The sequence below is a fragment of the Hyperoodon ampullatus genome (genome assembly GCF_949752795.1).
Source record: "Hyperoodon ampullatus genome assembly, chromosome: 10".
Classification (NCBI taxonomy): Eukaryota; Metazoa; Chordata; class Mammalia; order Artiodactyla; family Ziphiidae; genus Hyperoodon; species Hyperoodon ampullatus.
This window is the reverse complement of record NC_136923.1, coordinates 33,375,044-34,528,476: the sequence shown is the minus strand read 5'-3', so window position 1 is coordinate 34,528,476 and position 1,153,433 is coordinate 33,375,044. Positions and strand designations below refer to the sequence as shown.

At 41.1% G+C, this 1,153,433-nt stretch overlaps 3 protein-coding genes and 1 pseudogene across 4 annotated transcripts; 1 reads left to right on the top strand and 3 right to left on the bottom strand.

Moving 5' to 3' along the window:
* Window positions 1–118,011: 118,011 nt before the first annotated feature.
* On the bottom strand, window positions 118,012–133,285 carry WNT5A (Wnt family member 5A; the record flags this gene model as incomplete). The annotated part of the gene is given in 6 exon segments (XM_079712972.1): window positions 118,012–118,470; window positions 126,080–126,372; window positions 131,015–131,265; window positions 132,511–132,644; window positions 133,050–133,204; window positions 133,207–133,285. Coding segments are annotated over 6 exon segments (1,371 nt in total).
* A 123,936-nt stretch (window positions 133,286–257,221) lies between these two features.
* ERC2 (ELKS/RAB6-interacting/CAST family member 2) lies at window positions 257,222–1,106,397 on the bottom strand (the record flags this gene model as incomplete). Its single annotated transcript, XM_079713573.1, has 18 exons — window positions 257,222–257,278; window positions 357,810–357,944; window positions 391,824–391,952; window positions 393,420–393,567; window positions 554,889–555,049; window positions 616,511–616,646; window positions 669,427–669,620; window positions 680,739–680,774; window positions 684,874–685,014; window positions 688,145–688,285; window positions 696,374–696,511; window positions 754,732–754,899; window positions 816,708–816,875; window positions 830,614–830,769; window positions 853,147–853,221; window positions 981,011–981,427; window positions 982,069–982,092; window positions 1,105,741–1,106,397. The coding sequence occupies 18 exons, from the start codon at window positions 1,106,395–1,106,397 to the stop codon at window positions 257,222–257,224; spliced, it is 3,081 nt and encodes a 1,026-aa protein (XP_079569699.1).
* On the bottom strand, window positions 833,654–836,528 carry LOC307059814 (transmembrane protein 11, mitochondrial-like; the record flags this gene model as incomplete). The annotated part of the gene is made up of 2 exons (XM_079714051.1): window positions 833,654–834,056; window positions 836,467–836,528. The coding sequence occupies 2 exons, from the start codon at window positions 836,526–836,528 to the stop codon at window positions 833,654–833,656; spliced, it is 465 nt and encodes a 154-aa protein (XP_079570177.1).
* Window positions 870,832–871,530, top strand: LOC307059533 (adenylate kinase 2, mitochondrial-like; annotated as a pseudogene). The gene has a single exon. The product of its transcript is annotated as an adenylate kinase 2, mitochondrial-like (transcript).
* Window positions 1,106,398–1,153,433: the final 47,036 nt, after the last annotated feature.

Sequence of the window (1,153,433 nt, the reverse complement as noted above, 5' to 3'; positions counted from 1 at the left end):
TAAATGCTTAACAACTAACAAATCTAAACACGTAACATCTGAACACTTAACACCTCTCACCTCAATCCAAACCACCATTTTGATTAGGGAATTGCCATTCCCGTTTTACAGATGAGGAAACTGTAACTCACTAGAATTAAATAAGCATACAACATGCCCCAGCTAGGAATATTTTAGGATTTGAACTCACCTCTGCCTGTTTCTCAAGCCCATGTTCTTTCTTTTTTGTTGTTTTTTTTTTTTAAGTTTGTAGTAATTTTCTTTTTAACATCTTTATTGGAGTATAATTGCTTTACATTGTTGTATTAATTTCTGCTGTATAACAAAGTAAATCAGCTATACGTATACATATATAACCATTTCCCCTCCCTCTTGTGTCTCCCTCCCACCCTCCCTATCCCACCCCTCTAGGTGGTCGCAAAGCACCGAGCTGATCTCCCTGTGCTATGCGGCTGCTTCCCACTAGCAATCTATTTCACATTTGATAGGGTATATATGTCAATGCCATTCTCCCACTTCTTCCCAGCTTACCCTTCCCCCTCCCCATGTCTTCAAGTCCATTCCCTATGCCTGCATCTTTATTCCTGTCCTGCCCATCATTCTTCAAAACCTTTTTTTTTTTTAGATTCCATATATATGCGTTAGCATATGGTATTTGTTTTTCTCTTTCTGACTTACTTCACTCTGTATGACAGACTCTAGGTCCATCCACCTCACTACAAATAACTCAGTTTCGTTTCTTTATATGGCTGAGTAATATTCCATTGTATATATGTGCCATATCTTCTTTAACCATTCATCTGTCGATGGACACTTAGGTTGCTTCCATGTCCTGGCTATTATAAATAGTGCTGCAATGAACATTGGGTACAGGACTCTTTTTGAATTATGGTTTTCTCAGGATATATTCCCAGTAGTGGGATTGCTGGCTCATATGGTAGTTCTATTTTTAGTTTTTTAAGGAACCTCCATACGTTCTCCATAGTGGCTGTATCAATTTACATTCCCACCAACAGTGCAAGAGGGTTCCCTATTCTCCACACCCTCTCCAGCATTTATTGTTTGTACACATTTTGATGATGGCCATTCTGACTGGTGTGAGGTGATACCTCATTGTAGTTTTGATTTGCATTTCTCTAATGATTAGTGATGTTGAGCATCCTTTCATGTGTTTGTTGGCAATCTGTATATCTTCTTTGGAGAAAGGTCTATTTAGATCTTCTGCCCATTTTTGGATTGGATTGTTTGTTTTTTTGATGTTGAGCTGCATGAGCTGCTTGCATATTTTGGAGATTAATGCTTTGTCAGTTTCTTCATTTGCAAATATTTTCTCCCATTCTGAGGGTTGTCTTTTCATCTTGTTTATGGTTTCCTTTGCTGTGCAAAAGCTTTTAAGTTTCATTAGATCCCATTTGTTTATTTTGTTTTTATTTCCATTTCTCTAGGACGTGGGTCAAAAAGGATCTTGCTGTGATTTATGTAATAGAGTGTTCTGCCTATGTTTTCCTCTAAGAGTTTTATAGTGTCTGGCCTTACATTTAGGTCTTTCATCCATTTTGAGTTTATTATTGTGTACGGTATTAGGGAGTGTTCTTATTTCATTCTTTGACATGTAGCTGTCCAGTTTTGCCAATACCACTCCTTGAAGAGGCTGTCTTTTCTCCATTGCATATTCTTGCCTTCTTTATCAAAGATAAGGTGGCCTTATGTGCATGGGCTTATCTCTGGGCCTTCTGTCCTGTTCCATTGATCTATATTTCTGTTTTTGTGCCGGTACCATACTGTCTTGATTACTGTAGCTTTGTAGTATAGTCTAACATCTGGGATCCTGATTCCTGCAGCTCTGTTTTTCTTTCACAGGATTGCTTTGGCTCTTCGGGATCTTTTGTGTTTCCATACAAATTGTGATCTTTTTTGTCCTAGTTCTGTGAAAAATGCCATTGGTAGTTTGAGAGGGATTGCAATGAATCTGTAGATTGCTTTGGGTAGTATAGTCCCTTTCACAATGTTGATTCTTCCGATCCAAGAACATGGTATATCTCTCCGTTTATATCATCTTTAATTTCTTTCATCAGTGTCTTATAGTTTTCAGCATACAGGTCTTTTGTCTCCTTAGGAAGGTTTATTCCTAGGTACTTTATTCTTTTTGCTGCAGTGGTACATGGGAGTGTTTCCTTAATTTTTCTTTCAGATTTTTCATCAATAGTGTATAGGAATGCAAGAGATTTCTGTGCATTAATTTTGTATCCTGCTACTTTACCAAATTCATTGATTACCTCTAGTAGCTTTCTGTAGTCTTTAGGATACTCTATGTATAGTATCATGTCATCTGCAAACAGTGATGGCTTTACTTCTTTTCCAATTTGGATTCCTTTCATTTCTTTTTCTTCTCTGATTGCTGTGGCTAAAACTTCTAAAACTGTGTTGAATAATAGTGGTGAGAGTGGGCAACCTTGTCTTGTTCCTGATCTTAGTGGAAATGGTTTCACTTTTTCACCATTGAGAATGATGTTGGCTGTGGGTTTGTCATATATAGCCTTTATTATGTTGAGGTAAGTTCCCTCTATGCCTATTTTCTGGAGGGTTTTTATTATAACTGTGTGTTGAATTTTGTCAAAAGCTTTTCCTGCATCTATTGAGATGATCATATGGTTTTTCTTCTTCAGTTTGTTAATATGGTGTATCACATTGATTGATTTACGTATATTGAAGAATCCTTGCATTCCTGGGATAAACCCCACTTGATCATGGTGTATGATCATTTTAATGTGCTGTTGGATTCTGTTTGCTAGTATTTTGTTGAGGATTTTCACATCTATGTCATCAGTGATATTGGCCTATAGTTTCCTTTTTTGTGACATCTTTGGTTTTGGTATCATGGTGATGGTGGCCTTGTAGAATGAGTTTGGGAGTGTTCCTCCCTCTGCTATATTTTGGAAGAGTTTGAGAAGGAGAGGTGTTAGCTCTTCTCTAAATGTTTGATAGAATTTGCCTGTGAGTCCACCTGGTCATAGCGTTTTGTTTGTTGGAAGATTTTTCATCACGGTTTCAATTCTAGTGCTTGTGATTTGTCTGTTTATATTTTCCGTTTCTTCCTGGTTCAGTCTCAGAAGGTTGTGCTTTTCTAAGAATTTGTCCATTTCTTCCAGGTTGTCCATTTTATTGGCGTATTGTTGCTTGTAGTAACCTCTCATGATCCTTTGTATTTCTGCAGTGTCAGTTGTTACTTCTCCATTTTCATTTCTAATTCTGTTGATTTGAGTCTTCTCCCTTTTTTTCTTGATGAGTCTGGCTAGTGGTTTATCAGTTTTGTTTATCTTCTCAAAGAACCAATGTTTACTTTTATTGATCTTTGCTTTCATTTCCTTCATTTCTATTTTCTTTTTTTTCTGATCTGATCTTTATGATTTCTTTCCTTCTACTAACTTTGGGGGTTTTTTTGTTCTTCTTTCTCTAGTTGTTTTAGGTGTAAGGTTAGGTTGTTTATTTGAGATTTTTCTTGTTTCTTGAGGTAGGATTGTATTGCTATAAACTTCCCTCTTAGAAGTGCTTTTGCTGCATCCCATAGCTTTTGGGCCATCCTTTTTTCATTGTCTTTTGTTTCTCTGTGTTTTTTGATTTCCTCTTTGATTTCTTCAGTGGTCTTTTGGTTATTTAGTAACATATTGTTTAGCCTCCATGTGTTTGTATATTTTACAGTTTTTTTCCTGTAATTGATATCTAGTCTCATAACATTGTGGTTGGAAAAGATACTTGGTATGATTTCAATTTTCTTAAACCTTCCAAGACTTGATTTGTGAGCCAAAATATGATTTCTCCTGTAAAATGTTCATGAGCACTTGAGAAGAAAGTGTATTCTGTTGTTTTTGGATGGAATGTCCTATAAATATCAATTAAGTCCATCTTATTTACTGTGTCATTTAAAGCTTGTGTTACCTTATTTATTTTCATTTTGGATGATCTGTCCATTGGTGAAAGTGGGGTGTGAAAGTCCCCTACTATGATCGTGTTACTGTCAATTTCCCTATTTTATAGCTGTTAGCATTTGCCTTATATATTGAGGTGCTCCTATGTTAGGTGCATAAATATTTACAACTGTTATATCTTCTTCTTGGACTGATCCCTTGATCATTACATAGTGTCCTTCTTTCTCTCTTATAATAGTCTTTATTTTAAAGTCTATTTTGTCTTATATGAGAATTGCTACCCAGCGCTCTTTTGATTTCCATTTGCATGGAATATCTTTTTCCATCCCCTCACTTTAAGTCTGTATGTGTCCCTAGGTCTGAAGTGGGTCTCTTGTAGACAGCATATATACGGGTCTTGTTTTTCTATGCATTCAGCTAGTTCATGTCTTTGGTTGGAACATTTAATCCATTTACCTTTAAGGTAATTATCAATATGTATGTTCCTATTACCATTTTCCTAATTGTTTTGGGTTTGTTATTGTAGGTCTTTTCCTTCTCTTGTGTTTCCTGCCTAGAGAAGTTCCTTTAGCATTTGTTGTAAAGCTGGTTTGGTGGTGTTGAATTCTCTTAGCTTTTGCTTGTCTGTAAAGGTTTTAATTTCTCTGTGGAATCTGAATGAGATCCTTGCTGGGTAGAGTAATCTTGGTTGTAGGGTTTTCCCTTTCATCACTTTAAATATGTCCTGCCACTCCCTTCTGGCTTGCAGAGTTTCTGCTGAAAGATCAGCTGTTAACCTTATGGGGATTCCCTTGTATGTTATTTGTTGTTTTTCCCTTGCTGCTTTTAATATTTTTTGTTTGTATTTAATTTTTGATAGTTTGATTAATATATGTCTTGGCATGTTTCTCCTTGGATTTATCCTGTATGGGACTCTGCACTTCCTGGACTTGATTAACTATTTCCTTTCCCGTATTAGGGAAGTTTTCAACTATAATCTCTTCAAATATTTTCTCAGTCCCTTTCTTTTTCTCTTCTTCAGGGACCGCTATAATTCACATGTTGGTGCGTTTGCTGTTGTCCCAGAGGTCTCTGAGACTGTCCTCAATTCTTTTCATTCTTTTTTCTTTATTCTGCTCTCCAGTACTTATTTCCACTATTTTATCTTTCAGGTCACTTATCCGTTCTTCTGCCTCACTTTATTCTACTATTGATTCCTTCTAGAGAATTTTTAATTTCATTTATTGTGTTCTTCATCATTGTTTGTTTGTTCTTTGCTTCTTTTATGTCATTGTTAGACGTTTCTTGTATTTTCTCCATTCTATTTCCAAGATTTAGATCATCTTTACTATCATTACTCTGAATTCTTTTTCAGGTAGACTGCCTATTTCCTCCTCATTTGTTAGGTCTGGTGGTTTTTTACCTTGCTCCTTCATCTGCTGCATAGTTCTCTGCCTTCTCGTTTTGCTTAACTTACTGTGTTTGGGGTCTCCTTTTCGCAGGCTACATGTTCATAGTTCCTGTTGTTTTTGGTGTCTGCCCCCAGTGGGTAAGGTTGGTTCAGTGGGTTGTGTAGGCTTCCTGGTGGAGGGGACTGGTGCCTGTGTTCTTGTGGATGTGGCTGGATCTTGTTTCTCTGGTCGGCAGGATGGAGTCCAGTGGTGTGTTTTGGGGTGGCTGTGACCTTATTATGATTTTAGGCAGCCTCTCTGCTAATGGGTGGGGTTGTGTTCCTGTCTTGCTAGTTGTTTGGAATGCGTGTCCAGCACTGGATTTTTCTGGTTGTTGAGAGGAGTTGGGTCTTAGTGTTGAGATGGAGGTCTCTGGGAGAGGTCTCACCAATTGATATTACATGGGGCCGGGAGGTCTCTGGTGGTCCAGTGTCCTGAACTTGGCTCTCCCACCTCTGAGGCTCAGGCCTGACACCTGGCCAGAACACCAAGACCCTATCAGTCACACAGTTCAGAAGAAAAGGGAGATAAAAAGAAAAGGAAGGAAGGAAGGAAGGAAGGAAGGAAGGAAGGAAGGAGGAAAGAAAGAGCAAAATAAAATAAAGTTATTTAAATAATTTTTTTTTCTTTTTTGTGGTACGCGGGCCTCTCACTGTTGTGGCCTCTTCCGTTGTGGAGCACAGGCCCAGGGGCCATGGCTCACGGGCCCAGCTGCTCCGCGGCATGTGGGATCTTCCCGGACCAGGGCATGAACCCGTGTCCCCTGCATTGGCAGGCGGACTCTCAACCACTGCGCCACCAGGAAAGCCTAAAAAATTTTTTAAATATATTATTAAAATAAAAAAATTTTATAGTAATTAAAAGAAAAAGAGCAACAAAACCAATAAACAAATCTACCAATGATAACAAGTGCTAAAAAGGAAACTAAGATAAACATATAAATCAGAATCTAGTCAGTCGCAAACTGACTGACAGCAAACCCCAAGTCTACAGTTGCTCCCAGAGTCCACGGCCTCAATTTTGGGATGAATCATTGTCTCTTCAGGTATTCCACAGATGCAGGGTACATCAAGTTGATTGTTGAGATTTAATCTGCTGTTCTTGAGGCTGCACGAAGAGATTTCCCTTTCTCTTCTTTGTTCGCACAGCTCCTGGTGTTCAACTTTGGATTTGGCCCTGCCTCTGCATGTAGGTTGCCCTCCGGCATCTGTTCTTCAGCCAGACAGGAGGGGGTTAAAGGATCGGCTGATTAGGGGGCTCTGACTCATTCAGGCCTGGGGGAAGGGAGGGGTATGGAACATGGGGTGAGCCTGCGGCAGCAGAGGCTGGCATGGCATTGCACCAGCCTGAGGCACGCCATGTGTTCTCCCCAGGAAACTGTCCTTGAATCATGGGACCCTGGCAGTGGTGGGCTGCACAGGCTCCCAGGAGGGGAGGTGTGGATAGTGACCTGTGCTTGCACACAGGATTCTTGGTGGCTGCAGCAGCAGCTTTAGCATTTCATGCCCATCTCTGGGGTCCACACTGATAGCCACAGCTCACGTCCATTTCTGGAGCTCGTTTAGGTGATTTTCTGCCTTCTGTGGGCAGACAAGGAAGGAATCTTCTCTCCTCGTGCACCCCAAAACAATGGTCTCTTGCCTCTTAGGCAGTTCCAGACATTTTCCCGGCCTCCCTCCAGGCTAGCTGTGGCGCACTAGCCCCCTTCAGGCTGTGTTCACACAGCCAACCCCAGTCCTCTCCCTGGAATCCGACCTCTGAAGCCCGAGCCTCAGCTCCCAGCCCCCACCTGCCCCAGCGGGTGAGCAGACAAGCCTCTCAGTCCAGTGAGTGCTGGTCGGCACCTATCCTCATGTGGGAATCTCTCTGCTTTGCCCTCTGCACCCCTGTTGCTTTGCTCTCCTCCCCCACCCACCCCCCGTCTCCACCGGTGAAGGGCCTTCCTAGTGTGTGGAAACCTTTCCTCCTTCACAGCTCCCTCCCACTGGTGCAGGTCCCATCCCTATCCTTTCGTCTCTGTTTATTCTGTTTTCTTTTGCCCCACCCAGGTACATGGGGATTTTCTTGCCTTTTGGGAAGTCTGAGGTCTTCTGCCAGTGTTTAGTAGTTGTTCTGTAGGAGTTATTCCACATGTAGATGGATTTTTGATGTATCTGTGGGGAGGAAGGTGATCTCCACGTCTCACTCCTCCACCATCTTGAAGGTCCCCCCCCCCGCCATGTTCTTTCTGATGCATAGCACAGTCCCTTTATAAATATTTAGCACAGGTTGTGCCTGGATGTTTGTCAGGATCCACTAGTCATTTCCAGTACAGGCCTGGTTTGCTGTCTTGCTTCAGTTGGAGGGCAAAGGCAGGAGAGTGTTGGGTGCAACAGTGGTTCTCACTGGGGGTGATTTTGCCCTCCAGGAGACACCTGATCTTTGGAGATATTTTTGCTTGTCAGGACCAGGGCGGGGGATGCTACTGGTCTCTTGTGAGTAGAAGCCGTGGATGGTGTTGAACATCCTACGATGCACAGGGCACAGAATTATTCCAGCTCAGTGTCATTAATATTGTGGTCAAGAGCCAGAAAATTGGAGAGAGACCCCATCCTATCTCCAAGTTAGGTCCAGAGCTCTCCTTGCAAACACCTAGCTGGGATCAGCTTACAGTCATCTTCCTGTCAGCAATTAAATCTTTACTTTGTTCCCAGAACTCTGGCATGCTCCATCAATAATGAGACCCATATAGTTTCTGTGGTATTTGTTAAGAACAATCTTCCAAGTAATTACTAACTTTCTCTTTCTCTTATTTAAGGTAAAATTAGAGTCTTTGCTGGGATGAGTGGATCCACAGGGATGTCACAGTTTATATTCACCCCAAAGCCTTCTGACTTTCTGCCAGAAAGAGTGTTTTAATACTGACCAAGAATAATAGCACTTAGGGAATGTAAACCTCCTCTTGCTACTCAAAATGTACCCTTCGTTTTTTGTTTGAATCATTTTCTCCAATTAATTCACAAGCATGTGATACACTCAAAATAGGTCTGGGGATCATCTTCAAACCAGGACAGTGTTTGAGTAGATCACCAAGTCTGTTGATCACCTAAGGCTAATGCTATTATTAGATAAAAGTTAAGCAATTGTGTTATCAGAGCTCTCCAGAGAAACAGAACCAATAGGATATATAGATATTTAGATGTAGTTATAGGTGTAGATGTAGATGTAGATGTAAATGTAGAGAGATAGAGACAGAGACAGAGATAGAAATAGATAAGAGGAGATTTATGTTAGGAATTGGCTCACATGATTAGGAGGCTGAGAAGGCCCAGGATATGCTGTCTGCCAGCTGGAGAACCAGGAATGCTGGTGGTGTAATTCAGTCCAAGTCAAAAGGCTTGAGAATCAGGGGGCTGATAGTGCAAGTCCCAGTCTGAGTTCAAAAGCTTGAGAATCAGGAACACAGATGTCCAAGGGCAGGAAAAAACATATATTCCAGTGCAAACAAAGAGAACACATTTGCTTTTCCTCTGCCTTTTTGTTTTAGTCAGGCCTTTAACAGATTGAATCATGCCCACCTGCATTGGTGAGGGTCATCTTCCTTATTCAGTCCACTGATTCAAATGCTAATCTCTTTCAGAAACACCCTCACAGACACACCCAGAACAATGTTTACTGGCTATATGAGCATCCCCAAGTCCAGTCAAGTTGACATATAAAATGAACCATTACAGCAGTTAATCCTTGACAAAGTTTCTAAGAACTGGGGTCATGTGGTCCCTTGATTAGAATCTAGAGATGGCTTGATCAAAACATGTCAGGACTCAGGCATGGTTTGATTGAGTTGTAAAACTGAAAAGACCAGAGGAAAGATGACTTCAGGTGTGCCTGAATCCAGGTACACAGAAAGCATCACCAGTATCTGTTGTCTCTATTTATCTGCCCTCCTCCCCCTGTGTTGGCTCCATTCTCAAAAGGATTTTACCCTCATGGAAGCAAGATGGCCACTTCAGTTTCTGCTTTTATTCTTGTAGGTTCTAGTCCAATGGAAAAGAGGATGTCTTTTCTGACATTCCCCAAAAACGTCACAGTGTGTTTCTGATTGGATTATGTGCCATTCCTTAACCAATCACTGAGACCACAGGAACACGACCCTCCACTTGGCTAGGACTGCTTCATTGCTCTTAGGGGAGGGATGGAGACAGGAAAGTGGATCATGCCAGCCAAAGCCACAGTGACCATTTGCGAACAAAATCAGTCCTGCCCAGAACCAGTACTGCTCCAGAAAGCTTGAGCCTGAAGAATCAAGCACATCACAGGAGTCCTCACTGGGAGTGATAAGCCTGTCCCTGACTGGCTGAGTGACCCTGAGCAGGGTACCTGTCCTCTCTAAAGACCTCCAAAGTCCCAACCACTTTAGAATATTTTCCTCTGCAGATGCCTTCACCAGTTGCTTCAGAATGTCTACCCCAAGCCATCTGTTCCGTGAAACCAAATGCTCCACCAAACACAGCAAAAGAAGAAAAATGGGACAAGCGTCTGCAGAACTTTTCTGCTGCTTTGTGTCTTTTCTGGCAGTTACAAAACAAACCAGCAAATCACTTAGGATAATCTACTTGGTTTACAAATTTCATGGTAGGACAAGTCACTCAGTAGGTTCTGATTAATACCTTTTAGCACCAAAGGGGTAACGTGCCAAGGACAGCAGCCTGAAGAAGACCTCCAGCATCTGACAAAGATGGACAGGAAGAAGGAACAGAGACTAACATGCCTTCTGGGCCAGACACCTCGCCTCTTTCCCTTGGGGGAAAATCATTTTCTAGTGGTCAAATCGGGTGGAGTGTGGAACTGATATCAATATTATGATAAAATTATATTCTTTGCTGGAAGCATGAAGCCTGTAATGGTCGATTTCATCTGCTGATGCGGCCACATATGGATACCGATATTGGTAGTAACTCAGCGGGGATCTTGGCATCACCTACCAAAGCGTTGGCTAGCAATACTCAGGGGTCTATTAGGAAAGTAGCATAAGCATGAAATGGTGTGGCAACTGATCCATCAAGGCTGTAACTGTATTACGAAGCAGAGTCTATGTTTCTCTTAGTAAATCTATTGTCTCTAGGTCTAAAATGGAAAAACCTGCTCTTCCTCTAGAGACTGGTTAAGAGGCCCAGGATTACTCAACAATTAAAGGTAGCAGCATGTGTTCACATTGGAGCCAGAGCCTCGGAGCTGTAGAGGGAATTAGTAAAACGGAAGGCAGAGTGCATTCCAAATGTAGTGAGAAGATGAAAAGTTGGATGATACGCCCAAGAGGTTAAGACATAGAAAAGATGGTGGGAGAAGGTTTAACACAAATCTAATCCAAGTTCTGGAAGGTGGTAAAAGACAAAATGAGGGGGAAGTACTATCAAAGAGATAATGTTACCAATTTTCAGATTTAGGATTTAACATAGAGGCGTCATAGTGAAACTGATGAGAACCAAAGAAAATGAATCGCTCTTTAAAGTAGACACAATTGCCTACCAGGAAACAGCCTTTAGAAGGGCTGCTGGCTTCTTAACTACAAGGGAGCCCAGAGGAGTGGAATCTGAGAGAAGAAGGCTGAGAAAAGTTACTGTCAACCTAGAGATCAGTGAGACTCTTTCAACAATGGTGATCAAATACAGACACGGACAAAAACTGAGTATTTATCCACAAATTAGTAACCTGTAAAATGTCCTTAAGACTCAACTTCTAAAGGATATATATTAGATAGAAAAAAAATTAGTCCAGATGAAAATCTGATGTAAGTAGAAAGAATAAGCAAACACATTGGTAAATAAGTGGACTAAGTGAATGATTGTATAAAGCAATAATAAAAATAAAACCAAATGGGATGTGGCAAAGCAAAACAATAGCTGAAATAAAAATGCTGGCTTATAATAGTAAAAGAACTCCAGCTAAGACAATAATAATGGACAATAATAGTTGGAAGGAAGGTGATCTGGGAGTGAGATTATCCTAAGCTTTGTGGATTGTTCAGGAGGATGGGAAATATGTTAATTCAATTTGGATTTTGCTAAACTAAGTATGCTTATTAAAAGTGCCAGTGTACTACTAAAAGAATAAGCATGGAATCTATGTCCGTCAAAGAAGTAAATAGCAGAGAAATATTAAATAGGAAAACAAAGTCCAAACGAAGGAAAAAAGGAGAAAAATCAGAAGAAGTAGGACAAATGCAAAGCACATGACAAGATAGAAGAAGTAAATTTAAATATATCAGCATTCACAATGAATATAAATGGATTAATGTCTACAGATAAAAGACAAAAACTACCAGGCAGAGTTGGAATTTTAAAAGTTCAATTATATTCTGTATATAAAACCAAAAAGTAACAGACCTGCAAGAACTAGGTAAATCTACCTATATAACAGAAATTGCTTTAACACACCTCTCTCAATAACTGACAGATCAAGCAAACCAAGAAACCATTAAAAATTGTAAAGGACAATTAACAATCCTGATTTAATGGGTTACATAGAACACTGAGCCCAGCAATTGGAGAATACACACTCCTTTCAAGCACAAAATCTGGCCATGGATTATACCATAAAGCTAGCCTCAGGAAGTTCAGAAACTTGGTGCCATCTGTGCTGCATTCTCTGATCTATATGCACTGAAGTGAGAAAATGTGCAGCAGAAAAGATAAATAGAAAAACTGCACATATTTGGAAATTAAGAAAAAAAAGAACTAATGTATCAAAGAAAAATAATAATGAAATCAGAAAATACTTATGTGGGAAGCTCTAAAATAGTATTACAGGGGGATTATACTGTCAATACTCCATTAGAAAACAAGAAAGTCTCCAAATTAATGAACTAAGCTTTCAACAGACAGATTTAGGGAGGAAAATAACAGAATAAAAACAAAGAAAACAGAAGGAAAGCAATAATAAGGTTAAAAGCAAAAATTAATAAAACAGAAAACAAATACACAAGAGTACAGATCAACAAACCCAGACATTGGTTCTTTGAAAAGATTAATATCAATAGAAAATTATCATCAATACTACCAGAGATTAAAAAATCATTCAAATAAGAGATAATATGCAAATAAGCAATATTAGGAGTGAAAGAAAAGATATAACTGCAGATGCTGCAGAGATTAATAGTTAATAACAGGTTATTATGGACAACCTTATGCTAATAAACTTATAAATTTTGTAGAATGGATAAATCCCTAGAAAAACAAACTATTAAAATTGACTCTCAAGAAAGAAGAGAATGTAGGAATAATCCTATAACTGTTTTAAAAATAATATCAAAAGCTTGAAATGTTACAAAAAGAAAACACTGGTCTCAGGTGGCTTTATAGGCATGTTCCACCAAACAGGAACAGATAATTCCGAATTTACATAAACTCTTGCAGAGAATTATTTTATTAGGCCAACCTAACCTTGATTCCAAACAAGACAGGGACAGTATAACAGTCCAATGTCACTCATGAGCATAAATGAAAAAAGTGTAAATAAAATATTGGCAAACCAAGTTCAGCAATATGTAAAAACAATAAAATACCATTACCAATTTGGGTTTGGTCAAGAAATGTAATATTGATTTAATATAGAAAATAGATTAATGCAATTCTTCATATTAACAAATTAGAAAAAAATCCCACATGATTATCCTAGGAAATGCAAAAGAGACTTTCCATAAAATTCAACCCAGTCAAGTGAACCTATAACAAAACCACTGCAAATAAGATCCTTAGTGACAAAAGTAGAACATATTCCATCTCTAAATATTTTTAGAAATCAATATAGAAGAATAACCTATTACTTCTGTAAGGAAAGCATTTTTAAATAAGACATAAGCACAAACAATAAAGGAAATAATTGGAAGTTTTGACAATTTTAAAATTGTTAAAAAAAACTTTTTCATAAAAAACAGCAAACTGGGAGAAAATTTTGCAACCCATAACCAACAGAGGATTAGTATCAAGGATAAGGTTTTCCTATAAAAAGTCATAACTCAACAGAAAAAAAAATTCACAAATAGACATTTAATAGGGAGGAAATAAACAGACCATATGCCTTTTCAAAGTTGATCTCAACTGGTAATTAGATAAATGTGAATTAAAACTACATGGAGATATAATTTTGAACTGGGAATAATCAAAAAAATCTGACAGTACTAGATGTAGGCAAGGATGTGGAGCTATGGAGATTCTCGTTACATTGTTAATGGAATATGGATTGGAGCACTTAGAAAAATATTTTGGCATTACTCCAGTAAAGTGACAATGCACCAGCACCAAGACCCAGCAATTCCAATATTGGGTTGGAAAACTCTTGCAAGAAACTCTCTCACAGAAAACTTACACATGTGTGCCAGGGAACATATACAAAATGATATGGCAAGATCGTTCATAAAAGTGAAAAACTGGAAACAATTCAAATGTCCATCCACGCTAGAATGGATAGCTAAGTTGTGGTACACTTCTACAATGAGTAGTATATAACAGTCCAAACGAATAAACTAGAGGAAGTTACAAAAGCATGCAAACAATATAATCCATTTACATCAAGTTCGAGTTCAGGCAGATTAATGGATTCATTGTTTAAGGGTTTGTAAATAGTGACACAACCATAAAGAGAAGAAAAGAAATGAGAAAATTTTTGAATATTGGTTATCCTAGGTAGAGGGAGGGAGGGAGATGAAATTAGGGAAGTATCAAAATAGAGCTTGGAAGGTAGTGGAAGTGTGTGTGTGTGTGTGTGTGTGTGTGTGTGTTTAATTAATGTGGGTAGTCAGTACTTGGGGCTTATGTGATTATTTTTCTTTAAACTGTAAATATATTTTATAAACTTTTGTATATATGACATATTTTACAATTGAAAGAGCATTTAATAATATTATGGTGTCTTTTTCTCAACTTTAGAAAGACTCTAAAATGAAGCCAGATACTTTTTTAATATGTGTGTTTTAAATTTCTTAAATCAACCAGCAGTACTGTGCTCTTTGATGAAATGCTCTAATTCCCAATGAAATTAAGAACAGGTTAGTAATATCATTACTATTATTTAACATTCTTTACAATATAGCCATGAAATTGGATGATAACATTACATAAAATGTAAAAGTATTAGAAAGGGAGAACATAGCTATTATTTCTTGTGGGTTATATTTTTAGCCCAGAAAATCCAAGAGAATCAGTTAAAAAAAAAAAAAAAACTAATGGAGTCAGAAAGAGAATTAAATAAGTTACTCTGGATCAAAATACATGTGCAAGAATAAATAAAATTTTATATAATATCCTATTTTAAGAACATCAGATTTGAAAAATAACTTAAAAACATAAGATACTTAAAATAAATAAGACATATTCAGGACCTACCCAAATAAGATAATAAAATTTTACTGGGGTACAAAATAAAGACAAATAAATCAAGAGATATACCATAGATGCCCTTAGATAGGAGGAAATAATATTATATCAGTTTTCTTGAAAACTACTCTGTAAAATACATACCATCTCACTACTTTGGGACTTGATGAAATTGTTCTAGAATTAGTTTGAAGAATAATCAGTGAAAATTGAAAGGAAAATATTTTTTAAAAGGAGAGTAATGCTATAGCAGAGATTTATCAAACTCCTGGATATAGAAATGCATCGTAAAGCCTTGGTGACTAAAACAATATGACATTCACTCAAGTACAGGGACAACATACCAGAACATTTGCTGGAGCACTTTTGATATAATAAAAGAAGAGGAGCATCTATATGTCTATTGACATGAACGCATTTAATAAATTATGTGACAGTAGACATTGAAATATACAAATAGTAAAAACCTAAATAAAAGTTGATCTGCATCGAGATACTTCACATTAAATCTACAGGACACAAAAGGCAATGTGAAAAATTTTAGAAGCAGGTGGGCAGAAGGTTCTATATTATGAACCAAAAGATGGCACTTTAAAGGGCAGGAAACTTCTCAAAAACAACAGTCTAGGTCAGAAGAAGATTGAAGAATATACCAAAAATAGCAAAAATAAATAGTAAGCCTAGAATTTTCCTGTCAGCTAAATTACCATTCCAGAGTGAGAGCATAGAATAAAATAAATATAGTTTCACACAAAGTCTACAGGAATTTACCACTTGAATTCCCTTCTGAAAGAACCATTAAAGAATGGATAACAAGAGAGAAGGAATCTGAAACTCTCTAGGAGAGGATGGGATGAGAGAAGCAATGTGAGCAAATTGGGACAATCTAAGCAAGGACTGGGTGTATGAATTATAATTACTAATTTTGCAGGGTGAGAAAAAAGCATGATATCAAAGTAATCTGTCAATAAATAGGGCGTAGTGCGAGTTAAAACATTACATATACTATGATTTGAAGTTAAGCAACCATGTTAAAAATATTGTGTTGACTCTAAAAAATATATAAAAGAAGCACATAACTTGCAAACCAGTGAAGGAATAAGAGTTGGAAAGAAAAGAAATCATGCAATTCAACAAAAGAAAGAAAGGAGGGAAAAAATCCATAAAGAATAAACAAAGTAAAGAAAATACCCAAACATAGATAACTTTTGCTCCTTAGGATGTAGAAGGATCTGATGGACCATTTCTCTTGTGTTAACCACAAGACACCAGACAAAATAAAAATCATAATGAGCTAGTAAAGAGCAGTTAGAGCCTTGAATAACTGAATTACACAGAGAGAAAAGACCGTTATAAAGTGAGTAGAACCTCAGCTTCAGTTTGGACACAGATGGACAGGAGTGGGCTTCAACCATAAACAGAGATAATTTGTGCAGATAAGAAGAAATCAGGCAAACCTCAGATGAAAGCCTGGACTAGCAGAACTAAATCCAAATGCGAAAACAAATGACTCATCCCAACAATGCTCACCCCTCTTCCACACCCTCAAGTTCTGCCAAGAAAGCATCAATACAGGAGGGGAAAAAAATAGGGTTCAAGGGTCCTGCTGGAGTTGAATTCAAAGATAAACAAAACGACAGCCCAACCTCCTCCCAACTCAAAAACTAACATAATCCAAAGGGGAGTGGTTGGGGGAATGAGAAGGACACGTTACCTCTGTGGTTTTCTCTCCCAATTCAAATCCAGTCGTGAGCATAGCATCAAACAAATCCCAAATGAAGGGAATTCTACAGAATACCTGGCTAAACCCCTCCAAATTGTCAGGGTCATAAAAACAAGGGAAGTCTGAGAAACTGCCATAGACCAGAAGAGTCTTAGGAGACATGATGACTACATGTAATGTGGTCTCTTGGATGGAATCCTGGAGCTGAAATGGGACATTAGTGGAAAAACTGGTGACATCTGAAAAAAGTTGGAGTTTAGTTAATAGTAATGTACCAGTGATGGCTTCCGAGTTATGACAAATGCGTAACAGTCATGTAAGATGTTAATATATGGGAAAACTGGGTGAGGGATATACATGGCATCTTTGTACTATCCTTCCAACTTTCCTGTAAATCGAAAACTATTCTAAAATAAAAAGTTTACTTTTTAAATAAATATGTCTTCATTGGAGAATAATTGCTTTACAATGTTGTGTTAGTTTCTGCTGTACAGCAAAGTGAATCAGCTATATGTATACATATATCCCCATATCCCCTCCCTCTTGAGCCTCCCTCCCACCCTCCTTATCCCACCCCTGTAGATCGTCACAAAGCATCGGGCTGATCTCCCTGCGCTATGCAGCAACTTCCCACTAGCCATCCATTTTACATCTGGTAGTGTATATATGTCAGTGTTACTCTCTCACTTCGTCCCAGCTTCCCCTTCCTGCCCTGTGTCCTCAGGTCTGTTTTCTACATCTGTGTCTTTATTCCTGCCCTGCCACTAGGTTCATCAGTACCATTTTTTCAGATTCCATATATGTGTGTTAGCATACAGTATTTGTTTTCTCTTTGTGACTGACTTCACTCTGTATGACAGACACTAGGTCCATCCACCTCATTACAAATAACTCCATTTTCTTCCTTTTTAGGGCTGAGTAATATTCCATTGTATATATATGCCACATCTTCTTTATCCATTCATCTGTTGATGGACATCTAGGTTGCTTCCATGTCCTGGCTATTGTAAATGGTGCTGCAATGAATGTTGCAGCACATGACTCTTTTTGAATTATGGTTTTCTCAGGGTGTATGTCCAGCAGTGGGATTCCTGGGTCATATGGTAGTTCTATTTCTAGTTTTTTAAGGAACCTCCATACTGTTCTCCATAGTGGCTGTATCAATTTACATTCCCACCAACAGTGCAAGAGGGTTCCCTTTTCTCCACACCCTCTCCAGCATTTATTGTTTGTAAACCTTTTGATGATGCCCATTCTGACCAGTGTGAGGTGATACCTCATTGTGATTTTGATTTGCATTTCTCTAATTATTAGTGATATTGAGTATCTTTCCATGTGTTTGTTGGCAATCTGTATGTCTTCTTTGGAGAAATGTCTGTTTAGGTCTTGTGCCCATTTGTGGATTAGGTTGTTTGTTTTTTTGATATTGAGCTGCATGACCTGCTTGTATATTTTGGAGATTAATCCTTTGTCAGTTGCTTCATTAGCAAATATTTTCTCCCATTCTGAGGGTTGTCTTTTCATCTTGTTCATAGTTTCCGTTGCTGTGCAAAAGCTTTTAAGTTTCATTAGATCCCATTTGTTTATTTTTGTTTTTATTTCCATTACTGTAGGAGGTGGATCAAAAAGGATCTTGCTGTGATTTATGTCATAGAGCGTTCTGCCTATGTTTTCCTCTAAGAGTTTGATAGTGTCTGGCCTTACATTTAGGTCTTTAGTCCATTTTGAGTTTATTTTTGTGTGTGGTGTTAGGAAGTGTTCTAATTTCATTTTTTTACATGTAGCTGTCCAGTTTTCCCAGCACGACTTATTGAAGAAACTGCCTTTTCTCCATTGTATATTCTTGCCTCCTTTGTCAAAGATAAGGTGACCATATGTGTGTGGGTTTATCTCTGGGCCTTCTATCCTGTTCCATTGATCTATGTTTCTGTTTTTGTGCCAGTACCATACTGTCTTGATTACTGTAGCTTTGTAGTGTAGTCTGAAGTCAGGGAGTCTGATACCTCCAGCTCTGTTTTTCTTTCACTAGATTGCTTTGGCTATTCAGGGTTTTTTGTGTTTCCATACAAATTGTGAATTTTTTGTTTTAGTTCTATGAAAAATGCTATTGGTAGTTTGAGAGGGATTGCATTGAATCTGTAGATTGCTTTGGGTAGTATAGTCCTTTTCACAATGTTGATTCTTCCAATCCAAGAACATGGTATATCTTTCCTTCTGTTTGTATCATCTGTAATTTCTTTCATCAGTATCTTATAGTTCTCTGCACACAGGTCTTTTGTCTCCTTAGGTAGGTTTATTCCTAGGTATTTTATTCTTTTTGTTGCAATGGTAAAGGGGAGTGTTTCCTTAATTTCTCTTTCAGATTTTTCATTGTTAGTGTATAGGAATGCAAGCGATTTCTGTGCGTTAATTTTGCATCCTGCAACTTTACCAAATTCATTGATTAGCTCTAGTCGTTTTCTGGTGGCATCTTTAGGATTTTCTATGTATAGTATCATGTCATCTGCAAACAGTGACAGTTTTACTTCTTCTTTTCCAATTTGGATTCCTTTTATTTATTTTTCTTCTCTGATTACTGTGGCTAAAACTTCCAAATCTATGTTGGATAATAGTGGTGAGAGTGGGCACCATTGTCTTGTTCCTGATCTTAGTGGAAATGCTTTCAGTTTTTCACCATTGAGAACGATGTTGGCTGTGGGTTTGTCATATATGACCTTTATTTTGTTGAGGTAGGTTCCCTCTATGCCCACTTTCTGGAGGGTTTTTATCATAAATGGGTGTTGAATTTTGTCAAAAGCTTTTTCTGCATCTATTGAGATTATCATATGGTTTTTATCCTTCAGTTTGTTAGTATGGTGTATCACATTGATTGATTTGCCTATATTGAAGAATCCTTGCATTCCTGGGATAAATCCCACATGATCATGGTATATGATCCTTTTAATACGCTGTTGGACTCTGTTTGCTAGTATTTTGTTGAGGATTTTTGCGTCTATATTCATCAGTTATATTGGCCTGTAATTTTCTTTTTTTGTGACATCTTTTCTGGTTTTGGTATCATGGTGATGGTGGCCTCATAGAATGCGTTTGGGAGTTTTCCTTCTGCAATTTTTGGGAAGAGTTTGAGAAGGATAGGTTAGCTCTTCCTTAAATGTTTGGAAGATTTCACCTCTGAAGCCATCTGGTCTTGGACTTCTGTTTGTCGGAAGATTTCTAATTACAGTTTCAATTTCAGTGCTTGTGACTGGTCTGTTCATATTTTCTATTTCTTCCTGGTTCAGTCTTGAAACGTTGTACTTTTCTAAGAATTTGTTCATTTCTTCCAGGTTGTCCATCTTATTGGCATACAGTTGCTTGTAGTAATCTCTCAGGATCCTTTGTATTTCTGCAGTGTCATTGTTACTTCTCCTTTTTCATTTCTAATTCTGTTCGTTTAGGTCTTCTCCCTTTTTTTCCTGATAGTCTGGCTAATTGTTTATCAATTTTTTTTATCTTCTCAAAGAACCAGATTTTAGTTTTATTGATCTTTGCTACTGTTTCCTTCATTTCTTTTTCATTTATTTCTGCTCTGATCTTTATGATTTCTTTCCTTCTACTAACTTTGGGGTTTTTTTTGTTCTTCTTTCTCTAATTGCTTTAGGTATAAGGTTAGGTTGTTTATTTGGGATTTTTCTTGTTTCTTGAGGTAGGATTGTATTGCTATATACTTCCCTTTTAGAACTGCTTTTGCTGCATCCCAAAGGTTTGGGGTCATTGTGTTTTCATTGTCACTTGTTTCTAAGTATTTCTTGATCTCCTCTTTGATTTCTTCAGTGATCTCTTGGTTGTTTAGTAGTGTATTGTTTAGCCTCCATGTATTTGGATTTTTTACAGTTTTTTTTCCTGTAATTGATATCTAGTCTTACAGTATTGTGGTATGAAAAGATGCTTGATATGATTTCAATTTTCTTTAAAAAGTTTACTTTTTGAAGGAGAAAAGAAACCCTATCCATTTACAAATTGCAAAACATTTGTGAATAAATTTAATAAAAGATGAGCAAAACTGGCATGCTGAAAACTAAAACATATATCTCACAACAATTTTTAAAATAGCTAACTAAGTGGGGAGGTGCCATGTTCATAGACTGAAAGCCTTGACATTGTTAAGATGTCATTTCTCCCCCAGATACATCAGTTGATTCAATGTAATCCCAATCTAAATCCCAGTATGCTTTTTCTTGTAGAAATTGACAGGTTGATGCTAAAATTTAAAAGAATATCCAAAACTACTTTGATAAAGAGGAAGAAAGTTGGAGAGTTGATACTGCCTGATTTGAAGTCTTACTAATAAGTGGAAGGAATCAAAACAATGCAATAAGGGCATAGCTATCAACATGGAACTAGTACAGAAATAGACACACATGTATATGGTCAGTTGATTTACAGCAGAAGAGTCAGGGTGAATGACTGGGTAAAGGATAGTCTTTTCAACAAATAGTGCTGCCATAACTGGATATCTTTATTTTAAAACAATGAACATCTACTTCTACATCATACCATGAATAAAGATTAATTCAAAATGGCTCATAGACCTAATGTAAGCTAAAATTATAAAACTTAATTTAGGAAACGATTTTCATAACTTTGGGCTAGGTAAAGATTATTTGATTGGATAAAACGAGTATGAATTATGGGAAAAACTGATAAAGTGGAGTTCATAAAAATTAAAAACATCTGCTCTTTAAAAGTTATCAGTAGTAAAAAATAGACCACATACTGGGGGAAATATTATATATATATATAATATGTATTTGCATCCAAAACATATAGAGAGCACATACAATTCAATAATAATAAGATTAATAATCCAATAAAAATGAGTAAAAATTTTAAATATATAATTCACAAAAGTAGATATGCACATGGCCAATTAGGACATAAATCCCTACTCTTCGTCATTAAAGAAATTCAAGTTAAAAGCACAGTGAGCTAGCACAGCCTACTCCAGAATGGCTAAATGTTTTAAATTGACAATCCTCACTCTTGGCAACAGTGTGGAGCAGCTGTAACTGCTGATGGCACCATAAAAGGATGAGACAACTTTGGAAAACGGTTTGGGTGTTGCTTATAAAGGTAAACATCCACTCGTCATCTGACCCATAAATTCTACTCCTGAATAGTTACCTGAGAGAAAGGAAAATATGTCCACAAAAAGTCGTGCACACAAATTCACAAAGAGGCTTCATTCAAAGAAGTCAAAACCTAGAAGCAACTCTACTGTGCATCAATCAACAGAAAGAATGAACTGTTGTATATTCATACAATGAAACACTACTCAAAAAGAAAAGGATATAACTCCGAATCATGTAACGATGGTATAGATTTCAAAAATAGGATTTTCTGCCAAAGAGGGAGACACAAAATAGTACATATGGTAGGATTCTGCTTATGCAAAGCTCGAGAACAGGTCAAACTTATCTATGGGATAGAAATCAGAGCAGTGGACACGTCTAGATGGAGGACTGACTACACAGAAGGATGAGGAAAATTTCTGGGGTTATGGAACTATTCTGTATCTTGATTGGAGTATAGATTACATGGGTGTGTATATTTGTTAAACTTCATCTGTCTCCAGATGTAGTAAGCTGTCATCTGTGGTCCATGGGCATTTATTAAGCCCCTGCAGAGTGTAGATATTAATATATGCACCATGGTGAGCTAGGAGCTCTATAGTCTGCCCTTAGGTGCCCTCTCTTCTTGCTGAGAAGCTAGACTATCCACTTAATCAGGAAGCCAAGCACTCAAGGCATGTGAGCACCAAATGGGAAGAGGCAGGCAGAGAGAGAACAAGAATGGGGATACCAGAACTTTCCCCCAGGTGCCCGTGTGCAGCCTTATTTTCAGAGACCCTCTCGACTGCCATATGTAGCAGGGGCTTCTCCCAAGCTGTTTCCCAGCAATCCCTGTACATCCTAAGGTCCCTGCAGGAAACTCACAGGCTCACAGCTGATCGACACATCTTCCTTTCATCTCTAAGTGAAGTGCAGCTTTCAAGTGCAAAGAATTCATACACCAAAGCCCTCCAGGGCTGTTACCCCACCCTTTGCTCTGTGAAGACACCACCATGGCCCATCATGGCAGGAAGCTAGCAGCAAGGTTCTGGACTTGGGGCCTTAAAGTTTGGGAGGCCAGTGTATACTCTTCTGAGGTGCTCTGCTGAGAGATTCTGTGTGACTGAGTCTCTACTGGCAGCAAGATACCACAAAGGGGAAGGCTGAGTGAGCACCAAATGCTTGAGATACAGTTCATCTTTCATGGCCTCAATTCCCTAAATCTTGTAGCTGCTAAATGGTTCTTGTTAGATTTATCTCTTCCTGCCCCTTTTCCTACACCTTCCTGGTAGAAAGATGGTGAGAGTTTGTGAGGGCAAAGCTTGGTCTTAGGGTACCAAGCATGAGCAATGGGTTCTAGGCATAAAAACCTAGTGCTGGTCCAGAGGAGCAATCAGTCTGGTTCCGAAATCAGCAACAAAGGCCTCAAACGATGCTCAGCAACCCCCAGCTGACCCTCCAGTTCACCATCTGTGAAACTGAAACTTAGGTAGTGTCTTAGATAGTGTCCATGCTGGCTGCTGTAACAAAATACCACAGACCAAGTGGCTTATAAACAATAGAAAATTATTTCTCACAGTTCTAGAGGCTGGAAGTCTGCGATCTGCATTCCCTTATCCCACAGCTATTTATGGAGGACTGGACACTCTCCTTGGTGCTATGGATACAACACTGAACAAACTAGTTCAAAACCCCTGCTCCACAGAGTGCACACTCTAGTGAAGGGACAAATGAACACAGCAACTTCAGACTGTGAGAAAGGCAGAGGTGGAAACATGGTGAGGGAAGGAACTTAGTGGGACTTGGCGGAGAGACACTCCCTTTGCTAGGGAAGCTGGGAGGTTAGAAGATCCTCTTGGTTCAAGCATATTAAGGCCCTTCGTTTCTCTTCCTCTTTTGTCACTTATTTTCTTAACTACACAGCCAATACCACAGCCCTCACAAGATTTATATTCTTGTTATCTCCGTTCTTTATTTATAAAGAGCGGCCTTTTAGTATGTTTTGTAATGTGAAACTCCTCTCTCTCTTAATTGCTTATTCACTCCCCTAATTATAGAGTTCCCATTTGGTGCCAGGCATGAGGGAGGATGAGAGACCTCCTGATGCTTCACCTGTGGGAAAGATTAAAATGAAATGCTAAGAGATCAACCCATTAGTACTCCACTAGCGAATATTAGAAGCAGGCAACCCTTCCCTCAAAATTCTTTACTTCCACTTGTCTAAAAGTTGTCATAATCAAATAATCACCACATTTTGGGGGAACATAGCATTCTATTGATATCTTCCAGAAAACCCATGTAATAAATATCCTAGTAGCCAATATTTGTGATATAAATGGTATTTCTTAGAGATGGAACACTTGTGCAGTGCACCACCTGCACAACCATACATGGTGGCCCTAGGAAAAACAAAATCATACATTTCTAGGGAAAGAGCACTGATGTGGGTGGTTGTTCCAGATTTGACCTAATTTTCTGTGTAACTTTGGAGTTCTGAATAGCCTAAGCTTATCATGCTAAAATATTAGGGTTTTTTTTTTTTTGGTACATAACTTTTATTGAGTAAATGTGAGTGAGGGTTAGCTCTACCCCACAACCTTCCTACTGAAAACGAGTTTCAGCCTAAATCTGCCCCACTGGAAGACCTTTTATAAACAGACATTAATTGGCAGGGATGCACCAAACAGTTCACACAGCCTGCACTGGAAAATTGATGAGACCCCAGCTCTTTGAGTTCTCAGGAGCAGTGACCATAGCTTGTGTGAAAGGTTGACTTGAAGCAGATGTTCCAATAATCTACAGTCAGGTTTGTGTGATGTGTATGGTCTGCCTCAGGCAAACAGAAATATGTGCCCCAGTGGCTGAGCATAGGCTCATTTAAGGTCATGCCTCAGAGTCTAGCCCCAAACGAACAGGCCACAGATGGGTTTTCACAACCTGTTTAACGTGAGGATGAGAAGTTGTCCCTAGTATATTTCAACCAATCCACATATATTAAATACACTAGTTTCACCAGTGAGAGCCCATTTCTAACACTCACCACGTTAATGGACAAGCCACTCATTTCACCAAGGAAAACCCATTTCTTGCATTCTTTCTGCAAACCCCCAGAGCCCATGGTATGGAGAGAAGAGTTAGAGAAAGCCAAATAGACTTTCTGATCAAAATATTGGCTCGGTAACCCTGGGTCTGACTTCCTGATTAGGGAATTAGCTGCCTGAGGGTGTTACAGCTAACAGCACATTCTTTTTTTTTTTTTTTTCCATTTAAGTTGGAGTATATTTGATGTACAATATTATATGTCACAGGTGTACAACATAATGATTCACAATTTTTAAAGGTTATATTCCATTTATAGTTACTAAAAAATACTGACTACATCCCGTGTGTTGTACAATACAGCCTTGTAGCTTATGTATTTTATACATAATAGTTTGCACCTCTTAATCCCCTACTGCTATCTAGCCCCTCCCCCTTCCCTCTCCCCACTGGTAAGCACTAGTTTATTCTCCATATCTGTGAGCCTGTTTCTTTTTTAACAGCACATCCTTAATATCCCACTGCCTAACATGCATTGTAAAATATAGGCATCTGTACCACGAGAACATCACCTAACCTGCCTTGCCTGTTTCCTCAGTCACTCAGTCCACCCCATTAAACATTTGTTCATGCATGCTGTGATGGAGACTAAAGATACATTCTGCCCTAAGGAGCTCAAAAGTCTAGACAAATCATTTCCTATTGCCAACCCATTGGTAGGAGCTCTGTGGAGTACTGGCTCAAGAAGAATTCAAGCTCAGCAAGAAAAGAAATTTAGGAATGACTAATATCTGCCATGGCATGAAATGGAAGATGGCCATACATATTTATGTGCTATTCCCACACATTCCATAATTAAAAGAAGACAGTCTTACCAACTTCTCCAGACATTTAAAATTATAAAGTAGACTAATTAATTGTAAAAGTACATTGAAAACAAATCTTAAAGCACTATGCCAATGTGAAGCATTGTTACTACCAGAAGCAGCTGCCAGTTCAAGCAGAAAGATGGTATCACATGCCCATCTTCAGGGATTCAAGCACACAAGAGATGAAAAGAAGATGAAAAGAGAGAAACGAAAGTGCTGGCAAGCTTTACTTCTGGCAATTTCCTGTGAAGAAAGGTCAGTACATTCCAGACTATGCCAACCATAGCTTCCATTTAGCTTCTCTGAGAAACCAGGGAAGGATCCAGCTGGCAACCGTCTGGCCGTACTCCGCACAGCACACCTGTTCTGAAGTTAAACCATTAGCGTTTGGGGCTTGGACGCCAATGATCTGAATCAAACCTTACTGGCACAAGACCCCCTACTTAACTGCAACCACCCCTTTGAAAAACAGGGCCAGAGTTTTCCACAGGACTTATGAGGGGAAAAGGTGTTGAAGCACAACACTCAAAATCTTCATCAGGGATGCTTTTTTTGTTTGCTTGGTTTTGTTTGTTTTTTTTTTGTGGTACGTGGGCCTCTCATTGCTGTGGCCTCTCCCGTTGCGGAGCACAGGCTCCGGACACGCAGGCTCAGCGGCCATGGCTCACGGGCCCAGCCACTCTGCGGCATGTGGGATCTTCCCGGACAGGGCCACGAACCCGTGTCCCCTGCATCGGCAGGCGGACTCCCAACCACCGCGCCACCAGGGAAGCCCCAGGGATGCATTTTTTAAAAAGACATGAACCTCATAAAAATGGTTGCACATTTTTACACGTGTTAAACGGTTGAGAAATACATGGTACTGTAATAAATATGGCAGTTTACCTTGAAAAAGTCCTGATGTTCCCTCATGGAAGTGGGCATGGGAAGGGTTGCAGCCTGTGAGGTCTTCTTGTGCAGTGATAGAAGGAGATTATCTGAAATCAGACGGCAAGTTGGAGCAGCAGATGGGGGTGATGTGGCCCGTAACACCCGTGGTGACCTGAGGCAGATGGTGGGTGTTTGAGGGGTGTGTGGTTTGTGTATTCCTACATGTCTGTTCAGCTGGGTTGCAGTCTCCGGAGTTCACCAGGTGTTTCTTCTGGACAAAATTCAGCATACCCAAATGTAATACTCGTGTCATGCTCTAATTGTTCCCTAATATTTTAATATCTCATTGAAATAAGTGGGAACTTATAAGACAGGCATCATAGCAGAACTGACTGTATAAAAGTCTAGTCTGGAGCACAAAGGGACTAATTAATAATAGTTATCACTTATTGAGAACTCAGTAAACCCTTACGCAAACTTTCTTAGTCAAGCATCACAACCAACTCATAAAGAAGTTAATATTTGCAACTGAGGAAACTTGGTACACAGAATTTAAATATTTGCCCCCATTGATTCATGCTATACATGGTAAAGACAAGTTTTGAACCAAGCTGGCAGGAAATGCAACACCCATGCTGTTCACCACTGCGTCTACTGCCTCCCCAAGAAATTGTTACACGTGAGGGATAATTTCTTCACTCATTGATTCATTATCTGAGATACCAGGGTGAAACAGGGTTATTGTTATGATTAAATTAAATAAGAGATATAAAACTCTTAACATAGCAAGTGCAGAATAGATAATAATTCTTACTTCAACCATGTTCATCACGGTTCTCATCATCATGGATGTCTTCAGCCAGAAAAGGGCTGGATGCAGTAAAAGAGGAATCCCAACCCACCTTGCATGGGGTCACTGTGAGTACTTCTCATGCAATAAGAAACTGGAGAGAGCCTTTCCAAGGAGGAGACAACGAGGAGAATTTTCATTGGTGTAAAGAGACTGGTTTTAAAATGCAGTTCAATCCTTCTCATTAATGCTTGCCTTCTGAAAACCCTGACTCTTATTTCCTCAACTTTGAGGAAGCCACGTGCCACCAAAACACAGAGAGGCAATTCCAAAATGACTCAAAGAACCAAGGAGATCAGAGAAAATAAGTTAGCTGCAGTCCTGACAAAACTTTAAAGCAGCAATTATGGCCTGTTCAGTCATATCCTGTCCCTCATATTATAAAAAAACAAAGTACTCTTAGGGGATGAAGGGGCCTATGATTTGCCATGAAGTAAATCCAGTATTGTTCATTTTGACCAAGACACATATTTCCAATTGTACATTTTTTAATGTAAAAGGGTACAGAGAATTAAACTCAGTATCTTCAAGGTATGTCATAGATTTCCCGATTTTCAGGTTGTTGTAAATCAGGTATCAAATTCAAGAGAATAAACCTAGACATAAAATATCCTCTGGTGAAAAGCATTGCTCTCCATAGGAATCCCATGCTGTTCTGCTACTGGCAGCATCAGGTCCATTTTGCACTGGGGGATCCACCCTTCCTCAACTTAGGTCAATCACCTATTACCTGGGACAATCATATATTACTCCCCTGGCCAGAGTGGGTGGCTCAGGGATAGGCACAAGATCCAATCAAAGTCGGTGAGACCCAATCAGACCTTCGTCTGCATTGTTGGGATAAAGACCAAAGTCTCTCCCCAACTCCGCTGGAACCAGAAATAATGAAGGCAGTGCCTCTGCAGCTATCAGTATTTTGCCACCTGGAAAGGCAATTCCTTGCGAGAAGTGACGTCTATCAGAGAGCCAAGGATGAGATAGAGAGAGGGCAGAAACTGGAGCCTGGTAGAGTCTTTAGAATATGTAGATCTATCCATGCCTGCAGCTGTACATTCTCATGGAACACATTTACATGTGCCACTAAATTTACTTCTTGCCTACACCCAAACCTTGCCCATGCCCACCTGCATCTGGTAATTTCCTATCTGGAATGCCTTCATTATTCCTCTCCACCTGTATGAAGTCTAAAAATCTTTCAAGACCAAGATTCTTTTATCAGCAAACTCTCCCCTGACCACACCAGCCCTGGCACTTCTCCCTCCTCTGGGCTGTCAAACACTGGTTATTGGAGCCATTGCCCTACAACGTGACACATCAGAAGGCATGCCGGGTACTCACCATCATCCCCAGTTACTCTGGAAGCATATTGGGGTCCCATGAAGCTCCTCACAGAGCCTAGCTCAGCTCCTGACACATAGGTGGTCTCAGAAAGTGTTTACTTGACTGTTGAAGTTGATAAAAGTGAGTTTCTGAAATCCGGAGAATGATATTTAGTAAAAGAAATATTTTCTTATCACACAAATGAAAGAGACCAAAGCAATTCACTTCTGTTACAGATTCCACATCCTTTATAATTTTTAACAAAACACCACCACCACAGTGAAGCCAACTGTAATAAACAGGTACTATTTTTTGAGTGCTTATGGTAGGTCAGTCCTTTGCATAATATTTTATTTCATCTTCATCACAAACTCATGAACTTACCCCATTATAAACCCCACTTTATAAATGAGAAAACCGAGGCTCAGAGACACACAATGACTTGTTTGGGGTCACGAGGTTAGCAAACAACTGAGCCCCGTTTGCTAGGGCTCTGCCAGGGCTCTGAATCCTGGCAGTCCAGCTCCAAGGTACTTTAATCACTGCACAGCACTAGCTCTCAAACTAGCCTCTCTGCTAACGTGTGCTGTGATTTCACCTCTAGAAGACACAGTCGATGTATCTTGCTAAATGCTTTTCATGTAAATAGTTTATAATTGCTAAGAATAATTTTTATAATACTATAATTATAAAAATTATAATTGCTAACAATAATTTTTATCAGCTTGATGAAATTCTCTTTTAAAACACTTCAAAATGATAGAGATTTAGGCTAGTTTTAAAATAATTTCCATTAAAGGGCTGCATCAATAGTGCAATGATGACTAATGTAAATGGCCACTTGACTAATGTACTATCCATCACTTTCACAAGTGCTGCACAAGGAGTCTATTAAATCCATGGTCCAAGGATAAAGATGAGAGGCCTCCTTTATGACACAACTTTCTTTTAAATACAACCAAATAGATGTCTGATAAAACTGGGTTTGTTGCTCTCTGGAAAGAAGTGCCCTGAAATTTGTACAAGAACTGAAGACCCCCTACATGGAGGGATGGGATGGAAGCGTTACTGGTTGAAGCCAGTTCTGCAAGGCAATTCACTCCTACTGGTGGGGACCACTTAACGCACTTGTCTTATTATGGTTACAGCCTCTGAGGCTGGCGGCTCTGAGTCTGCAGTTTAGATCTAAAATTCCACATCTCTAAGCATAGCCCAGGGGAGTTGCACACATAAATACTCAGCTTCAGAGACTTCAACTACGATTGCTCAGCAGAACATGGGTGTTTTTTCTTTTTGCTTTATTTTTACCATTCCTTTTAAAACTTAAAGAAAAAAAAAAGCAACTCATGTTTTCTGCTGGCATGCCAGTGTGTATACACCCTGGAGTAAGTACAAGACAAAAGGTGTGAGATTGCTCCTTGCATGTCTGGTCTCGGCTTTACACCTTTATAAAGGAAAGGGGAGGAAGTGGGGAGGCAAGGAATCATCACAGTGAGGATGATTCTAACATTGGACCTATAGTTCATAAAGACTGCTCTCTAAAGGCAAGCCAATACTTCATTCAGTGTTCTACCAAAGAAACAGTCATCTGTTCAGCGTGGAGGGTAACAATGACTACTTTTGATTTCTACCTTACTCGCTTCCCTTAGGACATAACTCCTGTGTCCAATATGACTCGCTTGTGTAGAAAACATGTCCAGTATTCAGCAAAGAGGAGGCAGCTCTGGTGACAGTCCACTATCTTCTGGCTCTCAGTGTGTTCAGCACCTCACCCTTGGACCACCCGTCCCCTAAGCTATCACTTATCCATGTGGTAGGCAGAGTTCCCCAAAACTGGAGATGGCCAACCAGATAACCACTTGGATTGAAGAAGTGGAACTCTTGGGCATGAACCCAGGTGACCATCAGAGCCATACTCAAGAGTCCAAGATTCAGTTCCTACACAAATATCTACTATGAGAATTCTGTCACTGGGTCATCCAAAAGTTCCACAAATAGCTCCTTACCTGGACCCTAAAGACTTTCCCCCACATTGTTCTCTCTGACATCATCTTCAAAGGTTTATGGGTGTCCATGAAAAAAATAATTTCAAGGAAATATACAAAAACATACAGAATATGTGAAGACAAGTACATTTATAAACATGTTAAGAGAGAATATCTCCAGGTTAAAGGCTTATGGATAATTTTTGTTTCCTTTTATGGTGTTCTCTCTTTTTTTTCCCTTAAACTATCTCTCAGATTTGTAATTTTATTTTTTGTGTGTGTTGCCTGCTATGAATCTTTTTTTTATTGAAGTATAGTTGATTTACAATGTTGTGCTAGTTTCAGGTGTACAGCAAATATATATATATATATATATATATATATATATATATATATTCTTTTTCAGATTCTTCTCCCTTATAGGATATTACAAAATATCGAGTACAGTTCCCTGTGCTATACAATAGGTCCTAGTTGGTTATCTATTTTATATACAGTAGTGTGTATATGTTAATCTCAAACTCCTAATTTATCCCTTGTCCACCCCCCTTTTCCCCTTGGTAACCATAAGTTTGTTTTCAACGTCTGTGTGTATATTTCTGTTTTGTATATAAGTTCATTTGTATCATTTTTTTTTTAGATTTCACATATAAGCAGTATCACATGATATTGGGTTGGCCAAAATGGAAAAACCCAAATGAACTTTTTGGCCAACCCAATATTTGTCTTTCTCTGTCTGACTTACTTCACTTAGTATGAAAATCTCTAGGTCCATCCATGTTGCTGCAAATGGCATTATTTCTCTTTTATGGCTGAGTAATATTCTATTATATGCATGCACCACATCTTCTTTATCCATTCATCTGTTGATGGACATTTAGGTTGCTTCCATGTCTTGGCTATTGTGAATAGTGCTGCTATGAACATACGGGGGCCTGAATCTTTTTGAATTCTGGCTTTCTCCAGATATATGCCCAGGAGTGGGATTGCTGGGTCGTATGGTAGTTCTATTTTTAGCTTTTTAAGAAACCTCTATACTGTTCTCCCTAGTGGCTGTACCAATTTACATTTCCATCAACAGGGTAGGAGGGTTCCCTTTTCTCCACACCCTCTCCAGCATTTATTATTTGTAGACTTTTTAGTGATGGCCATTCTGACTGATGTGAGGTGATACCTCATTGTAGTTTTGATTTGCATTTCTCTAATAATCAGTGATGTTGAGCATCTATTCATGTGCCTTTTGGCTATCTAGTTGTTTATCTAAGGCATGGGACAATAACAATGATGGTGAAATTTATCAGTTAGAAATTAATTCAGCAATATAATTAATACATACTTTGGGTAACAATGGCACTACTTAACTTTAAAAGTTAGATAGATGGATAGATAGATAGATAGATAGATAGATATTCATTCGTTCCCCGGGCAGCAGAAACCATTTAAAATTTCAGCCACTTTCAGTCCTTGACTCTCTTGGCTCCCATGTCAAATCCCAGGAGAGACAATTTGTTGGTCTATTTTAGGCCGCCTTCCCACTCCCTTCTCTGTTGTTGGAAGGTCCCCTAAATTGACAATCCCAGCATGACTCCATGAGGTTAGGGAAGAGGAGCTCCCCAAAGGAAAATCAAGTGCTATTAGTAAGGAAAGGGCTGTGGAGGCACAGGAGAAAAAGCAACCAACATCCACCATAATGAAGACACTGAATATCTGTCAGGTCCCTACTATGTGCTATACACCCAGCTAAATACACACTTAACATAGATCACCCCACTTAATAATAACAGATAGGCTCTATGATTATTTCCATTTTACAGCTGAGGAAACTATGATTGAAAAAGATTACCTAGCTTACTTATGTAACAGGGTGAGTGGGAGGGTTGGGATTAACCCCAATCCATTTGACTCTAAATCCCACACTCTTAGACACTGTACTTACAACCCACCAAACCCTCCCCATCACTGCCCTGTTATTGATGTTACATGTGCATCCTTTAGGTTGGAATAGCAAAGATAATGGACACAGCCAAGTCACACACCACCACCTCTGCCCCCTGTGCCTGATTAAATGGCTACCCGTTGAAGCTAGGGATAACACCATTCAATAGAGTAAGGGTTAAACACAGCCCCATTCACAGATGCATACTGGAAAGGCACAAAGAAATAGACTCAGGAATAAGACCAGATTTCATCTCCCTTCCATTATCAGAAAGAGAAGTGAGGCCAAGATGTGTGCGTGCCAGAGTCCACGAAACTCTAAACACGTTTCTGTGAGTGCTTCTTCTTCTGGATCTGGCCTGGGTGTATTTCATGAAAAGACAATCTGTCTGTTTTTAATCCACTTACATTTAATTTATTAAAACGTTTTGGGCCAGAGTTGAGTCCCAAAAAGTATTATGGGTCTATTTTACAAGGCTTTAAAAAATCTATTTCCTTTGAACAAAGAAGTTCTATTTTGCCTCAAATGGTTTGACCAAAACCTCAAAAAAAATAAAATTGCTTCTAAATTCAGGACCAAAATGCTTAAGTCTATTCTAAAGTCTATTCTCAGGCACCTTAAACACACTCAGGCTACCTAATGGTAATGGGGGTCATCTGGTCTCCTCAAATGTTGACCATCAAGCCAAAAGAAGAGATAGTATGATCCATGAAGGGGGCGGGTTTAAAGCTAGAAGGCAGAGGAACTGGTGGTTTCAGCTGTGTGGCCTCCACTGATCCATTTTCCCTCTCTGGGTCTTGCATTCCTTTCTTTTAAAATAGAAGGGGTATTTATGTTCTTAGTCTACAGGGTGTCCAAGGATCAAGAGAGAATATATGTAAAGGCTTGACCACATATAAAGGATAACCTTCATTATTATCATCACTACTAACTCTACAATAAGTAGAAATAATCAAATTGCTATGACCAGCAGCTTAACCAAAGCTAAGAAGATGAATTTTCACAGCTCAGAGCAAAGATTTGCTCAAAGGTCTTAGCTTATAAATGTCAGCAAAACCCAACTCTCAGAGGGTAGTTGATGTGCCCATCACTATGGCAACGGGTTGACATGAGAGCATGTGTTTGTGTGTTCTAGAGTCTAAAATAGTCACGGCATAAATTGTGAACAAATTATCCAAATCAATCTGACTCCTGAGCCTCTAGCCCAGTAATAAATATCTGTGTTAGGCCTGGCTTACACAAAACCTTTCCTTGAATTTGATCGTGATACAATTTTTATTGCCAACTCAAAAATGGAAGTTAATGATAGAGCAAATGTGAAGGGAAAGAAGCTCATATGGGTGAAACATTAACTTGTTCAACTTTCAGACCGCAGCAGAAAATATGATGGTTCATTTCATGTCTTCGTGGGGAGTAATACACGGAACTGTAATGTTTCAAAATTAACTAGCACATGAAAAATTAAGTCTTCCAAATACTCAGAAACAAGTTGTTCATTTTATTAAAAATATATAGCAACATATATTATTCTTTGACTCAAGTGACATATTTTCCTGTCGGGAGAACCAAATTGTAGGAATTACATTTGTTTCCCAATGTATTCCATGGGACAATGCCAAAATACAGGCATACGGGCAGGAAACTTCACATCCACAGTAGATTTTCCACATGTAACTGCTAGTCGAAAGCAGCTCCCCAGAGACAACGTCTGCTCCTGGGCATCACTAAGGGCAACAGTCGTGCTGAAGGGGATTTTTATTAGGAAGATTCTCCCTCATCGACTTTTCCGAACATTTTTCCTTTTCAACCGACTTGGAACTGAGATCAGTCGGTGAGGGCAGAGCAGTGAATGCTATTTTATTTTAAAGAGTTGGAATGTGGATAAGAAAAGGTAAACCAGGAATCCCTTTCCCCTGTAGCCACAGAGAACTGAGAGAAAATATCCCCCCTTCCACTCAGTGCTCTAAACCAGGGTCCGTAAGCTTTTCTTAGAAAGTTGGGTAATTACTATTTTTGAATTTATGGGCCAAGAAGCAAATAGAGGATATTCTATAGTTACCTCATGACAATTTTAATTGTAACTATTTAAAATATTAAAACGATTCGTAGTTTGCAGGCCATTCAAAAAGAGACAGCAGGCCAGTTTTGGCCCACTGGCCATAGTTTGCCAACTTCGAAGTAAAAGTCAATAGGCAAGTTCTGAAAGCTAGACTTGTGAGGCAACTTGATGTGATAAGATAATGCTCTGAAACAGTGCGATGTTCTTTTTTTTCCTCCCTGCTCTCCCCTTGGCCTTTTCTCCATTCAGGTAAGGCTGCCTGAGTTCATTGCCTCAGGACAAGATAATGCAGCAGAGAAAAAATAAGAATCTCTTCCTGGCTTGGGAAGTCTGAAAACCTATGTCTTTAGTTCTCCCTGGTGTGGGGAAATGAGCTCAGAGAGGACTCCTGGATAACAATAGATGTGGGAGAAGAGGGATGAGTCTGTTTGGCGAGAGGAAAGGCCTCAGGAGGTGGATGGCAAGCCTGAACATGGACACGTGGATACCTGGCTATCTATGCACCATTAGAAAGGGGACCAAGGCCATCCTAGGCTGAGTGCCAGCGGAGGGAGAAAGACCTCAGGTCCCCCAGACTGATGTATAGTGTCTGAGCATAGATGAATCTTGGGCCACAGATGCTGAGTGGAGTCCCCCTGCCCAAAACAACAGGACGCCAGAGAAAATGTGTCTTCTTGATGGGCTGGGCAAATCAAGCCTAAGACAACCTCACAGAATACCCTCCCTCCCAGAAGGACACACAAACAGAAATATCCCACATCCTTGGAGAGTAACAAGGACACAGGACCAGTGGCTGAAGGAGAGAGAGTTGGATGTGAAGGGACCTTGACGACGACAATCCTGAATGACTTAGCAGCAGCTCTGAGTTCCAGGCCAATGATCAGATGAGATGAGGGACACATACTTGGGCACCAGCATGCTAGCAGAAGGGTGATGACTGAAAACCAGAGGATGGGACAGTACCAGTAGATGCCAGCACAGAGAGCTGGGACCAAGGTGGGACCATACAGGCACTCATAACTTGGCCTTCTGCTGTCACCCAGAATTCGGCACAGCTCCAAAGGGAGAATCGGATGCTATGTTCCTGCCACCAGGCAGAAATGGCTTCATTCAGAAGCTGAGCATGGTTGATGGTTGTTTATAGCTATATATCTTACATACCTGAGTCTGAAGGATGAGATTCCTAAACCACTGAAGTGGCTAGTAAAAAAAAAAAGAAAAGCAGTGGTCTGGCATGAGATCCAGCTCTGCTACTAATTTACTGTGTGTCTTTGATAAACTGAGCCCTGGCTTTCTGATGTGTTAAGAAGGAATGGTCCACGTAATAGATGGCAAATAGGTTTTTTCTCTGTGGGCCGCACTGAATGAATCAGTAGCTATTAACTAGTGCGTTGAGTTAAGAGGGCTCTGAGGTTGCATCTAGGTTCTTTAAGAAAGGATGCCGCCATCCGTTACCGATGGTTCCCATGGGTACAGAGGTAAGAGGGTAGGATGGTGGCAGACACAGCACATTTTACCTACTCCTGAGCAGCTACATGATATCCGAGGTCCCTTTTAATTCAGGAAGTCAGCAGTTGTTCAAAACGCCTAACATCCAGGAGTTGTTCCAGAAACTTTTCTTGGGAAAATTTTTCACCAAGTGTCTAGCTAGCCTTGGCAGAGGCTGGGCTCAGAGAGGTGAAGGTGCTAGCCCTGGCAGAGGAGGGAGACTGAGCAGACCCACCCACTTGCTTCTCCACACCCAAAACTCCGAGTGAAGCGGGCTGAGCACTAAATGTGGAGTCGACTCCTTTGAAGCCCTGAGCAGCAGCCTCTCTATTTATTTGACACTGAGCCCCAGACAGTGTCAGGGAGATCAGATAAGATGGTGAATGGGGAATGTGCCCAGCACACAGCAGGCACTCAGTAATTGCCCACTGCCCTTTCTTGCACTGGGGATTGTGTTTGCCAACAAGATGGCAGTCTACAGGAAAATTCTTTCTGGAATGTGAAAACTGCTTGTCCTCAGAATAATTCCTTTTTTAGGCTTTCAAAGTACAGAAAGTTCAAAGTAATATACATTTAAAAAAATTCATTTACAACCCTTGCATCAGAATTGCATAGGGGCTTTCTAGAAAGCAGATTGCAAGGCCCTGCCTTAGACCTAATGAGTCAGAATCTCGGGGGCTGAGGCCTGGGAGCCTTTTGTTACCACACTTCTGACACCCACTAGCATTCAAGACCATCAGTTTAGCAGCCACTCGTAACCTCTCCCTCCAGCCCAAACCACAAGGTTCATCCCCTTCATCTCTTCTGGGAGACCTTCCCTGACCACCCTACCCCCACCCAGCCCTCCTTATCTCCGTTTCATTTTTTTCCATAACACTTTCCATTCACAATGCCATCCATATATTTGATTTGTCTTTTCTTATCCCACCTGACCCTGAATGTCAACTCTACAAGGGCAGGCCTCATTATTTTGTCCACTGCCACGTCCCCAGAGCCTAGACTAGTGCCTGGCACACGTGGACACTTGGTAAGTATTAGTAGAGTGGTCTTTGCTGCATCCCATGCTCTCATTTGACCTCAGAGGGCCCCAAGAGGGAAGGTCAAAAAGCTGAGAAAGGTAGTCTGTGAAGGGTTCTATCATGACATAATTGAAAAAACACTAATATAGAAACGTTAAGTACTGAGTCCCAGTGACCTTTTAAGATAAAAAGGAAGCAGATGATCACCTCAAACCTTGTCCAACCTTGATAATTTTCTCAACTAAATGGCTAACCAATAGCTTTGGTTTTCAGCTGCTTGGTTGGGCAGGGCTGAGACCTGGCCTAAATCCAGGAGCAGAGGGATGGCCGAAGATCCCAAGTCTCCAGTCACTCAGTGTCCTTGGTGTCTGCTCACTCTCCAGCTCCAAGCTCCACTTCCCACTGCAGTGGTCTGCCCGCTCCCTGGCCAATGCCCTTGACAGCCAAGACCAAGCCTGGCACCACCGTCTCTTGCCTCTGAAAAATGAGGGTGTGGTTCCAAGCATCTGGAGATGAAGGGGGAGACTGTTATTTAGCAAAAGAGACACATCATTATTTTCTTGCGCCAGGATCATGTTTCATTTAGCTAACTTGGCTCCACATTTAAACACATCCCCCAGGCAAATAATACAATTAAGCAAATAGAGAGGAGATTTAGTAACAATAAATTCCACAGAACCGGTCATTCTTTTGCATGCAGTTTTAAAAGGAGCAGAACATTTAGAAGGATCAATCACCCTGAATTTCATGGGCTCAAACATTATATAGAAACTGCTAGCAAAAACTGATGGGGATTTGAAACATACACACACACACACACACCACAGAAACACACTCATGGGTTAAGCCTAGACATACTTTCTTTTTTTTTACAATCCAATAACTAAAAGACAATTATAAAAATAGGCTTAGGATACATATGGAATAATTCAGGCCAAAATGGAAAATAAACTACAAAAATAAAATCTCTGAGAGCCAGTCAGGGAGGGAGAAGTGCCCCTAGGAACTATGTTAGAGCAGATAAAGGACCACTCTGGGCACCAAGAGACCTGAATCATCATATCAGCTCTACCATGCATATTCTGTGTAATTTTAGGCAAGACAATGACATTTGTGAGTTTCCATTTCTCTATATATAAAACAACTTTTTTGAATCCCATCACCACCATTTTTACCATCCCCAAGCACCATCAGTATTGCTATTTACATCTTTCATTTAAGTCAACTCTTCTTTATTTGAATACGGTTATGTGCTGGGGAGGGACACGAGTATTCATTATACTATTTGTTGCATTTTGCTACAACTTGTACATTTCTCATAATAAATACATTTATTTAGAAATGAAATTATTTCACTAATATAAAAGGAAAGCCAGAATCACTGGTCTTAAAATAGAAGGTAATGACAAAAATAAGTACAATGAACTCCTGCTTTTAGCCATGATAGACTAGTTTGCTTCAGACCAATCCCTTTGCCAAGAACAACTGAAAAATCTGGATAAAATATATAAAATGTAAAACTGAAAACAAAGAACTTCTGTTTGAAGACATTGGGGAGATACTAAGGCAGCTAGGACCTCAAGAGCCAAGAGCCAGGAGACAAGGAGAGAACATTGAAATAAGTCCAGTATTTAAAGCACTGTTTTCCTCCAGGCGTTTGCTGATTTGTAAACTTCATAGGACCCAGAGGCTCAAAAGTCTACAGCCAGTCTCATGATAAAAATTTATGTTTGGGGTCCACCAAAGAGAAGGGCCCTGGTAAATACTTCAGACTTCCAACTGGAACCATGAAAGGGCTACACATTTGAAGTGAGAGTGAAGCAGAAATAGCTCAACCCTCACAAAGACTAAAACCCAATTTTGAGCTCATTCAAACCCAGATAAGAAAAGGTGATTTACCAGTACTCAAAAGGCCTGACAGAAGCAAAAGAAAATGTAGTTTTCTCTGGAAGAAGGTAACATAATCCAGAATTTCAAATTGGCTCTACAGTTTGTCATAGAGTATGTCTAGCATTTACCAAAAATTATCAGGCATGCCAGATGTAAACAAATTACTAAAAACAAAGAAAAAAAGCAGATCCATATGTGAGTAAGATATTGGAGTTATCAGGTACAGACTTCAAAATATCCACAGTTGATAAGCTCGAGAAAGTTGGTGACAAGATGGAGAATTTCAAAAGAACTATAATCTTTGTAAAATGAAAAATGCAACTCTGGAATTGAAATATGCAATAACCAAAAATAAGAATTCACCAGATGGGGTTTATTGGCACATTAGACAATGCAGGAAAGAGAATCTGTAAACTAGAATATATGACAGCAGAAAATATTCAGACTGAGAATGGAAAGCAGAAGAAAAAAACTATAGTTAATGTACAAAAGATATGGGACTTGGTGAAAAATTCTAACATGTATGTATTTGGAGATACTGAAGGAGAGACAAGAGAATATTGAGCAGATGTGATACTTGAATAGACAATAGCTGAAATTTTTCCCAAATTTACCAAAGACATCAAGCTAAAGATTTTTAAATCTTTACAGTTTCAAACAAGATAAAGAAAACCACAAATAGACATGTCATAGTGAAACTACTTAAAGACAAAGACAAAACTTGAAATCAGCCAAAGAAAGGAAATATATTACCAACAAAATAACAACAGAAATGATGGATGCTGACTTTTAAACAAAAATGATGGAAGCCAAGGAACAATGAAATGACATCTTCAGTGTGCTGAAAGCAAAGAATTTTCAACTTAGAACTCAAGGCTTATTGAAAATATCCTTCACACTGTACATGAAATAAAGACATTTTCAAACAAACAAAACATGAGAGAATTCATGTTCAACAGAAATGCATTAAAAGAAATACTGCAGAAAACTCTTTGGGGCAGAAGAAAATGAGATCAAATGGAAGCATGGAAATGTAGAAAAGAATGAAGACAATAGAAAGTACAAATATGTGGGTAAAACCAAATAAATATTAACTGCACCAAATAATATTAATTTATTTTGCTATGTAAAATATGTGTAGAACTAAAATAGGTACAGCAATGACACAATAATGTGGAGAGTAATGGCCAAGATATGGAAACAATCTAAGTGTCTAACACTTATATGATTGCATATATATACATACATATATATACAGTTGATCCTTGAACAACATGGAGGTTGAGGCACAGAACCTGCTCACACACACAGTTGAAAATCCACATATAAATTTACAGTAAACCCTCTGTACTGAAGGTTCCACATCTGCAGATTCAACCAACCATGGATGGTGTAGTACTGTAGTCCATATTTATTGAAAAAACCCACATATAAGTGGACCCATGCAGTTCCAACTCATGTTGTTCAAGGCTTAACAATATAGAATGCATATTTTTTTCAACTACACATGGAACATTTACTAAAATTGACCTTTTGTTGGGCCATAAAGCACAACAAAACAAATATCAAAGAATTGGAGTAATACAGAGTGTATTAGTTTTCTCTAGTCGCTGTAACAAATTGCCACAAACTTAGTGGCTTAAAACAACACAAACTTATGACCTTACGGTTCTGTCAGTTAGAAGTCAGAAAGGAGAACACAAAATTAAGAAAACAATTCCACTTATAATAACATCAACAAGAATTAAATGCTTAGGAGTAAATTTAGCCAAGGAGTAGAAAACTTGTACACTGAACACTACAGAATATTTCTGAAAGAAATTAAAGATCTAAATAAAAGGAAAGACATCTGTGTTCATGGATTAAAATATTTAATATTGTTAATATTGCAATACTCTCCAAATTGATTTACAGACTCAATGCAATCCTTATCAAAATTCTATCTCTTTTGCAGAAATGGATAAGCTGATCTTAAAATCCATATGGAAATGCAAGGGACCCCAAATAGCCAAAACAAGCTTGAAAAAGAAGAACAAAGTTGGAGGCCTCACACTTCCCAATTTCAAACTTATTACAAAGCTACATTAATCAAAACAGTGTGGTACTGGCATGAGGATAGACATATGGACCAAAGAAATGGAATTGAAAGTCCGGAAATAAACCCATACATCTGTAATCAACTGATTTTCAACAGGGGTGTCAAGGCCATTCAGTGGGGGAAAAATAGTCTTTCAGCTATTGGTGTTGGGACAACTGAATATCCATATGCAAAAGAATGAATGTGTACCCATACCTCATACAACATACAGAAATCAACTCAAAATGGATCAAATATCAAAATGTAAAAGCTAAAGTATAACACTCTTAGAAGGAAACATAGGTGTAAGTCTTTATGACCACATATTAGGCAAGTTCCTTAAATACAACACCAAAAGGATGAGCAATAAAAGAAAAAATAGACATATTGGACTTCATCAAAAACAAAAATTTTTATGCATCAAAGGACATTATCAGAAAAGTGAAAAAACAAACTACATAATGGAAGAAAATATTTGAAATCAAACATCTGGTAAGAATCTAGCATTCAGAATATTATAAAGGACTCTTACAACTAAACAATAAAAAGAAAAATAACCTAATTAAAAATGGGAAAAGTATTTGCATAGAGATTTCTCCAAAGAAGATATACAAATGGCCAGTAATGTACATGAAAAGATATTCAACATCAATAGTCACTGAAATAACACAATATTGGCTCAAGGTTAGATAGTAGATCAATGGGACACACTAGAAAGCCCAGAAACAAACCTGGAAACATACAGGCACTTGATTCACAACAAAAGACTCTGCCAAGTAGTAGGGAAAATGATGTTTTTTTAAATATTATTATGCTGAATCAATTATGCATCCAATGAGGAAACAAACACAAATTCTGATCCCTGCTTTACACCATACACTGAAATCGATCCCACAGAGTATACACATGAACTTGAAAGGTAAAACAATAAAGCTTCTTCTACAAGATAACATAAGATAATATCTTTATAACCTTAGGGTAGGCAAAGATTTCTTAAATAAGACCAAAAAAACAAAACAAAGCACCAACCAAAAACAAAAACATTGATAAGTTGGACCACAGCATCGAAAATAAAGCCACAGAGTGAAAGAAAGCATTTACAATGCCATTACCTAAAAAAGACCTTGTATACAGAATACATAACTCTTACAAGTCAATTTTAAAAAGAAGACTGACTCCTCAATATAAAAGTGGGCAAAAGTCTTGACCAGGTACTTCAAAAAGAGAATATCCAAATGACCAAGAAACAGAAAAAATGGATACTCTGTTCCATTGATCACCAGAGAAATGCAAATCTATAATCAAAACCACAATGAGATTTAACTACACACCTACAAGAATGACTGAACCTGTGTACCTAATAGAAAAGCATAGATATGCAAAAGAATGTTCATAGCCACCTAGAACTACTAACCAAAAACTGGAAACAGAGGCCATCCATAATAGAATGGCTAAATAAATTGTGATGTGTTAATACATGGAATAACACATAGCAAAGAAAAAAGAATAAATTAGTGTTACGTAAACAACACAGATGAAACTCTGATATGCAGTATGACACAAAAGAAGCCAAACACAAAAGAAGTGATACTGAATGATTTCAGTTACATAAATTTCAAAACTGGCAAAGCTTATCTAAGGTATTAGAAGTCAAGATAGTGCTCTCCTTTGTTTAGGGTTGGGGAGACAGTTACAGAGAAAGGGACTCCTGAGATACTTCTAATACTGTATGTTTTAATCTGAGCAGTGGTTACATGTGTGTGCTCACTTTTTGAAAAATCATCAAGCTGCATACTTATGAGTGCTTCACTGTATATGAATATACATTTCAATAAATATGGGTTTTTAAAATTGAACACACAAGAAAATATCTGCAATCATCCTAATGCTTTTAGGAATTGTGTGCATCAAATGTTAGAGCCATTTGCTGTCCTTTGAGTCCAAAAAAGAAATGAATGTGAGTCCACAAGTAAATATACTTTTGGAAAAAATAAATACACTCAGTGCATTCAAAACCATGTTGTTCAATTCCAGTGAGATTCTGTTGCCTGCTATAGCTCTGAGCCAAAGGTCTGGTCTCCCATAGTTCAAAAGAAGTGTTCAAGAAGCACTTAAGATTTACCACCAAGCTGAGATTGCTTCTCGGTATATAATGGAAATAGGACCGAAAAGGAAATTGCTTTCTCCAACTGTGATGCAGTAACATCCATTACTATGTATCATCTGAAATCCCTTGGCTAAACATCAGGGACCTCCAGACACCATGGGACCCACTGGCTTATTTGATCTCAAAGTTGCCTCCCAGCTGACCATCTGTGACTTTCTGATTGAAGGCTGCACCCCAAGGAAAGCTACAGATAGTACCAAACTTGGAAATGGTTTCAGAAAGGAAGATTGAGTCAAGTCCATTGGTTACAGGATTTGTGAAAATGCTTAGGCATCTATCTCTTACCCCATGATATCATGCCACCCCTCCACATATCACAGGCCTAGCCTTGAGAGGATGGAGCAGCCTTCCAAGGGGCTTCCCTGTCCTGCCCCACATCTGAGCTACCAGCAAAGCTGCCAGCTCTACTTTCAAAGTTCATCTGGAATCCATCCACTTCTCACCATCTTCCAAGTCACCACCATCCCTCACCTGCTGGCTTCTTAACAGGTCTCTCCACTTTCACCTTTGTCCTCCTTCAGTTTGTTGTCAACAGATCAGCCAGAGTGATTCTGTTAAAGCCCAACTCAGACTGGAGCACTCTGCTCAAAACTCTGCCATCTCATGGAAAGCAAAAGCCAATAGACTTGCCATGGCCCACCAGGCTCCCCATGACCTGACAGCCTATCACCTCCCCGACATCATCTCCTACTGGGCTTGCCTGGCTCACTCTGACCCGGACCTCAGAGCTCTCATCGCTGATTTGGCACCTGCTGTTCCCTGTGTCCAGGACACTCTGCACTAGACATCTGGCTCAGCGCCTCACCCACTGCCTTTATTAATGAATCTGCCTCTTACACAAATTCGCACTCCCCTCAATACTGCCAAGCCCTGCTCCCTGATTTTGTTTTTGCTTAATATTCACCACCATCTAATATTCTATGTATTTATCTACTTACCTCATTTAGAGCTTGTTGCTCTCCTCTTTAACCAGGAGATTTTTCAATAAGGAAAGCAGATCCCAGGACTTCAAATTCAAGAGAAATTTAGACATGAACTTGAAAAGACGCTAACTCCCCTTTTAGCTTTAGACCGTTGGTAGTGGTCCACTTGGGTAACAAGATTCCTTTCTTTCACTCTTATTGGGCTGATAAAGCCAAAAAGATAGTCCAGCTGCTGACAGGAAGCTGCTGTTTATCCTTTAAGTCATGACATTCTGTCCAATTCCTCCCTTCCAATTCTGGAGGGCTCACTGATTTACTGGGTGGGGATGGGGGAGCGGGGTGGGGAAACCTTTGCTCTGTCGCTCCCTTGGGGTGGGAGAGTACAGTTGTTCACTCAGCAAATACTTATTGATTACTTACTTATGCACCAGACGGTGAGCTGTGTGCCAAGAACACACAAGGATCCCACATCGCCTTTGCCTGAGTGACGCTCGTAGTCCAGAGAGCGGAGGGGGAGCGGGGCGGGTAACTGAGCGCTCCGATTAAACTTGCAGATGCATGAGACACAACTTCTGCTCGGTCCTGACAGATGTCAGGTTGTTGCCAGTAATTTGTAGGTAATAAGCTATTCAAATTTGCCATCATCCAGTCTTAATTTATAGTTGAGAGTGATTTAAAGGTTGTGCCTATGATGTCACTTTCACTCTCTGATATATACCTTAACTGAGAGAAAAATGAAGTACAAGAAATTAACATAAGCCGGGGAGTGCCCACGGAGTGAGTGTGTCACGTCCGAGGTCGTGAGGTCATGAGGGTGCAAGCTGGAAACAGGGTGAGAACCTCTGCTATGAAATATTCTTTCCCTCAATGTATACCTTGTTCAAATTCACAGGCAGCAATGAAAAGGTAGCTGTCACTGCTGGTCACTGGTACTTGCAGGCACCATGAGAGGCACTTGGATTAAGAACTCATTTAATCTTCATGCAGTAAGAGAGTATTAATTTTTTTCTTTCCATGTTATTGAGGTATAATTAACATGCAGCACTGTGTAAATTTAAGGTGTACAGCATATATTGACTTGACTGACTTATACTGTGAAAATGATTACCACAATAAATTTAGTTAACATGCATCATCTCATACAAATACCAAAAAAAAATTTTTTTCCTTGTGATGAGAACTTTCAGGATCTACTCTCTTAACATTTAAAAAATATACCATACAGCAATGTTAACTGTAGTCATCATGTCAAACATTATATCCTCAGTTGTATATATTCCAGTTATCTTATAAGTGGAATTTTGGACTGTTTGACCACTTACATCCAATTCTTCCACACTCCCCCCATTTCTTATTTATGCCTGAATAGTACTCCAAGGTGTATTATTATTTTTTTAATATCTTTATTGGAATATAATTGCTTTACAATGGTGTGTTAGTTTCTGCTGTATAACAAAGTGAATCAGCTATACATATACATATATCCCCATATCTCCTCCCTCTTGCGTCTCCCTCCCACCCTCCTTATCCCACCCCTCTAGGTGGTCACGGGGCACTGAGCTGATCTCCCTGTGCTATGCAGCAGCTTCCCACTAGTTATCTATTTCACATTTGATAGTGTATATATGTCAATGCCACTCTCACACTTCTTCCCAGCTTACCCTTCCCCCTCCCCACGTCTTCAAGTCCATTCTCTACGTCTGCGTCTTTATTCTTGTACTGCCCCATAGTTCTTCAGAATCTTTTTTTTTTTTTAGATTCCATATATATGCGTTAGCATAAGGTATTTGTTTTTCTCTTTCTGACTTACTTCACTCTGTATGACAGACTCTAGGTCCATCTACCTCACTACACATAACTCAGTTTCATTTCTTTTTATGGCTGAGTAATATTCCATTGTACATATGTGCCACATCTTCTTTATCCATTCATCTCTCGGTGGACACAGGTTGCTTCCATGTCCTGGCTATTGTAAATAGAGCTGCAATGAACATTGTGGTACATGACTCTTTGAATTATGGTTTCCTCAGGGTACATGCCCAGTAGTGGGATTGCTGGGTGGTATGATAGTTCTATTTTTAGTTTTTTAAGGAACCTCCATACTGTTCTCCATAGTGGCTGTATCAATTTACATTCCCACCAACACTGCCACAGGGTTCCCTTTTCTCCACACCCTCTCCAGCATTTACTGTTTGTAATTTTTTGATAATGGCCATTCTGACTGGTGTGAGGTGATACCTCGTAGTTTTGATTTGCATTCTCTAATGATTAGTAATGTTGAGCATCCTTTCATGTGTTTGTTGGCAATCTGTTTATCTCCTTTGGAGAAATGTCTATTTAGGTCTTCTGCCCATTTTTTGATTGGGTTGGTTTTTTTCTGATACTGAGCTGCATGAGCTGCTTGTATATTTTGGAGATTAATCCTTTGTCAGTTGCTTCATTTGCAAATATTTTCTCCCATTCTGAGTGTTGTCTTTTTGTCTTGTTTATAGTTTCCTTTGCTGTGCAAAAGCTTTTAAGTTTCATTAGATCCCATTTGTTTATTTTGTTTTTATTTCCATTTCTCTAGGAAGTGGGTCAAAAAGGATCTTGTTGTGATTTATGTAATAGAGTGTTCTGCCTATGTTTTCCTGAAAGAGTTTTATAGTGTCTGGCCTTACATTTAGGACTTCAATCGATTTTGAGTTTATTTTTGTGTATGGTGTTAGGAAGTGTTCTGATTTCATTCTTTTACAATGTAGCTGTCCAGTTTTTCCAGTACCACTTATTGAAGGGACTGTCTTTTCTCCATTGTATATTATTGCCTCCTTTATCAAAGTTAAGGTGACCGTGTGTGTGTGGCTTTATCTCTGGGCTTTCTATCCTGTTCCATTGATCTATATTTCTGTTTTTGTACCAGTACCATACTGTCTTGGTTACTGTAGCTTTGTAGTACAGTCTGAACTCAGGGAGTCTGATTCCTCCAGCTCTGTTTCTCTTTCTCAAGATTGCTTTGGCTATTCGGGGTCTTTTGTGTTTCCATACAAATTGCAAAATTTTTTGTTCTAGTACTGTGAAAAATGCCTTTGGTAGTTTGAGAGGAATTGCATTGAATCTGTAGCTTGCTTTGGGTAGTATAGTCCTTTTCACAATGCTGATTCTTCCAATCCAAGAACATGGTATATCTCTCCATCTGTTTGTATCATCTGTAATTTCTTTCATCAGTGTCTTATAGTTTTCTACATACAGGTCTTTTGTCTCCTTAGGTAAGTTTATTCCTAGGTATTTTATTCTTTTTGTTGCAATGCTACATGGGAGTGTTTCCTTAATTTCTCTTTCAGATTTGTCACTAGTAGTGTATAGGAATGCAAGAGATTTATGTGTATTAATTTTGTATCCTGCTACTTTACCAAATTCATTGATTACTTATAGTAGTTTTCTGGTAGCATCTTTCGTATTCTCTATGTATAGTATCATGTCATCTGCAAACAGTGACAGTTTTACTTCTTCTTTCCAATTTGGATTCCTTTTATTTCTTTTTCTTCTCTGATTTCTGTGGCTACAACTTCCAAAACTATGTTTAATAATAGTGGTGAGAGTGGGCAACCTTCTCTTTTTCCTGATCGTAGAGGAAATGCTTTCAGTTTTTCACCATTGAAAATGATGTTGGCTCTGGGTTTGTCATATATGGCCTCTATTATGTTGAGGTAAGTTCCCTCTATGCCTACTTTCTGGAGGATTTTTATCGTAACTGTGTGACAAATTTTGTCAAAAGCTTTTTCTGCATCTATTGAGATGATCATATGGTTTTTATCCTTCAATTTCTTAGTATGGTGTACCACATTGATTTGCGTACATTGAAGAATCCTTGCATTCCTAGGGTAAATCCCACTTGATTATGGTGTATGATCCTTTTAATGTGCTGTTGGATTCTGTTTGCTAGTATTTTGTTGAGGATTTTTGCATCTATGTTCATCAGTGATATTGGCCTGTAGTTTTCTTTTTTTGTGACATCTTTGTCTGGTTTTGGTATCATGGTGATGGTGGCCTCGTGGAATGAGTTTGGGAGTGTTCCTCCCTCTGCTATATTTTAGAAGAGTTTTAGAAGGATAGGTGTTAGCTCTTCTCTAAATGTTTGATAGAATTTGCCTGTGAATCCATCTGTTCCTGGGCTTTTGTTTGTTGGAAGATTTTTAATCACAGTTTCAATTTCAGTGCTTGTGATTGGTCTGTTCATATTTTCTCTTTCTTCCTGGTTCAGTCTTAGAAGGTTGTGCTTTTCTAAGAATTTGTCTGTTTCTTCCAGGTTGTCCATTTTATTGGCATATAGTTGCTTGTAGTAATCTCTCATGATCATTTATATTTCTGCAGTGTCAGTTGTTACTTCTCCATTTTCATTTTTAATTCTGTTGATTTGAGTCTTCTCCCTTTTCTTCGTGATGAGTGTGGCTAGTGGTTTATCAATTTTGTTTATCTTCTCAAAAAACCAGCTTTCGCATAGCACAGGGAGATCAGCTCGGTGCTTTGTGACCGCCTGGAGGGGTGGAATAGGGAGGGCGGGAGGGAGACACAAAAGGGAGGGGATATGGGAACATATGTATATACATAACTGATTAAATTTGTTAAATAAATTTTTAAAAAACAGCTTTCAGTTTTATTGATCTTTGCTATCATTTCCTTCATTTCTTTTTCATTTATTTCTATTGTCATTTCTTTCTGATCTGATCTTTCTGATTTCTTTCCTTCTGCTAACTTTGGGGTTTTTTTGTTCTTCTTTCTCTAATTGTGTTAGGTGTAATGTTAGGTTGTTTATTGGAGATTTTTCTTATTTCTTGAGGTAGGATTGTATTGCTATAAACTTCCCTCTTAGAACTGCTTTTGCTGCATCCCATATGCTTTGGGCCATCATGTTTTCATTGTCATTTGTTTCTAGGTATTCTTTTGATTTCCTCTTTGATTTCATCAGTGATCTCTTGGTTATTTAGTATCATATTGTTTATCCTCCATGAGTTTGTATATTTTACAGTTTTTTTCCTGTAATTAATGTCTAGTCTCATAACACTGTGGTTGGAAAAGATACCTGATATGATTTAAATTTTCTTAAACTTACCAAGGCTTGATTTTTGACCCAAGATATGATTTTTCCTGCAGAATGTTTCATGAGCACTTGAGAAGAAGGTGTATTCTGTTGTTTTTGGATGGAATATCTTATAAATGTCAATTAAGTCCATCTTGTTTACTTTGTCATTTAAAGCTTGTGTTTCCTTATTTATTTTCATTTTGGTTGATCTGTCCATTGGTGAAAGTGGGGTGTGAAAGTCCCCCACTATGATTGTGTTACTGTTGATTTCCCCTTTTATGGCTGTTAGCATTTGCCTTATGTATTGAGGTGCTCCTAAGTTGGGTGCATAAATATTTACAATAGTTATATATTCTTCTTGGATTGATCCCTTGATCATTATGTAGTGTCTTTCTTTGTCTCTTGTAATAGTTTTTATTTTAAAGTCTGTTTTGTCTGACCTGAGAATTGCTACTCCAGCTTTCTTTGGTTTCCATTTACATGGAATATCTTTTTCCATCGCCTCACTTTCAGTCTGTATGTGTCCCTTGGTCTGAATTGGGTCTCTTGTAGACAGCATATATATGGTCTTGTTTTTGTATACATTCAGCTAGTTTGTGTCTTTTGGTTGGAACATTTAATCCATTAACATTTAAGGTAATAATCGATATGTATGTTCCTATTCCCATTTTCTTAATTGTTTTGGGTTTGTTATTGTAGATCTTTTCCTTCTCTTGTGTTTCCTGCCTAGAGAAGTTCCTTTAGCATTTGTTGTAAAGCTGGTTTGGTGGTGCTGAATTCTCTTAGCTTTTGCTTGTCTGTAAAGGTTTTAATTTCTTCATTGAATCTGAACGAGATCCTTGCTGGGTAGAGTAATCTTGGTTGTAGGGTTTTCCCTTACATCACTTTAAATATATCCTGCCACTCCCTTCTGGCTTGCAGAGTTTCTGCTGAAAGATCAGCTGTTAACCTTATGGGGATTCCCTTGTATGTTATTTGTTGTTTTTCCCTTGCTGCTTTTAATATTTTTTCTTCGTATTTAATTTTTGATAGTTTGTTTAATATGTGTCTTGGCGTGTTTCTCCTTGGATTTATCCTGTATGGGACTCTGCACTACCTGGACTTTACTGACTATTTCCTTTCCCATATTAGGGAAGTTTTCAACTATAATCTCTTCAAATATTTTCTCAGTCCCTTTCTTTTTCTCTTCTTCTTCTGGGACCCCTATAATTCGAATTTTGGTGTGTTTAATGTTGTCCCAGAAATCTCTGAGACTGTCCTCAATTCTTTTCATTCTTTTTTCTTTATTCTGCTCTGCAGTAGTTATTTCCACTATTTTATCTTCCAGGTCACTTATCCGTTCTTCTGCCTCAGTTATTCTGCTATTCATTCCTTCTAGAGAATTTTTAATTTCATTTATTGTGTTGTTCATCATTGTTTGCACCTTAGTTTTTCTACGTCCTTGTTAGACATTTCTTGTATTTTCTCCATTCTATTTCCAAGACTTTGGGTCATCTTTACTATCATTATTCTGAATTCTTTTTCAGGTAGCCTTCCTATTTCCTCTTCATTTGTTGGGTCTGGTGGGTTTTTACCTTGCTCCTTCATCTGCTGTGTGTTTCTCTGTCTTCTCATTTTGCTTAACTTACCATGCTTGGGGTCTCATTTTCACAGGCTGCAGGTTCATAGTTCCCGTTGTTTTTGGTGTCTGCTCCCAGTGGCTAACTTTGGTTCAGTGGGTTGTGTAGGCTTCCTGGTGGAGGGGAGTAGTGCCTATGTTCTGGTGGATGAGGCTGGATCTTGTCTTTCTGGTGGGCAGGTCCATGTCCGGTGGTGTGTTTTGGGGTGTCTGTGACCTTATTATGATTTTAGGCAGCCTCTCTGCTAATGGGTGGGTTTGTGTTCCTGTCTTGCTAGTTGTTTGGCATAGGGTGTCCAGCACTGTAGCTTGCTGGTCATTGTGTGGACCGGGGTCTTAGCGTTGAGATGGAGATCTCTGGGAGAGATTTCTCCATTTGATATTACATGGAGCCTGAGGTCTCTGGAGGACCAATGTCCCAAACTCTCCTCTCCCACCTCAGAGGCACAGGCCTGATATCCTGCCAGAGCACCAAGACCCTGTCAGCCACACGGCTCAGAAGGAAAGGGAGAAAGAAAGAGTAAAAATAATGTTATTAAAATAAAAAACAATTATTAAAAATAAAAGAAATTAAAAAGTAATAAAAAAGAAAAATAGAGAAAGAAAGAAGAGAGCAATGAAACGAAAAAATAGATCCACCAATGATAATAAGTGCTAAAAACTATACTAAAAAAAAAAAAAATACGGACAGACAGAACCATAGGACAAATGGTAAAAGCAAAGCTATACAGACAAAATCACACAAAGAAGCATACACATACACACTCACAAAAAGAGAAAAAGGAAAAATATATATATATCATTGCTCCCAAAGTCCACTGCCTCAATTTGGGATGATTCGTTGTCTATTCAGGTATTCCACAGATGCAGGGTACATCAAGTTGATTGTGGAGATTTAATCCGCTGCTCCTGAGGCTGCTGGGAAAAATTTCCCTTTCTCTTTTTTGTTCACACAGCTCCCGGGGTTCAGCTTTGGATTTGGACCCGCCTCTGCGTGTAGGTCGCCTGAGGGCGTCTGTTCTTCTCTCAGACAGGACAGGGTTAAAGGAGAAGCTGATTCGGGGGCTCTGGCTCACTGAGGCTGGGGGGAGGGAGGGTTACGGATGCGGGGCGAGCCTCCCGCGGCAGAGGCTGGCGGGACGTTGCACCAGCCTGAGGCGCGCCGTGTGTTCTCCCGGAGAAGCTGTCCCTGGATCACGGGACCCTGGCAGTGGCGGGCTGCACAGGCTCCCAGGAGGGGAGGTGTGGATAGTGACTTGTGCTCGCACACAGGCTTCTTGGTGGCTGTAGCAGCAGCCTTAGCGTCCCATGCCCGTCTCTGTGGTCCGCGCTGATAGCTGCAGCTCGTGCCCGTCTCTGGAGCTCGTTTAGGTGGTGCTCTGAATCCCCTCTCCACTCTACTCCCAAACAATGGTCTCTTGCCTCTTCCGCAGCTCCAGACTTTTTCCCGTGCTCCCTCCCGGCTAGCCATGGCGCACTAGCACCTTCAGGCTGTGTTCACGCAGCCAACCCCAGTCCTCTCCCTCCGATCCGACCGAAGCCGGAGCCTCAGCTCCCAGCCCCGCCCGCCCCGGCGGGTGAGCAGACAAGCCTCTCGGGCTGGTGAGTGCTGGTCGGCACCGATCCTCTGTGCGGGAATCTCTCCGCTTTGCCCTCCGCACCCCGTTGCTGTGCTCTCCTCCGCGGCTCCGAACCTCCCCCACTCCGCCACCCACAGTCTCCGCCCGCGAAGGGGCTTCCTAGTGTGTGGAAACCTTTCCTCCTTCACGGCTCCCTCCCACTGGTGCAGGTCCTGTCCCTATTCTTTTGTCTCTGTTTTTCCTTTTTTCTTTTGCCCCACCCAGGTACGTGGGGGAGTTTCTTGCCTTTTGGGAGGTCTGAGGTCTTCTGCCAGCGTTCAGTAGGTGTTGTGTAGGAGTTGTTCCACGTGTAGATGTATTTCTGATGTATTTGTGGCTAGGAAGGTGATCTCCACGTCTTACTTTTCTGCCATTTTGAAGGTCTCCCATAAGTATTATTTAATCACACTTTTTCAGATGCAGAAATTGACCCTGAGTTTTGTGTTAAATACATTACCTCAGGTTATACAGAGGGCAAGAGAGAATTTGGAATTGAAACCCAGATTTGTCTGATTCCAAAAGCTTGGAATAAAATCCTTCTGGCATGCAGCTTGGTAAATCAAGTTGGAAGTTTTTGGAATCAGACTCTCCTTTGAAGAGAGATTTGATGCATTTATGAACAAATGTGATATAACCAAGAACTAATTAAGTGAAATAAGGTATGTAAAGTGGGTAACCCAGGACTTAACCCATAGTAGGAGCTAGATGCTGGGCAACTCATCATCACCCTTTTCTATCACATTTGCTCCCTCCCTCCTTCCCTCTCTCCCTTCTTTCCTTCCTTCCTTCCTTCCTCCCTCCCTCCCTCCCTCCCGTCGTCCCTTTGTTTTTACCTTAAAACAACTACCATCTATTCTTGCTCATGAGTCTTCTGGCTGCCTGGACAGTTCTGCTGAGTGAGGCTGGACTCAACTAAGCTTGTTCATGTGCAGCTTGTCAGCTGGCTGGGCTGGCTGGTCTAGGATGGCCTCAGCCATGCCTCTAGAGATTGGCTGGGTTTCAGTTTGGGGTGACAACCATCAGGCTAGCCCAAGCTTGTTCACATGTTGGCAGCAGTGTTACAAGAGAGTGAATGGAAGCAAGCAAGGTCTCTTGAGGCCTGGGCTCAGAATTGGCCCTCCCTCACTACTATTTCAATACAATTTATAAAGCCAGCCCAGATTCAGGGAATGTGGAAATAGGCTCCTACCTGTTCATGGGTGTGGATGAAAAATCACATTTCCAAGGATGCCTTACTTTTACTCTTACTCTCGGTTCTCCTAGTGGACGGACAGACCTTCACAGGCACAAGAACTTCCTGCCTCCAAACAGGTTCCTATACTCAGGTTCAATCTGACTACCTGTTGTTTAATGTGAATAATTCTTTCTGCTCCTCTGATTTAAGTTGGTAATATCTGTTTTTCCCCTGAAAATGGGAGCCCACCCACAATATCTTTTCCTAGTGGAGTTTCCACTGTTACCCTTTTATTTGCTAAGTAGTCATATTACATTACTTTGGGTCCAATAGCTGTGAATAAGTAAGGCATCCAGAGCTACAGGTTCTCCCCACTGAAAGAACTCTGCAGAGTCACACCTCACCCAAACCCATGGCTTTGGACCCCCCATGAACCTGGCCAAAATTTACCTTTTGTAACCTTGTTTTCTGCTGCTACCCCACATGCAACCTCCTTCTGGGGCCAAGCTTCCAAGACCCTGCTCAGCCCACCATGAAATTGTATGTGCTCCTTACTTTTGTACATGCTGTTCCTGCCGCCTGGCATGTGTGTCCTACCGCCTCTTCTCCAGCTGGTGAGCCTCCATGAATCCTTTACAACACAGATTATGTCTCATTTTCATTCATGCCATCATTCAACAAGTATGTGCTGATGTGCCAGGCCCAAGACACAGGTGGACTAAAAACAGACTCAGCCCCTTCTCCTCATGGAATTATTGTCACACTTGTGTGAAACACCCAATTTCTAAGTCCCTGCCTCTACTCCGTTCCCATAGGTAGGTGTGTGTGTGTATGTGTGTATGTGTCTGTGCATATGTATACGTATGATTGTGTATGTGTTTATATGTATGGGTACACACACACATGCACACATACCTTTTACAGCACAGACTACATTGGATTCTGATGGGTCGTTGGTGAATTCTTCTCTTCCATTAAACTGAGCTCTTTACACTTAGGGATCATACCTCATTAGTCCATTATTATGATTAGATCACCCGGTCTTTCCTTATAGTAGAAATCCAAATAAACATTAGCTGAACAGACAAATGACTGAACGTCAGAAGGAAAAGGTGTTTTGGGCTCAATTTCTTAATTTTGCCGATGAAAAAACGAAAACCCAGGCAACTGAACTAGTTATTGTGACTATAATGCCTTTACATAGGGAACAGTGTGGTTGCCCAACTTCAGAGTCAAAACGGAGATGGTTTTATATTTTAAACACAGTTTCTGGTTTTAAGGAATTGTGTTTTGCATTTTATAAAAATTTCAAGTGGGCAAAATACAGTACATCAAAAGTGATTAAGAAATTGGGCTTCTGAGCCAGACAGATTTGGAATAAAATTCTGGCACTGTCTGACCTCAGGCAAGTTAATTTTACCTCTAAGTCTCACTTTCCTTACCTATAAAATGGAGCTAACCATCAGTACCTGCCCCAGACATGTTGGGAAGATTTAAAAAGCACAGGGCTTAATCCATAGAAAATGCATGATATAATAAGCTATTATTTTTTATCATTATTATTTTGCTATTAATTTAAATGATACGTAGAAAATAGCATTAGCTAAATATTTAAAGGTTCAAGTCTAACCATAATTGTACTCAAGAGGTCTCCACAATGGTTGCTATCTTAAAACAGCTACAACAAATCTCTTGTTATTAAAAAAGAAAAAAACTTGCATGTATTTTTGTCAGAAATTTCAGATGCAGTATTACTTTTTCCCACAGGATTTACCTACAGGAATTAAAGCATTAGCAGGGTCCTGAGCGCAAGGAAATGAACGCATTCCAATGTATGATGGCAAGCCCAGGATTGCAAAGAGAGTGATTCAGATGCCATTACTGAACTAGTAGAACCTGCTTTTAATGGCCAGAAGATGTTCATTTCCTGAGGCTCGGTTAGTACAAATACTGAACAGTCCTTTTTTCCATGCATAAAAATGGAAATGTAAAGGTTAGAATGTTATGGTTAAGAAAGGTTTTAAACAATATTTTATGGCATCTGAAAGCAACCCTTTTATCTTTTACATCTTCACTTTTTATTGTCTGGGCTTTTATGAGCTGCGTGCTTGAACTAGACCCAAATCCTGGGTGCCACGCTCAAAATCATATGGTACATCTGTGTCTCTGACTGAGGACGTGGTGGGATTCTGCATATCAAAATCTTCCTCCCATCATACACTTATGTTTGGTGAAAGAAATGGAAAATGTTGCATCCATGCCTTCTCTCAACAAGGGCAGTTCTGTTCACATCCCATGGGGCCATGGGTCAGGGCAAAGCCAGAGTCACCAGGAGGACATCAAGTTTACTGTCTCAAGCCTCCTACATGGGCATTCATTTCCCCCCGGGAATCTTCAGCACTGGTGAAGGTCCACACCTTATGTGGACCTTGACCTTGGCTGGTACTCCCTGGGCAAACGGAAATGCCCTATCATTATTTCAGAAATCAAGCAAATGCCTTTTAGTCTTTTCCCAAATATGGGATGGAGTTTTTAATAAAAACATGATTTAATTATTTTAAAGTAGGAGAAAGTCAAGAGAGACTTGTGTGTTATAACAAGAGCTACAGTGATAAGTGTCCTACTGTTATTTGTGGAACTAAGTAAACTTTGTCTGGCAGAAGCAGTATTCTCTTCCAAAAGGAATTTGTATTTATAAAAATTTTGTGCCAAAAGATAACCAAGAGACACCAACTGTGTCTTGAGCCTGCACATTTCAGTGATGTTATCCAGAATTGACCCGAGCTGTACCATGAGGGCTGAGTGAAATGCAACACCCAAGGAATTGGAGAAGGCAAATGGAACCCCTGAGAACAGAGTAGTTGGCATAGAGGGCAAATCAAAAGATGTGGTTGGAAATTATACTGGAAAGGCACACTAGGGTGAAACTATCAAAGGGTTTGAATGTCAAGCTAAAAAAAAGAAAAAAGTCTAGGATTAACACTCTAAACACTAAGGGGCCACTGATGTTTATGAGTGTATCAGTTTCTGGAGTTCACAGGGACTAGGCTGCTCCTGCCCCTCTTAACCTTACTGGGGGGCTCTGGCCCTCACCTGTGATTAGTGAGCACGAGCCCCTCCCCCAGGTTCAACTACCATTCCTGAATTGGCCAACCGTGTCGCCAGTGGGATATTGTCAGTTTCTCCTGTTCTCAAGCCCATCAGATGCCCTGTTGCTACCCTCTGTTTCTGCTACATAGACGCTGGTTCCTGGGAGTCTTGTGGTTCTTGATGGTTTATCCTCACTCCTTCCATTTGGGAATTTGTAGGACTACCTTGGTTTGGGAGAGGCAGTTGAGATGTTTGGTAAATGTTGACCGTTGGTTTATGGCTTTGCTATCCAACTGTCCTTTTTGTATGGAGGAATTTGGAAAGATTAAAAAAGATGCATCCACTACCACTTTCCCAGAACCTAGAATTAGGTTTGGTTTTGGTTTTGGTTTTGGTTTTTGGTGGAAATGGGTGAACTCCTGGTTCGACCTAGAACAGAGCGGGATAATGAGAAAATGCAGCACGGCGAGACAGTACATTTTTTTTTTTATTATTAGTCTCTGCTTTACAACAAAGTGAATCAGTCATACATATACATCTGTTCCCACATCCCCTCCCTCCTGCGTTTCCCTCCCTCCCACCCTCCCCATCCCACCCCTCCAGGTGGCCACAAAGCACCGAGCCGATCCCCCCGCGCCACGCGGCCACACCCCACCATCCATCCACCCCACGCCCGGCTGAGACAGTACATTTTACAAAATAAATTCAAAAGAACAAGGAGCTCAGATCTAGAGGTGACCTTGAGGAGGGAGCCCTAGAAAAAGAACAGAGGTATCTGTGAGGGCTTTGGACTTTCTCAAAAGGTACACGGGGAGCTGCTGTCTGGTTCAGTGCCGTCAGGAACTCTTGGGTCATAATGACTGTCTCTTTGGTGGTGAGTGTAAGGGTGGTCTCTTCTTGCCATAATATCTCCTTGGGGCATCCCAAAGTCTCCAGGTGAGAGTTCAGGCTCAGCTCTGATGACCACTTCATAGGGAGGAGGCCAAGACGTGAAGACCAAAGATACGTGAATAGACATGAAAAAATGGGAGTTGAGAAGCATCAGCCTTAGTACTTGTGGAATGAATTCCACCAGGTGAGCATGGTTTTTTTGGTCGGTTCTCCATACTCGGGATGGAGCCCTAGCATGGAAATGTAGGGAGGTGGTTACTTACATGCCATGGGAGGAAATGTGTTCCCCTCTCAGGGAAACGCCTTTCCTAATGTATGAGATAAATGCTAAGCACCCTTGTTCCTCCCCTGGAATCCCAGACCCTGCAATGAAACATGGGTGCCTCAAACCCTCCTTGGCTGTCTGTGACAAAAGACTTTCCAGGACATGAAATAAGTTCCTCTCTTTCCCTCATTCATAAGGCAAAGTCCAGGGAAATTTTCAAAACCTGACAACATGAGAGAGACCCTAGACTGTCATGCAAGCTGTGTGAGAGACCCTCCCACTCGTACCCTTGACCTGAGAGACACAAAGGCAACAGCATGGAGGGAACATAACACAAAGGAAGCAGAGTTCTGGCCTCCTGGCAGGCCACATACACAGCACAAGAGAGGGACACACAGTTCCTGGACAGGTGGCCTGACACCTGTTGATCAGGCACCTCTGAGGCAGAGCAGCAAAGGGTCAGGGGACTTTTTCAGCGATGAGCCTTACCGCACATACCTTCCAGACTGCATCCAGAGCTGGTCCTGGCAAAAATCCCCAAGCTAACAAAGTACCATTGGGTTGTTCCTCGTTTTATCCTGTTCAAGTCCTCTCCCACTCTCCCCACAGTGACATCCCTTTCCAGGAGCCCACTGACCTTGAGCCTTAAGGGGATAAAAGAGCACAGACTTTGAAACCAAGGACATTGGACATGTTTCTTGACTTCTCTGATCCTTAGTTCCCTCGTCTAAATGGGCAGGATAATTTCTCATTGCTACAAACATGATATATCCATACATGAGGAGACCATGCAAACCTGATGATGCAAGACACTCCCAGTTTTTGCCTGTTGCCCTGGCACCCCATCCATCAAATGAGCATCTCTTTTCACTCTCAGAAGCATCCCAGTTTGGAGGATAAATTCTGTGGTTACTCTGTAAAGCTCCTAACACAAAGCCTGACAAAGAAGAGGCAATAAGCCATCCCCAATACTTTCCTACCCAATGTGCTTTCAGAACCTTCAGTCACATTGAAGTGTAAATGTTTGACAGTATCTAAATATTAACGCTGGCAGAAATCTTAAACCAAAAAGGTGTATCTCTTGTGGCAGAATCTCTTGTGAGCTGGGAAGATACTGGGGGAGAAGGGGTGCTGGGGACCATCGTACCTCCCATGCATAAGACTGACCCCCAGTGGCCATTCTGAGCTCTGTGACTATTCTTCAGCCTTAACTGTCACCCCCAACCCCACCACCAAAAATTCCAGCGTATGTGGCTCAACACCCTCAGAAGGCAGGGTTCTGAGCCTAACAGTGAGTCTCCCAGGCAAGTTCTCCATCCTCCAGGTGGTTCAAAGCCTTCTCTCTGAACAGGGACTGCTGATGCTCCCGATTCCCTTGGTGTGTGAAGAGGACATAACGCACAACAACCTGAAATACACCAGGAAGAGGATATCACACCCTGGAGACGAGGGATTATTGGAGGTGAAGGACATGGTAAGAAAACTGTGCCTCACAATGCAAACAGAACACATTTTTAAATATTAAATTAACAATTTACTCCACAGCTATTTAGTTTAGTCATTAAACAAACATGTGAACATCTACCAGATGCCAGAATCCTGGAGGCATGGTAGTCCCCAACTGGTCAGCAAGATGGCCAGGATCATAAGGACTGGGGGGTGGGTAGGAGAGGCGAGTGTCATGTGTGGAGACCAAAGTGAAACTCCTTAACCAGTGGCAGATGCTGCAGCCAATTTTAAAACTCCCCCACCCAGCCTCTACTTTTTCCATTAAAAAAATAAATGTTATATTGTTTAAATAATATATGTTCATTATTATACAATTAGAAAGCCTATATCAATTAAAAGAAGTGAAATGCTAATCTTAATCCCCCCCAGGTAAATGCAACCACTATTAACTTTTTGGCATTTTTCGTATCACCACTTTTCTTTGGTCCTTAGTTATCTTTGTTCCTTCCTTTTGACCCCAATGGAAGGTAAAATTTTAAACATTTATTTCTTCTGATTACAAAAGTACATATATTTATTGTAAAAGAGGTGAGACACATTCCAAATCCAAAGGATAGAATAACAGCCATTCACAACTTTCCAAGCAGATAACTACTAGTGATGTTTTGAAATGAATCAAACAGATTGTTTAAAACTATAAATACACATTAAAACAATAAAATGTAAAATGTGAATAAATGTGAATAATTTTAAACATACCTCTTATGTGATTACAGAAAAATCTATAAACACACCATTTTCCTGCTAAGAGTGGTTGTTGTACTATAGGAACCCAAGAAAATAATGTCCCTAATCTTTCAGTGCTTGATTTATTCACTTAATAGATTGTGTAAAAGCTGCTATTAATGAAATTCCTTCTACAAACATGATTTCTAATGTCTGTATAGAAGACCACCAGAGATATAAAATTATTTCATCCTCTGGGTGCACCTTGAGGTTCTGTTTGTATCTTTGTTTTTCATTTGCTTGTAATTTGCAGTTTGTTCACTTAATAATTCTTTGCCAAATGCCCACTGTGTGCCAGAAACTGTTCTAGGTTCTGATGATACTAGAAACAAGTGTCTGTTCACTTTAAACAGATTTCTCTATATACATCTTAGATTATTTCCTTAGATCCATTTCTAGAAGTAGAAACATTGGACTAAAGGGTCAAACCCACTTAATTTATACTCCCACAAGTGCCATATAAAAGTGCCTTGTCCTCTCACAAATAATGACTTTCTAACAGCTTTTGAGTTTGGGAGAAGGGCAATAATTTATAGGAAGCCAGCAGGTGAAGTTCTAGGAGATATGCACCACTTAAAATCTATTGGGAATAAAGAAAGAATGTCCTTATTAATCATAAAGTAATAAAATGGAAGACATGGCTAAGCACCCAACTCCAGAGCCAGACTGACTGTGTTGGAATCCTGGTTCTGCCACCCACTAGGGAGTGGTTTTGGGAAAGTTATTTATCCTTTCTGCACCTCAGTTTCCTCATCTGTAAAATGGGAATAATAATACTACCACCTCAAAGGGCTGTTGTGGTGACTAGGTGAGTTTAAAACACATAAAGCACTGAGAACAGTGCCTGCCATTTACTAAGTACTCCTGTGTTTTTTAAAAAGTAAAGTCTAATCTATATAACTTTCTAGATAGCACAATTATTGGCAAAGTAAATCTAGTTCTCCCCCATTTCTAAAAAACTTGTTGATCCAGAAAAATTATAAAGGAATGCTAAAAATTAGATTTGAACCCTAAAGGAGCTCGAATTATCTCCCTTCCATCACTTTCTATATAGCTCAGTTCTTAACGTAGGTCCCGAGGCATCATCAAGCACTTCTTGGTCCCAGGACCACGGAACATTCTCTACTCCTCAGTCTGAACACGACCATCTCTCCACTGATGCCAAGAACCACAGGGCTCCATGGGAGAAATACCCTGCCTGGGGCTCTTATTCTGAAGAAAAGCTCAAAATTCAATTGTCTAAAGCTCTCAGTGCCACTGGCTTGCAGGAAAGTGCCAGATTCTGGAGAGACATGGCATTTTGAGTTATGGGACAAGCTACCCAAAGAAGGCAGATTTCGACGGGAGCTATAGCTGTGAATTCTGACATCCGTTCACTAGTGATTAATGACATCAGGAAAAACAAGCCAGCAGGCACCAATGTTAAGAGAGAAAGCTATTTTAAACATCCCCCATTCTAATTAAATATTTCTTCTTGTAACACTTGGAACCTAAAAATAGGTTTGATCTGTCCATTGGGGGCCACTTCGAGTTGACAGGAGAAGTTTAATTAGATTGCCTCAAGCAGGAATGTTATTCTCCAAGGTTTTTGATACTTGTGTTCACTCCAGGACTGAAGTCTAGCTTACATGTGTGTGCAGTCGGTGCTTGCTAAAGTAGAAGATAGTATTTTCTACAAAGCCCTGACACCGGAGGAGGCTGGAAGAAAGGCACATTTACACTTGGTGCGTTAAGCCTTTAACAATCCAGCAGTGGGCGATCATAAATATATTTAACCCTTTAATGTAGAAAGTGTTTCATATGCTTTGACTCCAATTCGACACAGAAGCAACAGTGGTGTCCCTGGCATGAATACCTGATGGAATAGAAACAAGGCCTACACCCCTCCCTGCAAGGCATCATTTTGACTGAGTTCATGTCAGTTTAGTCAACAAGCTGGTAGGTAGTTGGTTAAACTACTGGGCATTTGGCAACATAGACTGTTGATGGGCTTAAGCAACACCCATGATGAACATGGAGAAGGTCTCCAATGTCTTGCTACTCAAAACACTCTCTCATCCTTGGTACAGGCTCCCCATCCTAATGGTAATGAAAATGGAGGAAACTCTCCAAATACTGTGTGAGTCTTAATTTCTAGAAGTAGAACTGTTGAGTTTGGAACTTGGGATAACTGTAGCCAGGCTGCCTCACCAGCAGTCGACCACACACTTGCCATCATTCTGTTTTATCTTTTCCAATTTGGCAGGCAGAACATGGTATCTCAGGATTGTCTTGTGGGTTTTTTTTTTAATTACTAATAAGATTGAACATGTTTTTCAAATATTTGTTGACTAGTTGAACTTATTTTGTGAGTCATCTGCTTATGTCCTTCATTCATTTTTTCTGCCAACATCCTTAAATATACACCTCTACATAGTTTCTACACATTTTTCAATGGTGTTTTTTCCCCTCGATGTTTAGTTTTATATATTAAAGAAATTAAACCTGCTCAACATCACTAATCATCAAGGAAGTGCAAATCAAAACCACAATGAGCTATCACCTCACACTGGTTAGAATGGCTATTTTCAAAAGGACAAGATAATAAATGCTGGCTAGGATGTGGAGAAAAGGGAACCCCTGTGTGCTGCCGTTGGGAATGCAAACTGGTGCAGCTACTATGGAACACAGCATGGAGGTTCCTCAAGACATTAAAATAGAACTACTATATGACCCAGCAATCCCACTTCTGGGTCTATATCCCAAGGAAACAAAATCATTATCTTGAAGAGATAGCTGTACTCCCATGTTCATTGCAGCATTATTCACAATCACTAAGGTATGGAAACAAAGTGTCCATCAACAGATGAATGGACCAAGAAAATGTTATATATATGTATATACGTACGTATATGTGTGTGTGTGTATATGGAATATTATTTAACCTAAAAAAATTCAGAAATCTTGTCATTTGCAACAACATGGATGAAACTGCAGGGCATTATGCTAGGTGATATAAACCAATCAGAGAAAGACAGATTCTGCATGGTATCATTCATATGTGAAATCTTAAAAAAAAAAGTCAAACTCATAGAAACAGAGAGTAGAAAAGTACTTGCCAGGGGCTGGGAATGGGGGAAATAAGGAGAGATTGGTAAAAGGGTACAAAATTTCAGTTATAAGATAAGAAAGTTCTGAGGAACTAATGTCTGATGGGGACTATAGTTGATACCACTGTACTGTGTAATTGAAATATGCTAAGAAAGTAGAATTTAAATGTTCTCTCCCCAAAATGGGTAAACAAAAAAAATTTCTTTAATGAATTAACCATTTGTCAGGAAATAACTCTATAAGGTTGTGGTTTCTAAGATTTTCTTTAGGAGTTTGGGGGAGGGGGTCTGTGCTGAAGTTTTTTTTTTTTTTTTTTTTTTTTGCGGTACGCGGGCCTCTCACTGCTGTGGCCTCTGCCGTTGCGGAGCACAGGCTCCGGACACGCAGGCCCAGAGGCCATGGCTCACGGGCCTAGCCGCTCCGCAGCATGTGGGACCTTCCCGGACCGGTGCATGAACCCGTGTCCCCTGCATCGGCAGGCGGACTCTCAAGCACTGCGCCACCAGGGAAGCCCGTGCTGAAGATTTTTTAACTCTTATGTAATTGTCTTTATGTTTCTGCCTTCAGTAACATGTTTAGAGGTGTCCATATCCCCAAAACTATGTTTTTTTTTTTGTTTTTTTTTTGCGGTACGCGGGCCTCTCACTGCTGTGGCCTCTCCCATTGCGGAGCACAGGCTCCGGACGCGCAGGCTCAGCGGCCATGGCTCACGGGCCCAGCCGCTCCGCGACATGCGGGACCCTCCCAGACCGGGGCACGAACCCGTGTCCCCTGCATCGGCAGGCGGACTCTCAACCACTGCACCACCAGGGAAGCCCCAAAACTATGTTTTAAATGTTGATTCATATTTTCTTCTTGTTTAAATCTTTAACTCATCCAGGATTTTGATATGAGGTGAGAGATAGAATCTAGTTATATTTTTCCCCAAGTGCAACCGGTTGTCTGAGTTTTCTTTAAACTTTCCAAATGTTTCTACTGGTGTCCAGAGACACAGCCCAAATGGGGCCTCATTCGGCAGTCCAAAGCATCAAATGACCGCCAATGGAATGACCACAAGGCAATAAACAGGTTCCATCAAAAATTATGGAGGAGAGAGCCAAGTATTTTCCCTCTTAGAGTATTATTAAGAAAAGTATTTTGTCTCAAAGCTATAGCTGTGGGAGCAAATGCTATTTAAAAAATCAGAGAAATATTTATTCTGAGTCAGTGGGCAAGGTGAAAATGAAAAGAGATACAAAGTTCAGGTGGGATTGAAAGGTTGATTCTCCTTGTTAAAGATCAAGAAAAATTTTCCCCATAAAAGCACGTAAATATTAGTTTATTCAGATGGTAACTCTCGGTGCCAGGACAAAATGTCCATGGCCTTTCCATGGGTTAGAATTCTGACAGCCTGGCCGAGTTGCCAGTTCAGAGGATTGCTGGTTTCTTGCTTGACTTGGAAGAATCTCTAGGCCTAGAAAATACAGATCATGGGTGGTCGAGTGTTGTCCTGGCTAGAAGGATGGACGTGATGTCCAGAGAGTCGTGTTGACAGGTCTTCAGATGCCTATCTCATGATTGTTCTTCCTTTTTATCCTTGTTCCTTTATTCCTTGTTTTTAGAAACATGATGGCCACATGTTTGAGATATGCCCAATGAGCTCCAGATATAGCCTCCTCTGCCTTCTTTTATTCCCCAAATATTTAGTGAGCATCTTTTATGTGCCAATAACTGTTATATACTTAGGATATTGTGATGGACAAGACAGACAGAAGCCTGGTCTCGTGGAGCTTACATTCTAAAACAGGTTGGCAAACTATAGCCTGCTGTCCCACTGAATATTTCTGTAAGGTCCAGGAGCTAAGAATGGTTGTTACATTTTTTTGAAGATTTTTTTAATCAAAAGAGTATTTTGTGACACGTGAAAATTATATGAATTTCAAGTTTCAGTGTCCACAAACAAAGTATTGGAACACAGCCACATCCATTCACTTACATATTGTCTAGTTGTGCTCTTTCACACTAAAATGGCAGATTTGAAGCTTTGTGACAGAAACCATAGGGCCACAGAGCTTAAAATATTCTCTATCTGGCACTTTACTGAAAAGGTTTGCTGTTCCAGAAGACAGACTAAACAGGAAAATAAGATGATTACTGACTAAGCCAGCTGGAGCGCATCACTGGGTGAGATGTGGAGGTACTGATGGCCAAGGTCAGGGAGAGCATCACTGGAGAAATGTGATTCGAATTGAGACCCCCAAGAAGGACAAAAACATAGCTTGCGAAGGGCCATGAGGGAAAAGAATTCCAGGCAGTAGAAATACAAAGACCCTGGGCGTGAAGATTCAGAAAACCAGCCTGTGCTGGGACAAGTGCGAATGGGAGGATGGGAGGCTGATGAGACGAGACTTGGGCAGGACCAGATCACTCGGACCACACGGGAGCAGGGCTGGAAGCAGAGGGGAGCTGACTCTTCCAGGAGGCCAGGAGAGAGACCAAGGTGGCTGAGACCAAAGTGGTGGTGCAGAAATGCAGATCCTGTGTAGAGTCAATATATATTTTGGGGGTGGAGCCCACAAAACAGTGCTGGATTGGAGGTGGGGAAAGGGAAGAGTTAAGGGTGGGGACTGGATGTCCGGCTTAAACTAGGCAGTTGGTGGCACCATCGCTGAGATGAAGAGGACCGGGAGTTACAGTGTGTGTAGGAGTTGGGGCGGGGAGGTGGCGGGGAGGGTAACTTGAGAACTTGTCTTTAAGACGCTCAAGGAAAAATGTCAAATGGGGGGTGAAGCTAAGAGTCTGGAACTCAGAGGAGACGTTGGGGATGGGCCTGACATACACACTCTCTGAGCCTGTGTGTTTAAAAAGACACCCTGGGGCTTCCCTGGTGGCACAGTTGTTGACAGTCCACCTGCCGATGCAGGGGACACGGGTTCGAGCCCCGGTCTGGGAAGATCCCACATGCCGCAGAGCGGCTGGGCCTGTGAGCCATGGCCGCTGAGCCTGCATGTCCGGAGCCTGTGCTCCGCAACGGCAGAGGCCACAACAGTGAGAGGCCCGCTTACCGCAAAAAAAAAAAAAAAGACACCCTGAATATCCTACTGGTGAATCTGCGGCTTCTCTGCCGACGGGCCATGGGGCTGCCATGGCTTCCAGCGACCAGATGCTCTAAGTCTGCCTCACCCCTCCCAACCAGAGGGATGCTCCATACACATCCATTTGGCCATCTGACAAACATGTATGAGCATCTTTTTACTCTCATTATCTCCTCAAGTCATACACATCCATCACTGCCTACTGTCCCTAGACACAAAGCGGCATTCCTAGAGGGAGGACAAGTTTTCATTACAAGAGGTCGCCACACCTCATTATACGGGGCTCATGAAAGTTGTTTCCTGCTCAACATGGAGCAGCTCTGGACCTGTGAGAACCCACCTCCTGCTTTCATCAGGAGAGCTCAGCTTGGAAATGCCAGGGCAGTTAGGTAGACAGGAGGGCTCTACAGATTTCTGTGAGCCTTTGGACTTGCTTGGGTCACTGAAAAACCATTAGCAAGGTCACCTCTCAGACAACACTGGCACCAGCCCCCCATCTCCTTGGCAAGCCCCATCCTGTAAGTATGCAAGCATAAAATTACCCAATTTGTACCCCAGAGATCCCCTCTGCATTCTTTCAGGCTGTGAGGACCTCCCAAAATCAGGGTTTTTTTAGTTTATTTTATTGAAGTATAATTGATTTACAATATTGTGTTAATTTCTGCTGTACAGCAAAGTGATTCAGTTATACATATACATACATTCTTTTTCATATTCTTTTCCATTATGGTTTATCACAGGATATTAAATATAGTTCCCTGTGTTATGCAGTAGGACCTTGTTTATCCATCCTATGTATAACAGTTTGCATCTGCTCATCCCAAACTCCCAATCCATCCCTCCCCCACCGCCCTCCCCCTTGGCAACCAGAAGTCTGTTCTCTATGTCTGTGAGTCTGTTTCTGTTTCATAGATAAGTTCATTTGTGCCATATTTTAGATTCTACACATAAGTGATCAAAATCAGTTTTATAGAAGGGTTTACCAGCTCCCAAGGTCCAGAGCCAAGATCTCAAGCCAAGTCAGGAGTCCAACCTCATGGTCACATTCTTCTCCACTACACATCTCAGGCTTTGTATTATCTTTTTTTAAAAAAGATTGATTGATTGATTGATTGATTGATTTTTGGCTGCATCAGGTCTTAGTTGCGGCACGTGGGATCTTCGTTGAGATGCTCGGACTTCTCTCTAGCTGTGGTGGCGGGTTTTCTCCTCCTCTAGTTGTGGCACACTGGCTCCAGGGTGCGTGGGTTCTGTAGTTGTGGCACGCAGGCTTAGTTGCCCCCTGGCATGTGGGATCCTAGTTCCCTGACCAGGGATCAAACCCCAGTGCCCCGCATTGGAAGGCGGATTCTCTACCACTGGACCACCAGGGAAGTCCTCATATTATTATTATATTTTTTGGCTGCATTGCATCTTTGTTGCTGCTCGCAGGCTTTCTCTAGTTGTGGTGCGCGGGCTTCTCATTGTGGTGGCTTCTCTTGTTGCAGAGCACAGGCTCTAGGCACACGGGCTTCAGTAGTTGTGGCACACGGGCTTAGTTGCTCTGAGGCATGTGGCATCTTCCCAGACCAGGGCTCGAACCCGTGTCCCCTGCACTTGGCAGATGGATTCTTAACCACTGCGCCACCAGGGAAGCCCTCCCTGTGTTATCTTTTAGTGCAGGAGGAAATTAGGGCCTAGGTGAAGGAACCAGCTTAACCAAAGTCTCCCAACCAGAAAGTAGCAAAGTGAAGACTGGAAACCATTTATTATTGGCAGCAATATGGAAACCAGGTGAGAGCGTGGCATTTGGAATTGGGTGTGGACCTTCCTAGCTCTGGCAGCTTAGGCTATTGACCTGACACCTGCAAATGGGAACAACTACAACGGCACCCTCATCAGACTAAGTGACACACATAATGGGTTGAGCACACTGCCTGACATAGAGCAACCCTTACAAATATCTACTGAGCACCTACTGTTCCAAGTGCTTTTATCCTTCTTTACAACCTACTGGGTAGGTCTTATTATCCCACTTTTCAGATGAGCGTGTTGTAGTAAGTCACTCGCCCCAATTGCTCAGCTTTAACTGGTGAAGGCAGGATTCAAACCCGTGCAGTCCGGCTCCAGACGTCCAACCGTCTTCTATGCCAAGCTGTTCTGCCTGCACCCCCTTTGAGTGTTGTCGTAAAACAAGCCTCAGGAAGGCACGGTAGGCATTCTTTCCATCATATTACAAGGTTGTCCTTCGAAACGAAGCCATGGGGATGAGCAGGGAAAGAAGCCATGGTGGGTGGGTGAGTCAGTGCAAGGGAGACCAGAAGCTGCATCTCGGGGCTGACAGAGGACTGAATATAACCGAGCAGGACCCTGTGGGGCCTTCCAGGGACAGACCCCTCCCCCATGTCCTCTGCTTTAGCTTCTCCCTGAAGTACCTAGATAATGGTATCTGATGCACATTTCCTGAGTTTATCAGATGCTAAACCACCACCAAATGGAAGAAATTAACTACTTGATGACCATGAGCACATAGCCCCCAGACCTACTGGGGCCTAAGGATTGATAACGTTAATCCCTGTGACCCCGCCCTGTTACCTCACCATGAACCAATCAAAGAATGGTGCACGCACATACCCTAGGATGCCCCTCCCTCACCTGGCCTTTAAAAAGGCTTTGCTGAAACCCTCATGGGAGTTGGGGGTTTCTGAGCCTGGGCCACCTGTTCTTGTACTGGCACCTTACCATAAAGCTTCACTTTATTGAAAGACCAGCTTGGGTGTAAGGAAAGTTTTAACCCAGGCACAAGGTTAGTTTCAAAGGCTAGGCAGTAAATCTATTTTGCTTTATTTTCTCTTTTTGCACAGAAGCTGGTAATCTAGGACCTATGTGTGAACAACTTTATATATGAATATTTTTGATACTTGGTTTACTTGGGCTGGTAGGATACATTATATTTAAGTTCCTTGAATACTGTAGATATCCCCCTAATGTGTATGAATGACTGAGGCTTTGTAAATTAGGGACGTTTGTGTGAATAAAGTCATTTGATGGGGTCAAAGAAGCCATATGTGACTGGAAAAAATAATTCTTTTTTTTTTTTTTTTTGGCTTTCAATAAAGCTCCTTTCTCTTGACTGCACATGGGCAAGCAGACCCAAGTTTGGTTCGGTAACATGAATGCATCTCTGCCCAGGGGTCTCAGCAGCCCAGAAGGCCTGGCTCCTCATTCCATAATCCACCACTGGATGAACCTGCTCTCAAAAGAGCCAGTTGGGTGACCAACACGGCCAGCGCCTGGGAGGGCCCCACTTTTTCACATCCCACAGAAGCAAGTGTTACTGGAATGGAAGGGCTGTGTCCAGCCTGGACCCCAGCCCAGCGGCAGGCGGGGTTAGGAGGGGTCCGTACCCTTCACCGTAAGTGACAGCTGTGTGCTCTGAAGCCACAGGACCAGTGTCATTTAGAGCAACAGAGCTTGTCCACCCCATCTGCATTATTTTTCTTCCTTCTGGTGGCTTTTCGCGTCTTCGGAGCTGGATTCTGTTACAGCTGATCTTCCAGTTCATTCCATTCTCGTGGCTGATTTGCTTGGCCCGCGCTCAGCCACGTGCTTTAGAGAACTGATAGAGATCTAGAGGAAGGTTTTCTCTTTTTTGGTTGAAACACGCTTGCATCACTTTCCCTAAAGTGGAAGAAAGGGGTATAGATGTGAGGTTTGCACTTTTCTGACTCCATTTCTCCCTCTGGTTTCCTTCCCAGGAATGAAGGACATCCACCTGAGTACCTGTTCTCTCACCTCCGTCACAGGGCATGCACGAGCACAGCCCAAACAGCCACTTGTCCAGGATGGGCAGATGCACAGGGACCCTGGAGATCACCTGAACCACATGGGACTTTGAACCAGATAGACCCCCAGGGCTGCTGCCAGTGCTAAGATGCTATGCTTTCCACAGCATCACCTGAAGTGGGTAAGTTGGGATGAGCATGCTGTCCCACTGAGGAATTGTCAAGAATAATACTTAAAGGCTTCCCTGGTGGCGCAGAAGTTGAGAGTCCGCCTGCCGATGCAGGGGACACGGGTTCGTGCCCCGGTCCGGGAGGATCCCACATGCCGCGGAGCGGCTGGGCCTGTGAGCCATGGCCGCTGAGCCTGCGCGTCCGGAGCCTGTGCTCCGCAATGGGAGAGGCCACAACAGTGAGAGGCCCGCGTACCAAAAAAAAAAAAAAAAAAAAAAAGAATAACTTAAGTCCTATAACTGTACATATAACCACTGATTCCCTGCAGTAATCATATGTGGTAGGTACTAGCATTATTCCTATTATAGAGCGGAGGAGCTAAGTCACAGAGAGGTTGAGTGACTGATCCAAGGTGACACAGGTAGTTCATAGCAGACCTAGGATCTGAGCCCAGGCAGACAGACTCCAGAACCTGTGTTCCTAAACTCCAACCAGTATAGCCTCTATAACCTGGTCCAAAGAGACAAAGTGACTTACCCACAAAATACGGAGTCATGGCTTAGAATTTAGCTTGTGATCTTAACAACAAACCACAGTGGGTTTAGAGCTCAGAGTCGACTGGTCTGGTCTGCACACTGCACTGAATGGCCATCGCCCTTCCCAGTCTCCCCACCCCTCCACGGTGCACCCTTCCCATTCCCACCAAAGCCCGTGCTTTCTCTTGCTTCCAGACCTTTGAGCCCTGCTGTCCTGCAGCTTGGTACAGACACACCATCCCCTGCGCCTGGATCACCCCTACTCACCCTTCAAGACTGAACTTAAGCCTCCCTGCCACCTTGACTTTCCAAATCTGACATTGGTGCCCCTCCTGCACACACACGTATCAAACCCAGCACCCCAATCTCTGCACATATCACAGTAACGCTGGATGGGAATAAGCATATCCTGTCCCTCTCCCAGACTGTCAGCTCCAAGAGGGAAGAGATGAGCTCTGTACTTGGCATGTCACAGCATCTCGATAAATTTTTAGTGACAGGAATTTAAGGGGTGGGGTGACTTGCAGCTGCCCCCGATATACCCCAGACAGAGGATTTGTATTTCCTTCAGTCCCTCTAGGGTATCATGCTGTTCCTCACCACTGGGCCTTTGTACATGCTTTGCCCATGTCCTCCTTTTTAATCTACTCTCTTGTCCCCTAGCTGGGTCATGTTGCCTTGTTTGAAGCTCTCATCAACCCATGTACTTTTCCTTTAAAGACATTGTTCCCAAGGTGTGATTCCTGGACCCCCGGGAGGTCCTTTAGATCCTTTCAGGGAGTTTGTGAGATCAAAACTGTTTTTATAAATCATTAATCATCAGTAGAGTACCCTGAAACGAATACAAGGTTACATGTCAATTTTATCTCAATTTAAAAAATATATACAAAGCAAATCATAGTAGGTGCTCAATAAATATTCAGAAAATGAGTGACCCCAAGCCCTACTGATGGGTCTGAGGGTCAATGTGCATGCCCGAGACAAACCCCGCCTCACCAAGGGCAGCTCTAAGTGGGGCCTCTGGGAAGGGGCTGTGGAAGACTTCTCCTGGGGGAGACACGGGAGGAGGAGGACGGAGGCAACGCGTCCCCTGGCGCCGGGTACCCACTGGGCAGCATCTTTGGGCCCAACCTGGTGCTCTAAACGTGCAACTTCCCACTTGGCTCTGCATTTTTCCCATTTCTCGCAAGTGCATCTGGAATACATTAGAAAGGGGTCAGGCTGGTTTGGAAAATGTTTGGGTAACTCTGGATGTGGGAGGTGGAGCTGGAAACCTGTGAGGAAGAACATGACCCCCAGACAGAGTTCACAGTTGTGGCTGGAGAGCTGCTCGCCTGCCAGCCCAGGACGAGCCCCCGGGCCTCCCGCACCCAGGCCCTATCCATCTGGAGGCCTCTGGCTCCACCTTCATCCCTCAGAGACCCCCTTTCAGACTGTCTGTGGAAGGAGACATCCCTCCGTGCACCCCTCCCCGTCCCCCCATATCCTTCTCCTGTTGCTTCTCCCGACCCAAACCACAAACTCAGCCCAGGCCCCGCTCCATGAATAGCGATGGTCATGACAGTAATTGGGACCCATAAATCATTTCCCATCTGTGGAGCCCTCGTGTCCCAGGTGAAAAGCTTCACACACTTTCTCTCCCGTTTTATCCTTTGAATAAACCCTCCAATCATATGTACTCCTGTTCCCACGTCGCAGATAAAGACACTGAGGGGCAGGAAGTTGACCCAGCTCTCTCGGGGTCATAACGCTGAAACTCAAACCCAGAGTTGCCCAGCACCAACGTTTGTTTCATACCCTCCACAGCACACCAATATCCCAGGAACTTAAAAGACTCGCCTGGAAGCCAATTCTTTTTCTCCCAAATCAAGGAGATGCCAAAGCGGCTTAGAGGAGGAGCTTGAAAGCAGAGGAAAACTTCTTATCTGTGGCACCTGGTAACCTGTAACAACCAGCTCCAGTTTTATTGATAAATTAGCCTCCTCTGCCCTCAGCTGTAACTCCCAAGTCAAATCTCCACCACCGGCCGCGTTAACGGGCTTTGAGCAGCTACCGTGGACTTAAAACCCGCTTGCTCAGCCCACCCCAGCCCTCAGAAGATGGGAGCGCTTCAGAGAGGTTAATTTTCTAAAAACAACTCCTTTCTCTTGGACTATCCCTGAGAAATCCAGGGCTAACGTTGAACTCGGGGTATGCAGTGGAGACTAGCCTGGCTCAGGGCTCTGCAGAGCAGAGAAGAGGCTGGCCAGGGGCACTTCCTTCGTGGTCAAAGGACAGCACAGCCCTCCAGCGGGTGGCAGTGCTAAAAAGGGCACAGGACAGAAACCTGGGAAGGGCCACATCTGCAGTCCACTTCACCCCAACTTTTCCTCGGTCTAGACCCACGCTGTCCCATGCTGCAGCCACGAGCCATCTGTGACCCCAGGAACACGGCTAGTCTGAATCCCTGTGTCCTGGCTGAGGTACACTCCCGACCTCGAAGACTTAACACCAGAGAAATGTGAGTTATCTCAATAATGATGTTTACATTGATTTCCCCGTAGAAATGATAAATCTTTCTGGTATATTGGGTTAAATATATAATCAGAATTAATTTCACCTCTTTTGCTGTTTCTAATGGGCTATCAGACAATTGTAAATTACACAGAGGCTTGGCATTATATTTCTATCTCACAGCACCTCCCTGGATAGAGGGCACAGCCACCCCTGGGGTTTCCTTCCCTCCCGCTCAAGCCCCGCCCATCCAGTTACCAGCAGCCCCTTCCTCCCTTTGAAGCCTTCCCCTCCCTTGCTCCAGATTCCCCAGGGCTCCCCATTACAGGTCATATCAAGCCTAAACCACTCTCCCCAGCTTTCCGGGCCACCTGGTTCATTGACCCCGTCCTGACATCAGCCAGTGACCCTGGAAGCTGTCTCCATCTTCCTTTCATCCCCTCTGCGTCCTGGCACGCTGCCGGGGCCCCAGGTAGAGACCCACCCTCCCCCTGGCCCCACTCCTTCTGGTCTTTTGCCTTCTGAAGTTTGCAGGTAATTGCTCCTTCCCTCCTCTTTAATGAGCTCCTGGCTCCTGGGCTGCAGGGAACACGGGCCTGGGCTTTGCCTTCCGTCCAGAGCCAGTTGCTGCCCAGCCTCACCCAGATCACCCTAGCGCAGATGCCCAACACGTGTGGGCCCACCAAGCCCCGCCTCTCCCCCTGAGCTGTGCCCTCGCGGGGCACTGACACCGGGGCAGAGCCACAGCCACTGGGTGCTCCCTGCTCCCACCGTTCCTTCCCTCCCCGGGAGCTCTTCTGCTGGAGAGGATCTCCCTGACTTCCCTTCCTGCGAAACATCCTGCTCCGCCACCTGCAGAAGCCCCCTCCCACCACCCCAGGCTTCCCTTCCATCAGCTCAACCAAGTGTGTACTTCTACTGTTAGAACTCCCAAAGCACTTACCTCTGGGGCAGAAAGAAGCCCCCGTGGTCTGCAGTCCTCACCAAGGACGTTGATACTCACCAAGCACGTTCACCTGTAGCCTTTAATTCCTGCAGCAATTCCATGTGGTGGCAATCATGCCCATTTAACAATGAAGAAGTCAGGCTCAGAGTGATAGAGGAACGTGCTCAGCATTGCGTGGAGGCGGGCTCTGAAGCCAAGAAGTCGATCTCTGAACTTCCATGCTCTTCAGTGTTGTAAGAAGACCACAGATGGAGCAAGGTTTGAATCCCGGCTTTATCATTTTCAAAGTCTGTGACTGTGCAAGCTTCTTTTTGTTTTTAAAGTTAATCCCAAACTCCTAATTTATCCCCCCTTTCCCTTTGGTAACCATAAGTTTGTTCTCTATGTCTGTGAGTCTGTTTCTGTTTTGTAAATGAGTTCATTTGTATCATATTTTAGATTCCACATATATGCGATATCATGGAATTACTGTCTTTCTCTGACTATACTTCACTTAGTATGATAATCTCTAGGTCCATGCATGTTGCTGAAAATGACATTATTTCATTCTTTTCTTTTTTTTTTTTTAAAGCTACTTGAGTTTTTATTTTATTTTTTTTAACAAATTTAATCAGTTATACATATACATATGTTCCCATATCCCCTCCCTTTTGCGTCTCCCTCCCACCCTCCCTATCCCACCCCTCCAGGCGGTCACAAAGCACCGAGCTGATCTCCCTGTGCTATGCGGTTGCTTCCCACTAGCTATCTACCTTACGCTTGGTAGTGTATATATGTCCATGCCGCTCTTTCGCTTTGTCACAGCTTACTATTTCATTCTTTTTTAAGGCTGAGTAGTATTCTGTTGTGTATATACCACATCTTTATCCATTCATCTGTTGATGGACATTTAGGTTGCTTCCATGTCTTGACTATTGTAAATAGTGCAGTTATGAGCATTGGGGTGTATGTATCTTTTCAAATTAGAGTTTTCTCCAGATATATGCCCAAGAGTGGGATTGCTATATGATATGGTAACTGTATTCTTAGTTTATTAAGGAAACTCCATTCTGTTCTCCATAGTGGCTACGCAAATTTACATTCCCAACAACAGTGTAGGAGGGTTCCTTCTTCTCCACACCCATCCAGCATTTATTATTTGTAGACTTTTTGATGTGATGGCCATTCTGACTAGTGTCAGATGATACACCTTTGTAGTTGTGATTTGCCTTTCTCTAATAATTAGCAATGTTGAACATCTTTTCCATGTACCTATTGGCCATCTGTATGTCTTTTTTAGAGAAAAGTCTATTTAGGTCTTCTGCTCTTTTTTTTTTTTTTTTTTTTTGCGGTACGCGGGCCTCTCACCGCTGTGGCCTCTCCCGTTGCGGAGCACAGGCTCCGGACGCGCAGGCTCAGCGGCCATGGCTCACGGGCCCAGCCCCTCCGCAGCATGTGGGATCTTCCCGGACCAGGGCACGAACCTGTATCCCCTGCATCAGCAGGCGGACTCCCAACCACTGTGCCACCAGGGAAGCCCCTGCTCATTTTTTGATTGGGTTGTTTTTTTGTTATTGAGTTGTGTGAGCTGTTTGTATTTTTTGGAAATTAAGCCCTTGTCAGTTGCATTGTTTGCAAATACTTTCTTCCATTCCACAGGTTGTTTTTTTGTTTTATTTATGGTTTCCTTGGCTGTGCAAAAGCTTATAAATTTGATTAGGTCTGTGTAAGCTTCTTAATCCCTTGGTGCCTCACTCAGTTTCCTCATTTGTAAAATGCCAGGGATCATCTCAGAGTTGTCGTGGGGATTAAGTGAGTTGGTGCAGGGTTTGCATTTAAAGCAGTGCCTAAGGGTGCCATATAGTAAGTTCTCAATAAACGGTAGCTGTTGATATTAATAAGTATTTAATAAGTACCCAATCTTCTCTCCACTAGGCTGTAAGCTCCTGGAGTATGAGAGATGTGCCCTGGACCATCCTTGGCCTCCCAGCCCTAGCCTCCAGTGAGGGTCTTGAAGGTGCTGTGAGGATGACAGCAAGACAGAGGGATCCAGGTAAGTGCAGATTTTGTGAACTAAACGTTTGTGGCCTCCACAAAATTTCTATTGAAATCCTAACCCCCAGTGTGTTGGTATTTGGGAGCTACAGCTGAGGGCACAGGAGGCTGAATTTGAAACAGGAGCTGGTTGTTAAAGGTAATCATGTGCTATGGACAAAACGTTTTCCTCTGCTTTCAAGCTCCTTCTCTAGCTGCTTTTGCATCTCCTTGGTTTGGGACAAAAGGAATTGGCTTCTAGATGGATTCTTTAGGTTCCTGGGATATCCGTGTGCTGCGGATGGTATTGAAACAAACTTTGGTGCTGGGGAAAATGTAGGACTGATGTTCTATTGAGTTTGACACCAGCTGGAATTAGACATTTGTTTTTAAGAAATGCAATATTCGTATGTTTAAGGGCAGTTTGTGATTCTAACTTTTGGCCAGCAGAATAAATAATGTGGAGGTTTGAACAGCCCAGCTTAATGGAACAAATAAGCAAAAGGGGAAGCAAATGCCAATATTGATAAGAGTGGTTCCAAGTAACCTGTTGTTCACATGCAATACCATATTAAACCTTATACCTGGTTCTGTAGACAAGGACACTTAAGATTCAGAGGCTTTGTTGCTGACACAGATCACTCAGCAGTAGCTGTGTAGTCAGGATTCAAACCCAAGTCTGTTGGCTCCAGTGCCCACGTTTCCTTCCACTGGCCCAGGTGGCAGAGTGACTAATGGGGGACTTAGTCTGAAGATCAGCTCTCTTATAGGTGATAAAATAGCCCATACAATCTGCCCATGTTAATAGGTTCTTCATCAAACTTTTCCCCATAGAACAGGAGGAAAAAACCACATCTAACATCACCTCAATTACCATCTACTGAAAACAGCAATAAATCACACTCATGTATTTGTATGTACTGTAGTCTTAAAAACGTACATAAAAGCTAAAAGGAAAAAAAAATCCAAAAAGGATAAGTGTGTTAATGAGGAATTCCATTCACAGAAAGCTAAAAACAACAAAAACAAACACCTGTTTTAGGGTTGCAAGTGGTTTATGAAATCTCTGGTTGCTATAGGACATGAACATGATGATTTACAGTATACCAAAACTTATACAACACTGGCTTGCAGAAAAGAAAAATTATTTTCTCTGAAATGATTGGGTGTCAAAAATCTGAGTTTACTTGTGTAGTTTGAAGTTGCATTCAGATGATGGAAAACGCTGATCTGGTGTTGTGAAGTGGGACTTGTTGGTAGTTATTTGATTTTGTGTTTTTAACTGAAGTATAGTTGATTTACAATGTTGTGTTAGTGTCCGGTGTACAGCAAAGTGATTCAGTTATGCATTTATATCTATATATATTTTTTCTTCCTATTCTTTTCCATTGTAGATTATTACAATATATTGAATATAGTCCCCCATGCTATACAATAGGACTTGTTGTTTATCTATTTTATTTATAGTAGTTTATACCTGCTAATCCCAAACCCCTAATTTATCCCTCCCCCACCCCTTTCCCCTTTGGTAGCCGTAAGTTAGTTTTTTATGTCTATGAGTCTGTTTTGGTTTTGTAAATAAGTTCATTTGTATTATATTTTAGATTCTACATATAAGTGATATTATATGGCATTTGTCTCTGTCTGACTTACTTCACTTAGTATGATCATCTCTAGTCCATCCATGTTGCTAAAGATGGCATGATTTCATTCTTTTTTATGGCTGAGTAGTATTCCATTGTGTGGAGCAAGAGCATGGGATATCTTTCCATTTCTTTAAATCATCCTCTGTCGTCTTTATCAGTGCTTTATAGTTCTCAGCATATGTCTTTCACCTCCTTTTTCAGGTTTATTCCTAAGCATTTCATTCTTTTTGATGTGATTTTAAAAGTGATTGTTTTTTACTTTCCCTTCCCTTTCATTGTTAGCATAAAGAAATGCAACAGATTTCTGTATGCTAATCTTAGATCCTGCTACATTGCTGAATTTGATTTTCGGGTCTAGTAGTTTTTGTGTGGCATCTTTAGGATTTTCTAACATAGTATCACATTATCTATGTATAATGACAGTTTTACCTCTTTCCTTCCAATATGGATATGTTTTCTTTCTTTCTCTCACCTGATAGCTGTGACTAGGACTTCCAATACTATGTTGAGTAGAAGTGGTGAGGGTGGGCTTCCTTGTCTTATTCTAGATTTTAGCAGAAAGATTTTAAACATTTCACTGTTGAGTATTATGTTGGCTGTAAGTTTGTCCTAAATAGCTTTTATTATGTTGAGATATGTTCCCTGTATACCCACTTTCATAAGAGTTTGTTTCTTTTTTTTATCATGAGTGGATGTTGAATTTTGTCAAATGCTTTTTCTGTGTCTATTGAGATTATCGTGTGGTTTTGTCGTTGTATTTGTTGATGTGGTGTATCAAATTGATTGATTTGCATATGTTGAATGATCCTTGTGACCCTGGGATGAATCTACCTTGATTATAGTGTATGATCTTTTTAATGTGTTTTTGGATTCAGTTTGCTAATGTCTTGTTGAGAATTTTGGCATCTATATTCATCAAAGATATGGTCTGTGATTTTCTATTTTGGTATTGTCTTTGTTGGGTTTTGGCATCAGGGTGATGGTGGCTTCATAGAATGACTCTGGGAGTGTTCCCTCCTCTTCAATCTTTTGGAAAAGCTTGAGAAGGATTGATATACATTCTTTTTGCATGTTTGGCAGAATTCCCCAGTGAAGCCATCCAGTCCTGGACTTTTGTTTCCAGGGAGTTTTTTTTTTTTTTTTGCTTTATAACAAATTTAATCAGTTATACATATACATATGTTCCCATATCCCCTCCCTTTTGCGTCTCCCTCCCACCCTCCCTATCCCACCCCTCCAGGCAGTCACAAAGCACCAAGCTGATCTCCCTGTGCTATGCGGCTGCTTCCCACTAGCTATCTACCTTACGTTTGGTAGTGTATATATGTCCATGCCGCTCTTTCACTTTGTCACAGCTTACCCTTCCCCCTCCCCATATCCTCAAGTCCATTCTCTAGTAGGTCTGTGTCTTTATTCCTGTCTTACCCCTATGTTCTTCATGACATTTTTTTTTTCTTAAATTCCATATATATGTGTCAGCATACAGTATTTGTCTTTCTCTTTCTGACTTACTTCACTCTGTATGACAGACTCTAGGTCCATCCACCTCATTACAAATAGCTCAATTTCATTTCTTTTTATGGCTGAGTAATATTCCATTGTATATATGTGCCACATCTTCTTTACCCATTCATCCAATGATGGACACTTAGGTTGTTTCCATCTCTGGGCTATTGTAAATAGGGCTGCTATGAACATTTTGGTACATGTCTCTTTTTGAATTATGGTTTTCTCAGGGTATATGCCCAGTAGTGGGATTGCTGGGTCATATGGTAGTTCTATTTGTAGTTTTTTAAGGAACCTCCATACTGTTCTCCATAGTGGCTGTACCAATTCACATTCCCACCAGCAGTGCAAGAGTGTTCCCTTTTTTCCACACCCTCTCCAGCATTTATTGTTTCTAGATTTTTTGATGATGGCCATTCTGACTGGTGTGAGATGATATCTCATTGTAGTTTTGATTTGCATTTCTCTAATGATTAGTGATGTTGAGCATCCTTTCATGTGTTTGTTGGCAGTCTGTATATCTTCTGTGGAGAAATGTCTATTTAGGTCTTCTGCCCATTTTTGGATTGGGCTGTTTGTTTTTTTGTTATTGAGCTGCATGAGCTGCTTATAAATTTTGGAGATTAATCCTTTGTCAGTTGCTTCATTTGAAAATATTTTCTCCCATTCTGAGGGTTGTCTTTTGGTCTTGTTTATGGTTTGCTTTGCTGTGCAAAAGCTTTTAAGTTTCATTAGGTCCCATGTGTTTATTTTTGTCTTTATTTCCATTTCTCTAGGAGGTGGGTCAAAAAGGATCTTGCTGTGATTTATGTCATAGAGTGTTCTGCCTATGTTTTCCTCTAAGAGTTTGATAGTGTCTGGCCTTACATTTAGGTCTTTAATCCATTTTGAGCTTATTTTTGTGTATGGTGTTAGGGAGTGATCTAATCTCATACTTTTACATGTCCCTGTCCAGTTTTCCCAGCACCACTTATTGAAGAGACTGTCATTTCTCCACTGTACATTCCTGCCTCCTTTATCAAAGATAAGGTGACCATATGTCCGTGGGTTTATCTCTGGGCTTTCTATCCTGTTCCATTGATCTATCTTTCTGTTTTTGTGCCAGTACCATACTGTCTTGATGACTGTAGCTTTGTACTATAGTCTGAAGTCAGGGAGCCTGATTCCTCCAGCTCCATTTTTCGTTCTCAAGATTGCTTTGGCTATTCGGGGTCTTTTGTGTTTCCATACAAATTGTGAAATTTTTTGTTCTAGTTCTGTGAAAAATGCCAGTGGTAGTTTGATAGGGATTGCATTGAATCTGTAGATTGCTTTGGGTAGTAGAGTCATTTTCACAATGTTGATTCTTCCAATCCAAGAACATGGTACATCTCTCCATCTATTTGTATCATCTTTAATTTCTTTCATCAGTGTCTTATAATTTTCTGCATACAGGTCTTTTGTCTCCTTAGGTAGGTTTATTCCTAGATATTTTATTCTTTTTGTTGCAATGGTAAATGGGAGTGTTTCCTTGATTTCACTTTCAGATTTTTCATCATTAGTATATAGGAATGCCACAGATTTCTGTGCATTAATTTTGTATCCTGCAACTTTACCAAATTCATTGATTAGCTCTAGTAGTTTTCTGGTAGCATCTTTAGGATTCTCTATGTATAGTATCATGTCATCTGCAAACAGTGACAGCTTTACTTCTTCTTTTCCGATTTGGATTCCTTTTATTTCCTTTTCTTCTCTGATTGCTGTGGCTAAAACTTCCAAAACTATGTTGAATAAGAGTGGTGAGAGTGGGCAACCTTGTCTTGTTCCTGATCTTAGTGGAAATGGTTTCAGTTTTTCACCATTGAGGATGATGCTGGCTGTGGGTTTGTCATATATGGCCTTTATTATGTTGAGGAAAGTTCCCTCTATGCCTACTTTCTGCAGGGTTTTTATCATAAATGGGTGTTGAATTTTGCTGAAAGCTTTCTCTGCATCTATTGAGATGATCATATGGTTTTTCTCCTTCAATTTGTTAATATGGTGTATCACGATTGATTTGCGTATATTGAAGAATCCTTGCATTCCTGGAATAAACCCCACTTGATCATGGTGTATGATCCCTTTAATGTGCTGTTGGATTCTGTTTGCTAGTATTTTGTTGAGGATTTTTGCATCTATGTTCATCAGTGATATTGGCCTGTAGTTTTCTTTCTTTGTGACATCCTTGTCTGGTTTTGGTATCAAGGTGATGGTGGCCTCGTAGAATGAGTTTGGGAGTGTTCCTCCCTCTGCTATATTTTGGAAGAGTTTGAGAAGGATAGGTGTTAGCTCTTCTCTAAATGCTTGATAGAATTCGCCTGTGAAGCCATCTGGTCCTGGGCTTTTGTTTGTTGGAAGATTTTTTATCACAGTTTCAATTTCAGTGCTTGTGATTCGTCTGTTCATATTTTCTATTTCTTCCTGATTCAGTCTTGGCAGGTTGTGCATTTCTAAGAATTTGTCCATTTCTTCCAGGTTGTCCATTTTATTGGCATAGAGTTGCTTGTAGTAATCTCTCATGATCTTTTGTATTTCTGCAGTGTCAGTTGTTACTTCTCCTTTTTCATTTCTAATTCTATTGATTTGAGTCTTCTCCTTTTTTTTCTTGATGAGTCTGGCTAATGGTTTATCAATTTTGTTTATCTTCTCAAAGAACCAGCTTTTAGTTTTATTGATCTTTGCTATCGTTTCCTTCATTTCTTTTTCATTTATTTCTGATCTGATTTTTATGATTTCTTTCCTTCTGCTAACTTTGGGATGTTTTTGTTCTTCTTTCTCTAATTGCTTTAGGTGCAAGGTTAGGTTGTTTATTCGAGATGTTTCCTGTTTCTTAAGGTGGGATTGTATTGCTATAAACTTCCCTCTTAGAACTGCTTTTGCTGCATCCCATAGGTTTTGGGTCGTCGTGTCTCCATTGTCATTTGTTTCTAGGTATTTTTTACTTTCCTCTTTGATTTCTTCAGTGATCACTTCGTTATTAAGTAGTGTATTGTTTAGCCTCCATGTGTTTGTATTTTTTACAGCTCTTTTCCTGTAATTGATATCTAGTCTCATAGCATTGTGGTCGGAAAAGATACTTGATACAATTTCAATTCTCTTAAATTTACCAAGGCTTGATTTGTGACCCAAGATATGATCTATCCTGGAGAACGTTCCATGAGCACTTGAGAAAAATGTGTATTCTGTTGTTTTTGGATGGAATGTCCTATAAATATCAATTAAGTCCATCTTGTTTAATGTATCATTTAAAGCTTGTGTTTCCTTATTTATTTTCATTTTGGATGATCTGTCCATTGGTGAAAGTGGGGTGTTAAAGTCCCCTACTATGATTGTGTTACTGTCGATTTCTCCTTTTATGGCTGTTAGTATTTGCCTTATGTATTGAGGTGCTCCTATGTTTGGTGCATAAATATTTACAATTGTTATATCTTCTTCTTGGATTGACCCCTTGATCATTATGTAGTGTCCTTCTTTGTCTCTTCTAGTAGTCTTTATTTTAAAGTCTATTTTGTCTGATATGAGAATTGCTACTCCAGCTTTCTTTTGGTTTCCATTTGCATGGAATATCTTTTTCCATCCCCTTACTTTCAGTCTGTATGTGTCTGTAGGTCTGAAGTGGGTCTCTTGTAGACAGCATATATATGGGTCTTGTTTTTGTATCCATTCAGCCAATCTGTGTCTTTTGGTGGGAGCATTTAGTCCATTTACATTTAAGGTAATTATCGATATGTATGTTCCTATTCCCATTTTCTTAATTGTTTTGGGTTCGTTATTGTAGGTCTTTTCCTTCTGTTGTGTTTCTTGCCTAGAGAAGTTCCTTTAGCATTTGTTGTAAAGCTGGTTTGGTGGTGCTGAGCTCTCTCAGCTTTTGCTTGTCTGTAAAGGTTTTAATTTCTCCATCAAATCTGAATAAGATGCTTGATGGGTAGAGTAGTCTTGGTTGCAGGTTTTTCTCCTTCATCACTTTAATTATGTCCTGCCACTCCCTTCTGGCTTGTAGAGTTTCTGCTGAGAGATCAGCTGTTATCCTGATGGGGATTCCCTTGTGTGTTACTTGTTGTTTTTGCCTTGCTCCTTTTAATATGATTTCTTTGTGTTTAATTTTTGACCGTTTGATTAATATGTGTCTTGGCGTATTTCTCCTTGGATTTATTCTGTATGGGACTCTCTGTGCCTCCTGGACTTGATTAACTATTTCCTTTCCTATATTGGGGAAGTTTTCAACTATAATCTCTTCAAATATTTTCTCAGTCCCTTTCTTTTTCTCTTCTTCTTCTGGAACCCCTATAATTCGAATGTTGGTGCGTTTAATGTTGTCCCAGAGGTCTCTGAGACTGTCCTCTGTTCTTTTCATTCTTTTTTCTTTATTTTGCTCTGCAGCAGTTATTTCCACTATTTTATCTTCCACCTCACTTATCCGTTCTTCTGCCTCAGTTATTCTGCTATTGATCCCATCTAGAGTATTTTTTATTTAATTTATTGTGTTTTTAATTGATGCTTGATTCATCTTTAGTTCTTCTAGGTCCTTGTTAACTGTTTCTTGCATTTTGTCTATTCTATTTCCAAGATTTTGGATCTGGGAAATAGAATCTTGGATCATCTTTACCATCATTATTCTGAATTCTTTTTCAGGTAGACTGCCTATTACCTCTTCATTTGTTAGGTCTGGTGGGTTTTTATCTTGCTCCTTCTCCTGCTGTGTGTTTTTCTGTCTTCTCATTTTGCTTATGTTACTGTGTTTGGGGTCTCCTTTTTGCAGGCTGCAGGTTCGTAGTTCCCGTTGTTTTTGGTGTCTGTCCCCAGTGGCTAAGGTTGGTTTAGTGGGTTGTGTAGGCTTCCTGGTGGAGGGGACTAGTGCCTGTGTTCTGGTGAATGAGGCTGGATCTTGTCTTTCTGGTGGGCAGGACCACGTCTGGTGGTGTGTTTTGGGGTGTCTGCGGACTTTTTATGATTTTAGGCCACCTCTCTGCTAATGGGTGGCGTTGTGTTCCTGTCTTGCTAGTTGTTTGGCATAGGGTGTCCAGCACTGTAGCTTGCTGGTCGTTGAGTGAAGCTGGGTGCTGGTGTTGAGATGGAGATCTCTGGAAGATTTTCGCCGTTTGATATTATGTGGAGCTGGGAGGTCTCTTGTGGACCAGTGTCCTGAGGTTGGCTCTCCCACCTCAGAGGTACAGCACTGACTCCTGGCTCCTCAATTTGGGATGATTTGTTGTCTATTCATGTATTCCACAGATGCAGGGTACATCAAGTTGATTATGGAGCTTTAATCCGCTGCTTCTGAGGCTGCTGGGAGAGGTTTCCCTTTCTCTTCTTTGTTCTCACAGCTCCTGGGTCTCAGCTTTGGATTTGGCCCCGCCTCTGCGTGTAGGTCGCCGGAGGGCGTCTGTTCTTCGCTCAGACAGGACAGGGTTAAAGGAGCAGCCTCTTCGGGGACTCTGGCTCACTCAGGCCGGGCGGGAGGGAGGGGCACAGAGTGCGGGGCGAGCCTGCAGCGGCAGAGGTCGGCGTGACGTTGCACCAGCCCGAGGCGCGCCGTGCGTTCTCCCAGGGAAGCCGCCCCTGGATCCCGGGACCCCGGCAGTGGCGGGCTGCACAGGCTCCCGGAAGGGCGGTGTGGACAGTGACCTGCGCTCGCACACAGGCTTCTTGGCGGCGGCAGCAGCAGCCCCAGCGTCCCACGCCCGTCACTGGGCTCCGCGCTTTCAGTCGTGACTCGCGCCCGTCTGTGGAGCCCCTTTAAGCAGCGCTCTTAATCCCCTCTCCTCACGCACCAGGAAACCAAGAGGGAAGAAAAAGTCTCTTGCCTCTTCGGCAGCTCCAGAGTTTTCCCGGACTGCCTTCCGGCTAGCTGTGGCACATTAGCCCCCTTCAGGCTGAGTTCTCGCCGCCAGCCCCAGTCCTCTCCCTGCGCTCTGACCGAAGCCCGAGCCTCAGCTTCCAGTGCCGCCCGCCCCGGCGGGCGAGCAGACAAGCCTCTCGGGCTGGTGAGTGCCGCTCGGCACCGCTCCTCTGTGCGGGAATCTCTCCGCTTTGCCCTACCCAGGTATGTGGGGAGTTTCTTGCCTTTTGGGAGGTCTGGGGTCTTCTGCCAGCGTTCAGTATGTGTTCTGTAGGAGTTGTTCCACGTGTAGCTGTATTTCTGGTGTATCCGTGGGGAGGAAGGTGATCTCCGCCTCTTACTCTTCCGCCATCTTACCCGGAAGTCTGCCAGGGAGCTTTTTAAATTACAAATTCTATTTCACTTCTAGTGATCAATTTGTTCAGAATATCTGTTTCTTCTTGATTCAGTTGTGGTGGGCTGTACATTTTAGAAACTTGTCCATTTCTTATAGGTTGTCCAATTTGTTGTAATATATATATATTTTTTACTCCTTTTTACTTTTTAAATTTTTTATTTTACATTGGAGTGTAGTTGATTAACAATGTTGTGTTAGTTTCAGGTGTACAACAAAGTGATTCAGTTATACAGGTATCTATTCTTTTTCAAATTCTATTCCTGTTTAGGTTATTACAGAGTATTGAGCAGAATTCCCTGTGCTATATGGTAGGTAGGTCCTTGTTGGTTATGTTTTTAAAATATAGCAGTGTGTTCATGTCAATCCCAATCTCCCAATCTACCCTTCTCCCACCCCATCCTTCTCCCCTCTGGTAACCATAAGTTCATTTTCTAAGTCTGTGAGTCTGTCTCTGTTTTGTAAATAAGTTCATTTGTATCATTATTTTTAGATTCCATATGTAAGCAATATATAATAATTGTCTTTCTCTGTCTGATTTACTTCACTTAGTATAAGAATTTCCAGGTCCATCCATGTTGCTGCAAATAACATTATTTCATTCCTTTTAATGGCTGAATTATATTCCATTGAATATATGTACCACATCTTCTTTATTCATTCATCTGTCAATGGACATTTAGTTTGCTTCCATGTCTTGGCTATTGTAAACAGCGCTGCAATGAACACTGGGGTGCATGTATCCTTTCGAACCATGTTTTTCTCTGGACATATGCCCAGGAGTGAGATTGCTGGATCATATGGTAGCTCTATTATTTCTTTCTTAAGGAACTTCCATACTGTTCTCCATAGTGGCTGTATCAATTTACATTCCCACTAACAGTGTAAAGAGGGTTCCCTGTTCTCCACACCCTTTCCAGCATTTTTTGTTTGTAGATTTTCTAATGATGCCCATTCTAACTGGTGTGAGGTGATAATTCATTGTGGTTTTGATTTGCATTTCTCTAATAATTGGCATCGTTGAGCATCTTTTCATGTGTCTCTTGGCTATCTGTATGTCTTCTTTGGTGAAATGTCTATTTAGGTCTTCTGCCCATTTTTCTACTGGGTTGCTTGTTTTTTTTTATATTGAGCTGCATGAGCTGTTTGTAAGTTTTGGAGATTAATCCCTTGATAGTCTCATCGTTTGGAAATATTTTCTCCCATTCTGAGGTTGTATTTTCGTTTTGCTTATGGTTTCCTTTGCTGTGCAAAAGCTTTTGAGTTTAATTAGGTCCCATTTGTTTATTTTTGTTTTTATTTCCATTACTGTAGGAGATGGATTGAAAAAGATATTGCTGCGATTTATGTCAAAGAATGTTCCTCTAAGAGTTTTATAGTATCTGGTCTTACATTTAGGTTTTTATGTTTGTGTATGGTGTTAAAGAATGTTCTAACTTCATTTCTTAACATGTAGCCGTTAAGTTTTCCCAGCACTATTTATTGAACAGACTGTCTTTTCTCCATTGTGTAGTCTTGCCTCCTTTGTCATAGATTAATTGCCCAAAGGTGGATGGGTTTATTTCTGAGCTTTCTCTCCAGTTCCATTGATCCTTATGTTTGTTTTTGTGCCAGTACCATACGGTTTTGATGACTGTAGCTTTATAGTATAGTCTGAAGTCAGGGCACCTGATTCCTCTAGCTCTGTTTTTCTTTCTCAAGATTTCTTTTGCTATTCAGGGTCTTTTTTGTCTCCATACAAGTTAAAATTTTTTTTGTTCTAGTTCTGTGAAAAATGCCATTGGTAATTTGATAGGGATTGCACTGAATCTGTAAATTGCCTTGGGTAGTACAGTCATTTTGACAATATTTATTCTTCCACTCGAAGAACACAGTATATCTTTCCAAATGTTTGTGTCATCTTTGATTTCTTTCATCAGTGTCTTATAGTTTTCTGAGTACAGTACTTTTACCTCCTTGGGTAGGTTTATTCCAAGTATTTTATTATTTTTTATGTGATGGTAAATGAAATTGTTTCCTTAATTTCCCTTTCTGACCTTTTATTGTTAGTGTATAGAAATGCAACAGATTTCTGTGTGTTAATTTTGTATCCTACAACTTTACTGAAATCAGTGATGAGCTCTAGTAGTTTCCTGGTAGTGTCTTTAGAATTTTCTTTGTATAGTATCATGTCATCTGCAAACAGTGATTGGATTCCTTTTATTTCTTTTTCTTCTCTGATTGCCATGGCTAGGACTTCCAAGACTATGTTTAATAAAAGTGGTGACAATGGATATCTTTGCCTTGTTCCTGATCTTAGAGGGAATGCTTTAACTTTTCACTGTTGAGTATGAGGTTAGCTGTGGGTTTGTTGTACATGGCCTTTATTATGTTGAGGTAGGTTCCCTCTACGCCCACTTTCTGGAGAGTTTTTATCATAAGTGGGTGTTGAATTTTGTGAAAAGCTTTTTCTGCATCTATTGAGATGATCATATGGTTTTTATTCAATTTGTTAATATGGTGTATCACATAGAGTGATTTGCATGTATTGAAAAGTCCTTGCATCCCTGGGATAAATCCCACTTGATCATGGTGTATGATCCTTTTAACGTATTGTTGGATTGTGTTTGCTAGTATTTTGTTGAGGGTGTTTGCATCTGTGTTCATCAGTGATATTGGCCTGTAATTTTCTTTTTTGTGATATCTTTGTCTGATTTTGTTATCAGCCTGAGGGTGACCTCATAGAATAAGATTGGGAGTGTTTCTTCATCTGCAATATTTTGGAATATTTTCTGAAGGATTAGTGTTAAGTCTTCTCTAAATGTTTGATAGAATTTGCCTGTGAAGCCATCTGGCCCTGGACTTTTTCTTGGGAGTATTTAAATCACAGATTCAATTTCATTACTTGTGATTGGTCTGTTCATATTTTCTATTTCTTCCTGTTTCACTCTTTGGAGATTGTACCCTTCTAAGAATTTGTGCATTTCTTCTAGGTTGTCCATTTTATTGGCATGTAGTTGCATAGTTGCTTGTAGTAGTGTCTTATGATCCTTTGTATTTCTATGGTGTCTGTTGTAACTACTCCTTTTTCATTTCTAATTTTATTGATTTGATCCCTCTCCCTTTTTTCTCTTGATGACTCTGGCTAAAGGTTTATCAATTCTGTTTATCTTTTCTTATTTCTGCTCTGATCCTTATGATTTCTTTCCTTCTACTTTCTTTGGGGGTTTTTTGTTCTTTTTTCTCTAGTTGCTTTAGGTGTAAGGTTAGGTTGTTTATTTGAGATTTTTCTTGTTTCCTGAGGTAAGAGTGTATTGCTATAAACTTCCCACTTAAAACTGCCTTTGCTGTGTCCCATAGATTTTGGATTGTTGTGCTTTTGTTGGATAATTTGTCTCTGGGTATATTTTGATCTCCTCTGATTTCTTCAGTGATCCTTTGGTTGTTTAGTAGCATATTGTTTATCCTCCATGTGTTTGTATTTTTTACAGGTTTTTTTTCTTATTAGTCATCCATTTTATACACATCAGTGTATACATGTCAATCCTAATCTCCCAATTCATCACACCCCAATCCCCACCACCCGCTGCTTTCTCCCCTTGGTGTCCATATGTTTTTTCCCTACTTCTGTGTTGCAACTTCTGCTCTGCAAACCGGTTCATCTGTACCATTTTCTAGGTTCCACATATATGCGTTAATATACGATATTTGTTTTTCTCCTTCTGACTTCCTTCACTCTGTATGACAGTCTCTAGATGCATCCACGTCTCTACAAATGACCCAATTTAGTTCCTGTTTATGGCTGAGTAATATCCCATTGTATATATGTACCACATCTTCTTTATACATTCGTCTGTCAGTGGGCATTTAGGTTGATTCCATGACATGGCTATTGTAAATAGTGCTGCAGTGAACATTGGGGTGCATGTGTTTTTTTGAATTATGGTTTTCTCTGGGTATATGCCCAGTGGTGGGATTGCTGGGTGATATGATAATTCTATTTTTAGTTCTTTAAGGAACCTCCATACTGTTCTCCATAGTGGCTATAGCAATTTACATTCCCACCAACAGTGCAGGAGGGTTCCCTTTTCACCACACCCTCTCCAGCATTTGTTGTTTTTAGATTTTCTGATGATGCCCATTCTAACTGGTGTGAGGTGATACCTCGTTGTAGTTTTGATTTACATTTCTCTAATTAGTGATGTTGAGCAGCTTTTCATGTGCTTCTTGGCTTTTGGTATGTCTTCTTAGGAGAAATGTCTATTTAGGTCTTCTGACCATTTTTTGATTGGGTTGTTTGTTTTTTTTAATATTGAGCTGCATAAACTGTTTATATAATTTGGAGATTAATGCTTTGTCCGATGATTCATTTGCAAGTATTTTCTCCCATTCTGAGGGTTGTCTTTTCATATTGTTTATGGTTTCCTTTTCTGTGCAAAAGCTTTTAAGTTTCATTAGGTCCCATTTGTTTATTTTTGTTTTTATTTCCATTACTCTAGGAGGTGGGTCAAAAAAGATCTTGCTGTGATTTATGTCAAAGAGTGTTCTTCCTATGTTTTCCTCTAAGAGTTTTATAGTGCCCAGTCTTACATTTAGGTCCCTAATCCATTTTGAGTTTATTTTTGTGTATGATATTAGGGAGTGTTCTAAGTTCATTCTTTTACATGTAGCTGTCCAGTTTTCCCAGCAACGCTTATTGAAGAGACTGTCTTTTCTCCACTGTATATCCTTGCCGCCTTTGTCATAGATTAGTTGTCCATAGGTGCGTGGGTTTATCTCTGGGCTTTCTATCCTGTTCCATTGATCTATATTTCTGTTTTTGTGCCAGTACCATATTGCCATGATTACTGTAGCTTTGTAGTATAGTCTGAAGTCAGGGAGTCTGATTCTTCCAGCTCTGTTTTTTTCCCTCAAGACTGCTTTGGCTATTCGGGGTCTTTTGTGTCTCCATACAAATTTTAAGACTTTTTGTTCTAGTTCTGTAAAAAATGCCATTGGTAATTTGATAGGGATTGCATTGAATCTGTAGATTGCTTTGGGTAATATAGTCATTTTCAAAATATTGAGTCTTCCAATCCAAGAACATGGTATATCTCTCTATCTGTTTGTGTCATCTTTGTTTTCTTTCATCAATGTCTTGTAGTTTTCTGAGCACATGTCATTTACCTCCTTAGGTAGGTTTATTCCTAGGTATTTTCTTCTTTTTGTTGCAGTGGTGAGCGGGATTGTTTCCTCAAATTCTCTTCCTGGTCTTTCATTGTTAGTGTATAGGAATGCAAGAGATTTCTGTACATTAATTTTGTATCCTGCAGATTTACCAAATTCATTGATTAGCTTTAGTAGTTTTCTGGTGGCATGTTTAGGATTCTCTATGTATAGTATCATGTCATCTGCAAACAGTGACAGTTTTACTTCTTCTTTTCCAATTTACATTTCTTTTATTTCTTTTTCTTCTCTGGTTGCCATGGCTAGGACTTCCAAAGCTATGTTGAATAATAGTGGTGAGAGCTGACATCTTTGTCTTGTTCCTGATCTTAGAGCAAATGCTTTCAGTTTTTCACCATTGAGAATGACGTTTGCTGTGCATTTTCCCTATATGGCCTTTATTATGTTGAGGTAGGTTCCCTCTTTGCCCACTTTCTGGAGAGTTTTTATCATAAATGGGTGTTGAATTTTGTCAAAAGCTTTTTCTGCATCTATTGAGATGATTATATGGTTTTTATACTTCAGTTTGTTAATACGTTGTATCACAGTGATTGATTTGCTTATATTGAAGAATCCTTGCATCCCTGGGATAAGTCCCACTTTATCATGGTGTATTATCCTTTTAAGGTGTTGTTGGATTCTGTTTGCTGGTATTTTGTTGAGGATTTTTGCATCAGTGTTCATCAGTGATATTGGTCTGTAGTTTTCTTTCTTTGTGATGTCTTTGCCAGGCTTTGAATGAGTGTGGGAGTGTTCCTTCCTCTGCAAATCTTTGGAAGAGAAGGATGGGTGTTAGCTCTTCTCTAAATGTTTGATAGAATTCACCTGTGAAGCCATTTGGTCTTGGACTTTGGTTTGTTGCAAGATTTTTAATCACAGTTTCAATTTCATTACTTGTGATTGGTCTGTTTATATTTTCTATTTCTTCCTGGTTCAGTTTTGGAAGATTATACCTTTCTAAGAATTTGTCCATTTCTTCCAGGTTGTCCTTTTTATTGGTATAGAGTTGCTTGTAGTAGTCTCTTAGGATGCTTTGTATTTCTGTGGTGTCCATTGTAACTTCTCCTTTTTCCTTTCTAATTTTATTGATTTGAGTCCTCTCCCTCTTTTTCTTGATGAGTCTGGCTAAAGGGTTATCAATCTTGTTTATCTTCTGAAAGAACCAGCTTTTAGTTTTATTGATCTTTGCTATTGTTTCTCTTGTTTGTGTTTCATTTATTTCTCCTCTGATCTTTATGATTTCTTTCCTTCTACTAACTTTGGGTTTTGTTTGTTCATTTTTCTCTAGTTCCTTTAGGTGTAAGGTTAGATTGCTTATTTGAGATTTTTCTTGTTTCTTGAGATAGGATTGTATTGCTATAAACTTCCCTCTTAGAACTTCTTTTGCTGCATCCCATAGGTTTTGGATCATCGTGTTTTCATTGCCATTTGTTTCTAGGTATTTTTTGATTTCCTCTTTGATTTCTTCAGTGATCTCTTGGTTATTTAGTAAAGTATTGTTTAGCCTCCATGTGTTTGTGTTTTTTTCCTTGTAATTGATTTCTAATCTTATAGCATTGTGGTCAGAAAAGATGCTTGATATGATTTCAATTTTCTTAAATTTACTGAGGCTTGATTTGTGACCCAAGATGTGATCTATCCTGGAGAATGTTCCATGCACACTTGAGAAGAAACTGTAATCTGCTGTTTTTGGATGGAATGTCCTATAAATATCAATTAAATCTATCTGGTCTATTGTTTCATTTAAAGCTTGTGTTTCCCTATTAATTTCCTGTTTGGATGATCTGTCCATTGGTGTAAGTGAGGTGTTAAAGTCCCCCACTCTTACTGTGTTACTGTCGATTTCCTCTTTTAGAATTGTTAGCAGTTGCCTTATGTACTGAGGTGCTCCTATGTTGGGTGCATATGTATTTATAATTGTTATATCTTCTTCTTGGATTGATCCCTTGATCATTACATAGTGTCCTTCCTTGTCTCTTGTAACATTCTTTATTTTAAAGTCTATTTTATCTGATATGAATATTGCTATGCCAGCTTTCTTTTGATTTCAATTTGCATGGAATATCTTTTTCCATCCCCTCACTTTCAGTCTGTATGTGTCCCTAGGTCTGAAGTGGGTCTCTTGTAGACAGCATACATATGGTTCTTGTTTTTGTATCCATACAGTGAGCCTGTGTCTTTTGGTTGGAGCATTTACTCCATTCACATTTAAGGTAATTATCAATATATATGTTCCTATTACCATTTTCTTAATTGTTTTGGGTTTGTTTTTGTCGGTCCTTTTCTTCTACTGTGTTTCCCACTTAGAGACGTTCTTTTAGCATTTGTTGTAGAGCTGGTTTGGTAGTGCTGAATTCTCTTAGTTTTTGCTTGTCTATAAAGCTTTTGATTTCTCCATCATATCTGAATGTGTTCCTTGCCAGGTAGAGTAATCTTGATTGTAGCTTCTTCCCTTTCGTCACTTTAAATATATCATGCCACTCCCTTCTGGCTTGTAGATTTTCTGCTGAGAAATCAGCTGTTATCCTTATGGGAGTTCCCTTGTATGTTATTTGTTATTTTTTCCTTGTTGCTTTAAATAATTTTGCTTTGTCTTTAATTTTTGTCCATTTGATTACTATGTGTCTTGGCGTGTATATTCTGCCTGAGACTCTCTGCACTTCCTGGACTTGGGAAGCTATTTCCTTTCCCATGTTAGGGAAATTTTTGGCTATAATCTCTTCAAATATTTTCTCGGGTCCTTTCTCTCTCTCTTCTCCTTCTGGGACCCCTGTAATGCGAATGTTGGTGCATTTAATGTTGTCCCAGATGTTTCTTAGGTTGTCTTCATTTCTCTTCGTTTTTTTTTCTTTATTCTGTTCTGCAGCAGTGATTTCCACCATTTTGTCTTCCAGGTCACTTATCTGTTCTTCTCTCTCAATTATTCTGCTATTGATTCCTTCTAGTGTATTTTTCATTTCACTTATTTTATTGTTCATCTCTGTTTGTTTGTTCTTTAATTCTTCTAGATCTTTGTTAAACATTTCTTGCATCTTCTCAATCTTTGCCTCCATTATTTTTCTGAGGTCCTGGGTCATCTTCACTATCATTATTCTGAATTCTTTTTCTGGAAGGTTGCCTATTCCACTTCATTTAGTTGTTCTTCTGGTGTTTTATCTTGTTCCTTCATCTGGTACATAGTCCTCTGACTTTTCATTTTGTCTATCTTTCTGTGAATGTGGTTTTCGTTCCATAGGCTGCAGGATTGTAGTTCTTCTTGCTTCTCATCCCAGAGGTCTCTAAAACTGTCCCCTTTTCTTTTCATCTTCTTCTTTTTTATCAATATTTTTATTGAAGAATCATTGATTTACAATGTTGTGTTAATTTGTTCTGTAGTGCAAACTGATTCACCTATACATATATGTAATAATCCTTTTTATATATTCTTTTCTATTATGGTTTATTGTAGGATACTGAGTATAGTTGTCTGTGCTATATAGTAGGAACTTGTTGTTTATCCATTCTATGTATAAAAGCTTACATCTCCTAACTGCAACCTCCCACTCCATTGCTCTCCCAACCCATTCACTATGGCCTCCAACAGTCTGTTCTATGTCCGTGATTCTGTTTCTGTTTCACTGATAAGTTTATTTCTGCCATAGTTTAGATTCCACATATAAGTGATATCATATGGTGTTTGTCTTTCTCTTACTGCCTTACTTCACTTTGTACGATAATCTGTAGTTGCATCCATGTTGGTGCAAATGGCATTATGTCATTGCTCTTTATGGCTGAGTAGTATTCCATTGTATATATTTATCACGTCTTTATCCATTCACCTGTCGATGGACATTTAAGTCATTCCATGTCTTGGCCTTTTTAAGTAATCAGTGCTTCTATGGACATAGAGGTGCATGTATCTTTTTGCATTATAGTTTTGTCTGGATATATGCCAAGGAATGGGATTGCTGGACATATGGTAATTCTAATTTTAGTTTTCAGAGGAACCTCTGTATGGTTTTCCACAGTGGCTGCACCAACTTACATTCCCACCAACAGTGTGGGAGGGTTCATTTTTCTACACACCTTCTCCAGCATTTGTTATTTGTAAACTTTTTAATGATGGCCATTCTGACTGGTGTGAAGTCATGTCATTGTAATTTTGACTTACATTCAATAGCTATGGTGAGCATTTATTTATGTGCATATTGGCCATCTGTATCTCTTATTTGGAGAAATGTCTATTTAGGTCTTCTGCCCATTTTTTGATTGGGTTGTTTTTGTTTTTTTGTTTTTGAGTTGTATGAGCTGCTTATATATTTTGGAAATAAGCCCTTGTCAGTCTCATCATTTGAAAATATTTTTTCCCATTCTGAAGTTTGTCTTTTCATGTTGTTTATGGTTTCCTTTGCTGTCTAAAAGATTGTAAGTTTGATTAGGTCCCATTAGTTTGTTTTTATATCTTTTGCCTTGGGAGACTGACCTAAGAAAACATTGGTACAATTTATGTCAGACTTTTGCCTATGGTCACTTCTAGGAGTTTTATGGTGTCATATCTTATGTTTAAGTCTTTAAGCCATTTTGAGTTTATTTTTGTGTGTGGTGAGAGGTTGTGTTCTAACTTCATTGGTTTATATGTGGCTGTCCAGCTTTCCCAACACCATTAGCAGACACTTTCTTTTTCCCATTGTATATCTTTGCCTCCTTTGTCGAAGATGCATTGACTGTAAGTGTGTGGGTTTATTTCAGGGCTTTCTATTCTGTTCCATTGACTCATATGTTTGTTTTTGTGCCAATATCATGCTGTTTCAATTACTGTAACTTTGTAATATTATCTGAAGTCTGTTAGGGTTATGCCTCCTGCTTTGTTCTTTTTCTTCAGGATTGCTTTGGCAATTCTGGGTCTTTCATGTTTCCATATTAATTTTAGCATTATTTGTTCTAGTTTTGTGAAAAATGTCATGGGTAATTTAATAGGGATTACATTAAATCTGTAGATTGTTTTGGGTAGTATGGCCATTTTAATAATATTAATTCTTTCAGTTGAAGAGCATGGGGATTCCCTGGCCATTCAGTCGTTAAGACTTGGTGATCCCCCTGCTGGGCCCCTGGTTCGATCCCTGGTCAGGGAACTAAGATCCCACAAGCTGTGTGATGCAGCCAAACAAACAAATAAACAAACAAAACAGAAGAGCACAGAGTATCTTTCCATTTCTTTGAGTCATCTTCAGTTTGCTTTATTAATGTTTTATCGTTCTCAGTGTATAAGTCTTTCATCTCCTTGGTCAGGTTTATTCCTAATTATGTAATTTTTTAGGGTGCGATTTAAAAGGTAATTTTTTTACATTCCCTTTCTGATATTTCATTGTCAGGGGAAAAAGTGCAACCGATTTCTGTATGTGAATCTTGTATCCTGCTACCTTACTGAGTTTGTTTATCAGTTCTAGTAGTTTTTGTGTGGAGTCTTTAGGGTTTTCTATATATAGTATCATACCATCTGCATATAATGACAGTTTTACCTCTGCTTTTCCTATTTAGATACACTTTATTTCTTTTTCTCATCTGATTGCTGTGGCTAGGACTTCCAATACTATGTTGATTAGAAGAGGTGACAGTAGGCATCCTTGTCTTCTTCCAGATTTTAGCAGGGAGTCTTCATCTTTTCACCATTTGGTATTATTCAGGTGTGGGTTTGTCATAAATAGCTTTTATTATATTGCGATATGTTCCCTCTATACCCACTTTGGTAAGATCTTTTATCATGAATAGATGTTGAATTTTGTCAGATGCTTTTCTGCATCTATTGAGATAAACATATGGTTTTTGTCTTGTCTTTTGTTTATGTGGTGTATCACATTGATTGATTTGTGTATGCTAAACCATCACTGTGAACTTTGGATGAATCCCACTTGGTCATGGTGTGTGATCTTTTCTATGCATTGTTGGATTCAGTTTGCTAATATTTTATTGAGAATTTTTGTATCTATATTCATCAAAGATATTGCCCTTTAATTTTCTTTTTCTTGCTGTCTTTGTCTGGTTTTGGTATCAGGGTGATGGTGGCTTCATAGAATGTCTTTGGGAGTGTTCCTTCCTCTTCAATATTTTGGAAGGGTTTAAGATGGATTGGTATAAGTTCTTTGTGTGTTTGGTAGAATTCACCTGTGAAGCCATCTGGTCCAGGACTTTTGTTTGCAGGGAGTTTTTAAATTACAAATTCTATTTCACTTCTACTGATCAGTCTGTTCAAATTATCTATTTTTTCTTGATTCAGTTTTGGTGGGCTGTATGTTTCTAGAAACTTGTCCATTCCTTCTAAGTTGTTGAATTTGTTGGCATATAATTGTTCATAGTATTCCCTTATGTTTTTTGTATTTCTGTGGTATCAGCTGTTATGTCTCCTTTTTCATTTCTTATTTTGTCTATTTGGGTTCTCTCTTTTCTTTTTGGTGAGCCTGACCAGATATTTGGCAATCTTGTTTATCCTTTCATATAACAAGCTCTTGGTTTTATTGACTTTTTCTATTGTGTTTTTTTTTAATCTTTTTTTTTTTTTTTGCTGTACGCAGGCCTCTCACTGTTGTGGCCTCTCCCATTGCGGAGCACAGGCTCCGGACGCGCAGGCTCAATGGCCATGGCTCACAGGCCCAGCCGCTCTGTGGCATGTGGGATCTTCCTAGACCGGGGCATGAACCCGTGTCCCCTGCATCGGCAGGCGGACTCTCAACCACTGCGCCACCAGGGAAGCCCCTCTATTGTGTTTTTAATCTCTATTTTATTTATTTCCTCTCTGATCTTTATTTCCTTCCTTCTGCTGACTTTAGGTTTTGTTTGTTCTTATTTTGCTAATTCTTTTAAGTGGTAGGTTTGGTTGTTTATTTGAGATTTTTCTTGTTTTTTGAGTAAGGCCTGTATTGCTATGAATTTCTCTCTAACAACTGATTTTGGTGCATACCATAGATTTTGTATGGCTGTGTTTTCATTGTCATTTGTCTGAAGATATCTTTATTTTCCTCTTCCATGTTGACCCATTGGTTGTTGTTGTTTAATCTCCATGTAATCTTTTTTTTCTAGTTTCATGCCATTGTGGTCAGAAAAGAGGCTTGAGATAATTTCTATGCTCTAAAATTTGTTGCTTGTTTTGTGCCCTAGTATGTGGTCAATACTAGAGAATGTTCCATGTACACTTGGAAAGAATGTGTATTCTGTTTTTTTTGGATATAATGTCCTGAAAATATCAATTAAGTCTAACTGTTCTATAGTATCATTTAGGATCTCTGTTGCTTTATTGATTTTCTGTTTAGAAGATCTGTTCACTGATGTGAGTGGGGTGATAAAATTTCCTACTATTATTGTATTTCTGTTAATTTCTCCTTTTATGTCTGTTAGTATTTGTTTTATGTATTTGGGTGCTCATATATTAGGTGCATATTTGTTGAAAAGTGTAAAATCCTCTTCTTGTATTGATCCTTTTATCATTATAGAGTGTCCTTCTTCATCTTTCTTTATGGCCTTTGTTTTAAAGTCTGTTTTGTCTGATATGAGTACTGTGACCCCTGCTTTCTTGTCATTTCTGTTTGCCTGAAATATCTTTTTCCATCCCCTCACTTTCAGTCTATATGTGTCCTTTGCCCTAAAGTGGGTCTTTTGTAGGTAGCATATCGTAGGCACTTGTTTTTTTGTTTGTTTTTTTTTTTAAATCCAGTCTGCCACACTGTGTCTTTTGATTGGAGCATTTAGTCCATTGACATTTAAGGCAATTATTGATATATATGTGTTTATTGCCATTTTAAACATTGTTTTCCCATTGATTTTATATTTTTTCTTTGTTCCTTCCTTTTTCTTTTCTTTTCTTTTCTTTCCTCTGTGTGTGTGTGTGTGTGTGGTTTGATGATTTTCTTTTGTATTATACTTATGTTCTCTTCTTTTTGTTTTTTGTGAATCCGTTGTATGTTTTTGATTTGTGGTTACCCTGTTTTTCAAGTATGTTACCCCCTTCCTATATCTACTTGCCTTAGACTGATAGTTATACAGGCTCAAACACATTTGAGGTAAAAAAATCTATGTTTCCTTTCTCTCCCCCCCACCACATTTTATGATTTTGGTGTCCTCTTTTACATCTTCCTGTTCATCCTTTTTCTGTTCATGGTGGTTATCATCACATTCACAGAAAATTTTTGCTTTTTAAAAAAAATCCATGTACTGGTTTATTTAAGTGATTTTCCTTCCAATTGTGATTTTCTCTTTCCTATAGATTCTTACTACTTTTCTATTTAGAGAAGACCTTTCAATACTTCCTTTAGGATAGGTGTAGTAGTATTCCTTCAGTTTTTGCTTGTCTGAGAAATTTTTTCTCCTATTCTAAATGATAATCTTGCTGGGTAGAGTATCCTAGGTTGCAGGTTTTTCTCTTTCAGGACTTTGAATATATCTTGCCACTCCCTCCTGGCCTGTAAGGTTTCTGTAGAGAAATCAGCTGATAGCCTTATGGGGGTTCCCTTGTAATTAGCTCTTTGTTTTTTCACTTGCTGCCTTTAGAATCCTCTCTTTAAATTTTGCCTTTTTTATTATAATATATCTTGGTGTAGGTCCGTCTGGGTTTATCTTGTTTGGGACCCTCAGTGCTTCCTGAAACTGGATATCTGCTTCCTTCTTTAGGTTGGGGAAGTTTTCAGCCATAATTTCTTCAGATACATTTTTGATCCCCTTTTCTCTTTCTTCCTCTTCTGGAATCCCCATTATGCATAGATTGACCCACATTTTATTACCCCATAGGTCTTTTATCTTGCTTTCACTTTTTTTTTTTTGTCTTTCATTATCTCATTTTTGAAATGGGTGTCTATTAGACTAAAGAGATTTGCTTCCTTTTTTGTTCTTTCAGGGGACTTCTCTTGGTCTTTTAACTGGGAGTGGGTTCCTCTGCTTCTTTATTTTACTTACATTTCCCTTGCCCTCTGAGTTTAGGAGAAACAATTATCTACTGTGATATTTTAGGGCTCTTTACATGTGGGAGGGTGTCACTGTGTAGCTTGGCTGGGTTTAGTATACTGATATTTGGTGTGATGGTTGTTTTTAGCATAGATGCCTATAGCCTCTTTCCTCAGCATGTGCTGGTCATTATCCCCTTGAGTGGGGGTGTGCAGATAGGGTGGCTGATACCCAATCCTGGGGTTCTCAGTAACAGCGGCAGCTTAGGTGCACCCCTGGAGCATGTGATGGGAGCAGAGGTGGCTCACAACAACTCCTGGAGTCTGGATAGACAGTGATGGCTCGAAACCGCTCACAGTGACTGGACAGGTGAAAGTGGCCGCTCACTACCCTTTCATTCTTTTTTCCTTATTCTGTTCCACGGCAGTGATTTCCAGTACTATGTCTTCCAGATCACTGATCCATTCTTATACCTCATTTATTCTGCTATTGATTCCTTCTAGTGTATTTTTCATTTAATTTATTGTATTCTTCAACTCTGCTTGGTTGTTCTTGATATTTTCTAACTCTTTGTTAAAAACTTCTTGTAACTTCTCGCTTTGTGCATCCATTCTTTTCCAGAGTTCTTGGATTGTCTTTATGATCATTACTCTGAACTCTTTCTTGTGTAGATTGCCTTTTCCAGATAGATTGCTTATTGCCACCTCACTTAGTTGTTCTTCTGGGGTTTTATCTTAATCCTTCCTCTGGAACATATTCCTCTGCCATCTCATTTTGTCTAAACGTCCATTTGTATTTTCATGTATGTGGTATGTTTCTTGACCTTGGAGAAGTGGCCCTCTGTAGGGGATGTCCTATGTATCCCAGCAGTACACTCCCCTCTCGCCATCCAAGGGCCAGTGACGAGCCCCACAGTAGGTTCTGGCTAGGGTTTGTGGACTCAGTTTCACAGGCTGCAGGACTGTAGATTTTTGCCTCTGGTGGGTGAGGCTGGTCTAGAGGTTTGTGCAGGCTTCTTGCTGGGAGGGGCTCATGCCCGCCCACTGGTGGGTGGAGCTGGGTCTTGGCCTCCTGCTGGGCAGGGCCGTGTCAAGGGGCATGTCTAGAGGTGGCTCTGGGCTCAGCAAGTCTTTAAGCAGCCTGTCTACTGATGGGTGTGGCTGTGTTCCTACCCTGTATTTTGTTGGGCTGAGGTGTCCCAGCACTGGGGCCTACAGTCAGTGGGGGCCAGGTCTTGGTGCTAATGACCTAAATAAGATATCAATCTCCAGTGAAAATGTACTCAGATGAATAGTCCCTGATATCTCCACCACGAGTGTCTATGTCCCCAGGGTGAGCACAGTATCCCCCTTTCCCTGACTCCCCAGGGGACCCTCCAAGAATAGCAGGTAAGTCTGGCCCAGACTCCTATGAAGTCACTGCTTTTGCTCTGGTTCCTGGTGCACATGAGACCTTGTGTGTGCCCTCCAAGAATGGAGTCTCTGTTTTTCCCAGTCCTGTGGAGCTCCTACAATCAAGCCCCGCTGGTTCTCAAAGCCAAATGCTCTGGGGGCTCCTCCTCCCAATGCTGGACTCCCAGGCTGGGGAGCCTGATGTGGAGCTCAGAACTCTCACTCCTGCGGGAGAACTTCTGTGATATAATTATTCTCCAGTTTGTGGGTCATCCACCCAGGGGGTATGGGATTTGATTATATTATGTGCATGCCCTTCCTTTATGTCTTTGGATGTAGAATACTGTTTTTAGTAGGTTCCAGTCTTTTTATTGATGGTTGTTCAGCTATTAGTTGTGATTTTGGTGTGCTTATGAGAACAGGTGAGCTCAGAGTTCTTCTACTTCACCATCTTGTCTCTCATCCTTTAAAGGAAGCCATACTTTCTTCAAATACACTTTCACTCCCCCTTTCCCTTTCTTCTCCTTCTCAGATCCCTATTATGTATAGATTGGCTCGTTTTGTATTATCCCATAGGTCTCATATATTGCTTTCATTTTTTTTCATTTGTCTTTCTGTTTGCTGTTTTCATTGAGTGATTTCCATTGTTCTATCCTCCAGATCACTTATTTATTCTTCTGCGTTATTTACTTTGCTATTTATTGCCTGTAGCTTGGCTTTCATCTCAGAAAATGAATTTTCTAATTTTAATTGGCTCCTCTTTATAGTTTCTAGTTCCTTGTTACAGTGATCTGTATTTCTATCAATAACCTTTCTTAATTCCTTCAGTATTTTTATTACCTCCTTTGAACCGGGGATCTGGCAGACTGGAGAGGACTGTTTCATTGTTCCTTCTTTCAGGGGAATTCTCTTGTTCTTTTAATTGGGAGTGGTTCCTCTGTTTCATTTCTCTGACTCTATTAAGTTAGGAGAAACAGTAATCTACTGTGGTCCTGAAAGGCTATTTTTATGTGGGAGTGTCCCTGTGTAGCCTGCGTGAGTCTAATATTTTTGGTGTGAGGGCTTTCTTGAGTCTGGACACCTACCACATCTTTCCTCAGTGTGTTCTGGCCATTATCACCTTGATAGGTGGTGTGATTGCTGTTGTGACCCAAGCTGCACTAGATGTTGAGCGGGGTGTCTTCTTTGCTCTGTGGTTGTCACAACCCTGTCTGGGGCAGGGTTTGCTCCCCAGTTGTTGGAGTAGAGGTCCCCAGGTCTCTTTCTGAACTGTAGTGTGAGGTAGGTGGGACTGGAGTGCTTCTGCTGGGAGAGGAGCCACCGAGTATTCCTTTGCAGGAGCTGTCCACTAGGAAGTGCACTCTGTAGTATCACCTGTCAATGTTCGTGAACACTCATAAAGTACACTGTTGTTGGTGCTGCCCTTGGCCCCACCTCATGGGAATGCAGGCAGTCAGCCCAGATGTCCCTCAGGCACTGTGCTCACAAAGCCTCCATTGCAGACCTACTGAAGTCAGACACCGGGACCAGCTGTAGTCACACACCTGGACCTACCATGGAAGCTATGGGGTCAGCCCAGACCCTGGCCCCACCTCAGCATTTGTTATTTATAGGCTTTTTGATGATGGCCATTCTGAGCAGTGTGAGCTGATACCTCATTGTAGTTGTGATTTGCATTTCTTTAGTAATTAGGGATGTTGAGCATCTTTTCATGTGCTTATTGGCCATCAGTATGTCTTCTTTGGAGAAATGTCTATGTAGGTCTTCTGCCCATTTTTTGATTGGGTTGTTTGTTTTTTTTGTTATTGAGCTGCATGAGCTGTTTGTATATTTTGGAAATTAAGCCCTTGTCAGTTGCATCATTTGCAAATATTTTCTCCCAATCCATCCACAGGTTGTCTTTCTTTTGTTTATGGTTTCCTTTGCTGTGCCAAAGCTTGTAAATTTGATTGGGTTCCATTTGTTTATTTTTGCTTTTTTTTCTTATTGCCTTGGGAGACTGACCTAAGAAAACATTGCTGTGATTTATGTCAGAGAATGTTTTGCCTGTGTTCTCTTCTAGGAGTTTCATGGTGTCATGTCTTATATTTAAGTCTTTAAGCCATTTTGAGTTTATTTTTGTGTATGGTGTGAAGAAGTGTTCTAATTTCATTGATTTCATGGAGCTGTCCAGTTTTCCCAACAACACTGGCTGAAGAGACTGTCTTTTCTCCACTGTATATTTGGGAAGGGCCAGAGCAGGGACCTGAGTAGAGAACGGGGAGATTGCTGACACTGACTTATGCTTTTTTTTTTTTTTTTTTTTTTGCGGTACGTGGGCCTCTCACTGCCGTGGCCTCTCCCATTGCAGAGCACAGGCTCCGGACGCACAGGCTCAGCGGCCATGGCTCACGGGCCTAGCCGCTCTGCGGCATGTGGGATCTTCCCAGACTGGGGCACGAACCCGTGTCCCCTGCATCGGCAGGCGGATTCTCAACCACTGCGCCACCAGGGAAGCCCTGACTTATGCTTTTTACCAACTATTTTGAAAAATTAGTCAAGAAGAATTTGTTGATTATCTACCTTTCTCCTTTTGATAAAATGAGATTTACCAAGCTATATCCCTCTCAAGAATACCCCAGACAGGGAGCTTAGATATATGTCTGGCTACAAACTGTTAGCAGGAAGACTTTGATAGCAAGTGCCTTGTACTTTAGACTGGGTCTTATCTTATCCTTGGGAATCAAGCATGTCTGGCTGGCTGCCTTTCCTCTTTCCTTCTCTCCTTCCTTCTACTTCTCTACTATGAATTACAAATAAAAAGATATCATTTTAGTAGAAAGCCCAACATCTTCAACACAATTTGCAAGCTCTTCATGACCTCCAGGTGAACTTCCCAGCCCAGTTAGCCACTGTCCCCACCATTCTTGGTCATCTAGTCTCACTGGCCATTTTTCAGCTTCTCAAAGATGCCAGTCCACCACAGGGCCTTTGCATTTGCTGTTTCATGTGCCTGGATTACTCTCCCCTGATGCCACTCTTCCCAGCCCTGCCTTTGCCCAAGGTATCTCCTACTTATTCACCAAGCTTCAGTGTAATTCCCAGCTCAATTTCTGTTTCTTTGAGGGAAACTTTCCCTGGTCCCCACGATTGGGTCAAGCTCCCTAGTATAAACTCTCAGAGCACCATGAGCCCTTCATGTCAGTTACCAATTGCAGTTTCATATTTATTTGTGTAATGGCTTGATTGTCTGCTTTTCCAACTATCTGGTTAATCCCGTAAGAATAGAGACAGAGTTTGCACTGGCTCATACCTGATTCCTTAGTGTCTAGCACACAGCTTTGTTATCATAATATTTTGTGAGTCAAAGGAATGGGTGAATAATTGTCATTTCATACCCAGGAAAATGTCCATTTAAGATTGATGGTTAAATAAAAATATTTTCAATAAAATAAAAACTAAGACAATTCCCATCAACTCACTAAAAGAACTTCTAAAGGCTGCACTTCTGGTACTAAGGAAAGTCAATACAGATCACAGGTGGTCTAAGAGACAAGATCTTGGCATATATGTTGGAAAATCTAAATGAACATTGACTGTATAAAATGATAACTGCAGTATCTACTTAAGGGCATTAAACAACTAAGACACTGGTCAGATAAGAGCATATACATTAGGAGAAGAAAAACTGGAATTGAAATGATCTAGGAACCTCACATTGTTTGAGAAGATGATCAAGGTACTGATTAATATTAGACTTTATTCAATATAAATATTTAAGCATAGAGGGTATCCATATTTTAAAAAAATAGGAAATATAGCTTCCAAAACAAAAAGTAAGAAAATGGAATGAGAAAAAGGAAATACAAATCACCCCGAAGAGCAAGAAAGGAAGATAAACAAAAGAAAGAAAAAGTAGGACAAATGGAAAGCTCAAAATATATGCAATCAAAATAACTAACTTTTCAGTTAAAAGGCAAAGTGTAAAGATTGTCAGAGTAAAGAAAATCCAACTCCAGATGTTCAAAAGAAACACTCAAAACCTAAAGATACAGAGCAGTTGAACAAAAGGGTTAAAAGAGACAAGTACCAACCAAAAGGAGACGATGATAACCATACTGATACCAAACCCAATAGAATTTGAGGTGCAAAACATCTGGTATTGATAGGGATACTATATAATAATGAAAGTTTCTATTTGCCAGCAACATAGCAAGTGAAGAAGATGCCGTCAATTCATTTGTATCTTCAAGTCATTGCGAAAACATGTCCATGGAAAGGGAGCAGCTCTATTGAAACCAAGGGGGAAGCTCACCCCTTGGCTGAGGATGCATCAGCCAAGGGGGGATTTCGTCCCTCTTTACCACCGGCCTCAAACAGAAGGACCTCCCCAATCTCCCCATGGCTTCACTTCCCTTGACTGCTGGCCGAGTGGACTGACTTCTGCTGCCGTTTGGCACAGTTCCTCAGTCACCCCCACTGAAAGTGACAACTGCTCACCTGCATGTCCTTGGTCCCGTGCTCTTCCAGCCCCAGGTCAGAAACCTGAAGGAACCCAAATGCTCTGTGTGTCAAATAAACATCCTCTGATTCTCCCTCCTCCCCAAGCTTCACCATGTGAGTCTGACTTAAATTCTTTCTTCATGTTTTCCTCCTGTACTTTTGCATAGTTATCAGCACTGAGCACTGTCCCAGGTACAAAGGAAAAACCCCTTCAGAGTCCTTAGCCTGACTCTCAGGACCTAGCCTAGCAGGTCCTGCTCCCGTCGCCTCCTGCGGAGGGAGGGGTGTGATGCCGATTACCAGGCTCCTGAGCGGTTCTCCACCCTTGGAAGCCAAAACTTTGCTGAGCTTCAAGCGTGAAGTTAGCCCTCAGTGATCATTTTCCACACTTTTCACAGGGGTAATCACACGCATGCCAACCATTATTTCATGTGTCCATTTTTGTATTTAAAAATGACCTTTAATGATTGCAAAAAAATCATTTTCATCATAGAAATATTAGAATATAAAGATTAATAAAACTAAAAACTGACTTCACCACTGTGAACACTTCGGTGCACTGCTATTCAGACACTTTTCCCATACACACAAACACACACACACGAATAGTTTTACCCATTCATTTCCATTACGAAATAGAGCATTTAGTCTGAGGGCAAAAAGGAGATGAAGACCCTTGGATATCACCAAGTCAGGTGTGTGAAGCACCCCTTAAAATCACATGCTCTCAGGACTAAGTTTTTCACTGAAAAGTTGCAAAATCAACAGCACGTTAAATAGTAAGAGAAATGGCTTTCAAATGGTTTCCCCCCAAAAGAAAATAGAGCTCTTTGAATTGGCTACCTGTGACTGCATGACAAAATGCCTCACTACCCCTAGATGTCACAGAATAAAGCCCTGAAATGGCATTGGCCCCATAGGAGCCGTGTCTGTGCTCTCTGAACACCTCATCAAAACTCCCTCCTTTTTTTCTTTAAATTGTGGTAAGAACACTTAACATGAGATCTACCTGTTAACAAATTTTGAAGTGTACAATACAGTGTTGTTAGCTGCAGGCACAGTGCTGTACAGCAGGTTTCTAGAATTTATTCTTCTTGCATGACTGAAACTTTACACCCATTTGAACAGCAAACTCCCTATTTCCCCCTCCCCCCATCATCCCCTGGCAACCACCATTCTAGTCTCTGTTTCTAGGAGTTTGACTATTTTGGATGCCTCCTGTAAGTGGAATCATGCGGTGTCTGTCCTTCTGTGACTGGTTTATTTCACTTAGCATAACGTCTGTCCTCCAGTTTCATCTATGTTGTCGTGTATGGCAGGATTTCCTTTTTTTAAACTGAAGCTGAATAATAGTTCCTTGTATGTATATACCACATTTTCTTTATCCATTCATCTGTCGATAGACATTTAGGCTATTTCCAGATCTTGGCTATTGTGAATAATGCTGCAGTGAATACGGGAGCGCGCATGTCTCTTTGAGATCCTGATTCCAATTCTTTTGGACAAAGACCCAGAAGTGGGATTGCTGGGTTATATGGTAGTTCCAGGAATTTAGACCCCAGGAATCGGACTTGAGCCAAGAAACTCTGCTGCTCTTCCTCCCCACCCCCAGCTGTGTTGATTGAACAGTGGCAGATGAATGGGCAAATCAGATCCTCACTCTGGATTATGGCATTCAACCCGGCAGCAAGGTTTCTAGAAACACAGGAGAGCTGGGAGTGCAGATCTGGAACATAGGTTTTAGTCTCATCCAAGGAGCCTAGAAAAAACAGATTCCCAGGACTCCCTTCAAGCATAATGAATCTGCACGTCCAAGGGAGGGCCCTAGCATCTGTATTTTATGAATATCCTAGCTGATTCGGGAGCTCTGTCAAATTTGGAGAGCATAGCAGAGGGCACATTCACACATTTCTGATCTGAGGTCCCCGGAGCCACCCCTATGGCCCGAGACTTCCTTGGCTTCCAGGAGACATGGCAACATCTTCCAAGGAGCTGTTGTTTCCTCCAGCTGAAGTTGGATTCTGGGGTTGTGGTCAAAAGAACCTTAACTAATATGGTCCAGAACCATTGGCACTCTGCACACCTGCCGTGTTACAGCCTCCACTTTGCACTTTGAGGTCTTTGCTGTTCTTGTGTTGCATCTGCCTCTCTGTGGAGTGTTTTCCCACGTTTGAACATTATGCATACGAGAAACAGGGTCCTCAGAACAAGACAGCTGATTTGTGAGTTTCAAATTCTCAATGCTGGGGGAAGCTGATCTCTGTAAGATGTTTTTCTGATTTAATTCAGCACCCTGTTGACCGCAGGTGTTGGTGTGGTTAAAGGTGGTGAAGGCCACAATTCTTCCTGCAGGTACAGCTTGAGCATCTAGTGGGTACAGGCACAGCTCTAGGCCAGTGCTTCCAGCAGAACTTTCCTCAGTGCTGGAAAGTGCTGTAACTACGCCATCTCTTTGGATGTGTGGTGGTTAAGCATGTGAGATGTAGCCAGTGCAACTGAGGAACTGGATATTTTATTTTATTTTAATTAAATTTAAATAGCCAAATGTGGCTAATGGCTCCTGTACTGGACAGTGCAGTTCTAGATACTTCACCTGATTAATTATGCAAGGCTGGAACACCAGCTTCATGATCCAGATGAGGAAATCGATACAGAGGCAAAAGGAGATGCCTGAGGTCCCCAAGTGAGACAGGGCAAGGATTCAAACCCAGATTCAATCCATGATATGATACCTGCCCTCCCCCGCAACCCCCCCCCACACATATATACAAGCACAGACACACATACACAATGTGTGTGAAATCCTGAGAGGGGATAAAATAAAACTGAACAGCCCATCTCTGAGGCATCAGCTCTGTTTTGGTTACAAAGCCAAAACAAAAAGAAAAGCCACAAAGCAGGACACACACTATCAATTCCTCCTAACCATGTAGCCGGTCAGGGCAACAGGCTTGGCTTCTCCTCCGGCCGTCCTGGCTCAACACGGGGCCTGTGGTCGAGTGTGTTTTATTGCATGACGAAAACTCCAAGATAGCTCGGCCTCCAAGAACAAAAGTGATTGTGGGGTGAAGAGGGAAGGGGGCCAAGAGGCAGTCCCTCCCGCCTCCTAGGACGAGCACTGCGTCTAACAAGACGCATCCTGGCCTTTAAAACTACCGCCCAGCTGCGGAGGGGCCCTGCGCCCCGGGAAAACTCCATCACTAACAGTTATGGTCAGCCATTTAAATCACATTACACTGTAAGTGGATATACAAATTGTCAGCCCTAATGAAATTTAGGAGGAAGCAGTGGGAGAGGTGAAAACACTTAGAACTGGTTTCTTGGTTTGCGAGACCCGAATTCAAGTGGTTTAAACTGCTCGCTGAGAACGTGCTTGAGTGTGGTTTCCCTGCCGGCGCGTGGAGGCTCCCTGGGAATCACCATGCAGTCTCCTTCCTGGTTCAGCCTGGACTTGCACCTCGCAGTCGACCTCGAGGTCAACTTGGAGCGGCTCGAGGCACGAGAGGGTCCCGCTCTTTTCCGCACCTTGCAGAAGGCCTGGCGCCCAGCAGCGTCTGGGGAAGGTGGAGTGAGAGAATAAAAGCAGACAGCCTTCAGGCACAGCCGGAATCGGGAAAGTCTGAAGAGGCCCTAGGAAGGGGAATCCACCTCGAGGATGCCAGAAATCCCTCCGGAAAGACTGCCGGGGGCTGGGAGGGCTGCGAAGAATGGACCGCTTTTAGGCTCTTCTCCCAGGAAGCACACTCAGGGGACAACGTGCTGAGGAGTGCACTGGAGTTGCTCATGAATTATCTGCCACTACATGGTTGATCAGGCTTCTCTCTCCAGGGTGGGAGGAGTCCCGGCGGACAGGAGGGCTTACAGATTAGGATAATAACATAAGAGCTTCTGGTTATTGAGTGGTCACCATGTGCCTATCACTGTGGGAATCCTTTTCCAGGTAATCCTCACAGGAGCCCTGCACTGTGGATGGGGTTTGCCCCTTTCACAGACCAGGAAATGAGAGCTCAGAAAGGTCAAATTTGCCCAAGATGGTGCAGGTGTTTCTGATTCTGACACTCACAGTTTTCCTGTGTTGCCACCTCATGCTGGGTGGGGCACGGGGCCAGGACGTGGTAGAGGAGGATGCGCAAACGAGATGCGCTCCCTGTATGTATCCGTAAGCGGCGGGGGCCGGTTTTCGTTTGCATTCTCTTTATTCCCAAGTATTAGGGTTTGGGGCCTGTTCTCCACCTCCACGTTCTAGCAATTTCCTGGGACGCGATACTGCTGAACAGGAAACCAAACTCAGTCATGTGACCCCATCCAAACCATTGTGCACATGTCAGGAAATAAGGCCCACCGAAGGGAAGGGATTTGCCCAAAGTCACACAGCAAAGTGGTGGCCAGAGTTGGACCACTATCCAGATGGTGAAAGTGCTGTTGGGCTGGTCATAAAGCCAGGGTCTAGGTCTCTCAGGCCTGGTTCATGTGCAGAGGGAAACCTTGCCGGATGCCCACCGGGGTCTCCTGAGCAAGAGTGTGTGAACTTTCACCAGGGACTCCAAGGTGGTCTCAGCTCGAAAACTAGGACAAGTGACTCTGGGTCAGGAGTGAAATGTTAGGTTTCTAGTGTTTCTAGCCTTCCATTTTTCTCTTCCCAGTAACCCTGAGGTACTGTCATCTCGTGGATAAAACGAGGGCTCTGTAATCAGAGGGACCTGGCTTTGTTTCTTACCAGCTCTGTAGTTTCGGAAAAGACACTTAATCTTCTGGGGCTTCTGTTTCTTCTGTAAAATGTAAAGAGTAACCCTTCTTTTTGTTGGATGCCATGAGATCAAACAAAATAATGAAAAATACATAAAAAAAAAAAACCCCACCCGGGACATGTGTGCAGTAAATGGGAGCATTTGCTAATAAATCTGTGCTGCGAGTTGCACAGGTCTTATGATTTCCACTTGATAGACAGGAACCTGAGGCCCAAAGGAAGCTCACTGGCTTACGCAGGGGGGCGCAGCTTGATACCCGCAGGAAGCAAAGTGGGGTAGGGTGCAGGGTGTGCCTAGGGTTCAGGGCTGCTCTTCTCAGCCTCAAAACCTTGCTCTGTAAAGAAGAGGTAGGTCCCCACCCTGCTAGTGTCATAGGTCTCTCCTGAGACATGGGAAGACATTCCTCGGAGTTTCCCAGGGATGGGGGAGGACTTGGCATGTCTGAGCTGAGGCTGAGCCCATCCTCTGCTTCCCCACCCTCTGCTTCCCCAGCCTGAGCCTGATCAAGAACCTTCAGGAGTCCCCTCCAGTGCCTTGAAGGGAGCGCCCTGCAATTTGCTGAATCAGGGACGCTCATGAGTCATCAAAAGCTGGTGATGGGAATGTGGCTGTTTTCTCCCCATGCCAGTGGGTGATTGCTGCCACCACCACCATCATCCCTGCCACTGCTTGAGGTCCTACTCGGTGCCATGCTCTTTACTTCCATGATTAGCAATTGTCACCAACACCCTATAACGTTATCATATCCTCATGTTCCACATGAGAATACTGAATGAAGCTCAGAGGGGTTAAGTAACTGGCTAAAGGACACACAGCTAATAAGAGCAAAGCTTGGAACCAGGTTTTCTTGACTCCAAATTCTTTGTCCTACCCTCTGCCCCATGCTTAAGGTGGGTTTCTGGGGGTGAGAGAAGGGAATCCTATTGCACGTGCTGTCAGAGGAGAGAGGGGAGGTGGAGCCACTCAAACACTGTGGAATCTTGGCCCATGGGAGAGACCATTTGAAGGATGCTGCAGCAACTTCTCCCAATCTGTACAGATCTCCTTTGCAATGTGACTTTGCCACTCCTCTCATTGAGAGGTGGTGCCTATTTCTCTATCTCTTTGAATCTGGGCTGTCCGTGGGCTTGCTTTGGCCAGTAAATGCAGTGGAAATGATATATAGTCATCCCTCCATGTCCATGGGAATTGGTTCCAGGACACGCCCCTCAGATACCAAAATGCGAGGATGCTCAAGTCCCGATGTCAGCGTTCTGTACCTGTGGATGTGGAGGGCCAACTCTAGTGTAACTGTGGATTTCAGGCCTCAAGAGGCCTTTAAGGCTTCCAGTCTCACCTTCATGGGATGTGGTATCACAGTGTGAAAGAGCCCAGGGCACCCCTTATCCTTAAAGATAAGAGACCACATGGAGAGAAAGGCCCAGCCAGCAGCCAGAACCAGCTACTGAAGTGTGCGAGAGAGAGGCCATGTAGGATCAGCCAACCCCTCATCCATCTGCCGGCCCTGAGTAACAGCAGCAGGACACCGGCCCTCACAGTTAACCCAGCCCGTATCGTTTACCCACAGGATCCCAAGCAAGTACAATGGTGATTGTTTTCAGCCACTAATTTTTGGTGTGAGTGTGGTGTGTTATTCAGCAATGGACAACTGATAGAGTGAGTGACTTAATTCTCCCAGCCTCGGCATCCTCATCTGTAAAATGGGCATGATGCTCATATCCGTGTCTGATAAGCTTGTCAGGGAGAGTGAAGGAGATGAAGCCTGTGAGTCTCGAGGTGCTGAGTCTAGCATGGTGTTGGCAGCATCGGCATCAAGGGGTCGCCACTGGTGTCAGTGGCTCTGGTCAGGGTCTCTGAGGCAAGAGTCGTGTGGTAAAGCCCCTCTGAGGGTCTGATGCACACAATAGCCCCTCACAAGTATTTGGCCCAAAATGTCAGTAAGGGTGAGGTTGAGAGACTCTGAGTTAGAGGGAAAACACTTGTGACAACCATGGCAAGTGCGTGAATCTGCAGGGGTCAGTTAGGTGGCATAAATGGTTGGCTAACTGGACACAGCCAGCCTTGTCTGGAAGGCGCAGTGGCTGCTGGGATCCAGCTGAGTGTCGCTACAGGGGACCTGTGATACCATGTACTCAGGTGGCCAGCTCTTCCTGTTTTGAAGCAAGAAATCCAAATTTGAATGTGAAAATACTCATCTTTTTAAGTGCTGGCAACTAATTTGAGTATCTTTTTAATGCTTGCCAAACAACACATCTGGAAATGTGATATACACAGAGGGCCACGGTTTGTAACCTCCTCCAAACACTAAGGGGGCCTTCCTAGCACTGGGCTAGCCGCTGGGGGGGTATTTTAAAGAACACTGGCCCACCTTCCTGGGTTTAGTCTTCAGACTTACTCTATCCTTCTTAGCTAAACTATAGTGAGCTCTTCCTAATGTACTCGAACCTGCGCTAAACAGTCCAAACATGGTAACTCATGTTTACAAGAACCTACAGTGTAATACTCTCTCCCACTTTAACTGGGTGCTGAGAGGTTATACAACTTTCCCAAGGTGACAGCTAATGGCAATACCAGGATTGGAACCGAGGCGGTCTGGCTCCAGAGCCTATATTCTTAATCACTGAGCCAGGCTGCCCTGTGAAGGATGCTACAGCTCCATACTCTACATGGGAAAGCTTGCAATGGACCTCTCAGGCTCATTAGTCACCCTAGGCAAGCACCAGTCCACCACTGCGGTCAGCCTGCGTTCCCTAAGTGCTCAGAACCTCAGTTTCTCCATCTAAAGCTGTGCTTCTCACCTGGGGTTGATTCTGCACCCTGGGGTACACTGTGCAGTGTCTGGAGACATTTTTGCTTGTCACAAATGGGGGAGCAGCTACTGGAATCTAGTGGGTAGAGGCTAGTGATGCTGCTAAACATTGCACAGGACAGCCCCCCACAATAAAGAATTATCCAGCCTCAGCTGCCAGAAGTGCTGAGGTGGAGAAACCTGATCTAAACACCTGGCTGGCAACCATGGCAATTTCCAAAAGGGAACCAGCAGAGAATATTCCGGGTGACTCAGTCTGTTTACCTAGGACATTTTTTTTTTCTCTCCTCCAATCATTCTTTCTTCTCTTGCCCTGGTATTTCTTCACAATCCCATGTTGCTGTGCTAAATGCCTGCACTGAATAATAATCTCCCAGTACAACTCTCTTATATATTAGCAACAGAACAAATAAGAAATGGGGGAAAAAATAGCTACAGGCAAAAAACGATAAGCATAAAAATACACAATAGATCCTTGAGGTTTGACCATAATATCATTTACATGCCTGAAATATGCATTTTTTCCTGGATTCACGAAGCCATAATCACACTCTAGGCCCACATCAAATTTCAACTGCCATGGACACCATCTCTGCCAAACATACACGTGACAGCACTGATTTTATAAAATGACTTTAATAGAAAAGTAGTACAAGATATGAACAAAAATAAATAATCTTTATCTATTTCTAGCCCAGCAAGTGGTACACTGCTTGTAAAATTTGTCTAAAATGCAATTTTCCTTATTCCTTTTTTGCTTTTGAAATACTGAGACAGAATATTAATTAAATCTTCTAGATTAAAATTGATACATTTTTGGTTTTTCAAAAAAATCGTACCAACCTTTAATCATTCCACATCCATTTTTTAAAGTTGGCTAACAAGATGATGTTTTACTAACATAAAATATTATCTAGTCATCAGAGTTAAATGTAAGGTCTGTGCGAATAGGTAAATTAGAAGATTCCTTTACTAAGTTTTAATTCCTACGTTGCTGAATGTTTCCTGTATTAAGAATGCGTTTCATCATCTTACTTTCAAAGTATGGCATCTGGCTTTCACCATTCCACAGAGAGGGGAGACTAACAAATACTTTCTTAAAAAAATAAATATTTTAGAAGTATACTTTACAGTGATAATGCAGTATCTTAGACCTATGCGTATTTGCATCATATATACCCTTCAAGTTATTAGTACCTTTTCTAGCTGTCTCTATTTAAATTATGGATCACTCAGTCTTTGGGGACCGTTTCTGCTAGTGATCTCTCTGAGTCAGCCAGTGACTCTCTTATTTGGAGTACTTATCCTGCTACAGTGTCATCTTCGATACTTCTGGTGGCTTGAACAATGTCTTGCAAAAACAAATTGAAAATTGTATTGGCAAAATCGTACAAGCAAAGGGTTTGCAAGGGCTACTGAAACACAGTGCCGGTCTCGGGAGGTCAGCAGCTTGAAAAACTGAACAGATACACTGGACTAAAGCTTAAAACAGTCTTCCTTTTACTTAAGCCCATAATTACTATTTTGAACATAGCTCTGTTTGTCGCTGCTTATATATAAATTTTTTGTTAATTTTCCTGTATTGGGAAGATCTTGAATGCACTCCAGGATGAGAAGAAAAAAAAATATGCTGACGCTCCTAAACCGAGTATATGTTTTTGCAATAAAGAACACTGGTCAATATACAACTGAGGAAAAACTGAAACAGATGTGAGTCCTAGAACCACAAGCGTTTGAATTTGCCCAGAAATGCTATTTTAAACACTCTATATGTTGGTCTACTGTTTTTTTGTGGAATAATGCATTCTTGGCATCCTTAAAAGGTTTCAATATGTTACAAGGTTATCCGGAAAGAAAAAAAGCAAAGGGCTAACGTATCAATCTGTGCGTCGCGGGCCAGGCTTCGCTGGCGTTTTCAAGAAGCACAGGGCTTGTATTAATTGCACTTAACACAACGAACCTTCAGTTTCCTTCATTCTCTGCAGATTGAGGCTTGCTTTTCATAAATCTGCTTTCCAAGGGGCAAAGAGACACTCTATCCACACAGTAACTTCAAACAGAGCAGCACGCTAGCTGCAGTGGTGAACACAAATACACTTCTTTTTTGGACTAAAATTCTGGTCATGGATAAAAAAGCATGTGCCTTTTCAGTTCTTAGCTCTGACATGTTACAACACCAACAAGCTCTAAAACAATTAAGTTAGATGCATAATGCTCGAAGAATGTGAGCAATCCTATAACCAGCTTTAAGCCATCTGCTTGATTTCTTTTTTTGAGGAACATATATAGGAAAAGTGAATTCCCCTTTTGTTCCGTTACATATAGAAATCTTTTGAAGTTCCCAAATAGTTTGGTTTTGGTAAAATTCTCCACTCTTCTATTATTCTGACATGTAGTCACCCCTAAACTATCCCTCATGTTTTCTCAAAAACTCTCCACATGAAGTATCTGAAGGACAATTGAAACCACTTACCAATATCCAAGTAACGTTTTATTTTATATTCTATCTTCCATTTGGCATAAGCCTTTCGATGTTTGTTTGTTTTTTGAACCAGTGAAATATACAAATCACACGAGACAGAAATATGTACATTAGAAGTATAGAATAAAGGCCATAGAAGATATACATAATATCTGAATGACAAGTAGAATATTTTACATTAAATAGTTTCCTTTAAAAACTAGGATTGTTAAACTCAACTCTGTTCATAAACATGAATCACTAAAAAGGAACAAAATCTGGTTTAGCAAATAAAAAGAAATTACTTCATGGTTTTTGTATAATAAAAACCAAAAAAGTGACATTTTAAACTAATTAGTGCTTCTCACTTTCAAGATCTTTTGCTTGCAATTCACTGCAACTGCAGGGGAGTGAATATCCTTGTGCAATAACAGCCACAGGTGGCTGAGGTGATCTGAGGGCCACCCATCCCCACGAGGGCTGCAGGAGATGTGTATCTTTCCAAACTTTTAAAACAACAGAAGTCTGAGATAAGAACACATCTGATGGCACTCTTTGGAAAGGGGTGTCCTGGTTTAAAAAATTTTTTTAACTAGCTATATGTGTTGTGAGCTGGATTTTCCTTAGGGACTCAAATAGGTACGATCAGGTCTAATGGGCACCAGTTTCCACTCTGCAAAACGCAGGAAGGAAAGAGAAATGCTGACAGTGCTTCCGAGTGTTGAATATCTCTTCATTCCCACGTCTGTGATGAATAAGTAATGCCCTCTCCAGAAAGGGTACAGAAAAGGAGGATGGGGCAGGGAAGATAACAGAAATCTTCAAACCAACAATGCACATGAGTATGACCTTCCGGATTCCTCAGAAACAAGGCTGCTGCTCCGTGATGCTCAGGGTGTGACGGCATCAAGGCCACAGCCCCAGCTCAACTCAGAAACCGTCTGGCAAAATCCCAATTGGATTGCAATGGAGGACAACAAGGCTCTAGACCGAAAAATAACCCGAGCAAACTGTAAATCTAAATCACTGGCTGCACTGAGATATAATTATATTTATATTTATATATATATATGTGTGTGTATATATATATATATATATATATATATGTATGTATGTTATGTACAAGAGACTGAGATTTCAGGCACCATTAAACCACATTTCCCCCCTTATAAATGCAACTGTTCAAGTCCTCTAGGAACAGTTCTGGGGCACACCTGCGGGGTAATAGGAAAGCGTGAGTGGAGAGTCTAAACACAGGATCATAACAGGGAAACGCTGCCACACCTCTCTGAAGTCCATTCGCCAAGTAATGTCATTAAAACATAGAAAACTACTGCTCCTCAAAATAAAAGTTATAGGGGAAAAACAGAATCCCTAAGTAGCAAACTGTTTCCCAAGCGGAGCTCCTAATGTTTCATTTCCTGTCCTACTATCAGAGGGGACGCAGTGGAGCTGCCGTTTGGAAACGTGGCCGGCGTCACAGCGCAGCAAGGCGTGGAGGAATCGGATAGGGCGCGGGGTCAAGTAGGGAGGGCAGATGTCACTTTTCCCCCTCAAATAGGTTTTCTGCTCTGGTGCAGTGCTGAACTGCATGCAATTACCTTGTAGCTTGGGCTGAGGATCTGTGAATGGAATTCATTTATTATTTTCATTGTTATCATTTATTAACCAAGTATCCCTAAGAAAATTACAGTATATTTTCCTTTACAGTGAAGCCAACCTCCCTCGCCCTTCTCCAAACAAAAAGTCTAGTACCCAGAATCACTCGGGGATCCTCTTCCAAGTGGATAACCTAATTCCCACAACAGCATCAAATCACTGACTTAATATAAGGAGTTTTTAAGTTTTCTCTTTTTTAAAAATTTCCGGGGCTTCCCTCCCTGCTCCCCAAGTTTCAGTAGCTAGTAGAATGGACCATCTGTAGATGGAATGTTTGAGAACAGTGCGACACGTGAAAAACCTTTTTTCTTTAAGGGATATGAGATTTTTGCTCTTAGACTTTGAATACCATTTTGGAAATGTTTCAGGCTGGCGGCCCCTGGGAAAGGGGCGGCGGGGGGTGTCTCATTGTTTTGTTTTTTTCTCAAGACCTTTCAACTTTCACCAGAGCACCGAATTCCTTTTAGTCACAGGAGCTAAATCATGCATACATCTGTACCACCCTCTTGCAGCTGGATGCTACCTGTCCCATATGACCCCATAGCTGAGACAAAGAAAACAGTGTTTCCTTGACCTTCCAGATGTGCACACATCTAACTTAAGGTGTGCATTATTCCCCCCTCATCCTATATACCAGCAAAAGAAGTCTTGTCTTACCTTTTCAATGATCCACAAAATAAATATTTTCTTGGTTCCCACCCCCCCCCTTTTTGCCAAATAATAATTATAATATTAGTAATAAACCACAGAGTTCTCAGATGGGAACAGAAAAAAAAAAATGGTTCCGGTTGCAATTCTTGGGGACAAAAAATAAACAGTATTAAAGACAACAACAACAACAGAATCACGGTACTTTCTATAAATAAGTGGGTCCTGGGAGTGGGGCTGGGTGACAGGCGGGCGGCGGGGTGCCCACTACTTGCACACGAACTGGTCCACGATCTCCGTGCACTTCTTGCACTTGACGTAGCAGCACCAGTGGAACTTGCAGTGGCAGCGCTCTGTCTGCACCGTCTTAAACTGGTCGTAGCCACGGCCGCAGCACATGAGCTCGCAGCCGTCCATGCCCTCGGACGTCTTGTTGCACAGGCGGCCCTGTGTGCCCAGCGAGCCGGTGCTCTCGTTGCGCACGCAGTAGTCGGGGCTGGGGTCGATGTAGACCAGGTCCTGCGTGGTGGGCGAGTTGAAGCGGCTGTTGACCTGCACCAGCTTGCCCCGGCTGTTGAGCCGCATGGCCGCTGCGCTGTCATACTTCTCCTTCAGGGCGTCGCCCACCTTGCGGAAGTCAGCCAACTGCAGCCAGCACGTCTTGAGGCTGCACGAGCCTGACACCCCGTGGCACTTGCAGGCCACGTCCGCCAGGTTGTACACCGTCTGCGGGGAGAAGGGGACAGTCAGCGGGCCAACTGACCCGGGAGCGCAGACTCGGGCGGGGGCTCGGGTGACCGAGCTCCCGGGCTGGGTGGAGCCCTGGTCACCAGCTAAACCTGGGCCTGGGCTACTTCCCCCTCCTCCTCCACGACCAGAAGCCTTGTGTTGCCTTCTTTAAAAAGTCTACCAAATAAATAGGTTCTTAGCCCCTCATTATTACACATCATCATCATAATTTTTTTTTTTTGCAGGGAAGAACATTAGCAGCAACTCATACATCTTGGACACTCAGCCCAGAGACTGCTGTCAGTTCCTCACCTGGGTCACCTGGCTTCATCCTCACCACCAGCCCACGAGGGAAGAGCTCTATCGTCCGCATCTCACAGAGAAGGGAAGCGAGACCCAGCAAGGTGAGTTACTGCCCCAACCACCGGGGAGGGGCGGGGGGCGGGGAGGCGGCAGGATTTGAACCCAGGCAGGTGGGCTCCGAGCTCATGCTCATGCCTTGGCCCTGGGCACCCGGTTGGTAAGTGGCAGGGCTGGGCAGGTGTCCAGCCCAGGTAGGATCAGGGTTCAAATCTTTACTCACTCTTACTACCACTACTGCTGTGTGCCAGGCACTATCATGAGAGCCTTTACACTCTTCATCTCACTTAATGGCCCCAGCAAGGTCGTAATGTGGCCTGGATTAGATGATGGCAGTGATGCAGATAGAGGGTAAGCGGCCCGCACAGGTCACACAGCTAGAATGTGGGAGAACCGGGTCTGGATCTCAGGCACCCTCACTCCTGCTTCTCGCACAGTCCCTACTCTCCACCCACCTCTGCCTAGGCGAAAGGCATCCATCTTGGACCCAGGCGGACCTGGGCTCTGTCCTAACTCTGTCCCTGAATTTAGGCAACAGGCTTCACCATTCTGAGCCTCCATTTTCAATTTGCGAAGGGCACTGTGATGGCTGCAACCTCACAGCACTGTTGCAAGGATAAAATCAGGAGACGCATGAAAGTACTCAGCAGGCAGGATGCAATCAGTAAACCTGGTCTGCAGGGTGATAGTCTGGACGCTGGTCCTGGGCCCCTGCCCAGTCACCCTGGCCTCGCAGTAGCAGCACCTATGGGTCTGGCCTCACGGTGCTGTGTGCCCAGCAGTCTGGGAGGTGGCGGCTGCCTATTTATAGTGCTGACTGCCCACAGTTCCTGAGCCAGTGACCCTCCAGAGCCGGTGTGCTGCTGGCACGCTGCAGAGGGCCTGTCAGGAACCTGGAGGGCCAGAGTGAGTTAGAAGGCTGCTTCTGCCCAGAACAGCTCCCTTCTCCCTCCAGGGATGCATAGGGGCTTTCTTACAAGGGGAGCTGAAGTGTACTCCTTTGATACGAAGTGGTTCAGGCCCGCAGCTAGTCTGGAGAAGGGTTTTGCAAACCCTTCTATTTAACCTTCACTCCCCTTTGAGGAAAATCAAAAGCTAATGTCCCAAGGAGATTCTAATATGATTTCTTGGCACAGTGTCTAACTTTCCTCCTCCCACCCCCACTATCCTGCAGAAAAACTGTCTTCCCAGTAATCTCATCCACCAGAATCCAAGCACAGTTCATTGCTCCAATTATAAAATTTCCAAAAACATTCCCCCCATTTAAAAATCCAAATGTTAAATGAAATTATATTGAAGGAGCTTTTCCCACTCTCCCAAATCCCCTCTCTCCACTTGGAAATCCCTTGACCTGCTCTTCTTGGTTGCAGAGCCCCTAATGATTTCTCTCCATGAGAGAAGTCAAAGAAATCCACAAAGATGGATGAAAGCACCAAACAGGGGCACAATGGGGCCCAGAAGGGTCAGCCATACCTCTGTCCTGGAAGCATTTCTGGTCTGAGACGCTGGGCACCCGGCATGCAGAGTAAAGTGATGTGTCCCTGATGAGGACAAGACCAAAGTCCTAGGGCCCCAGAGAGGGCGGGACTGGCATGCCCACTCCATGGCGGGGGTCGGCTGCAGTGGGGAGTGAGTCCACCCACCCTGCCAGCACCACAGCAATGGGCGGTCTCGGAAAGGAGAGGCCACACTCCCCCGGAGCAATTACCTGACCCCTCAAGGCACCACAGGTGAAATTCTCCAGAGTTTAGTCTTTCCCTGAAAACCGCCCCCCACCCAAATAGTTAAGATCAAATTTGAGAAGAAATAGGTTAGCTGGAATGATCTAGATAATCTTTGACTTCCCTAAGTCCTTTGCTTCTAGTAACTAAGTTATCATTTATCAAGCACTTACCTCAGCCCTTCAATTGAACCTTATGAAAATGGATGTCAGAAATGGTCAAGTATGATCCCAGTGAGGCCTACAGCGACCCCACCTGATGGCTAACGCCCATTTAACAGATGTGCAAATGGGGAAACGGAGGCTCAGAAATGAACAGACAGAACGGGATTTTAACCTAGATTTCTTTAATCCCAAAAACTATGGGCCTTTACCCTCGAGCTGTGATGCATTAGTTTCATAAAAAAAAAAAAGCGACTGGGCTTACAGGTCAATCCACTAATTCTCCCCACAGGCTTGAAGTGGTTCTCCAGCCTCAGTTTCCCAGTCTCTAAAATGAGGGGGTGTGGATGAGGGGCCCGAAGGCTCATTCCAGGCCTGTAGCTTCCACTCTGTGATTATCGTCCCTTCTCCTCACCCCAAAATACAGAAGAGTGAAATCTCTGACCAGAAAGTTCCTGGCACATACCTTGGGTTCTGTGAAAAAATAATGGCTCTGGTTTTCAATGCTGCCAAAGTTAGGAAAAGTTTTCACCCCTTCATTATAAAGCAGCCATAAAGTGCCATGTATTTAACCACAGGAAAAAAGGGTCTTTTTTAACTATTGTGGGCGAGCCTTTCACATCCGCATAAGGGGAAGGAAAGAATGAAAGGGGGAGGCTGGGGCTACCTGGCGAGGATTTCCTCTCTGCACACTTCTGAGTGACTCTCCCCCCTCTCGAGAGCATCACTCTGCACACTTCTAGGTCCCAGTCCCCCTCTCCAGAGAATATCTTTGCACACTACTCAGTGGCTCTCTCCTGTCCAAAGCATCTCTCTGCACACTTCTGAGTGGCTGTCCCCTCTCCAGAGAATCTCTCTGCACACTTCTGAGTCATTCTCTCCCCTCTCCAGAGAATCTAATCTATCTGCACACCTCGGAGTGGCTCTCCCCACTCTACAGAGCATCTCTCTGCACACTTCTGAGAGGCTCTCTCCACTCTCCAAAGCATCTCTCTGCACACTTCTGAGTGGCTGTCTCCCTGCTCCAGAGTATCTCTCTGCACACATCTCAGTGGGTCTCTTCCCTCTCCAGAGAAACTCTTGCACACCTCTGAGTGGCTTTCTCCCCTCTCCAGAGCTTCTCTCCGCACACTTCTGAGTAGCTGTCTCCCCTCTCCAGAGTATCTCTCTGCACACATCTCAGTGGGTCTCTCCCCTCTCCAGAGCATCTCCAGGCAAACTTCTGAGTGGCTCTCTCTCTTCTCCAGAGCATCTCTCCGCACATTTCTGTGTGGCTGTCTCCCCTCTCCAGAGCATCCATGTGCACACTTGTGAGTCATTCTCTGCCCTCTCCAGAGCATTTCTCTGCACACCTCTGATTGGGTGTCTCACCTCTCCAGAGTATCTCTGTGCACACTTTTGAGTGGCTGTTCCCTCTCCAGAGCACGTCTTTGCACACTACTCAGTGTCGCTCTCCCCTCTCCAGAGCATCTCTCTGCACACTTCTGAGTGGATCGCTCCCCTCTCCAGATCATCTCTCTGCACACTTCTGAGTGGGTTTCCTCTCTCCAGAGGACGTCTTTGCACACTACTCAGTGGCTCCCTCTGCTCCACAGAGCATCTCGCTGCACGCTTCTGAGTGGCCGTCTCCCCTCCCCAGAGCATCTCTGTGCACATCTCTGAGTGGGTGTCTCCAATCTCCAGATAATATCTCTGCACACCTCGGAGTGACTCTCCCCCATCTCGAGAGCATCTCTCTGCACACATCTGAGTGGCTCTCTCCCGTCTCCAGAGCATCTCTCTGCACACCTCGAAGTGGCTCCCTCCCCTTTCCAGAGCATATCTCTGCACACTTTTGAGATGCTGTCCCCTCTCCAGAGAACGTCTTTGCACACTTAGTGGCACTCTCTTTTCTCCAGAGCATCTCTCTGCACACTTCTGAGTGGGTTTCTCTCCTCTCCAGAGCATCTCTCTGCACACCTCGGAGTGGCTGTCCCCTCTCAAGAGCACATCTTTGCACACTACTCAGTGGCCATCTCCCCTGTCCAGAGCATGTCTCTGCACACTTCTGAGTGGGTTTCCTCTCTCCAGAGGACGTCTTTGCACACTACTCAGTGGCTCCCTCTGCTCCACAGAGCATCTCGCTGCACTCTTCTGAGTGGCTGTCTCCCCTCCCCAGAGCATCTCTGTGCACATCTCTGAGTGGGTGTCTCCAATCTCCAGATAATATCTCTGCACACCTCGGAGTGGCTCTCCCCCATCTCGAGAGCATCTCACTGCACACATCTGAGTGGCTCTCTCCCGTCTCCAGAGCATCTCTCTGCACACTTTTGAGATGCTGTCCCCTCTCCAGAGAACGTCTTTGCACACTTAGTGGCACTCTCTCTTCTCCAGAGCATCTCTGCACACTTCTGAGTGGCTGTCTCCCATCTCGAAAGCATCTCTCTGCACACTTCTTAGTGGCTGTCTCCCAGCTCCAGAGCATCTCTCTGCACACCTCGGAGTGGCTGTCCCCTCTCAACAGCACATCTTTGCACACTACTCAGTGGCCATCTCCCCTGTCCAGAGCATCTCTCTGCACACTTCTGAGTGGCTCTCTACCCTCTCCAGGACATCTCTCTGCACACCTCTGGGTGTCTCTCTCCCCTCTCCAGAGCACATCTTTGCACACTACTCAGTGGCCCTCTCACCACTCCAGAGCATCTCTCTGCACACTTCTTAGTGGCTGTCCCCTCTCCAGAGCACGTCTTTGCACACTACTCAGTGGCCATGTCCCCTCTCCAGAGCATCTCTCTGCACACTTCTGAGTGGCTCTCTCCCGTCTCCAGAGCATCTCTCTGCACACCTGTGTGGCTCTCTACCCTCTCCAGGACATCTCTCTGCACACTTCTGAGTGTCTATCTCCCCTCTCCAGAGCATATCTCTGCACACCTCGGAGTGGCTGTACCCTCTCAAGAGCACGTCTTTGCACACTACTCAGTGGCTCTCTCACCACTCCACAGCATCTCTCTGCACACTTCTTAGTGGATGTCCCCTCTCCAGAGCAATTCTCTGCACACCTCTGATTGAGTGTCTCACCTCTTCAGAGCATCTCTATGCACACTTTTGAGTGGCTGTCCCCTCTCCAGAGCACGTGTTTGCACACTACACACTGGCTCTCTCCCCTCTCCAGAGCATCTCTCTGCACACTTCTGAGTCATTCTCTCCCCTCTCCAGGGCATCTGTCTGCACACTTCTGAGTGGCTGTCTCCCAGCTCCAGAGTATCTCTCTGCACGCTTCTGAGTGGATCTCTCCCCTGTCCAGAGCATGTCTCTGCACACTTCTGAGTGGATGTCCCCTCTCCAGATCATCTCTCTGCACACTTCTGAGTGGGTTTCCTCTCTCCAGAGGACGTCTTTGCACACTACTCAGTGGCTCCCTCTGCTCCACAGAGCATCGCGCTGCACTCTTCTGAGTGGCTGTCTCCCCTCCCCAGAGCATCTCTGTGCACATCTCTGAGTGGGTGTCTCCAATCTCCAGATAATATCTCTGCACACTTCTGAGTGGCTCTCTCCCCTCTCCAGAGAACGTCTTTGCCCACTTAGTGGCACTCTCTCTTCTCCAGAGCATCTCTGTGCACACTTCTGAGCCGCTGTCTCCCCTCTCCAGAGAAACTCTCTGCACACCTCTGAGTGACTGTCTACCCTCTCCAAAGCATCTCTCTGCACACTTCTGAGTGGGGGTCTCCTCTCCAGAGCACGTCTTTGCACACTGCTCAGTGACTCTCTCCCCTCCCCAGAGCATCTCTGTGCACATCTCTGAGTGGGTGTCTCCAATCTCCAGATAATATCTCTGCACACCTCGGAGTGACTCTCCCCCATCCCGAGAGCATCTCTCTGCACACATCTGAGTGGCTCTCTCCCGTCTCCAGAGCATCTCTCTGCACACCTCGAAGTGGCTCCCTCCCCTTTCCAGAGCATATCTCTGCACACTTTTGAGATGCTGTCCCCTCTCCAGAGAACGTCTTTGCACACTTAGTGGCACTCCCTCTTCTCCAGAGCATCTCCGTGCGCACTTCTGAGTGGCTGTCTACCCTCTCCAGAGCATCTCTCTGCACACCTCGGAGTGGCTGTCCCCTCTCCAGAGCACGTCTTTGCACACTACTCAGTGGCCATCTCCCCTCTCCAGAGCATCTCTCTGCACACTTCTTAGTGGATGTCCCCTCTCCACAGCAATTCTCTGCACACCTCTGATTGAGTGTCTCACCTCTCCAGAGCATCTCTGTGCACACTTTTGAGTGGCTGTCCCCTCTCCAGAGCACGTGTTTGCACACTACACACTGGCTCTCTTCCCTCTCCAGAGCATCTCTCTGCACACCTCGGAGTGGCTGTCCCCTCTCCACAGCACGTCTTTGCACACTACTCAGTGGCCATCTCCCCTCTCCAGAGCATTTCTCTGCACACCTCAGATTGGGTGTCTCACCTCTCCAGAGCATCTCTGTGCACACCTCGGAGTGGCTGTCCCCTCTCCACAGCACGTCTTTGCACACTACTCAGTGGCCATCTCCCCTCTCCAGAACATCTCTCTGTACACCTCTGAGTGGCTGTCTCCCTCTCCAGAGCATCTCTCTGCAGACTTCTGAGTGGCCCTCTCAGCTCTCCAGAGCATCTCTGCACACCTCTTAGTGGCTCTCTCCCCTCTCCAGAGCATCTCTCTGCACACTTCTGAGTGACTCTCCCCTCTCCAGAGCACGTCGATGGGCCTGAAGGTCAGACGTATATAAAACTCCAGTCTGCTAAAAAATGCTGCTCGTTTTCGTAGAACTTGTGTTTCTGTAAAGGCCCGAGTCCATCAGGCCCGCTATCTCACGACACGAGGAGGGGCACGAAGAAAGCAGAGGGGAAGGGAAGTATCCCTGGAAGCTCGGGTGAGGGCCTGCTGGGCTGGGCACCTACTGCCATAAATAACTCCCCTGTCCTCCATTTAAGCCCAACCACAAACTTGATTCCTGGCGAAGGGCAGCGAACATCAGGGACATTTGTGTGAGCCGGGCTGGCCAGCTGCACTGGGGACTAATTACAGAGGCAGAGAAAGCTCTTTCTCAGGCCAGGTCAGGAGCACCTTGCTGGAGGGGGCCAAGGCGGGATGCTTCCCCTCCAGGAGGCCTTTCTGGGGTGTCCACCCCTCTCCAGGGAGGCCTGTGTGTAGCTGCTTGGGGAGGGGGTGGGCGGGGAGTGGAAAGAGAGCAGCAGGGAGAGGCGGGGAGAGGCCGGCAAAGCTAGGACGAGAGGCGGAGACAGAGACGGGAAGAGAGGGAGACCCAGACGCAGAGGCAGAGAGAGAGACGGAGGCTGGAGCACAGCACCGCCCGCCCCCGGGAGGGACGCGGCGGCGGGGATGCTCACCCTGCGGCCAGCCTCGTTGTTGTGCAGGTTCATGAGGATGCGCGCGCTCTCGTAGGAGCCCTTGGCGTGGATGCGCTCCCGCTCGCGCGCGTCCACGAACTCCTTGGCGAAGCGGTAGCCGTAGTCGATGTTGTCCCCGCAGCCGCCCCACAGCCAGTCCCGCGGCAGGTCCTTGGGGCGCGCGGCGCGGCTGCAGCCACAGGTGGACAGCTCGCCCTCGCGGCAGGCGCGGCTCATGGCGTTGACCACCCCCGCGGCGCTCACCGCGTACGTGAAGGCCGTCTCGCGGCTGCCTGCGGGCGAGGACGGGTGAGTGGGCGCCCCCCGCTCCGCAGCCCCGGCCGGGGCAGTGCCGCAGAGGGCTGGTGGCGGGGGACCGGCTGGCACACCGCCGAGCCCCCGCTCCTGGCTGGGGAACGAGGAAGCCCTGAGCCCCCGGCCCACCCGGAGGGGGAAGGCGGGAGACATTCCCCACACACACGTAGAAGCGACACATGACAAAGGAGTAGCATCCCTGGTACCTCTGCTCTGACACGTCAGAGCCCAAGGCAGGATTCTAAGCGGTGCTGGACTGATTTTTCTCTACACCTCTTATGAAAATATTCCAAACTTATTTTCCAAAATGCCCATGAAAGAAGTCACTGAGGGAAAATGCAGAATCGGGGTAGACGTCCTTACACTTATTTTAATGTTTGGTATTATTTTCATTCTGAGTTACCTACAGGGCAGGAGCATGGGAGCTGCAAGGCTTAGAGCCCCTGCAGCAGCCCCTCCCCACTCCCTGCGGCCTTGGCGGTTGAAACCTGGCTTCCCCCTGCTCCATCCGCAGCGTCAAGCCTGTCTCAGAACAAGGCTCCCGACTTTCCCAGAGGACATTTCTAAACTGGTCCCTAGAGAGTTTTTTTTTTTTTTTTTTTTTTTTTTTTTTTTTTGCGGTACGCGGGCCTCTCACTGCTGTGGCCTCTCCCGTTACGGAGCACAGGCTCCGGACACGCAGGCTCAGCGGCCATGGCTCACAGGCCCAGCCGCTCCGCGGCATGTGGGATCTTCCCGGACCGGGGCACGAACCCGTGTCCCCTGTATCGGCAGGCGGACTCTCAACCACTGCGCCACCAGGGAAGCCCCCCTAGAGAGTTTTAAATGAAACTCGCCTCTTCTCAAACCCCAAGCTGAGCGGGCTGATACTTCTCACTCAGGTAGGTGAGTGTCTACTTTTAAAACAGCCCGCAGTTCCTTAATGTCACTTCTGCAGCTCCCCAGCAGCCTCTGACTCCAAGTGTTAGGATAACAGCAAAAAGGAGGAAAAAAAATAAAAAGGTTCTTCTTCCCCAAACTTGTAAAGAATATATAAGCCTAGAGGAAAAAAGTTCTCTCCTTCCCTAAAACTTGTAGAGTATCTCCCTGTCAAACGGTTCTATAGGAGCCCTATTTGTAAGGACAAAAAAGAGGTAACCATAGACTACCTTCATCTCCACTTGTATGTGGAGACATTTCTATATGTAACAAGAAGTCACTTAATTAAAGTATTGTCCTATGAGAGAGAAAGGGTTAACACCTGGCCAGCTGAAGCTGGGCCTGGGGTGGGGGGTGGGGTGGAAGGCGGGGGCAAGATGAGGGGGTCCTTATTTTCCTCAACTATAAAATTAAGGGCATTGAACTAGATGCCTAGGGAAAAAAAGGGTCCCTTCTGGCACTGGACCCTCTTTGCCGGAAACGGTTGCTCCTATACTTACGAGAACTTGCTAACAATCTTGTTTTGGGGGGGGTGGGCGATGCGGGACAGCACAAGAACAGCTGACAACAGGGCTCAGCCCCAACCAGAAGGCCCATCCTGCAGGAGGACGGCTCTGCCAATGCAAGCATCCCACAGGCTGCCCTTTTCTTGGACTTCTGCTCCACACTTCAATCCTCAGCCATTTGTGCTCTCCCTTCCAGGAATAGTGATGGTTCTGATTTACCAGACCTTCCCTCCCACATTTTAAAAAATGAATAACTTGAGGACTGTACGGGTGGTTGGCAGGAGGATCCAGAAAGTTCCTGTGGGGGGGGGTGTGTGTGTGTGTGTGTGCGTTACATCTACCTAGCTTGAATTGGCAAGGCAGAGAACAGCAAGGGAGTGGAGAGAAATGAGGAGAGCAGACAGATTCTAGGGAGTGATTTGAGGATTAACGCTGGTAATACAGAACATGCTGTGTCCCTGGATGGGAGACTTGTAGAATAAAGAGGCAGTCTGAGGAAGAGAAACAATCCTCTGGAGACAGAGGGAAATAAACCACTCTCCTGTATATAGAGAGCACAAAAGGGCTTTTACATAAAACACAAAATAATGCTGCTATTTTCATAAGTCTATCTTGAACATATCCTTTTTTTGCCCCAGAATACAAACCTGGTAGAAATCCCTAAGCTAAGCTAACCGGTCATTGCAGGGAAATGTCAGCTTGAAGAGTGCTCTTTGGCTAAAGCCTGTGGATACAGTTATCCTAGATGGAACACTGCTGGTCCAGTTACAGCTCCCTCCCTGTGAAATCTACATCTACTCCTATTCTGACCCTCCTTAAAAATGGCACCTTTCTTATACATCTTTTCACAGCATGGAAACAAAGATGAGACAGAGACAAAAGCTGGAAGGAAAGGCTAGCATGATGAAAAAATGAGAAAGTTTCCAAAATGAAGAGTGGGCCCTTCATGAGGCAATGGTGTACAGCGCCTGGACTGGCCTTGAGAAAGGAGGTAAGGGGTTGGGGGTGGCAGCCTGAGTCAGACACTGGCCCCATCACAGGGTCAGATTCTCAGGGACAAGAACTGGCCTCCATGTCCCTGCTGTACTAAGTGCTCTGGAGTGGGGCACCCACACACCTAGCATCAAAGGTGTTTTAAATTTTCCCTTAGCTCATTCTCTTCCAACATACACTTAAATAGAAAAGTGAAAGCTAAGTAACTTTTCCACTATTGGCGTGGGGTCCATGTTCCTCTTCCATAAAAATCTATTCTGATTTTTCTTCTCTCCATCTCTCTCTCTTTTTTTTTAAAGGCTCTGTCTGTGTTCACCCGAAAGCCACCCAGCAGCAGCTTTCTGCTCTGAGACCTTGGACACCTGAGGATCCTTGGGCAAGGTCCTCCCAGGGCCTCCGTGACTTGATGATAGGATCTAGGAGGGCTCCCCCCTCTAAGGCCGTCTCGAGGTTCCACTCCCGCCCAGTTCACATCAACCTAGACAGTGCCACACAGCTGAGGACCAGAGAGTCTACTTACAGGGGACAATTAAATACAGGCCTTTGTACCAAGGGTTCTGCTTGTTCCCTGAGGAAGCAGGCTCTTTGAATCTTGGGCCACATTTTAAATAAATATCTTCAGCAGAACTCAAATCCACTTAGCAAATGAGAGCTTATTCTGAACCTTTTGGCCCAAAACAGGCTACGTAGGAAGGGGATCTTAAATCACAGCTGTGTTCCAGTGACTACACAGAAAAACAGTTCCAACTGCTGTGTTCCTTCCTTGTTGCCATCGGAGGTGTCTGATTTTCACTAACTCATATACATGTGAAAAGCCACTCCCATAGTTTAGTTTGAGAGGAAGGCAGATAGGGGGAACATATAAGGCAAAGGTGACAGGGGAAAGCTGACAGGTCACGATTCTGATATAGCTAAAAAAAAGTTTTTGGGTCACTCACAATATCAAAATGCAGCAGAATTCAATCTTCACTACACTGCCAGTTAACTACATAAGGCAGCCCATAATCAGGGGAAAACTCCTGTGTTCCTGAAGCTTAACTCCGAGATTCAGATCCCAGTACATACATTAGCACATTTTAATCATTAACAGGAAGGACAAAGCCCTATGAAACTCTGCAGGCTGAGGCTGCAGACCATTTTCCCATTCAATTAGAGGAACAGCTTCCAGTCCTGTATTATTTTAGTTTATGAAGCCGCTTGGCTCAAACATCCACTGACAACTCTTTTTTGTTCTCAATGAATGCACTTTTCAGGGTTTTTTAAAAAGCGTTTTATCCGTCCATGACGGACATTAAGCCAACTTTTTATCTTCAGTCAGTATAAATAGTTAATTGCTTTGATGAATTGCTTCTTATTTTAGGAGTCACTGCAGTCATATTAATTATACAGGCTTGTTTGCATAAAAGTAAAAAGAGACCGAAAATATTCACTAGAAAACACAGACAGGACCACATCTGTCAGACTGTAGCCTATGCTATTCAACCAAACCAGAGGCAAACTGATGTGCCAAATTCTTTGCCTTTAGCCCAGTTTTAATGCCACCTCCTCCCTGAATGGAATAACAAGTTCAACAACACATTTAAAAATAAAGAACTGGACCGTGAGCCATACGTTAAAACTTTTTAAAGTTTCTAGGCTGAGATCTGAAGCACGTGCCTTTGTATCAATGGCCAACATCACAAATGTAAATTGGATCACATCTGATTAAACTTCTTTCTGGGACTAAAAATAAAGCCTTTAACATATATATCTATCTTGATAGCCTTAGGAAATATCTATATTAGGAAAATTAAAACCTTGTTTACTTCCAACACATCCAGCATTCTGAAAGATGACAGTTTTTAGTTTGATGCTTGGGCCACTTTAAAAGGACAAAAATGACTCGGCTTTCCTCCTCATCTTTTGAGAGCCCAAAATAAGTGTTCTGCTACTACTATTTTAAACAAAATGCTTTTTAGAAAAATTAAGTGTTCAGAAAAATGAAGGTGTCTTTGATGCCCTCCCCAGCTCCTGATTTGGGTCAAGAAGTCCAACACTTATAATTAGATGTGGGGACAGGCATGCACACAGCCATAATGACAAAATTCCCAAGCCACCACCCTGCTGGAAGATTCCCTCCATATCAAGCTTGTAAGTAACACTAAAGACTTCTCCTAGGAGAAAAGTTTCCGTATATTTAAAAATACATTAAATGGTTTCCTACCTATCTGCATGACCCTGCCGAAGACTGAGGTGTTATCCACGGTGCTGCAGTTCCACCTCCGGTGTCGGAACTGATACTGGCATTCTTTGATGCCTGTCTTCGCGCCCTCTCCGATGTACTGCATGTGGTCCTGATACAAGTGGCACAGTTTCTTCTGTCCTTGAGAAAGTCCTGCCAGTTGGCTGCACAGAGGCTGTGCTCCTATGATATATACTTCTGACATCTGAACAGGGTTATTCATACCTAGCGACCTAAAAAAGGGGGGGAGATGTGCATTCAAGATTTACGTGAACTCTCAAGGTGGGCCCCCTGAAAACATGTCAGCAATACATAGTTTTAAGCACACAGATGCTTTTTCTCTCCTGCTTGTCCTCATGACAAAGTATGAGAAGGGCTTCATAAAACTCCTCTGTTTAAACTCCACTCAGAAAACAGAGGTATTGTGTAGTCCCCATCCCGCCATCTGGCTCCTCTGTTAGAGTTTTCACTCCCTTCCTTGCCCCTCGCTGCCATATACCTGAACCAGAATTTCACAAAGTTCTGAAATCCACACCAGAGAAGGGGGAAATGGCAGCCTGGGGTACGGGCCTCTGACATTAAAGAAAATGACTCACTTTGCCCCACAAACTGGACTGATCTGCCTTGAAAAATGTATGAATGCCGAAAGTAGACACAATTAGACACGGGTAGGAGATAGCAGTTCCTTTTGACTGCTGGAAGAACAGGAGGACAAGTGTACTGAAGAAGACTTGTCCTACCGAAGAAAAATTCAGCCCGTTCCGGACATTTTAAAAGGGCTCCTTATGTGATTGTGAAAGACCCAAGACAGGGTATCCAGTGAACAGAAGTCGTGTTTGACAGTCAGAAAAATGCTGTTCATTTACAGCGAAAAAATATCCAGAACGCCGTCAAAAATAATCCCCTGGATATACTGCAGTCTATCTTCAAGGCCCCTACCGGCAAGAAACCCTCATTTAGGGACATTTGACTACTTCAAGTTAACCTCCTTTTGATCAAATTTCAAGCCCCAAATACCCACTTGGAGTTTATCTGTCTTCCTACAACTCTGCCTACCTCAGACCCTGAAGGTTAATAACCTCAAGTGACAGAAAATGAACGTTGGAACTCACTTTTACTACCTAGAGGTGGCAAAAAGTAGAATTTACAGATAGGCTTACAATTATTAGAGAAGTGAATTTCGGTTCCCGTTTATTGCATGATGTACTACAAGCATACCTCTGAACAAGGACCTCATAGAAAAAGGTCTGAATTTATAGGTTCTGATTCCCTATGGAACTAAAGATAAGCTTCAAAGTATTAGCAAATTAAAACATTTTTTGATTTAAAGATACATATATATGTATATATATATATATACACCTATGTAAGATATATGTATTAGATAAATGCACCCAACCTCACGACTCAGCTTTAAATATTGCAGCATTATACAAACGAATCTTTAAATAAAAGAGTATGCACATAGAAAAGCTTACCACCAAGAATTGCCTTCTATTACGACCTGGGCGAAGGAGATAAATATGGCCAAAGCCATTAGGAAGAACTTGGAAGACATTGCCCTTCCAGCCGTCCCCAAAGCAACTCCTGGGCTTAATATTCCAATCGACTTCTGGAGAGGGAAGAAAGGAGCAGATGTTTATTGCCTCTCAGATAATTTTCAAGCATACAAGTTTAAACAACGGAAGCATCCGGGGTCTCTTAAGTTTACTGTTGATTGACTGCGCTTCTCCGTGAGTTTTTTGATGGCAAGATATAGGCAGTTTCTTTTTCCAAATTAATCCACCCACGCAACCTCACCAGGAAATCTGATTTCGCTGGGATCCTGCGCGCGGGGCACGCCAGCGATTACAAACATGTCTCAATGCTGTTGAGTCAAAACCCCGGTGCCAGGCGCTGCCTCCTTCCTGCTTGCTCGCGTCCCGCACCCCCTCGCTCCCCTCTAGTTCGCGCTGCGCTGAGTCCCTCCTCGGGAATTCACTCAGGAACCCGCTGCCACCCTCGTCCGCTCCCCGACCTGGGCAGAGCAACAAGTGGAGCCGGAATTAATTCCATGGGCGAGAGGAGCGCAAAGGCGAGAGGAGCACGCCGCCGGCGGCTGCGGAGGAGGCGGAGTGGCCGGCGCAGGGGTTGGGGGTGGGGGCAGCACGCGGGGGGGGAAGGGCAAGGGTAGGGGGCGAGGCCCCCGGGAGCGGCGCGCGCGCGAGTGCCCAGCTGGGAAATGCGGCTCCGAATTAACATCGTCTGTTTCATAATCAGTTTACGGCCCGCTTTGGGGCCAGCCACTTCCAGAGGGGGAAGGGCAGTCCGGGTTTCCTTAGAACGCTCTTCAGCCAGACTGGAGTGAGGAGAAGGAGATTGGGGTGGGGGCGCACAGGGGATAAGGGGGAGAGCGAGCTGCTCTCCCAACCAAGGAAACCGGAAAACAATGCCCTCTCCCCTGCCTTCGGCCTCCTCCTTGGACTCAGTGTACCCCAGAGAAGGGATATACCCCAGAGGAAAGAAGGAGGTCTGGGTCCCGCTGTCCCGAGAGACGGGATCCTTTCTCGGCCCTCCCCGCAACCCTCCCCCAAATTCTGATTTTCTCACTCCCCCTACCGCCCCCCTCCGATCGCCACTCCTGGCAGCTGCCACGGAGAAAGGGGAAAGGAAGCCAAGGGGGACTCCAGTTTCCTTTGGTCCTGGTCTGGAGTTGACCATCTCTCTATCGCGACACCGTGAGCCTGGTCCTGGAACACCGCTACCCCACCCTCCAGTCCAATTCAGACTTGGCTGAGTCAGTCCCGAAAGGTGAGGGTGCAAGGCGAGGCCAGAGCCGGTGCGAGTGAGCCTCCGCCGGCGGGGCCAGAGATGCTCCCGCGCCTCAGCTGAGTCCCTGGATTCCAGGGCGCCGGGGCCCTTGTCGGCGAAGGTTCGCGTCGTGAAGAATTTCGGGGGCAGGGGCCGGCCTTGGAAGCTTCCGCTGCCGTCCTCCCCACTGGTGACTTCTCCACCTGTAGGCGGCGGCGGAGCGAGGCGGTGGCGGGTGCGGGTGGGAGGAGCGGGTTTCCAAAATCCCCTTTACATCTCTGATAAGAGTAACCCGGCTGCGCTGCGCCACCCGCAACCCCCGAGGGAGCCCCTTCCTCCGAAAAGGGAAGGTGAGCCTCCTCCAGGCGGCAGAAGGGCCTGGCCTGGAACCTGCGCCGGAAAAGAGATTGAGGGAACCTAGGCAGCCGTGGAAACGCGCAGGGGCTCGGGAGCGCGCCACAGCTTTTCCCTGCCAGCCGCCCTTTTGGCCCAGACTCGTTGGGGCTCCTCGACAGGAAATGCTTATGTGGTCCCAGTGCCCGCTACCCAGGGCTCCGCGCCTGTGTCCCACTCGTCCCTAAAACGCCGCAAAGCCCGGGGAGCATCCCGGAGAATAGAAACCTGGGGTTTCCCCAGCCCAGCAGAGAGAAGGCTCCGTCTTCCTCCCCACCCCCGCCCGAAGTGTCAAGTTTCCTCCAGGGGAGGGGGGGTTGGTTGCGAGGGCTGCCTTCGCGCGCGGCCCAGGCTGCGAAGTCTCCTCTCCCCAGCGGCGGCCAGGACCGAGCGCGCACACATTCATACACACACTCACGCACATTCACACACTCACTCGTCCACAGACACACACGCTCCGACGTGCTTCCGAGGCGGCGGCAGAGATCGCTGCGGGCCGCGCGCACTTTCCGAGCTTCCCGACGGGCGGGGCGCGTGGGGCGGGGAGCGGGCAGTGGAGAAATTGATAACAGATTCGGCGGATTACTGCAGATCTCTTTGTTAGAGGCGAAGCCACACAAACCGAACCCACTCTCGGCCCGAAGACCCCGGGGCGAGTCCACTCGTTCACAGAATGGGGGCCAACTGGGAGCGGGCCATTTGGTTTCTGCGACTCGGGTCTCTAAGCTCCAGGCTGGGGGTAGGCCGGAGGTGTCCCAAAGGGGATCCGGCAGGAGAGCCCCGCGAGTCGCGTCTCCACTTAACCCCGCGCGCTTGGCCGGAAACACCTTGGCCCTCTTCCCGCTCCAATCCCCGCTCAACCCACAAAAGGCCCCACAAGTTTGAAAGACTGAAGGAACCCACAGCAAACTCACTAATACATCTACTCTGTAGGGTGAACGTCCCTGCCTGTTTACCAAGAGATCTGATCCGAAAAGAGTACGAAATAAGACCTTTCCGGAGACTGTAACAACGAGGGTAAAACAAAAGTTCTGGGCAGAAGCTGAGTTTACCAAAGAACGGACTAAAAGTTTGTGAACAATTTCAGGGCCCAAGGAAACCGACTTTGTAAGGATCCTTGGAATCTGTTCCTAGTGTGCGACAAGTAGGAGGGTTGTGGGCATTTGAGAGGTTCAAGCACAAGGGAGGGGTGAGGTGGGGGTAGGGCGTTCGTTCGCACGCCCTTGTTTCCAGCCTCAGAACAGATCCACGCAGTCTGCTTTTTCTGTCTCTCCTCCAAAGCCTTCGCACTGGATTAAAAGTGTCCCTAACCCTTCTTTATCAACTGGCGTGCAGGCCGGGAGTGATGAGGGCGAGAGAGAGAGAGAGAGAGAGAGAGAGAGAGAGAGAGAGAGAGAGAGAGGGAGGGAGGGAGCGAGAGAGAGGAATCCGTCACACTAGTTTGGAGGACGTTTGGGGCAGCAGAAAGCTTCGGAACGCACGCGCAAATTCGCGAGGCACCTAAGTCCGAGGCCGGAGGCCCCTTAAACGAAATTCCCCGGAGAGAGGGCGAAGATTCTGGACCCTCGGCCGACGGCGCTATCTCACTTGATCTGGGCATCCCCTGCCACCTCCATCCTCAGCTCCCACCCCCAGTATCCGGGAGCGGAAATGATGGAGAAACTGGGAGGAAGAAATTAGATTGACCTGGGCTCGCGGTGGCGAAAAGCACAGGAAACCCCAAGAATCCCAGCTCTTAGTGAGGGATAAATTTTGTTTCCCCCCCACCACCTGCGATCTCGCCCAAAAGCAAGGAAAGAGACGGAGAAAACTGCAGGAGAAAACTCAGTGGCAGCCACAAAATTGGGGCGTCCTGCCCAGGGGAATGCTGCCGAGAGAAGCAGGAGGGGATGATGGGCTGAAAGGAGGTCCGCTTTGGGGGAGCAGACAAGGAGCCAGGGCTCCGCCAAGGGTGCCTCGGGAAGTGTCCACAGCGTTGAGTGCTGGGGGGGCGGGGGTCGTGTGGAGCGGACAGAGGAGGTGGAGGAGGGAGCTCCTTGAGCCCAAATCAGTGCAAGGAAGGTGTGCAGCCTCTGATTGCCCTGACTCAGAACCGACAGCAGGTCCGGTAACAGGGCATATCCAAGGGAAGAACGGTGGCCAAGTCTAGTTCTGTTTCCTGCCTCACCTCATCCATCCCCGGACAAGGCTCTCCAGACTGCAAGACAACTCTCTCTCTGTCTCTGTCTGTCTGTCTCTCTCTCTCTCTCACACACACACAGATGCCACTTCCACCTTCCCACACAAGATGTCTAGCTCTCTCTAGGCACAGGCTCTCAACTCTGTCCAGAAAAGCTGCTTGTCGGCAGAAGGAGAAAGAAAATTAAAGAACACTTCAACCCCCACTCTTCAGTGGCAGTTTCAACTCCATTTTTTAAATGACAAGAAACAGGCCGAGAGGGAGAGAAAGCACCACTTGTCCTCGACCACAGGGAAAACTGGTGAGAGCCCCAAGGCCAGACCGGAGACTTCCTAGGGTGACGCTCCTGTTCCTTGCTATGCCCTGGAGAAGGGGTACCAATCCTTCTCCCACTTGCCCGAGCCCCATTTGCTGGGTCGGACCCTTGGCCCCTTCCTTATTAACGCAGCCGCGCAGTGCAGCTTGGCCTCTGGGGGCCTCCGAGGGCCCCTCCTGGGAGAGTGGGACCTGGTGATCTGAAGGGATGCGCTTGCAGAGCCAGAGGTGGGAGGAAGAGGCGAGCAGCTGCCCGCCAGCCCAAGGAACAGACTCCAAGACGTCCTACCTCAAGGCAGCCAACAGGGGGCAGCCGGTACCGCACAGCGAGGAAAAAAAAGGCTTCAGGACTAGCTGAGCTCTGGCGCACCGTGCTAACCCCTTGTGCACCGGGGAGCTCCGCTGAGCGGAGGGAAAAGCAAGGGACTCTTTGGCTGGGCCTCCTGGGTAGGGTCTTCCTTTGTGGAGACGGGCCTGGCTAAGTAAGGCTAGTATATCCAAGACCCGAGAACAACTGACCTGCTACTCCGCCCTAAAACACGCAGGGAAAGGATCCACACACTCGGACGCACAATTTCCACTGCCTCCCATCGCTTGCGCGCTTTCTTTCAGCTTTGGCCCCTCGGAACTCCCCTGGCAGAGGCTGTCTAGAAACAAAATCTCCGCATCTGGCTGGAGCAGCCGTGAACGCCGGCGGGAGGGCAGGGGTTGAAGAGGTGCCATCCCACCGCTGGCTCCAAGTGACTTCCACACAGTAAGCTGTCCATTTAAAGAAAGACGAGGGAGGAGAAGGGGCCTCGATGCCAGGCTGCGATTGGAAAGTAAAACAAGGCCACAGGGTCTCCAAGTTTGGGGGGTTTAAAAACGGGGTTTTTTTGGTGCGGAGGTGGGGCCTTGTTTGCTTTAGGAAACATCTTAATTACAATTCCAAGCTTATTTTCTAGAAAACTGAAAAGGGGAGAGATCAAGAAAAATGAAAATAAGGATCGAAGCTTGGAGGACAGAGAGGAAAAGTTGTTGGAAAATAGCAAGTTATACTGCAGGAAGAAATGTTAACTTTCTGTAAAAGTGAACTCTCGGTGACCCTCGGAGTGTGTGACTCGGCTTTAACATACAACTGACAATTAAAACAAACAAGAGTTCACAAACTGCCCCCCGCCCGCTCTCCCAACGCGGAGGCCCAAATGTTTCTAAAGGACAAGGCAGATTCCGCGCAGGGGGCCGGGGCGCGCTCTCCCAGCGGACAGGATTAGAGCCACCACTGCCAGCCCTCCCCCCGCCCCCATCACTGCTGCAAACTGCGGAGCTCACCCAGTGGCAACTAATAATGCTAATAACGCGACCCCGTTCCCCGAGCCAGGGTGCACGCTGGCCCCCTGCCAGGAACTCTTAAAGACACAGGGCCTGCTGCGCTTGGGTCCCCGGCTGCGTTGAGCTTGCAACCTGGCCTCTGGCTGCAGAGGGCGAGAGGTGCGCTGCTCGGCACAGTCGGCCCCTAGTCCAGCTTCACGGTCTCTCAACCAAGGAGTCCCCTTCCCGAGCCCTGGCTACACACCTTCTCGGTGCCCGCGCTTGGTAAATATTTGTTGAATTGAATCATTACGCTGTTACTAAAATATACAAAGTAAATTACACTCGCTTTTCTCAGGGCAAAAGGAAAGTCATCCGTGAACCGCTGTGTTTCTGTCTTGTCTCTTCCCCACTTTCTCTCCCAAGTCTAAAAAGTTTGCAGAACGTTTGGTGGGACCAGTTCTCCTGGGAGGCCGAGGCAGTGCGCGGGGCTGGTGTGTGTGTGGGGGGGTAGCGCGGCAGGGAAAGGGTAGGGGTCCCTGCCAGCTACGCGGGAGTTCTAGCCTCTCCAGGCGGTAGGAGAAATGGGGGGAGGGATAGGAATAGGTGGGGGGGCGGCGGGATATTTAGTTAACTTCCAAAAGAAAAAAAAGTAGCGAGCGTCGGCGGAGCGCAGAACACCTACCTTCATTGCGAGGGGGAGGGGGCGCGGGGAGGAAGTCGCCGCAAGACCGAGGGCAGCCGAAGAATCTGAGCGGAGCGGCCGGGTTAAGCCCGGAGGGACGATCCGGCGCAGAGCTGCGTGCTCCTCCAGGGCGCGTCGGGCAGGCTCAGGGGATCGGAGCCCAAGCGGTCACTGGCGTCCGAGTCTGGGTGCCTGAGCCGGAGCAGCGCTGGGATGCGTCCGTGAACCGAGGGGCGCCGAAGTTCGCCTGCCGGCAGCAGGAACAGGGCCCGGCCGGCGCGCAACAAGGGAGCCGCGGGTCCGGCGAGGGCGCGCAGGCGACTGTTTCGCGGCGAGGCGCTCCCTCTCCAACGTCCATCAGCGACGGCGGTAATTAGGGCTTTCCAACCCCAAATGTGGGCGTGATTGTGCAAAAGACTTTACAACAAATAAAAAAAATTCTTCACAAGAGGGTGAAAAAAATGCCCCACAACTCAACTCTGGCCCGGGGCGGGGGGGTGGGGGAGGCGATCCGTGCGCCCAGGTGCCCCCAGTTCATTCACACCACGGATTCTGCAGACTCCTGGCGGCTCACGCCTCCTGATCTCCAGCTCCTCCTCTCTTAAGTCTGCGGCCGAAACGTCTGCTTCCAGGCGCTGATCCTGCGGCCGCGAGTGAGTGTGTGGACGTCTGTGTACACACACAGACACACACCCAAACACACACACACCCACACGCACTGCAGCTTGGGGGCCACAGAACAATCAGGCGCGCATGGGTTTTTCTCCGGGAGATGCCGCTGAAAATGCAGAAGTCGCCATCCGAGCTGCAAGCGTCAGCGCCAACTTTTGTCCTTTCATTTTAGGGTTTGGCAAAAAGGGGGAGCAAACTGGGTAAAAGTTGTCCCCGAAAGTTCTGCCTCCAGTGGGTTCGGGGACGATGCGCGACTGCCCCAGGGGAGACACTGACTCCCTCCTCCCAACCCCCTTCTTTCCCTCTTCTGGTTAATCCCCCTCTTTTCCCCGCCTTTCCAGGGCGAAGAGGCGCGCGGGCACCGCGGCCGTGGGGCTAGAGAGGGGCGAGGGCGAGGGACTCCGCGGCGGCAGTTCAGCTCCGGCGGTCCATGGCCGGCGTGGCTCCCCACCTCCTCGTTTGGCGCCGGGACGGAGGGGCGGGAGAGTGAGCAGGCGGGCGGCGGGCGGTCGGGGCACGGCGGCGGCGGGAGGAGCTCGCTCGGCAGCGGCCGCACGGAACCGGACTCCGGGCGGCGGAGGCGGCGCCTCGGAGCTTGCAGCAGCCTTCCACGCGATCCTGCGCCCCACAGACAGACTGACCGACCGCAGGGACCACGTCCCCCCCCCCCACCCCCCGGCCCTCCTGGCCAACTGCCTCCCTCTCTCCCTCACTCTCTCCGGACTCCTCTTTACCCTGGTGTTCTAAGAGCAAAAAAAAAAAAAAAAAAAAAAAAAAAAAAATTTTTTTAAAGTTGCAGAACCAAAGGCTGCTGGAAAGGGGGGGAGGGGAGGGGAGACAGAAAAAAACTATACTTTGCCTTTGCGCATGCGTGCTGAGGCCGACCTATGACAAACTCTGCAGGATTTTAAAGCCGTACCACGAGCTGGGGTGCAGGGGGGCGGGATACACTCCCTGCTCGAGCCCCCTGCTTTTGGCTCCCCATCCCCCAGGCATCTGCTGAAAGAGAGAGGTCCACTCCGCAGCCGCTGCCTGACCGCCGCCCGGCCCTCTGCTCTCCTTCCAAAACGGCCTACCCAGTGGAAGCTGAACCCCAACTTCAGCCTGGACCCCTTGGCTCACCTGTCCAAGGCCGCTCGCACTGGGGCTGCACGGGGCGCTGTCGCCATGACACGGAATCTCTAGGAGGACCCCCTTCCCATTCTTTTTTTTTTTTTTTTTTTTTTTTTTTTTTTTTTTTGTGGTACGCGGGCCTCTCACTGTTGTGGCCTCTCCCGTTGCGGAGCACAGGCTCCGGATGCGCAGGCTCAGCAGCCATGGCTCACGGGCCCAGCCGCTCCGCGGCATATGGGATCCTCCCAGACCGGGGCACGAACCCGTATCCCCTGCATCGGCAGGCGGACTCTCAACCACTGCGCCACCAGGGAGGCCCCCCCTTCCCATTCTTAACCTTGGGGGAGGGTCCCTAAGCCCGGGGGCTGGAGAAGAGGATAGGCGCACACATCCTGCACCGCCCCCAGTGTAGTAGATTTGGGTACTGGGGTGCGCGATTGAGCATCTGGCTGCGACCCAACGCATCCAGAAGCGACCCGTGATCCTGCCGGGTTGGATCTTGGCTGGTCCCCTCAGGTGAAAAGGCTGGGAAGTTCGGCAAAACTAGGTTCTGCAGGGCACTGCAACTTCCAGGCACTTCCAGACACCTGTGGTTTTGGGGACCCCGATTGGGCGGGGCTGGTGGACGTGAGACCCCTACCTCCCGCACGCCAGGGGCACCACCCACAAACAGTGGTTCACATTGGAGTGCAGTTCTTGTTCTCAGCCCTCCCCATCCTCAACCCAAGGTGGAAGACACACACACACATACACACACACGATTCAATTTCTGCCATACATCTGGCATGCCCTTGACCTTAAAGCACAAAACCCTTAGCCTGGGTACTTGGGGCAGTGGCTGTTTTGTTCTTCCCATCCCCCACTCCCATCTCTGGCTGACCACCCCAGGGCGATGCTGCCCCACCCTTTGCAAGTCCCTTCCTGACCATTACTTGTCCCAGCTGCCTGTACCCCTCCAGGGTCCTGGCCTTTGCTGGGCACACCAAAATGGCAGTGTGGGCTTCCCACAAACTGCAAGAGAAGCCCTGGCTTCCTCCGGGGACGATTTCTTTCACCAGGGGCGCCTGCAGACTTAAGAAGGGGGAACCCAGCTGTATCACAGATGCCCTTGGGGCATCTCCCATTCACCTGAATCCCATCTCCCTTCACATTCTCTAGGCCTTGACCACAGAGTGGCTATTTTCCAATTTCTAATCTAGCCTTAGATCTGCCCATGGGAAGGAGGGTCTAAACAAAGAAGGGTCCCCTCCTGGCAAACTGCCCCTGGGCAGTCAGTGTCCCTCCGCAGTTCCCTCCCTCCAGCTCTCTGGCCCAGCGGCTGCAGCCTGGATTCTCCCAGCTGTGGGGAACACACCCTCCTCCTGGGCTGGCACCCCAGCAATGCCCCGCAGCATGGCTTCGGAACCAGTTCACCCACGGAGGCTCTGATAAGTGTCAGGAAGTAAGTTGACTAAGAATAGAGTTCCCAAAGGGTGCTGAGCTGAAGCCCCCCATGTGGGGAGCACCTGAGTGCTGGAGGTAGATGCTTATAAGATCCTATTCTGAGAATTTGCTCCAGAAACACTAGCTACCTAACCACAAACCTTTAAAAAAAAAAGTTATATTCTGAATTATCTGAATAATTGCCTGCTTCTCTCTAATTGCCTTTGTTAGTGTGTGTAGACATAGCCCCAAGAGTTTTATTTCCTGCTTTGCTGTCTTTCCTCTAGTGGGAACTGGTGCTAGGTTATGGTTGACTGTAAACTCTGCAGTCTGGAGTTCCAGTCCCAAATCTGCCTCTTTCCAGCTGTGAAACCTTAGACAGGTCATTTAGCCTCTCAGAATCCTCTTAAACACACACATATGACAACAAAAATATTGATTTTGTTACAATACAAACAAACAAAAACCAGAGAAATATAATGACCTCGCCACACAACAAAGAAAAGCAGAAATATGATGACCTACCTGGTAGGAGAGCAGTGAAAATGAAACAGATGACCTTGAAAATCAGGGGTGCAGTGAGAATGAACAGTGATGCTTCTGGAGAACTTAGCAGGGGTCAGGCACGCACTGGGCACTCAATAACTGCTACTCTACAAAAAGCAGCTCTGAAAACAGGTTTTTAAGCTCCTTTGGTGGCAAAGCTGTAACTCCCATGACAAGATCATTTATAGTCTTAATTTATCCCAGTTGGAGTGAATGTTCATACTCTTCACAGATGAAATATGAACGGTGTTGGGTTACCAGGTACTTCCCCAGACCTCACTGGGGCTATTTGCAAACTAAATAATCATATGCCCCATTTTATCTTTCAAAAAAGATTCCAAAATTTCCAACAAACCAGTCTATCCTCAAGGAGTTCAGATAAAGGATTGTGAATTTTATCTGATGGAGTTAATATTGGGTGTGCTGAGATTATACCCTACGAGGATGCAATAACCTCTATGACAGTGTTTTTCACGGCTGTAACTCCAGTGCTCAGAACCGTGCCTGGCACTTGGTAGGTGCTCAACAGTATTTGTTGAATGACCAAATGAATGCATGAATGGATGAAGAAATTCTTTCCAGGGGAAAAAGTCAAGGGAAACCAACTGTGAAATCCACTGAGAACCTTCAATCAGGCTCTGCTCTGGAAAGTCAGGCTCAGTTGTAAGAACCAGTCCCACCATGGGTGCTGGTTAATTTGGCTGGGAGAGGAGCAGACAGTTGGAAGGAGGCAAATGGATGCCTCTTCACCTCCACCTTCAAATATTCTTGTTTAACCTACCTCCAAGTTGTGGAACTCCATGGTTTCCCTTTGCAAAACCGTGTGTGCATTTGGGTGTGTGCACACAGATTGAGTCATCTGCAGACACACTGGCAAGGCATCGCCATACTCCACTCATTAAAAATGCTTTTGAGTCTGTGGAACAAATAAATCAATATCTTTGGCTGCTCTCCCAACAGGGTTATTTCACAAAACAGAGTGCAAGATAAGGAATTTATGAACGATCGCATCCCTGTGCCGCCTTTCTCAGTGGGAGAAAGCAGAGCCTGGGTTGTCATTCTGGGAAAATCTACCCCCCTTTTATGCCCAGCAAATAATATTTTATGGCCCTAGGTTTATGGTGGTGTTTTAATGATCCGCTGTAGAAAGCGGTTTTCTCTCTGGTCACTAGAATTTGTCAAGAAGGGCTGGAGGTCATAAAAGAGGGATGGGCCCCAGGGACAAACAGGCTCCATCTTCTGAAATAAACTAATAAAGATTTCCAAGATGTTTACTCCTCCACCTCAGAGTCAAGACCAGCCGGGCTGCTGGCGAGGGGCCCACAGATGGAGCACTAAACAGGACAAAGAGGCCGGAAGGGGGTCAGGGCTTCCTCACCACCGCATGGCCACAGTCAAAGTAATACCATCACATTGTGTTGCCACTGGCCACCGGCCTGGTGGGGAGGAAGGGACAGAGGCTCCTTTGAGGTTAGGGGACAATTCTGGACACTGGGCAGACTCAAGGAGTCTCTTTGAGAACCTCAGGCTCTCCTAGCACTGGCCTAATCACGGTGCTCTCCTAACTTAGAGCCCTCTTTATTTTTATAGTCAATGGTGCTTTTTTTGTGTGTGTGTGTGGGTGGGGGGGTCTGAATGGGTGCTTTGTTTTTTTGAGTTTTAAGGGACATCGAGGTCAAACAGACCTAAGTCTGAATCTCCACTCTGCCTCCTGCTGACCAAGGAACCCTACAGGGGTCACTTTCCCTTCTGAGCCCCAATCTCCTCACCTGTAAAATGGAACGTATTAGGGATGCTCCAACAATTGAGATAATGTACAAAAGGCCTCGGTCCAGCCTCTGTCCATGGAGAAGACTGCTGTAGTGATTTCAACATGAGGAATATCTGTCCCTGGGTCTCTGGGGAAAATCCTGAGACAAATGAGTTGCCTGAGGAGGGTAGGGGCGGAGGTGTGGGAAGAGGAGAGAAATATGGTAGGCAATTATACATGATCCGCCGGGTCTGCACAGTAGAATTCAATAAGGATGAGGCTGGTAAGTGCTGAGATAATAATGAGTAATGAATAATAGTCATGATTGCTGGTAACATTTATTGAGCTCTTATTATGTGCCAGATACCAGCTCCTGTCTGAACTCTTTAAATTCATTGCTTTGTTTCATCCTTAATACTTCATGGGGTAGATCCTGTTTTTATCCGCATGATACAGAGAAAAAAAAGCGTTCAAAGAGTTCACAATTTCTATAAACCCAAGCTGTTCTCGTATTCAAACCCAAGAGTCTGAACCCTGGTAATCTGAATCTAAATAACAGAGGCTTAACCACCATACTTTACCTATAAATAAAGAGAAAACCACTTTTTTAAAGGTATCTCCCTGATTCCCCAAATGTGCCCACACTTTTCCCCTTGGCCTCTCCCACATGAGGCTTACCTTAGTGGAGTCTTTTCCTGAAAGCTTCTGATTCACTCCACTAAGCCCCAAACACAAAAACCACCAGAATAAGCCACACCAGGAAAGTCTGATTCAAGTCCAGTTCAGTTTGATGGATCTGTCGAAGATTTGTCCTTATTTCATTCACTGGCGTGCCATGAAGCCATGACTCCCCTGCCCCCATTCCACCAGCACCAGCAGCAATCAAAGCATCCATACTCAGCAACTCACCTTGAGTTCTGACCTTGTCTGGACAATGTCCTCTGAATTCCCTGTTCTCTGAGAAGGGCTCGGCCTGGTGCTCCTCCCGTGTTATCCCTGATGCGAGAGAAGAGGACATGAGGGCTCGCCCTCCCCAGTGCAGCTCAGATCTTATCACTCCCCTGCTCAAAGTCTTGCACGCACTCCCTACTTTACCAGATAAAGTCTAAACAAGTTGACCTGCCTGGCAGCCACATCGTAATGCATCCTTTGCGGTTGCTGTTCCCCGTGCCTGGAAAGCTGTTCCCCCCACCTGGGCACCCTCACTTCATTCAGGCCACCACCTCAGTGTATACATCCTAACCTAAGGGACCTCCTGCTCCCCCTGCCGGTGGTTCTCTGAATGATTTTCTTCTTCCATCCTGGTCTAAAATGAGCTCATTTCATCGGCATGCATATTTCTTTGTTTTCTGTTTCCCCTCACTAGAATGTAAGCTCCAGGAAGGCAGGGGTCTCATCTACCTTGTTCAGAGCTGTAACCTCCAGTGTCCGTCCCAGAGGAAACGCTCAGAATGAATGAATGAATGAATGAATGAATGGTCATGCCCATAGCCACATAACTGCTCAGCAAGGGTTTGAACCTTGGTAATCTGACTCTAATATCAGGAGCTTAACCAGTATACTTTATAGATACTTTACCTACAAATAAAGGCAAAACTATTTTTTAATGTCTCCCTGGTTCCCCAAATGTGCCCCCACCTTTCCCCCTGGTCTCTCCCACACAAGGCTTACCTTAAGTGGAAGGAGTCTGATAAGAGAAATAGTTTTCTTCTGAAGGAAGATGGTGTTCCATTACTCCCCCTTTTGCCGTACTATTTCTTCGGAAAGGCGATTTTTTGCTTAACTGGCGTTTTCTTTTAAAAGGCAGCTGGCATGGTCAGTCTTGTTGCCCATTCCATATTGTATGTGGGCCACTGGGCCTCTAGATGCTGGGTTTAGGAGAACATAGGTTAACTATTTGCAGGGGAACCCAAGTCCATTTATTAGTCTCTCCTGAGAGACAGGAGAAAATGCTGGACTTTTATTTTGTCTTATTTATTTACTGGTCACAAATTTCAATATCACGTGCCTAAATCTGTGTATTAGGATTTGCAAATCTGATTTGGCTACATTCGGTAATTACTTTTGTTCCCAAACAACCCATTACCCGGCCAAACTTCTGGGTATGTAAGAGAAGGTTTTCAAATTCTTCAGCTAAGTTCCTTCCTCTGGAAGAAAAATCTAGAAAAGTGTAATATGTTTTAAAATTTTCCAACTTAGGTATGCAGTGAAACTGGTTGGCAGAAGAATACAATCTCATCAGAAAGGGGCTGGATAATGTGCAGATTCGGCTCTAAGAAGATTCCAATATAGATCAAATCTATCCTTTCCAGATAAGAAGCAATGAACAAGTTTCCTTTCATGACCACCTGGAAAGCCTACCTGGAGGATGAGTGTTAAAAATGGATTTTGCCTGAAGAAGAAAAGTGCATCCTGGCATCTCAAGACTACATAAGAATATGAACATCTCTTCTTGTTATTTTCAGCTATGTGACACAATTTTTAACTTCAAACCAATGATGGAGAAAACTTTTCAGCAAGAGAGATACATCATAGTAACGTATCTAAATGAAAGGGACAGCATTTCACCATTTAGTCACTTATTTGGAATTCCTGATACCAACCTGTGCACAAAATATCTAGGAAGCTGAGGCATTTTTTTTTAACTTTTCAAGAACATTCTGACTTACAATAGCAATTACACATCTTACTGAATTTTAACTGGAGTGACTCTCACAAGATTTTTCTCTTCTGTGCAAATATTCTCGACCTCCTTAAAAGGGACCACAAATAATTCCACACAGCAGAATTAAATCCCAAGTCCTTTTAATTTTGTATACATTGGCACTATAATCATCAATGCTCAATTAAGTGACACTGTTATGACTTCCCAAATCTGTCTCAATAAATCAGAGAATTTTGGATAAAAGCTTCTTTTCTCCACTTAGTTTAATCCTTAATTCAGTGATCTATAAGTGTCCATTAAGGTCAAGTGACAATTCACTGACTTTGAAAAACATGAGAAACACTCCTAGGGCAAAAGATCCCGGTGTCTCTGAATGTATTTAAAGTAAGTGGTTTTGACTTAAGCAAAGATTTCTACTTAACCCAGAAGAAAAGCAGTTACTCCTTGGAAATAGCACAGAATTCAGGAAAGTGAAATGAATAATGGCAAAGGATTAAATTTACCTATTCCAGCCCGTACATATATCTACCGAGTATATACAGGAACATGATGGCTCCACTCATGTGTCATTTGTGGACAACCCTCCTTTCCTCAACCCAGGAGCATGATACTCTCAGTCATGCAGACATGTCATAACAGAGATTAGTGGGTACGTAAGCACCATGCCTCCCTCATTCTGCACGCTCAGTTCAAGGATGTTTGAATATACCTCTTTCTATTTGAAAACGGAATTCAATCCATGTGACGGCATCATCTATTTCAAAATTCAACAACAGGAAATAAAAACAAGTCATAAATTTAGAGGGTCAGTTTGTTGGGACTGAATTACAGCTACAGAAAATAAATCAAAGATCAGCTTAACACATATGGAAAGTAGTAGCCGTGGACATGACTGACAGGCCATTCATTCATTCATTCATTCATTCATTCATTGCTCATTCAGCCAATATTTATGGCTCATCTACTGTAGATCATCAACTATTCATTTAACAAGCTTTATGACGCATTCATTCATTCATACATTCATCACATAAGTATTGTATGTGCCAGGTCATGTTATCATGTTGGTTTGTTCATTTTAGAAAACAGGTAGTTACTGAGCACTTACACTAAGCACTAGACCCGAACAGGCTCTAGAATAAAATCTCAAACGTATGGCTGAGAGGGAAGCCCCCCACATGTGTTTGTAAACATATCCTGGTTGTTACTGCTGCTTGGGTGAGGGCTCTGGGTCTGTGACCTCTTAAGGACCAAGTTCAACATTGGGGATCCCTCCTCATGCTGGCTGGCCAGGCTACGAGTCACAAGGGGGTCCAGCAAGAGAGAGGGGTTTACTCTGACTCAATGGGTCACCATCAGAAGACAAACCCTCTACATCCATGTCATTGCCAGGGCTCCCAAGCACTGAAGTCTTACAGGAGGCTCAGAGAACAGATGCACACTGTCCTCTGTCGAATGAGACTGGTTTGAGGTTGGGAGAACTTGTAAACAGTCTCTTTTCTACCATCGTGACTACCTACCCCATAGAAAATAGAATTTTCCCCCACTTCTGTCTTAAAACACTCACTCAGGTCTGTGCTAAGCATTTTATGTACATAATATGGACCCTGACCTGAAGGCTGTTATTATCCTGATGCTACAGAAGGGGAACTTAAGTCTGGAGTAGTGAAGCAACTTGCCCCAGGGCACATAGCCAGGCTAAAGATGAATCCTGCAGATCAAGAGCCCTGGTTGGCTATAAATGTGGTTTCTGGGTAAGGGGTTGGGAAGCATCCCATGACATAACGAGTGTTGAAAATGAAGGCAATATAGAAGTAAGCAGAACCCAGAAATGGAGAACAAAAATGGGACACTGGCCTTCTGACCTTGTTGAAGCCCTTGGATCCAGCCATGCCTGAGGGCCACCTTAACCTCCTTACCTTTCTTCTGTGAAATCAGTTTGAACTGGGCTTTAGCACTTGCAGTTCAGAGTTCTGAAAATACAACAGTGTTTGGTTGTCTTAGGGAAATTAATATTTAAGTTAAAAAGGCAAATTCAGGTTTAGGGTTAAATGGCAGATACCTGTTCCCTGCTAGGGTTTGGAACAGCCCCCTCGAAACTAAAGGAGATTTGATCTGAGACCATCCTCAGGTTCTCTTGAGACAGAATATCTTGTCAGAGCAGGAAGAAGCCATGGGGGTTGAGCACTAATGTATGAATGGTGTGGAGTGGGAGAAGAATCCATATGTGAGTCAGGCCAGGATCTCGGGAGCACTTTGAGGATAAGCAGTGAGGTCTGGGCCAGGAAAAGAGTATGTGAGGGTTTTTTCTCAGAGACAAAATACTCTGAGGCTGAGTGACGAACAGTGCAGCCTGTGACCTATGCCAACATCTACAGGACATCTGCCTTTGACATATTTGGGACTATCAGTGAGGAAGTCAACAATTGTCTTTTAAAAGTAGACTCTCGGGAATTCCCCGTTGGTCCAGTGGTTAGGACTCCACACTTTCACTGCCGAGGGCCAGGGTTCAGCCCCTGGTCAGGGGAACTAAGATCCCACAAGCCACGCGGTGCGACCAAAACAAAACAAACAAACAGCAAAAAAAAGTAGACTCTTGATTTCTGTGGTCTCTCTGATGCCATTTCATTTGGAAACATAAATGGTTTAAATAAATTAAATTCATTACTTTGAGCCTTAAAATCCAAATACTCAGGGGAGAGAAAGAAGGGACTTAGATTCCCTATGCCCGTTAGGAATAAAATTTGAAGTAACTAATTTCTCCATGTGGATTCATCAATTTGCTCCCCAAAAAATACTTGTTGCAAGTCTCCTCCGTGCCTGGCACTCTCCTACAGGCAGGGCTACAGAGATGGGCAAAAATTAGATAAGGTTCTTGCCCATATGGTACTTACGTATCTTCCCTGCCTAAGAGAGCCTCCTTTTCCATGGTAGTGAATATATTCATTCAGTCATTCATTTAATGGTTTTTTATTTATACCAACTTGTATAAATATACATATTAAATATGACAAAGTAAAAGCTCAGCTAGCAGGATGTTCTAGGAAAGAGCTATTCTTTGAGGATAAATTAATTGTTTAGCAAACTGGGAATGTAAGAATTAACATGTTAAACTCCTGCTATACCTTTTTGTTACCTTTGTTAAAAATGGAAAATTTACTGAGTTTCTTCCTCAGTAAATACAGTCTGGATAACACAGACTTCAGTGACTCAGGCATGACGGTACAGGGGTGAGAGCTACACACGCCCAGTACAGTGGTCACGGACCACATGCGGCTGTTGAGCACTTGGAAATGTGGCTCGTCCAAATTCAGATGGGCTGTAAGTGCCAAATATAAACTGAATGTCAAAGCCTCAGCATGAAAAAAGAAAAAGATTATAAGATATCTCATTAAGAACTTCTAAATTGACTATGTTGAAATGATAATATTTTGGATATACTGCATTAAAGAAAATATATCATTGAAATTAATCTCTCCTGCTTCTTTTTAACTTTTTTAAAAATATAGCTGCTAGCAGATTTAAAATTGCATACATGGCTTGCGTTATTTTCTGTTGGATGGCTCTGGGTTAGAACAGGGCCCTGGAGTCAGAGTAAGGATTGAAATCTGGTGCCTCTATCTAGTAACTGTAGGGACGGATAACTTTGCCTCACTAAACCTCAGTTTCCCCCTCTGTAAGACAGTTACTAAGAGTACCTACCTCACTGGGCTGTTGTGACAATTAAATGAGAAAATGTATTCACCGTGTTTAGCGCAATGCTTGGCATGTAGTTCCTTCTCAGTGAATGTCAGCCGTTCAGAGCTACTGTGCAGTTATCGGCTCCGGAAAGTCAGGAGGTTGGGCTAGATCAGCACTGACAAAAAATAATATACTATAGGAATTTGCATAAATCCCTGACACCGAGTTGTTTCCTTTTAATTTACCATTTTCCTAAATCTAAAGTGCTCACAAAATGAGGGTAGTGTTACTGGACAGCCATGATGAGCCAGGTTCTGGTTAAACACAAGCTCTGATGAGTTAGGTTTTGCTTAATCAAGGACTAGAACTCATTATAATTCTTCGTGGCATTGGAGAATACATGCAGTTATGGTCACACACACTATTAACATAGGTAATGGTTCCTGGGAGCCTACCATGTGCTGGACATTGTGTTAAGCATTTTACATAAAGGTCATGCTCCCAACAGCCTTAAAGCACAGGGAGGTTGAGAGATTTGCTTAGGGTCACCCAGCCAGGAAGTGGCAGAGACAGGACTCAACCTGTCTGTTTGACCCCAAAAGTCAATCTAAGTATTACTGAAGCAGAAATAGTCTGGGTAATTCCTTGTGGTCATGAAACTATGGTGCTTTCCTCAGAGCTCCACGGACTGTTTAGCTAGAGGAGAACGCTTGGTTTATCACAGGAGTTCCAGATTGTTGCACCAACAAAACAGAATCAGAGGTTTCATAATAATGAAAAGTTCTGCTTTCAAAATGTATCCATTCTTTAGTTATAAGGAAGCAGAGGACATCCGTCTGTAATAACGACCCCATTAAATGCAGCCTTTCCCATTTATGGCTCTAAAATATTACCAGGCAGAAACAGAAAAGTGGTAGAACTTTCTCTCTTGAGAATTGTCCAGGACCTTACAAACATGACCCCATTAATCCACTCAATACCCGGATGAGATAGGTAGTTGGTTGTTATTATTCTTCTCACTTTCAAGATAGAAAACCTGAAGCCAAGAGAGATTAAGCAATTAGTTGAAGGTCAAATGGTGAGCTAGAGACAGACCTGGAAATGAAACAATTATCTTCTGAAATTCCAATCAAATGCACAAACTGATTGGTTAGTTACCACCATGTGCTAATATTCAGTTAGAGGCCCTCAGCACAAAATGACTGGTTTTTACAGGAGATTTCTGCAGCTGTATTTGCCTGAATTTGTATGGATTGGTTTAATACCAATGTCCAAACTGACATCAGATTTTTCCAAAATATTGGCTGAAGGAAAATACAGTTCCTTGCTCCAAATGTGGTATCCATTTTACCTAGCTCGCTTACATTTAATCATACCTACAAGTGCCCTTTCTGGAGGATAAAGGGAGGATTGTTCTGCAAAGCCGTCCCGCTTGTGTTTTGTTTTCTTCAGAGATAAGCTGTAGCACATAGAAAGGGGGCATCTTGCAATTTACTCTTCTGTTGAGACTGAAAAAAGATGAACATAAACTATCTCGGAGTTGTTCAAAATCTGGAATCCAATTTGACCGTATTATCATTCTTCAGTCAAATGCCTTTTACTCTTTTCAGCTGGATACTTTTGACAGTAGGTGACACTGTATGAACCAAAGTCATAGGTTAGGAAGAGACAAGACTTCCAGGTGAACCAGGAGGAATCCACGCTTTTCGGAACAATTGCAAGGACACATGCACAGTGAAGAAAGGGCTACTAATGATCCCTCTTGTCCAATTTTGCAAAAGGCCCTGCCTCTCCAAATACCTGGAGCAAATTTTTATTTCTTTCTGCCTACTTGAGTCTTAGGTAATTTAAAATCAACTACTCTGTTATCAATTTCGACTGGTTTGGGGCAACATGATATATCAATGAAACCGTTGTTGTCAGAAGGAAAATAGGGCCATTTCATTAGCTTGGTAGAAGGGCATCTACACTTTTAAAAATGGCCCCATGCCATGCTCTGAACTTGTTCTTTGAGAATTCACTGTGATCACTTTTCAATTTGTTCAATTTCAGTTTCTTTGGCCAGCCAAATAAGACTCTTGGAGAAATTCTTCTCCCATGACTTTATAATTTCTGGAGGTTCAGGAGAGATGGGACTGGTCATCTTAAGAAATTCCAATTCTGTCCCCTATCACTGCTCAACCTGCTCGACTTTTGCTCACCCACCTTGGTCCTGTGCTGATGTGGACAGCTCCTTCTAGAAACACAAATTCAACCTAAGCCCACTGCAGGAATGCTAGCCTGCTAATGCACAGACACTGCACAGGAAGAAATAATAGTAACAATAAAGCTTATCCAGTTTCTTCTTTCTCAAAAAAATCAAACACTTTGAGGGAATCCAAAGGCAAGACATTTTTTCCCCTGCAACCCATTTTAACTTCCTTTCTCATAAACTGAAAACATGATGCTCAGAAACCAAAGAATCTTCAATTACAGTTTGGGGTCTAAGTCTGACATCTTGCAAAGGACTATCTTGAGCATTTCCGATTGGAGTTATGGTGTGAATATTTCTAAAAGTCCTAGTCCAACTTTCTAAAAGTTGCTGTCTTGGGATATTTCCATGGAACCCATTAAGCTACCTTGTTTGAAGGACGTTGAACAGCCTGGCATCATTTCCAAACGACCATGCTAAACTGAGAAAGGCAACTACATTACCAAAGGAACACTGAAAACCAAGGCCATGGATTGTGGCCAGAGGTGAAGGTACTGATTCCTAACCAACCCATGGCTAATCCTAAACCCTTAATTCTTCTTCCAGATGTATGCAGCATTTGGGAAGGAAAAGGGAAATGGTCCTGCCAGTGCAAAGGCTTCCAGTGGTGTTTTGCCACACTGGTATCAGTCCTTTTTCTGTTTTCTAACCAGGCACCCATTTCTTATCATACAGGTTGGGCAGCTTTTTCCTGCATTTTAAAACCCTGGTGTCTTATTGTCTAAAACGCTTGATTTTGACTTGAGTTCACGTGTTTTGTGGAAATACAAGTGGTAATTACACAATTACCTGCCATTGGCGACAGTCACCAGGGAAATTTACAGCCCCCAATATCCAGATCTGGTAACTGGTTATTAAATGTGGTTGATGAAAACACTGACATGGCAAATGGGATCTGAGCAAGGACTGGCTCAGCAGCAATTCTTGTGAGACAATGGCTGGAAGTCCACAAGAGACCATCAATTTTATTTCATTAAACATTCTATTATTTATGGCAATATTACTACTAGTAATAGTTATCATTTCCATTTTTTGAGAATTTGTCACGTGGCTGGCATTGTGGTAAGTGCCTATTTGATCCTTATTTAAAACAAAACAAAACAAAACAAAACACCCTTCTGGGAATGTATTATAATTTTAGGATTAGAAGACAGGCACAGAGAGGCTAAGTAACCAGCCCAGGGTCACTTTTTGGGCTGTGATGGAGTCAGGATTTTAACCTTTCCAGAACCCACAAACTCAAATACCTTCAGGGGGTCAGGCAGGTAACACTCTGGGGTGAAGTGGGCCAGGTGTAGCTTTATAGAGAGAAATGAGGACATGGAGAAACGGCAAGTGCATCTAACATTTCCCCAAGTTCCCAGACTCCAAGCCTATCACTACTGCCCTGGGGGAAAAAAGTACCTAAGACACGGTACTGGCCAGACAAGAACTATCCAAAGCCTGAATTCATTCCACAGGCCCTAGTTTTCCAGCCTTTGTCATCTGAAACTGGATTCATGCTTAATGACATTAAATCTTTTTAGGATAAACTTTTTCAATGAGATACACAGACAGAAAAGTGCACAGATTATACGTATGTCACTTGATGAATTTTCATAAACTGAACAGAACCATGTAACCAACTTCCAGGCCAAGGATCAGAATATCACCAGCATCCCAGTGACCTTTTCTTGTGCCCTTACCGGTTACAAACCCTCTGAAGGTGAGCCATTATCCTGAATTCTAACCCCATAGAGGAAATTGGTCTGTTTCTGAGGTTTACATAAATGGACTCGCACAGTTGGTTCTCTTGTGTCCATGTGCTTTCACCTAATGCTATGTGAGAGTCATCCATGTCATGGCAAAGGGCAATAACTCCTTCTCAACAGCTTTTACCCTAAAGTCTATTGCTTGATATATTTGCCTGAATACATTATAGCTGAGCCTCTAACAAGGAAGACTTCCTTCTCTGGAAACAGGTTCTAAAAATTGAAACAAGTCACTCTAGGACTTTGTTAGAATTATGGAGAGAGTTCTGCTGTTAAAATATTTTTTCTAAACATTTTCTCATTTATTGTCTCATTTTATCTTCTCACATACCACGCCAGATAGTTAAGAGACATATTATTCCCACTCGTTAGATTCAGAAATGGAGGGTACATGCAATTATATGACTGCATGCTACCATAGAGCAAGTGTGGCAAAACAGTTATAAAACAGAGATTTCAGTTATGTCTTCATTGCCAATCTAATGTTTCCACCTGAACATACATCCTGTTGCTCCTTTCTGGGTCAAGGTTCTATTCACAGGTAAAATAAACCCGTCTCCAATGATGTTTTGCCGTGAGTATGTCATACTGCTGTGTGCCTTTGATGTTTCCCTCCTCAGCATCCATTTCCCTTTCTTATTTGAGAGTCCATTCTTTCCCCTTTCTCGATCCGCAAGATTGAGGTGGGCTCCATCCCTAGTGGGGAACAGCACATGACTCCTCCCTTAGGGGTCTAGGGTCTCACCTGAAACCTGGCGACTGTTCAAGAATGGATTACCATGAAGGAAGCAAAACTGAGAAAAGGACAGTGAGAAGTCATTTGAGCCCCTGGGACAAGCCACTCCTGAAACCCACTACCTCTGAACTGTTCACTGCATGAAGCCATATGTATGTATGTGTATGTATGTATTTGTTTTTGCTCAAATTGTCTTGTGTTATGTTTTTGTTCTTTTCTTCTTTGCTGGGGGAGGGGGATACTTGCAAAAGAAAAAAATTCTAACAGTTATGCTTACGTAAATAAATACTCATTATTTCACCTCTCCAATTCAAACAGCCATAAAGTCCTTATCCAGTGAGTTGCAGTTATGCAGACATGGAGATTCTGTCTTGAATTTATGCAAAGTTTCTCTCCTGAGTCCTGTCTAAGCGAAGTCACAGTGTTGGCACAGACAACATCTGTTTTTAACATAGAAATGCTGGCTTTGCCCTGCACTTGGGAAAGGGTCTGTTCTGTCCACAAGGATCACTTCTGCCATAGATGCTGAAGTAATCCAACAGGGGGAGGCAAGGCTAGAGGTGGCAAAGGTATTTTCAAATAGAAGAGAAAACTGACTGGTCCAAACAACGGACCAAATCAATGAACTGTTGACTTAGACAATTTTGATCCAAAAGGCTTTGGGGACTTCTCTAGCCAGTGTGGTGTCCTCTACACTTCCAGCAGAATGTTCTGAGACAGAGATCTGATCATTTATCTCTGCACTTTAAAAGTCTATCATAAAGTGGGAGGAAGAAGTAAGTACAGTGGAGCAACCTGACAAACACTACCGCAGCCAGGTGATCAATCAAGGTCAACATCAAACAGCCAAAAACCATATTGAGAGTATGCACCCTTGATATGATGTGATGAAAGTGGCACTTTACCTCTGTGGTCTTCTGCCCATAACCCATATTCCCAGTCTAACCATGAGAAAAAGATCAGACACATCCTAGCGGAGGGGCAACCTACAATATACCCGATCCGTACTCCTTGTAACTGTCAAGATCATCAAAAACAAAGAGAGTATGAGAAACTCACAGTCAAGTGGAGCCGACAGGGACATGACAACCAAACATAATGTGGATTCTGGATGAGCTCCTGGAACAGAGAAGGGACACTACGTTAAAACTAAAGAAATCTAAATGAACAATAGGCTTTAGTTAATAACAACGTATTCATGTTTGTTCCATTAGTGACAATATACCATGTGAATGTAAGATCTTAATAACAGAGGAAACTGTATCTGTGTGGGAAGGAAGGTTATATGGGAACTCTCTGTACTATCTGCTCAGTTCTTCTGTAAATCTAAGAATGTTCTAAAAATAAAGCCTATTAAAAATAAAGTTTATTTAAAAATCCATCTCTGGATTTTTGTTGCTGCAGGAGGGTTTCCTAAAATTCAGAGATCAAAGTGGACCCCTGAAATGATTACAGGGGGTCCACAGGCACAGTCTGAAATATCCCTGAGCCACAGAGTTAAACATTCCTTCACTGACCACTTTCAATCTTTCTGATTCAGTAACAAAGAAAAACTCTCTGTTCAGCCCCACAAACACATTTCTAACCTTTGCCAGTTTCCCTTTTCAACAAAGAAAGAGAAAGCTTCAGACTCAGAACTTTGTTTTCAATACTTACTTTTATTGTTCTTATTTTCATTATTTTTTTGTTCTTATATTTGGTGATGGCTATGTATGGAAAATTATCCCACTTACTCATCTATGATGGTGGCATTTTTTTTCTTAAAGTATATTCATTTAAATAAAACAGTAAGCCTATTTAATTTTATAAGGTACTTAACTCAGACTACATATTGTCTTAAGACATAGTAAGAATCAGGCAAGCGGTATGCAAATAACTGGAGTTGAGAACCAAAGGCCAACAGGATTAGGTCTACACCGCTTAGCCTGGAGCTCAGGGTCCTCTCCCACCTGATGACACCTGTCCAGTCTCCTGTCACCAGATGCTCCACCTTGCAAACCCAAGGATGCCTAGAAAATCAGACGCTGATGCCCGGACAATGAGGGCTTAGAAGAAACAAGAGAGGCCCATGGCTAGCAGGTTAAAATGCAACATGCTAACCTTTGTCTCAGCTCTCCTTTCACACGTGGCTGGACTTCCTTTGGGCCCCACTGCCATTCTCTCATCACATGGGCCAACAGTGGCGCTGACGACGCAACCAATTCCTTCAAGCCTCTGTGAGCTGGATAGTCGTGGTGGAGACCAAACGTGCGATATGGAAGCACTGCTGGGTGGGTGCCAGTAGGATCTGAATTTCAGCCCCATACGCCCCCCCACACCTGACCTGGGGTCTGAAGCAGAGGGCTTGCTGAGCCCTGGGTGCGAAGCCTGGCTCCACCACGTACCATCTGGGGGACGCTGGGTGAGGTGTGTAAGCTCTCTGGCCTCTTTCTCCTTGTCTGTAAAGTGAGGATAATAATAACACCATAATACATGAGGACAGTACCTACCTCACGGGATTACTGCCAGGATAAGTGAATTCATGTAAGTACAGCATTTAGCACAGTGCTCCACCAAGTAAGTGTGCTCTATAAATGGGCACCGTTTCTGGTCATCTCTGTGGGCCTCCATTCCCCTCGCTGTGAAATGTGGATCATGACGGTACCTACCTCATGCGACTGCTGTCAGGAATAAAGGAGTGGTGCACATGGGTCCCTGGTGCCATGGTCTGGCTCGTAGCAAACACTCCATAATGTTCAATTATTTTTATCTGTGTTTATTTATTATTAGTGTGATTATTCTTATGAATTAGTGATGCCAAGAATTAGAATGTCTCTCCAACCTTTTGTAACAGCAGTTCACAGACACAAGAAGCAGTCAAGGTGGATTTTTAAGGTCAAACGTTAGGCTTGTCTATATGCTTCAGTGGAACTAAAGGTATGGGTGGACCCGCAGCTGAGTGCAGCAGTCTGTGAGCTGGTACTTCTCCTTCCAGAAGGACTGGTTCTGTGCACATACGAGCAGAGGCTCCATCTGGTCAGCTGGGCTCATATAACCAGGCTTGAATGCAAGCTGGCTGCTTCAGGAAGTTCTATGAGGTAAGAAATTCTTGTCCAACAAAAGTTCTTTTTCCATAAAAAGGCACATAATGAAAAGGGCAAATGACTTTGCAGGTTGCCCCAAAATGTGTCTGACTGTGAGAGAATTTCACATCCAGAGGCTTTGAGTCCATAAAGTATAGAAATGAAATGATATTTCCCCTGTGTCATCAAGGGCCAACTGGGAGGAGAGTCTGTCTCATCCTCTCCTCCCCAGAGAATCTTCAGGGACACATATTCTTGTTTCGGAAGTTCTAGGGACAGCCTTGGATTGCAATGAACTTACCGTGTACGCTTGGATCAGTTGCTTCTGACTGGGCCTCAGTTTCCCCATCTGTAAAATGAAGATATCAGGTTACATGACATATACCTTCTAGCAATATAAATCAATTACTGTTTAACTGCAATAATGGTAAGAATTGATCATTTGTTTCCTCGAATATAATTTAAACTTTTAACGAAACCAGGAGCTGATTCTCCACTGCTATCCACAGGTGAGCTGCAAAGGCTGGTGAGCCCTTGCATGGACAATTCTGTCTGTGTATTTTTCTGGATGATTTTGTGCATGTATCCAAGTGATGGCAGGGCTATTGTTTTAGCCTGCTCAGCTTTCAGTGTCTTTCTTCTAGACTAGAGCCCTTTTTTTTTTTTTTTTCCTTTGGAAGCTACATCTCCCATAAGGCTGGATGTATGATCCAAAAAGGACCAGTAAGAGTCCCTCTAGAGGGCTGTTATGGATGCTGGAAGAGAGGGGTGTCTCTCCTCTAAAATCCAAGAATACTCAAAGCTGTTGGGAGTCATCTTTGCCACCAAGTGGAGAGAAGCAGCAGGACTGATGTCAACCTCATGGAACGTGCAGAAGAAACAAGGAGGAAAAGAGGAAGGGAGGGAGAGAGGGGAAGAAAGGGAAGTGAGAAAAGGTGGGAAGGAGGAAGAGAGGGAGGGATAAAGAGAGATCGAGAACAAGGCTGGAATTGAGAGAGAGAGAAAGACAAAAAGGGAAGGGAAAGAGGGAGGGAAGGAGGAAGGGAGATGCCACCAATGACTTAATTTCTTAATACAGTATGAGCCCTTAGATCCAGCTATGCATAGAGGAAAATTTACACCTTGGCTCTGCCAGTAAAGTGAGTCCATAACTTCCCTTTTTCTTTCTTTTGTCTTCAAGTCCATAGCTTCTTCAAATGGGGATCCATGACCCAAACAAGATTAGAAACCACCACAGTTGGAGCATTTATTCAAGATGGAATGAACTCGCTTCAGAAAGAAACAAAGTTTATTTGATGAATATAAATAAGGCGATCAGCACAAAGTACTTCTCATACACGTGATAACAAATTTATGAACTGTACATACCTTGTACGTCGTACTTCTACTAGACACGAGGTTACAATGACTGGCTACTACATGCCCACTGGTAGTTTCTGAGGGTTCCTTAGTTTTATTTATTTATTTTTTATATCGAAGTCCATAATCACATGGTCAATATCACAACCCACATGCCACTCACTTGGAGAAATATTACAAGAAGCACTGTCAAACGAGGGTCGCTGGGAATTAGATACACTGACCCCTGGCAGCATTCAAACGCCACTCGACACAAAAACATCTCAGTAGAGCTTATGTCAACACATTTGAGGTCTCGTCATAAACACTGTTTAAAAAGTAAATGGAAACCCACTTTCAAATGAAAGTTGACACGCTGTTAATGTGCATACTGGATACACAAAAATCATTAAATACAAAATAGAGACAGTACATCGGAATCAAACGGGGTATAAAGTATAAGCTTGCTTTTGCACAAAGCAAGAAGACCAACTCCTCCTAAATGTCAGTCTCAACTTTTTCAATTTCGTTATGATTAAGGGGGAAACCTGCTAAAGTCTGCGCAAAGGAAATGTCTTCCCAATAACACAGTGTTTGTTGTAAACACAAACTATTTTTAATATGTGAAAAGGGAATTTTTTTTGGTAAACCCCCAATATCAGAGAATATTACATGATATATAATGAAAAGATGCTATGTTAGACAGAATTCAATTTTTAAGGGACTAAATGATAATGCCCCCGTAAAAAGTAAGATCGTTACAACTTTAAACATAAGTGGGGCAAAAATGAGCCCCCCAAACAGGTGTGACAAAATTGGCACATACTTGGAAATAGCTAACTATACATGGTTGGTTGATTTTTCTGTTTCTAGGACCCCCTATTCCCTAGTGGATTTCCTACTTCCTACTTCAAGTATTCAGTGGCAGGGTTCAGATCAGGACCTGGTTGCAGGAGGCAGTGCGGCCACCTATTTGAGGACACCCAAACCGTTCACGGGGACAAGTTACAGGCCTGGGTTTTCAGTGCGACATTACGTCAGAGTGTGCTAAATATGTCTGCAAAGAACTCTGCTCATTTCTCCAATCAAGACCTAGATCCCTTTGATAGTTAAAGGACAAACTTTTTAAACATGAATGTATTGGATTGCTTATGCAACACAAAAGCTTTACACAGTTTGCAATACTTATGACAAGAACAAAGCCAGAAGCAAGGAACCTGCTCGAATATATTACTCCTAATGCACCAAGGATGAACAGTGCAGCCCAGACACAGTTTCGTCTTCCCCGATAGATAAATAAGGTGTCTGACTTTTAAATATCTCTATGGCTCACGCGAGAGGTCCAGAGTTAATTGCACCGACATTTTAAAAAGTAATAGTAACGACTAAATTCAATGCAAGACTTCAGGAACATCTGCTTAGAATCCTTTCCACAGCAGCAAAGAAAGACAACTATATTTATTAAGGCCACTCATGCTTAAATTCACTGTTTGTCCTTTAAAAATGCAGATTTTCATCCCCCACTTGCATACCTGTGGAAGTGTTTCTTCCAATGACAAGAAAATGGATCAGTACAAGAGTTGCACATGTTTGCCAGACTTGGTCATGAGTTTTATGAAGTTACAACAACTTTAAGTTGTTCTGAATCTTCAGAGGAAGCAGGAGTTTAATTCTCCTTAGTACCATGTCACTGTATGTAAAAGACCTCAAAATTTGGTCTCTTTCCCTGGCATGTGCTTTAAATAATGACTCTGTACCACAAACATGTTGTGTAGAGCTATATACAGATACACTGCTTTTGTGATTATTCCTCATTCATCAATGTTTTCATGTTTGATGCTGAAAATGTTTTGGAATCCATGTTGGAGACATTTTAAAAAAATGAGAAATGACCCTTCGTTTATAGAAGATCTAAGCTTACACTGTTTGCACAGCATTTGGATCTTGAATGTGAACGAGTCCCAGCTTCTTCGTGGAGACCTGCATGTACAGGAATGGTAAGAGTCTGAGGCTCAGCCGCATCCCAGCCATGGGGGATGCGTGAAACACATGGAATAGAAATATGCAGGTGTCTCAGGCTCTGGCCACTCCCCAGTACAAAAACAGGGTAGATAAAACTATGAATGATCAATTTAGATGTGCCATGCATTGTCAGAGACACACACCATGTTCTCATAAGGCGGTTTCTTGGCAAGTACTAGTGGTTTAAAAAATTGATTTCATTTCCAACCTGGCCCAGAGGTAACTACTGGTTCCACCATCAAAATGTGGTTCTTCAAACAGCAGATTAAAGAAATAGAGGAGGGTAAAGGCTCACCATTTTTGGTGTTTTGGTTTCTTTGTCAAACACTCCATGCATCTTGGTATACAAACACTGCCAACACCACTCACTCACAGAATTTACACTTTTTGATAATCTAATGCATTAGGTATGACCACTTAGACTGAACCAGCAGAAAAACGGGAGATGAAGCTAGCTGTCCAACAGAAGCTGAATCCACAGTTAAAATCCCATGAAGTTCAAATTTATCCAGTGATGTTTAAGTGACATAAGTAAAACATTATCAAATAATGACATTCAGAGGAGATGAACACATTTTAAATGCCCAAATCCCAACCTGCCATGTTTTCCTCCTCTGCATTCTCCTTTCCAACATGTCTGAATCCATGAGAAAGGACATGAGATGATGAAGGAAATACCAAGTTGAACAGAACTGTGCTCAGTAATGAAAGTGAAAACTCCTCTTCGGTCCTGATGAGCGTTCCCAGGTGGTGATGGACAGTGATGTGAACTGCACTGCAATAGATTATCAGAATATTGCTGCAGAGCTGCATTTCCCCTTTAGTCAGCCCTTCTGATAGCTGCAACAAGAAAGCACATAGTTTAGCAGGAAGAGGAACTGGCAGTGATATCGGAGATAATCCTGGCAGACACTCCCCCAACTCCCCCCCCTGCCCCCCCACCACTCTCTTTGATCGGGGTTGATTGGGATTGGGGAGGGCAGTGATGCGGAGGAAGCATGGAGTGACGAAGTGAACAGAAAGTTACATTATGTCCTGCAAACACATCTGAGAAGAGGCCTCTTTCAAAATATTTCACATACAGGCATAGATGACTCTTGATATGCAAAAGGAAATTGAAAGGAAATAAGCCAAACCTGTTATAGTGATTATTTCTATGTGATCAGATTATGAATTTTTTTCTCTCCACGGTTTTCTACAATGAGTATGGTTTTTAAATTATTTTTAAACTTTGCTTTACAGATATTAGAGAGTTGAAGATGGTCAAGACACCAGAAAACTTAACATTCACTTACAAACCACCTAAGAGCAACAATTTAAAAGAATACTGGAAATTTCACTCCTAGGTATATACCTGGAAGAATGGAAAATGGGGACTCAAAAAGACTACTTGTACACAATTGCTCACAGCAGCATTACGGACAATAACCAAAAGGTAGAAACAAATCCCAAGTATCCAGCAACAGATGAATGGAGAAACAAAAGGTGGTATATACACACAACAGGATATTATTCAGCCCTAAGAAGAACTAAAGTTCTGATTCATGCTACAACATGGATGAACCTTGACATGATGCTAAATGAAATAAACCAGTCACCAAAGGACAAATACTGTATGATTCCATTTACATGAAACATCTACATCTGCATCTACAAATTCAAAGATGCAGAAAACAAATTAGAGGTTACAGGGGCTCAAAGGGAAGGGGGGAATGAAGAGCTATCTTTTAATGGGTACAGAGTTTCTGTTTGCAGTAATGAATAAGTTCTGGAAATGGATAGTAGTGTTGCTTGTACAATGCCGTGTATGTATTTAATGCCACTAAATTGTACACTTAAATTGGTTAAAATGGTAGAATTTTAATGTATATTTTACCACAATAAAAGCATAACTTAAAAAAGAATATTGATATCTCCTTAAGCAGAGCAGAATGAAACAAAGTTGGCTGCCATCCCCACATCCCATGACGTGTGTGTATATGTTCAGCCCTAAACATAAATGCAACAGTCATCCATTTGCATACTTCACGCCCTGGGGAAGATGTATCCAGAAGCACCCCGAGTTTCCTCACTGTCCCCATAAGGGTCCCTGGGTGTGGAATACAACTGCAGCCTGGGAAGAAACAGTAAAATGGGTGAGAAGAGAGGACCATCCCACAACGAGCCTTCAAATGATGACTTTGCTCCCTACTGATGCTGGACTTTGTGTTCCTGCATCATTATCATTCACATATGGTCTCTGAATACTTTGGGAGTTTCCGGGCACACGGCAATAGTGCAGCTACCTGGGGAATATGGCAGGGAGGGGAAAGATCAAACACACACACTCACACACATGTGAGCCACTTTTTATATATAGTCTCAGGTGTCTGATTTGGTGGTCGATACACAGCATTTCTCAAGTCACATTGACAAATGAGCCAACCAAAGATCCCACTGTCTGCACAGGTAGGCAGTTATTTCGAGCCCTTATTAAGCAGTGCAAATGAAATATGTGGCTTAGATGAACTGTGCTAATTCATACTCTGAGGAGTTTGGTGTAACCTTTCTGGTTAAGAAACTTGAATCGGGGCAAAAAAATGACTTTTGCAGAGCCAGAAAGCTAGGGAGTTCCTAGAGCAGATCATATTACTCATCCTGGCACATAAAATCTCTGCAAACTGTGTATGAAAATTGTAAGTCAGAGCACGCTTTCTGCTTCATGAGCTGTGCATAGCTCTAATTCTTTTATGCATTAAGCATTTCTTAATCATCCTTTTAAGGGGCTGACCAATATATTAAAAGGCCACATGATTAAAAGGTAAAGAGAAACCTAAAGTAGTACTAAAATGCACCGGTCGTATTTTACAGATGGGGAAATGAGTGAAAAATAATTACAGCGAATGTCCGACGCCCTTGATGTTTTTCCAAGATAAAGTAGCAAAGAACAATCATTTATTCAGTTGAAAGAAAGATTTCCAGCTGGGTAACAGGTCACAAGGCAGAATACAGTGCCTCACGACAGCAACACGCTACTTTGGGGTAAGGTCTGCGCTGTGGAAAAGAGAACGCTCAAAAAGCGTCGCCGTTCCCTCCACTGGACCGTCCATTCGCCAGGAGGCCTAATGGATTTGAGGGGAAAAAACTCAGATGACACTGCCAGCAGTTGCAAATGTAAATGATCCCTTGTTGAGGGGCAAATAAGCACACACTTTAAAATTTTTTTTAAAAAGCAACCCTGGCTTCCAGCAAGGAAGCCATCTGGGCAGCCACCCACTGTGAGATAATCTCTGGCCGGTCCTCCCTGCCCTGGATGGTCACAGCAGCCCCAACCTGTCCCCATGCGTCCTTTCTTCCAGCACCCACTCTGCAATGTCACCCGTACAGCCAACAGTGCTATTTCAACAACATCTACTTCATCTTGCACTCCCTGTTTACAGCCTTCGTTTATAATCCCATCGCCGTCAGGGTGGAGGACGGACTCCAGGCCATGCTGGCCTCTCTCTCTCTCTCTCTCTCTCTTCAGCTCCATGCTTCATGTTCCCCCTACACTGTACTTGCTTCTGCAGTCCTAAAGCTTGCCTTCCTCCTCATGGCAAAGACTTGTCTTTCTGTCTGACATTCATTCACACTAACCCTTGACCTGACCAATTCCTACTTATTCTTTGGTCTCAGTTTAGATGTCTCTTCTTTCCTGGAGGTCTTTCCTGACCCTCCTAAGTGTGGGATGTGGCACAAGAAGTCTCACACATACTGCGCTGTCTCCTTTCGTGACTTGTCTAGACTTTTACTGTCCAATATGGTAGCCGCTGAACACATGTGTCTACTCAGCACTTGAAATGTGACTAGTCCAACTTGAGATGTGCTATAAGTGTAAAATGTGCACCGGATTTTAAAGATTTAGTGTGAATTTAGTTTTTTTCTATTGACTTCATGTTAAAAATGATATTTTGGATATATTGGATAAAATTAAATATACTATTAGAATTAATTTCACCTGTTTCTTATTACTCTTTTCAATGTGGCTACTAGAAAACTCAAAACTACAGATGTGGTTTGCAATCTATTTCTAATGAACAACATTGGTCTAGGCTACAAGCTCTATGAGGGCAGGGGTCATGCTGGTCTTGCTCACTTAGCATTCCCTGTGCCATGCACACTTCATGGAATAAGTTGATTCACTCACCCTTTCCATAGATATTAAAGAGTACCTAGAGTAGGCAGAATCCTAAAGTCCTCCCCACCCCAAAGATTTCCTGCTGTAATCCCTGGCACTGGGACTGTGAACATCTCACAACATGATTATGTTACCTTATAGATATAATTAAGGTTACTAATCATTTGGCTTTAAATTAATCAAAAGAGGGCTTCCCTGGTGGCACAGTGGTTAAGAATCCGCCTGCCAATGCAGGGGACACGGGTTCGAGTCCTGGTCTGGGAAGATCCCACATGCCGTGGAGCAACTAAGCCCATGCGCCACAACTACTGAGCCTGCGCTCTAGAGCCCGCAAGCCACAACTACTGAGCCCTCATGCCACAACTACTGAAGCCCGCGTGCCTAGAGCCCGTGCTCTGCAACAAGAGAAGCCACCGCAATGAGAAGCCTGCGCACCGCAACGTAGAGTAACCCCTGCTCACCGCAACTGGAGAAAGCCTGTGCACAGCAACGAAGACCCAACGCAGGCAAAAATAAATAAATAAAATAAATAAATTTATTAAAAAAATTAATCAAAAGAGAGAATGAGTGGACCTAATTTAATCATGGGAGCCCTTTAATAGCAGAGACTTTTCTCTTGCTGGTAGCAGAAGAGAAAGTCAGAGAAATCTGAAATACAAGAGGAATTTGCTGTGCTGAGATGCAGGGAGCCATAGGGCAAGGACCTGAGAGTATCCGGAGGGATCCAAGAGTAGCCCACTACTAACAGCCAACAAGGAAATGGGGACCTCTGTCCTACAACCACAAGGAACTAAATTCTGCCACAACCTGAATAAGCTCAGAGGTGGGTGCTTCCCCAGAGCCTCCAGGTTAAATCCAGCCTGGCCCACACCTTGACTTTGGCCTTATAAGACAAAGAAGAGAACCCAGTGCAGCCTGAATGGTCTTCTGCTCTACAGAACTGTGAGATAATAAATGGATGCTGTTTTAAGCCACTAAATTTGTGGTAATTTGTTATGCAGTATAGAAAACTAATATGGCTCCTTTCTGTGCCAGGCAGTGCGCTTGGTGCCATGAATACAACAGTAAAAATGACAGACAAATTCTATGCCCCCATGGAGCCAGTATTTTCAAGAGCGACACAGACAACAAATAGATAAATAAATAAATAAGAGAATGAGGAGTTTAAAACTTTGTGCCTGGAAGGAAATTAATAGGGATCTGTGACAGGCATGCTTAAGACTTATTGACTACACAACAATTTTTATCTATTTTTTAATATGGAAAGATGTCCATAATTTTTCAGTGAAAGAAGCAGATGGCAATTCCATATATATAGTTCAATCTCATTTTTGCATCAACATAAACACTTGCAAATGCATATGCCAGAATATTGTTAATAATTATCTCTGGGTGGTGTTTTAAAATTTTCTTCTTTCAATTTTTTTTTTTTTTTGGTTGCTCTTTTTGGATTTTTTTTTAAACCAGAGAACGTGTAACTAGTATCACAGCAGAACTGAAACCTATTTCCACTGTGAAAAAATCAGTACTGGATGCGATCAATGCTCTTGGTTTTTTCAAAGGGAATCCTGCAGTTGGTGTGCAGGGGTCGGGGGTGGGGTGTGCAGGCGAGCTGAGTGCAGCAGTCAGATTCTGCCCCAGGACAAGCGCCCCCAGGAGAGCAGGCTATAAACGTGTGGTGTCTCACAAATATTCCTTCAGACTGTTTTTCTTTGGAATAAAGACACCTGCCGGATTATGGCTTTCTTCTCCTGCCCTTTCAGTAGTGATTTGCAGAAACAGGCTGGGAGAAAGGGGTCTTTGGTAAATACGGAGAGGTTAAAGGGGAAACTGTTTAATAACAGTAGTAAAACGCAGGCTATTTTTGACATCTGGGTTAATGTCCATTACGCTCCATGTGCTTTCCAAATGTGTGCAGTGTGCCCCCAGGTACAAAAACAGACAACCATTCACAGCAGCTTCGGATGCCCCTGACATTGCACATGGTGCCCACGTCAAAGCAAGCCCCTGATAGGCTAATTAACAACAGTCAAGAGAAGAGCTGTTTGCTCTGGGGGCAGTGGGCATCCTGTAGAACAGCTCCACTAAAGTGACTCTGCTCGCAGGAAAACCCAGTAGAGTCATTTCTGCTCAAAAAAAAAAAAAAAAAAAAAAAAATCTATAACTACATCTGTGTTATTACTTAACATCTTTTAAAACGGGGTGGAATAGGTTTCTCGTTTTCCTCATGAAGATTTATTTATTATTGTTGTGATCAAAGTGACAACAAATTATGTTAAATCATTTAATTTTCTTGATAGGAACAACCACCTTGAAGCCATAATTCAAAAATATGAGTGGAGAGCAACATGTTACCTTGCGAGTGGCCTCCTACAGCTCCACAGGGCAATAAAATGTAACACTTCAGAGCCCAAAGGGCTGAGGCTGGGGCTGCGGGTAGACCCAGCAAGGCCTCAGCTCAGAATTCAAACTGCTGTAGAGCCTGCTGGGTGGGAGGGGCCCTGAGAGTCTCCGGGTTTCATCTTTACCTTTGCTTTCTGTGCCCTGGGGTGCAACTCAGCCGGCAAGGTTTTAAATGAAGGGATTTTGATGGATTCAGATGTGTACAGCAAAATGGCAACATATACTGCTGTGCCTCCTGAGAATTTATTTTTGCCATTATTATTGTGGTCAGAATTACTCGTAGCTAACATTTTGTGCATGCTGTCTGCCACGCTGGGTGTTCTGGGCTTTTGAGTGAATTATATCCAACAAGTTTGACAGCCCTATGATACTGACCTGGTTGACAGCCCCTTAGCGGGTGAGGAAACTGAAGCTTAAGGGAAAGGAATGCTTTTGGTCAAATTCCCATCTTCCTGGGGCTTGATTTGAAACCACCTCTTCTCGACTCCAGAGCACATTCTCTTCACCATAAGGCCAGGACTTCCTAAACCTCGGGCCTTTGTGTTCTACTGTCCTAGTTTTTGTAACCTTTCTATAACACCTGTCACAGTGGATCGATATTTTTCTTTAAAAATCTTTTCTAAAAACCAATTTCCTTTTAAAGAAAGATTTATTTTAATACCGTAGTGGAGTATTTATCTAATATACCTTATAATAATTGCATAGCTATTAAAATGTAAGTGCTTCCCCATGAAACACCTAAAACTATCTTCTCGTGGACATGCAACACCCTGCCTGCCCCTAGCCCTCCCTGCCTTGGAGACCATTCCCACTGCCCTGGGTGGCCTTCTCCAAAGCAGCTCCTGGTCTGTGTCGGCTGGCTTGAGCATGGGCCACACTCGGGCCACCAGCTATCCTCAGCACTGCCTCAGACGACACTTTAGGCTCAGCTACCATGGGCACTCTTCTCTCTTTTCTTCTCAACGGGCAGATGGCAGCAGAAGTAAAAGTCAGAAATCTGCCACTCAACATCAGTGTTAGGTATGCTACGTAATTTTTAAAATACTGGTTGAGTAGAAATGTGCTTTTAGTTGCCATTTTTTCCTTAAAATAATACCTTCTTTAACCTGAGAGATTGCCTCCAAGCTAAAGGCCTTTGCCACTCTACTCCACAATTTCTTGATCTTGGTACCATGGACATTTGAGGCTGGATAATTCTTTGTTGTGAGGACTGTCCTGTGCATTATAGGATGCTTAGCAGCATCCCTGGCCGCTGTCCATTAGATGCCAGTAGCATCACTCCCTCTCCCAATAATGACAATAAAAAATGTCTCCAAATATTGTCAAGTTCCCCTTGCGGGGGTGGGGAGCAAAACTGCCCCCATTTGAGAACCATTGGTCTAATCAATTGTTTCTGTATTTAACTGGATGATTGTATAAGCATTGTAAAATATGTAAGATAATTACATATTATAAGATATTTTGATAAGATATGAATACATGCACCTACCAACCCATAAAAGATACGAACAATTTTGCAAAAATAAAGATCTATTTCTAAGCTGCCATCATATTATTGCAGACCCCGCAGCATAGATTTAAAAGTCCTGTGGAAATAGGTACAAGCTAAGTTATAAAAATAATGAAAATGTACAAGTTATCTGACATAAAATAGAAATGCCACAATCCTGAGATAGCAAGACACCTAAGACACTTGCTGAGCTAAGTGAAAAGGTAAAATCTAGTTTAAATTTATAGCATTCCTTCAGTGTCCCTCTAGGAGTTTGGCGTTTTGCCAGGGTTCCTTGTTAAAAATTTGTTAAACGTGTTTGGCATTAATGCAAACACAAAGTGGTCATTTGTTACAAATTCTATTGGAATGCATTCATTTAAGGCAATGAAGTAGTTACTAGAAAAGAAAAAAAAGTTCATTAAGTACATTTTAAAAATACAATGATGTATGCAGTGTGTAGCTGTGGCGCCCTGGTGGCTGTATAAATCGCTGACAGAATAACCACACATTGTGTTTAGTTTGAAATTGGAATCTTTTAAACATAACTGATAGAACAAAAACTGGTTTTGTTTGTTGTCAAAACCCATGTTAGTCTTTCTTTTCCGAACTGGTTAAAATAACCAGAAGTTTGCCATACAATTTCTAGCATCTCAAATCAGTGAAACATATAGGTTCAAATCATGCTTTGGGAATCTTTTCCGGGAACTGGCTGTGACATTGGAGATGAAGGCTGATTCAACAAACAGAATGCCCGCCTTCCCCCGCCCACCCGGAGAGGGGGGAAAATGCCCGTGTCATCGTGGGAACCCCACTCAGGGAGGGTCAGTACCTCTGTGTCCTCACAACTGTCTGAGATTATTAGGTTCCCTGTAGAGGAAAAACCACTGGCTTTCATCATGGAGACAATGGAATCCTATGAGCAAATATTCTAAGCCTGGTGTATAGAACTTCCACCTTCCTGTCCCACCCTGCACTGTTCACACAAAGGAATTATTGCTGAGTAGTGATGACTCCTTATCTCCTTCAAGAAACGGTTCTGAAGCTCAGCTTTTGAGGAAGGGTCTATTTGACATTATATGACATTTGACCCTGCCACATACCCTGCTGTGGATGTATGTATGGAATATGCCATCTCAGGGCCCCTAGATGTTTGCTAAAAGCCAATCCTAAAGGTGAATAGGAAACTCATGTTTCATAAGAATATTCAGAAAGTATTCACTGCTTTCTTCCTCCCTCTTTCTCTCACTCTCACATACTTAACTGCCATGAGAGCATCTGGATGATAGAATCCCCGTAGTCCAGGGAGCCACAATCCCAAATCCCAAAACCCCAAACCTCTCTCTAGGTTGGCCTCTTTCGCCAACTGAGTTTGGCATTATCCAGGCTGCCCTTGAAGGGGACAGACTCAGAGTCTTGAAATATTCCCCTGATTCAAGAGTAAAACTTAGACAAAACCTGGCATCCTGCGTGTGACCTAAAGAAGCTGGCCCTTCCCGTCACAAAGGCCAAACAGGGCCAAGAAGCAAAACATCTAAGAACAGGGAGAAAATACTTATCTCCCAGGAACAACCAGAATGCATGATATAAAAGGTAAGAAACACACCAAGTATTACAGAACACATCGTGGTTTTATACCATTTGGTGGGCCCTCTTTTAGAAAACGACTGGCAGGCAGATGATGGTTTCAAACTGGACAAAACTATACAGCCACGAGAACACACTGTTAAGGCCTCTCCCAGGGCCTGGGAAGAGGTCTGTGTACTTGAGGGGCCAGAAGCTTATGCCCCATTAGATTCATGATAAACCTCTTCTGCTTGCAGTGAAAGTTTATTTTTGAGATTGCATTCAAATTCTAACGAGAATAAAGTAAAACAGGTTTTCAAATCCCTTACGGACAAGGATTCAGCTTTAGGATGATCCTGGGAAAGCTCATCAGAGCACGAGGGAGATGCAGGAATGAGATGGCCCTCCTAGAGAAAGGAGCCGACAAGGCATTCTGGAGAATCTGAAACATGAAGGAACCATTTGATATCTCAAGTTTGCCGACCAGAAGTGGCTCGGATGACAAGTGTTTACAACAGGATCTTCATAGAGCCAATAATGGCAATTAGTCCCCGGGATTTGAAGGCGCCCTTCCCGCCTTGCCTCACTGAGGTGGAATGCCATTTACTCTTGGGGCTGGCGACTAATTAGGGGTCTCTTTTGAAGATCAAGGTTTTGCGATCCCTGTTTCTTAATAACAAGGTTGGCCTGTCGGCCACCTGGGTCCAGGCGAGACCTCCCTTTCCCCCTCCCCAAACAGCAGGCACCGCCTGAGGCCAGGAGCAAGTGTGGGCAGGAAAACACAGATCCAGCCGGGTGAGCAATTTAACCTCTTCACCACCAAGGTTCTGCAATCCAGTGCTCCATTCAGCTGCCCGGAAACAGAGACAATTGACCTCGTTTCTCAGGAAGGGCTGAAGGCCTGGATGTGTTGCAAAGTAACCGTGATCAAGGTGCAAACACTACACAGCAAGCTTTCAGAGGGGAAGAGGGGCAGGAAGACTCCACTTCTCCAGAGCAGTGGCGAATGAAGAGGCTCTTTGCATCTCCTTCAGCTTGGGCAAGTTCCAGAAGGAACTTTAGAAGTCACCAGCTAACGAAGGCTGAAGGCAGAGGGGGAAGGACAATCAAGCGCCCCTTCTGGAGCCCTAATCTGTCATCAGACCTGAGAGGAAGGTGCCTGCATCTGCTGACCTCTTACCAGGGCCCCCATGGCCTTGCTGGATGAGGCTGGGCGGGCTGCTATGCTCTTTAAGACAGCATCAGGGAGAGAGAGGCCAAAACAGCAGGAAACTTGTGACAAGTTGGGCAAAGCACAAACAGCAGAAGAGGTTGGTCCTTTTGGCTGGTGACACACTCTGGCCTGGGTTGGTTATGGTCACCAAGCCCATCGGCATTCCAAAGTGGCAACAGCTAATGCAGCAAGTTCAATGTGGTTGTGTTTCATTTCTGAATGCTGGTTGCACGCCGGCAATGATGGCCGCTGAAGGCCGGCAACCCCACTGCCATAATCAGTCAGCACTGTCGGTGATTCCGAAAATCATTTAAAAAACTATTTATTTTTGGCAGATAGGGGCTAAATGGAGCTTGCATTTGATTAAGTGTACTTTAATTTCAACTTGCTTCAAACTTTTTTGTGTTTTCTAAGCAACACCAAATCAGTTTCCTCAACAAAAGGAACTAGCCTTCTTGAGGGAGGGGGAGACTTCTTTGGTAGGTGGGGAGGGCAACGTGTAAACACAAGCCAGCAACTGGCTGAGTGAAGTCAGGCCTTTCACAGATATTCAGGGTCTCTGAGCCCACTGAGCTCTGATCCACATCCCCTGCAAATCAAGGTATAGGTAAAAAGCTCCCTCACTTTAGTCCACAGAGTTGAAAGTGAAATAGGTTATTAAATGTGATGCAAAGGCAAATTCAGTTTGCATTTTGTATTGTCTTTAAGCTACGTTTATGAAAAGCACGAGAATCCTTCCTTCCTTCCTTCCTTCCCTCCCTCCCTCCTTCCCTTCCCTCTCTCCCTCACAATTGTGAACGCATCTACCAAGAACCATGCTAAGTACTGGAGACATACGGCTGAACAAGATAGTCACTAGCTCTGACTTCATGGAACACACATCCAGTGAGCCTGTCAGACATCACATTCAACAAATAATTAAACTGAACATGTGATTAATTAATTAAAATTGTAGTAAGTACCAAGGAGGAAGAATGACCTGTCAACATTCTCTGAGCACAGGACTTCTGACACGTGGCATCCAGTCCTTACACTCTGAAGAAGTTGCTACGATTAACTTATTATACTGCTCCAGAAAGAGGCACAGAGAGGTAAAGACACATACTCAGAGTCACACAGCTAGGAGGTGGTGGGTCCATGGGGCAATCACACACACTAGGACATGAAATCCTCAATTTATAGGAACAAATGGGGGCCCTGACCTGATCTTCCAAGAGAGTTGGGAAGACTTTCCAAGGAAGTAATGTCTATGTTGGTGTACATATGCCAACTGGAAGAGAATATGGCTTCTTCCAAGACAACTTCTTCTTCTTCCTGTTCCTGTTCCTCCTCCCCCTTCTCCTTTCGCTCTGTGCTAACTGAAAAGTAAGTCTGTGGACTTCTATGTATTCCTAGGGTTTTGTCCAGACTCTCTGTCCTTTTAAATGGATTTTTACTCAGCGCTTTTTGTCTGTCAACACGAGCTCACCTACAGCCTCCTTCAAAAACCTCCACTTCAGAGTATCATGGCACATGCATCTTCCTTCCCCTCTAAGAGTCTGCATTATGGCCTTCCAGCTTCGTGGTATTGGGGATGATTAATCACTTTTAAATATGAAAAAAATTAACATGTCTGAAGCATTCTTCTCCACTGTCAGAGGTTTTGCTTTAACATAGATCCAGAATGTCTCCCTTTCCCAGCAATTCCAAAGCAACATATCTTCTGTTGGAAATTCAACTGTAAAATCCCATGCAGAAGCCCCAAGCAAGATATCTTAACATCTTAATTTCATTTAAGAGGAATGCAATGATTGATCATTTATCATTCTGAGATTGAGTGAACTATCTGGAGGATTCCAATCTATTGCCTCTATGCAACTGATGGGATATTCACATGTCTTCTGGCTGCATGAGGGATTTGGGGTCCAAGTTGCCTTTGAAGAAGTGGGATGCTAAAAGGATTACTGAGCCGGGGCGGGGGGGGTCTGCCTTTACCAGCAAAGTATGACTCCAAGGCTTGACTTGCTCCAAATTAGAGCTTCCCCCAGTGATAGCCAGGATGTCTGCTGTCGAGTTACTCCCATTTCTCTATCCCCACACATGGAATCATGCCTTGCTGCCCTTATCCTTTCATAGGTAACCTTAAAAGGCCTAGGGAAACCTTGACGTGAAATCCATTGACACTGGTGGACTTGACTTCTCATCTATGAGATTTCTATTTAACTGAAAGCTGCTTTGTCAGAAAGGAATTTTTACCACAGTATAAACAAAATGGCACCTTCCTGGGACATCTGGGTCAGGCCATTGGCCTCATAGCTGCCATTCTGGTTTCCATGCAAGCCATCATTAATATCTCTTCATGTTGGTACTGTTGCTTGGTCAGCAGAATTGGCCAAAATGCTACAGAACAAGACTACTGGAGTGTCTACAGTACCACTGGTCTTCTGCTAGATGTGTGGGTGAGAGTGGGCAACAAAAACATGGTCCTCAAGTCCAAGTACATGTTCTATAATGATAGATCCAAACTGAGTACCTACTATGTGTTTTACGCAGTGTAGGTTTTAAGAAATACTCACAGAACAAGATGCCTACAAAATCACAATCCATCTCCGCAAACACATACTTGTGTAGTTTGCTCGGGAAACTCATTGCCCAGTGGACCACCTTACAAAGAAAACATGACACTCGCTCCAAAGAATGAAAAGTTTGGGACAAGCAGAGGTTATTTCAGAGAGAATCTAAGGCCAGTCACATTTGCACAGTGCTAAACAGCAGACATGCTCTCTAGTTTGAATTTACATTTAAATTCCATGTCAAAGTCTGCCCCTGTAGGTCTGCACAGAGCACAAGGCCAGTGGCTGCAGCCGTAGGTCTTCCATCTCCAGCTCCTGCTCAGGGATGTAAGTGAACTCTCTAATCAGCACTGGGACTGAGGGGCTCTGAGTGAAACTGAAAGAGGGTTAACAATAGGCCCCTCAAGGGGACCCATTCTCCCACCTGTTATGAGGCTTCTGGCTATCACAAATGTTTCCAACTTAGATGTGGAGGTGCCCTGAGAGGGAATTCCAGCGCTGCTTTTGTCACTGGTCACTTTGAAGATTAAAGAGGGGAAAATGCATTTTCATAATACATGAACTCGCTGGAAGTTTCCCTATTAAATCCCAAGGTCCTGGCAGGTGGGGGCTATGTTTAACTCTTCCAAGACAGACCTGGCATCCAGGATGGAGGGCCAGGAAATGCCTTGGGGAAGAACGGGGCCAGAGATCAAGGAGCTGGGACAGGACAAAGTAGACACCTGAGGCATGACACCAGTTGGTCCTGGGTCCCTTGGAGTCACTTCCAAAGCCCAATATGGCAGGACTCCAAAGTCCTCCAGCAGTCCCCAGGGGACCCAAGGATACACCAGAGGCCTCGACTTTGCGGCAGAGAACTTCCTTAGGATTCGGCCCCATGGAATGTCGCAAACCCCTGCAAGAGCACAGGAAAGTCCTGACTGGCAGTGCCCATCTATGAGTACAGATCTGTACTGCAGGAGGGGGCACAGAGCTGGGTCCTCGTTCAGGGCCTTTTCAGGGCAGTTCCTTCTGCCTGGAGCACTTTCTCCATTGCCCTTTACCTGGCTACCTCCTGTTCAGGTGTCAGCTTAAATGCCACTTCTTCAGGGGAGGGTCTTCCCTGACTGTTGTTCCTGGTCAAATCTCCCTGCCCAGCTCTCCCTTAGCCCTCCCCGCCTCTCCCTCAGGCCCCTGCTTCAGAACAATCTGGAGTCATGCGTTTGTGTCAGTACTTGATTAACGTCTGATGTAGCCTCAGTTGCCTTCAGGAGGACAGACTGTGTATACCTTTCTCATCACAGTATTTCATATATGCCTACCACATAGTGGGCGCCCAATAAATATTTCAGTGGATTAAAGGGAGAAGTGAATCCACTGATGATAACAAATGTTTATCGAATGCTTACTACATGTCCGCAAGAGTCCTAAATGCTTTACAGCAGTGATTTTCAACTTTGGCACTGCTGACATTTGGGGTGGATAACCCTTTGTTGTGGGGGGTTGTCCTGTGCTTTGTACAATGTTTAGCAGCATCCCTGGCCTCCACCTGCTACATGCCAGTAGCACGCCTCCCCTTCACCTTCACGACAATCAAAAATGTCTCCAGACATAGCCGAAGCCTCCTGGGAGGGCAACCTCACCCCCTACTCCCTGCTGAGAACCACTGACGTACACACCTCAACCCACTTAATCTTCCACAGTAACCCCATGAACTGGGCACTATTAGTCTTCTCCTGTTAGAGTTAAGAAAACGGAGGCTCAGAGAGGTTAAGTAACTTGACCAAAGTCACAACACCAGCAGGAAGTGGAACTGGGACACGGGAAATTCAGTTGCTCAATTTGAAGAGGTGTTGGAATGAGAAAGGGCTGGCCGCCCGGTCACACAGGTGAGAGGTGGCCACTGGGGGACTAAGACCTGGCCTTTCCTACCTTCGCCCAGTGAGCTTCTTGGCTGTGGCCCTGGGGTGCCTTTTCAGACTGTCCCAAACCAGGACCCTTCATTGGTGCTGGGCTTCCAGAAGGACTCCTCATAGACCAGAAGCAGCTGCATATCTTCTGTTCAATGACTGCTTCTCTTTCCTGAGTCAGTGGCCAGGGATGCCCAGACCCTCCGAGAGCAAGGCCGTTAGGAACCAGCAAGGTGAGGTCAAGGGAACCTCACTCCCAGGCATGTGGAATGTGATGGGGAAGTGGGGACTCACACCCAGGTCTGCCTGCATCTGAGCATGGTGGGGAGCAAGCCCTGGACTGTGGTGCAGCCATGCTGAGTAACAGTCCCAGTTCGAAAAGGTCTACCTTTCTGCACCTGCTCAAGTGACTCCATTCGACCCTCGGCCTCTCATCCAAGGGTGAGTGGGAGGGGTGAGACTGTCCACCTTAGAGGGTTACCCTGAGACAGGGCCTAATAGAAGCTTTGCACACGTGAACTGCCTACCACTTTTTCCTCTTCTTAGTTTGAGTGATCTCTGGTAAATCACTTAACCGCTCTGAGCCTCAGTTTTTTCATCTACAAAGCGAAGATAATAATTCTAACCTCTCCAGGTAGTTGAGAAGATAAAAGAAAATGAGCTTGCTGCTAAAGCCCCTAGATCAGCGCCTGACATGTAATAGGTGTTAATTACCAGTAGTTCTTGTCACCTTCCCCTCTACACTAGCCCATACACAGTAGAGAGAGATGGGCATCAGGACCAGCTTGACCCAGAGTGTGGAAAGTACCAGCCCGGGGTGTTCGTGCCTAGGTTATTTATGGGTTGGACCAGGGCCTGGTCATTTCATGAAAGGAAGCATGCAGAGTAAAGCGGGAGCACGTCAGAGGGGCCCAGAAGGAACAGTGGCAGAAGGAACCCAAAGCTTGTCCCAAACTGCAAATTCCAGGCCTCCAACCTAGAGCACCTCCGGCAGCCAGCCACATTGGCAGCCTCCCCCTTTCTCCTTGGGCTCTTCCTGTTGGCACAGCCCAGCCGCTTTATAAAGCTTCAGTAGAGTTTTTTCATGGCTCCAGCTGTTAGATAAACTTTCAAGGATATTTCTGTGGCAGGTACAAACCTGGACAGGAAGCCTCGGGAAGAAATCCTAAATTAATTATATGTCAACATTTAAGCCACAAGAAGGAGCAGTTGTCATAAATTTTGGGGAGGTTAGAATCCAATTTTAGTGGTAAATGTGAGCGAGCTCGCTGACTCACTTGTGAACTGGTGCCAACAAAATGATATATTTTACATTCTTTCCGTTTGTTTTGGCTAAACACAATGAAAAACGGGGGGGAGGGGATTACAGTTTTTATTCTTTAGCGAGCCGATATGTTCAATCATGCAAAAGCGCTACATCACACATGTGCCAAAGCAGAAGAAATTAGCTCATCTTAGCCACTTTTCCTGTTGCCTTCCACCTTTGTTGAGAAAGGAGATGGGGCTGAAAACTCAACAGAAGGCCACAGGCACTACGGTCACCTTCAGTGTGACCCGACGCCAGATATTCCCAGCAACAAATCAAGACTCCCCTAGGAACTGTCCTCCTGGTTTATCTTCAGTTCTGACCAAACCCTGGTATGGTAAGGGTCTCAGAAACATCAGTTCTCTGAGCACTTGTCACAGGTTAAACCTGGTGTCAGGCAGTCATTGGCAGAAAGGTAAAAAAGTCTCCTTTAATCTCCACAAAATTAGGAATGTGGCTGGGTACTATGATTATTTTTGCTTTCTGCTTTCTTTCTTATTCATTCCTTCAATTGGTTATTCAATTCAGGAAGCATTTATTTCTGCTGGCCATGAGCTAGGACTGGGGGTTCAATGGAGAGTAAGACACAGACCCTGATCTTAAAGTCTGGCGGCTAAGTCGGAGGCATAGCTGGGTAAAGAGACGATTGCAATACAGTGTGATGTGTGAGCAAACGGGGACAGGTGGGGAGGGAGCCCGGGAGGCACCTGATACAGTGTCTGGGAGGTTCAGCAACGACCCCACAGAGGAGATGACTTCCAGGTTGAGAGGTGAGAGTAAGAAGTGGGAGTAACCAGAGGACGAGGGCAGACCGTTCTGACTAGTATGTAAGCGCACAGCCTGACGTAGAGCCAGACCAAGGCCTGCTCAGAGGATTGCAAGCACCAAGGACAGTCAAACACAGAATGTAGATGGGGAAGCGGTGGTTGCAGGCATTGAGGAAAGCCAGACTGAGCCGTGCAGGAGATTGGACACTTCCCTGGGGGCAATGGGGCACCATGGCAGGGGAGTGATCTGGTCAGATGTGTGGTTTAGGAAGGTCCCTTCAGGCAATGTGGAGGCTGGATGGTGGCAACTGGTGAGGCTGTGGGGAGGAGGTACATACCCTTCCTTAAGGGAAAATCAACCCCGTGAGTGGCGGTATGGGTTGAACTGTGTCCCCTAAAAGGAGATGTTTAAGTCCTAATACCTGGTACCTGTGAATGTGACTTTGTTTGGAAATAGGGTCTTTGTAGATGTTATCAAATTAAGATGAGGTTAGGGCTTCCCTGGTGGCGCAGTGGTTGGGAGTCCGCCTGCCGATGCAGGGGACATGGCTTTGTGCCCCGGTCCAGGAAGATCCCACATGCCGCGGAGCGGCTGGGCCCGTGAGCCACGGTCGCTGGGCCTGCACATCCGGAGCCTGTGCTCCGCAACGGGAGAGGCCACAACAGTGAGAGGCCCGCGTACCGCAAAAAAAAAAAAATTAAGATGAGGTTAGAGTGGATGAGGGTGGGCCTTAATCCAATGACTGGTGTCCTTCGAAGAAGAGGGAATTTTGGACACAGCAACCACCAGAAACTAGGAAGAGCCTCCAAAGAGAGTGCGGCCCTGCTGACAACTTGATTTTGGACTTCTGGACTCCAGAAACTTGATAGAATAAATTTGTTGTTTTAAACCACCAAGTCGATGGCACTTTGTCACAGCAGCTCTAGCAAACTAACACAGGGGTCATGGTGGAGTCTTGCTGTTCTGCTCCCACCAGCACCAAAACTCCAAGCTGCCTGTGTGCTGAGACAGCTGGGGTCCATATGGGAGAGGGTCATCTGAGATCCAAGAAGCATCTACCCTTGACTCTGGTCCCCTTTGACCTGCTTGGTGGCCTGTGATGGGCCTCTCCCAAGGGTGGCCATCCGTGAGAGAGTTAGCACCAAAAGTCAATATTTGTCCACAGGCAACAGTTGTGTTTGCACTATGAAAGCCCCAACAGGTTTTTACAGAGATTTCAATCCGTGTGGTCTTCAGGCCATGAAGTAACCCTGTCCTGAAGAAACCCCTGAAGATGAGCCAGGAGGGGTGAAAGTCCCAAACAGCACGCTCGGACAGGCAGTGGCTCAGGAGGCGCGAGGGGACTGGTCCCAGGGCCAGGATCTTCAGGGGCGCTCTGCAGACAATCGCTGTGCTTGTACTGCTGCCAGGCTGGACTTCCTCATGTGGCTCCTCTGAGGCTCCTGGGCCCTCCCTCTGTGCTGATCAGCTATTCCCAGCTGGAAGCGCTAATGTCATCCGCTTCCCAGAGATGCCAGCTGACACAGCTGATGGGACCGCTGGCCATCAGGAGCGCACATGTCCCCACACCTTGTGTGGGAGGAGATGCCTTGCCACCCTGGTTTTGACTGGGTGGGGCTGGGGGTTCAGGAAGCATCTGCAGGGCCACTCAGCGCCAAGGGCAGTGCCTGGCACTAGGGACTTCTCAATAAATGAGTAAGTAAGTAAATGAAGACTATGGGCTTTTTAATCCAATGGAACTTAAATTCAATACTGGCCTGGCCTATGGTTAGCTACGCAACCCCGGGCTTCAACTGCCTCATCTGTGAGATGGAGATACTGAAAATACAGAAGTGTTGAGAGGATTAAATGAGATCGTAAGTGCTTAGTGGAGTAGTTGACAGTAATAAGGGCTCAATAAATATTAGCCATCTCAATTATCATTCTTTTTCTTCATGCAGTCATGTGCCAGTGTAACAGAAGTGTTAATATTGGCCGGTTCTAGACTTGGAGGGGGGAGTGGGAGGAAGGGAAGAGAGAGTAGAGAAATCCTCATAAGAACGCAGTTTGCAAACCCCTTCTATTGCCTTGATCATTACTGGCTGTCATGACAACCCTGTGACATAGGTCAAGGGTTGTCATCTCTACTCCTGATAAGAGAGTCCGAAGTTCACACCAGTTAAATAACTCAAGCAAATGCTTTCTAGTGATAAGTGGCAGAACAAAACCAAGCCCAGTTTTCCCTTCACATCGGGACAGAGCCCAGAGGCACTGGATGACTCCTCCCTGAATAAATGAATGAATGAGAGATCCAATTGCAAACCAATCTTCAGGAGCAGGTGGGGGAAATCAGAGCTGACAAGGATAAGATGGGAGCATTAGGAGACCTGCCTGGACACCACTTGCTGTGTGTGTTTGGGCAAGTCACCACCCCTTCTCTGACCTCAGTCCCTAAATCTCTTGCAAACCCTAGGAGAGGAGTAGTAAAGAGGAACCAGAAGCTACTGATTAGCAATCATTTGATTTCCTGAGCCTCAGTTTCCCCATCTGTCCAATGGAGATGATGATACCCCTCCAGTCTTACTCTGAGGCTTGGATGGGATATATATATGAAAGGGCTCTGCAAAAGGATGAAGCAAAATATGATGGCAGATTGGAAAAGAGAAAAGGAAGGAAATGGCCCAAGATAAAAATGCATTAATATTAACCAACAGGTTCTTTCAGAACAAAGCAATGAAACAATAATTTTAGAGAAACAAAACCCAGCCTAGGAAAAGTCTGTCAGAGGGAGCGGAAATGAAGGAACAACCAAGTGGCCCTTGGCTTACCTATCTGGAAAACACAAGATGAAAAAGATTTTTTGTAAACCAATATTTGTAAAAGCCTCACCGGGCTTTCTGCCTGCACAGACTGCCTATTATCCTGGCAAAGGATGAAAACAAGTGAATTCTTATTTTAAATGAGTATGAAGCAAATTCAGGTAAATGTTATCAGCATCATGATGAGCTACCATTTACTGAATGCCTACTATGTGCTGGGCAGTGTGCCAGGAACTTTGCATAGATACGATATTTGGTAAACATTTTTAGCACCTTTATAAGTCAAGCATAATAGTCAATGATTCATACATTTGTATATTTTCATATGTTTATTTGTTCAACAGATATTTCTTAAGTGTCCCCTACAAACACTAAATGCTGGAGAGGGTGTAGAGAAACGGGAACCTTCCTACACCGTTGGGGGGAATGTAAATTGGTACAACCACTATGGAGAACAGTATGGAGGTTCCTTAAAAACTAAAAATAGAACTAGCATATGACCCAGCAATCCCACTCCTGGGCATATATCTGGAGAAAACCATAATTCGAAAAGATACATGCACCCTAATGTTCACTGCAGCACTATTTACAATAGCCAAGACAGGGAAGCACCCTAAATGTCTAACGACCGAGGAATGGATAAAGAAGATGTGGTACATATATACGATGGAGTATTAGCCATAAATACAATGAAATAATGCCATTTGCAGCAACATGGATGGACCTAGAGATTATCATTGTAAGTGAAGCCAGTCAGACAAAGACAAATAGCATGATATTACTCACATGTGGAATCTAATTTTTAAAAATGATACAAATGAACTTATTTACAGAACAAAAACAGACTCACAGAAATCAAAAACACTCTTACAGCTACCAAAGGGGAAAGGTGGAGGGGAGGGATAAATCAGGAGCTTGGGATGGACACAAACACACGACTATATATAAAATAGATAACCAACAAGGACCTACTGTATAGCAAGGGAACTCTACTCAGTATTCTGTAATAACCAATATGAGAAAAAAATCTGAAAAAGAATGAATATATGTACATGTATAACTGAATCACTTTGCTGTATGCCTGAAACTAACCCAACATTGTAAATCAACTACACTCCAATACAATTAAAAAAAAAAGAAAAAGCAGATAGCTAACAACAACAACAAAAAATGTCCATTATGCATTAGATATGGTACTGTCTGGTACAGGTACATGATGAGCAAGGTCTAGTCCCTTCCTGTAAGTCAAGGTTTCTCAGTGTCAGCACCTGTGACTTTCTGGGCCAATCCTTCTTTGTATGATAATTCTTTGTTGGGGGGCGGTGGGCCAGGGCACTATCCTGTAAACTGTAAGGTGTTTAGCAGCATCCCTGGCTTCTACTCACGTAGATGCCTGTTGCACCCTAGTCTGACAACCAAAAATGTCTCCAGACCCCGCCAAATTTCCCCTGGAGGGTGGGGGTGAGATTACTCCCAGCTGAGAGCCACTGCCTTAAGTAAAAAGATGAGGAAAGTAAATCTCAGAGAGGCAAAGTCCAAGGTTGCACAGCTAGTCAGGGAGTCAGATGAAGCAGAAGCCAGAGCTGATCTTTGATGCTGACGTGACTTTGTTTCTATGCGTTGAGCTCCTGGGGGTGGGAGATCCCAGGCCAGAGTCACTGTGATCTTGTCTTGTTTGCTATCAATACATGTCACCCTTCAACTCTACCTTTGGATTCTTTCACTTTTTCGCTCCCTATCTGCCAAACCACATCAGTCACAAACATTTAATTCTTGAAACGTGGAGAAAACTCTAGGTGACCCACGTTCTGACCCCAAGACATCCTCACATATTGCTATGAAGGTAAGATAATTCTCCAATGAGCCCCTGGATGGCCCTTTGGAGTACAGTTCATGTTTCGACTCCTTCAACAGTAACTCAGTGGGGGGTGTAGAGAAAGTCATAGAGGAAAGAGAACTGCGATGATTATATTCCCAAAATATCCTGGAATTTTTAAACTTCAAAGCTGTATTTCAGTTCCAAGAGTAGCCTAACCTTTGCAAAGGTTACTGTACAAATACATATAAGATAAAGAATTCCCTGGGAGAGTGTCTGCCAGGATCCTAAACCTACATTCATATCTAATTTATAATCACCCTGAAAAAGACGGGTTCCTTTTACAAGGAGCGCATGTTACCCCTGGTCTGGCATTGTGCAGAGGACTGACAGGTGCAATTTGTGTGAATAACCACCGCAATCAGCCGCACTTGAGAAGGAACCAGGGACGCGTTCTTCAGAGGGAGAAACTTCTGAGTCACACAGTCAACTTTTGCTCCCCAAAATGGTGCCAAGGGCACTGGTTGTTACTGACCAAATTCAGAGGACCCGGCAGAATTAATTTGGCCATCTGTCGGGATCTAAGTTCCCCGACTTGGAAGACCTAGGTTCTGGTTCCAACTGTGCTATTAGCTCATCATGTGATCTGGAAGAAGACCTTTCCCTTCACTGAGCCTCAGTTTCCTCATCTGTAAAATTAGATCATTGGGCTAGATGAGAACAAAGGATTTGTCTTGCTTACACAGTCAATGATTTTCCAGAAGCATCCTTTTCTCCACAGTAGTTGTGGCCTATAGCCTGGGAGTTCTTCAGGGGAAGGGACTATGAAGATGATGACATTGATGATAATATGTCAGGGCAAGTGGTCCTTGAATGAATGACTCAAGGGATGAGTGTGGGTGTGGCCGTCTTGCACTTGGAGCACAGAGCTGCCTCTGCCATCTCACTGGATCCCAAACCCAGGATAACTTACTCTGGGACATAAGGGATTTACGGGTTTGTGAAAACCATTGTGTGGATCAAGGATTGGATAGAGAGTAAAGGGTCACACAATAAATATTTCAGAGTCTGCAGATCTTATGGTCTCTGTCACAACTACTCAGTTCTGCAACTGTGGCGTTGGAGGAGGCCATAGACAGTAAGTAAATGAATGGGTGTGGCTATGAGCCAATAAAATAAAAGTAGGTGGGGGGCTGGATTTGGCTCTGGGCTGTAGTTGGCGGGTAGTCCTGGGTGTAGCCAAAGTATCTGATGTGTGTCTTCTCCATCTTGCTCGGTCCCTGGTGTCTGGGCTTGGAGAACAGCATGGCCACTTCCTGAAATAACTACAATAATAACAGTCCCACCTCTCCCTTGGCTCATCCTCCTGCAGTCATTGGAGGCTAAAAACACCTCCTTTGAAGAGCCCAGTTTTCAGCTGAGGAGCAAAGATCTCCAAAATTACTGGCATCAAAAGCCACACTGTCTCCCTACATTAGGCTAGGGCTGTAAGAGCAGGGAAATCAGACGGAAGGGGTGGATGGCAATGGAGCACCCATGCACGGGAACTTGGCTTGCCTTCCCTGGAAAATCAAATCCAAGTGCTAAGAGTTATGATACCCAATTACAGCAGGCAGCAGTTGGAGGTGGGGGTGGGCTTTGCTCCCACCAGAACACCTTTCCGGTTCACACATGAGCACAATTTGGATTCTAACAGGACTACGAAAGAATAGTTTGATCGTGAGGTCATCACATGGGGCTCCAGAGCCCAGCTGACCTTTTGAAGTTGGTTCAGGGAACCTCATTACGTTGCATTTCTGCATCGATCCCTCTTCTGATTTTTTTCAAGTCCCTTTGCCCCTGCATTCCTTTGATTAGATTTTTGCCTCGATAGAGAGGCACAGGCTGAGGGGAGGGGAGCCATGGAGGGAACCAAGAGGAAAGACCTGATTATTAAGCGAATAATCCACCCTGGGGGCCTTGGCTTGCTACTCCTTGGGCTGGGCTTACTGGAGAGGATGTCTTTAAGGAGTAGTAATTCTCCAGAAGGCAAGACTCCCATCGCTTACCAGCACCGTTTGGAATGAATTGATGCAACCCTCGAGTCGCAAGCAGCAACCCCGGCCAAAGCAGGCACAAAGCTTCCCATCTTGGAAAGCAGTCACTGGGAGTAGCTCCTCCAGAAAGGAAGCCAATCCTTCCACATGACAAGCCACCCCTCCCCTGCCTCTTGAACATAAGTGTGTTTGCTCAGCCCACTGTCTGCCCCTGATGTGCTTTTGCGCCCTTGCTGCCATTTTTCACAGTAATGACTCTTGACTTCCTGCTAGCAGAATGTCAGAGCACAGAGAGGTCCCCAAAGATTCTCGGTTCCCTTTAAAAAGATGATAAAGGGTGGCTTGGCATATAACTGCATGCAGAAATCACCATATTCGTGATCCAGTCAGGAGAAGAGGTAACTCTCCCCCTGATTTCAGCCTGCTGATGGGAACTCTCAGTCAGGCTCAGGCCTCCAGCTCAGTGATAAAAACTGCTTCCCCTGCCTGGCTGCCATTCTTAGAAAGCTAGGCTTTCCCTGGGCCACCACGGGCAGCAACAGGATGCCTCTTCTTCCAGATTCAACATATTGGAAGAGTTTTAAGGCACAAAGCAAATCTTGTGGGGGCTCCTCTCACTTGTTGGAATAAGAGCCTTGTAAATTTCAGAGTCATTAATCATGGTAGTAAAAAGACTGGCAAATAGAACCCAGGGAGACTGTCCTCCAGGTTTTAGCCTTTCCCTGCTGATATTCCATATCCAAGGCTGCTTCATACCAAGACTCCAGGGCCGTACAAGAGCTCTGCTTGAGCCGCATCATCTCCTCCATTGGTGTTCCAGATCTTTTCTGTGGTATGAAGATAGTGAGGGCCATTAAAAGTAACTGTGACTTGGAAACGCCCTCACATGAATGGAAAGACCACAGGGATTGACATTAACACATAGGGTGTGTTAATGTCACACACCCTATGACAGTAACACATGGGGTGACCTGGGTTAAGCTGCACAACTTTTCAATGCTTTGATCAGGGCCCCTCCGGCTGCACAGGTCTCTCCCTCTGACCTAAGGACCGACACGGTATGATTACTTTCTCTTTATCATCACAAACATCACCAGCAACAGGGGCTCCTATTATGTGCTCGGCATGAGCTAGTGCTGGGGCACAAAACTCCATAAGACACATCCCTGCCCTCAAACAGAAAGCAAACAAACCTTTCTAATATCTCAAGTGCGTAATCACAATGACAATACTTAGCACAGACCAGGCGCAAAGTATGGTTTCCAAAGCTGTTTCTATATGTTAACTCATCAAATCCCCCCAAGTCCCTTTTAAGTACTTACTCTTTTCATCCTAGTTTGAGAGATGAGAACATCAAGGACCTAACAGGTCAAGACCATTGCTCGGGCTCACACGGGTATTAAGTGATGAAGTTGGGAACAAACCCAGCCTGACAGCAGGGCCGTCTCAAGCTGCACTCCCACCTCAAGGACATAATGGTGGTGTGGGGCTCCTTCCTCACTTGTGTGGTTCTATCACTTCATCAATGCACCTTTCCCTTTATTCCAAAACATTTTAATGAACCCCTTGTAGGAACCGGACTCAACGCTGGGACTAGGGCAGCAGCCGGGAAAGACAGGGTCTCTGCACTCACGGGGCTCACAACCCTTCTCCCCCCAAAACCGCTTTAAACCCTTCTTCACTGGCGAAGACCCTTTGTCCCTAGAAACCTGGGGCATGAGTCGGAAAATGTCTTCCCAGGGGACAGGACAGGCTAAACTGCAAAGACTGAGTCACGGCCAGGAGCAGCTCAGTGTAAGACCTGTTTTCCCAAAGTGCGTTTTCTCACCTGACAGGGGTATTTTCTTGGTCAGCAAAAGATGTATCCATCAGGGGACACAGGGAGGGACACAGGGAGGTCTGGTGGGGGCGTCACAGGCAGGAGTGGCCAGGCTGAGGCCTCCTGGGCACAAGGGCTGAGTCCAAGAAGGGTTCTGGGTGCTTCTGTGACTCTGGAGGTGGGGGCGGGGCAGAGGGAGAAGCTCAGGACTGGAGGTTCTAACCAGGACTCACGACTCTTCAAATGTTCCCGCACCTCCAACTCCCTTCTATGTCCTTACGACGATACTCAAAGGAGTCACAGCAGGATCCGCCAGTTGTTGAGTGCCCTGTGCAGCCGTCGGGCCGAGCGCATGATGTGTATTCCGGCATTTAATCCTCACCACCGCCCTGCATGGTGGGTGTTAATATTCCCATCCCATCCCAATCCCGATCCTACTCTCTGTATGACTGTTACCTCAGACAAGAGGCAGCAAAGGAACCAAAAACCAGAAGACTGCAAAGAAGGGAGCAGAAAATGAGAGGTGGCACGACACGAGTTGGGGGTGAGGGGAGCAGGTTGGAGACGCAGAGGCAGCTTCTTCCGTGTGGGCTGGTGGGTGGAGGTCAGGGTCACAGCTGACAAGAGCGCCCCTCGTGGAGAGAGGTGACTCGCTGAGCATTTCAGGGCCTGTCTCTGCTTATCCCCTAAGTCTCACATACCCACCCTTCATCTGGGACAACTCTGCATTTTCTCCCTTCTATATTTTGTGGTTCCTTATACGATTTCCTATGAACTAAAGGCTCCGTTTCATTTTGATGATGTAGAGAAAGTGAAGCCCAGAGAGGGGCAGGTCACCCAGCGGGTGAGTGATGGCATGATAAGGCGGTTAAGAATGTGGCCTTTACAATCAGAGGTGTCGGGTTTGAACCCCAGCTCTGTGGCTTACTGGCCAGGTGTCTTGGGCAAGTTATTTCATCTCTTCAAGCCCAGTTTCTTCTGTTGTAAAAGGACAAGAGGAACTCCTCACTGGCTTGGATGGAAGGATTTGCTGAGAACATGGGCTAAAGAACCTATCGCAGAGCCTGGCACAAAGTAATAGCTCAATAAACAATGGGAAGTATTATTTACAGTCTCATTCGAATTCTGACTCTTATTCTTGAAGTCAGGGTAGAATCTGAATTTAGCACCAAGCAGTGACACAAGGTTCTCCAGTCACTTCAGGACCCAACAGAACATTGGAGCTCCCATGGCTTTGAAGAGAGCGCAGTTAAGCGTCACAGTCAGTGGAAGACATAAAGGTGGAGAGCTGAGGGATCCCCAAAGCATCCAGTGACTGGAGTCTTGCATCTGAAACAGGCTGGGGCACGTGTGGCCGTAACTCAGCCCTGGTGCATCCAGAATGTGGTATTTCACCGTGTGTGACTTCCCCAGGTTATTTCAGTGGCTCAGAGCTTCATTTCCTACCCAAGCTTCCGAGTGGGGCTGACACACGTTCCCCCTTCATGTGTGACTTGTTATTTCACCAGGCCCCCCTTCTAAATGACCGGGGAAACATACCCTGGAATATTGGAAAGCAGGAAACTACCTTTCAAAAATAAATGGGTACCTTAAGCCAACCTTCCGGAATTCTACTACACGACCGCCTTTCAAATTCAGTGATGGCCAAAAGCGTGTGTGAGCATGTGCAGGCCCAGGGATATTATTTTTAGAAAGAAAGGCTGGGAGCAGGGGGAGGAGCAAGTGGAAGTCTATCCTAAGCCACAGCTGAGGGGTGACGCTGGAGCAAAAGATTAACACCTGGGACACAAGCATTTTGGGAAACTGAGAGTCTGGTGACTGGGTGAGCCACCGGCAGCAAATGACAGTGGGAGGGAGGGGCTAAAATACATGTGAGGTTCGGGCACATGAGTGGGGCCGTCGAGGCCCTCTCCCTGCCCCGTGATCTGGGGAAGGGGATGAGATCTTCTCCCCCAGCCCACAGGGACCCGTTTCCATTACTTACAATTAAACAAAACAGTAGTTTTAAGTGCCAAATTCCAAACCATTGTCCCCAGCACAGCCAGAGTGAATGTACTAAAACAGAAAGAGATTAAGCCCCTCCCTTGTGTAAGACCCTTCCGAAGCTCCCCTTATTTTCAGGAGAAAGACCAGTTCATCTCTTCCAGCTTCTTTCATAGTCTAGCTGCCCCTCTCTGATCTAGCTCCTTCCTTTCCTGGTCACCTGACAAACTCAAATTCACCCTTCCGTCTCAGGTTAGACAGCAGTTCCTCCTCTATGAAGTCTTCCCTGAGCCCCTGGTCTAAGTCAGATGACCCTCGCCCTTGCTCCCAAGGCCCCCCGACCCACCCACCCCTCCTGGCGCTTCTCACATGTATATGGCTGGTCTTCCCAGTTACACCGCATGTCCATGGGGATAGGGACCCTGTCTCTAGTCCATTGCTGTGCCCTAGCACTGTGCCCAAAGCATAGTATATGCCCAAGAAGTATTTGTGGATCCACTGAGCTGACTTGATATAGGGCCTGGGGTAAGTTCTTATAGAACCCAAATTTATCAGCCTCTGTCTAAGGAGCTGAAGTCATAAATTGACAGATTGTGAAATATAAAAATTGAAACTTAAAGATTTTGGTAGCAATGAATCCAAACTTCCTGCCTCCCACAGAACTAAACACAGGGGTGTGGGCAATGGTGGAAGGAGGGAAGCCCCCTACCATCTGACTCAGCTATCAAGAGGCTGGCCCTGGGTTGCTCTCAGTAGCATGTTGATGGCCTCCCAGCCCCCTCTGCCCAATGCCTCAACCCTGCCCAACAGGAAGGGACTGTGAAACCTCAAGCTCTTGCCTTGAAATTAGAGGCATCTAAACCTGTAGCTTAAGAACTTTTGCCACATGTAATTATTGGCCTGAGACATCAGTCACCTTCAAAAATTCTGCGCTGACAGAGGGCAAAAGAAAAGCATCTAGAATATCAAAAGGTAAAGGGTCCAGATTAAAAAGGGAGATGCAAGGAGGGCTTTTCCCAAGTCGTAGCCTTTAATTGACTCCAGTCTCTGCTGAGCACCTTGGCCTTCTTTGTCAGAATGCTGGGAGGTGGGCTGGGCTCCACTGACACCAGTAACTCGCTGCAGACAGGCCCAGCCAGCAGACACATCTCCCGAAGACATGTCCCCTCACGGCCATGCTGGGGGCCATGAGCAATCAACATCTAGAAGTGACAAGTCTGTGGAAAGAACAGTCTTAGAAGCTGGGATGGGTCTGGAGCATAGAGGTAGGGGACGGTCCCGTCCTCCCTCCTACCCCTTGAAGTGACAGACTGCAGAAACACCACGAGAATATCAAAGGGTGAGATGCCAGGCCTGGCCCTTGACAAACTCTGGGCCAAAGGGAGGCTGACTGGCTGGCATTTTTAATTCAAAGGTCAGTTGAGCGAATTTCACAAGTCAGCTCATTGCTCTGGGTCCTAGTTTACCAATCCGTGAAGTGGTTCTAGAACATTATCTGTGTCTCTGCCCTTCACTCCCACTTTAGAGCACAGGCATATCTTTAAATAAAACAAGACCTCCTCTTCTCAGAAAGACTGCACATGAGTTTCAGTCAGCCTCCAGTTCAGTGCAAATGCAGCTTTTCTTTGCACTATTTCAGATATAAAGAAATCGCAGGCTGCCTTGGAAGGAAATTAAAAAGACAAACCAGAGTAATTCCTCCAGAAAGCCTTAGAAACCAAAGTCCAGCTTATTCTGCATGGAGAGCACAGGCAATGCGGACACATATTTCAACTTTTTTTTTTTAATGTTACAGTAGCATTGTACTTTCCTGCAAGGAAGTCCCAAAATGAACCAAACGGCTTTAGAATCGCGAACGAAGGTGCTGCCTATTAGTCTATCAGAACACTGCAAACCGCGCCGCCCCCCACCCCGGATTGTGGACAAGCCTACCATCTTCGATTTGTCTCTCTGGTTGGCATGCGGGACGCAGCACAGAGGAGACGCTCTGTAGGATCAGCCTGTCAGATCCTTTGAGTTCATGTAGGATAAAAACTGGTATCAAAAGGAATGTCAAGCAAAGAAATCTAAATAATTAAAATCTGTTTAGTGGCTATAGACATCATCTCTTTCTCTTTGCATTTCTGTCCCTAGCTTTTTCTTTTTCTCTGAATTCCCCACCAACCCGTGGGACTTTGCTGGGCAAAACCCAGTTCTCCTCCGGTTGCTGCGCTGTGCTTATTAAATGTGGATGAATGTCAATGTCACCCAGCTCATTAATAATTGATTTCCAGCCCTGTCTCTATTTGCAGAGCAGAAGCCACTTACAGAGTCTATTATTCCAACTCTGTGTGTGGGTCATGGGGCCAAAGAGGTTCCACCAGGGGTAACCTTTGTTGACAGCCATCACCATGGCAACTCCACACATCTCCCGCCTCAACTCAGATGCCCACGAAGGTGTCAAGTCCTGCCCTGTGCTGGGGATGGGGCTGGAGTTTGCCGAGCTAAATGTCTATATGAGCAACGCTGCTGGCAAAATGGGATTTTTCCGTTTTAATTTTGGTCTTCGTCGAACAGCATTGCCTTCTTTAACGAACACATTTGGAAACGGTCATGGAAAAGGGCATTTTCCGATTTTAAAAAACAAAACCCTGTTTTTCCTTCTGTCTCCTCAGGCAAAAAATAAAGACCAAGTAAATCTCCCTCTGGCTGCTTTTTAAATTAGGTCATTTTAAATCAATGAAACCTATATAATCCCGGAATAACCGATGGTTTCCTTTTCACCCGACCAAAGGCTGCAGGCTTAGATGGGAAGAATTGCCGTTTTGCTTTTAACCAACCGATTAATATTTTCTCCTGCCAGCCACGCTTCCTCCATCCTTCGATCCCTTCTGTGAAGACGTCCCCCCACTAAATTAATGTTTGACAATTAAATGAAGCCAACTGAGAGTTTTGAAAGATCCACACAATTACGGATTGGGTGGGCGTGCAGAGCCTTTAATTTAAGTGGGAAATGTTTCCCAAATGATGGCCTGAGACCTCACAGCTAATTACATAATTTTTGGCATCTGAAAAAACATAAGCTGAGGAAACGCAAACAGAATCACACTGATAATGAGAGAGAAAAACCTGGAAGTGGGTCCATCTATTATTTTAGAAAATAAAGCTACTAGATATATCAAGGAAGACTCTGTAGCAGAAAAACAGTGCTTGAACTCCACGTGGTTTGAGAGATCATCTGTCCTATATTTGTCAAGGTGAGGCAGGGTGCTTGATTAAACAAGACCACACATTTGCGAAATAGTGTATATTTCACCCCTGCTTGCCAATTTTCTAAGGCACTTTTTTTTCATATTGAAGGCTCTGCTAAGTCCTGCAATGAAATAACATATGTAATTTTTAGTCCAAAATTGGCCAAATTTACGTGATTTTATAAAAAGAATACTTATTTAAGTAATGTTTATTGAAACAAAATCAAAGATATTTTAAAGTACTTATTTTAAATAAATAACACTGATTTAATACATCCTGGGGAGAATTTTATTTTTTAAGTAAACTTTTTATGCTCCTGTGCAACCTGAATTGCTCCAAATACACTTTAGAAAATGCTGGATGAATTCTATGCCTTATAAACAAAGACACTGAGTCCCAGAAAGAGCATCTAAAGGGGTTCTTGGAGGAAGAGAATGGTGGATCACCATATTCCCAGGCCAATGCCCTCTGGATCAGAGCTCATTGATGCCCTACCTGAGAGATGAGAATATACCACTGAGACAGACTGGATTGGAGGCCATGATTGGGATAAGTCAATGTGCCTTTCTGTGACATCCTCAAAAGGATGTGCTCTTGAAGTGAGAAGACAGAAGGTACTTGGGGGGAATTGGGGTGATGTGCACTTGGGAGACTGGGGTGCCAGCTCATCAGAAGAGGTGCCTCCTTCTCACATGGGAGTCATTTCATACTGTGCTCTTCTACTCTGGCTAATGATAACTTGGAGTGGTAGGAATGTTCCAGACTGAGAGCTAGGAGACTAGGCTGGTGCTATTTCAGGCTGATCTTTGCTACAAAATATGCATGTTGAGGTGGCTGGGGGCAGGAGTAGGGGTAAGAGGTAGCCCATCCTCACTTGGGAGAAGAAAATATAAGATTTAACGAAAGCTTTGCCACTGACTCGTTTTTGCTTAGGACATGCCTTTTAATCTGAGGTCTTAGATTCTCCATCTGTAAAATGAGGGAGGTGAACCCCAGTATCTTGAAGGCCCTTCCCAGCTTTAACATTCTTTATCCTACTCTCCTGGGAGTGACACTCAAAGCCACATTCACACAATGACTATACCATGAATAGCTGCTTTTAAAGTCAAAACCGTCTTCTCTGAGAAAGAATCGTCTTTGTTTCTTTAAAGAGCAAGGTCAGTTCAGACCAGCACCCCACAGACCAAATGCTTATGCAAAGCTTATGCCTTTTCTGGGAGGCACTAGGGCAATCCTGTAAGGGCTGGCTGTTCCTTACTCTGCAGAGACTTTCAGATAACAGCTTCTCTTGTTATAGTCTGGCTCTCACTCCCTGTGAAGAAAAGCAAGAGGTGCAGATGTGCAGAAGCCAACAAATACATATATATATAAAGTTTTCTTTGGAAGAAAATTTCAGAACTCAGAAAAGTTAGGTCTCAAGTCCAAGTTCAGCTCAGGTCTTCCTCCTGATCAAAAGTCTTCATTCCTGAAATGCTATCTGAGAGAAAACAACTTCGTTCAGGACATCAAGCCGTGAAGTCACCAAGTTTTGAAGAATATCAACCTCCCAGACCGCCATCTGTTATGCAAGCTACATGCAATGAATAAGGTTGCTAATTTTTTTTGGCAAGAACTTCAAATTCCATGCTTTTACAAATTAAGATGACAAACAACTTATTTTACAAAACACTTTGGGCCAGCCTAAAACAGTCCGGTTGGTTCCCCCTTAGGTCCCAGCAAAACCACAGCTTTGATGAGAGGTCTGAGACTGTCAAGTTGAGCCAGTGGTGCTTGCCGGGATTTGGACCCTGCATCCAGGCTGACAGGACCCCTGGCGGTGGGGCTCCTAGAGGAAAAGTCATTGACTTTTCATTTTAAACAAAAGCTAGGAATGATCATTCCCTTTTTTGTTCTTAACTAGCTTGTGCCACTGATCATCTCTGGTAAGGAAAGTTCACGGGACAGTTTAATGATTCATCAAGAGCAACTTTCATAATCTTTATATCGCCTTCTCCAACATAAAAATTGGTCATTTTTCAGCACATACCATTCACAGAATTCAAAAATTGTACATTTCTACACAAAATGGGTTGTTTAGAAAGCCAGACAAGGACGGTCATTAGATTCCAGATAATAATACAAGCAGGAATGTTTTTGCCCCTGCTTAGTTTCATAGACCTTGGAAATAGACAAGTCAATGTGCTAAATGCCAAGTCAGTTTTGTTTGAATCAATTCAGCCCCAAACATATTGAGTGGATAGACTTAAAAGAGTTTAAAATGTTCCCAATACCAAGCTACCTTTTATTGAGCACCTATTATTTTCTAGGCACTATGAAAAGCAGTAACATATACCATCTTTAATTCCTCACAGCAATCCGGCATAGTCCATATTTTAAAACTCATTTTATAGTTGGGGAAATTGAGACTCAAAAAGCCTAAACATTTATCCAAGAGCACAAGACTTGTTTATATGAAGCCAAGATTTGAATCCAAGTCTGCAGAGCTGGGTTCTTTCCCCTATATTCTGTAGGAGAAGCCAGTTCTGGTTCCTTTTACTACAGCTAGGGCAGCGCTCACCATTCCCTTTGCCATTTTAATGCCAAAATTCTAAGGCCATGGAAGATTGTATCAAAAAGAGAACACTGCCCAAGATGGTCAGTGTGGCTCATTAGAGTGCTAATGACTGCCTGAAGATCTGTATTCAGTGTGGCTCAGTGAAAAGAAAGCTGGCCAGTTTTGGTGATACCAGCCATGGGAGAGGAGAGTATTGGCATCTCTATCATTTATTTTCTGACTCTGAGCTACAGGATACTATCAGGACCAAAATTCATCTCCTTCTCTCAATCTTGTTCTTTCTCTCATGCCTTGAAAAAGCAACAATCAGTGACTCCATGACATATTCCACCAAACTTTACTTCCCCCAGGGAATTACTCTAGTAGTAAAATAGTCAAGAACAGGGGGAAAAGAAAAAAAAAAAAAAAAGGTGGCACAGCTCTTCTTTCATAGAAAACTGAAGAGCCCTGAGTACCCCCCAAATCATTTCCCCTTTTGCCCCTTCTCACTGACAGCTGCTCTGGGTCACCTTTTTCATTCAGGTTTCTGTCTACGTCAAGGTGACTCACAGCTTGCCTACCAGCAGACCAGTTCTCTCTTGCCTGACACCAACAGGAATGTTCAAAGACTTCTGCGAGTCTTCTAATGGATTCCACTGTGGCCCATACTTGCCTTCCTTTTGCATCCTATTTCCATGCAAAAAGGCATTTGGTCTTCATATATAGTGACTTCATATATAGTGACTATCCTATATAGTCACTCTTATCTTCTGTCCCTTAGGGTAGGGCACCCTCTCTAGAGGTCCCTCCAGGGCTCTGGCTGTTGGGACAGTTTCCTAGTTCCCATATCTGCTCAAAGCTTCTGAATTGATGGTATTCCTCTGCAAGCCCAAGATGATCCCTTCTCCTGGCCTGCCTTCTTGACCTCCTGTGCCCTTTGTGTTTAATCTGTCCCTCCATCTGTCCCTGAACTCCATCAGACCTCATCTCTGGGGGAAATGCAGGAGCAAGGCTGAAAAAACAACAGGGGCTGCAGGGGAGTTGTTTGGGAGGAGAGCAGCAGCAGAGGGCTGTCCACGCGTAAGCAGTCAAACATCTGAACTTGGAGGGAGAGCTTTAGGGAGACAGGGTTTATATCAGCCAGTAATATCGAGGGCCAGAGCTTAGACTAATAGGAAGAAATAAAAATGGGAATGTTTCGGCTGGACATCAAGAAAAACATCCTGATGAAAAGGGAAGGCTCCCACGTGGGGGATGTTCTCATAAAGATGAGTGAGTGGCCAGGTCACTGCTGCGCTCAGCTCCGGCGGGTTATAAACAAGGCCGTGCTGCCTCGGGCGAGTTGGAGCCTGGCCTCCCTCCAGTTTCCTTTCCCTTGGAGAAGACCACGGAGGTGGGGCATGTAGATAGATCATGAAGTGTGTGGCCAACCTTGGTTGTAAGAATCAGGAGGCACTTAAGCTAAATCAAGAAAATGGGAGTTTGGGGAAGCATTCTGCTGGTCTTGGTGAGAATGTCTTATGTCATATTTGGGACTGAAAGAGGATCTGACAAGTGCCAGGAACTAGGACAGCACGAAACCCCTCTCTCCTGCGTGTGTTGTCCCTGTCTGCTGTTTGATCCTCTCTGTGGACACTTTTTTCCTGGTTCCTCATGCTTTCTGCATCCACATAACCTCAGCCTGCATGCAGTGGCTGACCTGGCCTCTCTTGCCTTGCCAGCCTTGCAGCCTTACCCTCATGGCTAATCAACTCTACCCCCACCTCTATTCAGAGTCCCAAGAACAAGAACCTGACGGGCCCATATCATTGGTTCCTGGAAGGCCAGCTCACAGGTCAGCAACCAGGTGCCCAGCCCTCATCCAGTTAGTGATGGCTGAGGTGGGGCTGGGCAGTGGGGTCTACACATGGTTGCCTAGGTGATAGGAGCCGTGGATGGGGAATGGGGGGTGAGCGGGGGATTCAGAAAGTGATGTGGGCCTTAGAAACCACCAGACCTGTCTGGGACTCCCTCTCCCCTATTTCAAGCACATAACTCAGTCCTCCAAGCTCCAGGTTTCAGTCTCCCCATTAGAGCTAGACCCCCTCCTGAGCTCCAAGGCCCTCCTGCTTGGGTTGGGCGACTGCTCAGCAGATGGAAAAAAGGCGACCTTCCCACTCACACATATGGCCCAGTGACTGGCTATTGGGTTTATTGGGTCTCAACAACAGCCTTTTATCAGTGACGGATGTGCCATTTGTTCCCCCTCCCCCTCCCCCAATTCTGCCACACCTACCCTTTGCTCCTGGCTGTGAAGAGGCCAATCCTTCCCCACCTATGATGTCCCCCACCTCCCTGTATCAATGGAGGGGTAGTGAGGGGCATCCTTCTGTGAATGGTTTCCTACGGGTTGTTTTCCTCTCACTTATCAGAGTCACTTAGGATAAATCTGAATTCCAAAATGTTTGCCAAATAGTGGCTCCTTGCTTGATTCTCCTTGGATTTATTAAAGAATTCAGCTTAAAGTTAAGGAACCACTTCTGAGACCCTTACCAGGGCTGAGGAACAGGGTGGGGGGATGGGGGAGACAACAGTCACCATTATTCACCACAACAATATACAGATCATCACAGTGCGCCAGACACTATGCTCTGGCTACCACCTCATCAGAGCCTCAAACAGCCCCATGAGAAAGGACTCATTATTATCTCCATTAAACAGATGAAGAAATGTCTCTCAGAAAGTTTAACTACTTTGTCCAAGGTCTTGTGATTAGTGCCAGACGTGAGATTTGACATCCATTTTAGTCTTTACTAAAGGTATATCACTTTTGTAGGTCAAGATTTTTTTTTTTTACTATAGCATGGTTTACTATTTTATTGTACACTTAATAAAAAGTAGAAACACACACATATCCCCGCCCCCAACAATCATTATGGAGGGCCGTTCACATTTTTCTTAATGCAGACCTCGCCAACTTTTGTGGTTGTCACTGCTATGTGACTGTTACGTAGTATAAAATAGCTCCTGCTTCTCTCCACTGTAGTACGGCACCTTCATTTGTACTGTTATCATTTTCATGGCTGTAAGAGTGCTTTCTCCAAAGGACTTCTCCTCTCCCATCTAATCAGTCACCAAGTCCTGCTGCTTTTATCTTCAGAATGTCTCTGGGATGTGGTCCTATTTCCCATCCTCACCGCCACAGCTGCCACATCTCTCTCCTAGACTCCCTCACGGATTCTAACAGGGCTCCCTGCCTCCAGTCACGGCACCCTCCCCAGCCACACTGCAAATTCCAAATGGCAACCAGAGGGCTCCTTGTAAGGGGGAGACCCGATGATATGACTCCAGAAGGAGGGGTGGAAGAGCTGCAGAAGGACAGGGACCACTATGCCTGGGACCAGGTGGATGGGAACAGACTGCAGCAGGCCTGAGCACCTGAGGAGCAGTTCATCCTACTCTCGGCGGGACTGCCAAGGACAATCTGCTCCCATTGGCAACTTTCTCCCCCAAGGAACACTCAGTATCAGCAAATCTCTGCCCTCCAGGAAAGAGCTTCTGTATGTGTCACATGGAGCAAAAACAGTACAAAGATGGGATGAAGAGAAAGTAGTCAAAGGTAGAAGCAAACAGAGGATAGCAAGCTGTGCTCACACCTACTGTGCCAAGCTATGGCCCACTGGGCCGAGGTCCTCTCGCCAGTGTTGTCAGAAGCACAGCCCAGAGTTCTGGGGTGTGGTTCAGAGTGCGGGGGGCACAGCTAGGTGTCCCCGCTCCCCGTTCCTGGAGGAATCCAAGGGCAGGGGAGTCAGGCCCATTAGGGGGCCCTGAGTCCCCTCACCCTATTTTCAGTGCCCTCCTTAGGGGTTCTGAGCATTCACTGGCTCAGCACACACAGGGGCCCTCAGTAACTGTTTCGGCAGTGAATAGGTGGAAGGAGGCTAGCAGGAAGTGAGGACCCGGTGGCCCGGGGCCAGGCAGCATCAGCAACTATATAGGTAAGGGGCAGCCTAGGAAAAGCTTCAGATGGGTGTGGGGATCCAGACGCCTGACTATTATCAATTTATATAATGAAAGCAAGAATAACGAAGGCAGCAGCTACCCAGGAGCCAGGTGCCGTGCAAGGCACTTCACTGCCATCTCATTCCAGACACCCTGGCCTCATGGCTGCTCCTTCATAAACCAAGCTGGCTCCCACCTCAGGGCCTTTGCCTTCCCTGTGCCCTCTGCCAGGAGCACTGTTCCCTCACCTCCATCAAGTCTTTAAATCACATTCCAATGAGACCCTCCTTGATCACCCCATTAATCCTGTTCCTCACCCTCACCCTCCCACCTCTTCTCTGGGCTGCATTTTTCTCCAAGGCATTTACAGCATCCTCTGACACATGACATCATTTCCTTATTTATCATATTTACTGTCTGTCTCGTCTCTTCCACCAGAATCCAGGCCCCATGAGGGCTGGGATTTTACTTTATTTTGCTCACTGCTCTATCTCTAGGGCCAAACACAGTGTCTGGCACATAGAATTTGCTGAGACATTTGCTGAATGAATCTTACTTAACCAGCACAATGACACTAATAAAACCAGGTGTTGTGTCTCTTCCCATTTCACAGATGAGAAAACTGAGGCTCAGTGAAGGCAGGGAACTGCCTAAGTGAAAACAGCTAGTAAGTGGTGAAGAAGGAAGATGTGTGTGTGCCTAGGTCTCTCTGATACTTGAGAGCAGTCTCCTCCCCACCCCCAAAAGAAGAGTTTGGGCTTGGTGATTTCTGAGGCTCCCTCTCCTGAGTTGTGAAAGTCAGTTTAAGTCTATAATCCTTTCCTCATAGGAGGTGGAGTCACAAGTGGTTTAAGGAATGAGAGTTTGAGTCCTGTTTTCCCTACTCAGCCCTGGGACCTTGGTACCCTTCTCAGCATCTCTGAGCCTCTGTTCCTCTGCTGCAAAATGGGAATGACAACAGTGCATCTCTACAGGGGAGTCACCGAGAAGCCAAGACGCACATAAAGGGCTCTCGTGGTGCCCTGCACAAAGTGCACACCACGGTCGGTCTGCCGAGGCCTAGGACCCTCTCCCTACTCACCCTCGCCCTGCTTCTTTCTGTCCAGCTCCCCATCACTGAATCTCCTGGGGCGGGGAAGTACCCCGCTCCTGTTATCCTCTGAAGCAGCCAGGTCCTAACGGTTCAGCCTCCGAGAGGCGGGGTAGGGCCCAGTGGGCCATGTTTGCAGCCCGGCAAATGTTCCTAGAGCCTTGTTTTTTGTTCTGTTGCTGGGCCATTTGTTTTTATAGCTTATCGTTTCTGCAGGGGGGCTTTGAAAGGCTGCCATTGCTCCAATGGATGTTTCCGGTTCGCCTCCATCAAGCCACATTTAATGAAAACCAGTTTAAGGTCTTCTTTCTCATAAAATGTCTCAGGGTTGCTCCTGCAGCTCCTCTTGGGAAATAATGAAGATGCGCGCTCCCCGCTTGGGGCAGCAAACCCTCAGCCGCGGGAGATGCTCTGTCCCCAGGAAGTTTCAAAGACTGGAGGAGAAAAAACAATCCAGGGCAGCCTCTACTAGGGGGGAGGAGAGGTGAAGCCTGGGGATCCTGAACGTTGCAGACAAAGGCAATGGAGCTGGTTCCTCATCCCCTCTCAAGGAATTGTCAGACCAAAGAATTTTTGCTCTGGGAAGGGGTAGTCTCTAAGCCCCTCAATAAACACTTGCAGTCCAGGGAAGTGAAAGACCTAAGATCACACAGCACAGTTCGGTTAGTTGGAGCAGAGCTGGGAATAGAAGCCGGTTCTCCTGGGGAGGACTCCATGAGCCAGGGCCAGGGGACCTCCTTCAGGCTGTCAGGACTAAGCTAGGGTCGGGGATATCTGATGAAGATCTGACAGGTCTGCAATAGGGGCCGGAAGTAGCTCGAGTACAGTTTCACAGACAGCAGGAGGCCTCCTCTGAATATAAAACGGAAGGATTTCAGATGCATGTGCTTGAATGCACTGGGGCCCAGGCACTGGTGGTTACCAGCTGATATAAACACCCATGGGCGAGATCTGGTTCTCCCCAAACATGCCGCGTGGGAAAGGACCTACACAGCATAGCAATGCTCTTCTCCTGGAGATACAGTTATTTTTCTCTTTTCAGATTACCTTTGTGGTAATAAATCATTTTGGAACTACTCTACCAATTCATTGTTTTGTCAATTGTTGCAGGAGATAAAAGGGTTCAGTATAGCTGATTGATCTGGGTTCTTTGCAAAAGTGACATGGATTTTTTCCCCTAAATGTGTCTCCACACTTACTTCTAATTTGCCCATTGCTCTAGCTGCCATACTTGTTCTCACTGGAGCCCTCTCTTCTGGGCAGGAAAAATAAGAGCAGAAAAGAAATGGCCGCGCTGGAGCCTCTCCTGTGGACCTGACAGACGTTATGTCAGCAAAGGTGTTGATGTGGGGTGGGGGTGACCTGGGAGTGGAGGCGGCTGGGTTCTCTCTCTGCTCCTATCATAGCATCCCAAATCTGTGTGTCCTTTGATAGGTCATTCGGCCTCTCTGGAACACTTTTCCTATTTCTGAAAGAGGAGGTTGGTTCAGATCAGGGGTCACAAATGTACAGTGTTTGCTTGGGCAGTAGGCGGGCAACAGTCCTGTCGTGGGTGTGGGAGGGACTGTGGCAAACTGGGAGCCATTCCTGCCCTGACGGAAGGGGCGGCCAGCTCTCCGCTCCAGCCCATGTTGTTTTCCACACGTGGAGATTCTAGCGGCCAGACTGCCCATTTTTCAAAAGGAACTAAAAATCTAGATTTTTATGGGAACAACCAAGTTCTAAATCTTGGCAATAAAATCAGATGTTTTAAATACCATGCACACAGGTAAAAAAGAAAAAAAATCCAATTGTTGATCTCTAAAGTAACCCTGGGTTTAAAACTCTATAATCCATACTCATTTATTACCAAAAAGCAGAGGGTGTGTAAAACAGAGCTGAATTTGGTTGTACAAAAGAGGAGCTGGAGTCCTGGATTCACCACTTACCCGGAGCACCCATCGTCTCCAGTGTCTGAGCTTCTTGTCTATGAAACGGAACAAGACTGCCTGTCCTTTGTTCCTGCTGCACGGCGTGAGGATTAAATAGGGTCTCTTGTGCAGAAGGACTTTATAAAGGGTAGGGTGCCATGCCCTGGCTATTCTCATTAAAAATTCTTCTCACCACTGGGGACCCTGAGGCCTAAACTTGGAACTAAGCAGTCATCTGCGAGGCGAGGCTGCTCTCCCTAAGCAAAATGCCTGAGACAATATGGAAACCAGATGCGGAGCAAACACCGCCTTACCTTTTTTTTTTTTCTTTTTCAGTGCTTTTGTAACTTTTCTAAGTCATTCCACATTCATGAGCTCTGATATCACTAAACTCACAGCTGCTCTGCAAGGCTGTTAGATCAGGTATTATTACTTTCCAGATGGGGAAACTGAGGCTCAGAGATAAGAATGACTGGGCCAAGGTCCCAGAGGAAGTAAGTGGAACAAGATGGAGACCCTGTGGCCTAGACAGCTTCTGGCTGGCAATCCTTTCTGGGTGGCTGGCTGCTTGCAAAAGACATACTTTTCTAAATACAGGCTTAACATGTACGGTCCTGCCCTCGGCGAGCACTAAGGCAGCTGAAGCATCTTGGTAAATTTCATTTTCGGTGGCAGGAGCGACAATGGTAAAAGCAACAGCTGCTTCCACCACTATCACTCTTGCAGCCTGTAGCCTGGAGAACTGAAGACACCCACTGGGCGCCCTCTGCAGCTTTACCAACCCACTAAACCTTAGTCCAGGGTCATCTTTCCTAAAGGCAAGACATTTCTCTCCCTCCCTCCCTCCCTCCCTCTCTCTCTCTCTCTCTCTCTCTCTCTCTCTCTCTCTCTCACACACACACACACACACACACACACACACACACACACTGTTACTAGAAAACCTTTCCATGGCTTCTCACTGCCCGTCATGGTCTGAACCATACTCTTCACATGCTTTGCAACACAGCTTCTAGCCTGGCCCAGCCTGATGTCCATGCACTTTTGGCCTCTGCAATCTTCCCTTGCCTTATGCTCCTCCCCTCTCCCCCTGGCTTGCTTTCTCTCTTTCTCTCTTTCTTTCTTTCCTTCCTTCTTTCTTTCCTTTCTTTTCTTCTTTTCTTTTCTTCCTTCTTTTCTTTTCTTTTTCCTGTTGGTGAGTGTTTTGAAACATGTCGCTGGACCTCTATCTTTATACCCCAACCTACTTTGTGACTCAAGCCTACCCAATGACAATGCCTGCCCACGGTCCCCTGCACCTCCAAGAGCAGGGTCCCATCCTCAACTTGGAGCAACCTGGCCTCTCAAAATGCAGAGAGGAGGCTTCCCAGGGCTCAGGGCCCAATCACCACTACCTGGAAGGTGAGGTCTGATTTGTAGGACAATTTCCAGGGTCTTAGTGAGAAGTTTCCTCTATGCTCCAGCAAGTCTGCACGTATATTGAGCTTGGCAGGGATGGGGTGGGGATGGGGGCAGGTAGCAAGGCTTGCACCTTCTACTCCGGAAACTCACTCTCCCTTTTTCCACAGCCGTACATTATTTTCACTTTCAGGTTGCGCCCACCCGCTCCCCATCGTTTATTGCTTTCTCCTTCCTCCTCCTCCCTCTCTTCCTCCCCCTCACTCTCCTCCTCTGGCTTTGAGAGGTCTGGACTTCTGCACATTAGAGAAAGGGACCCATTTAATCTACTGTATCTACAAGCTTTGTAAACAAGGTACAGTGAGTGAATCATGGAAAAAATGTACTTTATGTGAAAAAGTTCATTATATGGCTTTGTTCTATTAAATTGCCTGGTGTGACTAATCCTGCCCCGCGAATTTGGAAAAAAAAAAAAAAGAGAGAGAGAGAAAACAAAGGGACCCCTGGAAATGCCCCATTGGTATCTATGTCCCGAAATTCCATACCAACATTCATATCATTTCTGTTGGTTTAAAAACACATGAATGGACTATTTCTCTAAGCAAGAAATACAGGGACTCATTTTATGTTGCCTTCTAATAATCTCTTCCTTAAAAAAATCTTTTTACTTGTCCAAATAGATTTAGGAAGTAGGGTTAAAAACCCACCAAGTGAATAAATTCTTTTCTTGAGTGATTGAATAGTTTGTAATCATTCTTCTACTTTAGCATCATTTTTGTAACTTAATAATTTTGTGTTGTTATGATTGTGGGGCTTCCAGGTTTTTCTATTTTTCTTATGACGATAACAACAACGAGTTATTAAAATGCACTGAGCACTGTGCCGAACGCCCTACATTAGTAATTTTGTTTTATCCTTACAACAGCCCCATGAGGACACGGAGGCTTTGTGGGGTTAAGTAACAGGCCCCAGGTCACAGCTAGGAAATGACAGCACTGAGACTCAAAACTTACAGCCAAACCTCTGCATCATTTAAAGTCTAATTTTCCAAGTTAAAAAAAGAAGGTTGGAGATCAAGACATACTAATGATAATGGAATTGTCTGAAAGAGGTTAGAATATTGGGTGACTTCAGTTTCTTCCTTAAACTTTATTAAAATTTTTAGAGTTTCTAAAATGAATCATGGAATAGTGCTTTTATAAAGGTTTTGTCAGGGAAATAATGTAATCCTGCCTAGGCTTGTAAAGGGAAGACTGAATGTCTTCTATAAGGCGTCTCAATGCATCTGAGAGGAAATAATACAAAATATGCCTGATTCTTTGTATACTGCGATAAAATGCAGTTTCAGGACACAGAGGACCCAGACTGTGCTGGCTGCCCAACTCCTCACTGTGAATAAATAGGTGAGCCCCTCCCCTTCCCTGGGCCTCAGTTGTTTCATGTGTACAATGGGACTGATAGGTTGAAATACTTTCAAGGCTCTTTTGGCTGTAAACTTCTATGACCGAACAACTTAGATGGCTCTTTGTCACCAAATATTCAAAGACAATGCTTTATGGGAGCTCATGATATCCTTAATAGGTAGAAGGAACTTTTAGGCATTTTCCGTCCTTTTGTTAATGTTTTCAAGACAGAGATGTGGAGAGGGCCCCAAAGGACTAATAGCCAGGCTGTAGTTGGCCTCTTAGGGACTGTGACAGGAGACACAGGCCTGTTTTCAGGAGATATTAAATGGATGACATCCTCTCCTGGGGTATGAAGGGTCTCAGGATGCTGTGATTGGCTCTTCTCCTGCTTCTGCAGGGACAGCCTTGGACTCTCCATTAGTGACAAAACAAAGCCACTTGCAAATTGTACGGTTGTGAATGTTCACTGCTGCTTCCCAGGAAGCTGGGTTTCCATGCCTGTGCCCCATGCTGCAGGTTGCCCCTGTTTTAAATTGAGAGTGAGGGCTGAGCCCAGGGGCACAGCCAACCTCACCTTGGAGCGCCTGGGTTCTCAAGGCCGGCAAATCTCTTTCCGCCCAAGCCCCAAGAGGGGCTGCAGCTGCTCTACCCGCTAAGTCTTCAGTTCACCCACCCCTGGAAAGTAAGGAAGGGAGCCTTGGACTGCCTGTGAGGTGGGGCCTGAAGCCGGCCCAGAGCCCTGGCTCTCAGAAACAGACTTCTGAGATTCTGCAGATACCATTTCCCATCACCACACCTAGCTGCCTTGAAGAAATTGGCCCTGGATGCCGTGGAAAAAAATTAAAATGCAGGCACAAATAATAGTAATAATCCTAATAATCTGAGACCTGCCATCCTTGCTAACAGGACCATAAAGGGCATTTGCTTCTAATTAAACACCAAAACCCTAAACCTTTCAACTCTGCATCCACAACTACTGTAAATGTTTATGAAAAACGGGAAATTCTCGTTTAATTCAAACCATGCCAGAAATGCGTTTTCATTGTCTCGACTGGTGGAGAAACCTTATCAGCCCCAGCTTGAGCACATCTGAGCTTTAAATTAAGAAGGGCAACCTGCCTGCGAGCAAAGCTGAGTCCTGGGCAAGACCTATGTGAGGAATTAGGCCACAGCAAAAGCCAGAGTGCTTTCCAGAAAGAGAAATGGGTACCAGAGGTGCTAACATTTTGGGGAAGGATCACAGACACCTCAGAAATGGATCAGGCTGCCCAGCAAAATGGTTACAAGCACAAGTTCTAAAATCAGATAACTGGGGTCAACTTGTTATCACCTGGGTGATCCAAGACAAAATTGTTAAACTTTGTGGGTCTCAGGTTCCTCAAAGATCATTATGTTAATTGAGATCAAGCCCTAGCCATTGGCAGCAAGCAAAGCTGGCATGGTCCCTGCCCTCAGGAAGCTGATGGGCCAGGCGGAGAAGCGGCATTCGTCAGATACTCATCCCCAGCTCTGGGGTATCTCCTAGCAGCCCTCTGAACCCTCATCAGTAAAGACCCCTAGAGTTGCTGAAATTGCCCCCCTCACTGAGGAAGCAGGTCAGAAAGGTGTCAGCAGGTGGAGAGCAGCCCTTTCAACAATTCCAACGTGACTGTGCCCCAGGGCCTGTGGAACCTTGAGTGCCTCTCCCCCAGATTCCAGTCCAGAATTCACAGCACCCAGAATTCATCAGCATGCCGATGACCACCCTGGCTGTGGAAATTCCTAGGACAGGAGGAATCTCTGCCTTCTAAATCAGAGGACGGAAGTCCTCCCTTGGAGACAAACATTTCATTTTGCCTGAGAAAGAGCAAGGAAGAAGCCTCAAGGACTCCCTTAGCTGCATTTCCTCACTCTTCATCCAGCCTTAAAAATTGGGAGATTTCCTTTGCAAGTCTGTGGGGAGAAGGGTTAGGACCTAAAATCAGGGGCTGAAGCATCCTTTCTCTGCATGTTCCCACTCTAACAATGTCAGCACTGGCCTTTCAAAAGCAGGGAGGTCCACCCTCCCACCTACCCAATAGGGTCCCACTACTGCCCTCTAGGAGGAGCAGAGGGGGCATAGGGTTTTGCCTTTTGACATCCAGTTACCTTACCTTCAGGAAGGTAGCCCAAATTCTCACCTCCTGCAGTTCTGTCCACATGCTCCACCCCCAGCTCTAGCCGTACAGCCTATGACTCAGCTTGACCAATCATAGTATATAGCACACTCCCTGGCCTACAAAGACTCAATCAGATCTAATGAGGTGAACTGAGAGTTTTACTCGACTATTGGAAGAAAGGTGCCTTCTCTTTGCCAACAGACCCAAACCTGGTGGCCATCTTGCTACCAGGTGGAGCTTGAGGGGGTAACCAATGCACATGGAAGTCCAGGCACAGGGTGAAGGGAAATGATCCCGACCACATCATCTGAGCCCCTGGTTCCCACCATGCCCGAGGGTGGGATCTCAATCTTCTAATCTCACAGGCCAATACATTCCCTTACTTGCTTATGAGATTTTGAGCTGGTTTTTCTTTCATTCACAACTGAAAGAGTTGAAAAAGAGAAGAGCTAAATATGTGATGGACAAGAGGCAAAGCCTGTTAACAACACCCAACAAATATTTCCTGAAAGTCTGTTATGCGCCTGGCACGGTGCGAGTTACACTATAGAACACCAGGACCCAAACACACACACAGACCTAGAGTTCACAGACTTTTAGGAGAGATGAGATATGAGCTTAAGTGACAGAAATATAAGGAAAAGTGTGACAAATGCTGCAAGAAAGGGGTAAAAAATTCTGCTGACACACGAGGAATGAGAGCCTTCCTCTGGCTAAGGGCCAGGAGCAGTATTCACGGAGCCAGCATTTTAGCGCCACTTTGAAGAGAGGTAGAATTTCATGAGCAGAATTTGGAATGGGAAGTGGCAGATGGCACCCCTGGTGGAGCGGACAGTGTGAGCAAAGGTGAGGGACACATGTTCTGGAACGGCAGATACCACTGTCCGCGCTGACATGCCAGTACCACGGAAAACGAGGAGCAGATGAGAATTCTGTGGGGATGTGGCCAGGGCCCGCCCTCCCTCTTAGCCCACCTCTAGTGTCTTTGTCTCCATCATGCAACCATTCTGGCTGAAATTCCGCCACCTTGGGCTGCTGAAGGCAAAGGTTTCTACAACAGATCTCAGCCTGCAAAGGACTCTAGCTTTTGCTATTCTGGCCACCTCTGGAGGGAATCCTTTATGTGTAGAGTAGTTGCCACGTGAGCTCTGCTCTCTCTGAAAGTTAAACAGTTCACTTGGCACTCTCCAAAGGCTGCTTCTAACATAAAGCCATGCAAGGTGGGCAGGAAATCCACTTGGAAGAAGACCGGGAGGGGCACACCAGTCAAGGCCCTGCATGGTTTGGCCATACTAACCTCTTCTCACTCCACCCGTCTCTTGGCTTTCTGCATTCTGATAACATCTCCAGCCACAGGGCCTTTGCACATGCTCTTCTCTCTGCCTGGAACTCCATCTCTTTACCTAATCAACTCCAACTTACCCTGCAGATCACGACTCAATTGCCACTTCATCACAAAAGCCCTCCTGGACCTCCAGAACTCAACTCCTCCTAGTGTATGAGTTAAGGGCCAGGATTCCTGTGTCAGAATGCCTGGGTCTGAATTCCAGCTCTAATGCTTACTAGGTGTGTGACCTTTCTGTGTTTGTTTCCTCATCTGTTAATATAGGCATAATAATGGAGAAGCTCAATAACAGCAATAGTGTGAGCACAAAAAGACACGTAATAGACAGGAGCCATCATCATGTGACTCCAGAGCACCACACTCTTCTGCCTCTCTGCCTCTTCACAGATGTAACTTAATGTAATCATGTGATCCTCTGATTGACATTTGTCTTTGCCAACTGACTGACAGCCCCATGATGCGGGGGTAATGTCTGCTTTTGCTTGCTGTTATATCCCTACCACTTGGTACACTGCTTGGCATATAGTAGGTGCTTACTAAATACCTCAGGAATGCAGTCATGAATGAAAGAATCCAGGTGGAAAAAAAGAGAGATCCCAAATATTCTTATCATTTGTAGAATCCCTGATCTCAACATGTCCCTCCAAGTAACTCAAGAGCAAGATCTTGAAGTTGCAAACATCTGTTGTTTAAAAAGATGAAGAAAACAGGTTCTAGAAGATGCTCCAGCCACCGAATTCCCCTTTAGCAATTCATTTCCTCCTAAAAAATAGATACAAGGCTCGGAGTAAACGTAGCCAGCCAACCAGATGCAACACTCTGAATTCAGCAGACGTCTGTCCAACGTGCATCAAACGACTATAATTCCTCCTCTAGCGTCCCTAACAGCTGCCGAGAAATTTCCACGTTTGCGGCCTTTGGCCCAGATTTTAAATAATATTATGCTTTGCTCTGTAATGCATCTGAGAGTTTACATGTTTAGGGTACATTTCTATATGTGCCTCATACCATATAATGGGCCAAACTCTCCTCTGAGATCCACACTGGATCTCCAAAGTATGAAATATGTTATAGATCCATGGGTAAATAGTGGTTTCCATGCCAAACTTTTGATCCATCCTGTTCTGTGGTCCTCCAGAAAGGGTGGCTCAGATGGGAATGACCAAAAGTGAGCATGGTTTGCAGTGGGGACATTAACATTTCCCCCTGCAAAACTCATCAATTTAGTCCTACAGCAAGGTCTGGAGAAGCAGATGCCAAGTGAGCACTGACAGAAATGCAGGCAAGAGAGCCCGATGCTAGAGCTTCACCTTTGGACGGACTTTGACGTGCAGTTCCATCTGGGCACTGGTTTCCCTGGAGCAGGGCTCCTTATTCTGCTTTCCCTGTCCCAAGTGCCTGAGCCAGCCCAGCAAGGCTCACTTCATGCATCTCTCTGTAGGTCTGAACCACAGAGATGATGTTTTCCTTCCTGAATTATTCAGCCTTCTGAAAATTTTTCTGCATCTTTCCTCCTATCTTCCAAAGACATGATTCTCCAACTCTGACGTTCTGATTCATGCAGCATCCATGGAGCACAGTTCTGAGCCACAACTCTCCCCTCACAATGGCTTCTTACATAGAAGAAAGTGCTAGAGAGACAATAAGTGCATGCATATACCCAACACCCACACACACCTCCCCTGCGACTGAAGCCATAGCCCCTCAGACCTTACCAACCTGAACTCCCACCTCTCCGGGGGTCCTATTTCGTTACCTTGTTTTAGGTCTCGTATCTACCTGTTTAGCAACTGAATTGTTAGAAATCAATGCTAGAAATCAGATTAGCTGCATCAGACAACACGTGTGTCCCTGAAAGACCCGGCTGGTGAAATGAGGCTGGAAAGGAGGCCCTAGTGGATGGGGCCTGAGCACTGAGGTGGGCTAGGTTTTCAGGGGTGAACCTAGATCCCTGCAAAACTCCACACAGAGGGGCCTCAGAGGACAATGCCTCCCGTGTATCCATCAATGTCCTCCTTGTCTTTGGCTTCTCTCCATTGGAGATGGAGAACAAAGAGAGAACAAGAGAGATTAATTTCTTTCTAATCCTTCCCTTCGAGCAAGGGCCTGACCACTTGGCTTGGCCTGTATCAGCTCTGTCCCGGGCAAGGCCATATTTCATACCGAATCATCGGTTTCTGGGGGAACAACGTACCACCCCGTGGGGTATGGATGGCTGTCCTATCTCACAAGGGCCCATGGGGGCTGCTCAGACATGATGTCATTCATCCTCGCCCTCCAGAACAAGGTGGGGACAAGGAGCTTCATCTTGGCTGTGCTGGGAAGGAGCTTTAGCCCAGAGCCGAGGTGCCTCTCTTGAATCATGCAGCACTAGCAGTGGTGCCCAGGCCAGCCCTCCTTAGCTTCTCAACAGCACAGCTCTTCTTCCCGGCCCAGGCAGCATGGTGGTAACAAACTCACATGTAAATGAGTGGGCATGGCTGTGTTCCGATAAAACCTTACTTACAAAAGCAGTGTTTGGCTCACGGGACATAGTTTGTTAACCCTGTCTTAGTGTAAGGCCTGCCAGAGAGAGTTCCTGCTCAAAAAACTGTCAGACTGAAGCAGGTTTCTCAGCCTCGGCACTATTGACATTTGGGGCCCAGTCATTGAGGTGAGGGCTGTTCTGTGCACTGTTTAACAGCATCCCTGGCCTCTGCCTAAGATGCTGGTAGCACTTCCCCCTAAGTCATGACAATCAAAAATGTCTGAAGATACTGCCAAATATGCCCTGGGGAGCAAAATCGCCAGAAGTGGAGAACTACTAGGTTGGAGGGAACTTAAAGAGACGCTGATGTTTGAGTCCTTTCAACTGTTGTCCCTGCCCAGGGTAACCCAGGCTCGGCTGGCATACCTGCAGGCAGAGGGATACTGGATATTCTCACTTAGAACAGTCTACCTGGAATCACATGATGTAGAGGGTGCCACAGCTCCTACTTACTGAGTATGTCCAACAAGCCGGGCTCTGTGTTGTGTGCTTTGTATGTATCATCACAGCAACCCTATGAAGTGGGTACTGCTTGATCCCACGTTAGAGTAAAGCTTGATGGACCCCGGATGACAAAGCCAACAAGTGCAGAGGCTGGGATTCAAACCCCTAGCCCATCTGCTCAGGGACCAGAAGACCACGCCCTCGGCCTCCAAGTCATTCCGATGTTAACTAATATCAGCCTTCTCCATCTGCCTTCTTCACCCAGACTTTTTCTAACACTGGCTGGGACTGGAGCCAGTTGGTTGTATCTGACGTCCCGCCTGTCTGCTCAGAATGGAGACTTGCCCACTCTCTGCCTGTGCCGGGCAGGGTAGATACAAGAGCTAGACTCCTCCAGGTCCACACTTAGCTGTTTGACCCTGAGCCAGTGCCCCATCCTCCTACAGCTTCATATGTCAGTGAAGTGAGAATGATCATATTGCCCTTGAAAGGCTGCTGGAAGACCAGAAAGATAATGTAGGTTAAAGGCTTAGCAAAACAAAGCTCTATAGACATATTGGATTCATTACTGTTACTGGGCTGATGATCTCTTTCTCTAGCATGGCTGCTACTTCTGGACTGGCTCCCTCTCTAGCTTCATTCTAAGTTTGCATTTTTCATTTTGGGTTCTGGGATCCCTAAGCCCTTCTCAGAGGTTCTTTTGGGACTCTCTGAAGAGTGGCAATTAGCCAGATCCCAGGTCCCCTTGTGCCATGCCCTTTACCCAGAGCACCTCTGCTTTTATCTTTTGCACGCATTGAGCCTCAACTTGAGATTCCTTTTGTAAAGTAGGCTCAGCTGCTAAATAGAGCTAAACACCATTGCTCTAGGGCTTTGCTCTCCAAGTGTGGCCCTTGAACCAGCACATCAGCATCCATCCTCACCTGGGAGATCATCAGATTTGCAGAATGTCAGTCCTTATCTGCATTTTCATGAGATACCCCAAGAGAAGCATATGCCAGGGAAGTCTTAGTGGCTGTGCTCTAGGGGTCCTCTGATGCAGGAATGCACATTATTGTACCCTCCTGGGAGCTCCTGCACTGGAAACAGGACACTGCTTTGACTAAGTCAATCCAAAGCTGCAGTTGGGAGATCCTTTGGCTATGCAGAAATTTCTGTAGACTGCAATGGCATTTGTTCTAAGGGGATTAGATCTATAATATATTACTGTGTGGATTAAAGATGGCCATAAAAAGCGGAGTCCATTTTTCCATCCACTGAATCTGCTCTGGCCTGTGACTGCTTTGCCCAATGGAGTATGGTGGAAGTGATGCTATGTCCCAGATTCTATAAGAACTAGTAGCTTCTGCAACATCACTAATTATTAGAGAAATGCAAATCAAAACTACAATGAGGGGGCTTCCCTGGTGGCGCAGTGGTTGAGAGTCCGCCTGCCGATGCAGGGGACATGGGTTCGTGCCCCAGTCTGGGAAGATCCCACATGCTGTGGAGAGGCTGGGCCCGTGAGCCATGGCCGCTGAGCCTGCTCGTCCGGAGCCTGTGCTCCGCAACAGGAGAGGCCACAGCAGTGAGAGGCCCGCGTACCGCAAAAACAAACAAGCAAACAAAAAACTACAATGGGGTACCACCTCACATTCGTCAGAATGGCCATCATTAAAAAGTCTACAAATAATAAATGCTGGAGAGGGTGTGAAGAAGAGGGAACCCGCCTACATAGTTGGTGGGAATGTAAAGTGGTGCAGCCACTATGGAAAACAGTATGGAGTTTCCTAAAAAAACTAAAAATAGAGTGGCCATATGATCCAGCAATCCCACTCCTGGGCATATACCTAGACAAAACTATAATTCGAAAAGATACATGCACCCTTATGTTCATAGCAGCACTATTTACAATAGCCAAGACATGGAAACAACCTAACTATGCATCAACAGATGGATGGATAAAGATGTGGTATATATGTACAATGGAATACTACTCAGCCGTCAAAAAGAATGAAATAATGCCATTTGCAACAACATGTATGGACCTAGATTATCATACTAAGCGAAGTAAGTCAGAAAGAGAAAGCCAAATACCATATGATATCACTTATACGTGGAATCTAAAATGTGATATAAATCAACATATCTAAGAAACAAAAACAGACTCAAAGATATAGAGACTTGTGGTTGCCAAGGGGGAGGGGGTGGTAGGGGAGGGAAGGTATCAGAGTTTGGGATTAGCAGAGGCAAACTATTATATACAGGATGGATAAACAACAAGGTCATACTGTACAGCACAGGGAACTACATTTAATATTCTGTGACAAACCACAATGGAAAAGACTATGGAAAAGTTATATCTATATATATATAACTGAGTCACTTTGCTATACAGAAGAAATTAACAGAACATTGTAAGTCAACTATACTTTTATAAAAGTTAAAAAAAACCAAAAAGAACTAGTAGCTTCTGCATTGGTCTCCTGGAGACCTAAACTGCCATGTAAGGAATCAGACTACCCAGATGAAGAGTCTACAGGGAAGGCTCTGAGAGTACATGAAGAAGAGGGCCCCAGCTGAGCCCAGCCTGCAGCCACGCTCACCAAGGCACCAGGCATATGACTGAAGCCTTCTGGGACTCTGCAGCTCAGTCCAGCCACCAACTGAATATCATTGAGTGACCTCAGTCCACACCACATGGAGCTGAACTGCCCAGTGAGGCCCTAATAGAATTCCTGACCCCCAAAATTGTGAGATTTAAGAAAATGGTTGTTTAAGACACTAAGTTTTGGGGTAATTTGTTATGCAATGAGAGATAACTATTAGAATAATTTCAGAGAAGAAGGAGGAAAATCTATCATTTGGTCAAAAGTCTTAGAAACTCAGGTTAGAAATATGATCAAGGAGGAACCAAATGGTCAGAAACCCACTGTTGGGGCAGAGTATTTGGGTCACTGTCTTAGCAGGCTGTTGGCCTATTAAGCCCCTCACATCCCTTTTCTGAGTACACAGAACCTTGTCTCCCAGCAAGACTCAGGGCACCAAGTGAGGGAGGGCACTCCAGACTTTCCCCCCACCATGGCTTGGGATGCAAACTTGAAAGATTGGCTTATCAGTGGATCAATGGCTAAAGGCAAATACGATTTCATCAGTTCAGGCAGAAGGTTTAGATGATGTTGGAATGTTCCCACCAAGCTATTGCTTCTTCACTTAAAAAAAAAAAAAAAGAGAGAAGAGAAAAACTTGGGCTAGAAATCATACATTCTGGGATTTAGAACAAGCTCTGTCACCTTGGATAGTGACAAGCTTTGTGACCTTGGGAAAATTTCTTGACATCCCTGTTTTTAATTTTTCCATATGTCCACTATGGGTTTGTACAAGCTCACAGGTTTTCATATATAATTCTTGGGAGGGCGTGGAAGATCCTCAGAGACTGTGTATGTTTATGTGGGTTAGAAGCAGGCAAGAGGGAAAACTCAGCAAACTGTATTCTGGGTCCTCCAGCTTCATTTCAATCAAAGGAATTTACTAGCATTAAGTGGAATATTTAATTCGAAAATGAAAGCTAAAACATTCCTGAATATCACCAGTCTTTGTGATTTGTAAGGGTCCTTCTAGAATCCTCATCCCTAAATTCTCTGTTCTTAATTTTGAGGGGGAGTGGGTATGGCAGTCGTGCACATATTTCACCCACTGTAGCTTTCAGAAAGGTAGGCATGTAGGCCACTCTTTTTTTCTTTTCCTGCCCAGTATCCACTTGCTTCTGCCCAAATTTCCTTTGGGAAACACCCCTCCTGTACTCTCAGTCTAAGTAGGATATGACCATACATGGGCAATCACAATGCAGCATCCTCTTGGCCATGACATATTTTTCAGCAATGGATAGGCACGGATCCTAAACCAGTCCAATGAGCGTCTGCCCTGAACTTTTACTAGAACTGTTAGAAAAGTGACCACCTCTTCATGGGGCTGTAGGATGCCAGCCTGGAGCTGACGGCAGCCATCTTGCCTCCTCAATGTGAAAGCCAGCCTAAGAATGAATCCAACCCAGAGGAGAGAAGAGCCAAGAGATGGAGAGAGACAGTATCTTGATGGTATCATATGAGGTTCTGGACCCAGCTACATGTGAAGTCAATAGATCCTTGGACCTTCTAGTTATTTAAGCTGAAAAATTCTGCTCTCTCCCTTCTTTTTCAATTAAGCCATTTTGAGTTGGGTGTTTGTCACTTGAAACCAAGCATCTCAACTAACAGAGTAATTACTTACAGCTTAATTGAATCTGGGGACGTCATATGAGAAAAGTCCAAGTGTTTTGCATACCTTGCCTGCAGAGAAAGCAACCGCCAAGGTTGGTGGCCTGAGAGTTTGTGCAACACCAAAGAACACCAAGCTCACCCAGCCCAGTTGCCCTCACATCCTTTTTTTCCCATTTCTTTCCAGCTGTACCTCCTTTTACAGAGCTCATCTTTCTCCAGCCAAGACATCCAAAATGACATGCTATTGGAAGACATTTCTGTCCGTGCTACTACCTGCATTTAAATTTCTTTGTTGTGTTTAAAAAAATGATCGTGATGTGATAGCAAATGAATGTTGGCAAATTACCAACTGACAGGCGTAAAATTTTATGAACATGCACATTCCAAAGGAATGTGGAAATAAGCCATCCACTGTAGTCCAGTTTGGCAGAAATATTACAAAAATATAAGTTTGGCATATATTGTAATTCATTTAAAGATGCTTAAAAACCCATCCATCAACCTTGGACGGAAGGTCAAAGAAACATATGAATCCCAAATAAACAGTAACTGATGTACAAGGAAAAGGCCTGAATGTCAGCCCTGGATACCAGAGAGAATGCACACATGTGAAGAAGATGGTGGTGAGGTTTGTTTGGAAGGCTGAGCTCCTAAACCTTCAGCAGTGTTTAAAAAGAAATAATAACCACTTCTTAGCAATAAGTGGGGTGGACTCTTGCTTGCTGAATGGCCATCTGAATTCTGCTCCGCGGAGAGAATTTTTCTAATGGACTGATGAGTATGCATCCTTAGAGTCTACATTTTTTACTTCAAGGACCATGTCTGTAAAAGGAGCAAAAAGAGTCCAATAGATTGCTCTTGCATCTCTGGCATGCAGACCCCCTCCACCTCAACATGAATTGGAGGGGCTGACTCACTCCTTCAGTCCCAAAAGGGCTCCTGACTGGGACCTGACCAGTCAGATTGTCTGATTATTAATAATCAGATTATTCAAACCCTAGTCATTGTGACTAGTTCAAGGGTGGTGAGTGCTCCATCTGAGCCTTCCATAAGGTCTGATAAGTGAATACTGAAGAGGGGGCAGAGAGGGAGACCAATCCTTTTCTTCGAGGATCCTCAGCAGAAAAGACCATGGGCTGTGGAGAAATTGCCACTTTTTCCTTAGCCTTTTGTAGAAAAAGGGAATGAGGTCATCATGCTGAGAGAAGTAAGATAGATGCAACAAGGGTGGCAGAGATAGAGATGGAGATAGAGACAGAGAGAGAGAAAGAGACAGAGGTAGAAAGATCTGAGGTCCAGCTGTGCCTGCAAACAGAACCACCCCTGCCTGGACTTCTCAGTAATGCTAGCCAATAAATATTCTTTTCAGCTTCAGCCAGTTTGAGCTGGGTTTCTGCCATTTGGAACTGAACTAATTTTGACTGATACAGTTACCCACAATATTTGCAGCATGATCAAGACCATAAAAGAAGTTGGACAAAGAAGAAGGATGACATGGTTCTTACTTCAAAGAAACTCACAATCGAATTGTGCTCAGTTTGGTAATGGCTGGCTAAGCATCTGTTCTGTTCCAACGTCTGTGCGAGGTGCTGGGTGATCCTAAGATGAAGATGACACAGGTCTCATCCTAAAGGATCTCTCTCTCAAGCCAAGAGGTGGCTTTCTTCTTGGCATTTTGAAGGTAGGGAGATTTGTGACTCTTTGGAACCAGGAAAGCACCATTCTGCTCTGGGAGAAGGTGAGCAAAGTATAGGAGAAGAAGGAGAGCTTGGGGGAATGCGGACTCAGAAGTTCAGTTGTAGAGTTTCAGTACAGTGGCAAATCATTAAAGAGAGACTGGAAAATTATTAAAGAGAGATGCTCCCTTGATGTCTTCTAATCCCCTAATTCTAAGTGGCCTTGTTCTTTTTCACATTTTAATCATTTGTGAAACTGCAGTGTAGCTTCTAAGTTGCTTGAGTGCTTGAGATTCAGCTTCCCCAACTGCAGTGTGGGATAACAATACTCATGTTGTAGCATTCTTGGGACAGAAACACTGCTAGTTGCCCACCCTACTTTTTGTTCACCATTCTTCTTAGTTACAGGATCTCTGACTTTTAGATAGACACATGGCTACTAGAATAATGACCATATTTTCCAGCCTCTCCTGCAGCTGTGTGTGACCATTTGTTTAAATTCTGACCAGTGAAATGCAAGCAGACTGGTCCTATGCAATTTCTAGGACATGTCCATAGAGGGAGAAGGAGGCTGTATTCCTGTTGCTTAGAATACAACCGTGATGGCTGGAGCTTGAGCAGCCATTTTGAATCAGAAGGCAGAAACCATGTCCTATCCTAGGACAGGGATCAGCAAATGTATTCCTTTCAGGGTCAGAGAGTAAGTACTTTTGGCTTTGTGGGCAATATGTTCTCTGTGGCAGCTACTCAACTCTGCTGTAGTGCAAAAGCAGGCCTAGACAATATGTAAATGAATGAGCATGGCTGTGTTCCAATAAAACTATATTTACAGGAACAGGTAGTGGGCTGCAGGCCACAGTTTCCTAAGATGGAAGAGCAGCAAGTTAAAGGGACCAGGGTCCCTGATGACATCATGACACCCCTTACCTGCACATGAACTGCCTCCTACACAACTTATTTTATATGAGAAAAAAATAAATAAATTTCACGATTGCTTTAGAATTTCTGTCATTATAAGCCAAATCTAATTCTAACTAAAATAATTGTTTAAGGAATGAGTAAATGATACATGTAAAACATCCAGAAAAAACATTAAAGTGAATATTGAATAAAGTGGGTATTTTATAATACTAAGCAGATAGCTATATTTTAAAAAAACCTTTAACCTCCCGCCAAGTTGAGGACCTAGTGACCAACAGGCATCACGTCTTCCTGGAAGAGAGGGAAAGAGTCTGGGCCACAGACAGAGTGTACAGATTAACCCTTCTGCCCTTGCATGCACCTCTTGCTCTGCACAGGGTCAGGGAATCTGCTCTCCTCTATTTTATCGGGCTGGTAGTCCTTCCCAGCCTGCTGAGATGCTGCCATGAGGACGACAATAAACCACTCAGAAAAGAAAAAGTGCTAAACTTTATTAAACGTCATAAAAAAGATGTGACTGCCTAGGCCCACGTAAGCTCACTTGGGTTAGAGCACCCAGGCTTGGCCGTAAGTCACCCTCTGGCAACCGAAACCACAAGAAGCACAGTGTTGAAAACTTGCTAAATCATTTGTCACTCAAAGACTTTTAAAATAAAATACTTTCAGAATAATCATTTGATTTCAGACTCTAAACTGTGGGCTTCACTGAGCTGAATGTAAATACTCTGTCTTCACAGGCACATTCAATAGCAACTGAAATCAGGGCTAGTCGAAAGACTTTTGCTGTCAAGTTTCAAATCCAAAAATACACTCTCTCAAATTCCACATTTCTTCTTCCTTATGCCTCAAATGAAATTGTTGCATCTGGGTGGAGGCGGAGGTCCCTAAACCTAGGGGAAAATGTCCTGGCTACTGAGTTTTCTGGCTCTGGATTTACGTATACTTGACGTTCATTCTATTTATGTTATTCCTTCACTGAACTTCCTACTGTGTGTCAAGAGCATCTGCTCTATTCTGACTATGTGGGTTCAACTCCTGGCTTCACCACTTACCAAATGTGGGACTTCAGGCAAATATGTAACCTCTCAACTGCAAAATTGGTTACATGAAGAATTACTTCATTCATACATCATGAAAAAAATCTTTTGAGCACCTACTATGCACCAGGTACTATTCACTGTGCAGGGAATAAAGTAGACAAATACCATGCATGTGTTACGCCTGGTGCAAAATAACTACTCAGTTAAAGCTTGCTGTTATTATGCTGATCATATATTGTGTGTGTCTGTGTCTGTGTGTGTGTATATATACACACACACACATATATATTAGACCACATTCTAGGTGTGAGAAATCCAGAGGGAAACACAAGAAGTCCTTCTTCCCATATCACTTGCATATGAGTGGAGATGGCAGGCAATATATAAATATAAAAACAAGATCCTTTCTTATGGTTATAAATGCCATGAAAACAACTAGCTGGAGTTATATGACAAAGTGATGATATGGGTCAGGGTGGTCAGGGGAAGATTGCTTGAAGTACCATGGGCAGATCTGGGACAGAGCACTCCAGGCAGTGGGATGGGCCTGTGCAAAGACCCTGAGGCCAGGAAGGCCTTGATGTTAGAGGAACAGACAGAAGGTCAATGAAGCAAAGGGAAGAGTGGCATAAAGTACAGTTGGAGAGGTGGGCAAGTAAGTCCCTCATCACATGGAACTTAGAAGCCCTGGTAAATCTTTTGGATTTTATCCAAATGAAATGAGATCTCACTGGAAGGTTTTCAGGAAGAGCTTAATCTGATTTTCAGTTTAAAACCTGATCCTTATGAATGTATAGACACTAGGGTGCAAGCAGGATGACCAGCTAGGAGGCTGCTGTGGTCCAGCTGGGAGATGAAGGACCGGGTGGTAAATGGTAAGATGATAAGAAATGGACAGTGGTGGGGTGAACATATTGGGTGGAGGAAGTGAGAGAGAAGGAAGAGGAGACAATGATTTCAAGGTTTTTCAGGAGGAGGATCAGATCTGGAAAGACAGTGAGAAGACACTGAGAAGATGATTTCCCCGTGGGGATAGAAACAGGGGTCTGGAGCCCTGCTTCAGGCTTTAGAGTCATCACCCATGGATGGAAGATGAAGCCAGGGGAATGGATGAGGTCACTCTGGTGATTAGTGGAACAACACAGCAGCTGGGAAAATTTCCTTCCGGCCTTTTCCCTCTCAGCTGTTTTATCACTATCCGGTGAGTTTCACTCCTGGTGATGGTTTCCCTCTCTGGACCCTTCTAATCTGTTTCCTTTTAGAAGGTGGCTGTTTTCAGTGGTTTTTCATTTCTTTCTCCGGACTCATTTTATTGCTCATAGCTTTCTCTTTAGCTGCCTTGGCAGGGAGATGCTATATATTAAAATAATAATTATTTTATTTTATAGCTCAGTCGAATCTATATTCAGCTCATTACAAGTGTATAGGCCCCACTAGCCAAGTACATTTCATAACAGTGAGCTCTTACTGAGAGAGAAATCTCATGTTCTCTTAGTATCTCCCACAAGGCTGCTCCCTGAGTTGTGATGAATCACATGTGGGCACAAGAGGCCCACAGTTTGGGTCAGCACTAGTTAAAGCATTGTCCTGGTTCAACTTGGCAATGCTTATAAAGCTGGGACCCATGAGGTCTAAGCTCAGAGTGGCAGAGTAACAAGAGGAGAATCACCCAGCAACCCGTGGTTAGTAGGGATCTCAAAATTAACGTGTCCCGAACTGAGCTCCTGATCATCATCAATTCCTTCCGTTCTGTAATCTTCTCTATTCCAGGTGGTGGCAACTCTGCTCCTCCAGCTGCTCAGGCCAAAAATTTGGAGACTTCTTTGACTTCTGTCTTTCACACTCCACATCCAATCTTTCAGCAAATGCTATCATTTCTCCCTTCAAAACCCACCAAAAAGCCATTGTTACCTTCACCTCCCTTCCCCTCTACTGTTACCACCTCGGTTCAAATCCCTCAACATCTCTTTCCTGGGTTGTTTTAACAGCCTTCCTCCCCTTGTCCACATTCTATTCTCAAGTCAGCCAGAGAATTCCCATGAAAATGAAGTCAGATCATGACAAACACCTGCCCAAAACCTTCCAATAACTTTCCTTTTCACGAACAGCAAATGTCAAAGTCCTTACTGTGGCTTCTGAGGCCCTACATGGTCTGGCCTTGTTTCCTCTCAACTTATCCCCTGCTGCTCTCCCAATGCTCGTCATACTCATGTTGAATGTCACGAACACATGAGACACATTCCCTTCTCAGGGGCTTTGCAGGTACTCTTCCCACCACCAGGAATGTTCTTCCCCCAGATATAAGCAAGAATCACTCTCTCACCTCCTTCAGGTCTCAAATATGACATACAACATTCTCACCAAGGCCTTCCCAGGCATCCCGATTTAAAAACTGCAACTGTCCCACACCTCTCATCACCTCTTCTTTTCTGAATCTGTTCTTCTTCTTGACAACAGGAAGCAGAACCATTAGCAAGTATTTCACATATTTATCTTTTTCAAATCGCCTATCTCCCTGAACTGAGGGCAGGGATTTCTGTTTTGTTCATTGCTGTATCTCCAGTGCTTCACCCAGCACCTGGCACAGAGTAGGTGCTCAATAAACACTTGTTGAATGAATGAATGAGTGAATAAAAAGACATTCTTTAAAAATTCAAGATTTTTAAAAATTACATTGACCTTACCACTATGAAGGGCTTTGGTCACATGTAAGTCAGGATGTGCCAAGTTGTGCTGCAGTAACAAACTGAAATCTCAGTGGTTTTTACACAGCAGAGTTTATTCCTTGTTCATGCTCTGTGTCTACAATGGGTTAGCAGGGGGTTCTGCTTGTCATAGTTACTTGGGATCCATCCCAGCAAAAGCTCCACAGTCAGAGAGGTAAGGAGGAGAGAGCAAGGTGAACTACACATGGCTCTAAAAGCTTCTGCACAGAAGTGCCACACATTGCCTCTGTTCATAGTTCATTAGTCAGAGCAAGACACCGGCTCAAGTCTGACTTCAGGAGGAAGGGAGATGAAATCCCCCCTTGTACCCAGAGTGATGTTGGTCAAGGGACCAAATAACTACCCCAGTCTAGCAGAACACAGTAAAATTCTCTTCATCTGTGTCCCTGCAGCATTCCCTGCAGCCTCTCTAGTTCCTCCCACCCTTTGTCCCCTCATCCCCCAAAGCTCCTCCAACACAATTCTTCTGCTTTCTTCAAGGCATGCCCCTCTCCAGCTCTAACTCTTCCCCTGGACATACACACATATCATTCTGCAGATTCTGCATCAAAGAAGCCAAGGACCTGGTTCTGCAGGGACGGCCCCCGCAGGGGTGAGGTTGGTGGGGGTAACCTTTTCTCAGCTGGAAAAGCCAGAACCTTTTCAGCCGGCTGGCTGAAGGGCAAGGCTGGTAAAACTCACAAGTTATAAAGCTTTGTCCAGTAGCACGGGCACATGGCATCCTGCCCACTAGCCAGAACACAGCACTGGCGCTGATTTCCACATTCCTGACATCCAGATCTTAAAGTGATCAAGGGAAGATCCAGCCCTTTGGCATCCTGTGCCTTCAAAAAAAACCCAAAAAGTCTATTTAGATTATCCTTTTAAATGTATGGAATCTGTGATGTCTAACCAGACTATCAGGCTGGTAGAATTATACCCATTTCCCTCGTTATTCCTTTTAATAGAGGTGTTACTATGTCAATAATTTTGTGAGTCCTTAAATCTCTATTCATCATTTCAACAAATTTTTACTGAGTATCTACTATGTGTCAGGTACAGAGTGAACAAGATGAAGCTCCTTGCCCTCCAGGAGATTAAATTCTATCAGGGGTGACAGACATTGAAACAGATAAAATGCTATCATGCTGGAAGATGCCAAGCAATATGGTGAAAACAGACATGGAGCAGAGGAAGGGAGCTTTGGAATGTGGAGGTGGATCTGTTGTTCCAGGCCGTGGCGAATACAATCACTGTGCAGGAAGGTGATGCAGAAGATTACGGTAAGCTGTCACGTCACCTGTGGCCCAGGTAAGCCAAATAGAAAGCTAGTGTCTCAGGGATGCTGTGGGTGGCTCTCATCACCCCATCAGCCAGGGACTACTGCTTCTTTTTATCCTCTTCATTTTAGACTGATGAAAATGGAATGGGTTCTCCATTTTCCTCACCTTTCATTCATCTCTCATTGGGATCATTCCAGGAACTTCTGGGTAATATGATTGAGGGAGAGGGGCTAAAAGTTGCCTCTGGACCCACTTCAAGGAAATGCCACTGAAACCCCAGAATTCATCACACTTCAGTGAGCAGGTACCCTTGTCTCCAAGGAGCTGAGGAGGCAGCAACTTTCCAACCTATCTGATTAAACAAATAGATGAAAAGACCACATTTGGCGGCAACAAAGGATCAAAAATCCCTCCATGATTATCTTGGGCTGAATCTGAAGAAAGAATCTGCACTCATTCCAATAACACAGTAAAGTTCAGTGGCTGAAAAATCTGCAGAACAAGTTGGGTCCCAGTGTGGAAAGGGCAAGGAAGGAGCATGCACTCACGCTGCCAATGGGGAGGAAAAAAATTTTAACGAGGGCAAGATAAGAGCCAGACGTGTAGAAATATTTCTCTTTGAGGATATTCTTTGTACCAATTATTCTTCAAAGATATCACGTTAGCGTTTTTGGCACAACTTGACAATTAAATTAGACGAATGGTTTTCAATGTTTTTGCATCTGATGTGCCTGAAACTCTTCTTATGCTAACATTTTCAGCCCGTCACACACATTTTTAAAACTTTGGCAAGTCATATAAACACTGATTTCAATTAAGTCAAGAATTTAAAAACATTTCACTATTCATCTTTTTTAATGACATGGCAAGCAATTAATTGGGCTTGATTATCATTTTGCGGTGCCCAAAGTCTGAGGATAGAAGGAAACACAGCCACTAAATTTCTACTTTTAGATGATGCCTTTCAAGATGGCTTCACTTCTTATACTCATTGACTCTCCTCTCCTCCCAAGAATTAATGGTGCCTTGAATCACCCCCCCCACACACACCCTTTCAATTTCATGCTCCAAAATGGTTCTTGTCCTGGTGCTACTGGTCCCATCTCCATCACGGAAAGGAGAAGAATGCTGTACTGGACATTGGAAAGGAGCATAATAACCGTGTGGTTTGCATATGAACCTCAGGCAGAGGAGAAGCAAATCTCAGGTCTTATCTCTAGGGTCATAGTTTCCCACTTGCTGATGTGACAATGTAACTTCATGAGATAATGATTTCCAGGTTGGTTCCAAATGGTCTGGGATTGGAAGGTGAGTGTAGACAGAAGGCCAGCAGGAGTTGCAGCAGCCAGATGACACACGGATTGGAAGACGTGGCTATGCTGCAGGACATCCAGGAGTTCAAAGAGTTCTGACAATATTCTCTAACACACTGCTGATAGTGATAGAACAGATGGTCTATCTTCAGATAAGCCATAAAGACTGGTACGTGATAAGGAAGTTCAAGGAACCTCTAAACCTTGGAGCTTCCCTTTTCTTCTCTGTCCTTCCCTCACTTCCTGCCTTTCCCCTGCACAAGTCTTTTTGTTTTCTTCTCGCTTTTGACATGTGCCAGTTCTTAATCAGGCTGGCCAATTCTGACCAACATCAATAAAGAGAAGTGATGTTCCTTTCTCCATACCCATTCTCTATGCAGAGGGTTCTTTCAGGTCATCAGGGATATTTACTTATGAAAAATCCCACAGAAGCCTGTTCTTTCTCTATTTCATCTGTCAAGACATTTTAGAATGATCAGTGATCTGATGTCTTCATCCCTGCTGGATGGAAAACTCCATGGGGACAGGGCTCAGGACTGTTTTGTGTACCACATACTCCCCAGAGTCTAGGTGCATTAAACATTTTTTTTTTATTCTGATATTTGGACATCTAGGGCCTTACTGACCCTAGGAAGACTGCTCATCCTAGGACCAGCTGATTGCTAGAGACAGGAAATGACTTGTCTTTGAGTATACCTTTCATAAGCAAAGTGCCCAGCAGAAGCCAATTCCCCCAACCACCTCCTTTCCTGGGCACTCACAGGGTTCATAAACTTGCTCTAGGCTAATACTGCCCTGCCCTAATCACCCCAGGGCCAGGTACAACTCAGGACAGCCTGTATCTGACAGAGACCAATGAAATTACTCAAAGCAGCCAATCCTGACCCTGTTTGCCCTGCTTTCCTGTGGAAACCACAATAAAGGCTCTTGCCCACTTCTTCCCCTTGCACCTTCTGCCTCCTGACTGACTCTGGTGCTTCCCCACGTGGTCCTGCATGGCATGCCTCCTACCCTTGGGAACTGTGGGTTAGCAAACTAACTTTTCAATGGCAATCGTCTCCTTATCTGTTGGCTTCACCATCCCTGAATAATAACAAAACCTACATTTTGAAACACTTGCATGGTGCCTGGCATAGAGTAGGTGCTCAATAACTGACTAAGTGGATGGCTCTTCCAGCCCTTCCTCCAAACTTAAAAGTCCCCCCAAATTCCCTGCCTATTGTTTCTTTGGGCTTCTTCTTTCCTTACAAGTTAATGTCAACACCAGGCCACCCACCTTGGCCAAAATTCAGGTGGTCCCTCTCAACCCAGGGAGTGCTTTTCTTCCTCCCCTGGCAGGATTTGTGTGGCCCAAGAAGGCAAGCCTGATGGTGCTGCTGAAGGGAGATGGCGTTGGGACACTGAAAGGGCTTTTCCTGGCCGCCTGTCATTGTGAGACATTCCAGCTAGCAACGAGAGCAAAGACAACAGCCAGGGAACCTCGCCTTTTACGGTTCTGTCCTGGCAGCACTTCAGGAACAGCCCAGCATGTAGTGGGGGGCCAGGCAGGCTTTGTTACCCACTTATGTGCTCCTAGGCCACCGGTTCTCCAGCTAGAGAAACACTCACCACTGCAAGAGGTGCAGGCATCTGAAAGTGACAATGCAATTGCTGAGGGGGACACCATTCCTGGAAATTAGCTTTCCTCATGCCCATCCCCAATCATTTCCCATACACACCTGCGTGGGCATCAGAAAGAAAGGACTGAAGCAATTCCATACTTAAGTAACACCAGTGACATTTTTTTTGACCCGTTGGGGATATTTGGAATCTTCTACAACATGATACGTAATATTTACTGAGCAGTTCCTCCATGCCAGCACCATTCTGAGCACTTTGTTTGTGTGATAGCCAAGCCTTACCATAACCCTGCCAAGGGGTATCGCCATCTCCATTTTCAGATAGAAACGTGGCGATTGGGTAAAGGGACTTGCCCAAGGTCACAAAGTCGGGAGCAGGGCAGGTTTAAACTCTCAATATGTAGCTTTCAAACAGCCAAATTCTAAGCGTTCAAAAGCCTTAGCTGGGTGACCTCTCAGGGCCTCAGTTTCCCTCTTTACTTTGAAGCAGTCACCCCAGATGCTGCCACTCAGGGGCTTTTTATGCTCTATTATTTTGACTCAAAAAGCGACATTCCAAGCATCACAGATTTTCCTCTGTTGCTGAGAAAACGGCAGGGTGTCTGAAGCCCCTTCATACGCTGTGACCTCAAACAAGTTGCTTAACTTCTCTGAGATACAGGAAAGGAAACAAAATAGTCCCCAAGCAGGATTGACCCCCAAACCCCAAGTTCTTTCCAAGTATTCTCCACCTGTACCACCTCCTTCCTCACTAGTATTCCTTTGTCAAGGCACATATTTCTGGAATCTTATGGAATTACAGGACATGACGCATAGAGGAATGGGAAAGGGATAGGCCTTAATGTTGCTGAATCTTATCTCTACTACTTCCTAGGAAATATTTAGCTTTCTCTGTGCCTCAATTCTCTCATCTGTAAAATGGGCACTGACAGTAGTCATTGTTCACAGAGTTACGTGAGAATTGCCTGAGATGATGCATTTTGCATGAAGCTGGCCGACAGCAAGTACTCAATAAATGTCAGCCATTAATATGATCGTTGAACTTTATGATTTACTCTATTCTCTGCATGCCTCCTACATCTGGAATGATGATGTGAAGAGCAACAGATGTGAGGGCAGTCAGGATGGCGGGGACCACAGCGGCCATCTGGTAGTGAGCAGAAATTCAGCACCAAGGGGCAATGTCACAGCTAGTTGGAGACAGGCTGTAAAAGGGAAGACTGGGTTAGCTGGACGGCCCATTGGGCTACTCTCAGGTAGTCCCTCACAACTGTCATTACTTCTTCCTCTATTTGCACAGCCAAGGTCTGTCCGTCCCTCAGTCCTCTGCTTGCCCGAGTCAACTGCCTGGACCTTCCTGAGCCCAGGAGTCCCTGCCTCGTCTTCACCCTGCACGCACACAGTTCAGGTATCCAGGAAGCCTGCCGCAGGCAAGAAGCCTATGTAGAAACGATTCTGTCTACAAACTTTTTTGCAGTGAGGAGGAACCATGAATTTCCATAGTCCTAAAATGCATTATTTTCCTACCTTTAAGCTTTTTAGAAATTAGAATAGAGTTCACATTTGATGAGTGCACTTGATGTAATGTTTCTTATCACCCAAGAGCTGTAAATAAATGGGAGGGGCATTTTAGAGGTGAGGGAATACACTCACTTATCCTTGCATTTTGTGCAGAAATTAAATACTATCCTGCTAGGGTTGGTAGTAGTAGTAATAACAACAACAACAACAACAACAACTGGTATTATTTTTGTTGTTCTTGTTGTTCTTGTTATTATTAGCAGCCACTTTGTGTTGAGTTCTTAAAAAACGCCCAATAAAAATATTCCATGTAATATTTTTAATCCCTTATAAACAGAGCTCTGAAGAGTGGGTTCTGTTAATCTTGTTTGACCAATGAGGAAACTGTGGTTCATAGAGGTGAAGTGACTCACCCAAAACTGCACAGCTGTATAGCCAAAGGGTTTGGAGATCCATAACTTCTCTCCAGAGAATGAGAGCCTAGATCAGCTATCACCAGTCGCCGCAGGTCAGAACGGGCCCTCTCTGTCCCTGTGGCCAGTAAGTACTAAGGCGTTAGCTGGTCACCACTGCCACGTGAGCACACACTTGTCCATGACAGAGAACCACACACCAAAGGAGTGGTGGCTTTGGGGTCCCTCTTCTGAACTACTGGCTCACAGAAGGTCTATTTCCCTATCCCTCTCCTGGTCTGGCCAACCCAGGGTTCTTCTGACCGACAGAGTACAGTGGATGCTTTGCGGTTCTGTAGTCAGGCTGCCTGGGTTCAAATCTGCGCTGTCTCATTCTGACTAGCCCACGTCACCTCTTGAAAATTATGTCACCTCTCAGTTATCTGCAAAAGGGGGATAATGGAAACAAAACCACCCAGCGGGGCTGTTATAAGAATTCTTTGGGGAGGATGGGCACAGAAGTCAACTATCATTATTCTGAACTCACCAAACAGGATACTAGGCCTGATTCCTGGCCCCAGTGCCCTCCCCCACCAGCCAGCCATGAGCCTCCCACGCTGCTTCAGCTCAAGAGCTTCTGTAGTCCCACTAGGGGCTCAGTGCAAGGCAAGGAGAAAGAGCATGGGCACCATCAGGACGTCACCAGACTAAATTTTACCCTCCCAAGGACTTCTGACTGAAAAGAGGATTTACCTTTAGAGGAAAATCAGAATAGCAAGAGCAGCAAAACGCTGTTGGAACTGTGTGCCAAGCCCTGGGCTGTGCATGAGACATATCTGATTGCACTGAACCCTTTCCATAAATGATCACACAGGTACTTTCACTATGCCCATTTGACAGAAGAACAAGCGGAGACTGAGAAAGCCTGCGAAGTGATCTGCTTAAGGTCACAAAGCTACTTAACAATCAAGCTGGAATTCCAACCCAGGTCTGTAGGAATCTAAAGGCCCATTTCTATACATCCTACCCCAAAATAAAAACATCTATGCAGTTCCTATCATGCACCAGGAGCTCCTGCTGGTGTATTAGCGTATTTAATGTCCCAAATGAGTGCACTTGATGTAGTGTTTCTCCTCATCACCAAAGAGCTGTTAATAAGTGGAAGGGGCATTTTAGATTTGAGGGAATTCACTCACTTATTCCTCAAAAATCAGTATACATCATACCCTTCAAAGAATATATATATAATTTTATAGATGAGTAAACTGAGGCTCAGAGGGTGAAGGGACGTGCCCAAGGGCAGTAGGGGAGCAGGACTGGAAGCCAGGTCTGCTAGGCTCCAGGCACTAGCCCTTAGGCATTTTCCGTGTCATTACCCTGGGGCTCCTCCCAGGCTCCAGAGCGGAAGCAGGTGCCGGGCATGCCCTCTCCAGCTCTGAGCCAAAACAAGAAGTAGAGAACCAGCCTCCAAGTAAGTCTACTGCCCTGCGGGCCTTTCCACTGGCTAAGAGCCCTTTGGGTCTCTTTATAGCCTTGGCTGATGGCGTCCTCCTAGTTCTCGGCCCTCAGCTTCTGACCCACTGCACCGTATCAGAAAACTGCAGCTCCAAAGTGGTGGCAAACGTTAGTCACGCAGCATCACCAGAGACTCAGGGGAGAATCTTCTGGTGCGAGATGATGTCACACCCTCAGGGCCCCATGGCCTTTCCTGAACTGGGCTCTGGTCTCTCTCTTCAGGGGCGAGACCTGCCACACTTGGTTCCTAGACAGGTCAGGTGATAAAAGATCAAAAGACAAGCCAAGGCTGCTGGCTTACCAACAGGCTATTGTCTGCCCTGTCCCCAGAGCCACTTTCCAGGCCTCGGAGGCCTGCAAGCAGTCCCTCTCCACCCAACCACCTTCTCTTTCACAACTGATTTAAAAAAAACCCTCCTCCTCCTCTTAATTGCATGCTGTGTGTTCAGATTTCCTGAAGTTCATGAACTGCTGTGAAATTTAAGACAAGCCTGCATTCCTGCTGCATTGCTACTTTTTAATTCTAAATTCCACCCACCCTTCCTAGGGAGAAAAGGAAAAAAAAAAAAAAAAAAAAAAAAGCCAAGCTGAGTCAAAGAAAATTTATGCCAGTTGAAAGGAGAAGGCCAGCCCCAAATAATTCTACTAATAAAAGGGCAGCGAGAGACAGGGTAAAAATAATAACGTTATATCCTCATAAAGTTCCTTTATTTGTGATTCCCAAGGCACTTGGGGAACGTTAGCTCATCAGGGCAGGGTCCCAGATGCAGCATCTGCTCCCAGTGGCTGCCTCCATCACTCCGGGTGCTCCATAAACGCTGGATCCCAGCAGTCTAGGGCCTTCAACGTGGGTTGGTGGGAAGCGTGAACCAGAGGAATTTTATAGCAGGAGAAAGAGGCGCCAAAAAGCCTAAAGACTTCCCCATGGTCACCTGATGAGTCAGGCTGAACCCCAAACAGAGCCCAGGCACGCACTCCAGACTTTGGAGAGGAACCCACTGGGCGGTGGCCACAGGCCATTAAGAGATGCTTTGTAATAACAAAGACCACGTCCTGGAGCGGTTCATGGGGCCTCCACAGTCCTGTGAAAGAGGAAGAGCACCCCTCCCAGGCCACTGGAGTGAAAGGAAAGGGAAGAGATTGGATAGGACTTCACTGCACCAGTTAGAGACCATAAATTCCGAGAAGAACTTTCCTAAGGCAAGCCTTTACTAAGGCCCTACTGTATACGTGGCACCGGAGGTGGAGAGACAAAGGAGACGGGCGCCCCGCTCAGGGAGCCCACCATCCCCTGGGGGCGGCACTGCTGGGAAAACAGCAGGCTCTGAACAAGGAAGAATGGGGTGCATGCTATGGCAGGAGCAGAGCGGGCCTGCTCACTTAGGGCCACAGAACTCTGAGTCACCAGCGACACTCATCTGACCTCTACCGCGGTCTGTCAACTGCTTTCTTGAGGCCACCACACAAGAGCCAGACAGTGAAAAAAATACAGTGTCACTCCCCTGTGTCAATGTCCTCCATGGCTTCTCCCATCATGTGTACCACAGTCTGGTTCCTGTCTCTCTCGCAGACCTCTGCTCCCACTATTCCCTTTCTACTTCGTTATTCCCCCAACCCTGTCTTGGGACCTTCACACGTGCGTTTCTTTGCTCCAGGAAAACTCTTGCCTCAACCCTACCCACAGTCAGCATCCTCTAATCATTCAGATCTTGGCCCACCTGTCTCCTCCTCAGAAAGGCCTTCACTTAGCTTCTTATATAAAGTAGACTGTGCAAGTCCCTCTCCATCATGTGACCCTGTTTTATTTCCTTCATGGCAGTTGTCCCTATCTGATCGGCTTACTCTCCCTTATGTATTTGTTTACTTACATATAGCCAGTCTTCCTGTATTAGTTAGCTATTGCTGTATAACAAACCACCCTGAAACTCAGTGGCTTAAAATAGCAATGACTGATTGTTGTTCATGAGTCTATAGGTCAACTGGATGATTCATCTGGTCTTGGCTGGGCTCACTCATGTGTCTACAGGGATTAGTCAGGTGGCTCTGCTGATCTCAGCTAGGTATTCTCACGTGTTTGGGAGTTGACTGGCTGTGATCTGGTCTAGGATGGTCCTTGTTGGAACAACTAGGGTCTCCTGTACATGGCCTCTTATCTACCAGAAGGCTAGTGTGGGCTTGTTTTAATATGATTAGCAGAGTTCTGTGTGTGTGTGTGTGTGTGTGTGTGTGTGTGTGTGAGAGAGAGAGAGAGAGAGAGAGAGAGAGAGAGAGAGAGAGAGAGAGAGAGAGAGAGAGAGACAACAAGAAAAAGAGAGCAGGAGTTCACAAGGCCTCTGAAGGTTTAGGCTCCAAACTGGCACACTGTCATTTCTGCCACATTTTGCTAGCCAAAGAAAGTCTCAAGACTAGTCCAGATTCAAGAGGAGGTGAGATAGAATTCTACCTTTTTATGGGAGAATCTGCAGCACTACATTGCAGAGCATGCAGATAAATGGATCCTAAAAAACTGGGGACATTTTTGCAGTCAATCTAGCACATTCTCCATGTAAGTTCCACGAGAGGAAGGACCTCAGTGAGCACTTGCCATGCACCATACACAGCTTTAACCAATCACACAGTATACATAATTCACGATCTGTGTTTGGTGTGTGTGTCAATTTTTTAAAAGTGGCGCAAACCCCTTTGTAACACTGGATTCTGGGACAAGGTTGTGATCTGGGTTAGACAAGTTACAACAGGCATCTGCCGTATGGAGTTGTTCTATGCTGGGAGACGTATTTGCCCCCTGAGATATCAAAATCCACGTAATAACAGGTCATGTTATAACGAGGTTTTGCTGCACATGCTTGCTCTCAATTTAGACAGCAGGCCCTGCCAGGTCTTCCTCCAGCTGCTGGCTTCAGACCTCTCTTTCCAGAAGGATAAGAACTACCTGTCAAAATGCAAAGCTCTAACAATGAAATATACAGTGCATGCTGTGGGAAAGCCCTCGGTTTACTTCCACGGGCTGCAGCTGGTGTCCACGGCTGAAATGATTCATTCCTCCACCCAGCAAAACAAGTCCGTTTACAGGGTCTCCTAAACAGAACACATCCTCGGCCTTTCACATGCTCTGCATTCGGCTGGTGATTTAACCTCCTTTGCGTTGAGGAGCAGCAGACTCGGGGCTGGAAAAGGCGGCTCCTTCCTGCATCGCTCTCTGCTCCAAGGCAATGTACTGTTACATTTCTAGGAAATCAGAATGTCTTTTAAATCCTGCTTCAAGTATCTACACATTCCATGCTAAGCTGCAATGCTTAATTTAATATCTCCACAGCAGTGGTAAGAGTTTCAAACAACAGAGCTCAGGGACACAGGAAGAGAACTCAAAAGATGAAATAATAGTTTGGGGATGATGGCACATTTGAGATGAGGCAAAAAAAGACCAAAAAGCAAGCACAGTTTTGGCCACAGTTGTCAAAAGTGAATGTAAATGCCACTTGATAGCAACATCAAGGACCTCTTTTCTCTTTGGAAGCATGAACTTCACAGGGTTCCATTTTGGGAGGGGGCTAGAGGCTAAAGACTAAAGGCTATCCCTTGGCTGAAAACCTGAGGGCAAGAAACCTATTTCAGCCACCAAAATAGCCATGGCTTTTCAACGTCAGGGAAATCTGAGGATGGAAACCAAGAGAGGCTGAATTCATTTCCTTTGGAAATCACTGTCTGGATCAGGGGTCCTCAGATTGTTACCTACTCCCACGAGAGCCTTGAAATCATTTCTCCAAATCAAAGGTGCTAATTGCTTTCTTAAGGGTGCTGGCTAGAGTGGAAGCCAAGAGCATGGCAAGTGCGATGTTCTCATTTCTCTGGGCCTGAATGATGCTGGAGTTTTGGAATGTAAACCTGTAGATTGACTACATATACATTCTGACCCCTGAGATGCTTGTCTTCCTCAAACCCACACAGGCATGTTATTTGTTCATTAATTCATTAAATATAGACTGAATACCCCTAGTATGTGCCATGGACTGTTCTAAGAACAGTGAGCTTACATGCTTGCCTGCATAAGGCTTATAAACAAAATCAATAATGGAATACTAAATACTAAATACTAAAAATGAATAGTATTTAGATAATGATAAGTGTCAGATACACCAGGGACGGGGGTGGGGTTTATTTTTAAATATGGTGGTTAGATGAGCCCTCACTGAGTAGGTGACATTTCAACAAGAGTTTGAATGTGGTGAGTGAGTAAGTCCTGTGGTTATCTGGGGGAAGTGAATTATAGGCAGAGAGAACAGGCAGTGCAAAGACCATGTGGCAGTAAGTGCCTAGCTTGTTTGAGGAGCCTCCAGGAGGCCAGTGGTGGAGGAGAGTGATGGGAGTGGGATAAAGGGGACACACTGTATTGGGACCCATGTGACACCGATTTTAAGGATATGTTCCCTAAGGCAGTGCTCAGTGATTTCCATCAGCCCTCAAAGGAGTCAATTTTAGAATGAACAATTCAGAAGGGAAACAGAGGTACTGTCAATCTTTTCCTTTTCAAATACTTAAGCCCTGGTGCTCCTACTGCCACTTCCTTTAAAGAGGAAAGTAAGTGAGAAAGAAAACAGCATGTCTAAAATTAGGCATGTAATAATATTATTTAGTCTTGCCATGGGGAGAAAAGGTGAAATGCCCAGGGTCATCCACCAAGGTGAGTTTATAGACTGTAACTTCTTTAAGACAGTAATTACACTGATGGCTGATAAACCCAGGGAACTTACCCAGAGGTAGGGACTTTAGATATGTAAGGAGAAGTCTACATGTGCAGGAACATGTGGCCAGCACTGTTTCTAAGTGGGAGACAAGGTGAGAGTGAACACAGCAGGGTTCCTGACCAGTGGTCCTTTCAGCCTCATTTCATGGGTGGGCTTCAGAAGGTACCTGTGAACCTCCTAAAATGATATACAACATTTCATAGGCGTTGTGTGCTTTTTCCTGGGAAAAGGGTCCAGAGCCTCTCAAAAATTTTCATGACCTCCTCCAAACAAAGAACCATTGACTTCCCATAATCTAATTGGTCTGAGCATTGTCAAGTCCTCCAATTGTACACAGGCTCTCATTTACTTCCTAGACTCCACACATGCTGTTCCCTCTGTTTAGAACACTCTTCTCTGTTTTTCACATAGCTAACACTCACATGTCATTCAGGTCTCAGTAAAATGACATCTCCTGTAGGAGGCAATTCCTGGTGGGTAGACTAGGCTATGAACACCTATAGCATCCTGCGTGTTTCCTATCTCATCCCATCAGAGTTTATTGTGAGTTCTGGCTTCATAGAAGCTTTCCCCGCTAGGATGTAAGCCCTGGGAGGGCAGGAACTGGGGCTCTCTCCCTTGCCACAGGGCCCTGGATCTAGGAGGTACCCAATAGGTACTTCCAGATGGATGGACAGACGGGTGTACTGATCAATTACTCTCAGCAGAGAGGTAAGTTCTTTTGGACAACAACCTGCTCTACTCCCCAGTCGGTGGCCAGGATCCATGAAACGGGCTATTACAACCTACAACTTCTGATTCTCATGGATTGAGTAGTTACACCCAGAAGCTGGCTATCAAACTTTTGTGGGAGAATCTTCTTTTTAAAAATGTTTTGCTCTACCTCAAGGACTGAGTTTTGCACAGTGGATTGACTCCCACTTTGAGTGAGTTTTTAAGCAAGCCCAAACTACCTTCTGCCTCTGTACCACTTCACACTTCACAGACTTCTTCAGGGCTTCCTGCTGAGCCTTCCCTTACATGAAGGAGTAAATGTTGAGCCTGACCTTGAGAGCCTTTGTTAAAACAGACAGGATGACATAGGCAGCCTGAGTTCAAATTTAGACTTTATTATAAACCAGCTGAGGGACCTTGGTGAGCCATCTAGTGTCTCTGAGCCTCAGTTTCCCTGCACGTGATCACCTCATGGTGGTTAAGAGTATGGAGCTTCAAAGGCAAAGCTCTGAGTTTGAATGATGACTCAACATTTGCCAACTGTGTGGCAACATGAGGGTTCCTTAAACTTTGTGGGCTTCAGTTTTCTCATCTGACGAAATGAGACTAAAAGAGGTTTACTGCAAAAATATCAACTGCTTAGCACAGAGACTGAACTTGGTAAGTACTAATTATTGTGCTAGTATTGAAATTATATTATCTTCATAGTTATTGATATGCTATGTAGACCAGAATAATAAGACAGCTATTCCTACAGCTAAGTCAAGGAGAGAGGACTTGGGTCGTTTCCTCAACACTACCCAGAGTCCAAAGCAAACTGTCAGGTTCTTACCCCCCAAAAGATGGCCTGTAGTCTCTTTGCATTAGCAAGTAAGAATCTAGAAAAATCACATGTGAAGTCAGGCATCTGTTAGCTATTGGCTACTTTCCAATGCAAAAGCACTCATTCCATTCACCCATTCATTCAGGAAAGAAAGCAAGGATGCACTGGGCATCCCTAATAATTTACTGAGTACAATTCTATGTCAGCAACTATGCTCAGAGTGACAGTGGTATCAGACAGTATGGGCTAGTAGTGGAAGCTGGGGTACCAGTACAGGCGATGCAACCAGCCAAGTATATGATGGAAAAGTCCCAGCTCTTCTAAGTAATCCAAGGGTTCACTGAGTTGCTCCTGCTCCTGCTCCTGCCATTGTGGCCTTCAAAGGGCAGCAGGGGCCTATGAGGAGTCCTTGCCATCAAGTTCAACTACACCCCAACTCTCTTGCTCCCCATCCTAAAAGCCCAAATTCTCAAGATTTCCTGGGCTGGAATCTTGACCCCTCCACATATTAGTTACATGACTCTGAGTAAGTCACTCAACCTCCCAAGTCTTAGTTTTCTTATGTATAAAAGAGTAATAAGCAACATCTGAGACTGCCTGCAAGGAACAAAGGAGATAAAGCAGGCAAAGTGCTTCTTTAATAGTGCTTGGCACAGTAGACAGCTATTATTATTATTATTAGCAGTAATAATAGTGTACTCTCAGAGACCCTACAGTGTAGCCTACTGGTTAAGAGCTCACTCTGGAGCCAGATGACCTGGGTTTCGAGACAGGGCCTGCCACTTCCTAGTTGTACACCACCTGGGGTAAGGTGCTTAATCTCTTGCAGACTCAGTGTTCCCATCTGCAAAATGGGATCAAGAATAGCACCCACTTCCTGGAACTTTGATGAGGACTCAATGAATCAATAGGCATGAAGCCCTCAGAGTCATGCCTGCTTTATATCAATGTGCACTAAAGATGGCTGCTATTACTGTTCATTATTCATGCCAGGTGTTCTGGGCTCAATTCCTGGCTCTGTCCCTGTCTTGCTGAGACTCAGAGGAAAGGCCATTCCCCTCAGTTAGACGAGGTTTTAAAACCACACGTTTTCTTACCTTCTCACTCATAATGCGGAGACCCTGAGGCATGGGGTGGACTTTGTTTGTAGAGGCTAAAAACTCCCTCACTTGATATGTCCTGTGAATGGGCTATTTACAACTTTCCTCTTTACAGCTGTGCCATCCTGCTCTGGTGAGTGGAAGCAGCCACAGTCCACATCTTCCTGCTAAGGCCGTCTTTTTTCACAGGACCCCCCCAAATGGGGTGGGGATAGAAGGATGTGTGTGGGAAGGATAACATAAGACAGACAGCAGCAATTCCTCACTGAGTTGGGAAGATTGACAGGGGAACCCCACCAGCAAATTGGAATCACACATGTAGCACTCGGGCATTCCTGTCCAAAGAGGGAGGTGTCCAAATGAATGGCTTGTCTCAAGCTGAGCAGAGGCCCTGATTTTATCACAGAGTCAATGGACAACAAGAACCAGACTTGCCTGCAAATGCCCAGGGAGTTACAAATCCAAATACGGTCTTGTCTTTGCTGTTTCAGGAGCCTGATGTATGTCTGTCCATTTGGTGGGGAGGAGCTCAGGCAGAAACCGGGTTCTTTCGAGCTGGCTTCTGCTACCACTGTGGTCCCTGAGATTCTGTTCTTTGAGTTCCTCTGTTTACCGTAAAACTCAAGTGGTACCATCTATTAAGTCTAGATTCCCCAGCTTGTTCTGAGATAAATAGCACCCAGAATGGCCTCCATAGCTGATTGTGCTGTCAACTGGGCAGCACTTAGCAGGGTGGGTTAATAGCCTGAGGACTAAATTTCTAAAAGGTGTCTCCTTCCAGTTTCTCATTTCTCCTGTGTCAGGGCTCAGGGGTTTTACACTGTTAACTGTCCTTGGGCATCAAGTGGCCTGCTAAATGGCTAGGCTTACCACCACTGACCTGGGGCTCCATTCAGCCAGATGTTCCTCCAATAACCAACTTGACAGTTGTGACCTCAGGTAGCTGCCGAGCCCATAATAATCCAACTACGAGTTATTAAGATATGAAGGAAATTCCCTACATACCCCCTTCCTCTTTCTGCAACTGCTATGGTTCTATGCTTTTAAAAATGTGATCCTTGTCACAGGGTGCTGCTGAAAAATTATAAGCAAGAGTTCTACTTGAATTTGCTTGTCAGAGAGAGCTCTCTGGGGGACTTCTCCCTGGAAGAGAATAAAACTCCAAACTGTATAACGAAGTTTAATTGTTACTCCCAGTCATATAGGCCAACGGTATGGCCGCTGAGGGATGTCTGTGGGTTTGAGGTTTTTTGACCCCAGTCCTTCCTTTGTGGCCATGTGAATCACCTTCTTGATTATTAAGAACACAAAGTGACCTAGAAAAGTCTGCAGGTTTCACGGAAATGAAAGACCCACAAACAAACACAACTGGTTTCAGCTTTGATGCCGATAAGCTAAGCGAGGCAGAGCAGAACCGCAGAACGAAAATCAAAAACCAGCCTGAAAACAAGAAAAGAAAACCTTTTTCCTCTCAGCCTGTAGATGTGGGAGGGAGGCTAGAGGGAGCTTTGGAAAGGGCAGTGTTTGAGAGCAGGGCTTCCAGGAAGGGAGTCTGCGAGCCCTGAGCTGTGTCCTGGGTCACATAGAGGCCCCGGCTGCAGGCCTGTTGTCCAGAGCACTGGCACACCCAAGGGGACCCCAGGCCGGAGGAGGAACAGAATTATGGGGGGGGGGGTGGGGTAGGGGAAGGACCAGGATGAAACCAAGTGCGAGGCTGATATTTCCCAAAAGAGAGTGGGTTGGGTGGATGGGACCATATTCCTAAAGAGAATAACCTGCTTGTAGGAGGGTAAAGCAGATGCCCACAAGCCCTCTTCAGATGCAAGAGGAGGACCCTGGCACTTAACTGCCCAAAGAAGCCCTGGGAAGACATGTGGAGCGGCCCTTGGGCTGTCTTTTTTTGCATTTCCAAGGTTAATTCCAAAGCCTCCTTGCCCAGCACAAAGGTGGATTCTGGTCATGATGCTTAGAGATATGCTATTCATAGATCCCATGTTACTTGGGGAAAAGATTTTATGATGAAAGTGGAACTTTATATTACTGCATTTGACCATCACAGCAAAAAACACAACTATTACTAAAAGCATCTTACTGGGAGATTTCCCCATTCTGCATTTACAAACACAGAAACACAGTCTGAGTTGGTGACCTAGCTGGTGACCCATTTAGCCATAATTAATTTAAAGAAAAGTGCATTTAAAACAACTGTAGTTTCTAATTGTCCTTAAAAGAAGAGTGCATATTTTTTAGCCAAATTTTCAAACTCTTTTTAAATCTCTTACTGCTCTAAACTTTTCCACATTTTGTGATATAACACGAAATTCCTTAACCCCCCCACCGGCTTGTACTATAGGAAAAAGAGATACAAACTCTTTGAAAGGAGTATTTTTATCCTTTTATTCCTTCTCTTCTGCTGGAAACTTAATTTTATTTATTAAAAATTCTACTGTGAAATAGTTCAAACATGCAGAATAAAATTGAAAATAATGTTTTAAGCACTTATATACCCACTTATATTTATATCCGGTAGAATAAATAAATCTTAACATTTTGCCGTACTCCCTTCAAATCTTTTTTTCTAGGAACAAAAAATACAGATATAATTTAAATCCCCCATTCTTGATTTTCTTCCCCTCCCTTCCCTAATTCCGAAGTAAACACTAAACTGAAGTTGGTGAGTATTATTTCTATGCACGTTTGTTATGCTTTTAATACTGTTGTGCTCTATGTATTCATTCATTAACAAATGTAGTATAAATCTGCAACTTAAAATTTTTTAAACAAATATTTTCATACTGTATTTATCACTATTAAACTTGCTTCTTTCATTCAATATGATGTTTTTGCAATTTACCCATTTTAATGTAGTTGGCTCAAGTGCATTTTAATGCTGTGATGTATCCTACTGCATAAATATACCAGAAATTCTATTGATAAATATTTGTATTGCATCCAATTTTCTGCTATTACAAAGCTTCAATGATGCTAATTACACCTGTCCTCATGTACATAGATTCAAGCATTTCCCTAGGGTATATACCTAGAGGTCGAACTGCTATGTCGAATTGTTAGTGACTGTCTAACTTAAACTTGACTAGATGTTGCTGAGTTGCACTCCGAAGTGGTTATAAAATCCGTACCAGCAGAGTCAGGGCAATCCACTTTTGCTATAAAGTATTATTTTCCTTGTCTGCTAGGCTGGCAATAATATTATTCAGTGGTTTCTACGTGCCAGGCCTTGTGTTATGCTTTTCAAACATATTATCCCATGTAATCCTAACAAGGACCTTGTAAAACAATCCCATTTTATCAATCCCATTTCACAGACAGGAATCAGAGGCCTGGACGAGCCACTTACACACGGTCAAGCTAACAGTGAGTAGTGGGTTGGTCATAGCAACCAGCTGTGTCTGGCTCCAGAGCTCTTAAAAAGTAAGTATCAGTGCCTTCAAAACTGCAAAAACATCCCTTTTCATTGACCAGACCCATGATTTTAAACCACAGAGACAATAAAGTTAGCCAAGTGACTAAAAAATTGCTATGCATCTCTAGGCTGAACCCAGTCTCCTGACTCCTTACTCCCAATTTGAGGCTGGTGCAAATGTCAAGGTTGCTTCCTTAACAGTTTTCCCCCAGGGACCACAGAAGGCTCCAAGCTGGGTGGCATCAAGGGCAAACATCTCCGCTTTCCAAGCCTCGCTGTAATAGTGTTCACAGACCCCAGCCCCTCCTTCCAGGAACAGTCCTCCCGCCACGGCCTCCCCACCATCAATCAGGGCGCCATGGAACGCATCAGTCACGCAAGCCATTTGGAGCATTTTTCCAAGAAAGGGAACAACATCATAAAGTCTCAGCAACTGAATCAGAACAAATGGATCTTAAAGACAACTTTCAAATTAGGCCCCAGTAAGTTGACGAAATGTTAAAAAGACACATGAACCTCAGAAGTGAAAGCAGAGAACGAGAGGGAAATCCCCTCGGCCTGATGAATCAATTCCAGAAAAACCCTTTCACCTGGTCCCCATCCATCAGCACCAGAGTCAGAAGATGGGAAATGTTGGCTCTCACTCTTAGCACCTCTGCATTAATGTTACCCACACTCTGAGTGTGGTCAAAGGAAACTGATTCTGGGACAGAGACCAGGAAATCCTGACTTGGGAAGAGTGTACATCGAAAAAGCAGCTCCTCCTTCCCAAGTGAGATCCAGAGATGCTGATCTCCTGATGAGATCGCTGTGGGCAGGAACTGTGCTCTAACACTTTGGTTTTGTTCACAGAAAGGTGCTGTTGGGTCATGAGGTTCCCTTGGGTTGTTTCAAGTTCATTGTTTCAGTATGGCCCACTGGCCACCTAGCCCTTCCGGAGTGGTGGACAGGCCGACTGAACCCAGTGCTTGTGCCATAACCATGGCTTGGGGTATTGTGGAAGATTCTGAGGATAACCAGATCCCAATACAGAGGAAGAGCAGGGCAAGAGTTAAGCACAGGCTTTGTGGTCAGCTGGACCTGAGTCTGAATTCACTTACTAGCTGTGTGACTTGAGCAAGCAACTTAACCTCTCTGAGACTCAGTTTCCTCAGCTTTAGAGAGGGAAGTGATATCACCAACCTCAGAAGGCTATTGGAATGATAAAAAAAAAATGAAGTGTCTAGAGCACACAGCACAGTGCCTGGCACATGGTTAACTGCTTCTCTCAGTTGTGGTGGTTCTGTCTGAATTAGAAAAAAGACCCCCTTCTTCAAGACACTTGATGGCTATCTGGCAGAAATAATCCTGCAAATCTACAATTACTGTGCAATGAATGGTGCCCCCTGGAGTTGTGCAGTGGACAACTTGCACAACCATAGCACTGGCCTTGCAAATGGTAAGTGCTCAATAAACTAATACTAATAAACTAATACTTTATTAGTAAGAATAAAAATTACCATCACCCAAGAGATCTATGAGGAGTCTTTCAGATGGCACTGCATTCTTGAAGGAAGTTGTAAATGAGTTCCCAGGATTCCAAGAAGCGTACAGAACTCATGGTTGAGGGGTTTGGGAAGGGTGGTGTGGGGAGGGCAATGAAAGGTTTTCAGGCAACAGTCCCAGCAGGAGACAGGCAAGCAGAGGATTCAGAATCCTCAGGTCAAGCCCAAGCGGCGAGCCTCATCAGTCACGGGCAAGTTGAAGGTCTGACAACCAGGAGGTCATCCAGAGCTCAGCCTACCTCCCAGGACTGCACCGAGGAGCATATGGGGGCAATAATACACACAAAAGAAAATGCCGTGAACTGCAGGACGTGCCGAAGGATTACTACCTTTTGCTCACGCATCTCCAGTCTGAAATCCTTGTCCTCCCAACAGCTTTGGGAGGTCCTGCGTTTTCACTGTACCTTTAAAAAAAATCACTTTATTGGGGTTTGTTTGTTACTAATTATAAAATTAGGACAATCTTTTTTTAAAAGACAATAATTTCACCCAAAAAATGGGCCACAGATACAAATGGGAAATTCTTAGGACAAAAAAATGGCTACTGAACAAATGAAAATAAGTTAAATATAAGAGAAATAAAAATTAAAACAGTGAGGCAATTTTCCACTCATCAGACTGGGGAAAAAAAATTGACTGATGTTGTCCAAAGCTATTAAGATTATGGGGAAATGGGCACCCTCTCATCCTACTGGTGGGTGTATAAGGTGCTTTCAAACATTGTGGAAACAAGTTTGGAAGACTTTATTAAAATTTAAAGAGAGCATCCTCTGACTCAGAAGTTATACTTCTAGGAGTTGATTCCACAGAAATAAAAGCACCAGAATACAGAGCAAAACATAAAGATGTGTTTGCTGCAGTCTTCTTGATACCACCAAAAAAACCAAAACAAAACAAAAAAAACAACTGGAAACAACCTATTGCCCATCAAAAGGGTATAACCGAATAAGTATGTTGTTTTTTCTATGGTCTGGAACAATATGCTGTGTTAAACTTAGAAGGTAAGTCTATATACACAGATCTGAAGGAAACTGATATGGTGTCAAGTGAACCACAATGACCCAAAAATGCAAATTGCAGGCCACAATTCTGTAAAAATTACATATATATGTATGCATACATGCAAATAGGGATATATGTTACAAACTCAGGGAAAAAATGGGAAGGACAAACACCAAACTGTCAACCGAGGTAGCATCTGGGCGTGTGATCCAACTGCCAAAAGGAGGGGTGCAAAACACTGACTTCCCACTTTATATCTCTATTTAAGAACTGTGGGTGATTTTCACTTGTGATTTTAGCGATTTTTTTTTGAACAAGAATTTAAAAACACGTGCTCTATATTATTGAGCAGTCAGGAAATACTGAGAAGTATTTTTTCACTTTCATATCCGTCTCTTCTCTGACTTAGGACTGCATTATGCCATGTATGACCTCACAGTTCTACCCCGGTGGGATCCGGCACTGTGCCAGGGAGGGGAGGTCTCTGGTGCAGAAAGTCTAGTGGAGAGTCCTCAGACCTGAACCTCAAAGCTGGTTCACATGACTCAAAATCGAGTTTGCACCCTTTGTTTTCCAGATGCAGACACTGGGCCTGGAACATGCTGTTACTCATGCAGGCCAGGAACTATTTACAAAGAGGATGAGAACTCAAAACATAAGCATGTGTGGTTCTGATGGAAGAAGCAGCTGACTGAAGCCCAAACCAAACATTCACAACAAGGATAAACAAGCACAGGTTTTGAGTGGGTGCTGGCGGGGGGGGTCTCTCCTGCCAGGTTCACTGCCCATCACTGCCCTCCTTCTCTTTGCCAGACCCTCTGTCAAGCACCTGATCTCCGTTATCCTCATCCTTACCATGGCCTCTGAGGCAGGTTGGATGTATCCCATTTACTAACGAGGAAACTGAGGCTCAGAAAAAATAACCTGGTTGCATAAGGTCACACAGCATATAAAGGGCCGGGGCAGATTTTAAATCCAGTTATGTCTGTCTAATGCCCTAACACACAGCTTCTAAAGAAAACATGACTTCCCTGTCTCAAGGCTTTCTTGGAAGAAGCATTTGTGAAAAAGAGCAGTGCCCAAAAAGATGCCAGCCAAAAGCGAGCTTTGTGAGGGACAGCTCTCCAATCACGCCAGGCTGTCTGCCAAGGGATGGCTGGTGAGGCTTCCTTGGGCTGTTCCAACATGTGGGCAAGGCAGGAAGTTGGGATTCTAAGTGACCCAGCAAAATGGGAAGGGCGGCCAGGCCAGACGCAGGCTTCCTGGAGCTTATGGTAGCTCACTGATGAGTCCTGCTTACTCAAAGGCTGCCATCAGAGCCAGGAGAACAAAAGCCACTCCTGCTGACTCAGTAGCTCGGGCCACTGTGGGCATGTCCCTAAGCCCAGGCACAAGCTTTGCTCAATCCATTTTTCTCATCTGTTAAAAAGCACCTGATTGGTAAGCTTTTGTTTTGAAAATAAACACTCTCTTGGATTCCACACTCTCTAGGCCAATCTTTTCAGCCTTTATTGATGCTCCTATCTCTCCCCTCTGCCCTCTCCTTCTGAAGAGATATTTTTCTTTTATTCTTTTGGGATTTGCCTGACAATCCATTTCTCCATGCTGGTGGAGTCATAGGGGAAGGTAGAGAAAGATCTATTTTAGAAGGGGGTGGGGGGAGAGGATAGAAAGAGTGAGTGAGAAGGGGACTCTGCTTCTTTATTTGAAACCCATTTTCATCTCTCTTTGCCTCCTTGGGACCCCAGCTTCCTGTCTATAATGACAAAGTGTATATACATACACATTAATAGCAAGAATGAAAAATGACTAAATCACCTTGGATCAGATCACCGAAGAGATAGGAGCTAATTTATCAATAAGCCAAACCAACATATGTAGACATCCAGGTAGTTAAATCTGAGCAATTCTGGACAGCCCCCACCCAGCTCTGCTGAAAGTATTTCCTTTCACCTGCCCACCACTGGTAGCTGACATTCTACTATTAGAGAGTCATTCATTGGACTGATACAGTGCTTGTTAAAATGCACATCAGAATAACAGTCCCTCATATTTGCAAAGGATGAGGTGTTTGAAGATCTCTCATATTCTTGCATTAACCTAGTCAAATAAACTCTATGAGCCCCTACTGTATGCTAGGGGCTATCAAGCCCCTACTTGATAACATGCTGGTATTGGAATGGCAAGTTAGAAAGACATGATACCTTGTGCTACAGGAGGACACAATAATGGGTTAACCATCTAGACCTGGGACCACACTCCATGCCCCTGACTCCTGATGCTCCTCTATCTGACTACCTGCCACACTAACGCCTGGGTGGTATGAGACACTGCGCCTTTGCAACCTTCCTCACCTTGACGCAAATCAGTCCACTGGTTCATTTCTGTGTAATAGCCATCTAAGAACAGGGCTGGGCGTGGGGAGATAGAAAGGAAGGGCCCCATGGTGGAGGGAGTGGGAGGGCCATCCATGGGATTCCACATGGATGCTTAGGGTGCACAGAATATCCCAGGGATAGAAACCAGGGTGAGGATAGTATGGGAAGATCCAGAAACACACACCTCCTACCCGTCACAACGCTCCTTGGCAAGTCTTTTGATCACTGGCTAACTTCCTCTCCCATTTCAGACAATGGTTCTTGTCAAAATTTCTCCTTATGCCTCCAAACATTTCTCACGCTCATCAGAGATCTCACCTGCTTTTAAGAGACAGTCAAGGTCATTCAACATGAGCCTCACAGATTATACTTTTCCTCACCTGGTGATATTCCCTGTCTGCTCACTGGGGATGTGGCAGGTGCTTTTACAAGCTAATGAATTCATCCTCCTACCTCTTCCATTTCCTCCAGGACCAAATATCTGAAATCTTCCTGCTTTTGTATCTTCCTACTCAGCTTCCTCTGGCTCCCTCCTCTTGGTCTACAACTAGGCCGGATTCTCTATCTAAAAAAAGTCTTTCCACACTACAACCTCCTCTCTCTCTCTCTTCAATGTCTGCGGCCTCCACCTCCTCATCTAGACATTCCTCAATTCTTCTTCTTTCACCATCTCAGTGATTTTGTGTCAGATGCCAACATTGAATTTTCAGTGCCAAAAGTAATGGTCTTGCCCAGGCTTCCTTATCCTCATCATTTATCTTGTAATAAGAAACACTGTCCTTCCTCCTCTACCTGGAATTGTCCCCCTTCTCTGCTACTGTGACACTACACTCAGATTCTGTCCCAGCCTTGCTGATGGCTCTTGTTCTCTCCTGCATTGTCTTCCATGAGTTCCACACTCATGTATCCAAATGACCACAGAAAGAAAAGGTGGCAAAAAGATGATGGAGAAGTGTTCAAGGAGACAGAAGAAGAGCTCCAAAATGTCCAAAGTCACAGGAGCCAAGAAATGAGCAAGTTTTAGGAAGGAGACAGATGTTGACAAAATCAAATGACTCAGAGTAACACTGCTAGCTCTTTCTAAGACAAATCCAGGCCTGAAAACACAGCTGCATGAATGAACTAGGCTTTTGTGGTTTGTGGTCTACAATAGAATTTTATTAAGAAAGGCCCTCCTAGTGACTCAAAGTGCCCAAATGAAAAGTGGAGGACTCTAGGTCAGGTAGTAGTAGAAAATTTGGCCTCTTCTCCAGTTCTTTGATTATATAATATCCTTTCTCAGACTTTAAAGAACTCCTAACATATGGTTACCACCACCACCAATATCATCATCTTCATCACCGTTATTACCACCAACATCAGTATTCTCACCACCAGCACCACCACTACCACCATCAGCACATTTATTACCATTCTCTCTACCACAACCACTTTCATTATCATCATAATCATCAAATTTCATTGAACAATCCCCGAGTATGTACTTAGTATGTACCATGTTTTGTGCTGAGCACTTCGTGTGTATTATCTCACTTAATGTTTATATCAGCTCTAAAAAGTCAGTTTATTATTTCAATGTTACAGATGATAAAACCAAACTCAGAAAAGTTCATTAACTCACCTATGATTACACAGTTAGTACGTCCTAGAATCAGAATTCAAGTGCTGATTTGCCTGAGAGATTTTGCTTCCCTATGGCAGGCTGCCTCTCTTGAAATGTGAAAGTAGACAAACTCGCCAATGACATATTCAACAAGCTAATACGGAAGAGGAAGTTCTTTTAAAAAATAAGAAATCTCGCCATAAATTGCAAACATGTTGATTCCAGAAAAGTTAACATTCCCAGTCTTGGTCACATTAAGACAAGCCTGTCTTTCAGCACACACATTTCCCAGCTTGTTAAACTGGGATGACTCTACATTTGTTCATGAAGAGTTTGGCATCTTCTGCTAAAAATCTACTGCAATGATCAGAAGATAAAAGACCTCTCTTTTCTTATTTGCTTAGAAGGACCCAGCAGTTTAAAATGTTTTCTCTACTAATATACACAAAAGAGTTTATTAATCCAAAATCAAGATATCTGTTTAAATGTAGACCAAAGGATTGAGGTCAAAAAGACATAGATATGACTTGCTTATCTTTAACAGGATACATTGAAACTAAATAGTGGTTTAATAGCATCATTCCAACATTTTGTCTCCTAATGGACTTTGCAGGATTATTTTACATTAAAAATTTTCCTGTCCAGTACTAAGGTTCTTCAAAGACTTTATCATCATCCCTGACCCTTTGGGGAGGTGGCGGCAGGGAAGAGAGGGGGAGGTGAAAAAGCCCTCTTGCAAATCCTTTTGCAAAAATCTTTGGCTGAACAAAGTCTTTCCCATTTAAGAGCAGGTGACAGTAAGATCTCTCCCATAGGCAGCACATTAAGACTCTCTGCAGCAGTAAACAAATCCGTTATGATGAAAGCCGGACATTCCTCAGGGCCAGGATCTAATGAAAATGTCAGTGTTTTATGCAGTTTAAAAACTGACAATTCAACAGTTTTACAGGAGCTATTTAACATTTATCATCACTTACAAGAGCTCAAATGCAGACAAGCAGAAGGGCAACAGAAGAAACCAAGTGACTCCTTGCTTAGAAGCTGCTATGTTACTCACAACCCAAGAGCATTTTACAGTCTGTCAATTACCAGAACTCTTAGGCAACACAGCACAGGTCTTCGCAAAGGCAAGTTGGAAGTCTGCACTCCAAGATATAACCATAACAGTGACCATGATCTGCATTTATATTTATACCTCACCCCATTAAAGAACCAACCACTCGGGAGCCAGGATCCTAGAGAAAGCTGTTAAACCAACTGAAGGCAATGCATTAAAGGCCTCTGAGTGTTTGCCAAATTATGCTTTAGATACTATCCAAACCACTATGAGAAGAGAAATAAAATATTAACTTCCAAATCAGTAGAGGAGAAAATAAAAAGAAATAAAGGAAGCATAGTCAATTCAAACAAAGCAGTAAAGAAGAGAAAAGGAAGAAAAAAATACCCATGGAACATGCAAAATAAGAAGGCAAAGTTAAGTCCAAATAGATTAGTTACAATAAATATAATTAGCTTAAATTCTCCCATCAAAAGACAGAGACACCCAATTAAAAACAAAAAACAAACAAAAAACCCCCCAAAACTCCAGCTTTATGTTGCTTATAAAATGGACCAGGAACACACAAAGGCTGAAAATGAAAGGATGGAAAAAGCAAACACACATTAACCAAAAGGATGTTGTTATAGCAATTATCAGACAAAATAAAATTTATAGGTAAAAGCATTAGTAGGATAAAGGGAGAGATTAATTAATAACAAGAATAACCCACCAGGAGCTGTAACATTAGATAATGAAATGTAATACAGATAAGATCATAGGCTGGAAATATATAAAACAAAAATTGATAGAATTACTGAGAAATGAGCAAATACACAATGATGAATATGTGAATGCTTATCTCTAAGTAACTGAGAAGTTAAACAACTAAAACAGTAATAGAGATATAGAAGATTTCAGTTATAAGCTGCATCTAAAAAACAAAGAATAGGCACTTGAAGGAAAAATACACATGCTCTTCAAGTACACATGGAATGTTTACAAAAAACATTGGGCTTGACCTTGAAAAAAACTCAACAAATCCTAAGAAGTGATATCACGTGCTTGACATCTGAACTTCTCTGTTGAAAGAATAATGAAATTGTAGAACCGTATACATCAAGGCTATTCCACCTAATTCTCTGCCTAGAAAGTTCTTCTCATTTTCCAAGCCTTTTCTTAGCGTCTCCTCCTCAAAGCAGCCTTCTCTGATCACCTTAGGTAGAGTAGGTCCTTCCAAGCTCAGTCACTGTTATATTGCTCTACTGTATCTTCTTCATGCATTTAACTGGTTTCTGAAATCACCTTATTTGTTTATTTACTGGTTTATTGTCTCTCCCCGTGGCCTCCAACCTCAAATATAATGGAATGCATTTTTAATCTCTTGCTTTTAGAATGAACCTGGCCATAGTAGGCACTCAATGAACATCTGCTGATGTCAGCCTGACTTGGCAGCCTGCAGTGCTCTAGCCCCTCACAGAGGTACAGAGCTGCCCCCTAGAATAGATCCCATTACACCAGGTTATTTGTGTGACAGTCTCAGTAAGAGAGAGTGAGCTTGTCATCATATCTGCATATGTAATAGATACCAAATAAATGGCTGTTGAATAAACTATGATCACCCTGTGTACCAGAAGTCTGAAACCTCGAAGAGCCACATGACCTGCTTCAAGCCACATCTTGTTAATGAAAGTGCCTGATTCCTCACTGTCAGCATCACACTGATCCCCTCCAAGCAACCTCTGAAGCACATCCTATCATGTGTGGAGGCTGCAAATGAGGACAGAGAAGACAACTTGGAAATATCTTTTTCACCAAACTCAGTGTTTCTGTTACTGTTATATAGATACCAGCCTTTGCCGAGTCTGTTAAAATTGACTCAAATGATCACTTCTTGTAATAACTGCATGTCTATCTGTACAAGGACTGCATTGTCCAAGTAAGGAAATGAGGAAGGGATAAAACTTAAAATAATAGCTTGTTGACTTAAAATCAGCAATGTGGCCACGTTATAAGCCCAGTGGTTAAAGTAGGAGGAATCACTATGTGACTTTGGACAAGTCAACTAGTAGGCCTAAGCCTCAGTTTCCCTATCTATGAAATGGTCATAATATTAGTGGTTACTTCATAGATTGCTATGAAGACTAATTAGATTAATCCATCAAAGCACTGAATACAGTATGTGTCCCAGTGAACTTGATAAATGTCACTAAGATTTCAGACCCTTGCACGGTCAACTTGATTACTTTGGCATTAGTTGTTTGCAAGCTTTGCTCAAGAAACTGGTGTTTGATAATCTGTCTTCCAGAGCTCTTCCGGAGCTCTTCCAGAGAGGTAAAACAGTTATAGAATGGGTCTTAAGGTCTCCTTGAATCTGATTAAATCCATTCCCTGTTGTTAGAGCTGAGCTAGAAAAATCCTGGCCAACGCTAAATGTATTTGTTGAATGGCCGTTTTACCGAAGATTTCAGGAAGATGAGGCTGCTAGAGGGGCAGCCAAGATGACAGCACTGATTAACAAAGGGGCATATTGTCTGGCACATTCTTCTCTGACCTAACCCAACTCCTGCCTCAGAAGGAACTATTCTGGAATGGAAAGTTTCACCATAAACATCTGCTTGCCAGATCTGTCCCAACACTGCAGCCACTGGTGAGAGCCATCAGGCACTAAGAATTTTCCCTTGGATTGGGAGTTGCTTGAAGAAGGGCATAACCAAACTTCATGTTTATCATGGCAGAAGACAGGAGCAGCACAATTTCCATAGGGACTCCTTTTAAAGATCAAAAAAAGTATGCATACCCCTTCACCTAAGTAATTTTATTTCTCTTATCTTTTGATTCAGAAAAACACCTAATGACAAAAAGCTACTGGGAATTCAGTAATGGTTTTAAATGAAACCTCACTGCTCCAAGTGACTATCTTTCTTTCTTTTTTTTTTTTTTTTTGCCTTACGCGGGCCTCTCACTGCTGTGGCCTCTCCCGTTGCGGAGCACAGGCTCCGGACGCGCAGGCTCAGCGGCCATGGCTCACGGGCCCAGCTGCTCCGCGGCATGTGGGATCCTCCCGGACCGGGGCACGAACCCGCGTCCCCTGCATCGGCAGGCGGACTCTCAACCACTGTGCCACTAGGGAAGCCCTGACTATCTTTCTTAATTCATTAATTTTTTGAAAAGCCACTCAGACCTCCCTGAAGTTTAACCACTCCCTGTCATTTTGTGTTCACTCAGGCTTTGTGCAGACAGCCAGTGAGCTGTCCTTCGGCACTCTAAAATGTCAGAGCTCGTGCCATGAGTTCCCTCCTATGGCCAAATTCTGCCACTCTGAAGAGAAGCAGACGCTCTCAGAGCTTGGGACCCTGGACCGTCACTCCTAAATGACAGGAGAAGGATGAACAGCTGGGGCTTCCGTAAAACTCAGTGGGATAAGAGTACAAAGGGATTCAGAAGCCAGAGTTAGTTCTGCATTTCCTCTATAATAACCAGCATCGATTATAAACATACCACGTGCCAGGCATTGTGTTTCAGCTGCACAATTAAACAGGAAGTCCTCAATAACTGCTTTTGGATGGGTGGATGGAGAAATAAATGAATCAGATATCAATTTTACTTCACTCTCCTGAAATCGAGCCTCAGCATTGCAAGGGCATTTGGATTTGCACAATCTCTTCTTTCATTTGTCAACGATTTGAGTGCCAGATCTGTGCAAACTTAGCTTGTCAGGCATCAAACAAAACCAGACAGAGAACCTGCCCTCCAAGTGTGTCCTGGCTTGGAAAGATGGGATAAGTAGTAATGACTCTGGGTAAAAGAAGACCGTGGGTGAAGACAGTTCCTTATTCCTAGGAGTAAGATTCTCTGAAGATGCTTAAAATGCCTCCCTAAAAGTCACGTAAGAATCTTCGAAGGTATGGTAAATGTTCCCTACAGGCAGCTTTGCTCTCAAGGGGGAGACCAGCAGAGGCTGACCCCCAAAGGAATCATCTCAGAGAGAGGCAGTGAAAGAGTTAGAGGAAGCAACAAAAGGAAGAGAAATAAATGCCAAGGTGCTGGCCTCACACGTGGGCACAGTGGTACTTGTGCTGTTAGTGGACACTGGGAAAACTCAGTGTCTCCTGGGGGAAGAGACCCTCCCCTGGGTTCACTCTGCAGTGAGTCTTTGGGTGTTTTCACACACGTTGTTGCTCAGAAGATTCTCTGCTGTGGCAGCCTCTATAGGCAGAGTCCCAGCTAGCATGGGAGGTGGTGCCAGCTCCCCAGGGACACTCTTCCTCAACCCCACCATGCCACCAACCTCGACACACAACCAAAATAACAACTTCAATTCTCAGCTTCAATCGCCTGTCCAAAGAGAACTGGGAGCCTGCTTCTCTGTTCTCTGCTCTCATAGCTCTCTCATCCTTCAGAACGCCTTTCAAAGTGCGAAAATGCACCTTTTTTCTTGTAGATATTTGCTGAAGTCTCCCGGCCTCTGGGCTGTGGGATCCCTGAGGGCAGGGGCAGGGCATTCACTGTGCATCCCCAGGCACATGAGGCTGACTAGCTTCGTCTTCCAATAGGAAGGGCTTCCTGGCCAGTCAGGGAGCTTTGTCTCACAGCAGGAGACTTGCCTCCATTTCCTGGGAGAACTTTAAACTTTACAAGGCAAGGTGAAGCTGAAAGGTTACCAGGACTGAGCACACCTCCACCACCCACTCTCCTTGATGGCTCCTCCAACCGACCTTTCCCTCCTCTACTGAAGATCTCAAATGAGAGTCTCCCCAAAAAGCAAATAACGCCCCAAACCAGAGATGCTACACTTATAAAATGAGACAGTCCGTTACTGTGAAAGAGCTGTGGAGAGTGAAAACAAAGTCAAGACAAAAAAAAACAAAACCACAAAACCATTGCCCCTGTTCTAAAATCTTTAAGAAACACTTTGCCTCACATTTAAGTTTTGGGTTGTTTTTTTTTTTTTTTTCAACAAATCATATTTAAAATATGTGTTTCCCCTTTCTCATTCTGGAGAGAATCCTGAGAGACTATTTTTTCACATTCAATAAAAATCCAAACATCTACTTTGTTGCCTAACCACACGGTACATTTAATATCCCAAAGATCAAAACTGGCATTCACAGATAATTTTTTACAGAGAGAAAACCGAACAAACATGGTCACTATCTTTCCTAAAACTAAGTGAAGACAGCAGGATGCATGCGTTGGCTCCACCAATGTTCTGGTGCCACACAAATGATTTCACACTCAGCAGCTGGGGTCTCCAGCATGTTTATTCAGTTCCCGGCTATGCTGTGTGGTGTGTGGCTGAGCACTGTGCCTGCCTGGCCAACTCTCAGAAAGAGAAACTGATACAAATCCATGACACAAAAGTTAAACTAAACCACAGTGAATAGTTCCTTAATGATTCAGAGAGTCGTTTCAGACTTTGCTCCACTACAAGATGGGGCCACTAATATGATCACATTAACATATTTATTCAATCAATATATATAAGAATCAACATATCAATATATTGCCCAATGGGGATATTGGTTTAGAAATATTATACCTAATTAAAAAAATGCTTTAGTGACCAATTCTACTTTTAACCTTAGCAATTTTCACTCTTCCTTCCCCTTCCTCTGTATCCCTGCTGACACCACACTCAGGGGGTATGTTTGAGGACCAGAAAGAAGGCCAGTGTGGTGTGGCAGAGCACAGGTTAGGGGTGGGGGGGGAAACAGCACCAGATGAGCTGGGCAGGTAGGCAGGGGAGGGAGCATGCCAGGCCTTGTAGGTCTCAGCAAGCCTTTACATTTATTTCAAGTACAAAGGGAACTGCCTGGAGGGACTTAGGAAGTGAGTGTATGATGTAATTTACATTTTATAAACATCATGCTGCCTAACTGTCTGATGAATTTATGCTTTGTGCCCATGATTGGATTTCAAGCTCCTGGATGACAGGGTTAGAGGTAAACTCCTGTTAATGCCCTCACCTCATGCATTCACAGGAGTTTTAAACCAATAGTTCTCAAACTTTTGTGTGCAGCAGAATCATCAGGAAGTTCATTCAAACCCAGTGTGCTGGACCCCACCTACAGAGTTTCTAATTCAGTAGGTCTGGGTGGGGCCTGAGACTCTGGATTTCTAACAAGTTCCCAGGTGATGCTGGGAAGGAGGTTGCTGGTGCAGGCAGGGCACTTAGAAAGCCAGTGTTTAAATCTGTTTGCAGAATAAATCAGTCAATGAAGAGACGTAAAAATGTTTTTTAAAAATCACAAATAGAAACAATCAGTGGTTTGACTTTGACCTAAAATGGCAATCATTTATTCTAATTTTTCTTTTTCTTAAATTATTCCCATCCCCATATTATGTGATGATAACAAGAGGACTAACCCCTACACGCAGAAGTACTCTGAAAGGAAGTAGATCATTGTGATTAGACAAGATGAGACACTTCAGAGACTGCATCGCCAAGTTTAATTATAAATCAAATGTCATTCAAAGATTTTTTTTTTTTTTGCAAAAGTATGTGATTTATTTGTGTAGGCAGTAATTACCTGCCTCAATCCAGAAAGGATATGGGGTGGTGAGGCATCTGTTGGTGCTATTCCAAAACTGAAAATTAAACTAAACTTTCCTTGGATTCAGGAATAAAGCTCACCATGGCCCATCCCTGTTTGGTTCAAAGCACACAGCACTGGCGAACACACATACTATAAGATGAGGTCGTTTAAACTCTCTTTCTTGAAGGAACCCCCAAAGTTTCTAATTTACGTGCTTATTATGCCAAAGCAGATATGCAGCTGAAGAATGCAAAGTAAGTAGAGACTCAGAACCAACAGAGGCAGCAAATATTTGCAAACAATGAGACCTGCAAGGGATTCATTTCCAAAATATACAAACAGCTCATGCAGCTCAATGTCAAAAAATCAAACAACCCAATCAAAAAATGGGTGGAAGATCTAAATAGACATTTCTCCAAAGAAGACATACAGATGGCCAAAAAGCACATGAAAAGATGCTCAACATCGCTAATTATTAGAGAAATGCAAATCAAAACTACAATGAGGTACCACCTCACACCAGTTAGAATGGTCATCATCAAAAAGTCTACAAACAATAAATGCTGGAGAGGATGTGGACAAAAGGGAACCTTCCTACACTGTTGGGGGGAATGTAAATTGGTATAACCATTATGGAGAACAGTATGGAGGTTCCATAAAAAACTAAATACAGAAACACCATATGATCCAGGGACTTCCCTGGTGGCACAGTGGTTAAGAATCCGCCTGCCAATGCAGGGGACACAGGTTCGAGCCCTGGTCTGGGAAGATCGCACATGCTGTGGAGCAACTAAGCCCATGCGCCACAACTACTGAGCCTGTGCTCTAGAGCCGCAAGCCACAACTACTGAGCCTGTGTGCCTAGAGTCCGTGCTCTGCAACAAGAGAAGCCACCGCAATGAGAAGCACGTGCACCACAACGAAGAATAGTCCCCCCTCGCCACAACTAGAGAAAGCCTGCATGCAGCAACGAAGACCCAATGCAGCCATAAATAAATAAATAAATTTATTAAAAAAAGGAAATACCATATGATCCAGCAATCCCACTCCTGGGCATATACCCAGAGAAAACCATAATGTGAAAAGATAGAGGCACCCCAATGTTCATTGCAGCACTATTTACAATAGCCCAGACATGGAAGCAACCTAAATGTCCATCAACACAGGAATGGATAAAGAAGATGTGATGCATATATACAATGGAATATTATTCAGCCACAAAAAGAACAAAATAATGCCATTTTCAGCAACACGGATGGACCTAGACACTGTCATACTGAGTAAAGTAAGTCACACAGAGAAAGACAAATATCGTATGATATCGCTTATATGTGGAAACTAAAAAAACGGTACAAATGAACTTATTTACAAAACAGAAATAGAGTCACAGATGTAGAAAACAAACTTATGGTTACCGGGGGGTAAGGTGAGGGGGAGGGATAAATTGGGAGATTGGGATTGACATATACACACTACTATATATAAAATAGATAACTAAAAAAGACCTACTGTATAGCACAGGGAACTCTACTCAGTACTCTGTAATGACCTATATGGGAAAAGAATCTAAAAAAGAGTGGATATGTGTATATGTATAACTGATTCACTTTGCTGTACACCTGAAACTAACACAACACTGTAAATCAACTATATTCCAATAGAAATTAAAAAAAAAAAAAAAGAACCAACAGAGGGAGAACTTCAGACCTAGGATAGTTGGCACAGACCGCTACGCAAGAAGCACCCAGGGTCTCTGAGGGTTTACCTTGCCTCTCCACACGCGAGGCTGCAGTTTCCATGTGCACACGTCCATCCATCCAGAAACTGTTATCATAGCCCAACCAACAACAGGCAGTACAAACTTAGGGATGGCTGGGGGCTTGAGGGGTTCAACAGGAAGCCCTATTGCCGAAGGTCTACAGGGTCACAAATTCACATTCTGCTTAGGGAAAAAGCTGGTTAGACATACCACAGGACTGTTTGGGACTAGACCACCACAAATGTGTGGTCCTAAATGAAATCTCATCTATTCAGTAGTTATTCGGGATCTCATGGTCTAAGAGGTTGACCGAGGAGGGAGGAATTCAAAACATCAGAAGCCAGAGTTTCAAAACAAGAAAGCCTGTTTAAAATCATAAGCCTTGCAAAGCAAATGATAAATAGTCATGAAATAGGAACCAATGAATGAACCGTACTCTCTACCCACATAGCAAGACACAAACAACTGGAAGCCAATGGACAATTTACTTCATGTGGATGATGAACCTGGATTTTTGTTCTATGCTGGTGGGAATTCATGGAACAGTATGGCTATGATTTAACCACAAAAATAGCAACCCCTACACTCTAGCAAAACATAAAGTACATATGAGCCCCCAAATCCAAGATCAATATTCAGAGTCCCTAACCCAACTCCCCATGGCATTTGCAGTTACCCACCTCCGAAAGGGTAAAAGTAAACATGGGACCTGCTCTGGTGTTAAACTGCCACCGGATCCTCCCCGCTGTCTCCCTCCTCCTCTTCTTCTTTACAGACACGTAAAGTTGGATCTCTTGAAGGAACTGGGGGCTCCCACTCTAGGCAAAGGTTGGACAGGTGATCAATGTACAGCATGAGATTTGACTGTGCCTCCGTGCCTCCGACAGAGCTGGATCATCTGGGGCAATGAAAATTATAAGCAACAAGAAAGTGGTATTAACAGCAAGGGTAGGGAAGCCCAGGCAGCACACACCATGATTCCCTAGGACACCCAGCAACCATTCCTTTCCCCATTCAGTCATTCCGAACACACTCATCAAGCACTGTGCCAGGCTCTGGGGAGACAGTAGTGACAAATATAAACACAAGCCCTGCCCTCACGGAGTTTATGGGCTATTCTGGACAGGGAGACAAGCAATTAAAGGACAGTGTGTAAAGGAACCTAGAGGGTGCAGTGGAGCACAAAGCAAAGGCAGTCAACCCAGACTGGAGGTGGGTGGTCAAGGAAGGATTCCCAGAAGAAGGGACATTTAACGCTGAGCCTAGAGGACCCATGGAGTTAGCCAGGCAAGACTGGAATATGTCAGCATGTGTCCGAATCTGAGATGAGAAATCATGGTTGGTCTGAGGGGCTGAATGTCCTTTGTTCTCAGCCATTGTCCAGGCCATAATCCTATACTCAACAAAGGCACCAGATCTGGAGTCGGCAGCTTTCATCACAAGGTGCTCCTCCAATCCCCACAATCCAGTTGTGTTTCACACTCTTCCAAGTGGGATCCCAGGAAAGGAAAGAACATAGAAAATAGTTTGTTCTATAAGAAGATAGGAAAAAAAGTGAAACAGTAATGTGGACTTGAACTGCTACAGAATAGACCCAATTGCAGCAATCTGTTTTCTGCACACCAGCATTACAGGTAAACTGAGATGCCAAGCTCGCTCAGGACAGCTGAAATGACACGAGGCCCAACTGCAACTTGGCATCCCCAAAGTGGGAGCCCCAGGGCTTCTTCCCTTTGGCTCTCTCACTTTGCCCTTCCGTTTCCTCCAAGTCCCCAGAAAATCACAAAAGGGGGTCTTTGCTTTGCTGCTCTTATCCTTGGTGTTTCTGATGTCTAAAAGGCTACCACAGACATGATACCTCCCACTTGCCTTATGCAGCTAAGGAAAACCAGATAGTTTAAGAAGCCAATCTTGCAGGGGCCTCCACGCAGGAAAACAAAACAAACAACAACAACAAAAAAACCTGCGAAAGTCCCAGTAGCTTGAGTGTTGCCCAAGGTTCTAGCTGCCTGTGCATTATGAAAGAGACCATTGTAGGGGATGGTTTAAGACACGGCAATAAGCACGTTTTTACCAAAATGCACAGTCCAAAGTAGCTTTCCTTTACATTTTCATATTATCATATAATTCAAGGCCTGCAAACAAAATCCTTGATTGAAGACAGAACGAAACGAGCAGGCAGCTATTTTAGAGACAAAGAAAGGATGTCTTTTTAACCTATGACAACACAAATTTGTTTAGGTTTTCGCTCCACTAAGTAAGTAAGCAATTAGGTTTTGTCCAATAAAAATATCCCTGTGCGTGTGCAAACACCCGAGGCAATCATATAATTACCTGCCCAATCAGATTCAATTGCTGACAGTTGAGTTCCCACTGCTCATTAACTTCAGATCACAATGAGGTCTTTACGGAAGCCCTTTCCCGTCTCTTTACAAAGGTTCCTATGATGCCATGAGCAGCCCCAGCGCTACCTCATTCAAGATAATCATCCAAAATGGCCAGGGCCAAGGCCAGCCTACTCTGCCTTCCCTCTGAAAAAATAAAAAGAGAAATTCGAAGAAACACTGGCTTACACGCCCTTGCTTCATTTGGGGATCTCACTTCTAAATATAATAGTAACCTTTCACCCCCACACTTTAAGTGCCGTAATTATATAATTAAAACCAATTATGTCATTTAACAGAGACTTTTTCAAGATCCACAGCAAGTGGATCAATTACCTCAGTCATTGACCTCAGAAGATTTCAAACTGACCTGCAACAATGACAATTGGATAAATTTAGACACTGGCTTCGAAGGTCTGCATGGACCAGCTGTGTGGATTGTAGCTGGTCTAGATTCTTCTAGACTCTAGAAGCTGAACTAAATTCACTAACTAAATGCATCTGACACTACCACCACCACTCGTTTGCACGACACTTCCAATATCCCAAGATACTTGCTTTTTAATAACCACCCTAATAGTGTTGTTACTTCCATGTTTCAGAGGAGAAAAAGGAGGCTGGGAGAGTTTGATGTTATCTCCAGTTATGCTGCTAGGTAATGGGCTAGCTGCATAACTTCCACCACAGATTCCAAAACCTGTTAATAGCAAGTAGTGTGTGTGTGTGTGCGTGCGTGCGCACATGCGTGCACACACGCGCACACACACGTGTCTTTATTCTCCTGGGCATCCATTCCTCCTATTTTCATTATCTTACCCCAATTTCCCTTTGAGGTAGCACATCCACCCCACTTGCAGCTCATGTGCATGACACGGGGCTCCACTCCAGCTCCAGGGTATGCAGCAACCTAGGCCTCAGCCAATCAGCTCCTAGCATTCTCCTAGCCACAGCATTTGTTCAGGAGTGAGCACATGACCCAACCAAAGCTAGTGAGACACACTGAGAATCTTGGGAAAGAGTCTTACTCTTGGGCTTTCATGTGAGAGGAGGTACAATCTGGCAGTTGAGCAGCTATTTTGCTACCACCAAAGGAGTGAGGGATAATGGAGCCAAGACATATATAGAGAGAAACTGGTTCCAGGAAACTCCTTGAATCCCTTTGTGTTGACAGTAGGGACATTTAGAACATGGAGTAAGTCAACAGTACACTGGAGAACATATGAAGAGTGCTACCACCTACAGCTTGGATAGGCTTGATTACAAGGATGGAATTAATTGACTGTGGCTCTGAGCAGCAGCCCTGTTTCCTGCTCACATCACAGTGAAGTGTCTCCTATTTTTGAGTTATTTAAAAAACATACCATTTTATGGGCAGAAGGAAGCACTTTAACCTGCAAAATGATTTTTATCACATACTAAATATCCTTATAACGTTGTGGTCCTCTGCTTTGGTCAAAGTTGTCTCTCCTTGGAGTTGAGACAGCTGTTGGAGCCAAGAAGAGCTGCCTTGACCTTGCACTTTGCCCTGCTCAGTGGTATCCTTGTGCTCTCCAATTCCTGGATCCGCGTGGGATGTAAGAACTGAGGACATACACACTCATCAAAATGGAGCATTTCCTTTCTTTTTTCTCTTATCCCAGGCCTTGAGGGAAAAGAAAAAAGAGCAAGAATTCTTCTGTCACAGGATTTTCAACATTGGCACTCTTCAAGTTTGGGGCCAGATGATTCTTTGTTGTTGGAACTGTCTATGCACTAAAGGATGTGTAGCAGAGTCCTCTGGCCTCTACCTACTAGATGTCAGCCACGTTCCTGTTCCACAGTGGACATCCAGAAATGTCTCTAGGGGACACTGCCAAATGTCCAGTGGTCGGGGCTAATATCAGCTCTGGTTGATAACCACTGCTTTAAGAGAACAGCTGAGGTATTTATTGGATTTTCCTTGCAGCATCTTTGTGTATTATGATGACTTCTCCTTAAAGTGTGAGGAGGGAAGGAACCACCATGCTCCTTAGAGCTGGCTAAACAAAAAGACCCAGGATCTCAATACCGCCTTCTATCAGGGCCAGGAAGTCACATAAGACTAACTGACCCATTAAGGACCAAAGTGGGGAAAAGGTATATCAAATAGAAATAATTTTACCTAAAGATCAGAGAGAGGAAAAGGATGTGGAGGAGAAAATTACAAGTGAATAACAAGTGTCTATACAGTGAGTTCCAAAGTGGGCATGTGGCTTCTCATTTCCACAGGAAAGGAAATTAAACCTTAAGATTGTTGCTGGGTTTCTCGAATTCAGGTTCAGCCAAAAAGGTGGAATAGTCTGGTTTCAAACAGAAATGAAACTCACCCTGTAGAGAAAAAGCCAAAAATGGTAGTCTCATTTATTTGGACAAATGTGGGCAAAGACACTTAAAATAGGCAAGACTGATGGATTAACAGAATATTTTTTAAAGAAAGGCATTTACTCTCTTCCACATGCCAGCAGTAAAGTAAGAGTGGGTTGGCAGAGGTCCTTCCTTCAGGCTTGCTTCAATGAGAAGACAGAATTCATTATATAAGCAATATGCATTGTGAAGCCTTGAAGAAAGGGGTTGAATTGGTTTGCTCTCTCAATGAGTTAATTAGTCACACTCCCTCAGGATTCTGGGGAATTGGTTTCAGGACACCTAGTGGATATCAGAATCCATGGATGCCCAAGTCCCCTATATAAAGTGGCATAGTATTTGCATATAACCTATGCACATCCTCCAGTATACTTTAAATCATCTCTACCCCTAATACAATGTAAATGCTATGTAAATAGTTGTACAGGACATATTGATAAATGCTCTGTAAATAGTTGCTGGAGCATGGCAAATTCAAGGTTTGCTTTTGGAACTTTCTGGAATTTTTTTTCAAATATTTTTGATCTGCAGTTCGTTGAATCTGCAGATGTGGAACCCATGGATGTGGAGGGCTGACTGTATATCTTCACACTAGCAGGTAGCTGAGACCAGCCTAGGAATTCCACAGTAGTGGGATTTCAGTGAGACTTTAAGGCACAAACTTCTGCACACCTCACAGTACTGACTGCTTTTTCATTTATTTATTTATTTATTTTATTTACTTTTGGCTGTGTTGGGTCTTCGTTGCTTTGTGTGGGATTTCTCTAGTTGCAGTGAGTGGGGGCTACTCTTCATTGTGGTGCGCGGGCTTCTCGTTGAGGTGGCTTCTCTTGCTGCAGAGAATGGGCTCTAGGCACGCTTCAGTAGCTGTGGCTCACAGGCTCAGTAGTTGTGGCTTGCGGACTCTAGAGTGCAGGTTCAGTAGTTGTGGCGCATGGGCTTAGGTGCTCTGCGGCAAGTGGGATCTTCCTGGACCAGGGCTAGAACTTGTGTCCCCTGCACTGGCAGGTGGATTCTCAACCACTGCGCCACCAGGGAAGTCCCAAAGTACTGACTTCTGATCAAGTCTGTCAAAAGAACCAGGTTGGCTTGCATGTAAAGCCTGGCCTTTGTTGGGGCGTAACTGTATGAAAATGTTCGGATTCTAACAGTTTCTCTCACTAGAAGTCCTAATGCCTCAGAGCATGGAGAGGTGTATTAGGGGAGTTCAGATGATCAGAGCTGAGGCCCCACTGCTTCCTCAGTTCCCAGGCAGCCTTCCCCTCTAGCTATCTCCACCATACAGCTGTCCCATCTTATTGCCCCTAACTTCTCTCCTGCAACCAGTGAGATCTGACTGCTAGGGTGTGACAGTGTCTCAAATGGGGAAAGAGTAAAAATAAAGGCATCTCTGAAGGGCCCTGGCCCTCCTCCCATTGTTCTTTTTGGCTTACGGTTTTTTGTTTGGTAGAGGTAACATTTAGAATAAACAATAATAGAAAAATAGAAGTAGTTGTCTGGAGGGTCTAGCAGAGGTCCACAGGGACTTTTATGAGCTGTATAAAGAACTGTCTTTTGACTCAAATCAATAGAATTAGAACGGAAAAAGGAGAAGTAACAGCTGACACTGCAGAAATACAAAGGATCATGAGAGATTACTACAAGCAACTATATGCCGATAAAATGGACAACCTGGAAGAAATGGACACATTCTTAGAAAATCACAACCTTCTGAGACTGAACCAGGAAGAAATAGAAAATATAAACAGACCAATCACAAGCACTGAAATTGAAACTGTGATTAAAAATCTTCCAACAAACCCCAGGACCAGATGGCTTCACAGGCAAATTCTATCAAACATTTAGAGAAAAGCTAACATCTATCCTTCTCAAACTCCTCCAAAATACAGCAGAGGGAGGAACACTCCCAAACTCATTCTACGAGGCCATCATCACCCTGATACCAAAACCAGACAAAGATATCACAAAGAAAGAAAACTACAGGCCAAGATCACTGATGAACATAGATGCAAAAATCCTCAACAAAATACTAGCAAACAGAATCCAACAGCACATTCAAAGGATCATACACCATGATCAAGTGGCATTTATCCCAGGAATGCAAGGGTTCTTCAATATATGCAAATCAATCAATGTGATAAACCATATTAACAAATTGAAGGAGAAAAACCATATGATCATCTCAATAGATGCAGAAAAAACTTTCGACAAAATTCAACACCCATTTATGATAAAAATCCTCCAGAAAGTAGGCATAGAGGGAACTTACCTCAACATAATAAAGGCCATATACGACAAACCCACAGCCAACATCGTTCTCAATGGTGAAAAACTGAAACCATTTCCACTAAGATCAGGAACAAGACAAGGTTGCCCACTCTCACCACTATTATTCAACAGTTTTGGAAGTTTTAGCAACAGCAATCAGAGACGAAAAAGAAATAAAAGGAATCCAAATCGGAAAAGAAGAAGTAAAAGTGTCACTGTTTGCAGATGACATGATTCTGTACATAGAGAATCCTAAAGATGCTACCAGAAAACTACTAGAGCTAATCAATGAATTTGGTAAAGTAGTAGGATACAAAATTAATGCACAGAAATCTCTTGCATTCCTAGGCACTAATGATGAAAAATCTGAAAGAGAAATTAAGGAAACATTCCCATTTACCATTGCAACAAAAAGAATAAAAATACCTAGGAATAAACCTACCTAAGGAGACAAAAGACCTGTATGCGGAAAACTGTAAGACACTGATGAAAGAAATGAAAGATGACACAAGCAGATGGAGAGATATACCATGTTCTTGGATTGGAAGAATCAACATTGTGAAAAGGACTATACTACCCAAGGCAATCTACAGATTCAATGCAATCCCTATCAAACTACCAATGGCAATTTTCACAGAACTAGAACAAAAAAATTTCACAATTTGTATGGAAACACGAAAGACCCCAAATAGCCAAAGCAATCCTGAAAAAGAAAAAGAGAGCTGGAGGAATCAGGCTCCCTGACTTCAGACTATACTACAAAGCTACAGTCATCAAGACAGTATGGTACTGGAACAAAAACAGAAATATAGATCAGAGGAACAGGATAGAAAGCCCGGAGATAAACCCACTCACATATGGTCACCTTATCTTTGATAAAGGAGGCAAGAATGTACAATGGAGAAAAGACAGCCTCTTCAGTAAGTGGTGCTGGGAAAACTGGACAGCTACATGTAAAAGAATGAAATTAGAACACTCCCTAACAACATACACAAAAATAAACTCAAAATGAATTAAAGACCTAAATGTAAGGCCAGACACTATCAAACTCTTAGAGGAAAACATAGGCAGAACACTCTATGACATAAATCACAGCAAGATCCTTTTTGACCCACCTCCTAGAAAAATGGAAATAAAAAGAAAAATAAACAAGTGGGACCTAATGAAACTTAAAAAGCTTTTGCACAGCAAAGGAAACCATAAACAAGATGAAAAGACAACCCTCAGAATAGGAGGAAATATTTGCAAATGAAGCAACTGACAAGGGATTAATCTCCAGAATTCAGAAGCAGCTTATGCAGCTCAATATCAAAAAAACAAACAACCCCATCCAAAAATGAGCAGAAGACTAAATAGACATTTCTCCAAAGAAGATATACAGATTGCCAACAAACACATGAAAGATGCTCAACATCACTAATCATTAGAGAAATGGAAATCAAAACTACAATGAGGGCTTCCCTGGTGGTGCACTGGTTGAGAGTCCGCCTGCTGATGCAGGGGATGAGGGTTCGTGCCCCGGTCTGGGAAGATCCCACATGCCGTGGAGCGGCTAGGCCCGTGAGCCATGGCCGCTGAGCCTGCGCGTCCGGAGCCTGTGCTCCGCAATGGGAGAGGCCACAACAGTGAGAGGCCCGCATACCGCAAAAAAAAAAAAAAAAAAAAAAAAAAAAACTACAATGAGATATCATCTCACACCAGTGAGAATGGCCATCATCAAAAAGTCTACAGACAATAAATGCTGGAGAGGGTGTGGAGAAAAGGGAACACTCTTGCACTGTTGGTGGGAATGTAAACTGATACACTCACCATGGAGAACAGTATGGAGGTTCCTTAAAAAACTAAAAATAGAACTACCATACGACCCAGCAATTCCACTACTGGGCATATACCCTGAGGAAACCATAATTCAAAAAGAGTCATGTACCACAATGTTCATTGCAGCTCTATTTACAATAGCCAGGACATGGAAGCAAGCTAAGTGTCCATCGACAGATGAATGGATAAAGAAGACGTGGCACATATATACAATGGAATATTACTCAACCATAAAAAGAAACGAAATTGAGTTATTTGTAGTGAGGTGGATGGACCTAGAGACTGTCATACAGAGTGAAGTCAGAAAGAGAAAAACAAATACCATGTGCTAACACATATATATGGAATCTAAAAAAAAAAAATGGTCATGAAGAGCCCAGGGGCAGGATGGGAATAACCACAAAGACCTACTAGAGAATGGACTTGGGATGAGGGGAGGGGGAAGGGTAAGCTGGGACGAAGTGAGATTGGCATGGACACATATATACAGTACCAAATGTAAAACAGATAGCTAGTGGGAAGCAGCCGCATAGCAGAGGGAGATCAGCTCCGTGCTTTGTGACCACCTAGAGGGGTGGGATAGGGAGGGTGGAAGGGAGGGAGACACAAGAGGGAAGAGATATGGGGATACATGTATACATATAGCTGATTCACTTTGTTATACAGCAGAAACTAACACACCATTGTAAAGCAATTATACTCAAAAAAGATGTTAAAAAAAAAGAAAATGCTGGGGAATGGGCAAAATAGTTTCCTCTGTATCCTTTTATTTTATAAATCATATCTATATGTTAATAATTTTAGATTTGGTCGTGAGTTCTCCATTAAAATAATAATTATATAATCAAAAAAAAAGAACTGTCCTTTGTAAAATTTAGTAATTAAATCTGGAGGAGCGGGTCTTTAACTCTTGATACATAAAGAATGAATGTCTCAGGGCACACTTTTCCTGTGGATGAGCATCCCCCCACCCCACCCCCTTTCCACTGAAATCATTCACCCTGGCCTGCCTATGTTTCTCAGAACACCTGGCTACATGAACAGAGATAAAAGAGAAGAGCAGCCCACTTCCCAGTTCCAGCTGGTGTTAAAATCATACGACGAATTTTCTGTGTTTTGATGGAAGTGCCTCCTGAGTGAGTCCACACACTGGCACATGAAAATTTTGTTTGCACCAAAGAAGTGAGTCACGGTGAGAACATGGGTCTGCTTGAGCAGGCATGTGTCGCTGTTAAAAGCACAAAATCCAGGGCTCTACATACACCCTAAGATGAGTACTGCCCTCCCCATGTCCTTCTCAGCGTGAAGTAGGGGAGAGACAGCTTCACTGGGGTGGCAGGTGTCATAGGTCACCCTCACAGTCATTACTGAACAGAACTTCTAAGAGCAGCGAGTCCTTGCTTTTGCCACTGAGCAGCCTTACTGCCAAGTCCCAGAAAAGGATGTTAACAGTGTGTGGAATCCGGGTTAAGGCAGGAGTTGGCTTCTAGAGATGAGCTTCAGCAGATCTAGAAATTGTATGCAAAATTTGGCGTAAGCACTTTCATGCTTTATTCTGAGGAGTGGATTTGTGGTTTTCATCATCTTCTCAAATTAGTATGAAACTCTGAATAAAAAATTAAGCAACAGTTTTTATAAAGCTATCCTGCAATTTTTTTCAACAGTTTTCTGAGCTGTAATTTACATGCTGGCAAGTTCAATCATCTTCAGTGTAAAGTTCAAGGATCTTGAATAACTTTATTTGTGGTGCAGACATCACCACAAACCAGTGTTAGAACATTTCCATCACCTCAAAAAAGATCCTGTGCTCGTTTATAATAAACTTCCTTTAATTTTTGCAACACAAGTTCTAGGGTTGAAAGAAGGCTCTTTGCATATCGGCAGAGATGATCCATTTTTCCTCCCCTTCTCAAAAGCTCTGCTAAAAAATTATTTACTGTTTATCTTAAATTCAAATAGCTAGGTATACTGCATTTTTATTTGTGAAATCTGACAACCTTAATCCAGGGTCAAAGCAGAACTAAGCAAGTAAATCAAAGTTCAGGTCTAGAAATAAGTGTACTTTTTTGAAGCATTGAAAAAAGACATACATTATATTAGTAAATTTGAACCATTTAGGTTCAAAGATGGTTAAAAACTAGTTCCATCTAGGATTCGTGCTGAAAACTAAAGCTGCATAAACAACCAGACGAACTCAGGACCCAACTGCTGTTTTACAAGCAAGCCTGGCACTCAAAGGCTTATATGTCACATTTGCTTTGAAAGGTTAAGAAATTGGATGTAATTGTTAACCTTGCAACTCACAATCAGAACTAGAATTGTGACTTTTACAGGCACAAATTATAAGGAAATTGTTCTTAACCCTTTTGAGGTCATAAACCCCTTTGAGAGAATCTGATAAAAGTTATAGACCTTCTTCACAGAAAAATGTATGGATACATACAATATTTTGCATAGAATTTCTAGGGGGAAGGGAGGTTCATAGATTCTATAACAACGATAGTGGATCTCTCAAGGGTCCAAGGATGCGGGAAGAGCCTAGGCAAGGTGATGAAAGCTATCCTGAAATCTTACGCTCCTTGCTTTTCTCTTCCTCCCGTTGATGCAGGAAGGGAAGTCAGGGTAATGGCACAGGAACTGGGTAAGGAAGACATGGACAGGCTGCTCTCAGCCAGCAGTGGTGAGAACTGGAGCAACTCGCCTGAACTCCACGGACTCGAGGGTCACTGTCTGTAAAATGAACAGATTGGCCCAACACTGTTTCCACAGCTTATGTCCCAGGGATTTAGCTGAAAGGTATCTGAGAAGGGTCATTTTAGACCCGGGAGCACTGCACAAGATTTAGTGTTTAAAAAAAAAAAAAAAAACTTTCAAAACCACTGGACTATAAGTCACCAAAGTCATCAAGGTTCTCAGTCACCTGGTTATCTGATTCTGACTCTATAGAGCAGAGGTCAGGAGACAGTGGGGAAGATCTGGGCGTTCTGGGAAAAAAGGCATTTGGCAGGGAGAGAACAGAAAGACATCCTGGCCCTCACCACTCTTTAGTTCTGCAACATGTTCTTCCTCCTTTGTGCTGCTCTCCCTTTCTTCATATGGAGCATTCAAACACTGCCCAGTTTTCCTTTGGTAAAATAAATACTTTTCCCAAGTACATGAACTTAATCAAATTTCCTTTGGGTAACAAGGATACCCCATGATCTATTATATCATTAGATAACGTTATACTAAGTATAACAGGAGCCCACATGGATAAAGGACATGTGTGCCCAGCTCTGTGCATTAGAGATAGTATCTCTTTTATGCCCTCAAGCCTCCTAAAGTACTTCTCAGTATTATGTCTTATTTTTCAGAAGAGAAAACTGAGGGAAAAAAATTAAGTGATTTATACAAAGTCACCCAGCTAGCCAATGACTAAAAGGGATTTCAAGTTCCAGAGCCTATACCCATAGCCACTCTACTATATTGAAGAGATTAACTATGCAATTTGTGACTCAAAAAAAAAAATACAGGCTTTACTCATTTATCTTCTCTTGAAAACAAAGAATCTATCACTTTAAGGAAGTTTATTAGCATGCCCAATGATATGAACCATGAAACTATTTTTGAACCTTATTTAACACTTATTGACATCTACTAAGCAGATCTACCATGTTCATATTTATCATCTCAAAGGAAAATAAATGATTTAGTTTTGGGCTTTATCTTATCCATCCTTGGTCCTTGAAACAGCACAAGAGATACACTCTCTTCTTACTTGTTGTCACAAGATACTAGAGGCAAGCTGAGGAAAACACGCTGGGAAGTAATGTTCCACACTTTGTGTTAAGACTTTTCTTCTTTAAATAGAGCTTGTGTAAATCACAGACGAAGCTGACAAATTTCACGGCTTAGTCATGGCTAACGTATCAGATTTCATGGTTTGACAGAGATTAACAAGAAAATCACATTAGAGTTACAACTATTAGTAGATTCTTAGATATTTGGTAAAGAAACTCCAAGCTCTCCAAACTCCATTGCTCACTGCATACCACTTTTCGTCCTTCCCTCCACGGATGCAGAACCTCTGTGAATCCAGGGAGAGCAAACTGGGATCCTCCAGAACTCCTCAGTCACCCCCTGGTTATCACAGGGGTGAGCTGCTGCCTAATGGGCTCTAGGGAAAGGTCTAGCATCATCGTGGAATAGAGCAAGCGTTAGCATTTATGACCCAGTTCATAAAAGTATAGACAGGAAAAAAATATACTATGTTTGTACATAACACAGGCATTTCACCCTAACATCACATGCACTAAAGAGAGGAATGAATTATTATAGGTGTTGAAACTCAGATATTTTAGGGGAAAATTAAGTTTTCACATCTCAGATATTTTAGGTAAAATTCAAGATTTCACATGTTTATGAGGAGGCAGTTCAGCAGAGGTCTTGTTAAAAGTAGTGGCATCCAAGTAGAGACTTCAAAAAGCCTGCTGACTGCTGAGCCATTTGGCCTGAGGGCTCTGCATATCCTCTTTCGGTAAGAGCCCAGCTTGCTTGTCATTTTTGCATAAAAGACAACCAATTTGTCAGCCATTTGCTTTAATTCTTTTTCTGAGTCTTCCTAACGATAAACTCCATCTACCTTCTGGTCTTCAATATCATATATCTGACTGGAGGATGGAAATTCACTTGCACCTCAGACCAGTTTCCTTCCCAGGCGATCCTCCTGGGTCTTATAGGATGTCCTTAATCAGAACCATATTACTCAGCAAGAGGAAGTCCTTGCACAGACGCTGGCAAGACACTATGGCAAATTAGTTTCAGAACATGGAAGGTCAGATTGGGAATAAAACCTACAGTTATCTATTGTGTTTTCTTTAGTTGAGAAAACTAAGGCAGGGTGCCTAACTCTTAAGTAACCAAGATTTGGATACGGAGCAGCCATTTCGGAAAGGAGTTCCAATGACTGCTGTGCACAATAGTCAGTTGTGGAAACTGAAGTCTTCACATTCCAGGTATTCTGGACGTGAGCAAGGATTTTCTCATTTTATCCAGATAGGTTTTTATATTTCAGGAGCACCCTAGATTGGTAAAATAAAAATAGCTAAGGTATTACAGGCTTGGCCAAAAATGTAATTGTCATTTAACTTAGTGTGTCTGTGTGTATATAATACATATATCTATATACATATTACACACGTATATGTGTGTTAAATAAACAAAGCATATTTTAATAATGATAACAGCTACTATTTATTGCACCCTTATGAGATAGGCACTATACTAGGCACTTTTCATATGTTATTTTATTTACTCTTTCAACAAACTATCATGGTAGAGATTCTCTTTGTTTTTCTTTTACGGATGAAAAAAAAAACCCCTGAGATTAAAGGGGATTTGAGCCACAAAATTAGTCATAGAGCCATAAGTTGAACTCGGGGTGCCTGACTCCTGAACCTGTGTTTTTAACCACTGTGGTATACTGAGCCCCGGAAATTCTCATCAGTTCCATTGAGATGGGTGCCCAAGCTCACTCTCAAAAAAATACAAATTTCCTGACGGTGGGGATGAGGAGTCTATTACTTCACTAACACACGAGCGTGAAAGGCTTTGGTCAGATGGAGGGGAGGGTGTGAGAAAAGGGAGAAATTGTTGTAGAAACCCAAGACCTACCTCCTTCACAACTTTGCACAGGATTAGCCTGCCTGGGGAGACTCAGAGAACCAGAAGGACCAGGGGGCTTAGTGGGAACCTGTCCCTCACCCAACTTCAAACTGACAGCCTTCCCTTCTCATGAATGGGCTGGCCCGAGAGATTTGGAGCAAGAAACATTTCCAGTGTGTCTCTACCTTAACTAACACCATGGGAGCAGCTAACAATTACAAAAGGAATGAACTTTTTCATCAAACGCCCTTCCATAAAACCATTTCCCAGGAAATGTAACACAGCATGGAGCTAGCCGACTGCAATTTTCCACCAACAATGAGCATCATGGGGCACAGGTACTATATTTAAACGATTTTCCTCCAGCTTTTTGGCAAGGCTCTCTCTCAAGGAGACTCAGAGTTGAGCTGAGGTCTCATTCCCCTCCGGCCAGCAGGATAGGAATGTTTAAAGCGGCCCTGTCTCTTCAACACCCATGTGTAAAACGCCAATAAACAAGCCAGCAAAGACCTGCAGGCCTAATTGCCTTTTAACTCCGCCAAGATGATAAACTCCCTGAGTAAGGAAGGAAAGACTCCCAGGGATTTAACAAGTTTATCTGCCTGCCACTTGAACATTTTCTGTCTGCCTACACTTCAGTGAATTCACCAATAAAAGGATAAAAGGGCCCCGAACCTCAGACCCCTCAATGGCCGAGAAGCCACAGATTCAAAACGTATGCCCAGCAAAAATCAACCCGTTAACCGAACTTTGTTTCACGTGTTTGTAAGGTCGAGTGCAAGGAGAGTGGGGCCACTTGCCTGTTTCTAGCATCAGCCATTTCTCTTTTTTTGACTAAGGCCTACAAATCTTTACCTACAATAAAGAAAACTGTTCTCACAAAGAAACGGGAAAGGCAACTCATCCAGAAACCTCTAAAATTCAACTCAGGGGACTGTAATGACAGGAGAGAAGCCACATGGGCCCCGGTGGTGGAGGAATGGAGTGTGCTCATCAACATACTGGTCAGTTCTGCAAGGACATTTTTTAATCTCTCCCTCCCTGAACTGACTTTGGAGTTTTAGCAGTTTAGTTGTTTTTGTGGATTTGTACCCTACCACCCAGAAGAAGAATTCTGAGAACTCTGTACAAATTGGAATTAAATTGGAAAAGCAAAGTAAAACAAAACCAAAAGACTTGGAGGTAGTACAGGGAGGTAGTGCCATTCAAGACATAAAAGAAAGGTGAATGGGCATAACCTCTCTGGGAGGTCACTTCATGATATTTATCAATATAAACGTGCAACTTTCCTTTTAGGAATTTATTCTAAAGAAATTATTGGACAAGTGCATAAAGGTGAAGCACAAGGAGCTATAGCATTCTAATAGGAAATATTTAAAAAGAACTATATTCTCATCATTAAGGACTGGTTAAATAATGCAAAAATTCTATACTCTGCAGCTAGAAAAAGGATGCTGTATATATATATATATATATATATATATATATATATATATATATATATATGTATATGTATATGTATATATGTATATGTATATAGGTATACATCTGTTAGTGTGAAAAGGTGTCCAACCCACAACATTACGTTCAAAAAGCAAGTTATAAAAACATGTACAGTATGATTTCATTCTTTTTTTCCCAGAGGCTTGACACAGAAAAAGAACTAGGAAGACACATAGTTCATCAAAATGTTAGTATTTCTGGAGGGTGGAATTCTTTTGCAAAGACTTTTGAATTATTTGAAATTTTTAAATAATGAAAATGCATTGCCTTTAAAATCAGTTAAAGCACTAAAGCTAAAAAATAAAACATTCTGCCACCACCACTACTCTCCTGATCACCAGGAAGAGAACCCTATCTGAAAGAACTTTACGGAAGGATCCAGTTTTCCTTTCTCAAGGAGACACAAGTGAAGAACGTTAAAGGATTTGGTCTTGATTTATCATCACATATAGTTGTTATTCCAGTATATTTTCCAATGAGATGAGAATGAACAGTGAAACTACAAGTGAGCTCAAAATCCCAGGGGGGTGTATTTCCTAGGTGGCCCATGCTCCTCTCTACCCTTAAATCAGGGTAAAACGCTGAGAGCTCCTCTATTAAGCTGACCTGTTCCACTTAATAAAACAAGAGCAGCCCTAGAGTAGGGTGCTTGCCAAATGAAAAATCTGAAACACTATTTTTCTATTAAAATCTCGTCCATGTTTTTCCTATTGGAACCTGGAAACTGGACAAATTCTGAAGGAATCTAAAGGAATTTCTTTAGAAAAGAATTCTGTTAACACCAAAAGCTCCCCAAGCACTACACAAAGCAAATGCTAGAATGCATTATGCTGAAACGTGAAAACAGAAGTTCAAACCCACAGTGATGTGTCCTTCGCACCAGGCTTTGTGTTTATCAGGGCTTATTCGTTTGTACACTTATCCCTGTACATTTTCTTCATCTCCCTGCTTCATAATTTCATAATCTGTTCCAGATTTCCTATTTCTTTCACATTGTAAGGCATGGAATCCTGGATTTGGGATATGCAAGATTTAAGGGTATGGAAGAGTGGAAGTATGATAGAAATAAAATCAAAATGGAAGTTTTGTTTCATAGCCACTGAGAAGTAACAAACTGAGTGCCTGCCTCAGGACCCATCTGACCCTCAGAAACTGTTAGGACATGGACACGTGTATAAGAATTTCACGTGTAAAAGATCCTCTGGTTGGGAAATCTCCTTACCAGTGGATGGAGCTATGGGAAACTAAAAGGGTTCCCACATCAATGATGGGTACGTCTGCCAAAGCACTATCGCGCTACTCTCAGAATTCAGAACTCTGTCCCTAGATTATAAAACAGTAAACTGAAATGTCAGCCTAATCTAGGATAAACTTCATCTCTAGAGTTAAAGACAACTAGCCTCTCAACGGGTTTCAACTGGAGGTTTCTTTGAAGGAATGTTCTCAAATTCATTAAAGAAATTTCACTGACTTCACAGACTTTGGCATTAAATAGATGACCTGAGCTCTTCATTGCCCTGCAAAACGACTGTTCACCTTGAAGCTCTGCAAATTGGGATTAAGTTGGCCGTTTGCTTTTTACCATGAAGATGACTCCCCTCCACTGATCTCTGAGTCCTGGGGCAATCACCTGGTTGATCAATGATATCAAATTTATCTCTATAATGTGTCTCTTTTAAAATGCACATCCTTTCATGGGTTGGCTTTGTTAGGGTTGTTGCTTTAGATGTAGTAGTGCTGCTTGATATTAGTGATTTCCCTCAATACAAACAAAAACAAACAAAACAAAAACAAAAAAAAACCGTTTAGGACATATATCATGTTTTAAAAACCCAAGTTTAACTTTTCAACTGACTTGAAAGATCGGTGGTGTTTTCAGATGCATAAACTCATTTTTAAATTCTGCCTTGAATTTCACCTACTGAAATGCTGAAAGGCTGAGGCATCTCATCAGACTCTGGTGTGCTCTTTGGAGCAACATCTACTTGCTTTTCACAGTGACTCTGCACATTCCAAAGACAGCGCAGCATAAACACATACACCAGCCTTTAGCTTTCACCCTCTAACCCCACAGTCTGCTTCCTGTGCACCCCATAATCTAAAACATCTCCTCTTCACAGGTATATGGTCTTGGATTTGTCATGGTGAACGCGAGACTTTACAAGGCCAATAAAATGACAGCTGCACAGAGGGGACGGGGTGGCTTTTACCGACTCTGACTCTAAAACACCACTGCCTTCAACTCCCAGGGATCAGGAACTTGAAAGCACTCCGATTCACTTAGCTCTGTGTTTGCCATAAAGTTAAGGCTAATCAGATTTCCCCCAACTTGCAGCCCTATCTTAAATCCCCAAGCTTCTCCTATGCAAACTTAACTGATGGAAGATGTGATTATGCCTTCTCAGGTCATAAATTCTAGATATTTATAACATAACTGTTGTCATTTAGGTCAATTAAGATGCTTTTACTGGCTCAGAACAACTACCTATGGGGCTTGTCCAATACTCTGGCAGTGGTTTATGACCCTGAGGGTGATTTTACCTTACAGAGGATATGAAAGATGACTGCATGCGAAAATGGTCAGGAGGCTCTTGAAGCATTTTCCCCGCATTATGATTATCTGCACCCATTTCCACTCTGTCTCTGGAAATTCAGACCCCTTCCTTACCCATTAAAAGCACTGTTTGACTCTATAATTTCCCCTAGAATTGGTTTCTTTAATCACCTTTTTTCCTCCAAAGACCTGAGAGGGAGGTAACACCTGAGACACTCTGATAAAACTCCCAAGTGGTGGGTTGGCTAAATATCCAGCTGGGAAATGCCAGGCTTTTTCAAATGTGTAACGTGTACCTGTAGACAAGTGGGTTTTGCTTTTCACATGGGGCAAACTGCTCTGTCATGAAAAGTAGAATAGGGTGACAATAAAGAAAGAATGGAATATATTTGAGGATTTCACACAGACGGGTTACAGCTTCTCCTTTTCCCTTGTGAAGTATCACTTATCTACCACTGTCTCCCTCCTGCTGTTTTTCCTTTCAACAAGAACCCTAAGCACCCACTATATTCCAGGCACTGTGCTGGGGGGTAGGGAATACAGAGAACCAGAAACTCCTAGGTTGGCTGGAGATATAGGCACCTTAATAATTATAATACAAAGTATTAATAGGCAACAAGAGAGTCCTGCACAGCAAATTCTGGAAGCCCTGAGAAGTGGCATTTCTACTTTTGGAGGGGAGGGAGTTCTTTAGGGAAGGCTCTTTGGAAAAAAAGAATTCCTAGTCTGAGGCTTAGGAAATGCAAGGAGACAGCTAGGCCAGCAGGGAGAGCATGAGCAAGGCTCACGAGGAAGGCAGAGGACCCGTGGGGAATGCAAAGGAGGTTGGCGTCCTGGAGCATCACATACCTGACAGGCAGTGGTGAGAGCCGAGGCTGGAAAGGAAAGCCAGCACAAGATCCTGGAGGGCTTTGTATTCATGTAACATAACCTATTACTTTTCTTGTTCAAAGGAGACCTGGTATAATGGCACCCTTTTCACAAAACCAACTGGATGGAGCTGAAAGAACTTTTTTTTTTCCTCTCCCAAATCTATTTTGCTCCATGCTTCCATCAACAGCTGGCATTGTAAAATCCTCCAGCCAAACATGACAAACAGAACTGTCTGAAACTTCGGTCACACCTCCCTTGGTAGAGAACACTTTGCTCTTGATTAGCAAACCAACAGTATTTGTAGAAGCCAGGTAAAACATCCAAAATTCTACCTGGTAAACATATACCAAGCGCTGACCCCATAGAGGCACTGTCCTGGGGACGAGTCAGAAATGTGGCGGAGGAGGTGTGACCTCGGCGTGCAGTGTGATTTTAATGTACACAGTGACACACCCTGGGTTTTAGAATTTAAAGGCCTTTTATCATTTGATTTTTTCTTGCAATTCTGATGATAATTTGCTTGAGTTTGGCCACAAAACAAAACAGAAAAACCAACACAACATCTACTAGGTGAAAGGAGGGCACTCGTGTGGAAAACACGCTACAGGAATGGCATTTGAAAGTGTGCGGTATGGGAAAATACAAGCTACTGGCAATTTCCCTCAAATTAGCTGCTTAAATGTACTACAGAGATCCAGGCTCAGAAAGTGACAGTGATGATCCAGGCAGTCACAAGTTTCTCAAAATGATCAAACTGTAGTTCATTTTCAAGAGTCTTATGGAAGTTTTTGGCTGCTATTAAAATTTTAAAATACTTGAATTTGTTTATAGCCTACCTTGTTCCAAAAAGGATTAAAGCACCTAAGACCAAATAGAAGAGGCTCATATTACTGGAGAAGGGAGGAGTGGGGCTTGAGTTACATCTGCCATGCAAAGGTCAAGTTGGTTTCAACTGGGACTTGGACAGTGCTGATGAAACTCAAAGCTTTTCTAAAACAGACTATTCCGACTGAATACACAATTCTACAGCTGCTGGGTGACAGGCAGGAGCTACGAACCCATTTCTAGAGGATGTCTGAGAACCATGAGCTTCATCAGCTGCATGGAAATCCCACATAAAGAATTCACATTCTTTCACTGGTCTCTATGCCCAAATGTGTATTTACACATTTACACATATTTGACCCCTAGGACAGTGCAGGGTGGAGGCACCGCCTCCACTGGTCTGCATTTCAGTTTCACCACTGGAGTAAGTAAGTCACCTAACCTTTCACTTCTTCAGTTTCTTCATCTGGAAATGTAGCTAATAGTAGTCTTCATCTCAGAGGATTATTGCGAAGATTATAAGAATTAATACATGTAAACAGTGCCTGGCACTTATTAAGTGCTCAATAAATGTTAGCTATAATTATTATTTTCCAGTCTTCTGCTAAGTACAGAGAGAACAGCAGAAATAGACCATTGCTTTGTCATAAGGGACTTATTGTCTAGCTGGAGACAAGATCACCATAGGGGAAACCATGGTGATCAGGAAAAGGGAATTCTGGGGAAAAGTGAGTTAGAATTCTTAAGAGGCTCAGGAGAGGAGGAGATAATGCCATTTCCAAAATTTTAGAGGAGGCTTCCGAAAGGAACGTATCTAGGCTGGATCCAATAGGTAGGATTTAGACAGAAAATAGGGCATTTCATATAATGGCAAATAATACAAAGACATGGAAAGAAGAATGAACACTATATATTTTTAGAAGAGGAAAAAGTATCTCATTATCTTGGAGTGGTGGAACATGGAGAAAAACTGCCTGAGGGACCCATTTGGGAGGAATATGAGGATAAGGCAGAGGTAATTGAACCTAATGTGGTTGGAAACAGGAGGAACTGGCAATCTGTCATCAGGGGAAGGACGCAGAGAAAGTGGCATTTCAGGAAGGCGAGGCTGGCTGAGGCACGCAGGTTGGATGGGCTGAGAAAGTTCTGAGTCAGGGAAACCACCAAGATGCCGCCAGAGGGGTGAGGTGATGTGGCCCACAACAGACTTGTACTGAGAGGACAGATAGGAAGTGGTGGATGGGAAAGTTTGCTCTGTGGGTAGAACTGGCTCGCCTTGGTCGGTGACTAGACATCTAGACATGAGGTTGAAATGCACAGAATCTAGAGTCCCATATTTTGGGTTTCAGGCCCAGCTCTGCCACTCAGCAGCCTTGGATCCAGGGCTCTGACTCAGTGTAAGCTCAGTTTCTTCCTTAGCAAAATGGAAGCAAGAGTGCCTACTTCATACCGACAAAAAGGACTTAGCACAACACCTGGCTCACACCAAAGTGGTCAAAAGAGGTTAACCATTTGTTTGGTGTTGGTATGATAAAGAAGAAAGAAAAAATGAGGGCAAGAAAATAGTCTCTATATTTGGTCCCTAAGTCACTGAGAGAGACACAGTCCTAACAGCTCCCTGGTTCCCTCCTCAGGAGACCTCATTAACATTTAACACGAGCCATTTAATGTCCTGTAGACAAATAGAGGTGTCAGTATGAATAGACGCTCATTTGTTGTATCCCCTTTATTACATACCTAATATACTTCTATCTCACCATGGAAACCTCAACTCTTTCCAAAAATATCAGACCAAAGGAAAATGGTGATAACTTTGCTTCATTTAAAAGAAATAGCTAAAGATAAAGAGGTAAGAACTTTGTACTTTATTTCATAAGAAGAGGGAGGAAAAAAGATGACACACTGTACCAGTGATTACCTGCCCATTTTAAGCCCTGTCAGCAACACAAAGACTTAAACTGAAGCTAAATCCAGGGCACATTATCCCTTTAAGCCCCTCTGTTAACTTAAGGGGACTGAAAGGCATTTCTGCATTTCTACAGGAGGTTCGTGGTAGGTTCAGAAAACTTTTAAAGAGGTGCCTTATTATCTCAGGTAGGTGTGTTCCAAAGAATCTAAACTGAATGTACTTTTGTTTTAGTTCCTGAAAATGTTTCTCATCTACCTGTTTCCCAGAGTCCCTCTTGCACAATGCAAAGTACAGAGGTAAGTCATGCTGACCTAGTAAGTCTGGAATGAAAAGCGAAGGAAGTGGGCCACACAGGGAAACTCTTCAACAGCATTCCTTTTTGACCCTTGCAGAACTGTCCTTGATGGCTCTGAGCGTGTGAGCCTTTGCATCACTGTTAAGCTGCAAGGTATTTGGAAACAAAGTTTTGAGAAAAGCCCCAAAAATCAAAGGAGATAAGGCAAAATGACCTGCTGCTGATTCGTGCTGATAATCAGCTCTGGTGGTTAGGGTTAGGACTTCCAACCCTTCAAGAAACTAGCAGGGGAGAAATGATGGAGTAACTCCCCCACGTCTGCTAATGCATATTTGCTAAGGAATGGATGCTCCAGTCCACAGACCATCCTAGACCATGGATGAGCAATGATCACTTTTTCTAGCCTTTATACATGCAACTGGCTAATATACACCATTAATGAGCTTTTACTAGCCAGCCCTGCTTCCATACTGAATATAGCCCAAGCCAGTGATTGCTTTCATTACAGAAGGAAATAAATGGCTTCTCAAGGTTCTTCAGAAAAGGTGGCATTGGAAAAGTAACCCCTAACAGATGCACGGCACAGAAGAATTGCTACTGCTCACCAAAGACATAAAACCTAAATAAAAGTACCTTTAGCTACCACAGAAGCTCCACAAGCACCTTAAACTCATCATCTGTGCATAAGAACACAGGTTGTAGGGTCTCTCAGACCTGGAGTTCCATTCAACACATAAGAGCCATGTAACCTTGGCCAAGCAACATCTCTGAGTACCAGTTCCTAGCCTTTAAAATGGAGCCAATATCTACCTACCTCTTTGGACATCATACAGGTCAAATGGATTAACACATATAAAGCATTTAGATTATGCCTGGCATGTGAGAATTATTCTATAAATATTAGCTACTGACATTAATGTAAAATCAAGAAAAGAACTCTATGGATAGACCTGCACTGTCCAACACTGCAGCAGTAGTCACTAGCTCAATGTGGTTATTGAGCCCTTGAAATATGACTGAGGAACTGAATTAAAATTTTTATTTAATTTTAATTAATTTAAATTTAAATAGTCACATGTGGCTAGTGGTTATCACATTGGACAACACAGGTAGATATAAAACCTTTTCAAAGATTTAGCTCTTCCTGGATCATTTCTTGTTACCGTTGATGTTCTCTATTTTACATATTTATGCCTTTGACCTAAAAAAAATTTCCTTCATTTTACTTCTTTACGTTTACTCTGTTTCTATGAAGACTAGTCATCAGCCGGGACACAGACCTATGCAGCACTCTATTGAGACCTGAATTCCTTCTTCCTTGGATTCAAGTCCCAAAGGCTTAGTAGAAAAAGTCTGTGAAAAAGGTTACTGAAGAGAAAAGATGAAGGCCTCCCAGATGAAAGCCAAGCCAGAAACGTGGCTGTTAAGAATATTTTCTCTCCTCTGAAAAATGAATTAGTTGAATCCAATGTGACACTGAAAGGAAAATCAAAATGCTTGAAGAGCAGGTTGTGGACTTGAACACCCATGTAACTGGATTCCTCCTTGGGACTGAAGGTTCTGACACATGATACTTTGTAGAGACGGTCCTGCTAGCCTTGCTGAAATCTGGACACCATGGGCCTTTTTTATATGGGGAATTTTTAATATAAATAGACTTGAGAACCAGGAGCTTAGCTACCCAGGGATTTCTGCCATTTGGGACTAAGTAAGGATGGAAGCAACAGGAAAAAGAAACAGATGAACCACTGTTAAGGGATGAGAAGAAATCTTCTGACTAGAGGGATTCAGTCTCCAGGCTTGAAGGTGAGAGCCACCCTCCATAAAATAAGAATTCATTACACTTCCATTCCACGGTCCTCCAGGTCTTGCTGTACTTTGTGCCATCATACGATATATATTGTGAAACTCAATATCAGAAGGGATGCCCAGGCAGGGTGACGGGGAGGCCACAGCTCCCAGAGACAATAAGAAGCCACTGAGCAATGAATTCTGGAGGTTTAGGCTTTTTCTGCTTTGATGGCTGGGGCTGGGGGCAAGGGACAAGGCTTACACCAAAGGGACTCGAAAACACCAGAAATAAAGAGAATGAACCTAAAACACAATGAAACTTATGGTGATTTGGAGAGCACTGCAGGTAAAGTTAGCCTATGATTTCAAATTTTCCTGGTGATTTTACTACAGTACTTCAAGGTGTCTTATAATATATAATATCCTTGTCTCTAGCTACTTTTTTTTTTTTTTTTTTTTTTTTTGGTGGTACATGGGCCTCTCACTGTTGAGGCCTCTCCTGCTGCGGAGCACAGGCTCCGGACGCGCAGGCTCAGCGGCCATGGCTCACGGGCCCAGCCGCTCCGCGGCATGTGGGATCTTCCCGGACCGGGGCACGAACCCGTGTCTCCTGCATCGGCAGGCGGACTCTCAACCACTGCGCCACCAAGGAAGCCCTCTAGCTACTTTTGAATTATACTCTAAATGGCCAGAGAATCCTAACCACTTACATTATGTAGTTATACCCAGAAAGTTACAGACATGCATATTAGCTGTTCTCTGATAATTTGTCTCATGAAAGAACTAATTACAGTGCCAGGCACTGTGCCAGGGGCAGGGCTCACAATGGTAAATCATACAGATTAAGGTACTTCTCGTGGATGGATATTCTACTGAAGACGGACAGACATGTTCTCAAATAAACAACATAACATGGTGACAAGTGCTATCATGAGTACAAAACAGGTGAATATGATGGGGAGGGCCTGGAGGACAGGGGAGGCACTTTGGATGGTGTGGTTAGGCAGGGCCACCTCAGCAGTAACAGGCTGAGAACTACACGACAAGAAGTCTTGCAAAGATGGAGGGGAATGGGTTCCAGGCCCAGGAGACAGCAGGCTCAGAGGTTCTGAGGTAGGAATAAGCTTGGCATGTTGGAGGGGCAGAAGAAAGCCAGGGTTCCAGGGCTGCAGTGAGCCATGGTATGGTGGTAGGAGAGAAGGTGGGCGAGGGATACAGGGGCCAGACCGGAGGGGCTCTTTTGAGTGAGAGTAAGGACTTTGGATTATAGGTTCATGAAATACTTGAGGCCTCTCTCCTAAAGTACAGTGTCAGCTAAGACAGGTTTTATACTTCCTTACTGACTCAAAGCATAGTAGACCCTGATCTGGGTGAGTTTTCCTCAAAGAAAGGGCAGATTACATTGGTGCTTTTTGCTCAATGAGCTGGGCAAGAAACCAAGTTCTTCCAAGAACTCCCCATGTGTCTCTGACCATCAAAGACCCTAATGTGGGGGCTTCACCGAGCTCTGGGGCCTCCCTGGTGGGCACACAGTCAACTCGGGGAGGCCCAAACCCCTTGGCAATCATCCTGCTTCTGCCTCTGGATTTCACACAAAGATTTTTTTTCCTCTGCCACTGGGAAAAGTACATAAAATAGGTGTGCCACTTGAAAATCAGATAGAGAGTAAACATCCAGGGCAGCTGGGCTGTGATCTAGATAACATGGGAGAATCTAAGAGTGGGAAGTCACGTAACATAAAAATAAGAAAGAAAGAAAAAGAAAGAAAGAAAGGAAGGAAGGAAGGAAGGAAGGAAGGAAAGAAAGAAAGAAAGAAAGAAAGAAAGAAAGAAAGAAAGAAAGAAAGAAAGAAAGAAAGAAAGAAAGAAAGAAAAGAAAGAAAGGAAGAATCATGGCAGTAATGATTGGTTTGGGAAAAAAAAATAAATGGAAAGAATTTGGAAGTAACAACTTCCAGATGGTCCGGGTGGTGAAGATAGCTATATATAGAGAAAGAGGGGCTAATTAGTTCCTGGGCTGAGGCCCCAGTTTCTGTTAAGTGAGTGATTGTCTCATGGTGGTTTAGTCCAATACTAAGGGACATACACCACTTCGCAAGTAAATTAAGTATTTGGTTTTTTTCCCAAGCAATGGGAATTGCCCAACCTTAATACAATTAATTAAGACTCAATGAATGTTTAATTTAGTTCTGGTGCTTGTACCAGGGACACAATGGGCTCTTTGTTTTGGCCAGGGCTCCTAAATATTGGAAAAAGGGAAGCAGGCTGAAAGAGAGCAAGGGTTAGTCAATAGCTTTCCCCCAAATGCTCAGATGCACAAGTTGGTTTCCAAACGTAACAGCCAATTCAGTGAAACCCAAGAGATTGCCCTAGGAGGAGGCTGTGGACCTTCCAGGAGGAAAGGAAAATTATTGCCTCACGCCTCTGGGTTGGCACCGAAAGTTATAAGCTAGTCTTTCAAACGCCCTCTCCAAAACTGTAGCTCTGCCAACTAAACGGACCATCTCTACAGTGCATGCTCAACTAAACTCTCATTGATTTCTTCCTAATTTTGAGTCAGAAATTCCCGGCAGTGAAAAGGTTTGAGAAAGTTTAGGAGGTAGGAAGAGTGGTTGGAATGCTCCTTCCAGAATACTGTGACCAAATGGACTGCGTTTGGCTGGCCACTAACCATCACCTGACAGGCACTGGACAAACACGTGGGGATTTTTATCACTACAGAATCCACACTACTGGCTCCTGAGAAAACCCCACAAAGAACAGCAACAACAAAAAGTGCTTCCGCTCACTGTGTATCTACTGTGTGTCAGCTGTGTGTGGTGTTTCTCATAGATTATCCCATTCAACTTTCGCAACAACTTTGAACAGTCAGCGTTCTTATCATCCCCTGTGGTACACATGCAGAAGCTGAGGCTCTGAGATATTAAGTACTTTGCCCAAGATCTCATAGCTAGTAAATGGAGGAATTGGGATTGCAACCAAGGATGCCTGACCCTGGAGCCTGCACCTACTCTTGCTCACTCCTGATACTGTGCTGAGTTACTCTCTAGGTGAACTCCCATGGGGTGCATGTGCTGGAGGGATTGCCAAACAGCTGGCTCTCTCTATGCACACTAGCAGAGGAAGGCTCAACATTTTAGCCAGAGAGCAAATGTGTCCTGTACGCCCATCTATATACCAACTTGCAGAGCTGGCAAATGGTGAGAACTACAGGTGGATCCGTAGAACAATGGCTTCCCATCCTGGTCAAGTTGGACCAGAGAACTAATTGGTTGGAGAAGAGAATCAAGGAGGCCCAGGGCATGAATAACTGTGAGGCTCAAGCCTTTTTTTTTTTTTTCCTGGAATCTGGTCCTGCTCACTCTTAATCCACTGCTGGAAGGCTGTCAAGCTCTGGGAGACAGGGTGAGATGAAGGTAAGGAGGCAAGGATTATTGGCGCAAATTCCCATCGCTCCATTCTCTTGTTTGGTTTTGGTGAAAGCCCAAGGGGTGGCCCAAAGACACCCGGCTTGACCATGGGCTAATGAGCCCCCACCTTCACCTTACCCTATAGGACCTTTAGCAGCCTGAGGAGATTTCAGTCCTAACCTAAAACTTTAAGACTACTCAGAAGATGTAACTCACCTAAACTATCTTAGATTATAAAATTTAGAGCAGAGAAGAAAAGAAGTTGGTTAGCTAGCTAAGATTCTAAGAGGTTCAATGACTTATGAGAGGTGACCAGGTTAGTGGCAAAACCAGGACAAAAAAGGCAAGCATCCAAATTCCTAGTATGTGGTTTTCCCATTATATCATCCTGTCATTATTTTTTCCCGAGTATCCACTAGTTGTCCAGTGGTCCATCTATGCATTCAGTCAAGAGAATCCTTATTGCCTACCATCTGCAAGGCATTGGAAAGAGCAAATATAAGTAACTCGACTCTTTTGTGGGCTTTCGTGGGTTCCAAGACAAGTAACTGATGACTTGTACTGTGCCTGATGCATGAAAAGAGATGCATGAAAGCACCTGGATAACGTAACTCAGGGAAGACTAAAAAGAGCTAGAAATACCCCTGGATTTCAATACAACGGGAAGAGTACCTGGTGCAGAGAAGGCACTTCAAACTATTTATTGAATGAACGAATAAGTGAATGAACAAACAGAAGTGTCTCCAGCATAATCTGCACTTCTGGGCTTTAAGAACACTAGGCAATAGCGACTGTGGAGTAATTACTCCCTCACATGACCTTTGCGAGGGGATCTTGTGTCAGTTCAGGAGGTAAGATCTCAGGACTCTGGAATCAGAAAGACCTACACTGGAATCCTGCTGTGCCACCTACTCAGCATATGTCCTTGGCAAGTCAGTACCTTGTCCTCTCCAATTCTTGCCCAGTAAGAGGGCAAAATAATACAACCTCCCTTATTAGGCTGTTGGGAAGATTAGAACTTGGTAAAGTGCTCAAGAAATACAAGCAATTCCTATGGGAATTCTTTCAAACTTAACTAAAAGCTTTTCTACTTTATCCATCCTTCCATCCATCCATTTATTTACCTATTTGTACTTTCTATTCACCAGGCATTATCTTAGCATTCTGGAAGTACTAACACATTCAATCCTCATAACAACCCAATGTGTCAGGTACCATTATCTTCCATTTTACAAACAAGGAAAACAAACAGCAAAGAGGTTAAGTGACTTTCCAAAGTCACATAGCTAGAAAGTGACCAAGGCAGGAGTCCCATGCAGGCAGCCTGGCCTCTGAGTCTGTGCACTTGGTCACTGTGCTATGCTGCTTGCCAACCGTGAAAGGAGGCTCACTTCCTGTCCCCTGAAAACATAAATGGTCTTTTCACCACCAGTCCCACATGGTTCAAAAGACTACTTTTCACAAGACTAATACCTAATACTTAAAAAAACATGTGATCATCAAAATGGTCATGTCAGCCTGGCAGGGCATAGCTATAGCTCTGAACCCACTTGTTAGAGGAGTGACATGGTTCAGTGAAGCAAACAGCACCAGGACACTGGTGACTAGATGCTTACCACCCACAGCTCCTATAGCACCATCAGGCTGATGATGTGGCTTCTCCATCCATGGCATGACTGGGTTGGTCTGGGACCTCAATTTGATGCCAGGCAAAGCACAAGATGTCCAGACAACTCTGGTAGCATTTCTTGCCTTGGAGGATTCAGCCACTGCTTCATGTGTCATCTTCTGAACTCTGCCCTATATCTCTGATTCTTCATCATCATAATCATTTTTATAATCATAATAAAAAAACAGTTTTTTTAAGGACAAAGTAAGCAATTTTAATAAACAAATATATGCATAAGATTTTTTAAGGAAAAAAATAGGTTTTAATCTTTAGCAATATGGGCCAGAAATTTCATATATGTTATCTCAGATAACCCTGTTATAACCACATGAGTTAGGTGTTGCTGTCCACATTTTAAAACTGAAGTGCAGTTTCCTTTATTTCTTTATTTCTCTGCCAGCCCTATGCCCACGGTTAACCAGTTAGTCTTGCTGGGAGTAGGCACATACCCAGGTCACTCTTTCCACTACTCTATTCTGCCTGCCCTTTGTATGGCACAAAGCTCCATGACCCTCTCATGATGATAATTTTATTATCTATGGATGAGAAACTACACAATGACAAAAATGTATCAGGGATACATCAACCCTTTTAAATTATTTTGTATTTTATCAACCACACCAAATCTATGTATATTTGAAAAACAGTCAACTATATTACCTATCAATCCAGTGGTCAGACGGCACATTTGGGCATTTTATAAAATAACTGTGTCCCTTGCCCACAAAGTTTCTGAAAATGCAGGAGCCACTGGCAAGCATATGTGTCTCCCTCTACTGGGCTATGAGTTCCTTAGGGACTGCTTCTTACTTCAGTGCTTAGCACATAAAAGGTGTTTAATTTAACATGTGTTGACAGAGCAGATACATTCATAAACACTCAATGGCCTTTCATTCATTCAAGAAATGTTTATTGAGTACCTTCTATGTGCCAGGCACTGGTCTAGAACCTGGGGCCATAGCAGTGAAAAAATGGAAATAGATGAAACAGATGAAATAGATGAACTCATACACAGTAAATCATAAGCACGTGAATTAATATATACAACCTAGCTGGGAGGCAGATATGCATTATTCTCATTTAAAAGGTAAATGAAGTTAATAAATGACTTGCCTCTTGTGCCCAGCAAGTTGGGAGCAACAAGCCAGGAGATGAGCTCTTATAAAGTTGTCGCTGAGACACGTTACTTTTATTCTAATGCATAGGCTTCCAGGTGATTAATATCCTCAGACTGTAACAACTAGATTATCAACCTCATTATTTGCCAATATGAGTAAAAACAATAATCTCTAACATTCAGATAGCACCTTTTCTATCTAATCTCTTTCACTCTACCATTATTTCATTTTAAAGATAAGGAAGGTGAGGCCTAAGGAATATCTTACCTCAATTTACATAGTTAGTAATTTCGGATACTTCTTAGATATATTTTCTTAAATATGGAATATGGATTTTGTTTTGTAAAATATATATTTGACCATCTAATCTTTTACTTCTAGGTTATCTATATAACTTATTTATTGAACAAACGTTATTGAGGCCCTAATATACCCAGGGTACTGTGGTAGATTCTGAGGATACTTCAGGGGATAATTTATACACGGTTCATTTCCTATAGAATTTACAGTTTGTTGGGGAAAGAGAGTTATTGAACAAGTTCCGATTCTTATAAAACACTTTCAAGGAATTCTCTTCAAATTTGCACCCTGGTTAGTCACAGATGTCACATGTATCTTTCCACTTGCCTTTTGTGTTCTATAGCATACTGGTAGACCCAGATACATTAGCCATTAGTTAGGTGGAAGAAGCAAGACTCATCAGCTACACATAAAGAGGGCCAATGGTGTTCGGGGTACAGGGATTGAAATTAAGTATTCTAGAGGTTCAGTGAAATGGGTAGGCTCTAAAGTTGAGTTCTAAAGCAGAAGCCTAGAGAGGTGAACATAAGCAATAATACAAAGGTGGAATTTCCTAAGGCAGGAAAGGCAGGAGGAGCATGTTGTTGGGACCAAATTCAGCATACATGGGGACAGAGTCCATAAACAATATATTCAGTAGAAGGGGGTGAGGGGTGGCCAAGACAGGGTCAGAAGTAAAGGCTATAGTGAATCTCAAAAGGACAGTTGTGGCATAGATGGCGGGTGGACTGACAGATGCTGCCTGTAATGGGGTAACTAAAGGCTTCCCTTGAGAGCCTTCTCTGGGACTAGACAGTCCCTGGGAGAAGAATATTTCCTAGTGCGCAACTCAGGGTCAAAAGAGAAAGCCCTTTATAATTCTAATGAAATTGGGAGGGGGAAGGGTGGGTCTTATTTTTCTTAGCAGAAAAATCCCCTTCTAGGTAAAGACTCACTTTTGTTGGGTGAATATTTTAATATGACTGAGGCTGCCAAAAGGCAAGTTGAATAACAATGGATTGTTGATAAATTGCCTTTTAAGAAGGATGGGTCCAGTCAACCTGAGCAGTTCTTTAAGTAAGGTCATTTAAGTTTTGAGTAGAGTCTGAATTTTTTAGGACAATAGAAAATAATTTAGAGGTTTATGGGGAAAACATCAAGAAAGAAAGTCTACTCCTTGGTATACCTATTGGCTAGTAGCCAAAGAATCACTCTTGGAGAAAAAAAATCTAACAGAGATTATCATTAAGTGGTTTGCTGTAAGGTATGCAATGTAAATTTACTCCTTTATTTCTTCAATTAAAAACTGTATCTTCTCTTTAGAAATTCTTAAATCAGGATTTTACTTTTTTCACCTACTTTAGAAAAGGTATCACTTTCATTTTTATGGGCAATCAAGTGAACGTCATATGCTTAATATCAGTCATCTACTCTTCTGTAATAGAGCATGTCCAACCAAAATATCTGCATGAGATATTTAAGGGGGGTTTTACAAGGTCAATTAGTGAAATTATTAGTTTTCCAAACTGGAAGGTCCCATATCCCTGTCTTGCCATATTTATTTCTGCTCTGAAGTGACAGCTAATGTGAAGTAGAATATTCTAATAAAACCTGAAAAATTGAGAAAAAAAAATCTGCATTGCTCCTTAATGCTTCTGTGAAGTACACTTGACTTTGGAGCACACGACCAAGTACTGAGTCCTTACTAAAGTTGGTAGAGGAAAAACTAGAGGTTATTCATATGGGAGTCATATACAGATAACAATATTAATAATAATTGATGCTACTTAGCACTACTATGTCTTAATGCTTTCCTTACATTACCTCATTGAATTTAATCTTTACTCCAATGATATGCTTTAGTGTATAGCTATGGTGTTAATTACCTTGGCCTTGAATTGACACACATTACTACTTCTCATTTTCCACTGGCAAAACTTAGTTCTGTGGTAACATTAGATAGAAAAGAAGCTGGGAAATGCATTCTCTTCCTAGAAATAATTCTGTATTTTGAAAGAGAGAGCACACACCTGATAGACAGCCAGTCATATTGGCCATATCAGCCAGGTGGATAGTATCCCCATTATATAGACGAGAAAACTGAGGCTTAGAGCAACCAACTTCCTCAATGTCTCACAAATAGAAGTGGAAGAGCCTGCTCCATGCCGGATATTTTTTTAGATGCTTAATGCATATTTAAGTTTAAGGCAAAGATCCGTTAAGTTAGATGAAACAAAGTTAAGCCAATAGTCACAATGAACAGAATTAAAAGACAGCAGGAGCCATTAAATAGAAAAAATAACTTCTCTATGTACTGATAAGGAATGAACTCCAAGATACGTTGTTAAATGAAAAAGAAAGAGCAAACCAGGTTGATACAATTTGTATACCTTAAAATCATCTTTATACACACTCATTTGTCCTCATGCATACACATGCTATCTCTGGAAGAAGGATACACAAACTGCTGGCACAGTAATTTCTTCTGGGGAAGGGAAGTGAAGGCTTGGAGAGGTACTGACCTTTCATTATAAACCCATTTATACCTTCTGAGTATTTTATTTTGCACATGTAATTACCTATGAAAAATTTAAGACTTAAATAAAAATACAAAAAGTGATCAGAAGATAGCATAAACCTTTGAGAAGTGCTGCTCTTCTTCCAGGCTGGAGAGAACTCCTTTGAGCTGAACTTCCACCCACACTCTGACTGCTGCCCAGTTTGCGAGAACACTATCCCTGACTCCCTTTGACTTGACACCATAGTGACTCCTGACAATCTTAGGGGACACTGACCATGGTGCCATTGCCGATAAACAACTCTTAGACATGGTTCTGCTTCCCCATTTCCTGGCAACTGAATGATCCAGGTCAACTAATCACCAGTCCAACCCACCCCCCAAATTTACCACTTGTGTCTGCATCTACTTCCTGATGACTGACTAGCCATCATCCTGGATAACTGGCCCAGGGCAGCACACACATAGAAAATCTGCAGAAATTAACGGAGATGTACCGCTTGGTAAAAAAGTGATTTTGAGAACATTATCCTTTGAGAAAAAAGGATAATGAAGTTTCACATGTGAATTTTTATGATTAAGGATTTTAAAAGAAAACAGGTATCACTTTTCTCCATTCTCGCTTATCAGAGCAAATCATTGGTGATTTTTAGGCCAGCTATCTCATTCAGTCAAGCTTTACCTCAGCCAGAACTAATTTTCACAGACATGAAAGTAGGTGCAAACAACCTAAAAAAAAAGAGAGAGGGAGTGAAGTGTCCGCCCTTATGGAGCTGACTTACATTCTTCTGAGTCCAGGAAGAATAAATACATTTCTCCTTGACCCTTCATGCAAAAGCAAATTTAAACCTTAAAGGATTTTGTCCTTCATTCTTTTTAATCAATACAAAGATGATTCAGATACACATCTCTCCAGGCCCCTTTCCTTTCTGGCTATAGGCCGCATCAAAAAACATACCATGCCTGGGAATAAAGGATCTCAGATGGGAAAGGCCTCTTGCTCTGCCTACCTCCCACATGGCCCGCTAGTGGCTCCATTTGTGTTCCAAGAGCAGGGGACCTGTCACTCCAAAGGGGCCCCTTCAGATGTGGTGAGTTTGTGACACTTATCAAATGCTGCCGAGACCTCTGCATTAGGCCAGCTTAGTACAAAAGGGTCTGGTTCCCTTCTCTTCTCAAGTCTGTGGTTTTTACAGGGGATCTGAAGGGGTGGTTAGGAATTCAGGTCATGGAATGCCCCAGACATGAATGCCGTTTATAAGAATCTGCTCATGCCAGAAGTAATAGACAAAAGTTGAAGTAATTTATCTCCTTTGAATATTACATTTTATGCATTCATGCATCCTCCCAGGATATCCAATCCACAGACTGCCTTGAAGCTACTTGGGATGTATGTACACCATACATCCATGCTCCTACTATTTATTGGGACCAGCTTGCTCCATTTCTACCATCCTGTCTGATTCTACCTATTAAATATTGTCAGTCTCGGCTGTAACATAATCCTGGCTGAGATTCACATGCGAGATGTAATCTTGACAAGCCATTTGGAATCTCTTCTAAAAAAATGTAAAAGCCAGCTTTCTGCCAGAGGAATGAATCAATCTGATAAAAATGTATACAGGGGAAGCCTAATCAGTTCATATGAGAACTTGTCAGTAGAACCTCTACTTGGACTGTAAGATTAAACCATCTTCATAAATTGTCATTAGAAGGAGGCATGGTCCATTCAGCTGTCCTCCTATTTCTAGTTAGAAACTCTGGTTTGCATTTCTCGGATGGAGACGTTGGCAAAAGCCACGTCAAGGATTAGCATCAGAAGGATAATGAAATCTCACTTTTACTCACTAATAGTGGTTCATTTTTAACCTGTGAAAGCAGGATGGTAGCTCTTCCCTCTCCCACAGCAGTTTGGAGAGTTCTGAAGGGGAAAATCTGCCTCCCTTTATTATTTCTTTTTTCTAAACATCCTTTTTTTTGACCTCTTACCAGATAATCACCCACTGATTATTTTAAAGGTATGCTAATATTTAGACAAATCCTCCAAGATCTCTCTCAGGTTGGAACAGGAAATGCTTTATGTCATTTTAATGTTTATCAACATTAGTGGTGAAATCATATCATTATGAAGGAAAACATTTTCAGATGGTTTTTGATACCGTCCAAAGCAATCTGTGTGTGAGTTCAGGATGACGCACAATGAAGAAGCATCTCGAACACAAGCTTTGCCAAATGAGTTAGCGATTTCACTCACCTATCACTTTAAATAGCAAGAGTTTCCAGCAGAGAGTTAAAAAAATAAATTTTCAACCTTTCTATCTTTCTTCCCTTCTCGCGGTAATCCACACTAACAGGGGGAGATTAAGGACAAACGTGAGCCACGTTGTCAGAGAGTAAAGTTGACAGCACAGGATTTGGAGACTAACAGGCCTGGTTCCAGCCCTGGTTCTGTGGCTTTCTGGCTTAATGACCTTGGGAAAGTTACTCAGCCTCCCTCAGCCTCCATTTCACTGTCTGCAAAATGGAATGATAACATCATCGACTCACACAGTTGTTACAAGGATTGAGCACAGTGCCTGAGATACTTTGTGGGCCTAGCGTAGTGTATAGAGCACCTTGATGATGGGTGATTATTTGTTCCATGAATTAATGAATGGATCAATGAATGAATCTATTCCCACCAAAACAGTAATGTTTTAAATCAGGGGTTAGTTGGCAAACTTTTCCTGCAAGGGGCCAGAGAATAAATGTTTTAGGCTTTGTAGGCCATATGGTCCCTGTTACAACTTCAGCTCTGCTTTGTGGCAGAAACCAGCCACAGACAATAAAGGAATGGGTGTGGGCTGTGCTCCAATAAAACTTTATTTGCAAAGACAGGCAGGGGACTGGATTTAGCCTGCAGGCCATAGTTGGGAGACCCAACTATGTTCTAATGATAAACCAGACTGACTTTCAAAATAAGTGCTCAGTCATGACTGAGAAGCCCAGTGTCAGAACAAAGCATTCACAGGGAAACTTGGAGGTGATTTGAGGTCAGACCCTCCCAGCTCCACTCCAACCATTCCCTGCGCCCTGTCACACTCTCCCCCACCATTTTCAGGACCCATCATGGTCTCACAGTTATGCTGGGGTCCTCCTATCTCCCACTCCCTCTCCTGGGGACTCACCCATCCTACAAACCAGCCTGTATCCAGTTGCTCCCTGGGACCAGTCCTGTGGTGAGGTTCTGGCAGGGCAAAGGCCCTCTGGGAATACATCCCTTCTTTTTCTACTCAAACCACTGACAACCCTCTCTTGCCTCAAATCCTCAGAGATGGAAATGGAAACCTTCTTGTCCACAGCCAGGCAAAGAAATGAAACGCTATTCCCTATCACACTCCTTTTAATCACAAGAAGATGGAAATGTTGCTGAAGGTGGAAAGGCATGGGCCAGAGCTGCTAAAAGAATGGGTTGGGGCTTTGTTGAGGTAACATTTCTATGTGCTGAGCGCCTATCGTGTTCCAGGCACTGCCGAGAGCCCACCCCCCATACCTCACCCCCAAAGCCCTCTGTACAGAGGGAGAAGCAGAGCTTGGAAAGCCTGGAGGACTTGCCCCAAAACACAGCCTGGGAGCAAGGACGGGCACCAAAGCTGAACTGACCCACGTCTGACCAGTTTGAAAGCCCAAGTTATGAAAAGCCATTCTCTGCCCCTGGGCACACATGGCAGCTCTAACCCACTGAGTATTCACTGGAGTCAGGCTTTCAAATTTAGTACAATTTGTAAGCATTTTCCTTATTGACATGTTCACTTGTTTTTTGCCATCTTCCCTGCTAGACTATAAACTCAAAAGAGATTGGTCTGTATACCCAACATAGTCCCTGGCACACTGTAGGTGTTTATTACATATTTGTAGAATTAGTTAAGAGAGAATAATAATGAGGATATTAGATAGTAGTACTATTTATGGGCCAAGCACTAGGCTGAGATTTTTTTTTTCTTTTTTGTGGTACGCGGGCCTCTCACTGTTGTGGCCTCTCCCATTGTGGAGCACAGGCTCCGGACGCGCAGGCCCAGCGGCCATGGCTCACGGGCCCAGCCGCTCCGTGGCATGTGGGATCTTCCCGGACCGGGGCACAAACCCGTGTCCCCTGCGTCGGCAGGCAGACTCTCAACCACTGCACCACCAGGGAAGCCCTGGGCTGAGAATTTGACACATATCAGCTCAACGATGCCTCCAGCTCCACAAGTTAGTTACTGTTTTTTCCCGTTTTATTACTAAGGTTCTGAAAGGTTAACCCTGTAGCTCAAGGTCAGAAAGCTAACAAATGGCAGAAGCAATAACTGAACCCAATTCTGTTGGTCTCTTGACCCAGATTCCTCTTATTCCATTCAGTTCCTACCACACAATGATCACCCTTGTCCCAACCCAGGCAGTGAGCCTGTTGGCCCAGGGCCCTGTTCCTTCCACGACAAAAAGTCATCTTTTCTCTTTCTCGCTGACCATGTTTGTTCCTAGTGTCTGAAAATTGCCCTCACCTATAAAATCAGGATAATTTTCCATTGTCAACACACATCCCAACCTCCTCCATGGGGTTTTTGTGAGAATTAACTCCATTTGCAGCCATTAATTAAGTTGTTAAAAGTACAAGTAGCTTTTTCTCCATTTTTACATGGCTTCCCAAATGGTTAATGCTGATTTCTTTCTTGGTGCAAACACAAGGCGCTCATAACTTTTCAATGGATTATGAAAGTTATTCCCCCAGGGGCTCGGCAGTCATCGCTGAGCATAGTTTTGACATGATGTCAGTGCATTTAGTTCTTACCGCCCTAATAGTGGTTCTTAATAATATTATTGGAATTGTTATTACCTTCAATTAAAAGGCTGGCCATGAATGACTTACTACTTCAGAGAGATTCCCCAAAGATTCTCATTAGAGTTTGCCGTCCTTTCGCCAAAAGGCACCATAAGAACAGGAACCAGAGTCCTTGCCCATCCCCCAAATAAATACATTAATAAATACACAGCATTCAAATATTTTATGTTTTTGGCTGGCTACCAGGTTTTAAATTGACTTCCTTAAAGGTGGATAGGGCTGGCTAATCACTACCACTTTGTTTTTAAAAACAAAAAGGAAATCAGAAAAACGTTAAATTTTTTTCTTCATTTTTACTCACCAAACTATATTAGAATAGTATTAACAGTGCAGCTGCAGCCTTCACAAAATGGTCCACCTCTTATCTTGCTAGAGACTAGGCAGCACAGAGGTTGGTTTCAAAGACAATATGATGAATGGTTCCTGGTAAACACTACCTATTACATCTCCCTTGACCATACTTGAGGGTTGAGAACACCCTGCAGTAATGCCTTCGAGGTCAGGTGAATGGCTCATTGGATTCAGGGTCAGTGAGCTATTTGATTCTGTAAATGAGCCTAGAGCTGTAGGTAGGTCTCAAGAGAAAAACAGGAACATGTAGGTTGAATCAAAAGAGGGCTTAGACTGTGCCCAGAATTTGATGCTCAGACATCAAGGAAACATGTCGCCCACCTCTGGGGAGACTGAGTCCAAGTGCTAGGACAGGAACACTACCTGCATCTTCAGAAGTAGTATCAGAATGGCCCCAGACCTAATGGACAGTGAAGAGAACTATCTCAAGGGTATGGGAATGAATCCTGGGGACCCAGCTGCAGAACTTCAAGGGAGGGTTTTTTTAGGCCCGTACAGCAGTGAATTCATACCCAGGAGATCAGGGAAGCTGGAGTGCCCACAGAAGAGAGAGAAAGCACAAGCTGGGGCCAAAGAGGAAGAAGATACTGGAACACAGTATCTGGTCCATAATGGACATGCTCATATTTGTTAGATGAATGAACAAATGGATGGGTGATTGGGAGAGACCTAATATTCTGCTTGGCCTGAAAGCTCCATCAACTTAAGTCTGCATCAGCTGAGAAAGGTTATCTGTGTGTTACACCTAGGCTCATTTCGACATATATTCCAGAAAACTCTCCCCTGTTTTTAACCCAACCAAACCCAAGCTGATCCACTTGCATGAATTTATGGTACTTTTGTTCCTGTGGGGTATGCGTGTGTTTAATCTTTGTTTCTAAAAAAATTACTTACTTAACCCCCTGGGCTGCTTTTGAGTTTATCAAGGGCAGGAAGCAGATGTTTTCACACTTGGACCCAGGCTGTGAGAGAAGAGGTGCTGCATCACTGTGTTGAGTAGGCAGACCCACGGAGGGCTGGAGCCCCAAGGAGAACCATGTCAAACTGGGAGGAAATGACTTTAGGAGCACTGCCTAGGAAATCCTGCACTGCCTGATATTAAAGAATGCCACAATTCACAGGCCCTGTGGCTGCATTTTACCTCCCCAGGAGAAGAAGTCTGTGGCTATGTTGGAGCAGCCAAGCCTTGGCTTTGATTCTTTGTCTGCCTCTTTGGTGGCTAACAGGGCCTTCCTGCCTCTTTGACACCCCATTCTTTGTTCATCCATCTTTGTCAAGGAATGACATTCCAGGTCTTTCAGCAAGGCTCCCATTCCAGGAATAGCCTTGCAGCCTGGTTCTGCCCAAATTTCTTTCTGTTCTCGACACATACTATTGCTTTCTCTGTCATATTTTTCTAGAGATCCTACCTTATCTACAGGCCTGGAAGGAGAAACCCCACAAACAGCTTGATCTGCCCTAACTTGCTAGAGTTGACTGTACCAAGAGAGGACTCGTGCTTCAGGCAAATACATCTGTAACTCTAGCCAGTGACCTGTAGCTTGTGGCCTGGTTCTGAGATTGACCAATGAGTTTCCTCCCCTAGAGATTGAGAAAGAGGGATTTCAAGAGACTGAGTCAGTCCAGGAAAAGGTTGTGGGGACATGCAGGTTATAGCAAGAGTATAATGAAGGTAGAGTAAGTTGGATGAGAGGGGACAAAAGAACACATGAGAAAACAGAAGACAAACATCTTGATATTCCACTCTCCAGATCCAGCCCTGTACAGCTCGGCTATGCTTCCAGCCCTTCAACACTGTGACAGTCCCCTGCAGATTTTCAACAAATCCCTTGCAGCAGATGCTCTTTTTGCCTGCACGTCATTAAGTATAGTTTCTTTTTGTAGCAGGACCTTGATTTTTCCTTTGGGGCATCACAGTTTGCCCACTGTCAGACCCTGGGGAGGGAACATAACACAGGCCTAACTAATCAAAATATCCTATTTCTTAGCTACACAGTGATTGGTTCAGGGATGGGAATGTGATAAAAGTTGCTGTGGTGAGATTCCATATAGGGATTTTTGCTGGAACTATTGGGAGAGCGAGAATTTCATATTTCTCGGGTATTTATACAGTTATATAACCATCTGGGGATGTTAGCAGCTGTTTTTCTATCTTATGGTAAATCTCTTGGTGGAATTCTGCTAAGGAATGAGATTTCTTTAGGGGAAAGCAAAGCCAAGAGGTGGTGAGAGACAGAGTCTGAATTATATATATATTTTTAGCCCCTGGATCCAGCCATACCTGAAGGCAGGACATCTTGATTTTTAAGATATAAGAGCCAATATATCCCTCTTCCTTTTTAAAAAAAAAATAGTTTGAACTGATTCAAGAGTCCTGACTACTACATATTTCTTTTGAATTCCGATAGCCTGGATAGGTCACTATACCTTGCAGCACAGAAGCCTTCCCTCCCAATCCTGTCCCCCTTTTCCTTCCACCACTTACTCTGTCATGAACAAGGTGTTAAAAGAAGAGCAGAAATTTTGACTTTAGCTATCTTGGTGCCTTTGTAAACTGCATATTCACCATCTGGCCATCTTTTCCACCCATCTTGCTATAGCATTAAGTTCTCAGTTTGATTCACATAGTCTTAAATGTGTTCTGAGAGCATAAGAGGGTCATGAAGGATGTTTTATGGTGGAGAATAGAAGTGTTGCCCATTATTTCCATACAAACCCCATTAGCCATTCATTCTGCAGAATCAAGCCCCAGTACCCCCATTTTACTATCTGTAAAATGAGAATAGTAATAATACCTCCTCTTTCTTCAATTTAAAATGAAAAAAGGAGAATGAGGAGTACTTCAAAAGTAAAGAGTTACAATGTGTAACCGTTCTACAACAACCATGCATTTCTTACGTAATAAGGAAAGACTTTTAAAAGTTACTTATTAAGAAAAAAAGTCAGTGTAATATGTGAACACACAGAGTTGACTGAATGCTATAGAAAAAGTGAGGGTTTAGGCCTTAGAAAAACTTAGTGGTGTTTGAAATGCAATACCAGACACTTACTATGACCTTAAATGAGTTATCTAACTTTTCTCAAGGTTCTTCCATATGTTGAAATTAGGACAATATCCCATATCCCATAGGCTCACTGTCAGCAATAACAAAAGAAGATAAACATACATAAAGTGCTCTGGCACTTAGTAGGTACTTGTGTGTGTGTGTGTGTGTATGTGTAATAAATAGATAATATATGATGGGAAGACAGGGGTGTAGATCAAAGTTACTTATATCTATGATCAAGTATCTCTGTCCATGGATAGACATCAACGGTGTAGGTGAACCCCTTCAAATTTATTTTGTGCATGAGTATTTTCTAGAAGGAGCCTCCTCAATTATCATGTTCTCCATCCAAAGGGTCCAAGACCTTGGAAAGATTAAGCATCATCAGTGTAAACAGAGAGATATAGACTGATGGATACTTTGTTCCCATGTTGCCCACTGTCCCTAATTCAGAGCACATAAACAGTAGTCATCTAGAGTAAGAACCTCTCCAATGCAAATACACCAGGTTCTCCTTATTGCAGTTAAACTGGGACCTGGATGAGAACACCCCTTTGACAGGGACCAAAATTTCAGAGTACATATTGGAGAAGAGGGTTGGGACATCAAAAATGAGACTAGGGCTTCCCTGGTGGCACAGTGGTTAAGAGTCCGCCTGCCAATGCAGGGGACATGGGCTCGTGCCCCGGTCCGGGAAGATCCCACATGCCGTGGAGCGGCTGGGCCCGTGAGCCATGGCCGCTGAGCCTGTGCGTCCGGAGCCTGTGCTCTGCAATGGGAGAGGCCACAACAGTGAGAGGCCCACGTACCGCAAAAAAAAAAAAAAAAAGAGACTAAAATTTTTGGAAATTAATACATATATCTTATTCTTAATAAAATTTAGGTTACAATTTCAACAACTCACTACTTTCTATAAAGCAGGTACCAGTCCAAGGCCTGTTAGAAACTGGGCCACAGAGCAGGAGGTGAGCAGTGGGTGAGCAAGCAAGGCTTCATCTGTATTTTTTTTTTATAACTTTTTTTTTGAATTTTATTTTATTTATTTTTTTATACAGCAGGTTCTTATTAGTCATCAGTTTTATACACATCAGTGTATACATGTCAATCCCAATCTCCCAATTCAGCACACCATATTCCCCACCCCCACCCGCCGTTTTCCCCCCTTGGTGTCCATACGTTTGTTCTCTACATTTGTGTTTCAATTTCTGCCCTGCAAACCGGTTCATCTGTACCATTTTTCTAGGTTCCACATATATGTGTTAATATATAATACTTGTTTTTCTCTTTCTGACTTCCTTCACTCTGTATGACAGTCTCTAGATCCATCCACGTCTCTACAAATGACTCAATTTCATTCCTTTTTATGGCTGAGTAATATTCCATTGTATATATGTACCACAACTTCTTTATCCATTCGTCTGTCGATGGGCATTTAGGTTGCTTCCATGACCTGGCCATTGTAAATAGTGCTGCAATGAACATTGGGGTGCATGTATTTCTGAATTATGGTTTTCTCTGGGTATATGCCCAGTAGTGGGATTGCTGGGTCGTATGGTAGTTCTATTTTTACTTTTTTAAGGAACCTCCATACTGTTCTCTGTAGTGACTGTATCAAATTTACATTCCCACCAACAGTGCCACAGGGTTCCCTTTTCTCCACACCCTCTCCAGCATTTGTTGTTTGTAGATTTTCTGATGATGCCCATTCTAACTGGTGTGAGGTGATACCTCACTGTAGTTCCGATTTGCATTCCTCTAATAATTAGTGATGCTGAACAGCTTTTCATGTGCTTCTTGGCCATCTGTATGTCTTCTTTGGAGAAATGTCTATTTAGGTCTTCTGCCCATTTTTGGATTGGGTTCTTTGTTTTTTTAATATTGAGCTGCATGAGCTGTTTATATATTTCTGAGATTAATCCTTTGTCCATTGATTCGTTTGCAGATATTTTCTCCCATTCTGAGGGTTGTCTTTTCGTCTTGTTTATGGTTTCCTTTGCTGTGCAAAAGCTTTTAAGTTCCATTAGGTCCCATTTGTTTATTTTTGTTTTTATTTCCATTACTCTAGGAGGTGGATCAAAAAAGATCTTGCTGTGATTTATGTCATAGAGTGTTCTTCCTATGTTTTCCGCTAAGAGTTTTATAGTGTCCAGTCTTACATTTAGGTCTCTAATCTATTTTGAGTTTATTTTTGTGTATGGTGTTAGGGAGTGTTCTAAGTTCATTCTTTTACATGTAGCTGTCCAGTTTTCCCAGCACCACTTATTGAAGAGACTGTCCTTTCTCCACTGTATATCCTTGCCTCCTTTGTCATAGACTAGTTGACCATAGGTGTGTGGGTTTATCTTTGGGCTTTCTATCCTGTTCCATTGATCTATATTTCTGTTTCTGTGCCAGTACCATATTGTCTTGATTACTGCAGCTTTGTAGTATAGTCTGAAGTCAGGGAGTCTGATTCCTCCAGCTCCGTTTTTTCCCCTCAAGACTGCTTTGGCTATTCGGGGTCTTTTGTGTCTCCATACAAATTTTAAGATTTTTTGTTCTAGTTCCATTAAAAATGCCATTGGTAATTTAATAGGGATTGCATTGAATCTGTAGATTGCTTTGGGTAGTATAGTCATTTTCATAATATTGATTCTTCCAATCCAAGAACATGGTATATCTCTCCATCTGTTGCTATCATCTTTAATTTCTTTCAACAGTGTCTTATAGTTTTCTGCATACGGGTTTTTTGTCTCCCTAGGTAGGTTTATACCTAGGTATTTTATTCTTTTTGTTGCAATGGTAAATGGGAATGTTTCCCTAACTTCTCTTTCAGATTTTTCATCATTAGTGTATAGGAATGCAAGAGATTTCTGTGCATGAATTTTGTATCCTTCAGCTTTACCAAATTCATCGTTTAGCTCTAGCAGTTTTCTGGTGGCATCTTTAGGATTCTCTATGTATAGTATCATGTCATCCGCAAACAGTGACAGTTTTACTTCTTCTTTTCCGATTTGGATTCCTTTTATTTCTTTTTCTTCTCTGATTGCTGTGTCTAGGACTTCCAAAACTGTGTTGAATAATAGTGGTGAGAGTGGACATCCTTGTCTTGTTCCTGATCTTAGAGCAAATGCTTTCAGTTTTTCACCATTGAGAATGACGTTTGCTGTGCGTTTTCCGAATATGGCCTTTATTATGTTGAGGTAGGTTCCCTCTTTGCCCACTTTCTGGAGAGTTTTTATCATAAATGGGTGTTGAATTTTGTCAAAAGCTTTTTCTGCATCTATTGAGATGATCATACGGTTTTTATTCTTCAGTTTGTTAATATGGTGTATCACACTGATTGATTTGCATATATTGATGAATCCTTGCATCCCTGGAATAAATCCCACTTGATTATAGTGTATGATCCTTTCAGTGTGTTGTTGGATTCTGTTTGCTAGTATTTTGTTGAGGATTTTTGCATCTATATTCATCAGTGATATTGGTGTGTAATTTTCTTTTTTTGTAGTATCTTTGTCTGGTTTTGGTCTCAGGGTGATGGTGGCCTCATAGAATGAGTTTGGGAGCGTTCCTTCCTCTGCTATAATTTGGAAGAGTTTGAGAAGGACAGGTATTAGCTCTTCTAAATGTTTGATAGAATTCACCTGTGAAGCCATCTGGTCCTGGACTTTTGTTTGTTGGAAGATTTATTATTTTTTTAATCATTTTTTTTTTTTAGATGTTGGGGGTAGGAGTTTATTAATTAATTAATTAATTTTTGCTGTGTTGGGTCTTCGTTTCTTTGTGAGGGCTTTCTCTAGTTGTGGCAAGCGGGGCCCACTCTTCATTGCGGTGCACGGGCCTCTCACTATCGCGGCCTCTCTTGTTGCGGAGCACAAGTTCCAGACGCGCAGGCTCAGTAGTTGTGGCTCACGGGCCTAGTTGCTCTGTGGCATGTGGGATCATCCCAGACCAGGGCTCGAACCCGTGTCCCCTACATTAGCAGGCAGATTCTCAACCACTGCGCCACCAGGGAAGCCCCTGTTGGAAGATTTTTAATCACAGTTTCAATTTCATTCCTTGTGATTGGTCTGTTCATATTTTCTATTTCTTCCTGGTTCAGTCTTGGAAGGTTATACCTTTCTAAGAATTTGTCCATTTCTTCCAGGTTGTCCATTTTATTGGCATAGAGTTGCCTGTAGTAGTCTCTTAGGATGCTTTGTATTTCTGCCATGTCTGTTGTAACCTCTCCTTCTTCATTTCTAATTTTATTGATTTGAGTCCTCTCCCTATTTTTCTTGATGAGTCTGGCTAATGGTTTATCAATTTTGTTTATCTTCTCAAAGAACCAACTTTTTGTTTTATTGATCTTTGCTATTGTTTTCTTTGTTTCTATTTCATTTATTTCTGCTCTGATCTTTATGATTTCTTTCCTTCTGCTAACTTTGGGTTTTGTTTGTTCTTCTTTCTCTAGTTCCTTTAGGTGTAAGGTTAGATTGTTTATTTGAGATTTTTCTTGCTTCTTGAGGTAGGTTTGTATAGCTATAAACTTCCCTCTTAGAACTGCTTTTGCTGCATCCCATAGGTTTTGGATCGTCGTGTTTCATTGTCATTTGTCTCTAAGTATTTTCTGATTTCCTCTTTGATTTCTTCAGTGATTTCTTGATTATTTAGTAATGTACTGTTTAGCCTACATGTGTTTGTGTTTTTTACGTTTTTTTCCCCTGTAATTCATTTCTAATCTAATAGCATTGTGGTCAGAAAAGATGCTTGATATGATTTAAATTTTCTTAAATTTACTGAGGCTTGATTTGTGACCCAAGATGTGATCTATCCTGGAGAATGCTCTGTGCGCACTTGAGAAGAAAGTGTAATCTGCTGTTTTTGGATGGAATGTCCTATAAATATCAATTAAATCTGGTCTATTGTGTCATTTAAAGCTTGTATTTCCTTATTAATTTTCTGTTTGGATGATCTGTCCATTGGTGTAAGTGAAGTGTTAAAGTCCCCTACTATTATTGAGTTACTGTCGATTTCCTCTTTTAGAGCTGTTAGCATTTGTCTTATGAATTGAGGTGCTCTTATGTTGGGTGCATATATATTTATAATTGTTATATCTTCTTCTTGATTGATCCCTTGACCATTATGTAGTGTCCTTCCTTGTCCCTTGTAACTTTATTTTAAAGTCTATTTTATCTGACATGAGTATTGCTACTCCAGCTTTCTTTTGATTTCCATTTGCATGGAATATCTTTTTCCGTCCCCTCACTTTCAGTCTATATGTGTCCCTAGGTCTGAAAGTGGGTCTCTTGTAGACAGCATACATATGGGTCTTGTTTTTGTATCCATTCAGCAAGCCTGTGTCTTTTGGTTGGAGCATTTAATCCATTCATGTTTAAGGTAATTACTGTTATGTATGTTCCTATTACCATTTTCTTAATTGCTTTGGGTTTGTTTTTGTAGGTCCTTTTCTTCTCTTGTGTTTCCCACTTAGAGAAATTCCTTTAGCATTTGTTGTAGAGCTGGTTTGGTGGTGCTGAATTCTCTTAGCTTTTTCTTGTCTCTAAAGTTTTTGATTTCTCTGTCAAATCTGAATGAGATCCTTGCTAGGTAGAGTAATCTTGGTTGTAGGTTCTTCCCTTTCATCACTTTAAATATATCATGCCACTCCTTTCTGGCTTGTAGAGTTTCTGCTGAGAAATCACCTGTTAACCTTATGGGAGTTCCCTTGCACGTTATTTGTCATTCTTCCCTTGCTGCTTTCAATAATTTTTCTGTGTTTTTAATTTTTGCCAATTTGATCACTATGTGTCTCGGCGTGTTTCTCCTTGGGTTTATCCTGTATGGAACTTGCTGCGCTTCCTGGACTTGGGTGGCTATTTCCTTTCCCATGTTAGGGAAGTTTTTGACTATAATCTCTTCAAATATTTTCTCGGGTCCTTTCTCTCTCTCTTCTCCTTCTGGGACCCCTATAATGCGAATGTTGCTGCATTTAATGTTGTCCCAGAGGTCTCTTAGGCTGTCTTCATTTCTTTTCATCCTTTTTTCTTTATTCTGTTCCACAGCAGTGAATTCCACCATTCTGTCTTCCAGGTCACTTATCCGTTCTTCTGCCTCAGTTATTCTGCTATTGATTCCTTCTAGTGTAGTCTTCATTTCAGTTATTGTAGTTCATCTCTGTTTGCTTGTTCTTTAATTCTTCTAGATCTTTGTTAAACATTTCTTGCATCTTCTCCATGTTTGCCTCCATTCTTTTCTGAAGTCCTGGGTCATCTTCATTACCATTACTCTGAATTCTTTTTCTGGAAGGTTGCCTGTCTCCACTTCATTTAGTTGTTTTCCTGGGGTTTTATCTTGTTCCTTCATCAGGTACACATCCCTCTGCCTTTTCATCTTGTCTATCTTTCTGTGAATGTAGTTTTTGTTCTATAAGCTGCAGGACTGTAGTTATTCTGGCTTCTGCTTCATCTGTATTCACAGCCGCTCCCCATTGCTCACATTATTGCCTGAGCTCCACCACCTGTCAGATCAGTGGCACCATTAGATCCTCATAAGAGTGTGAACCCTACTGTGAACTGCTCATGTGAGGGATCTAGGTTACACACTCCTTATGAGAATCTAATGCCTGATGATCTGAGGTGGAGCTGAGGCAGTGATGCTAGCACTGGGGAGTGGTAGCAAATACAGATTATCATTAGCAGAGAGGTTTGACTGCACAGAGACCATAATAAATTAATTGCTTGCAGACTCATATCAAAACCCTATCAGTGAGTGGCAACTGACAATTAAGCTGCATCTGGTGGCAGGATTTAGAGTGGCAAGTGAGTTGGTGTATTTCAATTATAAAGCTGCATCTGGTGGCAGGCTTTAAGTCAGAATCCAACACTTATTTTAGTCTGCGCATGGCCTGCCCATTATTTTATTTACCACTTCCTTCTGTGCTTCTTGTCTGCACTGCATGCTTGTCTCAGTCACAGTTTTGGTAAGCCCACAAGTTAACCCTAGCCAAAATGAGTAAAAAATAAATGTCGCTGGAGAGCTTCTTTGAAAAGGGGGAAAGACCCAATGATGAGACAGCAGAAGACTCTAAGACTGCCAACAAAAAGAAAGCTGCATTTAAAAGAAAATACTAAGAATCTTACTTAAATTATGGGTTAATTGCAACAGGTGATTCACATTCTCAAAGCCTGCTTTGTATATTATGTGGTGACCAGCTACCCAATGAAGCCATGAAACCTTCAAAACTGCTTCGCCACACGGAGACCAAGCACCCTGTATTAACAGACAAGCCTTTGGAGTTTTTCAAAAGAAAAAAGCGTGAACACGAAGAACAGGGCAATTATTGAAGGCCACCACTTCATCAAATGTGTCTGCACTGAGAGCATCATTCTTAGTGGCTAACCGCATTGCTAAAGCTAAGAAGCCCTTTACTATTGGTGAAGAAGAGTTGATCCTGCTGCTGCTAAGGACATATGTCGTGAACTTTTAGGAGAGGCCACAGTTCAAAAGGTGGCACATGTTCCTCCTTCAGCTAGCACCATAACTAGACAAACTGATGAAACAGCAGAGGATACTGAGGCACAATTGTTAGAGAGGATTAATGAGTCACCGTGGTATGCAATCCAGGTTGATGAGTCTACGATGCTGACAGCAAGGCAACGATGCTTGGTTTTGTGCAATATATTTTTCAGGAGGATGTGCATGAGGATATGCTATGTGCATGAGGATATGTTATGTGCACTTTTGTTGCCAACCAACACCACAGCTGCAGAACTATTCAAGTCTTTGAATGATTACGTATCAGGAAAACTGAATTAGTCATTTTGTGTCAGTAAATGCACGGATGGAGAAGCTGCCATGACCGGACAGCTTTCTGGTTTCTCTACTCGGGTCAGAGATGTCGCTTCTGAATGTGAGTCTACACACTGTGTCATCCATAGAGAAATGCTGGCTAGCTGAAAAGTGTCACCTGAACTTAACAACGTTTTGCAGCATGTGATTTAAATTATCAACCACATTAAAGTTCATGCCCTTAACTCAAGTCTGTTCGTGCAGCTCTGTGAGGAGATGGACGCAGAGCACACACGTCTTCTCTTATACACAGAAGTGAGATGGCTTTCTCAAGGTAGATCACTGGCCAGAGTTTTTGAGTTACAAGAGCCGCTCCAGAGATTTCTTTTAGAAAAGGTCACCACTGGCAGCACATTTCAGTGACACAGAATGGGTTGCAAAACTTATTTGTGTGACATATTCAACCTGCTCAATGAACTCAATCTGTCACTTCAGGGGAGGATGACAACTGTGTTCATGTCGGCAGATAAAGTGGCTGCGTTCAAAGCCAAACTGGAATTATGGGGGTAATAAGTGAATACTGGGATTTTTGACATGTTTCAAACATTAGCAGAGATTCTGAAAGCTACTGAGCCAGGGCCTTCTTTCTCCCAGCTGGTGCATGATCACCTATCTCAGCTTTCAAAAGAGTTTGAGCATTACTTCCCAACCACAAAAGATGCCCAGACTGGGAAGGAATGGGTCCATGACCCATTTGTGAATAAGCCAGGTGAATCGACTTTGTCCGTGCTAGAAGAGGATCAGCTGCTTGAGACCACAAATGACGGTGGCCTTAAAAATATGTTTGAGACAACTTCAAATCTCCGTAAGTTCTGGATTAAAGTCAAGGCGGAACATCCTGAGATTGCCACAAAAGCACTGAAAAGCCTGCTTCCATTTTCAACATCCTATCTTTGTGAAGCAGGGTTTTCTGCAGTGACAGTGACCAAAACGAGATCACAGAGAAGACTGGACATAAGCAACACACGTCAGTGTCATCGCCTCCCATCACCCCCAGATGGGACCATCTAGTTGCAGGAAAACAAGCTCAGGGCTCCCACTGATTCTTCATTATGGTGAGTTGTGTAATTATTTCATTATATATTACACTGTAATAATAATAGACAAAAAGTGCACAGTAAATGTAACGTGCTTGAATCATCCCCAAACCACCCCACCCCCGGTCCATGGAAAAACTGTCTTCCACAAAACCGGTCCCTGGTGCCAAAAAGGTTGGGGACCGCTGCTGTAAAGAGCAAAGAATAAAATGTGTTGACTTATTTGACCCATTTTTTGCCTAACGTGGGTGTATGATGATTTGACATCCTTTACTTCCATTAGCCCAGTCATTAAGAGGGTGACATTTGCAAAAGTATTTGAGACTTCTGCCATTTCCCCAAGGATATGTCACAGCATCTAACATCCAGTCACTCACTTTGAAGCCCCTGATGTGTCATCATGCTTACTGACTTTTCTCTTTTTAACTGATACAAGTTGTCTTCATTCGTTAATGAATGTGCATGTAATACAAACTTGGTTTCTAACATCACTTTCATCAACTCGATAAACGCTTGCATCTTTTGAAAAATTTGTTGCTTCATCTTTCAAATAATGTATGATCTATTTTCACTGTATTTCTGGATGTTGGATAATCCAATAAAGACAGATACACAAAGGAGCTGACTCTTAACATAGTGGGAGGCCCAACATGAAATGGGGAAGATGTCTAAGTGAGGCTAATTTAATAAGTGGTCAATTAATTCATGAATGTTTTCATGTTATGACAATGTTGGCTTTCCTGCAACCTTTAAACCACTGGCCTCAGAGAGTGAATTTTCGGATAAGGGGACTCCTGTATAGTTAGTACAAACTAGTGCCAGGTTGGTACAGGGACAAGAGAGCCTTTCAGTGCGTCTTCCCATAAAAGCCATAGCGGCTGGTGAGGGGGAAAGAATACATTTCAGATAAGTGCATATTAAGTAAGCCCTTGAGGATCAGTCCATGAACTCTAGACTAGTGGAAAATGAGGCCCACATTCCAAAACAATTTTGCAACCCCCCTTTTTTAATAACAACTCATTTTTACGTAGGTGTTTGCCTGTTCTGCAATTCGGTAATAGTGAATTTTTGTTTATTGTATTTCTGGATAACAAGGTGTGCCTGTGTTTCTTTCTTGCTTGCATATCAGTTTGCAGAAAGTAACTGCCCTGCAATTCCTAATCCAACCCCTTCACGCATTCCTTTCTGCATTGTTCCAGTTTGTCATGTCTGAGCTGTCACCTGAGAGCTGATCTTCCTTTGCTCAAGTCCATTCAAGAAGCATCTTTATCCTTCAAGATGTCTGGTGCATAGATGGACTGTTTTGACTGAGCTAGCAAAACATATACAGAGCATCTTTTCCCAAAGTACACATGGGTTACTTCCCAAAGAAGAAAAAGCTTATAAAATAAAATAGTGGAATTTAGATTCATGACTTTTTTTTTAGGGTGGGGTGTTACTTTGTAAATGGAACCTAAAAACCAATAATATTAATATTTGCTCCTTTTTACCAAAATCTTTTTACATGCCAGACACTGTGCTAGCCACTTTATATGCACAATCTATTTTGATCCTTATAATAAATAACTTTCCCTGAAAGTTTTTTTTTTAACCAGTAAAATGGAAGTTCCAGAAGGGCAGGGATTTTTGTCTTTTTGTTTATTTTTGCATCCCTGGTGCCTAGAACAGGGCCTGGAATAGTGTATTCCACAAATATTTGTTGAATAATGAATGAATCCCTATTTGCACAGAGAGAAACTGAGGCACAGAGATGCCGATTCTAAGCAACTTGCTTAAGGTCACAGAGGTAATAAGTGATGAATGATATTTCAAACAAAAATCTAATACCCAAACCTACCGTCTTAAAAGATATGCCCTCTCTCCCATCCAATACACATACATACACCCACACATTCACACACACCAACACACAGACACCCCCCCACACACACATACACACAGGCCACGCAGCGCATCTGCTTCCTCAGCTCACTACTGGACAATTGCTGAAGGACAAAAACCCAACGCCTACCCCTACAACCTGTCCTCCTCCACCAAAGGTCCTCCGTGGGCTCTTTTCGTTGGCAGTGTTCACTAGTATTTGGTGACATCCCGGCCCAGTTCTCATTCCCTGTGCTACAACCCCCTGAAGACTTGTTAATTATAACCACCGCAGTCTACACCCGTCCAGGAGACAGGCCGTTTGGCAGCAGCTGGGAAAGCTGAACTAAGTTATTTGGGGATTAATCCGCTGCTGAATGTAGTCTTACAAGCATGGCTTTGGGGGGAAAAAAAAGATAAAGGGAGCTAATGCCGTTCGTATAAATGTGAACTTATATACAACACAGACACAGGCACACCCACAAGTACGTTGACTAAAAGTTAAAATATGATTATCAAAGGATAAGAAGGACTTACAACTGTAATGTAAAACATTAAGAAATACGTCCCAGCTTTTCTGTGTTCTGCAGGGATGCTCTGAACCAAGGAGGGGGGTGCGGGGAAGAGAGAGAGCAAATTGAAATATCTTTAGGTAGACTTAAATACAGCTTCGGAGATTATAATTCAGATCAAGGCTAGAGCTCCATTTCAACATTCCTTAACTGCTAGTAATATGACAAAGGCCTGCAAATTGGGAGGTACGTCTGCTTGGGAAGGGATGCTTATCTGATCTCAGCCCATCTTTCTTCATGTTTCAGCCCCAGAACAGCTGCCCTTCTCTTGCTGAGAAACTCAGCAGTGGCACCATAAACCGCAATAGGCTGAAACCCCGGCTGAGATCCGGCTGACGCTGCCTTGCCCTGGGTGTGTGTGTGCCCACTGGTGGGTGGAATAGATGTGGGTTGTGGCTGGGACATTAAGGTGGTGCCCACTTGTAACCTGGTGGGAGGGGACGACAAGACAGAGAGAGAGAATATGACCTTCAGAGAGTGGTGGCTCAAAAAGGGCATGGTTGCTTTCCCCCATGGCCAGGCAGGTTTCCTAAAGCTGCGGGTGAGATGGTGGGTGGTATCCCACCATCTGGATGTTCATTCATCCACTCATTCATTCATTCACCTTCTACTCACCCAAACATTAATAGAGCAATGCAGTACAACCATCCAGTGCAAAGACTTGGGGGGCAGCCTTGGGTGGGACTCCAGCCCCCACATGCACTGGCCGTGAGACTTTTGAGGAGTGACCTAACCAAGCTTCAGTGTCCTCACCGTTCAGCAGAATAAAAACAGTGCCCATACCTCATAAGGCTGCTGACAGGAGACTATGAGTTAGTGTAGATAAAGCTCTTTACACACTGTCTGGAGCATTGTAAGTGCTCAAAAAAAATAGCAGATGTTAGGATGAGGATAACAGTCATGTGGGAGCTGTTAGAGATGCATCATGCACACAGGCTGGTACCTCCTAAGGCACCTCGCGTGGTTGCCAATGAGCAGAAAAGGCTGATATACAAGCAGTAAGATAAAACGTAAAAACTGAAAAGACCCCTAGGGAACATTCCAGAGAAAACTCCAGGGAGAAAGAGAGACCAGTGGACCTAGAGTTTGTCTACCAAAGGAGGATATCACTACCCTACCATACAGGGTCAGAGATGTGGCCACTCTGGTCATCAGGCAGGGGAAGTAGGCTTCTCAGAGACTGGAGCACAGGACAGGCTCCCAGGGGGCCCTGAGGGAGAGAAGCTGTTTCTGCAGTCATGCTCCTTCAGAAGACAGCCTCTGTGGGTCTCTGGAGGGGGGCAGCGGAGAGAGGGTGAAAGTGCTGTAGGGGAGAGGGCACACGCCACCGAGACGCAGGACAACCTGTCGCTCTGTGCCACTGTTGGACGAGGCCGGGAAAGGACATGAATGGAGGCTCCCTTTCATCTCCCTTGTCTCATCTCACAGACCAGTTCCCTGAGACTGTCCCGAGGAGCACAAGTTCTATGAGGTGTCCTCTTCCAAAGCAATCCAGGGCCAAGTACATAAATACACCTGTGACGTGCATCGGACTGTATTTCCCTCTTCAAGTTTGATAGTGCTCGTTAGTATAGTAAAGGCTCTGAGAAGTCCTGCCACAATCTGTTTACTTTAGTTCAAAATTACTCAAAGTAGTTTTTCTCATAATGCCTATGTCCCAATCCTCTCATTTGACACAAAAAAAGTGCAGGTCCACAGTGAAGAAGGGACTTTCTCTAGGCCACACAGTCAGTCAGGACAGAGCTGAGCCTGCATTCTAGCTCTGGTGAACAGCTCTTTGCCTTCCTCCTCATTTCCCCATGGAGCCAGCGTTCCCTTGGCACGTGCCACTGCTCCGTGGAGTAGGTGGTGACAGTGCTGACACTTCTGTCAAGCAGAAGTCATTCAAGGTGACTGCCTTTTAATACAACACTAAAAACAAACCATAAAAGATGTTTCTGAAATGTCTGATGGGGAATGGATTTTAAATCTCAGTCCCCGGAAGACAGGCAGGTAGGTAAGGAGGCAGAGAAAGTAGGCAGGGACGAAGCACAGGAGGCAGCATTCCAAGTTCTGGGTCTGGGCCCAGTCCTTCCCCTGCCCAACTTGGTCACACGTGTTGACTCTCCACACCTCAGTTTCCTCACTGTGGAGCACAAGGACTGTGTTGATGATAGTTCTGCCTGTTTGCGATCCTAAAGAAAGGCTTGGTAGAATTCTGCTTGACTACCTGGCACTGTGGGAGCCCGGAATCTGCCACTGCAAGCCCATCCCCCACCTGGTGATTTTTATGCTTCTCTGCCTCCTCACTCATATAGCACTGCATTCCCCTGCTCAAAACCCTCCGAACGCTCCCTAGCTCTCCTGGAAGAACATTCAGTCTACTTCTTCTAGCCTGGGTATTGTGAAAACCGGCTAGTGCCCACCGCTCCAACTTCACCTCTCACCACCTTCCCCATCTCACTCGGTCACCACCGCCCTGGCCTTCTTTGTGCTGGCTTCTCCTCCATCCAGGTGACACAGCACCACATCAGCCTTTCAGATTATTTTATCTGAGGCACATCCTCACCCTTGGGCTTTTCCACCATGTCACCTCGTCTCCCACTCTGTACTTATAGCTATCTAAAATCATCTTACTTAGTCTTTCATTTACCTGCTTAATTTCTGACTCTCCCCAAGAGAAGGTAAAAATCCCTAAGAACAGAGTATTATTTACTGTTCTGCATTTACTGCTTGTTTACTTGGCACAAACACTGGCAAAAAGTAGGTGCTCATTAAATTTCGATTAAATGAATGAATGAATTTTCTGCCAAGAAAGAGTCTGCTTACCCCTTGAAGACCCAGGTCAAGTAAAGCTGTCCTTGAATCATCTAAGCAGAACTGAAAAGCCACCCTCTTTGTGTCCTCAGAGCCCTTTCTGCTTGCCTCTCAGAGGACACTGAATATGATTCTGTTCTCACTGCATCAAGGGCACACATTTGCATTGAGGAAAGGGGCCTGTGTGTGCCATACTACAAGTCCTAGGCCTTTGCTGGAGGCTGGCCCTCTGCAGGTCCTCCATAGTACTTAGAGAATTAATGAATCACTCTTCTAGAACCCAAATGTTTCTATATGTATACAATCAGAGATTTGTTTCCTCTCCAGAAAAGATCAGCCATTGGAGTTTTAAAGCTTATATTTAAACTGTTTACATCTTCATGTCTCTGTGCATCCCCTAAGAGAAAGATCATCTAGAAGCCACACAGTCTAGTAGAAAGAGCATTTAATGGATGCCTTGTATCCTGGGTTCTAGTCTCAGGTCTTACTGAGGATATTGAGCTGGACTTTTCACTGCCCTGAGCCTTAGTTACCTCTTTATTATATGGAAGGGGTTGAAAAGCCAGAATTTGAAATACCCTCCTAGTCCTTCCTTGTTTTGACTTTGTGGTTCAGTTCTCTGTGCTCTCCCTCTAACAGCCCATACATACAGTTTGACACAGGGGTATGTCTGAGTGTAGCCAAACAAGTATTTTGCCAAGAAAATCCTATCCTCAGAGAAACAGGAGATCATCCATTGCACTCTAATTGGTGTTTTAATTCAGACTTAATCTGCCATGCACAAGCCTGTACCAAATGAGAGAATTTTCATATCTGTTGAAGGGTCAGAACTTTTCCCAGATTGCCAAAAAGTCAAAATCACAGCAGCTCCAAACCCTATTGCATTTCCTTTTACCCAGCCTTGCAGATGAGCTTCTAAGCCTGCTTGGTCAGCAAACATTTCTACTGGCCTGGAAAAGCTCTTCAGTTCTCCCCAGTCATTCCTACCAGGACTGTGGCACCATAGCTAGGAGGAGCGGGAAAAGCCAGTTTCCATTCCTGTGAACATTTCAGGGTATGAAGCCTGCCTTCTTTCAGACTCTGTGGGCCTTTGCTAATTTGTATGACAGCTTCAATGTAAATAACACACATCTGCATGGGTTAAAAAAATAGCCCCTCATTGCAAAGGGCAGTGTACTGTGTTTATTTATCATCAACAACTGGAAATCAGGTTCTGTTTCTGGTCTAGAACAGCTGATGGTTTGCGACAACCTCCAAGGCATTTTGAAATAGTTTTAGTTGACTATTGACTTTAAAAATTATTTTTTACTCATTTTATTTTCCATGATTCTTTCTCAACTACCCAGCTGGGAGAAGACAATGAGCACCTATCAAGTTGGATATTTATAGTGTGTGTACCACATATATCTCATCAGGCATACATACCTGACAATTGTCTGCTAATGACCACACTCTCTTTCTACTACTAATAATCCCTATTTGCTGGGCAGGCAGGGTGAGGGCTTCTCTCCTTTAGTCCTCTCAACCACCCTAGGAAGAGCATATCCTCACTGTGCTTTGAGAAAGGAGGAAACAGAGGCACAGAGAGAGTTAAACACACTGATTAAGACTGTATAATGGAGAGCATCAAAATTGGTATCTGAACCCACAGCGTATGTTTTTAGTAATCTATAGTATCAAGCAGTAGCCTCACACTTTGCTACTGAGCTGGGCTACCAGTCAAAGAATACATATAAGCATAAAGTTAATTCTTGGCGGGTGGGTGAAGGAATTCATTCAAAAACAGTAACTGAGGTACAGAAGTAACATCTTTAGTTTTACTGAGACAGTCAATCATCTCTATCGCATTTTATTATACTTTATACACCCCCCCATATACATGTATTTCACATGTGTATATACATGTCCCAAATCGCTATTTCTAGAGTCATTTTTTTCATGAATTTCTCCATTGTTCACTTTAATTCTATCAAATTCCACAGGTAAGATAAAAGATTACTACTACTGGCAATAATGATAATAGCATCAGCTGCTAACATTTTTGGTTGTTTACCACAGGTCAGCAATTTGGGAAGCAATCTGAGAATTCATTTTGAAAACTGTAACAGATTATTATAATCTGTCAAAAGAGCACCACGAAGCAATGGCAAAGATTATATGATATGGAAAGATGATCAAAGTATATGACGTGCAAAAGAGGGATTTATAGAATAATTTACATAATACAAGCTCATTTCTTATAAAATGTGTGTGGGGTGTGTGTGTGTGTGTGTGTGTGCACAAGTCTAGAAGAATCTCTGGAAGAACACAGCAGGGATGGAATTGGGGATGTTAAAGAGGGAACTTTCACTTTTCTCTTCATGCATCTCTAGTCTGTCTAACCTTTTATGAGCATGTCATTTAAATTTAAATAGCAATAAAGATGACATTTAAAAGCATTCCCTGCCAGCTGACACAGGCAGCCCATGTCACCACTGGTGAACTCCATGTGGTAATTCCTGCCACCAAGGCCATGTCTGCTCTCCTGGGTCATGCGTTCACTCAGCCCCAGCTCTGTCTTGGAATGCTCACTCCACCGCAGGGTCTCAGGGCTGGCGAAACCAGCTAAAACACATTGAACATCTTTCTGTGTGATTCTCCACCATCCAGGTCTCCCCCGACCCTCACCCTCTGCATGCAGCAAAGACAATGTAGCTGGGAACTGTCTGCACTCCAGACAAGGGGGCTGAACTCAGCCCTCTTGATGAAGAAGGCTTGCTTCAACCCATCTGGTCAAGAGGAGATCAAAAGGAAGACACAGGTCTCAGCTCCTCCAGCCAAGCAACCCTCCAAGTTCCAGTCCTCCTTCACCCCTGGCCTGTGTAGCTGGCCTACCCACGCTAAGCTCGAAAACTGGTGTGAAAAACTCGCACGCTCAGTTTTTCAGAAGGCGCGCCGCCTGGCCTATCTGCAGGACACACCTCGGGTGCTGGGTGGCAGCACCTGCCAATCAAATGGCTTTTCCGTGTGAGCCTACTTCCCCCGAGCTTTGAGAATGTGGTTTCCAGTCTGACTTTCATGTTTCAGGGCTGAAGTTTCAAGGACGCATCTGGACAAAATATGCTTTCCATATAGGCCAACATTTTATTTATTTATTGCTTATGACATTGTACTTGGCAGCTAAGGAGATATAAAACAATTTGAACCACTCTGCAGAAAACGGTTGCAGAGTTGCCACTGGAGACCCCTGTGGAAGATAACAGAGGAGAACGGAATCTCGCAGATCTTTCTGTAATTGACAGACAGAGCCTCGAGAGGCAAGCGCGGCGAGCGGGCATTCCTGTTAGGAGCTCACATCTCTTTCCAACCTCAACTCCTGCTTTGGCACAAGCAGGAGACCAGAGGCATGTGCTGGAAGCCTCATCTGACGGGGCAAATGAAGCCAGTGTGAAGGACTTCGTCATCCACCCCTAGTTGCTGGACTAGATGGAATGTTTGGAAGGGTCTCTTGAACGCTTGCTAATGTGGTGACGAATGCTGACTGCTTCCTTCTGCCCCTTTCCCATGGACACTGTTAGCGTCCCACCTACCTCCCCCTGCTGATCCTGGCCTGCCTTTGCCTGCTGGTTTCTTTGGCCCCCAAGGCCCACCCGGCACAAGCTTATGGCAGGGGAAGGGTGTGAAGATATTGATGGCTCCGGGGGGCAGCCCTGAGCCAATGACTGATGGGAGGGAGTGTACGTTTACCCCAGCTGCCTCACGCCTTAGGTGGGTCACTCTGAGGCACGTGTCCTACATTGGCTCCCAGAGGTCCCTACAGGATTAAGCTGCAGTCACCAATCAACCACGGCGATGACTTGATAACAGCTCCTCTATTGGTTGCTTTCCCATCCCTGTCCTACTCCCCCACTGCCCTATTGATGTTTCCTGGGATCCCATCCCAAATAAACTACTTGTACTGTATCTCTGTTGTAGAATCTGCTCCTGAGGGAACCCAAATTCAGACTCCCTTACTCCAATCCTGCCCAGCCTTTAAGGTAGAGATCATAAATTAAAGCCCCAAGACCAGTTTCTGTCAAATGGGATGACTGTTTGGCTTGCAGTCTTCAAAGGGAATTCAAATTAGTTGCTGTAAAGTAAACAATGGGATATTTCACAAAGAAATCTAGATTCTTGGTTTTTCTTTTAAAAATGCACAGATATGATCATACTGGGCCTGTGTTCCCTCATGGCATGTGAGGCTGGAGCTGACATGGGATGCCTCTGTAAGCCAGGCCTGACTATCCATTCCAACCCATTTCTCAACCGGTCTAGTTCCCTTATTGACATTTCCAGTCTGGACCCTGTACACAGCTGGGTTAGCCAGCCTACCTGTAAGGCTAGGTGCGTTCTTTCTCTGAGTCTCCCTGCCTTCCTGAGGGCCTGTACTGTCACTGTATTGCTCACTCAAGCCTCGACCATACCTAGAAAAGTATGTGAGCAGAGGGGAGTATTCTGCCAGAGGAGGCAATGATGTAGGTAACCAGAGAGCAGCTAACAGCTAATGAGTACAACTATGTCAGATGCCTGCTAAACCTTTGCATCTTCTTTTTTCTTTTCATTTTAGTCTTTTCTTTTCATTTTAGTCTTCATAGCCATTCTATGAGATAGAGCCTGTTATTATTCTCATGTTTTATAGGAGGAAACTGAACCTTAGGGAGTTGGAAAACTTGTCCACATACCCAGTTAACACTGAAGCTGGGATGCAAGTTCAAGTTCACTTAATTCCAACATGCATGCTGTTCTGTCTGCTCAGCATCCCCTGTCCAGGATGTAATAAATAGTTACTATTCCATCATACAGGCCTGGCCTCAAGTCTGGGAAGTTGTAAAACCCACTTTGTCAGTGCAAGGAAGAAATCCACCTCTAAAAGGGAAGTTTCCAAAGTTGCCAGCACCAGGATGCCTGGTGATTATTCTGCACGGAGAACTCTAATAGATGTATGGTCCCCAATGCTTGCCAGCTTCTGACCAACCCAGTCTCTCATAGGCAGACTCATGGGGAAGCCAAATTAGACTTCGAAAGCCAATTCGTTCATTTACAGTGATATTAAGCCATCACTGTAGAACCTTCAATGTCTATGTATGGCAAGTGCAGTCCTTTCCCTATAGATACACCCTTCAGGGAAGCAGTGTTTTCAAAATGATTTAAAAAGAGAAGAGGATGGATCATGATGAAAGGAGCACGGTGTTTCCAGTACTAGGGCTGTTGGCTGCAGCAGGCATTTAAGGGCATCATGCTAAGAGGCCCCGTGTGCTAATCCACAATGAAGAGAGTAGCTTTCATGGGAAGAGTGACTGCTGGATTCTATGGCCACAGCCTCCTCACTTATCTCTCCATAAGGATAGACCAGCCCTCAGGAAGCCCCATGGGCATAGCTCCCAACCGCTGGATAGTGCCAGGATAGGCGTCCCCAAGATTCTCCTCTCCAAACCCTCTTTGCTCTTTGCTTCCATGGTTGGGTGACCCCTCTCCTGACACACTCATTCCTTCTTTGCTGTCAATACATTTAGGCAGCAAGATCCAGCCTGGTTGGCCAGGAGCCATTTTGGCTCTTTAGGGCAAGTTGGCAAATCTCTGCTCTGATCCATTCTATGTCGCTTTCATGGGTATGCAATCTATTTTCTTTATTTCCAAGTTCTTGGGGTGGGAGGGAATAATCTCACCTGTCCTGCAGCACACAGTGTATTTCCTTTATGTCTCCCTGGCCAGAGTATGAGTACACAAGGGTAGGAGGCAAGAAAGCCAGGTGGTGAGAACACAGACTTTGGAGTCACGGTAGATCACAACTCACATCCTACCTCTTCACTGACTAGCTATTTTTTTTTTTTTACTATTGTTATTATGATATTATATTGGATATATTTCTTAGCCTCTCTGGATCCAGGTTTCCTCTTCAAGTAATTATTTCTAATTCAAAGATTTACTCAAAGGATCAAATAAGTAATGTGTGTAAAGTGAAAAGGAGTGTCTGGTAACAGGAGAAATGTCCAATTAATAGAACAATAATAATTATAATAATTATGGCTGTGACTACACCACGTCTCGTGTGTTCCCTACAGCTCTGAGGTACAGCTCCCACCAGAGATCTCAACAAATACTTGCTAAATTGACTTGAACCAAGACTCAGTAACAGACACATCAGGACTCAAACTGGCTGACTGAAAAAGACATTTATTAGCTCTTGTAACTAGATCATTCAGGACTAGGCTGGCTTTGGGCACAGCTGAATTCAAGGGCTCAGACAATGTCCCTAGAGATCTGTCCCTGCCCCTCTCTCTCTCTCTCTCCATCATTCACGTCTGCTTTCTTCTTTTTTACTACCTTCTCAGGCAGGCTGTGGCCCCCGGTACCCCAAATGCCATCATCCCAGCTTGCAATTCTATAGAACAAGCATTTCTTTATCCAAACAGTCTTAAACTCAGAATGAGACTAGCTGGGTCCTGTGCCCACCCCTCAGCCAATCACTGTGGCCCAAAGGACAGCTCCCTCTGAGTGATCAGGTCTGGGGGTCGAGGATTCTGACTGGCTGGCTTGAGCCAACTGCCCATACCTGACACAGTGCTGGGCAAAGGGTAACTGCCCCAGAACTGTGGAAACAAAGGGATTTCCCAAAGAAAATCTGGCTGCTGGTTTCAGAAGAGAAGGAGACCGATGATGGGCAGATCAAAGCAGTAGATAGCAGCAGATAGCAGCTGTATACCACTGCTAGGCACTGAACGTATTTCACACACCTGCTCATGAAAAATCTCCCTCTCCTGATGCAGAGTCAGAGTAATAACAAGACTGAAGGACCATCATCAGTAAGTGGATCTCAGTAGCCCTGACCTGTCAGCCTGTGACAGGGCTTAGCTATGGGGTCACAGCAGCCACAGGTGTTTAACCAGGCAAATGTTACCAAGTCTCAGGCCTGCAGGCTCTTCCCAGGGTCCAGTCCCAACTGACTGGCAGCCCTGACGGGACATGTCAAAGCCAAGAGTCAGGACACCTGTCAAGACATTACAGCACCTCAAGACACATGGAGTGGGCAGGTTATAGGTGCACTGACCCTCCCCCAAACCTACAGGGCAACCTGCACCCACCACCTTCAACGGCAAAGGCATTCTTCTCTGCAGAAAGCAAGAGCAAAGAAAAGAAAGCGAACATTTGAAACTGCTTATCATTTCCTGCTTCACTAAGGAGTTGGGATGTTGTTTGCTTGAAAGCTTTTGTTCTGTCAGCATATTCAAAACAACCAAGAGGAGTCATCTGCTCTGAAAGCCCCAAGCCGCCCATCCACAGAGGCGCTCTTGGCTGCCCCACGCAGCAGAAGGAAGACATGCTTCCTGGCTGGTCCCCTACTCCTCAGGCCTTCTACAAATTACAGATTATAACCCCATCTCACCTCTGTGGACCACAACTCGGGCCTGTCAGTCTAGAAGAATATTTGGAATAAGATTTAGCCAAGTCAGGCCTGGCTGTCATCCTAGACTCCCTTTTCTCCCTGCACGCCACAACCAAATTCCATTGACTCTCCTTCCCAGATAGCTCTGGAATCCAGCTGCCTTCCTCTATCCCTAATCCCAGCCTTCCTCTACACAGACCACACTTCTCTAGCCTCCCAAGGGTCTCCTTGCATCCACTCACTCTCCAACACCCATTCTTGATAGTTCCACCAGAGGGATCCTTCTAAAGCAAGGGTCCCCAACCCCCGGGCCTGTTAGGCACCGGGGTGGCACAGCAGGAGGTGAGCGGCGGGTGACAAGTAAAGCTTCATCTGCTGCTCCCCGGCACTCGCATTACCGCCTGAGCCATCCCCTCCCCGCTCCCACCTCCCACCCCTGGCCCATGGAAAAGCTGTCTTCCATGAAACCGCTCCCTGGTGCCAAAAAGGTTGGAGACCACTGTTCTAAAGCACCCACATCTGATCATGTCCCTGCTCAGCTCTTTATTATAAGGGAACCTGGAAACCATTGAAACAAAGTTCAAACTCCCTAAAGCAGTAGAAAGCCTTTCTGACCTCAGTCGTTAGTGACACCTTCAGCCTCATCCTTTGCTAGTCTGCCTCTTTGCCTTCCATACTCCAGATATATTTATGGACTTAGTATGTTTCCAGATCAGACCTCCATTATGACATTCCTTTGGTCTGGAACATTCTCCTCCACCCCGTATTTGCCTGGATAACTCCTATTTTTCCTGTAGGTCCCAGTTTAAGGACCCCAATTTTTGGTTTCTGAAGCTGAGTTTGGTATCTCTTCCACATGTTCTCATGGCATCCAGTACCTAGTCCATCACAGCTTGACTATACCAGCCTGCAACTGCTTGCTGATCCATTCTTCCTTCTCTAGGCTGGAAGATCCATGAACACAGAACCTGTCTTATTCATCACTGTATCCTCAGCTTCCAATGCAAACTCTGGCACATGACAGAAGCTTGGTTCATATTTGTTAAATGTTTGAATATGTGAATGAATAAAGGCAAGGAGGAGTCTGTTGCATGCTCTGACTTTCCGTTGGCTGAATTTGAAGTCACACTTTTTGTACAGACAACTGAGATCAAATCGGCACAGTGGCCCGCCCTAGAAAAAATGTCAGTTATGCATCACATTTGCTCCACTTGATACTCCTTTTGGTTCCTGATGTTTATGTTCAAGGTATAAAAATGTCTCCATCACAGCTTTCACCTCTAGAATTGAGTGCCTGGTGTGGGGAAGAGTGTACAATCTTTGACACAATCTAGAGCAAGTGGGACCTCCAAGGATTTGAAGAGAAATATAAGAGTGTGCACTGTGCTTTGACTTGAAGGGCCTGGAGTCGGGGGAACAGGGGTCTCCTGTTTCCTTGGCCAACCAACTTTGATTTTTTTTCCTCCTTGCTCAGCATCTGATGGTGTAGTATTCCAAGGGTATTAAAACAAGGTCAGTAGGCTTTATGTGACAAAAGGCATTCTTAAATGTGAATGTTTAGCTAGAGTTTAAATATCAGTGGTTTTGCATATGGAAACATATTAGCCTCATATTTAATTGTGAAATATAGTGTTCATGTGAAATACAGGCTAGGCTGTGATGTCCCATAGGTATGGGTTTGAGTCCCAGCCCTGCTATTTATAAGCCATGTCATCCCTGCCCATGTACCTAACCTCTGTGAGGCTGAGTTCTCTCATTTATAAAATGGAGATGATAATAAAAGCACCAATTCTTTTAGGGCTCTTGGTAAGAATAAGGTAGGGAATGCACATAAAGCACCCAGCAAAGCATTTATCACGTGGTAAGCATTTAGAAAATGTGACCTACCCTTTGTCATATTACAACATTGGACTCTACCCTGCTTCATATGCAAGGAAGTAAGAAACACAGCAGGCTGCTATCGGTATCCATTTTTGCTATGTCCAAGACACAGATGTTGGTTCAACCTCTGTATTAGTTTTCTATTGCTGTCATGACAAATTACCGCATATTTCGCATATTAAAAAATTTATTTATTATCTCTCTGCTCTGGGTCTCCCAAGACCAGAATCAAGGTATTGGCAGGGCTACTGTCTTTTCTGGGGCTCTGAGTCATTCAAGTCATTGGCAGTATTCAGTTCCATGTGGTCAGAGGACTTTCCTTGGTAGCTGTCAGCTAGGAGTCATTCGCAGCTTTTAGAGGCCTCCTGCGTTCTCTGGCTCATGGCTCCCTTTCTCCAACTTCAAAGCCTCTCATCATACTTATAATCTCTCTGACCTCTCCTTCCGCCTCCCCTCTCATTCCTCTTTCGTATTCCACTGCATCTCTCTGACTCTTCTGCTTTCCTCTTCCACTTTTAAGGGCCTATGTCATCAAATTGGGTCCACCTGGATAATCCAGGATACCCTCCCTATTTCAAGATCAGCTGATTAATAACCTTAATTCCATCTGCAAAGTCCCTTCACCCAGTGCCTGGGTAAGTGTTTAAATAACCCGGCACAGGAGTCTTGGGGAGACACCTTTGGAATTCTACCTACTACACCCTGTTATTTTTACTTTAAAATGTGCAACAAAATCCACGTCAACACAGCACACTCATTAGGTATTTAGTTTTGGCTATTTATTGTAGAGTTGGCTTAGCTGGGAAGAAAAACATGAAAAAGTTATTTTCTAAAAGAATGGCCCACCTCCTTTCCTGAGAGACTAATGCTTTTTTCAATACAGAGTTTTGCATCCATTTATCAAGGAAACTCCCTTTATTCATCTCCTTTTCCACTTTCTGCTCAATAAAGTCCATACTATTTTAAGGAATTTTAAAATGTAGATCTAAGGTTTTTATCTATGAAGCTCAACTCCAACTTTCAAAATGTCAGCCAGCAGTGTCCAAGCATGGAAGACTCTTAGGCAATCCTGAATTAATCCAAATTGAAAAGTGTGGACTGAGAAACTTGAGATTCAGGTTGAAGTGTATTTGCCAGTTGGCACCCAACCCTGTTCTCATCAGCTTATCAGATTCATTTGATATAGAAACTTAAAATGCTGGGTCTCTATTCTATAGAAATACTTGCCTATATGTTCGAAGACAGATACACGAAATTGTTTACTGCAATCTTGTTTGTCATAACAACAAATGGCAAACAATCTAAATATTCATCAACTCTGAGTGGCTAAATAAAACTTGGCAGGGGAATTCCATGGAATATTACTATAGCTATTAGAAAAGAATAAGGCAGATTCACATGTACAAAAATGGAAGGCTTACCAAGACAAATTGTTAAGTGAAAAATGCAAATCACAGAAGAATCTGTATAATAGGATTCAATTTGTGTTATCAATGAAATGTGTAAATGCATATATATTTTGTAAGTGCACATGAAGGGCACATCTATGAATAACTGGCACATGCTGCTTCGGAGGAGAAGTCTGAAGTCGGGGAGCAGAGGAAGTGGGGCATCTGGGTTTCAAGCTGTTTCCTTCAATATAGCTTAAATCTTTTACAATGAGAATTGATTGAATAATGAATCAATCATAGACTAAAATAAATCAGACTAAAATAAAAATTGGGTGAAATATACCAGGTTGGACATACCACTGAGGAGTAGGGGGCATGCATTACTTCTACAAATGGGACTTGGAAAATGATCTTATTTTAAAGTTTTTTCAGAAATTAAAGGCTGTCAAAGTGCTAAAATAAATAATCTCTGAATATTTCAGCCCCAACGCCCATGCTTATTAATTGCTGCAGTAGAGCCAAGCATAAAACAGGCTGGACGAGAAAGGGCTATTTGTTCTCTAGTTTCAGATGACTGTAACCTTCCATAGACCTAGCACAAAGTAGGTGCTCAATAAATACTTGAAGAATAAAACAAAACGATTCGATTTGGGAAGGTAAAGTGGCTGCCCCTGATTAATTAAATCAAGCATACTAATGTCATGGTACTGTATACAGATATACAAGATTCGACCCAATCCCAAGAATGAATGGACAGAAGGGAAATGATTCCATTACGAAATATAGGCAAGGAAGATTTGGAATGTAGGCAATCCTGAGTGTAGTACTTTAAAACAGAACAAAACAAAAAAGAAACCCCTAAAAAACAGAGCCTAAAAACCAGATTCTAACCGTATGTAGCAGCCTGGGATAAAGGTCTTACAGGCTGCGAGCCAGACTGGCCAGCAAAGGGGAAAGGGGCTCCGAAGTTCTGTCCCTCCATATGTGGAATTCAGGGGCTGGAATAAGTGACTGTTAAGCTCCCTTTCAGGGCCAACCTCCAGCAATCTGTAAGTGGCTGCTCCGGTGGGCCCAGGAGCCTCAAAGGAGCTGGAATCAGTTCTCTCAGCTTCAAAGGAACAGAGCCTTGGGTTTGCATGTCAAATGTCAGAGCAAACCTAAGCCTGGCCCCCACCTCCTCCACAGATCACCTGTCAGGGGCTGAGTTGCAAGAGTCAAGGCAGCCCTTTCATTTCAAAGGGGAGGTTGGGAAGGGAGGCAGAATGTGGCAAAATGCCACCCGAAAGCCCTCAGCATAAAACACTGCATAATTTTTCGTTCTTAAAAAGTCTTTTTTACTCTTACTCTTTTTATTCTGTTACAGCAGTAACTTTACTTTGGCTTCACCAACATTAAATAAGTGACTAAGTGAATAAATACATAAAGCAAACATGAGTGCCACACTGGCCCCTAGATTCTAAGCGGGGGAATGCAGGGGACCCCATTTCTAGAGATGCATGCACACTCATTGCTGCTGTTGGTTTGTTTCTGGCAATAACCGAGCAACATTTTCTAGTGTGACTATCCTGTGAGCCACAGGCTTGTTTCTAAATTGTACCAGATGCTCTTCCACTAACTCAGCCTCGTGTTTTCATCAAAGTTTTATGTTTTGATGATGTACATCCTTGCTACTCAAAGTGTGGTCCACACACCAGCAGCAGCAACATCGCCTGAGAGTAAGGTTGGCAGATAAAATATAGGAGATTCAAATTTAACTGGGCATCCAGTTTTTCTTCTCCTCTGAATCTGGGAACCCCACCTGGGAGCCTGTTAGAAATGCAAACTCTCAGGCTCCATCCAGACCTGCGAAATCAGAATCCACATTTAATAAAATTCTGGGTGGTTATAAGATCCAAGAGGCATTGTTCTACTTTGTTCCTGTGAATTAAATCTTTTACTCTTAGGTCTTGTTGGCAAATTCTGATCTCATATCTGTACCAAACCCAGATGAAAAGAGTAATCCATTAACAAGGTTGGTTTGTATGTCTCCCTCATTGGAGGGTTTCATAGTGTATTCTATTTGTAAATGCAACATTTTCCAACCTGGGCATACCGCTCACTTTCAATCACTGATCAGCCAGAGCTGGTCCTGCAGGCTGAATCCCCATCACTTCGGAGGAGACGCCAGGCTCTGTTAATTGCTTGCTGGGTGGTGGGGAGGAGGGGTGGGGTTACCATCTCGCCTTTGATCAGGAGGGAGAAGTAATGGTTTTACTTACATCCTGCTTTGTCTCTGCACAGGCCCAGAGCCTGAGGATCCATTTCAGGCTCTCTCTTTCTTCCTGGTATTCTGTTACTGCCTACATACCGTGGCCCAGGGCTTGGGGGGTGAGGGGAAAACCAACGCTCTTTGTGGTACACCCACATGACAGGCTTCAAAATGGAAACAATATTTAAGTCAAACCTGGAAGATCAAGTTTGCTCAAATCTCACAACACAGGGAGCTTTTGAAAACTTCAGCAGCAGGTCTGGGTTTTTGATGGGGAGAGGCGAGCTGGGATGGAGAAGCAAGACCCTGTTAACAGATGCTGAATCCCCACATGGGAGTCAACATTTCCCTTTATTCCTTATAAATAGTGAGAATAGTAATAATGCACCCAGATAGAGCCTTGAGAGTTTCAAGGTGTCTTTAGAGACACACTCTTCTTCAGTCCACAGAATAATTTTGGGGGAAGTGAAGGTATAGAAGGTGACTATCATTAGCCTCTTATGACAGAGAAGGCACAACCAAGTAAACGCACTTTAAGAGTCAAACAAGTCAAGACACTTCCCTCAAGTGGCACATTTCCTGACTCCTAAAACAATGTTCTTTCCCTGCTGATAGAGGTTCATTTATTTGGTTGCCCCAAACTATTCAGACCTCAATAATCCCTCATGGGTCTGGAAGAAACCTTAAAAAGATTCATAGAATCCTGTTATGGGTTGAATTGTGTCCCCCCACCTCCCCAAATTCATATGTTGAAGTTCTAACACCCAGTACCTCAGAATTTGACCTTATTTAAAAATAGGGTCATTGCAGATATAACTAGTTAAGATGTGGTTGCACTGCAACCTTAATTCAACATGATTGGCATCCTTATAAAAAGAAGAAATTTAGACACAGACACACCCACTCCAGGAGAAAGCCATGTGAAGATGAAGACAGAGATCAGCCTGATGTATCTACAAGGCAAGGAATGTCGCAGATTTCCAGCAAACCAATAGAAACTGCGGAAAAGGCATGGAACAGATTCTGTGTCACAGCCCTCAAAAGGGACTAACCCTGCCGACACCTTGACTTCTAGCCTCCATAACTGCGGGGACAATCAATTTCTGTTGTTAAAGCCACCCAGTTTGGGCACTCTGTTATAGCAACGTAAATAACTAATTCAAATCCTGAGGTGGGAAGTACCATCTTGGCGCTAATGCTGATGCTGGCACTGGGCAGAGGGCTTCACGTGCATCAGCTCACAGCTTCCTCACATCAAATCTGGGATGTAGGGCAATTAGAAAGGATGAAGCTGAGGCTCACAGAAACTGAGCTACTCAGTGAAGAAGACACAGCCAGCACATGGCCAAGCTGGATTGACACTCAGGCAGTGTGAGTCCAGATCCTGTTCTCATAACCAGTAAACATGACAACTTTAGGTAGAGTGGCCAAGACAACAAACTAGCATCATTAAGCCCTTTCCCTAAGTATGCCAGGTGCTTTTAGGAACTCTTAACACCACAGTGAGGTGGAAATGAGCATTGTCTATATTTGATAGAAGAGGAAGCAGAAGCAATGAGGCTCAATGACTTGTCCAAGGTCACATGGCTCATCAGTGGTGGAGCTGAGGTTTGAACCAAGTCTGTGAACTCTAGCAGGAGCCCAGAGAGCTCAGATTTGCTGAGTGTGTGGTATGTCTCAGTGGCGGGTGTGTGCCCCTTTCCAGATCAGCACTGCCCCTCTCTTGTGTTACCATGCAGGCATCATCTTTCTGTATTTCTACCCATTGTGCACATCCTGAATGCCATTTTCTCTTTCTAATCCTAATGCTCACAAGGGCATTTTCAAAAAATTCATTTCCCTTCCCTTGCTCTATAAGAAAGCTCTGCTTCCTCCAAATACTGCAGATGATGGCTTCATGGCTATAAAGTCTGTGAAGTTACTTCAGTCTGTGGGTCAAACTCTGATAATGCCCTAAGTCAGTTCCAGGAATTTTCATCAGCCACGCGTGTAGAGCACATCTGAATGTAGGGCAGCGGTTCTCAACCAAGGGCAATTTTGCCCTTAGGGGACATCTGCAATTCTGGAGTCATTTTTGGTTCTTACAAACAGGGTGCTAGAATGCTACTGACATCTAGAAGCTAAATGCTAAATATTCTACAATGCACAGTTGCACGACAAAGAATTCAGCCCCAAATGTCAATGCTGTTGAGGCCGAGCAATCCTGACATAACGTGTATCCTCCAGAGGCAAAATGCCCATATATAATCTCCAGCTCCATTGCTCACCAGTTCTGCAACCTGGGGCAATTTTCTTAAACTGTCTAGGGTCCAGTGTTCTTACCTTCAAAAGGAGACTAATAATAGTACCCACCTCATGGGTTTGTTTGAGGGATGCAATGAGTTAGTACATAGCAAGGAACTAAGTAAAGTACCTGGCACAGTGTAAATGCTCAAGATAGTCACCCTTACTACTTGCAAAGCTGGAAGTTAGGCGCCTGACTGTGGGGCTCCAGCAGCTGCTCAGTTGTACCACTCTACGATTTTAGCTGAGGTGGGTAGTCTCAGATTTATGGATGCCTGTGCACTTGCCATTGCACAAACCCTAAGTTGCAATTTAGTTGGAAACTATGTTTCAAAGTAAAATCAGGCAGGAGAAATAATTTAGGCCATCCCTCTCTAAAATCTTTAGAAGTATTCAGACATTCCCTTTGGAATCTTTTCAAGGTCTCCATTTACCTATGCACCTAACATTTACATACCTTTTACAACATGCCCAGACACTACGTGGTTTAATGGATTTAATCCTCGAAACAACCTCAAGAGATGGGCACTGGCTTCTCTTGTTCTTTCTAAACAAAACCACTTCTCCTGAAGTATCGGGACCCAAGATTAACCAATACCTTATTAAGTTTTTATTCAATATTATTGTTTTTCCTATTATATTATAGGTGTTATCTTCTTGTAGGTTCCAACTCTCTCCACAAGCATAGGGATTTTATCAACAGGACACAGGCTTTGTGGGTTAACCTGGGCACCTAACATGCTGTTTAATATACAATATGTATTATATAATAATACACAGAATATATACAATTTATAATAAATTATATACATATACATGTGAAAGATAGATAGACAGAGAGATAGGTAATACTGACTTATAAATTCTTGGAACTCAACCTGCTTTCAACCCACATGGGGACAGACTTCAGTATGTGGTTTAAGGAACTGGGTCTGAAGAGCCCCTTGCTATGTAGTGGCTGGTGGTGGCCACACACTACTGAAGGAAGAACAGGGGATGGGGTAGTGAATGATAGAATGGGGTTCCAGCCTGCTCTCTCCACCTCCTAGCTGTTGACCTTAGCAGTGTGATTTAAGCTCTTCTGTGTAAAATGGGACAACCTAAGAACTACATGTTAGGGTGGAAGGCGAAGTGGCGTTTCATGTGGACAAACTAAATGTTTGGTAATGGCTGCTTTCCATCTCTGAACAAATTCTGCTCATCATCATGACCTGGATTCATGGCTATGAGGCTTATGAGACTGCTGGTGTCCGTTAACTGACTACAACCCCACATTTCAATGATGTGTCACTTTCCTATCCTTCCTTTAGTTACTATGTGTTATCCCTCTCTGCTTCCAGCCCTGGTATTCAGGCCACATCAAACAGTCCTCTATGCCAGCCAACTGAATTGCCCATGCTAACCCATTTATATGCAGAGTTGATGGCAATATTGATCATACAATGTGAAGTTGCCCTGTGATAAATGGCAGAGTCCTTGAATTCTTCTTATAATCTTACACTGACAGACAATTAAGAATATACCTTACTTGGGTAAAAGGGCTCAAGGAGATCAGGGACCTTATTTGTGTAGTTTCTGTTGAACTGCACATAGTAGGTACTTGGTAAATATTTGTTGAACTAATTGCTAAACAGGTGAGCATTAACAGGTTAAGTCCTACATAATGTGGTCTGTGGCATTTTTTTCCCAGGGTCTTCTTTCATTTCTTTTCAAATAATCTGAATAATTTGTATGCAGGAGCACAAGAGCTTAGTTTTTAATCTCATCAACAAAGAACCTTCCAAACAGGAGGCATTCCTTTGGCCTTGGTTGTTGGCATATCAGATATAATTACATTTTTCACCCTAAAATTTCCCAACGAGATTAAGAGTCAGATACAAAGTCTCCTTAACCCTCTGCTCAAAAGTTTGCACAAGGAGCTCTGCCCACTTTTCATGGGATTTCAGAAAGATGCCAGCTGCTGGCAACCATGAATCATGAAACACAAAGGACTCATAATCTCCTGGAACATACCCTGCTTGCACATTTCCTTAAGAGCCTCTCTAAGAATACACCAAGAGTCTGCAAGCATGTACTTGCTTTTCTGCAGGTAAAGAAGATGCAGTATTGCCTTTTTCAACAAGTTGTATCCAATATTTCCTTTATCTATTCTGGATCAGTCAAGATAAGAGAGTACAAACATCTAGGAAAAAAGGCAGCTTTAGCATTTTCTTTGTAATTTCACTTGCCTTCTGGCCTCTGAGTTTCCCCCGACTTCACATTATGGTGATATTTCTTGTAATGACTGAAAAGTTTCAAGCTTCTTCGTGCATCTAATTCCAACTGGTTATTAACTGTGCTAGTTTATTGGAATTGTGTATTGAGGGCTTTTGAATCTGCAGGCATATGTTTTTGTTGCCTAGATCATTTGCTTGACCCTAAGAAAGTTATATCCAACTTATTCCAGGCAGGGGCCTCAAGCATGAAGAGCCCTAGGGAGACTGGTTCCACGTTTTCCTTTGGTCACGGGTGTTGATGCCAAATAGTTTCAATGGTCAGACTGGTGCTCAGTGCCCAACCTGATTCAGGAGACATCCATTAAGTAAATTTCTAGGTCTTTATAACACATAGTAGATACTTGATAGATAATTACAGAAATACTGATGCTGCAAACTCTAAGGGGTGACCAAAGAAGAAGGTATCAGAGGAGGTAGTAGTAAATAAAGAAAATAAAGAAGAAAATAAAGATAACAAGGGCTAGTATTTATTGAGTGCTTGCTATGCACTGGTACTGGGCTAGCATTTCACATCCTTATCTCACTTGATCTTCATAAGAACTCAGTGGGGGAGGAAAATAAGACATCATTTTTCCCACTTTCTAGATGAGGACACCGAGGCTCAGAGCAATTAAATAATGTGCCCAAGGTTACACAGCTATTAAGGGGCAAACTTTGGAAACAGAGCTCTCACTCTCATCCCGTGGACTCCTCCTTCAAGCAGGCTGGACATTTTATTCATGAAAAAGGAAAGAACAAGGGGAGGAAGATGAGGTGAAATAAGGTATGAGGAGAAGGAACATGTGATCTACAGAGGAAAGTCCTGAGGTGGAGAAGAGGAAAATGATGAAGTCTTTGTTGGCTGTCATCATGATTCTCAGAAAAACAGGCCCATCTTCCCTTTCCCATGAGAGGGGGGCACGGTGGGGAGTATGAAGGCTAAAGCAGAGATCTGAAAGGGTCACCTTAGGGATGCAATGTGAGTCAATGGAGGAATCAGGAGTCCTGGTGAGCAGCTCTGGAGTAAGACACACCTGGGTTCAAATCCCAGCTCTGACATTCCTGATCTGTGTGACTTTGGGCAAGGAACTTCCCTGCTCTGTGCCAAAGGTTCCTCACCTGGAAAACAGGATAACAGTAGTACCTACCGCATAGGGGGAGGTGAGGACTGAACAGCATGACCAATGTGAAAGCACTGAGGATGGGGGCGGGGGTGGAAAAGTATGGCCCACCAGGTCACGTGCAGCTTGCCACTGGTTTTGCATGGCCTATAAGCTAAAAATGGTGTTTACCTTTTTAAACAGTTAGGAAAATATCAAAAGAAGGATGTTCTGTGATATATGAAAATTATATGAAATTCAAATTGTATTGTCCATAAATATGGTTTCTACTGGAATATGACCGTGCCCATTCATTTCCTTGCTGTCTTCTACTGCTTTTGCATGGAATGGCAATTGAGTAGCTGCCACTGAGATGCTGTGTGGCACTCTCATGGCTTTGCACTGCTACTCAGCCCACTGCAAATGGCAGTGAGGCAGTGAGAACGTGACAGCCTTTTGAGTGACATGTGTATCATCCATCTGTGTGGATAGACATTTTCAAAGATGAAATACATAAAATACCATTATAGAGCATTGTTTACAAATGAACATCTGCAAAAGATTCTGATGACAGAGAATACTAACGTTGAACATCAATTAAGTGAAATGTGATTCCTCTCCAAAGAATCCAATTCTTCTCATTAGTAGACATGTATTACAAAATTTACACTCATTATATTTTGAATTTCATTAATGAAAAACTTGTGAAAATTTGCTTTCTTTCTTGTTATATAAATACTTATATAATATTCTTGATTTTGCCTTTTGGCCCACAAAGTCTATAACGTTTACTATCCGGCCATTTCAGAAAAAGTCTGATGAGCCTTGACTTAGGAAAGTGGCCAGTGTGTGGTAAACAGCACAGGAGAGGAACTGCTGGTTCTCACCTCTGCTGACATCATAGCCCTGCATCATTTCCATCATGAAGGCAACTTGGCTAAAGGCCCCAAATTCTCCTTTATAGGTCTTATTCAACACTGGGCATATATATCCCTCAAGTTTCAGGTAAATACTGGATAAAACATAGCTGTTCAACCACAGTAAGGAAAATAAAAGCTTAATGGTGGGGCTGGGGTACGTGCCTTCTCCTTTTCAGGCCCATTCATTCCTTCTTTTTGGCACAGGATTCTGCCAGCTCCTAGTTAATGATCTCAAACAATGGTGGTAGCTCCACCTGCTAGGGCAAATAGCCCATCCTGAAGCCCAAAGAGACGGCAAGTTGCAGCAAACCTTTCCCCAAATATATTCCCAAAATACATTTTCCCCAGATAGAGTCCATATAATTCTAGATGAGGGTCTGGGAAGAAAAAGGTCCGTGAGCAATAAGCATGGTAGACCCAGCCAAACCTCTGTTTCTTTCCGAATGTGACAACTGACCTGAGGACACTAGCCCATCAAAGGCTCTGAGAATGCCTGCAGTGAAGAAACCTATTTGATTCTGTTTAATCCAGTTTTACTCAAACTTGTTTGAACACAGAATGATTTTATTATAATTTAAAAATAGTATTTCTTAATATCCAGTACCATCAGTGCTCGGATGGACATCCTTAGGGACTTATTACCACAGGGGAAGGAGCAGCTACCTGCCTGCTACCCTCATAGAGCTGATGGGGGATCAGAAGAAAATCAGAGACAGACGTGGTCTCTCTTCTCTAAACTGGTGAGGGAGCTGTGTGAGTGAGACAGAAGTGGGAGAAGTGGCAATGTCAGTCCTCAGAACTTTGAAGATGTCTCTGGTGATGAGTGGACTAGGCATGGTGCAGTCGGGCTGAAGGCCTCCCTTCAGCCTCCCCTGCCCCCAGCGTGATTTTTGGGAAAGCAGTGATCATCCCAGGGGGAGATGGAAAGAGCCCGTCCTTCCCTGTTCCATCCCATATGCCCAAGGTGAGAGGCATGCCAAAGGCAGACACCCAGTTACATAAAGCTCCTGGAAGGCCTTGATGGGTGGGAGTCCCAAGCCTCAAACCAGGTGCTTGCACTCTCCCACAAAGTGTGGAAACAGCTTCAAGTCTGGCCCTGAAAACATGTTAGTGCATTCATAACTTAAAAAAAAATAATAACGAGAAAATTCATCTGGCGTGTCTCAGCTTGCACTCTCACATGCAGTAACCACCTTATCTGACATATCAGATTTCACCGAGTCCCAAGCCTGCTGTACAAGGACGGACAAAGATTACTCTTTGGTTCCGAACACTTCCTCATTCTCCCTCTCTCATCTCCACGTTCTGCTGACAATTGTACTGAACAACCTCCGAGGCTGAATCAAGTTTCTGATCGGCTGGTGGACATGCTGTCAGTGGGGCAAGCCATCCCTCTCTCAGAAGAAAACAGGGGTTCTTTCATTTCCCAGTGTCACCTGCCTTCGGAAAGAGAAGCGCAGAAGATTTCCCCTGACATGGTTTCCTCGTGCTCCCAAGCTAGTGCCATGGTGCCAGGAGATACAAGTATAAAAAATAAACAAAACCATAAATGTAACCAGTAAGAGCCGCAAAAAGCCCTACAAGCAGAACCTAATCACAACCCAAGGCCACGCAAGGGACAATGGGGAGACTCCCTTTTTAATCATGGAGGGGTTTTTGGTTTTGTTTTCTGTAGAGGGATTTGTACAGAAACTCCTCTCACATAATGCAGTTACATCAGAGATCAAGGTTGAAAGAAGAATGGATGCTGGGAAATAAGCAGGACTGCTAATTCCACCACATGCTGACTCAGGGCAGCCACAGGCATCGGGCTACCTGGGCTGACACCTGAGTGCAGAACAATGAAGCCTCATTCCGCTGTCAAGAACCAATGCACTGGGCAGTATAACTACCCTACCCCCCTGCTCCCCAGAGGGCTGTAGTATGCCCACCCCAGCCTGCAGAGGCTCTTCCCACTGCCTGATGAAGGGCAGAAATCAAAATGATAAACTGATTTCAATTTGTCAACGTGGAAAATCAATCCTGTGGCACTGAGTAAATAACAACCACCATATAGTCTTGGCTACTTTAAAGGCTTAAAGCAACACTTAAGAGTGGTGGGGCTGGGCTTCCCTGGTGGTGCAGTGGTTGGGAGTCCGCCTGCCGATGCAGGGGACGCGGGTTCGTGCCCCGGTCTGGGAGGATCCCACATGCCGTGGAGCGGCTGGCCCGTGAGCCATGGCCGCTGGGCCTGCGCGTCCGGAGCCTGTGCTCTGCAACGGAGAGGCCACGGCAGTGAGAGGCCCGCGTACTGCAAAAAAAAAAAAAAAAACAACAAAAAACAAGAGTGGTGGGGCTTCCCTGGTGGCGCAGTGGTTGAGAGTCTGCCTGCCGATGCAGGGGACGTGGGTTCATGCCCCAGTCCAGGAGGATCCCACGTGCTGCGGAGCGGCTGGGCCCGTGAGCCATGGCCGCTGAGCCTGCGCGTCCGGAGCCTGTGCTCTGCGGCGGGAGAGGCCACAACACTGAGAGGCCCGCGTACCGAAAGAAAAAAAAAAAAGAGTGGTGGAACCAGTATTTGAACTGGGTCTGTGTGACTCCAGAGCCTGGGTGCTACCAACCACTTAGCACCAAAGACTATGCAAAGTCGGATTTGTCTCTGTCAGTTATATATTTACATGACCACATCTGATAGGGAAAAAGTGCTTTAAAATGGTACTTTCTCTGAATGAGGACTTTAAGAACTTTTTTCCTGATTCCTCATTAAACTTTCTGTTTTTTGCAATGAACATAAAAGTAGTAAATGGCGAAAATAAAGCAGTGGCTGTAAGGAGCTCAGGGTTTTCCAGAGAAAGTGATCTGTGTAGTTTTTGCTTCAGAGCCTCATCCTACGTTTTCCTCTGAAGGATGAAGGTACAATGTATGCCAGAGGGGTCTTCAGCCACATATGGATATTTGTCTTTTTATTCTGAGTTTACTAGGTTTCATGGAGCAATGGTCTTTTCTCTAAAAGATGATGACAAACTCTTCTACATCCTTCTGGGAGCTCTGTTTCCACCACTCCGCACATATACACAGTGACTGAGGCACTAAGGACCTGTGACCACTGACACAGACATAACAGGAGGGGCCAGACTTATTAGGACACACAGTGGGGTAGCAAATGAGCCAGGCTGATCCTCAGCCTGTGAAAAGCTCCCTGAAGCTGAAAGAAACAGCAGGCCTCCTCCTTATGCAGATTCAGCATCTCAGTGATTTTGTTACCATGGGAACAGGTCTGTGACAGGGAAGGCAAGTGTGGCCTAGTGTTTGTGAGGGCAGGATCTGCATGGGAGAGATGGGGGCAGTTTAGACAAGGGCCTGGCAGGAGAGAAGTTTCCATTGCTCTATGATGTTATTCTTAGCATTTGCATTATATTTTCTGGAAAACAAAGCTAGAGGGAATGCATTACCATCCCAATGTCTCTGACAGACATGTTCATGGGGAAGGGACCTTGTGGCCACCCAGGCAAAATGGATCTGTAGTATCTGTTTCATGAGATCATCTGATAGCCTAGTGGGCCAGCATGCTTCCTTCAGAGATCATGTTCCTCCGGGGAAGGCATATATGGCGAAGGCCTGAGGATGGAGTTAAGACCCATCTGGGCGTGGTCAATGGCTTCCAGTCAATTGATGACTCAATGGCAGAAAGGAATATTTCAGTCATTCTGGTTGAAACACCCAGTGGTGACCATAAGTATATACTCTTGTTTTGGATGTTGTCTGGTTTTCCATTTTGTTGGGGATGTAGAGATGACTGGAAGGAGGTGGGACTGGGGTTCCTCTCCCTGAATCACCAAGAAAATTCTGGTCCAGCTTATTAACACTGCCCACCAACTGGATGGCTGCCCAAAGCGGTGTCTACTCTCAGTCTACAAGTCTAGGAATGAGACCTATGGGTGATCTTCTGGAAGAGAGGGTGTGTAACATTTTGATGTCCCAAGCATAAGACAATTTATGGGCAGGATTGTCACAAATTGTGATGTACGTCTCTCTGGCACCTGCTAATGCGCAGACAGTGCTAAATGCCATCGGCTCCTCTCTCCGTGTTCTCACCCATGGCTGGATTTCCCAATGTCCACTCAGCTTATTATTTTTCTTTTAGTGTTCAGTTTCCATACCCCTCCAACCCATTGATATCTGTGTCTCTGATTAATTTTCACCAGATGTATCTGAACTTCTCCAAGATTTGTTACTTCCCCTTCATGATCCTAACCTTCTTTGGGCCATTTGTGTGATTTTTCTGACCTCCCTAGTGTTTCCAACACATCCCAAATTAGCGTCATCTACGAGCTTCCTCCACATGCTCTTTTCTCTCCTTTACAGATCACTAATAAAAAGGTTAAACAAGACCAGACCAGCACCACACTCTACAGCAAATGACAAAGGGGTGGGAGAGGCTGAAGAGCTCCCTGTGAGCCAGCCCTGGCACAGGAAGGACGTAATGTAATGCAGCAACACTCCGCTAGACGCCTCCCGCCTCTGGCCCACAGTCATTTATCACCACTGTTTGTTTATGATTTCTCAGCCAGATTTCAGGTCCTTAGAGTGTGGTCATATCCAAGCCAACATACACTGCTTTGCTAGGTAACCCTTACAAGCTCCAGAAAAACCCACAAGAACTTATTTGCTGCACTCGATTCTGCTTAAAAGCTTCTCCCCCTGCCCCCAACCAAGTCCATCCTACTTGAGAGCAGAAAATGGTGGACTGCGACATCATCACCCTTTTCTCTCAATTCATCAGCTCACAATTGTTCATCAAATATTTGTTGGCTTTTCATATTATTCACTTGATTTTTCTTTGAGCTGAAAGAGACACTCTGCTAGACATGGACTAATCCAGAGTCTCCAGCAATCAAACCTTCCTTTGCTAGACCTAGGTGTCATTATAATCTAAAGTAACTAAACAGGGTGTGTTTTTAGGGTAATGATGCTTTAAGACCTGCTAGAAAATGTGCAGCTGGCTCATATAGCTTTGGTCATAAAAACAGATTTCGCCTTTTGATTTTCCTTTCTTCTGTCTTTTCTCTTATCCCCCAAAGTCACCCATCCCACAGTATCAACTACTTTCTTCAGCTGGCATACAGAGTCCACTCTTCTGAGCACAGTTGCAATAATAACAGTGATATTCTCATGAGGACTGGCCTCACCATGCACCAGACATGGCTAGGCATCTCATTCACCTCATCTCATCTAATCCTCACCACAGCCCTGGAAGGTGCATATAACCTTCTCCAAATGAGGAAATGGAAGAGGGGAGAGGGAACAACACTTGCCCAAGGCCACCCAGCCAAATAGTCTCTGGATTCAGCCCAGTCCAAACCCAGACTGGTTTGAATCCAGAGACCACACTATGAGCCAGACTGCCACACTGTCACCCTTCCCATAGATTAGCGGTTCTTCATCTTTTCTGAGTCACTGGCCCCTATGAGTATCTGTTGAGGATCACAGATACTCTCTCTCCTTGGGGGATGCGCACATACCCACATCAAAGTCTGTTAACCAGGTCTGGGGGTTTGCAGACCCTTGGGGGTTCATGAACACCAGCTTAAGAATCTGTGTACTACTCTGAATTCCTCCAGGGTAGGAACTGTACTTTCTTCACTGCCTCAACTCCAGTACTGAGATAAAGAAATATTTTTTGAATGAATTATTGATTGAAAGAACTTGGGGTAGGACATTCAAGCTGTAGCTCTGAAGAACAGCCTTACAAGCCTGAATAGAAGATATAAAAATATAGATATCTTCCAGAGGAGCAGAGAAGCCACAAAAAGAAGGTAAAGGGGGAAGAAATAAAGCAAAAACATTTCATTTCGCCCAGGAATTAATTGTGCAATTGGAAGTAGACAGAGTCCTTGTCAATGGTGGTTCTGAAACATCTAGTAGCTACTTCTAGTTACTTCTCACTCTAACTCCTGAAAACTGGTTATCGAAAGCTTCTTCTGCAGGAAATAATATACTCGGAATTTTAAGATAGGAGCCAAAATCTCACAAGGTTTGCCTTAACTGACAGAATTCTTGATGACTGAGGATCTTAGGAAAAACTGCAAGGACCAATGGCATCTTCCTCCTTTTCATCCTTCTACAACTCACCTCTAAGTCCTTTTCATCCTTCTACAACTCACCTCTAAGTCCTTTTCATCCTTCTACAACTTTGGGAGCTCGGTTTTTCTGTAGACCACTGTGCCCACATGTCTCCCTACTCTATGACTGCTGATTTTTCTTTGCAGTCTTTGCAGTCATTGATATGCAATTCTCTCCTTTTCTTTGAGAGTCAGAGGAGACACACACTCTGGAAGTTGGACTCCAGCTATGCTTTAAACTTGACAGCCTACACGTCACTGCAATGAAAGGCCAAAGATTCCCCTGCTGATATACAGGCAAACGGAAAACAGGGGATCAAAAGTCTGCCTTTCCTTGGCCAGTCTGACTGGACACCTGGGGAAAACAGAACAGAACAGGACTCCTACTCAGCCTTCAGCCTCCAATAATGGCGTGTCTCAGCATTGACACCCAAGGTAGCAATCTGGAGGTTCTTGATTTAATCCTCTCTCTTAACTCTTCATCAAAGTCCTGCTGACTTCACTTCCTAGTCTCATCTCCAACTTATCCACTTGTCTGCATCTCCCCCACTGCTCCCCTGGGTCAGCACCATTAATTCTTTCACAAATGATGGAAGAGCCCCTACTTCTGCTCTTCCTGCCACGACAATTCAACCTCCACACGGCAGCCTGGGTTGTTCTACAACATAAATCGAATCATTTCATGCCCCTACTTAAGATCCTCTAATTTTCTTTTCATTTTTTTTCACTTTTCTTAGGCTAAAACCCAAACTCCCTACCTTGGCCTAAAAGGCCCTACATGATCTGGCCCCTTCCCACTTCTTCATCTTCATCTTACTGTCTTATTTGCTACCCAGAGCTATGGTTTTAAGCTCCTTCAGCCCATAAAGCTCTTTCCCACCTTCGGCCCTTTGCTAAAATAGGTTCCTCTTGTTAATCTCAGTATCTTCCCAGTTTCCATCAAAGCAATGATCAAAATGTATAAGGTTTCCATTCACATATTTATATTCTTATGGCCTGTTTCCCTAAATCAGATTGTAAGACCAACAGGGTAGCAACCATGTCTATCTTACGCCTCACTATTTTCTCAGCACCTAACCAAGAATTTGACTTTTTAATGAAAGAACAGATGAATAAGTGAAAAATGACTGAATGAATGGATAAATGAATGAATGAAGGAAAATTCTTAGGTGCCAATGTCACAAGGAGGAGATGTATCAGACCCTCAGTCATAGGAGATGTGGGTTGAATCAAAAACACTAGTTGGTATCTGGTACAGTTGATGTAAAAGAAAGCCTCCACCTTGCAGAGAAATCAAGACTTCAGTTGAGGAGGCTGAGCACAGGCCTTGTGCCCAGACCGCCTCTGCTAAGAGAAGGCACGAAACGTAGAAACTTCCCAGCCACAATAAAATATCTCCTTCCTCATTCTTCCTGAGAGGAGGCATGCCAGGGAGTTCCATGGGCCTTCGAGCACTGTTTCTGTGTGTGAAAAACCCCTTCCTCAAGTCTACGTGCTCTGATTCATACATGCACTCACTGTCCACGTGCTGGTGGCATAGAACGACAATTCTTCATTTTGACAGGATGCATCTACTAGCAACATGGCCCTGTGCCAAAACTTGTTAATGCCCACATCTGTATTTTTACGAATCAGGTCCTAAACATTTGCATATGTTTTCAATGTAGAAAGATGTATTCCTTTCTAGTGGTTTAAGAAACAAAAATGATCTTGTGTTCTATGTCTGCTCAGTTACGAGAGTTCACAGTAAAAGCTCAAGCATTCAAATGTCAAGGCAGATGTGGCTCTAGATCTCGCAAGGTCCCTCACTATCTCACTGAATATTCACAAACCAAAGTGCCTCTTGGGGGCCCAAGGAAAGCACCTTCATTCAGTGGAAATGCAGAGTTATTTGCTGACACAAATGATTGCCACATCAAGTGGATTTTCCCGAAGGAAAGTAACGGAGAATTAAGCAGCTGCTTTTCCTGTATTTTCAAAGCAAGACAGAAAATGCAGAAGGGCTCCAAGAGCACATTTTCACAATCAAACTGGGGGGTGGGGTAGGCAAGGGGACAGTGGTTGAATACACACTTCACTGATGCCCATGAGGGCAACAAATTGCTGGAAATATGATCCCATGGGGTCTCTGCAAGAAAACCTGAAAAATAAGGTAGGCCAAAGGTAAATTCCAGCCATAAAAAAATAGGAGTGGGGATGAGCCAACAGGGAGGGGGACTGGAGAGGAGCTGGAGGCAGAATATATGGTGGATCTAAGCAGCACAGACTACATAATTTGTGGGGCACAGTGCAAAATGAGCTGCGCATGCCTCGTTAAAAAATTATTCACAGTTTTAAGACAGTGACAGTAGAGCATTAAACCAAGCTCAGGGTTCTGTGGACTACACAGGTCACATGCTGATAATGCTGGGCTGGGGTGTGAGGTTTATGGGGGGAACGACTAGCTCTAGGGGCTGTCAAAACTCTTTAGAAAAGCAAACTTCTTCCAGTCCACTTTGCTCTCAGAAAACACCACCCTTGAATGATCACAGTGAGAGAAATAAATCATGCCTGGGGTAGTATCTAGATGTGCCAAAAAAGGGAGGAGCTTTCAGGGTTGTTATGTTAATTCCAATTTGTTGTAATTTTTGGAGCAACTTTTCCTAAATTATGATTCATTTCAGCACCAAAACACCAGATTCAAGTCAGGGCCTTCTGCTGCTATTATAAGCATATTACTGATGCCTAGTAAAATAACTTCTTGTAATGTTTCTTTTATAAGGGCCATAAATCAAAATATTCAAAACAGTTAATTTTTAATGTGCCACTATTATCCATCTTTAGTTATAAATTTAATGTCTCCTTGGGCCCCAAAGATTGTAATGCGACTCAAAACATGCAACGGCTGTTCAGCAGTAGAAGGTTCCCCCAGTATCTCATTATTTAAATCCTTAAGATATGGTTTTAAAAGCCTGAGGATATCTGAGCAAACTTGTTTAAAGGAGTCATAAAGAAAGATAAGTAGTTTTCCTCAGAAGCCTATAAAATTTATTACAGCATATAAAGCAGGATTATATATTGACTAATTTTCAGAAGACATTTGTTTTCTGGGGTACATGGCGTTTGGGGAAATTTCATGAAAGAATAAGGAGGATGGGGATTTAACACCATTGTCTCCATTTGCCTTGAGCAAAGCAAGGCTGTCTATGGGCCTTGGCACCAGTTCTCCCCTGAAGATGACAAGCTTCCTATCTAAGGGGATGGCAGGGCGGGTGTCAAGAATCTTGTGAAAGAGCAATAAAAATTTTTATTATTCAGGAGGAGACGCAAATGCAGCCCAGTGTCCTAACACTTATGATAGCAGAAGCAGCTCCACAAAAGAGCCCCAAGAAGGACTTACACTTCTCTAGGCAACCCCCAAACTCGTAGAACCTTCCTTTGCCTACCTATTCCACGCACACCGTGGGCAGGTTTCACATGGTCATTCTTTAACATTATAAAATCTTTACTTCTTACTTAAAGTTGTTTTAGGTCAATTTACATATTTATTAGCTTTCTGTACGAGTAAATGCAATGTTTCTCTTAAAGTTTTTCCTAGATAGGGAGTCTCTCAGACAGAATCTTAGGAATTTCTCTGGTTTCCCTACCTCCCCATATTGATAAGCTTCCCTTTGGAAGCACTTTGCTTCTGGAAGAGTTAACTCCAGTGTTGTTTTCCACTTTACCCAGGAAGGGGAGAAGAGAGACGATAGTCTGATGTGACCAAGAAGCAGGTTCTACTGGCAGCAAATGGGTCCAGGAAGTGTTACATTTTTACTATGTGGGAAGATGTTGTAAAGGAAAATCAAACTCCTGTGTGTTCCCTGAAGGACCAGAGAAAGCAGCCTGACTCACTGGTGGGACCTACAACAGGTTCAACTGAGCAGTGAAACACATCAATGAAACTGTCACCCACAGGCAAAACGCACCAGTTACTGTTTTAAAATTCGTGTGAAGCACCACTGTTAAGGAATATGAAGTCAAGACTTGGAGAAGGGCACACCTGTTGAGTTATCCCAAAGAACTGCCTCTCTAATCACAGACCTGGGACATTTCACATTTGTCCCAGAAAAAGAACGGCACATTGAGTATTTTTTGACTGTGGCACACAATCTACCACATTTCTTCTTCCGAACACAATGGCATATACAATGTCACCAACTTCAACAGCATATTCTACATCGCCATACGTATATTCAACTCCAGAGTGTTGCAACTTGGTGTTATACAGCCTGCAGTATCCTGAAGAGGTGTGATTCCCAGCAGCAAAAGTCCCTAGAGTTCAGTGTTCCATTTTATAACACATAGCAATTACACACACCACTATTCAATTATAATGCAGATAGCCCAGAAATAAAGAGTGGGTTCTAAATAGCTAAAAATCAGCCTTTAAAAGAGCAAAACCCTCTGAAAAATTCAATGCCTGAAACATAATGCAAAACTCCACAGAAGCTCAATTGTCAAAAAACAACAGATATAATACCACTCATAAGACCTGCCAATATTAATATTTCTATTCTAATTCACTTAAAGAGCTACAGTTACCCATTCACCATTACTATGCCTTGATCCTTGTGTTTTCTTCAGAACTGCCATAGAAGAGAGTACAGTCCATTAAGTGGGCTTCTTACAGATGATAGTTTCAGCTCCATGAAGATAAACAGTTTTATTTCCCTTATTCCTTGAGAAACATGTGATACAACCAGAAGGACATGAGAGGCACACCACACTGGCATATCTGGTAAAAGCAAACAGTTGGCTGAAAACCACGACTGGAGAATCGTGACAATTTCTGAGTCCACAATCATGCCTTAAAAAGTGTGGATAAATCCTAACGAGGGCATAGTTTACATTTTAAATAACATAGAAACATTCGACTCGTGCTCAGCCCAGCCCCAACAAGGCAGCACAATAATGTGGTTGCAGGGAGGGGGTGCAGGAAGGAGGGAGCTCTTGGGGGTGGTCACAAAACACAGAAGCAAACATAGGGCACACTCACAAACATCAGCAAACACAATTGGGCACACATACCATACCACACTAGAATGCAATTTTTAAAAGAAAAATGATATAAAAGATGGTTTCTCACCCCTCAAAACAAAACTGGAACTTTGGTTTACAGGCCCGGCTATGCCCATATGCCCTCCTCGTCATCCTGCGGCCGGCCCAGGGTAAGGAGGTGCACGGAGAGGAGGGGAATACCGGAATGAAAGAAGAGAAGGTTAGTTACACTGTGATGCACTACAAAGGCACACTGATCTTCACTTTGTGTTTTAATCTTAAAGAGCAAGGGAAAAAAAATCCACAGTAACTTAAGTGCCACATCACTGACTTGTCAAATACATAACTGAGTTTTGTATCTATGGCAACCCCTACACAAAAACATTCCACCCACCTAGCTCTGAGTCTGTGTCAAGATTGGATTAGAAGATTAAAATTAGTCTACATTAGCAGATGATTATTTTTTTGGAAAGCATGCAATCTGAACTGCATATGCCTAAGGAGTAGATTAAACCTTTTAAGTAAGCAGAGGAGTAATTATAGTAACCAAATACCCTTAATTTCTCTTAAGCTTCAAGTATCAATAAAGGCTGAAGAAGAATTAAAAAAAAAAAAACTCCATCGACTTGGGTAGAACAAACTCCTGTAGCATGCGATAATTCACATTGGTTATTTCACAAAGGCTCAGACATGCTCTGATCTTCTTGATTTGTCAGGTTCTATTTTGCTCTCAGCATAAAAGAGGATGTGCCCGCCATGGAATGATTATACATTTGCATGGAATGATTATACAATTGCAATCAAATAAGTTTCAAAGCAAAGAGAGTAAACTTTCAATACAGTAAAATGCTTGTAGAAAGGAAGTTTTGTTTAACTTAAAATTGTGTCCAACTGTGGATAAATGGAAACTTATTTGGTCTGAATTCTTGTTGAAAACGTTTCCAGAATGGTTCAGGCCATTTTCCTCGCTTAGTGAAGAAGCCGATAGGTAGGGAATTTGAATCTTTGAAGACAGAAGTATATGGACCAACACAAGGTCCTGTTTTGAACAAGAATTCTCATTGTTCACTGCAAGGATAGAAACAAAGTGTAGAAAACTGAGTGGTTCATATCCTGGTCTCACACATAATTTGGGAGCTGTGTCTTTTAACAAATCCCTGATGAAACCAGGTTTTCCCATGATTTGCTTTTTGTTTTGAAAACCTGGAGCAAGAAAAATAATAACTTGGAACATTTTCTCATCATATGTATCCTTATTGCTTAAGTTGTTGTAATATTAGGTTGAATAATATGAAAATGTCTACCTTTGACCATTTTTGATCTAGAAAACAGCAATTTCATACAGTTCAACCTAATATTGCCGACAGGTCAAGGTAATTTTCATCTACTCAAGAATTGAAATCTGTGGTCTTTGAAATGAGTTTTCAGATAATTTCTTCCCTTTATATTTCTGTAAATTTTATTTTGTGCATTTAAAAATATTATTCTGATAAAAAGAGTTCACCAGATTGCCAAAAGGATCTGTGGCCCACAAAGAATTAACAATGCCCCACTGATTTGAGTCAATCAAGTGATTTGCACAGAGTCTGAATTGGACAACTCAATATGAATTTGTACTGACAGTTTGGATAGTAATATTCTGGCAAAAAATAAGGTACAATTGATCATCTTAGCTGGGTCTTCTCACGTAAAATTTACCTGCTGGCTACACTACACAGTCTAGTAATTGCTCCTGGCAATAAACTTCCCTTTTCCCTACATAACTTGAGAAATATGGATTTTTACATTCATTAAACTTCCTCTCAGTTCCTGGAGAAAAGCAAAGTTGATGTCTTTTTTATGCTAATTAAGAAGGAAAGACTACAGCATGGGACCCTCAGGCATCCACAAATGGATTTCAAAGGGTCTAGCAACCCCTTGTAATTCAATGCAGAATGTTGTAGGTATGTGTGTAAGTATATTTCTCTGGATGGAGGTCCTAGCCTTCATTATAAGGTTCCTGACCCCCAAAGTCATGGCTACAGGAAAACTCCAGGCTCAGAGTCACAGAACAAAATAGAAGGTTTTCCCTAAAATGCAGCCCACAGCCCCTGCTGACTGCTTCTAAATGGCTGTAAAATCACTCTCCTTGCAGAGCAGTTTATTTCATTTTGTATTTAAAACCCAACAGCATGTATAGATTCAGTTTGTTTCAAATCCATTCATAGATGTTTTAAATTTTAAAAAAGAAGAAAGAAACAGGAAAGAAAGCCATTGCCACCAAAATCTACCACTATTTTCTTAACAGTGAAATGTGGTCTAATGCAAATCACTTTTAGCAAATTAAATATATTAAAAAGTAGTAATTAATTATGATTGAAGCAGACAGGAGTTGTAGCTCGAAAATATACACTGCCAATATCACTACTGTGCCTCGTCCACCATAGGAATAAAAAGGAGCTCCCAGATGCCGAGGGTTATTAAAAGCCAGATGTTGAGATCGACGTCTTATATGCTGGTGAATAAAATAAAGAAATATGACAGTCCAATATAAACTTTGCTAACATTTAACATGGCAGAAATGTGGATAAATTCCTTCAGTGAACTCAGAATATTATGCATTTCTTTCAAGGTTTTAGTTTCTAAAGTTTAAAGTTTTTAAAAGAAAATAGAAAGGGAAGTGGTGGCCATTTCTGGTCTCTCTAATCTTCAAAGCTTAAACATGAATTGACCCTAATCACCAAGTGATCTGGGTCAGAGTGAGTGTCCGCTTGGGGAATAAAAAACAAAAATGCAGGAGCTAATCAGAGATGGAGCTCCAAGCATTTCCAAACGTTCGCAGCTGTTTGACTCCTGCACTGCCTGCATCTTTGTATGCAAATGTTAATTTGCTCAGCAACCTTACTGCACAGAAATGTAAATCTGGGGACCAAAAAATAAGAAACAGATAAATGTCACTTGATCCCTAAATTCATGCCAAGTTATTTAGAAATTCTTGGAGTTTTAAAATGTATCTATCAGGCCTGGGAGAGTCTGTTTCCTTCCCTTGTTTTTCTGTTTTCAAATCGACTTTGCAGTCGGGTTTCTGGATGTTGCCTGGTGTTTGCTCCCTTGTGTGTTCTCTGGGAGTGATTGCTATGCCAGGAGTTGCCAAAATATCTGGATGGGAAGAAAGCCTCTCTAGTCCATCCGTCATCCGCCTGCTTTTGTCCACAGCATCTGGGGATGGAACATCCAAGGTGGGCTGAAGCCCGGAGCATAGTGACCACAAAACACAGCAGATATTGATGAGGGGGGAGGCTTAACTATCAAACAAACCCAGGATGTATCTATGGCTCCAGAGATGATATGAAGCCATGATGGAAATCCTGCAGTCCCAGATGCCGCGTTTTAATAGGGTTCTCTAAATACTGAGATAAAACAAAATCCCTCACCGGATGGGCTGCTCACGGGGCTATGCTGATGACAAGATCTAAGGGCAAAGTGACTGAGTCATCACTGACAAGACAGGAGACTTGCCATTGTGGGGGACATTTATTAGCCCCAGCAAAGAAGGTCTGGGAAGGAACTCCATAATATGACATGATAAACGGCCCAGTGTAAACCTTTAATTGGTCTTTATTTTGAAGTATTAGATATAGCCAGCAGGCAAGCCCTGGCCCATCACAGGATTTTTTTTTTTTTTTAAAACATCTGCAATTTTCTTTGAGTTGACAGCTGGCTTTTTCCCTAAAATCGAAGGACTAGGTTCCTAATGGGGACCTTACTGTCACACTTGTCCTAGCTGGAAATGAGAATGAAATTATGGAAGCATCACTTTCAAACCAGCCTACTTCCTCTGTAAGAATTCAGCCAGCTGTCTCTGCCAGGAAGTTCGACCTGGTCTCCTTGTGGAAAACGCAGGGAGACTGTCCTGGTTACTTACAGGGTGTGGCATGGACAGTCACCAGACCCACCCCTACTCCTACTAACACAGTTTATGGCTTCTCTGACACTTTCTGCAAACTTCAAGCCCCAGAACTCTGCAAACTTTGGCCACACAAGCCACAAAAGCAGGACCATAGCGCGGGATTTATGATGTGCTCTGTGCCCGGGTTCAAGCAAAGCAGCTCCTCTTGGCATTTCCAAACTGCAGGCTTGGCCAGAATTGGCAAAAGAAAGCATGTGTAAAGGAAAGCAGTGGGCATGAGCCTGGAAACAAGGGTATTGAGCCTCAAGCCTCGAGCCTTGTCAGGGCACTAATGTGTTTTCTCCCAGGGTCAAGTCCAAACCTTCCCTCTGGAAACCTCCCATTTGTGTCTTCCACCTCTCCTGCCTCCTAGAATGCTTAGCCCATAAATGGATGTCTCTGTTCAGGTGATAAGGTCAGGAATGGCTGTAAACTCTTACATGATTTGTATTTGTTACAGCCTGTGTGACCCATTTGCAGACAAGTTCTCCCAAAGAATAGAAAAGTCCTATCTAGATTCAGATACCTGCTTTGTGCTCTGTTTAAATATAAATGTTAATTTATTTCTGACCTGGGCTAGAAATGAGCCAGTGGGTATTAGCATCAGCTCCAGGTTAGAGAGAGTGTGATGGCTTTCCATGTTTCTTCACTAAGTCTCACCAAGACACAGTTATGGGGAGGCTCTTTGTGCAGACAGGGAAAGGCAGGCTCAGGGAGAAAGATGAGGTAGCTTGCTAAAGGACACCTGGCCAGGAGCTGTGGAGCCAGGATCAAATTTCAGTCTGTCTGACCACAAAGGTACACTGTCCTGACATGTGAACTTTGAAGCCACAGAAAGAAGCCTCATTTTGGCCCCAGAAAACATCTGATGGTTCTGCTTAGCTCAGCTCTGAAGTCCTTAGGACTCTGCACTGCCCTTTTGCAAGCTGTTGAAGGTCCTGGTTGGAGCTGGATGGTACAACTTAGGTGGGGTCTCTCTGGCTCTTGGAAGAAAGAGAACCTCACATGCACACAGCAGCTGTCCCTGATAGGGCATATCAGCAGCACCCCAGCAAATTTCAAGGTCCCTGAAGGAAAAGGAAGCACCTCCACTCCCTTCACACTGCCTCACAGCATATGTGGGAATTTAACATGTATTTTCAAATGAGTAAGTATGTAAGGATCGGTCCTTGCTTTTCTGAATGACTCCACTCCACTGAGAGAGAAGGCTGCCTGGATTCCAGAGTTCCTTAGGGCTGCCAAGATCGCGTTTACTTGTTTCTTCCCAGAATGGTTCCGTCCCCTTCTCATTGTACTAGTGGCACTCCTGATCTATTCTTCTAACCTGAGTTGGAGAAAGCTGAATGGCACTGGCTAAGGGGCAACATCATATCATGGGTGATATCCCATTTTAAAAGACATTTTAAAAATGATATCTTTTAAAAGGTATCTTTTAAAAAGATATTTTAAAAGACACATGGGGTTGTTTCTCAAGGGAGAGGCAGAGGCTGAAAGCCGGTGCAGCCTGGTGGGTTTTCAGCAAGTCCACCTCCCAGGGACCCCCTGAGGCAGGCAGCCATCTCAGTCTTCTTTGCCAAGCCATGGAGAATATTAGAGAAGCTTGTGGGGCATTCCCCTTCACTTCTAATGTGGCATCTTTAGGCACTTTCTCAATTTTGGGGACTATCATTATAGGGTGACTTGAAGAAACTAGTTTTCTATTTCCTTCAAGCAAAAGTAATTCTAACAAATCAATCTCTAGTGCATGGTGCCAGTTCTCCCAGCTGAAAGATACAAGATACCCAGCTGAAGATGGAAATGCTGGAAGGCTGTACTTTGGCCAACAATATTTTTTTGGAGCCCAAAGTCAACATCTGCTAAAAGCTGAGCCACTGCCAGATAGCCATAAAAAAGGGGTGGGGTGGAGACAGGCTTTATTTTCACTCCCTCATCCATCACTCATTAACGCTTGGCTTTGTTAAACAGTGAAAATTGTGTTTTTTAACAAGATTCTGGTTCTGCTGTTTCCTGGCTAGTGGGCAACCAAATCCCCTAGCCTCTTGACTTTTTACTTCCTCAGTTGCCTCAAAAAGAAAATGGGATCAGAAGACCCTGACACTTCATAGGGTTGCTGTGTGAATTAAACTGGAGAATGTAAATTAAACTACCTTGTAGACATTACAGACATATACAAATATAACTGGGCACACCATCCCTGTTGGTAGCATTTGATAGTTTGTCACTATTATAACAAATTATTTGACACTGCCCTAAGACCAAAGGCAAAAGGCTGTATGTAAAAAGGATCTGATAGTGTATTAAACTATCCTTAGTTATTTTAACATCTCTGGGCTGTTCAAAGCTAGGGTTTATTCAGTTCATTAATATATAGATGCTGAAACAATTTTTAAAATGCTATTGTTCCATAAATAAGGTAGTTTTCAGAATCTGTGTGTGTGCAGTATATGTTTAAAGGATGTTTCCAATTCTCTTTTCTGTGGTTCCTTATCTCCTGAGTGCTGCAAGTGCCTGAGGTATGGAAGACCAACACGATCCTTATTACATCAGTTCAAGAAAAAAGGAGAAGCATCGGTGTTTAGCAATAGAAAATGGATTTCCCTGCTTCCAGACCTTTCAAGGTTGGCCACCCCCTTTCAAAGGGGGAGCTGAAGAGCTGCCTCTTAGACTAATGTGACTGGATTAAAGCAGCAAGTTGAAAAGGAATCAATGCTTCCATGTTGCCAAGATGAGTTACGTCTACAAGCTGGGGAGGGTAGACTGTGTCTGAAAACCCCTGCTGACTCAAAAGATGCTGCAACAAATCTCTTAATGAAACCCTAATACTGCAAACAAGGTTTAAAACTAAGAGGAATCAGGGAAAGGGGAGAAAAACAACTCTACCCAAAACAGAGTAAGGCTGAAATCTTCAATAGGCTCAAATCTCCTTTAAGGAAAAATCCTTTTCTAAGAGGAGGATCCTGATGCATTAAGCAGCTCTGCCTTTTTCCCAGACATGAAGACCCTACCTGGCAGGGTTTATCAAATCGTGCCCTCATGTGCTTACATGTAAGGAATTAACATCACACCCAGATTAAAGAGCTTTGGCAATAACCTGCTCATCTGCAAAGCCAGCTGCCTAAGGGCTGTATCAGCCCCGCCCCCCTTCCTCTCCTGTGGCTGTAATGGTTGGGTGAGCACGTAACTGCTAGGAGAGGAAGGAGCAGTTAAATACCTCCCTCAACAGTTCAAACACTTGTCCTCATTTCCTTCCTTACCTGTGGCCTCACAGACAGCCATGACAGGGTCATTCCAGAGCTTCTGCTCTTAAAAACAAGCAAACAAATAAACTGCCACCTTTATTTCCCAATGGTGAGAAATCACATGTTCCTCTGGTTCGTGTTTTAGTAGCTTTGGGGATTTTTGTTGGTCTTTGAGGGATAAAGAAAAAAACAACATCTGAGCTATCTTTCTACTTCATGTACTTAAAAAATAATCTGTTGAGTTTTAAATACAGCATCTTCCAATCTACTTGTGATAAAAGGAGCATCAGAAAAGGGGCAAGTGAGCACAAGAAAAAAAAATTGCAATTATGTGTGCTGAAGGATGTTAACTAAACTTATTCTGGTAATCATTTCACAATATAATCATATATCAAATCATTATGTTGTATAACTAAAATTGATACAATGGTAAAGGTCAATTGTATTTTGATTTTTGAAAATTAATTTATTGTTTACAAAAAGAAAAGAGGCAAGTGGCTCACAAGACTTAATTCAAAATGCATTCCAGGATATCTTTGACTCCAATTCTCAAAGGACTGGTCCAAGAGTGGGAACAGTTGAAATCTCTGAACCCTTATCCCATCCAATAAACATCAGCCCAACAAGAGGTTTCTTCATGGGTTTTTGAATTTGAAGGCTTCATCCCTACTTGAAGCCAAAACCCAAAGGCTTCTTCCAAGAGGTGGTCCATGAAATTAGATTTGCAATGCAAAAAACCTCTATCGTCTCTTGTTCAGTCAAGCTTCAGACATACTAGCTTGGATGGGAAACTGATATTAAAACCCTAAGACATGTAACTTTTCTTATTAGGTTACTGTCATGGGGAACAAAAATTTTTTTGTTTGTTCTGAAACTATAGCAAGTTCTGATACGTGGTAGTTAATTTTTCTTCTATGTAGGAAACATGAAAATGTATTTACATACACATACATATATGTATATACAATGTATATTCAAACACGCACTCAGGGGAAGTTAGGGAGAGAAATTTCTAGTTAAACATGATCTTGAGAAATTCTTCCATATGTGGAAAAGTCCTCAGTTCGTCTGACATATAGCTATACATACATATATACACACAGGACACTATGTATACATTTATCCCACATTCATTTAACCTCAAAACATAAAATAAATTCTTTTTTTTTCCTTCCCTGAGCAAAAGCTAGGAATAACAACTCCATATACAGAATCCATCTTCTGGGGGGCAATGGAGCAAGTTAAACCCCTCGTCTGTTTGTTAGAATTCAAAGGGCTGCACTTTGGCTAATCTGTTGGTGAAAGTGCAAGGAAAGCAGGGCATCAATCACAGAATCCCAACCAGCATTTCACAAAGAGGGCAAGTGGGGAATCCCAGGGCCTTGAGTTGGCTTTCTGAGAAGTAACAGGGCCCAGGGAGGAAATGCTGTGACTATTCCTTCTCTGGGTGGACAGTGAGACTCCACCAACTCCTGTTAACCAAACATAAAATTCAAGGCCCTGGGAGGAAGAGGAAGAAGAGAAACGCAGGGGGGTGGGTGCGGTTACAAGACAGATTTGGGGCCAAGAAACACATGGGGCTTGGAAATGTCACCTGCCTCCAGCCACACCTCCATGAGGACCTGATGGCTGGAAGTTCCCCTCCTATGCGAATGCTCTGCAGGACACTGACTAATTCAATCTGGGAGCTCAGGAGTATGCAGCATGGACAGAGGTGGGAAGGAGAGACAGCAGGAACCTTGTTTTTATTTTCAGAACTAACTCTACCTTATGGCTTTTTTGCCTGAAAGAAGAGGGCAGAGGGGACATGTTTTGAGACCAGAAATCTCAAAACCAACGTAGCAAGCGATGCAGCCTCTTTGAAGACAGCATAGGTGCAGTCAGCATGACAAGAATCACTGGGATAATTTCATTATATCTTAAAATACGATCTGTATATCTGTCTCATGACCACTAGTTTGAAAAGAAAGCCAAATCTAGGTCTGGGTTCTCTAGTGAACAAGTTATTTGATGGCTCATGGGAAAATAACATGTGTCTCAAGCAGAATTCTACAGGAATTTTCAGCAGAAAATGAAAGTGGACATTCAGTGCTCTGAAATGTGTCCAGTGGTACAAACTCATGTTTCAGCTGAGAGCCAACACATGCTGGGACCACACAGTAAACAGGAGCAACAGAGAATGGACCAAAGATCACTATTTACATCTGCAGGCAGATTCTGGAAATTGCCTAGTGGAGTGGGTAATATTTAGGATTAGGGCAATCAAATTTCTAGGAATAGATTAGCAGAGTGGACACCCTAAAGCTGAGGATGCAAAATAGAAAACCCAGCTTCTGCCACAATAAGGTCACTATCTGAAAGTACTCCAATATCCCTGGCTGATCTGATGGCAGCCCTGGGCCAAGTGAAGCATCCTCTACTCTGCTCTGGGGGCCTGACTTGTCCCAGGCCTTGTGTGTACAGAGGCTCATGAATGAGTAAGCAACAGAATGTGGGTCCAGGCAATCCACTGCCAAGGGCCCGCCGTAACCTAGAGCAATTCCCCTCCTTCTCTGTGCCAGGCTCTCTACTCCTTGAGGATCTCACTCTGGTGACTCTAGGGCAGTGGGAGAGTTGTAAGAAGTCACATTTTCACTGGCAGAGTGAGAGCAGGAATAGAGAAGAGGAAAAGGGCAAGGGGAAATGGGGGAGAATGAAATGAATGGTCACAAACAGAAGAATGGAAATAATGTCGATGAAGGCTGGGGCAAATGGGAAGAGAACTGATGGGATGACATTTTAATTCAAATTTGGAAAATAAATCAAAATAAAATTTGCTACAGTTGGACAGGAAAGGGAAAACACACATTTGTATTCTAGAGGAAATCAATATTGTAGCCATGCAACCATATTTAATACATGTGGTTGCATAAATATATCCATACTGACATCCAAGGAGGTTTGTCCCCAGGGTACAGCACTCAGAGACTCAGGCCCTTCTCTTGGGCCTGTTGGTTTTCAGGTGTGTGACTCTGAAAAATTAACAGCCTCTCTAAGTTCCAGTGTCTTTATCTGTACAATGGGGATACTCCCATCTGCCCTATTTCCCAAAGGTACTAGGAGAACAACTCATTCAATAGACATTTATCAAGTGCCTACTGTGGGCCAGACAAGTGTGACTGTACTTTGCAATATGTAACCAAGAGTATGAATATGACATAAGATATGGCCCCAAATTTCCTTAATCAATTTAATAAGTCTTATGCCTCCATGCTCCTGGACTCCGCAGCCCTCCTTTAGAAGTAAGATTTCTATAAGTAAAATGTGAAATTTAAATTTCAATTGGGATCTGAAAGTCTTCAAGGTGGTCAAAATGCCTTGATCTTTCCAACCCCTGTGAGTGAGAATTTCCATTCAAAGAAGGAGGGAGAGAGAGGAGAGGCAAGTTCTAGCTTGGAAAATGGCCATATATTCTGGGGTTTCCAGTCCAAAAAGAATGTTTACGTTTTTGCCAGTTAGGCCCCCACAAATTAGAATCAGAATGGCAGATGCTTTACCAAATGGAGGTGCATTTTGCACACAAAAAAGCAGCTAAGATCCAGGTCCTTAAAGACCCAACATCCAACTCAAGACCCAAGGACAGAAGTGTGAGTCCTGGAAGCCAAAGGGCAGTCTGAACAAGCCTGGCATTTTGAGTTGGCTGAAGTGTGGTATTCACCCTGATGCCATACTTTTCTTATCCATGGGGTTATTAGTCCATACCTGGGAGCCACTGGAAGGAGATTAATGAAATATGACTATGAAAAGCATGCAATGCCTAGAAAATTAAGTAAAAAATCTTGGCATCGTGGTAAGACAAGGAAAGATGCTACTTAAAGAAAATGACAGAGAGTGACAATGACAGGTACAGAAGGCATTTAGGAGAAGTTGCGTTTCCACTGAGCTTTGCTAAAATCAGTCAGACTCGGTAACTTCAATAAAATAAAATCACTAATGAGCCTCCAGCATGTACTATTTATTCTTTGGTCTTAATTATTTCTCAAAGCTCACCAGTAGCTTGTGTCATGGGAAATATTTGTTGTCTGCCTCTGTGCCCGCTTCTTGGTTTGAAGGATTTCCTAAGGCATTACTGGTGTTTCTCTGAATGTTCTGCTTGAACATATTCAATGACTGTGGCTATCCTGGGGGTCATAGGCCACCAAATATTAACTGTTCCTTTCTTGGGTAGGGGGTCTAGGCTGTTGGACTGCCACACCCCACTGACTTCTCTTACATATTCTCCATATTCTCTTCCCCTTATGACACTCATTTTCAATCTCTGAAGAGCCATGTATTTATGATTATCCTCATTTTCCTGGGTCCTCATTCTTGTAATGGCTCCCTTAATTCCAATCTATTGATTTTTTTGGTGGGATAACTCATTCTCAGATGTTAGAGTCTGAAAAAAAGTTATCCTAAGAAATGAACAATCTAACTTTCTGCTATGCACAGCATAAGGAAAATTTGCCTCGAAACTATACCTTCTGGTGAAAAACACTGGTGGAAACTGGATCAACCCTGTTTTAAACTGGGTAGTCTCTTTCTTCACCTGATACTCTGAGAACAGTATTTCTCAGAGCACAGATGTTACTAGAAAAGAAGAAGAAGAAAAAAGATTCCATGATCAAATAAATCTGGGAAATGCTGGGTTAAATAAAATTGGAGAGCTTTCTTTCTTATAGGCTTTATAGATCCTTTGATCTGTTAATTGTACCAAGACTCTCCAAGATCGTGTTATAATACACAGCACTTTCCCAAAATTCTTTGCCCACCAAATCTTTATTTCAAGGCTTTCTTCATGGGACTAATGTTCCAAACGTTACTTTGGGAAATCTCAGTCTAGACTTATAACCCTTGGATTCAGTTTCTCCCGAGAAAGCAAAATCATAGTAAAGGAGAGAGGGATAGGGAAGAAATGGAAAAAAGAATCTAACTCTGCAAGTACCTGGCAATACTTAAATTGAATTTCCTAAGGAAAAATGAGTTTCCCTGGAAAAGTAGAAAAGTGGCTGATTTTTTATATCTCTTCATTTTCACATGTATCTGACTTCTTAATAAAGCTCAAAAGGCAATGTCAACATTTTGTAGCCCCTCTTCTAGAAGATATAGTTGGTCAGCCTCATGGCCACAGGAAGGTCAGGGCTGGAAGACTCATGGGAAGGGAATCGGGAATCCCTGGAAGAGACCTTTTCCCTTTAAGTCAGTTCAATTAACATCAAGAGCGTTTAGTTTAAATCTCATCCAAATCAATCCATTATTCAGACTCTAATGTTGTCACATACTGATATAAAGCTGTCACTTTCTCCAAAGAAGTAGTTCCACTCCATACATATTAGTATATATACTTACACAATTATGTGTAGCTTTTGCAATCATCTGGGAAAGACTTCCCAGCCATTCAATAACTGTTACAGTCTGGGACTTACTTAGATTTATAACAATGCACATATTGATAGATGAGTTGGTGAATATGAATCTCAAAATCCCGTACAGGGGAAGGCATCACTGTCCAACACCTGGGATACCCAGTCAGAAAGGGCAACCAGCCCAGGGGATCCTGCCATCTCCATCACTGGAGTCAACCTATTCCTACCAGGGCTCCTAACTTAAGCCTCCTTCTCTGATTGAAAAAGTGCACCGAGGGAACTTTACAGCCTAGCTCACTCCAGTTTAAAACCACAAAGCTATCCTTCTGCTTAAGGGTATTTCACTTTCACAGTGAACCCCACTGCAGTTCCTAAGTCATGGGCCCTCTAATTAAGTTATAACTACCTGTTATCTGTCTTGTTCTGATTGACAAGATCCTGAACAGAACTGAATGAGACATCAGACGTTTGCTCTAAACCAGACAGCAAACCCCTTGTATACAGGGGTATTACCCATCATCCTCTTCCCCAAGCCCAGCAAAGTGGCCGGCGTGGAACATGTGCTCCAAGTATCGGCTGAATGAGCAAAGACCCAGCAGCAGGACTCTAGTCAGTTGAGGACCCCCTCCTCTCAGGGCCCGGATTTTTCATCTGTAGAAGAGGATGAGGCTCTCTGCCTCTATGTTCATGGTTTGCTTAGAGTAGTTACTGAGATGGAGAATGTGAAAGTGGAGGGTCATCACCACCTTCCTAACAGTGCCAATGAGAAATGTGTACCAGAGGTCCTGACCACGTATGTTAGTCAGACGTTCCTCAAGGAATGCTAATTCTTCTGTGGAGAGCACCACCCCTGAGCAATTATTTCTGCCCCATGACAACCTCTAGTGTCTGTAGACAAACTTAAGAGGGTCAACCAAACAGGCAAGTACTCTAGTCTAATAATTAAAGATCTCTGGAAAGGTATCCGGAGACTAACTTTTGTAAAAAATATCACTCACAAGGAAGGTAAATTTGAACTGGTGCCGTGTTTCTAGCAGGACACATTAGTGTATGTGTCTCCGTGATGAAACAAGATGGTTATCTCAGCAGGTCCTTGTGCAAACCACTTCCCCAATTTGCCTCCAAACCTTCTTTCCATCCCTATAGTGCTCTCTGTTCCTGTTTCTCTGGGGGCAATTCCAGGGTGGCCTTCTAGCACCAATAAAGCCTTACACTTACACCTCATGGCAGAAGGTCAGGGAGCAAAGGGCAGGGATCAAGAGTGAGAATGAATTAGTTAGCAGGATGCCAGGCATACTGGGGCAGGTGAGTGTGGGGAGGTGGTGGTGGTTGTGAGGGATGAGAACTGAATAAATAAAACCAAATCAGACCCAAACCACAGACATATGAGATAATGACATAAAATTAATCTCTCTCTCCATTTTGCTGATCTCCAAACTGAGAACCATTTTTGAGAGCTAATGACATAAACTGGTGCCTTTCTGCACTTGGCTTCAGAAACTAAGATGTCCTGTGTGGACATCTTCTCCAGGGTTGAGGTCTCCGAGGGTAAATGTTTCCCAGTACAAGGATAGGGCCAAGCTGGGGGCGGGGAGCCCTCCGATTGGAGCTACCTCACTGCACAGCTCCAGGGGGTATATTTTATGTTGTGTACTATATAAGTGGTGCCCCCTGGAGTTGTACTACTGGGAAAACACCTTGGAGACCTGGAATCTTAACTTCTATGGGATGGAGTGACATGAGGTAAAAAGGAAACAGAGCCACCTGAAAAAAAAATTTTAGGAGTACAATAAGCACCCCTTCCTCCAACAAACAGGTAAACCCCTCCTCACACAGGTAATTCAAATAAACCCTTCCCTCACATATTTAGAAATATAGAACAAAGGCATTCACATTTACCCAGATGATTCCATTCCATTACCTATGACACCATCCCTCTTAAAATTTATTGTATACGTTAAACTACTTTAAAAAAAAGGTCATAGTACAATAAAGGAGGAATTACTGTCAATATTGACTATACTATCCTGCTAGTTTGCATTTAATTTCATAATCTCCACAAAATTTACCTTCAAGAGTTTTAATGCTAACCATAAATAGTTTTTGCATGTGGTGGGTGAATGTGAATATCGTTGAAAACCACAGGAGGGCTGTGTTTTTGTCAATCCATCTCTTCACTTCTTTACTTAGTTAAGGGAGAATATAGAGTCCAAATCAAATAAACTGGACCCCTTGACTTCACTGGCTAAAATGCAAGCAAAACTGATTTCTTTTCATGTTGTTTTACCCCACTTTTAATTTGCATCACTAAGGAATTTTCTAGGACTGTCCTCACCAAACTCAAGGCTACCCTGATTGCCAAGCTCATGGAAACAAAGTGCTTTCTCTTAAAACTCTGAAAGAGACATTCCAAAGTAAGCCACCATTAGATACTGAGCCAGCAACAGACTATATATCTATGAAAGAAGAAAGGAGAGGAGGAAAGAAAATGCATAACATAAACAAGAACAGACAAAACCTTAAAGAGGAAGGAGAAAGGAAAACATTTAGATTCCTTGAGTGATGGAAATAAATACCAAAGCTATTAGTTTCAGTTCAAAGAACGTATCACTTTATGCTGTTTATTATTTCTTGAGGATTATTTATTTTATCTTAGAATATCCAAAGGGTAAAAGGGGTCTTGGAGGTAAGCGGCAATGAAACTGACCTGGTCAGGAGAGGGCCTGTGATTGGAATGTTGCGACCTCCCAGGAGATCGGTGGTGGTGGTGATGGTGGTGGTGGTGGTAGTGGTGGTGGTCCTCATCATAGTTGTCCGCCATCAGCTTCATTCTGTTCTGAGTCTGCACAGAACAAAAACCAGGGAAGAGTCCATCAGGAGCTAGAAGACCAGCCAAAGAGACTCAGGGCATAATTACAGCACCTATAGGGCTCCCTTTGTTCCTTTTTTAGGAACAGCTCTCATTTTTAGTTACATTGAAACTTAACAAAGAATGCACCATGCCATGAGCTTTGGTGAAAGAGGTTTTGTCACATCCTTGAAGCCACTATGTTGCTGGATCTCCATTCAGAGACATAAGTGTACTTCCCCCACGAGATTTAAAAGGCAATAAATGGACACATACTAAAGTGCTTCGTTTTATGTTATCAAGCGATCACAGAGATCTGGAGTAAGCCTGCAATCACATACTGTCAGTGGTCACATCCTACACTCTAAAGCAAGCAAGAGAGGGAAGCCCTGGATGAAAAGATGGAAAAGGCCTGGATGGAGACAGAGAACTACAGACAGACAGTGGCCTTGCAAAACAAGGCAGAGAAATCCACTTAAAAGCTGCCAAATGCAAAAATACTGATGGGGATGGTTTGTTACCATGATGACTTCTAGGGAAAGGGCACTCTACGGACATTTTAACTGATACTGTTCTTTGAAGAAATTAAGCAAAAAAAAGCGAAGTTGATGGAGAAGAGCTTTACTCCCTGTTATGTTTGTCACATGAGACAACTAGGTGTCATAGTTAAACCCCAAGGGCCATAGAATTGTATTGTTTTATTATGTAGGGCAAGAAAGAGACCAACGATCAATCGACCTAACAGGGTCACAGAATCTAGAAAACTGCCTAAAGACCATGGAAAAAGGCAGATAAAAATATCCAGCTCAGAAAGCCAGGAAATGTAGAGACTACAAGTGTGGGTTTGGAGATAAGGCCGTCTGGGTTCAAGTGTTGCTCCACCTCTTTGCTGGTTCCGTGGTCTCCTGAGAGTTAACTATTTCTGTGTCCCAATTTCCTCAACTTCAAAATGGGAGTAAGAGTACCCCCTTCCCTGCAGTTGTTCTAAGGAGAAAATGATACGATGGACTCCAAGTCAGTCCAGGATCTGGCAAATAATGGGCTTGAAATAAAAGTCATGCTATTATTACTATTATTGTTGCTGTTGTTTACTGGAAGACACTTCTCCTTCTTAATACATGTTGTTTCCTTTGCCTGTGACACCTCCCCCAGCCACCCTCCTTTGCCTCTTAACGTCTGTGTCTGGCCTTTTCCTGACCCCACCCTTGAGAGCAGGTGACGTGTGCCTCCTACTTACCACCCCTCTCTAACCACTGATTTATCTGTCCATTTGTCAGTAAACTTGAGGCTGTTTCTTTCATCTGCCTCTCTCCAGAATCTAACACAGGGCCAAGTAGATGTAGATAACATTATGCATGCTGTTGCAACCAGTGACTGAAAGAAAGAAGGGGCCATAATTTTGAGGGATGCTGCCATTCTAGAGGTGAGCTGCATGATTGTCCTTAGCCAGGGAAGGTCACTAAGAGTTGAGGACATCTCATGAGTTGCCATAACAATACCATTGGTGGCTCATGACACCAAGCCATCAGCACTTTAAGAGAGCTGGAAGTCAGAGGCTGGCAGAGCCTCCAGCCAGTTGGAATTTTACTATGTAATATAAATAATACTCTGATAATAATTCTGGACCTAGAAGTCTATTCTTATAGTATTTTTCATGTATGATCTAACTTAACCTCAAAACTTTCCTGGGAGGAATTATTACTATCTTCACTTATAGCTAGGAAATCAAGGCATAGATTTCAGCCCCCAGGGGCTCTTTCTTGACATAGAACATGGAGATTTTCCGGGCCTTCCAATTCTCAATCGCTAGGCTTTTCTCTTAGCCGTGTTGCTAGCAAAAAAGGCAAACAGCCGAACAGGTAGAAATAGCTTTCTCATAAATGCTTCAGTTCTGTTAAGTTTTGGAAACACCTCACATCGCAATTCTGTGTGACAGAGGATGTCTCATGATTTACTCACTCCATTTTTTAAAAATGTGCACGGTATTTGAAAGGCCCCAGAGTGGACGTAAAAACATGCGTGTGTGTGGATAAAAACAATAAAAGTAGAGGGAAAGAGCCACCAAAAAATCTAATTTAAAAATCTCAGGCAACCGTTGGCAGCTGATAGCATTTCCATCCTTCACTTGTCCACTTAAAGTGTCAGAAGACCCAATGGACAAGTTACATCTTGTGAGAAAGAGCAGGTCAGTGGAGCTGCTGCCAACCAAGTGCTGAGATTCCCCTATCCGGGAATCTCTTGTACACGAGATTGTGAAATTCAGCTTTTACACCTAAAATTCCAGTAGTGTCAGGAGCCTATACTTTTGAACTCATGAACTAATAAATCTGGAATTGTTTCTTCTAATAGAATTCTGAAAGTATGAAGGGAGCTGTAAGATCTGCTATGGTCAAGAAGGAAGGGACTTGCCCAAGAATGAATGATGAAGCCTAAATGAATAAATAATAACTCTGCTATTGTAAACATCATAATGCCCTTATCCTTTGGGGAAGCTCCTGTGATTTTATGAGATTATTTTCTTACCAGTAACAAGCTTAAAGTTCCCTACCTTTGAACTGTATCCCATAAAAGAATGTACAAGCTAAACAAGATGCTATATGCAGTCCTAAATGTGTCTGTTGAAATGAGGTGTTGGAGAATAGGCATGTCATGGGATAAAGACTGTAAATGAATGATGTCATCTTTCCAATTTGGTGCTGAAATATAAATAAACCACGTTGTTCATGTGAATACCAGATCTGGGGGAAATGTACACAGAGCAATTGTGAGCGGAAGAGGCTTCTTTTGATTAGTCTGGGCTGGAAGAGGAGAGTGTGAAATGGAGATGAAAAATGAGAGTTTAGCCTGATATTTTAGACCATTTTTATTTATCTTGCTTGTAGCACGTCCCCTAAACTATGACCGATTTCTTACAGGCTGGTTGCTAGTTCTCCCTTCCGTAGAAAAGTCTGACCAATCCTGCCCATTTAATTGTCAAATTGGAAATGGATCTCTTAAAAAATTTTTTCCATCTACACTACCTATCCTCATCTCCACCCAATTATATTGGTTTCCTAACACACCAAGTATGGTCTAGAAGGATAGGAAGCTATGAATAACGTTCCCTAAAGGTGGATGGAAGAAAAACTGCAGAAAATTTTAAGAAGGACTGGAACAAGGATACTATTCGTTCAAATATTTCCAGACACGTTTACCAGGTGATGGTTCACATCCCTGTAGCCATCAGATAGATATACAAGGTGCCCACCACAAAGCCTTAGACAGAAAATCCTCTGGGAAGTCATAACTGAAATCCCAGGAAAGCTAATATAGAGTTGGAACTAGATAGCTTTCCACAGCTCTGCACTTGGCAACTCATGGCCTCATTTAGTAATTCACTGAAGCCCATTTTTATTTCCTTTTCAGAGTTTAGCAAACTGCTGACCTGACACGTTCGCCTTTGGCTAACTGTGTTATATTGGTTTTACTGTATTATGTCATGACTGCTGAGACAAATCTCATCAGATTTCATTTTCTACTTCCTCTTCCTTCCAGGCGTCACCTTATTTCTCTGGGGCAATAGGTTCCTAACAGTTCTCCTGCTACACTCTTGCCTTGCATTGAACACAATCTGTAGTCAAGAGTGACATCAGACCTCTGTTACTACTTGGCTTTAGATTCCTCAGAAGCTCCCCACTGCCCTCAGGAAAGAGCCCCATCTCCTCCGTAGCTTATGAAGCTCTTGTGAAGTAACTGCTGTTCACCTCTCGGCCGCCTCTCCTCCCCTCCCTGCCCTGGGACAGGCTGATCTCTGGTCCTGTCATGCCTTTCATCCTCTCCCCCTTTACTTGGGTTATACTCATTGGTTCTTCTGGTCTTAGCTTCAACACCATCACCTCCAGAACCACTTTCCGTAAGTCCACCTCAGAAGGGATTCAGTGTCCCTCTACTGCCTCTCCCAGAATTCTGTACCTACCCCCACCCACTTCCATCATAGCACTTATGTCAATGAATGGTAAGTAGTCACGTGTTTTCTGGGCTTTCTCTGTCACTAGGTTGAAATCCTCTTGAGGGAAGCACTAGGTGTGAATTACCCTTGGACTCAACACCTAGCACAGAGTCTGGTATATAAGTAGCAAGTTAAATGTGTGTGGAATAAAAGTGTAAATGTACGAAGGAATGAACAGGCCACTTCGGAACAGATGAAAGGAAAAAATACACAATTAGCATCTATGATGAGCCAGGTGAGTATGTAACTCTTCATGTGATAGTTTAACCTTCCCTATTGTGCATTTAGGTTTGGTTGTTGTTGTTCCTGGGAGTGAGGGAGCAGGATAAATGTATAGTCTCGGAGCTGTTACAAAAGTCAAATTGTTCTTGTTTGAGAAATATTCTGTTCTTGAATAAAATGGACCTACTGAAATATTCCCTGTCTTTGGGTACTTACATCATTAAGAATAAAGAGTGTGGGAGTGTTATGGGGTTCATTTCCTGCCTATCCTCTAGCGTTTGGAAGAGCAGGAATCTTAATAGAATACTTCCATTAGCACCCAAAGTCAACCATGGAAAACTGAAACTGTATCCATTAACTAAAATCCCTGATGAACACCATCTGTGAAAAGGTGTCATACACTCCATCTCTCTTGACATTTCTGAAGAGTTTATCTAAGGAGCTCTTGAAACAAAATGAAAATCCTTGATTGACTAGTAACAGACTCAATAGCTTAATAGCAATATGTAGCTATAAAAGTGTAACATTAAAACTGCCTTTAAAAATATTTTAGCAAGGTGGCAATAATGAACTATGCTTTGATCAGTCATCTGGATCAAGTTAACAATAAAACCTTCATGACTATGGTTTAAGTAAGAAAAAATATATAATAAGATTTGTTGCTATGAGATATGGAGATAATACCATACAATAGCAATTACACTTTCTTCTCTCAGGTTTTCTTTCTCCCTCCTTCCTGCCAGTGAAATCCGAAATAGTCCAGAACTCTTCTACTGGTCATGTTTCTGTGAAGTTAGAGCAAGGTCAACAGTTCTTGTCTCTGAGTTAAAGATGAAAAAACCAGACAACAACTGAACAGTGAAAAGGGAAAGGATTTCCTGAACATCCACCAGGCCCACACGGCAATGAATCATAATTGAGTGGGGTCTGGGTTCCAATGCTTGGGTCACTCTTGCAGGACAAAATGAAGCAGGAGGGTGAAGAAACTATTAGGGGAATATGCTGCATTAGGGAACCTTATGGGAGTATGTAAGAATCACCGAAGGGATGCCTTCTACTGTGGACATTGCACAGAAATTCATTCAACACTTACCAAACTCCTGCAACCATCAAGACTAGAACAATTATGTGCCAGGCTAAGTGTCTGAGCAGAATGCATTCACTGAATCCTGAGACAGCTATTCTTATGAGCTGTCTTTTACAGATGAGGAAACCAAGCCCATGATCGCTCAGCTAGTGAGCAAAGGAACAGGACTTAAACCCAGGTTTCTGACTCCAGAGTCCTACGGTAGTGTATGAAGGGTAAGGTCACAGGCCAGATGCATGCAACAAAGCAAAGGTAAATATATGAGGAATTAGAGGATGGACTATAACACAATATGAGACGAAAAACAAGGAGAAAGGCTTGGTTTACATGCGTGTCTGGAGGCAGGGGAAATCCCCTCTAGCTAAGGGCTGTGACATCAATAAGGCTCCATGGGTCAGATGACCCTTGAGCCAAGATTTGAAAGTTGGTGTGGACATGGCTATAAGGAAGAGTGGACTGGGGAGATTCCATGGTAAACTCACTCTCTAATCACCATGAGAGGAAAAACAGGTCAATGAGGGGAACTGGAACCCAAAACATGGTGCATGTGCGCGCGCGCGCACGTGTGTGTGTGTGTGTGTTAGGGTGGTGCTTTCCTCATTCCTTTACTGGATGTGGGGAGAGCAGGAAAAATATTTGAGATGATAATTCCTATCTTATTTCTCAGAACTTATCAGCTTGGGGCATTTTGGAAAGAAGTTAAGAAGAGCCATAGCCATATGCTCACACATGTCAAACTATGACATCTCTGGGAAAATGGGCCAGGCTCTGGACATCTATGTGTTTACAAATATCTACACAATCTACTGCTGCAGCATCAGTCCTGCCTTGAAAACTGCTCTGACATCTTCCGACTCATTCAGCTCATCAGTCCTTCCTGCCATCCATCTGCAGCCAAACAGGACATTGATGAGACTCTCCCTCCCAACTTTGCTGAAGCCATTTTCCCTTAGTCCTTATTTATAGACAGAAAATTAGTAGTCACCATGGACGGTTTGGCTGCTATTTTTGTACCTACTCATTAAGTACCCTTATTTTATTTTATTTTTAATTGTTATAGGGAAGTCAGTGCCCCTCCCATACCCTCTTGTTCCACCCTGGAGGTCACTTGTAGACTGAGTGGGCGGTCCTGGATGTGCTGCTATCTTCCCACCTCAAGCCCCTGCACCTCTCTCTGCGTGAGGACTTCCTCAGGGGCAGGTTTTGCCAGGGAACAGGGCAGACAGAAGAGTTGGGCAGTTCATGCCCTTAGAAAAACCCTCAGTCTGTGAGGGAGGGAGGTGATGGATAAATAACCAGCACCCCAGTCCCTTAGTGGGACCATGCTATGGTGTGTTCCAGAATCTCTCAGTAGGTCCCCAGCAGGGTGCAGCCCTGGTTGACTACATTGGGAAACTACCCATTAATATATCTTTATCTGCCTTTCACTTCCCTGTATCACTTCTCACCATGCTTCTTGGGATCACCTCCCAAATAAACTACCTGCACCAAATCCCTGTCTCTGTGTCTGTTTTTGTGGGAATCTCAGCAAAAGTCTAAGATCTGCACAGGACTAACATTTCTGTGACTACCAGGCCTTTTCATGGACAGCTCTGAGATTTCTCATTACCTAGGGAGACAGATCTCTCACCTTTCTTAGGCAAGTGACAGAGGCCTAGCACTAACACTGATTCTGCCAAATATTCTGTGACTCAAACTGAATGACTTTTCCATGAGCCTCAGTTCCTGTATCTATAAAATGGGCAAGAGAGGAAAGAATGTTTTAGCATGAACCAAGCTCCACATGAATAGATGTTGATCTGTTCTTCTTCCTTATTGCACTTTTTTTGTATATTTTCTTTTCTTTTCCCTTCTAAAAGCAAGGGAGGGAGATTATTCTGATAAAGTACTTCCTGCTTAGGAACCTGAGGAATTCCCCAAAGGGTTATGGGCAGCAATTATAGCTGAGAATATCACCACCTCTGTTCTGCTATCACCCAATGCAGCCCATGGGGGCAGAATTATTTATAGAGAAAGAGTTCTATGTATGTACTTTTCTAATGATGTAGAGATTAGTATCCTTAGTAGTAGCAGAAGGAAGGCTGGCACTGTGAGACAGAGCCTCCCATGAATATCAGTGATAATAACTAGGCTTTCCTAGCCCTTGCTGTGTGCCAAGCACAGCACTTTGCTGTTGTCATCTCTTCTAGTCAGTCACACCAACGCTCTGATGTAGGCTTCTGGGGAGGGGCATATTCAAAATCTTTAATGGCTGCTATCACAGGGGCAGAAGCCCATAGAACCAAGAGCAACTCAAATGCATATGACCTTACTATCAGCCCTACTAGAGGCTGCTATTATCCCCACTTCACAGATAAAGAAACTGAGTCTTACCAGTATGACAGCTCTATTTGCCTTCTTTGCTACAATATTGTGAGCTGAGATTGTGGGATAAGTTTGAGAAAAATGCCTTTGTAATGCATGGGTAAAAAGGGAAAGTCAAAGTAAAATAAATAATAGCAGTGGTAGTATTTACAAAGAAAGAAAGAAACTGAGAAAGACTAAGAAACTTACCCAAGATCATACAAATGATAGATTTGGGATTATGATGCCAGAGCCTCCTAAGTAACCACTCTACCCTACTGCTCAGATTCATAAAGACTGACCCCTTTATAATAAAAATTAAGATTGAGTTGGAAATGGGCTCTGACTCTCTGGACATTGACCCCAATCAGAGCTGATGAGAGAAGCAGCTCATTTTTTTTTTTTAAAGTTCTCTGTGAAAAGGATGAAACTCAGACACATTATAAAATCTTGATCGAGCCCCAAAGGGAGTCCATATTGCTGACCAAGCCCTAATATAAATTCAAAAGTCATTATCCACAATCCACACTAATTTTTAATGCTTTAACCAATACGATGGTTTCAAACCTAGGCTAACACATTAGCAACTGCAGACAACCAAGAAATTTCTAACATCCTGAGCACTGTTGGAGGTGGTGGGGGTCTTGCAGAAAGGGAAGGGCCTAGAAGTTTCCACCACAAAGTTACTTAGTTTAGCGCAGGTCTGTTTAATTAAGTAGTGGACAGCACATGCTATACTTAGCTTTTAAACACTTGTAAAGTCCTCTTCATTCATTTATCTTACTTGTCACTGACAAGCTCTTCAAGGACTGTAACAGTATGCAGAGCATGAAGAGCCTGGGTAAACAAGGCATATTTTATGTTGAGTCTAAACTGTTTCAACTCAGAGAGTCAATAGAGGGTCTCTTAAAAAAAACCCAGACTCTCCTACTAACTAAGGACATATTCTGTGCATGGTCTGTTATGAGTTTCTTTAGAAAGTGAGCTTCAAAATCAAATCCCAATTTTTTAACTAAAAAGAAAAGAAAAAGAAAGAAAAAAAGGGAGGCTGGGAAAAAAGGAAGGAAGGAAGGGAGGGAGGGAGGGAAGAAGGAAGGAAGAAAAAAAAGAAAAGGAGGAAAGAAAAACGAGAAGGCTGTGTGCAGACATTAGAATTCAGACTCTAAAACTGTGCTGAAAGGAAACCATAAACAAGATGAAAAGACAACCCTCAGAATGGGAGAAAATATTTGCAAATGAAGCAACTGACAAAGGATTAATCTCCAAATTTTACAAGTAGCTCATGCAGCTGAATATCAAAAACACAAACAGCCCAATCCAAAAATGGACAGAAGACAGAAAGAGACATTTCTCCAAGCAAGATATACAGATTGCCAACAAACACATGAAAGGATGCTCAACATCACTAATCATTAGAGAAATGCAAATCAAACCTACAATGAGGTATCACCTCACACCAGTCAGAATGGCCATCATCAAAAAATCTACAAACAATAAATGCTAGAGAGGGTGTGGAGAAAAGGGAACCCTCTTGCACTGTTGGTGGGAATGTAAATTGGTACAGCCACTATGGAGAACAGTAAGGAGGTTCCTTAAAAAACTAAAAACAGAACTACCATATGACCCAGCAATCCTACTACTGGGCATATACCCTGAGGAAACCATAATTCAGAAAGAGTCATGTACCACAATGTTCACTGCAGCTCTATTTACAATAGCCAGGACATGGAAGCAAGCTCAGTGTCCATCAACTGATGAATGGATAAAGAAGATGTGGCACATAGATATACAATGGAATATTACTGAGCCATAAAAAGAAATGAAACTGAGTTATTTGTAGTGAGGTAGGTGGACCTAGAGTCTGTCATACAGAATGAAGTAAGTCAGAAAAAGAAAAACAAATACCGTATGCTAACACATATATATGGAATCTAAAAAGAATGGTTCTGATGAACCTAGGGGCAGGACAGGAATAAAGACACAGACATAGAGAATGGACTTGAGGACACGGGGAGGGGAAGGGTAAGCTGGGATGAAGTGAGAGAGTGGCATGGACTTATATATACTACCAAATGTAAAACAGATAGCTAGTGGGAAGCATCCGCATAGCACAGGGAGAGCAGCTTGGTGCTTTGTGACCACCTAGAGGGGTGGGATAAGGAGGATGGGAGGGAGACTCAAGAGGGAGGGGATATGGGGATATACATATGCATATAGCTGATTCACTTTGTTGTACAGCAGAAACTAACACAACACTGTAAAGCAATTATACTCCAATAAAGATGTTAAAAAAACAACAAGAAAACCCAAAGAGCTGAACTGACCAGAACCCAATACTTCTGAATCAAGACCCAGTGAAATTTTATATGTAATACTGCACTTATAGTTGATTAAATGTTTGACATTGAAAAACAAAATAAAAATAAAAAAATAAAACTGTGCTGACAAGGGAAGTAAAGGTCTTCATTTAATTCATACATCCAACAAATATTTATTATCACTGACCTAGGCAGAACTGGCATCACCAAATCATCTCCTCAACTAATGAATTTTAGAAACTATCTTAGGGTATGGCCTAACAGAACTGGCCAACAGACTGGAAACTGATAGCTCGAATGACTACTCTGAGGGCAACGTGAAGGGTGAGCAACCCAGCAGTGCTTCAGGAAGGGACGGAGAGCCTTACACAGGAAGGGCTAAGAAGAGAAGTGTCCACATACCTGGAGATATGCAAGATGATTCACAGGGAGTAAGTGGGGTTTTTCATAGTTATGGGTTTTCTATAAAATGTATTTGAATAAATTATAACAACCACATCCAACAGAGAATTCACAGAAATTATGTCATAGGACATGGAAAACCTTGTGAAGGCGGTTTTCTAAATGACAGAAGCTTGAGACACCCTCATCAGAAGGAAAGCGCAAAGCAACTGAGAATGACTTGGGTTACAGAGAGCAGACACTAGAAATTCAGAGCAGCCCAGAGAGAGCAAATGCATCCTGAAGAACTGTGAGAGTACAGAAGGACGTTCTTCTACAGGGGCTTTCGAGCTCAGTGCAGAAATGGGAGCAAACGCAGCCCTGGCCGGCTCCAGTTCTGAAGCTGAGTGGAAGGGCACAAACCCAAGACCTCCTCTGCACCTCATCCCCTTCAAAACAAAACAAATGACAACAAAGCGGGTAGAGAAGGGAGGGTGTGAGCAATGCAAAACATGTGGTGGGGCTGCTGGCCAGTGCTGAACACAGAGAGAACCCCAGGGAGAGGGGTGGTGAGACGGCCAGGAGGGGTTTGGCAGGGCAGAGGGGGTCTGGCAGCCGGAGGGTGAGAGGAAGACAGAGGGAGAGACAGCTAGGGCTTTGGACAGGGAACAAACCCCTCTCCCCAGCTGGTCTCACACTTGGGTAAAACAACTGGAGAAAATGTAAACACGCTCATTAGTAGTTTTCCAATCAGTTGAAAAACAAATGGGAAGAGAGAAATGGCAGTGGAGTGTCCCAAATACCAAATCTATGAAACATTCCCTCCGGCGTTTATCTTCTCGTTGGGTTGCTTGCTGTGCTGTCCTCCCTCCGTTTGGATTTCAGTACCCTTACTAGCTTTATATGGGATACTCTGAATTTGCCCTAACTAGGACCAATTTAGTTCTACATGGAAGGAGAGTCTGAGTCACATGTTCCACTCTGGATAGGTCTCCACAGACCCTCCCAGAGACACACAAACAACACAGGCATGTCATTGGCAGGTCCCCTCACATGCTTCTCCAGGCTGATATTCCGCCAGCACACAAGAATGAAAACTCATTTAAAACCATCACCTCTTCTCCTATGAAGTCTTACCCCCAAAGAAGAGGCAAAGTGGAACTTCTGGGTTTTTGGATCTGAAAGCAAGCCAGTTTCCGGAAAGGATGAAACTATGTTCTAATTTCATCTGGAAATGCCTAGGGTGTTGACCCATGTTGTCTTTTGGTGTGTGTGTGTGTGTCCCAACACATCAAATTAATTCATCAAAATATATTTTGACAGCCTCTAGGTCCATCCACCTCACTACAAATAACTCAATTTCATTTCTTTTTATGGCTAATATTCCATTGTATATATGTGCCACATCTCTTATCCATTCATCTGTTGATTGACATTTAGGTTAGAGTCTGTCATACAGAGTGAAGTAAGTCAGAAAGAGAAAAACAAATACCGTATGCTAATGCATATATATGGAATCTAAAAAAAAAAAAAAAAAAAAAGTACTGCTGAACCTAGTGGAAGGGCAGGAGTAAACACGTAGATGTAGAGAATGGACTTGAGGACACAGGAGGGAGGGGAGGGGGAATCTGGGGCGAAGTGAGAGTAGCATCGACATACATACACTACCGAATATAAAATAGAGAGCTAGTGGGAAGCAGCCGCATAGCACAGGGAGATCAGCTCGGTGCTTTGTGACCGCCTGGAGGGGTGGGATAGGGAGGGTGGGAGGGAGGCTCAAGAGGGTGGGGATATGGGGATATATGTATATGTATAGCTGATTCACTTTGTTATACAGCAGAAACTAACACAGTATTGTGAAGCAATTATACTCCAATAAAGATCTATTAAAAAAAAAGAATACATTTTGAAAATCAATTTCTCTTAGTTATCTGTTTAAGGTTGACTCCAAAAAGCCTGGTCTTCCATGACCCTGGAGTTGAAATAGCATAATTACAAAATGTATTTAAACTTGAATCTAAACAAAAATAGATATTAAAGTACTACATAACTAAAGTTTCTTCAAAGCGCTAGGTGGACGTGGGTAACTGGAAAGTTGAGATTTCAGCAGCTGTCTCAAATCTCTCTCCTACAAATGAGGACTTGCCAGAATAATCCAGATTCATGTAAAGTTAGGCTAGACCACACCTTAAATCAGTGACTCCAAGTTCACTATTTTACAGAAGGGGAGAATGAGGCTCCAGGAAGTTGAACATTAGTCAATCACAAACCCAGGAGAAAGCCCCAGAACGCTTGACTGCTGACCCCGGGCCCTGCCCCTGCCCCTGGCTGCCTTCCCATTTGATTTTCACGTGTAGACAAGTCCACCGTGCCCATGACCACGAATACCACAGGCCCATCTCATGTCTTTCATTTTGCATTCCAAAGTACTATGGTATTAATTTCAATTCTTGCAGTCTGAACAGCATCAAACACCTAATCACTTTGGTCTCAATGCCTACAGATAGGTTAAGGAATTTTCCATCCTCTTTGAAATATGACCCTTAGTTTTCTAGCAGAACTACTGATTTAGCTTTCTAATTTCTTCTTTTTCTATAACATCTATACTTTTCTATTATAGGAATCAAACATGCTAGATATGAAAAATTAGATAGTATAAAATAGTTTATTTTTTTAAATTCCCCCTTCTCCTACCCCAATATCCACTCCCACTTTTAAGGATTTTTGCCAGTCTTTCCAGAACATTTTTGTGCATAATGCAAGCAAGGAAATATGCACACCCTTTAAAAATAAAATGTCCAAGATGTCTTGGCCATCCTTCCATGTCAAGATCATGTAGAAATACCTCATTTTTAATGGTTATGTATGATTCCATTCTATGCAGTCCTCTATTGATGCACTAAAACAGCGGGCAGAAATCTTTATTTTGTTCAAAGATTTATCCCAAGCACCTAAAACACTGCTGGGCACACAGTCAGCACCAGTAAATATTAGTTGAATGAGTGATGAACATTTGGGTCATTTCCAGTTTTTCATTATTCCAACAATGCCTCAAAGAATACTCTTCCAAAAGAACAGCTTTGCCTGTCCTCATGTGCTTGTTCTCAACAAGAATGGATGCTGAAACGTGTAATAGCTGTTTCTATAATGTACTAGGAAAAGAGAGATTCAGTAGAGATTCCTAGAATAAAGTATACACATTTTAAACTTAGAAAGATATTACCAAATTTCCCTTGAAAAATGTTGGTCAACTTCCAGTCTGCACCTCTTTGCCTACACTGTGCCAACACAGAATCTCTTCAAACCCTTTAATCTTCAAAAGTCTAATACATGAAAAACTGTATCTCATCCATATTTCCCTAATTATAATTTGAGGCCGAGCATCTTTTCATTAATTTATTGGTCATTTCTATTTCACTATCAGAGGAGCCTCCTTTTCACATCCTTTTGTCCACTTTTTGGGGGGTTTGTTGGGGACATTTTCTTATTGGTTGTGAGAATAATTGTATATATAAAGAAAATTTGGGCTTCCCTGGTGGCACAGTGGTTGAGAGTCCGCCTGCCGATGCAGGGGACACGGGTTCGTGCCCCGGTCAGGGAAGATCCCACATGCCGCAGAGCGGCTGGGCCCGTGAGCCATGGCCGCTGAGCCTGCGCGTCTGGATCCTGTGCTCCGCAACGGGAGAGGCCACGACAGTGAGAGGCCCGCGTACCGCAAAAAAAAAAAAAAAAAAAAAAAAAAAAAAAAAAAAGAAAATTTGTGGGAGCTGCTCTCAGGAAGGGAAGAACCTAACTACAAAAGGGAAGAAAGTACATAAGAACAGACTATGGGAGGAGAAGGAAATATGCACAGACAGACTAGACTTGAGGATACCTTGGAACCCAATCATTCAAACACATTACCCTCTGACATGTTCACTTAAGCAGGAGAGAAAAGGGGGGAAATATTAGCTAGTTGGTGTTTTGGAATGCAAAAAGAGTCAGTCCCCTTCCCTTTGTGCCACAGCTCTAGCAGCTGGTGGTTACTGGTGGACCATTAGCAGGAGTCTTAGCGTTAGCAGCCAATACGGCCCTTTACTCCTCTGCGAAAGACTTTGGGTTTTTTCAAAGTCCAGGCCATCCGTGGGAGAGTGTTGGGTATGTAAATGCCACTCATCATGCATGTGTTGCTGGAAAGAATTAATATAACCCTCTTTCCTCAAACAGGAATTCCCTGCATAGCAGCCCTGGTGGATGCGTTACCATTAGAGATGGGAAACTCCGTACCTAATGACACAATTTATTAAATGGCTTAAATGGGATGTTCCTCCTCCTCCATACATATTTTGAGCTTTTTGGTTGCAGTTTCCTAATTCTGCCTTTTGGAGGGGATCCAGGTCTTTAGACATTTAAATACAGCTATGCCCTTGATCTCTAGCTTATGTAGCCTAACCATTCTTTGCCCTTTCAACCAGTCATCCTCCACTTCTTTTAGTCCCCTCTCTGTACCCTAGCATACATGGGGTTATTACAATGTGACAGGGCTCCTCTTAGAAAATAATTCCCTGAACAGAGTCTGAATCCAAGTCTTCACATGTGTCCTTACCTGTGCTAAACACTATTTTAAAACAATCAATGCATTCTTACACTGCATTGATTTCTTAGCATCTGCTGTACAATGATGACTAATATTCAAATCTGCAATTGATTAAACTCATATCCTGGTGGCAGTTTCCCTTCCATTCACACACACACATACACACCTGAATTTTAATTCTAAATATAAACTTCATTGTTTTCATTACTGAATATTTGCTTTACATTTATCTTAACTAAACTTGCTAAGGTATATGTCAATTCTAATCTTGTCTTCCACTGTTTTAGCTAACCTTCCCAGCTTTGAGGCATCATGCTTACAAAAAGTGTATTATCAAAGGCTGTATACGATAGTGACAGTTGGGCACTCTGGCAACCTCCCTGCTGACATGACAGGATTCCCTAACCAACCTGCCTAGGGTTGAGTTGTTTAATCATCTGGGAAAAAGTACACACACACACACACACACACACACACACACGCGTTTGTGTTGAATGCTTAGCTGAAATCCTGTCTTTGTACTTAACCTTCCAAAAAACAATGTGAGTTTAGCAATACCTAAGCTTAGTGAACAAATAAAGATTAGAGATTATCAATTTTATTCCAAGTTTCATAAACCACCGACTGAATAACTTGTTCTGGAATCTGGGTGTGGATCAATATCAAGCCTACAGTACTTCATAAACACATTTTTCTTTTCAGCACTTAGTGGTAATGTTCAGGAGGTGGGTAAAATTTAGAAAAGCTTAAGAAAAGGGAAAGTTAATTTCCCTATTCTTTAGGCACTTTCATACACTGTTGGCAGGATTGTAAATTGGTATAAACTTTTACAAGGGCAACTTGGCACTATCTATTAAAATACAAAATATGCACAGCCTGGGGTCTAAAAGTCTCTTGAAAAGAAAGTTGGACAGATACACAGGAATGAAAAGGATAAAAGGATATTCACTGGATGTTGATCACAGGAGCAATTAATGAGAAGTAAACAAAATACCCATACAACATCAAGTTACTGAATATTCATTATTCATATAGTAGAATCTTTAGAAGCCATTCAAGAATGACGTATATTTATATTGATCAGAAGGAAAGAGTATCACAAAATATAGTTGAATGGACGGTAAAGCAGGTGGTAAAACAACATGTTCATATATGTATGTGTGTATATGGATACACACATACATACTTGCATATGTGAGAAAAGTCCAGAAAGATGAGCACAAAATACTGACGGTTATTGTTAGGTGCTTGAATTTCAGGGAGTTGACTTCCTCCTTTCTTTCTTTCTATATTATTTGAATGTTTAATAAATGACAGGAAATAATAAATGAAAGAATAAAAACTTTTCTGTGCTCCATATACAAAATTGCTGATATATAAGTTGTTTCTCAGATTAGGGGGGAATGGTATCAAAATAATTTTAGTTTAGGGGAAGAGATTCCTGAGACTGACCTTGGGGAACTTAGACTCCTGCTGTCTTCTATTTTGGTGAACTTCGAAAAAGAGAACAGGCCACAGTTCCCCTCCTTTCAGCCTGGTCCTTTAAAATTCTGATTACTCTTAACCAATCTCTCTCTAGTCTAGCAAACTAGCACAGTAAACTTCCTCCAGGAGAGACAGTGAACAAACCTGGCCCCTATCAAATATTAAAGAATGAATGTCCTTCACAATTGGAATGAATGTCCTGGCTGTAGCTACGCAATACAGTTGGATGGAAAAGGAAGGGTTCCCAAGGTCAGGCTCAGGACCAATGCACTAGTGCCAAATTCAAATCCTCCCCCAAGAGCCCTAGGGCCCTCATCTGGATCAAGTCAGTGTCCATCTGAGTTTTGCACCATGGGCCAAAGATTGGGAGTATCTCTTTGCTGGGTCTTTTCAAGTTGAGAGAGTTAATAGTAGAGCTCTGAGTTTAGGAAATATCTTGTAATAACATGGCATTGCAGTAATGTATAGGCTAAACTCATGCAAAAAGTATTTGTCTCATTCCCACACACTGAACTTGATAATTACATAGGAGCTGGATATTAAGGACCCAGACATAAAGGAGTGGGTTAAAAAGCATAATTACAGCTCAGAAATAGCATGTGCCTGAGGACATTTCAGGCCAGGTCCTACTCAATCAACAACAACAAAAAACAGCACCCAAAATCAAACGGTAGGCACTCTCTCTCTCTCTCTGCAACACCCCCCGCCCCGGCCCCTTTCTCTCTCTTTCCCCCTTATTTTGGGAAATAAACCATGAAAAGAATCATGCACCATAATGATAATTTAGGAACAAACTTGAGATGGAAACTGGTAGCAAAATAAAGTCCTTAGTTCTGGAATTTTAAGGTTAAAGCCCCAAGGATCTCCTCTCAGGTCCTGAAACTTTATAGGACACTATTTGACATCTGTGCTTCAGAGAAAAGACCGAATGTCCATGTCTCATGGGCTGTTTAACTGAAGGAAGCTATTATTTTATCCTTAATATGGTGGGGGTGAGGATGTATTAATGAAAGACTCAAATCATTACTGACCAACTACTCTTAAGCATGCAGAAAACAAGACCATGTCCTGGGAGGTGCCCAAGCTTCATCAAATGCAGGGCAAGATCTCATGGGCAGAAATGACACAGCAATCTAATCTCAGAAGCCATTTTATCATTAATCAAAAATGCTCGTTTCAAACTTGCTTCATGTTGACCATTTTCATATCTTACTCTCCCTGAAGAATACAGAGTAGCTCCCTGTCATCTTGTTTATCAGATAGAAATAGTTCAGCTGCCAGGCAAGGCCAACCTCTCTCTTTCCTCCTGAACAAGTGACCTCTTCCCAGCTTCCTCCACAGAAACTCTCCCCAAGGATGCTCTATCTCTAATCCCATGTCCACACCCATTCATCTCTACCCTGGTGCTTCCCTTGTCAGGAGCGACTCCACCCTACAAAACCAGGTCACAGCCAGGCTCAAATGTACCCTGTTAAGACAATTTCCACAACTGGAAGTATCCTGGAGAGTAAAGAAAACTAGAAGTAGAGTCAGAAGGCCTGGATTAAATGGTCAAAGTTAAGTCACTTAATAGCTGTTTAACTACCAGCAAGTTACTCAACCTCTCTGATTCTGTGCAAATGGCATCATCAGCCTAGGCTGCTAGATATCAAGAGAGGTGCTCTAGGTACCTGAGTTCAGTCTGTGGCTTCTGATTCCTTTTTATAGCCCTAGAATGTCTGGAAGAAGGCTCAGATTCTCTTTGTGCTGAGTAAGCTCTGTTGATCAACTGTCTCTCTTACCCATTATCATTGTGTGCCCTGTGCTGACAGGCTTATTTCCACTCCCACCCTCACTCCTGTTACATGGTCCTATATCAGCCCCCAGTTCCACCTCTTCTGGTTACAAGTGCAGCCAAAAGCCAGCCCAAACCTTGCCATTCATTTTACGTTTACAGTAGCTGAATTTGCAAGGATATCTATAAAGAGAGAGTGAGCATTGGTGACCCAAGGATTCCCACCTTCAGGGGCATAAGGGTTGCTGGTCTCCTTTAGTAGCTCAATGCCTCCCAAATGCTGGTCTGTCAGTCAGATCCATCAGCTTTTAGTGTCCTTCCTCTGAAATTCTGAGGGTGTAGGTCATTGGGCTGGCCCTCCAGTTGATATTTGGTGAAGGTGGGGAAGAATCTCAAATGTCCATGTCAAAAGAGAGCCAGGTTTAGGAACTGCTGCTGCAGTTAATGTAACTATTTTAAACTTTAAGACACACATAAATTCTTTTTGAGAATTATGCCTGAGACAGCCAGAAACATTATAGATAACCAGAAATTCCTTTTATTTTCCACTCTAATTTGTGACCTTCCTTCTTCATCTATGAGACTATGGGGCACAGCATTAAGACTTGTAGAAGTTCCAAGCTGGGAATAACTTAGAAAAGGTCCAGTATTTTTCACTATTTGTTCTCGGTATGCTACTACTGAAGAATAATCAGGAAAGAATCCTTCCTTCCTCTTTTTCAAGTTTTCTCACTTCTTTAGGGATGCCTCTGTGAAGTTTTGGGAAGCTTATATGCCATAAAGATCTTGGCATTGTTGAGTATAAAATCCACCATGAGCATATTCTGACTTTGTCCCTGAATAAGTGTGTGGTTTTTGTTTGGTTTGTTCCAGAAGCTCTTTCTCTGATTTACATTTCAGCAGTGTAAAAGATATGAGAAACACCTTAACTTCCTGGCAAATTTTTAGGAGAATACTGTTTTAAATGGAGAATGAGCCCTCTGCTTTCCCAGAACTTTTCTCTGCATTCTCTGACTTTGGGAACAAAATATAATACTTAAAAAACAAACAAATAAAGGAATCAACAAAAAGCAATAGAATTTAGACCCAAGACTTTACTTCAGAGGGTTCAAGGTAAGGAGAGTAATTGCCTACAAATCAATCAACAGATTGAGCAAAGGAGGGGAAAAGATGTTGTGCTGTTTCCTTGATCCCTATCTGAATTCCCAGAGTTCCACAGAACATTCCAAAAGTAATTTGGCTTTTGTGCACAGTGTACAGGGACTAACATTTTTCAACAGAATTTCATAAGGAGATAGGATAATTTTGGATCCTGCTCTCAGCAGAAGCTGAAAATTGGGTGCTGCTAAGAGGACAGAAATGGTCTTTTTTGCATGACCACTCTTCTGAAAAACCACCCCAGGGGTGGAAAATCGCCTACCCTAACCACACTGAGAATCATGGTGGATTTGCCCAAGAGAATTCCTGCTCATAAAAATCTGCAAAACAGATCTGTTAGAACAAAACTGTAATTACAAACAGCAAGAATCTCACTTAAATAATTTTGCAGCTATAATACCAACTGATTCAATAACCCCCAAACTTGATCAAACTCATAAAAATTGACAAGATTTGAGTCCCCTAAAGGTGATTACTGAGCATGTTTGACTGACCACCAAACTATGTGAGATGCTAAAAAAAAAGAATAAAGAACAGGACAACAGATTTCAATCCAAGCAATTTAAAATATCGAACGATTTTAAATATGACCCAGCAATCCCACTACTGGGCATATACCCTGAGAAAACCATGATTCAAAAAGACACAGGCACCCCAATGTTCATTGCAGCACTATTTACAACAGCCAGGACATGGAAGCAACCTAAATGTCCACCAACAGATGAATAGATAAAGAAGATGTGGTACATATATACAATGGAATATTACTCAGCCATAAAAGGGAACAAAATCGGGCCATTTGTAGAGATGTAGATGGACCTAGAGTCTGTCAAACAGAGTGAAGTAAATCAGAAACAGAAAAACAAATATTGTATATTAACACATATATGTGGAACCTATTTGCAGGGCAGGAATAGAAACGCAGATGTAGAGAACGGATGGGTGGGCACAGTGGGGGAAGGGAAGTGTGGAGTTAATTGGGAGATTAGGATTGACATATATACACTACCATGTGTAAAACAGATAGCTAGTGGGAACCTGCTGTATAGCACAGGAAGCTCAGCTTGGTGCACTGTGATGACCTAGATGGGTGGGATGGGGGGTGGGTGGGAAGGAGGTCCAAGAGGGAGGGGATATATGTATACATATAGCTGATTCACTTTGTTGTACAACAGAAACTAACACAGCATTGTAAAGCAATTATACTCCAATTAAAAAAAAAACTGGCAGAAAAAAGGGAGAACTTTTATCAAGTATATTTTTTTACCAAATTCCAGAAATGGAAGTAAAGTGACAGTAGGTGCCCAAGATCATGTATATGTGGGTGACCTAGTAAAGGAATATGAAATGCCTGACATCTAGCCAACACCTAGCTCCTTCCACTTTGGAGAAAGAACGAACCAAGAGTGAAAGGATGCTCTGTGAATTCTTGTGGCCGTACCTGTATCCTCATAGATTATTTCCATGCTCAGTGGAGTTATTATTAAACTAAAGCATCACACATCACTCTAAAGTTTTCCTCAGAGAGAAATTATAGCTTTCTACTTCCTCAATTCTCTTGGTCTGGGTCAGAACATTAATATTTGTTGGACAGCATGTTTTTAAAGTGGGAAGATATTTCAAAAATCAAATATTCTGGTTTGTTTCAAAGAATATGTTCTCAGCTAAAGTCTGATGCTTTCTTCCTGTGGGAGTGAGCCACAGTTGGCCACAATTCACCAGAGTTTCCACCAGCTAACAATAAAAAATTATGTCCCCTTCTAAAGAAACAAAAGAAAAATTACACTAAAGTTGCATTTCCTTTCCAGTCTCCAAAGACAATCTGCACAACTGGCTCAACATGCCAAATTAAACCAAGAGAATTTATCCATATCTAATAAGGATTAGTAAATGTTACAACATTCAACACGGCCTTAACATAATTTATACTCCACCTTCTAAGGCGCTGGGTTCAGCGTGGTCTTGTTCCAGCCCTGATGGAGGAGGATATGCAGCCTAGTCCTGCAGTGTCCTCTGAGAATCCCAATCATGTGTACAACAAGCAGGAGGGCTCTTCGCGTGATTAAAGAAGGTTTCTTTATACAGAAATAGTACCTTTAGAACCAGAACGTGGTGGCTGAGCTAACTACCTAGGGAAGATTCAGGTGTCTCTCCCCTCAAGCCCAAGATAATTTTTTTGGAAGCGGAAAACCTAGTGATGGAACCTGCTTTGCGTCTTGCCAAAGCTGGGTGTCCACCTGCAACTTGGAAAACTTTGGAAACATTTCTAAGTTACATATCTGGAGGGAGGAAGATTAAGACTTCTACACTTCAGGCTAGCCAGCTCTGACTGGGTCTGCTCCATTCCATTTCTCATCCATACTTGCCAAAAGTACAAAGAGGCAACTGGGACATTTGCTCATAGTATCTGCTATTAAGATAAATCGGCAACACTTAAGTGTCTTTGGTTCATAAAAAATAATCCCCCAGAGATGGCTCTTCCCCCTCCAAAATATCAGCTTTTTGTTTCCCTGCCTCACCAAGGATTGCATCACTAGAAAGCTCAGGAACACAGAGGCTCTCCCTGGAAGCCCGACCTCATCTCAAGAAGCCTCAGAAGACCCTGAGAAGACCCCCAGCAGACCTCCCAGGAGCCTGGACAAGCAAGACCAGGGCTGGGAGATCTGGATACTCTTTCCTGGAAGGAAGATGTCTGAACCCACACTGAACTGGGTTCTTTCAAGGCAATGTCTGCACCTTCTGCACTATTTGTTTTTCTTTAAGGATAAATCACGGTCTGGCTCCCAGAAAAGCAGAAGACAGAGGCCTATTTATGAACATTGTCACTCAATTTCTTTCTTCTTTGGTCAAGGGAACAAGTCATGTGGAGTGGGTCTGTGTCAATGGATTGTCACCAGAGACTGTTTGGGACCATCATTCCTCAAAGCACAGTGCTACCCTGTGGGAAAAAAAAACATAGCCCTGTCTTTGCACCTCAGAACTGAGATCAACATCCTGCGCATTTGTGCAGCCCTCAGCGTTTTTAAAGACCTTTCCCCAGAGAAGATGCTTCATGATAATGCTTCTCTGTGAGTTAGACAGCAAACAACATACCCATTTCACAGGAAGGTAAGTTGACCTGCTCACCATCATATAACTAATAAGTGAAGATGAGTCGGGATTACACAAGCCAAATGAGCAAAATTCAGAGCCTTCCTTCTTCTCTGTCATCTTTGAAATCTAGAATTCTCAAACATTCCCTGGTGGGAAAGATGGCAACTGTGTTGCAATGGAAAACAAAGGGGTTAACTCTGTTACCCCTAAGGTAGATTCGCTCACTAACTCTGTGACTTGGTTTCTCCATTTGCAAACTGGAGACAATGATGGTATTACCCCACTGAGTTTTTGTGAGGATTGTAATAAAACAACAAAAGTACAATGCTGTGCCTAGAATATCATTTCTTCAAGAAATAATAGCTGTGTTAATATCTTACTGAATAATATATCTCCCCTACTCAACTGCAGGCTCCATCAAAGCAAATACTGTCACTTTCCTGTGCATCCTCAAAGTCCTTGGTATAGATCAAGTACTCAATGTACTATATATATGAATGTGCTAGAATAGTTTCTGACTATCAAAACTGTGAAGAGCTAAGAGGTCTGTTAGTTTAATCCCTTCACCTTACAGATGAGGAAGCTGAGCCTGTGAGAGAGAAGCAAAACGAGCTGCCCAAGGTTCTCAGTGTGTTGGGGGTCAGAGCTGGGCTAGAACTCTGACCCCCAGGCTCTTTCCCAGACCCTGCACCCTCTATTACCTGCCAGGGCTTTCCTGGCAGCCCACCCGGTGAGATGGGCTCCCTTGTTTTGTTTAAAGATTAAAGATTTAACATCATACTTTCTGGATGGCTGCTGAGTCAGACATCTTAGAGAGTATCTGGCCCCCAAACCCAAGAGGACTGACAACAGAAACTCTGCCTGACCTTGTGACCCACACACCTGCTTCCTACCCTAGCACCCAAAGGGGCTTTGGCACACCCAAGGTAGCCCAAAGCAGTAGGGTTTCTGGTTGGCTTCTGAGCTGTGTTTGTAATTCTAGGAGCGCTGAGCCATGAGAGAGAGGAAATAAACCAGCCTCGAGATGACTGGTTAATCAGAGGTTTCTGGGGCATAAGAACCAGCCTGGACTGAGACCTTCTGAGTTTCCACTGTTGTTCAGTCAATCGTCACTGTTTTCTGAAATGGACCGCCTCTCTGTCCAATCTGAACTTGTAAACTCCTTGCACAATTCCACTGTGCAAAGATCATCTGAGTAAAGATTTGCTGGCTGTGTCCAATGGGCATTTCCAAATGGCCGTATCAGGGCAAAGATAAGAGAATGGGGTTTTGGTTGTGCGCTGATTTTTTTAAAAATTTATCTCATCTAAACACTGGTGCTGTGGGGTTCTGGCTCCCCCACCTTGTCAACTCAGCAACTGCACTTGGGATCTGACCTGAGAAGAACAGATTCCAACTCTCCTGGTTACAGTTTGTCCCCACTGACCACTCCCTCCCTGCACAGTACTCCACATGGCCTACTCCCACCTCCCTGCAAGTCTTTGCTCACCTGTCCCTTTCTCAAGGAGGCATCCTGGGAATGCCCTATTCAAAATCAACCCCAGACACCTCACAGAACATCATCTTCATTTTTCTTCATAGCATTTATTGTCAATTAACATGCTATATACTTGATGTCTTTATTTTGTTTCTTATTTGTGTCCTCCACTAGAATACAAGTTCTCTCAGGGCAGGGATTTTTATGTTTTGTTCCCTATGGTACCCCTAATGTCCAGAACAGTATCTGGCATATAGTAGATGCTCAGTAAAGATTTGCTGAATGAACTGCCCATTTTGTCCCATGACTACTCCCCTTAGAAGTCATAAAATCTGCCTCTGCCTCTTGCTCTCTAAGTTTACCTACCATTTGTCCTAGAATAGTGATATTCTTTCCCAAATCTATGAGACTGGCATGTTATTAGAAACAAACTTAACACAAACAGTTGACATTTATGTAAAAATTTTAAAATGTCAACTACTTTGTAGAAGAGAGCTATTGCTTAATTCTCTAAAATCCTTAAAATACCCGTAACTCCAATATTTCTACTTTGGGGCATTAATCTTAAGGAAAATAACAGAAAAAAAGATTTATATATTGAAATGTTCACCAAGTGTGATTATAAAAGTGAAAAACTAGAAACGATTGAAATCCCAACAATAGAAGAAAGACAAAATTAATTATGGCAGTGATGGAAATCATAGAACCAAGATATATGTGTTTGAAGACTTTTAAGGACATTGGCAAATGCACACAATATATAATAAAGCTAAAAAAGCTTTATTATGTAGTATGTCATGTCTTTGTTCAAATATGTATGTAGACAATGGAATGTAGGCAAGTATAAACCTTATACTTATTATATCTTATACTTACACTTATACTTATTTCTGAGTGGCAGGATTATGGGTGATTTTAGTTTTTATTTACATTTTCTAAGTTTCTATAATGAGAATACATTATTTTTACAATAAAACATTTATTTATATGCTTTCAACTATGAAAAGTATCATTTACATAATAAGGATGGTTACAAAATTAAGTCCTTATTACTTAAAAAAATTTTTTTTATTAGAGTATAGTTGCTTTACAGTGTTGTGTTAGTTTCTACTGTACAGCAAAGTGAATCAGCTATATATATACATATATCACCTCTTTTTTGGATTTCCTTCCCATTAGGTCACCACAGAGCACTGAGTACAGTTCCTTGTGCTATACAGTAGGTTCTCATTAGTTATCTATTTTGTACATAGTATCAATTGTGTATATAGTCCTTATTACTTTTTAATATAGTGCTACATTGAAAAAAAAACAGTAAACATGGGGGATTCTGGAACTTTTACCTCTGCATGTGGCAGAGGATAACAAAAGAAAGTGGCACTTCCCAAAAAGAATATGGAGTTGAGTAAGAGTAAAGGGAAATGTTAAATTCTGAGTTTGATAATTGTGTTTCTGTAATCAGGAGAGAGGAGGGTGAAAAATCCTTTTCCTGTTAATTACTTGAAAAAGCCAAAAAAGAAGAAGTTCTGAAGCCAGGAAAGGGTAAACTCAGTCTGTACAACAATGCAGATCAATGACAAAGTCAGCATGATTTAAACACAATTATTCAAGGGGTAGTATGAAGCAAAAAAGGGGCAGGGGAAGGACTTTTCTTTCATTTTGGAATTCAGCATCAGGAAGACACAAGGGCAGGAAGTCGGATCTTTTTTCAATTCAATTGAAATGATAAGGTGAAGACAACCTGAAAGGACTTTTAATTATATGATGAGAGGAAGGAAAGGAGGGAGAGAGAGAAAGAGACCAGGAGGAACCTGTTTTTGTACGTTAAATGATGAAGAAGAAACTGGAAAACTAAAGGAAAAGAGGCTTTCAAGCAGGTATCTTGAGAATGAAACACAAAGGCTCCAAGAGGCAAATGTCAACATTTCATGCGGGAAAGCAGAAAATGCAACACACTTGATCAAGCCCGCAGCCCTTTCTCCCCTTGGCAGTGGGTGACGCCTGGTGATGCAGGAAGAGATAAATCGCCCTCCCCAGCCTGCACATGTGACCCCGGGGTCACAGCAGGAGCTGGCTGGGGCAGCAGGAGAGGCTGGGAGTGGTGCTCAGGGTCACAGAATAAAGCCTGCTTTTTATGCTCCTTTTTAGCCCCAGGTCAGGGGGGCTATGACCTAAGAGGTGTAGCACCAACTTGGGGACATCTGTTGGGAAGACCATGAAAGAGTTTTAGAATGAGACCCCTCACTAGCCGTGGCATCTTTGCCTAGTTCCTGGACCATAGTTTCCTCATCTCCAAAATGGGATTAATAACAACTGGTTTTCAGAGCTGTTATGAGAATTAAATGAGACAATATATTTAAAATTCCTAGCCCAGTGCTGGGTATACAGGAAGAGCTCAAAAACTGTTAGCTCTTCCTACTCTAAAATGTGAGTAGAAAAACTATGATGAATAGCAAGAATGCTGCACACATTACACCCGCACTTGATTCCTCTTAAAGCAATGTCAGTCTAAGGTCCCCCCAAAATCTACACAGCATAACCGCTGGATCCCTCCCTCCCCAAATACAATGGCTCCTTGGAGGCTGACATCTTGGAAACTCTCCCCCATGTACACTATCTGAATGTTCTTGGAGGCAGTAATGAACAGGTTAAAGCTGAGGGGATTTCAAACATGTCTAATCCAATAAGAGGCTTGGTAAAACATGCGTTATCACTTAAAGAATAACTGTTTAAAAATAGAGCGCAGATGTGAAATTTGAATTAAAAAAAAGAGAAAGACAGCACGTGAGAGATCTTCTTGGCATTTGTATACTCTTCTCTGTTTTGGTCACCTTCAGCTAAGCCTGTTATTCTGAGGTACTGTGCCAACGGCCAGATACTGCAGGGGGTGCTTCAAATGACTGAAACAAAGCTGGCAAATCACTCTGAAACTTACAAGTCAGACCCGTCTCCCCCTTTATGTATTTCTAAAAGTGGGGGAATGCAGTGGTAAAGTTGGTCTTTTCAGGTTTTTCTACTTAAAAAGGTATACTCCAGAGCAAAGAGCAAGTTTTTCTAAGAGTAGCAATACTTACACTAGGATCCTTGAAAACTTAAGAAAGTATCATGGTTGGATAGTCATTTGTCACAAAAGATAGGCTACGGATTGTCAATTACAACATCCATAGGAATGCCTATTTCTGCAGGAAGTATTCCCTGCCCCCTCTAGCAAGCAAAGACTTTTGCACATTGGTAACACTTCTGCACCAAAAAATAGCAGTTTGCTCTGTCATCTGTTTCATGAGCTAATATCTGCCTTATAGGTGGTAGAGATGATAAAAAAAACCCAAGGCTCAAGGACAAAGTCAGTATCAACATCTCCTTCTATAGCCCAAGAGTGCCCCACACAGCCCCACCAAAGGTGCTCCATGAATGTTTAGGGAAGGGATCTAAAATGGTTTAATTAATTAATTTATTTATTTATTTATTAACTGGTTTTTAAAACATGGCTTCCTTCAAATGAGAGACTCAGAAAAGTGGTCCATCAGAGTCCGCCTGATGCTTTGGGAAGGTGCATTTCTAACAGGGATTTGAGAAACATATGGAATCACAGAGAAAACACTTTGCCTCTACAATCTTTGAGTGCTAGTTTGTGTTGTAACTGGCAAACCAAATGGATTCCCCGAGTATTGGGATTGAGGCACCAGCTGCCTAGAGTAAGAAATGTCTCCAGGCTAAGAGAGCAGAGTAGTATCCTGGCCAATCACTTGGACACTAAGAGTATACTGTTTTCAGTAACACCAAGGAGTTCAGGTTTTACCTCTGTGAGGATGCCCTGCTCTTGGCCTGCCGAGGAGTGATCTAAGTATTTCTTTTTTAGAAAGGGGTTCTCTAGAACATACTGTAAAGACCCTTGGCACTGAAGTCAATGATAAATAGAGATGTGGCTAGATTCTACCAGTGGGTCATGAACAGCTTAACCCAAAGTGAGTCTACAGTGAAAACCAATGCATTTGCATTCCAGCAATTTGATCTGGGGCAAGTCTGTGATGCATTACAATGCTGGGATCAAATCAAGCTTTTCTGGCACTCATCCAACCACAACATGAGGCTATGGGAACCCTATTGCATGAAGTTCCTTCACTGCTGTTCAATTGTGTTCACCTCCTAAACCATAAAGGGTAATTAAAAGTCATCTGCATACCATGTAATGGAAGTGTAAATGGGGAGCACAACCAGGTGTGGCCCCAAGTAGAGGGGGAAAGAAATGCCTGGTCAACCATCCCACTCAGGTGCTTCCTGCTTTCCTTGACAGGATGGTTCTACCTCTGCTGAGATCCAATTTTGGCTAGAATCTCATCCTTACAACCAGGTCTCCTGAATAATTCCCAGGGCAGAGTCTGCCTTCTCCCACTCTTGGCCATACCTGTTTGGCTAATTCTTAGAGACAATCCTATGATGGTCTGGACACAATAGGGGAGGGGGAGACATACCCAAATCAGTTATACTGTGCAGACCTGGCATAGCCTCCAGAATGTTAACCTGGACATAGGACTTCTCTGCAAGCTCTGGGGGAAAACATAGAGAATCAGTGGACTAGTCTTAACGCCTTCCTGTTCCCAACTGACCAGTGGGTAACTAAAAGCAATGCCAGAACTGGTAGGAAGGGGAAAAGAAAACCAAGCACAATTTATCTCTGATCACAAAAGTATTCTAACTGGTTCTGAGAAATAAGCTGGTTCTAATTTCAACTAAACAATAGTGTCTGGCCCTCATTTTAAACAGGCATTTTCATCAAGGATGTACATTTCACTACTTCAGCACACAAGGGAGCGTTTGGGAATAAGGCTTAGGGGGTAAGATTTAGTTTTAAGCTTCCTTCAAAACCCTTTAGCAGCAGGAAAATCCAATGATTTCAGAATTAATTATTTTGATGTCAGTCCTTTCTTCAAGGGTGGAGGAAAAGAGTTGGGGGGATTGGATCTAAGACACAGAAGAAGGAAAGATGATAAATTTTAATAATATTTTTTAGAACTACCATCCCTAGAGAAAGAACAAGAAAATTAAAAAAAAACAAAACCCTTAACTAATTCCCAATTGAGTCCCTCTCCCAATATTGCAAAAATCTAGAAGGAAGATTTTTTTAAGAAGAGGTAGAATAAAAGTGTCAGGGGTGTGTGCTTGTGAAGAAATGGAATTGGGAAGAACACAAAAATTGGATAGACTTATATGTCTACTACCAAACTATGATTAATCCTTTATCGTCTTGTAAGCAACAAGTAACAGAAAGTTAATTTGTACTGCTCTCTTACCTTTATACAGCGCTCAGCCTAGAATCAACTCAGATGTCAACACCTGAAGAGAGTCATAAAGATTCTTTTGTTGTTAAGCATAGTTGGAATTTCTGAACTGATTTCATATCATTTTCTCTGGCTCTCTTGATAGGTGTTTAATGGGAGTTTAGGTATTTCTAGGCAAATTAATTTATAAGACACTCAAACGTTTTCAGAAAAGAAATGGTGGGACTCCCTTTATAACTGCAAGTAATCTCTGCCACATCTGGAAATTCAGTGGCATTTAATTCAAGAAGAACCTCCAAAATTGGAAGGGATCTGAACTAGAATACAGCAAAGAGACTGGAAGGAAAGGTTCAAAATGGACACCATTGCAAATAATTCTAGTATGGTAAAAGTCATCTCTGCAAAGTGTCTCTTGCAACGTGGCAAGAAAGAACATAGCACCAATTTTGTGGTCATGATTCAGCAAGCAGCTCTCCATGTCTTCTACCAAATCCTATAAGTTGGTGGTGGCTTTCTGGAATATTAGGGTCAGAAGAATTATGAGGCTAAGTCTTGTCTAGTGTAATGATTGATCAAAGAAGTCTCTTCTTTTAATAAGCTGCCCTGGCAATTCACTCACTCACTCATTTATTTATATAGTCAACTAATATTTGCTGAATGCCTACCATGTGCTAGCAATTGTGTTAGGCCTGGAGACAAATGGTCAGCAGAAAAAAAGTCATGAGGCCACATTCTCAGTCCTCATGGAGTTCATTAACTAGCATGACAGATAGTTTCTATTCAAGTAACCACCAAAACAAATGCAAAATTGCATCTGTTCCAATGCAATTAAAAGATGTACATGTGCTACAAGAGTGCCAAATTGGGGATTTGACCCAGTTGAGAAAGTCCCAGAGGCCTCTCTGAAATAGTGATATTGGACTGAGATTGAATTGAACCAGTAGGTGTTAACTAGGTGAGGAAAAGAGGGAAATGTGTTCCAGGCAAAGGGAATTGCATATACAAGGCAGAGAGCACGTTGGCTTGAATTTTCTTTATCCCACCAGCAAGGGAAGTCAGGGAAGATTTTTCAGCAGTGAGAGCCAGAGAGTGATGAGCCTTTCATGAGACATCTTTAGAAGAGATCATGCTTCTGCCCACTGAGGTTTGAGAACTTCTGGCCTGGCCTGGACTCTGGCTGCAGTTCTCCAAGGTATAGCCACCACCCTGAGCAGGCCAATGGCATGGAGGTGGTCACTACTGTCCACCTGCCTACCTCCTCATAGCAAGGAAAGGGCAGGATTTGGACTCCAATGATATGTTACTGAGACTGCCAGAAAGTCAGGGAGGGCGTTCTGTCAAAGGGCCCTGTTCCTATTCTATTTGAAAATCTCAATAGCCATAACAAGCAAATTCTGGCATTAGTTCTCTGTGGCTCCAATTGAGTGCCAATGCTTTTTATTTTTTTAAATTTTTATTTATTTATTTATTTATTTATTTATTTATTTAACATCTCTATTGGAGTATAATTGCTTTACAATGGTGTGTTAGTTGCTGGTGTGTAACAAAGTGAATCAGCTATACATATACATATATCCCCATATCTCCTCCCTCTTGCATCTCCCTCACACCCACCAATGCTTTTTAAAAAAATGCAAGCTAAGCACTGGGACTTCTTCAAGGCTGGAGCCAGGGGATTTGGAGGGCGGGCTCAATTACAGCAACCTTAAACAGGGCACTCTGAGTGGTACTGGAGGGAGTCCTCCCTGTTCTGACACTGCATGGTTGGTGTATTCTGCTTCCTAACTTTGGATAATTTCTGCTCCAGAATATACCACTCTTAGCAGATCCTGCACAGCCTACCCTAGCCCATTACTGCTGTGATGGTTCACCTTCTTAATCACTCCAGCCTCACTGCCCTCCCTGCTATTCCCAAACACACCAGGACTCTCTTGCCTTAGGGTTTTGCACGGGCTGTTCCCTCTGCCAGAACATCCTTCCCCTAAATATCCACAGAGCTCACTTTCTCACCTCCTTCAAATTTTGCTCACGGCTTCTTCCCAGTGAGGCCCATCCTGTCTACCCTATTTTACAGTGTCATCAGCCCCTCAGTCCTACCCTGGATTCCTGTTGTTGTTATGCTGGTCTATATTTTTATTTTTTCTATAACTTACTTATTATGTTTATGGTTTATTACCTTTCTCTCTACCTCCTCTAATTCAACAAGGTCCATGAGGAAGGGATTGTGGATACTGTGTGTAAAATATCTGTTGTGGATGAATCCCCAGCACCTGTCAGAGAGCCTGGCACATGGTAGGTATGCAATATGTTGGGTAGTTGGGTGATTATGAGGACAAAATGAGATAACGTTTGTAAACCTATGTATATATAAAACACTTGGTATAGACCTGGCTTATGGAAGTCATGTAATCATTCACACAATAAATATTTATTGAGTGCCCATTATGTGCTTGGCAAAGTGCAATAGCTATGGGGATTGTTGAATGAGCTACTCGAGTTCAGTCACCGGGAATGATGTGGGCAGAGAGACCTGTATGAGATGAGCTCAAAAGGCAGCCTGAAGAGGGTAACACCTCTCATGAGCCCATCTGCCTCAAAATCCTTGCAGAACATTGGGCAGGTGAACACCCAGACCTATGACCTTCCCCTCCCATTAGCCTGGGTGCCTAAAAGAGCTCTGCTCTCCCAAATCAGACATGCAGGTGATGACCACTGAGGTCTGGGACTCACCCTCCTGGGGATGTCCTCTCTGATGGACGTCCATGTGGGCTGCATACACAAACCAAACAAACTTAATAAATGTTGGGGGCCTGTTCAATGCAGGCTGGGAACTAGGGTCTAGAACTCCTAACATGTCTGCTCCCCACTCCCCAAGTGCTTGGGCTTTAGGGGTGGGGGGACCGGGAAGGCTTTAGTGTCAACAACTGTCTGCTCTTTCTCCCACAGTTCAACAGTATGTTCTCAACAAGCTGCGACTCCAAGGCATGTGAAAAACAGCAAAGATGAAATTGAAATTAAAATCAAACTATCTCTGAGGGCTGGTGGTGATAAAATCAATTAGTAGTAGCAGTAGTAGTAGTAGTAGTAGTAATAGCAGCTTACACATATATAGCACATTGGTGTGCCAGGCATGTGCAAATCACTTTGTATACATTACACCTCACAAACAACCCTTTGAATTAAGTTATTAGCCCAATTTACAGATGAGGAAACTGAGGCTCAGGGAGGTTCAGTATTTTGCTCGTGATCACTCAGCTAACAAGTGCTAGAAACAAAATTCAACCTAAGCAGTGCAACTCCAGATGGCATCTACAAAATCCATTTAAGGTGTGTGGCAAAAAAATCTGTTTAAGTATCATGGTGTGTCCAGCTATGAAGCCTGAGCAGGGCACCCAACCTCTCTGGACCTCTGGTTCCTTCTCTATAAGAGCATCAGCCCTTCTGCTTTGGTGGGAGTCGATGAGTTAATGTATGTAAAGCCCTTTGACCCATACCTGGCACATGCTGAGAGCTCAGAAGTATTAGTAGTTGTTGATGTGATCAAACATCCTAAGATCAAGAGCTCTAGGCAGAACCTACTCTTTGTGAGTGGCTGGAGAACATTCTTAAATGGGTTTTTGGCATCTACTTCAGGTATACAAAGATAAGGGGCCCTCACAATTTCTGGAATACCCATCTGCTTGCAACTCTGAATTACTTTCTGAACATGGTGGGGTATGTGTGGACGCAGGTGGACTATACAAAACCTGAGCTCTATCACTTACAAGCTGTGTGTGTTGAGCTGGTTATTCCACACTCTGAGTCTCAGCTATGGCCCCTAAAAGAGGAGGTAATCTTGACACTCACATCACAGGGCTGCTGTGAGGACTGTGGGACAAAATCCCCCAGGGACACTGGATTCACATTCTGGCACAAAGTAAACCCTCAGTAAAAAAGGGCATGCTTTTATAAGCAAATTACTCATTATTTTTAGAATCATTATCATTTACAACAAGGATACATAAGTTCACATTCTTTCTTGCTCTGTGGCCAGTAGGGTGTGGGGAAGAATTTCAAACCTAAGTCATGGAAAGAAGCCCATTCTCCTCCTTTGCTGCCTCTTTTTCCACAACAGCCCTTCAGACCCTGCTTTAGCCCAGGCGGGAGACTAACTCTGCATGGCTGGGGTTTCCTAAGTGTGCCCCATGATACCCAAAACCAAGCCTGTCGTGAATAATGAAGGCTTTGTACAGCTTCCCAGGAGCAAATTGAAGGGCTACACTCAATCCTTCCTGGAATCCAGGAGTGCATTTTCATGATGCTGAGAAAGAAAAAAAGCAGCCTTAAAAAAAATTCCTTATTGGGAAGGGTAGAGGGAGATTTGGGGAGGAAAGTATCTAAGAGACAAAAAGAAAAATTTAATCCAATGTGCCTGACAGTAAGGCCTCGGGCATCTTGTCTTTACAGCACTGCCAGGCTATTTCAGAAGAGCTGTCCCTGTAGGGTGGCCATCAAAACTAGAACCACTGGCAAATACAAAATAATGAAATTGCATTATAAATCAAGATATAGTGCTATCATCTATGGTTCCAGACTTTATGGCCACTGAATACTGGAAATCATCAAAAGAGGTGAAGGTCAAGATGTGATGTAGGTCTTATGCACCCCCATCCCCAATGATGGGTGAGAGTATCTCCTTAGCAGCTGACTGACCTGAGACCTTTGGATCATGTATGCATCGTAGCTGGACCCGTGGTACTTGGCCGTAATATCTGGGCTGTAGCCAGCATCACAAGTGCATGGTATATTCGAGCTCGGGGGCTGTTTCCTAGGTCTATAAACCTGTGGGAGAAAGCTACAATGGTTAGGTGCAGGAGAAGGGGGCACAGGGCGCACAGGGAAGGAATTAAGAGAAAGCAAAGAAGGAGCCCCGACTTGACTTTCTGTGGCCCAGTGGGTGGAAAAACCAGTGTAGAAGATGCACAGCCCCAAACAAAGAGGTCAGATGTAAGCGGCCCCCGACCCCTGGGGCCAGCACTAGCAAGGCATGCTGCTCTGCGGAATGACCCCAATGTCTGGCAGTGACTGGTACCTTCCCTCTGCAGGAGAGGGCACCCAGGCGTGGCAGTGCTCGCTCTCGTGCTCGCTCTCTTTCTCTCTCTCTCTCTCTCACAGCAAGGCAGCCCCATGAGAATAAGACTCTGGTTCAGGGCCAAAGGATGGCTTTTCCTTCCTGAGGAGGGAAAAAGTTGTCCCAGTTGTGAGGGGAGAGAGCTTTTCCTTTCGGGCTTCCTTTCCATTTACCTTGCACACTGTGCTCAGCCCAGATCTCCCCAGCAGGCAGAGAGCCAGTCCTGGGGGCTGAAATCAATATGGACACACTCCACATGGTACCATGTGTCATTCACAGGTGGCCCTAGCTAAGATGTGGCAGCCACCTTGTGAGACCACAGACCATTGAGCCATTATCTGCTGAGTGGGTTTCATAATGAAGCTAGAATCCAGCTGAATATCTTTAGCTATTGATTCCAAAAGCCCTCAAGTTAGATATGGAGGAGCAATAATGCCTGAAGATTTCAGGGATGACTTTGCAATATGCTTCAGGTATATATATTTCCATTTAAGTCACTACTAGAAAACCCTCCAGAAAGCAAAGAACTTTCTGCACAAGTTAGGATTTTGTCTCTTCTTCCTTTTCCCTCAGAAGAAGTATAGTGGCCTAGAGAGGAGGGAAAAACAGGTTAACGGGGTAAACAGGTAATAGAAAAATATTTGACTAAATAATGGCTGAGGAGGTCTCCAAGCATAGTGGGTGGGAAAGGGTCCTTGGCCAGAAAGTCCTGGGAAATAGGTGAAGAATCAAAGTTGGAAGAATGGTGAGAAAGAAATCGAAAGAACTGGATGACGGGAGTTATTATTGGGCCCAGAAAGTGAGCAAGACAGAAGGTAACAAGTCCAATGGGAAAGAAGGTGCCCAGAATTTAACTAGTACTTTTTAGGATTTAGTCAGAAGTCATAGAAAGTCCACTGGAAGGAAGAGAGCTGAGAGCTATTTCTGGGGAGATGATGCTAATACAAAAGAAAGGAAAACAGCACTGGTTGCAAACCACACAAGCCCAGGCACATGCACAAAAACACAGAAAAGCAATAAAATGTTGTTCCAGCAACAACTTGGGCCATTTCACTCCTACCTGGTTTTAGCTGCGTGAGCCTGCAGGATGGATGGCAAAATGAAGAGTAGCTAAACCCAGAGAAAGCACCCAAAACCCCAAACCCAGCAAAACACACCATTCGTGCAAAAGGCCCCACCTGCTGCTTTAACTGATGCACAAGTCGATCTTTTTCCCTCTTGAGGGCCATCACTTCTTCCTGTGTCTTTTTCTTTTTGGAGGCAGACAGTTCCAGCAAGGCAATGTTTGCATCTTTTTCACTGATTGCTGCAAGCAGTGCTTCCTGTCTGGTAAAATAAAGATTATTGTGATGATTTTTATAAAGTGAAAAAAAATCAGCATTTATAGTTGAAATGAACCATGAAGTGTTGCCTCATGGGGAGGACCTATGGATAGTGTTTAAGAAAAACTACCTCCTTGACTCTCAGAATGTACAAAGTAGTTTGGGTCAGAATCCCTGAGACCAACACAATGTGTCCTCTGAAACACACATCTTTTGATGGTTTCACAGACACAGCTGCATATGAGAAATGGAGGGAGTCAATCTGCCCATTCCTTTCTAAGACAACTACCCATTTATCCATCCAGTCATTCAACCATTCATCCATCTGTCAATCCTTCCATCCAGCTAGCCAGCCAGCCATCTGCCAGGTAAGGTTCTAAGTACCCCAAGACGACTCAACAAAATTGGGCAGCAACTTCAATATCAAGTATTATTTTTATCATGCAAGGTTTTCTTTGGAAGAAAGGCATGCAGAGATATTTACTAGGGTCTCCTTTAAATTTTCAACAAAATTAGTAACGCTCCCATGCCATTCCACCAAAAACCACTCTCATTTCTCAGTCTTCCTTATCTCAGTAATTACTGCACCATCCACTAAGCAGCCCAGGCCCCCTAATTAGAAGTCGTCCTTCATTCCCTTCCTATAAACTTCTCCCAACCACCAGTAACCACTGGTGTAGCTCTGGTAACCACTGGCTGCCCTGGTACAGAGACCAAAGTAGTCTTTAAAAACAATATAAATCCAGATTCCACCATTCTGTTGGATGAAAAGTCCATTCCATCACCCATTAAACTTCAAATTCAGGCCCTTTACTGATGCCTGCAACTCGTTACACCAACTGGCCCTGAGCACCTCCCTGAGGTCATCTTGTTCCTTTCCTCCCTCCTCAATCACCAGCCTCTAGCACATTTCGTTCCTGATCTCTTTTCTAGTCCTTGAAAATGTTACACTTGTTCTCACCTCATAAGCTTTGTCTCTGCCATTCCCTCTGACTGGAATGCCTTTGCCACAAATGGCACCCTTCATGTCTCAGCTCAGAAAAATCCTCTCTAGCCACTATCCCTAGCAGTGTCTTCCCAGCTTCCACCTTGTACCCAAGCCACTGGCCTGTCACGTTACACTGGTTTTTCATGGAACTCTTGACTATTTGAAAGGATCTTAAGATACTTATTGTTTGTTTGTTTTCTAGACTTGACACTCCATGAATTGGAACCTCATTTGTCTTGTGCACCACCAATTCTCCAGCTTCTAGAAGAGCATAAAGCAGATGTCAAAAATATTTCTTCAAACCTAGGGGCAAGATGGGAATAAAGATGCAGACCTACTAGAGAATGGACTTGAGGATATGGGGAGGGGGAAGGGTAAGCTGTGACAAAGTGAAAGAGCGGCATGGACATATATACACTACCAAACGTAAGGTAGATAGCTAGTGGGAAGCAGCCGCATAGCACAGGGAGATCAGCTGGGTGCTTTGTGACCGCCTGGAGGGGTGGGATAGGGAGGGTGGGAGGGAGGGAGACGCAAGAGGGAAGAGATATGGGAACATATGTATATGTATGACTGATTCACTTTGTTATAAAGCAGAAACTAACACACCATTGTATAGCAATTATACTCCAATAAAGATGTTAAAAAATGTTTCTTCAAGAAATAAGTAAGTTCCCTTTATACTTTCTAAAAACTGTGGAAGACACCACTGGATAACTCTTCCTGTCACTTAAAAAAATTACAATGCTTTGACTGCTGTTTAATCACTGATCATTGCTCACTCAGAAAAGTATTACAGTTTCTTGCTCCCATTTTACAGTGCAATTTTCTGTCAACATCTGTCACAAATTTTAACCTGGAATTTTCTGAGACCATTATTGACTAAGAAATGGCTCTCCTGCTATGTTTCATTTAGTCCTCCTTTCCTCTGAGGAGGACTTGTCTCAACCATTTGTGTCACTTCAGCAATATTCTAGATAATTTAGAAGACCCTAGAGACCCAGGAAAGCCTCCATATTGGGTACTTTCTTGCACACAAGTCCTAGGACTAAAACCTGGTCATGATGTTGTTTTGCCTTTCTTTAATCCCCATCACCAGACCAGGCCCTCTCCAGATGTTTGGACAAGATTGTCATTATTTGGATCTCAGATTTTTTTCCCTTTCCACTATAGGGATTTGTATGGACTTTTCTGGGCCCTGCTCATGCCAGGCAGTAGGAGCTTCTGTCTGAGGATCAGTCAGATGTGAGCAGCAGAAATGTCAGGAGATACCTCCACTTTCCAGAAGAAAACCAGTGCAGGCTGGACTACAAATAACAGCATTAATATTCAGCTTCACAGAGCCTGTCTTCCTCTGGATAACATCTTGAGACAACAGACATGTTGGCCATTCATAGCCACTGCGTACTTATACATAAGGCCAAGGTGAAGAGGCTGCATGGACTTCAAATCAGGGAGAACCCAATTGCTATCTACTCCAACTTAGCTACAACACACCCAAAGTGACTGCATTATTTTTTGCCACTCTGCCCCAAATAGAAATTTCCAAGTTTTTAAAATGGAAACAACCTAAAAGACCATTATTTGGAAAATTGGAAGTTGGTAGTACATTTTGCTATATCCCAACGATTCACTCTTTACAGCTATATGCAGCCATTTAAAATGCTGATAAAAAAAAGCAATGATATATGAAAAGATTTATGTTTGTTGAGAGACTCCATGAGTCTCATATTTCTGCACATTTTATGAGCAAAGGTATTATCTTCTATTCTCACAGTTTTCCAAGGGTGTTTGTACAGTAAATAGCCTTGGGAGATAGATGTAGTGTCTCCCTTAGGATCAAAGGGTAAACATGCTTACTGCCATGTACAATAGTGTCTCCCTCCAGAGCAAAAGGCAGACATGTTACTGCCCATTATAAAAGATTCAAGTTCCCTAAGCTCAGGGTTGCTCTCCTTTAATGAAACCCATTGCATATACAGCTATTCATCTGGCCCACCTGCCTTGCCTCCACCAGACTTGGGGAAAGGGGTATGGACATAAACATGCTGATGCTATTCTCTGCACCTTGAGCAATAAAGCCGTTGCCTCTGACCCAAAAGTCTCTGGTCTTCTGCCTGCGTCCATGAAACTGAGCCAGGCTAGCCTGTTAGCAATGCCAATAGGGAAAATCTCAGACCCTTCACAGTTTTTGACTTGCAAATGTACACACAATAATATCCCCCAAACATAAAACCATATGCATAGAAAAATAAAATGAGAGGGAAACGCACTAAAATGTTAAGAGTCATTATCTAATGGTGGTGGAATGGATAGGCTAGTTTTTACTCTTTTTCTCCTTATACCTTTCTGTGTTATCCTTCCCTCCCACAAAGTATCATAAGAGTAAACATTAAAAAATTGTAAATGAAGCTTTTCAGTCACCAAATAAACTGCAGGTACATGCTTCAAATACTTGGCATACCTGAAATTTCCTCATTTTCCCATCAAGGTATGTATGTTCTCTCTGTCCTTCTCATTCTTTACACACAGGTAGGTGCACACACACATTTTCACATACATACACGTCTGGTACAATCCACATCATCTCCCACTTGGACAATTACAATAATCTCCTAACTAGGCTCCCTATGTCCACTTTTATATTCCTATGTTCCATGACGTTTTTAAACCCATTTTCCTCTGCCAGGTCAAAATTCAGAATGAGGTAGCTTTAGTAACTGTTAAAAGTCATCATCAACCTAAAGAATGACCCTTCTAAACTCCTTTTCTCCTACAATTCTATAACTTGGGCTCTTCATGTATTTAACATGCATTGCTCCTCTTATAATACCATCAAAAGTCCCAATAAATTAATTTAAAATTCCCAGTTTTCTCTTGATCAAAGAAAGACATTAATTCCTAATTCTCTATAGATATTGTCACTAAATATAGCCCCAAATCTAATTATTCTTAATTATTGAACCTCAAATATATTTAAAATCATTTTTTTAAAAGTGTGTTTAAAACCACTCATCAATACTCATATCCATACAAAATAACAATTTTGTTCTTTGTAACCTTTTCCTTATTGCTTGTTTTTTTGTTTGTTTGCTTTTGGCTAACAAATCTGTTTTATAAGTACTGGTATTATATAATGATAGAACTCTGAATAAAATTAGTGTAACAAGGATTACACATATTTGGAAACCCTCATTTAAATACTGGTCTTAAACTAATGATAATTTCTTCTAAAATACCTTGATTGAAATCTACATTCCAGTAATTCCAGTCTACTTAAATCAAAGAGTAATTGGCAGAAGATTTTTTTAAAGTATATAAAACTAGAGAAATATGAACATTTCACACTTTAGGATATCTGAAGAGATGTTCTGAATATGTTAAGGTTATATCTAGCCATTACCTATTTGTACAGGGAAGCCAGGCAAAGCAAATTCTTAATTCTAGGCTGACAGAGCCATTACATTTGTGTTTTTTTTTAAGCAAAAATCTTTACAAAATGAGTTTAAAATAACTTTTTATTAATCTGATACTTTTTAACAAATAGTTTAAATCATTATGAGCTAATTCTGCATGGTTATGGATTTTCATTAACCTTACTTTGAAAGTCAGGAGGGTTTTTTTTGAGGGTGAGGGATACTAAGCATAAGTTTTTTCTGAGAATAAGTTCATCTGCTAGCCCTACATTAGCTTCTAAACTTTTACAATTTCCATAAGCCAATGAGCTGATATATCTTAAAGCACTTAATAACAAACACTTCACTGTTTTTAGAAAATAGCAGACATTGAAATAAACTAGGAAGCTTAAATTAAATGTTTCTGGGTTTGTTTTTTTTTTTGACTCAGCCTTTCAAAACTGAGAAAACTGAAGTATTTGCAGCTCTGCAAAGCCTCCTTTACATCTACATCTTTTTTAAAAAGGCTCAAGTATAAAGAGTATATACACTTGGCTATAAATTGGAAACACAAAGAAAAATCCTCATTAATTTCTTCATCAAGTAAGCCACCTTTTAGATTCAAGGCCAGATTTACATTGCTTCAGAAATTGTCACTGTCCCATCAAACTGAAGAAAGTTTCTATAAGCCTGAAGTCACTTTCAGCACTTAATCTGTCCATTTTGCTTATTCACAGACAACATAAAAAGGAACATATATACTCATCTTTAGATAGTTACTGGGGTTAAGTATATGCCAAAAGCTTGCAGAATTATCTTTAGAACACTGCAATGCTGCAGTATACAATTACTAAGGTAATCTGTCTATGCCCCAAAACGTAACTTAAAATATGAAAAGGAAGCCCAAATACGCTAGAAAGGAAGATAAGATAATGCAAAGAGAAATAAATCTATAAGAGTCTGCTGAATGCCAAGCTAAGAAAGTGGACCATAGACAGCATTTTATCAAAGTGCAGCCTAAACAAACGTCAAGGGGAATAATTTCTTTAACAAATATGGGCAACAATGGAGGAAAAAGGGGGGGATTCTGTGCCCCTGCATGCATTTAGTCAGGGTTAACAATGGATAAAAATATGTGCAAGAACACATTTAATAACCCTAAGCTGTCATTCAGTTTGTAGGAGGTAGTCAAGATACAGCTAATAAAACACCAAAAAAATGGTTTTAGCCACCCTGAAAAAAATCCTCAAGGGAATAAAACAAAACAGGACTGAAGGGCATCTCCTGCCAAGATAAATGCCTTCTTTCGAGAGTTGCCTGTGGCTAGCCTTCACAAAGAGAGTTCCAGAATCCTCTGATGGTAATACATCCCTACGTCACTTATCACAGTCAATTTAAAAGGGAGCTTTATAAACATTTCTATTTCACTCCCTGTTGCTGTCATTCTATTAATGATGACTTGAGCTCTGACAGAGGGTCTAAAATTAATTTTAGGAGTTGTAAATGAGGGGGGCCAATTAGGAACTGTCATAAATTAGATTGGGGGAAAAGCATTAACACAGTTTTTCCTGTGGGCTCTTGCTTTAGTTAGCTGACCCATCTTTAGGAACACATTCAATTACAAAAGCAGATGCTTAAAAAAGGCATTCCATTAAGAAACGTTTGGATAATTTCAAGGGAAAACCTATATTATGTATGGTGCTCAGCCCACAGTCATGTTCTAATCATAATGTGGGGGAAAAAATTCCGCTCAATCAACTTTTCCCAGTTAATTACTGTTTTCTTTCCCTCATGACCCTGAATCCTCAACCGTAAGTTCAGTAGGAGGTGACTTAAGACAGACGGTGACGAAGGACCCTGTTCAAAACAGCCTCTCTCTTACCCCTGGCATGAGGGTGGGTGAGGTTTGCTATGATCAACCCTGGAGATAGATGCTCATTTGCCTAAATTTTAAAAGCTGTATTTTCAAACGGCATCTTGAGAAAGAAAAGGCTTTTGTTTGTTTTGTTTTGTTTTTCGGTACGCGGGCCTCTCACCGTTGTGGCCTCTCCCGTTGCGGAGCACAGGCTCCGGACGCACAGGCTCAGCGGCCATGGCTCACGGGCCCAGCCGCTCCGCGGCATGTGGGATCCTCCCGGACTGGGGCACGAACCCGTGTCCCCTGCATCAGCAGGCAGACTCTCAACCACTGCGCCACCAGGGAAGCCCAAGAAAAGGCTTTAGATATCAATTAATATCAACACTACCCACCAGTAGAATGATGTATTGTGTATACAGAAGGCCCACGCAGAAAGTGAAGCAGCTTGCATGAGGTGGGCCCACAGGGTGAGATATATTTGAACAATGTGAGTTTCAGCAAGGACAAAGAACAGACCAGATTTGTAAAGGCTGGGTTTTGGCAGCCCAGACTCCTCAATGTGGTTTGCTCTCTGTCGCCCACCTAAAACTGACCTCAAGAAATCGTTTACTCCAATTACAGAGAATTTTGTCTTTGAAACTTAATAGCACACGACTTAAGGGACCATGAGTCTTGTGGAAGTTCTTTGCTCCGTGCACCGGCTTCTACCCCCACTACTCTCTCAGGGCACGACCCAGGGAGGCAGCTGGCTCCTCCCTGAGCTCCTCCAAGTGCAACCAGTCCAGGAAGCTCTAAAGAGCCAACATCATGTGCTTCAGGATACAAAGATGTCGGCACCTCTTGGCATCCTGCTACAAAGGGGTATTGGTGAGTCTGAGGCCAGCTGATTTTCCCGTGTGGAAAAGGCCTGAGGCCAAAGGAGGCTGAGTGCCAGGAAGAGGTACTGCCCTCATCCTAAATCGCTTTCTCCATTCCCAGCCCTTTGGAGATTGATAAAAAGGCAATAAGGGATGGGAGGGACCTCTGTCCAGGTCCTGGAAAGGACATGTATGAAGTATTATTGACTACTGTGTGCCTGATCCAGAGAGAGAGAGAGAGAGAGAAGGAGGGAGGGAAAAAAGAAGAAAATACTTCTTTTGATTACCTTGGTCTATTTTGAGTTTTTAAAACTTAGCCATACAAATAAAATATCACTGAAGTCCTTTAGAAGAGAAGATACTTAGTGCCTTAGTTTTGGAATTGAATATACCTGGGTTTGAATCTCAGCAATATCTTTTGTTTCTGTGCCCCTGCACAAGTTACTTTATGCATCTGAAACTTCAATTTCCTCATAATGAACTAAGAAGGATAACAGTACCTCTCTCAGACTGTTGTAAGGATTAAACATGATGATGCAAGTAGAGATTCTGTCCAGTGTCGGACAGGACCACACAAATGTTAGCAATTACTTATTAGTACATAATATGGACACCACCAAATGTAAAGACTCAAAGGTTTTGCATTAATTTCTACTGGGGTCCTCTTTGTAGAAAACATATCTAAATATGCCAATGGGTCTCTTATTTTCAAGACAGACTCTCAGAGAAGCCTCTGAAATTGGTTTCTGTTAAGCTGCCCATTTGACTTTCATGAGGTGATGTTTGTTTTGCAAACAAACTTAAGGAGAAAATAGAGCTTGAATGTAGAGAAGAATACGTCCGTCATAGAAGAGTTGCATCCAAGACCAGCCCGGTCTCACTGTTCAATATCATCCCGTATGAACTGATAGGAAAGGCCACACAAAGGTGGGCAAGATGTGATTCATGCAGTGTGAGAAATGGAAAAGTGTTCTGAAAAGTGACCTTTTAAAGGGCAAGGTCAAGTGCAAAATCTAACCAAAGTCAAACAACTTCAAAACAACAACAAAAAATTCTTTCATTAAAGAAAAGACCAAAACTTAAAAAAAAAACTGGTAAATTTGGAAGGCAGTGAGGGCAAGTGAAATGAAAGGGCTCCCTGACCCAAGAGAATACCCTGTGTCAATGTAATGTTCTATCATGCTCATTCATTCTTGTTATTCCCATTCAGTGATGAGAAGGCTTCTATGTTGAGCATTTAACTCTGCCAAGGTAGCTTTCTATATAAAATACACCCAACTAGACTCCCTGGAAAGGTTACTGATGACTGATAATAAGAAAACTAAATACATCTGGACTTCACTGTGGGCCAGAGCTTTGCCAGCATCTACCTAAACTAAACCTATTGTCCATGGATGATCAGTTACTGTCAAGAGACTTGCCTCATCACATTAACTTTTTGGTTGACTTCAAGGCTTGGCCCCCAAGGCAAGTGATCAATTATTTTTTTCTTATTGGTAAGACGTATATGTGTGTATGCATATGTGTATTATGTAACTATCCCAAAAGACAGTACATTTTAATTCTCCCTCTATATTTAAGGCTACTGAGATTTGTTAGTGAGTCTTTGCACAGAGCAGCAAATCGCCCTCCCATATCTTGAACTACATACTTCCCTTCTTAATTTGAAATTTTTGTGTTAAGTCAAACCTCCCTTTGTTTATGTTTACATGGAATAGAATATCCCCATAGGCTATACTATAATGAAAAACAAAGCAGATTGTCATGTCATTGCTCTAAGAGGGATATAAGCAGAAGGAGGCACATTCCAGAATTTCGTTAATGCAACATTTGAAGAAAATCGAATTAAGGTTCTGTGGAGCAGATCTTTGTAGACAGAAATACAAAAAAATTGAGTTTGTTGGAAGCAGCTTCTTTGAGAGACCTCCTATTCATGGGAAGGAAAAAGGCAGTTGTGCTCCTGCATTGGGAGAAGGAAACATGGAGTGATATGTTTACGTGTGCTGTGGATGACTGTAGCGGCCAGGTAAAAAGCAGGCTTCTAGGAGGGGCAGGAAGGTGATACGTGATAAAAAGAAGGGCTAAACAGATTTCCATCAACTTGAATCTGTTCTCCCTTGCTGTGCCTGCCACAGAACTGAACAACAATTCAGGATAACCAATAGGAGTTTTCCTTCGGAAAGCTGATGACTTTTAAAGCATCCTCAAAGATGAAATTCGGCACGTAAATCTCTTTGAGAAGTCTGGATTTTAGGTCTGCCATCTCGTGGCCATTGCAATAAATTCTACCCTTTTCCACTTTTTTTACAAAGTAGTTACATCTTTATAATCTATACTCTAAAGAGATATCACAAAGGGTGCTTATTCCTTAAAAAATGAACTTTAGCCATAGGAGAGCTCTGCAATGCAGAGGGAGCATTTCACATTCTAATCCTCTTTCCACTCACATTTTTCATTCCTTGATGAAAGCCTAGAATCAAATTATCACTTATTATCAAATAATCATTCCATATGGGATTCGGCCTGCTGAGAAGTCAATTAAGAGGTGATAGGTACGTTTTAGATACCTTTTTTTTTTTTAAAGAGGTAACTTAATTGACACATAGTTGCCCACAAATGAAAGTCTCAGCATTTCTGTCCTTGCCATAGATTTGCTAAGAGAACATACAGAATAAAATAGATTGTAAATCCAGCGGGGCTTTGTACCTAAAAATTAGGAGGAAGTGTCTTTCTGGAAATAACTTAAAAGTCCAAATGACAGAGATTAAAAATACACACTGCAACATAGTGAGGGGAAGAAGTGAGACCAAATTCATCACAGTTCTATGCTGGCAAGAAATGGCTAAAATGCCTCCATGAAAACAGACTGAACCTGTCTAAAGGACACTCACTAACCACTTGTTGAATGTGTCAATGGGAGAGAAAGCAAATGCACAGGGCTGTTTTCTTGGTAAGGCTTCACCAATGTACCATAACCTATAGACTAAAAAGAGATGCAAGAACATATCCAAAGACGATAAATTCATTTCAGAGCCCAAATGAAAGAAGTATAGAACTATAAACACACACACACCTAAACTATTGCATTGTTAAGCAAATGATTTAAAAAATATGCAGAACAAAGAGCAGCAAAAATCAGCTAGTGAGTTCAAAAATAATGAGAATTTATATCTGTTAGTTTCCTGAAATTTCTGTATTCATGAATACAATATGTGGGACACTACTAGGGCTCCTTCTCAGAGGGTGAGGGAACATGAAACCAGACAGCGGATGAGGAATGAAAGAGTCTGGTCAACTACCTGAAAGCACTCCACATCTGGAAAGAATCGTGGGGGGAACCAGCCCAAGACACAATGGTATAGAAAGCGGTCTCAGATTTACAGTATGGGTGGCCCTGTGGCTCATGGAAGTGAAATTTCCACTCTGGGAGGAGTGATCACTAGAGGCAGGAACATTTCTGATGTGAAATTATGAAGTCCAAGCAGAAGCAACTGAAATGAACGTGTTCCTCTGGGGTGGCTGTTTACTGGTCACACAAGGAAGAATAAACCAACCAGATGATCAGAGCCCAGTTCTTCAGTCCCTTTAACATGAGTGCCCACTGCACACCAGGTACCAGAGATGAAAGGACAAACAAAACAGGCACAACCCCTGCTTCCTTAGAGCTTGCCACACAGCAGATCCCAGAGACTCTCTATCCACATAGTCATGAGATGAGCTGACCCTGAAATGATGCCACAAAACACAAGGAAATACCCTTCGACTTCCATTAGGAACAAATACCAGATCATCAGCAGTACCATGCAAAGAAGATATCCATGAATCCTTTTTACCAATTTGAAGGCTGGGAATAGGAATCCACGTGGCATCTCCACCCACGTGTATCAAATACTGGGATAACTGATTCAAAAGCTCCCTCCCATCCGGTCCTCTGCATTCTCAGTATCCAGTGCAATCCAGCTACAATCCAGAAGCTCAAAAACAAACAAATAAATAGAAACACAAAATCTTATATTTATAGCTATTAGACTGAATGATATGAAGTGTTTTTGTAGGTCAGAAGAAGTCAAATATCAGAAATTTCATGTAGTTCAACCTAATAGTTTTCTTCCATAATAAAAGCAGCTTTACTGCTTTCTTTGTTTGCTTGTTTATAATAGGTGCCCATTTTCATTCTTTATCACTTTCTACTCTCAAAGATTTAAAAGGTTGAGGCATTTCCCTCTCCGCAATATCCAACTCTTTTTTTTTTGCTGTTAAGGTAGTTTTTATTTATTTATTTTTAAACATCTTTATTGGAGAAGAATTGCTTTACAATGTGTGTTAGTTTCTGCTGTATAACAAAGTGAATCAGCTATATGTATACATATATCCCCATATCCCCGCCCTGTTGCGTCTCCCTCCCACCCTCCCTATCCCACCCCTCTAGGTGATCACAAAGCACCAAGCTGATCTCCCCATGTGATGCAGCTGCTTCCCACTAGCTATGTTTTACATTTGGTAGTGTGTATATGTCCATGCCACTCTCTCACTTCGTCCCAGATTACTCTTCCCCCTCCCCGTGTCCTCAAGTCCATTCTCTACGTCTGTGGTCTGCGTCTTTATCCCTGTCCTGCCCCTAGGTTCATTAGAACCTTTTTTTTTTTTTTTTTTTTAGATTCCATATATATGTGTTAGCATACGGTATTTGTCTTTCTCTTTCTGACTTAGTTCACTCTCTATGACAAACTCTAGGTCCATTCATCTCACTACAAATAACTCAATTTCGTTTCTTTTTATGGCTGAGTAATATTCCATCGTATATATGTGCCACATCTTCTTTATCCATTCATCTGTTGATGGACACTTAGGTTGCTTCCATGTCCTGGCTATTGTACATAGAGCTGCAATGAACATTGTGGTACATGACTCTTTTTGAATTATGGTTTTCTCAGGGTATATGCCCAGCAGTGGGATTGCTGGGTCATATGGTAGTTCTATTTTTAGTTTTTAAAGGAACTTCCATACTGTTCTCCATAGTGGCTGTATCAATTTACATTTCCACCAACAGTGTTAAGAGGGTTCCCTTTTCTCCACACCCTCTCCAGCATTTATTGTTTGCAGACTTTTTGATGATGCCCATTCTGACTGGTGTGAGGTGATACCTCATTGTAGTTTTGATTTGCATTCCTCTAATGATTAGTGATGTTGAGCAGCTTTCATGTGTTTGTTGGCAATCTGTATATCTTCTTTGGAGAAATGTCTCTTTAGATCTTCTGCCCATTTTTGGATTGGGTTGTTTTTTTTGATATTGAGCTGCATGAGCTGCTTATACACAATGTCCAACTCTTAATCTCACATATACCCATGACTAACCACTAGAGGCAATTAATCCAGTCCACAGGAGAGAGACTGCTACGCAAATCAGAGGGGGAGGAGGGAGATTAGAAGCTAAAAAGGTGACAGAGCTCAGTCCCTTTCAGACCTGGAAAACCACTTAGTGAGAAACATCCTGGTGACCAGACCCCAACCTGAGACTTAATTACCACTCCCTGAGATACTGACCTGTTGACTGATTGCTTTGAGATCAGATCATCTATCTCCCAGGACAGCCTTGAGGCTGTCCAGCCCCGGTGAGCAGCAATGGAGTACCTTCTTTTAGATTTGAACTTCAAGTCACAGGACCTAAGGCAGAAGTTCAAAGAAGAATGGGGCTGCAGAACTCTTAATGGGGTTTCCAAAGGCTCATTGATGAGAGGCCCAATAACAAAAAGGACCTTTGAGAATGGCAACACACTCCTGGGTAGTAGCATAAGAGAGCTGTCTAATGTTGTCAGCCAGTGTCTTAATCTCCATCTATATCTGAAAAGAATTTACTACAGACAAAAAAACTATGCTAAGTGCTAAGAGGGATCAGCGAGGGATAAGGCTTGCAAACGCTTCCGGTAAAGAAAGCAAATGCATATGAAAACTTAAATCACAAAAGATAAATAATAGTTGATTAATGAATGACTCCATTGTTAGGATGAAGGATAAATGATTATTAATAGTTATCACTGTGTTTGCTGTATGATACACAAGGCATAAGTAAAGCACATTATTTCATTTCATCCTCTCAAATTATCCTCCAAGGAAAATGTTATTATTATTCCTATTGTAAAGTTGAGTAAACTGAGCAAGTTTTAAGTAGATTGCCCAAAGTCACATTACTTTTTTTTTTTATAAATTTATTTTATTTATTTATATATTTTTGTTTGAGTTGGGTCTTCGTTGCTGTGCGCGGGCTTTCTCTAGTTGCAGCGAGCAGGGTCTACTCTTCGTTCTGTTGCGCGGGCTTCTCACTGCGGTGGCTTCTCTTGCTGTGGAGCACAGGCTCTAGGCACGTGGGCTTCCGTAGTTGTGGTGCACGGGCTTAGCTGCTCGGCGGCATGTGGGATCTTCCCGGACCAGGGCTCGAACCCATGTCCCCTGCATTGGCAGGCGGATTCTTAACCACTGTACCACCAGGGAAGCCCCCACATTGCTTTTAAATGGTGGAACTGGAATTTGAATCCAAGTCTGTGTGACTCGGTTATTTTGCTAAAATGCTTGATTGTAGGAAGTAAGGAATGTCCCTTTGGTCCGGGATGACGGGGGTTAGCCTTCAGAGAGGGCAGGGCTGACAGATGAGTATGAAGGAAGGCTGGACTGGAAGGGCTCTGGAGGGAAAGAGAGGCTTCCAGGTGGTGATAAGCCTTTGAGGAAACACTAAGAAGATTCGGCCATTTAAAATTATTTCTCAAAAATGTCATGAAGAACCTAGGGGTAAAACAGGAATAAAGACACAGACCTACTTGAGAATGGACTTGAGGATATGGGGAAGGGGAAGGGGAAGCTGTGACAAAGCGAAAGAGAGGCATGGACATATATACACTACCAAACGTAAGGTAGATAGCTAGTGGGAAGCAGCCGCATAGCACAGGGAGATCAGCTGGGTGCTTTGTGACCGCCTGGAGGGGTGGGATAGGGAGGGTGGGAGGGAGGGAGACGCAAGAGGGAAGGGATGTGGGAACAGATGTATATGTATGACTGATTCACTTTGTTATAAAGCAGAAACTAATAAAAAATATTATTTCTCTCTTGCTTATTTATGCTTATTTCCATCTGCACAACTTCCAGGAATGTTAGGGTACCACCAAGGAAAAGTGTGGCCAAACTAAGTAATTCCTAAGTGCCAACCCAAAGACTGGTACTGGCTTGTACTGAAGTTTTCATACATGCACGCACTCACACATGCACATACAAGTCCCTGCACACTCATTCACGTACACACACGTGAAGACACAGACAAATGTTGTGGGAGTAAGATTGCCAACCGCTTTGTAAGTAACAGCAGCCTTTTATTCTGAAATTAGGTAATGTCCTTCTTACTTTCTGATGTTAAAATACCCTTTTATGCAATGATGGTAGTAGTTAACATCTGAAGACTCTTATTAAATAGCTTTACATTGTTTTCAAAAATATTTTTTCCTATTATTGGTCCATGACATCCGAAGTCTAGAAAGCATTCATTTGATTGCCGAACATTATTCTAATGAGGGTATCTATGAGGAATATCTGGGGCTTTCCCTTTGTCCCCGCATTGTTCTACATAGATGAGCGCTTGTCTTTCATTTTGAAAAGTGCTTGACATTTCCCTAAATATTGCTGAGGCTTCCAAGCAGTCTGCCTTACAAACTTATAAATGTCATGTTGAACTCAAATTGTGATTACTAAGTGACCATCCCTTTGACAACAGGAAAGTCTGTTTCAGATATCGTACCCGTAGGATATGTGGAGAATAGTCTTTTATTTCACAAATAAGCCTTGTCAGGCATAAAGTCCAGGTCCTTCTGGGGGCCCTCAGTGATCACAGAAGGAAAGAGAAATTGAGTTGGTCAACATCAGTCTTAGGAAAACCACATCTAAAGGTGGCCAGAGGGTCCAGTGCGAACCTGCTTCCCCTCCCATTGTCCATTTTGTTGGATTTCTAATGCAACATGTATATGTATAGAAACTGTGAATGTGGGAATAATCAATGTCTTGGGCGACTTAGGAACATGGTAGTTATTCCTTCAAATATTTCCTAACGTGACTACAGACAAGGCTTGTTCCAGGGGGGTCCTAATATTTGAATTAGGACCTAAGGATGAAGTCACAGGTAGGTGAGGCTGATAGCAATTCAGTAAAAGGAAGAGCTCTGGCCAAGTCACAGATGTCCAACAGTAGCACAGGGTGCCTCATTCTCGTCTCTGAAGGTACTGGTACAGACAACAGAGGACCATCTTGAGCAACTCCCAGAGAAAGAATTCTAACAAAGGATGAGTGACGCGACTGAAACTGTATTTTAGTTAGGTTTCTTTGGATTATAAGCAGCAGAAACTGATTCTGGCTAACTTAGCAAGGAGAGGATGTGTTAGAGGGATGCTTGGATGGGACAAAGAAAAAAAAAAAAAACAGCTAACAAGGGAGTTTTAGGAAGGTCAGTGAGAAAGTCACTCCAGGACCCTCACAGCAAGAAATCCCAAATCTCTCTTAGGAAGTTTATATAATAACTCTGCTACAACCTTTAGGCTTAACAGAAAAAGAGTGATGTCCGACCTTTCTGGGAAGGAAATAGATTAGCCCAACTCAGATCAATAAACTACAGCCTGGAATCCCTATCACTGAGAACCCACCCTAAATAATTGAGTCACATACACAAACAGGGATAGCTATGATTTGGGAGCAATTACTAATTGGCAATTTCTCTAATGATCTTACAGCCTGAAGGGTCTATTTCAGTGGGGGTGGCTAGAGCTGTCTGTTACTGGCTAGCAAGAGTCAATTATGTGCATCTCTTTCCAACTCTATGGTCAGTGTTTACCTTTGCCATGGTAGGAGTATTTACACCATGGAAATTGGCAAATATTACCAATCAGGGCTTTTTTTTCCCCACTGACATTGTTTAGCAGCACACCATTGCCCTATTTCAAGATTATGAAACCATCTTGCCAAGATTGCTATACACCCAAGAGGACATGCCACAGATCTCACAACTGGGAATATTTTCTAATATTTGCTAACACTCATCAGCACTTTTTCTGTGCTGAATACAACACTATTCTAAAGCACTATACTCCTGTGACACTATACTATACACTATACTATTCTAACTTCTCTATGTGTATTAACTCATTCAACCTCCACAACAATTTAAAGAGGTAGGTGCTATCTTTCCCCCATTTGACAGATAAGGAAATAGAGACAGAGAGGGATGAATTAGCTTGCCTGAGTTCACATGGCTAATAAATGGCAAAGTGGAGATTTGAACCCAGGCAGTCTCTAATTCGATAAGCCCTCAAAATAAAAGAGACAATGTGTGATAGATATCCTTGACACGGAGAAACTAGACAACGCAATTACTTTGTATCTTGTGAGGACCTGGCTGAATCTCAATAAGAGGATCATCTGTCAGTCACAATGCTGCTGTCAGTGAGACCAGCCCAGAACAGCTCCCAACCAGTGCTTGGCTGTTCATTCCTTTTATTACCCAGGATGACCAGTGGATCAAAGACAAATCCAAAAGCTGCTACAAATCCACAGAGAAGAGAGAGATTCACAGTGTACAGTGCTGGAACTCCCGAAGCGAGCGAAAACAGCACTTCAGGACTCAGTGGGCAGTGCATATCACATGGATGTTCCTGAAGACGCCCTGACGCCACAATCCCAGGAAGAAAGGGGAGAGAAGTCTGAACCTTCAACCTACCTCCACCACTAGTACTACTGGGAGGCAGGCATGGAAAACAGAAAGCAGGGGCCTAATAGAAAGAGTCACCTGATTTTAGTTGTGTGTGTTGGACACGTCACTTAACATTATGCATCTTAGCTGTGGGGCCTGTAAAAGGGAAATGATGTGACCTACTTCCAAAGTCACTGAGAGGTTCAAATGAGATAACCCACAGGAAAGCATCTGATAAACCGCAAAATCTCACAAAAATGGTGAGCAATATCCCTACTCACATAACTGTGGCTCCTAAAGCGCAAACAGCAATGATGTAGATTGATTCATTTCAAGCAATATCTGTTATGGACTCACTATGAGCTAGGCACTGCTTCTATCAATTAAGCCAAACCGTTAAGCTGGTGTAAAGTCATCAGTCCAAATGGCTGATGGGAGTTTCAGCTGGGATAAACCTAAGTCCATGAAGGGAAAATGACTATCTGAAGGAAACACAAGACAGCTTTCCTTCTCTAATGATTTATTTAGAGAAGTGACCACAATCCATTGACAGGAAAGACAATGCTGTCTCTAAATAGTCTTTAAAAATTATCAATTATTTAAATTCACTGAAGAGTCAATGAATATTTGTTGAATGAATGAATGGGATTCCACAGATCTGGATTCAAATCCTAGTTCTGCACCACTATCACCTGTGTGATTTTGTGGAAGTTAATTAACTGGGTGAATCTCAGTTTCTTCATCTATAAGATGAGAATAATAATACTCTCATGGGATATTATATGAGATAAAATATGTAAACCATTTAGCACATTTACTTGGATACAAGCAGTTATTATTATTATGAACACAAGCTGTAGTTATTATTGCTATAATTATTAGGTTAGCTTGTTAGTTTACTATTAATATCAGCTACAAGATAAATATGTTCAAATCACCAACTGCCAAGGGAGTAATAGGAATATTCCCAGCTGTTAGAGCCAAAAAGAGAAAACTATTTAAAAAAATAAAAAAGAGGAATGTTGAGTAACAATATTCTCAGTTTTCTGTATTTGTATCTAGAGATTTAATACGTTCCTAGGGTTTATCACGGTATCACAATTCCACTTCCACTCGCTTAAGCAAATGTAAATTGGAGAGTGGAAAGGAATTTTCTGATAAGTGCAAGAAGAACCACATTATAAAATTTAGTGTAACCAAGACAACATTTCCACTCTATACTCTGGCTTCCTTTTTTTCAATCACTTAGCAGGACTCTTTTGAATATCCAAACTCAGTATTTCAGTGTATCTTCAGAGCCAAGAAGCTTTCTGCAAAGGATTAAAGAAGTAGCAAAGTGTTAAGAATACGAATTTAATTCACTTGAAGAAAAAAACAACTGTGAAACTGTGACAGTTGCCCATTCTTGTGTAAAGAATAAGAAATAAAAAACACCACAAAATTTTAACAGGGAAAATATCAATGGACTGCTATGGTCAAATAAACGAAGCCCCATCAATTTATTTGTAGTTTCTCTTTGAATTGCAAATAGAAACAGGTGCTAAATGTCTCTCTTTGTCCTGTTAAAGAAGTCTGAAATTCTCAGGCTTTTCTATACTAAACAACACAACGTGAGTGGTGACAATTCTTGGCTCAAATTGAATCAATTTATTGTAATAATATAGCACAATAACTGCATTACATTCTTAAGTGATAGCTGCATTCTTTATTTTTTAGTTTAAAAAAGGGAGGATGAAGGAGATACAGCAATTGTCCTGATAAGAAGACAAAAATCTATCTCCATTTTAAAGCTCTTAAAAAACTAATTACGAATAAAATGCTCAGAGTTCTAGTGATTGGCTATTAATCTTTTTTTCCTCAACCATTTCCTCGAAGATCCATCTGCACTTCATTTATTTATTTCCACATAAAGACAGCTTATAATTCGCTTATCCCAAATTTGAAATACTGGTTTGTCTGTAAATATGGAAACCTAGAAGAAGCCCCAGTAATTGGTGCTTTTAGCCGCCCACTTAATCTTACTTAAATTACCAGCATTCACAATGAGGAATGACCGAGAGGCTCAGGTTGAGTAACCACCAGGATGGCAAATGCAGGAGATGAGGTTAATAAAGATTATTGTCAGGAATCTGAACATTATTCCAAATCACAGTTACCAACGAGTCACAGATTAAGAGTTTTGCTAACTAGAAGCAAGGTGATGGCCAACTGCGGTAGTTAAGACATTATTGCTTCTGTAAACGCTAAACCCAAGTATAAAGTAGACGTGTAATCTTCAACTCCCTGAACACCCCAATTTGGCCACTAAAGATGCTGTTTTACATTTCCAAACATTTTCCCCTGTCACTACTTTTTATACTTCAGTTCTCAGGTTGTAAGTATTTGTTACTTGCAAAGCAGGCCCCTTTGAACACTGAATCATTGGAGGCATCTGTAACTAACTGCCAATGCCGCCTGCCAAACAAAAACTCCCTGCTGGTGACATGACCACCTAGTGACCTCTAAAAATGTTGTAACAATGTGAAAAATAGCTCCCTCTTGTAGGAAACAGCAATTTTTTAAATTAAACGTACATCGAACGTTCGCTTATATACAGATAAATGGTGTTCAGAGTCACCTTCTCTGTTTCCAATTTCAATCTTTTGAAACCCAGCCCAAACCTAAATAAATAAACGTTGATACTAAGAAGAAACTAAGAGCTCAAGAGCCTTGTGATTTTGCAAACAGCTTTTTTCCATTTTCGAAAATCTAAACTCTGGGCCAGACACAGAACAGGTAATGAAAAGGAACAGGCTTGGCAGTCCCTCTGTGGTTCTAAGCTGAAAAATACGTCAGGCAGAAATAAGTGGCTATAATTTGGCAGGCTTAATGTCTTTAAAAGTTTGCAGCTTGCTAGAGAAAAAAAAATTTTTAAACAGTTATAACATTTACAAATTGAAACACAATCACTAAGCTAAAAAGCCACCTTGACATAATTTTCATTACCCTCATACTTTTAAATATACTTTTATCATCTTCAAGTGTTTTTCCACCTACATAATAGTAGCACTGGTGGTTATTAAAACTGAGGGCACCAGGAGGCTTTTTGATGCTAACGTGATATTAGGCGACTGTAATACTGGTGAATTTTGTTTATGCCGTTTGACATCAAAATATTCAAGGCTAGTGTCAGTTTAAAAGGTGCAATGGAGCTTCCCATAGGTGCCCAATGGGACACAAGAAATGGGAAATTGGACTTGACAGTAAGTATTTTTGAGGCTGTGGATCACTGTTTTTCCAGTTAGCTTATCTTCCTAAATTTCAAAATTAAAAGTCTCAAAGCACCAGAGCTATGACATGTCAAAGGCTGTTTGACTTTAATGTGTCTATTGTTCATCCTGACAACTTCTCCTGATGAATTATTTCCAAACACTGGCCCGAGCCATGAAAAATCAAATCTGCTTGAAAACAAAGTGGCACCAGCAACTGTTTGTTTCCAAGCCGTTAAAATGCCTGGAAGATCACCCGTTTTAGAAAGAAAGGGTAGTCAGTCCTTTTGCCTCTGAGTCTTTCTGACCTATCACCACACTCCACCCTCCCCCTACCAAGGGAAAGAAAACCATCTGAGTTACCTCCCTCAAAGCAAATGTACCTACTCTTAACTCTGATTTTTTAAAATAATAAGATATATAAAAAAAAAAAGAAAATGCATGCCCAAATCCATGTTAAAATATGCTTTTACCTTTTCAAATTTTAGCTTAAAACCTACTTTGTTAATATGTGGATGTACCAAATTCAATACGCTCTTGGTGAAAGTGCTGCACACGGCACGAAAAATGATTTCCCTTAAAACTAAAGTGAATTTTGGCAATCAGAAAAAAATGTCAAATGATATTAGTGTTATAGCATGGTGAATTACTACCATTTCCAACCGAGGATGGCTTCTCCTTAATTTGTGACACTTTCCCCAACTTTAATTAACAGTTCTATAATATATAAATTGTTCTGGAAAACGTATGGTCTACAAAAGAGCACTCATACTACTGAGCATAAAGCAAATTTGAATTTTTAAAGAAATCTGAGAGGTAGCAGGGGAACTGCCTTCCACCCTGACCTCTCTATCTCAGGCTTTGTGGAAAGGCAGTTCATACTGGCAATACGGTTTGACCAATGTTACATCCAAATTCATGCAAATTATAACTATGCATATAAAATCAGTATAATAAAATTATATTAGGGGGATCTATATGAAGTTTCTAGTCTCCAAATGACAATATCACTTTCAACCTAACAATAAAGTACCTTACTTTCTGCATCTATAAAATGAGTCTAATAATTATCTCACAGGACTGATATGAGAAGTCAATGGATATTGTATATAAAGGAGTTAACACAGTACCTGGCACATGGTAATCATTCAGTAAATGAATGTAGTAGTAGGAAGAGAAATTATAATTCTATAAATATTGTTCATTTTGAACATTCTAAGTTTAGGCTACTACTGCTTATGTAAACACAAGCTGTTTATCAAATAGCTTACAATTTAAGAAATGTAAGTACTTTACTTACGATTTAAGAAATGTAATCAATTCTTAGTTAATATCAACTAAGTGTTCTCAGTAAGTACTTTACTTACAATTTAAGAAATGTAATCAATTCTTAGTTAATATCAACTAAGTGTTCTCAGTAAGTATGATATCTTTAAAAGTCAATTTTATTTTAGGTTCAGGTAATTCTCTTTTGTAAAAGACAATTACATCAAATCAAGATAAATATTATATATACATACACACATTTATGTCTTTGAGTTCTTATTTTCTGTATTCAAATAACAATAGAGACCATTTTCTCATCAGGAGAGAATTACATTTGATCACTACAAGAGTGGCTGAAATATTAACACTTTTCCAATTTTTTGTCTATCCAATATTTCCCAGAAATTCCCCGTACTGTGCTAGGTGGCTCTAGTAATCTGCTATTCTCCCCAAAACAAACATGGATTGTTCTAAGTTCATGAAGAAGAGAGAGAGTTCCATATTTTAAGTTTCATCATGCAAAGGAACAGTATCACACTAAATTATCCACTTCTGAAAGATAAACGGTCTGGAGTATACATCTGAGATAGTCTAGCACTCTGAAGTTAATTAAGCCAAATCATGTGAACTGGTTTCCTCAACTCCAAACTATGTACACCACAGGACCTCCACTCACACCCAGGAAGATCACAGAAACCCCTCCCTGCATCTTCTCATTTTGTGCTTTTCCTAGAAATCTGTCATTCTCACAACCACTTCTTTGACTGGTGATCATGAAAGCTGAGAGGCTGACTAATGAGGAGGAGGGCTTCCTGCTGTCCTTCAGAGCCCTCCAGGGCCCCTATCTGTGCTTTAGGAATCTTTGGACTTTAAGATCCTTACCCCCATTATACAGCTTTCTGCATTAGCTTTTTTGTCTCCTAGGGTATTGTTAGCCTGCACATTGAGGGTTGGCATTCAGACAAGGTGGGTCATGTCTGTAGCCAAAAGAAATTCAGCTATTTAATGTAAGAAATTGTGGATATTGGATCTTTCCACTCTTCTTATTGTACGTTAAAAGCCAAACCAACTCCCTTGCAAAAAGTTCAAACTATATAATATTTTCCAAGAAGGTTACAGTGGGTTTATGTCAATGCAGGTGAATGGATCAAATATATTCTTCAGTAAGGTCTCCAACAACAAATAAGGCTTAAGCATATTGAAAGAGAGTCCATTTTGGAAATTCAAAACACTTGGCTGGCCAAGGTAACAGCTAACCACCAAATTCTACCAGATAAGGTGGTTTCTCTTTTTTCTTTTTAGATTATACGCTCTAATTCTTGATATTTTTAGTTCTTTGCAGTGGAATTTCAATTTGGAATAAAATTTTACTCCCTAATAATTAAGCCAAACCTCAAAAGGAACTCTGCTTTATGACATTTCAGTCTCCCCCAGTTTACCTATCTGTGGAATTCCTCCTTTTGTACCAATCCAACAGAGCGTAAATTAAAGCAAACTGTGAGCAGTATCCTAAAGGAAATAAACCATCCCTGAGTTGGTGTATTGCTGTGCTGTGTCTTCTTGTGATTTTGCAAATTACAATCATATTATAACCTTCAGAAACAGCTTTCAAAATTTTTCATGCATACAAGGAGATGACTACTTCTACAGTTCACTTAAACCACTCAGGTCTTACTCCATCTTCTCAACATTAGCAAAGGAAGAAGCCTTCGCCATTGACTCCTCCCCCTCACTGGGAGTCTGACCAGCTGGGACATTTTAAGTCTCTTTCATTAAAAAAAGAAGGTTAAGGTCAAAATAAGTATGATAAACATGGTAGTTTCTATTCTCAATACTCAAGGACGAAAGACTAAACAACAAAAAATGTAACATTAAAATTCACTAAATACATGATGAAGATTGTTTTTTCTTCCCTTGCAACATAATCATGGAGTTTTGAAAAACAGAAGATTTTACCTTTAGTAAATCTAGTCTTCTAAATGAATCCAGTAGTTAATTTTACAGCTGCACATTCCTTAAATTTATGTTTCCAATTATCTGAATGACTGACACTTTTAAGTTTTACAGTTGATTTTGAAGAGCAGTGCACTTAAACTCACATGAAGAATATTTTTACACAAAGGAAAAAGTAATGAAATTGTACTTTAACGAGTTCATCTTTGTACTTCTGAAGTTTTAGCATTTTGGTTGAAGTTTCTTTAAAAGTTAGTAAATTCCAACGCTGTGACTTTTCATAATACAAACTTTGTTATTGGGTTTAACCGTTTTTCCTACAGTGTCAGCATCCCTCCCTGACATAGACCCCCTACCAAACAGTAGTCCAGTGTCAAGGTTATCACATGAAAAGAGACTGTAGGTTTCAGTCTCTCGTCCTTTTCCAATAGCTGAAAAAGGAAAATTCACAGCACTGACAGACTAACACGTTGACATCAGAGAGCCTGTGATATCAGAGGTAAATTAATGTGCTTCCCACTGCCCAAAGCCAAGGAGCAGACTGGATTCTTCAGAAACACATTCTGAAGCCGTTTTATCTCCCAATCACCTTCTTCCTTAAAGGTAATAGTCTACTGTCCGTAATGTAAGCAAATATCTCAGTTAGGTTGTAAAAAATTGATTAGGGGCATGCTGGAGACCCCAACCCAGTGGTGTTTTTAATAAAAGATACATGGATCAGCTCTTTGATATTTGCCGCATATAGGAGCATAAATACTTTTTGTTTTTACTTTCTTTTTAACTTTTACTCTTTTACTTAGCTCAGAAACACTTGAAATAGACTGAGTAGCAAAACTTAGTTACCAAATCTAGTTGTTATCCAATACATTATTATTAAAGTATTTTCACAAATATGTTGGGGAGAAAAATGAGTGAACAATGATGCACAGTTACTACATGGCTTCGCCACCAGAGGACTGGATCACAACTGTAGATAAAGCTGGGAAGACTGCCCTGAGGACATCCCTATTCAATGCTCGTTCATATCAAATCTGGCTTCCCACAGGGTGCCTCTGCTGGTCTGCATGGAGGTGATTCAGTGCATGAAGATGTGCCATATAAAAACAACTCTCAGATAAAATAATCCAGAAATAACGCTACAATTATTTGACATGTATAATAAGCATATGGAGTCAGTTAACCAAGGAATGAGATACAGCAAACGGTAGTGGTTCACAGGGTGCCTTGATTTGTTTCTGGAATAGGAGAGCCTAAATGGTGTGATATAAACCTGTGGGAAAGAACACTGATAAGCCACAAACCCTCCTCCCAAAAAAGTAGGTAGGCCGGGGTGGATCAGAGCATGCCAAATGAGGAGACAGGTGTCTACCAACATTAAGGTAGATGCTTTGAGGATCTACCGAGATAACACACTAACACTGATTATGCAAATAAAAGAGGTGTTGCTGCTATTATTATTGGTGTTGTTCTTAATCCTGCTACTCCTATCATCATCATCATCGTTATTCTTAATATAGCTCAGGTGTCAGCAAACTTTATCTGTAAAGGGCCAGATAGTAAATATTTTAGGCTTTACAGGTAGAGTTGCCAGATTCAGCAAATAAAAATACGAGAGTCCAGTTAAATTTGAATTTTAGATAAACAGTGAATACTTTAATTTTTAGTATAAGTATGTCCCATGCAATACTTTGGGAACTGCTTATACTAAAAATTTATGCATTGTTTATCAGAGTTGTGAATTTAACTTAGGCTTCTTATATTTTATCTGGGAACCCTATTTACAGGCCATGGGTTCTCTGTTGCAACTTCTTGACTCTGCTATTGTGGTGTGAAAGCAGCCATGACAATACACAAATAATGTCATGTGGCTGTGTTCTAATAAAGTTTTACTTACAAAAGCAGATGACAGATGATGGTAGGAGTTGGTCCATGGGAAAGAGTTTCCTGGCCCACATCACAGCTCAAAATTAAGCCTACGCTGAGTAAAATAACCAGATTTAATAAAAGGATGGACTATTCTAAACATTGAGAATGGGACTTTTTTTTTTCCCATTTGTATAAACAGTATAAAACCTTTGCCACTGCCTGGGTTCAATTCCCAGGTCCTCCCGTCTGCTACTCCGCCCAGGAAATGTTTCTTACGTTACAATGTACCTGAGAACACAGTCACTGAAAACCAACATTTGACAGACATACGTGTTCCAATATCGGATCAACTATAACAGATACATGAATGAGACCCTGTCCTCGCCATCAAAGATCTCCCACCCAGGTCATGAGAATCCACTTTTTTTGAACAGTAGTACTAAAGGTAATAAATATTGTAAGCTAGGTGAGTCAAGAAATTTTTGATGAAGGTTGGTAGAAGAAACTGACTAAGAGACCTGAAAAGGTCTTGATGACAGAAGACATGCACTCAGGTAGTTCACCTAAATGATAAATGAGGCAGAAAAATACAATCAAACTGGGATATTTATTCAAAGAAAAGGCTACGAAAGAGAAACAGTGAAGAGTGGTTGAGTATTTAAAGTGATACTGGTGGGGGAGAGATCCCATTTATTCCATATAGGTTCCAAGGGACCTGAATTTTTTCATGTAGCTTGAGATGGCAGAACTAGAGTTCAGTTCAGTTCGATGTAACAATTCTGTACTGAACACATACTAAGTAGGTCAGCCAGAACCTGGCCACATGTAGGTTACAGTCTAGTTGGGAAGATAGAGGTAAATACATAATTAAATAGGGCATCAGGGAAGGGACAGTTGAGGAAATGGCATTATCAAGGACTTCAGGAATCACCAGGATTTGGCCAGAAGAGGTGGGAGGCAGTCTGCAGGCAGGTGGGAAATCATTGGCAAATGTCAAAAGTGTAGAGACAACATGGCAGGTAGAAGGAACAATAAGAAGTTCAATGTGATTGGTACAGCCACTATGGAGAACAGTATGGAGGTTCCTTAAAAAACTACAAATAGAACTACCATATGACCCAGCAATCCCACTACTGGGCATATACCCTGAGAAAACCATAATTCAAAAAGAGTCATGTACCACAATGTTCATTGCAGCTCTATTTACAATAGCCAGGGCATGAAAGCAACCTAAGTGTCCACTGACAGATGAATGGATAAAGAAGATGTGGCACATATACACAATGGAATATTACTCAGCTATAAAAAGAAACAAAATTGAGCTATTTGTAATGCGGTGGATGGACCTAGAGTCTGTCATACAGAGTGAAGTAAGTCAGAAAGAGAAAGACAAATACCATATGCTAACACATATATATGGAATCTAAGAAAAAAAAATGTCATGAAGAACCTAGGGGTAAGACAGGAATAAAGACACAGACCTACTAGAGAATGGACTTGAGGATATGGGGAGGGGCAAGGGTAAGCTGTGACAAAGCGAGAGAGTGGCATGGACATATATACACTACCAAACGTAAAATAGATAGCTAGTGGGAAGCAGCCGCAGAGCACAGGGAGATCAGCTCAGTGCTTTGTGACCACCTAGAGGGGTGGAATAGGGAGGGTGGGAGGGAGAGAGATGCAAGAGGGAAGAGATATGGGAACATATGTATATGTATAACTGATTCACTTTGTTATAAACTAACACACCATTGTAAAGCAATTATACTCCAATAAAGATGTAAAAAATTTTTTTTAATTAAAAAAAAAATTTAAAAAAAAGAAGTTCAATGTGGCTAGAGGGTGGGGAGTTAGTAGAATTAACTCTCTCCCAGGAACGCTGATGAGACGGTAAAGGGTTTTAAACTAATTAGTAGTTAGGTATTAATTTTACAGAGGTGGAATGTGGCTCAACTTAAGCATTGATGGAATGCTCTCCATCCACTGAATTCTCCAAGAAGGGGAAGAATGGCTATCTTGACAGAGACTGTGGAGGCAGGACATTGCACTCAGGATGAAGACGTGTAGGCTGTGTCCAGCATTAAACACACTCAGATTCAGGGATGGACTCCACCTCTTACCAACTGGGTGACCCTGGGCTTCAGTTCTGCCATCTTGAAGGGAGGATAATTTTATTGTCCTTGCAGGGTTATTGTGAAATTTTAAAACGATGGCTATCCAGTACCAAGCATAACTGTCTGGCACATAGAAGTATTCAGCAAGTAGTATAGGTATAGACTTCCCAACTTTAAATTATGGACATTTTCCAAACAACCAGAAATGGAGAGGAGAATAGTATAATGAACACCCACAAGCCCATCATCAAGACTTAATAGATGTGCCGTATTTTCTCATCTTTTATTTCCGAAATATTTTAAAGTGAGTTGGACATGACATTTCACCCCTAAATACGTTGGTATATGTTTCTAAAAAATAAGAGCCTTTTCCTATATAACAACACCTAATAAAATAAAGAATAATATTATAGATATTTTATGCTTCTCTTTTTTTAAAAAAATGTTGGATTTTCATGATACAGTTCTATGAACATTATTTTAGTGCATTCACTAATTCAAACATGCAGACCTATCCCTTTTAATCTTTTAAGGTCCCCAAAACAAGTTCTCAAATACGAACATTCTCAATATTACTTTCATTCACTGTTTCCCTTATCATCTTTAGTTCAGAAAAAAAATTTGCAGTTCTTACTTTGGAGCCCTGCAATGTTCTCCAGAAAGTGTTTACCTCTCTGAAGACGACAGTTTTAACTGAAATTATGTCTCTGCAACAGTCATGACAGATTATTAAGCACATTTGTAATTAGGGCCCCATTTCCAGCAATTTCTTTTCCTTCTCAGGCTATTTTAACTTCCAGGTGAACACAGACCACTCTTTCTTCTTATCTCCACTACTGCCTGTAAGAGAACTGACTTCTGTTGCATCTGCTGCGACATTTGCATTGTGTTTACTTTTTAATGGCTTCTTTTCACCTGGACTGTGTACACAGGGCCTGTGTTCATCAGTCTCCAGTACTTCATCCAGAGCCTGGCAGATGTTAAACCCACAGTAACTGTTGGCTAAATGACTACATGAATGAATAAGATGCCTTACAGCTCTGATCATGCTGTCATTTTGTTTGTCAAACATTCCTTTCCTAGACGGGGCAGAAGCAAAGTTCTGCTTAGATCATATGATCTTAAAGTCTGAATTAACAGATTCTAAACTGAGATTTTCTGATAGTTTCCTAGGCATTCCTAAGACATTTTGGCAATCATTGAATAAAGCCTCACTTATATTTATCCACATATCTCCCAAGGATTCATTTGCAGACCAACTAACACCCAGTAAAATCTAGAGGTCTAAGAATAAAGATGGGAACCTCCTTTCCCCTTTCTCTTAAATGAGGGAAGCATTTTTCCACTGTGTGTAGCTGAATGTGACTAGGGCCAACAGAACACAAGCCAGCCAGGCCCATGTTTGGTGGGGCTTTTCTTCTTTTTGGCAACAAGTAAGGTTAGAATACGGCTGCCAAATTCTAGAGCCCTTCAACTCTGTGCCAAACTGTCAATTTCAAGAATTACCTATTAGAACAATTTCTAGGAGACCGGTTTTAATCCAACTCAATATAGCTTCTTAGAAGTTGTCAACATACTACTGGTTCTTCCAATGGTCATAAAAGTAAGTCATAATCAAGTCTCCTCACAAGTCTGCATGGTCTCTTTCCTGTCTTTTTTTTTTTTTTTGACTGAATTAAGCTGAAATTCCTAAGGTAGAGAATTCAAACCAGGGCACATGCGTGACTGTAGTATCCTCATAAATCAAATTATGCAAAACACATGCAATTACCAGAATTACCTGCTTGAATAAAGGAGACTTCTTTTCTCCCAAGACACAAGAACAATCTGAAATCTACTTTTCTTGGAAGATTAAGTTGCTCATCCATCTCTAGCCATTGGTACTTGTTCAAACTGGTGTAATGGTTCTGCAAAGGCTGATCCTAAAGGGTCCCCAAATTCATATTTAATCTAGAGATAAATGCAGCAATCAATCTTAGGGTCTAAGAGAGTTATTGTATTCCACTCCATGACGTAACACTTCCAACTATTGTTATGGCTTTCTGCCCTAATGACTCAAAATGAACATTTTTAGACAATCTAAACTGGCAGAGACATCCTCAACAGAGGGAATGCGCATCAGGGAGCGGGTTGTTACTTGAGATTTTTTTCCCCGAGGTTTAGGGAGTAGCTGTCACTGGAGCTATTACATTATGCAGACAGTATATTAATGCAAAACACTGCAAAGCCTGCTTTAAAAGGGGATGGCAAACTAGATGAAAAGCCTGGGTAAATCTTGCCCACATCGCATCTGTAGAGCTGCTATTCCTTGCCTGCTTAGGTGAGTTTGGTTTTAGTTCATTTTGCTGAATTAAGTGACCCCATCGCCTCTGTTTTACTTTTCATTAATCTCAGAGAAAAACAGTTCTTAATAGAATGAGTGTGAGATGGCAGTAGAGTTGGATGTGGATTTTGAATGAGCTGGCTCCAGGCCAGACTCCAAACTGGGGGAGGAATCTGTTAAGTGACTCGAAGCTCACACAGGGTGTGCCCAGGTCCCGCATCCCAGAACACCAAGGGAACTGTGAGAATCTACTTCCAAGGCCTGCCGGGAGGAGAGGCTGATTTCAAAGTCCAGACCATGCACAGCAGCACTAAATCCCAGCAGATAATCAAGATTATTGCTGTCTCCCAGGGCTGGTAACAGGAAACTATAGATTTGGAGAAGGGGCATCTGCTCCACTGGAAGGTTTGAACACGCCTCCTGGCTCTCTCCACAAGGAAAGGGAACAAAGACCCAAACAAAATACAAGAGGAATGGACAAAGGAGTGTTTGGGTGGCTGATTTTAATAGAATCAAGTAACAGTACGAGAGCGCTCCCTGTTCACCCTTGGAAATGACCTAAAGAGGCCAAGCAGGGTTGGCATTTCAAGTGGATGTGGAGGGAAGCAGACTGGGCTCATCCCAGAAACAATGAGAAGGAAGGGGCATGAGTCGAGCTTGGGGGACAGGCTGAGAACCCACAAGGGAGAGTATCTTGGAAGGCAGTGCTCACCCTCTGGACCCACCTCTATGTCTGGCACAGGCTGGGAACGGTTGATGACCCTCTTAGAGACCGTGGGCACACTGGGCATTGGTTATGTACAGAACTCTGGGACTATAACCCAGAACCCATCTTCTCAGAAAGCCCAACATCTGGGGAGAGAGAGCTGCCAAAAAGCACACTATGTTCCTTTTTGCCTTCCCACCTCCACTTCCTAGAAAAGGAGTCGTGAGGGTGGGCCACCCGCCTGATCCCCCACATTGTAGCCTCCTCCTCCTATCGCGTCCTTCCTGTCACCTACGTACCCGATGTCATATCATCTTGAGGTTTAGAAAGGCTTCATTTGCTCCCTCATTCATTCAGACAGTGTGTATTTATTGAGCACCTACTGTGTGCCAGGCTCTGTGCTGGGAATCCGGGATAAAATGGTGAGCAAAATTAGGCAAGGGTCCTGCTGCATTCATGGAGTTATTATGACTTAATGGGTGGAAGGGGGGCAATAACAAGTGGGGAAGCGTTAATTAAGTCATACAGATAAAATGTAAACTTTGAAGCTCCCGTGGCATAATCAATTAGCACACAGTACTTACAAAATGTAAATTGCTCAGAGGGCTTTGGTTTTTTGCCAGGGGTGCCTGATTCCAAGTCATTGGCACCTTCTTCCATTGCTAACATATCTGCCAGCTCCAAAGTGGCTGGTTCCAGGGGCTGTCAAAGACCCCAGAGGCTTCAGCAAGGCAGCTTATTCAATTTTCACTGAGTGTCCTAACTGCAGGCTCATTGCCTTCAGGTACAAGTGCGAGGGAAGTAAAACAGAAAACTTCCTGTTTGACAGATGTCCAGCTCCACTCAGAGTCACTCCTCCTCTCTCAGCCCAGATTTCCTTACAATGCTTGAATTCCCAGGACTCTAACACAGGAGTCCTTCATGTATTAGACCTCTAAGGAACCTGCCTAATCAGACATGCCCAGATACATGAAGACTCAGCCTAAAGCAGGGATGGCAAATAGACTTGCTCTGATCTATGGGTGATGCCCTCCAGGAGAACAAAGGTTGAAAAGGGTTTTGAGGCTGAACAAGAAACTATTGCTTTGAGTGATCAGTGATGTCTGCTATAGACATGAAAATGCAATATCCTGTATGACACTCAAGCTATGAACACCCTCAATACTCCTTCAACGAATATTTGAGTACCTACTATGTACCAGATGTAGCAGGATGTGAAGAAGGCTGCCAGTCTCTTCACACATTCATTCATTCAACAACTAGTTGATGATCACTAACTCTGTAATAGGCACTGTGCTTGGTGCTGGGGATACAGTGGTAAACACAAAGGACTAGCTTCTACCTTCCTGAAATTCAAAGTCTGTAAAAGAGAAGAACAATAAACAAGTAAACAACTAAATATAACTTCAGATAAAGAAAAGTGATAGAGTTAGAGGAGTCTACAGTCTACAGTCTACCGACTGTAACTAGGCTAGCCTCTGTGAAGGAGACATTTGAACTGCGCTCCAGAGGGGAGATGGGGTCACGCGTGGGCAGATTAGAGGGAAAAGCATACCCTGCAGGGGAAACAATAAGTGTAAAAGCTCTGAGGCGAGAGGCAGATGATACCAGATGGATTTGGGGAGGTAGGCAGTGGACGGGAGCAGGCTGCATATCCTAGTAAAGGGTTGGAATTTCACTGTATTTTTATGTTTTAATTTTATTTAATTATATAAATACAGTGATATGCATCTGAAGATGTAGTGCAGCAAACAGACATGATCTAACTTGTGCATTAAGATCACTCCTGTGCCTACTGTGAGGCTGGATTGTAGAGCTAGGGTAAAAGCAGGACCATGGTTTCCTGGTCTATAAAAATGGGGGTGTTGGACTACATGGGCTGTAAAGTCCCTTTGACTCTGAAACTCTAACATCCGTGATGCACCAGGCTGAGCTCTAGGGCCACAGTGAGCCTGTCTGCCTTGTTCACTGTTATCCTCCTTGGAGCCCTGCCCAGGGCCAGGCACACAGTAAATATTATACTAATGTCTGCTCTCTATATACATAAGACCTGTCCTCCTGCCATTTAAGAAGTCTGCCCTTCTGTACCTAAGAGCTCAGCATCACTGTTGATGAGGTGAAGTCATTCAACGTGTATTCAGAGGTGGGCTGGGGGTTAACAGTCAGCCCAGCCTGGGCTAGGAGCTCTGAGGCACACCAGGCTATCCTCTAATAGTTTATGCCCCTTCCTGCTGATCCTATGCCTGAACACATTTTAGGGGTGAAACCGCAGAGCCTCTGCCTGGGGTGGGTGGGAGGTGGAGAAGGCACATACAGGCAGAGGGAACAGCAGGAACAAAGGTCTGCAGGTGGAAACTACAGGATATTGTTAGACAGTGTTGGATAGTCCAGCCTTCAGCTCTCAGAGGATAAAAAATTACAAATGTTTGTTTGAATATTATGAAATGTCATTTTTCAGATTTAAAAAAACAGCTGAATATCAGCAGTTTCATTCAGTTCAACCTAATATATAGGGGCCAAATTATGGAAGGCCTAAGTGTTATGTTAAGGGATTGGGTATTCATCCCCTAAGCCACAGTCATACTTGGTTGTAAGGAAATCTGTATACATTCTGATCTGGATTTTAGAAAATAACTGGGTGCAGCTGAACAAAACTCTGGACAGGGGAGTGAATGGAAGGAAGAGGATCAGACAGAAGTTTTTTGTGGTAGATTATTTTACCATTCCCAATTATTTGCTTCCCACTTCGCTGTAAGAGCAGTCAATATCCCCTCCCGCTGCCAGGTGATGTGCCCGGCCTTCTGTAGGAAGAGTATGCCCCCCCTGCCCACTATCCAGCTTGACCTTATGATCTCTTTTGGCCAATAAGATGCTAGGTAATTGATACATGCCAGCTCCAAGAAGAAACTCTAAGAGCCATTTTGTGCTTCCTCCAACTCTTTTCTCTCTGTCACGAGAATGGTATGTCCTAGGCAGGGGCTGCTACTTCATCCTGGATCCTCAAGTGAAGATGACAGTAGAGCACAGCCCCCAGAGACTGATGACTGCCGTGTAACCTCTGAGGTGTGGGGGTCACTTGTTATACTGCAAAGCTGACTACTGTAGCTTGTAAACAGGCAGCCTTCAGGCCATACCCAACTCACAGGAGCATTTTATTTGATGTGCATGGAATTTTTAAAGTTTTTTCTTTTTAATTAGTTGCTATTATGTAAAAATCCCAATGTGGTGCTTTCTTTAACAACTGGAAGAATTAGTAATACCAAGGCTGTGTTCCTGCATGGCAGAAATCACTTAGAACTGAGTAGGACCTGCCCCCTCCAAAGTGGAAGATGCTCTCCAGTCCTCACTATTCCTTAGTGCCTCTTCAACTGTTTATCACATTTATCACAACTGTTAAACTGTTGTTTTTGTTATACCCAGCCCAAAATGGATTACTCAAATTATAAATTGTCTTGATTATTTGTCTTAAAGATAAAATGAAGAATGACCTGAGCAACACCCATCCTGCTAGGTACTTTCCCTGCATTATTGTCTCACTGACTGTTCATGTCGACTCTATTGTACAGACGGGGAAAATGAAGCTTGGAAAAGCTAACAGCTGCTCAGAGTTAGACAATCAGTAAAAAGTGAGGCTAGGACTCGAACCCAGATCTGTCAGCCTCCAAATTCCATGCTCTTAACCTCCCTTATTACTTGTTCATAATAGAAAAGTTAGAAGATGAAAATAAGTGGAAAGAATGAAAGAAAAAACACTCACAACCAACTAGAACATGATGATGTGGTTCTTTCTAAAGTCTGGTATGTGTGTGCTTTCTTTTCACTTAACAACCTTTCATACAATCTAAATATGTCTTTGCTTTCCACAGTAATTTCACTTGCTGTGGCATCCTTATCCTGAGCTTGTGTATTATATGTGAAGGCTACAGGAATGGCTTCCCTCAGGAGTAATTAGGAGTAAATTCCAGGAAAAGCAATAGATTAGTTGGGATGATTTAATTATCAACTCCTGCCACAGAGCCGCATTCTGGACCTGTCTGCTGATGTCCCTGAATACAAGACCTTTCTCCCCAGGCCTATCTTCACTGCCACCTGCGTGTTGAGGCCCAGGCCCTCCTAGGCTGGCTAACTGTGTAGGCACAGAGCCCGGGGCCACCTAATCGAATTGGGTTTCCAGTTAACTGCCGCCCTCTCCTGGGACCCCGTGGGGGCGGCAACAACTCTCAGTCCCACTGAGCTGAGCTGACACTGTTAACCCTGCACATCTGATGGGACTGTACCTCCTGCACTTCCCACCTTGCTCCATAACATGCCTGACGAGGCAGGTTCTCCACCCACTGTGGGAATTCACCTTTGAGCGGAGCACCTAGCGTGTTGGTAGTTACTGTTTCATCAGAAGTCCCAACTGCGTTGGTCTTTTGCTCTTACCCAGTGGTGAGCCTCACTAATAGCCATGCACTTTGGAGGGGTGAAATAAGACATTAGCAACCCAAGAGCACCTCAGAAAGGCTCTGGCCTTCAAAGCCTCACATCTGTGGGCTTCTCCACCCATCAGAGGGGTTGTTGTGCATATTAGATAAGAAAGTCCATGCCCCAAAGTTTAGCACGGTGCTCCTGGTGCGCCACCAAAAGTCAATATTCTTGGAACTGCCATTTATTTTCATTACTGAAAAGACTATTTAAGGTTATTTCCCTTCCTTTCCCTCCCCTCTGCATTTTCACTCATCAGAACTGAGCCCAGCATACTGGAATGATAAAATCTGCCAAGAAGGAGAGAGCCCTTTAACCCATAAGCAGCTCCTGCTATAGTCATCCTCATTTCAGCTCAGGGCAACTGTTTTCCCACTGCTCTGACCCAAAACACGCCCCCCACCCCCCGACTCTCTCCTGTCCCACATCTGATCCTTCAGCATTTCCAATTGGCTCTACCTTCAGAACAGATCCAGAAGTGGACCAGCAGAACCACCCTACTGCCACCACCTAGTCTGGCTCACCATCGTATACTGCCTGGGTTTTTGTGATGGCTCCGAGCTGGTCCCCCTGCTTCTGCCCTTACCCCTGCAGCCTTTGCTCAACACAGGGACCATGCTGAAATGCTACATCGGAGCAAGTCATTCCTCTGCTCAGAAACTTCCCACAGGGCTCCCCATTTTATTCAGTCAAGACAAAGGCATCCTAATGACACCAGCCCTACATGACCTGGCTCCTAATTACTCTTCTAACATAATTTCTACTCTCCTTTACCCACTTACTCTATTTTTACTACACAGGCCTCTTTGTTGATCCCACCTTAGGGCCTTTGCATTTGCTGTTCCTTCTGCCTGGAATGCTCTTCCTCCCAGACATGCATTTGGCTGGCTCCCTTACTCTCTTCAACCTTTGTTCCCACCTCACCTTCTCTGTGAGGGCTTTCCTTAACTGAAAGTCCCTAACTGCAACATTCCATATATCCCCTTTTTAAGTTTTTTCTCCTTAGTGCTTATCACCATCAAAATATCATATGCTAAGCTGAAACTTACAAAACTGCCAACTTGTAAATTTTTTTACCTATGAAATTGACAATGTCATATGGGTCAACCTAATACTTATCTTACTTATCTTGTTGATTGTTTTTCTCCCTCTAGAACATCAGCTCCATAAGAGTGGGGATGTTGGTTTTGTTCACTGCATTTCCAGCACCTATAACAGTGCTTGGCACAAAGTATGTCCCAGTCAATAGTCATTCAATGAACAAAGATGGTGGCTTGGTGCTTCAGTTTCAGTTAAAAATGAAAAAAAAAAAAAATCCAACTGCTGACAGGTGTTCCTGGGAAAGGCAATTTTGGTTAAAGTATCCTGAAAGTGCAGTGGGAAAACCTTTAAGTGTATTTTTCGGTTCACTGAACACCCAGAATATACTGAAAGGAACAGAGATTACAGAGGGAAAGGAGGCTGCCTTTGTATATATATTTATCCAATTTGAGATTCTTGTCATTTTATTCTCCTCTTCCCCAAATTTGGGCTGCTACTCCTGCCTGATGCCCAAAGGACTCTAACCAGAAGTCCCATAATCATAATCTTTTTAAAAAAAACATCCTTCTGGCTGCCCTGCTTAAGTTCAAAGCAGCAATTAACCCCACAGCCTTTGACACATGGCACACCCTCATTTAACACACAGTTTTAATATGATATTTTCAGTCTCAAACCGGGCTGGGTGAAACATGGTCCTTACTTTAGGGAAAGGGAAGACAATGGGACATAACCGCAATGTTCCCAGTAGTCCAAGAACCACCTAGCTGGCTGGGAAGAGCACCCGCAGGATCTCATGCAGGGAGGCCTTATGTCAACATTGGTTCTTCTAGCAAGTTAAGATGAATTCCACAGCCCAAGTTCAGAGCCGAGCACTCATTCAGACACTGGGAAAGTGAAATTCCCTGAGCTGTGGCCTGGAGCAGGATGACAAAGCGCTCAGGGACTCCCAGACTCAGTGGTCTTTTGTCAATTTTTTGTCAATTTTGTCAATTTTATGATGCTGCGGTACACCCGCCCTCCCCCTCGGCTCTCCTGTTGGCAGGTTGGGTTCTCCCGGTCTTGCTCCAGTGGTTTCCCGCAGACTTGGTTCACACGTGGTGACACCGGTCCTCACTCTGCAGGTTTGGTTTTACAAGGCCAGGCCTTTGGAGGTGCTCATCCACCTACACCCTCTGCGTTGAGCCTTGAGGCTGGGTGGCTGCCACCAGGTAAACAGCATGGTCTGGCCCAGCCAGGGGGAACATATTCTTTTCCAGTCAATTTGCTTTATTTTCCATTTAAAAAGAAAGACCTTCATTAAAATATCCATTAATATTAACTAATTACTAATATTTATTTTAACACGGTTAAGAGAATGGTGTGTTTTACAAGTTTTAGAGACATAAAACACAAGCCCAGAGCTTCCCTGGTGGCGGAGTGGTTGGGAATCTGCCTACCAATGCAGGGGACGTGGGTTCGAGCCCTGGTCTGGGAAGATCCCACATGCCGCGGAGCAACTGGGCCCGTGACCCACAATTACTGAGCCTGCGCGTCTGGAAGCTGTGCTCCGCAACAAGAGAGGCCGCGATAGTGAGAGGCCTGCGCACCGCGATGAAGAGTGGACCCCGCTTGCCACAGCTAGAGAAAGCCCTCGCACAGAAACGAAGACCCAACACAACCATAAATAAATAAATTAATTAAAAAAAAAGTCAGGTGCTGTGCTGTTAAAAAAAAAAAAAAAAAAAGCCCAATTTGGTTCTTGCCTCATTAAATCTTAAATTGTTATAGGTCACTGCTTACACCAACACTAATTCTAACTTCCTGGTCTAACCAGAGAAAAATTTTAATTCAGTGGACATTTGAGAAGAGTCGGCATCCTTATGGGGGCCTTTATACAGCTAACACAGGAGCCTGGCATGCCTCAGAAGTCCCCACGTGTCATCCTGCCTTTCATCTCGTTACTCAGCTTCCAATCTACCAAACTTCAGGAGAAAAAACTTCTTTGTCTTTAATTTACTATTTTGTCCCTTCCCCTCTGTTTCCTTCCTTCCTCCTTCTCCCTGATGAATAAAGGTGTGTGTGTGTGTGTGTGTGTGTGTGTGTGTGTGTGTGTGTGAGAGAGAGAGAGAGAGAAGAGAACATGAATAAGTGCGAGAGGATGAGACAGAGAGAAAAGGTAATAAGAATGCCCTCCCCAAGCTTGACCAGAAAAATCGGATCAGAAAAATACTTTCCCTTCCCAACCTTCTGATAGTCACAGTAGCAGACAAGTTACGAGCTCAAACCTGCTCTTCTCTGCCAGTCTCTGCCAGTTTCCAGATAATATGATTTGTTCTGTGTGAGGTTTGTTCAGGGGAAGTCTGTGTGTCAGTATAATTTGCATAATCCATTTTCCTTTCAATTTTAAAGGAAAGAAGGACAATGAGCCTGTGTGCCAGAGGAGAAAAAGGATGATAAAGGCAGTCTGGTGGTGGTCCCCCAGCGCAGCCTCACTGAGCTAGGACTAAGCCTCCTTCCATCCTGAGACCAGGCTAGAGGGTTCCCTAGCCTAGGCCCCTGCTCTGAGGGCCTGCATATCAAAACACCCACATGGAATTTCTTTTTCTTTTCTGGCTCTTAAGAAAGTTGTTGCTGTTACTGTTGTTGAAAGTTTAGTAACTGACCAAGCGAACTAGAATTACAAAGAACAACACACCAGCCAAACTGAGCCTCAGTTTGCCCTCTTGTCCTGGGCCCTGGAAAAGTCAGAAGGAGGCCTGTCTGTGCCCCATAGAGAGAGGATAAGCATGGAAATTGAAAGAGAAGTTCTCATGGAGAAGACTAAGGAATAAGAACATACTGATGATTTAATTCTTCAGACACAAGATGTGACTAAGGGTGGAACAGACCTAAGTGAGACAGCGATGGAGTAGAGAAGCCACTAAGTGGATATGGTGGGACTACAGCGGAGATGGTCCAGAGATTCATGAGGAACATCAGCTGGGGACCCTCAAAACCAGAGGAACCTAGGAGCAGAGGGGAAAATCCCTACACAAAGAAACGGCATGAGTCTCTGATGTACATCCTAGAAGGACACAAAGAGTCAGTTAAGGGACAAGTTGTGGGCTAGCCAGACATGGCTTTGAATACTGGCTCCAGAGCTTTCTACAGATTATAAGCAGAGGTTTAACTGCAGAGGTTTGACCTAGACTTCTCTAATCCTTGGGTTCCTTATAACTGGTACCATCCCATAGAGTTGCTGGGAGAAGAAAAGAGAAAGCACATACAGAATAATAGCACAGAACCTGACACATAGCAAATACATACAAATATTAGGCATTTGCACTATGGTTAGAATTACCATCAGTATTAGTTTCAATATTAGTATTAATAGTAGTTGTTCTGTTTAATGTGATTCCATTTGGCTGGTGGGTTTTGAAGAAACACTGTGGATAACTGTAACTCCTCAGTCCCATCTTTTCTGTGACTCTTACTTACAAGGCCCAAGTGTCTCCCTCCTTGTCCCCCTCTACCCCCAAGGACATTTGAAAACACATTAAAAAAAAAAAACAGCAATATACAGCATCTCAAAAAGTAACATGTCATTTCTCCCCAAGGACAAATGGCTCTGCCAGGCAGAAGCACTTGGCACCCTGTGCTTCACGCTTGGTGCTGATGTGCCAGTGCCAGGGGCGTGGGGCTTCAGGGTGGCATCTGAAGACCCACACATCACCAGATTCTGGGGCAACACCCTGCTGGAAGGCAGAACTGTACCCAGCTAGAGCAGGAAACAGTTGTGGCTTTGTTAGAGTAAAAATGAAATTTACCTACATTTTAGCTATAGACAGAGCTAAAGATGGTCCTTAGCCCACACCCAAGGACACCCTCCAGGCCACCTCTGGATAGAATTCTGGCAACAAAAGCAGACACGAAGATATGCTACCAGGACAGCAGAAGGAGACGTGAAGCTTTGTTGTAATCTGAACTTATTTATGGACGACCTCCAGCTCCACTGGAAATGTTGCTCATTACCCAGAAAGCCAAATTTGTGCAAGTTAATTTACAACTCGAAGACGTAATGTTATGGAGTAATCTAGACTTTGATTTATAGTAAATTTCCTACTGGCATGAATTCTTATACACCGGGCTTTAGCTGATCTCTCTGACAAAAAATGCTTAGCAATTATACACTATCAGGCAAACATGTTGTAACATACACTTTTACCCTTAATCCTGTATATAAATTTTACTTTTTATACTTGTGTGGTTCTCTTCCACATGTGAATTTTAGAATACTGTGCCCATTTAGTGTACTGTTTATCATGGTGAAATGTGACGTCTATTTCCTATATGAGGCAATTATTTTAAAAATCATGTTTGTGGTGTTTCCTCATGTTTCTTAAAAGAAACAAAACTTTTAGGGCATAGGATATTTCCTTGATGATGTTTCACATCTGATTAAGTAAGTTTATTAACGTTCACTGATGGTCAACATGATCCTTCTTCAATGGAATAAATCCAAATACCCGTGGGGAAAATAGTATTTTTAATTTTTCAAAACAGAGATTTGTTACACTAGAACCCATGTGTGCGTATGTACATGCATATACTAATGCATAACTAAAAGAATACGTGTGGGCATGAATATATGTACATGAATATATGTGCAGGTGTTCCTTAAATCCTAGGAGGGCTACTGATAGTGATAATTGTGGCAAAAACCAGGTCCTCTAGAAATATGGTTTGGGTAAGCATGGCTGTTTCTAAGACTCTGTTTTTGGCACTTTTCCTCCCCATTCAAAGTGGTATGGTAAGGAGGAGGGAAAAAAGAAGGATGAAGAGGAGGCTGAGGAGGAGTATTTATGGGGAGGATTATGTTTCATGTCCTTTGCTAGTCATTATGCCCAGTTATTTCATTTCTCAATTTTTTATTTTCAAAATCTTAGCATTGGGAGGACTTTTCAAAAGACATGAAATACAGACATTGTAAAAGAAGACTGAGATGCATATACAGTAAGTCCCCTACATACGAACCTTCAAGTTGCAAGCTTTCAAAGATGCAAAGGTGCGTTCGCATGTCCAATCATGTAAGTTAGTTCATGTCTGGCGTACACTGTCACATGCGTGCATCGTCTACAAGTGGCTGTGCTTTTGTGTACTTTACTGTACAGTACTGTATAGCGTACAGTAGTACACTATCTTTATTTCAAGCCCAGGATGTTTGAAAGCAAGCGTAAAAGCATCAGTCATGTAGGTGGTACTGCTAAGAAGCACCAAGCAGTAACAATGGAAACAAAAGTGAAAATAATTGAGAGAGTGGAGCGAGGCAAAAAGATGGTAGTAAAGAACAAGGACGGGCTTCCCTGGTGGCGCAGTGGTTGAGAGTCCGCCTGCCGATGCAGGGGACATGGGTTCGTGCCCCGGTCCGGGAAGATCCCACATGCCGCAGAGCGGCTGGGCCCGTGAGCCATGGCCACTGAGCCTGCGCGTCCGGAACCTGTGCTCCACAACGGGAGAGGCCACAACAGTGAGAGGCCCGGGTACCGCAAAAAAAAAAAAAAAAAGAACAAGGACAAGATCATGGAACATGTGAAGTCTGCTGTGCCGATGATGTCGACAATAATATTGAAGAAGCGTGGAAAAGTGATGGAGGAGATGCAGAAAATTCTCAGTGTGTGGACGCAGGATCAGCATCAGCGTGGAGTCCCGCTCAGCTTAATGCTGATTCAAGAGAAAGCTAAAAGCCTTTAGGAAGACCCGAAGAAGAAACACAGCCAAGAATCAGAAGGTGCATCTTTTAATGCCAGCCATGGCTGGTTTCATCAGTTCGAACCTAGAGCCAACCTTCACAACATAAAAGTAAGTGACGAGGCAGTGAGTACAGATACGGTAGCTGCCTGGGAATTTCCTGAAATGCTTCAAGAAATTATTGATGAAGGTGCATATTTATTTGGTTTTTAATGTGGGTGAGACAGGGTTTTTAATGTGGGTGAGACAAGACTGTACTGGAAGAGGATGGCAGACCGAAGTTACATCAGTAAAGAGGAAAAGTTGATGCCAGGCTATAGGCTATAAAGCAGCAAAGGACAGGCTAACTCTGCTGTTTGGTGACAATGTTTCTGGCGATATGAAACTGAAGCCTCTCTTAGTTTATCATTCAGAGGACCCAAGAGCCCTTAAAAACATAGCTAAGGGCTCTCTTCCTGTTGTGTGGAAGAGTAATCCCAAAGCCTGGGTTACACAGGCCATTTTCCAGGACTGGTTTTTCCACCACCTTATCCCAGAAGTAGAGAAACACTGCTTGGAGAAGGACGTCCCATTCAACGTTTTTCTGCTGCTCGGCAGTGCTCTGGGCCACCCCCCCATTCATGGATGACTTTCATCTCAACTTCAAACTAGTGCATTTGCCATCGAATACTACATCGCTCATCCAACGTATGGACCAGGGAGTTATACCGACTTCCAAGAAATATTATTTACGTCACACTTTTCATCAGAGAGTAAAGGCAAGTGACAAATCAGGAACAACCTTGTGACAATTTTGGAAGGACTATAACACCTACGAGGCTATAAAAAACATTGACTTTGTTTGGCGTGAGGTTATGGCTGTCACCATGAATGAAGTTTGGAAGAAACTTTGCCTGCAGTTTGTCCATGATTTTCATGGATTTGAGAAGGTGGATGAGGAATACAAAGAGGTGTCCAGCAACACAGTGACCCTCAGAGAGAAGCTGGAGCTAGATCTGCAAGAGGACAACTTCATCGAACTCCTTGCTGTGCAACACACGGAGGTTACTAATGAACACCTGATGGGATTGGAGGCCCAGAGAAAGGACCAACAGAGATAAGAGGAAGAATAAATAACTGAAGAACCAAAGAGATTCACAACGCAGGAAATGGCAAGGGGATTTTCTTTATTTGTGGAGGCACTGTTAGTTTTTGAGGCAAAGGACCCCAATGTACAACAGTACAGGAAGGTTGCAGCAGCCGTTCAGAATGCAATCCAGTGCTACTCGTGTCATCTATGAGAAAAAAAGAGCTACTACCCAGACATCACTGGATCGTCTTCTCAAGAGGGTAGATAGAATTGAATCCAGCAAGGAACCAGAACCTCTGCCATCCACGTCAGGCATGAGTGAAATTGCAGCTTGCCTTCCATCACCTGTTGCTGACAATCCTTCAGCTCAACCATCTCCAACCTCCTCTCCCTCCTCCAGTCAGTAACTTTTCTTGCCTGTTCACTCGATGCCAGCACCTATATGCCAGCTGTTGTACTGTACTACTGTACTTTTGAAGGTACTGTACTGTAAGATTAAAAATGTTTTCTTCGTTTTTTGTATTTTTTAAAACATTTATTTATTTATTTATTTATTTTGGCTGCACTGGGTCTTCATTGTGGTGCATGGGCTCTCGAGTGCATGGGCTCAGTAGTTGCGGCGCACAGGTTTAGTTGCAGTATGTGGGATCTTAGTTCCCCCACCAGGGATTGAACCCGGGTCCCTGCATTGGGAGTGTGCAGTCTTAACCATTGGACCACCAGGGAAGTCCCCTATTTGTTTTCTATGTATTATTCGTGTGAAAAGTATTATAAATCTATTACAGTACAGTACTATATAGCCGATTGTGTTAGTTGGGTACCTAGGCTAACTTTCCTGGACTTATGAACAAATTGGACCTACAAACAGGCTCTCAGAACAGAACTCGTCTGTATGTAGGGGACTTACTGTAATTATAGAAGTTCTATGGGGCAAAAAAACAATCAACCACCACAACAACCCAAAACAAATAATAGCAAAAGACCTCACATAAGCAAAGGTATAAGATAAACGACAATTAGGTAAGCACATTTCAGATAAAGAATCTGCACATTCTTTGACACATTAATAAGAAAAAGATCCACTAGCCCAGCAGAAATATGGACAAATGATATGAATAGGCAAATCACAAGAGACACACGTAAATGACCAATCAATGAAAGGATGTTCACACACAAAAATATTAGGAAAACAAAAAGTAAAACAACAAAACCCCTCTTTCTTGGGCTGTCTAATCAAAAAAAAAAAAAAAAAAAAAAAAAAAAAGGACGGCAGGAGAATTCAAACAAATAATTACAAGATGACCGAAAGGCAAGATAATAGACAAAGAAGAGATCATAATGAGGATGATAGATCTCTATGTGGATGAAATGGATAATACTTTGGGAAAATAAAAATAATAAAATTCACTGGGAAAAGAAAGATAATACCCCCAAAATCATGAAATAAATGGAATATGTTGCAAAATAATTATCTCCAAAAATGGCCCTGGGTTTGGGTCCCTTGACACAGAGAATACTTTCATACTTTTAAGAACATATCAATTTTTTTTTGTCTGCTTAAAAAGTCTTGTAAATATAGACTGCTTCACAATTTAATCTTCAAAGCTGCCATGGCTTAGATACATAAAAGAAAAAATTATAGGCTAATTCCACTTATGATTATGATATAAAAACCATAAGTCATAACACTTACAAAGAAAACCCAGTAACATATTAAAAGAATAATATAAACATAGCCAAGTAAGATTTATTCAGGGAAAGTAGGATGGTTTAATATTAGGAGTCCTATAATATAACTTATCACATCATAAGTCAAGAGAGACAAATATATTCAATATATGTGATCATCCAAGTCAATGCTTCTTAATCAGTAGTACACATCAGCATCATGGGCCCGATTTTTAACATGGCCAATTATCCTGCAGCATGTCTGGATCAAGTCCTGGTCTTTTTCTTTTTTTTTTAAATGCTCTTTGGGAATTCTTATGTACACCTTTGAGATCCATTGATTTAGAAAAATGCTTAAGAGGCATTTGGTAAAAATTGAAAAATTCCTCATATAAAATCACAGGAAACTAAAAATAAGAGTGCATCTCTTTAATAAGGATGATCTCATTTGAATAGTGAACATAATAATGGTGAACTACTGGCAGCATTCCCATGAAAACCAGATACAAGACAAGAACACCCACTCTAGTCACTAGTATTTAGTATTGTTCCAGATAATCTAAGTAAGCAATATGACAAGGAGAGGATATTAAAACATAGCTATCGTAAAAGAGAAGTCAAATCATCATTATTTACAGGTCATATGATTATCTACTCAGAAAGCATAAGAATCAGCTAAAAAACTACTCAAACTAATAATTCAGGAAAGCAACAGGTAAAAAAAATTCACTAAGCTCCCCTATAACTTGTACTGCCAGTTCAAAGAGACAATGGGAAAACTTTCTATTCATAATAGCCAATAGTTATATAAAACAGAATAAATAAACCTAAAAAATCAATTACAAGTTCCAATTTGAAAAATATCAAAATGGAAAAAATTTGCAACTTAGAATTAAAGCCATACAATAAGTGAATACAAATAACATAATATAAAAGAATATCTCAATCATAACAGCTACTATTTATTGAATGTGTAACATGTGACAGTTATTGTATGGAGATCAGTGTTTTACGTACATTATTTCATTTCCTACTCACAACAATTTACTTTTAGCTAGGACATGCCAAAATTATATCCATTTTACAGATGTACCTTTTGCCCCAGGTCACAAATCTAGTAGGTGGTAAATCCTAGATTCAAATCCAGCCAAGTCTTCCATGTTCCTGATCACAAGTTTTATGGCAAATATCTCCCCACACTGGGTTGGGAGCATCTTATCTTGTTCTTTAGTTCTGTGTTATGTGTCAGTAAATGATATGCCAGGAAGAGTTCATGAGAATCAAAATCTTTCCACATCGCTATTTACTAAAACTTCCTAAGTGGGGAATGGCAACAAAAGGCTTTGAAGGAAACCATCAGTGAATTCCAGGGCCTCAGCTTGCAGTATGTCACCCAAATATAGTTGGACACTCAGTCATGGCTGTTGTTCTGGGCTCCTGCCAAAGACTTTGTGTAAGACCTTGAGCAGGGAAGTTTGCCTTTGCTGAGCTGAGTACTCTGTTAATATTCAAAATAATGTCGAGGTAGCCACAGCAAAGCCCAGGAAGGGATGTCCAGGGCTGTGACATTTTGCAGAGGATACCCATATTCATCACCTTGTTTCAAGTTCAGACCTGCCCTTGAGACCTCTTCCAGAGCCCTTCATGTGAGACTGAAAGTAACACTTGAACTCTTGGAAGGAGAAGCACTGGGAAGAAAAAGACTCTAACATCCCTGACACCACAGCCCTTCCCACCAGCACTGCTCCCCAGGGTAGGGACTCAGAAAACATTCCCTGACTTCTCCAAATGATCCTAATGAAGGCCTAGGGGAAGAGCCATTTGTTATCTGTGAATTTTCAAGTTCATACAATGCATTCATTTAATTTTCAAAAAATGTTTTTGTCATGCATTGGTTGCTTGGTCCCTTTTCTTTCCTCAGAAAGTCTAAGGACAGAAATGGCTCTTATATTTAAAAAAAAAAGGAAGAGGCATACAAAGGATGAAGGACCATATTGGAAAAGCAGCTTATAGGTACCTTCCTTCATTCCTCGGTGCTTCCCTGTAAAATGGGAATGGTCGAGCTGTCAAAAGAAGGGACCTGGAAAGACATCTCACTGCTCCTCTCCTCTCAGGCTCCCATACAGATATCCCTGGACTATCACGGACGGGCACCCCATATTGGTTCCCACTGTGTACTCTGATATATTCTTTTATTTTAAGGCTTTCTCACACCTCAACTGGAATCCCTTTCATTCCCACCTCTCCAGGAGAGACAGCCCACTGAGGAAGGTCTGCCTGTGTCAGGCAGACACTCTTGCTCCTATAAAAGACCAAAGGTGACTTACCTAAGGGGTAATTCCAGCATTTTCCTGGGTGCCTTGGGTGCTCAGTCCCATTGTTTTTTCTGCTTATCCCCAGCTCCCCACACCCTTCCCTCTTCCCTCTCCTTCCTTTTGCATTTCAGAAACAGGCACCACCATCTGGCCATTTAATCAGACCAACAGACCAGATTATCCTTGACTTCTCTCTCTTACCCACCAGGTTCACTCCATTTACTCATCCCAAATCAGTACTTTTCTCTCCATTTCCATTGGGAAGACTACTACCATGTCACATGTCACAAGCCCAATAAGCTCCTTACTGACTGTACCACTTTTATCCATTTATTCAACAATTACTGAGTCCCTCCTATGTTCCAAGAACTATTCTAGGTTCTGGGAACATGGGAGCAAAAAAAAAAAAAAAAAAAAAAGCAAGCAAAAAACCATCAGGGGAAATGGAATGGGGACTGAGAAGTACTACATTATTGTCATGAGTAGGGTGTATCAGGAAAGGCTTCCTGATGGCATAGAGGCTCTTTTGCTCCCACTCTCTCCAAGTTCCTCCTCACTCTCCATATGGCAGCCTGAACCATCTTTTCAAGATACAAATCAGATCAAGTTACCTGTCTACTTGGAAAGATCCACTGACATTTTAAATAACGTTCATCACCCCCATTATTATTTTTTGTAAGTAAGAGGTATCAAATGAATATGTGACAAATAAATAGTACTGTATACTTGGTACTCTGCCTGTTATTGCCATTGGAAATACTGAAGGAATCTATAAAGCATACTTCTCACCTCCTGGGCTTACAATCCAATCACTGAAGCTACTATTTATTAAGCATTTACTGTGCACCAGGAGTGTTTGATGGCAAAACATAAGCAAGGCTCCATTTCATTGTTGAATTCTGTCCTCCCAGCTAGTTCACAAGCTCTCTTCCAGGCTTCTAGTCTTTCTGCAGATATTCTTATGCTGTTTTGTATACAGAGGGTACTCAATCAACATAATAAATAGAATAACGTTGTGTATGTTAATTTGATAGTATGTTTGCTGCCAAGACAGGTAAAATATCACATATTCATGTCATTACGACAGTATCAACCACAACAAGTACTATCATTTATTGAACAATAGATTGTTTTCTTCAAGTTTTCTCATTTAATTGGCATTCCACCCCTATGAGGTGGGACTGTTACTATCCCCATTTTACAAAAAAGTAAAGTGAGGTTCAGCAGATAGCAAATGGCAGAGTCATAATTCACACCTTGGACTCCAAAGCCAGAAACAGCTGGTGTAGCCAGCCACAGCAGAGGCCACAAAATGTGTCCCTATCCTACAGTTGGACCCTGAGGTGTCCCACACAGAGCGGCACACTTTTCACTCACGCCATCAAATAATTCTCACCCAGTAGCACCTACAGTGATGCAGTGAATACTCACCAAAGCATGAAATGAAGGGTTCACATATAGTTTTACAAATATCTGTACTTCACATGAGGAAGTATGCTCAGTACCAAGGAGTTTGGGCTTGGCAGGCCAACTGCATGGGCTCAAGTGTCAGCTTGGCCACTCCTTGGTTAAGTAACCAGTCTGGGCCTCAGTTTCCCCATGGATAAAAAGGAACAAATATTTATACTACCAATAAATATTTATCTTAGCATTGACTGTTACTTTTAAAACTATTTTATAAACAAATATTGATTTTCTCATACCAACAGTCCACTTATCACAATTAGTGCTAAACTGATTCAATCTCGATTCTCAAGTAATGAGAAATGTGGGATTTACTTTTTGAAATATTTTGTTCTTTCCCCTAGAATGACAGCCCTAAAGAAAAACTTTTCTGCTGATGCCATTTATTTATTTATTTTTAATATATTTATTTATTTATTTATTTATTTATTTTTGGCTGCATTGGGTCTTCGTTGCTGCGTGCGGGCTTTCTCTAGCTGTGGTGAGTGAGGATATTCTTCATTGTGGTGCACGGGCTTCTCATTGCAGTGGCTTCTCTTGTTGCGGAGCACAGGCTCTATGCACATGGGCTTCAGCAGTTGTGGCATGTGGGCTCAGTAGTTGTGGCACGTGAGCTCTAGAGCACAGGCTTAGTAGTTGTAGCGCACAGGCTTAGTTTCTCCACGGCATGTGGGATCTTCCAGGACAAGGGCTTGAACCCGTGTCCCCTGCATTGGAAGGTGGATTCTTAACCACTGCGCCACCAGGGAAGCCCTGCTGATGCCATTTAAAAATATGACGCTTATCTGCAAGTTAACTTCCGAGATAGACTGATAGCATCTCTCAGAGTGCCTTTCACTTAGGATTACTGAGGTTGGAGAATGCCCATCCTTGAGAACACAGGAAAAATTGTCATCTGCCTTGGGTAACAAAACATCATAGCTTTGCCCCTACAGGTGATAACATGAAGATCACCAAACACACATTCTCAAGGTGGGGTCCCCACACTGAAAGCCACAGGTGGCCATTAAAAAGATTGGACAGTAACTAAGAAACTACGGTTAGCTGTCGAATACCCAAAATGATATTGGCTTCCATGACATCTCTATATCTTTCACCCCTAACCACTATAGGTTACCACATTTCATGTCTTTAAATTCAAAAAACTTTTTAAAATTAATGACATGTGATTAAGATATTATCTTAAACTAGGATGCTTTTGTTCTAGAGGGGGAAAGTACTTGTTATAGTAGATAAAATTCATTTTGAATAGGCTGAAATAGACCACTGTCTTTGAGAAGTAATTTTTTCACAGGTTATGTAAAATCCTGTGTTTCTGGGCTCATGTGTGTTTTCTGTTTCTGTTCAGAGAACTCTGATTTGTCTCCCCCGACTTCGTGATTTTCCCTTTAACTCCACAGAGGAATAGAATGAAGGTTAAGAGGGAACTGTGATTTGAGATCTGCCACGGAGGTTCATCATTTTCCATCTTTTCAGAAAAAGAAAGAGTTTCAAGAGTTTCTATAGAGGTTGTCAAGGTTCTTCATATTGGTCACCAACTTATGTAACTGTGTAAAAAAATGCTGCCTTGATGAGGTCATAGGACCCAAACCAGTCATATCAACAACAGAGCTCCGTGAGACTTTGAAATACTTCATAGGAACTCATAAATTATGTCTGTAGGTAAAAAAGCCTTCCCTGGTCTGTTCATTGTTTGGAGTCCCTCTTCGAACATGACACCTTGGTAAGCTTTCTTCACCCTTTAAGTTTTAACATCTACTATTCCTTTTTCCCTCCCACATTTTTCTAGGTTTTGTGGGTTCTACACAAATAAAGTAAGTCTGCACAAATCACAATCACACAGGTGAAGCCTTCCTTAATTTTTCAAATTGTGCATCTATCACCATCCACAGGAAGCCAACTGGGAAATATCCCTCAGCCTCCTGGTATTTGTCAGGAGTTAGTCCTTTGCGTGTGGCCAGAAGTTGCTACCAAAGCTAGTTTCCACAAGTGCCAACAAAAGAAAAAGCTGTTCATTTAGGCTTTCATCATATATTACTTAACACTTAATATATGTGGATAATTCTGGATAACAAGGACATTTAAAGGAATAACCAAAGATTTTTATGACAGAAAGCATCACAGGGGAGGGAACCGTAGTACAACACTATGGGGGTTCGGAAACGGTAAAGGTTACTTCCAGTTGCAGGAAAGACTTCTTGGAAGAGGTGTCATTTAAGCTAGGCCTTGAAAGAATGGTAGGATTGCTACACAGGAATTGAAAACAGAACATCTGACCCAAACAGAATGACTAAAAGAACCACCGGGAAGTGAGATCGTTCAGGGTACACATGGAGAACCTTAAAATAAATCCGGATCAGAAGACTTTCTTAATATTCCTGTTTAGCCTCTGAGTGTTTAGATGACAGAAAGGGTCTTCAGAAAATTAACCAGCACCATCCTTTGCCATCTAACCAAATCTCACTTCAAATTATTATTTTAAAAAGATGCTTTTAAACTTATAAAGTTTCAAGGTTTCTTCCCCCACATTTTCTCAGTTTCTTCTTTTAGCTAACCTCAATCCCTGTGCTATAATTTTGAGCCTATATCTTCATCCTGTTTCCATGGGCAATAGCTGCTTTTCACACGGTCTTTACATCAATTACCTTTCCGCTCTTCCCTGCATTCCTCAACCTCAACTCTCTCCTACTCTGTGAATCTCTCACAGCACTGAAGGGTACTCTGCCTTGTGCCAATGAAGAGGTGGTGAGAGATGCCTCCTGAGACCTGTACAGTCCACAGCTTCTCATTAATGCTGCCTAGAAGTGCCCATGACTTTCAACAATGCCAAGCCTCTACTTGGGGTGGGCTGTCTTGACTGGGTCTATGCAAAGTCAGATCTCTACCACCTTCTGCTCACAGAGTTTGTTTTTCTCCTGCCCCATCGAACTGAATTCAGACTGATTGTTTCTGATCACTTCTTTAACATATCAAGGACACAAGGAATTCTAATCCTTTCCTCCAAGGTGCCAGCTACTTCTGAGTGGTCTGCTTTCCAACTCAGTGGTTAAAGGGACTTTGAAATCTACCATGTGTTTAAAATATTGAACAAAGACTTAGATCTTGAAATGTGCATTTATCCTTTCACTTATTTTCTTAAATCATGAATTGACTACCACGTATGGATCCTGCCTGTACATCTGTTTTAGATGTGGGAATTTCTTTTAATTCCTTCATCATTTGAGTTAAACTCTCCATACTATGTCACATTTAGCTTGCAATATGCCAGCATACAGTGGAATAATTTTCTTTTGCAAATCTGATAAAAAATGAGCTGAGTCCTGTCCTTCTGTGGAACGTGTGTGAATGGTGGTATGGTGGAAGGTAGGGGGGTTCTTTAGAGAAAGCCAGAGCCTTGCTTAACCATGAATTTTGGAAGGAATTACAGAGCCCTTTACACACTGAACCCAATGTCATGAAAATTATTCAAATGGCCAAGAAGACCTTGACCTTCTTGGTGCCAAGGTCCATGCCCATTGAGTTCATTCCTGAGGGGCAAAAGAGTCCAGTCTCTGGTTCTTCATGCTAGAGTCTGGCCTCACGATTAATTCCGCGTGTGTGACTGTGAGTGTAGGTGTGTGCATAAGGCTCTCCTGCTGCTGCTGCTGATTATAAATAACCATATCTATAATTTTGTCATACTTACTATGAGCCAGGCACTGTGCCAGGTATTTTACATAAATGTTTAATTAAGTCTTCCCAGTAAGTCTGTTACATTGGATAAGTACTATTATTATTCCCATTTTATGGATGAATAAACTGAGGCTTAGACGATAAAAGTCATCTGAACCAAAATTTATCCACTCCAAAGTCTTGACCAATACCTGCCTACCATTCTGAATGTCTGTCACTAAGCCAGAGTCTGAGGGAATGTTGCTCCAGGTTTGGGCTGTGGCTGGATTGGAGGGTGAGTTGAGTGAGCCCTACCCAAGGACAACACGGCAGCATCTCCCTCAAGATGGTGAATAATGGACTTCCGGGTAAGATGGCGGAAGAGTAAGACGCGGAGATCACCTTCCTCCCCACGAATACACCAGAAATACAGCTACACGTGGAACAACTCCTACAGAACACCTACTGAACGCTGGCAGAAGACCCCAGACCTGCCAAAAGGCAAGAAACTCCACACATACCTGGGTAGGGCAAAGCGGAGAGATTCCCGCACAGAGGAGCGGTGCCGAGCGGCACTCACCAGCCCAAGAGGCTTCTCTGCTCACCCGCCGGGGCAGGCGGCGCTGGAAGCTGAGGCTCAGGCTTCGGTCAGAGCGCAGGGAGAGGACTGGGGCTGGCGGCGAGAACTCAGCCTGAAGGGGGCTAATGTGCCACAGCTAGCCGGAAGGGAGTCCGGGAAAACTCTGGAGCTGCCGAAGAGGCAAGAGACTTTTTCTTCCCTCTTGGTTTCCTGGTGCGCGAGGAGAGGGGATTAAGAGCGCTGCTTAAAGGGGCTCCACAGACGGGCGCGAGTCACGACTGAAAGCTCGGAGCCCAGTGACGGGCGTGGGACGCTGGGGCTGCTGCTGCCGCCGCCAAGAAGCCTGTATGCGAGCACAGGTCAATGTCCACACCGCCCTTCCGGGAGCCTGTGCAGCCCGCCACTGCCGGGGTCCCGGGATCCAGGGGCGGCTTCCCTGGGAGAACGCACGGCGCGCCTCGGGCTGGTGCAACGTCACGCAGACCTCTGCCGCTGCAGGCTCGCCCCGCACTCCGTGCCCCTCCCTCCCGCCCGGCCTGAGTGAGCCAGAGTGCCCGAAGAGGCTGCTCCTTTAACCCTGTCCTGTCTGAGCGAAGAACAGACGCCCTCCAGCGACCTACACGCAGAGGCGGGGCCAAATCCAAAGCTGAGACCCAGGAGCTGTGAGAACAAAGAAGAGAAAGGGAAACCTCTCCCAGCAGCCTCAGAAGCAGCGGATTAAAGCTCCACAATCAACTTGATGTACCCTGTATCTGCGGAATACATGAATAGACAACAAATCATCCCAAATTGAGGAGCCAGGAGTCAGTGCTGTGCCTCTGAGGTGGGAGAGCCAACCTCAGGACACTGGTCCACAAGAGACCTCCCAGCTCCACATAATATCAAACGGCGAAAATCTTCCAGAGATCTCCATCTCAACACCAGCACCCAGCTTCACTCAACGACCAGCAAGCTACAGTGCTGGACACCCTATGCCAAACAACTAGCAAGACAGGAACACAACGCCACCCATTAGCAGAGAGGTGGCCTAAAATCATAAAAAGTCCGCAGACACCCCAAAACACACCACCAGACGTGGACCTGCCCACCAGAAAGACAAGATCCAGCCTCATCCACCAGAACACAGGCACTAGTCCCCACCACCAGGAAGCCTACACAACCCACTAAACCAACCTTAGCCACTGGGGACAGACACCAAAAACAACGGGAACTACGAACCTGCAGCCTGCAAAAAGGAGACCCCAAACACAGTAACATAAGCAAAATGAGAAGACAGAAAAACACACAGCAGGAGAAGGAGCAAGATAAAAACCCACCAGACCTAACAAATGAAGAGGTAATAGGCAGTCTACCTGAAAAAGAATTCAGAATAATGATGGTAAAGATGATCCAAGATTCTATTTCCCAGATCCAAAATCTTGGAAATAGAATAGACAAAATGCAAGAAACAGTTAACAAGGACCTAGAAGAACTAAAGATGAATCAAGCATCGATTAAAAACACAATAAATGAAATAAAAAATACTCTAGATGGGATCAATAGCAGAATAACTGAGGCAGAAGAACGGATAAGTGAGGTGGAAGATAAAATAGTGGAAATAACTGCTGCAGAGCAAAATAAAGAAAAAAGAATGAAAAGAACAGAGGACAGTCTCAGAGACCTCTGGGACAACATTAAACGCACCAACATTCGAATTATAGGGGTTCCAGAAGAAGAAGAGAAAAAGAAAGGGACTGAGAAGATATTTGAAGAGATTATAGTTGAAAACTTCCCTAATATGGGAAAGGAAATAGTTAATCAAGTCCAGGAGGCACAGAGAGTCCCATACACATTAAATCCAAGGAGAAATACGCCAAGACACATATTAATCAAACTGTCAAAAATTAAACACAAAGAAATCATATTAAAAGCAGCAAGGGAAAAACAACAAATAACATACAAGGGAATCCCCATCAGGATAACAGCTGATCTCTCACCAGAAACTCTACAAGCCAGAAGGGAGTGGCAGGACATAATTAAAGTGATGAAGGAGAAAAACCTGCAACCAAGACTACTCTACCCAACAAGGATCTCATTCAGATTTGATGGAGAAATTAAAACGTTTACAGACAAGCAAAAGCTGAGAGAGTTCAGCACCACCAAACCAGCTTTACAACAAATGCTAAAGGAACTTCTCTAGGCAAGAAACACAACAGAAGGAAAAGACCTACAATAACGAACCCAAAACAATTAAGAAAATGGGAATAGGAACATACATATCGATAATTACCTTAAATGTAAATGGACTAAATGCTCCCACCAAAAGACACAGATTGGCTGAATGGATACAAAAACAAGACCCATATATATGCTGTCTACAAGAGACCCACTTCAGACCTAGAGACACATACAGACTGAAAGTAAGGGGATGGAAAAAGATATTCCATGCAAATGGAAACCGAAAGAAAGCTGGAGTAGCAATTCTCATATCAGACAAAATAGACTTTAAAATAAAGACTACTAGAAGAGACAAAGAAGGACACTACATAATGATCAAGGGATCGATCCAAGAAGAAGATATAACAATTGTAAATATTTATGCACCAAACATAGGAGCACCTCAATACATAAGGCAAATACTAACAGCCATAAAAGGAGAAATCGACAGTAACACAGTCATAGTAGGGGACTTTAACACCCCACTTTCACCAATGGACAGATCATCCAAAATGAAAATAAATAAGGAAACACAAGCTTTAAATGATACATTAAACAAGATGGACTTAATTGATATTTATAGGACATTCCATCCAAACACAACAGAATACACATTTTTCTCAAGTGCTCATGGAACATTCTCCAGGATAGATCATATCTTGGGTCACAAATCAAGCCTTGGTAAATTTAAGAAAATTGAAATTGTATCAAGTATCTTTTCCGACCACAATGCTATGAGACTAGATATCAATTATAGGAAAAGAGCTGTAAAAAATACAAACACATGGAGGCTAAACAATACACTACTTAATAACGAAGTGATCACTGAAGAAATCAAAGAGGAAATTAAAAAATACCTAGAAACAAATGACAATGGAGACACGACGACCCAAAACCTATGGGATGCAGCAAAAGCAGTTCTAAGAGGGAAGTTTATAGCAATACAATCCCACCTTAAGAAACAGGAAACATCTCGAATAAACAACCTAACCTTGCACCTAAAGCAATTAGAGAAAGAAGAACAAAAACATCCCAAAGTTAGCAGAAGGAAAGAAATCATAAAAATCAGATCAGAAATAAATGAAAAAGAAATGAAGGAAACGATAGCAAAGATCAATAAAACTAAAAGCTGGTTCTTTGAGAAGATAAACAAAATTGATAAACCATTAGCCAGACTCATCAAGAAAAAAAGGGAGAAGACTCAAATCAATAGAATTAGAAATGAAAAAGGAGAAGTAACAACTGACACTGCAGAAATACAAAAGATCATGAGAGATTACTATAAGCAACTCTATGCCAATAAAATGGACAACCTGGAAGAAATGGACAAATTCTTAGAAATGCACAACCTGCCAAGACTGAATCAGGAAGAAATAGAAAATATGAATAGACCAATCACAAGCACTGAAATTGAAACTGTGATAAAAAATCTTCCAACAAACAAAAGCCCAGGACCAGATGGCTTCACAGGCGAATTCTATCAAGCATTTAGAGAAGAGCTAACATCTATCCTTCTTAAACTCTTCCAAAATATAGCAGAGGGAGGAACACTCCCAAACTCATTCTACGAGGCCACCATCACCTTGATACCAAAACAAGACAAGGATGTCACAAAGAAAGAAAACTACAGGCCAATATCACTGATGAACATAGATGCAAAAATCCTCAACAAAATACTAGCAAACAGAATCCAACAGCACATTAAAAGGATCATACACCATGATCAAGTGGGGTTTATTGAAGGAATGCAAGGATTCTTCAATATACGCAAATCAATCAACGTGATACACCATATTAACAAATTGAAGGAGAAAAACCATATGATCATCTCAATAGATGCAGAGAAAGCTTTCGACAAAATTCAACACCCATTTATGATAAAAACCCTGCAGAAAGTAGGCATAGAGGGAACTTTCCTCAACATAATAAAGGCCATATATGACAAACCCACAGCCAGCATCGTCCTCAATGGTGAAAAACTGAAACCATTTCCACTAAGATCAGGAACAAGACAAGGTTGCCCACTCTCACCACTCTTATTCAACATAGTTTTGGAAGTTTTAGCCACAGCAATCAGAGAAGAAAAGGAAATAAAAGGAATCCAAATCGGAAAAGAAGAAGTAAAGCTGTCACTGTTTGCAGATGACATGATACTATACATAGAGAATCCTAAAGATGCTACCAGAAAACTACTAGAGCTAATCAATGAATTTGGTAAAGTTGCAGGATACAAAATTAATGCACAGAAATCTCTGGCATTCCTGTACACTAATGATGAAAAATCTGAAAGTGAAATCAAGGAAACACTCCCATTTACCATTGCAACAAAAAGAATAAAATATCTAGGAATAAACCTACCTAAGGAGACAAAAGACCTGTATGCAGAAAATTATAAGACACTGATGAAAGAAATTAAAGATGATACAAATAGATGGAGAGATGTACCATGTTCTTGGATTGGAAGAATCAACATTGTGAAAATGACTCTACTACCCAAAGCAATCTACAGATTCAATGCAATCCCTATCAAACTACCACTGGCATTTTTCACAGAACTAGAGCAAAAAATTTCACAATTTGTATGGAAACACAAAAGACCCCGAATATCCAAAGCAATCTTGAGAACGAAAAATGGAGCTGGAGGAATCAGGCTCCCTGACTTCAGACTATACCACAAAGCTACAGTAATCAAGACAGTATGGTACTGGCACAAAAACAGAAAGATAGATCAATGGAACAGGATAGAAAGCCCAGAGATAAACCCACGGACATATGATCACCTTATCTTTGATAAAGGAGGCAGGAATGTACAGTGGAGAAAGGACAGTCTCTTCAATAAGTGGTGCTGGGAAAACTGGATAGGGACATGTAAAAGTATGAGATTAGATCACTCCCTAACACCATACACAAAAATAAGCTCAAAATGGATTAAAAACCTAAATGTAAGGCCAGACACTATCAAACTCTTAGAGGAAAACATAGGCAGAACACTCTATGACATAAATCACAGCAAGATCCTTTTTGACCTACCTCCTAGAGAAATGGAAATAAAGACAAAAATAAACACATGGGACCTAATGAAACTTAAAAGCTTTTGCACAGCAAAGGAAACCATAAACAAGACCAAAAGACAACCCTCAGAATGGGAGAAAATATTTGCAAATGAAGCAACTGACAAAGGATTAATCTCCAAAATTTATAAGCAGCTCATGCAGCTCAATAACAAAAAAACAAACAGCCCAATCCAAAAATGGGCAGAAGACCTAAATAGACATTTCTCCACAGAAGATATACAGACTGCCAACAAACACATGAAAGAATGCTCAACATCTTTACTCATTAGAGAAATGCAAATCAAAACTACAATGAGATATCATCTCACACCAGTCAGAATGGCCATCATCAAAAAATCTAGAAACAATAAATGCTGGAGAGGGTGTGGAAAAAAGGGAACACTCTTGCACTGCTGGTGGGAACGTGAATTGATACAGCCACTATGGAGAACGGTATGGAGGTTCCTTAAAAAACTACAAATAGAACTACCATATGACCCAGCAATCCCACTACTGGGCATATACCCTGAGAAAACCATAATCCAAAAAGAGACATGTACCAAAATGTTCATAGCAGCCCTATTTACAATAGCCCCGAGATGGAAACAACCTAAGTGTCCATCATCGGATGAATGGGTAAAGAAGATGTGGCACATATATACAATGGAATATTACTCAGCCATAAAAAGAAATGAAATTGAGCTATTTGTAATGAGGTGGATGGACCTAGAGTCTGTCATACAGAGTGAAGTAAGTCAGAAAGAGAAAGACAAATACTGTATGCTGACACATATATATGGAATTTAAGAAAAAAAATGTCATGAAGAACCTAGGGGTAAGACAGGAATAAAGACACAGACCTACTAGAGAATGGACTTGAGGATATGGGGAGGGGGAAGGGTAAGCTGTGACAAAGTGAAAGAGCAGCATGGACATATATACACTACCAAACGTAAGGTAGATAGCTAGTGGGAAGCAGCCGCATAGCACAGGGAGATCAGCTGGGTGCTTTGTGACCGCCTGGAGGGGTGGGATAGGGAGAGTGGGAGGGAGACGCAAAAGGGAGGGGATATGGGAACATATGTATATGTATAACTGATTAAATTTGTTATAAAGCAAAATAAATAAATAAATAAGAATCAAAAGAAAAAAAAAAAAAAGATGGTGAATAATGAAAAATGCCCGTGGCCTATATCCAAAAGGAAAGATCTACTCAGCTCTTAGAAAGGTCACTCCCAGGAGAAAATATAATGCTTTGAGTCCTTGTCCTAGATTCGTATGGATGCAACATGATCTGTGGGGTCAGAGACAACTTGGTTTTAATACTACCTCCCTTAATTATGATCCTGACCTGAGGCAAGGTACTCAGTGTCCTTGAGCATCAATTTCTTCATCTGTAAAATGGAGATAAGAATAGTACATGTCTATTAATACCCAGTAGGGCTGTTATGAGACATATGTTAGATAAAGCCCAGTGCTTGATTGCTAAAAAATAACTTCTATTTTTATTGTTGTAAGCCAAGCTCAGCCATCTCCATTCAGATACAGAGCCTGACTTGGCATCTTAATTATTTCTTACATGAATATTTCACTATTAACATTTTATGCATTTTACCTCATATAAGATCTTTTACTCACTAATATTTTATTTTAAATGAGACATAGGAACAAGAGAGATAAGAAACATTCCTCTCTCCAGTAAATCTACAAAGACCCCAAACAGATACCTATTAATCATAAGAACTCACTGGAGATTTACCAGTCCACATTGACAATACTACCCCTACCGGCTCAAAAGAGTCTCAACATCAAATATTCAAGACAAGAGCACAGCTCAAGCCCAAAGAAGTCTCATGGTAGTTTCTGAAACACAGAGGCTTTCTGACTCCTAGGACCTTTTAGTACCTATGATAAGAAAGCTATGTCTGAAAGAGACCTCTCCAACCCTGGGAGATTTTTGATGTCAACCCAGCCCCCAGTATTATTGACTATGATGCCAAGAGCACATTCATTCTTTCAATCCTTTCATTATGTGAACCACACAAAATAAGCCAGCACTTCCAGAACCTTCTACATTAAACTTCCTGGAAGAAGGGAGAAGAGAGACTTCTTAACTAATCCCTCATAGACCCAGTTAAATCCATTTTCTTCAAATATTGTTTAGGTCAAGTCTTACTACCTCCCATCTCTTATCTGAAAGTCAAGGAGAATGTGGCAGGGGTTAGGTCAGTTCCAGCTGGGATGAAGAGCCATGTCTGCCTTAAAAGATGGTCCAGAATCTCCACTGACAATCTCACAGTTCCTTAAACACTGGGCAGCAGGAGACACTCCTCAAAAAGTATCTTGAGGGCTTCCCTGGTGGTGCAGTGGTTGAGAGTCCGCCTGCCGATGCAGGGGACACAGGTTCGTGCCCCGGTGTGGGAGGATCCCACATGCCACGGAGCGGCTGGGCCCGTGAGCCATGGCCACTGAGCCTGCGCGTCCGCAGCCTGTGCTCCGCAATGGGAGAGGCCACAACAGTGAGAGGCCCGCGTACCACAAAAAAAAAAAAAAAAAAAAAAAGTATCTTGAGTCCAGGCCATGTGCTAGGAAAGGGCCCATGAAATCTCCTCTGTTTCTCCCCAGCATGGTCATTAGCTACAGTGGGAGGACAGGAGACAATTCAAAGCAAACAAAAAGCAACACAAAGGTATTTTGATCCTTTTGTCCTGTGAATTTTTATCTTAGAGGTTATTTCCCTTAAGAATTCAGTATCCTTCCTCAATTCTCATCTAGATATACCAAGCCCATCAAGTAGTTAGGATGATATAGAGACAGGAGCAATGGCTAAGTTCCTTTGGGTACCGTATCAATTCCACAGCTGAGTAGTTGGCCAAAGGCCTTAAACATACCCTTCCTCTTCCCTGGGCCTTGGTTTCCCAGATACAAACATATATAGGCTGGAGTAAATAGCCATGAAAGTTAGCTCTGTTCAGTTCTGAGGCCTGAAGTTTCCATTTTCATTTTTGTTTTGTTTTTAAATAAATTAATTTATTACAGAATAACATGTATACAGAAAACTTCACACATCATAAATGTACAACTCCATGCATTTTGCAAAGTGATCATACGTGTGTATCCAGTGCCCATCCCAAGAAACAGAACATAACCACCACTCAAAAGCCTTCTTGTGCACTCCCTCAGTCACTTCCTAACAGGGGTAATCACTGTCATGAGTTCTAACACCATAGATTTGTTGTGCTTATTTGGACTTTATGGGATCATATGTTCTTTTCTCCTTTGTGCCTGGCTTCTTTCACTCAACAGGTTGGTAAGATTTATGTTTGTCGTGGAGGTTACAATAGTTCATTGTCATTGCTCTAGAATATGACACTAGCCTTAGGTGTAATATTTGTGGTTTATACTAGATGCCCCCAATTTTGTCCTATAACTTATGACCCACCATGACTGTCCTGAAAACAGAAGTAGAAAAACAGAAGAACCCACCTGAACTGCCTAAGAGAGCCTTTGTTAACTGCATCTTGGGGCCATGGATGCTATGTTCTTTCTAAATCCACAGGAGCCTTATGGTCAGAGAAACTTAAAACAAAGTGTCAACAGCACCAAACTTACTTGAGCAGTACACTTTGTACTTACTACTATTCCACAAGATTTATACAGATTAGACCTGAAGCCCCTTAGGAGTTTCTAAGCCAAAAAGACAACACTGATGCATAGAGAAATTATAGAGACACTGACAATAAGCCTAATATACAACTTAGTTTAAAGAAAAAACATTCAGTATAAATGAAAGAAAATAATTTATGTGCAAGAAGAAAGAAAAAGGCATTGTGCAGGGTTATGTCAGGTAAAATTGCTATCATTTTTTCAAACAATTAGTCTGAGAAGCACTCACAAGGAACACTGGAAAAGAAAGGCACAGGGTTGTAATCTCGCGATAGTAAACTGGATAGAATTAAAAAAAAATTTAGCCACATTTTTGAAAAAGGAAATAAAAACTTTCCTATTTAAGCAAATGATCAAACATAAAGGGTCATGAGGTTACTGGTGATGCAAAAAGGCAAGAGAAGTTCCAGAGCCATCATCCATATCCCCTGACAAGGCCAAGAGACCTTTTGGCATCAATATGATTTGATTTGGCAGCTAGCGTTGACACTGTTGGGACTCATCAGCCTGAAGAAAGGCTGTTCTATTGCCCAGATTTAAGGCAATGACTTAGCCTCACAAGCTTGGATTACCACAAAATACTCTTAACTGGGCTTCTAGTCTCCTACTGTGACTTCTTCCCTCCGTTCTCTGAACTGAAGCCTGAAGGTTCTTCCCCAAATGCAAACTTAATCATGACATGCCTCCATTGAAAAGCCTTCCATGATTCTCTATTGCCCACTGGATAAAATCCAAATTCTCTATTGTGGCTTTCAGGGCTCTTGGGATCAACCTCTGTTTACCTTGCCCTGCCCATCTCTCACCGTTCTCTAGCCATATGGAACTTCTTAGAGTTCCCTTCACCTAGAACACCTTCCACCCCAGCGTTTGCCGGCCTAATTCTGCTTATCTTACAGGTCTCAGGGAACTGCTGGCTTCTCTGGAAAGGTTTCCCTGATGGCCTTACAGTGCCCCTGAAGCCTCCCACAGCACACTAATCACAAATTGCTGTCTGGTTCCCTGTGGCAGACGTTCTGGTCAGTGCCTCACTCTCATCCCCTCAGCATTCACAACCACAGAATTTGCCAACAGAGTCCTACTGTGGAAACCTGCAACACCACCTGAAGGCTTCTTCTTAGCCTGCCCTGCACATATAGGCCAGTGTACCAAAAGCTCATGCTCCTGGGGGCGTCCCTCAGCTAAGGGTGGAATAAAGATGGAGAGTGAATATCTCAACTTTCTCTTCCTCCGGATAAGTTACTTGTTCCTAAATCCTCGCCTGAAGGCCTGTTTCTGGGGAAATCCAACCTGAGACACTGGCCCATCTCCCAGCCAGACTGTGAGCTCAGCAAAGCTAAGGACTGAGGTCTCTCATTTGTCAGTGGGCATCTGCAGTGCCTGCCACATTCCTGGCACAGAGTAGATAAATGTTTTTTGACTAAATGGGATACGACACTCAATGAACACCTATTTCATTGTTGGTTTTCTATGTAAAGGAAAGATCGAGCCTAGCAAAGAGCACAGACTCTGGAGTCAAAGGACCTGGGTTCAATTAAAAAAAATGAAATCCTCCACTTCTGATGAGTGTGACCTTGGGCAAGGGGGCATGGTGGGGGAAGGGGCACGACTCCGCTCCTCTTCTGTCCAACAGGAGTCTTTAGGGGACTCAAAGAGAGCTTCTTAAAACTGGGGAGAGTTACACGTAGGTAAATTGTCCTTATTTTAGGCATTATGTAATTCTTTGTGACTAAATAGGGGGAAAGAGATTTTATCCTAGATACCATAAACACTTGTGGTGGGAAGAGGAAGTTGATGAAACTAGGGGCTGGGTAAACACTTAATTCCATTTGGAGAGTCTTTTAGACGTTGAAACCTCTGTTTTAATAAAGATCATATTTATTAAGGAAATATGATCAAGGAAGTAAGATAGGCTTTGAAAAGTCTAGGAATAATTGCTAAATATAAATAGACATAAAAAGATATGCCTATATTCCTCTCTCTCAGACTTGTAATGTACCATATCAAATACAAACACTCTCAGTATGGTTCTTACTTTGTTTTTCTCCTTTAACAGCTTCAAAATTCCTAAACACAAATGGAGAAATGTCTGAGATCTTTTTTTCAGATTAAGCTAAAATCAAGTGTCATCTGTGCCTTCACACTCCTGTTTTTATTTTGTGAGACATGCCAAACCCTATATTACCCAACCAGACCACAATTTTGAATATAGGACTTAATAAAAGAGTAAGAATCAACAATTAGAATATGGCCTAAAACAGTGAAATTCTTAGTTGTGGTCAATACCGAACATCAATATGGAATAAACTGAACATTTTTTGACATCTTTTAAACTTAAGGACCAAAAAATAATTGTTTTGTTTTCTGGAGAGGGGCAAAGCGAGGAGTAGTTCACAGGGAAAACTCTGATTCTTCATCATATTGATTAGCACTCTGTAAGGGTAAAAAGTATGTTAAAATTATCCCCCCAGAGTTCTCAAAGTTAGTGCTTCCAGGGCTGGGCTTTCTCTTCAGACCCTCACCCACGACTGTGTATCTTATGTATCCATGCACATGGAGGACATAAAATACATGTCAAACAAAATAAAGCAAGTTATTAAGTACAACAAAACCCTAAATCTTGGTGGAAGTCAACAGATAAACAGACTATAACTGTAGAATAGTCTAAATACACAATGCATAATTCATGGCTAACCCAAGGCTGGGCTTGGGCAATATTTCACTGACTCCCCTTGCAGTCTTTGAGGTTAAGACTGGGCAAACTGCACTGCCTTTGCTAACTCAGCAAAACTCTGGACAATCAAAAAAAGAAAATCCCATCTCTTCCAATAAGGGGAACAGGCAAGAAGGCAGAGGGTGGAGAGGGTGTTGTTTAGTTCTTGAAGCTAGACATTGAAAAGTCGCTGTGTACTAAGCTATCCACTATCTTTTTAATAGATAATTTTATTGTGGACAAATGTTTACGTCTTCTTTAGGCTATTGTGCTCCTACAATGAAGAGAGCTGACCAACCTCTTTCCCACACTCCATCATCCGCCCCTGTGCTCAGTTCACAGTAGGCATCCAATAAACATTTGCTGAAGAAACTTCCTTTGATTTCCATTTGTTGTCCACTGGATGCAGCAATGAAGTGCACCCGTGAATATACAATGCCCAATAACAACAATAATGAAAACCTGAATAAAAGTCAACATCTTCATGCAAATTGGAATCTTAGACAATTTCTCACTTCCCAAAATATAGGATGAACTAACAAATGAGTGTATATGATTTTTCCCCAAAGCTGACAAGGCAAAACCAAGTCCTTGGCAGCTCTCCACTGCCACAAATGAGGCTCTGTACTGCTAAGGACCACCAAGTCTTCCAGAGGCTAGAAAGCTGAATGGGTTGTGGGATACCATGTAGAGTGCAGTGTCATTTTGGCAATTAAGAAATAAGAGAGGAAAGGCAAATGTCAAGTCATCACCAGCAAAAGTTCATGTCTTACTGGTACATGGGCAAACCATGCTTAGTAGTGCTACAAGTCTGAGCCGTGGGCAGTAAATGGATATGTCCACATAATAATAGAATTTAAAAGAATGCTGTGAACACAAAAATGTGAGAACTACTCGATTAGCCTTCCTAAGCTAATGGATTTAACCAATCTTTAACATCTTCATTTGAGTACATTTCAGTTGTTTGCTAATCAAAAACCCAGGTGAACAGTCCAATTACAGAATGTCTGTGTCTTAGAGTGTCTATAGGACTGTTTTTGCCTAAGAGTGAGCAGAAAAGATACTGGGCCTGCTAAGTTTTTTTCCAGTGCCATGAAGAAGGTTTCCTTCACTGTTTAAATGTGTAAAGGGGTAGTAGGAAACCAAAAAACTGTGTTTTGATTGTTATACAAGTCATGTTAGTTTGACATATTGATTATATAAATATAATGATAACAAAATAATATTGTTAATAAAAAATTAAAATTAAAAACAAGTAGAAAAGCCTAGGTAAAGCAGAAACAATTTACACTGAATCTGATGAAAGGGCTAACACTATTCTTCCTGTGAATAACCATATAATTTAGGGCCTCTGTCTGCACTTAGCCAAATTATTGAAAACCTTACTACATCATTAATGAATAAAGTGAAAGGCAGACTAACAGAAGAACTTGAGTGCTAGCTCAGAACTTTCTAAACATTTAGAAGATGGTGGTGACTGGAAATCTTTTAATACGTGATATGCCCAAGCAAAAATCCATAGGGAAATGCCCAGGTATAGGAATAATGCCAGATCTCTGCAACATAGGCAAACAAGTTAGAATTTCTCTCTGTACCTTTAAAATATGTACTGAAAGCAAAACCATGTACCTTTCGCAATATGGAAATAAAAAACAGTACTCTCACAAAATGTGCCTTCTCTACTTTGCACTTAATGTTATGGTACCAGCTTTTACTGGGGGTTGTTGCAGGAGACAGCTCTATGAAAACCACATCTGCATTTGCTGGAAAGGGCTGTTGAGGGCATTATCCATTATGTGGTTCAATATTCCTATAGAAAATCACACACAAAAACTGTTTTTAATATCTGGTGCCAAGAAAATCTCTATCTCCAGGAGCTGGTCCATTTCCTCCTTTCTAATAACAAAAATGGTACAATTTATCCTGTTTCCCTTTTTGCCCTGCCTGCCAGGGAGTTCAGGGCCAAACTTGATGACCAATCATAGTAATCAGAATGGACTTTGTGGTTAGCAGAGTTACTTCCTCCAGGTTTTCAAGGCTTTCATTTTCAATTTTTATTTTTTATTAATCATGGTGTGTGTGTGTGTGTGTGTGCACACACTTGAAGACATGGGCTTTATTGTAACTTCAATTCCTATTTGGAAAATGATGAATTATGTTTACTGCATAAAAGTAAAAGATCCAGGAAGATGTAAAAATATGCTTTTTCTTAGTACAGATAGTTTTCACACACATGTGTGTGAGCATAAGTATCTTGTATTTCTCTTTGGGAACAACCACTGCTATATAAGTTAAGTGCTAGTCAGTGTCACACCCAGACAAGTTTTATTCTGTTTATGGATTATTTCTTTGACAAAGTAATATATTCTTATTTATAGTTGATGCCTTTCAGAGAATTAACACATAATTCTGCAAAACTGTGTTAAACTCATGGTTATCAATGAAGTCCTTAAAGCTGGCTCTCATGGTTTGGCTGAACTCACAGAATCACTGCATAGAATTCATTTACGTTACGTATACCAAATGTTTGAAATGGACCATCATGTCATTTTCACTTTGCTTCAATGTTTTCTTTTTTCTTAACCAATACATATGAAATTAATGGTTGATTTGTTTCAAATGGTCTATTTTCCTGCCCTGAGTCTGTTCTATCAGCCAGCTTACATTTAAACATATTTTAGTCATATAGGCTTTTCCACTGACTAATAAGCAAAATACAGCTTTACAAAATCCCAAGAAAAGTACATTAACTTTCTTTCAAATTGTTGTTTTAAAAAAGTGTTCCACATTGAATTCCCAAGCTTGGGACAGACCGGAAAGATCCCATGAGTTTTTAAACCATATTAATTTCCCTGAGCATGGGGGCTCTGCCTCCTGGATGGTACAATGCATTCAGTCCTCCTGTCGGTTAGAATTTAGGAAGTCATTTCTCTTTAATGGTTGCCAGACCTCCTGGATAAGCTGGGGCACTTTGCTTTGCCCTGGATCTCCACTGAGAATGGAACCTTCCTACTTACTTTCCCTTTCACCACCATAAGAACACTGGGATCCTGCTGGCATAAAACTGTTTTGACCCCTGAATCATAAAGCTGTACCTTAACAGTGAGATTGTTTGCAATTAAGTAACTGATCCTTTTCCTATTTAACTTGAGTCAGTTCATTTGATACTAACACTAGGCTTCTGTAAGCCCACCTCTCCACCCCCCACCTCTTACTCCCTTGACAGGTCTCCAAGAGTATCTGCGCAACTTTGTTCTTCAACTCTGCACATAACAAGAAACCAAGAGGCCACAGAGGGACTGGAGATCAGAACAGGGCCTGGAATCAGACAGACCCACCTCAGATTGAATCTGGGGTCTGACACTTACTAGCTACACGACTTTGGGTAAGTTACTTACTTTGGTGGAACCTAAGTCTCTTCATCTGTAAAAGGTAGATACTAGTAACAGTACCTGCCTCACAGGATTGCTTCATTCATTTAGCAAACAATTACCCAGAATACCTACTATTTGCCAGGAACTGTGCTGGGCTCTAGGTACACAGTCAGAATATACATGGATCCTGCCCTCATGGAAAATACATAGTTACAAATTTATGTCAGTGCTCTAAAACAAAATGACAGAACTCTTTGGCAAGTATCAATGAGAAGTGGGGGGAAATGGCTTTACAGAGGGAAATCAAGGAAATCCTCTTGAGCAGGAGGCATTTAGGTTATGATCTGAAGCTATAATGGAGGAAGCAGACACAGGGCATGTGGAAGGGCATTCCAGGAAGGGGAACTGTATGTGTAAAAGCCCTAAACAGGCAAAGCCTGGCTTTTTTGAGAAAGAAAGTGGACCACTGTGTCTTTGGTGGACTTGTAAGAAGGCAGAACCTTCGAAACAAGGTTGGTGAATATCAGTGAAGATTCAATATGCAAAAAAAAAAAAAAAAAAACCCAACAAAAAAACCCTTGATCCAGAGTTTAGAACAGATCAGGTGTCAGTAAACTACAGCTCGTGGGCCCACTGCCTATTTCTGTAATCAAAGTTCCAATGGAACACAGCCACATTCATTTGTTTATGTATTTCTATGGCTGCTTTCACACTACAACAGCAGAACTGAGTAGCTGCAACAGACCTGAAAGTCTAAAATATTTACTATCTGGTCCTTTAAGAAAAAGGTTGCCAACTCTGAGACAGAGTAATCCTCAATAAATGTTTAAATATAACAACAACAACAAAGTAAGCCCAGACTGTATGATTCCACTATATGACATTCTGGAAAAGGAAAAACTATGAAGACAGTGAAAAGATCAGTGGTTGCCAAGGGTTAGGGAGAGCTAGGAATGAATAGGCTGAGCACAGAGGATTTTAGGACAGTGAAACTACTCAGTATGATACTCTAATGGTGGATATATGTCATTATAAATTTGTCCAAGCCTGAAGTGTATACAATACCAAGAATGGACCCTAAGGTAAACTATGGACTCTGGGTGATCATGATGTGTCAATGTAAGTTCATCAGTTGTAAGCAAATGTACAACTCTGGTGGGAGGTGTTGATAATGGAGGAGACTATGCATGTGTGAGGGCAGGGAGTATACAGAAATTTTCTGTACTTTTCACTCAATTTCGCTGTAAACCTAAAACTGCTCTAAAAAGAAAAGCCTATTTTTTTTTTAAGTAATATGATCTTCAGAAGCAGCACTTAATTGCTACAAAAAAGGGGGAGGGGAGGTAATTTTCTCTGTAATTCAGGCCCCAAACCTACTTTTTCTTGGATTCCACATAAAATACAGCAACTCAAATAAAGTCTCCTCTGAATATCAAGATGTGAATAAATGTAATTTTTAACTAAAAAAAAAAAAAAAAGAAAAAAGGTAAACCGTCTTGTATATCCTTGGTAATCAGTAATGGGATTTCACTTGAAAATCTTCAGGAGATGGGTTAAACTGAAAATCCTGGAAAACCTACAATGCAGCAATATTGTAAAATTAAGACTGACAGACAAAATATTTAAAGATTTTTTAGAAATTATTTCTATTAATAGTGTGTGCACATTGGGCATATGAAATAAGAAACTTCTGCTTCCAGCATCATGGCTGACTATGATGCTATGAAGGGCCCTTTCAAAACATAATTTTTATTGCATTGTTGGGCTCATGGGAAGTAAGGAAAACTTCTAAAGGACTAAAATAAACAAACAAAACTCCAAAACTGAGCTGAAACCAGAATAGTGTGCTGAAAGCCCATACAAATAGCAGGGGTTGCTCTGAGAGCAAACAGCAAGGTCACTTGTACAACTGAGAGACTAATCCAGTGGCAAGTTGGAGGGGCTTAACCTGAAAGCCCTGATTAAACCAGATTATTAAAAGAACTACGTGGTCCTAGATTAGTAGCAGCCCTTGCTCCCAGAAGAGGCTAAAACAAATTTTCTCTGGAGAAAAGAATCTCTATTTTAGTCACTTATGGCTCCCACTAATATTTGCCATTTATAAATCCACAAAGATTACCAAGCATATAAGGAAACTAATCATCAACGAGGGAAAGACAGTAGAATTACCTGAGAATAAGTGTGAATTTAGATATACATACATAATGGCTTCAGATATTGTAATTATTAACTATAGACTATAAAATAGCTGTTTATAAAATGCTTAAAGAAATAAATAAAAGAATTAAATAAAAAGAGCATGCAAAAAGAGACTAAGAAGATTTGGAAAATCCAAACTAAACTCTGGACTTTGGAGGACAAAAAAATATAATTGTTAATCTAAAAAACTCAATGATGAACTAGTTTGCAAGGCAGAAATAGAGACACAGATGTAGAGAATAAACATATGGCCACCAAGAGGGTGGCAGGGTACAGGAGGGGTGGGATGAATTGGGAGATTGGGATTGACATATATACACTAATATGTATAAAATAGATAACTAATAAGAACCTGCTGTATAAAAAATAAATTAAATTAAATTTAAAAAAATACACTCAATGAAATGCTGAGAAACAACAACAACAGAAACAAAAAACAAAAAAAACTCAATGAATGGGTTTAGTCACAGATTACAGAGTACTGAAGAGAGAATGGGTGAACTGGAAAGAATAAATAGAGAAATAACCCAGAATACAGCTCAGAGAGACTAGAAGAGGGAAAGTGAGTATGGGATGTTAAACAATATGGAGGACAGACACACATGTAATTGCAGTCCCATAAAGAGAGACACAAATGGTAGGTGATATGTGAAGAGAGAACAGCTGAGAACTATACAGAATGGGTGAAAGATATGAATTAATACATATAGGAAGCAGAATAAATAAAATAAAATTTACATCCGTATATTGTAGTAAGAATAAAAACAATCACAGAGGAAAGCTAGTCACTTATAATTAGCCAGATAGCACACGTTTCCACAGCAATAGCAGAACCCTGAAGTTAGTGAAATAATATATGGCTGAGAGAAAACAACTTTTTACCTGAAACCAGTTGATTCAAGAATGAGGGTGAAATAAAAACATTTTCAGAGAAACAAAAATTGAAGAGTTTATCACCAACAGATCTACACCAAAAGAACTTCTAAAAGTATAAAGAATTATAAGCCAAGGGGGGGGGGACCTTCAAGATGGCAGAGGAGTAAGACATGGAGATCGCCTTCCTCCCCACAAATACATCAGAAATCCATCTACATGTGGAACAACCCCTACAGAACACCTACTGAACGCTGGAAGAAGACCTGAGATTTCCCAAAAGGCAAGAAACTCCCCATGTAACTGGGTGGGGCAAAAGAAAAAAGGAAAAAGAGAGACAAAAGAATAGGGACGGGACCTGCACCTCTGGGAGGGAGCTGTGAAGGAGGAAAAGTTTCCACACACTAGGAAGCCCCTTCACTGGTGGAGACGGGGGATGGTGGGGGTGAAGGTTCAGAACCACGGAGGAGAGCGCAGCAACAGGGGTACGGAGGGCAAAGTGGAGAGATTCCTGCACAGAGGATCGGTGCCGACTAGCACTCACCAGCCTGAGAGGCTTGTCTGCTCACCCACTAGGGACAGTGGGGGCTGGGAGATGAGGCTCCCGCTTCGGAGGTCAGATCCCAGGGAGAGGATTGGGGTTGGCTGTGTGAACATAGCCTGAAGGGGGCTAGTGTGCCACAGCTAGCCGGGAGGGAGTCCGGGGAAAAGTCTGCAACTGCCTAAGAGGAAAGAAACCATTGTTTCGGGGTGCGCAAGGGGAGGGGATTCAGAGCACTGCCTAAACGAGCTCCAGAGATGGGCGCAAGCCGCGGCTATCAGCGTGGACTCTCAGAGATGGGCATGAAACGCTAAGGCTGCTGCTGCAGCCACCAAGAAGCCTGTGTGAAAGCACAGGTCACTATCCATCCCACCCCACCCAGAAGCCTGTGCAGCCCCCCATTGCCAGGGTCCCATGATCCAGGGACAACTTCCCCGCGAGAACAGACGGTGCGCCTCAGGCTGTTGCAATGTCATCGCCCTGCATTCCGTACCCCTCCCTCTCCCCAGCCCGAGTAAGCCAGAGGCCACTAGTCAGCTGCTACTTTAATCCTGTCTGTCTGAGGGAAGAGCAGATGCCCTCAGGCAACCTACACGCAGAGGCGGGGCCAAATCCAAAGCTGAACCCAGGAGCTGTGCGAACAAAGAAGAGAAAGGGAAACCTCTCCCAGCACCCTCAGGAGCAGAGGATTAAACCTCCAAAATCAACTTGATGTACCCTGCATCTCTGGAATACCTGAATAGACAACGAATCATCCCCAAATTGAGGCGGTGGATATTGGGAGCAACTGTAGACTGGGGTCTAGCTTTATGCATCTGGTTTCTTTCTGGTTTTATGTTTATCTTAGTTTAGTATTTACAGTTTATTATCATTGGTAGATTTGTTTATTGATTTGGTGGCTCTTTTCAATTTTTTTTTCCTTTTTATATATAGATATACATATATTTTTTCCTTTTTCTCTATTTGTGAGTGTGTATGTGTATGCTTCGTTGTGTGATTTTGTCTGTATAGCTTTGTTTTTACCACTTGTCTCAGGGTTCTGTCTGTCCGTTTTTGTTTTTTTTTCTTTTTAGTATAGTTTTTAGCAATTGCTACCATTGGTGGATTTGTTTTTTGGTTTGGTTGCTCTCTTGTTTCTTTCTTTTTCTTTTTCTAATTACTTTAATTTTTTTATTTTTAATAATATTTTAATTTTTTATTTTAATAACTTTATTTTATTTTATGTTTCTTTCTTTCTTTTTTTTTATCCCTTTTCTTCTGAGCTATGTGCCTGACAGGGACTTGGTGCTCCGACAGGGTGTCAGGCCTGTGTCTCTGAGGTGGGAGTGCCAAGTTCAGGACATTGGTCCACCAGAGACCTCCTGGCTCCATGTAATATCAAATGGCGAAAGCTCTCTCAGAGATCTCCATCTCAACACCAAGACCCAGTTCCACTCAACAACCAGCAAACTACAGTGCTGGACATCCTATGCCAAACAACTAGCAAGACAGGAACACAACCCCACCCATTACCAGAGAGGCTGCGTAAAAATATACTAAGGTCAAAGACACCCCAAAACACACCACTGGACGCAGTCCTGCCAACCAGAAAGACAAGATCCAGCCTCATCCATCAGAACACAATCACCAGTCCCCTCCACCAGGAAGCCTACACAACCCACTGAACTAACCTTAGCCACTGGGGGCAGACACCAAAAACAATGGGAACTACGAACCTGCAGCCTGCAAAAAGGAGACCCCAAACACGGTAAGATAAGCAAAATGAGAAGACAGAGAAGCACACAGCAGATGAAAAAGCAAGGAAAAACCAACCAGACCAAACAAATGAAGAGGAAATAGGCAGTCTACCTGAAAAAGAATTCAGAGTAATGATAGGAAAGATGATCCAAAATCTTGGAAATAGAATGGAGAAAATAAAAGAAACATTTAACAAGGACCTAGAAGAACTAAAGAGCAAACAAACAATGATGAACAACACAATAATGAAACTAAAAATTCTATACAAGGAATCAATAGCAGAATAACTGAGGCAGAAGAACAGATAAGTGACCTGGAAGATAAAATAGTGGAAATAACTACTGCAGAGCACAATAAAGAAAAAAGAATGAGAAGAATTGAGGACAGCCTTAGAGACCACTGGGACAACATTAAATGCACCAATATTCGAATTATAGAGGTCCCAGAAGAAGAAGAGAAAAAGAAAGGGACTGAAAAAATATTTGAAGATATTATAGTTGAAAACTTCCCTTATATGGGAAAGGAACTAGTCAGTCAAGTCCAGGAAGCACAGAGAGTCCCATACAGGAAAAATCCAAGGAGAAACACGCCAAGACACATATTAATCAAACTACCAAAAATTAAATACAAAGAAAAAATATTAAAAGCAGAGAGGGAAAAACAACAAATAACATACAAGGGAATCCCCATAAGATTAACACCTGATCTTCCAGCAGAAACGCTGCAAGACAGAAGGGAGTAGCAGGACATATTTAAAGTGATGAAGGAGAAAAACCTACAACCAGGATTACTCTATCCAGCAAGGATCTCATTCAGATTTGATGGAGAAATTAAAAGCTTTACAGACAAGCAAAAGCTAAGAGAATTCAGCACCAGCAAGCCAGCTTTACAATAAATGCTAAAGGAACTTCTCTAAGAAGAAAACACAAGAGAAGGAAAAGACCTACAATAACAAACCTAAAACAATTAAGAAAATGGGAACAGGAACATACATATCGATAATTACATTAAAGGTAAATGGATTAAATACTCTGAACGAAGACACAAACTAGCTGAATGGATACAAAAACAAGACCCATATATATGCTGTCTACAAGAGACCCACTTCAGACCTAGGGACACATACAGACTGAAAGTGAGGGGATGGAAAAAGATATTCCATGCAAATGGAAATCAAAAGAAAGCTGGATTAGGAATTCTCATATCAGACAAAATAGACTTTAAAATAAAGACTATTACAAGAGACAAAGAAGGACACTACATAATGATCAAGGGATCGATCCAAGAAGAAGATATAACAATTGTAAATATTTATGCACCCAATATAGGAGCACCTCAATACATAAGGCAAATACTAACAGCCATAAAACAGGAAATCAACAGTAACACAAGCATAGTAGGGGACTTTAGCACACCACTTTCACCAATGGACAGATCATCCAAAATGAAAATAAATAAGGAAACACAAGCTTTAAATGATACATCAAACAAGATGGACTTAATTGATATTTATAGGACATTCCATCCAAAAACAACAGAATACATATTTTTCTCAAGTGCTCATGGAACATTCTCCAGGATAGATCATATCTTGGGTCACAAATCAAGACCTGGTAAATTTAAGAAAATTGAAATAGTATCAACTATCTTTTCTGACCACAACACTACCAGACCAGATATCAATTACAGGAAAAGATCTGTAAAAAATACAAACACATGGATGTTAAACAATACACTACTTAATAAATGAGAGATCACGGAAGTAATCAAAGAGGAAATCAAAAAATATCTAGAAAGAAATGACAATGAAAACACGACGACCCAAAACCTATGGGATGCAGCAAAAGCAGTTTAAAAGGGAAGTTTATAGCAATACAATCCTACCTTAAGAAACAGGAAATATCTCAAATAAACAACCTAAACTTGCACCTAAAGCAATTAGAGAAAGAAGAACAAAAAAACCCCAAAGTTAGAAGAAATAATAAAGATCAGATCAGAAATAAATGAAAAAGAAATGAAGGAAACGATAGCAAAGATCAATAGAACTAAAAGCTGGTTCTTGGAGAAGATAAACAAAATTGATAAACCATTATCCAGACTCATCAAGAAAAAAAGGGAGAAGACTCAAATCAATAGAATTAGAAATGAAAAAGGAGAAGTAACAACTAAAACTGCAGAAATACAAAGGATCATGAGAGATTCCTACAAGCAACTCTATGCCAATAAAATGGACAACCTGGAAGAAATGGACAAATTTTTGGAAAACTACAACCTTGGTAACTTGGTAACTTGGTAACTACATTACCAATCACAGGTAATGAAATTGAAATTGAAACTGCAATTAAAAATCTTTCAACAAACAAAAGTCCAGGACCAGATGGCTTCACAGGCGAACTCTATCAAACATTTAGAGAAGGGTTAACACCTATCCTTCTCAAACACTTCCAAAACATTACAGAGGGAAGAACACTCCCAAACTTGTTCTACAAGGCCACCATCACCCTGATACCCAAACCAGACAAAGATATCACAAAAAAGAAAATTATAGACCAATATCACTGAGGAACATAGATGCAAAAATCCTCAACAAAATACTAGCAAACAGAATCCAACAACACATTAAAAGGATCATACAGCATGATCAAGTGGGATTTATCCCAGGAATGCAAAAATTCTTCAGTATATGCAAAACAATCAGTGTGATAGACCATATGAACAAATTAAAGAATAAAAACCATACGATCACCTCAATAGATGCAGAAAAAGCTTTTGACAAAATTCAACACCCATTTATGATAAACGTCTCCAGAAAGTGTGCATAGAGGGAACCTACCTCAACATAGTAAAAGCTATATACAACAAACCCACAGCAAATATCATTCTCAATGGTGAAAAACTGAAAGCATTTCCTCTAAGATCAGGAACAAGACAAGGATGTCCACTCTTACCACTATTATTCAACATGGTATTAGTAGTCCTAGCCACAGCAATCAGAGAAGAAAAAGAAATAAAAGGAATACAAATTGGAAAAGAAGAAGTAAAACTGTCACCGTTTGCCAATGACATGATACTATACATAGAAAATCCTAAAGATGCCACTAGAAAACTACTAGAACTAATCAATGAATTTGGTAAGGTTGCAGGATACAAAATTAATGCACAGGACTTCCCTGGTGGCGCAGTGGTTAAGAATCTGCCTGATGATGCAGGCGACATGGATCTGAGCCCTGGTCCAGGAAGATCCCACAGGCCACGGAGCAACTAAGGCCACGCGCCACAACTACAAAGCCTGTGCTCTGGATTCCATGAGCCACAACTACTGAGCCCGTGTGCTACAACTACAGAAGCCCGTGCGCATGGAGCCTGTGCTCTGCTACAAAAGAAGTCACTGGAATAAGAAGCCCGCGCACTGCAACGGAGAGTAGCCCCCGCTCACAACTAGAGAAAGCCCACGCACAGCAATGAAGACCCAATGCAGCTGAAAATAAATAAAATAATGATAATAAATAAATAAATAAATAAATAAATAAATAAATAAATAAAAGGCAGTAGGTGGCACTCACTTCCCTCTTGTTAGCAGAAAATTGTTAGAGTGTTCAGCACTACCTGGTTCTCGTTGATACATGTGTTTTCATTGACAAGAGGCACTCTGTCCACAGCCCTAGTCCAGTGTTTCTCAAAAGTTTATATGTAGAGGAAGAACTTGGGGTGCTTGCTTATTAATGCAGACTTCTGGGTTTCAACCCAGAGATTCTGATTCACTAGAAATCTGTTTTAAATAAGCACTTCCTGGTGATTTTATTGTAGGGGACTGCACTTTGAGAATATCCCTCTAGTCGAATGAAGAATGTAGCTTTAGCAACATGTTTGAAGATGGCATTAATTATAGATACTATTTACTGGGACCGCATTATTTGACATGCTCCCTGCTATATTTTACAAATAACTATCTCAGGGTCACACAGTTTGTAAATATCGGAGCTATGATTTAAACTCTAAGTTTAAGTACCTGGTTCTGCATACTTAATGAATGTACAGGTATGTTTCTGGGCCTCTGCAATTAACCTAATGTGTGGGTAAAAATGCAAAGGGCTCAGTGGAATAAGGCACTGAGGTTTAGGGCAGATTCATTCTGGGTCCTAAGCTATTACAGCATGGAATCATGGAAATAACAGTGGAGTGGTCAAAGGCGAACTTCATTCTAGTCCTGGCCTACTCATTAACCAGAAGAACACTCTGGGCAGGTCTTCTCCCTCCCTGGCCTCCATTTCATTCATCTAGAAGATAAGAGGCTCAGTGTTCTCTGTAGACCACCTTCTTCAGAATCACTTGAAGGACTTGTTAAAAGATCCAAATCCCTGGGCCCTATTCTAAGACTTAGTGAGTCAGGATCTGGTGTGGGAGACCAGGGGGTTTGCACTTGTAATGAATGCCCCAGTGATGTGCGGCTAGAGAATCACTGCACCAGAGGGTCTCTGGGTTCTCTTTCAGTGCAGGAAGCACACTGATCATAAGTTTAGCTCAATAAATGACCATGTGGTGAACGTGCCCAGGTAAAAGGTGAAGAAATAGAATGTGATAGCAACCCTGAGTCCCCTTCATGCCCCCTGCCAGTCACTACCCACCTGTCTTCCCAAAGGTAACCATCACCCCAACTGCTATCATATGATAGATATTTTCACAGGTAGTGAAAGAGGAATCGGCCCTTGCTTGTGGAGCTCACACTCTGCTGGGAAAGGCAGAGTAATTCAGTAAATCACTAATTACAAGTCTTCACTGTGCTGAGTGTTACAAAGTAGAGGGACGTGGGCCTATGGGAGCAGACATCAGGGTGCGCTGGAAAACAGTCACTGGATTTTTGGGAAAGTTTATTTTCTTAAAGACACAGTGAAGGGAAAGGGTAAAATGGCAAATGTCATATGGATCAGTAAAGAGTTATGTTGTCAGAATGCCGACTTGGGTTTTGTTTTCAACTGTAAAAACATTATGACCACTTCATCCCTCCAGAAGTAAGATGTGGGATGTGTGATGCGGATGGGGAATATACTGTCTTTGGAGATGACTCAGAGTTACCAAACTTTATGAGGCTCCAGCTAACCCTGAGGGAAAGACATGCAAATTGAGTAAACTGCAAACATTGCAAAATAAAATGAATGTGTTTTTCTCTGTGAAAAAACAAACAAACAAAAAAAGGACACTACATAATGATCAAGGGCTCAATCGAAGAAGAAGATATAACAATTGTAAATATTTATGCACCAAACATAGGAGCACCTCAATATATAAGGCAAATGCTAACAGCCATTAAAGGGGAAATTGACAGTAATACAACCATAGTAGGGGACTTTCACAACCCACTTTCAAAAATGGACAGATCACCCAAAATGAAAATAAATAAGGAAACACAAGCTTTAAATGATACATTAAACAAGATGGACTTAATTGATACTTATAGGACATTCCATCCAAAAACGTCAGAATACATTTTCTTCTCAAGTGCTCATAGAACATTCTCCAGGATAGATCATATCTTGGGTCACAAATCAAGCCTTGGTAAATTTAAGAAAACTGAAATCATATCAAGTATATTTTCCGACTACAACGCTATGAGACTAGATATCAATTACAGGAAAAAATCTGTAAAAAATACAAACACATGGAGGCTAAACAATACACTACTAAATAACCAAGAGATCACTGAAGAAATCAAAGAGGAAATCAAAAAATACCTAGAAAGAAATGACAATGAAAACACGATGACCCAAAACCTATGGGATGCAGAAAAAGCAGCTCTTAGAGGGAAGTTTATAGCAATACAATCTTACCTTAAGAAAAAGGAAACATCACAAATAAACAACCTAGCCTTACACCTAAAGCAATCAGAGAAAGAAAAACAAACAAAAAAAACCCCCAAAGTTAGCAGAAGGAAAGAAATCATAAAGATGAGATCAGAAATAAATGAAACAATAGCAAAGATCAATAAAACTAAAAGCTGGTTCTTGGAGAAGAAAAACAAAACTGATAAACCATTATCCAGACTCATCAAGAAAAGAAGGGAGAAGACTCAAATCAATAGAATTAGAAACGAAAAAGGAGAAGTAACAATTGACACTGCAGAAATACAAAGGATCATGAGGAATTACTACAAGCAACTATATGCCAATAAAATGGACAATCTGGAAGAAACGGACACATTCTTAGAAAAGCACAATCTTCCAAGACTGAACCAGGAAGAAATAGAAAATATAAACAGACCAATCATAAGCACTGAAATTGAGACTGTGATTAAAACTCTTCCAACAAACAAAAGCCCAGGACCAAGTGGCTGCACAGGGGAATTCTAATAAACATTTAGAGAAGAGCTAACACCTATCCTTCTCAAACTCTTCCAAAATATAGCAGAGGGAGGAACACTCCCAAACTCATTCTATGAGGCCACCATCACCCTGATAACCAAACCAGACAAAAATGTCACAAAGAAAACTACAAGCCAATATCACTGATGAACATAGATGCAAAACTCGTCAACAAAATACTAGCATACAGAATCCAACAGCACATTAAAAGGTTCAAACACCATGATCAAGTGGGGTTTATCCCAGGGATGCAAGGATTCTTCAGTATACACAAAACAATCAGTGTGATACACCATATTAACACATTGAAGGAGAAAAACCATATGATCATCTCAATAGATGCAGAAAAAGCTTTTGACAAAATTCAACATCCATTTATAATAAAAACTCTCCAGAAAGTAGGCACAGAGTGAACTTCCCTCAACATAATAAAGGCCATATATGACAAACCCACAGCTAACATCATTCTCAATGGTGAAAAACTGAAACTATTTCCTCGAAGATCAGGAACAAGACAAGGTTGCCCACTCTCACCACTATTATTCAACAGTTTTGGAATTTTTAGCCACAGCAATCAAAGAAGAAAAAGAAATGAAAGGAATCCAAATCGGAAAAGAAGAAGTAAAGCTGTCACTGTTTGCAGATGACATGATACTATACATAGAGAATCCTAAAGATGCTACCAGAAAACTACTAGACCTAATCAATGAATTTGGGAAAGTAGCAGGATACAAAATTAATGCACAGAAATCTCTTGCATGCCTATACACTAATGATGAAAAATCTGAAAGAGAAATTAAGGAAACACTCCCATTTACCACTGCAACAAAAAGAATAAAATACCTAGGAATAAACCTGCTTAAGGAGGCGAAAGACCTGTATGCAGAAAACTATAAGACACTGATGACAGAAATTAAGGATGATACAAACAGATAGAGAGATATACCATGTTCTTGGATTGGAAGAATCAATATTGTGAAAATGACTATACTACCCAAAGCAATCTACAGTTTCAATGCAAACCCTATCAAACTACCAATGGCAATTTTCACAGAACTAGAACAAAAAATTTCACAATATGTATGGAAACACAAAATATCCTGAATAGCCAAAGCAATTTTGAGAAAGAAAAACAGAGCTGGAGGAATTAGACTCCCAGACTTCAGACTATACTTCAAAGTAATCCAGACCGTGTGGTACTGGCACAAAAACAGAATATAGATCAATGGGAAAGGATAGGAAGCCCAGAGATAAACCCATGCACCTATGGTCACCTCATATTTGATAAAGGATGCAAGAATATACAATGGAGAAAAGACAGCCTCTTCAATATGTGGTGCTGGGAAAACTGGACAGCTACATGTAAAAGAATGAAATGAGAACACTCCCTAACACCATACACAAAAATAAACTCAAAATGGATTAAAGACCAAAATGTAAGAACAGACACTATAAAACTCTTAGAGGAAAATATAGGCAGAACACTCTATGACATAAATCACAGCAAAATCCTTTTTGACCCACCTACTAGAGAAATGGAAATAAAAACAAAAATAAACAAATGGGACCTAATGAAACTTAAAAGGTTTTGCAAAGCAAAGGAAACTACAAACAGGACGAAAAGGCAACACCCTCAGAATGGTAGAAAATATTTTCAAATGAATCAATGGACAAAGGATTAGTCTCCAAAATATATAGACAGCTCATGCAGCTCAATATTAGAAAAACAAACAATCCAATCCAAAAATGGGCAGAAGACCTAAATAGACGTTTCTCCAAAGAAGATATACAGATTGCCAACAAACACATGAAAGGATGCTCAACATCAGTAATTATTAGAGAAATGCAAATCAAAACTACAGTGAGGTATCACCTCACACCAGTTAGAATGGGCATCATCAGAAAATCTACAAACAACAAATGCTGGAGAGGGTGTGGAGAAAAGGGAACCCTCTTGCACTGTTGGTAGGAATGTAAATTGATACAGCCACTATGGAGAACAGTATAGAGGTTCCTTAAAAAACTAAAAATAGAGCTACCATATGACCCAGCAGTCCCACTACTGGACATATACTCTGAGAGCCATAACTCAAAAAGTGTCATGTACCACAATGTTCATTGCAGCTCTATTTACAATAGACAGGACATGGAAGCAACCTAAGTGTCCATTGACAGATGAATGGATAAAGAAGATGTGGCACATATATACAATGGAATATTACTCAGCCATAAAACGAAACAAAATTGAGTTATTTGTAGTGAGGTGGATGGACCTAGAGACTGTCATACAGACTGAAGTAAGTCAGAAAGAGAAAAACAAATACCGTATGCTAACACATATATATGGAATCTAAAAAAAAAAAAAAAAAAAGTTTCTGGTGAACCTAGAGGCAGGACAGGAATAAAGATGCAGACGTAGAGAATGGACTTGAGGACATGGGAAGGGTGAAGGGACGAAGTTAGATAGTGGCATGAACAATATATATACTACCAAATGTAAAATAGATAACTAGTGGGAAGCAGCCACATAGCACAGGGAGATCAGCTTGGTGCTTTGTGACCACCTAGAGGGGTGGGATAGGGAGGGAGGGAGGGAGACGTAAGAGGGAGGGAATATGGTGATATATGTATATATATAGCTGATTCACTTTGTTATAAAGCAGAAACTAACACACACCACTGTAAAACAATTATACTCCAATAAAGATGTCAAAAAAAAGAAGAATTATAAGCTAAGAAGGAAAGTTTGAGATGTAAGAAGAAATGAACAAAGAACATTATTTTAAAAAATATTTTTGTATATATTTTTATATAAAAATAAAAAATTTTTGTTTATAAAAAGGTTTATAATTGCAATTTTTTAAAAATAATGTTTAATCTTAATATAATATAAAAGAGTGATATAATTTTTTAAAACAATGTCTAATGTTAATCAAAGAAAGCATAATTAAATTACTAGAAAATAACATGTAAGTAGGAGGGTGATAAACAGAGTTAACATGTTTTATGATCTTTATGTTGCTTAGAAGAGGGAATTCACTGGCCACACAGTCAGGGATGGAGGCCATGCACAATTCAGTCACACAGTCTTCTCACCAAGGCTTATCCAACTACAACCAAGCCAAATACCAAATCTGCCCACAACAAAGGCCAATACTGAGCCCTGGGTAGACTAATAAGCTACCTAGGGAAATACTGATGACATTAGACTTCTCTGACTTTGAAGAGGTCAGTGTTTTGACTTAAACAGGATACAATCTTCCCTTTATAGATTTAAGTTCTCTTCTTCAGCACTCCTTCCAGGACTACAATTCTTAGACATACACAATGCCTAATCTATCACATGATAGCCTGCACAACATCACCTCCAACCATGAGACACATTTGACTATTAATGGGCCCATAACCTAGAAATGCTGATTTAGTACCAAAGCAGGCAGACAAGACCCAAAGAGGCTGGGTTGCTGTCCTAAAGGAATGCAGTATATATCTTAAATCACAGCTCAGTATATGGTGCCATCTCCCCTATAGTAAGGATACATGGATCAGGAAACTGAGAAGAGGAGGTGGGCGTGGTCTCTCTCACTTAACCACCTAATAACTCACTAGAAGAAGGTTGCTTCCACCAACGAACATTATCATGGTGTGATGAATTAGAAGCTTAAATTGTCCCATGGCCATTTTGAGCTTCTCATCCCACTGAACCAATGAAAGAGTGTCACCATTTCTGCTATGCAATGGGTGAAAGGAAGGAGATATATAGAACCCAAGTATTCACGGGGATACCCTTAAATGAAAGTGTAAAACTGTGGCAACCCAATAAGTCCAGGCCATCAAGGACTTAGATCTTGCAGGAAAGAAGGTATGGATCACCTTAGGAAGTCATGAACCCTATCCAGCTGAAATGCCAGCAGAAGGTAAGGGGATTGTACAAGAGGTGATGGAAGAAGGAAACCATGGTTACCAACAAGGCTTCATGGCCAGCTATAGAGATGGGGACTATAGCAGTTATGTCTGTTTCACTAAATCATTTCTTTTCTCCCTTTTACCCTCTGCTACCTTACAAGACTGGTGGTAGCTCAAGTTTTAGATAGGAATATGACATAATTGACATTGGCTCACAATGACACAGAAGCTGAGGTGACTTCATTCTGTGTTGGGGATGCTAACTTTTCACATGAAAGAAGGTTGAGAGTAGATGCCAGGAGGTGAGTGGAATTAACTATGCCAGATATTTTCCATTTGTCCCTCTGCATCCATCTCCATTCTTCTCTCCTTGCTTCCTTCCCCACAGGTTGATGTACTCAGGTCACATCAGTGTGCTCTCTGCCCTCGGGCTTCCAGTAGAATTAAGCTAATTGGATTGCAGGGAGGAGAGTGAGGTCAGTTTATTTCTCTGGTTCCCTCCTTGTGAGTTCACTTCAGACTAGCTGTGTCCCTTGACAGAAGGTTACTATCCCTCTCAAAGCAGCCCCACGTGACTCTCTTTTTCCAGGTTCTGGGAACCTCTCCTTCCCTTGTCTCTTTGGGCCTAGAAATGGTGACATTTCTGCCGCTATAACGCAGGGTTCCTGCACAAGCCCTAATTGTTCCCCTATACCATACCTTTGGAATTAATTCCTTTGTAAATAAATGCTTCTTGAATTACCTTAATTTGAAATATCTGTTTCTGTTGAGGCCCTGATTGACCTACTCACTGTGATTCCATGTTATATAACTCAATGTCTGTGAACAACCCCTACATGAAGAGATTTTTTTTAAAACACCCATAAACCCAGACACCTGGATAATTTGTTATGGAAACAAAACTGATTAACCGTTTGGCAGTACCAAATGGGCTCAGAAAAGGTTGCTATAAGAACACTTTCTGGGTAACCAGGAAAAAGAAGGTCCAAGATGGATATGAAAGGTCAGGAACTCTCTACTTCTGGCCACTATAGGGCAGTTACTATAGAAAGCCAGGAGATGTCCAAAAGTTTGCTAAAGCCCAGATTACTAAGTTAAGAGAAATGTTAGCACAACTTAGTAGTAACTTGTCTGAGGACCAACTTGCTTAGAAAAATTTGGATAGGCTGTAATTTATAATAAAATGAGCAACTGATCAGATACTCAGAGGGAATCTGAATATTTCTCAGAGATGAAGGTTCTCAAACTCTGAGTATACATGGGTGTCACCTGGCATCAGGACAGGGTATATTATGGCAGGTTTCAGAGCAAAATGAAAATGTAGGCCTGTTGCTAAGAAATGATTAAGAATTCCAAGATGATGACAGCAGAACCATTAAACCAAGCACAAGGCTCTTTTAAAACCCCAGTCCTATGTGACTGCACAAATCACATGGCTATGAAGCCATCCCTATTTGGAGAGCTTATTACCACACAGATCACTGCACGCCACTCCCAGAGCTTCTGATTCAGTAAGCCTGGGATGAAGCCCAAGAATTTGCATTCCTAACAAATCCTGGGTGATGCTGATCCTGCTGGCCCAGGGACCACACTCTGAGAACCACTACCCTACAGAACATAAAAGTGGGGAAAAAACATCAGGAGGAAATGAACATATAACCAATATATTTAGAGCCCAAGCTGATCGTATGAATATATTTTGTATTGGATATCACAGTATGTATATCAAAAGTTTACAGAAAGTTAAATTTACTCATTTATAAATTTATAGATACAAATTTAATATCCCAAATAATATTAACTGCTTATACCACACTTAAATATTCCTTTTTTCAACAAACGCCTATTAAATGTTTACTATGTGCCAGGGTACTATGCTTGCTCATTCATTATCTATGAATAGGTCATAAATAATTGAGGATATTATTTAGAATAGTGATCTCAAGTGTCAGGGAGAAGGAGATCAGAGTTGGGATGAGGGAGACCCCCCTCCCCACCAGGCAGAGAAATAGAAGAAGGAAAAACTATCATTTTTTATAAGCATATGTCTATTGTATGCTTATCAAGAAAATATAGTTTAACAAAACCATCTTAGTTTTGATCAACTGACACATGACATAGAAAATGCATCATGGCTGAGTGATTTCTAAAAGGTAGAGAATGCCTTATTTCAAATAAGGGTGAGATATTAGGTTTTCATGGGTGACCTATAAAAAGTTTATTAAGAATTAAAAACTTCTATCATATGTTGAACTACCCACTGTATAAACACACACACACAAAAACCTTCAGAAGTTTTCAAATACTCTACTTAGAATAACCAAGTTATTAGCTGAGAAAATCAGTGAGTCCAGGGTGATTTTTTTCTGAAGGATTAACAAAAAGTCAGACACCTTTTACAAAGAAGACTAAATCACCCCATTGTTACTTACAAAGTCTCACAAAGCCACCAACAATTTATGTTCACAAACGCCTCCTGCTTCACAGCCTGTAAGAGCCCATACCAGCTTCAGTGTTCTGGTTTCTCCTCCTGGATGTACAGTGTGGCTGGCTGTTGACTATTCATCATTATGATTTCAAAGGATGAAAAGTTTGCTCATGTGGAATGTAGGTATTCTTGACCTCTGAAATCCATTGTTCTGAAGCCAGAGAAAAATATTTCTCATACTAAACAAATCTGATAAGGTCATGTCTGGCTTCAAAGAAAGATCAGCAACCGACTGCACAATAGTCTGCAATTTCTAATATATTCTTCTCTCTAGGCCTCGAGTGTTGATAATTAACTGCCTACTATTCTAAGCTGAATTTATTGCCTTTCTATTGTAATTTTGGTACAATTAAGTAATGGTTATTGTAAAAAATTTCAATCACATTGAGAAAATAAAGTGATTTTTCCCCACAACCTTCCTATCCCCCACATACACATAAATAAGATGAAAATATATGTACATTACAAGAGTTTACTGGGAAGAATGCTACTGAAGAATGCTAAGAAAATTTTATGCTAGACTTTCAAAACATTATAATTAATAAGGGAAACCCCAGTTTCCAATGAAAATCTTCAAATCAAAAGTATTTTCAACAGATGAATATTTACTATGAGATTCTGGTAATGTTTTTTGCAAGGGCATTGCTTTTATTTTTCAAGCAAAGATCAAAAATATTTTGTATCTGGTCCCCTGTTGATTTATATCACTTGAACTGCCAATATTTTTTAATTCACAATGAAATTGCACAGACCTCAATTTATAAATATTTATCTATAAAGTTAACAACTGTGAACTGTAGTGGTGTGTCAAGCTATAAACATAGTCATGGAATATCGGTTCATTTTGAGAACAGATGTTGGGCCATCTCCATGATGGAGTTGATTGCAGTAGACACAGTAATGATTTAGTTTCTTTCTTTCTAGCAACTTTTAAAACACACAGGTAAGTCTAGGGAAAGCAAAGCCTGTACTTGAGTCCCCATTCTCCATTTCTGCCACAGTTGCAGACATCACTAAATGATCCTAGAACTTCTTCAGTTCTCAGACCAGCCTTGGTACAGATCTCATCACAGCACTCTGGCAGTCACTATCAATTGACTGGAAGAAGTACAAGCTCAAATTATTTTCTCTGTGTTTAAATCTTGTATCCTGTAGTGGTTCTCAAGTATTTTCATGTGTAGCATATTTTCAAATATAAGAAAGCTTGGTAGCACTCTCAAAGGGATTAAAAGATGGAAAACAATTACAAGTAATTTTCAACAACAATAATAATCTAATCTGTCACTGCCTTACAATGTCTAGCAAAGCAGCCACGACTGACCAGTTATTCACTTTGTATCCAGGTTACCCTTGAAGGGTAATTAATTTACAGCTTTGGTTTAATGGGTATTGTACCCATTAAGCATGCCATGTTCCTTTAGGCCCTGCTGGTATTCTGCTTAGGAGAACAGACTCTACTATCAAAACAATGGGGTACGATGCTGTCATTTTACCTTGAGAAAGAACACTCTGGCCAGTGAATGGTCACCTAATCCCAGAGACAAAGATTAGGAAATCTGCTGGGTTTTCCAGGTGAACACAATAGCCAGGTAAACACAAATATCTGTTTTATTTTCCTTACCTCCTTCAATTCTCTCAGTGTCCCATAAGAAAACTGAGGCCGGGGCTTCCCTGGTGGTGCAGTGGTTGAGAATCTGCCTGCCAATGCAGGGGACACGGGTTCGAGCGCTGGTCTGGGAAGATCCCACATGCCGCAGAGCAACTAAGCCCGCGAGCCACAACTACTGAGCCTGTGCGTCTGGAGCCTGTGCTCCACAACAAGAGAGGTCGCGACAGTGAGAGGCCCACGCACCGCGATGAAGAGTGGCCCCCGCTTGCCACAACTAGAGAAAGCCCTCACACAGAAACGAAGACCCAACACAGCCAAAAATAAATAAATAAATTTATTTATTTAAAAAAAAAAAAAGAAAACTGAGGCCCAGGGAGGTTAGCTCCTTGCCCCATGACTCACTGTGAAGAAGTGACAGAGACACGACTCCTACCAGGAGACAGGGCTGACTTCAAAATCAGCGTGCTTAGCCTCTCTGCCACTCTGCCCTCTGATGACTAACAGAATCCAGTCCCCTTCCGCAGTGGGAGTGGATCCTGAAAAGCAACAGTAATAACTGGCAAAATGAAACAGCCACCATCACTCTTTCCACTGCTTCAGTCAGGGTTTTTTATTTTTTATTTTTTTTTTGAGGGCAGGCAATCCACTTTGTCCTTGGACCAGGTGTCTGAAAGCATGTTTCTTCTGCTTCCTTCAAGAAGTCTCCCACTTGAAATATGATAACTTACTGGAGATAAAGTGGATGATAGAGCCTTACTAATGTTATAAGCCACAGGAAACACAATATGAATTAGTATCGGGATTACCTACATTTAGCTCCCCCACCTTCACACAGGATCAATACATTTACTCTCACTTTACAAGTGAAATAATCGAGGAAAGAAGAGAGAGACTACTAAGTTTAATTAAGCATCTACATGTCAATACTCATGTGACATACATGAACTCCTTTAATCTTCACAGTAGGTACCAGCTAAATATTTTTAATATCTTCTGGTTAATTTTTATTACCATGTCATCAACTATATGTTTTATGTGTTTAATTTGTTTATTATCTGTATCATGCTCACCCCCATCAGACTCTCTATTCGGTAAGGGATTCTGACTTTGGTCTGTTTCATCTACTGCTATATCCCTAATAGTGCACGGCACATGGTAGATGTCCAAAAACTATTGGTTGAATGACTGAATGGACACTCATGAGATTCAATAACTTGCCTGAGGTCACACAGTTTGGAAATGAATCCTCTGTCATGTGTACCCAATCGCCACATGAACACTCCAACTCTGGGCTCAGGGCTATGTGAATGATTGAACAGTCCCACCAGGACACAGAGGGCTGGGGCACTATTATAAGGATATCACTTGGCAGTGCATTTCACAGGAATAATGGCACCCTTTGACCACGGGTGTCTTGAAAATATTGCTTCTTCACAATAAAAAAAAAAAGGGGGGCTTCTCTGGTAGCACAGTGGTTGAGAGTTCGCCTGCCAATGCAGGGGACACGGGTTTGTGCCCCGGTTCAGGAAGATCCCACATGCCGCAGAGCGGCTGGGCCCGTGAGCCATGGCCGCTGAGCCTGCGCGTCCGGAGCCTGTGCTCCGCAACGGGAGAGGCCACAACAGGTGAGAGGCTCGCGTACCAAAAAAAAAAAAACCAAAAAAAAAACAAAAGAAGAAGAAGAAAGTTTATCAAAGAGATAGCAGCTATATCCTCAGATTTAGGAAACCCTAAAACAAACAGCCCTGATGGGATTACACTGCAGGTGCAGGAGACTGCCCACAATTCCTCCTTGCTACTTCCCTCCTAATCTTCAGCCTCTGTCTGGTTCACATGGACGCAACTCGACTCAACAAACTCTGACTCAGGGCCACTCTGTGTCACCTGCAGGTGGTGACTGGGGAAGATGCATCCCAGTTCTTAAGTAACTCACAGTCTACGACAAGGAGAAAGGCAGTGAAACACCTAGTTTTAATATGAAGCATCATGAAAATGATAAAAACAACATACAGCAGGAGTACAAAGGAAAGAAAGTCTGGCTATGTGAAGGCTGCATCAAGGAAGATTTCAGGGAGCAGAGGAGGCAGTATGTGACCTGGGCTAAAGAAGAGGGTCACTACCGCAAGGAAAACAAAACCCCAAAGTCACCACCAAGCTGAAGCAGGGTAATTATGGATTCCTGGAGCTCAAAGCAAAATTGAGAGGCAGTAGAATTTAGCCCAGTTGTTCTCATCTGGCATAAATAAGGGGTGACTGCCCCACAGGGGACATTTGACAGTCTCTAGAGATATCTGTCACAACTAGGGGGTGCTACTGACGTCTAGTGGGTAGAGGCCAGGAATGCTACTAAGCATCCTACAATGTACACTGCAGCCCCCCCGAAGCCCCCAACAAGGAATTGTTCAGGCCAGAATGCCAATAGTGGCAAGGTTGAGGAAACTTGGCTTAGAGTAACGAACAGGAGCTTTGAAGGCAAAAAGACCTGGGTTGGAGTCCCAGCTCTGCCCCTAAGTACCCCAAATGGCTACTTAGTAGCCAAGAGGAAAACAACATATCCTCACTGAGCTTCCGTGAGGATATGTTCATTTGTTAAATGGGAAATGTCAGTAGTGCCTACCTCACAATGGCCACTCCTCATTCAGCAGATATGACTAAAGGGTCTCCTATGTCACTGTTCCCCAACCTTTTTGGTACCAGGGACCAGTTTCATGGAAGACAATATTTCCACGGACTGGGGGTGGGGTGGGGGAGGATGGTCCAGGCGGTAACGGGAGTGAAGGGGGGCAGCAGATGAAGCTTCGCTCGCTCTCCCCCCGCTCACCTCCTGCTGTGCGGCCCGGTTCCTACCAGGCCATGAACCAGTGCCAGTCTGCAAACCTGGGGGTTGGGGACGCCTGTCCTATGTGCCAGACACTATACTAGGTCCCAGGATACTAGAGTGGGTAAAATGAATGTAATCCCCATCCTCATGGAACTTATCATGGAAATCAGGCATAGAAGTGAGCAATAATAATAAAGATGTAGAGATGCTACTGGAGAGATGTGTTAAAGGTGAAAGAAGTCCTAGGAAGGAACAAATACCCTAGACAAGAGGGATCAAAGAAGACTTCTTGGTAAAAATAGCATTTAATTGGACATACGGAGGCTGGTGAAGAGTTACTCAAGCAAAGAGGGGCAGATTAAGTGCGATAACAAATGTGAAACCTTTATTACAGTACCTAGCACAATGTAAGCATTCCATGATGGGAACTATTCTGAATGTCCTAAAGAGGCACACTATGTATACAATGGATTCTATTTTTCAGTAGGGATCATTTTAATATGGTGGAGACTGCTAAATGTTTACCAAACTGTGTTTTCTCCTTCTTAGGTACTTGGCTCCCTGGCGAGACATTCTATGAGACCTTACAGTTAGATATGGCCATGGACCAAGTTCTTGTCAGTAAGATGTGAGAAGAAGTGATATGTTGATTTCTGGGTGTGGGCTTTAGGTCAAAGGACATGATTCCTGAATAACATTTTTTTTTTTTTTTTCAGTACGCGGGCCTCTCACTGCTGTGGCCTCTCCCGTTGCAAAGCACAGGCTCCGGACGTGCAGGATCAGCAGCCATGGCTCACAGGCCCAGCCTCTCTGTGGCATGTGGGATCTTCCCGGACCAGGGCACAAACCTGTGTCCCCTGCATCGGCAGGCGGACTCTCAACCACTGCACCACCAGGGAAGCCCTTTTGTTCCTTTCTGACTGCTAAATATGGATGTAGCCCAGCCCAATTTCAGCCATGCTAGGGCTGGGTAGGCAAAATTTTTCTGTAAAGGTTCAGTCAGTAAATATGTTCAGCTTTGTGGGTCATATGATCTCTGTCACAATTACTCAACTCTTCTGTTGTAGCACAAAAGTGGCTACAATATACAACAAATGACCATGGCTGAGTTCAATCAAACTTTATTTATAGAAACAAGCAGAAGGCCGAATTTGGCATGCAGGCCACAGCTTGCTGGCCCCTGTACTAAGGGATGTTGGAGCAACAAGATGGAAGGAACCTGGATTCATGACAGATGGCATTGAAGAGAACTGCCTTATCAACCTGGACCCCCTCACCTTGGAACTGTTATGAGAGAGAAAGATAAACATATATATTCTTTGAGCCCTACAGCTTAGACTTGCCTTAACTAACAAATGGGTTTCTCAGGACTCTTTGGGTTTATTTAGACTGTCCTGGGAACCCAATAAATATGCACATATATTAGGGTCTTCTGGTGAAATGACCCCTGTACATCAGGCATTTGACTTCAGGCTGGAGAGAACACATGCTTTAGCAATAAGGGGTTCAGAGTTAAGTTCTCAGCACTCAGTCCCCATCCAGCTGAGGGAAGCACACTGGAGACATCACCATCATTTAAAAATGGAAGGTTTACAGAAAACCTAACAAATTATCTAATTCAGGCTGCTGAATGCCTGTTGGTGTCCTCCTGGAAAACTCTAAGTAAACAGCTGGTCTCTTTAATCATAGTGGAGAGTACACAAAGGAGGCAATGAAATAGCAAATGAACCCCGGGTGCTTCCAATGGCAGACCATGCTGGCTGGAAGATGGCTTCAGGAATTTTATGTAAGATGAAGGGTGAATTCTTGTAAGCCTCTGAACCAAGCTCATTGGTGGTATGCCTTATTTTTGGCTTCCTCTACAGCTGTTTTTGTTGGGGAAGTTTGAAGGTGAAAGTGTCCTAGGAAGATCTCTTTCCAAAAATGTTTGAAATAAAATTGTCATAATTCATTTTACATTCATAATCCATTTATATCTGCAACTATATTTTAGGCAACCTGACCTTCATTAGAAATTAACCATAGCTAACTATGGGGTAGCACTGCCAAGATGTCTGAGCTGGAAGGAATTTACAAAGTATCCAGTTTAATCTGATTTTCCCATTTCACATGTGAAAAAACTGAGGTCCACAGAGTTTAACCTTTCAAGGTCACAAAACTAAGTTAGAAATAACATACCTGTATGGTTTGGGGTGGGAAAACTATGAAATTTGCTATTTGTTTGTTTGAAATTGGGGAGGAAAATACAATTCTACTGTCCATTTACCCTTTTGTGTTCTATATTGAAAAGGTCCAGAGGTAAATGTGGGTACCTCAGTTTTAAATAAATTTTTATGACCAAATCACAAACTCTTATGAAACTTGGAGTTAATAAAAACTCCTGAATTTTGACTGATTTCTTATCATCATTCAGTTTTCTAGAGAAAAAATGGTTTAAGTAAGGTATTTACATGTGTTCCTGTCAAATAATGACAGTTGTGTCCCTCAATGCAGCCTCTTTTTTTTTTTTTTTTTTCTACTGAATTCTCTGGCTTTTGGAAATAAGATGTGGGAAGGAGGTACCACCTGCTAGTTATGTTTGAATTGAGATGCTAAAGCATCTTCATGAGGAAAATTCACCTTTTTATTTGTAATTTCCCTGTATCTTTGCATAGGTTCTTCTCTATTTTCCAAAGGATCTTATGCCACACCCTAAATATAGAGAAAGAAATATTCCAACACAGCTCTCTGTACCAAGGCCCCTGGGCCAGGCTGCCACTCTTCATGGAGCTGTGAGTCTTGGAAGCAGTTATTCCTGTCTTCCTCAGAATGGCACCGACACACAAGGAGTCAGGAGGACTCCTTGGGAAAGCCCCCAAATTCAATATGCCGTCACTTCTTTGAAAAGACAGAACTAGGGCATGAAAATGTTTGGAACATGGGTGCCATGTTGTTGATTTTCACTTAAACCGTATACTTTACAGTACTTAGAGCAAATATATATAAAAGTTAAATTTGACAGCCTGGTATTTTAAAAGATATAGTTATCTGTGAGTTCTGGTATCACAATCCAATATGTGGGAGCTGACACCATGACCGTTTGTCTCTCCACACAACAAAAGTATAAAAGTCCTACATGTTGGTTGGCATCCATGCCTCAAATCACGCAGGTTTTGTGGTAAGGCAGTAGCTGTAACAACAGCTGGCCACATTTTTGATCCCCCAAACTGCAGAGGAAATGCACATACAAACATTTTCTACACATTTTCAGATACACCAAATATGGTACAATCAAGGACATCTCAGGTAGAAGAGAACAGTTCTGCTAGTTCTTGAGCCTAGTGCCAAAGGGACTAGGAAGGTTTCCACAGAAAGACCAAAGATGTATTTCATATTGAATAGTCCACAATGACAAGAATTTATGGAGATAAATCATTCTCCTCACAGACACAGGCATGTCTGCAAATCAACAGGCAACTACTGTACTTTTAAAAACCTATCTTGACGGTCTTCTGTTCATGTATGTATTCATATTCTGACATTTTTGTCATGTGCAAACATTTTGGTTCTTTTTCTTTCTTTTTTTTTGTTACACACAATTGATATGCTAGAAGAAAACTCAGAAGATATAGAAAAGGAAAAATAAAAACAATAATGTATGATCTCATCAACTAAAAATTTTCAGACAGTGGTAAATACCGCTCCAAATATTTCTGCCTTTGTCTCATGCACTGTTTTTGCCTCCCCACAACACACAGACACACACATCCTAAAATGAATGCATATTATATATATATTAACCTGACTTTTTTCACTCAGTGATATGTGTAGAATATCTTTTAATGAAAATAAATACCTATCTGTATTATCCCTTTTAACACTTATATTGTATCCACTGAGTATGTATAAACATATATATGTGTACAAACACACCATTATTTACTTAATCAGCTCCCACTGTTGGACAAATGGAATGTCTCCTTTCCCTCTCTCACTATCATAAATGATTCCTTAATAGATGTAGACATCCATGTACCTAGATCCCTACATATCTGTCCAGCTGTTTCCATAGGCTAAATTCCTAAGAGAATTGTCATACCAAAGAATATAAATATTTTAAGGCTTCAGAAGCTTACAATTCCTGCATTAGGATGGGTATTGTTCAATAAAACTGTTCAGTAAAACTCTGTGATATAGAAATGTTCTATAGCTGTACTATCTGATATAGTAGCCACTAACGACATGTGGATTAGCCTTGTGCTCTGCACTGACCATTTTCCCTAAGAAATGAGAAATTAAAACTTAGGGAACACAGAAATGTTCAGCATGTGTAAATAGTTACATTAAGAGAAAATAAAAACTTGCTATAACACCTTCAAAGAGCTGGCCTTACTATAAACGCTAAATTTTTATCATTCCTTCAAAATTATTTCTCCTATTAAATGCGAGCTCCTCCATCAAAGCCACATTTGCTCGTTTAGTCAACCGTTCTCCTAGCCTTGGGCAACACACGCTTTTCCATTTCTTCTCATCTAACCCTCTTGGCTACTGTGAATGCTACAAAACCCACTTCAAAGCATGTGAGAGGCGGGAACAGGATCTACAAGGCCAAGAAGAAAAGATTCCAAGGATGGGATAAGATATGAAATTCGTAGAGGAAGATGAAAGCATTTACAGACATCTTTGAAAATGCAGCAGCATGAGCAAACTGCAGATGAAAAAGAATGAAAAACAAAAATAAAAGTATATCTTTGGCATCCAAATCAAATGTCCTTTCTAGGAACCTGATTATTCAAGTGTCCTAAAATTCAGGAAGATGTAAGTTAGAAAAATGTCCATTGGTTTTTAGACATGCATAATCAAATCTTCAAGATCACTTCATGTTCATTTTTCCTTTTCATTTTCTTGACAAGCCTGCAAGGCACACAAAGTTAATAATAGTATGTTCATCTTGCAGGTAAGAAAACCATGACAATTCAAGCAAAATTGTTGGAGATATAGGATCAAAGATTTCCTGCTGTCAACTCTGAAGAGATTTTTTTACTATACTATGCTGCATTTTTCTTTATTTTTGCATTCTGAAGCATGAATCAGATCCTGTACCCTTCCTTTTCAGTTTAAACCTACAGTGGCCAGGGTTATGTAGAGAAGCCCTTTGAAATCCATAGGTGGGACATGAAATAACTAAGAAAATAGAAAAATTGGCTGATGTGGTCAATCTCTCTATAAAGTAGTTACATAGCGTATGACAAGTTGTAAGATATATGTAGGCTGGTAAATGTGGGCTACTTATTTACAAGCCTACATGAAAGCTGGATGAATGTATGGTTTTACTCACCTTTCTCCAGGTCCCACATGAGAGCATTTTTCCTGGCCCTCTCCTTTCCTTCAAACACACAAACATACAGTATATGCTGAAACTCAGTGGACGCCATGCAATGACAGTAAGTCATTTAAAATAGGCATGATGTTTGCCAAGAAGTCTGCTCTGCCCTTTGCCCATTTGGTTAAATCCTTCTCATCCTTTAGGTCTATGTTTGGAGGTGCTACTCTATCCAGAAGCCTCCCTTAACTCCTCAGCACTCCTGACCCTTTCCACAGAAGCTGCCCATCCCATATCATTGGGAAGATATCTCTTCTAATCCCCTGTTTAGTCTTCCTTTGCCACTAGATTACTAGCTCCTATCAGGCAGATTCTTCAAATACTGAAACTGGGTCTAATATAGAGTGGTCACCAGTAATGTTTGTTAAACAACTATCTGTTGAAGTAATGTTTGAAGTAATACATGAAAAAACAAATGATCTAACAAGTGGTTCCAGCCCAATCAGGGTTTGAATATGGTGATGTCCACTTAGATATTTACTTAGACAACTGCTGTATTAGTGGGGTGTGGTAAGCAGAATTTTGGCTCCCGTAACCTTTGTTCCCTTGTGTTATACCATGAATATGTCACATTACATGGCAAAAGGACTTCGCAGATGTAACTAAGGTTACTGATGAGCTGACCATAAAATAGGCAGGTTATACTGGATTATCACAGTGGACCCAATTTTGGCATCTGGGCTCTTAAAAGCAAAAAAGGAAGTCAGAAGAGGAAGTCAGAGAGATGTGGCAGAAGGGGAAATCAGAGAGATTCAAAACATCAGAACCCGACCTGCCATTGCTAGCGTGAAGGTGGAGGGGGCCGTGTGAAAAGCATGAGAAGGAAGTTAATTCTGCTAAAACCCAATGAGCTTGGAGGAGGAGCCTGAGTCCTGGATAAGAACAGCAGCCTCAACTGATACCTGGACTTCAACCTGGTGAGACCCTGAGCAGGAGAGTACAGCTATGCTGTACCAGAATTCTAACCAATAGAAACTGTGAGATAATAAAGGTGTGATGTTTTTATGATGCTACATTTGCGGTGATTTGTTATGGTAACAATAGAAAACCGATACAGGGGCTTTCTCCAGAAGCAACAGACCCTGAGGCAGAGTTCGACTCAAAGTTTTTAACAGGGGAGGTGATCACCAAAAACTGGTAAGGGAGTGAGGAAGTGAGTCCACAAAGGGAAGAAAGCCAATACAAAATGCATTACTGAGCAGGGAACCTCTGGGAAACCTACAGAAACAGCCTTGGTTTTCCTCTCTGAGGGTAGGAAGCCAGGGCACTGTTCCTCTGCTCTCACCTGCTCCCAGGGGCATTAACTCTCCAGCACGTCTGGCCTTCCTCTATTTCCTTCTTCCTTGCAGTCTCTCCTCTGGGAGAAAAAAGCAATCTGATACACGGATTCCTCGGAAAGTATTAAAGACTAAAATATGACCCCTTGGGTTGCTATGCACCTAAAAGATGACTTACACTAAGAGAATAGGCACTACTTAACCTTCTCAACAGTAAACCTCAAATGGAGGAATCTTAGGATTGTACCAGTGGGAGAGGCTTTACTAGTCTCCCTACTACATCTCCCTACAACCTCGTCTCCCCTGCTATTCTCCACTATGCTGGCAAGGCTTGTCTACCCTGAGCATTTACCAGCAACATGCTTTGTGAATACACACGTGAGCCCTATCAAAACCATGTTCTGAGTGGCCTTTCCCCACACCGTTGTGCATATCTTTAACCACTTTGGGTTCTCAAATTAAAGCCACATTATTAATACAAAGCATTATTCTTTAAAAAAATTTTTTTTAAATTTTTGGCTGCGTTGGGTCTTCGTTGCTGCACGCAGGCGTTCTCTAGTTGCGGCAAGTGGGGTCTACTCTTCATTGTGGTACGCAGGCTTCTCATTATGGTGGCTTCTCTTGTTGCGGAGCACGGGCTCTAGTCACACGGGCTTCAGTAGTTATGGCTCGCGGGCTCAGTAGTTGTGGCCGCAGGCTCTAGAGCACGGGCTCAGTAGTTGTGGCACACGGGCTTAGTTGCTCCATGGCATGTGGGATCTTCCCGGACCAGGGCCCGAACCCGTGTCCCCTGCATTGGCAGGCAGATTCTTAACCACTACGCCACCAGGGAAGTCCTACAAAGCATTCTTCTTATGCGCTAGTAATGATGGTAATAAATCCAAAGAACAAGAGTGAAACTTAGTGCTTGAGGACATTCTGAGGATGTGGGAGATCCATGAAGGAACTGGTTTCTTAGCAGAAGCATAAGTGCACCTCTGTCAGATGCAATCTCACTCCCACATAATTCCCATTGTTTCAAGACAATTCAAATTCCACCTTTCCTCAGATGAAAGGCTGTGATTGCAAAACAAGGAGCTTTCTAGAGCAAGAATAAATTGGATTATTCTATAGAACATATTGTTCCCCAAGCAAGCAGAATAGGCTTGGGGGAAATACCTGTAGATTGTCATGGGCAAGCAGAGCTGGCCAGGTAGAAATTTCTTTTACAAACCATGAAAGGGACTTGAAAACATTTTCTGGTGGCTAGTGTGTGTGGCAGTGCAGAGGAAATACTCGATGAGACACCTGCCTCTCAGATGTGGCAGGATTCCTCAGAATATTTACACTGGGGCTAAAGTCACTTACACCAAATGCTTCAAGTCCCACTTCTCAAGGATAAGGTTGGTAGGATATGAGGGGTTTCCACCCATGCCCACAACATGTGTGTTGTTTTCTATTTTACAGGGCCTGGACATCATTTATGTACTACTCATAACCATCTTCTGCTATTAATATTATCTCCGCTTCACAGATGAGAAAAGTGAGGCTTCAAGAAGTTAGGTCACATGCCTAACTAAGAGTTGAACCAAGGAATGACTTGCTACTCTGGTCCCTGCTTCAAACATTTTTCAGCTTTTAGTGTTTCACACTCAGACATGCACGTTGCCAGGCACCAAAGAGCTCAGCTTTTCTGGAAGGAAGTGTGAGCATCCCTCTGTCTCCTTCCAGCCCTGACTTGTGCCACAGCATCCACAAATGGACACTTCTGGGAGCCCACCCAAGGAATGGGCAGTCCTCAGCTTATCAAGTCCAACCACACCCCTTCAAGAAAGCACTTCAGTTTGCAAATAAGTGAGACCTACTGTGTTATAAGAATAACCTTGAATCTACTCTCATGTATTTAGAAAAACATCAACCATTCCCAAACCTTGGCTGAGGCACTATTGTGTAGTGGTTAAGTCCTTGGGCTCTGAAGCCAAAAGAACTTTGGAGTCCACCTATTTGATTCCATCAACTAGCCAAGTGGCTTGTGAAGCAAAGCAATTAAGTTCTGAGTCTCAGTTTCCCCATCTGTCAAGTGGCCCATTGTATAGTATCTGCTCATGGGGTTGTTGTAAGGATCAAATGAAGTCATTCACATAAAGAGCTCTGCACTATGCCTGGAACATAACAAGCCCTCAATAAATGTTAGTCTCATCATCATCATTATCATCCTATTATTTTCCAGTTTGTTATTAGTGGCAAACCTCCAGCTGATGAGGACATAGCAACTATAGTTAGGTCTCAAGAACTGCCTTCCAGTTCTCTCACTGGATAAAGCCCCAGACTTGGCCTCTCTTTGTTCATCTTTTGAGTCAGCCATCTGATTGCTTGTCACTGCCTCTTTCACGGGGCACCACACTTCTGGGAGATCACAAGTAAGATTTAAGATCTGCATGATGGGAGTGTTGCGTGGAATTCTTCTTTCCTTTTGGCAAAACTGCCAAGGCTTTCCAGAGCTGCCCTGGAAGGAGACTATACCCTGAATGTTTCAATTCATTACACTGACATTCATGAAACATACTCTGAGTACCAAGCTCCACACACTCAGAGCTGGAGCCTCACAGCCAAATCAATGTGGCTCCTGCCCTGAGGGAGAGCATGGGGAAGTGCCTTTTGTCTTACCAGCACAGAGCAGGACCTTGAAAGAGCAAATAAATCCTAAAAAATCATAATTATAAAACAGTTCTACCACCTTTTATATCTAGATGAATGCTATAATATAAAAGTTTCTTTCTGGATCAAACATTGAACAATTTGTCAAATGTTACTACACTGATAAAGTTTCTATAAAACACACATTACATCAATACAGTAATCGTTCTTCTTCCAAAGAAAAGGACAGAAACACAGAGACTGATCTTTGGCTCAGATGGATCCAGGTTTAAACTCTGGCTGGCTACTTGATAGCCAGGCTACTTAGCAAGTGTCCTAACCATGCAGGCCTTGTTCTTCTCATCTCCAACTTGGCAATATCAAGACCATCAACCTCAGAGGGCTGCTGCGTATGTTAAGTGTGACAAAGCACTTAGCACAGCACCTGATGTTCAAAACTATTAGAAATGCTTCTTCTTATTAAAATGCCTCAAAACTCCCTATGTAGATTTTCTGACAAAAATTCAGCAAAGAAACTACTAACGGACTTAGAAAAGGAACAATAGGTTTATATTTTCTAATAGAAAGCATTTAATGCATATAACTTATCTCTGCAAGTCCACAGCGTCCCTATTTCCATTGGGGCACACAGGAAGGGAACAGTTTTTGCAAAGGCCAGCGTATACTTCAAGGCTGGCACTGGTGCCAGATAACGTGGGTCACCCCATGGAAATGCAGTTTTCTGCATTAGCTTTTAATGGTCCTCCTCTGCTGGGCATTTGGGGCTATGGTTAGAAGTAAATGCACTCAAATAAATATCTTTTGGTGCCAGAACTGCCATGGGCACATACTTTTCTTTCGATGGTCCTGGGAAGTGGTTTGTTAAACTATTGTTCTCGATTAAAAACTCATGTGTTTGTTCAGTCCAATATGGGTCGCTGCTTTGAGTGAAAGATCCCCTTGACATGGCAAAACCTCTACTTGTGACAAGCCAGTGCCAAGTATGTCTTAACCAGATGCAGACCCGGGTTTGATTAGCAGCCACTGAATTCCTTGTAAAATCAGATAATGATGGTTTTTCCCCTCTCTGCTGAGCAAATATCCTCGGCTTTTAATCAAGTCTCTATATGAAAACCTCTATATAAATAACTCCACACAGTACAATGGTTTTAAATCTATGGTTCATCTCAACTTTCCTGACCTCTGACTGTTTAATCTGAGAAGGACCTGTGCAGTACCAACTAAAAATAAAGGGACTACAATATTTATTTTGGCAGATACCATATAGATATAATAGAGGGACATGTGGTGAGTGGAAATTCTCTACCACACACAGAGAGAAGAGAAAGGAAAGGCTCTGGAGCCCATTTTTGTTTTCCCACTTTGTGGGATAGCATCTATTGGATAATGATGATATTAGGACTGCAAAGACACGTGCCACTTTGGAACGCTGCACAGACTCTGTGGCTGAGCATAGAAACCTCCTTCTCTGCCCCTTTGGATGTTCAAAGGGCCCAACTGCAAACCTGGGAAACATGAGCCTTTTCAGAGGGGCTGGAGTCTCAGCTTGGGCTTCCTTTCCTTTCTTGTGGGCACAATTTGGGCGTCTGCAGTTAATTATTTGCAGGTGCATTTCTGCTGCATGCAATGGACTGAGTTCCCAATTAGGCTCCTGCAGGTGTAATTAGAAATTTCCACATCACTTTGAGGGGGCAAGTGGATAATTGTGCCCACAAGGTGGTAACAGTTCCTGACAAGGTCAAGCAGAATGCTCCGTTGTAGACCGCTATCTGGGTATCAAGCTCCATGAAATGGAATGCTGAACATTCAGGAATAAGTGTCAGGTGTGCTTCTGAGGTTTAGAAGTAGAACCCCACATGGAGGGTGGGGCTAGGGATTCTCTGATTCTTCACATCCATAAAAGAGAGTGGAGCTATAAAACAGCATCAAAGAACAAGGACCACACGTGGGTTCTCTGAGGCATAAGGGAGCAAAAGCTCTTGGCTGATGACATTGAGCAATTCAAGAAAAACTAGCTCCAAGAGAGAACTGGACCAGAACTATAGAATTAACCTTTTGTAGGACAAGAAACGCAACTCAGTGAGAAGACAAGTAGCTATTAACTTTACAAAAAACTTTACAGTTAAAGTGTTTTCACGTAAATCATCTCATGTGAGCTCACATAAAGTTACAATATTAAAATTGTATTTACACTTACCGAGTGCTTACTGTGTTGGATGTTATCCTAAGAGTGTGTGTATGTGTGCGCGTGTGTGTGTGGGTACTCAATTTATGCTCTTAAGAGCCACTTGAAAGAATTATTATACCCATTTTAAAGAAGATAGATTGAGGCACAGGAAGATGAAGTAACATGCCCGAGATGACAAGGCTAGTAAGTAGTGGAACCACATCTCAAAGCTAGGCAGGCTAGCGCCAGGGCACTAGCTAGTTTGCCACTAAAGATGAGAAAATTTTCCAATGAGAAGGCAGAATCAGGTAGTCAAGGATTTGCTCAGCAGGACACAAGACCATTCATTTGCTGACTCATTTGGTCATCCGTTTATTCATCCATGCAACAACTCAAGGAACATTTAGTGAGTACTGTGGTCTAACCACTCTGCTAGGCACCTACTTAAGGGATAAATAAATGTTTTATAATATTTATAACATCAGATAAATGTTTTATAACTTTCCCTCGTTGCTTGTTTAATGTGGGGAGGAAAAGAGAGGAGAGAGCAAGAAAAAAGGAAGAAAATAGAAAGCAAGCAAAGGAGAGAGGTAGGGAGTGAGAGACAGAAGGAGGGCAAGAGCTAGAGAGAGTGAAGAAAAGGGGGAAAAGGAATCCTTGGAAATTAGTTTCTCTTCCAAAAACGAATTCCTTATAAGGGAGGGGGAGAAATCACATCAACCAATCCGTGGGATTATACTGAGGAATGCTGAAGAGAGACCCTGTCGTACCTCCAGATGCTTATTTCTTACTTTAACAGCAAGAGCAGGTTTCTATGGGACTGCCAAAGTTAGTTCTCACACTGAAATCTAAAAACCAAAATGGACCCAGGCTCCCTGTGCAGCCCTTTGTGGCCTACAAAGGGGCTAATTCTGAGTGCTTGAGTTCTGGACAGTCCATCCAATGCATGGCAATGAGCTTGAAGAGTCTCTAGATGTCACAGGGCCAAGTGCTGATAAGCCAAATTCCACAGACCTCTTCCCTTAATGACCACCCAACTGTATGCTGTCCTTTCTACTGCAACACATTTTAACAGAATAATTAACCTATTGTTGGGTTAAGTGTCTCAGAATGAAACAGAAGATTAGCAATAATGTTTCCTAAAGGATGAACAGAACTTGAGAGAGCTCCAGGACTAAAAGAAGCCTAACCATTGTTTCTCGATGAGCCTGATGGTCACGATAGCCAGAGCTGACCTGGTGTGCATGCTAACTTTTTCTCAGGGACCGTTATGCGAATCTCATGACAAACCTATGAATCTATGAACCTAATAACACCTAATACATATGGAGAGCTTCCATATGCCCTGCATTGTGCAAAGCTCTTTAAGGAGACTACCTGATGATGGAGAATATCTCACAATAATCCTTTGAAGTAGGTACCATAGGGTGGGCCTTAGAGAAGTCCAGCATTTGCCCGAGATCACACAGCTGGCAAGTGGCAGGACACAGAGAGAATGTGTGCACTTAGATGCTTTCACACTTTGCTGCCAGTGTGCACATGGAGGTGGTTTGAAAATGATCTTTCCTTTGATGTTTCTTAGGACCTCACTTAAAACTTCAAACATATTTTCTTTTTCTGAGAGGACATTTCCACTGTAAAAGTCCACTTTGCTTTACTGGTTTCACCAAATAGCTGGGCATTTATGCTATTGGCTTACTGTACAGCCATGCAAGAGTACATTTCACCTGTCCTTTCTAAAATACCCTGAGATTTGAACTTGGCATAGTGCAGTCACTCAGGAGATTCTGGACTTGGCATGGTGATAGTTGTCCAAAATAATTTCCTTTTAATATCCTCACTTATTCCACAAAGAATTTAAAGTCAGCTAACACGTGGGGCCTGTTCCTGAAATTTATGCTGTTACAACATAATCTGCAAGTCACTCCATTAGGGCCAAGACCTGTTACATCCCTTTAGTTAAATTATTCTGCCTTACTATGAATTAATTCCATGGCAGCGAAAGTAGGGGCTGAGTGCTCCTCTCATTGAGCCTGTTTAATTGGTTTTCTCATTCTCATCACTGGCTCTTATCAACAGCCGGACTGCTCTTGACTTGCAGGAATTGTTAATAGCCACCATGCTGCCCAGAGATCTCCATGGCAAGCTCCTCCCTTCCCCTCTTCATTCACCAACCAGACATGGCTTTGCCAGTACCATCTTGGCTAAACTGATGAGGTCAGGTACTGTGCAGTTCCTTTCATTTCCATTTTAAAAGATGTGAAGTAGTCACTTGGCCCCTTTGTGCTGAGTTAGCAGACCAAAACTGGGTCCATTTTAATGAGACATTTTATGCCCATTGTAATCCAGCTGGCCTCATGAGAAAGCTGGTCATGGGCAGTCACCCATCTGAGTGATTTGAAGTGACCCCAAAGAGTTCACCTGACCCAGGGCCTTAAATGCCCATCATTCAAACTGGACCACACGTGATGCTCTTTGAAAATACCAATATCCTCCCAGAGGAAGCACAGGCGGCCTTCATAGTAGACAGCTCTGGTTTTGTTGGCCCAGTACCATTCATACTTTGGCAAGGGGCCTTCTTATCATGCCCTGTTGTCCTCATGAATATCTCATGCATGGGTCCTACTCCTCCCTGCCTCAGGCTGGGCATTTTACCCAACCTGTGTCATTCATAATACATGTCTCTCCTTCTCCTCACCCCTACAATGAATAATTGGTTCAGAGGTGTGTCTGAGCCCAAGTGGTAACCAGTAAGAGGCAAAGGGGATCTGGGGATGTTATTACCCGCTTCATGGAGAAAACTCATCTCTAATAGGAGAGAAGAAGGCCTCTCTATCAAGAGAAGATGGCTGAGGGGCAGCAGGAGGGACATGGCCCTGATGACTGAGCACTTTATCTCACCAGCTTCTCTCAGTTACAAGGACCAACTAATTCCCTTTCTGGCTCATGCTACTTTGCAATGAGTTTCTGTCAAGTGCAGTGTACTAACTAGTAGACTGCTTCATAAGTACTCTGGAATTGATTTTATTTAAAGTTAAAAAGGACCCAAGTGAAAGAGACAAATAACAGGCAAATGTTGACAAGAGGGGAGCACATGGCAGGTCTAAATGAGGCCTCCCACAGGCAAGTCTAACAATCCAGGTCCCAAGGATCAGTGGTAAGTCCACAGGCAAGCAGCAGGAAGGATATGCTGAGAGTGGGACAGAAAGGGAAGAGTAGTACATGGAATAAAAAATAAACTCTTTTGGTACAATCACTTTGAAAAATTGTTTTGCAATATCTGCTAAAGCTGAAAACACACACATCTATGACCAAGCAGTTCTATTCCCAAGACTAGCCTACACACATGCGCACAAAAGAAATATATTACAAATAGCAGCACTATTTATAATTGCTTCAAACTGGAAACAGCCTTAAATGCCCATCAAGAAAAGAATGGATAAATGAACTATGAGATAGTGATGCAATAAACTACTACACAATAAAAATGAATAAACAAATAAACTGGATATGCATAACGTGGATGAATCTCATAAACATAATGTTGAGCCAAAGAAACAGACACAAAGTAGTACATACTGTATGATCCCATTTATATAAAATTCAATAGGCAAAACTAATCCATGGTGTTAAAAGTCTGGATAGGGGTTACCCTTAGGAGTGTAGTGATTGGAAGTGTGCAAGAGGCTGCTGCTGCAGCCCTAGTCTTTTCTATTTCATGATCTGGTTGTGAGTTTCATGGGTAAAGTTAAGTTTGTGTAAAATTCCTCAAGCTGTACACTTAAGATTCATGTTATTTCTATATGTATGTCAGCCTTCAATTAAAAATTAGAAAAGCTTCCCTTCTTTCACATTCTTGAAGCTAATAGACTTGCTATGGAAACAATTCTTCCATTTTGAGTTTTGGTCAGTGTAAATGGTTACTACTCTTGGCCTTCTCAGATCTATTTGTCTTGCTTTCTTCTTTCTGCCTTTCCTCACTTCCAACAGCCATGTATTGAATGCTACAGGCAGGCTAGGCTCAGGGCTGTCCCTCATTCTGCAGGTACTTCTTTCCTTTGCCTTTGCTGGTGCACATCCGCTCACCTCCCTCCAAAAGAAGAGCTCTGATAGAACTGGAGAAGGGAGGTGATGATCTGGTCTACTGGAATTAGGAAGCTTTCTCTAGACCCATAGTTGAGTAGTCCAAATTTAAAAGACGAAGCAAAAGTGGTGGCAGACATTATTTACTAAACTTATTTTATCTTCTTCCTGGCACGCAGATAGGTTTCATCTTCCAGACCCTACTGCACTTAGGGAGCCATGTGACTGACTTCTAGTTAGTGCAGTGTGAGTGAAAATAATGTGCACCATTTCCAGGACAACCCTTAAACCCCCATTTGTATTTGCTAGGGCTGCCATAACACAGACTGGGTCACTTAAACAACAGAAAATGATTTTCTCACAGTTCTGAAGGCTAGAAATTCAAGATCAAGATGTCAGCAGGTTTGATTTCTTTAAGGCCTCTCTCCTTGACACATTCTTGCTGGGTTTTCACATGGTCTTTTCTCTGTGCACATGCATCTCTAATGTCTGTGTCCAAATTTCCTCTTCTGATAAAGGTACCAGTCATATTGGATTAGGTCCCAGCCTAAGGGCCTCATTTTTTTAAAGGCCCTACCTCCAAATACAGCCACATTCTGAGGTACTTCAACATATGAATTTTTGGTAGAGGGGACACAATTCAGACCATAACACTCTGCATGATTCTCTAGGATCTCTCACCATCCACCAGCTAGCTGTTAACATCCAAATGATGTTATAGGCCATAAACTGAAGATGGCCATCTCCATGATCCCAGGTCCCAGAACAATTATGTGGGAACTTAGACCCTGTTAACTTGTACTCTCCATGGACTGTTTATGTGAGGAAAAAATAAACTCCTGTATGAGCAAGAAACAAACTCCCGTATGTTTGAGCACTTATACGTTTTGGGGGTCTATGTGTTAAAGCATTAGTTGGCTCGAAGTAAGATGAAGGGCAATGCATTTTTTGACATTTTGCCAAAAATCAGCCTGGGTGGAATGATTATTTATGTTGAGGGTTCTGAGGCCTCTCAAAATACTTTATCATTTCTAGTATTATCACATGGTTTACATCAGTGTCTCTCAAAATGTTGTAAAAGTATGGAGTTTTGGGCCTCAACCCACACCTGCTAATCAAAATCTCACTGTATTTTGGAGCCCTGCATTTTTAATAAGCCTATATGTCACTCCAATGCAAACTAAAATTTAAGAAGCATTGGCTTACCTAGTGGGTTTCTTTCTAATTTTAAAATGACCATTGAGTGGGTATAGCAAAGCTGCTCTTGACTAAATGTGATTAGCTATTGAGATAAGTTTTTAGATTTTCTCCATGGAATTATCAAACACATTCATTTCTATTTCCTCTCTGCTCTAGGTAAAACAAATAATTCTTTCTTCCCTTTAATCATCACTATGTTTTGATGACTTACCACTGGACTGAGGTCTCAGCTAAAACTATCATTTGTTTATTATTATGATTTTTCTTAGTAACTTTCATTGAAATTTCATTTATGGCTGACAAAGAATTTTACCCAGAGAGTTCTTTCTTACGTACTCATTTCAGGCTATGAGCAGGGTTGCTTAGTTCTTAATGTCACAATTTCAGGTTCATGTTGAGTCAGAGAAGAAATGAGTCACCCTGAAAAATACTCCTACTCCATTTTATATATGTGAGTCTTGGGTTGGGATTTCTCAAAGTGTGACAATGGTTCCTTAGGATTTTAATAGTTATTAACAAATAAAATGGTTCCATGGTCAAAGTTACTAGGAAATACAAGGAAAAATTTATCAGATTTCTTTATCTAATGATTATGTTCTGAACCTCTAAACCTCCAAGAGTAGGACATAATCTATAAATTTTCCCTGACTTAACTTGCCACAAAGTGTTTGTGTGTGTATCTATTTAACAATTTAAAATATCACTGTTCTTCAGAACACAAACACCCATCTCAAAAATCCCTCATAATTATTATTTAAGATCATATCATGCTGGGGGTTTTTTGACTAACATAGTTACTTCTGAATTTCTTTATATTAGGAACATTATGTATACACAATGGTTCTTTCAGTCCTATGATAATTCAGGACATCTCTTGAAAGATATTTTAAAGAGAAGAGCTCTCCTCTGGAAAACTAATATTGTGTCTGTGGAGACATTACAAATTCCTAACGTTAATGTAAAATAATGGAAACTGAAAAGCTGCTGTATTTGCTGCTGTTTGGTGTTTTTGTTGGAAGGGCCCTCAGTAACCACCTAATATGGATGGCACACACTGAGCATGTGTGCCTTCGTTTTGCCCTCTTGTGCCATGGTAGGCACCAATAATCACTCAGGGACTATTCTAATGCACTTAGCCAGTATGGGCCTCAAAATGACTATGAACACAGTGCTCCAGGAAATCACTACAAGACAATCAGAATCAGGGCTCCAGTTGACCTCTACTACTGGGTAGTTATAATTTTCAAGAATTTATCAGAGTCTAGGGACTTCCCTGGTGGCACAGTGGTTAAGACTCTGCACCATCAGTGCAGGGGGCCTGGGTTCGATCCCTGGTCCAGGAGCTAGATCCCACATGCACGCCGCAACTAAGAATTTGCATGCCACAACTAAGGAGCTGGTGAGCCGCAACTAAGGAGACCGCTTGCCACAACTAAGGAGCCCACATGCTGCAACTAAGAAGCCGGCGAGCTGCAACTAAGGAGCCCGCCAGCTGCAACTAAGACCCGACACAACCAAATAAATAAATAAATATTTAAAAAAAAAAAAGAGTTTACCAGAGTCTACAGTCAGAATATGTTACTTTGAAATCTAAATATTCGACTTTGGCAAATCAGATAACTTCTCTAAGCCTTAATTCCTTCACCTGGAAAAAGGGAATTTAATAGCGTGTATATTACGGTTGTTGTGAGGATAAGTGAGATAATCCATGTAATTCACATAGCACAATGCCTGACAATTATCATTGTTTAATAATTTTCATTTATTAGCCCCACTATACAAAAGGCTAAAACTGAGGCCGAGAGAATGTCTTAAACCGTGTCAAGTTAACAAGTCCAAGATTACTGATTTCCATTTTGGTTTTCTCTCTCTCCTACGTTCATTCTGTAGAAAGGCTTTATTAAACTTGTGTGTATGTATTCTCTTATTTTATCTCTAACTACTTAGACAGTTCTAAAAAGATTTAAAATAGCTTTCAAATAGAAGGGCTGGTAATGCATGTTCTGGACTGGGAAGGGTTCCAACTCTTCTGCCCAATTTTCCTTGGCGCCAATGGCTATCATGGAAGAGCTGGTTGTAGTAAGAGGTCACAGAGCAAAGCACAGCCTGTTTCATTTTAACAGCCTCACTTTACTTGTTACTGACAATGCCCTCCTTTACATTAGCTATGACCCCAGATGACTGCCTTAACAAAAGGAAGTAACACGGTCTAATTGTTCTGGATTCCTCTGCAACAACTCCCTCTTGGGTAAGGAGCATTCCTGGCCTTATTCCAGTACATTTATTCATTCCCTTAGGGTGCGAAAAAAAAAAAAAAAGAAATGATACATAGTCACATAGTCATAATTAACCCTACCTTGCTTCTACAGATGCTGTATCTGATTATTCATAAATGCCATTGCACATGTGGGTAAATACATTAATATGTCCATTCTCATATAATGAGCAGAAACCCTCTCGGAAAACATGATACTACCTCTCTCATAGGTACATGGGTCCCTATGAATTCTACATCTCCTCATCTCCCACACTAACAAAGCCTGGATTTAAGCCTGTAAGAAATGTCAGGAATCAATGGGAACTGTATGATTCATGGACCAAGAATAAGAACCCTCACCAGCAGAAAGTTCCAGAATCCATGATAAACGCAGAGTTCCTCATGAAAGAATGTTATTTGTGACATTTACAAACCTGTTCCATTCACAGGCAATAGTGGAAGCCATACAACATTGCCCATGTTCAGTACATCCACTGCTGTGGACAAACCGATTAAAACCAGCTGGAAAGTTGTCAGCCATTTTAAACACTCAGCTTAGATCACAGTTGTGCTACTAACTGTGACTGTTTAGAAAAATCACTTAAGCACTAAGAGGCATAAAAGAATAAATTTTGAACTTAACTTTTAAAGACCATGGGGGAAAATTACATAATGGCAGGCAATATTTAACCCTTTAAATAATGCCCTGAGACTTCCATTGCTGGCCAAAAGGGAGTAGTCCACTACAGCCCCTCTCTCTCATTGATTACAGCTAAGTCCTGTATAAAAGCAACTTCCTGAGGACCCTGAAAGTGATGTGTCTGTAGCAGCCCACACAATTAGAACTCCGAGAGAAATCTCATCTTTCTGGCTACAGAATTGGGGGAAAAGGCCTCTATGATCCAAAGAGTGTAAGGGAAATCCCCAATTTTCCCCTCTTTTTTTCTCTTCCACTTTTGCCCCAAGGGGGATCCTAGTTGCAGAGCTGTGCTGCAACAGCTGAGGTAGTGGGCAGTTAAACCTCCAAGAGAAATCCCAACTTTCTAATCAGAAGTCTGGGAAGGTGGGCCCTGCAAGCTGGAGATTGTGGAGGGAATCCTGGAGAGTAAAGAGCTGAAGAAGAAAATCCCATATTTCTGTTATGAACCTGCAAAACTACTGGGCTCATCCTTAAGCTGTGCATGTGTGGGATAGACCTAAAGCCTTTGAAAACTGAACCGACATTGGAACCACCACTCATGGAAGATGAAACAGAACTTGCAATGAATATAACTACACTGACTGCCTGCTAAGCCAAAAAATTCAATATTCTCCAGGGGATTTTAGCAGGACCCAGAGTCTAACCTACATGATACTCAAAATGTTCAGGATACTTGCCAAACAAAAATATGGAATATGTGGCCAATTTGCAAAGAAAAAGAGAGTCAATAGATGCCAACACCAACATGACCCAGATTATCAGACAAAAAAACATTAAAGCAACCATTATAACTATGCTGCATGAGATAAAGATTAATACACTTTAAATGAATGGAAAAATAGAAATTCTCAGCAGAGATAGAAACAATAAAAATAAAATATCTGAAATTAAAAATCACCAGATGTCTCAATGGCAGAATGGAAATGACCACGGAAAGAGATATGAAACTTGAAGATAAATCAATAGAAAACATCTGATCTGAAAAAAAGAGAGGAAAAAATTTAACAAAATATAAGCAGAGCAACAGGGACCTGTGAAACAATATCAAAACATTAACATTTATGCCACTGGAATCCCAGAAAGAGAGGGAAAAGAATCTAGTGCTAAAAAAATTTTTGAAAAATATGGCTGAAACGTCTGAGATTTGGTAGAATATATAAATTTACAATTTCAAGAAACAAAATAAACTTTAAACAGAATAAACTCAAAGAAAACCACCCACAGCTACATCAAAATCAAACTGCTAAAAGCCAAAGATTGAAAAAAAAGTCTACAGAAAAATGACATGTTACACAGAGGGGAAAAATAAATGGAATGACTGTGTATCTTTCATCAGAAATCATGGAAGCCAGAAGACAGTAGAACAGGTTCTTAAAAGTCCTGATAAGGAAAAAAAAAAAATCTGTCAATCCAGAATTCTATAGCCAGCAAAAGGACCCTTCAGGAATGAAGAGAGAATTCTCTGACAAAGACACATTCAGAGAATTTATCAACAGCAGACCTGCTGTGACCAAAAAATGTTGTTCAGAATGAAGAGAAATAAAACCAGAAGAAAAACCAGAAATTCAGAAAAGAAGGAAGTTCAACAGCAATGGGAAATAACTGGAAAATATAATAGACTATATTTTTTCCTCTTTGGATCTTTAAGCTACATATGAATTAAACATTCTTTTAAATGTAAAACTTATAATGTTGTCTGCTGGGGTTGTCAATGTATGTATGTAACATGTACGGCAAATATAACATATAAGTAAAAACTGAAGAGAATGAGATGGTTGTGAGGTTTCTTCACTTTACTTGATGTGGTAAAAAATTAATTCTAAGTATACTGTAAAAGTTTAGGTATATATATACATATTGAAATCTCTAGAGCTTCATTTAAAAATTAAAGATATATAGTCTAAAAGCCAACAGATAAAGTCAAATGGAATATTAAACACATTCAAATAATCTCAAAGGTCTAAAGAAGAAACAGATAAATAAAAATTAGATAAGGCAAACAGGAAACACATAATAAAATGGTAAACCTAAATCAAATCATACCAATGACTATAATGAATAGTCTAAATATATCAATTAAAAGACAGAAACTGTTATATTGGATTGAAAAGGCAAGATCCTACTATGTGCTAAGAAACTCACTTTAAATATAAATATATACATATATTAAAAATAATAAGGAGGGAAAGGATATATCATGTAAAAACTAAAGAAAAGAAAACTGAAGTGGCTATATTAATATTGAAAAAGTCAATTTCCAGATAAAGAATATTACCAGGAAAAAAAAAGTTTCCTGGTAATAAGAAAAGGTTACATAATAATAAGGGGTTATAACAGTATTCAAAATTGATATAGTTAATAATAGAGCTTCAATGTACACAAAGCAAAAACTGATAGAATTGAAAAGAGAACAGATTATTTTACAAGGACTTCAGCACTCCTCTTACAGTAATCAATAGAATAAGAAGAGAGAAAATCAGTAATGGTATAGAAGAGCTGTACAACACTATTAACCAATTGGGCCTAACTGACATTTATAGAACATTCCACTCAACAACAGAATACACATTCTCTTCAAGTGCAAATGAAACATTCACCAAAATAGAACACATTCTATGCCATAGAATAAATCTTAAGAAATTTAAAAGAACAGACATAATAAAAATGATTTCTTCTGAGCATAAAAGTAGATATCTATAACAGAAAGATACCTGGGAAAATCACCAACTATTTGGAAATTAAATAACACATTTCTATATAACCCATGGGTTAAAAAGGAAGTCACAAAGGAAATTAGAAAATATTTTTAATCAAATGAAAATAAGAATACAACAAATAAAAATATATAAGAAGGAGATGATGCAGTGATTAGAGAAAACTTGCATTATTAGAAAACAAGGTGAAAAAATTTCAAATCAATGAAATTGAAACCAGAAAAAAATACAAAAAGAAATCAATGAAACAAAAAGTTTGTTCCTTAAAAGATCACCGAAGTAGATAAACCTCTAGGCATACTGACCAAGAAAAAAAGAAAAGGCAGAAATTACCTATATCAGGAAAGAAAAGAGACCATCATTAGAACCTTTAAAACATTGATAAGGGAATATTACCTATGATTTTATGACCATAAATCTGACAGTATTGATTAAAATGGACCAATTTCTTGAAAGAAACAAACTAACAGGGGCTTCCCCGGTGGCGCAGTGGTTGAGAGTCCGCCTGCCGATGCAGGGGACACAGGTTCGTGCCCCGGTCTGGGAAGATCCCACATGCCGCGGAGCGGCTAGGCCCGTGAGCCATGGCCGCTGAGCCTGCGCATCCGGAGCCTGTGCTCCACAACGGGAGAGGCCACAACAGTGAGAGGCCCGCGTACCACAAAAAAACAAAAACAAACAAACAAAACAAACTAACAAAGCTCACTCAAAAAGAAAAAAAATAAGCTATGTGATCCATTAAATATATGCTGCCAGTCACAAAGGTAGCTTAAAACAACAAGAAGTATAAACCCACAAATCTAAGAAGTGCAATGAACACCAAGCAGGAACATGAAGAAAACTAAAGCAAGGCACATAATAATCAAACTACTTAAAATCAATGAAAAAAGGAATGTTAAAAACAGCCAGAAGAAAATAAAGACATATTACAAACAGAGAAACAAAATAAACATGATAGCAGATTTCTTATGAGAAACAATGCAAGTTGGAAGACAGTGGAGAAACATCTTTAAAGAATTAATGACAAAAAATATCAGTCAGGGGCTTTCCTGGTGGCGCAGTGGTTGAGAGTCCGCCTGCCGATGCAGGGGACACGGGTTTGTGCCCCGGTCCGGGAAGATCCCACATGCCACGGAGCGGCTGGGCCCGTGAGCCATGGCCGCTGAGCCTGCGCGTCCGGAGCCTGTGCTCCGCAACGGGAGAGGCCACAACAGTGAGAGGCCCGCGTACCCAAAAAAAAAAAAAAAAAAAAAAAAATCAGTCAGGGCTTCCCTGGTGGCACAGTGGTTGAGAGTCCGCCTGCCGATGCAGGGGACACGGGTTCATGCCCCGGTCCAGGAGGATCCCACATGCCGCGGAGCGGCTAGGCCTGTGAGCCATGGCCGCTGGGCCTGCGCGTCCGGAGCCTGTGCTGTGCAGCGGGAGAGCCCACAACAGTGAGAGGCCCACGTACCACAAAAAAAAAAAAATCAGTCAACCTGGAATTCTATACACAAAAAAAATATCTTCAAAAACAAAGGTGAAATAAAGAATTCTCTAGATAAACAAAAGCTTAAAGAATTCAGCAGCAGCAGACTTGCTCTACATAAAAATGTAAAAATCTTCAAGGACAAGGAATATTATATCAGATGGATATCTCAGTCTACAAAAAGGAATAAAGAACACAAGAAATGATAACTACAATAGTAAATATAAAAACTTTTTTCTTATTATTTAAATCTCTCTAAAAGATATTCTACCATTTGAAACAAGCATGATAAAAAAATGTATTGTGGAGTTTATAACAAAAATAGAAGTAAAATGTATTACAGCAAAAGCACAAAACCAGGAGGAAAAATGGAAATATAATGTTGTAATGTTGTAAAGTTCATATACTATACATGAAATGGAATAATAGCATTTGAAGGTAGATTGTGGTAAGTTAAAGATATATTAATATATTATAAATTCTAAAGCAACCACAAAAATAACAAAAGAGCTACAGTGAATACACTGACAAAGAAGAAAGAAGTGAATCCGTTAAAAATCCTCAATTAATCAAGGCAGCAAAAAGAGATTAAAGAAAATATGGGACAAATAGAAAACAGAAAGCAAGATGATACATTTAAACCTGACCATAATAAAGAATCACACAAAATATATTTGGTCTAAATACCCCAATTAAAAGGCAGCAATTTCATATTGGATAAAAAGAGACCCAAATATATACTGCCTATAAGTAATCCACTATAAGTATAAAGATACAAACATGTAAAAAGTAAAAAGTTGGAAAAAGCCATATTTATGCCAATACTAATCAAAAGAAAATTGGACTGGCTATGTTAGCACCAAAACAAAGAATATTAGCAGGGATGGAGAGGGTCATTTCCTAATAATAAAGGGGTTATTTAACAAAGAGAACATAAGAATCCTAAATGTTTATGCTCCTATTAACAGAGCTTCAAAATAAATGAAGGAGAAAGTGATGGATATATCAGAAGAAATGGACAAAGTCACAGTTAGATCTGGAGATTTCAACACCCTTCTCTCAATATAGAACAAGTAGACAGAAAATTAATGAGGACATAGAAGACTTGAACAACACTAATAACCAACTTAATAGACATTTTTAGAATACTCCACCCAATAATAGACATTTTTAGAATACTCCACCCAATATTAACAGAATACATATTATTTTCAAGTGCACATGAAACATTTACTAAGATAGAACATATTTTGGAGCCATAAAACAATAGTATAAAGATATCTTTAAAAATTCCCAAATATATAGAAACAAAATAAGGCAATATTAAATTAACCAGGGGTGCGCTTCCCTGGTGGTGCAGTGGTTGAGGGTCCGCCTGCCGATGCAGGGGACATGGGTTCATGCCCCGGTCCGGGAGGATCCCACATGCCGCGGAGCGGCTGGCCCGTGAGCCATGGCCGCTGAGCCTGCGCGCCCGGAGCCTGTGCTCCGCAATGGGAGGCCACAACAGTGAGAGGTCCGCATACCTCAAAAAAACAAAAAACAAACAAACAAAAATTAACCAGGGGTAAAAGAAATCTAAAGAAAAATTAGAAAGCATTTTGAACTGAATAAAAATTAAAATACAAAAAATCAAATTTGGGATTCAGCTGAAGTAGTCATTAGAGGGAAATTCATAGCAGTAAAATGCCTACATTAAAAAAAAAGAAAGGTCTCAAATCTATGACTTCAGCTTCCACCTTAAGAGACTACAAACAGAGCTAATTAAATCCAAAGTATCAGAAGAAAAGAAATAACAAAGATCAGAGTGAATATCAATAAATACAAATAGAAACACACTAGAGAAAAGTTCATCCTTTGAGAAGATCTATAAAATTGATAAACCTCTCTCCAGACTGATCAGGAGAAGAATACATAGAGAAAAAAACCAAATTATCAATATTAACAGTGGTAGAAGTGATATCACTGCAGACTGCACTGATATCAAAAAGGGAGGACAATATAATGAACATGCCAGAAATGTTGACAACATAGATAAAAATGGACAAATTCCTTGAAAGACACAAATAACCAAAGCTTATTCATTTAAAATAGACAACCTTATATAAAAGAACTGAATGTGTAGTTAAACATCTTTCCACAATAAACACCAAGAGTACATAAACTCTTCAAGAAAACTGAATATTAGTAAATACTTCCCAGCTCATCCTTTGAGGACAGAATTACTCTACAATTTAAAGCAGACAAAAATTCCAAAAAACTGTAAGCCAATATCCCTCAAGAGCATAGATGCAAAAATTATTTTTGGAATTTTCATATACTGATGGTGGGAAAGTAAAGATAAAACCACTTTTAAAAACAGTCAACAATTCCTTCAAAAGTCAAAAACATCCTACCATACACATTCCACTAGGTATTTACCTAAGATGAGAGGAAATATTTCTGCATACAAAGACTTGTACAGCAATAAACACAGTAACTTTATTTATGATAGCCCCAAACTGTAAACAACCCAAATTTTCTGCAATAGGTAAATGGATAAATATTATAAAGATATAATAATATTATTTATTATTTAATAATAAAATAAAATAATATTATTTTTATTATATAAAAATATTATTATGGATAAATATTATAAAGATTACTAGCATACTAGTCGGCAATAAAAAGGAATGACTTATTGATTCATGTAACATAGATAAATGAAAAAAGCAAGTCAAAAAGAATGCATACTGTATGATACTATTTACATAAAATTCTAGAAATTGAAAACTAATCTACAGCAACATAAAGCAGATCAGTGCTTGCCTGGGGAGTGGGGTGGAGAGATTGTGGAGAGGAAAGAGGGATGAATCACAAAGAGGCATGAGGAAATTTGGATACATAATGGATATGTCCATTATCTTGACTGTTTCACATGTGCATCCATATGTCAAAATTTATCAAGTTTTACACATTAAATAGCTGCAGTTTATTGTATGTCAATCATACCCAAATAAAACTGTTAAATTTCAACTAATAAATTCTTAAATTAAAAAACCCACTGGCAACAACCAAAACAATTTAGCAGCTGCCTTTTACTAAGCATTTACTGTGTTCAAGGTGCTACACTAAATGCTTTTTCATGTGTTATATCACCTGTTGAAAAACCTAAGGCAAGGACTATTAAAGGGGATCTGAAATACAGAAAGGTTATATAATTTGCCAAAAATAACATAATTAGAAAGGGGTAGAGCTGGGATTTGTTCCAGAATCAATGATCTTAGTGACAATACCATGAAAAAACTGAGACTCAGAGAAGGCCACACGAAGCTGGGGATTCATCCGGTACCTGTCTTGCTTCAGAGCCCAAGCTCTTCATTATATTGCATCCCTTGTTGGAAACATCATGCCAGAGACATAACAGTCACCCTAAACTGACCAAACCTATGCTAATTAAATGTGTACTTTCTGGCCTCCGCAACACAGATGGGACCCACGTCCATGCTCCCTCGGCGTTCACATAACCACAACTGTTGCATGAATTAAAAGTGAATTAACTTACGGTTAGTAGCAAAATTTCTTTGTTAAGAGTGAGGAAATTGAAGCTCACAAGGAGATTAAAAAACTCACCTAAAGCCATGCAACAAATGAGTAGTGGTGAAAGTAGAAGTCAAACTCAGGTTGGCTAATTCCTGGATGACTTCTGACTCTCTGAAAGAGATGCTCAAAATCTGCCTGACAGAAAATTACACCCTCTAAGACAACCACAAGTGGCTCAGAGGTGTTGAATGGCTGCAGATGAGCTAAGATAAGTTTACAAAGGAATGTGGGTGTCCTATTCCAGGGACACACAATGAATGCTAGGCTTTTCTTGTCTCTGAAGACAATGCATTCCAAGCTCCAGGCCCTCTTGAACAGTGGAGGGGCTCTGCTATTCAGCTGTCCAGCACCCCTGCTATCTCAAGGTTAACTAATTATTTTCCTTTATAATTCACTGGAGACTGATAACTATTATTTTCCTGTCTAACACATACTTACAAGTGCTCTGGTTATAGATTGCTAGCAATCACGATGGACACATTTTTAGCTCAACTTTATGAAGGGTATTTAGACTCAGGATTCTAGAACCATCACATCTACCTCAGAGAAATTAACAGGTAGACTGAGTAAAACAGGTAGGATCACTGGGTTTGCTGTCTTCCTATTTCCTGGTTAATAGGGAAATTCCAAGGGATCAAAAGTGCATTGAGGCACTTTAAGAGATGAGTTCTACACAAGAAGGAAAACAAGAAAGACAAGGAGCGAGAGAATATAAATGAGAGATCAGAGGCCATGAATAAAGATATCTGACATATTTATAAAGGCTCTAAACCAACAAAGGACAGCTGGTTGTTCTCCAATATCCATTCTCTCCTTCTAGAGTTATGGAATTTTAGCTGGCCTGTAGCCCTCGGCTAAGGACTACATTTTTCAGTTGCCCACAACTGGAGGTGGCCATGTGACTAAGTTTTGACCAAGGGGATGAGTGCAGTAGAGATATACACAGCATCCAGACTGTGCCCTTAAAGGAAAGGAATATGTTCTTCCCTGGTCTCTTGTTCCTCTTCTGGTAGTTAGAGCACAGATTGGACAGAGGGAGCTGAGATGAAAACTGTCATGTGCTGAGGATGGCAGAATAATAAGGTGGAGCCTGGGTCTCTTTCACTGTCAAACTACCAAGATAGTCCTAGGAGATCTACACAGACCGTGACATAAGGAAGAAATAAACTTTCATCTTATGCAAGCCACTGGATTTGGGGATCTCTTTGTTATAGAAGCCTAATCTGAATCCTAACTAATATATCAGATTATATGAGATTGATAATTAGGTTAAGGATATTAAATTGTATTGATGGAAAGAAGGGTTTTATTTTATTGCAACAAACTCTTCTGGAACCACCTCCTCCAACCACCAGACAGTATAAATCAAGAAGAGATCAAAAGTGTGATTTATTTTCATAGACTTAAAATCTAGAAAATGTAGTCAAGTTGTCGAGCCACCTCAATTTCCCCCTGCAGCTTCTTTGTGAACGCTTGGAATATTACACTTTAAATGTGGAATGTTTGAGGAGAGGACATTCTGATGCTGAAACGCATAAGTTCTTCCATTCCTTTAATCCCACTGCAAAAATGTGTGGCCCAAATGCTTCATGTCAGACCTGTTGGTTCCTTCTTCTGCAAAGACTCTAGTTCTTATCTTAAAATCACACTGGATCGTATTAGTTCTCTCCTCCCAATTTCCTTTTCTTAAAGCCGGGAGCCTCATCATATCACAATGAAGTATTGTAAAAATATAGGGTAACAAATGTTTTCCTCTGGGCTTGGTAAATTGGAATGGGGCAAAGATTGTGTATTTACACCCAATTTACTTCAGACCATATTACCTATAGAATAACTTGTGAGTTCCCAGATAAAAGCAAATAATGGAAACCATGCCAAAGTAAATGAACATTTTTCAGTTCCTTTCAAATATTAAATACTAATATATTCCCTCAGAAATATCAAAATGCATAGCATTATAGTCTACTTTCATGCAAAATGCCATACATACTCTCTACCACCAGTTTGGAAAGACTGAAAATATGCATTTTGCATATGCCTCCTATCAGCATTTCTACTCCTGAGTATATAAGCAGCAGAAATGTGTGCAAATGTTCACCAAAACACAATTAGTAGAATGTCACAGCAGTGCCATTCATAATAGTTCCCAAATGAAAACAGCCCAAGCGACCAAGCAGCATAAAATGGATAAAAACAAACGTGGTATTCTTAAGCAAGGGAATACTCAATGGGAATGAAAATGAATTGACTACAAGTGCACACAACCATATGGGTGAATCTCACAAGTAAAATGCTGTGTAAAAGAATCCCGGAAGAAAATAATGCATATTTTACGATCTATTAACCTGCAATTCAATGCCAGGTAAAATTAATCTACAGTGTTAGAAATCAGAAGAGTTACCATTGGGAGAAATCATGACTGGGAGAGGTATAGAAGACCTCTAGAGTACACAAGATGCCCTGATTTTTTGATCTGGGTGCTGGTTACGTGGGTGTGTTCACTTTGTAAAAATTTACCAAGGTGAAATCCTGTGCTTTGTGCAGTTTCATGCATGCATGCTATATATAATTTTTAAAGAAAACTTTTAAAAAATACATGAATCCAAACTTTTAGATTTGTTCTAATACCAAAAGCAAAGCAAAGTGTGAAAAGATTGTTGCCACCATCCATCTAAAACATTGATACTAAAAAATACTATGGCCATTTCTATAAAAATGGATAAGTTACACCAAAGGACAAAAAAGAAACACTATACAGAATAGGCTAAAATGGAAAAGCAGGAAGCACTGCCTTTTAGGAAAATCTGCTAACAACCTTTGGGTCAAATGCCAACAATATAAGACTTCAACACCAATTGTTTTACTTACAAGTAGAAATTTTCACTTTTACACCTCACCATTTGACTTATTTAAAATCCATTGTTTCAATGGAGATCAAAAGAAGATCACATCATAATTTTTGTAATCTAGATTATCCATTGAAAACCAGAATCCACTGGGTTTATAATGCCCAGCACATGGATTCAAGAAGTTCACTGTGTGTACAGGGATAAAGGTAACAGTTTATAAGAGCCCAATTTAATTTTTCAATACAGCAGCCACCTGCACTAAAGGTGGTGCTAATAGAGCAAGAAGCTGGTGAAGATCAGGCTGCCTCTTGGGTGTCAAACACAAATAAATTTGGAATAGAAATGTCAACTAATACAAACTACCATTGTGGATAGAAGGGACTGAGGGAAACTGTCAGGGAGAAGGGCAGCCTCTGTATTGGAAATGACTCCTTGTAAGGATTTAAGTCCCTCTCTTTCTCTTTCTCTCAGCATTGATGTGATTTCAGGTTATGTTTGCATGACGTGTTTTGTCAGGAGAAGGGATTTCAGAGAGAAGGCAATCTTCCCTCTCCAAGACAGTCAAAGCTCATAATGACATCCTCGCCTGCCCTGCCACAAGGAAACTCAGGAGAAAGCTTGTGTAGGCTGTGAGGTAAATGGCACAGCAACTCAGCAAGTGCCAGACCCACCAATTCATGTATCTACCTGTTTTTGGTAGATGTAATAGAAGCTCTTTTTAGGCATAACCTGAAAATAAGAAACCATGAAGAAGTAATTGGTAAATGTGAAATCATGAATGTCTAAATGGCAAACACACACACACACACACACACACACACACACACACGGGGAAAATGTTTTCAATGTTTCAACAAAGGGTATATATCTTTACTGTACAAACAGATTTATCAACTGCCACATCAAATAAAAAGGGCAAAGTGAAGGAAGAGGCAATTCACAAAGGAAGAAGGATAAATGGACAGTAAGTCTACAAAACCTTTTTTCTACTATAAAGTTTAAAATAAATAAATAAAATGAGCTATCTCCCCCTCCTTTATATTGGGAAGGAAGAAGGGGCTTCCAAATTGAAAAGACATAAAAAATGTCTAAAGCCACTGTTGGCAAAAGTATTTAGAAATGGACTACCTCATATAAGGACAGTTATATGCAAGGGCTCAAAAATGTGTGATCTCTACTAGCAAGACCTGAGACAAGCTCAACATTCATTTACAGGGAGTAGTTAAATAAATCACAATACCACTGATAAAGTAGATTTACAGTGAGGTAAATCTGTACTCGCTCACAAGCACTGAGATTAATGAGATGTTGTTAGGGAACCATGCAGACTATACAGTAACAAGTAGTGTGTTACCACTTTCATATGAAAGAGCATGTACGTATACAGAGTGAGTGTGTGTGTGTAAAAAATAGAGAGTGAGAGAGAGAGAAGGAGGAGGAAGAGGATGGATAGATGAAAAAAGAAGGAAGAAAGGAAGGCGGGGGAAGGAGAAAGGAAGAATCGACTATTAAATGTTGACTACCTGCATGGTGGTAATTTGGGTAATTCTTACTTCAATTATTACACATTTCTGAATTATTCAATGTTAGTACAATGAAAATCCTTTATATTTACCATTAAAAAGGATATTTTCACTTAAAAAAAGCAAATGCATAACCCAAAATAACAAAACTAAGTAACTGAAAACATTTCAAGCACACTTAGAGCTCATATTTATCACACCATACTTCGCAAGATCCTACAGGTTAAACACTTCAAGCCATCTTGTCTTCTCCTACCTTTTCTGCCTTTTCCCCCAAAGCCGATCTTTTTCCATATCCTATTCATTTCCCTTTCACTAAACATTTAATAAGCGTTTTATGAACTCACATTTTCTCTGTGTGTCTCTCTCCTTCCCCTCTTTCCCAATTCTTCTTCTCCACTAGGTTATTCATCCCTCCCTTGAATCATCGACCTAGGCTCCTAAATTGCACCAGTGTTGCTAACTGACTTCTGTTCCTATTCACCCTTCATACCACAGAGCCATCCTCCTATTGTGCTTTCAAACTTTCCTCTGGCCCCAAATTTGTGGCATTCAGATCTGCTAGCCCAAATTTGCACTTCCAGCCTCATCTCCCCTAAACTCAACCCCACTCCATTCTGAGCCCCAAGTAATTGCTTGCCCCTGGGATGACTTATTCTCTACACTCACCGAGTATATTTATATTTCTGTGCCATTGGCCCAGTAAGAAGCAAATGCACCTGCCCTTTCCTGGTTATGGAAACTCTGCCTATTTTTCAAGTTTCAGATCGAATTGAATGACGCGCCCTCTATGACACCCTTGCTTATCCCCCAGCAAAACAAAACCAAAAATGATTTCTTTCCTTCATCAATATTTCATTATTCTAAGTGTGCCCTGGTCTTCTCCACTACAATGTGGAGCTTCTATTACATTGTTTTTGTGAGTGGAGACAATTTTTGTTTATTTTTTATCCCCTTATCTCCTGAAGTTCCTAGCACAGGCACTTGGGCCATTACCATTAAAAAAAAAATATGCTACGAGCACCCGTTATCTGCCAGGCTCTGTGCTAGATGACTCCATATTAAGCTGTTTTCACAACATGGTCTGTGTGGTGGGCATAGGCACTCCCATTCTGTGTGGTCAAGACTGAGGACAAGAGGTTAAGTAACTTGCCAGAGACCAGGGAGTAATGGCAGATTTGAGATGGCAGCCTTGGACTGCTGTCTGCCTCCAAGTTCATGCCTTCCCTCTCCTGACCAGGGTTCCTACACAAATGCATATGGAGGTGGACTGGTCTGAACATGCAGAAAGTGATGACTCCTAAAATCCAATTTCCTAACTGAGAAAGTAATCAATGTATTATCAGGTTATCAAAATTTTAGTTTGCTTTACGCTAGCTCAAATATCACCCACCCCCTGGGTCTGTGGTCTCTCACACCCTGTCCTGTCCTGCTGAGAATATACCCTCTTTGCACTTTTTTTTTGTTTTTGTCCCATGGCTCACTGTGCCTAGAATTAAACTCCCTGCCTTCTCTCAAATTCTGATGTAATATCTGGTATCCATACCAGGAAGATGCCTTGTCTAGGCTACTGTCAATCATTCTACTTCTATCTCAGTAAAGGTCCATGCCTCTCTTCTTCATTTTGTACATTCTGATTATTTTAAACTAAGTCCTTCTGAGAGCCAATGACTGAGGGGCAAAAGGAGTCCACTGACCAAGTCACTCACCATCATCAGAGGAAACAGGTCTCTGGGCAACCTGAGATTCTGGTTGACTTCATCAATGTCAACAAATTCCAGGACTGCCCAAATTATGAAATAACCAAGGACTTGATCCTCGCCTTGAAGATAACAACAATAATAATACCAATAGTCAATTACATTTGTTTCCTAGGGCTGCCATAACAAATTACCACTGTGGTGGCTTAAAACAACAGAAATTTATTCTCTCACAGTTCAGAAGGTCAGAAGTCTGAAATCAAAGTGTCAGCAAACTTGATTCATATGAAGACCCTGAGAGAAAATCTGTTCCACTTATCTCTCCCAGTTTCTGGTGATGGCCCGTGGTCCTTGAGTTCCTTGCCTTACAGATACATTATTCCAATCTCTGCCTCCATTTTCACATGACCTTCCTTTTTTTCTGTGTCTCTTTTCTGTTTCTATCTCTTACAAGGACACCAGTCATCAGATTTAGGGCACACCCTAATCCAGAGTGGTCTCACCTTGAAATCTTTACCTTAATTATATCTGCAAAGATTCTTATTCCAAATAAAGTCACATTCTGAGGTTCTAGGTGGATATATCTTTTGGGGGCCACTATTCAACCCATATACCAACATTGGTTGAAAGTTTACTGTGTGCCAGGCACTATTCTAAACAATGTGTATTAATTCATTTTATCCTCACAATAACTAAAAGATGTAACCACTCCCCCTTTTTTTATTGATGAGAAAGATAGACATAGAAAGACCTGTTAATTTTCGCAAGAGCCCACGGTGGGAAAAGACAGAGCTAGTATTCCAACCCAGGTAATCTGACTCAAGAGTTCACGTTCTTCATACTGGGGTCAACTGCCTCAGAAGCATTTGAAAGAATCAAAGTGTGCTAATTAACAGCAAGGACACTCCTAGAGAGTCACACTGTTAATCTAAGAGCCCCCAACTAGACAATGTTGGAGAATACATAATGTATACATGCCATTGCAAATTATGCTCAGCCATGGCAAACATCACTAATTGATCACAGAATTCTTTCCTATTAAGTCTGAAGCTAGCCTCAATTGTTCCAAACACTTATTAGTAATCAGCTGAAGGTGACACTCAGGATAAAACCTCTTTGCTATCCTGGTTCTAGGATCTTCTATTTTACAAAAAATAAGTAACTAAATAAATAATAAAAATGGAGAGAACGGAAAGATGAGGCGTAGCTTCTTCTGTCTCCTGCTGGAAGGTGAGCCCCTGTCCTGTCTTCTAGCGTGTCTCCCACTAGGACTTGTAACTACCTTCCAAGTCTGACAGAGCAAAACTGGATCACATCAAACAGCATGGAGAGCCAGACCAAAGCCCAGGCTCAAAATTCAGATACCATCAGACTTTGTTTGAAATTCAGAGACTGCACGGGCTGCTTGGGAAAGCTCTGCCCTTAGAAAGAAACTTTGCTCCAATTGCTAAGAAAAAATACTAGATAATGATTTTTTTCAAAGCCAATGATGGGAGCTGCTGGTGGGATGGGAATTCACATGGTGACAGGACAGTAGGTAGTACTAGACCAGAACAGCCTCGTATGTGGCTTCCTCAGAACCTGACTTCATTTTCAGTGTTCCCTACAATCAAGCTGCTCTTCACATAAACTTCACTGCAGATAATGGCATTTGCTACAGCTCTGTACAGTCAATTCTTTTTTAGTTGTCTTTATTTAAATACACACACACAACTATAAGGAGTGCACTGGAAAAAGACACACAACACATTCCAAGGAAATAAAATTTTCCTGGGTTATATGTACAACTCACAAACTTGGGGGATCACCAGAGTGTTATTTAGTTTGGTTCATGCTGTCATTGTTCAAGGCATGTTAATAATTGGACTCCAGAGCTTTGCTTTAGATACTTGCTCCTCACCTCTCGTGCAGAGGTTTAAAAAACTAGGTTTTATTATCTTTTGCTTTTCCTATCCACCTAACTTTTAAATATTCTAGACAAACCTTCTGCTCTCATTGAAGTGGACCATAACAAAACAGCATTTTTTTAACACCTTTATTGGAGTGTAATTGCTTTACAATGTTATGTTAGTTTCTGCTGTATAACAAAGTGAATCATCTATATGTATACATATATCCCCATATCTCCTCCCTCTTAAGCTTCCCTCCCACCCTCCCTATCCCACTCCTCTAGGTGGTCACAAAGTACCGAGCTGATCTCCCTGTGCTATGCAGCTGCTTCCCGCTAGCTATCTATTTTACATTTGGTAGTGTAGATATGTCAGTGCCACTCTCTCACTTCGTCCCAGCTTACCCTTCCCCCGCTCCGTGTCCTCCAGTCCATTCTCTACATCTGCGTCTTTATCCCTGTCCCGCCTCTAGGTTCACCAGAACCATTTTTTTTTTTTTTTAGATTCCATATATATGTGCTAGCATACGGTATTTGTTTTTCTCTTTCTGACTTACTTCACTCTGTATGACAGACTCTAGGTCCATCCACTTCACTACAAATAACTCAATTTCATTTCTTTTTATGGCTGAGTAACATTCCATTGTATATATGTGCCACATCTTCTTTATCCATTCATCTGAAACGGTATTTTTTTAAAAATGAGTCCATTGGATCACATAGGTGTCACATTAATGTTGGCCGTGGGAGTCTGTCCTAATAAAGAGAGGATATAACAGCAGAAAGAGCCCAGGGTCTCAGGTCCTTTGCAAAGAACATAGTACATTTACTGGTAATCAGCTTCAGGCTTAACCTACTCATTTATTACTAAGGCAATGTTTAGTCGCCACTGATGTAGCAGAATGTACTTTACAGTAATTCAACCATAAGGAACAGTCACTTTTAAAAAATTTTCTATCTTACTCCTGTCAAAGACATAGCTTTTTATTTTAATACAACTCTCTCATTTTACAGGTGAGAAAAATATATTGAGAACTGCTAAATGTCATCCAGCCACTCCATCACAGAACAGAGGCCAGAACAAGGTCTCCTAGCTCCAACTCCATGAGTCACAATCTCTGCTCAGCTGCAGCCACCCAACCTCGTTACCAGGTGATCTGCACAGAAATGTAAAAATTCCGAAAAGAACCCATAGCAAGATTAATGAAAGTACAAGTATATGGATGCTTTTGAATCCTCTAATTTTTTATGACTTAAGTTGCTCCAGGAAGACAGGAACTCAGTCTGCATTTGGTTGTACTGAACCTCCAATATTTAATGCTTTAATGAATTAGTAATAAATTGATGGCAGCATAGAAATTTATTTCAAAACTACTCAATAAAAATATGCCCAGCGTTTTTCTCTAGATTTTTTTCCATAAATGACTCGCAAGTTCATTAACCCTTGACATGATTTCTCAAACTCGGCATTACTGACATTTGGGCTGGATAATTCTTTGTTGTGGGGGCCATCCTGGCCATTGTAGGATGTTTAGTAGCACCCCTGGCCTCTGGCCTCTAGACACCAGTACCATACCATCCCTCCCTACTCCTCATCTGTGACGACCAAAATTAACATCTCCAGTTATTGCTACATATTTCTGAGGGCCCAGTAGCCCCTGGTTGAGAATGACTGATCTATGGCAACAGCATGCCCCAATGCCATTCATAGGACACAAAACTTGACAAATTAATTAGCCGTACATTGAAAGATACACATAGAAAGAATTCAGGCAATAAAACTGAATCAATATACTCTAATCTGCTTATATCAAACATCATCACCCTTGAAGACATTATACTGAGTGAAATAAGCCCATCACAACAAGGCAAATACTGTATGATTCCACTCATATGAAGAACCTAGAGTAGTCAAGTTCATAGAGACAGAAAGTAGCACGGTGGTTGCCAGGAGCTGCAAGGAGGAGGTAATGATGAGTTATTGTTTAATGGGTACAGAGTCTCAGCTTGGGAAGGTGAAAAGGTTCTGAAGATGGATGGTGGTGCCGGCGGCACAGCAATATGAATGTATTTAATGCCACGAATCTGTACACTTAAAAATGCTTAAAATGGTAAATTTTACATATGTACCTTTTACTACAAGTTTTTAAAATAATTAAATTTTTTTTATGTTATCAGAAGGCTTAAAGCTAAAGTACCTAGATATGCTTTAAAACTCCCATACAAAAAACCAAAACCAAACCAAAACAAAAACTGGGTTTTTTTGGTAATTGCTTTATTTTATTCGTTTTGTTTTGTTTTGAAAATAAACTCCATAGTTAAGGAATCCAAAGACTAAGAAAATCTCTCTCTTAATTCATGGCCAAGCTTTCATGGCCAGAAGCAACAGAAGCAAGCCCGGCTCTAGTGCCTGCTGCAGAACAGCGCACACACATACACCAGGGATGCAGGCCCTCAGGGAGGCCCCCTGATTTAAGAGCCTTCTCTGTGTGAAACTCAGCAAGTCCAGATCCCCTAAGGACCCGGCCTGTGGGCCACGTCAGCGCAGAGCCGTTCCAATTGCCAGGATGCTCTTGACAAAAGACGGTCTGGCACCGAGCAGCAAGGCCATTATTTTCATTTAAACCATACATGTCATGTCCTGTTTGTGAGAAACACGTTAAACAACTCAGAAACACATTCACAATGGGCTCCAAAGTGGGATTCACATTCCTATGGGCTGGCGTACTGTAAACTGCAGGAGGAGGCTGGCGGGGTGGCAGGATAACTCACCCACCCTTGTTTCAACGGATGGTCCCGCCCCAAAGCTCAGCTGACAATGGGGGCCTTCTCTTCATTGTTTGATGTGAGTCTTACAATTTACTTCAAGTGCTCAAAGCATACTAAGCTGTGTTATCCATGCCAGCCCAGAACCTTGAATTCCTTTAAGATTCTCTTACCAATTTTTATTTCCATTAAAAAAAATAAGAATTCAGCCAAGGGGATATCCAAGAGGAAGGTAACTGCCCCATTTCCACCTAGACTGCAACAATAGATGATTTGTCTACCATGACTGAAAGGCATTTTGGAGATGTCAACCAACCCAATAAATCTAAACTCTCTTGTCCTGAGCCACCCTATCACAAGAACATCTTGATGGAAATGTACTCACCTATAACACACTAGGTGAGAAATTCTTCGTTCACTGATAAAAGAAAAAACTAATAAACATGGAGAAAATAATTCAGTCAAATGCAGTTTCAATTTACCCTGCTGCTCACTTACTCACCAAACATATATTATTTATATGCAAACCTCCAAGAAAAGTATATTCTAATATATTAAAATTAGAACCCAAATCTAGGACATCAGCCAAGTCAAATAATAAACAGTGTGATAACTATGTCTGCTTTTGTGCCCTGACATTTCTTTAGGGGAGAAAGATTTATTATTTAAACTGTACATATCACATCCTGTGGAAGTTTTTAAAAATTGAACCATTTCCTCCAAATGTTTAAAGGCAGATTAACTAGAAAGAAAAACTAATCAAACAGAATCAAAGTCCTATAGAATCCATGAAGAGTATTTTAAAAGGAACCACATAGTTCATTAAAACACAGGTGAAGCTAGCAGAATTCCTAAAAGCTAAAATAAAATAATACCTGCCAGAATTCACTGAAGATGGGAAGGCAAATGTAGAATGCCTTATTTCCCTTCTCCTGGGACTACTACTTTTCTTGTTGAAGTGTACAAAAATTCTGTAGGAATTGAAGTTCTACTTTGGCTTTAGGTAAAAATATGTCTCTGGCCTCTTAAATGCAACTGGTAAATACAAATATACTTGGCCCTCACCCCCAGGCTGCAACATCCCGTTCTTTCTTCTCTGGCATGTCTGTCAAAGGAGAGATGGACATCACGCCTCTGAGAAAGATGAAGATCATGCTTTTCTTGGCACTTAGTAAAAAGAACTTTATCTCTGCCTTTATTGTAAATACAAGAGGATGCCTGTCGCATGAAGAACTGATTCTCCTGATAGCAGTAATCAGCATCAAAAATAACTTGGGCCCATGGTTGGTTAAGACATCTCAGTTTTGTGTCTGTAGACATCAGCCTGGCAACAGTCTTGGTTGAGTCTACCAACACTCCTGTGACCCTGAGTAACAGCTCTCTTATTTGAGTGTTCCTCCTGGCCATATTCAACCCAAAGAATGGTGTAAAGGAGAGAAAGACCAAAGGACACACTCTGCAGCTCAGGAAGAACTTTGTGGCTTATCTAATACAGAACTCCATTCATTCTTCATTAGCTAATTCATTCAATTGGCACTGTTCTAAGCAATGGAGACTAAGGTAAAGTCTAGGCTCTCCCAGAACTTACCTTCTAAAATGGGGACTATGGACTTACGGACAATGAATACACACACACATACACACATACAATACACATATGTACATAGTGGTGCTGTTACGAAGAAAAATATCTATACCATAGAGAAATGAAAACATATATCCACATAAAAACTTGACACAAATATTCATAGCGGTATTATTCATAACAAAAAGTAGAAATGACTCAAATGTCCATTAACTGGTTAATGGATAAAATGTGGTATATCTACTCAATGGAATATTATTTGCCAATAAAAAGAAATGAAGTAGTGATACATATTACAACATGGATGAGACTTAAAAGTACTATGCTACATGAAAGAAGCCAAATACAAAAGGCCACATACTGATTTCATTTTTGGAATACCCAGAAAAGGCAAATCCAAAGAGACAGAAAGCATATTAGTGGCTGCCAGGGGCAGGGGAAAAGAGTTAATAGAGGGTAACTGCTTAATGAGTATGGGGTTTTGGGGGGTGGTGAAAATGTTCTGGAATTAGATAGTGGTGATGATTGCACAACATTTTAAATATACCCCAAAAATCACTGAATTAGTTATACTTTAATTAGTTAAAAAGATGAATTTCATATTCTGTGAATTTTATTTAATTTTTTAAAATACTTAAAAGAATAAGATTAGAGCAAAGTAAGAAGACAGAGAGTAACAAGAAAGGAGCTATTTTAGCTAATGTGATCAGAAAAGCCTTCTCAGATAAGTTGTCACTGAAACAGAAACCTGAATATAATGAGGTTAAAGACCACACAGATTCCTGGGGATTTGTCCCCTACTATTCCTTTCTCATTCTCTATCTTTCACTCAACACTTTTTATTGTGGCAAAATATATATAATACAAAATTTGTCATTTTAGTCATTTCTATTTACAATATTGTGTACCATCTATTTCCACAATTTTTTCATTGCCCAAACAGAAAACTGCTACTCCTCTCTCTTTGGTCATTATACAGAAAACAGAACAAAACAAGAAAAATTGAGAAATAATTTACAAAAGAAAAGGTGAGTATGGAGAGTACTTATATCACTGTTTTGTTTCTCTCCTCTTCAGTAAAGAGTTAATGATGACAATGGTAATATTTGTGTTATACGGGACACTCAAGCTCTGTGCTGAGAGAGATAAAGTGGTTGGGGAGGGAATGAGGAGAAAGAGATGTCTGGTAAGATTAGCCTTTTGGTAGGAAAAGTCCTTCCCTCATCATGAAACATTTGATTTCTCAGTGTTTATTGACTCCGAGAGAGTGTAATGGCCAGGAACCTCCCTACAACCGTGTGCTCTACAAAATGGACAGTCATCCAATCAAACCCAGGTCTAAGAAAATCCCAATTTCTGCTCCTCAAATATAAATAACTTCAAAAAATTTAAGAGAACTATTTTTCCATATCTTGGCATTAAACCTTAAGAATTCACAGAAAGAGCAGTACTATTTTTCACTTTAACTAACTTGTAATATATGTATGTATGTATATACACACGATAACTAAACCTCTATTTTAAAAATGAAACATACACTACTTAAAGACAAAGAAATGTAAAGATGGCTGAAATTTTTTTAGTTTGAACTAATAAGAGTTGGCTCCTATTAAACATAGCATTCTCAGCATTATTTTCTCATAATGTCATTCTTATTCTGGGCTATAACCCGGCTTATACATTACATGTCTTTAGTACATGTAAGAAGGAATTTAAATTTACAATGCTGGCAAGAGAAATGGATTTATACACTCTATAATATAAGCTTTTATTCAACATACTTAAACATACTTAAAACACTACTGATAGTAAGCTGCCACGAAGCAAATGTGTGATCTAAGTAACTCTAACTGACTCATTTTGCTGTACAGCAGAAACTAACACAACGTTGTAAATCAACTATACCCCAATAAAAAAATTAATTAAAGTGCATTCAAAAAATATTGAAAGGAGGCTCCAATGCATATCATAAAAGCACATCAATGCCCACGGTGAAACTGAAGATAGGTATCTCTGCTCTGATGGGAAGCATCCCAGCTCCAGTAGTAGGTGTGTCCTACCTTAAAGCACTCTAATTCACAAAGTGAGAAGGAACTTTTTGATTCAAAACACAAGTCTCCGTATTATGCAGCAAGACAAAAATACTCTGCAAGACAACTAGGCTGAAAATAACAAACACGCAATTCCTGGGTGTTCTCCCTTAAGCCAGTCACATCATCGAGCTGACAGGGCAGGCAGAGTTTAGGCCAGATTCAGTACCACTCTGTGCTTCAGAGCCCAGGGACCAGATCCTGTTTTCCTGGCATGCAGGGCCTACATTCTTAATCAATCCACTTGCTGGGGTCCCAAACTGCCAGCCTTCCACCTCCCTTTCATTCCCTCTGCCCAGCTCCAGTTCCCTTCCAGCTGCAGCCCTGCATCTCACAAAGAACTGTCCTGCCCCTCCGGCAGCCCAGGGCACCCTCAGTGCCTCACCATGCTGCATCCAGCAGCTTTATTAGCTGGGTGTCGTCATGCACCTCTCCCAGCAAGCCCTCAAACACTGACCACTCCCCAGCAGCCTCGGACTCCTCACACACCCTCTCTTCTGATTGTCCCCACTTCAGATGGAGAGACTTGCAGCCCTTTGGGTGTACACTTCCTGGGCTGCTGGAGGGAAGCTGCAGGACTTCTGACCTCTGGGCTCACTTTGCTTAGCCCTATGAAGTCACTTTGCCCACAAAATCATTTCTTTTTATTTTTTTCCCCTTCTTCTTCCCTTCCACCCACCCCCCCTCTCTCACCCTCCTGGAGTAGCCCTAAACTGTTTTAGAGCACCTTCATTCCTGCAGAGCTTCAAACAGCAGATCAGCAAAGTCTAGAAGTGTAGGGGCTGCTAAAGCTGTCTTCGCTGTTGTCCGTGCCACTGGGGCAGGGGTGTAGAATGACCTTAAGTCTCCAGGCTCCCTACCACGCCAGCGCAGCCAGGCTGCTCCTAATGAATAACAAATGGGCCTTCCCGATGCATTCACTCAGGACAAGCTGCCATTACAATCCGTTTTGTTTTTTTAGTGTTGTGGTAATGTATCATCTTGCTTGACTGGATGTCATCCTTGAGAAGGTCACCAAAGGTATGTACGCCTTTCTCCCAGACTCCCCTCCAACTCCAACCCACCCACACCCCCATCACCACCCCTCCTTTAAAGGAAGCCACGGCAAAAGTGGACAAAGTACTCCACACCTTTGTTTGGACCTACGGAACCAGAAAATCTAGGCCCCCCGCTCATGGGTCCCAGTTATTAGCTATAGACACTCCCCATTTTATAAGAGAAGTTCCTCAAAAGATGGCAGGTAGATCTTTAGCACAGAGAGGAGACAAGCCACAGGAGCCACAGGGGATGGCACTGAACTTTCAAAATTCAGGGGGTGGGAGGGACCGTGTTTGCGGAAATGAAGGCCCGTTATCCTAAACTAAAAACTCAGGTTTTGATTCAGAGTAGAAAAGGATTTTTTCCAAGCCTCCGACTCTTCATCTTCATTTCACAGATATTTAAAGCATGTATTATGTTGCTATGGACAATTAGCCTTTTATCCAATTTTACTTGAGAGTTTAACTCTCCCACCCGAAGGTTTTAATTATACCCTCAGCCTCATACTTAGGCCTCGGTTCCTGCAGCTGGAAATCTGCCCCAGTGATGTTATAACCTTGTTAATGTAACAAAAGAGGAGTTTACTTAAAACTGGACTGACTATGGACTTAAGCCAAATTTACTTGAAAGAGGAAAGAGTCTGTCAAAAATCCTATAGTAAACACGGCAAAGCAGTTCTTTCATAGCCTTCTCTTAATTCATAGCGACAAGCAATTTACATGTAAGTGGATTCATATGCTCTACCAAGAGGCCGCCTCTCCAAGCTTGGGTGGTGTGCACTGCCCCCCACCCAACCCGCCTCCCCTTGTTCTTTTCTTTCCTCCCTTTTAGGTTTTTTTTTTTTTTCCCCTTTCTTGGTATGTGGAATAGGCCTTTCTCCTTTAGTGAAACAGCACAAATCCACAATGTTTTAATCATCCCAAAGCATAATTAGGGCCCTCTAAACATTTACCAAGCCAGTCACTCTGAATAAGGGCAACCAAAATTTCCAAAAGCCACTCTTAGATGTGACTGTTGTCCTGTCAAATACACACTTTATATTCTGTTGCAGCCTGCTTATGAAGAGCGAAAAAGTCCCCTGCTAATGAGGCAAGAGCTGTGAGCCTTAAGTGGGAGCTGTTGATCAAATACCAGAGCCCACATTTTTCTCTGTTGCCAAAATCCTGCAGGGCTTCTTGCCTTCTACTGTTAATTAGATTACCTTTTTTAGTCCACACACTAACAAAAAACATACATTAGACTAAACAAGATATGACAACAAGGAAGGGTTGAAGAGAGAGCCTTCTGAGAAAACATTAAAGAAAAACATCCCTCTCAATATCACTGTATAAAGGAAAAAAATAGACTGCAGGTAATTTCAGCCTGCAAGAGGGAAATCCTCAACATTCTAGAAGCAAAGACCAAAAAATTAACTTCCCCCAAGCAGGACACCAGGCAGGGATTTGCTTTAGTTTCATTATTTGCAACTATGCTCTTTGACAAAATCCATCCACAGCAGACAACTGGCCAGCACTCAAGTTTCTTTCATGCACATTGAAAGTTTAATTAGTTCTAACTAGATCAAAAGTTGTTTTTCCCCTTTTGGCATGTATCTGTACCATTTCTGTGCTATTTGGAAGCTGCTAGACATCAAAGGCAGATCCATCATTCTAGGGGAACCTCCGTTCCTTGGAGGCGATTCCAGTCTACCTCTCCTTCCACGCTACTGGCTCTCATGGCAGCCAGGGGCCACCATGCGAGGCTGGTTGCACCCCACGACATGCACACAGCTCCTTCTCACTCCTCCGGAACAGCGCCCAGCACAAAATGGCCTAACTGTTCCTGAGAATGCCCTTGGACAACCCCAAACAAACCATTACCATATGGACATGGCAAATCCCCCTAAATGGAGAACTGATGGAAAATATTCCAAGATTGAGAGAGTCCAGAATTTGGCATCATTTAGGCCTTTAACAGCTCATAATATGGGGACCTATTTCAACTACTCCAAAGTTACCCTAACTTTTTCTTCCATTTTTTTTTTCAGTCCTTTTTGCTATTCACTCCTAGGTCTTTGGTTCTAGGCTTTGAACTGGGTTAGCAAGTTACTAGGCAAACCAACTACCTACCAAGAGCCTTCTACTTATAGGAGAGCTTAGAGGTTATAAAGGCACAGGCTGAAAGCAAGGGTTAGCATCCCAGCTCTCCTTCACATTAGCTGTGTACCTTAGGCAAGTTTACTTAGCTTTCTTGAACCTCAGCTTCCTTCTCTGTAATCTGGGAGAATATCTCCTTCATCAGGTTGTTACAAGGAGTAAGAAGGATGTAAAGCACTGAGCCCTGTGTTCTCTCTATAGGCCAAACATGCTTAAGGGCATGCTCAGTTAGTGTTAGACACTAATCAAAGTAACCACTACTTTAGCATATATAGTTGTAGTGTTGCTTGATCTGGTCTTTTTACCACAAAGGTAAGGTTATTTTAAGATTCTTTTTTTGGGGGGCTTCCCTGGTGGCGCAGTGGTTGAGAATCTGCCTGCCAATGCAGGGGACACGGGTTCGAGCCCTGGTCTGGGAAGATCCCACATGCCGCGGAGCAACTAGGTCCGTGCGCCACAACTACTGAGCCTGTGCGTCTGGAGCCTGTGCTCCACAACAAGAGAGGCCACAATAGTGAGAGGCCCGCGCACCGCGATGAAGAGTGGCCCCCGCTTGCTGCTACTAGAGAAAGCCCTCGCACAGAAACGAAGACCCAACACAGCCATAAATAAATAAATAAACAAACAAACAAACAAATAAATAAATGTTTTTTTAAAAAAGATTCTTTTTTTTTGATAATATACTATATGCTAAGAACTGAACTAGGAGCTATTTATGTAGACTACATCTTCCTTTGTCAGGGTGGCAAGCTCTATGGGCTCCACATTCTAGCTGCTTCTTCACCAACTCAGAGTCCCTGGCATCTGGAAGAAGTCACGCAACCCATTTCAGGCCAATAATATAGGGCTATCCCCTTGGAAGGGGATATACCTTCCCACAGGTAAAGCTGTGTAGCACATAACCTTCCTTCTGGTAGAACACAGATGTGATGACTGAGCTGCAGCAGCAATTTTACAACATGAAGACAAAAGCTGGCCATGACAGAGGATAAAACAGAATAGCAATAGTAAAATATTGTACACTTTCTGGACTGCCTACCTCCAGACTTACTGTTATGTGAGAAAACACATTATTTAATTTGGGGGTTTTCTGTTAGGGCAAGCAAGGATATCCCTACCTGATACTTACCCTGATTTCTCTTTGGCCTAGAAGATGTGACTACAGAGAAAAGAGGATTTCTGGACACCCTGCAGATCTGCCTGGACTTATTTAAGGAAGGATTAGATGGCAACTTGAGATGTAGAATGTCTGCTGCCCAAACTCATCACACTTCCCCTTCTAGCAGCCCCACCACATGCTGCAGGATCACACAACACAATTACTAAATTGTGGTTTTATCACTGTCTGCAATATTTTGGCTTCCCTTGGGTTTCAAAATATTATGTTTAAAAATCTCCATCCTTGCCCTTGGTTGTGTTCCAAAAAGAAAAGGCATTACTGGCGAGCATGTGCCTTCCTAAGAAGCACTGATGAGAGTACATCTTGAAGTGAGCACATTAATGGGTGTCCTTTAAACCCTCCACTTCCCATTTTCCCATTAGAGCCTCCTTAATTTAGCACCCCAGGATTCTACTTAAATTACCTTCTTAGTCAGGATTAGGGGAGCAAAAGGAGACCACAGGGCCCTGACCCTGACAGTTCAAATTGTCAGCGCCAGGAGACTGACACACTTTTCTCCCCACTAATCCCGCACTGCGTGGCATGGTCTCAATTTTAGAGAAATCCAAATGCTTATACACTTAGCCAATCCCCAAGTGATTCAGATAAACTCAGTACTGAATAAGTGAGGCATTTATGTATCTTGAATATCTCTACTTGCTCAATGCCAGGGCCTCAATATTTTGATAAAGTGATGACAGGAAGAACACAGAGAACAAAAAGTAAAAGCAAAGAAAATACTATAAGTACATGGAAAAACTATGAGCTGCTAGAATTTATTTTGTATATTAGAGAGGGGATACATGTCTATAATGCCATTGTTGAAATGTAGATTTTAGAGGCCAGATTGGTTTTCCTTCCTTTTTTGAGGAAACTGAAGCAGATTTGGGCTCAGAATAATCCAAGGGCAATTTCTAAAAGCCATTTTGAATGGTCTTCCTCCTGAATCTGCCAAAAAAGTACACTGAAAAGGACTTTAAAAATCCTTTCTGTCTGTAGCAGCACTGTCAAACAGAAGTATAATACAAGCCAAATTTTCTAGTAGCCACATCAAAAAAAATGTAAAAAGAAACAACTGAAATTAATATTAATATTTTATTTAACCAGATATATTCAAAATATTATTATTTGATGTATAATCAATATAAAAATTATTACTGAAATAATTTATATTCTTTTTTTCATATTAAGTTTTTGAAGTGAGGAGTGCATTTACATTCATAGCACACCTCAATTTGGACTAGCCACATTTCAAATGCTCATTAGCCACAGAAGGCTCATCGCTAATGTACTGAATAGCACTGATTTATATACCTATTCTGTACACACACACACACACACACACACGCACACAATCAATGGCACAGTGGCTATATCATTAGCAGAATAACATGTATCAGTTGTTGACTCCTCCTACCCATTCCACACATTTAGTGAAAAGGGGTGGGGTATAAATCAGCACAAGGCATATTATAGCCTAATCCAGGTGAAATTGCTGATATTTAACCATTTTTTACCTAAAAAATGGCAGTTTCACGTAGTTCAACCTAATATTTTTAACCCAAAGTTTTCATGAAAGGGGTCATGGTGAGATCCAGAGCTTAGGCCTACAGTAGGCCTCCATAGTAGGAAAATCATTGTCATGAGTAGTTTCTGATTACAAAAGTATGAACCACTATATTTCAAGTCCAGGTACAGTAATTCATTAACTGCTAAAGTGTTTGGATCCTCTTTTATAGACTAATAAACAGCTTCTCCAAGTCTGGCTGAAAGATATTTGATCAAAAAGCAAGGCACTTGCCAATGACAGGTGTTCCTGGCTACCTACCACGTGTGGCTCAAGGTCTATGGCTGTAGATGCCTAGAAGCACATCACTTAGATGCCTCAGAAGTTCCTCAGATTCAGTCTTTACAAAACCATCGTCTTGGGTCCAAGCAGGGAGGGTGACAAGGGGGAGTGCCCCAGCGACGTGCCCCAGTCCCAAAGCAGGCGGGGACCCTGTGTGAACCCCCACATAACTAATCCAAGCTCTGGGGGAAGGCGGGAGGAGGGTGGCCCCGGGTCTGAGCACCCGAATGCCTACCCCAGGCCAGGCTCTGAGTCAAGCTGGTCGCCCTGGTGGGTGTGACCACCGCCCTTCTCACGCCCTTTTCCGTGGGTGGTCATAGGGCAGAAGCTTGGGTTTCAAAGGTGAAACATTCGTTTCCTGGAATCAGATCTGGATTCCAGGGGATGTTAGACTTTTCTTTCCCAAAAAAGTCAGCGCCTGGAGGAGACCTAAGGACCAAGGCATTCTGCCGCTCAGCTGTATCTGCCAGTAAATAGGTACCTTGAAGCACAGGCCTGACTTCTCTATCTTGCTGCCCTCCTGCAGTTCCTCTGGGATCATGGCTAAGACCAGAACATCCCACCACTGATAGCTGTTCTGAGACATGACTCAATATTTGTGGGGCAACACTCAAGGAAATAGCCACTTCAAATTTATCCTATTTTACCATGTAGACTACTTGTGGGAAGAGAAAACAGTTTTTGCCTCCTGCCAAAACAAAGTCCTTTGTGCGGCCCTGTGGCTGACAGGGTCTCGGTGCTCCAGCCGGGTGTCAGGCCTGTGCCTCTGAGGTGGGAGAGCCGAGTTCAGGACGTTGGTCCACCAGAGATCTCCCAGCCCCATATAATATCAAATGGCAAAAGCTCTCCCAGAGATCTCCATCTCAATGCTAAAACCCAGCTCCACTCAACGATCAGCAAACTACAGTGCTAGACACACCATGCCAAGCAACCAGAAAGACAGGAACACAACCCCACCCATTAGCAGAGACACTGCCTAAAATCATAATAAGATCACAGACACCCCAAAACACACCACCTGACGTGGTCCTGCCCACCAGAAAGACAAGATCCAGCCTCATCCACCAGAACACAGGCATCAGTCCCCTCCACCAGGAAGCCTAAACAACCCACTGAACTAACCTTAGCCACTGGGGGCAGACACCAAAAACAACGGGAACTACAAACCTGCAGCCTGGGAAAAGGAGACCCCAAACACAGTAAGTTAAGCAAAATGAGAAGACAGAGAAACACACGGCAAATGAAGGAGCAAGGTAAAAACCCACCAGACCTAACAAATGAAGAGGAAATAGGCAATCTACCTGAAAAAGAATTCAGAGTAATGACAGGAAAGATGATCCAAAATCTTGGAAATAGAATGGAGAAAATAAAAGAAACATTTAACAAGGACCTAGAAGAACTAAAGAGCAAACAAACAATGATGAACAACACAATAAATGAAATTAAAAATTCTCTACAAGGAATCAATAGCAGAATAACTGAGGCAGAAGAACAGATAAGTGACCTAGAAGATAAAATAGTGGAAATAACTACTGCAGAGTAGAATAAAGAAAAAAGAATGAAAAGAATTGAGGACAGTCTTAGAGACCTCTGGGACAACCTTAAACACATGAACATTCGAATTATAGGGGTTCCAGAAGAAGAAGAAAAAGAAAGGGTCTGAGAAACTATTTGAAGAGATTATAGTTGAAAACTTCCTTAATATGGGAAAGGAAATAGTTAATCAAGTCCAGGAAGCACATTCACAGGTGAATTCTATCAAACATTTACAGAAGAGCTAACACCCATCCTTCTCAAACTCTTCCAAAAAAGTGCAGAAGAACTCATTCTATGAGGCCACCCAAACTCATTCTATGAGGCCACCATCACCGTGATACCAAAACCAGACAAAGATACTACAAAAAAAGAAAATTACAGACCTATATCCCTGATGAATATAGATGTAAAAATCCTCAACAAAATACTAGCAAACAGAACCCAACAACACATTAAAAGGATCATACACTAACATCCATAAAGGGGAAAATTGATAGTAACACAATCATAGTAGGGGACTTTAACACACCACTTTCACCAATGGACAGAATCCAAAATGAAAATAAATAAGGAAACACAGCTTTAAATGATAAATTCAACAAGATGGACTTAATTGATATTTATAAGACATTCCATCCCAAAACAACAGAATACACTTTCTTCTCAAGGGCTCATGGAACATTCTCCAGGATAGATTATATCTTGGGTCACAAATCAAGCCTTGGTAAATTTAAGAAAATTGAAATTGCATCAAGTATCTTTTCTGACGACAATGCTCTGAAACTAGATATCAATTACAGGAAAAAAATCTGTAAAAAATACAAGCACATGGAGTCTACACAATACACTACTAAATAACCAAGAGACCACTGAAGAAATCAAAGAGAAAATCAAAAAATACCTAGAAACAAATGAACCAATGATAAACACGATGACCCAAAACCTATGGGATGCAGCAAAAGCAGTTCTAAGAGGGAAGTTTATAGCAATACAATCCTACCTCAAGAAACAAGAAACATCTCGAATAAACAACCTAACCTTACACCTAAAGCAATTAGAGAAAGAAGAACAAAAAAACCCCAAAGTTAGAAGAAGGAAATAAATCATAAAGATCAGATCAGAAATAAATGAAAAATGAAATGAAGGAAACAATAACAAAGATCAATAAGACTAAAAGCTGGTTCTTTGAGAAGATAAACAAAATTGATAAACCACTAGCCAGACTCATCAAGAAAAAAAGGGAGAAGACTCAAATCAATAGAATTAGAAATGAAAAAGAAGTAACAACTGACACTGCAGAAATACAAAGGATCATGAGAGATTACTACAAGCAACTCTATGCCAATAAAATGGACAACCTGGAAGAAATGGACAAATTCTTAGAAAAGCACAACTTTCCAAGAATGAACCAGGAAGAAATAGAAAATATAAACAGACCAATCACAAGCACTAATATTGAGCTTGTGATTAAAAATCTTCCAACAAACAAAAGCCCAGGACCAGATGGATTCACAGGCAAATTCTATCAAACACTTAGAGAAGAGCTAACACCTATCCTTATCAAGCTCTTCCAAAATATAGTAGGGGGAGGAACACTCTCAAACTCGTCACCACCCTGATACCAAAACAAGACAAAGATGTCACAAATAAAAACTACAGGCCAATATCACTGATGAACATAGATGCAAAAATCCTCAACAAAATACTAGCAAACAGAATCCAACAGCACATTCAAAGGATCATACACCATGATCAAGTGGGGTTTATCCCAGGAATGCAAGGATTCTTCAATATATGCAAATCAATCAATGTGATACACCAAATTGAAGGAAAGAACCATGTGATCATCTCACTAGATACAGAAAAAGCTTCCGAAAAATTCAACACCCATTTATGATAAAACCTCTCCAGAAAGTAGGCATAGAGGGAACTTACCTCAACATAATAAAGGCCATATACAACAAACCCACAGGCAACATCATTTTCAATGGTGAAAAACTGAAAGCATTTCCTCTAAGATCAGGAACAAGACAAAGATGTCCACTCTCACCACTATTATTCAACATAGTTTTGCAAGTTTTAGCCACAGCAATCAGAGAAGAAAAAGAAATAAAAGGAATCCAAATCAGAAAAGAAGAAGTTAAGCTGTCACTGTTTGCAGATGACATGATACTATACATAGAGAATCCAAAAGATGCCACCAGTAAACTACTAGAGCTAAGCATCAATAAATTTGGTAAAGTTGCAGGATACATAATTAATGCACAGAAATCTCTTGCATTCCTATACACTAATGATGAAAAATCTGTAAGAGAAATTAAGGAAACACTCCCATTTACCACTGCAACAAAAAGAATAAAATACCTAGGAATAAATTGACTTAAGGAGACAAAAGACCTGTATGCAGAAAACTATAAGACACTGATGAAAGAAATTAAAGATGATACCAACAGATGGAGAGATATACCATGTTCTTGGATTGGAAGAATCAATATTGTGAAAATGACTATATTACCCAAAGCAATCTACAGATTCAATGCAAACCCTATCAAATTACCAGTGGCGTTTTTTACAGAACTAGAACAAAGTATCTTCAAATGTGCATGGAGACACAAAAGACCCCGAATAGCCAAAGCAGTCTTGAGGGAAAAAAATGGAGCTGGAGGAATCAGACTCCCTGGCTTCGGACTATACTACAAAGCTACAGTAATCAAGACAATATGGCTCTGGTACAAAAACAGAAATACAGATCAATGGAACAGAATAGAAAGCCGAGAGATAAACCCACGCACCTATGGTCAACTAATCTATAACAAAGGAGGCAAGGATATACAATGGAGAAAAGACAGCCTCTTCAATAAGTTGTGCTGGGAAAACTGGACAGCTACATGTAAAAGAATGAACTTAGAACACTCCCTAACACCATACACAAAAATAAACTCAAAATGGGTTTGAGACCTAAAGGAAAGAGTGGACACTATAAAACTCTTAGAGGAAAACATAGAAAGGACACTCTTTGACATAAATCACAGCAAGATCTTTTTTGATCCACCTCCTAGAGTAATGGAAAAAAAACAAAAATAAACAAACGGGACCTAATGAAACTTAAAAGCTTTTGCAAAGCAAACTACAAACAAGACGAAAAGAAAACCCTCAGAATGGGAGAAAATATTTGCAAATGAATCAACGGACAAAGGATTAATCTCCAAAATATATAAACAGCTCATGCAGCTCAATATTAAAAGAACAAACAACCCAATCCAAAAATGGGCAGAAGACCCAAATAGACATTTCTCCAAAGAAGACGTATCAGGTGGCCAAGAAGCACGTGAAAAGCTGTTCAGCATCACTAATTACTACAGAAATGCAAACAAAACTACAATGAGGTATCACCTCACCCCAGTTAGAATGGGCATCAGAAAAATCTACAAACAACAAATGCTGGAGAGGGTGTGGAGAAAAGGGAACCCTCTTGCACTGTTGGTGGGAATGTAAATTGATACAGCCACTATGGAGAACAGTACGGAGGTTCCTTAAAAAACTAAAAATAGAATTACCATACGACCCAGCAATCCCACTACTGGGCATATACCCAGAGAAGACTATAATTCAAAAAGACACATGCACCCCAACGTTCATTGCAGCACTATTTACAATAGCCAGGTCATGGAAGCAACCTAAATGACCATCGACCGATGAATGGATAAAGAAGATGTGGTACATATATACAGTGGAATGTTAGCCATAAAACAGAATGAAACTGGGTCATTTGTAGAGACGTGGATGGATCTAGAGACTGTCATACAGAGTGCAGTAAGTCAGAAAGAGAAAAACAAATATCATATATTAACGCATATATGTGGAACCTAGAAAAATGGTACAGATGAACCAGTTTGCAGGGCAGAAACTGAGATACAGATGTAGAGTACAAACGTATGATACCAAGGGGGGAAAGCAGCGGGGTGTAGTGGTGGTGGTGCTGTGATGAATTCGGAGATTGGGACTGATATATATACACTAATATGTATAAAATGGATAACTAGTAAGAACGTGCTGTATAAAAAAATAAATAAAATTCAAATAAATAAATAAATAAATAAAAGGAGTCAAATTAAAAAGTGCCTACTGCATAAAAACAATGTTCTTCTTAAAATGTTTTAGCCAAAATTGTAATATAATTATTATCAGTGTTCAAATAAATTATTCCTTGGTTTCAAAAAAAAAAAAAAAAACCCAAACACCATATGCCAACACATATATATGGAATCTTTAAAAAAAAAAAAAAAGGTTCTGAAGAATTTAGGGGCCGGACAGGAATAAAGACGCAGATGTAGAGAATGGACCTGAGGACACAGGGAGGGGGAAGGGTAAACTGTGACGAAGTGAGAGAGTGGCATGGACTTATATATACTACCAAATGTAAAATAGATAGCTAGTGGGAAACAGCCACATAGCACAAGGAGATCAACTCGATGCTTTGTGACCACGCAGAGGGGTGGAATACGGAGGGTGGGAGGGAGATGCAAGAGGGAGGAGATATGGGGATATATGTATATGTACAGCTGATTCACTTTGTTATAAAGCAGAAACTAACGCACCATTGTAAAGCAATTACACTCCAATAAAGACGTTAAAAAAAAATCATCTCCACAACCGCCATTACCACCATCATCATCATTGTTATCTCCATAATCAGCACCATCATTACCTTCAACATTACCATCACCACAACCACAACTATCATCACTGGGTCATCATCACCACCACCACCATCATCACCATATCTCCCATTTAATAAGTCCTTACTTAGTTCTTTTTACCCATGTCCCTAAGATACTTTCACTCCTTTATCCATTGAACTTCTATCAATCTTTAATACTTAGTTTAAATATCACTCCTCAAAGTTCTCCCCACCTCACAGGCTAAATGAACTGCTCTCTCACCTCTGTGGAACCACTGAAAAAGTCCTTTGTACATGTCTACATTATAATACAATGTCCTAGTTATGCAATCCTCTCTCCCTACTTTCAGCTCCTAGCACTGAGTCAGGTACATTTCACAACACTGTGCAGAGCCCCCCTTTTAAAAGCTTTATTGAGATATAATTCACATATCACACAATTCACCCATTTAAAGTGTACAAGTGAATGAGTTTTAGTATATTCAGTTGTGAACCCATCACCACAATCAAATTTTAGAAAATTTGCATTACCCCAACAGAACTCCATACCATTAGCAGTCATCCTACACTTCTTCCCCCCAGCCCTAGGCAACCACTAATCTATTTTCAGTCTCTGTACATTTGCCTTTTTGCATATAAAATGCATCATACAATATGTGGTGTTTTGCGACTGGCTCTTTTTACTTAGCATGATGTTTTCAAGGTTCTTACATGTTGAAGAATCTATCAGTACTTCATTTCTTTTTATTGTCAAATAACAGTTCATATATGAATATACCTCACAATGTATCCATTTGTCATCAAGTCATCCATTTGGGTTGTTTATACCTTTTGGCTATTATTCATAATCCAGCTGAAACACTCATGTACAAGTTTTTGTGTGGATATATGTTTTCATGTCCTTTCGGTATGTACCTGGGAGTGGAATTGCTGTTTCACATGAGAACTCTGTGTTTAACATTCCAGAGAACTACCAAACTGTGTTTCCAAAGTGGCTGCACCACTTTACAAGCTCATTGTCAATGTATGAGGGTTCCAGTTTCTCCACATCATTATCAACACTTGTTATTTTCTGTCTTTTTTGTTACAGCCATCCTAGTGGGTGTGAAGTGGTGTCTCGTTGTGGTTTTGATTTATATTTATTTATATTTCCCTAAAGACTAAAGATAGTGAGCATCTTTTCATGTACTTATAGGCCATTTGTATATCTTCTTTGGAGAAATGTCTATTCAAATCCTTTGCCTTTTTAAAATTCAGTTACTTGAATTTTTATTGTTGGGTTGTAAGAGTTCTTTATATATTCTGGATGCAAGTTCTTTACCAGATATGTTTGTAAGTATTTTCTCCCATTTTGTGGATTGTCTTTTCTTGATAGTGTCATTTGAAGCACAAAAGTATTTAATTTTGATGAAGTCCAATTTATTTTTTTCTTTAGTTGTCTATGCTTTTGGTGCCATATCTAAAAAGGCTCTGTCTAACCCAAGGTCACAAAGATTTATACCTATGTTTTATTGTAGGAGTGTTAATAGTTCTAATGCTTACATTTAGGTCTGTGATCCATATTGAGTTAATTCTTGTATATAGCGTGAGAGAGCCCTTTACATAGCTTCAAGTTTTCAGAAATAGATAGTCCACACATTTTTTTGTATATCTCATGTACACATTAGCAGTAGTTTCTTCTTCAATTGCAACAATACTCAAGTATACTCAAATGTACAATTTTCCAAGACTGAACCAGGAAGAATTAGAAAATATAAACAGACCTATCACGAGCAATGAAATTGAAACTGTAATTTAAAAACTTCCAACAAACAAAACTCCAGGACCAGATGGCTTCACAGGCGAATTCTATCAAATATTTAGAGAAGAGGTAACACCGATCCTTCTCAAACTCTCCCAAACAATTGCAGAGGGAGAAACAGTCCCAAATTCATTCTACAAAGCCACCATCACCCTGATACAAAAACCAGAAAAAGATACTACAAAAAAAGAAAATTATAGGCCAATATTACTGATGAACATAGATGCAAAAATCCTGAACAAAATACTAGCAAAGAGAATCCAACAGCAGATTGAAAGGATCATACACCATGACCAAGTGGGATTTATCCCAGGGATGCAAGGATTCTTCAATATACGCAAATCAATCAATGTGATACACCACATTAACAAATTAAGGAATAAAAACCATATGATCATCTCAATAGATGCAGAAAAAGCTTTCGACAAAATTCATCACACATTTATGATAAAAACTCTTTAGAAAATGGGCATAGGGGGAACCCACCTCAACATAATAAAGGCCATATATGACAAACCCACAGCAAGCATCATACACAATGGTGAAAACTGAAAGCATTTCCACTAAGATCAGGAAGAAGACAAAGATGTCCACTCTCGCCACTCTTATTCAACATAGTTTTGGAAGTCCTAGCCACAGCAATCAGAGAAGAAAAAGAAAGAAAAGGAATACAAATTGGAAAAGAAGAAGTAAAACTGTCACTGTTTGCCGATGACATGATACTATACATAGAAAATCCTAAAGATGCCACCAGAAAACTACTAGAACTAATCAATGAATTTGGTAAGGTTGCAAGATAGATAATTAATGCACAGAAATCTCTGGCATTCCTACACACCAACAACGAAAAATCAGAAAGAGAAATTAAGGAAACACTCCTATTTACCACTGCAACAAAAAGAATAAAATACCTAGGAATAAACCTGCCTAAGGAGGCAAAAGACTTGTACACAGGAAACTATAAAACACTGATGAAAGAAATCAAAGATGACATAAACAGATGGAGACATATACCATGTTCTTGGATTGGAAGAATTAATAGTGTGAAAATGACTATACTACCCAAAGCAATCTAACAATTCAATGCAATCCCTATCAAACTACCAGTGGCATTCTTCACAGAATTAGAACAAAAAATCTTACAATTCATATGGAAACACAAAAGACCCTGAATAATCAAAGCAATCTTCAGAAAGAAACACAGAGTTGGAGGAATCAGGCTCCTCAACTTCAAACTATACCACAAAGCTGCAGTAATCAAGACAATGTGGTACTGGCACAAAAACAGAAATACAGATCAATGGTACAGGATAGAATGCCCAGAGATAAACCCACGCACCTATGGTCCCCTAATTTAAAACAAAGGAGGCAAGAACATACAATGGAGAAAAGACAGCCTCTTCAATAAGTGGTGCTGGGAAAACTGGACAGCTACATGTAAAAGAATGAAATTAGAACACTACCTAACACCATACACAAAAATAAACTCCAAATGGATTACAGACCTAGGTGTAAGGCCAGACACTACCAAACTCTTAGAGGAAAACATACACAGAACACTCTATGACATAAATCACAGCAAGATCCTTTTTGACCCACCTCCTAGAGAAATGGAAATAAAAACAAAAATAAACAAACGGGACCTAATGAAACTTACAAGCTTTTACACAGCAAAGGAAGCCATAAACAAGACAAAAAGACAACCCTCAGAATGGGAGAAAATATTTGCAAACAAAGCAACTGACAAAGGATTAATCTCCAAAATACACAAGCAGCTCATGCAAATCAAAAAAACAAACACCCCAATCCAAAAATGGGCAGAAGACCTAAATAGACATTTCTCCAAAGAAGATAAACAGATTGCCAACAAACACATGAAAGTATGCTCAACATCACTAATCATTAGAGAAATGCAAATCAAAACTACAATGGGGCTTCCCTGGTGGCGCAGTGGTTGAGAGTCCACCTGCCGATGCAGGGGACACGGGTTCGTGCCCCGGTCCAGGAAGATCCCACATGCCACGGAGCAGCTGGGCTCGTGAGCCATGGCCGCTGAGCCTGTGCATCCGGAGCCTGTGCTCCGCAATGGGAGAGGCCACAGCAGTAAGAGGCCCGCGTACTGCAAAAACAAACAAACAAACAAAAAACTACAATGAGGTATCACCTCACATCGGTCAGAATGGCCATCATCAAAAAATCTACAAGCAATAAATCCTGGAGAGGGTGTGGAGAAAATGGAACCCTCCTGCACTATTGGTGGGAATGTAAACTGATACACTCACTATGGAAAACAGTATGGATGTTCCTTAAAAAACTAAAAATAGAACTACCAAATGACCCAGCAATCCCACTACTGGGCATATACCCTGAGAAAACCATAATTCAAAAATAGACATGTACCACAATGTTCACTGCAGCACTGTTTACAATAGCCAGGACATGGAACCAACCTAAAAGTCCATCGACAGATGAATGGATAAAGAAGATGTGGCACATATATACAATGGAATATTACTCAGCCATAAAAAGAAACTAAATTGAGTTATTTGTAGTGAGGTGGATGGACCAAGAGTCTGTCATACAGAGTGAAGTCAGAAACACAAAAACAAATACTGTACGCTAATGCATACAGTACAGTACATACATAATACATATGTAAGCTAAAAAAATTTTTTAAATGGTACTGGGCTTCCCTGGTGGCGCAGTGGTTAAAAATCCGCCTGCCAATGCAGGGGACACGGGTTCGAGCCCTGGTCCAGGAAGATCCCACATGCCACAGAGCAACTAAGCCCGTGTGCCACATCTACTGAGCCTGCACTCTGGAGCCCACAACTACTGAGCCCACGTGCCACTGAACCCCGCACACCTAGAGCCTGTGCTCCGAAACAAAGAGAAGCCTCCGCAATGAGAAGCCCACGCACCACAACAAAGAGTAGCCCCCACTCTCTGCAACTAGAGAAAACCCACGCACAGCAACAAAGATCCAACGCAGCCAAAAATAAAATAAAATAAAAATAAATAAAGTAAGAAACAATGGTACTGATGAACCTAGTTGCAGGACAGGAATAAAGAGGCAGACATAGAAAATGGACTTGAGGACATGGGGTGGGAGGGGGAAGCTGGGGCAAAGTGAGGGTAGCATCGACATATATACACTACCGAATGTAAAACAGTTGGCTGGTGGGAAGCATCAGCACAGCGCAGGGAGATCAATTCGGTGCTCTGCGATGACCTAGAGGGGTGGGATAGGGAGGACTGGAGGGAAGCTCAAGAGGGAGGGGATATGGGGTCATGTGTATGCATATGGCTGATTTGCTTTGTTGTGCAACAGAAACTAACACAGTATTGTGAAGCAATTATACTCCAATAAAGATTTTTAATGAAAGAAAGAAAGAAAGAAAGAAAGTATCCACAGGAAAGTTTTGGAGCTATTTAGGAAACCGTTGTTCCAGAAACATAAGATTACAGGCAATGCCCGAACATGAGAGTAGATTACAGAAAGTTCATATTGAAATCAGTTGCATAGAACTAAAGAGTGAGTCTATGTCCCCAAAGAAAATATCCTTGAATTATAGACAATTATCTAGGCTACCTACTAAAGGCTAAAGATGGATGACTGTTAAATAGTGGGAAGGCGCCTTTCTAAGATTTACGAATCTACCTGGTCTAGGTCTGCCTGCCTCCAGAGGGCAGAAGGCCTATGTGCAGGGCATAGGCCAGTTTAAAACTCTACTAGTGCCACTAACGTTGGCTCAAGGCTCATAGTATTCCAGGAAGGAGGTGGGCTGCTGGTCCAAGGTGAGAAACTGTAAATGTATGCAGGCTAGGAGTAGACCAGCACTTCTCAACCAAGGGTGATTTTGCCTTCAAAGAGGACCTCTGGAAATATCTGGAGACATTTTTGATTGTCACAAGTGGAGGAGGGGGATTGCCCCTGGCACCTAGTAGGTAAAGGCCAGGGATGCTACTAAACATAGGACAGTTCCCGCAAAAAAGAATATACCAGCCCAGTGTCAGTAGCATTGCTGTTGAGAACCCCTGGACTAGAACAATACTTGCCACAACAATTCCCTCACAGCCCCCCTGCATGGAGGCATGGAAGTGTTCAGGGGAGCAGAACACAGAGCTGGGAGGAAGAAGGGAAAGAGAGGGGCGCCTATCTCTACCACTCCTATAGCCAATCTAAGCCCAGTCCTGTAAATTCAGCTCCCTACGGGTCTCTTGAAATCTTCCACTTCTCTCCATCTCCACTGCCACCATCCTAGGACAAGCTCTCCCTACCCGAAAGACTGCAGCAGCTTCCTAAGTAGTATGCCCACATCCAAATCTATCCTCCACACAAAAGCATCTGTATGGTGTGGTGGTCAAGCATGTGGCCAGACTACTTGACAATGCTGAGAGGTTCAAATCCCACTTTTGCTACGTGACCTTGGGCTAGTTATTTAACCTCTTTGTGCCTCTGTTTCCTCAAAAGTAAAACGAGGATGACAACAGTACTTATCTTAGAGGATGTTGTGAAGATATTGTTTATATTTTCAAAGCTCTTCAAAAGTTTCTGGCACATGGAAAGTATACTGAAATTGCTTTTTATTATTTTCAAATCATAATCTGATCATGTTATTTCACCCCAATGGGTTCCTGTTCTTAGGATAAGTACCAACTATCTGACCATGGCCCCTAAGGTCCTGGGTAGTCTGGCCTCTGCCATCCCTCTAACCTCAATCAATCCTGCTTTCCCCCTTTGTCTCTGTGCTTCAGCCACACAGGCCTCCTGTGAGTTAATGGAGGGCATGTTTCTCCCTTCTGCCACAGGGCCTTTGCACAGGCAGTCTCCTCCTCTAGAATGTACTCCCCAACCTGACTCCACTCCCCAACTCTGGCTCTTCATTTAATGAACTCTCATCCAACACATCATGGCTTATCTTCAGGGAGCCCTTCTACTACCTTTAGGACGCTCTCATGGCTCCACAGACCTTTCCTTTTTTGCACACTTATCCCAGCTGTAATTCTACATTCAGATTTCTAATCCTATAATTGGACATCAGATTGTTCATTCATTCTCTCAATAAATAACTGACTTCCTGGATGATTTGCTTTATGAATGAGTCAGTGACTGAACAGGCGATTGGATCAATGAGTAGGCATGCTGAGCTTGCACCTCAGTCTGAAGTGCTGCATTAGAGCAGTTGCTGACCAAAGATGCAATGTCTTTAGCTTTATGGGAACCCCAAATGCCCTGAGCTTGGATCTAAGGATGTTACCCATGGCCTGGAGGCAGCTGACTTGCGCTCTAGCCCAGGACCTCTAGAATGCTCTCATTCCTCCCATCTCAAGAACTTTTTCCTTGTTCAGTCAAACCAACTTCCCTAAGCCTAAAGAATAAGGGAGGAATATTTTTTCCTTGTATATGGCGGGAGGAGGGGGCTATTTTCATTAGTCCTAAGACTGAGGCTGACTCTGGGAATGTCAGCTTCACATCTCTCTGGGGTCAGGGCAGCAGCAGTCATTCATATTCAAAGGTCATTTGAAAAGCAACCGTTTTTTTTAAAAATCACAGAATGACAGTTTTGTTTTAGTGTTTTGACTGTAGCATCAAGCAATCTGCTTCTTTTTCCAAAATTACTTACTATGGGAAATGTAAACATTTTTTAACAATGCTTTCTCAAATCATCCTAACAAATCTCACACATGTGACCACAGCACCATTGCCTTCCCCACTGTACTGGTCTGGGTTTGGCCAGAAACAGAATTCACCACAGATGAGTCCAATGAGGAGAGTTCAACAAAAGGACTACAGAGGAGAGGTGGGCAGGGTTAATAAAACAAACGTGTTGAGGCACCCAGAAACTGGCAACAAGGGGTGGCTATTACTGCAGCTCAGGCTGAAGGGGCAAAGGAAACATGAGTTAATCCCAGTGGCAGTGGGAACCATGGATGGGGCACTGCTAAGAGGAGCTACAGTCATGAGAGAAGTCCCTACCGCCAGAGATGTGGCCCCAGTGCAAGCAGGCACAGGGAGGAAATTCTCCAGCCTTTTTCTCTTCCCACCCTCCCATCTCCTGCAGTGCCTCCTATAGGCCCTGGACCCAGCCAGAAGTCAGCCAGCAAAGGAACTCCAGCAATGCACTATACAGGGAGCAGCTTCCCAGGGCACAGTCTCCCTTCCCAAAGAATGGAAGGGAGAGCAGAGAATAACCACTTTGCGTACCCGATCCCATATTGCCTTAGAAAAAAACCTCAGAAATGCATTGAAGGGAAAGTTTTACAAGAAAACATCCAGAGATAGAGCCAGGAAGAGAAAGAAGCACCAAGCTCAGGGCTCATAAAGTGAACACACAGACACCATTTTCAAAACAGAACAGAAAGACAATTTAACTTTTAACATAACTGTGTGCTGGCACTAGCTGCAGTGTACTCTGCAAATCTCTTCAACTAAGTGAAGGGTTGGGTGTGAGTAACAACAGATTCTCAAAGAAGTTGGCCAAAGCCTCCTGCAGGTTCAAATTAAGATCCCAGGGATATTGGCTTAACCCAAAGATCAAGTCAAACACTTCATTTCAATTTTCACAATCCCTTGGTTCCCAAATTCTGTGACTGGAAAACAAAAGAGTTTGGAGGTTCTTGACTGGCGGCCTGGTTTCAGCCTATAGTTCTCAATTGCTTTGCTCCTGAAGAATTGAGTGGCCTCCCCTCTACATCTCATTCTCTACGCAAGATTGCCAGAGCTGGGGCTTTCTCCGCCCCCAAGCATGCCTGTGTGTGTCTCCTCCCGCCCCCCCCCCGCCCCTCTCTCTCTCTCTCTCTCTCACACACACACACACACACACACACACACACTCTTCTTCCCAGGTGCTCGGTCTGCCTCCTGCCCAACAGTCAAAATGAGAATCTAGCAAGACAACCATTATGTTGAGAAAATAAAGAAAATATTTTGACCCCTCTCACTTTATAGGGCACCAGAACAGGGGTAGGAAAGGGAGAGGAAAAAGGAAGAAGAGGAGAGAGAACATGAGGAAAAGGAAAGGAAAGGAGGAAGAGAGAAAAAAGAAGAAAGAGGAGATTGGGTGGAAGAGAAGGCAGGGGTGGATAAGGTAGGGGAAAGGAGGAAGAGGCAGCTAGCAAGAGTCAAATTTTCATCAGCATTCATTCATTTTGTTATCAAACTTTTATTAAATACTTTCCAGGGACCAAGAACATCCAAAGCCCTCCCCACCTCCATGCTATGCCTTGTCCTGTAAGTCTTCAGTGACTTGGAGCCTTTTGTTATGATGCCCTCTGTCACTGAGGCTGCAGATCTTGATGTTTCCCCTCTACATCCTCAGGGTTGAGGCTTCCCCTGATTAACAGCTACAGTATATTTTACCTTCACAAAGAAGATACTACAGGGAGGCAGAGAAACCCTACAAGTTGGGATTTTCCCTGAGTCCTGCCCTTTGCAGTTCTGGCAGACAGCTGGCATCTGGGCCACAGTCTATTTCCCATTGATGCCCCTGCTCTGGAATACATTCTCCCACATATGGTCCTCATTTTTCTTCTATCCTTTTTTCTCTAAATGACCACTGCAAGAAGTGGTTCCTAGGAAAAGACATAACTACCTAGTGGGCTGTGATGAAGAAAAGAACAAATGGAAAAGAGGGACAAAGGTAGAATGTAAAAGGGGCATCAATTTATAGGGCTGGCTGGAGGACTGGCCAATTTCATACCCTTAATTTATAATTTATAATTTAGAGTTGGACAAACTGAGGACCAGAGAGATCCAAAGGAACCTGCTCTTGAATTGAAAGAAGGACCACAACTGCCCCCTTTGACTTGCCATACTTTAGGAGGTTGGAAGGCTTGTACGTTCTCTTTCCTGTTTTTAATGGTTGATCTTCCCTAGCCCCCATGGAGCTGCTGCTGTGAAGATGGAGATAACATGAAGTATGGTGCTTGGAATAATTTAGACTCTACAATTCATAAGCATTTAGATTATTTAACTGCTGATTATGATTATTTAAGCTGAAAGATTATACACTCTAGCTCAGAAAATGTTTGTATTTCCATTAAAAACCACCAGGCCAAGGGACCCATTTGACTGACAGTTTTCACTATTAAACTTATATATGCAGTGCATGTTTTTGGCCAGAAGACAGTGTCTCCCCTTGCTTTGTTTTACGATAAGGAAGCTGAGTTCAAAGGCTTCCTCCAACTAGCTGTCTTCCTGCCCCTTCCCTCCCATCATCACCCCAGCCTGCTGTCCTGCTTCCCCAATGCGAGTTGGAAGAAGCACCTGTTTGCCAACTGCCTTCTATTTAATCAAAACTGGTCCCACCATTACAAGACTTAAAATTCTTACAACATCCTGAGTTTTTCACTAGGAGAAAGTGTAATGCAATCTGTCAGTGGTTAAAATCATAGAATGTAGTGTCAAAAAGACTTTGAGTTCCAGGTGTCTGAGCCTCAGTTTCTGCATCTACACAGTGGAGGTAATAATACTCCCCATCTCACAGGAGGTGACATACTCAGCCCCTGCCTGACATGTAATAAGCACCTAAGAGTTGTTCACCGGTAATATTAATCCCATTGGCCAAAGTCTGCATGCAGTAAATAGTACATATGCCTGGGCTAGTTTAATTCTCTGAAGACATTTTAATCAAAGATAGTACAATCCTTAGGGCAGGGAGAGTGAAGGGTTCTTGATTCTACCTAACATGAAATTTAACCACTGATTCTTTCTCTGTAATAGTTTGTGAGACACATCTTTGCTTGGCTCATATATTTCACATCTGAAGAGTTCTATGAAAAATAAATGCAATGTACAAAAGTACAGGAAAATTCGGTTATGGTCCTATTAGAGAGGACAGTGTCTTAAACCAAGCAGTCATTTTTGGCTTTTGGCAAAAGTTCCTACATTCAAATAAAGTTCCTTAAGAGAAGAAACAAAGAAGATTCCAGCATCTCCTAAATATTATTCATGTTCCAGATCACTTATTTAGCAGATTTACTGGTAGAATCCCACACTGAAAGGAATTGTGGAGATCATCCCTCTGTCCCCTTCCTGGGGATGGGAATTCTCTCTGCAGCACCCAGAGCAGGTGATATCCCCCTCCCCCCAGGATTTGCTGACATACCTCAGGAACAACCTCAAAAGGCTACAGAATTCTGACTGGTACAAAGCACTGAATGAAGGAAGACCTTCCTCCTCTTAAAGGATGATTGCGCTCTAGCACAATCATCTGAGGCAGCATAAATCAAGTCCATTTCTTTTCTCTCATGTCACCCCTTTAATAGCTGAAGGGAGAATCTGCCTCTTGGTGTTCTCTAGACTAACACTCCTCACCCATCAGCTATCCCAACCATGATGAGATTTTTCAGGTATTTCCAAACCTGTTCACTCACCACATGACTCTCCCATAGCTTACCAACACTGGTACCCAGAAATGAACTCAGATATATACTGGACATGCATGCATACAAGTAAATATCTGTTAGGAATACTATCTCTAAAAGTATAGTCGCAAAGTTATTTTTAAATGCTCAGTGAGATAACATACCAGTTGACACTTTCTTTTCATACTTCATTTATTTCAGCAAAGACTGCTAGTTGCCCCCAATACCCCACCACCCCTTTCCTTCCTTGGGTTCCCTAAGTGTTAGCTGGACATAGAGCCACCCAGCTACAGTCTGCATTTCCTGCCTTCTTGCATCTAAGTGTGACCATGTGACAAACAATTTCTGTTCACTTAGAACACTGGCTTAGATCGGTGCCTAAGGTGTAGAACAGTCCTTGCAAGCAATGAATGCTCAACAGCTATTTATCGAATAAACTGTTAAATGACTCAGATGTTAGTGGATGGTGTGTGCAACTTAAAGGGCAAGGAGGTTCCCTTCTCCTTTCTCCTGTCTGCTTGCTGGAATGTGGATGGAACGGTTGGAGCTGAGGCAAAAACCTTGTATCATGAGATGGACACCTCTCATGTACAGAGAATAGCAAAGCTTCAAGGTAGAAGGAGTGTGGGTCCCTGGTGACTATGCAGCTACTTGTATGAGCTTCTGGAATGTGGGGTTTTCTGTCCCTCGCACTGAAGCTAATTAGACCACTCCACTATTCTAAAGTTATTTTCTTTGTAGTTAAGTTTTGCTTACCCACTTTATGTACAGCAAGGCTTTTCTCTTCCACTAAAGGCCCTAAGCCACCAAATTCAGGGTGACAAGAGAGAAACAGAAATTTTGAGTGGTAAGCTACTGTCCATCACGTGACTGCCTGCAGCTCAAACCACAATTGCTGTTTAATGAGCAGTTTTTCTCTCTGCCACCCATCCTCAATCACTGCAGGTAACTTAGAAAGCTGAGACAAGCTTCACTGGTTTTCGCTGACTCAATTTACTTTTAGAATTTAGCAGGAGGTAAATAAGGACAGACAGACTAGGACATTCTAGGACACATTAACATAGTATTTAATATATATTTTAAATTGTGCATGCCAAGGTTTTTCTAAACAAACCATTCATTGATTAGAGAAGGAATTGCACTGTAGCCGCCTCCTTATAAAAAACTGTTGAAAGCATGTGGTCAATTGGAATTTGAAGATGGGATCAGTATATGCTAATTATAGTCAGTTTACCTAACATATTATTATGTCACACATTATACATATATGACTTTTACAGCTTATAAATCACTTTCTCGTAAATGCATAATTTCATTCAATCTCCATAACATCTCTTGCAACTGAGTTTATCAATTTTAAGTAACAGTTGCCCTCAAAACTCCTCTCCCAGGCTCCATTTATCCTGTCCAAATTACCAGGCACTTAGGATTCCTTCCTAAAGAAATGTGATTTGTCTTTTCTCATGTTGGCATGAAGTAAAGAATAAATTGATTTTATCATTTTCTGCACCATGCCTCTCCTTTGAAGGGTACTTACCTAATGAGTGACTCTCTCAAGAGAGATCCTAGATCAAAGAGGCCAACAGGATAATGCCTTGGAATAAGCAGGGGTCTTACCTCACTGTAAACTTCCTAAAATAGCCCAGTGTATACAAAGGCTTTTGAGGCTATCTAGAGAAGATGTCTAAAATGCAACAATACCCTGTAAATTAAGATGGATATCACAATGTCATCAGATGAGATAAAGTACAGAGGTCCCCTTAAAATCTTTACATAAGTATGAGAAATCACCTCAAAAAGTCTAAAACACGCACTTCAAATTACATAACTTTTAACCAGCTCTCAAAACCCTTATTCATTCAGTGTTTAATACTAAATGGAACATATCAGTTAGCCTGCCTGTCTGCCTGTTAAATTACTATGCTAGTTTAAGTCGTCTGAGCAAATGCACACAGATAGATTTTAAGTACAGTATCTCATGGCCTTCAATTCCTTTTAGCTACAGATATCAATTTCACCTGCCACAAATTAAATAATTGAGCTTTGGTACTGGAATGTAAGCTCATTAACCGGCATTAATAAAACCAAACATATAGAATGATGTTCTTAATATTATTTTGATAAAATCCCTTTAAGTAGAAGCAAGTGTAACAAAGACGAACCATTATGAAATGTTTTAGTAAGAGGTTTTAGATTTTTTTTAAGTAAAAGCATAATCTTATACACAAGGGAAGGAGAATATTATGTTCTCCTATGAAAATGTATGGTTGGGAACTGTTAGTTCCTTCCGGTGTGGGAATAATGACTGGCAGTTAGAATACAAAGCAATGAAGATCAAACTGGAAAAGGGCATACTGGGGGGAAGAATGCTACACAAGACAGAGTCAAAGGCTCTCCTTTGGGCTCAGTTCCTAAAAGCGTTCTCAGACTATAGGGAGTGACAGGGCATGTCCCTTTTTACCCCAAATAATCATGGCGGTCCTTACCTATGGAAGCAGATTTCTAAGTGGGATTCCAAACATCTTTGGTTCCACAAGAAGCTACTTTATTCATCTACCTATTCATTTATTTACTTATTTATTTGTTCATTCATTTCCTTCACTCATTTTACTAAAATGCAAGCTTGATAAGGGCAGACATTTTTGTTTTTCCACCTAGAACAGTACCTACCACATAGTCGGTGCTCAAGAAATATTTATAAATTTTTGAACTAATTCATCCTTTCATTCCTCAAATGCAGGATTTATAAAATATGGAAGTACAATCTAATTTTGTTAAAAAATAGAGAGCATTTGTAAAGGTATACACCAAAATGCTACCAGCATCCATCTCTGCATGGTAGGATCGAGGTGGTTTTGTTTTTAAGTTTTGCTTCTCTGTTTCTTTTTTCTTTTTTTTTTTCTAAAATGCACACTTTTATCCAAACAAATATCTAAAAGGCTGGCTGTCCTGTGGATGGGGCTCAGGTGAAATCTATGTAGCTCTGAAACAAAAACCAAGACAAGTGGGAAGATTCCATGGAAAGCCACTTCAGTTCCATCTAAGAACAAATGAGCTACCTGCACAAGCCGTGGAACATGAACCACCACCTTATGAGCCCGTGACTTCCAAAGGAAGTGGTCTTCACCAGGGCCTGGTGAATTCCTTATTAGTCATTATGTGAACAGGAGTCTGGCTTACGTAGGCTGGAAGGTTGGACCCAGCTGCTTTCCAATACTAAAACTCCGTGCCTTTTGATTTTGCAGCGAATTTAACAGACACCACCTCTTATTTCAAAATCCCCATTTATGTTTCAAAGCACTTTTACATATGCTGGTTTACATAATTTCAGTTCAGTATTTAAAAAAAAAATCCTGTCCCTATAACAATTCTATAGAGTAGGCAGGGCAAGTATTATCACCTCCACGTTACCAAAGAAAAAACTGAGGCAACCAGAGAGTGATCTCCTTTAACGTTATGGTTGAGTTACAAGACCACATCTTCTTTCTCTTGACTCAAGGCCCCGTCCCTCTTTCCTCTAATACCACAGAGCCTCTCCCATGCTACCAGGGTTGGGAAACTGGGTAGACTTGCCTAAAGCTGCTTGCACAATGCCTGTCAGTTGAATGAAAACCAACAACGCTTGGCACAGAGTGACAGCAGATACAGTGATACATCCAGCTGACTGCTCCCACTAACTTACACTGACTTGGTTAATGCCAAGTAACCAATATGTCAACTCAGCTTAAAAATCAAGATTGACCAAACCATTTGGTTGACCTGAACAGCTGAAGAGGCTGATAAAGCTAATTGGGGTTCTCAGTCAATGTAACTGCCCTGCACCTGTGTCCCCATTGTCCTGGGAAGAAGCCCACTGGTAAGTGGGGCTTCTAGGCCAGTTAAATAGTGAATGAGGTCCATATTGGGCTTAATGAAGCAGGGCTTTGTTACTTTTACCAAAGGAATTAATAGGAATTTTGTATTTATTTTGCAGTGGCAGCAGATTAATAAGCACTTGGGCAATAATGTGGCAATTCACCAAAAGAGGTCTTAGTTAGGTGCTATCTGAAATCATGAAATTAAGTAGGAAAACATACACACGGAAAAAGTTTATATGTTTTAGAAAAATAAACCCAAATTTTAGATAAATGATACTCTTCACAAAGTATATTAAACAAATGACATTTTCATTGGCTGATAGCGCCATTTACACACATATATCATTTTCTGTGTGCCAAGCCCTGCTCTGAGTGCCTCTCCTCACAACCACCCCACGAAAGTCATCACAGGAGGAAACTGGAGGGTCAGCGATGTTAAGGTCATTTTCCCCCAAGTCACACAGCCACCGAGTGGAAGCAACAGGATTTCAACCCAGCTCTGATGACTCCCAAACCAGCATGCTTCACCATTACTTGTTCTCTCAAAACGTTGGAAGTATATGCTCTTTTTATAAACAGGAAATAATGGAAGTTTCCCTATAATGGCATAATAAATCACTCCAGGAGCTGTAGAGTTAACTTGGGAACAGCTGCAGAACAACGAGAGAAATGAGGCTGAGCTTGACACGTAACAACACACAAGGAGGCAGAAGCTGGATAAGTGAAAGAGAAAGAATAAAGGCTGATGGAATCAATGTACTGGTATTATTAATAAACTATTGATCACATCGATAATGTCACAAATGCTTGAAATACTTTTCTTCCTAAGTACATAAAATCCAATCTCCATCATTCAATCTATTCATTGCTTCAACAAACAATTACTGAGCACTGTTCTAGGCAGCATAATTACTGCAGTGACTCAAACAGACAAAAGTTCTGGACTTGGTGGAGGTGACATAAGCTCCATGAGAAAATGAGGTAGTAGAAAGGGAGCCTGATTAGATTTTGGTTTTAATCCTGGCCAGATGTCCTTAAGCAAATTACTTGAAATCTCACTGAGTCTCAGTTCCCTCACCTCTAAACTGAGGATAATAATATCTGTTTTTATTATATCATCTTTTATTAGGAAAAATGAGAGTTTATAAGTGGAAATAAAACTACTTATTCTTTGGTCTTGGAGAAACTGAGGTAGTTGATGAGGAATAAAAAGTTTTGTCCTCATTATTAAATCCTTCAAAATATTTCATTCCATATTTTCCATGATCTAAGCTTCCTGGGTTTAATGTTAACCATGTGTAAGACTTGCAGGGTCAGGATAAGGTTATTCTTCCATACCTAGCCACCAATTTCAAAGTCTATGTTACAGGCTTAAGATGCCATAATTCTGTACATTTCCCCTTACTGTGGAAGGAGGTTGGATTTAAATTATATTTTAGTGATTATTTCATTTTAAAACTTACAGAGGGAGATGCTGCTTCTTGCCTATTTTTTCAGAAACAGATCCACAGCAATTGATTATCTCTAAAATCTTTGAGTAATTACCTTTACTATGTTTTTCCATGGTGATATTGTTTCATTGTAAGAATGAAATAAAAGCTAGGTAAAGACAGGTGTGTCACAGGCCTACAGGAATGACCACTGCCAGACAAGCAGCCGTACCTTATTGATTAAATCAAAGACATTTGTTCCAGTCTCCCCCCAGCCCTTACCTACCCAAGGAGACAGGGGGGCAGGGGGATTTCCAAGCCTGTTTTTATCGGCCCAGCAAATCAGAGTCCTGCTTTCTAAACAAAGAGGTGCCAACCTTGAGACTCTACGAACGCCAACACAAGCCAGGCATTGTACACAAGTGAAAAGAATATAATTAGCAAAGTTATAGTTACAATTAGGAAATACCTCCTCAGAAAAGTTTCCACTTAACTCTGAGCAGGACTTAAATTACCATTGTGCTTAAGAAGGCCTCTGTCCCTTGGCCAACTCAGACCTTTTCAGCAGATCTATTAGTGCCGTCCACAAAACACAGAGGCGCAAAACCTAATGTTGGATTTTTTTTTTGAATAACAGATGTGAGACATGTGCAAATTGAGACATGGAAGCTATAATTCAAAAAAAAAAAAAAAGAAGCGTAGTCATGGAAATAAATAGTCAAGTGTTAGCTAAATTATTATTTCTCCAAGCTTTCTTCCTCTTCTCTAGCCTTCCCTTTCTCATTCCTAAAGAGAAGTTAGAAAAGAGAGAGTAGGAAAGCAAAAATGGGTACTCACTTCATCTCCAGGATCTCCTCCAGCTGTTTTCTCCTCTCTATCCGGAGGTTGGCCAAGTGTGCTTCTTTTTCAGCCAGAGACTGCTGCGTGGAGGCAAGGCGAGCCTTGGTGGCGTCCAGTTCCTGTCTGGTCTTCTCCAGTGCATTCATCAGTTCCTCTATCTGTAAAGCACATGGAACGCAGTGTGTTATTTCTCCTCCATTCAAGCACAAGGCACTTCGTGCTAGCCTATGTTCTGACAATAGACACAAAGGAAATAAAGCCATCCTTGAACTGGGCATTGTATCCTGGCATCCACTCTTTCTTTGTCACTAGTTAAAAATAAATATTTCAAACACAAGAAGTGTCTAAATTTCTCAAGGTCCTCATTCAATTGGATTATCCACTAACTTTTATAGAAACTATTTAATATATTTATTAGAAGTGGAGGGTGAGTGGCTTGACCCAATTTCAACCTGTTTGGCAAAAATCTCAGATACTGCCTCACTTCAGTTGGCTGAAGGCAACACTCAAAACGCATTTTGCCCGGCACAATATACTCCTGTGTGTAGGCCCCAGAGTATTCTGACAGGAAGTTATTCTATGTGTTTCAAATTCATTCATGTTTTAACCTATCAAAGCCTTGTTTGGCAAAAGCGATTTGGTGTCCAAAGGGCCTCAGGGGCCTCCCTCTCACCTCACCTCCCTGTTTCACATTCAGGAAGCAAGGTTTGGTCAAAGGTAAACAGAATTCCAGCCACAAAAGGTTCAAGTTTGGTTTGCCCCTTAAGTTTGAGAGGGTTCTAAACTTGAAATAAATGACATGTAACTTTTATAGGGTGCTAATACACCATAGAAATAAGCCAGACTATCAAATATCCAGGGTTTTCAGCCAGGTCCCAAAAAATTGGACCAGGGAGCCCCAAGGCAAGGCCTTATCCTCCCCAAACCACTGGAGGCTTTTAAAAGCCAACACACAACAATGAGGGCTGATGTTTATGGTTTTGTTCCAGAGACTTCCGTGGAGCAAGCTGGTGAAATGCCATCTCTTGCACAGATGCATGCTGCATCCACCCTGCTGATTTAAAACCACGGTTTCAGGAAGTTTCTAGGTTCCAGGGTTGATGTTTGGGTCGCCCCTTCCAGCTGAACTTGGCAGAATGGGATCATCTATCACCAAAGTCAACAGAACGCCCTTCAAAACTTGTCAATGATATGTTAAGTTCCAATTCATAAAGACTTTCTACACAATTTCTGCAGTTTTACACGGAATGTATTCAGAATAAGCATTATAGTTCACATCCAAGGTAAATTACAGGATTTTAAGATTCAGGAAACCCTCCATTTTGCCCTGATAGAAGGAGGAAACTTGATGGCCATGTAACGTAAATAAAAGCCAAAACCAAAAACAGTTTAAAAAGCAAGAAACATAAACGATAACCTATAAAAGTCACAGAATTACACATGTTTAATTGTAGGATAAATAGCATTATTCTTTAACTTCAGAAATATACAAAATTTAAAAATTAAAAAGCAATTAAACTTTTTAGTTTCTCATATAAGTTCATAGAATATCATAAATATAACTAGAAGCAATACTTGATGAGGCTGAAGCAGAGGTGGTTTTTCTTTTTCTTTTATTTTGTCTTCTTTTTTCCCCTATTGTTGATATACTCAATAGCAGTGTTTAAAAAAACATATCAGTATTATGGTCATTCCACGTGCCAACTAAGACAAAGTCTGTGTGACCCTCCATATGGGATGGCCTTTGTCCTCATGACCCCGTTTCCTTTCATAAATTGTTCTTTATCCCAAATGTACTATTTATCTCAGAGAAGAGGAAGAGTGTTGAGGATTCTCACCTGCTGAATCTCTTTCTCATTAATTGAACTGACCTGCTTGCAATCTACAGACACAGTATGCTACTCAGCTGGGTTTCCAAGTTCTTAGTTCACCTGCCACCTGACTGCTTAAGGCAGGCACTAACTAGTTTTATACTAACCCAACTTTAACAATTACACCTTAGAGTAATGACTTGCAGGCTGCCCTGGTCATTTCAGCAATAATCACATGGAGAAAACCTGGACACCTGAGAGATGTAATCCAGACTTTCTTTTACTGATGGAGATGCTTTTGGCTTCCAACGTCAATAATTCTTATTTTGAGGTGAGGCTGCTATTTTCAACACCTTGGAAGCAGAGTCTCAAAATAGCTTCCCAGGCCAAGGCCTTTCACTCCTCCTAATTCACCTGACCACTAAGGACTGCACACTGGACCACCTGGGGCACTGGCCTCAGATACACTGTTCTAGTCTTCGCACAGCCACTGTTTCTACCCGTAACTTTGTTCAAATAAGCACTTGATTCTTGGCGTCTCAGTTTCCCAGATGATGCCCATGGTACCTCCTGTGTTAGATGTTCTAGAGTTCTGCAAACTGTTTCCTCTGCTACCAAAACAGGAGCATTAGAAAGCAAGAAATGTTTCCCCCGCCGTGGTGGCCATCAGGGTGGTTCACAATATTCTAGTTCCCCCCCTTCCAGGCACATGGTAGGACAACATTTCCCTCTCCCTTTAAGTTGGGTGAGGGTTTGGCCAAGAAAATCATTGTCATTTCCAGAGAGAAGCATTTAAGTACTAGCAGTCAACCCCAACCTTCCCCTTTCCCTGCCATGATGAGCATAGAAGCATGTTTCAGATGATGTCTCCTTCAGCCTGAGTCCCTGAGTGACCACAATGAAGCCCAAGGCCAACCCACATCACATAAGCAAGGTATGCACCGTTGTTGTACTACACCAAGAGATAAGGGGCTCTTACCCCCAGCTTGACTTGGGCTGTCTTGACTGATGAACTGTCACACTTCTTATCAAGTGCTCTATAACACCTGCCTCCATCTCCCCCCCACCAGTCCCCTCTCATCAAGAGGAAGTGCTTCTTATTCTTGCTATCCCATGGAAACTCTACCTTTGCAGGCCACTGGTACCTTCCTTCTTGCCATATGTCTTTTCTTAATGTGTAGTCTGCACAGCTAAACAGTTCCCCAACTTCTTCCCCTCATTTGAAGTAACATTTTAGCTGGCTATGTATATGAAACTTATGCCTTAAAAACTACCAGATTTGAATCATGTCTCCATCACTCACTGTATGACTGACACAAGTTCCTTCATCTCTTTCAGCTTCAGTTTCTTTATCTGGAAACAGGAAATTATGTTGCTTATTCTATTAGATGTTTATGGATAGTAAGTGAGATGATGTAACCTATAAACCATTTATTCTAATTGATATCAAAATAACACTTTTTCTTATTATAAGGTACACGCATACAGAATCTAAAAGATACAGATATGAAATTTTTAAATGTTTCTTTTTATTTAGGTTAAATGACATTCTTTTTAGCTAAGATCACCCAAAATCCCACCACATGGAGATAAACACTCTAAACAGTTTGTTTTAATTTCCCCATCTCTCTCTTTCTCTATTTCTGTGTATGTATAATTGAGATGCTATATATAATTTTCTAAATAGTTTTAAATAAATGTATCATTACAAAGTTCTCCTTCTCATTAAATAGTCTCTCTGAAACATGGTTTAATGGGTGAGTGGGGATGTATCCATTCCCCATTTTCCTAAAAGCCAACCCTTCCCTTGGGCTCTCGAAGCTCTCCTAAATTGATAATCTATCTCCCCTGTTTCTTTTGCAAATTCTTCACCTTCCTGCAGTCGATAACTAGACCTTTCCCCTTATGACTCTGTCCCAGAGACATTTTCCTCATCCATGTGGCTACTCAGGAGGAGGATTGAGATTTGTCTCCACAGCTCTCAACTCTGATACTTTTCCAACCTTTGTCTCCTTTTATTCACTTAACATCTTTCACATATACTGAACCACCCATTGATTACTTCTGTTTGGATGTCATAATATCACTTTAAATTCACAATGATCCATGCACACATAACTAAAACCAAATCCCTACCAGCCATCCCAGCCCTCCCCACCTGCCACTCCCTAACACATTGGTAGCCCTGACCTTTTCTCAGTCACTCATGTTTAAGATCTCAGAACCACATTTGTCTCTTCCCTCTTTTATTTTCTATTCATCATCAAGTCTTATATCTCTGTTTTAGAAATACATCTTGGACCCATCATCCCTTTCTACCATTATTTTTGATGCTTCAAGCTTGGATCCCTTCCCTTCCCACATTTCTGATAGGATTGAAAATAAGTGGGTGTGTTTGTGTGTATTCCTAGCCTTTGTCTCTAGCCCTACCCTAAATAAGGACATGGCTTTGCCTGATCAGCTTCTCCCCTACCAGAGTTATCTCTCAGCCAGTTCTGTGCCTAGATTTTAGGAAATGGGTAGCAGAGTGAACCTGTAAAACTGAGTGCAAAAGTATAACACTTTTAAGGGCAGGCTACAATGATTTATATAATAAAAAAGAAGGAGATACAAGTGAGAAGAGAAAGAGGAATAATGAGCCTGGAGATAGGGGACACAGGTTTTGTTTTAAGGGCAGAATAAGATAATTGAGAAGGAAGAGAAAAAGGGAAGGGGAAAAAAGTTGCTAGGAGTTATTCCTGGGGTTCCTTCAATGTTTTCCAAAGATACAAATTGAAGGTTAGACTTCCCTTTTGATTTTTTTCAGCTGTTTTGACTGTGTGTCTCAATGTGACTTTGAACTGGGCCCTGTGGATTTGGGATTCAAAGACGTCTCACAGGATTTACTGTTACAACTCATCTCCCTACTGTCAGGAAAATATGCCTAAACCATCCATATTTTGTCAAAAATATCATTGGTCTGGTTCCAGTATCTCAAGGGGCTCCTGAAATACCCAAAGTAGTTGTCTTCAGACTGTGTTCCCTAGTGCACCAGGGGTTCCAAAAAGGCATCTGGGAGCTGACAGACAGATCAGTGGAGGGGGAGGAGGAGAGTGAATGAGCAGAGATCTCCGTCCACTATCTCACATTCAAAGGGAGTTGTTCTACTTTGTTTTATAGATAGCATTCCACTTAAGATTTAATTTGAATTTTTAAAATTTTAAGTATTTTGAAATACTGAGAATGGTTAAAATCATGGATTATGAAACCAGACTGTACTAATAATACCTGCTTTATCACTTTTTAATTATAGAGCCTTGGGAAAGTGTCTGAGTTTCCTCATCTATAACAATGGTATGTCTCATAAGCGTTACTGCAAGTATTAAATGAAGCAATGAAAGTAAAGCTCTTAGTGCAGGGACTGGCAAATATGAAAACACTTAGTACATTCTTAACATAAGAGATAAGCACAGCATAGTGGTTACAAACAGAACTTAGGAGCTAGCCTACCACTAACTATCTGTGTCCTTCTGAGTCAGTTATAAAAGTCTTCTGGGGCTTCCCTGGTGGCGCAGTGGTTGAGAGTCCGCCTGCCAATGCAGGGGACACGGGTTTGAGCCCTGGTCCGGGAAGATCCCACATGCCGCAGAGCAACTGGGCCCGTGAGCCACACCTACTGAGCCTGCGCGTCTGGAGCCTGTGCTCCGCAACAAGACAGGCCACGACAGTGAGAGGCCCGGGCACCGCGATGAAGAGTGGCCCCCGCTTGCCACAACTAGAGAAAGCCCTCGCACAGAAACGAAGACCCAACACAGCCATAAATAAATAAATAAATAAAGCAAAACTGTCAAAAAAAAAAAAAAAAAAAAGAAAATATTAAAAAAAAAAAAAAAAAAAAAAGTCTTCTGAGCCCAGGTTTCTTCCTTGTGATGTGGGAACGTAGCTCAAAGGGGTTTTGTGAAGATTCAATGGGTTAACGTGTGTGATGCCCTAAGAACAATGCCAAGTACTTGGTGCCACAGAAGTGTCAGATCTTGTTAATAAAGTGCCAGTAAGTATTCAACCCATTTTATGTTTGCTTATTACTGAATTCAAGATTTTGTGCTTGGTGTCACCTACCGTCAACCACACACACACACGTACACACACCCCTGGAATGCCCTATACCAACCCCTCCAATTACTGAAATCGTCTCTCCTTTAAGGCTCTGCCACAGGGCCCTGGCCTCCTTCACAGGTACAGTGATTACATCTGGAGCTCTGAAAACAGGCAGACCTGGATCAAGTTTTGGCTCCACCAACAGCATCTCTGTGACCTTAGGACAATATTAACCCAATGTTTCCTAAACTCTGTTGCACCTTTGAATCCTTTAGAAAGATTTTTAAAATCCTGATGCCATGGTAACACTCCTACCAACTAAATTAAAATGTTTGAGGGTAGGAGTCAGGCATCAGTATTTAATTAAAGATGCAGATGATTCCAAAGTGATGCCAAAGTGCAAACTTGTCTGGGAACCCTGGACATTTGCTGACCTTTCTCTTAGCCTGAAGGTCCTCCTCTATAAAATAGGGAGGAGACAGAAGCTACCACACAGGATTGGCATGAGTATAAAGGGAGATAATACCCATAAATCATCCAACTCTCTCTGCTAGAAATCCTGGAAGTGTCCAGTGTGTGACAGTTACCACTGTCCCTAGTATGGGTTCCTGGCCACATTATTTTCACCCAACCCAAGTGCCTTCAGTTCTTACCGTCTGCACCTGACTTTCTCCCACCTAATTAAACACCACTTCACATTTCTGCACAAATATTTCATGTGTGTGCTTAGTTGCTACAACTGGATTGTAATCCCCAGAGGGCAAGGACCACATCTCTGTTCTCTTTGTGGAAGGCCCTTCAGCCCCGACACAGAACCAGTGTCCACACTCAATAAATACCTGAGGAATGAGAGGAAGGGGAATGCAAAGATGTGATTCTGAAACACCTTCCTTTGACCCACTTAGTGCAATGATGGATGAACTGTAAGTCCGAACTTGATACTTTCCTACCCCATAAATCAGTGGTCCCCTTGCCATCCTCACCAAATGCCCTTCAAGTTCTTGCTCTCTGTTTGCCTCAAGCACCTTCTCTTTGCTATGGAGACAAGAGGGCTCAGTTACTCAGCTCCTGAATGGATGGAACCCCTATGCTCAGTGCCACCCCATCAGCCACCAAGAGCACCAGGAACCCGTGAGTTTCGAGGTGGTACAATAAAAATGTCCCAGGCTTTGAGCTGGGGTCGAAGCAAGCAGCTTTTAATCCTGCTCTGCATTCTCCCCGCTTTGCCCGGGACCTGGGAGACGTGCAGTCCTTTCATCATTCCACCACTTCGTCTCACTGGGTGTCTCCTACGTGCCAGGCATTCTGCTAGACGCAAGCAACAGGCTCATCCTCAGAAGCTGTCTGGTTTGGCAGGCAAGCTTGAATCAAACAACTTTTAAATTACAATAGTGATTAAAAGAAAAAAACTGTTAAAGGAAAGGACTGAGTGATGAGCAAGAGTTAAACAAAAGGCAGTCTTGCCCTAGGCCTCATGGCCTACCTCCCTAAGGCAGGTAAGTGGGAGCGGCCTGCTGAAGAGGAGGGAAAAAACATGTGCTGGGGGGCCCAGGCTGGGGGCCATGTGGTTCTGTTCATTAGGGAATTGCTACTTGAAGAATCACAATGATTATGAGCCAATAAACACTTTTGAGAAGTCCAGCAGGAAAGCACCCATGTGTCTCCATTCAACACAGCATTTGCTTATTTTGGAAGCATATCTATTGATAATTCACCTGACAATAATATTTCCTGGGGGTAAAAAAGTTTTAGAAAGGCTGTTTTATTCCTAAAAGGCCATCCTTGATGAAAAGAGATTCACAGCAACCTCAGAAATCTTCTATAATACTTAACATGTTCCACTTAAAAGAATTTCCTAAAAGGTCCCAAAATATGGTAAGACTGAAATTCTGATCCTATATCTAGAAAACTAAGATTACATTTTAAAATATATATTGGTTTGGTGTTACATATCTAGAACATAGTAATTAAAGGTTTCTTCAAGCTAGATGACTACTTGGTCTCACCAATTAAACTAAACAAAACGAAAACCCCCAAGTAATTGTGTGTTGTTTCTGATTTTATTAGTCATCCTATGTGGAAGATTATAAAAACTCTCTTATAAAATGGTTGAGGTACAAGGACTATTCAAATGTATTTGAATAATTCTTAACTCTGTACACTTTAAGAAAAATGAAGCTATCAAACGAATTTCTAAAGAGTCTAATGCTTACACCCAACTCTGGAGGAACTGTCAGAACTTTTAAAGTGAATAGTGGAGCTTTAAAACAATAAAATAAAAAACCTGTTTAAGACCTTAAATCATTAACATGTGTCAACTTAAACTTACATATACATTTGTGTTGTTTAACTAAATATCTGAAAACCAGCTTCTCTCTCAGTTATCTGCCAAGAGCCCCACTCCCTGTTCTGTGTTTCTTCCTGACATGTGGCAACATCCAGTGCTTTTCAAGAGGCTCACTTGGCAAGAGCTGATCTTCAAATATTTTGATAAAACAGTTTGTTTCTTAAATTATATGTCAGTATTGAGTTAGTATCTATTTTGTGTTAATGATGTGGAATTTTAAAACAGCTTTTAAAACCATATGTTAAAAAATACACAGGCTCTTCTGCCTTTCCCCTTACCATCCATCCTAGTTTTCTGTCTTCGCTACATCCTGAGTGCAAGAGGATGGTAGTTTTCAGTCTGCACCAGAACACAGAGCCAAGGAAATCCCCGTATCCCAGGTTACAGCAAAACTGGAATGTGAATTGGTCCTGTGGGAATAGCTGGGACTTGGCCCAGCTCTGCTCTGGGCACAGAGGAGGTCACACTAAGATCAGAAGGTAAAGATAAACGCTGAAACCCTCCCTCCTCAACAGCAACAACTTCTTAGACAGTGATGCTGTGAGCCGAAGGATCTGTTAAAACAAGGACTACTAATCTTATTTTTCCAATTACTCTTATCTGACATTTCTATCTCCACCTCCCTCCCACCTCCCCACTGCTGCCTTAGAGTGACACCTTTTGGAAAAGGTTGAAACTGAAAATCCCCAGATTGCTTTCTGCCTGGACCTGGCTACCCTTAAGATTGTGTTTGGGATTTGTTTTTTCCTCACTGAAGTTAAACTTCTGGGAGCTTTGCTTAAACGTGTCACCTCTGATCCTTCAGCTGCAAACACATACGCACATCAAGTGAGGGTGTTTGGGCTTGAGCTCTTCGATTCTGACTACAATTTAAACCCCCCCTTTTCCCCCTACTCCCCCAAGGCTTATTGACAAAATTTCACATCACAATAAAGGATGGATGGAGAAGAAATGTGTAAAATACATACATTCTGACTGAACAGATTCTGTGTTGGAGTACAGATGAGTAACAGTTTCTCCAGAAGGCCCTTGAGCACTCTTCATTCCAGATTGGATTTGGCTCAGTGGAACCTCCCTGAGAAAAAGGCTGTGAATATACACTTCTGTGTATGTCTGGTGCAGATACTTACTGAGCAACTGGGAGGCGTTTTTACTTTATGTGTTCACAGTTCTGAAGCACAGCAAAGAGCTAGTTTTTTCCCTAATAGAGTCTCACGTTCTTGAGAAGCAGTACAGAGAGTGGCTAACTGTGTGGACTCTGAAGCCAGAGGGCTTAGGTCCCAAACAAGATCCAGCCACATGCTGACCCTGAAAAAGGTACTTGAGCTCTATGTGCATCAGTTTCTTCCTCTGTAAAATGTGGATAACAGCTGCACCTCCCAGAGTCCTTATGAAGAATACTTGACTTACAATAGTTACATGCTTGGCACACAGAAAGTGCACGGTAACCTGTAATCATCAACAGTGATGTTAGTTTGAACACTAGCTCTTACTTTTCAGCCTATGAGAGGATGAGTAAGCAAGAGAAAGTGCTGAATTTCCATTTTCTTACATTTTCAGAAAGACAACACTTTTCACCTTCAATGGAACGGCGAAATTTTTTACTAAGAAATCTATTTATAACAAACCAAATTAATCACCCACAAAATATGCTAAATCCCAAACACAATTATAAAGGAACTCATGAAGATATCAGAGCAGCATGGTCCCATAAAACTTCCTGCAATGATGACAAGGTCCTAATTTGCACTTTCCAATATACATGCCACTGCTACATGTGGCTATAGAGCACTGGAAATATAACTGGTACCACTGAGGAACTGAATTTTTAATGTTATATAATCTTAATTAATTAAAATTAAAATTTCAATATCCATATGTCTAGTGGCTACTGTATTGGAAAGAGACAGAGCATCAAAATTTTACAACTTTTATTGTCCAACGGTGATGTTTAGAAATTATTTCAATTTTTGTGGAAAGTGTTTCTTTTTTGAAATATGAGAAAAACTTTTAATTTCCTTTACATTCAGTGTATCTCATGAATTAGCATTTGACCCAGTGATTTCACTTTAGGAATTTATTCTAAGGATATAATAAGGGATGTGTCCAGAGAAATTTATTCCAAGGATATAATAAACATATTCATCAGTGTTGTTTATAAAAATCAGAATAAAAAGTATGCATGTGTGTATATACATATTATATGTATAGATATACACACAAACATATATATAAACACAAGTACATATACATAAAAACATACACATATGTACCCTCACCTTTCAAAGAAATTAGTTAAATAAATTACGGTGTGTGTGTGTGTGTGTGTGTGTAAGTGTTGCAAAGAAAGTGGATAGTAAATTGCAGTCATCCAATTGTTGAGATGTTGGTCAGACATTAAATACTAAGTAGAAAGATTTAATGGAAAAGAAAGATGTTCATGAAATCCTAACTGAGAAAAGCAGGTTAGTAAATGATAAATACAATATAATCCCAACTATATGTAGGTTTCTAAATGAATATTCATAGAAAAAAAGACTAGAAGGAAAGGCATCAAAATATGCATAACAGGTTTGTTTCTAAGCTTAGAGATTTCAGGTAATCTATTATATTCTTCTTTGTACTTGTTGATGCAAATATGAATCACTAATGTAAAAAGAGAGTAAGTTTTAAAAATTGCAACCATAGCTATGAAACAGAAACAGACTCACAGACATAGAAAACAAACTTGCGGTTGCCAAGGGGGAGGGGAGGTGGGAGAGGGAAGTATTGGAAGTTTGGGATTAGCAGATGCAAACTATTATATATAGGATGGATAAACAACAAGGTCCTACTGTATAGCACAGGGAACTATATTCAATATCCTGTGATAAACCATAATGGAAAAGAATATGAAAAAGAATATATATATGTATAACTGAGTCACTTTGCAGTACGGCAGAAATTAGCATAACATTGTAAATCAACTATACTTCAATAAAATTCAAAAAAAATTTTTTTACAGTTGCAACAAAGGAAGGTCTGCAAAGAAAGTACTTCTGCTCCCATGGAAAAATTAGTTGCTGGTAGACCATGACCTCCAAAGGATAGCAATAAAGCAGAAATCCAGAGCAGGGTGGGGCCCTCTGGTGGCAGCTATGGTGGCAACTACTGTCAGCCAAAATAACCTTAAGACAGGCCACACTTTGTAGCATGGTTTCTTTGCCCCGACAGTCACTTAGATTTATGCTGATTATAATCCGGGTTCACCAGGGAGTGCCTGAGTGTTAGTGACTCCACAGCTGTCAACAGCCATTCCTGCCACCTCCACCCGGCCCCGCAATGTGCTTGAATGTTGCTTCATTCATTTCAACTTGTTCCCTAATAAAGTTCCTATGCATTTTAAAGTCCAGTATGGTGGCTTGCTTGTTTGTTTTGTGCTTGTTTAGCATTTTCTAATTTTATTATTGTTATTACTGTTTTGATTCTGCAGCACTCAAAATAAGTTGGCAGGCCCTGCAAAATCAGAACCATTTGTCCATGCCACTTGACCACTTCTATTAGCAAGGTTTATTCATTCCCATTCAACAAATCAGGGCAATGTTTTCAAATAGACCTTCTTTCTTGTGATGTAAGGATAAGCTGAGGCAATTCCAAGGAGGAAAAATGGAAAAAAAAGGAGGCTTCTTTTACTCCGAATTCTCCTGCTGGCTTAGCTCTGCAGGAGGTACCTGTTGATGATGGCAAATTTCAATCAGGCCAAATGAGGCCTGCCTCCAAGCCCTTTCCTGATCCCCTCAGAATCCTTGCGCTGCAGTTCCATCTACCTTGAGCAATAGGTAGTGGCCTCCCTGTACGTCAAATGCATCCTTGAATGGGTCCACTGGGGCATCTTCGCAAACACACAGTAGATTGTCAACAGATGATTGTGGGTGGGATGCAGGGAGGGAGAAAAGAAAAGAAGCCATACTCTAGAGAGGTAATCATTATATCTGATTTAAATAATGTGGTTTCCTAAATCCCATTTGATCCTCACTTACTCCCAAAGGAGCATACCACTTAACTGATGGATAACTCAAACTCAAAAAGGGTAAGGGATTGACCCAAGAATTGCAGATGGCTTACTCTTTACCAGGATTTGAATCTGACTGTTGAGTACAAATATAAGGGGACAATTGTTAGAGGTAATTACATATACTGAGAGGATCTGGGAGGAAACTCTGGGCCACGAGACCCTCAACAGCAAGGAAAGACCATGGCTCATTCTCCTCAGTATGCCCAGGCCTGAACACAACATCTAACATACAACAACTGTGTGTCCTATGTTCTATTTTAAAAAATATAAAATTGCATCTCAAAATGTATATGCCAAATATAGTGAAATTTCATTAACTTGATAAAAGAGCATTTACTGAAAAATCTATAGCTACCAGTTGTGAAAGACTGCTTTCTCTCTAAGATCAGAAGCAAGGAAAGGATACCTGTTTTCACCCCTCTTATTCAGCATAATATGTGAAGTTCTAGATGCTGCAATAAGGCAAGAAAATAAATAAAAGGCGCAAAAATTTCAAAGGAAGTAATAAAACTGCCCCTGTTTGCAGACGAAATAACTGTTTATGTAGAAAATCCTAAGAAATCTACAAAAAACACCTACAAGTAATAAGTGTGTTCAGCAAGGTTGCAGGATACAATATCAACACACAAAAATCAATTGCATTTCTATAAGCTAACAATGAAGGTGTGGAAACCAAAATGAAAAACTAAATACCATTTACAATCACTCCAAAAAAATGAAACATTTAAGTATAAACTTAAAACATGGATGGAATCTGTATATGGAAATTTACAAAATTCTGATAAAAGAAATCAAAGAAGATTTAAATAAATGGAGAGATAGGAAGTGTTCATGGATGAAAAGACTAAACATAGTAAAGATGTCAATATTTCCCAGATTGATCTATAGGTTTAATGTAATTTCCATCTAAATCTCAGCAAGTGTTTTATAGATATAGACAAGCTTATTCTAAAATTTATATGGATGGGCACAGGTCCTATAATAGCTAAAACAATCCTGACAAAGAAGAATAAAATGGAAGGAGTCACTCTACCCAATATTAAGGCCCACTGCATAGTTAGAGTAACCAAGACAATGTGATATTGGCAAAGGGATAGCCACATAGATCAGTAGAACAGAACTGAGAACACAGAAATAAGATATACTGTGATAATATTATATCTAACAGATAAATGTTCAAGTGATGTTTGACAAAAGAGCAAAAAATTCAATGGAGCAAAGATAGCCTTTTCAACAAATGGTGCTGAGCAACTGGACACCCATAGATGAAAAAAAGAAAAGAACATTGACGTAAACTTTATACCTTGTACAAAAACAAACTGGATCATGAACTTAAATGTAAAACATAAAACTATAAAACTTTTAGAAAAAAAATTGGAAAAAATCTTCTGAATCTAAGGCTAAGCAATGAGTTCTTAGAATTGACACCAAAAATCACAAACCATAAAGGTAATGATGAGTAAACTGGACCTCATCAAAATTGAAAAATATTTGCTCTGTCAAAGACCTTGTTAAGTGTATAATAAGACAAGCTATAGACTGGGAGAAAATATTTGCAAAACACATATCTGACAAATAACCGGAACTCCCAAAATTCCACAGTAAAATTTCCAATACAATTAGAAAACAGACATAAAGCATGAGCAGACATTTTGCTGAAGAGGACATACAGACAGCAAATAAGCACATGGAAAAATGTTCCATATCTTTATCCACTGGAGAACAACAAATTAAAACCACAATGAAACATCACTATACACCTATCTGAATGGCTAAAATAAAAACTAATGACAATACCAAATGCTGGTGAGGATACAGAAAAACTGGATCACTCATACTTTGCTGATAGGAATATAAAATGGTGTGACCATTCTGCAAAACAACCTGGCAGTTTCTTAACTCTGCATGCAACTACCATATGACCCAGTAATTATACTCTTTCTATCATTTATCTCGAAGAAATGAAAACTTATGTTCACACAAAAACCTGTGCATGATTGTTAATAACAGCTTTATTCACAATAGCCCAAAACTAGAAACAATTTGGATGTCCTTCAACTGGTGAATGGTTAAACAAACTGAGGGGCATCCACACCATGGAGCACTACTCTGCAATGAAAAGGAACAAAGTATTGATAAACCCAACAACTTGGAGGAATCACCAGTGAACAATGCTAACTGAAATAAGCCAATCCCTAAAGGTCACATCCTATATGATTTCATTTATATAATGTTCTTAAAATGACAAAATTACAGAAATGGAGAACAGATTACTGGTTGCCAGGGGTAGGAGATGGATATAGGGGAGTAGTTTAGTACAGTTATAAAGGGCAACCTGAAGGATCCTTGGGGTGCTGGGACTGTTCCGTAATTTGACTATATCATTGTCAATACCCTGATTGTGATACTGTCCTAAAGTTTTGCAAGATGTTACCACTGGGGGAAACTGGTGAAGGGTACACAAGATCTCTATTGTTTCTTTTTTTTTTTTTTTTTTTTTTTTTTTGCGGTATGCGGGCCTCTCGTTGTGGAGCACAGGCTCCAGACACGCAGGCTCAGCGGCCATGGCTCACGGATCCAGCCGCTCAGTGGCATGTGGGATCCTCCCGGACCGGGCCACGAACCCGCGTCCCCTGCATCGGCAGGCAGACTCTCAACCACTGCGCCACCAGGGAAGCCCTCTATTGTTTCTTAAAACTGCAAATGAAGCTACAATTATCTAAAAATAAAAGGTTTAAGTTCTTCAAAAATAAAGAACATGCCACGTGTGTTAGGCATTTACCTCCACAGGAGAAGGACAGCCAGGGCAAATGCTGGGGGAGAAGAAGGGAGATGCTCACATAAGGTAAGTGAGGCCACTCCCATGCTCTTCAGCAAGAATCCTCCCCAAAATGTTACAGCTTAGGAGGATTTCAACAGAGAATATTCGTGCTGTAAATGACTTCCATCCCCAAGGACAACTACATACCCAGGTAAAACCATCAGCATTCAGATCAATGGCTTGACACCTATTGAATTAGGATATAAAATCGACTTCCTCAAGAGTCAAATGAGAAAAATGTCATGATCGTAGTCCCCTTTTTATAAAACAATCACATATACACACAATAAAACTTTTTTTAAAAATTTATTTATTTATTTATTTATTATTTTTGGCTGTGTTGGGTCTTCATTGCTGCGCACGAGCTTTCTCTAGTTGCGGTGAGCGGGGGCTACTCTTCGTTGCGGTGTGTGGGCTTCTCACTGCGGTGGCTTCTCTTTGTTGCGGAGCACAGGCTCTAGGCATGCAGGTTGCAGTAGTTGTGGCTTGCGGGCTCAGTGGTTGTGGCTCACGGGCTCTAGAGCGCAGGCTCTGTAGCTGTGGTGCACGGGCATAGCTGCTCCACGGCACGTGGGATGTTCCCGGACCAGAGCTTGAACCCGTGTCCCCTGCATTGGCAGGCAGATTCTTAACCACTGTGCCACCAGGGAAGTCCCACAATAAAACATTTTTAAGTGCCATGTTCAACAGTAGCTTAGCTACTAGTGCATCATAGGCTGATCCACAAAGGCCACCGGCAGGTAGCAGTTTCTTTATAATTATAATCCAGGTAAGTAAAAAAAAATCATAATAAAGTTTCATTACCCTCAAACTAAATATATCCTCTAGGTCACTAGCTTGGTCAGCTTCTCAGTGGGAGGAAAGCAAAAACCAGACATGAAGTGCCAGAATGAAATCTTCCGCTTCAATTTCTCCTTTATTTAAAACATTTTATAGGGGCTTTATGTCGACCCTGTGGCTTCAGGAGAAGGAAATCCTCCCAAATGCATCCCTGGGGCACAGCATCCCCCACAGCAATTTGGCTCTCTCCTCTCAGAGTGATTGCTGGTACATGTAAAAAACAATTCTCAATTGGTTAAATCTGGGAAAATTGCTTCATAAAAAGAAGACTCGGGGGCCTCCCTGGTGGCGCAGTGGTTGAGAGTCCGCCTGCCGATGCAGGGGATACGGGTTCGTGCCCCGGTCTGGGAGGATCCCATATGCCGCGGAGCGGCTGGGCCCGTGAGCCATGGCCGCTGAGCCTGCGCATCCGGAGCCTGTGCTCCGCAACGGGAGAGGCCACAACAGTGAGAGGCCCGCGTACCGCAAAAAAAAAAAAAAAAAAAAAAAAAAAAAAAAAAAAAAAAGAAGACTCGGAACAAAGACGTCCACCCAGTCAGTTCTCCCCATGTACAAAGTGACTGGCAATGAGTATGAGGCACCCACATAAGCAAGGCAGACAGACCAAACCTCACTGCACTTTCAAGTTGAATAGAGAGTTTATCTGCTTTCTTTCCTTCTCCAAATGGAATAAGTCTCCACCCCATCACGACAACAGATCTGCTAAATTCTGCCTCTCTTCTGATCTTAGCAGTCATCAGAGAGCTGCTTAACATCCTCCTTAGCACTCCAGGGAATGAGACTCTACTTTTTGGCCGTCCGGCTGAACTGACAGTAGGGTTGTGACACTGAGCTCCCTGGACCAGTTACTCTGCTTCTCACCTGGCTCTGCACCAGAGACTGTCCCTGAACTGCTGCTAAGGGCTGTGTATTGGTCCCTAAGGGAGCCGGGCAGAGAGTGGGTGGATGGCAAGGGTCAAATGCTGTCCACTACTATAAAAACAATCAGGGGGCTTCCCTGGTGGCGCAATGGTTGAGAGTCCGCCTGCCGATGCAAGGGACACGGGTTTGTGCCCCGGTCCAGGAAGATCCCACATGCCGTGGAGCGGCTGGGCCCGTGAGCCGTGGCCGCTGAGACTGCACGTCCGGAGCCTGTGCTCCGCAGCGGGAGAGGCCACAACAGTGAGAGGCCCGCGTACCGCAAAAAAAAACAAAAACAAAAACAATCAAAGTACATGCCCTGCCAAGCATAATTTTCATGCTTAAAAACGGTAAATTTTGTTTTTCCCGATTACCCTGATGCATGGCAGCATTCACCGTTGGTCTGAGCAGAGACAAAAACTGATCAAATCTTAATATGTGACACTCAGTTCTTCAAAACTCCACAATTGTGTTGAAAAGTTCTCTGTTGGATGGTACAACTTATACTCACATATTAAATGTCAGACTTCACCAAATACTTGTATCATGCTTTAGAAGCAGATGTCTATATGTTTTTCCCAAAGGACATTTTCTACAATTGATGCCTTTGATCTCTATTTTTAAAATAAGTGACTTTTTTTTCCTAGTAGTTCTTTTCAGATCAAAAAAATTCAGCCATTTTTGTTACCAATAGATTATAGTCTAGTCCCATGTAAAGTGATTAAACACAAGCCTGAAACAAACATAACTCTGGTATTTAATAGTCTCAAGAAAAACATAAGTGAAAACATTGGATTCCTTGCTTGAATGCCAAATATTCACTCAAGGATCTGATTGCTTCAGCTGGGATGCTCTTTTATGACTTCTCAAATATTTAAATTATTTTGTTTACAAATATTTCCCCTTATTTCTCCTCTCTTTTCTTCAAGAATGAATACTGTTATAACTACCTATAAGAAAATCATGCTATCTGGACTTTAAGAGGAGAAACATTTAAAATAACTGGGTATTTAAAATAACTAGCAATACACTGTATAAAATAGATAATAAGAACCTGCTGTATAAAAATAAACAAATTTTAAAAATAGTAAATAATAATTACAGTAAAATAAATAAAATGTTACTGTTAATAATAGATGTTAATTAATGTATATTATGTTATCATATAATAAAAAAATAAATTAAATTAAATAACTAGCAAGTACACATACATGGAAATGAAACCCCATTTTGATGGGTCACACTCAGTAACCTTAGAGGCGCCTCTATCTGGGCAATAGTTCCTTTTGGACAAAAAACAATTAGGCTGTGTAATGTTGTGCTGAATCCCTTCAGATAAACCATGCACACACAGCCGGGCCACTCTTGTGCTGGCTCTGAGGCCGGGGCTGTCAGGCCTACTTCTCTGGTTAATGTCAGTAGCACTATGTATAAAAGGTGACTCCAGTGTGTACAAATGTTGATCTTTAGAGAAGTCATGCCTAGACTCACACACACATCCACTCTTTCGTCCACTGGGTCAACGGCAGGAACAGAGGGCGACCCCGCAAGGGGCTTGCCAAGAGCAGAGTCTCACTTGTCAGGTTACGTTGCCCCCAGGGACTTCCCTGCCTGAGATTAATCCATAATCCTGTTTTGTGTTTAAAAAGTTCAGGTTCTAAAAGCCTGGCCTATGAGACAGTTTCTGAGGCGACAGGGAAATGTTCTAATACATGATAACAAATTAAGTGCCAGTGCAAGTAAGCACCAAAAAGAAAGGAACTGTGTGGAGTAAGTGGCACAAAATGTTTGCCCTTGTCCCAAATCATTTCTGTAAGGTTCCAAAATAGATGCTAAAAACATATTTTAATGGCTAGAGTACCTGTAGGTTTAAAAAAAAAACAAAACAAAGTTGAAGCCATCTATGGTTTTACCACTTGCTGCACAAGCTAAGCAATATAAAGATGCCCTCTGATCGAAAACACAGCTGAGGTTCTGAAGAAATATAATATTTGCTGATGTGACTTCCAAACTAAATTTCATCTGAATACCAAACAGTAAGAAAAGTCTCCGCTCTAAACAATCCCGTTTTTATTACATCGAAATTGTTTCTTCCCTTGCCAACCTCATTCTACCCCTTTTTGTCAAAAAGTTAATGTCCAGAAAGCTTCCTTTTACAATTCTAGCAGACCTGACCAAAACAAGCAGGAACTTTCAATGCTGTAGAAACCATCACGAACATGTTCTCAACTGGATGGTTCTGAAAACTCTTAACTAACTCCACTCTACAGTGAACACAGAGAACGTGTTGGGATACACAGCTCTGAACAAGACGGCCACGTGAACTCCTCGGCACTCATGACCACTGAGGTGTGGACAGAGACAGCCGGCCCCCTAGCATCTTCGGCCTTGATGCAGAGAGAAGAAAAGCATGACAGCTAATCATACAAATTCCCGTTGCAATTTGTGGATCAGTCTGGGTTTATAGTCATTCCCGCTCAGATTTAACTTACAATGTTTGGCAACATGGCTGACCTCTTCAAAGGCGAAGGTGAGCATGTAAAGAACATTTTCTACCCAGATGAAACCCTTCTAATCTAACAAAAGCAGCTCCAGTTTCCAAACATGAAAAATAAAGAGACAAATCGTCAAGCTTGTTGCTCACAGTTTGGAGTTGCACGTGGTGTGTGTGTGCATGTACACATATAGCATCCCTCCTGCCCCCTCCCACCAGAAAGTGTCTGCAGAAGAACCAGTGGCTGAAGTGGCTATTACGTCACCTGTATGGCTGGGAAGAAACAAACAAGGGAACTTTGCTTGCTGGATTTATTAATGAGTTAATAGCTTTTATATGATACAAGTGGTTCAGAAACATGAGAGAACTGGTGGTGGGTGGAGAAGAAAAGTACAGGACTCACAGTCGAGAAAGATCCAGGTTCAAATCCTGGCCACTTGCTGTTGTATGTCTTTGGCCTCTGACGTGACCTCTGACTTTTCAACTGGACATGAGATTATACACCTTGTGGTTATGGGGATTACATGAGGTTGCAGGGTAAACGACCAGCACAGCATCAAGCATGTTCTGAGTGCTCAAGACACTGTCATGACCTGTATTATCATTATTGCTTAAATGTTTAACTGGGGAAAATGGATGAGAGTTCTGTGCCTCTGATATAGCTTTCAATGTGATGAAAGAGATCCATCAGTATAAAACAGGAGGAAACACAAGTGCTGAGGTTCGGTAGATGACTGCTCAAATCCCTTCTCTGTCACTTACCAGCTGTGTGACCTTGAGTAAGCCAGTTACACTCTCTGGGCTTCTGTATTTGTAGACTGGAGATAATAATACACTTTACACAGGGTCATAGTGAGGCCTAGAGTTTAAAATGTCGGTGAAACAGTCAGCCCCGTGCCCTGTCCTTAGTAAGCACCTGATAGACGATAAGTATTATTTACTAAAATCAACAATAAGCAGGACAGAATTCCATCTCTGCCATAAGAGAGGCACAAGCAGAATGTTAGAGGCGTAAACAAGCAGGAAATGACACATCCGGAAAAGCAATTAAAGGGGAGGGGAAGCTTCTCAGAAGTGATAGCATTTAAACAACGTCTTAAAACCAGGTCACAAACCCAAATGCTGGAAGAGTGGAGTAGTTATCATCAAGGAGTAATGCTGGCCAGGCAGGGAAAATGCTCCTTAGCAGCCACTAATTCTACCATGCAAAAATGCAGGTTCCATGAAACAAGATCCTCTTATCACAGAAGAAAACCGTCTGAAGTTCTCTCGTTATATCTGATATTTTCAAATGATACCTCAATTAAAAAGAAAAAAACCTACCTGAATTCACAAATTACATTTGTGGTCCACATATGGATTACTGGCTACCAGTTTTGACCTCTTATTTTAAAGGACGGGTAGAATTTTGTCAAGCAAGGATGGTGGGGAGAACATTCTAGCAAGGAAACAGTGAAGGGGAAGGCAGGGGAGGCAGCAAAGGCCAGGGAGTGTTTGGAAAGCAGAACACTGCTCCAAGGGATTGAAAGGGAGAGGATGAGGAACAGAATGGTCATGAAACCATTGGATTCTTGGTCCATGAGCAGCTGGAGAAGGCTTTCAGGGAGAGGCATGGGCCAGGCTGACAGGGTAGGTCTGGGAATGCTGACATGGAGAAGGAAGGACTTTGAAATGCCAGAAGAACAGCTAGCCTACCAGGTCACTCTCTTCCCCTCTTTGGGGATCAGTTTTCCCTTTTTTTTTTTTTTTTTTAAAGAAATGAAATCCTTTATTTATTTATTTTTGCTGTGTTGGGTCTTCGTTTCTGTGCGAGGGCTTTCTCTAGTTGTGGCAAGCGGGGGCCACTCTTCATCGCGGTGCGGGGGCCTCTCACTATCGCGGCCTCTCTTGTTGAGGAGCACAGGCTCCAGACGCGCAGGCTCAGTAGTTGTGGCTCACGGGCCTAGTTGCTCCGCGGCATGTGGGATCCTCCCAGACCAGGGCTCGAACCCGTGTCCCCTGCATTGGCAGGCAGATTCTCAACCACTGCGCCACCAGGGAAGCCCCAGTTTTCCCTTTTTTAAAGTGAGCGCCTGAATAAGATGAGCTCTAAGCCCTCTTCCAGCCCTTTCTGCACCATTCAGGAGCACCACTGCAATTTCCCTTCCTAGGGACACTGCGTGCAGCTTCTGTGCTCTAGGCTGTGGCAGATGTCACTGCAGCTCACCACTAGGAGGAAAAGGAGTCAAGGTCTGTTCCAGGGACCACCTTTACTAGCTATAGAAGACAAGGTGACCTGAGCCATGCAGAGGGAACCAGAGGCCTTAAGCATAGACTTGATCCCTAGATGAAGCAGCAGCTCAAATAATAACACAATCAACTTCACTGAATACATGTTTTGGGCCAGACCCCAGTCTATTTACTGAACAGAACTATCTCATTAAATGAGGCAGGTCTTACTTTTATTTCCATGTTACAGGTCAGGCATAGAACGGTTAAACAGGTGGAAGGTCAAATAGCTAGAAATCACAGGAGGAGCGGCTAGACCCAGCAGTCAGTCTGATGCAGAACCCTCAATCCCAGCCACTCCATCAAACTGCCTCCCTTCCAGTGTCCTTAAAATCTGTATTTTGGTTCTGTGTTCCATTAACAATTGTGCCAAAATTATGTGGCAGGATAACCCAACTGGGAATGTTCCTTGGCTCTAAGTACATCAAGAAAGGCTAAGGACTAGGGTTCCCTCTCTTGCTCCAGAGGGTGGCCCAGGGTTTGAGTCCTAGGGAGTTTTATTCCTCTTGACATGGTAAAGAGGTTAAAGGACTTTGTTGCCAAAAACTTGGATTCTTGGTCCAAGAAGTCAAATTGTCAGAATGAATTTGGATGAGTGGGGAGTTGCTGGATTAGGAGATCTGGATTCTACCTCAAGCAGCTAAAGGGGTGGTACATTTCACAGATGGCAGGGGCCTGCATCCCACCCCAAGCAGCTCCCCAGAGTGGGGAGACCAGAAACCCAGGACTAAGGGAAAGGGTTCAGAAGCCATGGGAAGGAGTAAGTTAACAACTACATTTGGCATGGACCCTGAGCATCCCAGGGGCAGCCACCTGGACCAAAGACCAGAGGCTTTGCCTCAAGAACCCTGGTAAATAAACCTCGGGATTTTTATAAGAACCCTGAGGGAGAGGGACCCCCATAATGTCTGAGATTTGATCTTCTGCCAACCATGGCTAATTAGGAGGGGAGTTGTGATCTAACATTTAATTTGACTTAGAAAAAAAGCTTTTGCACCCAAATATTAGTGCGTTAATTTGGCCAATTACAATTATGTACATGGAAAAATATTTATATTAAGAACAACATATGTTTGAGAAATTTTGATCATCTGATTATGGAAAACTTTCTCTCTCTCTTATATACTTATACACGATATATTCTGATTGTTTTCTCTTTAAATACTCTATTTTTAGGTTGAATCAATGGCTAATCTATAAGATAAATATAAAACTATTTTTATAAATGTTAATGTATGTGAATATATGTGGACACACAAATATTCATTTCTATCTCCATTTGAAATGAGAGACAAACCCAATATTCTATGGGTTTCCCTAAGCTCTAACATTAATACCCAATAACTAATTAACTAGTAAGTATTAATACTAATTAACAATTATATGGCATTTACCCTGTGCTAAGCATTGATCTAAGCTGCATAAGTGTGAATAATTGTTTACAACCTTATTTATTTCTTACTATACTCCTTTGAGTTATATTCCCATTTTATAGATGGGAAAATTGAGGCACCTGGAGGTTAAGTAATTTGCCCTCAGTAGCATAGCTAATAAGTGGCAGAGCTGGGATTTGAACCCAGGCTGTCAGGCTCCAGAGTCTGTGATGACCTCTAGAGTACTTTGCTTCCTAGCATCTGCTGGGAGGATTGAAGGTAGAACATATAGCACTTTTCAAGTTCTCTATAAATTCATTCATTAATTCAACAAAATTATGTCTGGCACTATGCCAGGTATGAGGGATTCAGTCCCTGCACTCATGGTATTCACGGTCCAGCAAGGATCTTCCTCTGAATTCCCTCCCTTCCTCCTTTCATCCCTCCCTCCTTCTCTCACTCTCTCTGTCCCAAGGAAGTTACCCATGTGAGCAGACTTCATTTCACAACTTCATCCAAAAACTCACATGCACATACCCTGGTGATGTAGGTGAATCTAATACACAGCTGAATGGGTCTAAAGAGAGCTAAATTTGCAAATTTGGAAAAGCGAATCACACCTAAATGTAAGGCCAGTCACTATAAAACTCTTAGAGGAAAACACAGGTAGAACACTCTTTGACATAAATTGCAGCAAGATCTTTTTTGACCCACCTCCTAATGAAAATAAAAACAAAAATAAACAAATGGGACCTAATGAAACTTAAAAGCTTTTACACAGCAAAGGAACCCATAAACAAGATGAAAAGACAACCCTCAGAATGGGAGAAAATATTTGCAAACAAAGCAACGGACAAAGGATTAATCTCCAAAATATACAAACAGCTCATGCAGCTCAATATCAAAAAACAAACAACCCAATCCAAATGGGCAGAGGATCTAAATAGACATTTCTCCAAAGAAGACATACAAATGGCCAACAAACACATGCAAAGATGCTCAACATCACTAATTATTAGAGAAATACAAATCAAAACTAAAATGAGGCATCACCTCATACCAGTCAGAATGGCCATCATCAAAAAATCTATAAACAATAAATGCTGGAGAGGGTGTGGAGAAAAGGGAACCTTCATGCACTGTTGGTGGGAATGTAAATTGATACACTCACCATGGAAAACAGTATAGAGGTTCCTTAAAAAACTAAAAATAGAACTACCATATGACCCAGCAATCCCACTACTGGGCATATACCCAGAGAAAACTGTAATTCAAAAAAGACACACGCACCCCAGTGTTCACTGCAGCACTATTTACAATAGCCGATATGGAAGCAACCTAAGTGTCCATCGACAGGTGAATGGATAGATGTGGCACATATATACAATGGAATATTACTCAGCCCTAAAAAGGAACAAAATCGGGTCATTTGTAGAGACGTGGATGGACCTAGAGTCTGTCATACAGAGTGAAGTAAGTCAGAAAGAGAAAAACAAATATTGTATATTAACGCATATATGTGGAATCTAGAAAAATGGTATAGATGATCTTATTTGCAAAGCAGAAATAGAGACACAGACGTAGAGGAAAAAAATGTATGGATACCAAGGGGGAAAGGGGCAGGGGTGGGAGGAATTGGGAGACTGGGATTGACACATATACACTACTGATACTATGTATAGTAGACAACTAATGAGAACCTACTGTTATAGCACAGGGAACTCTACTTAATGCACTGCGGTGACCTAAATGGGAAGGAAATCCAAAAAAGAGGGGATATATGTATTTGTATAGCTGATTCATTTTGCTGTACAGTAGAAACTAACACAACATTGTAAAGCAGCTATACTCAATAAAGACTTAAAAAAAAAGAAAAGAAAAGCAAATCACAAATATTGATCTCATAACCCAAAGACAGCAGGACAGGGTCCTATTAGAAATAAACCCAAATTGCCAAGACATGTAGCATGGAAATCTAGAAGGCTTGATAGAGAACATTTGCCATTATTAAAAGATTTCTTTTGCATTCACAGTTCATGAGCTGAATGTGGTTCATAAACATTCTGGGGTTGGAGGCCCGATTAAATGTAATATTCTTGCAAAGGAAAGAGTGCTGACTTCATCGCAAGGCAGGCCCTGCTGACGGCAGACTAAGACTGGAATGTGCTGATAATTATCTTTAAGGCCAGTCAACAGCTATATGTCTCCTATAATATCACCTTTAAGATCAAGCCAAGACATTCCAGTCTGAATCAAGGTTTATTTATGAAAGGATTTAACACTTTTAGATCCCATATTGCTTGGAGGACCACCAATTTCCATTCCCAAATATCCAATTTCTTCAATTTCACAGAGTATGAATGAGATTTCAGGTTCCCATATGTGGAGGGAAAAATTTAAGACACTAAAGTTCCTTTTCTTCAATGAGGTGAATTTCTTTGCTAACGCCTCCGCAAAATAAAACACCACTAGGGACTGAAAGTAGAAAATACCATGTCATAATGCTACATTCATGTAGATGTGAGCAAATTTTCAGGTAATTCTAGCTGAATGGTCTCCCTTGTTCCCCTCAAACTTGAAAGGTCAAATGAGCATGTAATTGTGGGTGCTCTTTATAGACCACAGACAGAAGAAAGAATGGCCCTTCTACCAGCAAGGACACAGGATTTAAAGGGATACACAGATATCCCAAGAAAGCAACAGAGTCCAAATGGACCCCCGCATGTTGGAATCATCTGGAAGATTATATAAGGTACTTCACTGGTGGTGTTAGGGACCGATCAGATATCTTTTTTTGAAGAACTGGTGTAAACTGGCTTAAACTAGACCAGGGTTAGTGTACTGTGTGGTATGTAGTGAAAAGTTATAGTGTCCACTGGGGAGGAGAGAGATAAGCAATCTCAGAGGAGATATCCCAGGGCCTTATATTTCAGGCCTGCAAGGTTATTTCATAATTGCCATGCTAATAAGAAAGATAATGATGAGCATGAAGGCAACCAACAGATATAAAAATAAATGTTTTTTTAAATAGGAAACATAGTATTAATCATTTGATGACATGAAATAACTTTATTCATTTGGTGACTGAAAGTAATTTAGGAATTAAGCAAGAAAAAAATGAAAAACATTTAAGCTGAAGAATGATCAAATGTCTTATCTTTATTACTACACTAGTAAGTATTAATAATTACCTATTAATTAATAATTATAATATTTTAATTACCTGTTAATAAGTACATATTAATGGTGCTAATATGTATGCATGTATGACTGTATATTTATTTTTGCATGAGAACCAACCTGCTTGATGGTCGTATCTGTCATTCTAAATTAATAAAGGGACATTCTGGTTTTCTAAAACAAAATTATATACACATATGTATGTATTTACACACACAGGAGAGAAGGCTGTTTAGAAAGAAATGCACCAGGGAATTAAAAGTGGTTTTCCTTGGTTGTGAATCATGGATTTTTTTTCTATTTCTCATGATCCAAACCCAAAATAGCTTTATTGATACTTTGATCTCAATTATAAAAATAATACATGCTTACATATTTTTAATTCTGAAAATACAGGAAAGTATTGGGGAGAGAAAGAAAAACAAAATAAAAATAAAAACACAACTCCAGGACCCACAGAACTGCTGATGACCATTTTTATAGCCTTCCAAACTTCTTTCCATCTATGCTCATCATTTTAACAAAAGTCAATCATGCTACACATACTGCTTTGCAGCCTTCCTTTTAACTTAACAAAATACCATTAATGTTTTCCCTATCATTAAGTATTAATCTAGTTCATTCTTTAATGGTCACAGTGTAATCTATAACACTCCCCTCCCAATGGGCTTTGAGTTGTTTCCAAATTTTCAAATTGTATAAATAACTGTACAGAAATGATCTCTGAAAATTATCCTCCACTCATGATTCAGTTATTACTTAAGGTAAGTTCCTGGAAAGGCACTTGCTGGGTCAAAGGCCATGCATATTTTTAAGGTTCAGAATACACACCAACAAATTTGCCTACTGAAAGACTATACAAATCCAGAATGATGAGCATATTTTATCTTCTTTTTTGTTAGTTTGTTTCTCTGTATTTTCTGCTGATGTTTTCTATAACTTACACTTTGCTTAAAAATTGCTTGTGTAAAGGAAAAAAAAATAGTTCATGGAAAAATAAAAGGAAAAGAAAAGTGATAATTGGAAGATGACCTTTTCCAACAGGGAATTCTGATCTATGGGACAGGTCTTGCCTAGAAAGAAGATGTCGACACAGGACTCTCTAACTTGATGCCACTGTCCATTAAACTCACCCAACTCACTCCCCTTGCTCATGCCCATCATGCTACCTTCCCACTCATGGTCATCTACTGGTAGAGAATGCAGTGATCAGCAAGGTTGAGTATCCAGTCCTTTTAATGGTCCTAGTCATCACTATGTTTTATGACTTAGACATAAGGAAGGTCTGAGGAGCTCATGAATTCCCCTGATGCAAGTGACTTGCTGCTAAGTTTTACCTCAGACCAGGAGAAATGATTTGTCCATTTACTGCAGTGTACAAACATGTGAATCTAGACTCAGAAAGGAAGCAGCTACTCGTCAGGTTGATTTTGAGGACTCTCTTGAAGTTTATCCCACAAAACTAGATACCCACCATTGGAAGATGAAAGGAAAGGAACCAGATACATGCTTGCTTCCTTCTAAGTGCTAACCATACCTGCAGTATGAAATTTAGAAGCTCATATAACTGCACAATGATTTGCTCTACCAACGAAGAGTGTGATGCTGTTGTCGGCTTATAGAAGACATTCCCATAGAATAGACAGAAAGGATCACTTTAGTTTGTTTAAAAAGAAAAACTCTCAGTGCAGTACACAAGAGGCTGTTGTAGAGGTATGTAGGATATAAAATCTAACACAAAAAGCAAGAACCACTTACATTAATGTATAATATGCCTTTGCTTCAGGAAACAAATTGCTCTGTTTCCAATATTTTTGGGTCTTTTGATAAAATTCTGCCATTTGACAACTGTAATTTTCATTGGGAGAAGAGTAAAGTTGAATTGGTTTGGATTAATGAGAGACACATAATATTTGAGATACAAGGGATGTACAATAAGATCCCATGTATTATTGATGTCAACACACCTACTTACAAATAACATCCTTCCTGTTTTCTGTTGGCTGAGGGGCTGGAAGCAAGATAACCACCCTCATTAAACATATGTGTATGCAGGAAGACAACAGGCTCTAATGAAGTTATTGGGGAGAGCTGATTATTAATTTATTTGGCCTGTCAGAGGCTTGGTATCCTTTATTCTTTATTCACTGCTGTATTGCAGAGAGTGAGAATGTTAGATAAGTAAGTTCCTAAAAAGTTAGAAGTTATAGATTATTTCAAAAATTATTTCACTATTTTTGTTCATTTGAATGAACAGCATTCATATGAACAAACACAGCAAAACAGAAACAGGGTCATAGATGGAGAACAAACAGGTAGGTGACAAAGGGGAGGGAGATGAATGAAATAGATGAGGGAAATTAAGAGGTACAAACTTTCAGTTATAAACTAAAGGAGTCATGGGGATGAAATGTACAGTTTGGGGAATGTAGTCAACAATAATGCAATATTTTTGTATGGTGACTAATGTGGTCAAAAGGTACAAACCTCCAAGTACTGGGGATATAATATACAACATGATACACATAATTAACACTACTGTACATTATACAGGAGAGTTGTTAAGAGAGTAAATCCTAAGAGGTCTTGTCACAGGGAAAAAACATTTCTTTTTCATTTCTTTTATATCTATATGAGATGATGGATGTTCACTAAATGTACTGTGGTAATAATTTCTTGATGTCTGTAAGTCAAATCATTATGCTGTATACCTTAAACTTGTATAGTGCTGTATGTCACATATCCCAATAAAAATGAAAGAAAATTTGACTATTTTTAAAACTATGACATTTTTAGATTGCAGGACAAAAATAAAATATCATTAAAATACTTCCTAGTAGTTCATGTCTTCTAAATAGGATATACACATCCTTAGTATTTGTATAAGGTCATCCCAACCCACAGCCACTGATCCAGAGCATGAACTCCACCTTGAGGTCAAGCCAGGTGATTCTGAAAAAAGTGCTAAATCCTCCAACCACTGTAAACCAATTCAATTCACTGTGGCAATAGCACGGTGAGTATTTCTGTTCCAGTGGCCTAGAAGAATGAGTGTACTTCACAAAGCACCCAACTTATTCCCCCAAAATGCTTGGCCTGCCAGTTGACTTTGGGCTTATTTTACACAAAAATCCAGGATTTTGCAAAGATTTACTCTAGGGTTTCCAAACGTAGAGTATTATTGCCTCACTGACAGATTTCTAGACTGGTGCTTGTAACAGGTGATTTTCACACCACTAGGAATCCAGAACATTGGGCCAAAATTGTCTCTAAGACTTCAGCTGATGTCAAATCAAACAGATTCTAGAATCTGTGTAAGCAAAGAAGTAAAAATGCTTCTTAAATTAATAATCATATGTGAGATAGTACAGCAGCATCAAAGTTACACAAACTACACCTCCTGCTCACCCTCGCTCTGTAACGTCCACGGCCACTGGTATTTTCTGTTTCTCAAACACACTGAGCTTGTTCCCACCTCAGCAACCTTACATTTGCTGTTCCTGCACCTGATGCCCGCTCATTCCAGTGTTTTGCTCCTGGTCATCATTCAGCTTCAAAAGTAGCCCTCCTGCCTCTCCAAACCATACTGTATATAACATGGCCCGGTGATTTCCTTCACAGTACATATAACAATCTCCAATTGCTTGCTCAATTTTTAAAATGTATTCCTTGTTAATAAGGGCAGGGCCTCATTTTCTTTATTCACAGTCATATCCCTAATACCTTGAACAACACCTAGGGCAGAGTAGGCACTCAAAAAACGTATGCTAAATAAATAAGTAAAAAGTTTAATTAATCCAAAGTACTAGGATTTTGCACTAAATTATAGTGCAAAGCCATAAGGTATGATTTGTATTATATTCTAAGTACTCCATCATTATAAAAACAAGATCTATTCCATTAAGATCAAGTTCATGGTGTGCAGAATAAAGGGGATTTTATTAATTTACTAGTTCTCAAAATCCATCAAGAAGATACCCTGTTGAATTTTTTCTTCCACCATGTCAGTGTTTTAAAAGAGTTTGCTTTGCAAATAAACTTTCTTCTATTAAATTGATAATATGCCTTTATATACTTCTATCAGAATTTTTGATAAAAAAATGGCATGTGGAAAAAAAGTGTACAATGAATGTTTATAGCAACATTATGCATAATAGCTAAAAAGCAGAAACAACCCAAATGTCATCAACTAATAAATGGGTAAATAAAATGTGGTATAACCAAATATCCATACAATGGAATATTATTTATTCTTAAAAATAAATGAAGTACTGACACATGCTATAACATGGATGAGCCTTGAAAACATTATCCTAAGTAGAAGCCAGACACAAAAGGCCACATATTGTATGATTCCATTTATATGAAATGTCCAAAATAGGCAAATCCATAGAGACAGAAAGCAGATTAGTGGTTAAGAAGAGCTCGGGACTGGAGGGCAAAAATGGGGAGTAACTGCTTAATGGGTGCAGGGTTTCCTTTTGGAGTGATGACAATGTTCTAAAATTGACTGCAGTAAAGAAGATGTGGCACATATATACAATGGAATATTACTCAGCCATAAAAAGAAATGAAATTGAGCTATTTGTAATGAGGTGGATGGACCTAGAGTCTGTCATACAGAGTGAAGTAAGTCAGAAAGAGAAAGACAAATACTGTATGCTGACACATATATATGGAATTTAAGAAAAAAAAAATGTCATGAAGAACATAGGGGTAAGACAGAAATAAAGACACAGACCTACTTGAGAATGGACTTGAGGATATGGGGAGGGGGAAGGGTAAGCTGTGACAAAGCGAAAGAGAGGCATGGACATATATACACTACCAAACGTAAGGTAGATAGATAGTGGGAAGCAGCCGCAGAGCACAGGGAGATCAGCTGGGTGCTTTGTGACTGCCTGGAGGGGTGGGATGGGGAGGGTGGGAGGGAGGGAGATGCATGAGGGAAGGGATGTGGGAACAGATGTATATGTATGACTGATTCACTTTGTTATAAAGCAGAAACTAATAAAAAAATAAATAATAAATAAATAAATAAATAAATAAATAAAATAAAATTGACTACAGTGATGGTAATACAACTCTGTAAATATACTAAAAATCACTGAATGATACACTTTAAATAGGTGACTTGTATGGTATGTGAATTATATATCAATAAAGCTATTATGTGTATATATATATGCATATATATATATATATATATATATATATATATAATTGGTAGATACCAATTATATCTTTGGAGATTAAGCTGGATGATTAATTCTCATCTAGACCTAAAGTCTACAAATAAAGACACTCTCTGCTCATCCAGGGTTACATTGCTTAAGGAAACGTCAGCTGTTCTATTCTAACAGATAAACTCTGAAATCTCAGTGGCTTATTTTAAGTTTATTTCTACCTCAATTAAATCCCAATCAACAGCAGGATTGGGGTGGGGGGGCTGTTCACTACGATTGGTCGTTTGGGTTTTTTCTGTCATTCTGTCTGGGTCATCCTTTAGTCTGGGCCTCAGAGTTCCAGTGGATCTTCTGTATCTGGCCAGTAGACAGGGACAGAGGGTAGAGTAAATTACACTTCAGCAATATGCCAAGTCTGAAAATGGCAAAGATCACTTTCATTGACCAAAATTTAGTCATATGGCCACCCCGAACTACAACAGAGTCTGGGAAGTATAATCTATCTAGGTACCCAGGAGAAAGAGAAATCAGGTTTCGTTGAACGTTTAGCAGAGACAAAGCAGGGTTTACTACCTAAAGAAGAGACAGATTTGGGAGGGGTCTGTGAACATTTATTTTGTCACACACACTGTTGAGCCAAAGATATTTCCTCCTAACAAGTAGTTGGTAACAACTGGAGAATAGAGTGATAAAACTAATTTAGAAAGAAATTCGGCAACATTTAGTAAAATTGAAGATAAGTGAAATTTATGATCCAATGAGATAGATTAGAATAACCTGGCCACAATATTTTGCAACTTCTCTTATCCCTTGAATCTGGGCTGGCCTTGTGACTTGCTTTGACCAGTAGAATGTGATGGAAGAGATGCTGTGTGCATTCTAGATCCTAGGCCTTAAAAGGCCTTGCAGCTTCTCCCTGGAGTGATGCTCAAGAATGCTACGCTACAAGGAAGCTGATCTACCCTACTGGAGGAGAAGAAGCCACATGGTAGATATCTGAGGTGCCCTAGCCTACAGATAGTCCTAATGGCCAGACATGTAAATGAGGCCAGTTGCACTATTCAGCCATTCCAGTCTTCATCTGATTGCACCCAGATGAGAAAAACTAGCAGAATAACCACCATGTCTACCCACGGAATTGTGTAAATCATTATTTTAAGCCAGTAAATGTGGGATGTTTTATGATACAGCAATAGATAACTGATACAAATCAGAATTTCACCTCTGCGTATATATTAAAGATAACTTCTTACACTTTTGCCAAAAGAAAAAATGTTCAAGAATGCCCACTGTGGCAGTGTTTATAAAAGGAAAATTATGGAAAAAACTAATATGTCAACCATTACAAAAGATGGATATTTAACGTATGATTTAGATATCTAACAGAATGCTATACAACAGTGAAAACAGAGCTATAGGTATCAACTTGGATAAACTTCAAAAATGTACTATTCAGAAAAGAAACTGAATTACCCAGTAATACGCAGTTATTCAATCATCAAATATTTACTGAACACTATGTAGGTGTCAGGGATAAAACAGTTCTGAAAGCAGACCAAAAAAAGAAAAACAAAAAATTCTGTCTTCAATGAACTTGCATTCTAGTGGAGGGAGACAGACAATAAAATAGAAAATAAGTTAAATGTTTAATAACCCAGATAGTGAAAAGTACTAAAGAATAATGAAGAAGGGAAAGGAGATGCAGCATCAGAAGGATTTGCAATTTTAGATGAGGTAACCTAGGAGGCTCCTTAGGCAGGGTCATTTAAATAAAGACTTGAGAGGAGTAGGGGACTAACCATGCGCCATCAGGGAATGGCATTCTAGGCAAAGGGAACTGCAAGTGCAAAGGCCCTGAAGTGGAAGGACCACTGGTATTTTCAAGGACTAGGTAGGAGGTCAATGAGTAATTGGCCTAAGAAGTAAAAAGTATGAAACCATTTATGTTGCACTTTATGAATGCACAAAATAACAGTATGTGTCATTTACTAATTCACAAGTATCCAGTAAAATTATAAAAAACAGTCTATATTGGTTAGGAATACATACATATGTCAAAAAAGTATAAAAATAAGCCTGGTGGGACTTCCCTGGCGGTCCAGTGGTTAAGACTTCACTTTCAATGCAGGGGGTGCAGGTTTGATCCCTGGTCAGGGAGCTAAGATTCCACATGCCTCAAGCCAAAAAAAACCCCAAAACATAAAACAGAAGCAATATTGTAACAAATTCAATAAAGATACTAAAAATGGTCCACATCAAAAAAACAAACAAAAAAAAGCCTGGAAAAAGACCCATTACTTTCAGGATAGGAGTCTCTCTGGGGAAAATGGAGGTAAATGGAATCAAGATGGGGTATGATAGTCTATCTTTTAAAAATGTCAGGTAAATATGGCAAATTTTATTTATTTATGTATTTAATTATTTGTTAAGTAAAATTTATTCAGTGTGGATGTTGGGTAAATAGGTTTAATTACAATATTCTCTGTATTTTCTAGTATGTTTGAAATATTTCATAATTGTTTTTAAAAGGAAATGAAGCAATAAATATTTAATCAATAATTAGCAATTGTTTAAATGAGGAGACATAGTTGGACACACACACACACACACACACACACACACACACACACTAAATGAGAAGAGTAATTGCTGTCACTAGGAAGGACACAATCTCTCCCTGCAGGTAATAGCCACCACATTTCACACATAATATTACACAGGACTTAATCCACATATAGTTAGGGCAGTGTTATTTTGATGATGGCAAACACCAACATGGATTCTTCTTTAACCCTTAAGTGCCTCTCTATCTACATCTAATGTAATTTCAAAGTAACATTTATATGTAAAATTACATCAAAATAAAAGAGCAGGTGCTTCTGTAAAACTGGACAGGAAGAGGTTAATAATAATGATAATAATGACAATAAGAGCATTGACATTTACTAAGCACTCAGCCTCTTTTCTAACTTTCAAGTATATTAGTTCCAAGATTCCAAGTATACTAAGTCATTTAATCTTTCTAACAGTTCTATGAGGCAGGGATTGCTATTACTCCCAGCTGACCATTGAGGAGCAGAGGTACAGAGGTGACTGACTTGCCCAAGGTCACAGAGGTGGGAAGTGATGAAGCCAGGCTTCAAACTTAGCAGCCTGTCTGATGGCAGAGGCTGAACTTTAACCACTAAGCTCTGCTGGGAATGCAGAAACCTCTAAGCACACCCTAAAACCACTCCCATAATTCACAGCTTGTACACTAAAGTTAAAACCAACTGTGAATATGTTTGTGTGACTGGCAATAAATTATTAACTATACGGTTCATATTTGCTTCAACTGATGGGATTACAGGGTTCAACTGAATCAATGTGAACCCTGATTGCCCACCAACATGAATTTGAAATCTTGCTGACTCTTGTAAATAAAATTGCATCCAAAATAGTTATGACCCTTCAAACTCTTATAAATGTTATCATCCTTAACACGGTGTTTGGAGAAGTTGGGGGTGGGGTCCAATTTAGCTCCGAGAAATGCCTCCTGATTCTCTCTGAAAACCATATTTATTTCTCTAAAAGCCATATTTCCATATATATTAGTCCTATGGAGTTCTTTAGGCAAAGTTTGGGGATGGCTTCTCAATTGGGAATTCTCAACATGGCAGGCCAAAATTCTCTGTCACCACAAACTGAATGGTCAGAACTGAACAAGATTTAAAAAAAAAAAGAGAGATGCTAAAACAAAATGAACACAATGCAAAGGCATTTAAGATCAATAAAACCAAAGCTGAAAAATGTAAGTAGTTTTGCTTTACCTTTAGCCACAAAAATGAAAAAGAACTAGCATACCAGATTTTGTTTAGTAATAGATTAAATATGTATGCAGTCCATATATGGAGAAGACTATTTCTTATAACTGGAAACAACTGGAAAAACATGTTTGCTAGAAATTATGGGCAATAGGGAACATCAAAATGTTTTTGGTGGGACATCTAAAAAAACATCTTAACTACTGGTTAATCACTTCTTTCAGATAATCTCTACTATGAATATACTTAATATTTTCCCTCATTTAAGATAAGCTTTGTTAAATAAGATCAGACACAAATCTCTGTCTCCTTGCTAAACTCTAACAATTGTATAGGATCAGTCCAGAGGTACTGTCTCACCCTGCACATTAGCTCATAAAAAGAACATTTATTCAGAAGACTCCCCAAACATACCTCCTGCAGGCAGTTAGTCTTCAAATTTGACTAGAATTTTCTGTCAACTGTCCCAGAATGTTTCTGATCCATATAGTTCAAATCAGTGACTTTAAAGTACATTAACATTTTAATTTAAATTATTTCTATTACTGGAGGCAAAGTAAATTCAATGTTCCCAGAGTGATGTTTCTAACAAAACCAACTCAAACTTTGCTTCTCTAAAATATAGCCATAAGGGAGAAAAACACTATAAACATAGTAATTATGGTGAGATAATCAAAGGCCTCCACGCTGAAAAAGAAAATTGTCCTAAAAATGTCACTTGTGGGTTTTGAGGCTCTGGAGCCTTGAAAGGGACCTATTTTAAACAGAAGTTGAGAGGAAGCAACACACTTTGGATCTTTCTCTGTCTCACCTCCCCTTTCTCTCACTCTTGGAAAGAAGAGAAGTTACAAGTTGAAAAACTCAACCAGCTCTTCTCCACATCCCCCACCGCCCCACCCCCTTCTTTCTCTGTCTTCATTTCTACACTGGCTTCAAAACACCCCCACTTTATTTAGCCTTTCCCCCGCCTCAGAATTCCCTGGCTTATAATTACAATCATGGGGAGCTCCCTACAGGACTGTCTTTGAGACCTTTCAGACCCAGCACAGGGAAATTCCCAGCTGAAACTGACTTTGTCTCCTGCCCTTTAAAGAAACCAGCAGCGTAAACTAACTAAAAAGTTGACCCAATTTGAATAGACATTTCTCCAAAGAAGATATACAATAAGCACATGAAAAGATGCTCAACATCACTACCCATGAGGGAAATGCAAATCAACACCACAATGAGATGCCACTTCCCACTGATTGGGATGACTATTGTCAAAAGTGGGGTGGTGAGGAGACTTCCCTGGCGGTCCAGTGGTAAAGAATCTGCCTTACAATGCAGGGCACATGGTTCAATCCCTGGTTAGGGAACTAAGATCCCACATGCCGCGGGGCAACTAAGCCCGCAAGCCACAACTACCGAGCTCGCGTGCCTCAACTAGAGAGGCTGTGTGCTGCAAACTACAGAGCCCACGCGACCTGGAGCCCACGCGCCACAACTAGAGAGAGAAAACCCGCACGCCACAACTAGAGAGAAGCCTGCGCACTGCAAGGAAAGATCCCGCATGCCTCAACAAAAATCCCACGGGCCGCAACTAAGACCCGACACAGCCAAAAATAAAATAAATAAATAAATAAACAATAAACCTTAAAAAAAAAAACGGGGTGGTGAGAATGTACAGAAATTGGAGCCCTTGTGCATTGCTGGTGGGGATGTACAATGGTGCAGCCACTGTGAAAAAGTGTGTCAGTTCCTTTAAAAATTGATTGTAAAATTATAATACAATTCAGAAATTTCACTTCTGTGTAGATGTCCAAAAGAATTGAAAACACAGATTCAAGCAGTGTTCATGGCAGCATTATTCACGGTAGCCAAAAGGTAGACACAACTCAAATGCCCACTGACCACTAAAGGGATAAACAAAATGCGGTACATACATGCAATGGAATATTATTCATCCTTAAAAAGGAAGGAAATTCTGACACATACTACAACTGAAGATATATGCTAAGTGAAATAAGCCAGACACAAAAAGACAAATATTGTATGATTCCACACATACGATGTACTTAAAATAGTCAAAATGATAGAGTCAGAAACTAGAATGGTTGTTGCCAGGGGCTGGGATACGGGGGGATGAGGAGTTATTGTTCAATGGGCAGAGTTTCCGTTAAGAATAAGAAAAACTTCTAGAGATGAATGACAGCGATGGTTGCACATCAGTGTGAATGTATTTAATGTCACAAAACTGTACACTTAAAAATAGTTATAATTGTAATCTTTACACTATCTACCTTTTACCACAATAAAAAAGTTGACTCAGAGGGTATAAACAAAGAATGATTTTCAGTCAACTATTTTTTTTTTTATAAATTAATAATCTGCCAATCTGCCATTTTGCAGCTCCTTGCTAGGCTATAAATATGATGATTCTGAGTTGTAGAGACTCTCCTTTAGCGACCATCACATTGGAGTCTAGGTTGTGGTGGACTGAACCACTGTCATTCATGCCTTTAAACCTTCTACAGCTTTAAGAAGGAGGCTCTAGCGTAAGACAAATGGATCACTTTTCACTTATGCCCAGGACCTGACAGACATCACTAATCAATCACAGCACTGCTTTCTGCTGAGGCCCCTGGGACTTCATAATCCTTCCCAACATTGGGTTCAGGCAGCCACCAATTAATCAGAGCTGTGGTCAAAATGAAGTCTATTTGCCACAGTTGTCTATTTTTACCCAAACTAAAATTTTACCCATTACAAACTGGTTACAATGGATTGAGATGAGCACACCAGATTACAGATGTAAGGGGACAGGTTGGCCCCAATCTCTGTCCATGCCTTTTAACTGCCCTGGATTCTGACACACACAGGGCCAGGGTACAAGAAAAGCACCTCAGGGGCTTCCCTGGTGGCGCAGTGGTTGAGAGTCCGCCTGCCGATGCAGGGGACACGGGTTCGTGCCCCGGTCCGGGAGGATCCCACATGCCGCGGAGCGGATGGGCCCGTGAGCTATGGCCGCTGAGCCTGCGCTTCCGGAGCCTGTGCTCCGCAGCGGGAGAGGCCACAGCAGTGACAGGCCCGCGTACAGCAAAAAAAAAAACCAAAAAAACAAGAAAAGCACCTCAGGTAATACAACTCAAATGACCAAAGAGACAGAGATTCTTCTAGCACAATAAAGAAAGGAGATAAGCTAGTATAGTCATTATGAAAGACCTCATTGTCTTCTAGAACAGGGGTTAGCAAACTTTTTCTATAAAGGGTCAGATAGTACATATTCTAGATTTTGTTGATCGTGTGGTCTCTGTTGCAACTACTTAACTCTGCCTTATGAAAGCAACTATAGACTATACATAAATGAATAGGCATGGCTGTGTTCCAATAAAACTATTTACAAAAACAGGTAGCAGGTGGGACTTGGCCTATGGGCCGCAGTTTGCCAACCAGTGTTCTAGATATTCCATCTTCAGTCCAGATCTCACTGAGGCTGCTTTCACCTTTCTTGTTATCTACCTTCAGAATTTAAATCCATTTCTATCCCCATCTGAGCACTTCCCACCTGCCTCTCCCATAGAGCTTAATGAAGGACAAGTGGCACAGAAGGCAGAACATCAAGCTAGAGGTGAGAGGGCCAAAAAGAGAGGATCTAAGAGGGCTGAAATCTGGTGGGGGGGGGCAGGGGGGCAGCAGCACATGTAGAGTTAAGAATTAAAAGTTAAGGGCTTCCCTGGTGGTGCAGTGGTTGAGAGTCTGCCTGCCAGTGCAGGGGACACAGGTTCAAGCCCTGGTCTGGGGGGATCCCGCATGCCGCGGAGCAACTAGGCCCGTGAGCCACGATTACTGAGCCTGCGCGTCTGGAGCCTGTGCTCCGCAACGGGAGGGGCCGCAATAGTGAGAGGCCTGCGCGCCGTGATGAAGAGTGGCCCCCGCTTGCCACAACTAGAGAAAGCCCTCACACAGAGATGAAGACCCAACGCAGCCAAGAATAAATAAATTAATTAAAAAAAAAAAAGAATTAAAAGTTAAGAACTAAGGCCCTCTACCAGCGAGAGGCTGAAGGGTGGATGAGTAGTGTAGAAGAGCCATTCTCCAATCTCTACCTATCTGCAAAAGCTGGATGCAGTGTAACATGGTATTCAAATCCATCCAAAGTGAAGCCTTTCTGGGTATGCTCTTGGATTCTGTGTGTGAACTTGACATGACCAGGGGCCAGTTTGGTTATGGGTTGCACCACCTTGCTAATGGTAGTACTGCAAGTGATATACTTAGATCACTCTAAAGAGTGGTGCGAAGCAGGTTCAAAGCTAAGATAAGGTTATTTAATCCACTGCCACTTCCAACAAAGTCTGCCCCAAAACAATTAGATAAACAGGGTAAGTATAGAGCAGGTCAGAGCCAGGGTAGTTCAGTCCTGGGCATGCTGTAACTCACTGACCCTGGAAAGTCACTTAAGGTCTGTTTCCTGTATTTAGAGTGGGAATCCAAATGCTAGCTCCACACACGGATAAGCAAGGGTACACATTCCAGGTAATCTGCATTCAGACTAATAAAAGATAACATCTAATAAAGGGAAAAATAATCCTTCATCCTACAAAGTTTTGATGATCTGCCTTCAAAACAAGGTGGGACTGAAAGAGATAAAGGTACTTGGTGGGAGAGACAAGAATGCAGAGGAGGAGATAGGGAGAAAAACTGTGATTTGAGAATGGAATTATAGAAGCACAAAGATCAGACCTACATCAGTCTGCAAGAACTACATATAGCTTCTTGTTGAAGTTGACACATAAGCTAGGGATGTGAGAATAAGCAGGAGTTAGCTGGGGAAGGCAAGTGGGAGCTGGGGCATTCTAAACATGAAGAAACACAGTAACAAAGGCCCAGGGGAGAGAAACAGCAGAGTAAATGTGTGTAGGGAGTGGATCTGTTCAATGTTATTAGCAGGCCCTAAAGCTGGAGGCAGGTTCTAGTGCAAAGTGAGGCTGAGGGTTAGGCCAGGGCAAGCCTATGGAAGGCCTTAAATGTCCCAATAAAGAGTACAATTTATTCTATATGATGGCAGAGATGTTGAAGGTATTAGGTATGGCGGTGATGAGGAAATGCAGAGAGTGTCAAAACAATCAGGCTGGAGGCAGAGGAGCCAGTCAGGAAGCTGTTGGGTAGGGCAAGCAAAAGAAGATCAGAACAAAGGTGGGGGATAGAGGGGATGGAGAGGAGGGTGTAGATTTAAGAAACATCTAGAGGCTAAAATAAGAGCGACCTGGTGAGCAATTACATTGAGGGCAGGGGGACATGAGGGATAGGAAGGAACTAAGGGTGGCTCTCAGATTTCTGGCCAGGCTGTATCCCTGTAAGGCCAGACCATGCCACACCCTAACATGATGTTACCAACTACAGAGAGAATCATTCTCCCAGAAAATAGGCAATCTGGAAAAAGTTCCCAAGAAGGAAAGATGTAAAGACAAAACCAAGTTTGGAAATATCCTGGTAACAAGTACTGGAAATCATAATTACACACATATAAATAAAAGGCCAGCAGAGATGAACAGCTATGCAATGCTACTCTTAAAGCCAGTTTCACTGTACACGGTAGTATTTCTACCACGTTTCAATGTTTTGCCTGCAAAATACACAAAGCTGTAAAGTGTATAGCACATGTGCGTCTGGGTGTTTTACAACCACACCATGCTTCAGATGAACACTTTCTGTCCTGTAGTATTTCATTAGACAGAGCATTTTTAAACAATTGGAAGAAATTTTAGTAAGTGTATACTTCAAATTACCTGCCTAGAAAAAAGATTTGAGTGGGTGGGCACCCATTTACTGCTTAGGTTTATAAGTTACTGTTATTCTTATAACTTTGAAAATATTTTCAAGCTGTCTTAAATAGTATACACATCATTAAGCAGATGTCAAATTATTGACATGACATGGAAAATGACATGGAATTGCTGGACACTTCAAGTACCACAAGTCTTGAGTAACTAAATTCAAAAAGGCATGTAGGGTAGAAAAAATGAAAATGAGCAGTGAAAGGTCCAGAGGCTTAGCAAAATCTGTTCCCTGAGGGTAATTCAAGGACTATAGGCTATGCCTAAATTCAAACCAAGCACCAGGATTCTGGCTTCTACATTCCAACTGCTGTCCTAATGGAACATTTTATAAAAATTATAAGAGCAAAAGGCCTACAAGCTGGAGGTCACACAAGGATTTTATGTAATTTGATAGGGACTGAAGTAAGTTACTCTCAGGAATAGAGACTCCAGATCTTCCAGTTTCACAGTGAAACATACCTGTGTTCCGTTGACTATGGAACAGTTGAACACAAGTGAGGCTCAGGTTTGAATCCTGGCTCTATCACTAGCTAAGCACACAGCTCTGAATAAAGCATCCTCCTTTACTCCCTCACCTTCCATCTCTACAACTGAAAATGAAAAGGCTGAACAAGATCACCAGGGGCCTTTCCAGCCAGATCCTCCAGCTAGGTGCCCATGGTTAGCCCTCCCACGTAGCACTAAACCTCTCCTCCACAGCACTCAACAAGCTTATCATTAATTTCCTGTTTAATGTTGGTCTTCATGCCTGGAAGGCAGTTCTATGAGGATGGGGATCTGGTAATCTTGTTGATTTCTGTATACCCAATGCTTAATGCAGTACCTAGCACTAAGAAGTTCAATAAATATTTTCAGGGAACTTCCCAACCCCCCTTTTTTTTTTCTTTCTGTAATTAGTTACTAGCAGTATCAGAGTAAAATCCAGATCCTTTGATATGCCCTCTGGGAATGGAGGACAACTCAGTTCCAAGTTGCATGCCTATCCATCCTTTCTTTGTTGTCAGATCATTTGGGAACTTGCCTCATCAGAGGCTTTCCCAGATGGTTTCTCTCTCACCAGGCCCTGAAGGGCCATGTTCCTAAACTGTTTCCCTGAGTTTCCTGGTTCTTCTAAAAGGAAACAAAAACCCCATTTAGGTTTGTTTCAAATTTTATGTTAAAAGCTATAGAGAGGATGAACTTGGTTTTTTTAAATGGCACATACTAGGGAAGTTAAAAAGGTAAGACATCTCACAGTAACTTCTCAGAACTAAGCCTTGTCTCAATTCAATTCCTTTCTCTTCTTAAAGATCCATACGGAATGACCCACCCCAGGGAGTTCCACCATCCCTTTGTTTCTGTAGTGAAGAGTCAACCCTCTGGTTTCCTCCCCATTTCCTTATCCAGTGTCCTTCTTCCTCAGCCAACAGAGGGAGACTCCCACTCTTAACTTTCTCTCATTACTTCTATGCACTGATTGGTGATCTCCCTCCCCTGAGCCTCAGGTCCTGAAAGATCCTCAGGCTGTGGTTCTTTCAAAGGACTAGCACCAGCCTAGTATAGATAGACATCTCACCCTAAAACTCCCTGCTGGGGGCTGTCTCCTGCTGTGCAGTCTCCAAACCTCCAAGGCGAGTCTTCCTCATTTTGCAGAAGGGATTCTCCTGGGAAGGGGCTCTGAGCCAGCCATGCCCATCCCAGGTGCCTCCCCGCCCTCCTCAATTTCTCCCAGAGTCTTCCTCTTGCTATTAACCCTGGTTGAGTTCAAGTTTTGCATATATTTCTTTTTCCTGATGACTTTTGGTCTTCCCTACATGGCCACTTTTATTTCATTCCAGTTCCTCCAATGTGGAAGTTTTTAGAGCTTGCTTTCAAATAGACAAACAAAAAAGTGGACGAAGCTAGTATATAATATGTAGGGAGACACAACTGGCTAAGAAAACGTATCAAGGAAAGTAAGGCAGTGATTACCATAGAAGTCAAGAGAGTGGTAATTCTGGGAAGAAGGAAATAAGTTGGTTTGAGCGGGATCTTGGAAGTCTTCTGGAATAACTAGAAAGTCTGAGGTTCTTTCACAAGTGGTAAATTCAAAGGTGTTTGCCCTATAAATTCACTAACTGTACATGTATTTTTAGCTGTATTATGTATTTGCATTATACTTAACAATAATTTTTTCTTTTTAAAGCTCGCATCCTCTTTGACTGTACAACTTAGCTAAGGAATGATGACCAACTAGATTTCTATAAACAAAAAAAATGTACAAATCTCTTCCCATGTTTCAGCAAATTCTCATCACTGCAATAAATACTTCACATCAAACTTCCACTTGCTTGTCCCCATTCATGAATCAGAACAGATCAGTTTAAAGACAGAGAGTATGTCAAAGGAAAGCTAGACCCAAAAAAACTTTGAATGATGGACAACTTAAAGAAAAAAAGCCCTGAGTAGTCACTAAAAATATAATACCCCTTTCCTTTTATGTCTGTTAGAGCATTTTTAATCATTACTATGTACAGAGAAGGACTTTAAAGCAGATGAAGGCAATAAAGATGCTACTATTATGACACCTATTGTTATTGTGTGCCTGAGACTAAGTATTTAACGTACTTCATCAAATTTAATCTTTACAACAACTCTAAAAGATAGATATTATTTATCTTAATAATTCTACAGTGTGTGTATTGTTATTTCTCTAACAAGTCAAGCCCATTCTCACCCCTGGAGACCTTTGCAAATGGTTTCCTCTACTTCCAATGCTCTTCCCTCAACTCTGCACGCCTGCTCCTCCTTCAGGTTTTAGCTTAAATGTGATACACTCCTCATTCCACAATTAGCCTTCTTCCCCTTGCTAGTACCCCTTAAAACGTATTCCTAACCCCTTTAGCACTCAGAAGAACAACTATCCAATTCCTCATTTCTTGCTCACAATTATGGTAAAATCTTCTGAAAGTAACAGACCATCCTGATGACCGAGCCGTCCTGGAATTCTTTTCAATAAATCCTCAGCTAGAAGGAGACAATCTGTCTTGAGATATGCATTCCTTTAGACAAGAAGCCATGAAAAAGCAAGCAATTAATACATGGGGCTGGCCAGCAAAAAATGCTCTTGTTAATTACTATGAAAAATAAAGAAAATAACGGTGCCTGATTACAAGCACCAAACTTCAGGCTCGGAAAGGAGGAAACCTGCCCTCCATGCAAAGATAAAGCCAAGGAAAAGAGTCTTAATTTCTCAGCTGTACATGGGTTTCGTTAGGTCAAGTTTTAATTGCAAACTTTAAGCAACAATAAAGATGGCAAACAAAATCCTTCAGATGTGAGAAGAAAGAATAATCATAGCTACACGCGTTTAGTCCAATGGGGGAGTATACAGAGCGTTTCTAAAATTTATTTTATAGCTAAAATTTATGTTTAGCTTGGTTTGTGGCTGCCTCTGCAGCCTGTATGTGCAGGGCATTATAAATACTCTTCAGGGGTCCTGCCTCCCTCCCACGCTCCATAGCATCAATCATATTAACCAAGTAGCCATCAAAGTCTTTTTGGAGGGCGCTCTGTGGCCCAAACCCACTGCAGGCAAACCTCTTGGCCACAGGAGCCATGCCATTTCCTCCTCAGTCTCCTGGCTCCTGTGGCCTCCAGCCTGGAGATGGTGTCCAGCCTCTCAATTTACGGGAACCCCTTCCCTGCCTCCTATGCGTGGGTACGCAAGGCCATATTTAGCTCAGCCTACCCAGGGTTCACTTCACTGGACCAAGTGAAGCCAAACACCAAGTGAGCACAAGAAAGAAAGGGCTTTCTGTCTCAAATATCTGTCTGTGTGAAGTCAGTGGCTTTTTAAAGGCTACCACTTTGGTGCCTACGCGTCAAATTCTTTGGGGGTTTAATTTAGAGGTGGAAAATATAGTCATCTAACACCAGCAGGCAAAATTAAGGAGGCTATGATGTTTCAAGGCAAGAAGATAAAACAATCTGGGAATGGATATACATACGTGTGTCTATATCTTTATACATGCATATATACCATATGTGCATGTGTGCTAGAACAATGAGGGTATGGCTTGCTGCCAAACATTAAGAAAAGTTTTAAAAATTTACGATGCTGGGAAAAAGTATACAAAAACATAAATCTTAGAGTTTTCTCCTAATCAATGCTAAACTACCAGAACATACAAATCTTTAAAACAGTATAACCCAAGGAATTGAGAGTTTAACAAAAAATCTAAAATTAACAAATGGCTTCCACCAATCATATCAGAAAATGACCCATTCTTCGCTCAATGCTAACTACAATAATGATGATGACGGCAAAAGTACTTGTGTCTGCCATTCCTGAGCACATCTCATGCACAAAGAATTGTGGTAATGTCTTTACGTTGAGATGTCATGGATTCACACAAACCTGTGAGGTAGCTAGTCTTCTTATCCCCATTTTAAAGATGATAACACTGAGGCAGAGCGAGATTAAAAAACCTCAACATCACACAGCTGTAGAGTGTCAGAAGAGGGAATGGATTCCAGGTCTATGCATCCCCAGATTAAAGAATGAAAAGTGATAACCAATGATATGCAGCCTTCCCATGGGAAAGGAACAAAACCCAGATCTAGATAAAGAAAGAAAATTGTGAAGAAATCAGGGAATTTTCTGGATAATTGAGGCCTCCAAGGAGTCAGTGTCGTCCTCAGTGTCAACATAATTCTGGCAACAAAGCTTTTGTGTGGTTGTAAATGACTTTGGATCTTTCATAGTACAGAAGCAGTCATTTGAAAAGTTGGAAACCCAATCAGTGTATTACTTATATGATGCCTAAAAATCAGCTTGCATGATTTCAAAACAGAATAATGTGGTCTGAAAGAAACAAGACGAGGTTACAAAATATGCCCCAATGTTCCCATTTCTATGCACATCATCCCTATTCCAAGTAGTTGCCTTGGAGGCTGTGAGTTATTCCAGAGAGGCAGGCTTTTTTCTCCAAGACATTTTGGGAAACCTGCCTTTGGAACCATCCCCAGAGTCTGGCACATTTTTGTGACAAAATATCATACCAGCAGCATAACTTTACAAAGTCCTTTAGAAACAAATCTGGGGAATAAGGCTACTGATCACAAGACGAAACTCTGGTTTTAGAAAAGAATGAGTTGTGATTACAAAAGAGGACGGTCTCTTGTGTGGCTCCTAAGGTGGCCAGAGGAATTCCAGAAAGCTTTTGAGTAACAGCCGCCATGCTGAGAAATGTACCAAGTTCCACTGGGTGATGGCTGAGCAGGGAAACATTCATTTGAAAATGAGAGTGTCAAAAACTAGACTGTTTAAGATGGTGGTAGTGATGTAGTTACCGTGCTTACATAGGCTCGGCGCTCCCTGCACAGTGCTCAGCACACAGCAGGTGCCCACTGCACGGTTGTAAATGACTCAGTGACTCTACCCATCGGTCACTTAAACAAAGAACAAACTCTTTGCTAATGAGAAAATTCTTTGCTCATACAACGGTTAATGGGTCAAAAACCTAAACACTCACAAAAGTATGGCTTTGTTGGAGAACTAAAATATGAAGAAAAACCTGCTGTAAGGATCTGCCGCTCATTTTTCCACCTTTCTCCAGATGTTTCCAGTCTGCAGACTCTGTTTCCCAGACGTGTGCATACAGGGTGCCTGCCACACAGGCAGTCGCTCTGAGAGCAGGGTGGGAATTATGTTACCACTGCCCCCCTCATTAAGCTGCTCTTCCCTGCGCTGACAGCCACTCCAAGCAGCTTCCAATGAAGATGATGCCCCCTGCAGCTTATATGAGAAAGGAAGAATAACCAGGACTGATCTCTAAAGATGCACATGTTCAAATGCCAACAAGAATGCTTCTTGCAGGAAAATCCTATTCCAACAAACTTCAGGACAAAACCTAAATGGTGCAGCCTCTATTTATGGTTAGCCTATCTGATTATTCAGCCGTTCATTCATCCCATGTTTATTAATAATTAATACATTATGATGATCTTACTACTTAATGGCACTGAAACGACCCAGTTGAATAAGACACAGGTCCTCACTTCCAAAGAGGTCACCACTGCATTTCATTCAGAACACCCACCCCCTGCTCTCCCCCAAGCCCCCAGCACCCGCTGCTGACCAGCATTAGCACTCTTCTCTTTCCTCCTGGACGCAACTCCCCAGTCCTTCTCTACTCTGTGCCAGGCAGCCACTCACAATCCACAGAAATGCCATGGGATCTTTTCATCCATTCTGCTTACTTACAATAATTCACTTATTCAGTTAGTCAAAAATGCTTATTGAATGCCTACCATGGGTCAACACTCTTCTGGAAACATAAGAGAATCCTACATTCTAGTGAGGGAGATGGACAAAGTCCCATGTGGTCACAGGAAAGATAGCTAGGAAACAAGTTCACAAATAACGGTACATTATTATATTTAGGCTGTGATATGCATGAGGAAGAAACATAAAGTAAGGTTGGGACATAAAGAATGACAAGAACAATGAATTGGAAAGAGCATTCAGAGAAAGGCTCTCTGGGGAGATAACATTTGAGCAGAGACCTGTAAGTAGTAAAGAAGTAAGTCACACACATATCCGAAGAAAGAATGTTCTAGTCAAGGGAACCGCAGGTTCTAAGACCTAAGGGCGGGGCAGGCTTGAGATTGGTGTGCTAGAGTAGTCAGAGAGGGAGCCAGTGGGAGGAGAGGGGTTCCCAGAGAAAGCCAGGGCCAATGGCACAGGGCAATGCAGACCCTGGTAAGGTCTCCAGGGAGCCCTCAAAAGCGTAAGTGTTGAACAACAACGTGACATCATCCATATCCTCATCAGCGTCATCAAGGCACCAGCGAACACTTACTCTGTGCTGTGTGCTGTTTTCTAAATGACCACAGTACTAGGAGGTGGGTACTGTCATCATCTGAGATCCAGAAACTTAACCTGCTGTATATCACACAGCTAGCAAATGGCAACACTGGGGGTCAACCCAGAAGTCCATGACCTTAACCAGTGTGGTAACAACACATCTTAAAAAAAGCAATCTGCATGATAAAGAGATAAAAGGGTCAAACCACTCAGAGGTGAAGGCAACTAGACTGGGAAGACTGTACCTGCTGATGGAAAAGTCCCTCCAGGGATGTCACTGACTCTCAGAGGATCCTTGTGGAGAGTAAGTGAGTATGCCATTAAATACAAGAGTGGCAAAAAGTAATGTGATTTTGGATGTAACTAAATTAACAAAATAAACATCATAAGTAGACATCTTGACGATTTTATCTATACCCCTATAAGTTTATATATTCAAACTTGAAAAAAAAATTTTTGAAACTTCTCTTTGGGAAATAGTAGGTGGCTTTGTAATCAGGGTGGCTTATATTTGGGTATATATGATAATATTTCCAGATTCATAAATGTTGGAAGTACTCATCAGAAATAGGGAAGGGGCCCAGCCCTCATCCTGGGGACATTCGCAGGAAACCCCAACAAAGCTGCAGGAGCTGCCTTAGGTGAACAAATTCAGGCTGCTTTTGCTTAGAATGTTCATCTGCTGTACTTGTACTGTTGCCTAGTCTAAACTACAAAAAAAAATCTCTTTGGGTTGTATTCCGCCATCTCCTAGTACATCTTACATTATGATTATGTCGTCATGGTTATATCTGTCCGTTACACAGGGTGAGGAAGAAGCAAGAACCTAGTCTCAGAAACCCAAGAGGTTAGTACAGAGCCTGAAACAAATGGCTGTGGAATGAATGAAACTTTCATTTCATCAGCATTTAAAATATAGAGAAATGACCTTATTTTTATATGGTTAAAAAGCTTTAAGAATTAAAAACATTATAGAATCTGTTAAAACTGAAAAGAGGGTTCTCCCTCCTCTTGTAATATATCACCCAGACATCACAGTCCCTAAAGACTGCGATTTTAACTACAACCCTCGTCTCAAACATTGGATGGTGGTGATTCCTGTGAAGTGAAACTTTAATCAGGTGAACGAAGCCACAATCTCATATGGCCTTAATTCCCCATTTAGGGTACGGGGGTAAATAATTTTGTAAGATGAGTAAAAGGGTAAAGCCTTTTACTTTAAGAGAGCCTTTAAGAGAGGTGCAGTTAATTCAGAGATTATAGGCCCATTTACGATCAGACCCAGGCATCCAGGAGACATACATTCAATGTTATATTGTTTAACTGTTAACATTTTTAAATTTGCAGTTTTCTAATTTCTCATAAGGATCCTTTCACAGCCAAAACTGTACAACCAAAATAGAAACAAGCCTGCTACTAATGACACAGGGACGCTCTGTGCTTCATTTTCAACCCGTGTAATTGATTTTGACATCATGACAGGAACCTAAAGCACTATTCCACACCGCCAATGAACTGCTTTAGTAGGAAGAGGGCAAAACTGCATCCAAGTGAGAATTAACAATGGATACCTTAAAAATTCAATTTTATATTTTAAGGCTGGAATAATTTCCACCTCTTCCTCCAAAATATTCTTTATCAAATTTGGATTTGGGGCATAGCATAATGTAAGCTTATAATCAGAAGTCAATGCAGATCCCAGAGTCACAGGGTGAGAGAAGGAAATACTACTATGCCTGTCATAAACATTTTTCAAGTTTGCTTCACATCAACGTTTTTAATGAGGTGCAATTTTTTTTAAACTATATCAGAAGTAGAACTTTCTTGGCTAATCATTCTAACAGAACTATTTTTTAATCAAGTAGCAAGTGTAAAGCCATTTTAAGATGCCCAGGTGAATTTTTATTCAGCAAAGATAATATAATGCTTAATAAAGCATCATTATAGAGTTCGTTCTACCTCAACCTGTAATCAAAGAGCTGATTGCAAAATTCAGCTATCAGCATTGTAAACTGCCTATATCAGCATTTGCCCAAGTTTCATAAAATACTAATTCTTTGCAATGTTAATAGATGTTCAAGGGTTGGGGGGGAACTTCTTTTGTCAAATGATTTGGAGAAATTTTAAAGAACATTAAACAGTTTTCTTGATCACAGCACTTCTCAGTGTCTTTAATATGCTAATATGCATGGTGACTCTCCAAGTGAAGGAGAGAGTACCTATTATTTTCCAAAGGCATTTGACAAACTGAACACTTTTTTCTAATAGTATCTCATAGAAGTTCACTTTCATAAATGTGTTTGGGAAATGTAAACCTAGATAATATCAACCAGGTTTTTGTCAAATTATTCTCTTTCTCTTTTCCCACAGCTCAGTATGACCCACACAGTTGAGGGGGGAAAATAGCCTCTATTGACATAGTGGCTTATTAAAATAATAGTCCACTTCACAAATAATTACATTTAAAAGCCACATAGCTCCTGCCCTTGAGAAATAAGTCTGTAACCCAAGTAGGTCAATTCTGAGGAGTTCCTGCTTTGTTTATCTAGTGTCCAGACTGTCACAGTGCTAATCTTTATCTTATACCAAAAAAGTAACAATTGGTGGATGTATTATTATAACCAACTACTCTAAAGAAAGAAAACAATGTTTTAGTGCACCCTACAAAAGTCTTCAAAAAATGGCAGTCCTTGCAATTCAGATGGAAAACAGAATGAGTTCTTCAAATAAATTGTATTTAAAACCATGTATTATACTACAGGGCTGGTACTGAAGGAGACGAATTTCCCCCATTTTCCTGGATTCCCAACTCGAAGACATCCCTACCACTGACATGAATGCTCTATTTGGGCAGCTGCATTGACAGTGGGACCATGAACTACCCTCTCAGATGGCACTTTTAATTCATCACATGTTTGCATCCTTCAGTTAGTCCCAGGACCCCAGGATTTCAGAGTTGAAAGGGCCCTTATCCCAATATAAGCCTCTTGTTTTGTAGACAAAAAAGCAGACTCGGAGAGAACAAAAATCCCTTGCTCAAAGTCACACAGCTAATTAGAGACTGAGCCTAGAATAGAATCCAGATCCTCAACTCCCTTGGTACTTTCATCTCTCACTCACTCAGACACTAGAAGCCCCACTGCAGAGCTGTGCTACACAAGGCCTACTGGAGCTTCTGCTGTGGCTCACCAAGTCTCCAGCTACAGAAACATCCTCATTGTTACCCCTTTCAAACCTTCCATCCCGGAACAAGCAACAGCCCAGGAACACACTCTCTAGTTTACTTACAGAAGCTGCTGCAAATAAGATGCCTGGGAAAAACACCTTTAGTCAGAAGAAAAGATCTTGAGATATTCAAGGGTAAAGAATTTTATCATACTGATTGTTAAATGCCCAGCAGGTAGCACAGCACCTGGCACACAAAAGTCCTCAAAAAACATCAGTGGGACTGCTTGCTGAACTGAGGCAACATGAAGGCAGAGCTTTAGATGCTTTTAAGAAGCATTTAAGTCTATCCCATTAATTAAAAGACGTTTAACCAGTACTCTATAAAATCCATGTGAAGCCTCCTTACCCAAGGTTATGTCATCTAACTTTTCTACCTGTTTCTGGAGTAGCCTGACCATTATTTTCACTGTTGCTATAGTTACTGTAGTTGAGATCTGAGGAAAAATGCCAGCTCTTTCTCTTGTTTAATATCACCAAGTCTCAATCTTCTCACCTGTAAAAATGGCTTCAAAGATGGTAGCAACCTGATTTGTTTGTTGGAAAGTTTAAACAAGCCAATGTGTATACAGAGCAATTTGGCCAACTAGGATTGGTTTTTAACAGCTGCTTGTATTGAGAAAATTATGAAGCTGGGTGGGCAAGAATCCTGAGATCAGATGTATTTGTCTGTTGTGGGTGTCAAAGGGGAGAGTGCAACATACATACTGGATACTTGCTGTAGATGCAGTGGTGCGCTGCCCAGATTCCTCTTCAGGACTAAGGCACTCGTTCCCCAGCTGCCAGGGACATGCCCTCCCTGAGAGCTGTCTTGCCCTCCCCAGGGGTTGTGTGCATCCACTGATTGTTGATGAGGGGTTACAAAGGCCCAGCCCTCTCATCTCAACTGGGCTCAACTCCATCCAAAAGGCCACCCCAACTCCAGAGGAACTGATAGGAACTGCTGAGGCCTTTGCTGCAACTACATTACAGTTCAGTTTCTTCCCGTGCCCAATCCTGCTTCCCTCCCTTCCTGAGAGGACTCCCAACCAACCCCCTGCATATTAATCTCAGATTCTAAATTTCCCAAGGGACTCAACCAAAGACATTATCCTTGGCCTAGTTCATTGCTCCATAAAAAGTAGCAGCTATCGTTGTTACTGTTGAATTCTCTAAGCAATCCATACTTGTTTTCCATGATAAGAGACTTCCTGAGTCTCTTTATGGGTGACCAGACTCTGTGAATGAGAAAAAGTGGCAAAGATAGAAAAACTTAAACCAATTTTTTTTTGCGGTACGTGGGCCTCTCACTGTTGTGGCCTCTCCCGTTGCGGAGCACAGGCTCCGGACGCGCAGGCTCAGCGGCCATAGCTCACGGGCCCAGCTGCTCCGTGGCATGTGGGACCTTCCCGGACTGGGGCATGAACCCGTGTCCCCTACATCGGCAGGCGGACTCTCAACCACTGCGCCACCAGGGAAGCCCTTAAACCAATTTTTATTTATCATCTAAAGTATCCTAAGCTTCATAGACAGTTCTCATAGCAATTTTCTTCACTGCCAATTTGCCACTTCTTTATTTACTCTATTTTAAAAACATAAGAGAGAACAGACGAAGACAGAATATCTTGTTTATAAAATATGCATAAAGCTTAGTTTATTGTGAGGGGTAATTTTATGTTGTCTTAGACAGTCAATCTAAAATCCAGCACTGAGGGAGCACAGGCCTGATCTTTGGACCTTTGGGTTCAAATCCTACTAAAGGCAGATGTATCTTATGGAACCAGAGGTCTGCACAAACAGCACTGGACAAGAATGCAGAAGGCCTGGGATCTGGTCTCCCTTTGGCCAATAACGCCTTCTGGGATCTTGGGCAGGTCGTTTGCCTTTGCTGGGCCCTACTTTCCTCATCAGCAAAACAAGGGGCTTGTATTAAACAAAGTCTATGGTCCTTTCTCTTAAGAAAAACTTATGATTACTTAACCTTGCAGGGTTTTTCCAGGCAACATAAATAAGAAGTGAGGGAGAGTGTAATAGCAGAGAAGAAATTAAAAATGTCATAAATCCAGATCACCAACTTCCCAAACACGTATTACAGGAGAGACTATTAAGTGAATAGGAACAAGATTTTAGAGTTGTATTTTCTTTTTGCAAGATTTCCATCTAAATCATTGCCCATGTCATTGATTGTCATTTCCATAATCTGGAGTGTTTGAATATACAGCTTAGCAATGCTTTGGACAAGCCATAAGTCAAAGTTAACATCTTTTAAAAATTAACCATGCCCAGGTCTCCACCTTGGCCAGCGATGGTCTGGAACACCAACATCTATTAGAAAGAGGTTATTGATGTCAGGGTGACATGCACTGTGATCTGCAGGTGCCCCCGTGACTAACCTCTGGTAGCCATATCTCAGGGTAAACCTGCCATAATTACCCTGGCCAGGAAAAGCTGGTTTAACTGGACTGGCTTTTTTGATGCATGCTGAACACGACTGTCCCTAGGGATTACTGACTCCCAGAATCTCACGTGTGTGAGTTATTATGTAAATTCTACCTTTGAAAAAATAATAAGGTGTGCTATCAGAACTTTTTTCTTCTTTCAGTCCCCTTGCCTTCAAAGTGTAGGTTCTTCAGTAATGCCTTCATTGTGTCTACTTTGAAAATTATACTGCACATGGTATGGATTCAAGCAGAATTGAAGAAAAACATACTCCCAAGTACACACCTTAAAAGTCTCATTTCTCAGTGGCTTTTAAAGCATGATTTCTGGTTCACAAACTTTCACCTGGGAAAGGAATATCACCCCATGAAAGCACTTTGAGAAGCACACAGGGCTCTAGCTGAGCTGCATTATTGTTATTATTGGCTAACTTGATCATCAGCAGTGATTTTAATAAACATATAAAAATGATGTCTCCAGTTTACAGCCCAAACCTCACCTCAAAATGAACCCAGAGGTCAAAGTTAAACAGAGGAAAAGCAGACTCTACAAAGCAAGGCCCCCTCTCCCTAGAGCTGAAGCACACCCTTCCTTTGGCACATCTATGTCTGCTTCTAATTCTCACTGGAGATCATAGTAGGATGCAGGTTGCCTTCCCCTTATCATTTTGTATTTCTGGGACCAAAGGCACAAAAATGGGATAATATTAAAAAAAAAAAAAAGTCTCATCCTCCTAAGGAACCTCCACCTAAATGAATAAGATTATCAGATCATTCTAGCAAGATTTCTTTTTCCAGCCCGCATCCCCTCAAGCTTTGTTATTCCAGAGCATTCAAGACTCTACTCCCATTTTAACAGTGATTTCATCTGACAAATATGTTACATTTCATTCTGCAGGATCTTCTGTCTTTGACAAACATCCACTTTGCTGAGGACTGCCGAAGAGGCACAAATGGAGCGAAACATGAAAACCCTGCGGCAAAGAATAATGAACCCTACTCTGTCTCCAGGGGGTAATTTAGTAGGTAGATTAGGCAACACTCGATTAAGGGTAAACCTCTCTTTTCCACAGAAATACATTGTGTTTGTACAGAGGGGCTATATGAAGTGGAGGATTAGGTCACAAATCCTCAGGAAAAAGCAGAAGACGTTTCTCAGAAGAAATATGCAAGTTACTGCACGTTTGGAAAAACAAGTAATACTTTATTGGGAGGAAAGAAGAAAAACTCCACATACAACAGTTTTATTTACATGATTTCACTTGGCTTCTTGGAACATTTGTAACAAATGGTTAGCTCCCAAATACACTGCACAGGATGCCTTGTCACCCCTGACAGTCTATGAGTTACTACAAAGAGTAACTGACTTCAACTCAAGGCTACTAGAAACTGATTGTCAAATAAGATTTTCTGAGAAAGCCTACAGGGACCTGCTACAACAAAAGTCATTTTTTGGCTCGTGGGGGATTATAGTGTGAAAGAAAAACAAATGTCAAAATAAATCCCCAAGAAAAGAAAGCACTTCTGTACTAACCCGCAGTCCCCCTTGCCAATGTTCTGTGTCCTCCACAGACCTGCAAATACTTGAGTATTTCTCATCGTCTGAAACCATGAACCGAGTTTGGAAATGTTGGATGAAGCTCAGTCCACATGTCAACAACACGATGGAATTTATCCATAATTTAATGGAACTTCCCAACCTCTACCCATCAAGGCAGAAAATCACAAGACAAAAGAAATAAAACACCTCGGAGTATTAAAAAAAAATCATATTAAGTTCTAATGAAAATTTGAACAAATGTGGATTTTTCTTTTAAACCTATGTTAGGATGACTTTTCTCATCTTTCCATGTGTTGAACAAGACGGCTGAAATGGAGCCTTCCTAAATCACTCTACACCATGCCAACAGAACAGCCATGGAAAACTGGGAACTAAATAATCATATTTTGACAATGATGAATCTCTTAACTCTGCTGGTCAGGTTTCTTCCAATGGCAGTAGTTAGAAGTGTACCATAACACATGAACATAGATCACAGTTACAGTAACAATTTTAAGCTTAGGGAATTGAACTTAGCTCAGCGACTTAGTGATGAACGTACAGATATGAGGCTTAAAAACTGCTGCTTAAAACATATGTGTCCCTCTGTGAAGAAAAAACTTAGCAAAGCTTGGGAACTTCATAAAGAACTATATGTTTTGCTGAAATCTACGCATTTTTGAGGTTTATGTTATTTGTTACACTTCCTCTGCTAGCCGATTCCAACTCTAATTGGAGGAGCCAAGTAAAGGAAGTCCCATTGGAAAAAAGATATGGATGCACCGAGTTGCACAAATTGAAAAATAAAATTGTCTTTCTAGGTTTTTTTATTTTTTAGAACTTTACTAAAAGGACAAGAACAAATGGGAACATTCATTTGCTTTTTAAACCGATCACACTTGGGTTTAACCACTGGCAGAGAAGAAACTTTACAGTTCCCTGGGAACCTATAATTTGGAAACGGAAGCATACAAGAACAGACTTTAGTTTTCAAGCAATAAATTGAAGAGAATTCTGCAGACATACAACAGAAAGGAAGCATAAAATATTGGCACATGTATTTCTTAGAATGTTAGTTCATTAACTCGATAAGCTGCACAGGGAAAAATGCAGCCAAAATCTACAAAGATGTCCACTGAGACTTCAAATTGGCATATTTACTCAGCAATTAATAGCTAGAGGTCGGGGGGGTGGGGAATGCACCCCATTCTGGTAATGACGATTTAGGGTGAATCTTCGGCAAAACACCTTGTTGAAAAATGTTCATGTGGGCTCTAGTGGGACACACAGAAGCCCAAAGCCCCAAGGCCAGTCATAAATATTATGCTCTATAATCTGTGTCCTGGGAAACAGTTCTAACGAATTATACAAGAAAATCATGATCTTTCACATCTTACTTTCACACACAATTCAACATAAACTTGAAAAATGTTTAAATTTTTCCTCCTTATTGCCCAAAATGTTTTTTTAATGCTTTATTGGAAACTTCCATTTACTGGTGTGTGCTCTATATCTGTATTACTCATCAGTGTAAAACAATTGCAAAGTATTTGTTGGGTGATACTCCCAATGGTCACTGTCTTCTATGTTTAAAAGCTCATTATCAGTCTCTCTGGGAGAAAGCTCTAACAACTGAACGTCACACACATCAGGTGCTATGCTAGGCTCTTTCATAAACCTCAACTTATTTAACCCACCCATGGACATAGAGAGTGTAATCCCCACTTACAGATGAAAAAAGTGAGGGTCAGAGAGATTCCCTGCCTTACTCAAGGCCCTGAGCTAAAAATAATAAGGGCCACTACTGGAACACTGGACAGTTCAGCTCCATGGGTCTTTATCTTTCCCTTCCTGCTCTCTTTGCCAATTCCCCCCACCCCCAAATTTTTTTAGAATTTAAATTAAGAACACTCCCTATTCCTATAGATTGTGGGTATTCCTCTGGGGAACAATAACTCAAGCTATTCAAGGTATTTTCTGGAAAAAAAAAAAACCTCACACAAACATGCTGAACTGCCATCTGTCTTCGATGGGTCAAGCTGACCTAGCTAGGGTGCACTCTTAGTCTCTTTATTTACCCCACGTGAAACCAGTGGGATCAGAGCATGAGGTTGTGCAACAGAGGCTGCAAACCAATGGTCAATTCACCAGCACATGTGCTTCACTGGACCCAAAGAGTGCTTTAAAAAACTGAACCAATTTTCTAAAATCCATGGATTTCACATAAAAATTCACATTTTATGACAAACAGAAGGTCCCTCAACCCTAGGCCCACCTTTGTGGCAACATCCAGCCAAAGCTTAGTGGTCCCAACTCCTTTCAATGAGGCATGGGCTCTTGAGTTCCCTCAGTCTCCATCACTCTCAATTACATCCATAAACTAAGGCCACTGCAGCTGTAATTTTTCATTATGTTTATGCTATTGTTTTCCCTATAATAGAGAAATGTTTCTCCAAACCTTATCTCTTTTAACAGATTGAGTGACTGGTCTCAATTCTTCACCCTTCCTTGTATCTACTTCTTTACAATGTTCTCTTCATGGACAGAGTGTACTTCCCCAATCCTTGACTATTAGCTTATACATGTGTCTTGAAGTGGGGTGAAAAATCATAATGTTAAAGACTAGGCCTTATGAGGCCTAGCATGTTTTTGCTTACTGTCTTGTGCCTCTGCTACTATCATCAGAAGAGTTTCCCTTGGGTTGCTGATGCCCCTCCAGCCTGAGTCTCAGACTAAACACGTGTGGAACAGAGCCGCCCTGGCCACCCACAGACCTGAGTGAGAAGCAGACGTGCCCACCCTAGGCCACCCTGGAGCAACTGAGCTACTCTGTCCACCTAAAAATCTGTGAGAATAACTACTGATGCTTTAAAGTCAGTGAGTTTGGGGGTGATTTGCTACACAGCATTATTATGGCAATTGCTAACTGATACATCTCTACCAAAAAAAAAAAAAAAACAAGCTGAAAGAACCAGACGTCATAAATTTTCTTACATGCAAACCTGTTTCTTACTTATATGAACAGCCTGGACCCTGAAGGCATTTGAGTTTGCAATTCCTGACATAAAACTATAAACTTAGGAACTAAAGAGGGGTGAGTTTGTGCAATGTTTCTTAGCATTACTATATTTCTAGGTTTGACTGAAATGGCCCAGTTTTTGCCTACATCCTGGTTTGGACAATAAATAACATGGTCACTCTATCTACATTCAAATTTGTCTCCAATTTTCATACCAACTGGATGAATCTCTTTGATCTCTCTTTGGAGCCTAAGTGAACAGCTATTATTATTGCAGGCAGTACTCTACCTGAGATTTTTCTGGATGTTATACCTATTTGGTTGGTTGAAATCATGAAGTCCGGGTGTCCAACCATTACAAAATGCTGGTGTAGAATCAATCACATTTAGTAGGTGCCAATCCCACATCTACCAACCAGTCAACCAACCAACCAACCAAACCAGATCCCAGTTGACTGATACTTAAAGGGATTAATAGGCTAACTTATAAACAGGAAGTACTTAAAACAACAGCAATACTGAAAAATCAAGTGCCCCCAGAAAGGAAAGTTCTGTCTTCAGAAGGCAGTAATTACTGCATCTGAGTACATCTGCTTAACAATCCAGGAAAGTGGGAGTTTCACTCTCTATTAACCTTAACCAGAGACATTTTCATCAAAATTAATCGTGATTACTTTTTATTGCATTCAAATGCTATCCTTTATTTGGGGTGGTCAGGAATGCAACTAAGCAATTCCAGACCATGCTATCTTTTATGAATATGCCTATGAGGTAGTTATCAAGGCCCCTTATGAAAATATTGCTATATAAAAGTTCATGGGCCAAAACAAGACATTAATTTCCATAACTAGATGTGTCCTTAGAAAAGAAAAAATTACTAGATATAGAAAAAACAAAAACTTTGATGTTCAGTGCATATCAGAGTAGAACTATATAAATACCCATGCATGTAATAAATATTCTAGAAAATGTTTCTTTTATCTTTTCCTTGTTACTATAATAACAGTTCATCATTAACACTTATTTTGACCATAGCTTATGCCAATTACAATTCTAAGTTCTTTATATGCATTGACTCTTTAATCCTCACAATAACTCTGGAGTAGATGCAATTATTATTCTCATTTTACAGATGAGGAAATTGAGGCTTAGGGAAGTTAAGTAACCTGCTCAAGGACACTCAGCTAGTAAATTTTAAAGCTTGAATCCCAGGCATTCTAGCTCCAGAGTCGGCTAAGAAAGATAACAACAACACTTAACTTCACTGCCACCATGACCAATTGGTCTATTATGTTTTGTGCTCTGACTGTACCTTGCTCTCTGCAGCCTCTGTACTTTCTCTGATAGTTCTCCCGGCCAGTGAGCCTTCCCTACTGCTCTGTTCCTTCCATGTCAAACTTACTCACCTCCAGTCCCATCTATCCCATGAAGTCTCTCTGCCACTCCACAGTTTTCTTACCTTCCTCTCTTAATTCTCCAGAACTCTCACTATTTGAAGACAGTCAGATCTGGATTTGAGTCCTCACTTTGCCACTTATTAGCTAAATAATTTTGGGCAAGTTACTTAACCTCTAACGGCCTTCTTCTTCTCATATATCAAATGGTAGTGAATATACCCCTTATTACGGTTATAGTGGATCTCTGTGATTTTACCTGCCTAGCACCTGTTCTGAACAGAACTCCTCTCTTTCTTGTGGGAGATCACCTGTCCTCAATCTCAGCCCAGCAGATTTGGGTGAGGTTAACCCTTTACCGCTACATTCCAGGTAATCATATAACTTGATCCTGGCCTGGCCAATTTATTTATTCTATCGGCCTTTGGATTTTTGCTAGAACTACTCAGAAAGAACCTTTCTCCTCCCCCTGTGATGGCTGCACTTATAGAATGTAGGCTGGCTGCTGGTGGCCATAGTTGGCATCACTGTGGACAACCTTCCTGAGACTCAAGGCAACAAAGAGCAAAGCATGCCTGTGAGTAGAATGAAGACAGATTCCTGATGCCATTGCTTGAATATCTGCATGTAGTCAGACCTGAATTCCTCTCCTGGCCTTTTCAGTTTATTAAGCCAACAGATTCCCCCTAACTTTTTTTTTTTTTTTTTTTTTTGCTTAGTTCAGGTTGTTGTGTTCCTGTCACTTGGAAATAAGATTCCCAACTAACCCAGTTGACATAAGAATTTAATAGGTGCTATAAAGTACATAGCACAGTACACAGCATACTGAAAATTCAATAAATGGTATCCACTACTGTTATTGTTCCTCTACATTAGTTTCTTGAAGGCAGGAAGACCTGAAGTCAGATCTATGACCACCCCTTACTAGGATGCCACTTCTTAACTTTTCTGAGACTCTAGTATTACCTTATATAAAATTGCCAGCATTATTGTTGAGGAATAAATAAGAATACATGTCTGACAAGGCAATAAAATTCTGCAAATTTTAGTTATTATTATCTCAGTTTGTAGGCTCTAATATAACATCTCATAAGATTCATGGGAGAATTAACACCCAAAACCCTGGTTGTCAAAAACATTGAGGAAGCCATGGATTCAAATAAACTACCAGTCCATCTTAAGACGATCCCAGGAGTGAAAAAAGGACCTGATGCTACTCTCATGCTATCCAAATCAGGCATCGATGTAAAGGGGCTTCACTGACACCATTAAGGCGCCTCCAGGACACAGAGAAAAAAGAAACTAATACTGACTAAGTAACCACCTTGTGCCATGTTCTGTGCAAGACATTTCCTTGGATTTCCTACTCTGGAATAATTATTTATTTCTCTTTTGGTCAATTAAAAAAATGAATTATGAGTACATATTGAAATTATCTAACTTCTTCTATCTCCAAGGAGGAAACCTAATATATAACTAGAGAAAGACACTAATTAATAAGCAGAATTTAACATGAACTCTGGCCAACTCGAACTTGAACTGCTCTGTTTAAAGGCACACTGGAATAAATAAAGGGACTTCAAAGCAAATGCCCTGTTTTAGCTTGAATGTTTTATTGAACACATGGGGAGAGCTCTTTTGCCAAAAACAGGGATGGTTAATGAGGAAAAATTGGTGTTTTCCATCAGTTGGTTGGTTTCCGAGATAGGCCATCCATTCAGAGATAACTATATTCCACAGAAAAGACAGAATAATGATCACAGCCTTGGAGTTTTGAACAAAATAAAACCAGTTCTGTAAACTGTCTGAAGTCAGTTTAATGCATCCTCTTCCAAATACTTTCTGTGATAATACTCATACATTTCCCTTCTGACACCAAAACAAGTTCAATATAATTCTAAAAGGAAGACATTTCTGTTTGAAGCTTCTTGCCAAATCTATAACTGCAGCCCTTGCCTTTTAAGGTGAGGTACAGGAACCAAGAGACTGTGTGTAGCATTAGTAGTCTCCACCGTAGCCAGCCTTTCTTGGGTACTATTTTGAAAATGATGCTTTGAACTTGGAAAGACCTATTGGGCTCCCTGGGAGTACACTGTTAGTGCTGGACTCAGAGCAAAGGCAAGTCCACCATTTCCATGCATATTTTCCCACAGCAAGGAGTATATGTTGGAGGTAGTCAATCTCCAATTATTTAAGGGTTAAGAGGAGAAGGCTGGGCTTACCTGCAAATGCTGAGAGTTGTCAGCCATGCTATCCTCTCGCCTGCGGACTTCTTCCAGTAACTGGGCATTCTTCTTTTTTTCCAACTGTTGATTGTGCTTGAGGTTAGCCACCTTCTTATTCTGATCCTTCATGTGCCTGAGAAAAGTCAGCACAGTTTGGTTAAATTCAACCACTGGAAGATAATGTGTTATCTTAATAGAAGTACTAAGTATAGAATATTTTGCTATGGGTTCAGAAAAATTTAGGACCTCAGAATATTCCATTCATTCAACCACAAGTACGTCTTGAGCACTCACTCAATGCCAGGTGCCAGAATGGCAGTGAGGCTGCAGTGGTGAATGAGAAAGGTAAAGTCTTCATCTTCCTCATGGAGCTTGGAGTCCAGTGGGGGAGACAGACAAGTACCAAGGAGACACAACTTAGGATTCCTAACGTTGAAGGAAATAAATAGGATGCTGTGAGAGATGATGATGTGCATTATGTGTGAACAGGCAGTGGGGTGTGGGAATGACTGCAGTCACTGTGGCCAGGGAAACCTCCCTAAGGAGACGAGACTATGGGTGAGACTCGAAGGAGCCAGCCAAGGAGACACTAGTGGAGGAGTTCCTCAGGTAGAGAGGACAGCAGGTGCAATTCCCAAGGCAGGAAAGAACACAGTTACTTCTACATACTGGAAGGTTGCAGTGAGGCTAGTCCAGGCAAGGCGGGGGTGGGGTGGGAGCATGGGCAGGAAGGTGCGGGGTTGGGGCAGAAGTGAGGTAGGAAATGGGACTGCAAAGGTAGGTGGGACTCAGGGCACAGAGGCCCCTGTGGTCTGTGATGGGGCATTTACTTTCTTCTAAGTGGTTGCTTTTCTAATTACTATTATTCTTTTGGATCACATTCCTATTTTGAGATCATAATCTATTACTTTGATTTTAAAATAATAATTACAAGCCTCCAATCAAATACACTGTCATCACTTAGCTCAAACAGAATAACACTTTGGCTAATCACCACGTTAAATAAAGCCCGGGTGCTTGGAATAAAAGATCTTAATGAATCTATAGGATGTCAAAGTGCAAAATCATAAAGTGATCAAGTGAGTAAAAGACTAAAGACAGAGGACAGGTTAAAAAAACGTGTGTGTGTTGGAGGGAGTTACAGCCTTAATGTGGACTATTTCACCAGTAGTGTTTAGCAAAACATTCCACAGATTTAGGCAACCATGTCGACAGCAGCTGCTATAAATCTAATCCAACACATGAGCAGGCAGGAGGGCAGTACAGAGAGCTCAGAAGCAGTGATTCCCGAAGAGGAGAGCCACAGGGCAGAATCACTTGGGGTCCTTGCTAATCCCTCTGTCCCCTCTCCCCAGCATTGCTGAGTCAGCGACTGTTACTGAGCCCTGACTCCCAAAAGAAGCGTATTGACAATCACTGTTCTTGCAAAGTTATGAATGAGATGAAAACTAGACAAGCAGCAAACATGTCCAGAGGAAACCATTAATAACCAGGTGGAAGTCACGCTCAACGAGAAACCCTTATTTCTAGTCCTCATAAAATTATACACTCCCCTACTCCCTCCCACTCCAAGAAAATGAAGTTCAAGAGAATTGTTTATTAAGCCAAAAAATCTATTAGAAATCCTGCTAATAAAAATATTCAGAACACTTTGGCTCCTTATAAATATTTACAGAACCAACTGAAGCAGTGATTTTAATATTCCTGGTGGCACTTATTAAGGGGGTAAAAGGTGAGATAGAATAACCATCTTCTTAGTCATTATTTGGATTGGATAATCACTGTCTGATATTTCTCATTTTTACAGGACACAGTAATGCATACATATGAAACTATGAAGTAAGGCTACTCACTAATCTACTTTTAGGAGATTGTCTTTTGGTTACTATAAAGATGTTAAGAATGACCTTTTGCTTCCTAATTGAAAAAGAATATAGTAGTTCCAAAGCTCATTCTAACCCAGGGCAAGCACATTTTCTAGTTGCTTAGGAAATAAGATCAGTGCTCAGTAACAGAATGTGATGGAGAGGTCAGTGATATTAGTGAGGCGGTTTAATTAGAGAACATCTTTATAAAGAGATATTTTTTATTACTTTGAAATACACAGAGCTAATTGCTAAATATTTCCCCTGCAAGTACCAGTGATAAATAAAATTGATTATTATTACAAACATCATTTGCACTGTTAAAAAAAAACCACATAGTTCTTGGAGCAGTTTGAACATATTAGACCTTACCTCCTGGGATATTGCGTGTTTTTTAAATCCAAAAAGGAAAAAGCAAATTCAAAAGCCATGCATCCCTGAAAGCTTTCCTGAATTAAGAATGAGTAGCTAAGAAAAATGAGAAGCTGAAGTTCAGACTCTGTGATGGAGGCTGATCATTAGCATTCTCCAACCATTCCTTCAAATACTGTCTTACTTAGGACACCAGTGATTAGAAAAGAAAAGTTGGGTTTTGAATGGCACTGCTTAGGATTTGGGCCAACTAGATCAGTGCAGAGTAAGGTGATAAAAGTGACCATCTTGTCTCTGTACACGTGAACATCAAGAGATCCATACACAGTGTTCAAACTCCTTTGCAGGACTGCTATGGCTTTCAAATATATTTCTATCATTGGAAGTGTTTCTTCTAGTAAAAGCCTACTTGAAAGTTAAAAAGGGAAGGAAAAATTGCTCTGCCAGAGGTAGGATAGAGGTAAGGAGTAGGGGGGCCTAGGAACAGGTGATCAGAACCTCATCTACTAGACAATCTCTCTCAGGTGGCCCTCAGGGAAGCCATAAATCTGCCTGAAGCACGGGTCAGAAACAGCAATTTACAGAGTAGGAGGAGAGACAGGGAGGCAGATAGAGAAGTCATGAAATTTAAAAATTTGAGATACCTTGGAGAAGAGTAAATGCACCCACAGAAGCTCACTAGAAGGAATGACCATAGTGATTTTTGCTACTAATAAACTTGACATTTCCAAGAATGAAATCTGTAAGTGACTTAACAGTCCTCTTACCACCTGCAAGAGGAAATTCACACTGCATAAATCGTGCTAAACTCAGTACAGATCTCAATTGTCTCTAATTTAAGAAGGCAGAGCTCCTGGGGGTACAGACTGCAAAGCCCTCTGGCAATACTGCCTCAGGGGAAGATGTCATTGACACCCACTTCCCAAACTCCCACCCACTAGGCAACTCAGGCATTCCAAGGCTATGCCAGAGACTGACCTACTCCATGTTTGGGAAAAGAAGGTTTTTTTGGAGTGAACTATTTCTTTTTTTTTTTTTTTTTTTTTGGAGTGAACTATTTCTGAAAGGAAACACCATTAAAAATATATCCAAGACACAGTTTTTCTTTTAAAAAGCAGTTACAGGATCGGGGGGTGGATAGAGGTTAGTTGGAGAGCACAGTGATAGGGTCAGTTTTCAATGTTTGCCTTAAATTGACCAGTTTCATAAAGCAAGTCATGTCACTTTTCAAAATTCAGCCATCATTAACAAATTTGGACTAAATTTAAAAATTCCAACAGGTATCAAGATCAACAATGGCTACCATATTAAGAATGAATGCCTGACGTTTCTCCAAAGAAGACATACAGATGGCTAACAGGCACATGAGAAGATGCTCAACATCCCTAATTATTAGAGAAATGCAAATCAAAACTACAATGAGGTACCGTCTCACACCAGTCAGAATGGTCATCATTAAAAAGTCTACAAATAACAAATGCTGGAGAGGGTGTGGAGAAAAGGAAACCCTCCTACACTGATGGTGGGAATGCAAATTGGTGCAGCCACTATGGACAACAATACGGAGGTTCCTCAAAAAACTAAAAATAGAGTTGCCATATGATCCTACAATCCCACTCCTGGGCATATATCTGGAGAAAACTATAATTTCAAAAGATACATGCACCCCAATGTTCACTACAGCACTATTTACAATAGCCAAGATACGGAAGCCATCAAAATGTCCGTTGACAGATGAATGGATAAAGAAGATGTGGTTGGTGTGTGTGTGTGTGTGTGTGTGTGTGTGTGTAATGGAATACTACTCAGCCATAAACAAGAATGAAATTATGCCATTTTTGGCAACATGGGTGGACCTAGAGATTATCATACTAAGTGAAGTCAGAAAGAGAAAGACAAATACCATATGATATCACTTAGAAGTGGAATCTAAAATATGACACAAATGAACTTATCTATGAAACAGAAACAGACTCATAAACATAGAGAACAGACTTGTGGTTGCCAAGGGCTCTGGAGGGAGGGTGGAGAGGAATGGATTTGGAGTTTGGGATTAGCAGATGCAAACTATTAATATAGAGAATGGATAAACAACAAGGCCCTTCTGTATAGCACAGGGAACAATATTCAGTATCCTGTAATAAAGTCTAATGGAAAAGAATACAAAAAAGAATGTATATATATGTATAACTGAGTAACTTGATATATGGCAGAAATTAACATAACATTGTAAATTATACCTCAAATAAAATAAATTTTAAAAAAGGAATAAATGAGCAGAATTTTGCTATTTTCACTAAAATAGTCCATCAAATTAAAATTAGAATGTATTCTCTAACTTGCTGTTGAGAGAGCATCAGGCCCTCAAAAATATTTGAATGAATGAATGCTTGCACCTATGTCACTGTCATCTCTCTATGTTAATATCTAATAGATACTATAATATTGTTTGAACTTAGAAACCATATCAAATACTTTCAAAAATCCTACACCTTCTATGAAACTCAGAATAAATACTACTTTCACCAGGTTTGAGATCTCTTTCATTTATTTAAACTTTTATGATTTTTAGTTCTCCTGCCTTTAATACCATACTTTCTCCCACTTATCATACTGTGTTTGAGGGCTTAGTACCTCTCTTCTTTCTTTTTCTTTCTTCCCAAAGGAAAGAGAACTGTTCTCTAGAATTACATAGCCTGGAGCATAGGACAGGAGATGCATATGTTTCTCTATGGGCATGTGCACATTTGCATATAAACTAGAAGATCAAAACTTCCCTTTTAAAATCTCGGCAGAAACAAGATGTCATTTTTTACCCATCTGCTCTCAAAATCTTTAAAGATTGATAACATCCATTGTTGGAGAGAATGCAGGAATCCAGCTCTCTCACATGTGGTCAGGAGTGTCATTGACAAAAGCATTTTTGGAAACCAATTTGTAAGTATCCACCACAGCATACATACCTTTTGCCTAAGCAAACCCACTTCTAGGAAAGAAGCCTACAAAAATGCTTGCACATTTATATGTGCACAAATATATGTGTACAACAATTTTCATAGTAGCACCGTAAAAGTAAAAATTTGAAAAATGCCTAGTCATCCATCAGAAGGAAACTGGCTGAAGAAATCAAGTACATTCATACTACAGAATCCTAAGCTAGCTAAGGACATTAAGGCAAAACTGAAGTATGGACATGGAAAAACCTTCAAGACGTATTGTTAAACAAAAAAGAAAGCAGGTAGCAGAATAATACATATAGTCTGACCTTATTTATGTTAAAATATAAAAGCCTACTGGGATGTGTATGTGCACACAAATGGAAATGGCAAGTATATATACTCCTGGAAATTCCACACCAGTCTGTAAACAATGGTTATCGCTGAGAAAGGTAACTGGATTGGAGAAGGGGGAGCTTTCACAGTTTACTGTATGTATTTATATGTGCTTAAGTGAGGTATAAATACAGACAAGGAAAGGCACAGATACTAAGTACATAAGTCAATGATTTTTGACTAATCAAAATATAGAGCCTAGCCAGCACCCAGCCTCATGTCCCTTCCCCCTGCCCTAAAATAATCTCTAACTTTTATCTACATGTATTTGTTTTGTCTATTCTTGAACTTCAAAGAATCATTCAGTACATGCTCTTTTGTATCTGACTTCTTTGACTCAAGGCAAGGTTTTGGTATCACTCATATTGTTGTATGTAAGCTCCACCTTACTGCTGAATAGTATCCCATTGCTATGAATATACCACAGTTTGATTAGCTATTTGCTTGTTAAGTGGATATTTGGGTTGTTTCCAATTTTTTACTGCTAAGAATAAGCTTGCAATGAACATTCTTGTATCAGTTTTTCTTTTCCCCTGTGGACATGTTTTCATTTCTCTTGGATAAATAACTAGATGTAGGTTTAACTCAGAGCGTAAAATGGTACAACCACTGTGGAAGATAATTTCTGAGTTATATGAATGTTCCAGGAGCAGCTGCAGTGCAGGGGCTAGTAGCATAAACTCTGGAGCCAGACTGCCTGGGTTTCCATCAGAAGTCCACTACTTTATAGCTGTGTGACCACAGGCAAATTTCTTAACCTCTCTGTACCTCACATATAAAATGGAAATAACTGTGTGTAACTCACAGAGTTATCGTGAAGAGTTGATGAATTAGTACAGGTAAAATGCTTAGAGCAGACTACAGTATGTTCCCTCCCTCTCACGCTTAGTTTACAATATGAATGTAATCATGTCTTGTGCAATACTGTGAACACATACTTAGTGTCTTGCTTCCCACACCAGAATAGCAGGTATTCCAAATACCTCAGGCAATGGATTTTGGAACGCATTACTAAACCCTTATTGTCATACATTTAGTTTCCGCTTGTGATTTCCTTAATAATAAGATAAGGTACATTCTTGGAAGGTTATCCTAATGAAAGTGTTGCAGGAAGGTCACGACAAGCATGGGTAAGTGAGCTGGGATCCTGAAGTGACTGCACAAGTAGATGGGCCACACACACACAATGGAAGCTGACAATGAGTACTGCATGCAGAATTTCCCATAATAAAAGCTTTTACTTTTAACCACTGAGATGATCCCATTTTTTTTAAAGCTTGTAAATACCATTCAGTACTTCAGCATAGCTATAAATTTTAGAAAGCTATCATAAATATTCTAAAGATATTTTTACAGCATGCACAAATGTGCTGAATATCATGAGCATGGTATTCCTTCCTGAAAGAGAAAGTATCTGGCCAGCTGTGGCTACTTGAATCTAGCTCTACCCCCCAACAAAGAGCAACAAGTAGGGTCAAGGTCTTAGGACTTAGTTCCAGAATGAGCCAGATCTCTTGGACTTTGTATTTTGCAGCATCCCCTCAAGAGCAGCCTACCTGTTTGGCCACTAGCTTTGACGACTGCCTAGGTCCTTGCCAAAACCCTTCAGCAGGATGCCCACTATCTCCCCATGCTTTCCTTCTTGACTTCCCTCCTCAGTAGATTCCCCCTCCCCTCCCTACCTATAGTCCTTTCTCCCTTCACTCCCTGGAGGTAAGTACCCTCCCATCTCCCTCTCTGCTGTTCCCACCTCCTCTGTGGTGTTTGGGGCTGCACAAGGATCCAGAGACAAGGCCACCTTCAGTTAAAGCACATGATGCCAACACACCTTAAAGTGACATCATTTATCATTTACCAGGACAGTTGGATATACCCAGAACCTGATAATATAGCTAAAGGAAGAAGGTGTTAAAGGGCAGGGAGTGTTCAGATTTGAATACTTGAGAAGTGGATCTTCCCAGAGACAAAGAGAGTCCTAGCTTTTCACCATATAGTATTGGGTCCCACCAGCAAAACTCTCCTTGGAGGAGATGATTCAATAAGGCTATTCCTCATTCAGTCTGATGAGAATCATTTGAGACAAATCAGGTCAAGAAACAAGACAGTAAGATGCCCAAGACCAAGGACTTTGCTGCCAGATTGGCTGCATTCTCATCACAGAGGCATCCCTTACCCTAAGCGTGTGACCCTGGGCAAGTTACCTCACTGGGGGGTGGGGGTATTAAATGATTTCATAAGCCTAATGCTCTTAAAACAGTCCCTCGCACACAGTGGGTAACTTATAAATGTCGGCCTGATCCCCCTGACCCAAATGACCCTCTTCTAAAGTGTAATCTACTCCCCTCATTGCTGATTTCCCCACATGAGCCAGGAAAACCTAGAGAACAGATTACACAGCAGAAGATGGTCACAATCAGCAAGAGAAGGGTTTGTTTTTCTAATAGATATTTCACTTTGGGGGAGATTTCAAAGGGCCGACTCCTTTCAACTGTTCTCCCTTACTCTAGCCCTGAAGAATCTCCTCTGCCCAAATATCAATGGAGCACTGCCCTAAGTATGAACGGAACCCAATGACTGACAGCTTAAGCTAAACAGAGTAGATGATGGGGGCCTGTTAGAGAAGACCCCAGGGACAGAGTGCAGAGAGAGCCAGCCCTCTCTGATGCCCCCTTGCCCTCTTCTAGATGCACCTGGTACGACTGGTATCCACAGGAAATTCAAACGGAAAAGGCAAGGCCTATTTTTCATCTGTCTCAGAACTCAATGTTCAGTCCATGGGCATTTAATAAGAAGGCACTCTTTTGTCAAGTAGACCATACACAGCTGTAAGGATCACATGATTACCTAAGAAGCGTGGCTCCAATTTACTATTCACCAAGTAAATTTTACATCATTTGGTCTCCCAAATGGGTCTGGTGACCCAGAGAGCACAGCCTGGTCATGTAGGCCTGAGAACAAGAATTCTTCTACAGCGAAGAATTCAATCTCATAAAATGAATATCAGTTTATTGTCAATGAAATGGTACCCAGTCAAAGTAGAAAGGAATAAAATGAAACTGGACTGACAAATATAACACGGCATTATTACCCAGTAAAAACACAATAACAAACCTAGAGCTGTCATTCCTATAAAGTCATTCTTGAAAGTAAACTGAAAATCTAAAAGGTTGAGTCCAAAAGAAATGAGCTGTGTTTCTCTTTCCTAATTTAATTTATATTCAATAGACAGTTTTTAAAAATCTACACAGTTCACAGCAGGCTGATGGCTTGTTCTCATTTATGCTGCTGAGAAAAGCTTTCTAAACTCTAAAAACAAGGATCACGGCAGTGTGGGAAGACACAGAGTTAGCGTCTCCCCATACCTAGGGCGCCTGCCGGCTGCTGGTGGGGGACTCTGACACCCAAGGAGATGGGAGGAACCCCAAAGTGAACCGGTAGGACATAGGGGGACTGAGGGGGGAGAAGTGGAGGCCAGACAGGATTGGCGCCTCTGAGCCCTGGGAGATCAGGATAGGCAGGTGGGAGGAGCCACCCGGGAGGAGCCATCCAGGAGGAGCCATCCAGGAGGAGCTGTAGAGGAGCAGAGGGCGTTTGTCCCGCCCACTCAGGCCGGGGGAGACTGCTGAGCTCCCAGGCTGGTCCCCAGCCCTCCAAAGACCCCTCCTGGCTGCGTGGGTCCCTGGGGGCATAAGAAGGAGGCCCTGGACACCAGGAGAGGCAGGTGGGAGGGGACCTCCCAGACCGGAGGAGCAGGAGAGGAGAGGAGGGCGTTTGCCCTGCTCACTCTAGCCCAGGAAGCCTGCTGGGCTCCTAGGTGAGGTCCCTGCCCTCTGAGACCAGGGGTGGGGGGCACGCCTGGGTCCCTTCTGTTCCTTGAGCCTAAGCCCCACCCCCATAGCCCCCAGGGCCTTTTCCAGCTCTGTGGGTACTAAGCATAGGCCCCACCCACCACCCAAACCTCACCCTTGCTTAGGCCCCACCCTCCACAGCCAAGGCCTTCCCCCCCCTTTCTTTTTCCTTTTCCCTCCTCTTTTTCACTATTGTGGTACTGACGTACCTTCCAGTTTTTGATTCATCTATATCTTTATATTCTTTCTAAGACACCTGTTAGTTTCCTAGTCTAATTTTATTTTTTACTTTGTTCTTTTTCTCTTTTTTTTTTGCCACCCCATGTGGCTTGTGGGATCTTGGTTCATGAGCCGGGGGTCGGGCCAAAGCTCCTACGGTGGGAGTTCCTAGTCCGAACCACTGGACTAACAGAGAACCTCAGACCCCAGGGAATATTCACTGGAGTGAGGTCTCACGGAGTTCCTCATATCAGCACCAAGACCCTGCTCTACCCAACAGCCTACAAACTCCAGTGTTGGAAGCCTCAGGCCAAACAACCAGTAAGACAAGAACACAATCCCATTCATTGAAAAAAAAAATGAGACAGCAAAAAAATATGTCACAGATGAAGGAGCAAGGTAAAAACCTACAAGACCAAATAAATGAAGAGGAAATAGGCAATCTACCTGAAAAAGAATTCAGAGTAATAATAGTAAAGGTGATCCAGAATCTTGGAAATAGAATGGAGGCAAAGATTGAGAAAATACAAGAAATGATTATCAAAGATCAAGAAGAACTAAAGAACAAAGAAACAGAGATGAACAACACAGTAAGTGAAATGAAAAATACACAAGAAGGAATCAGTAACAGAATAACTGAGGCAGAAGAACAAATAAGTGAGCTGGAAGACAAAATGGTGGAAATAACTGCCAGGGAGCAGAATAAAGAAAAAAGAATGAAAAGAATTGAAGACGATCTCAAAGACCTCTGGGGAAACACTAAATGCACCAACATTTGAATTATATGGGTCCCAAAAGAAGAAGAGAAAAAGAAAGGGTCTGAGAAAATATTTGAAGAGATTATAGTCGAAAACTTCCCTAACATGGGAAAGGAAATAGTCTCCCAAGTCCAGGAAGCACAGAGAGTCCCATACAGGATAAACCCAAGGGGAAACATGCCAAGACACATATTAATCAAACTACAAAAATTAAGTCAAAGAAAAAATATTAAAAGCAGCAAAGGAAAAACAAAAAATACATATAAAGGAATCCCCATAAAGTTATCAGCTGATTTTTCAGTGGAAACTCTGTAGGCCAGAAGGGAGTGGCAAGATATACTTAAAGTGATGAAAGAGAAAAACCTACAACCAAGATTACACTACCCAGCAAGGATCTCTTTCAGATTCGACGGAGGAGTCAAAAGCTTTTCAGACAAGCAAAAGCTAAGAGAATTCAGCACCATTAAACCAGCTTTATAACAAATGCTAAAGAAACTTCTCTAGGCAGGAAATACAAGAGAAGAAAAAGACCCACAAAAACAAACCCAAAATAATTAAGATAATAGTAATAGGAACATACATATTGATAATAACCTTGAATATAAATGGATTAAATGCCCCAATCAAAAGACATAGACTGGCTGAATGGATACAAAAACAAGATGCATATATATGCTGTCTACAAGAGTCCCATTTCAGACATAGGGACACATACAGACTGAAAGTGAAGGGATGTAAAAAGATATTCCAGGCAAATGGAAATCAAAAGAAAGCTGGAGCAGCAATACTTGTATCAGATAAAATAGACTTTAAAATAAAGACTGTTACAAGAGATAAGGAGGGACACTACGAAATGATCAAAGGATCAATCCAAGAAGAAGATATAACAATTATAAATGTTTATGCACCCAACATAGAAGCACCTCAATACATAAGGCAAATGCTAACAACCACAAAAGGAGAAAGCGACAGTAGTACAATAATAGTTGGGGAATTTAACACCCCACTTACACAAATGGACAGATCATCCAAACAGAAAATAAATAAGGAAACACAAGCTTTAAATGACACAACAGACCAGACAGATTTGATATTTATAGAACATTCCACCCCAAAGCAGCAGAATACACTTTCTTCTCAAGTGTACATGGAACATTCTCCAGGATAGATCACATCTTGGGTCACAAATCAAGCCTTGGAAAATTTAAGAAAATTTCAATTGTATCAAGCATGTTTTTTTTTCTTATTAAATTAAATTTATTTTAATTTTTAATTTTATTTCTGGCTGCTTTGGGTCTCCATTGCTGCATGTGTGCTTTCTCTAGTTGCAGCGAGCGGGGGCTACTCTTCATTGCGGTGCACAAGCTTCTCATTGAGGTGACTTCTCTTGTTGTGGAGCACGGGCTCTATGCATGCAGGCTTCAGTAGTTGTGGCACACAGGCTCACTAGTTGTGGCTCACGGGCTCTACAGCGAAGCTCAGTAACTGTGGCGCATGGGCATAGTTGCTCCACGGCATGTGGGATCTTCCCAGACCAGGGCTTGAACCTGTGTTCCCTGCATTGGCAGGCAGATTCGTAACCACTGCACCACCAGGGAAGCCTCCAAGCATCTTTTCTAACCACAACGTTATGAGATTGTAAATCAATTACAGGAAAAAACTGTAAAAAACACAAATACAGGGAGGCTAAACAGTGCGCTACTAAATAACCAAGAGACCACTGAAGAAATCAAAGAAGAAATATAAAAAAATACTTAGAAATAAATGGCAATGAAAACATGATGACCCAAAACCTATGGGAGGCAGCAAAAGCAGTTCTAAGAGGGAAGTTTATAGCAATTCAGTCTCACCTCAAGAAACAAGAAAAATCTCAAATGAACAATCTAACCCTACACTTAAAACAACTAGAGAAAGAACAACATAGAAAACCCGAAGTCCGTAGAAGGAAAGAAATCATAAAGTTCAGAGCAGAAATAAATGAAACAGAAATGAAGAAAACATTAGCCAAGATCAATAAAACTAAAAGCCGGTTCTTTGAGAAGATAAACAAAATTGATAAACACTTAGCAGGGAGAGGATGCAAATCAATAAAATTAGTAATGAAAAAGGAGAAATCACAACTGACACTGCAGAAATAAAAAGGATTATAAGAGACTACTACAAACAACTATATGCCAATAAGATGGACAACCACAAAGAAATGGACAAATTCTTAGAAAGGTACAATTTTCCAAGACTGAACCAGGAAGAATTAGAAAATATAAACAGGTCTATCAAAAGTAATGAAATTGAAACTGTGATTAAAAATCTTCCAACAAACAAAAGTCCAGGACCAGATGGCTCCACAGGCAAATTCTATCGAACATATAGAGAAGAGCTGGAACTGATCCCTCTCAAACTCCTCCAAAAAATAGCAGAGGGAGAAACACTCCCAAATTCATTGTACGAAGCCACCATCACCCTGATACCAAAACCAGAAAAAGATACTACAAAAAAAGAAAATTATAGACCAATATCACTGATGAATATAGTTGCAAAAATCCTCAACAAAATACTAGCAAACAGAATGCAACAGCAGATTAAAAGGATCATACACCATGATCAAGTGGGATTTATCCCAGGGATGCAAGGATTCTTCAATATATGCAAATCAATCAATGTAATACACCACTTTAACAAATTAAGGAATAAAAACCATATGATCATCTCAATAGATGCAGAAAAGGCTTCTGACAAAATTCAACACCCATTTATGATAAAAAACTCTCCAGAAAATGGACATGAGGGAACCCACCTCAACATAATAAAGGCCATATATGACAAACCCACAGCAAGCATCATACTCAATGGTGAAAAACTGAAAGTATTTCCACTAAGATCAGGAACATGACAAGGATGTCCTCTCTTGCCACTGTTATTCAACATAGTTTTTGGAAGTCCTAGCCACAGCAATCAGAGAAGAAAAAGAAATAAAAGGAATACAAATTGGAAAAGAAGAAGTAAAACTGTCACTGTTGATGATATGATACTATACACAGAAAATCCTAAAGATGTCACCAGAAAACTACTAGAACTCATCAGTGAATTTGGTAAGGTTGCAAGATAGATAATTAATGCACAGAAATCTCAGGAATTCCTATACACCAACAACGAAAAATCAGAAAGAGAAATTAATGAAATATTCCCATTTACCACTGCAACAGAAAGACTAAAATACCTAGGAATAAACCTGCCTAAGGAGATGAAAGACTTGTACTCAGAAAGCTATAAAACACTGATGAAAGAAATCAAAGATGACATAAACAGATGGAGAAATATACTATGTTCTTAGGTTGAAAGTATCAACACTGTGAAAATGACTATACTACCCAAAGCAATCTACACATTCAATGCAAGCCCTATCTAACTACCAATGGCATTCTTCACAGAATTAGAACAAAAAATTTTACAATTCATATGGAAACACAAAAGATCCCGAATAGCCAAAGCAATCTTGAGAAAGAAAAACAGAACTGGAGGAATCAGGCTCCCCGACTTCAAACTATACCACAAAGCTACAGTAATCAAGACAATATGGTACTGGCACAAAACAGAAATACAGATCAATGGTACAGGATAGAATGCCCAGAGATAAACCCACGCACGTATGGGCAACTAATTTACGACAAAGGAGGCAAGAACATAAAATGGAGAAAAGACAGCCTCTTCAATAAGTGGTGCTGGGAAAACTGGACAGCTACATGTAAAAGAATGAAATTAGAACACTACCTAACACCATACACAAAAATAAACTCCAGGGCTTCCCTGGTGGCGCAGTGGTTGGGAGTCCGCCTGCCGATGCAGGGGACACGGGTTCGTGCCCCGGTCTGGGAGGATCCCACATGCCGCGGAGCGGCTGGGCCCGTGAGCCATGGCCGCTGGGCCTGTGCGTCCGGAGCCTGTGCTCCGCAATGGGAGAGGCCGCAGCAGTGAGAGGCCCGCGTACCGCAAAAAAAAAAAAAAAATAAAAAAAATAAACTCCAAATGGATTACAGACCTAGATGTAAGGCCAGACACTATCAAACTCTTAGAGGAAAACATAGGCAGAACATTATATGACATAAATCACAGCAAGATCCTTTTTGACCCACCTCCTAGAGAAATGGAAATAAAAGCCAAAAAAAAAATGGGACCTAATGAAACTTAAAAGCTTTTGAACAGCAAAGGAAACCATAAACAAGACAAAAAGACAACCCTCAGAATGGGAGAAAATATTTGCAAACGAAGCAACTGACAAAGGGTTAATCTCCAAAATATACAAGCAGCTCATGCAGATCAAAAAAATACACAACCCAATCCAAAAATAGGCAGAAGACCTAAATAGATATTTCTCCAGAGAAGATAAACAGATTGCCAACAAACACATGAAAGGATGCTCAATATCACTAATCATTAGAGAAATGCAAATCAAAACTACAATGAGGGGCCTCCCTGGTGGCGCAGTGGTTGAGAGTCCGCCTGCCGATGCAGGGGATACGGGTTCGTGCCCCGGTCTGGGAGGATCCCATATGCCGCGGAGCGGCTGGGCCCGTGAGCCATGGCTGCTGAGCCTGCGCATCCGGAGCCTGTGCTCCGCAACGGGAGAGGCCACAACAGTGAGAGGCCCGCATACCACAAAAAAAAAAAAAAAAAAAAAAAAAAAAAAACTACAATGAGGTATCACCTCACACCAGTCAGTATGGCCATTATCAAAAAATCTAGAAACAATAAATGCTGGAGAGGGTGTGGTGAAAAGGGAACCCTCCTACACTGTTGGTGGGAATGTAAATTGATACAACCACTATGGAGAACAGTATGGACATTCCTTAAAAAACTAAAAGTAGAACTACCAAATGACCCAGCAATCCCACTACTGGGCATAGACGCTGAGAAGCCATAATTCCAAAAGGGACATGTACCACAATGTTCATTGCAGCACTGTTTACAATAGCCAGGACATGAAACCAACCTAAATGTCCATCGACAGATGAATGGATAAAGAAGATGTGGCACATACATACAATGGAATATTACTCAGCCATAAAAAGAAACTAAACTGACTTCTTTGTAGTGAGGTGGATGGACCGAGAGTCTGTCATACAAAGTGCAGTAAGTCAGAAAGAGAAAAAAGGAATACCATATGCTAACGCATATATATAGAATCTAAAACGATTTTTTAAATGGTACTGATGAACCTAGTTGCCGGGCAGGAATAAAGAGGTAGAGATAGAAAATGGACTTGAGGATAGAAAATGGACTTGAGGACATGAGGTGGGAGGGGGAAGATGGGGTGAAGTGAGAGTAGCATCGACATACATACACTACCGAATGTAAAATAGTTGGCTGGTGGGTGGGAAGCAGCCGTATAGCACAGGGAGATCGGCTCGGTGCTTAGCCATAACCTAGAGGGGTGGCACAGGGAGGATTGGAGGGAAACTCAAGAGGGAGGGGATATGGGGACATGTGTATGCATATGGCTGATTCGCTTTGCTGTGCCACAGACACTAACACAGTATTGTGAAGCAATTATACTCCAATAACGATCTATTAAAAAATAAACAAAGGGAAAACAAGGATCAGCAAACTTTTTCTGTAAAAGGCTATCCAGTAAATATCTTAGGCTTTGGGGACTATATAGCCTTTGTAAACAATATTTAACTTTGCCTCAATTTTGTCATTGTAGCATGAAAGCGGCCACAGATTAATATGTACACAAATGGGTGTGGCTGTACTCGAATAAAACTTTATTTATAAGAACAGATGGCAGGGCTGGATTTGGTCCATGAGCCAGAGTTTGCTGGACCCAGGTAATGATAATCACAGCAGCAAATGCTCACGTCACATGATATGTTCTAAGCACCTTACATATATTAGCTCACTTAATCCTCACAACTCTATTAAGTGGGTCCTTTGATTATTCTTCTTACAGGTGAAAGTTACAGAGTAACTGAGCAGCAGAGGCAGAATTCTTAGTCATTCTGGCTCCAGAGGCCACCCCCAGCTAATTACTGTGCTGTGCCAACCAACTGTGGAGAGTGTTGCAGAGTTCCTTCCCACCACTGTCCCACCACCTCTTCTCCCAAGCAGCCCCAGAAAGCTCTAGTGAGTAGCAACAGACATTCTCAGGATACAATCTCTGTTCTGTAGTCCAGCTACTTTAAGGCACACCACACCAAACTTCACAGCATGCCCTGAGCAGCAACTTGGTTGACCTGTAGAGAGCGAGATACATATGAGATAATTACCCAAGAATATTAGCTTTCCGCCAGGGGAGATTGGGAGTGCAAGGTGGGAGTTTAACAGCTTCAAACTTCATGGTGGCAGCAACATTTACTGAAATGAAGACCCAGCTATGAAGCAGAACACAAAACCAACAAGGACGCCATGCAATTTCCCTATTAATTTCCGGTCTCTGGACCTGTTAACCTCAATGTGACCACTTTTTGAACAAATTATTAGGTTTTATGGATGAGTCGACCTCCACAAGTAGAAATGTTTAGTGCATTTCATATCCTGGGACTTCACTGCCTCATAATGAGCTTGGTTCTTCTTCCTGTATAAACATTTAATCGGAGACTAAGAGTTTGGAGATGATAAAGTAAGTGAAGATGAAAGTAGAAGCTCAACAAAAATGGAAAGTAAGAGAAAAACAAAGAGGCAAGGACAGTTGCACGATAGTAACAGATCTTAGGACAGAACTTCTGGGACCATGGGGGCAAACCCAAGACACAGCCCAGACCTAAGATTAAAACTCCTGCCCTGTTCCCTTCTCAAATTTTCTCCCTGCATATCATTCACTTCTTTTCAAATTAAAAAAAAGTGCAATCTGAACATTTTAAAAACAAAACATTTGTATAATTGCCACAATTCCATGAAGTACCGTATTCTTATAAAAGCCTCTGATTCTGCCGTTAGACAAAGGCACATTACGGCCAGTTTGGTAGGGTGCCAGCTGTATTTACAGTTTGGGGTACTATAAAAAAACATATAGAAACTGTGAAAATTGAACACCAGGGGGCTAATGTTGGAGGAAACCGACATTCCACAGTCTGGCCAGAGGTTGGAGGTAATTTGCCCAGACAACATACAGCGAAAGCAACCTGTGAGCACAGGGGCACTTCATGTATGCAAGATCTATTTTTATTGCATTCAACCCAGAATAGGGCTGTAGCAGCCCAGACATAAAATAAAGCAAAGGCATAAGAAGATAAAAATCTTACATGCTGATTTTCCAAACTAGAGTACAGAAATAATGTGTCAGAATTTATATTATTTCCTGTCAGAAAGCAATGTTAAAATATTGCTAAACAATAAAAGCACCCTCTGTTTCGCAATGTCATATGTCAGGCACTGTGCTAAGAACTGTAAAAATATAATCTCAGTTAAACAAAACAACATCCTTATATTAAAAGTATTTTTATTCCTCTTTCATAGATGAAGAAAATGAGGCTTAGTGAGGTTAAGTAATTGGCCCAACATAATATAGTTAATAAGCAGGGGATCTGTAACCTGAACTATCATTTCTATGATGCCTAAGCATATGGTCTTATCTATTGTGCTATATAAAAATCATAAAATATTACTCTATACTATTAAGAAATCTTTGCCACAAAAGTACATGGGGCATTCTGGCCAGACCAAGATATTCCTTTTTTTTTTGAGAGCTACGATCTTCTTTTTCTAAGTGGGAGCAAAGCACTAGCCTCAATAAGTAAGTTATACTCTCTTTAGGACCTGGACTATCTGAGTCATGGCTTATCAGACCTTCCTGAAGATAGACTAACACCCAATCAGTTGATGCCTAACAAAGTACCACATATTTAGCAGCCTAAAACAACACATTTATTATCTTACAGCTTCTGTAAGTCAGAAGTCCAGGCACAGCTTGGCTGGTCCCTCTGCTCCTGGTCTTGCCAGGCTAAAATCAAGATGTTAGCCAGACTGCATTTCTCATCTGTAGGCTTAAATGGAGAAGAATGTGGTTCCAGGCTCCTTCAGGTTGTTGGAAAAATTCCTTTCTTTGCAGCTGTATGAATGAGATTCCTAACTCTTTACTGGCTTTGGCTGTAGGCTGTCCTCAGGTCCTAGAGGCTGCTCGTAGTTCCTTGCCATATGGCCCTCACCACAGGCAATTCACATGGCTGTCTGATTCTTGGAGGCCAGCAGGAGAATCTGTCTCTCCAATCTGCTAAGGTAGAGTCTTATCATGGGAGTGCTATCCCATCACTTCTGCCATATAACATACCCTATCCTAGGGAGTGGCATCCATCAGTTTACCATATCCTATTAGCCAGATGAAGGTCACAGGTCCTGCCCACACTCAAGTGGAGGGGATTATTCAAGAGTGTGGGGCCTCCCTGGTGGCGCAGTGGTTGAGAGTCCGCCTGCCGATGCAGGGGATATGGGTTCGTGCCCCGGTCCAGGAGGATCCCATATGCCGCGGAGCGGCTGGGCCCGTCAGCCATGGCCGCTGAGCCTGCGCATCCGGAGCCTGTGCTCTGCAACGGGAGAGGCCACAACAGTGAGAGGCCCGCATACCGCAAAAAAAAAAAAAAAAAAAAGAGTGTGAAAACCAGGGGGCAGAGATCATGGGGACCATATTAGAATTCTGTCTACCATATGTCCTATCCAATAGAATTTTTCACAATTATGGAAATGTTCTACTTCTATGCTGTCCAATATAGTGGCCACTGGCCACGTGTGGCTACTGAATATCTAAAACGCAGCTAGTAGAACTGCGCAACTATAGAACTGACTTTTCAAGATTATCTAATCTTAGTTAATTTAAATGTAAATAGTCACATGAGGCTTGTGGCTACCATGTTGGACAGCACAGATTTGGACATTAACCAATGTCCAAATTATATGCTAATTATTATTATTATTTTATTATTATTATTATTATTTTTTGCGGTACACGGGTCTCTCACTGTTGTGGTCTCTCCCATTGAGGAGCACAGGCTCCGGACGCACAGGCTCAGTGGCCATGGCTCACGGGCCTAGCCGCTCCGCAGCATGTGGGATCTTCCCGGACCGGGGCACGAACCCGTGTCCCCTGCATCGGCAGGCGGACTCTCAACCACTGCGCCACCAGGGAAGCCCGCTAATTATTTTTTTAAACTTTTTAAACCTTTATTTTATTTTGTTTGTGCTAATCTTTCAAAAGATTTCCCAATTTTTTACTGCCAATTTCAAACATTTCTTGGGGACTATTTACTTCAGTATGTACCCAACAGACTTCATTTTTCCACTTCCCAAACTTCTTCCAAACCATTTTCACCAATGTAACCTAAGGCATCTGGAAGGCCTAACTTATGGCCAATGAGGGGTTATGGAAATTTATGCATCTTTATACTTTCCCAAGTATTTATCCCCATGACAACACAATGCAAAAATAAATGCCTGTTCTTTCCACTCTTCTTCTCGTAACTCAAACCTCTTGTAACTCTTAGTCTAATGTCAATGAGTAAAACAGAATCAGTGGTGGGTGGTGGATGAAGTGAAAATCAATGAAGGATAACCAAGTGGCAGAATTATCAACAAAGAGGGCATAAGCCACTTTCCCCCAGTTGTATGAGAAGACAGAACGAACCACTTCCCCACACAATTGCCTCAACACAATTAACCAGTTCCAAAATCCAACACTGTAATGCCACCTATTTCAGTTTCACTTGATGATGTTTTTCTTAACTCACTGATTTACAAACATTGTTATGTCAGCACTAACCCTGCAGGATGTTAATAATTGTTACCAAAACAATAACAGAAAACAAAACAAGGAAAGAAGGGTTAGGATTAAATAAGTCTTGAGAGCACAAAAATAAATGTGAACTAGTTTCTTATGCTGCAGGACTTTTCAGAGCCTTTACTATTATAAAGTGCACTGTGAATCTCCAGAAAGGGACATGGTAGGATGTTTATTAGACTTATTTGATCCAAACCCTTTTTCCCCCAGGATCTTCCCACTGAATTATTGTTCTGAGGTACAAAGTCTGAGGAATAATAGTGTTAATCAGGGTTTCCCAAACTTTAGTCATTAGTGTATCATCTCAATGATTTTTGCTATACCATGCACTACCTGCGTTACTTACTTAATATTTCTCTTTAAATATTTTTACCTTACATACCTTTTAGCCTTAGATTCTTTCTAAGCAAGAATTCGTGTAACCATATGTTTGATCTGCAAGTTATGATGTTCTAGTACAAAGAGGCATAGCTAATAAAATATATAAATATTCATCTGTACTACCTAAAAGCATCCTAATTTTTAAACACATAACTAAAAACAATAAAGGTTCCTGGGTACCACTAAAAGCCACAGCTAAAAATGACAGATACAGCATTTAAGAACAAGAGGAACAAGAACCATGTCTCTTGTCTTCCCTGTATGGCTGATGAGATGATTGCTCAGAGCAGTTAAGTGACTTGCACACACTCACTCATGTCTAAGATCCTTGGCATCACTGGGAATTGCCAGATGAGCTATGAGGTAAAAGCAGTTATGTCTGGTTGCCACTAAGCTGGTCCTCAGGTTTCATCAATTACAGCTTCTTGAAATGTGTCCTTGTTCAGTACTAAGGTAAGACACCCTCTGCTGTAGTTCAGCATCTTCATATTCCCAGGGATGTGCAGAGGGTTGACCTTCATTTTCACCTTAAGAAACTGCAGCCCTGACCAACCTGGGGATTCTGCTTGAAAGCAGGAAAATGCCTCTCCTTTGCTCTTCAAAAGCAGCACCAAAAGGCCATCCAGGTGGAATCTGGAGGCCCCTGGGTCAGCTCTAGTAGCTTCAGCTAGCAACAAAGCCAAAGTGACAGTGGGACAGAGTGAGCTTAAGAGCCATGCCTTGGCACCTGATTGCATGGGTTCAAATCTCAGATCAACCATTTCTTCACTGAAGGACCTGGGACCTGTGAATTATTTTTCTTGTATCACTTTCCTTATCTGCAGAATAGTATATGAACAGTAAAACAATACTTACTCAAAGGAGAACTTAGAGATAAGGCATGGAGAATGCCTGGCACATAGTAAGGGATCTATAAATGCCACCTTATAGTAATTTTAATGATAAGGAAAAGAATAATAACAATAAGAGTGGCTTAGGTTCTCCATACATCCAGGCTGGCTTACTGTAGGGGACAGACACCTTTACTCAGTGACACCTTTTAAAGGATACTGTGTGCTGGACAAAGCTATTGGAAAGAAGGCCCCCATCCCCTCAACCCCATGCCCCAGGACTCACAAAGCACCAAGAAGATGGCACCTATCTGAAGTCCTGGGTTATCTCAGCTTCACAGTTAAAAGTTCAGACCTCAGGAGGCAGTGTGACGGGACTATTGAAGGCTTCAGGAGGTGGCGTTTGGGCCACACGTCTGCCTCTGCCCCTACTGGTCATGTGCCTCAAGTCTGGGGTCTGATCTCAATTGCCTTAAAAGCAATAAAGATATAAAGATGTAGCATTTCTTGACCCCCTGCATTTATGGAGCAGGACTTAGCTCTGCTATATAAGTTAGAACAACTCCCAGCCACTTCACAATCATAGAATACATTTGGGCAGCTTTTATTCCATCTGTCCTTCTTTGTGAATCAATGCATTCCTTTTCTCTCAATTGCCCCTGTGAAAAGGTCTTCTACTTGATAACAATTACTCAAACCAAAACAATCAGAGAATACCAAAATCCAGCCTAGACTTCTGTCATTTCAGGAAGATTCTGAAAGAGAGTGACCTCTCAGACCTCCTCCAGAACCTATCTGCAGATTCCTGACCACAGGATTATCAACCTTCCTTCTCATGCTTCCCTTTTTCTTACCCAGTCTATTTCCTCAAGGGATACATCTTCCATACTGGAGTTGTGATAGGATCTTTATTAGGAGAGATGCAGGAAAATCCTGAGCATCCAGTTTTTCATCTCCTTTCTAGTTTCCACCTGGATGGCAATGCTTCTGGAGCTCCCAGAGGCAGGGTGGCCCAACTTTTAGGAATGTTCTCCCATCTAAAAAAACCCACAGAGCAGCCACCAACACTCAGGGTCATACGCATGCATGCTACAGAAGGTAGCATTTCATCAGCATCTCTCTGGACTAGACAATGTGCATGTTTAATCCTCAAGACCACTTTGTAATGTAGGTACTGTTATCCCTATTATAGACCAGAAATATAAGGATGAGCAGGTAACCAACGTGCTTAGAGGACTCTTCCATTTAGAAGGAGGCAGAGCTAAGTTCCATCCCAATCTTTTATTCTCCAAAACTCATGTTATTTTCCTAACCTATCATTGCTATTCTTGCATTTACCTCACTTGCTAATTTCGGATCACAGCTAACAAGGATAAACCTTCTACTAAAAACAAACAAAAACACCACTACTCAGCTGTAAGACTGTTTTCCCAAAGCCATGTCACCACCACTCCCCATCAGCAGTTCCAAGCATCTTCTCTTCTCACCACAAAAAACTCAGCAAATATGTGTTTCCCACATCAGAAGATACACACGTACATATATACACACACACATATACCTACATATATATGTACACACATACATAAATATTTAGTTCACATATTACTTATATTTATTTCACATAAACATACACACCAATATACATACATATTTGTTTATTTCATACACACACTCCTGCGAAGTGCCTGTGAAGGCATCTCTCCTTTAGGCAAACGCTCTATCTGCTATATAAAAAGACACTACAAGAGACTAAAAACCATCTAAGACTGTGAAGACAGATGAACAGACTAGAGGAAGCCTGCTCTAACATTCCTCGTATAGCATCCAAGGAAACCATTTACCCAGTGAATGGCTAAGGTTTGGGGAATAACTGAAGTTTTATAGTTTTATAAAATTCCTACAGGATAGTGACAAATGACTCTAATGTAGCTATAGTGTAATTTAGAAAGGATAACTAAAGTTACACTGTATAAACTGATCTTTCTACACAAGTAGGTAATATCCTATTAATTTTGTTTACTTTTATGAGAAAAACACCTTCAATATTAATTAGATGAATGTAAAAATACTTAAGATTCAAGATAAAGCATTGAAAAAAATAAATTCACTTGCAAAAAGTAGGTGTTTTGCTCTGCTAAGTGGTCTCAAGCTTGTATTTTACACCCCCATGCAGTGATTCTTATTACTAAGTCCATTTGCTGGTATAAATCCTAAATTCTTTCTTGTTGTACTTTATAAAATCAGAATTCTTCTTTATCCAAAAAGATCAGAAGCAAAAAAGATTTACCTCTTTCCCAATGGAAGAAACTGAAAGCCCTTATAAATTCAACATATCCAAAGTTTACTCCATGAGGAAAGCAACATCCTATTAGAAAATAATGTGTTAACTTCTTACTAAATTTTTGTACCATAGTGAATTCAAGTCCTATGTTGTTTGCATTTTTAATTAATTGATTTTCTTTCCATTTGATCTTTCTTTTCTTTTTTTTTAATACTACATTTTAATTTGGATCTTCTAGAAAGCCAGGCTATTTGTTTCCATCCTGAATGTGGAAGTGAAATAATTCCTGGCTGTTGGCACTTAATTTGTATATTGTTGTTTGGTAGAAATTGATTAAAGTCCTGGCAACACCTGAACACATGCTGGTTAAAAAAAAAAAATCACAAGTTTCTCACTGACTGAACTGTTGGGAATGGAATATTTTATGATACAGATTTACAAATCTCTACGAACTGGAAGCATTTCCTGGGCAATTAATCAAGGGGAACTTTTATGTAAAAACACATCTCGATTGAGCTATTTACAAAAGATCCCACAAGCTGCAATGACTAATTATAAGTCTCAGACCTGGGCAGTTTGCTGAAATGCTTTTCTTCAGGTCATTAAAAATACCAATGACAACATACAAATTCAGCAAGAAGAATAAACTAACTACGGGAAGTTACAATTACAGAAAGGAATTATTCAAAGTATGTGACCTTTGCACAAAAATGATGTACATTTATTTGATACAACAGACGTTCCTCTATTTTGCCCCTTTGATAGGTCTGCTGTAATTCCCACTAACATTAATGAGAGATATGTGCTAAAAATGAATCACTGCTAACTCCAGCCATCTGTGCATTCCTGGTACAAATAAAATTGAATGTCATCACTACCCTATTGGATTTCTCGGTAATGCTCTTTGCTGATAAGAACTTTGAAAAAATACCAATGGCTTTTTTTCCTTTTTCTTACTCATACAAAGCATGCCCATTCCCCTTGCTACATAAAGGAGTCCATTCTACTCTGAATCCAGGCAGCCACTGAGAGGTGGGGTGAGATAAATCCCTGCTTATCAAGATAACTATTTCCCCCCTCGGTATAAATGGAGACAAAGTATACCCAGACTCTAATGATTAAAATGGCCAAATTCTTAGCAGGTTAACTCATTACTTTTCATCCTTCTCTTGCCAGCTCTGAAAGCTAAGTAGCTGTCTTAACAGCCTGCAGCAATCACTTCCGAACAACTCTCTTGCCCTACAGCTATGCTAAAATGGAGTAAATTCATTTTTCCTTTATGAATTACTGGCTGTCAAGAATTTGAGAAAGGTCCCAGGCTTTAATGGAGAACTTTGAAAAGAGAGACCATGTACTGGAGGACCCAAGGAGGGATGCTGGGGAGCCAGAAAAGCAGGAAGATTGGAAAGCCACTGGTCAGGAATTGGAAAAATAAATACATATATGTGCTGGAAGAGAGGCTCATGTGACTATCTCCAGTCACAGCCAAGTGCTTCCTCAGTAAGAATTGGGGACATACAGCACCCCAGGGCCATGCAGTTATAACTTCACTTCTCTGAGCAGCCAGCCAGCCAGCTGATCCTCAGCAAGCCAAACGTTTTCAAGGGCCCCTTCATACACCTTCTTGGAGTGGGTGGAGGGTGTGTTAAGCCTTGCTTCTGAAAATCCAAGTGTCTAATGGATCAGGTGGATCACTTCTTCCTCTCAAGCTGCATAGAGGGCTGTGGTGCTTGGGATCCTCTCTTAGATTTGATCATTAGATCTAGTTTTATATGACATGTGATGACAGAACTGCTAAGAATATTTATTAGCTTGGCTAACAACTAAAGAAAAAATGGTAATCACAGCTCTCTGGAGAGGCTTTTTAAATTTCATTTTATGGCACTATAAAATGAGGCCATACCCTGAGCATTTAAATGGGCAAATTATTTGGTTGGAAGGAGCTCAAATTTTGAAGTTTAGTCATATCAATAGACAAAAGCTAAGTGAATATTCAAGATAAAGTCCATTTCAAATGTAGCTACTAAGACTTCACCAAAAGAGGGTAAGCATTTATTTGATATGAGTGGTCACATGTGTGTTTGTAGGAGTATGAATATCTGGGGTCTAGATTACACTTTGAATAAGTTCTTAATATTTGGTAAAGCATTCCTAATCCTACCTCATGAAACCCTTGAAAAAGCAGTGCCAACATAAAACTGTCAACTGGTAATTTATTTGTAAGCAACATATTTAATTATAATAGTACAAATTCACTTACCTTCCCTGAGAGCCTAATTTTTAAAGCTATTACTTTATTATTTAAATTGTCATTTCATTATTTAAAATATCACTTAATTACTTGAAAATGTCAACTATTGTGTATTGGACAACTTTTTAAATAGAACACAGCAAATATAAATGTAAAATTACCAGTACACGAAAGAATATAAGAAATCATATATCTAATAAGGGTCTAGTATCCAGAATATGTAAATAACTCTTACAACTCAACAATAAAAAGACGAATACAATTAAAAATGGGCAGGATCTTAATAGACATTTCTCCAAAGAAGATACACAAATGGCCAATAAGTATGTGAAAAGATATTCAATATCTCTAGTCATTAGGGAAATGCAAATCAAAACCATAATGAGATACCACTTCATAATACTAGGATGGCTATGATCAAAAAGGCAGACAATAACAAGTGCTGGTGAGAATGTGAAGAAATTGGAACAATTATATGTTGCTGGTGGGAATGTAAAAATAGCACAGCCACTGTGAAAAATAACTTGGCAGTTCCTCAAGAAGTTAAGCACAGAGTTACTATATGACACAGCAATTCCACTCCTAGGTATATACTCAAAAGAAATGAAAACATATATTCAAACAACTTGCACATGAATGTTCATAGCAGCATTATTCATAACAGCTAAAAACCACAAACAGCCCAAAAGTTGATCAGCTGATGAATAAACAAAATGTGGTATATCTACAATGGAATATTATTTAGCAATAAAAAGCAATGAAGTACTGAAACATCCTACAACATGAATGAACTCCAAACACATTATGCTAAGTGCAAGTAGCCAGTCACAAAAGACCACATATTATATGATCCCATTTATATGAAATGTTTCAAATATGCAAATCCATAGAGAGAGAAAGTAGATTAGGGGCTGAGGGAAGGGAGGAAATAACTGGGGAAATGAGTGTGACTGCTAATGAATATGGGTTTCTTCCTGGGGTGACAAAAATTTAATTCTGGAATAAGATAAGAGTGATGATTGAGCAACCTTGTGAATACACCAACAACCACTGAATTTATACACTTTAAAAGAGTAAATTTTATGGCATATGAATTATATTTTAATTTAAAAATTATACATGCTAGTAATTAAAAAATTAAATAGTACAAAAGAATTTATAAAAAGAAAAGTTATATTCCCTCTCCATCTGCCCCAATAACCACTCCCACTATTAGGGGGGTTTTGCCAATCTTCCCAGAAATTTGTTATGCATAACGCACAAATAGACACATATCCCCCTTTGAAAATACAACAGACAATGTTATATATTTTACAATATATCTTGGACATCTTTCCATGTAAGGAACATATAGACTGGGGTGTGGATAAAAAGACTGGAGTGAGATGGTGGAGCTGAAAGAGGGAATGCCAGGCAACAACCTGCAATCCCACCCTCTGGAAGAGCAAGAATCTGTCAGTTTCTCAAATTTTCAAATGTCCACTGAACAACGCTGCCAGGATATCCCACACAGAATCTCAACATATTCAAAACTAAATTCTCAATTGTCCCATCTCCAGAGTCCAAAATCACCCCACTTCTTTTGCAGTTCCTTCTCCATCAAAGTCATCCAAGATTGGGAGTAAAGGAGGAGTAAGTCCTCCGTCTTCCTAACACTTCACATGCAATGGATCACCACAATCAGCCATTTTCATTTAATTTAAAATGTCTATCAAAGCATTCACCTCCTCTCTATTCTTACTGCTGCCATCTTAGCTCACGCCTTTGATTTCTTTATCCAGACGCTGAAATAGCTCCTATCTGGCTTCTCTGCTGCCAATCTATCTATCTGTCCTCCCACCCATCCTTCCATCCATTTATCCATCTATTCATCCCACAAATATTTATGGAGCAATAACTATGTGCCAGGAAAAGAAGACACACAGATGAAAAGGAAATTCTTTATCATTAGACAGTTCAAAGTCTAGTAGAAGGGAGAAACATGTAGCTGGAAAATAACAAAATGCTTTTTACAACATTAAATAAGTGCTGTCAGAACACAAGGTGGAACTACTGATTTTTAAGAGAAATCAGAGGGTGACATGTGAATTGGGACTTCAAAGATGAGTAGGAGTTTTGCACGAAATGAGGAGGAAACGGGTATTTAAGCAATGGGAAGAGTATGCGCAAATGTAGAGGGATAGGAAAGGTCTAGCAAGTGTAGGGAATAAGAAAAAATTCAGTAATGCAAGCAGGTGGAAAATGAGGTGGAGGGGCTGTGTGTGTATGTTGGGCTTTAAGATAAGACTTGAAAGCAACCCAGGGCTAGAGTGTGGAGGACTTTATAAGCCAGGCATAGAGTTTGCTATTTTGCCCAGTGTGTGAGGAGGCAGCAAGGGCTGTTAGGCCGGGGGTGCTGCCTCACTGATTTTCTCTGGAGTAGAGGGTGGGGGCAGACTGTGACTGTGGAGGCTAATGTAATAGTCCAATTGACCCACGAGGATAACAGTGCCAAGAAGGAAGAGAGGAAATGAGAGAAATGAAATGGGATGGATTAGACACAATGAGGGATGAGGCACGATGAGGCAAGGTTTCTATCTTAACACAGGCGAACATTGTACCAGTTCCAAGAGTAAATGCTAAGTAGATGGAGTAGTGGGAGGATGGGTGAAGGAAAGGATGATGAGTCCAATTGTGGTTATATTGGAAACACAAAGTAAGCATCCTTCTAAAACACAATCCTGTTCCCCATTGCCTTCACAATGAAAACATTTTAATTGTTTTTATTATGTCACGCAAGGGAGCATCCATGTGTGCTTTTATCCACATGTCCTTTGTTCTTGAGGAGCAAGAACTCTGGGTTCAAATCCAGAGTGACCTTGAGAAGGTTACCAATAAACTCACTAAGCCACAGTTTACTCATTTCCCTATTGTAAATTATTACTATCCTTCTTACAGCATCATTGTGGAGATTAAAAAGAAAAATTTCACATCAGTGTTTTGTACAGAACCTGGCCCCACGGAAAGTACTGAACGAATGGCAGCAAAGTTCTCAAAGAAGGGCAGTTAGAATTATCTTTCTCCCAAATTATGTTAAAAATATAGGGTCTTTGGGGCTTCCCTGGTGGCGCAGTGGTTGAGAGTCTGCCTGCCAATGCAGGGGACACAGGTTCGTGTCCCAGTCCGGGAAGATCCCACATGCCGTGGAGCTGCTAGGCCCGTGAGCCATGGCCACTGAGCCTGTGTGTCCGGAGCCTGTGCTCCACAACGGGAGAGGCCACAGCAGTGAGAAGCCCGCCTACCAAAAAAAAAAAAAAAAAAAAAAAAATATAGGGTCTTTTAAAGGTCTAATGCACTTTTAAAACTTAGTTGATTGTATGATAAAAAACAATCTGCCAATAACACTTAAAATTTAGAGAAGTTGAAGAAAGCTGTATTATTCACTCTATCCAAAACTTCTTAATTTTAGAGCACTGGACAAAAGTAAAAAGTCTATGAGAGATGAGAAGGTAAACCAAATAAACTGACAAACAACAAGCAGAGAAGAAATTCCTCTCTCCCCAGCAGCTGTAAGAACTGAGAAGCCAACACAGATCCTATCAGATGAAGTCATTAAAGCTTAAAAGTTTAAGGCTTAAAAGTTAAAAAAAAAAAAATCTGAGCTCTGTAGGAGGAAGACCTTGCATTTTGATGGCATGATATCTACCCTGACCTAACATTATGATGAGGAAGAAATGATTCCACAGTATGTTTACTGCCTGGACAAGGGCACTAGTACATGAGTTTGAATTCTCAGCTTCTGTTATGTGCTGCCAACCTTCCCACTTGTCTGAGACAACATCAAGGGAGATGCAGATATTGTGCTGCAGAGAAGACCATTTCTCTATCAGGGAGTTGTTCTGTTTTCCAAAAGGAACATCATCATATATCACAGAAAAGGCCTACATTTCTTTTCAGCTTTTATGCTGCTGGGATTCTCTGATTGTACTGTGTGGGGCCATGAAAAACTGTCCCAAGAATGATTCCTGGAAGAAGCAGAAAACCCCTCTTGGAAATACATCTTTTCTCTTGGCTGCTTCCCCAGAACTCCCCACCAGGAACTGTCTTAAGCAGGCAGGAGGATGGATGGCCTGAGGTCTTCCCCATCTCTGCTGTCCACATTTCTTGAAACCTGTCCAGAGCTGATGACTGTCTCCAACCTACAAAGCTGCTGTTGCCTCTGTGGAGGCAAAGTCACCAGGCCCCCTCAAACTCACTTCAAAAAGGAATTCCACATTCCTGCTCAAGAGAGGGTGAAGACTCAGACCAGCAGCTCAAAAAAGGCTGCTAGAACTGCCAACACAAACAGCTTCTCAACTTCCACTGTAAGACGTTTTCGTCAGTGCTTGGAATCCTTTGTATTATAGAAATAGCTTTCCATCCCAAAAGAAGCACATTAAAGAGAGGTCCCTATGGTATCAGGAGTTCTTGGGCCAAACCAATTTATCCTAGCACAAAAAGTCTCCCTGCAGAACAGGACACAGTGATTGTGTCCAGTGATTTCTGGGTTCTGGAATCACAACAGCTGAGTTTAAATCCTGGCTCCACCAATAGCTGTGTGACAGTAGGCAAGTTACTTAACTTCTCTGAGCCTTACTGTCTTCATTTCACAAATGAGACGAATAATTTCACAAATGGCACCTACTGTCTTGGAGTTGCTATAAAGAAAATGTGAGATAAACCTTGAAGAATGTACAGCACCATGCCTAGCACCAAATAAGTAGCCAATTACGTCTTTTCTTATTTCTGCTGCTGTAACAGCAACAGTTACAACTACAGACTGCTTGAGCAAAATATCTGCCACCACACCTTTATTTTCTTCCTGCTATCATAGTAGCTAGGTTTTATCTGCTGGTTTTTCCTGTCCTGCTGGCTCCTGTTAAACTATACAGGCTGCTGATTTTTGTGTTTTGTCTGTTTCCTTGTTTTATTAATTATCCTGTTGCCTCCTTCTAACCTCTAGTGCCATCACCTTATTTCAGTGCTGTTGTTCCTTCTAGCTTGGTCTACTGCCCACCCTTCCAGAACAGAGATGTTACAGAATTAAGCATTCTTTAAGATACTCCTGACTATGCTCTTCCCAGGCTCAAAAACTTCAAAATCTTTTTTTTTTTTTTTTTTTTTTTTTTTTTGCGGTATGCGGGCCTCTCACTGTTGTGGCCACTCCCGTTGCAGAGCACAGGCTCCGGACGCGCAGGCTCAGCGGCCATGGCTCACGGGCCCAGCCGCTCCGCGGCATGTGGGATCTTCCCAGACCGGGGCACGAACCCGTGTCCCCTGCATCGGCAGGCGGACTCTCAACCACTGCGCCACCAGGGAAGCCCAAAAACTTCAAAATCTTTAGCTAAGTACTCAAGGTTTTCCCTGTCCAAGCAAACCCTTATTGTTCACTCTTCCCGCTACTCCAGAGCCTAAGCTATAGAACCCCATTCTCTCTTCTGAGCAGGGCTTGTACCTTCCCACCTCTGCTTTTTTTTTTTTTTTTTTTTTTGCGGTACGCGGGCCTCTCACTGTTGTGGCCTCTCCTGTTGCGGAGCACAAGCTCCGGACACGCAGGCTCAGCGGCCATGGCTCACAGGCCTAGCTGCTCCGCGGCATGTGGGATCTTCCCGGACCAGGGCACGAACCCGTGTCCCCTGCATCGGCAGGCGGACTCTCAACCACTGCGCCACCAGGGAAGCCCCCCACCTCTGCTATCTTTTATCATGCTCCCCACCTAGTTCTACATCTGATAAAATCTTTTCCATTTTTCTGTTCCAGTACAAATACCATCATGTTCATAGAAATTTCCCCGACCCCTCCCTCTTGTGAATGCCCATGACATTCGTATAGAATTTGCCACACTCTTCCATGGGTAATGCCTCAACTGTCCAGTTCCAGATTTTTCATTCCACTCTGCCTAATGGACAGGCCTACCTAGCTATCCTAAAGCATCTAAAACACAGCCTGGACAAAACCTTTCTGCTCTTAGCTCCTGACATATTTTCCACACCTGTTCCCACATCCTGAAACAGTTAGGCAGGGGTCTCAATCATTTAGGTAAGTCTCACTGAACCCAGGGAACGCTGAGAAGTTAGGCTTCCTATGAAGAAAAAAAAAATGATATCCTGGCTGGGTCTCACAAAGCAGGGTAAGGGAGAGCCATCTGAGGTCCAAGGTGACTCTTGACACAGGGTTGTTTTGTTGTCCTGTATAGCAAGGGCCGGCTAATCTTCCACCACCCTGTGGACTCGGTTCCCCTCTATGTGAGCCTCCATGGCTCACATTCCACTCTGCACGCTTTTTCCATAGCTTCTGATTAGTCATAATTTCTACCTCCTCATAACTTCAGATCTTTACAACTCATGTTATTAATTCATTCCATAAATATTTATTAAGTGTCTACTATTTTACAGACACTGGATGAATAAAGACAGGTCCTTTCCAGATGGAAGTTCCACCCTAGACTAAAAGACAAACGTTGAACAAGAATTAAGACTGTGCTTCATGTTCTAGTGGGAAGTTACATGAATTTGTAAGAGACAAACCTAACCTGGGCTGAGCTAGCTCCAGTTAAAGGCAAATGGAGGAAGTGATATTTAAACTTCACTTGACCTAGAAAAAAATTAAGTTATATCCATACTTTATACCTTGGAGTAAGATAAATTCCAGATGGTTTAAAGACTAAATATAGAAAATCAAACCATAAAAATACCAAAAGAAATCACAGGACAATTGTTCTCATACTCTTGTGTGGAAGAGGTTTTCAACTATGACACAAAATTCAGAAGACACTGAAGAAAAGACTGATTACATTTGACTACATAGAAATATTTTTAACATTTCTGTTTAACAAAAACCACTATTAGCAAAAAAAAAAAAAAGAAAAAAAGAAAAAAAGACAAACTAGCAGGGGGGAGCATTTAAAACTCAAATCAAAGACAAATGGGTCATTTTTGTAATATATAAAGTGCTTCTACAAATAAGTAAGAAAAAGACCAACAAGAGAATACAACAAATTATAAACATACTTAAAGATACACAATTTCACATGGCACTTAAATGCCATGGTTCACCTTCCATATTGACAAAGATCAAAAAGCTTGCACACCACACCGCACTGACCGAGTTAATGTGAAAAAAGGCACTCTTGCATACTGCTGCTAGGACTGTAATGGTTTAGTCTCTGTAGAAGGCAACTAGCAAAATCTAGCAAAACTAGAAATGTATTGTCTTAGCAATTCCACATCTAGAAATTTATCCTACAGATATATTCATATATATACATACATGTATGAAATTAAGTCTATTCACTTATTAATTATAGCAGTCTGCATGAGAGAAAAAGATTTGAAACAATCTATAAGTCCTTTAGGAGGTACAATGGAACAGTACATAGAGGTAAAAAAAGAATAGAAAACGTTTATATATGAATATGGGAAGATCTGTAAAGATATTTTGTTTAAAATAAAGAAAATTGGGGCTTCCCTGGTGGCTCAGTGGTTGAGAGTCCGCCTGCCGATGCAGGGGACGTGGGTTCGTGCACCAGTCTGGGAGGATCCCACATGCCACGGAGAGGCTGGGCCCGTGAGCCATGGCCGCTGAGCCTGCACGTCCAGAGCCTGTGCTCCACAATGGGAGAGGCCACAGCAGTGAGAGGCCCGCGTACCGCAAAAAAAAAAAAAAAAAAAATTGAGGTGCAGAACGGTATGTATTACATTATGACACATGCATAAATATCATACTACAAATCCTATCAATTTGCTTCCATCTCTCTAGATGCTACTTCTGGGAATAGTTTTAGTTACACCACAGTACCTGGAACAGAGCAGATATACGATTAATATTTGATGAAAGTGAATAAATCAATGAATAAAGAAAATAAATGGATGAAGGAACACACTTGGGTACTTGGCCTGTCCTCTAAACTCAATATCAGGTACTTTTATACATGGATACAAAAAGGTTGTGGCTGAATCCTGGCTATCTAGTTCCCTAGTTCCAGAAAAACCTAAAATACATCCTTATATAAGAAAAACATATTAAATAAATTAATTTGTATGTATGTATATAGAGAGATAAATTACTTTTCAATAAGCATGACATGCATTTTCTAATTCACGTGCTCATATCTCTCAGGAATAAAGCATTCAGCATTCAGAAGGATGATATTGTTTTCAACCTTTCCCTCAAAATCCCTCAGTGGCTTAGGGGAAAAAAGAAGTCTACAGTCTTCATTCCAGCAACTGAGTTATCTACGACTAGGAAAGCAAAGGAAGCCTTGACAGGATCATCTCCCACTTCTCTCTTGCACGAACTCCCTGCTACTCTCACCAGGAAAACCTTCAACACAACCGTAAGCATGAAAACCACAACCATCACCACTTAATGAACATCGACTATGTGCCAGATTGTGCTCCACATTCAACATGTATCTTGACCATAAGCTCATGAGAGGTGAGCTATAAGATGATTGTCTCCATTTTACAGACACAGGGATAGGGTTAAAGACATGTGGACTTGTGTCCGGCATGCCACAGAAATGCTGATGTTGTTTCTTAGGATGGAATTTATTTAATTTTCTACATGTAATATTCTGACAACAAATAGCAGTTTGAATAACCTGGATTATAAGTGAAATGCTAACAAAAGTAATAACAGGTCTTGGATAGATGACACACACAAAATCCAAGAATAGTGCTTTTTTATCTGTTCAGGAATCCCTAAAAAGCCCCTGCATGTTGCATGTTTAGGTAGCAGAAGAGCACCCACACTCACCAAAGTGATAGGACACCTATGTGCCAATTGCCCAGTGAGTGTTTCTCACCAAGGCCCACTCATCGCAGGTTATCAGAAGATTCTCCAGCTATTCGTTATTATAACCAACTCATTCTCTCCACGGTAATTATCTGTGAGCAACATATCATGCTGTCCTTGGAACCATCAAACTGACATATGATTAAATAGCAGAGGGTTCTGAAGTTAAATTTAAAACCACTCTCTTACACTTCAACTCACACATCACATTGAGATCTGTCCAGCCATGGGAATATTCCAGTTAACCAATACCAAAGACCAGGGAGAGAATATTCCCTTACTTCACGTTCCCATCTGAGAAAGGTGGTGATTACATTCTCAAAACTTTCTAAAGAGATTTTCCTAGGACGTGAAGTAAAATTTGGCAAAGCAGCTCTCTGTATGAAGTTCTGCCCCCACCCCACATTAAAATGTCTCAAGAGTTGCTTATATTCACCATTATATCATCACAGTTATGTGTGGGGTCTTACAAGAAACAGTACAGTTCTTCAACACACTGTGAGAATCACACACTTTCAGCTTTCCTTGAAAAAGTTACTGTAAATCTTAAGTTATTGTACACTCAGCTGTATATACTAATAATGTTAATACTTATATTAACAATGTTACCAATTAGAAAAAAAACTGGAAGAAAAGATCAATGGGCAAGTTGGAGTTAATATATAAGTCTCACTCTTCTTGGAATGAAAAAGGAGCAAAAAGAGGTTCTTCAAGGGGAAATCTGTTTCCATTTCCCGACCCACTCTATAGTTTCTAGAATTAAAGTTTTTCTCGAAACTGGTTCTATACAGCCCACTTTATGTTTGCAGGAGCTGTGATTTAGGAAAAACAATTTTTTTCCATCTCTACTAAATAGTTGCACCCAAAGCAAAATCAGCCAATTTCTGCCTTACTATTCTACTCTAGTTTTCATATTTATTTAGTTTACTATTATAACTAATTTTCATATATTTAGTATTCACTAAACTTACAGTAAAATAAAAAAGAGTGGCAAATACTGAAATCATCAGAATTCCCTAAAAAGAAAATTTCTAAAGGCTTCATGAGATATACCAACAACAAAGTAGTTTCTTCAGAGAAACACACACAGTACCCACTCATTTTTAAACAGGTACCCCCAAAACGTAGGCTTCACAAAAATGTGACATTATGCAGTGTGAAAAGTCCAAGCACCTTTACCCAATATGCAAGAAAGTCCCAGTCACTAGTTGGATAGGTTTCCCTACAACTCAAGCTGGTATTGTGGGTAATGAAGTGACAGAATTCACATTTCATAAGAAAGGCCATACAAAGGAAACAAGGTATTATTTTTCTAGAAAGTGATTTATAATAATACTGAAAAACTTTTTTTTTTTTAATTCCTTCCCCTTCGCAACATTTACAGAAAAGGCTAACACATCTTGAGAGATTTACTAGTTGCTGATATTCACCCATATGGTAGCACCAACCAAAAGCCAGGAGCAGGGGAGGAAAAGGGAAAAGAAAAGATTTTGAAAAAAATACAAATGAATCATTACCTCTACCAATATGACATCTCTTATTCAGAGGCCTGGACTTAATAGGCTTACCTGGCACTCTCTCTTTTTTTTTTTTTTTTTTTTTTTTTTTTTTTTTGTGGTACGCGGGCCTCTCACTGTTGTGGCCTCTCCCGTTGCGGAGCACAGGCTCCGGATGCACAGGCTCAGCAGCCATGGCTCACGGGCCCAGCCGCTCCGCGGTATATGGGATCCTCCCAGACCGGGGCACGAACCCGTATCCCCTGCATCGGCAGGCGGACTCTCAACCACTGCGCCACCAGGGAGGCCCCTGGCACTCTCTCTTGATTTTCCTGTTGTTTTATTGTTGTCATTGTTTTAACAGATTTGCAAGTTGAGAATGGTTTTACTCATTTCAAGGAACCTCAGAAACACACTGCACTAAAAAATATTTCAACTACAATGCAAATTGTGTTCCTTCAATCTTTTTCACTATTCTGGAAGGTACGAATAGAGTGCCAGAGCAGCAACTTAAGCAGAAGCTAAAAAGTAAAAATAATACAGAGCTTAAAGCCTTAGTTCTACAAATTGGAACTGGCTCAGCAAAACATTAGCCATGGCAAGTCCCACCAAGGCCAGGTCGGAAAGGGGCAAGAACCAACCCCTGGCTACATCTCAAAGGTTCTAAACCATTTCTAAATATAGAACCCACTTTATATGTGCAGGAGCTGTAAATCAGAGAAAACAACTTTTTTCCATCCCCAGTAAAATATTTGCACCCAAAGCAAAATCTATTGATTTCTGGCTTTCTACCAGTTCTGCTTGGGCATAAAATTTTCTGACACTTCACCAGAAATGTCAGCATTAGTATAAGGCAGTTTTAAAGAGGGAAATGATTTTCTGACCTGTGGATAACCCCTTCAAAGCCAACAGGAAAAGGAATTTTTAAAAACACCTGAAACCCAGTTTTTCCAGTTATTAGTATAAATGGCACAAACTATTTTTCATAAGTGGCCAAATCCTTCCTTATAGGAAGTACTGGTCTTTGAATTCAGTGAGGGGAGGCATCATTCTATATCCTCATCACCCAGCACAGACCCTTGCATGGAGAAGGATTTTAATGAATAGTCAAGAAAGGAGGGGAAGGGGAGGGAGAGAGGGAGGGAGAGGAAAGACGAAAGGAAGATGGAGGGAGGGAAGAGGGAACAAAGAAAGGAGGGAGGAAGAGAAGGAGAAAATGAGGTAAGTTCAGAAAGAGATCTTTTCCCTTTTCCTTTTATTTGTCTTAATTTTTCTTGAATTTTCAAGCATCCAGCTTGATAGAAAACCAATCATATCTTTTCTTAGAGCTTCCTGTCTGAAGCTAGATATGATATCCAGGGCAATCAACTCAACCTCCAGAAAGAGCCCACCAGCAAATAGCAAATCTCTGTGGGGACCAAGTAAAAGGTAGAAGAGGTGAGACGAAGCTAACAGAAGTTCCTTTCTTCAACAGTCATGCATTCAACAACCTTCAGGAGTATGACTGCCACCTCCAGTGTGTGACACAACACCGCATGCAGCTAGAGACCCACGCAGTGCTAGAGGAGGCTGCTGTCTACTGGGAGACGCAGTGCATTGATTAACTGCCCTAACTCAAGTAGGATATGACACAAGCCAAGGAAAAGGGTTAGATAAAGCTCTGAGGAGATCAAGACAGGGAGAAAGTGCTTCTGTCTAAGGCACTCAGGGAAGAGAAGATAGCTGAGGTGGCCCTGCCAGAGCAGGATTTGTGTACAAGGAACCAGCTCAGGGTAGAGGAGGTGGGGTGGAGGTGGGGGGAGGGCATGAATCTCAGGATGAAGGAAGAGGCTGGCTGCACAGCAGACAGCAGTCTCCCCAAATGCTTCATGGAATATAATCTACAAATATTATATTTGGGAAATCATAGATTAAACACAATTGCACACTAAGTTTCACACTAAGTTTCCCTCCTACAGGCCTCTCAGAGTTTTTATTATGCAACTGGAGCAGAAGTAGCAAAAAAGTTTTTTTTAGGTAAATCAGAAAGGATTGGCTTTTGGGAGAAAAACCCCAATACCTTCACTTACTAGCTATATTAACTCAAGCAAAATATTTAACTTTTATGAACTCCAGTTTCCTCTTCTCTAATATGGAAGAAATGACAGTCCTGATCTCATACAGCTGTTATGAGAAGTAAACACTACAAAAAAAAAAAGATTAAATCAGTGCTGGCATTTAGTTAATGTTCAATGTTATCACTGCTGCTGCTACTTCTCTTATTCCGATTATTACTAGGATCAATGTGCATCATGAATATAAAAATGAAGAATGTAATACATAGCATTTCTTAAACACTTTGGTCAGTTTTTCATCAGCTATTTTTTGGAAATGCCAGGCCAGCATGTAGTGCCCAGCCTAGCACACAGGAGGTGCTTACTCTGTCTTTGTGGAGGGAATGGAGCCAAGAACTGACCCTAGCAAAGAGCAAACTGCAGGACGCTCTGGGCAAGGTGTTTTTCATCATTTCTTTGGGCAACAGGCCTCTGAGGTCTGAGAGTAGTGACTTCATCTTTTGCTAGAAGAATGAGGGACTGAGAGTGCAGTGTTCAGCTTTGGGGAAACATCACAAAGAGTTGATTTTGGTAAAAGTGTTTGAAGTGACTCTGTAACAATGAGCTCACGCCTGCTGCCAGGAGCCAACCATCAGCTCGAGCCTGCTTGCCCGAAAGAGGCACACAGCCCCTCACCAACAGCCCCTCACCAGACATGTGCAGGGAGGATCCCAAAACACCCACTCTGAAGACAGCTACTTCCTCTCCAAGAGGGTATACAGAAGCACAAACAAGAAACCCAGAATCCAAAGCAAATTGGAGGCACAAACAAGAAACCCAGAATCCAAAGCGAATCGGAGGCTGGGAGAGCCCAGGAGAGGCCTGCGCCTTCTGGTCCTACTTGGTTGATTCTCTGGCAGGATTTTGGACTGAATCCCAAAGGATACTATGCCTTTTTTTTGCTGCATACATTTATCTAGATAACCTCATCTCTCATAAGTCACATACTAATCTCACAAATAGTTCCTAGAAATGAGCAAATTTCACATAAACCCTCCCCGAGTGCAATGCAGGGATCTTGCTATACCTCTCCAGCTTCCCACTGGTTTGCGTGTAGAGACAAAAGTGGAGTTTTCTGGAGTGAGACCCTAAACAGGTTTAGCATATGACATTTGCATTTTACCAAACCCAATACTTAACACCTGTCTACCTGAATTTAAAGCAGGAGAGTCTACATAGAGTTTGAAAAAGAAATGAGGTCACTTTAAAAAGTAGTTGGAGGAGAGAATTTCTCATGGAGTCCACAGCACATAGAAAAGACCCAAGAGTTAGTGACATTTTCCAATTTCAGATTGGGAGATAAAGAGATGCATGGCAGACTACAGACTTTTACAGTAAGAATGATCAGACATTAAAAAATATATATATGATAAAAGTATACACATATATATATATATGTATGCATACACAAATATATGTATCTCAGTTGTGAGCTATGTAAAGAAAGCACAATGGCAAAAGAGCGTGTATTCAATTCAATTGTTATATTTCATTTTATTTTAGCTGGTAAACCTGCAAGTGGCTGGACAAAAAGCATAGTTAACTCTGAAAATTTGTCAAAGCTCAGAAAGCTTCTAGGACTCTAATAGACTTGTTTCCAGGAGAGCAGGGCTGCCCAATTCTTCCTACACTGAAAATATAACTAGAGACGGTTTGCAATGATTGTACATTTTCTCCACCGTGTTCATCTGAGGCAAGAGGTTAAATGATATTGAAATGGTCTGAATCTTCTTTTGACCACTATAGTTCTCCCAATTAGACTTGGCCTTGAACATTTAATCAAACGCAATCAGCACACCCTTGTCCAGAGAACCCCTTATTACCCACAAGCTCTCCAAACCCTAACCCTGCAGCCCATCTTCTGACAGTCTAAGTTCACGTTCATTCACTATACAATAGGAAAAAACCAAATACTGAACAACACAGTTCCTGGCACATAAAAGACACAGTAGAATAACTGTGGATGGCATCTAAAGGCTGGGAGCCTGAGGTGTGAGAATGAACGGGGTCCCTGGGTCTCAAGGGCTTAAATATCAACAGGTACAGATTAGGGGTAGCAAAGGGAAGGCAAAAGGAGAAAGAAAACAAAAAAAGACAGGCAAGGGGCTTCCCTGGTGGTGCAGTGGTTGAGAGTCCGCCTGCCAATGCAGGGGACATGGGTTCGTGCCCCAGGCCGGGAAGATCCCACATGCCACGGAGCGGCTGGGCCCGTGAGCCATGGCCACTGAGCCTGCGTGTCCGGAGCCTGTGCTCCGCAGCGGGAGAGGCCACAGCAGTGAGAGGACCGCGTACCGCAAAAAAAAACAAAAACAAAAACAAACAAACAAAAAAAGCATCCCCGATGAAGCTTTTGAGTGTTGTGCTTCAACACCTTTTCCCCTCATAAGTCCTGTGGAAAACTCTGGCCCTGTTTCTCAAAGGGGGGGTTGCAGTACCGCAAAAAAAAAAAAAAAAAAAAAAAAAAAGACAGGCAAGGAGAAAAGCTTAGAGCTTCTTAAATGAGTGAATCCAAAACTTGGAGGAAGGGTTTGGATGCCATGTGGCCAAGGCCGTCCTCCCCACCCTCATTATGATGTCTGTTCCTGCACATAAGGGCACCAGAAAGTGAATTAACAGTCATTAGGTTTTTGGTGAGAGCAGTTCTGTAGGGCCGTAATTTTAATCTCTGTTTAGATCTCTGTTTTGGGAACTATTGAGAATGGGCTTCCTTCAGTGTGATGAAGTTCAAGGCAGTTCCTGTGGGACACCCAGTGTGGTATGTGGGAACAGCAGAGAAGTGGTTTCAATTTGAAGGACTATAAGCCCCACCACCGGGTTGGGAGCAGGCAGTGGGTGGTTGGAGGGGGCAAAATTGATGTGTGGGCAGGAGGCCTTGTTTTAAAATTATTCACTGCTGGCTTAGCTGATAGCAGTGGACAGAATAAAGAGGTGCAGACCCTGAATAAAGAGAAGAAAATAATATAGCTTGCCTCTGAAAAGAGCAACTATATTGGCTACCAATTTAATTTGAATCTTTTTTTAAGTCTGGGTAAGCCCAGATCACACAATGAGCATCTTGTAGTAAACTCACTGATTGAATTATAAAGAATTCACTAGATATTATTATGTTGTTATTGGAAAGAGAAATCTAGCTTGACTTAAAGGAGAACCAATTATTGACTTGGGCCCCCTGCCTTAGAGGAATCAAACCTGGGATGCATTTTCAAACAAAATGTCCATTTCGCTTCTTAATACTGGGGTGCACGGAGTCAACAATGAATCTAGTTTTACATTTTGTTCCATATGCTACATTTTGTTCTAATATGCTAATTAAAGTATGTCTTATGGCTAATAAAAATGAAGTTAAAAAGGTTAAAACCAAAACAATGACAGGAAATAACATGTGTGTACAATATGTTACTAACACACTGATAATTTTCAAAAGTGACTTAAAAAAAGTATTATAAATCTTTCAAAACACAGTGATTTATTAAGCGAAAAGTCTAAACGACTTGCACTATTAAATTTAGCTTTTAAGTTGCTGTGTCACGAGCAAATCTTTTGTTCTCCTAGGTTAAATTTAGCATCCTGCAATTTTGTTTTTTCCACTGCTCCATGTTTTATCATCATGCAGCCAATTTTCTGAGCTGCTCAGGAGAAATGCACTCGGGAGTTTTCACAATGATTTCTCTTACTGATTTTATAATCCAGGAAGAGAATGTATCAAATAATCCAACAATGATTTATTTTCATCTTCTTCTTTTCCTTTTCCCACCTATACAGCCTTCTCATAAAATAAACCTTCCCTAGGCATGGGATGAAACGGAAAAAGAAATGTGGTGGCCAGAGGAAAACCATTTCAGAAATGTATTTGTTAAACAAGTGCAAGCGATAAATTGAGCTTAGGAGGGAAGGGCGGTTAGAAGAAAAACTGAAAGTACTGACCTGAGAGTCAAGCTGATTGGAGCAAGGGTGAAAGCAGCAATTTGGAGGATAAGCAGAAAGGAAAAGGGATAGCAAAAGAGAATAAAAGGAAGTAAATGCATTAGTTTTAAACATACAGCCAACAGATGTTATATTAGCAGGTTTTATAACCAAATGAAGGACAATAAAGCAACTTCTATCTGATATTACCCCCCAAAAGCCTGGGCATACACTCTAAGCTGTTATATTAATTATTACATATAAGAAACCAGTATCTACTCTCATGCACATAATTATAAGCACTGATGTGAAACAGAGGTGTGTTCCAGCAACACAATGGCACAATTTGCTCTTTTCTGGAGGAATACTTATAGAGAAAGCTCCTATCTGTGCGCATGTAAAATTTTATTATTTAATAAACTGAAATGAAAATTACTAAGGTATTAGAACTGGTGGTAAGCACTTATGTCAGAAAGATTTTATTAGAACCAGTAAGTTGGAAGATTATATCCTATGAGATATTTTTTCTTCATCCTTAAAAACCAAAAGGATCTGAGCAATTTAGCTTTCTGTTCAAAGATTTCCATTTTACATGCTCACAGAGCACTGCACCTAGCAATGATCAAAGACTATAAGGACAGCTTCAGGTGAGGTGCCACCTGCCTATCAGCCTCCCAAGAAAAGACAGATTAACTTCCAAAGCTGAGAGTAATTTTTTTTTGGTTGTGAAAATGAGGATCAAACTTCATCATTGAAAATATCCAAACACTTGATAACTAATTTGTAGAAAAATATGTAGCATGTCTTTCTAATTTGTCAAAAGAATAAAGACTCTAATGTGAAGCAAAAATTAAAAGTCATATCCTCTTCATGCTACCACAGAAATCATAGTGGACATTCATTTTGTTTACCTATAAAATGCCCTTTGCAAAAAAACAAGTGGATTAACACATACTGTATCAGCCATCTGCTCAGTGGGACCCCACCATCCCATACTATTAAGAAGTAGTTTTAAGCATTTCACAAAGAAAGGAAAAGCACAATAAATCCTCAGAAGAAAGCTTAAACAAAAACATTTCAGATGAAAACAGCATTGACTATAATGATACAAATCAAGTAGAAAATTCAAGATTAAACACTTGGTGAAAGCATTGATCCAATAATCCCTCGTGTCTGAAACTCCCCTGCAGAGTATTTTGTGATAACGAATGCACAATTGATCAAAAAGAGTTAAGTCAGGCCATGGCCTTTGTGCGGACTCTAGTGATGCTGCTGCTGTTTGAAATCTGTCTGGAGCAGAGGTAAGCCAAACTGAGGTCCATGGTCAAACTTTAGGGAATCCTAAACTGAAACAGCAAGCAAACATTTAAGGTTTAGTTGCCTTTTCCAAGGGTCTCTAGTTTCCCTTGCCAACTCAAAGGCATCTATGATATCCATGACCTTCCCCAAAAAGCTACTAGGGATGGTATAAAACCATCTGTCACTTGTTTTAAAGAAATTCCTTCAAATACATTTACAAACATAAATGGGAATTACTTAGCAACAAGAGTTTATATCAAAACAAACAGAACTGATACCAAATTTCCTTCAGGTACCATCAGACTTCTCGATCATACTATCATAATTTTTAAAAATGAAAGCTTAAGTTTACATTTTGTGAAAAGAGTTCTGAAAAGCAGCAAAGAAATTATGTCAGCACGTTATTGAGCAAATTCAGAGGGAAAAATAATAGTCTGTTTCTCAACCTCAGATAAGATGCTTTTAGGCATCTAAAATGATTTCTCATTGTCCAGTTGTCTGGTATCAGTAGTCCCGATCCAGATAATTAAATGCTACCTTGTTTTCCTTTTTTTTATTTTTTAACATCTTTATTGGAGTATATTGCTTTACAGTGGTGTGTTAGTTTCTGCTGTATAACAAAGTGAATCACCTATATGTATACATATATCCCATATCTCCTCTCTCTTGCGTCTCCCTCCCACCCTCTCTATCCCACTGCTCTAGGTGGTCACAAAGCACCGAGCTGATCTCCCTGTGCTATGTGGCTGCTTCCCACTTGCTATCTGTTTTACATTTGGTAGTGTATATATGTCCATGCCACTCTCTCACTTTGTTCCAGCTTCCCTTTCCCTCTCCCCAGTTCCTCAAGTCCATTTTCTACTTCTGCATCTTTATTCCTGTCCAGCCCCTACGTTCTTCAGAACTATTTTTTTGTTTTTTGTTTTTTTTAGATTCTATATATATGTGTTAGCATACAGTATTTGTTTTTCTCCTTCTGACTTACTTCACTCTGTATGACAGTCTCTAGGTCCATCCACCTCACTACAAATAACTCAGTTTTGTTCCTTTTTATAGCTGAGTAATATTCCATTGTATATATGTGCCACATCTTCTTTATCCATTCGTCTGTTGATGGACACTTTCGTTGCTTCCAAGTCCTAGCTACTGTAAACAGAGCTGCAATGAACATTTTGATACATGTCTCTTTTTGAATTATGGTTTTCTCAGGGCATATGCCCAGTAGTGGGATTGCTGGGTCGTATGGTAGTTCTATTTTTAGTTTTTTAAGGAACCTCCATACTGTTCTCCATAGCGGCTATATCAATTTACATTCCCAGCAACAGTGCAAGAGGGTTCCCTTTTCTCCACACCCTCTCCAGCATTTGTTGTTTGTAGATTTTCTGATGATGCCCATTCTAACTGGTGTGAGGTGATACCTCATTGTAGTTCTGATTTGCATTTCTCTAATAATTAGTGATGTTGAGCATCCTTTCATGTGTTTGTTGGCAATCTGTATAACTTCTTTGGAGGAATGTCTATTCAGGTCTTCTGCCCATTTTTGGATTGGGTTGTTTGTTTTTTTAATATTGAGCTGCATGAGCTGTTCATATATTTTGGAGACTAATCCTTTGTCCATTGATTCATTTGCAAATATTTTCTCCCATTCTGAGAGTTGCCTTTTCGTCTTGTTTGTAGTTTCCTTTGCTTTGCAAAAGCTTTTAAGTTTCATTAGGTCCCATTTGTTTATTTTTGTTTTTACTTCCATTTCTCTAGGAGGTGGGTCAAAAAGGATTTTGCTGTGATTTATGTCATAGAGTATTCTGCCTATGTTTTGCTCTAAGAGTTTTATAGTGTCTGTTCTTACATTAAGGTCTTTAATCCATTTTGAGTTTATTTTTGTGCATGGTGTTAGGGAGTGTTCTCATTTTATTCTTTTACATGTAGCTGTCCAGTTTTCCCAGCACCACGTACTGAAGAGGCTGTCTTTTCTCCACTGTATATTCTTGCCTCCTTTATCAAAAATAAGGTGACCATAGGTGCATGGGTTTATCTCTGGGCTTCCTATCCTTTCCCATTGATCTATATTTCTGTTTTTGTGCCAGTACCACACTGTCTGGATTACTTTGTAGTATAGTCTGAAGTCTGGGAGTCTAATTCCTCCAGCTCCGTTTTTCTTTTTCAAGATTGGTTTAGGTATTCGGGGTCTTTTGTGTTTCCATACACCTTGTTAAATTTTTTGTTCTAGTTCTCTGGAAAATGCCAGTGGTAGCTTGATAGGGATTGCATTGAATCTGTAGATTGCTTTGGGTAGTAGAGTCATTTTCACAATGTTGATTCTTCCAATCCAAGAACATGGTATATCTCACCATCTGTTTGTATCATCTTTAATTTCTTTCATCAGGGTCTTATAGTTTTATGCATACAGGTCTTTTGTCTCCTTAGGTAGGTTTATTCCTAGGTATTTTATTCTTTTTGTTGCAATGGTAAATGGGAGTGTTTCCTTAATTTCTCTTTCAGATTTTTCATCGTTAGTGTATAGGAATGCAAGAGATTTCTGTGTGTTAATTTTATATCCTGCTACTTTACCAAATTCATTGATTAGCTCTAGTAGCTTTCTGGTAGCATCTTTGGGATTCTCTATGTATAGTGTCATGTCATCCACAAACAGTAACAGCTTTGCTTCTTCTTTTCTGATTGGGATTCCTTTTATTTCTTTTTCTTCTCTGATTGCTGTGGCTAAAACTTCCAAAACTATGTTGAATAATAGTGGTGAGAGTGGGCAACCATGTCTTGTTCCTGATCTCAGTGGAAATGGTTTCAGTTTTTCACCATTGAGAACGATGTTGGCTGTGGGTTTGTCATATATGGCCTTCATTATGTTGAGGTAAGTTCCTTCTACGCCTACTTTCTGGAGAGTTTTTATCATAAATGGGTGCTGAATTTTGTCAAAAGCTTTTTCTGCATCTATTGAGATGATCATATGTTTTTTCCTCCTTCAGTTTGTTAATATGGTGTATCACACTGATTGATTTGCGTGTATTGAAGAATCCTTGCATTCCTGGGATAAACCCCACTTGATCATGGTGTATGATCCTTTTAATGTGCTGTTGGATTCTGTATGCTAGTATTTTGTTGACGATTTTTGCATCTATGTTCATCAGTGATATTGGCCTGTAGTTTTCTTTCTTTGTGACATCTTTGTCTGGTTTTGGTATCAGGGTGATGGTGGCCTCGTAGAATGAGTTTGGGAGTGTTCCTCCCTCTGTTATATTTTGGATGAGTTTGAGAAGGATAGGTGTTAGCTCTTCTCTAAATGTTTGATAGAATTCTCCTGTGAAGGCATCTGGTCCTGGGCTTTTGTTTTTTGGAAGATTTTTAATCACAGTCCCAATTTCAGTGCTTGTCACTTGTCTGTTGATATTTTCTATTTATTCCTGGTTCAGTCTCGCAAGGTTGTGCTTTTCTAAGAATTTGTCCATTTCTTCCAGGTTGTCCATTTTATTGGCATAGAGTTGCTTGTAGTAATCTCTCATGACTCTTTGTATTTCTGCAGTGTCAGTTGTTACTTCTCCTTTTTCATTTCTAATTCTATTGATTTGAGTCTTCTCCCTTCTTTTCTTGATCAATCTGGCTAATAGTTTATCAATTTTGTTTACCTTCTCAAAGAACCAGCTTTTAGTTTTTTATCTTTGCCATTGTTGCCTTCATTTCTTTTTCATTTATTTCTATTTTCATTTATTTCTGGTCTGATCTTTATGATTTCTTTCCTTCTCCTGACTTTGGGGGTTTTTTGTTCTTCTTTCTCTAATTGCTTTGGGTGTTAGGTTAGGTTGTTTATGTGAGATGTTTCTTGAGGTAGGATATTGTTATAAACTTCCCTCTTAGCACTGCTTTTGCTGTATCCCATAGGTTTTGGGCCATCATGTTTTCACTGTCATTTGTTTCTAGGTATTTTTTGATTTCCTCTTTGATTTCTTCAGTGATCTCTTGGTTATTTAGTAGCATACTGTTTAGCCTCCATGTGTTGGTATATTTTACAGTTTTTTTCCTGTAATTGATATCTAGTCTCAGAGCGTTGTGGTCGGAAAAGATACTTGATACAATTTCAATTTTCTTAAACTTACCAAGGCTTGATTTGTGACCCAAGATATGATCTATCCTGGAGAATGTTCCATGAGCCCTTGAGAATAAGTGTATTCTGTTGTTTTTGGATGGAATGTCCTATAAATATCAATTAAGTCCATCTTGTTTAATTTATTATTTAAAGCTTGTGTTTCCTTACCTTCATTTTGGATGATCTGTCCATTGGTGAAAGTGGGGTGTTAAAGTCCCCTACTATGACTGTGTTACTGTCGATTTCCCCTTTTATGGCTGTTAGCATTTGCATTGTTTTGAGGTGCTCCTATGTTGGATGCATAAATATTTACAATTGTTATATCTTCTTCTTGGATTTATCCCTTGATCATTATGTAGTGTCCTTCTTTGTCTCTTGTAATAGCCTTCATTTTAAAGTCTATTTTGTCTGATATGAGATTTGTTACTCCAGCTTTCTTTTGATTTCCATTTGCATGGAATATCTTTTTCCTTCCCCTCACTTTCAGTCTGTATGTGTCCCTAGGTCTGAAGTGGGTCTCTTGTAGACAGCATATATATGGGTCTTGGTTTTGTATCTATTCAGCCAGTCTATGTCTTTTGGTTGGAGCATTTAATCCATTTACATTTAAGGTAGTTATCGATACGTGAGTTCCTATTACCATTTTCTTAATTGTTTTGGGTTTGTTATTGTAGGCCTTTTCCTTCTCTTGTGTTTCCTGCCTAGAGAAGTGCCTTTAGGATTTCTTGTAAAGCTGGTTTGGTGGCGCTGAATTCTCTTAGCTTTTGTTTGTCTGTAAAGGTTTTAATTTCTCCGTCGAATCTGAATGAGATCCTTGCTGGGTAGAGTATGTTGGTTGTAGATTTTTCTCTTTCATCACTTTAAATATGTCCTGCCACTCCCTTCTGGCTTGCAGAGTTTCTGCTGAAAGATCAGCTGTTAACCTTATGGGGATTCCCTTGTATGTTATTTGTTGCTTTTCCCTTGCTGCTTTTAATATTTTTTCTTTGTATTTAATTTTTGTTAGTTTGATTAATGTGTATCTTGGTGTGTTTTTCCTTGGATTTATCCTGTTTGGGACTCTCTGCACTTCCTGAACCTGATTGACTATTTCCTTTCCCATATTAGGGAAGTTTTCAACTATAATCTCTTCAAATATTTTCTCAGTTCCTTTCTTTTCCTCTTCTTCATCTGGGACCCCTATAATTCGAATGTTGGTGCATTTAATGTTGTCCCAGAAGTCTTTGAGGCTGTCCTCAATTCTTTTCATTCTTTTTTCTTTATTGTGCTCTGCAGTTGTTATTTCCACTATTTTATCTTCCAGGTCACTTATCCGTTCTTCTGCCTCAGTTATTCTGCTCCTGATTCCTTCCAGAGAATTTTTCATTTCATTGATTGTGTTGTTCATCATTGTTTGTTTGCTCTTTAGTTCTTCTAGGTCCTTGTTAAACATTTCTTGTATTTTCTCCATTCTATTTCCAAGATTTTGGATCACCTTTACTATCATTACTCTGAATTCTTTTTCAGGTAGACTGCCTATTTCCTCTTCATTTGTTTGGTCTGGTGGGTTTTTACCTTGCGCCTGCATCTACTGTGTATTTCTCTGTCTTCTCATTTTGCCTAACTTACTGTGTTTGGGGTCTCCTTTCTGCAGGCTGCAGGTTCATAGTTCCCGCTGTTTTTGTCTGCCTCCAGTGGGTAAGGTTGGTTCAGTGGGTTGTGTAGGCTTCCTGGTGGAGAGGACTGGTGCCTGCACTCTGGTGGATGAGGCTGGATCTTGTCTTTCTGGTGGGCAGGGCTGTGTCCCGTGGTGTGTTTTGGGGTGTCTGTGAACTTATTATTTTAGGCAGCCTCTCCACTAATGGGTGGGGTTGTGTTCCTGTCTTGCTAGTTGGTTGGCATAGGGTGTCCAGCACTGTAGCTTGCTGGTCATTGAGTGGAGCTGGGTCTTAGTGTTGAGATGGAGATCTCTGAGGAGCTTTTGCCATTTGATATTACCTGGCCCCGGGAGGTCTCTGGTGGACCAATGTCCTGAACTCAGCTCTCCTACCTTAGAGACTCAGGCCTGACACCCAGCTGGAGCACCAAGAGTCTGTCAGCCACACGGTGAGTGCAAACTGTGTGACCAGGTCTTTTTGGACACATCTCACGAAGGTTCTTCAGGGGCTCCTCATTTCCTCTGGTTCTGCTTGCAATCTCCAGTATTAGAGATGAGCCCAAATGGTGAACACACCTCCTTCAGAGCCCAGTTTAGTGGTGCAGAGAACACTTCATTTCAATTCATTCAGTCTTGTCTGTAGGTACGTTGGTAGAACTGGAGAGATTCTGACACATACACTTGCTCTTTTATCCAAAGTATTTCATTCGAAGCCAAAGATGTGAACTGTCACAGCATCCACCTGATGGAGTTTGACACCTCGCTCCCCACCACATAGGGACAGGGCTGCCTCTCAGTCTCGAGCTCCAGCACTGCCCAGGTTATCCCAGGGCACACTGCTACCTTGTTTTCTATTCTGATTTTATGTTTTAGGAGTAAAACCCCCTGAGGGACCCACTCTCTTCTTCACAGTGGGGAGGGATGTGATTGAGGGCTCAATTTGGGCATTCCCTGACCTCCGGACAAATGCTGACAAAGCCCCTAATATATTTAAGATAATTACATGAAAGGTCATCTGACTGATTCCTTCCCATGGGTGAGATGCCAGAAATCCAGTGGCAGCAAGCCTTGTTTGACAGACTCTGTTAACCTCTCTCCTTCCCCTAAGGCACTAAAGGATTAAATCTGAAACTCTAAATAAAACTCAGAGACCTTGATGAGCACTGACATAGAAAGACAACATATTTCATTGCCTCTAATGTGCCCCTAGCTACTTGATTGTGCACATACAAGATATCTAGCATTGGTGATCTCATAATGACTTCAGCCTGATTTGGACCAGCTCTCAGGGGCTTGCTGAAGGTCCCCTGACCACATTGTGTCAAATTCCCCCAGAGCAGCCTGCAGTCCAAGGCAGAAGCTCCCTGCTGAACCATCAGCATCAAGTGCAAGGGTTTATAGGCAGAACTGCACATAGGGACCACACTGGAGCAACATGCACTTTGAAAAGCAGATTCTTTAATGGCTGATGAAAAACATCATTCACGTAGAATTTAAGAGGTAAATGCATCCATGTAAGTGCCAGGCATGTGCTATTTAGAATGTATATATTGTGGAGAAAATAAAAAATGGGAATATTAATGGAATAGAAAGCAAACACAAATCGCCCTCTGAGAGAGAAGTAGGCACGTGTCAGTGTAGTTTGAGTTATCCCTAACCCCGTACCTTTTCTCACACATGATGGAAGTTCTGGAATATTTTAGAACACTAGCTGCTTTTACAAAAAGGTCTACTGACTCTGGTAGGTCACATTACAGACCAGAGACCACAAATTTATTATGAGCTCAATTTTTTGGTTTTCAAAATCACAAACTTAATTGCAAACACTCCTCCATGACTCCAAAATGGAGCTATATGTCACACTGCTGAGAAATCTTTAGTTCCCAACATTATGAGGTATGAATTTTGTAGTTTAAGCCAGCAAATGGAGATACTGCCCAATTTGAAAAGGGTTGCCTGACAACTCGAGGAAGATGCTTTGGTCAGAATACACATGTAGCCCAGCAGATAATGCTTCAGAAAGACGAGCCAAGGCTAAGCTCTCCTGTTCCCAAGAAACTTCTCCTCTTGACCTCCACTCCCACCCCTTTCTGGGTCTGGGCTGGGACTGGGGCTCAGACATTTCCCAGACTATGCTCTGCTGCTGGACGCAAGACACAGGCAGGCAGAGAACTGAGACAGAGTCAAGTCCCACCACACGTTTTATGAATTACAGTGCCTGGGAGGCATCAGCTTTAAGGGGAGGCAAAGGCAGAGATAAAGAAAATGTGCAGAAAGTACATAAAGATAAATGCCTGTAAAATCACTGTTGTTTTAATGCATTCCATATTGCAGAAATAAAAACGTGAATATTCTTGATGATTTAATGGCAATAGCGTTCAGCTAAGACCTGTTTGTCCAACTAGACAATTATGCTATTTTATGCAAATATTTATAGTAGCTGATCCTGATTTTCAATTACAGTTCTGAAGGGCTGGTTTAGTGCAGAAAAATGCCTTCTAAATGAGTTTTCTCTCATGAAAGCTAATAAAGATGAGGCAGATCTCCTGTGGTCCAGCAGCGATGCCTCTCTGCCAGCTACGAGACTGTTGAGTGCTACTGGACTAGCTTCTTCTTTCTGGCCCATTGTTGGATGGGATTGTTCTCAGACACTCATCTGTCAGACCTGGGTTCAAATCCTGACTTTGATTCTTATAAACTCTGCAATCTTGAGGAAGTTACTTCATCTGTATAAGTCATAGTTTTCTCACCTATAAAATGATGATAATGAGACTTTCTGTGTTGTGGGTAGAATTAAAATGGTATACAGTACTTGCAGGTCAAGTGCTTAGCAGAGTACCTGTTACACTGTGAGCATAAAATATATATAATCTATTTTGAATCATAATTACTATTAGTAATATTATCTAGGGCATCCTCGCTATGGCTCCCTTCTTCTCAGAGAAATGGACTAGGAGTCAAGAAACCTACACTACAGTTTTGTCTCTTTCTGACCACAGGACCAATCTTCAGAAGGTCGTTCAACCCTTCAGGGTCTCAATTTTCTCAGCAATAAGAAAAATATGATCATAACTTCACTGTGATTTCACACTATCTTTTTAAGAAAAATTTTGGTCCTAAAATATCATTCCAAAATAACCCATGTAGATACATCTAAAATTAACAGTATTTTTAAGAACCAGTAGGCTGGCAGAATATTTCCACGCTTTAAAATTAAAATGAAGCCCTTAAGGATTTTAATTTGTTTGCCTATCAGAAAAAAAAAAAAAACTTGACCTAATTTCTAAAATGGGTCACACTGAACAAAAATCAGATTACCATCAAACTAATACTAAGACTTTTTAGGTGATTTTTTTTTTCAGGTAGTCAAAGCTTCAGTCTCTTACACACTTTGCTGGCACAAATGCTACATCATGGATATCACTCAAGAAAGTTGACCATTATTTTCTCAAACACTGAAGAAGTACATAAGCCCTCAAAAGATAAGCCAACTGACTTCCGAGTATCCCACAGAAACACAACATCATCCCTACAGGCTATATTCCTCATGCATAACTTTTTTCCTCCGTGAAATATGAATGTGCATTCCAAATTTACTGCAACCTGAGATGGTCAACTAAGCAATCAATGTTCACTCAGTGTTGACAATTCACAACATGAATGCAAAGTTTACCTCTCAAGTTCTGCAATTTTCTTGTCCTTGTCATTCTTTTCATTCTCCACCTCCTTGAGGATCTCCAGCAACCGGTCGACTTCTGCTTGGGCCTTGCCACACTCATCACGGTAATAAGATGCCTCTTTATCAAGCTGTTTTATTCGGTCTGCAAATTCTGGGTTCATCCTGGAGTCATCTTCAATATTATGAGCCTTCAACATTATATTTTTAAAGAATGTAGTTAAGATAACAATTTAGAACAACAATAGATAGTGCAGTCACCGATGGCCCAGAAATTAACTTTGGAGAAAAAAATAACAACTATCAAGAATTATGGGTATACTGTCAGTTAAAAGGCAAAATAGAAAAATCACAAATTTCAGCTACCTTAGAACTACCTTGATTTTTAAGGCGAGTTTCTTTTATTGTTAATATTTTATCTCATTAAATGATGCTGCTTTTTGCTTTTTTTCCCCCCACAAGAAATGGGGGCTTGGTGGAGGTAGAGACAGTGATGTGTTTATTTCTGGTGTTTTGGCAAACAGAACTAAGACAATTCAACTCCTCGCAGTTAAGTAAGTGACTCATACCAACAGCTTCCTTTTCCAATACAGAGAAACTGAGAAAAAACAATATTAAATTATTTTTCCAGGAACCATCAAGGGTATATGTAAAGCCAGGTAACATATAAGAGACTGGCTGACTGATCACTGAACACTTCATCCCACTGAGAAGTTTCAGCAGAAGATGTAGAATGAAACAAAGCCTTGAAAAAGCAGAAGGGCTTTCCAGCTAACAGTCATACCCATAAATTCTTGTTCTTTTGATTAAATAAACCTGAACCGGGAGGAAGATGAGCTAATTCATGAGCAAGCACACAGACGAGAATCTGCAAACACATGCATGGGGGGTGGGGGGCAGCTTTACACAGGAGAACAGACACAGGCAACAACACAGCAACAACACTGCAGAATAATTTGCAGCCAAAGTATTTGTGGTTTTGTGTGTGTGACAGTGCGTTATGGCTTTTTTTTTTCCCAAAATAAACTTTTGGCTGAAATATTCCCAGACAGATGGAAATAACACTGCACTGCAATGTTTTGCCTACCCCTTGTTTCCCATTATTCCTAATTGATTTCTTCAAAGAGCAGGCAGGGAAAAAACAAGTAGTTTAACAACAGTGCACATTCAACATAGAAAGTTCAGAGAGGTCATATATGTATATATCTCCAAAATCCATGTGTGAACTAATAAAATGTTAACAATTTATTAGAACTTAAATTATCCTGCTGTCTTCTACGTAGAGCAGATGTTCATTGTGTTTTTATACACTTTTTAAAAAAAATTTCAGGGAAAAAACAAGGCAAGCAAGCTGCAAACTACTGTGGGGTCAAATGAATCATGCATGGTTAGAAAAATTAACACTAATACTACTGTTAGAAGGTTGACAGTCTTTGCAATAATTTAGTAGAAAAATTTCAAAAATTAGTATAAATAAAAATAAATATCTTATTTATGACAAACTAATTATTTTTAGGATATTTTTGCATGTAACATATTATTTAAGCATGAGGATAGATGGGGAATAATTTGCTTTCACATTCTTTAATCTAAGATTTCCTTATTCAAGAAATAAACTCAACTACGCAAAAGAACTTGGAAAAGATATATCAATTCAACACAGTATCAGGGAGCCTGTCATCCACATTTCTCAGAAAATATTTATTTTTATTTATTTAGTGCATACACTGAGTTTCATTATAATAGAATAGAATTAGTGAGCTTTTTCAGTATAATTAAAATAATCTGAAAGAGAATCTTGAGCTAATATTCCTTTAGGAGTTTATTCATCTAATAATTTTATTTTAAATTGAAGTAATGAATATTAATTTGTTAATCTCCCATCAAAAAATGTGGAGCAGGTATTCTATTTTAAAACAAAATACTCCATATAACTACTTCTATTTGTGATAATAATAAACTCATTACTCTTATAACAGAAAAGCATTTAAAATATACAGCTTTTCGATTACTATGCGAAAGGAAACAAAAATTTCATGCTAATTCTCTTCTACTTTTATACTATATTACCATTATTTTATGGCAGCTAAAAACCTTTCCATGGCAGTTTTCTCAAACTAACCAACCAGTGACATTAAGATCTTTAAAAAAAGGAATTAATGAACTAAGTAATGACCAGCTAGAAACACTCAAAATAAATGAATAAATGTTTTGTAGCTTATTTCTGATGAGTGAAAATTCCTTTTTTGACTCAGATTTGAAGATTCACAAAGAGCTAGCAGTTAGCTGCTGTGGTTTATTTTGGTTGTTTTTATTCTTAAGATTATTATTATCACAATTTTTAATAAATGGGTACAGGATTACTAGTTGTAAGACCTAGATTCTAAATATGGCCTTGTGTCTTACGACTATGGGCAAATGAATAAGCCTCTCTAAGGACAGTGAAAACTATAAAATGACAAACATGGGGAAGGTATTATTCATTTGTGTTTTTATTGTGATTATTATTTTATAATATGCATCCCATCAGTGGGGCTTGTCATACAGCTAAACTGATATGTTTATTTAATTTTCATTGACAAGATACTACATATACCTTAGAGAAGCCTCCCTGCTAGGTTTTCAGAGAAAGCAGTCTGCTGGTGATAGGTACGTAAGCACATTCCTTATTTTAGCTACTTGAAGAGAAGAAGATAAACCAAGGCAAGTTTTCAGCACAGGGTGAAATTCAGTGGGTTGGCAATCTTTTAAACCTACCCAGTGAGTACGGTTAAGGGACTCATGGGATATTTAGAGGTACAGAAAGCCTAGGAAAAAACAATCCTGAATTTAGACCATGTTGACCACTGTGTGTGATGCTACGGTTAGATCATGTTATTAAAATAAAGACCATAGCCAAGTTTACAGCTGGCCTGGTGTCTGTTAGATAATTTGTAGGTGCTAATGATTCTTCCTTTTAAAAGGAATAGACAACCTGAAGAACACCTTTGAGTTAAATATATCTATTTATCTCCATATCAATGTCTACTGATTTCTGGGCAAAAGAGTTTATGTCAAATCACCTTCAATATTGGTGCCAGAATTCTTGGAAAGGTTATTAAATAAAGGTGTAGATACATACCATTTAAAAAATTTTTATGTCAATAGAAAGCTGCAAGAAAGAGTCATATAGAGATGGAAGAGTAACAGCTGCTTTTGGATAATCACTAGTGTCCATGTGAAGACCCAGGGAAAGAGAGAGTTTCACATGACTGTAGGCTGGTGAATCCCTGATCCAAACTAAGCAGTGGAAACAAAAGTCTTCCACAGAATTTAACCAGCTCTACTCAGCATGAATCACAACTTTTCAGAGGATCGGCTGAAACTGTTAACTAGTGTAGCGCAAGTGTGTTATACTGTGATCTATAGACATGGGGAGATACTATACCAAAGAAAAACAGGAGGAAATTGAGCTTACAAAGCCAATGCTTCCTTCAAAATTGTAAGGCCAGAGCCTCCTCTAAAAATAGAGAGAAGGAAGCACTTTCTTTGCATTTAGGCAATACTCTTGCCTTTTCAAATTAAAACATGGGTTCTTTAATCTGGACTGGGAGTTCCTGATAGGGATCAAAAGTAGACAACAGATTGGGGCCTAATGTACTTTAGGCACTGCAAAAACATAAAAATACATTTGAATAAATCATTACCTGACAAATTCCTACCATGGCATTCTGACCTATTCAAGGTTTAGACTGAAAATATACAATAAGTACTTCCCCTTATGAATCTGTTGATTTTAAATTAGTACCCCCAAAAGGTCAGGAAGCAATTGCCCATTCCATTCATCTAAGACACATCAACTTCATTCACTAGTCAGGAATCTAGCTCTTGAAAAATGCAGATTGGTGTGGATTTTCTTTTAACGATTTCAGAACTTATGTATCATAAACATAGTGAAGCACATTGTCACTTTCAAAGACGTACACAAGTCATTAAAACCAAAGGAATACCGATGAGCATTTTTTTCCTAATGTAGAAATTTAATTTTTCTGATTAAACAGGTCAGTTTAAAAACAAATCCAGTTATCTGGTTCTGCTTCAAAATATTTCTGGTAACTTTTAGAGCAAATTTCAAGCATCTTATAGAAACACAGAAAATTGAGAAAAGAACATTTCAAAAATGTCTGTATTACATATTAGATCAGTAAATTTTGAGGGTCCCCCAATTATGTTTCTTGCATTTCCATATGTAAGGAAATTTCCCCGCAAATGGGAACAATCAAAACAAAGTTTGGAGCCTCACAGATGTGGGCAAGCTTGCCATTTTGATGTGAACTGGTTCTGAAAGCCTGAATCAAGCACAGAAGAGAAATCTGGTCATGACTTAGGACAAGGAGTACACAACAATACCTAGTGGTTATTTTAATGAAACAATTTAGAACTATTTCAGGAAATAAGGCAAAATTACAGATTAATACTATATCTAAATCAAAGTTAAGTGCAAACGTGATTAAAACCATACCAGGATTGATAGTATCAATATGACAAATCACAAGTTTATTTACACTCCTTGTGTGAAAGTTAGCCATTGATTATTTTCAATAAAATGTTAGTTCATCATTCCAAGTGCCTAGAAAGGAAAGTATTAACTTTGGTCCAGAAACCTGATGTGAAACTAGGCAGGGAATATTCAATTATAATGTTAAATAACATTCTCTCTTTGAAATGGGCCTTAACAATTTTAATAAAAGATCTTTTCTCTCAAAATAAATAAATGATTAGTCATGACCATAAAGTACAAGCAGAACACTAACTAATGAATCTGAGGACTTTTCTTTCATGCTGCTTATGGTTTTAGCAATAATTTGTTAAATTTATGCACTGTAAAAAGATGATTCTCCATTGCAGCACTTTGGGCGTTTAGTGTCTGTTAACAACACTTTAACGGTCCTTTCATATCTTAACAGCAGAACAGGGTATATAAACTACTCTAAACTTTATTTCAATCTGTTACAGTAAGTTCCAATCTTCACATAATTCTGAGTTATAAACAAAATATTACTATTTAAAATAGAGTTTTTAGGGTGATTTTAGAACTCTAACGTTATAAAATTTAAATTTTATTTTAAATCCAATTAATTAATACCAAATATAATAGGTGAGTCTAAAAAATACGTCTGGAAACTAATAACGATGTACCTTTGAGTCTTACATTAATTAATGCTAAAGGAAATTATTCTTTCACAATTCCAGCTAACTACATCCAGAATATTCACAATTTGCATATTATAACAACCATTCCAAAAAGAAATTTCTTGTCATAGATGAGACAGATAGGATATGTATAATAAACATAAGAAAAATTATTTTGAACATTTGTTTAAGTTCCACATATACAAAATAAAAAGAACCAACTGTATGCTTAACACTTCTTAAGACCCTTCACACAAAAATATAATTATTAATGTAATACCTTTTAACTATGGAATTTCCTAAAATTAGCAATGTAGAGAACTGAGTAATTATCTGGATGGTCTGATACAAAACATGTGACTTCAAATCTTAAGTGTTATTTTGAATATAACTTGAATTCTTTAAGTACTGAAAGCCTAGATTCAGTGTGAGGTATGTTTGTTTGTGTATATATGTGTGTTTGTACATGCTACGTGTATGCTACATGTATGCTACAACTATCTCTTAAATAGTTGTAATTTTCCATTGTGTCAGGGGAGCTAGCTAGTCTATGAGTGAATCAAATAATTTTCAGACACTGGCTAAAAAAAAAAATCATAGAAAGAAACCACTGTACCTAGACAAGGATTGTGAAAGTATTTATAATTCAGCCTATCATGTCCCTGGGATTGCAGTCTTATAATGACATATAAATCAGGAAGAGTTCACTGAACATGAACAAAGTTTTTTTTCCCTTTGGACTGGAAAAATGCTTGGTCTTTTTCTTGTAAAACCTTACATAAAATATGAGTCCCACAAAAGGTGAATTTGTAGAAGAGATGGGATTTCAAAAGATAGTGACCAGGCAGGGGGTACTCATATGTTTGGGAACAACAGAGGGGTCTCAAGTGTGTCTTAGCCAGTAGCAAAGTTGCCCCCAGTACCTCCAAATCAAACATTTGCCCTGCAGCAATGATGGTATTAAATGAAGCACTAAATTTAGGACCCAGAAAGTCTAAAGATTTATTAAAAATTTGTAAGAGGCTTCTGGATACAATCTCTGGGCACAATAACCATTAGGGCTACAGCAAAGAAGGTACTGGAGACTGATGAAAAAATGATATTACTTGTCTAGAAGTAAGAACTAAAGGAAGAAAAGAACTCGCCTGAAGATAACCTGCACAGTGATTATAATGACAAGACAAAACTCCTTCAGGAGTAGAGAGTGGTAGTTAAGCTGAAGAAAGGTTATTACTATAAGAAGTAATAAGGATACACAGACAACATTTTAGATTCCTAAGACATGGCATTAGAGGAGTGACTAATGTAAAAGGTTTTTCAAAGTAGAAGGTTTATTTCTACTCTAGGATAAAAATACTCCCAGGAGGACTTCAAAGCTTAATTTTTATTTATTCTGATTTAGTTTAGACGGATGTACATAGGACTGAGTGTAAAATTATCTTATTTAACAAAAACAAGTTATAATTCACCAAATTTTGTAGGGTGGCCACATTCAAAATAAATAAACAAGAATAAAATAAATTTCCTAGGTACCAATAACTGGTTAGAAAATAAAAGGAGAAATATAGCATTCACAACAGTAACCTAAAAATTATATACATAGAAATGCTTAGGGCTATCCTTAAAAAGAAACATCACAGGCTTATAATAGGAAAATGTCAAAACTTTACTGTAAAAGATAACTGAAATAGATAAAAGTTGTACCAAGTTCACGAAATGGGAAAAAAATATTGGAAAGATAGCAATCATTCTAAAATTATTTTATAGGTTGAATATAATTCAAATTAAAATAAACAACTGTGCTTTTTAATTGACAAGGTGATCCTAAGGTTTACTTGGAATGATAGAAAATTAAAGGCTAAGAACATTCAAACAAACCGAGACTTAATAAAAAGCAGAGAGAAGTAGGGTGGAATTTGTTGCACTAGATGTTTAAAAATATTATAAAGCCACAATAAATAAAATTCTGACTCAACAAGCAATGGAAATTGATAAAATTAAACAGAAGCTCAGAAATTAAGATATTCATCCATATAAGAATTTAGTGTAAAACAGGAGCAAGATCAGTGGATACAGAAAGAATTACTTGATAAATGGTGCTGGGATAACTGGTTGATCATTTAGAAAAATATAGTTAGAACCCCACCACTCAACATGAATCAAAGTAATCTAAAGATAGATAAGGTGGTTAAATTGATATAAAAAGCAACATTAAAAAAATTTAATATAGGTGAGTGTCTATGCTTGAAATCAGAGGATGACTTTTAAGCATAAAGGCAATGAGGAAATCCTAAAGGGAAACACGGGTCAAGAATGTAAAAATAGTTCTCTATAGAAAAAAATTAAAGTAAATAAAACTTTGCCACAAATCTGACGAAGTTTCCGTATAAAGCACAGAATAACCCATATAGAATAATCCAATGAACAAAACAGAAAACTCAAAAACAAGTACTTAAATAACTTAAAGAAACAATTTATAGAAGAAAAATACAAACAGCTAATAAATGAATCAAAAACCTCAACCACACTAGTAATTAATGAAAGGAAAGTTAAAATGAGAAAAAATATTCCACCTGTGCATTTGTCAAACTTAGGTAAAATGAAAATCCTTGGTGTTGGTCTGTATGTGACAGAAAGAATGCCTTTATTCAGTGATGGAAGAACCATGCCTTAATAGAACTTCTCTAAAATGCAACATAGCGGGAACTACTGAGAGCTTTTAAAAGTTACTGGCCCAGGATTATATTCTATTAAAAAAATAGAAATGTGGGAAAATTAATATGGAAAGATGTTCTTCAGTGTATTATTTATACTGGCAAAAAAAAAGGGGGAAGAAATGATTAACGTTTGGGGAATGAGAACATAGAGTGGAATATCATACAACCATTAAAAAGGTGTTTTAGAAGAACAGTTAATTATATGAGAAAATTCTGATGATATGTCATAAAAATAGGATATAAAACTCAACAAACACTTTGACACAATTTCATGAAAAGAAATAGATATTAGATAAGAAAAAAGAAAAAAGAAGAAAGAATAGAGGGAAGGAGAGAAGGAAGGAAAAGGGAGGGAAGGGGAGAAAGAAAAGAAAGAAGGAAAAGGGTAGAAAAGGAAACAGGAGATGAAAGAACACTAACAATCAACCAAAGGATATCTGGGTGTGGAACAACCTAGATGTTCCTAGTTATCATCTCTGTGCACTAAGGTGTCTTGTTACTTTTATTTTCTCCTATATCCATCTATACTTTGGCAAACTTTCTGCTGAGACCATACTTTATTTCTATAACCAGAAAAACATAGTCATTTTTTAAAAACACTCTAAAGTATAGAAAATTCATCATGCTGCATCTCTATCAGTCTAAAAAAGAATTGAGGGCTTCCCTGGTGGCACAGTGGTTAAGAATCTGCCTGCCAATGCAGGGAACATGGGTTCGAGCCTGGTCTAGGAAGATTCCACATGCCGTGGAGCAACTAAGCCCACACGCCACAACTACGGAGCCTGCCTTCTAGAGCCCGTGAGCCACAACTACTGAACCCGCATGCCATAACTACTGAAGCCCACATGCCTAGAGCCTGTGCTCTGCAACAAGAGAAGCCACCACAATGAGAAGCCTGCGCACCTCAACGAAAAGCAGCCCCCACTCACTGCAACTAGAGAAAGCCCACGAGCAGCAACAAAGTCCCAACACAGCCAAAAGTAAATTAAAAAAATTTTTTTAATTCAAAAATAAATAAATAAAAAAGAATTGAACCCTGAGAATATCTGCAGACAGGGGAGTTAAAATAATGAGCTATACACTATGGAAAACAGTATGGAGGTTCCTCAGAAAACTAAAAATAGAGTTGCCATATGATCCAGCAATCCCACTCCTGGGCAAATATCTGGGCAAACCTATAATTCAAAAAGATACATGCACCCCTATGTTCACAGCACCACTATTCACAATAGCCAAGATACGGAAACAACCTAAATGTCCATCAAGAGATGAATGGATAAAGAAAATGTGGTACATATATACAATGGAATACTACTAAGCCATAAAAAGAATGAAATAATGCCATTTGCAGCAACATGGATGAAACTAGAGGTTACCATACTAAGTGAAGTAAGTCAGAAAGAGAAATACAAACACCATGTGATAACACTTATATGGGGAATCTAAAATATGACACAAATGAACTTATTTACAAAACAGAAACAGACTCACAGACATAGAGAATAGACTTGTGCTTGCCAAGGGGCAGAGGGGTGGGGAGGGATGGATTGGGAGTTTGGAATTAGCAGATGCAAACTATTATACATAGAATGGATAAACAACAAGGTCCCACTGTATAGCAGAGGGAACTATATTCAATATCTTGTAATAAACCATAAAGGAAAAGAAAATGGCAAAGAATATATACATGTATAACTGAATCACTTCAGTGTACAGTAGAAATTAACACAACATTGTAAATCAACTATACTTCAATAAAATAAATTTAAAAAATAATAATAATGAGCTATATTAACTGGCTATATTAATAATCAGCTATATTCCCAGGATGCCAAAACAATGGGTTAGCTTAATTAACTCAGGGAGAAAAATCAGTCAACGACTTTTGAATTAGTCACCTAAAGGACTGAAAAGTTTGCTTCTGCATCCTAGAGACCCATCACTGGGTTAAAATGAAGGCAAAATCCAATACGTGCCATGTCATCAATATTTCTGGAAATGGTCTAAAAGTTAACAGAACTATTTCTTTGGCCCTACCTATCCTAACAGGCATCGTGAACTCCTATTGTGGTCCTGATAAATCATAGCTGCTGCAGAAACAAAGCCCTCCCCATTTGCCCTGCACACCTAAAATATGACATACTTAGGTTTTTTTTCCTGTCCTTAAGTAGTAAGTGTGAGACAATTTCAGTGGGATTACTTTACACCTCTTTAAAATGATCTACAGAAAACACTTATTTTTCTCAGGGTCAATTTTCAAGCTTGAAGATATCCCAATCTTAATTTGTCTTTCTTCACATCTCCACTGTCCTAAGCCTGCTTGTTAACCATTCAAATATTAAGGGAAAGGAAATTTGGAATATTTTTGTTGCTCTGCTAAAAATCACATATGGGGAAAGAGGTTAATAAAGATGCTCCAACGAGGCTTGAGGAATTGTTTGCAAAAGTAAAATTTGTTTTAAAGAATGGAGGGTGGAGACTGAATCTAATGAAATACACCCAAGCATCTTGTGTATCATGCTGTATGTATCCTGGAGCAGCAGCTTAACAAAAAGTAGTTGGCTGAATTGTTTCCTTTATCCCTGCTATTCCTTTTTCCCATGATGGGAATTTATAAATAAGAGATAATTAGAATGCATGATAGCACAGATCACATCTGCCACATAACAAATCCCAGTCACCTTTATGTATGATTTCTCCCATTAAGTCACCTAAGTTGGAAAAACAAAAAAGCCCTTCTTCTTTAATAAGTTAAAGAAACAAACTGCTTCATATAAACACACACTTGTCATGAGGATAAAAAAATTAGTGGTGGCATCTGGGCTGTTTTACACATATTTTTTTACTAGTTACCTGTTTTTTTGTACCATTAAGCTATAATCAGAATTGTTACTATCTGTTATTAGGAGACTATATTTTAGTTTGTTCTCAAATGATATGATTTTAACTCTTACAAAACCCACAGTAATGTTAGGCATTTACTAGTCTCAAAGAGCATAGCCCTACTTTAAAATATAAACCTATTTTAACTTCTATCCCTTGAATATAACATACATTGAGTTGTTTGCTGTTTTACAAATGCTATCCCTTTTGGCATAGATAACTCTATGTTTGAAGGATCTGGGAAAGAATTCTATGAGCCTAGATCTGCAGCTGACCTCTGTTTTTCTATCGCCTTAGGGTTGAAGTTAAGACAGGTAATATCAGAGCTGGCAATATTTCCCTGAGTTCTTAATTTTTTAATTTCACTTTCAAAAGAAATGGCAGTGGCCTCTGCACAGGTCATTTCTTTTGACAGAACGGAAATGGGAAGAGACGTATAAATATTTTTGAAACATCCCCAATATGGCACACTGTGACGTGATCAATGGATCCTCATGCTTTGATATGTTACAGCGGGAACTTTCATAAATGACTTACTGGATTGTACATCTGATTGAACAACTGCTCAGCTTGCTACATTGCAAAGGTGGGGAGGCATTGAAGCACCGACAGGGAAAGAAGGAAAGATCCAGAAACACAGCATTAGCTCAACAAATCTAGTGCATTTGCACAGACAAACTCATGGTTAAAAGGAAGAAATTTCAGTTTCTAAACATTCCACAGTGAAAGTGAGAGGCTCTAGGGAAATAGAAATGTTGACTTTGGCTCCTAAAAAAGAATAGCTGGAATAAGAAATTGAAGGTTTGTGTTACTTTCTCTTTCTCAAGTTAAATAACCCATGAAATAAAGAAAGCTGTCCACTTTTGATGATACATGAAGTGCTGGCCTCCAGCAATGAATCAGAGGAAGTGCTTTTGGCCAAGCCTGCAATTTGTTACCTGAACTTCAAAGATGGTAATAATAAAAGATTAATTAAATCTTATCATTGAATTTATAGCTCTTCTTTTATATTAACACAAGCCTGAATTTTCTATTCAGTCTAACTTTAGAAAAATACAGATCAGCAAACAGCAGGTTAGCAATAGCAAAATATCAGTAAGCAAGAAATTACAGGATTAACAGCAAATGGGAAAAGAAAAAATTTAAGTCAGTAGGAATATTAAAGGGAACCAAAATACAGTATTATCCATTGTCTACTACCAGTTTCCACTGGTAGTTCATAATAGTAGTTCATAATAACAAAAAATACCATTTTTTGTGTCTATCCTACTATGTTCCAAGTCCTTTAGAATCTGTAATGCTCTTCTATTTTGTGTAGAAGATTTAAATGTTTGCAGATTTAAATGTACTAAATATTATTTTAAATAGCATCCTCAAGTTATATTTCTTAAATATTTGCATCATTAATTTGGGGCTCAATGTCAAGGTGTAGAAGGTGAAATATTGTAGGATCTTTTCATTTGCTTTAAGCCAAGACATGTCTTTGAAGAACATGAATTTTTTCTTTCTTCGACTTTGATAAAGTAAATGATAGTTTTACTGTGGTTTTAAAAAACACCCTCCTCAAAATGATATTAATTGGAAAATTAGCAAATAAGACAAATTAAAACATTTTGAATTGCTGTTGCTTCTCAAATGATTTCTAGTCATTTCAGGTAAATTTACTTCTACATATTGAACACTAAATACTCTTTTGAAAGACAAAATGATCCACACATCACTAGGTTCTTCTCAACCCCTAGGTGTCTAATTAAGATTAATGAATGCACTAAATTATAAAGCACACTCATAGCTAGTACTTAAGAATTATTTGGTTAATATCATTTTATCAGCCTCACTAATATCAGTAAAGATTTCCTTACAAGTGAATCTTGGATTGTTTGTTTTTAAGAGGTGGGATGGAATGTGTAAGGAATAGCTCCTTTTCTGCCTATAGTAACCATTTTTGACACAAAGTATTTGGAACTGTCTTAAATTGACATAGTATAGTAAAGGGTTGAAAGCAACTATGTGTATGAATGGTCTCCACAAACTTTTCTGTTAAAAACTCATCAATTTCAAGCATTTCATGTTTATAAGACAAAAGCAAATTTAAATCACCATTTGGATTCCACTGTCACTAGCAAACAAGGTTTCTGTTCAGCTAAACACATCTACAATGTTGTATGGATTTTATGATAAAAATACCTGGACGCTCACAAATCTTAAGCAAAATTCCATTGGGAACTCATGGTTTATTTATGATATAATAAAACTATTATGTTTTCAGCTTTCATTTAGTAACCCTTTATATTTTATATACAAGTCACATACCCTTTTATTTAAAAGGAGGCCCAGACACTCCTTAAGCTTTTATAGCTGCTTATTTTTCCATGAGTAAATGATGTGTTTTATGTATATTCACATACTGTTGGCTTATATTTTCAAATATTTCATGTAGATCTCAATTCTTTTTAAGGTGATGGGTACTTGAGGTTTTTACAGAACTATTTATTAGCAGAAATTAAAGACTACTAGAAAAAGTATTTTGAACTTTCTAATTTAGTTGATGTACAGGGCCAAAAATAACAAAATAACATCTGCAGGTTAGGTATAAAAATATTTAAATTATAATTACCGTATTTAATCTCACTGTACTATGCATTTAGGAGATAGTATAAGCAAAGATTATTTATATACTTAGAAATAAATTATCTTTTCATAAATTAAATAGGTCCTTTACAGGAAGACAACCATATTTGTTACTTTAATCCTGGTGATGTAGCAGAATGTTAAAATGTCATCAGGAATAATGCTAAAGTATTTATAGGATTTGATCTATGAATTTCAGAACATGGTGTCTATCTGAGAGTCTAAGGAAACCACATGTTCTAATTGACTTTTGGGGGTTAACCATAACTATGTTGAAAGAAACTAAATTCAATTGCATAGACATTCATTTATTAAACTAGTTAAGTCATATACATGGAAACTACAAGCATCAATACATGAACCTCCTTCTTTTAATTTTTAGAGGATTTCAAATTCCATAGATGACTTACACTAAAAGGGAGGGTGTCAAGTATGTATCTGCAGAAATAATATATGGGATGCCCTCAACTCCATAATGGCTCCTCAGAGTTGATGAAGGGCATCTTTCATGCCCAGGTCTATTTGGGGCTCTCCTTCAGGACTCAGCACATTGCAAGTGAGGTAAGATAACTCAAAGACCACCACAGGAAGCCAAAGAAGTTCTCTCGCAGAGTTATCTGAGAGTCTGACTTATGATCACAAAACTGCTCATTAAATAAAAAGTACCTTTCTTAGGTTCATTTCTTGATATGCATATACATGTATAACATATTGCAGAAAACATTCATATATGTATCAAGAATATGTATCATACACCCAATGCATAAATAGCCAAGTCAATCTCCACATAAACACCCTCAAATAGGCAGTTTAAATTCTTCTATTTATTGCTCAAGATTTCTGCTTAACTAGATGTTGCTTGAAAAAAGTGAGATGTTGAGTGGATTAGGAAATAGACTTTGTAATATAGAGATTTTCTGGCTGTTTTTTGGTAAAGAGATTTGACCTGTATATTTATCTCTTTCTGTATTGGTAAGGAGACTTTATTAGTGTGAAATCTCATAACAATTCCCTAAAATTCTGTGGTAAAGTGAACATAGTATAATCACATTTCAGTTATATATTGCATCATATGTACAAAATAGTATATTAAATTTTAAAATATCCAGAATTTCTCCACAGATATGATGCTTTCACATCCCTATCATCCATATCATACCTTTTCATAACTCTAGCAAATAAATCCCCATTCCAATATGCTATGAATTATACAGTCAAATTTTATTATATGCTTCGTTTGATTGTTTAGATTCTTATCATCTCTTTTGAATAAGTTTATAAGTTGTCAAAGGGAAACAAAATGCTTAAACTCATAATGTTATGAGTTTTACGTGAACAATGAATGCAGACGTACCAAACAACACAGGGAAAAAGTCAAAGGAACAATGCATGACTGGAAATGTACTCCACAAAAATGTCCAGTTCAGAGAAAACATGTTAATGCTGCAATACAAAGATCCTGCTTTCTTTTCTGAAGGCTTCTACATACAAACTTGCTTAGACATTCAGGCCATTTCTGGTCAAGTATAAATAGTCAATCCATACATCTTCCAAGGACTTGACTATTTTGGTGAACTTCTAGAAATTTAACATTGTCGGGTAAAGTTTTCCAAAGTTCCAATTAAAAAAACTGACCTACTTCTGAAAGTAGTAAAAATTTATCAATGTATAATGGGACCCCTGGATTCTTTGGTTTATGCAAACACTTCCATTTATCTTTTTTTGATAGTTGAGATTTGCCCAGAGAGTAATGGCTGGTTTTTGGTTTTTATAATATTTTTCACTTCTACTACAATTTTCATCTGTTTGTCAAGGTTTTGTCTTGTTTTGTTTTGTGTTTCCCCAGACAGGAAACCTAAGATAACTTTTCAGGTTCACAGACAGACTTGATGCAGACTTCTTAGGAATAAAGATTGCTTAACTAATCCTTTTATCACCAGATGACAAAAGATAAGGGGTTTTTATTTTTTGAAAAATGTCTCTTCCTTTCCTATTTTATAAATTCAGAAAATGAGCATGTTTTTTCTTAGACTTCACTTACCTTTTTTAACTGTGCTTCCAATTTGTTACATTCTTCTTTCTTTTGTTCAATGGCTATTTCTAGAGATTTTAATTTGGAGTCCCTTTTCAGCCCCGCTGAGGCTAATGAAGATGCATGTTCCTTGAGGTCAATTAAACTAGACTGAAAGGAAAAGAACACTAGTAAGTAGAACACTATAATTTCTACTAGTAATGTCTTCAATTTGAATACATTGATTCTATACATAGTAATAAAGTGTGCATTAGACAGAGAGGGTAAATATAGTCTTACTAAGGTAACAATAGTCGGCCCTGACCAGGAAATTAAAGTTGGCCAGTTTACAGAACCAAGCAGGATCTAATTGCAGTAAAATCAAATATGACCAAATGGTGCGGTCAGTAAATGCATGTTTCATGTCTCAAAGTTATGCTAATGAACTAAGTCCCAAGGTGGTCTTTACATGTCATGGCAAAACAGACACCCTGAACCTTCCATTTATGTTTATTGCTGTCAGGTGGCACAGACTCTAAGAAAAATATGAAAGAAAATACCAACTTTAATTCTTTTCTCCCCCAAAAGGGCAAATCAAGTATGAAAGAAGAATCCTATTGTTTTTATCAAATTCCATTTCTTTAATGAAAAATGGCCAATGGTTTCTCAAACATCTTCTACAGAATCAAAGATAAAATTACTTAAAAATTCAGAGTAGACTTTATGGCCTAGTGCTTTGTAAATTCAGATTCAGCAATATAATAAATCTCCCCAACTCCGACATGGGGTTACCCAAGTTGTTCCATTCATTAATCACACCCAGAAACCAAGAGCTTCCCTGTATAGTACGAATCCCAAAAGGCAAAGAAATAAATACTAGCATATACCACAGAACACAACGTTGCTAGCTAGGAGAGCAATGTCCACCAGCAAACACAAAATCGTTAGCAACGTCTAACTATGTGACCAAATTGCTCAGGTTCCACCCAAAATCAGACAGGGTACATTTCCTTTATATCCCTTTGCAGTGCCTAGGAAAACACTTAAGCACACAGCAGTTTCTCAGTAAATGATGTGGTCTATTACTTTACTGCTTCATGGGCACTGGAACAACCTTATTGATGAAGGTACCACCACAATCACCCAGCAAACTACCCAGGTCCTAACAACCCTCTGAGGGACAGGTTAGCCATTCTCATTTTTCAGGTAAGGAAACTGAGGCTCACATGAGGCCCTGTCTTCTCCAAGGTTCTCAAGCTATTAATGGGAGATATAGGTCTGAACCCAGGTCTCCGACTCCAATTTCAATGGTCTTTATCATGTAACTACCACAGAAATAATAAAGAACCTTATAATCCAGGCACTCTGTCATGGTGAAGATTATTACCACCCCAACTAAATTATAAGCTCCATGCTAACAACAATTATACATTGTTTTCCTTTATAAATTTAAAATTGCCAGGGGTGATAGCTTTATGTGCCAACTTGGCTAGGCCACAGTCTCCAGTTATTCAATCAAACACTAATCTAAGTGTTGTTGTGGAGGTATTTTGTAGATGTGACTAACATCTGCAATCAGTTGACTTCAAGTAAAGGATATTATTCTTCATAATCTGGGTGGGCCTGATCCTATCAGTTGAAAGGTCTTAGGAGCAGACTAAGGTTTCCCTCAGGAAGAAGAGATTCCTCCTGTGGACTGCAGCATCAGCTCCTGCCTGAGAGTTTCCAGCCCACCCTTCCTGATGGCCTTCCCTGTGAATTTTGGACTTGCTTAGCCAGCCTCCATAACTATGTAAGCCAATTCCTTGTAATAAATTTCTTAATATGGTTAAATTCCTTGGTACAGTTCTGTTTTTCTGGTGGAACCTTGACTGACACACCTAGCCCAGTGGCAGGCACATTATTACACAGAAACAATAAATGTTTGCAGAAATGCCTATCTGAAGTTCATACAACGTAAGCATTGTTTACAAAATTATTTTCATTTAAAACTTATGCTCCACCATGTCATCAAGATCTCTTTTCAATTAGAAGCATATCTATATCTATCTATCTATCTATATATATATATATTTTTTTTTTTTAAGATGCAAACCCATGAATAACACTTGCGATCTGTGAAGAATGCTGCAAACGAGATAGAAGCTTCTGTGCCTTCTGTTACATACTAACTACAGTAATTACAGATCCCCCAGGATTTACATTCTTTATTTTCATATCAAAGAAATAATCTCTTCTCTAAAAACTAGTGAGCTTAAGTTTTAGAGAATACAAATTTTGCTCCTAAGTTTCCTCAAAATTCCTATTACTCAGCAATTGTTCCCTTCTTGGACTCCTAATTTAGATAGTACTTTAATTTGTATAGAATTATCAAAACCCAAGGGCTGAGGTGATACTTTGGAGCTGGGACATATACAACTACGCTGTGATACAACCCAACAGAGCAAAAGGACTGACATGTCATAAAGGAGATAGACATTTTCCACAGACAAAAATAACTGTGAGGGGACCAAGTGTGGACAATGGCACATATCTCAGAGCTTTGGAGACTGAATAAAAGAATGGGCATTGCTGCTTCTCAAACTTCTCCGCCAAAGTATCCCTAAGTAAACTAAAGAGGTTATAGCCATCCCTCAGAATAGGGACACTCTCCATAACCACCAAACAAAAAATTTCTTTAAAGCATATTGCTTACATTAAAAAATGCAGGTGAGATTTGTTTTCTGTATCCATGTTTGCACTAGCATTAAAATACTCTTTCAAATTATTTACCATAATGTAAAAATGATGTCCCAGAAGAGCAGCCACAACTTATACCTATGTGTCCAGCATGGTACCATATCTCCTAACCTAGGGGTATTGAGTGATCCACTTCAGAAGCACAGATGAATGTACAGCACCCAACACAAGGATTAGTACATAACAGGCCCTCAGTAAAGTGGAGCTATTGTTATTATTATCAATGCTGTTGTTGTTATTGTTATCTCAAACAAGGGATCATGAGACATTGAAAAAAAATACAGAATCCTCCAAGCCGTATGAATATGGTAAGACATCAAGAAAACTTTCAAGGAGCTAAATGGTATGTGGTCAGTAGAGTACAGAAGATATGCATAGAGCATCACCAGATGTAGGGAATTACAGTAAATATTGTTCTTTGAATTCAGATAGCTTTACAAAGCAAAGGTAACTAGGTCCCCCAAGCCTTCACACAGTCCCTCAAACTAAGTCTCTAGTCTCTCAAGGCTACGTGGATATGGGTTTATGAGTACTATCAGTGTGGTTGTTTTTCCAGACTCACCTCTTTTTCAGTCAGTTCAGCTTGTAAAGCGTTGACCTTCTCTTTCAGGTCTTTATTCTCTTTTCGGAATGATTCTATCTCTTCAAGTCTTTCCCGATCATCTCTCTCCCGCTGTTCTTTCAAACGCTCAATTATTCTTTCCTGTGAGGCAATTGCCCAAAAAAAGAGTTGAGAACCGATCAGTGTGCATGCCAAGACATGCTACAAAAGGAAATAAGAAGAAATACACATAAGAAATGTTCTAGAGGAATCAACAAACACAAGATATTCAAAACTGGGTTTGTGAAGAGAAGCTGTGCATAACAGTATTTGGGAAAGACAGTCAATAAAGCTTTCAGCTTGTTAATCAAAGTTAATATCATAGGGTTGCAAGGGATCTCAATGTTCAAGTTCATGGTGGTACCGGGAAAATTCCAAGAGCAATTCCAGAAGAGGGAGGTTCAGGCACCAAGACCTAAAGTGTTGTATGGGTAAGGGGAAGAGGCAGAACTAACCTCTTGGATCAACCCTCTTTGCTTGGTTTTCCCATTTGATGTCAAAGAACTTTCCTTGATTTCTGAAGACTCTTCTCGCTAGAAAGGGGATCAAAGTTGGGCAGGACCTAGACCCCTCCGGGACTTAGAGCTGGACTCACAGTGAAAACTTGAGACAAAAGAAAGAATAAACTCCTTATATAAGTGATTTTCCAATGTGTCTGGAGGTGTTTATTTACTTCCATATTTTTTCAATGGTTTCTTGGCAATCAGTAGAGACTCAAAAACATTGCTAGAATTTGAGGAAAGTTCAAACAGCAGCTTCTTTTATTGAGAGGCTGCTACATGCTAGGCACTGTGATATACCAGTCCTCATCACATCTGTGAGATCTGAACCAGTACTACTGGTAACAGAGTAGTGCAGAGGAAACCCAGGCTCAGAGAGGCCGACTGACTCGTCCAAGGTGATCCAGCTCATAAACAGAAGGCCCACCCTGGCATCCAGGGCTGTCTGAGCCTTAGCCACGCCCAAAAGAACACACTGCCACAAACATACACCTGGAGCCATTCAAGGAGATGTGAGGGTCTATCTGCCCTTGACTTTTATATTGAAATAAAAACATTACTCTGGTAGACATGTTTTCCAAAAGTGTGAAATCTTACTGATATCAAAATAAGAACCTTTTTTTTTTCCTAAGGATTTTTTTAAAAATTTATTTATTTTTGGTTGCGTTGGGTCCTCGTCGCTGCGCGCGGGCCCTCTCCAATTGTGACGAGCAGGGGCCCCTCCTCGTTGTGATGCTCAGGCTTCTCATTGCGGTGGCTTCTCTTGTTGTGGAGCACAGGCTCTAGGCACGGGGGCTTCAGTAGTTATGGCGCACAGGCTTAGTTGCTCCGCGGCATGTGGAATCTTCCCCGAGGGGCTCGAACCCACGTCCCCTACACTGGCAGGCGGATTCTTAACCACTGCGCCTCCAGGGAAGTCTCAGAACCTTCTTTTTTTAAGGAAAATTCTGCTTGGGTAAAATTTAAGTTAGATTTCTGAAACTTGTTTCAAATTACCTAACACATATTTGAATTTCCTTTTGGATGGTCATGTTAAAAAATGTTGATGCAATGATTCTTAAGAATATTGTCTTTTATATTCTTACAAGTATATAGTACAAGACGATGCCTGATATATAAGACAACTGTAAAACGGTGTTTAATGTAGAGGGAAGTTAGTTTGAACACTTAGCCTGTGATTTAAGTTCCCCCAGGGGAGCAACTGTTCTACCCCTATGACGATAATTTATGTCTAATGCTTTCAAGGGCGAAAAAAGTACCATTGTTGTTTTGTAATTACTCAAAAACACTTTAAAATGAAGTATATTATTACTATAACAGTGGGGGTAGAAATAGAACAAATGAGTCTATTACATTCCCTATATTTGTTTCTTCTTGATTTCACTTACTGTCCTATGTTACTCTGTCTGTGCCATTGTAGAGTAGATGATTATGTGATTGACAGAAGAAGGAAATGGCCTCAGTGCACGGTAAGTCTCTCAAGGACTTTTAACAATTTCAGCAACTGAGCCCACACTGAGTTTTGCCTGCACTTATTGCAAAAGCCTCACAACTGGTCACCCCATGAGCCGGGCATCTCCATCCCATCACTTCCACCCCGTGGCTGTTGGAGTGATATTTTTAAAGCCCCAAACTGATCATGTCACATCACTATTTAGAAACCTTCCCAGGAATCACTCTGGCCAGAACATAAACATGCATTTATTCTCACTAGGCACCCTTTGCTTGGTTTTATTGCATGTCCACTCTCTCAGCCTAGCTTTCCAAAAGGCAACAGTCAAATCTTATGAATCTCTTAACCCAGTGCTGGGCAAACTGTCTGGCATACAACAGGCAATTAAAAAGGCTGATGGAAGGAACAAAATTCAAATTAGGGATCATCCTATCTTCAAAGGAAGGGAAATTAAGTATGCATGTTAACATCAAGAAGGTGTCAGAGTCACTTGGAAATTAGGTTGATTTGCTCTAAGCACTTGTACTATTGACTGGGCATCGATGACAAAGAAAATCAGCAAGCAGTATAATGTTTTTAAGTGTTATTGATGATTCAATACTATAAAATATTTCTCCGTCAATCACAAAACTAATTTAACTGTCAGCCGCGCAGGGCCAGATGTCAAAAACATGTGTTAAAAGGTCCTAATATGGCATGATCTACTTGATTAACAACCAACTTGCAGAAATTCCAACAATGTGTTCTTGTTTTAGTCTTATTTGCATTGGCAAGTGTTCCTTGTGCACCCATCTGGCTCTGCACAGGTCTAATCTATTTGTGCTTTATCACTGGGTGGGAACTGCATTGCAGTGGCCTCCAGCTCTGCTATCTGGCTTTCTCAACTGCTTATCTGCTACGTGGCCACAGCAAGGCTTGGCGAGACCAGCTTTATAAATACTGCGGGTTCCTTGAGCTTCTGTGTGTCATTCCTAGAGCTAAGTCATACTCAATCTTAACTCACCAAGCAGCATTATTTATTTATTTATTTTTACACACTCTGGATATTTGAATAAGTTCCCGGAAATTAAAAGGAATAACACACTCCCTGGGATGTAATAATCCAAGTGAAATTGTGAATAGTGCCTAATGGGTTCTATTCATCAGCCAAAGGACAGCAAATAATTAAATGCTCTTATAAGTTCACGATTTTTAATTAATCATTTCTTTTTTGCCCCATGTCTTGTTACAGAGGATCTGTCCACTTACATGTGGATAAAAATGGAACTTGTGAGGGGAAGGCTATTAAAAGAGATTGGATTGTCAAACACATAAAGAACTAAACGTTTAAATTTTAGTCCCATTCCATCACCCATGAGCTGAGTGGCCTTGGGGAGGCAATAAAGTCCCAGCTAAGGGCTAACTTAGAGAGAGCAGAAGTGGCTTCCCAGAGTGCTGGGTTGAGAAGTTAACTGGTGCCATGGTTGATTAATGATGTCCGCCCAGGGCCCAGAGATGAGGAACAGTGCTGCTGCACATGTCCCAGATTTTCATTTCTGGGCATGTCATTTTACCTCACTGAGTCCACTTCCCATGTTTAAAATGAAAGAGCATGGATTTACTGTTCCTCAAAGTGTGGTCTTCCAAATAGTTGCATCAGAATCACTGGGCATGCTTGTTAAAAATCAAAGATTCCCCACAGCAGAGCCCACAGCAGAGCACTGAATCAGAATCACTAGGAAATGGGATCCAGGAAACTGTATTTTAAGACACTCTCTAGACGATAAGATTATTTTTAGATACATATAGAAGTCTGATACCCACTGGAATAAATACTTAAAATAAATCTACTATTTTTTGTCCCATCATAGAGAACTTTGCCAGTTCCTATCCAATGTTTTTGTCTGTGTTTTTCAAATACACTAATGCTCTGATTTTTGGCACCTTTTGAAAATTCTCTCTGTGTTTGCTTTTATTCTTCATCAGGTGAAAGGCTAAAAATCAAACGCAAACAGGGTTTGGAAACTAAGAGCTCATGGGCCACAGCTACTCCAAAGAGCTATTTTGTTTGGCTTGAGCATCATATTATAAAATCTGAACTTGAATATTTTGAGCTAAGTCAAAGACTGCTCCATCACCAGCAGTCCCTACTGCTTAACACCAAACCCACTTCCCTCATTTTTGCTCCCTGCATGGCCCTTCATGGCATTCAAGTTCTCAACTGCCCATTCATGGTCCAGTACAGATTTCACATGCCTGAGACTGTGGATCAGCAAACTGAATAATTATTGTCAAGGTAATTCCAAAAGATAATGGAATTTAGCCGTCAGCTAGTTTAAATGCACATTTTGAAGATAAGTTACTGAGATGCCCTGAGAGGAGAAGAGGCTTGCTCCACGTGATGCAGTTATCAAGTAGTGGGGACAGTTTGATGGGGCCAGACTCCCACAGACCTCAGCTTTCCTTCCTGAACATCTCCTCAGTCTCAAAGGAAGTACTTAAGTAAAGGGAGTAGTTTCAGGTATGAGAATTGCTTTGGGATTTAAACTAGAATAAATCAAATCTTAGCAGGGGGGAAAAGGAGAAAATGCTGCCAAGAATACATGATATGGAAAAGTATATGGTATAAGTTTATTTCTGTATATTTGGAGAAAGAAATCAAGGGTACAAATGGACTGACATCATATCACTCAAAAACTGCAAATGGGATACATGATTATTAATAGTTTTTGAAATAATATTCCTTTATTCAAATTTTACAAACAAAATTACAACAAGAAAGTTTTGAGGGACTTCCCTGATGGCACAGTGGATAAGAATCCACCTACCAATGCAGGGGACACAGGTTTGAGCCCTGGTCCAAGAAGATCCCACATGCTGTGGAGCAACTAAGCCCGTGCTCCACAACTATTGAGCCTGTGCTCTAGAGCCCACAAGTCACAACTACCGAGCCCGCACGCCACAACTACTGAGCCCGCACGCCACAACTACTGAGCCTGCATGCCACAACTATTGAAGCCCGCATGCCTAGAGCTCGTGCTCTGCAACAAGAGAAGCCACCGCAGGGAGAAGCCCGCACACTGCAACAAAGAGTAGCCCCTGCTCGCCACAACTAGAGAAAGCCCGTGCGCAGCAATGAAGACCCAACACAGCCAAAAAAAAAAAAAAAAAAAGTTTTGATACTAAATTCTTGAAAATTGTAAAAAGAATATTTTTCCTGAAAAATTATCTTATTTATTCTTATGTTTCCACATAAAATCTTGTCTCTTATTTATAATTTAATGTTAAAGTTATTTATCTTGTAATTTTAATAGGAACATTAAGACTATCTAGGCATAGAATTATGGCTCCTATTTTTACCTTCTATATATATATATATATATTTTTTTTTTTTTTTTTGCGGTACGCGGGCCTCTCACTGTTGTGGCCTCTCCCGTTGCGGAGCACAGGCTCCGGATGCGCAGGCTCAGCAGCCATGGCTCACGGGCCCAGCCGCTCCGCGGCATATGGGATCCTCCCAGACCGGGGCACGAACCCGTATCCCCTGCATCGGCAGGCGGACTCTCAACCACTGCGCCACCAGGGAGGCCCTACCTTCTATATTTTTAGCATAGAGAAGTGGTTCTTAGACTAGAGTATATATCACAATGACCTAGGGAGCTTGCCAAAGTGCAGACTTCTAGGCACTACTCAAGGTTCTGATTCAGTAGATATACATGGGGTCTAATAATTATATTTTCAATAGACTCCTCCTGGTGTTTCTGAAGTAGAGGTCAGAGAAGATTTCTTTAAGATTCACTGACTTGTGGAACCAGTGGGCTATTTAATCTAATTCTCCCATCCTACAAATGGGAAATTTGAGGCCCTGGGAGAGAGAGTTATTTGTCAAGGTCACCCAGTTAGTGGCAGAGCTAAGACTGAGCACACTACACACACTCTGCACAGTATGAGTCCTACAGAAGTGCCCAGAGAATGAATGAACAACTAGAATGAAATGGGCTAGAAATCATTTTAGGAATTGGTAAACATCAGGATGACCTATTTGCCTAATAGATTTTGTTCATTCTTTTAATCAAAGTAATCCTTTTAAATGTCAGTCAGAACAAAACCCTCCAAATGGCTTCCTATCCCCTTTGGAGTGAAAGTCAAACTTTTTCATCCTTTCTCACAGGGGCCTCAAGGGATACGCTTTCCCCGCTCCCCCTCCCACTCTGCACTTGCTCTCCCCTCCAGTACATTCTCCCTCCAGAAGTGCTCATGATTTATCCCTCACTTTCCTCAAATGCCCACTTCTCAGTAAGACCCTCTACCTGGCCATTTCACCCCAGCACTCCCTGTACCCTCTTCTTGCTTTCTTCTATGGAAATTATTACCCTCTGAAGTCCCATGTGTTTTACTTACTTAATTATTGTCTGTGTCTCCTCAGTCCCATTAGAATCTAACCTCCACGAGAGCTAGGATTTTCGCCCATTCTCTTCTCTACTGGACCCCCAAGTCCCCAGAGCAGTGCCTGTTACATGGTGGCGGCTCACTCAATCAACACCCACTGAGCACTCCCCCATGCAGGTATTGTGCTAGGCACTGGGGAAAGGTAAGCTAACACACACAAATAACACATATATACGGGTATGTTGCTGAGGCTTGGAGTCCAGCAGAGAAGACCACTTAATCACATTAAAACAGATAAATGAACAATTAAGATTGTGACAAGAGCTCTGGGAAATTCACAGTGCTCATGAGAACATAAGAGAGGATTTTACCTAGGAGGCTTCCCTGAGAAAATGACTGATAATAATAATAACAGCTATAACTTATTATGCCTATTATTCTCAACACTTTCCATATATTAATGCATCTTCTCCTCAACATATTCCACTGAAGTAGGTACTATTATTATCCTCTTTTACAAATGATAAAACTGAGAAAGTGAGAGGTTAAGTAACTTGTCCAAAGTAGTAAGTGTCAGACCTAGAATGTGAACCCAAGCAGTCTGACTCCAATGTCCACATTCTTGACTACTGTGCAATACAGCTTCTCAGGAAGCTGAGCTCTCTGAAGAAGAGGAATTAAGTCTGAAGAGAGTAAAGAACATTCTAGGCTCAGTAATAGCATGTGCAAAGTGTCTGAGGCAGGAGGGAACAATGGTGCACTTAAAAATCTAGAAGGCCGGGGCTTCCCTGGTGGCACAGTGGTTGAGAATCCGCCTGCCAATGCAAGGGGCATGGGTTCGAGCCCTGGTCCGGGAAGATCCCACATACTGTGGAGTAACTAAGCCCGTGTGCCACAGCTACTGAGCCTGCAAGCCACAACTACTCAGCCCACATGCCCCAACTACTGAAGCCCGCACACCTAGAGCCCATGCTCTGCAACAAGAAAAGCCACCGCAATGAGAAGCCTGAGCACCGCAGCAAAGAGTAGCCCCGGCTCACCGCAACTAGAGAAAGCCCACATGCAGCAACGAAGACCCAACACAGCCAAAAATAAAAATAAATAAAATAAATAAAATTTTTTTAAAAATCTAGAAGGCCAGTATGCCTAGAGCACAAAGAATGAGGGAAGAGAGATGGGGGATGAGGCTGGAAAAGGAGGAAGGAAAGATGGAAGGAAGGAAAGATGGGTGGGAGGGAGGGAGGGAGAGGGGGGAGGGAAGAACAGGGGAGAGGAGGGGAGAGGAGGGAAGTGGGGCAGGCAGAGAAGTGGCTGGTCAGATAACAGCCAAAGCAGATGAAGGGTCGGACCCTAGGGGTGAGGTTAAAGATTTCAGTTTTTAATCATCCTAAAAACAATGACAAGGTAGTGAAGGTTTTTAATCAGGGCCAAGGGTGATGTGACCAGGTATGCATTTCAAAAAGACACCCTTGGGCTTCCCTGGTGGCGCAGTGGTTGAGAGTCCGCCTGCCAATGCAGGGGACACGGGTTCGTGCCCCGGTCCGGGAAGATCCCACATGCCGCGGAGCGGCCGGGCCCGTGAGCCATGGCCGCTGAGCCTGCGCGTCCGGAGCCTGTGCTCCGCAACGGGAGAGGCCGCAACAGTGAGAGGCCCACGTACGGCAAAAAAAAAAAAAAAAAGACACCCTTGGCTTCAGCGTGCCAAGTCTACTGCAAAGGGCGAGCATGGGAGTGGGAGGCCCAGCTGGGACTAGGCTTAGTGTGGGTGCATGGAGAAAAACAAGCACACTGAAATGCATTTGGATTGTTTCCTCTCAACCATGTTTCTCTAAATCCTGATACCCCCGCTAATTTTTAGTCCAAGCTTACCTTCTCTGACAAAGCCTCCTCAAGCGTCGCCAGTGCAGTATCAGTATTACTAGAATCAGTCTGCAAGGACTTCACTCTGTCTTTCAGGTTGGTCAGTTGCTTGTCTTTATCCTTAAGTTGTTCTTGCAAGTTTTCAATCTGAAAGTAAAGATCACCATATTTAATGCACATTTTATTACATATTCAGTGCCAAGGTCCCTGAAGTGGACCTATCTTAAAAAAAAAAAAAAAAGACTCAAGATTATGGAAGTTGTCAGTATTATGAAGTTACACTTTGACTCAGAATCAAAGCCATTTTGACGAGACCATCTTTCTTCGATGTAATTCAACTTCATGTTTAAATGGCAATACAGATGAGCAGAATATCTCCCTCCATGCAAATGCAAGCCCTTCAGACATGTAAGCACTATTATTTCTATCTATTTCTACCTCTTTCACCAGCCCTTTAAGTCTCAAGTCCATAAACCTAATCTTGGTGCAGTGAATCAGAGAAACACATATTCAGGATTACTTTATTCAATGAACAGACACGTACTGGGTGCTCATTCTGCACTAAGCACCATATCAGTATATGGCAGAACCTATGTAGTCATTCACTCACTCCTTTATTCAGTATTAAACTTTGTGATATGCCAAATGTTGTCAAGTGGCTGTTTCAAAGTAAGCACATGAAAAGCCAAGTAGGTTATCACCAGTAGACTGTTAATGGGAAGAACCTGTGATATAAATCAAATGTAACAAGTACTAAACACTCCATCTGGCAAATAAGTCATGTGCTGGCAACCAACCAGCCACTTTTATCCACTATCTGCAGCCTGAAATAAACACACCAAATAGCCGATTATAACGCCTGCCCAGGAGCAACAGCAAGGACCTTCTCTTGGGCATTGCATACATTATCATTCATGTTTTTATTCTCTGCTTTCAAACCATGTATTTCTTATCTAAGGATTAAAAAGAAGTCCCACTGTACAAACAATTTATTCATATTAAGGGTTTTAAAATGACAAGGAAAAAAAGCAGTACAACTCTAAGATAAGTCCATTCAAAATATTTGTATTCTGCACCCAGGCTTTCTCAGGAAATCATTCCAAATGCATGTTTCACAATGTGTGACTCAAACAAATTTGGAGATTACTTGATTCACGTAGCATGAATCTGGAATGGCAATACAAATAATGACAAGAGTAGAAGCAATAATGAGGAGGAGGGTTGACAGTGGAGGTGGCAGCAGTAGCAGCATCAAAATAGCTCTGAATGCAAAGATAACGACCCTGCTCACCCTCAATCTGAGGACAGAGGACGTGGCTATTTTTCCAATGATTAAAATAGATGTGGCCTAATGGAGATGGACATTTCCTCCTTCCATTCTTCCCACCTTCCTTTGCTCCTTCCTTCTTTCTTTTATTTTTCCCTTTCTCCTCCCCCTTCCTTCTTCTCCTTCCTTTTTTTTGCCAATGTATTTTTTAATAAGACATGTTTTCTGCCTTGAGACAGACATCCTGGTTTGGGGAAATAATTAACCTTCTCCTTCATCAAAATGCATTGTATTCCTATTCAGCTACCACTGTAAGAATTCACTGACCCTCCATGCAAAACACAGAAACTCAAAAGGTATAATCATCTGCAGTCAGAACAAAGGCTCCCTCCATTCCAGACAAGTGTTCATGGGGTTACACAACACAATAAGCAAATATATGAGTGAGCAAAAATATGGATGGTTACATATCAGAATGTAGTCATTATATAGAAGAAGCCAGCAGCTGAGAGGACTGACTCGAGAGAGTGTGTGTTATTATTTTGAGTAAACTCACACCCACATTTGTGTACACACGTGTGCAAATCCACGGTGGCTCCAAGCAAACTGATTAAGTTCCCTGTGTTCACCCTGGGAGACAGTGCCCTGGACAGAAGAAAGGGGACTTTCTCTCAGGGCATCAGCCCTGGTGTAGTGGCATCACTGATTTCAAGGGACTTCGGGCATTGCAAATAGAGGCTAAAGAAGACTGCTGTGGGCCTCCTCAATTACTGGGGAGATTAAGGATGTTGAGGGTCAGTGGTCCAAGGAATACTCAGGTAGGTGATGAGAGCTGGAGAAATGTGGGCTGGTGAGACACAGGAGTGACATAGCTATTATCTCACATCTAAGAACTCAGCAGAAGAGCCAATTATACCACAGAAAAGATTGAAAAACAGAGCTGGAACTGGAGACATTTATAGAGGTAGGGATACACCACTTTAAAAATGTTACACAAAGATCACCAAGAATGATTCTTAATAAAGACAAGGTACAGACCAGGGTGGGGAATATAGCCTCTTGTGTAAATAAAAAATAAGCCTATAAATAGATACGTATACACAGCTATTAATATAAAATTTTTTTCTGGAAAAAAATTTCACAAGAAATTTTAATAGTGTTTAACTTTGGGGGAAAGGGTCTAGGGTACAAAACTGTGGAAGAGGTCTTCTGTTTCTCTTTTTTGAACATTTCTGTAGTTCTCTGCTTGGATTTTCTAACCATGTGGGTTTTATTCATTTTTAATGCCAACCAAGATTATCTGGTTGGTAAAATTATGGGTAGTTTTTAGTTTATATTTGTATATAAAAATTTAAACCATTATGCAAGTATTTAAAATCATGTTTGCATACAATTGATAACTAAGTAGAAATTGGAGAATGAGAAGGAAAAAGAGTAGAATGTAAAATCATACGATATTTCTTTGTAAAAAGAGAAAATTCTAGCATAGAACAACAACAACAAAATATATATATGGGACTCACTGAAGTATCATTTGGCAGTGGTATGAATGATGATTTTACTTTTCTTCTTTATACTTTACTGCATCTGCCAGCTTGTTCTCCTTGAACATAATAGACAGAATAAAAGATATTTAAGACCAACTACAAAATATAAGAATGGTTCTTTAAATGTGTTTTGAACAGTAAGTTTGTGCTTTTTAAAAGGACTCGTTGTAAGAGGAAATATTCCTTTGTTACTCCAAGGAGGACTCAATTCTTAAAATGTTAAATTTAGGAGACTGGGGCAAATGTAAAATTCTGTATCTTTTAAAAAATTATTTTGCAGCTTTCTAATGTTTGTAAATTATTAACAACATTTACAAGAAAAAAAGTAGAAACTTTTCTTCAAAGGGTGAGGTTATACTAGGTTGAAACAGCAGGCAATGAAAAATAAGCAAATTGAAAACCAGGGTTTAGGATTGGGGATGGAAAGTGAGGATTTTGTGAGAAATTCCACATGCTGCAAAAAACTGAATCCACCTAAGCAACATAGTCAACTCACTGGTCACTGTGACTTGATAAAATAAGAGATGGGCCTGAGCACAGGGTTGTCCTTGCCTTTGAACTAAGCTGCCTTTTCATCACAGCTGAGCAGACTCAGAAGGAGCCAGTTTTGCTGAAGTGGTACCTGCACCTCTCAGAGCAGACCACTGGAGAGGGGGCAGGGGGCAGGGGGCAGGGAGAGCTCAGGCCCTGGAGGGCACCAGGCTGCCCTAATCCTAATGGCTTCAGACTGACTTCTGAAGCTCCAGGCCTGGCAAGCCTGAGAAGGGGCAATGCCCAGAGGGAGTTGTTTAGTGAGTTTTCACACAAATGCAGCCCTCAGTGGGAGAGTTGTCACTGACTGAACAGCAGCAGCCTCCTTTACTCCACATTTGCTCCCCTCCCATCTGGTCTCCAAAACTGCAGCACAGTTATCCTTTCTGTAATGCAGATCTGACTGAATGACTTCCTTTCTTAGAACTCTTCAACTGCTCCCCCATTGCCTCCAGATAAAGCCCAAACTCCCTGACATCATACATGAGGCCCTTCACAGGAAGGCTCACCTGGTCCTCCACTATCCCCAGCCTCACCCCAGCCTTGCCAAACCACTCCTGCTATCTCCCAGGACCAGGCTTTCTCATAGCCTCTCCATCTTTGCCTATTCGTTTCTTCTGCTTGGGAGATTCTTCTCATCCCAATTTTTTACCCTAGTCCTACTCAAATATTTAGATATCAACATATTCCTCACCACCTCCAGGAAGCCTTCTCTGTCCACAACACCCACTCCGGCCCAGGCTAAGTCTCCTACTTTTCACACACTTTTAAAATCACCTCTTTATTTGTCTCTTTACAATGTGGCTGTGAGTTCCATTAAGACAAGAATTCTGTCATACTCACTGTTGTATTTCTGGCCATAGCACCCAACTGTGTTGGCAATACCACATATTCACTTATTAAATGAATGAAAGAACAATGCAAGGAACCCTAAAGCGAGTGTCTTGTATGAAAGGAAGAGACCAGAGCATGTGATAGCTGAGTCCCTTCAGTTCTTAGATCCTACAAAGAAGAAAAAGCATGGAGAAGCTCCATATTTAGCCAGAGTACCTAAAACATGCTGAAGCATCTTTATGCTTTCAAATATTACCCAAAGGTATCTTTTTGGCTGTTTTCTTTATAGAGTTCTGAAATTTAGTTACTTAAAAAAATTTTTTTCTTTTCTCCATATCACATATCTCTGTAGTTTCTGTTATCCAAATCTAGGGTATCAGTCAAACCTTTCAGCTGAATCAACAAAAACAACGCAGTCTGGTTTAAGCAGAAAAGGAGGAGGATTCACAAACCACCAGCAATACTGGAGAACCAGGGTTAGGGAAAATAACCCAGAACAATGCCCAAAGTTTTGATGTGACTGGTCTAATGCAGACACTGTTGCCCCAGCTGCAGAATACCAGAAACTGAGATTTACAGCACAAACCCAGCTGCCATGGACCACTGAACACCACCACTAGCCCTGTAGCTGTGCAGCGCCATGGCCTCGACCTTACAGTCTCTGCAGCAGAGAGCGCGTCACATTCTCAACATTCCAGCAACTCTGGGGCAGCTACATCTAATGAGCAGAGCCAGGGTCAGGTACACAGCCCAGCTGCAAAGGAGGCTGAGAAACCAAGTGTTGACATTTTCACCTTCCATCAGGAAAGGTCCTTCATAAGATCAGAAGAGAGTTCAAAATATGGGTAGCCAAAAAAAAAAAGAAAGAAAGAAAGAAAGAAAAAGAACCCATATCTACACACCTAGGGAGAGCATGGTTGTTAGCTCCCGAACCTGGAAACTGAACCATCCTGAAACAATTTCTCTCAACTGTCTCTCTCTCCCAAGTTCCTGTATGCCTATAAAGTTAAGATTTGACTTAGACATTTGTCCAAATGTGGTCCGTGCAACTCTTTGTGGCCAGTCTATAAGATAACTACAAAATTCGAGAGTGCCTATGTATCACACCAATATTCAAGACCAAGATTGATGGACTTGTCACCGTGAGCAGTGTATAAACAAATTGAGATGTTTCTGAACACGAGTCACATGTGCCCAGAACTGCACAATGATCATACACAGTAGGACCACATATTGGTCCATGACAAATTAGGTATTTTAAAAAAGAAGCAGGTAGCTTGGGAAGCATGAATTTACAGGCCTGCAAATCTCTCATAATGCTTCAGAAATACCTTTTCTTTTTTTTTTTATTGTGGTAAAACACATAAAGCAAAGAATTTGCCATCTAACCCATTTTTAAGTGTATACTTCAGTAGCAGTGTAGTATTTAATACCTTCATAATGTAGTACAACCAACACCGTCAACCACCTCTAAAACTCCATCTTATAAAACTGAAACTACCCAATAAATGATAACTTTCCATTCCCCCTACCCCCAGCCTCTAGCAACCACCATTCTACTTTCTGCATCTACAATTTTGAGTACTCTGAGTACCTGATATAAGTAGAATCATACAGTGGTTTTTGTGTAACTGGCTTATTTCACTTAGAATAATGTCCTCAAGGTTCATCCAGAGCATACATCAGAATTTCCTTCCTTTTTTAATACTGAATAACAATCCATTGTATGTATATACCACATTTTGCTTATCCATTCATCTGCTGATGGATACACAGGTTGATTACACATTTTAGCTATTGTGAAAAATGCTGCTATGAACATGAGTGTACAAATACCTCTTTGAGACCCTATTTTCAATTCTTTTGGTTATATGCCCAGAAGCAGAGTTGCTGGATCATATGGTTGTTCTACTTTTAATTTTTTGAGGAACCACCATACTGTTTTCCACAGTGGCTGTACCACTTTACATTCCCACCTACAGTATATAAGGGTTTTAATTTTCCCACATCCTGCCCACCATTTACTATTTTCTGGTTTGTTTTTGATAGTCGCCATCCTAACAGGTGTGAGATAGTATCTAATTGTAGTTTTGATTTGTATTTCCCCAGTGACTAATGATGTGTGTGATCTTTTAATGCGCTTATTGGCCATCTTTAATGGCCACATCTTTAATGTGCTTATTGGCCATCGGTATTTCTTTAAAATGTCTCTCCAAGTCCTTTGTCAATTTTTAAATCAAGTTGTTTAATTTTTGTTGTTGAGTTTCAGAATTTCTCTCTATATTCTGCATATTATTTCCTTATCAGATATATAATTTACAAGTATTTTCTCCCATTCTATGGGTTGCCTTTTCACTCCGCTGATATTGTCTTTGGATGCACAATTTTTAAATTTTTTCATGAAATCCAATTTATTTATTTTTTCTTTCATTGCCTGTGCCTTTGGTGTTATAATCAAGACATCACTGCCAATCCAATGTTCTGATGCTTTTGATCCATATTTTCTTCTAAGAGTTTTAGGTCTTACATGTAGGTCTTTGATCCATTTTGAGTTAATTTTTGTATATGGCGTCAGGTAAAAGTCCAACTTCATTCTTTTGCATATGGATATCCAGTTTTTTCCCAGTACCATTTGTTGAAAAGACTCCTTTCCCCACTGAATGGTCCTGGCACCCCTGTCAAAAATCATTTGACCATATATGTGAGGGTTTACTTCTGGACTCTCCATTCATGGTCTGTGTTTATGCCAGTACTACACTGTTTTGCATATAATAACTTTGCAGTAAATTTTGAAAGCAGAAAGTGTGATTTCTTCCAGCTTCATTCTTCATTTTCAAGACTGTTTTGGCTATTCAGGGTCCTTTGAGATTCCATATGAATTTTTTTTTTAACATCTTTATTGGAGTATAACTTCTTTACAATGGTGTGTTAGTTTCTGCTTTATAACAAAGTGAATCAGCTATACATATACATATATCCCCATAACTCCTCCCTCTTGCATCTCCCGCCCACCCTCCCTGTCCCACCCCTCTAGGTGGACACAAAGCACTGAGCTAATCTCCCTGTGCTATGTGGCTGCTTCCCACTAGCTCTCTATTTTACATTTGGGAGTGTATATATGTACATTCCACTCTCTCACTTCATCCCACCTTACCATTCCCCCTCCCCGTGTCCTCAAGTCCATTCTCTATGCCTGCGTCTTTATTCCTGTCCTGCCCTTAGGTTCTTCAGAACCTTTTTTGTTTTTTAGATTCCATATATATGTGCTAGCGTACAGTATTTGTTTTTCTCTTTCTGACTTACTTCACTCTGTATGACAATCTCTAGGTCCATCCACCTCACTACAAATAACTCAATTTCGTTTCTTTTCATGGCTGAGTAATATTCCATTGTATATATGTGCCACATCTTCTTTATCCATTCATCTGTCGAAGGACACTTAGGTTGCTTCCATGTCCTGGCTATTGTAAATAGAGCTGCAATGAATATTGTGGTACATGACTCTTTTTGAATTATGGTTTTCTCAGGGTAGATGCCCAGTAGTGGGATTGCTGGGTCATATGGTAGTTCTATTTTTAGTTTTTTAAGGAACGTCCATACTGTTCTCCATAGTGGTTGTATCAATTTACATTCCCACCAACAGTGTAGGAGGGTTCCCTTTTCACCACACCCTCTCCAGCATTTATTGTTTCTAGATTTTTTGATAATGGCCATTCTGACTGGTGTGAGGTGATACCTCATTGTAGTTTTGATTTGCATTTCTCTAATGATTAGTGATATTGAGCATCCTTTCATGTGTTTGTTGGCAATCTGTTGATCTTCTTTGGAGAAATGTCTATTTAGGTCTTCTGCCTATTTTTGGATTGGGTTGTGTGTTTTTTTGATCTGCATGAGCTGCTTGTATATTTTGGAGATTAACCCTTTGTCAGTTGCTTCATTTGCAAATATTTTCTCCCATTCTGAGGGTTGTCTTGTTTATGGTTTCCTTTGTGGTTCAAAAGCTTTTAAGTTTCATTAGGTCCCATTTTTTTTTGGTTTTTATTTCCATTTCTCTAGGAGGTGGGTCAAAAAGGATCTTGCTGTGATTTATGTCATATAATGTTCTGCCTATGTTTTCCTCTAAGAGTTTTATAGTGTCTGGCCTTACATTTAAGTCTTTAACCCATTTGGAGTTTATTTTTGTGTATGGTGTTAGGGAGTGTTCTAATTTCATTCTTTTTTTTTTTTTTTTTTTTTTTTTTGCAATACGCGGGCCTCTCACCGCCACGGCCTCTCCCATTGCGGAGCACAGGCTCCGGACGCGCAGGCTCAGCAGCCATGGCTCACGGGCCCAGCTGCTCCGTGGCACGCGGGATCCTCCCGGACCGGGGCACGAACCCGCGTCCTCTGCATCGGCAGGCGTACTCTCAACCACCGCGCCACCAGAGAAGCCCCTAATTTCATTCTTTTACATGTAGCTGTCCAGTTTTCCCAGCACCACTAATTGAAGAGGCTGTCTTTTCTCCATTGTATATTCTTGCCTCCTTTATCAAAGATAAGGTGACCATACACTACAGAAATTATCCCTGGAAGTATGGTCTTTTGGCATTGGCTTTTTTTCACACAGTATGATTCTTTGGAGATTCAGCCAAGTTGTTATGTTTACCAATAATCTATTCATTTTTATTGCTAACTAGTATTCCATGGTATGGATACATCAGCTTGGTTAACCATTCACCTATCTAAGGAGGTTGGATTTTTTCCAGTTTTTAGCTACTACAAATAGGCAACTATAAACATTCATGCACTAGTTTTTTCCATGAACATAAGTTTTCTTTTCACTGGGATAAATGCTGCCCAAGTACAACTGCTGAGTCTTATGAGAGTTGTAATTTAGCTGTATAAGAAACTGCCAAACTGTTTTCCAGAGTAGCTGCACCACTTATACTTGCTTTCACAGAACAGAAAGGCCAATTTATTACCCTTTCTTTCTATAGTTCATGCCTTTAATATCAATTCTATGAACTTGTTACCTAGCCCTACATTCTGAAGATTTTATCTTATAGTTTTTCTCACAAATTTATAGTTTTATGTTTTACATTTAAGTCCACGATCTACTTTGAGTTAATTTTGCATAAGGTGTGAGATTTAGGTTAATGTTCATTTTTATTGTCTATGGATGTTCAACTGATCCAGCAACATTTGTTAAAAAAAAAAAAGGCTAACCTTCCTTCACTGAAATGTTTTTGCATCTTTGCAAAATATCAGTTAAGCATATTTGTGTGGGTGTATTTCTGGGTTCTCTGTTCTGTTCCACTGATTTATGTCTCTGTCTCTCCAATAATACAACACTCTCTTGATTACTGTACTTACATTATAAGAGTTAAAACCAGTAAAGTGATATTTCCTACCTTATTCTTTTTTTCAAAGAATGCTTTAGTTAATCTAGGGCTTGTGTCTTTCCAAAAAATTTTTATAATAAGCTTGTCTACTTCAGTAAAAACCCTTGATGGAAATTTGATAGAAATTTCATTAAACCTATAGCTCAGTTTTGGGAGAATGGACACCTTTACTATGTTGAGTCTTTCAAACCATGAATACAATGCATATCTCATTTGTTTAGGTCTCCTTTGATTTTTTTCATTAACATTTTGTTAATTTCAGCATGCAGAACCTGTACATGTTTTGGTAAGTTCATATCTAAGTATTTCATTTTCTTTGGAGTTATAAATGCTATTATGTTTCTAATTTTAACTTCCACATATTCATTATTGGCTTATACAAATGTAGTTAATTTCTGTGTGTTCAGCTAAGTCTCAGGATACAGGACAACACACGTGAGAGATAGTGGTCTGTAGTTTTGTTCTGGAGGGTTTTTCTTTGCTTTTGCTTTTTTTTTTTTAATATTATTTTTCTGTTTTGGGTGTCAAGGTAATACTGGCCTTATAAGTTAGTTGGAAAATATTCCCACATCCCTTTTTCAGCAAGAGATTAAGTAATATTAGTGTTAATTCTTTAACTATTTGGTAAAAATCTCCAGTGAAACTATCTGGGCCTGGAAATTTCTTTTTCAAGAGCTTTTAAATTACAAATTCAACTTATTTAATTGTTATAAGATTATTCATGTTATCCATTTCATCTTGGTTGAGTCTGGTAGTTTGCAAATTTTGAGGAATTGGGCCATTTCCTCTAAGCTATCAAATTTATGAGTATGAAGTTGTAATATTCCTCTCTCAACTTTTTAATGACTACAGAATCTATAATGGTGTCTCGTTTCATTTCTGATATTGTTGATTGGTGCCTTCTCTCTTTTATCTTTTTATCAATTTTATTGATTTTTTTTCAAAGAAGCAGCTTTTAATTTTATTGATTTTCTCTATTGTTTCTACGTTTTCAATTTTATTTATTTATGCTCTGTATTTATTATTTCCTTACTTATACCTGATTTGGGTTTATTTTGTTCTTTTACTGGTTTACTGAGGTAGGAACTTTGAATATTCATTTGCTACCCTTCCTCTTTTCTAATGTAAGTATTTAACTCTGTAAATTTCCTTCTCAGCACTGCTTCAGCTGCATTCCACAAATTCTGATATGTTGTAGTTTCATTTCCATTCAGTTATATGTATATTTTTTCTTTGAGACTTCACTTTTATTTATTTATTTATTTATTTTTTGCTGTACGCAGGCCTCTCACTGTTGTGGCCTCTCCTGTTGCGGAGCACAGGCTCCGGACATGCAGGCTCAGCAGCCATGGCTCATGGGCCCAGCCGCTCCACAGCACGTGGGATCTTCCCAGACCGGGGCATGAACCCGTGTCCCCTGCATCGGCAGGCAGACTCTCAACGACTGCGCCACCAGGGAAGCCCGAGACTTCACTTTTGAAGCATGGATTGTTATCTATTTAGCATCTGTGAACCATAAATTATTTGTAGATTCTCTTCTCTATTACTGAATTCTAGTTTGATTCCAGTATTGTCATAGAGCATACTCTATGAATTAAATTATTTTAACTATGTTGAGGTTTGTTTTACCACTCTGCACATGGTCTATCTTGGTCAATGTTACATGCATACTTGAAAGTAATGTATAATCTGCAGTTGTTGGGTGGAGTGTACTATATATGTCAAATAGCTCTTGTTAGTTGATAGCTGTTCAGTTCTTCTATATCTTTGCTAATTCCTGTATTTAGTTCTGTCAATTGTTGATAGTGGGGTGAAGTCCCCAACTATTACTGTGAATTTGTCTATTTCTCCTTTCATTTCTATCTGGTTTTAGTTCATATATTTTGAAGCTCTTTTAGTTGGTGAATACACATTTAGATTTGCTGTCTTCTTGGTGGATTACTTCTTTTATTATTATATGTCACCTATTGTCCCTGGTGATTTTCTTTGCTGTTAAGTCTACTTTTTCTGATATTAATATAGCCATTCTTCCTTTTAAAAATTTTGTCTTAACATGATATCTTTTTCAATTCTTTTACTTTCAACTTACCTATGACATTGTGTTTGAAGTGAATTTCTTATAGACAGTATACAGTTGTGTCACATTTTTGTTGCTGTTATTGCTGTTGTTGAATCCACTTTGGCAATCTCTGTATTTTAATTGGTATATTTTGACCATTTATATAAAGTAATTATTGATATGTGAGGTAGGGCTTACTTCTGCTATTTTATCATTTGTTTTCTGTTCATTTCCTTGGTTTCTCATTCCTCTGTTTCTCTTTCCTGGCTTTCCTGAGAGCTACCTGAAGTATTTTTAGGATTTCATCTTCAATTATTTATACAATTTTTGAGTATATAGTTTTGCATATTTTCTTAGAAATTGCCATATGTGGTGCAATTTACATATGCAACATGTCACAACCTACTGATATAAATGTTTTACCATTTCAAATGGAGTACTGAAATTGTACTTCCTTTAAGGTCCTTTTACCTTACCCATTTTTAATATATAGTTATCTCATTATTTCCTTTATATACATTGAGCACAACAGATACTGCTATGATTTTTGCTTCAACCGTCAAATATGATTCTAAAAACTAAAAGAGAAAGATAGTCTATTACATTCAGTTCTATTTCCTTCCATTCCACTGTTCTTCCCTTCTTTTCTGAAGTGCTAGTCCTTCTTCTGTTATCATTTCCTTTCTTTTTAGAGAGCTTTCCTTAGTCTTTCTTTAAGGATATATGTGCTAGTCTGTTGGTGGGAATGTAAGTTGGTGCAGCCACTGTGGGAAACAGTATGGAGGTTCCTCAGAAAACTAAAAATGGAATTACTCTATGATCCAGCAATCCCACTCCTGGGCCTATATCCAGACAAAACTATAATTCAGAAAGATACATGCACCCCTATGTTCACAGCAGCACTATTCACAATAGCCTAAATTTCCACTGACAAATGAATGGATAAAGAAGATATAGTATATATATACAATGGAATACTACTCAGCCACAAAAGAGAACCAAATATTGCCATTTGCAGCAACATGGATGCAACTAGAGATTATCATATTAAGTCAGAAAGAGAAAGACAAATACATATGATATCACTTATATGTGGAATCTAAAATATGACACAAATGAACCTATCTATGAAACAGAAAGAGAACCATGGACATAGAGAAAAGACTGGTGGTTGCCAAGTGGGAGGGGGTTGGGGAAGAAATGGAGTGAGAGCTTGGGGTTAGTAGATGTAAGCTTTTGTATATATAATGGATAAACAACAAGGTCCTACTGTATAGCACATAGAACTAGATTCAGTATCTTATGATGAACCATAATGGAAAAGAATACGTAAGAATGTATATATATGTATAATTGAATCACTTTGCTGTACAGCAGTAATTAACACAACATTGTAAATCAACTTACTTCAATTAAAAAAAAAAAGGATTATGTGTTAGTGACAAATACTCTTGGTTTCCCATTATCTGAAAATGTCTTTAGTTCCCTATTCACTCCTGAAAGATAGTTTCACCAGATAGAGAACCTGTGGCTGAAAGTTTTTTCTTTCTGCACTTGAAAAATGTGCCAAATCTCTCTGGATTCCATAGTTTCAGATGAGAAATCTACCATCATTTTAACTGGTATTTATTTCCCTATAAATATTGAGTGGTTTCTCTGATTGCTTTAAGATTTTTTTTCTTCATCTTTAGTTTTTAGAGGTTTAATTATGATGTGTCTTGGTATAGATTTCTTTGGGTTTGGGTTTATCCTATTTTGGGTTCACTCATCTTTTTGAATCTATAGCTTTATACCTTCTGCCAAATTTGGGAAATTCCAGCTATTGCTACTTTGAATACTTCCTTCAGCTCCATATTCTTTCTCCTCTCTTTCTAGTACTCCAGCAATATGTTAGATATTTGTTATTGCACAGGTCCCTGAGCTGTGTTCATTTATTTTCCTCTACAGTGTCTCTGTTATTCAGACTAAGTTCTATTGATCTGTCCTCAATTTCACTTGATTCTATCATCTGTTGTCTCCACTCTACTACTGAATCCTTCCAGTGAGGTTTTCAAAAAGTAGAAAACCTCACTGGAAGGATTCAGTACTTGTTCAATCAGTTTTATGATAATTGTTTTAAAATTTTTATCAGATAATTCCAATATCTGATTCATCTTGGTGTTGGCATTAGTTCTCTTTTTTCACTCAAATTGTGATTTTTTTTTCCTGGTTCTTGGTATGATGAGAGATTTTCAATTGTATCCTGGACATTTTGAATATACCTTAAAAGGTTTGTTTTGTTTTGTTTTCCTATTTATATCTTCGATTTTGGCAGGCAGTCACCCTATTTCAGTTTAGTATGTGGGATCTGGTTGGCTTCCTTGACTTGCTGACATCACTGCTAGGGGCAGAGCAGCTTGTTGCTAGGGGTTTGGGGGCTGGGGATGGGTTAGGCTGCCTTAGCTCTACTGATAAAGCTGCTGTGGGCAACTTAAGCCCACCACTGCTGGCAGGTGTGAGATGGAGGATGGATCAGTTCATTGGAGCTCTGCTAGCAGTGCTGCTGTGGGCAGACTGGGCCACTGCTAAGTCCCAGCTGGGCTTCCCCTTTCCCAAAGGGAAAGCAGGCATTCCCTTCTTCTCTCCCTCCCACCCTCATTCCTCTGTCTCTCTGTATCTCTCACTGTGCTTGTCTCTCTCTCTTTTCTTTCTTCCCTTCCTTCTTTTCATCTATTTCTTTTGGCAGTTCAGAATTGCAGGGCTCTCCAGCTCCAGTCAGGGATATATAAGGAATAACAAGATAACCCAGGGAACTCAATGAGGCATCCTTCAATTCCCGAGGCCCATAGCCAGTCCTCCTTCTTCTTTTCCACCTTTCAGGGTCCTTTTAGGATGGTCTGTTGAATTATTTCCCGACAATCTAAATTAAGTTGTATTTAGAGAGAAGGAGCAGGAATAAATGAGTTTATGCCATGTTATCCCAGAACTGGAAGCCACTAAATGTTTTTTTAGAAATGGATTGTTTAACTTGCTCTTCAAAATCCCATCACTGATTTAAAATGAAAAGAAGCAAAGTAACTTGTTTAAGGTAATCCAAACAACTAGTGGTGAAAGGAGGGTTCACACTCAGCCTATCTGACTCTAGAGACTCCTGCCCTGCCTCAGATTCCCCACGGTTATTCAAGAGCCTTTCAGAGCAGAGACTCTCAGCCCCCTTCCCATATCAGCACACCTAGGAACCAATTCCCACCAGATGACAGATGGAAAGGAACAAGAGTCTAACTGGAGGGTTGAGTAGTTTCCAAATCAGACTCCATTTGAGTTTCACTCCCAAGTGGCATGAAGTTACATGGCAAATAAGTTCAAAGAAACTCAAACAAACTCACTGTGTTGGTAAATATTCCCTCAGCGAAAATGCTTAACACAAAGTGAAGAAAAGGACTTGCATGATACCACTAAGATCTACGTTTCCTATCATGGGGCTGGCACATAGTAGGCCCTCGGTAAATATTCCTTGACTGTAACCAAAATGAACCAGTCGTTTTAAATTCTAGATGAGCCTTGGCTCAAATTACCTCCCACAACAGTGTTCCTGAGAACAAATAACCACATCGTGACACCCTGTGGAATACTTGAGACACTGCACTCAGCAAGTTCTACCAACACCCAAATTCAAATGGACAGGGAGAAAGGAGAAGAGAAAACAGCTCTGCGAAGCGCATAATCAGTATCTAAAGGTCTAGAATGTTCTTTTATCATCAGCAGTCTGACCCCAATGGATAAGCTCTCTAAATTAAAGTGCCTGCTTCCCATGCTTGGTGCTTATCTGAATTCCAGAGCATTTATATGATTTCCTTTCTTTTAAAACTAATTTTAAAATGTGATCCAAACCCTAACCAAGACAGCATGTTCCCAAATAGTATGGAATTTTGTATAATTTTCCTTTAGACATAAAATGAATAGGCAGCAAATTTAAAAACATCCCTAAATTGTTCTAAGATGGAACATCCCGAAACTGTCCAATGAGAAAATGACAGGCAAGGTCCAAAAGAGCTCCTAGAAACTCTCATGATGTAAAAATATTAATAAATAATTGTTGTAAACTATACTTTCATGGTTTGCTAACCATGGCTAAACTTATTGGGAGGATGGCAGGGTGGTTAAGAGGTCTGGAGCCTCCTAAACAGAAAAGTTTCCTAATGTGCAAACTGATTTCTGCGGAACGTCGTGATAAAAAGATTCTACTTTTGTTTTCTGCATAAAAAACTGAAAACCCATCAAATTTAGAATGTAAAATATTGCATTTTTTTCATATTTTGTACTCTCCAAAAGAAAAAGAAAAATGTATACAGGGGAATCACTATATGCAGCAAAAGTACATTTGCACACACATTGAACAGGAAATAGTTTTAAAATTTATATAACACTGATTTTACCTGAAACTCATAGCTATACATATTATATAGCTTTTGTATCAAGTTTCAACGATGCATATACCTTTAATTTTTATGGACTTCTTTATTCTAATAGTATCTGACATCACAAAAAAATAATTTGCTTACTGGAACACACAAAACTCACATGGAAAAGAGGGATTAAAAAAGAAATAATGGGACAAATAGAAAAATCTTGTAAAATCTTTAAAACCTCATAATCTTATATATGAGTCTGAGAAAGATATCACTGTAACTGATCTTGTGCAGATTTTCATTTATGTATTTTCTTTTAATATTTACACATTCATTTTTCACTCTCTATTCTAAACTTGAAATTTAGTTAACAGGATACTACCTGCCTTTCATGCTTGCTTCGTTGCTATTTAATTCCTAGGCTGCAATTCAATTGCAACTAGCTTTAAATTTTAAGTGTATCATCTAACCTTTGACTATTTAAATAATGAATATTTTAGTAATTAAAAATTGCCATTAAGATCACTCAAAAAAATCATTAAACTCTTCAGGATAAAAGTCTTTTCTTCTCCACACACTGTCAATAAACAAAGTGCTAATCTTGTCACTTTTTTGGCCACTGTCTCAGGAATGCTTCTTAAGTACTCAGAGGATTAAATTAAATCTCACCTGCAGACAGGCTTTACAATTCAGCCGAAAACCCGGTTCTCAAAGGAAAATTACTTTCATTATCTTAAGTTAAAACCAAAGATTCTGTCCTCTGGAATTTGCAGGAAAATAGCAGCATCAAAGAAAACAATTCACTTCAAGAGAGTTTGTTCTTCAAGACCCTGTCTAAAAGAATTATTTAAGAGAGAATTCATTTCAGGAAATATTTTCTCAAGGTCATTCTAAGACAGCCATAAAACTGTGTCATTTAAATTACTTCAAGTTGATGTCTTTTCACAATTTTGACTGTCTTCTTGGGGTTTTAAGAGGCTTTTTATTTTTTTTTAATTATTTTATTTATAGTTCTTGTTTTAAACTCTAAATTTGGCTTAGGGTCTTTTGCTTTTTTAAGAGGTTATATAATTTTATGAGCTAAACATTTGAAACCCATGGAGGGGATAAGAATAAAATTTATATCTTTTGAGTTCAAAAATGAAATAATAGAAGAAACTGAATTTGAGATTAAAATATGTATGCATTTGGGGGTGAAATGACAACACTCTAGTACCCAAGAAACTATTTTCCAACTTAAAGTAGTCTATCTATGTTCTTTAATTTAATTTAAGAAATACTTAATAGGATAAAACACTCACATTGCAGAAAATTTCCTCCTAAGAGATAGCATTTCAAAACCTTCCCCCACCATGTTGTTAAGAGCCACTGTGGGGAGGATTAGGACATGGTTCATTTTTGGACTCCTGAATCTACTTCTGAAATAAACAAATCCTGGCTCTTTCTCCCCAAATCAAATACAAACCCAAAGGAAGGACAGGGAGATGAACTACTAGACTGAAAAATAGAAACATTATGTCAAAGCACCCTACATCATTATTTGCAGACAATTTATTTTGTTACTGGTTAGTATCCTTCATGTTAAATGTTCTGTCCCCTACAGCAAATGTTCCATTTCAAAAACATAGTAACATGTGCTGGAAATAGAAACCACCAAAGAAATACGTCTGGTGGCTATAGAATGTATTTGTGGTGGATTAGAAAAATGCACATTATTACTGAAGCTCACTATGTATGAATTTCACTATCAATATAATATGTAAAATAACCCAACAGTATATCAAAATTCTTTGTCAGTTGGAATAAAAGTTTTATGAAATAGAAATTAAAGTATATTTCACCATCACCAGGCTATCTCTAAAAGAGAGTTCTGTTATATACAAGTATTAAAGACAAGATTTGCAAATTCACTCTTTATTTTCATCTTAGAAACAACAGGAAGTATAAAAAGTAACAGTTCTTCAAATAGATACATGAGCAGAATGACCTGTAAAAAGATCACTCTGTATCTTAGTGGGGTTTTTTTTCCTTTGGTTTTTACATTTGACTCTTTAAACAATGTGTTTTATCTATACTTGGCGAGACTTGCCCCAGCCTAAACCTTCTAGAGCCCAGTCATAAATGGCTCTGGCAGGACCTCAAAGAGAGATCCTACCTGTGCCCCAGCTTCCCTTCACTTCAGATGAATTTCTTCAGGGACACATAATCTTACATGTCATTCTTACTAAAGCCACGGTGTTGCATCTGAGCCTCACAAATGTTATACAGTAATTCTGAGCATCTTTAACATTTATCTCAAATATTTTGGAAACTAAGCATGAAAGAATCTCTGGAAATGAAGAGTTTTCATGAGGTTAAGGCCAAAACCCTTCCTGAGTTTTTTATGACATAATGAATTATGTTATTCTTTGGAACAAAGGAGTGGGTGGACAAAAAGCCCATAAGAATGTAATTCAGCAACCTCTGAGACACTAGCATCCAAATGATTTGAACAACTAAATACTGTCAGGGGTCCCAAAGGAATACTCTATTCCTATCACTCACTGTGTTGTGAGGAGTCACACATTTGCAAAAACTATAATCAATTATTAAAATATAAAAATTATCCAAAACAAGTGTGGCTTCCAAATTGACCACATACAAGAATCGTCTAGGGCCTCCCTGGTGGCGCAGTGGTTGAGAGTCCGCCTGCCGATGCAGGGGATACGGGTTCGTGTCCCGGTCTGGGAGGATCCCATATGCCGCGGAGCGGCTGGGCCCGTGAGCCATGGCCGCTGAGCCTGCGCATCCGGAGCCTGTGCTCCGCAACGGGAGAGGCCACAACAGTGAGAGGCCCGCGTACCGCAAAAAAAAAAAAAAAAAAAAAAAAAAAAAGAATCGTCTAGGTACCTGCTAATGCAGATTCTTGGGTCCCAGGACCGGAGGTGCTGAGTCATTGGGTCCATGGAGAGATTTGGTAATCGGCATATTTAACAAGTGCCACAGGTGATTTTGATCTAACGGTCCATGGACCAAAGTTTTAGAAACCCCGAAAGGGAAACCTTTTTATATCAAACTGAGTCCAAAATGAATAGTAACTACCCATTTCTCCCTCAATCATCTTCTTCTTCAAGAAAAATGGACAATATTCTCCCTCAGTCCCTCATAACTGAAGTTATTTTTCAGAGGTCTGAGAATTCAAAAAGCATCTCCAGAATATGGATCCAGGTAGAGGCCGGGGGAGAAGGTTCCTTTTCCCTTGTACCTTCCTTCTCATGAATCGAATATACGTAAGTGGTTTTTGCATTTGATAGGAGCATCTTCTATGAGAAAGCAAGGTCCTGTGAAGATCCAGTCTCCCTAAAAGACTCTGAACACGTGAAATCACCAGTTACATGGCAAACCTTATCCACAACCTATCTTCACTTAGTACCCACTGGAGGCCAAAGACATAACTAAGGAGATGAAGATATAACAAGCACTCATAAAAACAACAGGACCTGGCAAATTCTAGCAGACAGAGCTTCAGCATAAGTGAAACAGATTCTGTATATTCTCTGCCTCTCAAGTTCCTGGTAAAAGAATTTCACGGGCTCTTAAATGTATTGGGAGAAAAGAAGCACAAAAAGATTATGAACAGCAAACCTGCAGGCCTGTGATTTAAACCCTGGGGTTGGATAGATGAGCTGAAATGGGTAAGCAGCCCTTTCATTTTCTTCCCTTCAAAGTTTAACATCATTCCTTCCAGCAGTAACCATCTGTGCTTGAGAGGTCTGATTACAGCACATGCAGAATTTACAGAATAAAATAATGACTCAGGCCCCAGATTTATTCAGCTAATGGAAAGTGGTCTGTCTTCTGCAAAGTGTCAAAAATTCAATCTCGTCTGCTAGTCTGGCACTAAAGAAAACGTAAACCGCTTCTTTTCCCAATTAGATTCAGGGTTCCTTAAACTTTCCTAGGAGGCTAGTCTTGTACTGAAATTGGATATTTAAAGAAGCAGTCTGCTTTTGTTTATACACTTTTGTTTCCTATTAAGATCTAGAATGCATTTTGTTCTTTTATTGTCCAAGGCATCTTCCCCACGTAATTTCTGAATCTCATGGATTGATGTTTCTAGATGACCATCAACAACTTCTATCCTTTATTAACAAACTCTTCTGGTGCCCTAATACCACGGGGTGCTATCCAGAGGAAACAGTAAGGTTTAGTGACTCAAATCTAGATGTATTCAAAGGTGCAACACTACAGATCACTGCAAAATTCTCCACAAAAGTATAGTAAAATGCAAGGGGCTGCCGCAAAGCAGCAGGGATCTTTCCAAAGAAAAATGGATCAGAGCTCATAAGCCAGATATTTTACCAATAATTAGTTAATGTGTAGTGTGAACCAACTGTGAAACCAAATGTAGCAATTAAAGCACACGGTATATTTAAATAACCCCTTAGAATAAAATTAAGGGGGAGGGAAATGGGAAGTATTTGAAGTATTTCACTCTGGGAAAGGTACATTGAGTTACTGATAGGTCCATTCTAAGGTGGCTTTTACATACTTACAAGTGTTTTTTTAAAAGAAAAAGATAGCTGTAACTTTTAAAAAAAAATAAAAGAAATTTGTCCTCATACTTAAATTTCCACAGGCTCTCTCCCCTAAGGCTTCCTCTTTTCCATGATTCAGTAATTGCTGGCAAGGGGGGCCACTTGCACCTCAAAATAAGGGGCAAGTGGCTAATTATTTCTGTACAGGCCCATCTGCAAACTCAATCAGTTGCAGATGTAGAACTGTACCCACAAAAAAGCAGCAGCTTCTATACCATAGAGGCCTAAATGCAGTGGAACTCCAACAGAGGCAACACAATAACCCAGAGTAGATAGACATGAGGTACAGCTCTATTTAGTCCCCCAAAATGTGCTACCTTGGAGATTTTCTTTAAAACAAGTAAATAAGAACCACCAAAAAACTAGAATTATATTCAGATAAGCAAGTTAAATCTGCTCACGATACTCACCTTGGTCTAAATATTAAGCCTTTATTTCCTACAGTGTTTGGCCTAACTCTACCTCAGTCTTTTTTTTAATTCAAGAAGGAAGGGAACAAGAAGGAAACCATATGTCCAGAGGGAGGCCTCCCACACCAGGTGCTATGTTTGTTGATTGAATCCTCATGACGAGCCTATGATTTGGTGACAATAATCCCTATTCTACAGACAAGGAAACCGTTACATACCTACTAGATGGAAAAGTAATACTTGAACTCAAGTCTGTCAGATTCTAAACACTGCTTTTCTTTCTTTTTTTTTTTTAACCATAGTCACCTAGCCACCACTTTAATTTTTAATATCTAATGTGAATCGGACACAGCATGCTCAAGAACAGCTCTTCTCTAAGCATTTATTCCAGACTGGCCTGACTACATACTATTAGCACTTTCCTTTGCCCCCACCCCACACCCCAGATACAGTCTCGGTAAAGGTCAGTGATAAGACAATGTGCAGTAAATTGTTCATTAATAAGAAAATCAAGGCAGCATCTTATTTACCAATATGTCTGATTTTATATATATTTTTAAAATTTATTCAGTATTGAGCTAATATTTGTTTGCCAGGTACCTTTGCAGACCTGGTGAAGACTCCAGACAAGCTCCCTGGCCCCATGGAGCTTATGCACATTAGGGGACAAAATTAATAAACATGTCAACAAATGCTCATAAAACATAGTAACTTCAGATAGTGATAAGTATGAAGTCCTATGGGGAAAAAATAAATAAATCAGACCAGGGAATAGAGAATGATGGGAGTTGGAACAGTTATGTCAGACAGGGCTCTTAGGAAGACTTCTTAGAGAAGATAACATCTGAGCAGAGACATAAATGCTGTGAAGAACCAGCTGCAGAGAACAGCAGTGCAGGCTCTGAGGTGAAAAGGAGACAGGGGAGTTCAGGAACAGCAAGAAGGCTTCACAAACACAGGCCAACAGAAAGCATCATATCACCTGGTAACAAAGCTTTTACTCTCCAAAGAGATGTGATTGAAATCTCTGCAAAAACTGAGGCAGTCATCTATTCTTTTGTTATGAGTTTCTACTACATGAGGGCTATCTAGTTAGATGATTTATAGAGATACGTAAACTACTGTGGGACTCCTAGCCTGGGGGTCAATTTACCAACAGCCTACCAGAGAAGATACCAGAGAGAGAGAAGAGAAGCAAAACCTGATGCCTGGAGACCCAAACAGAACCTTCCCCCCAAATCCAGACAGTACCAAGGGGAACTCAGTATTAGACTGGGCAATCCTCTGAGATCAAGCTGGTCAAGCGGTATTCAGTGTCGAACACACTGGGTGGGATGCTGGAACATGTTCTTGAACTTCAGAGAACCTGGGATTCTACTTCTAGGGGCACTACAAGGTTTCAATCAAGGCTGAAAGGGGGAAGAAACGTATCTGCAGCAACAAGACATTTTGTGATACAGAGATCTGGAGAGGCTTCCTACACTCAGGAGTCATATCACATATGACACCATATGCAGGCCTGTGAGAAGCTGGAATTCTCCCGATTAGCTGAGCAACATAAAGCAACTCATGTGGACATCCCAAGCTTCAGGGTTCTTATTTCCCTAACTGGAATGATAATGTTTCCCCAGCTATCCTCATTTATGCAACAAATACTAGGTGAGCACTGGACACCCATGAGGTATTGGAACACAGTAGTGAACAAACAGCTCCTATCTTCAAGGTTCACATCTAAGGGGAGAAGACCCCGAAATAAACAGGGAATTACAATATAGTGTGTTGTTATAAGTAAAGTATAGAGCCACTGTGGCACCAAGAGAGAGTACCCACCTCATTCTGTGGGGTCGACGAAGATGTCCTGTAGAAAGTAACAACTAAGCTGATACTCAAGGGAAAAGTAAAAATTATCAAGCTGGGAAATGAGATGACAGGAGTGGAAAATGTTCTAGACTGAGGGAGAAAACCTTGCAAGGAGCAGAGGAAAGAGAGAGCAATGATTTGTTCTGGGACCTGAACGTAGTTCCAAATGGCAGGAGAAAAGAGTGAAAAGAAGGGTGGTGGGACAGAGGAGGCCCATATTTTATAGGGTGCTGTGAGAATTCTAGGGACCTTTATCCCAAGGGCAAAGGGAGTATTTAAAGTTGGGAGCATGGGGACAGCATGACTCGACTTGTGTTTGATAAAGATAATGCTGGCTGCTGTGGGTCAATGTATGGGAGGGGCTGAGCGCAAGCAGGATGGGCAAGAAGCTCCCACAGCCATGCAGGCAAGATACTGTGAAGGGGTATCCAACGTGACAGTGACTGGACAACTTCAACAGGTCAATGGACAAACAACTGCAGTTCATCCATGCAATGGAACGCTACTGATATTCCGCAGACTGATACCCACCAAAGCATGGATGAACTTCAAATGCATTACCCAAGTGAAAGAAGCCAGGCCCAAAAAGGCTACATATGTATGGGTCCACTTATATGATATTCTGCAAAAGGCAAGCATAGAAGGACAAAACAACAGATCAGTGGTTGACAGCAGCTGAGGCTAACTGCAAAGGGTCACAAACGAATTTTGCAGGATGATAAAACTGTTACATATCTTGATTGTGTGATGGTCACATGACTATATGCATTTTTTAAAGAATTTAAAAAAATTTTTAAGACTTTTTTAAAGCACTTTTAGGTTCACACAAAATTGAGAGGAAGACATAGAAATTTCCCATATACTCTCTGCCCCCACACATGCAGAGCTTCCCTCATTATCAGTATCACTCATCACAGTGGTACATCTGTTACAACTGATGAACCTACAATGATACACCATAATCACCCAAAGTCCATACTTTATATTATGGTTCACTCTTGGTGTTATATATTCTATGGGTTTGGACAAATATATAATGACAAGTATCTACCATTATAGTATCATACAGAGTATTTTCACTGTCCTAAAAATTCTCTGTGCTCCCAGTCAGAATGGCCATCGTCAAAAAATCTACAAACAATAAACGCTGGAGAGGGTGTGGAGAAAAGGGAACACTCTTGCACTGTTGGTGGGAATGTAAACTGATACAGCCACTACGGAGAACAGTATGGAGGTTCCTTAAAAAACTACAAATAGAACTACCATACGACCCAGCAATCCCACTACTGGGCATCTACCCTGAGAAAACCATAATTCAAAAAGAGTCATGTACCACAATGTTCACTGCAGCTCTATTTACAATAGCCAGGACATGGAAGCAACCTAAGTGTCCATCAAGAGATGAATGGATAAAGGAGATGTGGCACATATATACAATGGAATATTACTCAGCCATAAAAAGAAATGAAACTGAGTTATTTGTAGTGAGGTGGTTGGACCTAGAGTCTGTCATACAGAGTGAAGTAAGTCAGAAAGAAAAAAACAAATACCGTATGCTAACACATATATATGGAATCTTAGAAAAAAAAAAAAAAGGTCATGAAGAACCTAGGGGTAAGACGGGAATAAAGACACAGACCTACTAGAGCATGGACTTGAGGATATGGGGAGGGGGAAGGGTAAGCTGTGACAAAGTGAGAGAGTGGCATGGACATATATACACTACCAAATGTAAAATAGATAGCTAGTGGGAAGTAGCCGCATAGCATAGGGAGATCAGCTCGGTGCTTTGTGACCACCTAGAGGGGTGGGATAGGGAGGGTGGGAGCGAGGGAGACGCAAGAGGGAAGAGATATGGGAACATATGTATATATATAACTGATGCACTTTGTTATAAAGCAGAAACTGACACACCATTATAAAGCAATTATACTCCAATAAAGATGTTATAAAAAAAGATTAAAAAAAAATTCTCTGTGCTCCACATATTCATCCCTCTCTCCACCCACAACCCTTGGCAACCACTGTCTTTTTACTGTCTCCAAAGTGCTGCTGTATGCATTTTTTTTAATGCATAGTTATACACCAAAGAGGGTATACTTTACTGTATAAAAATTATATATCATATATTTTAAGTCACTGGACCCCTAAAAAGTGCTTATAGGTCTAAAGGTTGTACCACTAAGACTCAGGGGAGAGGCAGAGTCCATGGCCTCCAGGAGCTGTTTCTGTACAACTTCCTTACTCTGAAACACCCCATAGTTGGGTGTGGGATCTGCAGGGGACTAAGGTAGAAGCCGGCTGGTGGATTGTTGAGACTCCCTTGTCTCTGCTTCACTTGCAAAAAGAGGTGGGAAGGTGTTGGGGTCAAGGGTGAAATACATGCATGCCTACAAGATACCCCCCCCACAAACGCCCAGGCACCCTTGCAAACTGGCCCTGCCTAACTCCCAGCCTCCTCTCAACCCTTCCTCTTTACTGAAGTCATACTGTATCCTCAAACTGCTAAGCTCTGCCCTCTCTGGCTTGGCAAATACCTTATCTTCTTTCCCTCTTCCCCTGGTCTCCCTGAGATCTTCCTGCCCCTGACAGATGAGTGCCCTCCCTCCCTCCCCACCCCAACTCCTGCTCTCTTATGCTCTCAGCACCTGCAGTTCTTCATGACACTCTCTGCAACTACATCAGGTCATTAACTCCATATTCATAATTGTAGCTTGACTTTTGTTTATTGACTACCATTTTCCACTGAAGCTCCATGGGGCAGAGAATCCATCTCTCTCTCTCATCTCCTGCTGTATCCCCAGCCCCGAGCACACAGTAGGCCCTCAATACATACGTGGTAAGTGAATTTCAATAAGCTGCTCTTTAGAAATACTAGATCTGCTGAAGATGCTCTAGAACATCTTCATGACTCTTCCAAATTAATAGTTAGGGAAAGCAGGTGAGAAACACTTGTAAGACTTTTACAGAGAAGAAAGCTCTTTCCCCACTCATTTCCCTGATGCACGCAGCTGAAATACTCAAGATAAGACACACGCAGGACCTATTTACAGTTCAGAATGAGGTGCTTCCCTAGGCTGTAGATTTAATGGGAACCTTGCTCTGTTTGTTCCAGAATGAATGCAACTCCTGATTTGTAGATTCAATAAGAGGCACATGGCCCTCTTGGAACTCAGATAAGTGATAGAATGAAAACATTTACCAATAGATTAAGGTGGTTTCAACATTTCCATTATAAACCCCTATTTTCAGGGACTTATATGATAAGCCAGCTGTAAAACTTAATTCTGAACTGAAACTTGCCAAATAATAATAGACTGTCTTCACAGATATTTTTAAAGAAAAAGAGAAAGAAAGAGAGAGAGAAAAAGTCTAACCCTTGGCCACTAGCAAGTTACTGAACTGCCAAAAAGAGAAAAACTGAAAAGCAGTTTTCGGTGTTTCTTTAAATCATCCTTGTAAGAGAGAAAATACCTTTGTTTTCAACATTAATCTTCAGAACCGGTGATCAGAGATGAGACCATTGCATAAATATGGGAAATGTTTTCATGGGAAAGTTGACTCAGAAAAATAGGGTGTTGATTCCATCACCATGGTACACTGGGCAGCCACTTTTTAAAAACCCACAAATTTAATCTGATAACATTTGTTTTTCAGTGTCCCAAGATGTAGGAAACAGCAACTCCTGCTGTTCTTTAGATACAATAAATTGAGCATAAACCATGCTCTCTTAGGTCCCTTATGGCCTTGGAGAGAAAAACAGACTTTGAGAAATGTGGGCAGTTCACGCACTGTCCATTTTGCTTAAACAAAAGTATAAATAAGTCACACAATTCCAGCAATGCGTCCTTTACGCAGACTTTAAAATTCCAGCATGTCTCCAACCAAGGCCAGAGGCAGCACCATCATGGATATCCTATGGGTAGTTTAACAATTATCACAGACTTGTTTGCTCTGTGCAAAGCTACAGATTGCTTTCAGGAAGAAAATGAAAAGGAATTTGAAATGATGTGACCCATGTGGATTCTGTTCTGGATTCTGTTCTCAATCCACTTTAGGCTTTAGAGACATTAAACAGAGAGCCGGTATTATGGAAAAAGGCAGTAAAGTGCAGGGTAGGCAACTCTGGCCCAGAGGCCAGTTTTCAGTCCACCACCTGTTTTTTTTTGTTTGTTTGTTTGTTTGTTTTGTGGTACACGGGCCACTCACTGTTGTGGCCTTTCCCATTGTGGAGCACAGGCTCCAGACGCACAGGCTCAGCGGCCATGGCTCACGGGCCTAGCCGCTCCGCGGCATGTGGGATCTTCCCGGACCGGGGCACGAACCCGTGTCCCCTGCATCGGCAGGCGGACTCTCAACCACTGCGCCACCAGGGAAGCCCACCACCTGTTTTTGTAAACAAAACTTATTGAAACCCAGCCATGTCCATTTGTGTCTATACCTGCTTTAGTGCTTTGTTTCAAATGGCAGGGTTGTGTAGTTGCAATAGAGACCATCTAGTCCTTTAAGAAAATACTTGATAACCCCCAGTGCAGTGGATATGAGGAGGAGATTAGATCTCTGTGTGACCTTAGCCAGGTTAGCTAATCCCTTTGAGCCTTGGGTGCATCAACTGTAAAATGAGATAATAAGAATATCTATCCCATAGGATAAATATGGTGCTACAGGAGTTAACACAACTGTAGAAAGCTGGGAGGAAATGGGATTTTTTTAGAGCTGGCACCTGAATTTCATATGGGGGATAAAATTGCCTTTCCTTTGGGAAATATGATATATTACAGTCCTTTTTATGTAGAAAAGATGAGGAGCTAAAGGTGTAGTCTACAGGGAAACAGAGGAGCACAGAGACCTGAACTCCACTATACTCAGGTGGGCTATGGCCAAGATGAGAAGACAAGTAGTTAGGTGGGCCAGGGAGAGAAGTGGGCAAGAGACAGGGCTGAGCAACTGCCTCTTGGCAAGCTGCTGAAATGAGCAGACAAAGGTGACCAATGAGAAACTCCACATGATGAGGCAGCACTAGATTTCTGAAGAATCAGGGAAGCCTGAGGCTCTGTTTACTCAAGTCTACCCGATTGTGACCTGCTCTCCCACCTCTAAGTTTCAGGAAAGGCTGCTCAGCCCCCACATGCCTTATGTGAGTGGTAAGAGTGGAAATTAAGGAAGGGTGCTTGTGTTCCATGACCAGGTAAACAGAACAACCAGACCCCAAGGAAGGAGATATAGGTGAGCTCAACAGTACAAGGGTAGAAATTCACAACTGAAGGGCATCCTGAGAACAGGAGACTCTGAGGGACGGTGAAGACTCTGGGGAAGGGGTGGGCTTCTTACTGGATGTGGGACAGGACAAGAAAGCTGTATTTACTCATCTCAAAGGACAGGCTCACCTCACCTGGTACCTGACTTACACACATCAGGAACTTAGCATAGGAGCTGACACAAAAGATCACTTGCCGATCTTTCAAATATTCTTGCCATTATGATTATTGTTGTTGTTTACCGGGAGTCAGAAAACTTGATTCCCATTGCTTTTCTATCTCATAATTTCAATCAAGCCATTTAACTACTTCTAGACCTCGGCTTCCTCATCTATAAAAATAGCTGTCCTGATGACCCCACAGGACTGTGGAGGGGGTTGAATGGGACAACATGTACCCTATGAAAATTGTAAAGCCCTATCCCAATATAATGTGGCAACATTAAGAAGTAGTTTACATTTTCTCCCCATTTAATTCCAGGAAATAAAACTGGTAACCTCCTCAAAGTTGCAGTAGGAGATACGAAGAGACAGGCAAGCCAACTGCAGTTCATGGCACCTTCTTCCCATAGCCTGAGATCATTTATTCAAAAGTGTGCCTTTAAATCATCTGTGAACTCTACCTTCAAGTTCTTACTAAGTTAAACTTTGCAACAGCTATCAATTGTGTGACAGTCATTATATCCATCTGTCTTGTAGAAGTAAGTCATATTATTTTAGGAAAACAGGTGAGAATAATATAAAGTCATCCTTTAAATAAAGTTTTATACGGTACCTGCGCCCCGACCTGGGGCTATAGAGCTATTTCTTTAGGGGATAGTGCTTCAGATGGCACTTAAAGAGAAATAGCAGGACTATGCCCAAGCATGGCCCAAAGTGATGAACCTGCTTTGAACTGAAATAGGAAAGCAAACATTGCTGAACAGGGAAAAAGGGGTTCGAGGGTTTCAAAATAAAAATTCTAGAGAAACTCCAGTTCAAACCACTAGAGCCAATTTTATTTTGAGATAACATACGAATGAATTCTAGACATGGAACATGGTAGGTGAACAATAATATTGAGTAAATGACTAAATAAGTGCCATTTGTATATATAATATGATCCTCAGTATATATAAAAATGGGCTATTGTGTAGTGTTTATTATGCCCCACGTACTCTGTTGGGTATTTTGAACACCCATCATCTCATTTCAGTCTCAAAACAATCCTATGGGGGAAAACGTGTTCTTCTTTTAACAATGAGAAAATTGAGGCTTAAAGGAGTAAAGTAACTTGACTAAGTCCACCCAGCTAGATCACTGGCTCAAGACACTGTCTATCAATAAAAACATGGGCCAGATCTTTTAGAATAATGGTAAAAATCAAGTGGTTTTGCCAATACCCAACCAAGCAAGATGGAAAAATCAATACAGTAACGTAAGCAAATGCCTGTTTTCAAGATGCTTCAATTTTTATTCATTCATTCAAAACTGCCCTCATGCTCAATATAGGCACTTTTCTATTAAAAAGCAATTACGATCTGACATGGGCCAAATGTTGGTCTTCAGAGGTTCACAGCACTCATGGCAGTGCAATGTAATTCAATATTCCAACACAGGGGCTACCAAAGACAATGCTAGTGTTGGGTTGCAGCACTTGTTACCTCGGGCGAGACACAGACCCTCTGTGTATAAACTATCAAAGCCCCACTACACTTAAACTGAAAGGCCAAACATGGCAACCTGGGTCCCTTTAATAAACATCTGCTTAACAGTTTGTCTCTTTGCAGCAGCCAGCAAAGGGAATGTGATACGGCCTCCCTGCTATAAAGCCGGGATAGGCCAAGCAAACAACCTGAGCTTATGCATTCTAGATGAGATGGCAGTGTTCCCTGATGGGAAGGGCAGACATAAGGAGAAAAGACAGGCATCAGTTGCTGTCAAGTTTCAGAGATTTTCTCTCCCAGCAGAACAGCAAATGAAGCAAGTTATTCTCCTCCCTTCCAAGGAGCAATATCACTTTTTTCAGACAATAAAATTCATGGAAAGTGAAATGGTTTGATTATCTTTAGTACCAGTAAATTTTATTGTAATCCGTGGCCAAATATATTTATGTCTGGTTCTGATATGCAACCTTAGCTTCTATTATTCAGAGAAAATTTGAAGACATTAAAAAACATTAGTCATCAAGTCTGCCCCAAAGAGCTCAAGCAGTACTTTTCTACTAGAACATCCTGTATAATAGGCGAGACGGACAGACTGCCGAGGTAACAGATGCTGGCTTCCAAATCTGCCACTATCTGGAGGCCCATTAGCCCCATCAGTAGCACAACCCAGCTGCAGAGACTCTTCTTATTTTTGTTGAATTCATTCTGTCTCTACCTCTTGGCCCACCTTGTTCTGAGCAATTTCTACCTGCACTTGTCCCTCTGTTTTGAGGGTCGCCCTCTTGTGGTTGCTACTATCTGCCCACATTTCAACAACAACAGGGGTGGATGGAGATTTTGTGGGGCCTGAATTGAGTGGGAGTGGGGAAAGCTCATTTAAGAAATACAGGAATATCTTAGTTTTGCAAATTAAAAAAAAGTAACATGAGAATACACTCCCAGGGCTTTGGAAGACACCTGCAAAAGGGAGGGGACACAAACTTGAGCATAACTAGGTTCCCAGTAAATTCATCTCTGTTAAGTAACAACTAATGCTTACTGAACAATGTCCAGAAAACCCTCAGATCATCCTGCTTGCCAGGCAACACCTTAACTACTTGCCATGTGACAATCTTTCCTTCATCTGGAGAAAAATACTTTTAAAAACCTGTCCTTAGGGCTTCCCTGGTGGCGCAGTGGTTGAGAGTCCGCCTGCCGATGCAGGGGAAACGGGTTCGTGCCCCGGTCTGGGAAGATCTCACATGCCGCGGAGAGGCTGGGTCCGTGAGCCACGGCCGCTGGGCCTGTGCGTCCGGAGCCTGTGCTCCGCAACGGGAGAGGCCACAACAGTGGGAGGCCCACATACGCAAAAAAAAAAACAACAAACCTGTCCTTAGATGACACAAGGTTAGTCTGTTCCATTCCTAAGATATAACTTACATTGATTCCCATAAGGGGAGGGAAGGAAGACATGAAACGTCATTGGGTCTCCATAGCTTTGTCAAAGTCATAAGGATGTTTGCATGCTTGCTACAACTTGGTGATGTTTCTCCTGAAAAACAGGAGAAACCTACTTCTCAATGCCCCAAATAAGAAAGGAAGAGTTACAACTCAGTGGCCTCACTGTCAACCACCTCAGATATAAGAGAAAGATACAAATGAACAATACTGACCGGGTCTCCTAGCACTGCCCAGACTTAGAAGAAACTCACACAAAAGGGCATCAACCTTCAAGAGCTGAGAAATCACTGTTGGTAATAATTGGTCATTACTTACTATCATCCAATTAGAAAATAGAAAGGACCATGTGGAAAGTACTCTCTGGTGTTGGTCTCACAGACCTCTCAATCCTGCACTCACTGTCTTATAAAAAGAATTAATCGGGCTTCCCTGGTGGCGCAGTGGTTGGGAGTCCGCCTGCCGATGCAGGGGACACGGGTTCGTGCCCCGGTCTGGGAGGATCCCACATGCCGCGGAGCGGCTGGGCCCGTGAGCCATGGCCGCTGAGCCTGTGCTCCGGAGCCTGTGCTCCGCGAGGGGAGAGGCCACAACAGTGAGAGGCCCGCCTACCGCAAAAAAAAAAAAAAAGAATTAATCAATATACTAAGAGTTAGGCAAGAATAAAGGTGTTTACCCTTATCATTTGGTTAGAAATGCTCCTTAAAAAAGCATTCATTAGGAGCCAGGCACTCTGCCAGGCCCTTTTCACACATTCTCTCTTGAATCCTTAAAACTTCTCTATGAGGTGGGTACTACGATCATGTTTATCACAAAGATTAGGGAAACTGAGGCTGAGAGCAGCTAAAGAACTGGTCTAAGCCACAGAGTCAAAATAACAGAAGCCAAAATTTAATCCCAGGTGTTTTCTGCTTCCCATTGTTCCAATGAAATGTTTTCTATTTCTCATCTGTTCCTCCCTCCTCCAACACAAACACATATTGTAAACAATGGCTATTAAATCTTAATTTAAAAAAATTTCTAATTTTTTATATTTTAAGTTCAATTCTGGTAAAACACACACAACATAAAATTTATCATCTTAACCATTATTAAGTGTACATTTCAATGGCATTAAGCACATTTGCTTTATTGTGTGAACATCACCACCATCCATCCACAGAACTCTTTTCATCTTGCAAAAACTAAAACTCTGTACCTATTAAACAATAACTCTCAACTTAACACTTTTTGGTTGTTGTTTTTTTTTTTTTCTTTTAATTTGTCAGCATCAGAACCCACAGTGCCTCAGCACATCTTGGCCTTACTTCAGAACTGCTGGATTTTTCTCAATTGCAAAGCCTATGGCAAGACTTCAGCTGATTGGGTAGGCTTCTGACTTACCTATGTGATTCTTCAGCCTCTCTACGATATGCCTAAATTACAGCACCAAAGTAACTTCCCAGAACCTTGTCTTCTTCTGTTAAATTGGAATAAGATCAGTATGTACCTGTCATGAGGGTGTCATGAAGATTAAATGACATACTCATTCAATATAATCCACAAATATTAATTCAGCTCCTATTACCTGGCAAAGGCTATCTGTGCACTTGGGCTACATGAGTACACAAAACACACAAAAATCCCTGGCACTGTGGAACTTAGATCCAGCAAAGCAACATAATTAGTAAGTAAATGATAGAGTGTATTGAAAGGTGAAATATTATGGGGAAAAAAAGAACAAAGAGAGCAAGATAAGGAGGATAAAGACTGCTGGAGTGGGGGGCAAGCAGGATGCACTACTTGCATAACGTGTTCAGGGAGGGTTTCATTGAGAAGGTGACAGTAGAGGAAAGACTTGGAGGTGATGAGGAAGTTACCCTTATAACATGTAAAGTATCTAACACCCAGCACAGAGGAACTCAGTAAATATTAGCTGCTATTATGAAATAAAATATTAATCACAATGATGATAACAATCATAAATATCTTCTTGATCTTGCCCCTAGGAGGTCTGATAAAGCTACAGAAGTGAACAATAAAATTAAAAATTTATTACTTTTCTTTGCATTATGTTCACACTAAATTTTTCTCTAAATAACTGATTTCTAGTTAGCGGGTATACTCACAGAGATGTAATCAATATGATTTTCAGACAAGCTCTTGTAAAACAAATCATCAATTCAGATTACAAATTTCTGTATTAAAATATCCTAGACTTTATAATCCTTCAGTTATAATTCCCAATATCCAAACATACTCTGAAGTAGTGACTATCTGGAAACCCATCCTGAACCTACACCTCTCCTTCACATTTAAAGAGACACATACCCTGATAAGGAAGGTATACAGACCCATGACTGGTGTCCGTAATAGTTGTGACCCATGGGCTTACTTCAAGGACTGGCTCTTGCAAAAGTTGTGAAGCTGAAAAAATTTTACCTTCAGATTTATGACTTTGCTAATGCTGACCCTACCACGCTCCAGGTAACTAGTATCCAGTATCTCTCCCACCAACTCTGCCATCACCCCTAATTACCTCTCTGGACTGGCAAAGACCCTCTGTCCTTTAACTTGATGTGATGGTAAATTTTATATGTCAATTTGGTTGAGCCACAATGCCCAGATAGTTGGTCAAACATTATTCAGAATGTTGCTGTGAGGGTGTTTTTGGATGAGATTTACATTTAAATCAGTGGTCTTTGGGTTAAAGCAGATTGCCCTCCATAAAGTGGGTTGGACATCATGCAATCAACTGAAGGCCTGAATTGAACAAATAACTGATCTCCCCCAAGTAAGAGAGAATTCTCCAGCAGACTGCCTTTGAACTTCATCTTTTAAATCAGTTCTTTCTGGTTCAACAGAATACTGCCTTAGACTCAAACTGCAACTTTATCCTGAGTCTCCAGCCTGCCACCTCCTTCATCGGATTTTGGACTCATAAGCCTCCACAATCACATGAGGTAATTCCTTAAAATAAATCTTTCTCTAAATTTATAAATAGAAAGGGGTGTGTGTGTGTGTGTGTGTGTGTGTGTGTGTGTGTGTGTGTGTGTGTGTGTGTGTGTGTGTGTGTGTGTGTGTGTTTTTACCCATTCAACTGGATCTGTTTCTCTGGAGAATCCTAAGTAATGCATTTGGTCTTTACTTCATCACTGCAGACACTTTGGTCTGGGGCCTTCCTACTCTTCTCTGGCCAAAGGCCAGTTAAGGGATCATGGAAAGGCAGAAAGTTACAAAACTTCTTGGGCTAAGGAGGTTAGTGACTTTGGACAATTTCCTTTAGCTCTCTAGGCCTCAAATTCCCCATCTGAAAAATGAGGTGCCTTCCAGCTTAGAGATTCTCATTTTAATTCCCATATTTGCCCAGAAGTCCCTTCTCAACAACTTAGGAGAGCTGGACTTACTCTCTGTATTTAGGTCTTTTATCCCAAATCATACCCTACTGTGCTGCATCACAATTCTCTCTCTTTAGTCTTGTAGGTAAAAACTGTGCTTCAATAAAAACTATTGTTTAGATCATACTGTCTCAGGTTATCTGATTTCTAGTCTTTCATTGTCTTTGAGCTATTTTGCAACTTGGTAAATTGTAGACAACTCATAGCAAAGAAAATAATTTTCCCCTATAATCATACAAAATCTGACCTGTCCATTAGAGGTTACATTGACTTCTCTCTCCACTTGGGGAAAAACAGTTTTGCATCCATTTGCATATTCATTTCAATATTTCTGATCTATAAATATTTCTGACCTTGAGATTCTCTATCCAGTTCTAATATCTGCCTGGTTCTTTCATCGATTAATGAGTTAAGTAAAATCTTGAACACATATTCACTTTATATCTATATCAGAGACATGATATTACCAATTTTTGAAAATCGTCTTTGAATGGGTCCTGTCTCCCCTGCTACCAAGAACATCTTAAGTATATTTAGGATGTTTGCTGAATGGATAAACAAACAAATGAATGAACTAACAAATGAACATACTTTTTCCCCATGAGCACATCGTGATACTATATGCATAAAGAGTGGTTAAGAGTAAAAATCAGACTACCACATTTCGTAACCTATTACTATACATACCATCTTCATTACCTACAGTAATTCTCTATACCTCACTTTCCCCATCCACAAAATTAAGAGAGAAAACCCCCTCAGGTATTGCCACTAGGATTAAAAGAAATAATCCATGAAAAAAGGCTCAACACTATGCATGGCAGCCTTGTAAGTATTCAATAAATTGTACCTGTTATCATCATTTTAAAACAGGTTGACCATCTGGACAACTGTACACATTCTATCTCTCTACTAGCAGCCCCCAGAGTGCCCCATACCCAACAGGTATGTCATAAAGGCTAATGACAGTGGTGGACCACAACAGTACCAAAACCTCCTGGCCTGCCAAGCTTAATAAAGTGTGTTATCCATTCTTCCAGACCACTGCTGGAGATGCTACAGCCTGACCTTCTATTGATCCCAACATCATCCCAGTGGACATTGTTCCATTGTAATTTATTACAACAGCCAAATTGAATCCACATGACAGTGCTCTGAGCCAATTCTCATTGAGGCTCTCCCCATCCCCTGCCATCACCCCCACAGCCCCCAAAGATTTGTGGAGACACTGAATTAGATGATTTACTCAATTCCAGATATTAAAGCTATTGAATTCCTTTCTTTAATCTTGCACGTCCACCTAGAAAACGATAAAGATGGCCTGGCATGATTTGTTCTGTACTCTCGTAAATTTATTATTAATGTGGAGTCAGTAACCTTCTCTTGCCTGCTCAGTTCTTCCCAACCATGGTCTTTATCTTGAGGAATTCAAGTTGCTTGTTGCTACTGACATCTCCCATATTCCTCAAGCCTTTATTCTCAGTTAGAAAGAGCCAAGTCCAGAAAGATAGTTCTCTGGCTGCAGGCATTATTGCACATAAATAACAACAGGACTGAGCAGGTTCTACATGCAAGGTTGCCAAAAGATGTCTGAACAAATTAGCACCTCCCATGTACTGTAAGGCAATTTCAATAGCTGAAATCGATGTTTTTAATTTTGCCTTCAATTCAACACAAGGATGGTGTATCAGGCCCTTTCTCTGTCACAGCTCATTGCTTTTGTAAGCATTTTGGACAATATTTTCTACGTTTTTCTTCTCTCCACGGACTAGACTGATCTGTGCTGACACTCCAATTGGGAGACTTATCTAACCGAACTAGTTTGTCAACTACCATAACACTTAGCACACTCTCTGCAACCTTCCATATCCTTGATGGTAGAGATGCTACAAAAGGAGGGAAGGGACTTTACAGGATAAATTATTCAAAGAAAAAAAACATTTAGCTTAAAATTCTAAGTGAAGGTCTTGTGGGGCACTGATGTTAAAAAATATATAAACCACACAGAAATGTACAACAAATGTTTGAACTTTAAACAAAACTAAAATACCAAACTAAAGACACAATTACAGTCCCTTAAAAAACTGTTTCCAAGAGTTCAGATTTGAACATGACAAACAACGTATATTTCCTTATGACAACTGCCATGTTTACCAAAGATTTCAGTTGAAGTTATTGTAAGGACAATATATAAATCACCTTGGATGCCTAACTAAGTTCTGTATCTATGACATTCAACCAACTGCTATAAAAATATCAAAAAGAAGGTTTAAAATAAGGTAGAGGAAAATGAGCTGATATGCACATGGGTAAAAACTTGTGTTACTGTGACCATTTAAATTAGCAAATAAATGCTTAATGTTATTTATAGAATTTTTTTATATTATAAACCATAACTCTGAATTTTCCTTAAGATTAAATATTTATTTTGCTCATTGCATTATGTAATAAAAATGGATAAATATTTGATATAGATGCAAGAGATAATATTATTTTTTTAATTTTTGAATTTTATTTTTTTATACAGCAGGTTCTTATTAGCCATCAGTTTTATACACATCAGTGTATACATGTCAATCCCAATTGCCCAATTCAGCACACCACCATCCCCACCCCGCCGCCGCTTTCCCCCCTTGGTATCCATACGTTTGTTCTCTACATCTGTGTCTCAACTTCTGCCCTGTAAACAGGTTCATCTGTACCATTTTTCTAGGTTCCACATACATGCTTTAATATACGATATTTGTTTTTCTCTTTCTGACTTACTTCACTCTGTATGACAGTCTCTAGATCCATCCACGTCTCAACAAATGACTCAATTTTGTTCCGTCTTATGGCTGAGTAATATTCCATTGTATATATGTACCACAACTTCTTTATCCATTCGTCTGTCGATGGGCATTGAGGTTGCTTCCATGACGTGGTTATTGTAAATAGTGCTGCAATGGACACTGGGGTGCATGTGTCTTTTTGAATTATGGTTTTCTCTGCATATATGCCCAGTTGTGGGATTGCTGGATCATACAGTAATTCTATTTTTAGTTTTTTAAAGAACCTCCATACTGTTCTCCATAGTGGCTGTATCAATTTACATTCCCACCAACAGTGCAAGAGGGATCCCTTTTCTCCACACCCTCTCCAGCATTTGTTGTTTGTAGATTTTCTGATGATGCCCATTCTAACTGGTGTGAGGTGATACCTCATTGTAGTTCTGATTTGCATTTCTCTAATAATTAGTGATGTTGAGCAGCTTTTGATGTGCTTCTTGGCCATCTGTATGTCTTCTTTGGAGAAATGTCTATTTAGGTCTTCTGCCCATTTTTTGATTGGGTTGTTTCTTTAATACTGAGCTGCAAGAGCTGTTTATATATTTTGGATATTAATCTTTGTCCACTGATTCGTTTGCAAATATTTTCTCCCATTCTGAGGGTTGTCTTTTCGTCTTGTTTATGGTTTCCTCTGCTGTGCAAAAGCTTTTAAGTTTCATTAGGTCCCATTTGTTTATTTTTGTTTTTATTTCCATTACTCTAGGAGGTAGATCAAAAAAGATCTTGCTGTGATTTATGTCAAAGAGTGTTCCTATGTTTTCCTCTCAGAGTTTGATAGTGTACGGTCTTACATTTAGGTCTCAAACCCATTTTGAGCTTATTTTTCTGTATGGTGTTAGGGAGTGTTCTAATTTCATTCTTTTACATGTAGCTGTCCAGTTTTCCCAGCACCACTTATTTAAGAGACTGTCTTTTCTCCATTGTATATCCTTGCCTCCTTTGTCATAGATTAGTTGACCACAGGTGCGTGGGTTTATCTCTGGGCTTTCTATCTTGTGCCATTCATCTATGTTTCTGTTCTTGTGCCAGGACCATATTGTCTTGATTACTGTAGCTCTGTAGTATAGTCTGAAGTCAGGGAGTCTGATTCCTCCAGCTCCGTTTTTTTCCCTCCAGACTGCTTTGGCTATTTGGGGTCTTTTGTGTCTCCATACAAATTTTAAGATTTTTTGTTCTAGTTCTGTAAAAAATGCCTTTGGTAATTTGATAGGGATTGCATTGAATCTGTAGATTGCTTTGGGTAGTAGAGTCATTTTCACAATATTGATTCTTCCTCCAAGAACATGGTATATCTCTCCATCTGTTGGTATCATCTTTAATTTCTTTCATCAGTGTCTTACAGTTTTCTGCATACAGGTCTTTTGTCTCCCTAGGTAGGTTTATACCTAGATATTTTATTCTTTTTGTTGCAGTGGTAAATGGGAGTGTTTCCTTAATTTCTCTTTCAGATTCCTCGTCATTAGTGTACAGGAATGCAAGAGATTTCCGTGCATTAATTTTGTACCCTGAAACTTTACCAAATTCATTGATTAGCTCTAGTAGCTTTCTGGTGGCATTTTTAGGATTCTCTATGTATAGTATCACGTCATCTGCAAACAGTGACAGCTTTACTTCTTCTTTTCCAATTTGTATTCCTTTTATTTCTTTTTCTTCTCTGATTGCCGTGGCTAGGACTTCCAAAACTATGTTGAATAATAGTGGTGAGAGTGGACATCCTTGTCTTTTTCCTGATCTTGGAGGAAATGCTTTCAGTTTTTCACCATTGAGAATGATGTTTGCTGTGGGTTTGTCATATATGGCCTTTATTATGTTGAGGTAGGTTCCCTCTCTGCCCACTTTCTGGAGAGTTTTTATCATAAATGGGTGTTGAATTTTGTCAAAAACTTTTTCTGCATCTATTGAGATGATTATGTGGCTTTTATTCTTCAATTTGTTAATATGGTGTATCACATTGATTGATTTGCGTATATTGAAGAATCCTTGCATCCCTGGGATATATCCCACTTGATCGTGGTGTATGATCCTTTTAATGTGTTGTTGGATTCTGTTTGCTAGTATTTTGTTGAGGATTTTTGCATCTATATTCATCAGTGGTATTGGTCTGAAATTTTTTTTTGTAGTATCTTTGTCAGGTTTTGGTATCAGGGTGATGGTGGCCTCACAGAATGAGTTTGGGAGTGTTCCTTCCTCTGCAGTTTTTTGGAAGAGTTTGAGAAGGATGGGTGTTAGCTCTTCTCTATATGTTTGATAGAATTCACCTGTGGAGCCATCTGGTCCTGGACTTCTGTTTGCTGGAAGATTTTTAATCACAGTTTCAATTTCATTCCTTGTGATTGGTCTGTTCATATTTTCTATTTCTTCCTGGTTCAGTCTTGGAAAGTTATACCTTTCTAAGAATTTGTCCATTTCTTCCAGGTTGTCCAATTTATTGGCATAGAGTTGCTCATAGTAGTCTCTTAGGATGCTTTGTATTTCTGCGGTGTCTGTTGTAACTTCTTTTTCATTTTTAATTTTATTGATTTGAGTCCTCTCCCTCTTTTTCTTGATGAGCCTGGCTAATGGTTTATCAATTTTGTTTATCTTCTCAAAGAACCAGCTTTTAGTTTTATTGATCTTTGCTATTGTTTTCTTTGTTTCTATTTCATTTACTTCTGCTCTGATCTTTATGATTTCTTTCTTTCTGCTAACTTTGAGTTTTGTTTGTTCTTCTTTCTCTAGTTTTTTTTAGGTGTAACGTTAGATTGTTTGAGATTTTTCTTGTCTCTTGAGGTAGGCTTGTATAGCTATAAACTTCCCTCTTAGAACTGCTTTTGCTGCATCCCAGAGGTTTTGGATCATCGTGTTTTCATTGTCATTTGTCTCTAGGTATTTTTTTATTTCCTCTTCAATTTCTTCAGTCATCTCCTGGTTATTTAGTAACGTATTGTTTAGCCTCCATGTGTTTGTTTTTTCTACGTTTTTTTAACCTGTAATTCATTTCTAATCTCATAGCATTGTGGTCGGAAAAGATACTTGATATGATTTCAAGTTTCTTAAATTACTAAGGCTTGATTTGTGACCCAAGATGTGATCTATCCTGGAGAATGTTCTGTGGGCACTTGAGAAGAAAGTGTAATCTGTTGTTTTTGGATGGAATGTCCTATAAATATCAATTAAATCTATCTGGTCTATTGTGTCATTTAAAGCTTCTGTTTTCTTATTTATTTTCATTTTGGATGATCTGTCCATTGGTGTAAGTGAGGTGTTAAAGTCCCCCACTATTACTGTGTTACTGTCGATTTCCTCTTTTATAGCTGTTAGCAGTTGCCTTATGTATTGAGGTGCAATGTTGGGTGCATATATATTTATAATTGTTATATCTTCTTCTTGGATTGATCCCTTGATCATTATGTAGTGTCCTTCCTTGTCTCTTGTAACATTCTTTATTTTAAAGTCTATTTTATCTGATATGAGTATTGCTACTCCAGCTTTCTTTTGATTTCCATTTGCATGGAATATCTTTTTCCATGCCCTCACTTTCAGTCTGTATGTGTCCCTAGGTCTGAAGTGGGTCTCTTGTAGACAGCATATATATGGGTCTTGTTTTTGTATCCATTCAGCCAGTCTATGTCTTTTGGTTGGAGCATTTAATCCATTCACGTTTAAGGTAATTATCGATATGTATGTTCCTATGACCATTTTCTTAATTGTTTTGGGTTTGTTTTTGTAGATCGTTTTCTTCTCTTGTGTTTCCCACTTAGAGAAGTTCCTTTAGCATTTGTTGTAGAGCTGGTTTGGTGGTGCTGAATTCTCTTAGCTTTTTCTTGTCTATAAAGCTTTTGATTTCTCCATCGAATCTGAATGAGATCCTTGTGGGGTAGAGTAATCTTGGTTGTAGGTTCTTCCTTTTCATCACTTTAAGTATCTCATGCCACTCCCTTCTGGCTTGTAGAGTTTCTGCTGAGAAATCAGCTGTTAACCTTATGGGAGTTCCCTTGTATGTTATTTGTCATTCTTCCCTTGCTGCTTTCAATAATTTTTCTTTGCCTTTATTTTTTGCCAATTTGATTATTATGTGTCTCAGTGTTTCTCCTTGGGTTTATCCTGTATGGGACTTGCTGCACTTCCTGGACTTGGGTGGCTATTTCCTTTCCCATGTTAGGGAAAGTTTCGACTATAATCTCTTCAAATACTTTCTCGGGTCCTTTCTCTCTCTCTTCTCCTTCTGGGACCTCTATAATGAGAATGTTGTTGCATTTAATGTTGTCCCAGAGGTCTCTTAGGCTGTCTTCATTTCTTTTCATTCTTTTTTCTTTATTCTGTTCTGCAGCAGTGAATTCCACCATTCTGTCTTCCAGGTCACTTACCTGTTCTTCTGCCTCAGTTATTCTGCTATTGATTCCTTCTAGTGTAGTTTTCATTTCAGTTGTTGTATTGTTCATCTCTGTTTGTTTGTTCTTTAATTCTCCTAGGTCTTCGTTAAACATTTCTTGCATCTTCTCAATCTTTGCCTCCATTCCTTTTCCGAGGTCCTGGATCGTCTTCACTATCATTATTCTGAATTCTTTTTCTGGAAGGTGGCCTATCTCCCCTTCATTTAGTTGTTTTTCTGGAGTTTTATCTTGTTCCTTCATATGGTACATAGCCCTCTGCCTTTTCATCTTGTCTGTCTTTCTGTGAATGTGGTTTTTGTTCCACAGGCTGCAGGATTGTAGTTCTTCTTGCTTCTGCTGTCTGCCCTCTGGTGGATGAGGCTATCTAAGAGGCTTGTGTAAGTTTCTTGATGGGAGGGACTGGTGGTGGCTAGAACTGACTGTTGCTCTGGTGGGCAGAGCTCAGTAAAACTTTAATCTGCTTGACTGTTGATGGGTGGGGCTGTCGTTTGGCCTGAGGTGACCCAACACTGGAGCCTACCTGGGCTCTTTGGTAGGGCTAATGACAGATTCTGGGGGGGGCTCACGCCAAGGATTACTTCCCAGAACTTCTGCTGCCAGTGTCCTTGTCCCCACGGTGAGCCACAGACACCCCCCGCCTCTGCAGGAGACCCTCCAACACTAGCAGGTAGGTCTTGTTCAGTCTCTTGTGGGGTCACTGATCCTTCCCCTGGGTCCTGATGAGCACACTACTTTGTGTGTGCTCTCCAAGAGTGGAGTCTTTGTTTCTCCCAGTCCTGTCGAAGTCCTGCAATCAAATCTCACTAGCCTTCAAAGTCTGATTCTCTAGGAATTCTTCCTCCCATTGCTGGACCCCCAGGTTGGGAAGCCTGACGTGGGGCTCAGAACCTTCACTGCAGTGGGTGGACTTCTGTGGTAGAAGTGTTCTCCAGTCTGTGAATCACTCACCCAGCAGTTATGGGATTTGATTTTACTGCGATTGTGCCCCTCGTACCATCTCATTGTGGCTTCTCCTTTGTCTTTGGACGTGGGGTATCTTTTTTGGTGAGTTCCAGTGTCTTCCTGTTGATGATTGTCCAACAGCTAGTTGTGATTCTGGTGCTCTCACAAGAGGGAGTGAGAGCACATCCTTCTACTCCTCCATCTTGGTTCCTCCCCTCAAGAGATATCATTTTTAAAAACCTTATTCAATTTTTAATAAAAATCTATTTCTTAAAGACAGAGATATAATATGGTACTTATATGTTATCTAGTTATTTTTAGATAAAGTAGTACTATGCCTTTAGAAATAAAACATAAACAGGATAAATAATAGACAATAAAAGGACTCATTCTAATTTAGGCTTCAAAGCAAACTACACACCTCTGCACACTTCAGGATCTGGTGTGAGTTTTCTGTGGGGATCTGGTGCTCATCAAACCAAGCTTACATGTTTAAAAGACTTAGCCAATACTTGCAGGACATCCGGTCCTGTCCAAAATGTCCATAAGACATTTGGCCCATGTCAAAACATCCTTGATATTTGGTCGTATTTGGTCCTGTCCAAAATATCCATAAAGACATTTGGACCATGCCAAAAGGTCCTTAAAATTTGGTCCTACCCAAAATGTCCATCAGCATATTAGGTCCAAGCCAAATGGTTTTGGACAGGACCAAATATCAAGGACCTTTTGGCGTGCACTAAATGTCTACTGGACATTTTGGACAGACCAAATGTCTGCTAACCTGCCAATTACCATATATATTACACACCCCTGGGGTGAAAGCAACAACTGTGATACCTGCTGGCCATTCTCCAAACCAGTGCTTACTATGAATGATAGAAAGTTGAGGTAGATTACACAAACTCACCCCTCACCGTTTGCAACAACATGGATGGACTTGGAGGGTATTCTGCTAAGTGAAGTAAGTCAGAAAAAGATAAATGCTGTACGATATACTTTATATGTGGAATCTAAAAAATAAGACAAGCTAGTAAATATAACAAAAAAGAAACAGACTCACAGATGTAAAGCACAAAACTAGTGGTTACCAGTGGGAAGAGGGAAGGGGGAGGGGCAATCCGAAGGTAGGGGATTAAGAGTTACAAACTATTATGTATAAAATAAACTAAAAAGATATATTGCACAACACAGGGAATATAGCTAATTTTTAATAATAGCTATAAATGGAGTATAACATTTAAAAATTGTGGATCACAATATTGTACACCTATACCTTAAATAATACTATTCATCAACTATACTTCATTTAAACAAATAATAATGATAGAAGGTCCTTTCTTCTCAACCTAAACACAAAAATGTGCTAGTTTGTTCTCTTTCTAAAAGCAATTTAAGGTCATCATTTCAACACAATACATCATATCAGATGCACGCACGCATGCAGTCCCCCTCCCCGCCCCCACCATCTCACTGCTCTTCAGGGACCTTTCCACTAGTTCATCACTAAAATGGTTTCCCCTATCTGACCTCCAATATAATTTTGCTAGTTTAGCATCAAAGCTCTGAATTCTGGTCTTAAGTCTGACTTGAGCTCACCTGAGGTTATGTATCTGATTTCTGTCTCTCAGAACCCTCACCTCCTCAACAGGCTGAATCAGACCAGGCTGCTTCTCAAGTCTTCTTCAGTGCTAACATTCTATACTGTCACAACTCTGGCTTCAGGGCAACCTCAGGGACAAAAAAAACACTTGTGTGGCTATGATACAGATGTTTCATAAATAATAGGCATTATCTTTAGAAGTTTTATCTTTAGAATGAACTATTGATAAAGGCTATAGCATGGATGAATTTCAAATGCGTTATGCCACGTGAAAGAAGCCAGATGCAAAAGGCTATATGCTGTATACTTTTATTTCTATGACATTCTGGAAAAGGCAAAACTATCAGCATGGGGAACAAACTGGTGGTTGCCAGGGATTGGGGGCTGAGAAGAAGGGCTGACTACAGAGAGGGCAGCACAAGGGAGGTTTTGAGGTGACACAAGTGTCCTGTATCATGACTGTGAAGGTAGTTATACAGCTCTATGCTTTTGTCAAAACCCACAGAACTGTAACACAAAGAGTGAATTTTACTGTATGTAAATATAAAGATCGATTTTAAGTAATCCTTACAAAGTAATTTAGTTTTCTTTCCTAGCTCTTTGAAAGAGTTGATGGGTCCAACATTTAAATTCTGATTTTTAATATAAAATAATAATTACCTGTGCACCAGCCGTAATGGGCACCTTGTGCATTCAACAATACTCCTTTGAACACCTACTACTACACTGAGAAGAACTGAGACGGAAAGTCAGCTCATCCTCATTCTAAAGATAGGGAAAATGAGGCAGAGAAACTGTAAGTAACTTGCCTAAGGTTAAAATGTCCTTAAGGTGAGATTCAAAGCCAGGTTTGACACAGTCCATGCTCTTAACAAACTAATTTTGCTGATGCGTGCATATATATGTGTGTAAAAATTTTTTTAAAACAAAAATAGGGTCATATGGTGGTGAGGGTGTGAGAAAACAGGCATTCTCATTTTCCATACATACGTATTGTAGACAGTTTATTTCACTTAGCAAAATAATGTGAATATCTTTCCATGTCATTTCTGTTGGCTGGATTTCTATGTAGAAATATACCATCATTTACTTATTCACTCCTCCACTTTATAATATTTTCACTCTTCAGGTAAAATTTTTTTTTAAATTAAAGAACCATGCTATGAACAAGGCTGTGACTAAATCTATGCCTACTTCCTTAATTTTTTCTTAGAATGAATTCCTAGGTGAAGAATCAGTAGATGAAGTAGCTTTGGTCTACTACCCCCATATTTGTCTTTCCTCCAGCTACCTGACACTTCCTACCTGCCTCTATTTCTTTTCAAAGACCCTCCCCTGCAAGCTCTAATGAAAAGTGTTGGGAACACAGAACGGCAGCAAAGAATCTTTGCCTCTACTCCTACCTTCCCATCTGGCCACCCTCGTCTATGCCTCCAGCTGTTCACAAGTTCACAAACATTCATAATTTGGAGAAAGCCTCAGTGTATGTATGTGCTACCCTTTATAGCCTTTTATAAGTCAAAGTGCCATATGCAACCTAAAGAATTTAACTTCATATTTCAATACTAAAGAAATATTCCCACCCAAGTCAATCAGTGCTATTCATTCGAGCATCCTATTTGCTTAGCTTTGCTTCATTCAGACTTTACTCACAAAAAAGCAGCAGAATGCAACAGAAACTTGGGAAGAACTTATCCTTGGAAGCAAGTGACTTACTTTCCATTGCACCAACAGGAATGTCTGAGGCAAATAGTAAATACAGCCCCTCAAAGAAGTACACCTTGTTCAGCTCTATCAAATATTTGGAGTATATTTTTTTAAAATCTCAAACTTGCCATGAAGGTTGTTATATGTTAGAATTGCCTTTAGGCTATAGTAACTTGTGATCTACCCCAGAGCTCAGCAAACTATAGCCCATGGGCCAAACCTGATCCACTGCCTGTTTTGTAAATAAAGTTTTATTGGAACACAACCATTCTTATTTGTTTACTAATCCTGAATCTCACCAGAACTTTGGAGAGATTTGTTTATTCGTGCCATTACATTTCAACTTTCCAACTAACACTTACTAAGCACCTACAAGGTGCCAAGCACTGTGCTTGTTGCTAGGGATAAGAAGATGAGTAAGACCCAGTGGCTTCATCGGCTGAGCTCAGGATTTAATGGGGAAACAAACACATAATATCATACTTCAAGAAATCTCAGTTATGCAACCTGAAGTAATACAACCTGAGAAGTGTAATAAAGCTTCATTCCTAGGCATACATTTTGAAATCATGCAAATCCCCCTCAAATTATAAAAATTCATCCAACTTCCATGGTTTCTAAACTGAGCAGTCAAAGGCACAGGAAACTGCTTTCATTACAGTTACAAGCAATACCACTTTAGTGAGCCAACACTCCTTGTAAGTATCCTGTGAACTCCACTACTCTCCACTTGCCTCTGGATTTCTGTGACAGGTTTATTACTACTGAACAGTTATATTAATATGCACTTGTATCAGTTTTCTATTGCTGTGCAACAAAATACCACTAATCCAGTGGCTTAAAATGACATCCATCTATCAGCTCACAATTCTGTAGGTCAGATTTCCAGTACAGTGTGGCTGGGGTCTCTATTCAGGGTATCCTGAGGATGAAATCGGAGTGTTGGCCAGAATGAATATTTGTCTGGAGGCTCTAGAGGGAAGAAAAACACTTCCAATCTTACTCTTGTTATTGGCAAAATTCAGTTTCCTGTGGTCTTAGGACTGAGGTACTTGCTTCCTGGCTGTTGTCACTGGGAGTCACTTTCAGCTCCAGGGGTTGTTGCATTCCATGCCATGTGGTCCCCTCCATCTTCAAATCAACAGTGGAGAACTTCTCATGCAGTGAATCCCTCTCCTATTTTGAATCTGTGACTTCCCTGACTCTGACCTTAGAATCCATGTTTAAAGGGCTAATATGATTAGGTCAAGCTTACCCAGATAATCTCTCTTTCTTAAAGTCATCTGTGCCATACAACATAATCTATGTTAAATCCATCATATTCACAGTCCTGGGCATTATTCAAGGAATATATACTGGAGAGGTGGGAAATCTTGGGGGCCATCTTAGAATTCTACCTACCATAGCACTTTTGTTAAAATTATAAATTACTTTTATAAACTAATTATATTATCCAAGGGCCGAGTACACGTTGGTGCTATTTTTTTCTTTTTTTAGATAATTTGATCAGATTTTCTTTAAATTAATTAATTAATTAATTTTTAGCTGCCTTGGGTCTTCATTGCTGTGTGCGGACCTTCTCTAGTTGCAGCAAGCAGGAGCTACTCTTCGTTGCGGTGCGAGGGCTTCTCATCACAGTGGCTTCTCTTGTTGCTGAGCATGAGCTCTAGGCACACAGGCTTCAGTAGTTGTGGCATGTGGGCTCAGTAGTTGTGGCGTGCAGGCTTAGTAGCTGTGGTTTGAGGGCTCTAGAGAGCAGGCTCAGTAGTTGTGGCACACGGGCTTAGTTGATCCACGGCATGTGGGATATTCCCAGACCAGGGCTCAAACCCGTGTCCCCTGCATTGGCAAGGGGATTCTTAAGCACTGCGCCACCAGGGAAGTCCCCATGTCGGTGCTACTGCTGGTTCTCAGAAACCAGCAATCGTAAAAGGATGTAAGTGTGATATAATGCTATGCTGAAGACCCCAAACTGCCATATACCCTGTGCCATTAGTTTAGAATTCAACTTCTGGGAAAACAGTCTGCTTAAAGCAGTTATATCTTTTAGTTTGCAAAAGGTATAGTATAATCAAGTAAGGATAAAGGGGGAAAAATGGCAACAAGACTGCAATATCAGAACAATATTAAGGTGCCCCTTTCCCACAATAACTGTGGAGTTATGTGCCCCAAGAATGCATCACTTCTAATTTACATTTAGCCTTATGGGAAACCTAAGACACATATTATAAAAGTTTTGAATTATGGACTTCTCTGTACAATATAACATGATAAATGCTAATATAGATATGTGTAAACTCTTCACAGCAAGGTAGAATCCATTGTCAAACACAGGATAAGTAAAAAAGGCAGACAGAAAATTTTCCTTCCCACATACCTAAGGTTGATTTAAATTAAATGGCTTGGGGAGTATGTGGGAGGAAAAATGGAACCCGCTCCAGACTGAAATCTGTAAAAGCTCAAACACCTCTAATTCCATACCACAAAACAACAACAGCTGGCAGCTGAGATTGACAGATGTGTCAAAATGCCTGTACCCATTAGGGTAGCAGCCACAGTCAGGGCACTCTGGGCATTTTTATTTTAAATCTTCAGGGGTTTTGCAGGTAATTACAAACAAACTTTTTAAAAATCCATCATGCTGAAATTGAGTACAGAATATAAGGTCTTAACCCAGAAGCAAATATTTATTTAAAAGAGAATTTGCCTCCCCTGGCTCAGGATCAGCTCTCTCATTGAATAAGAATCAGTTCTCAGTACCATCTGGCCCTGAACTGCATTTTGAAATAACACAGATAATCACTATTGCCACTAGCAAGTCATAAGGGATTGCAAGAGAACATTCATAATATGGAAGTCAAAATGACTCTCAAAGCTAATTATAAAATATATTTGATTTCTAGAAGACATAAAGAATAGAAAAACTTCTCTGAAATTTGTTTCCTAAATGAGGCAGGGGAGTGTGGTCCATCTATATTAAATTACTTCTAATTCCACCAAATGCACTGTGCTGCCTCTTCCAGCCAAACCTTTGCAAATACTATTCTTGCCACTTTGACTGAACAACACTTCCTACTCCCTCAGATCCCAGTTTAGTCATCAACTTTTCCAAAAGTCCTCCTTGACCTTCCTATTCCCCACAATAGGTGAGGTGACCCTCCTACATGAACCATGTACCTGGCTGGCATAGCACATATCACACTTTGCCCTGCAATTGCCTGCTCAGTGGTCTTTTCCATGAGTGTGAGCTCTCAAAGGACAGAAACTATACCTTCTCCAAAGGCCTCTGTATCCCCCAGTACCTGCAGAGCATCCAGACCATTACAGATGCGGAATATGTATTGCTGGATGACTGAATGGTAGGAAGGAAGGGAAGGCAAACTGGCCAGAATAGGGCAATGATGTCCCAGGCCTCAGCTACCACAGGGGAATGGAGAGAAGAAAAAGAAAAAGTGTAATCAGAGCCCAGGCTCTGTCACTAATTAGTTCTTTGACCCTAAACAAGTCACTTCATCTCTGAGAACCTCTGTGTCCTGAGTGGGAAAATAAAAAGGTTGGACTAGGAGGGTTCATCAAGTCTCTTCCAGATCTATGTTCTCTCATATCTTTCTGTCTTCCGGACTGCCCATGCTTTATCAGCATACCCATTTTAACATGTCTTTTAAAGTCAAATAATATTCAGTTGGGTTCAATAGAGTGAGGGGGTAGAAAGATGCAGCTAATTGAGTACAGTGCCTATAGATGCTGACTGAATGCATGAATACATGAGCAGCCTTGCTAAATCTCTTCAATTGCTCCGTCAGAAGGTAAATTTTTTAGCTTTGGTTCTTTTGATAATAAAATGTCATTTCATCAGCGTCATCTCTAAGAGAAAGGCAACCTCAAATCCCTTAGGAAAAAAGCAATTACACAATGGAGGAGGCTGGTGAATTCATTGCTTATCAAAGAAGCTAAGGCTTACCAAGGAAGCCACAATCTCTACTCAAGAGACACAAAGTGACCTTCGAAATATCACTTCATTGGGGCAAAATGATCAATAGGATCAACTGGTTAAAATCAAGCTGTTTCTTCCCTAGGCCACTGCTAACATTGGGCAAATAATTCCAGATAAGAGTAGCATCCATGCATGCCTGATTGTTTGTCCTGGGGAATTTAATTTGCCCTAGGACCCTTGACATCAACCACATGCCATAATAAAGACACAATGTATTAAATGATGCTAGAGTAAAGATGCTTTTGCTTAGACCCAATGACATACTGCTACCCTACAAACATAGAATACATACAGAGAATTTATTATACTATAATATAATAAGTTAGCTTTTTCCTATATTTTCTACTGAAGAAGGCAGTTTCCAAAGAAAACGGGCAAATCACAAACGCTAACCTAGACAATACATTTTTTAGTTGCAAATATTTAAGCAACGTAGGTTAACCTACGATCAGTCAACATGAACAAATGATGTTACCTTATCCCAAATGAAAAATGCATTAAATGTGAATATAGAGATCATATTTTCAGCCCAAATGGCTGCTAAAATAAAGTTCATTTTTTGTCAGAAAAAAAAAATTAGTCTTAAAGGTATTTTCCAGATGACTGAAATGCTGGCATTTAGCTAAAGAAATTTAAACTGGGTGATAACTGATAGGTGACTCATCTCTATTCTGTCTAAATCAGATGTTTTATTTCTATCATATATTCCCTAAACTGAAGTTTGACCACCACCCCTCTCCAAATTAGTTGATTTGATCAGTATGGTCAGATCAGTTTAAATAATTCTAAAAATTTTAATACTTCAAGAGTGCTATATACATACTCTTTATAGATTAATTAATATATGTGAAAATTATAAAAGAGAAAGTAATATTAAGAGTTCAATCATACACACACCCACCCACCCACCCACCCAAGATGTTTGCCTCTGTAAACTGCCTATAATCATGCCAGAAAAAAGGTGTAGCTAAAAATGTTACAGAGAAATGTCTGTTATACTAAGTAAAAATCACTTTAAGGAATACTATCTCAAGGCAGGAAGCAGAGAGATCCAAGATGAGATGGGTGGTCCATACACAGGAAGAAAAGGACCCCAACAGACCAGGGTTAGGTCTGGATAGTAATTTGCTTTGGCAGAGGCCAAGGGGCTGTCTCTTGTGCATTGTAGGATGTTTAGCAGCACCCCTGGACTCTACCCACCAGACGCTTGCAGCAATCCTCCAGCTGTGGCAACCAAAACTACCTCCAGACATTGCCAACTGTTCCTCGGAAGGTTGGGGCTTGTAAGTGTACCCCAGTTGAGAACCACTGCCTTAGACTCACAGCCACCTCGGTTGTGGCTCCATCCCCTGAGTGCCAGCCCAGTTCTTGGCTTCAGATGTAGTGAGCTTGACTACACGGAGGTCTGACCTTAGGTGAACAACTCCCTGCAAAGTGGAATGGCTTCCCAGACCACTTCCTCTCAGACTAAGGGAGGAGTCTACCGAATCATGAGTTCAGCTGCAACTAGTCCAGGAAAGATGCTCAGACATCTCAAATCATCTTTTGAGGTCTCAGTCCTTAAAGCCAACAACCAAAACAAAGTGAAACTACTAAGAGAGCAAAAATGGTGCAATCCTTTGAAAAGGAAGCTGCAAAACAATCCAATGGCTTAGAATGGTACGTGAAGAATCTCATGGAGGAAAATATAAACATAAACTGAAGGTCAACACAATCTTTCTTTTTTCTAAATACAGACTAACATAAACTTTTAAAAATCCAGATCTGATGTCGTACTTTTTAATTTAACTGTTTTCCTATTTTTCATCACATTATTTAGTAGCTGCATCTCTGCCAGTTTGGTATTAAAAACAGGCATCCTTGTGTATCGACCTCAGGTAAATTGCTCAAACTATAGTTCAGCTAATCCCTAAAAGTTAATGATCCCACTTGTCTCATGAGGGAAGCAGGACCATAAATAGAAAAACACCAGAATAGTGTGGTGGTTAAGAATAGCTCTATCACCTCCCTGCCATGTGACTCTGGGCAAGTCACTCTCTAAACCACAGTCTCCCATTTTAAAAATAGCGATTATGATTGTACATACATGCCATTAGGTTTGCTATAAGGACTCGACCTAAGAATGCAAAGCCCTTAGCACAGTGTCTGGTATATAGTAAGGATTCAATCAATAGTAGATTACCCTTTTGTTAAAAAAATTATCATTTGCACGGTCATAATTGGAAATTACCATGGATAATCAGCAATTTCATTGTATCACTCTCATAAAATGCCATGACTCTAACAATCCAGTAAGTTAGAAGTGAGAACTGGAGGAAGAAGCATTCTCTTTGGGGAACAAAACAGTATTTTCTATAAATGCCACATTTTCTTTTTATTAAAAGGAAAAATTAAAGAAGAGTGGCTAAGCTCCCTTACTCAAGGCATCATCCATTTTTACCTTCCCAGGGTGGAACAGAGGTTGGAGGTGTTAGATGCAGGTGGAGCAATAATCATTTCCTTATCTGTGCTTTATTACTCATGGGATGGTTCCATCTTGCAGCCTACACAGAACACACTGTTCTGGGAACAAGTGGGTCTGACATTTCACTGGGGCAAATGACTCTTCTCACAGCAAACAATATTCTTGGGCCAGGAGTGGATCTCAAAGTGATTTCTCTTCTCCCACGTTCTCATTCATTCAGAATTTACTGACATAATTTATTCATCAAATGCATACTGAATGAGGACCATCACCTGCCAAGAATTTTGCAAGGAGCTGGAGGTATCTAGATGATGACGGCTGGGGCACTCAAGGAGCTTAGCCCTGGAGGGAAGCCAACATTCATTAACGGGGTGCATAACTTCAAAGTGAGCCAAGAAATGGTAATCTACGAGTGTTAAACCTCTCCCAGCCTGCAGTGTCAGCAAAGACTTCCCTAAGTGACACAAGAACTGAGTGCAAAGCTCAGATGTAAAGCTTGGAACCACATTTCCCAGACTCCTTTTAGGTAGGGTCTGGTTAGATCCTGCTAATGAGAGGCATTTGTGTGAACTTTGGAGCTCTGTCCCAGGACTCTGAATCTTGACCAACAGCATGATGTAAGGGTGTGGGGTGGGGACGTGGGGGAGGGGTGAGGGCAGCCATCAGCAGAGAAGACACTTGACCAGACACTCCAGGTTACAAGGTCAGGGCACTGTCTGCTTTCTCTTGGTCTCCTAGAGCTGTCCTGGTTCTTGATCATCCCTAATCTGGTTCTACCAGCCAGATATTGGAGCTCGTGGATATTCCTTCAGTAAATTTCCTTTTGCTTAAGGTAGCCAGAATTAGCTTCTGCTCTTTGCATCCATCAAGTGGTTTGTTTCTGGTAACATGCCACATTATACAAGTCTACCTTCTCAACCAGACTGTCAGCTTCTTGCAGACTGGAGAATGTCTTATTTCTCTTTAAACCTCCAGGGCCTACAGTAGTGACTGACTGACACATAGGAAACACTAGTAAATGCAAAATGAATATGATTTTTCACATGTTTAAAAAATTAGGAGGTTTGCCAATAATAAATATAAAAGTCCAACTGGATGTTTAACACTGAGAAAGAGCTCAATTGAGTCAGAAAGTCCTCCATACCTTATGTCAATTTTACACTCATGTGGAAATCTCTATATTCCCTAGCCATCTTCTCAAATTTAACTTTTTAATATAAACTTCATGAAGCAATCCAGTATGCTAATAACCACATTCCTGTAGCATTCTTTCCTCTATTGTCATTCAGAATTTTCACCATCATACTTCCAAATGGGTAGAATAAAACTGCTAAAAGGGCAGGTCCGTATATACCATTCCCAGGAGCCAACTACACTCCCCTCTCCCTGCCCTTTCCAACCCACGGGGCAATCTATGAAGCTCAGTAGGCAGCTAGTGAACTTGGCTTACAGAGAAATCACCATCTGTTTTTCTACCCCTAATAAATAAAGTACCTCTGCTCTATAAATTCACATTGCTTGTGGGACTGAGACCTAGAATGAAAATGGAGATATAATTTTTCTCCAATTTAATGGCTTTAAAAAAATTTTCTTTGGTAGTAAGTTTATGCTGCAAGAATCTATGAGCTACATAACAGTCTGAGCTACATAACAGTCTGAATGTGATCTGGTTCAAATAATGCTACCATGTTCTAAAATCCTAGGCATTATACACTTTCCAAATGTACAATGTCATCAAGGTTTTATGACATTTACTACAAAAACTCAATAGTCAGGTAGCACCTCATCAGTGGAAGCTTGAATTCAGGTATGGGAACAGAATGCTATGGCTATAGCATGAAAACTGTGCTGCTTCTCTGACTTCAGTATCATAGCCACACAGGGATGATCCACTAAACAATCTTCATACATGCACCTTTTTGACCCCTACTAAAAGAATTCCATTTCTTGGAATTATGGAGTAGAGCCAGAAACATGGTGGTAGGACCAAATCCATTCTTGATGACTTCTGTTTTCCTACAAAAGTTTGATCAGAGATATTATGCCACCTGGGGTTCTCTGTTTATTCAATTTCACTTCCTTCCTCAAGTAACAAAATACTTAGAGCATTATGCCCGTGCCTGCTGCCCAGACATGTGACCTGTGCACATGCCTTATGGAGTACACAAGACTTCTGAGACCCAAGGCTTTGAAGGCAAAGCTGACAGAGATGAGGTGCAAGCCTAGCTTGGCCAGGTTAAACATGGCTATGGAAGGAGCATACCCAGTTCTACTGGCTTCAAAACACAGTGCTGGTTGCCAAAGAGTCTACAAGAAAGAAATATTAAGTAATACTGCACCTCTGACGTTGACATGAGTTTATTATTCTTCCATGCCAACATACCCTAGTCCAAAGCTTATGCTGTCCCAGTCCAGGCCTGCCCTAAAACAGCCAATTATGCTGAATGTGGTCAAAACTCTAAGGAGTCCCCAGTCCCAAAGACAGTGTTTCATTAGCCCGTCAGCTTCTGTATTATTTCCACATTCTGAAGTAGTAGTTTCTGAATTGTGTGCATCACTTCTTTAGGAATTATTTCTCTTTCACACTGCAGGTATAATAGCACTCCTGCCCCATCACTATGTTGCCAGTGGTTTTATATCCTCCACCAAATGTATTGGTAAACACTTGGTGAAAAAAAAAAAAACTTGAAGCTAAACAACCTCTCCAAATATACATGAAATATTCCCAAATCCATTATCAGCATGGCTTAAATAAGTGGGATCGTGATCCTGTTGCCCAAAGGAGCCATAATACACAACTGGCTTTGTTTCAGAATTCCCAAACCTTTGAATCTGGCTGTGAGGGAAAGTTTAAAATTCTGCAAAATACTCACATCAGCAAAAGTGGCCAACTGTCACTTCTGCATTGAAAGGACTTCCCAGGGACTTCCCTGGTGGTGCAGTGGATAAGACTCTGTGCTCCCAATGCAGGGGCCTGGTTTTAATCCCTGGTCAGGGAACTAGATCCCACATGCATGCCGCAACTAAGAGTTTGCATGCCACAACGAAGGAGCCCGTGTGTCGCAATTAAGGAGCCCTGAAGCCACAACTAAGGAGCCTGCCTGCTGCAACTAAGACCTGGTACAACCAAACAAATAAATTAAATATTTTTTTAAAAGAAAAAAGATAAAAAGAAAGTGCCTTCCCAAAATCTTTACTGAGAAAATTGTTGCCATTTATTCCTCAGGAATGAAGGAGCTTAGACTGGATAAACAAAAAGGTCCTAATGTATAGCACAATCTCCTGGGATAAACCATAATGGAAAAGAATATTTAAAAAAAGAATGTCTCTATGTGTATAACTGAGTCACTTTGCTGTACAGCAGAGATTGGCACAACACTGTAAATCAACTATACTTCAATTAAAAAAGAAAAAAAAGAACGAGAGAGCTTAGTCTCAACTCCTGGTTGTGCAATTGTGATGTTCTTACTTGATTTGCTCTTGCACCTGGTGTCATCATAAGGGCCAAAGGAAAAGGAGGCTTATTCTCTTAATTTGCAATAATCATTTTATTCTATACTCCCAAAGACATAAACTTGTATCTAGGTTGTTTGACCTTGGGTAAGTCTACCATAAGCCTCAGCATCACTGGGGTTAATAACTGTGCATGCCTCACAGGGTTAATATGGTCAAAAGTAAGTAAATAGTGCACGTAATAACCATAGCAGAGTATCTAGCATACAGTGTTCAACATAAGTTAAGTTCAATAAATGCCAGCTTTCGGTACCATTTGCTGGTGGGGATTCTAAATGAAAGTCTTCTTTTGAATCCTTAGTATATGCTCCAAGAACTGCCACTGTAACTATTTCTCTATTAGTCCCACCTGCCCTAGACAGCCCTTTGATTCAAAGGGTCCTCAGTCGTCTCTTCCCAGCCCTCTTCTAATCACCTGTATCAATTAACTGGAGCTGTAACGGTGACCAGGGCCTTGTCTATAAAATCTTAACAGAAATGAATTAATAATATGATCTATCAGACCACCAATATCCTATGAGGATGGAAGCCGCTGAGGATGGTGACATGGCTTCATGGGCATGCAACTTGTGTAGGGTCACAGGGCCCCATACTCAGAAGAGCCCCATGCTTGGTTTAATGCTTTCCTTAACCATCCTGAAATTCTCAATAAAGTCTGAGCAAGGGGTCCCACATTTTCATTTTGCACTGGGCCCCACAAATTAGGTACCTGGTTGTGACTGGAGAGGTTTGGTCAGAGTGTGATATGAATTATATTATGTTTTTAAAAGAATTACTCCAGCTTGTGTTAAGAACAGCCTGTAGTAAAGGTAAGAGTTGAAGCAGGAAAAACAGGTAGGATGCTGTCAATATAAACAAAGTGAGAGGTGACGGTGGCAAATGACACCAAGAGGAGGGCCGGTTAGATTCCATTTGCCTGCAGCTGCAGCACTGGTGCCCGGCAACATGCCTGTCTACGGCAGTGTCCTGGCCAGCCAGCTCGTGCTTCCCCCCACTGGTTCCTGCCCAGTTTCCATGCTGCCTGCTTGTTAATCTGAGACCCCTGTGTTTCCCAACAGCTTCTTTTTATTAAAAGAGTAGGTGTTGGTTTCTCTTTTTGCCTACACTTTTCCTTACGGAAGGCAAGGGACCCTATGGTCCCACCAAAATTGTACACAGTAGCAAATAAGAAAAAAAAAAAAAAATCTGGGTGCTGTCCCCAAATCTCATTCCCCTACAATGGAGAAAATGAACTGCTGAAAGAAGGAAAGAAGAAAGAGCCCTAACCAGGTCAAGCATCTTCTGGGTTAAGTCACTGTATTAGAACTTATTATACATTCTCTCAGTGATTTCAATTAAGTAATGGGTGTACAAAATGTTCATAGCAGCCCTATTTACGATAGCCTGGAGATGGAAACAACCTAAGTGTCCATCATCGGATGAATGGGTAAAGAAGATGTGGCACATATATACAATGGAATATTACTCAGCCATAAAAAGAAATGAAATTGAGCTATTTGTAATGAGGTGGATGGACCTAGAGTCTGTCATACAGAGTGAAGTAAGTCAGAAAGAGAAAGACAAATACTGTATGCTGACACATATATATGGAATTTAAGAAAAAAAAAGTGTCATGAAGAACATAGGGGTAAGACAGGAATAAAGACACAGACCTACTAGAGAATGGACTTGAGGATATGGGGAGGGGGAAGGGTAAGCTGTGACAAAGTGAAAGAGCGGCATGGACATATATACACTACCAAACGTAAGGTAGATAGCTAGTGGGAAGCAGCCGCAGAGCACAGGGAGATCAGCTGGGTGCTTTGTGACTGCCTGGAGGGGTGGGATAGGGAGGGTGGGAGGGAGACGCAAAAGGGAGGGGATATGGGAACATATGTATATGTATAACTGATTAAATCTGTTATAAAGCAAAAAAAAAGTAATGGGTGTAAACATTACCCCTCCCACACTAAAATCTGTATGGGTTTCACAGGATAAGAGCTACTAAAGTTTATGTAAATACAAAATGCAACTAATACCTTTAAGACCCACAAAACACACTGCTCAGTAAGGAAAAAGGAAAAATTTACTATAAATTTTAGTTTTTTCTCTAAATTTGTACAATTATCTCTATGTTTAAGATGGTAAATGAAAAAAAAATCATCACTATTTAGTTCCCAGGTAATCAAATAGAAAATTCAACAGGTCATGCTAAAAATGACATAGTACAACCACCAGTAAGTTAAATACCAGTAAATTTAAAGTTTATACTCCCTAATCCAAAATTCTTCAACAATAATTTCTTCTTTTCCACGTGCTCAAAAGTTTCTCTGAAATGACAAAACATGGATGATATCAATTCTCAACCTGAAGGGCTTATGTCAGCTACTCACCTTTTTCTGAAGAACATTGATTTTCCTTTCCTTCACCTCTAACATATCCTTCATGTCTCGAATCTCTCCAGCCAGTGTCCCCTTCTCTTCTGTGAGGTCCTGCAGCTGTTTTGTTTTTTTATTGAGAAAAGATTCTTTCTCTTCTAGTCGTAATCTCAGTGCATCTACCTGAAATCAGGGAAAAGAAAAAGGGTTGTAGTTTTACAGACAGGTCATCAGTAACCATCAGTCCTGCCCTGCAAGGAGGGAGGGGCAGCAGTATACCTTCTGAGCAGTGTGATCAAACACTGCTCATGGGCACCTCTGTGTGTTTTGTTTGTTTGTTTGTTTGGGTTTTTTTGCGGTACGCAGGCCTCTCACTGCTGTGGCCCCTCCCGCTGCGGAGCACAGGCTCCGGACGCGCAGGCTCAGTGGCCACGGCCCACGGGCCCAGCCGCTCCGCGGCATGTGGGATCCTCCCAGACCGGGACACAAACCCACGCCCCCTGCATCGGCAGGTGGACTCTCAACCACTGTGCCACCAGGGAAGCCCCTCCGTGTGTTTTAAAGCCTACATCTACCTTAAAGTTCTGTTGCATGTGCACCCGAACAGTGATACATTTTTTAAAATATAAGGTTTATATCAAATAAGACATTATGAAATAGTAGTATGTCTCATGTTGTAAAACCAAAGGTTGGGAAAAAAAAGCACACTAATTCTCTGTGTCTTTGAGAGCCCAGGGAGGGTACAACACGTCTCATACAGCATCCTCCAGGGATGCTCATGTTCTCCTCAGAGAATACAATGAGCTCTGCCACGGATATCTGGGAGAACAAGACTGACACGTTGAGAAACACTCCTAAATTAGAAAAAGACGTGTTGCCAAGAGGAAGTAAATGCTGCTAGAAGAAAATGTTGGGGGAATGACACTCATTCTCCAGCTTTATGAAAGACTGCTTTCCAAATACTAAAGAAAAAAAAAAAGACACAGCATACAAAAAAATTCCTATTTCTACCTTAGCTCAAAACTTAGATTATTACAATTTCTGCTTTTCAAGTGTCCGTAATAAAGTGAGGAAACATAACCTTTATTTTTTAAATGTTAACATTCCAAAGACCATTTGCAAAAAAAGCTTACATGGGTGATGTGGGGCGTGGGGGTGATGGAAGACTTTAATCTTCACCTTCCGTACCAAGAATTGGACAGAGAGAAGCTACATCAACATTCAGAAAGTAATGATGCAAGCATGTTATTCAGAGATATCAAAATAACCAGGCATAAAGAGTTTAAACGGGTGGTCTTGAGGAAAAAGAATGGGACGGGGTGAGCTGGGGGCTGCTGCATCTCATAGCAATTCTTGTTGAACATTTTGCTCATTACACTATCAGCAGGTAAAATTTGGATGAAAGGGGAAAAAAACAAAAGTTGTTTAAAAAGGATGCAAGAATACTGTAATATGCCAAAATAAATAGGTATGTACAGACTACGAGGACACAAAGTCAAAGGCAACTTGGAACAATGGAAAGAGGACACTTAGGTTTTAGGCCAGGTTCTGCTTCCATCTTCTACCTGTGAGGATCAGGGCAAATACCTCTCACTTCCCCACACCCAGGCTTCCAGACTCAGTTTCTTCATTCATAAAACAAAGTGGTAAGAACAGACTGTCTCTAAGTGCCTGACATTTTATGATTTTAAAGACAGAAATCAGTCCTAGGCAGAATACATCAGGGAAGGATGATGATATTAGAGATAAAGTTATCGGAGTAGAATCTCCTTTTCCTACCTCTTTCCAAGAAAGGGGTGCCAAAGTTGTGTTTTTAAAGGTCAAAGGTGATGGGGAGGTTGGTGAGGAGTTTTTCTAGTTTCTGTCCCAGAGAGGAGGATGAAGCTGGGAGGTCCCAGCAAGGGAAGAAGTGATGACAAGTGTTTGAAGCCCAGTTGGCCGAATGACCCAGACTGCATTATGAGAGAGGATGGACATTCTGTGCTTGCAGAGGGTGTGAACTGCAGATTCTTCAGACATCTGATAGCTGTGTCTTCTTACATAATGGCCACAGAGGTCTGGGGCGGGTGGGTGAGGGGGATACTCATGTCCTGGGGATCTCCCCTTTTCTAAGTGAAAATTCATGCCAATTGCACTAAAGCTTAAACATCCCACATTCTCAAGTGGCTTATCTTTGTTTAAAGTTATCTTCATCTACCAACCTGGAGTAACATCAATACTTCTCTTCAGGGCCTTCCCTGGTGGCGCAGTGGTTGGGAGTCCGCCTGCCGATGCAGGAGACGTGGGTTCGTGCCCCGGTCCGGGAGGATCCCACGTGCCGCGGAGCGGCTGGGCCCGTGAGCCATGGCCGCTGAGCCTGCGCGTCCGGAGCCTGTGCTCCGCAACGGGAGAGGCCACAAGGGTGAGAGGCCCGCGTACCGCAAAAAAAAAAAAAAAAAAAAAAAAAAATACTTCTCTTCAGGCTTTCCTCTTATCTGGTGAAAAAAATATGATTTTTAGTTTATACATAAAGGATGGCATTTAGTGGGTTCCCTGGAAATTGGTGGAACATGCTGAGCACTCTAGATTACAGCAGTGGTTAGAAGGGGTTACATATTCAATTGTAGAGATTTGCACACAGGCTGACCAGGATTCAGTGTATATCTGAGAAAAAAACTGTGGTCCCATTAGCCCCACATTCTACCTATCAAAGATGAATGGTCTGTATCTGGATCAAAGGAAACACCCAATATCCAAAACCATGATATAAATAAATTACAATATAGGAGGTAGTGAGTGGTGCTAGAGAGAGTTTAGAAAAAGAGACTCTCTATTGATGAATAATAAGCTTAACATTTGTAGTGCCTTCTGGCTATGTGTGATCTATCAGTGCCCTGCCCCATCTTACTGAGAGCCCAGAAGAGATAAACAATAACCTTAGCCATAAGACTATTTCTCCAGGAATAAAATGGAGAGCAAAGATGGTCGTGGTCAACACACTACTCACAACACCCAAACTCTACATGGCAGGAGGGAGTCTGTGCCAGCTAAGGTCTTCTTTTTGGGAGTTTATTTTCCATGTGCCTGACAGCATGTACTTAGCTTCAAAGGAATTTGAATTGTGCCCTTCAGTCACCTTCACTCTATCTTTACAGCTTTGCACAGTCTCCTAGAATCAAGAAATGAAGCTTAAGGGTCTTTTTTTTTTAGACAAAACTTTGACCTGAACTGCATCCAATTCTCAACCAACATTAGCCCAGTTTGTAGTAAGCAAGCATGACATCATTTCTAAAGTCAAATTTTAACTTCCAGATGGTGCAAAACCACAAGCAGGCACACAGACCTTCTGATGCACAGAAGTTTAAATACAAGGAAGATCAGGCCAGAAAGAACATAGTCTATTAAAAATTAGAATATGTAGTTCCAAACTGAGTCACAGTGAGTAGGATTAAAGTTCCCCTCGCTAATACTCGAACCTCACTCGACAGTGTACATCATTTTTAAAAGAATCAGAAAAGCCCTGAAGTTTAGATTATATTCCAACATCAGGTAGAGACATAAAAGTTAAAATGTTTGGAAATATGAAATACCTTTCTCTGCCCCGTCACTCAACACCAAATAATTTTAAGGGCCCTTGACTCTCTCTCAAACTTTGGCAGTTGACTCAATAATAAAACTTGGCAAAGAAAAGAGCACCATCATTTCCCAGAAAAAAAAAAAGAAAATTAGAACTGTATGATACAGTCAGTGCACAAAGACCCATAGGTTGAATTTCCAATTTTTACATATGACTTAACCACATGGGAACTAGTCACCTAATGTTAAAACTAAGACAATCTTTTCATTTTAGAAGAATTACTCATTGCCTTCTGATCCAGTTGTGTGTGTATTTGTGTGTATATGTGGGTGCATGTATGTGTATATTTAAAAGCATATAACATATGAAAATTTAACCTTTTACCTGGCAGTATAAAACATGAAGCATTTGTTATCACTTCTGTTCCAGGTAATAACTTGAAAGAAAAGGACCATGGCAATGAAATTGGCAAAAATTGCTGAAATCAGAGTTAAACATTATTAATCTTCATTGTCATCACCCAGGAATTATAACCAGTTCCAATGGTGAGGTATGTTTCTAGAAGTTCTATATATAAGCCTCCTGACCCTTCTCCCATAAGGTCACCTAGGCCTTCAGAAATGGTTACAATATTGTGACAAAACACGAAGTGCTACTTGATGTGCATTGAATAATTTTTAAAAATCAAATGGTTCACTTCAATCTTAAAATGACTACAGCGACACTTGAGAAAAGAAAAAAAACACTTGAGAGAGAAAAAGGGGCCACTTGAAAATTTTCACAGATTGAATACTACTTACTTGACAACACTTCAGGCATTGAATAAACATGCTATCACAAAGAACATCTTTAAAAGAAAATGAAACTGGAACATACACAAAAGCTCCCAATATAGTTTTATTTCACATTCAAAGTGTCATTTGTTTGTTTTTCCTAATAGTAGACTTGGGTTAAGGGTATATTTGAACTTGATTCAACTTGCAATCATTCAAATGAGGAGACAGTTTCAAAGTTGGAAGTATGCATAAAGTACATAGCTTCCAAAGACACAAACACTAAAAATAACCTAAAATCTAAAAGTTGCTGTGGTACTAACCACTACTTCTCACTCACATCCAATTCTCCTTTCCTTCCTGAACACAGTAACAATTTCCCTTCCCAACCCCCTTGTGGGAAGATGAGGCCATGTGTTTTATTCATGAAATGTAAGCAGAAGCAACATACATCATTTCCTGTCTATGCCATCCCCACACTCCTCCCCTTCCTCAGAGATCTTAAAGTCTACATTTTCCAGATGCTGGAGCTAGATGATGGCAGAACCTCCATAAATCTGGATCCTCAAGTGACCAAGAGAAGCAGGATCACCCCTAACCTCCTGCCCCCCAATCCTTAATATGGGTTGGACATAACAGTATGATGTGTTAAACCACTCATCAATAATTACAATAATTTCCCCTGGTTTTACTAAAAAGTGTGCGCCTTAAAGCTAGAAAGGTCTGTCTTAGAAATTACCATAAACCTAAACGAAATCGGGCCATTGTACTTCCCTCTACTCCTTCCATGTGTGTTAAGACCTCAAAATCTACTTTCCCCTATCCTTTCACTCCGATTCCAAAGAAGGGGGGAAATGTCAGAGAGCCAAGGCCAGAGCTGAAAGGAAGAAGTAGCAGAACCCTAGGGAGTGAACACAGAGGTTAAAGATCAAGACCTTGGGGAGAAAAGAAAGAGAGATCGAAGAGGAAGAGTCTCCTTAAGCACATTGGTTTGAACTTCAGTTTGTATCAATATCAACAAGTGGCTCAAGTAGACAACTCTGTTTTGCAAAGTCTCTGCATTGCAAATATATGTGTTCAAGCAACTCATGGCAATGGCCATGGACTTACCCACGGGCCTTCCAAATGTCGGGAACAAAACTAAGGTGTTATGAGCAAAATGTGGATAATAAGAGTACCTCTTTCACCAAGTTATGTTAAAGATTAAATTAAATAACACATATCATGCACTTAGCACAGTGCCTGGCACCTAGAAGCACTCAATAAATTTTTGCTATTGTTATTATATTTTATTATTCTGCTTTCCACAGCCTCTAACCCAGTGATTTATATACTGTAGGAATGCAATAAAGGTTGCTAATCAACAACCCTCAGGAAAAGTGAAGAACCAGCAAGTAAGGTTTTGTGCTCTAACATGTACCAGAGTGTTATATTGTCTGTCATTTACTTTAAAATATTTCAGCATACACAGTATGATATGTGTGTCCATGTGGAGGGGGTGCCTGGGTGGGTGGGTGGATGGGTATATTTCCCAAATGCAAAAAAATTCTCCAGGGGTAGTTAATTAGCCTATGAAAGATTTCAGTTAAAAGCTGAGATGCCAGAGTCAACTACCAAAAGTGCCTCAATATTCTTTATATTTGATGAGTACCTGAAATTTGGTCAATTAACATAATTGATGTGAGGAGTGATTTTTCCTTGGTGAAATGGGCGGTGTTCGAGATGTGTGGATTGGCTAGAAATGTTGCACAAACACTTCCACCCTTCCAGAGACAAGACTGAAGACAGTGTGTCCAATGAAAATATGATGCAAGCCACATATGTAATTTTTCATTTTTTAGTAGCCAAGTTTAAAAAGTAAAAAGAAAAAGGTAAAATTAATTTTAATAATATATTTAATTTAACCCTATGTAATAATTAAAACCCTAATTTTGATAACACTATATCAAAAATATTACTCTTTAACGTGTAATCAATATTAAAAAATTAATAATATATTTTACTTTTTTTGTATTGTCTTCAAAATTCACCATTTATTTTACACTTTTAGCATATCTCAATTAGAACTAGCCACATTTCAGGAGCTCAATAGCCCCATATGGCTCATGGCTACCATATTGGACCATGCAGGTCTATGATTCTAATAAGCCCCAAAGTTTCAACCCTTAGATTTTGATCTCCCCACATATAGACACTTCAGGGAGGATTTTGGACCAACAGCAAACATGGTTGGCTGAGCCTTGCCACAGGAAATAGTGTCACACTGACCTCTCATGAACCTTTTATGATCTCAAAAGGACAGAGAGCTGGAATTTCAAGGAGCACTCAGAGAGGTTGTATGACTGATACAACTGAAGGCAGGGTCATGGGCAGGAGTCCTATAGCCTTCCCTTCTTTCACCAACAGAGGCTACTGATCTCTACCAAAGGGAACCACCTAATTGGCTTGGTGATTTAGTTAACATGATCCTTCTGGAGTCTTGCTGAAAAGAAAAATTCAGAATAATCATTGCTTTTTAAAAGCTCTTTCATACAAATCTCTAATTATAGCAAAAGTTGCCTTTCAGAAAAAAATGACCTTCAGGAACTGCACCATTAAAAACTAACTTATAGACAAGGGCGTGTCTATCTCTTACCCTATACTTAGGTTATGTCTTTCTACTCTTTGACTTCTGCAGCTATTTTGATTTCAGATCTCTCTTCTCTGTAGGGGCTCTTTTTATCTCCACTAACTAGAATTATTTATTCATTCATTCAGGAAATACGAAGACTTGATTTTGTGCCAGGCACTGTCCTAGTTTAGAGATACAGCCTTTTAACAAGACTGTCAGGTCATGACTTATTGAACCATATATTTGTGAAGTTGGAGGTGAGGTAGAGCAAATAAGTATTATGTAAATATTATCAGTAAACATGATTTTTAGGGTAAGAGGAAAGTAATACAAATATAAAATCTAAGAACATATGTAAAAGCCTTATTAAAAAAACTGGATGAAAAAAGGTTAATTTGTGGCTATCTGTGTTTATTGGTGAAAATGTATATTGTGTGTTTGGGTACATACAAAATAATAAAATTCATGATTTAGCAAATGTCTATCAACTATTATAAATTAGACTTGGACTGACACATTGATATTCATTAAAATGGTTTATTTAACTGTTGGCTACTCTTTACTATCCCATCTTAGAACACTAAATAGTCTTTATTGATTTGTTTTTGCTTTGTTTCATTTTGGCTGTGCCACACGGCTTGTGGGATCTTTGTTTCCCGACCAGGAATTGAACTCGTGCCCTCAGCAGTGAAAGCTTGGAGTCCTAACCACTGGACTGCCAGGGAATTCCGTAAATGGTCTTTATTGATCTTTAAATAAGTTGTGCTTTATACATGCTCCTCTGCTTTCAAGATAACTTTGGATTTTAATAAATTTAAGTCTTATAAAAAAGACCCTTATAATACTAGTAAGGATGAACACATGGTATGTATTCGTTTTAAAAATATTATTTTCTAGCTTTGTCCATTAAAAAAGCTTAGAAAAAAGTGACCATCTCAGTAACAATGATCGCCCACCCCAAATACTATCTCTTAAAACCATTTCTAACTAAAACAAATCAGTTTCACTGTAGGAATGATTGATTTTAGGTCTGTGGCAAGAAACTGTACACAGTAAGTATAGAATACCTATTGAACCAGAAAGCAAGGAATTGTGAAAAAACAATAGTCTTTTTGTTGGCCAAGGATGGGACAATTTGATGCTACTGTATGAACAGACATCACGGGGGGCGGTGGGGGGCGGGTATGGAGGCCAGGGACAGGCAGTCAACCGGAGGAGAGACACTGGCTGCCACAACTAGGATGGAAGTGGTGGAGAAGGAGAACGTGGCTGTGTTTGAGACATATTTTGAGAAACAATCAGAAGGCAGCTGGGAGAACTGCGGGTTTGTAATTATGGGCAGTGGGGGAAAGAAGGAAGGAATCAAAGGTTACTCCTGGGTTACTGGCTGGAATAGACAGTGGACTTATTGCCTGTTACGGGAAAGACTAGGGAGAATCAGACTTGAGGTAGGATTCAGGATTAGGTACATGTAGCTTGAGATGCTAGGAAACATTAAAAAGGTAAATGGCTATATGAATTGGAAGCTCCTGAGACAACAGAACCTGGACTAGAGTCTAACCTACTTGTGTGCGAGCAGTCCTGTAATTATATCAACATTCCTCCAGAAGACTAATGAGGACATCTTCTGCATATTTATAGATTTACTTCCACATAGATGCATTTACTCCCACTGAGATCAAGTCAACAAAAACTTGTGAGGAGAGCATATCTACACAACTGGAAACCGAGAGAAATCCCTTTCTTAAAAGGGTCCCTGGTTTTCAGTCTTAGTTAAAAGGTCTCCCTACCCATCACAGTCATGAGTAACAAGAAATTTGATCTTATCAATTATATCCTTAAGCTCTTCAAGACAACCAGTTAATGTCAATCATGTATTTACCCTCCTGTTGATCAATGGAGTGATACTGACCGGGAAAAAAAGACTAGATAATCCCAATTCCGTGTGCTGGCTTTCATCTAGCAACCCAAAACTTAAACATTTGACCAAGGAAAAAAAATCTATACTATATTTTAAGATATTTAAATAGCACAAAGAGTAACAATAATGGCTGTATTATACATTGCTTCATAATTTATAATATACTTTTCTCTTAAATTATAAGTCTGTTCTTTCATACAATTTCAATTCGAAAAATAAAATTCAGGTATATTCAGTATTGCATAAACACATGCTGTGCTTATAAAAGTTAAGTTACAATCACCAACTTGTTAACACAGTTAAAATTTTCAGGTTGTAAAGATGCATTTTGTCTTACCTACCCGTCAAAAAATTATACCCAACTCCCACATGCCACCTACTTGAAGAAAACAATACTGGGTTAAGAATGCTTTGTATCACCTACATGGAAGGATTCATATCATATGTGGGTTAATAATCCAGCCAACTTTATAAAGCCTGTTTTCATACTTAAGTTTTTGGCTACTTCTTACACTAAAATTAGGTGGTTTTAAGTGACTAGTCCAAAGTTCAAAATTTAATGTTCAGTTCAGTTCCAGCAAATTTCTGAAAACACATGGGAATTGTAACTCATGTGTTAATACTTAAAGTTTTTGTTAATAAAACTTCCAACACTAACCTTACCTCATTGAACTTACCTCACTGGTTTTTATGCTCACTATAAAACTATAGCTGTCATAATATTTTTGAATTACTACAAAAGGAAGTAAGCCATTCCAAAGTCAATGTTATTTTGCAACATGATGATAGTTATAAATTCAAAATACTTAAAACCAATTTGCAAAGCTATCAATCTTAGTACCTCCTAACATTTGAAAAGCCCGTCTTCAAAACATTTACTATTACCAAAAAAACAAGTTTAAGAAAACACCATGTATCATTCATATTGCACTTTCCCTTAAAGTAAGCACATTAAATTTAAACATGAAAAATTTTTTAATATTGGTCCTACTTAGATATGCCATCAACTTTCTAAACTATCACTGAAGCCCATAGAACTTAAATCACTGATAATTTAGTACCAAGATTAAGCAATAATTTTGTGATCTCAAGGTCAGTTATTTTCAATAAATCCAAATAAGTAACCTCCATCCAGGTATGCATGACATGTTTGTAACTGACTAACAAATTAGAAACCACACTCCTTTTATTTAAAAGAGAATTAAACCCGTATTTTAAAGTCATGTCTCTCAAATCAGGGCCCACACTCCTGGAGGATGGGGACCTATGTTCAAGCATCCATGAGTTTGCTATAAGACATATTTTATGTTATATTTTCTTTTTAATGATTCTCAAATGTTAAAGTGAACTTATTCTGGATCATGTGAATAACTCCTTATAATCAAGGATTGTTAAACGATCTCAATACCTGCCTTTGTATTTGCACTTAAGAATCTTTGGGAATGAAATGGAGAAAGCATAGAAGAAATATATCTTATTTCTCTGATATGTTCCCTCCTCCAAATCTTGGCCACGGGACATAATGGTGAACATGCAAACAAGGGGTTTATCAGCACTACAGAAACAGCAATCAGTGAGGAAACTAGATTAATACACAGCACACCACCATGCAGACTTCTGAGCTAGCATCTGAGCCATAGCGGTTGGCACCATATTCATATCAGGTATAAATTTACATCCAGAAAACACAGTTCTTCTCCATATAAAGTTAATATCATTCATTTAAATTTTATAGGCCTTGACATTGTATTTTCATTTAGTGTGTAATTTTGATTTGGTCTCATAGTTCTGTAAGAGCTATAAGCATACCTAGTCTTATCTTTGTACCTAATTAAGTAACGTAAGTAATAATTATTACATAAAACAATACTGGGTGTCTATAATGTTTTTTGTTGTTTTTTTTTTTGTGGTACATGGGCCTCTCACTGCTGTGGCCTCTCCCGTTGTGGAGCACAGGCTCCAGACACGCAGACTCAGCGGCCATGGCTCACGGGCCCAGCCGCTCCGCAGCATGTGGGATCTTCCCGGACCAGGGCACGAACCCGTGTCCCCTGCATCAGCAGGCGGACTCTCAACCACTGCGCCACCAGGGAAGCCCTCTTTTTTTCTTTTAAAAGGAATTTCTTCCCAAGTGTGAGACATACTGCTCTAAAGTAAACAGTATTTGTTCTTTGAAACCCTCCTGGGTGTTGTGCAAAAATTAATTGGGGGAGTGGAGGTTTGTTCTATGATCAAGTCAACTTGGGAAACACAGCTAGCTCTCCTGATTTATGGTAGACATTATCATACTAAAGGTTCTGAAGTCCCATAGCCGAGACCTTACTTACTTTCCCCAAATCTATTCAACCACAGAACCCGTATTTTTCTAAGAACACAACAATACCCTTCAGAAAATTTTATGAAAGATTGTTCTCGTGTACCTTTTAGCAATCAAATTTTTAAGGCATGGCATAGATATGAAATGTGTGAGTCTGGTGAAATGGGGACACACCACTGGATTAGATTCAGAAGGCCTTGGCTCAGAGTCAATAGACACATGTGAGACGTCCTCTGTGGCTAGCAGTTTGTTAGGTGATGAACCAGGGTGTCTCATGCATTCCTCAGGGCCACCTAGGAAGTAGGTATTGTTTACAAGTTAAAACATTGAAGCTCAGAGGGCGTTCAGGGCTAATGTGGTAGACTGTGTTAAAGCCCTATCTTCTAGTTCAAGATCCACTCCAGCCTACATCCCAAGTTCATTTCTGGCTCTGCCAAAACCTGAGGGTGAGACCTTCAAGAAAGTCACTTGCTTCTTAGGGACTCGTCTACCTCCTCTATAAACCAACAAAACTTTGCTCAATGACCTCTAGGGTGATGACTTACTCCAAACTTTCATGATGTCAGGAGGTGAGTGATCCAGACACTAAAACATATTTTAAAGCTTTGATAGTTAAAACAGTTTGGTATTGATACAGGAAGAAAAAGACAGAGGAAATCCGAAATAGATTCACATACTTAGAGAAATTTAGTATATGATAATAGTGGCACTAGATTAGTAGAAAACAATAGACTATTCAATTAATAATGGCTAAATTCTGACTACCCATTCAGGAAAATAATAATAAAGGTAAATCCTTAGCTAATTCCTCATGACAAAAAAAATTCCTAATGAAAAGTCCTAGAAGAAAATATTGGGGCCCTTCTTTTTACTTTTGAAGCATGGAAGTCCTTCTAAGCAAGAGAAAAAGCTTAGGTACCATAAAGGAAAAGACAGACAAATAAGATTAAATACAAATTAAAATATTTTCATGAAAAAAGACAAAAGGTTGGGCTTCCCTGGTGGCGCAGTGGTTGAGAGTCTGCCTGCCGATGCAGGGGACACGGGTTCGTGCCCCGGTCTGGGGAAGATCCCACATGCCGCGGAACGGCTGGGCCCATGAACCATGGCCACTGAGCCTGTGTGTCCGGAGCCTGTGCTCCGCAACGGGAGAGGCCACAACAGTGAGAGGCCCGCATACCACACACACACAAAAAAAGACAGAAGGTAAATTGCGGGAAATTTTTGTGGAAGCCAAAAGTAAAATGCTATGTGTGTCCCAGTATGTATAATATGTTTCCGATTGGGAATAAGAAAAGGAGAATTTGCTTGTGTGTGCCTAGAATTTTTCTGGAAAGATGCATAAGCAAATAAATAAGAGTTTATTAAATGCCTACTATATGCTCAGTCACATAAGTGACAAAAATAAGGATTAATTTAACACATTAGTAAATTCCACTTGTAAGCTAACTAAGGCAAAATACATTGTTGGAAGGCAGGAAAGAGTAATAGCTACAAGTAGGGGCTCTTGAGCTAGACTCCTCAAGTTCAAATCTTAACCTCCCACTTACTCACCATGACCTAGAAAAAGATATAATCTCTCAAAACTTTAGTTTCCCCATCCATAAAATGAGGATAATAGTAGTACCAATGCCCCAAGGATTAATCGAAACATGACTTGCAAGGTGCTTTATTAAAATGTACTAAGAAATAAAGTAGAAACAAACAATAAACAGTGACTACTGCTTAATACTGAATAGTAACATAAATTATGATTACCATGATAAATAATATATTCCATCATCTATATATGATTGGTAAATTTAGTCATTAGAGTACTATATGTTATATTCTAACAGCTACCATTGAAAGCTAATTGTACTGACAACAATGATGGTAACATTAGCTAACACCCATGGGGCAGTTTCATGTGCCCATCTGCAATTTGAGACAGGGAGTTAATGCTCTCCATTTTCAAGGGCCAGAGCCACACAGATTACAGGTGGCAAAGACAAGACGGGAGCACATGTCTACCAGACTCCAAAGGGCCTACTCTGAATCAAGCTCAAAAGGAGGAAAGCTGGAAATATTTGAATAGTATAAATGACAACCACAGGAGTGAAGAGGAATATGGCATGAAGCAAAGAAATGTAAAACTGCTTAAATTATGATATGTATTTTATCCTGTCTGATATACTTGTATTGGTAGGTATTGTTTATAGGTGAAAACATAGATGCTCTGAGGGATCTCCAGGCTAACATGGTAGTACTGTGATTTATATATTTATTATATATTTATATATTATATATAATGTATATGTATATATTATGTCTATCTTTATATATTATATGTTAAATTCTATATGATAATATAATATATATTTATATAAATATAATATATATATAATTAAATCATATGTTGTTTGCTGCCTTATATTATATACATACATAATATATGTAATATATAACACATGGCAGGATACAATAGCTCTAGTCTCCATCCATGTCTAAAATGCACTGAACAAAATGTCAGCAGTGAGAAAATCCTGCAAAATGCCACCTATAGGTATACACCATTCCATCTACATATTCTTATGATGTTTCAACATGAACCAAATATTTACTACAGAAATCATTTTCATAGGTTTGCTTTTCAAAATAGTGAAAACACTTCTTCTATCCTCAGGTATTCAGACAGGTCTTTTACACACACAGATAGCTGAAGGAAAGAAAGGTTCACTATTGAAGTTCCACTGTAACACACCCCACTAGGGTGTGTGCTGAATTTAGGAACACATTCGCTTTTAAGCCAAGTTGAGGCTTCATATCATTGACTTTTAGGTAGAGCATAAATGACTGTGAAATGGGTGGTACCACCAAACCCTGTGCAAATTTACCTTGGCCAGAGTGAGCAATTGTTTCTCTGTTGGGACTTGTTACAGACTCTTCCAACTTGGAAGCATTTTGTTACTAAGGAACATGGAGCTGGAAATAAACTGAGTTCCAGGAGTGAAGACGATCGCTATAAAAACCAATTAAACCAGAAGCAAAACCCGCCATGATGTTTTAAAAATTAAAACCATGCTACGTACATTCTTTGGTCATTTTTTTTCCCTAAAGGGAAACAAACAACCATCTCTTTCTGGGTTCACCATCATTGCTCCTGAAAAGAATCTACCGTGATCACGGCACTATTACGGCAGGGAACATTTTGGTATGGAAATTTTCGTGTGTATGTGTGTGAATTTACCATGTGTGCAATGGGTCAATAATATTCTACTGCATTCTTCTTCCAGCAGTGGTTTCTTTGTTTAGAGTTCTACAATTTTATGACAGAAATCACAAGTGAGCTGCTCAAAGAGTAACAATTAGTGACTGGGAGTTCCCAACGTTTTCAACATCTGTAAAATGAGGAAATTGAACTTACTGTTCCACTTCCAACTCTGACATTCTGTGATTTTATGATTCTATCTTGTTAGTTCATATTCTACAACACTGGAATGCATCAAACCACCCACAAACTAAGGGATTATTATTTCTGAGCAGCCTGATATCCTATAAGCAAACCTGGTCACTGGGCATTTACCCATTTAAACAGTATTTTCATTGCAACGTAAGGAGGGGGGAAAGACAGCACTTTGCATCACTTTTAGTCTTACAAACAGAAGTGTCTTGGATAGAAAATAACTAAAAATCGTAGCCCTACCTTTCACAATTACCAGTTACACAGAGAGGAGAGAAATGTGCTGACAGCATCCTATCTAGGTGAAACACAAGAAATGCCCAGAAATGAGAGCAGTAATCTAAAAGGAAGTACTGTCTGAGCCAGAGGGGGGAAAATATGTCTAGAAACTACAACCTTCTGATGATGGGGAAACCAAATGCATCAAGTGAGCTTGCCACTTCACTGCATTTCAAATACAACCTAATTTATACAAAAGACAAGATGAGCAAGGATGTTGTCAGGACAAACATACTGCCAGATTCATATATATTCATGTAGAAAGCAGAATTTGAGTCTTTTAGAAGCTGTCACCATTAGCCAGAATAATCCCAATTTCTTCTATAGATTTAGAAGTGGAGCATACAGGAGGGCAATTCTTCCCTCCTAAGTTTCTTCTCAACAGGCACTTTGGATCCTGCGGCAAAGCTCATAAAGGACAAGAAACATGCACAAACACCTCCACCCTATCCCCAAAGCATTCCCTAAGAGGAATACATGTTTTGCTGGACAAAATAATAAGTTTGTGCCCCATGTCCATTAAGTTTGAATTCCTTAGCCTCTTATGGAACTCTTTCAATGAGACTGTCTGCTCATGCCTCTTAGAGTACCTGCTCTGTTTATCACCTCAGGGATTCTCTTGCCTCACATGCCCACTCCAGCTGATCAGAAGCAGCTTTATAGAGCCCTTTGTTAAGAAGGATCCTGAGGCTACATCCAGAATTGGTGAGAAGATTGGCAAGATAAAGAGGTGATGTCTGCTAGGCACAACAACTGTATGCCAATTTTGGATCGCTGCATCTAGAACACCCAACCCTGAACCTTCACCCTCATGTGCACAGCTGGCTCCCTGTCCTTGAATTAGGCTTTTCTTAAGTATCCTCCAATCTTGAAAAACCTTCATAGTATCTACAGTAGGTTGACTAGTGGCTCCCAAAAAGATACGTCCATGTTCTAGAACCTGTGAATGTGACCTTATTTGAAAAAAGGGTCTTTCCATATGTAATTATGGATCTTGAGATGACGTCATCCTGGATTATCTGGGTGGACCTTAAATCCAATGATAAAGGTCCTTATAAAAGACATACAGGTCAGAGACACAGACTCTGAAGAAGGAAAAGGCCATGTGAAGGTAGAGGCAGAGATTGGAGTTATGCAGACCAAGTCAAGGAATGCCTGGAGCTCTAGAAGCTGGAATGGAAAAGACAAGGGAGGATTCTCCCCTAGAGCCTCTGGAAGGCGTGCAGCCTTGCTAACACCTTGATTTTGGATAACTGGCCTTCAGAACTGTCAGACAATAAATTTTTTTTTTTTTAATTTTTGTTGTTTTAAGCCACCAATTTTGTGGTGGTTTATTACTATGTGTAATCCTAGCATTTCCAGAAGTATTTCCAGAGAAAACCAGTTCTACAAGTACTCTTGTTGGGGGAAATGTTCCAATGTAAAATTAATTTGGGAAATCCTCTTTCTAGAATTTGCAAAATGCTCTGTGAAGTCCACTTTAACTTCGGTTAATCAGCATTTCCCACGCTTATTTAACTCCAGCACTCTTTTTTATGACATCCTATTAATATCCCAGGGAACATACTGTGGAAAATACTGCACTAGCAGTATGGACTAAGCACCCAAGTCCAGGGCACAGTGGCAGGTCTTAGAAATATAACATTTAGAAGATTCCCTTAGAAGCTTACATGGCCACACATAATGCAACATGATTTAAATCTACACTTAACAAAATGGTGACATACTAAAAGTGAGTTAGAGTAGTCCCACTGGAAGGAAATTTTTTTCATTTTGATTGCTAGCAATTCTCAGTATTGTTTATACAAAGGAGTAAAATAGCCTACAAAATTTACATTTTTCAAATGCCAAATTTTGTCTTTACAAATTTTGTTAAGAATCCCCATGAACTTGAAAAAAGACATTTTCTGAAATACCTTCCCTCAGAAGATCAGGGCTAAAGTATGCTTTCACTCCATTCCTTTCTATATATTCCCCATCATCACAAGCTACTTTCATTAACATTATTAAATTGCAATATATTTATGTTTGAATCATGGTAAAGTTAAAAGCTGTAAAAATAATCTCTTGGTTATTTCATGACTGCACATGCTATAAAAATTATAAGGAAGATAGAATTACAAGGAAGGGAGCCTTAAAATTCATTCTCTTACCTCTGATAATTGTCCTCAACACAGACGTTTTGGGATAAATCAAATTATGGAGGAAAAAAATCCTCCTTTGTTTTTCTCTTCTTGGTACAGTTCTGAATGCAAAGTTATTTTCCAGGCAAAGATGAGTGAAACTCTGCTCTTTCTAATCTCTGTAAAGACTATGAAAATAAAGATCCATTTCATTGGACAGGATGATGCCTGCTCTGAAAAGCAGCCATTCTCTGCTGTGATTGGAGATGAGTGGACAGAACCTGCACTCTTTGAGCTGTGGCCATGTAGGCCTCCAGACTGCACCTCCATAATCCTTTTCATACCCCAGGAAAACAAACACCACAAGAGCTGCTTTATGTCACCAATGAAGATAAGAGCATTTACACACTGGATAATAACAATATTGTAATTTAACAAAAGAGAGCAACGGTTTTCCTTCAAAGAGTTCACATTATTCACATATATGCCTTCACTATTCCCATATGATTTTTGAGGGGCTCATTTCAGTCCCTCTTTAAAACAACAATATTGTAATAATAACAAAACTACTGCTAATTATTGAATGCCTTAAGTACTACATGCCAGCCTAAGGGTATGATGATGAAGCAGAGAGTATCATTCCTCCTGTTTTCAGAGAAAAAAAAGTGAGCCTCAGGAAAGTGAAGGACTTAGTGCATGACCCCACATCCACTAGAAGTCAGAACTGAGCCTTATCTGTACATCAGAATAGCCTGGACACTAGGGACCCAGAGGACTTAGGTGACAAACAGGATTCAACAACTCAGCTTTTCTGCCTCCCACATCAGGGCCCAGAGAAGCCCTTATAGTTTCAGTGTCCCAATAATGTAGGGGAGGAAGTCATTCATTAGAGAAGAAAATGTACTAAGTTGGAAATACTTCACTCAGCAAGAGGAAATTGGGTTGCTCTAAGCCTCAGGGGAGAGAGTCAAGATGTTTGTGCTGAGACCTTCTGAGCTGAGGAAAGTAGGCTATACATGTCTTGGCCAAGAAGCATCCCAGCTTCCCCTCATCCTCTGCAACCTGTGTTGGTTTTGGGAGCATAAAAATGGATTTTGCTTGGGCTTCCTTTCAGAATTAAACTTCAAATCCAGTAAAACAGGGCAGGCACTTTCAATAACAATCGTTACCAGATCCTTGTCACCTGGATGTTCTTACACTCATATTTTATTCAACTGTTCACTGGCTAACCTTTCCCTCCCTTGATTTCACTTACAAAGCAGACTGGAGTCGCAAATTAAATGTCAAGGAGGTCAAGCCAATGACACTAAAGAGTAACTCTGGCTGGGTGGGGACTGGGTGAACTGGGGAAAACACATCTCATCCCAAGGGGCAGTGACTCTCTCAGCCCCTGGGCAAGGTTGCCAAGACGGAACCATGCCAGTGCTGCAGAGCTTCCCCTTATTTAAGAGAAACTACAAATCTATATTATTATGTGACACGTCCTGATATTTTTATTTCTAGCACCTTTTTAAAATTTCTTTAAGGAAAAAAAAAAAGAACACTGGGTGAGTCCACTAAACTAAATCTGTGGACTGGATTCACCTTGTGGGTTTCCAGCTCGTAAAACTTCTGCTAAACATCATGGAGTTAAAGAATGAAGAGTAAGTTAAGATCACTTTATTTAAAAGAACAGCAGAGACAGCTTGTTAACAATGTTATGTTTTCCTAAGAAAAGATTTACTCTGAATTTATAATAAGACAAAGAATAATATGCAATTTTGTGTCCTTTCTATTGATATGCTAATATTCTGAACTTCTAAAAGGTTGGGGAGAAGGGCAGAAATTAAGTTAAATTTCTTCCAATTAACCCATCAATTCTGATAAGTAGTTGGTTTTATCTTTTGGACTCTAACTGAAAAATTGTCAAAAACATATGTATTATTCACCAAATTGGTATATTAGCACTATTTTCAAAAATTTATTTAACAACTTTTTTGTCAACATTGACCAAGTTCCAGGCTCTACTTTGAGCTCTGAGGAAACAAACAATGGTGTATGAGATAGTCCTATCTTTTTCACTGGAATGATAAACTAGCAAGAAAGACAGTTAAATAACCAATCCCAATAAAGTCTGGCTACCTGTTATGATAGAGAAGGTAGAGAGTGCTACTAACTTAGGCTTAGAGCACCTACTTTAGTCTAGGATGAATTAGGGAGAGTTGCCTCAAGGAGGAGACACTGAAGCTGAGACTGAAGGGACAGAGGTCAGTGAAAGGGAGACAATCATTTCAGATAGAAAATACCTCAAATCTTTAAGCAGGAGATAGAGCTACTGGTGGGGAACCTACACAGAAATCTCTTTCTAACAATGAAAGGTCACAAAGAGAAATCAAGGAAACACTCACATTTGCCATCAAATCAAAAAGTATAAAATACCTAGGAATAAACCTACCTAAGGAGGCAAAAGACCTGTACTCAGAAAACTATAAGATACTGATGAAAGAAATAAAAGATGACACAAACAGATGGAGAGATATACCATGTCCTTGGATTGGAAGAATCAATATTGTGAAAATGATTATACTACCCAAAACAATCTACAGATTCAATGCAAACCCTATCAAACTACCAGTGATGGGGCAGGGGACAGTGAGAGATGAGAAAGATGAACTGAACCATGTTGTGGATTCTGGCTTCTATCCTGATGGCAATGGAAAGTGACATGATCAGATATGCTCTTGAGAAGGAGAACTCAGTGACGATGTGCTAGGGCCAAAGTATTACTGTGTGCATAGACACAACCTTCCATCCTCTTTCTAGGAGGGATGAATTTTCACTTGCTGGGCCAGCTCTCAGGCTCCCCTTTGTTGTACAAAATCCAAGCAAGGGACTAAGCTAGCAGTTCTAACCTAAAGAGGGCAATCCTGCCTCCCTTGGAGCATCTGACAATGTCTGGAGACATTTTTGATTGTCACAATTGGGATATAAGGGGGTGTGACTAACATCTAGTCGATAGCATCCAGGGAAGTCCCTCCACCACAAGAAATTATCCAGCTCAAAATGTCAATAGTTCCAAGGTTGAGAAACTCTGGAATAAGCTAAGAAAAACTGAAAGTCAATCTATATCTATTTATCTATATATAGTTTTTAAAGGGACAGGAGGAGAGAGAGGGAGAGATTCCAAAATGCTGTATGGGACTTCCCTGGTGGCACAGTGGTTAAGAATCCACCTGCGAATGCCACAGGGGCCACAGGTTCGAGCCCTGATCCGGGAAGATCCCACACGCCACGGAGCAACTAAGCCCGTGCGCCACAACTACTGAGCCTGCGCTCTAGAGCCCGTGAGCCACAACTATTGAGCCCACACGCCACAACTAGTGAAGCCCGCACACATAGAGCCCATGCTCCTCAACAAGAGAAGCCACCGCAATGAGAAACCCACACACCGCAACAAAGAGTAGCCCCCACTCGCCACAACTAGGGAAAGCCCGTGCACAGCAACCAAGACCCAACACAGCCATAAATTAATTAATTAATTAATTTTTTTAAAAACCCAAAATGCTGTATGACCTTGGTAACAAAAGTTTGCAGGGATTTAAAAGAGGGGAGAAGATGAAGAATAGCTGAGTGGTAAAGAAGGAACCTAAGATAAAAGGAAAGAATGGTTGACGGGAAGCTCTGCTGCACTACTAGCCTGGTGTCGACTCACTGTATGATATCACGTATATGTGGAATTTAAAAAATACAACAAAGTAGTGAACACAACAAAAATGAAGCAGACTCATAGATATAGAGAACAAACTAGTAGTTACCAGTGGGGGAGAGGAGGGACAATATAGGGTGGGGCAGTGGGAGATACAAACTACTGGGTAAGATAGGGTCAAGGATGTATTGTACAACATGGGGAATATAGCCAATATTTTGTAATAACTATATAGTTATTTTAAAGGAAAGTAACCTTTAAAAATTGCATTCAAATTTTTAAATAATTTTTTAAAGTCTAGAAAAACAAGAAATCAGTATGTATTTTTCAGATGAATTAATAAACAAACTGATGAATGAATGAAGTGCATTTCCTTTAATGAGACACAAGAATTGATAATTGAGACCACCTTTCTCACTATAACTCTCAATATGACTGTAGACCACCATGTCAACATCTTAGTTGTTTGTTCCAGGAAATCTTTTCCCAGAAAAGACAAGGCTGGAAACCAGTAAATAAATTCACTTTTAGCTTCAGGAAATTCCCATTGATCAATTTACTACAGATAAAGGACAAAGTGAGAGAGTGGCATGGACATATACACACTACCAAATGTAAAATAGATAGCTAGTGGGAAGCAGCCACATAGCACAGGGAGATCAGCTTGGTGCTTTGTGACCACCTAGAGGAGTGGGATAGGGAGGGTGGGAAGGAGACACAAAAGGGAGGAGATATGGGGATATATGTATAGCTGATTCACTTTGTTATAAAGCAGAAACTAACACACCATTGTAAAGCAATTTTGCTCCAATAAAGATGTTAAAAAAAAATCTATTCACCTAGTCAAACCATCCTCTTGTCCACCACAGTTATTTATCAAGACTCTCTTCAAGACCCTCACTTTGCTGTGTCCATCAACCCTAAATTATTATATCACAAACTTTGGCCAATTCCAATTAGTACTGCCTGAAAGACCCATCTAAAACTACTGAAACCTAAACCTCAAAGCCCTATAAATATTCTACTTCTAATTTCCCCTTCTGAGAAACTGCAAAGGCTTTGTCAAGGTGGCATTCTCCCTCAGTGAAATAAGTTGTAATAAACTTAGCTGGTGATATTTTAGGGAGTTCAACAGAATAGAATTACTTTTTAATTACTGTAGTTATTGGCTATGTATCTTTGAATGTGACAGGACTGGGTCATATGAGATCCTAGATTTGGGGGGTTTTCTGAGTTATATTTTAGGACCTGCCTGGGATTTTGAACCAAAGCTTAAGAATCCAGCCACAGCATATCTTAAAACATCCCTACAGAGTTCCATCCACTTATTTTAAAATATTCATAGAGTACTACCATGTTCTACTGTTTTCTAGATCTTAGGAGTATTAGTGAACAAAAAGCTTTCAGTTTAATAGGAGGAGGGAAGAGGACATGAGAAAGACAATAAATGGTAAACACAGAAAATAATTAAAATTCTAGAATGCTAGAAAATTATATAGAGGAGGGCAAAGGGAATCCTGCAGTTGGAGGGGGCTGCAATTTTAAACACAGTGGCCAGTGTAGACCTCACTTAGAAGGTAAATGAGGTGAAGAGAGCTAGCAATGTGGTGAGTCAGAGGACACGTGTTCCAGGTAGAGGAAACCAGTACAAAAAACCAAGAGTGGGCACATGTCTGGCATGTTGGAATAACAGCCAGGAGGCCAGTGTGGTTGGAGTGGAGTGAGCAAGGGGACACGGACTAGGAGACAAAGTCATGAAGTAATGGGGTGAGGGCATGAGTGAAGAGAGATCACGTAACTCTGATGTCACTGTGAGGACTTTGGGTGAAATGAGAAGCCCCCGGAGTGTTTTGAGCAGGAGATAGGACTGGACTAACACATTAACAGGCTCACTCTGGGGAGGCACTGGGAGAAGGAAGACCACTTAGGAGGCAACTGCAACAATCCAGACAGCTCTTAGTGGCAATGAGGAACAGTGGACCAGTTCTAGGAAGATCCAAGAGGATGTCCTCACATCCTTTTGATTGACAGATGTACTAGCAAAAGAGCAGTTGAGACCCAAGCTAAGCAGGCATTTTAACATGACTGCTGAACTGCTGGACTCATGATATAAAGGAATATCAGGGTCAATCAGACACAAGCAGTCCTTGTTCTTAAAATACAACCTCAAAGTCAAAGAGAATTGGGGAAATGATCTAAAGCTGGCATGTGATTTTAGAAAGAACATACAATTCAGGACTGGATGTTTCTGGTACAGAAAGAAACTTAAAAGACATGATTTCAGTTCACTAAGAGAACTTTTCAAAATTCCTTTATACAATTCCAAACTGTATATTAATTTTACTATAATCTCTATGGGCACCAGCTTCTTAAGAAAGTAGAGTCCCTTCAGCACTAGGGGTGGGTAGGACCCTTGAGAAGGGCCTGTTCTCTAGATGGAAGGTTCCTTAGGAGGAATCAAAATGAACACAACCAAGCTCAGCATGGCAGTACCTCCAGATGCACAGGAAAATTACACTGGTCCCTATGGAAAGAGGAGAAAAGATAGGTGTTTACCTGTAACCAGAATAATCCAATTATATATTAGGTTTCACTTGGACAAAATGTTTCACTTCCTCTCCCCTTGTCCCAGCATTGAAGGGGGAGCAGCCTTTTACTCTGGGTTGTCTCTGGGGCTCTCCTGGACTCCAGAGACAATGAAAAATGGAGGGAACATAAAAACAGCCCCAGAGATTAGGTCCATGTTTTTTTCGTTTTGTTTTTTTTAAAGTGCTGAAAGGGCAGAGAGAGGGAGAGAGAGAAGTCACTGAGGTCAGAGGGTAACAAGGATAGAGTAGCAGTCGCCCTGGGTATTCTTTCAAAATGCAAGGAGTGCTATTGTTTATAAACTGGAAAGCTTGTAATATTCTTTATGATATATAGGAAAAGATTACTTTTCAATTACTTTGGCTGCTGGAAGTATTTCATTGACTGTGACCTAATCACCATCGTGATTAGATCAGAGATAATCAGATGATTGATTAAGCCCAGCCAATTACAGTTCTTCGTAGAACCATCCAATGCACCTAATAGGGAAACCTGTTTTATTCTGTTGAGGTTGCAAAGATGGGAGGATATGATTCTGGGTTGGCTGACAGCCCTAACTTCTTACAGAACATAACCAAAAAAGGAACAAAGGCCAAGAAGCTGCAGGGAAAAAATGAAAGAAGTGCAATGAGAATGTTTGAGTCCCTGGATCCAACTATGCCTGAAGTCAATGCAATCCTGAAATCCTCAATTGTACAAATCACTAGATCCGCTTTTTTGCTTAAACTAATTTGAAATGGGTTCCAGTTACTTATGCAGTCCATTAAACTTCCCAACCCTTCTTTTAAATGAACTATAAATCCTCAAGCTTGATACAGTAATCTCAGACTCAGAGGTTAAACTCTCAAGGACGACATGGGATTCCAGATTCACTCTCCCTACATTTTGGTAGCCCTAAATCCAACTCTACCCTCTCAGTTCACAAAAGACAACAGGGTATAACAGAAAAATGCCTAGATACAGACTAAGGGGCTTTAGGTACTAGTTCCACTTTTCCCAGGATGCACACCTGCTGATTTGTTCTGGCCAAGCCACATAGCCTATCTATCCTTCAGCTTCGCCATCTGAAAAATAAAGGGATCTCAAGGATCCTGTCCACCACTGATACTGTGCTTTCACCCTAAAAATATGCAGGCAGCCACCAGGGCTAAAATACTGGGAAACTTCTCCCCCATCACCAAAGCCATCTTTCTGATTTTTTAACAATACCAAAAATAATTTAACCTAAATAAAATATAATCAACTGGGAAAAATTAAATACTTACTAAAGAAGTAATTGTCCAAACTTCTCATTCTAACAAAGTAAGAGAGAAACTTGAGATGTGATCCCACCCGAAGAGAAATACCAAAATTGATAGTTATTCCTTCTAAGACAGCAACTGGTGATTTTTTTCAAACTTTCAAGGAACAAATAATTTCCAGATTAAATAAACTACTCAAGAACATAGGGAAAAAAAGTTAATTTACACTATCAAGAAAAAGATGATTCTGATCTTAAAACCTATCTAGCTCTGTGTATGTATAAAATATTCCTTATTAATATAGATACAAAAGTCCTAAATGAAACTAGCATATAGTACTTAAAATACTTCAAAAATCACACCACAACAAATAGGCCTTCACCTGGGATCCTTCAGCATAAGAACTTTTGTTAATAGAAACACCATATCAATAAGCAAAGTAAGAAAAACTGATGAGAATTTTAATTGATATTAAAACATCATTTAATAAAACACAACTTTCATTCCCATAACATTTTTAAAGGGAAATAGAAGCTCTCTCAACACTAGGAAAAGTATCACCATAGCAAAGAAACACAGTGCCATCACTGGAGAAACTCTTTAGGCATTCCTACAGACAGTAGAAACAAAGATTTAATACTGTTTTGAAGTTTGCCTATTGCATAAGAACCAACAAAAAGTTTTTCAAAAAATAAATAGTGACACTAAAGGGATAAAAACATTACTATTTGCCTTAACATTATAGTACGAAAACTGAAATGACCAATAATTTTTCGTAATTCTTACAATAAAAGAGTAAGTGGTCTGAATACAAATATACATATATTTACTTCATATAAATATATATATTTCATAACATTACAAAATATAAAAGCACATATGAATAAACTTAATAAGGGTCATAAAAGACACTAAAATTAGAGAAATACCTGACAATATATTATTCACTTAATTTAATTATTTAATTTAATCAATTTGTCCCCAGTTAATTTGCAGATTGAGTGCACCCCATAGATGATTCTTTTTAGAAATAAAAGAGAAAATAGTGCTAGCAATAAAATGGGGGAAAAGAATCAGATAAGCCTATCAAATATCATTCTGAAAAATCAATTTTGGATTTAGGGTAGCAGTCTCCCTATCTAGAACACAAAGCAGGGGAGCTTGATACAAGATATAGCACAAACAATAAGGCTGAGAGGAAAGCAGCTTCCCAAAAGAACACCAATTTTATATGGGAAATAAGATGAAGACTGAATCAAGACTGAACAATGAAGAAAAACCATTTAAATAAATTGACCTTTGGAGAACCAAAAAAGTGATGACAAAAATGCCTGACAGATTCAACTACATTAGCCAAAAACTTGATGAAAACTCACAAAACCAAAATTTAAAAAGCAAGCAATAAAATGGAGTAAATATTTGCATCAACTAAGAGAGTTAATATCTCTAATGTATAATTATACTAAGTAAGAATCCACCACGTGAGACTCATGGAGAAAATAAACCCAGTAAACACTTTTAACCCTGTCTAATAATTAAAGTCATAACAGAGTGTAATAATGCTATGCTGAACATTTTAACATTAAAAGACCCAGTACTAGCAAGATTGTGGGGAATGTTTTATCAGCTTTTTGCTGAGGCATTATACTTGGTTTATTTACAAAAAGCAATTCAGAAGTGCACATAAAATGCCATAAAAACTGTTATATTCTTTTGATCCAGCAAGCCAAATATTCAAAGACATCCACACTGAAATAGTACCTATAACCAGTGAAAATTTTTATAAACAACTGCAGTGACGAAAAGTAGAAGTGTGGCTGGGGAAATCAGAGCACTCCATGAGATTAACAATAAAAATCAGGAGGCTTATAATCACATAGGCACATTTTTAATAACACTATGTTAAATTTAAAAACTCAAAACCCTAAATTTTAGGTATATTATAAAAGCAATTATACGATAAATAATGTGAACACAGCATAACAGATGAGAAGGGAATATGGAAACAATTTTTAAAATTCTATCATAATGTTAAAATTGTGAATGATTTAAAGACCAATAATATCATTAGAGCATATTAATAATACATTAAAAGTGGGGGGAAGAAGGATTTTTGTAAAGTACCCTGTAGGCAGTATTGAAACAGGTAAGAATTTTTCAAAAATTTCTCCAGAATGATGTGGCTTATTTGATTCTACAGATCTAAATGGATAACAGAGACTTACCCAGAATGAAAAGCTGTGGAAAAAGCCTTTGAACTGGTTAATCCCATATCTGCCAAGTTTACCTCTGGAGTCCAGGACATACACCTGCTCTTATTAGGGGCCCCACCTGTTCATATGGAATTCCTGTGCCTCTTTTGATTGTTGAACTGATCACTACCAAGCAGTTGCTTTCACAAAGGCAGGGGGAAGCCCACAGCCTGACAATGTCTCAAGGACTCCAATTTTCTAACTGAGGGCACATGGCCCAAGCATTACAGATCCAAGAGCATGACTCTTCACACCCTTTAAAAGAAGAAAAATTGGCCAAGTAACGATAGGTATGTGCCATTCTCACACACAGGACTTCTATAATGTCCAGCAAAGAAATGTTGGTACTCCATTCAAAAAACAGATTTAAAGGGAAAATCTGTCTTACATGCATGAATTGCCACCCAGAGCCCATGCTGAAGGAACATGCCCCTGGCGTGTCCAAGAAGCTCTGTTTTATGAACTCGAGTCCTGTCTTCAGTCCTAGGGTCTGCAAGAGATTCACTTTCTATCAACCAAGACTAGTAGGTGATTTTTGACAAAAATAAGAAGACAAGCAACCAGTTTGCTCTCCTTTCTCTCTCTCCCTCTCCCTCCCTCTCACCTCGCACCTCTGAGAGTGCGCCTTCTTCTGATTTTGATGTTGATAGTGTCCAAAAGCACCAAAGAGCAAAACTCTGCCAAACAGGGGGGAATCAGAAAAACAGCAGTTGATTCAGAAAGAGAACGAGAGTGCCTTCCAGAGTGGGCCACTCCCAGGAGCACCCACACAAGAAGACATTCAGTTAAGTCAGCCATGCCCATCATTAAACTATCTAAGCTAGGGAGAAAACAAAGATGACGGTCTGAAATTCATTCATAGGATTTCAAGACAAAGCTGGTTTTACCTAACTTTACAACAGCCAGTTTCCACTGAACCATGTCACAGCTCCACAAGAAAGGCCAAATGGCTCATTATGTGAAAAGTTCCAATGACTGTTTTTTAATGTTTAGCAGCGGTTTGCTTGGCTTGGCCACTGCAACAAATATTGCTGAACTGTTTAACTTACGAGAGACATTTAAAAGCTAAAAAGCCCCAATTCTAAATATGTAATTCATAAAACAGCATATTTTATTTAATTCATTTTCTCAAAGTTTACAATATCTGTACTAATTCTCTGTAACTAGATATGTTCTGGATACATTCTCAGAGAATCTGTGCAGAATAAAAATTTGAAACATCTTAAAACTAACTAAAAACATCTTTCTAGTATGCTGCAAGGCAAATGCTTTTTAGATGTTTTGCATTTTTATGCTAAACAGTGCAGCTGCGATTGATAAAAAGCAATCAAGCTAATTTAAGTCAATCAACTCCAGGAGGTTCTCACCACTTGGATAAAAATGTTCTCTCACTCCTTAGAAAATAAATAAAGATTTAACAGAGTGAATGTATTTTCTTGACTCTGCTTTCTTGCCATTCCAAAGGCAGCATATAACCAAGATCATGTTAAGCAATTTCTGTCACTACTTTAAAGTATAATGCAAACTTTTAAGTCATGTTTAATTAAGTAATCCTGGGCAATAGCATATTAGCAAAGAGCAAAAAGCCTTGAATGAGAGAATCTCACACACACACACACACACACACGCACGCACGCGCGCACGCGCGCGCGCTGTTAGAGAGGCTATCAATTCCTCTTTAGTCTCTAAGGAGACTATCACGTTAAACAATTTAGTTCTGGATGGTTGTTATTACTAAAAGATGATCCTGGAGTTTTAAAATCACAATTTGAAATATGTAAGTTCAGCGATAAACTGGAAAGCAGAGTTCATGCATTTAGCTAACTACATACATTATAAAGAAAACCAGGAGGGACAGTTACAAAGTACTCTACCATGATAAAGATAATACATGTTTAAGATTTGGGGCGGGAAGGGGAGGAGAGAAACTAAATTTCCCATTTCCACTAGAAGGTCAACATGCCACTCCTCTGACTGCAAAATTCTAAGATTCCTGCAAACATGACCTAACAAATAAACCTGAGCAGTATCTGATAAAGGCCCATCATCAGAGATATTAGCTACCTGGGCAGGAAAAACAGACCAAAACCATTTGTTCTTTTAGGGAAGTGGTCCCCAAAGAGGCAATATGAAAAATCAGGAAAAGCTTCTCTGGCTCTCGTGTATAAAACCCTGAACAAGTTATGGAGCAACTCCAAAAATATGTCTTTCCATCTTCTAGATGAGGGTGTTAATATCCTTTTTGAGAATTAAACGACTTGACAGGGCCCACCATACAAGCTCCAGTTCATAGGAGACATCAGCTGCTGTACTAGCGTCTTGGGTGAATACGAGTTTTCTTTCTTAACTTCTTGAATATAGGAAGAAGGGGTGCACTTAGGAAAAGGTGATTATAAATGAAGGAATGAAGTTGAGAACATTACTCTGAAAAGCTTCTATGAAAGCAGTCACGTGAGTAATGTTGAAAAGATGAATTGGGTGATTTCATGGTGTTTCAGTCCGCCAGTCTCCTCTAGCCATAAGAAAGCCTCATCCCTGGTGTTGAGCAAGCAGGTAAAAAGATGCCTTCGTGTAGCAGGCCTCTGTGATGTAACACCCACCTACTGAAGCTCTACATGCTTTGCAGTGGTGTGATGTATGTGTGTGTATGTGTGTCTGTATGTATGTGTGTATGTATTAGAAATATAAGAATTTCTGTAAATTCCTGAAGGACACAATTTCCTTGCATAATCAAGGGCATAACTATATTAATCACGCCTTTTTATTTTCTGTATTATGATGCTTTGACATGTGTGGCCTTGCTGACCCCGAAGAGACTTCCCCTCCCAGGGCTGGCCAATTCCTAGAGATAGTAAAGGGCTCACCTATAAGTATGCCTTTCATATGCAAACCAATCAATCCAGAGCCCACACCACCACCATGGCCTACGTCAGAATCTCATGCTCAGGGATGCTATCACCCAAAGGCCAGGTACCAGAAAACTAGGGACAGCCCATACGCTCCAGAGTCTGCTGAAATTATTCAAACTAGCCAATCCTAAATGTGCTTACCCTGCCTCAACCATTCCTTCCCGTGGAAACCACAATAAAGGCTCTTGCCCATGTTTTCCCCTCCCTCCCTCTACTTCCTGACCAGCTCTAATGCTTCCTTGGGTGGCCCCGCCATGGTATGACATATCCCCTCCTCTTGGAAACTGTGAGTACAAACTGTCTTTTCAACAGCAGTCTTCTCCTGATCTCCTGGCCTCACCAGACCTGAATAAAATAAAATCTACATTTTAAAATAATAAGCAAGCCATGCTTCACTCTATTTTACCTTCACCTAAGCAAGTGTGGCCCAGGAGCCTGGCTTTATCATCAAGGAGAACATTTATGATCAAGGACCTGTTTTCTGCCATGGAATTACAAGTTGTAAGAGCAGATGTATCTCTAGTATTGAACCTGGGAGGGACAACTTGTTCTGCCAGTAATGCGGAGTCAAGGCACTAATGTCTTGACAGCAGAATAGCAAGCCTTTATATCTTCCTGCAGGAGAAGGGGATCACTTTGCAGCCTCCAGGAATGGCAGGCATCCACAGAAGGAACAGTTGCACATTCATTGGGATACCACCACATACTCGCAATCATGTGTTCCAGAAATACTTTTTTTCAATATTCATAAAGTCAGTCTCTCCACATCTTTCCATTTGCCCTCCCCTTTCCAGCCACCCAACCCCACGAAGAATTCCCTGAACATACCCGACTCTCTTGTCTCCATGTTTTTGCTCACACTGTTTCCTCAGCCTGGAATGCCATTCCCTCTCCTTGTCATTTTGCCCATCAGCATTCTTTTATCCCTCAAGTTCCAGTTTGCCTCCATAGTGGTGCCTTCCCAACACCCCCTAGCCTGAAGGAATTATTCTTCTCCTCTCCAATACCTCTTTCATGTTTGCCTGTTTGTACTTTCCTGGGGACCATGTTTCTCTCTACTATAGATTACATCTATTAATAGTTAAGACATTATTGAGTGGTCTGTATATGACAGGCACTGTGCTAAATGTTTTACCTGCATCCTATCTGTGAATGCTTATGCTAACCTTTTAAGGCAGGTATTCCCATCATCCTGTTTTACAGTTAAGAAAACTAAAGTTCTGAAAAGTTAGGCAAATTGCCCAAGATCCCAATATTAGTCAAGTGACAGAGCCTGGACTGGAACTTGAGTCCCCAGACACAAAGCCTGAGCTCTTAATAGCTGATGCCGCCTCCTCCAGGGCTACATACTGCCTAGAAGGGTAAGACTGCCTCAGGCATTTGCAGATGCTCTCACTATGCTCAGCTCAGGGCTCACAGTGGACAGTGAGTGCTTAATACCTGAGAAACTGAATAAATAATTCTAGTTATGTTTGAAAATCATAAATTCATCCATTGTGCTTTGTCACTTATTTGGTAGTGAGCCATTGCCTGGATTCTCCATGTCAATATGAACTTGATATAATCCTTAGAAGGGAACCACTTGGCCTCCATTCCATACAAGTAGCTGCTAAGACAACTGGTCCGTCCAATGGACATCTTCGTCCTTATTGGATATTCCCTCCCTAGTCCTGAGACCTTGGGCCAGCCTCAGTTTCTGCACCTGTAAATCAGGTTAATAAGAGGACCCCCTCACAGGGGTGCTATGAAAATGGCATGATGTGTGTGGCATGAAGACCATCATATATAAAGTGCTCAGTAAGCTATTCAAAAAAAAAAAGGAGGAGGAAGAGAAATGACAGGTGTAACTCACTAAATCCACCGGAAAAACACACTAAATGAGTGCCTACTCTGCAAGGGGCTCATCCTAGTCTACTCTGTTTTGTCACTTTAGCATCTAATGAGCAATCCAAAAGTTCAACCTAGGTCAGAGGAAGGAGAGGTCACAAAAGCAATGAGAACAAGACTCTCTAAGACAAAGGGGTTTGGAGATGAGCAGTCTGTACAAATTGGGAAGGAAAAGGCAAGACTACTCTGAGCAGAGGAAATGCAACAGAGAAGCTGTCCCTGGGACAAGGAATGGGCCAGCCTGGCCAAGAGGTGACTGAAGCTGTCATTTTAACCACTCTACCCTGATTACTCATGGGCCGTGGGATGGTACAGTAATGGAAAGTACGTTCAAGATTTTGGTGTTAGAAGGGCTGCAGTTAGAATCTCAGCTCTACCACTTCAGAGCAGAGCAAGTTACTCACTGCTCTAGGTATCAGCTTCCTCGTCTGTAAAATGGGGTGGTTTTATAAGAACCTAGTACTTATGTGAGCACCATGTTTGGACAGAGTAAATGCTCAGTCAGTGGTAGTGTTTGTTACTAATAAGAGCAGGGTCTATAAAATGGGGATACTTCTCCTTCACAGGACCACTGTAAGAGTTCAAGATGATGACACACAAAGCTCCCAGCACAATACCTTAAACACCACAGATGAGCACTAAATGTAAAGAGTTACTGTTAGTAGTGGCAGTAATAATATTGATATAACATACACAAGGCTTAGCAATTAGAGCAGGGATTTCTAAGAGCAAAAAAACAAAAAGATAGTATTAAGAATACATGCCAAACACCAAGCTAGGTCCTTTCCATGAACAAATGTGTTCCTTTACACAGCCCCATGTGTAGGCAGTATAATTTCCAATTTCCCATTAAGGAAGCTCCCACCAATACCATTAAACAGGGATTGGTAATTTTTTTTCTTTGGTAAAGAGCCAGGTAGTAAATATTTTTGGCTTTGCAGGCTGTATAGCTTCTTTCACTAATCAATTCTTCCATTGTAGTGGGAAAGCAGCCATAGACAATATGTAAATGAATGTGCATGGCTGTGTTCCAATAAAAATTGATTTACCAAAGCAGGCATATACAAGATCTGGCCTATAGGTCATAATTTGTCGATCTGTGCCTTAAGCCATTGCAATTTTGAGGTTGTTACTGCAGCATAACCTAGACTATACTATCTGATTTAACTACTACTACACTTGACAAAGGGAATTTTGTTAGAGAGCTGCAGAGAATTAACAGTACTTTTGTGTCTCTCCTTGAAAATATTTGTTAAAATGGGACCATGTAAAATTGACTTGGGTTCAGATCATTATTCGATCTGGTTAAATAATATCAGTGTGATTTCAATACCTTGGAAAGGAAGTACACAGTGGCCTTTTGGACAGAAACACTATTCCATCCCTTTCTTACCTGGTTTACTCCAACTCATCTTTCAGATCTCAGATGAAGCATCTCTTTCTCCAGGAAGCCTAGCCTAGAATCACCTTTCACTGGGCAGAGCACTTAACCTCCTTTTCTCATTATAATTGTATTACTGAGACTATTTGATTAATATCTTTCTCTTGCACTGGACAGTGAGCTCCAGGAGTGCCACAGCCAAAATCAGGAATGCCAGAGCCATGTCTGATTTTGTTCACTGTGGCATCCCCAATACCTAATTCAGTGTCTGGTACATAGTTGGCACTCAATAAGGATTTGTTGTACTGTAAAGCAATTAAGACAGATCATTAGTAGTCACCTTTTCCTGGTGACTCACAGAGCTACAGTCACCCATCCAAGGTAACAAAATTATTATGCAACAGAGCTATAAATCAACCTAGATTCAGCTGATACTCAAGTCTGGATCTTAAACAGAACACTCCACTGCCTCCTAGTGATCTGGGAATGACACGTGTAGGAAATAAACCTACCAAAGATAAGATCACCTCAGTCAAAACGTAGGGAAGTATGGAAGAAGTTGTGTGATAACCCTCAAAGTAAGAAAGCTCGAAATTTTTCTTTGGTTTACTAAGAAATTCCAAGTGATGTCTAACACATGTCTTCTGCTTGACTGCACACTATTGCAAAATAATTTTCAAATTGGTTGCCAGCATGAAAAAAACAGAGATTCCACCAAAAAGTCTGGATTTTCTGCTTCTCTTAAAGTCAGAAGATCTGGCAACACTGGATTCCTAGTTGTTCCTGAGGGCAAGAATCAGCTTTAGATTGGGCCTCTGCTCTCTAGTTACAACAGTCTCCACTCAGCTGGCTTCCCTGGGTTACAACACCTGTCTGGATCCCATCACGTTGATATGGGAACCCCTGGGTTATGTGGACTCAGTGGAAGGAAAGAAGGCTACAAGCTGAGTAGAAAGTAGGAGAGAGTGATTGTTTCCTTTCCTTTGGAAAGGATATTGAAAAGAAAGAAGGAAGGAATTAAGAGACTGAGGAAGGCAGAGAAGGAAAAAGGAAAGAAATTATAATCTTGAAATTAGAAGCCAAAATAGAAATATTGAGGAGGTGGGAGGTTTTCACCTTGGTTGTAATTTTGTAACTGTCCAAATAAAGGATGGGAGCAGGAAGAGAAAGCAGTTCCTGGAGTACATGGCAGTGATGGAGGGAATATCCACAGCAATTCCCATTAGAATTATCTGATTTAGTATCGTATGATGCAAGCAGTTCTGAATACCTGAGGAGAGTTATCCGTGTGCAAAAAATCTTAGCAACTATTTCATCCAACCCCTCCACATCTGGCATTTAAGAATAAACTACCCTGTAAAAGCAAACTACTCTGTAAACAGGTGTCCACCGTTTTGCTTGCCAGGCCCTCCGGTAACCTTAGGAGTTCACCTAAGACCTTCAGGACCTTTAGGTCTATTTTAGAGTCAAGGCTGGCCAGTGAATTTAACAATCATGATACTTCGTAAGTATCACGAAGGAAGTTTGTTTCAGTTCCTGGTAGTTAAAGTACTGACAAATCCAAAATGGAAAGCAAAAATAAGCCCAGAATCACACAGCTGAAAGCAGGGAAGTCAGGCCAACGCTGGGTTGAAATCCTACACTACTACTTTTTAGCTGTATGTCTCTGGGACATTTACTTTACTTCTCTGGGCCACAGTTTTCTCACCTGAAAAATGAGGACAGCACCTCATTTTGCAGGATTGCTATAACAATTTACTAAGACAAGGTCTGTAAAGTCCCTAGAACACACACATTACTCTTTCCCAGCCCTCCATTCTCCCTGAAACAGGCAGAGACAGGTTAACCATTTGCATTGTATTACTGTCTTTACTTCTGAGAGTATTCACAAGATATATATAGTATGATGACAACAATTAGAACACTCACTGGTTTTCAGCAAGTACAATGTCTTTCTCTAAAACAAAGGTGGATTACTTCAAAGATACCCATAGTTTCCACGAACCTGTCTACAGAAAGCACACAAATTGTGAGTGCCCTTATGACTTAGGTTTTTATATGAATTTTCAAAAACACAAAGGCTCCAACTTTCAAAGATCAAACATCCAGGCATTCAGTGCAGTTAAATATTTTTCCTTCTGAAGAAATAGTTATTACTTCTTGAAAGGCTGAACTTTGAAGATACTGTTTATCCTTTGCATGTTTAATTAAAACCCTTAAATTTAATTCAGAAATTCTCATTAAACCTATCTCTTTAGAAGTTTATTTTAGCAAAGTTAATATTTTCTTTTACTAGGTGTTAATATAAATAGGGTAGTTTACTTCGAGTTTTTCTTGAGGATACTGCAATGTTTGAGGCTCACCCTGCCCAGCAGTTCTAATTCCTCCCTGCAGCAATAGAGGAAAATTGCTGCCACATGTGCCTGACTTGCAATCCACACAAGCTCCATGGACTCCGCCTGCAGCTCAGCCCAACCCTAGGGCTGAGATGAACTGCACAGCCACCAAATGACAAAGGACTTCACCAAGATCACTTTGGTTTTGCCCAAATGGGTGAAAGGTTGCATGGTAGCACAGGCCAGCTCTCAAAAATAATTCTGTAGTAGCAGAATTATTGGAAACAATAATTTGAAATTTATTTATTTACTGAAACAATAAACAGAAATTTTGGAAACAACTTAACTGTTCATCTATAGGAGAGTGACTAAAGCATGGTAAGTGGAATAATGGGCAACTGTTGACAGTGAGGCAGGTGTGTGTGTACTGACATAGAAGGACCTCTAAGAAACAGTAAGTGAAAAAAGGAAGTTACTGTTTTTATTTTTTTGGTAAAGCTATTGTTTTTAATATCCCATATAATCTCATTTATGTTTGGAAAATCCCCACAATATCAATATATGTATATATTTGATAAGTATGTAACTACTTAGAAAATATATGGAAGGGTACACCCCCAAAATAAGGGTGGTTACCCCTGGGGAGAGGACACAACTTCACTGTGTTCAGAAGACTGAAGAGGAATTTATTCTACATGTTAAATTTTTTTATTCTACTTTTCAAAATCACAATACAAATACATTTTTGCATTACTTCATAATTTAAAAATAAATAAAAATCCATTTATAAGAAAGATGGGCCCTCCAACATGAAAGAAATTCACTCATCTTATTTTGGCTCCTTCAGGTTAAATGAGTGGATAACTTCGGATTTTTCCAGGTAGAGAGGGCTCGTGGTGGGGAGGTGGGAGCAAAAGAAGGACCAGAAAACTGTGGGCAACAGTACAGCCAGGTCTGGGAGAGAAGAGAAATTCCCTTTCTGATATCCCAGGAGACCAGGTGGCTCAGAAGCGACACCAGAACGCCCACTGGATTTATAATTCGATCTCTCTTTTGCCACTGCTTCTGCTACTGTTACCACCACCCTCCTTTCTCTCCACATCATGACTTCTGCTTTTTCTTGGGTTCGGCTGCCACATGGCTTCTGCTAAGTACCTTTTCTTTAGCCCTCTCTCAACTTCTCTGTCATTCTATGGGCTTTGTGTCTTTATACCTTGAGTCCAAACACCCCAAGAGAACACAAAGCATATTTAATGAACTCATCTACCATTCCATATACTTCTCCTATCCCATTTAATCCTTGGAATAGCTCTCTGGAATTCAAAGAGTTTCATGACTTGCCCGTCCAACTTAGTCCTAAAACCTCAGAATTTGTCCTTGATTCCTCTCCTTCCTCACACTCTCCTTCCATATCCAATTCCTCCACATATCCTGACAACTATCCCTCCAAAATGGATGGGAAAACCATCCTCTTCTCTCTGTCTCCACATGCTCTCTAGCCCACCATCACTCCTCACCAGGATGTCTGCAATGACCTCTCAGCCTCCTCTCTGGCACAATACACGCCATTCGCCACAGAGCAGCCAGAGTGGTCTATTAGGAATGCAAATCAGATCATCTGCTGCCTTGCTTAAATCCTTCTAGCGCCTTCCCACTGCACTGTGAACACAATCTTATTTCCTTACTGTGGTCAACAAGACCCTCCTTGGCCTGGCCTCTGCCCATCTTTCCAAGTTCACCTTCTCCCACTCTCCTCAGGCCTCACTGGTTTTCTCTTTGCTCTATGTACATAAAAGCTCATTCCTGCCTGAGGCCTGGGCACTCCCTCCTCCCTCCACCTGGAATCATTATCTGATCTATTGTACTGGCCATTAGACGGTCCTTTTCATATTTGATTTCTCCACACTTTCTCCTGAAAAAAAACACACACTAGAATGTAAAGCTCCATTACTTAGGGTAACGCCAGGTTCACTGAAGACATCAATGAGTATTTGTTGAATAAATAAATGAATGAATGAGCAAATTCGGTTGACACAGAGCTAGTAAGACACAAACCTAGGACTCTAAACCAGGCTTGCCTCTGACCCCCAAACTGATGAACTCAATCACTATGCTATACAGTCCCAGCTACCCATCCCACCCACCCATGTCTCTCTCTCTCACACACATACACACACACACCCCACAAATGGCACTCCGGCCACAGTTACTTACTCACTATGCCTTCTACAGGCCACACTTTCACCATCTGTATTACATCTTATGATTCAAATACGCTTTTTCGCCCCACCTTTTCCATCATAGCAAACACTTTTCATACTCAGGGTCCACCTGAAAGTCCCTTCCTCTTTAATGCCTGTCTGGACTCCCTCCCCCACAGGCACATTAATTCCCAGGGTTTCATAGTTCTTTGTTTCTGCCTTTATTATTGAATGTGTTCCATTATGCTGTTTTTGGTTCTACGTCTACACATGGGGAGATCCTAAAGTCATCTAACTTACTCTGAAGTTTCTCAGTCAATATGTATTACAGATAATTATTAAAAGCCATTCTAACTATGGTTACTTTGCCCATATAAAAGTTCTATAAAATAAGAAAGTCCATCAGAATCAGGTAGCATCAACTTCATAGGATTGATATGAGGATTATTTGGCATCACAGATGGGCTTCATACCTGGTAAATGTTCAATAAAGATGGTATGCTACTATTGTTTCAGTTAATGGTATATAAGACTTCCTGTTGGCAATCACTAATCATTAGAGAAATGCAAATCAAAACTACAATGAGGGGGTTTCCCTGGTGGCGCAGTTGTTGAGAGTCTGCCTGCCGATGCAGGGGACACGAGTTCGTGCCCCAGTCCGGGAAGATCCCACATGCTGCGGAGCGGCTGGGCCCGTGAGCCATGGCTGCTGAGCCTGCACGTCCGGAGCCTGTGCTCCACAACGGGAGAGGCCACAACAGTGAGAGGCCTGCGTACCGCAAAAAAAAAACAAAAAACAAAAAAAAAAACTACAATGAGGTATCACCTCACACCGGTCAGAATGGCCATCATCAAAACATCTAGAAACAATAAATGCTGGAGAGGGTGTGGAGAAAAGGGAACACTCTTGCACTGTTGGTGGGAATGTAAACTGATACAGCCACTATGTAGAACAGTATGGAGGTTCCTTAAAAAACTCAAAATAGAACTACCATACGACCCAGCAATACCACTACTGGGCATATACCCCGAGAAAACCATAATTCAAAAAGAGTCATGTACCACAGTGTTCATTGCACCTCTATTTACAATAGCCAGGACATGGAAGCAACCTAGGTGTCCATCGACAGATGACTGGATAAAGAAAATATGGCACCTATATACAATGGAATATTACTCAGCCATAAAAAAAGAAATTGAGTTATTTGTAGTGAGGTGGATGGACCTAGAGTCTGTCATACAGAGTGAAGTCAGAAAGAGAAAAACAAATACCGTATGCTTACACATATATATGGAATCTAAAAAGAAAAAAAAAGGTTCTAAAGAACCTAGGGGCAGGACAGGAATAAAGACAGACGTAGAGAATGGACTTGAGGATATGGGGAGGAAGAAGGGTAAGCTGGGACGAAGGGAGAGAGTGGCATGGACATGTAACACTACCAAATGTAAAATACATAGCTAGTGGGAAGCAGCCGCATAGCACAGGGAGATCAGCTCAGTGCTTTGTGTCCACCTAGAGGGGTGGGATAGGGAGGGTGGGAGGGAGACGTAAGAGGGAAGAGATATGGGGATATATGTATACGTATAGCTGATTCACTTTGTTATACAGCAGAAACTAACACACCATTGTAAAGCAATTATACTCCAATAAAGATGCTAAAAAAAAAAGACTTCCTGTTGGCAAAATGTGTCAAATTGCATTGATGCCATAAGTAACTTCATCCCACTGATTTTTACAATTGTAAGCACCTAAGGGAAAATCACTCTTTGTTAATCATCAGCACAAAGCATTAGCTTGCCAATAAATACAAGAACCATGTTCTTCAGAAATCTTCCTAATTTGAATTACAAATTTCAGCTTGCAGATAGTATAATGCCCAGGATAAGGCTTTGTGTAATAATTTCTCTAAAAGACTGGCATTATAGCAAAGTATTATAAAAATGAAAATAAATGCAAAGCTGAATTCACTTTACCACAATGGTCAGTCAATGCAAAATCTTGGGCTCTGAAACATTCCTAAAACTTGTAAAGATTCTTTGAGATAAACCCACAGTGGCTAAAGAGAGGGAGTTGAGCAAAACTAGACATTGCAAAAATATATATATATATAAGACAAGATAGCTCCATCCTCAATAAACTTACAGTCAAATTAGAGAACAATTCTGGAAACTCAATGTTAAGTACTGTGCTGAGAGACAAGAGAGAAAGTGATCAAGGCCACATCATCCAGGGATTATGAGCACAAATAGATGTCTGCCAATACCTAAAGATATGTGGAAAAATGAAGATGAGAAATATGTCCAAAAGGAAAGAAAGAATTGAAAATGAGCTTGCCAGGAACTTACCTATACAAGTTCTATAACTGGACAAAAGAAATATTTTCAAATCGCCCATGTCCTAATTTTCTCTCAAATCTTCACAACTTAATAAGCATCCTTTCTTTTTTATTTTCGCAAATCCACTCTACGGTACATTAAGAGTTTTTTGAAACCAGAACCATTTTATTATTAGATTCAACAGACATAAGATCACATTTCAATAATCTAATCGAACATATAATAGGAAAAAAGAACTGTTGCAAAAACTATACACAGTATTCACTGAAATTGTGCACATAGGTAATTAATATAGGAAATATTATTACAATTGTAACTTTTTGTTCTCCAACTTTCACCAAACAAAGGTTATTACTGAAGTAACAATCCCCATACTAAACTCCTGTACGCACATTTTTGAATCAATTCTGTGTTTGCCATTAAGATATCTTGAAAATGATTTTAGCTCTATTGTATTTCATCCAACATGTGGTATTACTTTAAAATTCACTTTCTAGAAAAAGACTAGAGAAAACTGTCTTACTTCTTCTAGACTGGGATTTAGATAAACTCAATCTACAAAACACACACTGGCACACTCTAGCAAGTCAATATTGAAAGTGCTTCTCCTTTTGTAGTACCCAAGAAGATTCCAAAAAAATCAGCATGGAGAAAGAATAAAATTAACAAGGTTTTACTACTTGTATTTCATCTTTTATATACTTTCTCTTTCTTAAATATGTAAGATAAATATCTAGGATTCCTTGAGTCAGACTTCTGTTTTACTAATCTGAAAACAGCCCGATTGTAAGATTAACTGAAGAATCCAAGCAGGCAAAATAAAGTCTTCTAAACTTCTAGACTGAGAGTAAAATAGAAATTAGATCCTCTGATGACTGATACCCATCATTGTGGGTAAAAGAAATGATGTCAAGCAAAAATCATGTGGCCGTGGTCTGTGCCTGGCAGCCCAAGCCATTTCCAAAGAAGTTATCAAGGACTGACCCTGCCTAAATGAAGTCAGTCATCAGCAGGTCCCTGACAACCAGCTGCAAAGTCTTACAGTGACTGGCTAGATTGAAAAAAGATTTCGAAAAGCTTCAACATAAAAAGCCCAACTGATTCGGCTTCCCTATCAGATTTCCCAATGCTTTCTTCTAGGTCTTTTACATCCAAATTACACTCTCATAAAAACAAAGACTTAGAAAAACTACAAAAGGTTAAAACAAGACTTCTTCCCTCTGAAGAGTATACTTTGGTTGATTCGATAAAAGGTCTGAAATCATCTTCAGGGTCACCAACAAATTTAGAATAATTTAGCTGCAACAGCATCTGTATAAATGAGAACATAAAGTCCCAAGATAGGCAGATGGGAGACATCTTGTGGCATCTTCATGTCACTGGGAATGAAATTCAAAGCGCCTATGCAAGTCACTGATGTTTATTTTTATTTTGTTTTCAATGTTTTCTTACGTAAATATCAAACATACAAAAGTACAGAAAATAATATAATGAATCTCCATGTACTCATTTCCCACTTCAGCAAGTATCCACTAATGGCTACTCTTGTTTCATCTTTCCCTCCCCAGGCCCCTGATTATTTTAAATCAAATCCCAGGTATTATACCATTTCATCTGTAAACATTTTCGTATGTAACTTGAAAAGATAAGGAGTCTATATTTTAAAAAATTCTATCATCACACCTAAGAAGAATTTACCAATGATTTCTTACTATCATCAGTTCAACCTTCAAATTTCCCTAGTTGGCTCACAATTTTACCATTTTGCTTACTTGAATCAGGATCCAAATAAGGTTCATACATTATAATTGGTTCATATGTCTCAAGTTTTTTAATCCATGGTTTCCCTCTCTACCTTTCTCTCTCCTCTTCCTTGAAAACTATTGTTGTTGTGTTATAAAACAAAAAACAAACAAACAAACAAAAAAACCATGGAGTCATCTATCCTGCAAGAGTGTCCCATGGTGGGGAGCTTCCTCACTGCATTCCTTGGAGTTGTTTGCCAACTTCCTCTCTGTCTTCTGTATTTCCAGTAAGACTCAGGTTTGATTTTTCTGGCAAGCCTACTTCATTGGCAACAGAGCATACCTCTATCAGGAAACATGTAATATTTGATACGGCATCCATTAAAGCTCAATCCCCAGATCCATTAAATCATTAGAGGTTGCAAAATGGTGAGAGTCATTTATTAGCTGGAATACTTCTACAAAGAGAATCTTCTCTGCATCAACTCTTTGCTACCCCGAGGTACAATTTATACAAAAGAGTTACGATGAATACTCATTTCTTTCCCTTTATTTACTAGTTTCAAATGTTCCCTAGAATCTACCAAAAAAAAAAGTTTTTTTAAATAGTTCTCATTCTGAACTCATGGACTGAATGAAGCATATTTTCTGGGCTATTAATGCTCAAATTCTTTGTTCAGTGGGCACATTTTTTTTTTAATTTGCTCTTGAGTCCTTTTGACATGTCCTATCAATCTTTGATAGCTTCCCTACTTTCTGGAATGACAAGATGTCATAATTTCCTGCCTCCAGACACAGACTTATCCATTTCTACAAAGGCCTTTGGTGAGAAAATAGCAAATTTGACACTAGGAATAGCTATCGCTACCAGAGACTGGCTCTTGTTTCTAGAACTTTCCAGGGACACAGCTAGGATATAATATATATTGATAGATATAGATACAGATATAGATATATTGATATAGATTTTTTAAAATATACATCATAAGACTACAGTATTTTTACTTAAGTTCATCAATCTTGCATCTGTATCTTCTTTCTCCCAAGTTTTGAAAATCCAAGCTCTTACTGACACCAACAGAAACACTCATTTGTTTTACCACATTCTTCACACACACCTGTCTTAGAATAAATAATATCCATAACTACAACCAATAATATAGTCACTGAAAAAAGTTTAAGATTGTATGCAGGTTTTTTTCTCCTGGACTATATCCCACTATGATGTACCCTCAAAATACATATTTTATAGTCACTTGGAATAGATCCTCTCAGTGTGGTTATAACACCACTCAGATACACAGATAGGTTCATTTGTTTCACTTTAACTTTTTAGAGATTGCCTTTTTGGATTTAATTTTGCTTTATAATTACGTAAAATACTTACATGGTTCCAAAGTCAAATCTATAAAACAAACTATATTCAAAGAAGTCTAGGTTCTCTCCATGTTCACTCATTCTATCACCAAAAAAAAAACTGTTTTTTAATATTATGGTTTGTCCATCATTTTCTTTAAAATATAAGCAAGTATGTACATTCATATATATATATTTGCATTCCCTCAATCTCTTAGGTAAACACTAGCATACCCTAAACACTTTTCACCACCCTCTTTTTATTTTTCACTTAACCAGATATCCTAGAGGTCACTCCATATCAGTATATACATGCTTCATCTTTTACACAGCTACATAGTAATCCATTTGTAGATCACAGTGATTTATTCAGTAAGCCCCATCCTGGCAGATGTCTTGGTTGTTTCTAGTCTTTTACTATTACAGATGGTGTTGTAATGAAAAGTCTTGGATATTTTGTATTTCTTTGGAATACATTCCTAGAATTGGGATTGCTGAGTCAGAGGCAAACTTGTATAATTTGCTAGATGCTGCCAAATTCCCCTCTGAAAGAGGATATATCACTTTGCATTCCTAACAGCAATGTTATTATAGGGCTAATTTTTCCCCACCAATAAATAGCATACATTTCAAATCTTTGAAGTTTTGCCAATCTAATAAATAAAAAAATTATTTTTCAATGTAGTTTTAATATGCATTTCTCTGATCATGTATCAGGTTGAGCATCATAAATTAAGCACCATTCACATTTATTTTTCTGTGTATTATCTATATATCAAGCCCATTATTCTATAGGGTTTGTTGGCCCGTTGGTTCTATAGGTTGTTAGAGCTTAGGGTTGTTTTTAAAAACTTTACCAAAAAAAAAGTTATAAACCCTCTTTCAGCAGCATAACTAGCAAGTATATTGCCCAAATTATTTGCCTTTTACTCTATCTATGATAATTTTTGCCCTGCAAAAATTCTTTATTTGATATCATCAAACTTATCAATCCTATATATTATTGCTACCAGATCTTGATTCATAGTTAGGAAAGTTTTCCCCATAACTAAGTTACAGAAGGGTTAATCCATGTTTTCTCATAATACTAACATTAAAGCATCGCCTAAGAATGGATATTTCCATTGCTACCATGATACAATATCTCATCTAATTCTCCCACTATATCTCCAATGATACCAAAGATCAACAATAGATTCAACAAATATTTTTGGAATTCCTATATTGTGCTAGGCACTGCTCTCAGAGCTCATATACTCCAGTGAATAAGGCCAAAAGATCCTTTTCTTCAAGAAATTTATACTGTGATGAAGTTTTCCTTCTATATAAATATTAGGTTAACAAAGGGTTAAAATAAATACTCAAGTGCATGCAGCACAGTAGTGAAAACCCCAGCTAGGCCACAATGTCCCTGAGGAATAAGATTCTATTTTTGTGTCCTATACAACCTGTATTAGAGACTTTATCCAAGAAAGTGACACTTGAAAATTTAAAGATCTGCAAATGAAAAGGGCTCCAAGCATTGAAACAAGTTCTCTTTCTGGTTAGTTGCTTTCATAGGCTTACTCAGAGGCCCTGTTATATATCCAAAGTTTCTATGGGGTTGCTCTGATAAGCAAACAACAGTCCACTAGACTGAATTTTCCATGAGTCAATCCTAGTGGATACTCAGGGACAAAAAGAACTACAAACAACTGTTAAACATTTTTCAATAATCATATTATGAGTGTAATATTGGCAACATTAATCTCTTATTTATTTCTGTATTCCTGGCACCTAGCACTATGCCTAACACACAGTAGGTACTTTATTTAGTAGGTTTATTTAATCTACTGGAGATCCAACAAAGAAGGTTACCAAAATAATGCTGTATACCTAGCTTCCATACCTTAGTGCTGTCTCTTCTAACACACACACACACATACACACACACACACACACACACACAGAGCAAAGAGCAAATATGATTCAATTTTTCCAAATTAAATCTTTAAAACTCATGTACATCTTTCTGCAAGTGTACTTTTTAACTTTGGATGGGAGGGAGGTTGAAAGAGTTGACAAATCCTAAGGTCTAGATATCTGGCAGTCCCAAGCAGTTCTCCTAGACGTGCATTTCCCTTTTTCCTCAACTGCTCTAAGAAGAGCTGTCAAAGGTGGTCATCACTATGGAGAGAACCAACCCTCTGACAACCAGCTTTGCTGGCACTGCGCTAAGGAGTCACATTCAGTAAATGAGGAGCTGGATCTTCTTTTTTCCTTCACATTTGACCATGATCTTAATGACAGAACTTACCATCTGTCCAGTTTCAAATTAACAACTGCCAAGTAGTATTTTAGAGGCCAAACATCATTCTGTTATAATAACAAGGGCTTAATAAATCACTCACATTGAAATTTTAAAGATAAAATAAAAAATAAATGCAAGAAAATAAATTTCACACACTTCAAGAAAGAAATGCTGGCCATGAAAACAAACTGCTAGGGTTAAAATGATCCTCATCATCACAACTTATTACCTCAAGTTGAATTCTCTCTCCCTTTTTTTTTTTTAAATAAAATAAGAAGGGGGAAGTACATGTCTGTGTGGAATAAATATCTGTATTTAATTTAAACAGAATAAAGTTCATATGAAAATGGGTAAAAGATTCTTGCAGGAGCCCTGCAATTTAACTTCACTCTTTACATTTTGGTTTGATATGTAAATATACACATAAAGAAACCCAACCACAGTAAATGTTAGACTTTTTCCAGAGGAATGGAAGCAAGTATTACAAATGTGGTCCAGTGTCAGGGAGAACATAATCACAATGTACACTGGTTATTTCCAAATGGTGCTCCCCAAAAGGAAAAAAATGAATGGAAGTACTTAATAAATTCTGTTTTCCATAAAATTCATACAAAAAAAAAAAAAAAGAAAGACTGTGAGCTTGGAGGTCAGTGAGAGTTTTGTTGAATTTCCCTCCTAAATTCTGTCATCTCCTTTTCTAAAGTGGCAAGCCAGCTTCCCACAGACATGACCGAAATATATTCTTTTTTTCCTGCAAACCAAGGTAAGTAACACTTACCATGGACATGCACTCTCTCATGGATGACTAGCTAATTGGATGTTGTCACTTTCAGTTGCAGCTTCATATAGTATAGCCAATGTCTTTTGCAAACAGAAGTAAAACCAAACAAAAGCACTAATGACCTACTTCTTTTCTTTCAAAGAATATGAAGGGCTCTGACTCCATATCTCTACACCCCAAAACAATGCAAACAGATTATGAAGGGATTTAATGTAGAAATTAAAATGAATCAGTTATCTTAATTACATGTTTAGCTACACAGGTCAAATAATATCCCAATGAGCTCACAAAGAAGGGCCAAATTCTTTTGTTTCACTAGAAAAATAAGTTCCTCAAAATAAGTTGACAATGGGCTAAGGACTGGAAAGTTTTTGATTAAAAAGCGATTTTTGTTGGAACACTTATAATGAGATTTGAGCTGCAGTAACAATATAAAATTGAAAGCAGAATTACATATAAAATGAGTACTGTAAAATATCATTAGTTTAGTACAATGGAAAATAAGGTGTTTGTGGTTTTACTCTATAAATTCTGTGTTGTCTGCTCATATGTATTCCTCCTTGGCTGTCCTCGGAATAGCCATTCTGATTTCCGAGTCCTTCTGCACCAGCATTCATTTGTGGTGGGGGGAACCCAGACAATCAACATCTCCTAGGCACTACTTTTTCCCTCCGTTTTATTGGCTTTTCAGGACTAATTCCTGTCCATGCATCACACTGGTGTTCAGTTACACGGCAGACAATGAATTTTCCTAATCCATTTAGTGTGCTGACAGAGCCATGTTCACAATTTATAGAATTTCCTTTTAGACATCTACCTATTTCACAGTTCATTAAGATTCAAACTGAACACCTGTGTTTATGAAGTCAAAAGCAATTTTATACTAACAAGGTGTTAAATATGGCATTTTCTGAAAGCCTGAACAACAATAACAACAACAAAAGCACTAGACTCTGGCCCTATGGAATAAAATAATGTCTACAGCTACCTGTACCATCCTTAATAGGCCAAAAAAAAAAAAAAATTGCAGCCAACAGCCATAACACATTTTAATTCCTCCAGCACATGTCTTTCATGTTTTACCTTAGGAAAGCAAGAGTATGAAGCTGCCTTGCAAAGTTCACCCGATTATCTAAAATCTGCAAAACAGCTAAAAATCTCAGCAAGTAAAGCCTGGCCCCTTTAAACAATGTCTTCACTAGCTAGATACCAGGACATTTTCAGCATTCTGGGGCCCACAAAGCCTGACCCTGGCTCATTTTTATGTGACCCCAAAGTTTTCACATCATTAATAAAGAGAGAATCAAAACAAAGCCCACAGACATTAGGAGAGGGGAAAGTGTGTAGTCTGGCACTGCCACCGTACATACCCTCAAAATGAAAAGGGAAAAAAATAAAACGTACGTAGCAGAGGTGGTGACCCCTATAACGACTGTGTTTCCCAAGACTTTTTTTTTCTACTGGTAATAAACTGTTTTGCAGACCTCCCAATTGTGGCCACCATGATAGTTACAGCTTTGCAGGTTTATGTCTTTTTCTTGCAGTTAAGAGTGTTATCAATAAAAATTTCCAATGATGCCTTTCCTGGTTAAATAAAAACATTTTAAAATGTGAAGCCAACGATGGGATTAGAATGGAAAAATACAAGTGACACTGGGATTTTGTTTTGTATATTTTTTCACCAACCCCCTTAATTTATTAATTTTAAAGACATTCCTTGCAAGTCTTAAGTGATACAATGCACCCTGATTTGGCACTGGGGTATTTTGACAGTCTTAAAAGTTGGTTTGGGGGCTTCCCTGGTGGCGCAGTGGTTGAGAGTCCGCTTGGCGATGCAGGGGACACGGGTTCGTGACCCGGTCCGGGAAGATCCCACATGCCGCCGAGCGGCTAGGCCCGTGAGCCATGGCCGCTGAGCCTGCGCGTCCGGAGCCTGTGCTCCGCAACGGGAGAGGCCACAGCAGTGAGAGGCCCACGTACCACAAAAAAAAAAAAAAAAAAGTTGGTTTTGTCATATGCTACTTTTTGAAAAAAATAAAACCTCACTTTTAAATGCTGTGATTATGAAGGGCATAAAACAAAAGTCTATCTCAGAAAGGACAATTCATGGGCTTCCCTGGTGGCGCAGTGGTTGAGAATCCACCTGCCAATGCAGGGGACACGGGTTCGAGCCCTAGTCTGGTAGAATCCCACGTGCCGCAGAGCAGCTAAGCCCGTGCGCTACAACTACTGAGCCTGTGCTCTAGAGCCCGCAAGCCACAACTACTGAGCCCATGTGCCACAACTACTGAAGTCAGTGCACCTAGAGCCCATGCTCCGCAACAAGAGAAGCCACCACAATGAGAAGCCCGTGCGCCATAATGAAGAGCAGCCCCCGCTCACCGCAACTAGAGAAAGCCCGCGCACAGCAACGAAAACCCAATGCAGCCAAAAATAAATTTTAAAAAAAAGGACACTTTAAATATTATCCTTTGAAGGCTGGAATAAAGTGATTAAAAAGGACTTTACTGCTTGCCAGTCAACCGAGGCAAGAGGTAAAAAGGAAAACTGAAATTATTGTTTTAAAGTAAAGGAAAACTTCTTGTAAATCCCACCTTATGTATTGTGGCAAATATTATTTCCAGTCATTTAAAAAACTCCTTTGCTCAACATATGTGAGTTCAGAAGAAAGAGTAGTTCCTTAAGTATCTGAATAGTTTGCAAAGCCCCATGTGAATGCATCTAGTCCCGCAGCCCCTGGAGGCCACAAAGCATTCCTGACTCCTTGTCAGGGTGACTTTTTATATCCAAGAATCCCGGCCTCACCATGAAGTGGGGTAGAGGGCCCATCTCAATGAGAAATAAACCAAGAAACAAGGACTCATAAAACTTGTTCTTTTTCTCCATGTGACAACAACAGTTTCATTGTCAAAAGCTTGGTTCTATAATTCATCTTGAAAACTGACAGCCCAACTTTGCTTTCTAGTTGTGTTATCACACTGAATCATCCATGACTCAGAGGAACAAAAAATGCTGCCACAGGCTCAGAAAACACCGCCTCCACCACCAGTACCTTGCACAACCTCCCTGAAGAAGTGATCACCATGATTTCTGTTAAAAATGCATTTAATTTTTACATTACAAATGTACAGCATGTGTATCATAGGCCATTTAAAGATCACCTGAGTCTAACACAAAAAGAAGACACAGTAAGATACTGCTGTCCATTCTTTTACTTTTTTTCTACAAAGGGTGCATGCATGTTTGAATATGTATATATATACATATCACAAACATCTTTAAAGAAATAAAAACTAAATATTATAGAATAAATTCTTCTTAAAAGACTAGAATTCTAGTCTTCATGAAAAATGGTACCCTCCCTAAAGTTTAGGTGACATCCTTCATTACTATGGCCACAGTGCCACTGTTATAGCCACAATGTTACTGTAAGAATTTACATCTCAGAGTTATTCATTCTTATCCCTCTTCATAGCCAGTAGAGGGTTGTACCTAGTGAGCATTCTTGAATCCCTAGTGAACCTCCTTGTTAAGAAAGAACTATAAAACCTGCCATAACCTTTGCCATGAAGATTAAATGAGATAATGTATGTCAGTTTCCTGACACAAAGAAAGCCCTCAGCCACTGGGACTCTTATGGAAAGTGCTAGATTTCTAGTTAAGAGTTTAGAACTTGAGAACCCAAGCCCTGTTACTCACTGTTCTGTGACCTTGAGCAAGATACACATCCTCTCTGAACCTCTATTTCCTCGTCTTAAAAAAAAAAGGTCAACAATACCAAATTCACAAGTTGTAAGCCAAGTTTAAAATAATGTATTGCATAGAAAACATTTAGCCACAGTTCCTGGAAATCAATATAGCTGCCATGTCTTGTGCTCAGTAGACATTTGGGCAATAAAATTAAATTAATAAGTCCAAGACCAACAGCTTCTGAGATTATGGGTCCCACCTTGTCCAGCACCTTGCACATCATAGATGCTCAATAAAATATTATCAAATGATACCTTGCTTCTTTAGACAAGTTGAGGGAAGGGTCTATCTAAAGTATAGCTGACTGAAGCATTTCTAACTAGAAGCAGTAACTCCTGAAATAATCTGTAAGCCTATAAATACCATTCCCTTTCTCAAGGAGAGCCAGGATGCTTGAATGTAGGCTCAAAAGAGGATCAGTTTTAATCAGAACATAAAATCTTAACATTATCAGAGTAATCACCTTAGCAATATTAGCCTTAAATTATAAGAGGTATAAATAGACCTTTTTTTTAAAATTAATTTATTTTCAGCTGTGTTGGGTCTTCGCTGCTGTGCGCAGGCTTTCTCTAGTTGTGGCGAGCAGGGGCTACTCTTCGTTGTGGTGCATGGGCTTCTCATTGTGGTGGCTTCTCTTGTTGCGGAGCACGGGCTCTAGGTGCGTGGGCCTCAGTAGGTGTGGCACACAGGCTCAGTAGTTGTGGCTCGCGGGCTCTAGAGCACAGGCTCAGTAGTTGTGGTGCCCAGGCTTAGTTGCTCCGTGGCATGTGCGATCTTCCCGGACCAGGGCTCAAAACCATGTCCCCTGCATTGGCAGGCAGATTCTTAACTACTGCACCACCAGGGAAATCCCTAAATAGACGTTTCATACAGCTTGCATACTCTAGTCCTCAAAAGAGCTAAACATTTAGTTCTATCTTCTTTCTTTCCTTTACTTATCTGCCTTTAAACAACCAAAGAAAGATGAAGTCCAATTAAGACCTTGTGTGGAATTATTACTAACCAGTGATAATGAACTCACTGAGTGTTGATGGTACTGTGATCAGTTCTCTATCATATATCCACATACCCAATATAATGTTGACTGGATGAAGGCAGGAACCATATCTGGCACATAGTAGTCATTTAAAAAATATATGTTGAATGAAAAATGCAAGAAATCTATAGGGCAAGGATCTTTCATGTGAAACTCTTGGAAATGCTTCAGGGTATCTGTAAACTACCTGAGAGTATATACGTTATTGCACATGAATGTAAGTATGTATGTGCCGAGGTGAATTTTCTGGGAACTGAGCCAATAGATCGCATGAGATTTTCTTCTATTGATTACATTTAAAAAGCAAAACCAAAAATGTTCTGGACCCTCACTATGGAGCTGCCACTAACCTAACCTACATGTGTTGCCTCTCGCCTTCATGAACACAAAACCCCTACATTCTTTAATTAACATGTTGTCAAGTGTTTTTTCTTACAAGTAGAATGTTTCCCTAACCTATTTGGAACAGAAATGAGTATAAAAGCAGCATCATATACCACTGTCACATAACATATCTCCCAGAATACAAAAAAAGATGCAAAAGAGATGTCATGCCTGGCAGTTCAGAAATCATGCTGGGCTGGGGCAAAGTGTACTCGCAAGAAAACAGAAAGAAATCTTTTAATTTGGAGCTAGAACAAAATAGATGGCACTTTCATAGTATCTTCATTTCTCTGCATCATTCTAGGACATAAAAAAGTGACTCCGTTGAAATATAAACGTCTGAGCTCAGTAAAAGCAGACACCAAAAATTCAAAGGAGACCCACAAAGGTAGACCCATAAGAAGAGAAGTGAGGTAGAGTATTCCCCAAACATCCTGATATACAGTAGTAATAACAATCACAACAATGATAATAATCAACACAATTTATAGCTAAAACCCTTTAGTAGAATCAAAGCACTTTTCATATAGATGCATCAGGCTGGTACAATGACTGCTGTTTTACAGATCAAGACATGGAGGTTCAGAAATGTAAGTCTTGCTCAGTCATAGTGATTGAATGGGGAGGCTAAGGCACGTCCACGCATCTCCCACTTCTAAATGCTGTGTTTTTCATATCACATTTTACTTCAGATGATAAAATAATACCTAGGCCTTTCTTCTTTCTGATTTCTGAATATGTTGGTAATTATTCATTGAAATCCATAAAAGTCAAGGTGCTGAAGTCTATTTATTATTATCTCTACTCACATGAAATTAATGTGTTGGCGGATGAGGGTAAATTGGTACGTGGGAAACATCAAGGGAAGTAGCAAAATAAGATACTTGGCCTTATGGTCCTTTGAAGCTATTTTAAAAAGTAAAATGTTATGTTAAGAGCTATGTGGTGTCTGTCTGTGTGTGTGTGTGTGTGTGTGTGTGTGTGTGTAATTATTATTCCATTGATTTATTGCACACATGTCAAGGAGCATCTGGGCATCTGTACAAGTTAAAACAAACCTACCCAGGAGCCAAGCCACACAGCCACAAACCCACACAACTTGCCCCCCCCATCCCAGCCTGCAACCTACTACCTCCCAAACGCAAATTCTGTGGTGGCAAAAGCTTTCCTTGCAGAGATTAACCGTTGAGTCAGTGACATCTGTCATTTTTGCCATATTCTAAAAGAGTTGCCAAAGATAGTTGATGGCACAGGTTTTCCAGAGAAACCAGTAGGGCTCTTTCCATTCTAGAGAGAGACCTCTTCTGTTTTAGCAAGAGCGTTCAGCAATGACTCAGGGATCTAATTGGAAGGAGCTATCACATGTAACGTCTTCTAAGGATGAAAACAGTATCTTTCACACGAACGTAAATTCAGTTCTTTCATTGTAGGGCACAATGAAACATAACATAGCTTACCTACTGAATACTCACCCACTAACCCACATTAGGTAGGGAGACTCTTATTTCCCTGTTTTCCAAGAAGCAGGAAAATCACTTCAATGTATTTCAGCCTGCTGCCAAAAATCCCTTGCCTATGATCCAACAATTAGAGCTAATTTCAACCTAAATTGCTTCCTCTATGAGATGGATATCATTAGATAACTCTCTTCACTTCCATTTACAAAGACTTTAAAAGAAGAAAAAAAAGGCAAAAGAAAATTCCTTGGATATTTCCAGCTGATAAAATCATTAATCTCACAATCCCAACTTCAAAGCAGAAAAGCAGAGAATCATCTCACCCTCTCTGCACATGGAGAGTAATTTTTTCTACTTCAAAGTGCTGTCTCTTTATTGGGTCATTTTAATTATTGAACATGGGATGGAAGCTATCCACATAATGTCACCTCTGTCTTTTTCATGAAATATGTACAGGTCTAATTTGGACTACATTAATTCGAGAGAGGTAAAAAATGGGAAAGAATAAGAAAAGGGAAAGAGGCCACAGAATACAACACTCACCAGTACAAGTGAGAGGTGGTAAGCTTTTCCCAGCTGACTTTTCTCATTCTTTCCTTCTGAAGAGAAGCTATCAAGAAGCCTGACTACCTGTTTGGGCAATACCTCAGCAGACTGCCTTGCTTCTCAAATTTCCTTCTACCCAACACACTTACAGTAACTTTGTTAGTAATGCTGGTATTATTGCCAACTTAAGACAACTGTGAGTACAATCTGTTGCAGTGTGAATGACCACTGTGAAGAAAAACTTGTGCTCTAGAATGGAGGTCAGCAAATTTGGCCTTGTTCAGAGTAAGCCTGTTAGAGAAAGGACAAGCCAGGCATTCCAATTCCCACTCAAGCCTCTTCCCAGGAAATCACAATGCCATGGGTGGCAAACTTTTTCTGTAAAGGGCCAGAGAGTAAATAGTTTCAGCTTTTCAGCCTTACAGTCTCTGTTGCTACTAAATCCTGCTTTGGTAGCACAAAAGCAGCCAAAGACAACACATAGATGAAAGGGTGTAACCATAAAGTTAAATAAGTTTAACTTTAAAGTTAACTTATTTAACGTTAAATAAGTTTCACGTTAAATAAGTTTCAAGTTAAATAAGTTTAAATATTAAAAAGTTTAATAAAACTTTATTTACAAAAGCAGGCAGAGGGCAGGATTTGTCCCAACAAGCCATAGCTTTCCACCTGTATTCTAGACAAGTCCTACATGGTAGAAATGATCTATAGTTGTGCTGTCCCATACACTAGTCTCTAGCCACATGTGACTATTAAATACATGAAATGTGGCTAGTGTGACTAAGAAGCTCCGTTTGAAATTTAACTGAATTTTAATTAATCTAAATTTGAATAGCCACATGTGCCTAGTGGCGACAGTATTAGCACAGTTCTAGATACTATTCACTGCTGCCTCCTCAAAGGAAATACAAGCCAACCTCCAATTTATGGCATAGTTTGCATTTATGCCTTAAAAACTAAAATATCCATGCTTCTACATTCACAATGGAACTATACACAACTGAAAATGGTATTTCTTAAATGTAAAATATCTACATCATTGGGGGACTTCCGGGTAAGATGGCGGAAGAGTAAGACGCGGAGATCACCTTCCTCCCCATGGATACACCAGAAATACAGCTACACGTGGAACAACTCCTACAGAACACATACTGAACGCTGGCAGAAGACCCCAGACCTCCCAAAAGGCAAGAAACTCCCCACATACCTGGGTAGGGCAAAGCGGAGAGATTCCCGCACAGAGGAGCGGTGCCGAGCGGCACTCACCAGCCCGAGAGGCTTGTCTGCTCGCCCGCCGGGGCGGGCGGCGCTGGAAGCTGAGGCTCGGGCTTCGGTCAGAGCGCAGGGAGAGGACTGGGGCTGGCGGCGAGAACTCAGCCTGAAGGGGGCTAATGTGCCACAGCTAGCCGGAAGGGAGTCCGGGAAAACTCTGGAGCTGCCGAAGAGGCAAGAGACTTTTTCTTCCCTCTTGGTTTCCTGGTGCGCGAGGAGAGGGGATTAAGAGCGCTGCTTAAAGGGTCTCCACAGACGGGCGCGAGTCGCGGCTGAAAGCGCGGAGCCCAGAGACGGGCGTGGGACGCTGGGGCTGCTGCTGCCGCCGCCAAGAAGCCCGTGTGCGAGCGCAAGTCACTGTTCACACCGCCATTCCGGGAGCCTGTTCAGCCCGCCACTGCCGGGGTCCCGGGATCCAGGGGCGGCTTCCCTGGGAGAACGCACGGCGCGCCTCGGGCTAGTGCAACGTCACGCCGACCTCTGCCGCTGCAGGCTCGCCCCGCACTCCGTGCCCCTCCCTCCCGCCCGGCCTGAGTGAGCCAGAGTGCCCGAAGAGGCTGCTCCTTTAACCCTGTCCTGTCTGAGCGAAGAACAGACGCCCTCCGGCGACCTACACGCAGAGGCGGGGCCAAATCCAAAGCTGAGACCCAGGAGCTGTGAGAACAAAGAAGAGAAAGGGAAACCTCTCCCAGCAGCCTCAGAAGCAGCGGAATAAAGCTCCACAATCAACTTGATGTACTCTGCATCTGTGGAATACATGAATAGACAACAAATCATCCCAAATTGAGGAGCCAGGAGTCAGTGCTGTGCCTCTGAGGTGGGAGAGCCAATTTCAGGACACTGGTCCACAAGAGACCTCCCAGCTCCACATAATATCGAACGGCGAAAATCTTCCAGAGATCTCCATCTCAACACCAGCACCCAGCTTCACTCAACGACCAGCAAGCTACAGTGCTGGACACCCTATGCCAAACAACTAGCAAGACAGGAACACAACGCCACCCATTTGCAGAGAGGTGGCCTAAAATCATAAAAAGTCCGCAGACACCCCAAAACACACCACCAGACGTGGACCTGCCCACCAGAAAGACAAGATCCAGCCTCATCCACCAGAACACAGGCACTAGTCCCCACCACCAGGAAGCCTACACAACCCACTAAACCAACCTTAGCCACTGGGGACAGACACCAAAAACAACGGGAACTACGAACCTGCAGCCTGCAAAAAGGAGACCCCAAACACAGTAACATAAGCAAAATGAGAAGACAGAAAAACACACAGCAGGAGAAGGAGCAAGATAAAAACCCACCAGACCTAACAAATGAAGAGGTAATAGGCAGTCTACCTGAAAAAGAATTCAGAATAATGATGGTAAAGATGATCCAAGATTCTATTTCCCAGATCCAAAATCTTGGAAATAGAATAGACAAAATGCAAGAAACAGTTAACAAGGACCTAGAAGAACTAAAGATGAATCAAGCATCAATTAAAAACACAATAAATTAAATAAAAAATACTCTAGATGGGATCAATAGCAGAATAACTGAGGCAGAAGAACGGATAAGTGAGGTGGAAGATAAAATAGTGGAAATAACTGCTGCAGAGCAAAATAAAGAAAAAAGAATGAAAAGAACAGAGGACAGTCTCAGAGACCTCTGGGACAACATTAAACGCACCAACATTCGAATTATAGGGGTTCCAGAAGAAGAAGAGAAAAAGAAAGGGACTGAGAAAATATTTGAAGAGATTATAGTTGAAAACTTCCCTAATGTGGGAAAGGAAATAGTTAATCAAGTCCAGGAGGCACAGAGAGTCCCATATAGAATAAATCCAAGGAGAAATACGCCAAGACACATATTAATCAAACTGTCAAAAATTAAACACAAAGAAATCATATTAAAAGCAGCAAGGCAAAAACAACAAATAACACACAAGGGAATCCCCATCAGGATAACAGCTGATCTCTCAGCAGAAACTCTACAAGCCAGAAGGGAGTGGCAGGACATAAAGTGATGAAGGAGAAAAACCTGCAACCAAGATTACTCTACCCAACAAGGATCTCATTCAGATTTGATGGAGAAATTAAAATGTTTACAGACAAGCAAAAGCTGAGAGAGTTCAGCACCACCAAACCAGCTTTACAACAAATGCTAAAGGAACTTCTCTAGGCAAGAAACACAACAGAAGGAAAAGACCTACAATAACGAACCCAAAACAATTAAGAAAATGGGAATAGGAACATACATATCGATAATTACCTTAAATGTAAATGGACTAAATGCTCCCACCAAAAGACACAGATTGGCTGAATGGATACAAAAACAAGACCCATATATATGCTGTCTACAAGAGACCCACTTCAGACCTACAGACACATACAGACTGAAAGTAAGGGGATGGAAAAAGATATTCCATGCAAATGGAAACCAAAAGAAAGCTGGAGTAGCAATTCTCATATCAGACAAAATAGACTTTAAAATAAAGACTACTAGAAGAGACAAAGAAGGACACTACATAATGATCAAGGGATCGATCCAAGAAGAAGATATAACAATTGTAAATATTTATGCACCAAACGTAGGAGCACCTCAATACATAAGGCAAATACTAACAGCCATAAAAGGAGAAATCGACAGTAACACAATCATAGTAGGGGACTTTAACACCCCACTTTCACCAATGGACAGATCATCCAAAATGAAAATAAATAAGGAAACACAAGCTTTAAATGATACATTAAACAAGATGGACTTAATTGATATTTATAGGACATTCCATCCAAAAACAACAGAATACACATTTTTCTCAAGTGCTCATGGAACATTCTCCAGGATAGATCATATCTTGGGTCACAAATCAAGCCTTGGTAAATTTAAGAAAATTGAAATTGTATCAAGTATCTTTTCTGACCACAATGCTATGAGACTAGATATCAATTACAGGAAAAGAGCTGTAAAAAATACAAACACATGGAGGCTAAACAATACACTACTTAATAACGAAGTGATCACTGAAGAAATCAAAGAGGAAATTAAAAAATACCTAGAAACAAATGACAATGGAGACATGACGACCCAAAACCTATGGGATGCAGCAAAAGCAGTTCTAAGAGGGAAGTTTATAGCAATACAATCCCACCTTAAGAAACAGGAAACATCTCGAATAAACAACCTAACCTTGCACCTAAAGCAATTAGAGAAAGAAGAACAAAAACATCCCAAAGTTAGCAGAAGGAAAGAAATCATAAAAATCAGATCAGAAATAAATGAAAAAGAAATGAAGGAAACGATAGCAAAGATCAATAAAACTAAAAGCTGGTTCTTTGAGAAGATAAACAAAATTGATAAACCATTAGCCAGACTCATCAAGAAAAAAAGGGAGAAGACTCAAATCAATAGAATTAGAAATGAAAAAGGAGAAGTAACAACTGACACTGCAGAAATACAAAAGATCATGAGAGATTATTACAAGCAACTCTATGCCAATAAAATGGACAACCTGGAAGAAATGGACAAATTCTTAGAAATGCACAACCTGCCAAGACTGAATCAGGAAGAAATAGAAAATATGAACAGACCAATCACAAGCACTGAAACTGAAACTGTGATAAAAAATCTTCCAACAAACAAAAGCCCAGGACCAGATGGCTTCACAGGCGAATTCTATCAAGCATTTAGAGAAGAGCTAACACCTATCCTTCTCAAACTCTTCCAAAATATAGCAGAGGGAGGAACACTCCCAAACTCATTCTACGAGGCCACCATCACCTTGATACCAAAACCAGACAAGGATGTCACAAAGAAAGAAAACTACAGGCCAATATCACTGATGAACATAGATGCAAAAATCCTCAACAAAATCCTAGCAAACAGAATCCAACAGCACATTAAAAGGATCATACACCATGATCAAGTGGGGTTTATTCCAGGAATGCAAGGATTCTTCAATATACGCAAATCAATCAACGTGATACACCATATTAACAAATTGAAGGAGAAAAACCATATGATCATCTCAATAGATGCAGAGAAAGCTTTCGACAAAATTCAACACCCATTTATGATAAAAACCCTGCAGAAAGTAGGCATAGAGGGAACTTTCCTCAACATAATAAAGGCCATATATGACAAACCCACAGCCAGCATCGTCCTCAATGGTGAAAAACTGAAACCATTTCCACTGAGATCAGGAACAAGACAAGGTTGCCCACTCTCACCACTCTTATTCAACATAGTTTTGGAAGTTTTAGCCACAGCAATCAGAGAAGAAAAGGAAATAAAAGGAATCCAAATCGGAAAAGAAGAAGTAAAGCTGTCACTGTTTGCAGATGACATGATACTATACATAGAGAATCCTAAAGATGCTACCAGAAAACTACTAGAGCTAATCAATGAATTTGGTAAAGGTGCAGGATACAAAATTAATGCACAGAAATCTGTGGCATTCCTATATACTAATGATGAAAAATCTGAAAGTGAAATCAAGGAAACACTCCCATTTACCATTGCAACAAAAAGAATAAAATATCTAGGAATAAACCTACCTAAGGAGACAAAAGACCTGTATGCAGAAAATTATAAGACACTGATGAAAGAAATTAAAGATGATACAAATAGATGGAGAGATGTACCATGTTCTTGGATTGGAAGAATCAACATTGTGAAAATGACTCTACTACCCAAAGCAATCTACAGATTCAATGCAATCCCTATCAAACTACCACTGGCATTTTTCATAGAAGTAGAACAAAAAATTTCACAATTTGTATGGAAACACAAAAGACCCCGAATAGCCAAAGCAATCTTGAGAACGAAAAATGGAGCTGGAGGAATCAGGCTCCCTGACTTCAGACTATACTACAAAGCTACAGTAATCAAGACAGTATGGTACTGGCACAAAAACAGAAAGATAGATCAATGGAACAGGATAGAAAGCCCAGAGATAAACCCACGGACATATGGTCACCTTGTCTTTGATAAAGGAGGCAGGAATGTACAGTGGAGAAAGGACAGCCTCTTCAATAACTGGTGCTGGGAAAACTGGACAGGAACATGTAAAAGTATGAGATTAGATCACTCCCTAACACCATACACAAAAATAAGCTCAAAATGGATTAAAGACCTAAATGTAAGGCCAGACACTATCAAACTCTTAGAGGAAAACATAGGCAGAACACTCTATGACATAAATCACAGCAAAATCCTTTTTGACCCACCTCCTAGAGAAATGGAAATAAAGACAAAAATAAACACATGGGACCTAATGAAACTTAAAAGCTTTTGCACAGCAAAGGAAACCATAAACAAGACCAAAAGACAGCCCTCAGAATGGGAGAAAATATTTGCAAATGAAGCAACTGACAAAGGATTAATCTCCAAAATTTATAAGCAGCTCATGCAGCTCAATAACAAAAAAACAAACAACCCAATCCAAAAATGGGCAGAAGACCTAAATAGACATTTCTCCACAGAAGATATACAGACTGCCAACAAACACATGAAAGGATGCTCAACATCTTTACTCATTAGAGAAATGCAAATCAAAACTACAATGAGATATCATCTCACACCAGTCAGAATGGCCATCATCAAAAAATCTAGAAACAACAAATGCTGGAGAGGGTGTGGAAAAAAGGGAACCCTCTTGCACTGCTGGTGGGAATGTGAATTGGTACAGCCACTATGGAGAACGGTATGGAGGTTCCTTAAAAAACTACAAATAGAACTACCATATGACCCAGCAATCCCACTACTGGGCATATACCCTGAGAAAACCATAATTCAAAAAGAGACATGTACCAAAATGTTCATAGCAGCCCTATTTACAATAGCCCGGAGATGGAAACAACCTAAGTGTCCATCATCGGATGAATGGGTAAAGAAGATGTGGCACATATATACAATGGAATATTACTCAGCCATAAAAAGAATTGAAATTGAGCTATTTGTAATGAGGTGGATGGACCTAGAGTCTGTCATACAGAGTGAAGTAAGTCAGAAAGAGAAAGACAAATACTGTATGCTGACACATATATATGGAATTTAAGAAAAAAAAATGTCATGAAGAACATAGGGGTAAGACAGAAATAAAGACACAGACCTACTTGAGAATGGACTTGAGGATATGGGGAGGAGGAAGGGTAAGCTGTGACAAAGCGAAAGAGAGGCATGGACATATATACACTACCAAACGTAAGATAGCTAGTGGGAAGCAGCCGCAGAGCACAGGGAGATCAGCTGGGTGCTTTGTGACTGCTTGGAGGGGTGGGATGGGGAGGGTGGGAGGGAGGGAGATGCATGAGGGAAGGGATGTGGGAACAGATGTATATGTATGACTGATTCACTTTGTTATAAAGCAGAAAGTAATAAAAAAAATAAATATAAAAAATATCTACATCATTGAAGCCAAAATGACAGCTTTGATTCGAAGCAATCAATTAACTGCCTATTGGCCAATCAAGTGCATAGACCTATCAGGTCCATGCCAAGACCTATCCAACCTGGAACTTGTTTCCTTTCTCCTCTGGACATTGTCCTGCACCTTGACTGAGGGCACAGACCTACTAACTGGCATGGCCCCATTAACTCCTACAGAAAATCCAAACCTACCCACAGACCCAAAAATGTATACATGCAAAGACATGGCTCCAAGAACACAAGAGACAACATGCAACTCAATTAGACTGCCTTCTCCTAAAGTAATCCATGTAACACAAAAATCCTCAAAAATCCTCAACACAAAAATCAGGGAGATTCACTGCATTCTTTGCTATTGGCCCCATTTAATCATTTATTTTCTGGCAACTGTTTCATTTACATAATAACTAGCTTGTGTTTTGCATTTCTTAGCAATGAGATATAATCCAATGAGAAGCAAGAAAATAGGATAGCAACATGTATTTGGGTTTTTTTCTTAGTATGAATAAGAAATAACAAACCACATTTCATTTAAGAAACTAACACAATATCAGCTTTCTTCAATGGGTAAAAGCATCTTGAAAATTGAGGATACTGCTTAGGATGTGAGAAACCCAAGGGTGCCAGGAGGGGGACCTACACAGATACACAGTAAAGTAAGGTAGATGACATCCTGACACTTTTATGATTTTTGATAAAATGAAACCGTTTCCAATCCAATCATTTATCTATGGTTCCCAGCTGCGAAAAAACTCTGAAAAATGAAAAAAAAAAAATCCAAGTGTGAAGCAAACTCCTTTGGTGGCACAACCTAACACGAACCAACAGAAGGCTCCTTATATAGTCTTTATTTACTCTACTTTAGTGTAAGAGAAATTTTTACTGCAGAAATATCTGTATGTTTGCTTATGCGATGTTGCTGCAACCCCATTGGGAGTGTTACACAATCTATGATACATGCAATGGATCTGACCTTTCCCAAATCCCCAAGATATCTGATATCCAAGATGTATCTGGCCACAAGGATTTGGATATGAGATCTTGAAAAGAAAGCTCTTCAGATAGGATATTTTCTATCAACTCAGTGTCTGCTGCCTGGAGTCCTGAAACAGTGCCTTACCTCAGTCTGAAGGATGGCAGCCCTCTGTTCTTTGGCAGTAAGCGACTCTTTAAGCACTTCAATGTGTTGCTTGCAATCTGAATTCTGATTGCTAAGAGTTTCAAGCTTTGTTTGTAAGGCAAGAAGTTCTGACTCCTTCTTTGAAAGCTCCTGCTTCAGCTGATCAATCTGTGAAAAATGAAATTACAAAAAAATTAGAGCCACAGCTCCTACTCTTTACATTTGAGAACTACTGAATTCTCTTAATTTCCAAGAACCAGTGATCATTCATCCAACAAGGCAGACCATGAGTTTGCTTAAATATATGGCCTTGGGAGTCACTCAGTCTTAGGGGTCTGGGGAGGCTCTTTAAAGGTGACTCAGAGTAAAAAATAGGAAAGGTAAGGTCAGCAGCCTGCCTTCTACCTTCCACACCACTGAGAACCAAGGTTTACAGTGGAATGAAGGCTTCCTGGCCAAACCTACAACTCATCCAAGAAACCACAAAGTCTACTGACCATGGTCCTCAGAAGTGTCAACAGGGAGCTGACAAAGGTAGTTACCCAAGACAGAACCTGGACCTTCTCTGCTACTCCACAATGGAAATGATCATTCAAGGGCATCACTTGACAGAAAAGAATCCTCACCCCCAAAAAAGTAAGCACTGAGGGATTTTTTTCTTACATTAAACACTAAAAAGACACGAACATAAAATACATATAACATAGAAAAATAATACAAGAAACATCCATCATTCTATTCACCAAAAGGATCATTAGAATTACCCATTTCTATCTCCTTCTCTCTCACTTTGGAAATAGCTACCACCCTAAATTTTGTGTTTGTCCTTTTCTTGCTTGTCTTTTAGGCTCACCATATATTTATTACATCTCTAAATAATACACTATTTAGTTTTACATGGTTTTTAACTTTATTTGCACTGTGTATTTTTTTTTAGCACTTTGCTTTTTTCTACTCAGTCTTACGTCCTGGAGATTATATCAAGTTATTGTATGTGCAATTTGTTCACTTTCAATGAAGTACAGTGTTCCATTGTAAGACTTCATTAAAATTTGTCTATTCTGCTGTTGATATACATTTGGGTTTGCTTCCAGGGCTTTTTGCTATTACAAAATGTGCTATTCTGAACATTCTTATACATATCATCTGGTACACATAGTAAAAATAACCTAGGAGTTAAATTGCCGGACCACATAGTATGCACATCTTCAACTTCACCAGATAGCACCAAAGTGTTTTCTAAAGCAGTTATATTAATTTTCATGGTCACAAGCAGTGTGTAAATGTATCAATCACTCCATGCCTTTGACAATATCATATGTCACTGGCCTTTCACATTTTTGCCAGTCTCGTAGGAGTTGTGGTCGATGATCTCCAAAAATGACTGCCACCAATTTCCTCCCACTTGTACACACATGCCGTTCCTCACAACTAGAGGAGAAGTCTATTCACCATCCTCTTGAACCTGGGCTGGACTGTGACTTGCTTCAACCAGCTAAATGCAGCATGTGTCATATGCCTGTTCTAGCCCTAGCCTGTAGGAGGACTGGCAGCTTCAGCTTCCTCCCACTGGAAGCCAACCACCAAGACAGAAGTCCAACCACCCTGCAACCACCAGGCTGTGAGGAAGCCCATACCAGCCCATGGTCAAGCCATTCAGAAAGACAGAGAGGCCTGGTGGAAACTGTGGCTCCTCTGTCTTGTTCTTGGTCTTAAAGGGAAGAATTTCAATGTTTCATCATTAAGTTCGATGTTTGCTTTAGTTTTTTATAGGTACTCTTAAGTTTTAGAAAGTTCCCTTTTATTACAACTTTGCCAAGAGTTGTTTTTTTTAATCATTAAGGAATGTTTAATATTATCAAACATTTTTTCTGCATCTCATGATTTATCACATTTTTCAACTTTAATATGTTATAATAAATTATATTAATGGATTTTAAAAATATTACTCTCCCTTTGCATTACTATGAACAATTTCACTTCATCATGATGCAGTATATTTTTTATATGTTACTGGATTCACCTTGCTAATATTTTATCAGAATCTTTTCTATGTTTATGGGTAAGATTGATTTGTAATTTTCCTATCTTGTAGCTTTCCTTGTCAGGTTTTAGTATCAACTTAGCCTTCCAAATAAAGTAGGGAGTGTTCCTTCTTTTAATGTGTTCTGAAATGGTTTATGTAAAATTGCAAATTTTTTCCCATTAATGTTCACTAGAAATCACCAGAAAAACTATCCAGAGCTGGTATTTTCTTTCTCCAAAGACCATTACTTACTTCATCCATCTTTAATGATTATAGGAATATTCATATTTCCAATTATGAGAATCAATTTTGAGAAGTTGTTTTTCATTTAAAATTTTTTCATTTCATCTAAATTTTCACCTTTATTGGCAGGAAGTTTTCATAAAACCCATTTATCTTTTGATATCTATGGCATCTATGATTATCTTTTTTTTCATTCCTAATAGTCTTCATATTTACTCTCTTTTTCTTGATGAATCTCAGCAGAAGCATGTCCCAATAAATAATCTCTTCAAAGAGCCAATTTTGGTTCTGTTGATCATCCAACATTTTTATTTTCTATTTCATTAATTTTTGCTCTCCTTTTAAAATTATTTTCTTCTTACTACTTTCCTTGGATTTATTCTATTTTCTCTTCCTAACTTTAAGTTGGAATCTAATCTCACTAATTTTCATACTTTTTTCTTTCCATGTGTAAGCCTTCAGACCATAAATTTTCCTGTATCATTTTAGCTCACTCTCCCTAGTTTGATATGTAGTATTGACATTATTGTTCAGTCTTAAATATTTTCCAATCTCCATTATGATTTATTTCCTGACTCATGAATGATTTAGAAGTATGTTTCTTAATCACCAAATATATAGATGTTTCCTAGTTATCTCTGTGGTTTTTATTTCTTACTTGCTTTGTGAACAGAGAACATGGCCTGTTCTACACTCATCATTTGAAATTTGGTGTATCTTGCTTAATGCACAGTATGTGGTCAGTTATCATAAATGTACTGTTTACTATGTGCTTGAAAAGAATATGGATCCAACAATTGTTGGGTGCGATATTCTGTATTATGTGCATGACATTTGATAACACTTTTAATTGGGTAGTTTAAGTCATCTGTATTTTGATCTTCTAATGTGATTCATCTGTTGATTACTTGAGAGTGGGTTAAAACCATCCACTATAATGGTGAAATAATCAATTTTTCAAATTTTCAATTTTCGATTTTGCAAATTTTTCAGCTCTCAAATGGTTTCTTTGCCTCAAAGTCTACAACAGCTTTCTTATGATTGGTATTTGATCAGTTTGTTTTTTTTTTTTTCATTTTCGGTGTATCTTTAACCTTATATTGGAGAAGTTTCTTATAAATAGCATATACCCAGATTCTTTTCTCGTATCTTATAAAATTAGTGGAGCATTCATTATCATTGTGGATACATGTGAATTTATTTCAACCATTATTGCGCTTTCTATATATGCTACCATTTCTATTTCTTCTCTTTTCTTTCTTGCCTTGTTTTGAATGACTTTTTTTCTCATTCTATTTTTTTGCCTCTACTCTTTTAAAAGTTATACTTTTATACTTATTTAATGTGTTTGCTTTATTTATTTCTAACTGTTAGGGTATTACCCTAGAAATCACAGCAGGCTTACATTTATTTAAGTCTAAAGCCAATCTATGCTTATCTTCTTTCTGAATAATATAAGGATCTTGAGACACTTTAAGTCCAGTCACCATCGTCTTGACATTCACATTGTCATCATATGTTTTAGCTCTTTCCTGTTTTGTTTTTCACTCACCATTTTTTTTTTACAGTCCATGTTTGTTTAGATTTACCCCCACATTTGTCACTATCTTTGTTCATTATTCATTCTTTCACCTCAGATATTCCTTTAGGAATCTCCTTGTGCCTGAAATGCATCATTTAAAATTTTCTTTGGTGGCAAACTCAATTTTGGTCTAAAAATATGTCAACTTTATTCTTTCTTTATGAATATTGTTGTTGACTATTAAAAGTAATCTTCTAGGTTAAGAGATATGTTCTCTCTGCACATTGAGCATATAATTCCACCTTCTGCTTAACGGAAGCTATTAAGAAGTCAAGCTCTCACTCCAAATTCATTCCTTTAAAGGTAATGGGGCTTTTTTCCACTAGTTGCCTTTTTTTTTTTTTTTTTGCGGTACGCGGGCCTCTCGTTGTGGCCTCTCCCGTTGTGGAGCACAGGCTCCAGACACGCAGGCTCAGCGGCCATGGCTCACGGGCCCAGCCGCTCTGCGGCATGTGGGATCCTCCCAGACCGGGGCACGAACCCGTGTCCCCTGCATCGGCAGGCAGACTCTCAACCACTGCGCCACCAGGGAAGCCCTAGTTGCCTTTTTTAACAGCTTTATTGAAATATAATTTATATGCCGTACGATTCACCTACTTAAAGCATACAGGTGATTGTTTTTAGTATATTTACAAAATTGGGCAGCCATCAGCATAAGCAAATTTTAGAAACTTTTCATCATCTCAATATGAAACTTTGTAACTATTAGAAGTCACTCTCCTTTCCTTATCCCCTATGCCCAAGTCCTAGGCAACCAATAATCTACTTTGTCTCTATGGATTGGCCCTTTCTGGGAACTTCATATAAATGGACTCTCACAATATATGTACTTTGTGACTGGCTTTTTTCACATAGCACGTTTCAAGGTTCATCCATGTTGTACCAAGTATCAGTACTTCATTGTTTTTTATGGCTGAATATATATCACTATATGAAGATGTCATATAGTTTCTATCCATTCATCTCATGGTGGACACTTAGGTTGTTTCCATGTTTTGGCTATTATGAATAATGCTGGTAAGAACATTCATGTGCAAGTCTGTGGAGACATATGTTTTTATTTCTCTTGGGTACAAACATAGGTGTGGAATTGCTAGGCCACATGGTAACTATATATGTTTAGCTTTTTGAAGAATTTCTAAACTGATTTCCAAAGTGACTATACCATTTTGTATTCACACTAGCAACCCGAGGGTTCTAATTTCTTCATACTCTCACCAACACTTGTTATTATCTGTCTTTTTACTTATCACCGTTCCAGTGAGTATGAAGTGGTATCTCATTATGGTTTTGATTTCTCTAATGATTAAGATGCTATCAAACATCTTTTCGTACACTTATTTGCCATTCATATACCTCCTTTGGACAAATGTTCTACTTTTTAAGACTTTTTCTTTGCCTCTAAGATTTTATGGCTTTATTTTTATGCAAATAGATTTCATTTTATTTTATTTTTTATTATTTTTTTTTTTTTTGTGGTATGCGGGCCTCTCACTGTTGTGGCCTCTCCCGTTGCGGAGCACAGGCTCCGGATGCGCAGGCTCAGCAGCCATGGCTCACGGGCCCAGCCGCTCCGCGGCATATGGGATCCTCCCAGACCGGGGCACGAACCCGTATCCCCTGCATCGGCAGGCGGACTCTCAACCACTGCGCCACCAGGGAGGCCCTAGTTGCCTTTTTTAACAGCTTTATTGAAATATAATTTATATGCCGTACGATTCACCTACTTAAAGCATACAGGTGATTGTTTTTAGTATATTTACAAAATTGGGCAGCCATCAGCATAAGCAAATTTTAGAAACTTTTCATCATCTCAATATGAAACTTTGTAACTATTAGAAGTCACTCTCCTTTCCTTATCCCCTACGCCCAAGTCCTAGGCAACCAATAATCTACTTTGTCTCTATGGATTGGCCCTTTCTGGGAACTTCATATAAATGGACTCTCACAATATATGTACTTTGTGACTGGCTTTTTTCACATAGCACGTTTCAAGGTTCATCCATGTTGTACCAAGTATCAGTACTTCATTGTTTTTTATGGCTGAATATATATCACTATATGAAGATGTCATATAGTTTCTATCCATTCATCTCATGGTGGACACTTAGGTTGTTTCCATGTTTTGGCTATTATGAATAATGCTGGTAAGAACATTCATGTGCAAGTCTGTGGAGACATATGTTTTTATTTCTCTTGGGTACAAACATAGGTGTGGAATTGCTAGGCCACATGGTAACTATATATGTTTAGCTTTTTGAAGAATTTCTAAACTGATTTCCAAAGTGACTATACCATTTTGTATTCACACTAGCAACCCGAGGGTTCTAATTTCTTCATACTCTCACCAACACTTGTTATTATCTGTCTTTTTACTTATCACCGTTCCAGTGAGTATGAAGTGGTATCTCATTATGGTTTTGATTTCTCTAATGATTAAGATGCTATCAAACATCTTTTCGTACACTTATTTGCCATTCATATACCTCCTTTGGACAAATGTTCTACTTTTTAAGACTTTTTCTTTGCCTCTAAGATTTTATGGCTTTATTTTTATGCAAATAGATTTCATTTTATTTATATCCTATTTGGGGTATTTTGAGATTCCTGAATTTGTGGACTGATAGCTGTCATCAGTTTTGGAAAATTCTCAGCTTTCATCTCTTCAAATACGGCTTCTGAATAGTGACTGTCCCTACACTCCATCTCTCTTTCTCTGGAGAATTCAGGTTAGACTTGTGCTACAGCTTCTTATTCTATCTTCTATGTATCTTATCTTTCATGTATTCCATCATTTTATCTTTTATTTCTTCTGCCCTGTTTTCTAGTTTATTAAATTTCTCTTCTGCTATGACCACTCTGCAGTTAAACCTATTTATCAAACTTTTAAATTTCCATTTGTATATTTTCCTATTTCTAGACATTTTATTTGGTTCCTTTTAAATTTGCTTGGTCTTGCCCTTTATTCATATTTTCAACTCCTTTTATATTTTAAACATATTAAACATGTTTATTTCATAGTGTTTGCCTTAAAATTTCAATTTCTGCAGTCCTTGCTTTCTGGTTCTGCTGTTTATTCTTTCTACTGGCTTTCACTTATGGTGGCTTGCTTTCTTGCAGGTTTTGTAATTTTTTAATATTTTTTACTCATATGTTTTGGAACTTTATCTGGAGAAAACCACTGAGGTCTAAGGTGAACATGTGGTCCTTGAGTGCATTTGTCTCTGCCAATACCTGGGGCACAACCAAGCAAAGGCCCCTTTAAACTAAATTCGATACTTAAAGTTTTTGGATCACCTCACACTGCACATCTGCGTAAGAGCCAGCTGTGGTTATGGATTCTCAAAGCTAGTTTTTTCACCTTTCTCTTGGCTCAAAGTTTTAAAATAGATAAACAAATAATTTTCCCTGGAACCCCTTAGTCTAGGGGGGAGGAGAATAGAGTGGGGAGTTTATTTTTACTTTATTCCTGCACTAAGAGTGTAGCTGTCTGGGATCCCAGCTTTCTGTGGTAGTGGGATTCCTATTTGACTCCTCATCTTGAGCAGACTCAGGCTTCTGTCACTTTCCTTTAGTGTCCCTGTGACTGTGAAAACTAAAGTTCAAGTTCACCAGTCTAGCAAATGCCAACAAGGAGACAGAATCAGTGCTCTACTTATCACTCCAGCCTCCTGCCTTGGCTTAATTTTGGCCCTTCAGATTCTTTCTAACTTGAAAGTTCATAAGTACATTTTAAATTGTATGTTTTTAAACTCTATTTGATCCAACATTTTTTTTTCAACAACTAAAACTAGCTAAATAAGAAGCAAGCTACTGACAATAACTACTGAGCATGAACAGAGTGGCATGCTTAAGAAGAACTGAGACACCCCCATCTTCAGAAGTGTTCAGGGTACAGCATTTACTAGAAAGGTTGATATGGAATCCCATTTGCAGGGAGACATCAGACTAGATTGGGGGACAAATAGGTTTCATCTTGCTTGCCAAATCTGAAGGTTTGGTAGTGGCTGGCCAGAAGTCAGTCTTGAGAAGGATTCTGAGTATGCTAAAAGGTTCACTGAAAAAGAATTGTGATAGATTATCAACATGCTTTGGGGATGTGTGACCAGGTGGTGGCACTGCTCAGGTCTGTGCAATCCATGAAATACATTATTTCCTTATAATTTAACAAATGATGAATCTATGATTTTTAGCTAGAACAAAATAAGTCCTCTCCCCACCCCTCTCTTTATCTCTCTCACACAAGAACAGAATATAAATAAAATGAGGGAAAATCAGGATTAGGATTACAGAAAATTATAAAATAAATTAAATCTGTTGTGATCAGCATGATCAGCACTCTTCTCAGCGGGTATAGCCCCAGATCATATGCAGTTGTAGTTGACAGCACAGTATATAGTTGATTCCACATATGAAACTGATTTATCTGAAAATAAAGCTAAAAACACTTCCAACTCTACATGCCTTAACAAAGATGATGTTTATAGTAAAAAGAAACAAACAAACAAACCTATTTTGTGCTACCTTCTAAAAATTATCAGAGTAGAAACTTCATGTGGGAGTAGGAATTTGAATGAAATTAACATAAATGGAATGGTATTTAATAGGAAGGAAGACATGGCAGGGTCTATATACACCTACTTTATTCAATAAAAATAGATTGATAATGATAAAATTATCTCAGTCTATAAATATTGAATAGGCAGTTGCTTTAAATAGCTTTCAGACTATCACTGCCATGAGGTAAATTTTAAATAAATATTTTATGCAGACAATAACAGAATAAGGCTTTTCTAAGGGGAACATAGTTACAGGGTAAAAAATCATATTCTTCCATAAAAATATGCCTTTGGCTTCTTTTATAACCATAAACTCAATAAAAATGGAAAATGACGCAATCTAACACACATGAGAACTGAGGCTGGGAAAGGTCTGTCTCCGTGATGGCAAGAAGAAAAGCCTATCGGAATTACATCACATGGTTTATATGAAGTCCATGTGGACATCAGGCACACTTCATCTCGTCTGAAAATTCCTCCACCACTTATGCCTGTGACACAACTAACACCCTGAAAAAACTACTTTGCCAAAGAAAACAGCTTCTTTTTCACTGCAGATATGGCCCTCATGTCTAGAAAGTGATATGCTTATTATCATGCAGTTTGGGTTGTTAGGTTTGTAATCCATCAGAGGTTAATAAGAAAATGTGTTACAAATTCAGAATAAAGGGGGAGATCTAAGACAGCAGAGTGGCATCTTTGGCAAACTCTGAAAACAGAGGGAGTAGCTAACGTAGAAGTACTGGGATCAGGAGATGAAAAATGTGTGAAACTAGGAACAAAGCCTTGTATAGAACAGGGGATGCCATCACTCTCTCCCTACTAGAAAAACAATTATTTATATGGTACATTCCATTCTTAAAGTCTTAGCAGTGCTCCTGAAGGTAGCTCATGCTTTCCACTACCCCTTAGATTTTGCCCTCACAGTCTTGATTCCTCTATGCCTTGGGAGTAGGGGGTAGAAATTGGAGTTTCGAACAGGGGAGAGTTGCACAGCTAGGAAGGTCTCCCAGAGTCTCAGTTCTCAGGGACAACGTGCATGTGCCAAAGGGCTTGCAAGATGCACGGATTTCAATCCTGGCTGACTATGTCTGGTATCCCTGCCTTTGCACAAGCTGAGATTCCAAACTCTGCTTTTACATTTTTTGCAATTCACCTTCCACTATTCCAAAAATGTTATGTCATGTTTATTCTATGATGTCATATTTATAAAAGCAATTTAGGTCTTCACTGCTACTTAATTTAATCACAAAGCTTTCAAGAGGACCTACCAGCCCCAGCCATCTGCTCAACATCAAACTGGAGGCGCATGCCATTTCACATGGCTACTTAAAATACTTTCTTTCCCTCCAGCTACATTCTTTATTCATTTTAATAATTAATGCAAGCAGCACTCCCTTTTCATACCACAACATTGTTTCCATGTCAAATTTTCATTGAAACATTTAAAATTATCTATTTCAACTTATTTCTATTTCTGAAAGTGAGTCTGTACATAAGAATTATTATTAGCTGCCTTTATTATCTATTTGGAGCAAATAGTTGCATATTGAGATTGAGATTGATTGAGATCATGCCCTGTTAATGAAGAGGAATCAAATGTTGAGTCAATTTTATCACCAATGGGTCATAAAAATAATTTTCAGCTAAAACTTCAAAAATATAAGCAAATGAGAACATAGATATTATAGGAGCTATTTTTTATGATTAGGTTGAATTTTTAAATCTTTTTTCAATTTAAAAAAATAATAAGCTTCCAAGTAATCATGATAGAAAACATTTAGACCTCTATTAAAGAAAAGCTCAGATTAAAGAGCACCTCTAAGCCTGGCACCTTTATAAACAGTGATCAGCCTGAAGGTGCCTCTCCAAAGGACCTGGTGAAAGAAAAGTTCTCTGGGGCACTCAAAAGCTTTCTACGTATTCACTACAAACAAGCAGCAAGAAGTAACGATATTTAGCTCCAAATTCAGGTTTGGTTTCCAAAGAGTTCCACTGCCCTTCTTGTGCAGCATTTCATAAGAATTTCTGAAATGTTCCTCTACCATGACCCTTCGAGTCTTTATGAACTATTAAAACAACAGTTTCTAAAGTCAACTGTCCCTGCCTCAAACCTAGCATTTTCTGCCAGACAGGATCCAAAGTCCCCTTATGATTTCCATTTCTATCACTGCTTCAGTAAACCCAATGAGTTTAACAACTACATTTCCATTTCCCATGTATGTTTTAGAGCCTCTAGATTTTTGCAATTTAAGTCTAGTATTTCTTTTCTTTTTTGGAAAAGCCTATCATTTCATATAGACTTGAGTTCTTCCTACTTCCTTATGGGTGTGGAGTTGGGGGTGGAATGGTATTTTCACTTATCCTTCTAGGTTTGCTCAGATATTGATTTGAGTTTGCATTCTTCACCAGACCTGTTAATGTAGTCTTACCAATCTGATTATTTAGACAAAAAAAAACGCTAACACTAAACTTACACAACTTGCATTACTCCAGCCAGAAATGGACTCTCCTCCCATCAAATCTTCAGGGTAGTATTTTGAGTACATTTCTTACCTTCCCAACTAAGTGGTCAGTATTAGGAAATGGGAAATACTTTAAACATGCACCACTTTGAGTGCCCCTTTGGGGACCACAGAGCTCAAAATCCAATACTGAAAGCTTTATCCATATAACTCTGAACAAACAAAAGAATTCAAGAGACTCCAATGGTGACACTAAACAGTTTTCTTGTCAATGTGTGTAACCAACTATTGTAAACATTAACTCCTTGGATATGTGTGATGATGTTGACAAGCAACATATTCATATAAGCTTTGTAGAAAAGTTATCCAAATAGGCTACAATGACCATGAACTATGAGAGCAATCCAATTTTAGAGGATATCAGTCTATGCCTCTAAAATTTAACAAGTTCCATGATAAATTATTCACCCAACTAGAATCAGTTCACACAGCCTAAGGGATCTCACAAAGCACAAAACACAAGCACTCAAGACTAAATGCTTAGCAATAACTATGTCTTAATAGACTTGCTCAACCATACCCAGGCTTAAATAAGGAATCACACTACCCTCTCAAAAGTAGGAAAGGTAAGAAAAAAAAGCAACTGAAGTAATGATACGAGGTATAAGCAATAAATGTTACAGTTCAATCCAATAAAAATATTCTTTCAATGGAGAAAATATTAAAAACTAACTCTTACTAGTACTTTTTAGGTAATGTTCCTATCAGTCTATAAGGGATATCTGCATGATATTATAAGAAATCATTTTTATTTATATTTCTTAGAAATCCATTTTTTCCCTGTTAGTCAAGTTAAATATAACATTTATATTACTATTATAATTATTATTATATTTGGTTATATGTCTTCAATAATAATAGATATTGTTATTAGCTACTTTTTTGAACCAGGTGCTTTAACTACATTATTTCATTTAACACTTTGAGTCACCCTCTAAGATTTACATTGTTGTCCCCACTTTACAGAAGAGGAAAATGTGGCTGAGTGACTTAAGTCACTCCTCAAGGCCATGGAGCTAAAGGGCAGGCTAGAGATTTGCCAAAGTCTGCTTTAGTCTTCAGCCTGCACTCTTTTCACCTAACTCCATTTCTCTCCTCAAATATCCTTCTGACCTAACCACTTTGGGAACCCCTGAAAGTAACTAACCATTAAATGTTAAAACTAGCTCAAGGATTGATGGTGTCTCAGAAGACTATGGGTTAATAAAGGTCATGACTTGCTTGCTGAAGACCATATACATGTTTTATTCACCTGGACACAATCTATGGTGAGGGGCAGCGTTAACAAATTTCACTGCCTTTTCAGTTGTAGAAGTGGCTTGAACTATCTCCCACTGCTGAATAACAGGACAGGGTGGGGAGGAAAAGTTTCAGCCAAAACAATAATTTCCCCCAAACTTCATGAGTTCACTCATATCTGTGCATCTGGTTTTCATTCCTAGAGTTATCTGGTCATTGTCTGCAGGCCACCCTACTACTGTGCTTGCTGCACATCAGCTCAACTCCCTATGAGGGAAGGACTGCAATAAAGAAACCAGAAGGGAGGACTGAGCAGCGAAATCCGTTCTGCATTTTGTGGCCATCCCTGAAAGGAAGGGGTTATATTCAAATACACTGGACATTCTTCTTATCTCTGCTCCTTGATATAAATTTTTAGTCACAATCTCAACTTCAACTTACAGATGGAAGCTGGCAGAAGTAAGCATAGTTTTTGTTTTTTTCCTAGAGAAACATACACACACACACACATACAAACACAGTGAAGCAGATGCTAGATATTATTTCCTCTCTATAATTTTGAAAATTCTCTGCAATGACTATGCATGTATTTCACAACTGATAAAAATCGTAACCATCATTTAAGCATTTTTTCCTCTCAACTCCCACTGCTTTCTCACAGAAGTTTGCATCACTCTTAACTCTGCAGTGTTTTATAAAGCAACAAACAGTAGTAAAACCTACAACAAGAACAGGGGTACTTAAGAGCAAGTGGTAGAGAAAAAAAGAAAAAAAGAATTTTAACTGGTGTGATTATTGTCTTCAGAAAGAAAATAGCTTAAGTAGAGAAATAAATAAAAGCATTTCAAAGTCTCAAAAGGTCTATTAGGCTGTTCATAAATTTAATAATTATGCATATATAAAAATAATAGATTTTCAGATGATTGGTCCATTTGCAACCCAAGGTTTCATTTTGAAAAATACAAGCCAAATTCTTTAAAACTGGCAATACTGATATAAAATAATGGAACAGATTACTCTAACAATATTTCATAAATATTCCACACCAACAGATAACAGTAATAATAACAACACTCTCAACAACAATGCCTGACATTTATTGAATGCGTTTTACAGATCACACAAGGGACTAAGTGCTTTAAATGCATAATCTCCTGGAATTGTCAAAGCAACCCAACGATGAAGGTATTTTCTTTTTCTTATCCATATTTCATGGATGAAGAAACTGAGGATTACAGAGATTGAATAATTTCAGCATTGGGACTCAAAATCAGTTCTGTCTTAAATACTACATTAAAACCTTCATACCATTGAAATCAGTTAAATTGGCTTCCGAGATCAACACCTTTTAAGACAATCACCTTCCAGGGATGGGCCAAAAATTGGGCAATGATTGAAATTTTTAAAAATAGCAAACTTATGAAAACTCAAAAAATTTGGAAGAGACAGGACTATTAAAAATAAATGTTAATTTCCATGAAAGAGGGACACCAAAGAGCTCATTAGGAAATCCTGAACCCCTCAGTAAGTAGAAATTCTACCAAAAGCTTTCCCTGGTTTCTTTCTGGAATCCATGCTTCTGAACTAAAAATCTTCTTCATTCTTCTTTATTGTTGATATATTTCATATATCACATAAAGTAGATTATGTGGGTATCTGGGGAAAGCATGTATTTAAACCATAACTTTCCAGTCACACTAAGAATATAAAAGTTTATAATTGTGGACCATACCTTGGTTTTCATGAACTTGGAATGACTTTTGTAAACTTCTATTTGTTTTATCTCTTCTTCGCGGTCCTCAGTGTTCAGCACACCATTGGCTTTTAACATCTGGATCTCATCCTCAAGATCCCTTATGTTTCGCTCCAATGAAGCGATTTTTGTGTCCTGTTGGTAAAAAAAAAAAAAAAAAAAAAAGGAAAGAAAAGAGAAAGAAAATTGTTTTTTTAATATTATCAAAACAGAATTTCAGAAAGCAGTTTCAGTAGTAATACATTAATCATGGTGTAGACATAGCCCTGAATTCAGAACAATTTATTTTTTTCACTTCTGAAGATCACTTGTGAGATTTTTTAAGCTCCCAATAAACAGCATATGTCAATACAATACAGAGAGTTACCTAGATATGTTTGTCTCATATCTGGGAATCAAATTACCAAAGCAATAGTGATAAAAGTGATCTAAAGTATTAGAAAACACAAGCGTCATTTAAATAGACGAATTTGTAATTTCAGATATAGTTTACCAGTGTATATTTTTGAGTCTACTTGCAAATACAAAAACGGTTTGTTCATGTGTGTATTCTGTGGCTGGTTTTATAAGACATGCTTGGAATTTGACTGTGAAAGAGAAGGAAATTAAAATCTACTAATGGGGAAAAGGATTCTCATCTAAAATACAGACATAAGTGAAATTAAATAACTGAATCACGACTTAGTATGACTTATACACTAAATATTGAAAATTTATAGCAACTGGAAATAATATATCACATCATGATTTATTTGGCAAGCAGTCAGCTGACTGCGTGACAAAAAGCATTACTACCTTGAAGGGCATTTCAAACCCATTGATTTACAGAGTTAAAAAACTAGAAATATTACACTGAAATGTGGGATTAATTGAGGAAAAACCATAGAGAATTTTTTTTAAAAAGGAAATGACAGATTCCACACACAAGATAGACATAATAAGAAATAATGCATTAGAAAGTAGAGAAGAGAGAACTCTTATAGAGGAAAAAAACATTTCCTCAAACCTTAGGTATTAGACTCAAATCAGTCCTTGGAATGAAACACACTGAAAGTTTGACTTCAAGTTTTCTGACTGTCACCATCTACCTGACATTTTATTGTGCAGATTCAAGGAGCTTATATTATATTTGTAATTGAAATTTAATAAAAATGAGCCACCAACACATTTTTTTTTTTTTACCATTTTTTAGAATCTAAAAGACTAAAGAGTTCCAGAAGTAAAGACAATGAATGGGGCATTCTATTCCAAACAACTCATAGAAAAAACTTTTCAACAAATATGTCTGTCCTGATTTTGTGGCTATTTTCTATTTTATTTTCCTATATTATATGCCCAATGGCATGTTTCCTGTGGCAACATGATAATCATTATTATTATCATTGACATCGCCATCACTGTTAAAAGAGAAAAAGTGAGGAGCAGCAACAGCTGCTTATTGAGCTCCGCTGTGTGCCCATATCTGGGTGCTCTAAGTGCTGAAAACACTTTTATTAATTCTCAGGAAAACCCCCAAGAAGATGAAAGAAAACAATTCTGAAATTTGCAAGACTATTATGGAATGCTACATTCTGTAGTGTTTCATTTTACTTTAAAAATATTTATTGTATTTTTTTCAGTTATAAAAGTATAATAATATATTTTAAATTCACAGTAAATGGAGAAAATCCCCTCTATTTCTACCATCCAGTGATAACTATCATGTTTTTATGTATCGCCTGCCAGTCTTTTCCTATCTTAGATGCATATCTGGAAATCTTGTATACTGCCAATTTGAGTGAGGAGAATGCTACGGACTGAATGTCTACGTGCCTCCAAAATTTATATGTTGAAGCACTAACCCCTAATGTGATTATATTTGGAGATGAGGCCTTTGGGAGGTAATCAAGATTAGATGGGGTCATGAAAATGGAGCCCTCATGATGGGATTAGCGCCCTCATAAGAAGAGATACCAGAGAGCTTGTTTTCTCTCTCTGCCATGTGAGAACACAGCAAGAAGGTAGCCATCTGCAAGCCAGGAATAGGGCTCTCACAGGAATCCAACCATGTTGCCACCCTGATCTCAGACTTCCAGCCTACAGAACTGTGAGAAAATAAATTTCTGTTTTTTAAACCACCCAGTCTGTGGTATTTTGTTATAGCAGGCCAAGCTGACGAATGTAGGGAGTCTTCCTTAGGAACTCATTTGAGTTCTAAGCTGTGATAACTGTAGGTAAAAAGAGCAGCAATAATGAGAAGGCTATGGGGAAAAAAAAAAAAAAACTTCCAGAAGTTCATAAGAGCCTTCATAAATAAATGAGAGTCATTTTAAATCAAGATTTTTTCTGACTATAAAATTGACATGCTCATTATAGAAAACTTGAAAAGCCACATAGATAATTATGATGCCCACCCCAATCACATCACTCCAATCTACCCACTAGTAACAATTTTATTTACCCCCACGAAGGCCTTAAGACTATATGATTTCTTTAAAACATATTAAAAGATAGATCTCTATGAAAACTAACCAATATAATATAGATTTCCCCTCTTTATTGAGATACAAACAGCATTTACAAATATCTAAGTGCAATCTTTACAAGAGTTAACTGTAAATTAAGTGTGAAAGGGCCAACATTCCTTTCCTCTTTTTTTTTTTTTTTTTTGAAATTCTCATAATTGTAATGGTCAATAGCTTCTGGTTGGCTCTGGATGGTACAGGTAAACAACATACTTAACGACACCCCCACCCCCCGACACCGGCGCGTTCACATCCCCTCTGTAGCACTGCTTCCATCACATCCTGCTGCCCGGTCGGACTTCCACAGCCTCAGGCCCCTGTGGGTTACGGAAATCCATATCTTAGTGTGATGAGCTAAAAAAAAAAAAAAACCCTGGTACACTTGTGATCTGTTATTTCTTTAAAATAACAAACGTGAAGCCAGATGCCTACCCGGGCTCCGCTGCCTCACAGAGCAGCACGGGTGCTATGCCACCTCGCGGGCCGGGCTGCCTGCTCCCCCTATTCCGCCCCGATCATACAGCGCAGAGCTCGTAAATCTTCTTTACGTAGTACACCAGAGCCGCCAGTGCTATCGTGTCGTGCAGTCTCTTTCTGTGCAAGTCGTCCTTCAGGACCAGCACCACCAGGGTGGAGGAGGTGAGTGTGTGCAGGGGCAGCCGGGACAGTCTGTAGGCATCGTACTCCACCAGGTACTTGCAGCAGGGGTCGAACTGCCAGGAGATACCGTAGAGGGTGCAGCAGGCCAGGCTCAGCACGCCCGCGGGCAGGGAGATATAGTGGGAGTAATCCAGGGGCAGCGCCAGCGGGGTGAAGAGGCAGGCGGTGTCCGCCAGTACGGTGGTCTTGTGCAGGCAGTTGCCCACGGTGATCCAGCAGCCAAAATCTTCTGAGATTTCAGATTCAAGTCTAAGGTAACTATATTTACATGTATATACATATGTATATATCCATGTATAAATATGTTGTGTACTGCAATGCGCTTTGTAGTCCCATATTTTACACCTTAAATTCTTGATAGCGTTTGTTTAAATTTCAGGTCTTAATCATGCAGGCAAGGGGAAAAGAAACCCTCAGCTTTCCTCTCAGTCAATTTCTAAGGCTTTAAGTTAGTAATGACCACAGCTGCCAACTTCTAAATGGGTTAAAAAGGAGCTTTTCACTGGACTTCTAAAAATTACATACTGCTAAAGAAAGATCAGAGTGGAGTTAGAAACATAGAAAATCCTATTGACCTATACATATCCGAGTTAAAAATCTCACCAAATGGTGGAACACATTTTAAAAATAATATTTTAACTTTTACTAATTTTCTTAAATTAACCAGCCTTTGTATTTCCTCCCAAACTTATTTTCCTTTAGCCACAGATGTCCCAAAATACCAAAAAAAAGATGAAAGAAAGAAAAATGGATATTGTGGAAATCACTTTAATAAGGATCTATTTCTTCTGTCCTTATTTATATTTCTGTTCTTACAATAAGAAGTCAGTTTCAAGAACCCATACCTAAAATCATAAGCATAGAGAAAAGGAGATGGGAGAATATCAGTAAGATCTAGGGAGGAGAAGAGATGCAAAATACACAGACATATTAGATGATCTATTGATTCTGCCCAAGAAGATATTCAAAACGCTGAACCAGAGAAAGACATGAGGAAATATAAGCATGAAAAATAAAGGCAAAGAAAATGACTGCCATGGTCACACCTTCTCTACTGCTTCAGTTTGAAGAATTCAGGGAGAATAATTTTATCTTTTTCTTTTTTTTAAAGCTCTAAAACTAAGATAAATGACTAAAAACATATTTAAGGAGGACTACAGAAGGAAACTATCTCACAAGTCCTGATATGGCTCAATGTTGTACATGGATGTTGCCTTTCAAAACAGATACTAAATACACATGCTCAGTAACTCAAGCACTGGTCCAGAATAGAGAGAAAAAATACTTAAGACATATGCTGTAACATCCTGAAAAGTGGAGTTTTAGAAGGCAGAGCAACATTTTATTCCCAATCGCCAAAGAATCTTCATCGGAATATCTTTAAATGTTATTTATAACTGATATTCTAAAATAAGTTATGTAGTGAGATCTTCAAATACTCATCTAGATTGTGTTTCACAAATAAGCAAGCTCTCAAAGCAGATAACTGTAGGCCTTCCTTAGAGATGGGGTAAGTGAAATACAACATAAAACAGCAAGTCCACAGAACCCAAATGCTCTGTGAAAAGGGGCTTGCAGGGTCAAGTAAGTTTGAGAAATGATTATTGGGGATTCCCAATGCATATTAGCATTAATCACTCTGGGAAGTCCTACAGCAAAGTATTCTATTTACTTTTATTTTTTCCAGTATTATTCCTCTAGAAGTTAATTCTTGGAAAAAAAAATAGAACTTTAACGATGTTAAGCTCAGGGTTATATACTAAAGTGAAGAGTCAAAACAATGATTTGGATTCAAGAGAAAACTTGCCATGATTACCCCCAATTTAAAATAATTGAGGGCTTAAATATCCAGATCACCTTGTCAGCTTCTGTCACTCAAGTCATTTACTGAGAGCCTGCTCTGAGATCAGAGCAATGAAAGAACAGACATAGACTCCCATGCTCCCTGATTCAGCACTCCATGTCTCAGGTGACATTTTTCAAATAGTCTTGAGATAGGAAATGCATGAAATTGTTTTGCTTTTATAATATTAACATATTTTGGTTAAAGATTGCAAGAATGTGGGGAAAAAAGTTTGGGGTGGGGGGAACAACTTAAGTGTGTTTGCTTCATTCCCCATGAGTAAGAAAAAATATCTGAATTGAACATCTCTTTAAGTTACTCCTTTCCATATAATCATAAAATAATACTTGTAATAATACTTCATTTTATACATCCAGATTATAACTCCTACTTAAAGATTCATACCCAAGACTATTTTATATCCATCATCCAAAAGATGCAAAATATGTATCTGATGGGCAAACAATCAATCACTGGAATCGAACCCCTAGCAACCATCTACCCAATGGGCCCAGCTTGCTGATTCTGGCATCAGCCATGAATATTAGCAAGCCAACGAGTGCAGGGATTACAGCAATGAGAATGAATGTCAGATGGAAAGACTAAAATAAGTTTATTGTATCTCTGCTTTTATCTTTTTTTTTTTAATAATCTCTGGTTTTTTTCTAGGACATGTCTGCTATAGTTGATAATAAATTTAGATACAGGAAGTTCTCTCATTCATTCAACAAATATATACTGAGCATCCATTGGGTACCAGTCACCTTGCCAGGTGTGTGAGATACGAGGTAGGTATGAACAAGATTCATGGGCATACCTCTCTACCATGGAGCACAGTCTAGATCCTTGTTATGCAAAGTGTGGTCCACAGACAGCAGCACTGACATCACCTGAGAGCTTTTTAGAAAAGCAGTATCTCAGGCCACAACTCAGCCAACTACTGAATCTGAATCTCCACTTTCGTAAGGTCCTCAGGTGACTTGGGTGTTCTAAATGGCTTTAGGTTTCCAACATATACAAGGGACAAGACTGATCAGTGCAAAAGAGACTAGGACAACTTTACTGGCGAAGTACATTTAGAGAAACATGAAGCTACTCTCAAGAGCTATCCAACTTGGCATAAGTGTCCAGCAACCCTAGGAGTAAACTCTCTGGAGGAACTTTGCCAGTAAAGATGCCTTTATTACCCTTTTTGTGTTTGCCAAACATTATGTTCCCCTTAAACAGCAAGAAACAGTTTTCAATTCCTCTCTAGGAACTGTGGACACTGAAATGGTGAGTGGGTGGAATATCAAAAAAAGCAATATCATTTAGTCACAAAAAGTAACAATTATGTTATTGCTGAGTGTCACAATGTGCTTTCCTTTCAAATACAGGAAGAATTACTGGTTTCATTTTAATATCAGGCCAAGAAAGAAAATACAAGCACTTTTTACAGAGCATGGAACTCGCTGTGATCACATATCAGTCTACGGACATTAATCAACAAACTTAGGGCCAATTGGTTTAAAGAGAAGATGTGATCTAATGTTCAGGAAACATCCCTACATAATTATATTACACTTTATTTAGAATAAAATTCTAGACTATTATTACTGGGTACCACAGAGGCTCTTGAAGGCTTAACTTTTAAAAATCATCTAGTTGTACTTGCAAACATAACTGAGCAGTCTTTGGTCCAGCTATCTGAGTAATGCCCTGCCTTTGGAACGATTTACTGTGTGGAATTCACCGCAGTTATGTGAGCCCAAGTTAAGTGCTCCACAAAGAAGTCAACTTGGGCCTAAGGCACATTAGGAGGAAAAACAAAAAATCAAAAACTCTTCTTCTTGGGACTTATCAAACTATAAAAAGATGATGACCTAGATTAGAAGATGACATGGGACATGCTGTATTTTCGTGTTGCTGTTTTTGTGTTTGTCTGTTTATTCAGATGGTATCTAATTCTTTAGAGCAAAATGTACACGCACAGAATCAGGTTGGGCTAGTTCAAATTAAAAGCAATTAGGGTGTTTTTGTTTTTTAATTTATTTATTTATTTTTGGCTGCGTTGGGTCTTCGTTGCTGCACGTGGGCTTCCTCTAGTTACGGAGAGCGGGGGCTACTCTTCGTTGCGGTGTGTGGGCTTCTCACTGCGGTGGTTTCTCTTGTTGCGAAGCACGGGCTCTAGGCACCCGGGCTTCAGTAGCTGTGGCTCATGGGCTCTAGAGCGCAGACTCAGTAGTTGTGGAGCACGGGCTTTGTTGCTCCACGGCATGTGGGATCTTCCCGAACCAGGTCTCGAACCCGTGTCCCCTGCATTGGCAGGCAGATTCTTAACCACTGTGCCACCAGGGAAGCCCAATTAGGGTGTTTTGATGTTTCTTTTCATGGTCTCATTGGCCTACTTCTGACTCATTCTTCATGAAGTTCATGCCCCAGGCACGCATCCTGCTGTCCTGTCTCTGTACACATTACTAATGACACACAGGGAGAAGATATGTCTCTAGTGGTTCTTGCTGGACACTATGTGACCTCTGAGGTTTTGGTCTCCATGTATTAATTTGTTGTTGTTGTTAACAGACTCATGTCTAACAAAAAGAGCTAAAGATAAAACAATCCCACTGACCCTTAGAAAGTCACAAATGTGGATGCAAATCAGTTTTTCATGTCTTTGGGCAAGATACTGAGCTTTCCAGAAATAAGACCGTGCTCAAGAGCATGTTATGAAAATTACAAGTGATCTGTAATGCATGAAAAGTACCTATCATGGAACTCCCTCAAGAGAATAAAGGGTTGCCATTATAAGCCAACAATAGTATAGAAGCCCCTATCCATCCCCCAGTTCGGTGAGGTACACATGTAAAAGACAGTAGCTTCTATTTTTAGTCCACCCTGTTTATCTTTGTGCGTTCCTAACCTTGTTAATCCTATAACCTAAGGTTGTTATGAGACTTAAATGAGTGACAACATGCACACCTTCCAGTATAATACCTAACACACACTACATGCTCTATCCTTCCTTCCTGTTTCCAGCTGTGGCAGTATCTGTTTCTTTTTTGTCTATTTGCTCAACTTCTTTTTCTTTTAGGAACTACATCTCCCCAACTCCCTGTGGTTTTAGTGGGGTTTTCTAGTCTGACCCACAGTGGCAAGCACCATGGATCCTCTGGACGCTGACTGATCCAGGGGTGAATTCATTAAGGCATCAAGGCCAATCAGAGTTCTTTGAGGGGACTGACACAAAATCAAGGACCTCTCCTTTTGTGAGATTATGAATGATAAGAAAAATATGGGCCTGTGGCTGGTTGTGGCCTTCTGTGATACCATGTATTAAGAAACTGCCTGGGCTTCCCTGGTGGCGCAGTGGTTGGGGGTCCGCCTGCCGATGCAGGGGACACGGGTTCGTGCCGCAGTTCCGGAGGATCCCACATGCCGCGAAGAGGCTAGGACCGTGAGCCATGGCCGCTGAGCCTGTGCGTCCGGAGCCTATGGTCCACAACGGGAGAGGCCACAACAGTGAGAGGCCCGTGTACCGCAAAAAAAAAAAAAAAAAAAAAAAGAATCTGCCTAAATGATGGGGCCTTATAATATCATTTGAACAGCTAGATACAGCTCTATTTGAATCATCTACTCCCCATAACATCAAAATACAGTAGCAGGGTTTCATTCACTTGTAACCAGAAGAGTATAATACACAAGAAAAACTGTGAAAGATAACAAAAAATATAGTTAGATATAATATTTTATAAGAACACAGGCAAGTCAGAAATGGGTTAGGCCACCACAGAAGAGTCAAGAAATCTCTAGAAAGCACAGGACTCTAATATGGGATATGGAGATAGATAAGAACAAGATTATCAAGAAAATTAAATGTTTTCCAGCCAGAAGTAATAATATATATGCAAAGTCAAAAGCACTCAATGTGATGTCCAGCACATAATATTTAATTAATGTAAGTTGAAGGACTAACAGAACAAGTATGGACCACGTATCAAGGAAGAGTAAGACAGGACTGATTAAAAAGTATAGATCACTTTTAGTTGCAGTGAAGTAGGAAATGAAAGGAAGATGGGGCTGAATGATAAGCAGTCTTCAGAATCAAGCGAGGAGTCTACTTGAATCTGACTGGGAATCATTTATAAGCTGGTAAAAAGAAGGCAATAAGGGGCTTCCCTGGTGGCGCAGTGGTTGAGAGTCCTCCTGCCAATGCAGGGGACACGGGTTCGTGCCCCAGTCCAGGAAGATCCCACATGCCGCGGAGCGGCTGGGCCCGTGAGCCATGGCCGCTGAGCCTGTGTGTCCGGAGCCTGTGCTCCGCAATGGGAGAGGCCACGACAGTGAGAGGCCCACGTACCGCAAAAAAAAAAAAAAAAAAAAGAAGGCAGTAAGATGGCTTTGGGGAAGTTAATAATAAAAACCAAAGCTAAAATGGAAGTTACGACACTAGAAATGATGAGTCATCAGCCTAATGGTGAAAGAATTCTCAGATATAGTTGAGAATCAAGTATAGAAAAAACAGTGGAGGAATCACCAAAAGAAAGATGAGTAAAAATTGATGGAAATCATGAAAAGGTTGCAGAGAATAAGAGAGTGAAGTTTCAAGAAAGAAAGGGAGTCAAAGAAAGGTCTGAAGACACTAAAGACTAAGAAAAATAATTAGGATATCACTGGGGACATAAGGGCAGTTTCAATGGAGTTGTGTTATCTTAATTGGAAACTGAATCCCAGTGTTTTAAATCCCAGAGTCAGGGGTGATTGCTGAGTCATTCAACAACAGTACTGCACAGGGCAAGAACCAACCAGAACAGATGCCACCTGGAGCACAGAAACCAGGTCTGGGAAGTCCCTGTGCGGACAGGGGTTAACTCTTTAGTTGCTTGATTTGGGGGTTCCCAGGGTAAGAGCTAGAGTGGGACGGGTACTCTGAGGGTTTGGGGTAACCATAGAACTATTTCAGTATTTTAACTATCAGTATAGCTATACCTATGCCTCTCAGTTGAGTATCAGCCCTACATAGAAAGCTGCTGCAATTAATAGTGAGAGTTTCCTACGTTTCCAATGCATGGAAGGGAGCACTGGCTAACCCAAAATCATATCCATGTGCCTGTGAGACAGCCTAATACAGAGCCTCTCCAGTACCAACCTGTGGACTAGGTGCATCAGAAACTACTTTTTTGTGGCTGTTTGTGTGTGTGTGCGTGTGCATGTGTGTGTGTGTGTGTGTGTGTGTTTTAACTAACAATGACTTGGCCTCTAAAGACATTCCCTTTAAGGACAGGGTGACACAAAAATCTGTATCTATGTGCAAGTTCCTTGGGCTGGGGAGAAACACATCAAAAGATTTTTTTTATGCCTACATTTTCTTCCCCATTTATGCTTCAATATAAATATATTTGCATTATCTGAATATACAGACAGGAATAGCACAGGACAGAAGCAAACAATGTTTCTCCATTCTGGTATTAAAAATGGATTAATAACAACATCAGCTAATGTGTATTGATTACTAAGGCAAGCACTGTGCTAGAAAATTTCATTTAATCTTGCCCATAGCCCTATGAATTAAGTATTTATTTTACCCACTTTATAGGTCAGGATATCCACAAAAGGGAAATAACTTGCCTAAGATTTTCTCTTTCGTTGAAATAACTTTCTGGGCTCAAGAGGGTGCCATATCAACAAACCAAAACTTAAAACTTTCATGTCCCTGTAAATGTTCTACTAGACCAGAAACACAGTATATCCAGTCAGCCAATCCCCAAACACTAAACCAACTCTGGGCTCGGTACTTATTCCCTTATTCCTTTTCACCTCAAACAAGGTTGACTATGGCGCCCCAGCCAATTAGATGCTTTCTATTTTTCTCTTCCTTGTTCTCTTTTCCTTATCCTGTAAAAGCTTCCTACCTTCCACCCCATTTTGCAGTTCTCCATGTGAAGACTGCCTGCTTCCTGATAACACTTCATGAAGTGTTTGTTTGTATCACCATAATTATCTTCTCTAATCACTTTTTAAACACCTTTCACAAACTGGAATGATTCCCTCCACATAGCCTTCCCTTGAATAGGAGTGAGGAGGCCACACACTGTGACCTTGCTGTCCCCAGGACAACCTCAGGACACACTGGCCTCAGAGACAGTCAGCCACCTAGAAGCTGGGCTCTTTTGGTCCTTTCTTCCACACAGTACTTTTAGCCTTTAAAGATCACAGAGCAAGGTCAAAAGAAAATAGTGAAGATGTTGGGAAGAGAGGAAAAGGAGGAAGAAATCTCAGAAACTGCTTCCAGATGCCAGGGTAGCCCCTCGGTGTGTGCAGCCTGCCCTCCCAAGGCTGGATCCATGTCATCTTTCACAAACATCTGAATACAAAGAATGCTTGAATTCCCAGAAATTCAGTGAAATACTACTTTGCAAAATTGTGAATGCATTTCAGGGAGTAATAAAAAGACGGACACCTGACACTTCTATTCTCTTCCAACACTCTTTGGGAAAAGATCAGGTGAAGAAGTTCTCCTTACTGGCCTTCTAGCAACCTGAACTCACTCTTCCAATTCCTTTTAACACTCCCCCAAAGCCCCCAACAGCCCTGGTTTGTTTGGGGCCTCATTCTCAGGATCTCCAAAACATACTGCAAATCCTTCTATGTTCAACAAGCTTGTCTCATGGAAAAAGCAACAGGCGGCAGAGGAATTCAGGCCACCCCAAGTCACCAGCAAGGCCTGAGGGATGTGGAAAGCGGACCATGCCTTAGGGATGAGGCATGTGACGGCCGGTACACTGTCATTACTGAAACTTGAAGGGAGAGTTCACTTGAGGCCTGTGGTTGACTTCTCAACTCCGCTGGAGGGGGGTGCGCACGTCAATAAGGAAACTGCAATGCCTAAATAAACAATAAGCTGGGAACCTGAGCACCAACAAGGGAGAGGGCAGGGGCTGCTGGCCTGAGCAGAGCTGGCCAAGATGGAGCAAACAAAACAAAGCTTTAAACTTTGCAAGAATGCCATGTCAATTCAGACTCCCCAGGCAGGCCCTTTGAGAGTCCAAATTGCCAGTCACCAAACCTCCAGACTCAGTAGAATTTTTAAAGCAGGACACTTTGTTCAATCCCTTCATTTGCCAAATGAGAATAGTGAGAGCCAGAGGGGACAAGTGACTTGCCAAGGACCCAACAAAGTCCCTGGGTCATTTATTATACCACAGGCCTACTGGGAGTTGCTATTTTTTTCTCCACTGGTTTCTCATTTCAAAGACACTTTTAAAGTCTTTCCACATGCAAACTGTGTGTGTATTCAGAGCTAAGACTCTGAAGTAAGCTTGTTAAATTCTTTCTCTCTGGTGGTCCTTGCTCAAAGGTACCATCTCTGTTGTTTTTTTTTTTTTAACAAGTAAAATTCAATTTTCAGACTGAAAAGGAAGGGATGGAGAAGCAGAGAATTCCTTGAGCATCTATTGTATGCCAGGATTTTCCCATGCCTTAAGACATTTTAATTCCCACCGCAACTCTGCGCAGCCTGGTATCATGGTTCCACCTCACAGAAGAGAAAGCTGGACTTCCGAGAAGCACTAAGAGGCAGGACCAGATTCTCAATTTCCATAAATAACATAACCTTCTCCACTTTGGAGACTTTTCAGTTCAGCAAAAGAAACCAGAATAGAAGAAATTGTGTATCTTTAAGACTTTTGATAGATGGTTTTTCTTTCAACAAACTTATTGATGTTTTTCCTAAATTATAATTCCTGATCATCCCTATATAATGAATGCACACTACTGAAAACATAAAAATATAGGGGGGAAAAAGAAGAAAAAAATCCTTTCTAATCTCCCCTTCTATAATTAGTGTCAACATTTTGGTACTTTTTTCCCCAAGCTTTTATTCCACACTGATAAATATAACCTCTTTATATATTATTAAGACTCTAACTACTATACACCTTAGAAATGCATCTCCTAGTTGGTTATTCTATAATTCATTTTATTTTTTAATCTTTGAGTAACCAAAGTTATTGACCCTTTTATAATATCTTCATTTTTTAATAATGGCTTTATTGATATACAATATATATACCATAAAATTCACTTTTTTAAAGTGCACAATTCAGTGATTTATGCAACCATCACCACGATCTAATTCCAGAATAGTTTCATCACCACAAACTGTTGTACCTATCAGCAGTCACTCCTTTTTCTCCTCTCCCCTTAGCTCCCTGCAACCAGTAATCTACTTTCTATCTCTACGGATAGGCCTATATTGGACATTTCATAAAAATGGAATCATATAAGATGCCTTCTGCAACTGGCTTCTCTCATTTAGCACGTTTTCAAGGCTCATCAATGTTATAGCATGTATCAGTCCTTCATTTCTTTTCAGTGCTGAATAATATTCCATTATATGGATATACCATATTTTGTTTATTCACAGAAGATAGTGAACATTTGGGTTGCTTTCGGTTTTTGACTATTATTAACAATTGTAATATGAACATTTGTGTATAGGTTTTTGTGTGTACACGTTTTCAATTTGTTTGCGTGTATATGGTAACTCTACATTTAACATTTTGAAGAACTGCCAAATAGTTTTCAAAAATGGACTGAACCATTTTAGATTCCTACCATCAGTATATGAGGGTCCAGCTTTTCCACATCTACCCAACACTTGTTATTGTCTGTCTTTTTATCTTAGCCATCCTAGTGGGGGCTAAGTTTTATCTAATTGTGGTTTAGATTTGCATTTCCCTTATGACAAATCACACTGGACATCTTTTCACGTCCTTATTGGCCATTTGCATGTTTCCACTGAAGAAATGCCTATTCAAATTCTTTGCCCAATTTTTAATAGCATTATTTGTCTTTTTATTTTTGAGTTTTTCTTCCTTTATTTTTCAATGAACTTTGTAATTAAAGTATACTATACATAGGAAAGTAGCCAAATCACAGGTTTTCAGCGTGATGAATTATGATAAAGTGAACATGGCTGATTACATACAAACCATAACATAAAATAGAATATTATTTCTACTCCAGAAGCTTCGTTCACGCCCCCTCCCAACCTCCTCACCCTCCCTCCTCCTCCAGATTAAGCAATACCCAGACATCTAACACCATGATAGCTATTTCATTTGTTTCAAGTTTCTGGTTATTCCATATGTAATTATGTTTTGTACCTTCTATTTAAATTAGGTCTTGCTTACCACTGTTAGATTTGCTCCTAGATATTTTGGGTTTTTTAATACCATCCTAAATTGTATTGTTTTCTAAATTTCATTTCATAATTGTTTGTTACTGGTATGCAGATGATTCATTTTTATATACTGACCAGCTGTTTAAGTTCATTTATTAATTTAGTAGTTTATATATGGATTCATTGAGATTTTTTACACACAAAATTATGGTGCCTGTGAATAAAAGGGTTTTATTTCCTCCTTTATAATTCTTACACCTAGGATATCCAGAATATTGTTCAGTAGAAGTGACAATAATAGGCATTCTTGTCTTGTTCCTTATATTATAAGGAAAGCTTTATATATTTTACCATTAAATATGATACTTGCTGTAGCTTTCTTGTAGCTACCTCTTATCACATTAAAATTCTCTCCTAATCTAAGTCTGATAAAAGCGTTTTTTGGTTTTTTTAGCATAAATGAATGTTGCATTTATCAAATGCTTTCTCTGCATTCATTGAAATTAATTTTTCTCCTTTATCCTGTTAATGTGGTAAATAACATTGATTGATATCCAAATATTAGTCCAACCCTGCCTTCCTGGAATAAGCACACTTGGTCACTGTCACTGCATTCAGTTCACTAGAATATTTTGCACTGATGTTTATGAGAGATTGTTTGTAATTTTCCTTTCTTGTAATGGCTTTGTTGGGTATTGATATCAAGGTTATACTGGATTCATAAAATAAAATTGGAAGTGTTTCCTCTTTTTCTATTCTCTGGTGTAGTTTCTGTATGACTGATATAGTTTTTTCTTCAAATGTCTAGTAAAATTCATTGAAGAAGCCATCTGGGACTACGGGATTTTTTGTTTGGTTTGTTTTTTTAGATATTTTTTTGGTGGTAAGGTTTCAAATCATAGAAACATTTTCTTTAATATACAGGACTACTCAGATATTCTAGATATTCTGTTTCTTCTCATCCAGTTTTGATAACTTGTATTTTTAAAAGAATAAATCTAAAATTTCAACTGTATTATCACAATGTTGTTAATAAAATCTCCTGATATTTTTAAAGTCAATAAGATTGATAGTGATGCCCCCTTTCAATCCTGGTATTGTTTGTCTGTCTCTATTTTTCTCAATGATTCTGACCAGGAGAACTGTTAATCTCTTCAAAGAATCAGTGTTTAGCTTTTATATTCCCCTGCTATATATGTTTGGTTTCTATTTCATTAATTTCAGCTTTTATCTCTATTATTTCTTTTCTCCCACATTCTTATGGTTTCATTTGATCTTCCATTGCTTTTTAAATTTAAAAAGTCTTCTCTCAACCAAACTGAATGACTTGCTCTTCCCCAGACACATCTCATAATTTCCAACCTCCTTGCCTTTGCTGATATTGTTCCCACTGTTTATAAATAATCCTTCTACCCACCATCAAAATCATGCCATTTTTTTCAAGGCCCTCCCCAAATGCTATCTCCTCCAAGAAGCATTCCCTGTCCTTCTCTTATTTGATATCCTCTGAGTCTCTGCAGCCCATTTTGCTGTTCTTAGGTCACTATTTAGATCCAGGCTTATATACTCCCTTCCACTAGCCCCTTAAAGACTGAGTGCTCACTCTTTCTGAAAGGCCCACCATGGTGCTCTATACAATATAGCTGCTTGGTAAGCACTGGTATTTGTAATTCAACTTCAGGAGTTATAGTCACACAAAATAAACCTGTGTATAGCAGGAATTATCAATTAGCAACTCAAACATTTAGATTCAAACACATATAAGAAGAGTTTGGGCATGGGCTTCCCTGGTGGCGCAGTGGTTGAGAGTCCGCCTGCCGATGCAGGGGACACGGGTTCGTGCCCCGGTCTGGGAGGATCCCACATGCCGCGGAGCGGCTGGGCCCGTGAGCCATGGCCGGTGGGCCTGCGCGTCTGGAGCCTGTGCTCTGCAACGCAAGAGGCCACAACAGTGAGAGGCCCGCGTACCGCAAAAAAAAAAAAAAAAAAAAAAAAAAAAAAAAAAAAAAAAAAAAGAAGAGTTTGGGCAAAAAAAAAGTCTCACTTTTTTAATCTTCCTTGCTTCTAAATGACAACCATATATCATCCAGAGCTAACATTTAACTTGACATTTTGCTTTTTCTGGCTATCACTTAAAACCCACATTTTTCCCCTTATTTAAGGAAAATAGTTTAAAAAAAAAAAAACGTGTCCCATTTAAGTTGAAAGATGAGAAAATGAAGAAAGTTCTCAAGAAAAAAAAAAGCTAAAGGGTAATTTCTGGTATCATAAGTGGATAGGGCACATCAAAAACACAGAGCTTGGGCCTCCCTGGTGGCGCAGTGGTTGAGAGTCCGCCTGCCGATGCAGGGGATACGGGTTCGTGCCCCGGTCTGGGAGGATCCCATATGCCGCGGAGCGGCTGGGCCCGTGAGCCATGGCTGCTGAGCCTGCGCATCCGGAGCCTGTGCTCCGCAACGGGAGAGGCCACAACAGTGAGAGGCCCACATACCACAAAAAAAAAAAAAAAAAAACAAAAACAAAAAAAAAAACACAGAGCTTTGCAAGTTTAAATGAGTTATGCTCCACACTACTATAAAGGCTTCAGGGCAAGACTTAAAACTCAAGGAAAAAAAACAGGGCACATGTTGGCTGTAGGGTACATATTTGGAGCCCCATGTGCAGGACTGATAACATATACATGTAAAAAGGATGAATCTTGCCTTATAGCACAATGTACAATATTGCCCCTTACCAAATATATCAAATAGAACTTTCCAGCTCTCATGAGCTGCCTCAACCTGTTCTATGATGCAAAACTCAGTGTATAATTTCCAAAGTGTGGAAAGAAAAACTAGTTGAACTGATGGGTCATCTTCAGTAAAAGCAGACTGGAAGAGTAGAGAGTCTAAGAACTTTAGAGAAGAAACCCGTGTTCAAATCTCAGCTGCCAACCTACCAGCTGTACAACCTTGGGCAGGTTGCTCATATTCTCTAAACCATGGCTTTCTCATCTGTGAAATGGGGCTAATTTTACCTACTCATGGGTTATTATACGTCAGATGCCTTGCACCTGGCTCCACATGTGTGGAGTGGTGTTCGGGCTATAGCTGTCACGGGTGATGCAGGTGGTGTTTTTGTTGTTATTGCTGTTATTCTGTTTGGTAGCCACAAAAGGAGCTATGGCCTATTTTTAAGGCCTAAAAAGCCATCAAACTGGCTTGATTAGAAAAAATGAGGCTTGACACCAATTTGCTACAAACACATCATCTTGGGAGAAGAAACAATGCTGAGTGCAGTGTTTAGACTCAGATAAGTAACAGTTCAAAAGATGGATGAAATAAACCGGGGTAGGCCCTAGAGCCAAAGAAAACATTTCAGCCACTTCATGGTATTCCTGACCAGATCCCAAGATTCAAATTAAATTCACACTGGGAAGTGGGATACTTTCAATGGCCAAGGTTTGAATCTGAAATCTCTCCCTGCCTAGCTATGAGATGTTGGGAAAAGTTACCAAGTAGTTCTTGCCTTCTCCATGTTCCAGTGTATCCCTTCCATGCCTGGTGAAACTGAATTGACTGAATTTGATCAAACACCAAGTTATCTCTTAAGAGAAAATTAACTCAACTACAGGTCAGTCAACCCCATGCAGAAGAACAGCAGACATCTGCCTGAACACAAAGATAAGGCTTGGTTTTTAGTTTTAAAAGCAAAAGATCAACCTCACCATAGAGTTAGCACCTGAATGCAAAGTCATATTCTTTCATCAATAGCACATCTACAAGGCAGCAATTTGGTCAAGCTCAATCTTGAATTGCTTACTACTCAGTTTCCATAGGAAAGCTCATTGGCGTAAATGTTACACAAGAACCACCACTCATGACACACAAGTGCAGCGGCTGGTCATGTGACGAGAAACCTCAGTAACTACAATTCTCACTTCAGTTACCACAGAAATATTGTCACATAGTCACATTATGCCCCTAACTTCTTAATCCACTTTAGTTAACAAGTTCACCAGATCAAGTACATTTTCTGTGACTCTTACTAAAACCCTTATGTCACTCATGTATGTCCCATTTGATAAATTCTGCTGAATTCAGTGCTAGCATAAAGTTTGTTTTTCTTAATGAATGTCATTTAATTTATTAAAGCAAATGAAAATTAGGGAATTCCATGCTTTTTCTTACAGCCTGAGCTGTTAAATTTGGAGTGAAGGTTTATGCTCCATTCTTAGTAATTATTATTATTATTCTAGGGTTGGTTTGGTTTTTTGCATTTTTTAAAAACACAACTTTCTCCCTGTCCCTTCCTTCTGTGATTATTGGAGATGCTGCAGCCATCTTGCTCAGACAGGCAGAAAGGGGCTGTCTGAAAACAGAGCTCATGTGAAGAAAGCTAAAATAAGAGATGGAATGAGAGAAAATGGGATCTGTTAACATCTTTTGAGCCCCAGGATCAAGCTATGCCTGAAGCAATACCAGTTTTTCCAGTTAAGTGGAAAGGGTACACTCCTTTTAGGCTTTAGCCATTTTGAATTAGATTTTCATTCACTTAGAAGTTTTAACTAACAAAGAAAAAAATTTTTTGAGATTATCTTACAAGTACTGTCACTACTCTAATTCATTTTTGTTAAAAAAAAGAAAAAAAAAAAAAAAAAAGGATGGGGGGGACTTCCCTGGTGGCACAGTGGTTAAGAATCTGCCTGCCAATGCAGGGGACATGGGTTCATTCCCCGGTCCAGAAGATCCCACATGTCGCGGAGCAACTAAGCCTGTGCGCCACAACTACTGAGCCTGCTCTCTAGAGCCTGTGAGCCACAACTACTGAAGCCCGTGTGCATAGAGCGTGTGCTCTGCAACAAGAGAAGCCACTGCAATGAGAAGTCCGCACACCACAACAAAGAGTAGCCCCCAGTCGCCACAACTAGAGAAAGCTCGCGCGCAGCAAGGAAGACCCAACGCAGCCAAAAATAAATAAAATTTTTAAAAAAACACTGGATAGGGCTTCCCTGGTGGCGCAGTGGTTGAGAGTCCGCCTGCCGATGCAGGGGACACGGGTTCGTGCACCAGTCCGGGAGGATCCCACATGCCGCGGAGCGGCTAGGCCCGTGAGCCATGGCCGCTGGGCCTGCGTGTCCGGAGCCTGTGCTCCGCAACGGGAGAGGCCACAGCGGTGAGAGGCCCGCGTGCCGCAAAAAAAAAAAAAAAAAAAAACACTGGATAGAGCTTTATGAATGAAACCAAGAAAGTGAAACTTTTGTTTATGTCATGTCAAATTTATAATAAAAGTAGGTTAAAAACACATTCTTTCAAAGGAATTAACATTAAAGAAAAAAAAAGGAAAAAAGCCCTTTTAACTACCTTTTTATTGACAGTTCTCCGTAAGAGCAGAAAAGAGAAGCTAAGAATCTTTAGACACAAAAGCAAGAAACGGAGGAGCACTGCAACATTTACGAGAAAACTAACTTTTCTGAAAAACACATGCAATGTTCTAAGTGCAAACCTGGAACATACCTGCCAGACCAAACCAAGATCAAAATTAAAACTTAGAGCTTCCTGCAGTAAGATAAATCACAAATAACTTCATTCACTTTGCTTCCTTTTATTTTCATTCAGGTGACTTTAGCCCCTCTGGTTCAACTGGCTGGCAGCAGCTGTGATGGCTGCAAGCGAATTGCCCCCACTTTGGTGTGTGCAGATGGCCCTCCCTGACAGTCATATTTTCACAACTCTAAAAGCCCAGAGGGGTACATAGAGATCTACTAGAACTACCAGACTGTGGTTCTAAAAGTGCTTTCATTTGGACAAGATTTCACAGATGTTCACAACAAACACCTTTCTTGAGTTGATGCAAAGTATATTTTTGGAGAAGATGAGGAGTCAGAATTTCACCCTCAGTTTCTCTAAGAAGCAAGGGAAAAGTACGGGTGAGTTCTAAACCCTTAACTCGTGTCATCCCCCTGAAACTAAAGGTCCAAATTACTCTAGGAAAGCTCCTTTTAACTTCAGATTTTGCCAAGGCACTAGATGACATTGATGTTTACCCAACGTGTTTAAATTAAAATACAACCAATGTCTCAAGTCCCACCCATCAGGTTTAAGGGTCAGTTCTATTTGGTAGTCAACCCTAAGTCTTGTAAAATACGGCTTTCCAATATTCCCTCCAATTTCAAACAGATATAATATACAAAATCAGAAGAGATCACAGGCTCTGTCACAACCAACACACATGGCTGAGGAGATGACCCTCTACCAGCTGCCTCCATAACTCAATTTATGCATGTTAAGTATAGATGCTAATGGGACCCAGACTCCTCCACTGACAAAACAGAAGGCAGTGCTTTGTAAATTAACACGCATCCAAAAGACAATAGAAAAACTCCAGGCTAAGTTCCCTGACAAGTATATAAGTATATTGACTATCAATGTCCTAAAAATAAATGTGTTCTTCTACAAATCAGGATCACTGGCATCCATTAAAAAACAAACAAACAAAAACCTCTGGACTCAATTTACTGATAACATATGGATATGAATGTGCCCTAAAAACTATATTTTATGCCTTCTCATGTAGCTAGCCTAAATGAGTGCTTTATTTACTATTTTTTGTTTTCTAATAAAACATATGATGCTAAAAAAGAGTAAGCTGTAATCAGAGTTTCTACTTATAAAAGTCACAAAAAATTACTAATTGTACAGAGACCTTTATCAGGAAAATGCCCACTGCTCTGGGAGAGATGTCATTCCTGGTTTCTCCACAGGTTTTTGAAACTCAATATTTACTTCTTTTTTTTTTTTTTTTAAAGATAATTTGGAAATAGTTTTATATACATCCCCTTCTATTACTAATTGTGCTGGAACTGGGGAGGTAGGTATGGAGGTGGGTAGAAGGAGGACTAAATGACTCTTAGCAAAAAAATAAAATAAAATCTTTTGTCTTGTCTTTTTTTCTTTTCTTTTAAGCCTTAGCCAAGTTTCAAGTTTGGTTCCAATGTGAAGTGAGGATGAAATCTCAGTTATGAGAGTCTACACTCCCCCACAAGTACAGAATGGTAAGTTTATTTTCAAAATATTGCAAGCAAAAATTACACAAATTCAAAATGAATTGATGAGCCAAGATTAGCTTTTTTTAAATCTTACTATCATTTGATCCCTTTGATAATATTTTTCAAACCAGTTTGCTGCAAATGCAGTATAAGTGCCTTGAATCGTGTAACCTCATTTAGGGGACATAAAATTTTAAAGCAAATGTTCTACATTATTTCCACAAAAATCCACTTGGATGAAGACACTGTCATTGACTAGAAAAAAAAAATACGAAGTCAGAATTGTACACACCAGGAACTCAGTAGCTCGTATTAGTTTCTTTTTCCCCAGGACTTGGGAATTTGGGGGCAGACAATTCAAAATCATGTGCTACAAGACAGAAAAATCATTACCCTATCAGCAAGTTTCAGAAGTCTTTTGTAGGATGATGGTGACCAGCAAACTCTCGAATGTTAAACTTATGCATGAAATAACCAGATTGCAAATATCATCATTATAAATTTTTTTCTTCAGGGAACAACGTAAATCAAGAATTATTTATTCTTAAGATAAATACTATTTGCTTCCTTCTGGCAAAAACTAGAAGTAAAAAGACTTCAAATTTCTATAAACTGACAAAGCAACTGGCTTTCATTTAGATCTGTTTCTTTACAGCTTGCTCATCATTATTTACTTCATTATTCTTTAAATGCCCTAAATCCATGCAGGAGGATCTTTGCTTCTTTTAAATATCTCTATGCATCCACCGCTAAATAGAATACCCTGTGAGTATTTAATAAATTATTATTAATTCCAGACTTCGTTAGGAGAAAATACTGGAGTCATAAGAAAGTATTATTCTTTGAAAAGTAAATTTTGCTGATAGCATAATTTTAATCATTTAACGCCTCCACTGCATATACAACAACTTCTCTTCACCAAATCTTAGTTTCTCAAGGTATCTTTTCATTGTAATGTGAATGGGAGGAAAAAAAGAATTACTCTAGCTTTAGAAATTTACTTTTAAAGCACACACAAAACCTCTCTTAGGGTTGAAAGCATTGGCTATGCTCTGTAAATGAACCCAGCTCCTTTCAGCCAAGGGATACTTGAGCCCTTTATTCTTTTGCCCAGAAAAGGCATCCTAATTAAAGGGCCAATAAATTAAATGCACCAGAGAAGGCCAAAAAAAAAAAAAAAAAATCGAGAAGAAAAGCACCCACCAGGGTGTCTAGAGAAAAACACAAGGTTCATTTCACATGTTTGTGTTAGGCACCATCAAGTTTAGAACAAACTCCAGGGGAACAGCTGTTTTTGAGAAATGTGAACAGCTCCTACCTTCATTTCAATGACAGTCTGGAGAGCCTTCGTCTTGGCTGGCTCTGGCTGAAGTTGGCTTCTTCGGTGTAATTCCTGGGGAGGAACACGATAGAAATAAGCCTGACGGTTCATCCTTCCGTTATACCATGACCTTTACACAGGTACCACTCAGCCCACCAGGTCCAGGCTCGCTGTGTACAGACATAAACAAGCCACAGGTGCCTCTTCCCCCACCCTCTTTAGCATCCCTCCTGCCTGGAGCCTGCGTTGCGGTGAAAAGCTCCTGGCACATGCGCTATTTCTGAAACTTCCATCAATAATTAATGTCAACTGTGACAAAGCCAGCAAGTAATCATAGTCCAAATACTGTTCAACACTGGGGCTGTTGCCCAGCCATCAAATCATAATTTACTAAATTACATTACTCCATGCTCCCAATACAAACACAGCAAGGAAACGGAGGAAAGAAAATGACTAACGTAGTTGCAAATCCACTGCACGGGTGGCATTTTGCTACTGAAGTAGGTTTGAAATGAGCAATTTAAAACATTTTCAGTACAACTGTGTCACTTTTTGGAGTTAATTGGTCTGATGAAACCCTATGAATCTCTTGCTTCCTAATTTACAGTTTCAGTCCTTGTTCAAAATCACATCTGTATGTGATATGCTTATGCATTCATGATGCCAAGAAATTAAAACTGGCATTAATATCAACAGTGTTAGAGGGGAGAAAAAAATGGTTAAATCCAGATGTAGACCCAGTAACTTCTTTAGGTAAAAAGCAAAAAACATTATAATTTTAAGCTTCAAGGCTTACTTTTTACATGCCTCTTCTCAAAAAAAAAAAAAGTCTGTCAAAACTTTGAAAGATTGATTTGGCAGAAGAGAAGAGATAAAGTTTGTTCAGTTCATGCTTTGATTTTCTTAATGATAATTATCAACACTTTTATGAAAGTAGGCCATGACAGGAGTAAACAAAAATACTCATGCATGTCCACACTGCTGATACAATTACTCACCTACAATTACTCACCTAAGTGAGTAATTGCACCTATGGAGCAATTCCATTAAGACTTATTTGACTTATAAGTCACCTATGGATAATTCCATAAGATTTATTTGCTTCCTGAAAAGTCATTTAAAGTCGACATGGAGTAGTTTTAGGTCTTTACATTCCATTGGACCGCAAACATTTAAAAAAATAAAAGAAAAACCTTGGGTGTTAAAGAAGAGGACCAACATAATTTCTGGCTTTATCTAAGTAAGGACATTAAATTTAACCCTACGTCCACCACTACCATCTACTATCATCACCATTTCGTTAAGATATAACATATTTATGTAAAAATTGTGAGAATAACAGAATTGCACAAAAAAAGATAGTCCTTCCCTGGATTCCAGGATAAGAAAACAGGCAACCTTTCACCCATGTCCTGTTACATTGTTCTTATTTTCCAGCAGTCCAAGAAGACTTGGTCAAGGGCCATGGTGCATAAGTCTAGGGATCAGTACTGGGGAATTACTGCTACAGCTCTGCACTGTAGCATATTTTCTTCTCAAAGTCATCACTGGCACACAAAACTACTTCTCAGACTTCAATTTGAGCAGAACTAGAATTAGTGCTCCTTCATTGTTCAAAATGGCCTCAACATCAATTAGGACATTTTTGCCCCTAACGTATTTCTGGAAGGGATGAGGTCAAGCATTACTGACTCCAGTTCCAGCACAGCACTGAGCACCTCACATAAGGACTTCAGGCTAAAAAACAGAGCTACTTAGCCCTCAACATAACTTCCAAGATTGTTGGAGTTCACGAGACCAATAAAATCTTATAGATGACAAAACAGAAAGTAAGTCACTTGTTAGAGGTATTCCACAGTAAGTGGTAGGAGTAACACACTTCATAGGTCACCAATTCTGATACCATGTGGCATCAAAAACATCTTAATGAAAAAAGCTGAGAATGAAACTCATGATAATTTCATACCATAGCCAGTCAAGTTCCAGAATAAAAATCATACGATAATTTGAGGAGAGAGGTTAAGATTGTATAAAACAAAAAATAATCATGAAGCAACTAAGCAACACAACAAAAATAAAACCATAGGGTAAAGACATGTGCCGTTATAATTTCTGCCAAGCATGGAAAGATTTTTAAGGGAAAACATGCAATAACAAAGCTAAACTTGTAGCAATAGTTTTGCAAAAATGAAAACAGAGTTCTCTTTGCTATAATTATAAGAGTTCTATTATAATATAAACCAGCTCAAAATCCAGATTGGGCCCTCACCCTCTCTGTCACTCCTTAAAAAAATAAAATCTCCAATTACTCAAGAAGTGCAATATTCCTACCCTAACTATATTATATTTCAATCAATTCTGGCTTCACAGTTTCTGAGGATCACCTTAATTCTTAAGGTGTCAGGTAAGTGAAGATTATAAGCCACCTGCAGACTTTATGGACTGTCTGAAAGTCCCATCTCAAGACACTTTATCCATCTCTGAGATTCAGGATCATTAAAATGCACACTCTGACTGTGGCAGAGAAGACCAGTTGCCCAACAAAGATTTGTGTGCCTCTTCATCAGTGTAGAGCTATTGCTAGGAAGTACCACCACCACCACCCTTGTATCCAGGTGAGACCATGTGACCTATTTCTGGCCAGTGGAATGTGGGTAAAAATGAAGAACTCAAGTCCATAAAAACCTCCTACCCTGTCCTCAACTCTCCCTCTTTTCCTGTCTGCTGACTAGAAGTAAAGGACTCCAAGACCCAAGAAGATGGCAGAACCCCGAGATAAAAGGAACCTGGGTTCCTGAAATGCCATGTGAAAAGTCTGCTGAACACCCACACTGGATGGTGGTGCACAGGAAAAATAAATTTCTATTAAGTTAGTCTCTGAGCTTTCAGGCTTTATCTGTAGAGATCCCAGGGCTCTCTGCTTTAACTACTGCAATGGCTGAAAGGAAAAATAATACCTACCCAGTCCTGTATTGTTTGTTGCTTTTGAATTACAAAAGTGATGTTAACGTGTGAGTGCTTGCCAAATTTTTCAAAACTGAGAGTAAGATGAGTTGGTTGCTGGTGCTCCAACTATCCTTAACCATCTGAAAGATGCACCCATTAGGCACTAATCTTAAATAACTAAAGAATTTCCCCAGCAGCATGTGGTGTAGGGATGCGAGAGGACAAGATTTAACTTACTCTAGAAGTTTTTAAATGACAGTATTAAACCATCAAGTGCAGTGGTTCTATGCTTTTCTGGGTCACTGATCTCTGTAAGAATCAGACGGAAGCTGTGGATTATCTCCAGAAATGGACACAAAAGCACGCATAAACAAAATGTTATACCATTACAGCTGGTTCAGAGCGCCTGTTCCAACACCCAAGAAGTTCATATTTGAACCAGACTACAGGCTAAAAACCACTTATTGAGATGAAAGAGAACTGCATGGGGAGTGGGGAGCCAGGACCCTGTCCAGACCCAGCCTGAGACCTTGGTCATGCCCCTTCCCCTCTCTGATCAGTAAAATAAGCAGTTTTTTTTTTTTTTTTTTTTTTTTTTTTTGTGGTATGCGGGCCTCTCACTGCTGTGGCCTCTCCCGTTGCGGAGCACAGGCTCCGGACGCGCAGGCTCAGCAGCCACGGCTCACGGGCCCAGCCGCTCCGCGGCATATGGGATCCTCCCAGACCGGGGCACGAACCCGTATCCCCTGCATCGGCAGGCGGACTCTCAACCACTGCGCCACCAGGGAGGCCCAAATAAGCAGTTTTATAAGTGAGTTTCTTCTAATGGCCCTTCCAGCTCTGAGAACATCCAGATTTTTAATAGCAGCTGATTCTGAAAAGCTGATCTCTGGCTGATATTTCTAATCACACTCATTCTCCATTTCAAAAACAGAATAAAAATAAAAGAAGAAAATTGGATATCTCATTGCAACACTGATACCGAGGTTATTTTTCTATAATCTAATGACTAGGTTGGCCTGAGCTGGTCTAAAACTGCCAGCTCCTCCAGGTGTTCAGCATGGAAATATACCAAGACCCCAGAATTTTGAGCATGAAATCTCAAGTGGTTCATCAGGATGACATTACTTGGCAGTTAATGAGAATCTGAAGTCTAGTGAGTTAATCTGGATGGACACTAGCATACAAGATGAGCTTGACAGAATAATGTTTGCACATACCATATACTTTCTCCAGTAGACAAAAAAAAAATTCAAAACTTAACTTTCTCTCTAAAGGTAATTTACTATTATCTGGCCTTTCCACCTTACCATTCTGGTAATCTACTGCTATGTAACAAATCACCCCAAATTTAGTGGTGTCCAACCACCACCATTTTCTTATGCTCATGAATTCTGGGTCAGGAATTCATAAAGGATAGAGTAAGGAAGGCTTGTTTCTAAAGCATGGTGTCAGAGGGCTGGAACAGCTGGGGCTGGTGGATCCACTTCCAAGATGGCTTCTCCACCCATCCATCTGGTGCCTTGGCTGAAAAATAACTCAAAGTCTAGGTTTAGCTGGAATTCTCAATCTGAGCAACTATATATGGCCGCTCCATGTGACTTGGGCTTCCTCACAGCATGGCAGCCTCAGGGTACTCCCACCTCCTACATTGAAGTGTAAAGATTCCAAGAGCAAGTGTTCCAGCAAATAAGCCAGAGACTGCATGGCCTTTTATTACGTAACCTCAGAAGTCCCATAGCATCACTTCTGCAATGCTATGTTGATTAAAGCAGTCACAAGCCTGCTCAAATTTCAAGGAAGAGTGCCAAAGATTCTGAAGCCATATTTTTAAATTGCCTCTTTTAAGGAACAAAACCAATTGGAGAAACCAACAGGAAAGAAACACTATAATCTCAGCATCAACTCAGATCAGTCTTAAGATACAGCAGAGTTTCATATATTCAAAGAATAATTTGATGCAAGGGATATAGGAAATACAGCAGTAAACCAAACAGACAAACATCTCAGCCCTCATGTGTTTTTTCGTTTCAAATTCCAACTGGAGAGAGGCACAACAATTTAAAAAGGTGACTAAACCAGTTTTTCCTAAGTGCTGTAAAGGAAAATAAGTCATGAAGGTGGAGTGGGACATTTGGGAGGTATGGGATTGATAGCCATTTTAAATAGGGTGATTAGGGAAAGCTTCAGGAAAAGGTGACATCTGAACAAAGATCTAAAGGAAATGAGGGAACCAGTTGTGCAGATATTCCAGGCAGAGGAATAGTAAATATTTATGTACATGGCTAGAGCTGCATAAGGGATGGGGAAAGTAGTCAGTCGGAGAAGTCCAGGGGTGGGGGATGATGGGAAGATAGGTATACATTTGGAGTCCATTGTAGGGATACTGGTATTACTCTGAGAAAAATGGGGAGCCACTGGAAGGTTCTGAGGAAAGACAAACCATGATATGGATATGATGCACATTCATAAAGGATTACTTCAGCTATTGGACTGAAGTATGGTTTTGGATTGAGGAGGGAGGTAAGAGAAGAACCACAGGGCCTAGTAAGAAGAAACTAGAATAACCCCGGCAAGGGATGACAGAACCTTGGACCACAGTGACAGAGTGGAGGCAATGGGAAGGAATTGAGCTTGGATATGCTTTGAAGGTGAGGCTCACTTGACTTCTTGATAGATTGCCTGGGATTAGAGAAAAAGACAAGTAAAGGATGGCTTCAAGGCTTTTAGCCTGAGCAATAGGAAGAATGGAGGTGGAATACCAACATAGGCAAGACTGGGGAGGAGAAGTGGGAGTTATGGGAATCAAGAGTTTGGTTTTGCCTGTGTTAAGTTTGTGATGCTATTAGACATTCAAGTGGAGATGCTGAGTAGGCGGTTTAATAGATGAGTTGGATGTGAGGGGAGAAGTAAAAGCTACAATTACAAATTTGAAATCGGTGAATAGATAGCATTTAAAGCAATGAGCCTACATAAAACCAACTAGGGACTAAGCATAGAGAGGAGAGAGAAATCAGAGGACTGAGACCAGGGGCAATCCAACACTAAGGGGTCTGAGAAGTGAGGAGGAAGCAGCAAAGGAGACTGAGAAGAAATAGAGGTAGGAAAAGAACCAGGAGAGTAGCATCCTGGAAATCAAGTGAAGAAAATAAGCCCAGGATGCAGGAATGACCACCTTATCAATTGCTGCTGAGCAGTTAATAGGATGAGGCCAGAGGAAAGACCACAGGACTTAGCAACATGCAGGGCATTAATAACCTTGACTATCCAGTAGGTGGATAGTGTGAGTGAAAGTCTGACTGGAATGTGCTGTGGGAGAATGGAAGGAAAAAAGACCTTCAGGCTACTATATTTGCTCAGGCTGCTATATTGCACAATGATTTACTGATCGTTTCTTTCATCAAAACTCTTTTTTAGATTTGTACACCCATGTTCATATAGCAGCATTATCAGAATAGCCAAAAGGTGGAAGCAACTGAAGTGTCCATCAACAGATGGATGAATAATCAAATGTATACATACAATGTATTACTCAGCTTTAAAAGGAAGGAAATTCTAACACCTGCTACAACATGGATAAAACTCAAGGACATTATGCTTAGTGAAATAAAGCAGTCACAAAAAGACAAATACTGTATGGTTGATAGGAGGCATCTAGAGTAGTCAAAACCATAGAAACAGATAGTAGAATGATTATTGCCAGGGGCTGAGAGCAGGGGGAAATGGAGAGGTGTTTAACGGGTACAGAGTTTCGATTTTGCAAAATGAAAAAGTTCTCAAGATTGGTTACATAACAGTGTGAATATACGTAACACTACTGAACTGTACACTTAAGAATGGTTAAGGTAGTAAATTTTATGTTATGTGTATTCATCACAATTAAAAAAAGTTTTTAAACCATAAATATATAACAGAACCTGTTTAAGTTCCACAACCTTCACCACTTCCATTCTTCTAGAGAGAAACCATCATCTAAAGTTGGTGTCTTTCTCATGCATATTCTGTGCTTTTATTACATATGTATGTCCTCATAAATAGTAAAATCTAACAACAGAGTACATTGTTTTACATAAATGACAGCTGTCCCTATTGCACAAAGGTTTTGCATTTTGGTTTCTACATCAACAATATTTATGTTTTTAGAATTTATGTGTGGAAATAAGTGTTCTCTATTCTTTTTTTCTATTACGAACAATTTTGTAGTAAACCTCCTAGTACATGAAAAAAACCTTTTTTTGGTACCTTTACTCTTAAGTGCCCAATAATTCTGTTCTTTATGAAACATTCTGCTTCTTCTGCTTGAAATAATCCTCTACCCTTTTCATCTCTTGTATCTGTAGGGGTCAGCAAACTGTAGCCCACCATCAGTTCTAGTAAATAAAGTTTTATTGAAACACTACTATATCCATTCACTTACATATTGTCTATGGTTGTTTTCATTTCATTTCATGGCAGAGTTGAGTAGTTATAACAGAGACAATATGGCCTCACAAAGCAAGAAATATTTACTACCTGGCCTTGTACATAAAGTTTGCCAACCCCTGGTCTAGAATATCTTCAATAATCAATCTAGCCATCTCCTTGTGTGGTAATTTAAAATATGTCCACAAATTTTGTATATTCCCTTTATAAGGTGAAGCCTAAATATCTTCCCCTTGGCTGTGGACTGGACTTAATAATAACTCAGTTCTAACAAAGAGAATATAGTAGAAGTAACATGTGTGACTTCTGAGGCTTGGTCATAAAAGACATTATGGCATCCTTCTTTTTTTTTTTTTTTTTTTTGCGGTATGCGGGCCTCTCACTGTTGTGGCCTCTCCCGTTGCAGAGCACAGGCTCCGGCCGCGCAGGCTCAGCGGCCATGGCTCACGGGCCCAGTCGCTCCATGGCATGTGGGATCTTCCCAGACCGGGGCACGAACCCGTGTCCCCTGCATTGGCAGGCGGACTCTCAACCACTGCGCCACCAGGGAAGCCCTATGGCATCCTTCTTGCTCACGTTCTTGGATCACTTGTTCTGGGAGAAGCCAGCTGCCACATCATGAGGACATTCAAGCTCTAAAGAGAGGCCCATATGACATGAAACTGAGGCCTCCTGCCAACAGTCATGTGAATAAGCCATTGTAGAAGTGGACTGTCCAGCCTCGGTGAAGCCTTCAGATGCCTGTGGCCCTACCCAACAGCTTGACTGCAACCTCTTGAGGTACTCTGGGCCAGAACCACTGAGCTAAGTGACTCCCATATTCCAGACCCACAGAATCTATGAGATAAAAGCATTTGCTGTATTAAGACACTAAGTGTTTGGGGTAATTTATTTTAAAGCCGAAGATTACAAATATGTCACAGAAGAGCCATTACCTGACCCTCCAGACTAGTCTACATCCTCCTCCACCCTCATTTAGACTTTCATAGCACTGTGTACCTTTTCTTCATATCATTGGATATGGCTGCAATTAATAGCTTCATGTCTGTATTCACCACTGAGTGGTAAATTCCATGAGCATAGGGACCCTGTATGTCCATTATACTCCCAGTAACTAACATACTGCCTGCCAAGAGTAAGTGCTTAATTAATATAGACACATTGAATGAAACAGTACAACTGACATTATACTTATAAGCCTGTTGGTTCTAGAATACCTTTGGACCAAAAGGAGTCTGATGTGAAGGATGATAATAGCTAATAGATACTTATACACTGCTATGTGCTAAGCACTCTTCTAAGCACTTTATAAATAGTAACTTGTTTAATCATCACAATAACCTCCTTAGGTAGGTACTATTATTTTCACCATTTTTCACACCAAGAAATGGAAGCATAGAGAAGTTAATAACTTGCCCAGTCTACTGAACTGCACTGCTGGGATTTATGCCAGGAAGTCTGGTTCCAGGGTCTCTGCTTCTAACCACCACGCTTACTGCCCATGTTTCACCACTTGGCTTTGATTTGATATTTAAAGGTGACACCTTTATCTCCACTGGCTTCTTTCATTGTAGCCATCTCCGTAATTTTCCTTTGATTCAGTCTTCCATTTCTCAATCTTTTATTGAGTACTTGAAAATATACAGAAACTTACTCTCAATAACAGTTGTCTGGTACTAATATCCACATTAGATATTAAAACAAATGGCAAACATGGTTAGGCACACAGAAGTGGATAAAAAACAGTTGCTTACAAATACTAACATCATTCTCAATGTTTGACAGATCAAGTACTAAAAAATAACTACATAAAAGATTTAAGTGATATAACTAGTAAGACTGAATTAATAGACAATTCTATTTTGGATCCTATAGATTTCCATTTCAAGATTCCATGGAATATTTAAACAGATTGATCACATACCAGACCACCAAGAAAAATCACAAATGGATTCCAAAAGGCAGAAGTGATATAGGACACATTCCTTGCCCACATAATAAAACAATAACAAAAGTTAAAAATGAAACCTCACTATTTGGAAAGCTCTTAAAAGTTTTAAAATTCATCCACTACAGTTAAACGGATCCTGTCCACTCCATCTACTAGGCGTGTGACCTTAGGCAAGTGCCTGAATGTTTTCCTATACTCAGGATGGTGAAGTTGAGCTGAGGTAAGCATGTGTAGTGCTTGGCTGGGCTGGCACTCAGCTCACTCTCAGTCACTGAAACTCATCCTTATTTTTCTTGTTGCCCCTGAATGGTTATTAGTATTCCTGAAAGTATATTAGAGAATGAAGCCTGGCAGAACGCCTTCCCTGCCACTTGTTCTGTGATCTGATACTGGCTATCGTCGCCACTGGGTCTGCCTGAATAATTCAAAAAATACTGAAGGACCACTATGTGCCAGGTAAAAGACAGAATATACCTGCCTTACACTCCAGTGTAAGCATTCTCAGTGGAAGTGATATCATGCCTAGAGGTTTTGGGAGACGAAGAGTTGCACAGTGCTGTTGGAGTGGAGAGAGTGATGAAGAGGGTGCTGGGAGATGAGGCCCAAGAGGTCAGGGCTAGGAAGAGGACAGGCTGTGTAAGGCCATTTAGGTCCTCATGAAGATCTTGGTCTTATACAGAAGACTTCAAATTCCAGAGAGATGGGAAAGCAGTTTCCATGGAAATATGTAAAAATGATATAAGCTTACTGTTTTTTTTCATTGGGATAGAGTTATTTTACAATGTTGTGTTAGTTTCTACTGTACAGCGAAGTAAACTTACTGTTAAATTATTTTTTTAGTCTTCACAAAAAATGGATATTTGGGCACATAAGACCATACCATCTGAATCTCTGCACATACACAATTCCCTTAATTTGTTTTGATATATAACTGACTTTTTGCTAAATCTGCATTAAAGATTGTTTGACAGATTTATCTTGTTCCTTTGGACCCTATGATCCTGGGAACAATAGAAATTAATAGAATGAGATGCCAGCTTTCAAATATTTGGCCAGTGGTGTTAGCGATGTCCAAAGTTTTTTGGGATAAAGTTTGTCCCAAATAAACTAAATATTAAAGTTTAGTTATTTAATTCAATAATTACTAAGGACCTAATACATGATAAACAATACAGAGATATCAAAGATAAATGTAACAAGGAGGGGCAAGATAGGGGTAGGGTGTTAAGAAGTACAAAGTACAAACTACAAACCACAAACTACAAACTACAAAGAATAAAATAAATAAGCTACAAGGATATATTGTGCAGCACAGGGAGTATAGCCAATTTTTACAATAACTATAAACAGAGTATGACCTTTAAAAATTGCATACATGCAACTTATATGATATTATAAATCAACTACACCTCAATAAAATAAAATTTTAAAAATTTTTTTTTTTTTTTTTTTTTTTTTTTTTTTTTTTTTTTTTGCGGTACGCGGGCCTCTCACTGTTGTGGCCTCTCCCGTTGCGGAGCGCAGGCTCCGGATGTGCAGGCTCAGCGGCCATGGCTCACGGGCCCAGCAGCTCCGTGGCATGTGGGATCTTCCCAGGCCGGGGCACGAACCCGCGTCCCCTGCATCGGCAGGCGGACTCCCAACCACTGCGCCACCAGGGAAGCCCTAAAAATTTTTATTAAAAAAATAAAAAATAATTTAAAATAAGATAGATGTAACACAGTGACTATGTAACATGTCAGGTCTCAAGGAACTTGACTGTCTAGTGGAAGAGGGAATACATAACTAGATTACCAGACCACAATAACAGCAGTCACCATTTACAGAATGCTTACCATATGCCAAGCTCCATGCCTCCCATCTAGCTCCTGGGTGAATCTGCATAACACCCCTATAGGAAGGAGTTACCACCCCCATGACAAAGCTGCAAACACCCAAACTCAGAGAGTTAAATAATATGCTCAAGATCACAGAACTAGTAAACTTGAGAGTGTGACCAAGGTATCTGACTCTTAAACTCACACCCTTAATTACTAACATAACACCTGGTTTAGATTGCTATTTGTGTTTCCCTCACGCTCTGCAAATGTCTAGGGTTTTAACAGCTAACTGAACCTGACTTCTGGGTTTTTTTTCAGTCCCCTGTTAGGCCCTCACCAGTTCTGAACAATATGCTAATAGGAGAGAATGAGAGGTAAGCATCCAGGCCTGATGAGGGAAGGACTATGGAAATCTTCATGGAAAAGTACAGGTGGGTGGTCAGTCTTTAACCATTTTTGGACTCCAAAAGAAATCTACCAGAGGACTCTTTCTGAGCTGAAATACTTCTCCTTGAACCTTATATACAATGGCCTTTGTTCTACTCATTTGGGAACATGAAGAAAACAGGATCCATCTCTCCTATGATGAGAGCTTCTTTGTCCAAAGTCTTTCTTACTCAGCAGTCATTATTCTACCCACTATATCTTATATGGCACAATGTTGGGTGCTCTCAGCAGCATCCTGGTCATTCACCTCTACCCATGTACCTGATCTCATCTGATCTTGGAAGTTAAGCAAGCTTTGGGCCTGGTTAGTACTTGAATGGGAGAGCGCCTGAGAAAAACGGATGCGATAGGTTTTTAACGTGGAACCAAGAACCACAGAGGATTATTTCCAGGCCTTGAAACCTAGTGAAGTTTGCCCTGCTGGATTTTGAAACTGCCTTGGACCTAGTAGCTCCCTTTTACCTTCCATTTTTCCCTTGTTTAACCTGGAACGTCTGTAACTTATCCTATGCCTGACCTATCATTGTCTATTGGAAGCAGATAAATTGTTTTAGTTTCATACATCCCCTGATGGAGAGGAATTGTGCCTCAGGAGTTGTACATAATAGATTATACCAAGAGCCTCATCCGTACATAATCTTAGACGATTTAGATGATGGGAATTTTGAACTGATGAGATTTGGGGACTCTGAGTTGATGTTGTAATGGGATGAGACCTTTGAGACTTTGGGATGGGGCAAATGTATTTTTTATTTGGGAGGGACGTGATTCTGTAGGGGGCAGAGGGCAAACTACAGTCAGCAGAATAACACCCACTAACAAAGATGTCCACTCATTTCCAAAACCTGTGAATACATTATATTACATGGCAAAAGGGGCTTTCCAGATGTAATTAAGGTTATAGATATTAAGATCAGAAAATTATCCTGGATAATCTGGGTGGGCCCAGTCTAATCACATGAGCCCTTTCAAAGCTCAGAACTTACTCTGACTGAGGCAGAAGACAGAAGTAGCAGATGGGGAAGCCAGAGAGACTGCTAAGCATGAGAAAGTTTCAATGCACCACTGTTGGTTCTGAGATATAGGGGCCATGTGAAAGGACCAGAAGGGGCCTCCAAGGAATGAGGATGGTCCCCAGTTAATAGCCAACAAGGAAATGGGGACCTTGGTTCTACAAACACAAGGAACTAGATTTGACCAACAACCTAAACAAGCTTGGAAGCATATTGATCTCAAGAACCTCTAGAAAGGAGCACACTTTGGTTTTGGTTTCATGAGCGTCAAAGCAAAAAATCCAACTGAGGGCTTCCCTGGTGCCGCAGTGGTTGAGAGTCCACCTGCCGATGCAGGGGACACGGGTTCATGCCCTGGTCCGGGAAGATCCCACATGCCGCTGAGCGGCTGGGCCCGTGAGCCATGGCCGCTGGGCCTGCGCGTCTGGAGCCTGTGCTCCGCAGTGGGAGAGGCCACAGCAGTGAGAGGCCCGCATACCACACACACAAAAAAAATCCAATTGAGCTATGATGTACCAGAACTGCTGATCTATGAGCTAATAAATTTGTGTTGTGCTAAATGTGTGCTAGTTTGTTATGGCAGCAATAGAAACTAATATAGTATGGTTAATCTTTTACTAACCTTTGGAATCCCCTATTAGTTCTTTCCACACTGAGGTGGCATACATGACTCTGAAGCTTCTATATACAGACGTTTGTTCTACTCTTTCAAGGAGAAAAGAACAAATCAGGTTCCTCTTCCATGGTGACAGGTTCTTATCCCAGGATGACAGCTTCCCAGTCCAAAGTCTTTCTTACTAAAGAGTCCTATTCTACCCACTGTTTCTTATATGACACAGTGTCAGGTGATCTCAGCAGTACCCAGGTCATTTACCTTAGTCCATGTCTATATCTTAGGTCAGATTCCTAAGAGGTATAGTCTGAGACAGGGACTTTTATGTAAGTGATTTCTTAAGGGAGAGTTCAGAGAGGAACCCATAAGAGAGGGAGGAAACCCATATGAAGTAGAGAAGAAAGTTGAGCAAGGATTTTGTTGTATAGGAAGTCTAGCCTGATCCAGGCCAAGATGGTAGAGGAGGAAAACCCTGAACTCACCTCTTCCCATGAACACACCAAAATTACAACTACTTACAGAGCAAGTGTCTATGAGAGCCACCTGAAGACTAGGAGAAAAGATGTTCCACAACTAAATATATATATAAAGAGGGAAGAACAATGAAACAAGTAGGAGGGGCAGAGACACGGTTAGTCAGGACCCACAACCCCAGGGAGGTAACCCACAAATGGGAAAAATATCACAATGTTAGAGGACCTCCCGAAGGAACAAGGTGTCCAAACCACACACTGGGCTCCTACACTGGGAAGATAAACCTGCAGAATGTCTGCCTTCATAAACCAGTGGGGCTTATGTTTGGGAGAGATGGAGGGTTATGGAAAACAGACTCAGCTCTCAGAGGGCATGAGCAAAATCTCACACACTTCAAGTCCCAGCACAGAAGCAGTAGTCTGGAATCCTCCCTCTAGCCTATTAGCATTGGGGTCTTACCCAGCCACCAGTAAGCTGGCACCAGCTCTATGACCCACAGGCTGTGCACCTAGACACACCAGGACCTGGCCTCACCCACTAGTGGGCCAGCATCAGCACCAGGCCCCCCAGGTTTCACACCCAACCATGTGGGGGCCCGCTCCACCCACCAGAAGTCTGGCACCAACACCAGGCTCCAAAGGCCATGCAACCAATGGCACAGAAAGCCTACCCTGCCCACGGGCAGACCCACAGCCACCACATGAGGCAAGGCCCTGTAGCCAACCAAGCCAGGGGCCCACCCCGTCTACCAGCATGATGAGTAAGTTGGCTCTGCCAAAACAGAAAGGTATGTGCAGGCCACAAAGGGGGCACCCTACAGCATAGAGCTCTGATGACCAGAGGCGAGCATGCTGCTGGACCTCACAGGATGTCTTCTACATTTCTGCTGCATTTCTCCAAGATCGAGAAATGAAACAAACCTACCTCAGACATAGAAATAAACACAGAGAATTAGGCAAATTGAGGAGACAATGAAATATGTTCCAAATGAAGGATCAAGACAGAGCCAGAAAAAATAAACTTAAAAAGTGGAGATATGCAATCTATCCAATAAAGAGTTCAAGGTAATTCTTAAAAAGGGGGAGAATAATGGATGAACACAGTGAGAATGTCAATAGAGTTTAAAAATATAAAGGAGAACCAAACAGAGCTGACAAATACAATAAATGAAATTTTAAAATATACTAGATGAGGGCTTCCCTGGTGGCGCAGTGGTTAACAATCCGCCTGCCAATGCAGGGGACACGGATTCAAGCCCTGCTCCGGGAAGATTCCACATGCCGCGGAACAACTAAGCCCATGAGCCACAACTACTGAGTCTGCTCTCTAGAGCCCGTGAGCCACAATTACTGAGCCCACGTGCACAACTACTGAAGCCTGTGTGCCTAAAGCCCATGCTCCACAACAAGTGAAGCCACCACAATGAAAAGGCTGTGCACTGCAACGAAGAGTAGCCCCCACCCGCCTCAACCAGAGAAAAGCCCACGCACAGCAATGAAGACCCAATGCAGCCAAAAATAAAATAAATAAAAATAAAATATACTAGATGAAATCGACAGATTAAATGATACAGAGGAATGGATCAGCAATCTGCAAGACAAAGTAGTGGAAATCACCCAAGCTGAACAGAAAAAAGAATCAAAGAAATGATAGTTTGAGACAATATCAAGCATACTAACATTAGCCTTGTAGGGGTCCCAGAAGGAGAAGAGTTAAGAGGAAGGGGCAGAGAAATTATTTGAAGAAATAATAGCTGAAAACATCCCCAACCTGGGAAAGGAAACACATCCAAGTCCAGGAAGCAGAGACAGTCCAAAACAAGATGAGCCCAAAGAGGGCCACATTTTAAAATGGCGAAAATTAAAGTGAGAATCTTAAAAGCAGCAAGAGAAAAGCAACTAGTTATGTACAAGGGAACTCCCATAAGACTATCACCTGATGCTTCAACAGAAGCTCTGCAGATCAGAAGGGAGTGGCACAATATATCCAAAGTGATGAAAGGAAAAACCCTACAACCAAGAATACACTACTTGGCAAGGTTATCATTCAGATTTGTAGAAGAGATAAAAGGTTTTACAGATAAGCAAAACCTAAGAGTTTAGCACCACTAAACCAACTTTACAAGAAACGTTAAGTGGACTTCTTTAAGTGGAAAAGAAAAGGCTACAATTAGAAATATAAAAATTATGAAAGAAAAAATCTCACTATAAGAGCAAACATACAGTAAAGGTAGTAGATCAACCACTTATAAAGCTAGTAGGAAAGCAAAAAGACAAAAGTAACAAAAAACATCTATATCCACAATAAGTAGTTAAGCGATACACAAAATAAAAAGATATATGATGTCAGAAACATTACATGTGGTTGGAAGGAACACAGGGTTGTTGGAATGCATTCAAACTAAAGAGATCATCAACTTAACCCCATATATATAAACTGTTTTATATGAACCTCATGGTGACCACAAACCAAAAAACTATAATAGAAACACACACAAAAAGAGAAAGGAATCCAAACACTTAAGATAGTCATCAAATCACAAGGGAAGAGAGCAAAATAAGTGTAAGAAAACTAAAAAGAATACAAAAACAACTAGAAAACAATCAACAAAATGGCAATAAGTACGTACCTATCAAGAATTACTTTAAATTGTAAATGGACTAAATTTGCCAATCAAAAGACAGAGTGGCTGAATGGATAAAAACAAGACCCATCTATATGCTGCCTACAAGAGACTCACTTCAGAGCTAAATACACACAGAGACTGAAAGTGAGAGGATGGAAAAAAGTATTCCATGCAAATGTAAACAAAAGGAAAGCTGGGGTAGCTATATTTATATCAGACAAAACAGCCTTTAAAGCAAATATTGTAACAAGAGACAAAGAAGGGCATTATATAATGATAAAAGGATCAATCCAACAAGAAGATACACCAATTGTAAATATATATGCACTGAACATAGGAGCACCTAAATACATAAAGCAAATATTGACAGAGATAAAAAGAGAAATTGATGGTAATACAATAATTAGTAGGGAACTTTAACACCCTACTACCATCAATGGACAGATCATCCAGACAATCAATAAGAAAACACTGATCTTAAATGATACATCAGATGGAATTAACAGACACATAAAGAACATTTCATCCAAAAACCGCAGAAAAACATTCTTTTCAAGTGCACATGCAACATTCTCCAGGATAGATCACAGGCTAAGCCACAAAACAAATCTCAATGAATTTAAAAAGACTGAAATCATATCAAGCATGTTTCCTGACCACAGTGGTATAAGATTTGAAATAAACTACAAGGAAAAAACTGCAAAAAACACAAACACAAAACACTATGCTACTAAACAACTAGTGCGTCCTGAAGCAATCAAAGAGGAAATGAGGGGCTTCCCTGGTGGCGCAGTGGTTGGGAGTCCACCTGCCGATGCAGGGGATACGGGTTCGTGCCCCAGTCTGGGAGGATCCCACATGACGCGGAGCGGCTGGGCCCGTGAGCCATAGCTGCTGAGCCTGTGCATCCGGAGCCTGTGCTCCACAACGGGAGAGGCCGCGGCAGTGAGAGGTCTGCGTACCGCAAAAAAAAAAAAAAAAAGAGGAAATGAAAGCACAATGATCCAAAATGAATGGGTTGCAAAAGCAAATCTAAGAGGGAAATTTATAACAATACAGACCTACCTCAGGAAACAAGAAAAATTTCATATAAACAATCTAACCTTATGCCTAAAGGAACTAGAAAAAGAACACACAACACCCAAAGTTAGTAGAAGGAAGGAAATAATAAAGATCAGAACAGAAGCAAATGAAATAGAGACTAAGAAAAAAATAGAAAAAAAAATCAATAAAACTAAGAATTAGTTCTTAGAAAACATAAAATTGATAAAAATTGATAAACCTTTAGCCAGACTCATCAAGAAAAAAATGAAAGAGGCCCAAATAAATAAAATCGGAAATGAAAGAGAGAGTGACAGGCTTCGGCAACCATGGCTCCCAATGTGCCCACAGCCAAATGGGCCCAAGAGTGTCCTAAAGGCATCCAGTCTGTGCTGCTGGGGCCGCCCAGAGCCAGCAAGAGTACCCAGGCACCCAAATTCGCTGAAAACTTCTGTGTCTGCCATTTGGCTACTGGAGACATTCTGAAGGCCATAGTGGCTTCTGGCTCAGAGCTGGGAAAAAGCTGAAGGCAACTATGGATGCCAGGAAACTGGTGAGAGATGGAATGGTTGTGGAGCGCATTGAGAAGAATTTGGAGACCACTCCATGCAAAAATGGTTTTCTTCTAGATGGCTTCCCTTGAACTGTGAGGCAGGCAGAAATGCTTGATGATCTCATGGAAAAGAGGAAACAGAAGCTTGATTCTGTGACTGAATTCAGCATTCCAGACTCTGCTGATCTGGAGAATCACAGGATGACAGATTCAACCCCAGAGTGGCCGTTCCTACCACAAGGAGTTCAACCTCCCAAAGGAGCCCATGAAAGATGATATCACAAGGGAACCCTTGGTCCACCAATCAGATGATAATGAGAAGGCCTTAAAAATCTGCCTGGAGGCCTACCACACTCAGACAACCCCACTGGTTTACTACAGTAAACGGGGGATCCACTCTGCCACTGATGCATCCCAGACCCCCAATGTCATGTTTGCAAGCATCCTAGCAGCCTTCTCCAAAGCTACATCCTAGTAACAGAAGGCAAAGACTGCACCACTGCTCATCACTCCACGGCATGATCCCTGCTCTTAGATACTGGGCAGAGGGCAGGGGTGGTCAGGGTAAGGATGGAGAGGGAGGAGTGGTGAGGGGTCAAGAGGAGAATGGGAAGAGCAGCAGTGCTGTAGTGAAGCGATTTCTTTTACATGGAGTAGAAGTCTTAAAAAGTATAAGCAAAGGGAAAAATTAATTTTTTAGAACACTGACTGGAGGGTATAAAGAGAAACAGGGAGAGGCAGTATTATTTCCAAGGAATCATGTTTTCATTTACTCCAGACTGGTTAACAGTATTTTTTAAAGCCAGTGCCCTAAGACCTCAGCTTTTATCAGAACCTCATGCCAGCCCAGGAATGCAGGAAATCACACTGTGGTCCTGTCTGCCCTGTAGCTTGGAATAGGGCAGGAGTTAACTACTAACCCTGGTTCCCTATACCATGAGATCAAAAAGTCATCTCCTCATTTGAAAGAGATATGGAGTGTGTACATGGGAGCAGTGGCTCAGCACATCAGGTTTACTGGAGTCATGGGGCAGGTGGGGCAGGCTGGTCTCACTCCCCTCCCAACTTATCACTGATTTACCAGCCCACCTGCTCTCGTGGGTAAGCTCTTGGCAGCCACCCAGCATATGCCACATTCCTACTCTCTTGCCTTCCTCCATCCATGTCATGTGAAAGAACCCTTTTTAATAAATGAGCAAGTGTCCTAAGCAACATTATCCAAAGACTGTCCCTTCCATCCTCAAATCCTGTGACTGGGATCACTCAACAGCACTGTGATGTATTATTTTCAATGAGGTGCCTTTCTTAACTGTCCAAACGATGCCTTGTTTGGCCTCTAAATCAATAAAGTATGTTAAAAGTTTGTAAAAAAAAAAAAAAAAAGAAAGGAAGTAGGGAAGGGAGGGAGGGAGGAATGAAAGAGAAGTTACAACCGACACCACAGAAATCCAAAGGATTAAGAGACTACTATGAACAATCATATGCCAATAAAATGGATAAGCTAGAAGAAGTGGATAAATTCCTAGAAACATACAATCTCCAAAGATGGCATCAGGAAGAAATAAAAAAATATGAACAGATTACCAGTAATGAAACTGAATCAGTTACTTCTAAAAAAACCTCCCAAGAAACAAAAGTTGGGACAAGACAGCTTCACAGGTGAATTCTACCAAGCATTTAAAGGTGAGCTGACACCTATCCTAGTCAGACTATTCCAAAATATTAAAGAGGAAGGAATGCTTCTGAACTCATTCTACAAGGCCAGCATCACTGTGATACCAAAGACATACAAAGATTTTCACAAAAGAAGAAAATTATAGGCCAATATCATTGATGAACATAGATGCAAAAATCCTCAATGAAATATTAGCAAACAGAATTCAGCAGTACATTAAAAGGATCATACACCATAATCAAGAGGGATTTATCCCAGGGATGCAACAATGGTTTAATATCCTCAAATTAATCAATGTGATACACCACATTAACAAACTGAAGACTAAAAATCATATGATCATCTCAATAGATGCAGAAAAAACTTATGACAAAATTCAACATCTATTTATGGTAACAACTCTCAACAAAGTGGGTATAGAAGAAACATATCTCAATGTAAGAAAGTCTATATATGACAAACCCACAGCCAACATCATACTCAACAGAGAACAGCTGAAAGCATTCTCTTTAATTGAGGAACAAGACAAGGATGCCCACTCTTGCCACTTTTATTCAACATAGTATCAGGAGTCTTAGTTAAGCAAGGCACATAGTACTGAAAATCCTAGCCACAGGAATCAGAAAAAGAAATAAAAGGAACCCAAATTACAAAGAAAGAAGTAAAACTGTCACTGTTTGCAGATGACATAATAATATATATAGAAAATCTTAAATCCAAAAAACTATGAGAACTAATAAATGAATTCAGTAAAACTGCAGGATACAAAATATATAGAAATCTGTTGCATTTGTATTCATTAACAAACTATCAGAAAGAAAAAGTAATAAAACAACCTCGCTTACAATTGCATCAAAAAGAATAAAATACCTAGGAATAAACCTAAAAAAGGAGGTAAAAGATTTGTCCTTAGAAGACTGTAAGACAGGGCTGAAATAAATTGATTATGACACAAGCAGATGGAAAGATATGCCACACTCATGGACTGTATTGAATATTGTTAAATGACCATACTATTAAAGGCAATCTACAGATTCAGTGCAAGCCCTATCAAAATTCCAAAGCATTTTTCAAAGAACTAGAACAAATAATCCTAAAATTTGTATGGAAACACAAAAGACACTGAAGAGCCAAAGCAATCTTGAGAAAGAAGAACAAAGTTAGAAGTATCATGCTCCCTAATTGCAACCTACATCTACAAAGCTACAGTAATCAAAACAGTATTATACTGATACCAGAGCAGACATGTAAATCAATGGAACACAATAGAGAGTGCAGAAATAAACCCATGCTTATATGGTCAATTAATTTATGACAAAGGAAGCAAAAATATACAATGGGGAAAAGACAGCCTTGTAAATGATGTGGGGAAAACTGGACAGCTACATGCAAACTAATCAAACTGGACTACTTTCTCACACCATATACAAAAATAAACTCAGAACAGATTGAAGGCTTAAATGTAAGACCTGATATCATAAAACTCCAAGAAGAAAATATAGGCAGTACACTATTTGACATCTATCTTAGCGATATTTTTTTTGCTTTGTTTCCTCAGACAAGGAAAACAAAAACAAAAATAAGCAAATAGGACTACGTTAAACTAAATGCTTCTGCACAGCAAAGGACACTACCAAGAGAACATAAACGGGACCTCCCTGGTGGCCCGGTGGGTAAAACTCTATGCTCCCAATGCAGGGGGACCGGGTTCGATCCCTGTTTGGGGAACTAAGAGTTCACATGCATGCTGCAACTAAGAGTCTGCATGGCGCAACTAAGAGTCTGCATGGCTCAACTAAGAAGCCCACATGCCACAACTAAAAAGCCGGCATGCAGGGGGTTCCAAGATAGCACAGGAGTAGGAGGACGGATGCATCAGGAATACATCTAAAGATGCAACAGTTCCCACAGAACATCGGCTAAACACTAGCAGAAAACCCTGGACACCAGAAAGGACTATAAAGATCCCCGCATAACTGGGTAGGACAAAAGAAAGAAGGGAGAAGGAAGAGGAGAGGAAGAGGGACAGGACCTGCACCCTGGGGGGTGGAGGGGAGAAATAAAGCAGGGGAGAGATTCCCACATCCGGGGAAGCCCCCTCACCGACGGCAAAATAGGTTGGGACAGAAGGGAAACATTTGAGGCTGTCAGAGGAGGCTGAAGCAACCAATCTGTGGCAGACGGGACAGACTGAAAACTACACAGACGTTCCATACCACAGTCCTGCATGCCCCAGGCAGGGACGTGTGTCCACCAGTGCACACAGGGGCTGGGAGCTGGTTTGTGGTAATTAAGAGCAAACCTGAGGCAAGGACTGCTGTTGGCTGCAGGGAGATGGCCTGAGAGGATGGGAGGGAGGAAATCCACAACAGGGAATGCCTATGAAGGAAAACCAGACTGCAATGGAAGCAGGGCACTACTGCTGAGTCACATGGAGCCACCACTGTAGCCTCTGTTTCCCCACAAACCTGCAGCCGGGCAATAAAAAAAGTCCTACCAGGGCTGACCTTCACGCGCCTGCCGCCGGGCGCTAAAAGAAACCCGGCCAGGGCTGGCCCTCGCACGCCTACCACTGGGCACTAGAAAGAGCCCAGATAGGGCTGGCCTTCAGCGACTTCCACCAGGCACTAGAAAAGGCTCCGACTAGGGTCATATCTCTTGAGCCCATGGCCGCTGGCTTCCTTGCACACCTGGCACCGCCAGGGCTCCCATGATCCAAGGAGCCATAACCACCTCCACGCCCTGTCCTCACCAGGGCAGACCCAAGTGCTCCAGGGCAGCCTTGGTAGCAAACTCCTGTGGGTGGCCCACATGCAGAGGTGGGGATAAAACCACAGACAGGCCCCCGGGGTGGGGCAACTAAGGAAGAGGAGCGAAAATCGTTCCATCAGTTGCACAACCTGCTGGTTAAATCCCTGTGATCAGCTAGGTAGACCCTGCGTCTACGGAATATCTGAGTGGACACCGAGTGTTCACACAAATGAAAAGAGTCTAGCTCTGGCAGCTGTGGACTTTGGGGGCAAGCACATGTGGGAATAGGGCCAGATCAGAGTCTAAGCTGTCCCCACAAGTCCCACAGCAGATCCAGAGACCAGCCTAGGCACTGGAGGGCCTCCTGGGGAGGCAGAGGTGGGCTGTGGCTCACAGTGGGGGCAAGGACACTGACAGCTGAGACCCCAGGAAAACATTATTACTACTATTATTTTTATTATGTTTTGATTTGTTCTGTTGCTGGTTCTCTTTTTGGGGTTTTTTTTTTAATTTTTATTTTTATGTAGTCCTTGGGGATTTTTTAAACATATTTTTTATCTTTTTATATATTTCTATTTTTACTTTGCTTTTCTGTTCTGTTTTTTTCTTTTTTTAATATATTTTTAATCTTTTATATTTCTATTTTTACTTTGCTCTTCTGTTGTCCCGTGGTTTTTTTCCCTTTTCCTTTGTTTTTTTCCTTTTAATCACTTTTGTCTGTTTCTTTTGTTGTCTTTGCTTTATTCTTCAGTTGGCACTCTGCTTTGGTTTTGTTTTTTGTTTTGTGTTTTTGTTAGTTTTGTTTTTAATTGTTTGATTTCGTTTTGGGGTTCTTTTGTCTGTGTGGTGTTCTCTTTTTTGTTTTCATTGGTTCTGTTTTTGTTCCTTTTGGGTGCTTTTCTTTGTTTCTGGTCTTCAATCTTTGATTTTGCTTTTACCATTTGTCTGGGGTTTTGTTTGTCTTTTTTTTTTTCTTCTTTAATCCCCTTTAGTGCCACGACAAGTAGCTTGCAGGGTTGTGGCTGCCCAACCAGAAGTCAGGCCTGAGCCTCTGGGGTGGGAGCACTGAGTCCAGGATGCTGGACCAGAGAATTCCTGGCCCCAGGGAATATTAACAGTGAGAGCTCTCACAGAGGCCTCCATCCGAATCCAAGACCCAGTTCCACCCAACTGCCTGCAGCCCCCACCACTAGACACCTCATGCCAAACAACAAGCAAGACAGGAACACAAACCCACCCATCAGCAGACAGGCTGCCTAAAGTCATACTAAGCTCACAGAAAACCCAAAACATACCACCTGACGTGGTCCTGCCCATCAGAGGGAAAAGACTCAGCTCCACCCTCCAGAACACAGGCACCAGTCCCTCCCACCCGGAAGCCTACACAAGTCACTGGACCAACTTCACTCACTGGGGGCAGAGACCAGAAGCAAGAGGAACTACGACCCTGCAGCCTGGGAAAAAGAGACCTCAAACACAGTAAGTTAGAAAAAATGAGAAGACAGAGAAATACCTTGCAGATGAAGGAACAAGGTAAAAACCCACAAAACCAAATAAATGAAGAGGAAATAGGCAATCTAACTGAAAAAGAATTCAGAGTAATGATAGTAAAGATGATCCAGAATCTCAGAAACAGAATGGAGGCACGGATGGAGAAGATGCAAGAAATGTTTAACAAGGACTAGAAGAACTAAAGAACAAACCAATCAGTGATGAACAACACAATAAATGAAATGAAAAATACACTAGAAGGTATCAACAGCAGAATAACTGAGGCAGAAGAACGGATGAGTGAACTGGAAGATAGAATGGTGGAAATGACTGCTGAGGAGCAGAATAAAGAAAAAAGGATGAAAAGAAATGAGGACAGTCTCGGAGACCTCTGGGAGAATATTAAGTGCAGCAACATTCGAATTATAGGGGTCCCAAAGAAGAAGAGAAAAAGAAAGGGACTGAGAAAATATTTGAAGAGATTATAATGAAAAACTTCCTTAACATGGGAAAGGAAATAGTCAATCAAGTCCAGGAAGCACAGAGAGTCCCATACAGGATAAACCCAAGGAGAAACACACCAAGACACATATTAATCAAACTAACAAAAACTAAACACAAAGAAAAAATATTAAAAGCAGCAAGGGAAAAACAACAAATAACATACAAGGGACTTCTCATAAGGTTAACAGCTGATCTTTCAGCAGAAACTCTGCAGGCCAGAAGGGAGTGCACAATATATTAAGTGATGAAAGGGAAAAAACTACAACCAAGATTACTCTACCCAGCAAGGATCTCATTCAGATTTGATGGAGAAATTAAAACCTTTTCAATCAAGCAAAAGTTAAGAGAATTCAGAACCACCAAACCAGCTTTACAACAAATGCTAAAGGAACTTCTCTAGGCAGGAAACACAAGAGAAGGAAAAGACATACATAAACAAACCCAAAACAATTCAGAATATGGTAATAAGAACATACATATCAGTAATTACCTTAAATGTAAATGGATTAAATGCTCCAACCAAAAGACACAGACTGGCTGAATGGATACAAAAACAAGACCCATATATATCCTGTCTATGAGAGACCCACTTCAGATCTAGGGGCGCATACAGACTGAAAGTGAGAGGATGGAAAAAGATATTCCATGCAAATGGAAATCAAAAGTAATCTGGAGTAGCAATACCCATATCAGACACAACAGACTTTAAAGAATGTTATGAGAGACAAGGAAGGACACTACATAATGATTAAGGCATCAATCCAAGAGGAAGACATAACAATTGTAAATATTTATTGACCCAACATAGGAGCACCTGGATACATAAGGCAAACACTAACAGCCATAAAAGGGGAAATCAACAGTAACACAATTATAGTGGGGGACTTTAACACCCCACTTACACCAAAGGACAGATAATCCAGACAAAAAATTAATAAGGAAACACAAGCCTTAAATGACACATTAGACCAGATGGACTTAACTGATATCTTCAGGACATTCCATCCAAAAACAGCAGAATACACTTTCTTCTCAAGTACACATGGAACATTCTCCAGGACAGATCATATCTTGGGTCACAAATAAAGCCTCAGTAAATTTAAGAAAATTGAAATTGTATCAAGTATCTTTTCCGACCACAATGCTATGAGATTAGATGTCAATTACATGGAAAAAAAACCTGTAGAAAACACAAACACATGGAGGCTAAACCATACACTACAAGATTACCAAGAGATCACTGAAAAAATCAGAGGAAATCAAAAAAATAAAGAAACAAGTGACAACAAAAACACTATGACCCAAAACCTATGTGATGCAGCAAAAGCAGTTCTAAGAGGGAAATTTAGAGCAAAACAATCCTACCTCAAGAAACAAGAAAAATCTCAAACAACCTAACCTTACACCTAAAGCAATAAGAGAAAAAAGAACAACAACAGCAACAACAACAACAAAAAACACCCAAAGTTAGTAGAAGGAAAGGAATCATACAGACCAGAGCAGAAACTAATGAAAAACAAATGAAGAAAACAATAGCAAAGATCAATAAAACTAAAAAGTGGTTCTTTGAGAAGATAAGCAAAATTGATAAACCATTAGCCAGACTTATCAAGAAAAAAAGGGAGAAGACTCAAATTAATAAAACTAGAAATGAAAAAGGAGAAGTTACAACTGACAACGGAGAAATACAAAGGATCATAAGAGACTACTATAAGCAACTATATGCCAGTAAGATGGAAAACCTGGAAGAAATGGACAAATTCTTAGAAAAGTACAACCTTCCAAGACTGAACCAGGAAGAAATAGAAAATATGAACAGACCAATCACAAGCACTGAAATTGAAACTGTGATTTAAAATCTTCCAACAAACAAAAGTCCAGGACCAGATGGATTCACAGGCAAATTCTATCAAACATTTAAAGAAGAGCTAACACCTAACCTTGTCAAACTCTTCAAAAAATTGCAGAGGGAAGAACACTCCCAAACTCATTCTATGAGGCCACCATCACCCTGATACCAAAATCAAAAATATCAAGAAAAAAAAGAAAACAGTGCAGGCCAATGCCACTGATGAACACAGATGCAAAAGTCCTCAACAAAATACTAGCAAACAGAATCCAACAACACATTAAAAGGATCACACATCATGATCAAGTGGGATTTATCCCAGGGATGCAAAGATTCTTCAGTACATGCAAATCAAGCAATGTGATACACCATATAAACAAACTGAAGGATCAAAACCATATGATAATCTCAGTAGCTGGAAAAAGCTTCCAACAAAATTCAACACCCATCTATAATAAAAACTCTCCAGAAAGTGGGCATAGAGGGAACCTACCTCAACACAACAAAGGCCATATATGACAAACCCATAGCAAACATCATTCTCAATGGTGGAACTGAAACCATTTCCTCTAAGATCAGGAACAAAACAAGGGTCCCACTCTCACCACTATTATTCAACATAGTTTTGGAAGTCCTAGCCATGGCAATAAGAGAAAAGAAAAAGAAATAAAAGGAATACAAATTGGAAAAGAAGTAAAACTGTCACTGTTTGCAGATGACATGATACTATACATAGAAAATCCTAAAGATACCACCAGAAAACTACTAGAGCTAATCAATGAATTTGGTGAAGTAGCAGGATACAAAATTAATGCACAGAAATCTCTCACATTCACATACACTAACAACGAAAGATCAGAAAGAGAAATTAAGGAAACAATCCCAGTTATCACTGAAACAAAAAGAATAAAATACCTAGGAATAACCTACCTAAGGAGGCAAAAGACCTGTATTCAGAACACTGTAAGACACTGATGAAAGAAATAAAAGATGACACAAACAGATGGAGAAATATACCATGTTCTTGGATGGAAGAATCAATATTGTAAAAATGACTATACTACCCAAAGCAATCTACAGATTCAATGCAACCCTATCAAATTAACAATGGCATTTTTCACAGAACTAGAACAAAAAGTTTTACAAATTGTATGGAAACACAAAAGACCCCAAATAGCCAAAGCCATCTTGAGAAAGAAAAATGGAGCTGGAGAAATCAGGCTCCCTGACTTCAGACTATACTACAAAGCTACAGTAATCAAGACAATATAGTACTGGCACCAAAGCAGAAATACAGATCAATGGAACAGGACAGAAAGCCCAGGGATAAAACCACACTAATACAGTCGCCTTATCTTTGACAAAAGAGGCAAGAATATACAATGGAGAAAAGACAGCCTCTTCAATGAGTGGTGCTGGGAAAACTGGACAGCTACATGTAAAAGAATGAAATTAGAACACTTCCTAATACCAAAACAAAACTCAAAAATAAATTCAAAATGGATTAAAGACCTAAATGTAAGGCCAGACACTATAAAACTCTTAGAAGATAACACAGAACACTCTTTGACATAAATCTCAGCAAGATCCTTTTTGACCCACCTCCTAGAGTAATGAAAATAAAAACAAAAATAAATAAATGGGACCGGGCTTCCCTGGTGGCGCAGTGGTTGAGAGTCCGCCTGCCGGTGCAGGGGACACGGGTTCGTGCCCCGGTCCGGGAAGATCCCACATGCTGCAGAGCGGCTGGGCCCGTGAGCCATGGCCGCTGAGCCTGCACGTCCGGAGCCTGTGCTCCACAATGGGAGAGGCCACAACAGTGAGAGGCCCGCGTACCGCAAAAAATAAAAATAAAAAAATAAAAAAAAATAAATGGGACCTAATGAAACTTCAAAGCTTTTGCACAGCAAAGGAAACCATAAACAAGACGAAAAGACAACCCTCAGAACGGGAGAAAATATTTGCAAACAAAGCAACGGAGAAAGGATTAATCTCCAAAATATACAAGAAGCTCATGCAGCTCGATAACAAAAAAAACAACCCAATCAAAAAATGGGCAGAATGGAACTCCCTGGTGGCACAGTGGTTAAGAATCCACCTGCCAACGCAGGGGACATGGGTTTGATCCCTGGTCTGGGACAATCCCACATGCCATGGAGTAACTAAGGCTGTGTGCCACACTACTGAGCCTGAGCTCTAGAGCCCGCGAGCCACAACTACTGAGCCCGCATGCCACAACTACTGAAGTTCACATGCCTAGAGCCCATGCTCCACAACAAGAGAAGCCACCACAGTGAAGAGTAGCCCCCACTCGACTCAACTAGAGAAAGCCTGCATGCAGCAACGAAGACCCAATGCAGCCAAAAATGAAAATAAGTAAATAAAAAGAATTTTTTTTAAATGGGCAGAAGACCTAAATAGACACTTATCCAAAGAAGACCTAGAAATGGCCAAGAAACACATGAAAAGATGTTCAACATCACTAATTATTAGAGAAATGCAAATCTAAACCACAATTAGGTATCACCTCACACCAGTCAGAATTGCCATCATCAAAAAATCTACAAACAGTAAGTGCTGGTGACGGTGTGGAAAAAAGGGAACCCTCTTGCACTGTTGATGGGAATGTAAATTGATACAGCCACTGTGGAGAACAGTATGGAGGTTCCTTAAAAAACTAAAAACAGAACTACATTATGACCCAGCAATCCCACTACTGGGCATTATACCCTGAGAAAAACATAATTCAAAAAGATACATGTACCACAATGTTCACTGCAGCACTATTTACAATAGCCAGGACATGGCAGCAACCTAATTGTCCATCGACGGATGGATAAAGAAGATGTGGCACATGTATACAATGGGATATTACTCAGCCATGAAAAGGAATGGAATTGAGTTATTTGTAGTGAGATGGTTGGAACTAGAGTCTGTCATACAGAGTCAAGTAAGTCAGAAGGAGAAGAACAAATACTGTATGCTAACACGTATGTATGGAATCTAAAATAACGGTACTGATGAACCTAGTGGCAGGGCAGCAATAAAGACGCAGGCATAGAGAATGGACTTGAGGACACAGGGGCAGAAGAGGAAGATGGGAAAAGTGAGAGTAGCACTGACATATATACACTAGTGAATGTAAAATGGATGGCTAGTGGGCAGCTGCTGCATAGCACAGGGAGATCAGCTCGGTGCTTCGTGACCACCTAGAGGGGTGGGATAGGGAGGGTGGGAGGGAGGCTCCAGAGGGAAGGGATATGGGGATATATATACGTATAGCTAATTTACTTTGTTGTACAGCAGAAACTAACACAACATTGTAAAGCAATTATACTCCAATAAACATGTGAAAAAAAAAAGACACACGCACCCCTATGTTCATTGAAGTCCTATTTACAACAGCTAGGACATGGAAACAACCTAAATGTCCATTAACAGGGGAATGGATAAAGAAGATGTGATACATATATACAATAGAATATTACTCAGCCATAAAACGGAACGAAATTGTGTCATTTGTAGTGAGGTGGATGGACCTAGAATCTGTCAGAGTGAAGTAAGCCAGAAAAAGGAAAAACAAATATCATATATTAACGCGTATATATGGAATCTAGAAAAATTATACTGATGAACCTATTTGCAGTGCGAGAAGAGGCCCAGATGTAGAGAATGGAGTTGTGGACACAGGGTGGGAAGGAGAGGGTGGGATGAACTGAGAGAGTAGCACTGACATATATACGCTATCATGTGTAGATAGCTAGTGGGAAGCTGCTGTATAGCACAGGGAGCTCAGCTCGGTGCTCTGTGATGACCTAGAGAGGTGGGATGGGTGGAGGGAGGCTCCAGAGGGAGGGGATATATGTATACATATAGCTGATTCACTTTGTTCTACAGCAGAAACTAACACAGTATTGTAAAACAATTATACCCTAATTAAATTTTTAAAAAAAGCCCACATGCTGCAATGAAGATCCCATGTGCCACAACTAAGACCCAGCACAGCCAAAATAAATAATACATAAACAAATAACTATTTTAAAAAAAGAAAACATAAAGGCTGCCTACTGAATGGGAGAAGATATTTGCCCATGATATATCTGATAAGGGATTAATATCCAAAATATACAAAGAACTCATACAATCCAACATCAAAAAAACAACCTGATTTAAAAATGGGCAGAGGACCTGAACAGACATTTTTCCAAAGAAAACAGGCAGATGGCCAACAGACACATGAAAAGATACTCAACATCACTAGCCATCAGAGAAATACAAATCAAAACCACAAGAAGGTATCACCTCACTCCTGTCAGAGTGGCTATCAACAAAAAGAAAACAAATAACAAGCGCTGGTGAGAATGTGAAGAAAAGGAAACCCTTGTGCACTGTTGGTGGAATTGTAAACTGATTCAGCCACTGTGGAAAACGATATGGAGGTCCCTCAAAAAATTAAAAATAGAACTGCCATATGATCCAGCAATTTTACTTTTGGATATTTACCCCCCACACACACACACAAAACAGCAAAAACACTAATTCAAAAAGATATATACACCCCAATGTTCATTGCAACTTTATTTACAATAGTCAGGATATGAAAGCAACCTGTGTCCATCAATAGATGAATGGATAAAGAAGATGTGGTATAAATATACAATGGAATGTTAGCCAAAAAAAGTGAAATCTTGCCATTTGCAACAACATGGATGGACCTGGAAAGTACTGTGCTAAGTGAAATAAGTCATACAGAGATGATCTCATACGATCTCACTTATATGTGGAATCCAAAAAACAAAACAAACGAAAAGAGACATAGATACAGAGAATATGGTTGCCACAGGGGAGGTGGGTAGAAGTGAAACAGGTGAAGGGAATTAAAAAGCACAGACCTCCAGCTATAAAATAAGCCACAGGGATAGAGCACACAGCAAAAGGAATATGATCAATAATATTGTAATAGCTTTGTATGAGGACAGATGGTTACCAGATTTATTGTGGTGATCATTTCATAGTGTATGCAAATGTCAAATTACTATGTAGTACACCTGAAACCGAATATCATATTGTGCTATATCTTATTTTTTTTTACAAAAGAAAAAAAATTAAGCCTAAGCCCGCAGGAGCTCTGGGGAAGCCACTCTGCCCCAGAATTTACCCCACTTGACTCCAGGAAGCTGAGCTTCTGTAACTCTGCTCTAGTTAGTCACTGCGTGGGGGCTGCCTGGACACTTCTGGACAGGAGGAAGTTAGGCAACTCTAGCCACATGAAGGCACACCTCTAGGAAAGATCACAGGTGTGAGTCTTGGCAGCAGCACCCACAGCTACTGGAAGATGGGCACACCTGCCCAGTAAATGGGAGGCCAGGGGGTCTGAGCCAGGCAAAATTAGCATCTGCTATAGTTCATGATTCAGAGGTTGTGCACAGAACTCCAGCTTTGGTGTGAACCCGCACGGAGTGAGTAGGGCTGGATTCCATTTCTTCTGTTCTAGATAATTGGCTTTAAAACTTCCATTTTAACAGTAAAAGTTTGTTTTGTTCCCAAACAAAATTCTACATCACACACAGACACACATATGATAAAGATGAGCATCTAGTATGTTTCAGACAGTGTGACAGATCCTAGAGATAGGGTGGAAGTAAAACAGATTTGTCCCTGCCATCATGAGGCTTACTGTCTGGTAGGAGAGACAGAAGAAATATGAAAAGAAACAAATTAAAAACTGCAAATATATACAGAAGGTAAGTGCTGTACAAACAACAGCAATAAATGGATGCTGAGATGGAGATAATGAGGGAGGGAAATTTATGATCCAGAGCCATGCTGAACATGTGGTCAAATTTCTAATTCTTTAGCTCTGAACTGTAGTATCAGTTAAGGTACTTTATTTTTCCCTGTTATCATCCCCCTTAACTTTCTTTCTTTTTTAAACATCTTTATTGGAGTATAATTGCTTTACAATGGTGTGTTAGTTTCTGCTTTATAACAAAGTCAATCAGCTATACATATACATATATCCCCATATCCCCTCCCTCTTGAGCCTCCCTCCCACCCCTCTAGGTGGTCACAAAGCACCGAGCTGATCTCCCTGTGCTATGCGGCTGCTTCCCACTAGCTACCCCTTAACTTTAATCTAGTGATCAGGGAAGAACTCCCAGAGTAGGAAACATTCAAGCTAAGACCTGGAGGATGAGCAGGAGCCAGCCATGCAAACACCTGTTGGGAGAGTGGTTCAAGTAGAGAACAAAGAAGTGGAAGAAAGTGGATCTATTCTGACTGATGGGGTGGGAGGAGAGGAAAGGCCTGGAGCCCACCCACTCCATTGCAGGGATCCCTAAAGCACCTTCTGGGAACTCCAGGCCTCCTTAAAATGTCATTTGAAAGCCATAATTCTGGGTATCATACTTCTGGTCACAGATTCTAAAACTGGATTGAAGAAAGTCACTGGCTTTCTGTCCATTTACCCTCAGGGACCACCCAACCATCATTCCACATTCTTGGATCTTTATACACTTTTTGTCATGTCCCTTTCTTTCTCAACTACTTGGAGAAGGCATGGGGGAGGGAGGGCCTGGCTGCTTCACAGCTCCAACCAGAGGGCCCATTTTAGAGATGCCAGCAGGGGATGGCATATGAATCAACAGCGTGTTCCCTGCACACCCCCACGGTCCAGATGGCTGCACATCACAGGAGGAGAGGGCGGCTCCTACGCAGACTTCCCTGGCTGGAAACACATGCCATACTTTGGACCATGAAGAGAACACACTGTGGTAGTGGTGGTGACATTTTTACAAAAAAAGGACACAGTTTTTCTTTTGAAACAGATTTTCATTTCAAACACCCATCTGTTGTAAAACCTTATAGTGTAAGATACTGAGGGCTCATAGAATCGGAAAGCACCATAGGAACTAGCTGGTGCAGCTTCTCACTCACAGTGTGAATCTTTTCCTATCCCTGATGTGGGTCACTGAGCTGAAGTTTGAAGATTTTACATCTGGGCAGTCACAACTCCACGAAGCAACTCTGATAGCTGGAAAGTTTTCTTTACATGTGTTAACTCAAAATCCGCTCCCTCTGATTCTCCTCCATCTGGTCTGGTTCTTCATTACACAGAATTTAATAACACCCATGCTGGCCATTCATCGATGTCTTGACATGTCCCAAGCATTGTGCTAAGTACATGACATAAAATACCTCATTTCACCCTCAACCCAAACTTGGGAGATAAGCACAAATCTTATCCTCACTTGTCATGAGGAAACCCAAGCCTCAGAGGGGATAATGGAGCAACCCAAGATCAGACCACTGAGAAGCAAAGCTGAGATTCTGACCCACAGCTATCATTCTTTAAAAGCTCAGCCAACTCTTGACATGCAATTTCCACAGAACAAACCTAGCTCCTTTCCATAAGAAGGCACCCCAAGTAAGGGAAGCCAGGCCACATCTATCTCTTATGGAATTTTCTTCTCTACCTGAAATAGTTGGTAGAGAAGAACATATTGGCTATTCTTGGTAGAACATAAGAGGTCCTTTGGCTATTCTTGGTAGAACAGTTCCTTGGCTATTCTTGGTAGAACATAAGAGCCCAAATAAGAACCACCCTGATGACCCTTCCCTGGAAAAGCTCCAGCATCTAATCTCATTCCTAAAACATGGTGCCAAGAACTGGCCATTCCACACACAAGCAATCTGACAATGGCAGAGTCCATCCATCCTTACCCATCTTCTAAAGCAGCCAAAAATTAGTCAGCCATTTCAGCCACTGTGAGCTGTTTTGCACCAAGCAAAGATGCTCCTGAATCAGAAATGGTGTGACATTGTCCCACGTGGGACAAGGTAGGCTCACATCAATGAGCCCAGGGCCAATTCCCCCCACCCCCAAGAGAAGTGCCCTATACACAGGTGTTCCTTGGCTTCCCCTGTGGGACTTGTAAACATTTGGCTTTCAGGCATCACAGATGGAGCCTTTTAAACGACCATGCATGCACTCAATCAGTATTTTAGGGTTTCAGATGGTGAACAAAACCTGTTGGTGCTGCTTGCAAGTCAACCCTAAATCTGCTCAAAATCCTCACCATCTAGTCTTTCTCTGCAGCAGATTCTGTGCAACTCTAGAATGTTTTATTGCATTTGCCCTTGTTATTGTATTAAAACTAGTGGAAAACTGAAACAAAAGGACTGACATAAGTGACAGCAAGCACAAATCAAAGAACTGAGGCAGATGGCACTAGTGCACATCTCAAAATGACTCATCTCTAGCATGAATCTGACACTTAAGCCAGGCAACTCCCTTTCAAGTATGAGGCTGAGTAACAAAATTATTAATACTGCCAGAGATTCCTAATGACTGTACCTTAAAAAAAATTGAGATTTTAGAATTTTTTTCATATCTCTAAGAAGAGTAGTCTCTTCCTCCTGTAAAACATATAAATAACTGATTTTTGGACATCTGATTTGCAAACACTTCAGGCTTTACCACCAACCAGCTGTAAAATCTCAGATAGGATGGAGACCTCTCTGTGCCTCATGGCCTCATCTATAAATGGGAACAAGAACTGCACCCGTACCATTTGTTACAAGGATGAAATAAGCTAACAGGTATAAAGCCAGTATGCAGTGGTGCCTAGAAGGGTACCTGGAACATAGTTCAATAAATGTTGGCTATTTAACATTTATTTAATGGTGCGACCGACTCCTCATGACCATCTGGAGTTCGGAGGGCATTAGGACAAGCCAATGCAGGAAGGGCAGGAAAGGCAGGAAGCTGGAAAAGGGGCATGCACCCTGGGAGGGGACAGGAATGGTCACAAGAACAGGATGCCCCCAAGATGGCAGATGGTCCCTTTGGAAAAGTGTAACAGGTGAGAAGCAGCCTAGGCAGAAAGGCAATGATGGGTCACATGTGGAGTTCATTCACAGGCAGAGCTGGTAAATGGGAGGCCCTTGCAGAGGCCTTGTTGAGCAAGCTGGCAGCAAGGTGAAAGCAAGAGGCAAGCTGTGGTCCTCAGGAGGTCCAGAGGAAAAAACCCAGGTCCCAGTCTAAGAGCTACATAGCAAACTGTCTGAGGCCACACTCTGAGTAGTTACCTAACCCCTAGCACACAGCACACCCTGTAGCACATGGCCAAAACAAGAGCACCTAACATCCATTACCAAGCACCTCTCTCACACAGCCCTCAATCACAACTCCCCAAAGTCCTGTGATTATCCTCACTTTACAGATGAGGGGTCTAAGGCCCAGACAGATAAAATGACTAGGCTAAGTGCTCAGATAAGGGAGAGATGGATGGATGGGTAGATGAAGTAAATTGACAACATGGACTCAAACCTAAGGCAGAAGCCATTTCCCAGAAAGAAGCTACACATCACCCTCTGATTTCATGCCCCCCCATAACCACCCCAATATCCTGCCATTAAGGTCACATTCATCCATCCACACTCCTCCCAACATAGTCCCCAGGTTGTCCCTTCTATCATACACTCTTCATTCATTGCAGTCTCTCAAAGGCAGAGTTCAAATCCCATGTACTGCAGGAGGCTACACACACACACACACACACACACACACACACACACACACACGTATTAATTCTTCCTTCTTGTCCTGCACTTTGCTTTTATATCCATTAGAACGCAGATAACAATAGCTAACATTTTAGAGTAGTTTCCATGTACTAGGTACTGTGCTGAACTGTACATGTTCTGTGTCCTTCAATCTCCAGAATTTTTCCATTTCACAGGCAAGGAAACCGAGGAACTGAGTGGCCTACAATAATACGGTTCAGATTCAATTCCTTGCCTGTGCTCTTAGCCATTATTACCTAGCTCTCTGCAATATTCTTTCTGCATGTGTATGTATATGTCTTCTGTGGGGCCCTGGGAAAGTGGAGCAGAAGGTGGCCTCCCAATCCCCAACATAACTCCACAGTGCCTGCTCACTGCTGATACTCACCACTGTTTGCTAAGTCTAGTTGACTTCCTTAACTTGGGGAGTTCAAGGAAGCTAGATCATCGGGAGCTATTTCGATAACTGAGGAAATGGGGGCTGGCAGAGAAGGGGGGGCCATGAGCACGGAGAGGAGAGGGGCAATGTGAGGGACGAGCAAGCCACACTGACGTATCCAGAAAAATAACAACAGCTGCTGTTTACGGAACCCCTACTCGGGCAGGCCCCCTGCCAACTGCTGACAGGCATTACTGTATTTCTAATCCTCACAGGGTAACCGGCATTATTCCCATTTTAAAATGCAGATCTGGAAATTGAGGCACTCACCTGAAGCACCCAGCTTGGAGCAAAGGAGACAGGCCTTGAACTGACACTTAACTCTGATGTCCGCATGTCCCACTACAGCTGGTAAGCAGCTTTGGGTGGAGGGGGCATACGTTTAAAAAAGAAATGCTGATCATAAGAGCCACCGCCAAAAGTGGTGAGTGGTTTTGGGAGGGTTTGGTTGGGGGGGTGGGGGTGGGGTTCACATAATGCTTGGGGAAAAAGTGAAATTTACCTGTAATCCCAGTATCAGAGATGACTGCCATCAACAGTCTGCCATAAACTTGCTTTCCAGACCTGTTCTCCATGAATGTGTATAAATGTGATATGTTGGGGGGGGGCAGTGTTTTCTCTTTAATTAAAACAGGACAGTACTATACATTGTGGGAAATAGTAGAAAAAGGTAAAGTATATTAAAAATATAGCCCATCCTCAAAGGAGTCTAGACAACCACATCCAGTCAGGCAGTTCCCATCTAAATTCACTGCTAAGTGACAAGACAGATGACTTCCCTCCTTCCTTGCTAAAACTTCTTGAGATCAGTTACTGAGAAGATATAATGGAAGTTGAATAAACTGCTCTAAAACAATCAAGCTGTCCACAAAGACACAATTGGAGTTTAGCTTCTAAAAACTGTATTGGTATAATTTTCCTGTTGGCCATTCCCTTGAAATAATAATTGAACTAGTAAGTCCATTCCTCATAAACACTTTCATCATCTTTGGCTTGACGACACCTAGCTACCAAGCCACAGATAAAAGTTTCTTCAAGATAGTAAATCATGAGCCATATGTTAGAAATTACCCTTCCTCCCCTATAAATGGGACTATACCCCCGACCCTTTGTCCTTTCCAAAACAGTGGAAGGGATTTTTGGCAGCCAGACTCACATTAGAATCTCTGGGAATAACACTGCTAATCCCCAACACGACACTTTGAAGCCTTCAGAGTCATATTTCACAATGGTATTTTCACAATGTCCGTGGAGATCATGTTTATAAAAACAGATTCAAAACAATGAAAAAGGATAACTGGAAACTGAGCTCCAGTCACCTATGTGAGAAAAGCTCTCGGCGTTGGCTGTGCCTGTGCCTGAGACAAGCATCGTCATGAGAGAGAGCACAATGTCATGATGGAAATCCCAGCTCTGTAGAATAATGGCCTGGATTCAGATCCTGGCCCCACTAATCTCCAGCTCCATGACCTTGACCAAGTAACTTAACCTCTCTGTGTCTCAGCTTCAGTATCTGTAAAATAGGAATGGTAATAGTACTTGCTTCACATGGTTATTAGAATTAAATGCAATAATACGAAAGCTTCTAAACTTTTCGATCGCAATTTTCTGAAATACACTTTAGTATAGGCTTCCTACTACAGGAAGGAACCTGAGTGATAAGTTGAGTCAAGGTTTCTAGAGGCCATGCCTGGAAGTGGTATATTCACTTTTGCTCTTGTTCCATTGGCCAAAACTTAGTCACATGGCCAAACATGTAAGGGCATCTGGGAAATGCAGTCCAGCTGTGTACCCATGAAGAAATGGGGAGTGGAATGCTGGTGGCAACTGCAGTCTATAACAATATGGATTTAACAGAAAGTTTCATGAAACAATTCCTCTTCTTACTAAACATGAGAAACTCTGATTCTATTCCACTCTGCTCTATTCTAATATTTTTTATTTAAAACATGTTGGCCATGACCCAATTAGATGATTTTCAAAATCCACTAGTATTTCACAATTCACCATTTGCTCAGTAAGTATTAATTGTTGTTGACTATGGTGTGACAGCAACAGTGAACAAAAGAACAAACTAGATATTTTCAAATTTTTCAGAAAATTCTTGACATTTGAGTTCACAAGACTTTACAACAAAGACATGCTTGGGTTCTGACTTCAGGTATTAGGAATCTGAAACATGCACCTAGAAACACTGATCAATTCCTAGAGCCCAGGCTGCCTGAGGAAAACGTAACTTACAATTCTACATTGTAGAAACAGAAATAAACACACGTGTGTGTGTGTGTGTGTGTGTGTGTGTGTGTGTGTGTGTGTAGAAATGAGAAATGACCACTCAAAAGAGATCAGAGAAAACATAAAGAAGAAGGGGCCGTGACAAGAGATTTGTACTCTCTGAATACACAATAGCAAGCACAGAGCCCAGAGTAAGCACAGGCATTACTTTATCAAAAAGTGTACAAGTGATACATCAGGTCTTGCTCTTCATATCCTTGCCCTATATATTCCCCACAACTTGTGCATAAGTTAGTACAATGTACTTCCCTGGCCTTCTGATGTGCTAAGGGATTTGAAACTTCCTCTCAACCTCCATGGGGAGGCTATGTAAGGGCTCAAGAAGAGTGTGACTTGATCAAACGTGCATTTCCAGCAGATATCTTAGGATATACTGGAGCTGACCTGACCTGAAGCAGGGAGACCCATGAGGAGGCTGCTGTAGTAATAGGTCAGAGAAGACAGTGACCTGAGTTAAGGCAGAGATGGTAGGTAGAGGAAGAAGGGCCCTGAGTCAAAGGATACACAGAGGTTCACAGTTGTAGGTTTTACTGACTGACTTGGAAATAAGAAAAATCTCCCAAGGAAGATGCACAGGTTTCTAACTTGGACAACTGAGCAGATGAAAGTGTGCCATTGGCTTGAGATGAGGAATACAGAAAGAGAACTAGAGAATTTGATGAATTCAAGTTTTGTACAAGTTATGTTTGAGACACCTGGGGCTCAGTCAAAAGGTGCCCAGGTGGCATTGGAAATGTAGGTTACAGGTGAGGTAAGAATGTTGTGAAGACCCAGATTTAGGAACTACCAGCAAATGAATGATGGTTCAAGTCAGGGGGTAACTGTGGGACTGGATCTAGGCTATAAAGACACCACAGGCCAAACCCCAACCCCCAGCAACATCAGCCCACTGTACAACAGAAGGTGAGGGGTGGCAAAGAAAATGGCAATGACCTTAGGTGCTCGCTAGAGAGAACAGGCAATAGCGTAAAACCCAAGTGACCTTGGACTCTGACACAGTTTCTTTATTTATTCAACAGGCGTTCATTCAACATGTGTTTATCAACAGGTGTTTATGTACTATATGACAGGCACAGTGCCAGGGACTGAAGAAATCATGATACACAAGAGAGACATAGTACCCACCCATGGTATAGTGGGCAAGAAAGCTAAAAATAAGGAAGCAAATTTTAAAAGTTAAATAGGGAATGCTATGAAGGAAACAGGGTGACAAGAGAGAGAATATCATAGAAGGGGAAGGACCTACTTGGATTACAAGATCAAAGAAGGTGGTATTTAAACAGAGACCTCAATAGGTGGTATTTTTTTTTTTTTTTTTTTTATAAATTTATTTATTTTTTTTTTTTTGGCTGTGTTGGGTCTTCATTTCTGTGCGAGGGCTCTCTCTAGCTGCGGCGAGTGGGGGCCACTCTTCATCACGGTACGCGGGCCTCTCACTGTTGCAGCCTCTCCCGTTGTGGAGCGCAGGCTCCAGACGCGCACGCTCAGTAGCTGTGGCTCACGGGCCCAGCCGCTCCACGGCATGTGGGATCTTCCCAGACCAGGGCTCGAACCTGTGTCCCCTGCATTGGCAGGCAGACTCCCAACCACTGCGCCACCAGGGAAGCCCAATAGGTGGTATTTAAACAGAGACTTCAAGGATAAGAAAGAACCCGATAGGGGGAAAGGAAGCAACGGAACTGGGTTTTAGACAAAGGCAAAGGAAAGATATTGGATGTTTGAAAAACTGACAAATCAGTGTTCTGGAGCTTGGAAAGCAAGGGGCATCATTAATAAGGATTAGATCAAGGGAAGGAATTTAGACTTCACAGTAAAAGTCATAGAGAGCTATTGAAGGTTTTGAAGCAGGAGAATAACATGATATTACATGTACTTTTAAGAGTATCATTCTTGCTGCCATGTAGATAAAGGATGAAGGAGGAACTGTGGACTCAGGGATACCAGATAAGAAGTGAACAATGATAGTGGCCTAGTCCAGGGGGTTAGATGGGGACATGGAGAGGAGTCAAATGGCTGTGAAATATAAGTGGAGGTATAATCATCAGTACTTGATTATAAATAGGATGTAGTGGGTGAGAGGAACAATCAAGGATAATTCCTAAATTTCCAGCTTGAGCAACTGAGTGGACTGGGTATCTACCTCTCAAGGTTGTTGTAAGGGATGAACAATATATCGGGTACATCACTCAGCACCAAGGCCAGCACACAAATAGAATTACCACTTCCTCTGTGTCCCTTCTGTTCCATGTACAGACTTCTCCCATGGAAGTTTATTATTTGGAAGTTTATCATTATTTATTATTTGAACTATATGAAAATGCTCATACTCTTTTTTTTTTTTTTTTTTACTTAAAAAACATGGGATGGAGTCATTTTGGGGTCAGTCTTCTCTTCTTAAGAGAACTGTATGTAAACCAAAACTTTATTCCACGAGTACAAGAAATCAGCATGGACTAAGCTCTTTTTCCTTAGTTTTCTTTTCCTTTGTAAGGAACTAGGCATAGAATTAGTAAAAGAGGACATAAAGCAATTCTAAGCATCTCTTAAAACACGAGCCTAGCTAAGTATCCCTTCCCAACACTCCATAATCCTCTATCTATCCATACACAGCCCAGCCACCAGGGGAGGATTGATCAAAGCCATTTGCTTCAGTGGGTACAACAGGCTATACCTTAAGTAGAAACCCAGATTGTTAAGTGACTTCTTTAAAAAAAAAAATAGTAAGACAATATCTAACCATGAGGTGCATACATTTTGCTATCAGTAAAGAATAAAGAGTTAAGAATATGCTCTTACGCACAATAAATTCGTTCTCATGGAACAACTTCTTTACAACACTAGGAGCATTAAGTCTTAATATGTTTCTAGAGAATCCCTCTTTGCTTCTAGAAGCCGGTTCTCTGGACCACTTTCAGAAAGGGTGCTTTATTAACATGCTTGGCTACACAAGAAGCAAATGTTGCCATTAACTCAGAGTCAGATTGCAAAAACATAAATTCTTCCAATGCCTGGATCAAAACAGCCATCAGAACATTGGTTTGGCCATCTTTGTATTCCACCATTAGGCAGAATACCGCAGGACATCTGAGTGGAACAGGAGGATTTAGCCTGTTGGCAATATCCGAAGTCTGCAATCACTTTCCCTAATAACAACGTGTAACCAAGACTGTCCTCAGGTGAAAACTCCATTTTCCATTTTGAAAGCCTCAAGATACCTTATCCATGAACTGCAGTGTGTTTTAGGGGGATATAAAAATGTCTTACATTGAGGATGAAAATTGGTTTCTCTTAGTTATCCAAAAGATATTATACACTCTTATAAATAGCTGTAACAGTAAATTAAAATTACAAAATCTGATTATAATGAGTTTGTGTCTCTAGAAAGCCTCCCAAAATGTCCTGATTGAGGAACTCATATACAATTGTACTGCAATCTAGAATAAAGGACAGTTGGCAACCACAGCAGAGAATTCTGAGCATCACTAAACTCAAGCTCTTAAAAGGCAGCCAAGCCTATGCTACTAATTGCTTTGGAAAAATAAAATGCATTCCATAACCACTGACACTGAAGTCACACATGTCTTAGATCCAAAGATTCTTGGGCCTTCCAGCTAAGACAGCCCTTGGGCAAAAGACAAGTTTGTACTGCACCTGGGCTCACATTTCCTGAAAGACAGTTTCTTTGTGCAGCTGAAACCTAAACCTCTTTGGGAAAACATTTCTGCCCATTACCAGCTTATCAGAATCTATCAAGAATGAGATCGCCCAGCATCTCCTTCTTGACTTGATTAAACTATCATTAAGTTCCCGAGAGAAGGACAGTGGCCTGAGAGCCTCTGACCTTAAAGTAACTCTAAGAGCTATTTGTGGAAGATGAAGAAGGCCAGATTTTTCTGATCACTTTTCTATTTCTTGACCTCTGGCTTAAAAGGGGTACAAGTAAATGCTACTCAACCTAATTAGGACAAAAGGAAGGATTATTTCTTACTTGAGAAAAGCCCAATTATCAAATTATGGTATACTCTCTAATTATATATAATTTTACAGCAACTTCTTTAAAATCTGCATAAAGTCTTTTCTTAAATGACTTAATAAATAAAATACCAACTGAAAGTGTTCCAGATATGATGAAAAGGCACATTCTCCTCTCCATATTGTGTTTATGATAGATCAGGGATTCAGCATCCCCTAATTCATTCCAATTACTTTGTGACTATTCTCCCCCCCAAAAAAGCGTATTAAAAAAGAAAACACAAGGGACAAACTGAAAGCTTGGGAACAGGAATTATAATACTTATTTATAATGAGCTTGGTAAGTGCTAAGTAAATGCCATCTCATAACAAGCTCATAGACTAACCCAAAGAACAGCCTTATGTAGAGGACCTGATGGGAGGTATTTTTTTATTATCTTGGGGAAATTCACAAGACAGCCTTGAGTGTAGTAGTCAGACTGCTCTAAGTTCCATGAGGTCAGGAGTTGCTTGCCTTGCTCACACCAGGGTACTCCATCTCCCAACACAGGGCCTGGCACAGAGCAGGCATTCAAAACATATTTGTGGACTGGATGCATGATTTAATTTTACTTTTGCTCTGCTAACTCTATTTAAGGTCTCATTTTCATTAAGAGACACACAAACATTTGTAATTAATTCCCCTGAAGTTTTTAATGTGACATATACATTTAATTAGATGCATATTTAGAAAGCCCTGAAAAATCTTCCAGTGACATCAATATGACATAACACTTCCCCCAACAGAGTCACTTATACTCAGCAAGGAAACTTTTTTTTTGAAGAATGGTGTGTATGTGTGTGTGTATCTCATTATGAAGCCACAAAGTTGGATTCAGGTTGTCTTTGAATTGTTTCTTCAAAAGTATTTTCACATAAACTCTTTTAACACTTCATAAAAAATAACAGCTTGTCTTAACATAACTGCTTGTCTTGTATAGAATATCCATGTCTTAGAACAAAATAAAACAAATAGACCTAATCCTTACTATCTGTCATCCAGATATCAACATTTCTTCATTGAAGAAATTAGCAGGGAATATGCTCTCAGATTTTATTTTTCAGTCCACAGACAACTAAATACTTGATTAGAGCAAGCAAGAGCCTGTGTTCCATAATTGTGTATGAAAATACCTAGGATTACTATGGAAATTTTCCTCATTAAGCCCATCTCCAAATTGTTTCCCCAAGTCCAGGGTGCTCTCTTAGAAAAAGGCAGTATCTTTCCACAAAGTGAGTCACTGGAGAACATTGCATTCTGAGCAGGATCCCAGTTACTCCAGCATCTGATTAATGTCTGTCCAAACTCTGGACCAGTAACAAGACCCTCTGTAACTCAGCTAACCACCTAACAACCCACACCATTAGGGCCCATTATCTTCTACAATGTTGATTTTTGGTATCCAAGGGCTGTGGTTCAGACAGACTATTTAAAGGCATTAAAATAACAAGTCTTGCCAGCTGTGGGCATTGCCACCAAAGCTACCATCAGGTCACAAGGCCAGATGCAAAAGATGCCAAAAACAAGACTAAGACAGAGGGAACACTCACTTAAGAAAACAAATCCATTTGTGTTCCCAAAGGAGAGCACTGGGCAGCAAATCCAATGGGTATGGAGAAATCAATAGCTGGTAATATAGGTAGTGGTACCTCAAGTTATTTGCCTAATTCTGTTTAGTTGTCCCTTAAACTTTATCTGCTTTCTTGTCAAATTTTATCTTGGTCAAGGTTTCAAACTTTTAAATATTGGATAAATTTTATCTCCTTTTTTCTGGGCCTAAGACTCAAGTCTACAAAAAAATCACATATGTGGCTTCGTATAGCAACTGCCACTCACTGGCCTTTTTTCAAGTTAACCTGTGACTGTAAGCTCATTATGAAATAGGTATCATTTCTGAGCACTCTCTACTTGTCAGGCATCGTTAAGGATTCTGCCTGTATTATTTAATCTTGTAACAGTAATTTCTGTTCTACAAATGGGGAGAAGGATCAAGGAATGCTAAATAACTTTCTCAAAGCCACACAACCAGAAAAGGGCAGAGCCAGGGTTTGAACCCAGGTCTTGCTGACACCAAGATTCAGCTTCTAACCCATTAAACTACACTGCCTCCAAAGCTTTTGGGTCTTAGAATTTACACCAGACATTCTCAACCAGTAGTTCCCAATTTTTCCAAGGATAAAGACACCTTTCCAATAACAAAATAGCATTTCATAAGTTAGTGTAGAATGAAGAGCTTAGCATAGAATCTAACACATACTAAGCACCCAAGAAAGGTTAGGTGTGTTATCATCATTAGCATTATTATGAAGGACCTCAGGATAGTAACTGCGCTTTTAGGATACACTGATGATGCTAATGAGTTAATTAATTTCGTATCCATTATAACAGCATCTACATTCATGTGGGAAAAAAAGTACTATATACACTATTGTATATATAATTTCATCCCCAAAATATATGATATAATTTTCTGAGTACAAAAAGATACCCATAGCACATACATATAGGCAAACCTTGTAACACAAACACACACACACACACACCCAGATTCGGAACTCCTCTTAAGGTCCCAGCTTTTCACTGAGTGGCATTCCAGAATTCTCTAGCTGTCTTCTTCCTCCCTTTCATGAACAGTGTATCAATAGTACCCTACACCTCCAAAGGCACCCCAAATGGATTTTCACATCATGCATATCTTTACTTAATTTCACCACTTTTAACATATCTAAGTCCTTGCCTAGGCTGGGATTTAAATAGATGCAACATAGCTAGATAAGTCAGCCTATACCCAAATTATAATAATTTCTCCTATATACCAATAATAATTTAGTTAAATAGCCAGAAGAACTAGATGGAGATAAGCAAAATGAAGGGTGACTTCAAGGAGAGAGGTAAAGCATTTAGAATACGAGAAACAGGAAATAGGAGAATTATCATCAGCTGCAGTTCTCTCTGCTATAAAAAAACCTCAAGATGTTTGGTGCAGGCATCTCTATAGCAATAAAATGTCTATTTCATAGGGATTCAAGACTGGGATTATTTTCAATAACATTTTCCCCTGATTATAAAATTAATACATATTATTTTTGAAAATAGGAAAACTATAGAATAGTTTAAGAAAAAAAGTAACCACTATGCCCCTACCCACACATAACTATTAACAATATTCTGGATTTCCACCCAGCCTCTTATCTATGTGTTTTTTAATTTTTTAAACTATTTACAAATGTTTATATCTCTGTAGTTATTTATAAAATAAAAATGGGATCATATGATATATTAAGTTTATATTCTGCCTTTTTCATTTAACATTATGTCCTGAGGTATTTCCCACTAACTATTTTTCAAAAATATTATATGTAATGGCATTAGAATATTCCATCTCATAGGCTTAAAGTATCTTAAAGATCACAATTACCTTTTATTTACATTTAGAAATCTGAACAGGGTTGGGAGAAGGTAAATTTTCTCAGGGAAAAAAACTTTTAAAAATGATTTTTATGGTATTCAGTTACTTGGTAAACAGCAAACAAAAGGACACATCCCAGTCTAGACACCATGAGATTAAGGACATATCTATGTTGTCCACGCCATGGTATCTTCAGGACCAAGAAGATTCCCTGGCACAATATTTATTTAAAGGGAGGAAGAAGAACGGGTGGTTAGGCATTAGAGTTTGGAGGATATACTTATAGAGCTGTACACTTGGGGTTTCTAGATAACTCAGTTCCTCAATGACTGTGAGCCTCCTCTAGATTATATGGAGATCAAGAAGTGAAACGCTCGCACACATAATAATGTTTTACTGTTCATAGATGGCATTTTTACTAAGTGTAAACTGCTTCCACTTTTGCAGCATGCAAACTAGCTGGCAACACTGCAAAGTCAATTGTGGTAATTTGATCCCCAAAATGCATAACGGTTTATCAGATCCAGACAATGTGGGAATAAACTGACGCATCTTCAAGCAGATTTTCCAATCAATTACTTCTGGGACATCTGCTTCTACATCTGCTTGGGCAGGGTAGAATTTCCATGATTCAGCCTATAAAATCATAAAGATATCAGAGGGATCACCACAAATATATCACTAATTGTTGCCAGGAATACTATGTTTGTTCTTAGTATTCCAAAATTCATAAAGCTGGTAATTCCAAAATTCATAAAGAGATTCTGAACAAATATTTTAAAAATAAAATTGTTGGCCATGAGTTAATTCTAGCAAGTTCCACTTGAGTCAACATGTCAGAAATTCAACACACCTGCTTGTTTTACCTATACTTTCTTAAATTCTAGTTTTAAAGCAGTGCTTTACTATATGCTATCATTTTGCAGATGTAATGGCTAACAGTGCTAAGTAAGTTATTATAAATCCCCAATGGTCGAGTAGGTAACAAGAAAGAGCAACAGCTGAGGAAGGTGGAAATTTGTGCTGTTCTTCACACTTAAAATCTTTCTTTGTCCTCAGGCTATGGTCAGGAGCTGGTAACTTTTCGGAAGTTGCCTCATTGGCAAAGAACACACTGGTGCCTCATTAGAAACAGGCAAATGGTAGCTTCTAAGCTCTCCAGCAGGAAAGAAAATACAGGGTGTAAGAAAGTATAGCCCAGCTAGTGATATGGGGTGGGGGACGGCTCTATAGTTAAGGGCCACATCCACTAGATAAAGCAAAGAACTCGGACACTGAAAAGAACACTGGGGCCCCTCTGCAGAAACTGAAGTTAAAACAACTTCAACTGACATTACCAGAGGAACCAGGGGCTAGAATAGGCAGGCTAGGAAATTGTGGATAGCCACAGCCACTGGCCCCTTTAGGAACTCAGGCTCAGAAAATGGGGTGCATGGTGATGGAGCAGGGCCCCAGAGTCCACATAGCCCTTCACCCAGTTCCCACAGAGCAGCCAGGGTGTCAAACTTGAAGACTCCTCTCCCCTTCAAAGGCTCCCCACTACCCAATGCATCAAGTCCACGCATTCAAAGCTTTTTGCCATCCTGCCCAGCCTCCTCCTCACCACTCCTCCTTTACACCACTCCCCTCCCTCTCTCACTAGCTTCAGAGCTCAACTGATTTCAGCTTCTGGAGAACATCATTCGAGAATCTTCCCTGTCTTGAATCTTCTCCCCTGCTCTGCTTCCCTCCTATGCACTTCTCCCCTCTCTACCTGGCCTGCTTCCAGTTTCTAATCAGGTCTCCAAGATGCCTTGCTTGGCCTCCCAGACTAAATTGTGGTCTCCTAGTATCAGTGCACTTCTCCTTGATTTCACTCCTCATCATGGAAATTTCCTTTGAGGTGCCTTTAGACAGACTATAAGTTCCATGAGGATGTAGAACACTTTTGTCGATTCACCATTCTAATTTCTAGCAGAGCATGCAGCACATAACCAGTGCTCAGTAAATACTCATTTAAAAGTGGACAGATGAACTATGTTGTTCCTCTTTCAAAGGGACTCACAAGGACGATCAGGGTCTTGCCTGGTGAAGTTAGCCCCAAAGTCCTCTCAAAAGTAGACACGAGGGCTTCCCTGGTGGCGCAGTGGTTGAGTCCACCTGCCGATGCAGGGGACACGGGTCCGTGCCCCGGTCCAGGAAGATCCCACATGCCGCAGAGCGGCTGGGCCTGTGAGCCATGGCCGCTGAGCCTGCGCGTCCGGAGCCTGTGCTCCGCAACCAGAAAGGCCACAACAGTGAGAGGCCCGCGTACCACAAAAAAAAAAAAAAAAAAAAAAAAAATAGACACGAAACAAGGGTCTACCTGGGGGCCAGCCCAACTTGGCTGCTCACTCTTACCATAGTGAGTGAGCAGTTTCAATAAGCCCTAGTATCATCCTCCTCATTATTAACCTATAAACAAGCACCAGTTCCAAGCTTCAGAGAATTCTCAAATGAGTTAACCATGAAAAATACACTTGAAATTTCCATGAAGTCATGGCATTAAGTTCATTCAGACAAAAGAGTGCTGCTCTGTGGAATTGAGGGGCAGCCTATTTCCCTTCTTATTTCATCCTTGACAACATACTACAGTATAAAAACATATACTTTAAACACAAACAAATCCCAAGCACAAACTTTAAGGGCACTTTTACGATCAACAGATATTTTCCTAATATCATCAATGGTACATATGTAAACACATACTCTAAACTAAATTGCAAGTAAAGTTCCTGATCTAATTTCTTTCTCCTAATTAACTGACAATAGTTTTCTTTTGTGCAAAAGTGAACTACCTGGGGGCTGATAAATCAGACACTTGAGAACTTGGCAAGGGATTCTAGTCAGTTGCCATGGAGATGTGCATTTCTGATGTTTCCTTTAATAAAAGTTATTATCTACAGGAAAAATAATTTGTTGAGCCTATCTAATTGAAAAGAAGGAAACATGCCCCAAATGGCTTTCATATTTATGACTCAAAATCTGTTTTTAAGCCCAGAGAATGCATATATAATACAGCTAAGCTGTTTCTACATAATTTAATTACTGGCCTGACAGCATATTCTTGAGGAAATCCATGTAGGTGTGCTTTGTACTAAATATTATGTTTTATGCTCTAAAATGAATAATGCATCCACACTGTAGGTGTGGGCTTTTACTTTGTGCTTAAGTTACACTATCAGGCATTCTTTAGGAAATTCCACAACTGAAGACTCAAAATTGAATTAAGCTAAGTAAACTGTCAAGGCCAGAAATTACCATTAAATGAAGAAATCTTGGATAAACCTCTGTGTCTTTTCAGTAAATGCTATTTTGTTTATGTCTCATCTTTCAGATTTGCATGTTATAAAAACCATAACATCAACATGAAAATTACTTGATCAACTGAAGTCATTCTTAATATTCAATTAACATTTAATGGAGGACACCTTATACCCATATTTGAACATCTACAATACAACAAGAACTGATACATACTGATTCTTTAATCTTCATAGCAACCCTACAAATTAGATGTTCCTAGCTCCATTTTGTAGAAGTTAAAACTGAGAAACCAAAAACTTGGCCCGTGAATTCTTTTTCTCCTTTTTTTTTTTTCGGGCCTCTCACCGCTGTGGCCTCTCCCGCTGCAGAGCACAGGCTCCCGACGAACAGGCTCAGCAGCCATGGCTCACGGGCCCAGCCGCTCCACGGCATGTGGGATCCTCCCAGACCGGGGCACGAACCCATATCCCCTGCATCGGCAGGGGGACTCTCAGCCACCGCGCCACCAGGGAAGCCCCGGCCTGTGCATTCTTAACAGGGGTGATATTGCCACCAACAGACAAAAATTGGTTCTTAGGTGATGAGAAAAACTTAGATATTACAATGGTTGGTGGCCATCCAAAGGCCAACCCTACCCCCTTAAAATTTTATTCCCTAGTATTTAATTTCTCTCATTAGGGAGGATTAATTTAATTTAGTTTTTCTTCCTAGGTGGGCAATAAAAAAAAAAAGTTTGAAAAATGCTGACCCAACCTCTAGCAAGTGATGGACCCATTCATTTATTAAGTGATATTTGGGGACTGTCTATGGGCTAGCACCGTGCAGGGGCTAAGTATACAGTGGTGAACAAAACAGACATGGACCCTGGAGTTCCCAAAGCTTACAGCCCTAAGGGGGATACAAATGTAAACCAAATAGCCACACAATATACCATTCCAGACCACAAAGAGTGCTCTGACAGAAAAATATGCAAACATGACTAAAAGGTCAGAAACTGCCTCTTTACAGAAGTGACTTTAGGCTGAAACCTGAGGGCCAAGAAAGCTCAACTGAGGCAAACAACAGTGAAAAACAGTGCTGGGCCTAGAGAACCAGCCAGAAAGACTGTGATGCCTTGAAAACAAGGTGGTAAGAGAATTCCTGCTCCCTGATTTGAGAGACACTTTAATAGCTTAGTTTCAATTAGCCCAAAGAGCGTGAGCACAAGGTTAAAATCACAGTTTTATGGCTAATAATCTTGGGCAGTTTATTTCATCTTGTTGAATCTCCATTTTGGCAATTGAAAATAAAGATAACATTGTCCACACATGGCTGTTATGAGGATTTAAATGGAAATTATTTATGGCAAGTGCCTGGCACATGGAAAGAGCATAAAATAATTGGTTGTGTATTATGATTGTTTATAATTATTATAATCAGAGTAATACAACAAACAAAAGTAGAATCGCCTGGATGACACAAAGAACAAAACAAAGTCTAGCCTTGATTTGGAGGTACTAGTAATTGCCTACCTATTTATCCCCTGCAACACCTTAAACTGTAATTATGAAACTTGCTGCAGACACACATAGGGACTTTCTAAGCATGGTCATTTTCACAATTCAGCACCATCCCTAAGTTTTGCTACGTCATGCTATTCTGCATTTCCCATCATGTTTTCTAACAGAGTAATCCCATGAAATGCTCTATGAAAAACATGTTGCATGGGCAAATGCAATGTAGGTCAACTGGGTTTTGCATGACAAGCCATAAATCGATGACTGAAGCAGAAATGTACTGAAAGGTTATGGGGCAGCTCACAGGATCACTGGGAGGGATGGAGAACCAGGCTGAGATGCCTTGCAGCTAGGATCACAACCCAAAGCACCACCATTGCATCTGACTTGGCTGTCCCAACCAGCACCACACACTGACAGCTGCATGTTGCCACTGGCTCCACTGCAATTGCCCATAGAGCCTGGGTGCTTCAGATTTTACCATTGCCACAAAAACGTGTCACTAGTTCCTGTTCAAATTCCAGAACAAATGCATGTGACTGGCTGAGTCAAGGTCACTTGCTTGAGGGATAGGTGCATGGAAACTTGCAAAGTAAGCATTTGGTATTTTCCACTTCTCTGGGGGAGTTAAATTCTGCTTCTTATCAAGACTCCTAAAGTGGAGAAATCCTTCCACCAAATATGGAAACAATGTTATGAAACTGAGAGAAAAAAATGAATGTCCACTTTATGTATATGCTCTGAACAAGTATCTGTCAGAGATACCCACTGAGGTAAGGAACTTCAAAAGTCCATAATTTAATTTGGCAATTTGGCATCTGTTACTAAGATTCTCTTTTTTTCTCTGCTTTGTGTCAAGCTAACATTAGGTACTGACTAAGCATTAGCAAGTTAAGTGTCAATAGCACAGAAGCCACCCACTTCTGCAAAACTAGAGAGTGAATTTAAACAATGTTATTCTGCCTGCTTTGGTTAAAGAAGTCAAGGGATGCCATTTCAGAGCCCAACAAAAGTTATCAGCTCATCGAAAAAAACAACAGTAACTCTTGTTTTTTGAGCACCTACTATGCAGCACACCCTGGAGAAGATTAAGTGCTTTACATGGAGTTCTGGTTCAGCAGCTTTGCAACCTCCTACAGAAGAGAAAACCAAAGACCATACATACAGGTTACAGACTTGCCCAAAGCCACACTCAATTCCAAGGCATGCTACTGACATCCATGGAAATATCCCATCATTTCTGCACAAGACCTAAGAAGCATTTCAAAATTCCTGAAACAATCTACACAACAGTACAATGAGATGCCCTGGCATCTTCTGAGTAAAAAGTAAAAATCAAGGACACAAGAAGTTATGATGAATCATGGAAGAAGCTTAGATAATTCACTGACTGGTGCAAGGAGAGATACCATTTTACTGTCATTCACTGTCCAGAGCATATTAAAATGTTTTTAGTAGTCAAAGACAATGTTACTAACAACCCATCATGGGACTTGAAATGCTAAAAATTATTGAGGGTGGTGAGCCCAGATGAAAATACTCTGTGCTGAGAATGCCAGATAATACAAAAGGTATCGTAGTTTATCGGAAGGGCATAGCAGTTTATGGTCATAGGTTACAGCCTCTGTTTTCATATTTGTTAGAAATGTCTACAACGCATAGTCTGAACACAGGGTCTTCAGTTCTCTTAGCTCTAACCATACTACTTTCCTCTTAGTTTCCTATACAAATAATTTCTCTCTTTCCCTGACTTTTTGCGGATGATGTCACTCTGCATGGAACACCAGGGGCACAAACACCACACCACCACCACCACCACCACCACCTGCTCCTTCCACCTGACTCCACTGGCCAACTGCAATTCCTCCCTCAATTCTCAGCTGCAACATCGCTTACTTGCGAAGCCCTTACCAGACCATTTAAAATAACTTTAAGTGCCCTTGCATAACCCTCCCCACACGCTCTGTCCTTCCCCTTTCTGAACCATCACCACACTTTTAACTACTTACCCAGTTTTGGGCTCCCCCTAGAATGGAGGGTCAGAGGTCAGGCACCAACCTGATCTTCTTCAGCAACAAATTCTCTAACAATAAACTGCTCAACAAATGTTAAATAGATGAACAGATGAATGAATGAATGAACGAACAAATGAACAAATAGTTGCTATAGCCAGAGGTAAAAGACATCACAGTCATATTGTTTCTACGGCCTAAATAACCATACAAAAAAGCCCCATGGTTGTGACATGTCAAATGGGAAAAAAGGAGACCTACAGACAGACTCATTCAAGCCTGACCAAGCTTCAGGTTACACACAAACCTTTCCTCCGTCTTGGGAACAACCAGTTCCCAGAACAAGTTGGCTTCTACTTGAAGCCATCATACTTCTCCTCTCCCTCATCTTCCCAGTGAAAAGCCACATCCCAGCTAGGTGCCTTTTGCCATGCCAGCAATGAAGACACACACTGCCCCCCACCACAGACCAAGCTTGGAATTTAACTCATTCCCTCCCAGACGCAAGGCAGCTGTCTATGTCGACAAATGGAGCTCTGTGGCATCTGAACTGTCCTCACCTCTTCACATTTCATTTTTCAAAGGAATCTTTGTGCCTAAAATGAACATCTTAGAAACCAGAAATAGAGAATCCAAGTAGGTCAGTATGAATGATCCCATTTGAGGAGATTCCTTTGCTGGGAAGGCAAGGCTTGTCAGCATTGTGGTGGGACCCCTGTTAACCACTGTCCCCATTTCACATCACACCAACTGAATTACGCCTCTTAGATGGAAAAACATTCTCCCCAAAACCAAGATGGCACACAAACTGAAGGCAACATTTGCTAGAAAATGGCAACCATGTTTGTCAAATAGAGAGGGGACAAATTAATAGAGAACAACAAACTCAAGGGCTACCAAAGAAAAATAGCTGAAAAATAACCACCAACAGTTGACTTGGCAGGGTAACCACACTATTTCTGCTGACACTTTAGCCCTGCAATTTATGTAAATCTACCCTTTTTTTCAATCCACTGATTCTTGGCACCTGCACGTTAGCTACTGAAGCTCTCTTTGGCACCTCTCTGTAGTAACTAATCATGTCCCAGCCCTGGTGGTCAACCAGAGGGTAAATTTTTTATCAAAGGGCCCTCACTCCTTGAGAGACCATTTCTATGTTAAAATTTATTTGCAGTGCTCCCTATCCACCAAATATAGTTTTTAAAACATTCTACAAAACATCATCTTTGAAAGTTGAAGCCTGCCAAGATACATGTTAATTCACCCACATCTTTCTGCATTATATTTTTAGATAACTTTACTTCAATACGAAAGATACATATAGCAACAAAGAAGAAGAATGAAAAGTGATATAGAGATTTAAAGTTTTTGTATGTTCCCTATATGTCAATTAGATTTACTAAATAATAATATTTTTAGATTCAGATGGGCAAAAATGCTCAGGTTTAGCACAGCCAAGGCTGACCACAGTATGGAAAAAGAAGCCCTCTCAAATCCTATTGGTGTCTAAATGAGCACAATTCATTTATAAGGTAATGTGGCAAAATCTTAATTGACTGGCCCACCAATCCTACTGCTAGGAATTTATCCAATGAATATATTTACACAAGAACCTTAGTGTTTATGTAAAAGGGTGTCTAAGGTAGCACTATTTATGATCAAAAAAAGTCCAAATCTAGAATAAGGAGGAAACAAAATCGATTTTTTTTTTTTTTAAAGAATCAGAAATTCTTAGAGCTACACCTTGGGTGAGGGGCAAGGAGTTTTTCATAGTGACAGGAACAGGGAAGGTAAGAGAAACAGAGCAGGAAAGGAGCGTCCTTGTTTATTATTACAAGGAAGTACTGCCACAGTCTATTTATCCTTCTTCGTGGTGTTTGAGAAATTTAACTACAGAACTTTGAGCTACTTTGAAATTATTGTTGTAGTTGCAAGACAGAGACACTATGTAAAGCCTGGACTAAGTAGGCTTTCTTAAAAAGTAAACACGCACAGAGGTTATTTTTTTAATTGAGGCATAGTTTATATACAATATTATATAAGTTTCAGGTGTACAACATAGTGATTCATAATTTTTAATGATTATACTCCATTTAAAGTTATAAAATATTGGCTATATTCCCTGTGCTGTACAATATATCCTTGTAGCTTATTTATTTTATACATAGTAGTTTGTACCTCTTAATCCCCTACCCTTGCCTTGCCCCTCCCCAGTTCCTTCTCCCCACTGCTAAGCACTAGTTTGTTCTCTATATCTGTGAATCTGTTTGTTATATTCACTAGTTTTATTTTTTTAATTTCACATAATTGATAATATACAGTATTTGTCTTTCTCTGTTTGACTTATTTCAAACAGAGAAAGGGTATAAGCATTATACCCTTCAAGTCCATCCATGTCATTGAAAATGGCAAAATTTCATTCTTTTTTATGGCTAAGTAGTATTCCATTGTGTGTGTGTGTCTGTGTGTGTGTGTGTGTGTGTCTATACACACACACACATAAACATTGGAGTGCATGTATCTTTTCTCATTAGTGTTTTCCTTTTCTTTAGATATATACCCAGGATTGGAATTGCTGGATCATATGGTAGTTCCATTTTCAGTTTTTTTTTTTTTTTTCAGTTTTTTTTTTTTGATGTGGACCATTTTTAGTCTTTATTGAATTTGTTACAATATTTCTTCGTTTTATGTTTTGGTTTTCTGGCCACGAGGCACGTGGGATCTTAGCTCCCTGACCAGGGACCGAACCCACACCCCCTGCATTGGAAGGCAAAGTCTTAACCACTGGACTGCCAGGGAAGTCCCCTATTTTTAGTTTTTTGAGGAATCGCCATACTGTTTTCTACAGTGGTTGCACCGATTTACAATTCTACCAATAGTGTACAAGGGTTCCCTTTTCTCCACATCCTCACCAACATTTGTTATTTGTAGTCTTTTTGATGATAGCCATTGTGACAGGTGTGAGGTGATAGCTCATTGACACACACTGGTTTTAATATGCAAGTATACCCAAGGTTACAAACCCTTTCTTACTCTACAAATACACATGTATTCTACATTCCAACAATGTGGAAAGCCTTCACACATCATTCTCTTCTACCTTTTACCCCATGGGAGAGTCAGAGATACTAATAAAAATAAGAGAGACTTTGTACACTCACTATGAGCCAGGCACCTGCTAAGGGCTTTACATGGCCACCATCACAATGGCTGGCAGCCCCCCCAGAGAATTAACTCTCTCAACTTGGCATATATTTCCTATTATCACCTCATTTCTTGGCCTCTGGTGGGAGGGAATCTGCACCCTTTCCTTTCACTTTTCCCAATCTGTCCCTTGTTTATCCTGTTAATCTCCCCCCAGGCAACCCCTTTCTCATGAACACCAGCTTTTTCCATTCTTCCACCCTCACTTCAGCCTTCCATCCCCTACCTAGGTTCTTCAGTAAAACCTCCCTCTTAAGATTTGGTCCCCTCTTTCTGCATGCCCCCTCTTTTTTTCCCATTTGTTAACTGTTCCAAGAGGAGGTCCTGAAACTGTCAGCATACTTAGGAGGGGGAAAAAAACGTGTTATTTGACATCCAGAAGCTGGCCTGGCACTCACAGTGAGGCCGTGTTAATCTCCTGTTGGACACAAATGACCTCACAGAACACCGACTTCAGACAAGGTTACTCTGAGACCATGATAAAGTGAGACAAAGCAAAACCACGTCACAACTCTGTCTAAGCACAGACGGTAATAAGGACACTGTGCCACCAACATAATACCAAACACCCCCTTGGTTATAACGAGCAACTGCTGCTTACTTACCAATGATGATTTTATCTTTGATCTAGTCTGCCCTTCCTATATATAAGATTTATTGAGCTACTCAGTCATAGAATCGTGCCCACTTTCTCACAGCCTCCAATCTAGAGCAAAACCTTCTTCCCTGAATCACTCAACCCAGGTCCAAATCTTATAATAGGTTTTTTCTAACACCCTATTACTGAGACTCCGCATTTCCCCATAATGCATGTTCTCTCTCACTGCAACAAGTAATAGATCCAAAATGTTCAACAAGTGTGCTCTTGCTGGTCACTGGCTGGATGGCACTGACACTAACATGAAAGGAAACAAAGTCTAGGTTCTGAAGGAAAATGGGATGTCATGTTACTGATGCTTCCAGCCCATCAACAGCCACTCACCCCCAACTCACAGGGCTCTAGCCAGAACTTCAGCTCCTCAGATCCAGCATTCTGCCACCCCAAGCACTAGCACTTATGAAAAATGAGAACTATGCCTCATGCAATCTACCATTTTTCTATTTATTAAACTACTATTGCAACTGAGATGCTATTATTCTGCTCCAAGATACATATTATCTACCTATAAAAAAATTCTGTGACCTGCATTTTTCCTATGAGCAATTGTCAAGTTAGAGAAAATACCTCCAGCCAACGTGCAAAGAAGACTTTCTCAGTTTTGTCTTGTTTTAAATTAATTCTCTGCAACTTCCCTGGGTCAGGAATCCTGTTTTGTTTACCATCATCTCCCCAGCACCTAGCACCATGTATAGAACATAATAGAGGCTCAAAATATTTGCTAACATTTTGTAGTTGCATAAAATTTAAAGTACATGGAAAATGGTTATTTTTTAAAAAGACAGGAAAGAGATGTGAAAAGGCGAAAGTCTGCAGAGATGAGAAGATAGCTGGAAGCACTATGGGTATGTGAGAAGGGTCTCTAGCCCACTCCCAAGCTACTTTCCCAGCTGGTGGTCAGGGAGGAAGAGCATACAAACAATCCCATCTAGAATTCCTAGGCTCATAGGCTCTCTTATCCATCTCAACTCAACATCTTTTTGGTAACCTCCACGTACTTGTGGAGGACTCATCCAAACTCCCTGGCCGTTTGTTTTTGACTTCCTCACCTCCGATTATCTTTCAGTTTGCCCTGTTGCAACGTGCCCACAATTACTCTCAAAACCTTGTCAACACCAAAAACTAACTCCTGTTTATGCTAATATCCTACCCTTTAACTTCACCTTCCATCCTCCATCTTCCTTGTTCGACTACTTCCACCTCATCCTGCTCTCCAATGCATGGATCCCACTGCGTCATCATCAGCCCTCCCTGGTCATTTCCTCACTTGCCCTGCTTAGATTCCAAGTTGATCATCATAACTACTCCTTTCTTCTCATCCACAGCATTCACCCCATTCTTAATTTTATGTACATACATGGTGTGTTCTGATACAAGATGTATTTTCACAAAACCAATTAGCTCAGATGTGACTGGTGAACAGGTGAATGAATTCAGTATAATGTGGAAGTTGTGTTGGTTCATAAGCAATTTTTCTGAGGCAATGGGGAGTAAGAATACAGGAGTAGATTTACAACCTCGTACAGGAAAGAAAGGAAGTAAGTGTCAGCTTGACTAAAGCCTTTTCAGCTCTATTTTTAAAAATTAAACAAAAACAAAAACAAAAAAAACTCCTGCATGTTTTCCTCCCTCCCCAGAGTCACACCGCAGCCGTAACTGGCTCTCAGGTTGTAGCAAGTTGAACTTCTCCCTATGCCCTCCTTAACAGAAGCCTCACCAAAAAAAATCTGAAACAGCCTCCAGCTGGACTTAGATGCCTGCTTGGGCTGTGTATGTTTTCCTGGTGGGGTGCAGAGGAGGGATGCCAATTATTGTTTTTGCCAGTGCTTTGGTTACAAATGTTCACAGATACTGAACAGTTTGTACCAATCCTATTTTTCCCCTAAGTCCCAATACTTTTACTGCATGATTTTACAGAATGCCAGTTTCTAGACTGCATGTATTTTATTTTAATACTTAAAAATATATGTAACAGGGCTTCCCTGGTGGCGCAGTGGTTGAGAGTCCGCCTGCCAATGCAGGGGACGTGGGCTCGTGCCCCGGTCCGGGAAGATCCCACATGCCGTGGAGCGGCTGGGCCCGTGAGCCGTGGCCACTGGGCCTGCACGTCCGGAGCCTGTGCTCCGCAACGGGAGAGGCCACAACAGTGGGAGGCCCGCGTACCACACACACACACACACACACACAAAATATATGTATATATATATGTAACATATTTATTTAGAATATATTTATCAAGTGCCTACCATGTTCCAGGCATTGTTTCTGTTTATTGAAAATACAGCAGTTAACAAAACAGACCCAAAAAAGTCCCTGCCTTTCTAGAGCCTACATGCTAATAGATAGATATTTTTTAGTGGGACAACTGGTAGAGATGTTCTTGTGTTTATTTCTCACCAGTTCTCCCACTGCACTGTAAATTCCATGAGGCAAGGTCTGTCCTCTGTACAGCCTCAAGCACAGTGTTGTACACACAAAAGGCACTTCTACCATTCTTTAGACACTTGGAAGGCACGTTCAGCCAAGCTTCAAATTTTACAAGTAAAAAAGGTGGTTGCAGAGAAATCACAATAGCCTCCCAAGTCACAGTGTCTGTGAATATCAAGCTGAATAGAATTGGGGTCTCCAGGTTCCCCTCTAGGAATTTAAAGTACAAAGCAAACTGTAAGAACTAAGGGTACTTAGTACAATACTTAAGTACAAAGTCTGAAGATTTTAGTCTTTGCTCAGAGAATCATCTAAGATAAACCAAAAATAATAACAACAAGCTAAAACAATCAAGGAAGATGTGACAGTCCTTGCCAATTTTTCCAGAAGGTTCCTAGTTATAATGCTTATTAATAACTTAAGCAGAACACATGACATTGATTGAGACATCTCCAATGATAAACGGAAAATGAGAATAAGCTCCACCGCTTTAAAATAGAAATTGAAAGGATGATAAAGACAATTTCAAACCCAGTAGTGGTTGAATAAGGCAAGTCAGCATGCATATAGCATTATAGTAAAGTGCTTTTAAAATTATCCAAATTATTATAGAGTAGTAGGATACCCCCTGGGGATCCTTGAATTCAAAGTCATTAGGAAGGAAAAAGAAAGAACTTTATAAATTACGTATGCCAAAATTATGTATGTCAGAAAATATTACCTTCTTTATAGAACTAACTATAGTTAATATTTGTGTTTTTTAAGCATTTTATTGTTAAAGTAGGAAAAAAGGTAAACTAAAGATTGTGTCATAAAAGTAAAATACTACTAATGGCATTCAAATGTTCTTGGCCACTTCTCCCAGCATCTCCAGGATATGTACTACCTCTTACATAGATTACTGTAATAATTTTTAGGCATATTTCACCCAAGTGATAATAACAAAATTAAAATTAAGATAACAACAACATGTGTCAGGTGCTAAGGGAAGCACTATGACATGTGCTGTGTTTATCTTCTCTTAATCCTCACAATAACCCTAAGAGAAGTAGGAACTACTACTACTCTCATTTTAAAGATGTAGAAACCGAAGCTTAAGCATATTTAAGTTACTTAGAATTCAAAACAGGAAAGTGTGATTCCAGGGTTCATGTCTTTTACACTGTACTATATACATATTCGCAGCTTCTACTCTAAATTCAAATTTAGCTCTCTAAAGCATGGTGCTTCAATACTTTGAATGACTCCTTCCATATGAAGAAAAAATTATTTTACTGAGCATTCAAAGCCCTTCCTGCCCTGACCCCAAATCTCTTTCAAGACCTGTCTCTCACACTTCGATCACTGATCTGAGTATTTTTTTCCTTAATATACAAACAGATTTCCCAAACCCTTCACCTGTGTGCACACTCTTCTCTTAGGAATGTCCCATCAGTTCATCTCTTCCCATCAAAACCAACCCACTGGGCTTTCCTGGTGGCGCAGTGGTTAAGAATCCGCCTGCCAATGCAGGGGACATGGGTTCGAGTCCTGGTCCAGGAAGATCCCACATGCTGAGGAGCAACCAAACCTGTGCACTGCAACTACTGAGCCTGCGCTCTAGAGCCCGCAAGCCACAGCTACTGAGCCCACACGCCACAACTACTACTGAAGCCTGCACGCCTAGACCCCGTGCTCCGAAGCAAGAGAAGCCACCGCAGTGAGAAGCCCATTGACACAACTAGAGAAAGCCTGTGTGCAGCAACGAAGACCCAACGCAGCCAAAAATAATTTTTTTTTTTTTCCGGTACGCAGGCCTCCCACTGTTGTGGCCTCTCCCTTTGCGGAGCACAGGCTCTGGACGCGCAGGCTCAGCGGCCATGGCTCACGGGCCCAGCCGCTCCGCAGCATGTGGGATCCTCCTGGACCGGGGCACGAACCTGTATCCCCTACATCGGCAGGCGGACTCTCAACCACTGCACCACCAGGGAAGCCCCCAAAATAAATTTTAACAATAAATAAATTAAACAAACAAACAAAAACCCAACCCATTACCCAAGACCTAGCTCAAAAGCCACCACCTCTGTGGCATTCCTTCAACCAACTGTGCACATGCTATTAGCATCTCTGATTGGAATGTTCAAATACAAGGCAGCCAGTCAAAACTCCATGAGAGTCCATGACATAAATGTACATAATGCATTATAAAGTAAAGCGGTTGAACTTGAGGCAATTATGCAGGGGTTACTGTTATGACACGTTTATTTGCATTAACATATTTCTATCTTTTTTTGAGTCACAGAAAAATAGGTCAGGTCTGACAGGCTGAATTTTAGCAGTCAATCACCACCATTAGCTGTTCTCTTCAAGAACAATATTATTCAAATTGTCAACAGTGACTTTAATAACAGACACATGGCCTAGTTACTATGCATCAGACCATCTCCCTCATTGAATGCTTAAATAAGAAAGGAAAATCATTCTAAATAAATTCTCTCTTCAGTTGCCTCTAAAAATACCCTTTGGCCACACAATATAAGCACTATACAATTTACACTAGAAAAAATTCTTTATAGACTATAAGGTCTAGACATATTTCTTAATTGTAAGCCAAAACAATCCAAAATAAGAAACAAAAATCCCTTCTGAACTAGATACATGAGATTTAAAAGACTAGTTTTGCTACAGTCTCCCAAAGCAAGCAGGGTTCCTCTCAGAGGGCTTTCTTTTAACAATCTAGAATTTCTCTTTTTATCGTTCAGAAAACATCCTCCTATGCTCCAATGGCCTCCATTCCAGAGGGGCTATGTACAATTGTCGGCTCTGTTGATGCCTGGGACTTCATCCATGTGCACAATCCCATTGGGGCACAAGCAGAGGTAACATAGTCAACCAGCAACTCAAAGAGAAAAGTGAAGTGGCCAGGGCCATGATATGGCTCTGCCATCCTTCATCACATCACAAAGAGAACCCCTACCCATCAGCAGTGAGCAGTGCTTGCAACCAACATTCACACTGGGGAACTTGAAAGCACGTGGAACAAGATCAGAATGAGGAGGAGGCATTTAGGATAAAATTTACCCTGCAGAATAAAGTTGGAGTTCATCGATGAAATTGGAAAGATGGGAAAGGAACAAATATATCCTGACAACCTTGCTGCCTGTCAATGAGAGATGGTTATCCAAAGACACACCATGGTTGTAAGTGCTACTTCTCTGAAGTGCAGTGTTAACAGGTCTTACTTTGGTAGCAGTCTTGGGTTTGAAACCTGGCTTACCAGGTGTGAGGTCTTGGGAAACTTACTCTCCTTGACCCTCAATTCCCTCATCTATAAAATAAAAACACTACCTCTCCCAGCAATCTGGGGATTGAGACAACATTTAGAAAGCAGACAGCACGGTGCATGCCGCATAGTAAATGCCAGTAAGTTATGGTTCCTGCTATTAGCATTTGATTTTTATTATCTGAAGGTATTAAAACAAAGACTTATCTGTCTAAACTGTGCTGCCAATACAACATTTGTTAACAATGGAAATGTTCTATAGCTGTGCTGTCCACTTTGGTAGTTACTAGCCACATGTGGCTCTTGAGCACTAGAAATATGGCTAGTCCAATGGAGAAACTGAATTAATTTTACTTAACTTTAATTAATTTAAATATAAAGAGTCCCATGTGGATAGTGTCTATTGTATTGAATAGCATGTGTTTAGAATAATTAAAATACCACTTTCATTTGAAGGGGAAATGACCTAGCCCAATGGCTCTAAAATTTCAACTGGTAGGCCACTATCAGCCATCAAGTTTTCAACAGTCCACAGCAAAACAAACTAAAAAATTAAGTTTCATGAATTTTTCATAAAGCTAAATTCATTCCATTTAAAGGACTATTGCTTCTTCTGAGACTGGATGCTCACTCTAAATTTTTATGAAATTTAGCCATTCATTCAACAATTATAAGTCCTTTCTATATGCCAGGCATTACTCTGGGGATACAGCGTAAATAAAACATTTTCCTCCTTCATTCTAGTGGAGGAAGAAAGACAAACACACACACAAACACACACACACAAACACACACACACACATCAAACACACAGAAGTCTACAAAGAAAAATAAAGCACAAAAAGCTAATAGAGAGTAGAACAGAGGGAGGGAAAAGGTCAGGGAAGCCCTTTCTCCTACTGTGGCACTTGAGGAAATATCTAAACGAGGTGAAGGAGCTAGTCATGCACTGAAGAAAAAGCATTCCAGGCAAAAGACACAGTTAGTACAAAGGCCCAGAAGCAAAAACAAACTTGGTATAGCCGAGAGAGTTTAGTATGGCTTAAGAGGGTAAGTTATAGAAAATGAGGTTAGGGCATTTATCAGAACCAGATTACATAGGACATGGTTGGACACTGTAAGGATTTTTTTTTTTTTTAGAAAATTTTAATTTTGGAATAATTTTAGATTTGTAGAATAAAGATAGTTCACAGAGCAGATCTCTCAGCTAGTTTCCCCAAATGGCAAACATCTCACACAACTGTGGTACACTTGTCAAAACAGAAAATAGCATTAGTACAATAGAATTAATTAAACCCCAGATTTTATTCATATTTCATCACTTCTCCCACTAATGTCATTTTCTGTACCAGGATCCAATCCAGGACACCACACTACATTTAAACATGTCTCCTTAGTCCTTTCTGCTCTGTGACAGTTTCTCAGTCCTTCTTTGTTTGTCCTGTCCTTGCAGTGTAAAGAACACTGCTCAGGTATTTTGTAGATTATCCCTCAATATGGGTTTCTCTGATGTTTCCCTTGTGTTTAGTCTAGGGTTATGGGTTTGGGGAAGAATACCACAGAGATGAACTGCCCTTGTCATCACATCCTATCAGGTGATGATATGATAGCCACATGATTTATTACTGGTGAAGGAGTCTTGGCTTTTATTCTGAATGAGATGGGAGCCATGGGAGGGTTCTGAGCAAAGGAGGGACACAGCCTCACTTTTAAAAGGATCATTCTTGAGCTGTGTTGAGAAGAGTTCGTTAAGAGGCAATAAGCATGGAAAGCAATTAGGAGATTATTGAATGATTCAGGTGAAAGATGACTTTGGTGGTTTAGGCTAGGATTGTGGCAGCTGAGGTGGTAAAAAGGGGTTGAGTTCTAGATATATACTGAAAGGAGAACCAACAAAATTTGCTCATGAATTGGATATGAGACGTGAGAGACAGGCCAAAAGATAATGAAAAGATTTCTGTCCTGAACATCAGATGGGAAACACTGAAAGAAGACCAAGGGAATGAGGGGAATTAAGAATCTAGGTTGGACTCACTGCATTTGCAATGCCTATGAGACATATAAGCAGAGAGGTGGAGTAGCGATTGAACAGATGATTCTAGAATTCAAAGGTGATGCTGAGGTCAAAGATATAAATTTGAGAATCATCAATAAACTGATGGTATCTAAAGCCGTAAACTGGATGAGCTCACCCAGGGGCTGAGTGTTGAGAAAAGAGAAAAAGTCTGACATTAAAAATGACGAAGCTAGGGCTTCCCTGGTGGTGCAGTGGTTAAGAATCCTCCTGCCAATGCAGGGGACACGTGTTGGAGCCCTGGTCTGGAAAGATCCCACATGCTGCGGAGCAACTAAGCCTGTGCGCCACAACTACTGAGTCTGCGCTCTAGACCCTGCAAGCCACAACTACTAACCCACGTGCCACAATTACTGAAGTCTGCGTGCCTAGAGCCTGTGCTTCCCAACAAGAGAAGACACCACAATGAGAAGCCCACGCACCTCAACAAGGAGTAGCCCTTGCTCGCTGCAACTAGAGGGAGCCCGCACACAGCAACGAAGACCCAACGCAGCCAGAAATAAAATAAATAAAAATAAAATAAAATTTTAAAATGATGAAGGTAGTCGATGATAGCTGTCATTTTTCTTTTTCAACTTCCTAAGTTGGAAAAATTAAAAGCTGGCAACTCTATAGCCATCTTCAAAGGTTTGGTGGTATACATATAAACAATTGTACATATATTTACTTATTTTACTGTATCTCGTTTTTTTCACTCCAAAGTCCTGAGAGAGAACCATAAGTCTAAGTAATATCTCCAGCTCCCTTTGCTATCTTTAGTTTTTCAAAGGTTTTCCTGGAAGGCACTATTTTTCGTGGACTGAAAGTTTATACTTTGGAGAAAAGGGAGGTATAGTTTTAAGGGCTTCAAGAGCATGGATCCTGTGGTAGGAGAGAGGCCCAGAGGGCAGCAATTACTTGGTGCTGTCCCAAGGCCCGGTGACACTGGTGAGGCGGTGTGTGGGGTAGTTAAGATCAGAGACTTTGGAAGGGGGCGTGGGTATGCCCCAGCTTAGCCACTTATTAGCTACAGGACCTTGAATGAGTGGCTGCCCTCCCTGAGCCTCTGCTTGCTTCTCAGCACAACAGGGTTCTTCTTCTAACACACTAAAGCCCTAAGCACAGCACCATACCCAAGATTTTTGGCCAGCTGCAGTTTTGGTGCAATGCTGTCCAAGACAGAACAAAGATAAATCCTCCTATAAGCAAATCTCTTTCAACAGGGAAGGAGGTGTGAGAGAAATAATGTCACAAGCAACCATTTTTAACAATTTTTTTTTTTTTTTTTTTTTTTGCGGTACGCAGGCCTCTCACTGCTGTGGCCTCTCCCGTTGCGGAGCACAGGCTCTGGACACGCAGGCTCAGCGGCCATGGCTCACGGGCCTAGCCGCTCCACGGCATGTGGGATCTTCCCGGACCAGGGCACAAACCCGTGTCCCCTGCATCGGCAGGCGGACTCTCAACAACTGCGCCACCAGGGAAGCCCCTATAAAAAATTTTTTAAATGCCTTCCTAATGAAGAATAAATCTTTAAGATATAGAATTGAGGTTTGCAATTCCCAAATTCTATATGAACGAATGAATGAACAAATGAATGAACGAATGAAATCTCAGGATGATGACTTTCTCAGAGGAAGTTCAGAAAAGGAGCTAAAGAGAAAACCAAGGTTTATTCCAGATCTTACAAATCAAGTATAAGCATGAGGTGGGGCAATTTCTAATATTTTTTTCCCTATCTTCTTAAGCAGTGGTTATCAAGCTTCAGTGTGAATCAGAATCACCTGGAGAACTTGTTAAAATGTGGACTGCTAGGTCCAACCTCAGAGTTTCTGATTCAGTAGGTCTGGGAGGTCTGGGGTGGTCCCAGAAACTCTGAATTCCTAACAAGTTCTTAACTGATGCCAATGCTGCTTGTCTGAAGACCACTCTTTGATAACCACTGCTCTAAAGAATGTCCATTATGTCAAAGCCATAGCTGAGAAGATTTGTGTGGACACTAATCTCTTTTATTTACTTCCAGCAGGGCAATGATTGATGGCCAACGGTGCCTGAAAGATTTTACCATATGATTCGCAAATCCAGCCCTAGATATTTACTGTGTGAATCATTTTCCAACCATCCAGAACTTCCAGGAATTCATGGACACCAAACCACACACTTCTGAAAGCCTTCCCTAAAAGGAAAGCTTAAGAAAAGCCCAGAGGATATGAAGTAAAGACACTCAAAAATGAATTCAACAATTACTTCATAGCAACACTGTCAAACTTTGACATAACCAAAGGCCATATGAAATATACTAGAAATTGACTACAGCAAAACCTACGACAGCCCAGCCAAAGTGCAGGAAAAAACATTTTAATAACTCTTACTACTTCTTTTAAAAACTATACCATGATTGAGGACTAGTAAGAAAAAGAAAGTTCAGTTAAAATTGCTCTACATTATTAAATACAAATAAAAATTCAGAATTATGCCATCTACTCCACAAGATTTACATTAATAATGAAGAAAATACTTAGTGAAAGCATATTCTGGACAAGGCACTGTTGGAATGAAATATACCCCCCCACACACTTATCCCCAGACTCAAGGATGTCCATGTCATGAGCTGATGAGTGTTACAACAGAAAAATATATATATTTATACCATACTGAACACAGAGGTAAAACAGACCATTACACGGGGGAAATCAGTCCTGGACTTGTAAGAATGGAAAGGCATCCCAGGTGAGAACATGGAAAACACCAAGTTCTAGAAATAGAGACAGCTCAGGGAATACTGGGGGAAGGCTGTAAAATGTGCCAAAAGTGGAAGATGCTCTCGGGAGTATAGCAAAGGGTGAGGCTATTAAAGCGGGAGGGAGACCCCCAAAGGCAACCCATAAGAATGTGGCCCTTGCCACACATTTAACAAGCAGTAAATGAATAAAGTTTCACCCTATACAGGAAACAGAGCATCCCTGTCAGAGTGCAGAATTTAGGCATAAATATAGTAATAGTAATAGCAGATGTCAAGTATGAAAACTTTCTTGAGATTCACACAAAGTGATAGAAAAGGTAACAAACAGAAATCAAATCTTTGATTGCAAATATCCTTACTCTTTTCTCATAATCAGGCAGGATTGGGGGAATTATCCCCAGTTGAGGCTCTATGCACTGCCTTACAAAGGATTCAATACAACACCCCCTATTGAAAATCACTGTCAGAAACCAGCAAACTGCTTAATATTCTCTAATATCAGTAGGAATGGCAATGAAAACTTAGAGGTTGAAGAAATTGCAGCTCAAGTACAGGCAAACCTGGGTGTCAAGTTCCATGGTATGTGCCTTTGTTTCCACTTGTGTAGTCTGCTTGCACATGGTATGTCTTCAGAGGTAAGATCCAGGGATTCCATGACAGCAGGACACTGGAGGCAGGTGTGGTGGAAAACATGAAGCCTGTTTACAGAGGCCAACATACAAAGCAACTGGACCTGTTTGAAATTATTTATCTACAAATTTTATTCTAGCAAGAAATGAACATAAAAGGGCCAAGGGAAAAAGAAAGTACATTCTAATGTGGTTCTCAAGGAGCCATCTTCACAGCTACCACATGGTCCAGGCTACTCCTGCTCTTGTTCACTTGGGGACTACAACAGTTTCCTAGTGTCCAGTGGGCTTGGGACAGTCTGAGTCAATATATTCCAAGTAGTGAAGCACCTCCTCTCCCTCTCAGAAATGTCCCAGTTTGGATGATGTATGGTCACTCTACTTCTCATTTATTCTCACCTAACTTCAATCCTGTCTCCACATCACAGGCAAAATGATACTTGCTACACTACTACAGTCCTTGATTCCTTCCCAGCTTAAAACCTTTCCTTTGATCCCAATGTGTTGGCATCCAAGGCCTACACTGCTAGGCTCATTCCTGCACCTTTCCTTCTATCATCCCCAGAATTCTTCAGTTCCTCAGGGATGCTGGAGACTTCTGCCTTGGGCTCTCATACATGTTGTTCCTGCTACCAGGAATGTTCCCCCATCGTCTCCCTTTCCCTGCTAATTCCCAGTCAGCATGTGGAGCTCAACCCAAAAATCACTTCCTCAGTAAAGCCCTCCCTGACCACCTTTTCAAACTATGCATTTTCCCTTCTCCTTATAACACCACATGTGCAACTAAATACTTGTGTGTGTAGTTGTTTAATATCTGTCTCCATAGTTCCTGAGGGCCGGAACTACGATGGGGTTTGCTCACCATTGAATCCCCAGTGGCTAGAATAATGTCCTCCTCATAGTAGGTGCTCAATTAATATTACTGAATAAATGAATTCACTTATCAGATCACATCATAGTTTTTGATGTGGAACATAATTTGTAAACAGACTTCATTTCATTCATTGGTGAAGTAATTTCCTATTGCTGCTCTTACAAATTATTAAAAAATTAATGGCTTAAAATAGCACAAATCTTTTATAGTTCTAGAGACAAGAAGTCCAAAATAGATCTCACGAGTCACAATCAAGGTCTCAGCAGGACCATATTCCTTCTGAAGGCTCTAGGGGAGAATCCCTGCCTTTGTCTTTTCAAGCTTTTAGAGGCGTCCATGCATTCCTTGGCTCCTAGGTACATTCCATCTCCAAAGCCAGTAATGACATTACTCGAATATCTTCCTCTATCATCACATCTCCTTCTCTGACTCTCTCTTGCCTCTCTCTTTCACTTATAAGGATCTTTGTGATTATCTTAGGCTCACCTGGATAATCCAGGATAATCACCCCATCTCAAGATCCTTAATTTAATCACATCTGCAAGATCCTTTTGCCATGTAAAGCAACAGTCACAGGTTTCAGGGATTAGGATGTCCACATATTTGGGGGGGGGGCATTCTGCCTACAATTGGTTTTAAATGTACTTATTTCCCTATAAGAATACTAACAACAACAATAACAGAAATGAGAATCTATTACAGTTCTGTATCTTAGAGAATCACTATGAAAACTCATCTATAGACAAGGCGAAGAAGAGCAGCATGAAAATAAACACAATTCGTTCTTATCTTGGAATAATTTCTCATGAACATCTCAGATGATTTGCTCAATTCAAAGCAACTGTGTTAATAGCCAAGTGTGAAATGGGCTTTTTTATAAACTCAACTGGGTAATTGGAGGGCACAGAATTTAATTCAGTTAAACTTCGTAAGTTTTATACCAACACTCCAAAAATGTAATTCCATGAGATAGACTATTACTAACATCAAAGGTCTTGATACACAGTTCTTAACAATTTCTGGACCATAAACCTTGGAATTTATAGAATATTCAGATGGTTTAGAGTATTAAGACAAAATGGTTTCAGTTAGGATATAGACACCATGACAAGTAGTAGCAACAGCATTTTCCTCTATTGTCTTGAAACAATTGATTCTTCCTGATCTCCCTTAGGGTTTACAGGGGGAACAACTGCTTTCACAAAGAGCCTCTCCTGTCCAGATTCCTTTGGTCTATACCACCTCTCCCCCTTCTCAGGGAACCAAGCATACTCAAGGCCACACACTGCATTCTTCTAAGATCTGGTCTCTTTCCTTAAACCCACCATGTACCGAGTTATATCCAGAAGAGTTCCTCCCATCCAGGCATTTGCTTATCCATGAAGAAAAGCAAGCTGGATTTCATTCAAGAGCCAAATTCCCTGACTCCTATTACTTACATTTGGCTTTTCCCCCCCTTTTTAATTTATTTTCACCTTATGCATACACTAATCATTCAACAAATATTACTAAGTGCCTACTCAATAGCAAACTGAGTATTAAGTTGTAATAGTGAACAAGACAGGAATGGCTTATTTCCACATGGAGCTTACATTCTATTGGAGAGACAAATTAAACTAATAATTATATTAACGATTATAGTGATACTTGCTATGGAAAAATCATAGAAGTCACAAAATGGCTACACGTGGGCAAAATCTGACCAAGAATTTCAGATAGCTGCTAACTTAAAAAATGATAATAATAATAAGGAAATTTCACAGTGAAATAAGGATTCTCTGTTACTCTGAAAAACTGGCTAGAACTGAGCAACAGCTGTCCTTTTTTGATATGGCACATGGTTTCTGGTTTTCCACAGTCCTCAGCACTCCCTTACATCTCCCCGACACTGAGCCCAAATTCTATCACCATCTGTCATCACATTTCTGCTGCTATTTTTTCTACAGACCTGTGTTACTAGCCACACGATTATCTAATTTTAAGTTTTAATTAATTAAAAGTTAAATAGCGGGCTTCCCTGGTGGCGCCATGGTTGGGAGTCCGCCTGCCGATGCAGGGGACGTGGGTTCGTGCCCCGGTCCGGGAGGATCCCACATGCCGCGGAGCAGCTGGGCCCGTGAGCCATGGCCGCTGAGCCTGCGCGTCCGGAGCCTGTGCTCCGCAGCGGGAGAGGCCACAACAGTGAGAGGCCCACGTGTCGCAAAAAAAAAAAAAAAAAAAAAGTTAAATAGTAACTAACCGTTTAGGTCCATAGTTACACTAGTCACATTAAGTGCTCAATAGCCACATGTTGCTAGTAGATACCATCATAAACCAGGCAGATATAGAACACTTCCATCATCACAGGAGGTTCTGCTATCAACAGTCCATTTCATTCTTTACATCACATACTTGGCTCCTATAGGCATACCAGTTTGCAAGTCCTACTATAAGATGATATGAAATCGTTTGAAAATGAGAACCAAAGTGAATCTGGGAATTCAAGGAAGACTCCCCTGTGGAAGTGACCACAAAGCTGGGATCTGAAAGACAAATGACTTTGCCAACTCACGTGCCAACATTAGTTGATTAAAGATACTTGGAGGGAAAGTGATCTAGACAGAAAGAACAATGCATAAGGGAATATAAGGTGGGAATTTTTCTTTATGGAAATCTTTCCTGATGGTCTTAGCTCACTAAATGTCTCCTTACTAAAAAAAAAAAAAAAAAAAAAAATCCTTGGTTAGCACATATCCAAACAGTAGAGGGCTACATATAAATTCAGAGCTTCAGATAATAGTGCCATACTTTTTTTTTTCAAGTATCCCTTGAGAAATGATCTCCATTTGAAGGGCACACACCCAGAAAATCAACTTTTCTTCCTCTCCATTTCAGGATGATAATTTCCAATTCTGAAACTATCAAGGCCCTAAATGTGAAGGCCATCTGCTGAGCAGACCGTTTCCCTGGGAACAGCAAATGTTCTTCTTGAGTGGATTCCACTGTAATATTTTTCCTTTCTAAAGGACAGTGACTTCGCTGTGGAGGAAGGCATCCTCAATTTTTTTTAGAACCTGCATCTTCCGTGAAAATGATGTGCTTTGGGAGTTGTTTCAGATCCCATGCTGCTAAAAGCTAGGTTTTTACTAACAGCTTCTCAAGTCCTAGGGTCTATTTATTACTTGAGGCATTTTTGGACCCTTGGTGGTAAGAATAGGGAAGCAGGTCTGATCTTTCCATGAAAGGAGACCTTATTTTCTGGTTCCATGCAGCCAACCTCTACTAAGTGACAACTTTTCCAAAGCTTAATTAGTTCTGTTTAAGAATAGAGAGAAAAATTATAGATGACTAAGTACTGCCCTAAAAAGCTCACAGCCCAGGAATACAACGGACATGTAAACAAGCTTAACCTCTCCAATCAACGCAAAAACAGACACGTTACAGGTGCTAAATGAACAACCAACACACATGTTGGTAAAAACATCAAGGCAAGTCAACATATAAAGCCTACAGGAGAACCATCTCTCATACAGTTCTTCCACTGACCTCTCACAGGACATCCAAACGCAGTTTTTGAGGCAAAAACAAACCCAACTTGCTACTTCCCAGTCTAAGCCATTCTGCCCACTCCCAGATCCTTGAGACCAGTAAGATTTAAGATTTTATTCCCATCAGCAGACTCCCAAACCCACAAAATACCTGCCTGTACCTAAAGCTACATTTTATACTTCACTAACCTGGTATTTTTCCAGCGTCAGTGGGAATCTCCATCACACCACCAGATGACGGCATCACCCTTCCTGGACTCCACATGTGTTTATTGCAAGAAGAAATAAAAATCCTCCATACTCAAATCCTTCCAGTTGGCCTGTCTAATACTTGCTTGTAGTTTCATCTTTACTGTGAAGCAACCTTGTTAAAAACTTTATTTTTCAGGTGCCACCATGGATAAATCAGTCTTTTGATCAGGGAGAAAGCATATGCGAAACTGGGAAAGGACACATTTTCCTTTTTCTGGGAAGGTTTTGAGGTTGTCAGTCACTGTAAAAATCTTTTCTTGGGAATGCTGTCCACATCTGCAAACTGTTCCTATAACATCTATGTAGAAATCAATTTAAGAATATAGCTTTGCTCTATGATAAGCAACCTTCCTCAGAAAACACCAACCCTGGCCTCCTCAGCTGAACTATAAAGTCACGTTTCTTTCTTTTTTCTGTGACAGGACAGAAGAAGTGATTCACACACCTGAATTCCCTAAAAAATGGAAAATTTCACATAGGAGAGTATTCTGATCGCTTTTCTTTCTTTCGAAGTCACAATGTACACGTGAGTTTCAAGGGTTCCTTAGCACAAAGAAAACTTAAGAGGGGATAATGATAATGTGAATAATACTTCATTTAAATCATTTCTGCCTTTGCATTTTTTCCCTTTTTTTTTCACTCTATCAGAAGCAAGCATGTTTGTAAATTATAAAGTAGATGGCACAAATGTATAGTTTCTGAAGAAGATATTATCATGCTTGCACCAATAGTTAGCTGTGTAATGTTATCCCAACCCTTGCCTTCTCTTAGACCTAGGCCAGAGGGGTCCTTCTCCTGGGCCACACACTATAGAGGACCCCACACAGGACAACTCTCAAAATGCAATTTTTTTCTTTTAAGTCTCATAAGAAATTTTTGTATATTTTTTTATTTGGTGACTGCCTGAACCAACAAGAGGGACTTGTTAGCTGAATTTGGCCTGCAGACGAGAGGATGCTGAGCTGAAAGCCCATGGCAGGGTGAACCACAGCCTCTGCCACTGGGAACCAAGAACAAAATGGATGTCCAGATATACTGAATCCCCCAGATAACTCTGTTCTCTCCCTTCCCCTTGTTCAAAGGATGTGGTCTCAGAGGTACTCAGAACCCCCTGGAAATGGTGAATCAGACAAGTGGGGCCTGGAGGTAGAGAACAGGCCAACCCACCTCCCACCCTGTCCTGCTGCAGCAGATCCATGCTGCCACACAGGCTCACAGGCCACAGAGCTGGCCCCGGAGAGACCGAGGCTCCTGCACTCTCCAGGCACTGGGCTGAAGCCCCCAGGAGAAAAGGCAGGCATAGCTTAATTAGACCTTTAGCATATTTAGCTATTTGGGTCTGTGGGGCTCCATTAGCATTTTCCCTGGGTCCACTAATGGTGGGTAGGGCAGCCTGCCTCTGGTTCCTTGACTGAAAATAAGAGAATTCAATTAAATTGCTCTACAGTTTAGACCTGCTCTAAAAAGTCATTATATTTTTCACTTAAGTACTTTAAGGTAAAGCCAGGTAAAAACTGCAATTCAAGGTGTCAGAAATAAATAAAATAAGATTTATTTTTCCAGAGTTATTCCAAGAAGAAATCGTTGAATGAATTGCAGCTTCTGGCTTGCCCTTTCCTACCTCTCATGCCCTATAAAAAGAATGTCATTAAGTAAAACTACGGTTTGAAATGCTTTGGGTTACACACACACAAAAGTACCACAATTACCACACTGTAAAATTCTGCATGTGGTATAAGAATCACAGTTTCTCTCTCTCTTTCTAATGAACAATTGCCAATTAACATTTAACCACCTTTCTGCACCAAAGACCTTTTCTAAAATACGCAAGAGGAAAAAAACATGGAGAGATTATTTCAAGACTCAGCATTCAAATAATAAGTTTTAAGAGAACAAATAAATGAAAGCCATGTCAAAAGGAACCAAAGACTACAAACACTGAGGAGTGTTTACTATTTTTACTTAGGAGCATTGACTAAAAAATATTTAGAGATGTCAGCTATGAACTACTAATGTGAATTTTAATTTTTCTGATTTGTTTATACTAATTACAAAGACAGATGTGCTTACTATGCACACTGCTTAGCCCATAAGCATTGTATGAGAAACAGCTTTCCCCTTCTGATCAGAGGCATAATGTTTCTATATTATGTCTTATTCCCATATATCATGGAACTGGTTGAAATGTATCTCTGGCTACTGTAACTCATAAATACAGTTAAGCAGAACCTCCTCCTTGAATGTAGAAAACAAGTACATAGCAATGAAATCTAGAGCTATACAGTATTTGAGTGTGAGTTCCTTCATAGTCCATTTTAATTGATTTATGCAGACAGGAAAAAGGGGGAACATTAAACCTTTTACAAACCTTCCCAAGCTCTCCTAATTAGGCCAGTCCTGCATAAAGAACTTCATAGTTTTAGAAAATCTGAGAGCAGTGAAATAAAAATGAGATAAATTAGGGAAAAACACACATATTCCAACACCTGTTCTCAAATTCTGTGCTTCTAACAAAGGGAAAGTTATAGGTAATAGGCACAGTTCTGTGACCAGGTTCCTTACTGGGCCACAGAAAGGTATTTCTGAAATTTTGATCCATATTTTACCTTTATGAAGGAAATCTGTGAAACAAGCCAAAATCATCAAAGAGCACAGAAAAAGCCATGCTTGACATGAGAGTTTATTTAACAGAACATTCTCTGAGACATGTAAAGTAACCAATCTCTGTCAGGATTTAAGGTATCAGTTTAAAAAAAAAAAACAAAGGCATTTCCAATCTTTATTTAAAATGTTCTCAGAATCTTTGTGTCTAGTAGGTACCTGAGTAAGTGTTAAAGTAAAAACTAAAATATCTAAAGGAAGTGACCCTGTTCTAGATTCTAAGCCATCATCGATTATCTGACACATCTTAATTTATATCTGCAAAGAAAGGAATATTTTGTAACACCATCAACTGGGAGCTGCATCCCACTTTCAGAGATACTAAAGGGTAAAAACAAGTCATTAAAACACAGAAAATACATCAAATCATTAAACTTGTAAAAACTATAATGAATTTGTCTATAATGATCACTTAGCAAATATTTGTAAAATATATGAAAACACGAACGACTTTACAAACAACTTTGATAGGAAAGTGGAATGAAGAAAATTTCTATATGTGTGTTCATACAGACAAAAAGTCCCCCTTCATCAAGCCTCTCCCCTACTACTCTGGCTCAGCCTTCTCTCCTACCTCAGAGTTCCTACACTGTTGGCAGTAAAAAGCACACTAGTTTTATATGCATACACACATCCATTTATATACACCCTCACCCACACTCTAGAGCAGGAGTCAACAAACTGTGGCACACAGGCTAAACCAGGCTGCCAGTTTTGTAAACAAAGTTTTATTTTAACAGTTATGCTCATTTGTTTACATATTATCTATGGCTGCTGAGAACACACTACAATGGCAGAATTGAATAACTGCAAGAAACTGCAGAATTGAATAACTGCAAGAAACTGAAGGCTTTGCCCACAAAGCCTAAAATATTTATCATCTGATCCTTTAAATAAGAAAAAGTGTGCTGAGCCCTGTGCTAGAGCATAAGGCCCTAGAGGGCAAGGGCCATATTTTGAACTGGTCTTATTCTCCCAGTAGCCTCTGGCACCAACTAAAAAGCAGTTAATGTATGCTTATCAGTAGTAGATTTTAGAAATTTAAGAGTAGCATGTCTCTAAATCAAGCTGAAAGGTCTTCTGAAGACTAATTTCCATTTCTAGAGAAGCCCTTTGCCCTGCTTTTTATCCCTCCTTATACAAGTTAAGATTCAGTATATAAAACAGTCCCACACTAGCTGTATGATTAATACAGACAGAAACTCCATTTATATCCCTGATTAAGTTGATTAAACCGGCACGTAGAGGATCATTGATTGTCTTTCACACCACAAACAATATATAATAAAGAAGCATTAACCACCTAACAGTAATACAAGGCATCAATCATTTCCCAGACATCTGTTAGCCATGCTCTCTGTGCTACTCTAGATAAGGAGCTACCGAATAGAATTAGACACAGCACCTACCCTCAAGGGGCTAAGTACCTTCTTTGACTTACTCTCCCCTAGACTCATTTCAAAGTAAGCACATTGTAAATAGCATGATAGCAAACAGAACCTCAAGTTGCTAACAAAGGGATGACCCACTGAGTTATCTGATGAGGACATGGATGCTTACCGTGTGCAAAGGCCCTGTGGCAGAAAGAAAGATGTGCAGTCATGGCTCCTTACCTTGAGCTGTATACAAGGATATCGTTGTGACTAGATCTAACAAAAGGCAAATGGAAGAAAAACGCAGTCCTTCAAGCCCCTGAAGAGGGAGGAATTCATAGGACTGGAGGTTAAAGAAAAAATAAGAGAAGAAATAAGTGAAAGTCTTTCAGGTAGATTTTAACAGAGAAGATGAAGTTCAATAAGAAAACCTTCCAGAGTGAGGAAGGAATAAAGGCACAAAGATAGGGAGACACAGTGTCTAGTACATCTGTACATGCTCTACAAGGAGAGATATTATGCATTCTCCAAATGTTTACTGAGTGCCTATTCTGTGGCAGCTGATATATCTAGGAGCAAGACAAGTTCTCTTTAGAGGCACAAAAATGTCTCTAGAGTTGACTTCATATTATCATCACTCTAGTGTAAAGACAGCACAGTGTAGGTGAGGAATACAGTGGGAGACAAGGCTCAACAGGTAGATTGGGGACCTAATTGTGACGTGCCTGGGAGGCCAGGCCGAAGAGGTTGGAGTCTATTCTCAAGAATATTTATAACATTTATATAATAAATTAAATATATATACATATTTAATACATTTTAATACAAGTTCTGCTCACATTTTAGGGCATTGGCGATCACTCTTAACACTAATCTTTAAAACCAATTGTATTTATAGCAAAGTACAGAGCAAAATGTGAATTTAACTCACTAAGAAAAGTACCACTACTCATTTTCAAATGTTTGAACTTGATCATTTTGAGATAAACAGAAGGGACCCAGTATATATGTTAGTACAGCAGCCAATGTACTGCTGGCTATGGATTAGAGGTTTTTTCCAAATGACCCTACATTAATACTCCACATAATTTGCCATCTCTGTATTCACGTGTGTGTGTTTCTCAACCTTGACACCATTGACAATTGAAGCCAAATAATTCTTTGTTGTGGAGGGCTGTCCTGCGTACTACAGGATGTTTAGCAGCATCCCTGTCCTCTACCCACTAAATGACAGTAACACACCACACTGTGATAAACAAAACGGTCTCCAGTCATTGCCACATGTCCCCTGGGAGGTGGAATTATCCCCTGTTAATCATCACTGCTCTAAACTTAATAGTTCCATTTTATATTAATAGTAAAAGGTAACATACATTGAGGCTTACAACTGGCCAGTCACTATTTCAATCATGTTTATAAATTAACTCACTTAACCCTCAAAATATCCCATTTTAAAGATGAGGAAATAATCAGAGAAAGTACATGTCCTCTCTAAGGCCACATTTCTACTAAGTGGTAGAACCATTTATTGAACCTGAGTTCACTGATGTCAGACCCTTACCTCCTAACTACTGTGCCACTCTGCCTTTCTGTAAATGGACAAAATTGACAGCAACAGACCAGGTACAATCTCTCCCTGTCTTCCCTACTTTGTGACCCAGAGCCATCCAGGAGATCCAGCACACATTTAAGGATATATCTGCACAGCAGAAGCTCTTGCATCTTCCCAGGACTAAAATTCAACTACTGAACAACTGGTAGGACCCAGGCATGGACCAATCCCATGGACACAGGTCATAAACAACCCCTATGAGTATGACCACCTGATGCTTACAGGATGAATATGAGCTCTACATTTTCCTCAACTGAAGTTTTGTTTTGCCCAAGCAAGCACCGCCTTAGTCAAAAGCACACATTCATACGGCCCCTGCAAGGTGCAGAACACCAAAAACGGGCATGAGTACTTTAAAAAGAGATGAGATCCTTGCTTTTAAGAAATCTGAAATCTCATGGATAAGGCAAAGCACCCAGCTACAAAATGGTGTTAAGAAGACTTACAGCACATCAGACAATAATAACTATTTCAACTAAAAGTAAGGAGGACCCAAGTTGACTACATCAAAAAATTAGAATTATAGAATATTTTTCTTGGAAACCATTTTTTGAAAGCAGGTAATCAATCAGGTTAATAAAATGTTGTGGACCAACAGTACTTGAGAATTTTATTAATAGACATTAAAATGACCTGAAATCATTTGAAATGACCTGAAATCAAATGAAACCTGAAGTTTTCTATTATTCTTGAAAACTCTTTGTGCTCTTTAATAGGATAAATGTTTCCCTTATGCTCCAGTTAATCTATCAATTTGCTTAGCAAATCCTTTGCAAAGGCAAACTTTTGCCCAGCCCATACAAACTGATGCAAATTTTAAATGAATTAATTAAACTTTTACTTGAGAAATAATTGACCTCACAACTATTAAAACTGACCGGGGGGGGGGTGCTTCCGTGGTGGCGCAGTGGTTAAGAATCCACCTGCCGATGCAGGGGACACGGGTTCAAGCCCTGGTCCGGGAAGATCCCACATGCCACAGGGCAACTAAGCCCATGCACCACAACTACTGAGCCTGTGCTCTAGAGCCTGCGAGCCACAACTACTGAAGCCCACATGCCTAGAGCCCCTCCTCCGCAACAAGAGAAGCCACCGGAATGAGAAGCCCATGCACTGCAACGAAGAGTAGCCTCCCGTTCACCACAACTAGAGAAAGCCCACGCACAGCAACAAAGACCCAATGCAGCCAAAAATAAATAAATAAATAAATTTATTTATTAAAAAAAAAAAAAAAAAAGACCAGGAATAAAGGGCAGAGGGGAGAGGAGTTCTCAGCCAGGCTTCTCTGCACAGTAGAATCACCTGGGCTTCCTTTCTAGTGATTCTAATTTAATTAATCAGATCTGGGGGTGGAACTTGCAAGCATTTTTAAGCTTCTTGGATTGTTCTCATGAGCCCCAGGGGCGAGAAAAACTGAGTTAAAGGAATGTCAGTGCAAAGGGGGAATCAGAAAACACTGGGCACACCCATGCATACTGTAGGCCCTTGCACCCCAGAGTCAATCAGCTCTTCTACCAACTCCTACTTCATGACCTTGAGCAGCTTATTTCCTCTCTGTGATCTCTGGCTTCCTCATCTGTAAAATGAAGATGTTCAGAGGAATAAATAATACAACTCATGTAAAGAGCTTAGCACACTCCCTGCAAGTGCTCAGTATATTTTAGTAATTATTGCAGGCTTTCCAGAAGAGGTGACTTTTGAATTGAATCTTGATCTCAATTGGTCTTGGTGGTAAAAATAAATCTATGTGCCTCTGTCTAATAATGTTTTAATTCTTACCAATTAATTTCTTTAAAAAAAGAGAGAGAGATTCACAGAATTCAATGATATGCTGTATGGACTTCCTGTTTATAATTAACATGCAAGTTAAATATCAAACTTTGTGTTTGCCCCTTAGGTATCCAGTATCCAAGAGATCTATTACTCTTTGCCACTTGAATCTTTGAGGTCCCTGATCTAATTCCGACAGCACTCCCATACTTTCCAACAATTACACAAACATTTGCACCACCCCCAACTGCTAAGACAAAGATCTGTTCTCATCTACATTCTTCCTTGCAATAACTAATCCTGCAAACACAATAAAGTAAGTTCCAGGTGGGGCTGAATTCTTTACAGTATTAGTTATAACCCTCTAAAATAATTTATAATGGAAATTCTGAGATGTCCTTCACTATGGAGGATATTGGTCCTAGGCACTGTGACAGAACATGTGTTCACAGGCGCACACAACTGTATGTATGCAATATGCATACACAGAAGAGGGTTCTGTTCACTTAAGTCAAATTTATTCAGAACAGTTTTATGTTATTTATTTTCATGAGTTTTAGACAAGATCTTTTTTAGCACATTACAGAGGCCTGGAGGGGCTTTCTGCATAAAAGACAAAGCCAAGCACTGTTAATGCAAAGTATAGTAACTCAGTGTTTTGAGAAACACGGCCAACATATTTGAATATGAAGCCATCAGGCCAAGAAATCTTGGTGTCTAAAGCTGAGAAAAAAATTGACAGTTACGTTCTCGTTATCAGGAACTTTCTTCCTACCTTGTGGCAACTTAGCACAGCCTGCCTCAACCTTACAAAGATTCATACACACATTCCACAAAACACTTAGGATGTGAATATTTCATATCATTCATGTGGTGGCAAAATGTAAGGCATGAGAGACCAAATCTGCAGTCTTTGCTGGGCCACTTACAAACTGTATGACATTAACTAAGTCACTTCACCTTTCTAACCCTCAATGTATTCTCTGAAAATGCCATAGAAATAGCACCTATCCCATTCAGGTTCCTGTGAAAATCAAATGAGGTAATATGTGTAAAATGCTTGGCACAGTGCCTAGAACAATAAACACTCAATACATATTAACAATGATTATTATTATCTGCTTTATCTGATATTTCAGTTATAAACCACACTCACAAAATCCGCATCAAATTTCTCAAATAGTCTAACCAAATAAGAGCACAACACACAAACTATGCTAAAAATCTAAGGTCTGAAGATCAACTAAAAACTAGGGCCCATGCCATGCTGAACATTATGATGGAAAAAGCTAAGAAAAAAATGCAAAATATGAAGCAAAAGACCTGATAGTCACGCTAAGAAAATCACAATTCACACAACTTAACTTAAGGAAGTATGAGAATTTTAATGTCCTTGGGTGCTATTGGGGTTCAGAAAGAATCTTTTACTAGAATAATATCTAAGAGGCCTCACCAAGATTTCACCTTCAAAAGATAGCACTGAAAGAGCAAGATGAGATTCCACTCAGAGTGTGGCTTCTCACTACCCCCTGCAAATATACACAGATTTCAGGTAATTGAGGGAGCTGTTCAGGAAGCCTCCTCATTATATTTTTAAAAGCTCCCTTTCCATCATTAAAAAGGTACACATTTCTAATAGGTAAACATCCTTCAGTTGAACAAACTCGAAGCCTGACTATTCCTAAGTAAAGTTGCCTTCTTTTGCCAAAACTCCTGGGCACACTTAAACCAACGTGTGAAATTCCATGAACTCCAGGCAGGGGGTTGCAGGGGAGGGTGGCGGGGGGTTACTGAAGTGCTTAAGCTTACAACAGTGAGACCCAGTGAAAGACGGACTAACTGACGAACCCACAGACCAGCAAAATCTTAATGTCTAATAGCACATTATTTTTAATACAGAGCCAATCACAAATTTACTAGATCATGAAGGAGACTTTCTTTAAGAGACCACCTAACATAGTTTGCCTGGAAAGGGAGACCTTCTGAAGGTGCACCGCCATCTAAACACAGTAATATTTCAGTGACCCCTAACAAACTCACATATATGTAGTGGCTGAAGACACTTCTTACCCATCACAGAACTAAAGAACGTTCTCAACTGCCTCCTGACACCCTGACAACCTCACAGTTCAGTGTTTCAAGTAGATCAATAGAACAACCCAAATGTCCAATTAATTTTGTCTGGCTAAACTCTGGTTTAAAACGTGAAAAAATAAGACACACTGGTATTGTTCAAACAGTACTGTGGGGTTTTTTTTCTAAGTTAGCTCTCGTGAGAAAATTCATATACTATTTCAATCTAGGCTGATATGTATCCTCACAGTTGACACAACTGCTTTATTTTAAATAGCTTGCAAAATGCTACAAGAATGGCCTTAAAATCAGTTTAATAACTGATCTGCCCTCTCCCAGTGCATGGTAAAAGCAATGTCCAAAACGAAACCAGTCAAAAATAAAAAGTAAATCTCATTCAAGGCTGCCATCTAGTGGGAAAATCAGGTGGCTGTAATGTTGCTATGCAACATTTGGATGGCATATTTAAAACCCCAGAATGTTGGAACTCAGAAAAAACTTAGTTCAGTGTTTTCCAAAATATGTTCCTTGCTAACAGGATTCTGTCATCAAATATATTTAAGACATGCTGGGTGAAACACTGGAAAATACGTTTTTACTACAGAATATCGCACAGCCTAGAATATGCTCACACACTGGAAAACTCTAAAGGGGGATGTGGCATTTCTCACATGTATTTGATCAAGGAAACTCTTTACTTATGGATGCCTTTGAACTCCTCACAGAGCACTGGAGTTTCACAAAATAACGTTTAGGAAATGCTGATCTAATCCAACTCCTGCCTCCACATGTTACACATGAGGCCTCCAGCAATTTAAGCAAATGACCTGGTACCTAGTACTGCCTATATAGCCTGTCAAGCCCCAGAGCGGGTCTGTCTTTGTAACCTGAGGGGTGAGTGGAAGTGAGCTGAGGGTAGTAGACTATAGGAAACTCCCACTTGACCCTCTTCTCTGTCATTAAAATTCGATTGTGGGAGGTCTGGAGGCTTCATTTAAAGTGCCTATCAGGCTAGAAGGACATTCTATTGCACTTAGATTAAATAGTGGTTTTGAAACTTAATATTCCCCTTTCAGGACTTCCCTGGTGGTGCAGTGGTTAAGAATCCACCTGCCAATTCAGGGGACACGGGTTCGAGCCCTGGCCCGGGAAGATCCCACATGCCACGGAGCAACTAAGCCCGTGTGCCACAACTACTGAGCCTGCGCTCTAGAGCCCATGAGCCACAACTGCTGAGCCCATGTGCCACAACTACTGAAGCCCGCATGCCTAGAGCCTGTTCTCCACAACAAGAGAAGCCACCGCAATGAGAAGCCCATGCACCGCAATGAAGAGTAGCCCCTGCTTGCTGCAACTAGAGAAAGCCCGCATGCAGCAATGAAGACCCAACAAAGCCAAAAATAAATTAATTAATTTAGACCATTGTGGGTATTGTGTTTCTTTGTATTCCAAGGAACCTATGAAGCACCAGCCATACAGCTCCTATGAGAGTACTTTGTTCGGGGATTGCTGGCTAAGGGGCCGCAGATCCACATCTTCTATGGACAGCCTGGGCCACAGCCAAGTCTCCTGACACTTGATTCAGTGTTTGTCACTGCTGTAACTTAACAGCTGGTTACTGTAGGAAGGAATTCATGTTCACAGACTCTGGCTCCACAGCCTACTCTCTTCTCTCCAGATTGAAAAATGGATTAGTAATAACTTGAGTGAAAATTAAAGAATAAAAAACAAGTAATAAAGTACCTGGTTTGGTACTTTTAAAATCATTTTGATGGCTATATAATATTCCATCCCTGTTAGTTTCATATTTGGAAATGTTTACATTTTATCTTCTTTGAAACAGTTTTCTCTTATTTAAAAAAATTACAGGGCTTCCCTGGTGGTGCAGCGATTAAGAATCTGCCTGACAATGCAGGGGACACAGGGTCGAGCCCTGGTCTGGGAAGATCCCATATGCCGCGAAGCAACTAAGCTCATGTACCACAGCTACTGAGCCTGCGTGCCACAACTACTGAAGCCCGCGTGCCTAGAGCCCATGCTCTGCCACAAGAGAAGCCACCGCAATGAGGAGCCCGCGCACCGCAACAAAGAGTAGCCCCCGTTCACCGCAACTAGAGGAAGCCTGCACGCAGCAGCAAAGACCCAATGCAGCCAAAAATTAAAAATAAATAAAATAATTTTTTTTTAATTTTTAAAATTTAAAAATTATGTTTTCTCTTATTTTAAAAAAAGGGAGAAATTGCTTTCAATATCTTTGGGCACAAAACATTTTCTATATTAAGAATTATCTCAAAAGATAGATTACAGAATTCAAAACCTAAGCCTCATTTATACTGACAAGCTTTTTTCCCAATATGGTTGTCCCAATTTACACAAAATATGAGACTTCTTATCCCTCAGTTATGAACAGGAAGCTTGAGAGATAACTGTAGGTGCAGACCACTCTCAGTGTAGTCCACGTCGAACATGCACAGCAACTGGGAAGCTCCAGAAATACTCACCTGTTTGCACACACACTGAGAATTTAACATAAAGAATCCTCTCCCATATGTGTGATGCAACTTCTAAATATTCCCAAAACTCGAAAACCATAAGTTTCCAAAAAGGACTTGTGCTTCCAGTAGGTAAAAAAAAAAAGCTCTTAATTAAGACCCCAACCTCAAGGTGCTCACAGGAGATTTAACACTTACACATAGGATTGGTGTTTTAATCAGATTAACAGAGAGACCCAAGCGCAGAGTGGAAACCAGATGAAAGTATTGTCAGTTAGATTGGACTGGTTGGGAGAGGGCTGGTGCCTAAGTTTGAAACTAGCACTCCTTTGCACCAGAGACCTGCCTGTAACTTCTTCACATTTGTCCTGGAAGCCTATCCACTTTTATTCTGCTCATGGCTTACAGCAACATAATGGGATGTTGTAAAGAGACGCTAACAGACATAACTGACCTGAAATACTTTCTTGGCCCCTCACATATTTCTCCTCATACTACACTCAGCCCAAGAGTTAACTTTCCTCAAGAGACCCTAAACCAAAAAACATTTTTTTTCACTTCTAAAACTCTTTTGCTTTCTGTATATTTTCTGACAGGACTCACAAGTATTTCCAAAGGCTTGACTATGAGTTAGAATGCACAGCGTATTAGGGATAGCTGATTCATCAAGAGGAGGATCCAGCTCTGATTAATTTTTCTTCCCTCACCTTGCTTAGAAAAGGATTCCCAACATACCACTGGTCACCTGATGCTGCCACACAACTGAGAAATCATTCATTCATTCAAATATTTATTGCTCTCTTGTTTTCTGTCAGGTCTCATGCCAGGCTCTGAGAATCCAAAATGCATGTTGAATCAGTAACTCCAGCCTCACTCATTTATCAGTTGTGTGACCTTGGCCAACTATACTAATTTCTCTGAACCCCAGTTTCCTCAACTGTAAAATGTGGGATAATAATGGTATATGCCTCACAACAGTAAATAATTGTACATACCTCCCAAATTAAGTGAGATAATACGCAAAGTGAACATGGTTTCCAACACCTGTTAAATACTCAGAAAGTTCAGTCACTAATGTGAAAAAATAGAAGCATAATTAACTCAGTTGATACTGCTTAAAAATTATCATAGCAATTATTGAGACAATGTGCAAAATATAACCTTATATTTGATGTACAAAAGAATGTTATATCTAACCGAATTTCAATGTGGCCTATAAATTCCTAATTCCAACCCCCTAGTGGAGAATAAAGGAACAGGTGACTTAACCTTGGCAATCAGAAGTAACTTGGTAGAGAAAGACCTTAAACATGGCAGAGGAGTAAGACGTGGAGATCACCTTCCTCCCCACAAATACATCAAAAACACACCTACATGTTCCACGTCTACATGTGGAACAACTGCTACAGAACACCTACTGAACACTGGAAGAAGACCTCAGACTTCCCAAAAGATGCCCTCAGGTGATCTACATGCATAGGCAGGGCCAAAATCAAAGCTGAACCCCAGGAGCTGTGCGAACAAAGAAGAGAAAGGGAAATTTCTCCCAGCAGCCTCAGGAGCAGCAGATTAAATCTCCACAATCAACCTGATGTACCCTGCATCTGTGGAATACCTGAACAGACAACGAATCATGTCAAAATTGAGGCAGTGGACTTTGGGAGCAACTGTAGACTTGGGGTTTGCTTTCTGCATCTAATTTTTTTCTGGTTTTATGTTTTTCTTAGCTTAGTAATTAAAGCTTATTATAATAGGTAGATTTGTTTATTAATTTGGTTGCTCTCTTCCTTTTTTTTAAATATAATTTTTTCTTTTTCTCTTTTTGTGAGTGTGTATTCTTCCTTGTGTGATTTTGTCTGTATAGCTTTGCTTTGACCATTTGTCCTAGGGTTCTGTCTGTCCTTTTTTTTTTTTAGTACAGTTTTTAGCACTTGTTATCATTGGTGGATTTGATTTTTGTTTTAGTTACTTTCTTCTTTCTTTCTTTTTTATTACTTTTTAATTTTTTAAATAATATATATATTTTTTTATTATAATAACTTTTTGTTTTCTTTCTTTCTTTTTTTCTCCCTTTTCATCTGAGCTGTGTGGCTGACAGGGTCTTGGTGCTCCAGCCGGGTGTCAGGCCTGAGCCTCTGAGGTGGGATAGCTGAGTTCCGGACATTAGTCCACCAGAGACCTCCAGGCCCCATATAATATCAAAAGGTGAAAGCTCTCCCAGAGATCTCCGTCTCAACATTAAGACCCAGCTCCACTCAACGACCAGTAAGATACACTGCTGGACACCCTATGCCAAACAACCAGCAAGACAGGAACACAACCCCACCCGTTAGCAGAGAGGCTGCCTAAGAACATAATAAGGTCACAGACACCCCAAAACACACCACCAGACACAGTCCCGCCCACCAGAAAGACAAGATCCAGCCTCATCCACCAGAAAACAGGCACCAGTCCCCTCTACAACCCACTGAACCAAACTTAGCCACTGGGGGCAGACACCAAAAACAACAGGAACTATAAACATGTAGCCTGCAAAAAGGAGACCCCAGACACAGTAAGTCAAGCAAAATGAGAAGACAGAGAAATACACAGCAGATGCAGGAGCAAGGTAAAAACCCAGCAGACCAAACAAATGAAGAGGAAACAGGCAGTCTACCTGAAAAAAAATTCAGCGTAATGATAGTAAAGATGATCGAAAATCTTGGAAATAGAATGGTGAAAATACAAGAAACGTTTAACAAGGACCTAGAAGAACTAAAGAGCAAACAAACAATGATGAACAACACAATAAATGAAATGAAAAATTCTCTAGAAGGAATCAATAGCAGAATAACTGAGGCAGAAGAACAGATAAGTGACCTGGAAGATAAAATAGTGGAAATAACTACTGCAGAGCAGAATAAAGAAATAAGAATGAAAAGAATTGAGGACAGTCTCAGAGACCTCCGGGACAACATTAAACCCACCAACATTCGAATTATAGGGCTCCCAGACAAGAAGAGAACAAAAAAGGGACTGAGAAAATATTTGAAGAGATTAAAGCTGAAAACTTCCCTAATATGGGAAAGGAAATAGTCAATCAAGTCCATGAAGCACAGAGAGTCCCATACAGAATAAATCCAAGGAGAAACACACCAAGACACATATTAATCAAACTATCAAAAATTAAATACAAAGAAAAAATATTAAAAGCAGCAAAGGAAAAACAACAAATAACATACAAGGGAATCCCCATAAGGTTAACAGCTGATCTTTCAGCAGAAACTCTGCAAGCCAGAAGGGAATGGCAGGACATATTTAAAGTGATGAAAGGGAAAAACCTACAACCAAGAATACTCCACCCAGCAAGGATCTCATTCAGATTTGATGGAGAAATTTAAACCTTTATAGATAAGCAAAAGCTAAGAGAATTCAGCACCACCGAACCAGCTTTAGAACAAATGCTAAAGGAAGTTCTCTAGGCAGGAGACACAAGAGAAGGAAAAGACCTACAATAACAAACTCAAAACAATTAAGAAAATGGTAATAGGAACATGCATATTGATAATAACCTTGAATGTAAATGGATTAAATGCCCCAACCAAAAGACATAGACTGGCTGAATGCATACAAAACCAAGACCCATATATATGCTGTCTACAAGAGACCCACTTCAGGCCTAGGGACACATACAGACTGAAAGTGAGGGGATGGAAAAAGATATTGCATGCAAATGGAAATCAAAAGAACGCTGGACTAGCAATTCTCGTATCAGACAAAATAGACTTTAAAATAAAGACTATTGGGCTTCCCTGGTGGCGCAGTGGTTGAGAGTCTGCCTGCTGATGCAGGGGACACGGGTTCATGCCCCGGTCCAGGAGGATCCCACATGCCGTGGAGCGGCTGGACCCGTGAGCCATGGCCGCTGAGCCTGCACGTCCGGAGCCTGTGCTCCGCAACGGGAGAGGCCACAACAATGAGAGGCCCGCGTATCGCAAAAAAAAAGAATGCTAAAATAAAGACTATTACAAGAGACAAAGAAGGACACTACATAATGATCAAGGGATCAATCCAAGAAGAAGATATAACAATTGTAAATATTTATGCACCCAACATAGGAGTACCTCAATACATAAGGCAAATGTTAACAGCCATAAAAGGGGAAAACGACAGTAACACAATCATAATACGGGACTTTAACATCCCACTTTCACCAATGGACAGATAATCCAAAATGAAAATAACCAAGGAAACACAAGCTTTAAATGATACATTAAAAAAGATGGATTTAATTGATGTTTATAGGACATTCCATCCAAAAACAGCAGAATACACTTTTTTCTCAAGTGCTCATGGAACATTCTCAGGACAGATCATATCATGGGTCACAAATCAAGCCTTGGTAAATTTAAGAAAATTGAAATCATATCATATTAAAGGAGAAAAACCATATGATCATCTCAATAGATGCAGAAAAAGCTTTCGACAAAATTCAACACCCATTTATGATAAAAACCCTCCAGAAAGTAGGCATAGAGAGAACTTACCTCAATATAATAAAGGCCATATATGACAAACCCACAGCCAACATCGTTCTCAATAGTGAAAAACTGAAACCATTTCCACTAAGATCAGGAACAAGACAAGGTTGCCCACTCTCACCACTATTATTCAACATAGTTTTGGAAGTATTAGCCACAGCAATCAGAGAAGAAAAAGAAATTAAAGGAATCCAAATTGGAAAAGAAGAAGTAAAGCTGTCACTGTTTGCAGATGACATCATACTATACATAGAGAATCCTAAAGATGCTACCAGAAAACTACTAGAGCTAATCAATGAATCTGGTAGAGGAGCAGGATACAAAATTAATGCACAGAAATCTCTTGCATTCCTATATACTAATGATGAAAAATCTGAAGGAGAAATTAAGCAAGCACTCCCATTTACCACTGCAACAAAAAGAATAAGATATCTAGGAATAAACCTACCTAAGGAGACAAAAGATCTGTATGCAGAACACTATAAGACACTGATGAAAGAAATCAAAGATGATACAAACAGAAGGAGAGATATACCATGTTCTTGCACTGGAGGAATCAACACTGTGAAAATGACTATACTACCCAAACTAATCTACAGATTCAATGCAATCCCTATCAAACTACCAATGGCATTTTTCACAGAACTAGAACAAAAAATTTCACAATTTGTATGGAAACACAAAAGACGCCAAATAGCCAAAGCCATCTTGAGAAAGAAAAATGGAGCTGGAGGAATCAGGCTCCCTGACTTCAGACTATACTACAAAGCTACAGTAATCGAGACAGTATGGTACTGGCACAAAAACAGAAATATAGATCAAAGGAACAGGATAGAAAGCCCAGAGATAAACCCACACACATATGGTCACCTTTTCTTTGATAAAGGAGGCAACAATATACAATGGAGAAAAGATAGCCTCTTCAATAAGTGGTGCTGGGAAAACTGGACAGCTACATGTAAAAGAATGAAATCAGAACACTTCCTAACACCATACACAAAAATAAACTCAAAATGAATTAAAGACCTAAATGTAAGGCCAGACACAATAAAACTCTTAGAGGAAAACATAGGCAGAACACTCTATGACATAAATCACAGCAAGATCCTTTTTGACCCACCTCCTAGAGAAATGGAAATAAAGACAAAAATAAACACATGGGACCTAATGAAACTTCAAAGCTTTTGCACAGCAAAGGAAACCATAAACAAGATGAAAAGACAACCCTCAGAATGGGAGAAAATATTTGCAAATGAAGCAACTGACCAAGGATTAATCTCCAAAATATACAAGCAGCTCATGCAGCTCAATATCAAAAAAACAAACAACCCAATCCAAAAATGGGCAGAAGACCTAAAGAGACATTTCTCCAAAGAAGATATACACATTGCCCACAAAACATGAAAGGATGCTCAACATCACTAATCATTAGAGAAATGCAAATCAAAACTACAGTGAGGTATCACCTCACAGCAGTCAGAATGGCCATCATCAAAAAATCTACAAACAGTAAATGCTGGAGAGCGAGTAGAGAAAAGGGAACCCTCTTGCACTGTTGGTGGGAATGTAAATTGATACAGCCACTATGGAGAACAGTATGGAGGTTCCTTAAAAAACTCAAAATAGAACTACCATATGACCCAGCAATCCCACTACTGGGCATCTACCCTGAGAAAACCATAATTCAAAAAGTCATGTACCACAATGTTCATTGCAGCTCTATTTACAATAGCCAGGACATGGAAGCAACCTAAGTGTCCATCGACAGATGAATGGATAAAGATGTGGCACATATATACAATGGAATATTACTCAGCCATGAAAAGAAATGAAATTGAGTTATTTGTAGTGAGGTGGCTGGACCTAGAGACTGTCACACAGAGTGAAGTAAGTCAGAAAGAGAAAAACAAATACTGTATGCTAACACATATATATGGAATCTTAAAAAAAAAATGGTTCTGAAGAACCTAGGGGCAGGACAGGAATAAAGACACAGACGTAGAGAATGGACCTGAGGACATGGGGAGGGGCAAGGGTAAGCTGGGATGAAATGAGAGAGTGGCATGGACATATACACACTACCTAATATAAAATCTATAGCTAGTGGGAAGCAGCCACAAAGCACAGGAAAATCAGCTCGGTGCTTTGTGTCCACCTAAAGGGGTGGGATAGGGAGGGTGGGAGGGAGATGCAAGAGGGAGGAGATATGGGGATATATGTATACATATAGCTGATTAACTTTGTTATACAGCAGCAACTAACACAACATTGTAAAGCAATTATACTCCAATAAAGATGTTTAAAAAAAAAAAAGAAATAAGAAATAACTTGGTAACCACTAGTTTAACATCAGTCTTTGAGATTCTCTTCTTTCCCCATCTTCTCATCTACCCCTAACTTCCTGACACTGGGAAAGCAGCCTCTGGGGCATACTTGCCATCTACAGGTAGTGTCAGAGTAGCAGGTGCCACCTGACCTCTGGCATCAACTACTGATGACTGTTGCCCCCACCATGGACTCCAACAAGGCCCACACACTCTGAGTCCTCCTCCTCACTCACTGCCAAGGTCTCTCCAGTCTTCCCTCTCAGCATCTGCCACAGCTTCCCTTGAGGGCTCGGTCCTCTTGACTGCTTTTCCCATACCACACTGGAGCTTGGGTCCTACATGGCTGTCCTCAGCCACTGCCATTTCATTCAAGCAGTGAGTTAAATGTGCATCATCTAGTCTCCCCCAGGCTTCCCTGGGAAGCAAGTTCAGTTCCCCCACTGCTCTATATGCCTCCTGAATTGCCCTCGAAGTTTTCTGGATCTAAGGAGACCATATCTAATTATCTCTTCCCTTACGTGAAATGGGGTAGGGTTCAGGGGCTCTCTTCCCAGGCACCCACTTGCTTTCCAACTTCAACTACATCCCCTTTGACAACACTGGGCCAATATGCTTAAGTACTTACTGGTTGCATGACCTTCAGAAGTGCTTAATTAACCAGTTTCCATATCTGTAAAATAGGGATAATAATATTCATCTCATAGGGACACTTTGAGGATTAAATGAGATTACATATTTATAAAACTTCTGAAATGAAACAAGTGCTATCCATCCCCAACCCCTTCTGGATTTTCCCTTCTAGGTGACCTTCTGGTCACTGCATCCATATGTATAAATTGTGCTTGTTCTAACTATAAAATCCACCCTCCCTTATCTAACACCCTGAAAATTCATTTGCAAGCATATGCCCCAAGTTCCTGCCCACATAAATGGGCAAAATCTTGAGATTCTTTTGGTATATACCTTAACGCATCATGGTTTAAAATTGTTATCAGGCATTGCAAGCTTAATAACCACCTGCAGTTTAGGTGACTTAAACTGCCCTGAATAGCCTCATCCTTACCGCTCCAATCACAAGGTTCCATTTCCCACCCTGAGTAACTCTTGCAACTCACATTTAGATTTTCACTTACATTATAAAAACTGAAATACTTGAAAAAGTTACCTCAGAGGTCATTTTCCATGACATCAGGTTCAAGGTCAAATCAATATATTGATGCCTTAAAAATTAGAACAAAAATCAAGGATTTGGCACATTTTACTTTTCAGCCATTGCCTTGTATGAACTTTACCCCTTCATCAACTCTAGTCATATTTTCCTTTTAAAATCTGATTGTAGCACAGAAAGAAGTTTAGGATCTTTGCCTACAAAAAATGGAAAATGGGCCGCCAGAGATTTAAAAGCAATTTCCAGCAAGTCAGTAATTACAGAGGTCCACCTAGGCAGCCAAATTCCCATCAAGGATTTCTTTTTAGTTAGAGACATCATGTCAAGGTAATCACTTCAGCTAGCAATGAAGATGATCAAACATTCTCAGAGAATGCAACTGCACAGATTAATCCCCCTCCTCCTAAAAAATGGTATCTCATAAGGATCACGTAAAATTAGTTTTTGCCCTTCCTCTCTCCTGTGTAAATAGCTGATGTTATGAAAAACAGGGCAGAGTCAAAAGAGTTTCCTTATAACAAGCATTATACCAGGTGGCCAAGGATGCAACACAGGGAAAAAACTTGGGTTTTGGAGTAATTTTTAATATAATATCCTAGACACTGCTTAGGATATTATATCTATAATTTTCTATTTATGACATGACACCATAATGAACACCATTATGACAACAATCAAGCAGAACTCCATAATCCTAAGGGAGTAGGGAAGGGGGTGCCCAAAACCTGTATTTGTTCTGTGTGGTCGTTCCCTGCAAGTCAGACCTGACTGGAGCAAGGATGAAAACTGGCCCAAGCTGGGCCCCCTCCCAGGTTCCAGTCGGATCTATAGAACAAATTCAAGAGCTTTGGGTTGGCTGATTTGACAAGGACCAAGATACACCACAGGTGAAGCCAGTGCTCGGAGGAGCTGGAACACACTGGCAACCCTCAGGTTTCTACCTCCAGCCCTTCCTCAGGGCCAGCAACATCCAGCACTTGAATTCCACACGCTGCCCTTTCAGTAAAGACTCCTTTTCTAATTGTGCTAGCTATGATTTCTTGCAACCAGAGTCTTAACTTCCACATACACTGCCTGCTTAGATTCTCACTGCACCTGCCTAGTCACCCCTCTCAGTCTTCTCCAGAGAGAAAGTGAACTTGCTCAGTCAGTCCGTTTGGTCTGCAACCAGGGAAAGTAAGCTCTATGAGAATGTTGTGGGGGACTCTCAGGAAACCACTCCTCCGTCACAAGTCCTGGGGCTCTCTGCCACGGCCCAACACTTCCTTACAGGAAACAGATGAGAGTAACAGACTTTCATAAAAGTTTAGTGAAAAGCTTACTAAATAAGGTAAAAGAAGATTGAATGAGATGTCACAAAGGGCCCTTAATTTCACACCAATTCAAAAACAGGAGGACATCGCCCCCATGCCAGATCCCCAGAATGGCAACCCACAGTGACTCTCAGAGAGAGTCTGCACGCTTAGGCAGCCCCTCTGTCATGTGCCCTGTAGCTCTGTGAACCAGGCCCACTCTGGACTCAAGCACTGCTCACACAGTTGAAGCATCCGTCTTCCAGGCAAACTGAAGACAGCAGACCATAATTTGTCTCTGGCAATCAGGCTCCAGACCCTGCATTATTAACTGTGTTCTACCTCTTCCCCCTCTGATGTCTTCACATCCCTCCATCCCCTGCCCAGTCCAACCCACCCACTCCATAACAATCTTCCTTAGGGACAGTGTTATTACTATCAATTCCTTGCTCAAATCCAGCAGTAGCAACCTGTTCCTAGGCCAATTGCAGAATGCCAGTTTGATTATGTCCCCCTCTTTCATAAAACCCTTTAGTGGTTTCCTAAAGCTCTTGAATAAAGTCTTGACTGCTCACCATTGTCTACCATATCTCACAAAATCTCTCTCCAGCCCTCTTCAGCCTGATGAAAACCTCTCTCCCTCTTTTTCACTCTGTTTCAGGTATTCTAAACCTGTGCTGTCCAATACTGTAGCCACCAGGAGTGGCCAATTAATTCAGTCCCTTGGTTGCACTAGCCACATTTCAAGTGCTTAAAGTCACATGTGACTATGGCTGCCATATTGGACAGCACAGCTCCAGACTTTCCTTGGTTCCTACTATGGACCTAGCTCTCTGCTGCCTCCAGCCATTATAAACCAATCCTTTTGCCTCCAGTGCATCTGTACCTTCCCCTTCCCAACGCCCTCCTTGAATTATTTTTGATCTTTCAAGTCTCAGCTTATATACCACTGATCCAGAGAAGCCTTCTTTGCCCCCATGACTAGGTTAAGTAACTCTGTTAAACACTCCCAGGCATATTTAATAATTGAAATGATTTAACTATATACAATCTGTTTTTTCCCCATAAGGATCAGCACTGTCTATCCTATGAACAGCTTCATCTACAGTGCCTGGAGGGCAGTTAAAACAGACTCTTCCACCTACTAACTTCATTCTCTTGTATAACGCTTTGCAAGAAGGGTAAACCTTACCTATCTTTCATCCTGGACTTCCCCTGATCCTCCCTGCCTCTCCTATTCCCTAGCCCAACTGCACAACTCACTGTCCTCTAGACCAGTCCTGTGTGTTCCTACCCTTGAGATTGTGCTTGACTGTGGCCTGTTTTGCTATCCCATCCCATTTTATCTCCTGAAATCTGCCCACTTTCAAATGCCACTTCCCATAGGGGTTCCCAACATTAATGGAAATCAGTCATTCTTTGCACCTTTTGAAGACCATATGTGGCATTACTTCTCTTCAGGTGTGTATCTCCTCCTGCTGCCCTTACTGTATGACTGGAAAGGGAGGGGCCACATCATCCCCGCACCCAGCACCACGTCTGGCACACATTTTGCACTCAGTGAAGATGAGGTGGTAAGGAACCACTGGATCTTAGATACAGCCATCAACAAGATATGATCAATGGAGCTGGATGATTAGCAAGACAGAAACTCCAAAAGAGAATTACCTGAATAACAACAGATTAAAGAGGCTTCTGGGAAATGTCAAGAAGTTCTTTAATATATTTTTGGCAAAATGACTCTTTTTGAAAAATGGTAGTGTGAAGGTCAAACACTGAGTGACAGACATTGCATCATGGTAGCTGTCAATTTTTTCAGAAATATCTTGCCTAAATGAAAACTGCTATTTGTGTTTTATTCCTTGTTCTGTTCTAAAAATTAGCACATAGTTATACTTGTCACTTATATTTTGTTAAATGTAAGATTTGAAAACTCATTCCATACCATTAATTCCATTTGAAAGATGAACATCCAATCTAAACTTACTAACTTTATTCTCATTATTTATATGAATTTTGCTCCCAATATGAGTATCTTCAGGTAAGAAGGACCTCCTTCATGGGGGTACAATCTTACCTAATCCCCTGTAACAAGTTAACATTCCTAAGATTGTCACTTCTTATCTCACACTTGTGCTATAGAAGTTATAAACTTAGATGTCTTCACAGCCACAAACTAATTCCCCTAAAACAGAATTATCCTCTTACGACCTACATGGAGACTGACTAGAGAAGGCATTTTCAGAATTAGAAGATTCAGAGTAGCAACAAGAGAAATACAACAATACTAGCCCATTTCCATTCATTTTATGCCCTTTCAGGTAGAAGAGCCTTTAACCTTCTACTCTCAGGCTTATGTAATTTACAAGATAGTAACAAGTTCAAAGTGATTTTTATTTTTAGTCTATTAATTCAGTCAGCTTTTGATTTTCTAGTTGACTCACAAATACAACAGATTTCTAATACATACACATATTTGTTCTAGGCCGCTACACACTCACAGAAAGTAAAAACTTGAGAAATTTTTGATAGGCCAGAATAATACATAATTTTTAGTCTGTAATGCACAAACTAAAATAGCTTTTAATTTGTTATATTATATTAAGCCTAACTGGTATAAGCGCCTTAACTTTCTCACTTAATCCAAAGCAAGTCTAATCACTTTTAAATTTCAAACAAATATTAAAAGACCAAAACAGGCTGGCAGTTTGGTAAAATTTACTGTCACAGTCTAACAAAACAGGCTGAGGGAAACATATGGCTTTAAAAGTTCTAATTTTCACCTGCCTTCTCCCAGACCTTTCAACACTATGCTCAGCTGACTTCCACAAGGTACTAAGGAATAGGAATTTTAACCTGCTTTGGGGCTTCTCCAAATTTGGTTATGAAATGTGATGTCATTCCTTTTTTCTAGTTACACCCAGTTTGGTTGAGGATAAACATGTAAACAGGAGGTTAAAGCATTAAAGATTTAAAAAATTTCCTTATCCATAATTAAAAAGAAAACAAAGGAAATTTCATAAATACAAGTACTTTGGCTAAGATTATAAACATGTAATATCCAAATAGCTTGAATAAAATTCTGTTACACTCAATTTACTCTTGGTGAGTCTGTTCAAACCCTAGTTACTCTACACAATTCTAAAAAGTCTGGCAATCTAATTCCCAATCTAAACAGAATTAACATGGCAAAGAAGTGCTAGAGACACCGTCAACAAGAATAGGTGATTTCTAGCAGCATAGTAAGTACAAGAAAAAAAAAATTGAAAGTGGATATTAAAGGAGATCATCTTAGGGCTTCCCTGGTGGCGCAGTGGTTGAGAGTCCGCCTGCCGATGCAGGGGACACGGGTTCGTGCCCCGGTCTGGGAAGATCCCACATGCCGCAGGAGCGGCTGGGCCCGTGAGCCATGGCCACTGAGCCTGTGCTCCGGAGCCTGTGCTCCGCAAGGGGAGAGGCCACAACAGTGAGAGGCCCGCCTACCGCAAAAAAAAAAAAAAAAAAAAAAAAAAAAGGAGATCATCTTAGACCACTTAGGAAAGAGGCAGATAACCCTCTATTCCCAAGACCATCCAAAGGGACCCACCCCTCCACAGGAAAGAGTAATAATAGATAATGCTCATCTCGACCCCGAGCTATGAAAAAAAAAAAAAAAGGCTTCAATTTGTTCAAGACACATTGTGTGTAAGAAAGCCAGGAAGTATTCAAATAGCTGTAATTTATAAAGATTTCCCTCAAAGTGGTTAATCATTTTTTGAAGTGCTGACATGTAAAGGGCGAGGTTCTAGTCACTTGGGGAACAGTCTTGTAAGAAAACCTCCTTTCTCCCGCACCATCAGTTAATGGAGCACTGCAAAGGATACTCCACATCAGAAGCTGTTCCAAGGACAGCATTCCAAAGTCAGCTACAACAACAAACAGCAGATGTCCTGAAGAGACATGGATATCTCCTCCCCACACCCAAACTGTTTAATGTGGGGCGGGGGGGGGGGGGGAATAGACAAAAAATTGTGTGACCACATAGGCAAGCTATCAATTGCTAAAAAACAAATTTCCAAGTTTCCAATGAAGGCACAAGAATATCTTTTTAAAAAAAGACAAATCATTCTTATTTTTACAAAAAAGGAACCAAATAAATTCTCCTTGTACAACTGCCAGGCCCACAAGCAGATCTTCCAGTATGAGATGATCAAACCTGAATAACTTCCTCAAGGGAGTAGACACCTCCAAGTAGCAAATTTACATTTTAGAATAAGCACATTTATTTTTATTTTCTCCAGGACAACAATGTGAATGGTAGTTAAACGTTAAATTCTAGTTTCTAAACTCCTGTAATGGAAGAAAAACAGCCCAAATTCAGGGCAGGGTTGTGTGAGGGTATGAACCCCCAGCCCCAATCCCTAGCACCAAATTACTAAGACCCCTCAGTTTAGTGGAAAACAGGACTTAGACATCTGGCTGCAATGTGACCATCGTGGCCAAATCTGAGGTACAGTAAGTGTGTCTCCCCACCATCAAGGTAGGCTATGTATTTATTTACAACTTCTTCACCTGCTTCTAGAAAGACTCCAAGGATCCTGGCTGATGAGCTGCCTACAGGGCCAGCCCTGCATCTTCACATTTTCTTTATATCCTGAAAAAGTTTAATGGAAAACCACACCCTCATCCAAACCGTCCAGAATACACATAACAATTTCAAGGAGGATGAAGCAATCCAGTGGTTTCCATCTTATCCTTACCTCGTCCTTACCAATGCATGCAGGAATAGGGTGACCAGCTCTTTCCGATTTGCCCAGCACTATTCCAGTTTTTAAACTGAAAAGTCCCGAGAGCCGGAGGAAGATGGCGGAAGAGTAAGACGCGGAGATCACCTTCCTCCCCACAGATACATCAGAAATTCATCTACACGTGGAACAACTCCAACAGAACACCTACTGAACGCTGACAGAAGACCTCAGACCCCCCAAAAGGCAAGAAACTCCCCACATACCTGGGTAGGTCAAAAGAAAAAAAGAATAAACAGAGACAATAGGATATGGACGGGACCTGCACCAGTGGGAGGGAGCCGTGAAGGAGGGAAGGTTTCTACACACTACAAGCCCCTTCGAGGGCGGAGACTGCAGGTGGAGGAGGGGGAAAGCTTCGGAGTAGCGGAGGAGAGCACAGCAACAGGGGTGTGGAGGGCAAAGCAGAGAGATTTTGGCACAGAGGATCGGTGCCCTCAGGCACACACCAGCCCGAGAGACTTGTCTGCTCGGCCGCCAGGGCGGGCGGGGCTGGGAGCTGAGGCTCGGGTATCGGCTTTCAGTCGGAGCGCAGGGAGAGGTCTGGGGCTGGCGGCAGGAAGAGACCCTGAAGGGGTTAGTGCTAGCCCGGAGGGAGTCCGGGGAAAGGGTCTGGAGCTACCAGAGAGGCAAGAGACTTTTTTCCCTTTTGTTGCCTGGTGCGCGAGGAGAGGGCATTCCCCTCCCTCCCCTCTGCCTGAGTGAGCCAGAGCCCCCGAATCAGCGGCTCCTTTAAACCCGTCCTGTCTGAGCGAAGAACGGACGCCCTCCGGCGACCTACGCGCAGAGGCGGGGCCAGGTCCAAGGCTGAGACCCGGGAGCTGTGAGAGCAAAGACAGGGAAATCTCTCTGTGCAGCCTCCGAGGCAGCGGATTAAAGCTCCACGGACCATTTGATGTGCCCTGCGTCTGTGGAGTGCATGAATGGACAGCGAATCATCCCAAATTGAGGAAGTGGACCTTGAGGACAAGATTTAAGACTTTCCCCCCTTTTTTTTCCCTCTTTTTACAACGAATTATCTCAAATTAAGGAGGTGGACTTAGCAAGATTTCAGACTTTTCGCCCTTTTCCTCTTTTTACAACGAATTATCCCAAATCGAGGAGGTGGACTTGGAGAGCAAGATTTTTGATTTTTCCCCCTGCTCTCTTTTTGTGAATGTGTATGTGTAATCTTCTGTGTAAGATTCTCTCTGTATAGCTTTGCTTCCACCATATGTCCCAGGGTTCTTTCGGTCCGTGTTTTTTTTCAATAATTACTTTTTAATTTTAATAACGCTACTATATTTCATACTTTATTCTATTGTACTTTACCTGCTCTTTCTTTTTTTCCTCCCTTCCCTTCCTCCCTCCCTCCCTCCGCTCCTCCTTTCCTTCTTTCTTTTTCTTTCCTCCATCCCTCCCTCCCTCCCACCCTTCTTCTTTCCACTTTCTTTTTCTTTCCTTCCTCCCTCCCTCCCTCCTGTCTTTCTTTCTTTCTTTCCTTCCTCCCTCCCTCCCTCTCTTCTTCCATTCACTCTTCCTTTTGCTTTCATTCCTCCCTCCCTCCCTCCTTTCTTTCCTTTCTTTCCATCCTTCCTCCCTCCCTCCTTTCTTTCTTTCTTCCTTCCTTCCTTCCTTACTTCCCTTCTTCCTTTCTTTCAATCTCTCTTTCTTTCTTCTACTAATTATTTCTTTCTACTTTTTCTCACTGTTATTCTGAGCCGGGTGGATGAAAGGCTCTTGGTGCTGCAGCCAGGAGTTAGTGCTGTGCCTCTGAAGTGGGAGAGCCAACTTCAGGACACGGGTCCACAAGAGACCTCCCAGCTCCACATAATATCAAGCAGCGAAAATCTCCCAGGGATCTCCATCTCAACACCAGCACCCAGCTTCAGTCAACGACCAGCAAGCTACAGTGCTGGTCACCCTATGCCAAGCAACTAGCAAGGCAGGAACACAACCCCACCCATTAGCAGAGAGGATACCTAAAAACATAATAAGGCCACAGGCACCCCAAAACACACCACCAGACGTGGACCTGTCCACCAGAAAGACAAGATCGAGCTTCAACCACCAGAACACAGGCATTAGTCCCCCCCACCAGGAAGCCTACACAACCTACTGAAACAACCTTAGCCACGGGGGACAGACACCAAAAACAACGGGAACTACGAATCTGCAGCCTGCAAAAAGGAGACCCCAAACACAGTAACATAAGCAAAATGAGAAAGCAGAAAAACACACAGCAGGTGAAGGAGCAAGATAAAAACCTACCAGACCTAACAAATGAAGAGGTAATAGGCAGTCTACCTGAAAAAGAATTCAGAATAATGATAGTAAAGCTGATCCAAGATTCTATTTCCCAGATCCAAAATCTTGGAAATAGAATAGACAATATGCAAGAAACAGTTAACAAGGACCTAGAAGAACTAAAGATGAATCAAGCATCGATTAAAAACACAATAAATGAAATGAAAAATACTCTAGATGGGATCAATAGCAGAATAACTGAGGCAGAAGAACGGATAAGTGAGGTGGAAGATAAAATAGTGGAAATAACTGATGCAGAGAAAAATAAAGAAAAAAGAATGAAAAGAACAGAGGACAGTCTCAGAGACCTCTGGGACAACATTAAACGCACCAACATTCGAATTATAGGGGTTCCAGAAGAAGAAGAGAAAAAGAAAGGGACTGAGAAAATATTTGAAGAGATTATAGTTGAAAACTTCCCTAATATGGGAAAGGAAATAGTTAATCAAGTCCAGGAGGCACAGAGAGTCCCATACAGAATAAATCCAAGAAGAAATACGCCAAGACACATATTAATCAAACTGTCAAAAATTAAACACAAAGAAATCATATTAAAAGCAGCAAGGGAAAAACAACAAATAACACACAAGGGAATCCCCATCAGGTTAACAGCTGATCTCTCAGCAGAAACTCTACAAGCCAGAAGGGAGTGGCAGGACATAATTAAAGTGATGAAGGAGAGAAACCTGCAACCAAGATTACTCTACCCAGCAAGGATCTCATTCAGATTTGATGGAGAAATTAAAACGTTTACAGACAAGCAAAAGCTGAGAGAGTTCAGCACCACCAAACCAGCTTTACAACAAATGCTAAAGGAACTTCTCTAGGCAAGAAACACAACAGAAGGAATATACCTACAATAACGAACCCAAAGCCATTAAGGAAATGGGAATAGGAACATACATATCAATAATTACCTTAAATGTAAATGGACTAAATGCTCCCACCAAAAGACACAGAGTGGCTGAATGGATACAAAAACAAGACCCATATATATGCTGTCTACAAGAGACCCACTTCAGACCTAGAGACACATACAGATTGAAAGTAAGGGGATGGAAAAAGATATTCCATGCAAATGGAAATCAAAAGAAAGCTGGAGTAGCAATTCTTATATCAGACAAAATAGACTTTAAAATAAAGACTATTAGAAGAGACAAAGAAGGACACTACATAACGATAAAGGGATCGATCCAAGAAGAAGATATAACAATTGTAAATATTTATGCACCCAACATAGGAGCACCTCAATACATAAGGCAAATACTAACAGCCATAAAAGGGGAAATCGACAGTAACACAATCATAGTAGGGGACTTTAACACCCCACTTTCACCAATGGACAGATCATCCAAAATGAAAATAAATAAGGAAACACAAGCTTTAAATGATACATTAAACAAGATGGACTTAATTGATATTTATAGGACATTCCACCCAAAAACAACAGAATACACATTTTTCTCAAGTGCTCATGGAACATTCTCCAGGATAGATCATATCTTGGGTCACAAATCAAGCCTTGGTAAATTTAAGAAAATTGAAATTGTATCAAGTATCTTTTCCGACCACAATGCTATGAGACTAGACATCAATTACAGGAAAAGATCTGTAAAAAATACAAACACATGGAGGCTAAACAATACACTACTCAATAATGAAGTGATCACTGAAGAAATCAAAGAGGAAATTAAGAAATACTTAGAAACAAATGACAATGGAGACACGACGACCCAAAACCTATGGGACGCAGCAAAAGCAGTTCTAAGGGGGAAGTTTATAGCAATACAATCCCACCTTAAGAAACAGGAAACATTTCGAGTAAACAACCTGACCCTGCACCTAAAGCAATTAGAGAAAGAAGAACAAAAAACCCCCAAAGTTAGCAGAAGGAAAGAAATCATAAAGATCAGATCAGAAATAAATGAAAAAGAAGTGAAGGAAACGACAGCAAAGATCAACCAAACTAAAAGCTGGTTCTTTGAGAAGATAAACAAAATTGACAAACCATTAGCCAGACTCATCAAGAAAAGAAGGGAGAAGACTCAAATCAGTAGAATTAGAAATGAAAAAGGAGAAGTAACAACTGACACTGCAGAAATACAAAAGATCATGAGAGATTACTATAAGCAACTCTATGCCAATAAAATGGACAACCTGGAAGAAATGGACAAATTCTTAGAAATGCACAACCTACCAAGACTGACTCAGGAAGAAATAGAAAATATGAATAGACCAATCACAAGCACTGAAATTGAAACTGTGATTAAAAATCTTCCATCAAACAAAAGCCCAGGACCAGATGGCTTCACAGGCGAATTCTATCAAACATTTAGAGAAGAGCTAACACCCATCCTTCTCAAACTCTTCCAAACAATATCAGAGGAAGGAACACTCCCAAGCTCATTCTACGAGGCCACCATCACCTTGATACCAAAACCAGGCAAGGATGTCACAAAGAAAGAAAACTACAGGCCAATATCACTGATGAACATAGATGCAAAAATCCTCAACAAAATACTAGCAAACAGAATCCAACAGCACATTAAAAGGATCATACACCATGATCAAGTGGGGTTTATTCCAGGAATGCAAGGATTCTTCAATATACGCAAATCAATCAATGTGATACACCATATTAACAAGTTGAAGGAGAAAAACCATATGATCATCTCAATAGATGCAGAGAAAGCTTTCGACAAAATTCAACACCCATTTATGATAAAAACCCTGCAGAAAGTAGGCATAGAGGGAACTTTCCTCAACATAATAAAGGCCATATATGACAAACCCACAGCCAACATTGTCCTCAATGGTGAAAAACTGAAACCATTTCCACTAAGATCAGGAACAAGACAAGGCTGCCCACTCTCACCACTCTTATTCAACATAGTTTTGGAAGTTTTAGCCACAGCAATCAGAGAAGAAAAGGAAATAAAAGGAATCCAAATTGGAAAAGAAGAAGTAAAGCTGTCACTGTTTGCAGATGACATGATACTATACATAGAGAATCCTAAAGATGCTACCGAAAAACTACTAGAGCTAATCAATGAATTTGGTAAAGTAGCAGGATACAAAATTAATGCACAGAAATCTCTGGCATTCCTGTACACTAATGATGAAAAATCTGAAAATGAAATCAAGAAAACACTCCCATTTACCATTGCAACAAAAAGAATAAAATATCTAGGAATAAACCTACCTAAGGAGACAAAAGACCTGTATGCAGAAAATTATAAGACACTGATGAAAGAAATTAAAGATGATTTAAATAGATGGAGAGATATACCATGCTCCTGGATTGGAAGAATCAATATTGTGAAAATGACTCTACTACCCAAAGCAATCTACAGATTCAATGCAATCCCTATGAAACTACCACTGGCATTTTTCACAGAAGTAGAACAAAAAATTTCAAAATTTGTTTGGAAAAACAAAAGACCCCGAATAGCCAAAGCAATCTTGAGAATGAAAAACGGAGCTGGAGGAATCAGGCTGCCTGACTTCAGACTATACTACAAAGCTACAGTAATTAAGACAGTGTGGTACTGGCATAAAAACAGAAAGATAGGGCTTCCCTGGTGGCGCAGTGGTTGAGAGTCCGCCTGCCGATGCAGGGGACACGGGTTCGTGCCCCGGTCCGGGAGGATCCCACATGCCGCGGAGCGGCTAGGCCCGTGAGCCATGGCTGCTGGGCCTGCGCGTCCAGAGCCTGTGCTCCACAACGGGAGAGGCCACAGCAGTGAGAAGCCCACGTAATGCCAAAAAAAAAAAAAAAAAAAACAGAAAGATAGATCAGTGGATCAGGATAGAAAGCCCAGAGATAAACCCACGCACATATGGTCAACTTATCTTTGATAAAGGAGGCAGGAATGTACAGTGGAGAAAGGACAGCCTCTTCAATAAGTGGTGCTGGGAAAACTGGACAGGGACATGTAAAAGTATGAGATTAGATCATTCCCTAACACCATACACAAAAATAAGCTCAAAATGGATTAAAGACCTAAATGTAAGGCCAGAAACTATCAAACTCTTAGAGGAAAACATAGGTAGAACACTCTATGACATAAATCACAGCAAGATCCTTTTGGACCCACCTCCTAGAGAAATGGAAATAAAAACAAAGATAAACAAATGGGACCTAATGAAACTTCAAAGCTTTTGCACAGCAAAGGAAACCATAAACAAGACCAAAAGACAACCCTCAGAATGGGAGAAAATATTTGCAAATGAAGCAACTGACAAAGGATTAATCTCCAAAATTTATAAACAGCTCATGCAGCTCAATAGCAAAAAAACAAACAACCCAATCCAAAAATGGGCAGAAGACTTAAATAGGCATTTCTCCAAAGAAGATATACAGACTGCCAACAAACACATGAAAGAATGCTCAACATCATTAATCATTAGAGAAATGCAAATCAAAACTACAATGAGATATCATCTCACACCAGTCAGAATGGCCATCATCAAGAAATCTAGAAACAATAAATGCTGGAGAGGGTGTGGAGAAAAGGGAACACTCTTGCACTGCTGGTGGGAATGTGAATTGGTACAGCCACTATGGAGAACAGTATGGAGGTTCCTTAAAAAACTAAAAATAGAACTACCATATGACCCAGCAATCCCACTACTAGGCATATACCCTGAGAAAACCATAATTCAAAAAGAGACATGTACCAAAATGTTCATTGCAGCTCTATTCACAATAGCCTGGAGCTGGAAACAACCTAAGTGTCCATCATCGGATGAATGGATAAAGAAGATGTGGCACATATATACAATGGAATATTACTCAGCCATAAAAAGAAACGAAACTGAGCTATTTGTAATGAGGTGGATAGACCTAGAGTCTGTCATACACAGTGAAGTAAGTCAGAAAGAGAAAGACAAATACCGTATGCTAACACATATATATGGAATTAAAAAAAAAAAAAAATGTCATGAAGAACCTAGGGGTAAAACGGGAATAAAGACACAGACCTACTTGAGAATGGACTTGAGGATATGGGGAAGGGGAAGGGTAAGCTGTGACAAAGGGAAAGAGAGGCATGGACATATATACACTACCAAACGTAAGGTAGACAGATAGTGGGAAGCAGCCGCAGAGCACAGGGAGATCAGCTCGGTGCTTTGTGACCGCCTGGAGGGGTGGGATGGGGAGGGTGGGAGGGAGGGAGATGCATGAGGGAGGGGATGTGGGAACAGATGTATATGTATGACTGATTCACTTTGTTATAAAGCAGAAACTAATAAAAAAAAATAAATAAAAATAAAAATAAAAAAAATAAAAAAAACTGAAAAGTCCCATGTCCTGGGACTCCTCTTACTCCCAGGAAACTGGGATAGTCAGTCATTCTACACAGGAACTGTGATATTCACACACCCCCATGGCAGGGTCCAGAGATGTGGTTATGCACAACCCCTTATCTTATTAGCTCAGGGAAGCATTAACTGTGAGTGGGAGTCTGTTGGTCAGGCTTGGGTTCAAATCCCACTCTCTCCACTTCACAGCAGTGTTAACCTCTCTAAGCCTCAGTTTCTACAACTATAAGAAAGATAATAACAGAACTTTCCTCAGGGAATTATGTGAGAATTAAGTGAGATTATGGACCCAAACTAAGCTTTCTATTATATAAGCTATCTAACATTGCATCTATTATTTCTATCATTATTATATCTTAATATTTTAGTTTTAACACATTATTTGCAAATTTCATGACCTTAACTATTATTAAGAACAAATTGTTTCCCCTGTACCTCACAATTTATGCTCACAGTTGAGAATTCAGTCACAAGCATTAACACGACATCACCCCCAAAAAATACAGGTGAGATCCCTCTTTGCATTTCAGTCAAAATGACCAATTTGGGTACATCCAGACCCAAGAAAAATAACTCCAGAAGTTCACCACTTGAACAAAAACGATTGTCCTCCACCTGGTTCCGTCAGTAATTGCATTCTCTCTTTCCTGCTCTGCCCACCTAGAGGAGTCCCTGTCATCTGCACCACCAACACTTCTGCATCTAAAAAGGCCGAGTTGAAAGAGACCTTTTCCCCTCCTCAGTGGCTGTTCCAATGCAATTCCATGTAGAACTGCAGACTATCTCTAGAAAGAAATGGAAGTAAAAGTGGGATAACTACAGGAACATGTGTAAAATGTGTCAACTCAAAGTATGACACTAAACAAACCAAAAATGCTCACATGACCAATACTAAGTTGCATGAATAGCCCTCGAGCCCAAGAGGCAAAGCCTTAAGGAAGAATATACACTATGTATAGTCTCATGTATAAGAAGAATATCACCACCCCCATCTCTCCAGCTTAACCACCTGTCACCCACCTTCCTTCAGGGTGTCAGCTGATCTTCAACTAATCTGGGCTGATAAGATTCTTCGGTATAACCTGACTTTTCTCTGCTGGACTTATGTGGGCAAACTTCTTCTACTTCTTAAATTATTTCTCCTTCACTTGAAAAGGATGGCAACATACACACAGACATTAGCAATAGCTTCAAGATGAAAGTAGTATTCAAGGACCACTTTTATGGAGGATTCATTTTTCATATTCATGAAATGGAAAAATTAAACAAATTATACTTTTCCTGTGGCTCTCAGCCACAGTATGACTTCTGGGATGATAATCTGTATTGCTTTTCATACCATAGTAGGAGCTTCCAAACAAAAGTGAGATTGCAAGGTTGCCACTAGCCCATATGGCTCCTTTGTGCAAATTAGAAAAGAAAGCACCTTCCTCAGGACATTTTACTTCCATGTGCCGGAAAACTGTTGCAATATAATGATTTTGTTGGAGCAAGGGACTGTGTTACCATCTTCTGACAAACTGTCATAATATTTACGCAAATCTATGATGTCCATGATATACACAGCACATTCAGAGTTGTGCAGTGCCCAATCTGGTCAATGTCCCTTCATCTTCATAGCATCACAGCTGTAATAAACTAGCTACTTGTGATTTGCCTAAAAATTGTCCTGACAAGTCAGATTCTTATATTGTTTGTTTGGGTGTGTGATTTGCACACGTGCATGTATGTACCTGTATTATATGTTATTTTTAATGCATTTTGCAAAAAAAAGAATCATCTATGTCAGATTAGACTACTGGCTCAAAGCCATGAAAACAGCTATTCTTATATACATAAAGATTAGAAATTTTAAAATATATGCTTTTATACCAAGGCAATGTCATGGTGGGAGAAAGAGGAAAAGGGGAAAATTAGGAGTCTCAGAGCAATCAGTTTATTCCCAAGGCAAAAATGTGCATTCTTATCTTGCATAACCAAAGATTTTACTAATGGCAATAAAAACAATTGCTCCTTTCCAAAATCCACTTGCTATAGCACAGGAATCAAGTTTACCATGTGAGCTTCTTCTTCCTTTAAACAGTTTTACATTTAGCTGCCATAAGCTTCAACTTTCCCACCTTTAGATTCTGGCCTCTAAATGAGACCATTAATAGTTCACAACGCCCAAAATAATGGGTTTTCCAGAAATGGGATCCCAGTTTCCCAAGCAATGAGAAGGCCAGATCACAAAAGCCACAGCTTAAAGAAAGTAGATAATTATTCAAAAATAAAAATCTGTAAACAAGATTTTTTATGGCCTGCTCTACTTGTGAAGCACTTAGACATACTGCTTTTCTTCCCCCTCTTATATCATCACTACAAGTAACAGTGAATGCAGCAGCAGCAAGGCCAAGTAAAACAGCTTTATAAAGAGAGGGAAGGAAACCAGCCCAATTAAGATCCTAATAAGGGCCAGCTGCCTCTTCCGCTGCCTCAGCTGGATTCCACCATTTTATTCTCAGAGCACAGGGGTTTTCTTAGTCCCATTTTACAGAGGAGGAATCTGAGTCACAGGGAGGTTGAACAACTTGCCTGAGGTTACACAGCTATTAATGATAAGCCACAACTGGCTCCAAAGCTCTTGCTTTTCTGCTACACCACACTGACCTGGGCAGAGCTTTAGGTCAGCACTTCTCAAACCTTCATGTGCTCAAACCTTCCCCTGCAGATCTTGTTAATGCAGGTTCTGACTCCAGAGGCCTGAGGGGAGCCTGAGATGCTGCATTTCTAACAAGCTCCCAGAAGATGCCCATGATCTGATGGTTGTTGAACCGCATTTTGAGTAGTGAGGTTTGACCAGTGGTTCTCATCTGGGGACAGTTTTGGGCCCCGCCCCTCTGAGGGACATCTGGCAATGTCTAAAGACACTTGACTGTCATAACTAGCGGTGGTGGTACTACTGGTTCTTGAAGGTGGAGGTCAGCAATGTTGCTAAACATCCTACAACACACAGGACAGCCCTTCACTCCCAACAGTAAATTATCTAGCTCAGAATGTCACAGCGATACAGTTGAGAAATCTTGCTTTAGAGGCCCCAAGTTCATTTAAACTTCTTCCAAAGCTGCTGCAGTTGTGCAAACTTGCACTGGGGTCAAAGGTAGCTCTAGTATTTCAGAAATTCTCCTGAAAGCCCAATAGAAATGCAAGCAATGTCTAGAGTATGACGAAGTTTAATTTCCTCACAAATATTCTGCCATTATACTGAAGAAAATCAAATCAGCTGATTACAAAGAAGGGTTTCACACACTGCTCAGAGTTTCTGTAAGATCCTTGTTTCTTTGCACTGGAGGTCACAATTGAAAAGGCAAAGGATAAGATTATTTTTAGATGCAAATTGTATAATTTCCTGTTCTGGCAGCACAAACATTTACCCTGTTGACAAGGATCGCATGAAACCATCTTTTATTACTCAGCCTTAGCTATTGCTACCTACCATCAATTATGTGCTGGGATACTGCAGTGCTTTGCACCCAGCATCCACCCAATTCCCAAAACTCAGTAAAGAAACCAGTCATTCATCTGAATCTTTAATGTTCATAATACCAAAACACTAGTTCAATTTTAATTTTTTTTTTTTTTTACTGAAGTAACCATGCCTTATTGTGGTGTTAAGAGAATCTTCAAATGTCATTTGTTTGATTATAGCATATACTTTAGGAAGACTGTATATTTGAATACAATTTAGGGGTAAGTTAAGGTTCAGTTAAATTCATACAGCTTTTTTGGGGGGAGTGGGCATCTACCATAGAACACGTGTGCTAACATATCAAGCCCCCAGGCTATACAAATCCTTCTGTCTTTCCTACCTTATCAATGAACTTTTTCCTCATCCCTAGGGACCTAGCCTGAAGGTCCCATCCTAACACAGCTACCATAACAGGGTCTTTGTCATCTCAGTGTCCCCCTCAAAACATAGTTTAGAGTTGAAGACTCTCAATAAAATGACTGACTGAATCAATGAATCAATGAATGAATGAACTCTCTATCCTTGAACACTCAGCTTTCTGGGTTCTCCCTCCTTTCTAAATAATCCCTTCCCAGTTTTTGTTTTCCCTGCTTCCCTTCCTCCTTCTAGGTCCTGAACAGATATGCCCCAGATATGCCTTTGGGCCCTCCTCCCTTTACGAGGGCTCTTCCCTTCCTCTTACAAATGATCCCAAATCCACATGAAGAGCCCAGTCTTCTGCCTTGAGATGCAAACATGTATTTTCAAAGGTCAAATTAATCTTCCCCTCCCAAAACCCTGCCTCCCTCATGACTGTCATAAACATTATCAGTGACCCTGTCACCCAAGCTGAAAGCTCCAGCGTTCTCTGATATCTCCACCCTCTTCATCTTCACATTCTTAGCTACCATACAATGTGGTTCCTGTTTCAAGGCATTCCCTTCTATTTCCGGTCTGTTCCCACTGTCATCACTTCAATTCCACTCCACAAACAGCCTCCTGGACTTTCAAAGCTAGCTCCTAATTGGCGGGTGCAGGACTAAGGGGACCAGCATGGGGGCCAGTTGTAGAAAGAGTGTGGGTTATAACTGCCCCATAAGAAGCCTTTGTGACCCCAAATGCTGCACTAACAGCACCCCCTGGTTCTCTCACACACACAAAGGAGATAGTGTCATCTGAGGGTTAAGAGCATGGGCCTTGAGTCCATCCTGACTGTGACTCCCTATAAGGCTCTGGACAGGGTAATCCACTTCCCTATGACTCCATTTCTTCATCTGTAACAAGGGGAGATTAATAGGCTCTATTCCATTAGGTTGTTGTGAGGATTAAGTGAGTTCCTCCATCTAAAGTGCTCAGAGCAGTGCCTGGCGCATACAACAGGTGACTAATAAATGTCAGCCATGTTGATGACAATGACCACAGACCACTTAATATGCCAGGATCCCAAAGCAGAGCTCAGACTGGTATAATCAGCAGTAATAAGGCATAGCAACATCATAAGCACCAAGATCCAATGCACTGAGAAGGACATGGCACCGTTTCTGTAGTGTTATTGCCAGGAACATATAAAACCTTAGTCCAATCATAAGAAGACATCAGAAGAACCTGAACTGAGGCAAACTCAGCAAAATAACTGGTCAATATTCTTCAAGGGTACCAAGATCATGAAAGACAAAGAAGAACTAAGGAACTATTACATATTGGAGGAGACCGAGGAGAAATAACAGCTATATGCAATGTGGGATCCATAAAAGGACATTGGTAGAAAAATGTGAAGTTTAAATAGGGTACTTAGATTGGTTAATAGTATTGTGCCAGACCAGGCAGAAACATTAATTTCATGGATCTAATACTTATATTCAAGTTATGTAAGATATTAACATTGGGGTAGGCTGGGTGAGGGACTTATGAAAACTCTGCATTATTTTTGCAAACTTTTTGTAAGTCCAGAAGTAGTTCAAACTAAAAAGTTAGTCCTCCACAAAAGAACTCCAATGTAGCCTCACTCCAAAGTCAATCCACAAATATTTACAGGGTTCTTATCATCTACCAAGGACAGTACTAGGTCCCGTGGATGCACCAGTGAAGTTGAGAGGGTTCTTCCCTTGGATATTCACAGTAAATTGATATTTAATAATTTCTCTGAGAAATACCTGCACAGGCAGGGATGTTAATTCAGTCTAGAGTGTAAGGGATTGAAATTGAGCACTTCTAGAGAAGGTAATACGTAGGCTGAATAATGTAGGATAAATAAAAATTGGTGAAGTGAAGATGGAGGAGCAAGGGTGTCCCCAGACAGTAGGAGAGACACACGAACATAGGTACAGAGCCCAGAGGCTGGTTGTGGAGCAAAGCCAGAGTCTGAGGTGATTGGGAGGTTGAGGAGAAAGAAGGAATAGGACTTAAGACTGGAAAAGCAAGGCCTTGTGAGCCTGGCTCAGGAGTTTGTACTTTGTCCTCCCAGCAACCGAGGGTTCTGAAAGGACAGATAAGCGTTTTTCAAAGATGACCCTAACAAGTGTGAAGAATTATAAGAGGTACGGAGCTGGGAAACTAGTTAAGAACACCAGGCCAAAGGTAAGAGCAATGAAAATGAAAAAACATGGGCAGATCCAAGAATTTGTAGACACAGTAAACAGGACTTAGTGATACATTGGATACAGGGGGTATGGTAGGCTGAATACTGTCCCCCCTCAAAGAAGGCAAAGCCTTAATCTCCAAAACCTGTGCATATTTTACCTTGCATGGCAAGAGGGACTTTGCAGATAGGATTCATCTTGAGATGAAAAGATCATCCTAGATTATCTGGGTGGGTCCAATGTAATCACAATGGTCCTTGTAAGAGGGGGATCAGAGTTAGAGGGAAGGAAACATGACAACAGAAGCAGAAGTCATAGAAAGAGAGATCTGAAGATGGAGGGAAAATGCTTGAAGATGGAGGGAGGGGCCACAAGCCAAGGACTGCAGATGGCCTCTAGAAGCTGCAAAACTCAAAGAAATGACATGCAGATGGCCAGTAGTCACATGAAAAGATGCTCAAGATCACTAATTATTAGAGAAATATAAATCAAAACTACAATGAGGTATCACCTCACACCAGTCAGAATGGCCATCATCAAAAAGTCTACAAATAGGGCTTCCCTGGTGGCGCAGTGGTTGAGAGTCCGCCTGCTGATGCAGAGGACACGGGTTTGTGTCCCAGTCCAGGAAGATCCCACATGCCGCGGAGCGGCTGGGCCCGTGAGCCATGGCCACTGAGCCTGCGCGTCTGGAGCCTGTGCTCCGCAATGGGAGAGGCCACAACAGTGAGAGGCCCGCGTACCACAAAAAAAAAAAAAAAAAAAAAAGAAAGACACATGCACCCCTGTGTTCATAGCAGCACTGTTCACAATAGCCAAAACATGGAAATGACCTAAATGTCCATTGATAGAGGAATGGATAAAGATGTGGTACATATATACAATGGAATACTACTCCGCCGTAAAAAAGAATGAAATAATGTCATTCGCAGCAACATGGATGCAACTAGGGATTATCACACTAAGTGAAATAAGTCAGAAAGACAAATACCATATATCACTTACATGTGGAATCTAAAATAGGGCACAAACAAACCTATCTACAAAACAGAAACAGACTCATAGACACAGAGAACAGATTTGTGGTTGCCAAGGGGTGGGGGGGAGGGAGAGGGATGAACTGGGAGTTTGGGGTTGGTAGATACAAACTATTACATTTAGAATGGATAAACAACAAGGTCCTAATGTATAGCATGGGAAACTATCCTAAATATCCTATGATAAACCATAATGGAAAAAATATTTAAAAAGAATGTATATATGTGTATAATTGAGTCACTTTGCTATACAGCAGAGACTGGCACAACACTGTAAATCAACTAGACTTCAATAAAAAGAAAAAATAAAAATGGTAAACTAACATTTATTGAGCACCTAGTATGTGCCCATCATTACATGTAATTCATGTATCACAGGTATTACATTCAAGTTAATTTATTCAAGGTATTCAAAGCAGCTATTTACCATACAGTATAATCCACTCTGTAACATTCTGAAGCGATTACAAAGTGAAACCAGGATGGTAAAGCAAAGGTCACTCTTGAGTCTGCCCAGCTCAGTACAAACACCTGTGCCCAAACAAGTGACCTATAAAATGCTACCAGGCAAGGTTTGATTCTTAAACAAATCTATGTTTTGTAAAGGGAGAATAGACTTGCTTTACAAGGAAACCAACTGATGTGAAGGTAACTCTTACTTATCCCCTCCTCACCTTTCCTCAAGGAAACATAAATGGCATTTGTTGAGCCAAGCCCTGTGGAAAAGTGCTTTGCATAGGTCATTTCATTGGAAACCAAAGAATAAACTCAGAGGTGGATGAAAAGGTTTTGTAGAAGGCAGAGAAAACTGCTGATTAAATTAATATTAGGCCTGCCAGAAGTCTCCTGTAAGTTTCACTAGCATTCTTAGGTCTCTTGCAAAAGCCTAGCACTGCTACTTGGGAGAAGACAACACAATTAACCCCATAAAACAAGGCAGAGGGAAACAGAAAGGGAAGAAAAGGAGTGAGCTTAAAATAAAAGAGAAAGAAATCAACATATGAAGAGACAGGATAAGATTTTAAATGAAGTCATAATAGAAACCAGATGAGAAACCTAAATGGAAATGGTAAGTTTCAAAGAAAACAAATCAGAAAGAAGGAGAGGAACTGGATGGGAAGAAATGACTAGAAGTTACCTTGACTTTCTACAGAGTAGATGATACAATGATTCTCATTTCTGAGGTCAAGTCCCCAGTGAGGTCTTAGGCAAGTTACTTAGCTGCCCAGCACCCACACCTCATAGGGTTGCACTGAGGAGTAGCTTAGTATAGCACTGAGCTCTGGGCTGGCACCTAGAGAGCCTTCCATTTAACAGTGGTGGTGAGGAACTGTTGGTGAGGAACCATGATGATTAATGCCATTAACACCCTGCCAGGACCTCCCAAGATGAGATCCCTTGAACCTTTCTCTTTCCCCGTGATAACCCTCAGACAGTCAGTGCCACACAGATTCCTTGGAAGGCTGCTGTGATTTCAGGAAATGTGGTCATTTTGGACCATTCTCCTTGAGTTCTCTGTGCAAGTAACACATTTGTGTCTGTAAGGCAACAAAGCAAGGAGCCAGCATGTGAAGATAACCACAGCCTAGAAGAGAGGTAGAAGAGAACATATTTTCCAAAAAGGTTTCATGTCCTCTGGAGAATCCTGTGTCATCACATGTCACAGCCCCCACTCAGCACAAGCATCCTCAAGTCTCCACTAAACTCCCATGATCACTCTATCTGTAACAGTTGCTCAAAAAGCATCCTGAGGATACCTACTGAGGTTAGCACCTGGCAGGTTTTTACGGTGTCTCCAGTTTCCAGCGTGGAATTGGCAAGGATCATTATGCAACATTCTGTCTTCTAAAGCAACTAAAACTTGAGTCTTTAAAATCGTCTAAACCTTGACATGCATCATGAAAGTACTGCAAAAAAACCTGTTGGCAGGAACACCGCTGGGTATCATGAAGGTAGGGTGGAATACTCACACTAAGTGGGTATTATTTCTACTATCTAAGGCACAATCAGGTTTTGCCTCTTCCTTGCTGTATGGACCCTGCCAAAACAACAAAGATCTCCACTGTCCTTTAAAAGAAAATCACTTTGCAATGCATTTCTATTTGGATGTGCATGGAAAAGCACTGCCTTAAAGAAGATCATTTGTCTAAACCAGGATTAATTTCCAGCACACTAAAAAGTGTACATAGTGACGAGAGAGCTCTCAATTCCAGGTTCAAGTGATTAAATTGAAATGTTTCCTTTTTAACAACTATTTGGAGAAATACATTTAAGTCTGGCCAAGAAATATAAAAAGAAAGTGGCACCAATGAACCCAAAAGAAGTTAAGGTTGGAACGGCAGCTAATCTCCATCAATAGGTTTCTGAGTGGGGGATGTGTTGGGTGTTGATCAGCATTTCCTCTGTATATGACCACTGGCTCCAGCAGAAACTCGGCTGTTTAAGTGCTATATGCATCTGCGGGATTGTCTGTGAGAAGAAAACTTCCCTCCATTAATAAGTTTTAAAAACATGCGCTAATTAATTCATGCTGGCAGTCCAAATCCTCCCAACAAACTTCATTAGGTGATCAGGCTGAGTTCAAAGATATATGCAGGGGCTTCCCTGGTGGCGCAGTGGTTGAGAGTCCGCCTGCCGGTGCAGGGGACACGGGTTCGTGCCCCGGTCTGGGAGGATCCCACATGCCGCGGAGCGGCTGGGCCCGTGAGCCATGGCCGCTGAGCCTGCGCGTCCGGAGCCTGTGCTCCGCAATGGGAGAGGCCACAACAGTGAGAGGCCCGCGTACCGCAAAAAAAAAAAAAAAAAAAAAAAAAAAAAAAGATATATGCAGGATAAAGAGAAAAACTCAAGTCTAGAGAACACTGGTAGAAGGGGGAAGGATGGTGAACAAAATGCTATAGTCTGAACTCAAAGTTTTAGAGTCAGGAAAAGGGGTAAAACTAGAGGACTTGGTTAAGTGGGTCAAAATATAAAAGTTTCAGTTGCATAAAAAGCCAAATTTGAGTTCAGATTTTTAGTGTGATGTGCATAAATACTTAATGCTATTTTAATATTTGCCTTTACTTGAGATTTACTGGGACTCTGCCTGGGGCAAGATTTTTTTAATAGTAATAATAAAAATGCTAAATAGTACTTAGAGCAAAGCATGTGTGGTCATGATGTTTTAAAGAGGAGAAAGAAAAGGTAATTCTGAACATCTGTACTACATTTCCACATGATAAAATCACCACACTCCAAAATTGTTCTGAAGTTTGGTGGAGCTGGGGTTGGGGGAGGGGGGATAGTGGTTCATGCGGAGAAATGTTTATTTAAAAAACAGAAAGGGAGACTCAAAGGCCATTTAGGGGAAAGCAAGGACGACAACATTTATTGTAAAATAAAACTGCTGGCACTGACATATATACACTACCAAATGTAAAACAGCTAGCTAGTGGGAAGCAGCTGCACAGCACAGGGAGATCAGCTCCGTGCTTTGTGACCACCTAGAGGGGTGGGATAGGGACGGTGGGAGGGAGACGCAAGAGCGAGGGGATATATGTATATGTACAGCTGATTCACTTTATTATACAGCAGAAACTAACACACCATTGTAAAGCAATTATACTCCAATAAAGATGTTAAATAAATAAACAAATAAATAAAAATAAAACTGCCAATTAATAGTGAGAGTCCAGTAGTCAAAAAGTCAGGTCACGTGTCTTCTCGGATCCATTAGTATTACCTCCTGAGAATAAATGACTCTTATTCTCACAAAGTCCCAACCTTCCCATGTGGTATCTCAGATCAAAACCCCTCCCTTAGATTTCCTTGCTACCTTTTCTGAGAGGAAAGGAGGGAGGGAGGGGTAAGTCGGAGAAAGCTTCTCTCTCTCTCTCTCTCCCCCCCACCCCTACACACACACACACACACACACACACACACACACACACACACATCGAACTTTTGGGTTTTTTTCAGACTTAAACCCCCACGTCCCCTCAGCACATCTGTTTCCTAGTTCTATCCCCTGCGGTCAGTCTTTGGGTCAAGAAGTATCTTGATCTGGGTTGCCCTTCCTTAGTAAAACAGAGTTTCAAGCATGTGGGGCTGGGAATTACTATATTTGCCATGTCCACAGGCCAACCACCAGAAGGATTTGTCAATCACTCTACACCAGAGTTCACAACCTGGGTGATTTTGGTCCCCGGAGGATATTTTGCAATGTCTGGGGATGTTTTTGTTTTTTTTTTTTTTTTTTGCATTACGTGGGCTTCTCACTGCTGTGGCCTCTCCCGTTGCGGAGCACAGGCTCTGGACGCACAGGCCCAGCAGCCATGGCTCACGGGCCTAGCCGCTCCGCGGCATGTGGGATCTTCCCAGACCGGGGCACGAACCCGTGTCCCCTGCATCGGCAGGCGGACTCTCAACCACTGTGCCACCAGGGAAGCCCCTGGGGATGTTTTTAATTGTCACAACTGAGGGAAGGGCAAAGGTACTACTTGCCTCTAGTGGGGAGGGGCCCAGAATACTGTTAAACATCCTACATGCACAGGACAGTCCCCACAACAAAGAATTATCCTGCCCCCATGTCAATAGTGCCAAGATTGAGAAACCCTGGCCCATACCAACAAAGCAAAATTACATCCATAGGCAGGGTCTTCCCACAGCACTAAAAATGCTCTAACAACTGGCAACCCAACTCATACAACCACAGATCACCAAAAGAGATCTGACTGCCTTGGGGGCTGAGGGAAGGACAGACAGTGGCAAGGGGATTTCTCAGTTGTCATCCTGACCACGTCCTAGCTTTACCTAAATAAGAGTACTTCCCATAGGAAAACCTAGCAATTCTATGGCACACTAATAATTACAATAAGTAAATATTTTTTAAGACAACTGTATACACATGGCCACTTTCTTTTTCATGCTAGTTCCTTCAAAGCAGCCACAGATTTTTAAAGCACTAACTGCATAAGCCTAAAAAGTATCAATAAACACTATTTTTAAAACATAAGAGAAGGACGAGTTGGAACCCTGTGCTTTAATTAGGTCAGAATTCCTAATCCTATCAGAGTTTTAATGGCAACCTCCATTTCTCTGGTACTTTCTAGATTAGTGAATACTTCACACAGAGTCCCTTTTTAATCCACACAGGTTACCTTCCTAACACCCACCACTCCTGAAAGAGCTGTAGACTTTTGTGATAACTGGCAATACCCTATGTGTTGTAATTCTGGAGATTAAAATCACTGATCTAATAAAAAAAGAAAAATGTGCAGAAATGATGAAAAAAATTGTCTCCCCATTTTTAAAAAACTCAAAAGTTACACATAAAAGTAGTAAGATTTTTATACTCTGCATATAACTAATTGCACGTATGTTTTTTTTACCAAATCTCTTGATTCAAAATCTATTTACCTATCATCAAAATTAGGAATCTCCACACTTTCTTAAAGGGTCAAGTAGTTAATATTTCAGGCTTTGAGGGCCACAGGCAAAATAGAGGATATTACATAGGTACTTACATAACCATTTCAAATGTAACCATCTAAAAACGTAAAAACCACTCTTGGCTCCCAGGCCATTAAAAAAAAAAAAAAAAAAAAAACAGGTGGTGGGCCACATTTGTCCCACAGGCTACAGTTCGCCAACTCTTGATCTAAGTGAGCAGTGAGTGACTCTTTAGAATTTTCACTCTAAAGTCTCACTCATCTTTTTTCTTTTTCTACAAACTATTCATACAATTATATTTTTCCTTTAGTAAAGAGGGTTTATTTCATTCTTTACAACTGCTGTAACTATAAGCCACTCAAAGGAATCAACCAGCAACCATTCTCATTGCCTTATTTAACACTCTGCCCAAAACATTTAAGGCATCCTTCAACCTATATGCCAAACTGGAGACACAAATAAAGCTATCCCTTTCAACCAAGCCAGGTGCCTAGGAAAGGAGATTTTGCTTTACCAAATTTTAGCCAATTAGAAGAACAATGAAATGGGGCACATATTAGGAGGTTATAAATACAATTTTAATATCACAATTGACAAAGAAAGAAACCGACAATACCCAACAAAAACTAGATAAAAAGTAAAGTCATTTTGAGAAGGCAAAGTATTTCTTTTAGGCAATGAGGTAATGATGAAGTAAAAAAGTTGAAAAAGAAGGCTAACTGAACAGATGGAATGGAGAAGGTCCGACTCTAAGCATCTCCAATTTTTCCTTATTCTCTGCTATAAAAATTCACCTATTCCCTAGGAATTCATGGAGCGCCTATATATGCAGTACCATGTTTCATATTTTAAGCAAGTACCTTCATTTTCATGAGCCACACATGGTCTGAGGAGGCCTAGCCCTGGTGCTGCCTTCTATGTGGCACTGTTTAACCTTCCACTGCTAGGTGACCTCATGGACTTACCATCCCCAATTCAACAGGCCCGGATAAGACGTGGCAAGAAAAAAAAAAAAGAGCCTTTTGCATTTTTTCCTCTTTTTGCACTTACAGAGAAAATATCATTGAGCAAGAAGTCAGTAGACCAGAATTCTCATCTTTTGTCTGTTCAGAGATGTCAGGTTGAAATCCCTGGCCGTTTCAAGGAGTGGTTAGGGACAGATGCCTGGAACCAGCAGGCCCAATTTTGAATTTTAGATCCATCACTACTTGCTCTGAGAACCGGGACCAGACCCTCTGGGCCTCAGCCTCCTCATCTGAGAGGCAGGAAACCACCACCTACCCTAGAGTATTGTTGGGAGGATTACACGGCACTCCCCGAAAAGTGATTAGCTCATGAGTACCTGGTAAATGTTACCTGTCATCACTTCTTAATCTCTCTGAGCCTCAGTTTCCTCACAGGGTTACCAGGAGCATCAGAGGAAATCATTAAAATGCAATGTGTTCTATAAAGTACAAAGCGTTCTCCACATGTACGGTATTAGCTAATATCCCCATCCAAGACACGCAGGACCCTGTTACAGCTGAGCAACTTCCCACTGCTGCAGCTTGTGAAACACACTCAAGTACCTGCAGTACCAGTGCTTGGAGTACTTTCTCACCACTGAGGTTTTGTTTGTGGTGCACTGTTTCACCAAATGATGACAATGATAAATTAGGTGAGCTGCCAAAAGAGTATTTTTCAAAAAGCAGTCACACCCAAGGTAGAGCAGGAGGACAGAGTCCTATTAGAGTCTCTCCCAGCATAACCTCCTGACTTCTCCCCGTTCCCCGGCACTTCCCCCATACACCCTTTACCCTGCCACTTTCTCTTCTCACCAGGTTGCAATATGCCTTGAGCCTAATGGCTCCCTGGGGCTCCACCAGTCTCTGTTACTGTGAAAAGCAACCAATTACATTCATTAAAATCAATATGGGGTAAAACCTCGACCATTTCAAATTAGCATGCAGTGTTTAAACTTTAAAGAATGTATTAGAATTTAAAGATAAGGCAAATGCTGCTAAACAGAAATGAATACATTCCCTATGTCATCAGAAATGTGAGGGTGAAAGTTATGAAAACCTGTTTTTGGATGTGTTGTTAGCAGGGTCCAGAAAAAGTGCTTTTCTGCAGAGATTCTTCATTGGGATCTATCCTGCATTAAATGCTTGGAGAAAATGGAACTCAGTGAGAACAAAGGAAATCTGTATCAAGTAGGCATCAGTCAATGAAAAGTCCGTGTTATCTCAAGATACCATATTCAAAATTAAGTGCTTATTCAGAAAAGAAGCATGAAGAAGAATGCAGCTCCTAGGGTCTCCTCCTAAATAACAGTAAGAGTAAGTGACAAGGCAGCCTTTAGAAAATCATATAAACTGGGAGCTTGGTGGTCACAAACAATGAAGTGTGTGTGAAAACAACTACAATAAAAAGTGACCAATAGTCAGAAATGCCTTGTGCATCTGGGCAGAACTTCTCAGTCATTTCCTCAGCCATATTCTCACCCTTGGCTGGACAGCTCCACCAGAATTTCATCCAACTCAATACATCCACAGTCTTTCCTCAACCCCAGCTCCTCCTCCTGACAGTTCTCTCCTGCCCCTTGCCCCACCACCTGCCTGCCTCTACCAGGGCCCACAGTGACTGGCTGCCCCTCACAGCTCCTAGCACTCAGCTCCTGAGCTGTCAAAGTCCTGCCTGCAGGTGGGGATGACCTTGCCTTTCAATTTCTTGGCCACCACCTAGATTCAGATTCTTGTTCACCTGAACAACAACAGTATCCTTCTAACTTATCTCCATGCCTTTATTCTCTTCCTATCCAATCTACTATCAATTAGCACCTGACAATCTTTTCTGATCATGCCATTCTCCAGGGAAAATTCCTTCAAAGGCTGCCCAGAGCGTACCAAGTAAAGACCAACTTCCTGTATCACGTGCTCAGAGTCCTCAGTGACCTGACCTCAAACCACTTGCTGAGATTTATTTCCTTTCCCTCCTGACAGGTGGAGTTTCAGCTGCTCCAAACTCACTATGCCCCAAACCCACCACAGTTCGCACCTCTAACTATCTCTTCTACAACCATATCTGTCTGTCGAAATTCTTCCTGCCTTTCAAGACCAGCTTTATCATGGAGGAAGCCAGTTGTCAGCTCTCCTACCTCTAAGCTGCGCAGCATGTAAGTGCCATTCGAGGGCCTCTCAGTGCACCACCCCAACAAGCAGTAGTGTGTAGTGGTGACAAGTGTAAACTCTGGAGCTAGACTTCCCAGGTTCTGATCTTGGCTCCAGTGCTTGATCTGTGACGAGGTACAATTACTTACCTCTTTGTGCCCCATTATCTGTGTAATGGGGATGATGACAACAGTTTTCACTTAGTACAGCACCTGACACAGAATAAGCCTCAATAAGTGTGAGCTGTTTCTCTTACTGCCCATCTGAATCCCTGAACAAGACCACAAACTTGCCATGGATGCTCCCACAGCACCCTTGTATATGGATGCTCAACATGTGCCCAGTGATGTACAACACATTTTGAAAAAAATACAACTTCCAGTTAAGCTTACCCTCAAAGCTACTGCTCCACTCCAAACACAGAGCAATGAGAGAAAACAAAAGAATATGGCTCTGTACAATCATTACAAACTTGTCCAATACTGACAAAATAAACCAAAGAGCAACTCTCAAGGTATTTTTAAACTATTTTTTCACTCTTTCAAATATTTATTGAACATCTTGCAGGCAATATTTGAAGTCTGGGAATATTGATGGAAGGTACTGATTATGTTAAAACTTACTTTATTAAAATAGGGAGCAGTTGTTAGGTTCTATTATATATACGTATATAGGAAAAACTCTTGCAAAAAAAAGGATGTATAATGTTATGTTTATATGGTCACTTGTGTTTGGGAATATTTTCTGTGATAAGGTTTCTTGGTAGAAATAGAATGTATAATCTGTACAGTCAGATTTAGAAATGACTGCAGCAGCAAAATCATGGCTCAGCCAGCCAAATTGGAGACAAGTGTGTGTTAAAGAGAACAAGGCCATTTGGTGTTGAGAGTGTGGACTAGGGTGGAGATTGATTATATAGGTGAAGTTTGAGCTGTCAGTAAAAGGCTTATGAGCTCAAGAACTTCTAGGTCATAGACTTTGCCTTGGTGGATCTCCTGCTGGCCTAGGGACAACTTGGATAAGTTGTCCAAGTTTACTTGGATAAGTAAACGAGGAGACCAAGAATTCATGTTGCCTTGCCCTCCTCCTCCCTGCCCTCCAAGAGCATGGAGGGAAGCCTAGGCCCAGTATCCTGGGAGCTTTACTTGTCCAGGGTTAGTAGCAATTGTGGTTCCCAATGACTTAAGTGTTTTTCTGCCTTTCCTTTCAAAGAAAAGCAAGCTGCCCAAGGGTATTAGCAATAGAAGATCAACAAGCATGGCAGCAGAACATATATCCTTTCCCTTCAAACAGCTTACAGCACAATGAATCCAAAGACTCCTGACTCTTGTCTAAGGACCAGCCAAGAAAACATTAAGGAGAGTGAATATAGGAGGATCCTAGTATGTAAACCCTCTTTTTCTTTAATGAGATCAGTAGTACCTCGGGTACTTGATTACTAAAACCTTTATATGGAACAATATGTCCTCTTCGGAAAAAGCTGGAGAACAAAGTAAACTATTACCACATCAAACAATGTCTTATCAAATCAACCTGTATCAAGAAGCATCAGACTACACTAGTGAGTAATGCCTACATTTTAGCCAACACTTCAGCTCACATTAGCCTGTCGGTTTTAGTTCTTGGCCAGTAGTTCTGGTCTTCCAAATAAGTTGAGATCATAATCTTTTTGTTGTTTTTTCCTGCCAGGCAAAGAAGTGGTTTCACCCTCAGCCTTTTCCAGACCACCGAAAGACAACAAGACACTAAGCAACCCAACCCTCCCCATGTGCAACTCCTGCCAATTCTAAATCTCCTGAAACAATAGGCTAAACAAGGCCAGTATTCCAGGAGATGGGGTTTATATGAGGTCCAACACCTCTGCCTGAGAATTAATCATAAAACCACTAACACTCCATTCCCCAGCATTACACCATTCAGCTCCAACTGGGTTGAATCGTGCAAAATGAAAAAGGAATCAGGAACACTCTGAACTTAAAACCTCAAGTACATTTTAAATCCTGTTTTAGATTCATTTAAATTAACAGACGTCAGACAACTTCTTTTTTTTTTTTTTTTTTTTTTTTTTTTTTTGCGGTACACAGGCCTCTCACTGTTGTGGCCTCTCCCGTTGCGGAGCACAGGCTCCGGACACGCAGGCTCAGCGGCCACGGCTCACGGGCCCAGCCGCTCCACGGCATGTGGGATCCTCCCGGACCGGGGCACGAACCCACGTCCCCTGCATCGGCAGGCGGACTCTCAACCACTGCACCACCAGGGAAGCCCCAGACAACTTCTTTATTCAAGCTGGGTTATTCTTACTGGTTTAATACCAAAAGCAGTCAGCCACATTTTTCCACTAAAAAAAAAAAAAAAAAAAAAATACCCTGACAGAAGAACAAACAGTCTAAAACCCAGTAGAGAATATGGAAACAGCTTACAATAAACTTTACCTTCTAGAATAACTAATCGAGGAAATTACCCAGTTAATTGGCCATGGGAAACAACTATTTGTATATTATTACATATTTTGTAGGTCACAAATTAAAAGCACAATTTTTCTTTTCTAGCACAGCATTTTTCCAAAGTGTTTTTACAAAGAACAACAGTGCAACAAGAGAAAAGCAAATCAAGTAAGTTTGCGAGGCTCTGCCTTCCCCAGGCCCCTTCTTGGAAATAACTGATGCACACTTGCATATGAGAGTCTGAGAGCCCTGCAATAAGCTCTATGGAATTCAACATTTTCCCAAGTTCATTGAGCCCTGCAGCCCTTTTTCTCTCATGACACATAACAATATCCCACAAAACAGCTTATTCTGTGGAGCACACTTTGAGAAACATTCTTCTAGAACAGGAATATATGTAAGATATGGTTTAAGAGTGGAGACTGGAGGCAGCCTAATTCAAATACCAGCTTATTAGCTGTGGGACACTGGGCAAGATTTTTGACGTCACTTGTCCCTCAGTTTCCCCAGGCAAAATGGGCAAAATAATAGCACCTACCTCCTAGGCATGGGCCTTTCCATCTAACAGGAGCAGTTTTCTGAGAGCCTTACATGGCTGGTTCCTTTTTGCATTCAAATTCACAATGTCACCCCCTCCAAAAAGCACTCCCTGACCACCCAATATGAAGTTGATCCCACCCAGCTCACTTGTACTTCATCCTCTTCTTTTTCTCATGATACTTCTCTGTTTAACTATTAAACTGCTATCTGTTTCACCCCAATAAAATATAAGCACCATTAAGTCAAATTTTATCAGTTATCATTACTCAAAACCAGATCCTCAATAAGTATTCACAGAATGGATGGGTGGATGGATGAACAGATGAATGAATGAACAAATGAGGTGGTTGTGAGAATTAAATGTGAATCAACGTAAAGCACTCTTCATAGTGCCCAACACATAAACATCTATCCAGATGCTGTTATGAAAACATCTGATGAACTATGACTGGTTAATGGATTCAGAATCATAATTCTTGCACTATTTTTAACTTGCCTCTTCCTAGTGTACTGTGGATAAACATTTCATGGCACTTATTTAGAGGTGTGTTGGAAAATGGACTTTCAGGGATGGGGCGAAGCGGGCAGAAGACCCTGAGAGTAGCATTTGCTGATTTCCACATTGTAAATACTCCCACCATGACCAATTTCAATCTACCAAACTTCCTGGAAATATAATAAATGGCTCTCACAAGCCAGTACACTCTTTTTCTTGGGAAGGGTCCTTTCAGGCCTCCAAATCTTGTTTGTTGAGTTCAAGTTTAAAATGAAGATTTTTTTTTTATAGACAACTTTTTCACACTCTCCCTTCTTGATGAGACAAGATAAGGGCCATCCACTGACTTTGGTCGGGTGCTCAAGGAAACTAGCTGGATGCGTTGGGCTGCATTTTCTGTACGATGCTCTGTGCGCTCTCAGACTAATGTTTAAGGCTCTAAACATGACATATTCATGCCAGACCATCGTGAGGACCAACTAATCTCATAAAACACAAACCAAATTGTGTTTACATTCATTTAAACGGAGATATACTAAAACAGAATCAAGGCACCATCTATTTAAGCGCTACCAGTGGGCAGAATCTATTAAGACTGACTACCTGACCCCAAGATCCCAAAATGGAGTCAGGGTCAATGCTGCAGATAGAGGTTTCTCTAGTATCACAGCCTTGCTATACATGCAACATGATCCCTTGGAACCCAAAATAAAGCAGCAGCTTTTTAAACTATAGCAATCTACCAACCACAGTTTTCAGATAACACAATCAAAATTTCAAAATCCACAGACACTCTACATGCAATGATAACATGCCAGTAATCATTGTTTCTCTTCTGTAAACTAAATGGAAAGTCTATGGGGTTAAGACAGGAAGAGATTAGTTTCTGCTCCACTGTATTAGCTATCTATTGCTGTGTAACAAATTATCCCAAAATTCAGCAGCTAAAAACAACACACATTTATTATCTCACAGTTGCTGTGGAGCAGGAAACTGGGCACAGCTCAGCGGGGTCCTCTGCTTCACTGTCTCTCAGAAAGCTGCAACCAAGTTGTCAGCCCAGGAACTGAAGTCTCGTCGAAAGATTCAACTGGGGAAAGATCCACTTCCAAGCTTACTAAGTGACTGTTGGCAGTTTTCAGTTCCTTGTGGCTGTTCAGGTGAGGGTCCCAGTTCCTCACTGGGTGTCAGCTGGAGGTTACCCACAGTTCCTTACCACACGGGCCTCTGCAACATGGTAGCTTGCTTCATCAAAGCATGCAAGGCGAGAAGGCAACAGGGTGTGCTAACAAGATGGAAGTAACCTAATCATGGAAGTGACATTGGCATCCCATTACCTCTGCCATTCTATTGTTTAGGAGCAAATCACTAGGTTCAGCCTAAACTCAAGAGGAGAAGACTACACAAGGATATGAATTCCAAGAGGTAGGGATCTTAGAAGTCTTCCCACCACATTCACAGTCTTGGAACACAGATGGGAATACCAGGCCCAACAAAACATATCTTTAAGCATCTCAATGTGAAACCAAGCCATATGACTTCCCAAACATGTAGCTAAGGTCTCATGAAAACAAAACCAAGGAGAATAAGCATGGAGGATATTAAGTCTGAAGACACAAAAGGCTACTCAAATGTTATAAGCAAATACAGTCTATATCAGAGAAAACTCCTGGGAGCACCAGCATTACCAAATCCCAACATGAAAGCCATGTTTTCTGAAAAACCAAACAAATGACTCACTGGAAGCGCTGCCCATCCAAAAAGGTACATAATGCCAAGAAATCTAGTTTGGTCTAAAAGCAAATGTCTTTTCGAATTTTTATTTATGGCTGCAGAATATTTTGCAAATATACTTAATGCCATTTTATTGTTTCCTGTTTTCTGTGAGATCTGTGTCTGCCACAGCATTTTGCCTACATGGTACTATTGAGATCCACATCCACCACAGTAGCAAGGAACTGCTATAAAAATTTCAAACCTTGGCTGTCACCCACATTCTTTCTAAGATCTATCCTACTACATATTCTCAGATATCTGAGCCTCCCAACATTCAATGGTGGTGGCAAGCCAGAGAGGCTGCCTCTGAGAAACTTCAAATGATTTAACTAAGTGCAAAACACACTCTCAGAAAACTTGGAACACTCTGTCTTTGGAACATTCATGTCCCTCTGTCCATGAATGTAAATGCAGACAAAGATTATCTAAATGTTCAAAATTGGTCTGCACATTTTTCCATTCTCTCCAGAAATATCCTTAGGCTTTACTTTCTGAAAACCCCACCCCCAATTCAGCTATAAAAGTATTTACGCTCATTGTTTTGCTAATCACCTATTCATTTTGCTCCTTTAAAAAGAGGATACTTAATAAACATCTAAAATTTAACCAGTACTGCATTTAAAAGGCCCTGAAACAATGGCCATCTGTAGGAAAGCAATTGTAAACCACCTTAGAGTTGACATGTGCTGCACACACTTGGGTCCTGAATACATGTTGAATCATAATGGAACATATGTGTGGTGGGCAGAAGAAAAAAAGACTAATGCGAAATTCCAGTTTAAAGGTGGTTATAAAACAGATGACAACAGCAATTTGGTTAAGGCTATAGATAACTTTCAACCTGTGGTAATAACTTGATAACATATTTAACGTATTTTAACTTGTAAAATATGGCTCTGGGAAAACAAAGTGAATGTCCTTACCTCTCTAAGATGTATGTTTTCCTTCTCCTTCTGGTCTAAAATCACTTCCAAGTGGCTGACTTGAGACTCAGCCTCTGCCATCCTACGTGTCCGTTCATTGTCATCCTCAAGACTTTTGGACGGCAAACCTTTACTTTGCAACATCTCAAGAAGCTTTTTAATCGACTCATCTCGGGCATTGAGTGTCTGTTTCTGTGTTTCAATTCTCAGCTCCATTTCCTCCAAGGTCTTCCTCAATAGGAACAGTTCCTTAGCCTGTCTGTCATGCTCAGCTTGGAGCCGCCGGAAGTTCTCCTCCGTCAGTTCGATGGTAAAGTGCTCTGCTCCTCGGTTGCCACTCTCTTGCTGCAGGAGGTGGTTGAGGTCCCTCTGGGTTCGCAGCTCATCCTGAAGGGCCTGGATTGTCAACTGCAGGTGCTGTGATGAGAAAGACGGAGCAGGAGAGGAGAAAGAAGGGGGAGAAAAGTCAATGGACATGCCAAACGCTATTTGCTGCTACCACACTATGAAGATGGAATGTTAATCATGAGGTCCAGAGGGCCAGCCGTGAAGTCCTCCAGGGTGACTTCAGAAGCATGGGACAGCACATGGAGAGGGGGAATTAATTCAATGATGCTTTCTGAATGTCTTAAGAGAAATGTACACATACATAGAAACAGTATATTAGTGTCAGTCACAAGGTAAATTATACATCTACAGGGTTCTAATTTAGGAGTGGAAAGGGTTAGAGGGAAGCTTTCACAAACACACCTTCTTTACACCCACAATGCTCCAGACTCAGTATTCCTTGTTTTCTAAGGTGTTCTTTATTCTACTATCCATTATTTTCTGTGATTAGGTGCATGTCCATTTAAAAATAAAAATAATAGCATCCACTACAAGTAGACACAAACGAGGACTTTATTTTTACAAATAAAGCTGTGAACAGGTTTAGTAAACAGGATTACTGCATCTGCAAGCAAAAGGGAACAAATGCAGACAGAGACAGAGACACTCAAACACACAAGGGGGTGAGGCTGTGCAGAGCAAAACAAACGAGCTGCAAAGAGTGGACAAACCTTGGTTCTTCTGGCATCCAGTAGCTGAACAGCATGGGAAATGAAAGAAAAACGAAGCAAAAATCAACACAAAGAAAAGTCCAGTGCAAGCAAAGGATATTTAACAGAAAGAACTTAATCAACACAAAGTACCTTCACAGAGAAAAAAAAGAAAAAAGAAAAACAGTTTCTTATTGCAGCAAAAACCCATAAGCTACACAGAATTTATAGCACTGATGCTTGATAAATGTGATTTTAAAAAAGAAAAAAAATGAGGTTTATTCCACCTTTTGTCTTCCTAAATCTCATTGACCCAAGAACCCAGTATCTTGGTTGTATTACCAGGGAGGAAAGCACAACACTCCAAAAGTACCCACATGTCATTCCCAGTCACCATTTTAGCCAAAACCAGAGTGAAAGTGCCAGAGAAACAAAATAGTTACCACTTGTGAGAAAAGAAACCCTTGCATGAAGACAGGTGGTGAATTCAGCAACACTTTCCCAACAGGGGCAACCCCCAGGCTGATCAGAGCAGGCAGCCATAAGCTGAAGGCATTTCTGTCCTAGGAAGAAACCAAGGGGCTTCCAAAACACAGTTACTCATCCATTCACCAAACACATTCTCCCCATGCAGACCAGACACAATGCTAAGTACGGGAATCAAGATGGACGTAAGGCATAGGTCCTGCCTGAAGGGAACTCACAGTATTGTAAGGCATGGATAATACTATGTCTAAGTTACATAAATACTGGAGGAGTTCACACTGCGAAATCCTTCTGAATTCCCACAGCTGACACCCAGAGGGGTTGAGATTTTTCTGAGTGTGGTCTGTACCCAGAAACTAGCACCTAGTGATGCATTAATTAAACTTTGTTGGTATCCACTTCAACTTTCCATTTAGGATCATCCAATGAGAAATTCCTAAAGCACAAGGAACAACTACTCTCTCTCATTTGTGTGCCACAGCGTCTCCCAGGGTACTGAATGCAGAGTAAGAAACTGGTATGTATTTAATGATGGTGATTATAAATTTTTAAAAATATAACTCACCCCTGTCAAAATTACTATAAAGTAAAATTAAAATTCAGTGCTTTTTAGTATAGTTACAAAGTTCTACAATCATAAACACAATAAATTTTAAAACATTTTCATCACCCCTAAAAGAAACCCTGTACCCTTTACAAGTCACCCCCCATCTTCCTCCCTACCCTCAGGCCCTAGCAACCACTAGTTTACTTTCTGTCTCTATGGATTTGCCTATTCTGGACATTCCACACCAACGGAATCATGCAATAAGTGGTTTCTTTCACTTAGCATGTTTTCAAGGTTAATCCATGTTGTAGCATGGATCAGTATTTCACTCATTTTATAGATGAATATTATTCCATTACAGGGACCTACCACATTGTATTTATCCATTCAGCAGTGGATTCATACACAAATACTCAGAGCACCATTATTCATAATAGTCAAAAAGTGGAAACAAAACATATGTTAGTCAACCGATGAATGAGTAAATAAAATGTGGTATATGCATACAATGGAGTATTATTTAGCCATACAAAGCAATGAAGTACTGATACACACTGCAACATGGTTGAATCTTAAAAACACTATGCCATGTGAAAGAAGTCAGTTACAAAAGACCGCATGTTATATGATTACACAGGAAATATCCAGAATAAGCAAATCCATTGACAGAAAATAAATTGGTGATTGCCGGGGGGGTTGGGGGGAATGCAGGATGACTACTAAAGGGTATGGTAGTCATCCTTCCATCCCTCATTTGGGGGATGATGAAAATGTTCTGGAATTAGACAGTCATGTTGGTTGCACAACTTTGTGAATATACCAAAAACCAATGAATTTTACATGTTAGATGGGTGAATTGCATGGTACATAAATTATATCTCAATAAAGCTGTCAAAAAAAAAACATGAGGTGGGATTGTAAGGTAATGTGACCTTCCTCCACCACCCCCCATCACTAAACCACAGCAAAGTTCACAGGAGTATCAACCATCTTCACCCCACTGATGTGGCTGCTGCCAAGCCTCTTGGGACTGTGCAACTGTCTTCAACTCATTTAAACATTCTTGACAACGGCAAATCTTTGTCCTTTGAAAGTGGCTTGGACTTCTGAGACAATCCAAGTTTATTTGGAGATAAACACGATGAATCAGGATGATCAGACTACAAATCATCTTTTCGGAGAGTGACCAAAAATAAGATTGGATTTTTTATGTAGTTAATGAACTACTAGCCAGAAGGGAATTCCCTCCCCTCCCAAAAAAAAATTGCCAAAGTGCTTTGAGCAAAGACAGCAACATTGGAAGATAACTCTGTTAAGGCGGCTGCCCCCTTGGATGGGCAAGTTGCCTACTGCCCTGATCCTTTGTTTCCAAACCCGCAAAATGGGACTAATCATAATGCCTACCTCATAGAGTGCCTGTGAGGAATAACTAAGATAATGCATCAAGTGCCAGGTTTGAGAGTGAAGGGAAGGAGTAAGTTCGGTAGAAAGAAAGGAAGGAAGAGAAGTAGAAAAGAAGAATGAGAAGGAGGGCTTCCCCGGTGGCGCAGTGGTTAAGAATCCGCCTTCCAATGCCAGGGACACGGGTTCGAGCCCTGGTCGGGAAAGATCCCACATGCCACAGAGCAACTAAGCCCGTGCGCCACAACTACTGAGCCTGTGACCTAGAGCCCGCGAGCCACAACTACTGAAACCCGCGTGGCTAAAGCCCATGTTCCGCAACAAGAGAAGCCACCGCAATGAGAAGCCCGCGCACTGCAATGAAGAGTAGCCCCCGCTCGCCACAACTAGAGAAAGCCGCACACAGCAACGAAGACCCAGTGCAGCCTAAGACAAATAAATTTAAAAAAAAAAAGAAAGAAAGAAAAAGGAGGGAGAAAAAGAAAAAGGAGAGGAACTGAAGGAAAAAAAAATCAGTCAATTTATCCGTTCAATGTGCATTTACCCAGTGTCTTCCTCATACTGATGAAATTTTTTAAAAAAAGAAAAGAAAGGAAAAGAAGTAGTCCATGCTCCCAATCCATGTGGACAAGTAAACCAATAGTGCAATACGACATAAGTCATAGCCAGGTGGCTAGAAATGCAGAGAAGGTGTAACCCAGGCTAGAGACGTGTAAGAAAATACTCCCCCCAAACTGACAGCTACCACTGAGCTATGTCTTGAAGAATAAATGAGTCAACTTCGTGAAGAAAGATGGAAAGAGTAGAGAAAGTACAAAAGCCTAGAGGCGAAGACACACTAGATCTATTAATGAACAGTAATAGCAAAAATCTGTAGAGTGCTTCCACACTCCAGGCCCAGTTCTAAGCATTTTTAATCTTCACAACCACCCAGTGAGACAGCCACTGTTATGAACTCCATTTAACAAATGAGAACATGAACACACAAAGTGGTTAAGTAACCTGTACTGTTACCCAGCTAGGTAAGTGGCACAGCCAGGTGTTCATGCAGAAAGTCTGACCCCAACACCCCTGCATGAACCACTACACAACCTGACCTCTGAATTGGTGTAAATACTTCAGGATGACTGAAAAAAAGAATAGGGAGGTGGGCAGGAGTGGTGAGAGCAGACAGGCAGGCAATTATGACAGTTATAGCAATTCTCAAAATTAAAAATTAGCCACCCTAACCAACCTATTCCTCAGAGGTTGTCATGATGGATACTTCCAGTTTGTTCATTAAGAAAATTTATTTTCCAGATAATCATTTTATTAGTCACTGAATGACTTCAGCATGACCAAACACAATCTGATAATCAACCTAAAATTTAGTGTTCAAAAATTTCTCAAACCCATATGTCATTTAGTTTTCATTCTCTTTTAAGATATTTAGGGGCTTCCCTGGTGGCGCAGTGGTTGAGAGTCTGCCTGCCGATGCAGGGGATACAGGTTCGTGCCCCGGTCCCGGTCCGGGAAGATCCCACATGCTGCGGAGCGGCTGGGCCCGTGAGCCATGGCCGCTGGGCCTACGCCCGGAGCCTGTGCTCTGCAATGGGAGAGGCCACAACAGTGAGAGGCCCGCGTACCGCAAAAAAAAAAAAAAAAAAAGATATTTAAATTAAGCAGGAATCTCCTTGTTCCTAAAAAGGGATTCTTGAGCAAAATTAGTGTGCCTTATAGAACACTGATCATCCTTCTGCTTCAGAGGATGGGGAGAGATTTTAAAACACTCTTCTTCTCTCTCTCTCTTGCTCTCTCTCCGCACCCCCTTCTCTCCCCTCTTCATTGTCTTACTTTTAAGAGAGTTAACTCAATCAAGTTTCAAAAATTATTTACCAGATACTCATCTCTAGTTGAATACTTAACATAGACAATTTCAAAATATAATAAACAGTACTTTCAATAAATAACCCACTGAAAAAAATATTCTCTCTGTGTCTGTTTCCTTATTTGTAAAAGTGAGAGTAGTAATTCCTACTGCATAAGGTTATTTTAAGGATTGAGTTAATACATATAAAGCTCTAGAAAGTACTAGGTAGACAATAATCAATTATATCAATCAGGATAGGCTAGAGTATGCTGTGACAACAGCACAAAAACCCACATTCTGAAAGATGAAACCCACCTGACATGCTGATGGCATGGAATCAAAATTCTTAGAGCTCACAGAGGCCTTAAAGATTAGCTTAACTTGATTTTACAAATGAGAAAAATCAGATCCACACAGGTTAAATGACAGGTCCAAGAGCACACAAACACACTGCTAAAGCCAGAATCTTTCTGGGATCTTGGACTCCATCCTGGTATGTATTCTAATAACCCTAAGAGTAGACCAAAAGGGGCAGCTCTCCACTTTGACAGCTTAGGAAATAGCAGTGGTGTCTCATATGGATGAGAGAGAACCTAAATCATTTCCTATCTCTCATTAGGATAAGTGATAACCTAAATCATTTCCCCTCTGCATTACTGGTCCCATCAAATAGTTAAATAGCATGGGACACTCCAAGGATAATTTACTGAGACCTCCTTTCTAAGTCCCTGCAATTAGTAATAGCTACTGAGTAGCTATTAGAAGACAAGCTCAATTTTAAAAAATTCTCTCTAAAAGATCAAGATACAACAGTACAAGTGAAAACTCTGGCAAAGCCAAAGCATTTTCTCTAAGGGTCAAAAGATTAAAAAAAAAATTTTTTAAAGATGCACAGGTTTCAATCTCCCTGCTTCCTTGATTATTCAATTCCTTGGAATAGAATTGTCTCCCACTTCTCAACCACGAAAGCACATTTCTTTTAAGGCAGCCACTTAAACTTCACTGGATCAATAATCAAGAGCATTCATTTCAGTTTGTTACCTACATCAGGTACCTACAAACCCGCAACTTGCAAGGATGTGTCCAAGAGCCATCTCTTTGGAATCTCCCGGTCATCACTGTGGTCTCAACTTCCCAAAGCCTAAACCACCCCTTCTGTTGCTTCCATTCCACTGTGTATTAGGAGAGAGAAGCCCTTACAATGTCCACCTGCATCGGAAGGGGACATCACCAGGTGATCCAACCTCATGCCTGGGTCCCAATCAAAATTCTATCCACTTGGCACTTATGGCACAGGTGAAACAGGTGGCAAAACAGCTAATGCCCTTCAAGCACAAAAGTGAGTCTTTGGTTGGATGAATATTCAGAAAGCTTTTTACTCCCCACCCTGATTGTGGGATCATTCTCCAGTTGTCCTCGAACAATCAAAGCCGAAAAGGCAAACTCCATTATCCACAGCTGACCACTGAGGACACGACAGAAGAAAGCAAAAGCAGCTGTGACAACAGGCATCCAGGCTCCTCTCTGCAGTCCCTCTGTTAGCAGTGAAAACAGAATGCATCATATTTATCCTGATACCTGGCCTTTAACCAGTTCTTTTTCATCTTTTCCCCCCACAATTAATTACATACTTTGAACTTTGTCCTGGAAAAGACTTAACCCCATCTCCAGTCCACAGAAGAAAAAAAGTTTACAATCATTGCTCTGTTAAACACAGTTAAACAGAATGGGAGCTAAAGAGATGAGTCCGTCCAATTGATTCCAAGCCTCAGACAATAAAGGAGGTCATAAGGACTTCTGTTTCTGGTGTTATGGCAGGCTAATTTTCTGATAGGACCTCCTAGTACTCAATGGTCAGATAAAGGCAAATATACCTTTCAAAGCATTGCTGTGCTCACAAAAAAGCAAGGGAAACCTCCAAGAAAGAAAGAGAGAGAAAGTGAGTACCTCAAGGGCAGATTCTGGGTCAGATTTGTATCATACCCCCTACTCTAGCACATAATAGGTACCCAATAAATAGCGAGTAAAATATGGATAGGAAGATGAAGACCAGAAAGGAAAATGTTCACCCAAAGGTCAGCACAGGGAAACAATGTGATGGAGAACGGCTTCCATTCTTTGCTTTGCTGTTGTTAGCCTGGGGGTGGGGGGAGAGTTGCGGAGGGAGGGGAGAGTAGGAAGAGTATCCTTGGCCTCAGATTACTCTGTCCTGTTCTCTCCCCCAAAACTCAAAATTCCTCACGTCCACCAGCCCACTCATCTGACAATACTGCTCCAAAGCTGCCAGAACTATGTCCACTTCACAAGAGAATAAATTGAACTGGCTTAAGGGATTCTACTGCAATCACATCGTTAGCAAACATGGTCCAGGGTCTAAAATAGACATTTCCTCCAGCCAATTCTAAAGTCTCTCCTGCGCTAAAAATACTATAGAACTTCATTTTACACAACTCTTATAGGCTTCCATAGTCACTTAATTTTGAAAAAAGGAGAACAATGAAAATATAAGAAACCAAGCCATACTTGAGTTTATATGGAAAAGGGGGGGAAATATCCTTTGCTTTAGCCAACATTTAGGAGACTGACTTCCAATAGCTACTGGAGTCAGAATCTAATCCAGATATCAGAATGTCTAAAACACAAAAAAGGTAAATAGAATGAAAATATAATTATATATGTATGATGTGCATGGAACACACAATTATTTAAGTAGGGACTAGCCAGATGTTTAGAATCTACTGTGTCTTATTCCCAAACATGGAAAATATGAGTTCCTGGCAGATTTGAAAAAATTTGTGACCTTAAGCTCTTTTCCACACTATGGGGAAAAAACAAAAAATGATAAAGTTTTGTACTACAAAGCAGTTTAGGGTTTCATTGCTATGAAAACTGTCTCTGAGCTTGATAAAAATATGAATTGGCTTATATCCAAAAGTCTTGAACTTTTAAAAAATAAATCCATACTCCTTCTCAAGCAAGGGCTTAACATACTCTTTCAAAGAAAAGAGAATCTCTTTGCAGACAACTTGGCCTGCTCTACTTCTCCTATGACTTTATTTTCCTATTTATCATTTTCCAGCTTGTCTCAAATCAAATATTAAGGGCAGGTTCTCTGATTCCTTTTTCCATAATCCTGCGTACAGGATGTGCAGCATTCCTCGTGGCTTCAAACCTTCCATGGGCTGTGTCATGTGTGTGAAAAGACACACAGCAGGCATTGGCTAAAAACATGTGGCCCCAGTGGACTGTTCAAGAGTTGCTCTGCTGAGAAAAGTATTAAAAATTATTATGTAAACATATGGTCTAGGCTTTCTCCTTTAGGGTAGAATAGGCACATAGCTAATAGAGAATATTGATAGGTGAGATTTTTTTAAAGCACCAAAGCACCAGTATCCTGAGATCCTCACACAGATGCACTATCCATGATAACTGCAGAATCCACCTTGGTTGATAATATGTGACATTTTGCCAAAATTCATAATACTAAGTATACATGCGAAAGCCCTCTTGGCAGTTGCTTTTGTAAGCAAGAAGGAGTTCTGGTTTTCATTACAGACCAATACTATAAGGTGGCACAGTATTGGAATACTGTACTGAGCTGAGAGTTAAGGACTTAAGTTCCAATTCCAGCTTTGCTACTAACCAATTACATGATCTGGATAAAATCACCAACCTTGTCTGGGCTTCCAAGAGCAGTGGTGATGAGCAGGGTTTTGAATCCTGTAGCTACCTATGACAGCCTATGTCACCTTGGACAAATTATTTAAGTACTGTGAGCATCAAATTATTCATCCATAAACAGGAAATAATCCTCATAACTAACTTACAGAATGTGCACAAAGACAACATGAGATGCTCATCAAAGTGAACAAGTTCCCATAAAGCATGAAGCACAGGGCCTGGCACATAATGAGTGCTCAATAAATGTTCACTGCTATCATTGCTGTTGAGACAGTGGTCCAGAATTAAAATGTGTCTCCTTCTTCCTCTCATTGAAAAGAAACAAATAAACATAAATTTTTGACCATCAAATACATGCAACAGTGGGAAACAAAATGCTAAGTACTTTAGCATTTTTTAAATAAGGGAAAACAGGAAACAGTTGTTTTAAGACCAACTCAGATATGGATAGAACTGATTTCCTATTAACTTGTCTATAAATAACTCTTTAAGCGGCTCTAGGGAATACCGATTTGTTTTGAAGGTCAGGGTTCTTTCCCTACTATTATCTAGTAATATATAAGCAGCTAAAACACAGTGGCATCCCCTGATGTTGACACTGCTCAACCTGTTACAGGTAAAAAAAAAAAAAAAATACAAATTTAAGAAATACTGATATTTTTTAAATGTGTTTAGAGAAGCAACCCCAAACATGCAATCATAAAAATGATGGTTAAAATTGGAACTTTTCCAATTATTAATAGTCACAGCCACATGCAGTTAGAGGATAGTTCTTTCATTTTAATTGCTTAGCAAATCTTCAGTGTAAATAACATTTTAAAATCTTTACTGCAATTTCCTTCCCCATCACCTCCTCTTCACCCCCCAACATGTTCACTTAACAAAACTGCTTACCACCTAAGTATTTCTAAAAAAAGTAAGAGGACCTAAATTAATATCATTGTAAATAGCTGGGTGGCAAGCATTGAACTACTAATTTTTCCCTACTCTGACCACATGGTTTGCTCAGTCCAACTCTAATCCTTGTTATTCAACTTTTCATGAGGAGAGATTCTTCCTAAAGTACTCTCCTGCTTCTCTCTGCTTCTTGAGTCACTCCACCCCTGGGAAGGGGGGATAACTGACCTCCATGCTACTCAAAATGTGACGCTTGGACCAGCAACATCAGCATCACCTGGGATCTTGTAAGAAAGGTGGAATCTCTGGGCGGGGGGCTGTGTGATGAATTGGGAGATTGGGATTGACATGTATACACTGATGTGTATAAAATGGATGACTAATAAGAACCTGCTGTATAAAAAAATAAATAAAAGAAAAAAAAATAAAGCAACATGACTGCTAAAAAAAAAAAAAGAAAAAAAGAAAGGTGGAATCTTAGGTCTCACTCAGACCTGCAGAATCAGAATCTGCATTTTAACAAGACTACCAGGTAATCTGTAGGCACATAAAGGTTTGAGAAGTACTTCTCTGGACTTCAAGAAGTTTCAGCTCTATTATTGCTTTAAGAAATTTCTGGTAACTGAAAGGTGGGGAAGGAAAACATCATGAAAATAGTACTGTAGTACAGTCCTAAGGAGCACACTAGAAAGTCAGTTTGTGTGATTAATAAAAACTGAGTAAACTATGAGTAGTGCCCCTTGATACAAGACAATACTAGATAAAAAAGACAAAGAGGGTCATTCATTCATTCATTCTTAATTGAACTATGTGCTCTCTGACAGGCAATATACTAAGTTTCCTTTCCAAATCCTTAAAAATGTGTTCATTTATCTATTTCATATTTATTGACTACATCTTAGATGCCGTGTTAGCTGCTTGTTCTAGATGTTAGTAAAATATAGACCTTCCTGCTCAAAGGGTCACAGTATTTGTGGGAAAACAAAAAAATGAACAACCTATGTCTCAAATAGCTTTGTACTTCCCAAAGAGAACACACCTCATAGGTACAATAAATATATGTATTATACGTTTAAAAAAAAAAAGCCTGCCAGGTTAAATATAAATAAATATACTTATTATTATTATATACATAATATCTATTTTATTATATAAAAATATGTTACAAATATTATATAGTATATTATACATTATTATATATGCTGTTTATTTTTAAATGATATATAATATCTGAATTTTAATTCTATACCATTATTTTTGTTATTGTTATTTAAAAGTCAATCTGAGGGAACCTTTAAAGACTCATCTAAAATGTCAAGTACTAGGCTTTACATTCAGCTATTTTATTCATTTTTTACTTTTAAGTAGCATATCCATGCTACTGTGCTCTCGGTGGAATTTTTTTTTTTTTTTTTTTTTTTTTTTTGCGGTATGCGGGCCTCTCACTGTTGTGGCCTCTCCCGTTGCGGAGCACAGGCTCCGGACGCGCAGGCTCAGCGGCCATGGCTCACGGGCCCAGTCGCTCCGCGGCATGTGGGATCTCCCCGGACCGGGGCACGAACCCGCGTCCCCTGCATCGGCAGGCGGACTCCCAACCACTGCGCCACCAGGGAAGCCCTCCTCGGTGGAATTTTAAGTGACTGCGAAAACCATGAGGAGTCTGAGATGAACCTTATTTTACAAACTATAACTTGAACAGTATATAGGGAAAATGTGAATATACTGGGTCCTACGTAGCCTAATCACTTAAACTCCCTAAGTTTTTCCATTTTATTAAAAGGCCTACATCTTCATTTCTTTCTCTGGTGTAAAGGTAAGATTACTACTGTATCCACACAATGCCTATGATGTTTAATATTTTATATACATACTTTTTTTTTTGCGGTACGCGGGCCTCTCACTGCTGTGGCCTCTCCCGTTGCGGAGCACAGGCTCCAGACACGCAGGCTCAGCGGCCATGGCTCACGGGCCCAGCCGTTCCACGGCATGTGGGATCCTCCCAGACTGGGGCACGAACCCGTGTCCCCTGCATCGGCAGGCGGACTCTCAACCACTGCGCCACCAGGGAAGCCCCATATACACATTTTATATTATAACAGAGGGAATGAATATACCATATCCCATAAATAAAAATATGGCCAACATACCATAGGAAAGTAAAATGAAGAGACAAGAAAAAAACTAGAAGAAAATACATCAAAATGATCATTGCTGGGGGAGAGGGGAATAAAGACAGACTACTAAAGGGTATGGGATTTTGGGGGGAGGTGATGAAAATGTTTTAAGTGAATACAGTAAAAATCACCAGACTGTACACTTTTCAAGGGTGAATTTTTATGATATGAGTTATTTCTTAATAAAACTGTTAAAAATGACAGCAGGTGGGGGCTTCCCTGGTGGCGCAGTGGTTGAGAGTCCGCCTGCCGATGCAGGGGACACGGGTTCGTGCCCTGGTCCGGGAAGATCCCACATGCCGCAGAGCGGCTGGGCCCGTGAGCCATGGCCGCTGAGCCTGCGCGTCTGGAGCCTGTGCTCCACAACGGGAGAGGCCACAACAGTGAGAGGCCCGCGTACCGCTAAAAAAAAAAAAAAAAAAACAGCAAATATTTAACAACAGAATCACTGAAGATTAGTGATGAAAGGGATCAGAAGAATAATTATTTTTGCTTCATTTTATAGGAGGATAAACTGAGGCCCAAAGAGAGGAACCACTCCTCACCCAAAGTCACAGCAGAGATGGCAGCACTGCTAGCTGTAAAGCCCAGACACCAAACTCACAGCACATTGTTTTGTCCCGGTCTTTCCCATATAGCCCCATGCACCAGTCTTATTTGGTCACCAAACTGCAGAAGGATCCCATTACCATATAATTAGTGTCAGGGCATGTGCAACAGCTGCCACGAGCCAGATTTCCACACGGGAGTCAAACATGTTTGGCCCAGACACATCCCTTCCACCACATACCACCGATGGTGCAGCTGCCATAACCACACTCCATACCCCAGTGGCTCCAGGACTTCAGGAGTTGGAACAGATGATTAATTCCAACCAAGATGAAGTAACTCTTCTCTCTGAAAGGACTTCTTAAAGAATACCTTTAGAGAATTTGAAAAGATTTAGCATTCTTCCACCTGAGAGCTTCAGGACTTTAAAAAGTGTTTAGAGGAATTTCCCCCCCAAAAAATGTGAGACAAACGTCAAGAATGAAGGGGCCACTTAGGAACCTGGAAAATATAATGATAAGTCACAGGAGATCCATGTTATCTTATCATTGAGAAAGCCAAGCAAAAACCAGAAAGAAGGAAGGGTTCTTTTACAGATACCATCACTGGAAGAATATGTTATATGGCTGAGAAATAAGATCCCTCAATACCAATCCTGAATAATATCAACTTGAGGTTATTTTTATTTTATCTGGGTAATTTTATACATATTATTAATCACAAAAGTTTTCCTTAGCAAAAACTCAGAAACCCATGTAAGCACATTCATGAGCATATGGATACATTTCACATGCTTTAAAAGCCCTTCTCAAATCTTTAAACCAGTGAAAGAGAATAGAAGTTTCTCCAAAAGGATAGTAAAAATTATTTTTAAACAAGGACTTGCAAAGTACTTTTTTCATCCCTGGATATTTATTTTGTCTTATAATTCATTTGAGGCTTTTAAAGTTGGGAAGGGAGGAAAATGGCTTTCAAATTTGAGTCTGGAACAGAGCTAACCTATCAAGTCCAACAGGGATATAAAGAAAGTGTGTCTAACAGTGCAGACACTGCCGGTGCCCTGAACAAAAGCATTATTGAATGGAAGAATTTAAATTGAAGCAAGTCCGAATGTAAAACCTTAGTAACTCCAAGTCCTACTGCCGTTTTTCCTAATAAGATAAACTATTAGTTCTGGGTTACATAAATTTCAACATACCAGAGCCCTCATCAAGTTACAGGGAGGCCAATGGCTCTCTTGAATCCATGCATCTGCACATTATTTAAAATGCATGATTGTCCCTCTCACCATCATTTGAGTCCTTAGCTGTGGAGTAGAAAAAGGCTGCTGTACAAAACCAGTGAAGATGGGGGCCTATGAAATGAGTGGAAATTTTTGCTGTATCTTTAAAGGTTTTGTTTCTTTAGTTTAAAAATCCAAAGGGAAATAAGAGTGGAAAGAATTGCAGGCTTTATGGTTTTAGAAAGGAGGAAAAAGTAAACATAGGATGAGTTTACAGTGTCTGCAAAGAGACTCCTCACTTATTCCTTTAAATAAGCTTTTAAGTCACCTTTTAAAGGGGCAAGGAAAATTCTGTTATTAGAGGAGTTACTGAAATCTAGTGTGGATTTCAGTTAAGTGCCCGAGTCCTGGACTCAAGCGAGAACTGGATTTACCACTGTTTATGTCTATACTGTTTAATCTCTGGCAAATAATCTGCCCTCAGTTTCTTCCACTGTAAAATGAGGATGATGCACTTGTAGTTGTGAATAATTTTATATTTATGTATATATGTAAATGTATATATATACTTATATCTATATATGGCTGCATATATAGCTTAGTACAGTTTATGAATTCAATAAACAACCTCTCTTCATGTTACAATTACTATGAATAGTGAAAAACACCATTTTGCTAGAAAGTACCTTTAAAGGTTATTTAGCAATTCATTCAATAAACTCTAGGCAAGATAACATTTATTTACTTCCTCAGAAAGAAGTCTTTTTTTTTTTTTTGAAAGAAGCTTTTTTAAGGATACTAACACAATCTCCCATCAAATCCGCTATCTGTCTTCCTTCATCTGAGTCCAGTCAGAGAGTCTGTGGTCATTAATTTCTGCCACAACCACTCCCAGGCAACACTCAACTCACTTTCACTGAGCATTGATTAAGTGTGATAAGCACTATGCTAAGGCACTGAGGATACAAGGTCAGATAAAGCATGAGATGTTGTCCTTGGCCTTGAGAAGCTCTTAGTCAAGAGGAAGTGACAAATGTGTAGACCAATAATCAGGACAGAAAGGGATGTGAGCATAAGGAAGCATATACAAAGTGCTGAGGCAGCGCAGTGGAAGGAGGCATCGATCTGGTTTGAGCACAAGAAACTCCACAGAAGATGTGAACTTTGAGTGGGGACTAAGAACAAAGGAGAATTTTCCAGAGGCAAAAAGGGGAGGTATTCCAGGCAGGGTAAAGGACATGACTAAAGTCTGGAAGTGTGGAAAAACCATGGCATGTTGGGTAGGAAAAGAATACACCATCAAGAGTGGCAGGAGGTAGCTACAAAGGTGGCAGTGCTCATCAATAAAGGACTCAAATGTCATGAAAAGGATGTGAACTTCAGAAAGTGATGTAAACACTGTTTAATACTGCATGTTACAAACCACGCTTATGAATGCATTCTCAGAGGTCCATGAGTTTCATAAAAATTTGAAATTTCTTTGTTTTAATTTTAATGATAATAAAAATAAAATTATCTAAAATTAAGACACAACTTTTATCTGTGCTGACAATTTGTTTCATTCATTCATTCAAAATATATCTATTGAACATCTACTATGTGCCAGGCACAATACTAGGCATCGGAGATATAACAATGAGCAAAAGAGACAAGTACCTGACCTCATAGAACTTAGAATCTAAAAAGGGGAGACAATCAGTAAACAAATAGAAGTATAGCATATCAGGAAACAGTGCTGATAACCCTAACCGATAAATAAAACATAAAAAGGGTAAGAGGGTATTAATTTCATGCAGGATAGACAAGTAGTCAGTCATACTTCCTCACCAATGTGACATATGAGTAAAGATATTTGAAAGATATCTTCAGAAAATAAGATTTATTTTCCCCACGGTTGTCACAAACATTCTTAAGGGTCTATAAGAACGTTTTCTTATTTTTACTTTAAAAGGGACACATATACTAAAGTTTGGGGGAGACATAGGGGTGGATATTTTACAGTTGGAAGATAGCCTGAAAGGAAGATTAGAGGCAGAGAAGCCAATGAGGAAGGTATTGGAATAATCCAAGTTACAGGACAGGTAACTATAAACACCAGGGAAAGCTAGAGAAAAGACAAAATCAAATGAAAATACAAAAATACCTCTTTGCATGCATAGATGACCATGCATGAAAGTAAGAGAAATCCTTGGGAGCCAAAAAAAAAAACGGAAAATTAAAAATCAGATTAGTGAAAGGAGCTGAGGGTTTGTCTGTCAAGGGCTCAAAGCAGGGGCAGAGAGAGTGAGCTTGGGTTAACAGCCTTAGAAGCGTGCCAGAACAGGCTCTGGGCAAGTTAAAGCTGAGACTCCCTCCATAAAACTGGATCTGTGAAATGGTAGATGACAGCCTGAATTCTGGACTCAGGACAAGATAAAACTAGTTTCTCCAAGGGTCTACCTTCATGTGAATATGGGGTTCACTTTCCAGTGCCTAAAGTGGAGAAATAAATATAAAAATGATCCCAAAGTGATACCTGCAAAAATAAATGCTCTGGAAGTACAGTCTTTCAACCCAGATCATGCAGAATCTCAAAGATCAAATGATATTCAAAGAAAGAATGACTAAAAATTTTCTAAAATTCATTAAAGATTGAGGGAAGCAAAATATATCCAAACAAGATAAGTAAAATTAAACTCACACCCAAGTATAGCAAAGCAAAACTACAGAACATCAAGCATAAAGAGAAGGTTTTAAAAGCAACCAGAGAGAAGGAATAGATTAACTGCAAAGGAATAATGCGGGGCCTCCCTGGTGGCGCAGTGGTTGAGAGTCCGCCTGCCGATGCAGGGGATACGGGTTCGTGCCCCGGTCTGGGAGGATCCCATATGCCGCGGAGCGGCTGGGCCCGTGAGCCATGGCTGCTGAGCCTGCGCGTCCGGAGCCTGTGCTCCGCAACGGGAGAGGCCACAACAGTGAGAGGCCCGCATACCACAAAAAAAAAAAAAAAAAAAAAAAAAGGAATAATGCAAGATGACAATAGACTTCAAGGAAGTAACAATATTATTTCAATAACAAAAGATTGAAACTGCTAAGAGAACACTTTCAACCTTAGAATTTTACTCCCAGGGCTTCCCTGGTGGCGCAGTGGTTGAGAGTCCACCTGCCGATGCAGGGGACACGGGTTCGTGCCCCGGTCCGGGAGGATCCTGCGTGCCGCGGAGCGGCTGGGCCCGTGGGCCATGGCCGCTGGGCCTGCGCGTCCGGAGCCTGTGTTCTGCGGCAGGAGAGGCCACAACAGTGAGGCCCGCGTACCGCAAAAAAAAAAAAAAAAAGAATTTTACTCCCAGTTAACCTGCCATTCAAGAATGAAGAGAAAATAAAGGTATCTTGAGACAAAAACAGTTTACCACTAACATAATCCACCTGAAAGAGCAGTGTGTTATACTAGCTCATAAGAGCCAAATTTTCTGGACTCTTGAGAGTCAGTTGACAATATGTTGGTTACTTGAAATCAGCCATGGTGGGAGTATTTACACCATGGAAAACAGCAAACACTAAAAATCAGGCTCTTTTGCCCTCAGGGAACCAGCTGTTAAACATTTACCAGCACACCACGAAGAACGTTAAGGAACTTCTAGAATATGTACTTCAAGCAAAAAGAAAAATCTAGAAGGAAGAATTGATACAAATGAAGGACAGGTGATCAAATAAATATGGTAAATGTTGTAATTCTAAGCACTGATTATATAAAACAATAATAATGATGACAACTAACTTGGACGGAATCAGGAGTTTATCAATCAGGTGATCAAATTATGCTGTGGTAACAAACCCAAAATCTCTATCACTTAAAACAGCAAATGTTTATTTCTCACTGATGCTAAATATCCTTCAGAGGTTAGCAGGAGGACTCTGCCCATTGTAGCCCCCCAAGGACCTCATCTCAAAACTTTCTTCAACAACTGCTACAGGTCATATGGTGAACTACACACTAGCTCTTGAAGCTTTCTGTTTCTCATACTTCATTGGCCAAAGCAAGTCACATGGCCATGCCTAATTTCAAAGGGGACTGGAAAGTATTCAATACAACACTATCATATCCCCCGGGAGATATATAAAGAAAAACATATAAGACTGGAGGCAAATGGTTGGTGTTAAAATATTCCAAATTCTTCATGGATTTTTTTTTGAGAAAACTAAGACAAACAGGTTAACTTTAGACTTGAATTCAAGTGCACATGTTAAAATTCAAATGTAATAGTTAAAAGAATAGAGAATATAGCTTCCAAATCTGTAGGAAAGGAGAATAAAGAAAATGCAAACAATCAAAAAAAAGACAAAATTGACCTAGAAAAGGGAGAGCAAATAGGAAGCACAAAATAAAACAGTGGAGGGCTTCCCTGTTGGCGCAGTGGTTGAGAGTCCGCCTGCCGATGCAGGGGACGCAGGTTCGTGCCCCGGTCCGGGAGGATCCCACATGCCACGGAGCGGCTGGGCCCATGAGCCATGGCCGCTGAGCCTGCGCGTCCGGAGCCTGTGCTCCGCAATGGGAGAGGCCACAGCAGTGAGAGGCCCGCGTACCGCAAAAAAAAATTAAAATAAAAAATAAATAAAAAATAAAATAGTGGAAATAAATCCAAATATATCAGTAATTACAATAAAGGTAAATGGAATAAACTTACCACCTAAAAGGACAGAAATCATCTTTTGGCATTTTTTAATGCTGCTATATCTGTTTATAAGCAATATGCCTAAAACTTAAAAACACAGAAAAGTTGAAAGTAAAAGGATGGATTCAGAACATAGGCATGAAATCACACAGGCATGGAAGCCACAAAACCTCAGGCAAATCCCTTAACCTGGGGGAATGGCAGTTTCCTCCCCTGTAGGATGAGCTTTACAATGTTACACTAGTTCCACATATGAACCATGTTACAAAGTTCACAACACTTCACAATGTTATTAGGATAAGCTGTGTGTAAAGTGCTTCAAACAGGGCCTGGTTCATAGCAGCAGCCTGGCAAATGATAAGCTGTCATCTTACTAATCCTACCTGCCCACACACAGTCAGGTAGTGTTTGCAAACAGGACTTCAATCACTCTTCCCATCCCTATCCTCATGTACTTTTGTAATGTAACTTTGCTTCCACTCCCATCAAGAAGTCCAATCTATTTCTCCACCCACTGGGTGTCTTTTGATTAACAGAATTCAGAGGTGATGTCTGTGAGTTCCAAGCCAAGGCCTCAAGACAACTTGCCACTTCACTTTCATCCTCTTGAGGCTTCAGCTTCCAGCCAAGAAGGAGTTACAGAGACAGAATAATTTTCTTGCCTGAAACAACTAATAAACTAGACAACATATAAAACAATGGTTTCAAGAATAGTAATCCCTGACTTCCCTGGTAGCACAGTGGTTAAGAATCCGCCTGCCAATGCAAGGGACACAGGTTCGATCCCTGGTCTGGGAAGATCCCACATGCCGTGGAGCAACTAAGCCATGTGCCACAACTGAGCCTGCATGCTAGGGCCCGCAAGCCACAACTACTGAACCCACGTGCCACAACTACTGAAGCCCAAGCTCCTAGAGCCTGTGCTCTGCAAGAGAAGCCACCACGATGAGAAGCCCGCGTACCACAATGAAGAGTAGCCTCTGCTTGCTGCAACTGAAGAAAGCCCATGCACAGCAATGAAGACCCAACGAGGCCAAAAATAAATAAATAAAATAAATAAATTTATTTTTTAAAATATGTTAAAAAAGAATAGTAATCCCTGAAAGATGGGAATCAAATGAGGTGAGCACTATAACTGCCCCAGCCTATTGCCTGAAGACAATGTCCAGGCTGCAGCACAAGGAGGAGAATCCCAGGCAAAGACCTATAGTCTCCCTAGTTTGGGAGGAGTCTGAAAAAATCAAGGCAACTAAAGTTCACAGGGCAGAGAGCTGCAGAGGGTCCCCCTTGAGTATTCAGCTATTAACCATCAAATGTGTGTGAATAAACTGTGTGAGGCCAGGGAAAGAACCACCCAAAAGGATAGAGGAAACCATACTTGGAGCTCAGACTTTTGTCCTCTTGATATTAAGCCCAAGATACCCTCTTTAAGACTACGAGACCATGAGAAGAAAGACCCAAGCAGGGGCTTCCCTGGTGGCACAGTGGTTAAGAATCCACCTGACAATGCAGAGGACATGGGTTCAAGCCCTGGCCCAGGAAGATCCCACATGCCGCGGAGCAACTAAGCCCATGCGCCACAACTACAGAACCTGCACTCTAGAGTCCGTGAGCCACAACTATGAAGCCCGTGTGCCTAGAGCCCATGCTCCACGACAAGAGAAGCCACTGCAATGAAAAGCCCTCAACAAAGAGTAGCCCTTGCTTGCTGCAACTAGAGAAAGCCCACATGCAGCAACGAAGACCCAACACAGCCAAAAATAAATTAATTAATTAATTAAAAAAAAAAAAAAAGAAAGACCCAACCAAAAGGCAGCACCAACCACCAAACATGTGACAGAGGCCATCTTAAATCAAACAGCCCTGTCAAATCACCAGATGACTGCAGCCTCATGAATGACCCTAGAAGAGATCAGCAGAAGAACCACCAAGCTGAGCCCAGCCAAGTCAGGTCAAAATTAATGATCCTCAGAACCATAAGCAAATAAAAGTATTATTTTAAGTCCCCAAGTTTGGGGCTGATTTATTACAGTGCAATAGATAACTGATATAAAAGACGCCTAAAACAATGTTGTATATACAGAAAAATGAGCAATAAACGTCCAGTAAATGGCCCATCCCTGCCTCCCACTGGCATAACCAATACCTAAGGGCAGCCAGCCCCAACTACAGCAAGAGTCATAGCCTTCTTGCAGGAAATTAAAACCATTCTGGAAACACTTTCTGAATCAGAATCGGGAAATATCACAGCTCAAATGTCAAATCTACTGTAAAACACTCCCAAGAGTCTGCTGATGGAAATACCCGCTTCTTCCTCTTGTTATCATGGAACATTGAAGATAGCCCTGCTCTTACCCCTATGTCAGGGTAGTCTGTGGGCCTCCTATCCTCAGCAGCAGCCATCCCCAGACACAGCTGAACAGTTCACATCTTACTTGTGGTGAGTCACTTAGCACGCTTCCTGTCCCTCAACAATAACTACACTGGATGCAGCATGCTGGGCTATTTTAATCCTTGAGAAAGAGGTCAGAACACAGAGATTAAAGGATGACTAAGGAAGCAGCTTTGTGGTAGTGATGACAGAGGAAGCTGGCTTTACATTTATCAAGACCCTCCCCCCCACCATGACTCACCCTACCCTGGTGGGGAGAAATACCAGCTGCAGTCTCAGGAGCCAATAGTCCACAAGATAGTTCAAAACTCTAATGAGCTTTTGTGCATCTCCAAGTCAGGCTGCTTCAAAATGAGCATCTGTCTGCTGCCCTTGGTCACAGAGGAAAATGACAAGCCAGGAGTTCATGCCAATCTGAAAAGCCCAGATGAGCCTTAGACACAAGAGCCTGTTGGAAAGTTAAAAATTAAAAATCACCCCGGGCCCCTGGCTACCTCTGAGACCTCATTTCCCACCACTCTCACCTTCACTGAATAGGCTACAGCTACCCCAGCCTCCTTGCTGTTCCTCGAGCATGCCAGGCACACTCCTGCCTCAAAGCTGTTTCTCTCACACTTCCCTCTGCCTGGAATGCTCTTCCACCAGATGGCTGAATGAGTCCCTCCCTCACTTTTATTTAGTTCCCCACTCAAGCGTCGTTTCCTCAGGGAGGTCATCATGACTACTCCATCTAAATCAGGCCCCTCACATTCACCCTGGCATTCTCTATTCCCTTACCCTACTCTTTCCCCTCATACCACATAGCATCACTAGACATTACCACCATCTATCTATCTTTAACTAGTGTGTCTATCTTCTAACTAGACAGGAGCTCCGTGAGGGTAGGGATTTGACTATTTGTTAAAAACTGTACATTCAGTGCAAGAAACAGTGCCACACACCTAGTAGATGGTCGATAAATATTTGTTCCATAAATTAATTTATTAAATATATGATGTCCTCCATACATTATAAATGTATTGTCAATAGTGCTGTGTGTGGCTCATGAAAATTAAATTACAAGCTCTATAAAGACAGATGCTATACTTGTCTTGCTCACTTATGGACTATATGTAAAAAGAATAACTAACACTTAAAAAGTGCTTACTCTGCATTGAGCCTTATGCTAAGCTCTTTATATGCATTTTCTCACATCTTCAAAACAACTTTATGAAGTGAGTGTGATTACCATCCCCTTTTTACAGATGAGGAAAGTCACAGCTGAGATTTAAGTCTGACTTTGCGACCCAAGTTCTTAACCCCAATGCTACGTTCCCAGGTAAGAAACAGAATGAATGAATGACTGGATTATGAGCTAGAGATGTTCATCATGACTTGCTCTGGTCACAGCCTACTCCGAGCAACTCGGTCCATCCACAGCCAAGCTCCATGTCAGTTGGCCCCGCTCCTGCCCCCCCCTCACCAATCCAGTGGCTAAATGGACCAAGGAATAGGCCTCTCACCCATGGCCTGACTGGGCCATCATACGTCTCTCAGAAAAATGGAATTGGAAACTGAGAGCCTGAGGCAGTCAACAGAGGAAGCAAAGTTGCAAAGATTTCCTCAGGAGGATATGGGGCTTTGACAAACCGAAGTCGCAGGGAAGCCCAAGTTCTGAGGAAGCAAAATAAACATGGAGAAGGCTGTGGAAGGTAGTTAGTAAAGAGGGCAGAATAGGGCAGGAAAGCCATAGAAATGCCCAAAGGAAGAGCCAACTTAGATACCAGCAGTGTTTCAGTTTCAGCTCCAGTGAACCTCTGGTTTCTTTCTCTTGAGGTAGCTCAAACAATCTCAACTTACCCAATCAACCACAGTGTAATAAACCGGCCAGGCTAAACTATAGGATGAGAAATGACATTCTTATCCAAGAGGACCCTCTCTGGAATCACACTGAATTGCTTACTAATCCTGGACATGTAAGAGAGAGCTAGGAGAGTTCCAGATTTCAGATTTTTCTCCCTCCACCACTCCTGACCTTCAAGGTCACCTACTTCTGCTGCTCTTGGCTATTTCTGGCCAGAAGGAGAGCTCCTGTGGCTGTGCATAGCCAGGCTGTTCAGTGGGTTCCCTAAGCAAAGCTTGTGGGCCTCTAGTGACTCATCTTTCTTTCTTTATGCCACAGCCCTCTCGTTCTCAGGAAGCAGCAGCACAGAGGCTGTGTCAGGCCAGGGTGAGGCACCTGCTCCACTTCTCCTTGACTCCTTTGTTCTCTGAGAACTCTCCTCACTCATGAGTTCTTTTCTCGAGGGTCCCATGATCTGTTTCTGCGATGTGGCTTTCTTTTGGTGAACCTCAGTCCACCAAACCAGGGCTGCATAGGTCTAGATTCCACTTATGTTAAGAGTTCAAGTTCTTTCCCCACAAATGTTCCATGACACCTGGGCAGCCTGGGAGCATACAAAGGGAGTGCTGCTGCCTAACTCTGCCTGCTGACCAATTCAACTCAGCCCCAGTCAAAATATCCCCTTAGAAGACCACTGAAAGATAACGGACCCCTATTTACATCTCACTACTCTATAAATACACATCCGTGCTGCCGTCTAAAGCGACACCAAATTCCCTCAAGAGAATCAAAGAAACACTAACCAGAAGGAGCCTAATTCATTCCTTCCAGTCTGGGTATGATGAAACTGAGTTATAACAAGGCAGGAAGGAACCCCTCAGGCCCAAGTAAGCCAAACATGAGTAAGGAGAATTCCTTTGTAGGTCTACCCTCCTCAAAGCACAATGTGGTTTAGTTCAGAAAACACTAACTGATGGCCAATATCAACAGTGTTCTACAGGAAGCTATGACCATACGAAGATGAGTAATGTCCTCTTCAAGGTAACTCAGTGGGAGCGAGACTGACCCACATATTTATGTGATAAGATAAGAATTTGTACATGTTATACGTGAGGCAGAAATAAAGTGCTACAGTAACCTCAATCAGGAGTGTAAAAAATATATATGACCAGAAAGGGCTCCAAGGAGAAGGTCCTCATGCTTCCAGTCTCAGCTTGACTGTTCCCTCCTCACAGAGGCTTCCATGACCTCACAGGCTGGGGTTGTGCCCTAGCTGCACAACCCCACAGCACCTTGATCTTTCTTTCACTTCTATAACTGATTCATTTTCCGTATTTTTGTCACTAGACGCAAACTCCACAAAATCAGGAATCTCATCCTCAGTATCTCCCAGAGCGCTTTACACACTATAGGTACACAGTAAAGAAACATATGTATATGTGCATGTGTGTATGTATATGTGTGTGTTTGTGTGTATAATGAAATGAGTAGTATATACCACAACCATATTAGAGAAAGAGAAGATACAAATGGGGATTTTCAGAATAGCCTTTGCAAAGGCAAAGAAGAAACGAACAGAATAAGAAAAAAGAGGCAAAGCAGGAGGGTAAATAATAATAGCATCAAGTAACATTTACCAACCCCTTACAATAGCTCCGTACATGGATTCTCTCATTTAATCCTCCCAGCTGCTCTAAGAGGGAGGTAGTATTATTAGTCATGTTTTACAGACAAGGAAACTGGGGTAGAGAGAAGTCAAGTGATCACACAGGGTTATACACACCCAAGGTCACACACTGAAGAGTAAGAGCCTGACTGGAACCCAATGAGTCTGATCTCAGAAGCTGAACTCTTCATCACCATCTGACACTGAATTTGAAAAAGAACAGTAGACTTTGTGAGAAGAGAGAGAAAGAAGCCCAGATTTGGTGTTTGGAAAAGTACAGGAACGTCTCCTCTGAGAGCTAGCTTCTTGAAGGATGCAGCTCCAGCCACCGGCATCCTAAAAGTAATTCAAATAAAAATGGTGGAAGAGCAGAGCAATAGACAAATCCATCGACATCAAAGCTCAGATATTTCCCTGTATCTTCCCAACGTGCCTTCCCCTAGCTCCCCCTTGGTCACCTTCTTTTATTTTCCAATAAAAAGACATTTATGGATCCTGAAAATAATCAAAAGCAAAATATTTTTTACAAATTATAACATGGGAAGTAGACTTCTGATATTTAAAAGATTTTGTTATGAACAGACTAAAGTATAAATTCTATTTTGAGAGAAGGCTAAGGATTTATTTTTTACTCTTTTACCCTAACTTTATTTAGAACATAAATCAGAAACAAATCCAGTTATACAAAATGTCCAACAATGAAAATCATTCGGCACAATAGGACTTTTTAAAAATAGTTTAAAGGATCTTCCAAAGCAATGACTGATTAAATAATTGTCTGATATTTAAAGTAAGCCAATGACTTCTATGACTTGCTAGCTTTCAGTAGATTTTGAAGATCCACAATAACCTGAAGTGGATACAACTCACAGTTTTCTGTTTTGTAAAATATCCACTTTACTACCTGGTTTCCTCCAAAAGAGCCACAGATAGGTAGCATATTCTTTTCATCCACTCCCTTTTCCTTTCAAGCACACACTTGTGTTAGAAGCATCTGGTTTTAACCACAAGACAGTTATACTTTGGCTGCCAGCCATTATCATTATTCTAAATAAATTCCTTAAATGGTTGCTAACCATCTTCCAATCTCCAATCTATAAGCTGATAGGAACAAAGTAAGAAAAATATTACTCTTTTATTAATTTTTGAATAAACAATGTTATAAAAACTCCAGTGGGGGCCCAGCTTTGGCCAGCCCCCATACTTTTGTGAGTTTTACCCCAAGGAGCCCTATCAGGCTTTCACAATAAAGCCAGGAGAAAAGTCCTTTGGTTCTTCCTGCAAGGAGGCTGGGGAAAGCAGTCATTATGTATTCCCAGAGCATTCTGTTCTACTTAACAAGGTCTGCCCTCAAAGTAAACTATCAATATTTTACCAGAACCTAACTGAGGGAAGGGAAATAGCCAACTCCAACTTTCTCTAGCCTTCCTGTCTCTCCTAAGAGAGAAAAACAAAATGAAACTGAGAAGCCCTAGTGAAGGTCACAGTCCAGGGGCACAGGCTCACTAGCAGTCAGAAACCTAATCATAGGACTATTAAAGAACAACTTTAGACAAATTTCTAGTTGTCCAAGTACTTTCACATATATTTTCTCATTTATTGCCATCCTGCAGGACAGTCAAGGAAAAGGATATTGTCCCATTTTGCAGATAAGAAACTTAAGCTCTGGGAGGATGCTAAACATTGGTGTGGCCAGACTTTAAATCCAGGTATTTAAAAACCCTTTCAGTCCAGAGCAGTTTTCACTAAACCACGTATTCTCCTATATAATTTATAGATTAGAAAGTGTTCACTAAATTACTGGATCAAAACTTAATTACAGGGCTTCCCTGGTGGCGCAGTGGTTGGGAGTCCGCCTGCCGATGCAGGGGACGCGGGTTTGTGCCCCGGTCCGGGAAGATCCCACATGCCGCGGAGCGGCTGGGCCCGTGAGCCATGGCCGCTGAGCCTGCGCGTCCAGAGCCTGTGCTCCGCAATGGGAGAGGCCACAACAGTGAGAGGCCCGCGTACCACAAAAAAAAAAAAAAAAAAAAGTTAATTACAGTCCCCAACTTATAATACTAATACCATTTATCGAGCCTTTACTTTAGGACGGACACTGTGACAAGTTCTTCCCAAGCATTATCTCATTTGATGCTCACTGTATTCCTTATGAGGGAGATATTTTACTGCTTGGCCCATTTTCCAGTAAAAGTCTCAGGATCACAAAGGCCCAAGGTCACACATCAAGCAGGGGTAATTAAAAGGTGAGCCCTTAACCACGTGTGCTTCATTCTAATCATGGCAGGTGGCAAAGACTCCCTCCTTGATTAAACTTTGATTAGGCTCCTCCGAGCACTCTCATCAACTAGACCTCAACTTAGCCTCTGTCCTGTCCTTGCCAGGCCTGCAAAACCCAGTCTTAACAAGAACCTGTTAAGTCAGTTTAAAGAGAATCCCCCACCCTAGGTATCTGGTGATGTTCCTCATCCTCCTCCTTTGAGGTCTAAGTCCGTGGCCTGCCTTTAGCAAGAATTCTCCTACCCTTGATGTCTCCCCTTAGTAATTTTCCACCCACTCACCCCCCTCACTCTGCTCATTGGCTATAACCTCCAGCTGTCTTTGCTGTACTCCAAGTTAAGCCCCATCTCTCTCCTCTAGTGCAATACCCCTATTGCAGTAATCTTGAATAAAATCTTCCTTACCATTTTAACAAGTGTCAGAATAATTGTTTTGTGAACACAGGAATGATACTCCAACAAAATAACAGTTCTCAGGAGCTTCTGGAACCAAGTTTCTACCATGCAGAAGACTCTGAAGCTTTGTTGACTTGCACCCCACAGGCCTACAAGGCCTATACGTGCCCAGCTTCAAGACCGAAGAAAGAGCCTAGAGTTAGGTGGCAGAGACATCAGTGGTTTAATGGATAGGGGGAGCTTACCGTGTGAAGCAAGGTCCTGAAGCAACAACCCACCCTGCACGGCAGGGCAGAACACAGCGGCAGCCTTCACTCCCGGCGAAAGGGGAGGTTACTACTTATAGGGGAAGTGACGTCAGGTTGGTCATTGGTTGCCAGGGAAACCAGCAGAGGAGCACACCGCTCATGCGCCTCTTTGATAAGCTATCAAGGCGCAGGTATTTTGATTTAACGCCTCTTTGATAAGCTATCAAGGCGCAGGTATTTTGATTTAACGGTTAGAACAATCACCAGCTGGGGTGGGGTAAGTATGTAGGAAGGTCAGTCATGTGAGTAGGGTGTAGGTGAAATAGGCACTGGTCGAGCAGGGGATGTACAGAGAGCAAGAGAACAGCCACTTTGGGTGGCCTCATCATACACACTTGTACATACTAAGATGTTCAAGCACTATTTTAAATCAGTATTTGATGTGATGGGGGGGAAAAGTACAAGAGCACCAAGCACCTAAACATGGGAAGTGAAGGCTGGTAGGCCCATGTGGAATCAATCACACTTAAGTAGCTGCACCCAGCCCAGCCCAGCCCAGCCCAGGCAATGATTTGTAGGCATGTGGCTTTGAGGCACATCAGTTTCTCACTCTCCCCATCACCAACATTTGCCTTCTGGACCCCAAAAGCTAAGAGAGTAAAGATGATGAAACCTCACATCTAGATTTTCTGGGCCAAGCACTCCACTCACAGCCGAAAAAGGGTACTCACTGTACCCCCAAACCCAGATTATGTAAGACCTAATTCATGCTGAAGGTTTACTGGTGAGACCACTCCCATTGCCTCCATTCTGAGCTTTCAGGGTTCAGAAAGCAGAGCAGGGAAGACAGGAATCGAACAGCCGCTTACAAGAACCCTTCTGAAATAGGCTCTGGGGACTGACTCCAGGGGAGAGACTTCCTATATTACACACACACACATACACACACATACACATGCACAGAGTTGCTTTTGCTCTGAGAGGAAAGGTGCTTACGGAGGCATTGTAAACTATTGTCAAAGCATACAAACTCATCTTATCCCTGAGTCATCACCATAAGGATAATAACCATGACAAAAATAATAGCAGCTACTAGTTATTGAACACCTGCTGGTGCCAACAGGGTACTAGTGACTTAGATCATTGTGTTTACTCCTAACAGCCCTGTGAGTTGACTAGATTTTCCAATGAGGAAACTAAGGCTTAGAGAGGTAAAGTAACACGTCCAACAGCACCCAGCAGAGCCAGGATTTCTACCCAGATCTGTCCAATTCCAAGACCAGCGTTCCTTCCACCTCATCCAGAAATTCACGTCAGGAATCATTCTATCAAATACATGAGTGCAACTCAATACTCAGTGTCTCAGTGTCAAAGCCCTTCCTGAGCCAATTAGTTTCACGTGGTAACACACACCAGCCACAGAGTAGTTGCTCAGTAAATATTTGCTGAATGAAAGAATCTGTTTAGGTTCTTAATATTTCCAGTTTATTGAGGACTATATCTTTTGCCTCAGGGCTCTTCTCACCAGATTTTCCTACTTTGTTTGGTAACAACAATGGAACCTGTTATATCCCTTTGTTATGGACTGAATGTTTGTGTCTCCCCAAAACTCATATATTGAAATCTAACCTTCAAAATGATTAGGTCATGAGGAGGGTGGAGCACTCATGAATGGGATTAGTACCCTTATAAACAAGACCCCAGAGAGCTCTCTTGCTCTCTCTCTCTGCCATGTGAGGCAAGAAACAAGAAAATGGCCATCTACAACCTGGAAGAGGGCACTCACTAGAACTTGTCCATACTGGCACTCTGATCTCAGACTTCCAGCCTCCAGAACTGTGAGAAATAAATTTCTGTTGTTTATAAGTCACCGAGTCTATGGTATTCTGTTACAGTAGCCTGAACTAAGACACCCTTTGATCCCGTAATTGCACTCCTAGGAATCATATCCAAGAGGATAATCAGAGAGGCTCTTTTATTTTGAGAGACAGGGTGAGTCAGAGAAAGAGAGAAAGAAGAAAAAGGAAGAAGAGGAAAAAAAATTTTTTAATTCCCAACATGGACACTGCATTTTCCATTTACTTGGCCTCAACAGTAAGGGTATGGCATTTTTGAAGCAAGAGATGAATCCTTTGGAGGAAGTCATGTGTTCATTTCTCACTGAAAAGGTAAAGTTTTCAGTTCATGCTGCCAGAGCCTTTTCCAGTATCCAACACATGGTCACACTTGGTTCACACATAGTAGCCCCTCACAGATAGGATAAAATCAGTTGACTGGACCCATGACCTAATTGTCAGAGATGGTCCATTAAATTCTTATGCTCTCTCTCATCTACAGCTGGTAAGAATGTAAACTGAAACACCCCCTCAAAGGGCAGAGTGGCCATCTGGATCCAGAGACTTAAATGTGTGCCTTCTCTTTGATCTCCTGAGTCCATTACTAGGAATGCGACCCAAGGAAATCATCTGAAAACCAGACAAGGATTTAGGTTGCAGAACATTCTTTGAGTTTCTCATGTCGACAAAATTTAGCAAACAACTTCAATGTGGGATACTGGAGAAATGGTTAAATAAGTTGTGGTTCAGCCATTTGGTGGATTATGAAGTAGAGAATAATAAAAATCCCATCTCTCACATATGTTTTATGGCATGGGTAAATGCTCACAATAAAACATTAAATAAAAAAGCAAGACTCAAAACTGTAACACTATTAAACCAATTTTTCTAAAAAATAAAAATTAGGGCTTCCCTGGTGGCGCAGTGGTTGAGAGTCCGCCTGCCGATGCAGGGGACACGGGTTCGTGCTGCGGTCCGGGAGGATACCACATGCCGCGGAGCGGCTGGGCCCATGAGCCATGGCCGCTGAGCCTGCGCGTCCGGAGCCTGTGCTCCGCGGCGGGAGAGGCCACAGCAGTGAGAGGCCCGCGTACCGCAAAAAATAAATAAATAAATAAAATAAAAAATAGATAAGTTATTTTGTCTTTACATATATGCATATCAAAGACTGTAAGGAAATACCAAAATGCTAACTAACAAACGAAAATGCCGTCTTTGGCTGCTAGAATTATTTTTTTTCTTCTTTATACTTTATATTTTCCAAATGAACATATATTTTTTTCATCAGAAGAAGAAAACGTAATTTTTTTCAATGAATGAATTTTAAAATCTATGTTCACCTTCCAGGAAATTGGTTTGTGCTATCTATAACAGTCAGGTCATCCCAGAGAAGTGACAAATCATTAAAGCACAACAAAACAGAAAATTCTAAAGAATAAGATGAAACACATTCCAAAGTATAACTCCAGTCACTCCGAGGAGGCTTTTCCTTACATTTAGCCCACTCCCTCCCATTGTAATTTAGAATCATTTAACTTGCTTTGTAATCTCATCACTAGTCTTTGAATCTCTAGGGTATCACACGGTGCCTAACACAGAGGAATCACTCAGTAAATGCTTATTTAATCTCAAGAGCAACCATCCAGTGGACTATGGAAGCCATGGTTTCATTATTCCCTCAAATGTTCTTATCCCTCTTCTAGCATCAGTCCCCCTTTTCTTTGGCTAACTCATGCTCCCTCCTCACCACTCAGGTGAGGCTGTCTGTCATTCACAGCCTCCTGACCAGAGACAGGGACAGTTCAAGAAGTGGGGATATGGACCAAGCAGGGGCAAAGTTCTTCCCTAAAATCAACATGGGGATATTGAGGGACAGAAGCACTTCCCCCCAACACACCACAGAGGCCAAGGTGCAAGAAGGTGCCTAGAGAATTGGGAGGCCACCTTCTCCATATGAAAAGCCATATCGGCAGGAGGACAAAAGGAGGCTGACAAGAAGAGGGAAGGAGGGCTGTGAGATGAACAGAGACAAGGCAAGGGCTGTGGAATGATGTCCAGGTCAAGAGGAGCAGAGACCAATGACAGCAGAGAGAAAGAGAGTTCTTGAAGCCTTGAAACCCCAGTTCCAGCCCTGATGACCCCATTCCTACAATTTAGCCTCAATTCTGTCCTTCCTAGAAATGGTGAGACAATAAATTCCCGTTTTTCTTAGGCCAACTTGGTTTAGGTATCTATATGTGCAACCAAAACTGTCCTGACTTCTTGGTGTCTCTAATAACTATAAACATGAAATATTAAGTTAGAATCCTTAAGAAATATTGCATAGAAAAAAAAGCACTGCTTTGTTTCTGAGAGACTAGGGAAAGACCATGCCTGATAAACTTACTTATTAGAATAGCTGAAAACACTTGAGAAGTTGCCAAGCTGATTGATACTGATCTTAAAGTTGGCAATAAAAATCTCTTGTAAAAAATTTGAATGTGAGGAAAGCTTATAGGATTGGAATATAAAAATATATATATTTATTGAAGGGTGGCATTAATACTAGCACATTAGGTTAAAATGTGACTTCCAAAAGGTAGATTCTCTACTCAATTAGCAAGAAGACTATTTAACATGCTCATCATGAAAACTCGTTTCATCTCAAGGTCCCACCTTCTCTCAAGTTAGCACGTAAAGGGCCCATATGAGACACATACATGTCAGTCACAATTCTCCCATGATTTCACCTAAAACAGATCATGATTTTCACAGATACATGACTAGGGGATGGTTTTGAGTCAACTGAGAAAGCTGTAATTAAAAAAAAAAAAAAGTGAGGGGATATTCTGATAGGCAGCAGCTCCAGTGTGCATTATATATAGATTGGAACATTTTGCCTAAGTGTTATTAATGACCCATAAACCATAAGATGAAATGCAAAACCATGAGCAAGACACCTTAAGCTAATGGAGCCTTATAAATCAGAAGGCAGTGCCTGAAGGAAAGTAGACTGAGAACTAAAAACACATATTAAAAATCCAGATCAAATGAGGCACCAGACCAAAGAAGCCATCTAAACAATAATTAGAACCTAAGTTCACTTAAGTTAGGGCTTCCTTGAAAACTATATCTGAGGATAGAAAAACAATTTTGCCTCTATACTCTGCTGTGAGCCATCCTTTCATTCATTCATTTGCTGAATGAACACACAAGGTTTGCAGCTGTGCACCAAGCATGCGGACACTTGGGGATAAAAAGGGTGAGTGGGCCTCAGCCCTCATGGAGCTTACAGTTTCAAAGTAATTAAAACGCACTGAGCATTTTTAAAATAATAAGATTAAGCAATTCAAGCAACTTCATTGAAGCTGGGCTCTGAAGGGGAAGAGATGCTAGTTAGATGACAAAGAGTGAGGGGAGAGAATCTCAGACAAAAGAACACCAAGTGCAAAATCCCTGAGGAGAGGAGTAGGGTGTATAAAAGGTACTTAGAAAAGACTAGGAAAGAGAGACAGCACCGTGCTATGGGTAAGAGCATGGACTCTAGCACCAATGGACCTGTTTGAATCCTACCTCCACCTGACATTTATTAACTGGGTGACCCTGAGTAAGTTACTTAACCTCTCTGTGCTTCCTATTTAAAATAGGAATAATAATTTCTATACAATGGAATTATTAGAATAGTGTCTGGCAATTGGAAAGGCGTTTAGTAAGTATTGTGGTTGGAATACAAAGAAAAGGGGAGAGTAGCATGAGGCTGGGTCCAAATCACACAGGGTATTGATGAGAAGAAACATAAGCAGACTAGGTCTTTTTTTTTTTTTTTTGGCGGTACGTGGGCCTCTCACTGTTGTGGCCTCTCCCGTTGTGGAGCACAGGCTCTGGATGCGCAGGCTCAGCGGCCATGGCTCATGGGCCCAGCCACTCCGCGGCATTTGGGATCTTCCCAGACCGGGGCACGAACCCGTGTCCCCTGCATCGGCAGGCGGACTCTCAACCACTGCGCCACCAGGGAAGCCCAGACTAGGTCTTTTTAAAAGATCCCACTGACAGTTATCAGGACAACTGATGAGGGTGTGGTGATGAATGAAGATGTACCAGCCAGCCAGTAAGCAAGTTTCTGTGGTATGTGGCTAAAAAAGAAGAAAAGATCAGTGGGGATAGTGTTGAGGCCTTGGAAAATGTTTATATGACATTATTATTCTACGTGTTTATGATTTCAATTTTGTCACTAATGAAAAAAAAGAAACTTCATAGAAAAGCCAGATACTAACACATCGATCTTTATTACTCTAACTCCTACTAGAAAAACACATGATTATTTTATAACCTCAGAATTTTAATAGGGGCATGAAAGGTATGGTCAAGGCATAGCCTTGTGACATTTGAGAAAAACAAATATGAATAGACAAATACTTGAGGCAATCTCTCAGCACTAGGACCTGCAGAGCCTGGCCTTAATAGTACATAAGCCAAAGGGGACTAAGAAGTGCTTCAAGCTCCCAGACACCTGCATTTTTCTTCCATGTGTTTTCTTCCTGGAAAAATAGGCTCTTTCTTTAAAGAAATGACTGCCAACAGGCATGACCCACATTTGTAGGCAGGAAGGCACGGGTCCACTGTGCCAAACCACAGTTCCCACACTCTGGCTACCAGGTAAACCCCAGCCTTTCAATGTAGAGGTAAGAGCTCAGATTATGCATAAAATAGACAGCTAGTGGGAAGCAGCCGCATAGCACAGGGAGATCAGCTCGGTGCTTTGTGACCACCTAGAGGGGTGGGATAGGGAGGGAGGGAGGGAGGGAGGGAGACGCAAGAGGGAAGAAATATGGGCACATATGTATATGTATAACTAATTCACTTTGTTATAAAGCAGAAACTAACACACCATTGTAAAGCAATTATACTCCAATAAAGATGTAAAATAATAATAATAATAACCTCACCCATTTAAAAAAAAAAGAGCTCAGGTTATGGAGTCAAGGAGCTCAGACCCAGGTTTGGGTCCTAGCTCTACCACAGACTAGTTATGTGACCCTAAGTAAATTACTTAATCTCCTTTGATCCTCAGGACCCTCATCTGCAAAATGGAGAAAGCAATTTCACTTGTCCCTAAGGGTTGTTGTGAAGATGACTTGATATACTATTTATAAAGCACTTCTCATATGGAGTAAGCACTTAATAAATGGCAGTTATGATTATTATCTCTGTGTGGTTCCTGCAATGACACCAAAATTGGGGATTGGAAGAGGTAGAGAAAGAAAACACTGCTGGTAAATAGGTCACCTGTTTTGAAAAACTGGCATATAGACTAATGGTGAAGATATACCTACCCCACACTCCACTACTTCCACTCCTAAGTGTACACCCAACTGAAGCACATCCCACGTGCACCAAGAGACAAGAACAATAAAGTTCACAGGAGTATCATTCATCATAGCCCCAAACTGGAAACAACCCAAATGTCCATCAACAATAGAATGGAAAAATAAATGATGAAATGATGGTACCTTTATATAATAAAATACCACATGGTGCCAAAAAATGAAAAACAGGGCTATACTCAACAAAAGGGATGAATTTCTCAAACCCAATGCTGAATGAAAGAAGCCAGACACGAGAGTAAGACTCGATGATTCCATTAGTATAAACTTCAAAAACAATCAAATTAGCTCTAGTGTTGAAAGATGCATACTTGGGGGGTATAAGAATAAATAAGAGATTACCATGAAGTCAGGGTAATGGCTGGCTTTGGGGGGAAGTCAGGGGTTGTGACTGAGAAGGAAAACACGGAGGCTTCTGAGGTTCTGTTTCTAGACCAGGATGATGGTTATATGTATGTGATACTGATTCATTAAGCTATATATTTAGGTTTTGTACACTTTCTGTCTGTATATTTGTGATATTTCACAATAATTGAAAAACTAAATATTCTGCCTGCCCCATCTAATCCAGGCCCTCTTTTCAGGAGTGTCAGAGGATTGAGGAATGTGGTCTATGTAGTTAGCTCTGCCTTTCCAAACCCCCTGTCTCCTTGAGCCAAAATCCTAGTGGAGGCTGACAGGAAGGGAGGATGCAGGAGAGATGAGGAGGTGGACCCACCACCTACGACTGTCTAGACAGAACTGCCTAACCTTTGCATTCTGGTCAAGGGATACTTGTGAAGTCAGCCCCTGTCTTGTATCATATCACTTTTGAGATATGATAAAAATGAAGAAAAATGAATGAAGAAGCTTATAATTAGCACAGGCAAGAAATGAGGGACACAAAGAGAAATGCCACGTGGACTATTCATTTAACGTGCACAAAGTGCCAGGACACAGTGATCATTCCAGGGATGACCTAGGAAGGGCCAAAGTCCTTCCCCCAAAATCCCACAGGGATACTGGGGAAGAGAAGCACTTTTCTCCCTGAGGCTGCCAAGCTACAAGGATGAGTCTGAAGGGACTTCCCTGGTGGTCCAGTGGTTAAGAATCCGCCTTCCAGTGCAGGGGACTCAGGTTCGATCCCTGGTCGGGGAACTAAGATCCCACATGCTGTGGGGCAGCTAAGCCTGAGTGCCACAACTACAGAGCCCACGTGCTCTAGAGCCCGTGCAACGCAACTAGAGAGAAGCCCGCATGCCCCAATGAAAAGATCCCGCGTGCTGCAACTAAGGCCTGATGCAGCCATAAATAAGTAAATAAATACTTAAACAAACCAAAAAAAAGGGGATGAGTCTTCTGGAGGCCACTTTCTCCAGCCATGTGGAGGAACCCGTGTCTACATGGAGGACAAAACATGGCTGACAGAAGAGGGAAGGAGAGCTGAGAGTTGAAGAGAGACAAGGGCCTGAGAACAGTGCCTTAGGACAAGAGGAGCAGAGGCCAGCGAAGGCAGAAAGAGGCTTTGCAAGCCTTGAGTCCCCAGTTCTACCCCTGGTGCCCCGATTTCTGCAACTTAGCCTCGATTCTGTCCTTCCCACCTATGGTGAGACAATATACGTCAGATCTTGTGCTCAATTCTAATAACAGAAAGGTAAATAATATGCAGGTCCTTCTCTTAAGGATGTGACCGTTTAATTAGGAAAACAGACATTCCAACAGATAGTTGCACAGCATTATAGGAGTGCACGGAGGTAGAACACCTTAACCAGACTGGAGAAGGAGAGGGAATTGACCAGACTAGAGAAGGAGAGGGAAGGCTACCTGTGAGCTGAGCCCTACTGAATAATTTGGATTCATTAGGAAAAACAGAGGAGAAAGGGTGGTCAAGGCAACAGGGGTGAGGGGCAGTTCAAACAAAGGGAGGAAGGTAAGAAAAGGAACTGGTACAGGGGCAATAAGAGCACTCTGGTGTTGCTGGAGTGGCGTGTGGTTGGCAGGAGAATTCAGGGAGCCGGGTCATAAAGGAGCTGAGAGCCACTTAAAGAAAGGAGTCTGGACTTTGTCATGTAGGCAGAGAGAGCCTTGAAAAGCTTTAATCACGGGAACAATGATTAAACATGGGATTTAATGTTTAAACCCCAACATGGGGTCCACTTTCCCTTTTAGGAAGAACAAGAATATGTTTTCTAAGTCTATGCAGCAGGAATCTCTCTCTCGCACTCCCTCTCTCTCTCCCTCCATCCCCCCAAGCCCCACTTCCTCCCACTCCAGCCCAACACCCTGATTCTCTAAAACTCCCATCAGCACAGACACGTTCATTTCTTGCATTTGTCACCCTATGATGTAAATAATAAGAACAGCATCAGCTAATGACAAGAGCAGCAGATCAGCTGTCCTGAGAGCTGGGTTCTAATCCTGCCCCACCACTATCAGTGCTTGAGACCCAGGGTGAGCCACCCATGACTTCCACCCCATCTTCTCCACAGACAAAAGAAGGATTAGGAGATCAGTTCTAGATACCTCAGAGGGCTGTTGTGAGAAATGTGATAAAGTAGGTCAAAAATCACATCCCCAGCATTGCTGAACCTGCCAAAAGACTTTAGTAAAAGTAGCATCCTTATGCAAAATAGCATCACACAGCATAGTTTATTTGTTCTCTTATTAATTAAAAGTATATAAATTCTATGATGTGGCAAATCTATATAAACAAGGCATCCAAATTTTATTTAAAGTAAATTAACAAGAATTTCTCATACCTGTACATGTCTGATATTATATTTGAGGTAATCTGTTTGTATGTGTTTTTTTCTCTAAAAAGGTCAGCATTAAATACTACCACTACGAAGATATATTTTATTAGATACCTAATATTTAGCTCTAAACGAAAGAAAGAAAACCATGTTAAAATATGGTGAAAACACAAGGCTTATAAAAAGAACACAGATACCCCGACAATGTTTTCTACAGGTAATAAGACACTGGTACCTCAGCAGGGTATCAAAATCCCTGAGGAAAAATCAAATGTTTCCTGAAATTAGGTAGCAGTATTGCCTCTAAGATGAAGCTGCATGAATCCAGTGAAAGAATCACTGAAATCTGGGGAGGTTTTAATCTAACTAATTTACAGAGCATATTTTTTGAGCACTATTAATTGCCTTGTGGCAAGTTTTCTTTTAATGGCACAAATAATAGTCTGACAATTGCCCACAAGGTGGCACCAAACTCATGCCCAGAAAACAACCAGGGGAATTTTTTTTAATTGTAAAGCAGACGTTCCAAATACTCAACAGACAGCTTCCTTAATAGCTTATCCTCAACGAGCCAGATTTATAGATATTAGCTTCCTCTTCTCCCTATATCATACAAAAGTTAAAACCTATTGCCACCTACAAGAAAACTTTAAAAGTAGACAGACCTGTTCTACTTCTGTGCAGAATTTTCAACAGAAAGAAGAAAAAGTATGTAAGGCCTAAAAATAAATGTCCCACTTCTTGGGGGGAAAAATCCTGAAACTAATTTAACATACTGAATGGCACCCAGAAGTTGATCATTCTTTCCTTTGTTTTAAATTTTATTTGATTGAGCTGAGATGAACGGATGTAAATCTTTAAAGAACTGAATGTTATTTAAAAATTGAAACAGAGTTGCAATTAATACTTAATGTAACAGGGCATGGTTATTTTTAAAGAATGAGGTCTATTCTTGAAGACCTTCTCCTTCCTACCCCTCTCCATCCTCCTCCATCTTATAAAGGCTGTTCTAAGGTGAACTGGTCCAGGCCAGCATAGAGCTCTTGGAACCTATACTAAAAGTCATTCTGGGAACAGACACAATGCATCACTGTTGGGTTAGGGGATATTTCTGCCAATTAAAAACACTGCACTGAGCCTGAGCCCCTGGGAGCTGAGCCTTCCATTTTAAAAAAGCAGAGGTTGTACAGAGCTTTAGATTATCCTCAAAGAGCCAGCTTCCTGTTAGCATGAAAAGAGGAAGCTACCTGTTAGGAACAGAACACCCACCACAGATAAGAGTGAAGGGTTTGTGCCATGAGCTCATCAACCTTTTACCAAAAAAAAAGTTAAAAGAACAAGGTAGATACATCTCATTCTAAGACTACCAAGCCACTTTTCATCAAGCAGCATCCCACTGGGCATGCCTGAGAAGCCTCTCTAATCCTGTTAGCAATCCTGAGTCATTTGTTCAGCCTCCAGAACATTGCTCCACCAAGGAAACACTCTTGATTGCAATCCCTTGATTTCTATATATTTGTGATTCCTAAAAATACAAGGTAAACTTCATGTTCACTTATGTTTCCTAAGCAAGGCATCTCACACCCCTAGACCACATGCAAGTGGTTTGAGAGCTCAGGGACAAGGTACTCTAGAAAGTTTGTGAAGGTGCTGTCTGTAGCTGGCTCTGTCCACCAAGCCAGACACTCCTGAAGGCTGGCTGGAGAGGCAGGGTGGCAACAGGAAGTAAGGGTGTGATCCTGTTAACAAGGATCTTAGTGCCTGCTCATTTGATACTGCATTCTGCAAACCTGCAGTGCTGACCCTGCCGCTGTGCCTCTTTCTCCACGTGAGGAATACAGAACTCTAGCGCCTCAAAACACAACTCTCTTCCAAGTAGTAGACGTGCGGGGCAATCTGGCTGACATTTTACCTCAAATGTCCCAGACTATTTTTAAAATGCTGCAACAAGCCCTTTCTTACCCTGATTTTTAAACCAACAATACTACTTACTGGCATCACAGAATGGAGAACATATTCATACAATAAAATACTATAATAACAAAGCGTGTATCACTTCTCTTAATTCACCAAGCAATGCAAGGACTGTAAGACTTTAACAGGGGAATAGCATGATGGAGTAATGTAGCTTTGATTAAAATAGGTAGAAAACTACCATTCATTAGACATTTTCTACGTGCCAACTACTGTGCTGGGCATGTGTCAGTCTCCTTTTAAAAATGTATTTCATAACTGCAAACTTCCAAAGGGCCCATGACAAATCCTTGAGCGTGCCCTTCTGTAGCATTCAACACACGTTTACTACTGGGCTGTGCCAAGCACCACGATGGACACAGAGGTTAAGTGGCCCTGGTCCCTGCTCTCAGAGGACTTACACCCTAGAAGGGGAGGGGAAGCAATACAAGGCTTCTGTGACGTGTGTATCAGGTACTGCCAAGGAGGGGCGGTTACTCACCTGTGTATTCTAGACCCCACCTTTATTAGAACAACCCAACCGAAGGAAGAGGAATAAAATGAAATACAAAACTGAATACGCTGGAATAGAGAAAAATTATTAAGAATCTGAGAAATGATTTTCCATGGGATGACGAAGTGATCTCTCATATGAGGATTCTCTTTTAGCTCACCAAGGAAAAATAAATTCTCTAAGCAAGGGGGCATTTACTTTGACGAAGTCTGAGCCCCTCAGCCTGTCTTTGCCTGATCTTCTCTCTGCCCCAATGCAGGCCCTGGGCTGAGCACACCCCTTCCTTTAGAAGCACTACCAGGCCACACCAAGCTTTCTCCCCCTCATACCATGTGCTCTTTCTCCCTCCAGCAGGCTCATTCTGATTTGTCCTTAAGGAACCACCTCCTTTATGCAGCCTTCCAAGCCCCACTCCCCCACCACACACACATCAGACCCTGTGGGTTAGAAGTTCCACGGCCAACATTTCCCCACTAGGCTGTAAACTCCTTGAGGGCAGGGATTTTTGTCCTGCTAGTTATTGAGTCCCCAATGCCTGTAACATGATAATCACTTAATAGATAATTATCAAATTATAGAATTTTAATTTTTAGATAACTTGACTTTCTCCCACAAAAGACTAAGCTCATAGAGGACCAAAAGTGTCCAGCTTCCAGAAAGTGCACCAGAAATGTTCACTAAATAAACAGCAAACCTTAGGCCACAAGACAGAGTTGTCTAAATTAAATTATTGATCCTTATTGTATCGTGGGGTTTCTTTAATAATAAATTTTCTGATTCTGAAGAACCTATGGCAGGACAAGAATAAATATGCAGACATAAGAGAATGGACTTGAGGACACAGGGAGGGGGAAGGGTAAGCTGGGACGAAGTGAGAGAGTGGCATGGACATATATACACTACCAAATGTAAAACAGATAGCTAGTGAGAAGCAGCCGCATAGCACAGGGAGATCAGCTCAGAGCTTTGTGACCACCTAGAGGGGTGGGATAGGGAGGGTGGGAGGGAGGGAGACGCAAGAGGGAAGAGATATGGGGATATATGTATATGTATAGCTGATTCACTTTGTTATACAGCAGAAGCTAACACACCACTGTAAAGCAATTATACTCCAATAAAGATGTTAAAAATAATAATAATAATAAATTTTCTTCCTTCACAAAGTCTTGTCCTCATTAGCTTTGCAGATTCTGTTGTTTGCATTCAGATGCCAGAGTGAAGAATTCAGTAACAACAAAGAAAGGATTACTTATTTCAATAATCTTATCTGTTGATATTTAACATTCTTTTTTCCCCAGAGAATACAATACATGATCCCTGGCTCCTAACTCAGCTAAGCCTGTGTTACTAGGACTTATCAGACTAAACAGGCAGAGAGAGGCAGATGGATATTTCAAATATCATGTAAAACGAAATATCCTTTTATATTTGTAAAATAAACACCATTTCATTGCTCATATCTCCTGAATAAAGTGGAAAAAAGAAAAAACAAAACAAACATAAGGAAAGGACCCAGGGTCTTGCAGAATGTTTAATAACTTAGGTTAAGCTGGCCACTTGAGCCTCTGAACACAATCAGGCCTCCACTGCTCAGGCCAACAGCCATTCCCTTGTTCTCCTCCTCCTTCTCTCCTTCTCCACCCTCTCTGATTAGCACACCTGAGGAAACCTGACAGCAACACACCTTCATATGGTCTGCTGAGCACAAAGCTCACAATTACTGTAACCAAATGCCCTAATGTCTGCTTCCAATAAATGCCTGCAGCATCGCTCAGAATGAAAACCCAGGAGCTTCTCCCAGCTCCACTCCTCCACCTCACTCCCTGCACACCAAGACCTGAAGAAGTGGCAAGGACAAAAATACCATCCTTCAATAAAAGGTGGGCCCTGACACCAATATACAATGCATTTACTATGAAAATGGATTTAAGTTACTCCCTCAGTCACTTTTTTCCTGTTATCAAGCCAACCCCTCACATCATCAACCCCAAGCAAATAAGAAATTGGGATTGGAGCATTTTCACTAATGGAACATCAGTTCCATGGTGCCCTTGTGACGGTGGGTCATTTACTCAACAATGACTGAGTGCCTACTATGTGCCAAAGGTTATTATGCTTTACCTTCTACTCATCTGTTAGGTGTTTCAAGGACAGGGACATGAATTCCCAGTTCTAAGCACGGTGACTGTTATAGACGTGAAGAGATGTATAACAAACCTTCACTGAATGTGTCAACAAAGTCCTCAAGGGATATGTCAATGAAAAGCACACATACCAGCCAAAGTGCTCTCCTCAAGGCCACTAACAGCACCAAGCCGCACAGCAAGGATCCAGCTTACCTTCTCTGAAAACAGTGAAGTCTGAATATAGGTTTGCCTTTAATGGGTTTTGTTCAATTATTCATTCAGCAGCTTTTATTGAACATCTATTTATGCCACGCCCTGGAGACACACACTGAGAAAGAGAGGCGCAGTCCAGCACTTGTCGAGCTTACAGTTTAGCTAGAAGGGCAAGCATCTAGCCAAACATTGCCCAGAAAAAGTTGTAGGCGTTATGAAAGTAAAATACACGTGCTCTGGTTCAACTGAGGCAGGAGAATGGAAACAACTGGTTTGTGGAAACAATCATTTGTGTGGTAAAAGAGAAAATGGCATTGGGGGACTGCAGAGGTGAGGGAGGGTTATCTAGTTCAAAAACAATGCGACATTTATACAAAAAGGAAGACTGCAGGCTTGGGGAGAGAAAGAGAACAATAAAGAAAACTGTGCAGAAAGTAGCAGAGGGCTCAGCTGGAAGGTTCCACAGTGAACTTTTGTGTCAGAGTGGTAAAAGGGCATCAGAGCAGTACTAAGACTTTCACTGTCTTAGATAACCTATTCCCCACACGCACGCCCACACTTTGGAATACTATGAGATAGTAGAGCAAACACAGGTGTGTCATTGGTAAGCATAAGTCATGGAATATGGAGGCTCTGAGCAGCCTCTGGGAAGCTGGGAGCCATGAATCACTTCCCACTCTGCCTGTTGCCTGTGCCAGGCCAAGGGGAGAAAGAAAGTGACCTCATACAGCTTTCAAAGTCTGGCTCTCCTTATTATTTGGAGATCTACCCCTCACCCCATAGAGGGAGGCCAAAACCATCGCAAAGGGATGCCACCCCAGAGGAAGAGTCACTGGGCCACAGGATACGAATATTTTTGAGGTTTCTGAAACATTTTGTCCATTTCATTTTGGCTTCTTATGTTACTAAAAATCTCTATGGAATAGAATTCAGTGTAACACTTTGAATAAAAAAGATATATGCATATTAAAAGAGCTACCCTTTCTGAATTTGCTAACAAGATTTTCAGAGACTAAAATGTGATCTCCATGGCTGTGTCAGCATTTTTTTTAAAATTTATTTATTTTTGACCGTGTTGGGTCTTCGTTTCTGTGCGAGGGCTTTCTCTAGTTGCGGCGAGCGGGGGCCACTCTTCATCGCGATGCACGGGCCTCTCACTATTGCGGCCTCTCTTGTTGCGGAGCACAGGCTCCAGACGCGCAGGCTCAGTAGTTGTGGCTCACGGGCCTAGTTGCTCTGCGGCATGTAGGATCTTCCCAGACCAGGGCTCGAACCCATGTCCCCTACATTGACAGGCGGATTCTCAACCACTGCGCCACCAGGGAAGCCCCAATGTGTCAGTATTTTTTAAACTTCTACTTGCTAACTAGAACATTTTTTAAAAATATTTATTTATTTATTTATTTATTTGGTTGCATCAGGTCTTAGTTGTAGCACCTGGGCTCCTTAGTTGTGGCAGGCAGGCTCCTTAGTTGCAGCTTGCCGGCTCCTTAGTTACGGCCTAGGTGCTCCTTAGTTGTGGCAGGCAGGCTCCTTAGTTGCAGCTCACCAGCTCCTTAGTTGTGGCATGTGAACTCTTAGTTGCAGCATGCATGTGGGATCTAGTTCCCAGACCAGGGATCGAACCCAGGCCCCCTGCATTGGGAATGCAGAGTCTTAACCACCAGGGAAGTCCCCTAACTAGAATATTTTAAAAACTGACATCAGCCAATATTAACATTCCTCATCCTTTCATAAGACTATGATGATAATTCTTCACTGATATTTGATATTGATATTGATTAAAATGTATTTTAGTCACCTAAGCCTATATTGAAAAATAAGGTCTTTGATTCAAAAAGTGCATGCCATCCTCCCCTCAGAAAGAATGACGGTAGTCTTAGTAATGTTTGTTATCAAACTTAAATTATTTTTGCCCTATATATATTTTATAAAAATAATTATTCCTTATTTTACAGTAACAGTAAATCATTCATCAACTATTACAATGATCCAAGTGCTAGATATTCTGCTAATTACTTGGGCCAAAGAGGAAACAAAATTCAGAAGCTGCCCTCAAGAAGATGACCATCTAGTAGAGAGAACCAGACATGCAAGCAATTGTATTTAATATGTTAGTTTATGTAAGCAAGTGTGTACAAACAACAAAGAGAACATTAGGAAAGGAATATCTAAGTGCATCTTGGAAATTCAGAAAGGGCTTATAGAGGAGGTAACTCAAGCTAAAACTTAGACTTAAAAGAGAGACGGACAGGCAGACAAAAAGAAAGGTCTTTCTAGGCACAGGACATTAAACGGAGTTCAGTAAGGACAGCAAACACAGAGGATGCATTGGGAGATTGGGAAGACTATGGAGAAGCTTGCCCACCATGCTGAGGAGTTCGCTTTCTCTCAGGGCCAGCAAAGAACCCATGAAAATTTTTGAGAATTGAAGGGACATGATCCAATTTAAGTTTCCTATATGAAATGGGGTAGACTGGAATAAGATTATAAAAAGAATGAGTAGTTAGAAAATAATAGTCCAGGTGAGAGGTTATACACCCTGAAATAAGACAACAGTGGTGGGAATCAATAGAGAGGTATAATACAAACGGTATTAAGGAAATAGAAGCTAAGGGACCTGAAAATTGACTGGATATTGACAGCAAGAGAAGATAGAAAATAAAAAGATGATTTCTGGGTTTCTGGCAGGTAAATTTATAGCTGTGCCATCCTATGTATGACCTAAGGAGAGGCAGCAGACATGAAGAGGAAGAGAGTAACTTTTGGTTGAACACTGTATTGATCAGCCTAGATTAAAATAAACTATAGTCAAAAAATAATAATAATAATAAAAATAAATAAATAAATAAACTATAGTAACTGACAATCCCCAAATCTCAGTGATTTAAACAACAAAGACGAAATTCTTATTCATGCTACATGTCTATTGTACTTCAACAGACCTCCTTCTGGGGTGCAGACTGATGGACACCCTGCCATCTGAAACACTGATGAATTCAAAAGCAGGACAAAGGAGTGCTAAAGATTCATACCATGCCCTGACAATTAAAATACTTTGGCCCAGAAGTGGGACACATCACTTCCACTCACAATCTATTGGCCAGAAATAGACATATGACTGTGCCTAAATTCAAGAGGGCAGAGAAGTTGCAATCCTCCTAGATGTAGCCCAAAATAGCCCAGAAGCAGAGAAGTAGATATTTGTGGTCATCAGTAATGTCCATCAAAGACATGTTAGGTCTGAAGCACCTAACATGAAGTAGGACAACTTCAGCATGCCCTCTAAAGGCCATTATATGTGCAGGCTAGAGCTCAGGAAAAGTATCAGGGTGGGAGACACAGACCAAGGAGCTACAAGGATAAATGTGAAAATTCGAGTCCTCAGGGCATCTATGTAAAAATGAATTTCCAAGGTTAACTGGTTTGCCCACAGTCACAGAGCGGCATGAATGTGGTGGGACCAGGCCTCCAGGTGTCTGACTCCGAACTCAACATTCTTTCTGAAGATGCCTCTAGTGGAATGTCTTATTTGGACAGGCTCTGTTCAAGCAGCAATTATCTGTTCAACAAAGATGGCATTATCTTAATTTTATCAGCAAGTCCAAAAATTTGCCCATATTTGTCCATTCTCTCAGAAAACCAAGGTAAATTTTGGTGGCAGTCACTCACACTTGGACAATGCCTTCATTTTTTTTTTTCACATAAAGATCTATCCTGTGTGTTTGGTTTTTACAGTGTGAGAGTTACTTTTCTAAACTTATGTGTCATAGTCCTCTGTTTTAAATCAGAACTAAAGAGAGACTGAAATTTACACTACAGAACGAGTCTGCAAACTTTTTCTGCTAAACAAATGGGCATGGCTGTATTCCAATAAAATTTGACTTATAAAAACAGCCAGCTAACCATATTTGGCTCACAAGCTATAGTTTGCTAACCCCTTCACTAAAGGACAAACTTAATTAAAAACGATACTACTTTGGGGTATACTATAAAGAAATCAGTAATTAGGGAATTCCCTTGCGTTCCAGTGGTTAGGACTCTGTGCTTCCACTTCAGGGGGCAGGAGTTGGATCCCTGGTTGGGGAACTAGGATCCCGCATGCCGCTCAGTACAGCCAAAAAAAAAAAAAAGAAAAGAAAAGAAAAAGAAATCAGTAATTTGGAAACTAGTATTGCACAAGATGGAAATCTGGTGATCACAAGAACTCCAGATTACAAACCCACCTAAATTATATTTATAAAATTAGAACCATGGATTTTTGTGTAGTGCTTGTGAAGCCCTCCACAGTTCAGTCTCAAAGTTCTATAGTGGTTAAAGAGACACTGAGCCTGTTATTAAGCTACTACCTCTCAGCTCCAAACCCATCTTTCCATACCATCTCTATGACGCTAGGGCTGGGGCTCTGTGAACCATACTTCCACCTTGTTAGCTGCTGCCTGTTAGGCTCTGCCCACAGAGGGCACTGGATGGAAGCTAGGAGGCTGGAAGAGGGAGGTGTGGCTTGTTCCTTTCTGTCTGTTACCTATTGGCTTCCTGCTCCTGTGGATGGCCTAGCCCTGCTTCTTTACTCCAGCAGCTGCACTTCCTTCCTGTGGCAGCTGCTGGCTGAATCCAGTTAGCAGTCTTTCTGGAACCACAGTTTCAGCCTGCCTCCTCCTCAGGTCCAGGTCCCAGCCCCCTGCCCCTCACCTGAGCTCAGAGACTCCATAACACCAACCAGGCAGTACCATCTCTCAGAGGTCTGGGTACCAGGCCCTCAGCTTCCCTCCTCTGAGCTCAGAGGCCTCAGCACCAGACATTATCTTGGAGATGGGAGTTCAGCCCCACAGGGCCCCTCGACCAAGCTTCTGAACTTTAATAATCTCAATCCTAGGAGTGGCAAATGCCTCCTGTGGTTGCTACTTCCGTGATCCCATAGTGTTCTCTTGTTGCCTTTTCAGTTCTTTAATATCTGGTTGATATTTTTTATATTAAATTCTCTGTTAAAATATTTAATGTAATTTCTGTCTCCTGACTCAACCCTAACTGATACACAGTCCAGCAATTTCAAAAGAACTCTAATCCTCAATTTTTTTTTCTCGAGCACTATGAAGCAGACACATAATTCTGAACTTTACTAAAATCCCATCTGCTGCTCTCAAATACTACAGCTGCTCCCACGCCTGACTCCTCAAGAGTCTCCTCTCCCCCTGAAATTCCTTCCACCCTTAGCTTTTCAATCTAGTCTCTTTTGTCTTCCTCCCCAACTCCTTTCCTCCTAATTCTCCAACACAAAATCCCAAGAACCAGTCTGCCAAAAAGGATGAGTCTCAGAAGGTGACAGAGCTGAGGCACTTGGGCTCCTTTCCTCATGCCAGAGGTTACAAACTGAAATGCCCACCATGGGAAGGTGGGACATAGGTGAGAAGGTGGCCATGCATAAGAACTCTAGGGCTCCATGTCATCACCGTCTAAGTACAGTTATGCAACTACATTCACCCTCAAAGTTGGGGGAAATTGGAAGTTGTGGTGCCAGTGGCGGCTGCAAAGTGCGTGCCTGTCTAGATATCAGAGCCTCAATTTTTCAAGGGAGGTCAAAAAATCAAGATTTTTTACGTGAAATCTCCGAGTTTTTAAACATGGCTCTTTGCCATTCTGTGCAGGTTAACTGAAACTTGCCTAATCCTGCCTGCATGCCCTGTTTGCTAGCACTGCACAATGCTAGCGTCAAATGCATTAGACATATTCCATTTTTTGTCAAAGATTTGACGATTAAAACTATTTTTAATAGTAACCTACAGAGCTCTGAATTATAACAGCAAACCAAAAATAGGATTCCTTTCCCTGCCACTTTTCAAAGTTACCACCAAAATGAAAGAAAGAAAGCAAGAAAGAGTTGAGTAACAGAAGATACTACTTGATTTAAACCCTCACCTCAGAAAATCTGGTATTCAACTTTGAAAAAAATTAACAGAAGAAAATAGCTCTCTAAAGCAATGCTTTTAAAGTTTATTTTAGAAGGTGGTAGTGCTACATTATTTTTTAAGTAATATTTACAGAACAGTTTGTTCTAGAGTTCTGAATGACACAAACAGAGTAGGCCTGGTATACACATGCCAAAATGGTGACAATGAAATTAGAGCTTGATCCAGTGGTAAATTACCCTCTGCTCATCCCACCAACACCTAAGGCTCTGAAATGGAGAAGGCATCATTTGAGTAAATCGGCCACTTGGGTACACATAAGGGCACACACCCACTTACCTCCCAAACCCCCCATGTACAATTACCCAGTCTGCAAAAAAAAGACACACTGGCTCTATAATTATCAGATGCGAACTAAAAAAGCATGTCCTTTTAAAAGCTTAGCTACATTTCCTAGCCACACTTTACCAGCCTCAGAGCAAACTCCAAAGCAGTATGATGTCTGCTGCCTGGAATGTCTAACAGCACAGAGCAATGTGAAGTCCATCTGCTGGGGGACAAAGCGATGTCAGTAATGCTAGAGTGGGGATGCGGGGCAGAAGGGGTTAATTTCTTATTCCTTATTCCAACACGTCCCTGTGTGTTATTCCTACAGAAGGAAAACATTACAATTTCCCACCGCCAACTTATTTTGCTCCACCTCCACAAGTACTTATTGTCAACTGCAATAAGAACTAGCCCATCTAAAACCCACAACCTTACTCTCCAAAAGCCAGAAAGGAGCCATAAGAGGCCTCTACAGAGTTCACATGGTTGGCACAAAGGCCATGCCCTAAAGACTCGTTGGAGAACTACTGTATCTTCAGTCCATTCACACTTTCTTGACACAAAATTCTAATTAGCCTGTTTGATTTTCAAAGTTTACAGATCAGACTCAGGAAATTTCAGTATAGAGACAAATCAAAGGCACTTGGGGACCTAAAAAGGCCATATATATTGTGAAATGCCAGAGCACATGGTGAAGATAGCAAATGTTGAAGAGAAGAGGAGATGTGTTAAAGAAATGAAGAGGAGCGCATGAGACCATCTCAAAAAGTGGGCCTTAAAACGACAGTGTAATTGGTTAAAAGGCCGGAAGAGACTGGAGCCAAGTAAAAGAGGAGAAGACAGAAACAGACAATATGCTCAGATCAATAGGAAAAGAACCAATATGAAATAGCTCAGAGGGGCAAAATAACATGATTCTCACAGCTGTTAGAGAAGCATCTGATGTTTATTGTGGACTTCGGCATGTAGGCTCAATGTCTAGTACTTCACCTGCTTTATTTTATTCAACCCTTTCAACAACCCTGTGAGCTGGTTATTATGTCCATTTTACAGATGAAGCTATAGGCTCGGAGACTTTAAGCTCAAGGTTACTTGGCGAGGAAAGGGCATACCCAGATTCGAATTTCTGGTCTGCCTAGTTCCAAAGGATCTCTTGGGGAGGAGAAGAAGGAGAGGGGAAGAGAGAAAAGAAAAAGGATACTATTTAGTATGCAAGGTACCCACCATGCCCCTGACTCTCTGCACTCTGCATCTACCACTGCTCTATGAGGGAACATGTCTCTCTAGCACAGCATCTGGCCCAGGTCTGTACTCTGTATCTAATGAATGAGTACATGAGTCTTTCCATAGTACAATTCTATAATGTAGGTGTTGTTATTCTCATTGAACAGTTGAAGAAACCACTATTCTTTAAAGCATTTGGTCTAAAAGAGAAGAAAGAAAACTTTCCCAGTGAAAGATAAAACCAAGGGTTATCTTGACAGGCCAAATGACTGCCCTTGTCAAAACAACTGATGGAATACTGGGAAGGAAAATAAAGCAGAACTACGAGGGGATGTAAAATAACAGACATTTTGTACTATTTCTTTTTCTTTCCTTTAATATTTGAGACGACATAACTTGCAGTAAGATCAGCAAACGAAACAGCTCTCTTTGCAACAAAATTTCATTTATAGACCAAATTCCTGAAAAGTTTACCTATGACAATTGATGCAGGGCATCGTCACTTGAAAGAAGGGAAAGAAAGAGAGAAAGAGAGATTCAGAGACAGAGAGAGACAAAAACAAAATAAAACTAACAACCCAGAAAACTACGCAGCTCATCACGTGTTCTCTTCCAAATTCTGCAGAATCACACTTAACGTGACAGATGTGAAGAGGGAAGGAGGCTCGCACTCAGAAAGGCAGGAGAACTATTCTGGGGAGGTTTGTTAGAAGAGGTGGCAAAGTGCCTGGAGAACTAGTGCACAGATGTAGCTTTGGCATATTGATTCATTCATTCATTCATTTATTCATTCATGGATACATACATGCATGCAACAAATAATTACCACATCCTGACTATAAGCCTGACTCATCAACTGTAGCTGAAGATACTGTGGGGAGCCAGACATAGTCCCTATCCTTAAAGAGCTCATAATCTGCTGGAAATTTTCAGGCAAGTAACAAGTCAATTAATTCTACCCATAATGGGGTATATCTTAGGGATTCTAGGAACTCAGCCTAGGGCAGCAAGGGTTGAGGAAGGCTGCTCAGCAGTGGCATGTGATTCTTGAAGGGAGGAGGGATAATCAAGGAAAGAAGTAGAAGGAGGGCTGGAGAGGTTGTCAGGGATACGACTTTGCATACCATGGTGAGATCTTTATATTTTATCCTGAAGAAAATTGAAAGCCATTCAATGTTCATTATCAGGGGAATCACATGTCCAGATTGGCATTAAAAAATAAAAATGTGGAGAAAATACAGATAACAGAATGGAAAGAGGTTTAGATTGGAGGAGAGGATGTAAGTCATGAGACTACTACAGTTGTTCAGGCTGGAAATATGGAAACCTAAACTAAGGTTGAGATGGGGAGAATGAAAAGGAGGGAACTGAGTCAGGAGACACTTGCGGGGAAAGAATCAATAGGAACTGGGGACTAATTTGGACAGGGGTTATGAAGAGTCAAGGATGACCTCAAAGTGTGTGATTTGGTTGTGGTGGGGCTAGGATGCTGGAAACATTCCCTAAGAAAGGGACACAGGATAAAACTGGGGGAAGGTGACAAGTTCAGACTTGGACATATTGAGTTTAAACTGTCTGTGTCTGGTGAGAGCTCCTAGTCACCTGTGCCTCTATAGCCTACTCACTGTGTTATCTATTGCTACATAACAATATTAGCACAAATTTAGTAGCTTCAAGAAACACACATTTATCTCACAGTTTCTGTGGGTCAGGGGTCCAGGTATATCTAAGCTGGTTCCTCTGCAAGGCTGCAATCAATCTGTCAGCCAGGGCTGGGTTCTCCTCTGAAGCTCAGCTGGGAGAGACTCCATTTCTTAGCTTATGTGACTGTTTGGAGCATTCAGTTCATTGTTGATTGGTGTCCACCCTAGGCTCCTTGCCACAAAGCCCTTTCCATAGGCAGCTAACAACATAGCAGCTTTCTTCTTTAAATCTAGCAAGAATGAGTATCTCCTTGAAACACAGGCATTACAACCTTATGTAACATATTCACATACATACCATCACCTTTGCTGTGTTTTATTGGCTAGAATAAAGTCACAGGTCTTCCCCTCCCCAGCTCATTCAAGGGCAGAGGATCACACTAAGGCATGAATCCAAGAGGTAAGGGTCATGGAAGCCACCTTAGAGTCTATCCACCACAGTCATTTTCATTTGATCTCCAAAAGTTGGAAACACCTGGACCTTCTTTCTTATCCCCTACAGCCCCATGGCCTAAGCAACTAGTTACTGAGTGGTATTCAACTATAGATTCACGACCCATCCATCCCTCTCAATTCAATCTCTTCCATAAAATCTTTCCAAGGAGGCTCTCCCCTCTGCTCCTTCCCCACCCCATTCTGGTCTGATAGCATTTAAAATCTAAACTAATAGTTTCCAAAATCTGAGGGTCAAAAAACTGCATACCCCCCAAAAGAAATAATAATAGCTACCATTTATTAAATGCTCACTATATATCACCCACTATACTGGAAACCATATATGCAATATCTCATTCAATCCTCAAAATGATACCAAGTGAAGTGCACATTTTTTTTTTTTTTTTTTTTTTTTGCGGTACGCGGGCCTCTCACTGCTGTGGCCTCTCCCGTTGCGGAGCACAGGCTCTGGACGCGCAGGCTCAGCGGCCATGGCTCACGGGCCCAGCCGCTCCGCGGCATGTGGGATCCTCCCAGACCAGGGCACGAACCCGTGTCCGCTGCATCGGCAGGCGGACTCTCAACCACTGCGCCACCAGGGAAGCCCCGAAGTGCAAATATTATTCGTATTTTACAGATGGGAAAATGGAGACACAGAAAGGACAAGGCACTTACCCAAAGTCATACAGCTAATTACGTGGTGGGTACTGGGCATTCTGACTGCAGAGCCCACACTCAAAGCCAGACCAGCCACTTAAACATAACCACTTGCATTTTTAGGATCCTCTGAGTGAGAAAATAAAAAATAACTGAAAGCCACTTTGAGTTCAATAAATATATTTATAGTTTTTTCCCATGATAGAATATATAAATATTTGCAAAACACAGTACCTACATGTGCAAATGTTTATACCCCCTACAGATAATGAGGATTAGCAACCAACTGCAGAGCCTCACAGCCTTCCCCACACAGCTCCTCAGCGGGGCACCAGCAGACCCTGTCACATTCTTTTGGTACTGGGATTATAACCTGTATCAGCGGTTCTCAACTAGCAGACATTCTGCCGTCCTGGGAACATTTGGCAATGTCTAGAGACACTTCTGATGGTCATGACTAGGGAGGGGGTGCTGTTGGAACCTAGGGTATGAAGGCCAGGGATGCTGCTAAACTTCTTATAATGCGCTGGGCAGTCCCCACAACAAGAAATTATCTAGCTCAGAGTGTTAATGATGTCAAGTTTGAGAAACCCTGATGTATATCAACATAAAATTCACTCACTGTTTTATATGTATGTCATAACTCTCCAAGATAAACCTACATGCAATCAGAGCCCCAAATATCTGAGCTCCTCATCATCCCACCTTTCCCAACCTGCACCTAAATTCCAAACAGGATGAGTGTCTAAGAGATAGGAATTGAAGTTTATTTCAAAGATGGAGTAGGCTTTATTTCTACAAGAGTAATTTATTCAATGATTAACACATTTCCTCCAAACTAATAGCTTCTCCTTTGAATTTACTAAAGTCTAATTTACTACTGGAATTAATACAGCCTTACCCAGAGCAGCCTCTGGCACCTGTATATTTGAATTAGCAAGCAATTTCCTGGCTTAGAAAAAATCAGATAAATGAAACAATATGCAAGATGCAGACAAACAGACCCAGAAGCATCATAAAATGCCAAGGACTGGAAGGTGTTTATTTCCTCAAGCAACCATTCACCCCTTAAATGTATGAAAGGCAAGGACATGCAAATGAACTACCTTCCAAAAATGATTCTTTTTATTTTTTAATCACAAATCATTGTGAAGGAAGACAACAACATTGTTCTAAAGCATATCAGATGTATTTGCTGAATGATGAAGAGTCCTCTTCTTTGTTAACACAAGTAGGAGTTGTGTGTATACTAAGCAGAAAATACATTATAATTCTAAGAAGGAGAAGGAACCATTATTCTATTTTTCAAGATAAAGAAATCTAAACCTATACTCCAGACAATGAGTCAAAGGACCATCCCAACAAATTTTCTACCAAGTAGGAAATCGCCATGTTGTATATTTCCATGCCTCTGTGAGCCAATCTCAGGGTACAGTCTGGCTCCTCTTTTGCTCTCAAATAAATAAAAAACAAGTCCATTGAATCCCAAAATAATTTAAAACCTTTGGGACCACACCCACACTGCTGAGAAGACTCCAAAATTGTTCCGTCTGCTCTAGCACTGTACTTACCACGGGGGAGCTGATGAATCAGACTGGACAGGACCACGTGGGTCTCTGAAATTCCTCAGGAGCATCTTGATTACACCCAATCAGTGAGGCCATACACAGAAGCCCAGTGAATCAGAAACCCAGCATAGTCAGCAGGGCTGGAAAACCAAGGCCATTAGCTCCTGCTGTTTCCCACCTCTTAAAGAATCAAATCCAAGCTGATTGTGAAAGACAATGGCCACTTTGTACAATCAACCACAGATTATTTTTAATGGGGGCAGGAGAGATTCAAAGCAGTGGGGGACTCCAAAATCACTAATCATCACATTTGGAATTTTCTGAAGGTTATTCTCTGAAACAACAGATCTAACTTCTCAAATATAATTTTCCTAGGCACATGCCTGAGTACATGCCAAACAGTATCAGCAAACAGCAATACAAGTACATACCAAGGCCTGGGGTAAAGTGGCCTGGGGTTTAAGTTCATCTGAGCATTAGCCTGGTTCTACAGGGGTTGGTGAACTCATGTGAGTGGATTGAGCCCTTGGCTAGGATCTGGTTTGGAGTCTGAGTAGGCATCTAGTTGGCATATGTCTACACCCCTTCATTCATTCCACCTACAATTAGCTGAGCATTTACTCACACATGGAGCCTTTATTCTGACTTTTCCTTCCTTTTCTGATGTCTGCTCACTCAGATTCTATACTTTCTCCACTTGATTTAGTGGCCTAAATCAAGCTCTACCTCCTCTAAGAAGCCAACCTCACCAACTCCAGCCAACGTGATCTCACATTATTCTCTAAATAGGGGACATCAGGGTAGCTGTTTGTGGAGCTCTTACAATGTTCCAGGCACCATGCTCAACTTTTTATATATACTTGACCTCATTTAATTTTCCTATGCCAGATATATATCACTTCTCCCACCTCACTGATGAGAAAACTGAGGCTAACAGAGGAAAAGCAACTTACCCCAGATCTCACAGCTAGTAAACAGTATAGCCCCTGTCTGTCTTGGGCACTAAATCAGGGCACAGTTTTTCTGTAAATGGCCAGATATTGAATATTTTAGCTTTGCAGGCCACATATTCTCTGTTGTAACCTCTCAACTCTGTCTGCCATTGTAGTGTGAAAGCAGTCATAGGCTATACATTTAAAAATGAAAAACACATTCTTAGCTCACCAGCAGCATGAAAACAGGTGGTCTGGGGGCCTGTATGAAACCTCCGCTATGTAAAGTCAGTGGGCTACAAACACCTTGGCAATGTTCCGCCCCTCCAGCGCACACAGCTCAAGACTTACACACAGTAACAGCAACCTGTACTAGGTACTTGGTAGGAGCCAGACTCTGTCCCTATTTCCCAAAGACCTCACAAAAGCCCTCCCTCCACACAGGAGCCATCACTATTCCTATTTGAGCGGATGTGCTTGAGTAAGTGAAAGAACTTCACAAGGTTGCCCTGCTCGTTAGGTGTGTGGGCTGGGATTTGAACCCAGGTAGTGGGACCCTAGAGCTGCATTTTCCACCTCCACAGCCTATATATACCCAGGTTGAAGCTGGAACCCACACCTCTTCAGTGTGACCACCCAGAACCAAGTCCTGGTCTCCTGGCTACGCTGCTACCCATGTATGTCCACAGGAAATATAGGGCCACTACAGCCCCTGGCTTCCCGAGGCAGGTCTCACATGGAATGCCACTTCTTACCACTTTGAAGAGACAGAAAACATTCCAGATAACTAAAGATCAAAGGTCATTTCAGAAGACCCGATTTCATATTCCATTGTTAAACTTGAATAAGCCATTACATTCAGTGGAATGAATGATCTAAGGGATCAAATACATCATATCCCACAATGTCATTTTTTTAAAATTATAAATAAATATTGCAAGCACCAAGGAAATCACTTCCCAGAGCCCATTTCATTTATAGTTCCTACTCCAAGTGTGCCTGACTCTACTCTGAGGCATCAACCTGCCATATTAAACCATGCCATCCATATAAAGTTTCCTCCTCCATAAGACTTCTTCTGCCCTAATTCTGCAAATAATGGATAAAGACAAGCCTTGACGCTGGCTGAGGAGAGAAAAGGGGAAAATGGATCCTGATTACAAAAGAATAAATCTTTGCTCTCCCCATGGGCTGATATGTCATCCAGTGGAGCAAACATGAGTTTTAGAGTCAGAAATGTAGTTTACTGTCGGAGTGACCTTGAGCCTCACTAATCCTCAAGTTCCTCATCTAGAACATAAGAACAAAAATGGCTATGGGGCTCCCCTGGTGGTGCAGTGGTTGAGAGTCCACCTCTCGATGCAGAGGACACGGGTTCGTGCCCCGGTCCGGGAAGATCCTACATGCCGCAGAGCGGCTAGGCCCGTGAGCCATGGCCGCTGAGCCTGCGCGTCCGGAGCCTGTGCTCCACAACGGCAGAGGCCACAACAGTGAGAGGCCCGCGTACCACAAAATAAAAGAAAAAAAATGGCTATGGCGCACGTTCTTGATAAATGAAACAATATTTCTAATGCAACTGGCCCAAACACCAGACCTACCTTCTTCTCTTTTTCTCTTATGTGAGGATTTTATTTTTAAAACACATGAAACAGGGACTTCCCTGGAAGCGCAGTGGTTAAGAATCCGCCTGCCAATGTAGGGGACATGGGTTCGATCCTTGTTCCAGGAAGATCCCACATGCCATGGAGCAACTAAGCCCGTGCGCCACAACTACTGAGCCTGTGCTTTAGAACCCACGAGCTACCACTACTGAGCCCGTGTGCCACAACTACTGAAGCCCACGCACCTAGAGCCTGTGCTCCACAACAAGAGAAACCACCGCAATGAGAAGCCCGCGCACCTCAACGAAGAGTAGCCCCCACTCACCGCAACTAGAGAAAGCCCGCACACAGCAACGCAGACCCAATGCAGCTAAAAATAAAATTAATTAATTATAAAAAAACACATAAAACAGATTAACTGTCATAGTGGCTGTTGTTTTACTTTTAATACACATTCTTTTAAACTTCCAAATTAGCATAAGGTAAAAGAGTCACTGTGACAAATTTAAATTGGAATTATCTAAAGTGGTGGACTTCCCAGATTTCTTTTTTAGGTCCACAGTCAAGTGTATGAAATACTTGATAGATTAAAAGCATATTTCAATCTAGCTTACATAGTCAGTGTGGGTAACATAATACAACGAACACCTAGTGCTAGTTATGGCCAGACATAGCTTGGTTTCCAAAAGGTAACTACACCCTTAAATGTGCAGTAGATGCCCAGTCAGGCTGGTGGCTTACGCCATGGGAACTAAAGACTTGGTTCACATCTCAACTCATAACACTTAGTAACTGTGGATGTGGGCAAACCCCTAGCCTCTTCAAGCTCTGTTATCCTCATCTATAATATGGAATGATGGTGCCTGCCCCCTGAGCTTGTTATGAGGGTGAAATGAGATAATCCATGTAAATGCATATTAAATCCATATTAAATATAAAGCATTAACATACTGCCTGACTCCTTATAAGGATTCAATACCTGTAGGTTATGATTATTAGTTTTATTAATGTTGGCTTATGATCACTGAGGAAATTCTGAAGAACATGCAGCTCTGAAAAAAGAGCTGAAAGAGAACGCTGAGCAATAAAACTACTGGGAAGGGTGGATGGTCTAGGTGACACCTTGACAAGAGGTTAACTCACTTGGCAGAAATTTATTTCAACATGTGTGCACGTGTGCATGCATCTGCAAAGATGTACATGTGTGCCAATTCTGGCATATTTGCTAAAAACTCCACCACATTATCATCATGCCTTGTGAACCTAACCAGACTGGGGAGTCTATCACAGAACAACTGTCAAGTTAAAATTGGATCCTCGCTGTCCAAATGAAGGCAGTTTTTTAATTTCCTTTTCCCTTCTCCACTTCTCCTCAACCTCCCACAAATGAACACACTTACCCAAGCCAAGAATATACAGCTCAGAAATGAGATCAGGAAAAAATTAAAATGAAAAACAAAACCTAGGAAAATAAGCATATCAGAGAAAGTAATCAAAGAGCAGCACCACTTGATTATTCACACAATTAACACTATGATCTGCCCTGCACCAGATACTCTATGAACTGCTGTGTTGTTGTCTCCAATCTTTACAACCAACGTGCAAAGTATATATTCTTATTCCCATTTCACAGATCAGGAAATCAAGGCTTTTATAGATGAAGTGACTTGCCCAAGGCCATCTAGTTCATAAGCAGTGAGTCAGGATTTGAACCCTACCCTCTCTAGTAATAAAACTCTTCCAAATAGTCCCTGCCACTTCTCCAAGCTCTGTGGCAGGCATGGGGTCCTATATAAAGAAACTAAGCTTGGCTCTTGCCCTCAAGGAGCATATAGTCTAATGGGAAGGACAGAGGCAAGTAATGATGATACAGAGTAAGGCATGATCTCCAGGGCTAAAAACAATGTGTCATAGGAGATCCAAGGAGAAAGGGACTCAATCCAGGAATGAAGAGGCAATGTAAGAGTAGGTATTGAAGGATGAGTAAGAGTTTGCCAGTTAGAAAAGAGGGAAATGGGCATCCAGGCTTGGGGTAATCATGCAAACACAGAGATAGGAAAGATCCTTGCATGTTAGAGGTAGTAAGATGGGAGGTATCTGAGTGAGCTGTGAAGGAAAGGGAAACAGGCTAGAGAGGAAACAATGGGCTGATAGAGAAAAGTTTGTCAGCCATGCTATAGAGTGTAGAGTGCATTCTGTAGCCAAATTACAGGCAGAAAGAGACCAGCAAAGCAGCTCTTGCCCCAGGACAGAGTAGAGAAGGTGAAGAAAGAGGACAATGGGGTGAAGGAAAGGCTTATTCACGGGTTAGAGATGGCGTGAGAGGTGAGGAGATCAAAGGCTGAAATGAAACACATGGAAGAAGAGATGATGCCTGCTCAAAGGAGTTCCAACCAGGGAAAAACAGCCCACAAGAGAAATAACAACAGTACAGGATCCTTGATATTTAGGAAACAGAATTGAAAACAAGCCCATAGCATATTTGATTTAGACCAGTAAGAAAAAGGGAGAGAAAGTTTCAAAAGTGAAAGCGATGGAGATTAGCACAAGGTCTCCAACAGAGATCAACAGAACCCAAAATGTAAAAAGTAGGACTCAATCTTCTACGTTTCAAGAGGAGCTTAACTAAAAGGAATAAGAAATTGAAAGCAATAACAACAACAACAAAACACAATGAGTCTGGTTTGGAGGTGAAGCCACTGTACCATTGAAGACATCAAGAAATGAACCAGCACCATCAATTTAGAGCAGACAATGGTCCAGCAAGCCAACCTGAGCAGTACAGATGGTAACTATTGCTAAAGGGACAGAGGTCATGCCCACAGGGGTGGCTTCCTTCATTTTCCCCTGAGAAATGCATCATAAATCATATATAGATGGGGAATATGGATGCAGAGTACAACCCAGGAAACACTAAGACCTGAAATGACAGCACAACTTCCTTGTTATTCTCAATATTGCTCCCATGATGCTGGCTGCAAGTCATGACTCACACTAGGGAATTAAGGGCTCTCCAAAAAAAATCTGTTTCAATTACACACACCACTTCTACAGAAAGGAAAGTGATATATTTCTACTGATGCAGACAGAACTTTTAAGCCCAACCAATCCTCTGTCTGGAGATTCGAGAGAGTTCAAATATGACAAAATAAAGACTAAATACCATATCTCCTGTCAAACAGAAGGAAGGACATTGGTCAACCAAAACCAGGGTAAACACATGAAGAAAGATCCATGGACCAAGCTACCAGGAAATCAAGGAGGGATTTTAAGTGTTAGAACTTCCAGGTTCCTTGAAAACCATCCTGTTCAACTTCTTGGTTTATAGATTAGGAAAATAAAGACCCAAACAAGAAAAATACCCCAGCCTCTTATAGCACATTGGGAGGGGAGAGAGAGAGAGAGGGATGGAAGGAGGAAACAGGGGAGAGAAAGAGAGACAAAGAAACCAGGGCTTATCACAACTTCCATTGCAAGACGCTGCTCTTCCCAGGGTCCAGAACCCAAGTCCTCAGATAAAGCAGCCATCCTCCCCTGAGGGAGGGCTCAAACCCCTCGAGAGCAGAGATAAATCAGCCACACCCTGGTTCTGCAACACTCTGAATTAGTGATTTTGGCGATGGGTGATTCTACTCCCAGAGCCTCTCCTGTTTTGTGAGTATCTCCAGTGTGCCTCGAATTATTTTTTCTCCTATGAAAAGGCAGGAACAATAACATGCAAGTCTATTCAGAAGGGACAGTTAGCAAATTGTACCTGCAAGGTGCTTGACAGTTGACTCTTCCTGACAGATGCCATCCTCCTCCCAGGAGAACATCTGTCCCACTGGAGTAGAGGAACCCTGCTCTGGAAGCTCTGTCCAACAGCCGGGAGGAGGCTCCTCCTTATTTACAGTGCAGCCTTTCTTGGGGTTTTCAAGCCTAAGCTTCCTAGGTATCTTGAAAATCTGTCCAGAAATTGGCAGACACACCTAACAGAGGATGTAGTCTTTTCATAATCTGGTCTCCTTTGGAAGAGGTAAACAGGATGGTTGCAATTTGTTTTTAGGACAGCCACGTACAGAAGCAGAGTGGTCATTCTATATGGCAGTATGATAAACATCATTTCTTCACGACACTTTTATGACACAGAGGGAAATAAAGAATTGAATCTGTGGATGGCGATACATTAAAGAGTAGAGTAACAATAGAGCATAATAGAAAGGACTATAATGAGAAGTAGATTAAAAGTGTAGGAATAAACTCCTGATGAAAAAAAATGGCCATAATTTTAAAACAAAAATAGATTTGCTGAATTTCAAATGGAACAAACCATCCACAGTATGAAAAATAAACACACGATATTTCAACCTTAGAAGTTAAGCCCCGGGGATGTCCCTGGTGGCGCAGTGGTTGAGAATCCACCTGCCAATGCAGGGGACATGGGTTCGAGCCCTGGGCTGGGAAAATCCCACATGCCGCGGAACAACTAAGCTCGTGAGCCACAACTACTGAGCCTGTGCTCTAGAGCCCATGAGCCACAACTACTGAGCCTGCGAGCCACAACTACTGAAGCCCGCATGCCTAGAGCCCGTGCTCCGCAACAAGAGAAGCCACCGCAATGAGAAGCCCATGCACCACAATGAAGAGTAGCACCCCCCCTCACCGCAACTAGAGAAAGCCCGTGTGCAGCAACAAAGACCCAATGTAACCAAAAATAAATAAATAAATAAAGAGTCAATGGGAGCATCAAAGAGTGATCCCTTATAATAAAAAAAAAGAAGAAGAAGTTAAGCCCTTGTTTTGAAATCAATTAATCATGACCGCCGACTGGCACCAAACACTGTGGGACATAAAAGGGGAAGGTAAAGCAGGCTTCTTATCCAAAGCAGTTTGAAACTCAAGTTGGTGCAAGCAAGGTGCACACAACTGAATTCGTGAAAAAGAGAATTTATACAGTGTGAGGCAGAAGTCATTAGGCAATGACACTGCAACATCATGTGTTTCTTCCTGTCAAAGTAAGTCCCAGAGTGTCAGTTTTCTTTGTATTGAAAATAGGTGCAACTACACGACTTTTGCTTCACTTTAAATAGAAAAGCATTTTCTTTCTCAATGCAATTTTAAAAATAAAATTAGGCAAAACTACAAATTAGTCTTCCAACCTTCAGTCCAGTATTTCTCAAAGTCCAGTAACCACCTGCATAGGAATCAACTGGGACACAGGTTTAAAATGCAGATGTCTTGGCTTCATCCAAGACCCACTGAGGGAGGACTTCTGAGGTGGGGCCCAGGAATATGCATTTTTATAAACACTGTGGGCAACTCTAATGTTTACTCAAGTTTGAGGACCGGGGCTTCCAAAATCGCCCTGTCTCAGGCCTCTTCCCTACCTGTGTCAGGGTGCATTTTCTGAAACAGAAACGTCATCATGTCATTCTCCTACTTAAAAAAACAAAGAAAGAGAAAACGTTTGCTATTCCTTCTTTGCCTACAGAAGTAAACCCAAACTCCTCAGTGTGGTTTACAAAAATCAGCCCACCTCCAATGTCCAGCCGCTGCCCAACCAGGAACATTTTCACAATATACTGTTAAACTAAAAAGTAGGCTCCAAAGCAATATGAACATCAGATACATGCTACAGCATGGATGAAACCTGAAAACATTGTAAGTGAAGAAGCAAAATACAAAATGACAAATATGGTATGATTCCACTTACATGAAATATCTAAAACATGCAAATGCATAGAGACAAAGTAGATTGGAGGTTACTGAGGGCTTGGAGGGAAAGGGAGTGAGTATTTACTGCTTAATGGTTACAGAGTTTCTGTTTAGGGTAATAGAAAAGTTTGGGAAGGCTTCCCTGGTGGCTCAGCAGCTACAAATATGCCTGCCAATACAGGGGACACAGGTTCGAGCCCTGGTCCAGGAAGATCACACATGCCGCGGAGCAACTAAGCCCGTGCGCCACAACTACTGAGCCTGCGCTCTAGAGCCTGCAAATCACAACTACTGAGCCCGTGAGCCTAGAGCCCGTGCTCTGCAACAACAGAAGCCATCACAATGAGAAACCTGCGCACTGCAATGAAGAGTAGCCCCCACTCACCACAACTAGAGAAAGCCCATGCACAGAGATGAAGACCCAACGCAGCCAAAAATAAATTAATTAATTAATTAAATTTTTTTTTTTAAGTTTGGGAAATAGTGGTAGTGGTTGCCCAACATTGTACCTATAATTAACGCCATTGAATTATACACTTAAAAGTGGTTAAAATGGCAAATTTTATGTAATGTATATTTACCATGATTTTGAAAAATTAATAATGTAATATACCAAACACCATTGAGTTGTACACTTTATATGCGTGAATGGTACTGTATGTAAACTATATCTCAATAAAGCTATTAAAAAATGTACATAAAATACCAGTGTGTGAGAAAGACAAGGGAGGATATACTCCTAATTACTAACAGGGATTAACTCTGGATGGCAAGATGCAGAAGGTTCTATTTTCTGAGCTTCTCTACATTTTCCCAAATTTTCATAATGAGCTTGTGTTGTATTGCCTTTGTATCCAGAAGAGGAAGAATAATTGTCATTTTAATGCTAAAAGTTTAAACAAGATAAAAATAAGATATAAGCCATGATCTTCTTGGGGGTCAGGGCACATGGTGGTGGAGTGTCAGAGAGGACCCCAGGCATCTAGTGCTGCCTACGTTCTTCTTCACTGAGTGAGCCCCTGGTCACTTCTATGTGTCTGTTTATGATGCTGTGTCTTGGTGGCCAAAAGAGCTTAATAATGCAGCCAGGGACTCTGGAGGAAGACTGCCAGGATTTCACCACTCACTAAGCCCCTCTCAGAACCTCTATTTCCTCATCTGAGCAATGGAAATAATAATGGTACCTACTTCATAATGTTATCAAGAGAGTAAATGAGCTAATTTACATGAAGTACATGAAACAATGTCTGACATTCAGTACTCTGACCTAAGTGTTTAGTTCACTATCAGCTGCAATCTTTTTTTATTACTGCTGTTGCTGTTACACTCATGTGTGTGAATATTTATTAACCATCCCCTTCTAGAGCAGGGATTGGCAAATTATGGCCCAAGGGCCAAATCTGACCCATCACTCATTTTTGTATGGCTCATAAACTACATTTTTTAATGTTTAGAAAAAAATCAAGAAAAATGACATTTCATGATGCACAAAAATTATTTTAAAATTCAGATTCCAGTGTCCATAAACACGGTTGTATTGGAACACAGCCATTCCTATAAATTTCCGTATTATCTATGCCTGCTTTCATGTAGTTGCATGAACCATTTGGCCTGCAAAGCCTAAAGTATCTGACCCTTTACAGAAAATGTTTGCTGACTCCCAGGTATGGAACACAGAAGGTCCCTTGTGCCTTGCTACTCTCCGCTTGTCAAGTCTGTATCAACATGATAAGTCAGCATTGGGTCTCAACACCACTCTCTCTGCATTGAGTTCCTTGGCTGTTTATTCTCTTTGGTAGTACCTAGGCTTTGGTATCAGTTCTTATTGGTTTGGAGGAATCAGATCATTCCTTTTCAACCCTTTTTGCTCTCTTTTGTCTTTGTTTTGTGTTGTACTATCTAAAAAGTGTTTGTCATAAAAAGAATCACAGTGTATAGAACACAGGCAATTTATGCACCCTGATCATAAAACAGGCCTGATAAGCCTGCTGTTTGAGTCAGTCTCACAGACTGGTGATTTTGTGGTTCTCATCGGACCAGTGTCCATTTGGACAAGCTTTTCTGTGAGTCACCAATAAAACCAGATAAAGTACTCCTTCCATCTCTAATTTTTCTCCTGAGAGTTTGGTTTTAATCCAGAAAGAGCATTCTCCCTGGCCTTCCTGCCAGGCGGGCAGAGATTGTCAGGTCTGTGTTTTTTTGTTGTTGGTTTGGGTTTCTTTGGTTTTGTTTTTGTTTTTGCAGGTTGGGATTTGTTTTTAATTGAGATATAACTGACATATAACATTATGTTAGTTTCAGATGTACAACATAATAATTCAGTATGCGTATATATTGCAAAATGGTCACCACAAAAGTCTAGTTAACATCTATCACCATACAGAGTTACAAATTATTTTTTCTCATGATGAGAACTTTTAAGATCTACTCTTAATATGTAATACAGTATAATTAACTATAATCACCACGCTATACATTACATCCCAGGACTTACTTATTTTATAGCTGGAAGTTTGTACCTTTTGACGCCCTTCACCATCTCAACCAACCCCCCACTCTGCCAACCACCAATCTATTCTCAGGTGTGCTTTTGACAGTAGCCAACCATCAGGTTGAGGGTCCAAGATGCTAAGTGGACAAGCATCACTTTCAATCAACTGTTGCCAGCTCTCATGGGGTCATCTAAGTCTAAGTCATCTCCTCCTCCGGGAAAAACTCCTGATTCTTATATGTTTACTCTCATATAATCCTAATTCTTGCACCTGTCTCACCTAATTTCACTAAAGACACCTTCAATGGACAATCTAGCGAATATCTGACTTAAATAAAATTGTTTTTTGAGAAGTGCCTTAGGGGAAAAAAGGGAGGAATAAGATTTCTCAGGCTCAATAAGCACCATTTTTTATTGACAGGCAGAAGGCGCCAAATAAAATTCTGATTTAAAAACTGCTTCACTAGGGCTTCCCTGGTGGCGCAGTGGTTGAGGGTCCGCCTGCCGATGCAGGGGACACGGGTTCGTGCCCCGGTCCGGGAAGATCCCACATGCCGCGGAGCGGCTGGGCCCGTGAGCCATGGCCGCTGAACCTGCGCGTCTTCCCCTTTTCTCGATCCAGGCCCTCCACCTTTTCTCAATGACTCTCCTAAGACTTCAAATGCCAGTTGTATCTGAAGATCCATCCTGCCCATGAGTCTGGTATTCAAGCAACTATAGAATTTAAACCTTGAACCTGAGCTAAATGAATAACTATAATTAAGGGTTTTCCTAAATCCAGATAAGACCAGCAGCCATTGATAGAAGAATTCAGAATTCTTTTGAGTGCATATGACTTGGGTTACTAGACTTTTATCAACTTGTACACATGTTTTCTGAAATCTAAATCCTGAATAGCAAAGGCTAATTGGACTGTCCCAGAAAAGGACCTACAGGATCTCTCTTTCCACAATAAACCTGAGAGTAAAAAAAAAGAAGGTCTGAAAAGTAAGGCAAAATCTTCTAAAAGCCATAACCAAAACATTTCTGATAAAAGTAGACTGGACCATAATTCAATCATGCTGAGAAAAAATGAAAAGAAACTATAGGAGAGTTTTAGAATAGAATGAAAAATAATTTCCAACAATATTCAGGAGTTAAAGAAGGTGCTGATATAACAGTGGCTCTTTCACCTCGGCCAAAGGTACTCCCACTAGCCCTTATGGGCATGTGGTCCACTCCCTTGGGTTTACATTAGTTATTCTCCTAGGAATCTGTATGTTTAGGGATTTCATTCCAAACACTAGATTCTGTCTTGCTGCACACAGACATGGCAAAATATTGCAGTGTACCCAGACCTATCACCCACAGTAGTTAAGGCCCCCTTCTTACAACATCTTCCTAAACAGCCTTTTCATGATCTTGAGGAAATTTGTCAATTGAAAGAAACATGAAGAAAAACTGCCCTTTAACCTTGTTGGAAGGGACATTATTAGGTACTGTTAACAACAAATCCAGCAGTGAAATTCCAAGGAGTCAATGCCTGGGTTCATGCTTCACAGCTAGAGAAGCAGAATTCCAAAGAACTACTCCAACATAAGGACCTCAAATTGAAAATTGTCAGATATCCTCTAAAAGTAGCCAATTTTCAGAATAGACAGCTGACCCAAGACTTTTGGAACAAGCTGATGACCTCAGACAGAGGACAGTTTCCACTCAAGGCAATTCCTGTTTTGTTTTTCATCTGCCTCCTTCTAATCATTCTTCCCATTTTCTATAGATTCCTGATTGTTTCCACCCACAACAGCACCTTTTCTCTTTTCTTTCCTCTTCATAATAATTGTTAGGTCAGAAAACATTCACTCTTAGATTAACCCAAACAGTAGCCACTACCTCAATCTTTTTTTTTTTTTACCTCAATCTTAATGATTGCTAGATGCCCCACCCAACACTGGATACCCATGATATAATCCTTCAGGCAATTCCATTCTCATCAAATAAGACCATAGGGAATTACAGTCGATGGCATTTCCACTTAAATCTATGTGGCCAAATGACCTTAAATCAATCTGTGACTTTGCTAATGACCCTCTCTCCCAGAACAAAGAACTAATTATTACAATCTGTTCATCAGAGCCTAGGTAATTTCACATTTGAATTTAACACATTTCCTAGAGTAATGGTCCAAATGTCACCTGAAGGAGACTCTTAGAGATTCAAATATGTAACCCAGCTAATGTGATGCTTTGCCTTAGATCTCATGTTATAAACAACTCCTATTGTCCTATATATCCATGAGCACTTACTGAATACTACTCCTTTTGCAGCCAAGATGCCTGATGCTATTTGCCTCAAACTAATACCTCACGTACTTCAGGAATAATAGTCCAAGACCTGTTCATGCACAGAGACTCCACTTCTATAATTCACCAAGGCTGGACATGAGCTCCAAAATGAGGCCACCCTTGATTATTCAGGCACTCTACCAGGGGAAATGACTGACTCACTGTTTATGCAAGCAATCAGAGCAATGTTTCCAATTATGGGAATCTTACAAACATAAATATCTGCATGAAATTAATGACTAACTCTGGCAGAAGTTATTAATACTACCACTTCTGCCCTAGATGAATATGGATTAGTCTCAACTCATTGGCTCAAATAGTTAAGGACAACTGCATTGCTCTACATTTCTTGTTGGCTAATCACATGGTGTCTGTGCAATTGCTAATGCTGCCTGCTGGACCTGGGTCAATGAAAAAAAAAAAGGTAGGATAGGCTAAACACAGCCCTCAGGAAACAGTTACTTGGCTCTCCAAGGTTGATCCTCATGGCCTATGGAATTCATTCTTTTGGTCAGGGTTGAGCAGTTGGTGTACCTGGTTCTGAAGCACCTTACAGGCACTATTAATTATTCTCATTTTCGTCAAATGGTCAAATAAATGCCATAATGATACAACAACAAAAAGGTCAAGAAGATATTGCAACACTACAGTTGACTGTGGAGGGAACTGGATAATCTCTGACAAGTGAAGTTCTGGATCTCTAATCTGTCCTGAAATGGTCAACCACTCAAAAGCAAAGGAATGGTGAAAAGAGAGGACTGTGGGACTGAATATACAAACGAACATGGTCATGACAACAGAACTCTGACCCAAAAATCTGCTGCAACCAGCCTTCAACAGTCAGGATTTAGTCAATGACTGCTAGCTTCCCTGTTTTTCGGTCGTGCTTCTAACTCAGGACCAATGAGAGGAAGCCAAATATTTTCCCCCAAAGCAATCACGTAAGATGCCTTGCTTCTAGTTAGCCTGCCTGTCCATGCCAACTACCTACAATCAAACCTTATATACCTGAAGGCTCCCCTTTTTTCACTAGAGAGCTTTCCCACTCTACCAACTGCCTCCAAGAGTTTCTGTCAAATGCAAGTGATGGTGGCTGCCTTCCTTGTTACAGCAGGCTCTGAATAAATAGCCTCTGTTCTCATTTGGGTGATCTTCATTTATTTCTACACTACACATAACCACATGCACACACACACACACACACACACACACACACACATAGCAGGGCCATGTGGAATACTTTAGAAATCTCAGTAGCCATATAAAGAGGGTCACTCTTCAGTGAGGTAGCACATTCTCACCTCTCCACCCCACCAGCCAAGGGCTCAGGTGTAATTGCTACCACCTATCCAATATCCCCTTCCCAGGTAGGCAAACTTGTCTGACACCCTACCACTGCACCCAGACTCTGCTCAGAGATGGAGCTTCCTAACCATATGCTATGGCACAGCCACAAATGGGATACCAGTGTGGTAATAAGTCATTTATCCCCACACCACCATCCCAGCCAGGCATCTCCAGCCATGGGCAACTTCAGCTGCTCACTCTAGAGTGACACAGGAACATTACCATTTTCTGTGTTTGCCATGGCTTGAGAAAACTGGGAAGGTACTAAGGAGTTTCCATGCCACCCAGTCCTTGGATCTCTCATGCTGTATGCGAGCCTTTGCCCTGGGAAGGAATTTGAATGGACCTATGGAGGTTTGCCAAGATGCCCCAAATGAGAGGAGCATAAATGTGATGCTTTTGATGGGTAAGAGAGTTACCAAGGAAATGAGAAGAAGACTTCTCTGGTTAGAAGGTGTTCCATGCTTTCAAATTCTGAGGACTATGCAAGCTACAAGCTGCAGCATGACTCCAAACAGGTGAGACCCATAATATTCCCACTTTCCCACTGATGGCAGGACATCCAAATTATACTGATTAACATTAGCAACATTAAATAATATTACTAAGGTTAATTATATCCTAACAATACATCTATCACTCAATAAGCTTTCACTATATTCCAGGCACTATTATCAAACACTTAATATGTGTTTTCTCATTTAATCATCACATCAGCTTGATGATACAGGTTCTATTAATGAATCCATTGTATAGATGAGGAAACTGAAGCTAACACACTTGAGCAAGGTCACATAGCAGAACAGGAGCTAGAACTCAGCTATAATCTGTTAAACTTCATACCCTGAGCTACCAACCTCTAATTTACAAGGCTACATATAACCCATATTTGACTAACCACATATTAGCAACTCAGGCATAACAGCTTAATATATAGAAAAACAAATGTGACAAGGGAGAGAAAATTCATCATTACTCAGCAACTGAAAATTAAATTCTAATTTATATGAAGTCAGCTATTAATACCATGTCAATTCTAATTAGATACTTGTTTGCACTTTGACAAATATGTAATATAAATTCCTTTTAGTGTTTCAATTTACTGTAGTTTTAAAGTTGACTTTGCATCAGCAACTGCCTTCCAAATTATTTCAGATGATAACCACTAAAGTAATTTCATATATTGTAACAGTCTATTTTATGCACCAGGGCAGCATTTCATCAGCATTTTTCAGCCTAATATTAATGGAAATTTAACTAATATATTTTAATCATAATGATCCCATAAAATTACATGGAAGTCACACTGAAATACTAACAACAAAAAAACTATATATCATACTAATAATTGTATGTTATTTCAGAAGAAGTAGATTCAATAACTTGCTATGTTAATACAGAGTCAATTTCTATCAACTAAAAAGAGGAGGAAATTTTAAAGTCATTTAGTCTATTCAACCTTAGGATTTGTTACTTCCTAAATCTGAGTATAGGATATGAATAATTGGGGACATCACCATATCATGAAAGCATATTTAAGACGCAACAGGATATTAACTGCAGAGCTTTTCACCTTCCCCATCTCATTGTCCCCACCGCTCCCAACTCTGTGCTTCATGCAGACAATAGCATATTGGTCTAAAGCAAGGGTCAGCAAAGTTTTTCTGTAAAGGGCCAGATAGTAAATATTTACTCTTTGTCAACCAGATAGTCTATTGCAACTACTCAACTCTGCCATTGTAGCATGAAGCAGCCAGAGACAATGCTTAAATGAATGTGTCTACCGCATAAACTTTATTTTTAATTAAATTTTGTTAAATTTCATTTGTTTTTATTTTATAAACTTTACAGACATTTGTATTTCAGGCAGGTTTCATACGCTCTGAAATATTATTCTTTGGATGTTTTCCAACCATTTAAAAATGAAAAATCTATTCTTGCTCATGGGCTATGTGAAAATAGGAGGTGGGACTGACTTGGCCCTTGGGTCCTAGTTTCCTGACTCCTGATCTAAAGCAGAATTGCCCGGTTTCGGGTTTTCTAAATGATCACATCCTCAGTCAACTTTACACCTCTGTGCAGACGTCATCCAGTATTTGTTTTCAAACAATAAACACAGCTAAAACTTAAGGTATGCCAGGCCATGTGTAAAGGGCTTTGAGTGGATCATTTCATTAATTCCTCTCCTTAAGCTTAAAGGTAGGTTCCATCATTATCTCCATTTTATAGATGAGAAAACTCAGAGAAAGGTTAAGTAACTTTCCCAAGGTCATGAAACTGGCAAGACCTAAGCAATCTAACTCCACGATCCCTGCTATCAGTACACCACTACTAAATGCCCACCTAAAAAGGTTTCTGTGAAGCAGGAGGCAGGAGAAAAAAAAAAAACAGTAAACCAGGAAGCTTAATATGAAGAGTAACAAATAGGAGACATCAACAGAGCAAAGGTCACAACTACCAATACAATAAAAAAGTTCCTATTTCTACACTTCTTTTGAAAATGACTCGTCTGTTTTCTCTTTTATTTAATGGTGAACTGTCAGTTTCAATCTAATAATAGTTATCACTGCGTATGAAGAACTGGATTCTCCCAAAATATAACTGTGCGTTTACTTAGTGTCCAAGGTCACCTTCATATTTTACCTTTTTCAGAATGGATGAAACCAGCCATTCCTGTGTGTTCTTCCTCAGTACTTGCTTTAAGGGAGGAGAACCAGGATGCTCCCAAGGTTACCAGGTCATATCTGCCCATAACACAAAGGAGATAGAAGTAGTAATCTCTCACCAAAACCTTTCCCTCTGGGAAAGAGATTCCAAACACTCTTCCTGAAAAGAGTATGCCATGACCCTGAAGGCAGGGCTAGGTGTGGGAAAGGGGAAAGAAAGGGAGAATGGAGGCAAGGGGAAGTGAGCTCTGGGGCCAAAGGGACTCCCAAAACATTGGATTTGAAGGAGTGGGAAGAGAGGTAAGAATCAGGACTAAGGTTGGAGTCAGGCAAACAGGGTAGGTCCAGGAGACCCAGCAGGAGGAAGAACTTGGCAACACATGTGTACTGAACATAATTTTGTGCCACAAACCTAAGCCTTAAGGACATAGCCAGACAAAGTCTCCATCCTCTGGGTTTACAGGCTATTGATGAAAGGCAGTCCACTAATGACAATAATGATAGAGAAACATAAAATGAGCAAACACTGAATCCAGTGGGAATATCAGTTTGGAGAGAACCATTAAGGAAGCTATGTTAAGTAGCTTCTTAAAATGGTTCCCAATGATTCCTACCTCCTAGTACGCATGCCCTGTGTAATTCCCTCCCCTTGAATATGGGCTGCACCTATTAACTTGCTGCTATTGAACAGAATATACCGAAAGAGACGGGATGTCATATCTGAGATTAGGTTATTAAAGACTGCAACTGCTGCCTTTTTTGCACCCTTTTTCTTTCTTCCTCTCCCTTACATATTCACTCTGAGGAAAGTCAGCTGCCATGTGTGAGCTGCCCAATGGAGAGGGCCAAGTGGCAAGGAACTGAGGACAGCCTCCTACAACAGCCCATAAGGAACTGAGGCCCCTCAGTCCAACGGCCTACAAGGAGCTGAATCCTGCCAACAACCTCGTGGGTGAGCTTGGAAGCAGATCCTCCCCTAGTCAAACCTTCAGATGAGACTGCAGCCCCACCTGGCATATTGATTGTAACCTGTTAGAGACTCTGAGCCAGAGGACTCATCTAAGCTGCTCCCAAATTTCTGACCCACAGAAAATGTGAGAAAATAATTATCATTGTTTAAAGCCACTAAGTTTTGGGGAAACTTGTTATATAGCAAAGGAAAACTAATACAGATACTAAACCAGGTTGCCCAGAAAATACCCACCTCACTCTTTCTTTCAAACTTCTCGTTCCCCACAAAAACATACAGTTTATAGGGTTTTCACTACCAAGGTCCAGAAGCTCTGATATGGTAACACTGATAAAACAAATGGAAACCACCCCTCGCAATGGGTGAAGCTGAGCTGATTTCAACTATTCAGTAGAGAATCTCATTTGTTCTCAGAAAAGAAATGACGTGAAAGAAGAAAGTCCTTATTTTGCCAATGGGCTTGGTGTCAAGAGTGGGGCAGAGTAGAGGGATTCTAGTAGAACCAGAATGGCAGAAAAATGCAGTAAATAAAGAAGTCACAATAAGCAGGAGGCTGTTTCTAAAATATCATTTAGGAAGCAACAGATCAACTGGTTTCCCCTAGATTTACTTTGTCAAGGGTACTTCAATGCTCCCACAGCACCCTGTATTTCTCCCATTAAATCCCTTAATATGCTAAACTGTAAATGAATTGTTTACTGTATATGCCAGGCAAATCAAGGTCAGTCTCAAAGGTCAGACTCAGGCACGACTGCATCCTCAGTGTCTAGTACAGTGCCTGCTGCCTGGTAAGAATTCAATATATTTTTGCCAAATGAGTAAAACATGATCCCACATCTGTGATAGGACATATGCATAGAAAAAGACCAGAAAGGAATGCATCAAAACATAAACAATAATGACCACTAAATGGAAGAGTATAATCTTTATTCATTTTCTTTGATAAACTTGTCTGCATTTTCCAAAATGTCTTTAATGCAGAAACACCAGAGACCACCATAAAACAAATCTTTTGGACCTATGCAGTTTATTTTTACAATTTTATAATCTTGAGATTGCTGCCCTAACTTTCCAAATTCAAAGAATTATTTATAATAGATTATCATCTTACTTGTCAATTTTTCAACCTGACAACTGAATTCTTAAGCACCGTGTAGCAGCTTTCAAATATAAATTAATAGATCAACACTTGCAGAGCAATATTATGCATACAGTTACCATTGATTTTCATCTTTAAATAGAATTAATCACTTCACACCTTAGGCCTCAAAAAGGTATCAAGTGGGAGAACACAATGTATTAAAAATAACCACATGAGAACCTTTGGATTGCACAGTACCTTGGCTCCAACCAGTCTTAACATGCTTTGGAGCATCCGACCTACAAAACAAGATTACCCTCAAATGCAATCAATTAAGTAGAAAGCGATTTTGTGTGTGTGTGTGTGTAAACTACACATTTTTATTCTAAATCATGAGACTAAATCACAAAAGCAGCAGAGAACAGCAACTCAATACTTTCTATTTTGGAAACAAAGGCAGTAACCTGAAATTACTCTCCATATATACTCAAGATTTATACAGATAGAAGATATTTCTTTCACATAATTCCAAATTTCAAAGAGAGCTCAAAATCATCCACGTGTCCCCAGTTTAGAACTTTACCGAATAAGCCAGTTGAAGCAAGCTCAGAGACAGGCTCCCATTCTTTCCTAGTCATGACTATACCCGCAGTGTGCCAGTAACAGTTATGGGACATCTCCACAGCAACAGGGCACTCTGATTCTGGCAGACACACCTCCATTAAAGAAGTCTTGGATTAACAGATATAAACTACTATGTATGAAAAAGATAAGCAACAAGGATATACTGTATAGCACAGGGAATTATAGCCATTATTTTGTAATAACCTATAATATAGTATAATCTGCAAAAATACTGAACCATTATGCTGTACACACTGAAACTAACATAATACTGTAAATCAACTATGCTTCAGCTTAAAAAAAAATGAAGCTTTGTCTCATAGGTTAGCCTATGGTTAGCCATAGGTTAACCTCATAGGTTAGTCCAATGGAAATATAACATAAGCTACATATTAATTTTACATTTTCCAGTAGCCACAATTTAAAAATGTAAAAACAAAAAGGTGAAATTAATCTCAATAATATATCTCATTTAACCCAGTATATCAAAAATAATATAATTTCAGCATGTAATCAGTATTAAAAACTGACATATTTTACAATCCTTTTTTTTTTTGTACTCAGCATGTCACACTTAAAGCACATCCCAATTCAGACAGCCCACATTTCAAAGTAGCATCTGTATTGGACAGTGCAGGGTTCGTGCACTTCTCTTATCTCATTACTCAGTAGAGACGTTTTTGTGTTGTTTATTACTCACCAAGATAGCCCATCTCTCATGAATTTAAACAAAAGTCCAACCACATAGAGATGAAAAAGAAAAATAACCTGGTGCAGTTTCTATTCGCTCATGAAATAATATATACCAATCACCTTCTTTGTGTCAGGTATTGAGCCAAGAGCTTTACACAGCTCATTTCATTTAATGCTCACAACAACCCTATGAGAAGGTACAACATAATCGCTGTTTTACAGATGAGAAAACTGAGACACAGAAAATCATTCTGCCTAAGGCACACTTCTAGCCCTGGTGGTGCTTGGATTTCAACCCAAGGAAGCTGACTCTAGAACATACACTCTTACCCACCACATTTACTCAACAATAAGGAGCAAAGAAGGACAGGAGATAAATAATTAAGAAATCTTAGTCTGATTTGAGTGTGCATATCAGAAGACATTTGGGGAAGAATTTGAAAAGGCTGGGACAGAAATCCAGGCTTGAGGTACAAAGGGAAATTCACCTACCAAGGTAAGGAAGGGATGAGAGCAAGAAACATGTTCAGGGGAAAAAAACTGGCAACCAACTGAAAATTTTTGTGTCAACAAATGATGATGATGATGATGATGATGATAAGAACTAACATTTTTGGAGCCTTTTCCCCAAGCCAGGCATTGTGTTAAAGTCAGGGTTTCTCAACTCCAGCACTATTGACATTTGGGGCCAAATACTGGCTGTGGGGGCCTGTTCTGCACATCACAGGATGTTTAGCAGCATCCCTGGCCTCTACTCACTAGAGATGAATAACAGTCCTCCACCCCTACCAGGTGCGTCAATCAAAAATGTCTTAAGACATTGCCAAATGTCCCCTTGGAGGCAAAACTGGCCCCCCAAGTTGATGAACCCCTGTACTAAGTGCTACGCATTCGTTATCTCATTTATTCTTCACAGCAGCACTACAGGAAGCAACATTATTGCCCTCATTTTACAGATGAGAAAACTGAGGGTCTGGTTGGGCAGCCTACCAGAGAGGTCCCACCACTAATAAATGAAAGAGCTAGGACTGGAATCCAGGTTTGTCTGATTCTAAAGCATATTTTTACTGCTGGTCAATACAATTTCCCCTTCCATCTCTGATCCATTCAGGGATCTGCATGTCTTCCCACTCCCTCATCTGATTCCAAAGAGGAATATAAATAAAACGACAGCTTGCAGCTGTCCCCTTTTGTCTTGTGCTCTTTTAACTATATTTGCACCCATATTTTCATAGTTAATCACCTTTCAGGAAATAGGTATAATATGAATGAACAAATAAATGTTTAAAGCATGAATACATGCTTATGGAGAATGTGTCCTCAATGTTCTTAATACAAACATCTAACCAACTGCAATTAAAAGCCGCAAATGTTTTTATACGGAAATTAAACTATCAGCATATCACCTTTGATATAAAGTGAGATGTGACTAAAAATGTAAACTTCACAAATGGAGCTAAAGTTCAAATTGCTCCGAGTCGTAAATTTGTTCTTGAAATATTAAACACATGGGAAACAGAAGCTAATTATTTTGTCCTATTTTGGTATGTGAAAATTACTTATAATCTGACTGTTAAACAATTCAAAACTTATTTTAAATGATAATTGACTATCAAATTAGGCCAATTTATACCTACAATCCCTCTGAAACCACCTAGAAACTGGGACAACAGCAGAAGAAAAGAAAAACACTTCCATGTGTGTCAGTTTCTTTCTGTTTCTTAACCATCAGTCCCCAAGGCTAAAAAGAGAGAAAATCAAGAGAAACGTTTAACTAAACACAACCAATTAAAAAGGAAGCACGGGGGCTTCCCTGGTGGCGCAGTGGTTGAGAGTCCGCCTGCCGATGCAGGGGACACGGGTTCGTGCCCCGGTCCGGGAGGATCCCACATGCCACGGAGCGGCTGGGCCCGTGAGCCATGGCCGCTGAGCCTGCGCGTCCGGAGCCTGTGCTCCGCAACGGGAGAGGCCACACAGTGAGAGGCCCACGTACCGCAAAAAAAAAAAAAAAAAAAGAAAGAAAGGGAAATAGGCACAATGAGGGACTACAGAGGTTCCCTGGGAACTCACCCGTTTCCCAAACACACACACACACATGCTTTATAAGGGTCACAATGCCACGGGAGCGATAGTTACTCAGTTTGCACAGTAGACACCTTAGCTCATGCTCATTCGTTCAAAACAAATGTACTAAACAGTCCCTGCTCTAATGTGGAGATTCTACAACTACATGAGAAGTAGATATTTACCTGTTATCAGACAGAACATAGAGGAATAAGCAAACACAGAAATTGTGATAAGTGCACGGAAGGAACCAAGTGGGGTGGTGAGGTAGGGGCTGGCAGGCTCCCTCAGTCAGCGTCAGGAGGGAAGTCTCTGAGGAGGTGACATTTGGCTGAAACTGAAAGGACTGGAAGCCAACTATTCCACATTTGGTTGAAACTGAAAGGACTGGAAGCCAACTATTCCACCAGGAGGCCTGGGGCAAGTGGGGGGACGCAATACAGGCAGAGGCAGTGCGTGCAAAGACCCCAAAGCACAAACAAGAAAGGACGGTTTGGCTGGTGCTGAGGGAAGGCGGGGAAGAGGTAGGAGACAAAGCAGGCGAGCCCGGCAGGGCCCAACTCACACCTCCAGATTCTGGAACTTTTCCATCCATGTTTTCGCCAAGTCAGTTACCAAAATGCTTACTAGTGGGTTCACACACTCTCCTCTCGGTTCCTGGACTACGCTTCTGAAGAGAGCAAGAGCCGCGAGCGTCCGGGCTCTGAAGCGAGGCCCCACCCCCTTAACCTCATTGGTCCAGAGGTTGGCACGTGACCCAGAGCATTTGTTGGTTTCCAGTCCAGCAACCTATGACAGCGCCCTGTACAAAAAGTCTGCTCGCAAAAGGGAGGATATGATTAAAAGAGCCAGTCAGGTTCTCTGAGGAGTTTAACCGGGAATATGAAAAGAATAAACCAGTTGGATATAGGGAGAAAAGTGGATAGGGAGAGAAGTAATTGTGGCTATGTTAATAACAGAACTCTTGAGTAAAGATTGAAAGCTCCTACTCCCCAGCCCCCAGTGTCACCACGCCCCAGCTATACCTCGGTTCTTATTATCAGATTTCTGGAAGATTTCAGACATCTTAATACCATTTGAATGCTTTTATTAAACGCTTACCAGGGCTTCCCTGGTGGCGCAGTGGTTGAGAGTCTGCCTGCCGGTGCAGGGGACACGGGTTCGTGCCCCGGGCTGGGAAAATCCCACATGCCGCAGAGCGGCTGGGCCCGTGAGCCATGGCCGCTGAGCCTGCGCATCCGGAGCCTGTGCTCCGCAACGGGAGAGGCCACAACAGTGAGAGGCCCGCATACCGCAAAAAATAAATAAAATAAAATAAAAAGGAAGCACTTTTCAAGCACTGAAAGTTTTGCGTCATTTGGTTTGACTACGTCAAGGAAAATCCCACGACTCTCCCGCTTAAAACAAGCCATTATTCTAATGTTGCTCACAGGGAATTTTCTTTAAAAAAAAAAAAGGAAATTTCTTCTAACCAACTCATCGTCAATATTTTTAAAGAACTGTATGAACTGTTTAAAGCCTTTACCCTATCCCAATGAAGGAAAGAAGATCTGTAATCATACTAATTTTTGTAAATGTGTTGGCCAGTTGCAGAAAATAGATTCAACAGCCGATTCTTCTTAGTGCCTCAAAGCTGAGTAGGGGAGAGGAGAAGATGGTGAAGGGGAGAGAAAAGGAGGACAGGGGAGCAGAGGGAAAAATGAGAAGGGAAAAGAATTTTAAGGAAAAGAAAAGGAAGGGGAAAAAAGAAAAAACTGCCAAAGTCACCTCTTCTGATGGCTTATGTGGGACTCTAATCTCCCACAGTTCTATATCCCCTCATCTGAATACATCTCTTTCCCCCATCAAATGCTCAAAATTCCTTCACTGTGCATTCTGTAATCCAGGGTCTTCAAAAGCAGAGAACCCCTATACCCTCAACCTCTTTAGAGTAATAAGTCCTTTCCGGATTTAATCTATTCATCTTCCTACCCTCCTTAGCAAATACTTTATAACTTCTCCTTCTTCAAAGTTCCACCAACTCCTTCCCCCATCCTCACTTTCAGCTGATGGCCTTCCTACCCATCTCACCCAGAAAATAGAAGCTGCAGAAGAGAACTTCTTTGACCTGCTGCCACCTCAATAACCCATGAACTTGCAACTGTCTCTACCATCTCTCTTATAACGCTTGATATCATGTCCATGTACCTATCTATGTCAGCCCCTCCTTTTGTGTACCAGATCCCATCCCCTCTCTCCTACTTGAGGACATCACTCCAGTGGTGCCCTCTGTACCAAGTCATATCCATCAGCAAATATACTGTCATGTCTTTTATCTCAGAAACACCCTCTCTGGATCCCTACTTCCTCCTCCACCTGCTGTCCCATTTCTGTCCATTCTCCCTTTCAGCAGAACTTCTTTAAAAAGTTGTCTAAGGTTATGGCCTCATTAGAATCAAGCTCTCCCCCTACCACCATTTCTCCAAAAGAGTTCTTAACCATATTGAGGTCATCAGTGACCTTGATAAGACCAATGGTCAATTCTCAGTTCTCATATTACCTGATCTACCTGAAGCATTTGAAACAACTGATAATGCCCTGCCTGTGAATACTTTTCTTCACTTGACCTCAAGGATACAATATTCTCTTGCTTCATTCTACCTCATCTACTTGACCTCTTACTGTTGGACTGTCACTGGGCTCAGTCCTTGGCCATACTCTCTTCTCTATTTATACTACGTACTTTATATTATACCCACCCTCTTGACGATCTGATCCATACTTCTGCTGATCAGTCCTAAATTTATATATTTTGTCTGGATATGTCTCCCCTGAATTCTAAACTTACAGAGCCAACTGACTAATCATTTCCACTTGGATGTCTAATAGACATCCCAAGCTTCAGATAGTCAAAACCAAATCCCTGGTTTTACCTTCCAAGCCTGTTCCCCTAAAACTTTCTCCTCAGTAAATGGAAACTCCATCCTACCAATTGCCTAGGCCCCAAACCTTAGAATCACTCTCAGTTCTTCTTTCTCCCCCTTCCCATATTTAATCTATTGGTAAATCCACTCAGTTTTATCATCAAATACATCCAGAATCTGACCACTTCCCACCATATCACTGCTACCATCCTGGTCCAAGCAGCAACCTCTCTCACCCAGACTAGAGTATTTGCCTCCAGTCTTCCTGCTTCTTCCACTGCCCTCTTATGGTTTGTTCTCAACACAGCAGCCAGAGGAATTCTGTTAAAACATCCCATCATGGGCTTCCCTGGTGGCGCAGTGGTTGAGAGTCCGCCTGCCGATGCAGGGGACACGGGTTCGTGCCCTGGTCCGGGAAGATCCCACATGCCGTGGAGCGGCTGGGCCCGTGAGCCATGGCCGCTGAGCCTGCGCGTCCGGAGCCTGTGCCCCGCAATGGGAGAGGCCACAGCAGTGAGAGGCCCGTGTACCGCCAAAAAAAAAAAAAAAAAAATCATCCCATCACTCTTCTATTCAAGAAATCCTCTAGTGGAATTTCACATAGAGCAAAATTCAAGTCCCTAAAATGGACAACAAAGCCCTGCACAATCTGGCATCTTTCACTCCACCTCTGTTTTATTCTTCTCATACCACTAATCCCCCGTCTCCACATCCCATATATTCTACTTTGTTGTTGCTGTTTATTGTCTGCTTCACTTACACGTAAGCTCCAAGAAGGCAAGAGTTTTGTCTGTTTTTGTTTACTTCTATATTCCTAACATCTAGAACAGTTCCTGGCACATAGTGGATATTCAACAAAACATGCTGAATAAATGGAAGTATGAGAGCAAGAAAAGCAACAAATCACATCTGAGGACTAAAAGTTCATCTCATTTCTGTCATGTCCCTAGTTTCTTTTTATTATTATTATTATAAAATATATATAACATAAAATTTACCATTTTAAGTGTACAGTTCAAAGACACTAAGTACATTCACATTATTGTGTAACCATCGCCACCATCCATCTCCAGAACTTTTTTCATCTTCCCCAACTGAAACTCCCTACTCATTAAACAATAATTCCCCATTCCTCCCTCCCCCGCAGCCCATGGCAACCACCATTCTACTCTCCGTTTCCATGATTTTGACTACTCTAGATATCTCATATAAGTGGAATCATACAGTATTACTCGTTTAGGAACTGGCTTATTTCACTTAGCATGCCTTCAAGGTTCATACATGTTATATACAGCATGTGTCAGAATCTCCTTCCTTTTTAAGGCTGAATAATACTCCACAATATGTATACACCACATTTTGTTTATCCATTCATCCATCAATGGACACGTGGATTGCTTGCACATTTTGGCTATTATACTAATGCTGCCATGAACATAAGTGTACAAAAATTTGAGTCTCTGCTTTCAACTCTTTCAAAAATAGTAATTCCATTTTTCATTTTTTCAGGAACCATCATTCCGTTTTCCATAGCAGCTGTATCATTTTACGTTCCTTCCAGCAAAGCACAAGGGTTCCAATTTCTCCATATACTTATGAACACATTATTTTCTGTTGTTGTTTTTTTTTTTTTAATAATGGCCATCCAAATGGGTCTGAGGTGACAGCTCATTGTGATTTTGATTTGCATTTCTCTAGTGAATACTGATGTTTAGCATCTTTTCATATGCTTATTGGCCACCTGTCTATCTTCTTTAGAGAAATGTCTATTCAAGTTGTTTGCCCATTTTTTAATCAGCTTGCTTGAGTTTTTTGTTGTTGAGTTATAGGACTTCTTTATATGTTCTAGATATTACCCCTTATCAAATATACAATTTGCAAATAGTTTCTCCCCATTCTGTGGTTGCCTTTTCACTCTGTTGACAGCATCCTACAATGCACAAAAGTTTTTAATTTTGATGTAATCCAGTTTATCTATTTTTCCCTTTGTTGCCTATGCTTTTGGTGTCCTGTCCAAGAAACCACTGCCAAGCCCAACATCATCAAGATTTTCGCCTATGTTTTAAGTGTTTTTTAGTTTTAGCTCTTAAGTCTTTGATCCATTTTGAGTTAATTTTTTTATATAGGGTAAGGTAAGGATTCAATTTCATTCTTTTGCATGTGGATATGCAGTTTTTCCAGTACTATTTGTTGCAAAGACTGTCCTTTCCCCCATCAAATTGTCTTAGCACCCTTGCAGAAAATTATTTGACTACATGTGAGGGTTTATTTATGGACTATCACTTATATCTTTGGGCAAGTCTCCTGACCTCTCCAACTACAATTCCCCCAAATGTAAAATGAATAGATACCACCAGTAGGATGGTAGATACGTACCACACATGCCACATCCCTGCAAACAAAGCCCAAGACAGATATCGCTAACCAATCATAGCACTCTTTCCCATAAGTTCAGTTATATTATCAGACTCCTTCTCAAAAAGGAAGTTTAGGCAGCCCCTACCAGGCAAAGTTGGCACGCTAGTTGAAATGTGAGGCCATCCTGGATAGAGAATATCTAAGGTCCTTATCAACCACATAGTTATCTGTGACTGCAAAACACAGCCAAAATCCTTCTACACAACACTCTAAGTCCACCCAGCATTGGCAAAGAATTTCCCCAACCATCACATGTATCTAAATGTACCATATTTGAGCAACCAGTGGGGAAAAAAATCAACATAGTGAGTAGTTTATAAAGGCTTTACAGGTCACATGCCAAATCTTTTCTGTAATATTGACATCTTTACATAAAAATCTCCACACGGTTATTTCATCTACATTGGGACACCTCCTCTATTGATGGGAAACTCACTACTTTCACAAGAATCCCACTGCATTTTTTTAAAGCATTGGCTACTAGGAAAATCCATACACATACATGTTCTTTTAAAATGCTTTGCTCTTTTCACTTTATTATATTCATTTGGGTCCCTTCAAGAAGACTCTCTAAAGGCACCAAGACTAGGGAACTACCTACCAAGAATGAGACCACTGGGGCTTCCCTGGTGGTGCAGTGGTTAGGAATCTGCTTGCCAATGCAGGTGACACAGGTTCGAGCCCTGGTCCGGGAGGGTCCCCCATGCCGTGGAGCAACTGAGCCCATGAGCCACAATTACTGAGCCTGCGCTCTGGAGCCCACGAGGCACAGCTACTGAGCCCGAGTACCACAACTACTGAGCCTGAGCTCTAGAGCTTGCGTGTCACAACTACCAAGCCCGTGTGCCACAACTACTGAAGCCCGCACGCCTAGAGTCCGTGTGCTGCAACAAGAGAAGCCACTGCAGTGAGAAGCCCACACAAGACCCAACGCAACCAAAAATAAAAATTAAAAATAAATAAATTTATTTAAAAAAAAAAAAAGAATGAGACCACTGTAAAAGGAATAAGAATTTTATTTATAGCTAAATAGCCTGAGCTGCAGATTAGATAGAGTATGAGATGTAACTTGGTTCCTGGGGTATCCAGTGTAAACTTGGATCTTTCCAGAAGGGAAACTATCTTAAATTAATGATAGATATATGGCCTCAAAGTCATCTCAGTTTTGGACAAAGCAAAGAGAGAATGGAAAGTGTTGTTATTATGAATAAAGAGAAGACTTCAAACTGCCTCTCTAGAGTGAACACAGCTCTATAAAAATTAGAGATCCGGGGCTTCCCTGGTGGCACAGTGGTTGAGAGTCCACCTGCCAATGCAGGAGACACGGGTTCATGCCCCGGTCCGGGAAGATCCCACATGCCGCAGAGCGGCTGGGCCCGTGAGCCATGGCCGCTGAGCCTGCACGTCTGGAGCCTGTGCTCCGCAATGGGAGAGGCCACAACAGTGAGAGGCCCACGTACCGCAAAAAAAAAAAAAAAAAAAAAATTAGAGATCCAGTGGAAATGATTATGAAAACACTTAAACAAAGGTTTGTATCTACACCTTGAAACCCCAGATCACTTGGTAGGGAAGTGACTAAAGGTGGAAAGTCAAGAGAGACTCAATACTCAGTAACAGCAAAAAACAAGATGTCAATGTCAAAATATTCTAGATTAAATTAAATATTAACAATAGTTAAGTCAGAGTGAAACACCTCAGCATCCCAGATTTCTCTGACTCTTGTTCGTGATACGATGCTTACAGAGATTGGCTCTGATTACACTTTTCTCTTAGTTAATTTTGATAGGAAGAACTGGATCATGGAATTATCCCCACAACTTCCCAATCCTGACAGTCATCTAAATCTTCTTTAAAGCGTTTAAAAGTAGGCTCCACCCAGACACACTAGATCAGAATCTCTACAGTTGGTTTTTGTTATCTGGGCTTTTTTGTTGTTGTTGAAGTTCCCCCAAGGTGATTCTGATAATAAGTGGAACTTAGGACCTGTTGGTCAAGACCCCATGACTCTACTGGCTTTCTATGCTGGAGAGACAGCATTAATAATTGGCTCTGCCAATGAACAAGGCACCATGGTCACTGGGAAACAGCTACTGTTACCAAAGACAATGAATTGCTAGACCACATAGAAACTTGGAGAAGTGCATAAAATAAGATGCTAATTATAAAGCAAACACCAAATATAGCATTATATGTAACTCAAGATTTGGCTAGGCAAAATAATAGATACAACAGAAGCTCTCTCAGCTAACATGAATAGCATATAAAGATGACCACAACTGAGCCTGAAGCCTTTTGTTGATAGCAAGGAGTTGCCTGGAACAACCTGTAAGAGGGATTCAGGTGGTTTTTCAAGTGTTTTCCTGTCACAGATAACCCTTAGACGAAGAGAAGATCTGCCATAGATATTCTCCCCTCACTGTAGCATTTCTACTTCAATTCAAGAGCAACAGAAACCCAACTGCAATGGTCACAACCAATAGGACTTTGTTTTTCTTCACAAAATAAGAAGGCTGTGCCACTTAATGATGCCATCTAAGACTCATATTCTTTCAGTCTTTCTTTATCCTTATTTTCATACTTGCATCACGATAGCAAAACAGCCACTTCAGCTTCAGGCATCACATTCACATTCAAAGCCAAAGGAAGGGGAAAAGGAGTCACCGGCTTTCCCAAAGCCCCTCTCCAGCCAAGTTCCTCTATGTCTGAGTAGTCCATGGGTTACATGACCACATGTATATATGAGGGATCCTGGAAAATTAAAAATCTATCAAAGGAAGTAGGATGTCTTGATAGGTTTTTATTAAATCATGGTTCATCTTCTGGGCCTGGCTATATTGCTGATCCAAACAAAATTAGACTCTGTTATCAAGAAAGAAGGTAAGTAACAGTTGTTGGGTAGAAAATAGTATCTACCACAACTTTCCTGACTCAACTTTGTAAATAAATGTCCCAACAACAAAAGAAATGACATGCTTTGCTTTAATATAATCCCATAATTTTTGAGGAACTATGATGGGCCAACCATTATGCTAGTCACATCAGGGGCTAGAGTTAGATCAGACAATGACTGTATCTGGAACTTACCAATTGAGACAGTCAAGCCAGAAGATAAAGCAACCAGAACTGAGGCTGTCAGGATGTAAGAATATATACTATTAAAAAGGTACCAAAAATGTGCTAAAGTGAAACAGCATCTACAGAAAATTCACCAATCTAAGAATTTTTTTTTTTTTTTTTTTTTTTTTTTTTTTGCGGTACGCGGGCCTCTCACTGCTGTGGCCTCCCCCGTTGCGGAGCACAGGCTCCGGACGTGCAGGCCCAGCAGACATGGCTCACGGGCCCAGCCGCTCCGCAGCATGTGGGACCCTCCCGGACCAGGGCACGAAGCCGTGTCCCCTGCATCAGCAGGCAGACTCTCAACCACTGCGCCACCAGGGAAGCCCTAAGAATTTAATAGCTAAAGTATTTAAAATTTTTAGCTACGTTATAAATACAGACATTAAGGAATGTCAACTTTGAAAATGCAAAAATGCTATGAATTGAAATCACTTACAATTACTGTGAAAGTATTTAGCAATGTGTTATTATTATAGAGCCCCATAAAAACATACAAGATCTCTGTTACAGAAGTCAACAGTTTGGCCTTTGTCTAATTTTGCCTAAGCCTTAAGCATTCTCATCACATCATGGGTGTTCTTGATTTCTCTTTAACCTGCACAATGCAAAGTGATTTTTTAAATCCTCTAAAATGAACATGCCAATAAAATGGGCAATGGACCATACTAAAGATTACCTCCCTGCTGTTCCCCCCTTGTTTATTTGACTATTCAGAGTCTCTGCCATTTTGTGTCTGTGAAACCTGGGATTAGGTCAGGCAGGTGCAGGTAATATTCTTTCACCATGACAACACCATCACCTCTGCTAATGCATCCAAGCCTTTTAATATGATGAGGAGATTTTATAACCTCTCTACTTGGGCTCTTCTCACCACCTGAACAGAGGAGAGGCTAATCAAATTCTATTTCAAAGAAGAATATCATTGCCCTTCTGTCACCTTTCTTTTCCAAGAGTGTCCTCGCAAGAAATATATGACCCAGCCATCAGTGCTAAAGAGGCATGACTGGATAAGGGGATAAAGCAAGTTCCATGTTCCTGTCTCAGACTCTCATTTTCAGCAAAGGCTCTCAGCCTGTGACAATAATAATTTGGTGTGCAGCAAAAGCTGGAATTAACAGGTGAATATCTTCTTGTACGTTTGTAGACAGACATGATTCTTACAGACGATTCCTGTTTTCATCTGCCACTCTATTTCTCTCCATGATCATGCCTTGCTTTTGAGTAAGACTTTTTTTTTTTTTTTTTTTTTTTTTTTGCAGTACGCGGGCCTCTCACTGTTGTGGCCTCTCCCGTTGCGGAGCACAGGCTCCGGACGCACAGGCTCAGCGGCCATGGCTCACGGGCCCAGCCGCTCCGCAGCATGTGGGATCTTCCCGGACCGGGGCACGAACCCGTGTCCCCTGCATCGGCAGGCGGACTCTCAACCACTGCGCCACCAGGGAAGCCCTGAGTAAGACTTTTTAAATGTCATATTTACATGTCCAAATTTCAAATCATCATTTTCACAATAAATATTTATGGAGCACCTATTATGGGCTAAGGACTATGCTCAACACGGAGCATACAATGGTATCCAAGAGAATCCACAGACCCTGCCCTCATGGACTTTAAAGTCTAGACTTCCCAGGCTATTTCAAATGCCACCTCCTCTAGGAGGCCTTCCATGATTCCATTTCTTACTCTACATGCTCACAGTACTCTACTCACACTGTACTTTCAGTTTATACCATTTTCTACTTTGTATGGCCATCATGTATATATCTCTTCTATCCTGTCCATTCACAGGAAGCTTAAGCCCACATTCATTTTTGAACCCCAACAGCACCTCACTCACTACCTCACTTATAGGTGGCATCCCCCCAAAAAAATTATGAATTGAATAAAAAACACAGAGGAGAATAAATTTGTCAACCTTTAAAATCAGTACTAATTACATTTTCAGAACCTAAAGAGAAATTACAGATAGGAAGAGAATTTGTGAAAATTGTGGGGCAGTAGAACACATAGTATTAAGACACGGAGTACAAAAATTATAATAAACATTTTATAGAATTCTCCTTGTAAGGATGAACAAAGAATACCTCACTTCTAGTCTGACCACATTCTAAATGGGAAAAAGCAAAAAATATAAGCCAGCTAAGCAATAGCTGTTAGGTGGAAAATATTGATCACAGGGGGAATCTATTACATGGGAGGAGGGAAATATATCAAGTTCAGTTAACAAATGCAGGAGAAACTGTGCCAGTCAGCCAGACCTTGAGGTCAGACTCATATTTCACAGAGAAAGAGAGCAAAAGGCAGAGAAAAAGCAGGTCTCACCATGGAATGATCTGTAATCTTTTAACTACAAGAGTAAGGGGCACAAAAGAAACTACCAAGCAGGGCTCATGAGCCCCAGAGCTACATGCATAATATTCAGCTACCCAATGGCAGTACCCCAGTTCACAGCATGAAAATGAGAAAAGCCATCTCCAAATGAAATAAAACTATCCCACCTATAATGATGGGTGAGGTTCACACATGGTCTTATTAATGCCACCTCACATGTTGTGCCACAGTAAGAATGATGTCCTAGGAAGGAAGACCACACATTAGGTTGAGCCTGTGCTCCCAAGGGATCTGGCCTATTGCTTCTGCAGCCGACTTGACTGGAATCAGTGGAGGTAATAAATCATTGTCTGGTCCTATTACCTCATTCCGTCTACTTTGATTCTGCTGCTTAGAAGGAAATCCCAGAAACAGGAAGTCCAAGCTGAGAACCCATAGATGTCATTCTCCAGGTAAAGAAAGGTTCGGAGCATTCAAGAAAACTGCAGGAATCTGCCATGCTTTGACCTAGGACAGCTAGACCCATCCAGATGGAGGCGAAGAACAGGAAGTTAACAACAACTAACAACAGCTCTATAAATCCAACTTCACAAAAGTGGCTAAATTTTGGTAGCTAAATCTACAGCTGACTCTGAAAGGAAGCCTAAAATAGAGCTGAAACTTTAACAATGGAAAATCATCTCAGTTAATAATTCCTTTTCCTGTTCTAAACCAGTGACAGTCAATAAAATAAATGATCATGTCGAACTCGGGAATGGAATAATGTGTTCTTACAATGAAAAAAATAATCCCTTTCTCAAAACCTCTCTCAATAGGATAAAATGCCCTGATTAGTAAATATCTCTTAATTAGCTTTTCCATCAGTTTTTCCATCAAGTATATTTTACTCTCCACAAAAGATGTTATCACTCAACTTCTTGGAAATCCTCCCACTGAGTTTCAAGAAAAAATTACAACCACTCAACACTAGTTTTCTAATAATGTTTAGTCCTACACCAAAAATAGAATTTCATGACTTTCTTCTCATAGCTTGCTTTTCAAATTAATTAACTCTAAGTCATTTTCCTCTGCCCCCACCCCACCTAAGTGAGTAAGTAATGACAATGTTATAAGCTACATTAACAGTGAAAAGCAACAAAGGACAGCATATGGTAGTGACTTGGTTGCCTGGTACATTGGATTTAGAAGGGTTCTAAAGACAAACCTAGGTTTAGTGGGAAAGTTTCATGATTGATTAGTGATTTCTGCCATTGCAACCAAAATGGAGAGTGGCAGTATGATATTTGTCATTGGGGCAACCTATATACATACTAGTTGGAAGTAAGAAGAAAGAATTGAGAAATATTTTCAGTAGTAGCAAGAAGATTCTTAAGTTGTTTTGTTTTTAAGATTCAGTTAGTTCACATGCAACATAATCAATAGTTCACTGACCTGGCCTGATGAAGAAGTGGAATTATCATGCCATGGGATGTACTCTAATGCTTTGGGCCTACCTCACATGCAGGATTAGCAGGAAGTACTATTTATTGATATAAGGACCCCTCCCGGGCAGGAGAGGAGACCATCCATTTAAGCTTGGACTCTGACAGTCTAATAGACCTGTAGGCAAAGTGCTGTGGAGAAAAAGCACTGAACTCAGAGCACCTGCTTCAGTTTCTAAATGTGACTCATACTATATCAGACTGACTCGATCAATCGCATGGGAATAATGGCTCTTGCCCTCATCTCAAAGGGTGTTGTGGGGATTAAAATGAGAACCTAAGTGAAGCACTGAGACCTCAACATACCTTGAACACCTTTCAATCTCACACCTAGGAGACATTCCAAAAACAAATGCTAAATTAGGCTCCCAAATACCAACACTGCAAATTATTCTCCATTGAAAGATTACCATAAGGAGCAGAAAGCTGAGTTCCCCTCTGTCCCCTGGAATAAGCCACCAGTGTCACTCCATCTAAGTTGCTTGGTCACAAATTTCAGTGGGCACCATTGACCACACCTCCTTCACCAGTGAGGGGATAAAAACAAAATAATGTCAGTGATTAACTTCTGTCTAGAACTTTACAGTTTATCAATCATTGACTAAAAGAAGACCCTCATATCAACTAGAAGTATTACCACCAGTCCTGTTTTAGGAATAACAAGACTGAGAAAGAAAAAGATCAAAGCAAGAGGAAGTGGGGGGGCAGGGAAAGGCTGCAGCCTTGATTGTAAATACCATGCCACGTCTTCTGCTTAAGGTGAGTCTTATCAACTGAAGTAGGTAGATTGTGACAGCTGAATAATGACCCTGCAGTCTCTGTTATCACTTAAAAACAGATAAAAGAAAATGAGCTATAATTATAGAGGTAAAAATTAAGTTTTCATATACGGGAGAGTGTATTGATAAGGCAACCAGGCACAGGAACGTGTTACTAATGAGACTGTGGAGAACATCTCTCTAGGGGAGAGAAGTAGGCCTCTGGGCTTTAGGAAAAATGTGAAAAATAACTTTCTCTGTCCCCTGGGCATCATAATATTCCAAATCATATCTGATGGAAGATTAATTATTCCATTCCATGAATGCTCTTCAATTTTTTTTTGGGGGGGGTACGCGGGCCTCTCACTGTTGTGGCCTCTCCCGTTGCGGATCACAGGCTCCGGACGCTCAGGCTCAGTGGCCATGGCTCACGGGCCCAGCCACTCCGCGGCATGTGGGATCTTCCCGGCCCGGGGCACAAACCCGTGTCCCCTGCATCGGCAGGTGGACTCTCAACCACTGCGCCACCAAGATACTATATATTTAATGAGAATTATCTTAGAGTGATGGGATTTCCATTTTCTGGGCTAACTATTTCTTTCAAGTTTGAATTTTTTACAGTTCAAATTTGAATTGCATCACTTTTCAAGCAGAGGAAGGAAAAAAATTTTTTTAATTTCCCTTTCCTTTGCTTGGCACACTGGAGAATTGGGGGGGTGAGGGAGCAGAGGGAAGGGAGAGAGAGCTTGAGGGAGGCAGAAATTGCAACTGTCTCCAGTAACTAGGGAAAGTGGCAGCTTCCTACCTTCCATTGTAAAAAGTCACACCCCCCTTTTTTTTTAATCTCCCACAGCTCTTCCTTTCTCTACTCTCAAACTTAACCAGTTTCTACTTCAAACCACTGGATGGCAATCAATCAGTTCTCATGTCTACCCTCTTGTTGGACACAAACTCCTGAAAGACAAAGGACTCAATTCAATATATCTCTAGGTCCTCCACAACACAAAGGACAATGCTTGTACACAGCGTTCTGGAGACCTTCAACAAGCATATCAGAACTTTTAAAAAAAAACAGTTTTTATTTTTTAAGTTTTTTTTTAATGGTTTTGGCTTTAAAATTCAAAGAGTAAAAAAAAGATTAAAATGTCTTCCTCTTATCCTGGATTCTCACCTTGCAATGACTGTTACGTGTGTCTTGTTTCTTCTTTCAGAGACAGTCTACGTATATACATGGATGGGGCAGGAGTGGCCACAGGTTGGTGGACTGGGGGAAGGTGATGGGTACACAGGAAGTCACTACACTGTTTTCTGTTTATATTTCTGCATGTTTGAAATTCTCCATAATTTTTTTAAAATTTCTAGTACATGCCAAAAAATTAGTATATTCCAACAAATTAAAACAAAACCTGAGTAGTATAGTTGTAAATATCTGAAATACAACAATATTCCAACAGAAAAAAAATTCAAACAACCCCACTATTTCACATCCCACTGTGAATAATGTATTAATTCAGATAAAACCCTCTGTCTTCAATATTTTTCAGAAGGAAGGGTTTGAATTACTTGTCATGAATTTAAATGAGGAAAAATACTACATACTAAGATTATTTCAAACACATTTAATTTTCCTACAAGCCAGCAATATCAAGACCTCTCTCCGAAAAAACAATTACTATTTTCTACTAACAAACTGTAAATACAGCCCTAATGAATGATTTTGCTAATACCTGTTTTTACTATGTTCATTATTCTGTGACCCAGTTTTTAGTCTGATATATAATTGGTACATCAATCAAATATCAAAAGAGAAGGATACTTTAGTCTGATTTTAATAGAAGCTAATAGAAGCTATAACAGAAGCTAAGAAATCTACGCTCCAAACATTTTTTTTAAGTTGCTAGCGAGAAACCTCAACAGCCATACTGTGAAATAATTTTTATTTGTTTATTTATTTATTTTTTTGCGGTACGCGGGCCTCTCACTGTTGTGGCCTCTCCCGTTGCAGAGCACAGGCTCCGGACGCACAGGCTCAGCGGCCATGGCTCACGGGCCCAGCCGCTCCGCGGCATGTGGGATCTTCCCAGACCGGGGCACGAATCCGTGTCCTCTGCATCGGCAGGCGGACTCTCAACCACTGCGCCACCAGGGAAGCCCGGAAATAATTTTTATCAGCCTTATTAGCCATAATCGTGGGGGGGGGGAAAGCTGCCCTTCTCTTGCATCCTCTTTCCGTTTGTTTTCTGCCTCTAGCAATTACCTGATAAGAGGGAAGCAGGCAAGTCCCAAAGTTGAACAATCTAAACAATGCCTGGGGAGACAGCCTGTGAACTCTTCTAGCTCTGTTTAAACCTATCACTAAAGCCCAATAATTTTAAATTAGGCCAGTGCCAACCTGGAAGTATTAAAACACATAGTACCTTTTAGCAAACAAAGCATAGTTCAGTCTAGGCATTTTGTAAGTAGATTGCTCAGGAGTTACCCCAGCTTTACAAATGAAGAAACTGAGACTCTGAATTAACAGATTTGTAAAATGAGAAGAGTCAAAGAGTAGTTGAGTCGAATTTAAATCCTTTACCAACTAATCCCAGTATTCACCCATTCCCCCAGATGTAACCATATGGTCATATGTACAAATCTTTTTCAACATAAATTAGTATTTCTGTAACCTGATCAATATTTATTTATATCATCAACATCCTTCCACTCATCAGTGCCCACCTTATTACGCAAAGTGCAGAATACTCCACGACAGAAATGTACCATAATTTATTTAGCCAATCCTATAAGTTGGATATTAAGGTTCTTTCTAATCTTTGCCATAATAAAAATATTATAATGAATGTCCAGATATACACACTTATGTGAATCTGTCCCATTATTTCTCCAGGATAAATTCTTAGAAGTAGAATAGCTGGTGGGCAAAGGGTATGCACATTTAAAATATGAATTATAACAACAAACTGCCCCCCCGGAGGGCTGGGACAATTTAGAACCCCAGTAACAATGATTAGGGTCCATTTCACCAGTCTGCCCACTACTGTGCATTAGCTTTCTTTTTAAACTTTGGCAATATGATAGCTGAAAATAATATCATTATTTTAACCTGCATATATTTATTAGTAGTAAGGTTAAATATCTTTCCTTTTTCCTGCCCTGGGAATTGCCCGTCTGTGTTTTTCACTAATTTTTCTACTCCGTTGTTACTCTTACTATTGATTTACAGAAGCTCTGTATACGGTAAGGCAAGGTTCTTCCACCTCAGCACTATTCACATTTTGGGCTAGATACTTCTTTGCTGTGGGGGGCTGCCCTGAGCCTTGTAGGATGTTTAGCAGCATCTCTGGCCCCTACCCAGTAAATGCCAGTAGCACTTCCTTCAATTGTGAAAACCAAAAATGTCTCCAGGGATTGCCACATGTCCTCTGGAGAGCAAAACTGCCCCTAGCTGAGAATCACTGTGCTTAGTGGATTAACCCTCTATTCCAATTACATGCTACTGCCTCTTGGATATTAGTCCCCACCTCCCCAACCAATGGAAGTGTCCCTTCTTCAATATTTTTTACAGATGGTCAAATTGAATACTAATTTTCCAGGCAGGCTTCTCAATGCTGAACAGCTATAATTGTTCCAAAACTCAGATTAGTAAAATGAAGTCTAAATACCTTTAAGTTCTAATCATTAGTTTTAGTTATACCCTCTAGAACTGTACTGTTCAATACAGTAGCCACTAGTCACATTTAAATTTAAATTACACGAAGTTAAATAAAATTAAAAATTCAGTTCCTCTTTCACACTAGCCACATTTCAAATGCTCAATAGCCACATATAGCAGGTGGCTACCACATTGGACAGCACAGATATAGAACATTCTCATCATCACAAACTGTCCCCTTGGACAGAGCTGCTCTGGAACCTTGCCATTCAAAGTGTGGTCCATGGACCAGCAGCACTGGCATTGCCTAACAGCTTGTTAGAAATACAGAATCTCGGGCCCCACCCTGGACCTACTAAATCAGGATCTTCATTTTAACAAGATCCCAGGTAATTTATGTGCACTCTGAAGTTTGAGAAGCATTGCACTGGGAGACTCAAACATCTAAGGTCAGTTATCAAATGTGTACTCATTCCACAAGTCCATACTTCTCCAGACTAAATGTCCTCAGCTTTTCATCTTATGATCTAGTTTCCAAATCTTCACTGATCCAATTCTTCACTTCCCTCTATCATCTTCCAGTCTACAAAGGACAGACAGAAGGGGAAGCCATGCTTCAAGAGAGGTCTGAAATAGAGACCATCACCTTCTTTGAACTAGACACCAGCTTACTTTTAATGTAGCCTCAATGTGCATTAGTTTTGTCATTTAGTAATTTCCCATCAGCCAGATTACACCAGAGGCACGTAATATACTTGTGGTCAACAGGTTCCTTGGGCCTTCTTCATGGAACTGCAGTAAGGTCACATGTACTGTAGACTTTTATGGGTGATTGTTTGAACCAATGTTCTGAAATGTACAATTATCTATATTAAATTTAACCTTGTTGGCTTCTGCCTTTTGGTTTCATCTACGAAGCTCTTAATGAATCCTAATTCTTTCATCCTACTTTGTCTGAAAACTTGATGCGTATGCCTATGTCTTCTTCCAAACACTTGAAAATGTTAAACAGGAGGAAATCCAGAATAGTGACCAAAAGTCCCACAGTGTCCTCTTCCTCCTGCCTATATGAGCCATATTCAGACTCTTGGGTATGGTTCTGACCCAGCTATTAATCCACCTAACTGTACTGATACTTGAAATCACTTCCTAACTCCAAAATGTGTTGTTTCAGAAACCAATATAATTTTTCCAGCAAAAAAATAATTGCAAGGTTAGATTTATATTGTCTTAAAGATTGAAGACATCCTCTCTTACTACCAATACTTTATGATAAAAGCATGATACCCTTTAATTTATATCCAGCCCCCAAATTAGGTCTACCAAAATGACTGCCTTTTCACTGAAATACATACATTCATCTACACTGAAACAAACAAAAGTATTTTAAGTGATCTGTACCAACACTTAACCTGTATCTGTGATGAGACCAATTCCCCAATGCACAAAGGTGGTCCACTCACAGAATATCTCATTAATTACATCTAATGACTCAGTGATTCAAGCCTTATAACGTTCTCCTCCTTTTTCTTACAAACATATTTCACATAAATGAATGAATGATGGATGTGGTGAAGAAAAATATTAGACATACGACGACACCCATAAGATGGCCTCTAATTTTGCAAGTGAGTTGAAATTATTTTTATACTTCCACTAAATTAATTCTGGAGATTTTAATTTTTTTTTACAGTCCCTCTTATCCCTTTCTCATTTCGTTTTTTCTTTTCTGCCTCATCCTGAGAAAGTCCCTATTTCTGCTGCCACCACCATGCGTATTAATTGAACATACGCACTAGAAAAATATATATCGAATGACTCTTACAAGAGAGGCAACCTGGGTGATTCAAAGAAATGCAAGATAAGATCTCCTCCTTGAGGGGTTAATAATCCAGTGGAAAAGAGAAGACTTGTACATAAATAATTATGTTAGAAAGCAATATACAGAACATGCTATATAAGTAATACAATCAACAAGCTATAAAATATTCAAACTCAATTTCTGGCTGGGATCATTAGAAAGGGAGGAAAAAAACTTCTCAGAGGGAATAGTATTTGTACTGGTTTGAAAGATGGATAGGATTTCAACATGTGGGTGGTGAGAAGATTTGGAGACTAGTCCTGGACAACCAAGCAACGGAGCAGAGCAAGGGAGGGCAATACTGAATACAAATGGATCCACTTTGGCCAAAGTAAAAGATGCATGGTGGGAAACCAGGCAGAATAGACCAGAGCACCAGGGGTGGACATGTTTGATGATGATGAGAAAAGAAATGGATGGACCCACACTAAGGGCAATGGCCCTCAGCAAAGTCAATATTGACACAATATCTAAGCCTATTATCAGAGTTGACTGAAGGGGAAGTATCAATGACTGTTTATTCATGATATATAGCATAAGATACAGCGATTCCCATATCATTAAATAGTCTTGTTTTTAAATACCTGGATGGTATTTAATAATATGATAATATGCATATCCTCCACTAGTGGATATTTAGATTAGTCCCTATACTTTATTTCTTAAAATAGAACAATTATGATGAACATCTTTTTACTTTGTGTGCAAATAATTCTTAGAAGAGGAAACAAGGTCCTACTGTATAGCACAGGGAACTATATTCAATATCCGAGAATAAACCATAATCGAAAAGAATATAAAAAAGAATGTATATATGTGAATAAGTGAGTCGCTTTGCTGTACAGCAGAAATTAACACAACATTGTAAATCAATTATACTTCAATTTAAAAAATTTTTTTTAATTCTTAAAGGAGGAATTACTGGTCAGAGGATAAGAATATTTTTAAGACTCTTAATACACATTTACTATTTTCAGGTTTAAATCCAACTCCACATCCTTCTCATATCCTAACTCCCATTCTGACATTCTTGAGAGCATGTTCTCCAATCTGGTCTCAGATTTTGCTTCTGAACTACACAGGGTCTTTCTTAAGAATGCTGATTTCTGGGCCCCACACTGGACCTTCTGAATCAACATATCTGGGAACAGGCCTCAGATATCTATTCTTTTGACCAAAAGTGGTTGAGTCTATGCACAAACCAGAGCTTCTCACACTTCACTGTGCTACACATCACCTAGGGATCTTGTTAAAATGCAGGCTCTGATTCATTAGGTCTGGGTATGTGTTTAAGAGTCTGCATTTCTAACACGCTGAGAGCCGTAGTTCCTTCCCTGGCTCCACATGAGCAAGTTTTTTAAATCTCAATGCCCAGGCTGTGTCCCAATTGAATCACAATCCCTGTGACAGGGCCCAGGCACCACCCTGGAATATGACCGTGGGTAGATACCCCTTGGGCCTCAGTTTTCGTCTCTATAAAATGAGAATGGTACCAACATCTCACAGATGCCACTCATCACTAATCATCTCCCAAACTCGCTGCACTCCCATCATGCTGCCCCTCCCCTCGTAACCTTTGCATACACTACTCCTCAACCACCAGCTACCCCCTCACCCTTGGCCTTGTAAGACCTGTTCTCTGTCTTCACACTGTAGCTCACAGGGAAGACTTCCTGACCAGGCCCCAGTGCAAAATCAAATGAGGTTCCTGCATTTATACTGTTCATCGCACCCTGAACATCCTTCAGAGTGTCACATATTTTATAATGATGTAGTTTTGTGCAGGTTAAGTAATAACATCTGTCTCACCCCACTCACTAGCCTTGGTAGGCCACGGATCCCCTCAGTCAGAGGGCAGTCCCTGGCTCACCACCAATAACCCCTGTTGTTCCCGGGCTTCATAATAATAAATGCTAACGTGTTGAGCTACCTTACTCTATGTTAGGCTCTGCTCTCAGCATTTTATAGGGTTTCACTAATTTAATCCTCACACAATCCTATGAGGCAAGTGTGACTATTATCCCTATTATATGGATGAGAAACTGAAGCACAGAGAGGCTAAGTTGCTTGCCCAAGGACTCACAGCTGAAGGTCATTAATGGATGAAACAGAATCTGAACCCAAGCAATCTGGGTTAAGAAAGGGAAATGGGGGGATTCCCTGGTGGTGCAGTGGTTGAGAGTCCGCCTGCCGATGCAGGGGACACGGGTTCGTGCCCCGGTCCGGGAGGATCCCACATGCCACGGAGCGGCTGGGCCCGTGAGCCATGGCCGCTGAGCCTGCGCGTCCGGAGCCTGTGCTCCGCAGCGGGAGAGGCCACAGCAGTGACAGGCCCGCGTACCGCAAAAAAAAAAAAAGAAAGAAAGGGAAATAGGCACAATGAGGGACTACAGAGGTTCCCTGGGAACTCACCCGTTTCCCAAACACACACACACACATGCTTTATAAGGGTCACAATGCCACGGGAGCGATAGTTACTCAGTTTGCACAGTAGACACCTTAGCTCATGCTCATTCGTTCAAAACAAATGTACTAAACAGTCCCTGCTCTAATGTGGAGATTCTACAACTACATGAGAAGTAGATATTTACCTGTTATCAGACAGAACATAGAGGAATAAGCAAACACAGAAATTGTGATAAGTGCACGGAAGGAACCAAGTGGGGTGGTGAGGTAGGGGCTGGCAGGCTCCCTCAGTCAGCGTCAGGAGGGAAGTCTCTGAGGAGGTGACATTTGGCTGAAACTGAAAGGACTGGAAGCCAACTATTCCACATTTGGTTGAAACTGAAAGGACTGGAAGCCAACTATTCCACCAGGAGGCCTGGGGCAAGTGGGGGGACGCAATACAGGCAGAGGCAGTGCGTGCAAAGACCCCAAAGCACAAACAAGAAAGGACGGTTTGGCTGGTGCTGAGGGAAGGCGGGGAAGAGGTAGGAGACAAAGCAGGCGAGCCCGGCAGGGCCCAACTCACACCTCCAGATTCTGGAACTTTTCCATCCATGTTTTCGCCAAGTCAGTTACCAAAATGCTTACTAGTGGGTTCACACACTCTCCTCTCGGTTCCTGGACTACGCTTCTGAAGAGAGCAAGAGCCGCGAGCGTCCGGGCTCTGAAGCGAGGCCCCACCCCCTTAACCTCATTGGTCCAGAGGTTGGCACGTGACCCAGAGCATTTGTTGGTTTCCAGTCCAGCAACCTATGACAGCGCCCTGTACAAAAAGTCTGCTCGCAAAAGGGAGGATATGATTAAAAGAGCCAGTCAGGTTCTCTGAGGAGTTTAACCGGGAATATGAAAAGAATAAACCAGTTGGATATAGGGAGAAAAGTGGATAGGGAGAGAAGTAATTGTGGCTATGTTAATAACAGAACTCTTGAGTAAAGATTGAAAGCTCCTACTCCCCAGCCCCCAGTGTCACCACGCCCCAGCTATACCTCGGTTCTTATTATCAGATTTCTGGAAGATTTCAGACATCTTAATACCATTTGAATGCTTTTATTAAACGTTTACCTGTGCTCTGCGTTAAGGGCTTTCCATGTTATCTCACATAGTCTTCGCTAGCAAGTGTTGCAAGAAACACTATCTCCATTTTTACAGTTAAAAAAGAAATCTCCAAGAAGTTATGTACACCAAATCATAAAGCTGTAATGGACATACCTAGGACCCCAAAGGTCTGTGCTGTTAACCAATATGATTAACCGATTCTCATTTTCTTAAAACAGGGCCTCATTACCGGAGTTGTCCTGAGTGAGGCTCTGTTCCTTATATGGTGTAACGAATATACTTTTCAGTGTATCCATGCAGGTAATTATAGAGTGATGGCTTTTTAAAAAATTATGCAAAGCTGTATCCAAAATGTCAAATTTCAGGATATATGTAGAGCAAACTGATTTTAATTTAGTTCCATGTGATATAGAATATAAATCTAGTAAATGAACTTTGGTGAAAGATTTAAAGACAGGTAATAAAGCATACACTCATTAAATATACCCCACAATGTGATAGATAAACATCAAGCCATATGAATAAATTAACAAAATTTAACAGCTCTTCTCATGGATCTTTATTTCTATAGTAATAATGACTAACATTTACTGAACACTTATTGTATGCCAGGCATCATGCTAAATAAATGCTCTGTTTATATTATCTCATTTAAACCTCACTATGGGGAAAATAGTAAAATAACTCCAGTTTACAGATGTGAAGATGGAAACTCAGAGACGAAGTAGCTGGTTTTGTTTTTAGAGGCAAGTTTTAAATGCTGGTATATCTAATTCCAGAGGCCTGTACTTAATCATTTCAAGCATCTCAGTTAGAGCAATAATCATATACCATGTTGTGATGGTTTATTTAAAGGCCTGTCCTCCACTATGAAGCCACCTTCGAAGAGTTAATGGACTCTCCTATTCACCTCTATCTCCTCTTTGCCTGAGAGTAGAAATATAATATTAATACAGATAAATTAGCTGATCTATTTCTAATGCAAGACCTAGGCCAGTAATCACTCCTGCTGAATCTAGGCTATTGGGGGAATTTTGAAAGGTGATGAATTATCACAGAAAAAAATCAGCATCCTGAAAGTGAAACATGTTAGTTACAAAACTTGAACTGCCATCAGTCCCCAAACAGCTAAATTCTTAAGCTTCTTATTAACAGGTTGATTTGTAACAACTGTGTGCCACTCAGAGGAAAGGGAAAAAACTGAGCATCTCCGAAAATCTCTCATAAAAATTATCTGTAAATAACACGAAAGATGTTGAAATATTAATGCCTCCTCCATGAGAACATCAAAATGCTCCCTCAGCCACCTTCCATCTGCTTGCCCGCCTCTTCCAACGTGAGCACAGCCTCACTCTGTTTTCAGCTTACTTGATGTCTAAAAAGATTAAGCCAAAAATTGTTTCAGCCCACTGGAAAGTATCAGCCTCACATTTCAGACACATTTGGACATCCTAATTTAAAATTTGGTGGAAAAATAGCATACTTGTGGGCTGTTCCTTGCCATATTTCAAATGCATCCCTCGCAAAATTCATTTCTCTATCAAAATCATAGGCATGCACTTAACTTCTAAGTGGAAGTAACAACAGCAATAACAGCAATAATAGCAGCTGACACTATTAGGAATTTTATTGTTCTAAGGAACATAGCATTGTTCTAAGCACTTTACATATAGTCATTCATTTAATAATCCTGCAATGTTACTATTATTAGCTCCATTTTACAGAGTAGAAAACTGAGGCCCAGAGGCATTCAATGACTTTTCCCAGGTCACAGGGCTGATGGTAGCAGAGCCAATGATTGAAACCAGGGCTCTGGACTCTAGATTCTATGTTCTTGCCTACTGCACCAAACTGCCCAGGAAGCTTTAGCCACTACCTAGCTTTAATCCTTTCTTTTCCAATATCTGTGGTCATTGTCATGTTGCAGCAGAAAAAAAAAAAGGCTGGAGGGTGAGTATAGCTGGTTGAGCAGTGCCCTCAAATAAGATATGTCTAAGTCCTAACCCTCTTAACCTGTGAACGTGACCTTATTTGGAAAAAAGAGTCTTTGCAGATATAATTAAAGATTTCAAGATAAGATCATCCTCCATTTAGGGGAGACCTAAGTCCAATGACAAGTATCCTCATAAGAGAAAGGCAGAGGGAGATTTGAGACACAGAGACACACAGAGAAGGTGACGTGAAGACAGAGGCAGAGATTGGATTGATGTCTCTACAAGTCAAGGAATGCCAAGGGTTGCTGGCAGTCACCAGAAACTCGGAGAAAGGAATGGAATGTATTCTCCCTCAGAGCCTCCAGAATGAACCAACTCTGCAGACACCTTGATTTCAGATCTCTGGCTTCCACAACTGTGAGAGAATAAATGTCTGCTGTTTTAAACCACCAAGTTAGTGGTAATTTATTATGGTGTCCCCAATAAACTAATACAGTGAGTTATGGACCCAAAAGCCTTGAACAGAAATCAGATCCTCACTTTACAGGAAGAAAGGAAACTGAGGTTCAGAGCAAAGAATTCATTAGCATGCTATCAATCACACAATGGGTTCATGACAAAGCCAAGACAGGCTCTAGGCTACACTCTGGTCTCCCAATTCCTGGGTCAGCGTCTTCTTCAGTATCTCTTACCCACTTCATTGAGAGACAGAATCGTACATGCACTTTAGAACATGACCACCTACATCAGTGTCCTTGTTCCACCATTTGCTAGCTGTGCACCTCTGTTTTCCCACCTGTAAAATGGGAACAGAAATGACAACTACCTCACAGTGTTATTTTGGAGAACAAATGAGTCAATATATATGCCTGGTATGTAGTAGCTCTCAATAAATGTTAACTATTATTATTATTTTATTCCAATATCTATTGACTTATTGATAAAGGGCAAATTATAAAATCAGGAATATGGCAGTGCCTAGAAAAATAGTGGTAGACACATTAGCAGGGTTTATCACTATGTGTGGAAATTTGTGACAAATCTTATTTCCCAATTTCTTATGAGGGGAGTTGGACATCAAGAGGTCACATCCACCACCCTTGATTTGCATCTCTCTGACAGTCTTCACTATCCCAACCCCCAAAAAGGAGTGCCTAATATGGTTGGCCAGTGACTAGGACATCAACTGGAACGTGTTGTGCTAGTGGACAGAGTCACTGTAGAGCAAAAAGAACACAGCCCTGCCTCACATCCTCTCTCCCACTTGTGCAGCCCCAGGAGGGCAAGCTGGCCCCGAGCCTCCCATCTGCTTCCTGCTCTCCCATTCCTGATCACTCCTGGAAACATTGTTTTCTCAGGCATCTGCCATTCACACAGCTCTCCAGCCATAGGACCAGGAAGGCAGGTGGTGCCCTTCCCTGCCGTGCAGGACAGGGCCCTGTCCACCCTCCTTTACCCTTTCACTTCTGGGTATTCATGTGGTAAGCACACCAGAGCCTCCTCTTCTGCTAATCTTGATGTCCCCCTGAGCGTGGTGGCTACCTGGGGTCAGCCCGAAGCAGGTGTGGCCATCTTGGGTCTGGTGGGGAGGGAACAGCAAGCTCACTCACCTAATCAAAAAATCCCTGCATGGAGAGATATTGAGCCTATCCTCAGTGATTAATAAAGCCATACTCTGTTTCCCTTTTGACTGCTAGCCTTTAGGTGATCAGACTCCTTGATCAGACTCGGGAGACAGGCAGAAAGAGCAGTAGCATTCAGACACCAAAACCCTACCCAAACTCCTAACAAAATCATATTACTTCCTGGGCTTCCCTGGTGGCGCAGTGGTTAAGAACCTGCCTGCCAATGCAGGGGACACGGGTTCGAGCCCTGGTCGGGGAAGATTCCACATGCCACAGAGCAACTAAGCCCGTGCGCCACAACTACTGAGCCTGCGCTCTAGAGCCCACAAGCCACAACTACTGATCCCGCGTGCCACAACTACTGAAGCCCACGCACCTAGAGCCCGTGCTCCACAACAAGAGAAGCCACCACAATGAGAAGCCCACGCACCGCAACGAGGAGTAGCCACCGCTCACCGCAACTAGAGAAAGCCCGTGCACAGCAACAAAGACCCAATGCAACCAAAAATAAATAATAAATAAATAAATAATTTTTTAAAAAAATCATATTACTTCCTGATGGAAAATGTATATAAGTTATGTTTTCTCAAAGAATAATGTTCATTATAAAGTGTCCTCTGATGTATTGAACTTCCTATTAGTCATCTGAATGATAATGAACACTTGAAAAATACAAAGAAAATGAAACACTTGGGGAAATTAAAGTCATATCTCCCCAAACCAAATACATCAATCTGTTGTAATGGTTAGCCTACTCTAATTATAGCACTGGATCTACACACATACACACACACACACACACACACACACACACATGCATACACACCACAAGCCTTGGCATATATATCCCAATATAAAATCCAAGCCAGCTGCTGGAATTAAGCTAAATACTATTGAAATTAACAGTGTCCTTAGGAAATGTAGCACTGGGATGCTGATTTCATCAGAATTCTATCTGCCTGTACTTTTTCCAGGAAGTTCAAGAACCATAAGCAGCTGTAGAAATCCAAGTCATCAGAAAAGCAAACGAAGGCAGCTCCTCTCCTGCAAAGCAAATTCCCTAAAAGAGCCTCAGCATCTGCCTTCTTAGCATAAGGGGACAACACCTTAATCTACTGTGAATTTTTAATAGTTCTCTCTTCCCTTTTACTCCGTTCATTTGGGAAACATGATCCATTTTACTCCAGGCCAGACACCAGACTTTTACCATCACTCTTTTTTTTTAATTGGAGTATAGTTGCTTTACAATATTGTGTTAGTTTATACTGTACAGCAAAGTGAATCAGCTATCTGTATACATATATCCCCTCTATTTTGGATTTCTTTCCCACTTAGGTCACCACAGAGCACTGAGTATAGTTCCTTGTGCTATATATAAGTTCTCATTAGTTATCTATTTTATACATAGTATCGATAGTGTATATATGTCAATCCCAATCTCCCAATTCATCCCACCCCCACCCCTTTCCCCCTTGGTATCCATATGTTTGCTTATTCTCTACATCTGTGTCTCTATAAATAAGATCATCTACACCAATTTTTTCAGATTCCATATATATGCGGTAATATACGATATTTGTTTTTCTCCTTCTGACTTACTTCACTCCTTATGACAGTCTCTAGGTCCCTCCCGGTCTCTACAAATGACCCAACTTCATTACTTTTTATGGCTGAGTAATATTCCATTGTATATATGTACCACATCTTCTTTATCCATTCCTCTGTTGATGGACATTAGGTTGCTTCCATGTCCTGGCTATTGTAAATAGTGCTGCAATGAACACTGGGGTGCCACCATCACTTTTTTTTTATACATCTTTATTGGAGTATAATTGCTTCACAATGCTGTGTTAGTTTCTGTTGTACAACGAAGTGAATCAGCCATATACCTACATATATCCCCATATCCCCATATCCCCTCCCGCTTGAGGCTCTCTCCCACCCTCACTATCCCATGCCTCTAGGTCATCGCAAAGCACCGAGCTGACCTCCCTGTGCTATGCAGCTACTTCCCACTAGCTATCTATTTTACATTTGGTAGCATATAGATGTCGATGCTTCTCTCACTTCGCCCCAGCTTCCCCCTCCCCCCACCCCGTGTCCTCAAGTCCATTCTCTATGTCTGCATATTTATTCCTCCTCTGGCACTAGTTTCATCAGTACCATTCTTTTTTAGATTCCATATATATGAGTTAGCATATGGTATTTGTTCTTCTCTTTCTGACTTACTTCACTCTGTATGACAGACTCTAGGTCCATCCACCTCACTACAAATAAATCAATTTTGTTTCTTTTTACAGCTGAGTAATATTCTATTGTATATATGTGCCACATCTTCTTTATCCATTCATCTGTTGATGGACACTTAGGTTGCTTCCATGTCCTGGCTATTGTAAATAGTGCTGCTATGGACATTGTGGTACATGACTCTTTTCTTTTCTTTTTTTTTTTTTTTCTTCACGGTACGCGGGCCTCTCACTGTTGTGGCCTCTCCCATTGCAGAGCACAGGCTCCGGACGCGCAGGCTCAGAGGCCATGGCTCACGGGCCTAGCAGCTCCGCGGCATGTGGGATCTTCCCGGACCAGGGCACGAAGCGGACTCTCAACCACTGCGCCACCAGGGAAGCCCCATGACTCTTTTTGAATTATGGTTTTCTCAGGCTATGTGCCCAATAGTGGCATTGTCTTTGACTTTCAAGAATTAATCAATGCCTGATATACCTTACCTATTTCTCTTTCCCCAAGTATCCAAAAGCAGATCTTTTCCCATTTCCAATCCTGTGCAGGTAGCTCTCAAACTCCTTGAACCCAAGAAAATGATTAAGATGACGCCACCACCCACTCCCACTGCTAGAGCCAGGATTTTCATCTAAGATGCTGAGGCCAAAAGATGCTCATATTTGACTAACATCTTGAATGTGAAAATGTTCTTCATTTCATCTTCAAACTAAGAATGTACATCTGTCAACCAAGGGGTAGACTAGAGCAATGTGGTGAGACACGTCCCACCTAAGAAAAGCAACAATCCAAGTGAGGCAGCTCCCTGGGTTCAGAGATACTGGATCTGCTCGGTGTCTGAGAAAATTCAGAAATCCAGGTTCTTCATAAAGTCTCCCAGTTTATTGATGTTGACAACTAATTCCCAAGGTCACATGGCCAACTTGTGGCAGAGTGAGAATTATACCCAGCCCTCCTAGCCTCATGAAACCCAAGAGGCTTTAGCTCTGTGTGTGTGTGTGTGTGTGTGTATAACTGTATTTTATTCAACAGCTATTTACTAAACAACTGCCATATTCAGGGATATCATTTTAATAAGCAGATGGATGGATGGACAGCCAGATATTTATTTAAAAAGCAAGTGAAAAAGCAAAACATAGTTCCTAAATTTACAAAATACCTTTAAAAAACTGAGACACAACATTCAGTCCACAACTACCATTTTTGTCCTAAAATACTTTTATCTGCAATTGATATTGAATAGGGAATAGATTGCATAGTCTTAAAACAAAAAGGCAAACAAAATTTTATTTAAACCAGAGCATCTTCCACTAAGAAAGCCATGACTAAGGAAGCACTGTAGCTTTGTAATCCACAGGTAAAACCTCTTCTTGGATTATTTAAGAACCACTCTGCACTCTTGGGAGCACGGGGTATATTTCTGCAGCGTTTCTATCAGGATAGTAATTAGTATAGCTGAGAAATGCCATCAACAGCACAAGTAAAATTAGCCTTTACTTGTAAAATTTCTCCTGGGAAGTGCTGGTGGCTCCTGTCTCCACCAAGCAGAGTAATGGGCTTGCTGGGTCGTCCCACAGCAAGCAAATCGCCCCATCAGCAGCACCTGAATAAAACCACCAGCACATCGAACTGGACCGCCAGAACATCTACCTTTGTCTGCTTCAGTCACACCTGTCTCATCCTAGCCCCATCCCCTCATCAAATCTCACTCATGAGTCATAAAACAGCACTTTTTTTTCTTTTGCCACCAGGGAACTCTTGATTTCCCTGAAAATTTTTGAGTAGCCTTAGAGTTATGGCATGTTTCAACCAAACATTTTTTTCTCATACAGTGATACCTCAGGGCAGCAGTCCCCAACCTTTTTGGCACCAGGGACCAGTTTCGTGGAAGACAATTTTTCCACAGGTTGGGGGGAGGGCAGAGGCGGGGTGCAGAAGGTTCAGGCGGTAATGCCAGCGATGGGGAGCGACAGATGAAGCTTGGCTCCCTCGCCCGCCTCTCACCTCCTGCTGTGCGGCCCTAACAGGCCTCGGACCCGTACCATCCACGGCCTGGGGGTTGGGGACCCCTGCCTCAGGGGAAACGAAGGTCCAAGGAGAGGAGGTGACCAGGCCAACATCACATCCTGTTTGGCATCAAAGTCAAGTCTAAGTTAAGTCTAAAGCTCCCTCGTCTGGAGCTTTCTCTTTTTGTTAAAGTAATCTCCTTAGGATAAAAGTTACTGCTTTTACTCCACACCTACTAATATTTCTTTATCTGGACCCTTCCTGACCACCTTCTCCCTGGGTTTGAGGAAGAGAAACACCACCAGCCCAAGACATCTCATGTTCTCCCTCCTCTTTCAGACCTTGTTCAACCAATAACCCCTCTTTCTAGTGGCCCATTCCCTAAAAGTTAAAAATATGGCCAAGTGTGTCACACATTGGTGGGAGAAGACTCCCCAGACTCTGCATCCCCTCCAGTTATCTCTTCAAAGCCAAGTTCCTTGCAGGAAAAGTATAAAAATCTATATTACCTATGTATGACTGATTCACTTTGTTATAAAGCAGAAACTAATAAAAAAAAATTCTAAAAAAAAAAAATCTATATTACCACTTGCAACCCACTGCAGTTTAACATCCATTCTCACCACCACCATGACGTTAAAAAAAAAAAAAAAAAAAAAAGCCAGTTCCACTAAACCCACATCCCTATTCAGCATCACCACCTGGATGAGTGAGACTTTGCAACAAAACATGATCAAAAAACATGATCTCACAGCATCCTGATCCTGTTTTGCCCTCAGTCTTCCCAAGTGGATCAAGCCTAAAACCTTTGACTCCTTTTGTTTCCTCCACTAGAATGGAACCTCCATAGAGGCAGGAATTTTTTACTATTACTATACCCTCAGCACCTAGTCCAGAAAATGGTGGAAATTCCATAATTGTTGACTTGATCCATTTCAGCCATTCAGTCATCATTGTGTTTGATCCCCTTGGGGGACAGCAGTGATATCTCCAGTGGAAAGTAGATAAACACATCTAAAGACCAGTGAAGAGATTAGGGTTAGAGAACTTGATATGAGAGACCATTCCTTTGGTACAAACTGAAGTGTCATCATAAGAGTTTTAGCTGGACAGAGATTATGCAGCAGATGGATTCAGTAGACAGAGATTAATAAAACAGGCCAAAGTTTTTTAAAAATCAATCAATCAAACACCTCCTCTGAGTCCTCGGGAGTCTAGCTTGGTTGGATTAATGTGTGGAGCTATCTAGACCTGGAAGCCATGCAATCTTCTTTGGACAACTTGAGAGTTTGCCTTTCCTGAGAGTTTAGACAACAGCATTTATTGGGAAATCATCCTCATCTTTTTTCTCTATTACTCCCTACAGTGACACAAAAATTTATAGTTTCCGCCTTATGCTGCAGAAAATATTTCAACGCAGCCTACCAGAAAAATGTAATATGAGTCTCCCTTTTTTTAGCAATAGAAAAGTCTGACTATGGTCCAAAATTCTCCAGAGTGCCCATCTGTAAAACAACATGAACTGCCTTAGATTCAGCTAAGGGGGTCAATATCTCAGGCAAGAAAACTCTCCTACCCATCCCTAAGAAGCTCATCTGAACTGCTTTCAAGAGCAGGGTATTCTAATTCCACTGAATCTATAAAGGAGAGAGAATAACAGGACCATAGAGAAAAAGCATTCCCAAGACTGTAATACGGCATCTCCTTGGCATATAACAATACCTACGCATCCAGTGATGACATTTTAGAGATGGCATTTCCCCCTCCATCTCTCTCCCTCCCTCACTCCTTTCCTCTCTCTCTGTCTCTCTCTCTCTCTCTCTGTCTCTTTGTCTCTGTGCCTCTGTCTCTGTCTCTCTCACACACACACACACATATTAATAACAGAAAAGGCATGTCAAAGAACTGAGCCAAGGAAAACTGGGCTGTTCTCAACTCAAAAGATGCAGAGCTTCTGCTGGGTCTGTAAGCACCCTTCCGTTTTGACCATCGGCATATTGACAGAGGAGGTCTTAAACTCATCCTTCTGCTGTACCATGGCAGAGGAGTTCACAGAGCCAGGAACATACAGGAAAAATCATGGAAGCAAAATACAGTGCCTCCATGTAATATTAAGTACCATATTTACTTCTCTTGAATCAGAAAAAAGTTTTAAGGTGATCTCCAAGGTCCAATTTCTCTTTCTCCTCTTTAAACATAAGTGCAATAATTGGACAACTACTTTTGCCCTACCTTCATCCCAATGCTTTATGAAATAAATCTCTAATCATATAGTTGCTCTTGTCCATTCTCTCCATTGAAAGTCTGGACTCCCCACCACCCACCCCTGCTCCCACCTTCCACCATTTTGAATATGAGTCCATTCTCAAGGACTGACTCCAATGCCACTTTCCCTATATGAAGTCTTCCCTCATCCCTTCCTTCTCTGGGTTTCTAAAGCATTTTAATTGTATGTTTTAGTGGCAGGTACAACTTTCTTCCCTTTTTTTAATGGGTCTTTTTTTTATAGGTTTTTATGAGTACAGCATTTTCCCTGCTAGACTACATTCTCATGGCAGGAGCTAGGACTTACTTGTTTTTGTAACCACAAAGCTTCTAAACAGAGGGCCCTGTCTACCAATAAAGATGCTCTGGCTATTAGTAAACCTCAACTCAAATCGGCTTATACAAATTGCAGGAAATCCAGAGGTGGGACAGTCTTCAGGTATGGCTCTGGTTCCATTTCTCTGCCATTCCCTCAGCTCTCTAACTCCCTTATGTGTTGCCTTTGTCCCCAAATTGGTTTCCCTCATGGTTATCATCATAATCTATTATTTGAATGTTTACTCATGCTAGCATGGTGCTAAATATTTTTACATTAACCCCCTCATTTAATCCAATTAAACTAAAATCCTATTAAATTTACCCTTATAGTAGTAAATTTATACCTAAAGCAGGTACTATTATTATACCTACATTACAGGTGAGGAAACAGGTTCAGCCAGATAAACTAAATTGCCCAAAGTCCCACAGCTGGAAATGGAACCCAGGAAATTAATCTCCAAAGCTGGTGCTCTCAACCACTGTCAAAGACAACCCAATAAGAACCAAGAAGGCAGGCCCCACTAATGCCACATTACCAGTCTGCTCACAGAAACTCTGAACGGGCAACATATCAGATGCAGAGGGTAAAAGTGTGGCTGCCAGAATTACAATATAAGCATCATGTATGAATGCCGCTACACATCCTACAACAAGGTTAGGAAACACCTAATAGGTGTTAACAAGGCATTCAAGACTGGCACCAAGTTGAGACTTTCTCATAGAAGCTAATCAGAAATACTGGATGGGATTTGGAAAGGCAATGACTTTTTCAACATGGGCTTCCAAGTTGTTTAATTCAGACTCCATGCCTGCCCTCAGATTACCTTGTGTACACAGGGCTGGCCACTAGATATTTCAGCCGACCCTGATTTTGGCAACCAACTTTGGAGTTAGTCTGTCTGGGCTCAACCTCAGCTCTGCCATTTGCTAACTGTAACCTTGGACAAGTAACCTGCCCTCTGAGCCTTGCCTTGCTCGCATATAAAATGGGGATAATACTAATAGTACCTACTTCACAGGGTCCTCATGGGGATTAAATGAGACTCCATATGTGAACCCTTCGGCACAGAGTTTGAAATATAATTATTCCATTTAGAATACACGTAGGAAGTGCTTTATGAGCTACACTGATAATTTTTATTCTTATCAAGGGAACATACTGCAGTCAGGTGGGTGTGCTAAATGGGAAAATGATTCATAGACCTCACACTTTTGCCTGAGAAAGGCAGGAGCCCAGATCTTCCCCACAACTCCCCCTCCCCAACCCCTTCCAGAGGCCCTACATTGGCTGAGTGTTGGGAGGATGCTATGCCCATTCTCCAGGACTCTGGCTAGGCTTCTAGAGAAGAGAGAGAACACTCACATCAAGGACTCTTCTGAGAAAGGTTAAAAAAAAATGAGCAAGATGGGCCTCCCTGGTGGCGCAGTGGTTGAGAGTCTGCCTGCCGATGCAGGGGATACGGGTTCGTGCCCCGGTCTGGGAGGATCCCATATGCCGCGGAGCGGCTGGGCCCGTGAGCCATGGCTGCTGAGCCTGCGCGTCCGGAGCCTGTGCTCCGCAACGGGAGAGGCCACAACAGTGAGAGGCCCGCGTACCACAAAAAAAATAAAAAAAATAAGTAAAAAAAAAAAATGAGCAAGAAATTTCCTTCCCTAGCTAAAACTTCATGTTCAAGCTCCAAGGTAGAGTCAAAAAAAGGTCTATCACTGCTATGTTCCTTATTCACATTCTACATAGAAAAAAAGAAATGGCTCTCAAATAATTTTCATGACATGGTAAAGGGACCGAACATGTGTCTCACACTGCCTGAGTGTTGGGAGGATACTGTACCCATTCTCCTGGACTCTGGCTAGGCTTCTAGAGAAGAGAGAAAATGCTCACATCAAGGACTCTTCTGAGAAAGGTTAAAAAACATGAGCAAGAAATTTCCTTCCCTAGCTAAAACTTCATGTTCAAGCTCCAAGGTAGAGTCCAAAACAAGGTATATCACTGTTATGTTCCTTATTCACATTCTACATAAAAAAAAAATGGCTCTCAAATAATTTTCATGAGATGGTAAAGGTACCGAAAGTGTATCTCACACTACTTTAGAGTCTTCTTCAGCCCTGAGCATGTAACTGGGAACACAGTAGTTACCCAATTAACCTTTACTTTCTAACTCACCAAAATCTTTTGTTTCTTGCTCTATCACAAATGCCTATGGCATAATTTAATTTGCAGTCTTAGATTTATTTGAAATTACAAAGAAATGAAATAGAATTCTCTCAGGTGAACTGGGAATTCTGGCACCCCAAGACAAACATAATGACCAAAAAGTCCTCAATGAAATATTTAAATGTATACTTTACTATGACACCCAACACTATGCAAGCTCTTTCAAGGTAACATTCCTGAGGGTGGAAGAAAATCTACCACCTCTAGTATATTGTACCTGAATACATTTAGTGAATGTGGTACAGTCTATCTACAAGCTTCCACCTTACCAAATACACACTCTCTAACAATCACCAAAATCCTGGTACATGTCCCCACTTCTCAGCACAAACTGAATAGCAGTGAGCCAAAGACATGTCTCATATCACCAAGAGCTCATTCATTTCATTAACTACTAGGAACTACTTACTCCTAATACATGTACTTAATATTAAATGGCAATATCTAGACAGAGTTTTACCTAAATGCCCTTGGGGTTCAGAGCAGGGGTAGGGAGGAGAAATGTTGTGCACAATTCAGATTTTGCACATTTTCCTAGGGAAAACTACAAAGTTTAATGAAAGCTTCACAGCAAGTACCTTGTCCCCAAAGTTTAAAATCACAGACAGAAGTTTTAAAAATTTCAGAAGGCAAATTTTATTTATTATTTGCTGCATTTCTAAAGTTGAGCAGTTTCTAAATTTGGTCATCATGTGCACTATCCAACCTTCCATTGCATATATTTACTTATTTCTACTGGTTTCAGGATTCATTGGGAACTTTTATATTATTTTACATGGGTATTTCAGAAAGTTCCTCCAAGGGACAAATCAGTGAATCTTAATTTTTTTCAACCTTTTTAGATAATATGTGCTCAGGAGCCAATATTTTTTAGAACTCAAGCTAACTGTTACACCTTAGAATAGAAGATGTCAGATTATAACATGCCTAGTTCTAAAAGTGTACAGATACTATCACCAAAATTTCAACCAGTTTGGAGACCCAAGTGTCAATGAGACTAAGGAAGTTTACAAACTGTGGAGAATTTTTTAAAGTTCCATACAGGATGCAATCTGACATTATGTAAAGGAGCCAAATGGGTTCCACTAAGATAAGATAGCATGAACCTGGTATCAGTCAATACTACTTCTGGAATTTCTGCAGTGGGCAAAATCACAGCCAGGGATCGATAAGATGGGTGTGATGGTCAAGAGATTCCAGAGGGCTTACTGAAATAGCTAGTTATAGACAGAGGTAACAGTAGTTAACTTTCTTTGATTGGTCTTGGTCTTCCAAATAACTGAAATAAGGCAATCTCCCAATTATATGTTGCACAAACATATTTCCCAGAAACACCTGTCCATTCCTCCTTACCACCTTACCCACAGGCTCCCTTGATATAGAATCTACCCAACATGCTCTTTCTCAAAGAGACTCTCCATAGTTCTTCTGGGGGTGGGGCATGGGAAGGGGGCCACAGAGCTCATGACTCCTTTGGCCACAGCTGCCTGGATCTAGAACAGACTCTGATTCAAGTCAGGCCAATCCGATTATTGTTTCTCTGAATTCAAAATTGAAATAGAGAAACTATGCAGTATCTATTGAGCACTTGAATGGAGAAGACATGTATGCTTTCCTTTAGTGGCCACTTTTTCACAAGCGACATATAAAACCAGATACTGAGAGAGAAATGAGAGAGTGAGAGACTGTCCCTATTCCTGATCATTTTCCAACTAACTCAATTCCAGCCCCCCAAGACACCTGGCTATCCTACTTACCCTTAGAGTCTGGGAGGAACCTTTATGTGTTCCTAGTAAATCCCCCATTTTTTTCCTTCAGCATGCTTGAATGTGTTTCTGCTACTTGCAACTACATTCTCCCTTAACCAAGAAGTGACGGAATGAATCAGTAAATAAACGAGCTGGATTCTCAAAGAAGACAAAGAAGAGGTTTCATAGGGCAAAGTTGCTAAGAAAGGCAGAAATCAGGAATGCTGGGACCCAAGAGGGGAAGATCTGATTTTCAGAGACAAGATTTGGAACAATACAAAAGATAATTCCTGAACAGGTGTGAGCATCCCAGTGAGGTCAGAAATTACTTGAAGAGGAAGCTGAGAGATGCCCGTTGAGGGACTCCTAGGTCAGGAGACCATCTATATACCCTGAAGTTCTTGAAGATGGAGACAAGGTCAGGAAAATTCTAACTGGGTTAATGAGACCATCCTCATTGGGGTCCAATAATCCATAAAAAAGAGCTTCCCCGTCCCTGAAGCTCTGCTCTTGTGGACCCAGCAAATTTGTCAAAATCATAACCACCTTAAAGGATCTGCTGGGCCTTTAATGAGCATCCTAAGAGATAATCTCTCTCATTCCTCTGCCACCTGTGGTTTTAATTTTCCAGCCAGTCCTGGAGTTGCTTCCTCTCAGCCTTCTGGATGGCTTTCCAAGATAGGAGTGTTCCTTTGGCATTCTCCCCTGTTCATTCACTTGACAAGAACATATTTGCTCCTTCCTGCTTGCTCTCTATCCTCTGTTGCTCCCAGCAACACACTCCCTTCCTCATTCTTGCTTTCCATCCTTTCTGTATACCTCCTTGACAACATCCTTAAGATACTGTCAGGGAGCACACTACTACTTACACTCTATATTAGGTCTTCCACTTCAGCACCAAATTCCCTGGTTTTTAAGCAAATCTGTTGTTTTCCCTTTCAAGACGGTGGAAAGAACACAGTTTTGGAGCTAGGCATACCTGAGATTCAAATCCCAGCTCTCTTTAATGGTGAGACCTCAGGCAGACCACTTAATCTCTCTGTGCCTTGTTTCTCATCTGTAAAATAGGGATGACACATGTCTTGCAGGGCTGTTGAGCTCATGCATGTGGAAAGCAACTAGTAAGTTCCTGGTACATAGCAGGAGCTCAAAAATGCTTATCCAGGGCTTCCCTGGTGGTGCAGTGGTTGAGAGTCCGCCTGCCGATGCAGGGGACACGGGTTTGTGCCCCAGTCCTGGAGGATCCCGCATGCCACGGAGCGGCTGGGCCCGTGAGCCATGGCCGCTGAGCCTGTGCGTCCGGAGCCTGTGCTCCGCAACGGGAGAGGCCACAGCAGGGAGAGGCCCGCGTACCACAAAGAAAAAAAAAAAAAAAATGCTTATCCACCCTCCCTTTCAAGATCAATGTGAGATGGAAACAAAAAGCACCATAAAAGGTCAGTTTAAGGGCTTCCCTGGTGGCGCAGTGGTTGAGAGTCCGCCTGCCGATGCAGGGGACACGGGTTCGTGCCCCGATCCGGGAAGATCCCACATGCCGCGGAGCGGCTGGGCCTGTGAGCCATGGCCGCTGAGCCTGCGCGTCTGGAGCCTGTGCTCCGCAACGGGAAAGGCCACAACAGTGAGAGGCCCGCGTACCACAAAAAAAAAAAAAAAAAAAAAAAAAAAAAAAAAAAAAAAAGGTCAGTTTAAAAAATAAGTTTCATTTCCTTTACAGGTTGTCCATCTCCTTATAAGACTGATCTCTATTTACCAAATGTCTACATCTAAAAGAATTCAAGGTATTTGAAGAGTCATGGTTACTAGTCCAGGTCAAGTTTTTTTTTTTTTTTTTTTTTTTTTTTTGCGGTACGTGGGCCTCTCACTGTTGTGGCCTCTCCCACTGCGGAGCACAGGCTCCGGACGCACAGGCTCAGCGGCCATGGCTCATGGGCCCAGCCGCTCCGCGGCATGTGGGATCCTCCCAGACTGGGGCACGAACCCGTGTTCCCCGCATCGGCAGGCGGACTCTCAACCACTGCGCCACCAGGGAAGCCCCAAGATTTTTTTTAAAGACATCTTTCACGATTCTTTCCCACACAATGATGAGTCGTTTTGCCTTTTGAATCATTATTTTTACATAAATATATACATTCTGATCATCACTTCACAAAGTGAATAAATTGAGTATAGGCAAAGTATCAAGAAAGATGAAGATATAGTAACGATCCAATTAACTCAGGGTTTCTCAACCTTGCATCTATTGACATTGTTGGACAGATAATATGGCGGGGGGGGCGGAGTCTAAACATGCATTGTAGGATGTTTAGCAGCATGCCTGGCGCCTACCCACTAGATGCCAGCAGCATACCCCACCCAGTTGCAACAACCTAATGTCCCCAGACATGGCCAGATGTGCCCTGGGGGGGCAAAATTGCCCCCAGTTGAGAACCACTAAGTTAACTTGATCAATGTATATTGCAGAGTCAGACAGTACAAGCCCAGCTATGGGTTTATAAGACAGGAAGTAGCTGCTTAAGTCATTACTTCTTCTCTCCAGAATATTCCTACTGAAAAAAACAAAATGGCTGCATGTCACTTCCAAGATACAATCAAATGCTGGCTTCACAGAAAAATAGAGAAGAAATTGCACGTGCCAGAATTCTGTTTGTCAGGCTGCTCTAGCTCTTGGCTGCATGCCCACATTCTGCCTAAAACCTACTTCCCAAACTTTTGAAAACACTTTCCACAGCTTTCAGAACCTGACCTTTAGAGCAGCTTTATCTACGTGTGTGTGAAATAGATTTACTATTTTCTCTACTCCTGCAAAGCCAAACCACTTATTGAGTCCAAATGCCAACTGGGGATGGTGGGAATTTGCACACAGATGTCAGTGGACTCCAAAACAACAACACAGGAGCTCCACCTGCAACTAATTATAGAAACTGAAATTGCACTCTGGCCAGAAGAGGCCAGGTTCAGAACCCACCCCATCTGCTTTGGCCGATAAAATCATTCTGTTACTTTTTCTCCTGTCAATATAGACTTGCTTCTTAAATTCCTCTGAGGATGTTGTCTATAGGGAATTTTATTAGGCAGTGAATACTTTGGGGGTGACCAATTCCCTCTGCCTTCCCCTCCCAGAGCTTGGTTTCAATAAGTGCCTTCAGCACAAGTGAGACTAAAATAATCTATTCACTGAAATATTCCAAAATGTTTTCTTTGGTTGATTGTGTGCTGTTGCTATCCCATAGCCAAAATAAAGTGATCCAGAGAGAAAATGGAAGATGGAAGTCATTTAGTTCTCCCAAGGTCTGGCATGCAAGAATGTTTATTTTCTTCCCATTAGCCAAGTCTTTCATAAGAAAACCTGGGAATAAAAATCTGTAAGGCTACTAATGCAGTGCACATGGCTGATCCTAGGGCTGACTGCAAGAGATTACTGAGGCAAAAATCAGCTGACATCTGTGACAAAGATGTATAGCTCACTTCAAATCATTCTCCTACATTCTGGCAAACAAAGAAATCAACCGTTGGATCCATGCCATCTCATCTATCTTCAGAACCAAAGGAAGTTTTCACCCACTGACAAAAGGCATTTAAAATTGTGGTTTCAGTCTAAGTAGGTCATTGCCTAAGTCTGGACCAAAGTTTTTCCACCTTTCTGGAAAGGTGGACAAAAGCTACTATTCTCTGAAGAGCTAAGGAAGACTATTTCAAGACGAAGAAGATGAAATTTTTTTTTCTTCTAAGATTCAGCATTCCAAGTTATGTTGTGGTGCCAAGCTAGTTCATATTCCCTAGTTCTAAATCCATGTGCCTATGTAACATTTGGGCAAAACACACACAGACACTCGCTCTTCAAATCAGAGTTAAACTGAAAAAACTAACAGATATGACATATGATTGACTTCTTAATTTCTCAAATCTCTTGATATGACTTACAAGCTCTTAGCACATTTGGAGAAAGAGGGTGACTAAGGACAGCTCAAGTCAGCGCAGTGGACACCTGCTTTTGTCCTAGAGCATCCCTTCGCCCTTCATGTCAGTTTCTTTAGAGAATTGCTCCTCTCCCAATGCCTGCAGTTCTAATAGGTCACCAGTCATGGTAACCCCTTCTCACATACCTGTCCCCTGCCACCACACACACTCACTAAGTCCTGGAGAAAGAATATAACCAAGGCAGGACCAAAGTCCTTCCATAAATTTTCTAAATGATAAATGAAGATACAGGGATCTCTTATAGCTTCAATTATGACCTACCACATGAAGGAGAAAATAAGGCTCACACATACAGGCAGATATTGAGAACCAGAAATGAAGCAATGGGGAGAGACAAAGTCCTGCTACAGTTTGAGGCCCTGGATCCAGTCAACCCCAAGCTCCATACCTGAGCCTTTCTGCAATTTCATTGCAGGAACTAATAAATTTCCGTTTTCGCTTATACAGGCTAGCAGTAGCATTCGTGTCACTACTTAAGAGTATTGCCCAATACCATTAGTAAGTAGGTTTCTTCATTCTCATGTGTAAGGTCCTTTAAGGTCTCATTTCACCTTACTGAAATGCACCTATTTTTACAGTTATGATGACTGGTGATAATTAGAATAATAATTATCAGTTCATGATTTTCTATGTTTTATCAGTTAGGAAGGTACTAAGCTGCAAGTAATAGGATACCCAACCAACAGTGACTTAAAACAACTAGGGGTTTATTTTCTCACATGACTAGAAGTTTGGAGGCAGGCCATTGCTGGGGCTGGTGCAACTGCTCAGAGATGGTAAGACATATGTCTCTATGCTTTTCTTGTCCTTCCTTCCATGGTTACTAACAGGCAACATATTGACACTAAAGACAGAAAGAAGGAGGAAGGAGCACTGCTGGTGACATTTATTCCTTTATCAGGAAAATAAAAGTTTGCCTAGAATCTCCCAGATTTCCACTTGAGTTTCATTGGTCAGTCACCTCAGGAAGAGGAGGAGGAGCCTGAAGGTGAGCCACTAATCAGGCATCATTAGGATATTAGAAGGCCCAGCCACTGAAGGAAGCTTTGACCACACTGAAACGGTTCATCCACTTTAGAAGTCTCAAACTTAATATCGCAATTCCAGAGCTGCTCTTGAAGAAGTCTTTCCCAAAGTATGGCCTTTATACCCTTAGTTCTAGGAATATTTATAGTTCGTGACACATAGGATTTGTGTATATGTATATATATATATATATATATATATATATATATATATATGTATATACTCTCTTCACTCCCTTTCTGCTTTGCAGGGAGTAGATTTCCCTGACCCCACTGACTTTGGACTTGGCCACATAACATGCTTTAGTCAACAGAATGTTAGTGGACATGATGCAGGCAGAGGCTTTAAATACATCTATGTGGTTTGGCTGGATCATTTGGTGTCTGTGATCCACCATCAGAAGATAAAGCCCTGAATAGCTGCTGTTCCAAAGAGAATGTGGAAACACGTGGAATGTACCTGAATCCCACCTTCAGCCTAGAGCCTGGTGCTCAGAGTCCAGACCTGCCCAACTAAGTTGCAGCCAACCTATAAATATGTAAGGGAGAGGTAAATGCTTATCTTTTTAAGCTAGCAAGTTTTGGTATGGCTTGTTAGACAGCATTACTGCAGCAATAGCTGCCTAATACATAAGTGCTCAGTTTAAGATAAAGTTTCATGGTCAAGTAAGTTTGGGAAATTGCTGGGTTAAGCAAATTTAATAAATATTTTTAACTGCAAGAGTTAGAGCATTTCACCTGCTGATATGTTATATTAGCCTGCTAGGACTGCCAAAACAAAGTACCACAAACTGGGTGGTTTAAACAATAGAAATTTATTGTCTCGCAGTTCTGGAGGCCAGAAGTTCGAGATCAAGGTGTCAGCAGGGTTCTTCCTTCTGAGGACTGTGAGGGAAGGATCTGTTCCAGGCGTATCTCTTTGGCTTATATATGGCCATCTTCACCCTCTCTCTTCCACTGGTCTTCTCTCTGTGCATGTCTATGCCTGTGTCCAAATTTCTCCTTTTCATAAGGACACCAGTCATATTGGATTAGGCCCACCCTAAGGACATCATTTTAACTTGATTACCTCTGTAAAGACCTTATCTCCAAATAAAGTCACATTCTGAAGTACTGGGGGTTAAGACCCCAACATATCTTTTTTTAGGGGGGACACAATTCAACCCAAAGTATAGTGTTTGAATTTCTAGGAGAGGAGTATCTAGTATGTTGTGTCCTAAGTTTATTTGACCAGAAGATCCCCTTTGGAAAGTGTCATTTCCCTGGACACACTTTGGAAACCTGGCTTTGAGGGATCCATGGATCTCAGAGTAGTAGAAGGAATGGTGCCCAAAAGAAGATATAGGGATAAGACAGATCTGAGTAGTGAATATATTTAAGTACCACCCACAAACCTGATGGGACCCGACTCTCCAGGGATAAGCCCTTGATCTCATAAACACTCAGTACTCAAGGTTACTGCAGCTGCATTTAACTGTCAATGGACACCCCTTCACAATGCAGCTGCCTCACCACCTTCTCAGCAGGAGATAGAATTAATTCTGTCACCCACTTCCAACTGGTACAACTCTTCATATCTGGACACTCACAGTGAAATGAATATTTTAGAACAGAGTTGAATGACCTCTGTTGAAATGGCCCTGCAGTTATATAATAAAAGAAAAAATAATAATAAAGGAAACACGGAAATGTGATCCACCTCGACCTTTTCAAGTTACAGGCTCAAAATGAGAATCAATAAATCATATGTGAAACTAGCTCTAAAACTCATCAAAAACCCTTATTAATATTGATTTAGAGTAGATTATTTTCTATTGTGTTAAGCCAGAAATAGAAATTACCACATAACCATTGCTTAAAAGCCATAACATTCCCCAGACAGGTTTACTTACACTTCTTAGGTTACGTTTCCCAGTGACCTTGTCCCACTTCTGCACACACGAGATGGGTAAATATTAGATCTAGTACAATCTTCCAGAGTATGATGCTATTTATATTCATGCAGATCCTTGACTAGCCATGCATGAATTAGGAAAATGTCTAAAAACTGCTTTATGTACGCCTAATTTGGAAAAAATAATCCAATAAAAATACAAAGTTTGGGACTTCCCTCGTGGCAGTGGTTAAGAATCCACCTGCCAATGCAGGGGACATGGGTTCAAGCCCTGGTCCAGGAAGATCCCACATGCCACGGAACAACGAAGCCCGTGCACCACAACTACTGAGCCTGTGCTCTAGAGCCAGCGAGCCACAACTACTGAGCCCACGTACCACAACTACTGAAGCCCGTGCACCTAGAGCCCATGCTCTGCAACGAGAAGCCACCGCAATGAGAAGCCCGTGCACCACAACGAACAGTAGCCCCCGCTCGCCGCAACTAGAGAAAGCCTGCACGCAGCAACGCAGACCCAATGCAGCCAAATATAAAGAAATAAATAATAATAATTTAAAATATACAAAGTTAATAATTGCATTAAAAATCCAGGGATATGAAAAGTTAATAACCTATATGCACAAAACTGCAAGATATAAGTCCGTATGAAGTTTCTGAAAATGTATTTTCTACCATGTTTTCTCTCTCTGATCTTCATTGTATGGGTAAATAGAATGGAGTTGTAAAGAAAAGACCACCATATCATCTTTTAGAGAAAAACGGGTCACCTAACTTCTCCATATACAGTTGCATTTTCTTGCCCCCAACATCCACTCTAACCCCACAGGCCATTAAAAATAAAAAGGGGACTACCTCAAGTGGCAGCCTAACATCTATTATAAATCTTTTCTCCTCATCTCTCCCCAAATCAGTCTACAGGTGTGACATTGAGAGCACGAGACTCCACCCCACTCTTCCTCCATCAAGAAAATATATCGTGAAGCAAAAAGCACAAGTGCTGGCATACAGATAACTCTGCATCCATGCACTCTGGTTTCTACAAACAAACCAAAAATTCCACATATCAGTACTGCAACTCTTAGTATCCCAAATGTATTTCTATACATGCACATCTTTGTGGCTGAGAAGTAGGGCCTTGGAAAGAACCTAGGAAGTGTGAATGGGAAGGGGGTCTGGGGTGGAATATCCATCCAGGAACCTGGGCGTCTACCCTTCACACATAAGAAATTTGGTCATAGCCACCTACCCACTGGCTCTAAGGTCTGTACTTCCTTTAACACAGGGCGTGTGTTCAACATCCTCCCTTAGATCTGGAGTTGGGTTCAGCTTCCTCTGACAGAACCACAAGGATTTCAAAATATACTGCAAAGGAATTGATGAATGGGAGACCTCTGTAACACTGCACATAAGGGTGAAAGGTCTGTGCCTGTGATCATTAAATTCACAGAACTATGAATTTCATATATAAGAGCATTCAAATATCCTCATCTCCACACTATAACGGACCTGCTTCCCATTTCTATTCACATAGCACAATTCAAATCATTTTAGATCACCTGAATTTAGTTAGTGAAATTCTAATTATCCAAATACCCCCTGGTAGAACTACATTTGTTGTTGTGGTTGTTAAGAAACCACAATCAAGTGTTGTTTCTCTCTTTTACATTCCTTTCTTCCATACAGAAAAGTTTAAGAAGAAATAAATTCCTAATTAAGAACAAAAGTCCTAATTAAACTAAATTACATTCTTAATCATTCTATCAAAACTAGTCATGTTTTTCACCTAACATATGAAGTGTGATGTTCCTATCATACTAAGATTCTATTCATAGCTCAGTGATCCTATAAGGAGGTAGTAAGCATAAAGTTAAGATCTTACGTGTTGGCATAAAATAGACCAAAGCCTTAAAGTCCAGCTCTGTCACTTACCAGCTGTGTGAACTTGGGCAAGCTGCTTATTCTCTCTACATTTATTTTTAATCTGTAAAATGAGAAAAAATCTAGCACCTACCTCAGATGACTGATGCAAACACCAAATAAGATGATGTACACAAAGCTCTAAGCACAATGCCTAGTACATAGTAAGCCCCCAACTGATGTCTACTGATTGCAGTAGCAGTAATAACAGAAACAGCAGCAACGGCAGAACTCTGGATTCTTCCCCAAACTTTATTTCATCTCGCTCCACTTTCTGACAAATATAAAAACTCCACTGGTAGAAATTTTTTTTTTTTTTTTTTTTTTTTTTTTGTGGTATGCGGGCCTCTCACTGTTGTGGCCTCTCCCGTTGCGGAGCACAGGCTCCGGATGCGCAGGCTCAGCAGCCATGGCTCACGGGCCCAGCCGCTCCGCGGCATATGGGATCCTCCCAGACCGGGGCACGAACCCGTATCCCCTGCATCGGCAGGCGGACTCTCAACCACTGCGCCATCCACTGGTAGAAATTTTTAGCGCTCCTTCATATCTGACTCTCCTCTCCTTCCTGGAAAGAAGAGAGGACTACACCTCACACCCCCTTGCATTTGTGTCACTTCCAGTCCAAGGAACTGAGAAGCCAATGTGCCACCACAGGAACTCTTTTCCTCTGCTGTAGCAACTCTTGAAGCCACGTGCCAAGATGCGGAAAGCCTGGATCCTGAGTCACTGCCTGGAGGAGAGCTGCCCTGTCAAGTCACTTGACCTGCTTCATAACTTCAGGTGAATAAGAAATAAATCTCTGATGGGTTAAGCCACTGAGATTTGAGGTCTGTTGATTACTGCAGCAGGATCTACCCTATTCTGACCAACAGGTATTCATATACCCCTGAAAGGGATCCTGATATACTTCTGGTGGGGGGGGGGCACTTCAGTTTTTTTAAATAACTTGCTTTTTGTCAATTTTTATATTCTTTACTTTGTAATACTACCTCATATTGCAAGTAAATTGACTTTTCAAAATCTCCATGCCTCTTCCTCCTTTTATATTTTTAACCTAAAAAAGAAAATAATTATAGTTTACTTATATTTAATATACAGATTAAGACTAGGGCTTTCACTGGGTCATATGTTGCATAGTCATATGTCACCCACAGCAACCAAGGTAGCCTGTGATCATAGTAGGTTCCAGAACAAGGAAGAGGTTCCCTCAAATATTCACTTGCTTCTGGCTAAGGTAACATGGGACAGCTAAGTGGAATTGTGGATATTGCCCGCTTTAAACTGAACTATGTCTTACAAAATAGACAAGGGTCTTAAAATGTTTTTAGTCAGAGCAAAAAGGTTTTGTGTGTCATTAAAATGTACCTCAATAAAGTATTTATTTTATTTTTTCTTTTCCATATTAATTCTTTGTGAATGTCAAAGAAGAAACATAATATATTGGCACAATAGCACATTGTGTAATTTATAAATAAATATACATGTATAGGTAGGGATCTGTGCTCAAAAATTTTTTTAATGATAAAACCATAAGAAACAAGTAATTTTGGAGCTGACAGTTTTAAAAATGGCTTCCAAACTTTTTGTCACTACTTGCATCATTCCTAAACTGCTTTAACCATTTTCCAAAACAACTAAAAAAGGAAGAAAACCAGTACAGAACTGGGGAAATGCACATAGCAATAACAGGACTTCATAAACCAGCAAAGTCAGAAAAAAGCAGAAATGATAGTGAGGGGCATTGATTTGACTTAGGAATGAAGAACAAAGCTTTCTGTTCCAACCAAAAATCATATTTCCACATCTGAAAACCAGCAAAGACTCTGTCAGATAATCAAAGGGATAAGGTGACTGCTTTCCGCACATAGAAGGAAAACGAAGAGCAGATTCTCATACAGATCAGACATGCTTCTACAAACGCTTGAACTCCAAAGGGGTGGCAGCCAGGGAAACAGAGAGAAGCCAGGAGATGACCCCAAGAAAGGCAGACAGCTTCCTTAGGACAGCATCAGGACCAACTATCAGAGAATGACTAGTTCAGCCAAGTTAAAATTACCTCCAGCTTCTACAGAAAGTTAAATGACATCTGGGAATTTTTTCCAGCCAAATGGCACAACAACCTCTACTCCCCATCTCTTAGCATTTATCTCACTGCTAATAAGAGGTGAAGCTGGGATATAAACCCAGGCATGTCTTACTCCAAAGCCCCTATGAACAGCACCATATAAATGAGCCTCACAGTATAGGTAGGATTTGAAAATGAAGACTAGCTGGGACTGAACAAAAAGAGGCAGGGAGAGGGGATGCTGAGAAGGCCACGAATGGAAAGGAACAGAAGGGAAAGGAGGTGGGAAACTGAGTATGTGCAAGAATTACCAAGTGGTAGTGCAGGTAGTACAGAAGATGTGGAAGGAGGTGGTATGAGATAAGACTGGAAAGGCTGGCTCAGGCATTCCAGTAGAAGGTGCTGTAGGCTCAGCCAGAGGTACACTTCATTCTGGAGACAATGAGTAATTATTGAGAGCTTTAAAGCAGGGGAATGGCATAACTGCAGGTAGACAATGGGAAAACTAATCTTGCTATGACATGGAAGGTGGATCAAAAAAGAGTAAGCACATAGTAGGTGCTTAATTAATATTGAATGAATAAAGGTAGAAAGACCAGGTTAAAATTTATCCTGTTTCTCTAACATGACATCAAACCCATCCTATCCAATCCCATTTAATATTGTTCAGTTTGCTATTTAGTGAACCAACTTCCCTCATTCTAGAAGGAAATGTTGCTGGTGCATTAAAAAAAAAACCCAATTCACCAGTCAAATGTGGCCCTCTAAATGTTGCTGTTAAAGTGTCTACTCTTGCAAAAATCAACGTTTTCCTCTTCTATTCAGAAGCAAGTACATCTGAGCTGCTCTTGTGACTACTGAAAAAGAAAACAAAAATAACCAAGTATAAAGTTAGCCAATGAGGCGTGATCCCCCCTCTTCTGCAACAATGTGAAAAGGTTATTGGAAAACAAGGAGATCACAAGCTGTAACCTTATATTTCCTATGCCCTCTGGTAGTCTCCAAGTCAAACACATACTAAGCCATAGCTATCTTGATGATGCCAAACTTTCTTCTGCACAGGCCGTGGTACCATCTGCAAAGCATCAATTACTCCGTGAGAAGCCAAGGCTGAAAAACACTGAGATGAGTCGTAACCTACCTGATTTTCTTCATGGGAAACCCTCATCTGCTCCTTGAGGACAGACATCCGGGCTGCCTCTTCTTTCCTCAAGACTCTCTCCTTCTTGAGCTCAGGACTCCAGAAAGTCTTAATACTGTTCATGGAAGACCCCAACTTGCTGTCCTTGATGTCTAGCTCTTTCCGGAGGAGGTCATTCTCTCTCTGAAGTTCCTTGAGCTGGGCTTGAAGGTCTAACATTGTGCTATCCCTTACCTGCCTCAACATGGAGGGGACCTGGTGGTGGTGATGATGGGATGAGCTGGTCAGACCGCCATGTTGATCCGTGTATGAAAGGACATCTGTGTGGGAAAGTCCAGCAGAGGCAATATTGGGACTACTCCCCATAGCTGTGACTCGGCCTCCATATACAGCTCGATTTGTGGCCCTTCCCAGAGTCATGGTGCCCTTTGGGTAAGTTGTTGAAGCCACCCCCTCATGATCACTCAGATACATGGGTCCAGACGTAGCATAGGCTGCATTAAGGGACTGGATATTCTCCATGGACAGAGTCTTGCCTGTTCCTCCACCTCCCCCACTACTTGTTCTTCGGTGGCCCAAACGAGGAGACCTTGGCAAACGAGGAGATCTGGAAGGACTACCTTCCAGATTGGTGATTGTTCTTGCACTTCCATACATTTTTCTTCTATTATGAGGTGCTACAGAAAAGAAAGAATGCTATACTAAGTTGGAGATTAAGCCAATATTTCCACTGTTGGCCAGAATTTTCACTGCATTCTTTTCATAGTCTGTACCAGAAAATGCATCCAATCAGAGGTCTGAAAAATGAGAAAAAAAGATAATCAAAAACAAATTTCTTTAGAACTCTGAATGTTAATTGCATTATATTTTTAAAATATATATATAGATGATAGATTGATGATAATGATAGAGTCACACCCATGCTTATTTAAAAATAATAGTGACCCCAAACTTTACTTACTACATGTAAACATTTTGTAAACTCCTCCCCACCCTGCTCCCAAGCAAGGTGAAAAGTTCTCAGAGCAAAAAAGAAGCTCATTTTTCCTTAAGAAAATGAAGCTCTGCATTTCAGTCTGTGCTAAGTGACAGTTGGGAGGGACCTCCAGAAAAATTCACCATAGGATTCCTTATCATAGAGACCCTAGCTATAAAATACTCCATCCTAGGGACATGACCCCCATAAACAAGTGGCTTGACAGTGACTCTGAGAAGTTGTTGCTTCTTAGGATGTCAAATAATAGTCAAGCAGGCTGTTACCTCCCTCTCCTGTAACCATTACAGACAATACTAATCCATCACAGTTCTCTTTCCCACAAAATCCAGAACCCTTCTCAATGCAACACTCTAGATGGTTTACCAACCAAATGGTATTGACACATGAGTCGGAACCTATTGGCCATCTTGGAGCTAGAAGAAACAGGTGGCTCAAACAACAAGCCTCCTATACATATAGCCAGATCATAAATGCTATCACCAAGGAACGTGGCAGTCCTGTCTCTTTCCCCCTTCATACACATCTTTCAGGCTAGTGTTTTGAGAATTTTTTTCCAGTTTGGTTGACATAAATATTCATATTAACCACTCTACAACTGTACAGAAATGGCACAGGGAAACAGTCCCCCATGTCAGAGTCCCTGGTCCCACAACACCTAGAGAAAAGCTCCCTGTCATGGTTACTCAAGTACTTTGGTGCAGATTTACGTAGCTAGGGCTACAGGATTGTGATTATCCCTTCAGTGTTAGGATCTAAATGGCTTTAATGGGGTGCATCATGGCCTCCTGCTCTTCCTCTTAGGGTATGCTTCGTGTTCTTTCTTTTTCTTCAGCTTTTAAACACTAAGACCACAGATTTTGGAGAGGGGCCAATTGAGGTTCAAATATCCATTCTAACAGTGACAAGATGAGTGACCTTAGGCAAATTTTTTAACTATTACATGCTTCCGTTCTCTAATCAATAAAATGTGGGTAAAATCACCTTACTCAGTATTGTGAGAAATAGGAAAGATGATGCTTTTAAAACACCCAGTTTGGTACCTAGCACAGAATAGTCAATAAATAGTTTTTGTTGGTAGTATCAATAAGTGCATTAATAGCATTATACATCTTTTTTTACCTGCCTATCATTCATTCTCCCTCAGCTCTCCCACCCCACCCCACCTTTCTGGTAATACTCTCTATTTCTCTTAGAGAAATTGTTCCCAACTCTCTACCCACAGTTCATTAGGTTTAGGTGAGGCTGACTTCCCCCATTCTATCCTGGAGGGTGCCAGTGGTTAGAACATGACCCAGTCCTGGCCAATCATCATATTCCATCCACCAGACATGATAGCTGGTTTACGGATGGGCACGTGACCCACATTGGTCCAAAAACACTCCCTATCATGACTTTAGCTGGAATAATAGGGAAAGATAAGCTCTTTTTTAGCTAGAATTACTTGCTTTCAAGATAGAGCTTCTGAGTACTACCATGTGGAAAGTGCTTCCCTGATAATGAAGCTAACGCAAAGGAAAGCAGAGCCAAACTTTGAATAGTGTGAAATCAAACTGGGTGACATCACTTGAAACCCTGGATCCAGCAGTCACTGACGCTACATCTATCCCTAGGCCATTTTAGCTACATATGCCAGGTAGACTGACTACATTAATGGTCTCAATTCTTTACCCCTTCCTGTATCTGGGTCCTTGGCTGTGCCCTCCCAATCTGACTCTGGGTTCGGTCATGTGACTTGCTTTGGCCAAGAATGTGATAGCAAATGGGAAGCAAGCAGAGGCCTGAAATAGAACTTGTGTGTTTACCCTCTTGCTCATTTTCCTCTGCCATGGCAATCAGAACATGCCTAGTCTAGCCTGCTGAAAGATGAGAAACATAAAATAAGAGTCAAGGTATCCTAGCCAATAGCCAGCCAATCCCAAGACATTTGAGTAAGCCCAGCCAAAATCAGCAGAGCTGCCTAGCAAACAAGCAGCTGACCACAGATGCATGAGTAAGTCCAGCTGAGATCCAGTGAGCCCCATACACTCATAGACTAAATAAATACTTCTGAGTATGTCACTGATGTTTTGTGGTTGGTTGTTTTGCAGCATTACTGAGGCAACAGAAAACTGATACATTCACCCATAAATTTTCTTTTTTGCTACGTTCAATTCGAGTTAGGGTATCTGTCATTTATGCCCTAGAGAGTCCTCTATATAGTATGAAGAAATATTTTGCATACAGCTTTCTCCTAAAAAGTCCCTCCAAAGAATTATACACCTGTTCTTAACTAAGGAACTTAGTTTCAAACGTTTGTTTCTCAAATCTTAATTTTGTTTTCCTTGAAAATATACAAAAATCATTTTGTATCTAAAATTTTTTGCATGAATAATCTGTTCTCTAAAAAAAGTGAGTCAACGGTTCCAACAATAGGAATTCATTTACAAAAATGATGAGACAGACAGACAGAAAGTGGAATAATGTGACCGTTACATGAATATTTAACGTTATGTAATACATATTACATATGTAACATGTAACGAATATTAATCATGAGATGGAAAGATGCTCAAGACATACTAGTAGTGGGGGGAAAAAGTAGACTCAAAACATTTTTATGGTCAATTCACATTGTAAAACACATATACATACACACTAGCTTGCAGAGAAGACTGGAACAACACACATCAAAATGTTAACAGTGATGGGGTTCAAAATGGTTTTCATTTTCTTCCTTTTGTTTATTTGCATGTTCTAAATTTTCTATAATAAATATCTTTGCCATTGTCTTTTTAGTCTTTATTTATTTCTACTCTGATCTTTGTTATTTTCTTCCTCCTGCTAATTTGAGGATTACTTTGTTCTTTTTCTAGTTCCTTGAGGTGTAAAGTTAGGTTATCTTCTGAGACCTTTTCTCTTAATGTACCTGTTCATCACTATCTACTTAAGAAAATATTTTTTTCCTTCTATAATTCCACTAGTTAAATTGTTATTTTTGCTATGTTTAGAATCTAGGTCCTAGCTAAGCCACCACTTACAGATGTATCTTTCAAGAAGTGATAAAATCTAACTTGTCCTTCTCTCTCTTCTCTTGTGTCTAGAGGCAGACATTTCTGAGGTCCCTAGCCAGGTTTGAAGTCCCAATCCGAATTCAATAAAATTTACACCCACACAGATTTAATCTGCAGTGATATTACCAGCCCAGCTGGCCAAGGCTTTGGAGAATTGCAACAACCAACAAACTAAAGTGGATTTGCTCCTTCTGGAAATACACACACACACAACACACACATGACATAACATGCACAGATATATTAACTAGCTTGAAATAATGTTTCTTTAAATATTTGCATTCTCCTTTTCTAGGTTTAGTATCGGTAGTTTAGTGTCATAGAATGGATTGAGAAGCTTTCCATTTTTCATATGTTCTGGAACAGTTAGCATAATAAAGACTCTCTATTCCTGAAATGTTTGGTAGAACATACCCATAAAATTAAATGGGCTTAGTTGTTGATTATTTTTTCACTTTTTACTATGTTTATTGATCTATTCAGATTTGCTGCCTATTTTCTGTCAATGATCATTAAAATGTTTCTTGAGAAACAGTCTGTTCCATCGAGATTTTTCAGTCTTCCTGGTATTGCTCTGTATAACTTTTCCTTCAAATTTTAAAAATCTCTTCAAGTTATGTCTCCATCTCATTCCTAATGTTGTTTGTATTTTTCTGTTTCTCTTGATGACAATATGACAGATTCTTGTCTATTTTTTAGTGTTTTAAAGATACATTTTTTTGTTTTACTGATACATTTTACTACAGTTTGCCTTCCATTTCATCAATATCTCTTTATCCTTAATAATTTCTATTTCCTTTGTGTTTAGTTACATTTGCCGTTTTGCAGTAAATGTTCATTTATCATCAATCATATTTTCTGATGAATGCATGTAAGATTACACACACTGGCTGCATATGTTTTATGTATAGAACTCTTCTGTAAACAGCTTTTCTTTTGAATTTTTTTCTACCCCAGGGAATATTCAGGATATATTTAAATGTTAAAGTAGATAGAAGTTTTTGGCTAAAACTTTGTAGTCCTAATGTTATGGCACTGGGATCATAGAACTTAATACATATATCTTCTAATCTTTGAAATTTGTCAAGACTTTCTCAATGGCCCAATAAGTGATTAAAACAACTAATAGATGATACAGAAAATTTTTAAATTCATATATGTGTACAGAAGAAAATGAAAACACTCTCAATTTTGTCACTCACAGACAACCTCTGCTAACAAGTTGATGTCATTGCTTCCAATTCCTTTTAACTGCGTGTGTATGTATAATTTTAGACAAAATCCTTATTATATTCCATATAAAGTCTTGTGCTATCTTTTTCCTCAATGTTTTATTCTTAACATCTTTTTCCACTTAACATTAATGCCATAAGATATTTTGATAGAACATGATTTTTAATGGCCATCATAAGTCTCCAAAGATGGCCACCAAAATTCCTCCCCTTCCTGTACAATTTGTCTCTCCTTCCATTAAGAAATGGATTCTATTTCCCTTCTACTTGAATCTGGGCTGGTTTCATGACAGCTTTGACCAACAGATGCTACAGAAGTGACACTGTTCTAGCTCTGGGCCTAGCCTTGAAGAGGCCTAGCAGCTTCTGTTTCTGCTCTCTTAAAAACCAGAGATGTAAGGTTCAAGCTATCCTACTGGAAAGAGAAACCACACAGAAAGGCCCTGGAAGATGAGATACTACATGGAGATAGAGAGACCATAAGAAGGAGAACTGAAGTATCCTAGCCAACAGCCAGCACTAAGATGCCAGACTGGTAAGACAAGCCATCTTGGACCTCAGCCCAGCCCAGCCTAGCTGCCATCTGAAATCAGCTGCATGAGTGACAGTCAACATTATGTGTAACATGAAGGACCACCCAATCACCCACGTAGTGATGGAAAATAATAAATTGTAGTTTAAAGCCTCCTGAGTTTGGAGGATTTTGGTTGTTGTTTTTTACATAGCAAAAGAACTGAAACAGTCACTTAATGTTTCATTGAATGGCTATCTAATCATTTCCTCAACCAATCACCTATTACGGGACACGTAGGTAATTTCTTTTTAAAATAAAATTAACATAATTAATATTCTGATTGATAAAGCTTTGTATACATCTATTATTACTTCCCGAGGATTAAGTTCTAGAAGTAAGATTTTGAAATTTAAAGGCTCTTGATACCCACTATCAAAATTCCCCTCAGAAATGTTGACACTCACACCCTCACCCTTGGCTGTTTTTCCTCCACAGCCTCTAGTCTTTTCTCTCAACATAGCCAAGAATCCACCATCTTCTCTTGAAGCTACTAAAAATCTCTGAATTAACCAACTCAGGATCACAGCATATTCAGTAAACACACCTTAAGAAGTATTTATTAAATACCAATAGTGTGCTACACCAGCTCTGCTTTAGGCCACCGCTTTCTCAACAGTTCCTAAATGTTCAAATAAACAAGGCTTAATGGGGTTTTGATTTTACACCTAGATATCTCAGAGACTTTAGGACACTAAGGTGTATTGTGACTGTTCCAAAATTCAGTATATAAGATAGCTTTTCCCAAATTTATTTGACAAGAGAACCCCTTTTCCCTTTGGAATACCTGAAAACTTTTCACTGAACACTCAACTTTATTCATGTAATAATTATATTTTAAGCATCAGCTTAATTCCCAGTCTTGAAAGTTGGGGATAAAGCAGTGATTAAGACAGACAGCTTCTGTCTATGGGAAGTTTACCCACTAGAAGAGACTTTCTCAGAGTTTTCTTCATCTCAGACCTAACACAGTTTGAGGGGAAGATGCTTACGGGAACTACAATCTGCTTTAAGGGCAGGGACGTGAAACTGACCCAAAAGACTCAGAAATGAGTCTTTCAAGAAATACAGAAGATCAAACTAATGACTGTTTGGAGTTTTGACCCTCTAGGACAAGAAATAAATATAATTCTGTATTTATTTTTTCAAACACTCAACAAAGAAGCTAGAATGTCAAAAGGAACACAAGTCAATCGTCAGCAGGCTGTGTATCTAAGAAGTGAGGAAACAGGTTGATGTTTCTTACTCCAAGGTCACAACAGACAAGAGGTATTATGCATAATTCCACATAACATCAAACCAAATAGGAACTCCAGAGAACATCAAAAGGTAACAATAATTTCTTTACCCCTATACATCTGCTTCTTAACAGTAAATTTTAATTAGCAACCTAGGCCCAACCCTTTATTTTGGAATTAGTCTCTTCCACCAAATTTACAAAGAGCAGGGATGGTTTCCTGGAACAATTTCACCCCTAAAGCTGAAGCACATAGAGTGATGTCGATTTCACAAATGAAAAAGCTCAGTTGACAAGGTAAAGCAAAGGCGAGTTCCCATGGTTAACAAGTCCTCCTAAGTCTTCTGATTCCTTCCTGTTCTACTGAGTCACTCCCAAACCCCCCACCCCAGATGTGTTTAAGTCTCCTGATATATTTTTGGGTACTTATTTTGACACTCAGGCTTTTTTTAGTTGTTGTCTCCTAATTCTCATCCATCCTGATTTGGTTTTATTTCTTAGTTCTATAAAATGAATCTCTGAGAAAGAGCAAGGAGATCAACTTTATTCACCAATCAATAATGCAATGACTCTTATTTCCCATTACTGACTTCAAGAAAACCATTTCTGTGCTTCTCCACCCACCTATAAATACATTATAGGAAATGAGGTAGCAGTTAAAACCTTATTGTTTTAATTATTATTATGAAGCCAAGATAGGCTCAATCATTGAGCTTCCTTATAAACCCTTAAAAAGGGTTTATATATTTGTGAGGTACAGTCTTAAGAAAGATAAATTATTAATTACGTTAAGCTGTGCACAGAAACAGACAAATATGGCTGAATATAACACCAAAGAAATTAACTACACATCTTTAAACCACCTTGTAAATAAAATTCGAAGTCCAAGGGTAGGTTCCATTTAAGGTTCAAACGCAAAATAAAATTAAAAATCTTATAGGTTTTATGAACCTATTTGAATACTTTCTCTAATTACATATGGATTCATAAGTAAAATAAACACTCATTCACTCACTCTCTTAAAAGGTCTCTTAAAAGGGACTCGAACTGTAGCTCAGGGGGAAAAAAGGTGGAAAGAGCCTTGATTCCTGTCTACCTCAAGTATCTCAGACTATCATGGTCTGGAATGGTCTATTTTAAGAAAAAAGCACTTCCTGCTCTCTGCTCTTAAGTAGGTTAAGTTTATTTCCACAGATCTCAACCTCAGCCCATCACCTGAGCCCTGCTGACAGACTGTGTGAGCTGAGATCATTGCTATCTCCCAAGATTTAGCCCAACTTAACATATCTTTTTTTTTCCTATTGGCATCCCTAACTTTTAAAATATTTTGTGTCACAGATTACAGTTAATTCTAAAGCCTTTCTAGAGGAAGACATGGTGTAGAATAGATCTTAAGCAAGAAGTGGCCAGGAGCCAGACGCTGCCTACAGATGTGTGGTATCATGGCTAGCACAGTGTTCTTTAGAATTTTGATCTAGTTGCCAACATAGAGACAGCCATTTCACATAAAAATCCAGACTCTGGCTTCTCCTGAAACATCTGAAAATCTGGCAATGTCAAGCCCACTTCCCTACATGGCAACGACTGGTCAGAACCAACCAGCAGCTGCCCCTTAGAGAAAGGGCATGCATCCTCCACATTGGCCACAGACCCCTCCATTCCCTATTACCTTTTAACAGTCTGATTCCCTCTTTTCATGTTTTTCCCTAAAGGCATTTAAGTTTTACTATTTCTACTCATATAAAAGATCTTAAATAAAAATTTGCTCTCCTTTACCACCTACTTCAAGTCCGTCACCAAATCCTATCAATTCTACCTCCACAATCTCTCTTGATCTGTTTGTTCCTTGTTTCCACTTCTACTATCACCACCCTATTGCACCAGCAAGACTTGCCTAAGCTATCCCATATCCTCCTAAGGCATCTCCACTTTCTAATCCTCCTCCATTCTATTTCTCACACACCAAACTAAATATTTTAAGGAACAACTCTGATCACAGAATGTCTCCCCTTACCCACTTAAAACCCTTCAAAGTTTCCCAGTGCTCTTTGGACAAAGACCAAAATCCTTCCTGTGGTCTGAGGCCACACAGGATCTTGTTCCAGCATCCTCTCTTGCTGCTTTCTTCACTGACTGCCTGGGTCTTCTTTCTGTTGCTCAAGCACATCAAGTCTCTTCCTGTCTCAGAGCCTTCATATGTGCTGTTCTCTTTGCAAGGCTAATTCCTCTTCATCTTTTAGATCACAGCATCTGACAGCATATCCTCCACAAGGTCTATCCCATCCAAATCAAGTCTCTCAGCTATGCTGTTTCAAAGCATAATGCTTTTTCTTATAACATGAAAGACACGGTATTTTTTGTTTTATAAGAGAAGCTGCGCATGCTGCAACTGAAGATCCTGCACGAGGCAACAAAGATCCCGCGTGCCACAACTAAGACCTGGAGCAGCCAAATAAATAAATAACTATTTTTTTTTTTAAAGAAAGAGAAGCTGACTTTATCGCCCTGCAAGGGTTGTCTAAGTGTCTCTCTTGTTTAGGCTAAATAGGGTGACCAAGTAGCCTGGATCCACTAGGTAAGGTGTAAGAAAGCCTTTTGTAACCCAATCAAGGCTGCCCCTCCTCAGATTCTTGGTTTGAAAAAAAAAAAAAAAAAAAAGGAAACCATGAGAAGAGGAATCGATAGGCACAAAAGATTCTGGAGCCTTCAGGGAAGAAAGTCATTGACACCCCAGTCATAATGTCCAGGATTCAGAGTAAATGAGATCTGTGGGAGGAGATGAATATGGTTGCAAACAAGACTAGAGTTTCCAGAAATAATTACTTCAAGATAAGAGGGAGGGGCTTCCCTGGTGGCGCAGTGGTTGAGAGTCCGCCTGCCGATGCAGGGGACATGGGTTCGTGCCCCGGTCCGGGAAGATCCCACATGCCGCGGAGCGGCTAGGCCCGTGAGCCATGGCCGCTGAGCCTGCGCATCCGGAGCCTGTGCTCCACAATGGGAGAGGCCACAACAGTGAGAGGCCCGCATACCGGAAAAAAAAAAAAAAAAAGGTAAGAGGGAGTCCAGGTTGGTGACTGGGACTCAAGACAAGTGACCCAGGAGCCGTGGAGAAGCTTGTATGGACAAAGCATGCAGGTGAGGCAGGAAGCTCCTAGAGGCCCTGCCATGCCAAGTGGAGCCTGTGCAGTGGGGCACAACGCTGTGCATGGGGTGGGGCTGTAACTCATGAGGAGGTCCACGTATCCCAGTAGGGTTCCCCGCAGAAGACAATGCGATAAGGATTGGGGTGCAGGTGGTTCATTTAGAAGGTAATCCCAGGAAGTACTGAAGGGAGAGTTTGGTACTAAGGCAAGGAAGTGAAGGAAGTGAATATAGGGTGCATTTTCAAGGAAATTTCTGCTGTGGACAACTGGGCTCAGTCCTGCTCAAGGAGTTCTGGGAGGCAGTGTAGAACCTGGCTCATAGGTGCACCTCTGTAAAGGCAAGGGACCCGTTCATCATTGGCAGAGGGCTGCTCCCCTGGCACTTCCAGCCCGTGCTACATGGAGACCAAGAAAAAGTCCTCATGTTCCAATACAGGCCATGAGTGCTGATACAGCATCTGCTGCACCACGCATGGCACACCAGTGGCTGAGCGTGGTCACTGGGAGACTGGATTGGCCTTCCCTTGTGGGACCATATACTGGGGACCACACAGGGACCCACAGCATCTTTCATCTGAGGAAGACCAGCCTCAACAGAAACACCTTGTGGCTCAAAGAAGAAATCATGCGGTATAACTGTTGGACAGAACATCTCTGGGCTTGGGTGTGGGATCTATACCCATATCCCCCTCACTTTAGGACAGTGAAATCCTGGGGTAGGGGTCAGGCAGGGAGATGGGGAGAAGTGGAGAACGATGGGAGGAGCCCTAGTGGAAAGACCTAGAACTTCCAGCTAAGTTGGCAGGTGGGTTCCAGCATTTTTGGTTTAATTTGGACAAGTGAAACTTGAAGCAAGGTTTCTGAGTCATCCATATATGACCCAAAAGCACTTCCACACATTATAATTCCATATTTATTTGTGTGATTACTTGTTGGGGTCTCTCTTCCTTCCTACTTTAAACCCTTACACTGTACCGCAGGGCTTAACTTTTGTTCTAACATATATGGGGCCCAGGGCTAGTGTACAAATAAAGGCCCAAGTACCACATGTCTATATATTTTACAGTTATAAATCGAGGTAACAAACTGGTAAATAAAATGCATTTTATCTTCCTACCTTGACAAATATAAAGATGTAGAAGGTGAGGTGTGAATTTTGAACTTAGAATTCCTGGGCTCTTCACATCTCTGGCCAAAACATGGTGGCAAGAGGCAGGCCTTCTCCCAGCCAACATCCTTCTCTCCCCGCTCCTGGCTCAACCACACCCCAGGGGCCTCACATATGTGAATTCTGCACCCTGCACACTAAGCTAGCTCTGTCTACACCAGGGGCCAGCAAACTTTTTCTAAAAAAGACCAGATAGTAAATATTTTAGGCTTTGTGGGCTATTTGGTATCTGTAACAACTACTCACTCTGCCACTTCAGCACAAAAGCAGCCATAGACAATTTATAACCAAATGAGTGTGGGTGTGTTCCAATAAAACTTTATTTATAAAAACAGGTGTTAGGCGGACTTAGCCCAAAGGCAGTAGTTTCCTGACACCTGGTCTATACTTTCACAAATAAGTACCCCTCAGCAACTCTAGGTCTAACGGTGTGCACAATGTAGCATGGTTTGTCCTCAGGAGGACAGATCTGGCAAAGAAGCCCAAGCAGACCTTGGAAGACCACTCAGGGTCACTTAAGCAGGCAGATCCCAGGCCTGTTGGTCCCGCAGACTCTTCCTCCCCCATGGGGAAGGTGCAGGCAGATGAGGGCCAGAGTGGGCCCTCTAAAGCCTCAGGCCCTGTGCAGGTGCTCTTCCTGCCCAGAGCTAAGGGTACACAGGAGATACATAAAACAGTTTTTGAATATTTGAAAGAATATGTGTAATATTATGACATTTTCATTATATGATTGAAATTACTTCCATGGCATTTAATGCAATAATTTTGTAATTGTAGCCAGAGAGGTGATACATAGTGTTTTAAAAAAGGAAAGAGGGGACCTCAATATCAGACCTGGTTGGAGTCATATCTCTAATTTCTTAATGTGTAGCCTTAAGCAAATTACTTCACTTCTCCAATCCTCACTTTTCTCATTTGTAAAATGAGTATAGTTGTGGTACTTTCCATAGTGATTTGGAAAAGATTAAATAACACAATAGATTAAAAGTAATTAGTACAATGCCCAGCACACAGCTAATGCTCAGTAAAAGCTGACTTTAATACACCCAAGGCTACCAGAACAGGGCACAGTGGTTTTAAACCTGAAAGTTGTCTTAGAATTCTCTCAGTCCACTAAGTTTGCTTTGTCAGACTCCTGAGTCAAACTCAGTCCTCTATGCAAAAATGCTCAAGACATCAACCATTTTTTAAAACTGGAAAGAAAAATAGACATTTTCCCATTGTCTGCCGGCTACAATATCATACATATGTAGGTATTGAAGTCCTAATAATAAGCCATTTCCTCTTTAAATACCACAATGATATGAATCAGGGGGAAAAATGTCCAGCTTCCGGTAGCAGAGATTTTCAAAAATGCTTTTCCATCATTCTCCAAGAAACTCTCTGCAACTTAAACATACTCATCCACATATCACTACTCTCTCCTTTAGTGCCCCCAGACTCATTTTATAATTACTGTTTTCCATGTGCAGATTTAGCATGATTACATGTTCAGCTGCCTTGGCTATATTTTATGGTAAGGTGCTTAAGTGCAGAGGCTGACTATATCCTATACTGCAAGGTAAGGACTCTGTACACCAAGTATTAGTTAATTGTACTTTCCATGGACAACTTCTGTTTTAATTTCAAACACTATCAGTTTATTCTAAGGGATTAAATTTAAAATCTGAAGCACCTAAAAACTTTTGTTAAAGGAATAGACCACTAGCTACTACACAGCTAAATCCACATGTTTAAAATACAATAAAATGCCAAACAACAACCAGTAAAAGTAAAAAAATAATTTGAGATGCTAAATCAATTTTTTAAAATTATGGTTAATATAATATGCTGATGATAACAACATTATTCACTGCCTCATAAAGTTTCATAAATGTAACAAATTAAGCTAGTTGCAATGAACAGATAAATAAGGTTTCTGATTCGTTTTTGAAACATCTGTGCATTTCCTTTAATCTGCAAACGTAAAATGTCAACTGGCAAAGCTCTAGCTATAGTGTACTTACAAAAAAATTCAGGAATTATTGGGTCTTACACTAAAAAAATCCTCAATCTGTCAACTAACAGATGTTTCAGAGAAAATGATAGAAAGGTAGAAGAATAACAACTCTACCCCTTTGCCCCTAAAACTCCAATCACACAAAATTTTTCTATGTTTAAAATCAACACGTAAGGATTATGTCTAAATAGCCCTTTACTATAAAAGAATATACACATAATCGTATACACAAGGAAAAATTTTAGCAAAGATTGTAAGCTGGGGCTTCCCTGGTGGCGCAGTGGTTAAGAATCCGCCTGCCAACGCAGGGGACACAGGTTCAAGCCCTGGTCCAGGAAGATCCCACATGCCACGGAGCAACTAAGCCCGTGCGCCAAAACTACTGTGCCTGAGCTCTAGACCCTGCAAGCCACAACTACTGAAGCCCGCGCACCTAGAGCCCGTGCTCCGCAACAAGAAAAGCCACCACAATGAGAAGCCCGCGGACCGCAACCAAGAGTAGGCCCTGCTCACTGCAACTAGAGAAAGCCCACATGGAGCAACGAAGACCCAACGCAGCCAAAAATAAATTTATTTTTTTAAAAAAAGATTGTAAGCTATTCCAAAAAAAACCACACACACACACACACACAATCAATAATAAGGGAAGGGAAATGGCTTAAATGTGCAAATGAGACAAGCATTCATCTATGTATTCTGGAAAGAAGATAAAGAATAAATGTTATATCCTAACTCTGGGGTCTCTGAAAAATATGACTGATCATCATGGAGGAGTCACATGAGACTTTAGCAAGGGCCAGGTTCAGGGTGCTGAATAGTATTCAGTAACCACTATAACAACTGAAATTATAGTGAATAAGAGTCAATAACTACATTAAGTCATTAAGTGACTGAATTAAATCTCTTAGTGCATGGATAAGTGTAGGCTTATCCAGCAAAATATATTAAAAGGGAAATTACGGGACATGGTTTAAATCTATTCAACAAATATTTCAAGAACAAATCTGTAGTATTGTTTCTGACCTTCCAGGGACTCAAGTTCCTCCATTTCAAAGGAAAACAATAGCCCCTTTATTCAGGTTTACACAAGCAACTCCAGTTATTGTGCATGGCTACCAGGTATTGTGAACATTGGAAATAGATGAGACCCTTTCTGGTAGTAATAGGGTATGGTCTCAGATGGAGAGAGTCCTATAAAAGAAAGAGTAGTACCAGAGAGAGAATATCCAGTTTTGTTTGTTTGTTTGTTTTTGTTTTTTGCAGTACGCGGGCCTCTCACTGTCGTGGCCTCTCCCGTTGCGGAGCACAGGCTCCGGACGCGCAGGCTCAGCGGCCATGGCTCACGGGCCCAGCCGCTCCGCGGCATGTGGGATCTTCCCGGACCGGGGCACAAACCCGCATCCCCTGCATCGGCAGGTGGACTCTCAACCACTGCGCCACCAGGGGAACCCAGAATGTCCAGTTTTTTAACCTGAGCAAAAACTAAGGAGGAGGGGGGCAGATCCACAGTCACATATATTCAAGAATTTACAAGCCTCGTGAGAAATTAAGGTTGTTTTTATTTCAATAATCTGATAACAAATAATGTAAGGATATTTTTGATCAACACGGCAGCCATGCCCATTGAGTTTGAGCAACAAGCTGTACCCTAAGGTACACTATGCGCCAAAGAGAAAGAAAAAAAGATGGACCTCGGAATCTAAATGATGTGTTCTCACCCAGTGAAAGGTAAGGGATGTCAAGCTCCTCAGCATGAAGCAAAGTTTCGCACAAGTTGAATATTGTGAATATGGTGGGAGAATTGAGTCATCACCCAGCACACAGCAGGGTAGACCAGCTGACTGCCAAAGAACCGGCCCAGAATAGTTGGCATCATATTCCAGTTACAAGCAGCAATTTAGTTAATGTGGTTAAATTAATGTTGTTAATTTGAATTAGTAATATGACGTGTACTTAATTTCTAAATTGATTTAAGTTTTATAAAGGTGTAGGAGCTTAAAAAAAAAACCTCACCAGCTTTATGTTTATACAGTTAAAAGTATCATTACAATAACAATAAGTTAAGCATACCTGGGGTTCTATGAGAAATTACCTTCTTTAAAAGGGATCTCATCTGGGCCTCCCTGGTGGCGCAGTGGTTGAGAGTCCGCCTGCCGATGCAGGGGATACGGGTTCGTGCCCCGGTCTGGGAGGATCCCATGTGCCGCGGAGCGGCTGGGCCCGTGAGCCATGGCCGCTGGGCCTGCGTGTCCGGAGCCTGTGCTCCACAACGGGAGAGGCCACAACAGTGAGAGGCCCGCATACCGCAAAAAAAAAAAAAAAAAAAAGGGATCTCATCTAACTTGGAGAAACTTTGGTTAAGTGATTAAACATATTCTAGGTTTGAGTCCTGAAACTCACATTTTTTAATCTGTTTAACCTTGAGCTAGCTAACAAACCTCTCCGAGCCTTAGTAAGTACCTCAGTAAGTTAACAATGGCCTCAGAAGTAACAACAGCTACTTCACGAAAATAAGGCGAGTCATGACTAAATCACAGAAAGTTTAAGTGCTCAGCAAAGTGCCTGAGGCGTGATAAATACTCAGTACAACAACCCTCATCATCAATATTAACTACAGACACATTGTATTATTTTCTTAAAGGATGATCATCATGTTGTTAATAATTAGTCCTTTGTTCCCTATTAATTTCACATGACTATAAAAGGCATTCAAATTTTGAGTCTCAACGTTTCCTTCAAACTCTATGATTAGTTCTTGAAAGACAGTAATGACTGAATTATTAGGAATAATAATACTAGCTACATGGGTGGGTTTACATGGATCCCAGGAAGAGAACTAGTCCCTTAAGTACAATATGTGTCTTCCTTATCAGTAAAAGGAGAAAAACAATATTAAACATGTTGCAATGAATCTAAAAAGATTAGATGGTTAAAAAGGTTGCTAAGCAATTTGCACATGAGAGCACAATTTTAGCCAGTGCAGTAAATTGCCTCATTTGTTCAAAATATTCACTGTCCCTCTGTAGTCAGCTCATTCCTATAGTCTCTCCCTCCCATGAGAGGAGAATCCTTCCTGCCCCACTGTCATAAGGCTTGGCCATGTGACTTGTTTTGCAGAATGCAATGTGAGTTGAAGCAACACCTGCCATATCCAAACAGAAGCTATAAGAGCCATCTTGTGAGTAAACCATAGTTGTTTTCTTCTCTACCATGAGAATGGCTCATCCAAGGAAGGGACGACTCCTTCAGCCTGAGCGCCAGAATAAAGACAAGGTGGAATAGAACCATGCACAACTCATGAGAGAGAAGGAGGCCACTGAGCTTTGGAGTTGTTATCTCAGCATACACTAGCAATATCTGACTAATACACCCAGCTCCCACAAATGTAGTACTAAAACAAAATATTTAACATTTAGGTTAAAATATAGGGCAGCATTTTCTCACTGACTGACCTCTCATTTTTTTTCTTCTTTTGCCACAACACCAGTCTAGGTAATGTCATCCTTTCAGGGACAAAATATCTCGTGTTAGGTTTCTAGATAAATGCAAACCACTTGTAAATGATGTCTTTTCAAACACAGATACACATAACCAACCATTTTAACTGCCTCCAAATGTATTCTCTTTATAATTCCTGGGCCCTAATTTCTTTCCTAACAAATAGCTGCTTCTGATGCTTGGACCTCAAGATGAAGACAATCATCAGAAAAGCTCATAGAAGGATAACCCCTGCTGAGGTGACATATCAATAGTTGCACAAACAGCTCAAGTGAACGCCAGGAAGCATCAATGGGCATGGGCTGGAACTCATGACTCCAGTGGTCAGCACATGTGTGAGTACCTGTCCTGGAGCACAGCCCCATGAAGAGTCCAGTCGTGCCCGGCCCAAGCATGCCTCACCACAGGGTGTCAGGAAAAAGGGAACCCGTATGTCTGCTACGTGTGATTCCATCTTACAGTGGCCCTGTGAGTTCCAGATTGCTCCATGTGATGCCACTGTCTTCCTTGGAGCCTTTTGCAAAACAGATGATTCAACCCTGATAGGTCCTTGAAGGTAATAACCACATCTCATACATCTTCAAATCTCAGTACTGTAGTACTCAGTGTAGAGCAGTTAAAAGCATGGGCTCTGAGGCAAGAGTCCAAGATTCAAATCCTAGCTTCTCTATTTACTTGAGTAAAGACCATGTGAGGAAATGCTCTTAAGTGCCCTACTAATGTCCCTCTGACTTGAACATTTTAGAGTGCCCCAAAGGACTTCACACTGCCAATATCAGCATCTCTGCTGAGGATTTCTTTTGAACCTTGGAAAACTACTCCGCTTTTGCAAGATGGGGGATGGAACTGCCATGGAATTAACCATTCTCAAAAACAACTGACAGAAATATGGATACACCAATGTTCATAGATGCATTATTCACAATAGCAAAAATGTAGAAACAAACCAAATGTCCATCAGCAGATGAACGGATAAACAAAATGTGGTATATAAATACAATGGAATATCATTCATCCATAAAAAGGAAGGAAACTCTGATGCATGCTACATCATGGATGAATCTTGAAACCATTATGCTAAGAGATGTAAGCCAGACACAAAAGGACAAATATTGTATGATTCCACTCGTATAATGAACCTAGAATAGTCAAATTCATAGAGACGGAAAGTAGGATAGCGGTTGTCAAGGGCTGGGGGTAGGAGGGAATGGGAAGTCATTGTTTAATGGGCACAGAGCTTCAGTCTGAGATGATGCAAAAATTCTGGAGATGGAGAGTGATTATGATTGCACAACATTGTGAGTGAACTTAATACCACAGAACTGTACACTTAAAACTGGTTTAAATGATAAATGTTATATATACTTTACCACAATAAAAAATAAAAATAATAAAAATAAATTTTCAAAAAGAAAACAAAAAACAACTGACAGGAGCTGGTGGTTACATACCCCTGCTTCCTCACCCCTCACATGAGACCATCCGGAGGCAGGTGTGTTACACTCTCTCCAGAGTTTCCTTGTGCGATTAAACTCCAGTCGCCACTGTAGTAACTTACTGAATAATGTCCTATCTATTGGCTGCCTTCTCCCCCCTGTCTCATATCCTTGTTCACCTACTGGTGTTCCCTGTATGTCCCAAACAATTACTTGTACTAGAATACTTGTCTCAGGTTCTAATTCTGGGAGAAGCCAAACTAAGACACCCAGGCAAGTTTCTTAACTTCTCTAAATGTTAATTTCCTCATCATGAGAAATAATATTTGGATCATGGGGTTATTGTCAAGATTAAATGAGATCATTCTTGCATGTGCTTAGCACAGTGTCTGACATATAGTAGGTACTTAATATGAGTTTCTTGAACTTCTAGTCCAATAGTTATTTGCCTTTTTGATAAACTGTGTCTCAGTTTCAGGAAGAGATTAGAAACCCAAGAGCTATTCTTTCCCATCTTCTACCTGATTAACACCTCCCATGTTATTTTTATTGAAATATAGTTGATTTACAAAGTTGTGTTAGTTTCAGGTGTACAGTAAAGTGATTCAGTTATACTTATATTTAAAAATATACATATTCTTTTCTTTTACATCAACATCTCCCATGATTTAACATTCACCATTTAACCACAAGAGGCATGAAAAGGAACCGAAATTTTGCATCCAACTCAATCCTTTGCTTAGAAGTGGGCAGAGCCCACAAAGAAAGTTAAACAAGCTCCCAAATATCAGTTAGATCCTCCAAGGCAGACAGATTACCATCATACCCTCCTGACCAGGGGAATTAGAGGGCTGTGGGGTTAATTGTACACAAATCTTAATTCTTACCCTTCTTTCTCTTTGGCTCCAACATGTACCATCTTAGCATCACTAAGGCATATGATGAGGACTAAGATGCATTTAGTCTTTTTCTGTTCCACAGTATACCAAATGAAACCATGCAATCATGAAAATCCATTGAGGTGCATCCTTTGCTAAGTACCATTTTATTTTCTTTGGTTTCTCTTTACTGGTTCACCAAAATACACAGAGAATTTTGTTAAGCACAATGACCACCTATGCCACTTAGCCTATCAAAGGCATATGCTACTGACTATGGCAGACTCTCCTAAATAAGACTGGTGAGAAGTTCAATTTCTATCCACTACTTTTGCAGAAAATACCTTTCTTAATACACATTTTTTAAAGCTGAACAAACAGAAGTTTACTACACTTATATGTTAAAAAGGGAAGCTCTGTACCCCAAAACAAATAAGTGACAAAATCCAAATTACATCTTGACCTTTATCATAATCCACAAAGCTTTTTTCTAAAATTTCATATGTCCATAGCCTTTAACTTCATTCTTATCCCTCACAACTATATAGAGTTGGCCACCTTAAGTCCAAAGCATCTGACTGAGTAAACACCATCTATATTGGGCATGTTTAAATGGTTTCCATGGGGCTTCCCTGGTGGCGCAGTGGTTGAGAATCTGCCTGCCAATGCAGGGGACATGGGTTCGAGCCCTGGTCTGGGAAGATCCCACATGCCGCAGAGCGGCTGGGCCCGTGAGCCACAACTACTGAGCCTGTGCGTCTGGAGCCTGTGCTCCGCAACAAGAGAGGCTGTGATAGAGGCCCGTGCACCGCAATGAAGAGTGGTTCCCGCATGCCGCAACTAGAGAAAGCCCTCGCACAGAAACGAAGACCCAACAGAGCCATAAATAAATAAATAAATAAATAAATAAATAAATAGATAGATAGAAAAAATAAAAAATAAATAAAAAATAAATAAATGGTTTCCATCTTTGCCTCAATTATATTATGTTTATGAGGCTCATATTTGTCCTTTATTACTGCCTATATTTTTTTCATTTTCCACTTACTTTTTATAAAATAATGAAAAGATTAAAGAACTACTCAAATGATTACACAAACTCTGCTATACAAATATGGTGATGTTGCTGAAATAAAACTACTTGCTGTCAGGTAAGGCCATAATATAGTGGCTCAAAATGTTGGTTCACAAGCTGAAGCACAGAAGTCAAGATTAATGTATGAAAGGCAGTTTATCAGTGTTACCATCTAGAGTACAAAAATCATACAAAAGTAAAGTCATAGGCAGCTGGTATACATGGGGCACTGAAGGCAGTTTCAGCACATAACTCTCAATCTTGTACGCTTCACAGAATAATTAAACCATTTTCATTCATGAGCTTTCTCACACCACTCTCAGAAATTGTACACTATGAATTACTTTAACTATTGCTTTCCATTGGTCTAACAAAGTCAGTTTAATTGCACCCATTAACTGCAAACATTTGCAAACATTTTAAAACAAGATCCATACTCTGTGCTTTGCTCAAAACTCACTGAAAAGGACCTGGTCCCAGACGACATTCAGAGAGATGCTCAAACCAACAAACAGCGTGGAGTCCCACTACAGATATTTTATCAGGAGCATCTTCACCTGGAAAATGGTCTTTTAAAGTTATTAAGGCTGCATAAAGTGTGTTTGGTCAATGAAATCAGAATGGGCACTGCTAGGACTCCCAAGACCATATTCATAATCTTTCTATTGCTTTCCAGGTCATCCTGCTACTCCCTTACCCCAATTTCAAACCCCATACTCCCACAAACACCAAAAGCAGGTAGTTATTGCCACAAAAGTGGAATGAAAGAAGAATAAAGAGAATTCAGCATCTCTGGTTGTGTCAGTCCCCTACTGAAACCCTTTGATGGTTAAGCTTGAACTTCATCTCCTTAGTGGATCACAGGGTCTTCATGCCTGTTACTCTCCCTGGCCTCTCTCACAAACCCCCACCCCCAGCCAGGCTAAACTCGATCCCCTCAGGTCTACTTTCATCTCTCCAAACCCCCAACCTTCCATTCTCTTGCTCATCTTTGGACCTGGACTGTTCCCCCTGTTATTTGTACCATCAAAACCAAGCCCAGGGACTTCCCTCGTGGTCCAGTGGTTGACTTCGCCTTCCAATGCAGGGGCTGTGGGTTCGATCCCTGGTCGGAGAGCTAAGATCCCACATGCCTTGCAGCCAAAAAAGCAAAACATAGAAAAGAAGTGATATTGTAACATATTCAATAAAGACTCAAAAAAAAATGTGATAGGGGAAGGATGTTTAAAAAAAAAAAAACAGGGCTTCCCTGGTGGCGCAGTAGTTGAGAGTCTGCCTGCCGATGCAGGGGACACGGGTTCGTGCCCCGGTCCGGGAAGATCCCACATGCCGCGGAGTGGCTGGGCCCGTGAGCCATGGCCGCTGAGCCTGCGCGTCCGGAGCCTGTGCTCCGCAACGGGAGAGGCCACAACAGTGAGAGGCCCGCGTACCTCAAAAAAAAAAAAAAAAAAAAAAAAAAACCAAGCTTACCCCAGCCGGCTCCTCTTAGTGTTCTACCTCCCCTTAGGTGTTACCTTCTTCTAGAAGCCTGTCTCCATCCTTCATCCATGAATCTCCCCTGTCCTCCTAGAGGAAGACAGCCTGGGTGTTCTGCCATAAGAGCTTCCATTACAGTAGCCTGCTTACTTGTTTGGTGCCCCCCTAGAGGCTACAATCCCTGAGCCCCCCAAAATCACCTGTTTACAACTCTGCTCTGTTTACAACTGCATCCCCAGTGCCAGCAGAGAGCTGCCATGAAGCAAGCACACATATATACAGTGAAAATATAATATAATGGCTTAACTCTTTGTTAATAAAGTCCATCATGAAAGCACACCGGACATTCTTGTTTTCCAGGATAAAATAGCTTATAAAATGCAGTTACTTAGCTGATCCTTTGCATGAAAAACCTGTTGTAAAAAAAAAAAATCATTTTAGACCTGGAAAAGAGCCAGATGGTTTTGATATATATTAAGAAACGGAGAAATAAGTAGAAAGCTAGTGGTAAAGGCAGAAATGGAATTTAGGTTTCTTGACTCGCAGGTCAGCGCTCACATCTCTAAAAGAATCCAAAAGAATCTGCTCGGAAGTTATTCTAAGCAGCTATTCATGTTGCTGATTTTAAGGATGTCCTGTCAATGTATTCTAAGGCTCTGTATGAAAAGATAGTATTTTCTCAGACTTAACAAAAAAGGTAAAGGTAAAGGTACGCCTGCTAACTGCTCTGTGCTTGCAAGCCTGATGAACAGCAGTCACTGAAACTCCAGTGCCTTTGCATCCACCCAGCACCAAACAGGACCTATTTTCAATGAGCTCCTAAGAATACCAAGCTATCATCCAATTCACTACCTAACCTCCTGCTTCCCCCCATGGAGAGGTTTCAGAAACAAGATGGCTAGAGAACCAAAGTGGGTGGGGGGAAGGAAGCAGGGAGAATTTTACCCAGAAGGAACAAAAAGCACACATTACCAGACAGAAAGAAAACACATCTGAAGCCCTCTCCTGAGAGCCAAATGTGGAAAAGGATCAACAACACTGCTCCACTAGGATCCTGACCTTTGAACCACAGTCTTGCTCCTCCAGGGATGGCAGTTAGCTTGCAGCCAGCTGGCAGGAAGGCAGCATGGCTAATCTGCCTTAAACCAGGAATAAGAAAGTCACCTCGGTAGGAGTTTGGTGCCTACCAGTGTCACCAAGAAAATAACCAACCTCACATCTTACAGAGCCACTCAACCTGCCACCTTCAGAGTGTTGTTCTCCACCCTCAGAGCAGCTCCCAGACCCCAAATCACCTTGGGCCCCTACCTTCAATCACCTTGGGCCCACAGAAGATGAACTTCCCACCCTGACCACACCCATCATGTTTTAGAGAAATCTGCTACAAAAGAACTAGTAACTACAGTGCACAACTCAGTATAATTCCTTACATAAAACCCTGCCCTTTATTGCTATAATTAGCCATACTGTTTTAGGGGAAAGCCTCTCACAGTTTGCATAAGGATCTGAGCATATTCTTAAAGAACACATTGCTCAATTCCCATTCAGGCTCTTGTCTTCTGAGCCACTAAGAAATTACCTTGAATTAATAGTTTGCTCTTAATACACTTACAGAGAATGCACTTTGCTGCCTGTAATTCATTCACATTCTGAAATCACAGAATGACAACTACCTTTAGGGGTGGAAAGCTGTAAGTCAGGAAGAAAGAATTAGACTCCCCCCATGCATATACATACACGTGCGTGCACACACTGCACACATACAAGAGAATTAAGTGAGCAAAATGTAGAATTTGAAGAACAAACCACAGCAAAGTAAAGCTGCTGGTATAAGGCATCTATGAACATTGCCACTGGCCTTCCATCTATAGGTGTACCCCAGAGATGCCCTCCAACCCAACCCATACTCCTCATCTGCTGGGGCTGCAATTTCACTACTGACTCCCAGGAAAAAGTAATCACTTAGTTCCTTCCTGAAAGTGCTGGCTGCCTTCCTTTCCTTCTCTCTCTCTCTCCCTTTTTTTTTTTTTTTTTAATTTTGTTGAGTGCCCACTAGGTGCTAGCAACTAGAGATTTCCTGGAACTTCAAAGCAACAAATCTGGAAAATGAAAGTGGAGAAGAAATGCACAAAATGCTAAAAGCAGAACTTGAGGCACAGACCTGGGAAACAGGGGCAGCCAAGTGCTAAGGAAATCCGGATAGAGCAGAAGTTGAACTGGCCCAAGAGAGGGGTGACCAATTACAACAGCAATTAAGTCAGTGAGGTAGTGGCCTCGGTTCCCAGCTGAGACAGAGTGAGTAGCAAATCATGCAGAGAACTCGGCCCTAGCCATAAAAGAGAGACAATCTGGCTCTTGCTGGTGCCTTTGGCATTGACACTGGTGGGGCTCAGTTGTTGCTTCTGTTGTAACTGTGTGTAAACACACTGCTCCTACTATGCCCACTGATAATTTAACAGCCTGAGAGTCAAGCAGATGTGGGTTCACCCAACCAAGTTCTGGTTCTACCACGGCATTAATTTTAAGCAAATTTCTCTGCTCATTTATTCAATCAACAAATATTTATTCAGCAGCTACTATGTGTCAAAGATTCTTCTAAGCACTGGGGGATACAGCAAAAGGCAAAAGCTCTTGTCTAAATAGAGTTTATCAAATTCTTTGAGGCTCAGTTTCCTCATCTATAAAATGGGGATAATATACCTACCTTTATGGGTATTATGAAATGAGGGATATAAAGCACCTAGCACATAGTAAATGCTCATAACTGGTGTCCTTCATAGAACAGAGCAAACTTATCCACAACCCCCAATTAGAGTGTAAGCTCCAAGTGAGGAACTGTCTATGGTTCACCCCTATACCACCAGTATCTATCACATAGTAGATGCTCAATAAATATTACATAAATCAATGAATGAGTCCTCAATCTATAGCAGCCATTATTATGGTAACTGATAATAATTATTCTTCCCCAAACCACTGAGGTTCTACTACCTTAAAAAGCAACAGGACATTAAATTAAAGGCTTTTTTTTTTAAGTAAGGTGCACTACACAATATATCTTTGGATTTTTTTTTAACATGACAGCAAATGTAATTAAGCATAAGTATTCCAATTCATAGAATCTATGAGTACAGAGGCCTACATGGACAGCTAATGTAGATGCTACCTCCTTCTTTCCTAAGCACAAAGTAAGGACAAGTTGGCCAGACCTCAGGTTGATCCAGAAGACACTTAAAAAGTAAGTTAAAGTTTAGCAGATGTGCTAAAAGATGATCTATCAGTAAAGATAAGCTTTTTAAAAAGTGCTGCATAAACAATCACAAAATCTCAATGGCTTAAAACAACAAAGGTATTTCTTGGTCACGTTGTATGTCCAATGCCAGTTGACTGGAAGCTTTGCTCATTTAGTGACTCAGGGACCCTGGCAGATGGAGCCTCCATCTCAACAGGTGCTTGCATGATCATCACAGCAGAAAAGAGTACTGGATGGTCTCACACTGGAAATTAAATGTTCTAGCATACAGGTAACACAACATACACCTGGAGAAAAAGTAGCTGTGGAGAACATTAACAACCTCTACCCTGGATGATACTAAAACACAGCAAGCTGTGGAATAACAAAGGGATTTGTTAAAGAGGATGCTCCAGTAAAACATCTGGACAGCTCTAAGATTCACATAATCCTGGACCTGGGAGAATGTGTAGGGGTCATTTCAGATCAGTGGCCTCAACATAAAGACATACCAGACTACACAAACCTGGACCCTGAATTTTCAGAGCAGCTCTGCTTTTTTCTGTAAATATACTCAGGGTCCAGACAAGTTTTTTTTCAGGAAACAAAAGTTTCTACAGCTGAAAAACATTTGAAAACCGCTAATGTAAACCAAATCCTTTATTTTACAGATTTAAAAAGTAGAGAGACAGGAGAAAAAAAGGAGGCCCAGGAAGTTAAATTGACCCTGCCCCACCCCTAAGAAAGCTTCAGAATGATTAGCAGATGTGGAAATAAGTCCACTGACAGAATTTGTTGTATTGTTCACCACTCTCTGGCCATACCCTTCATCTCTGCTACCTTTGGCACAATGGAGCCAGACCCAGACCAAAATCATGTCATACAAGGTCATCAAGGGTTCAGTAAATGATATAGACAAGAAGTAGAAGTCCCCACCTATTGCACTAAACAATGATTCACATCCCATTAACAATTCTCTACATTACTCATTCCCTACTTCCTGGTAAATGTGAAGCCATTAGTAGAAGTTAATACTAACCTTCAGGAGACTTTCATTTTTGTTCCCAGAAGATTACAGGTAAACAGCCAACTATGATTTGTGTTCACTCAGTTCCATTCTCTTCTCACGTTCCCAGCTCACCTTTGTGCCCAGCTTCTCCTCCATTTTCATTCACACTAAAGCACTGGCGTCACGTATTTAAGCCTCAATGATCTTCCAACCTCCAGTCTCTGTCTTTTCCAAATCATCTTACACAGTTGTCCCTCAGTATCTGCAGGGAATTGGCTCCCAGAATGACCATGGATAGCAAAATGCAAGGATGCTCAAGTCCCTTACAGTGAACCCTCCAGACGCAGAACCCGTATATACTGAGGGCCAACTGTACTCGTTAGCCCAGAACTAAAACTCAGACTTTTCAGCCTGGAATCCAGTTGCCTCCTCAATTTTACCCCAAATTACTTTTCCAACACTATCTCTTCTGTGGCAATATTTGCCCAGCCAAAGGCAGGATGATGACCCTGAAAGTCAAAATGACATAGTGATGAATCCTAGATCTTGTGCAAATGCCTTAATCTGATTTTTGATGTTCTCACCTTTAAAGTAGGTATGATGGCATCTACTTTGAAAGGCTCTTGAGAAGGTATGTATCAGCGAGGATTATGTTTGATTACAAGTAACAAATAGTGGCTTACAAGTAAGGAGGTTATTTGTTTTAAGCAACAAGAAGTACAGGGGAAGGCAGTCTAGGCTGGTACTATGGCTCAACAATGTCATCAAGACCAAGAGCCTTCCAGGTTCCAGCTTTGTCATTTTTAATACATGGTCTTATCTTTGTTGTTGTGGTTCGTGGCTGTGCCTCAAGGCGTTGTGCCCATTTTCCCAGCAGCAAGAAGCAAAAAGGGGTCAAATGCTGCTGGGGTATATCAGCCAAGTGTGTCCTCCTCACTAAGCTTTAAGGAAGGCCCCCATCCAACAACATCCACTTGCATCATTATAAGACCTGAATTTCGTGGCCATTCACGTAAGGGAGTTTGGGAGCGTGAGATGTGCATATCTCCATCCCAAACAAAATTGGAGTTCTTTTAGTTAGAAAGGAGAGAATGAATACTGGATAGGCAATCAGCAATGTCTACCCCAATATTAAATTATATACTTTACGTAAAGTGCTAAGCAGAGTACATAGCACATAGTTAACTGCTCGATAAAAGTTAAGCTATAATTATTCCTATTATTATAATTATTATTGTTATTATTATTCACGTGTCTTACCCTCTAGCCAAATGGAATAACTCATTATAACCAGATGTGCTCCTTACACTTCTACTATATCCACTGCTCTATCTGTACCTCTAAAACTGTCACTGCTTCGAGGTCCAGGAAAATGCCATTTCATCCAAGAAGTCTTTCCTGACACCTACTCCTAATAAGTTCTATGGTAACAGGACTCAGGTCAGACAAAAATTCTTGAGCTCCTCACTCCATTGAGCACAGTCCCTCAAACACAGTAGGTTCTAATAAATAGTGCCTTGATCATTTAAGTAATTCATGTATACACTCATGTATATATTCATACTTGCTTTTACAGTCAGCCCTCTAGAATCAAACATGGTATATTCCTGAAATGCAAAAGTAAAACACTAGGTTTATATGTCATAAAGTCAGGGGTAGGAGTGAGGGGATGAAGACTGCATTCCCCAAGAATGAGAAGAAAAAATTACAAAATTCTATAAAAACACCATACTTTTTACACATTGTAGGAGTTCAGATTATAGTTCATCAAATATTCCCTCCCCAACTATGGGCAGAGTCTACTTTTACCCATGGATGTTGGGCTTCCCCATGTGACTTGGTATATCCAAAAACACTGTTAGTGGAAATGACATTATCTTGTGCAACTTGGCAAGGCTCTTGAATACAGTCATCTGCCGTGATAAGAGCATGCTCCAAGTAGCTGCTATCCCTTCAGCCTGGGCCCCAAACACAGGTGGAGCAGACCAGAATCCAACTTACAGCCTATAGCAGAGCCACCACAAGGAGCCCAACCTAGATGAGACAAATAACAGTCAACCGACAGACTCCCGAGGGTGAGAATAAATACCTGTTTTTGTTTGTTTGTTTGTTTGTTTTTTAAGAAGATACCTCTTGGGCTTCCCTGGTGGCACAGTGGTTGAGAGTCCGCCTGCCGATGCAGGGGACGTGGGTTTGTGCCCCAGCCCGGGAGGATCCCACATGCCGCAGAGCGGCTGGGCCTGTGAGCCTTGGCCACTGAGCCTGCGCGTCCGGAGCCTGTGCTCCGCAACGGGAGAGGCCACGGCAGTGAGAGGCCCGTGTACCACAAAAAAAAAAAAAAAAGAAGAAGATACCTCTTTTCTTTTTTTTTAATATTTATTTATTTACTTATTTATCTGGCTGCGTCAGGTCTTAGTTGCAGCACACGGGATCTTCATTGCAGCATGTGGGCTCTTTGTTGTGGCGTGCGGGCTTTTCTCTAATTGTGGCGCGCTTTTCTCTAGTTGTGGTGCACAGGCTCCAGAATGTGAGGGCTCAGTAGTTAGTTGCCCCATGGCATATGGGATCTTAGTTCCCCGACCAGGGATCGAACCCACGTCCCCTGCATTGGAAGGTGGATTCTTAACCACTGGACCACCAGGGAAGTCCCAAGAATAAATACCTGTTGCTGTAAGTCCGGGAGTTTTGTTATGCAGCAAACGTTGACTAATTTTTTTTTTACCATTTGATATAATTTCACATTTATTACATAATCATTCATTTTGTTCTTTTTCTTCTGGTAAGAAAGAACCAGTTAAAGCATCTCTGCCTTTGGTACACCTAATGATTTCTATCTTTGGATCAACAGTCTTAAATTTATGAGACCTACATTATCATTAATATCAATGCTTTTCTATTTTCCTTTTGTTCTACTATCTTCCTAAAATAAGGAAAATCACAATAAAGTATCAAGGAATAACGTAAACATTGCTAAAACTGAACTGCTGGCTGGCAGGTAGGTCTCCCATATGACAGCCAAAATGTTAACTTCTGAGCTGATAAAAGGGGTTAAAGAAAGTCCTAGTAAAACAAACGAAAATGTTGATTGTACAAAGTCAACCCCACCAAAATCAAAGATTATCTGTTGAGGTGAATTTGTGGACTCCAATACCATTCATCTAAACTCACTTTTCAGGATACCTGTTTTGGCCAACCATGACCACTGAGTTTCATCAATGGGAAGAAGACACTGATAGGCTTAAGTCTGTGGGTTTTGTAGCATAATAAAGCAAGAGAGCAATATTGTTTTAATAGGATAATTTTAAATATAATTATATTTCATCACTAATGAAAAAGAATCTCTTTGTAAGTGGAAGAGAAAATAAAATTCCTATCCTTTAGCAAAAACAAAACAAGAAAACAAGACAATTGGATGAAAAGAGCATGTATTCAACGAAGACCTGTTCAGAACTCCAAATGGAAATTTAAGATATCAAGAAAAATGGAAGAGTGTGCATTCTATTCTGTTTTACCTTTTTTTAAGTCACCGTTAAGTTTGAAACCAAATTTCCTTTGGGCCAAAACTGACACACTGGAAATATATAATACACAAAATTACTTAAATTGCCTGTTGGTGGAGGCAACAGCTTTCAAAGTGGCAAGGCAAATAGGACAGTGCAAAGACCATCAATATGGCAGTGGACTCTTAACAGAATAGACCTTATGTAAGCTGGAAGAGCCCACACTACAGACTGGACACATGCAGACTGCACAACCAAAATTTGAATTCAAGGCCATGTCCAAGGTCATGGGCTCTGGGTCAGAGAAACCTGGGCTCGAGTTCTCACTCTCACACTAAACTGTGGCAAGATACTTAATTCCTTTTAGTTTCCTCATCTATAATTTGAGGATGATAATAGTCCTACCTACCTCATAGGGGCTTTGCAGGGTTTAAAAAAGAAAATACATGTAAAGTACTCCCCAAAGTGCTAGCATATGCAATAACAATAATGATGATAATAGTAATAATACTACTTTGACAAACCTGTCTCCTACATGAAGACCATCCTAATCAGTATATGCTGGCTCACAATCTGTTCATGAAATGCTGAATGCACAGCTTTATATTCACATCCAGGAACAACTTCTATAAGATGACAGCTCTCTGGTTCAACCAGTAATTCTTCCACTGAATTCAGGGACAAGAGTATTGAAAAATTAGCCTTTCACTAATAGAGAATTGAGAAGGATCTGCTCCTTCTGCCCACAATCCATCCACCCTTGAAGATCTTGCTGGTGAAAGCCATGCTTCCATCACAATCCACACACCACCACCCCCAAACTGTACAAGGCTTTCATTAAAGCACAGAAGCAGACCGACAAGATGGCTCACCTTAAAAGCAAATTCACCTTAAACGTAAACTCTTCTACCCTCCAGAAAGGATCTGGCTTGATCCCACTGCCACCTCCAAACTGGCATCCAAACTGGAAGTGAAGAAGGCAGCCTTCACTTCCAGAAGTTGGGTTATATTGTCAAAAACTAAAAGAATCTATTCGTGGTAATCCAAATAAAGCATGCTTGCCTGCTTCAAAAATATCTTAAAAATCCACCCAATAGAGCCAAGAGCCAAGTACTGTATACTGAGAAAAAATGTGACTTTACAAGGACAAGAGTGACCATAGGAGACAAAGTGCCACACCCTTTTCCAGATACCTCAAGAGTAAATGGTATCTCTTATAAAGGAGCCTGCAATTCTAAAGAAATAGGTGGGCAATTCTAACCCCCAACACACTCTCCCATTTCATTCTTTACACAGATTCATTTCATTTTCATTTTTAAGCCAACGGCCTGAGCATCCCCAACTACTACAACTAAAAAAAGGGATGGGGGTGACAAATACAAGTCAAGCATACTTGCTTCTAAGCCCATTTTCGAAGAGTTTTCTTCTCGCTTGTCTGCCTCTCACAGCTGGAGCCTCATACCTGGTATAAACCAATGGTTAAGTAAAACCACTGATTTAAAAAGCCAACCAGGAAACTAACCCTGACAGTGGGAACTGCCCTCCTCTCTCGAGCATTGATTGGCTCTTGAGGTTCCATTGGTCCTCATTCTGCCCACCTAAGTGGTAGGTGTGGCTGTCAATCACAGAGGGAGCTGACAATTCACCGCTCCGGGAGTAAACTGCCTTTCATCCAGCAAAGGCAGGTAGCCGCCTAAAATCGATCCTCTCGTAACAGAGCGGACCCTCCCTCTCGGGCAAGGAGAACAGAGACCCTTAAGTACAAAATAAATAAGGCAGGGCCGATCGTAGTTTACGAGCGCTGTTTTATTATCCCGCACCAAAGCAGCCCTTAATCTTCACTGTCCTAAGATGATCTTTCAAAGGCTCCGACAGTAATAAAAAATAAATAAAATGAATAGGTACAATCCTATAAGTATCCCTTTTCTTGTATAATTCGGAGATGGGAAAGGCGAGGGAAGGAAGGTCGTTCAGTTTAATTTCACATCGTATTCGTTTGCATATACCACCACCCGCTACCCCTCCCCAATAAATCCGCTTCATGTTCTCTGACACGGTTTTCTTGTTTGTTTGTTTTAAACCGCTGCCCTCGGAGCCCACCGAAGCAGCTAGGTACCCCACCCCTTAGTCTGGGACTCTACCTTTCTCTACTTTGTTCTGCTTGGGAATTCCCTGAGACCCTTGCCCCTGCCAACACCCCACCCTTCAAGGCAAGAGGGGGAAAGCCAGGCGAAAGAGGGGGAGATGGAAAGAAGAAAGGCAATAGCAATGAGGGTGGCTGCCGGAGAGGGATTGCGGGAGGTGGCCCGGGCCGCCGGGGCGAGCGAGCGGCCCCCGCGCGCCGGAGGAAGCCGTGCACTTGTTCCAATCCGGGGGTTTCTACATTGAGACAAATCCGCCCTTAGGCCGCCCCATCCTTTCCCCCGCCCCAGCAAGCCCTGGTGGAGGCGGGTGGTTCACCCCTCGGCTCCCCCCGATAACGCATTGCAGCTCCCCACGAGTGAGGGGGACCCGGCACGAGGGATGCCCGGGCACGGGCACCCCGAGGGAGCCGGGCGCCCAGCGGCCCCGGCGTCGACGTCTCACCTTTCCGATGCTCGCCCCGGGGCCGTCCCACATGGATTTTTACAACCTCTTGTCGCCTTGGCCCCGGGCGGCCGGGAGGAGCCGGAGCCGGCACCGGAGCCGAAGCCCGAGAGAGCAGGAGCGGGAGGAGGAGGAGGAGCAGGGAGGGAAGCGGGGGGAGGGAAGGAGGAAAGGCGCCGTTCCGAGGGCCGAGGCCGGGCGCCGGGCCGGGCGGGGCCGACGGCCGAGGGGGCGGCACCCGCCGCAGTCTCGAGACTCGCGCTCGCTCGGGCGCTGCCCGAACTGCGCTCCGCCGGGCCCCCCGCCCGGCCGCTCGGCGCGCTCGCTCGCTCGCCGCTGCCCTGACTCACATTCCCAGCATTCCCGAGGAGCTGCTGAGGGGGGGGCCGGGGCTGGGACGCGGCCACCTCCGCGGGGGGCAGCAGAGAGCGCCCGGCCCGGGCGGGGTGCAGGCGCGGGGGTCTTCATAACGCCTCCTCCCAGGAGGCCGCTGTCTCGGAGCATCTCGTCTCCATCTCCTGTCCCCGACGCCCCTTCCCGGCTACCCCCCTCCAAAAGCTGCCAGGCACTCCGGGGATTAGTTAGGTGCCTTCAGCGACAGGGACAGGGATGACACGTGGTGGAGGGGGTGCAACTATCTTTCAAGTTAAGCTTTAGAGCGGGGGTCGATGTTCCCTTACCCTGGCACCCTCCCATTAGTTTTATCTTCTTTAGGAGGGTGAAGGGATTTCAAAAGACTTTTACTTTCTTGTTCCTCGAAGGAAAAAGAGAATGGAAGATGAAGAAGGGAGCAAGAAAATAATACCATCATCACCATCATCATCATCATAGTTGCCATCATTCATTGACTGCCTCATCCGTGCCCAGCAAAGTGTGTGCATCGTCCTATTTAAGGTAGAAAGATGGTGTCAGTTCATTCACACACACACACACAAATACACCTCAAGATAATGTGCATGAGGAGCTGGACAGGTTTTGCATTGGAAAAAGCTCCCACCCAGCAAGTCTGGAGCCCCAGCTGCTACCATTGTCTATTAGGGGACTCCAAACGTCAAGGGAATCTCCAGATTTGGTCTCTTTCACTGAGTAGTCAGTTTGCAGGACTAGAGTAGTGATTTCCTTCCTGTCCTGATGAGTCTTATAGGAAGCTTAGGCAAATGAAGCAAATTCAGCCATGGGATGTCTGGGTAAGCAGAGGTAAATGGAATCATCCAAGACCAGGGATGACTCCTTTTTTCCTCCCCTGGTTGAAATTCAAATATTAAATGAAGGAAGTTGCCCCTGAAAGAGGAGGATGTCTTCCTTTTCCCAAATGCCCTATTCCTTAAACCTTCCTTTTACACCTCTGGTATTTAAGGTTTTTCACAGACCCGTAGACCCTGAGGCCTCTTTGCCCTCATCCTCTTCTTTCTCTCAGTCACCAAGAAATCAGCACTCCTGTTGATGTGGATGCTCTGTGGGCAAAAGCAAACTACACCTGTTGTGTTTAGTTTCCCATGTACCTTTCCCTCAACTGAAAAGGCTTGTTATATATATATAAAGCCTTGTCGAGTCCTTTGAGAAGTCCTATAATCCCATGTCTTTTGAAATGTGACCAACGTTTTGTTGAATACCTTCTAAGTGCAGCACTTACATTTTCTCAACTACTCTCACAAAAACTCTGTAAGATGTTTCTATCTTTCAGAAAAGTCAGGTAACATACCCAGCTTAAAATGTATTTAAATTTATGCCTAAGGCTCACTATTCTTGGGCACCCTATCTCTTTTCCTTTGATCCTTGGGTTCTAAATAGGAATCCTTGGACTCCATGGGGACAATTTCTTATTTATATGCCTATGTACGTTTTTCCTCCAGAGAGAAGATCTATGGTTCTCAACAGAATTCTTTCACATTGGGTCCTTGAAAAAGTAAAGAATAATTGTTTTAAATAGAAAGCAACTTTATATAGTAGAACAAGGACTGGAAGCTTTAGGGATCTTAAATAAGTCATCTTTACCCTCTTGAGACTTAGTTTTCTTACCTGAAAAATTAAAAAGCTGAACTAAAGGATCTTAAGATTCCTTCTAGAGCCAACATTCTCTAACTTTATGTTTAAATATGTATATAAATGCATACAGTGTTCAAAATGCTTACAAGTAGCCCTTGAGGGCTAGGGATAGAAAATTATAAAATGTGTTATATTTTACAAAACCTGTTATGTGGCTCCAAGTTTTTTGTTGGTTTTTGTTTTGTTTTGCTTTGCTTTGCTTTGCTTTGTTGTTTTTTTATATATTTCTTCATTGTGGTGATCCCTTCCAGCAAGTCAGAGAGAGCACACTTTGTGCAGGTATTTCTTTCTCACATATTCATGCATTCATTCCCTCAACAAATACTTACTGAGTATCCACTCTGTACTAGTTCCTGCAGGTTCAGAGCCTCTGCCCTCAAGGATTGCACAGTGTAGTAAGGGAGACACGAAAACAGGCCATTACAATACCACTTAGAAGGGACAAAGCTGTGGGAACTGTAGGAGCATGAAGGAAGGACAGCCAACTTTTTACCTTGGGGTTCAGAAAATACTTCCCAAGGGAATGTCATAAAATTTGCTTGCCACATCCAGCTTTCCTGCTCTATCCTGTGCTCAGTCCAGAGCAGCAGCCTGCATACTCTATGAGCCCCACCAGAGATCAGATCTTTGGTGGACACTTGCCTCTGGGCGGGCTATCACAGGATATCTCCACAGTATTTGAAACTGTGCCATGAGAATGAGTCAGCCAGCTGGTACTGAATGGTGAGCTGATAGACCATGGTGGCCCAAATCAGAACCATGGCACCCAAAAAAATGAAGCCAAAGATCATGGAGAAGTGAGCTCTAAGACCTTTGTCAAGGAAGCTGGTCTGCGGAGAGGAGAATAGGGAGCCATATAGACAGAAACCGAGATTCCTAAAGGCCTAAAAAACTTGGATAGCTAGCTGTTTACTTGATATCCCCAGTGTGGGTATCTAACTAGCATCCCAAACTTGATTTATCCTAAACAAGACTCTGCATTTTTATGTACCAAACTGCTTCTCTCCCAAGGTTGCCCATCAGATTAATGGCACCACCATTTAACCAGCTACTCAGGTCCAAACCCAGGAGCAGCTCTGAATTCTCCTTTTGCTGATTTCATAGCCACCCCATCAGCCAGTTTTGTCAGCTCTACCCAGGGCCATATCAGAATCTGAAGCAAAAGGAAAACTGTATATGTAACCCAGAATAGTCATTCACCACATGAAGAATCTCGTTAGATGAGAAACAAAATCCCTAAACAACTCAACAATTATCTGTCCTTCTTAGGCAGGAGGTAATTTGTACATATCCCTTAACAAGGTAGATTTTAGTTGAAGAGAAACATCATTGGGCTGCCACAAAAGAAAGAAAAGGCCCAATCACCTGACCCTTAGGAAGCCAACCTATTGGCTCAGCTAAGCCAATATGAGCCAATTCTCTTTGCCAAAAATGTTTTAAGTGCTTGGTAGCCCTAAGCATCATAGCAAACATATCAAAACCCAGCACCATCAAAATATGTATCCTTTTTCCTGTAGAAATTTTTGAAAGTTTTCTTTAACTTTGCTTTTAACTTTTTTTGACTGATTCGTTTTATCCACTTGTGGCTATGCTTTGTCTATAATCATCAAGCATACTCAAGAATTATTGAGATGAGAAGAAAATCTAACCTACAATTGTTTTCAAATGAATGAAATGTTTGTAAATATGAAAAGCCATAAAGCTACATTGTGTAGGTATTTATAATTAAACAGCTATTAATTCCCCATTTACAGTTTTCTGTGTATCTGTAATGTCAAGGCATGTAAGTCTTTCAGGGGCTCGTAAAAAGTGTTGATTAAATGTCCAAATTACATCCATTTATTTAGTTCCTTGGTTTCCAGTAACTTTCCATTTCTATGATTCTGGCTAGTCATGAAGTCTGGCCACCTTTGCTGTCCTTGGTTTCCATGAGAGGCCCCCATGTCCTTCCAATAGATACATACCTTTCTTTTTTCTGTCTCAGGTAGCCTGAGCGAGTTTCTTTTCTTTGCAGACACAAGTTCTCCCTGAATTGGAAAACCATCCTCCTAGTGCTTAGACAAAGAGCTTCACTCCAGTCCACTAGAATCCAGTGGCCAAATCTGGCCCAGTGACCGGATCTGGCCCAGTGACCAGATTCCCCAAAGAAAACAAACCTTGGGGAAACCTCATAAGTAGACATTATTACAGTCATTGGGGGATTCCTCACTCTGCTTCTGAGAAGATGTGGCAGATGGCCATGCTGAGGCCTAAGCCTGGGCTGTGTCTGTTTCTATATGGTATTTTCCATGAGCTACTGCCCATCCCTTAGGCCTCCTCTTCCTGCAGTGTTCCCTGACTTGGTTATTTAAAGGTAGTTCATTAGCACATTTTAAATTATGCTAAAAGCTGTAAAATTAAAAGGACTTTTAACCATGCCCATTTTTCAAGAACAATTTCAAGGTGGAAAAGGTCCCTTAGAAGCCCCTAAGGAGAGGAATAACTACAGATGCAGGTTTTAAAAATTTCAGAATGCTACAGGCTTATATATTCTTTTGGCCTTACCCAAACCCTGGTTCCTTAGACTTGTGCTTTTTGCTACTAAAGCAGTTACATTCAAATACCACTGTGTTTTTCCTTCTAAAAAGCTAAAGGCATTCTGGAGAGTTAAGCTATTCTAGAACCCATGAACAGTTCTTACCTTGAATCCTGTCTGCGCTTCCATCCATGCAGATGCTGAAAGGACGCAACAAAAATTTTAAGCAAGCTAATGATGGGATCCATTAAGTGAGAGAAAAATAATAAAATTGGGTGGAGGGTGTTGCAGCATGAAAGATGTTTGAAATATCCATAACATAACAAAACCAACCTTTTTTCTGTTTTCCTCCTTAGTGGCAAAAATTCAGCGTTTAATAGTTGTAACATTGTCAGGAGTTTTAAATGAATCTGTGAAACTCCATGCTAAATGGGCAGGACTAGGGTGAGGCAGGTGAGACTCTAGCCTTGGGTGCAAACTTTAAGGAGACACCAAAATCTCAGTAATCAATATAATATAATATTTTTGAAATGGAAATCAGCAAACTACAGCCCATGGGCTGGCTGACTGTTTCTGTAAGTAAAGTTTTATTGGAACTTCTGAGGAACAAAGAAAACAAAGAGGAAAAAAGGGTCTGGAGCTTCAATTATAGGAATTTTATACCCTAGGGTTCCAAACAAGAATTTCTTATACTAGAGCTTCTAACTAACACCCAACTTCCTGGTGTTCCAATGCTGCTGAAAATGCCTGCATTCATCTTTACAGTCCAGAGTCTCTCTGAGCAGGAGAAAAACATTTGCCCAAGGGGTGGATTCTTGTGAGAGAAAGGGTAACAAGCCACCGGAAATGTTTCTTGGAGCAAAAACGGTCTTGTTTACCCAACTTAACCAAGGATCTTGAAGGTCTATAAAATACCTGCTTTAGGCTACATATTTGAAAAGTCACTGAGATAAATGTCTGAATAAACACACTGAGTACTCCATAAATATGAGCCATTTTTTAGTAATAGAAGAATAGTTAATGTAAATTTTAAGAGTGGAATCGCAGTTGTACTGCAAAGATAAAAGTGATGTGCCCATTGATCATCCTGCCTCAGGACAGAGAAATGCTAGATAAAGGTAGAACAGGGCCAGGATCCAGAAAACAGGAGAGGGTGTGGGCTTTCCTTCCAAGAATTAAGTATATATCCTACCACCTACAAAAGTGGCTCAGATTACTGAATGTTCTACCACCAAGCAACTCTTATAGACTGTACAAAGGTTCATAAATTATGTTGCCAAAATTCATCCATTTCTTGAAACAGGCTTTGGATCAGCTCTGAGAAAGAGTTCTTTTCTTAACAAAAGGCTTAACTACACAATTAAATGAAAGGGAACTAATTTGCTTGGAGGAGAATAATGAAAGAAAACAAGTTATTTTAAATGATAAAAATATATACCAAATTGACAACAGCTTTAGAATGATGCTCCTGGGTTTGATTAATGAGGTACATTATCAGCTGAATAAACAAGAGCTTACTAGTTTAGGACCTTCTTTTACTTAACCTTCTAATGAAAAAAATTTTTTTAATTTTAACTTACAAAAGTAAGAGGAACTGGTTATAAAATAAAATTCAAACATTCCAGAAGAGGTTAAAATCTGCTCTAAAAACAGCCAACCACTTTTAACAACCTGGTGTATATTCCCTTGGATTTTTTGAATGCATATTTTAACAAAAATTGGGTCCATTTATGGTTTTTGACTTTCAGTATCCTTTATCTCCTCCTTCTAGCTTTAGACCTCGTTCTTCTGGCTTCAGATATTGTCACATCATCTTCCCTCCTTGGCCACAGTGGTTGCTCCAAGGACTAGATGTGTGGCCACAGTCAGACAAATCAGAATCCTGTCCTGGGATTTTTTTCAACTGGAGCTCTGTTCTTCTCTAGTCAAGGAACTATAAGGACGTAACAACAGAGTTAGCAACATCCATGGCTCCACTGCCATGGAAAAGCTTCTCCGTGGTTGTCTACCACTTGTAACCAAGTGAGTCCTAATATACATACTCTTCTGCAATTTGATTTTGTTCAGCTAAAATTGTGTACATCATGGACAGTTTCCATGTCAGTGCACATCTCCCTCTTCCCTTTCAATAGGTGAATAATAGTCCATTTTATGGATGAATGTTTATGACCTTTTTGTAGAGCCAGGAACATAAGAAGTTTTTAAAAGTGATAAACACAGAAAATTATATTCAGACGGAAGAGCTGCAGCCACATCACAAGTGATGATGATTGTTATATAAATAAGAGACCAGCACTAATAAAGTTTAAGTAGCATTTTTTCCCCAGCCACCCATGCAGTACTCATCAGACCTGTGGTAGCAAGAATGCTTTGTGGCATTTAATATCACTTCTGCCAGGGACTTCCCTGGCGGTCCAGTGGTTAAGAATATGCCTTCCAATGCAGGGGACACAGGTTCGATCCCTGGTTAGGGAACTAAGATCCCACATGCCACAGGGCAACTAACTGAGCCTGCACACTTTCGAGCCTGTGTGCCCCAACTAGAGAGAAGCCTATGCACCAAAATGAAGGATCCCAAGTGCCACAACTAAAACCTGACAAAGCCAAAGAATAAATAAATAAAATTAATTAATTAAATAATAATAATAATATCACCTCTGCTAGATAACTAAAGACTATGCCTCTTTGTGACCGCCTGGAGGGGTGGGAGGGAGGGAGACGCAAGAGGGAAGGGATGTGGGAACAGATGTATATGTATGACTGTTATAAAGCAGAAACTAATAAAAAAAAAAAAAAGACTATGCCTCATGCATCCTGGTTTCTCCACTACACCTAGTAGTAAACTTGAACTCACCATTCATTTAAAGGGTCTTTAAACCTCTGTTAGAGGAACATTTTAAGGGAAGTTGAGGGGAGGCTATGTTTGCATTAGTTGTTGAGTCCTGGAACCATAAGTACAATTACTATTCAGTTTGAATGTCTAAAGATCTGATACACAACGTTTCCATTGTGCAGTTTCCAAGGCATGGAACAACTGTAATAAAGAGTTAGACTTGGGCTTTGTGGTCCCACAATGATAGAGTCAAGCCAGTCCCTCCCTTTATGACCCTGTGTGGTCTTGGGCAATTTATTTAACCCCATTCAGCCTGTTTCCTCAAGAGAAAAAAAAGGGTGGGTTGATTAATTGTACTTGCCTCACAAGTAATTTGAGAATATTAAATAAGAAATTGTATGGAAAGTTCCTAGGAGTGTGCTGGGCCCATAGTAAATGCTCAATAAATAGAAACTAACATCATTTTCTTCATGAGATACAGTAAATTCAGTTGTCTGGGCTGTATGCTGTTTCCACTTTCCAAGTTTCTCAACTGCCAGTGTAACTTTAAAAAACTGTTCTTTTTAAAGTTTCAGAACGCACATAGAAACCTGGGTGCTAGCCAGGATACAGTTGGAATCAAAACAATCCTAAAAATAAGAAAAAGATGCATGACTTTTTAAATGTTGGATTTCTTTTTAAAAGCAAATTTATACTGTGAGTAAAGATCAGAATTCACTCTTTCTGTGACCTCATTCAAAAATGAAGCTTATTGAAACATGATGCATGTCAGATGTTGTTTAGAGTGGCACGTGCCCTTCTCATGACATGTGAACATACGCAGCACGTCTGGGGTTTTTTCTAGCAGGTGTTTCAGGCTGAAGAAGGAAGACGAGTCAGTCCTACATTTGACTACAACGCCCATAGCACTCAGGCTTTCCCTGGGTTATGTTCTGCAAAGTACAAACAGGTACAAAAAGGATAATTTTCTAGAGCCTTAAAGCAAATAGTTTGCGAAATAGAATTCAAAAGCCTTTCCCTTAATGGTTTTGAAGTCTCAGGAATTCAGACTAATATTCACAGAAAATCCACAGTGGGAAATACTGCAACCTGATTTGGGATCCAATTTAATACATTCCAAGAAATGGGCTCCTTCTTGCCATCTCTACTGCTTAACACCCTCCTTTCCCACCACTCCACTTAGTTAACTTCTATTCCACTTTCAGCCTCAACTCAAATGGCACTTCTTCCAGAAGTTCTCCCTGAGCCCTCTGTTAGGTGTCCTTGCTATCAAATCTCACTGCCCCCTGCACTTCTTTTTTATGGCTCTTATCATGACTATAATGGAATAACTGATGATTCAGGGTGTCGGTGCTGTCCACTCAACAGTATGTTTCAGTTCTATCAGGAATAAGACCACTTCTAGTGTGTTGACCCCAATGTCAGGACCACTGTCATGATAAAATAGATACCTGTTGAAAGTATGAGAAAAAAATCTTTTATTCTATGAATTTCAACTCAGAGTGGAAACTCAAAGAGTAGATAATTTTCTAAGAAGATTTCCTTATGAAGATCAGAAGAATGCCTTTATTCCATGTAACAAAAAACTCCCACAAAACTATAGCATTTGATGTCATATCATCCATAGTCTATGAAATTAATTGGTTATCAGTTTCAGGAAAGAAAGTGATAATTATAACAATTAGCACTAATTGCATGTGTAACTGGCTAGGTCCAAAAAGGGACTGAAAGAGACTTAGATAAGAGGGGTTCAGAAGCCATAGCTTACCTCCCTGCACAGACACACTTGAAAGTGAGGGTTCAAGACAAAAACCAAAGTGCCAGCAGGTCACTGATGCTGCTGTCCACCTTCTCAAAGCACCTGCTACATTAGGTTTTAGCACAACATAGAATAGAAAAGAAATCTGAGACAGCTTCTCCTCCCCAGAGCCAGCTAGCCTCTGCTTGGATCCTTTCTGTGAGAGAGGACTCACTTATACCACAGGGCTGTCCATTCCATTATCAAATGGTTCAAAGGGTTAGGTCATTTCTTCCTATATTAAGACCAAAGCATGTCTAACTCTAATTCTACCCATCAAAACCAGAATAAGTGGATGTGTGAATAAATTAATATTTACTAATTTTGCAACCCAAATGAGGCTTACTGCTCTATTTTAAAATACAGTAAACTTCTAGTTTTCTTCATTCTCTGTGTGAGTTGTGAGCAAGCATGCCTAAGTGTATATGTGAGTGTATGCATGTGTGTGCAGGTATATGTGTTTAATATAACTGTATTTTGCCACATCAACATAAATGGTAGTGGGTTTATAAGATTCTGGAGGTTTACTCCACCGTAGTTATTTTTATAACCATCTTTGTTAATTCTCAAAGCCATTAAAAATCAAAATGCTTAAATAAAGTAAACTTAACTATGGACTAAACCCATAGATCTGCCTCATCTTTAATATAAGACAAAGGATGGAAAAGAATCAAATGTTTTCTCTGTTTTGCCAAAGCCCAAAACCTTTCTTCTTTGGGCAAGGAAATACATACCATAAGGAGTAATGCTCTTATTGCTTCTAATTAGAATAAATGCCCAATACATCCTGTGTCTCCAAGAACATGACTAACACTTGCCTCACCTTGCAATGACTGCAGATTAAGCGTGGGCGAGGGTGTGAAAATGGTGGGTATCGCCTCAACACTGCTTCCTCCTCTAACCTTACAGTTGAAATCAGGCATCCACTAATATCAGTGGGCCTAGAGGCTCTTTCCAACAAGTGTGTGAGAATATTAGGGAAGCTCAGATATTGAATCACTCCTGAAACAGATTTTGGGGGAAAGTCGCTTAGTAATTAGGAAACCATGGCTTTGGAGACCAAGAGACACCCAAATTCCACCCAGGTTCCACCTCTAGCTAAGCCAGGTAACCCTGGCCAGCTTACTTAACCACTCAGTAGAATGAGGATAACACCTCACATGGTTGTGATGAGGATTTCATGAGCTGCTCGTATGCACAGCCTGGCATAAAGTAAATAAACACTCAGAAGTGTTAGCTACACAGATACCCAGGATGATCCCCACACATTGATTTAATCATCGACAGTTGGGCACCTACATGTTCAAGAAGCCCCCCACCAGATAAATCTAATGTATAGCCAGGATTGAGAACACTTGGTACAGTTTTGAACTAAACACTGACCAAGACTGGGAGTGGGACACCTACTATACATGACTGAGCTCTAGTGGCAAGTCAATTACATGCTTCAGAAGGAGGAAGAATGAATCTTCCCTAAGAAACTTCAGGATTTGCCTGAGAATTTGGAGGCATTTGATGGGGGGTTACTGAGACAGAAAGGAAGAGGATTATACAAGTCTTGGTCAAAGACTGAGCTAGATGAGGACAGCTTGGAGTCTGTTTCAGATACTGCCTCAGGAAGTCCTGTCTGAGTCCTGTGCAGAGGGAGCCTCTAACCAGAAGTGATGGAGTCACTTCCATTGGGTATGTTTCTGAGAGACCGGGGGGCTGAGAAGCTTATTCAAGGTCCCGATGACAAAGGACAACACTAACAATAACAATGGTAACAGCAACCACCCTTAATATACACACTTGTGGGGCTTCCCTGGTGGCACAGTGGTTAAGAATCCGCCTGCCAATGCAGGGTACTCGGGTTCGAGCCCTGGTCCGGGAAGATCCCACATGCCGCAGAGCAACTAAGCCCACGAGCCACAACTACTGAGCCTGCGCTCTAGAGCCCTCGAGCTACAGCTGCTGAAGCCCGTGCTCTGCAGCAAGAGAAGCTACCACAATGAGAAGCCCCTGCGCGCAGCAATGAACACCCAAGACAGCCTAAAATAAATAAATTTTTTAAAAAAAGAAAAAAAAAATACACACTTGTGCCAAGCACTTTACATGCTTGTAAACAATAACAATAGCTGATATCCATTGAGTGCTTACTGCCTATCAGGCACTAGTCTAACAGCTTTATAGGCTTAGTTTCATTTAACCTTCAGAGCAACCCTCTGAAACAGCTACCATTCCACTATAAGAGAAAAAGGAAGCTCAGAGAGGTCAAGGGACTCACCCAACCTCCAACAGCTAGTAAGGTCAGGCTCTAACTGTGTCATCTGCCTCCCAAGTCCAAGCTCCTAACCAACTGCTAGACAATGAAGATTCCCACCATCTGACACATTCTCTACAGCTCCATGCTCCTCCTAGCCTTCAAATAAGCAACTGCCTCTCAGAAGGTGCTGCCCACACAGCTGCAAGACATAAATTTGTACCAACTTCCTGGGAGTGGGCTGTGGTTGGGTGTTCCAATTTTAATTGTCAACAGCGGTGCCCAAGCAGTTCTGGCCATTCAATCTACTTTGTCTGAGAAGAGGCAACTGGTGGTCTGTCAAAGCAAATGCTACAAAATACTTAAAGGCCGGGGGTGGGGAGCAGAAGTAGTCTCAGGTGGGAACAAAGGTTAAAGGACACATCTCTTCATGAGACCAGCTTCTAAAACATAAAGTGACATTTGAACCTCAGCTTCTGGACAGTGGAAACTTTTCCCAGGTTATCAACAGTAAGTGTGATATGTTTTTGAGTATCTCTGTGGTCTTCCTTGTCTCAATACATTGTTCTGAGAAAGTGCATAATGAAAAGTAGCCCTATTCACAGCACCTTCACCTCGAGGGGCCGAAGCACTTAGACGTCAGAAGTGAACCAGAGAGGACAATGAGATTTCTGGCTTGTCTCTGCCTTCAAGACTTGCCTTTTGACATTAGGTAAGGAACTGTACCACAAGGAGTTCATTAGAGGAAGCAGAAAACAGGATGGCTGACCCTTTCACATTGGCCGTCCACAGAGGAAGACACAAAGATAAACAAATAAGGCTTTATTCTATCGCTGGGTTTCATTGTAGTCTGAGGCTGTCCCCTGTTGTAGAACATGTCCCTTGTGGCATTTACAAGCCACTACAAGTTGACATTAATGATTGCTGGTAATACATTTTAGCTTTCTATTTATTTGACTTATCATCCTCCTTACAGCCCTTTGAGAAACAGAGTGCTGCTTTTATCCCCATTGACATATAAGGAAACTGAGGCACAGGGCTTGCCTAGTTTTACATGGAGAGGAGTAGAATTATGACCTCTGACCTCTCCAGTAAATTCATAGCCAACCATGCTTATACAGAGATTAACTTAGAGCTCCTTCTTGAACACTCTCTGGAAGCAGGTGGAATATGAGCCTTAAGTAAATAAAGATGCATGAGAAAGCTGTAGAGTCAGGGAAGGGGAAGATAAACACGGGAGGACTCTTGGGCTGCACTTGGAGGACTCACCGCTCATTGACCACTTGCTGTGCACCAGGCACTGGGCCAAAAGCTTTACATACATACATGTCCTCATTTAGCACTCACCACCATCCTGGGAGGGGGGATGTAGTAGTCCCCATTTGCAAGATGAGGGACCATATCCCACACAGTAACTCTCCCCACATCTGGGCATTCTTCACACCAAAGCCATTATTGCTCCCCAAAACACCATGCTGCCACCTGTAACTAATGGATTGGGGAAAGGAAAGGCACTTCTTAAAAGTAATTCAGTGGTCTAAACCTTAAAAGTACGTTATTTTAAGATTCTGCATGCCAAAAAGAAAAATCAGGCAAATGTTTTTAAGGAACATTTAAATTATTTCTACATTTCCCATTGCTATCTATAGCACAGTGGAGGGGTTAAGCAGTCTGGCTGACTTTGAAGCAGGAGAACCTTTCTAAGCCTTGGTTTCCTCATCAGTAAAATAGAGATAATATTAAACACCTCATAATGCTGTGAGAATTCAATGATATAATATATAAAGCATTTAACACAGCTCTTGTTTGGTAATGGGTACTCAATGAAAGACAGCTGCTATCACATCATAGTAATATAATGATATTGCTAATAATAAGTAGGAGAGAAGTAACTGTAATAAGCAAAATATTCTGAATTTCAGATTGTAACTTTTTATTTTCTTCTTTGCAAGTAACCATTTCTCATTGATAGGTTTTGTTGGTATTTTTTCCTAGAAGCTTAGATTTGTGACTTTGGTGGGGAGGGTTCAGGAGTCATTATACGGTGATATCAGGCTGCTTCTGCTTGGAAAACAGGAAGCCATGATAGCACCAACAGCAACATAGAAAGACATGACTTATTAGCTCCTTTCTTATTGCAAGACCATCAATGCAGATGCACCAAGAGAGGACCATGCAGGAGACGCCAGGTTTTCTTCATTTAAGAAAATGATGTTGGAGCGTCCATCAACTGGAATACAAAGTTGCAGTGGGGATGGCCTTTCTTGTTTAAGTGAGGAACAACGGTGGGCAGTGCCAGGAGCATCCCAAGTGTCTGAGCACCCTCACTACGTGGGAAGAAACAGCAGCAGCTCCAGCTGGCTGGCTCCCTGTTAAGGCTCAGTGCTTTTGGAAATGTCCTGAATCCCCAGGACTTGCTGATATCCTTCAAGAAACAAGACAGAAAAGCTCTGCAAGCCTACGTCCAGGTACATCAATGTTTGTAAATGTTAACTTGTCTGTGGACATATGTCTTGTACAGGTTTGAGATCTCATTTTCATACTTATTATCTTCATGACCTCAGGGAAGTTCTTGCCCTATCTGAGCCTTGGTCTTTTATCTGTAAATTGGTTATAATAATAGTAAACCCTTAGTTTTAGTAAATAGTAAATTCCTTAGTTTTCCTTGTGAACTTGGAGCAAACTAAAAATAAGAAGTCAATCCTTATGTGATTATAGTTCAATTGATAGCATATTAGCATTGACGGTAAGTTGGAATCTACATGAATGAATAGAAATAAAAATACAAGCAAGTATTATGAGAGATAACCTAATAAAATAAATCATGTGGGGGCTTCCCTGGTGGCTCAGTGGTTGAGAGTCCGCCTGCCAATGTGGGGGACATGGGTTGATGCCCCGGTCCGGGAGGGTCCCACATGCCATGGAGTGGCTGGGCCCGTGAGCCATGGCCACTGAGCCTGCGCGTCTGGAGCCTGTGCTCCGCAACAGGAGAAGCCACAACAGTGAGAGGCCTGCCAACTGCAAAAAAAAAATCATGTGTTAAATAACACATCAGAGAACTTGAGTTGCCCTGGTACAGGTATTTATAAAGTTGGATTACGAGTATGGTACATGTTGGAAAACAGGACAAATTACCACATAGGCTCAAGTTGGAAAACAGAACAAATTATTACATAGGCTCAAGTTACTGAGAAGAATCAGCCACTGGAAACAGCAAGTTGAATGTGTATTTTGGCTTATAAAACAGTCACCCTGAAAGCTCCTTCTCAAGTGCCTATCAAGCAGGAGCACTGTTTATCACTGTGTGGAAATCAGTGAAGACCACCCAAATGAAAACAAGCAGAAGCTGTTTATTCAGAGTTTGCTACAGCAAGGGAATCAGCCACCATCACCTGTGTTTGGCAGAGTCTCTAAGGCAGGCATTAGAGAAGGAAATGCTTATGATGTTAAAAAAAAAAAAAAAGGCTTTAGATGCCCTAATTGGAGCTAATTCTGAATATCAAAGCTGTGATCATTAAAAAAAAAAAGGTGTGTTTAGAAGTAACATAACATTGAAAATAACACTGAGATAAGGTTCTGCCAATGAGCTAATTGACACAACGTCACACAACATAACGACTTAGACCTAAAAGTTATTTGGGACTGGATCAGCTATAAAATTCTTTTTCAATAGATGATTCTCAATTGTAATTTGTTTCTGGGGAGAGGGTTGTTTTTTGGTTTTTGTTTTCACTAATTTATGCATTGCTTCTAATTTAGAGCAGCATTTCCCCCCAAGAGTCAAAATGAATTCCGTGGAAGGCTAGTCCCATGAGATGCTCCTGGAAGAGGAGCTGGACACCATGAATCTCTCTCAGAGAATCCTAGTGCTCATTAGCAAATGAAGTTTTGCAGTATAGAAATCTGTCTGTATTTGACTCAGTGTTTCCCAGTTATTGGTCCATGGAATCCTTTTGCCTTCTAACACTCATTTAAATCCCATGAAACTCATGTTCTAAAGAACATACTTCAGGACAATGGTTCTCAAATTTTCATGTTTGTCAGAATCACCTGGAGAGCTTGATGAGAGATTTCTCAGCCTGCCCCTGGAATTTCTGATCCAATAGGTCTGGGGTGGAGCCCAAGAATTTGCATTCCTATGAGTTTCTAGGTGATGCTGATGCTACTGATCC